A 1149637-nucleotide genomic window follows, 5' to 3' on the forward strand; every position below is an offset into this window, starting at 1 on the left:
AATATTCAAATCGGAGAGATCTCTGGCGCCATCTACAGGTGAGAAACCTCGCAGTTTAACACAATGAGCAAAACGTGTTACCAACGTAAGTGCAGTATTTCACAAATCTCTTACTAACTCCACGGTACAGTACTTCGCCCTCTTGTATTAAGCGACTGCAGTGGGACGGAGCGAGTGAGAAAAGGTGCGCGTGCATCTTTAAAAGCTGTATTTCCAGAAAGTCGTAACAGCGAATAACCCGAATTATGGCCCAAATTTACGCGTGGGGTCGGTTGCTGAGGATGATATTTGCAAGTGGGATTTTTCTTCTTAAACTATGAAGTCAGGATGGTTATGTTTTCTTGTATTTTTCATTTGTCGTGACGTAACTAGCTAACTCATAGGGTTTTAAACTGATAGCTATTTCCATTTTTATTTACTAGCGTTAAAGATTTTTTTTAATTTAAAAAAAGTCTTGTTTTCTTTTCTAGTGTAATAGCTCAACTGTTGAAACTTGCGGTCAAAGACCATTATAAAATCAGCCGCCGTGGAACAATGTTAGTTATTAAAGCATACACTAAAGAGCCAAAATAATAATCACTTCAGGCTTAATAGCGTGTTTGTCCACCTTTGTAATGCAATACAGCAGCGAATCTACGTATCATGGATCCGACAAGTCCTTGTTAGGTTTCCAGCGCTATTTGGCATTATATGTCTACAGACATCTCACGCAATTCCGGTAAATAACAGACCTGTGGTTTGTGGGCGGAGATCACACGATCGATATCGTCATAGATGTATTGCATCGGGTTCACCTCTGGTGAATTTTGTGGCCAAGCCATCAACGTGATTTTTTCGTTCTTGTGGGTGGTCACTTTTCTTCTTTCTTAAAGTTGTGCTGATCTGATGTGGAGAATATATTCCACGACTATCAAGAGTAGAAGAAGCGGTTCAATTCCAGGGAGTTCCTCCCGTATGTCGGCAATATTTTGTCGAAATTAGGTAGAATCTTAAGGAAACAATATGTTAAAGTAATCTTCCTCCCACCTACAAAGACAGGTGCTCCTCTTAGTTCAGCAAAGAACGATCTGGAATTGCGGAGATCTGTAATCTACAGAATATTGGTTCAAATGGCTCTGAGCACTATGGGACTTAACATCTGAGGTTATCAGTCCCCTAGAACTTAGAACTACTTAAACCTAACTAACCTAAGGACATTACACACATCCATGCCCGAGGCAGGATTCGAACCCGCGACCGTAGCGGTCACGCGGTTCCAGACTGAAGCGCCTAGAACCGCTCGGTCACAGCGGCCGGCCATCTGCAGAATACCTGGCTATTGCGGTACAGCCTACATTAATCAGACAACGCTCACGGAGCGTGAGAGAAGCGTTGAACGTGATCGTTACACTCGCCTTTCGCAACCCAGTAAGTGAGCCATAGCCTATGTTCGCGTGACCTCGTTACGATAATGACAGACGCCTCGCCCAACGAATCACCGTGCTTTTATTCACTTCCAGGTCTCCGTAGACATTCTGCAAGTACCTATGAATATTTGCGATGCTCTGGTTTTCCGTCAAAAGAAACTCAATGATATCTCTCTGCTTGGAACGCAGAACAGAAGCCATTTTGAAGGCTAAGTATAGTTCCGCCGCCTATCTAAACTTCGTGACACTTTAGGGACTGAAGCGGCAATATTGCATGACATCCCACAACGAATTCTATTTTTTCTCAACCGAAACTGGCCGAGAAAGAAGTGTAATACCATATTTACTGAACGCACATCGTAGTATGACCATTACGAATGCGCCTCCTCGCCACATATGGAGAAATATTCCAAGAGGGAGCGAAACTTGACAGAGGCCGCATGTAGGAGCTGCCTTTGCACATGCGTCTACATCTACATCTACATCTACGTGATTACTCTACTATTGACAATGAAGTGCCTGGCAGAGAGTTCAGTGAACCACCTTCAAGCTGTCTCTCTACCGTTCCACCCTCGAACGAAGCGCTGGAAAAGCGAGCACTTAAATTTTTCTGTGCGAGCCCTGATTTCTCTTATTTTATCGTGATGATCATTTCTCCCTATGTGGGTGGGTTCCGAAAGAATGTTTTCGCAATCGGAGTAGGAAATTGGTGACTGAAATTTCGTGAGAAGATCCCATTGTAACGAAAAATGCCTTTGTTTTAATGATTGTCACTCCAGTTCACGTATCATGTCTGTGGCACTTTCTCCCCTATTTCGCGATAATACAAAACGAGCCGCCAACTTTCGGCATAAAGTTAGAGATGTGAGCTAGTAATCTCCACCCACCGTCGGAAGGTCGTACGGGGATTCAGGTCCCATCGCCACACCTTCAAAGAGCAGTACAATGATGTCACTGTAACGTAGGAAGGTCTTACTCCTACACGAAGACAGACAGCTCCAAACCAGTGACGCCGTACCGCAACCTCCAACCTCACAAAGAAAAGGAAAAAAAAGAAATTAAAGGTATATCTAGCGCAAAACACGCACCTATAGATTGCTAAATAGTTGACAGCCTAAATATCGTGGCGAAAAGTCGATGTAATCCGGCTGCAATCAGGAAGCTTCTCTCTTTACGACGGGAGAATTTCAAGAAGCACGTTAACTGAGAAATTTGGAAACTTACACGAAGTATAAAGGATAACCGTTACAACTTATCAAAGTGATGTAGTGGAACTAGAGACGAACAATTTGATGCAGGACACCTGCTGTCTATCAAGCCGAGAAAAAACCTCAAATTAGCCTACGCAGGCCACCTAAACCATAGCGCATGCGCGCCGCTCGAGATTTTCAGTATCCTCTTGCTCACTTCACGTTACCAGATTAGTCGGCTATTTCGTTAACATTATTGACTTAAATTTTCCCGGAAGGTAATAAAAGGAAAAAAGATTTTTGTAAACGCTATGCAAAATCTAATTATGTTTACAATTCGATCTAAACTTAATCCATAGAAGCACAACAGTTTCGTAGTGAGGAAAAACTTTGTGTTCTGCCTTTCGGCAGGTCTTGTCATGAGGAAGCCTCGTTAGAGAGGTCCACCGCATGAGCGTCTAGGGAAGTGATTCCAGTGGTGGTTTCCCGTTGCCTTCCACTGATGATGATGAAATGATAACGAGAACAACCTGAGTGGAGAAAATTTCCGACCCAGCCGGGAATAGAACCCAGGCCCCTTGGCGAGACAGACCGCCCCGCTGACCACTCAGCTATCGGGGCGGACTCGTAGTAAGAGAGACCAGGGAAAAAAATAAAAAATAAATTGTGATACAGGCTGATACTTGCAAAGAAGAAACAGCAACCAATCGCTATTCATAATGCTATTTATTTACACAAATGGCTCCGTTACCGGTTTCGAACCGACAGATTAATCTCCAAATGGCACATTTATTGATGTTTTTCGTTGGGTTTTGGCCCTTTTTCCCCCATGTGGCGAAGGTTCCTTGCGGTGATGGTACCCTACAATAAAAGACGGCGTTATAAACCATCCCAAGGACCTTTCACCACAAGGGGAAACAAAGAGCAGAAAACCAATACAAACACCAGTAACAGAGGCGTTTACAGGCACTCAACGACAAACATCAATAAATGTGCATCTAAACGTGAAAAGCTGTCTAAAGATGAACCTGTTGGTTCGAAACCGGTAACGGAGCTATTTGGATAAATAAATAGCATTATTAATAGTGGCTGGTTGTTGTTTTATTCCTTGCAAGAATTAATCTGTATTTTGTGCACAGCTGTAAAAATGTATAGTATTTTGAGGTAAAAATTAGACAAACGTCAGTTTTATGTTTTGGTAGTGCAAGAACGAGGGGCTTTTAATATTCAAGGACGATATTAAATAAAAACGTCGTGCATCGATACTGTTCTATAGTTTAGGTGGCTTTTGGGCACCAATTTGAGGCTGTTTACGGACTTGATAGACAACAAGCGTCCTGTATCAATTTATCTGTCTCGACTTCACCTACACCAATGTGGTGTTCTTTGAACAGTTGTTTACACACTGTATACTTAAAAATACAAAAGCTTTTCTGATAAACTCTCCCTCCCTTTGGATCTGAACCTGGTTAGTTGAAATGTGTAGCACCTGTGGAACTCGTATAGGGAAGTTGGCCAAGAGTACGCAAGCAGCGTGCTCGACGCGGAGCTCGGGACAGGGAACAAGACAAGACACGAGACAAGGCAACGCCTTTCGCAACCACAAAGGCGGCGCAGCAGATATGCGCAACGTTGGCGGCCGGTTCGAGGAAGCGCCGAAACGAGTCACGCATGAGCAGTTGGTCGCACATTTGCGAACGTAAGAAGGCGCGTCATACGCCGCTGCCAGTACCACGTGCCGCAGCCCATGCCAGGACGTGAGGCGCGGCAGCTCGCGCGAATCCATAACAAGCCGAGGCTCGCCAGCCTGCGGAATTCCTGTCGTGGACCTGGGGTCTTCATCGGCGGACCCAAGAGCAACAAAATCTGTGGAAAATTAGTAGACGATTGTTTGCCGTAGAGCGGCACGGTTTTCAGAGAATCCACAGAAATGCAGGTGATATGTCTGCTAATAGAAAGAGTTCAGTGTAGAGCAGTCGCATTTTTCACCCTCAAGCATTAATCCAGTTGAAACGACAGATTATTGAAACTGGTCACAATGCACTACTTTGTCCAGCTTATACAAAATTTGTTGCACCTGCTGTGTACAGGACTGCAAAAAGAGCCTGTGACCACTGAAAGACAGTGACACAGGCACCAGAAGTCGCATCGACAACACAGCAATGCCTTATTGATATAAATGCACCTGGTAATAGAGGCTGTAAGGGTACAAATATCGATACAGTTTCTACGTAGCGAATCTTGCCCTTACTCATATCTGCCGGGTCGGAGTCCACAGTCGGTGTGGACATGCCCCATCATCTCAGTGTAGGAGCGTTTTTTTGGCGACTGCCGATTTAGCGCGTGGCAGTCAGTCTACTGAGCTGGTTGCAGGCGATCGCGAAGCGTGCATCAGCGCATTGGAGTGTGAACAGTAGGGGCAAAAAGTAGTAATTATCGATTCACCTTAGTTTAGTGTGAAAAAGAGGAAACATAATATTTCACTGTGACCGGGCTAAATCTGAAAGCAATGGTTAACTCTAAAGGCGTCTTGTAATATTGTGAATGCTAATTTTGGGGATGAACTTTAGACAGCGTAGTGATGTTTTCTATGAACTTAAAATACAATGAACAGCTACAGAAACTGGTATGCGTGCCTAATATCATGTAGGGCGGCCCCAGCAAGCATGCAGAATTGCCGCAACACGACGTGGCATGGAGACTCGACTAATGTCTGAAGTAGTGCTGGAGGGAATTAACACCATGAATCCTGCAGGACTGTCCATAAATCCGTAAGAGTAGGAGGGGGTAAAGATCTCTTTTGAATAGCACGTTGCAAGGTATCCCAGATATGCTCAATAATGTTCATGTCTGGGGAGTTTGGTCGTCAGCAGAAGTGTTTAAACGCAGAAGAATCTACATCTATATGGATACTTTGCAAATCACATTTAAGTGCCTGGCAGAGGGTTCATCTAACCAACTTCACAATACCCTATTATTCCAATCTCGTATATCGCGCGGAAAGAATGAACACCTATATCTTTCCGTACGATCTCTGATTCCCCTTATTTTATCGTGGTGATCGTTCCTCCCTATGTAAGTCGGTGTCAACAAAATATTTTCGCATTCGGAGGAGAAATTTAGTGATTGGAATTTCGTGAGAAGATACCGTCACAACGAAGAACGCCTTTCTCTTAATGATGTCCAGCCCAAATCCTGTATCATTTCTGTGACACTCTCTCCCACATTTCGCGATAATACAAAACGTGCTGCCTTTCTTTGAACTTTTTCGATGTACTCCGTCAGTCCTATCTAGTAAGGATCCCACACCGCGCAGCAGTATTCTAAAAGAGGACGGACAAGCGTAGTGTAGGCAGTCTCATTAGTAGGTCTGTTACATTTTCTAAGTGTCCTTCCAATAAAACGCAGTCTTTAGATAGCCTTCCCCACAACAATTTCTGTGTGTTCCTTCCAATTTAAGTTGTTCGTAATTGTGATACCTAGGTATTTAGTTCAATTTACGGCTTTTAGATTAAACTGATTTATTGTGTAACCGAAGTTTAACGAGTTCCTTTTAGCACTCGTGTGGATGACCTCACACTTTTCGTTATTTAGGGTCAACTCCCACTTATCGCACCATTCAGATATCTTTTCTAAATCGTTTTGCAGTTTGTTTTGAACTTCTGATGTCTTTATTAGTCGATAAACGACAACGTCACCTGCAAACAACCGAAGACGCTGTCTCACAAATCCTTTATATAGATAAGGAACAGCAAATGGCCTAAAACACTACCTTGGGGAACGCCAGAAATCACTTCAGTTTTACACGATGACTTTCCTTCAGTTACTACGAACTGTGACCTCTCTGACAGGAAATCACAAATCCAGTCACATAACTGAGACGATATTCCACAAGCACGAAATTTCACTACGAGCCGCTTGTGTGGCACAGTGTCAAAAGCCTTCCGGAAATTCAGAAATACGCAATCGATCTGAAATCCCTTGTCAATAGCACTCAACACTTCATGTGAATAGAGAGCTAGTTGTGTTTCACAGGAACGATGTTTTCTAAATCCACGTTGGCTGTGTGTCAATCGGGCGTTTTCTTCGACGCAATTCATAATGTCCGAAAACAATATGTGTTCCAAAATCCTGCTGCATATCGACGTTAGCGATATGGGCCTGTAATTTAATGGATTACTCCTATTACCTTTCTTGAACATTGGTGTGATCTGTGCAACTTTCGAGTCTTTCGGTACCGATCTTTCGTCGAGCGAACGGTTGTATATGATTGTTAAGTATGGAGCTAATGCATCAGCATACTCCGAAAGGGATCTAATTGGTATACAGTCTGGACCAGAAGACTTGCTTTTATTAAGTGATTTAAGTTGCTTCACTACTCCGAGGATATTTGCTTCTACTTTACTCATGTTCGCAGTTGTTCTCGAATCGAATTCTGGAATATTTACTTAGTCTTCTTTTGTGAAGGCATTTCGGAAGACCGTGTTTAGTAACTCTGCTTTGGCAGCACTGTCTTCAATAGTATCTCCATTGCTATCGCGCAGAGATGGCATTGATTTTTTCTTGCCGCTAACATACTTCGCATACGACCAGAATCTCTTTGGATTTTCTGTCAGGTTTCGAGACAAAGTTTCGTTCTGAAAACTGTTATAAGCATCTCGCATTGAAGTCCACGCTAAATTTCGAGCTTCTGTAAAAGATCGCCAATCTTTGTGATTTTGCGTCTGTTTGAATTTGGCATGTTTGTTTCGTTGTTTCTGCAACACTGTTCTAATCCGTTTTGTGTACCAAGGAGGATCAGATACGTCGTTTGTTAATTTATTTGGTAGAAATCTCGGAATTGCTGCCGACACTATTTCTTTGAATTTAAGCCACATCCGGTCTACACTTATATTATTAATTTGGAATGAGTGGAGATTGTCTCTCAGGAAGGCGTGAATTTTTATCTGCTTTTTTGAATAGGTATATTTTCGCTTATTTTTCGAGGATTTGGGATTACAATATTCAATCTCGTTACGACAACCCTGTGTTCACTAATCCCTCAATCGGTTTTGATGCTCGTTATTAACTCAGGATTATTTGTTGCTAAGAGGTCAAGTGTGTTTTCACAACCGTTTACTATTCGCTTGGGCTCATGAACTAACTGCTCGAAATAATTTTCAGAGAATGCGTTTAGCACAATTTCGTATTATATTTTATGCGTACCTCAGGAATCAAACATGTATTTTCGCCAACATATGGAGGGTAAATTAAAGTCCCCATCAACCGTAATCGTATGATTCGGGTACGTGTTTGAAATCAAACTCAAGTTTTTTTAACTTTTCAGCGACTGTATCATCTGAATTGGGAGGTTGTTAAAACGATCCAGTTATTATTTTATTCCAGTTGCCAACAATGACCTCTGAGCATACTAACTCACAAGAAGTATCTACTTCAATTTCGCGACAAGTTAAACTACTTCTAACAGCAACAAACACGCCACCGCCAACCGTGTTTAGCCTATCCTTTCGGAACCCCGTTAGGCTCTTCGCAAAAACTTCGGCTGAGCTTATATCCGGCTTTAGCCAGCTTTCAGTGCCTATAACGATTTGAGCACCAGTGCTTTCTATTAGCGCTTGGAGCTCTGGTGCTTTCCCAAGACAGTTACGACAATTTACAACTATTATACCAATGGTTCCTGTATCTACGTTCTTCCTGTGTTCAGCCTGCACCCTTTGTGACTGAAGCCCTTCTTGTGTTTTCCCGAGACCCTCTAACCTAAAAAACCGCCCAGTCCACGCCACACAGCCCCTGCTACCCGTGTAGCCGCCTCCTGCATATAATGGACACCTGACATATTCAGCGGAACCCGAAACCCAACCACCCTTTGACGCAAGTCGAGGAATCTGCAGCCTACACGGTCGCAGAACCGTCTGAGCCTCTGATTCAGACCCTCCTCTCGGCTCTGTACCAAAGGTCCGCAGTCGGTCCTGTAGACTATGCTGCAAATGGTCAACTCTGCTTTCATCTTGCAAGCAAGACTGGCAGCCTTTACCACTTCTGTTAGCCGCTCTAAACCAGTGAGAATCTCTTCTGATCCAAAGTGACACACATCATTGGTACGAACGTGAGCAACCACCTGCAGCTGGCTGCACCCTGTGCCCTTCATGGCATCCAGGAGGACCCTTTCCACATCTGGAATGACTCCACCCGGTATGCACACAGAGTGCACATTGGTTTTCTTACCCTTCTTGTCAGCCAAGTCCCTAAGAGGCCCCATAACGCACTAACGTTGGAGCTCCCAACTACCAATAACCCCACCCTCTGTGATTGCCCGGATCTTGCAGGCTGAGTGGTTTCCTCTGAAACAGCACAGGCGACAGCGTCTGGCTCAGCAACAGTGTCAGCCACAGACAGCACCAGGAACCTGTCTGTCAGACAAACATGGGAGACCTTTCGTGCGGCCGCCTGGGAAGTCTTTCGCCGTCTGCTTCGCCCCAGGGCGACCTCCCACTCTACCACAGGTAAGGGATCAGCCTCAGTGCGAGCAGTAACTGGGTTGGCCACTGGTGAGGACCGACTGGAGGACTCGGACGTGCTGGACGTCCGTTGGATCCCCACGGCCGGCCCACAACAGTGGTGCCCATCCACTGCAGCCTCAAGCTGTGTAACCGAAGCCATCACAGCCTGAAGCTGAGAGCGAAATGTCACCAGCTCGGCTCGCATCCGCACACAACAATCGCATTGCCTGTCCATACTAAAGACCGTGGAAAACTAAACTATGCAGATAAACGGACTATCGGCACGTGCTGCGCAACTCTACTGTAGATCCTGACGAAAACGCAGGAATCGTGTCTAATAATACGCAGATATTCAAAAACCTAAGTACCGAAGCACTCAAATGAAACTAAATAATTTGCCCCTGATTAGGAACTTGAAATATGTCAAAAATCGGTTTACCTCCCAACGCAAACGAAAACGTGAGAACAGTGGCTATTAGACATTAAATTTACATGCAGAAACTCAAAAAACTAAGCTATTAAAGCACACAGATGATATAATAAAATTCGCTCCTGGTTAGGAACTCGTAAATGTCACAAAAGCGGTTACTTCCCTGTTGCTGCGTCTGTCTCGGTCGGCTACTACTGCCTGGGAATGTTTCCATGGGCGTTAAAATTTTCCTCCACATTACATAGATAGTGATGACACACATGAACAATACTTGACGCTAACGATCAAGACCATAAAACCATCACGAAATGACACGCTTTGCAACTGAAAATTATCATCAAGTAAACAAAAGGTGGATCTCTGCGACTGGCAAATTCAGACCGTCAATTTTAGTAAGTCGCGGTTGCAAAATACTGACACCAATTATCTACATAAAAACCGTAAAACTGGTAGAAGCCGACTTCGGGAAAGATCGGTTTGGTTTTCCGAGAAATGTAGGAACACATGAAGCAATACTGACGCTAAGATTTAACTTAGAAGGTAGTTTGAAGAAAGGCAAGCCTACATTTACAGCACTGGTGTATTTAGGGAAAGCTTTTGACGACGCTTTCTTGAATAGTCTCTCTGAAAGTCTGAAGGTAGCATAGATAAAATACAGGAAGCGATAAGTTTCGTACAAGCTTTGCGCAATCCGGACTGTAGCTACAAGAGATGAAGGACATGAAAGAGAAGCAGTGGTGGAGAAGGGAGGGAGACAGGATGGTAACCTCTCTCCGACGTTATTCAATTTGTACAATGAGCGAAAGGTAAAATAATCAAGGAGCAATTCAGAAAATGGAATAAAAGTTCAGCGATAAGAAATAAAGGCTCTCGCTGATGACATTGTAACTCTCTTAGGTGAGTCGTAAAGCTTGTAAAATCAAGTGAATGGCACGGATAATTTCTTGAAAAGAGGTTATACAGTGAACGACAAAAGTAAACAAGTGCAACGAAATGTAGTCGAACTATATCAGGTAATGCCGATAGGATTAGATTAGGAAATGAGACATTCAAAGTAGCAGAAGAGTTACGCTATTTGGACAGCAAAATAACTGGTGATGGCTGACTGAAAAAGAAAAATCTGTTAATTTAGAATACAAATCTAAGCGTTAGGATGTCTTTTCTGAAGGTATTTGTCTGGAGTATATTCTTGTAGGCAACTGAAACGTAGGCGATAAAGAGTTCGCACACTATTAGAAGCTTTTGAAATGTGGTACTATAGAAGAATGCTGAAGATTAGTGGGTACACTGGGTACCTGATAAAGACTTCGTCAACAAGACGGTGGGGAAAAGAAATTTGCAGCAGCAAACAGATGTAGGTTGTAGTAGTTACGCAAAGATAAACAGGTTTATATACACTATCCACTGCCCCGCTGACAAAGAGAAATTATGCGAAATGAAAGCAGCTGTCAGAGGGACAATAAGAGACTCTGTCAACGAATTTGAAAGCAATATTTCATCTACAGATTCTAAAAATAACTCCAAAAAATTTTGGTCGTACGTAAAATCTATGAACGCCACAAATAATTCCATACCTTCTCTTGCTGACAGTACGGGTAATGTAACTGATGATGATAAACAGAAGGCCGAAATTCTTAACCTAGCTTTCAAAAACTCGTTTACGATAGAGGACCATTCCCCCTTTCAATTATCGAACAAATGAAAGGATGGCTGACATAGTATTTAGTGTATCTGGGATTGTAAAACAGTTAAGATCCTTAGACGCCAGAAAGGCATCTGGCCCAGACGGTATCCCCGTAAGATTTTATGTTGACTATGCTACAAATATGGCACCATTCTTATTCGTCATCTATCAGAGATCATTGGAACGGCGGAAAGTTCCAGGGGACTGGAAGAAGGCCCAGGTCATAGCAATCTATAAAAAGGGTAGAAAATCGGATGCACATAATTACCGACGAATTTCACTGACATCGATTTGTTGTAGAATCATGGAACATATTTTGTGTTCAGACATAATGACCTTTCTAGACTGACAAGCTCATCTGCAGAAACCAGCACGGTTTTAGGAAACAGCGGTCATGCGAGACACAGCTGGCCCTCTTTGTGCATGATATACAACAGGCTATAGATACCGGCTCGCAGGTTGATGCCTTATTTCTCGACTTTCGAAAGGCGTTCGACTCATTTCCGCACTGTCGCTTGCTACAAAAAGTGCGCGCTTACGGTCTATCCCATGACATATGCGGTTGGATAGAAAGTTTTCTAACAGACAGGGAGCAGTATGTCGTCCTGAACGGGGTTACTTCAACAGAACCAAGAGTAACTTCAGGTGTGCCCCAGGACAGCGTAATAGGTCCTCTGCTTTTTACGATTTACATAAACGATCTGATTGATGGTATTGACAGCGGCCTTAGACTGTTTGCCGATGACGCTGTAGTCTACAGGAAAGTAGTATCACATGAAATTTGTGAACAAATCAATGAGGATTTGCAGAAAATAAATGTGTGGTGTAATGACTGGCAGTTATCTCTCAATATTAATAAGTGTAACCTACTGCGTATAACAAGGCGCAAATCCCCATTAATGTATGAGTACAAAATAAATGATCAGTCTTTGGAAGCATCAGTCAAGTATCTGGGTGTGACTATTCGAAATGATCACAAATGGAATGATCAGATTACACAAGTAACGGGTAAGACGAACTCTAGATTGCAGATTATTGGTAGAATCCTGAAGCGATGCAGTCCTTCAGCAAAGGAAATAGCATACAATACGTTAGTTCGTCCAGTCTTAGAGTACTGTTCGTCTGTATGGGACCCTTACCAGTTGGGTCTGATTCAAGAGATTGAGAAGGCCCAAAGAAGAGCGGCAAGATTCTTGACTGGTACATTTAGCCATCGCGAGAGCGTTACAGATCTCATAGAATGTTTGAATTGGGACACACTTACAGATAGACGACGCGCTAAGCAAAAGGGGCTGCTCACTAAATTCCGAAATCCAATCTTCGCCGAGGATATAGAGCATATATTACTACCATCAACTTCCAAATCGCATAATGATCATCATTCAAAGATAAGGGAAATAAGAGCTCGTACTCAGGCGTTCAGACTTCAGACAGTCGTTTTTCCCTCGCGCTATCCGCGAGTGGAACAGAGGTGGGGGGAATATGGCTTTGGCGTGAATTGTGCCCTCCACCACACATCGCTTGGTGGTTAGCGGAGTATATATGTAGATGTAGATATAGAAGTTCATCAAGGCACTGTTGGCCCAGATTGTCTCACCCCTCAACGGCGATTAGGCGTAGATCCCTCAGAGTGGTTGGCGGGTTATTACGTCGTCCATAAACAGCCCTTTTCAACCTATCACAGGAATGTTCGATAGGGTTCATGTCTGGAGAACATACTGGCCACTCTAGTCGAGCGATGTCGTTTTCATGAAGGAAGTCATTCACAAGAAGTGCACGATGGGGCCGCGAATTGTCGTCCATGAATACGAATACCTCCCCAGTATGCTGCCGATATGGTTTGTACTATCGGTCGGAGGATGGCATTCACGTATCGTACAGCCGTTACGGCGCCTTCCATGAGCACCAGCGGCGGACGTCGGCCCCACATAATGCCACCCCAAAATAGCAAGGAACCTCCACCGTTGCCCTGAAACACGTCTCCGACGATTGTCTGGTTGAAGGCATATGCGACACTCATCGGTGAAGATAACGTGATACCAATCCTGAGCGGTCCATTGCATGTTGTTGGGCCCATCTGTACCGCGCTGCATGGTGTCGTGGTTGCGGAGATGGACCTCGCCATGGACGTCGTGAGTGCAGTTGCGCATCATGCAATCTGTTGCGCACAGTTTGAATCGTAACACGACGTCCTGTGGCTGCACGAAAACCATTATTCAACTCCTGTGGCAGCACGAAAACTATTATTCAGCATGGTGGTTTTGCTGTCAGGGTTCCTCCGAGCCATAATCCATAGGTAGCGGTCATCCACTGCAGTAGTAGCCCTTGGGTGGCCTGAGCGAGGCATGCCATCGACAGTTCCTGTCTCTCTGTATCTCCTCCATGTCCGAACAACATCGCTTTGGTTCACTCCGAGACGCCTGGACACTTCCCTTTTTGAGAGCCCTTCCTGGTACAAAATAGCAATGCGGACGCGATCGAACCGCGGTATTGACCGTCTAGGCATGGTTGAACTACAAACAACACGAGCTGTGTACCTCCTTCCGGGAATGACTGGAACAGATCGGCTGTCGCACCACCTCCGACTAATAGGCGCTGCTCACGCATGGTTGTTTACATTTTCGGGCGGGATTACTGATATCTCTGATCATTCAAAGGGGCTGTGTCTGTTCCACCTTCAAAGGGTGCAATCGCTAGAACCACCAGACTTCGCACCTCATACGGACTTTGTTGAGCGGGATCTTCATGAAAATGATAATTTTACTGTCTTCCACAGGCATGTCTTATCCACATATAGGGCATACTGAAGCATGCAGTTTATCTTCTTATTCTTCTTTTACGTATTAGCCACTATGGACAACAAACAAAGAAACTTCCACTCTTCTCGAAGGGGAGAAACACAGGTCCTGCATGGTTTTCAAGGGAATCTTACACCATAATGGTAAAGTCAGGTAACAATGATGGAAGTGGATAGCGATCACGCACACTTCTCTCCAAAATAAACAACGAAGGCTCAATAACTTTCAAATCTTGTGACCGTGTTGGGATACGAGAATTCAACCTCGTTATCACAAAATCAGTCCCGGACGATGCGAGCTGTGTGAACAACGGCACTGTCGTCTTGAAACACATCACCATTGTGGAATAAACATCTTACCATCGAATGGAACTGGTCGGCCAAATGGTAACGTAATCATTGGCAGAAACGCGGCCTTGCAGAGAACTCCTGTGTCCCATGGAGTGCTGCGATATGGTTGCCCAAATCATCACCGAAACCTCGCTATGTTTTCACTTTTGGGGCGTAAATTCAGCCACAAGTTGGAAACAATATACAACAAGACTCATCCAACCGACTGACTTTCTTCCATTGCTCCATAGTCCAGGTCTTATGGCTTTGGCACCGCGTTTTCCTGTTACGGATATTTGCATCACTGATGTGTGGCTTCGGAATTCCAGCTTGGCTTGCTATTCCCTGCTTATGGAAATCGATTCGGGTTTTTTCGGTGCTTACAGGATTCACGAGCGCGACATTCAGTTCTGCAGTGGCTTTTGCAACTTTCGTCCTGTTATTTTTCGTCACAATCCTCTCCGATGTCCATCTGTCACGATCATTCAGCTCACACTTTCGTTCACATTGTGACTTACAAGATGATGTTTTCCTGCTTTCGCTGTGTGCGGCATAAATCTTCAGTACGTTGCCTCTTCAACCACCAAATACTTGTCTTCGTACATCCATAGTTGAAATGGAGTACAGTGGGACGTCAGCCGGTGTAAATTTATATTAAAAATGAAGAAATTCCTCCAGCTGTATTTAAGATGTCGATTTTATTTTGGCAACTAGTTTCAACGTTGTGACAACGTTATCTTCAGGCCCATACACTTGTTGACATCAACTGCGTGCTGCTGATACTAGAAGTCAGTGGTGAGATACGGACGTGATAAGTGTGGAAGGTGGGTAGTAACTCAAATACTAAATACAGCTGGAGGAATTTCTTCATTTTTAATATAAACCAAATACTTGGGCTCTCTTGGTTACAGAAGCCCTCACCAGACGATCACCCTCCATTTGCACATATTTGCATTCATTTATTTCCGATATAATGTAGTCACAATTACATAGAACACTGTCTGATCATCACTGGCACTTCCTACTTATTCAGGATGTTACACAGGTGCTGTTGGTGGTCAAATTCAACAGCGCAACCAGAGGGCACGTGTATTTATGTTCAAGTATGCATTTCTCGCCGTGTTTCCATATTTTTGTCCCACCCTTGCAGCTCGCTCGCTCGTTCATTACCCAGTCCGTATCGAGTCTAAATGGCGATAACTAAGCAATAAGCCGCACGGGATTAGCCGAGCGGTGTGAGGCGCTGCAGTCACGGACTGTGCGGCTGGTTCTGGCGGAGGTTCGAGTTCTCCCTCGGGCATGGGTGTGTGTGTTTGTCCTTAGGATAATTTGGGTTAAGTAGTGTGTCAGCTTAGGGACTGATGACCTTAGCAGTTAAGTCCCATAAGATTTCACACACATTTGAACTAAGCAATAAAAGACGCCTCGCATTCTCCGTTTCCACACGATGGAGCACTACTACAAACTCTCCTTCATATAACAGCATTTCTTAACAGGGCGCTGCCTCAACGGTGGACCTTCAGTAAGGGGCCGTACAGATCTCGCATTGCACCCTTGTCCACCAAAGCCACCTCACCTCACCGTATGTTTTTTTTTTTTTTTTGTGGGTTTGAGAAAGACTCCGTCTATCAGCCCCCCATCCAACTACGGGTACTTCTAGGGAACTACCACGTCGTATAGCAACAGCAGTGGATACTGCAACTCTATACACGCTCGCAAAGGCATTGGACGTGTCTGAATTTTGTCAGGATCTTGTCGTCCGTCCAGTGGAGGTCAAAGTTAACATTTGTGAAAGATAAATGAAAAATGTAACTGTAAAGATGTACCTCGAAGTTGTATATGCATGCATGTAAGAGATATACCTTTGTAAAATCAAACAATTCTTTTGAAAGTAAAAGATTTGTAGTCTTATGCTTAAGTTACCCCAAATTTCTATCTCCATTCCTGTAGATGACAAAGTTTTGTGAATTCGGATGAATCTTTTTGAAACAGCCTATGTTGTTGTGTCTAGGAATCCTGCCTAATCGTTTCGCTAGACAAATAATCAAGCAACTCGTATTAATGAGTTTCATTACAAATAGACACGATATAGTTATAATACTTGACTTTCACAGATGTGTCGCAAGCAAAGGGCGACATCAAGTGGGCCGCCACCAGTCGCGAGCGGCGCTTATGTCTTCTTCACCTAGGGGCGGTTGCTGTCGCGATGTCGTCCTGGAAGGGGACTCGGTCAGTATGCGATTGGCTTACTTCTTCTCACAGCCGTAACATATTCATTGCACTATATACCGTTAGACGTAAAGAACTTATCCATTATTAACTTACACATACACACACACACGCACACGCACGCACACACACACACACACACACACACACACACACACACACACACACACACAAACACACACACACACACACTCACACACATTCGTATGCACGCGAAACATTCTTCTTAAAGGTGTATTACAAGAATTGACACTCTTGGAAAGCACCTTCTTTTGACGTATATTAGTTCTTGATTAACAGGTATCTTTGTTTACTATCTCTCTTAGAGACGTAAGTTTCATATATCGTGCACATGTACAACACCCAGTCAGCACTGTGGTGTCGTCCGAAGCGTGAGTTCCCCGAGTAAAGTTAGCACCCCATAACACAACCACAAGCTAAAGACAGTCGCTGGCAAACGCAACATGGAATGAGAGACGTCGACGAAGACAGGCCCACAGGAGGTTCCGTACGCCGCCACTGCTGGGAGAAGTCCACTTACGCGGGAACATTCCCAACTGTCAATAAACGACATTGATGAAACTAGACGAGTGTTTAAAGGGGGTAAAATAGTGCAATACGTATTTTTTGTGCCAAATTTCCCTTTTAAGGCGTAAAACACACCCCGAAAGGTAATTTTAGGTTTAGAGGAAATATATTCGAAACAATTATATATATATATATATATATATATATATATATATATATATATATAATGTTTTTTATATAAAAGTTGGTGTCTAATTAATGTTCTTGAAAACTGTGAATTCATCTTTTGTAGTAATTTCAAATTTTGCAAAATACCTCACCACTATTAATTAATTCTGAAAACTGAAAACATTTATTACAACGTAAATTAAAGAAGCTTTCAAGCCACATACATCCCTGTGTAATAAAGCTGGTTTCTGGGATACCGTTTTTGGAAAATAAGCTATCTACAATGTGCTGTCGGAGTAATAATAATTAGTGTATGGCATTGGTGGCCAGAAGTCCCATCGCGGGGCGGTTCGGCCGCCGCTCCACATGTTCTTTAACGCCACTACGGCGACTTGCGAGTGAATGAGGATGAAAGACATACAACACCCAGTCATATCGAGGCAGAGAAAATGCCTGCCCCGCCGGGAACCGAACCCGGGACTCCGTGCACGAGAAGCGAGAACGCTACCGCAAGACCACGAGCCGCGGACTGCTGTCGGAGTACTTTCAACATACCTAACTAAAGTAGCTGAACATTCATTACTATCCTAATCATTCATTTTACTTATATTTGTTTGATGTTTTAAAATGCTTATTTTAAGTTTTACATTCGTGTTCTTTTTTTTTTTGTTTTTTAGTTTATCTTTTCACATGCGTGTATCTTGTTAACTGAAAATAGTAAGTATCTCATTATAATGATAGAAAATGATTACAATAACGATATTCGGTAAAGAAATATCTAAAATTTAACGTTTTCTTACACTATGCACATAAAATGAAATTCCTTCACGTAATATATACGTCTGAGAAGCCAATATAAAAGAAAACTCAGCACGATTTCAAATTTTCACCACATTCCCGTGAATTGGCAAGCCTTGGGATTATGTACTAGTGACTGCAGTTTCATTGTATTGTTTCTTAATTGGAGACTGACATCATAATTATTCAACAGAACTAGATCTGAAAATCTTCTCACACAATTCTTCCAACGTCGAAAGCCGTATAGGTTGCACGGGTGTACCTTTCTCATCGAGCCCTTTGGGATCAACACATGTTTCTTATCCTCGGGTACAAGTCTCAAAACAGTTTTTTTCACTTTTACCACCCGCCTTTTCATAGTTTTAAAAGTAACTAATGGTGTGTTTGGACCGAAAATTCGAGAATTTCTTTTTGAAGCACAAAATGCCATTGTGACAGCATCGAAATCTGGCAAACAAACGTCTGACCAGATCGAAAGGTGTTTGAAAGATGTTTCCTTTCCCAGTGAGGGAGAAACATCTGTATCAATGTTAGATTCTTGCACTGGTCAGTGTGAAAGAACCGTTTAGAGCGTCATACCTGAGGACAAGGAACTTGATCATCTGGCGATCCCGAAGGACTCAACGGCACAGGTAGAGCCATGGGACGATGTTGAAAGAACTTTGTGAGAAGACTTTCAGAGAAGACTTTCAGATGTAGTTCGTTTCAATGATTATTATTTCAGTTTACATTTGACGGGCAATATAATCAAGCTGCAATCGTTAGTATATAATCAGTTCTCTTTGCGAAAGCTTAATAGGAGAGCCACCATAGGGTATGACGATGTTCTCCTCATTTATTACTACTGCTAATACTTCCACGTTTTCTTTAGCGGCATCCCAGACATGTGATCTTAAATTTGCTTATAAATTCAGAATGTTCCAGAGTATATATCGCTTTCTATATCGATTTTTCATTTGAGATTCTCTTTGCAGTTTGTAAACGAGAAGTACTTTGAAAGTACCGTCCGCGACGCACAAGGCTACACTTATCGCTCGCAGTGGTAGACCGAGATGCTGTAATGAGTGTGTTACGTACTGAGTGCCGCGACGAATCAAAAGCCTACATCCATTTAAACCTTCATCTTCATCTGCTCGAACTACATTGTACTCAGGGAATTCGAAGTTAGGTTTGAGCCATGTCTTCGATATTCCTTCTTCTGGAAATTGGGGTGTTCGTGCAAAATGCGAAGTCTGAGACTATTGGTGTAAATTGAACGTGTTTCCCATTGTTTTATTTTCTTAAGGATTTCCGTCATCATGAAAATTGATGCTGGTCCATAATGTTGTGCAGTGTTACTTCTGGACAATTTCGTAGCTGAGTGTTTCGGAATAACATATGCACCCTTTCTATCTTTATCTTTAGTATTTCATTGACACAAGGCCCGCTAAACATTGGTCCAGCACTGCTGTGTTTCGTAAGGGCGGGTTGGGGTTGGACCTCATAGGCCGTCTGCTGTGTGGTATCTACCAGTTTTGTAATTAGTCTCCAGAGTGGAATGTGTTTGAATGTTGGATCTCAAGCGTCTTACACTGAAGAGCCAAAGAAGCTGGTACACCTGCCTAATATCGTGTAGGGCCCCCGCAAGAACACGACGTGGCCTGGACTCGACTAATGTCTGGAGTAGTGCTGGAGGGAATTGACGCCACGAATCCTGCAGGGCTCTCTATAAATCTGTAAGAGAACGAGGGGGTGGAGATCTCTTCTGAGCAGCACGTTGCAAGGCATTACAAATATGCTCAGTAATGTTTATGTCTGGGGAGTTTGGTTCAAATGGCTCCGAGCACTATGCGACTTAACTTCTGAGGTCATCAGTCGCCTAGAACTTAGAACTAATTAAACCTAACTAACCTAAGGACATCACACACATCCATGCCCGAGGCAGGATTCGAACCTGCGACCGTAGCGGGGGAGTTTGGTGGCCAACGGAAGTGTGTAAACTCAGAAGAGTGTTCCTGGAGCCACTCTCTAGCAGTTCCGGACGTGTGGGGTGTCGCATTGCCCTGCTGGCATTGCCTAAGTCTGTCGGAACGCAAAATGAACAGGAATGGATGCAGGTGATCACACACGATGCTTACGTACGTGTCACCTGTCAGAGTCGTATCTAGAGGTATCAGGGGTCCCATATCACTCCAACTGCACACGCCCCACACCATTACAGTGCCTCCACCAGATTCAACAGTCCCCTGCTGACATGCAGGGTTCATGGATTCATTAGGTTGTCTCCATACCCGTTCACGTCCATCCACTCTATACAATTTGGAACGACACTCCTCCGACCAGGCAAGTTGTTTCCAGTCATTAACAGTCCAATGCCGGTGTTGACGGGCCCAGGCGAGGCGTAAAGCTTCGTGTCGTGCAATCATCAAGGGTACACGAGTGGACCTTCGGCTCCGAAAGCCCGTGTCGATGACGTTTCGTTGAATGGTTCGCAGGCTGACACATCTTTGAAATCTGCAGCAACTTGCGGAAGGGTTGCACGTCCGTCACGTTGAACGCTTCTCTTCAGTCGTCGTTGGTCCCGTCCTTGTAGGATCCTTTTTCGGCCGCAGCGATGTCGAAGATTTGATGTTTTCCCGAATTCCTGGTATTCACGGTACACTCGTGAAATTGTCGTACGTGAAAATCCCCACTTCATCGCTACCTCGGAGATGCTGTGTCCCATCTCTCGTGCGCCGACTATAACACCACGTTGAAACTCACTGAAGTATTGATAACGTGGCATTGTAGCAGCTGTAACCGATCTAACAACTCTTCGAGACACTTGTTGTTTTATAAAAGCGCTGCCGACCGCAGCGCCTTATTCTCCCTGTTTTCATATCTCTGTATTTGAACACAAATGCTTATACCAGTTTCTTTGGAGCTTCAGTGTAATATTTCTAGTGGGTCCGTGAGACAATTTCTTGAGTTACAGTAGTTATCCATTTGACTTCTTTTAATATAAAGCCTTCTTTTGTTGGATAGCACGTGAGCTAGAAGTGAGAGCCGCATTGCGTGGAGGCACAGAATGTGCACTGCTTTCTAAATTCTATCGTCGAGCGCGAAGGTTCCTTTAGAGGAGCAGTCATGACAACTGACACTACATTTGCTTACGTTCTACCACGTATATTTTCTGCCTCCTAATGGCCAAGCTCTCGAATGTTGTTAATTCTCTAATAGTTCTTTGACAAACAAAATGCTGGAAGCTTCTGTCGTTCGCCATTCGTTGTTCTCTACAGTGTACACGGTTCGGAAGTGTTCGTTTTCCGTAGTCAGATTCGCATGTTCCTGTGCAATATGCGCAGTGTTGGTGGCTGCGACACTGCCAGCTGCAGCAGTGCAATGTTCGTGCCGTGAACAGTTACGGAACCGCAGGACTGGTCGTACGAACGGCTCAACGGGTCATCGCACAGCCAGTATGTCGGCTGTCGGCCTTCCCTGTGACCCAAGAACACAGCCAGTGGCGTTACTTCTGCCCGCTCACCTGCCTTGAATTTACGTACAAATCGTTTAACTGATATTACGTGATAATCGTGATGCGTGACTGTCAGTATCCTGTCTTCAGACAAATACATCATCAACGCAAAAATGCTCCTGTCCGAGCACAAAAAATGTGAATACATTCCTGTTTATTTAAATGACTGTGACTGAAAAGTGGGCTACCAGTTACCTCTTCTGCTTTCCTCAGCACATTTAAAAATTTTCTCAAAGTTTAGGCGTGCGAACACACTTGCTCTTTTTTTAATGTGCAGCTTACCTCGAAGTCCCATAAGCTTCCCTAACTGTAACTCACTTACACCCACAAGTCCATGGCTGTAATTAGCTCATACCAATTGCCTCAGGATTGCCCTTTCTCACTCGTTCATTCAGCCGCACTCATTGCCATTACCTCTTTGTGTCTCTGTCATTGTCTCCTGTGTCACAGCCACAGTCCCCTTTGTTCTGTCCTACTACTACTGTCTCCTCTTAGTGTCTCTGTCTCCCTCTTGCTCTCTCTTACTGCTAATACTTCATTCCTTCCTTCCTACTGGTGCTGTCTCTTATCATTATCACTGTATCTCTCTGTCTCGTTGTCATTGTCATATACTCTCTCTCTCATTATCTCTCTCTCTCACCCACTTCCACTTTCTATCTGTCTTTATTCCTCCCCCCTCCCCCTCCTCCACCCTTCAGAGACTGTCTCCTTCACTCTTTCCCTTGCGCTGTTCTGTCACTGTCATTATATTCCACCGTCACTGTGTCCCTCTCTCCCTCTCTCTCTCTCTCTCTCTCTCTCTCTCTCTCTTTCTCTCTCTCACTGCCACTGGCTCCTTCGCTTTTTCTATAACACAACCAATGTCTCCTATCTTCCAATATTTATTACTTTTACGTCTCTCTGCCATTGCCGCTGTCTTCACACACTGCATAAAAAAAAATACGAGTATGTTTGCATGCCAAAACATTGAGCAAATTTTCAAAGGTGCTAAGGAAGGTAGAATGAGGCAGCTGGTACCCCACATTTTTCCGCTGTTTCCCTTCTTTTCCCAGCCGTAGCAGATCATGTAACTCATGTGATAAGAGGGCGTCAGTAAAATTTAGATATTGCCCGCAGCTCGTGGTCGTGCGGTAGCGTTCTCGCTTCCCGCGCCCGGGTTCCCGGGTTCGATTCCCGGCGGGGTCAGGGATTTTCTCTGCCTCGTGATGGTTGGGTGTTGTGTGATGTCCTTAGGTTAGTTAAGTTTAAGTAGTTCTAAGTTCTAGGGGACTGATGACCATAGATGTTAAGTCCCATAGTGCTCAGAGCCAAAATTTAGATAGTTTACTTACGTGAAATTGAAATAACCCAGATGATAGCTTAGATGCTTTTAAACCTATTTCTCTTTGCTGCGCCACTTTATAAACTACTTTTTTGCCTCACAACGGATTTTACGTACGAATTTAACGGTTACAAGTAGGGCAACTTTGAACCTCTGTATCTCGGAAACGGATAAAGATATGAAGAAAATTGTTTGAGATAAGGATCTTAGGAACACATCGTAAAAATTACAGCCATTTGCTGTGCATGGAATTAGGACTGTTGATATTTTTAAAAGTATCGGGAATTCGATATACAAATATTTTAAAAATACCATTATCTGCTCTTGATATATATATCGAAAGAATTGTCAATAATTCGATATATCGATGCAAAATGTTGTGGTTGGCAGGAGAGCCAACACCATGTTACTAGAGGAAGCCGAAAGGCACGCGTTTTAGCTCACGCAGGCTGGCGTGAGGTCTGGAACAGAACAAGGAAATTAGAATTTAGAAAAAACGGACGTAGCTGGTGGAATACTTAACTTTAATCCATTAATGGTGAACGTCGCTCTTGACGGTACATTATTGACAGTATCAACAGTAACTGGTAATGGCGCCTTGCTAGGTCGTAGCAAATGACGTAGCTGAAGGCTATGCTAACTATCGTCTCGGCAAATGAGAGCGTATTTTGTCAGTGAACCATTGCTAGCAAAGTCGGTTGTACAACTGGGGCGAGTGCTAGGAAGTCTCTCTAGATGTGCCGTGTGGCGACGCTCGCTCTGCAATCACTGATAGTGGCGACACGCGGGTCCGACGTATACTAACGGACCGCGGCCGATTTAAAGGCTACCACCTAGCAAGTGTGGTGTCTGGCGGTGACACCACACAAAAAATATCTACGTACCTGCCTATAAAAACATCGGCTGCACATTATAAATTTACAGCCTGTTTTAGAGCTGTATATTTAAGTATTGATTTATTATTAGACATTCTGTACATCAACAAGCTAGCAGCATGCCTATCCTCCTTAGAGCAAGAACTGAAGGAAAAACTATGTACATTCACACTTGGCGATAACCACTTCGTTAGCAATGGTAATTGTATGTAAGTGGCACAATAAAAGGTGCCCGATGGGTCCGTCGTTCGGTTTCAACACATATCTGATTTTTCCAGAACACTTCATATCGACTTTCTTGTTTTTTTATTTCTGCCAACGTCAGCGACTTAGCAGTGGTAGTGTCAAAACTGCGTGCTGAAGCTAAACATTGCAGTTTGTGTTGGCAGCGCCGAGCGCCGAGTGCGTCAACGTTTTCCCCCACACGCCTCCACCCACCGCAAAGACCAATCTTGTCATTTAGATTTTAGTTCATCATTCTGAGCGATTGTTTTTGAAGGACGCCGATGTGAAGAAATAGCACACTATCAGCATTAAAAACTGTTTTGCTACGCAACTGGTGTGCTGTTTCTTCACACCGGAAATCTTAATCTTTGCTATTCGATTCACACCTTCACGCCGCCCCCCCCCCCCTCGCCCCCCCCCCCCACCCAACCCGCCACCCCCAGCGCAATCGGACTATATCTTTTGTGCAACATATACTTGCTTTACACAGTCAAAGAGAAAGATTGAACGTGATAAAAACTTAAAAAGTAGTAAGACTCCTTCACACAGTGAAAGTAAAATTATGTTATACTATAATTTCAAAAGAACAATTTCAAATATCACCGACAACTGTGAGAAAAATATAATATAAAATAAAAATATCGGCACTCTACATTACTATTTTGATATATATATATATTCCTGGAAATGGAAAAAAGAACACATTGACACCGGTGTGTCAGACCCACCATACTTGCTCCGGACACTGCGAGAGGGCTGTACAAGCAATGATCACACGCACGGCACTGCGGACACACCAGGAACCGCGGTGTTGGCCGTCGAATGGCGCTAGCTGCGCAGCATTTGTGCACCGCCGCCGTCAGTGTCAGCCAGTTTGCCGTGGCATACGGAGCTCCATCGCAGTCTTTAACACTGGTAGCATGCCGCGACAGCGTGGACGTGAACCGTATGTGCAGTTGACGGACTTTGAGCGAGGGCGTATAGTGGGCATGCGGGAGGCCGGGTGGACGTACCGCCGAATTGCTCAACACGTGGGGCGTGAGGTCTCCACAGTACATCGATGCTGTCGCCAGTGGTCGGCGGAAGGTGCACGTGCCCGTCGACCTGGGACCGGACCGCAGCGACGCACGGATGCACGCCAAGACCGTAGGATCCTACGCAGTGCCGTAGGGGACCGCACCGCCACTTCCCAGCAAATCAGGGACACTGTTGCTCCTGGGGTATCGGCGAGGACCATTCGCAACCGTCTCCATGAAGCTGGGCTACGGTCCCGCACACCGTTAGGCCGTCTTCCGCTCACGCCCCAACATCGTGCAGCCCGTCTCCAGTGGTGTCGCGACAGGCGTGAATGGAGGGACGAATGGAGACGTGTCGTCTTCAGGGATGAGAGTCGCTTCTGCCTTGGTGCCAATGATGATCGTATGTGTGTTTGGCGCCGTGCAGGTGAGCGCCACAATCAGGACTGCATACGACCGAGGCACACAGGGCCAACACCCGGCATCATGGTGTGGGGAGCGATCTCCTACACTGGCCGTACACCACTGGTGATCGTCGAGGGGACACTGAATAGTGCACGGTACATCCAAACCGTCATCGAACCCATCGTTCTACCATTCCTAGACCGGCAAGGGAACTTGCTGTTCCAACAGGACAATGCACGTCCGCATGTATCCCGTGCCACCCAACGTGCTCTAGAAGGTGTAAGTCAACTACCCTGGCCAGCAAGATCTCCGGATCTGTCCCCCATTGAGCATGTTTGGGACTGGATGAAGCGTCGTCTCACGCGGTCTGCACGTCCAGCACGAACGCTGGTCCAACTGAGGCGCCAGGTGGAAATGGCATGGCAAGCCGTTCCACAGGACTACATCCAGCATCTCTGCGATCGTCTCCATGGGAGAATAGCAGCCTGCATTGCTGCGAAAGGTGGATATACACTGTACTAGTGCCGACACTGTGCATGCTCTGTTGCCTGTGTCTATGTGCCTGTGGTTCTGTCAGTGTGATCATGTGATGTATCTGACCCCCAGGAATGTGTCAATAAAGTTTCCCCTTCCTGGGACAATGAATTCACGGTGTTCTTATTTCAATTTCCAGGAGTGTATATATTAGACAGAATGTCGATATACCGATCTTTTATCAACAGCTATAATCGGAATTTGCGGCTGGGTTTTGGTATCCAAAATAAAACAAGATTTTTGAGAACGGGGAGATGTCTCTTCTAGATAAAGTAATAGACAATATATCGTTAAAATTTGAGCAGTTTCCTGCAGTTATTTATTAATTAGATTTCGCCTCATTCCGGATTTTACGTGTAGAAGTAGGGTAACTTTAAATCTATTTATATTGGAAACGGATAAAGATATGAATAAAATATTCAAAGCTGTTCGAAAGCAGGATCATAGGAAGGACTGCAAAAATTTCAGCCATTTACTGTGCGTCTTTGACTCCACGGCTGGGTTTTGATCCGCTGGTGGCTGCAAAAACATAGCAAAAAAAATTCCTTTTTCTGGGGTTTTCCGAGGAACCGTCCATGTACTATTGGTGCCTCCCTGAGGAACAGATCGAGGATAGGAATCCGTATCCGGAAACGTCATCCAACGACGCTACAGAGTGTCGAAATTATAGAAGCCGGCGCCCGACACTAGGCCATCCCTTTGGCAGCAAAAGTGACTTTGTACCTTGACGCATCTTAGGCGGAACGTCTCGATATGTTGTTTATTTAGTGATTGCGGCTGATTGTCACAATAGGCAGAGGAGAAGATGAAGCTAGCTGTTGCTTAGAAAGGCCTTGTCCCCTATAAATGCGATGCTCTGTTGCCTTGGTGGATGACGGTTTCAACATGGGTTTACATCTGCAGTTTGTTTTACTCCTTTCTGTAAACCCAAAAACAATGGAGAATTCATGGGTTTTCAGGAGAAAAATAAACTGTGGATGTAGACCCATGTCCGAAACCGTCATCCACCAAGGCAACAGAGCATTGCATTCGTAGGAGACAAGGTCTTTCTACGCATCAGCTAGCCCCATCTTCTCCACTGGCGATAGTAGCAGTCAGCCTCGATCACTGAATAACAAACAACATTGCGAGGTGTTCAGCCTACGGTCTGTCGGCGTACAGTCACTTTTGCTACCGAACGGATGGCATAGTGGCAGGCCCCAACGCCTATGTATTCTACGTCTGTAGCTTCCTTGTATAATGTTTCCGGGCACGGGTTCCTGTTCTTGACCTGTCCCCCAAGACACCCTCTACAAGCCCCAGAAGTTTGTCGCAACATTTCTGAGACAACCTGTATTTAATACAGACAAAAACCCGGAAACGCTTGCATCACATATTGCAGTTATTGCAGTAAGTGTAGCATTTCATTTCCAGAGGTAAAAATGAAACAAGATAAATCGGGCAGCAACTGCTTTGCTGTTTTTTTCATTATTTAACTAAGGAAACGGTGTGATTGTTACTAGCCGACACACGCTTTTGTCGACATTGAAATGGATAGAAAACTAAAAACGTCTTCAGAGGAAGCACAGTTGTAATCCTAATTCGTCTATTCACGTTTAAGTTTTCCGACGTCGTCCTGAATAGTTTCTAGCGACTATCAAGATGTTTCTAATACTAATGCATTTCTTCTCTCTTAGCTGCGCTTAGAACAAGCACTCCGTGTTTTCGTCACATGCGATCCCACTAAGAGACGTAATTGCACTTTGTGGGTGAAGGAACTGTTCATCAGTTTAAACTGATCAAATTTCTGTTGTGTTATATAAGAAGATCTTTGCTAAGTTCTTCCATCCTCGTTTCAAACCAAGAGACGAGGTTGGGTTTGTTACACCTATGAAAGAATGGATCCAAACTGAGGCAATCTGACTGCACTCAGAGAAATTCCAAGCTCTAACGACTGAACAGGAAACATCAAATTATTATTATCATTATTATTATTATTACGTGTTGCTCTCAATGGCCTTCTGTATTCTGCTGCCCTCTTCATTTCGGAGTAGCTTCCACTTCATTAAATGTCATCCGCCGTCTTGTATCTTCTCCTTCCTCTCCATCCTCCTCCACACACTATTCCTTCCAATGCATTCACCATCAAATAGTCTCTACCCAATTAAACCTTTCCATCTTCCTCCACAACAACATCTCAAATACTTACAATCTCGTTTCGTCCTTTCGTCTCAGTGCACATATTTCAGTTTCATAGAGTTCCACAGTATAGACAAACACTTGGCTAGTCTCTTCCTGAGCTCTTTATCTACATTTCCACATAAAAAGTTCCTCTTTCTACTGAAAGCTTTCTTAGCTACCACAAGTCAAGCATTGAAATCCCGGTACCATCTGAAACCTTCCATTATTATGCTTCTTAGGCATCTGACAGCTGTCAATTGTCTACTTTTAATTTCCTCTATCTCAATATTAACTATTTTACCTTCTTTACAAACAACTATACACTGTCTTAATCAGATATTAATTTTCATACCGTATTCTTCATGGGCCTCATTAAGAATGGTTAAAATTTGTTTGCTCTACTTTCACTTCCTGCGAGTAACACCATACCACCCGCAAATCGTACATATGCTATTCTCTTCCTTTCAATACAAACTCCACTTCTTATAGCTGAGTATAATTTCCTCTAGGTATTTTTAAAGATCAATGGAAAAGACACGGGACTTGCCTAAATTCCCTCAGACATTTCATCTCCAACCCGTATTCAGTGACGCTTCAGCCCTCGGTTGATACAGATCTACAGAGCGGCAAGTTAAGTGTTTGCCAGATCCTGTCTTTTCCTCGTAATACACTACTGGCCATTAAAATTGCTACACCACGAACATGACGTGCTACAGACGCGACAGGAAGAAGATGCTGTGATATGCAAATGGTTAGCTTTTCAGAGCATTCACACAAGGTTGGCACCGGTGGCGACACCTACAACGTGCTGACATGAGGAAAGTTTCCAACCGATTTCTCATACACAAACAGCAGCTGACCGGCGTTGCCTGGTGAAACGTTGTTGTGATGCCTCGTGTAAGGCAGAGAAATGCGTACCATCACGTTTCCAACTTTGACAAAGGTCGAATTGTAGCCTATCGCGATTGCGGTTTATCGTATCGCGACATTGCTGCTCGCGTTGGTCGAGATCCAAAGACTATTAGCAGAATATGGAATCGGTGGGTTCAGGAGAGTAATACGGAACGCCATGCTGGACCCCAACGGCATCGTTTCACTAGCAGTCGAGATGACAGGCATCTTATCCGCATGGCTGTAACGGATCATGCAGCCACGTATCGGTCCCTGAGTCAACAGATGGAGACGTTTGCAACACAACAACCATCTGCACGAACAGTTCGACGACGTTTGCAGCAGCATGGACTATCAGCTCGGAGACCATGGCTGCAGTTACCCTTGACGCGGCACCACAGACAGCAGCGCCTGCGATGGTGTACTCAACGACGAACCTGGTTGCACGAATGGCAAAACGTCATTATTTCGGATGAATCCAGACTCTGTTTACAGCATCATGATGGTCGCATCCGTGTTTGGCGACATCGCGGTGAACGCACATTGGAAGCGTGTATTCCTCATCGCCATACTGGCGTATCACCCGACGTGATGGTATGGGGTGCCATTGGTTACACGTCTCGGTCACCTGTTGTTCGCATTGACGGCACTTTGAACAGTGGACGTTGCATTTCAGATGTGTTACGACCCGTGGCTCTACCCTTCATTCGATCCCTGCGAAATCCTACATTTCAGCAGGATAATGCACGCCCGCATGTTGCAGGTCCTGTACGGGCCTTTCTGGATAGAGGAAATGTTCGACTGCTGCCCTGGCCAGCACATTCTCCACATCTCTCACCAACTGACAACCTCTGGTCAATGGTGGCCGAGCAACTGGCCCGTCACAATACGCCAGTCACTACTCTTGATGAACTGTGGTATCGTGTTTAAGCTGCATGGACAGCTGTACCTGTACACGCCATCCAAGCTCTGTTTCTCCAGGCAAATGCCGGGATGGTTCCTCTGAAAGGGCACGGCCGACTTCCTACCCTAAACCGATAAGACCGATGACCACGCTGTCTGGTCTCCTTCCCCAAACAACCAACCAACCAATCAAGCTCTGTTTGACTCAATGCCCAGACGTATCAAGGCCGTTATTACGGCCAGATGGTGTTGTTCTGGGTACTGATTCATCAGGATCTATGCAACCAAATTGCGTGAAAATGTAATCACATGTCAATTCTAGTATAATATATTTGTCCAATGAATACCCGTTTATCATCTGCATTTCTTCTTGGTGTAGCAATTTTAATGGCCAGTAGTGTATATTAAATTTCGTGTGTTATTCCATTTAAGAGGTGTGAGAACACATTTTGTAAGTGTAAATTCGGGCAATCTGTAGCACAATTTCATTTCTTCTGAACAGTCAGCTACATAGCTCATTGCGGCGTACCCGTCCATTAGTGTCACAACAGGAGGGTAGCAAGTTGCATGTCTAGGATTCTGTCTGCTTTTGTAGTTTACTTCTTCAGGTAGACTTGCTATGATGAGTAAGATGTGTGGATGCTGCGTGTGGATGCAGGGTGAGCTGGCCGCAGCAAGGGAACAGCTGAATACGCTTTTGGCTATGGTGTGTCACCTTCAGGCTGCTACCTTCGGGGTGTAGCGGTGGAGGAGAATCTGGTGTGTCGCATGGGAGACCTCAGGTGCGGCTTCTTTCACCCGCGGGCTCTGCTACAGAGGCACCTCCTAGGGCAACCGACGCTGTGGATTCGTCCTCACAGCAGACAGAGTGGCGGGGGTCCAATGTGCTGATCGTCTGGCCTCGTGCATTCACCCTGTGAGTAGACATGTGGCCGCTACTTTGGCAGGGTCCGAGCAGGCACACGGGGGGAGCGGTTTACTAGTTATTGGGGTGGTTCGTTGATTATGGAGAGGGGACCAAACAGCGAGGTCAGCAATCCCATCGATTAAGGGAAGGATGGGGAAGGAAGTTGGCTGTGCTCTTTGAAAGAAACCAATCCGGCATTTGTCTGAAGCGATTTAGGGAAATCACGGAAAACCTAAATCAGGATGGCCAGAAGGGGGGTTGAACCGTCGTCCTCCCGAATGCGTGTGCAGTGTGCTAACCATTGTGCCACCTCGCTCGGTACTTATTGGGAGATCCAGCGATAGGTGCGTTATGGAGCTCCTTAGGCAAATAGCGTTCTTGGCTGGAAAGAAAGCCCGTGTGCACTCGGTATATCTGCCGGGGGGCCTCATCCGAGATTTGGAGCTGCCTTCCCAGCGCCTATCGAGCGTGCAGGGTGCAGTCGTCTGGAAGCTGTGGCTCACATTGGTACCAACAACGACTGTCGGATGGGTTCTCAGCCCATCCTCAGCTCATACAGGCAGCTGGCGGAAGTGGTGAAGGCTGGAATGCAAGCAGAGCTTACAAATGTACAAATGTGTGTGTGAATTCCTAAGGGACCAAATTTCTGAGGTCATCGGTTCCTAGACTCACACACTACTTAACCTAAATTATGCTAAGAACAACACAAACACCCGTGCCCGAGGGAGGACTCGAACTCTGGCGGGAGGGGCAGCGCAATCCGTGACATGGCACATCAAACCGCGCGGCCACTCCGCGCGGCCGCTCGCAATTTGCAGCATTGTTCTCAGAGTTGATTGGGTTCCTTTGGTTTGGAGCCGAGTGGAGGGTCTTAACTAATGGCTTCATCGACTCTGTGACGGTCTTGGCTGCAGATTTCTGGATCTGCGTTATCGGATGGGGATTTGTAGGACTTCCTTTGATAGGTCAGAGGTGCACTACATAAAGGAAGCAGCTACTGGGGTAGCAAGTACCTGTAGATTTCACGTGAGTGTTTTTAGGCTAGGCGGTAGTTTGAGGTACTCTGCTAAACCCTCGCCAGTCGATACGCAGCAAGGGAAGTCAGACAGTATTCAGAGTAAAGACACCTCAAGTGTCAAAATTTTATTAGTAAATTGTCGAAATACTCCTAAAAAAGTTCCCGAATTTATTGCCTCCAGGAAAGTTTTCGTGCTCAAATTATTCTCTGGACCGAGAGCTGACAAACCCGAAGTGGAAAACTCTCAAATATTTAGCGAGTCACGGAACGTATATCGGAAAGACAGATTAGAGGCCACAGGAGGGGCACTGCCGAGGTCATCGGTTATTAGACTTACACATTACTTAAACTAACTTATGCTAAGAACAACACACACACCCATGCCCGAGTGAGGACTCGAACTTCCGGCGGGGGCATTGCAGTTGACAAAAATATATTCTCTGTTGAATTCGAAGTTGAGTTGACAGTGAAGTTGGTCGCGTATAGCAGGTCTAGGTGAAAACAAGCTAATTGTTGGATTTTTATCGGCCACCCGATTCTGCTGTGACAGTTATAGAGTCTTGCAAAGAATGTCTTTGGGCAGTAGAGCGCAAGTAACCAGGACATGCATTACTGTTTGGAGGCGACTTTAACCTACCTAGTATATACTGAGATGTCTATGGATGCATTGCAGGAAGTACAGACACACAGCAATGCGAAGTACTCTTAGGCACATTTTCTGAAAACTATCTTGAGCAGTTAGAGCTGCAGCTCACACGCAACGGAAATATCTTAGGCCTCGAGCTACGAATAGGCCGGATCGTATAGACAACGTCAGTATTGGAACTGGGATTAGCGATCTTGACGTCATTATGGCAGCTAATGCTACGAAAGTCAGTAAATCATTTAACAAGGCTAGGAACTGTATCTGCTAGAAAGAGGAGATTTACAGTTGTTAGCATCTCAATTAGGAAGTGAATTGACATCACTTAGTTCCAGTAAGATGAAAGTAGCGGCTTTATGGGCAAAGTTTAAGCAGATTTTAAATCTTGGTCTGGAGAATGATGTGCCTAGTAAGGACGGAAAAGATCTGCCGTGGTTTAATAACGAGATTCGGAAAATGCCGAGGAAGGAGACGGTGTTGCACACTCGGTTCAAAAGAGAACTCGCAAATGACGACAAGCAAAGGTTAGTAGACATTCGTGCGTCAGTGAAAAGATCTACGCTCGAAGCATACAACTCTTACCACCGTCATACCTTAGCAAAAGCTCTGGCAGAAAATCCAAGTAAACTCTGGTCCTAAGTGAATTCGCTAAGTGAGTGTAATGCTTCCATCCAGTCACTTGTTGACCAGTCTGGTGTGGCAGTTGAAGACAGCAAAAGTAATACCAAAGTTTTAATTTCACGTTCAAGAAATCGTTCAAGCAGGAGAATCGGACAAACATACCGCCGTTTGACCGTCGAACAGACTCCCGTATTGGCGACATAGTAAAAAGCATCCATGGCGTAGAGAAAGAACTGAAGGAGCTGAAAACAAATAAGTCACCAGGTCCAAATCGAATACCAGTTAGGATTTTCAAAGAGTACTCTACAGCGTTGGCTTCTTACCTAGCTTGCATTTACGGTGAATCTCTAGCCCAGAGCAAAATCCCAAGCGACTGGAAAAAAACGGCAGGTGACTCCTGTGTATAAGAACAACAAAAGAACGGAGCCAGAAAATTATAGACCAATATTCCTGACATCGGTTTCCTGCAGAATCCCTGAACGTATTCTCAGTTCGAATATATAAAAAACTTTGTGACCGAGAAGCTTACGGCCACGAATCAGCATGGTTTTAGAAAACATCGCGAAACTCAGCTTGCCCTTTTCTCACATCATACACTGCGAACTATGGAGGCTGATTCCATATTTTTAAATTTCTGGAAAGGTTTGATATGGTGCCCTATTGCAATCTGTTAATGACGGTACGAGCTTATGGAATAGGTTCACAGATATGAGTGGCTCGAAGACTTCTTAAGTTATAAATCCAGTATGTTGCCCACGGCGGTGAATGTTCGTCAGAGACAAGGAAGTGTGATAGGACCACTGCTATTCTCTATATACATAAATGATTTGACGGACAGGGTGGGCAGCAATCTGCGGTTGTTTGCTGATGACGCTGCGGTGTACGGTAAGATGTCGAAGCTGAATGACTGTAGGAAGATACAAGACAACTTGGCAAAATTTCTAGTTCTTGTGATGAATGGCAACTAGCCCTAAATGTAGAAAAATGCGAGTTAATGTGGATGAGTGGGAAAAACAAACGCGTGATGTCCGGATATACCATTAGTAGTGTTCTGCTTGACAGTCATGTCGTTTAAATATCTGGGCGTAACGTTGCAAAGCGATATAAAATGGAACTAGCATGCGAGGATTGTGGTAGGAAATGCGAATGGTCGATTTTGGTTTATTGCGAAAATTCTAGGAAAGTGAGGTTTATCTATAAAGGATACCGTATATAGGACGCTAGTGCGACCTATTCTTGAGAACTACTCGAGTGTTAGGGATCCGTACCAGATCGGATTGAAGAGAGACGTCGAAGCAACTCAGAGGCGTGCTGCTAGATTTGTTCCTGGTAGGGTCGAACAACACGCAAGTGTTATGGAGGTGCTTTGGGAATTCAAATGGGAATCTTTGGGGGGAAGGTGGCGTTCTTTTCGAGGAATACTATTAAGAAAATTTAGAGAACCGTCATTTGAAGCTGACTGCAGAACGATTCTGCTGCTTCCAACAAACATTGCGCTTAAAGGCCACGAAGATAAGATACGGGGAAATTAGGACTCAAACGGAGGCATATAGAAACTCGTTTGCCCCTCCTACTTACGAGTGGAACAGGAAACGAAATGACGGACCACACTCCGGCACGTGCCGTAAGGTGGTTTGCATAGTATCGATGTAGATGTAGCTGTTGATAGTCTCATCTGCTTTTACAGACATAAATTTTGTACCAATCTCCTCTCCTTCCAATAAACTTTTGTTCTTCCAAATACTCATCACCTTTCTCGAATGTACACAGTCTGAATGTTTTCTAAGTCAACAAATACACTACAGATTTCTTCACCTCTGTCAACATATCTTTCTCCTATGCTGATTAGCTGCAAAATTACATCTGTTGACCAAATCCAAACTCTTCCCGTGCAATGTGCAGGACAAACTTTCCATAAACTTTCGTTTAGGACTCTCAATAATATTTTGACTGAATGAGAAATTAAACTGATAATTCTGTGTTTTTCACACATGTTGGTATTCCTCTTCTCAGTTGGTATCATTGTTGTTGTGATGACGTCCTGTGACCATTCTCCTGTTTCGTATATCTCATTACAAAGGTGCATTATCTCTCTTCTATCTCTGTCTCCCAAGCTGTTGAATACTTCTACTGGCATTTCGTCAATTACACATGCTGTGATATTTTTCAACTAGTTCATTACTTTTTGCACTTCTTCACTCAGAATTCCATGCGTGTTTTTGTTATCTAGCAATTACGCCTGTTCTTCAATGTTTGTATTGCTTGATCTTTGATAAATGAATCAATCTTTCAGCCTCTTTTGAACCTCCCAGGCAGATTAAACCTGTGTTGGTCGGGACTCGAACCTGGGACCTTCTTTGGCACTGCTCTTACCGACTGAGCTAGACAGGCACTACTCACTGCTCTCCCTCAAATCTTTACTTCCACCAGTATCTTTCTCCTATCATCCGAATTTCATAAGACTTCTCCTGTATATCTTGCCGGACTGGCATTCTCGGCAGAAAGTTTGAACCTGCTATTAAGTTCCAAAACAGTACAAACTCCGCTACAGAGTGATAGATAAATTCTCAAAACAATCCCCTACGCTGTGGCTAAACCGTTTCTCCGCAATATCTTTTCTTCTAGGAGTGCAAATACCGCAAGGCATGCAAGAAGTAAACCTGCGAAAGCCGATAGGTAGTGGTGTACGAATAGCTCAGTCGGCAAACGGATTTCCCTCCGAAGTTAAGGTTCCGTGTTCGTGTCTCGATACGGTACACAGTTTTAATCTGCGAGGATGACAGCACTTCAGACACTTGCAGGTAAGAAAGTCACACAAAACTCTAGGATTCCAGTTTCTTTGGAGAAAAATAAGGTTTATTCCCACAAGAATAAACCTCTCCAAATCTGATTCTTCGACCCTCATATACCTATTAGCTCCCAGGTCTAATAAAAAATTCCCATCGAACAGCTTGGCCCGCGACTTTCAGAGTCAAAACAGCCAGGAGACATCACACCAAAGAAGCTGCCATAACTCCACACGCACCTTATCTAAAATAATAACTTTCCGAACTGTCGATAATACTACGTAACCAGTTCCCGCTGGATCTTCTCTCCTTCTCACACTATGATCCGCGACCGACTTGAGGTTTCACAAATTCAAAGTAACTCCAGAACTTTGTTAAACAGTCGGGCTTCTTAACCAAGCAGCACTGTCACTGGATCATACCCATCTTGTCCATCAGCGACGAGCATTCTCATTGTTTCAGCACCACACTGGTGGTCATATTCGGCAAACTAACTAGAAAGCACGGAAAGCACTCAAACGCCATGTGCAACGAACTCATTCCGAAGTGCTACGCTATGTTCGGAGCTGTGGAGAAAGCCCCCAACCTCCTTAGGTTTTTTCAGGTCCCATACAGTTCGGAGCGTCTTCCGAAGGCCCGTCTGAGGCACACACCTGTCTCAACAACAACACCGATTGTCTCACAGCAAATAAAGAACGTAAAATCACCCTTTGGCTTGTAATACTGATCGAATGATTACTCCTCCGTCGGCATAATAACGATACTCATTTTACTATGGTCTGAATCTCCTCTTGATGTTCTTCCGTGTCTGCGATTTAAAATCGGGTTGTTTTGAAAACAGCCTTATGCAAACACAATTTGTTTATTTTGTATTTGCCCAGACATGTTTCGACACCTTTGTGTCATCTTCTGTGGATCAAAATTTTATTTGTAAAGTACAATAAGAAATTTATAATAATTTAACAGTTGTAGGCCTAAGAATTACAATATGTGAAATTTGGTTTGTTTTGTTTAGATGCTCACCTTAAAATTACATCGCTAAATGAACTGCATTATTATACTTTTTTTTTTTTTTTACAGCATGTCACCTGCAAACTAGCCTTGAGGAAAATTAGTGCGTATTTATCAAGAACTGTTTCGCGAGTAGAGGTTATGTGCGTTTCTGTATTTACATTTTTTCGTCCTGTCTGGTTGGTGTCTCGATCAATGGCTAATCACTAGTTCACTCCATACGCACTTACGAGTACATAAAATGTGGTTACTTATTTCAATCGTATGCATAGACAGATGTGAAGTGTGATACTTAAACACGCCCGGGTTCCCGGGTTCGATTCCCGGCGGGGTCAGGGATTTTCTCTGCCTCGTGATGGCTGGGTGTTGTGTGCTGTCCTTAGGTTAGTTAGGATTAAGTAGTTGTAAGTTCTAGGGGACTGATGACCATCGATGTTAAGTCCCATAGTGCTCAGAGCCATTTTTTGATACTTAAACATGGTAGAATTTCCTCAAGTCTCTGTGTGCATAGAGTTCTTTGATTTTACCATTGTGAGGATACGCAAGTAAATAACATCCGTCATGCGGGATATGTACGATGATGTAAGGACCAGTATACCTTATTTGCCACTTAGCGTTTTTCGTGGCTAACAGAGAAGATTTCACATGGGTCTAAGTGATACTTTTTCTCCAGTCACAAATCTGGTAACACCATGTAGATGTTTTGTCAAAGTGTTTCTTTAGGAGTTGAGCTTATTCTATAATAGCAAATTACTACCGTGGTAACACGTATTGCCCCCACGGCTATCCATGGCCAACATTGGGGAGCATAATGAAGCCAGTTTAGTTTAACGCCCCATTATTACTGTTTGTAGGTGTTTCGATTGTCACTTCTATAATATTCACTTCCGACGTATTGTTCCTCTGTTGCGCATTCCGATCACGATTCCGCCCTGAGTTTATGGGCGTAATGTTACTTTGCGCTTGTGAGTGATAGGGTTGATTAGTAATCGGATACTGCCACTGCACATTTCGTGGGTCAGCCGTGTTGTTGTTGCTAAATTGAGGCTGAAAATTACTGTAAGCGTTACCCCACTGATTCCCGTTATCATTTCTATTCCAATTTTGTTCCCGGTTACCGGAGTAGCCAGAGTAGTTTCTGTCACCATTTTTTCTTTACCTTTTATATGGTGGGTTAAAATTTTGGTTACATTATTTACTAAAATTGCCTCCCGAACTCGGGCCTGGCATATGCGCTGTTGTGGCGAGATTGACAAAATCCGATCGTGACTCAGCCGCGCACGCTACACTGTTGACGCCGTACTGCGGCTGGCGCTGCGGAGGGTGGTTGCCACCACTGCTAGGGAAATTATTTTCGTAGGTGTGGCTCTGTCTTGCATCTTCATTAATTGAGTCAATAGAGTCCAAGACAGATAGAAAATATACCAAATTGCTTTCGGGTGCTTGTACTAGCTTTTCCCAATATTAAGCGGTAGTTTAGCTTCCACAATGCGTTGGACGTTAGTATGTGTTACTGGCTCGTCCCAGAACTTCGTCTTATTTAAACATTCCTCAAAATACTTTCGCAGTGATCCAAAATTTGTATTATATTGTTCAGGGTTGAATAGAGCTTTTATTAATCTCTCTTGAACGCCCTGTGACCAGTACTTTGAAAGAAACGCGTTTTCAAACTGTTGTAATGTCTGACAAGTTTCTGACATTTCCATCGCCCACAACGCTCCTTCGCCTTGGGTGTATCCCGTAATATATTGTATCTTTTGCTGTTCCGACCACGTTTTAGGCAATACATTTTTGAATCACTTTATAATAGTTACCGTATGCACGGACATCTTTTCAGGGCTAAACACTTGAAATTGCTGATGTTTTATAAGACTCTCTTCTAACAAAATTGATGACAAGTGGGTTCAGCTATCTGCTGTTTCTTTCTTTCATCACGGTGTCGTTGGTTGCCGTACGCCTCATAATTTGGTGAACACAAATGTAAAGTCTGTGTAGGATCGTCACTAGTTGCACTGTCGCTCTTACCTGTGGGTATGTAGTCACGCTCTTCTTCCCTTCGTCTTGGTGTCGTTCTTTCATTGTACTAAGTCTCATGTTAAGTTGCTCGACTATTTGATTCTGCCATCACGGTAAGTCCTGTATCAAAGTTTTCTGTATCTGGCCAATGTAAGTTTGCAGTTTAACTACAGATGTGTTTTGTGTAGTGTATACTTGCTCCATTGTATTACTTATTGCTTTTTGTAACTCTGTTTCTAGAATACCGTGTATGTGTGTGTCTTTTTCTTCTAGAAAGTCCTCAAACTGTTGTTTTTGCTGTTTTGTCATGTCCTCAACTTGATTTACAACTTCCTGAATTTATGTATTGAGCTCGGTTTGCTGTACACTCATAGCGTTGAAAGTTTCAGTTAACTTACGTATCTGATCTGGCATATCCTTAACTGTGGTTTCCAAATTACCAATATCCTGATTCATGGAATTTAAATCTTCTCGTACCACTTCTATTACCTGATCCACTACCTCTCTTTTTAGTTGTGTTGTCAGGTTATTGCGCATTTCAGTAAGGTTTTTTACATCACTGTCTAGCTTGTTCATTTGAGTGGTTACATTCCCTATCTGTGTAGTGCCATTGTCTACCTGTGTAGTGACATTGCTTATCTGTGATCTGACACTTACTTCCTATCTGTGTACTCATTTGGGCAGTTAGATTCCATATCTGTGTATTAATTTGGGCTGTTATCTGAGCTACAAACTATGACATCAAATCTGCCTGCATTACTCTAAACATCTGCTAATGTCTGGCTCTACTGGAACTTGTACATTTTCGGAATCTGGAACAGTTTCCGAAGTTGACATCTTATCGTCTGTCGCTGCGACTGAGTTAGCAATATCTGCAATGTTTTCTACTTATGTGTTAGGCATAGGGTGAGCAACTGATTGCTCATCGGATGAATTATCCATCGTTTTGGTTTGTGATCTTAATTTCAACATAGCTGTATATATCCATAAATCAGCGTGCAACCGAACTTCACTACTATTGTGGCTCGTAAACAAATCACAGATGAAGCCACGCTCGTTCGTGAAATTCAGTGTAGTAAAATTTGCCTCTGGTGAAACAGAAGACTGATAAGTGACTTCTACGCGCGCAAGCAATGAAAATGATCCGCCATCTTGGGATACATTCACGTATAATATATTTACAAAAAAATCTACAAAACTAACTGAAAAAGAAATTTTAAAAAAATGAGTGCTACCTCATATTTGTGAATTTTAAGGCCTGGTTTCGGTAATAATTATCTTGTCTGGCACGCAGTTGGTGTAACATATAACAAAAACAATTGGTTATAGTCAATAATGGGTGGAAAAAATTACTTAAATATTTCAACTTAAAATTTGCACTAATTTTTTTCTGAAACAAAGGTCATGGCACTCGGTCACCATTGTAACCGCCCTGTCAAAATTGTTAGAAACCTAGTCAGCAGGTGTGGTAATTTTGAAATGAGAGTTAGTATGATAGTCGCATAATAAATATTTCACGTGAAGCGCTGTTGCGACACAGGTAAAGGTCAACTGTGAAAACTAAGCCACTGAATATTAATAGTAGGCCTAATATTATTAAGGAACACACCCGGTTGACTACACAAAATAAGAGGGTATGTACATTTGCGAGTGAGTGGTTCAAAATAAGAATTAATACTGTAAGGGAAATAGGTTATAAGTATAATTGCGTCGGTACACACTCAGTTGTATGCGAATGTACGCTCGGGATAGAGCCACGTACGTTCTAAGTCCTATCATTCCCCGTGACCTGGGTAAAAAGAATTGTGGAAAAATGTATTTATTCACCTAAGAAAAGAAAATAATCGGACTTCGTAATTAAATGAAAAGGAAGGCTGCAGGTTCTGAACGTCGCGGCAAATATGACCTAAACATTGAAATTGACAGTGCCGTCCACGAAGGGAAAGACATGAACCCATTCACGTACGTCTATTGTTGAGCAGCGCCATCGTGAAGATCGTCCCCCCCGTCTAAATTCTCCATAAAAAATTAAAATAATAATAATAATCTTCCTGAGTTACAGAAGCTGGGATCCATGACATGAGAACAACGAAAGGTAACTAATACTAAAACTAATAAAAGAAGAGCGTAAAGTTTATTTTGTCAGTCAGTATTAAATACTTTTCAAGTGGATCTTTGGTGTGATAGTCGAATAATTGTCTATACATTTATCAATAAGAAAAAATTATTAAGTTTCTTTATACCTTACGTCGTGATGATGCAAAACGAGCTGCCCCTTTTAGAACTTTGTCGATGTCCTCTGCCTGTCCTATGTGATAAGTACCTCATACAGTGCAGCAGTATTTCAGAAGAGGATAAAGAAATCTGGTATGGGCAGTCTCTTTAGTAGATTTGTTGCGCCTTGTACGTGTTCAACCAATAAAACGTAGTCTTTGGTGTGCACTCGCCACAACATCTTTGTAAAGTGACGGATCCAGTGTTAAGTTGTTCTTAATCATAGAGCCCAGACATTTAGCTGAATCGACAACATTCAGATTTTTGCGATTTATTCACGAGCGTACACAAAAGTGGGGAGAAGGGTCATAACCGCAAAAATCAAAAGTGCTGTACTAATCACGGAAGTAAACAAATGGGTATGATTAGATGAAAACATTTTATTTACGCTGCTTGACAAAAAAGGTGAAACACTTGAAGACGCGATCGGATGTCAATGAACTTCGAACACCTACACACCATCGGCCGGCCGAAGTGGCCGTGCGGTTCTAGGCGCTGCAGTCTGGGACAGCGAGACCGCTACGGTCGCAGGTTCGAATCCTGCCTCGGGCATGGATGTTTGTGATGTCCTTAGGTTAGTTAGGTTTAATTAGTTCTAAGTTCTAGGGGACTAATGACCTGAGAAGTTGAGTCCCATAGTGCTCAGAGCCATTTGAACCTACACACCATCGGCGAGTACGTAAGTAATTAGAGCTGCAATTTTCTGTTCAAATGGCTCTGATCACTATGGGACTTAACATCTGAGGTCATCAGTCCCCTAGACTTAGAACTACTTAAACCTAACTAACCTTAGGACATCACACACATCCATGCCCGAGGCAGGATTCGAACCTGCGACCGTAACAGCCGCGTGGTCCCGGACTGAAGCGCCTAGAACCGCTCGACCACAGCGGACGGCTGGAACAGACTGACTAAGGAATTAAAGTCCCATTTTATAGCCTACCCCTCAGAGCGAACCTTGTATCCTCACCTGGATTTATCCGTCTCTTTCTTGTGTATAAACACTGCAAAATGGCCGCTTTGGACAGATCCACAGTTGACCTTGCTGAATAATACGTTAAACATGTAGTATCACAGCTGAAGTATTCCTGCAACTCTTAAATCACTACGGAGTGGGCGGATAATGCGCGGTGGCGTGAGTGGCAAGCGCCGAGTTCGCAAGAAGCGCTGGCAGCGTGCGCTGCTGACTCACTGGCTTCTGGCCATCACAATAAAGGCAATCGAACGCATCCGGCGTGTCCTCTACGGCTTTCTTGCTGACTTACGCCGCCAAGCTGCGAGACGCCAGCGTAGAAACACAATGATTCTTTCTAGTGTCGCAGCGCGCTAAACTTTCCCGTCAACTTTCTTGTGGATTCTGTGTCACTGACGCGCTAAACACTTACATGTAAAGTATATCCGCGATGCTAACTGCTTAAAAGTCCGCTATTGTCGGTTGTGCTGCTGGTAGCTCAACCCCTATTTGACACGTCACTCCGAAGTTTAGTCGAGATTCGTGATTCTATTGTCAGCGCCACTTCTATTATTGTGGTGATAGCCCCAAGTCCTACACATCACGAATTACATAGCGGGTAATCGTTATTTTTCACAGAGTACACACAACGAAGAATGACTTCAACGGAAATACTTCATGCCTCAATTATAGATAGCCCGCATCTCGTGGTCGTGCGGTAGCGTTCTCGCTTCCCACGCCCGGGTTCCCGGGTTCGATTCCCGGCGGGGTCAGGGATTTTCTCTGCCTCGTGATGGCTGGGTGTTGTGTGCTGTCCTTAGGTTAGTTAGGTTTAAGTAGTTCTAAGTTCTAGGGGACTGATGACCATAGATGTTAAGTCCCATAGTGCTCAGAGCCATTTGAACCGTTTTTGAATTATAGACAATTTTTCGGCGTTTTGTTTCGTTGCTTGCCTGAAATATCTTAGCAAAATCGATCGCAGAGTCGTTATAAAATTATTTCTCTCGCTCAGTATCATTTAATACGCCATGAATTGCGTTATACAACGTGATCCGTAGGTGCGAATCCACCCTTCTGAAACGAAGCCGCGCGGGATTAGCCGAGCGGTCTTAGGCGCTGCAGTCGTGGACTGTGCGGCTGGTCCCAGCGGAGGTTCGAGTCCTCCCTCGGACATGGGTGTGTGTGTGTTCGTCCTTAGGAAAATTTAGGTTAAGTAGTGTGTAAGCTTAGGGACTGATGACCTCAGCAGTTACGTCCCGTAAGATTTCACACACATTTCAAATTTTTTTTTGTGTGTGTGTGTGTGAAACGACGACTGGTGGATATACGGAAGATGCAATTCCTCATTTTCAAATCAAAAGGGGGTTATCAGAGCGATTGAGAATTACACGAGAAAACCAATGATACCATTCATTGCAGCATAGCTTTATTCTTTATCGAGGCATGACTGATGTTTTCTTCACACAGGTGAACCGAGAGTTGATAGCGTTTACATAAGTGGTATGCTTTGAGAACGCCCTGATAACAGGAGAGAGGACGAATCACGTAATAGCAGAGGATTTCAACCAACACCACTGAGTCAGACCACCCTTATCTTCTGTGTGTTGGTGAAACTTCTCGCGATGTACCGAGAAACTGTTCCTGTCGTAATCTACCGAAGGCTGAACGATCGAAAACGGCAACAGGTTCTAACCTATATCTTATGAATATTATGCTGAAATATTCTAAACAATGAAAATAATATACACTTAGCAAGTCTCACTAGCTGCGTCAGCTCCTTAGAAAATAAATACAAAACACAAAATTAGACGTTTGAGTAATGTTTTCAAGTTAATGTTGAAACAAATGGTTTTTGTTCTACTTATCTACCGTGTTGTTCATTCATTATTCGAGTTCGTTGTTCTTGGCACAGTATTTCCAGTGCTGTGATCCTATTTCCATAATATATTTCAAGGTTTCAGTTTTCTAACGTGTTATTAAATGAAATGCTGCATTTTCTTCATCTTATTAGCAGTCTTCCCAAATGTTTCAAAACATAACACCACACACCGTCATCATCTACACAAACTACTTCAGAAATCGGTCTGATGGGATTCATTTCCTCCTGCACGAGTGCAACTGTAAAGATAATACATTTCATACACACATCAAAAAACATTTTGTATCACTTCGGTTCAGAGAGTTCCCGAACCTATACAGAAAATTGGAATACAGATCAACATAATCATCATTTCTGACCTTTTTGTTGATCGTGAAAACCACACACTGCGTGTTGTACCACGATACAGCCAGAGGTGGTAGTCCAGATTACTGTACACACCGGTACTTCTAATACCCAGTAGCACGTCCTCTTGCATTGATGCATGCCTGCATTCGTCGTGGAATACTATCCACAAGTTTATCAAGGCACTGTTGGTCCAGTTTGTCCCGCTACTCAACGGTGATTCGGCGTAGATAGCTCGGAGGGGTTGGTGGGGCACGTCATCCATAAACAGCCCTTTTCATTCTATCCCAGGCATGTACGATAGGGTTCATGTCTGGAGAACATACTGACCACTAGTTGGACGATGTCGTTATCCTGAAGGAAGTCATTTACAAGATGTGCACGATGGGGACTCAAATTGTCGTCCATGAAGACAAATGCCTCGCCAATATGCTGCCGATATGGTTGCACTATCGGTCGGAGTATGGCATTCACGTATCATACAGCCGTTACGGCGCCTTCCATGACCACCAGCGGCGTACTTCGGCCTTACATAATGCCACCCCAAAACAGCAGGGACCTTTCACCTTGCTGCACTCGCTGGACAGTGTGTCTAAGAGGTTCAATCTGACCGAGTTGCTTCAAACACGTCTCCGACAGTTGTCTGGTTGAAGGCATATGCGACACTCATCGGTGAATAGAACGTGATGCCAATCCTGAGCGGTCCATTCGGCATGATGTGGGGCCCATCTTTACCGCGCTGCATGGTGTCGTGGTTGCAAAGATGGACCTAGCCATGGACGTCGGGAATGAAGTTGCGCATCGTGTAGCCTATTGCGCACAGTGAGTCGTAACACGATGTCCTGTGGCTGCACGAATAGCATTATTCAACACGCTGGCGTTGCTGTCAAGGTTCCTCCGAGCCATAATCCGTAGGTGGCGGTCATCCACTGCAATAGTAACCCTTGGGCGGCCTGAGCGAGGCATGTCATCGACAGTTCCTGTCTCTCTGTATCTCCTCCACATCCGAACAACATCGCTTTGGTTCGCCTCGAGACGCCTAGACACTTCCCTTGTTGAGAGCCCTTCCTGGCACGAAGTAACCGCGGTATCGACCGTCTAGGCATGGTTGAACTACAGACAACACGAGCCGTGTACCTCCTTCCTGGTGGATGACTAGAACTGTCGGCTGTCGGACCCCTTCCGTCTAATAGGCGCTGCTCATGCATGGTTGTTCACATCTTTGCGCGGGTTTAGTGACATATCTGAATAGTCAGAGGGACTGTGTCTGTGATACTATATCCAAGGTCAACGTCTATCTCCAGGAGTTCTGGGAACCGGGAAGACGCAAAACTTTTTTGATGTGTGTAGATACTGGCCACATCGCAAACAAAGCAACTTACAATCATGTGTACATATTTTACTTACAACTCATTTTCAGTTTAGTATTTCATATTGTTTCAGTCATGAGCATCTAAACTAATAATAATAATCGTAATAATAATAATAATAACCAATGTACATAGGTACACAAAATACTCTCTAAGACAAAGAAAATCGTCTTACCACGGAGAAATTATCGGAACGTAACGGAAATCGGTAGATATGATGCACATGTGCAGAAAAACAGATGACAATAATTTCAGAAAAATTGGACGATTTACTCAAGAGAAAGAGCTTCACAAATCGAGCTAGTCAACATTGCAGTGGTCCACCTCCGGCCTTTGTGCAAGCAGTTATTCGGTTTGGCAGTGATTGCTAGAGTTGGTGAATGTCCTCCTGAAGGATATTACGTCACATTCTGTCCAAATGGCGGGTTAGATCTCCAGAATCTCGAGCTGGTTGGAGGACACTGCCCAAACTACTCCTAATGTTCTCAGTTCGGAAAAGGCTCGTGGGCAGTGCTGTCCAAGGTAGGGTTTGGGAAGTACAAAGACAAGCAGTAGAAACTGTCGTCGTGTGCGGGCGACTATTATCTTGCTGAAAGGTAAGCTCATGATGGTTTGCCGTGAAGGTCGACAAAACGGGGCTAACAGTATTATCGCTGTGCTCTAAGGGTGACGCAGATGAAAACCAAAGCGGACCTACTGTGAAATGAAATGGTATCTCAGACCATAATTCCTGGTTGTTGGGCCGTATGGGGGCGACAGTCAACCTGGTATCGCACCGCTGGCGGGGGCGTCTCCAGATACGACTTCGCTGGTAATAGGGCCTCATTTCGAAGCGGGACTTATCCCTGAAGATAATTCTACTCCAGTCAATGATACTCCAGGCCGAAGACGTGTCGGGAGACGCCCCGGACAGAGGTTGGATACCAACCTGACTGTTGCCCGCCATACGGCCCGACAACCAGAATTGGTGGTCTGGGGCGCCATTTTTTTTCATAGGAGAACACCTCTGGTTGTCATCCGCTGCTCTGTTACAAATCAGCGGTACGTCGAAAATATTCTGCGCCCCAGTTTGTCGCCTTTCATAGCAAGCATTCCCGGGCTTATATTTCAGCAACTTAATGCCACCAGTGTGCTGGCATATGCTGTCGCCCCCACACCAGTCGGTACACAAGTAGTAACAATGAGGGCTCAGACTCAGAGTCAGTCACTGGCGCACTAGGTTAGTCATTAGCTCAGTCAGTATTCTAGATGGCGTCTGTCAGAACATTGCGACCAGAGCAGTGTTTAAAGCGAGACTTCTACTACACTAGCAGTGAGGCTACGTGGACTATTACGTAGGAGCTTGTACCACGACACATGGATTCTGTTAATGATAAGTAGCTTCCTGTTCTTGTAAACATAGAACCCTGATAATACATGTGTGCAGTTGTGTTGTAGAAAGAGGATACGGGCTACTAAACAACCACCTCTCCCTTGATCCCTATGGTAGAAGACTCTACTGAGATAACGAGGACACATCAGCCAGCAGGCACACGGCTTCGTGCTTGCCAGAGACTATCACGCCAGCAAGGTCGCTGGATCTCTCCCCAGTTGAGAACGTTTGGAGCATTATGGATAGGGCCCTCGCATCAGCTCGGGATTCTGACGATCTAACGCGCCACTTGGACATAATTTGGTAAGATATCCCTCAGGAGAACATCCAACAACTCTATCGATCAATGCCAAGCCGAATAACTGCTTGCGTAAGGGCCGGAGGTGGGCCACCGCGTTATTGACTTGCTCACTTTATGAAGCTTTTTCCTCTTGAATAAATCTAATTTTTTTAAAACTGTAATCATTTGTTTGTCTATACATGTACATAACATCTGCCATTTTCCGTCCCATTCGGATCATTCCTTCGTGATGCATCGCCTTTCTCTTTCCTTAGAGTGTATTCACGACCATTTTCAAATGACATCGTCTGAATGAAAATAGTTTATATAGTACGCTAAACCAAAAAGTAAACTCCATCTGATGAAACCTTGTAAGGCCCAACCGTACCGACCAACCGCCGTGTCATCCTCTGCCGATAGGCGTCACTGGATGCGGATATGGAGAGGCATGTGGCCAGGACACCACTCTCCCCGCCGTTGTCAGTTTTCGTGACCAGAGCCGCTACTTCTCAATCAAATGATATCTCGACTGGCCTCAAAAAGGCTGAGTGCACCTAGCTTGCCAACAGGGCTCGGCAGACCGGGACGGTGACCCATCCAAGTACTAGCCAAGCCCAACAGCGCTTAACTTGGGTGATAAAACGGGAACCGGTGTTACCACTGCGGCAAGGCCCTTCGCATTTTATATTAATACATACGGCAATATTGTGTTCGTAATAATAGTATTATTGTTACAGGTGACAAAGAATGCTATAATACGTGGTGTCTTCTTGGAGCGTTATGTCAGTTAAATAAATACATCGTTTTCCCTACTAAACAACGAGAATGTACCACTCACCAGTTTCATTACAAAATAAGGCAACATCAAACGCTATTCTGAAGCCGCCAGTGGTAATCGAGAGTGCAGTGCTCATCGCAACCTCGTAGGAAACTGGTGTCAGTGGTCCATCAGCAATGATACAGTGGGTTGTTGATGCTTGTGTTCGTATGCGTTGGTTAACGCCCACGAGGAACGGTTGAAGCGGATAACAACCACCTTACAACCAGTTGGATAACACATCGCGTACATCCTGTAGTCTTTGCACCTATGGACCTCCCTGTATACAGCACAATATAAAAAGCGAGCTTTCTGCAAGCGAAAAGTAAGTCAGAAAAATTTTCTGTGGCGCTATGGTGATAAAAGTCTGTTGGGTTTTCCGCTCTTTCTCTCAATATAAGAATGACTGTCGGTACTTGATCTACGTCTAACCGATTGCTTCTGATGAGAGGCTTGATTATATAGCCTAAATTTTGACATAATGAAAGTTGCTTCTGATGTAGCATAACAAATCCAGATCCGACATTACTTGCACTCTACAAAGAATACTGCGATATTTTAAGATAAGTCATTAAAAGTCTAGAAATATTCACGACAGGAGAGAAATTAATAACACAATACAGCCAATAAAATTAAAATTATACGTGATGTTGTGAAACGGGAGACAGGACAAACAGATATCATCACAATGGCAATGTTGTGACTGATAATTCACAAATTGCGAGTATTTTTCGCTATCACTCTGCAAATGTAACAGCAAAAATATGATTAAATGCTTCAGTTGAAGAATCAACAGAATGTATTAAAAACTCCATTCCACAAAAATTTAAGTAGCTGGAAGTAACACCAACATCCATCACGGAAATTAGCAGAATTATAAAAGTTCCAGTAAACCAAAGCCCATAAAATCAGGACGAAATTTCAGACAGAATTCAGAGTTGTTCTGACTTAATGCTTAATGTTCTTGGTGATATATGTAAGAAAAAATAATTTATTTAGTATATCACAGGTCGTATTGCAGAAGGACTGCTCAACTGAAAATCTTATTTATCCATTCACTCATCAAATATTACGAGACCGAAGTAATAAAACATCGCCACTTGGTATTGCTGGTGATATTTCTAAAGCGTTTCGTCTCGTAGATCACATTATACTCTCAGAAAAACTTTAGTTTTATGGAACTGATTGCTTTGCAAACTTCTGGTTTGGAACATTTTTAACAAACAGAATGTAAAAAGTTACGCTGATCAATTCAGAAAATGTTGTAAGGAGAGAAAATTTGATTGAAAGAGTAGAAATCACGATGGGAGTCCAATAGGTTTCAGTTTTGAGTCCACTCCTATTGCTTATATTCTTAACATTTATCAAGGAAAATTGTCGCTTAGACAGACGATACGAGTGTTATAATGAATTCCTTTAGGAAAAAGTAAAAGAAGAAACGGTTAAAAATGTTTTTGAAATAAGTAAGAAGTGGATCTCCGAAATTGGGCACTCCCTAAATTTTGAGAAATCACACTATATTTAGTTCTGTACAGCAAATAGTCATACTAGAAATTGATTTAACACCTGAACAACAGTCAGTAAACACAGTAGAATGCTCCAAATTTTTGGTTGTACATATTAATGAAAACTTGAACTGGAAGGGACATGTTACTGTACATGTCAAATTGCTAGGTTTCAGCTATTTTTGCTCTTCATATAATTGCTAGTCTTGGAAACAAATGAATCTACATAGTGGCCACTCTTCCCTACTTAATGGTGTAAAGTGACCAGACCTTTGCCACCATTCCTAAATAGATTGTTTAATTTTAAAAAATAGGCATGTTTATAGTTTTTATTTCACCACTGATTATCATTAGGTGAACAATAATACAAATGAGAAAGAACGTGTTGCAATACATCGTTGGCACATAAAGGTCAACAATTCGTAATGTTATAAATAGAGAAATAAATGATTAATTATGAGTAACTACGCCTGTCTAATTCATTCACAATTTATCCGCTAAGAAACAATATTAAGTCACGTATAAAATTTGCTCGTGAAGTTGTCATCGTCCCCATCACATCCAGCGCACAGTTCATGAACTCAGCGTTTACAGCCCCGAAATATTATCCACCAAATCTTTCCCTGCCATTTCAGACCTCTTGTTGAAACGATGTGGTATTTTGTTGTGTTCTGCCAACTGGAACGCTAATTGCCGCAGATCATTCACTGTAATTCCATAAAATTACTTCTTAATTTCAAAAATGTAATTAAGAATTTCTTGCTCTTGTACTTCACTTAACACTGCATTTAACATGTCCATAACCTTTTTAATCCCAACTGCACCTCTGTTTTTCCCTGTAACTCTTCGTTTTAGCGTATTACCTGCAATATTGATTTGTTTTGCTGCTGCTGAAAAAGATGCGTTATCATTCTTTACTGCTTTCACCTTTTGCATCGCAACAGGGTCCCACGTTTGTTGCTCTGTATTCTGGATGTATTTTCTTAACATCTTGAAGCTCTTGTAAACCCTTGCAGAAGATCAGTATAACGGATATTAATTTTTTGTATAAAACGATTTCTAACTTTATTCATTTCAATTGTTATACTTTGCATAAAATATGGAATTAGGTAATTCTCATTGGGAAAAGCAGACTGAAAATGAATTATCGAGAATAGTGGCCTCTACCGGAGAAAGTGGCCACCTTGGCCACTTTTCCCGACGTGTAGCGTGGCCAGTTTTCCCGACTGAACGCCATGTCTGCATCAGTGGCTCACACGCGAAACGAATGAAATGACGGTGACATATTTGTAAGCCAAAAGGCATAGCGTGAACCTGATATCCCAAAAACCTATTGCTCTACAGAAAGGTGAAGCAATTAGAGTAATATGAGTGACTTACCTTACATCAAACGATCGAAAAATCTAAATGGTTTCACAGAAAAATAACCGAAAAAGCTTCCTTTTTGTCAACAACACTGACAACACTAATGGTGTCGAATACAGCTAGTTTGCCCACTTGTCGGTAGGATGCAGCACTGCTGAAAACATCAAATAAGCAGTGGCCACTTTTACCAACCTGGCCACTTTACCCTTCTTTCCCCTATATGAACATGTACAGACGAAGAAGTGATCTTTTTGTTTCAGATTAAGTATATATATAGAATGTTTCAAAGTCCTTGTGATAAACGTCTCAGAGTGACAGATCACGGCATGGAGCTAGCGGTATCTATTAACAAAGCGTGAACCATGCTACCTACCGCAGTGAGTTTCTAGAGTGGTTTTCAAAAAGATAAGTATAAAAATAAGTGTATCAGTGTGGATAAAGATGTGTTAGAAGCAAATCAAGGATTTCAATTTTGTTCGGTATGCCACCTTTCAGATAGAGTACGTGATCCATAACACAATAGCAATAACATACATTTATCATCCGATATTAAAGCTCTAAGCGGCTCAGAAAGGATTCCAATATGCAGCAATCAAATTTTTTAATCTTTTGCAAAATAACAAAAACTTGTGACAGGTAGCAAAGCACGTTTTAAATTTAACCTAAAATCTTTTCTTCTGGGCAACTCCTACTCTATGGACATATTACTGTTTAAAAGATGATAGCCTGTAAGGAAATCTGAATTTAAGTCTAGTTGTGTGAGTAGGACTTAAAAATAATCCGTTAGTTAATATTAAAACTAATCGTGTACAGCCGGCCGGGGTGGCCGAGCAGTTGTAGGTGCTACAGTCTGGAACAGCACTACCGCTGCGATCGCAGGTTCGAATCCTGCCTCGGGCATGGATGTGTGTGATGTCTTTAGGTTAGTTAGGTTTAAGTGGTTCTAAGTTCTAGGGGACTGATGACCTCAGTAGTTAAGTCCCATAGTGCTCAGAGCCATTTGAACCATTTTTTAATCGTGTACACACGTGCTGTACACTGACTCGTTCAACATCATTGAGATAAAAATTCGTTCAAATGATTCGTAGAACATATAACTGACTGTTTCGGCTACAAACATAAAACTGTTTGAAATCATCCGTTTCGTTTCATATGAGTCTTTTCACGTCTTATATTTACTCATTCAGCTCTCATCGTATGATTCAAATATTTGCTTTTTGTTTCCTTTTTAGAAATTATGCCCAACAGTGCGAACATTTATTGAAAGTCAAAAGGATCTCTTATTCGCAGTGACATAATAGGTTTGTGAAAAATAGCTTCCATGAACTATTCTCATCAGCTTATATTTTAATACTATATTTAAAAAGTATTATGATGCAATTAAGTTATCTCAAGTGAAGTGCGGCGTTAAATTACCGTCACTGAGATAAATACCTATACCTAATAGACAATGTTTTAATTTTGAAGAAAAGTTAATCGATGTTTTAAGTAATAGTAATTAATTTAAGTTTCTACAAAATGCATCGATAGATGGCTAAATCCAATTTCAGATTTGTACTCTACTAATAATATACATTCATTTGATATACATAGAAACAACATTCGGTTTAATATTTATTTAGGCATTTTATAGTGATTTTTGTATGCTTCTAGTCCTTCGGTTTCCATGTCAACACGGTTCAATTAATATATTATATACATGATTTGCATGTGGAAGGAATGGGCAATCTACAAGTGATTCTGATTTTTAATTTGATGGCCGGCCGGTGTGGCCGAGCGGTTCTAGGCGCTTCAGTCTGGAACCGCGTGACCGCTACGGTCGCAGATTCGAATCCTGCCACGGGCATGGATGTGTGTGATGTCCTTAGGTTAGTTAGATTTAAGTAGTTCTAAGTTTTAGGGGACTGATGACCTCAGATGTTTAGTCCCATAGTGCTCAGAGCCATTTGAACCATTTACTTTGATGCATTACATACGACATAAAACTGCCCTTCTGCATAATTTAAAATTCTGTAATTGACAATTTGATTCAAAAGGCATTTTGCAGGGTGGGTAATAACTGTCGGAGGATCAGAAAGGATACTAGCACAGTGTGATGGTGGTGGAGCTGACAGCTGCAGATGTGTATCACTTGGTACTGTACCAGTACTTCCGTTCTTGAGTAATGCTGTAGTGGCAACGTTTATAGAGGCTATATTCGAAGGAAGCATATAGGTCTACTTGTTTCTGTTGGTGGTGGATGCTGACAATAAGCTAACATTCCATAAAGCTTCAGTTTGTTATCCTATACTTCAATTTCATATCGAACATCTAATGAAGCCGTGGACCTGTAACCCTGGATGAAATTACATCAACTACGATCTGCATATTTGTTGAAGAATTGCATTTTGGTATCTACTGATGGATGATCGATTATTTTCCAGAAAATAAACGCAAGTACATGTGACTGTCTTAAAACATTTCCGCAAAGGTACGATTGTACACGGACGGGCCAGGAGAATAGATGTCATAGGTAAATATGATATGAAAGATGAAGCAGAATTTCGTTTTTGCTGGAGCATGCGCTTATGTTCATTGTATTGTGATAACATCGTAGCTTCATACGGCATAAATCAAGGGGTCGAGTACACCCTCGGTGTTTAATGTTTCGATGCACTGTGTGTCTACAATAGCAAATAACGGAAATGCCTCCATATATTTGTGGATAGTGTATCAACGAAAATGAACAGCATGGTATCACACTTTCAAATCTCTGATCAGCTGGCTGTGTGACTGTCTCCTAAAGAAATTTTTCTGGTATACTACAAAAACTAATATACATGCGATAATTCATGCCTGCACGTAAGTCCTTATACGAGCCCAGAAACATACCAAAAAATATCAATTTGTGAAACTCACAGGAGTTTTTTCCACGTTGTGATCATTGTTCCAGCATTCGTAAACAAATTACTTCCTTCTATAGCGTTTTGCTGGTAATATGTAGCTTACTCAGTCACCTGCCGAGTTCATCTTTAATATTTGCACCGACTGACACAGGATGACTGTGCAGGTATTTTCAAAGTATGTAAGGTATGTTTCAAAAAACCCAGATGGATGGTCTCTAGAGTTTCGGATTGCAGTTTTGTTGGAAGAAGAAACATTCTGCACGTCTTCGACGCTCTTTGGCACACACTCCGCCGATATCCGAAAGACATTTCTCTTATTGGTGAAGATGCAGAGTGGGCCTCTTCTCTGTTATTGCCGGCTCCTTAATTTTTCACCTCATTTCTGTTCTTCCACATCCAATTCCATAAACCTAACGATATTTCCAACCCACAGAAGTGAGTAGATAATTAACCCTGCGGAAATCAGTGGCTTCCCTTCCCTTGCTTTTCATTATGCAGAACTACATTGCTTCGCTATTACGCGGCATAGCAGGTAAGGAGACACAGTGTTACCAACACACAGCAATCTTATATGTGTTCCCTCAATACCCTACAGTAAACCAGAACTTGGATGCCAATTAGACCGAAGTTATGAGTTGACAAAACAGAATTTTGACGATATAAAATTTAGCAAAAATGTCAATTATCTTCTGCCAAAACACGTGGAACAGTAATAGTTATTCACGAGCACCGCAGTAAGTAATAATAACTTTCTTCGTGATGCATACTTTTTTGTACGACACAGTGCGGACCTAGTTAACTGGTTTTCGACGTGCTTTTCCGCAACATTTTACGCTCTTCACGGCTGATACGTTACTTTCTACACCCCTGTTACTGTAGTTTCAGTGAACTGCACAGGAATAAATCTTGAGATGCCGCAGTTGAGACATATTAGTCAAACATTTCTGACAGATCGGAATGTGACGGTTCTTGCATCACAAAGACTTCCGTGAATTCTGTGACGATATGGACGATCGGTTCTAGGCGCTTCAGTCCGGAACCGCGCTGCTGCTACGGTCGCAGGTTCGAATCCTGCCTCGGGCATGGATGTGTGTGATGTCCTTAGGTTAGTTAGGTTTAAGTAGTTCTAAGTTCTAGGGGACTGATGACCTCAGATGTTAAGTCTCATAGTGCTTAGAACCATTTGAACCATTTTTTATCTACGCTTTGGTAGCTGTTAGATCTGCCACTGCTGCATTTACAGTACAACGATCCTGGCGGGCGTCTGTGCTGTGTGGACGTCCCAAAACTCGTCTATAGACATGAGGATGTTCACATGACCACTGATACCAGAGTCGTTGCACAACTAGGGCAGCACATCCAACTCGTGTCGCAATTCACAGAAAGGACCATCCTGCCACTCGGAAGGCCACAATTCGACCCCTTTCGAATTCGCTCAGTTGACTGTAGAGATCTCGAGTGCCTCTCCGTGGCATGGTTGCCTACTTACTTCACACGTTAGCACCACACTGAGCTTTCTGTCTGTGAGTACTCTCTATTACAGGATAGACACAGATGGCGCTCTGGTAGGTATGCCGCTATGTTATCTGTTGACGGACGACGTTGAAACCATTATCATTACATTTACTATCCCCCTGGTGGCATATGCCGTCATCAAAGCAAAATCGACGTCGTATTTTCAGGTGTACTAATATTTTTTTTCAGCAGTGTATATGATTGACGTTACAGAGTGCGTGGGTAGTGTGCGTAGCCTTTGCTCTTCCTTGCCGTTTCTATGCCACACTCTTTCTGGTCTGTGATCCTTTTCTCTAGTTACGTAGCCGACAGCCATGATTCAGCAGAGACCAGTGTCTCAACAGATACTGCACAGTTGTAACAGAGCCCTATGGTAAGATTTTTCCTCATGCAACGTTTGGCTCAGAACAGCGTAGTATGGCAAGAATGCAAGATGTGTTATTGTATACCTCCACCAATCGCACCTCTGCCACCAAATGTAGAGGTAAAGTTGTTTTATGACTGCTACGGATGGGTGGGGAGCCATTCTTCTTCCCAGGGTGGTGTAACTGCTCTTCTACCCGAGTGTTGAGGGTTCGACGATGGTTGGGGAGGTTCCAAACCAATCATCACAACACCAACCTCTGATGACACAGTATAACAGGCAAGGAGGCACAGTGCTACCAACATACAGAAAACTGACCTGACTGTGTCCTTGGTATACCTTACAAGAAACAACGGATATATTTGCCAGAGAAGGCTTCAAATGGCTCTGAGCACTATGGGACTTAACGTCTATGGTCATCAGTCCCCTAGAACTACTTAAACCTAACTAACCTAAGGACATCACACAACACCCAGTGATCACGAGGCAGAGAAAATCCCTGACCCCGCCGGGAATCGAACCCGGGAACCCGTGCGCGGGAAGCGAGAACGCTACCGCACGACCACGAGCTGCGGACTTTGCCAGAGAAGGGTAGGTGCTTTTGTTCCGCGGGCGTGATTAGGCTTCGACCTCTGGCTCACGCGGAGCGAGTCTGCACTTGTTTGGGCGGCAGTGAGGCTACTTGGTGGTGGTGATGCACTATGGGCTGAGCTAGCGGTGGGTGTCACGGTCCCTGCGGCTCAGCTGGCGCTGCCCGCAGAACTGAGCAGAGTGTGAACGTGGGGCGGCACGGCGCCCTCAAACTCCGGACCTTGACGTACTAGTGGCTGGCTGAGGATGATGACGGCTGTCCAGAGGATGCTAAGGGCCAGCAGCACAATGGCCGTCACGGCCGCCTGTCTGAACATGCCCCGTGGCTCGAACGATGAGTGTTAAGTAATGTCCCGGTAGTCGTTCGTTTGGCCGCTGCTGGAGGTAGTGTCAGGTAGTGAAGCCGACGCAACACTCACTCGACGCCATCCTGCTCACTGTATTGCTACAAGACTGCCATGTTATGGATGACGACTGCTCTGACGATGATAGCCTAAGCAGCCAATTCACCCAATGCTATGTCGACATGGCCGGCCGGGGTGGCCGAGTGGTTCTAGGCGCTAGTCTGGAACCGCGCGACCGCTACGGTCGCAGGTTCGAATCATGCCTAGGGCATGGATGTGTGTGATGTCCTTAGGTTAGTTAGGTTTAAGTAGTTCTAAGTTCTAGGGGACTGATGACCTCAGAAGTTAAGTCCCATAGTGTTCAGAGCCATTTGAACCATATGTCGACATGTGAGCATCAGAATGTTGCCACATATTGGACATAAAGTATGGGGTGGTTTGCACGTCATCAGCCATGTACATTCAGGATTGTAACTGGATCACTGTGTCCCAAAACTCCTCTGTATCGTGGTATTTCATCTGCACCATAACAACTGAAAGTACGATAACAACAAAAAGTCTATATCAGTTGTGAAGAGGTTATCACTTGATGAGAGACATAAAAGTTCGTAGCAGTTCGCAAACCATTAATGGGATCCACATCGTGTGGTACAAAACGCCATACATTACGAAGAAAGTTATTACCATCTGTGATGCTCATACATTACTATTTTTTCCACCACCAGAAGAAAATACTGGCCTTTTTGTAAACTATTTTGTGTATTTTTGGTAAAATGTCCTCGACAGCTTTCATGAATTTAAAAAATTCATGTCACCACCATAGGCCGCTTATAGGTAAATAGTGCTTTATTCCTTATTCACTAAAAGCAGCATATGGTGAGAATATGTTTTTCTTTAAACTGCTTTTGATGAAAATTCGTGTTTGTTATCTCGTAACTTTGGTCCACTTTCCATCTCACTTTTTCCTGTAAAGAATATTAATGGCACAGCAATGTAAGTTCTCTGTGTGCTGGTAGCACTGTGTCTCCTTCACTTTTATGCTTGCAATAGACAGTAAAACTTTGTGTTTCAGCATAACAAGAAGGTGAGGCATCTCGCAAATTCAACCCCCAACTGTAGAGTAAATGCATGCTGTAGACTGCTGCGTACAAATACTTCTGTGCGTGTGACCGTGCGCGCTTGTGTCCGTGTGCGCGTGTGTGCATGTGTTTCTGTATTTGTTGGTCAGGTATGCCATAACCCCCAAAACTTCACGGAAAATCTTTGACTCATCCGTATACCTTGCACAGAACCATGCGGTCTCACACGAATTCAGCAATTCATAAAATGTCGTGTTAATACTTCCAATGCGATTTCACAACATGTTCTTCAGGCAGAACTGCGCGTACATATATGTGAGCAGACTAATCTTTTGCCCTTTCAGGAACAACAAATGCTTGCGACAGTTTCCTTTCTGCGTTTTAAATCGTTGTTTGAATCGGCTGACCCTAACATTCACATTACCGTGAGTAAGTCAATAGAAGTACAAACACTCTCAAACTCGACTAAAAAACTGACAGGAAAACAAAAGAAAGGCAAGTATGCATTCAGAACAAAATTGGGCATTGACAGAATGATAAAATATATAGCTTACACTTACTGATGTGCGGTTCGTAAAAAGCTAAAACGTTTCGTACTTGTAATTGAAGCCCGTAATTACATACTTCTTTATACACTTTTCCCGGCATGCTTCTGTCAGCCAAGGTATTGAAAATAATACTTCACCTTTTTTAAAATATTTTAATAAAATATACTCTTAATATTTTCTTAACTATGCCTTATCTTCTTTTGATGCACAAAACGAGTTCTTTGCTAAGAGTGGGGCTCAGCTCTTTCTGACTTCATCTACTAAAATTGTATTAGCAAAGAAGCTAGCGCTATATCTTTGAAATAATATGGATAATACCGTGAGACGAGACAGTTCTTCCATCATACAGAGTCTGACGAGAAGTAATGTTACTCAGAACACAGATACACCAGTCACGATTTGCCTTGCGATATTTTTCTCGATAGAATTTTTGAGGGATAGGCGTTACTCTACAGCAAGGTAACGGAAACGTAACACTTCCGCAACACTGGCGTCACCTCTGATTTTCACTGACCAGTGAAGGCATATTGCATCCTAAATGATTTAAGATGCATAATGTAAGAAATTCTTATTCCGAAAGTTGAGAAATGGTATTTAAAGGAAATTGACAAAAAAAACTGGGAATTCAATCACTTAGCTACTGTCGATTCTGATTCGATATTTTATATGTTAAACGTTCAGATCGATTTAAACTGAGTGAAGAATTTGACAAACTATAGAGATCTGTCTCCAAAAATGTATTCCTCTGTTTTCATTTTGAAGCAAGCAGTTCAGGTAAACCTCGGCTGCCAAAAATCCATGTAGCCAGAAGTTTTTTGTTTGTTTTCTATTTCTTGAAGGTCCACACCCGTAAAACAAACTTTATCCATATGAGCTGTCTCTGCATCTACGCTTAGTAAGGCACGTTACAGTGTGTCGCTATCACTTTCCGCCTTCCCTCTTCCACTCGCGTGTGGTTCGCGAGCAGGACGACTGTCGGTACGCCACTGCGTCAGATCGAATTTCTCTGATTTTCTCGCCGTGGTCATTTCGCGAGATGTACGTGGGAGGAATTAATATGGTGGCTGACTCTTCTTGGAAAGCACGCTATCGGAATTTTAACAGTAAACCTCTTCGTGATGCACAACGGCTCGCTGACGCCATGCCACCAGAGACTAACCTTCATGCCTTTTTATTAAGAAACAATGAAACTGTTTTGTCTTCATGTTAAGTGCTGAATGTCCAATCAACCACCGCACCGTTAGCAACACGTATGCCGAAGTTAAGGATGATTACAAATTTCTGATATTTATGAAGGATCACGAACATATGTCGCCGGCCAGTGTGGCCACGCGGTTAAAGGCGCTTCAGTCTGGAACCGCGCGACCGCTACGGTCGCAGGTTCGAATCCTGCCTCGGGAATGGATGTGTGTGATGTCCTTAGGTTAGTTAGGTTTAAGTAGTTCTAAGTTCTAGGGGACTGATGACCTCAGATGTTAAGTCCCATAGTGCTCAGAGCCATTTGAACCATTTGAACATATGTCAGTGATATCCAGTGGAATAACCAGAGCAGCCTGTACTGGTACCCATTGGGCCTAAGGGACGGTTTTTTCTGACGAAGAACTCTCTAAAGTTTGCTTGAGACAACAGACTTGCAATGTCTCGTTACGTCCTTGGCGCATCGCAAGAGCTAGAGTGTTGAGAGCGAATTTGAGAAGAGAAGCAAGTGAATGTACTTTTACGTTGTTAACTTTCCGTTGCAAATGGCACTCAGAAGAATAAAACAAAAAACATTATTTCTGGCCGTAGAGATTAGAGCAGAGATTTCATTAAAATGAAGAAATGAATCTACTGATGAAAGACCAAAGCGTCTTGAGTAAATAAATAATCTTTGACGTCTTTCATTTTTTGTTTACTCTTTCAAGAATCTACAATTAAATGAATAGATCAAGTTTTAAATTATCTGATCTTGTCTGTGTCAGGTGTTTCGGTGTCAGTAGATGCGACAGTAAGTAAATTGTTACTTTACGACTGTTAAAATACTACACGTAAGAGAACAGATAGATGTGAGGAGATACATATCGCTTGAGACGAGATGCAGATTCGTGGTAAGAAATATATTTATGGCAACCATCTTGTATTTCAGAACCAGGCGTTCTGCGCGTCGATACTCATACGATGTTGGTTTATTCCACGACCGCCGGCCGCGGTGGTCTCGCGGTTCTAGGCGCTCAGTCCGGAACCGCGTGACTGCTACGGTCGCGGGTTCGAATCCTGCCTCGGGCATGGATGTGTGTGATGTCCTTAGGTTAGTTAGGTTTCAGTAGTTCTAAGTTCTAGGGGACTGATGACCACAGATGTTAAGTCCCATAGTGCACAGAGCCATTTGAACCATTTATTCCACGACTGTGTTTGTTTCTGGAGGCTGATGTTTTATTTGGACTGGCAACTATTGTTGTCAGAAACATTAATCAATTCTTTATGTAGTTTAAAATTATCAGCTCTTTCTTCTCATAACTCACATATGTTTGATATTATTGTTAGCCGTGCCAACAGGTGACGAGAACAACCTGACAATATTTTATTGCAAAGGACGAGATGAGGAATAAGTCGGTTATTGACTCCGTTGCAAAGATATAGCAAACGTTATTGCGGTTGAGAAATAGAAATAACTATCTGGAAAAATTTTAGTATGGAATTTACAATGTTCTGTCTGAAACTATAGAAAATATCTGCTCTTCAAAGCTTTCGACGAAACTGTATATCTCCAAGCAATTAAACTAAGAAATTCCAGCTCCCCTAAAGTAACACAGTGCGTGACACCCAGTTCTTTACATACTGCTAGTTTGGATGACAATATTACTCTGTTGTAATATACCGAATCCTCGTCCTCTTCTAGTAGAATATGGCTAATGACGGATTCCTCTGGTCAATAAATATCTGTCATTTTCATTCGACACTGAAGATATCAAAAACGTTGTTCCATTTTAAGCAAATCCTACCTCGACCCTTACTGAACGTACTCCCAGCTGGGCCCAACATACCGGAGGATTTGTTAGTACGGCAACTATCTATATGGACCACCTAAGCTATTTTTGTTCATCCTTCCGTCAGCAATATTTTAATATCAGGGGCTCACCTCTCGGTCAGCTAACTGCTTAACTATTAATAACACTACGATGAAATAAAAATCCTACATACTCTAAAAATTTACGAACACTATTGTAGCAAACTTGTAACATAATACAACGCTACAGCTCTTCTATTGTATTACTGAACATTAGTACTCCATAACTGTCATTGTCACTGTAACGAAAAAAAAAAAAAAAAGAAACGGACAAGTACGAATAAGATTCGCGCTCTAGGGGTTCTGTACAAACTTGAGGAATAATACCATTGTAGCAGCCTAAAAAAGCGCTTCCTTGACAATTTTTGCGTGGAAGGTACGGTAATAGACAAATAATACTTTGGATAGTTATTGAGCATATATTTAGGCATATTACAAAAAAATTTTGCCGGGAAATAGTACAAAATGTCGACACTGCAGCACTTCTCCTCAGGCATGTTGAATATGAGGCGATCTGCGGCACGCACTATAACTGGTGCCAGTTTCAATCTGTAAAAAAAGAAAAAAATCTATGTAATCTATATGAGTGTAGACAGTGAACCACATAGATGATTTTAGAAATATCAATTTTATGTAACTGGCGAGTGGTTGAATAAAGTCGTTCAATTTTCATCGGAAAGAACACTCATTTGTTAATAACTATTGTTCAAATCAACTGATCGAAAATCCCCTACGTGATTCATTTGAAATGTTATTTCAGAGCCTTTGTTGAACTTTCAAAAAGTAAGGTTGAAAATGGTTGTAATTATGGTGCGTGCCATTTTGAAAAATCGTATTCCGAGAAAAACGCGTCTGAAGTTGGGAAATGTGTTGTAGACATCAACAAATGAAAAAAATCTACTTTTAGAAAACTCTTACCATTAATCTGCTATCCAAGGACTGGCCTGTCGTACTGTTGCTGTTGCGATAGAAATCGTATGCGCTGTTTTATGATAGACCGATTGAAATATCGGTCGTGGCGGTTCCATGAACGCACAAAATGGTTCAAATGGCTCTAAGCACTATGGGACTTAACATCTGAGGTCAGCAGTCCCCTAGACTAAGAACTACTTAAACCTAACTAACTTAAGGACATCACACACATCCATGGCCGAGGCAGGATTCGTTCCTGCGGCCCTAGTAGCCGCGCAGTTCCGGACTGAAGAGCCTAAAAAAATGGTTCAAATGGCGCTGAGCACTATGAGACTTAACATCAGTGGTCATCAGTCCCCTAGAACTTAGAACTACTTAAACCTAACTAACCTAAAGACATCACACACATCCATGCCCGAGGCTGGATTCGAACCTGCGACCGTAGCAGTCGCGTGGTTCCGGACTGAGCGCCTAGAACCGCTAGACCACCGCAGCCGGCTGAAGCGCCTAGAACCGCTCGGCCACAGCGGTCGACTGAAAGCACAAAACTTCACAATTCCGATTAGCCCTGCTCCAACCAGGTGCACTGCTAGGACGATTCGACGGTTGACTTCATATACGTTCCGTATAAACTTATTACTTGGTATAACAACTTCTGGGCAATTAGGATAAGCAGTAATTATTGTGAAGCGTAAGCCTCGAGGAATTCTTTCTTGCAACGTTTTACATTTCACGTTTTGCGAAATAACAGAGAAAACGGCAGTAAAATTTATAATCCTATAGCTCAATCCCTAATTTACATCAAAATACTGCTCAATGTCTTTCAGTTTCTTAGCAGAGGCGTATCCTTCCGAACTGTTCTCAGCCTCACAGCTATTCTTTTGATGTTTTGATGACATACTGCTTCAACGCCACGCTGGGTACGACATTTTCGTACCTTTTCTGCCCACGTACACTTTCTTACTACTCTTTCTTACTTGAAAGACAAAACTGTATACTATGAGATCACAAATACACTATCAAAAATCGATGCTGAATGCAAAGGTCAAGATTACAAGCTAAAGAATTGTCTTTTTCGTATACGTAGAGACACTTGCTGACACCAAGCGAAAGTATTATAGTTGTGAAATGTTTCTAACTATAACCAGGGGGTATCGAGTTGGCGCAGTTATGCCGTTTCGGGTTACCCGAGGCGCTTGAATAGGAGCTCGGAATTCCATAGAACAAATTTTTTTCAGGGATTAGACTTTTTGCCTCACATTTTTGAAGATTCTAGGCTTATTTGAAGACAGTATAAAATGATTTTTTTGAAAATTTTATAGTGATGTTACCCGTTTATTACGTATATAGGTAGTTCATCTACAGGTGGGTGCCGGTCCGAGACTCGAACTCGTGACCTGTGCCTTTCGCGGGCAAGTGCTCAACCATCTGAGCCACCCAAGCACGACTCACGACCCGTCCTCACAGCTTCAATTCTGCCAGCGTCTCATCTCCTACCCGGCCGTGGTGGTCGAGCGGTTCTAGGCGCTACAGTCTGGAACCGCGAGACCGCTGCGGTCGCAGGTTCGAATCCTGCCTCGGGCATGGATGTGTGTGATGTCCTTAGGTTGGTTAGGTTTAAGTAGTTCTAAGTTCTAGGGGACTGATGACCTTAGAAGTTAAGTCCCATAGTGCTCAGAGCCATCTCATCTCCTACCTTCCAAACTTCACAGAAGGTCTTCTGCGAACCTTGCAGAACTAGCACTCCTGGAAGGAAGGATATTGCGGAGACACGGCTTAGCCACAGCCTGGGGGATGGTAGAGCACTGCCCGCGAAAGGCAAAGGCCCCGAGTTCGAGTCTCGGTCTGACACCCAGTTTTAATCTGCCAGGAAGTTTCATATAAGCGCACACTCCGCTGTAGAGTGAAAACCTCATTCCAGTTCATCTACAGGTTTTGATGAGAGAGTTTTCGTGACAAATGGCCATATCTTTTGATTCCACTTACTTAGAAGCTTCAATTTTTTCACACCAGCAGGGGATGATTCTTCTATCCGTTCTTGAGAAAAGAAGGTCTTAACATGTGGACAGTCAAACAGAAGGACAACAGTGTGATCCCGTAAGAGCTCCGTTTTTGCCGATTGAGACACGGAACCTTATAAATTAGTCTACACTACGATAGGCGATGCATTAAGTATTCATGCATGCTATAAGTCAAAAGTAAGAAAGGTAAAACAACGGTCACTAAGTTTAAACGAAGAGACATTTTCGAAAACATTTGCATTCAGCAAGTGCGTCGAAAACTGGAAGGCTGTCAGTGTGTTAGGTGCATCGAAAGCCATCGAAAGCAACAGTGTCAAGTTGATGACGACTTATGTAGCTTCTAGCGACACAGTCGCAGTAACTACTATGAACAGAGGGAAAGCAGTCATCTTATGGCGAAGCACTGTAAATAAGCATCAAAAGTCAGGCGACATCTTCAACAGCTTGTTTTTGCTATTCCTGCACTAATTGTATAAATTATGCCTTCTTTGGCGACTAACGATCTCCAAACTTCAGTTTGCCTCTATGAAAGCCTTAATCCGATGTGAAAGCTGCTAAAGCCATTCAGCGTGGATAGACTACATTTGGAAGGGAGTAAGGAAGTGACATGGTCCCATCTCTCTCTCTCTCTCTCTCTCTCTCTCTCTAACCTCATTTTCGAGATCAGCGCACACTCCGTCAGCTAACTCTAAATATAGATAAATGTAAATTAATGCAGATGAATGGGATAAAGAATCCCGTAATGTTTGAATACTCCATTAGTAGTGTAGCGCTTGACACAGTCACGTCGATTAAATATTTTGGCGTAACATTGCAGAGCGATATGAAGTGGGACAAGCATGTAATGGCAGTTGTGGGGAAGGCGGATAGTCGTCTTCGGTTCATTGGTAGAATTTTGGGAAGATGTGGTTCATCCATTGATGGTGACCGGGCCAAATATCTCACGAAATAAGCATCAAACGAAAAAACTACAAAGAACGAAACTCGTATAGCTTGAAGGGGGAAACCAGATGGAGCTATGGTTGGCCCGCTAGATGGCGCTGCCATAGGTCAAATGGATATCAACTGCGGTTTTTTTTTAATGGGAACCCCCATTTTTATTACATATTCGTGTAGTATGTAAAGAAATATGAATGTTTTAGTTACACCACTTTTTTCGCTTTGTGACAGATGGCGCTGTAATAGTATAAGTACGTGGTATCACGTAACATTCCGCCAGTGCGGACGGTACTTGCTTCGTGATACATTACCTGGGTTAAAATGGACCGTTTACCAATTGCGGAAAAGGTCGATATCGTGTTGATGTATGGCTATTGCGATCAAAATGCCCAACGGGCGTTTGCTATGTATGCTGCTCGGTATCCTGGACGACATCACCCAAGTGTCCGGACCGTTCGCCAGATAGTTACGTTATTTAAGGAAACAGGAAGTGTTCAGCCACATGTGAAACGTCAACCACGACCTGCAACAAATGATTATGCCCAAGTAGGTGTTTTAGCTGCTGTCGCGGCTAATCCGCACATCAGTAGCAGAAAAATTGCGCGAGAATCGGGAATCTCAAAAACGTCGGTGTTGAGAATGCTACATCAACATCGATTGCACCCCTACCATATTTCTATGCACCAGGAATTGCGTGGCGACGACTTTGAGCGTCGTGTACAGTTCTCCCACTGGGCACAAGAGAAATTACGGGACGATGACAGATTTTTTGCACGCGTTCTATTTAGCGACGAAGCGTCATTCACCAACAGCGGTAACGTAAACCGGCATAATATGCACTATTGGGCAACGGAAAATCCACGATGGCTGCGACAAGTGTAACATCAACGACCTTGGCGGGTTAATGTATAGTCCGGCATTATGGGAGGAAGGATAATTGGCCCCCATTTTATCGATGGCAATCTAAATGGTGCAGTGTATGATGATTTCCTACGTAATGTTCTACTGATATTGCTACAAGATGTTTCACTGCATGACAGAATGGCGATGTACTTCCAACATGATGGATGTCCGGCACATAGCTCGCGTGCGGTTCAAAATGGCTCTGAGCACTATGGGACTCAACTGCTGAGGTCATTAGTCCCCTAGAACTTAGAACTAGTTAAACCTAACTAGCCTAAGGACATCACAAACATCCATGCTCGAGGCAGGATTCGAACCTGCGACCGTAGCGGTCTTGCGGTTCCAGACTGCAGCGCCTTTAACCGCACGGCCACTTCGGCCGCTCGCGTGCGGTTGAAGCGGTATTGAATAGCATATTTCATGACGGGTGGATTGGTCGTCGAAGCAGCATAACATGGCCCGTAAGTTCACCGGATCTGAAGTCCCCGGATTTCTTTCTGTGGGGAAAGGTGAAGGATATTTGCTCTCGTGATCCACCGACAACGCCTGACAACATGCGTCAGCGCATTGTCAATGCACGTGCGAACATTACGGAAGGCGAACTACTTGCTGATGAGAGGAATGTCGTTACACATATTGCCAAATGCATTGAGGCTGAAGGACATCATTTTGAGCATTTATTGCATTAATGTGGTATTTACAGGTAATCACGCTGTAACAGATGCGTTCTCAGAAATGATAAGTTCACAAAGGTACATTTATCACATTGGAACAATCGAAATAAAATGTTCAAAGGTACCTACGTCCTGTGCTTTAATTTAAAAAACCTACCTGTTACTAACTGTTCGTCGAAAATTTTGAACTATATGTTTGTGACTATGACACCACCATCTATGACAAAGCGAAAAAATGGTCCAACTAAAACATTCATATTTCTTTACGTACCAGACGAATATGTAATAAAAAATGGGGGTTCCGTTTTTAAAAAAAACGCAGTTGATATCCGTTTGACCTATGGCAGCGCCATCTAGTGGGCCAACCATAGCGCCATCTGGTTTCCCCCTTCAAGCTACACAAGTTTCGTTCTTTGTAGTTTTTTCATTTGACGCTTATTTCGTGACATATTTGGCCCAGTCACGATCAATGGACCACCCTGTATACGACAGTCGGAAAAGTTAGTACCGTTTACGCCGAATGTCACCAAACTATTGGAGCAGCGGTGCGGTTGTATGCACTCACGATCTGTCTTTGCAAGCATTACGAAAAAATTCTAGAAACTGGAAATGTATAGAATAACATACGCCAAGGAAAAGGAAGAGCGATTGATGAAAGAAATAAAACTAAGATTTTAGCAGCAGTAACACACAATGCAGATGTCACTCAGAAGCGTCTCGGAAGTACAAGAGGGATCAACCAACCGAGTGTTCTGCGAACACTACATTCCATCGTACTTCATCCTCTTCACATTTTGCTGCACCTACAACGTCATGTCAATGACTTCCAAAATCGGTTAGCGTTCTCCGAATGTTACCTATGGAAAGTGCAAAGTGATACGGCGTTTACAAACCATAGGCAACTCATTCTTCGCAATATACATTTATCATCAGTTGATATCCACGCTGACTCAAAGAAGTGGATAAAAACAGCGCTCTTGATCTATCAGCGTTCGGTGCGTGTTTTGCAAGATCCACACCGATGGTCCCTGTTTTATTGATGGGACTCTAAATACGCTTGGGTATCTCGAGTTTCTGGATATTCTGCTGCCGTTGTTATCGAAAGACATCCCACTGACTTACATAAGGCAGTCAGTGTGGTACCAGCATGGCGGATGTCCCTCATATTCCATACATGTAACGGCAGAACATTTGGAGAGCACTGGAACCGTCGTCCATGAAATGCAAGATGGTCTGAACACTTGTAGCGTCGCAAGTTGTTCCGAGCGAACGTTTGTTTTAGGATAGCTAGCTGCATGTAACTTCGGGGGCTGACATCTAGCGGCCTAACTGAGAGATACACGAGCACCTGTCACTGCCTGCCGTGGGAAAGCTATTCAAGGTCTCTTAATGGACGCATACATTCACCACCAATAAGAACCTAAATAAATGATATTAAATATTATTCAATCATTTTCAAAATCGGTACACTACCTTTTGTTACTCAGGAGAAGATTGTATAAAAATTTGAACATTGTAACTATCATAGTTTCGGAGATAAAAAACATACTAAAAAGTAAAAAAACCAACACTTAGGGAACTAAATTCAGTTAGGAAATATGATAGGTTATCTTTTAGTATAATTGAAAAACATAAACCGAACTCTCAGGGTGCAGAATTAATTAATTGAGATTTTCGTATTAAAACTTCAATTATTTTCCGTTTTTGTGATATAAAAATAAAAGTTATTATTTGTGTCTGATATGGTTGTGGGAGTAAATGCGAGTAAATGAGAGTGTGTATGTGGGACATTCGTTTAATTTCAATGTTGCATTATATACTGTCTTAAGTAACCTGCACCGACCGCAGTGGCCGAGCGGTTCTAGGCGCTAAAGTCTGGAACCGCGCGACCGCTGAGGTCGCAGGTTCGAATCCTGCCTCGGGCATGGATGTGTGTGATCTCCTTAGGTTAGTTAGGTTTAAGTAGTTCTAAGTTCTAGGGGACTGATGACCTCAGAAGTAAGGTCCATAGTGCTAAGAGCCATTTTGAAGTAACCTGCAAGAGTTACACAAGCCTGTCATGGGAAAATGATCCTAGGGGATTTACTCACTTTGCTGGTGACGTATGTCTGGGTGTGATTGCTATTGTAACAGAGCAGCCAGAAAGTCAGCTCGTGTAAAATCTGTATCTAAAGAATATTTCCAGAATTATTGTCTTTTCGTTTTCGTTTATTAAACATGACTTTAATATTTGCATGTCATATTGACGCAAATGCGTCTGTGTATAAGGATTGGTGCAGGCCAGTTTTGGCGTGAGTATGATCATGAGCGAGCATTCTGATTGGCAGCGAGTATGGTCAGCCAATCAGAACTGAGATGGCTCCCGCTCGGTACCTGATTGTTCAAAAATGGCTCTGAGCACTATGGGACTCAACTGCTGAGGTCATTAGTCCCCTAGAACTTAGAACTAGTTAAACCTAACTAACCTAAGGACATCACAAACATCCATGCCCGAGGCAGGACTCGAACCTGCGACCGTAGCGGTCTTGCGGTTCCAGACTGCAGCGCCTTTAACCGCACGGCCACTTCGGCCGGCACCTGAGTGTTATACTGGGAGTGAGGCTGGAAGAAGGGAGTCGCTCGCTAGCTTTGAACACGGACGGTCATGTTACTAGTGCCAGTCAAAATAATGTTTAAGATGAAAAATTTCTCAGTGTTTGAGATATTGGTGAGCTAAGTCGATAGCACTTGCTGTTTAGGACTGCTTGGCGAAATTTCAGAGATTTTGACTAAATCTGTTGGGCAGACATTCGCGTGTGAAATATTGGCCTTCATAGTATCCACGTGGCACTGAGCATTTTTGGTGAGCAGTTTCTTGTTTAGAAATCCACAAGAAGGACCGAATGGAATAACTCAAATTGGTGGTGAAAATAATGACTGCGAAAACGTTGTTTAATTCGGGTCGGGTTTGGACAGATTTCTGGCTGCTGTGCATGTGAAATGTATGTATGAGTTGTGAACTGGAAGAAAATAGCCAGTAGTTTAAATGTGGACTAAATAGTACCTTTTCTTGGCTGTCAAGGACAAAATAAACATTTCTGTGAGGGAATTTCGAACATTATTTTCCAGAAGCCAATCCGTTTTCTTACTGTCCGATAAAACTGAATGGCAATATTTCTACAGAAATTTCTTTCATAACTAGAGTTGTGCGGCCTCAGTAGTGGTGTTTTTTATCAACGCCGCTGTTAGATCATTTTGTAAGTATCTAGCTTGTCGAGTGAAGGGACATCGAGCAGACGCCGTTCTGAGGTAGGTGAATTTTAATTTTCAGCCTGCACAGTGACAACGTAAAGAAAAAAGAAAAAAAAAACGCCCCGCTGCACACTCACCAAACTTAACACTTCTATATTTTTATCTTTGGCGATAACTAAATCGAGAGGTCTGTTAGGAAATACCAACACTCCTGAAGGGGTATGAAATGCCTTATGACACGGGCATGTGCTCTGAACTGCGCAACTGCTTCAGTCGCAGGTTCGAATCCTGCCTCGAGTATGGATGTGTGTGATGTCCTTAGGTTAGTTAGGTTTAAGTAGTTCTAAGTTCTAGGGGACTGATGACCTCAGATGTTAAGTCCCATAATGCTCAGAGCCGTTTCAACACGGGACTGTGCTGTCTTTAACTCCAGAAGAAATTCAACGTGCATTATTGTTTCTCCAGAATCACCTTATAACCTGTATCAGCGCTCCTGGTGAACATTTTGAGCACTTGGTACGACAGCCATGATAAAAACACACGAACCGTACTGGGTTACGTCAGTGTTCACACTTGGTGTAGTATGGCAGACGTTTACGGAACCTCTTCTGACAGTGGGACAGTGGTTTGCGGAGCTGCTATCTTGATATTATTTGATCAAGCCCCATACATGTTATGCCATTGAAATTCCCTTAGAAGCTTCTTTCAAATGCCACAGAAAAAAGTACATCGTTCCATTAGAAAAAATAGAAACCAGTGTCGCAATTCGGATACTACGAACGACAAAAATCACTTGCAAACGCCAAGCAATTCGTCATATTGTCCACTATAATTTGGCGAAAACCGCACCTTGATATATTTACTGAATCTGGATATATCTCCGGCAACCTGTATTAGCTGAATCACCCTGCATAATTTGTGAACTGTTATTTAATCACATATATTTTGTCGCATTCAACCTTTAATGATATTAATGACAAGTGTAATCAATTTATACTAGAATATAAAGACAAGTCGTTGTTAAGCGTTGTTAGCAAACATCTCGAAAAGTATTTGACCGATTTACTTCAAATTTTTTCACGACTATCTAATAACTATACGGACGGACACAGGCTATATACTTTTAATACAGTGATGAGTCAAAAAATTATGACCATCTGCTTAATAACTTGTTTCTCCGCCTTTGGTACGAAATGCGTCACTGATTCTGCGTATCAGGGGCCCGACAGTTAGTCAGTAGTTTTGTGCATGCATGTGACATTAGAGGTCTATGCACAGGTCATGCAATTCACGTAAAAAACGGGCCGCTGATTTGCGTACGCGGTGATGGTGCCCTGTAGCGACACAGGTAGGTTCCATAGCATTTACATCAGGCGAATTTGGTCGCCGGGATATCAACGTCATTTCACTATAATGCTGTTCAAATCACTGTAGCACAGATCTGACTCCGAGAAACGAACACTCATACTGCTGAAAGATGACATCGCCGTCGCGGAAGACATCAAGCTTGAAGGGATGCAGGTGGTTCGAAGCTGTCAACGTGTCTTCGATAACTACCACAGGTCCCATACAAGCACAGGAGACTGTCTCCCATGGCATAACACTTCGCCGAGAAAATCTTGTACCTCGTGCGATTTGCCGCGAACTAGTGTGAGAATAAGCAGCGGTTACAGCTAAAATATCCACTGCAGCATTTCCGTTCGCCACAGGCCGTAGTCGTATTCTTCGTGTGGTTTGAACACTTCCAGTTGCTGTAAACCGTTGGATAATACTGCGAAATGCCGAATCAAAACACCTTTAAGCCGTCTACATTTCTAAATGTTATTTTATTGAGCAACTAGTTTCACCAATATATTACGCCATCTTCTGGCCCCCCGACCGACAAGTTCGTACGAAGATTCCCACCTCTGGTCCGGTAAAAATAGGGACCATCATTCAATGACAGGCATCTGTAGATTTTTGACACAGCGGTCCCTTCGGTCATCACTTGCTATGTCAAAAAGGATACAGTCACTGAACGCTGGCCCTTATTTTGACTGGGCCAGAGGTGGTGATCTTCCTACACATCGATCACAGCATAATATATCGCCGAAACTGGTTGCTCAGTAAATCAACAACTGTAAATGTAGACGGTGGAAACGTGTTTTGATTCGACATTCTGTACTGAGCAGCCGAGGTCCCGCAACCATGTGTATAAAGATGGACATATAAATACTGCGAAATCTCGTTGCAGAAGGAACACTCTACATCTACATCTACATCTACATCAATACTCCGCAAGCCACCTGACGGTGTGTGGTGGAGGGTGCCTCGAGTACCTCTATCGATTCTCCCTTCTATTCCAGTCTCGTATTGTTCGTGGAAAGAAAGATTGTCGGTATGCCTCTGTGTGGGCTCAAATCTCTCTGATTTTATCCTCATGGTCTCTTCGTGAGATATGTACACGAGGGAGCAATATACTGCTTGACTCCTCGGTGAAGGTATGTTCTCGTAAATTCAACAAATGCCCGTACCGAGCTACTGAGCGGATTTGCGCACGTTCATCACAATCGAACCGTACACCGACCGTCCTTCTTTATCATCCACGAACATAGCTTAACTAACACTTGCTTACTCACCAACAGATACTCAGTTTTATTGAAACAGACTTTCGTCGTTAGGTTATCTTGGGTAGTTTTGTTTTATTTCTTCAAATGGTTCAAATGGCTCTGAGCGCTATGGGACTCAACTGCTGAGGTCATTAGTCCCCTAGAACTTAGAACTAGTTAAACCGAAACTAACCTAAGGACATCACAAACATCCATGCCCGAGGCAGGATTCGAACCTGCGACCGTAGCGGTCTTGCGGTTCCAGACTGCAGCGCCTTTAACCGCACGGCCACTTCTGCCGGCTTTTATTTCTTATAACACAGTGCACAATTTTCGTACGGTTTCTTTTAGTGTTGTTAAAACATTAGTTAACATGAGAGAGAAATTAATCATCAACGATATATGCGAATTCTCTGATGTTATCTATAACAGCCTAACAATGCACATGCAGTTTATTGATTACATGCATGTAGAAAACGTGTTCTGAGTTAAAGCTGTCAAACAAGGTTTTATGAAGAATGAAATGCCACTGCCACACGACAGCTAATGTAGAAAATACTTTTCTGACGTATTTTGGCACTATGCGCTCTCCCCATACATAATACAAAAGTTTCGAGATGCAGCTCCAGCCTGGCCATCTATTAAACCTGAAAAGAACAAAATGTCGCAGAAGTTAGCCCTTTTTCCACATGCGACTATTTTGGGTTGAGAAGTGAAGGGAATTATGTTCGAAGTTCCATTAGATCGATAACTTCAGCAGACAGCATTACGGCGTTTTAAAAAAATGTAGCAGTGAATGTACCCAAACTCGCGAGGTCTTATCAACAGTGCGCGACGATTACCGTTACGCCACTAGCTGAGACATAGCTACAACACCTCCAGAACTCAACAACAATTCTTCCAGAACTTGCTCATTGGACAGTGCTGTGAGATAAAACATATGGCCGGATCTAGATTTCTGAGAGACAGACAGTTACAGCTTTTCTTATGCACTGCACGACGCTATTAACAAACAGATAGCGCAATAGAGTAGCTCAAGTCGAAAGGAACACTTCCTGTTTAAATTTCTGCATCCTACGCTGTTGGCAGTTCTGTGTAGGTGTCAGTTACGTGATTTTATTTCGGTGATTACAAAAGAGTCGAATGTATGCACTGGGTACCCGAGGCAGCTAGATCATGGTGATTCGGTCAACTAAGTAAATGAATGTACTCAACATGCTGCAAACCACTACAGGGAGTCTGTGTGTCAGAATTCTCATCCAGTGTGGCGCGACATTGTTATGATAGAATAATGAGTGACAGAGAAGAGAATTTGGTGGTCTCTTGAATTGATGCTAGGTCTATATGCTTATGGTCTGGGTTCGATTCCAGCTTCTGCTGATGATTTTTGATAAGGAGAGACAGATTCTGTTCTCTTCTGGCTACGCCAAGTGAAGAAGGTATAATGACATTGTGGTCTGAAATTCACGTTAAACATGATATTCCTTCTCTACCAAGTAGACGTTAGTTTGAACCACAATCAAGTCAGGAGTCGCGTCACGTAGAAACTCTATCAGCAGTAACCTTTCTTATACTAGTTATTTATTTATAGTGACGAAACAAACGCAATGTAGGGTCACAGGACACTTATTCCATCTTTTACTTGAGCTTCTGTATGTCGATAAAATTAGTTATGATCTGGAAATGCAACTCAGACCGCCCTTAACGCGGAATTTGATCCCTTCGTGACAATACAACTCGACTGTAATTTGTTGTTTGTTCAAAACTGCATATTCCTCAACATCTCCACATATTGCGCGTGAAAGGGTTCGAATCCTGGCCCGGCGTTAAAGCTTTCATTATGTATTATCAAGCTCTAGCATGAGAACACCTATCTGCTGGTGGGTAATAATTTTGGTTTTTAATGTATTTTCATTCGCTGTCAACACTAACAGTATCTGACGTTTTTGAGTCCCAGTGAGACACAGAACTGTTTGCGAAATCATTGTAAATTCAAGGATGTTATTCCGAGCTGCTGGTGGAGAAAAATTCGATAGCTGACGTCTCTTTGGTTCAAAATGGTTGAAATGGCTCTGAGCACCATGGGACTTAAGATCTATGGTCATCAGTCCCCCAGAACTTAGAATTACTTAAACCTAACTAACCTAAGGACATCACACAACACTCAATCATCACGAGGCAGAGAAAATCCCTGACCCCGCCGGGAATCGAACCCAAGAACGCGGGCGTGGGAAACGAGAACGCTACCGCACGACCACGAGCTGCGGACTAACATCTCTTTGTGTGCAGTCAACAACGATATGTGTGGGGCTCGATTCCCACTCAGCACTGAAATCTTCGTCATATTATTTCTAGTTAAAACATGCTCACATGTCTCTGCTGGTGTAACAAACCCATTTTTAACGTTCGTTTTCTCTAGAATATAACAGCGATAGGTTCCAGGTTGGAGTCCTGGGAAAGAAAAAATTAATGTTTCGTCTCGTCGTTTCAGTTCAAATGGCTCAAATGGCTCCGAGCACTATGGGACTCAACATCTTAGGTCATAAGTCCCCTAGAACTTAGAACTACTTAAACCTAACTAACCTAAGGACATCACACACACCCATGCCTGAGGCAGGATTCGAACCTGCGACCGTAGCAGTCCCGCGGTTCCGGACTGCAGCGCCACAACCGCACGGCCACCTCTCCCGGCGTCATTTCAGTTAAAACATCTAGCTACTGGCGAGAAAATCCAATATGTCACAGTTGATCGTGCTTCGATGACAATCCAATTAGGTTCTGGGTTCGAATCCCTGTCCAACACACAGCTTTACCTCACGGCATTTCAAGTAAGTTACTTGTGAAGAAGCAATATTTAACATCTCTCGTAGTTCGTTAACAAGGACAATAGATGCTGGGTAGGAATTCGCGTCCGTTAACAATGTTTACGTTATGTAATTTAAAGTTGATATTTGCCAACTAATACTGTCTAAAATCGGAGTATATCACTCTCTGTATGCCTAGTCAGGAATGACTGTTAGTTTCCGTCAGTCACGAAGTCTTTGCTTAGTCTGCATGACCTGGGTTTGAATCCACATGCAGAACGAGACGGTTCGTCGTGTCATTTGAAGTTCATACATATTCTCAACTAGCTGCTCGTGAATAACCTAAATTTTTATTGTCATATTGTGTTAAATAATAAGTACGGTAAGTTATTGTGAAGAGGAAATCATGAATACGACGAACTTACTACGTGAATTACCTATCTGACGTAATAATGAAAAGAGTGGTAACATTTCGTGTATGTCATTTATTGTAATAAATGTGAACCTACAACCCTGAAGAACCGTCTTATCTGTGATAAGATGTTCCCTGATATTTGTAGTACCTTGGTATTACTTTACATCTTGAGTTATTGCGATACAGAGCAGTGTCTTCTAGTGGTGACTTGTTGGAAACATTTTCAATAGTCAAACGACTGTACCGAGGGGCGAGTAGAGGACCTGTTAGATAGCTGCGCTATGTGGGTTGCATTCGAATCAGGCGAAATGCAATTCAGGTCGTTCGGATACTTTTGAGCACGACTGTACCTCCATGCGGTGGCGCTGGAGCTGCTCATAGGCTTGCTGACGGCTCAGCTGTCTAGACTCTCCTTACGCAGTTACACCTCTAAAGATCGCGCGTAAGTACATGATCTCCTGCTGCTTCTTTGTTCTCGGAGGAGGTCGCACAGATCCTCGACACCATTTCGGCTCATAGGAGGGATGTTAGAAGTGTGATGAACGTGCGCAAATCCATGGCGCTGTCCATTGTTTGCGGGCTACCCCCGGAAGATCTGGCGACCCCGACCTGTGTCCAATGTTTCCGCTATCTTGGGCTCACCTTTACGTCGTCTACCCGCCGGACAGCGGAGATCAACTTTCGTCGAGTTTTGGGAATTATCCGTATGACGATCATTCACAACTCCTTACGCCGCCTTGATCCTTTGCAGCGTGTTACCTACCTGAATGCCTGTGTGGCATCCAGAATTGTTCATACTGCGAGTCCTACCGATGCTGATTACGATAGGTAGTAGTATTCAAGCAGCATTCGGATATATTATGACGGCTGGGATCATCTTCAAAGTCCACTGCGACACACTGACTCGACCCCGCATGTAGGAGGGCTTGGTCATACGAACGCACGCTATCGTGGGGGGACACTCTACACGGCCACGATGTTCAAACAATGGCGCGGTGTCGAAGCCTTCATTACACACCATTTATGTGCCGACCTTATGCCAGTAGCTCTCTCGCCGCCGGTACCTGTCGGTAGCATCATGCTCGTGCTTCCACACATCGCGGCATTCATTGTGGAATTCGAAAAATGTTCAAATGTCTGTGAATGGCTCTGAGCACTATGGGACTTAACTGCTGTGGTCATCAGTCCCCTAGAACTTAGAACTAGTTAAACCTAACTAACCTAAGGACATCACAAACATCCATGCCCGAGGCAGGATTCGAACCTGCGACCGTAGCGGTCTTGCGGTTCCAGACTGCAGCGCCTTTAACCGCACGGCCACTTCGGCCGGCTTTCAAATGTCTGTGAAATGTCAGGCGAAATGCAATTCAGGTTGTTCGGATACTTTTGAGCACGACTGTACATGGAAAGTGGGCAGCCTTGCAGGACTGACCGTTGGATCGGATCCGCCACGCGCCCATTGACCTGAACCAACGAACGCGCGCTGTTACAGAGCCGCCAAACACGCTGATGAACTTGGCAGTGAAGCCCCTCTGTTCTATGCTGACAAAATCTACGGTTCCGATCGACACACGAAGCCTACATGCTTCTGCCAGTGCCATCACGTCACGACAGTCTCCAGTGGCTGTCTGGACGTTAACTGTGCCACCTGGAGTCGTCTTCTCTGTGGACTGTACCTCGCAATTCCAGGTGTTGGTTTATGAACGGGAATAATAATTCCCACGAAAAATAACTACAGACATAATAATTTCATTACACATATCCGTCCATTGTTTAGACATGAGACCACAAAACGTACAATAAAATTCAGTAGGGAGTTCGTCGATGCCTGGCATCATGCACAGCGCATCCCTGAAGATAGTGATAGTCGCCTTCTCGGAGGTGAAAGGTTCCATTAACGTAACCCCCTCCTCAACTGTGAGGGCGCGTTGAAAGTCCACGGCGACAGGATCGAACTCCAGGACGGCACGGTAGACTCGGCGGTAATGTTCGACAAAACTATCGGCTATGTCCGCTTGACAGGTGACCCGCTGCTCACTGTGATCGACGAGTTCAGTGACTAAGTTTTGTCTGTGGTGTCTGCGATCGTGCACAGTATGATGTATGGAGGGATTCTCCCGCCACACCACATCAGGTTTGCCAGCTGGCACCACAGCTTCCTGCAGTTTCCGGCGAGTAATCGCTATTAGCTTCTCCTTAACCATGCTGTGTTCAGTCTGAACTTCCGGAAAAGGTGGCTGGCCATCAAGGTCGTGGAGGTCAGGTCCCTGCTGTAGGTGAGGAATGTACGACTGGGAGACGGTTTAGCACATTCCAGCCACCAGTCCAACACTGATGGGTATGATCAGAGACGCCGTTCGCACCTTGTCCACGTCTCAGTGATACGTTGGCAACAATCAGGATCCTGTAGATGGTGAGTGTTGAGTCTCTATGGTGCCCTATTCTTCCAAACCGCAGGCGGGGAAGAAGCAGTGCAGTGTACACATATACGCGCAGTGGTCGGAGAACACCAAGGCCAGCGCTCTACATCGAGCACCGCATACATAAATGCGGCCCAACAGACTTGCTGAACAGCTCATATGAAACGTGAATCCCCGGTCTTCTGCACTCCGCACCTCCCTAGTTCCCGTAGGGTTAGATTGCGAACAGTGAGACGCAGCTCGTGACACGTTGTAAAATTCTGGTATTGATCTTTCCGTCCGAGAATGCACTAAAAGTCCCCTCCAGAGAGTAGATGTTCGTGTCCTTCTAAGAACAGTGTGGCAATCTCCTCCGTTTAAAATCGTGCCCTTTCACGCTAACGCCAAAAGGGGCATAGACATTAATGACACCCGTGGAGTGAATTTTGAACGCCGTATCCCTGGTAGACGGAAGATACGTGATGTCGTCAATCGCGATGCCTTCGCGTACGTACACCGCCACTCCATGGCCAAGGTGTTCGCCATGGGAAATATGGCATTCGCACTCTGCTATCCGTGGTAGCGCTGCTAACTGCACCTCCTGTAACAATGCAGTGTCTAGTTCCGAAGCCCGTATCATTTCTTTCAGGGGATGGATCTTGACGGACGCGGGGGCGCCGTTCGTATTCAGTGTTGCGACACGGTATGCGTGGAGCTGCGCCCCACTGAGGTGGGGGACTACAGGTCGCTACTGTGAAGATGCGGGGGCACCAGGCAGCAGGCGCTGCCGACGCCCCTCGCACGGTGCAAAAGTTGACATCCGCAGGTTGCCTCCCCTATCGGCGGAGAATCCTATAAGGAAATATCAGACCTCTTTTGTGATTGAACTGAAGAGTTCCTAACAATTAAAACAAAGCAAGTCATTCTTAAAGGGATGAACTTAGACATAAAAATAATTCAGAGGGTTTTCCAAGGAAGTGTTACAGAACCATTAGTAAACTAACTGAACTCCACTCCAAAGGGCCCAACGACACCGACCGAACGCCGAATCACCCTCTACAAATGGCACCATCGGCTGAGATATATGAGGGGCGTTGTGCCAGAACACCGCTCTCCCAGTCGCTTTCGGTTTTCGTTACTTGGAACCGCTACCACTTGGTCAAGTAGCTCATCAGTGGGCCTCACGAGGTTCAGTGCACCCCGCGCCAGTGCTCTCACCAAGGAAAAAAGCGTTGTCAGTACCGGGAATCGAACTGTGGTTCTCCGCGTAGCAGTTAGCCGCTCCGACCATAGAGCTACGGAGGCGGACGTAAGACCAGTCCTACTCACAAGAATCCTGGTAGATAAGTCGAAAGCTGGATACTGCTGTTTTATACAGTCGATACGAAACACTAGAAAATTGTAGCGAAATTCAGTGAGAACTGCAGAGGATCGGTGCTTGATGTAGGGCGGGGCAGTTGACCCTCAGTATAAGCAAATGCAACGTATTGTACATAAATAAGTTGAAAGGCTCATTATTGTATGATTACCTGATACCTGAATAACCACTGGATGTAGTCATATCCATTAAATGTATGGGAGTATGCGTACGGGGTGATTTGAAGTGAAGCGACTACATAAAACTAATCGTCGGAAAGTCAGGTTCTAGACAGAGATTCATTGGGAGAATCCATAGGGCGTATAGTCCACCCACGATGGAGGTAGCTTACAGACCCGTTGTTCGACCGATACTTGAATACTGATTGTTAGTCTGAAACCCATACCAGAAAGGATTGACGAAGGAAACAGAGATGACCCAAAGAAGACCAGCTCGTTTTGTCGTACTTGGATAGCTCAGTTGTTAAAGCACTCGCAAGCAAAGGAAAAGTTTCCGAATTCGAGTCTTGGTCTGGTACACATTTTTGATCTGACAGGAAGATTCCGACCACAGCCCGCTGCAGAGTGAAAAATTCATTTTGGAAACATTCCCCAGGATGTGACTAACCCATGTCTCCGCAATATCCTTTCTTCCTGGAGTACTAGTCCTGCATGTTTCGCAGAAGGACTTCTGCAAAAATTTGAAAGGTAGGAAATTAGGTACTGACGGAAATCAGTCTCTGAGGGCGGGTTGTGCAGCGTGCTTGGGTAGCTCTGTTAGCAGAGTACTTACTGGCGAAAGCCAAAGGTCCCGAGTTGGAATATCGGTCCAACCCACACTTTTAATCCGCCAGGAAGTTTCGTATGAGCGCACACTCCGCTGAAAAGTGAAAAATTCATCCTGGACGGAATCGCGTTCCTATGTTCTGAGAGAGAGTGCGCAGATTTTTACAGACATCGGTCTATAGTTAGACATCAGTACTCATACAGATCTGATCAATCCCCTAGTAAGTTGCATTAAGATAAACACCAGGTTTTGCTTCTCTTCGATATCCATATCCTTTGATAGTTGTAACACTGATAAGAAAGTTTTTGAAGAGTTTAGTTGGTGATAACTATTCATTCAACAAATCAGGTTCGTCGTTACATACTGTACTTATATGAAACATGTTTTTCTTTCTAACGAATTTAAACTGTCAAGGAAATATTTTCTTATCCATCTTTTTTATTTGCAGCTCCTTGTATTGGCCGTGTTTGCAGTTAAAATGTTTTGGATGGGAGGTCCGCCAGTTATGCAAAAACACCGTTTTTCTCAGTACCCAAACATGTTTCGGCACCACTGTGCCATCATCAGTGGGTTTTCGTTTTTATTTATTCTGCAATGTGAAAGTTTTTGTTCAATAATTATAAAATTATGTGCATTTTTAGTTCAAACAACAGATCGTTCCATTGTGTAAATACCTTTCCATTTGGTGTGCATGAATTTTCTGGATCACGTTTGTGTTAATTACACTACTGGCCATTAAGCGTGCTACACCAAGAAGAAATGCAGATGATAAATGGGTATTCATTGGACAAATATATTATACTAGAACTGACATGTGATTACATTTTCACGCAATTTGGGTGCACAGATCCTGAGAAATCAGTACTCAGAACAACCACCTCTGGTCGTAATAACGGCCTTAATACGCCTGCGCAGTGAGTCAAACAGAGCTTGGATGGCGTGCACAGGTACAGCTGCCCACGCAGCTTCAACACGACACCACAGTTCATCAAAAGTGGTGACTGGCGTATTGTGACGAGCCAGTTGCTCGGCCACCATTGACCAGACGTTTTCAATTAGTGAGAGATCTGGAAAATGTGCTGGCCAGGGCAGCAGTCGAACATTTTCTGTATCCAGAAAGGCCCGTACAGGACCTGCAACATGCGGTCGTGCATTATCCTGCTGCAATGTAGGGTTTCGCAGGGGTCGAATGAAGGGTAGAGCCACGGGTCATAACACATCTGAAATGTAACGTCCACTGTTCAAAGTGCCGTCAATGCGAACAAGAGGTGACCGTGACGTGTAACTAATGGCAACCCATACCATCAAGTCGGGTGATGCGCCAGTATGGCTATGACGAATACACGCTTCCAATGTGCGTTCACCGCGATGTCGCCAAACACGGATGCGACCACCATGATGCTGTAAACAGAACCTGGATTCATCCGAAAAAATGGCGTTTTGCTATTCGTGCACCCAGGTTCGTCGTTGAGTACACCATCGGAGGCGCTCCTGTCTGTGATGCAGCGTCAAGTGTAACAGTAGCCATGGTCTCCGAGCTGATAGTCCATGCTGCTGCAAACGTCGTCGAACTGTTCGTGCAGATGGTTGTTGTCTTGCAAATGTCCCCATCTGTTGACTCAGGGATCGAGACGTGGCTGCACGATCCGTTACAGCCATGCGGATAAGATGCCTGTCATCTCGACTGCTAGTGATACGAGGCCGTTGGGATCCAGCACGGCGTTCCGTATTACCCTGCTGAACCCACCGATTCAATATTCTGCTAACAGTCATTGGATCTCGACCAACGCGAGCAGCAATGTCGCGATACCATAAACCGCAATCGCGATAGGCTACAATCCGACATTTATCAAAGTCGGAAACGTGATGGTACGCATTTCTCCTCCCTACACGAGGCATCACAACAACGTTTCACCAGGCAACGCCGATCAACTGCTGTTTATGTATGAGAAATCGGTTGGAAACTTTCCTCATGTCAGCACATTGTAGGTGTCGCCATCGGCGCCAACCTAATGTGAACGCTCTGAAAAGCTTATCATTTGCACATCACAGCATCTTCTTCCTGTCGGTTAAATTTCGCGTCTGTAGCACGTTATCTTCGTGGTGTAGCAATTTTAATGGCCAGTAGTGTACTACCGGTAGCTTGTCATCTGAAACCAAACGATGTTGATGAGAAAGTTGTTTGCTGGGAAGTAACCTATCTTCTAGAACGTAATTTAGTTTTTCCCGATGTTTTCGCGCCTATTGTCTTAGTTACTTACGTTTTTGTGTGGCAAGCACTTCCATTCTCCGCATCATGCTGAGATGTTGTGATGCATATTTTCCACAAATAACGTAGTAAAACACTTTTTACTACATCAGAATACAGTGTGATTGTGGTTTGTTATGTGTCCCAGCCCAATTATGAACTGTCCGTCCGTTCACTGACGTGTCTGTTTACTGCATTCAAATTTGTGTCTGTGTCGTGGTGGAACGTCCGTTTGCAACAGCGATGCGTAAGGAAGAGACCTCTAGACTTACGTATCTCTTATTTGTTCTACGCAAGTGCTACAAGTTATGACTCTTGCGTTCCCTATTGTAAGTTTTGACTCTTGAATTCCTTTGCTGTAACATAGTTCACACCCGTTTATTTGTTGGAATCCTGCCTCGGGCATGGATGTGTGTGATGTCCTTAGGTTAGTTCGGTTTAAGTAGTTCTAAGTTCTAGGGGACTGATAACCTCTGAAGTTAAGTCCCATAGTGCTCATAGCCATTTGAACCATTTTGAACCGTTTATTTGTTGTTTTCATTTCTGTGAGAAGTTTATGCAACATCTCACCTGCTGTTACTATTCATCACATTCACTTGCGACGGTAATACGTTCTTACCACATGACTCATACTCTATAACCATCTGTTCCAATTGTCAAGACGGAAAGCTCTTAATTTTGTGAGGAAAAAAAAATGGGGTGCGAGGGTGGTTCGAACACAGATCTCGCGCCTTGTAGTCCAGTACTGTAACCACACAACCATGACGGTGTGATTTTAGCATTTCGATCGTTGTTGCACATATTAAGCTTAGACCGTTCACAGTTTCTGTTTTGATTCTTTTTTCACAATTCAGTGCACCTTCTTTCTGTTTTCATGCTTGATCTTTGTTCAAATGTTCAAATGTGTGTGAAATCTTATGGGATTAACTGCTAAAGTCATCAGTCCCTAAGCTTACACACTACTTTACCTAAATTATCCTAAGGACAAACACACACACCCATGCCCGAGGGAGGACTCGAACCTCCGCCGAGACCAGCCGCACAGTCCAAGATTGCAGCGCCTTAGACCGCTCGGTAATCCCGCGTGGCGATCTTTGTTCAGATTTTGACGGGCTGTCCACTGTGACATATTGCCACTAAATCTGAGGTGGGTGCGATGGGGAGTTCGTTTTATAAGCAACTGAACTAGCTCCGTAGCGTCATGCTGCGCTCACCATTGCATACCTCCACTCCTGCCCCCCATTGCCATTAACAGCCAATATCGTGGTTCCATGGTAGACAATATGTGAGGCGTCGAATGCCGTAAACATCATTGGCCTTCTGTCATCTCGCACTCACGGGGTTCCTTGTAAGGCATTAATGACTAAAAAGTCATAAAACAACAAGTGTGAACAACACTCTCTTTTTAACAGTGCTGTCTGCGTGATATGGGAGCGTCTTCATATGTAAATACATTTTTAAATTTCTCTAATTTTTTAGCTTCTTCAGCACATTGTTCTCGAAGTAAACTTTTTCTTGTTCGGAAAACTAAAGAGATTCTTTTAAGACCAAAATTAAAAAGTCGATTTTTTGACACTCACGTACTAGTCCCATTAATACGACGTGTCGTAACTCTTTAACAGTTACGGTACCGAATAACATCAAATACTGGAATTCCGAGCGGACGAGAAAATCCAGATATATGTGTTAGAGGCCACTGTTATCGGCAGTTGCGTTTAAAGCACTGAAATAGCACGATTAAAATGAAATTATATATCATAAAAATACGAAGATAGTTTTTGTCAGGATAGTTCGAGCTCTGTAATGGAAGGAGGTAGCACGCGATTAACAGAGGCGAGAGCAGACAGATTACACGGGAGAGCTGTTTAACGCAGCCGTCGTAAAGAAAGGGCGGCACCAGCCTAGACGGCGCAGCCGACTTAAGTGCAGTTGCAAGGCAATTTTCTTTTCCGACTCGGGAGAGGTATTTGTGGACGATATGGCCGGCAAGGACATGTCCCTTCCTCCGTGCTCGGGCCTCACAACCAATTTAACTTTTTATTTTTTACCGCGCCTCCTTACAAGCCGCCTCTCATGCTACAGAATACACAGGGTGCGTAGAAAAAGAACAAGAAAGCTCCCTCATTCTCATCGCAACAAAGTTTCCCATTACTTCGTTTTATTTTATTTTCTCTCCACCCACTCCGGGGATTCGATTTGGGGATCGGTCTTGCAGGCAGCTCTTAACACGCGGAGGCCTCCATTACCCAAACACTGGGGGAGGCTTCACCTTTGATTTCAAGGGCCATTTCGCGGCCGGGGATCAATTTACTGGCGCAGCGGACGGGCGCGCCGCCGAACATGCAGATTAAAAATTGAATCCTACTCGCGTCTGGCAGGTGCGCGGGCATTAATAACAGGGACAGGCTAATGAGGGGCCGGCCGCGCTCGGCGCACAAATAACGCCTCTCGCGTGATTCGCACTGCGCTTTCGGAGCCTGTCCGGAGTCCTCAGCTGGCGTCGTCGCACGTACGTCACCGCTCCACAGTTTCCTAAACCTTGCTTTAGCACAACAACGACAGCAAATTCAATCTACTATCGGAATAGAATCCTAGCAAGGGCGTTCTCTTTAAAATATCTACGAAGGGTAGGCGTAAAATTTTAATTATTGCCTCGAGGAAACAGAGTGACGTAATTAACTTTTTGCTTGTTTGGGGGGCGTGTGTGTAGCTCCGGTACACGCTGCAATCACTGCACCATAGTACCGTAGTTTGCCTCTGTGGGTTGGGTCTTCAGTCTGAAGACTGGTTTGGTCCAGTCTTGCTCTACAGTTTTTACCCCACACACTTTGCTCCAGTACTAAACGGTCAGAATGCGTCCCGCCAACCGAGCCCTTCTTCTAGTCATGCTGTGTCATAAACTTCTTTTCTCCTCAAGTCTGTTCAGTACCTCATCATTAGTTACATGATCAACCCGTCTAAACTTCAACATTCTTCTGTGGCACCACATTTCTCTTCCATACATGGCTCCACTCCACACAAATACTTGCTGGAAACACTTCCCAACAACTGAATATGTATTAAATGCCAATGAAATTTCTCTTCTTTGGGAACACTTTTCTTTCCACTGCCAGTCTACATTTTAGTCCTCTCTACTTTGGCTATCATCAGCTATTTTGGTGCCCAAATAACGAAACTCTTCTACTACTTCAAGTCTCTCGTTTCCTAATCTAATTTCTTCAGCATCACCTGGTTTAATTCGACCACATTTCTTTATCCTTGTTTTTCTTTTGTTGGCAACGGCCTTGCCGCAGTGGATACACCGGTTCCCGTCAGTTCACCGAAGTTAAGCGCTGTCGGGCGCGGTCGGCACTTGGATGGGTGACCATTCAGGCCGCCATGCGCTGTTGCTAGTTTTCGGGGTGCACTCAGCCTCGTGATGCCAACTGAGGAGCTACTCGACCGAATAGTAGCGGCTCCGCTCAAAGAAAACAGTCATAACGACCGGGAGTTCGGTGTGCTGACCACACGCCCTTCCTATCTGCATCCTCATCTCAGGATTGCACGGCGGTCGGATGGTCCCGATGGGCCACTTGTGGCCTGAAGACGGAGAATTTTTCTTTTGTTGATCTTCATCTTATATCCTTCTTTCAAGATATTGTCTATTCCGTTCACTGCTCTTCTAAGTCCTTTGCTGTCGCTGACACAATTACAGTGTCGTCGACAAACCTCAAAGTTTTATTTCTACCCCCTGAATATTAATTCTGGCCATTTTTCTTCGGTTTCCTTTACTGCTTGCTCAATGTACAGACTGAATTACATCTTGGATAGGATACGACCCTGTCTCATTTCCTTCTCAGCCACTGCTTCCCTTTCATGCCCCTCGACTCTTGTAACTGCCGCCTTCTTTCTGTACAAGTTGTGAACAGCCTTACGCTCCTTTTATTTTACCCCTATCCCTTTCAGAATTTCAAAGAAAGTATTCCAGTCAGCACTGTTCAAAACGTTTCTGTAAGTCTATAAATGCTATAAACATAGGTTTGAATTTTCTTAATCTAACTTGTAATATAATTCGTAGGGTCAATATTGCCTCGCGTTTTCCTACATGTCTCCTGAATCCAAATTGATATTCCCCGAGGTCGGCTTCTACCAGGTTTCCTATTTTCCTGTGAAGTATTCGTGTCAGTATTTTGCAATCGTAACTTATTAAAGTAACAAATGAGCAAAAATAAAATGGTGCAGCCAATTGATGAAGAGGAGTACGATGCGTTAATTCATTCCCTGCATTTGAAGGAGAACAAGGGGACAACACTCCATGCTGAATTGATCGAAATGTACAGCCACAATTCACCATCGTGTGACACATTGATTAGGCAGTGCAGACGCTACTAATATGGTCAAAGGAGTCTGAATGACAAAGAACGAAGTTGCAGACAGCGTCTCTATGAAGAACCGGGAACCGCCATTTTCTTTTGGCTTTTCTAAGGCCTGTTTCACACGTATGCGGTTCGATTCGGTTCGGTTCGGTTCGACTCGTTTTCAGTTGCAACCGAAAACGAATGAAACCCTTTCACACATACACGATTCTCACACGGTTCATATTAGGTTTTGTGTTTTCTTCCTACACAGGCTCAGTAGTGATCATGGAGAGAAGCCGAGTGGTTGCTATGTTGTTTCTCTATAAAAGAATAAAAAACGAAGGAGGAATGGTAGTTTCATTGGGAGCACCCTCTCATTACCTTACGGTAGGAATCTGGAGCATTCTACACCATTTTCCCGAAGCTGCGAGAGCACGAAGACAAATTTTTTAATTACTTCAGGATGTCAATGAAATTATTCGATGATTTACATGTGAAACTAAAGGACCGTCTTCAAAACCAAGATACATTTATGAGGGAATGTATTCAACCGATTCAGATGCTGGCCGTAACTTTGAGGTAAGACAGTAAAATTAACACAATTTTTTAAAGAATCTCTTTTTTATTTAGATTTTAATATAAAACTGAAATAACATAAGTTTACAAGTAATAAATCAGAGTAAACAGAAGGAAAAGTGAAGTTAAATGATGTTTTACAAATTGTGAAACGCATATTCTGAGCTGTTATCGGTAGAAGAATTGTGACGACAGTTCAGGCCAAGGTTGTGTGAGTACTCGTGGAACTGAACAGCGGACACTTGTGAATGAATTGGCTGTAGGTAGGCTGACGTAATGTGCTGCGGATTTGGCTGGCTCTGTATACACTGATTAGGGACCATCGGTGGGGTAGCAGATGAAGATACCATCGGTGGAGACTATCATACGATCGTTTGCCGTCACGTGGCGTGGGTATCGGGATCACGAGCCCTTCCGTGAATTTAACGGGAACCGGGACTTCTTGCCGCACAAGCTCATTAAACATGCATAACCGCATCGGTGTCATAATGGTCACAAAGGCATGGTAAAATTCCAACTTAAATCCATCAGGGGCTGAGACTTCTTGGAGGTACCTCGTGTAATCACTTCCTCCAGCTCCTTACAATTAATTTCAGATAACACGTCCCCTTCCCCGTTCGCGCGTGTCGCGTCTGGGATCTCGTCCAGGACGTTCCCCAGCTCTCGCTGGCCCTCCCCGTCGCTCGCATACAACCTGCTAAAATGTTCCTTGAACGCCTGTGCTATGTCCCTTTGTGTTGAATCTCATGAATTAACGTCCTCCGTCTCCTTCTTCCTTCCTGTATCACATAATCCATCGAGGGAAGTTCGTTGGGCAGGCAGTCCTGCCACCTGCGCGTCATCCTAACCACCATCCTTAGCATCGCAAGTTGTATCAGCTCCGCCTTGACTCGGTGAACGGCTGTCTGGCGTTCCGGTGTAGGTGTTTGAGCGAACAGTTCCCGGAGGGCCGTAAAGTAAGTCAGAGGTCAGGCGCTGCTATCGAGAAACCTCCTTCCCATAACCTATCGACGTTCTCCGTAAAGCTGTCTTCGCGCACTCGATCCACCACTACAGGACAGAACCGTAAGAATTTCTTCGGTGGAGGCAGTCATGCCACGTGTTCTCCACCATGCGTCGGCATCCTGTATCACACAGGTGGGAGACGGTCATCTTCCAACTACCGCTCTGTCTCCATACCTGCTGTCTAGCAAGGGTAACCGTATAAATATATGCCTCATGGTCTGTAAACGCGGTCGGCCAGATTTCTGCGTTCTCCCTCGACATCGCCAACTCCCTGAGACATAGATCCGATTCAAACGGCTCGCGGAGTTGTTCATCTGCTGATGTCTCACCCAAAGCTACTCTGGATTCAAGAGGAGCTTACAGCTTTATCGGCGTAGCTTCCTGCCGTGTCCGCCGCCCGCCAGGCCTGCCTCTACTGTAGCGCCACATAGTTACGGTCAGTCACCACACAGGACGCACGTAACGAGGACCATATTATGCTTCCGCCATAATGACTACAGCTAGTCCAATCCACCCGCCATAGCTATGCTCTGACGCCACAGCGGGCGATGATGACAGGAACCGTACCCTGCTTCCACCGGACGTCAGACGAACAGTTCGCAAAACGAACATTCATGCGCCAACAGCGGATAAAAGCGGACACACAGCCTCACTCTGCCGGTTGCCAGTTGCCACAGTTGTCATCAGGCATAGCACCACCAGTCATCGGACAGTTATCACGCTGCCACAGTCATCGCACTGTGTCGAAGTATTCGCTGAGGACCACAGTGTCGCGTTATTAACACGGAACATACAGATTGTCACTAACAGCAGAGTCAGACCACTGAGTTAGATTTGGACCAGTGTTTACTGTTGTGTCTAGACAAGACAGCCTAGACACAATACGAGGAAGCCGAAAGGCACGCGCTAAGCCAAAGCAGGGTGCGTGAGGTCTGAAACAGGATACGTAATGAATGCTATAAAGAAAAGTACGTAGCTTCTGGAATACTTAACTTTAATCCATCCTTGTGGTACATCTGGAGATTGTGGCGATACAAGTGAGACTCTTTAGATACATGCAATGTTACTAATGGCGCCTTGCTAGGTCGTAGCCATGGACTTAGCTGAAGGCTATTCTAACTATCTGCTCTGCAAATGAGCGAGGCTTCGTCAGTGTGCATCGCTAGCTACGTCGTCCGTACAACTGGGGCGAGTGCTAGTCCGTATCTCGAGACCTGCCTTGTGGTGGCGCTCGGTCTGCGATCACACAGTGGCGACACGCGGGTCCGACATGTACTAATGGACCGCGGCCGATTTAAAACTACCACCTAGCAAGTGTGGTGTCTGGCGGTGACACCACATTTACAACTTTAATTGCAGTGCCAAGCCTTCTTATCAGCAATACACTAAAGGTGAGTACATACACACACACATATATATATAATTACTGTTAATCGTTTCTCATTGTGTTATCAACGTTATATTTGTTGTAGTCCAATTTTGCCCTGTGACAAGACAGCTGCTGCGTGCAAGCACGCCGCCTCGCTACAGCACCTACTTTCTATAGTAGGGGAGTTCGCTTCCTGCTACCTTAAAGCTGGGTGCCAAATTTATTTGGTGAATACAACAGACGCGCGGAAGTTTCTGAAAATTTCTTATGTTTGTAATGTGTATAAATTCTGGAATATTCTATGTTGTTACAAATATCAGCGCTCTCCGTCCAGGAGCTCGGTTCTGTTCTGACTGATCTATGGTTTTCGTAATAAATGTGCTTTCAGTGCCAAGTACTGCACTTCACTAACGATCCTGCTTTCTGATTTGGACGTGATTGTGGTTACGACGTGACATTATTATTGTGTACTGCTCACGTACTATACATATTTCAATGATAATTCTGGTTAGACAAAAGGGATGACCTCATGGCCATTAGTCTTACAGGTGATGCAAAAGAATAAATAAATAAATGCATGAAACCAAACACGAGCTTCGTTTCATTGTAAGCATGAAAAGAACTGCAGTCTGAGTAGAAAAGAGGAAACTTTGGACAAGCGTTTAGCAATAATGTTGCAATATTACTGGAGTGTAATCTACATTTAGCTGGACACCGAGCGAAGGGAAAGTAGGTAGCATCACGAATATCCACAAATTTCGTGCACAAGGGAGCGTCACAGATATACCGAAAACTCGATCCTGGCAGACTCTCGAAGTAAGATGCCGAAAATACGAGGCGTGTTTTTTAAGTAAGGTCTGTTTTGTTGCAAACACTAGTAGTTCGCTCGCATACCGCAACGATCGGGTGCGTCGTGTACCGGCATGCCTCTGGAACAAGTGTGCTCAGTTTCAGCCCTGTAGCTAACCTGTACGGTTCTGTTCTGTGCTTTCAAAATGTTTAAGACTATCAACTCGCCCGCAGCGTATGAGGTTCGCTCAGTAATGCGGTTTTTTTCAGCAAGGAAACTGTGTACGGTGATACTTTTATGAGTGAAAGCAAAGTGCGTAAGTGGGTACGAGAATTCAAAGATGGCCGTGACAACGTCCATGATGAGGACCGCTCCGGTCGCCCTTCTTTGATTACAGACGATTTGGTGGCTTCAGTTGAAGCGAGGATACGTGAGAACAGGCGTTTCACAATAACAGGTCTCTCAAACGAATTTCCTGACGTGTCGAGATCAGTGCTTTACAACATTGTTTCTGAACACGTAAAGTTTAGGAAACTGTGCTCCCATTGGGTCCCAAAACTCCTAACAGAGGACCACAAAAACCAAAGATTTGAGTGTGCGATGAAGTTCTTGACTCGTTATCACGAAGAAGGTGACGGCTTCTTGAGTCAGATCGTAACTGGAGACGAAACATGGGTTTCGCATATCACGCCCGAATCGAAGCAACAGAGCATGGAATGGAGACACACACACTCGCCTGTGAAGGTGAAGGCCAAACAGACTCTGTCCCAGCGCAAAATCATGGCGTCGGTGTTTTTGGATAGGCATGGTGTTTTGTTGGTCAACTTCATGCAACGAGGAACCACTATCAATGCAGAAGCATACTGCCAAACCCTGAGAAAGCTACGCAGAGCGATTCAAAACAAAAGATATGGCATGCTGACAGAGGGAATTGTCCTTCTCCATGACAGTGCAAGACCTCACACTGCAGGTCAGACACGCAATTTATTGGACAGTTTTGGCTGGGAAGTTTTAGACCACCCACCCTACAGTCCTGATCTTGCGCCTAGCAATTGCCATCTTTTCCTCCACCTCAAACAACACCTCAGTGGCAACCGTTACAATGATGACGACGACGTGAAAACGGCAGTGAACTCTTGGTTATCGGAGCAGGCGGCAAGTTTTTATGAAGAGGGTATTTTAAAATTGGTTGAGAGGTAGGATACGTTTTTGAACAAACTTGGCAACTATATCGCAAAATAGAGTGAAGTATGTACTTTCTGAAAATAAATTTACTTTTTTGAAATAACCTTTCATTGTGTACTTATGTTCAAACGGACCTTACTTAAAAAACACGCTTCGTATCTCGCCATTTTACTTACAAAATTCGGAAAGTTTTCAAACGTGACTCTAAGAATATCCTGCAGTCCACTAAAAATCAATCTCATAGCGATACTGAAGACAAGATTCCATTATTCCATTACTTACAAGCCGGCCGCTGTGGTCAAGCGGTTCTAGGCGCTTCAGTCCGAAACCGCGCGACTGCTACGGTCGCAGGTTCGAATCCTGCCTCGGGCATGGATGTGTGTGATGTCCTTAGGTTAGTTAGGTTTAAGTAGTTCTAGGTTCTAGGGGACTGATGACCTCAGATGTTAAGTCCCATAGTGCTCAGAGCCATTTTTTGAACAGTGACGTTACATTTCAGATGTGTTACGACACGTGGCTCTACCCTTCATTCGATCCCTGCGAAACCCTATTACATTTCAGCAGGATAACGCACGACCGCATGTTGCAGGTCCTGTACGGGCCTTTCTGGATACAGAAAACGTTCGCCTGCTGCCCTGGCCAGCACATTCTCCAGATCTCTCACCAATTGAAAACGTCTGGTGGCCGAGCAACTGGCTCGTCACAATACGCCAGTCACTACTCTTGATGAACTGTGGTATCGTGTTGAAGCTGCATGGGCAGCTGTACCTGTACACGCCATCCAAGCTCTGTTTGACTCAATGCCCAGGCGTATCAAAGCTGTTATTACGGCCAGAGGTGGTTGTTTTGGGTACTGATTTCTCAGGATCTATGCACCCAAATTGCGTGAAAATGTAATCACATGTCAGTTCTAGTATAATATATTTTTCCAATGAATACCCGTTTATCATCTGCATTTCTTCTTGGTGTAGCAATTTAAGTTCGGAAAGGAGCACGGCTCCAGATGAGTAAACGAAGTGTGTCAGGCCATTATACAAGAGCTCCAAGAAGAAGTAAACGTTAATGTTATTTTAAATCTGCCGTCATTGTATTCTTTTATACATTTACACTAAATAAACATAATTTAAAAAATAACAGCAGTAAATTTAAATTAACACTGAAAGTATGAAGATAATCAGCTGCATTGCGACACAGCATTTCAGTTTGGTTGTCATTGGAACCATACTGCAGTGTAGTTGTAGCTGGAGGATTATATCCAGGCGAGACATCCGAAGAAAAAGAACTTTCAGATCCGTCAAGTGATGATCCGACTGGATTCACACCTGGCCGTGTGGAAAGGTATTTGCAAAAATCTAATCTGTTGATAGTTGTGATTATACTGTCAGTATAGCTGTTGAATATTGTTCTTTTTTTAACATTAAACATAAGGTTGGTGATTTAGTGCATCACTATTTCACGAGTGTCATCATTTAGCGCTCTCAATTTCAAACACAGTAGATCACAGAGTAAAGATCTTTCATATTTTGCTATTTTCATTTTGTTATCAACTTATTTTCAAAAATCTTAAGCCTCGTCCATATGCTGCTCAACGTTTGCTGTCTGTTGGGCTTTTCCTTTCCTGGAGGTCCACCTTGATCAATTACAGCAGATTCAGTAACTGCGATGTCATGACTTTCTTTATGGTAGTACACAGTGTTTATTTCAGAATATTCTGTTGGAGCAGGTGTTGCATGTTCAGTAGTTGTGGATTATTCCGTTTATTGTCTGGGCCCTGAAAACAATGCACAATCTATAGCCTGCCTTTCTGTAACCATGTTGTCAATTTTAGGTGCACACTTAAAAAAATCATTACATTTAAATTTGCTTTATCACATGTGCATAGAATAACAACCTTACCTTTTTTCAGTTGCCTATCAATGAAGATAAGTGGCTGGACATAGCACAACATTACGAAAGTGTTTAGAACTTTCCGAACTGTTTGGGGGAGATTGACAGCAAACACATCATAATACAGAGCAAGGGGTTTTCGCGACTCCTTCGCTGAATACTTCACGACAAGTGGCAAGTTACCATGGCAATATTGTTAATAAATAAGTAATTATTGTACAGGAAGTTCCAATAAATGGATTATCTACGCGAATTTGGTTACTTGCACACCGCACTTCCGTTCATTCATATAAGTTTTTTCATTGAAGGAAACCACTAAGAGCTAGAATTGAGCAAAACTATTAATGACAAGTATGTAGTAAGAGAAAAGAAAAGCTTTAAACTTGTCCATAAAAGTCCTTACCATATCAGACGTTTCCATTTTCCTTGGTGTGCAGATCCCGCACAAAAACGATGTTATTTTGTCGTATACAAAGCATTCCGCCTTGTACGCTTCGTTAGTACCAGCCCTAGTTTTCGTACTGTACTTTACGTTTAACGCCAACTTCCCGTAAGACGCCATCCAATTTTCATTCTTCTTTCTCAGCTCATTTAAAGAACACCCAACGCTGATGATACCTTGGATTCGCTTGCAAGCTCCATGCATCTTTTATTTGCGAGGGCTATTCGGAAAGTATGTTCCGATCGGTCGCGAAATTGGAAACCATTGTGAAAGGTCGATGAAGCCTTGCACAGATGTGTTGGGCAGTGTCTCTAGTATTCCCGTCGATCGCGTCACGTCGCTCTTTTCAATTCTGCATGCACAGTTAGCACGTAAAGATGCCTAGGAAGTAGCATCTCCTGCCAAGTATGAGCGCCTGGTGAGAGATTTCGCCTTATGTCATCCAGTCCATATAACACAAATGCCATGTGGTTCTTTCTTCATGACAATTCTCGGCCACACTCTACAGGGGCAATGAAGATGCTTCCGCAGCGTTTTCGATGGGAAGTGTATGATCACCCACAATGCAGACTGTAACTGGATTCCCCTGAGTTTCATCTCTGCTCACATGAACTGCTGGCTTTGAAGACAACGTTTTGGCACAGTCGACGAGTTGTAGAACAGCGTAGGGTATTGGTGGAAAGCATAGGCGGCTGCCTTCTATGACGAGAGTATTGGAAAGTTGGCACAACGCTACGACGTATGTCTAAGTTTGAGCGGCGGTAATATAGAAAAGTAGCTGGAAGGTGTAGCTAACTGTTGTAAATGAAACATTTTAGATTATCACTGTGGTTTCCGTTTCGCTACCGATCGGAACTTACTTTCCGAACAGCCCTTGTATTTTTGTGGTCAGCATTTTGCGTCTTTCAGATAGAAGGTTCTTGAACTCCATAATCACTTCATTGGGCCACTCCATAATCATTGCTCATTGAGAACGTACAAAAAACTGAATGATTTAAAAGCCACTGACACAAACTAACACATGTCGTTCACAGTGATCATTCAACTTCTTACTGCGTTCATGCCCCTTATATGCCATTACCAGGCCTGGTAACAACACTGAACACGAACAACGCTATTGCACTCTGAGATTGATACCTTTCAGCTTTAGGGCGCCCAACATCAAAGTTATTGGCACCCAGACAAAATTCTTGTTGAACGAGTGTGACTAAAGCGTGTAAAACATGTCTTATCAGTATGTTAACATGGACCATCCCCCGTTCTTAAGCTCGCACAAACAAAAGAAGATATTTAAAACTGTTGTGTGTCATTACTACATGCGAGTGTAGAGTGTCGTACAATAATGTGTCTACAACGATCGGCTGATGTGTGCTGAGTAGCTCGAGGGCTAGGTTATAGCTTAATGTATTAAGTCTGTTACCTGAGTCATAATTTAGGTTACGATATGTTCGCACAGATTTAAAGACCGTTTTAATCTACCGTGAAGTTTGAACATAAAAATGTTATTGTAGTCTGTATTTCATCATTACTGCTCAGGCGTTTTGTGTAAGCCTTTTTGGGAATATATCGTAGCATTAAAACTACTCGTGGTCCGCCTTCAACTCTACCCCTCCGAACTGATTTAGTGACACCCGAGTGGACAAAAACATGGAAACACTAAAAACACAACACTTTACCATGTCTAATATGGCATAGTGAAACTATTGGCAGCTTCCAATCGTCTCGGGATGGGTAGATAAAGGTCCTGTATGGTTTTCAAGGGAAACATACACCACTCTTCCTGCAGAATATTGACGACTTCAGGTAACGATGATGTAGTTGGATAGCGATCACGCACAATTCTCTCCAAGGCAGCCCACAAAATCTCAAAGATATTGAGATGTAGTGACTGTGGCAGTCATGTGAGACACGACAACTCCTCCTCGCTCTCATAAAACCAGTCCCAAACGACGCAAGCTGTGTCAACAGGGGCCCTTTTGTCTTGGAACACAGCATCACCATTGGGAGACAAACAATGTACAGCACAGTCGATGGGAGTAGTGCGACCTTGTAGAGTAACCGTAGGACTAATGGAATACCACTATATGACTACCAAAATCATCGCAGAACCTCCGTCATGTTGGGATGAAAACTTGCCCAGAAATTGGAATCTGTATGAAACAAGACTCATCCGACCAAATGACTTTCTTCCATTGCTCTATAGTCTAGGTTCTATGGCTTTGGCACCACGTTTCCTGTTACGGACATTTACATCACTTACAAATGGTTTTGGAATCCCAGCTGCCCTGCAATTCCGAGCTTATGGAGCTCCCTTCGTGTTTTTTAGGTGCTGACAGGGTTCGCGAATGTGACATTCAGTTTTGCAGTGACTTTTGCAATTTTCGTCTTCTTATTTTTCGTTTCAGTCCTCTTCAGTGACCGTCTGTCACGAAGCCTCAACACGCATTTTCGTCCGCGTTTGACTTTACGGATGATGTTTCCCCACTCCGCGTAAATCTTCGACACGGTACCTCCTAAATACCGAACACTTCTGCTACCTTCGGATGCACCCACTGTACGAGAACGAACAATTTGTCCACAGTCCAATTAATTCAACTCCGACATAATGCACTCACAATTACGCAGGACACTGTTCTGAGCACAACTAACACAGAACATTGCACAGGTGCTGCTCGTCGTCACACACAACGGCTCAACTTACGACAGGCTTAGCTAGCATCTTCATTTATGTTCAAGCAAGCATTCCTCGCGATGTTATCATAGTTTTTCCCTCCCCTGTATCTCGGAGCGCAGTCTCAGAGTAGTCGAGGCGAATAAAATGCCGGAAGTATCCCAGTCGATTGCGGAGGATGGAACTCACGGTGCCTCTGTCCATAGCCCGTCCTGTCATCTGCGGTGCACAGAATCGAAGCCCACTTCCGCAAACTGGGTCACGAACGCTCATTAGCTGCAGCGGTCACGACCCGGAGGTGGCATATTCGACTCCCTCTGGTGGACGTACTTATCATCGCCAGTATTTGGTCAACAGGAGAGCAGAGGTGGGGCGTACTTTTTAAATATTAAACTGAATTCTAGTACTATGAGATAACTCAGAAATCTGCCCGAAGTGTATCGTGGAGTGGTGGTAAGTGCACACGACAAAAAGTTAGCCACCACCAGGAGACACCATGTAACAGCGTTTTTAGACTTGATAACGGCATCAGTTTGGCTAGGAAGAGAGCCGTTAAGTTCCTTAAGGTAAGACAAATGTAGCCGAAGCCATTCATTGAGCATTAGATCCCGTAAAGCTAACCAATTTCGAGATGCAGATTGCTAGTTTCACCTGCTCTTTCAGAGAGTTTCAGACATTTTAAAGGTATAATGATATCTGCGCCAGCCTAGGTACGATAGGGGTGCCTGAGTGTTGTCGAACAAGAAAAGTATGCGTGCCGTCCCCTGGACACGGCTGATATCATATTGGAAGACGGGAGTTTGGGCAGCATACTCATCATGGATCTGCAGCAGACAGAGAGAGACTTGGTCACCGAGAATGTTGGAATAAACATTTTCACGGTAACCTGAATGAATGGGCCAAAGTCATAGCACAAAAAAACACCACCAAAGCATTACAGTATCACCTCCAATCTGAGTTACACGCTACATCTGCATATATACGCCGCAAGCCACGGTATGGAGCATGGCGAGGGGGGGGGGGGGGGGATCTAGTACCACTAAAAACCATATCTTCTCCTGCTCCATTCGAAAATAGGGCCAGGGAAAAACGACCGTTTATATGCCTCCGTAAGAGCCTTAATTTCTATTATCTCATCTTCGTAGACCTTACGCGAAATGTACGTTGGTGGCAATAGAATCGTTCTAGAATCATTCTGCAGTCCGCTTCAAGCAATGGTTCCATACATTTTCTCAATAGCGTTTCGTGAGAAGAACGTCGCCTTCCCTCCAGGGATTCCCATTTGAGTTCACGAAGCATCTCCGTAATATTCGCGTGTTGATCGAACCTACAAGTAACAAATCTAGCGGCTCGCCTCTGAGTTGTTTCGTCTTCCTTTAATCCGACCTGGTGGGGATCCCGAACATCCGATCAGTACTCTTGACTGGGTCGCATTAGTGTTCTATATGCGGTCTCCTTTATAGCTGTGCTACACTTTCCTAAAATTCTACGAGTAAACCGAAGTCGACCATTCACCTTCCCTACTACCGTCCCATTTCATACCGCATTACAACGTGACGGGTACATACTGTATCATTGACGCGACTGTGTCAAGCAGCACACTGCTGGATTCCTTCTCCTACTCATGTGCAGTAACTTGCATTTTTCTACATATAAAGCAAGCTGCCGCTCATCGCACCAACCAACTTGTCTAAGTCATCTCGTATCCTCCTGCAGTCACTCGACAACGACATCAACTCGTAGACCACAGCGTCATCAGCAAACAGCCGCGCATTGATCCTCAACCTGTCCGTCATATTACTGATGTACATAGGGAATAAGAGCGGTCCTATCACACTTCCCTGGGGCACTTCTAACGATACTCGCCGTTCAGGACAACTTACTGGGTTCTGTCATGTAAGAAGTCTTCGAGACACTCTCATATCTGAGACCCTCACACTTGTACTCAGACCTGCGTTAACACTCTGCAGTGGGGCACCGTAGAAAAAGCTTTCCAGAAATCTAACAACATGGAATCTGCCTGTTGCCCTACACCGATGGTTTGCAGGATATCGTGTGAGAAAAGGGCAAGCTGCGTTTCACACAAGCGACGCTTTTTAAATCAGCGCTGATTTGTGTACTGAAGCTTTTCCATCTCCAGGAAATGTATTATATTCGAACTCAGATTATGTTCAAGAATTCTACAGAAATCCGATGTTAAGGACATTAGTCTTTAATTTTGTGCGCCCGTTCTAAAACTTTCTTATATACAGGAGTCACCTGCGTTTTTTCTTAGTCGCTCGGGACTTTGTGCTGGACGAGGGCTTCGCGATAAACGCTAGCTAAGTAAGTGGCCAATGTCGTAGAGTAGTCTCTGTAAAATGGAATTGGGAGTCCATCTGGATTTTGTCCCTTCTCTTTTGTCAACTCTTTCAGCTGCTTCTCTAGGCCATGGATGCCTATTACTACGTCCTCTATACGGGAGTCTGTGCGACGTTCAAGCGCCCAAAACGCTTGTGGTTAAACATCTGATTAGGCTGACTCATTCGACGCCTTCTGTCATTTGAAACGAGGCAAAATCCTAACACTTCGGACCACACTGCATGTGTCTAGCCACCTACTGGTCTGTTTCTGTGTTATTTGGACCGTTGAAGGCGTGCAGCTGTATGTGCGGCTGTGAGCAACGGCGAAGTACCCGACCCCCTCGCAATGTTTGGTCGGAAACTGGTTAAGGTGGATTTGTATTGACTGAAAGTAGTTATTGCCATCGAGTTTGATACCAATAGTCATTGACAAGGCGTGACGTTCGTCTCCGGTCTATGGTGGTTAAGTTCTTTTTATGGTACGTCCACTTTTCTTACGCCGTGTTACATGGCTGCGTGTGCTACACCATACCTTGTAGACAAGTTGGACGATCTGTGTTGATACACCACAGAACAGAGCAACTTCACTCACGGAGTGACCATTGGCACGTCCTAACACGTACCACTTTCTCGCATTCAGTCACGTCTCCCCGCGTCCCATCTTATCTCGCTGCTTCCGTTCAGCCGACTAGCACATACTTAACTTCACGTACATGGGTTACGTTAGTGGTGGAAGATCACATTACCGTCTGTTACCAGCTCTTCACCAGTGTACTCGTTTAAAGAGGTAATCTATTTTGTCCACTGAGCTAACAGCGGTTGGAGAAAAATACGGAAACCCCGCGACAAATGCATTCTTGAACATAAATGCTGGTCCTAGCCAAGCCTACAAGTTGCACTGCTGTATTTGACCACGAAAGGTACCCGTCCAATCACCTCGTTACGTTGCAAATGTCAGTCGTGGTCAGAACACTCCTCTGTTTAGTTGTGACTGCATTATGTCGGAGCTAACTGAATTCCAAAGTCGGCAAATTGTTGGTGTTCCAATGATGGGTGCTTCCGTAACCAAGGGAGCCGAAGTATTTGGTGTTTTAAGAGGCACCGTAGCGAAGATTTATGCCATACACACCGAAAGCGGGAAAACATCATCCGCAAAGTCACAACGTGAACGACAATTTGTGCTCAGTGATCGTGACAGCCGGTCATTAACGAGGATCATGGCTAAAAATAATAAGACGACAGTTGCAAAGGTCACTGTAGAACTGAATGTCGCACTCGCGAACCCTGTCAGCATCAAAACAACGTCGGCCGCAGTGGCCGAGCGCTTCTAGGCGCTACATTCTAAAACCGTGCGACCGCTACGGTCGCAGGTTCGAATCCTGCCTCGGGCATGGATGTGTGCGATGTCCTTAGGTTAGTTAGGTTTAAGTAGTTCTAAGTTCTAGGGGACTGATGACCTCAGAAGTTAAGTCCCATAGTGCTCAGAGCCATTTGAACCATTTGAACCATCAAAACAACAGGAGGATGCGTTGGAAGAAAAATGTTCAAATGTGTGTGAAATCTTATGGGACTTAACTGGTAAGGTCATCAGTCCCTAAGCTTACACACTACTTAACCTAAATTATCCTAAGGACAAACACACACACACACATGCCCGAGGGAAGACTCGAACGTCCGCCGGGACCAGCCGCACAGTCCATGACTGCAGCGCCCTAGACCGCTCGGCTAATCCCGCGCGGCGATGCGTTGGAAATCAACGACAAAATACAATGTGCAATAGTGTAATGTTAATCAACAGCTCCGCCATTACACCAGTGATGCAAGTGAAGCTGCAAGGTGATGAAATCTTAAGTGATCGCCGGCCGCTGTTGCCGAGCGGTTCTAGGCGCTTCAGTCCGGAACCGCGCTGCTCCTACTGTTGCAGGTTCGAATCCTGCCTTAGGCATGGATGTGTGTGATGTCCCTAGGTTAGTTAGTTCTAAGTAGTTTTAAGTCACGGGGACTGATGACCTGATACGTTAAGTCCCATAGTGTTTAGAGCCATTTCTTAAGTGATCAACTGTCATATTAAATCCTTTCACGCTATTTTCGTAACACACAACTGATGCAAAACATAAAAAAAAAAAAGTGACTGGTCGCAGAAATTACAAATAAATAACACGAAGGAAGCTCCATCAGCTGAGAATTGTAGGACAAGCTGGAATTCCAAAATCATTCACAAATGATGTAAATGCCCGTAACAGGGAAACGTGGTGCGAAAGCCATAAAGCCTGTACTGTGGATCAATAGAAAAAAGTAACTTGGTCGGATGAGTCTCGTTTCACGCAGTTTCCAGCTTGTGGCCGATTTTATGTCCCAACAGTGAAACATGGCGGATGTTCGGTGACGATTTGGGTAGCCATATCACGACCCACACCATTGCTTTGCAAGGCCACATTACTGCCAAGAATTATGTCACCATTTTAGCTTATCGGGCCCATCTCCAGTAGTGATGCTGTGTTCCAAGACTACAGGACTCCTGTTTACACAGCTCGCATCGTCCACGGCTGACTTTGGGAGCTCGAGGATGAATTGTGGCATCTCCTCTGGTCACCACAGTCATCAAATCTGAACGTTCTGAGTCTTTGTGCACTACTTTTGAAAGAAGCGTGCGTGGTTGCTATCCACCTCCATCTTCGTTACCTGAACTTGCCACTATTTTATAGGAAGAATGGTATAATAATTGCTTGAAAACGATACAGCACCTCGAAGACGACTGGTAGCTGTTCTGAATGCCAACGCGTTTCGTACGGCGTAATAGACATTGTCATGTGATGTGATTTTCTTGTTTCCACATTTTTGTCCATCCTCTGTACATACCACTGATAAACCGCCCGTCGGATGATAACGTCATGTTCAGCGTAGGCTGTATGCCGGCACTAGATTTTACCCTCTTTTTTTCCTTCCGTTCTATACTCATCCATAATAACATCATCACAATCTTATTCTACACAGGTGCTTATTATAGTCAGACACATGACTCAGATACACATTTGACACCTATTGCAAGGCTGGATTAAGCAACAGCAAGTCCCCCCCCCCCCCCCCCAAATTCGACCCTTCTTGTTACCATTCCGAAAACAACAATGCTGGAATGATTTTGACTTGTGAGTACCGAAACAACAGCCAGCGCTGTAAGTTGGTCTCTCTCGAGCCGACAGAGCTGTGTACTGGCGTATGTTCAAAGCCGCCAACAGGGCAGAGCTCACCTGTTGACACACCTCGTGACGTCAGTACAATTAATTACAGAAGTCTCCCCTCCGCAATGTGCGCCGATAACTCATTCCAGCGGGTAACTAACACGGGCTTTGCGTGTCCCCGCAGCGTTAAATCACGCAACCAGGGGGAACGGCGGTGCGCTAAGCGATACGACCGTCTCACATGCGGTACAATAAGAGAATGAGGAAAGCGTGAAGTAACATGACTTGGGAATGCAGCCACCTAGCGTGTAGATCCTCGAATACTTGTCTCAATTGATGTAGTTCAAATATCTAATTTGGAAATTAACCAGTAAACCCTACTCCTCAGATTCTTTAAAGAATCGACCTCCCATGTATAAAACTGCTTCAAACGCATGATTACTTTTCACAAATGAGTTAATGTCTCAAATATTTGACGTTAAACGTGGAAGAGAGGAAAAGTTTACAAACCGTTTGGAGTTTATTTTGTCGGAGGTCACTAAGTGCTCTCAGTATCAAACACTTGATCAATATTGTCGGCCGGCCGAAGTGGCCGTGCGGTTAAAGGCGCTGCAGTCTAGAACCGCAAGACCGCTACGGTCGCAGGTTCGAATCCTGCCTCGGGCATGGATGTTTGTGATGTCCTTAGGTTAGTTAGGTTTAACTAGTTCTAAGTTCTAGGGGACTGATGACCTCAGCAGTTGAGTCCCATAGTGCTCAGAGACAATATTGTCGGGGTAATTTGGGTTCCATCTTTAGCAAAAGCTACTTTTTCACGCATCCTATTATTTATGACGTATAATCTCTAGAATTATGTGTCGTATAATGACACAATGTCACAGGTGAATTAGGTGGTAAATGTGTGATGCTGTCTGCGAAATATGTTGCGAACAGAGCTAGTAGTAAAGAAGTAATAAATTGAAACGTCATACCTGATTCTGATCAGCGAAAAGTAGTAAACGATACTTTTTTTCCTATCATCAATATGGGGAGGCGGTTGTCAAAGAGAAAAACTTTCGTAAATGTATGAAATTATATGTAAAGATTGTTGGAAGTCGCTAAATACTCTTATTCTCAAATACAAAAGAATTCTGGGTAATTGGCGCGCCATTAAGCTTCGCTGTCACAAGACAGTTTCCAACTTACTTACCTTACAGTGTTAAACCTTTAACATACGACTATACTTCTTAATAACTCTATTACGACAGCATTTTAAATTTTTAAATTCGCTCAGTACAATATCAAATATTAGAAATCAAGTATTTGTTTCCCTGGAAGCCATTAGATAGGCATACTGCGTCTGCGATAATGCAACGACCACCGGTTTATCCGTTTAGTAATTGAGATAAACAATGAAGCGCCAAAGAAACTGGTATAGGCATGCGTATTCAAATACAGAGATACGTAAACAGGCAGAATACGCCTACAAAAGACAAAAAGTGTCTGTCGCAGTTGATATATCGGTTACTGCTGCTACAATGGCAGGGTATCAAGATTCAAATGAGTTTAAACGTGGTGATATATTCGGCGCACGAGCGATGAGATACAGCACCTCCGAGGTAGCAATGGAGTAGGGATTTTCCCGTACGATCGTTTCACGAGTGTACCGTGAATATCATGAATCCGGTAAAACACCAAATCTCCGACATCGCTGCAGCCGGAAAAATATCTTCCAAGAACGGGACCAACGACGACTGGAGATAACCGTTCAAAGTGACAGGAATGCAACCGTTCCGCAAATTGCTGCAGATTTTGATGTTGGGCCATCAACAAATGTCAGGGTACGAACCATACAACGAAACATCACCGATATGGGCTTTCGGAGCAGAAGGCCCACTCATGTAGCCTTGCTGACTGCACGACACAAACCTTTACGCCTCGCCTGGACCCGTCAACACCGAAATTGGGCTGTTGGTGACTGGAAACATGTTGCCTGGTCGGACGAGTCTCGTTTCAAATTGTATTGAGTGGATGGACGTGTTCGGGTATGGAGACAAGCTCATGAATCCGTGGACCAGCATGTCAGCAGGGGACTGTTGAAGCTGGTGGAGGCTCTGTAATGGTGTGGGGCGTGTGCAGTCGGAGTGATATGTGACCCCTGATACGTCTAGATATGACTCTGATAGGTGACACGTACGTAAGAATCCCGCCCGATCACCTGCAGCCATTCATGTCCATTCCACATTCCGACGGACTTGGGCAATTCGAGCAGGACAATCCGACACCCCACATGTCCAGAATTGCTACAGAGTGGCTCCAATGACACCCTTCTGAGTTTAAACACTTGCGCTGTCCACCGAACTCCCCAGACATGAACATTATTGAGCATATCTGGGATGCCTTGCAACGTGTTTTTTAGAAGAGATCTCCACCCCCTCGTACTCTTACGGATTTATGGGCAGCTCTGCAGGATTCATGGTATCAATTCCCTCCAGCACTACTTCAGACATTAGTCGAGACCATGCTACGTCGTGTTGTGGTATTTCTGTGTGCTCGCGTGTTCCCTACCCGATGTTAGGCAGGTGTACCAGTTTCTTTGGGTCTTCAGTATAGATTAGCCTGTTTTTACTTCATACAGAGTTCGGTTTTTAGGGCCTCATTATCACGGTGTTGAGTGTAAAAGTAATTCAAAGAACAGCCACTGTGCGTTTTAATGATGCATACTCTACTTTTATGATGGCTAAACCCGCTTATGAGCCGATCTGCAGACAACAGAGACTGAACTGCAGCACATAGCTCTATTCGGCATCTCGCCGCTGATTCCTCCAAACAGTCTGTGACATACGTTCTTGGTTACTTCCCAGTAACGAACTGAAACACTACAGCAGCTACGCTTTTACTTAATCCCAGTAAACACATGGAATAGGGCTTACTTGTTTATCGTATTTTTACACTTTTCCAGCCCTATATGAATTTTCATTTTCACTACTTTTGAATTAAAATAAAATCTGGTATTTTTATGTTTTGAAAGCACTGTTATTACAAAACAATACACTGATGAGCAGAAAAATTATGATCATCTACTTAATAGCTTGTCTGGGACTGTCTAGAACGAAATACATCACTGATACTGCGTATCAGGGATCCGATTATTTGTTAGTAGTTTTTTGCATGGCTGGCTCTGAGCACTATGGGGCTTAACTTCTGAGGTCATCAGTCCCCTATAACTTAGAACTACTTAAACCTAACTAACCTAAGGACATCACACACATCCATGCCCGAGGCAGGATTCGAACCCGCGACCGTAGCGGTCACGCGGTCCCATACTGTAGCGCCTATAACCGCTCGGCCACCCCGGCCGGCTTTTGTGCGTGTATGTGGCAAGAGATTTCTACCCACATGTCATGTAATTCGCGTAAATAATGGTCCGCTGATTCGCGTACGCGGTGATAACGCTCGGTAGCGACCGAGATGAGTTCCATAGGATTGACATCAGGCGAATTTGGTCGCGGAGGCATCAACATGAGTTCACTATAATGCTCCTCAAACCACCGTAGCACGGTTCTGGCTCCGAGGCAGGGACAGTTCTATTGGTGAAAGATGACATCGTTCTTTTTGCAGAGATGCCACAGGTCAGCACCCATCCTACTTTACAGAGCAGATAAGCCTCCGAACCCCGCACGCTCTGTAAAGAGTCGTCGACGTCCAACCATTTAGCACCTAGTGGCAGTTTCACTATCCATCTAACTCTTTCCGTAGATGGTCGCGAGAGTATCACGTGAACATTCGACCAGCTTCGCCGTTCTCGAGATACTCGTTCACAGGCTCTGCGTAATAATAATCTGCCCTTTTTGAAAGTCGCTTATGTCAATGGATTTCCCCATCTGCAGCTCATATCTTCTATAGAGCTTCGGCTTACATAGTTTTGTTACCGCGTTACGTGCCCACAACGCCACCAGGAGGCATCCAAAGTCGTGGTGGGCAGTGGAAGATGTGAATTGGAAAATTCAGTATGTGTGTGTGCGGTATTTCAACGAAGTTGCGGCGGTTGCCTAAATACTTTTAAATATTGAAAAATATTATTTAAAATAGTTCTTTGAAGCACATATAAACAACGCAAATTCTTCATAAAGGTAAGAAACTTATGCTTTAGTCGTAACGCTAAAACACATAGATAGGCAATTCGTATCCTGGAGACTGGACTGAGAAAAGGTTGGGAATTTGTACGGACGCTGATAACCGTGCATTTCAGCGCCCCACAAACCAATAATCATCATCATCATCGTGTCCTGGTGGTGGAAGGAAATTTTGTTGCCACTGTTTTGCCGTTAATGAGAAGATTGGCTGTGCCTAATGACCAGACGTTGCCCCAGTTTAATGAGTTAAATCCCAGATTTCTCCACAAAGTTGTGGCACTGCCGATTGTAGACTGTTCGTCGATTGGACAAGTCAGTGCCCATGGCTCCATTGGTGCTATTCGAGAGGAATGAGCTATGTGCAGATACTACCTTCCCACGTCCTTTCATTTTCACCTTTAACAGCACAAACACAACAGCACATTACATTCAAGAAGCACTCATGACACGACACAGGTATACACCTTAAGAAAGAATAGGCCACCAACCTGAATATTTCATCATGTCCCACGAATACCCAAGAATCTGAACTGCAGTGGGTCCCTGTGCACGATCCGAATTGTGATATCATTTACCTTAATCGTCCCGAATTAGGTCAGTGACTGTTGATGGAGCTGATACCATCTTGCTGTACCCCAACCACTTGGTTCGTGTATATTGTTTAGATTAGTAGTTTTCTAAACTTGCTTCTCAGAAGTGGTTAATAGTAACTGTTTATCTATCTATTTTAGCAGTGTTATTGAAATTGGCGTATTTTGGGATCGTTACTACAATGCTAGCCTACATGTAGCGTAGACTTCTGTGCTAGTTGTTATTTTCCTTCTTTCTGTTGTGTGTGCATTCTAGGTTTAGTAACGTAGATTTACACAGCCTTAACCCCACAATCGATTGTTTGATCTCTTGTTCAGTACTGTCCGTAGTTTCTTTGTTACTTTCTGACTGTTTTGGTTTGTACATTTTTTTATTATACATAGTTTTACGAAATAAGAAATGGATAAGAACTGTACTTGTTTCATGCGGGCACAAGGTTAATTGTTCACTGTATGGAAATTACTGGTAGCTGCCTTGGCCGCATATGACAGGCGACAGGCTGTCAAACCTTCACTAAAGGTGCGTTGTCGAAGCTAGGACCGCTTCCTGCTGTTGGGACAAAGGCAACCGCAGTTTGAGCTTTGGCTGCGGCGTCCAGCCAGTGCAGCTGCAACCGCAGTACTGCACCAGGGACGAGAGCTGCGACAAAAACGGTACGACTGAGACCTTCTACGTAGTGTTGCTGCAAGATGTCTAGTCAAAGAAAACTGGAAGGACCGTCGATGAGTCTCTCACAGGAAGTAATACTCCGTCTCTCAACATCAGCGTGTCTATGATTTAAAGCATCGCATGTAGAAGCGCATCTTGTTCCAGCACTGTCGCGGTTGGTAAACTACCATTTGGGCGAAAATTCTTTTCCTTTTTCCAAAATGTTCCTGTTGGAGGGACTGGCAAACAGTTAGGAGAATACGATATTGCAGTTCCTGTTTTATAAAGCAGAACGATGTAATGTTTCTTCGGACGTGCATGCATGTCCGAAGGAACAGGCACTGCGACAAGTCACCCGTTATGAAATACATTATATTTATTCGCAGTTGCGAATGCGGGGAAGAGATTGACGACAGTGAAAATTTGTGCCGGTCGGGGACTCGAACCCGTATTTCCCGCTACACACATGAGGTCGTCTTAACTATTTTGGCTATCCGTGCACGAACCACGATCAGACCCAAGCTTCCATATGTCGTCATTCCTGCGTCACAACCTACACTCGTACATACATTATGTAATTCACGTATGGGGAAGACCTTTTAATTGAAAATCACTGTCAGGTATCGGCAGATAAATTCCACATGTATATATGTCTGAAGGAACATTGCATCGTACTTCTTAACAACACAGCCACAGCAATATCTTACTTATCCGCCTATACTGGACAGCGACTTCCAGTTAAAATGTCCTCCCTTGAACAGAACTTCCATAATGTGTGTATGAGTACAGGTTGTGATGCAGGAGCGATGACATAAGAAAGTCTGTGTCTGATCATAGGTCGTGCACAAATACCAAAACAGTTAAGATGACTTCTCACACAAAGCGGGAAATCCGGGTTCGACTCCCGGTCTGGCACAGATTTTTATGGTCATCATTCCCCGATACAGCTGAAGGTTGTTTGGATTGCTAACTTCGAATATATTTCATGTAAACAGGAGAATTTTGGTAGACAAATGAGGACAGTACTCCTTGCACATTGCTGCTGATATAAGAAGGGGGGTGGGCGGCTGCGGCGCCATGCTCCATTGTTGCGAGATGTATCCAAGATGGCGGTGATGCTGTCATCCAAGATGGCGGCGTGTAGACTTGGCAACACCGCAACTCATATACAACCGCTTTTTCTGTGCGGTTCTTAGAGCAGTGTCTACTTGATATCGTTAGCAGTAAACCTTTCGGTCATCAGAGCAGTTCCATTTCCCATGTGAGGAAACGTGACACATTCCTCTAAACGAACGAAGATTTCTGCGATGTAGTCCATTCCCCTGTCACATCTTAAGTGTAAAATCGATACTTCAGTTTCATAACTAAGTTAGCGATAGGTGTTTGTGTGACACTGCAGTCCCCTGTTATACATCTGCTTGACAGATGTGCTTCTTACAAAGTTAGTGGCGGCATTGCTTGTAATTTCACACGTCGGGCGCCGCTGCTATGCGTTTATCTGGTTCCTTGTAAGAAGTATTCTCCATTACCAAGCATCATTTTATATAGGACTGATGTGGGCATAGTATAATTTCCGAACCATGATCGGATGAGGCCAGTGGACGCTGTACATCTCTGGAAAGCTATATTGTGTATGTATCACACAGAGACACTGTTTTAAGGAAGTAGTTTTCTCGCTTTACGGTTTGATACCATAGTTTATCCTAGAGCAACCTGCAAGAAGGATGTATGTCACGCGCTGTAAGTATATTTCTTACATTGGAATATTAACAGCGCTACATTCCACATGACTGATAGGTCGGAAACTCAAGCGATCTGACATTATAGCCTGTTTTAACTGCGGTATGTTGTAGCCTTAGGAATGGGTGCGTTTATGTTCTCTCTTACCAATACCTTCCAGCTACTGATCCTAGACTCTAGAACAATACTTTAGAGTTGATAGCGTATTTGATTTACAAAAAATACTTCGAACTCCATCTGTCTGGAGCTCCATCATGCATAAAGATCACCCATTTCTTGTTCTTCTTAATCGTCTGCTATTACATCACAACACTTTCAGATCTGTTAGTATACACCGATAAGGGGTGCTAACCTCCTCGACATGGGTGCATCTGGAGAAATCTTGTGTACTCTGATGGGCGAGGACTTGGCTTGCTCCATTCATTTATGAGACGTGGAATGTAGTGGTCTACTTCTGGTCGGTTGCAGATTAAATCGGTAACGGTGCTGCAGGGCGGGTTGGTCAATGACAGTGTGAGGGGTCTTTCAGTCTCTAATTTTATCCTAAGATTGTGTGAATGCTCTGTGACCCCCCCCCCCCCCCCCCAATCAGCATAGAGATAGATCGTAAATTAAGCACTATGCTCGAGGTGTGGAGTGCTGTCTGGTGTACTTTGATGATGTATGTGTTCGACAATTAACAATGAACTGATGTACTCCACAGTCATCTATCTATATTCGCAATGATACTCGCAAAGTAGAGAGGGGGGCAGTTTAGCTGTGATACTTAAATTGGGAAACATGCTGTCGCACCATTGCTTGGTGTTGAAGTTACTGTAAAATTGCTAAAATTATCCACACTATCAACTGTGATGCTTATTATTAGAGTACATTGATGGTGTCTTTTCCACCCCATCCGTCGACAGGTACGCAGTTGGTTACCACATAACGATTGACATCGCTTGTCTGAGTTGCAGACAACGTTTCGCTGGAGGGATAACACCGTCTGGGGATGGATAGCACCAAAACAGCGATCGTGTACATCACTGCAATGTGAGGAATCAGTCGAAACAGAATGCACAGACATCAGCAATTCCATCACTGTGACAGATGAGTTTAAATGTAGAGGCCGTCAATCACTTTTGGACAGCAGTTTGGAAAATTTCCCCAATGCCGCCAAATTCTTCCAGTTTCCTTATGTTGTCTTTTATTTAAAATCAACCAGTGTGGGTGGCGTGTTATGGTAGCCGCAGTAACAAGACGATTTACACTGTGGGACGTCTAGTTTTCTGCGAGAGGCCATGGATCAGAACGTCATAATGTCAGTTTAGAACCTGACACATACCTCAAAGTTGTGGCGGAGAAACATAATGTATGCCAGTGTACAGAGCGTGTTACAGCAGAAAAAAAGAAACCAGTGTTTCAAACAATGACACGGGGTCACAGAGAGCATCTCCTGCGATTACAGTACAGTCTGTGGGATACGGTCATCCTACAACAGTTCAGGTGATGAAACTTTAAACTGGTCTGTGGAGTGGATCAGTACCTGTATATTTAATCCGACCGTTACATGTGATCAATGCCTGCACGCATGTGGTATTTTCTTTTCGACATATGGGAGGAGAGAGACACAGTAAAAATATTATCGAGTTTTCTATGGGATAAAGTTAGTGGAGCTTTTATAGTTCGTAATTTTTCTCTGGTGGATGGAATAGAATAACGATAATAGAATGTTGGGGTGCTAAACGTGAATGGACCCTGAGGAACGTGGATCTGTAGTACCTGCTCGAAGTCTGGAGAAGCACCACAATCCAGTAGCAAAATCCACTCCCTTCCCCCAGTTCCCATACTGTCTTTTATACCACCTCGTGTTGCAGGAGCAGGCTTCATTTCCGTCAAATGGTCCAAACACAGTTCTGTCACAGCAACTCAGCTTCGCCTGTTTCTACATGGGTTGACAAAGGTGATAGATATAGCTTTCTCTGACTTCAGTTCCGACTTACAATGGGACAACCACATGCACAAAGCTGTAGGGGTGGTAGCGCAGAGTCTGAGAGGTAGTTGCCAGATACATAGGGGCTATCTAAAACCATGTTGGAATTTTACTGCAGCAGATAGGTTCGACAAAGGTGGCTCATTTAGAGATATGAGAGTGCCAGAAATATGAAATGGCATCGAGACAGAATGCGTTACAAATTCTGGAGAAATATCTAGTGGCAGCGGTGTGAAGGGGCTGCAAATACCTGTTTCACACCATGCCCCTTAGCCGAATCACTTTCAAAATTCGATAATTTTATTATGAGGGTGCACTGTCAGCGATGTGTAACCGCACTTCTGGTGTGATAATATACACTCCAGCAATCACTATCTCGATATTTGTCTGGAAAAACCACGTGATTCGTAGGTATTGCCGTAAGTGGATTTATAAAGCTGATATAGTTTTCAGCATGGATACTTGTGTGCACATGTAGACCAAAGACCGCTTGTGATGGAAATATGGTTGTGTTTTCTTTTTTAACATATAGCGGTATGTAAGACGATTACACCTCTCTTTCTAAGGCATGGTGGTAGCGCCCACAAGAACAATTGATGAGACACGTCTACCCATTGTTGATTTTCAGTCAGTAATATTCTGTATCGTCTGTAATCATTTATTGGTGATGTATTATACTTAGTAGTAGGCGATGCATGATAAGTTCACCTTGAGCATCAGGCTTATAAAGTATGTGTTTGTGTTCCAACATGTACAAAGGAAATGACTATGTCCAGTCGTAAGGAAGGTATGGATTTCACTTGGAGTACTGTGACAGTAAAGGGAAGACTATATCAAGTCATAAGAATGGTATAGATATTTCTATTTCCAGAGTCACAGCCATCAGCAGGGTGTATTTCCAATACTTCGCTCATTGTCGAATGACATTCAACATAGACTGCAACCATAAAATTTAGTTGTAAGTAGAATGATAAAACATATATGCGACCGGTTTCCTAGGACGATTCTACCTGTGCGTGCTTAGCAAGCAGCGCTGGTGACAGGAATGATTCACGTTTCCCATTAACGGTAAAAACTGTCCAAATGGAGAAGCCTGTCGTAGTGTAGGAGTGTAGCTGACTTAACCATATTGTCCTCTAGACAGTTGAATAGCGAACTAATACTTAGTATGTGTTGGGCGGCTTTCATGATCAAGTGGGAATTTGACAAGATTCAATATGGGCATGTGTTGGCCCTGGGTCATTATTCTCTCCCATGTAAATTGTTCGGTTGATTGCTTCTTCCCATTTGACTTCTTTATTTAGCTGAGAGAAGATCGATTGTGGTATGTGCATTTATCAGGTCTAAGACAAGTTTGCCAGTTCTCTAGGCATGAGAAACACCTTAGTTGACTTTGTAAATTATGGGGATGATTTGGAATCTGTGACTTCTTTGACATCGCTATTCGCAAGTGGAAATATGATGCAGGACATCAGTTTCACTCTCTAATATTCGAGCTCCTGCCCTCAGTGGGAGAACAGTGTAACTGAGTAAGACTCTATCCATATTTGATGATATGTTGGGCACTTTGCAAGGTTTAGTTGTCGGTGGAATACGGCGATCAGTGTAAAATAGCTTTTTGCCACTGAAAGTCTCGTAGCAGAAAGAAAAAAAAAAGGCAGATGGTGCTTCCACACTGGCGACATCAGTAATTCGGTGAGTAAATTCGATAAGAGCCAATCATAATCCCCCTTTCATTCACAAGACACCCTTTGTGCTGGGATATAGGAGTCTCTACATAATGGTGAGAACGTTTGTGTGTGTTGAAAGCAGGAAGGGTAACACGTGATGGAGGGGATGCCACGTTAAGACTGGTTGTATGAACGAATTCGCATTTTCCTTGTTGTTTTATCGATACTGATTAAGATTCCAGTACACCAACCCGAGTCGGTGATGTCTTTCCAAGCATTACGTTCGCAGGTGTGGTATTCATTATCATACATACTGCCGGACACCTGTCCTTCATAACATTTGTTCCAGAGAATCTTGGCAGGATCCAGCACCTTCCAGAAGTGCTGATTGTAAGACTTTGTCAGATAATTTCCTAGGACTGAGGAGAATTGAGACATATAGCCAGTGTGAGTGTAGGTATAACATAATTTTTTTTTGGCACTGTCCAGATATAAAAGATAACTGCACTATTGGTGTAAAATGTGTATATATTGCAGTGTAAACTTGCTGTGGCTTATATTGTGGCATGACCAGAGAAGATGAGTGTGTGTCCTATCGTGTGGGATGTATAGATTCAGCACATCGATAACCACAATGGAATGAGAGAGATTTTTTATGTGGAAAATTATGTGTACTATAGATACCGAGATTCGTTCCAGAATCACAGTCATGAAGAGGAGACATTACCTGTACATCTATTGATGTCAGACTGTAGCAGCAATTGTAGTATTTAGTTGTAGTTACACTGGTAAATATGTTCCTGGCTTCCAATATTCTTGTGAGTCTTGTATGTATTTGATGATCTGTGGACAACTTTTTTGGGTTTAACTGTCAGTGCAATTTAGCAATCTGTGCAAAATAATATTGTCGCTGAAAGTCCCATCTGCAGGAAGCAATGGCGAACGGTGCTCCCACTCGACACACAATGCAGCTATACATAATCGCGCCAGCAACGGTAAACACACGTGCGTGTGGTCTAGAGGATGACTTGGCGCTTATTTACATAGACGTGTGATGTCCGTATAACAATCGAAGAACTTTCACACGCAATTAGCAGCGTAGTGAGAGTGATGGTTCGCACTGGATTGCGTCCGGCGGCAGCTCACGGTGTTAACGGACTCTGCAAATAGGTATTCGCTCCTGTCTGGTCACATCAGCTACGGTGCCTAGGTGAACATATATATTCGAGAGGAATTTCTCAGATACCAAGTATGAAAGGGATATTGCTGCCTCACACTTGCAAGACCAGAATGGGCACCTGTGTGTCAGTTCATGGGGGGGTACCGTTGCATCCCTACTTCTGGGAGCGTTTCTCAGGTACCAAGTATGAAAGGGATGTCGCAACCTCACACTTGTGAGATTGTAATGGGCACCTGTGCTTCACTTCGTGAGGGGTGCTGGTGCATCCTAACTTCTGGGAGCATGTGCGGTTGCCTTCTGTGCGACACAGTTGACAGGAGGCGGTGGGCAGTGTCTGTGTTGTGCAAATTGTTTGCGTGTCTGTTGCATTATTTTGCGAGCAGGTCTGTAGGCTGTGCTATGCATTATTTGGACAGTTTACGAGTTGATTTCGTGTCTGCACATCAGTGTACTGCATTATTTTGGAGGAGTTTGCATGTTTGTACTGAAATTATTTTGGCAATTTAGGAGTTGTTTGCATGTCTGCAGAACGTTATTTAGGAGTAGTTTACAGGTCTGTAGGCTGTGTGGCATGACCCCAAGCATGTCAGAGTATGTGTTTTGTACAATGTGGTAAATATACTATCTTTCAAAATCCATCCCTAAATAAATTGTTCCAGAATAAATAAAGTACACTCCTTCCTCTCTCCAGCAACCCAGCAAAGGGTGAGTCATTTTTCCATACAGTCAGTCATCGTGGGTTATATCACGGAATGGACGACGGTGCTCTCTGGTGGCAGTACTGTGTACTGGGTCCAGACCTCGTGGTGAACACACTGTTTCCATCAAAATCCGCCATCTTGGATAATGGTACTTGCGTCATCAGCTGACGCCATGGCCGCCATCTTGGATTACACCACAGAACGGACGACAGCGCCCTCTGATGGTGATACTGTGCACTAGGTCAGTTGGACTTTGGATCTCGTGGCGAACACACTGGATGGCAGTAATGCCTCAAATTGTTTAAACAAAGACTGGTACATGATTTCAACAGTTGATGACTAGCAAGCATGTGTGCAGAGTCTTTTAGATGGATTATTATTTTGATGATTTACGAGTTGTTTGGTTCTCTGGACATAAATGTACTGCATTATCTACGAGTGGTCTACAGGTCTGTTGGCTGTGTGGTGTGGCCCCCAAGCATTTCAGAGTGTGCGTTCTGTATCACTGTGATAAATATACTATCTCTCAAAATCCATCCCTAAATAAATTGTTCCAAGATAAATAAAGTACAGTCCATCCTCTCTCCAGCAGCCAAGTGCAGGCTGAGTCATTTTCCAACCAACCCATAGGAATAGGTGGCGGTCGGATGACTTAGGTTAGTGGAGGTAGCCCAAGTGACCTATCTTCCCACCATTTTCTTAGGTTAATAGAGGTGCATTGCATTGTCCTAGTGGAGTTTGAACTTCCTGCCATTTTCTGGGGGAGGGGAGGGGAGGGGGAGTAGGTTAGTGGAGGTAGCTCAATTGACTGATCTTGCCACCAAAATCAGCCAGCTAGAATGACGTCACGACCGCCATATTGGATGACGTCATCGCCGCCATCTTGGACACAGCTGACAATGGAGAGTGGCGTCACACCGGCCTAGCCCCCCTGCTACAGATTTTCATTGTCGTCATTCCCTTATACAGTTAACGGTTGTTCATATTGCTAACTTCGAATATATTTCATGTAAATAGGAGAATTTTGGTAGAGAAATGTGGACAGTACTCCTCGCACATTGCTGCTGATATATCCTCTAGAGCATATCTGGGCAAACGGGGCCTTGCGGGCTGGATCCGACCCGCGATTGGTTTCAGTCCGGCCGGCGGAAGAAATAGGTATGGACGAGAGAGAGGGGTGATCGCGTTGCACTCCGCCCGTGACGCATTTTCGGGTATTCGCCATTCTACTGTTCGCGTTTTTCAAGTTTGGTTTCTGTATGATACAGTGATTTAGACTTTTAAACTTTTTTAAAATGGACAAAGAAAACATAGCTTAATTTATTTAGTGTTAGCGAAATAACCCACTTCTATGCCATCAGTCATGACAAGTATTCTTGTACAAATATTTAAAAAGTGCTTGCTAATAGTGTTTGCGAATATTAACTCACTAAATTTCAAATACTCTAATGACCTGCCTGTGGCCAATTATCGCGAAGTTACTGTTAATGTCTTGTCGACGGGGATTGCTTGTTTCATTGCCGTATTTTGTTTTTCTTTTCTTTCTCGAGTTCGCATTAGTAAATAACTCTTGTCCATTGCAGACATGTTAGAATATTGCAGCTGTTGAAGCTTAAGGTGAATTATGATCAATTAGCTGTAACCAGTTTCTTTTATTGGCGTTTATATTCCATATGACTTTTCATGGTGCTTGGCACTCCATCTTCAGGCGTTTACATTTATTTACGTGCCTTGAACATTCTTTCTTTACTAACGGCGTTGCAGAATTTTGCAATGATAGTTTTTAAGACAGTTACTGTAATACGTCGTAAGTAAACAATGTTCACGATAACTAAATAAATGTAAATATCTGATGATAGGGTGAACATAAAATCAATGTACTCTCGAAAGTGCGAGTTCTGAGATATAATTTGTTTGCGAGGTGCGTCAGGAAAGGTGCGTCATTCATATCGATGCGTTACTCCATAAATATTAACCGTCACGGGCGGTATAGTTTTTACTTTGTACGCAAGAGCGCTAGCTTTCGCGTCATGTGACAAGACGGCACGCGAGCTTAAGTAAATACGTGACACAGATCCGAGGGTCATCAAAGAGATTCGCAAGGAAGATCCTAGAAATGGAAAAGATACTCCTGTTGTCGAGAACATGAACAAAAATTAAATAAGCTAGAGTAATGTTATTTTAATTAACCTATATTTCATGTCATTTTAAACAAAATATTCAAGAACACATGGAGAAACATTAGCGGCTCGTATCGGAAAAATAGAACAGAAAGAATGCTTCGAAGAGGATCATATGTCTCAGCGAAACGAAAGTTCTGCATGATCACTTTGCTTTCCTGAAGACAGTCCAACCCGAAACACAGTAAACAGATTTTAAGCATATTACTTTAATCTGTCAATAGTTTTCGCTTCTTTGTCATTGTCAATAATAAATATGGCCTATTATTTATACATCTAACGAGCTACAATAAGAAATATTTTGTTACAGTTCTGTCTCCAATATTTGGAAGAAAAGACATACAGCATTTTTTTAAACACTGAGACTGATTCCAGTGATAATACAGAAGTTGAATGCATATCGACTAAACTGGAGGAGCCTGAGGTGAGAAATACAAACTCTATCAAATGTTTCACATGAACGTACAGCTTCTGTGCAGATAAATGAAGGTTTTGATCCCAGCGGCACAAATTTACGTAAGAGGAAGAAGATGGGTGTTGAGGACAAGATGTATCTCCTGCTCGAAAAGAATACACACTGAAAGGGAGAAAGCATCCGCAGAATTCAAAAGAAAATACCTAGAGGCAACTGGGAAAGAAAATGGTGCAAATTTATTTCTACAGATCATCGGTATGCTATGCGGACATCCCACGTTCTGTAATGAGGCGTGGACGTCCAACATCTTGTTGCATATATTCGTGGTTCACCACCCTTAATCCACTTTTCATAGAACAACAGTCCATTTTCACCGTTTCCGAGATGCCCGGTCCCAACTGCCTGGCCATAACAACCTGCCCTTCGTCAAAGTTCGTTAGATCGAAGAATATCCCCATCTGCGCTCCGTAGAGTTTCTAGAATGATTCACTATTCGTCTATACTCCTCGTATATACTTTCTTTACCACGTCACGTATGCGCAGCAACGCCAGGCAGCATTAAACTCCCGGCGGTTAGTGTTCCTAGTATTTTGGCTCATCAGTATTCGTGTCGTCGAGAGCAGCTCCCACTGATACTGGTAGATAATTATTCATCATTCGGTCTACTTTTTTTTTTTTTTTTTTTTTTTTTGCAAAGCAAACAGCAGCATTACAACCTCGAATGAGTTGAAGATAAGTGCAGCTAATTGGCAGACGACCGTATTTTGAGAATAAAACCCGAGCTTCGTCAAACGCAAGAGTAACATCACTCGTAATCGTCTCACCTAAACATAAATTACAAATTAATAAAGCAATACGCACTTGCTGAGTCCACAGCCTTCACACGTTCGTCCACTCTTGGTCACACATGAATCTGTTGCGATAATTTTTCTGTCTCACGTCCCACAGTGGGCGCCGCTCAGACACTTTCGATAACTAAATTCTTGCAGAAATAGTGCATAAAAATGTCAGTAACACTCTAGTTGTAAGTTCTATAGCCAGTCCCTGTCTCACGTGCTATAGCGACAAAACAAACACGTTTGAATCTACACATCGCCAGTAACTACCGTCCATCATCATAAACACCCATCTGCTGCAGAAACTTACGTCGTATTCTGGGCTCAAATTTCACGTGGTACCTCGAACAGGATGTCCTTACCCATGCCAAACAGCACGGATTCCGAGCACATCGATCATCCGAAACCCGACGATAGCTCTTTTTTCATAAAGTCATGAAAGCCGTGGTCCAAAGAATGGAGAAGATGGAGTACTTCCTGACATACGAAACAATTTGACTCACTGCCCCATCCGTGATTATTTACGAAAATACGATTATGTGTGTGGTACCGAAAACGCCTTCGTCGACCACACCCGGAGCGCCGATCGTATCACACTGCTACACGGGATACAGCACCTCACTATTCCATCGATCGCTGTCTCCGATGGGTGGGGCCACGCGTATACGGTACCAGAGGGTGCTGAATTCACATGAGCTCACTGCCCTTCACTCATTGATCGGCGCGTCTTTTCAAGTAGCTATACTCAGAGCTTCATCCCCGAATGTTGTGTATCTGCAATCTGTATCAGCCTTAGTACGGAGGAAGACTGCAGTGAGAAAAGAAATCGGTGTAGCACGACGCCACTAAGCATTACTACATAACAGCGAGTTATCTCATGATATCAGCTTTCAAGAAAATTTGCAGTACCTGTCGCTTATGACCGTGCTTTTCTAGGCGCTGCAGTCTGGAACCGCGGGACTGCTACGGTCGCAGGTTCGAATCCTGCCTCGGGCATGGATGTGTGTGATGTCCTTAGGTTAGTTAGGTTTAAGTAGTTCTAGGGGACTGATGACTTAAGATGTTAAGTCCCATAGTGCTCAGAGCCATTTTTTTGTCGCTTATGCGAGTGCATAATGCACACGGAAGAGCCGAAAACACTGGTACACCCATCGAATATCGGGTAGGGCCCCCGTGAGCATGCAGAAGTGCCGCAACACGACGTAGCATGGACTCGACTAATGTTTGAAGTAGTGCTGGAGGGAACTGACACCATGAATAGTACAGGGCTGTCCTTAAATCCGTAAGAGTACGAGGGGGTGGATATCTCTGCTGAACAGCACGCTGTAAGGCATCCCAGATATGCTCAATAATGTTCATGTCTCGGGAGTTTGGTGGCCAGCGGAAGTATTTCAACTCACAAGAGTGTTCCTGGAGCCACTCTGTAGCAATTCTCCACGTGTGGCGTGCCACATTGTCCTGCTCCAGTTGCCCAAGTCCGTCGGATGGACAATGTACATTAATGGATGCAGGTGATGAGAAAACATGCTTACTTACTTGTCACCTGTCAGAGTCGTATCTATATGTATCGGGGGTCCCATACCACTCCAACTGCACATGCGCCACACGATTACAAAGCCTCCACCAGCTCGAACAGTCCTGTGCTGACATGCAGGGTCCATGGATTCATTAGGTTGTCTCCATACCCACACACGTAAATCCGCTCGACACAATTTGAAACGAGATTCGTCCGACCAGGCAACATGTTTCCAGTCATCAACAGTCCAATGTCGGTGTTTACGGGCCCAGGCGAGGCGTAAAGCTTTGCATCGTTCGGCCATCAAGGGGATACGAGTGGGCCTTCGGCTCCGAAAGCTCATGTCGATGATGTTTCGTTTAATGGTTCGCACGCTGACACTTGTTGGTGGCCCAACATTGACATCTGCAGCAATTTGCGGAACGGTTGCATTTCTGTCACGTTGAACGATTCTCTTCAGTCGTCGTTAGTCCCGTTCTTGCAGGATCTTTTCCCGGCCGCAGCGATGTCGCAGATTTGATGTTTTACCGGATTCCTGATGTTCACGGTACACTCGGGAAATGGTTATACGGGTAAATTCCCACTTCATCGCTACCTCGGAGATGCTGTGTCTCATCGCTCGTGCGCCGACTATAAAAAGTGTCTGGCGCAGTTCTTAGACCTGTTACTGCTGCTACAATGCCATGTTAACAAGATTTAAGTGATTTGAACTTGGTGTTACAGTCGGCGCTCGAGTGATGGGTCAAAGCACTTGCGAAGTAGCGATGAAGTGGGGAGTTTACCGTACGACCACTTCGCGAGTGTACCGTAAATATCAGGAATTCGGTAAAACATCAAATCTCGGACATGTTTGCGGCCGGAAAAAGATCCTGCAAGAACGGAACCAACGACGACTGAAGAGAATCGTTCAAAGTGATAGAAATGCAACCCTTCCGCAAATTGCTGCATATTTCAATGCTGGTCCATCAACAAGTGTCAGCTTGCGAAACATTCAACGAAACATCATCGATATGGGCTTTCGGATCCTTGATGACCGCAGGACGAAAAACTTTACGCCTCGCCTGGGCCCATAAACACCGACACTGGACTGTTGATGACTGGAAACGTGTTGCTTGTCGGACAAGTCCCGTTTCAACTTGTATCTAGCGGATGGATGTGTATGGGTATAGAGACAACCTCATGAATCCATGGACCCTGCATGTCAGCAGTGGACTGTTCAAGCTGGTGGAGGCTCTGTAATGGAGTGGGGCGTGTACAGTTGGACTGATATGGGACCCTGATACGTGACATAGTGCTTTTTTTGTATATAGATGAATTGATTATGTTCAACTTCAAGCTACCTGAATATTTTTGTATCTATACTTGTCTATGCGAGAATTTTGGCATCAGTTATGACTAATAGCTTTCAGATGTTAAACTTCTATTGTTATATGTTAATATTCATATTGTTTTTATTATTCATGTGAAATTTGAAACCACATTTATAATCTCATATAGAGAAATCTAGTTATGTTCAACTTCAAGGCATGTACACATCCTCTGTACTCAGGAATAGCATAAGCGAGTACTTATTTTCGGGTGACACTATACATTTCAAAAATTCACTGTCTATTTTTATTTTCTTTTGTACTCAGTATAATTACATTGTTTTTATTAATTATCCAAACTTTGCAAAGCACTTGTCTCTAACAATTGTTGATTTGTAATGCTATCTTATCTCTAAATTAAATTTTTAAATTTTGAATGGAGGAATTTTGTTATGTTCAACCTTCGCTACTTGCATACGTCCTGTATCTAAAATTGTCTATGTAAGAATTTTAGCTTCAGTTATTACTAATAGCATTGAAACTTTATCTTAAACTTACATCATTATATGTTAATATTCATTATGCTTTTATGTTTCATGTGAAATTTTAACTTCACTTATAATCTTATATAGAGAAATGTAGTTCTGTTCAACTTCAGGGCACTCTGGAATCGCATGAGTGAGAACTTGGTTTTGGTTGATACCATAAAGTCTAGAAATTTCTTTGTCTATTTTTATTTTCTTTTATATTCTGTACAATTATATTGCTTTTATTAATTATGCTGAATTCAAACATCACTTTCTGTATTATATAGTGGACTAACACGCAGAGCAGCAGCCGGGCAGAAATATTAGAAATAGGTCCGCCTCCTCGTGGCAGGGACAGGCAACAGAATGGGTGCTTGCCAAGCTAACCTAACTTGTGAGCAGCCATTACGACTAAGAGACCTACATGCTGCGTGGCTTGTTTCTTTAAGTTGCACACAGCCCACCTTAATAACCCAGGTGGTGGGCTACTGTGAAGTGTTTAAATGAAAAAAAGTGCTTAGAGCCATTTGAACCATTTTTTATTCACCTGCATCCATGAATGTCCATTGTGAATTCCGACAGATTTGGGAAATTCCAGCAGGACGATGCGACACCCCACACATCCAGAATTGCTACAGAGTGGCTCAAGGAACACTCTTCTGAGTTTAAACACTTTCGCTGGTCACCAGACATGAACATTATTGAGCATATCTGGAGTGCCTTGCAACGTGCTGTGCAGAAGAGTTCGCCACACCCTCGTACTATCATGGATGTATGGACAGCCCTACAGGTTTCATGGTAAATTTCCTCCAGCACTACTTCAGACGTTGGTCAAATCCATGCCACACCGTGTTGTGGCACTTCTTTGTGCTCGCGGGAGCCCTACACGATATTAGTCAGGTGTACCAGTTTCTTTGGCTAATCAGTGTAGATGAGTCACTTCAAGAGACCAGTGCTCTGTAATGTCTCCACATGAAAGTAATTGCCTGTAAGTTCATGACTTTGAACATTCCTTGAAATTATTAAGGAGAAGCGGGAGATTAATCATTAGGTCCCGTCGGCGAGGAGTAAATTAGAGGAAGAACACAAGGCCATACTAGGGAAGGATAGGAAAGTAAATTAGCTTCCCCCTTTCAAAGAAACTATCACGAAATAGGCCTTAAGTTATTTAGTGTAGCCACAGAATACCTGACTGTGAATTACGGGCCGGGAATTCGAACCCCAATCCTCCGGAATGCCGTTCCTGTAATTTAAGCACTGGATTAGAAAGGTAACTACACTATCTTACCAAAAGTGTCCAGACACCTACTATGGAATGTGTCCACCTTTCGCATTATTGACGGCTTGAACTGTGCAGGTGTGTTGCACTGGGTTCAGGTCTGGACTCTGGGCAGATCAGATCATTTCAGGATGCATGCTGACATAAACAGCTATCGTCTCTGAACAGTCTATCTAATGCACAAAGTACACAGTGCTGCAGAATGTGTTCATGTCCTTCAGTATTTATCGTTTTCTTAGTAGCAATATTGGGGTCACGCCGTTACCAAGTAAAAGACCTCCCACAGGCATAACACCACCTTCTCCGTGTTTTACTGTTCGCACAACGCACGATGGCAGGTAATGTCCTCCAGCCTTTCACAAAACCCAAATCCTTAATTCGGATTGCCACAGTGTATATCATAGCTCATCGCTCAAAATCACTCGTATCCTGTCATCTACTATCTGGTGGCGTCGCTCTTTACACCACCTGAACCATCGGTTGGCTGTCACTAGATGAGATTAGATTAGTACTTGTTCCATAGATCATGAATACGACACTTCGTAATGATGTGGAACGTGTCAGGTTAATAAAAGGTGTCTATACAAGATATTACATTACACAAAATATTACATGGCACTTAATATTTTTAACATTTTTTGTGGGGTTTGGGAAATTACCCACTTACTATATCCAAAAATTCATCTAATGAGTAGAAGGAGTTCCCATTAAGAAATTCTTTTGATTTCCTTTTAAATGCTATATGCCTATCTGTCAGACTTTTGATGCTGTTAGGTAAGTGACCAAAGACTTTTGTGGCAGCATAATTTACCCCCTTCTGAGCCAAAGTTATATTTAACCTTGAACAGTGAAGATCATCCTTTCTCCTAGTGTTGTAGCCATGTACACTGCTATTACTTTTGAATTCGTTCGGATTGTTAATAACAAATTTCATAAGTGAATATATATATTTTGAGGCTACAGTGAAGATCTCTAGCTCTTTAAATAAGTGTCTGCAGATTGACATTGGATGAGCTCGAGCAATTATTATGGTTACACTTTTTTGTGCAATGAACGCTCTTTTACTCAATGATGAGTTACCCCAGAATATGATGCCATACGAAAGCAGAGAATGAAAATAGGCGTGGTAAGATAATTTACTGAGATGTATATCGCCAAAATTTGCAATGACCCTAATAGCATAAGTAGCTGAACTCAAACATTTCAACCGATCTTCAGTGTGTTTTTTCCAGTTCAACCCCTCATCAGTGCATACACCTATAAATGTTGGCTATTCTACCTTACCTACCGATTTCTGACAGAAGTCTATATTTATTAATGGTGTCATTCCATTTACTGTGTGGAACTGTATGTACTGTGTTTTGTCAAAGTTTAATGAGTGCCGATTTGCAGAGAACCACTTAATGATTTTCTGAAAACATCGTTTACAATTTCACCAGTTAATTTTTGTCTCTTGGGTGTGATAGCTATACTTTTATCATCGGCAGAAAGTACCAGCTTTGCATCTTCGTGAATATAGAATGGCAAGTCATTAATATATATTAAGAACAGCAGAGGACCCAAGATCGAGACCTTGCGGCACCCCATTCTTGATTGTTCCTCAGTTTGAGAAATCACCAGGTTTTTTTTGCACATTATGTGAACTGCTTATTTCAACTTTCTTCACTCTTCCAGTTAGATATGATTTAAACCATTTGAGCGCTGTCTCATTCATACCACAGTACTTAAGCTTATCTAGAAGTATTCCGTGATTTACACAATCAAAAGCCTTTGAGAGATCACAAAAAATCCCAACGGGTGACTTCCGGTTACTCAGAGCATGTGTGACATGTGTGGCTTATGAGAAGCTTCTCGACCATTGTACCACATTTTTTTAGCTCCCTACGCGCAGTCATTGTGTTAGCTGGACTGCTGGTCGCAGTTTGGACTATCGAGTGATTCCTTTCTCTGATTTCATTCAATTTTTTACAGCCACCCTCCACAATGCTCGACGGTCGCTGCCCGATAGTACGTGAGGTCTGCCTGATCTTGGTTTATCTGTGGTTGTTCCTTCGCGTTTCCACTACACAATCACATCATCAGCTGTCTACTGGGGCAGCTTTAGAACGGCTGAAATGTTCCTGATGATTTTGTTATTCAGGTGACATTGAATGCTGCTACTGCTTCATACTGGCAAAAAAATACTGCCCACCTCCTTTTATACTGGCAGGTCCTTCTCTCGTGACATCTAGCTGTCATTTCCGTATTACATGGGGGTGTCCGGATACATTTGATTAGATAGTCTGCAACTGTGTATAGCCTCTTTTTATCTTTTTCAAGGAAGGTAAGGAACTACCACTGCAGAGACTATTTGCCCTTCTTCGGCAACTCACTGTAGACACTGCAACAGCAAATAACACTTCCCGTGTAAGAGCCAGTAATGTCAGTGCTGATTCGGACGCCTTCGTATATGCACAGCCACCTGCGAGACGGGAAACGACGCCTGATGGTCTGAAATGATTAACTGCTGGACGTGACGGGCAGACGCTCCCGCTGCATGGCTACATAGCGTGCACGAGCTTCCAACCAGATGGCCCGAGTGTTGGGATTAATGCGCCGGACTCACAGGCTGCGAGCGTTGACATACGAGGTGGATTTGCGCACTCCTGACCCCTCACTGCGGCACTTATTTATACTCAATTAGTCATCGTGACCTCGAGAACGTTTAACAAATGGTGCAATCTATTTAAAACAAGTTCCGTGAAGAAATTTTAAAACAAGTTCGTTTGCAAATGAAGCGTCTCAAGGGAAACGCCTCTCCTTGGTGTGTAATCACTTCGTTTACAAATGGGCGGTTGCAAAACAACGGATACTAAGTAGACGTGACGACGCTCCACTGAGACTCAAATTACAAGTGATATATCAGCTCTCCAACGTCGGCCGGCTGCTTAGGTGTCATCACGGTAATCGAGGAAGTTTATAACTCACCGATTAAGCAACCATACAAAAGCACATCATTAATGTTTCTGCTAAAAATATTCCACTAAAATCTAACGTACCAATAGCCTGGAAACTGACAGGTAAATGCCATATCTGCTGACATCGAGACATCGCCTATTAGTCAACTAATAAGCAGAACCTCTCTCGTTAATATGATGAATGGCACACGAACGCGAGCGACAGCGTGCGCTACATAATATGTTCCAAAACTCCGAGCACAAAAACGGGATTTTTTCAGGGCTCATACCTATGGCTCTTTTGGTGACAGAAAGGTAGGATGGAGTGTCTTAGATAGCCTTTGGGCTGGAGACCATTTGTATACACGACAGAAAGTAAGTAGAGGGTCAAGTATGAATATTGCACACTTCCTCCTGCTTAGGCAACTGGAGCAAATCGGCTGGTTCTTTCTCCATTTGATGTTTTTGCGGTGGACCTCAAGGGATCTACGGAGGCGCCATTAGTTCATGGGCGGATCCTTAGACAACCTCCAAAAAAATGGTTTTTTACCATTTTTGTACCAAAACAGAGCCCCGGATTCCAAGACGGCTATCAACAGCAAATGGTTGAAACTTTTTCGATATATTCCTAAAATTCTGACCTTGAATACCCTTGAATATTTTCTTGTATCTTTATCCGTCTCCGAGATACTGAGGTTCAAAGTTATCCTACCCGTATACGTAAAATATGCAAGTAAAATCCGGTGTCAGGAGAAAACGAAGATTGTAAAGTGACGTAACACAGAGAAATATGCTCTAAAGTCCGTCCGTTATCATCGGAAGAGTGCTGGAAACCCGATACTGTAGTACTGAAGTACATGCAAAATTTTCGTGCGCGTAAAATCTGGTTTGCAGTGTGAAATTATTTTTGTCTTATCTCAAGTTCACGTAAGTAAATTATCAAAATATCACCGATCCACAAAGTTCTTTTCATATGAGTATTATGCCATGCTCTGGCAGGGAAAAGAAGAAAACAGCGGAAAAATTCTCCTATTGGAACACAAAAAAGGCGAATATGCTCGTATTTAAAAGACACTGACCTAACAGTGGGTTACCAGTTGCCTCATTCTATCTACCTCAACACTTTTAAACAATTTCCCAAAAGTTTTGTCATGCGAACATATTCGCGCTTTTTTATGGTGAGAGAGGAGTAGACAGTGCCAATGGGAAGAAGACGGAAAAGTAAGAAATACTGGAAGATAGTAGACAGGGGTTGTGGTATAGAAAAAGCGAAGGAGGCAGTGACAGTGTGAGAGAAAGGGAGGGAAGCAGTGGAAGTGGAACATAGTAGACAGTGACAGTACAGTGCTAGGAAAAGACTGAAAAAGACTGTGCAAGTGGGAGAGGGATAAAGATAGTGGTAGGGAGAAGAGGCAGCAGCAGTGGGAACGAATGAATTAGACAGTAGCAGTAAGAGAGACCAGGAGGAAGTTGTGACAGTAACAGGAGGCAGTAGTAGTAGTAGCACAGACCGAAGGAGACTGTAGCTCAGAGAGAGTGACAGAGAGATAATGACAATGAGTCGGACAGAATGAGTGAGTGATCATGGGCAAATGGGACTGGGTAAGGGCGATTAACAGCGACAGCGTAGTGGATGTGACCGAGCTACAGTTATGGGAGCTTGTGGGAGTGTGAGATGAGTCGAATTTTAAAAAGAGCGCGCTGATATTCGCATGCCAAAATTTTTAGGAAAAATTTTAAAGGTCGTGTGGAAGGTAGAATGAGGCGGTTGGTACCAAACTTTTCAGTAAAAGTCTTTTGAAGAGGAGAATATTCACCTTTTTATGTGCTCCGATACGAACATTTTTCGGCGGTTATACACCGAAGAGCCAAAGAAACTGTTTCACCTGCCTAATATCGTGTAGATTCCCCCGGAGCACGCAGAAGGGCCGCAACACGACGTGGCGTGGACTCGACTAACGTCTGAAGTAGTTCTGGGAGGAACTGACACCATGAATCCTGCAGGGCTGTCCATAAATCCGTACGAGTACGAGGGACTGGAGATCTCTTCTGAACAGCACGTTGCAAAGCGTCCCAGATATGCTCAATAATGTTAATGTATCGGGAGTTTGGTGGCCAGCGGAAGTGTTTAAACTCAAAAAAGTGTTCCTGGAGCCACTCTGTAGCAATTCTGGACGTCCTGCTGGAATTACCCAAGTCCGTCGGATGGACAATGTACATTAATAGATGGAGGTGATGAGAGAAGATGCTTACGTACATGTCACCTGTCAGAGTCGTATCTATATGTATCGGGGGTCCCATAGCACACCAACTGCACATGCGCCACACCATTACAGAGCCTCCACCAGCTTGAACAGTACCCTGCTGACATGCAAGGTCCATGGATTCATTGGGTTGTCTCCATACCCACACACGTCCATCCGCTCGACACAATTTAAAAGGAGACTCGACCGACCAGGCAACATGTTTCCACTCATCAACAGTCCACTGTCGGTGTTTACGGGCCCAGGCGAGGCGTAAAGCTTTGCGTCGTCCGGTCATCAAGGGTACACGAGTGGGCATTAGGCTCCGAAAGCCCATGTCGATGATGTTTCGTTGAATTGTTCGCACGCTGACATTTGTTGATGGCTCAACATTGAAATCTGCAGCAATTTGCGAAGCAGTTGCATTTCTGTCACGCTGAACGATTCTCTTCAGTCGTCGTTAGTCCCGTTCTTGCTGGATCTTTTCCCGGCCGCAGAGATGTAGCGTATTTGATGTTTTACCGGATGCCTGATGTCCACGGTACACTCGCGAAATGGTCGTACGGGTAAATTCCCATTTCATCGCTACCCCGTAAATGCTGTGTCCAATCGCTCGTGCGCCGACTGGAACACCACGTTCAAACTCACTTGAATCTAGATAACCTGCCATTGTAGCTGCAGTAACTGATCTAAAAACTGCGCGCGACACTTGTCTTATATAGCGGTTGCGGCTACAGCGCCGTTTACTCAGCCTGTTTACATATCTCTGTATTTGAACACGCATGCCTATACCAGTTTCTTTATCGGTACAGTGAATGTACTCACAGGTGTACAAAATTTAAGGAAGAAACTAACGTTAGCATGATGTGCCACTGTCACGTGAAAAAGCCCCAATGAAACTTGGATGATACATAGAAAGAACTGGTACATATATTACACAAGGTAACTGAAAGAAATGCGCAATGAGACGAACAAAAACGAAACTTTCATTCAAAGACAATAATTACGCTGAAGCCACCCTTGCCGACCACAAGGTTGGTAAGGTTCAAAAATGGTTCAAATGGCTCTGAGCACTATAGGACTTAACATCTGAGGTCATCAGTTCCCTAGAGCTTAGAACTACTTAAACCTAACTAACCTAAGGACATCACACACATCCATGCTCGAGGCAGGATTCAACCTGCGACCGTAGCGGTCTCGCGGTTCCAGACTGAAGTGCCTAGAACCGCTCGGCCACTTCGGCCGGCAGGTTGGTAAGTGGTTCTTGTTTTAGGGCGTTCCATTTCCCCATCAGCGCGGTTGACAACTGCTGTATGGTCGTTGATGCAATACATCTCCTCAACACATCCCACACCTACCCGATGGAATTTAATTCGGGAGTACGGGCAGGCCAGTCCATTAGCCGAATATCCTCTCGTTCCAAGAACTCCACCACATGCGCTGTTCGATGCGATTGTGAACTGCCACCCATAAAAATGACGCCTTGACCGAATGCACCCGTAAAAAGACACACGTGGAGAAGGAATACAGTGTCACAGTACCGTTGATCGGTGAGTGTACCATGTTCAAAGATTTGCTATAGTGCCAAGAGTATAAGGACTGGACCAACGAGGAGTGGGGTTGTGTGCTCTACTCTCATGAGAACAGATTCGGCCTGGATAGTGACTCTGGACGTACGCTCATGTGGCGAGAGGTGGGAACACCAAAAGCAACCAGAAGTATTCTCGAATATCACAGTTTTGATGGACCAGGTTTTATGGTGTGGAAAGACATAGTATCGCATGAACGTACTGACAACCAAATCTTAGAACACAGTGCTCTCACCTGTCTTCGTTGTTGTGACACTGTCTAAACAAGCCTGGTTCTACTACCACAAATTCTTCTCTCTCATCCTACTGTTGATCTGATGCGAAAGACGCTGAAGCCTTTACGCCACAAAAGTCAGAACCAGGCTCGTTCAGAATCAGTTTCGATCATAAAGCACTGTCAAGAGAACCATGTTGTTGTTGTTGTCGCCTTCAGTACAGAAACTGGTTTGATGCAGCTCTCCATGCTACTCTATCCTGTGCCAGCTTCTTCATCTCCCAGTACCTACTGCAACCTACATCCTTCTGAATCTGATTAGTGTATTCATCTCTTGGTCTCCCTCTACGATTTTTACCCTCCACGCTACCCTCCAATACTAAGTTGGTGATCCCTTGATGACTCAGAACAAGTCCTACCAAACGATCCCTTCTTCTAGTCAAGTTGTGCCACAAATTTGACTTCTCCCCGATTTTAGTCAATACCTCCTCATTAGTTATGTGATCTACCCATCTAATCTTCAACATTCTTCTGTAGCACCACATTTCGAAAGCTTCTATTCTGTTCTTGTCCAATCAACCGTATGTAGCGTAAAATGTTGAGTTCATTACGGCCGGCCGAAGTGGACGAGCGGTTGTAGGCGCTACAGTCTGGAACCGCGCGATCGCTACGGTTGCAGGTTCGAATCCTGCCTCGGGCATGGATGTGTGTGATGTCCTTAGGTTAGTTAGGTTTAAGTAGTTCTAAGTTCTAGGGGACTGATGACCTCAGCAGTTAAGTCCCGTAGTGCTCAGAGCCATTTGAACAATTTTTTTTAGTTCATTACGATATGGTAATGAAGTATATAATCGTAAATATTGTACATTTAGAGTAGGAGATACACACTGTAACATAAAAAAAATGACGCACCACAAAGGAAATATACAAATGGGACAGAAATCGGTAGATGTGATGTACAGTCGTGCTCAAAAGTATCCGAACGACCTGAATTGCATTTCGCCTGATTCGCATGCAACCCACATAACGCAGCTGTCTAGCAGGTCCTCTAATCTCTCCTTGGTACAGTCGTTTGACTATCGAAAATGGTTCCAACAAGTCACCACTGGAAAACACTGCTCTGTATCGTAATAACTCAAGATGTAAAGTAATACTACGATACTACAAATATCAGGGAACACCTTATCACAGGTAAGACTGTCCTTAAGGCTTGTAAGCTCACATTTATTACAATAAATGACATACCTGAAATGTTACCACTCTCATTATTACGTCAGATAGGTAATGCACGTAGTAAGTTCGTCGTATTCATGATTTCCTCTTCAAAGTAACATATCGTACTTTTTATTTAACACAAAATGACATTAAAAATTTAAGTTATTCACGAGCAGCTAGTTGAGAATATGTATGAACTTCAAATGACACGACGAACCGTCTCGTTCTGCATATGGATTCAAACTCAGGTCATGGAGACTAAGCAAAGATTTCGTGACTGACGGAAACTAACAGACATTCCTGATTAGGCATACAGAGAGTGATATACCTCGATTTTAGACAGTATCAGTTAGCAAATACCAACTTTAAATTACATAACGCAAACATTTTTAACGGGCGCGAATTCCTACCCAGCACCTATTGTCCCTGTTAACGAACTACGAGGTATGTTAAATATTGCTTCTTAACAAGTAACTTATTTGAAATGCCGTGAGATAAAGCTTTGTGTTGGACAGAGATTCGAACCCAGAACCTAATAAGATAGATATCGAAGCACAATCAACTTCGACATATTGGATTTTCTCGGCAGTAGCTAGATGTTTTAACTGAAATGAAGAGACGAAACATTAATTGTTTCCTTCCCAGGACTCCAACCCGGCACCTATAGCTGTTATATTCTTGAGAAACGAACGTTAAATATAGGTTTGTTGCGCCAGCAGAGACATGTGAGCATGTTTGAACTAGAAATAATATGACGAAGAGTTCAGTGCTGACTGGGAATAGAGCTGCAGGCATATCGTTGTTGACTACACACAAATAGACGTCAGCTACCGAATTTTTCTCCACAAGCAGCTCGGAATAACATCTTGAACTTACAGTGATCTCGCAAATAGTTCTGTGTCTCACTGGGAGTCAAAAACGTCAAATATCGTTAGTGTTGACAACGAATGAAAATACATTAAAAATCGAAATTATTATCCACCAGCAGATAGGTGTTCTCAGGCTAGAGCTTGATAATACATAATGAAACCTTTAGTGCCGGGTCAGGATTCGAACCCATTCACGCGCAATATGTGGAGATGTTGAGGAATCTGGAGTTTTGAACAAACAACAAACTGTAGCCGAGCTGTATTGTCACGAAGGGATCAAATTCCGCGTTAAGTGCGGTCTGAGTTGCATTCCCAGTTCAGAACCAATTTTATCGACATACAGAAGCTCAGATAAAAGATGGAATAAGTGTCCTGTGAGCCTACGAAGCGTTTGTTTCGTCACTAGAAATAAATAACTAGTATAAGAAAGGTTACTGGTGATAGAGTTTCTACATGTCGCCACTCCAGACTTGATTGTGGCTCAACCTAACGTCTTCTTCGTAGAGAAGGAATATCATTTTTAATGTGAATTTCAGACCACAATGCCATTATATCTTCTTCTGTCTCTCCCTATCTAAAATCATTGACCGAAGTTGGAACCGAATCCAGTCCATAGATATATGAACCTATCATCAGCCCAACAGACCACAAAATCCTCTTCTCAGGGGGCTCATTTTTCTATCATAACGCCGTTGTACCACACTGGCTGAGAATCCTGACACACAGGCTCCCTGTATCAATTTGCAGCATGTTCAGTAAATTCATTTACTTGGTTGACCGAATCACCATGAACTAGCTGCCTCGGCTACCCAGAGCATGCATTCATCTTTATTTTGTAATCACCAAAATAAAACCACGTAACAGCCACCAACACAGAACTGCCAACAGTGTAGGATGCAGAAATTAAAATAGGAATTGTTCCTTTCCACTTGAGCTATTCTATTGCGCTATCGGTTTGTTGAAAACGTCGTGCAGTGCAAAAGAAAAGGTATAACTGTTTGTCTCTCATAAGTATTGACCTGGCGATATGCATTATCCCACAGCGCTGTGTAGTGCAGAAGTTCTGGAGAAATTGTTCTTGACTTCTGGATCTGTTACAGCTACGTGTTAGCTAGTGGCGTAATGGTAAGTATTGCGCACGGTAGATAAGATGTCGCGAGATCGAGTACATTCACTGCTATTTCTTTTAAAACGCATTTCTGATGTCTGCTAAAATTATCAATCTAATGTAACTTGTAACATAATTTCCTTCACTTCTCAACCCAAAATAGTCGTATCTGGAAAAAGAGCTAACTTCTGCGACATTGTGTTCATTTCAGGTTTAACAGATAGCCAGACGGTATATGCATCTCGAAACTTTTGTATTACGTATGTGTAGAGCGCATCGTGCCAAAATACGTCGGAAAAGTATTTTATACATTACTTGTCGTCTGGTAGTGGCATTTTATTCTTCTTCAAACCTTGTTTGACAGCTTTAACTCAGAACAAGTTTTCTACATGCATCTAATCAATAAACTGCATGTGCATTTTCAGACTGTTATGGATGACATCAGAGAATTCACATATATCGTTGATGATTAATTTCTCTCTCATGTTTACTATTGTTTTAACAACATTAAACGAAACCTTACGAAAATTGAAAACTGTATTATAAAAAATGAAATAAAACTACCCACAATAACCTTACGACGAAAGTCTGTTTTAATAAAACTGAGTGTCTGTACACAAGCGTGCCTGTATCGTCACGAATTGGTAAAATACTACTCACTTAGATTTTGATTGGTTCTGTGTTTAATTGGTATGCTGTGTCATACTCAAGAGGTATGCAAATGTGGCATTTCATAAATAAAGTTATGTATTCCTAGAAACCCAAAATTTGCTTGTCAGCATCGGAAAGAGGCGCTACCTGTTGTGCAGCATTGTAAGTTTATCACCATTGCACTATGAGCCGAAAGTATTTTCTTGCGATTTCCTTATCGATGTTTGATCTGACTGCTTGTAGCTCTTTCATAGAAGGGATAAAACGCTACACTCAGTGAGACTGCAACTGTGAACCATATCAGACGCCTTGTAACAGGTCAGCACGTTACCACAGAGCTGGCGAAGGAGTATGTGTCTTGGTTTCCTATTACGGGACCAGTAAGGGCTAGAACTCGTAAATCGCTATTTGAAGAACGAGATTAGTTGCGATTTCCACGTGCAACGACTTTCCTGGGCTGAAAACCGTAAATTTACAATCTTTTGTTACACCTCAAGCGATAATAACTCAGATTATTCAATGGAAATGACAGGTAAAATCAAGTGAACTTTGAGGCTTAATTCCGTGCACACCAGGAAGTAACTCGTCGATCACAGAGCTGCCAAACATACATTGCCTTGTTGCCAAATCTCAGTTACAATACCAGCAGGAAGAAGACGAACCGATGTGATCTTACAGCGGGCTGGGAAGTGACCATAGCTGGTGTCTCCAAGTCGCGGCTGCTACGGCCTGGAATACGTAATGCGTCTGATTCGCATTTCTGTAACTAGGTTTAGGGACTGGAGCGTAGTTACTAATAATACTCAGAACTGACTACAAACTAAGCATCATAAATCAGTAACTCTCATAGTTGTTTTTATATTTCTTTCGTAAGTGTACTCAAAACTAAGAAATTCATTCACAGACGTTTTCGTGCCTCGCCGATAGTCGAGCACAACAAACAAATAAAAATTTAAAAAGAATGTGTGTGTGTGTGTGTGTGTGTGTGTGTGTGTGTGTTTGTGTGAGTGTGTGTGTTGCCAAAAGGCAAAGAGATCTTACCGCCTTCCGATATACGTCGCTGTCAGTTCTTCCATATGATTTGGTCGACATGACCTGTTTCAAGTTGTATATGATAGACAATGTTTTAGAAAATCAATTGTTTTCCTTTGCAATAAACAGAAAGATTTTTATTCTAAGCTATCCAAGTACAAAATTTTCGCAATATTAGTTCAAATTCAATATTCGCTTCTATAATGTAGGAAAGTATTTCACAGTTGCAAAACTCGCATCCGACTCATTGCCCTTACACGTAGTCGCTGACGCCAGTTTAAGTAACGTAATGTACCGAAGACTGTTTGCCAGTGCTCTTGCTCACCGGGAAATACGCAATTCACTCATTGGTCTCCTTAAGTACACTGTAACAGTAATTTCTGTGTGTTTGCAATGCATATGGATTAGAATTTAGTGGTGCTCTCTCTTCCACTTCTGTATACAATATGCCTGACCTAAACCGGCCCTTTGTCATTACAGGCCTTGGGCAGTGCAAAATCATACTGACAACAGTAATGTGCTTATGCTGACAACCTGACTGTCCGTTTTACCTGAATTTGTAATCATTCAAATAAAACAACATGACCTTTCAGTGGGAGTCATGTCGTCCGTCTTTTCCCTCTGTGAAATTTGTCAGTAAGCTTTTTGCCTTTCAGCCAGCGAAATGCTGCAGAGTACGGCCGGTAAACGATTCGCAAACCACGATTTAGTGCCGTTAAGACTATTTCTTCAAACATTGTCGTAGCCGAAGGAATTTAGTTTCGTCGTAAATCATCTCAAGCAGCAACGTTCACAGATATCTCAAATAGGAAAAAGCTCATTATCCAAGTAGGAAGGTTGTAAACCAAACTTCCCTCAGTTTGTGTCAGGTTGATCTTTTCGTCTGATAGCACTGCGTAAGTATTTCGTCTATGAGGTATCACAAGTAGTGTTCCTGTAGCTGTGGGAATCATTGGTTGAAAACGAGTTTAACACCAATGGGTACAGTACTGCTAAATATTCAAAATGATTATCAACCTAATACTGAGTTCATCCGCAAACTGAGGCGAATTTATAATATTGAAGCTAGACTGTGTATCCTTGTCTTCCTTGAGTGGGAATTGGAAGTTATTTACACACACGTATACAATGCTATGAATGCTTTGAACGATATAGTTAACGTTGCTCTCATAAACTAGTTTTGTTCTTTAATTCTTCTGGGTCTTCAGCGTGCAATATGTGTTGTAGATACAGTCTTAGAGCAATAAATTGACCGCCGAGTCGTTCACGTAAGGTGGGCAATGCAGTTGTGCTCCTCTCAGAATCCTATGTCCGGCAATATGCTCGATTTGGCAACATTGTAGACTGCGGCACATCCCAGAGGAAGTCTTGACTTCAGTCTTAGTACTTTGTTCTTGACTACGACCGTAGTCTTGAGGTAAAACGCGAGACTAGCTAATACGACGTCTGGTAACTAAAAGCACACGTCGACAAAGTTTTTATCGCCCCTTTCCTCTCGGTGCTGAAGCTATGAGTGTAATTCAAGAGAATCTACAATAGATTTCGCTTTCTGTCACACTGGTAATAATAGTTTGGTCCAACAATGTTTGAGCGAAAGATTTCTTTGCCGACCATCTGCCTCTGATCACCGCATGCGTCTGAATTCTCTGGGACCCGTTTACTGCCCAACGGCGGGGGCTGAGGCACTGCTTTGTCTCGCCTTTTGCCGACAACGTCTGCTCCACTCCGCACTCTTGACCATGTAAAATGCTTTAATGTTGTTGAGTGGTGACCCATAAAATTTGTCTACGATTTGTGTTTCACTCTTGATAGCAAAGGAGGCACAAAACCGGTTTTATTTAATGGTTTTTTTAATATACTAGAATGCAATACATCAATGTGGCACAGAATTAATTTCATTGTTTCTGATCCAGTGCACTACAATTAAAGCGTCACATTCTGTTCTTTTTCCATTCACGGGAGGTTCCTCAAATAATTTATTATTGTCATAGATTCATATGTGTTAGTCAAGGCACAGAGAGTAAATGCAATGTAATGTGTTTGGTTTCTTTCTTTGATTCTCTATGGTAAATGGATGCAAATGATTGTGTCAATACCTATCAGAACCTGCTCTATAGCTACTCAGGCAAATTGCTTGAGGTCTATACCTTCATTAATGGAGAAGTGAACGCTGTTCACAAGTGATATTTGAAATATTCAGTTGGATTTAAGGCGACAAAATTGCCCATATTTGAAGCTACCCAGAGAAAAAGTAAGTTGCTACAGCCGCTGTTAGCAAATGTCTGCAGGGAGCTCCTAATTGCTACTGTGGAAATTTAGCATAGAGTCCCTATAGTAATCAAGAGGTTCATTTCCTTCATACTTATCACCCTGCCATGTGAGTCTTAAGTGAAGAACGATGTTGAAATTCGTATCGCTGATGGTCGATTCGAATTTCTTCAGAGAGGCTGGTATTGCAAAGCAGCTTGGCAGTCACAAAGCCAAGATCTATGACCATTAACACAACTTACTGAGTCGAACAACCAAGAGGATTTGATGTGTACAGGTTTTCTTCGATTTCGATACAGAATTTTTTCTGGAAATTCGCAGCTGCATAAAATATATCAGAAAAAAAGCTCGCATACGCTGGCCCCTTCCACGGTTAGAACTGACGACTGAATGAGCCTTTCTGACCCGAGACACGGGCGGTACCACCGGGCTACGGACACACTGCTACCTGTACGCCGCTCTCATCATGGTATTGGTCGCTCAGCCTAATAACGCATCGTGAAAGATAATAAAAGTTGTCACTTATGTGAAGAATAGCATTTCTTTAGGCAAAAAACTGAATTTTCTGTCTCAGTGTCTTAGTTTACATGAGGATTATATAGCACGAGTCATTCCAATGGAAAGGGAATATCAAGTGAATTTAGAGAGTCAATTTAGTACCATACGCGGAAGTGATTGCCCTGTCAGAGTGTTGCCTAATGTTTGTGACTATGTTGCCAATTCTCAGATGTGCTAGGAACAGCTCTGTAGCGGTATGCGAGGAGAATCCCGTACTCGTGTCATAGGAGGATACGGAGAGGAGGCGCGGGGTTTGGTTAATATGCAGCGTTTTCTCCTACCAGTTGTGTCAAACATTCAGGTGTATAATCTTCCATCACGATTACAGTTTCCTACAAAATAGATACGAATAAAACACTTATCTTGTTACTTTGTGACAAAAGATTATTTCAGTACAATAAAAAGTCTTTGGAAATCACTCATTCCCACCTGTCACAAAAGTAAGATAACAAACACTTTGCGCCTCGAAATCGATTGCATCTATCTGCAGTCTTGTGACGTTTAAATAAATCGTCTTAACGCACTAAATCGTGGTTTGTGAATCATTTACCGGCAGTACTCTACCGCATTTCACTGGTTGGAAGGCAAAAAGCTTACTGACAAATTTCACAGAAGGAAAAGGGGGACGAAATGTCTCCCACTGGAAGGTCACGTTGTTTTATTTAAATTATTGCAAAATCAGGTAAAACGAACAATCAGGTTGTCAGTATAAGCACATTACTGTTGTGAGTATGATGTTGCACTGCCCAGGGCCTGTAATGATAAAAGGCCCGTTTAGGTCAGGCATATTGTATGCAGAAGTGGAAGAGAGAGCACCACTAAATTCTAATCCGTATGCATTGCATACACACAGAAATTACTGTTACAGTGTACTTATGGAGCCCAGTGAGTGAATTGCGTGTTTTCCGGTGAGAAAGAGCACCAGCAAACAGTCTTCGCTACATTAGGTTACTTAATCTGGTGTCACTCTGAGCTAGAATTTATGGTCAGCGACTAAGTGTAAGGTCAATGAGTCGGCTGCGAGTTTTGCAACTGTGAAATACTTTCCTACATTATGGAAGCGAATATTAAATTTGAACTAATATTGCGAAAATTTTGTACTTGGATAGCTTAGAATGAAAATCTTTCTTTTTATTGCAAAGGAAAACAATTGATTTTCTAAAACATTGTCTGTCATACACAACGTGAAACAGGTCACGTCGACCAAATCATATGGAAGAACTGACAGCGACGTATATCGGAAGGCAGTAAGATCTCTTGTTTTTTGGTTTGGCAGTACTCGATAGCCATTTCTAGGCGCAAGTAGATGAAGAAAGGCAGCGAGTTTTTGTTGTCAAGTAACGTCTTCATCAATTACTTTAATTTTAATGTAATCTACGAGTTATTACTGATGTTTGAAAGTAACATGAAAAGGATTCCGTAGACAGGGAAAGAACCTGTTCTTGGGAAACTACTTCTATAATGACCAAAAGGCATCAAATGATCTTCAAGTACAGTGTTCCAGCAGCGGAGTGAAGAAAATGATAGTAATAATGACGCTAATAATCGAATTATCCGGCAACTTCACACTTCACAGTGGATTTTCTCGAAATAAGAAATTTGCTGAATTTTTCAAAATTTCAAAATGGCTTCACATCGAGCCTATGATGCCTAGAATAGTATTTACATCCTGCTGACATGAGAATAGCATAATCTCCGCTTCAGAAGCTTGCCTCTACTTAACCATTTAATAGTCTCGCGTTTTTTCACCGTCACTAATTTTGTAAGCTAAGCACATCACCTGTTACAGCACACTCCTGGGACTGGGAAATGTGGCCACAATGGTCTGGCGGAAGGAACTAACACAGGTGCAATGCATGGGTTCAGGTATTTACTTTTAAGAGGCACAAACCGATTTACTTTACCCCCGGTAACATCAAGAGAAAGACGTTATAATCCAGAATCCGCATTAAACATCACGTTCCTTCATTACCAACTGGGCAGAGCCGGTTTACGTTGGGAAATGACATAGCGGAAGTCATGGTAAACAGAAATACAGTCGTCAGTAAACTTACTTACATTAGAAAATTTTATTTTATTTGATGAACCGATAGCCATTTAAAGGAACAGGGCTCTTACTTCACTTGTACTTGATTGAACTAGAGACGTTGAAAAATTTGGTGCTCGACTGTGATTCGAATTCGTATCTCCTCTTTCGAGGAGCTGAATCTCTCGGAACAGTATAGTTCAATCATTTTGTTCCTTTTCTCAAGACCGCAGTCTTCTCTAGGTCTCCTCCAAAGGTAAGTGTATGGGTCCGAATCCTGATCCAGTACAAAATTATTCATAATTTCATTTCAAGCCCTATCACCTGCACACCGGCCTGTTAGTGAAAATTAACGTGCATTTTTAATGTCTGTTCATGTGTTGCCAACAATCGCAATAGGTGTCGTTATTTCTGGTCAGACACGCACACATCTTACTATTGGTGAGTAAGCAACTGATACTTAAGCTATATTCGTGGATGCACGGTAGGTGAGCAGTTCGATTGTCGCTTGGGCACAAAAGCTTGTATCCTCATTTTAGAGTTAAGCACCTAGCAGCTGGTCAGAAAAACCGATACGTAACATTTGATTTTACTTAGTTAACAATACGATTACGTGTTGGGTTCGTATATCCGTCACAGATCCTAGGCACTGCATCTTTAAAAACATGCACACTTCGTTACTTCAGAATAGAGGTATATCAGACATCTTTCGTGGTTAGTTAACGGGGATGAAAGGGTCTTGATAGAAGTCCCGGTTTATAACAAAAACTGTCGTCTTTTATTTTCAAGTTTAGATTTGGTTACTGGTATTGGCAAAAACTTCGGTAATTCATGACTCTTCATGGCTAGTCATCAATATGATATGATTAGATTAGATTACATTAGATTAATTCTTGTTTCATAGATGATGAATACGAAGTTTCGTAATGATGTGGAACGTGAAAACGTCTGTGAATGAATTTCTTAGTTTTGAGTACACTTACGAAAGAAATATAAAAACAAGTATGAGAGTTATGATTTATGATGCTTAGTTTGCAGTCAGTTCTCAGTGTTAGTAGTAACTACGCTCCAGTCCCTAAACCTAGTTACAGAAATGCGAATCAGACGCATTACGTATTCCAGGCCGTAGCAGCCGCGACTTGGAGACACCAGCTATGGTCACTTCCCAGCCCGCTGTAAGATCACATCGGTTCGTCTTCTTCCTGCTGGTATTGTAACTGAGATTTGGCAACAAGGCAATGTATGTTTGGCAACTCTGTGATCGACGAGTTACTTTCTGGTGTAAACGGAATTAAGCCTCAAAGTTCACTTGATTTTACCTGTCATTTCCATTGAATAATCTGAGTTATTACCGCTTGAGGTGTAACAAAAGATTGTAAATTTACGGTTTTCAGCCCAGGAAAGTCGTTGCACGTGGAAATCGCAACTAATCTCGTTCTTCAAATAGCGATTTACGAGTTCTAGCCCTTACTGGTCCCGTAATAGGAAACCAAGACACATACTCCTTCGCCAGCTCTGTGGTAACGTGCTGACCTGTTAAAAGGCGTCTGATATGGTTCACAGTTGCAGTCTCACTGAGTGTAGCGTTTTATCCCTTCTGTGAAAGAGCTACAAGCAGTCAGATCAAACATCGATAAGGAAATCGCAAGAAAATACTTTCGGCTCATAGTGCAATGGTGATAAACTTACAATGCTGCACAACAGGTAGCGCCTCTTTCCGATGCTGACAAGCAAATTTTGGGTTTCTAGGAATACATAACTTTATTTATGAAATGCCACATTTGCATACCTCTTGAGTATGACACAGCATACCAATTAAACACAGAACCAATCAAAATCTAAGTGAGTAGTATTTTACCAATTCGTGACGATACAGGCACGCTTGTGTACAGACACTCAGATTTATTAAAACAGACTTTCGTCGTAAGGTTATCGTGGGTAGTTTTATTTCATTTTTTATAATACAGTTCACAATTTTCGTAAGGTTTCGTTTAATGTTGTTAAAACAATAGTAAACATGAGAGAGAAATTAATCATCAACGATATATGCGAATTCTCTTATGTCATCTATAACTGTAGTGGACTGGCCCGACAGCCAATCCACTTTGACGGGTGGCCGAAAGGCACGCGTTTAAGCTCACGCAGTCTGGCGTGAGGTCTGGAACAGGTCAGAGAAATAAGACTAGCAAAACAGGAGGTACTGGTAGAATACTTACCTTTAATCCATAAGTGGTGTACATCGGTCTGACGGTACAGGCATCACAAGTTAAATACACTCCTGGAAATTGAAATAAGAACACAGTGAATTCATTGTCCCAGGAAGGGGAAACTTTATTGACACATTCCTGGGGTCAGATACATCACATGATCACACTGACAGAACCACAGGCACATAGACACAGGCAACAGAGCATGCACAATGTCGGCACTAGTACAGTGTATATTCACCTTTCGCAGCAATGCAGGCTGCTATTCTCCCATGGAGACGATCGTAGAGATGCTGGATGTAGTCCCGTGGAACGGCTTCCCATGCCATTTCCACCTGGCGCCTCAGTTGGACCAGCGTTCGTGCTGGACGTGCAGACCGCGTGAGACGACGCTTCATCCAGTCCCAAACATGCTCAATGGGGGACAGATCCGGAGATCTTGCTGGCCAGGGTAGTTGACTTACACCTTCTAGAGCACGTTGAGTGGCACGGGATACATGCGGACGTGCATTGTCCTGTTGGAACAGCAAGTTCCCTTGCCGGTCTAGGAATGGTAGAACGATGGGTTCGATGACGGTTTGGATGTACCGTGCACTATTCAGTGTCCCCTCGACGATCACCAGTGGTGTACGGCCAGTGTAGGAGATCGCTCCCCACACCATGATGCCGGGTGTTGGCCCTGTGTGCCTCGGTCGTATGCAGTCCTGATTGTGGCGCTCACCTGCACGGCGCCAAACACGCATACGACCATCATTGGCACCAAGGCAGAAGCGACTCTCATCGCTGAAGACGACACGTCTCCATTCGTCCCTCCATTCACGCCTGTCGCGACACCACTGGAGGCGGGCTGCACGATGTTGGGGCGTGAGCGGAAGACGGCCTAACGGTGTGCGGGACCGTAGCCCAGCTTCATGGAAACGGTTGCGAATGGTCCTCGCCGATACCCTAGGAGCAACAATGTCCCTAATTTGCTGGGAAGTGGCGGTGCGGTCCCCTACGGCACTGCGTAGGATCCTACGGCCTTGGCGTGCATCCGTGCGTCGCTGCAGTCCGGTCCCAGGTCGACGGGCACGTGCACCTTCCGCCGACCACTGGCGACAACATCGATGTACTGTGGAGACCTCACGCCCCACGTGTTGAGCAATTCGGCGGTACGTCCACCCGGCCTCCCGCATGCCCACTGTACGCCCTCGCTCAAAGTCCGTCAACTGCACATACGGTTCACGTCCACGCTATCGCGGCATGCTACCAGTGTTAAAGACTGCGATGAAGCTCCGTATGCCACGGAAAACTGGCTGACACTGACGGCGGCGGTGCACAAATGCTGCGCAGCTAGCGCCATTCGACGGCCAACACCGCGGTTCCTGGTGTGTCCGTTGTGCCGTGCGTGTGATCATTGCTTGTACAGCCCTCTCGCAGTGCCCGGAGCAAGTATGGTGGGTCTGACACACCGGTGTCAATGTGTTCTTTTTTCCATTTCCAGGAGTATATCTATTGATAGTGGCGCCTTGCTAGGTCGTAGCAAATGACGTAGCTGAAGGCTAGGCTAACTATCGTCTCGGCAAATGAGAGCGTATTTGTCAGTGAACCTTTCCTAGCAAAGTCGGCTGTACAACTGCGGCGAGTGCTAGTAAGTCTCTCTAGACATGCCGTGTGGCGGCGCTCGGTCTGCAATCACTGACAGTGGCGACACGCGGGTCCGACGTATACTAATGGACCGCGGCCGATTTAAAGGCTACCACCTAGCAAGTGTGGTGTCTGGCGGTGACACCACAATTACAGTCTGAAAATGCACATGCAGTTTATTGATTAGATGCATGTAGAAAACTTGTTCTGAGTTAAAGCTGTCAAACAGGGTTTGAAGAAGAATAAAATGCCACTACCAGACGACAAGTAATGTAGAAAATACTTTTCCGACGTATTTTGGCACGATGCACTCTACACATACATAATACAAAAGTTTCGAGATGCATATACTGTCTGGCTGTCTGTTAAACCTGAAATGAACACAATGTCGCAGAAGTTAGCTCTTTTTCCACATACGACTATTTTGGGTTGAGAAGTGAAGGAAATTATGTTACAAGTTACATTAGATTGATAATTTTAGCAGACATCAGAAATGCGTTTTAAAAGAAATAGCAGTGAATGTACTCGATCTCGCGACATCTTATCTACCGTGCGCAATACTTATCATTACGCCACTAGCTGACACGTAGCTGTAACAGATCCAGCAGTCAAGAACAATTCCTCCAAAACTTCTGCACTACACAGCGCTGTGGGATAATGCATATCGCCAGGTCAATACTTATGAGAGACAAACAGTTATACCTTTTCTTTTGCACTGCATGGCGTTTTCAACAAACCGATAGCACAATAGAGTAGCTCAAGTGGAAAGGAACAACTCCTATTTTAATTTCTGCATCCTACACTGTTGGCAGTTCTGTGTTGGTGGCAGTTACGTGATTTTATTTTGGTGATTACAAAATAAAGATGAATGCATGCACTGGGTAGCCGAGGCAGCTAGTTCATGGTGATTCGGTCAACCAAGTAAATGAATTTACTGAACATGCTGCAAATTGATACAGGGAGCCTGTGTGTCAGAATTCTCAGCCAGTGTGGTACAACGGCGTTATGATAGAAAAATGAGCCCCCTGATAAGAGGATTTTGTGGTCTGTTGGGCTGATGATAGTTTCATATATCTATGGACTGGATTCGGTTCCAACTTCGGTGAATGGTTTTAGATAGGGAGAGACAGAAGAAGATATAATGGCATTGTGGTCTGAAATTCACATTAAAAATGATATTCCTTCTCTACCAAGTAGACGTTAGGTTGAGCCACAATCAAGTCTATGTAGAAACTCCGTCACCAGTAACCTTTCTTATACTAGTTATTTATTTCTAGTGACGAAACAAACGCTATGTAGTCTCACAGGACACTTTTTCCATCATTTATCTGAGCTTCTTTATGTCGATAAAATTGGTTCTGAACTGGGAATGCAACTCAGACCGCCCTTAACGCGGAATTTGATCCCTTCGTGACAATACAGCTCGGCTACAGTTTGTTGTTTGTTCAAAACTCCAGATTCCTCAACATCTCCACATATTGCGCGTGAATTGGTTCGAATCCTGACCCGGCACTAAAGATTTCATCATGTATTATCAAGCTCTAGCCTGAGAACACCTATCTGCTGGTGGATAATAATTTCGATTTTTAATGTATTTTCATTCGTTGTCAACACTAACGATATTTGACGTTTTTGACTCCCAGTGAGACACAGAACTATTTGCGAGATGACTGTAAGTTCAAGATGTTATTCTGAGCAGCTGGTGGAGAAAAATTCGGTAGCTGACGTCTCTTTGTGTGTAGTCAACAACGATATATGTGGGGCTCTATTCCCAGTGAGCGCTGAACTCTTCGTCATATTATTTCTAGTTCAAACATGCTCACATATCACTGCTGGCGCAACAAACCCGTATTTAACGTTCGTTTTCTCTAGAATATAACAGCGATAGGTGCCGGGTAGTTGTCCTGGGAAGGAAAAAATTAATGTTTCGTCTCGTCATTTCAGTTAAAACATCTAGCTACTGCCGCGAAAATCCGATATGTCACATTTGACTGTGCTTCGATAGCAATCCGATTAGGTTCTGGGTTCGAATCCGTGTCCAACACAAAGCTTTACCTCACAGCATTTCAAGTAAGTTACTTGTGAAGAAGCAATATTTAACATCTCTCGTAGTTCGTTAACAGGGACAATAGATGATGGGTAGGAATTCGCGTCTGTTAAACATGTTTGCGTTATGCAATTTAAAGTTGATATTTGCTAACTGATACTGTCTAAAATCGAGGTATATCACTCTCTGTATGCTTAATCAGGAATGACTGTTAGTTTCCGTCAGTAACGAAATCTTTGCTTAATCTGCATGAGCTAGGTTTGAATCCATATGCAGAACAAGACGGTTCGTCGTGTCATTTGAAGTTCATACATATTCTCAACTAGCTGCTCGTGAATAACTTAAATTTTTAATGTCATTTTGTGTTAAATAAAAAGTACGGTATGTTACTTTGAAGAGGAAATCATGAATACGACGAACGTACTACGTTCATTACCTATCTGACGTAATAATGAGAGTGGTAACATTTCAGGTATGTCATTTATTGTAATAAATGTGAGCGTACAAGCCTTAAGGACAGTCTTACGTGTGATAAGGTGTCTCCTGATATTTGCAGTATCGTAGTATTACTTTACATCTTGAGTTATTGCGATACAGAGCAGTGTTTTCTAGTGGTGACTTGAAACCATTTTCGATAGTCAAACGACTGTACCAAGGAGCGATTAGAGGACCGGGCACTCACACTTCAGATATGGTGGTATGCTGCTTAATGTTCTTAGGGAAGATGATCTTTATTACTTGGTTGCTATTCTGGACACGGTCTGACTTCATTCATATGATGAAATGGTTGACAGTAGTTAACGCTCTTGCTTGTGCGCTCTAGTGAAGGAATAGCGGTAAGCTCTACCTGCGTTCAAAGGAACAGGGTGCCGAGTTAATTGACTGCAGTAAAAGCATACGGCCGCTGAGGGACGAGGAGAGCATTATTTCTGCAGAACCTGGGTAAAAACGCTTGCAGAGTGCCCAGTCCCTCTGTCTCATTGTGCAGACACATTGGATGGCGCTGGACGTTCGTCAGCCGCGTCGAGGTAGGCTGACTAGCGCCGATGAGTCGCTGGTGCTATGAGCAAAGCATTGATGACTGGCAACAAAGCAGAGAATGAACTCTTGTTTCGTTAGGAAGCTGATGATACGGCTGTGAGTTTCAGCGTATTTCCGTGGGACAGGTCAGTGGCACCCAGGCGTCCAGACTCTGCTACAAAACATATCTGTGAAGGCACCAGGCTTTCAGCTTGTTTATGGCCGTTCTTTGGAAAGTTCGAAATAGATCAACAGGGGGATAACGATCTTTTTATGGAGGGTTGTGGTTCCATACAGGTCATGCTTTTAGCAAAGACGTGGTGTAAATGTGTAGGAAAGAGGCCGCGAAGCTGAATCTTTCTTCCTTTTTTCCCAATTAATCGTGGTTTGATTATGACCAGGAGATCGTTTACCGACTGTCTGGTCGCCAGCTAGTTCATTTAGCGTCACCCAGGGTGCACGTCTAGTTTTCAACTACGGACGCGAACTAGCTTTACGGACAGGCCACGGTCGATGTGCGGACTCTCTACACAAATGGGGAAGAGCACCATCCCCAAAGTGCGACTGCGGCGCTGAGAAGCAGACGATTCGGCACATCATTGCAGAGTGCCCTCTGAGAGCCTACTCAGGTCAAACAACGGACTTCCTGGATGCGACTCGAAGTGCAGTTCAATATATTAAAAACCTAAATGTTAATTTGTAATTGTATATATGTTGTTGATGACATAACCGTATTTAATTCTTAATGTCTTGTTTTTTAGTGCCAAAGTTATAAAGTTATTGTAGCAGCTTATTTCTCTATAAACGTTATTTGTACTTGCCATACGCTAAATAAACAAATTTCCAATTAATTTTTAAAATAGCTGGTTGGTCAAATCTGTATATGCAGAGCATAGGGTGGCCTCCCAGCTTCGAGTGGCGCGCTCCAGCTCGTGATTGGCTTGTGCTAAAGTGGGAGTAGTCTAAGTATGTAAGTGTGCTATCCTACCGAGATCGCTAGGAAAGCTGAGAGAAAGAGAAGATCACATTCTTTTACTGGCGCTTCGCTAGTAAAGAACGGCAAGTCTTTACCTAAATGGTGATACTTGTGTCCTTTGCTAGTGTGCCACTTAGAGCCTGTGCCAGCCACTATATGAACCGTCAGAGGTACTGCTTCTTGCATCACGCATACAACAAGTGATGCGTGGGTGTAGTTATTTGTTCTGAGTCGGCCATCAAAACATTTGACATATGTCATCACGCATAGTCGTGGCACGGAGTCAAATTGGTTTGGCACACCATCAAATGGGTCCACCTGCACACTGGAACCCACCGGGGTTTCAGAGACTCATAGGGAAGTACTTGCATTCCGAATTAGCCGAACGCGAGACCGCGTATTTGCATACTCCGCCCTTACCAGCAGAAGGGTAAAGTATTCGCAGCTACGGCGTAGAGCTTCAATATATGCTTCTCAGCACCCTGTTCTCCGGAACCATATTTTTCTTTATGGAATAGTAGAGTATAGTAGAGCAGTTTTTGGGCCACACCACGGATTCACATGTATGAAGTTAGGTAAAGCGATAAGTTCTTGTTAATGTCGTGTCCCCAGCTGATCACTTTGTTCACCATAGACCCTATATTATTGATTGCGTTTGTCAAATAAAAATATTTGTGTGGCGTTTCTTAATTCATCTTATGTGATGTTAAGAATGAATAAATCAATTGATTCATCTTTTGTCATGTGATGATAAGAATGAATACATCAATTGCTATGTAGACCACATCTCCTTCCAGTGTTCTGATTTACATTACCTTTGCCATTTTTATTATAGTCTTGATTGCAATTAAAAGACGGAAGCTTGCAAGTTTCAAAAAAAATGGATGACTTATTCAAGAGAAATATCTTCGCAAGTTGATCACATCAATAACGCACCTCTGGCCCTCATGCAAGAAGTTATTGGGCTTGGTACTGATTGGTAGAGCTGTTGGATGTCCTCCTGAGGGATATCATGAAAAATTCTGTCCAACTGGCACGTTGGATAGTCAAATTCCCGAGCTGGTCGGTCGGCCCTGTCCACAATAATTCAAACGTTTTCAAATGGGGATACATCCAACGACCTTGCTGGCCAAGGTAGGCCAGCGTGGAGATAAGCAGTAGAAACTCTTTCAGTGTGCATGTGGGCATTATCTTGCTGAAATGTAACCCCAGGATGGCTTGCCATGAAAGGCAACAAAGCGGAGCGTAAAATATCGTCGACATTCTGCTGTGCTGTAAGGTTGCCGTGGATGACAACAAAAGGAGTCTTACTATGAACATAAATGGCGCCCCAGAACATCAATCCTGGCTGCCGGGCCATAAGGCAGGCAACAATCAGGTATCCCACCGCTGTCTGGGGCGTCTCCAGACACGTCTTCGCTGGTCATCGCGGCTCAGTTCGAAGTGGGACTCATCACTGCAGACAATTCTACTCCAGTCAACGAGGTACCAGGCACATACGGTCTGTACCTTGAGCACCATTTTGGCATATGGGGACCCTCCTAGCTCACCAGATACTGTTACACATAGTAATGTGAATTTATTAGTATTTTTCCTACCTGGTAGTCCGTTAATAGGGGTTTTTATTCGCTTCCTCCTTTCTCGGTACTACGAGAGCGTTTTAAGTGATTTTACTTTTGACTTCCGATACTTAGAGAAAAGTTGCTGATAATGCACACTGGGCCATTAAATTCTTTTTTTCCGATCTAAACGTGACTTGATTGTCTTAGTATGTCCATTCCGCATATAGTTTTTCATTTTAGCTATGTTTTCTAGCCATCTTACATAAATGTTTGTCTACCAATATGTACAGATTGCACCTGGTGATGGAGCTAAACTGCTGCGAAACCGGTCATGCCTGTGACTTAAAGCTAAAGCGGTCTCGTCTTCTCAAATTTCTTCTCTCTCTCTCACTCTCGCTCTGTGTGTGTGTGTGTGTGTGTGTGTGTGTGTGTGTGTGTGGTGTGTCAGGCATCTCCCCCTCTGCTGGTATTCGTACTACAGCAACATTATCATCAGTGTTCTAATGCTACATTGTGAGTAAATAGGAGATAAGACTCAACACTATTGCATTTCAGGGTCGTCACTGCTGTAATTCACCCACGAAGAGGTTAGAAGCCCTAAGGAGCGGGGGGGGGGGGGGGGGAGGTGTTTAAGACAATGCACTCGTATTCTGAAAAACGGCGGTTGAAATCTCCGCTCGGCCACCCAAATTAATGGTTTACCGTCGTTTCTCAGATCGCGTAAGGTGAATGGAGGAATGGTATCTGTGATGCGTATGAACAGTTTCCTCCCTCATCCTTCAGCAATCCGAATTCGTGCTCTGTCTCTAACCATCTCGCCTTGGAGGAGCCATTGAACCCTAATATTCTTTGCTTTTTTCGAAAAAATGAAAAATGACGCTCGTCCGATACATTCCTAAACATTGTTCACGATAACAACAGAATTAATAGTTAATATAGGGGAAAATTCCGAGAAGCCATCCATTTCACCATGGGTTTGCTCAGTCTGGCACGACACAGACATACTCAGCAGGTACAGGAATGTCACTGTGTATTACGTATAGCTTTACACTTCAAATTGAAATCTCACTTCCCGAAAGCAGTCTGTAAATACGATACTTCCTCACATATATATCTAGCCGGATTAGTCACATCGAATTTTAGAGAAATTTAACTACATATTAATCTGCCCATACCCATTATTCCCTCAGAATTCCTCGGCCATAATTGGGAGGAGTTAATATGATACTGGTAGGCCATATAGCCTCCTTCAAATAACGTACGATTAAAGGCAGGATGTAGATGATTATGCATAGATAGGTGATATTGACTAGGAAAGTAGATCGCAACACGAAGCATTCTAAAAGTTGATATTACTGTGTGAAAATCTCTAAGTTTTTAAAAAATTCATGAATCGAGTCTATAATAGGGGTTGTTTCAAAAAGATTCATCCGGCGTAACATGTTTACATCTTCTACAACTAAATGTAGAAATTTGGGATGGATTTCAAGTTAATTCATCGAAACTAAAATTTTCCTCTGATGGCAGTTGTAGGCTGCCGCTTTATGTTGTTGCCAGGAGGGGTCTCCCTAGTGTGACTCGTTTACGACGTAACCAGCGAGCCCGCAGAACACTTAACTATAAATGGTGCAAGACCCTTGTTACAATACAGAAACAGAGAACGACTGCAGCACTCTTAGTGGCCTGGCAGTGAACTCAGAAGACGAGTAAATATTGCGCGAAAATGCGTATTCTTGCTTTCGAATTAAGAGTATCGGATGATATTATTTTTCATTTATACTTTATAGGTGGGCCTTGCAGTCTAGTGCTACAGAGCGTGAATGGAAACATTTTGCACCTTGCAAACTAGCACGTTTGAGAAATCTCAGTCAAGAACTAAAATTAACTTGTCGTAACTGGGATTCACACTCGTGTCAAATATTTTAAATGATATCGTAGTCACCCCTTGGCTGTAAAATTTTTATTCGGAAAACCCAACAGTGCGGTTTCGGAGTGTGGTCATTATCAAGCAGAAATAATCGCGCTTTAGTACGTCTCAAAACATAAAAATCGTCCGAGACGAAATGACATATAAACTGGTTTCATTATCTTATGTTCTTGTACGTAATGCACTCTTTCAACTGCATTGTAAGTATGTTGTTCGCATTCTGCTTGATTTTTGCTCATATTTATATAGTTGGGTGGAGTTAATGATTTCCTTTCTTTGTGTCGGTTAGAACTACACTGTCTGTGCAGTATGAAACGAAGATTAAAACACCTGCAGACATCTCTTTTGCATTTAATTTAATTCCTCCAGTGGCAACTAAATTAACTGCAAAAGAAACGGCTGCAAGTGTATTAATTTTTATTTCATATTTGTTCTTGTTTCATGTAAAACAGAAGCTTGTTTCGTCACATGGTGTTCCTTGGACTCATGTAAAGGGTGATTATAATAAAAATTAAACTTTCAAACCGCTGTATAAATAACACCATTGGTCAGAATGACCTCAAATTACAACGGAATAGCCGCGCCGGGTAGCCGTGCGGTCTATGCGCCTTGTCACGGTTCGCGCGGCTCCCCCCGTCGGAGGTTCGAGTCCTCCCTCAGACATGGGTGTGTGTGTTGTCCTTAGCGTAAGCTAGTATCGCAGAAGAAAAATAAAAATAGTTACAAAATGTATCAATAGATGGCACTGTACACATCATAATTTAATAATGGTCGACTACAAATGACAAATGAAACATACAACAATGCCTAAGGTGTAGCCTACGTTTCACGTTAAACAAACTGTACTACTCAATGTGCATGGGTGTACAGGTGTGATACTGTTAGTTACGTAAGTCCATCCACTACGGCAAGGTCATATCTCATTGGATAGGAAAAATCGGTTGTTAATTATCCTGAGGCCAAAAACCGCATAAAAAGCATCGTTCACAACGGTTTTTGATTGTCGTGAGGCCAAAAACCGCATAAAAAGCATCCATCACATCGGTTTTTAACTGTCCTGAGGCCAAAAACCGCATAAAAAGTAACAATCAAAATCAAATCGGATTATTAATTTCCGTGTGACTGGTGCAAAACATGTTCAGTATGCTGTCCACCGTTTTCTACAACAAGTTGAAATCTAGAAACAGTATGTCCCACAACTGGTCTAAGTGTTTCCGTGGTCACGTTCAGAGTGTGTTGCGCAATGTGTGCCTTCAATGCAGCTAAGTTTTCAATCGGAACACTGAACACAACATCTTTCGGATAACCCCACAGCTAGAAGTCACACGGATTAAGATCTGGTGGTCAGGACGGCCAGCCTGTAGGGAAATGGCTGCTTATAATTTTAGCATTTCCGAAATGGCGCTTCAGCAGCTCAAAAATGTTCAAATGTGTGTGAAATCTTATGGCACTTAACTGCTAAGGTCATCAGTCCCTAAGCTTGCACACTACTTAACCTAAATTATCCTAAGGACAAACACACACACCCATGCCCGAGGGAGGACTTGAACCTCCACTGGGACCAGCGGCACAGTCCATGACTGCAGCGTCCCAGACCGCTCTGCTAATCCCGCGCGGCTTTCAGCAGCTGCTTAATTGGATTTGCAATGTGCGGAGGTGCGCCATCCTGCATAAAAATGATCCCATCCACATATTCACACTGTTGGATAGCTGTAACGGTTGCGCAAAAGACACTCGTAGCGCTTACCAGTGACGGTAAAGGTAACAGGGCCGGAAGCACCTGTCTCTTCGAAAAACTATGGCCCTATGATAAATAATGTCGTGAACCCGCACCACACAGTGACCTTTTCAGGATGAAGTGGTATTGGTTGATTTGCGTGTGGATTTTCCGTTGCCCATATTCGACAATTCTGTGTATTGACATATCCTGTCACATGGAAATGGGCTTCGTCTCTCCACAAAATCTTCCACGGCCAATCGTTGCCCACTTCCACATGAGCAAGAATTTCTAAAGCAAAGGTCTCTCTTGCTGGAAGGCAACTGGAAGCAACTCGTGCGCATGGGTAATTTTGAATGGCTAGCAAAGAAGGGTGTTTCGTAGGATTTTACGCACCTTGCTCAGGAGTATGTCCAATGTTCGGGCAATTCTCCGTGAACTACACGTTTGCACACTTCCACTCGTCTCCTCCTGCATTGCTGTGGCCACTGCCTCCACTGACGTCGAATCAATTCGTTTCCTCCCTCTACCAGGTTGTTCACAAACCAACCGTCTTTTCGAGTTTCCAAATCATTTTCTCCACACCCACGGTAGTCATAGGACCAACGCCTTTTTTCAAACCCGTCAGTGTCCGGAACTTCTGCAGAGCGACGTGTGCACAGTCATCATTCTTGCAATACAGCTTTGGAAGCAGAGAGTGCGGTCCTGCATTGAGACAGTCATGGCGAACGTCATAGACGCGAAAGAAGGAAAAGCCGCGTACCCGGCGTTCTATACCAACTTCACTGGGTCGTGCGCATGACAGGTGTTTTCATTTACGTAGTCTGACACATACAGTGCCATCTATTAATCAATTTTCACACTATTTTTTTTCTTCTGCAATGCGTTTTACCCCTTCTCCGATAATATTCCGTTGCAATTTGACGTCATTCTGACCAGTGCTGTTATTTCTACAGCGTTTTGAAAGTTTAACTTTAATTATAATCACCCTGTATATTTTCTCCTGCTTACGAATCCATGAATGAACCGCTTGATGTAACTGTGTTTTAAGTACATTCTAAGAAAAAAAATGGACGCACCACGAAGGAATAATTCCAATACGGCGAAAATCGGTAGATGTAAATACGAACAAATGATTACAATTTGAGAAAAAATTGGATAATTTATTCAAGAGAAAGAGCTTCGCAAATTGTCAAGTCAATAGCGCACTGGTCCACCTGTAGCCCTTATGCAAGCAGTTCTTCGGATTTGCATTCATAGATTGTTGGATGTCCTTCTGAGGGATACCGTGCCAAATTCTGTCCAACTGGCTGACTGGATCATCAAAATCCAGAATTGGTTGGAGGGACCTGCTCATATTGTGCCAAACGTTCTCAGTTGGGGAGAGATCCAGTGAACTTGCTGGCTAACGTAGGGTTTGGCAAGCACGAAGACAAGCAGTACCAACTCTCGCCGTGAGCGGAAGAGCGCTATCTTGCTAAAATGTTAACCCAGGAAAGCTCGTCATGAAGGGCAACAAAACTAGGTGTAGAATATCGTCGACGTGCTGATGTGCTGTAAGGGTCCTGCGGAAAACCGCCAAAGGGGTCCTGCTATGAAATGAAATTGCACCCCAGACCATCACGCCTGATTGTCGGGCCGTATGGCATCTCACCACAGTCTGAGGCGTCTCCAAACACGTCTTCGCCAGTCATCGGGGCTTATTCAAAGATGGACTCTACACTGACGACATTTCTACTCCATTCAATAGGATTCCAGTTCGAAGACGTGTCTGGAGATGCCCCATACAGTGAGGGACTGTCCTCATATTTTCGCCGAATGGAGTCCTGACAGCATGTCTGCTTCCTCTTACCATTGCACAGACCCAGTACATGACACTCAGTAGGCACTGCCTTGCCCATCTGCAGCAGTCCAAACGCCATAACAGAATGAAAGCAGCCTGTGCGGCGAGCCTTGTACAAGTCCCGCAAGCAGACAGGGCACGCCCTCCCACCAGACATTGCTGAGCCTGTTGTTGGGCAACTATTACAGATACTAGTGGACAACCACTATCGATAATAGTCAGCACGGGTCAAGGACATGTGGAGCTGTTGATAGGGTTCCGTCCATTGGAGTGGGACGTTAAAATCGGCTGCTCTCGGGATGCCATTTAGCAGGAGTTGACTTCCTCTCGGTCCTTACAATTACACTACTGGCCATTAAAATTGTTGCACCACGAAGATGACGTGCTACAGACGCGAAATTTAACCGACAGGAAGAAGATGCTGTGACATGCAAATGATTAGCTTTTCAGAGAATTCACACAAGGTTGGCGCCGGTGGCGACATCTACAACTTGCTGACATGAGGAAAGTTTCCAACCGATTTCTCATACACAAACAGCAGTTGACCGGCGTTGCTTGGTGAAACATCGTTGTGATGCCTCGTGTAAGGAGGAGAAATGGGTACCATCACGTTTCCGACTTTGATAAAGGTCGGATTACAGCCTATCGCAATTGCGGTTTATCGTATCGCGACATTGCTGCTCGCGTTGGTCGGGATCCAATGTCTATTAGCAGAATATGGAATCGGTGGGTTCAGGAGGGTAATACGGAACGCCGTGCTGGATCCCAACGGCCTTGTATCACTAGCAGTCGAGATGACTGGCATCTTATCCGCATAGTTGTAACGGATCGTGCACCCACGTCTCGATCCCTAAGTCAACAGATGGAGACGTTTGCAAAACAACAACCATCTGCACGAACAGTTCGACGACGTTTGCAGCAGCATGGACTATCAGCTCGGAGACCATGGCTACTGTTATCCTTGACGCTGCATCACAAACAGGACCGCCTGCGATGGTGTACTCAACGACGAACCTGGGTACACGAATGGCAAAACGTCATTTTTTCGGATGAATCCAGGTTCTGTTTACAGCATCATGACGGTCGCATCCGTGTTTGGTGACATTGCAGTGAACGCACATTGGAAGCGTGTATTGCTCATCGCCATACTGGCGTATCACCCGGCGTGATGGTATGGTGTGCCATTGGTTACACGTCTCGGTCACCTCTTGTTCGCATTGACGGCACTTTGAACAGTGGACGTTTCATTTCAGATGTGTTATGACCCGTGACTCTACCCTTCATTCGATCCCCGCGAAACCCTACGTTTCAGCAGGATAATGCACGACCGCATGTTGCAGGTCCTGTACGGGCCTATCTGGATACAGAAAACGTTCGACTGCTGCCCTGGCCAGCACATTCTCCAGATCTTCACCAATTGAAAACGTCTGGTCAATGGTGGGCGAGCAACTGGCTCGTCACAATACGCCAGTCACTACTCTTGATGAACTGTGGTATCGTGTTTAAGCTGCATGGGCAGCTGTACCTGTACACGCCATCCAAGCCCTGTTTGACTCAATGCCCAGGCGTATCAAGGTCGTTATTACGGCCAGAGGTGGTTGTTCTGGGTGCTGATTTCTCAGGATCTATGCACCCAAATTGTGTGAAAATGTAATCACATGTCAGTTCTAGTATAATATATTTGTCCATGAATACCCGTTTATCATATGCATTTCTTCTTAGTGCAGCAATTTTAATGGCCAGTAGTGCATTATAATGTACTATAGGACCAGTCATCAAATTCACACATGTGAGTTAGATACACACATAACATAGTGCTGTAATATAAATCCACAAGAGCTGTTTATTTATATTTTATTTACCACCACCACATGTAAGCAGTGGTTCGTTCTCAAGTGGCACCTAGATACAATCAAGGTATTTGTAGTATATATGCAGGTAATTCAAAAAAACCTTTACAAACTGACATGGCAATCGGGCATACAACATGGATCAGTAATCACATAGGAATCAGATGTCGCAAAGGCCATCCGGGCTACTAAATGTAGTTGCAGTTATTTAGTCACATACTGCAAATGGACACCCACTTCAGGAGATGCTCAAAGTTTTGTCCACATCCATCGAGACACTCCTGACATCGACGCTGCATTGAATAGCGCGCCCTCTCAAAGATACCTGGTGTATCTCGAACACATCCTGCTGTCGCAAAAATCCTTCCCACTACGTCCTCCGGAGATGTGACAAGTGTTTCATACACAAGGCCCTTCTGAAGCCTCTACAGGAAAAATCAACTGTGGACAGATCGGGTGATCGCGGTAGCCATACGACTGGCCCATAGCGACCAATCCAACTGACGTGAAAGGCTGCCTGCAGATGTGCTCTCACTTGTCTGCTGAAATGTGCAGGGGCTCCGTCGTGCTGAAATCGAATGCGGCGACGAACAAGCATGGAAACAGCATTCAGCATGTCCGGCAGTACCTCTCGCAGGGATACGAGATATGTGTGACCATCAAATCGCTCCGGGAGAATGTAGGGCCCAATTAAACGGCCTGCAACGATGCCAGCCCACACGTTAAGGGTGAATTTACGTTGTGAGACAAGAGCACGTGTACCACGTGGGCTCACATTCGGCCATGCATGCAAGTTGTGAATGTTGATCATACCCTTTAGTGAGAAAACAGCCTCATCAAAGAAGAGGACATTAGCTGTGAAGCTTAGGTTTGCAGCGGATTCCTGCAAAAACCATCGCGCAAATCCCATGTGCTTCTTGTAGTCCCCAGGTTGCAACGGCTGCACCCGTTGGAAATGAAACGGATGCAGTCCTTCGTCGTGTATAATGCGCCAGACGGAGGGTTGGGGGATATCAGCGGCGTGGGGTATTCCTTGTGCGTGTCTTGACTACATACATTGCACGCTTTCTTGTGCCGCAAGTGTCCATGTTGTTCGTTGGCGACGACCAGCATCCGACTTGTGCACACGGAACTAGCCGATTTCGCACAATTGGCGATAAACCATTGCGAATAATGTGTGGCACGGCACCCTTCTATGGGGATAGTTTACACGATACAATCGCACGGCTTCTCGTTCTTTGCAGCTGTCTGCACCATGAATCAAATGCATCTCAGCCATTTCGCGCTATGTGTAGCCAGCCATGTTACTTCCAACACTCCCATGGTGTGAATGGCGATAGTCTACGAGCGCTCCGCCTGTATTTGTATAGCAACAACCTCTCGTGAACGTAGCGCCCCCTCGTGCCGTTTGCGAACCCCGATTCCTATGTTACTACTGATCCTTGTTGTATGCCCGATGTGCCACGTCAGTTCGTAAATGTTTTCTTTTAGTCGCCCTGTATATAGGATGATTCAGAAAGAAAGAGCAGATTTCAGTTGTTTATTGCAGACAAATTGTGAAAGACAAAAATACATTGCGCATATCATTGCATAAAGGAAGCTTCAAAGTATCGTGTTCGCACAGACGCTATACCGTACACCCAATATGAGCACCATGCATTGCTTGAGAAAGATAGAAACGGTAGTCCATTTCATTCCACACACGAATCTACAGGTCCCTGTTTATTGAATCGACAGCTTCAACGATTCGATTTTTTAGCTCTTGAAGAGTAGCTGCCATTGCTGGGACAATGACTTTGTCTTTTACGCACACACACAGAAAAAAATCGCAAGGTGTGAGATCTGGTGACCCGGGAGGCCGAAAACAGTAAACAAGATTTTGCAGTCTACATCCTCCAGTCCAACAGTGTAGGATGGTTTTGGTAAGAAACCGACGCGCCTCAATGTGGAAATGAGGCGGGATGCTGTCATGCAGAAAAATGATATCAATGGAATTTTCGTAAGTTGTGGAAATAACCGATTTTGCAACATGTCCAGATATGACATTCCTGTCTGTTTCCTCAGCAAAAAGGAAAAGACCAGAAACTTTGTGAACAGAAACGGCAAAAACGCATCCAGTTTCCATAAGTCTCTTTCTTGTTCGACGACGACGACAGGATTTTATAACCCACAAATTCTTACAGTCTGGCGGTTTACGTTACCCGATAGACGAAACGTCGGCTCGTCCAAAAAGATGAGTCGTTTGGAAAAAGTGTCCTCTGCCGTATCCTGGAGAAATGAAGTGCAAAATTCGTACGTTCTGCTATGGTCTCCAGGACGCAGTTGCTGCAGTAACTGCAGCTTGTAAGGCTCCATATGCAGGTATCGTTTCAGAACACGACACGCAATTGTTTAAGGAAGTTGAAGTCCCTGGCTTGCCCGTGTTTTGGTTGCTTGGTTGATTGACTTGAGGGAGGGGACCAAACAGCGAGGTGTTCGGTCCCGTCGGATGAGGGAAGGAGGAAGGAAGTCGGCCGTGCCATTTCAAAGGAACCATCCTTGCAATTGCGTGAAGCGAGACAGGGAAATCACGGAAAACCTAAATCAGGATGGCCGGAAGCGGGTTTAAACTGTCGTCCTCCCGAATGCGAGTCCAGGGTGCTAACCACTGCGCCACCTCTCTCTCTGTACAATGGTGTGGACTCCCGAGGGCTCCGTGTGAACGCATCTCGGATACACTCGACATTTCATCAGAGTAGCGTAACCGTCCAGTACTCTTCCTTTGCATTTGCGACCAACTTCCAAGAATTGTCTACGCCAGTCATAAACCTGGGTTGTGCAGAGGCAGCTTCTAGCTGAATCGAATGCGGAAAGCACATTAAAGTTGAACAGTGGATAGACTTTACCCAAATTCCAACACATAAAATTATTTATCTTACGTTTTAGTCGCCATGTTGTTACAAGAAAACTTTTAAACTTCCTCTGTCCAATGACATGCGCAATGTGTTACTATCTTTTATAGTTTTTCTGTAATAAATAATTGAAATCTGTTCTTTTTTAAATTTGGAAATTTGTGGTAAGGTTCTATGGAACCAAACTGCTGAGGTCATCGGTCCCTAGTCTTACACACTAGTTAAACTAACTTAGACTAAATTACGCTAAGGACAACACACACAGCCATGCCCGAGGGAGGACTTGAACCTCCGACAGAGAGAGCGTGCGAACCGTGACAAGGTGCAACAGACCGCACGGCTACCCTGCGCGGCTGTTCTTTTTCAATCACCTGGTATATACATACAGGGTGTAACATGATAAGTGCAGATATTTTGTGATGCATTATCTTAATATGTACACACATCAGTGTTTTGGTTGTTTTTTCTCTGTATCAAGCAGTCTTCCCAGAATGACAGGCTTTACGATCTGATGTTTTCTGCGTGGTCACAACTCCACCACCAAGAGGACTGCGCCTGTCAGTGTATACTAACCGTTCTGCGTCCACACTTAAGCATCTGACCTGCTCTCCAGAGGAAAACAAGCATTAACGACTTGCTCTTGCTACTCGTACTTGGAGTTAGTAACCAACCTAAAGACGTACAACTTGTAATAGCTATAATTATTAATCAGCAAATGACGTAAATACTGATGTAATATTGTTCAATACCCCTTCCTCAGTCACCAACAGAAATTTCTACACTCATACGCATTACACCATGTATATAAATTTTTGATTGTATATATAATCTTTACTCACATTATAAGATCTTAACTGTACTTTTTCAGTTATAATCCACTTAATCAAGGTGTCTTCTCTGGCGGCAGACATACAGAGAAATCTGCGAAACATAGAAGCCCTACCACCTCGGCTGTATGGATTACCCAAGACCCATAAGAACAACGTTCCACTAAGACCGACTGTTAGGGCTCCTGGCTCACCGACGTATAAACTGGCAAAACACTTGGCCTCTCTGCTCCAGCCACACGTGGGGAATACCGACACATACATAAAGGACTCAGGTCATTTCATTGAGAAGCTGAAGAAACTGAAACTTGCACCATACGACATCCTGGTCAGCTTTGATGTTGTTTCTTTGTTTACGAAAGTGACACTCAGTGACGCTCTGGAGCACATCGGTACTATTTTCCCTCAAGACATCACAAAGCTCTTCCATGCATGCCTTACCACGAGGTATTTCACGCGGGATGGAGATATCTACTAACAGCTGGAAGGCATCGCCATGGGTAGTCCTCTCAGTCCAGTGGTGGCCAACTTCTTCATGGAACAATTCGAAGCACAGGCTCTGGACTTGGCGACTTGCAAACCTAAGGTGTGGTACAGGTACGTCGATGATACTTTCGTTGCGTGGAGCCATGGTGAAGAACAGCTCGGTGACTTCCTAAGACACTTGAACAGCCTCCATACCAACATAAAATTTACCATGGAAGTAGAAAAGGAGAAAAAACTGCCATTTCTAGATGTGCTGGTCACAAGGGATGGCGAAAACCTGGGACACAGCGTGTATTGAAAACCGACACACACGGACCGATATCTGCACAAACTATCAAACCACCACCCGAATCAGAAAAGAGGCATGATTAATACGCTCGTAACGCGAGCAGGACGAACATATGAGCCGCAGCACCTCAGACGCGAAATGCAACACCTGGAAAGTGTTCTGAGGAGCAATGGCTACTCTACAAATTATATTAGAAGTGTAACAGAGCCAAACACTCGGCGAAGTAAGGAATCAGAAAAAGAAATGTCTGGTACGGCCTTTCTGCCATACATTCCCAGAGTGACGGACAGAATCGGCCGTATATTGCGCAAACATGGCGTAAAGACGATTTTCAAACCGACAAGGAAGATCAAAGAGTGTCTTAGATCGGCAAAGGAGAAAAGGGACCCACTTGCAATGTCGGGAATATACCGTATATCATGGAAATGCGCAAAAGTTTATGTCGGAATGACTGGACGATCAATCAATACCAGGATCAAAGAACATAAGCGACATTGCAGGTTGGGGCAGGTGGATAAATCGGCCGAGGCAGAGCACGCACTGAGTGAGACCGACCACGTACTAAAATTCACCGACAGGGAAGTTCTGGCTGTAGAGAAGCACTATCACAGGCGTCTGTTCAGAGAAGCTCTAGAAATACAAAAACACGCGAACAGATTGAACAAGAAAGAGGAAAGCCTTAAGGTAAACGGATTCTGGCTTCCCGTACTGCAGTGAACTACCATCGCAGGTAGCAAGAGGAGAACCGCACCGGAAATGATCGCAGTGAAGCCCTCGGACGTTGGCGCGCCAGGTACATACAGTCTGCGGCCGCGAGCTCGGCTCCAGTTCACCACCGGCAATGGAGGGCGAAGCTTTGACAATGCCAGCCACTCGTGCTGGTGAAACGTCAGTAAAATCATTGGATGAATGCCGGCCGAAGAACCCGAGACAGAAGCCAATAGGCAGTTTGTCAACAAGTGGCCACGAAAGCCTTAACAATTTTGCACTTCTGTTTTGTCATATTTACGAAGTACTGTTACAATATCGATCTATGTGTCAGTGATATGGTTTTTTATTAAGATTCTATCTTTGATGAAAGTCGATTTAGATGTTCAGAAAAACTGCAACACCCTCAAGGACAGGGTAATTTTATTGGATAGTCAAGTGACAGACACTTTATCATAGTAGCAGTATACGATACGAAAATCAGATGAAATGAAACTCATACGTCACAGTAAAGGGTGACCAAACAGTCGCGTCAGCACACAGTTTGCGCCGTCTCTGGAGGCAACTCAGGCCTGCATTCTCACACGCATCCTACGGCAGATTATGCAAAGCACGTTGCACATTTTCTTGCAATGCGGCAACGGCTGTTGCAGGCTCTAGAGAGCAAGTAAGTTCCCTCAGTATCATGTCCCATACATGTTCAATTGGTGACGGATTTGGTGGTCTTTCTGGCCGGGGCATTTCTTGTGCACCACCAAGATAAAGGTCTCTGAGCACTATGGGACTTAACATTTGAGGTCATCAGTCCCTTAGACTTAGAACTACTTAAACCTAACTAACCTAAGGACATCACACACATCCATGCCCGAGGCAGGATTCGAAACTGTGACCGTAGCAGCAGCGCGGTTCCGGACTAAAGCGCCTAGAACCGTTCGTCCACAACGGCCGGCGCACCACGAAGAGCACATTGCATTGCAGCAGCCGTATGTGGACGTATATTGTCCTGCTGGAAAAGCACGCCACCTTCAGGTCGAAGAAATGGCAGTAGCACGGAGATTACAACCTGTGCAATGCAGCGAACACTGGTTACTTTACCCTGCAGAGACACCAAATGTGACTGCAAGCTGTAACTGATGCTCCCCCACGCCATGAAGCGAGGCGTGGGACATGTGGGCCGTGGGCAAATACACTCTGGAATAGGTAGCCAACTGGGTCTACGCCAGACACGTGTACGGCCATTATTCTCAAACGAACAGAACGTTATCTCATCACTGAAGACCATAAAGCGCCATTCCACTCTCCTGCTAATTCTTTGACGACACCAGCGGAGTAGTGGTGCCAGCGGTAGTCTGGCAAGAGGCACACTTGATCTCGTTCCTGCCATAAGCAGACGGTTCCCAATGGCCCCTGATGATACAGCAGGTGCAGCACGTGCCCGAATTTTGTCGCTGGATGGGGTCGATTGGCCAACGCTGCTCGCACAATGTGTCGATCTTGACATGCATCAGTACTATACGGAAGTACAGAAACTGCTCTATAGGAGTGGCAAAGTTGTAAGACTATTGTGAAAGCAGGGACGTCCCGTAGATACACTGCGCCCAACATGTGCAGCGATACATCCACCCAGTTTTCCACAGGCCCCGTTCAAATGGCTGAAGCTGTTCATCAAGAGTATGTATTCGTCAGTGGGGCGCGATTGTGCCCTAGAATGAATGTTGCAAACATTGTTCACTTGTGGACGCAGCACAGTTACTGCCTGCAGAGTCAAAACAGAGGGTCCACAGACAGAACTCGTGAGCGCCGATGACCGTGAAAAATGGAGCAGTAACACTGCAACCTCTCAGTGTTCTGTGCCACTCAGCTCAGTCCTTGAGGGTGTCGCATTTCTTCCGGCTGTGTATATCATAGACAAAATTTAGGACTGTCATTTGTTCTTAATTACCACTGAAAAGAATTTTCTCGAAGTTCTCAGTATAATTTTTATTTCTAATTCTGTATGTTCGTTTAAAATGGTAGCTGGATTTTTTGCCAGATATTATGTAGAATTTTGTTTCCTATAAGATGTTCATATAGCTTCCTTTTTCGCCTCTCTAAATAATGGACCGGTTAGTACTTATGTCTACTGTAGAATGTAGATTTTCTCGAAGTGCATATTACATGTGGAGAGGTTGTTTTCACTTTTCTTTAAATGTTCTTTGTGTCTTATAATAAACTTTCGTCCTGCTTGTCCTGTGCAGCACGCATCACAGTTCCTGTCTTTAATTTTATGCCTTTGTTATGGGTCATGCTTACGAATTTTTTCTGTTGAGTATATTATGTTCACTCCTAGTTTATTCTCTGTGCAAAAGCTAATTTTAACATTAGTATCAAGAAATGTGTTACATATTATCTGAAAATTTTTTCCATATGTGGTGGCGTAACGAATTTTTCTTTCTTCCTTCTATAAAGAAGTATAAACTTGCGCTAATGTTATTTCATTTTTTTACAAATTTGGTCCTAACTTTCTCCTTATATTTTATCGACTATATTATGATTGCAGCCGTTATTTGATGCTTCAAGATTAATTGTAGGCCATTCTGGTGAATTATTATTACAACAGTATGCATTTCATACGGTTTATTGAGGCTACAGAACAACATGTACAGTAGACATTCGACACACAAACGCATCATAAAAGGTCGGGTGAAAAAAACAGCAAACCTCCTTACTATTGTCTTGCTCAAAACAGAAACACGCGATTCCAATATTAATGTTACGCTCGTATTCGGGAGGAGCAGGGGTTGACAGCGCGTCTGACCATCCTGATAAAGTTTTTCTGGTGATTTCTGTACATCACTTGCGGCAGTTTATTTCGCTGACCACTCAACATTCTGCTTCTGTGATAATGTTACATCTCTAATGACCTGAACGTCTCTGACATATCAAACTTTAAACTTGTTCTTATTTTTCTTTCCGTTACTCATTGAGCTGACCATGACTATGTTGATCACGCGTTACTATAATGTTGCTACTATCTACATAAAAGTAACTCCTTATCAGACTGACTCTGGGCAGCCATAACCATGTGCTAAAATATATGCTGCTATCAACAGAATCACTTCTGACGTTATAATACCTCCGTATTTTAGATCTTCAGCATGATATATCTGCATCCGAAATTTCATACATGTATGACTTTTATGCCTTACAGTGCACTTAAAGATATTTGAGACTTTTGGACTACTCGCTGAAATCAAGGCGATCGAAATATCTGTCAGGTTAGAATAACAGTTCTGTCGAGTAAAACATCGCAATCAATCGATTGCGCCAGCACGGAACAGCGGCGGCAGTATCAAAAGCGTGAACAGTATGTGCACTCGTGATCTGGACAGCGATACCGTTTTATTACACTCGGTCATCGTGCCGAATGCGCATGCAGTCGTTAATGAAACGCGGCTCCGGTACTTGGGACGGCAGGCTTCCGTATAAGGTAAGCGAACAATCACCGGTAAGACATAATGAACGGACCAACAATCAGTACCAATATATCAAGCGCGTTTTTCTCGGAGGAACGGTATGAAGAAATAGCCGTCTTCCCAGCAGACGCACAATGGAGCGGGCAGCGAGTACCAAGAGCGCTCGGAGCTACCGTCCACTCGCTGGGCTCCTTTAGGAGAACTCACCCTGCAACCTCGGAATAATCAGGTAGTGCGCCAAATGCTATGTAAGTATCATTATAAGCTAACCGGCGACTCTTTCATCTGTCACTAATTTTTATGTTTGGAAAGAAAGAACCGAAATATTTTTCTCTCACTTCGGTCCGGCAGCTTAGCTGCGTCTTCGTTGGATAAGAGATGACAAAAAGAACTCCCATGTTAACGTACCGCCATCAGCACGACAGAAAAATAGACAAATTACCTTACACTTCCGTTGACTAATGGAGCCGGTCGTATAGCGTAGAGCATAACGTCCTAGCTTATAAGACAGGGAAGTGATCCAGATCAGGATCCAGTCTGGATCGACGACCGTCGGTCTAGTACACTGGCCAGGCTGACTGGAGTTGTTCGGTGGTTTCCCCTACCCAAGTAAGTAAACACCGCAGTGGTTCCACATCTCGGTCATTTATGGGTCCATTCTCCTCAATCAGCCAAAATAATATACCCTGAGGCGCCAAAGATACTGATATAGGCATGCGTATCCAAATACAGAAATATGTAAACAGGCAGAATACGGCGCTGTGGTCGGCAACGTCTACATAAGACAACAAGTGTCTGGCGCAGTTGTTAGATCGGTTACTGCTGCTACAATGGCAGGTTATCAACATTTAAGTGAGTTCAAACGTGGTGTGCTCGAGCAATGGGACACAGCACCTCCTAGATAGCAATGACCAACGGTGACTGAAGGAAATCGTTCAAAGTGATAGAAGTGCAACCATTGCACAAACTGCTGCATGTTTCAAAGCTGGTCCATCAACAAGTGCCAGCTTGCGAAACATTCAAAGAAACATTATCGATATGGACTTTCGGAGCCGAAGGCCCACTCGTGTAGCCTTGATGACCGCAGGACGAAAAACTTTACGCCTTGCCTGGGTTCATCAACACCGACACTGGACTGTTGATGACTGGCAACATGTTGCCTGGTCGGACGAGTCTCGTTTCACATTGTATCGCGAGGATGGACGTGTACGGGTATGGAGATAACCTCATGAATCCATGGACCCTGCATGGCAGCAGGGGACTGTTCAAGCTGGTGAAGGTTCTGTAATGGTGTGGGGCGTGTGCAGTTGGAGCGATATGGGACGCCTGATACATCTAGATACGAATCTAACAGGTGACACGTACGTAAGCATCCTGTCTGATCACCTGCATCCATTCATGTCCATTGTGCATCCCGATGGATTTGGGCAATTCCAGCAGAACAATGCGACATCCCACACGCCTAGAATTGCTACACACCAGCTCCAGGAACACTCTTCTGAGTTAAACACTCCTGCTGGCCACCAGACTCCCCGACAAGAACATTATAGAGCATATCTGGGGTGCCTCGCAACGTGCTGTTCAGAAGTGATCTCCAAACCCTCATACTTTTACAGATATATGGACAGACCTGCAGAATCCATGGCGTCAGTTCCCTCCAGCACTACGTGAGACATTAGTCGAGTCCATGCAACGTCGTACTGCGGCACTTCTGCGTGCTTGCGGGGGCCGTACACGATATTAGGCAGGAGTACCAGTTTCTGTGGCTCTTCAGTGTATATATCGATTTTTACGATTTTTTTGAAAAACTAGTGAAGCAATCAACGTAAATATTTTGCACATTATTTATTTATTTATTCTTGGACAATATTTTCTGTTTTTTTAAAGACATTCATTTATCATTAAGGCAACAATCCGAAATGAGTGTGTCCAGGATGGAGCTCCTGTAGTCTGCAAATCTTATCTTAAATAAAAAAAATATTTCCTTAATTTATTGGATATTGCGCTCGGAGCAATAGCACAGTTTTTTGAAATTTGACAAAATAATGAAATGGAGGACGTTTGTAACAAAGATGTAGTTTTGTCGTGGGTATTTGTTGACGAGCTTTCGCCATAACTAATGAAAAAATTAAAATAAAATATTAGCGTATTACTCCTTATGGAAATGCCGGAGGAGTAATTCATCCAAATTTCAAATGTCTTTGTTAGTGTTCCCTCAGTCTATTCTGTCAGCTTGAGATATGGTGTATTTCAAGACGACAAAATTGATTGTGGGCAAGCTAGTAAGAATATCTTTCTGAAATTGAGATTTGCGCATTGCAGGACTTCCGTCATGGACACACCTCATTTTGGACAGAGACAATTTGACTCCTCAATGAGAGAATTAATGATGACTGAATTTCTTAAAAAATAAGAAAACGTTGTCAAAGAATCAATAAATGGTGTGAAAAAAGATTTATCTTTAGTGCTTCAGTAGTTTTTCCAAAAAAATCGTTAAATTCGCTTGTTTTATTGGCTGGTTGAGGAGAACGGACACTTAAACACACACAAAAAACGCAAGTGCACAGAATTTGCACGATTCACAAAGATATGACGCACACGACTTTCACTGGCACCTATAATACAACATTTGGACAGAAGTGCCATCCGACCACAGAAATATCGTAACCACCATGAGCCCAAATTGCAATTCCGTACTAAGGAAAGAACAGAAGGTTGAAAGATGGAAGGAATAGTGGGAAGGTTTATTTATACAAGGGAAGCAAACTTCTATTCCAAAAAAGGCAAGTGCTGACAGGTATGATTAATAGAGAACTACCAGTTTAAAAAGTTATGGGTACAATATACTGCCATGAGTTTCAAGCAGAATAATGGTAAAACAGGTGGAAACCGGTTTCGGGGAAGATCAGATTTTTCTTCAGGGGAATATGCGAACACGCGGGGCAATACTGCGCCTATGACTTACACTACCTAACAAAAAAAGGGAAGCACCCAGAAGAGATGGTCGCATGTCAATGTGACCTCGTAAACGTGCACACCATCGGCGAGATTGTAAGTGATCAGAGCTGCAGTTCTCCATGACAGGTAGATCGCCTACCAGAGTGCATTAGCGTTGTTACCGGGCCTAGCAGGGAATTCAGAGTCGGATGTTGAGTGATCACTGCGGAGGACACGGAGATTTGTAGGGCATTAGGATGTGGCAGTGGCCCGACGTTAGACTGCGTGGGAACTTGTTGTCAGGCATACTCACCATAAAGGTTCCGGTCGACAGCGTCTGGCCACCAAAAAAAATGGTTCAAATGGTTCTGAGGACTATGGGACTTAACATCTGTGGTCATCAGTCCCCTAGAACTTAGAACTACTTAAACCTAACTAACCTAAGGACATCACACACATCCATGCCCGAGGCAGGATTCGAACCTGCGACCGTAGCAGTCGCGCGGTTCCGGACTGAGCGCCTGAACCGCTAGACCACCGCGGCCGGCGTCTGGCCACCTCGAGGGAGGATGGTCGTATTGTGCATTAAGCACATCGTAACTCCTTCACATCTGCGCCTGCCGTCCAAGACCAAGTAACGGATTCTCTGCAACATCATGTGCCACCCGTACCACTGGGCGGAGACTAGCAACGCCCGGGCTAGGCAATTACCGCCTCAATCATACGTGCCTTTAACACTGCAACACAATCACAGTTCGTAGTAATTGACGGAAAGTCATCGAGTAAAACAGAACTGATTTCCGGCGTTCCCCAAGGTAGTGTTATAGGCCCTTTGCTGTTCCTTACCTGTATAAACGATTTGGGAGACAATCTGAGCAGCCGTCCTAGTTGTGAGGAGATGACGCTGTCGTTTATCGACTAATGAAGTCATTAAAAGTTCAAAACAAATTGCAAAACGATTTTGAAAATATATCTGAATGGTGCGAAAATTGGCAGTTGACCCTAAATAACGAAAAGTTTGAGGTCATCCACATGAGTGCTAAAAGGAATTTGTTAAACTTCGGTTACACGATAAATCAGTCAAATCTAAAGGCCGTAAATGCAACCAAATACCTAGGAATTACAGTTACGAACAACTTAAATTGGAAGGAACACACAGAAAATGTTGTGGGCAAGGCTAACCAAAGACTGCAGGACACTTAGAAAATACAACAGATCTACTAAGGAGACTGCCTACACTACGCTTGTCCGTCCTCTTTTAGAATACTGCTGCGCGGTGTGAGATCCTTACCAGATAGGACTGACGGAGTACATCGAAAAAGTGCAAAAAAGGGCAGCAAGGTTTGTATTATCGCAAAATACGGGAGAGAGTGTCACTGAAATGATACAGGATTTGCGCTGGATATCATTAGAAGAAAGGTGTTTTTCGTTGCGACGGCATCTTCTCACGAAATTCCAATCACCAACTTTCTCCTCCGAATGCGAAAGTATTTTGTTGATACCGACCTACATAGGGAGAAACGATCATCACGAGAAAATAAGGGAAATCAGAGCTCGTACGGAAACATGCAGGTTCATTCTTTCCGCACGCTATACGAGATTATAATAATAGAGAATTGTAAATGTGGTTAGATGAACCCTCTACCAGGCACTTAAATGTGATTTTCAGAGTATCAATTGGCTCTGAGCACTATGGGACTTAACATCTGTGGTCATCAGTCCCCTAGAACTTAGAACTACTTAAACCTAACTAAACTAAGGACATCACACACATCCATGCCCGAGGCAGGGTTCGAACCTGCGACCGTAGCAGTCGCGCGGTTCCGGACTGAGCGCCTTAACCGCGTGACCACCGCGGCCGGCTTTCAGAGTATCCATGTAGATGTAAATGTAGATGTAGATGTAGACAAATGCCTGCGATAGGACTGATGCGACGACCGGGAGTACGGACTGATGAAGAATGGCGCCGCCACGTGTTCAGCTGTGAATCGCGTTTCTTCACTGCCCCAGATGACGATAGCGGTAACACGGGGTGAGGTTCCATTCTTCTAATGTTTAGGAGATGCGCAGTGGGCTTAACCCAGGCGTCATGGTGTCGAGAGCCCATGGGTATGACTTCAGGTCACGGCTGGCTGTGACTGAGAGAACTCTGACGACACGACGGTACGTCACGGATATGTCTTACGTATCAGGTGACAGTATCGTGCTACCATGTTTCAGAAGATAAGGTTGGTTGGTTGGTTTGTGGGGGTTGAAGGGACCAGACTACAAAGGCCATCGATCCCTCAGAAAATGAAAAAAAAAGTGGCACTTAACTCTACGAACCGTTTGGTTCACGTTGACATACTGCTGTGTCAAGCACGGTCCCCCCCATCTGCCCCCGATATAAGACGTGTAGGTCCAACCCAGACGAACAGATGAAAGACCAGTTACCACTGTTGTGGACCAGCATGCCTCAGAAGGCGACACCCATCTCAATCTAGTCAGTTCACACAACCAGCCTCTCTGGTGTTCCCACTGCCAAGTTCTTCGTAAATTTGTCTTGATCTTTTAATAATTGATACGTGAGCACATATCCTCTGCACCACTGAAGTTTTAGTCCATTTCCTTCTCCTCTTCTGGATGCTTCACTTTTTATCAGGCAGCGTATTTTAGAAGATAGATAGCAGAAAGGCGAACCTACATTTATAGCATTTGTAGCTTTGGAAATGGAAATGAAGTCCCATGCTTCTTGACAGAGCGTAGGGGAACAATGGGGGTTCAAATGGCTCTGAGCACTATGGGACTTAACATCTGAGGTCATCAGTCCCCTGGAACGTAGAACTACTTAAACCTAACTAACCTAAGGACATCACACACATCCATGCCCTAGGCAGAATTCGAACCTGCGACCGTAGCGGTCACGCGGTTCCAGACTGAAGCGCCTAGAACCGCACGGTCACTGCGGCCGGCAACGATGCGGGAAACCCGCACCGCCGTACTAGGCAAGGTCCTAATGCCGTTGCCTTCCTCGGACCGTGATATTGGTGAATGATGATGATGAAGTCGACACAACAACACTCTGTCATTTCGGGGCAGGTGAAAATACCTGACCGCGCCGGGAATAAAACCCGGGACCCCGTGCTCGGGAAGCGAGAACGCTACAGAAAGACCACGAGCTGCGGACATTTGTAGCTTTAGAGAAAGAATTTGACAATGTTGGCTTTAATACACTCTTTGAAACTTTGAAGATAGGACGAATAAAATATAGAGAGCGAAAAGTTATCTACAACTTGTACAGAAACCACACGGCCGTTACAAGAGTTGGAGGGCATGAAAGCGAAGCAATAGTTGAGAATAGATTGAGACACGGTTGTAGCCTGTTCTCAATGTACTCAATCTGAGCACGGAGCGAGCAGTAAAGAAAACCAAAGAAATATTTAGAGAAGGAATCAAATTTCAGGGGAAAAAAATAAAATCCTCGAGGTTTGCTGATGAAATTGTAATTCTGTCAGAGGCAGCAAAGGACTTAAAATAAAATCTGAATGAAAGCGACAGTGCCTTGCGAGGGGGATATAAGATGAACTTCAACAAAAGCAAAACAAGGGTAATCCGCCTCGAAGCGGAGCAGTCAGAGTGATGGATAGCTAGGCGAAGGGGCCCGGGATCGATTCCCAGCGGGATCGGATATTTTCTCGGAGCGATCGCTGGGTGTTGTGTTGTCCTTGCCTTCGTACTGTCATAATTGACATTACTATTAGGATGGCTGAATGGGCACTGCCCGACAGCCAGTAACTGAAAAAAAAATTAAAAAGTGATAATTGAATGTGTCGAATTTAATCTGGTGATACTGAAGGATTTAGATTTGAACATGTGTTTTGCTATTTGGTCATCAAGATAACTGACGATGGCCGAAATTGAGAGAGCCCCAAAATGTAGACTGGCAATAGCAAGAATTACATTTCGTAAAAAGGGAAATCTGTTAACATATAAGTGTAAGCAGGAAGTTGTTTCTGAAGGTATTCGTCTGGACGGTGGTCTTGTGTGGAACTGAAACGTGGATGACAAAAGGTTCAGATAAAAAGGGAACAGAAGCTTTTGACATACGATGCTACAGAATAATACTAAAGTTTAAATGGATAGATCGAGATCCTAATGAGGAGGCAATGAATCCAACTGCGGTAAAAAGAAATTTATGTTACAATCTGACTAAAAGAAGGGATCGATTAATAGGACACATTGTGTGGCATCAAGGCATCAAGTTTAGTAATGCAAAGAAGTGAGTGAGGTAAGAATTGTAAAGGGAGACCAAGGTTTGAGCATAGTAAGCGGATTCAAATGGATGTAGTTTGCAGTATTTATGCAGATATAAAGAGGCTTGCACAGAATAGACTACAGTGAGAAACTTAAGACCACAACAACAATAACGCTAACAACAACAACTGCTTCTACTATTACAACTACTACTGCTGCTGCTATTACTACTGCAAAATCCACGATGGGTGATAGACCGTCGCTTGCATGTTTCTTGAACGGGTTTCGAGCCAAGGAAGAGTTGTCCATCATATACGTGTCGCCTTACGATGTTCGACGGCGGTTATCGTCTTGTTGACTGCTCTAAGACTTGTCATTGCCTACTAAAGGGAACAAAGGACGTATCTACCTCGTAAAAATTTAACGAAGAATTTTTTTTCTCTGTGTAATTTACACAACGAGTGCTGGGAACGTACTACGCTGAATAAGTCCCTAGAAGCAGCAGTTTTTGGCATTGGCTTGTTATAGTACCGAGTAAGATTGTGCCAGTGGTTAAGACAGTGGATTCGCATTCGGACGAGAAAGATTGAAGCCCCTTCCTGTCACGCGGATTGAAAATTAGGCGTAGTGTGTATGGAACCAAAGCGACTGCTTCTCGAAATACGATCTTAAAGCAGCCCATGTGAACGATGAATATACACTCCTGGAAATGGAAAAAAGAACACATTGACACCGGTGTGTCAGACCCACCATACTTGCTCCGGACACTGCGAGAGGGCTGTACAAGCAATGATCACACGCACGGCACAGCGGACACACCAGGAACCGCGGTGTTGGCCGTCGAATGGCGCTAGCTGCGCAGCATTTGTGCACCGCCGCCGTCAGTGTCAGCCAGTTTGCCGTGGCATACGGAGCTCCATCGCAGTCTTTAACACTGGTAGCATGCCGCGACAGCGTGGACGTGAACCGTATGTGCAGTTGACGGACTTTGAGCGAGGGCGTATAGTGGGCATGCGGGAGGCCGGGTGGACGTACCGCCGAATTGCTCAACACGTGGGGCGTGAGGTCTCCACAGTACATCGATGTTGTCGCCAGTGGTCGGCGGAAGGTGCACGTGCCCGTCGACCTGGGACCGGACCGCAGCGACGCACGGATGCACGCCAAGACCGTAGGATCCTACGCAGTGCCGTAGGGGACCGCACCGCCACTTCCCAGCAAATTAGGGACACTGTTGCTCCTGGGGTATCGGCGAGGACCATTCGCAACAGTCTCCATGAAGCTGGGCTACGGTCCCGCACACCGTTAGGCCGTCTTCCGCTCACGCCCCAACATCGTGCAGCCCGCCTCCAGTGGTGTCGCGACAGGCGTGAATGGAGGGACGAATGGAGACGTGTCGTCTTCAGCGATGAGAGTCGCTTCTGCCTTGGTGCCAATGATGGTCGTATGCGCGTTTGGCGCCGTGCAGGTGAGCGCCACAATCAGGACTGCATACGACCGAGGCACACAGGGCCAACACCCGGCATCATGGTGTGGGGAGCGATCTCCTACACTGGCCGTACACCACTGGTGATCGTCGAGGGGACACTGAATAGTGCACAGTACATCCAAACCGTCATCGAACCCATCGTTCTACCATTCCTAGACCGGCAAGGAAACTTGCTGTTCCAACAGGACAATGCACGTCCGCATGTATCCCGTGCCACCCAACGTGCTCTAGAAGGTGTAAGTCAACTACCCTGGCCAGCAAGATCTCCGGATCTGTCCCCCATTCAGCACGTTTGGGACTGGATGAAGCGTCGTCTCACGCGGTCTGCACGTCCAGCACGAACGCTGGTCCAACTGAGGCGCCAGGTGGAAATGGCATGGCAAGCCGTTCCACAGGACTACATCCAGCATCTCTACGATCGTCTCCATGGGAGAATAGCAGCCTGCATTGCTGCGAAAGGTGGATATACACTGTACTAGTGCCGACATTGTGCATGCTCTGTTGCCTGTGTCTATGTGCCTGTGGTTCTGTCAATGTGGTCATGTGATGTATCTGACCCCAGGAATGTGTCAATAAAGTTTCCCCTTCCTGGGACAATGAATTCACGGTGTTCTTATTTCAATTTCCAGGAGTGTACTTGGTGGCCGGTTTCGATAAAAATCGTTAGCAACTATGAACAAAAAGCTACTTGGATTGATTTAAGATTAATATCCAGATTTAGATTCCCTGTGGTTTCCCTAAATCGCTTAAGGCAAATGCTGGGATGGTTCCTTCCACAGGGTACAGCCGATCTCCTTCTCCAGTTGAGCTTGACGTCCGGCAATAATGACCTCATGGCGATGAGATGTTAAACCTTAATCCAAGTGCCGTTTTTCCATCAGGCCACTTAATATGACATCTAAGTGTTGTTCCGGTTTGATGCAGCTCTCCAAGCCAGTCTACGGGGTAGTCAGTAACAGTGTGAAAAGCTTGTAAGGTTGTTGCAGGGGACGTTGCGCTGAGAAATAATTGTTAAAGAAATGGATACGTTGCGCCGTTCCCGAGTTATTTAGTATCTAAGTTAGCCAATGAGGTCATTGAGCGCGCAATTCATGTAGCCTGCAAGGGGTGGTTTCACGAAACGTGTTCTTCGTTTGGTTTCCTAAAAGCGAACCAACGTAGCTTTTGCTCACCTATCTTAAATTTATCACTTCCGAAAAAGGCACATGTAAACTGTTAATGAGCATTTCAGCAAGTTATAGTTCACGGGCCCACAGATGTCTGTGCATTAGCACATTTTGGGTCATACAAGTGCTTGAATTTGCGAGCACAACGACCTAATTGGCTAACTTCAGTTCAAAATAACTCTGAAACGGCGCAACGTATCGGATGTTTTTCATAACAGTTATTTTTCAGCACAACCTCCGCTGCAACACCCGTACAAGCTTCTCAGGCTGTTCAACATATAGACAACTTAACCCGCTTGCTTTGGTCAAGTCTTGGTTTTCTTCTACAGCTTTCATCTTCATTCTTCCCCAGATTACCAAATTAACGATTCACTGATGCCTCACGTTGTGTTCTAACATACTATCCCTTTCTTGAGTCATGTTGTAACGTACAGCTCTTTCTCCCCAGTTTGAACCAGTGACTCTCAATTGGTTATCCCACCTACACATCTAATTTTCAGCTGTCACCATACTGACCCATTACTATTCGCTGTTGACAATACAGTTAAACGCTCTCTGTCCTCATATTTAAGTTTTGTGTATAGACCAGTATGTTTCAGGTTTTGTTTCCCACAAATATAGTTGCACCTAAGCACTGATATAGTTTGGAAGGTTCACATGTTCTGAATAGGCCGATATGCATCTCGTGTGCTAGGAAGCGGATTGCGAGAAAGACAAAATGACGATTTTCAGCCATAATGGCTATGACGTTATGAAGAGCTATATCCATAGTGACAACAACCCCATCACATCTCCTTATATTTATGCCCTATTCTTTTTTTTCGTGACCTTATAGTCATTCGTTATTAATACATATTACCGATCGTCAGTTTTGACTGTTATCTGTTTATGATAATGTAAGTAATGGGGCACCAGCAGCATTCAGGGGCAAACCTATTGTTCTCTTTTGATTGACATGTCCTTAACCTACTGTTCTGCTAAATGGGTTATGAACCCCTGGGGATAATCCGTCTCCTCAGAAACCCCCTCCCCCTCACCCTTTGCCTCCTCCTCCACCTGGCCCTCCTCCTCCCCCACCCCTCTACGAACTCCCCTCCCTGATACAATCACACTCTTGATACCAAATTAATTGACTAAACAACTAAATAGATCAACTAATTAATCCCTCCCCCTCTGGGAAACACCTCGCCCTCCCCCTCTCCTCCCCTTCCCCCCACCCCCCATCATCTGGAAATTGGATGTAAAAGGACTCAGTTGATTGGCTATTTGGTGGGGAATCGATTGCAGTGTAAGGAATATTGTTTAAAGAGTTTCTGGTAGCAAAGTAGTGTGGGGAATATTGGTTACTTAAACAATTTCTTTCATACAAGGCAGTGCATCAAATATAGTTCATTTATTTATTTAAAGAATTTGGCAGGAAATCGTTTGCAGTTTATGGAGTATTGTTTAAACAGTTTCTGGTAGACAAGGCAATGGGTGGAATTTGGTTTATTTAAACAATTTATGAGAGACAAGGCAGTGTTTGGAATATAGCTTATTTATTTATTTAAAGAAATTGTCAGAAAACTGTCTGTAGTGCATGGGATACTGTTTATTTAAACATTTTGAGGGTGACGAGGCAGTATGGAATATTGACAACATAACTCACTGCACGTAATTCCACTATTAAAAATCTTTTGCACCGACCGCAGGGCTTTGTATATTCCTGCATGCATCAGGCCCCGCGAATAGCAGACAGGATGTTACGCTAATCCCCAAACCCTTTGATATTCATACCTGAGAAGTTCCTGTTAAAACACATGCTCTCTCTCTCTCTCTCTCTCTCTCTCTCTCTCTCTCAGTGGTGGCGTCCTCTCCCATGTCACTGCCAGGCCTGCACACACCATTGGTCACGGTCAGACCAAACCACAAACAAAGCAGCATTTACCTTGTAAACTCCCCTGCTGTTGATGTCTTTGAAGCATTCCCTCACTCTGTCATACTTATTGACTAATTAATTAATAATTAATTAAAGCTATACTCATTGTGGGGGACACTTTTTCCTTGCTTCCTTTTGGTGGATACTAGGATTGGAATATTTGGCAGGTTTTGATCCTGCAACCACTCGGTTCCCAAACCTAAAGGATTTTTTTCCGTCGCCTTCTATTGGTGGATACTGGCACAGTTAGGTCATTTGGTAGGAAGTCCATTATGTTGCAGGTAGCTGAAAATTTCAAATTTCAGCTCAGCTGTATGCTATGTCCTTAAACAATTTGCGAAGAGGTCGGACTGGTGTGCGTTGTCGCAGTAGCACAATCGGAAACAATAAATTGATCAGTCAATAATTAGGTATTGCGATTGGGTATTTTAAAGCACTGCTACTTTCGGAAGGAGGAGGCAGGGCTTACTGCGTGAAAGGATTGAGACGACAACAACAACAAATACCTGTGCAAGACAGAGTGACTGCGATGTACTGAGAAGCACTAAACACGACACACTTAAACCACAATCCAATCCATAGTTGTTGTAGTTGTTATGGCCAGATGTCGGAAACCACTGAAACATTCTTACATCCCACACGCTCATGTCCCCACGTCCACACACAACGCTCTAGGTCAAAGTGTCGTGCAGTGGTAGTTGCTATCGCGTGCATGCGTTTATGTCAGAGTGCACCACCCCAGGCCATGGAGGACATCCAGGGATGATTGAAGTGGTAGGAATTCAGATGTTATCAATATGTTCAGTGGCAACACTTGTCAGTGATAAATATCTAATTGCTCAATTTTCCACAGATAATACATGCAACACACACAATTGCAGAGTCAGCCCAATGCATAATGAGTATTGGTTCGCTATTCAGCTATCCAGAGGGTGCTGTCGCCGGGACGTGCCCTTCCAGCTGCGCACAAGAACCGAAAAGCTGGCCAAATGGAACATTTCTTTGCACCCACCACTATGGAAAGCCTCAAGCCAGAAATTCATTCTGGCCACAGGCCATCTCCACCACATTCCCCACACACCAAATGGTGTCGTTCTATGAAACCAGCTACATATTTGTTACCGTAATTACAATTAAAGATTACGATTGCAGCCCCAGTCCTACACATTCGACAATGAGAAAAGTATCATAAATACCTCTGCCTGACAGCTCTGGAAATATCAATATCTGTATCCTTCTTATGGCTGGACACAATTTTCCACGTAAAATCCTTCATCCCCCTTAAGGCTATCGGTGTGTCGAAACTGCAATCTCCCACGTCAAATCCATAGCCCCCTAACTACCACACACAGTCATTTTCTTTGCACATGTCGTAACAATGACCACAATAACTTTACACCACAACAGAAACTTTATAAACCTGACAATCACAGCGAATCTATCACACATCCCCTACTAAATATAATACTTCGCCAGTAACTAAATGTTGGTGGTACCAAACAATATTGAGCGAAAGTCCGGTCTGGATGGAGATTCCTCATTTGTTTTTCTTGCGACTGGAACCAGTGTGTCCTAGGAAGAGACACATAATCGTTTTATAAGCGACCAGCTGTTAAAAACATGATCGCAACGCTCATGTTACTGTGATCCTGCACAAAAAGCAGTCTTGCCAGCGGTGTGAGCCCATAAGAGTACCATCCTTTGTTACTGAATTTAGAAAATGATTCGGCTAATGAATGTGGTATTAATCCGATGTTTGTAACTTCCTCATGCCACTGCTAGAGATTTCCCATGCTAACAAACAGCATTTGTGGCGCATTCTATCTCAGTACCATGTAGACAGTGTAACAGAGGTTCTGCGATGTATTGATGGGGATATAAGCGAGGAAGGATAATGGTTGATTGAGAATTATTACATACAGCAGATGGTGTGCTATGTGAGGAATCACTTAAAACTGCAATGCTAGATTGAAATCATAAGAAATGTACAAAATCCTATGACCAGTACACTGGCTTTTCAGATCTATAGTGTTACGCTTCCTGGTAGAAATGCTGTCTGCGATTTGGAATCAAGTCCCTCCATTCAACCAAATACTTGCCTTGGACCCTATGGAGATGTTTTTTAATGCTTACAGCCACTAATGAATCATATTTGTGGCACTCTCATATCTCGAAACGTGTCAGCTTTTCCGAGCCTATCTGCTAAGGACCCCATACAGCAAAACTCCAGCACGGTTTTAGCCAGTCTCTCCACAGCTTGTAATTGTTCCTCCGTCTCTCCCCAGTCCTCCCTGTTGCTTTGTCCATGTGATCAGCCCAATTCAAGTCAGGACTGAGCGGAAGTCATAGAGCACTATATCTAAGACCCTTTGCGTCCAGTGGAGAAACAGTGGCAGCGCAGTTAATGCGACAGGACCGTGTATTGACCAATTGGTGGAAATGAGAACATGTTGCCATAGCTCTGCCAACTGTGTACAGTGTGTAAGGCTAGTGTCAAACGAAGCTTTCTCCTGCAACACAGTGTATTAGCAAAGACAGTATGGGCATTTGTGGTTGTCTACTACATTGCAACTACATACAGGATCTGCAGTCCGCATAAGATCTGCATCCCTCAGGGTCATTCACGTCTGCTGCGCAAACGTCCTCTCTGTCTTCATTATTATGTACCAACCAACAGACAAAAACTATGAACTATAAAAACCTCGCTAATGTCACCCAGTAGAGAACTCGCTAAGATTTTATCACGTCCCTCTCTTCTGATATATCGAATACAAATACTGTCTGCGTGTTGACGTCGAGCATATGTCGCGATCCTACTAAATATACATCTTTTGGCCCATTGGAGCAGGTGGCCAGTGATCGAAGTCGCTTGCACAGACCAGTCTAAAGTTTTTTCAGCTGTACTGCAGGAGGACAATTCCCACAGACTATTAATAGCAAGAGAGGGCCCACGTGTTCTTTCATAAGCAGTTTGATACATAGTTTTTTTGCTGTAACACGTCCAAGCAGTGTATGACTACAGCTTTGTACACCACCCTCTTGCTTTTCCACTACGTCTTCAAGGTTTGTGGCAGGTGCTAAACTGACATTAACACATTTTGGCCCATTGGCTCTCAAAGAATGCTGGACATCGCATGGTTAAACTATCCTGCTCCCGCAACACATGGGATGCTTGAAATAAAAGACAGAGGTGGCATTTCTTATTGACAAAAATGTGGATGACATCACAACATATTGAAACTGGAAGAATCTGCGGCATTGTGGAGTGTTTACAAACATCTGCCTGGAAGTGACATCTCATCTCAAATGGCTCTGAGCACTATGGGACTTAACATCTATGGTCATCAGTCCCTTAGAACTTAGAACTACTTAAACCTAACTAACCTAAGGACATCACACAACACCCAGTCATCACGAGGCAGAGAAAATCCCTGACCCCGCCGGGAATCGAACCCGGGAACCCAGGCGTAGGAAGCGAGAACGCTACCGCACGACCACGAGCTGCGGACTGACATCTCATCTGTCACAGTGATAGGGTAGCAGATGCCTAGGTGCTCCGTTCTGAAGACACCAAGAGCACTGATTCCTTACGCTGCAGCCATGTACACAATCGCTGATTCGGTGCTGGCCATTCCCGGAAGGTGTTGCTCCCACTAAGACTTTCTCTACCTCAAACAAGTGGTGTCAGTCCAACATTAACATGGTAATCATCAGCGTATCAGCAGACAGATGAATGGAAAAGACACCGTCGATATACTGTAATAAGCACCACAGTTGATATCTTTGGTGTGATGTCACATATGCTGGACTGCTGTTCAAATCGCTCACCAATATTTTACAAAGTTTTAGACTATTTGTGTTAACATTTGATGTAAAAGTAACTAATTAGAGGATTCTCATTCGTCTCAGCCTTTCTTTTTGTGTCACTGATTCGAGTGCCGTGAGTGTTCTTATGTCATTGATTGAAGTCGCAGCAGTGTATGTACATTTTGTGGTGTGCAGTTGCAGCTGTAGCTGTTTTAAAGCGAAGTACTGACAATGCTGTTTATGTACTGTACTCGAATGTTAAATTTAGTAGTTTTCAATCGTTCATCTAAATATTATCACTGTGTTTATATTTTACAGAGTGCAGTTGCAGTTGTAGAGGTTATTAAGTTGTGACAAAGTTGTTTGTGCACTGTTATTCGCTTATTAAATTTAGTAGTTTTCAACGGTGTCTCGTGCTGTTTCTGGCGAAATAACGGTTTAATAAACTTTTGGAGCCGGCCGAAGTGGCCTCGCGGTTCTAGGCGCTGCACTCTAGAACCGCGAGACCGCTACGGTCGCAGGTTCGAATCCTGTCTGTTCAAATCGCTCACCAACATTTTAAATAGTGTGTGTAATGTCCTTAGGTTAGTTAAGTTTAACTAGTTCTAAGTGACTAATGACCTCAGAAGTTGAGTCCCATAGTGCTCAGAGCCATTTTTTTGAAACTTTTGGAAACCTTCGCCTACTATTTTTTATAGAGTTGTTTGGGCGTTGAAGTCATTTATTAAATTTAGTACAGTAGTTTTCAACCGACGTTTCTTATTGTTTATAGTGAAACATTTCAGAAAAACTTTCGTTCATTGTGTTCAATTTCGTTGAGTGTTCCAGTGGTCACTTGTATTTCTGGTTTTTCATAAGAAATTATGTAAAGTTTTTGCGATATTAGTTGTGGTTTAGCAGTATTAATAAAAGTAGTTGCTTTCTTAGTAGAGAGCGAAATTCGTGATCACTGTTGACAGTTGTTTAATAGTTTACTGTTGTAATAGAACTTAGGTAACGTAGACATTCGGTTTTTTTCAGTAACTGTTAACATTTTACCATGAGTGAGAAGTGCGAGTTTTGTCAGAGGTTTGTGAGTAGTGGGTTACGGTGTGCGATTTGTTCAAAGTATTTTCATTTGAGGGAGTGCAGTGGGGAATCCAGTGGGCATTCTAGCGAGATCCTCTGCTGGAAATGTAGAATTTGTAGTTGAAATGACTTGATAGAGGAGCAGGAGTGTGAGACTTGTGCCCTGCAGGTGCAGTTACAATACGCAAAGGAGGAACTAGATAGGTTGAGGACGGTGAAGGGCCCTGGGGAGTGGGAACTGGCTGTTGGTAAGGAGGCTGCTAGGAGGAAGAGATACTCAGACAATTGTAATTTGCATATAAGCAATAGATTTGACCCACTGTCAGAGTTGATTGGAGAGGAGCTTTTGTACCTGTAGGTATAGGAAACATGCAACAGTCCTCAATAGACAGGGAGCCTAAGTCAGTTGCAAATTCCAATAGAAAGAAGAAGATTCTGCTGCTAGGTAGTTCGCGTGACAGAAATGTGGGTCAGTAGTTGCAGGAAGTGTTGGGGAGTGAGTACCAGGTCAGCAGCATTGTGAAGCCTAGTGCAGGTTTGGCTCAGCTGACTGTTAACATAAGGGAGTCATATAGGAATTTTACGAAAGAGGATCAGGTAGTGATTGTGAGTAGATCAGGGGATAGTCTTGATAGGGATGGGGAGTATGATGTAGGTGGTGACCTGTTAAAGATTGCTACTCAAAGTGGTGGCGCTAATATGCACTTCGTGCAACTGTTTCAGCATCCTCATCGGCCTCATCTTAATGCTGCTGTTAGGCGTGTTAAACGTGGGGCTGGAGAAGGCACTGATGGCACAGCTCACACTGTTCTCGTGCCAGTTGAGTCTATCAATAGATCGGGTTTCACTAGGTTTCCTGCACCTCAATAGGTATGGGAAGGGGAGGCTGCCAAAGCTTTAAGTTGACAGTGTAGTGGGCGGTGGTGGGATCATTCACGGGAAAATTCCTGTAGTAGATGGTGTTAGAGCTACACCTTTTTTAGACTGAAATCAGCTGATAGGTATCCCCGCTTAAAGGAAATCCCTCTAACAAGGGAATCACTTTCAAGGGACACCAGGTATCCAAGAGATGAAGGAATTTGCATATTTCATCAAAATATAAGAGGTATTAGAGATAAAGCTAGTGAACTCCTTGTAGATTTTGACTCTGACATTATTGGTATATCGGAGCACCATTTAAATAATTTGACAATTCAGAGGCTTCCTTTACCAGGATGCAGATTAGCTGACTGTTTTTCAAGGAGTTCTTTGTGGATTGGTTGAGTGGCCATGCATGTAAAAAACGGTACTCCATTTGAGTCCATAGACGTATCTCGGCACTGCACTGAACAGTGTGTGAATGTGGTGCAGGGGCAGTTGAATTTAGTGAAACTAAAGTTTTAATTGTTGTCGTTCACAGGTCCCCTATCTCTGACTTCAGAGCATTTCTGCTCAAGCTAGAGCATTGTGTAAGTTTCGCCAATACTGAATAGTTTATAATAAATTATAGATAATTTAAGAGGGCAGTTGTTCACATCATATCTCGAGACAATAATTACTTTTTCATATTTCCCGAGCCAATAATAAAAAAAATTGTAAAATTTGTAAAATCCTTTGATTTTCTTTCAGGCGTACTATGGAAAAAATGGCTCTGAGCACTATGGGACTTAACATCTATGGTCATCAGTCCCCTAGAACTTAGAACTACTTAAACCTAACTAACCTAAGGACAGCACACAACACCCAGCCATCACGAGGCAGAGAAAATCCCTGACGCCGCCGGGAATCGAACCCGGGAACCCGGGCGTGGGAAGCGAGAACGCTGCCGCACGACCACGAGATGCGGGCCGTACTATGGAGAAGTGAAGATCAGAAACGTGGGGAGAACAAGGTTTTGCCCATTGTGACAGATAGTGCCGTTATATGCTGAAGGCCGCAGTGTCTCCAGGTGTTTTACCCTAAAATTATTCACCTCACCTGTCTGGCTCATGGGATCCATCGAGTCCCTGAAGAGGTCATAGCCACATTGCCAGAGGTCAACAGCCTTATATCTTCGGTAAAAAAGGTATCCATCAAGGCACGTAGTCGAGTGAGAGCTTCCAAGACTGCTCACCCTGACTGTCCTCTCCCACCTGAACCAGTCTCGTCGAGGTGGGAAATGTGGATTTCAGCTGCAAACCATTATGCAGACAACCACAGAAAAGTGAAAGAGGTATGGATGCGTATGTAGTTCTGGATAAATTGAATAAGCAAAGAAAACGAACACAACATAGAATTCCTATATTAAGTTTATTTCTCTGTACAACACTTTTCAGGCTGAAACCGACATTCATTAGATTACTACTGTCTTGTTCCAGGTCCTAAAGGGCTTTGAAGATAGCAAAAATTTAGCCATACCAAAAGCCAAGGACTCCCTGAAAAATTCCAGCGTGTTACACAGCCTATCTTGCATCCGAGCGCACTTGGGTGACCTTCCAGAGCTAATTGAGAAACTTGAGACTCGTAACATGGAAGCTACGAAGGCAGTGGCTCTCGTCGAAGGATTCAGAGCAGCAGAAATGTGTGCTTATAAAGTTGGTGATAAAATACAGAAAAATCGAAAGGAGTTCAGAAATGTATTGTTAAAAACAGAATAAACTTAGAAGATTATAAAGATTGTTTGTTTAACAATAGAAAACAGTACCGAAAAATTTATATTACTCGAAGTGAAAATATGAAATATACACAGTTGAAATAAAGAAGAAAGCATTGAGTTCTCATGGCGACAAAAGATATGTTTTGGAATATAAAACAGATACATTAACATACAGGCATTATATATTATAAACATCTAATAAAAATTTTATAAATGGAGACTCTAATCGAGACGCTCAACTGCGCAAGTGTCTCGAAAGAGAGAAAAAAAATTAAGTGAGTTAGAGAAAAATGTTTTATATAATATTACTGGATGTGAATATTTAAATACTAGATATGGAGAAACAATTTGAATGGAGCTTAATAATGAGTTTAAGATTATTTTACCAGATAGATATTCTAAATTAATTACTGACTGGGATTTTCAATTAGTTGAAAACGACCAGATGACACTGAAATACAAAGGAATGAAGAAACTTACAAATAGAAAAAATGAATTTCATGATGTAGAATTCACTCTCTTAAAATATTTTAAGAATTTTGTTTTTGCTTATTAAATTTTATGATCTTTAAATGGACAATACCAAACAGCTAAAGCAGTGGTGACTGTCTAAAGAAAAAGAATATTAATGAATTTTATGAAGATAAATATCGAAAAGGTGGATATTTTTGAATTTGTAAAGAATGCGAGAAATATTACCCAAAAATTAAAGTTACTTGTGTATGCAGTAGAGCTGTACTCAAGCAATCATTAAAGAAACATACAAAAATCAACATTTCATAAGGATCTTGTGGCTGCTGAAGAAGAGATAATTAGAAAAATTTTGAGTAAAGAATAGAACAGTTTTTATTTATTTATGTACATTCACATTTTATAATAAAATACACTGAACTGGAGGGCCAGTAAAATTTTAGTATGAATTAATCTTTGCAAGAATGAATTAAAATTTTTCTTAAATACACATTTTATAAAGAAATATTAAATTTATTTTCCTACATTCACCTTTTGTATAAATCAATTATTAATTTATAATAAGTGAATGTGGTATAAAATATTCATTTTCATTAATTTTCTAAGTAATTTATTATAAAATATACGTTTTTAAATAAATTATGTGAGATAGACCTGAAAAATTGGACTTGAGTAGGTAGAAAGTGTAGGTTCTGGGTAACTTGGGTCAATCCTGGCATGAGCCAGGATTTAGCATAGTGAGGTACAACCCGCCGAATCAAGCTGGTGTTGAGGCTTCTATTACTATAATAATTCACACCTTCATTTCCTGACAACTGGGAGGAGAATAGGTGGGATATGTTAATAATCCACATGTTGTGTTTCTTCTCGTTCTAGGAGAACAGCATGAATATTCTACATGTTTTGAGCAATGACCAGCTGAGTTTGAGAGTTATAAGAGTTAATCTACTTTATGCTTGATTTCTTTCTGTACATTATGCTCATTGTCATCTTCTGGTTTACTATCATCATCTACATCCAGGCCATAAATGTGAATAGAATAATCGGGATTCTGCCACTCGAATTTTGACAGGTCCTCGAGTTTCATGGAAAATGAGAAGTTCAGTATGTATTTGTATGCACTGTGTTTGGCAGGTAATTTCTACCGCGAGCCAGAAGCGACCATGCAAAGCAAAACTGATCTTCCTTAGCAGTATTCTGGACATTAATACATCCTTTTTCTAACGCAATATCTTTCGGAAGATGGATGAAACTGGACCTCCACTCCCACTAAGTGGATCAAAAATGTGCGACGATGTATCAAGTTAGACTACTGGGCTGAGTGCATTATCAAACCCCCTTCCCTGCATTTTCGGAAAAATGGCCCAATGTGACGCCCTTGGTAAAAGTTCTGAACCACTCTGTGACTGACTCACTTCGCAAGTAACACACCATTAGCCCCACACATTTGGAAAATGCTGTTTTTCTCAATAGCATCACTGCCATTTTACAGAAAGAGGTTCACAGTACATAACTACTTAGTACTTAATGGTACGCCGGCCGGGGTGGCCGAGCGGTTCTAAGCGCTGCAGTCTGGAACCGCGCGACCGCTACGGTCGCAGGTTCGAATCCTGCTTCGGGCATGGATGTGTGTGTTGTCCTTAGGTTAGTTAGGTTTAAGTAGTTCTAAGTTGTAGGGGACTGAGGACCTCAGCAGTTAAGCCCCATAGTGCTCAGAGCCATTTTTGAACTTAATGGTACGATACTGTGGGCTGTTGACGCATCTGGGGAACTCCCTTTCCAAAACGGCTTGACAAGGATTAAGGAATGTTTCAGGATCTCTATACCCTGCGTTAGTGTTGTCAATGTGAACTTTTGAGATCCTGTCCGAAAAGGTGTCAGCAGCCACAGTGGTTCAATGTGACCACAAGATTTATGTGATGATCCGTAACAGCGTGGGCTGCTGCTCCTGCACCCATTGTGATTTCGTGGCGACTGCCAGTGGTGGCAACTATGAGATGGTCCAGGGTGTGAGGAGCATAGCTGCACCGACAGTACATCTGGTCCAATCAGTCCATACTATGCTGATGATTGTGTATCGAGCTTTGGTGGTGTTTGTGGGTGACCCCGGCCGGCCCAGAAAAAATTAATCATCAAACTGTAGCTACAACACACGCACAAAAACATGGAAAAAAATCGTCTTAAATAAATGTGTGTAGGATTACTAGAGTCAAATCAGGGATTCGTATTATTCCCTGATGAACCACCCTCATTACATTTCCATTATACCACTTCATCTCTGCTGATGCTACCAGCACTGTTGATGCTTCTAGCAGGTCTCAGACTGAAATGACTTTTGCCCCGAAACGCCTTATATTTGTAGCTGAAAATTGAGTTCCTTGTTTACTCCAGCCAATAGAAATTGAGTATACTTATCTTACACACATAGCTTTAGGCAGGATAACATCATCTCATGGCTGTGTGCAAGTGATGCTATCTTCCATCAGTGTTCTTAAATACAGGATTATATTTCAGTGCAGGTGTAGATGTTGACCTGTCATGTGGACAGTGGCAGGATGCAACATACGCAGTGATGAACGATAACAATATGTTTTTGACACTTTGAAACTTACAGCATGTCACGGCCATTATCTACAGAGTACTACCCATGCCTCAGATGCTGCTGTTTTCCATGTTCAAAGAATGCCATACATATTTTAGTAACACACCTTCGCAGGTGTCCACTAGCGCAGAATCCATCAGTGTCTTATGTAAGCATCAGGCGTCATTCAAAGTCTGTTAGCTATCATGATACGCACTGCTTCCACAATAATAGTAATGGAAGGTAGTGAAAGTAATTTCTTCTCCGCCAGCGAGAGCACACGATAGCATTGCACAACGTCCAGTAGCAGCAGACAGTCGTAATCACATTACAGCTTCTCCACAGCCCTGTGTGCACTGCTCGCTAACTGGAGAGACAGCTGCAAATCTGTATCAAAGCGTTACTAGCCTCTGGTGTTTGTTAAAACATGATAAAACAACAGGTCGCTGCAAGTGGTTTTTATAAATCGCTCTGCGATATTTTATACATGTACACCAGAAGTATGAGCTTTTGTAATTGATTTCCGTATTGAATAATTAAAATTATAGACAGACAGATAATATTATTCATTAGAAACTCAACTGTCAAGCACAGTCGACTGTTCATACCTGTAGCACAAACCTCTGAGTAAACACCCAAGATGGCAGCAGTTTCGGCCATACCCTCTAAGTGTGGATGTACTTGCAATCAAATTGCACTATTTTGTGTGTACTGTGACGTGGATACCCCAGGGTCAGCGGTATGCATAGTGTTACTCAACGCACCAAAAGTGCATTCTAATGGCGGAAAATGAGGAAAATCGTTTTAACATCACACAGTCTACTTTATAGCAAGAATGTAATTGCTTATTTTAAAAAATAACAATGCATGACGGTAAAATGCTAAACATTAAATACCAAAGAATTATAACATGACCTCACAGGCTGGCAGGTAGAGTTATCAAAAGGCAGACCTAACCTTCCATACAACAGAGATAAGATACGGACAGCACTCGAGATGACAGTATCTTTGGACTTACTTTCTCTCTCTCTCTCTCTCTCTCTCTCTCTCTCTCTCTCTCTCTCTCTCCTTCTAAGTAGTCAACTTTATATGAATTGATACTTCAGGAGAGTGTGCAGCAATATTGGGTGATAATCTAAGTCACATAGATAAAATAAATGCTATCCATGTTGTGCACAGAGCCCTTTTATCCTCTAACAGTAAACTTCTCATGATTTCACCTGTGGTAGCACCAATATGTGACCCATGAGTATCGCTTTTCGTTTATGGAATCATATCATTTAAATGGCATCCAAATATTTTATAATTCCAAATACATATGACCTGTAGCTCTCATACATTGGGAGAGAATACCTCAGCATTCAGAATCGAAATAAAGGGTATCTTAAAAATCCACAGTAATAAAACGAGTTAAGAGGGCATAGCACATGAAACTTCATGGCAGATTAAAATTGCACAGCGCAAATCTCATTCTGGGACATAGCACATGTCAGCAACTTCTTTTTTCACCCTATATTCCTATATATAGAACTAGCAGCTTAACTACCAAGTGGATACACACCACTTCAAGCCACAATAGAATCTTATACCTGGGAACGCATTACTGCTGTTTACACACACACACACACAAACACAAACACACACACACACACACACACACACACACACACACACACACACACACACACACACACACACAGCCGGCCGGCATGGCCGTGCGGTTAAAGGCGCTTCAGTCTGGAACCGCGTGACCGCTACGGTCGCAGGTTCGAATCCTGCCTTGGGCATGGATGTGTGTGATGTCCTTAGGTTAGTTAGGTTTAATTAGTTCTAAGTTGTAGGCGACTGAAGACCTCAGAAGTTAAGTCGCACAGTGCTCAGAGCCATTTTGAGCCACACACACACGTGGAACTAGTGGCAATATGACAGTTTCGTCTTATCGCCATGTCCCTCTACAATGCACCGTCTTCCCAGTATTAAAACGTATGTGGTGTGTTTCCGTCTACTACATCTAGTCATTACATTAAGGAAGGACCTACAGCCTCTCTCTTACTATATAGTCCAATTACTCCGTATGTATAACGTCTCTTTTATTTCTATGTATTTGCATGCGGCGCTATGTCTCTCCTATATCTGCAGGCCACATTTAAAGCCTATCACCATCTTCAATGAAGGACTAGTCGCCGTGGATATGGCCAAGGTCAGTGCAGTTCATGAAGCGTGTATGTATCAATATGTGTATTCTGGATCTCTCCAAACTACACATGTACCAATTCCAATACGAGTCTGAAAAAGCTAAACTTCAATGAGACCAAAGTACTTTATACGGATACAGAGAGTTTCATCTAGTTGACGAAAGATTGCAATCCATATGAAGTACTGTAGTTAGGTACAATCCAAAAGAATTCCACATGCCTGTACATTTGGCCGATACTCCTTATGGCGTAAAACCACAAAACGAAAATATTATTGGCCTGATGAAAGATGAGGCGAGTATTTAACAGATTGAAGAGATTGTAGAGCTCAGGTCGAATATTTACACATACCACATGCAGGTGCCACCCACAGGTCGCTTGAGGGTGTGAATAACCCAACAAAAGACAAAATTAACCCTAGGAAAGAAACACTACTGTTACCTGACTGTATAGCAAAAAAATGTTAATAATATACCATTAGTTAATTAGTCATATCATTGTTATTGTTTCCAAAGCCTTTCTCTACAGAATTCTTGTCAATAATAATTTGTTTATGACAAACCTGAACCTCTCTCCATGATGCATAGACCTGAAATGAAGACGCCTATGCAACTGAACTAGTTACAGAGGATGAAGAGGGGACGAGGATCTTGACTATCATTGGTCCATGAGGAGGGTTAGGTTCCCTGCCATTTTAATTTCGTCCCAGAGACAGAGAGATATAGGAATTACACAGTAGTTTTACATTGTCTAGTCACATTTAGGTGAGCACCAGTCAACAGGCTTAATAACAACTTTTTGCAGCATTTACAGAGTCAGTGAGGTACAGGACGGTACCAACTGTGATGCTGACTCAGGTGCCATGGCCAGCTGAATTATGTTTCTCTGTTGAGAATCCATGGCACAAACAGCCTGACTGAGGTGGTACCATAGATTTTCAATTGCGTTTACATGATGAGAGTTTGGTGGGCAGTGGAGTACAGTAAACTCATCCTGTGGCTCTTCAAACAATGCGTATTCACAACAAGTTGTGTGCCATGTTCATTGCCCTGATGGTAGATGCCATCACGCCAAGAAAAAACGAACTGCATGTAGTGGTGGACATGGTCCCCCAGGATAGAAGCATACTTGGGGTGGTATATTGCGCCTTCCACAACGGGAAGATCACCCAGGAAATACTCCAGACCATGACGCTCTGTCCTCTGGTTGTGAACCCTTCTGACGATTGTTGCTTACAGACGTTTCAGGTCCTACACACCAACGGCCTTCTGTTCAATGGAACATAAAATGAAATTCATACAAAAAGGCCACCTTTCTCCAATCAGTGGATGTCCAGTTGCAGTTTTGTCTTGCAGCCCATACACAGCGATGTTCGCCGAACAGTCATTGAGGAGACACTGTTGGTAGCCCCTTGGTTCTTCTCGGTGGTCAGTTGCTCAACAATTGCACGTCTGTTTCCCCATACACATCTCCGTAGCTGTCATTCACCCCTGCCTTCTACGGCCTGTGGTGCGCCACAGTTGCCTCAGCGCCAGTTTTTGATAGCGCCATTCTGTGATGCACAGTGTACTTGAACCACAGTAGAAAGTGAACAGGTTATAAACTTAGCTATTTCGAAAATAATTCCTCCCTTGGTCTGAACTCCAATGATCATGCTCTTTTGCAAGTCAGATAAATCGCTCCATTTCCGCATTACAAATAGGACTCCACAGTTTTTAACGCCCCCGACACGATTTACACATCCTCCATTGTTAGTGGTTGTTGCATGTTGACGTTTAACATATATGTTGGCCACATTAACGTGACAGGACTGTGTAGATCACACAAGACTTTGTAACTGCTATTGAGATACGTTATGACCTGGAATATACTCGTAGCTAGTCCAATTGCCACAGGTGTGTGGGTGGGGTGAGGGTTTCCTGCGAAGCATTGAATGATTGCTGGTGTTTCCCTGGGGGTAAAAGAGTGAGCGTGACCTTGAATATAACTAGCCCAGGTGTGCAACCTGAGGACAGTAGCCGCTCTGCCTTTGAGCCTCGTCTCACTGATTTCGAGTATGTCACATTTGATGTTCTGTAATTCATTTTCCATACAGCTGAGATGTTCTTCAGGTTTAATGGTGTGTATATTATCTGCTGCAGCATAGACAATTTCGTTCAATTTGTTCCTATTTCCTTTGTATTTATTTGGTTGTTTAATATGATTAGTCGATTTTCAAGACGCCGAGCCTCCAGCTCTGTTTGCCTGGATTGTGCACGTTTTAAAATTCGACAGTTTCCTTCAGGGAATGTTTCAACCATATCTTCTCATGCTGCTCCAATTTGGGTGGAGAAAAAGTGGATGGTTGTATAGGAATTAATAGATTTTTTATGGATAAGGATTTTAAGGAGTGTTCCCTTGCGGATGAGAAGGTGAGCAAGAACAAGTGCTCGTATAGAGTAAGGTCTCCCCCACCCTGAGATCACCCTGCTCCCACCAGGATCGTGAGAGGGAATCACCTACTACCACAGCCGTTGCATTACAGCTCGATGATTCTCGTACGCATATTGTGGTAACCTAGAGGCGTCGATCGTATGAAACCATTACGGACTAAATCAAGAACACTCTGCGTCGATTTTAAAGCACTGCTTGGTTCTCTCTGTCTTAAGTCTACTACAAATTGAAAAGCTCTTCAACACAGACGCTTTTCGCTTTTATTGACAAAGCGTCAGAAGTGGTAATATTGTAATTATTACGAGGAGATGATTTTTTTCCTTCTTTCGGTTTTTATAGAATAATGACAGTTTTGTTTGAGGATGATTTGTTGTTGTTTTGGGGATAGTGTCAATGGCAGCGTTCTTAATAAAAAATATTTTCAAAGTCTGTAATTATCAATGGCCATGTGGCCTACTCGATGTTTTGGAACGCTCCAGAAATGTGAATCCCGCTTGGTTAATGAGTGTTTTAGTTGTCAGTGCGCTTAAGACAGAAAAACACAAACCGTTATTGATTTATTATGTTTATTTAGCAGTCAGTGCATTTGAGCATTATTAGTGACTACACTCTGGTACTTAGACCTAATTACAGAAACGGGAATAAACTCAGTGACATATACTTTTGATATTCCAACCATCAGCAACCGTGTCTTTGAGAGACAAGCTGTAGCCACTTCCAAGCCAGCTAATGGAACACATCGGTTGGTGTTCTTCCTCCTGGTAGAAGAACGAAATCTTGGCAACCACGCAGAATGTTTGGCAACTTTGTGACCAATGAGTTATTTCCTGGTGGGCACAGGCCAAATTCATCTGATTTTTCTTGCCATTTCCATTCAGTAATCGGAGTGATTTTCACTTAAGGTGTGACGCAAGGGTATCAATGTACGGTTTTGAGACCAGGAAAGTCGTTCCACATGGAAATTGCAACTAATCTCTTCATTCATGTTGCCGTTTGTCTGTCCTACAAAACATTGGGACAGTGAGGGGGAGAAGAATATTCTTAGGGCGTGTAAAGTGGAATCTGTATAGGGTCGTCGTTCCAGTCTAGGACAAAGTACAAGCAACTAAATCGAAAGACAGTAAGATAATCTTAAAATACTTCTCTATCAAAAGTCGTCTCGCTGTTTCTAATGGTCCATAGTGTAAAGGCGAAAAACTTACCATATTGCCCAACTGACAACGTCTCTTTCTGCTTCTGCCAACATAATTTTTGGTCACTGCGAATACAGTATTTTATTTATGAAATACCACATTTCCATGAGTACAGCGCAAGACAGCAAGTAAACAGACTGTTTCTAAGTCCGAAGTGAGTAATAACTCACTAACGTATGCCGATATATGCATGCTCGTGTTACAGACACTTTGTATTATTCAAATAGACTTCATGTTAACATTATCTTGGTAAGTTTTATTTTATTTGTATTAGTACAGTGCATATTATAATTAGTACAGTGCATATTTTATTTCCATACCAGCAGAAACCAACCGGTTCTGAGTTACAGTTGTCGTCCAGATTCTTCTTACACAGAGACCAAAAGATGTCTCAGTTGCTGGAAACAAATACCAGCAACGATGGACACGCCACTCGACGGGAGTTCGTAGGGCCCAACAGCCTCTTTGAGCCACCGGATGCAAAATAATACGTTCACTCCACCCTTTGTTCGCGTATATCTTTTCGTAGGGCTCAGACGTTAATATCTTCTTAAGAACAATATTGTATAAGAACGCTCAATAAGCGACCTGATGACGTTCAAGCAAATATTCATCCCATTAGTTTTTATTGCTTTTAATTAGAACATGCAGTACTCCTATACCTGAGTTCTGAAACTTGCCTATTGAATGCAAATGTTGCATTTCGATTAAACTGTCGTAGTTCACCACTTAAAGTTAGTTATCGAGATTTCCTCATGTTGAAAATCATTCATGTCAGGACGATCTTTCTACAAACAAAAAAATCCTTTCCTGAAGCGTTTTGTCGTAAAGCACTCGCTCCACACTTAATGCATAGCCTTCGATCTGCCACCGATGCTTTCGCCTCTCTATTAAACCGAAAGAGAACGATATGTCACGAAAGTTGTATTTTTTCCACTTGCGACTCTGTTTTGCAACGCTTAAACAACGTTCTTAAGTTTAAAGAATGTAAAATCCAATACGTAACTGCGAGATAAGTACTATAAATTCAAATAAGAAAATGATAGTTGATAAATACACTCATAGCACAGCCGGACATGTGGTCAAAGCCGGTAGGCGGTAGTCACTGCACAGCGATCAAACAAACTCAAGAGTGTAAACCGTTCTCATCTTGACACAGCCACGAGCTATTTTGCGGAATTGTTTCTGAAAGTTTTTGCTATTACTGGTGGATTAGAAAGTGAAGTGAATTATGTTTGAAAGTCCATCAGACTGATCACCGTAGCAGACAGCCGAAATTTGGTAGTGGACTCGGACTTGCGGGTTGGTGTCTGCTGCGGCAAACATCGAAAGCTCCGAGAGGCTTTCCACAAACAGTTCTGGTCTATTGCAAGGTTACAAAGCAAGAAGACTGTAGCGAAATGCAGGAATATCCGCAGATATCTGACCGTGAGTCAATGTAGTGTATTGCGCATATATAGGCTATTAGATCCATTACTGTTCGATTATGTTATTGGCAATAAATCATCTGAAACGGTAACAAATGTAAAATACCTGGAAGTAAGCGTCTGGAGCGACCTAAATTGTAATTACAACACAAAACAAATCGTTGGTGAAGTACATGCTAGACTGATATTCACTGGAAGAATCATAAGGAAATGTAATTCGTCCACGAAAGAAGAGGCTTACAAAACACTTGTTTGAGCGAGTTTTATCTATCAATATGAAACCCTTACCTGGAAGAATAAACAGAATGGACAGGGAAGATCTGAAGAAGAGTGGTCTGTTTAGTTACGAGTTTCCGTGGTAATCGCAGGAGCGTTATGAAAATGCTAAACAAACTGCAGCAGCAGGCGACCAGAGAAGCGTTCGGCATCACGAAGAGGTTTACTTTGGAAATACCGAGAACTAACATTCCAAGAAGAATCGGGCAACACATTCTATCTTTCGCAAACATCTCGTGAAATGACCAAAGCAGGAAAATCAGAGAGATTAGAGCTCAGCTCATACGGTGGCTTACATACAGTCGTTCTTCCCATGCACCTTTCACGAATGGGGTAGGGGAAGGGGGAGAGGCAATGATAATGCTACCAGAAGTAGCCTCCACCACACATCGTAAGGTGGCTTTCCAACTACAGATGTAAATGCAGATGCAAGTTATCTCAACCGTCACCCACACCTACCAAGGATTGGCCGGAGTTGCGTCCGAAAAGCGCACATCCCGCCCAGTGGTAACCCAGACGTGACAAACAGAGCTAAGCTCACACAACTTGAAGGGAACTGGGAAGTAGAGTGGGGCAGCACAAATTCTCTGGCACCTTCATCTCCATGAGGTGTTACAAAGCATTTGGATTACCACTGTCTTGCGGAACGTACAGGTCACTATTGGGCTGCTGCGGGTAAACTAATGAATACGCATAATCAGAAAAACATGTGGTTGAGGAATACAGGCAGCAGCCTTTTCAGTAGTTGCAGGGGTAACAGTCTGGATAATTGACTAATCTGGCCTTTTAACATGAATCAAAACGACCTTGCTGTTATCGTACTTCGAACGGATGAAAGCGAGGGGAAACTACAGCTGTAATTTTTTCCGGAAGGCATGCAGCTCTAACTGTGTGGTTAAACGATGATGGCATCCTCTTGGGTAAAATATGCCGGAGGCAAAATATTCCCTCATTCCGATCTCCAGGCGGAGACTACTCAAGAGCACTCGTCGTCAGGAAAAACGAAGCTGGTAGTCTACGAATTAGAGCGTGAAGTGTTAGATCCCTTAATTGTGTAGGTAAGTTAGAAAACTTTAAAAGGAAATGGATAGGTTGAAGTTAGATATAGTGGGGATTAGTGAAGTTTGGTGGCAGGATAAACAGGACTTCTGGTCAGGTGAGTACAGGGTTACAAATACAAAATCAAACAGAGGTACTGCAGGCGTAGGTCTTATAATGAATAAGAAAAGCGGAATACGGGTAAGCTACTAAGAGCAACATAGTGAACAAATTATCGTAGCCAAGGCAGACACAAAACCAACACCCACCTCAGTAGTACAAGTTCATATGCCAACTAGCTCTGCAGATGAAGAGATTGAAAGAATGTATGATGAGATAAAAGAAGTATAGATAGTTAAGGGAGAGGAAAAATTAATTGTGATGGGTGCCTGGAATTCAATAGTAAGAAGAGATGGAGAAGCAAAAGTAGTAAGAGTATATGGACTTGGGGGAACGGAATGAAAGATGAAGCCCCCTGGTAGAATTTTGCACAGAGCATAATTTCATCATGGCCGACACTGGATTTAAGAATCATGCAAGAAGGTTTGGAACATTTTAATCCTCTCGTGCTAGAAATTAATTTATTTATCCCCTTTAGGTGCTAATCAGAACAAAATACATCGGTATACATAGAGAAGATATATGCCAAACCCTAACCACCAACACTGTACTATGCAATCAACTGCCTGTACCAGGAAGCAGGAACATAATTGGGGTGCATGACAGTTGCAGCACAGACCTACCTGTTGGTACTACATCCTCAAATTCCATCCACACACACACACACACACACACACACACACACACACACACACACTCGAACTGTTAACCTGACCTGTCCTTACCTTCTGCCTCGTGATGACTGGGTGTTGTGTGATGTCCTTAGGTTAGTTACGTTTAAGTAGTTCTAAGTTCTAGGGGACTGGTGACCATAGATGTTAAGTCTCATAGTGCTCAGAGCCATTTGAACCATTTTTGTCCTTACCTGTAGTGCAATTGTTTGTACATTGGGTTCCAACATATTAAATCCGATGGCGAATTATTCCAACACAACACCACTCTAGGTAAGGTTTGTACACCAGCAAATGAAGAGCAACCATTGTGCTAAAATCTTAATATATTTTTAAGGTCCAGTGTTCTCCAAGTTGTTAGGTTTAGATTCGTTACAATAATTATGCAAAGTTATGAGGTGGTTCAATAAGTAATACAACACATTTCTTTCTCGGCCAGAAAAGCGGAATTTGTTGTGGAGCATTGTGGAATAGTCCCACTTCAGCCTCTATAGTTCGATGAAGATCTGACAGGTGGCGGCGCCGTACATAACCATCAAAATGGTGTTTGTAACGGAGGTGTGTTCCAAGCAGAGATCTGTCATTGAGTTTCTTTTGGTGAAAAACTAGGGCATCGCAGATGTTCATAAACGCTTTCAGGACCTGTGGAGACCTGGCAGTGAACAAAAGCACGGTGAGTCGTTGGGCAAGGCGTCTGTCATCATGGCAAAATGTATCTCAAATGTGTCCGATCTCCCACATACCAGCTGATCGCACACAGTTGTGACTCCTGCAATGTTGGAACGTGTGGACACACACGTTCAAGGCGATCGACGGATTACAACCAAACATCGTGCTGCTCAACTGGGCGGCTCTGTTGGTAGTAATGACACCTTCGTTCACCAGTTGGGAAACTCAAAGGGGTGTGTGTGTGTCTGTGTGTGTCCACTGGTTTCCTCGCCGCCTAACAGAAGCTCATAAAGAGCAACAGAGGACCATCTGTGTAGAATTGCTTGCGTGTTACGAGGCTTTTCGTAATAATTTTTTGTTGAACATCAGCACAGACGATGAAACATCGATTCATCACTTCGAACCAGAAACAAAATGACAGTCCATGGAGTGGAGCCACACTGTGTCTCCTCCAAAGAAAAAGTTCAAAGACATGCTCTGAGCCTGTAAACTCATGGCGGCGGTCTTATGGGACTCTGAAGGGGTTATCTGTTTGATGTCCTCCCTCATGATGCAACGATCAACTTGGAAGTATATTGCGCTTCCCTCAGGAAACTGAAGAAACGACTTCAACGGGTTCTTTGTAACAAAAATGCAAATGAACTACTTCTTCTCCATGACAATGCCACGCCTCACACAAGATTGCACACCCGAGAGGAGTTCACAAAATTTTATTGGGCTGTTCTATCTCGGCCACCCTACGGCTCGGATCTCGCACCTTCCGACTTTCATCTGTTTGGCCAAATGAAGGATGCACTCTGTGGGAAGCAGTACGCGGATCTTGGGGAGGTTATTGACGCAGCAAGATCTTGACTCTGATGTCGACCAGTTGAGTGATAACATGCGGACATACAGGCTTTCTGAGTAATGTGGCGTAAGGCTGTCGCATTCCACGGAGATTATGTTGAAAAATAGCGTTTTGTAGCCACATGAGTGCGGAATAATATGGTGTACCGGAATCCTGAATTAAACCAACCTGTTTTCCCAAAAAAGTGCTGTATTCCTTCTTGAACAACCCTCATATGAGTTTATTTATCAGAATTCACGGAGCTCACGCTACTTTAATTACTTCTGATCATCATGGCACTGCTAACACGTGCGAAACAGTTTCCACCTATGAATTTACAGTTCTAATCTGCCACAACGTTGTTGTACTGAGTGGCTTATGATTTACGTTCTCTGCCGTGTGACAATTATAACTACGATGCCAGGATAGTTTTGGATTTGCTGGCAACAAGTAATGCAGTATTCTCCAAGACATAAAATGATTTAAATCCACTATCGCGACCAAGAGGCCATCAGCGACGTCACAACACTGAGGCTGTATGCAACTAGACAGAGTATCTCATCCCACTTACTGTCATGCATATGAGTGATGGCCTGTTGCACGGCATACTTATACTTTATCAACGCCAACTAAAATCACTGCTTATGCGATTGTACTGAAATACACGTTGTTAATGGGACATGAGCAAAAAAAAAAGCTTATTACGCCATGGAGTTGCAACTGTCATCCGACGCAAGTCCGATCTTTTATCCTGCGCGTTCTCCCTGAACAAAGGCTCGTCATCACCACAGCGAACTTTCGTTGGCTGCAGTAAAGTCATACTGTCTGCTTTAGGAATATTAGTCCTCCTCATAATACAATGACCTAGAGTCCGTGAGACGAGTGATTGGTACTGACAGTTCCGGCGGGCAGACGGCGCTGTTGCCGAACGTGGCTCACAGCACGCGGCGCCCTGTCTGCTACACGCATTCTCTAGCAGCAGAAATAAAAACGAGACGAAATACAAGTCGTATTGGTACGCGTGAATTTATTTAAAGTTGATGCTTGAAATATATTAACTCGAAAACTGATAAGAGCTATTTAGTACAAGTATCTAAGATGCTGAAACATAACAAAGTTATTTGTTAAACTTCACAACTGAAATGAAAACTATTTTCGCAAGTTGTTGAACATTAGCAGTTTTGGTTTCCATTGTTAAGTATTAGCATTATTAATTTGTTCTACTACAAGCTACAGAATAATTGGTCAGTGTATTAAGAGTTATAATCTGAAGAAAGTACTCATAATATGATGATCTGGTTGTAGATCGATAGCAAACTCCCTCCTTACATTCCTGAATACGTTGTAGTTACTGTACTGGAAAAACACCACTCACATCAATGTCAGAATCTGATTTGACATTGTCTTCCTCAGCACTACTCGAACTATCACTGCTCTCTCCCAGATGTATAATTAAATTTTCGATGCATTCTTCCACAACCCCTTCGGTTTTGGCCGCCTCTCTGATGGCACTTGCAGTGCTGTTTACAATTTTAGTCCACGTCTCGCTTGTCACTTTATTGATAGCTGCTGGAAGGAGAGTTTCCACTTCAGAGATCGTGAATTTTTTATTGTTTGCAGCAATGTAATTTTTTATCTGCGCCCACACTACTCCAATTGCATTGAAGTGACAGTGGTATGGAGGAAGCCGAACGATTTCATGCCCGTGCCTTTTAGCAATCTCGTCAATTACATATGTTGGAAATTGGGGTTTCTTTTGTGCCACAATTTCGAGCAGTTCCGCCTTCCTTAAATCTTCTCTGAAATCTACTTTTCGCCGTTTCAACCACTGAATGATATCGTCTTTTTTTGTTGCCAAGGTTGGTGCCTTATCGTGAACAACGGAATGATTAGGCGCATTGTCCATAACAATCACTGATGGACTTGTCAGATTCGTTATAAGCGATGGCTCGAACCATTCTTGAAATACTACACTGTTCATTTCTTCATGGTAATCTCCCGTCTTTTTTGACCGAAACATTTTCAAGCAGTTTGGCACAAAACCTTTCGATGTTCCTGCATGTAAGACAATAATACGCCCTCCTTTGCCAACAGGCACTGCCATTGTCCCCTCGGGCGTTCCATCATTCCAGCCTCTACGTAAAGAATGGCTGGCATTGACCCAAGTTTCATCTAACCACACTATACTTTCGAATTCCACACCCATGATCCTGCGCAGAAATCTGCACCGCCATGCAACTACATCTGTCCTTTCCATTAATATTTTGCGTCCGTTAAACAGTGAATAGCTGAAGCCTATGTCTTTCAACACTGTACGCAATGAAAATTTGCTCCCTTTAAAAAGATCGTCTTTCTGAAGCGACACCAGTAATTTAGATAGAGTGGGATGTTCCCTTCTCTTATAATAGCTGTATATATGACGACGAATAGCGTCTTTCTGAAAATCGTCCAAAGCTGTCACCTGGTTATTTCTCGGTCGCTTCTTTCCTGGTGTGTGCAGCTTTGTTGTGCCACTCTCGTCACAATCTACACTATACTGTTCTTTCCCTATCTTTACAACAGTGTTCTTACTTATTTTCAATGCTGCTGCAGTTCTCTTCACAACCTGAACAACAGGAATTAAGGGCCCACCTTTGTCCTTTTCTTTCTCAAAGTAATCCCTCACAGAGCACACGAATCCACGGGCCTGGGTGTGTAGCACACTTTTCTTCCTCCGTTTCACTTCTTGTGTTGGGCTGGTACTACCCGCCGCACTAGACATTGTTTACAACGAAACATAAACAAAGAAACACTAAAAACAACAAAAACGAAATAAACTGCGAATTCAACTTCAGACAAACGACGAACGACCGCACCGCCTGCACGCGAGACACCGGTAAGTTTCATAAGCGCGCGCGACCGGGTTTCAGAGCGGCAACGTGGCCCTTGCTACCCGCTCAAAGTCAGGCCGTCATTGGCTGCCTGCCTGCGGTCGCTAGGCAACGGAAAGATGCTACCGAGCTGTCAATACCAAAGACTCGTCTCACAGACTATAACTCGATTACTCCAGTGGAGACTCAGAATGCTTCGTGGAATAATTTCCCTTACCTCCTAACCGGCAAAACGTAATTTTATGATGGACTGTTTTTCCCCTTCTGTCTGCACTGCCTTGAACTGTTCCACCTGGTCGTATATGAGGTGGTGTCTGCCACCTGCAAACTGCACCGTATTCTTACACCAGCCCTCCAATATTTCCACTACTAACAATGGATTCTCATGACCACTGCCAGCTCCCAACAATTCCGATTATTACACTCAATCAAATATCTCGAGATCTCGAACTTGGATCTCAATGCAGTTTTCACCAAACTCACGTTAATAAAAATTCACATCCACCTTTGTAAATTTCCATCTGCTTTCTTATCTTAATCACTAGTGTAATCTACAAGTTTAGCAACTTTGAAATAAGCATGAGAAGTGAAATGAGGTACCACTGCCCGTCTCAGGGTGTATATGTGAAGGAGCCCTAGAGGTACTGGAATGTTTCAGGTTGATTATATGATAGTTAGATTACATGATAGCTGCACAAATATTTCAGAACAATATTTTAAAGTGCAAGACATATATGAACTCTTTATTAGTTATGTACTGCAGATTAAAACTGAAAAACTTACAAAAAGGGGCGTGAATAGGATGAAAGAATCACAAGATCTTGGGAGCACGAAAGGGAACATGAGGCAGCCATTCGCTGAAACAGGGGAAACGTATACAGCAGATTATGAGTGGGTAGCTTTGAGAGATGAAATGGTAAAAGCAGCAGAGGAGCAAATGGGTAAAGGGTCAAGGCGTAGTAGAAATCCTTGAATAATATAGGAGATATTGAATTTGATGATGAAAAAATATACAATTGCAACAAATGAAGCACATGAATGGGGATACAAGCGTCTAAAACTTGAGATTGACAGCAAGCGCAAAATAGTTGAGTAGGAACGGTTAAAGGGCAAATGCTGCACCTAAAACATGTGTAACCATGGGAAAGACAGACAACGCCTCCAGCAAAATTTAAGGGGCCTTTGGAGGAAAAGTAAATCAAAAGGTCAGATGGAAAACCATCACTAAGCAAAGAATGGAAAGTTGAAAGGTGTAAGGAATATACAGAAGGCTATATAAGGGGAAATGAACCTTAAGGCAACATTACAGAAAGGGAAGAGGAAGTAGATGAAATTAAATGGGAGAAAATTGGCAACTGACCCTAACTAATGAAAAGCGTGAGGTCATCCACATGAGCACTAAAAGGACTCAGTTGAACTTTGGTTACACGATAAATCAGTCTAACCTAAAGGCCGTAAATTCAACTAAATACCTAGGAATTACAATTACGAACAATTTAAGTTGCAAAGAACACATTGAAAATGATGTGGGGAAGGTAAACCAAAGTCTGTGTTTTATTGGCATAACACTTGGAAAATGTAACAGATCTACTAGAGAGACTACCTTCACTACGCTTGTCCATTCTCTTTTGGAGTACTGCTGTGCGGTCTGGGATCCTTACCAGACAGGATTGAACTTTCTCGATGTACTCCATTAAAGAATAGCAACACGTTTTGTATTATTACGAAATAGAGGAGAGAGTCTCATAGACATGATACATGATTTGGGATAGACAGCATTAAAACAGAGGCGTTTCTCGTTGTGGCGGAATCTTCTTACGAAATTTCAATCACCGGCTTTCTCCTCCGAACGCGAAAATATTTTGTTGACATCGGCCTGCATAGGAAGAAACGAGAATCACAATAACATAAGGGAAATCGGAGCTCTCAAGGAAAGATATAAGTGTCCGCTTTTCCTGCGCCCTGTTCGAGAGGGGAATAATAGATAATTATTGTGAAGGTGGTTCGATGAACCCTCTGCCAGACACTTAAGTGTGATTCGCAGAGTATCCATGTAGATGCAGATGTAGATGTGACACTGCGAGCAGAATTCGACAGAGCAACGAAAGATCTACTCAGAAACAAGGCCTCTGGAGCAGACGATAACCCCCTCAGAACTATTGTTATCCTTGGGAGAGCCAGCCATGACTGCAACTACTCTACCTGCTGCGAAAAATGTGTAAGACTGGGAAAATACTCTCAGACTCCAAGAAGAATGTAACCACTCCAATATCGAAGAAAGCAGGTACTGACAGAAGTGAATATTACTGCACTATCAGTATAATAAGTCATAGTTGCAAAATATTGACAAAAATTATTTACAGAAGAATGGGAGAACTGTAGAATCTGACCACAGGTGAGATCAGTTTGGGTTCCAGGGAAATGTTCGAACATACAAGGCAATTCTGCCCCTAAGTCCTATCTTAAAAGGTAGGAAATGGAAGGCCAAACTACGTTTATAGCTTTTGTAGACTCAGTGAAAGCTATTGACGATGTTGACTGGAACACATTCTTTGAAATTCTGAAGGGAGAAGGGATAAAATACAGGAAGCGAAAAGTAGTTGTTGTTGTTTTTGGGGGAAGGGACCAAACAGCGAGGTCATCGGTCTCATCGGATTAGGGGAGGATGGGGAAGGAAGTCGGCCGTGCCCTTTGAAAGGAACCATCCCAGCATTTGCCTGGAGCGATTTAGGGAAATCACGGAAAACCTAAATCAGGATGGCCGGACGCGGGATTGAACCGTCGTCCTCCCGAATGCGAGTCCAGTGTGCTACCACTGCGCCACCTCGCTCGGTAGCGAAAAGTTATAAAAGTCGAAGGGCATGAAAGAGAAGCAATGTTTGAGAAGGGAGTGAGATAGGACTGTGGCCTATCCCCAAAGTTATTCAATCTATACATTAAGCAAGCTGTGAGGGGAAGTAAGGAGAAATTTCGACAAATAATTAAAGTTCAGAGAGGAGAAACACAAATTGCGAAGTTTCAAAAAAATGGCTCTGAGCACTATGGGACTTAACTTCTGAGGTCATCAGTCCCCTAGAACTTAGAACTACTTAAAACTAACTAACCTAAGGACATCACAAACATCCATGCCCGAGGTAGGATTCGAACCTGCGACCGTAGTGGTCGCGCGGTTCCAGACTGTAGCGCCTGGAGCCGCTCGGCCACTCCGGCCGGCAATTGTGAGGTTTGCTGATGTCATTGTAATACTGACAGAGACAGCACACGAAAGTTGAATGGAATGGACAGCATCTTGAAAGAAGGGTATAAGATGAACACTAACAAAAGCAAAACAAGGGCAATGAAATGCAGTCAAATTAAATCAAGTGTCCCAGAAGGAATTATATAGGATATGAGACACTAAAAGTAGGGGATGAGTTTTGCTATTTGGGCAGTAAAATAACTGACGATGTCCGAAGCGGAGGGGATATAAAATGTAGACTGGCGATGATAAGTAAAGTTTTTCCGAAGAAGAGAAATTTTTTAACAGCTAATATACATTTAAGTGTTAGGAAGTATTTTTTGAAGGCTTTTATCTGGAGTGTAACCTTGTACGGGACGTGAAACGTGGATGATAAGCAGTTCAGACAAGAAGCGAACAGAAGCTTTTGAAGTGTGGTGCTATAGAAAAATGAGAAAGATTAGATGGTTAGATTGCGTAACTAATAAAGAGGTAGTGAATAGAATGGGAGAGAGAAGAAATTTGTGGCTTAAGTTGACTAAAGGAAGGGATTTGTTAATAAGACACATTATGAGATATCAGGGAATCGTCAACTTAGCATTAAAGGGAAGAGTGTGTGTGTGTGTGGGGGGGGGGGGGGGGGGGAGGGGGGGACAAAAGTTACAGAGGAAGACCAAGAGACGAGTGCGGTAGGAAGGTTCATATGGCAGGTTCAAATGAATGTGGTTTTTCAGAGGTTATTTGGAGATGAAGATGTTTGCATAGCTTAGAGAGCTGCATCTAACCAGACTTTGAACTGAAGACACCACCACCACCACCACCACCACCACCACCACAAGACAGTAGGTTCCTGTAACTTTCGCCTGTAAGAGAAGGTGGTAGACATATCAGGAACCCCATGCCATTGCGTATGAACATCTGCTAGCCTATTTTCCCTGTGACATGTGGCGACCAGACACACACACATGTGGGACATAGCTCCTGAGCGGTGGTGGTGGTGGTGGTGGTGGTGGTGGTGGCGGCGGCGGCGGCGGCGGCGGCGGCAGTGACAGTGGCAGTAATAGTAGTAGACCAGCAGTTACTGACAGATTTGCTGCACTGTGTCCCATACGCAGCTGCTAAAATGCCCAGTAGTCAATAGCCACCAACCCGTTAGTACTCATGGCAGATGTGTGTAGAGCCATCTGTTGCCTTTAATTGAGTATCTCTTACTGGAATTGACAACATCCCTGTCACACAGTAAACTATTCCATTTCGTTGTAGTGACGCGAGTATTTGCTCTCCAGCAAAGTACCTATCACTGGTTCAATTTCACATGAATGTACATGTAACTATTGATCAGCGGAGCACTGCAAACTGAACCAGGTTACAGCACATGTGTCCTGATTTCGTGTACAGCCGGTGGATTGCTTTATACTAAAAAGTAACGGTCTACTGTACAGGCATCTGCAAATTCAGGTTTTTTTAGCATCTCCATAACGCTCTTCTTTTGGTCCGACCATAATATTAGCATTTGTGCAGCCCTTATTTCTATATGGTAAATATCCCCTATTAGTCGTATCTGCTATGGTTACCATACACTTCAGTAGTATTGTAGAATGGATCGTACCAGTCATTTGTAAGAAATCTCTTTTGTGAACTGAATGTATTTTCCCCAGAATCCTACCAATGAAACGAAGTCTGCCTCCTGCGTTACGTAAGACAGAGTCTAAGTGATCATTCCATTTTATATACCTAAAACGTTGTTACTCCCACATGTATATTAATATTGTAGTTATAGGAAAATACAGTTTTAAATTTTTTTGAAACACACTAATTTCCATTTCAGTATAATAAAAGCTGACAATCTTTGCACCACTTTGAAATTTTACAAATGGCTCTGAGCACTATGGGACTTAACTACTGTGGTCATCAGTCCCCTAGAACTTAGAACTACTTAAACCTAACTAACCTAAGGACATCACACACATCCATGCCCGAGGCAGGATTCGAACCTGCGACCGTAGCAGTCGCGCGGTGAAATTTTACATGGTGACAATTATTGAATTTTATGCAATAAAATCGTCATAACCTCTGAACGGTTTGCATTAGGACGTTCAAACTGCATGGTTGGCCAAGGGGCACACTGGGAATTAGCATGTGCATTATAATTTGGTTTAGCGATGAAGCCCACTTTCATCTGGATGGGTTCCCAGTAAACAAAACTGGCGCATTTGGGGGACTTAGAATCCGCATTTCGCGATACAGAAGTCTCTTCACCCTCTATGGATGACTGTGTGGTGTGCAATGTCCAGTCATGGAATAATTGGTACGATATTCCTTGACTGACTGGTACGTGAAGGTTTTAAATGATTTCATCCTCATTATCCAAAGTGATCCTGATTTCGACAAGATGTGTTTCATGCAAGACGAAACTCGACCCCATCGAAGCACGAGAGTGTTTGATGTCCTGGAGGAGCACTTTGGGGACCGCATTCTGGCTCTGGGGTACCCAGAGGCCACTGGGCCGCCATATTCTCCAGATCTGAACACATACGACTCCTTTTTGTGGGGCTACATTAAAGGCAAGGTGTACAGTAATAAGCTCAAAACCATTGCTGAGCTGAAAACAGACATTCAGGAGGTCATCGACAGCCTTGATGCGACAATTCAGCGGGTCATGAAGAATTTCGCTATTCGTCAGCGCCACATCATCGCCAATGACAGCAGGCATTCGAACATGTCACAACCTAAATCCGAATATCTGTAGTGACGTTTACATATTGAATAAAGTGTGTGCACACCGTAGTTTGTAACTAATTTACGTTTTTTTTCATATAGTTCAATAACTGTCGCCGTGTATCAAGATCTGATTGAATATTTGTGCAGCTTTTCCAGACAGTGCTTATTTACAGACAACTATCATCTGCAAGAAGACTGAGGTTACTATTAACAGTTCATGCAAGGTCTTTTATACAAAAATTTGAATAACAATGGTCCCAAAACACGTGTATGCGGCACCTCTCAAGCGACTTCAACATCTCTCGATGTCGCTCCATTTGAGATAACATGCTGTACCTTTCGATTCAAGAAGTCGTCAATCCAGTCACAAATTTTAATAGTACTTTCGTTAACAAGTGTTGGTGAGGTACTGACCATGTACTCAACTGTTGATCCACGACTTTCAGATCATCATATGAGAAAAACGTGACTTAAGTTTCACATGACCAATGTTTTTAAGATCCGTGTTGGTAGGCATGATTGATGCAATTATGTTCGAGATAATTCATCCCATTTGAGCTGTGTTCTGGGATTCTACAGCAGATAAATGTCAATGATAATGGATGATAGTTTTCTGGATCGCTTCTATTCCCCTTCTTGAAGAGAGCGTGACCCCTGGTTTTTTTTCCAGCTTCTGGACACAGTTTCTTGTCTGAAGGATCCTCGACACATTAAGGTTAAAAGAGAAGCTAACTCAGTAACAAACCGTATATAGGTTTATAATTTATATAAAAAACAGCTACCAGCCACATGTATGGTTTAAAAAGGTTTATTATCTTCAGACCATGACCGGTTTCGGATTTTTCTTTACAAATCCATCTTCAGATGGCAGATTACAAGCATTCTTAGTTGGACCTAGTTTTGTTTGTGTTATTCGTTTGCTGCACTGGGAAAGAAAAGAAATATTTTTGTTGTCATATCGATAGTGGTATTTTTACAAAAGATTTACTTCTTTTACAAAATCTAATTGATCATGAGATGGTTTTTATAAACATTAGTAAACTTGCAGGTTAGTGTACTTACTACCGATATGACAACAAAAATATTTCTTTTCTTTCCCAGTGCAGCCAACGAATAACACAGACAAAACTAGGTCCAACTAAGAATGCTTGTAATCTGCCATCTGAAGATGGATTTGTAAAGAAAAATCCGAAACCGGTCATGGTCTGAAGATAATAAACCTTTTTAAACCATACATGTGGCTGGTAGCTGTTTTTTATATAAATTATAAATCTTAAGTACAACAGCCACGTTTCTTAACATGTCGACTTTCGACAAAATAGCGTTAACCGTATATAGTATCTGACAGGGATTCCATCGGGCTCTGGAATTTATTTCAATTTTAGGGATTTCAGCTGTTTCTCATCACCAGTTGTAGTAACATCTATATCACTCATCTTTGCAATCGTGCAAGGATTAATAGGGCAGCAGCACTCCTGAATTTTCCTTTCTACATAAACATTTGAAAATGGAAGCAAGCAAGCAAGGGAAAAAGAAAAGGAAGATTAGTATTTTAAGTCCCATCGTCACTGCGATCATTAGCGACAGAGCACAAGCCGTATTATGAAAGGCTGGGGGAGAAAATCGGCCGTGTCCTTTTCACAGGAAGCATCCTGACATTTTCCTGGAGAAATTTAGCGACATCACGGAAAACCTGAATCTAGATGGCCTAATGGCGACTTGAGCTGTCACCCTCCCCAGCGCAAGTCCCACTGCACCATCTCGCTCGGTTTAAAAATGTAGTTCAGCGCTTCTGTTTTTGCTTCGAAACTCAAAATTTCAGTTCCTTTCTCATCCAGAAGTACCTGGGCGCTAACTTTGACGCCACTGATAGCTTTTACATACAGCCAGAATTTCTTTTAGTTTTGTGAGAGGTTTGTCGATAAGATTGTGCTAGGATAGTTGTTGGAGACTTGACACATTTCCCTTTTGACAGGCGAATGTGTTTCATTTAGCATCTATCCATAGTCCCACATTTTGCTTTACACCTACCGTGCAATAGTCGTTATTTCTTTATAGAGCCTGTGTTTGACGTACATTATGGAGAATCCTTCACACCATGAATTATTATATCGGGAAGCTATCTTTCTAATGGTCAGTCACCTGTTCTTAGCGTTAGTCGCAGTTCCTCTACGTCTTCCCGCCCAGAGTTAGAAATTTCCAGTTCCTTCTGGAGATTGGCACGACGCTACCACATCTTTACCTAATTTATTAAACATGCAAAAATTTCTGCTTGTTGAAGTTGTTCTTTGTACCTTTGAAATCAGTCACTGATGCTGCAACTATCTCACGGTCACTGACACCGATTTCAATGTGGATATCCTCATAAACGTTGCGATTCTATTTAATGTATTTCAATCACGCACGGGTTTCCTAAATATTTGTTCTTAGTGGTTTTCGGGTAAGACAGTTTCTGTATGTAGAATGGTGAAAAATCCCACTAACCACCATTCAGGATTAATATGCAGCCAACCTAAGGAAAACGAAGAACTTTTTTGGATGGAGAACATGGCCCTCAAATCACATTAAATATTATCCTGGCCAGCCTGGACATGCAATCACATGAGTCTTTACGATTTGCACACACATTGCTGGGCTTTCTAGTTACTGACCCTGTGTTAATAAATTGTTACTACATTCCAAGAACAACAGATAAACACAGCCATATGGCTATTTCCATGTTTGGCCTGCCTGGCTGCCTGCCTGCCTCCCTCCCTCCCTCCCTCCCTCCCATGTGCCAATTGTCGTCCTCGCAGTTGTTACATGGAATGACTCAAATGGTATTTTAAAAAAATGGCTATCTAAGCAGTCTTCTCCCATCCTCATATCTACAGCAGTCATACTACTATGAAGCATGCCACCATCTGTTACTTACTGTTGTGCCGCCACTATTTCTCGGCGTCACTGAAGAAAATAGCAACATTGCCACAACCCATCGCAAATGGGCCACAGACGCCAGTATGCACAAAGCAGACAAAAACATAATTGCATCAGATGCAGCAATACCACCAGCCAGTTTCCAAACTGTTGGCCAGGAACCAGTGCCTGCAGTACCAATGACACAGCAGAAAGGTGGGACAACCACTTGAATGGCTGATCTGTTGCTGCACCTTCTGGTTGACTCCTTGTGTTGGTGTATGTAGATTTAGTGAAGAGCATCTCAGTTTGGCAGCACCTACTATGAGGTGAGGTCCAAGCCAGGTGATGAGGCAACATGGTTTTGCAAGCTGCCACCACGAGACTTGGGCTTCACTACTCATGAGCTGGCTGCTGGTTCTAAGTTCACTCCCATTAACTTGGCCCCTTCCAACTAGTGGAGCACCTGTCAGCTTACATCAGCTGCAGCTTGACGTATGCCTTTAAGGACAGTTGTTCCTGACTGAGGTGGTGCAGCTGCCCAGCTAGCCATACTTGTGCAGGCAAACTGACACTGTACACCTCTGCCTGTAGGAGCAGACATCGCCACTGGGTGCTGTCTTCCTCTGCAAGAATCGTGGCAGGCCTCCGCATCTGCAGGTACGCAGTGCCCTGAATTGCAGAGCTACCCTAAGACAGTGCACATGCCACTGCAGATGTCACACAGCAGCAGTCTCGTCCAGCCACCAGCTGGCAACTGGCCATCTGCTGCATTAGCACCACTGGCCTGGCTGCTGCCAGCAGGCACTGATGAGGCATTGCTACTAGGGTGGATGCTACGAGTGCTGTAGCTTGTTTTCTAATAAAATGTTTGCCTGTTAATCATGTTTTCTTGAGCCTACACCAGATGATGTCCTGTCAACAACTGACCAACTCAACCCTGCCACTGTAGAGGCCACTGTAGTTGATGGCAGCTATGGATCAATGTCTCCACATGGACCAGGAACCTCATCTACAGCTACATCTTGCAGCATCAACATGCAGAGTGGTGAGACCAGGTTTTCTTTTTTTTGTGTTTCGTTTGACTCCAAGTATCATGGTGGGTAGCTGGGTCTTTTGCTAGAGGTTAACTTGTATTCTCAAGTGCAGTGTGTGGCAGTTTAACTCAGGCTGTGTTATGTGGATATGTGAATATTGGTGTTAGTTTTTGCCTGATTAATATGGCCAATATGCTGTATCATAAGCAATGACTGCAGCTCCTTATCTCAAAGTCCTTTATGTGTTAACAATACAAAGCTGCATTTTGTGGAGCAGTATTACTATAGTGTTACAATTAATTGCCTTTCTTGTACTTTGATTTTGTTTTGTTGTATTTTTGAAGAGAGTTACCACAGCTCAAGAGTCTGAAAACTGTAGGAAATGTGTGCTGGTTTGAGCTGTTCAGAATGGAAATGTATTTCATGTTGAGCGATTAACATGGCTAGGTAGGCACGTAAGGTAGTGATTACGAGCAGCCACTCAAGTAGGGAAGTTAAGTTACAGTGTTAGGGTAGTAGTACATTTAGTCCTTGTGGTTCTGTTTTGGTCTTGTCATTTGTTGTTGTTTGGTTGGTTGGTTGGTAAAGGGTTAATTATGTTGTCTGCAATAATGCAGGAGGCTAACCAGGATGAAATGTTACAGATGTTAGCAGCCCAAGGACCTTTACCTGCAAGCAGACAACTCGTTTAGGTTTCTGGAAATAAAGACCAAGCAACAGTACAAAACAGTACCCACTTAATTGGGTGAAAAAAATTGAAGAGAAAATTTTACAAGTAGATGGCTGAAGAAAAGTATATTTTGCTATGAGTGGGGAATTGAGGATTTTGGAGGAATTAAAAAAAGCAGAAGGAAACAGAGAGCAAGGAGAAAGTAGTTAGTAAGTTCAGTTGATGCACAGAGAAGTAACGTTGTAGAAGGTAAGAGTAATATAGAAGTTTCATCTCCAAGATCTTGTGAAAATGTGGAGTCTGAAGTAGCTGTAACACCAGATGAATTGTAGGCTGTACTAAAGTAAGTAAGTAAATGTTTGGATAGCAACATGGGTGGTTGAAGTGCAGTAGTATCCACCCTAGTGGGAGATAATGGGTGTTGTTTAGAGGCCATGGGCTAGACGTATGGGGAAGTACGTGTGCTGCTGATTTTTGTGTCGGGCAGTGTGGAACTGCAGACAGTATTATTGTTGTAGATACTGCACAGGGTGTACAAGAAGTTATCAGTCAGGTTAAATGTACTGCAGGTGTTATAAGTAATTAAGTGGTAGACACACATTTATTTTCAGAGGTTGCTCATTTGTCGTGAGCTGTGGTGGCGCCACCTCTACAGAAGCAGGGACAGTGTACGAGAAAAAAAGAGTAAATGTGTTCTTACATAAAATGTTCAGGCTAACATGGCAGGAGCCTTTGAGAAATCTGTGCCTGAGAATTGGAACGTTGTGATAGTACGGGCACTGGAGCACAGCCTTTCGTAGTTGCAGACAGTGTACCTGCTGATGCAGATGGTGAGCTGTTTACAAATCAGCTACAGTTCATTATGCACAAGGGATGTTACATAGGTGAAGGATACTGCACCAGCATAGGGTTAGACTTTCAGTTCAAGTACCTTTGAAGACGCATGGTAGTGCCTGAGGGAAGAATGTTCCAGCCAAGGGAAGTTGTCTTCATTGAAACACTGTCACAATGTCCATCTATCTTAAGGAGCAAACCAGTTAAACTGTGTGCATACTCACCAGGACATAATTTGCTTGATACAATGCCACAAGGCGCTGGGAAGTAGCTTGGGGATGACTTTTCAAATTCTACAGTAGTTTGTTCCATATTTACAAGGGCTGCTCAAAAAGTATTTGACCCTATTTTCTGTTGTTGAAACAAACAATGGTATTGGGGCATGCACACACTCTAAGTTTGTAGGTATACGTAGTATGCATGCCCAATTGTTTTCATGACTGTAGAAACAACCAGTTGTTTGTTGTGAAACTGGTAGTAGTTGGCTTTTGTGTTGTGGGAAAATGACAGAAACAGTGGAACAATGTTATAGACATGAAATTTTATTTTAAGGTCGGTGACTCTCAAGTTGAAACAATCCATAAGATTTGAAAAGCATTTGGCGATGAAGCAATCAGTACCACAGAGGTAAAGGAATGGTACAACCGCTCCGAAGATGGCTGCTCACGAGTGAAACACATTCATAACGCAAGGACCCTGGTGATATAGGATAGAGAAATCATGAACAGATAACTTATAAATGAGGTTAAAATGTTAGTACTCGGTCCGGTCATTCCATTTTAACAGTGCATCTGGACCTCAGGAGGGTTTCAGCAAAATTTGTTCCAAAGTTGCTAACAACTGAGCAGAAGCAACTTCAGAGATTATGCAGGACATGCTGGATACTGTTTACAGCAATCCAAACTTTCTTAACAAAGTGATTACTTGTGATGAGAGCTGGGTTTATGGGTATGACCCAGAAACAAAGTTCTGGTCACTACATTGGAAGGATATATCATCCCAGAGACCTAAAAAGGCAAGGCAGGTCTTCAACAATGTGACAGTCATGCTGACCATGTTCTCTGATTCCAGTGGTGTGATCTATCATGAGTATGCCCCAGAAGGTGCTAATGTCAATAAAGAGTACTACAAAGAGGTTCTGCATCACCTTTGTGAAGCAGTGACATGCAAACAGCTGTATTTGGGGGACAGCTGGCAGTCGGTACCTTCACCACGATAATGGACCCACTCATACTTCTCAATTAATTTGGAGTTTTTTGGCCAAACACTATACAGAAGTGGTCTGTCAACCTCCCTATCCCGCTGACTAAGCCCAAGTGACTTCTGGTTTTTCCATAAACTCAGAAAGACTTTGAAAGGGACCAAATTTCAGAATATGGAAGACATTATGCAGAATTTGACATAGCAGCCATGCACCATACCCAAAGAGCCTTTCCAGTGATGCTTCAGGTAGTGGCAGCAACATTGGGAGACGTGTGTAAAAACTGAAGGGGACTACTTTGAATATGATTAGTGTCAAACAGTTGTATCTGAATAAAGATTGATTTTATAAATAGAAGTCTGATACTATTTTTTAACCACCCTCATATTGTCACTAATGGTACGAATGTGTGTATATACAATTAACGGTGACACTGCAGACTGTTTTGATATTCTGAGTGATGGGATTACTGAGGAAGTAATCTAAATGATTTTTTGTGGTATAAACAGTTTACGGCACGTTGACGAGTTGCCAATGGTATGTGGATTAGAAGGAATCAGTGTACCACTTGCTCTTTGTTTTTTGTAATTTTGCAGGGGACCTAATAAGCCAATTTACTGTTACATGTCCGCAGCTCGTGGTCGTGCGGCAGCGTTCTCGCTTCCCACGCCCGAGTTCCCGGGTTCGATTCCCGGCGGGGTCAGGGATTTTCTCTCCCTCGTGATGACTGGGTGTTGTGTGATGTCCTTAGGTTAGTTAGGTTTAAGTAGTTCTAAGTTCTAGAGGACTGATGCCATTTTTACTGTTACAGGCTATCCGGCTAGAGAGAAGAGTTAGGTAACTTTTCCGTGTTAGTTGATAAATAGTAACTTAATGCAGCTACCATTACCACTGTGCAAAGGTAATTACCTTTACCTTTACCCTGAGGTAAGGTCCAGGTACGTGGTGTCACAACTAATTTACATCATCACTAAGTACAGGGAGAGGCAAATAAAAGTGGCCTGGAGAACAGAGTTCCAGGGTACAAAGAAATACAGCAGACGAAGGAAAATACAGTACTAACCTGACTATAGCAGATGTTAAAAATAATCACCTTTCATCTCATGGTACTTTCGGGCCCTGGTCTGCGAGTTACTGAAGGTGGATCACAACTGGACAGGTGGAATTGTGGCAGTCTCATCTGAAATGTTCTGCTGCAGTTCTTGAAGACTGAGGAGTTTTTTGATACACCTTAGACATGAGGGCTTCCCATAAAAAAGTGATTACACACTGACAGATCAGGTGACCTGTGTGGCCAGCTAGGGCCACGACCAGACTGACCTCGGCCAACAGCTTTTGTCAGGTGTAAAGATTGTGTAAATGTGCTGCAAGTTTCAGTCAGTTGTATAAGCAGTTGCTCCATCCTGTTGGGAGTAACTGTAGTTCTTTTCCTCCTCTGTTAATGTTGCCACAAACCATTTCAAAATGTTGGCAAAGTAACGCGCTTAAGTCAGCACCTGATAAAAGAAGGTGGAACCAATAATGTGGCCTGCAGACACTGCACACCAAACCCCAACCTTCTGATCATGCAATGGTGTTTCGTGGAAGTTATGCAGATACTCCACTGCCCAGAATCTGTGAGTTGACATAACTACAAAGGTGAAACAATGCTTTATCAGACATAAAGAACAGATACCGTCCAAGCATTCATTGTTATCTCAGTGAACAGCCACTCATAAAACTGCAGGCACTGAGAAGCATCTGCCGGTTTTAATGCATGAACAACAAATATTCAGTAGGGATCCATGTGCAGCTCCAGGTGGAGTGTTTGTCCACATGATTGATGTGATGTGCCGGTCTCTTGTGATAGGTGTTGGGTTGATTTGGTAATACTACTCTGAAGCATTTTCTTGTGAACTGCAGCCACATTTTCTGATGCACAGGCACATTTCAGAATGTTTTTTGATTTGTTTAAAACAAATCCTGTCCTATGTCATTTTCAGACTAAGTGTTGCACGGAATTCTTTGCTGGCACATTGACAACATTGACCTTCTGAACAAAAAACTGACCACACCGTTTCTACGACTCTGTTGTCACATAACTTCACACAACAAACACCTGCTGCTCCATTGTTATTACCGCTGTTCCCTTCGCACTGCTGCACTCACACTAACACAGCCTGAACTAGGCTCTGAACTGGTACGGATTATGTGGCAGGTGTACACATGGTGTGTGCATCACAGAGTGTGGCTATTGCATACATTCACATGCAATTGTATCCACTTGTCCAGGCCACTTACTTGCTCCGCCCCGTGTAACGGGTGATAATGTTTCTGTTCTAAGCCTGTCCAATCCAAAATCTGTATCCCAAACAGGCAAAATCACCAGGAGCACCAAGGAAATCATTCCACTGAGACACCAAGATGAATATACACATTTGGTAAAACACCATGTCTTGCTGCATGAAGCTGTCTGCAACTGTCTGCAGTACACTTTGTCCAACAGGAATTGTCAAACCTTCAAAGCCCTTTTTTAAGGGACCAAAGGCGTGAGAATTGCATGGGAGAGAACAAGACTATAGAGCAGATGCCGACTGTCCTCCACTTTAGTTGGTTTATCTTCTGCATTACAACACTTACAACGTGGGGTGTGTGTTGTTATGAAGCAGCAGCACTCCTCGGTGCAACATTACACAGTTGTGGTTTTCAGCAGACATGTTGCCTCCACACACATACTTCATTCTCCAATGGATGTCTGCTGGTGTTTGTCCTTCAACAGCCAAGGAATGGATAACAGTATGTTGGTCCTGTCTGGATGCATTTGGTAATGACGTCTCCACAGTTCACGTTGCCTACAAGTCAGTGTTTACATATCCACATTGGGGTCACATTATGTTGCTTATATACTACAGCAAATGCCCTCAAATGGAAACTTTTTGATCACCCTTATGAAATAACACTGCCACTGCTGCCACAAATGGGTCGCAGGTGCCAGCAGGCACAGAGTGGACAAAAACACCGCTGCATCAGATGCAGGGTCACCTGCCATAGAGTCATCCCAAGATGGTACACATACTGTCACATCGTCATGTCAGCATTCTGGCCTCCTGTTGCATCAGCACCACTGATTTTGCTGCGTCAGTATGCACTGAGGGAGCATTGCTCCTAAAGGACTACAATGAAAGTGCTGTAGCTTGTTTTCTAATAAAATATGTGACTCTTAATGAGTTTTCTCTGAACGCCACCAGGTGATATCCTGATGACAACGCACCACCTCAACTCAACCCTGACACTGTAGAAGCCATGCACCCCACACCCCTACAATACCAAATGACAAGTAAATTGCAGCACTACTGGTCTGCATACTTCAGTTCCATTATGGTAAGAATATACTCAATTTCTGAGACAGTTACTGATGTTTCCTTGAGTAATTTCTGTGTTTATGATTTTTCAGATTTAAAGACATCAGTGTGCTTAAAGTTTCTATGTAAACATTTTTTTATGAATCTGCATACGAAGATATCATTACGTTTATCAAAAATAAATAGCTGTAAGACTAAAGCCATGCAGATGCCATTAGCTGCCATGATCTCAGAAATTGTGACAAGCTACTTGCATCAGTACAGATGGATGTCTGCAAAAGAATGCCTTGATAGCTGGGTTGCTGTCCACCTGTAAACTGTCAACTGAAAATCTATTTAACTAACCAAGGATCATACAAAGTATCTGTCCTCCTCAAATCACGCTGGTGAGTCTTGATAATTTTGTAACTATTTGCTCAGAGTGACAGATGTAGTGATGGTAGGTGGGCATAGTGCATATGTTAGTGTATTTGGGAATAAATTGGTGCCGCGCAGGATTAGCAGAGCGGTCTAAGGCGCTGCTGCAGTCATGGACTGTGCGGCTGGTCCTGGTCGAGGTTCGAGTCCTCCCTCAGGCATGGGTGTGTGTGTGTGTGTGTGTGTGTGTGTGTGTGTGTGTGTGTGTGTGTGTGTGTGTGTGTGTGTGTGTGTGTGTGTGTGTGTGTGTGTGTGTGTGCGCGCGCGCGCGCGCGCGCGCGCGCGCGCGCGCGCGCGCGCGCGCGCGCGCGCGCGTGTGTGTTTGTCCTTAGGATAATTTAACTTAAGTAGTGCGTAAGCTTAGGGACTGATGACCTCCGCAGTTAAATCCCATAAAATTTCACACACATTTGAACATTTAAATAAATTGGTGAAAATTATTTCCTCACTGTCAACCTATTTCTGCTCCTCATGAACCCAAAGTCTACACTGCCTAATAACTAGCATGTGGTTTCCACAGCTGGGGATAGCCTATTATACAGCTTTGTACATAATACAGTTGTGTACAGAGCTCACAGAGTATGGTAAACTAACTTCCTAGAACAGACAAAACTATCAATACTTGCAACATGTTAGATAATACGTGCAACTTCTTTCAGTGATACTTCAGTAAGTGACTAAGGGCATCAGACTTATGCAAGAAGTAGATTTAGAAACTAGCCTGGCATAAATTTTCTGAATTTGCTGCTATTCATGCAATCAAACAGGCACCAAAAAAAAATGGTAAAAATAAAAATAAAAATTAGAATTCTGTCTTTCAAAGCTGCTCCACAGCAAAATTTTTCACCCCAATTTCTGCTCCCATTGACGGTATAGAGAGAAGTGATCATGATACTGAAAAGCAAGACAAGTAACTTCATAGACGTAAAGCCACTGGCTCTTAAGGACTGACAGTTTTTGTATTTATTATGCGCAAGAACTGCTCTTCAAGCATATAATTATTGTTAGTATTTCAAGTGTCAGCAAGTTCCATTTGACGGGACAGTTTGTTGCCGCATTATGGAACCTATTTTGTGATCATGTACACAAATTTGCCTAGAGACAGAACAACTCCTCTTTAACTATGAATACTGATTTTGCAAGCCTCAATTGTTTGATACCACGCTCACTATCTTCACTGAGATGGTCCACAAGACTATAGACAGTGAAGCCCATTTTGTAGCCTTGTATACCAAAAATGTGCTCATCACTGGATGCAGTTGGACTGGAGATGATAGCAGCACTCTGATACAGTTTGTACACAACATAGTTTTATACTGAAAGAAGTTCTTGTTTTGGAACACCAATAAACTGCATTATGAATACAACAACTACTAATAAAACTTGAATAATTGTTTATGATAAATTTATGCCCTCCTCTACATTTATGTAGACTGCAGTGAGGTTCTACATAAAAAAACCCTAAACTCATTCTTGACTAGTTTGCTGAAACACTTAAGATGCAAGGCAATGGAGGAATACCTGTGAATTACCATGCCCAAAATGTGCAATGCATCCAACATGGTTCTTCAAATTGAGCCAAATGCCCGCAAGAACAGCTCAAAATCTGATAAACATACATAAATGATGCAGCTGTCACATTATTTTTACAATAACGTTGGAAATAACTGTTGCTTCATATGGATATAATATGTCACTGTTTTGTCTAGACTTAAGTTATGTAGACAAACAAATATGTATATGTGAAGCATTATTATGCACAGACACAAGAAGTATACCCACTAAATATCTCGCACCCTCTGTCCTTTTTTTGTAATTTAATATTACTCATCTCATTCATAACATTCGTACATTTTGTGGCTCACATTGACTTGCCTTCATTCAGGTTTACAATGCTTAGAAGAGTTTCATCATAACTGATCTGGCGTTGCAAATCTAAACCCACAATCAAATTTCATATACCCACAGTAAATGTTTATGATAGAACATTTGTTCTAAAATGTGCACTGCATGACATAAAATTTAAATTGCTTGGGAAGAGGTGGATTCTTATCGGAGTACTAAATTTCTTGTCGCCTCAGGCTGCCAACATACATCTGCACTGTTTCACTGTATTTCACATATTTTTATCATTAGTCTCTACTATCATAACAACTTATTTACTTGGAATATGGTATTTTGTGACAGAAAATGGAACTGTCTCACATACTGTTAAGTACCAAAGAGACAAGATGTCAAGTGAACAGGCAGTGAAAACAAGCCATGTCAAATTAAAAATATCACTTTGGTATCATCTGAAAAAAGTAAAAATGCCCATGGCACTGATAAAATTATATCAAGATGATCTTGGGAGACCGAGGTTATGTTCTTTTATGAAGCAACAAACATTTTGTAGTGGATTTAAAGAGCAGAAATCATGTAGATTCTGAGAGAGAAATCTTTCTAACATCATGTGCAAGGCCAAAGTAAAAATTTTCACTTGGCTTGAAAAATCTTATTTCATTTCCAGAGCAACAAGAAAATTAGTGGTTGCACCCTGCACAAGTGGAAGTTTACAACTTCCTTATAAAGCATAACACTAAATACAACATTCATTTCAATGTTACTTATATTTCAAACTCATTTTCCATCAATACATGTGAACATTGAACAATTTTTGACATAAAAATGAAACATTGTTAACCACAGAATTTTTTTAAAAAATTTGTTTCCCTTTTTTTCCACACATGCCATCAGCTGTCTGGGTTCTTATTTCGCTTTGTTAAAAATGGAATAACTGGAATATGAAGACTAGAGAAACTCTCTTCTGAATACATTTGAATCAATGAGACAGTAAAAATTCCTAAATATGCTTAATAATTTACAAAGCATTAACTACACTACAAAAATAAAAACTGATTTGTACTTAACATCTCATTTCACACCAAACAATAATTATGCACATGGAGCCATAAATTAATGAATGTATATAAAAATTACATCATACTAGAACAGCGATACAATATTAATTATTTTGTAGCAATGTATTATTTTAGGACTCCAGTGTACAATAGTCAGTTACCTCTCTTTAGCAACAATTGATTACCCCGACACTCCATTTTACAAATATGGATTGGTCTCAAATTCAACACACAACTCAGAATGAACAGATAGTAACAATCAACACTGTTCAAAAGCAGTTGCTTTAAAAAGTACTGTGTGTTGAAACATTACCTGACTGAAGAGGCTTACATACTTAAAAAGTATAAAACTTCCCATTGATGGAAACTGATAATTTCTTAAAATTAACAACCACCATATAAAAATGTTCCCCAAACTGAAAATCTTATAAAGTATGTCTCAGTCTTTTAGCAACGAAGTTAATTTCACTCTATTGGCTATGTGGTACACAAACTCATGTTGAAAATTGTTTGTACGTACTACCCAATCAATACTTTTGCAATAATTTGTGGTAAATCCACTTTTAAAAACCTCACCTCTAGTCAGTAATACAATAGTATTTCATTCCATTCATGTAAAATTTGGAATGTCACTGACAAGGATAAAGTTTTGTGGTAGAAACATATACAGAAAATATGGGTAATCTTTAAAAATTATACTGTGAAATTACCCACAGACTATACTATCTCAGTCATTTAGTAGCGTTAACCCAGACAACTGACACACCTGCACTTATTTTCTAAAATAAAAGATACAGTCTTTTTCTGAACCAGCAAAATGTCTTGTGCTTTTAAATTTTTTCACTATGACAGGTACAAATTCAACTGCATAAACAAGAAAATAGTATGATGGGTTCTTGAAGACATTCCCATTCTAGAAAGTGCAAATTGTTATACATTAGGCAAGTCAAAGTTCATAATGCATGCATATTTATATAAAAACATTTACGAACAATACTAACAGTAAGTGGACATGTCAGTCACACACACATACACAATTACACACACAGTTCATTGTAGGCACAATATTTTTATTTTTGATTTTTCTCAATCTGTGGAAGAGATCTGTGACTTGAAAACAAAACTGAATGTGAGTGTGGGCCACCTTTTTTCCAAAGTAAATATTACTTAAAACAGTACTATACAATGTATGTATGTTTTAATTAGCAGTTCCATTCTTTCACTTACACTTTTTTTGAAAGTAACACAAATGAAACTGGCAGTAAATTATAATCATATCTATACATAAAAAGATCAGTAGTAAATTTCAAAATAAGGTTAGTTATGTTTTAATAATTTCTGCTGATAGTGCCACAAAAGGAAAAAGAAATAGTTGCCTTTACCTTTTAAATTACCTGACATGTTCACTGTTGTTAGGATAGACAAACACTTATTCTTAACATGCTTTCCTCTTAAATTTACATGTTCAAATTAAATGTAATTACACTATCAATTACCTGCCTCCAATGTATTAAAATGCACCTCTTTGAATTACTGACATTCACACTAAAACAGAGTATCAGAAAATATAGCATTTGTCTTGAGCAAATTTTCTCAGGGAAAATGTGCTCAAGAAATAAATTATTTTTTAGTCTATCTTCAACTTTTTGTGATTCTTTTATGAAAATATTCTTTTATAGGTTCAGTTATAATGTGCAAATACCAGCCATACTTCGCCTTCAAACAAATTTTGTAACAGTATTCAGAAGTTCTGAACACCACACAATTTAATAATAACGTTTGTGTGAGCTGATTTTAACCATGTTTACTACAGTAAAATGTATTCCCCAACCCTTTCTCTCAATGAAAGAGTACATTACCTGGTGTGTGTAATCATAATTCAGAGGAAACATTCTACATTGTATTCTCTGCTTTCTCATCAAAGACTACAATGTTGCATTGCATTTCTAACAATCTAAGCCTTGTTTCATGCATTATGGCTATAATATAAATCAAGTAATGCAAAGCCCAATGGTAGAAATTAGTTTTTACACAGTGAGGTATGTCTGGTTTAGCGTAATGTTTTGTCATTCAGTAACTCCTACACCCTCCCCTCCCCCCTTCAAACTATATGGGGGAGGGTTGAATGTATGTGTTCTGTAATTGTTTGGGTAGAACTCCGTCAAACTTGAGAAGAAAGTTTTTACTTCTTACAAATTTAGAATGAAAACTGATTAGCTGCTGGGGGAGAGGGGGGGGGGGCTTATGGAACAACACAATGACAACAGTAGGAAAGATATAAAAATTCAAATGCCCTCCCACACACTCATGTTTTTAACATGACACAGAATCAGAATTTTCATATGTGCCTGGTCTCCAAAACTGAAAAAAATACTAGCCGAAGACTACAGAAATGTGATATTTACACACTGTGAACTAATACACTGGATGTAAAAAGAATGAAATTATCTATTTTTCTTTTACCCAAAAATATGGGAGTGGTGGTGAAACAGAAGGATGCATACTGAAATTGCAATATCATGGAATGCAAGAACAGTTTTATCTGAAATGCTAAGAGGAAAAACTATCAAGTTATGAAAAAAAAATTATTTTGCAATGGAATGTGAACCACACTCTTACACATGGAGAGAACTGTTTAAAATAATATCTCACACTTTAACCTTTACTGACTTTTATTCAGCTGCCAGACCTAGCACCATAAACATTATCAGAGATCAGTGCAGGTTTCACTGCATAGTCTCTGTTGTTAAATTTTAATTATTAGCTCTGTTATACAGCTTTCAGAAATTAAGTGTTCTAAATCTATTGCCAGAACTATTCCCCAATGAATCTCAGCCATTTATAACCACTCCCATGAAAGTGGAGCTTAACATCACATTATGTCTGTCGAAAAAAAAAAATGCTCTTACACTCTGTTCAATAATAACTATTCGACAGGTGCATCATTCTTTGGCGGCACGTTTTCTGATTGAGAGAAGGCATATTACAAGGCATATATTATGTTAATTGAAACTACATTGCATGCAATTACTAAACTGAAAAATAATTTTGCTAACTACACATATAAGACAAAATACTTAAAAAGCAACAAATGCTACTAGAGCATGAACATTTGCAAATTTTTGACGAAAACTAATTTAGGATTAAATGTACAGAAATGTGTCTCAAAATCTCTTCTTTAAAGATCTGCTGACACTTGGTTTTCTGTTTTTACATTTGTTAACAATATAAAACTGAATTATAGGACATGAATGTACATAATCAATGCTTAATATGTCTTCAGATCTCCAGTCCAGTGATGGGCCTATCCATGTGCCACAGTTGAAGAGTTGCTAATCTTAGTGGCAGTCACAAAATGGCTGTAGATGGAAGGAAGGAAGGATGATGATTAAGAGTTTAACATATTGCCAACAGTGCAGTCATTAGAGATGGAGCACAAACTCATATTACAAAAGAATAGGGAAGGCATGAACAACGAGTGGAGTGAGGTACGGAAACTGTGGAAGGCGTAAATCTGTATGGCCAGACAGTTATGTGAAATGATGTCCTCCCAACTGCATACCAAATGACTGTAAAATATGATACAAACCTATTTGCACATGCTGACCAATATCTAACATGTCCTGGCTTCTCAATATTAACAGCCAAGTATTACACTCAATACTTATGCCATGTTATGAAGAGATTTGTACATACAGAATACACACAGTGCTGCAGCAGACAACACTTGCATCTAGGAGAACTATATAGTATTCTTGGGGTGTACTGTGCAACTTCTGCTGCAACAGGGATGGAGGAGTTATTTATATAAAATTATTATTCAGTGCGACAGAGTTAGCCAGTGACTGAATATTAGCCATTAAATTTTAGGAACTTGAAAAATTGATTGCTTACATATTTTATGACAGCTTACAACACTCACTCATTCAGTTCTTCGAACGAGCAAAAAGATATCTACATGGAAACTCAGAAACATGATGCTCAAAAGACGGTCACATGAAGAAATGGAACTGATTTTATCTTGCTTGATATTTGAAGCAAATTTAAGAGTGGATAGTACTTTTAGAATGTGAGGTTTATCCAGCTATTGTCTACATCATATGATATCTAAGAAGGCAACAGTTTGTTGCCATTAGGAAGGCACAAGCTGTGTATTAAATAAGACGTAAGACACAGTTTAATAGGAACTGACATTTTGAATGAGTGAAATAAGATAAGTGACTGTGCACTGTCAATATACGAGGTGACTCCTTTATTCTACAGCACAAAAAACTTTCAAACTGTTTCTTAACTTACAACAGTTTCACTGAAAATGGGTATATACTTCATAATCTGCCCCAAATGTGTCACGCATGGATGAGTAAGTGGATAATATTATCCACAGGAAGAGCAGCAATGGAAAATTTAACCAAACAAGGAATGTGTAGATATTCTGCAACTAAGAGTAATCAGGTGAGTCCGTATCACTTGATAAGTATTTTATGAATGCTAGAAATTTTGGTTTACATCATCATCATCATCATCATCATCATTTTAAATTATTGTTCAATTTACAACTGTATGAGGCAAAAATCTAAACTGTTATAAATGGCATTGAAGTAAATTACGTGCACCATCAATAAACGATACGGCTAAACAAAAATTTGGGTTTAAAAGTACGACAGCAAACATTTGACTACCAAACACAAATACTAATCAACCTCTCTTCAAACAGCCAATTCAGCAATGGAGGAAGTATGGACTTACTAAAAATTAATCTGAAAGTTAACAGTAACAAGCATGGAGACCTGAAAACATCACAAATGTAAAACTTGGCTGTGTTGACATGCATTTCCATGAGCGTAGAAGTGCCCAAAAGGAATGACGATCATGAAAACGTATGAAGCATTTCATGTAATCCATAAATGATATGAGGTTTGGAAGGTACATTATTAGTTAGTTTACAGAAAGCAATTTGACAGTGTTGTGGCAAAAGCCAGAGAAAAAAAAAATAAGAGGACCAAGAAGCATGCACTCCCAGGTTGACACACACACACACACACACACACACACACACACACACACACACTAGTTTACTTTAAGGATATCACATATACCATAGACAGATTAACATAAATCTGATTGTATGCAGCACCATTTTAGGAGAATTTCATTTGAACAACAAAGAATAAAAAGAACTCAAGTCACAAGCACTCTGTTATAACAGCCAAGGATAAATAAATACTATAATATGTATTATATCCTTTGCTAGGCTTTGAAAGATGGAAATTCTCTGGAAAAAAAGAACACAATTCCTGTGCTTCAGCAGCTAATCTATTCATATGACTGATTGTGTGTCACAACATAAGACATGTAACTCTTACTGACTCCAGTAGTTGCTTTACATGACAAATTTTCTGCTAATCCAAATCCAAAGATCGCCTCATGCTCTTGAGATCTTAAATTTAAAATTTTATAGAAACCACATAAATTATCTTTTCAAAATAATTAACTATTAAAAATAATATTTATTCTATTATCATAATAAAAAACTATTTTTATTATATTCAGCACATTAACTATGTATCATTACATTTCCACTCTTTTGATTACTTGAACAGTAATGGTGAATGCAAGAATTCACAGTCAAAGCAACATACTGACTCATTACAGTAGGCACTTAAGTACTCACTGTCAATAGTGCTTCATTTGCTCCCTGGATCTACTCATTGCTACATTTTCAGTGGTGCTCATGAAGGTGCAATAAAAGTGAAAACTTCAGGTACTGAGTGGAACTGTAGACTTCAAACAACTTGTCCTCCACTCCCAATCTCTCATTCTCTCTCACAGACAAACATGAGAGTGTGAGAGAGTGGGGGGTAGGGGTTGGCATACACTGAAACAGCTGCATATAATTGAAATAATATTTCAGCAGACTAGATGCGCTAGACATATGCAGCAGGAACTCCCTAAAACATTTAAGGTGCACTGACTACAATAGTTCAGTTATCACACACTGAGTTTCTGAATGTGGAACCTTTTCTTCAGTTTTCAGTTACTCATTAATATGATGAACATCAGAATTTCTGCAGCATTTATGAAGCAATGTCCTTGATATGTTCCATCACATGGTTTAAACATAGATTCAGTTAGAAGATCACCAGTATCCTTAACTGATGGTCAATGGACATTACACCAAGAATAAAGTCTTGAGAATTACATGTGTAATTCCATTTATAAATGAACATCAAATCCTAATCATTGCTCAGTAATCGGCATCTCATGTCATGACTGTAGATCCAAATGTTCTTCTTAAAGTACTTTCACAGTTTCACAAGTTTAAGGAATTTAAAAAGGCCACAGTACAACACACACAACCTCTAATAGTCATTTTCTTTTCACTAAGAACAAAAAACTGACAAGATAAAAACTGTGTCTCTGCAACAAGGCAGGCAATAAAACAAAGTCAATAAGAAAAACCTCACTGTCACACCACACAGATAGGTAATCAGTAGGCACACTGTGTGCGTCAGTTAAGTGAGCTGAACTGGCCTACATGCAACAGTTCACTTTCACTAGTGGCAGCTTAGATTGGTGGAGGACCACGAACGTAACGCAGCTGTGGTGTGAAAGACATCTGCATGGTGTTCATATTGTCACAGCAGCGTGGCTCCAGGAGGTATGCAACACAGAAGAGTAGCACGATGGTGACATGGAAGGGCAAAGAAGCACGTAACACACGCCATAACCACGGTCGCACTCCACTTGGTGCAGCCTCAGGATCACCTCCATCACCTCTGCATGCTCCTCCACGATGTTTCTTCCGCCTGCAACATTCATATCAACACCTTAAATCATTTGCACCACGTAATTGTGACTTCATGACAGCAATTGTTAAATTCTTGACTCATACATGTGCCATGTAACTTGGAATGCACATGGTATCAGGAAAGAGCACTCTGACAGTAAGGAGAAGTTGAGGATTAATTATGCTGTCAATGTGCTAACCAGAAAACTTTTGATTCAATAAAACATGAGGAAGAATTTCCAGAATGAGATTTTCACTCTGCAGCGGAGTGTGCGCTGATATGAAACTTCCTGGCAGATTAAAACTGTGTGCCCGACCGAGACTCGAACTCGGGACCTTTGCCTTTCACGGGCAAGTGCTCTACCATCTGAGCTACCAAAGCACAACTCACGCCCAGTACTCACAGCATTACTTCTGCCAGTACCTCGTCTCCTACCTTCCAAACTTTACAGAAGCTCTCCTGCTAACCTTGCAGAACTAGCACTCCTGAAAGAAAGGATATTGCGGATACATGGCTTAGCCACAGCCTGGGGGATGTTTCCAGAATGAGATTTTCACTCTGCAGCAGAGTGTGCGCTGCCAGGAAGTTTCACGAGGAAGAATTCTTTCCAATTAACTCGGAATTACATTTTTTATGTATCTCATTTTGTGTATAAGAACACCATGGCCACTTCTTTTCCGACAAACTATTACCTCTCTCAGTGCTGGAAATACAATTTTTGTAATTACCAGTAGAAGTTTATTGAACAAACCACCTATAACTTTTTGATGAGAGTAGGATGTCTATTCAGTAAGCATACCAAATATGGCATGTTATAAGACACTCATACACCATGCCAGGTGACTCCTTATAAATATACCAAATACTGTTGTAATTAATGATTTGGAAAAGGTTTTTAAAAAATCCAGGATCAGTAATCATAAAACACTGATACTAGTAGCAAATGAATATTCAGTTTTTTCATGTATCAAGTATCTCGAAGTCACAGTCTTGACTGTGGCCAGGTGATAATGAAAATGTCAGAAATCACATAAAATGATTAATAACTGTCAGGAACTGAATGTGCAATCGAAATATGACTGCAGATCAACAGTGATGTTAGAGTGAGTATGGGTCAATAAAGAAAGGATGACAAAGCAATCAACAAATAATATTGGAGGTAGGATATACGAAGAGAGACAGTCATCAAAAGCATGAAAAAACACAAAACGAAGTTAATCAGTCAAAAAACTGAAGTGTGCAAGGGAATGGTCTTCATTTAGCTAATTTTTATACGAGAACACATTTTATCTGAAAGAGTCAACTATCTTCCCAGTAGCAATCAGATGACGCATACTAAATCCACTGAAAATAGGTTAATTGGTTCAAATGGCTCTGAGCACTATGCGACTTAACTTCTGAGGTCATCAGCCGCCTAGAACTTAGAACTAATTAAACCTAACTAACATAAGGACATCACACACATCCATGTCCGAGGCAGGATTTGAACCTGCGACCGTAACGGTCACTCTGTTCCAGACTGTAGCGCCCAGAACCGCACGGCCACTGCGGCTGGCAATAGGTTAATTCCTATGAAGGTTGTGCCCCACTGTTTCTTTCCAAACCTGCTGGAAAAATATGATAATTTTGTACCTGTTATTAGGTGCATTGTAGCTGTTACAAATTTTCAAGAATTGTATGACTTTTAAAAAAGATTTTAGAACCTTATTTCTTGCTCAGAAAAAGAATTAAAGAATTTTGTATTATCACCAATGGATTCTCTATCACAGTTTTCCAACAACAGCAGTTCCTGAGCAGTTCACACAGTTCTACTGCAGGCCAATACTGTCAGAATTTACAACAGTTGAACAACAAACGTGCAATGTTGCAGAGGGTCATTTTAACATTCTCATATCATCATTATCATATAATTTTTCCTGAACTATAACAGGCCGTGCTTGAAGTTTTAAATTTCGCTTAATGAATTTTTGCGTTATTGCTAAACACTACACAAACCGTGTCAATGTCATCCACCTCTAGCCATTAACAGCTGTTTGTCAAGGAAACTTCCTCTCGCAGTTATGCACATAATAAACAATATGTTCTGTCACACTCTACGCACTACGAAACACTGAGGACTCACACTGGCTTAATAGGTATGAATAGTACCACTCGGAAAGAAGAAGGGTGGCAGTATTCTAAAATCGTCGCTCTGTCAACGTTAAAGTTCTACCAGGCACTCCTTTCTATTCTAGAAGTTATGAAAAAACGCATTTCGCAAATAGGAATTCTCGGACGTTAAATGCGTGCAAAAATGCAATATGCAGCGTTGCGAGTGTTAAGAGACGAAACAAATTTGGGCAAATTAGGGGGGACCCGCGGCGTCGCAGAGCGCGCCTGCTAACGCGGCGCAGCTTTTTCACGTTCTCCACTTTCTAAGTGACGGTAATGACACGCGCCCCGACGCATAGGAATCGCCTGATTTAGCCACCGGTACGCCCCCGCCGCGCTATTGCATTCCGACGCCTTCAGCTTCGGGGGAATATTAAACTTCCGGACCAGTCCACCGCTGCCGTCTGTAATAGTTTCCCCAGCCACAGCCAGCCGCTCTGCAAGTTTTGTCACCGACACTTGGCTCTATACGTCAAGATCTGTTCAAACCACGAGATACTAGAAACTGAATCCTCTACCAATAATTCGTGCAACTGGCTTCGATAAAATAAAGAACCATTCTTAGAAAAGCCAGCCGACGACCAAACTACTTCAAACCAGACGCACGTGTGTAGGTATACACGCCTCATGCTCGACACGTGCACACCCGTGATTCCATTCACATCTAAATAGGAGCACGCACTTTGTTCCATCGTTCGAGACATCCGCTTTGCAGCTATTGTCGCCGCAGACACACTTCTAGGACATATTTTGAATAGGAACCCGTGTCCAGAAATGTCATCCAACGATGCGTCGAAGTTATGGGCGCCGACGTCTGTATATGAATGTATATACAGGATGATTCTGTGACGATGTTACAAACTTTCTAGGATGATGGAGACGGACAAATATATCTACTTGAGTTAAGGCACCCTGATCCGGAAACGAATCAGTCGCAAGATTATAAGCGAAATTCGTTCTGATACCTCTGACAGTTGAATACGATTTGTTGCTAAGATCGCAGGGTAGACAGCTTTCAGAAGGGGTAGTATGGACCATAACAAGAAAATGTCTAATAAACATGGGCTCTAAAATGGGTACCGGATGAGCTATGAACACTTCATCTTCGTTACTGTGAAACACATCATCTCTACTGAACAAATGATCATAGCTCTCAAGGTATGCGTTTTAGAGCTCAAGTTTACTAGACATTGGTTCTGGCTTTGGTCCATACTGAAAGTTGCATAGCCCACAATCTTAGTAGAAACAGTACCGGTACAAGTATTCCACTGTCAGAGGTATCACAACGGTTTTCGCTTATAACTTTTGACTCGTTCGTTTCTGAACCTGGGGCCCTTACCTCAAATTGATGTGGTTATGCGTCCCCATCACCCTAGAAAATTTGTATCATCTTCACGGAATCACCCTGTATATACACACATTTGCAGGCGCCGGCACGCGTATCTTCAACGCTCTGTACCATCGTTGGATGACGTTTCCGGACACGCGTTACTATTCAAAATGTAATGTACTCACCCCTTTCTAAAGTCCTAGAAGTTTGTAACGGGAATTTCCGATCGTCCTGTATTTTGTGGTGAAGGCAAAATAGTTCAAAGATGCCGAAGTACTGGGATAATTAATACCTTTTGCGGGTCGCATGTGTAAGCGTGGTGGGAACGATAAAGATGGCAAGGAGTATTGTGTTTAATTACCGAACTTGTGATTTCGAAGTAATGCTTCATTCTGTTGGGCCACTAACAAAAGAAAAATACAGAGACGCTATACCGGTGGCGGCAGTTTTACGTCTGACACTTCGAATTCCTGCTACCGAGGGTAGTTACCCCAGTCTGAAGTTCCATTTCCAAGTACCTATTACAGCAAAGCCTAATATTATTCCAGATGTTCCCCGGTCCTGGTAAAATCTTTGGAAAACCATCTTAAGCTACTTGATTCACGACTACATAACGTTTCTTTCTTTGGAAAGCGAAACACTTATTTCATGCTTAACGTTTACAGTCAATAAGGGGATTTATGTGTATTTCTGAACATGGAACATTGTACACGTACACTGAAAGGAAGCGCTAAAAGGGTAACATTTCCGTTCACATGTAAGAATGTCATATTTCATCGGCATTAACAGTGAAAGTAGCTATTTCAATTACAAGCATGAATTCGGGGATCTTTTACTTGGAACCACAACCTGTTTCGGCACATCAAGCGCCCCAGACTCACTCTCCAACACGTATTTGTCGGAATTACGAACGAAGATTTTTTTCAGTTTTTACCTTTGTTTCCAGGTTGCCCTTACTTATGAGGAAATATAGACACTTATTTCGTTTCACTTTGCCTTTATAATTCGCGGAATCAACCAGAAAAAAAAGGGGGGGGGGGAGAAAATGTATGGTAATACTCAAATTCCACGTGTTCCTCTTTAGACGTCTCGGCCAAAGTGCTAACACAAAGGAATATTTGCATGTGTGGAAAAAGTGCAGCTTAACAGTGAGACGTAGTAAAAAGTGGCACCAAACGAATGAACAGCGGACAGGTGCATGACTGTTGCACTTGTCTCCCCGTCTGGGATGGGGTGACAGCCGACGCACGTTGGCCCGTGCCCATAAAGCGGAAGCATGTGTCACTATATCAGTATTTTGTGCCATTTGGCGCCTCTTCGATCAATGACCACGTGCTGATGTGCACGTAATGTGCATCGAAAGTTTCACAAGTGTAAACCCATCTTGAATGACTGGAGAGGCAATCGCCTTAAGTCATGTTGTGGAACTCATCACCGTTCGACGGGTCTTATGTAGAAAACCAGGATACTTCAGAAAATCTATGTCATTATGGCCGTAATGAAAGGTCAGTCCAATTTGTGTCCAGAGTCTTAACCACTTCGCCATTTCGCTCGGTACAAAATTTAACCTGAAGTACGAAAGGCAACGATGACTGCCACATTACTGTCTTTTTGTGACGCTCTAGAACATAAGCATACCTATTCACACACACACACACACACACACACACACACACACACACACACACACACACACACACACACACGATTCTTGGCTTTGGATTGCACTTTGTAATTTCACACGCCATATGGGTACGTTACACACAAGAATAGCTCAATTGAGCAATTATGCAAGATGTAAAACGCCGGGTTATTTTTAAAAAAATCATGACGGAAACGAGAAAGACAGTTACTTTTTCTACACTTTTTGGTTAAGAGGAGAGCGGATGGATCCGTGGGACACAGTGGCTACACGAAACCCACTCATATCGAGCTCTATCTGCACGTCATGAGCCGTCGTCAACTAACACATGGATGTTCCGTGCTCTGTGAAGAATGAAGCCTCGCTGGATAACAAACAACTGAGCGCAGTTTTAGAAAAGAACGGGGCTCGGAACAACAGATCGTGCGTGCCCTAAACCCAAAACGAATCCGTTTGCACAGGAAACCGACACCAAAGATGTAGACAGAATCCCGTACCTTCCATGTGCTGGCACAGTTTCATAGGACATTGGGAGAAGACTTAGAAGACGTGGTTTCCAACGTGTATGAGCGCTGCGACGAAATTGTAATCTGCAAAGTCTACTATGCTGCGTAAAAGATGATCTAGGGCTCTGAAAATAGGTGTGTACTACATACTGTGCGAACGTATCATACCCTAAGTTGGAAAGACTACAGCAACTGTTGAGGAAAGACAAATAACACAAGCGCTACACCCGACTGAAACAGCCAACTAAATCATCTGCTGTTTCTATGACAATGGCAGGAGGTAGGTAGATACCAGCATCGCGGTGCAGGCGACGAATAACTGGGACAGTGTAATAAAGGAGTCAATAAAGAAACTTAACAGGGTCGGATGCTTTAGCTTTCTTACGCAAAATATTCCAACGCTCTCTCCTCTTTGGTAAAGACTATTGCCTCCCGTCATTATCTTTACTTTTAACTTTTCTCAGTTTTCGTACTATCGTTCTGTTGGTTTTGAATTTCTGTTCATTGTTCAACTGCGCCGGGAGATAATCGCAACGGCAGCATGTCCCGTTCACAGTTTGGTTGTAGTCCAAAGAGAAAGAGCAACGAAACTGACACTCTACGCCTGATGAAGGCACTAGATAAGTTGTCGAAATATTGTGTAAAGACAAAATCACAACTCCACACCAAATCCATGAACTTAATTATAAGTTTTCAACACTTGTCGCAATGTTAACCCTCCCAATAAGAGTAGAAATAAAGTACTTGTCATTGACGTTACCATCCAGTTCAAGACTATGGGCTATAACAGAAAAGCAGGGGACAGTAAGTTAATCGGTGTTCTCTTTTGCCCTACTTTCTGGGTTTGTCTTCAGCGGGCCGTAATCCCTTGTTTCTAAACGATGTTGCAGTTTTCTATTACAATTTGTTAGTGTAAAATCTCGAAGACATCGATGTCGTCATAGTTGGGAGTCTCGTTCATAATGGTTTGAAACGCTTGTCGCCTTGTGAACACACACTTACTATCTGTTCATGGTAATTATTCGAAAGACGATAGCAGCATATTTCAGCCCGACTCGCTGTACGTGTTGTTTATGAACATTACTAACGGCGCGCGGGGTTGCCGCAATGTCTTACGCGCCTTGTCACGGTTCATGCAAGAGGGGACTGTTGTCAGTTTTAGTGGGATTTAACAGAGAAACATTTAGCTCTGGCCCCATTTGTAGGATATTCGCCAATAAACGTGTTATACGACTATTCTAAAAGAAAAGTTGAGAACGTTCTCACTTGAGGAAAGCGTTTCAGAGATCTTAAAAGTATCATTGAAACTTTACGTTACTCAGAGGTGAATAAAGCCAAAGATAAGAACCAAACAGAAAATATCACAAATGTCTAGTAACTGTACAGAACTCAACAGTGCTGAAAGACAGATCGTACACACCATCACTTTCAGTGATAAGTTTTAGTAGTGTACATCACCTGCTGTCAACGCTTTACAAACCAAGACATTCGCAGTATCGCTAGGACTGCCGATCACCAGATTGTCAGTACTAGAAAGTTACGCAAATGCTCAGAGAATCCGAATGAAATATTTCTACAAAATAAAATGTCGCGTTAAGACCATTAGGAAGATTATGTCAAGTAAGGACATTGATAGTCATTCTATCCTCTCCAATCCCAAAATTAATTTCTTTCGTGATCAGTATTAAAAAAAAGGGAAACAATATAATGTTAAAAAGTACCCTCCACGACGAAGTCTAGTGGACATCTGGAATGTGTAATATATTCAACAAACCTATTATTATTATATTATTATTATCATTATTATTATACATACTTCACGATAAGGCATCAGTGGGATAGTTGGGGCAAGATTGTGAAAGAATAGTTCGACGACACAATAACCGTCACTGCTCACTCAGTCTAACAAGAATTAAAGTCAAATTCTCAGGATCTCGAACGGACATTTAAAAAAATTCTCCCAAAACTTTTATCAAAATCTTTTACGACACCTTAGAAGTGACAGCTACATCTGCTATTGTACCTACTCATAATGGTTATATGAAGTTCACTGCTAATGCACGATAACTTCAGCTCGAAGAAACTCCACTAACTAGTTGATGGTGGCAGTTTTGTATTTTGAAGGTGGCTAACATCAATACTTATATGGAACAAGCTTCAGTTTTAGTGCTGGCGTTGTGGCTAACCATGGCATACTGAAATTAGATTCGAAACTTAGGTAGCAAAATACAACCTTCTGCTTCTCGATTTTCAGCATACACCTTCCCTAATAGACGGAATTTCACGTTTCGTGTTTTAGTTTGTACACAATCATAATCTCCTTGCACAGGGTGAACAAAATCGTAGCAATCACTTCTATCTTTTCATTTTGCTGCCTGCCTATACTATCTTACCATGAGGCAAACGTGAAGTTTCCAAATCGCCCGCCATCCATTGCACAAACCTATAAAAAATAGTGACCACTTGAATAAAAAAAATTATGAATTACTTTTCTTGACCCACTACGTGAACTGTAACAGTGTGTCAGATACTGAAAGGAAAAAGCCTTTACGTGAGCATGAAATCTGTAAGATGCTAGATAACGTACCTGATATTATATAACCTAATCCGAATAAACTTTTTTTTATAATCAAAAGTTACCAGGACGCGGTAGAGTATGACTGAGTACGAATGGAAACGGAAATCGGCAGTGTTCTTTTCAAAGGAATAATTCCAGAATTTGCTTTAAGGAGTGTAGAGAAACGAAAATCTAAATCTGGATGGCCGGGAGGGAAGCGAAACCAGGCCTTTTCGAAAACGAGTACAGTCCCATTCACTGTGCCAAGTCGCTCGACTATCGTAGAAGGTAGCTTTTCTAGAACGATAATGCTATAACAAACGTGGCTGAAAATAAAGTAGTTTGAAGAGCATGACGACGGAATAGCACGTCGTCCTTGAAATTATAAGCTCCCAGATTTGAATATTATCAAGCCTGTGTGTCCTGTTTTGGAACTGTAACATTATTTGCGAGGAATTGCGCAGAATGCCATTGATTACCAATCAGGACTACACGTATCAATACCAGAGACGACAGAGGCTATTTCGAACCCCTACTACTGGTTCACACAAAGCCAGTAATTTAGTCAAGAGCACAGTTTTTCCAGTTATTAAACGTGTGTGGACAACATAATTTGGACAAAAGTTCAGAAAACGATTCAGTGAGTCCGATCCAGTGAGTTGGATACTAGATAGTCCAATAGCTTCCCCCTCTGCTACTTCACTGGCATGACGCAGCGAAGGTGGCACTATCAGCTGCTCAGTACAGCGAATTACTAGTCCTCCATCTTCGTTCCGCTCTCTTTTCAGTAATCTGTTTACTGAGCAATGGTAACATGGACCGACAAATTAATGATGCGATAACCAAGTTTGTAACTGCTTATGTATGTTAAGGGGAGCCGGAGGTGCCTCTGTTGCCCATGTTAAAATCACTAAGTTTGAGGAACATTTATGAATAAACTACCAAATAGAAAAATTTGAATTTTTTTTTTTTTTTTTTTTTTTTTTTTTTTTTTTTACATAGAGTGGTTTGGTATTGCAGTTATGACAGAGGGATTTTGGAGTATCTTTTCTAGTTTCCTTCCAATTATTTTTTTAATTAATGACCCAAATTTTTTTTACAAATAATAGCTTTATAATTAAACTGAAATGAAACTACTGAACAAATTGTCAAATGGCTGTGTTACAATGTAAGTTTGACCACTAGGAGTGGTGTATAAAAATTTCATCTCTCTAGCTTGAGTGGATTTTCAGAAAATGTTCCTTATATTCGAAAAATTCTAATTTACAGGAAATGGTTATCAAAGTTTCTCAACACATTCCTGCACTATAGGATGGATTATCAGGGTCTTCTTCTTCATCCTCCAAAAGCTTCCTCTTCTGTCTTCTTTTCTGGCCTGGTGTTCCATCATACTTCATATGCCTTTCTCTTCTTTCTGCTCCTCTTATCCTTTCTCTGTCAATATTTCTTAGTGCTCGTACAGTGTTCACCCCAGCTGTAAATCCTAATGCCTTCAGAACTTCACACTTCACACTGTTCCCTTGGTTGTAGGTTGCTATTGCATCATAAATGTCAAAGTTCAGTGTTTTTATGCTTACAAACACCCTTTTGGGAATCACTTTCCAAATCAAATAGTTTACGCTACCATTAGGATTCTGCGTCTTTCCGTGTAGACATGTGTGTAACAATTTTGGCTGTGCTAAGTCATGAAAAATATCATGATTGTCACTAACATATTCACGAAATCTGTCACTTCCACCAGTCAGCTTCTTGCTAGAAGATGTCACAGGGCTATGGCCGGCCATGTGTTGCTTAGCGGAAGAACGTACTGTTTCAGTAATTGTAGTATCGCAACTTGGTATTAGTGTTAATTTTCTTTTCCCTACGTTCTTCCTCTTCTCATATACACGTTACTAAAACGTGGCATCGTAACCAGAACAACGCTTTACACAAGAAGTATAATACTACCAATAACAGGCGCAACACTGAACTAATTCGAAACGGTAAACAGCAAAGAGACGATGTTCCGCGCTCTTAGCGCTTCATTTGTCACAGAAAACAATGTAGCCAACCCTTGCACACTCGCTGTATGCGTAACAGGCCGAGAAAATCCCAAGCAGTTCGCCAGGAAGTCAAGAGAGGGTGTTAGATGCATTCAGCGCCCGCCCATTTCCTCTGCAGGCGTGGGGGAAAATGGTAATAACTCCACTTCCAGGGCGAGTAGAACAATAATTCAAAGTTTACATTAAAGATGAATGTTCCAATTAATTTTCGGTAGCAAAAATAAAATTCGTAATTTTTTGGATTTGACCACCTCCGGCTCCCCTTAAAGGTGACCCGTACAGAAACAAAGCAACCACAGTCGCAGCTCGACGCAAATCTCTTCGACGTATCTACATTCGTACACATTCTCCCTTCTTTGGCATTTTAAAATCTTCTTCCACTCCTAAGATTAGCTTTGCTGCAAGATGCATTGCCTGATTCGCCAACGCTCTCGGAATAATCATGAACCGCCCACTCCACAGCAGTCAGTATTGCATCTACATGACTTCTCTGCAGTTCACCCGTAAGTGCTTGGCAGCGGGTTTCTCTACATTTGCCTCTGCATGCGTACTCAGCAAATCACACTTAACTGCCTGGCATAGGGTTCATTGAACCACCTGCACAATTATTCTCTATTATGGCGCGCGGAAAAAATTAACACCTATATCTCTCCGTGCGAGGTCTGAGTTCCCTCATTTCATTAATAATCGTTTCTCCCTGTGTGAGTCAATGTCAACAAAGTATTTTCGAATTCGGAGCAGACATTTGATGATTGAAATTTCGCGAGAAGATTCCACCGCAACGAAAAACGCCTTTATTTTAATTTTGTCCACCCCTAATCCACTATCATGTCAGTGACGCACACTCCCCTATTTCTCGATAATGCAAAACGTGCTGCTCTGCTTTGAACTTTCTCGATGTACTCTGTTAATCCTATCTGGTGAGGACCCCTCATCATGAAGCAGTACTACAAAAGAGGACGGACAAGTAGATCTGTCGCATCTTCCAAGTATTCTGAAATAAATCGCAGTCTTTGGTTATTCACTTGAATTTGCGGCCTTTAGATTTGACAGCTTTATCGTGTAACCAAAGTTTAACGGACTCCTTTTAGTACTCATGTGGATGACCTCACACTTTCCATTATTTAGGGTCGATTGTCAACTTTCGCACCATAGAGATATTTTTTCTAAATAGTTTTGCAATTTGTTTTGATCTTCTGATGTCTTTACTAGACGATAAACGACAGCATGATCTGCAAACAACCGATGACGGCTGCTCAGATTGTCTGCTAAATCTTTTGTATAGATAAGGAACAGTAGAGGGCCTTTAACACTACCTTGGGGAACGCCAGAAATCACTTCTGTTTTCTCGATGACTGCGACCTTTCTGACAGGAAATCACAAATCCAGTTGCACAACTGAGGCGATACTCCACAGGCATGCAATTTGATTAGAAGCCGCTTGTGAAGAACAGTGTTGGAAGTATTCTTTGAATCTATGAATACAGATTCGATTCGAAATCGCCTGTCGATAACACTCAATAATTCGCGTGAACAAGGAGTCAGTTGTGTTCCAGAAGAGCGATATTTTTTCTGAATACGGTTGTCTGTCATAGATTGCGTTCTTCGACGTATTTCGTAATGTTCGAACATAGTTTACATTCCAAAATCCTACTGCAAATACATGTCAAAGATACAGGCCTATAATTCATCAAATTACTTTCTTGTGTATTTCTGTGATCCATGCAACTTTGTAGTTTTTAAGTAGTGATCTTTCGTCAAGCGAGCGGTTGTATGTGACTGCTGTAAATGGAGTTATTTCATCAGCATATTCCGAAAGAAACTCAATTGGGTTACGATCTGGACTAGAAGATTTGCATCTGTTAGGGTACTTACGTCGTTTAGATACATCGAGGGTATGTACTCCTGAATTACTCATGTTCGCAGCTGTTCTTGATTCGAATTCTGGAATATTTACCTTTTCTGCTTTGATGAAGGAATTTCGGGAAATCGTGTTTAGTAAGTCCGCTTAAGTGGCAGCGTCATCGGTAACATTACCATCGTTATCGCGAAGTTCAGGTATTTATCTTGCTGCTGGTATACTTAAATTACAACAACACACTAAACCGTATGCGAAGACACACTCGCCCACTTGCCGATTACTCATTTAGAAAAGCTACTTGGCTTAATTATAGGTCTAGTGTGAACCACGACAAAGAAATTAAAACTGTGAGGTTTTCCGATTACAGTGTAGTCCTCTCAGAGACGTGAAAGGAATTGGCAGAGCAGCAGAACGAAATGGATAGTGTCTTGGAAAGAAGTTGTAATACGAACATCGAGTGAAGTAGACCACGGATTTTCCATTTCAGTAGCAGATTATGTAACAATGGCTGAAGTAGAGAGCAAACAACACGTAGAATGGCGACAGTAGGAAAGGCGTTTCTGAAAAACAAATTTGTTAACATAACATGGCTCTAAGCACTATGGGACTTAACATCTGAGGTCATGAGTCCTCTAGACTTAGAACTACATAAACCTAACAAACCTAAGGACGAAGCTTCCTGGCATCCCGAGTTTTAATCTGCCAGGAAGTTTCATATCAGCGCACACTCCGCTGCAGAGTGAAAATCTCATTCCGGAAACCTAAGGATATCATACACATCCATGCCCGAGGCATGGATGTGTAGGCGACCGTAGCAGCAGCGTGGTCCCGGACTGAAGCGCCTAGAACCTCTCGGTCACAGCGGCCGGCTGTTAACATCGAACATAAATTTAAAGGCTAGGAAGTTTATTCTGAATGTATCGGACAAGGATCAATAAACCATCCGTCCAAGAAGTTTCGAGACTCATTTCATTCTAGGTGTGTAAGCTGCGTCAGCGCAATAACAACGGTGGCAGCTTGAACTACCAACTGTAAACAACAATGTGCATTCGACCAGACAGTTGTGAGCATGTAGTGTTAAGTAGTGGACGTGCCGTCGTAGTGTGTCAACAGTGTGTGAGAAATCGCACCGGAACATTATCTCTAAATCAAGTGTTCAAGACACACTTTAGAATGTTGTGAAAAAGAGAAAAGTGTGTGCAAAGTTCGCACCGTGCATGTAGACTCCCGTACAAAAACAAACACGTGGCCATCTGCCGCGGCTCAATTGAAATAAAAAACGTGGACAGTTCCTTGCTAGAAAAAAATCATCACGAGTAACGAGACTCTGATACCAATACAAACCTACAACAAAAAGAAAAATCGCAGAAATTCACATAACGGGTCAACGCTTTGACGACATAATCGACTTCCAAGCGACTGTGACGCGCGAGTCTAACAATATCCGAAAGAAGGACTTCTGTGACCGTTTCACAATGCTTTATGAAGGTTCTGTGCGATGTATTCATGTGTACGGAGACTATGTAGAATACCTAAAGCACCAAGAACACCGTCTTAACATTTCTATGTTTTTTTGTTAATCCAATCTCGAAACGTTTTGGAGTGACAGGGTAGAAGGTTTTTGAAACGTGGCGCTACAGGACAATGTTGCAGATTAGATAGATAGGATAACTAATTGGGTGGTAGTGAAACTAATTGGAAAGAAGAGAAATGACTAGGTTCCCATGGCGCGAATGAATCGTCAATTTGGTAATGGAGGGAAGTGCTAGGGGTACAAAATTGTAGAGGTAGGCTCGACTACAGGAAGGAGGTATGTTGGCAGCAGTAGTGCTGCAGAAATTACGAGGCCTGGACGGGATAAAGTGAAGTTGTGACTGACCTGGCCGCGGCGGCGGTCCTGCGCTTGGCGGGCAGCTGGTCCGCGGGCTGCGCGTCGACCAGAGGCAGCGGCAGCACCGCAGGCGCCGCAGAGTCCTCGGCGTCGACGTCCGGCCCCAGGCCGGCGTCGGGGCTGTCGGCCAGCGGCTTGGCGTCCGGCGGCGTGGCGCCCGTCTGCACCAACAGCGCGCGGCACGACCGCTGCAGGCCGCGCAGCATCGCCTCTGCTTGCTCGATTTGCTGCAACAGGCCACCGCGTCGTTCGTCACGCGTTCGTTGCCGCCACTCCACACGACACACAACACGACACACAAGACACCACATACAAAAGACAACACACAACTCTACGTGAAGAGGGAGCGCAGTGCAAATGTATAAGTAGGAAACACAGTCTTGCCATCTTAAAAATGGTTCAAATGGCTCTGAGCACTATGGGACTTAACATCTGAGGTCATCAGTCCCCTAGATCTTAGAACTACATAAACCTAACTAACCTAAGGACATTACACACATCCATGCTCGAGGCAGGATTCGAACCCGCGACCTTAGCGGTCGCGCAGTTATAGACTGTAGCGCCTAGAACCGCTCGGCCACCCCGGCCGGCTTGCCATCTTACGCCGACGTCAATATCAACACCGCTTCTCGAGACACACTGTTCTATACTACTAACGTCGTCGTCGTCGTCGTCATCGTCATCATTTCTTATCCTCTACCCTCCTCTGACCTTATGATCACGTTGCTTTACTCCACCCTGTATTGTATAGCCTCTTGCGCAGAAACTTATCAAAAAACGAGCCGGACAAGGCACAAAAAGTAAGGGCCGAGTGTCCAGCACTGCACGATTCCGCCTGTTTTCCACGTAAACATCGGATAACGAAGGAAGACCTACACTGGTCAGCAGATTTGACCTTCACATTTATCACACACTAACGGAGAAGGAATCGCAACACCAAAAAATTACTAATGCAGAGGCATCAAATTTCGGGAATGCATTTGTCTAGATAACATATTGACGAGATTAACACAGAAAGATCGCAGGTTAATGTAAGCGCGCGATAAACTACTGCAAATGTACATTAATAACCAGTGCAACCGCCAGAATGCAAGCACTGTGTTGTGCAGGTGCCTGGTGTCAATTCGTTGATAGGAGTTCCACGCCTGTTGCACTTGGGCGGTCAATACAGGGACAGTTAATGGCGTTTGTGGATGACGCTGGAGCTGTCGTCCAATGATGTTCCATATATGCTCGACTGGAGACAGAGCTGATGATCGCGTAGGCCAAGACAACATGTCAACACACTGTCGACCATGCTAGGTTACAACGGCGGTATGTGGGCGAGCATTATCCTGTTGGAAATCCCTCCTGGAATGCTGTTCATGAATGGCTGCACAACAGGTCGAATCACCAGAATGAAGCGGGATAACCACGACAGTGCTTCTGCTCTCATACGAAATCGCATCCAAGACGGCAACTCTGGGTATAGGTCCAGTGTGTCCAGCGCGCAGATAGGTTAGTTGCACCCCACAACTGGCTTGCTTCTAACCAACACACGGCCAATCACTGCCACAAGTTTTCATCAGATAACACATCAGACCTTCGCCTTGCCGTCCAATGAGCTCTCGCTTGACAATAATGTAGTCGCAAATGGGGGTGGTTTAGGGTCAGTGGAATGCACGTTACAGAGCGTCTGGCTCGGAGCTCTCCTTCAAGTACCCGATTTTTAACACTTCGTTTTGTCACTGTGATGCCAAGTAGCGCTCAAATTGCTGTTGCAGATGTAGTACGACGCACCAGAGGCCTCGTGGTCGACCGGAGCCCGGGCTTCTTGTGACCGTACACGCTCGTGACCACCACTGCCAACAATCACGTACATTGGTTACATTCCTGCCAAGTCTTTCTGCAGTACAGCAGAAGGAACATCCAGCTTCTCGTAGCCCTATTACATGACCTCGTTCAAACTCAGTGATGTGTTGATAATGGCGTCTTTGTCACCTTTACGGCATTCTTTACTAACATCAACTCACCATGTCCAATCTCAAAGATAATTGACGCTCACGACCGGTACAGTGTTTACTTGAACCAAACCTGATTTGCATCCTCACAGTGGCGCTACTAGCGCCACCCTTATACGACTGGCGCGAAATGTGAACAGACATCTTTCAGATGTAGGAACACCCCTACCAACTTTTGTTAATGTCGCACAACTACTCCTTGGTGCTGCGAGTTTTTTCCGTTAGTGTATTTCCACCTCCCTGAGAGAAATTTTTATCGCACAACATATCAAACATACAAACAGTTAATATTTCTTTTTGGGTGGTTTCTAATGCAATGAAAGCAGTGTTACTACTGACCTTACTTCAAAATACTAGTCTCACCGCATACGATTACTTGTCGAAAACAGTGTAAATCCTACTTCTGCATAATTATTTCATGTTACCATCTTCGATGGCTCACCCTGTATATTTACATAGCAAAAAAATATCGATGTGACCAAACCTGAATCCCCCCCCCTCCGCCCCCGCCACACATTTAAGATCTGTAATTTATATATAAGATCTATAATTTATGAAGAACAAAAAGAAAGCAAGACATCACATGAAGCGTTAATCAAAGCACGAACACTACATGACGTGAGCACAAACAAGTACACATAAGCGCATGCACGGAAGTCCTTGTCTATGACAAATTTTCCTACCTCGTTTTACCGAAGCCATTCCTCACGCATCAATGTGCAACGATTAATCAAATCCGACTGAAAAATTGTCGGCATGAAAAGCGTATTAGAGTCCATCAAAACTGTCATTCTGATGTATAACATAAACGAAGAACCTTTCTGCGACGAAATTAGTCGCTATTCTTCTAATCCTTAAGTGTACGAGCATAGAGTACGTTTTCTTTGGGGCTGATGGACTGTTCTGAGAATAACAAGTAATTTAGTGAAAGGGATGCAGTACGAACGTCACCTCATAGTAGCAGAAACTTTCCATTATCACGGATTTTGTCCCTGTGCGAAGCACTGCCACCTCTATTTGTATCTATAATACTAACGTATTAGTTACTCACAGAAGAAATTAGAACCAACTGGCAATTAGTTTTTTTTTCCTTCTAAGGCCGAAAGAAATTTCTCTTATTAAACTTTATATACAACTATCATTTGTAACTGAACACAATAGTTCCGTCGCCAAACATGGAAGTTACAGTGAATATCGACCAAATATACATGGATGAAAGCCATCAGCTTAGTACAGAGGCAGAAGAAAGTTAATAATAGAACACCTTATCAGAGTGGCATTTGAGCTGCACAGCAAATACAATTCGTTTGATATTAATGTCGGTAATAGTTTTAGTTTGTGAATTTAGAACTGGAAAGCTTGTTTTCCATGTCACGGGACCACTAGAATAATGAACAGCTCCCATAATGAAGATAACAACAAGATTACTATTACGGTGAACGTAACCACCACGTTTCAGATGTGCCGATGACTGCCAGTCATAATATTTCGTATTATTTCATAATCACACTCTTGTCGGCATATGATGATGATTAAATATGGTCGTCCTACAAGCCAGTACTGAACTCACGAAACAAGAAACACTTGCCTCCAGAAAACCTGTCCAGTCTGGGAGTCTGTAAATACGGCCGTCTAACTGACGCCTTGGGCAACTAATATAGCAGCAATCCGTCAGTAGGCCAGTGTGCTATGGGTCTCTCATAATTAATTTTCTCTGAAGTTTTAGAAAAGACGGCGACAAGAAAACTAATGCGGGCCAGCACACGGATGACGTTTGCAGCGAGGTCGGTCAGCGCTTGGAAACCATCACACAGGATATGCTCGTCACGAAGCTGCGACTGTAACGCTACCTAAACGCGGTTATCGGCTACATCTGACGCGCCAACCATACAGATTTTGCTTCTGAAAACGTACCTGCGCGAAATAGCTATATTAACATCACTCACAACTGTCAAAGTTGCGCGGAGAAAAATCCCGAAAAGCGTCAAAATTGATGTTTAAGCAAGAATCGAACATGGATCCCCTACTTTATAGCGCAGTGTGCTAATAAATATGTTGTGGCACAAATAATACAAACGTGATCACGGTATGTAGTTTTAAGTTGCTTGTTTGAGATGAACTTGGCAGATAGGGAGGCAAGTTTCGTTTCTACCTAATCGGAACTATCAGCATACACCCATGTAATGCGGAATTGACCGCTAGACGTTACTAGAGGCGGGTTGCCAGTATAAATGGAGGCGAAGAATATTGTGTTATCGGTAGAAAACCGATAAGAGCTGAGTGGATAGGTCAGGTCTCTGTGACTTCGAACGTAGACCCGTCATTGAATGTCACCTGTGTAACCAACCCATCAGGGACATTTCATGAAATGAAAACGTGAATGAACAACCACAGCTAAGCCAAGACCTAGCAGACCTCATGCACTGATCGTCGAGCATTGCCGAGATAAAATTGCATGAAATCAGCTAGAGGAGTGACACTTAAGCTCCTAAAATGCTACCAACGCTCCAGCCAGCAGAATAACTGTGCGCAGCGAGTTCAAAAGAATGGGGTACAATGGTAGAGCAGATCCCCGTATTTCTGTAGTCGGTGCTAAATGAAGGTTGAGGTAGTGTGAAGAGCGACGCCCCTGGGCACTGGATGACTGGAAACGAATAATTTTGAGTGATGAATCACGTTATACCCTGCGTGAATCCGATGGAAGGGTTTGACAAATGCCTGCCGTAAGTTGTAGTGCCAGCAGTGAAGTACGGAGGAGGTGAACCGTTCAGAGACTGTCACTGATTGCATCAGCATAACAGTGCACCGTATAGGCAATGATTTATGGGCAATAACATTCCTGAAATTGGCTGGCCTCCCCAGAGTATCTAACTGAGCATAAAGGAACATCTTTGGGACGCGTTAGAACGTCGACTTCGCTCCACACCTCAACGTTCAACATCACTACCCTATCTGGTTTCGGCTCTTAAGGAAGAATGGGCCGCCATTTCTCTGCAGACGTTCAGACACCTCACTGAAAACGTCTTCAGCAGAATTCAATCCGTCATAATGACGAAATGTGCACACATCCCACATTAATGTACACTAATAGGTGTCCAGCTATTTTGGGTCAGATTGTTTCCATTGGTTGATTAAAACATCTGGACACGTTTATAATCCGCATCCCACACCTTTGCATTTACATATATAGTAGGCCTTTTAACCACTGACATACCATTATCTGACATTTTATTGTAAAAAATTGTACGAAAAACGCATCTTGTATGTATTTTCAATATTGTGAAGCACTGAAGCAGCATGTTTGATTCTTTGCAAGTTCTAATACAAAAGCCACCAAATATGACAATTTAGATTAGTGAGCTGTATTCCAATATGGCGATTCAGCGTGTGACGTAGAAAACAATCGTCAATCTGGTTCATGTTCTGTAGTGATTTGCCGAAATCTGACAGGACTTCTTACGAATTTGACGCAAAGTGATATTCCTACGATATGACGCAACTCAATTCATCCCGCACCATTTTTACGTTAGCTTTCATATACCGTGTGAGGGCGGCTTATGTACAAACTTTAAAGTGATACAACCCTAGAGATGTCGGCGCATCGACACAAAATACACGAGTCAAAATTGCTGCAACGTTTCTCCGTCCTACTGCCTCGTTTCTGTTATACACTGCACATACGGATATAGCTGCCACAGCATCAAACAGTTATGCAGTAAGACTGATACAAGTGCAAAATTATCTGGCTTTAAAGATGGGCACATACTGGTAACGAGTCTTTGTGTCACTTCTTTCTTAAGTCGAAGAGCTAGTACTGGATCTCATTCTTAACAACACTGTCGTTTTCAGATAACTATATTTTGAAGCTTTTACTACGCAAGCATAAGAACCACAGAGCGACCAGAATCTATGAATGTAGACGTTAGCCAGACGCACGGTGCTCTGACGGGAACGGCCGTCACCGTCTGCACAAGCAGAATTTACAATTAGTTGTAGGAAACCGCTGTATGGCATCTGTGTGACGCAGTTCAGGAAACATACTACAGCTTTTTAGATTACGTTACCTATCATTCCTGCAACGCAGATTTATTTCAAATCTTGCTTCTTAAGAGAGAAAGCGAACAAAAAACGGCGGGAAGTAACATCATTGCATGAAAAGCAAAAATGTGCTTTAATTATAATTTTTTTTTTTTTTACAACTTAGAAATGTTTAATAGGCCGGTAGTTCAGCTCGCACTCTGGCCTCCTGCAGCCAATGTGCTACGAATTCCGCTATCCGAACACTGAGTTGCAACTTGTCACTGGGCCGTTTCCAACTCAACAGAGGTTCCAACGATGCCGCGATTCTTTCTTGAAACCTTCAAGAGGAATGTGAGGTTCGCTAGGATGGCGTCACTGGCAGCGAGCTGTCCGCAGGGATCCACGTTCAACCTCCGGTTGATATTTTCAGCTGGTCACGAACATTCATTACAATGGGTACATCGCTAATGAGTACAATGTTGCCGTATCAGATTTAAGGTTAACGTTCAGCCACTTCATTTCAATGTAGTGTTTCCAGTTCGGCAACTCAAGCCTGAACAAGGGATATTCCATATTTTGTTCCTGTCAGCAACATTTACAGCAGTACTTCTAGATTATTCAGAAACGTTCTTGCAGAAGCAGATCCCAACGAGATATTTTTGACACACAGCTTACTATCAGTTTTAGAAATGGCAGTATCATCCACAGTGTTCGAAAGAAAAAGTTGGTCGCTTGTTTTTCAAGCACTGTGCAAGCTTTCGATAACTTTAAATGATCGCTGTCTCTTTTGCAAGTACCTGCCACATCCAAATGATAAACCAATTAGTCCTTCCGTTAGAGGAAATGTTATTTACAGCGACAGACAGATGCGCAACAACTGTACTGCATGCAACACTGACAGAACTGATTCTACAGCCAGGTATTACAAGAGTATTTTTTCTGACAAACGATTAATACGTTTATCAATGCAGGAGCGGCTCCAGTCGCTAAAAAGTTAGAAAAGAGATAAAACCGCTACCTTATAATTCTTCTAATTTACTTATCAAAATACCACTATAAAAATCTCATTTCGCCTTTAACGGCGAAGCTTAAGCCACTGGAGCCGCCCCAGGCTGCAATCAGTTGTACGTGTGAGAGGGGATCACCTGCCACCGCAGTTGCGTCAACAAGCAACTGGTTTGCTGAAGACACTGAAGATCCTTCCTGTAGATGGTTGACACCTCAGGACACGCTGTTACACACATGAAGCCCGTCGACTAGTTGGAAACAAATTACACCACACTTCAGTACTTGTACTTACGTGAGTTCACAGCAACAAAAATTCTCACTTGAAACATCATAATCACAACATAACATAAAATGCCTAAACATAATCACCTTCCAGCTGCTAAACAGAGCAGTTCAGATTTCACGACGTCTTAAGCAATTGTCGATCTGATGGTTCGCAGTATTAATGGCTCACTGACTCAGTTCAAAACGGTTCAAATGGCTCTGAGCACTATGGGACTCAACATCTGGGGTCATCAGTCGCCTAGAACTTAGAACTACTTAAACCTAACTAACCTAAGGACATCACACACATCCACGCCCGAGGCATGATTCGAACCTGCGACCGTAGCGGTCGCGCGGTTCCAGACTGAAGCACCTAGAACCGCTCGGCCACACCGGTCGGCTCACTGACTCAGTTGACATCCGTTCTACATTTCTGTTGAGCTGGAGCTACACAGAGATTATACATATAGTTTTTTCACCATACATCACAATACTTAATTTTCATTATTACCGCCTTTGTTGTATTCTACGTTACTGAGCAGTGTATGAATTTTTATCGAATAGCCCCTTATGCAAAGTGCTCCTGATATCTCCTCTAGACCGACTGAAAACCGCGGAAAACATAGGTCCATTTTGAATATGCTAAAGATGCGCATCTCATTTAGTGAGGCACTTCACTCCTTCAGTTAATATCTTCTACTATCGACAACCTGTAATAACCTCACCGTTGATCACACAAGTTTTTTCCTTTACAATGTCTTATTTTACTGTCGACCGTTTCCTCTTAGTTTTCTCCTAAATACGTGGTACGTACGACGCTCTCACCAAATATTCTACAGATGTGTCATTAATATATCTATGATAATCTAACGCTAATACTGACTTGATGAAACCACCCATTTTCTTGTGTGGCTTAGTTCAGTTCTGGTTATGTTAATATGTTCAGCTACATTTACTGCAAATGATACCCTCCATATTTCAGCCCATTTATCTATCTATCATCTATCGCTTTTCCTTTTACTATGAAACCTGTGCTGTTTCTTATGCAATTATATTAACCCCTCGACCCTTCAAAAAAATGGTTCAAATGGCTCTGAGCACTATGGGACTTAACATCTATGGTCATCAGTCCCCTAGAACTTAGAACTACTTAAACCTAACTAACCTAAGGACAGCACACAACACCCAGCCATCACGAGGCAGAGAAAATCCCTGACCCCGCCGGGAATCGAACCCGGGAACCCGGGCGTGGGAAGCGAGAACGCTACCGCACGACCACGAGATGTGGGCTTCTTACTGAGCTGAAAGCGTTAACGGCGCATAGTAATAAATCTGATAAAAATTGCACGTGACTGAAAATAGAACTAAGAGCCTTTTCGCAAAGCGGAATTTTGTAATGTGAACATTAAGGCTCGTTACTGGAATGCTGCTGCCAAGAATTTTTACAGTAAAGCATCGATTAGCCGAAACAACTGAGGGAGGGAGGGAAGGGGGCGAGATGTTTCGAATCACTCTTATCGGATAATCGATCATTTACGAATATGTACCAATATTGGCTCTGAGCACTATGGGACTCAACTGCTGAGGTCATTAGTCCCCTAGAACTTAGAACTAGTTAAACCTAACTAACCTAAGGACATCACAAACATCCATGCCCGAGGCAGGATTCGAACCTGCGACCGTAGCGGTCTTGCGGTTCCAGACTGCAGCGCCTTTAACCGCACGGCCACTACGGCCGGCATGTACCAATATTCATAAGAATAAGAAACAAAAAACATTTTAACTAAAACGAAAGTCTACATATATAATTTGTATCATATGTCTTCCTAGTAAGACAACTGTGTAGACAAAGTTTGAAAACTTCAAAACTGTCACTAAAGTAGGTCTACAATTTAGAAACAGTAGTCTAAAATTTTGTTTTTGATTCAGAGCAGAGACTGGTTTGTTTGTTTTTTCGATATTCTTTGCGAAGACTTTAAAAACAACAATCGGACAACTCCTTCCTCCTCTTGTTCTAACCGCCTCTCGCCCGTTCCAAGGCAGTGAAAGCCTTTCTCACCGGACGATGTTTTTTTCAGTATAGTAGTTGGCGCTTCGCATTTTCTAGTCGTCGCAAGGGTCCTGATGATGATCTATGACACTGGAAGTTATTTCATCGAGTGCCAGTTTTTGATATCCATTGTCATCAATATCACCTATCAGCCAGTCCCGAATATTTTTTCTGATTGAATTTTACCTATCTCAAGATCTTGTAATCAGGACGATCAAATTGGCTGTCTCGCGGCTCTTTAAGTGTATCTGAAACAAGAGGCTGGTTCCAAACATTTCCTACTACATCGTCCTTCACAGTAGCTCCAAGCTTCTGCCGCTATGTACACAGCGTTCTTCAACTCGTCAATAACATAAAATTCATCGGAAATACTAAGGATAAAGCGTTTACGTTTAGCGACATTGCAAATGGCACAATAGCATGACATGAGACAAGTGAAGGTTGAGACGTGAACACACATCAGGTGCAATGTCGGTTGGTAGACAGGGAGCGGGAAACAGTCTAACTGGCCAGCCCGTGCCAAAGGAACTTCTACACTATCTGATCAAAAGTATCCGGCCACCGCCGTGCAATGCGGAACTGACCACTAGATGTCACGAGAGGCAGACCAGCCAGTATGAAAGGTTACGATATTGCAATGCCTGTGTTAAGGAGGAGAATGCAAATTTCCTTCGGCATGCACGAAATCAGCGGCAGGAACGGGGTACAATGGTCGAGCAGGTCCTCGTATGCCACACAATTCTGTATTCTGTGCTAAGCGACATTTGTGGTGGCTTAAAGAGCTACGCCACATTACAGTAGCTAACTAGAAAAGAGTGATTTGGAGTAATGACTCACACTACACCATGTGACAGTCTGATGGAGAAGGTCACCTCCCATCATGTGCAGTACCAACAGTGAAGTGTGAAGTATGTGGTGTTCGGTATGGGGGCGTTTTTCGTTATTAGAGTGTGGTTCTTCACTGCACTTAAGGAAATTCTAAATGCGGATGGATTTGAACTCATTTTACAATATCGTGTACTGCTTACAACAGAGGGACAGTTCTGAGACAGTTATTTGTATCTGCATGAGAATGCACCCTGTCATGAAGCATCACCTGTGATGAAATGATTTGTGGACAAAAACATTTCCCTGAGTCGCGATCTGAACGCAGTGGATCACCTTTGGGACAAATTAGAGCGTCGACTCTGCTCCAGACGCCAGCGTTCGACATCACTACCTTCTCTGCATTCGGCTCCTGAGGAAGAATGTGCTGCCATTCCTCTACGGAGACACCTCACTAGAAGTATCTCCGGCAGAGTCCAAATCCTCAAAGGCGAAGAATGGACACACCCTGTACTAATGTCCACTAATAGGTGTCTGCCTATTTTTATACGGCACGCGTACAAATTTGAATTTGCCAACTGGAACGCTTTCGGATAATCGATGCTTTACTGCTCAGACCTACGGACTGCAGAGTAAAGAAACGCCGCCTTATTTCACGTTAAAGAGGGGAAAATGCACGTGCAGTAACATATAGGTGAAGGCGGAGTTACCTTGGAGACGGTGAGAAGCGCGTGGCTGCCGGCGGGCAGCACGGCCATGAGGTGTCGCGCCAGACTGCGCAGCGTCGCCAGGCGGCGCTCGCGCTCGCACAGCTCGTGCTCGGAGCCCGAGTCCGAGATGCCGGAGTCGGACAGCGAGCCGTGCTCGGCCAGGGTGGACAGCAGGCAGGCCGGCGCCGTCCCCGCACCCGCCCCCGCCACTGCCACCGTCGACGCTGCTGGCGCTACCGCTGTCGGCGTCGGCGTCGCCGCTGCCGCCACCGCGACGCCCTCCGTCGCGCTGCCCTTGTTGCTCTCCATCAGCATCGAACTCTGCACACAGTGAGGCGCCAGGCCGCTTTCACGTAGCCGTCCCTAGACAGACCTCGGCGATACTTTGCCAGTGCTGGCTAAACCGTCCCGCACCATAAACCCCTAGTAAAAACTCTGATAATATTTCTCGGTGTTCTTGCCGCGTCAGATTTGCTTGTATGCTATACCTTTCAACGACTTCATCCATCGTCATCGTAACTATTCAGGTGTCTTACTAATAAGCCGTTTGGTACTTTCGTACGCAGTTGGACGAACTGTGTCATGGAGACGTCACTAAGTTATTGACGTTCCAGATTCTAACGGAGATTGCACGGACATCTGTGATGGAGGGACATAAGTAGAGGTGCTGTTTGTGTTAGATGGTACGTAACTGAGGTATTTCTCTGTGACCTTTCAGCATAGAGTGCCCGTTTACATGCACCACTAAGGGTGTATGTCCTGGTTAAAGTTGGTCCATATTTTTATCTGAAAGGGTAGCTGCACGGAACAAGATTTTCGATCCATCAAACAGTCGTATGATGAAATGACAACATTTCCGCTATCGGCTGTGATAATTGTTGATTTTTCACTATCGTCCAGTTTGGGCTATTATGCCATTTTCGGATTTTAGTTTACGTCCAGCCACTAGCATATGGCGCTCAAAAGCCAAAACTTACTACAAGTAGACTTGGGTACGTTCGCTATAACAACAGTTTAAAATTAGTAGAAACGGAAACACTGTTCAGTGCGAGTGAACTGTAATAAAACTCATATCACTGGCACGTAATCAGATTAGCAACTGACTGCACGTTGAGGTGGTGGTCTCGTTAAACCAACACCGGAATGAGTACTCTGTTGCTGATGGTCTTACCCGTTTGAGGATTGCAGGTGCTATGATTATTTATTTATTTATTTATTTATTTAAATTACAGTCCACTCGTGCTGGGCAATGTTCTCGATTGTACCACAAGTTTTAAACACTTTTTATACCAAGTGTACGAAGGACTACCTGTCGTAAGTTTTGTGTTTTGCCGCCATATTATAAACGTCACTTATCACCGAAAAAGGCATAATATCCGAAAATGTATCATAGTTCATTTTAGAAATTTTGTACGACTATGGTACCTGAGCGATAGGAAATACAACGTGCATCCGAAAAGTTCGCTGAATAATCTCAGAAAATGAAGGAAAAAAGAATTTGAAACAAAATACCTTTACTGACCCTCAAAGTGGTCACCATTAGCTACAACACACTTCTGACATAAGTTATAAAGCTGTTGTAAACTGTCAACAGACGCTTCTTGTACAGTCGTTCGAAGAACCGTGATCGCGTGTTGTTGGATATCCGCATCATTCCAAGAGACGGAACCTGGTACTACCAACACGATCCGGAGACCAAGCCACAGTCAATGGTATGGTGTTAATCGTCTTCCTCGCCTCTCAAAAAAAGTCGACTGACAAAATCCCAAGACTAAGATGGTGTTGATCGCCTTTTTCCGACAGCAGGGGCTTAGCCATCAAGGATTTGTATCCGAGGTAGACGGGGACAACGATCAACAGCATGCCACTGACTGGTGTACGTAATGGTAGCACCAAGTATCTCCTGTAATAATGTGATTCCACAAGAAGCGTTTGCTTCACAACAGCTTCAGAACCGATTTCAGGAGGGTGTTGGCGATTACTTTGAAGTCCAGTAAAGGTAATTTGTGTCTAACTCTCGTTTCCTTTATTTTCTGACACCATTCAATGAACTTTTCAGACACCTTCTAATCTTCATATGGATGAGTTCTGCGATTTATCAGAATCGCGATATTTAATGTGGCATCGGTGCTCTGTGCAGCGTTCTGAAAGCATAGTACGTACTGACCAACGTAACTGCAACCACATTCCCAAGGAATTTTATAAATTCCTGGAACACTGACACGGTAAGAAAACCTAGAAACATTTATCCAAGATTGTCGCCGCGAAAAACTACGTTCTCACACCTCTGAAGTTACATTCTGACAGCACCACTGGCTATATTTGTATCACTGTAAATGATAAACTACTGATTCGGACCAAATACAGATTATTTTATCAGGCAAGACCCACTGCTGTTGCACCATTGTCAGTGGATCCTTTTATTACTGTGAAATGTAATTTAGATGGAAAACCAGTTGCTAGATGTACCTTTGCTCAATATTTGCTTGTGTACGCAGCTGCTTCTATTGGTACAGCTGTGTCGCTAGAAACTAAGCATGTTTTTGATTTAACTTTCTTCGTGTAGTGAAATTTGGGACCAATAATGTTTTTACATTATCTCCAAAATCTAACTATCCATAATATTTCAACTTGTATTCATTTGAACTGCCGATGATGTAGCTCTAAATGTATGCAAATACCAACCGACACACAAATACATAACCAAATAACGTACGAAGATGTGTGTTACACATAATCATCCATTTTGGTAAATTAGTTTACCTGCCTGTATTTTAATGAAGGATATACATGAGGTGGACAAAAATATGGAAACACGAATAACACACAACCATTACGAAGCCTAATACGGTGAAGAAAACCCGATGGTATTCGAAACAGCTTCCGGTCGTCTAAAAAAGGAAAAAATACAGATTTTGAATTACTTTCAAGGGAATATTATACCATTATTCCTGCAAAATAGTGGCGATTTCAGGTAACGATGATGCACGTGGATAGCTATGACGCACCCTGCTCACCACAGCAGGCTACAATGAATCAATAACATTGAGAGCATGTGACTGTAGTGACCGCGGGAGATGCAACAATTCATCTTCGTGTTCACAAAACCAGTCCTTGGCGATTCCAGCTGTGTGAACAGGAGCCCTGTCATCTTTGAACACATCACCACCGTTGGGGAACAAACATTGTAAAATGGGATGGATCCAATCGGCCAAAGTGGTACAGGCTGCCCAAATCGCCCGTAGACTCGGCCAGATGTCATAAACATTGTGGAGCAAGAATCATCCGACCAAATGACTTTCTCCCACTGCTCAATAGTCCATGTTTTATAACTTCGGCACCACGTTTTCCCGTTACGGTCATTTGCAACAGTAACGATTGGTTTTGGCATTCCAGTTCGCCTTGTAGTTCTCTGCTTATGGAGCACCCTTCGTGTTGTTTTAGAGGTGACAGCGTTCGCGAATGCGACATTCAGCTCCGCAGTGACTTTTCTAGCTGCGGTCTTCTTATTTTTAGTCACAATTGTCTTCTATGACCATCTGCCACAATCGCTCAACACACACGTCCTTTCGCATTGTGAATTGTGTTTTTCCGGTTTATCTGTACGCGGTATGTATCTTCGAAACGGTGTCTCTTGGAACATCAAACACTTCGGCTACCTTAGTTATGGAAGCACCAACAATATTTTCGCACGTTCTAATTCACTTAGCTCCGACACAGTGCACTCACAACCGCATTGGACATTGTCGTGCCGTTCATTGTGAAATACAACATTGCATCCTGCAGGGTCGTCTAGAATCCGATCTATGTTCACGTGCGAATTTCTCACGGGATTTCCATACATTTGTTCGACCCCTGGTAGTATGTCTGTACCGCAAGCAGTCACAATATTTATGACTATTAATCTTGAGACATGAATTTATTAGCGACGCGTTTCGAACCACTAATGCTCATCAGGCATCGAGGCGTAATATAACTTTAGTATGGTTTTCGGTACTAATACTACTAACTACATTACTACTGATTTGTTGATTTGCCACGATATATGACACTTGCACATACGTCCACTGGCTACTGAGTTGGACATACGTCCTAGACCTGATGAAGACCCTGACAGATCAACAAATTTGCGATAATCTAGTTAGTAGTATTAGCACTGTAAGTAATATTTGTTATATACCTCGATGCCTGATAATGAGCACTAATAGCTCGAAAGGTGTTGCTAGTAAATCGCCATTAGATTAATAATCTTGAAACACTGTGACTGGTTGCTATGCTATTTTTTCAATGAAAATGATGGCTTCGCATATATACTTTGTTTTTGTATACAGCGTGTATAAAAAAGAATAAGCCCATTTTTTTAAAAAATCATAACTATTATGTTATTTGAGATACAAGCGTGAACAACGTACTGTTGGAAAGAGAAAACTCAAATTTTTAGATGGTTCCCGCTAGGTAGCAGCAGTGTGCTCCCACTTCAGTTCTAGTAAAAAATAGTGGTGTTCTATGTTTTACGCAGTGCGTGACTTTCGTACTAGGTATGGTGTGAATCTTCCTACAGCGCAGAACATTAGACGATGGCATGAACAATTCCGAGAAACAGGTTGGCTGTGTAAAGGCAAATCGCCGCGCTCCGCCATAGTTCCACAAGGAGTCCGTAGAAATCCGTTCGCCGTTCAGCTCGGCAGCTTAACACGCCCCCGATGTCCGTCCGGCGTGTGTTGCGTCGACATTTACACAAGAAGCCATAAAAAATTCAGCTATTGCAAGCTCTTCGTGAAGGCGTCAAACAACTACGTGTGACGTTCTCTAATTTCGTTCTTGGCAAGATGGAGGATGACAGTTTTCTTCCAGACTTAGTGTTTAGTGACTAGGAAACATTCCATTTAAATGGAAAGGTGAACAACTGTCATAATGCGAGAATATGGGGTACGGAACAAAAAAGGCTCTGAGCACTATGGGACTTAACATCTGTGGTCATCAGTCCCCTAGAACTTAGAACTACTTAAACCTAACTAACCTAAGGGCATCACACACATACACGCCCGAGGCAGGATTCGAACCTGCGACCGTAGCAGTCGCGCGGTTCCGGAGTGAGCGCCTAGAACCGCTAGACCACCGCGGCCGGCCGGTACGGAACAACATGAAGTTGTACAACGTGAGAAGGATTCTCCAAAATTTAATGCGTTTTGTGCATTTTCACAGGAAAAGGGGTATAGTCCATTTTTCTTTGCCGAGAACATTGTTACAGGAAGCACAGCATCTCGTTATGCCTGAGAACTTTCTTTTTCCACAGATGAAGACTGATTCGAACTACTTAATTTACCATCAGGATGGGGCATCGCCACACTGGCATCTGACAAAGCAGGAATTTTTAAATCAAAGGATTACTGAATGATGGATCGGTCGCACTGGAAATTTGTGGTAAGTTCTATGGGACCAAACCGCTGAGGTCATCGGTCCCTAGGCTTACACACTACTTAATCACTAAGGACAACACACACACCCATGCCCAAGGGAGAACTTGAACCTCCGACGGGGGAAGCCCCGCAAACCGTGGCAAGGCGCCACAGACCGGTCGCACTGGATTAAATCATTCAGCCTCACATTACTGGCCTGCATGGTCACCGAACCTGACTACATGTGATTATTTCTTATGAGGGTTTATAAGACACTGTTTATGTGCCTCCATTACCAACAACAATGAATGAAAGAAAGAACTGAGATACCCCATAACAGCAGCTGTGAAAGCTGTAACTCAACACATGCTCACTGCAGTGTGGGAATAATTTGAATTACAATGAAATCACTACGCTTAGCTGCATACATGCGTTGATATACGCCAACGGGGACAGTCGAAAATGTGTGCTCCGACCGAGACTCGAACCCGGGATCTCCTGCTTACATGGCAGACGCTCTATCCACCTGAGCCACCGAGGACACAGAGGATAGTGCGACTGCACGGTCTTATCTCCGGCACGCCTCCCGTGAGGCCCACAATCCCAACTTATTGTCCCGCGTTATATTGATAGTGCCCCTGCCCATTACACTCATTACACTCATTACTCGTGGCTTTTTGCGGATTCCCGTAAGAGTTCGGGCACTGTTTGTGCATCCGTACAGAAGATAGTCAAATGGCCAGTGAGCCTTAACACACACTCTCTCTCTCTCTCTCTCTCTCTCTCTCTCTCTCTCTCTCTCTCTCATGTATATATTCTCTCGGACAAGTTGGAAAGAACAGATACCATATTCACATATAAATAATTTGAATACCGCATTGACATATGCCGTGCATTTCAAGGGGGGCATATTGAACACCTATGAAAAGATAAAACTTCGAGTTTCCCCTTCATCAAAAAACAAAATTCATTGTATATGTTTATTAGTTTCAGCAATATAGACGTGCCAAATCGAATGATTCTTTTTCATACACCCTGTACTTTACCTTTAGTCATAAAAAGAACCCACTGGTGATAAGAATCACTACCATTAAATTTCGGCCAAAGAAATAGCCAATGAAAAATGTTTCTTCAAAGAAAGTTACCGTGAAGTACTTCATTTTTAAGGAACCATAAATGTAAGTTTTGAGTTACAGTAATACCAAGAGTAAACGATAACATTTAATGTTAACAACGCAGTTCCATCACAGCTATAATCCCTAACTTCATCTCACTTTCGTTACTGTAACAATCCTACCGCAAAATTTCAAAACCTTACAGTACAGGTTCTCTGCTGCTTTCGTCACGCAAAGAGTCCGGGTGTGAAGCTATGGTGACTTGTACCGAGCAGTTGCTGAGAAAACGTGAAACATTTAATTATAATAATTATAATAATATACACGACATCAGACGGTAAATAATCTGATTATAAACATGTGTGTCACTACAAAACAGTATTTACGTGCAAGATGTCTAACATGAACCAACCACATGAAAATTAGTCCATATTTCATCATCACCTTATCACCACCCTCCTCCCTCTAATTTCAAATATTTATCTCATTTATTAGTGAATCTTACAAAAGAAACCACTCGTTTCCCAAATTTACTGAAAGATACAATAAGCAAAATTTAGTAAATAAGCTGCACTAACAATGATTGGCAAAAGATATACCGGGACTGGTCAAAATAATATGAACACCCTAAAATAAACATCTAATTTCCAGATCTTGTTTCTGACTCCGTTGTAACGCAGTGGTGTTATCTTCTGTTTTCATCTTTAACTTTACCTTGCCTCGAAATGCTCTGAGGCCTCAACACGTCTGCAGTCGTAGCGGTAAATTGTTGATTTACCGTGATGTTCATCCATTCTGCTAGAATCCCTGACAACAGTTGAAAATCTGCCAAGTTTATCTAGAGCTACCGGATACAACATCATCGAAACATTTGGAGCTCAAAGAATATCTTCGTCTGTAAAGTTACTGTGGAAGTAAAACTTAGTGATGGATGCAGCAGGACCCACTAAAAGGAATTACCCGCACAAATAAGAGGCCGCGAAAGTTACTGCTGAACTATGTGCATCTGAAGGGTTCAATAGTGCAAGGAGAGCGAATTCTGCACTACCGACACAGATAAATGTGTGTATTGTATTCTTGGGAGTGTACTTGTACCTTGTCGCGTAGCGACGGATATGTAGAGAACGCCACAATGAGCTGTGATATCATGGATACACTGCCCACCAAGAAGGAATGGTGCGACATTAAAGAAAGTTGGTAGGCGTTTTTCTACCTCTGAGAGACGTCTATTCAAATTTCGCGCCAGTCGCGTAAGAGTGGCGGTAGTAGCGCCACTTTGAGGATGCAAGTCAGGTTCGCTTTAAGTAAACCCTCTGACGGTCGTGAGCGTTAGTTGTCTTTCAGGCTGAACGTGGTGAGTTAATGTCAGTCAAGAATGTCTTTAAGGCGACAAAGACGCCATTATCGACACCTCACTGAGTTGAATGAGGTCGTGTAATAAGGCTACGAGAAGCTCAATGTTCCTTCTGTGACACTGCAGAAAGACTTGGCAGGAATGTAGCCAATGTACATGATTGCTGGCAGCGGTGGTCACGAGCATGTACGGTCAAAAGACGACCGGGCTCCGGAAGACTACGTGGGACTACTGAAAGGTAAGACCAGCGTGTTCGGCGTATGCCTCTGGCACTTCGTACTGCATCTGCAGCAGCAATTTGAGCAGCACTTGGCTCCACAGTGACAACGAACTGTGACAGATCGGCTACTTCAAAAGCAGCTCTGAGCCAGACGCTCTGTAGCGTGCAGTCCACGGACGCCATACCACCGTCACCTGTGACTACACTTGTGTCAAGTGAGAGCTTACTGGAGGGATGTTGTGTTTGCTAATCAAATTTGGTGGCATTGATGGCAGTGTGCTGGTTAGGAGGCCAGTTGTGGGCCTGCAACCAACGTATCTGTGTGCTAGACGCACTAGACCTATACCTAGAGTTATGGTCTTGGGTGAGGTTTCGTATGACAGCAGAAGCACTCTCCTGGTTATCCCACACAACGTGACAGCAAATTTGTACGTCAATCTGGTGATTCGACCTGTTGTGATTCCAGGAGTTGTTTTCCAACAGGATAATGCTCGCCCACATACCCTGTTGTAACCTCAGATGATCGGCAGTGTTGACATGTTGTCTTGGCCTGCTCGATCACCTGATCCGTCTCCAATGGAGCACATATGAAACATCATCGGACGACAACTCCAGCGTCATCCACACACAGCATTAAACGCCCCTGTAGTGACCAAGTGCAACGGCCATAGAAGTGCGTCGCACAAGCTGACATCCGGCATCTGTGCAAAACAATGCATGCACGTTTGCATGCTTACATACAACATTCTCGCGGTTACACCGGTTATTAATGATCCAGCATTTCCCATTTTCAATGGCTTATCTCGCGCTTGCATTAACCTGTGATCTTGTAACGTTAATAACTTAAATATTTTATCTAGACAGATGCGTTATCGAAATTTCGTTAGTATACCTTAATTATTTTTTGGTCTTGCGATTTTTTTTCCGTCAGTATATATTCCAGTGTCCTGTCTCGCACTGAAAGTAAAGGTGACTGGTAAGGACTTTGAAAATTTTATGTGATTATTCATTCAATAACGTAAGCATTGTTCACAGCAGCGTTTTGCCTCTTTCAAGATGATAACTATACTGCCTCCATTCACAGGACTGGATACGCCAGATACTGTTATGACCACGAGGATGAAAAAATACGCGTTTTTGACTGCACATTTTTAGACTGTAATATTATCCCGTAATTGTGGGACGAGAAGAAGGAAAAAAGTGAGCATCGTTTAGGATAAGCACAATGAACACGTTACACACCGCATTTAAGAAGACCAGTGAACTTGTCATTTCAGGTAACAAGCCGACAGAAAGTGCACAATCCCTAAAACTGTAGGCATACTATTGTCTTTTGCGCTCACAATAATCAGAAACAAAGAAGGGAAAACACCTATATGTTATTAGGACACGAATCAGATAATGAACGGGCACAATGTTGAAAACGGCAGCAAATTCTCATTTTCCATTTGCGGATGGTCCATGAAATATAACTGTGTATTTCCTCGGTAGAGTGAAGTAAATCAATGCCCTGACGATTGATTCGAAAACCCCAGTACATCACGAAACAGTTCTATTGAAAGAAGTATGCCTTTGGTTGCCTGTGGTATACAACAAACCTTATACAGACTTTCACAACATACATCTGCAGCTCAAGATACAATCAACAGAGCGACGTCGAATTTTCTTACGATTAAAGTCGCTTTAAATGTTAGGAAAGTGCCCCACCAACATTTGGACTTCAGATCTTTGGATTACTGCCTTGACTTCAAGCGACACTACACTCCAAGGAACTAGTAAAGGAATGGTATATTTTCCGGGGTGATCGTATAGCAGCGGAGACTGACATTTAAAGCCAGAAGCTACGCTGCAGCGATTAGGACAAGGAAACAGCGTGCCCGAAGCCGCGAGCGGACGGCCATTACACATGCTTGTGTGCCCAAGAAGTGTTTTCCAAAGGCCTGTCAAACATACGTTGTTTGCATTGGTTCCCCAGTAGCAGCGGCGCGCATACCGCGGCACTCAGCTCCCTGTCGTATATGCTCCACACGGAGAACCACTTCACAACTTAACTGGAAAATGGACGCCCAAGTGCTCCGCTCAGAGCGCGCCAAAAAGAGGTTTGAAAGCAATTATCGTCAAGAATTAACACTCCTCGGATCATACTGGAGAAAGTAATCGAGTTTAGTCAAGGTCCGTCACCAAAACTACACCCTCTCAAACAAAATTTCAGTTCACATAAATAAGGGATTCGCGCATGTGAGCGTAAGTCATTGCTGGAATTCTACATTATAAGCTACGGCCCGAAGGTACTGTCACTTAAGTGAGCGAATGTCGGTCTAGGATAACGCTCCACGACTTTTGTGCAAAGCTATTTCTAGTCAGTTCCAGATATCTAGTATATTGTTTGAGCGAAGTTTGTGACAGTAATGGCTTCACACCCAAGAACGTTGAAATTATACTGATTTGTTGGAAATTATACAGGGCCATTTTAAATTCCAGTTTCATTCCACGATGATTAAAATGAAAAAGCTTCAGAAAATTCATCAGTTATACTTGCTCCAATTTGTTTAGGTCTCCACAGTAAGTGCCGGCAAACTAATATTTACTTTTTAATTGCAAATAATCACTAGTTTCAGTCATCTGAAGACAAAGAGACTAAATCGTAAACTGGCATCACCTTAATAGTTTACTTCCTAGTCTTCGGCGAGGTTCATGATCCATTTGTTCTCAATAATATTCAGACCCAGTTGTCTCCATTAGGTGCATACACACAACACAGGTCAGAGTACCCAAAGACGACGACTGCGTCGGTCATCAAAATAGTGCGGAAAAATAGAAGTAACATCTCGGGTGAACACCTCGGAGCACATTATTTCTCACTCACGCCGAGAAAACTGACTGACTACATGGTACAGTCTTAATAGAAAGTCGACTGTATTCCTGCAGATACTGTTAAAGGAAACTGCATATTGGGTCACAGACCTGATGAGTGAGAGATAGATGATTACTAACATTTCCAATAATTTTCCAAGCCGAAGGCACGAAACAAACCATTTTTTCCATAAAAACTGAAGAAAAACCACTGATGAAGGGTGCAACACGTTGTGAGGAATGCCTTTGAATCACGCTATAATCTTTTGCCAGTCGTTACCTTAAAAGCTGGTACAACCAGGGATTGAAATTAGCACAAATACGTCGTAAATAATGACTCACGTGTTTAACTGCCACAACCCTTTCAAAGGCAAATACGAAACAAACAGTTGGTCAGCTGCCTCACATGTTAACTTTAATATTCTCAGAACCGTAAAACTTTGAACATAGCTGCTAAGGTCCAGTGACTGTGTCAGAATTTTATTGTAACAAATAAGCCCTCGGTCACAAATATTAAGTCAAAAATTGACCTGGTTTCGACGCTACTATGAGCGTCGTCTTCAGAATTCCGACGCTCATAGTAGCGTCGAAACCAGATCAATTTTTGACTTAATATTTGTGACCGAGGACTTATTTGTTACAATATAATTCTCAGAACCGTTGCAGATATCATACGAAGTTCTAGAAATGTGATCGTACGAAATATGGAAGTTTGTTCCTGTATGATACGCGTTTGAAAGTTTTTTTATCTAACGATATACTGAAGCAACAATGGCTTCTTTCAAAGAATGTATGTAGTTTTTTTTAATTTATAGGAAAACATTCTGCAAAAACAGGCGAAAAATACGGCGATTATTAAGGTCAATACAGCCAGTATGGCGTAGGTTTCGTGTAGTTTTACCATTTCGCGGAAAATCTGCGTAAATAATGCCAAGCCAACATTCTTTGGTCCATGTTTCATGCATTTTCGCCTCCTTTTGCACAAAAGTGTAGCAATGCACTCTTCATGTCATATCTCCACACTATGAATAGTAGGTAACTGGCCGGCTACAGCTGCTACAAAATATAATGCGCCACTAATGTTTTTGTTGATACAACTCTGAAAATTTATACGTTTCAAATATTCAATTCTCATTTTTGTCTATAACTTCATGACATCTTTTTGCCTAAAAACAAAAAACTTGATGCGTCTATATTCCACCTGTCACCATCTTTCATAATTATGAGAAGCAAAAATGTTAACCATATTTGGCTCAGACTCTTGTTACTTTAGTCCCTTGTTTGTAGGAACAGAGTTGTCCTGAAAGATAAGGGTACATCACAGGTCTTTCCCAAACCTAACTTTCATGCTATCACATGGTAAAATAGATGAAAATGGTTCACCCATGCAAGTCACCATTACTAAGACATAATTTCCATGTAAATGAACTGGGCCCACCACAAAACAGTATCAATCAAAACATTCCTAAATATGGTTGCTACTGAAAATACTGACAAATTTTTGGCAGCTGGCATGCCATTAGGGCCCATCCACAGCCACCTGACATGACATAACTCACACATGAAGACAGACGACATGACCAGATGCCAATGTAACTGTACACACACACACACACACACACACACACACACACACACACACACACACTTCCATCAGCAGGTTACGTAAATAGTTCCAAGTTCAAATCTCTGACAGGTATAACAGCCACAACAGTGTTTTAGTGTTGTTAACAGCCCTGGTGTGGTATATAAAGAATGTGAACAGTGACAGATGTCGAGTGATCACTGAAACATGCAGAAATGCCATGTACATTTGTGAGGTGGCACTATCAGCACCTCACAGAGTGTCTCCACTCAGCTGACTGAATGAACCGTGAAATATACAGTTTTGCAGGGCATTTGGATATTACAGATGCCAAGTGCTGGACTGCATGAAAACTTGGCAGCAGGCATACTCATTGACAAGGTTCCAGTCAACCACACTTGACTATCACATGGGAGGATCGTCATACTGCGCACCAAGCACATCATAACCCCATCACATCTGTACCTGCCATTTGAAAACAAGTAGTGGACCCCGTGCAATGCTCTGTATCATCCTAAACCATTGGTCTGAGACTACCAACAGCCACTCTATGAAATTACCATCCCACGTATACACGACAAGTAACACTGCAACACAAACTGCTATGTCTGGAGTGATGCCGAGACCATGAAGCATGGACTGCTGATGAAGGTCACCAGATACTATTCAGCTATGGATCATGGTTCTGTACAAGCCCAACAATCCCATACGACCATTGTTAGAGTATGTCAGTGACCTGGGAGAGGTCCCATTCTTCCAATGTGTTAGAAATGCACAGCAGTGTTTCTTCTGTCATCATGGTGTGAGTAGCCATTGGGTATGACTTCTGGTCAGGCCTGTTAGTGATTGAAGTACCTCTGATGGGAGAACGAGATGTCATAGACATGCTGCATCCTCGAGTATTACCTCTCATGTGACAATAGTGTGGTGCAGTTTTTCATCAGGACAATGCTTGTCCACACATGGCACTCATCTCTATGAACTGTTTGTGTGATGGTGAGCTACTCACATGGTCAGCAAAATATCCATTTCTGTCCCAGATAGAAAACATGTAGGCCAACTCCAGCCCAGTGCCAGTATCCAGGGTATCACTGACCATACACAACAGTTGTGGGCCAGCTTACCTCAGGAGAGGATACAACTGCTTCATGACACACTTCCCAACCAAGTCATGTGTGCATCCAGAGTAGAGTGTACAATGTCATACTGATTATCAGGGTCATACTGATTATCAGGGTCATACTGATTATCAGGGTCATACTGTCAAGTTCTTTGTAAAATTGACTCTGTATTATCACTGTTATGTCATTACATGCCCTCTGAACTGATGAAGTTTCATTTTCTTCACACTTTCCTTCTGGGTGCTTCACTTTTTTTGTGAGGCAATGTAGTTACTGCTTTCCTGCATGTGTAATCTTTAGAATCTAGATAAACATTTTCTTTTCTGGCACAAGAGTTGCCGCCACCACCGCCCCCCCCCCCCCTCCCATTGCTCTTAAGTTTAATTTAAAATATGTGATCTACAGAGGGGAAGAAAATATGAACCATTCATTTAAAATTATATGAATCAATAATTATGATGAACAACACAGGAGCCAGCTAGCAGTGACGCAGAAAATTTACTGACCAATGGGAATGGATATTTGGTGGTAGAATTTTTCTACTGGTTTCACAATCTAACAAATATTTTGTGCAGTTCTAGTGCAGACAGATTGGTTAGTAATATCAGATAGTGATTCACAGATAGCCACAGAAAGAAGTCGCAGCACGTATCACTGGAGGCACAACTTTATACAAGGATAATTCAATTACTATCCACAATTTAGTTATATTTTTGTTTATTTTGATAGCACTGGTGTTTTACATTGGTGACTCATGCATTGTTTATTTGTTGTTATATCTTTGCAATTTTCAAGCTGCTAGGTCAGTTTTGTTATCACTGCCGTGCTCTTAATCATGACTGCTCTGCTGTCTATTTGCACCAATGAAGAGCAACATTCAGTGATCTGTTTTTGTGGTCGGCAAGCGTATCAGGGGCTGAAATTCACTGAAGACTTTCAATACAGTACAAGAACAGTGTTCTGCCACAGCGGAGTGTCTACAAACAGATTGAAAAATTCCGAAATGGTCACACAAGTGTTATGCGTGATGAAGGAACCGGATGACCATTTACTGCCACAAATGAAAAAACCATTGAGTGTTCACGTGAAATCATTCTCTTAGACAGACGATTAACTATTGACAAAGTGGCACACCGTCTGCAAATTAGTCACTGTTCTGATTACAAAATCATCCACAACAGACTTGGGTTTCATAAAGTTTGTGCAAGATGAGTCCCAAAACAACTCACACAGTTGCATACATAATCGCACTTGGACATCTGCAAAAAACATTTGGATCGCTATGGTAACGAAGGGGACAACTTCTTAGACAGGATCATTACTGGTGATGAAACATGGCTCCATCATTACGAGCCGGAGATTAAACAGCATAGTATGAACTGGAAACATCCAAATTGCTGTGCAAGAAAAAGTTCAAGACCCACCCGTCTGCAGGAAAACTGATGCTTACGGTTTTTTGCAACGCACAAGGTCCAGTGCTGGAATGTTATTGGGAAAGGGGCACAACAATAAACAGTGTATGTTATAGTTATATGCTTACTGCCAGGCTAAAGCCTGCAATTCGAAGCAAATGCCGAGGATTTCTGTCAAAAGGTGGTGTGTAGTTGCACGACAATGCCGGTCCGCATACTGCTGCCCACAATGCTGAAACGCTTCAGAAACTCAAATCTGAAGTACTGGATCATCCTCCATATAGTCCCAATCTTGCTCCTTCTGACCATCACTTGTTTGGTCCTTGCAAACAGGCATTAAGGGGCCGTCGATTTGCCTTGGACGAAGCAGTGAAAGAAGTGGTGCATTCCTGGCTCGCAGCTTAACTGAGAACATTCTTTTATGATGGCATCAGGAAGCTTGTACAACGATGGACCAAGTGCATTGAAATGCAAGGAGACTATGTCGAAAAATGATGTTCTTGTAAGTTTCCTATTTGATTACAATAAAATTTTATAACTACTTTGCAGATAATCATTGACTTATCCTCACATAATAAAATATTTACAATGTATATGAATTCATTCCTGAAAGAAAACTAAGAAATTTTCAAATAATAAAACAATATATACACGACCAAGAGTAATAAAGATACAAAAAACACTAAACAACTAAATGTAAAAAAGAGGAAACAAAGAATGACACTTCATAGCCCTCTAGTACAGAGGAATGAAAATAATGCAGGCACAAGAATTTTTGAGCATGTCGGTGCAAACAGCACCAAGAAATCAAAAGTAATCTCAGGGGAAAAAGGCTGATGAAAATGTAATTTTGGAAAGAGTTATGTTTTGAAATGTGGTTTTAGTTAAATTCCTATATTCGGAGTAAACCGAAAATGAAAACTGCCAAAATTGTCAGAAATCATACATAATAGCACTGTGATTGGAAGAACTGGAAGCTAAATCAGGGGTAGAAATTTTTTGTCCAGAAGGTGCAAACTCGGTAACAAAAATTAAACCCAACTCCTCAGAAGTCAGCTCAACATACTATTGTTTTACATAAAATTTGACAACCATTATATGTTAAAGTTTCTGTGTTGCCGCACCCCCCCCCCACCCCCCCACCCCCCCACCCCCCCACCCCCACGCCCCCCCCCCACCCCCTGTCATTTTACAGCAAATTAATGTTTACTTACCTGAAATCAGTAAGCAAATGAAATGAATCAGAAATTGACCAATATGTTGTGCTTTGCTGTGGAGCTCTTTCTGCAGCAGGTCTATTATATTTCTCCAACAAGGGTTTTAGACAAATCCCACTGACTTTTACTGAAATCACTTTTGTATGCAAGGTATGAAAATGTGGGAGTGTTTTCACTTACAAAAGCAAATCAGTCTATCAAGTGTGGCAAATTCTCCATCCTATTATGAACACTCACCTTTCTGGAAATCCACAGAAAATGAAAATGACATTTATCCTTTCCTCATACTAAGAAAATATAACCAACTGCTCATCATGCTGCACCTCTGGTTGCATGATAAGACATACAAAATAAATGAAAGGTTTATGCATATCAGTGATACCAGAATTTTGATCATAAACGTATTACACATTTCATCCTTTGGCATTTTGTTGTCAGATTGAATACCATCTCAGGAAAGTTTCCAGTATAAATAAATAATGCATAATACTGCCACAGGTACAACATTTAGTGCAACATGTGCCCATAATCACAAAATCAACTCACATCAGATATTGTTTTAGCACATGTATCGCATTCTTACAGGCCTAATTTCCAATGGTACTCACATGATATGAATATGCTATACTTGTAACAAATCTAAGTGGTATCTTTTAATTACTTCTACAAAGACCTTCAAACCAAATGTGACTAAATTTGATTTTACCATTACTGAAGGCTTACACTAATTTGTGACTGTTCAGTTTTTTGTTGTTGTATATAGTGAAGATCAAGTACTCCAATGAACCGTTAGACTATCATGGCAGACATTTTCCTAACAGGTTAGCAATTGCCATTTCCTCAGGCATTTAACAATATTATTATGTTATAAAATAGTTACAACCACCAGGAGATTTCTAACCAACACCAAAAGTCAATCAATGAAAATTCTATCCAGCATACGCATTTAATAGTATGTGTATAATATATAAAAGTGTTTGACATTGGTTTTATGATCTTCATACAATTGGTTCATATTGACAAATACTTAATAAGTAAAATTTAAAAATATTTCAAAAACTACCAGTCGTAATCTCAGCATTGCACTGTATATTTGTATTGCTGGGATGCTATATTTGCATCCAGCTGATGATGCCTTTTGGTGTCTTCAGCTGGGGGTGTAGTTGCACAGGAAATGAATACTTCGCGTAAGTAATGCAAGGTTATCGTAATTTTTTCTTCTCAACTCAAGCAACAGAATATACTATAATCTTCTCTACCAGTATCTAGGACTAATAGTAACAGGCAAATCATTTTTTCAGCTAACATTACTGGGTACGAATGAGCATTGTCTAATCGTTATTACAGTGGTCTCACTAATGAAGACAAGAGCAATGAAACGAAAGATTATCTGGACTTAAGGCCAATTTAGTTTCTTCCATAAAGTCAGTTCTTACTGACTGAGGTAACACACATTAATACTACTGTGTACAATCCAATGATTAGACACACATTACGCAGTACTGTGCATCATAGAAGAGGAAACAGAGTAAAGGAGGCAGCTGTCAATAAATGAGAGAATGAATGTCTAAAGGAATGGGTATCAGGAAAGAGAGATGAGAGAGGGGTGAGGCTCAAAGAGAATTCTGTTGCATATATTATTTCAGTAGTCTACTCTCTTACACCTATGATAATTATTACAAATGGCATGTTTTTATCTTGGTTAGTAACTATGTACACATTGCACAAAAAAGTCACCAATGTTTATTTTCTCCTGGGCAGTAGGTATGCTATTGTAGTGTGGATGTGTAGACACAAAACAGATAGTCTGTACTGACAGGTGTAATCCACTTTGTGGTGCAGCTACGACAGTGTATCATACATTGCTTGAAGATATGTAGCCAAGGAAGAAGTGGCCTTGCAAACACATCAGTTGGACTGATCAACAATGACCCAATAATTGTATATAACAAAGGCTTCATAAAAGTCAGCTATCATAATGCACTCACTACAGCTGCATTTTATTTTTCTAGATCAATTGTTATAATGTGTTTCAGCAGACTGTCATCAGATTATGTCACAAAAATAAAAAAAAAAATAAAAATGAAATTATATGCTGAAGTGACAAAATAGTGAGAGATCCTGACAATTCATTCATTGGGTAAGGAACCCAATATCATCTACAGTCATGATTCCATGTGTGGTTCCTGTTACACCTACAGGATTCACAACTCAATTGACCCAGCATCACAGATGAAAGAAAGAATTATATTAAGGCTATGTAACAGTGCTTACAGGCAATACACAGGTGACAACTGCCAATTTTTCACTCATAATGGGAGGATTACTTGCAAATCTATTCAAAGTATAATGTATAGTTGTGTTGTATCTTAAAAACGGCTGGTTCTCACAAAGGAAGTACAAAGTATTAAGTGACAAGGTATTTTATCTTCCTACCAAATCTACTATATAAGTTACACCTCAATTAGCTGTGCCATGCACAGCATATACAGTAACTGAACACAAGCCTATTTTGCAGGAAATTAAATGTGTACAATGGTGGAAAGTAATTGTGCTGCCAAATTGTCGAAGGAAAGAAAAAGGGCAGTGATGATGTATCAGTAGTAGGTGGAAAGCATAAAACTACAATGTGTTGAAATGATACCAGTACCTTGACTGGAAAAAAAATGAAGCCACAAGTCTCCAACTTACATTAATGATAGAAGATAAAAGAAAACACAAGCTGAACTTCTGAAGAGCATGCACAAGACGTTACCTTAACTGACTAATATAAATTCAGAGGGAATTTATAAACTTCAGTAACCACTGCCTGATACAAAAATGTCCAACATGTTCTTATTTCTGTTTTCCATTTTTCTGCATTTAGAAATAGTCTTCATCCCATGGTTAACAAATAAGGTCGGTTGGTTTGTTTGGGGGAGGGGACCGAACAGCAAGGTCATCGGTCCCATCGGTTTAGGGAAGGCAGTTAGCTATATCCTTTTAAAGGAGCCATCTTGGCATTTGCCTGAAGCAATTTATGGAAATCATGGAAAACCTACATCAGGATGGCGGGACTTGGGTTTGAACCATCGGCCTCCCTAATGCAAGTCCAGAGTGCTGACCACTGCACCACCCTGCTTGGTAGCAAATAAGGTATGTTATGAATTTGTTGCTCTTGGTGTCAGCGAATTAACAATATGAACCTTATCCATACAAGTAACAGGTTTTCTTTTTCACCTTTTACACATAATCTAAAATCTCCAAACCTCAATGCAATTTAATGATATATAATGAAGGGTTTAAGTGGCAAAGAAAACCTTCTGCATTTAACATGCAAGTATCTTGCTTCCCATAGTGCAAACAACAAAAGCAAACATTCTAGGTGTAAGGCTAGAAGCAGAAGTTTAAGCTGATGCCCATATCCCACATTTTATGTGAAGTGTGTTAAAACATTGACACCATGCAATAAAGCTGCTGTAGAAACATTTTGGCAACATTAAAAGGCACAGAAAAAGAAAATAATATTCTTGGTTTAAGTTCTTAAACACAAGCATCACTACAGTAATATGCCCGTCTTCTCTATTAATGTGTGGCAGCACGAATGTATACGTCACAAACCTCGACTCTCTCATTATCAGTGAATATGTGAACACTATTAGAGACCTGGATAAGGGTTTAGCAACCTTTTTTACAGTTCACCATTTGATGAAGAATGTTAGAGCATGCAGCAAGACTATTTAGGAACATAACAAGAGGTCTAAATCTGTAAGTTTATATTAATGTTCATAAATACAAAAAGCATGTAGTAAAGACCAGAGACTGTAAAAGTAGAACTATGACTAAAACACAGGGACATGTTAAACCAGTCTTTGTGACATATCCAGAATTGATTCCTTCTTTACAAGGTAAAAATAAATAAAATCACATTACATAATGATGTTGACCAAATCACAGTTTTCAATTAATGGGAATATACATTTAACTTCTATATTTCTCTGTTTCTGAAACATGTTACTCTTCAAAGTGTTGTTTTAAGTTTTGTTTTTGCAAGGATGTTTTTTTATTAAACTGTAGAGAGTAATGACTTCCAATAGGCAAAAACTCTTTATAACAAACTATATTTCACAATTTATCCATAGCTGCTCAAACAGATCATAGAATATTACATAAAACTCTCATTTCTGTTGACATACTTCAATATGGTTTATTTCTTCATTTGCAATTAGGAGATGATAATCGCTGATGTAGCTATGATTCACAAAGCTTACATGACTACTTGTTCACTTTCCAAAGAGCCATAGCATGATGACTGATAGAAGTTGCTGTTTTATTACAAGTTGAAAGATTGTGTATGCCTTTGGAACAATATTCACTCACTTACTCCTTAGCTTCAAACAACATTTACTAGTATGCCAATGTTGTTGTAGAAATATCATTTCCAGGTTAACTCCACTGTGACAAGCTGTAACATGTAAGTAATCTACTGATGAGTCTGATGCTGCTTCATGAAGGGTAACAGCTTCAAATCCTTCCACTCCCATTCATGGAAAGGCAGCTGTGATTCAGAGCCAAGGTCACAGAATAATGGTAAATGTGGTAACATGCTGCGACACTGTGAAGGAGCAGAACAAGCTACTACAGCCACTTGCTATGTCTAGAAAGGGAGCTGTTGTCTACAAAATAAAAAATATGGCCAGCATGAAGAGGCTCCTGAAGCTCAGTAATACACTTCCTGGTGAATCACCAGTAATGCATGGAAAGAAGAAGAGGTTAGTTTAGGTAATTATTCTATTTCACAGTCTTCAATAAACTTTTCTATCCATGAGAATTATTTTAATGTGTGTATTTGATTACAGCCAAACCAGTAATTTTTTAGAACATTTCTCGTGGAGAAACAGAAGTCTGGCTACAAGTGCTCTAAAATGGATACCACACAGTCTTGACAACAAAAACACTTATTTTGAGAATAACTAGTTTGGGTCAGTGTTTGACCATCGTCAGACTCTCATAACATGATGGTAGGCAGTGGCGATGAATGGAGAGGGTATTTCAACTCCATGAACATCAACTGCCTGACCTTGGTATGAAGGTCTGAGGATGGTAAAATAGTGACCAAAACTGGTTACCAACAAAATAAATGCTTTTGTGGTCAAGACAGTCTGGAATACATTTTAGAGTATTGCCAAGTAACTTTAAAGAGAAGTACAACCATATATTGCATAGATTGTGAGATATATAGTACTTTTAATTGGTTTAGTGTACAATGGTTTCACTGTATCTACAGGGTCTCTTCCATTTTCTTTCCTTAGGAGAGTTGATGGAAAAATATGAGTTAGATGACTTCAACAAGCATGTCATACAAGATTTCATAGATGAATTTTATGCCATACAGAAAGTTGTACTGTGCATCAGGAAACTGTTGCCTGTGTTACAAGAAAAGATTAGATGGAGATGCAGTACTAAAGTCAATGGGTTTCTTGTGGAGAAAAGTGCAAAACAAACTAACATAAAGACATTGTAGACTTGTATTCCCAATTCCTAGTGGAGATGAAAGAGAGGGTTGAATAACAATGTTGTATGTAACATGCTGGCAACACAAATAAATAGATAGTGTTACAACATGGAGAAGTGCTTTAGAAGGACTTACAGTTGTTAGTATGGTTCCAAAAATGTGTTTCTAAGATATACTCAGCTACAGTTCTGGGCTAGATCTACACAGAGCAACTACTATGGCCAAATGAGTTCTATTAATTTCAAAAAATGGTTTCAGGAATGAATTTTGCCAAACCTTCTCAAAAATTAAGAGACATTTCTGAGAACACAATATAACTGGGTAGATGCTCCCTTTCAATCCATCACTGCACAGTCCTGGACAGAGTGTCATAATAAGGTGAAATGCTTAGAAACTGTATTGGACAAATGATGGCATCATGGAAGTTGCCATCAATTTATATAATTATTAATGTGGTGATGAATATGAACAATCAAGGATGGACAAATGTGTTGGAGGCAGTTCAGGTGAAACTGACAGCCTTGTGTCAATCTGTTCCAGCACGTAATGTTTTGGTAGTTCCATTTTTAAGATTTAAATTAGATATTTCCGTGAAAAGTAAAAAAATGAAGAAGAAGACATTGTTGGCAATTTATTCATTGTTGTCTAAACTTTATGAAGTAGATCTGATTTTAATACTTCACTTGTGTTGTCACAGTGTTCATAGGTGCTTTATAATTATTAAAGGTATTTGAAATCCATATTTGCAGCTAATGAAAAATGAGCTGGCAGAAATCAGACATAAATGCAACTACTGGTGATGTGTTAAATGGAAAAACAAAACTTTTCAGCTAAGAAAATATTCATTTTTAGTGGTAGCAAAGAGGCTTTTAGGTACTTGTAATAATAATGACATATGCAATAGCTGCTGTGTGTTTTGTAACAGAGGAGCTTCATTGAACGTATCATCAAATTAAAACCACTTAAAACTCAAATACATACAAAATTTCTGTGATCTTTAACTCAGTGGGTTACATCTGCTTTTGTTTACTGGTTCAAAGGCACACTAAACACACTATCATCTGCTAACTATGCTTGGTTCGGACTGCTGCGACAAAACTGGTATCAGTAACAACTGAGGCCTTTCAACATACATCTAAACGATAATCATCAGCTGCCGCACTGTGGCTCTTTAGAAAATGATCAAGTAGAACATGAAATTCTGTAATAGTGCACATTGCTGTCATTTTAGAAAACTGTATGCACCAGGCTTATGTGTAAGTATGCCCTATTTAACAACTTTCCCATCACCTCTTTTCGTAGAATTAATAGTAAAATGGGAAGTAAAGCATTTTCGGTCTTTGTCTGTTTTTTTATGAATTATAACTCAATGACGATGGAAGAATATTTGCCATGCTTGCTTCTGTGCAAAATCAAGGAATATGTAACCAGTTAACAACACTATCACAATCCTTTGTGCCATATGAAGTAAGTTACATTATAAATCACAAAATTGCTCCAGATCAGAATTTACCAATGATGGAATTTAAAGATTACTACATTTTCTCTAATTTAGATACAAATTTCACCTATATTCAGCAATATAAACTTGCACATCAACCTAAAACAAACTCTTTTTTGCAATAGAACAGCTTCACAGAAGCTACATTTATTACACTGTGAAGCATTCAGAATTTTCTTTTTCATAACTACACAATATGACTAATGTGTATAAAATCAAAAATAAGCTATTTGTTCTTGTATTGCAAATTTACTCATATGGATTATTGAGACTGTGGTCCTGAGTAATTCTATTTTATCAAGGGAATGAAAGATTTTTTTTTTAAGTTTATCTTCTTTGCTAATACTTTTATTATTGTTAGGTAATGTAAGAATTAAAGGGTTGTGATAAGCATATTTGAACAGAAACATTTTTAAATAAACACCTTTATTAATACAGTACATTCTTTAGTAAGTACAAGTTTAAGTAATTTAACATGAACTGCATAGTGATGAGAGCGTTCACTTTTAAAACACATCTAAACTGCAAACAACATGCAAACATAAAACACCATGCAATGAAGCATTAACAAATATCTTGAGTTTCAACGAATCAATGCACAATAGTTTAACACAGTGCTGCCAACTGTTTCAGCATGCAAGAACTCTCACTAAAACAAAACAAAAAATCAAGATGATGCTGCCTAACTTCCAGTTCCTCCAGTTACTGACTCACGAATTCTTGTGTCACTATGCAAGTTCTAGAGATTCATTTCACTAACAGTGGCAAAGTATAGCTTCTTTTATACATGCAGATAGAGGAAATCAAATGCCTCATTTTTCCACCTACCTTGTTACTTATTGAAAACATCAGCACTGCTTCAATCAGTTGCCAGCACATTAAATTTTCTTGTGAATAGATTTATACTCATTAGTTGTATGAAATTACAAAGAATTATTAATTCTGCCTAATAATGGAGTGTACTATGCCTGTTTACATAAAGAGTGAAAATAGAAATGATATACTGCAAGCAGGATACTCCAGTATTTGTCTAATACGAGCAGCTCACAATACTAAGTTTTAATGAGAAATTTGTTTTCTCCCTTTTACTGTACAGACATATTAAATTCAAGGTTACAGTATTTTCCCCTCAACATTCCATTGATTATTTAAGTTTATTTATCTATAATTTCCCTCTTTTATCACCTTTTAGTTCGACAGATAACGACTATTCTACACTGTAAATCTGGATAAGGTGAAGTAAAAGAGGATGATATTTCTTCTATCACTTGTGCAAGGTAGCAACATCAGGTACTGTACAAAATTACACAATCAAAAGATTTATCAGGCTACTAAGAACTAAATTCTCAGATGTACATGTTTCATATATTCAACAAACTTTTAAGAAACAATAGTAATAACAACGACAATAACAAAACTAACAACAAGAACCTGCATGTTACAATTATGACCACAGTAGGTGAACGAAAACTTGCTTGCCACACTATTATGGCAATAAGCTCAACCTTGTCCACTCATGCTGAAAGAAAATTCTCTCTTCATTCAACAATACAATCTTAGGTTGGTAGTGAATTACTGTGACACACAGACCACTAAACTTTATATTGAGAGCAATATACTACTTAAGCATAATTTTCAAATGGTGAAATGTAATCAAGGTTGTTTCACAGGGGCAGAAGTTGGTTAATGGAGAACACTTCAGTCATATCTGCATCAAACTGATACCACTTTCTTCCAGTGGCATAAAAATTTTGGTCAGGATATATATTTCTTCTACACTGACAGCAGGTGCATTGTCTGTTCCAGCTTCAGATCATATTAAAATTCTCTGCTCAGTGCATTACATCTAAGAATTTCCCAGATCCTTGACTTCTCTCTAAGAACATTTCTGTGGCATTATTTATATTTCAAATAAAATGTTTCATCCCAAAATTTTAGTTGTAGCAATACAGTCAGGATGTTGTAAGCTGGAACAGTCACAGAGAACCGCTTCCATTAAGTCCCGCCACCCATCACTGTACAAGTATGACACAGAATCGAAGTCTTGGCATTATAAAGAGTTTCTTAAAACAACAGCTAACTCCATTATCACAACAAGTTTATACTGCATTTTTGCCAAAGAAGAGTAGGTTTCTCTGAGAAACAGACCCTCCAACTGCTCAACTTTCTTAGCTATGTGTTTGCTGTCAAGTTTTGGGAAGCATTCTGACATAAGATCTGTGACATTAAGTCAGTTGGTAAGATGTTATGAGAGTAGTCTTGGATCACAAGAATGAACATAGAGTTTTTTACATGAGAGTAACAGTATCTGCAATCTCATATTTTCTTGTAACCAAACAAAAATTTCATGAAGCACCAACACAAAAGACAAGAAAATAATGAAAGAGGTATGGCAAAAACACTTCAGTTCGAAAAAAGACAAGACTAAAACCCAGATTTCCACTCAAAACCTTATCAGAATGTTCATTACCATTTGTATTTCATATCAGTTAGTGCCTACATGGATGTAGAAAAATTTGTTATTTGTAATAGTGAAATCCCTTAATTTTGTACTTTAGATGTCTTTAGATGGCAAGAGTGGCATAATTCCTCCATGTCAACACTTTTGTGCTGTGTAAACACTATCTAAACCATACCTGAAAAATGAAAGAGGTAATTGCATCACTGTCCCATTCATACCATTTGTGCAATTACTTTGAAAATATGGGACAGCAAAAGTTCTTCCTCTTTCAAATTGCTACAAAAGTTGGTGAAACAGACTAAAAACTGGAGCCAATTCTACCAATGCAAATTCCTGAGAGTCCTCTTGAGCATTATGATACAATACTGAGTAATATTCTCAATTAAACTCAGCAAAGATAAATATCAAACTTAATATTTCTACACTTTCACTCCTAATATAAGATGAAATTATATCCTCCACAACGATTCCAATAATAATTAAAAAAACCAACTGAAAACTACTGAATGTACAAGATGTGCAACCTCAGGTACATGCAGGTGCGTTCTCAAAATTTATTGCTCGCCACTCCACAGTAATTGGTAACATTCAGAGCCACTACAATTTAAGATATGAATAATGACCAGATGGTGAAACTACTGAACCACATCCATAAGACTGTAATAATTATGAGAAGAGAGGCAGAGGCAGTAGCAATAATGGCCAGACATAATGGGCGACAAGGCCTGACCTGACATAGTGCTTCTTGCTTCTCAGACAGCACACGAGCCACCTCAGGCTGCAGCTGGCCTCCACGAAGAGCTGCATCCAGCATATGTAATGTCATTCGATCATTGCACAGTAGACCTTGCAGTTCTGTCATGTTTGTGTCAAACTGTTGCCACGTCTGTGCAGCTCGTTGCAATACTGCCAGTTGTTGAGTAACCCTGTAAAGTGAAAAATTATTAACATAAAACATTAACTGCAAGAACCACCACAAATCTCCCGTCACTCATTAAATACTAAAACATAAATTACTACAATAGTTGAGAATAGTTGACGTGTCAGTCACACAAGTCTACTGCAAGAAAATTGACATATTCCCAGCATACTTCCAAATACTGAAATGATTACTGCAGAACACTTGGTTGTGATGCAGATTTTAATGCACAAGTTTCTTGAACATGGATTGTAAGTTAGTAATACAGCGAAGTACTTTCTGATTTGAGAGATACTAGGTAAATGATGTCCTTGTCATTGGCCTACCAAAAGACAACTGGTGTTTATATGAAACTGAGGCACAACTGTAACTCACATAGTACCAGCTGTTGAAGTATGACTGTAATTACAGGTGGCTGAAGAAGAGAAGTCTCTACAAAATATAAGAGACTGAAATGGCCGATATGGCAATGAAGCCTACTACTAAATATTGTTCTCACTCCATATTTGCATCTCAGAGCATACAAGAAAACCCACAAGAAGTGTAATTACACTGAATTTTCCAGCCAGCACTACTAACTGACATAGCACCCAGTATTCTCACATTTGGAAGGATGACAGTTTAAATCCCAGTCCAGCCATCCTGATTTGGGTTTCACATAGTTTCTCAGAATTGCTTAAGGTCCCAGTAGGGTTCCTTTGAAAAAAGGCATGGCAAATTTCCTTTGCCATCCTTCCTGAATCTGAATTGATGTGCAGTTTCTAGAAGATCTATTGTTCGACGGAATGTTAAAACCTAATCTTGCTTTTTTTTTCCGGAATAGCTCTGATCAACAGACAGTTTACATTTTGAATAAAGAACTTTCTGATGTCCACTTCAAAATGTTCAACTGTGTTGAAGGTACTTTTAATGTAAGACAAGAGCAGTTTGTGCAAACATTTATTCACATACTTCTGACTAACGATTTCAACATGGAAAGCCAAATGAGGAGAGCTTGAGTGTGGAATCAGGTAACGATGTCTTGCACTTACTTTCCTGTGTGTTGTATTCAAATTAATGTTGACAATATTCACTTCAAAATCAACAAAAGTGTTCCAATACAAATCTACCTCTTGTTGATTTGGAACTCCATCCCCACAGCATATATAAAATTGATTCTGCACTATAAAACACTGTGTGTGACTTACAGGGATTACACAGTTCCTGTTTGGCCCAGTTTTGATTTAAGAAATTCCAATATGACAAAACCCCTACCTGAAGTTACATGCCAAACACAACATAAAATTAAAACAACAACAACAACAACAACAACAACAACAACAACAGTGTATTCCTATCCAACTATAATTGAAAAATGGTCTTTAATACTTAGATGTTAAACTCTCAGACCCTGCTACCCAATCACGTCAACTAGGTCTCCTAGAAACAGTCATATGAATTTATTTCCAATCCAAAAAGATGACATTTCTCTCTCAACATAATGATCATTTGTACAAATCTAAGAGCATTATAATAACGTAATACAAGACACATCACAGGAAGATGAATTTTCTCACTTCTTTGCACCACATTTCTTGGTGACAATATTCTGTGTTATAAAGGTAACATTCATCACTTAAAAACATCCGCTGTCAAGATAGCCACAAGAGCTTTGAACTATATGGGTATTCTGTACTTTCAAAGTAAACTACAAAAAGTTTTCTCTGCAAATAGCATGTAATACAAAGATGAGAGCACTCAACAGTACGGAATAACATAACTGTTTCAGTTTTGATGGTTTTCTGGATAATGTTGAATGCCATATCTTCAAAAGTTGCTGCATATTTATAAACACCATTGGGAAGTTACTGAAACTACCAATGTCATGTCGTCCTCATTTACGAACTCTACAAAAATGAATATATTTGGCACAAGCAGCACTGGAAAGAGAGAGACCAAAAATTATCATTCTTTACCTAATGACTATGGACAATAGGCATAACAAATTATCTCAAAACATTATCCTCAAATCTTTCTTGCAAGAGTGATGAGTGTGAACTTATTAACTATTCACTGTACAGTTTGCGAAGTGGCTTTTCAAAGAATGTACAACATGAGGAAGAGACCAAAGAATCCTTAAATCAGTTAAATCCTAGTCTTCATGGCCAGAAACAAATTACTAATTACAGAGTCAAGGAAATATTCCAGCTGTCCACAACTAATAAAACTACTGTAACAGGAGCAATTGCAAATCAACTGGCTTTGTTGTATACTTCCAAAACAACAATGCTGCTGAGGGAGCCACACACTGCCACCCTCCGTCTCCAGCATCTATACAAATTCCATTAGTCACGTCTGATATTTAGCTGCTGGAGGAAGTATTACAGAGAAATCCCAAATCAATAATTTACGTAAAACGTAGAAAATGTGAAATTAATCTCAAACAATGTAATGTCCACAATAACAACTAGACCATTAAAAATAAAAATAAAGAATGAAATCCATGTGACACTATCTTCTGCACACAGAGGTGACAAAGATATTAAAAACAACACCCATAAAACTTGGGACTATCCTTGGAAGCAAGCAACCATCTTTGCCATTTTTTCCTTTTACTGCGAACTCATTCTGGCATCCATCGAGTGATATTCCTCGGCAGGAATCCATACATCATTGTGTATATAAATATGGCAACTTACATTTGAATTACACTGCTGTAAATGCATTTATGTGAACTGCATTGGTAAGCCACAATGGCTTCAGAAGTAATTATTGATTTGCAACCAAGACTGTTTCTAACCAATACTGTTAAGCAATGGTTTGCTGTATGCCACATATGGATTGGAAGAATTTTTATTGACTTGGGGTCTTTCGTTTGAGGGTTCCTACCAAATCAAGGTGGCAGGTTATAACTACTTAGGAAGTCAAATATTGCTTCTCATAAACAAAATGCAAAATTTTGCCACAAGCCATTGTTACATTGACACATAACATCACTATTGTCTTTGATGTTACAATAAAAGTAGTGGCCTGTTCACACTGTAATAAATTACATCGGAAGAGTCAGAGGACTTTCAACAATATTAACTTCTTTAAGTCTAGAATTTTATGAAATACAAAAAGCATTAATGGTTCAGAAGAATAACTGTGAATTAGCATGCTAGGTGTGCAGTTATGAATATTGCTGTGGCTATTGCACTTCAGTAAAAACTTCTGGGCTGAGAGGTTGTGGTAGATTTGTACAACTATTCTGTGACATTTTGTCCCCATCTATGGGACACATATTTGCAAATATATTGGTAACTGCACAGATAATAAGCCTTGAGGGTGTTAAGTTAGGTGAGGTGAGAGAATTGGATTGGGAAAGGAGTCTCTGGAAGTAGAAGGTAATTTTGTTATTTTGACAGAAAAATAACCGACATGGATACAGCAGAAAGATTATGACATGCAGACAAGTAACAGTAAGAAAGTTTTTTCTGAAGAAGGAAAAAATCTATTAACATCTAATGTAAATTTAAGAGTTTGGAAGTCTCTTCTGAAAATATTTTCCTGGATTGTTGCATTTTATGGAAGTAAAAAGTGAACAATAAGCAGTTCTGAGGAGAGAATACAACATTTATTGAATATGGTGCTACAGAAGGCTGCTCAAAATTAGATGGGTATATCAGATGACTAATGATGATGAACTGAAACTGAATGAGGGTAGGGAGAGGGGGGTGGAATTTAGTGAAAAACTTGACTAAAGGCAGGATGATTAAAACACACACTAAGGTATCAAGAAGTAGTTAATTTCGTATTGGAGAGAGAGATGTATAGAGGCAGAAGTAGTAGAGGGAGACCAAACCTGGACTATAAAAGCAAGCTGAAGTGAATGTAATTTTATGCAGAAATGTAGCAGCTTGCAAGAGAATAGACTAGGGTGGAGAACTGCATCAATCCTGTGTTTGGACTGACAGTCACAACATAGCATCCTCATATTACAAGATGAATGGAACAACATGTGGCTGAAGTGAAAAGAGCTTTGGTTGCAGCAATCTGTAAGCAAACATCTGACCAGCTGATCTGAATTGTTGAAGAAAGCACTAATGAAAGTATAAATAAAATGTCCACACTATGAAGAACAGATTATACAAATTCCTGTCTGTGGAACTTCATACAGTAAGGAGAGGGGGAGAGAGAGAGAGAGAGAGAGAGAGAGAGAGAGAGAGAGAGAGAGAGAGAGAGAGAGAGAGAGAGATATTCAATTCTTCCTATCACTGACCAGTTTTCAAAAATTACATGAATCTGAAGTTCCTTTGCACTCACTTCAGGCCAACAGAGGTACATGTTTACAGGTTTAGTTTGTTTCTCAGTCACCATTTGCAATCAACTAAACGTGAAAGCAAGATGCAGTAACTCTACCTCTGAAGTGTGTGTGGCTTTTAGTGGTGAATTCCAACGCAAATCGATATTAAGTGGAGAATTTGGCGTGTTTAACTCAATTGCGAGACTTGGCAAGGACGAGAGGACGCAATTTTAGTAACACTTTAGCAGGCAAGGCGCAGTAAAAACATCCAACAACAACTGACGTTCCCCTATCACGTCTCGTGTAAGGTGCAGAAAGAAAGCTCCTACACAGCCTCGTGTTTGTTTTGATTTGGCCAGGGGGAGAGCCGTGGGAGCCAATTTTTGTGGCGCCGGGGCGCCTTGAGAGATCATCACGCCGCCGGGAGGGTCAATATTTGCGCAGGCGAGCTGCAATAAGCCGACCTCTGCGGCCGGTCACTCCGGATTACACGCCATTCGTCTGCATGCTAATGCTCGGCTCACCCCTCTGCATTTATCGCCTGCTACTTGAGCTGCCATCTTGACACTGCACCAACTGAGCAGAACTTTTCGTTTGGTTTAAAGAAGGTAAGAACAGACTGTAATCCTTGTGTGGGTCGCCATACAGACCACCACCGTTTTCTCTCCCAAAGCCGCGTACCATGTCTTTATGCTATTCGGGTTGTGGGTTGTACGTTCTACACTGATTCACGCCTCCCGGTCCATACTTAGCCCGACAGACAGACAAGAGATACAGACTGGCTTAAGCCGAACATTTTGTTCCCCATACATCTCTAACGCTGGAAACAGTAACAACTTCGTTGTTATAAGCACATACAGCCTCTGCAGTAAGACAAGCGGCTGGCTTATGCAAGGCCCTTTCAATTTCAAATCACGCTTAGTATAACCTTCACAGATAACAAAGGTTACTTTCCCTACGTTAAATGCCGGCATGGTTTGTTTCAAAGAGCATGACCGACATATTTCATCAAACCGAGGTTGCATTATGTCTCTTCTAATGACCTCGTCAACCCTACTCTTTCTTCCTTCCAAAACATCGGCCTTATGGTAATGATACTGAATTCTTATAAACAAATCATAATTCACCTGGTCAATGAGCGAGCGTTAAACCCTGCTCTTTCTTAAGCTTCAGGATACAGCAATGTTTCATTCGCACACCATATTATCGTAATACACAGGTTTAAATACGAAAATATTACACGGCATTTCAGCTTCACGAACACACAATCCAAAATGAAGCCTCCTCGATTTGCTTCTATAAGCCATTCAGAGCTCAGGACAAGCGATGATTTGCCAGCGAAAGCCATAATAAGAGGTGATTCCATACAAAGCTATCATACTGCTGGTGAACATACACTAAATTCTTCCACCCACGTTTGTCGACAGCGACATCCGGGGCCCACGGGAAATAAGGGTACCGCAACGAACTTTTGACGTCACACTCGTCTTGTCCGCCATAAAACGCGAACGCGCGGCTACGTGCGGGAAATCAGTATGTCAACGGAAAGTTAGCCAATAAAGTCCTTAACTCTGTCATCTGTTATCGAGAGCGTGAGTCTATTTAAGCGTGCAGCTATGAAGTATTACAGCGGTCTCAAATAGCAACTCGTCCCCCGCTGGAGACGGTCGCTGCAACGTTTAAGACATCTAGTGTCACGTGCTATGACAGGCCACAGGGCCTGGATATTTCGTCAGCCCCGAGAGAGGTCTGTATGAAGTCTCGTACCCCGTGCAGTGATTGGCTGATATGAGCAAGGCTATGCTGGCTACATGTTCGTGACGCTCCAGTGCCGTATTTGATAATTTCCTTACTTAATCTTGCGTGTTGTGAAAATACGCAGTTTAATTGCAGCTCTAAACCGAACAGCACTCAAAAACGCGTCCTTTAAGACGATTTGTTCTTGAAAGTGTCAGGAAATGTTACGTCGGTCCACCGTAATGTTACCTTCGTTCGTCGGAGGCACAATTCGATTTGAGCCAACCAATAAATAGGAGCGGCTAGCCTCTGCAGGCTGGGAGCTAGCTAGTGTACTTACCTCTGCACGATGTCGTCCCACACGCGGTAGAGTTCGGCCACGTCGTCCTTGAGCAGCCTAGCCGGGTGTCCGGTGTCTGTGTGGTAGCGGTGCACCGCCACATTGAAGCGCAGCAGATCCGCCTTGCGATCCAGCAGGGACGTCAGCTCCACCTGCAACAAGATGAACATCATTGCCTTCTGTAGCACTAATTTTTCCATTTGTAATATTTTCAGACTTCATCCATCCATTGACATACAACGCTTGCTGTTATTGCAGGACAGTCTTGCAGACGTCCGGTTGAGTCGCTGTGTCCTTCCAACCGGCATTTAGGCGGACAGAAGAAAGAAATACAATCAATGGCCCTTCTCTAGATCCAAGTATTCAGTTGCAAAAGAAACCTGCACAAATGGTAACGATGTGGAGCCCTAGATAAGATCACCAGGAAAATTAACATTCAAGTGCAAAAACTTGTTCAAATTCAGCTCTTCACCTCACGTTATAATCATATTATTTCAACAAAAAACAAGTTTTCAGATGGTAAAACGATAATTGCTGCTAAAGGAAACGCCCTATTTTCGAAGTCTGACGACTGGAGCAACAGAATGACAACGTAAACAGCTTTTAGCTTTTTTTGGTTGCTTCGAGCTAGCACGATTCAACTACACTGCCTTGTATACGACATTCCGTAATGAATAACTGCTTAATGAGAAACGTAGCGAGAAACTGTATACAATTCGTATGTTTCTTGCCTTTTCGCTTTCTGACATTATTTTGCGGTATGCGATAGATAAGAAAAAATTTGATATGTTTGGGCCGCACCTATCAAAGACTTCTCAACTTGTCAGCATTGTCTCTGTTTACCGAACTATGGCAAGTGAGGCCTACAGAGAATTTCACAAACGCCAACCAGCCATCCAACGTACCTATCCATCTCCTCCCCTCCCCTCCCCCTCCCCTAATTTATATATATATATATATATATATATATATATATATATCATCGTATAGACCACAATTGTTGATCTTAACTACATATTTTTATTGTTTTGGTCTATTTAAGTTATTCAGACTCAAAGTGATAGCTAACTGAAATCTGAACCAAGAGTGAACAACACTGGCTAATTATCACTATCGGTGGCAACTGGAATATGGCACCGTATCTCAAAAATCAGTATCTATTCGTAACACTCCTGGCCACTCCGTGGCAACGAAACTTAGTGAATCTAACCATCACACTTCGACCTAGGAATCCGAAGAACTATTCTACAGGGTGATTTTTTCCACCGTGTACAAACTCTAGGGATTGATCGATGAGAGAATACGGAACAAAATAGTTCTAATGAATTTGTGTCCGGAAATGCATGGTTTTCTTACTAGAGACCATTTATTCCATCACACTTTGTTACAGAGACAGCGCTATAATAAAAGCTGTACCATGCAGCCACAATTACAGTAGGCATGGTTTCCACCTGCAGGGTGGTACTGTTCCTCATACGTCGTGCCCTAGCGCCATCTACTGCCATAGTAACTGGTAATGTTGTGTCCGATTCACTTCTCTTGCTGACTCACCTTCCAATTGATGTGATACAGCGTTGTACACAATGGTTCAGTATTTGACTCCAGAGATTACCGAAAAATTGCAACGGGCGGCGGGCAGCAGAGTTGTATCAGGAGACCGGTCCCCGCCGACAACAATCACAGCATTCAATGTTTGCGGCTGTGTGTCGCCATTTTGTGAGACAGTGTCATTTCAGAAAGCAGGAAATCATGAAGGACGTACCCGAAACGTTGGGACACCAGACTTGGAGAAAAATGTGGTTAACACTGTGGTAGGCGAGCACCGTGTCAGTACCAGGCAGTTGGCCCACCAGTACAGGGTAAGCCAGACGACCGTGCGGAACATTCTCTATGACAATTGTTACTGCCCTTATCACTTACAGCGTGCGCATGGCTTACTAGCGACAGACTTTCCACACCGGGAACAGTTTTGTTACTTGTTTATTCACCAGCCAACCACTATTCCGGGTCTTGTGTCACCCATCCTGTTCACAAATGAGGCCACATTTACGCGGAGTGGTATCTTCAACAACACAGTCATCTGTGGGATAGTATGCAGAACCCCCGTGGTATGGCGACCGTGAATCATCAGCAACGGTGCAGCCGGAATGTGTGGGCCCAGATAACTGGTGACCGTATTTTGGGACCGGTCTTCCTTCCATGTCGCCTAACCTTTTTTTAAATTACGGTTTTAAGGCGCAAAACTGCAACGGTCGTAAGCGCCCATTCTGTGGCTTAGTAAAAAAAAAAAAAAAAAATTAAATCGCCAGAAATGGGATCGAATTTCTTTAAGGAGGGAAACTAAAAACGAAAGTAAATCCGAGATAACTGCTATTGAAGGGGGATTGTTGTCCCCTAAAAAGAGCTTCAAATGGCCGTTGTCATCGTACTGACACTAATAAACTCAAGAAACTCAAGGACGCGATCGGCTGAGCGTGTGTCGTCTGCTAAAAGGGAAGATAGATCAGGCGACAGCTGTAAAAGGTCGCGCAGTAGAATAAAATAGGGGCACTGGAGTAAAAGGTGTCTCGCCTTCCACCGTTGAGAGCAGTGGGAACAAAGCCGGGGGACGATTGCCACGAATACGCAAATGGCTAAGAAGACAGTGCCCTATCTGGAGTCTGGTTAAAATTACTTCCTCCCGACGACGAGACCGGGAGGAAGAGGTCCAAGCACAGGGAACAGGTTTTACGTCCCATAATTTATTATCGGGAAGTGCAGACCAATGTGTGTGCCATAAAAGAGCAACACGACAACATAAATCGTTCTGTAGATCGGCAAAGGCAACCATGCGAACGGCGGGCCGAGTAAGAGAGACTGCAGCCTCTGCCGCTATATCGGCTGACTCGTTTCCGCGGATACCGACGTGCCCTGGGATCCAGAGGAATGCCACAGAGACGCCCCCCAAGTGGAGCATGTATAGGCAGTCCTGAATCCGGTGGACGGGATAAAGAGCTTGCAGGTTGAGAAGAGAGCTGAGCGAATCCGAGCATTTAATATACTGTATCCGCTTATGGCGACGGATGTATTAGATAGCCTGGAGAACATCGTAAAGCTCCGCGGAAAAACCGAACACTTGTCGGGGAGCCGAAATCTAACAGGGTTGTCGCCAATAATATAGGCACTCCCAACACCAAACGTGGTCTTTGCGCCGTCGGTGTAAATAAATGTGTCAGCCTCCATTGGTAAACACAGAGGAGCGAATGCCTGACGATAAACTATAGGAGGGGAGGGGGTATCCTTGGAAAGCTGACAAAGGCCACAGAGAAGGCACATCCGGGGGCGAAACCAAGGTGGCGCCGCAGCCCCATTGGTCAAGAAAGATTTAGGAAATTGGAAGGAAAGGGAATGTAGAAGTTGACGGAAGCGGACTCCTAGTGGTGGTAGAGGGGAAGGGCGGCCTACATACCCTAAATCCAAAGAGAGGGAAAAAAAAGGGACGGGGCAAGGATCGGATGAGCAGTCATATGGAAGACAGATGACTAGCGTAACGACTCAGAAGGACAGCTCGCCTACTGGACAGTGGAGGTTCAGTAGTCTCGGCATAAAGGCTCCCCACAGAGCTGGCGTAAAAAGCTCCAGAGGCTAAACGCAATCCACGGTGGTGGACAGAATCTAGACACCGAAGAATAGACGGCCGTGCAGAGGAGTAAACTATGCTTCCGTATTCCAATTCAGAGCGCACTAAGGCGCGATATAAGCGGAGGAGGATCATTCTGTCCGCTCCCCAGGAGGTACCACGCAGAACACGGAGGGTGTTGTGGTCTCAGACGGCGAGCCAAAAGGTATGAAACGTAGGGAGGCCAGCACAGTTTTCTAAAATTAAGTCCCAAGAATTTGGCGACGTCCGCGAACGGAAGTTCGACAGGGCCTAAATGTAGGCAAGGTCGATAAAATTCCCTACGACGCCAAAAATTTACACATACAGTTTTACTGGGAGAAAATCGGAAGCTGGTTTCGATGCTCCATGGGTGGAGGCTATCGAGACATCCATGAAGACGTCGTTCAAGAAGGCTGGTCCGTTGAGAGCTGTAGTAGATTGTAAAATCGTCGACAAAGAGGGAGCCCAAGACATCGGGACGGAGACAATCCATAACTGGATTTATGGCAATGGCAAACAGCACAACACTTCGAACAGACCCCTGGGGCAGACTGTTTTCTTGGGAGAAAGTACAGGAGAGAGTAGTGTTCATCCACACCTTAAATTTGGGCTCTGTCCATAAATTCACGAATGAAAAGGGGTAGCCGACCTCGAAAGCCCCAAGAAAACAGTGAGCGGAGGATGCCTGTATTCCAACAAAGGAGGGGGGGGGGGGGGGGGGGGGGCGCGCGCGCTTTATGGCGACCCGATCACCCCCTCCACCCCCAGATCAAAAAAGATAGCTACCGTTTGGCGTTTCCCGAGAAAACTGTTCATGATGTAAGTGGAGATAGCAACAAGATCTTCAACCGCAGAACGATGCCTTCGGAAACCGCATTGGGCAGGTGTTAAAAGGTTTCGGGACTCCAGCCACCAGCCTAAACGGCAATTTCCATGCGCTCCAAAACCTTACATACTCTACTCGTGAGAGATGGGGCGATAGCTAGAGGGGAGGTGTTTACGCTTTCCTGGTTTCAGGACAGGAATGACGACAGCTTCCCGCCGTCTTCTGGGAACTGTACTGCCTGTCTAAATTCCATTCTAAAGGTGGAGGAGGTACTGCGGAATATGGTATGATAAATGCAGCAACATTTGGTCGTGGATGCCATCTGGTCCTGGGGAAAACAGTCACTCGAACGTGTATCAGCAAGAGCGAACCATTCAAAGCGCCGAGCTAGCTGAACAGTACCGACCGAAAGGTCCAAATGAGCGAAGGTTGACGTGGAGGCAGACAAAAATGTAGGTTCCCAGTGTTGGGGCAAACAAGATCCACTTGGTGGAAGAGGTCAATCAATACGGGGCCTCTTGGACAAAGACGCAGAGATGCCCAAAGCGGGTGGCGGGAGTCGAAGTCCCCAGCACACAAATGGGGGGGGGGGGGGGGGGGAGAGCTGACCAAGGAAATGAAGGAGATCGGTTCTTGCCATTGGTGTGGACAATGGAATGTATATGGTACATAGAGAGAAGATGTATCCAGAAAGGGAAAGACCTAAAGCGACAGCTTGGAAGGAACTGTTCACGGGGATTGGGTAATAATGGACAGTATCCTGGAGAAGAATCTTAAGTCCCACGTGTGCCGGGGCGCCAACAGAGGGGAAATCAAACCGGACTGATTGTAAATGAAGGAAGACTAAGCGATCATGGAGACGTAGCTTTGTTTCCTGAAGACAGAAAACGACTGGGGAGGGGGGGGGGGGGGGGGTAGGATCGTAAGAGGATCGACAATTCATCCCGACTGGAGCCAATTCCACGGACATTTCAATGGATAATTGACATAGGGTGGACAGAAAAGGGAAAAATCTCACCACAGTTGCAGTCAACTCAACGACCGCTGAGAGCCGGCGGCCGACAGCGTGCAACAGCATTCAGCCAGAAGCTGAAGGTCCTGATCCATAGGTTGTTCGTGGGTAGTTCCTGCCGCCAGTGATCGGCTGGTTGATCGGCCTCCAGCGGCGAGTCTCTGCGATACGGAAGACGACCGAGGGCGGATACCGCTGGGTGGCGCTGTAGAAGACACGCTGTGGTGGAGGAGGAGAGGAACTTCGTTTCTTATGAGCCTTCTTGGAAGCAGGACGTTGAGATGAGGGAAGAGTCGATGGTTGTGAGGTCTGGGTACGTAGAAAATCTTCGCGAGTAGGCTCTTTTTTGGAAGTCCAGGCGTCCGATTTTGGGGCCCGTGACTTAGCTGGAGCCGATGAAGGCCGAGCCTTAAGTGAGCGGGTGATAGTGGGGAGGTTGAATGGGCGATCTTTGGGCTGGCCGATCGGACGACCGTGGCGCTGAAGGTGAGATCGCAAGTCTGCGTGGCTACCTCCTTAGTAGGTCGAGGAGAGGCGAGGACAGTGCTATATTTACCCGCTGGGAGTATAGTGGCCTTTCTACTGGCGAATAACTTACGAGCACCAAGGTAGACACCTTTTCCTTCACTCAGATTTCCTGAATAATTCGTTCATCTTTAAAAATAGGGCAATTTCTAGAGGAAGCAGCATGGTTGCCCTTACAGTTGATGCAACGAGACGATGGAGGTGTACAATCACCCTCATGGGCATCCCTGTTGCATGTAATACATTTGGCCGTATTGGAACACAGCTGGCTGGTATGATTAAACCGCCGACACCGATAGCAACGCGTAGGATTGGTGATGTAAGGGCGAACTGAAATGATTTCATATCCTGCTTTAATGTCTGATGGAATTTGAACTCTGCCAAACATCAAGAATACAGTATGGGTCGGTACCAATTCTTTTTCAACCCGTTTCATGACGATGTACGGCCGTTATGCCCTGATCAGGTAAGTAATTTTGAATGTTCTCATTGGATAATCCGTCGAGTGATCTTCTATAAACCACCCTGCGCGACGAGTTTAACTTACGGTGCACTTCCACCCGGACAGGAAGATGTGTAGCAGTGCAGTTCGAAGTAATTTATGTGCCTGGATGGTACAGTCTGTTTCTAACAACAAGGTGCCATTTCGTAACCGGGAACAAGACTTAACAGGACCTGCAATTGCGTCGACACCTTTCTGAATAATGAAAGGGTTGACTGGAGAAGTCTATCTTCGTCAGACCGAGAAACAACTAGGAACTTTGGCACTAATGGAAGAATTGTCCGTGGCTGAGACTGATCTAACTTTCTCTTGTGTGCAGAAGTTGTAGAAGTAGAGAAAACCATTGCGAAAGTATCCCCCATGATTACCGGCGTCTCCGATGGCGCGCTCCTTCCTAGTGGGGGCCTTCTCTGAGGGCACTCCCGCCTTAGGTGATTGTCCACACCTCAGGTCACACCTCTCGAGAAACGGACGGAGGGACTAATCGGCACGTTCAGAAGGTACCAGCTCGGGTACTCACCCCTCCCTGGGCCTGGCCTTTACCAGGGGGTACGTTCGTGTCCTACTTGTCTACCCGGGGCGGGGAATTACGCGTTACCCCGTCACCTGTTACGCGTGGATCGGCCCAGACACGCACAGGGAAGAAAGAAAGAGAAAGGGAGGAACAAAGAAAAGGAATGAAGAGGTCTCAAACGCCGCAGCGGAGAAGGTAAAGAGAAGAATCAAAGAAAAGAGAAGGACAAAGTGAGGATAGACTTTCCAATATAGAGAGAAAAGAAGAGAAACCATGTCTTACAGTCAGAAGCGTCCGTCTCCGGACGTAGGCACAAAACATACTCCCAAAGAGAGGGAGGAGGTAAGGGAACGAGCGAGGGGAGGGGGGGGGGGGAAGGATCGGGGACAGGGAGGGATGTGGAAAGGGAAGGTATGCAGCCCAGTTAGGGAAGAGAGCTGCACTAGCTCGGGGTCCCGTGATCGACGTCGCATAACAGGCTGGAACTATCGGCGGTTCTCAAGTGTAACTCTGCGTTCCCTGCTCGAAGACGTGCCGTTGATGATTCTAAGGGTTATGGGCTGCTTGCTACATGATGGTGCTCCAGCCCACTTCGCCGTTAACGCCCGGACGAATCTCAATCGTGTCTTCCCTGGTCGATGGATCGGACGAGGAGGTGTAGTTGCATGGTCTGCTCGTTCACTGGATCTCAACCCGTACACTTTCTGGTTATAGGGACATATCGAAAGTATCGTGTATGCAGAGCCCATTCCAGATGTGGAGACACTGGAGCAGCGTATTCATGCTGCCATTGACGCTGTTCGGATGCAGCTTGGCCGAAGTGAACATAAGAGACAGAACATGCTATGGCGCGCACACGCATGTGTTGAGGCACATGGAAACCATTTTCAACGCATATATTAACCGTGGCTGCATGGTACAGCGCGTATTAGACCGCAATTTCAAAGTACGACTGAATAAATGGTCTCTAGCATGGAAACCATGCATTTCCAGACTTAAGTTCATTAGACCTTTTTTGTCCCGTATCCTCTCAACGATCAATCACTAGAGTTTGCACACGGTAGAAAAAAATCACCCTGAACACGTTGGTGCGAAAGCTTGTATAAATTTGATCTCTCTTTTGCGTATGACGCATAATCAGCATCGAGATAATGAAAAACGAATGTCCTGTGGTAAGCCTGACAGGCAAAAACCGAGATTATGTCATGTACTTCCCAAATATGTTTAATTACTGGTGCCCACACACACTTCAGACCAAAACATTTTGTATAAGTTCGTTTCACTGCGCAAAAACTTACTGCTTTTTTTTTTACGCAAAGCTGAGCAGGAGTTCCATTTTTTTTTTAATTTCCTTCCGTCTGCGTTCAAGAACAGATCGTCAGTAAACTGCTCCTCTACTGCCACTGAGTAACTCTATTTTGATGAAACTTACCGCAGCGTAGCGACACAGTTCAAGATCGGGGAAAAAACGCGCACCAATACGCTACAACAAATAGCTCCTTTCTAATACGAACAGTCATTTCTTTCGAATCAGTGTAGTAGGTATGTACAATTACAGATAGAAACAATACCCGAGCTACAAAAGGGAAAACATGGATCTGTAAGGTAGCAGTTTCACTTCGCCCTCTACGAACTTTTATGTCCATGATACATTTCGTTTCGGCACTGTACTAGTAATCGTGGAAATTTAGATCAGTTCCCTGTCCAGCTACCATGGTTTTAGTTTTCCATAGTTTCCCTAAATAACTTCGTACGAATGCCAGGACGGCCTCTTTCGGAGCCCTTTTCCGATTGTTCCCTCAACAAATTTTTCTAAACGAACAACTGTTTCGTCTCAAATAATCTCGATGGAAAGCTGAATCCTTAAATCTGCTACACTAGTTTTCCTCCATTCTGTCTTCAATGAAACCTTTACTTTTTTTTATTCTGGAAAACTGTCCAGAAGTCACACGATGACGTCTTGTAAGCCACATTGCGACCTTCGCCTTCACTTACAGTATCACCCTCGATACATGTTCAACATACTTTCTCTATTCTGTGGGCGAGTGCGCTTCGAAACGCCACATTATCTTAATTTACTAGGTACACTAGAGTTTAATGACCTCAATGCCAACATCACTTTAGATGGAGCACTATCTCAGTGTAATACCGATAAGTCAAGATACCAGCGGCAGTCTTGTTGCAGGGAACATATTAGAATTTGCCAGAAGTAATTCCGGGAATGTACGTATGACCTCGATCGGGGAAACAACACGTGTGTAACTTCGTGGCCTACTACCCAGTGTGCCGGGCCAAGGATCGTTATAATCTGGCTTGCAGATGCTCGGATCTGGATTCCTGTCTCTTAAGATCTCTTACAGAATGCTGCACAAGGCTGCATGAAGTGTCTGTATATATTATTCGGCAAGAAATAACTCTCCATTATTATTATTAACATTACACGTTCCGCATCGCAGAACTGTATTGCATTGCTGCTAACCGCTAAGAGCATAACCCAGTAACTACGAATGGCCTCTGCCTGTAAACCGATTGACAGATGATTTTCGGCCACTGTGGAAAAACATTACGAGCGAGATCCCGGAAATGGGAAATTAAATTTGTGCTAGGAGACTTGTGTCTCGTTGAGCAAAACGAGAAGGGGAGGGATGGGGGTAGGGGTTGTGGGCGTGCCGTGTATTATGTAGCAGGCGGGGCGGCAAGGGACACATCGGCCTGGGAATGGCCGCTAGCCGCACACACATGCCGCTCGAGCCATTCACTATTTACGAGGCCGCCTTACTTATACAGCAGCGCAGCGCCGCACCACGCCTCCCTCTGGCCTTGCGCGATCGTATTAGTGCTTCGCTTATGTTTGGTTCACGGCAGCGCTGAAAGTAGTACAATGTCTATACTGAGCTCATTCGCGGCCTCGCAACTCTCCGTCATTTTCCTGTGCCCGTACCAGCTACAGGACAGTGCAGCAGACAGCAACGTGAATGGTACATGCACAGCAACTTGGACAAATAAGGAGAAAACATTCCAGCGCTCCGTCAGTATTCTATTTTCCGTTTTATGTACACAATTCAGTTCACATACATGCCTCCAATAGTTAGGGGCCAAAATTAAAGTGTAACTTGTCAGAGGAGAAATGAAATTACAGCAATATAACATAAAATCTCTGACATGAATGACACTGATGAACTCACATCTGTATAGAAAGCAAACATCCACACCCGCCATAATTACTAATCGTCAACGTGCTCATAAAATAACGCGTAGGATGACAATGATACAACACAATTCAAACATATTTTCGTGAAAACCGTTATAGAAATTCTAGATAACGTTTTATCCAAAGCTGAACGGTATAGTCTCAGCGTCTTGAGACAAAAATTACAATGGATATATGGTTGCTCTCTTTGCTGGAGACTGAAAGGAAACGGGCTGGCCGGTGTGGCCGAGCGGTTCTAGGCGCTTCAGTCTGGAGCCGCGCGACCGCTACGGTCGCAGGTTCGAATCCTGCCTCGGGCATGGATGCGTGTGATGTCCTTAGGTTAGTTAGCTTAAAGTAGTTAAGTTCTAGGGGACTGATGACCTCAGATGTAAAGTCTGATAGTGCTCAGAGCCATTTTAAAAGGAAACGAAACTCACGAAGTTCGAAAAACTTCAACATCAAGTTCTCACGTCAGTTAGAAAATGAATACAACTTAATCGCTAGCATTTAGCCGTCAGCGGAAGATCATGAGTTGGCGTATAGGTCCTTATCATTAGACTTTGTGCCAAAATTATCCGTGGTGTTTCATGAAGTGAAATAGAAGGAAACAAGATCCGTAATTAGCGTACCAGCGACGGCGAGTTCATTAGGAACGATCAAAAGCTTTGACTGAAGAAAGATGGAGTACGCTATTTCAAGCCATTATGGCATTTGGTGGATATGGGTTTTGAGTCTCACTCCTCCAGATTCCGAGTCCAGTAGCACCTCGCTCCGTTTGCTGCAGGGGGCATGAGACATTAAATTAATCTGTCCCTCGAAAGGGCAACTTAGGCCAGCATCGAGTTTCATATTTGCCAGCATCGAGTTTCATATTTTCGCTGATGTAGCATAGCCACCAGACACGACACTACACCACACAGAATCATCACGGTCACTTGCACTGACCAGTTATGGTTTTGTTAAGACGTATGACACGCAGTTCGTCGAAGTGGCGTTAACAACGAAGACTTTCATCAGGCCGTGAGCCACACGAATAAGCAGTTGGATTCCAGAACCAGGTCTAATAAGTAAACGAACTCTCAAATTTTCTGAAGATGATTCAGAGGCCGGAGAGACATAATAGGTCAAATGGTTCTCAAGCCGTCACGGATCTCTTTCCAGATCAAGCTAATTTTACTACACTCCTGGAAATTGAAATAAGAACACCGTGAATTCATTGTCCCAGGAAGGGGAAACTTTATTGACACATTCCTGGGGTCAGATACATCACATGATCACACTGACAGAACCACAGGCACATAGACACAGGCAACAGAGCATGCACAATGTCGGCACTAGTACAGTGTATATCCACCTTTCGCAGCAATGCAGGCTGCTATTCTCCCATGGAGACGATCGTAGAGATGCTGGATGTAGTCCTGTGGAACGGCTTGCCATGCCATTTCCACCTGGCGCCTCAGTTGGACCAGCGTTCGTGCTGGACGTGCAGACCGCGTGAGACGACGCTTCATCCAGTCCCAAACATGCTCAATGGGGGACAGATCCGGAGATCTTGCTGGCCAGGGTAGTTGACTTACACCTTCTAGAGCACGTTGGGTGGCACGGGATACATGCGGACGTGCATTGTCCTGGTGGAACAGCAAGTTCCCTTGCCGGTCTAGGAATGGTAGAACGATGGGTTCGATGACGGTTTGGATGTACCGTGCACTATTCAGTGTCCCCTTGACGATCACCAGTGGTGTACGGCCAGTGTAGGAGATCGCTCCCCACACCATGATGCCGGGTGTTGGCCCTGTGTGCCTCGGTCGTATGCAGTCCTGATTGTGGTGCTCACCTGCACGGCGCCAAACACGCATACGGCCATCATTGGCACCAAGGCAGAAGCGACTCTCATCGCTGAAGACGACACGTCTCCATTCGTCCCTCCATTCACGCCTGTCGCGACACCACTGGAGACGGGCTGCACGATGTTGGGGCGTGAGCGGAAGACGGCCTAACGGTGTGCGGGACCGTAGCCCAGCTTCATGGAGACGGTTGCGAATGGTCCTCGCCGATACCCCAGGAGCAACAGTGTCCCTGATTTGCTGGGAAGTGGCGGTGCGGTCCCCTACGGCACTGCGTAGGATCCTACGGTCTTGGCGTGCATCCGTGCGTCGCTGCGGTCCGGTCCCAGGTCGACGGGCACGTGCACCTTCCGCCGACCACTGGCGACAGCATCGATGTACTGTGGAGACCTCACGCCCCACGTGTTGAGCAATTCGGCGGTACGTCCACCCGGCCTCCCGCATGCCCACTATACGCCCTCGCTCAAAGTCCGTCAACTGCACATACGGTTCACGTCCACGCTGTCGCGGCATGCTACCAGTGTTAAAGACTGCGATGGAGCTCCGTATGCCACGGCAAACTGGCTGACACTGACGGCGGCGGTGCACAAATGCTGCGCAGCTAGCGCCATTCGACGGCCAACACCGCGGTTCCTGGTGGGTCCGCTGTGCCGTGCGTGTGATCATTGCTTGTACAGCCCTCTCGCAGTGTCCGGAGCAAGTATGGTGGGTCTGACACACCGGTGTCAATGTGTTCTTTTTTCCATTTCCAGGAGTGTATTTGCTGATTCCTGTATCTCGGTTGAAATCGACTACAGGAAGTTGACGAAACGAAGTGCTCTTTGGGGCCATCGACGGAGCCAAAACATTAAGGCGACTTATACAAGGTTTAGCCACGTCTGCTACCACTATAATGGAAACTCACGACTGTACAATAAAAAGAAAGAAGATACTGTTACTACCACTTGACAAGGGTTTTTTAAACGAGGACGAAATGTAATACTTTTTATTGAGACTTACCTGCATATATACACTTCATCCCTCAAGCCACCTTACACCATTTATCACTCCCTACTATTGCCATTCACGAACAGATCGACGGAAAAATGCCCGTCTGCATGCATATGTATGCGTCCGAACGTTTCACCTGATTCTCCTGATACCTACGCGCGATATACAATTCAAGTAATATAACCGTTGCGTAGTCTACGTCGAATACCGGTTCGCGATTACAACGTCATGCTTACTCCAGAGATTCTCTGATCATCACTGCTGTACTTCTGTGAGAGAGATACCAATTCGTTACACCCCTAGCAGCGCGTTTTTGAATTTGTTCGATGCTTGATGACTGGCCTACGTGATAAGGACTCTAAACGCTGGAACAACGTTCTCGAACAGATCGCACTAGCGTCTTGTCTGCGGTATCTTGTGGATCCTTGCACTTTCCTAGGACCTTCCAAACAATATTTATCTTCCATTGGCTTCCCTGCAACTGATTTCACGTGTTCGTCTAATTTCATACCACTTCGTTGCGTGTTGAAGCAATGAGGAAGGCTCTACGAGGTTGGTGCCGAAGTTGTAATTAGATATAGTAATTTTTCACTTTGTTACGGGCATTATATCTAATTTATTCGCCGCGCAATTCAGAAAATCTACTGGAAATATCGTCTAGCCATTCAGCATTTCCTTCCAATTTTTCACCAATGCAAGCACGCTGCTGATTGCAAGCCATCGATGTCCTACGTTGCAAATTTCAGAAATGAGAGTTTCCCGAAGGTAACAATAGTCGACGGACAATCTGATCGTGCAGCTCACCCTATCCGATAAATCGTTTATACATGGTGTAAAAAAAACAATATACAACACTTAAGTGTGTTTAGGTGAGATAAAAACAAACACTTCGTGTTACAAAACTGTCACAGGTGAACAGTTTCCCCAGTAGAAGTCCATGAAGGTTTTATCGCTACTGATTTTCAAAGACAGTGTTCGGACAGGCGTGAGAACTGATGTTTTAGAGATATTACTGAAAATGTCGTCCGTTTATATTAACACACAGCGTTTGGTGTACAAGACATCTACAGACACTCCACAAGAGATGCTCGCTTACTTGGCTAAAGCTGCAACCATTACTCGAATATCTGGTGGTTTTGAGCGTGTCAGACAGTCATATGCATGCATATGCCAGCTGTGCGTTTATGTAAATCGCGGCATTTTCACCAACATCTCAGAAGCAATATTCATGACCATATGTCATCAACACCGCCTCTGAACATCACTTGCGTCAAAACCTTCACGCATCGCTAGAGGGGAAACGGTGTACCTATGACTTTTTTTATCACACAAAAACGTGCTTATTTTTATCTCCTCTAAAGGCTCTAAAAATTTTACGATTTGTTTGTTGCTTTTGGGTCAGAGCGTTGACTTTATAGAGGAACAGAATTTCCTAAAACGTTCCGAAACATCTTTCGTTAACATCTGACTGTGGAATTTGTTGGAGGCTTCCTGTACATCCATTCTTACGGACGCATGCCTTGCCACCCATTTTTCCGTCAGTTTCCCTGTATTCTCTTTTGAAGCGAGAGTTAACGCACCATTTTCAGAAAAGGCTCCTAATGTTAATATTCAACCACTTTGAGCGTTTACAATATTTTATTAATCGTGGCGGCTTCACTGTTCTCAAATTTGAATAAAATATTCTTAACTTGATCTAAATGTATCGTGTGGTGACTATAAATTCTACGAAATACAAATAATCTCCTAGCTTCATTAATAAAACTGTTTGCTTTTGACGTACGTCATCGTTGTAACTGCATTATAGCCGTTAATCCCTGTCTCGTGGATGGCATTGCCAGAAGTATCTGGTTGTAACATTTCTGTAATGATTTCTGGTATGCATATGTGCCGGCGAGAAGTAAAAATGAGCGGCGGTGTCACAAACAGATTAAGTTTTCTATAATTACCATCCTTAATGAAAGTAAACACGACTGTAAACTGAGGTGCCGGACTAACAGCTTACGTTATGAAAAGACTTACATAAAACTAATTTAAACGTAAAAACGTTTGCCGAGTCAAACGTTCCCTTTCCATGAAATTCGATCCTTGGTTTTGCCATCCTTGACTCCCCAAAGCTCTTGCACGCTGAAATTGCATTGCCAAAAATTACGAAATTCTCTCTCTTAATCAGCCGCTTTATTATGTTTAGGCGATATCCAAATGGAAGGGATTGGTGGTCAAATAAATCCATGAGCCGCCTGCGAAAATCACACGAGGGTGCATGCCAGCACAGAGGAAACTGCGTGCAAGTGACAAAAGGAGAGTTCGGCGAATGTACTTGGCTGGAGATGAACAAACGGATCCCAGAGAAAGCCGCGGCAGAGCTGGCGCCGACATTGGTATGCAGCGCCGACGACACGTCCGGCCAGCATTCCTTTCTAATTCAATTTGCAATCAACAAGCAATCAATTGATTGGCATTCGGCATGCACACAGCACGGCACACGACTGGCATAGCTCATGAGGCCATCGCACTGCCCGCCCCGGGACGCGCACAAAAACGCTGTTTACGCCCAAACTTTGACACGTCCGGCAGTCGTAGCACCGGAAACGTGACGTCCGTACACAATTCCTTCACTTCATTTCATTCGAAGCATCTATGAACGAGTGTACAGTTGCCGCTGCGATTTTGTGGTTGGTCGACTCCCTTCAGTTTTAACTCAATAATCTAGTAGGCTATAATCACAGGATTCGCCGCGGGTGTGATGGCCAAAACAGTGAACAATAAAAAATAACCAATAATAATATTACAAATGTAACACGGGTAAAATATCGTAACTACTATTAGAGCATTTGCTGTTCCAGGCTTGGCATACAGCTTCGGGAACCATCCCGGATCAGGAACCTGCAACGTCTTGTAGGGACCATGACAAAATTACAGCGTCCGTCACCCTAAATCCAATTCGTTTCTGCCGACGAATCCATGTCTTGACCATCTAACATATAGATCTAATATTCAAAGTAGAATGAATTCCTTCGCAAGTATTTCAGTGAAGAGGCGCAAGCCTTCGAAACAACTGTAAACCATTTCCGAGGAATTTTATTGAAGTTTGTCACAACGAGCGAGGTAGCACAGCAGTAAGACACCGGACCCAACAGGACGGTGGTTCAAATCCTCGTCCGACAATCAAAATTTAAATTTTCTGTGGTGTCGCTAGCTCGGTTAAGCAAATGCCACGACGTTTCTTTTGGTAAGGAAATGGCCGATTTCCTTTCCGCAACCTTAAGCAATACTAACTGTTGCTCCTCCTGTAATATGGCATTATCGTCGATGGGTGTTAAGCTTAAATTTCTGTCCCCTTAAATGCAGACAACCAGCAACAGTGGACAGGCTGCTAAACCATTACGTTGGTTTGTGGTGTAGAAACTTACTTTTACTCCGTATTTCCAGAAGAAAACCAGCACCTACCAACAACGGCTACAAAATAGACCAGTACAACCAGATGGGTGTTTCTAAGGTAATATACTAAAACTGTACTGTTACTTTACAGAAGAGTCGCATCATTAGACATCCTTTATGAAGAACTAAAACCAACTCGGCGGTTAAAATCAAACAGCCCACCACCAACATAAAAAACACTCAGGATATGGTACAAAAACACGTAGGCGTTGGAGACATCAAAAATCAATCTATACACTACCCTCCCCCTCACACCTAGAACACTGAATGATCAGACGGAAGGCAAAAATAGGAAGACTGAAGAGGAATGCCTCCTTTTGTAGCTACAAAATACTACGAACTCAGATGTACAGGAACAGTCATCTAGTCACATGAAACAACTGGTAATGAAACTAACCCCATCACCATGCCATCGAGCTCCCCCTCCTCCATTCTTCTTCACCACAGCAAGCTGTATCCAACATCATCCACCGTTCATCTGTAGTATTTACCATCTCTAATACGATGTACAGTATAGGCATGAATTTTACAGGGGCCCAAAAGAGTGTGTTCCAGTTTCAATTGAATATTATATCAGTTTAATTTCGACTATTTGCAACAAATTACACATCAAATTAAGGGTAAATTAAATTGCCTTTGACTTTTGTAGTCCTTTCTTCCTCACCGAATGAGGTAGCGCAGTGGTTAATACATTGGATTCTCATTCAGGAGGACAACGGTTCAAACCAATCTCCAGCCATCTTCATTTAGGTTTTCCGCGATTTCCCTAAATCGTTTCAGGCAAATGCAGGGATGGTTCCTTTGAAAGAATCTCCAGCCATCTTCATTTAGGTTTTCCGCGATTTCCCTAAATCGTTTCAGGCAAATGCAGGGATGGTTCCTTTGAAAGGGTACGGCCGACTTCCTTCCCAGACCTTCACTAATCCGAGTTTGTGCTCCGTCTCTAATGACCTCGTTGCCAGCGGTACGTCAAAAAAGAGGGGAGGGGGGAGGCGGAGAGGGAGAGGGGGGAGGCGGAGAGGGAGAGGGGGGAGGCGGAGAGGGAGAGGGGGGAGGCGGAGAGGGAGAGGGGGGAGGCGGAGAGGGAGAGGGGGGAGGCGGAGAGGGAGAGGGGGGATGGGGAGAGAGGGGGGGAGGGGGAGGGGGGAGAGAGGGGGGGAGGGGGAGGGGGGAGAGAGAGGGGGAGGGGGAGGGGGGAGAGAGAGGGGGGAGGGGGAGGGGGGAGAGAGGGGGGAGGGGGAGGGGGGAGAGAGGGGGGAGGGGGAGGGGAGAGAGAGGGGGGAGGGGGGAGAGAGAGAGAGAGAGGGGGGAGGGGGGAGAGAGAGAGAGAGGGGGGAGGGGGGGAGAGAGAGAGAGAGGGGGGAGGGGGGGAGAGAGAGAGAGAGAGGGGGGGGAGGGGGGAGAGAGAGAGAGAGGGGGGAGGGGGGAGAGAGAGAGAGAGGGGGGAGGGGGGAGAGAGAGAGAGAGGGGGGAGGGGGGAGAGAGAGAGAGAGGGGGGAGGGGGGAGAGAGAGAGAGAGGGGGGAGGGGGGAGAGAGAGAGAGAGGGGGGAGGGGGGAGAGAGAGAGAGAGGGGGGAGGGGGGAGAGAGAGAGAGAGGGGGGAGGGGGGAGAGAGAGAGAGAGGGGGGAGGGGAGAGAGAGAGAGAGAGGGGGGAGGGGAGAGAGAGAGAGAGAGAGGGGGAGGGGGGAGAGAGAGAGAGAGAGGGGGAGGGGGGAGAGAGAGAGAGAGGGGGAGGGGGGAGAGAGAGAGAGAGAGGGGGAGGGGGGAGAGAGAGAGAGAGAGGGGGAGGGGGGAGAGAGAGAGAGAGGGGGAGGGGGGAGAGAGAGAGATAGGGGGAGGGGGGAGAGAGAGAGATAGGGGGAGGGGGGAGAGAGAGAGATAGGGGGAGGGGGGGGGGAGAGATAGGGGGAGGGGGGGGGGGGAGAGATAGGGGGAGGGGGGGGGGGAGGGGGAGAGATAGGGGGAGGGGGGAGAGATAGGGGGAGGGGGGAGAGATAGGGGGAGGGGGGAGAGATAGGGGGAGGGGGGAGAGATAGGGGGAGGGGGGAGAGATAGGGGGAGGGGGGAGAGATAGGGGGAGGGGGGAGAGATAGGGGGAGGGGGGAGAGATAGGGGGAGGGGGGAGAGATAGGGGGAGGGGGGAGAGATAGGGGGAGGGGGGAGAGATAGGGGGAGGGGGGAGAGATAGGGGGAGGGGGGAGAGATAGGGGGAGGGGGGAGAGATAGGGGGAGGGGGGAGAGATAGGGGGAGGGGGGGAGAGATAGGGGGAGGGGGGAGAGATAGGGGGAGGGGGGAGAGATAGGGGGAGGGGGGAGAGATAGGGGGAGGGGGGAGAGATAGGGGGAGGGGGGAGAGATAGGGGGAGGGGGGAGAGATAGGGGGAGGGGGGAGAGATAGGGGGAGGGGGGAGAGATAGGGGGAGGGGGGAGAGATAGGGGGAGGGGGGAGAGATAGGGGGAGGGGGGAGAGATAGGGGGAGGGGGGAGAGATAGGGGGAGGGGGGAGAGATAGGGGGAGGGGGGGAGAGATAGGGGGAGGGGGGGAGAGATAGGGGGAGGGGGGAGAGATAGGGGGAGGGGGGAGAGATAGGGGGAGGGGGGAGAGATAGGGGGAGGGGGGAGAGATAGGGGGAGGGGGGAGAGATAGGGGGAGGGGGGAGAGATAGGGGGAGGGGGGAGAGATAGGGGGAGGGGGGAGAGATAGGGGGAGGGGGGAGAGATAGGGGGAGGGGGGAGAGATAGGGGAGGAGAGATAGGGGGAGGGGGGAGAGATAGGGGGAGGGGGGAGAGATAGGGGGAGGGGGGAGAGATAGGGGGAGGGGGGAGAGATAGGGGGAGGGGGGAGAGATAGGGGGAGGGGGGAGAGATAGGGGGAGGGGGGGAGAGATAGGGGGAGGGGGGAGAGATAGGGGGAGGGGGGAGAGATAGGGGGAGGGGGGAGAGATAGGGGGAGGGGGGAGAGATAGGGGGAGGGGGGAGAGATAGGGGGAGGGGGGAGAGATAGGGGGAGGGGGGAGAGATAGGGGGAGGGGGGGAGAGATAGGGGGAGGGGGGGAGAGATAGGGGGAGGGGGGAGAGATAGGGGGAGGGGGGAGAGATAGGGGGAGGGGGGAGAGATAGGGGGAGGGGGGAGAGATAGGGGGAGGGGGGAGAGATAGGGGGAGGGGGGAGAGATAGGGGGAGGGGGGAGAGATAGGGGGAGGGGGGAGAGATAGGGGGAGGGGGGGAGAGATAGGGGGAGGGGGGGAGAGATAGGGGGAGGGGGGAGAGATAGGGGGAGGGGGGAGAGATAGGGGGAGGGGGGAGAGATAGGGGGAGGGGGGAGAGATAGGGGGAGGGGGGAGAGATAGGGGGAGGGGGGAGAGATAGGGGGAGGGGGGAGAGATAGGGGGAGGGGGGAGAGATAGGGGGAGGGGGGAGAGATAGGGGGAGGGGGGAGAGAGAGGGGGAGGGGGGAGAGAGAGGGGGAGGGGGGAGAGAGAGGGGGAGGGGGGAGAGAGAGGGGGAGGGGGGAGAGAGAGGGGGAGATATGACATAACATGTTAATACGTCACAGAAAACCCAACCATCAGAACTGCTTATAACCTATATATACATTCTCCCAAAATGTGTACATATTCCAGGCCACTTAAAATGCCTTGCAGAGAATGAAGCGTATGGCACGAAAATTGTGTTTCATTCAGTTGCAGTTCCACGGTCAACGAGTAATAATTAACAATATACCGTAATAAACTAAACTAGTTATTAATGTTCACTATTTGCATCTTTAGTTATACGGCACACATCCAACCTAAAATCTAATTCTTTCCACGCATTGGTTAACAGCCCTGACAAATCATTAGGTAGTGGCGGAACTAGGCCTGACCTTTTACAATGTCCCACAGGAAGAAAATCGCATGATGTGAGGTCATGTGAACGTGGAGGCCAGCGTAAAAGAGCTCTGTCGTATTGACCATTACAACCAATTCACCGGTCAGGAACGTCCGTCGACGTTCAACCACTCTCATACAACGAGATTCCGATGAAGAGGGGCCCTATCTTGTTGCCAAATAAAGTTTTCAGGTTCATCTTTTAATGGGGGAAAAGAGGTGCATTCTTGCAATATATCCAAATCAGCCACCACTGCTACGATGGGTTCGTCAGAAGAAAAAAAAATTGGGAATCTCTTTGATATTGTACAGGTTCATGAGGGCGATCAAAAGAGTCGTCTCCCCACCGTAACACTTCACTTGCAAAATTATAAGTTACAACATTGTCATCTGGCTTTAAAGCATATACGAATAGCAACTGTTACGGACGCATGTGTAAAGGTTTTCTTAAAACCTTCCACACTGTCGTCTCTGGCAACTACAGTTCAAGACTAGCTTTCCGAACAGACTTCTTAGAACTACGAAGGTAATTTTAATGCCGTGTTGCTACGGCCTCCCGTCGGGTAGACCGTTCGCCTGGTGCAAGGCGACTTGCGTGTCGATGGGGGATAAAATGATGCTAAGGACAACACTACACCCAGTCCCTGAGCGGATAAAATCTCCGACCCAGCCGGGAAACGAACCCGGGCCGTTAAGCATGGCATTCCGTCGCGCTCACCACTCAGCTACCCCAGGGGCGGACACTACGAAGGTAAGGTGCTCTGACTCAACATTCTCTTCGAACACATTTGGTCGTTCCGTGCTTTGCCCTTTACACACACACATCCCGTCGTTAAGAACTGACTGCCATCAGCGGATGTTATTGTCGCATGGTAAATATCACAGACATGACGAAACGGACATGGAATTTAAATTACAGATTCACTCTTAAAAAACAGCGGAAAACAAAACGCTTTATGCTCAGGAGTCGCCATTTTTGCGTATGTGGCGTAAAAGTAGTTGCAAGAGGGGGGAAAAAAACAGTAGTATCGTGCTTGCGCTTATCTTAAACTGTTTGAATTACTCTAATTGTGACCTTGAACCAACACCCTACAACATTTACAGTTGACTACAATGAAATTTATAACTGGGACATTCTTCTATCGACATCATGTATAACAATGAATTTTTTTTTTCCTGAAGGCCCATACATGTTCGGAAAAAAGGGAGGGATTAGTAACAGTGAACCTTTGAGTCATACAGTACGTCATGAAAATGTGAAATTTCATGATGTGTGAATGCAAATGCGGGGCCATTTCAACAGTCCAGTTGAAAAATATGCAAAGGCAAAAGCAAGGTTAATACCATGAATTCATAAAATGGTGTTTTCATTTCTTTACTCTCAGTTCTCACGGTCTTTTCATCCGTTTTTGCAGAATTCACAGTTTTTCAGTTTTTTTTTAATGATAGGTGGCAAATTGGAGCAAATATAAATGGTTCAAATGGCTCTGAGCACTAAAGGACTTAACATCTGCGGTCATCAGTCCCCTACAACTTAGAACTACTTAAACCTAACTAACCTAAGGACATCACACACATCCATGCCCAAGGCAGGATTCGAACCTGCAACCATAGCGGTCGCGCGGATCCAGACTGAAGTGCGTAGAACCGCTCGCCTACAACGGCCGGTCTGTTGTGACAGAGGAGAAAGGAAAAACGAAACTACTTCCGTACTTGACAGTGGAGTTAAGATCAAACGCATTGGGAATAAGAGAAACAATTAATTTTGATTGGTTTTATTATTATCAGACTCACTAAACTATTTTATTATATCTAAAAAAACTTCCAAAAATGTCATGTGAAGTTCTTCAATACAGTATCTACACTTATAATTACACGAATCAAAAGTCTGGAATACTTGGCCCACTTTCCTGAAATCCTTGAGCAATCAAACTACTGCATCAAGTTGAACTCCTACGTTATATGCCTGTGTTTCGAGTCGACGGGAAGTGCGACGTTCATCTACCTTCCTTTCCCGGGACTGTAGTGGTCGAAGTGAAACGCACCACACACAGTTGTGGAGAAAAAAAAACTTTTTTCACAGCATAATAGTTAATACGGGTAAATGGCAAGTTGACAACGTTGAAGATGGTTGAGTACGGAACGGATGGTGTGACTATAAGATACGTAATTTCTTCACCATATATGCCAGGAAGGAGAGTACTAAAGAACTTATAAACCCATTACAATACTTATTCAAACAGTATTTACTACCTAAACGATAACACGTCCATTTATCTGCTAATGCATGCAACTCTTGACGTGAAGCCACAACGTAAGCACGACTGGTACACTTTTTTCCTAGTTGTGAGTTATTTATCTCTAGTATATCCGGTTGAGTGCTACTGCGAAGGGACTGCCAAGTAACTCTAGTGCTTCTTTATATCACGGACATGGCATATGAGTTTCTATAGAGGCAATCAAACACCAAGTCCGTTGTTCACAAGGCTGAACACAGAGTCTCATTTCAGAGCACAATGGGAGCGCTTGTGTAGCGCTTAATAGAAACCAGGCGCATTAAAATAGGCCAGCCCCTGTTTATCGCCACTGCAACACCGGACAAAGCGCTAACAACTGTATTGGTGTGCTAAACAACATTACTTTAGCAGTTAACAGCGACCGAAAAGAAAACCTTTTTTACAAGTGGCAACAAAGTGGCAACATCCACTTGAAACCAATGATTCTTGCTTCAGACAGGAGGAGATTCACGACTTGCCATGGCTCTTTCCAACATAGTAGCTACCAGAAGGAACTGAAAGCAAGACGTGTTACTTCTAAACTGTTACCAAACAGTGTGGGACTCCGTGTCACCTTGTCTTTCGTGGTTGGCCACGGAATGTTTGGGAATACAGCCTAGTTACACGCAGAATAGCATGCACTGCACTTTCATGCTGAGATTTTTAGTTTAGTGCAGCGAGGGTTTACATTCCACACCACAGCACGTTTGAAAAACGATGACGTTGCAGCTCGACCAAGCGAAGTGTACACGATGGGGAGGACAGCAGCATATTTGGAGCGATTCGACATACTGTACGGTTAAAACTGGCACCAGGGCGAGTATAACATAATTTGTAGAGTTTTAAAAATTTATTCCCAGTAGCAGCAGGAGATGGAAGATACGAAGAATATTAGAAATTCATTTTACAGAACGGTGACCTAAATGGCAAAGGCACGGTGCCTCTATTAGCACCTCCGCGCCATCTGTACGGCAGCGACGCAACTTTCTAGTAGCCCTCTGGCGGCAGAACTTCGAAACTCCGCAAGTTCTAAAGACTAGAGCGTTACTGGACGTTACGCTTGCTTTCTTTTTTGAATCCCATCGATAGCGTAGTCCATTTACTGTTTATGTATCAGAAAGAGGATAAGGGGCCATACCTGGCGTTATGTACGTTGTTATTTCCGTACTCACTGCCATTTAGGCACGCCAAGCGTCAAAACCACATGGATTCGAACCCATTTTCCTCGAAAGGCAATAGTTAAATTACCAATGTGCCACATCACTAGAGGGCGTTTCCGCAGCAACCTGGTAGGGTCAACGCACTTCTGATTTATCTACGATTGAGCGATTTCCGTGGAGTATTAGGAGAACAAGAAAAGGAAAACCGATTTGCTAATAGTAACACGGTGCGACATTTACGAAAGAACTCTCAACTACAACGGCGACGATAATCTGCTTTCATACAAAGTTATTCGACATGCGCAATTTGTCATCGCCATGTTTTTATAGGAAGGATGTCTAAGAATGAGTTTTGAATGCTGACGTACGACTGTCAAATCTCGCGGCTACGCATATACTGCCACAGTTGTGCAGTCATATCTTGCGAACTACACAATCTAGGAGGCTGTGAATTGATTTGTTTTGAGCCTACTGCTACGTCTCAGAAGTTGGCATAACGAATAAACAGATCAGTCCTTTGTTTCTGATATTAGTTTTCGTTGAAAGTAGTGTGATTATCAGCTATTTTTTGTAGTAAGCTAACTTCTATTGCTTTTTATGCGTAAATAAAACTACTAACAAGGGAACCTCCCCATCGCACCCCCCTCAGATTTAGTTATAAGTTGGCACAGTGGATAGGCCTTGAAAAACTGAACACAGATCAATCGAGAAAACAGGAAGAAGTTCTGTGGAACTATGAAAAATAACCAAAATATACAAACTGAGTAGTCCTTGGGCAAGATAGGCAACATCTTGGATAGTGCAAGCGCAGGAGCGCCGTGGTCTCGTGGTTAGTGTGAGTAGCTGTTAAACGAGAGGTCATTAGTTCAAGTCTCCCCTCGAGTGAGAAGTTTAATTTCTTTTATTTTCAGACAATTATCAAAGTTCAGGCACTCACACATAATCAACTTCGCTCTCCAAAATTCCAGGGCATGTTCAGATTTGCTTGGACATATGCAGGATTTTACGGTCTAAACATTGAAAAATTTGAAAACGTTAAACACATGTTTTGATAGAGCACAGGGAAAACTGTGCGACTGTGAAACTGTTGCATTCAGTTTTTGCCGTTTATGTGACAAACTTATTTTTTCATCTCTTTTTTGGGAGTGATTATCACATCCACAAGAAAACCTAAATCGGGTAAGGGAGAGGAATCTTTTTACCCATTCGCCAAGTGTACAAGCTACGTGGGTCGACAACCTATTCCTGTCACGTGATGCACATGCAGTCACCAGTGTCGTATACAATATATCAGTTGACCTATGACCTGGCGATCAAATGTTTTCGGTTCCCATTGGAGAGGCACGTCCTTTCGTCCACTAATCGCACGGTTTTGCGGTGCGGTCACAAAACACAGACACTAATTACAGTGAACAGAGAAGTCAATGAACGAACGGACAGATCATAACTTTGCGAAAATAAAGAAAGTAAACTTTTAACTCGAGGCAAGACTTGAACCAAAGACTTCTTGTTCCGCAGCTGCTCACGCTAACCACGGGACCACGGCGCTCCTGAGTTTACACTGTCATTGATGTTGCCTATTTTGCACATGGACTACTCAGTTTGTATATTTTGCTAATTTTTTTCATAGTTCCACACAACTACTTCCTGTTTTCTCGATTGATCTATGTCCAGTTTTTCAAGGCCTATCCACTGTGCCAACTTATAACTAAATCTGAGGGGGGTGCGATGGGGAGGTTCCCTTGTAAGCGTAAAATTAACTTCAAGAAACGCAAATATGTGGGTAACATGTGCTAGCAGCGAAGGACACCAGGATAATGTTACTTAAGTGACCACGCCCCCTAGTGCAGCGAAAAGGAAAGTAAGTTTAGAAACGGGTGACAGTGGTAAAAGTAATGATATTATGGATAACGTCATTATTGATCTGCAAATCCTTCCACAAGTTCTTTCTGAAACTGTCTCTTGCCGTCTTTGTGGCGGTGAAGTTAAACTTTACGAGGATATTGGAGCTAGAATAGGTGTTGTGTCTACATTAATTATTAAATGTCAGACGTGCAAAGACGAAAAAGCATTTCATACTTCATCAAAGTGTTCAGGTAATGAATTGTATGAAACTAATTTGAGACTTATGTATGACCTTAGATGCACTGGTAAAGGTGCAAGGGCTGGTAATGTTCTTTGCACTGTGTTGAATTTGCCAAAACCACCTTCTAGGTATACGAAAAATGTAACAGCAATGGAGCTCTGTAAATGCTGTGACTAAAGATTCAATGGTTGCTGTAACATCAGAAGCTGTTGAACAAAATGTGGGTGACACAGACATCAGCACTGCTCGGGATGGATCCTGGCAAAAGCGTGGGTTTAGTTCCAAAAATAGTTTTACATCTGCAATAAGTATAGACACTGGAAAAGTTTTGGATTTTGAAAAAGTTTTGGATTTTGAAAAAGTTTTGGATTTTGAAAAAGTTTTGGATTTTGAAAAAGTTTTGGATTTTGAAAAAGTTTTGGATTTTGAAAAAGTTTTGGATTTTGAAAAAGTTTTGGATTTTGAAAAAGTTTTGGATTTTGAAAAAGTTTTGGATTTTGAAAAAGTTTTGGATTTTGAAAAAGTTTTGGATTTTGAAAAAGTTTTGGATTTTGAAAAAGTTTTGGATTTTGAAGTTCCCAGTAAGTACTGCCAAGGTTGTACAGTGAGCCAGAAAAACAGATTACTTCATAAGCAGCAGTGTATAAAAAATTATGATGGCACAAGTGGAGAAATGGAGGTAAAAGGAGCAGTTAACATTTCTCAGCGTTCACAGGAGGAGATATGTGTCGTGTTTGAATTACTTAGGTGATGGAGACAGCAAGGCTTTCATTGCAGTACAGAACAGTAAGCCATATGATGTTCCTGTACAAAAATTTGAGTGTGTAGGACATGTCAAGAAAAGGATGGGAACACAAAACTGTCTGATGGCAAGACACTCAAATGTGCTAGAAGACTAAAAGACAAAGTAATTGATAAATTACAGGAATATTATAGGAAGGCCATTAGAAATAACTGTGACAATCTAGAGAAGATGAAAAGAGCTGTGTTAAGCACTTTCTTTCATCGAATGTCAACTGATGAAAAGCCGTGTCATGCTTTGTGTCCACCTCCACCAAACACTTGGTGTAAATGTAGGCAAACTGAATTTTCTGGCACCCTGCGTGAATTTACACAAACATTCTCTTCCTTTGGCAGTAATGGAGACAATCAAACCTATTTACACAGATCTGGCAAATCCTGAGCTACTAAAGAAGTATTTACATGGGAAGACCCAGAATATGAATGAGTCCTTCGGTAATGTTGTGTGGTGCCGTGTGCCTAAAAATGTATTTGTTGGCCTAAGGTTCTGGAGAATTTAGGGGTAAGATTTGAACAGAACACAGCTAAAGGACTGCAGGAACTGGATGAGCTTCGTGTACGTGAAGCAGAGTTAGCTGCTCAGCAAATGACAAAAAAAGCAAGAAAGAAAAGGAGGCAGCAAGGACTGGGCTGTTGTGACACTAAAGAAATCACACACTATAGGCCAGGGCAATTATAGTGCATAAAAGACTCAGAAATATAAGCCTGTATAAGATTTTGCAATGAAAAAGTTTTAAATCTCAATATCTCTGAACTAAATGCTTTGCAATTAATGACCCATTTTCTACAAAAGTACTGATGGTCGACACATGAAATTTTCAGTGCATGCCAAGTGTGAGATTCAAAACACATGGGACTAGAGTAATTAAAATACCTTGAGTTGTTTAGTTTTTATGTTCATTCATTTACGAAATGTAAAAAAAAAATTAGTGTATCTAGGAAGGTGTATTCAATAATAATGGAAAATTTTAAGTTGGTGTCTTATAAAGTTTCCAAGATAATGGGCCACAAAACTCCATAATTTAACATTGGCGGCATAGGACATACAAGGTACCATTAAGAATGACTAGGGTGGCACATATAGGATGGAAATGGGAAGATGACTGAAAAGTATTCTGTAAAACGTAATTTGTGATTGTCAGAAGCGCGACTAACAACAGTTTGAAAACATGAAACTAAGGGCTCTAGCAAAGATCTTTGAAATACAGCAAAACGTTATACTGTGAGTTGACAACGACGTGGTATGCAAAGCCCTTAGAATACCACTTATCTACCAATCTCGATCCAGCTGAGTGTGACGTATTGATACGTCCCTAACGCACTACCTTCTGTAGTACCTTTGATTTAGGCAACTGACATTTCTACAGAGCGCTAGACAAAAACGACACAGGATGTGGGCGCTTCCGGTCTCTGGCGGCCTTCAGCCGACAAATCGACTAACTGTAACAGATTTCGCGCTGTAAACAGTCGTTTTAACGTCTTTGATCAATGACTCAAATACGTGTTGTAACTTTTCATTGAATTTGTTACACTCATAATCCTTTTTCATGATACAGAATTACGGCTGGTAATATCCTGTATTGAAACTGTGACGCTAGTTTAGTGTTCCTTATACAGTACCTCGTTTGGATTACGTTTCCACCAACGTTCTCACTGAAGTCACGCCCGCATCTCGTGGTCGTGCGGTAGCGTTCTCGCTTCCCACGCCCGGGTTCCCGGGTTCGATTCCCGGCGGGGTCAGGGATTTTCTCTGCCTCGTGATGGCTGGGTGTTGTGTGCTGTCCTTAGGTTAGTTAGGTTTAAGTAGTTCTAAGTTCTAGGGGACTGATGACCATAGCTGTTCAGTCCCATAGTGCTCAGAGCCATTTGAACCATTTGAACTAAAGTCACGCTCTATGAGAAAAATTCCGAACACAAAACGGATGACTCCAGTATCCGTCTACGAGTCCTGTCAACTGTGAAATTATTTCTGTCAAAAAGTGAGTGATGAGAGGAGAGGAGAGAGAGGAACTGGTCAGGGCTTTGCCGAAAAACCTTTTTAAACTGCCAGAAGAATTACAAAAACTACGTAAAAATGTAAACTCGGAAAAGCCAATAAGTAAATTTAAGATCCTGATAGCGGATTACAGAACCTTTGTGGCCAGGATCTCGCATGCAGTGATTCTCGAATTTAAAGTAACACTACTATTATTCGGGGTATATTTGCTAAATAACGCGAGAAAAATCTTTTTTTTAACACAAATCGACGTAGCAGTCAAATTAGTAACTATCAATATGACTTACAACGTGCTATGTATGCACAAAGACCTGTTTGGTATGTGGCTGCTCGGTCGTTAGTAGCAGCCACAGGTTTCCACAGTGGTGTTGAATTTCCGGAAAGACGATATACCGTGGCGGTACGCCGGCCGTCCTCTTCCCGCGTCTTTCTACTCTTGCGCGTTGATTCTTCTGTTGAAGTTCAAAGGCGTCTTTCCTACAATATTGAACAGAGTTCTGAGCCATTCGTCCATTACAGGAGCATGGCCCACAAGCTCATCTTTCAGTGAGTGTACAGACCTCGCTAAATTAATGGCATACGTGCAGTATGCACAAAACGCAACTTATCTAAAACCACGGCTGTATTAACAATAGACCTAAACTTCCATTAGGTCATACTGAAAGGTCAGCCGAGATCATCACAATCAGGAGTAAATTGAGATAACAAAAAACGCACCTCACCAACAAATTAAAAAAACTCAGAAAAATTACTTCAGACTGGTTATGGAATGTAGAGTAACAGTCCATAAATAAACTGCCACTGTACGTCTGTTACCCTACAGCCACGTCTATGTTTTAAATAGTTTTCTCACTTTTTTCAGGATCGTAAAGATAAGACAGTCATGTCACGTTTCTGTGGAAAACTAGTTTCAAACAATGAATTGACTTAAGCCAAGCATCGGCATGCTGTAGAGTTTTTAGCACACACTTCACTTTCTTAGCAATACAATACGAAGGAATGGCATTACGGCAAAGAAGTCTCATATTTTCATACGAGACATTAGTGGCTAAAACTAGAAAAAAGTCCTGTTACCATTTGTCGAACACAAATACTTGTTGAGATATGGTAAGGAGAGCAATGAGAGTAGTGTTCAATGACTTTAAAAAGTAAAATTTTGTCAACCGATCTGATTAAAAACCTTAAGAGGTTTCGGTCTTACGTGAAATCAGTAAGCCGTTCGAAAACCTCTACTCATTCACTCAGTGTCCATACTGTCTTCAAAACGGAAGATAACAGAGAGCAGGTCGAAATACTGAATTCGGTCTCCCGAAAGTGTTCCACCGCAGAAGATCATAACACGGTCTTTCCTTTCGGTCATCGTACGAACGTCGAAATGGCATATATTAAGATAACCAAACGCGAAAGTCAAATGCAACTACAATCTCTTAGTTGTGGAAAGGCATCAGGACCAGATGAGATACCTCTAAGATCTACAAAGATCATCCGAAAAAATCTTCTAACAGCAGCTTATTGTAGATCACTGGAGCAATAAAGGGTACCTAGCGATTGGAAAAAAGCGCAGGTCATTCTTGTTTATCAAGAAGGGTCGTAGGACAGATGCACCCTGTTACAGGTCTGTATAGTTGACGTCGATATGTTGCAGAATTATGGAACATGTTTTGTGCTGACGTATTATAACGTTTCTGGAGAACGAAACTATTCTATGTAAAATTCAATATAGATTCCGCAGAGAGAGATCTTTTGAAATTGAGCTCGCCCTGTGCGTCCTTGAGATGCAGAGAGCCGTAAATATAGGCGCTCAGGTTGAAGCTGTGTTCCTTGACACCGGTATTTGACACCAGCCCGCACTGCTGTTTAGCAAAAAAAATACCAGCTTACCAAGTAACAGACCAGATGAGACTGGATACAACACTTCCATACAGACTGAACTCAAAACGCCGCTATTAACAGAACATAAACGATAAATGTGAAGGCATTTCCGGAGTACCTTAAGGATGTGTGGTAAGACCGTTACTGTTTACACTGCATATAAAGGATTTGGTAGAATGCGACGGAAGCTCTTTAAGACTGTTCCCAGATGTTCGTGTTGTCTATAACAAAGTAGAAACGCCAGTAGACAGTATCGATATGCAGAATGACCTACACGGAGGATTAACGAATGGTGCAGGCTCTTGGCAGTTGTCTCTGAACATCAACAAATTTAACATATTGCGCACACATAGGAAAAGAAGGAAAAGAAATCCGCTACTGTACAGCTGCATTACTGATGACGAATTGCTGGAAACAGCATATACCATAAAGCACACTAAAAAAAAAAAAAATTAAAACGATGCCCAACGAAAGAATTATCCGAATGGGATGGAATCGGTAGATGTGATGTGTATGTACACACAAACATATCATTACAATTTCAGTAACTGGATGATATATTCAGTTAAAGAGCTTCACAAATTGAGCAAGTCAATAACGCGTTGGTCCACCTCTGCTCTGCTCCCTATGGAAGCAGTTATTTGGCTTGGCACTGATAGGACAGAGTTGTTGGATGTCATCTTGAGGGATATCTTGCCAAATTTTGTCAAACTGGCGCGTTAGATCAACAAAATATCGAGATGGTTGGAGGACCCTGCCCATAATGGTCCAAAAATTCTCAATCGGGGAGAAATCCGGCGACCTTGCTGGCCAAGGTAGGTTGCGGAATGGCATTACCTAGCTGAAATGTAAGCTCAGAATGGCTTGCCCTGAAGGGCAACAAAACGGACCGTAGAATATCGCTGTGCTGTAAGGATGCCACGGATAACGGCCAAAGGGGTTCTGCTGTGAAATGAAATGGCGTACCCTATCATTACTCCTTGCTGTCGATCCATGTGGTGGGTGACATTCAGGCTGGTATCCCACCGCTGTCCAGTCCGTCTCCAGGCACGTCTTTGCTGGTCATCAGGGCTCAATTCGAAGCGGGGCTCATCACTGAAGACAATTCTATTCCAGTCAATGAGATTCCAGGCTGAAGGCGTGTCTGAATACGAACCGGACAGCGGTGGGGTACGAACCTGACTGTCGCCCGCCATACGGCCCGACAACACACGAGTGATGGTCTGGGGTGCCATCCCGCCGCATCCTGACAGCACCTATAGGAACGTCGACGATAGTCTACGCTCCGATTTGCTGCCCTTATTGTACTTTAAGAACGCATCCACAAAGCACGATTTTGCTCGTTCTTTTTAACTTTATTCTTTGTCTTATGTACGAGTAACACAGCCGCACACATTTCCACTAGCTCGTGTTCGCCCATACTGTGGCAATAGTGTGGCCCATTGTAAACACGTCTGGCCCAGAAATGTATGGCGTCAAACACTGCCGGCCAATAGTGGCCCGTAATGCTGTACATGTGGCTGCCATTCGTATGGTCGCAATATTGCCGTACAACACTGAGCTATATTGTCAGAAATGTTCAATTTTTATGGCGCATGCAAACATACCTTTGGGGACGGAGCAAAAGTTCGAATTGGGGGAAGAACACCGACCGTGTTCTTTTCAGAGGAACCATCTTGGCATTAACAGTACACGATTACGGAAAGCTAGAAGTAACGTAAGCAAGATGTACTACGGAGATGCTCCGTGAACCCAAATGAGACTCCATGGAAGAAAGATGGCGTTTTTGTCGCGAAATACTATCGAGAAAATTTAGAGAAGCAGCATTTGCGGCTGACTACAGCACGATTCTACTGTTGTCAACGTACATTAATTCATGCGAAGACAATGTAAGATAAATTAGGGGTCGTACGGAGGCGTTAGATAGTCTTTTTTCCATCGCTCCATTTGCGACTGTAACAGGAAAGGGGATAACTGGTAGTGGTATAAGACACCCTCGGCCGCGCACTGTATGGTGACTTGCGGAGTATGTACCGGGTGGTTATAACTGAAGTGTAGCTACTTTCGGAGGTCCAGGGTGGGCTGTAATTGTCGTATGGCAGCGAAACTTCGTACACAAGCTAATGCGTTAACGCGGAACCGATTTACACTGGAAAAAATTAGTTTCAATTGTGGCCACTAAGCGCAAATCTGGCACTGAACACAGTTTGTATGACTGTACGATATCCATGCTGTCATTTGACTAGCCATAACGTCAGTGAACAGAGAGACCGTGCGTTGTTAGTGAAACTGCTTTATGTGAACGGCAGAAATTACAGTGCTGCTGTAAGAGAATATCGCCGACGGAGACGCTCGATGTCATTGAATGGTTTGAACAAAATTACAATGAAATTCGAAAACACAGGTAAGCTTCGTGTGGCACCTGGAAGAGGTGGGCGTCCTTTCACAGCCGAAGTTATCGACGAGGTTGCTGTTGCTGTAACTGACCATGCAGCATGTGCCCCGGGGAGTGCTAGTGCTCGTGCAGTGTCACGAGGTCTGTCCATCCCATGGTCAACGGTACGGAAAGTTTTGCGATCTATTTGACACTGGTACCGGTACAAGATCCAGACGGTGCAGCAACTCAAACGTCATGATCCGCAGCAACGTTCTGGATATGCTCTTCGGTTTCTGGCACAGATCAAAGCTGACGACATGTGGCTGGGCAATATTCTATGAAGCGACGACGCATATTTAAAACTACAGGGATATGACTGCGCAGAATTGCCGAATTTGGGGTACTGTTGCGTGTCGTGCACGGAGAGCCATTGCACTGGCCGTATGCGACTGCATGATGTGGATTCGCAACCACCTATGTTCTCGGTCCGTTCTTCTATACCCAGAGGGCCTGTCAGATATATCGTGACGTCTACGTTATCTAGACCACTTCCTACAGCATGTGACTCCTGCTCTGGAAGAGCGCAACTATGTGGAAACCACTGTTTTCATGCAAGATGTCGTCAACACACCATTTCGCTCGCCCAGTGAGATATCTGCTTAACGTAACCTTCCACGAACGTGTGACTTCCAGAGGTTTTCTAGATGCATGCATTCAAGATCACTTTATCTGCATCCATGTGCCTTGTGGCTCTGGGGTAACTAAAACAACGCGTTTACCAGGGACACGTTCGGTCTCTACTCGTACCTTATCTGAAGGCCAATATACACAAACACGTTGCTCAGATTCCACCGGAACTGCTGAGAGCGTTTCCGGATGAGCACTATGGGACTTAACTTCTGTCGTCATCAGTCCCCTAGAACTTAGAACTACTTAACCTAACTAACCTAAGGACATCACACACATCCATGCCCGAGGCAGGATTCGAACCTGCGACCGTAGCGGTCGCGCGGTTCCGGACGGAAGCTCCTAGAAAAGCTCGGCCACCCGGCCGGCGATGCAACATCTGGTCGACGTCTCCGGTTCCCATACTGAACCAATTGTGTAAGCGGCGGTTAATAATAAAATTAACATTATGCCTTTATCACTTGTTTGTCTTTTTCTGCCCACATCCTGTTCCTAATCCATTACATAGGAAAACATTCCTGAAGTTCTTTCTCACATTTACAGCGTCATATGTGCACCTAGCGGCCGAAATTGGAACTGTTTTCTTTTCCAGAATAAATCGATTCCGCATTAACGCATTAGAATCTCTACGAAGTTTCGCTGCCGTAAGATAATTACAGCCCACATCGGACCTCTTTAATTATAACCAGCCGGCATGTAAATGTAGACGGCCCGACGGCGATGTGAACCGTCGTCCTCCCACATAAGAATGCAGTGCCTTAACATCGCACAATCTAGCTCGATACGTGTATCGATCACGGGAGTCCGTAACACGTAAAAATTGCCCTTTGATGTGATAAAAACCAAAGCTTTGTAATGAATCTACGCCCAGAAATTCTAAGCATTAAGGGCATGCGAACGGGAAGGCCATATTAATGGATCTCCTCGACCAATTCGTTGGCATTAAATGTAGGGGTTAGGCACTGTCGTACAAGGTGCAGACAACTGGATGGCGTCCGTAATGCATGAACGACAGTCCTCTACTAGAGTAACGTTCTCCAACTGTGACCATAGTTTGCTGCGCAGAAATTGCTGAGGAAAAGCATCTGTTAATGTGTCTCGCCCTGTTAGTCTTCCCACAAACAGAGATTAAAGCGAACTTACTTTCATGATCGCTTCTATACTCATATCTACTTGTGCGTTGGTATCGTGGTAATTTATTACTGCACTCCTGAATCCTGCCACATTCGCAAATGAATGCAACCTGTGAATTGCATTATCTCCAGCTCTCAACACCGTACTTGAGGAATGGATGACCTAGAAGACTGTTGTAACTACTATGCGAGATGTTATCAGAATCAGTCGATGGAAGAAGTAAACAAATAAAAAACGAGTCAACTCAAATAGAAAAAACGTCCTAAATTACAGAAAAATTAATATTTTCCGCACAAGTAAAACTGCCTACAGCTCAAGACGTTTATGTTACCGAACATACATTCAGTGCGTCTTTTGTAATATAATATTGGCCAATACTGTCTCCTGTACGAATATCTGATTATTTTCTTTAACACCCTGTATGGCACCTGGGAGCACCTACGGAAGTGTTGCATCGTAGTACTTGCTAGTAGAAAATGTTCAACTGTCTAGTTACAAGTAGAGTTTGTTTCTCTTCATAGTCCCTATTTAGGAGTTATTATTTAACATTAGCACAAAAATCCGTGCACTGCTCTGTGAGATCTTTTCTCGATAATTCTCCAATATAAACAAAAATTGAACGGTTAACTTCAGAGTTGACGGTTTAAATTGATATGCTCCCTTTCCGACACGTTCCGTTTGTTCTGCTTCTCGTTATAACCTCAACAAGGAGATACCGAATGGAAACCTTACTGTGTCTCCCCTCGCATGGAGATGGGGGAGGTGAGCTGGAGCACCGTTATGTTGTAGTCACAATGCCCTTCGTACCACCAAATACAAGTCTTCCAGCCGGAGAGGCAAGGTCATCCGCAGGAAGTGCAGATATGTCTCGGCTATGAGGCGTTGTTGTCGCCGGTAATCCGCGCCCACACATTGAGGCTCAACCAGTGCTGATGGTTCGCTGCCACTAAAACATTACTACAGACAAAACATGCCCGGCGTGTTCTCATGTGTGCTTTCAGTCACTGAAACCTACATTGTCAGAGATGTTTTGCCTGCACATTCAAGTGGACGCAATCCCAACCACATGTCCTTATGACCTTCTCTACTAATTCTCTCAGGGATCGTCTCCTGCAGTTTGCCCCCGTTTAGCACCATCACCCTGAACACTAGAAGACAACAAGAAATATTAAATGACATTGACATTCTAAGCTGAAATCCTGCTATTGGAAGGCATGACATACTAGAGTGACGACAGAATGTCGTGGTCGTATCGTGATATGTTTATTAAACAACTGACTGCATGAATTATAGGAACTATTATTGATAGCGAGTTTCACTACTGGCAACTGATCACTTTCATATCAGTTACTGGGAAAAGACTGTTTCTACAAGTACTGATACCTACACTCTGACACACCCTTTTTCTAGTAACTGATCCAAAGATGGTCCGTGTCCTGGACTGAAAACTATAATACAAAAAGTCTGATACACACGGTCAGTTTTTTAGTAAAGGTAAGATCGCTGCATAAACTATACTACATACTCATTACCTAAAAGTTAGTTATCAGTGGTTGTAGCACAAAATGTCTTAGAAGAAACACTAAAAATTTAATTCAAAGTATTACAAAACAGGAGTTAATATTTCTTAAGTTTTATAACGTTGAAAGGGGAGGGAGGGGGCGAGAGAGAGAGAGAGAGAGAGAGAGAGAGAGAGAGAGAGAGAGAGAAGGCATGATTTACATTTCGTCACAGACTGACGTAATCTACCAAGTGCGACAGGTAAACGTTTCACGAACTAATCTCTGTCAATTCAACAATGCATCGACAATAAGGACACCCACATCTCCATTTTGATGCTAGCTAGTATACAAATGGCTTTACTGGTATTTCTCCTCCTCTCCAAACGTTAAAGATCAGTATTCGGTCAAAGTGCGCTTTTGCCAAGCTCTGCGCTCAATGTCACAGCGCAATAGAAGCCACGTTTTGTTTGTTGCGGTATTTTTTAGTATTTTGTGCAAAAAGTAACGATAACGCAGATCTTGGTTAATCAAAAGCGCTACCCACTCTTCCTCCACTGAGCAACAGCTTCAGACTCGATTTCACGGTACATTCAGAAGTTCGTTTCCTACGCATGTTAGTTCTGACTCTGTAGTTGCTCGGTAGGAAACTCAGAAGGCAGGTCGCATATCTCTTGATGGTGACACTAAATGCGAAAGTTACACATTCTATTCCAGGGGGCTTTTGTGGGGGCTGGAGATTCCTTGCTAAAACAAGTCGATAGCCGCCAACAGTAAATGCGCGGATACTATTATCGTTATGCTCAATGACACACTTGTAGCTAACTTAGCACGTGCGCACACTAGGAGAGTCAAGGCTTTAAACAGGGTGATCCACCTGGTTACGTTTTCAGAAAGCAAAAGTCGGTAGGTTGTACGTCGCTTTAGGTCTCTACGGCCGGAATAAATTGACTGCATCTTGAAGTTTCATTAAGCGTCGTGCGTGTATGAAAGCAACTATCTCGCCCCTCAGCCATTGCCAAATGCTACGTCCGAAGACTAGTTGCTAATGGCGCGGAAGAGAAAATAGAAGTCATGGTCCTTCTTGGTGTAAGGTTGGAGGGATCAAAATAGTAATTTATCTGTCCAAGCACCATTTCACAACGATACCAGATTCACCGACGTAATACAAGGGAAATTGAAGTCATATGTGATCAAAAAGTAAATGCAATTTTTAAATTTCGCGGACTTTATACATATGACTCAATTTATTTATCTTGTTGGAAAACATGTTCCTGATGTATGTTTGCTTTTTTCAACTGCTTTGAATATTTAGTTTACTGTTAACAGTCGAAAAGGTTATACGCGTTTTCGAGTGCTCTGCAAATTTTTACTTTCAAAAACGATGGCTAACAGAATTTGCATTAAATTTTGCTTTAAAAATGGAATGAAGTGCAGCATCACATTCGAAATGTTGACTGTGGTTTCTGGCGAATCTGCTATGAGTAAGACAAGAGTGTACGATTAGTGCAAACCTGTCGAAGACGGTCGAAATGAAGTTTAAGATAACGCCCGCCCTGGAAATTACTGACGACAATGTGGAACAAGTAAAGAAAATGGTTCTGGGAAATCGCCGTATTAGCATCAGAGAAGTTGCTGATTATGTCGGTATATCCTCTGGCTCATACCAAGCAATTTCTTCCCATGTTTTGGGCATGAAAAGTGTAGCAGCAAAGTTGGTTCCGAAATTCTTGAATTTCGACCAAAGACATCGCGTAGACATCGCTTAGGAATTGCTGAATGAAGTCGACAACGCTCCAAAACTTGTAAAGGAGGTCATAACAGGTATGACGTCAAAGCCAAGGCCCATTCATACAAATAAAAACTGCCTGTAGAACCAAGACCGAAAAAAAAAGATCGATAATTTCGATCATATGTGAAGGTTCTCCTCACTGTTTTCTTCGATCACTATGGCGTAGTGCCTTATGGTCGAAGGGTCAATAAGGAATACTATCTGGAAGTCATGCGACCAGAGCCGCGAGGAGTGGCTGTGCGGTTTGAGGCGCCATGTCATGGATTGCGCGGCCCCTCCCGCCGGAGGTTCGAGCCCTCCCTCGTGTGTGTGTGTGTGTGTGTGTGTGTGTGTGTGTGTGTGTGTGTGTGTGTGTGTGTAGTTTTTAGCACAATTTATTTTAAGTAGTGTGGAAGTGTCTAGGGACCGATGACCTCCGCAGTTTGGTCCCTTAGGAATTTGTTCTTCACGATATTATCGGACTAGAAACAACCTTCACCAAAAAAGCGAGAGCATAAAAATTATAAATCACTACGTGATACCGATAAACATACGAGATTCTCCTTTTTTTGTTACTGCCTTTGTCCCGCATCGTGCGCAAGGTCGGCAAGCTTAAGTACGGATTTGTCATGGTTAATTTTGAGGTTTGGCCGGATGCCCTTCCTGCCGCCACCCCATACCCCGGGATGGAATTAGTGTACCCCAGCTGCCTGCATCGAGTGTAAACTATGATATAGTGCGAACGTTTTTCAAATGTCTGCGAGGCGTGTAACTGAAGCTGGACGTGGGGATGTGGAAAACCGCCTAAAACCCACATCCAGGTTGGCCGGCACACCGGCCCTTGTCGTTAATCCGCCAGGCGTATTCGATCCGGAGCTGGCGCGCCCACCCGAGTCCAGGAAGCAGCGCATTAGCGCTCTCGTCTAACCTGGCGGGTCAATAAACATACGAGACAATGAGACCGAATTCCCGAGTCTCGGATAGTCCACCGCATTTTTTCAGTCGAGGTATGCGTGCATGCGCAAAGATAGAAAGGTGGCTCAGAAAGAGTACTCACCTTGACCTTTTGGATGACACCATCGAGCTGACTTCTGTCCTTGAGCTCGCTGGAAATATTGGTCACCCTGTTGGCGAGATCCATCATCTCCTCGCGCATGGTGACCATCTCGCGCTGCAAGCAGCGCACTCTCTGCAGCTCTTCTGCAGTGCTGTACAGTTGCTGCCAGCGATCCAGCCAGCCTAAAAGGAAATGTGCGAACATAGGAGTAAAATAATGCGTTGGCATACGGCTTGTAATCCAAAGAATTTGAAATTCATCACTCAGTTACCCACATTCTCTTAAAGGTCACTTCTAGTATACGAATCGGTCTACAGAGAATAAAAACATTCTGGCAAACAGGATGTATCTGCGAACACATCTATACCAGAATCCTCAATTAAAAGCTTACTTTAGAAAATCATCTTCTAATTACAGCACAGTTTCGATGTAAATTCCCCGACATACGTTCTCCGGGTAGAACTACGCATAAAAAAGGAAATATTGTGTTAAACTCTTTATAGTATCTAATGCACATTCGTCTAGCAGAACGACTATCACCGACGCGAACCGTTATATTATAAGAATGACACTGGAAAAAACAAATCAATATCACCTTGGGAAGTTAAAACAATACGTTTTTCTTGAAAAACGTACCAGTTTCGAAGGTGAAAAATAATTATAAGGAATGAATGCAGAATCCACAAACAACATGTAGCGCAAGTTCAAGTAAGAAGTTAACAAAGATACAGTGACGTAAATATTACTGAGGCACCGCCAAAGGATATGAATAAGTTAGTTTTTACGAAAAACGAGCTAAATGAGATTGTTACTATAGTGTCTTATACATTCTCCCAGACTTATAGTTACTGTCGTGTACTGGACGAGTGAAGCTTGATAACGTACCCTACTTTTATTTCATTTTTCCTATAGCTGTGCTGTCTTTATATGAGCCTCGAATATTTTATGGACTGTCCTGTTCCCATCAATGTTTTTGTCGACGAGACGCCAAACAGTTGATAGGGAATCGAGTTCGAGTCCCGCTCTGGGGCAATTTCAACCTGTCAGGAATTGTCAGAACAGCGCACACACTGCTGCAGAGTGAAATATTCATGCTTGACACCATAATTATCAAACGTGCGAAGAATTCGGTACCAACAACAAAAACTAACACCATATCGTAACATAAGGGCAACGTGCCTCCGAATAAAAAAATTGTGCGTTTTGTACGGGAAATTCGTTATTTCTGCCTTCGTAGTAATCTTTAGGGCAAGCAAATGTCAAAAATTATTTGGATATCCCCACTTCATTCCCCCATGTAAAAGCAGAACCAATGCAGCCAAAGACATTCACGAATAATTAAGCTGTTCTGCTTTTGACATCTTACGTTTGTTTGGATTGCGCTCGCCAACGAGTACATCAGTAGCCAATTCAGGGCAATACTCAGTGCACAGTTAAGTCCATCGAAAGAGAATTTGACACCGAAGACACCGAGCCGCTATTTGAATGTCACGGAAATGGAAAACGCCAAACGTCATTAATTTTTAAGCATGAAATTTATGTATCTGAGTGTCACCTTTTGAGTAAAAAAAAAAATTATGTAGCGCCTAAAACTGATGGACTGATGATATCCATTCCATTTGTCTATGTTTATAGAACATAGTTCATTCACAGCAAACACTATTAAAAACGTAATGTGTGGAGACTGTCACGAGGGAACCCGCTGATTCCATTTTGTGGCCGTTTTGTTCAACAAGTGAAACAAAAACGATGATTCTGGTAGAGGAACACACTATTAAAAATGCTAGCTAATGAACAGGTTCATCCTTTAATCCCTCTCACTCGAAGGTGGCGAGAAAATTATTTCGAAACAAAACAATCCTCCAAATTCCAAATCTGTTCCACTTTCCAATTTCTTTTACAACTAACCGCGCGATACACTACCTTATGAGCCAGACTCAGATCAAAGCAAGACGCTGTTTAACGTACACGACACAGTCCAACCTGTAAGTGATTTTATGCGATTTCCCACAATCTAGGCAAATGTCGAGCGTATTTCTCACATCCACCTCCAAAACAATGCACAAATCGTTGGAACTCGAAAAGGCACACACAAAATAACCATCGAATCCGAGATGGGTTACTGTCCAATGTTTGCGGATCTCGAAAAGTAACAATTTCAGTGTTCAAAATCAATGAGAGGATAAGATGTATGTCAGTTTTTAACATGAAAGGTACGAGACAGAGGAGTGCGTAACTCATTAAAAAAAACTTCAATGTGCAGATTCCTGAAACACCCATATAAAATACATCTTAATTTGAAGTTTAATCTCTGAGAATTTTTGCAACACAACACAGACTCTACCTTTCGTGGCTCATTTATATGTCTCACTACTATCTCGCACACAACCAAAACGTCCTTCACTAGTCAATATTATTGCGTTAGGGGCTTCGCACTTTACTCTTAACCTACACCCATCCTGTAAAACGGGTTGAGGGACTTTTGCTGGTTGGGCGAGGCAGCTGGTTAGTCAACTCAGAATATTAAGTGCAATGGTGAAGGTTGCCACGTTACGCATACGTAATTCTTATTCTAAATACATTATTCCTCACCACGACGCTCGTCTTGCCATAGTAAAAAGAAAAATCTGTGTCACAGTGGCTTCCAGATTCCGAATGAAAGCTTAAAAGTAGAAAGAGATTTCCATTCTGCAGCGGAGTATGCGCTGATGTGACGCTTCCTGGCAAATTAAAACTATGTGCCGGATCGAGACTAACTCGGGACCTTTACCTCTCGCGGGCAAGTGCTCTACCGACTGAGCTACCCAAGCACGACGCGATTACTGTTGACACAGACTTCAAGAATGACTTTGTCCCCGCTTCTCAGGATTCAACCCACAAATAAGATATGTCGCGAACAACGAAGATATGTCAGATCCAACCAGGTTACTGAACAGTTCATTGTCACAACAGGCGGGGTAGCAGTCTCTAAAAGAGGTTTTAGTAATTCTGCGTAATACTGTTATAAGAGGTTTTGAAATAAATGACAGTCCCAACTTTTAAGTAACGAAACACTTTTTCCAAATAACAGATGATACGGAATACACGAATCACAGATCTAGCATAATGCAAGATTGCCGCAGCGCCGCAATAACGCTTTAATTTCTAGCCTCGGCACACGACAGAAAGCTTTCACATAACGACAGCGCAGCTAGTTTACGCATTACTTACCTATTATTTGCTCAGACCGTTGTATCGAACTTAAGATGTAGGCTAAGCTAACAGAAATTGTTTCCGAAGAAGGGTTTCACGTGTCCAGTATACGTTAAAGGAAACAGTTGTTCTGATACACTTTTCATTGTGCCAGCGGAAGCCACGAAGGACAAAGCGTCCATTACAGTGACAGAGCTCTAACTAGTCATAACGTGCAAGACTAATTACACAAATACGCCGCTGCCACGAAAGGCTGACCGCCGCTGTTGAGCGCTGACCACGGCAGCGCTTCTGATACCGCACTTCTAAGCTAATGATGCCGCATTAACTATACAGGATGTACATGAAGTCCGGGAATACTTTCAATTATTTATTGCACAAGAGTCGAACATTGTACAGATATCACACATCTGTCATTTTGAAGGGAAACCCTGAAAGTGTTTCCCTCCCCCCCCCCCCCCCCCCCCCCTTCATGTATACCGCCACAGCGTACTTTGGTAATTTGCCGATAGTCAGCGCAAATTGCAAAAATGGTGAGTTCAGGTGTGGAGAGAGCTTTCTGTGTGTTGGAGTTCGACAAAATCAAGTATGCTACAGCTGATGCCTCAAATGCAATCAGACGCTCCGTTCATCTTTAAGCAGGATGGGGGCTCCACCCTATTTTCTTCGTGAAGTTCGTGGTTACCTGAACGCGGAGCTGCCGCATCGATGTATTGGCCGTGCTACAGAAAGGGGACAGCTGTTTCATGAAATGGCCTCCCCGATAACCAGATCTCACTCCATGCGACCTTTTTCTGTGGGGACACTAAGATCTGGTGTATGTACCGCCTCTACCAAGTGATGTAGCAGAGCTCCGGGAGAGAATACGGGAAGCGACTGCCGTATTGACGTCTGCCGCGTCACTCATAGTTTGCATATCAAATGTTTGTAAAAAAGGCTTTCAATAAATAATTGAGTGTTCCTGGACTTTATGTACACCCTGTATATTCGTGTAAGTTCCGTAGCAGTAATTTCTAGCCTGGGCACACGACAGAGAGAGAGCTTTCACATAACGACAGCGCAGCTGGTTTAAGCATTACTTAACTATTTTTGCACATATCACCGTATCGGTATTGTTCAGCAATATCATCCTACTAAAACGCAATTAGTAGTTGCAGATGTGCTGAACTACTCAAACCCAGATTAAGAAAACGAAATGAATTAATAGAAGGTATCTTTGGTTGACATACTGAACAGTATACATGTCCACCACAAATTTTAATGAGTCCGTTAATTGACTTTCGATATGTGGCATGTAAGTTTATCCAGAAAATTCCATTTACGTAACGTGATTAGGAGATAGCATTGTTCGACATATAAAAAAAAAATGAAAGAAAGCTACTTGGCTCGTACAGCAATAAAGCAATTAGTATAAAGTCACAATGATAACGAAATTACATCATTACGTTTCGGAGAATTCGGAGTTACTGTAACTGCGGCTACCAGAACATCGTGATAGGGGAAAGCAAGGACGAGCCTACAATACATTTTCAGAAAATCGCACTCCTTTCGTGACCAGATCGAAACGAATGGAGTGATAAGACGATCCTCCCCCTACAGAAGTGTTGGTGACGATTGCAGACGGTCTGACTAGGTTTCACGACTGTAATCACCAAATCTTACTTTAGTGGTTTTTGAAACCTTGTCCACGGCCACGCCAAATGATACGAATTCGTGCTCGGGTAACGTATGGATGTTTAATATACTTAGGTGTACTTAACGGCATGCTGTGTGGTATGGTTGCCCACGATGCACAGATAATAAATCTAAATTCTAAACGCAATTATACCAAATGTCTCTATATCCCCATTTAGCTCGTCCCGTAACAAAATGATAGTGCTGAAACGAAATTATCAACGTCTTGCTTTTCCTTTTACAAGATATTTACGACTGCCGTTTCGCAATTTGCAATTCGTTTTACTGTCAAAATCTGGGCAATATCTACTATTTAAAAATAAACTGCAGACAGCACGTAATAATGCCGCGAAACTGTACTCATGCAGCAAGCTACAGCAAATGTGTGTGGTGTAATGCAGCCGCTTGGTCGGTCGTACTGCAAACTCAGCTTGGCCTATAAAACAAGCTCGATGAAGGTCGACCGCGGCAAGACAAAAGGAAAACCGTTCTTGGCACCTACGAGTAAGCAGCCAATGTCTCAACGTAAGGCCCTTGTGTATCGCCCACCAGAAACCTAACACACGGAAATGAACTTTCAGTAACTTCGTTTAGCATCCAATGTTCCTGTTTCTTATCAGCGTGTGAAACCATACTTTCATGCGTTTTCCAATATACGACGAAAGAATGATATGCAGTATGTGTGAGGAAGCTGCGTAGGTCTTCTCTCCACCTCTGCATGCGCGCCGGTAAAACGAAAAAATCGTGTCGACTTCGCTGGCTGATAAAGCAACCGTCACGAAGGTCGTTGGGTCCGCTTGATAATGTCTTTTGCACGAGCACTTCACTTCATACGGCGGAAAGTGCGCACTAAATCAAGGTGTCACTGATGTGAAAATGACGTGCTCTTAAAAACCCCTTAAGAACTCAGTGTCCACAGGCGCAGGAGACACAGTGGTTTGAACGGGAAACCATGTTAAAAAACTTAGTTTCCGCAATACAGGTACAAACACGTAAATGGAAGTTTTCCACACACGCACACACACACACACACACACACACACACACACACACACACACACACACACACACACACACACACACACAGAGAGAGAGAGAGAGAGAGAGAGAGAGAGAGAGAGAGAGAGAGAGAGAGAGAGAGAGATGCTATTACACTGGTTTTTAACCAACTAAGTACTGTGGTAAAAACATCCAACGCAAATTACTGTTGTACTATTAAACAGAATGCATGGGTCACCAGAGGAAGGAGACGCACTGAACATATAGACGAAAGTTGTACGTTTCGTGTGTACCTTAGCACTGGGCATTATTAACACACTGGGTAAATTGGTTAACATACAGCACGTTACCGAGTCACAACAGAGTACAGTAGGTCATTCATCAGCAGACTTGGGAGATCGAAACACACTGTTTTAAACGCTTGTAGTTGATATTGTTATTTGTAGATGGTCCGCCCTTAAAACGAAACTCTTATATGTGACAACACTGTTTCCGTTATACTTCGGAGAATCAACTGAAAATATCATTGTGTCTGCACTTGCAAATCCTATTTCACATTTTATCTTAAAAATATTCACTGTGAAATTACCGGGCGTGGTGGCACAGCGGGTAAGACGATGGATTAACATTCGGAAGAACCGGAGTAAAAGTCTCCGTCCGACAATCTAAATTTGGGTTGTCCTTGGCCTCCCTAAAACGCTGAAGTCAAATGTCGGGATGGTTCCATAGGCATAAATAAGGCCAAGTTCCTTTGCCATTCTTGTCCAACATGAGTATGTACATCGTCTCGAAACGCCTTGTCGTAGAAGGGGGCGTGAAATGTTAATGGGAAGAGACAGAGAGAGTGACGTGACTTTGACGGTTTCCCTCGAGAGATAACCATTAGCAAACAACTCAGTGCGCAAAACTAAATACATCTATCATGTTGCAGCACACCGTCTTAAATGAAAGTGATTCACAATCAAGCGACTGACTAAGATTTCTACGGTGTAAAAATGTGAAACTAGACAACTGCAATTTGCCAGACAATTAAGTCAGTTTCACGTAACGTCTATAGAACATGTTAGCAGTTTCATTGCGTCCTGTCAGAGTATTGCTTCGTCCAGCTTCCCCATCGAAAGAATTTGTAACCCCCCTACCTGTGATTTCATTACGATACAATTCCACTATCACGAGAAAATCACATTGCTCGCATTATTAAGCAAAACTGGTATTAAGGAAAATTCTAGAATATCTCCTACAGAATAAGGATTACCATAAAAAGTCAGTCACATGGGGAGAAAGCAATTATGTGTGGCTTTTCGATAGTGGAGGAGTACGTCCTCGATTTATAAGCAGCCAATGATTCCCGTCAGGAAACGCGTCCCCCATCACCATCAATGGTAACTAGCAATGCTTCTGAGTTTCTAATACAAACACTAAAAGTTCGGACTTGACAGCACGTAAGCAGCATAACAAAGTAAATAAAATGTAGTTACAAATGCGAAATCCGCAATTAAACGTAGGAAGTCTACACACTAAGTTTCAATACTGATCAGTTTTGAAAGTACAGTGTAAACTGACTACATCACAGTTTTACCGGAACAAAATACACATCACCCAGTCGTTGATGACGAGGGAGTATCGTGATCAAACAATACAAGTTTTTGATGACAGCAGCTTTAGCATTTGCTGAACGTTTTGTTGTTTCTGGATACTTCCTTGCAATGCCAAAAATATGGCCTAGTCATTCCTAGATAAGTGTATATTGCATCAGCACATTTTTCATAGTTGATGTGCCTAACACGCATGAAAATGCTTGTGGAACATTTGCCTATTAACACAGCTTCTTCTGAATTTACTTTGAAATTTTAGTTTCTTGAGGACTGTGCCTGCAGTGAAATATGTCTTGAAAGAACATTGTAAGTAAGGTTCCAGTATCACTGTTTCTAAAGATTTCCATTATCAAGAACCTACGTATACAAAGTTTGATAATTACAATGTACTAGAGTTCAGTGTTATTTTTGCTGAACACAACTTCGAAATATACAGAAAGCCTACCACCACCGATTTAATCAAAAATGCCGAATCATGTCATCCCACTTCACATACATTTGCATATTTCAACTCCACGATCGATAGATTAATAAATTTTACACTATATAAAGAAGCATTCGATAAATAATTTGAAATACTACATTATATAGCTTACGCGAACAACTTTGATCCTAAAAATGCCACCCAATTATATAAAAAAGTAATAAAACCAAAACGAGACACACTACGCAAAGACATCAACCTAATTAGAGAAAACAAGACACACACACTACATTAAAATACATACCCACGGTATCTTCAGGTAACATTTCCAACCAAATGAACGCACTTTTAAAAAACACGATAAATTAAAAACGAATGACACTTCCGAAGCACGAGAAATGCCCAGAGTGGATACATATGCCAAAGACATCTACACACATCGTCATCTCTGACCAACGTCTATTCTCACACAAATGTAAAGCATCTGTGGTGTCAACTATCCCATACTAAATATTTACAATTTACACTAAAACGTCACACCCTGCTGTATGAAAACTAACAGCACAAAGTCAACGTGAAATGTACCACGAACAGTAACGCCAGATGTTATTTATAGCTCAGAAAAACGTTACGTTGAGAACCAAAGATAGGACATACATACTTACGATACCTAAAGATAGAATCACCTCTGACCATAGTCTGTTACTATTTAAATATAAGACATATATTATGTGAACTGTCAAAAATTACAGTAAATATAACAAAATATTACGCCATTCTGTATTAAAAAGTACAAAATCGACATTAAATCGATATTTTAGAATTTCACGTGAAATTTGACTGAAAAGTAAACAGATACAGTCACACCCGATGTTATATACGTCAGGACAAAGCAGAAGAAAGTGTTCATCTTACACACAAAATTTAGAAATATAAACATTAATTACAACATAGTTATTTGTGTAATTCGCGATAATGAGAATTACGACTTATTTCTGTTATACCTCAGTTACTCACGAAATTCTTCACTTATAAAAATTAAGTCTAAAATTCCTGTAGCACTATATAGCACACTGTAATTCTCTAACTTTGCATATGCACGTACTTGAAAATGGAAGTCTTCCGAAACAGCTGTCGTAATACTCAGTAAATGTTTTACGCAGTCATACTGGAACCTTACTTACAATGTCCTCTGAAACTGCAGTTTTTATAAAACGACAATGAGTTAAATACAGGCCGAACGTAGACATCGGGATACGCTACAGATCAAATTGCTGACATCACTTTTCGCGGACTCTCAACCAAATTGTCATCTTCTAGTATAACCTAAGCCTCTGACTACGCTATGTATCAGTGTCACCACAACCATGAGTTCAGGGGGAAATCTATCACACACTAGTCCATACCTATCGACACAGTCCTAATTTTATAAACCAAATACCGATACTCTACAAAAAATACGGGCAAAAATCTATTATAGAAAAAGTCGATTAAAGATGTTTCAACAATGAAGTAAGAGGGCCCAAATTAATTGGTAAGTTCATATTTTATTAGTTAAATGAAAAATCATACGGGTTTGATATCGATTCTAAGACTTTTGGGCTTAATGGGCACATAAGCAACGATGAATATCCCACGACAAGAAAAAAAGCATTTAGCGTATTACTGATTAATGAATTCTTTACACCGAATCCACCTGATATTTACTCGAGAACTAGAAAAACATCCTATTTTAAGCCATGCGCATGGATTTGTGGTAATTTCGATTTTGACCGAAAGTTTTCATCAGAGGCGAAAGGTACCGAATACATACCAGCGTCAAAGAGTTTGACATATGCTATCATTCTGCAGTGTGAGCCTCCTCGCCGTGTCTATCATACAAAGCTCAGCACTCTAAACGATACGTGTTTCAACCGGATCCATTCAACAGGCACAGTTCCCCAAGTAGTTAGTCCGTTGCTAATGACCTCGTCACAAGCAGGTGTGAGTGACACAGGTGGGAATACTTAATAGAATGTGAAGGGGGGATACTGAACAGCAAGGAGGGAGGTGACTAATTACATTTACCGAAGGTTTGAGAGAGCGGTTGATTGATTGAGGGCGGTTATGGGACAATACGGCGAGGTCATCAGGCCTGCAATTCAAAAATAACATGAGTAAGATAGACGTGTCCACTAAAAGTGGGCGGATCCAGTCAGAGGGGTCAAACTATACAATGAGAAAGCTAGAAGCCCACACAGTAGAAAGCGTAAAAGGGTAGGCCAAAGCCAGAAACTGGAAAAACAGAGGGATAAAAGAGTGGTCTTTCTAAAGGGGGTAGTAGTCATCGGTCCTAGACCCAGAAAATACGTAGAGAGGCCCCAAGCATAACCACCCTGCCCCTGCTCCACTAGTAAATGAAAACGATATAATTGAAAATAAAAGGCACTTTCGCGTACGATACTGAGAACCAGTTCAATTATCTGTGAATCATCTGCTAATATTAAAGACAAGGAATCCGGAAGGCTATACTTAGTATGAAGGCCCAAAAGAAACGGACATTCCACCAGTATATGGGATACCGTCAATCTGGCTCCACAGCCACATTGTGGGGGTGGCTCCTTACACAAGCGAAAACAATGGGTGAGCCTAGTATGACCGATGCATAGACGGAAGAAAGTGGACTCTTTCCGAGAGGAGTGGAAGGAAGAGCGCCAAACTGTAGTAGTCTCCATGATTGTGCAAAGTTTATTACTGACAGCAGTAGGGCACCAGATGCCATTCCATTTTTGGGCAAAGAGAGATTTAATGCGTAGTCGCGTATCTGCACCTGAATTCATGAAAGGAAATGGGGGACAAGTACTGCTTCTAGCCAAACGGTCAGCCAATTCATTCCCTGGGATGCCAACATGACTTGGGACCCTAAGACAGACAACTAAGCAGGTGGCACGGCCAACGGCAGAGGTAAGGTCACAGACAGAGAGGCCAAAGGATGACGAGACTAGCATCGGTCTATAGCCTAAAGGCTGCTCATTGAGTTGGTACATATTAAAACACTGTGGAGGGGGGTGGGGGGGGGGCACTATCAATGGCTAGCAGTTCTCCTATGAACAACACGGCATGATCCTTGCAGTAAATGGTGTTCCATGCCCGCAGAAGACGTAAAAGCATATCCCGTAGTATCTATCGTTTTAGAACAATCAGCATCCTTGAACTCTTCGAGGATGGAATGTACAAGATGCCGCAGTATCATAGGGGCGACAAATCTTAGGCACTACAATTGGTCGGTCTTAATCCATGGTCTATGCACCATACGGAAATACACGGGGCACATCATTCCAGTGAGTGGAGATGGAGATCCCAAAAGAGGGAAGTGAGGCGCATTCCAACCAGCAATGCTACCTGAGAATGGGTATCAGGAGGGAGATGTCCCTCATTTGCAAAGAGAAAAGTTTACATGGGATGGTCAGGGAATCGTTGAATGGCGACTGCGTAAGAAACCAGGAGTTGGCTTCATCGCATTTGTAGAGAGAATCCCCGTTTCTGTGAGGAGATTGTCGATGGGACTCGTGAGAAAGGCACCAATAGCCAGACGCACCCCATAATGATGAACAGGTTCAAGCAGTTTCAGAGTGGAAGGAGCCGGTGAGTCAGGAGCCAGGAGCCTGACAGCCATAAACTAGTCTGGACAAAACCAGAGTGCAGTAAACATGAAGAAGAGTAGCATGGTCCGCACCCCAAACTTTTTGGGCCAGGAGGCGGAGACAATTACGTTTCTGCATGCAGGTAGTCTTCAGGTGGCGAATATGGGGTAGCCATGTCAGCTTGTTATCAAAAATAAGACCCAAGAAACAGGACTATGCAACAACATCTAGGAGCTGGTTGCCTAAATAAAATTCTGGATCGGGGTGAACTGTGGGTTGACAGCAAAAATCCGTAACCCTCGTTTTAGAGGGAAGAAACTGGAAGCCATGGGGAAGTGTCCACGCAAAGGCCTGTTGGATGGCGCCTTGGAGCTGGCGTTCACAGCAGATGCTTCCGAGTGGGAGGTGCACAATATGCAAAAATCGTCGACATACAACTCCGGTGTAACCAGAGAGCCAACAGAGTTTACAATCCCATTGATGGCGACGAGGAAGAGTGTGATACTTAACTCCGAATCCTGTGGGATACAGTTCTCCTGGATCCAAGGGATGCTGAGTGAAGTGCCAATTCTAACCTCTAAGTTCCGTTGGGTTAAAAATTCACGGATAAAAATCTGAAGGGGGCTGCGAGAGTCCCAGTGATGGAGGGTAACTGCAATGGGATGGCGGCAATCCGCGTCATATGCCTTATGTAGGTCAAAGAAGACTGCGACAAGGTGTTGGCGTTTAGCAAAAGCCCGACAGATTGCAGTTTCCAATCTGAGTAAGTGGTCAGTTGGAGACAGTTCTTCCGCAAACCACACTGCGGCCACGAGATTCGAATACCCAACATAATCAGAAGCTAACCATCCTCTCGATCAGTTCACGAAGTACGTTCGTCAGGCTAATCGGTCGGTAGCTGTCGAGACACATTGGATTCTTCCAGGCTTAAGTACAGAGATAACTATGCTGTCTTGCCATTGCGAGGGGAAAACAACTGTGAGCCAAATGTGGTTAAAGACCCTGAGTAGATGTTACCTCTGGGTAATTTCCAAGTGATGGATCATCTGGCTGTGGATGGAATCTGGGCCTGGGGCCGAGTCATGTGGAGAGGTAAGAGCTTGCAAGAATCCCTAGTCAGTGAAGCTTCTGCTTGGCGGGGGTTGAAACAGAGGTGGGTTTCTTCAGCTCATCGTTTCTGCAAGAGAAAGGTAGCAGGATAAGGAAGAGGGCGCAAATGCTGTCACAAAGTGCAAGGTGTTCTACAAAGACTGATGAATCAGTGCACAGAGCACCATGTACGATACGACTCTGGACAGTTGATTGTCACTGGTGGCCCAGAAGGCTGCGGAGCTCTGGTCAAGGCATACGTCCCCAGCATTCCTTTTTACTCTGCATGATAAGGTAGCGAGCCTTAGCACAGACACGCTTAAAAGCGATAATGGTATTCTGACAACAGTGTCACTGCAGCGCCCGCCGGCGGTCCTAGATAGCGAGTGCTACGTCCTTGGTCCACCACGATACCAGACGACGACGACGACGACGACGACGACGACGACGACGACGACCCATGGATAGGCGGTAGCAGTACCAGCGTAATGAAGAATAGTGTCAGAAATCCTGCACGACTGCATCAATGTAATCCGAGAGAGAGAGGTGTCCAAGTGCACAGCAGAGGTATATATTGGCCAATTGGCTCTGTCGAATGCCCAACGTCTGTGCCTGTCTGCCTGGCGGCGGCAGGGGAATGGTAGAATCACCTAAAAGTAGTCACTGTCACAAAGATCATCATGTGGTGACCAGTGCAGTGAAGCTACGACAGCAAGGGAGAAGATCGTGAGATCGATAGCAGAAAAGGTGGAATGAGGCTACTGAAGTGTGTGAGAAACCGTCATTGAGGAGAAAAAAAATCGAAGTCTGTAGTAAGTTGGTCAATTAGATGATCCTTACTCATTGAAGTGGCACTCCTCCCCAGGATATGGTGTGCCCTGAAGCCCCGAGGTGGTGGTACGAGAGCGAGAGTTGCTGTATTAAGGTAGGCAGTTCAACACAGAGACGTTGCCTACCTGGAGGGAGGTAGACACTGCAAATGGTAATTGCTGGGGTCGTTCGCACTCGTACCACTATTGCTTCCAGTTTGGTATGAGGGGGACCCAGTCACTAATGGCATCAGTGCAAAACGAAGTGCAGACTCCTCCAGATGCAGTACCAGACCAGGCATAGTTCCGACAGAGCGCCCAATAACCATGAAACGTTGGAAAAGATAACAGAAGTGCGTATTTTGAAAAGAAAGAACACAGAATAAGAGGTAGGTGTCGGTAACATCCGTTGCAATTCCACTGGACTATCGTGTAGCGAGAATCCAGGTTAGACATGAAGAAGCTCAGAGGAGTACATGCATCAGGTCAGCAGTCACCACCAACGATGATGGAGGTGACATACATAAAAACTGGGTCTGATTCGGAGTGAGGAGGAGTGAGGAGGAGTGGACTAAGACCCCAGGATGCCGGGGAAGTCTCGTCCTTGGACTTTCACTGCTGCTGCTGCTGCTGCTGCTCCTCCTCCCCTCCCCCTCCCTCGGAGGGAGGTAGGAGGTGTTGTCAGTAAGGGAACAGATGGCAGCAATGTCCGGATCAGACAGAGAGCGAGCAGCTTTCGGACCCTTGGAGCGTGTATCCCTTGTCTGATCCAAGGTTGCAGGCTTCCTATCTAAGAACGCTGGGGAGGGGTGTTCTGAGAGGAAGCCCCGTCCCTACCAGGAGCCAGAGAAAGGACAAGAGCTGCCAGGGTGGTAAGAAAAAGGTGGGAGGGGGATGGATGTAGTAACTGAGGCAAAAGTAGAAGACATCGGCACTGGATGGAGTCAGTCATCTTTTTGACAAGCCTCAGTGTAAGACAGACGAACCAGGGACTCATACACACGCATTTTCTTTTCTTTGTTGTAAGCTGGAAAATCTGGCGAGCGTGGAGAGTGGCGCTAATGACGATTTACACACATATGTAGCGGAACATAGAGGCTTCCCTCTTGGAGAGAGATTTCACAGCCAACACAGGGTCCGCCATACAGCGGGAAGACCTATGCCCAAAATGCAAGCACCAAAAGCATCTCATGGGTGGTGGGATGTACAGCTTCACGTCACATCGGTAACACACAACCTCGATCTTCCCTGTGAGGTTATCTCCCTCGAAAGCCATAATTAAGGCGCCAGTATCAGTGCGCTTGTCTTTACAACCCTTCAGCACACGTCAAACAAACTGAACGCCACGTCACTCCAGATTAGCGTCGAGTTCCTCACCAGTTTGAAGAATGAGGTCCCTATGAAAAATCACTCCCAGGACCATATCCAGGTGCTGGTCAAAGGTAATTGTTTGTTTATTTGTTTGTTTGTGGTATAAAGAGACCAAACTACAGGGTCATCAGTCATTTTTTCCTGACGCAAGCAAGCTCAAGGTACAAAAACACCCAACACAATAACTAAAAAGATAACGAATGGAAAGAACAAAAAACGGAGAAAACATACACCACAAGTAGAAGAAGAAGAAGAAGATAAGAAGATATTAAAAACATGAAGCAGATGGTCAGGGCTGGCTGATCACAATAATAGAAGAGGATGAGCCAGCCACTCTGCAACCCATTAAAATGTCCACCCGAAAAAGACAAGGCGAGATGAACACATGTACGCAAAAGACGACCAACAAGACAAACAAATGCAAAGAAAGTGAGACAAGAGTTAAAATTGAGGGAGGGTGGCGACCTCTGAGAGAAGGGTAAATGCCCACCCTTAGATGGTACAATAAAAAGGCCACTCACGAATAAAACAAAACTAAATCTGCTGTTGAGGCAGACGCCGACGGTAGGGTGCTGGGAAGGTTAAAAGTCCGTCGCAGAGCGGCTAAAAGTGGGCAATCCAGCAAGATGGGGACGACAGTCATATGTGAGCAACGGTGACACCGCGGTGGGTCCTCACGACGAAGCAGGTAGCCATGTGTTAGCTACGTATGGCCAATGCAGAGCCAGCAGAGAACCATAGCGTCCCTCCGACAGGCCCGCATGGAGGTCTTCTACACATTTGTAGTCTCCTTAATGGCATGCAGCTTGTTGTGCGTACTGAGATTATGCCATTCCGTCTCCCAAAGCTGAAAAACCTTGAGCATTATAATGACCGCAGGTCAGTTACAGGAATGCCGATCTCCAGAAGCGGTTTCCGTGTAGCCTTTTTGGCCAGCCCGTCGGCGAGTTCATTTCCTGGGTTTCAAACGTGGCCTGGGGTCTACACAAACACCACGGAACGACTGGACTGTTCCAGCACACAGATGGACTCCTGGATGGTCGCTACCAAAGGATGGCGGAGGTAGAACTGGTCAAGAAGTCAGTACAGAGAATAAACGACTCGCCAGGGCATGAGCGGATGCGCCCAAGAGCACGAGAAATGGCCGCCAGCTCTGCAGTGAAAAAACTGCAGCCATCTGGCAAGGAGTGCTGTTCAATATGTCCTCCATAAACATGCGCAAAGCCAACGTGCCCATCAGTCATCGAGCTATCACTTTAAACAACTTCATGGGGCCAGTACATGTCAAGAATCGAGAGGAAGTGACAGCAGAGAGCCGCGGGGTTAACTGAGTCCTTACGACCATGTGAAAGGTCCAGGCGAAGCTTCGGCCTAGGTGTACACCATGGAGGTGTCCGTGATTGGACCTTGAGTATAGGTGGTAAAGGCAAGGACTCCCACTTCAAACAGAAGAGTTCGAACGCGAACTTATGCCCTGACCAGGGCCACCGATGTGGGAGATGAACCACCAGGGATGGGAAGAGGAGATGATTATTTGGATGTTCAGGAGAACTAAGAATGTGTGCAACGTAGCTGGCGAGCAGTTCTGCTTGCCTGAACATCAATGGAAGGACTCCGGCCTCCACCAGGGCGCTCGTCACCGGACTCGTCCTAAAAGCTCCCGTTGCCAGTCGAACGCCAAAGTGGTGCACTGGGTCGAGTAAACGCAACACCGAGGGCGCTGCTGAACCATCAACCACACTCCCATAGTCAAGGTGGGATTGAACAAGGACCTTGTAGAGCTGCAGCAGCATAGAGCTATCTGCATCCCAGTCGGTGTTGCTCAGGCAGCGGAGGGCATTGACGTGCTGCCAGCACTCCTGCTTAAGCTGACGAAGGTGAGGAAGCCACGTCAATTGGGCGTCGAAAATCAGTGCTAAGAATCGATGTCTCCACTACAGAGTCGATCGTCATTAAGGTAAAGCTCTGGTTCCAGATGAACGGTACGACGCCGACAGAAGTGCATGTCACACGACTTTGCGGCTGAAAACCGGAAGCCGTGGGCTAGAGCCTATGACTGCGCATTGTGGATGGCTCCCTGGAGGCGCCGCTTAGCAACACCAGTACTGGAGGAGCAGTACGAAATGCAAAAGTTGTCTTCATTCAGAGAAGGTGAGACGGACGGCCCGGCAGCTGCTGCTAGACCGTTAATGGCCAGTAAAAATAGACACATACTCAATAAAGAGCCCTGTGGGGCCCCATTCTCCTGGATATGGGGGGGGGGGGGAGGGGGAACAATGGGAGACACCATCTTGGTCACGGAAAGTATGGAGCGACAGGAAATTTTGGATAAAAATCGGGAGCGGGCCCTGGAGACCCCACTCAATGTGGCAAGGATATGATGTCACCAGGCGGTGTCATACACTTTTCGAAAATCAAAAAAGATGGCAACCAGGCGTTGGCGTCTGGAAAAGGCTGTTCGGATGGCAGACTTGAGGGAAACTGGATTATCACTGGTAGAGCGACCCCGGCGGAAACCGCCCTGGCATGGAGCCAGTAGGCCACGTGACTCCAGGATCCAACACACCCGCCGGCTTCCCATTCGTGCTAACAGCTTACAAAGAACGTTGGTGATGTTGATGGGCGATAGCTATCCACATCAAGCGGGTTTTTACGCGTTTTGAGCACTGGAATGATGGTGCTGTCCCGCCATTGCAATGGAAAGACGCCATCGCACCACATCCGGTTGAAGATCACGAGAAGATGTCCCTTGTAGTCGAAGGAGAGATGTTTGACCATCTGACTGTGGATTTGATCTGGCCCAAGAGCTGTAACAAGGCAATGTGCAAGAACGCTGAGGAGTTCCCATTCTGTCAATACAGCATTATAGGGTTCACTGTGACGTTCAGTGAACGAGAGGGCTTTGCTTTCCATCTGCCATTTGAGGGCGTGAAATACTGGGAGGTAATTCTCCGACACAAAGGCTCGAGCACAGTGCTCGGCACAGTGCTCGGCACAGTGCTCGGCACAGTGCTCGGCACAGTGCTCGGCACAGTGCTCGGCACAGTGCTCGGCACAGTGCTCGGCACAGTGCTCGGCACAGTGCTCGGCACAGTGCTCGGCACAGTGCTCGGCACAGTGCTCGGCAATTGCGTTTGCGTCGATAGATAACACGCCACTGATGTTAATGCCAGTAACAACTGTTGGGGTCTGGTACCCACAAATAGGTCCCATCTTCGTCCAGACTTGGGAAGGTGACGTATGGCACCCAATGGTCGAGAAATACCTCTCCCAACATTCCTGTTTCCATCTTTTTATGAGCTGGAGAACGTGGGCATGGGACCGCTTAAAAGCTATTAGGTGCTCTAAGGAAGGATGCCACTTACGTCGCTGTAGAGCTCGCCGACGTTCTTTAATGGCCTCAGCGATTTCCTGTGACCACCAAGGTATTAGCTTTCGCTGGGGGCAGCCTAAAGAACAAGGGGATCGTGTTTTCCGCCGCAGAAACGATCATTCTGGTGACCTGCTCAACTACGACATCGATGGTACCTTGTGGGGGAAATTCAACGGTGACAGCAGAGGTGAATGCGTCCCAGTCTGGTAGACGTCCGGGGGAATGGCGCTGGGCGAGTGACAGGAAGATGGGAAAGTGGTCACTACCATACAAGTCATTGTGTGCTCTCCAGTGGCTAGATGGGATAAGTCCTGGGCTGCAGAGGGATAAACCAATGGCCGAGTAAGTGCCATGAGCCACACTGAAATGTGTGGGGGCTCCAGTATTTAAGAGGCAGAGGTCGAGGTCGAGTTGAGACAAAGTTTCGACGTCTCTACCTCGGCGAGTAAGCACAGTGCCACCCCACAAGGGGCTATGAGCGTTAAAATCTCCCAAAAGTAGGAAAGGTTTAGGGAGTTGATGTATCAGTACAGCCCATGCGTTCAGGGGTACTGCACCATCTGGAGGAAGATATACGTTGCAGACAGTTAGTTCCCAGTCGTCGTTGTCCTGACAGCCATAGCTTCAAGAGGGGTTGGAAGGGGCACAGATTCACTGCATACTTAGTTCAGGGCGGACACAAACTCCACCTGACACACTATTATAGTCGCTACGGTTCTTGTATAATCCCCTATAGCTGCGGAGGGCAGGGGTCCGCATTGCCGGGAACCAGGTTTCCTGGAGGGCAATGCAGAAAGCAGGTGTAAAGCTTAACAGTTTTCGTAGCTGAGCCTAGTGGTGGAAAAAACTGCAATTCCACTGGAGGATGCGTTATCGTGAGGCTGAGAAGGCATGAAGCATGCAAGGAGGCAGGTTAACCCTCAGGGTCACCTGCTGCCATGGATTGAGTATGTGAATGAGGCATTAGTGATATCCAGGTCCTCAGGTGCAGAATTGGTAGGGAGTAGTGGTGATGGGGCCACCAGAAGGTCCTTTTTCTTAGCAGACTCCTTTGTTTGCTTGCCCTCTCGCTTCTCTTTAGGGGCTTGCTGCGAGGACTTCTCTGAAGTAGCTTCAGGCACAGAGGAAGACCGTGAAGCTCTTTGTCCAGCAGCTTTTGTGCTCCTTTAGCCACTGGCGAGTGTCCGCTGCGGCATTACTAGAGACCTTGGGAGAGAGGGTCCCAAGTTGCCCCTTCCACACGAGGAGCCGGAGGAAGGGACCGATGTCCCCTGCGTTTGGGGGGGGGGGGGGTCTTGCTCCCGACGTAGGTACTTTGGGAGCAATGGAAGGAGATTTTCCCCCTAAAACCACGGGGGTAGATGTATTCTACAGGCCCGGAGGGTCCACTGTTCGTGGCAGAGACTTTGGTACAACTGGTACTTGGGATGGCGATGGTAATGTAGCTGCATCATAGGTCGACGTCAACCAAACGGGGTGTAATCGTTCAAATTTACACTTAGCCTTTTGTTAAGTCAACTGGTCCAGGGACTTGTACTCCATGATTTTCTGCTCCTTTTGGAGTACTGTGCAGTCTGGCGAGCAGGGGGAGTGCTGCTCTCCGCAGCTGATACAAGTGGGAGGAGGTGCACATGGAGTATCTAGATGCAGGGGGTGTCCACAGTCTCGAAATGTGGTGCTGGAAGTGAAGCGGGCATGTGCCAGAATTCCCAGCACTTAAATCACCACATAGGGGAAGGGATGTATGGTTTAACATCACAGCGGTAAACCATAACCTTGACCTTTTCAGGCAATTAATCACCCTCAAAGGCCAAGATGAAGGGACCAATAGCAACCCTGTTGTCTTTGGGTCCCCTGTAAACGCGCCGGATGAAATGGAACACCCCCCCCCCCTTTCCAGACTGACGACGAGCTTCGCGCCAGACTGCACGAGGAGGTCGCGATGGAAAATAATCCCCTGCACCATGTTGAGGCTTCTATGGGAAGTGACAGAAACAGGAATATCACCCAGCCGGTCAAAAGTGAGTAACGCCCGGGATTGTGCTGGGGATGCAGTCTGAATCAAGACTGCACCACTTCTCATCTTGGTCAGCGCTGTCACTTCCCCAAACTTATCAAGATGTTCAACAAAAATTTAAGCTTCATAGGTAGAAAGGACCCCCCTCCCATTCTGCTACAGATTAAACACCGAGGCAAATGTGGCTCTCTTCTTTCTGTAGCCCTATGTACCTCCTATGGTGTAGCGAAGGAGGGAAACGATTAAGGGTCATAACTTTCAGCATTGTACTCGATCTTGCCCTTCTTAGAGACTGCTGGCACCGTACAGTCACCAGCAAGAGATGACAGTCCGCTTCATTGCTGGTCACCCGCCCTGATACCACCCACTCCGATTAGGGGCTCTCCCCACAGGCGCCACCCAGCCACAACAGAGGCCACCTGGCATGATGGCCGTTGGCAGGAGTTCTGATGTCTCAGGAAGACAGGGATCTACTCCTTGGTATACATGAGGAGTTTATAACTCAGGCATCAGCAGTGCGAGCCCTGTGTTGTCAGAGGGCTACAACCAAATGGGTACATGACACCCCACCACAATGGACTGTCTACCGTGCTGGATACGGGGTGCAGAGAAATCCAATAATGTCATGGGGGCGAATGAGGACAGGAGACAATGGAACAAGATGACATAGCCTGGAAAGTGTCTTCACCCAAATAGTTGAACTGCAGGTGGAGATGCAAAGCCATGACAAGAGGTCCAGGAGATCGAATCTAAGGGCATTATGGATAACTCGCGCACCACACAAGGTGTCCTCCCCCAACTGGACGGCATTTCTGTAGAATCTAGGAAGTGACAGGTCAAACCATAAAATGGGACTTGAACTCACAGGGCCAAAAAGTGTGAGACTCCTCTTAGTAGCCTCTTACGACAGACAGGGATACCTCAGGCCTATTCTAACCCCCGGACCCACAGGAGGGATGGGTAATGGACGCCAAGACGATCACATGCACGAAGAGCTGCACCTTGGGCGGCAGAAGAAGCTCTAACAAGGAGCCCAACCGCATTTTCACTGAAAGACTCCGCCGGCCGTGGTGGCCGAGCGGTTCTAGGCGCTAGAGTCTGGAACCCGCGCGACCGCCATGGTCCTAGGTTCGAGTCCTATCTCGGGGATGGATGTGTGTGATGTCCTTAGGTTAGTTAGGTTTAAGTAGTTCTAAGTTCTAGGCGACTGATGACCTCAGAAGTAAAGTCCCATAGTGCTCAGAGCCATTTGAACCATTTTGAAAGACTCCACTTCATCATACCATTCCTCGATATACTCCGCAAAAAACAATGGCTTTGTGGTGGTGAATGTGTCCCCGTCCGTCCTAGTAGCAGGAAAAATGTTTCACCCCAAGACGGCGAGCCTGGCCCTCCTCCCAGGGTGTAGCCACGGACAGGAAGGCTGCAGGCTCATACGAAGCCTCATTGAATGATCTGGTACCACTGAAAGAGACGACCGTTTGAGAACAGATATATTTTTGCAGCCTGAAATGCTTCATGTGCCAAGCATCTGTCTTGATACCACCCACTCCGATCAGGGGCTCTCCCCCCATGGATGGCACCCAGCCACAGCAAGGGCCATCTGGCATGGTGGCCGTTGCCGAGAATTCCGATGCTCTGGTATGCCAAGTAACCACTCCTTGGCATGCATGAGAAGGCAACAGCTCACGTATCAGTGGTGTGATCCCTGTGGTGTCAGGGGGTCAGAAAAATGAGTATGTAACAGCCCCGCCACACAGATTGGCTACAAGTGCTGGTGATCTAGCGAAGCGGAGGGGGCTGTGGCGTGGAAGGAAAGGGGGGAAGAGAAACCCACGCCGCAGACGCTGGGGAGGGAATTCTCCCCCAAATGGCTTACACTAAAGACAGAAAATTTAGATGTGGAATTCAAACCCCAAAGGGGGACCAAAAACGTCAAAGGATGAAAGAGGAAAGGCAAGAGGAACAAAGCCGCAAGGAATACAGGGAACCAGGTGGATAGCCAGGTCGACACAAATTAGAAAACTGACAGAGCGATAGGAGGGGGGGATCGGAGAAGGAGCAAAGATGAGGAAGGAGGGGCACGGCGAAAGAAATGCAGCCCAGGAAGGAAGAACGGGCTGCGCCACGCACGACCTCACGAAAGAACTGTGAGCCCCCTGGGGGATGAGAGCGGTAGTTACACACACTCGCTATACTAAGAGTTTTGGTGTTGAAAGAATCTGGACTTAATAAGACAAAGAAACCTTGGTACAGTTAGATCTGCATTTCTGTCGCCATCATATTTCCCAGAGTTACACAGTGCCAAATATTTTTAAGATAAGACTCATTTTGATGAGATGTTGCAGCTACGCCATCACCTGCCAAGTGTCATACAACAAAGTGATTGCTCTTCTTGAAGACGGGTTCAAATGGGTCAAATGGCTCTGAGCACAATGGGACTCAACTGCTGAGGTCATTAGTCCCCTAGAACTTAGAACTAGTTAAACCTAACTAACCTAAGGACATCACAAACATCCATGCCCGAGGCAGGACTCGAACCTGCGACCATAGCGGTCTTGCGGTTCCAGACTGCAGCGCCTTTAGCCGCACGGCCACTTTGGCCGGCTCTTGAAGACGGGAAAAGTAACACTAAGGAAATCATGAACAGTCAATGAATCCAAGGCCTTACCGCATTATTGACCTTTTGTGGTAACCACTGAAATGCAGACCATCACTTCCACTATTATACTAATCACTCAACTGGAAGTTCCGCGTTCTCGCCCTCAAATAGGCCAGTAGGGCCAGACCGACTGACACGTCATCCTCTGTCAATGTTGTCACTGAATGCGGCATGGAGGGAGGGACATGGGGTCAGCACAGCGATCTCCCAGTCGTCATCGGGTTTCCTGGTCTTCACCCTTCTACTACTAGTATATAAAACACTGTTGTCTCACATTTGACGTAAGAATGGATGGAAACATGATCTGTTCGTGATGTATGATATCCCGTCTGCCCCGTAGTTATTTGGCCACTGTAGGTAATGATTCTTTCCGCATTTTGAAATTTCAAGTGCATTGTGTTCGAGGCCAAGACCACGGCCGTGACTCGGCCCGCCAGTCCGTGGTTCTGGGATGCGTCTAGGAAAAGAACAAGCAAGCTGAAGAAGAGCGGGCATCCTACACTATCACAGAACCATGCTGTTCCCCCGTTACGCGGCAGATGCGTCCTGCCGTTACCTGCTGTCACTGAGGTTTTTTCCTAAATACGGACTAACAGGACGATCCATAGTCGAAATAAAGCTGCCAATATCGCCCTTGCCGCTCAACAATAAATTCGAAATAGTTTTAATTCACTCCAATAAATCGAAGATAATTTGAAATACGATTTAGGTAAATCAAACATGCAATAAACGAAAACTTTTTCACAAGTACAGATTACAGGTAACGAAACTTAATTTGAAAAAAATTAGTTTCAGCACACTTTTTCATTTATTTGTCTCCGACAGTTGCGTTGCTAGCAGTAAAAGGAAGAACATTAACAAAGTCCGGGTGTAATAGTCACCGTTTCGCGTTGAGAATGGAACCGGCGAACTAAAATTTCTTTCAGAAGCCCGGCTGGATGCTTGTGTACAAAATATTTTTGTATCGCTCTTCTCAGGGACCGGAAAATTTTTGCCCTTATATTTTCCTTTACGAAGCCACATTTTCTTCGATTTTATAGCTTTGATTTAAAAAACTCTTCAACTCGACCGTTATATTAGGACTACCAGCGACGTCTGTGCACAAAACCAACTTTTTTTAGTTTCAGTGGTAGTGGAATTCGATGATGTAATGGTCCTTTCGTGGTTCGTACTTATCTCTTATACCCTTACACTTTATACCCTTAAGGAAATAATGACGTTTTAACAAATCGTTTCGCAGACCAGCGACAATAAGAGTTCTATTGTGAATGTTGTAGTGCCACTGAAAATAAAATCCAGTGTTCTGTTCTTAAAGATATTGCAACTATTTCATGGAATTTCAGGGCTCAAACAAGGTTGTTCGAAGATTCGATGAGCGATATGATTTTCTACTCCAAGAAAAAGTGGAACAGTTGGTAATTATGTAAACTAGCCTATACACTAGGGCGTATCAAAAAACTTTGACATACCACAGCTCGCAACGGAGGTCAATGTCACCGGTGGGGCGTCGCGGGCTGCTTCGTCCGAGACTCGAAGGCCCGTGTGGAGCAGTGCGGCAGCCGGCCGTCGGATGGGCCTCTGTGTACGACTCTGGCTCCCATTACCGCACAAAACCAAAGTAATAATGACAAAAACCAAGGGTAACGTGTGCTATGCCGGCACTTGTTTTGTTAAAAAGCCTAAAATTAGCCGAATAATGATATGTTAATTGCTTCAGTCGAAGAAACAGCACAATCATGATAAGATAGTGCAAGTAAACAGCGCAGTAACACTGCTACAAAATCATTTACGTTACTTAGGAGCAGAACGTTCAGACGGAGGACTTCTTTGATTCAACGGAATAAAGAATGTATTACTAGCATTTAACATCTTCAAGCGAGAAGTGGATGGACGTCAGAATTTCACAAATACAGTCGGTTGATGCTTGCCCGCCGTGTCTTCTTTCTGAGAACAAAAACTGATTAATCTATACGACTCCGCCTCTTACTAGCAAACACTTCGTATCATCACCTTTCTGACTATTTTCGTACGTTACCTTATTGTTTCTTCTCACTGAATGTTTCACAAACTGTTTATTATTTCCTACAGCTCTCCTGACATTTCAATCCTAGCAGCCAGCCTATTATAAGCAGCTTCTGAAGATAATTATCAAACCAGCTACTGTGTGGTTAACGTCTACTAATGAGTTTCGCAGTGGCTTGTTTCTTCGTCCATTTTGTACAGCACATTTTTCCCCAAACCAATTACTTATTAACTTTATTACGAACATTGGTATTTTATATTACGAAATTTGATTCGCTAACTGCGAATCTAAATTCACTTCAGCTGTACTATTAATCGGTGACGTGTGAAAATTTGTGCCCAATAAACTGATTAAGACGACTGCTCGCTTTAAGAGGGAAATCAGGGTTCGAGTTCCAGTCTGGCACAAACTTTCCCGTGTCACCGATAAATAGTACAGCTGAAGTCAATTCAGATTCGCAGTTTGCGAATCAAATTTCATACTTCTTAATGAACAGCTGTAGATCGTCACGCAGTGTCTATTCCTTCAGACATGCCAACTGAATTGTCAATTGAGACTGTACAGTAACATTGTTTTTATATTTGAAATATGCCCTGATGTCCACATTCAGGTTTTATTCCTGCCCAATTTGTCTTCAATAAACTCGAATACCTTTGTTCAACAAATACAGAACTTCACAAAAGTATCACCTTTAGTGAAACGTAAATGTCGAGAGGGGGAAGTGGTGGGTCACGGAGAGAGAGAGAGAGAGAGAGAGAGAGAGAGAGAGAGAGAGAGAGAGAGAGAGAGAGAGAGAGAGAGAGGGGGGGGGGGGGGGAGGGGGGGGAAGGGTTTTCAGGGAACGTGGTCAACGTTTGAGGTTTATCAACGTTAAATATAAAGTTCCTATCTTCCTTGGTGTTGTTTGCATATTCTGTCTTTCAGTCATTTGTCAGATCACAACTTCAGAAACAATCTGTTAGAGTGCGTAACAGCTACACTATTGTTTGCGAACACTGGAGCACTATGAAGGAATGATTAGTACACGCGCGGGCGCTTCACGTTCCGTATTATACATAGGTGCAGCAGCTCGTTGTGAGTACACTAAGGTCCAGTGCAAGGAGCTCCTTCGCGTGACGTTACTCCTACAACCGAGCTGTTGCGGATGCTCCTTTCAGATGCTCACTGCAACACAGCTTTTTGTGGAATGAGGAGCAGCAAACTAGCATATGAGCGGCTCTCCGTTGGTCTCACCCCCTCTTACAACAGCGGACGCTTATATTTAGCCACATCAGCCGGCAGGAGATCTGCCAGCCTCGTGCAACGCACTACAGAGGTTAGCGTCTTCTTCGTTCGCTCTTCAAGTCGCTTGCACTATGTGACACTGCCACGAGATAAAAGATTCTTATCACAAAAATAAAAATAAAGGTATAATTTCTTAACAGGAAGACGGTATGACTTGCTTCCATCACCTTGGACGTGTGTTACCTGTTACTTGTTCAGTATCACTTCGGTGTTTTACCGTTTTCTTATACATTTTTAAATAAATGAAGCGCGCTCTACCGGAAATGAGCAGACGATGCCAAACGGACATTTCACGCGCTAGCTATTATTATTGACAGTGCGGCTGATTAACAATCTAATGTACAAACTCGACTGGGACGTTTTTTTCAGTGTGAGGCTTCACGCTCAAAAGTTGCATCTCGCTTCTGTCAACACATGCACTGTACCAAGAGTCACAGCTTACCCTAGCATGTTTGCCGTAGTTGGTCATCAGTTAGCATAGAGAGGTGTAGTAGCTGAAGACGCGAGTGGCGATCGGTTTTGTTATACAATTTTTCTGTAGAGCTGACAGTGAGCGACCTCTTCCAGAAAATAGCTCTGCTTCTAGGATGAAAGAGCTCATGTCGCTCTATCACATTCAGACAAACAGGTTGTTCCAGATGGAGGGTGTAACTTAGCCTCGAAAACGCACGAGCAATGTAGGCTGTAGAGGAAGCCCCTAACAAGTTTCCATCCACAACACACATCACTCTGCAAAAAAATTGAAAGGTTGAAATTTTGGTCTTCGTGTTTACCGTATTACTTGGTAACTGAATAGACAGCTCATTTCTTCTAATCGCACAAAGGAATGATAAAACAAATTTTCAATTGACGCAACTGTCTGTACACTGAGATGGGTATGGGAACTGAAATTAATTGTAGCTTCTCTTTGCACACCATGAAGAAAATAAAAAAGTGCCGTGCTCGACATTAGAGAGCAGAATAAAAAAAATAAAAACAGTGATTCGGAGGTTGTACGCGGGAGACTGTCTTCGTGGAATTTACGAACGTTTGTCGGACAAAGCCAACGCTAGTGTGAACATGTTGATGTTGCAATCTTCCAATTTCTGTTGGCAGAATGCAATTTTTACTCTGCACTGGAGTGTGCGCTGATATGAAACTTCCTGGCAGATTGCCGGCCGCGGTGGCCGTGCGGTTCTGGCGCTGCAGTCCGGAACCGCGGGACTGCTACGGTAGCAGGATCGAATCCTGCCTCGGGCATGGGTGTGTGTGATGTCCTTAGGTTAGTTAGGTTTAAGTAGTTCTAAGTTCTAGGGGACTTATGACCTAAGATGTTGAGTCCCATAGTGCTCAGAGCCATTTGAACCTGGCAGATTAAAACTGTGTGCCGGACCAAGACTCAAACTAGGGACCTTTGCCTTTGGCGAGCAAGTGTTCTGTTGGCAGTTTTATTGATTGATTGCTTCCATGTGGATATACTGCTTGTGTTCCTGTTCTCGAAAGCAATTTCGTTATCTCATACTGAGTTTTTTGTATGTCACCTGATGTTATGTATTGTGTACGGTATTTACCAAGATATCTCTCAATCTACACTTGGGTCCAGACGTTAGGTTGCGATATTTTTCTGTGCTTACTTTTATGATATTTGTACAAATATTGGGGTAGATTCCGCCCTCTTGAAGAGCAGCCGCTGTTGACAGTCTGCTAGTTGCTTCCTGTTTACGACTGCAGTGAGTGTATGCTGTTCTGTGATTCGCATGATCGCCAGTTCTACATTCCAATAAATATGGCGGTATGACCGTGTCGCTCTCATGGTCTACTACCCTTGGTATTTGGGGCAGCAATGTTTTTAATCCTTAACTGTATAATTGGATTTTGTTAGTTCACGTTTTCATTTTTTCAGATTGCAGAACGTTAGAGCTATAAGGTGTGGCCACCACGTACATGAAATAAACTACTGTCACTTCATATTTAAAGTAGTCCATTTTCATATATCTAAGTGTTTGATTCATATGGTTCTGTTTAATTGTTCCTGTTTCACTTGGCTTTTACAAAGTGTTCTCTATACTTCATTCTACTTCGATTTAGTGTCTAACGTTGCTTATACGAGGGTGTGCAGAAAAGCGATGTCTCCGCATTTCTTGTTCTGTTGTCAATATCGGATGAGGCATTACATGTCATGCATAATATTCAGTTGGCTTTCCTGCGGCAAGTTGCAACCCTCTGCCGCTAGAGAGCTTCGAATAGCAACGTGTAACGTGGCGGTGTGCAATGTAGCTGTCCGTGTGTGAGCCAAAACTGAAAACACGAATTCGACGGGTTCGTCCAGACATGGAGCATCCTCTCCTTCAGTGTGCCAGACCAAACACGAGCGCTACGACGTCTGCAACAATCCAATGCCTTGGGTTCACTGTCATCGATCATCGGCTATACTGTCTCGACTTGGTCCCATCCGATTTTCATCTGTTTCCAAAACTTAAAGAACACCTTTGAGGACTTCATTTTGATAACGATGAAGCGATACAAGCAGAGGTGGGGTTGTGGCTCCGTCAACTAAGTCAAACATCCTGCAGTGGCAGTATCAAAAAACTGGTCTCTCGTTGGGAGTAATACGTTCGTCGGCAAGGTGACTGTTGGGAAATAAATATGTAGACATGAAGAATAAGGGTATAGAAGGTTAATAAAGTTTGTTCTGTTTCAAAAGCTTCACGAGTTTTTAGATAAATTCGGAGGCATTACTTTTCAGCACGTTCTCGTACATTCTTGCAATAGTAAGTGACTGCGACTTGACAATGGTCATGACACCATAAGCATTGTGAATACGAAGTTAAATAAACATTATAAAAAATTTAAATCCAGTTGGTGGTGGACTTCTACCCGTAGTATGAACAAATTGTTCGTACTACATCTAGAGCACATCTTGCGTACAAACGACATGATACTTCCGTGACAATGTACCATGATTGTGCGACGTTGTTCAGGAAAATGACAAAAGCGGGACAAAAATATATCTCGTGTAAGGGTTTAGTATTTTGGTATTAAGCTCACATAAATGTATAATCTACAAAATGTTCCAAGGGTTTAATTTAACCAAGTACACATAAGAAATTTTCGAATGCAACTGAATTCGAAGAGCCTATTATATGTAGAGTGAGCATGTACTCGAGATGAGGTGACAAACACATCAAAATCGGTCCCGAATGAGCCGTAGTGAACCCACTGAGATATGTTGTCACAAAATGTTGATTGCAGTCTTACTCGAAAAGCGTTAGGCTATGACATTTCATCTATTCCGGAGTGCTTACAGTAGACTGAGTCAGCATGTAAAACGGGGAGCCCCGACTCACCGCGAGATAGGTGACCGCCCAGCTGGCAGAAAGGACAGCGCTGAGAGCATCAGCACTGACGTCACCTAGTAATTGGGCGCTCTCTGGCTTGTACCTGCGCGGGACTGGGCCTCTATCAGCAGGCAGAGGGCGGCTCTCGCGTCAGTGAATACTAAACAGCAGTATCAAAACATGCCACCACTACAAGCCTCAGATACGGGCACGGTTTTGACGAAGTTTGTAGCCGCATCCCATGCAGTATCAAAATTTGGTCACAATGCCACTACACCGTCAGAAACTGGAACTTTTGTTGCTGGAGAGCAGAAAAATAAATACTTCCAAACTATTTACAATGTCTCGTTTAGCAGGAGTGCAGGGTAAACTGCATATCAAGTTTATTGGCTATTAAATTTGTCGAGGGCCTATCGACTAAAAGAAGCCAATGCCTCTCATATGTCACCTACTGTCTGGAGACAGACTCCGCTGCTGCTCGCAGTTAGATGCTGCTCATCTCTAGCAGCTTCACTTCAGGCGTTTATGGTATCATATCGTCAAACTCATTTTTTCAATCATCCTTTATTTTCTGTGTCACGTGAAAATGCTTAAGTGGGGTTCCGGGCTACCTCAGCTGTGTAATGAGATTCCATTATACTTTATGAAAATGTAGACAGATTTGATTTATACCTAAGTCTAAACGTATTATGAAGTACTGCGCGGCGTTTTTCAGTATGTATGCCAAGAATAACCTCTGGAACTATTGTACGAATTTTGAAACGGTGTTCACTAATTGACTAATTCACGAGAAAGATTGGTGCATACAATGCATTACCGCTACGGCAGACAAGTCGTTCGCCCATAGATACTTCGTGCCACCCGTGTGAAGCCGGGGCGGGCTGCAGGCTGTCACTAAACAGCACCCAACAGGCGAAATGTCTCCTTTCTTCTCAAAATGTGGGGTCTGTAAACTTTTTTTTCCTCATGCATTCGTATAAACTGAGTTTCTTGACGCATTTAGCTCCCGTAATCTGGAAGAGCAATTTAACATAAATACCCCGATGCGTCAAATCGCGAGGAGCCTACCAAGCGGAAGAAGGAACACTTCCATAATTTAGTAGTCGGCGTCTAGAAGATAAAGGGTGATTAAGCTGCCCCTACTGCTGTCGTTTTATGCAACCCACAATGTTATAGCTGGACTTCATAAAACAAGCGCGATATTTTCAGTCTCTCGCTTGCGACGCGCAAACGATTAGTCCTATAGAAAAAAATAAGCAGAAACTTTTTGTAGGAAATTTAATGCAGTTAAATTTTGTACTGGTGCACGTTTTAACTGGAGGCCACGGTTTTCGAATTATTCACGAAAAACGTATAAAACTGATCTTCAAACGCACCTCCACCCCACACTCCTCCCTCACCAATCAGGATTTCTAGTATGTTGTTCGTCGCGCTCCCTTCTACCACTGTACAAAATTTCCGACTTCACCAACTATTCCCCATATTCGACCTTTTTTGTCTATTGATTGGCTATTACGCCGCCAGCATAGTCGGCTACTTCGTTAACATTATTAATTTAAATGTGCCCGTGAGGGTAATGAACGAAAGAGGCCTTTTGTAAACGTTACGCTGAAACTAATTACGTTAGCAATTCGACACAAACTTATCACTTACAAGCATATCTACATCTACATCGATACTCCACACTTCACCTTACGGCGCGTGGCGGAGGGTACCACGTACTACTATCAACCATTTCCTTTCCTGTTTCACTCGCAAATATTACGATGGAAAAACGGGCTGTCTAAATGTCTCCATATGAGCCTTAATTTCTCGTCTCTTATCTTCGTGGTCGTTACGGGCAATGTACGTTGGAGGCAACAGAATCGTTCTACAGTCAGCTTCAAATACTGCTTCTCTAAATTTTCTCAATAGTGTTTCTCGAAATGAACGTCGCCTTCCCTGCAGGTATTCCCACTTGAGTTCACGAAGAATCTCTTACGTGTTGTCCGAACCTACCAGTAACAAATCTAGTGGCCCGCCTCTGAATTGTTTCGATATTCTTTAAATCGACCTGGTATGGATCCCGAACACAGTACTCAAGACTAAGTCGCACTAACGTCCTACATGCGGTCTCCTTACAAATGAACCACACGTTCCCTGAACTCTTCCAATAGAGCGAAGTCCACCATGCGCCTTTCCTACAACAATCCTCACATGCTCTTTCCATTTCATATCGCTTTGCAACGTTAGTCCTGATCTTTATGCGACGTAACTGCGTCAAGAGGACGCTACTAATATAATATCCGATGACGACGGATTTGTTTTTCCTACTCATCCTCATTACCTTTCTACATTTAGGACGAACTGCCATCCATCACACCAGCTAGAAATTTTGCCATCTTGTGTTCTAGAGTCACTCCACTTCGACACCTTACCGTACACCACTGAATCATCAGCAAACAATCGCAGCTTGCTGCCCACCCTGTCCGCCAAATCGCTTTTTGTATATAGGGAATAACAGCGGTCCTATCACAATTCCCTAGGGCATTCCTGACGATGCCCATATCTCTGATGAAGACTCGCTGTCGAGCAGAACATACTGGGATCTACAACTTAAAAAAATGTCTTTGAGCCACTCTCATATCTTTTCCATATGCTCGTACCTTCTTTAATAGCCTGCAATGACGAAGAGTGTCTAATGCTTTCCGGAAATCTAAAAATATGGTAACTTCTTAGTGAGAAGGCTTGACCAATACAACGACTTATTTGTTAATTTTGTGCTGTTAAAATTACAAATTGTGAGGTAAAATTTACACAAACGTCAATTTTACACTGTAAGTGCTTAACTAAACCGGTGGCGTCTTAAGGCTAGTCAATGAAGACTAAAAAAAGGTCGAGTGTGGGAAATAATGCGTGCAGTCGCAAATATTTTTACATTGGTAGGAGGGAGTGTCATGAACAATATGACACAAATCCTGACCGGTGGGGCCGGAGTGTGAGAGTGGTGTGTGTCTGGAGGTCGCTTTTGTACGTTTTCCTTGAGTAACTAACTACGACCTCTAGCAAAAACGTACCCCAGTATAAAGTTTACTACAAAAAGGTCTTTTTCGTTTCTCTCTGTTGGACTATTAGTTTCACGTAATAAGAGAGAGAATATGAGCATCTCACTTGTGGTTTATGAAGGCCAGCTGTAACACTGCGGGTTGCACAAAACGATAGCGACAGGGGCAGCGGAATCGCCCTCTAAATATTACAAAGCCATGAGCAGCAGTTTCACGAACAAATTCATCTCTAAAATAATGGTTGCTTCCATCACACGTGAACAAAATGTATGAGTTTCGCAATGAGTTGCTACATTTCTCGTATTCCAATGTGTAAAGCATTCTCCGGCAACTGGGTTGTGGTTACGGTTTGGATGTAACTGACAATCCATTTATTGCTCACTACGCATACTTTGGCACGTGAGACAACCGGAGACCGCCCCCTCCCCCTGAATACCCCACTGTGTCCCCTCTGAACCAGTAATTGGGTTTCTGTTTATGTCTTATTCAGAGCAAGCAATTGGGAGAGCACGTTCCAAGGATGCGGCGGTCATTCGTGAAATGGGCTTCCGATAAAAGCATTCCACTTAAGCAAGCTACTACGCATTTCCAAATACAAAGGAATGATATCCACTGTGACTAAGTGGCATCAACCGACCAAGCTGACATGTGCCTTTGAATTCCAATTTATTACATTCTTTTTTCCTAGCCTTGTCCCGTGCACACACCAGGTCGACATGTTAATTGGATTTGGCAATGTTAGTGGTAGAGGGTGGCCGGATACCCTTCCCGTCACCACCCCATACGCTTGCATCTAGTATTATCCACGTGGAAGTGTGAGAACGTTTCCGAAATGTGCAAATCACATAACTGAGGCGGGACGTAGGTATCACCTTGGTTTTCACCTAAGCGGATGTATGCAATCGCCTAAAAACCAAATTCAGGCTGGCCAACACACCAGATTTCGTCGTTAATCCACCGAACGGATTCAATCCGGGGCGGCCCGTGCGCCTCCCCGAATCCCGGAAGCGGTGTGCTAACGAGCGCGGCTGCCGGCTGTCCGGGCCGATCAGTTCCTATATACATCTAATAGAGGTGTCTCCAGCAAGTCGTTCTAGCGGGCAGAAAGTGCCAAACACAGCTTGGCCTTTGGGTGTGAAGAATGAATTTCATACGTCTTCCTATCTCAATCACAAATTTCACTGCAGTTAGATTTACTCCCGTTTCTATATTAAATCACAACCTACAAATCTCTCTAACATTACTAGCAAAGAGTTCTACATAACTGTAAATTTCTTTTACAAAGTAATGCGACTAGACACTAAGCAGTGTAAAATCTTACGTGTAACTAGTGAGAATTTTTTCCTGTGTTTGTTATTCACCGAGAACCTGCACTTCGCATTTGACGTAGCTGTGCAGAAAAACGCACAGACCAAGAAAGAACTTTTTCTTCCGCCATGATTTTGCCCTACTATAAAAGTCTAGCAAGTACTGCAGCAGATGACAAACGCGTAATGATACGTGCGACTTTCTCAGTAACACTAACGGCAAAGGGCCGTTTCGTATACATTCTTTAGATGGTTACAGGCAGCGGAAATTGCTAAACTTTGCTTTCGTCAATAGACTTTAAAGAATTTTTGTAACAACAATTACGATGTCATGTGTTTGGTAGCAAAGCGTCCAGACTTTTACACTTAAAATCCACAAGTCAGCATAAAACTGGAGGAGGGGGGGGGTGGATATTGTAGTACGCTTCTCTCCGTGGAATACCCTTTCAGGCAACGGCTCTGAACTCTTCAAATATTGCGTGCGGAGAGATTCTCGGAGCCCTTCGGTGTTGCGTTAGCAACGGCCTGTTTGGTCGATAATCAGGTCAGCAAAGTGTTCCAACGTCACTCCAAAAATAATTATCGCAGAGATGCTTGTACCTTCAGTTATGCACATTAGAGAAATATGCAAATGACGATGTCATCGTTCAGCGTCGAAATTTTTTACCCCATCTGAAGTCCCCGAAGCAGTGCATGACGAAACACTGAACGGTAAACACTGTGCGCATGATAAGGTAGCTCCTTAAGTGCAGCTTGGCACGCGCTCCCTGGTAACTGTTCTCATCTCCATTTGCTGCTTGCGGCTTTGTAACTAAATTACAACGATACAGTTAGACACCAAACAATCCCTTTTCATGTCCTTGCATCTTCCCCCTGCTAATAAAACGTTGTAATATATATATATTATTCATTTGTACTACTAAATTGCGAAGATCGACTCACTTTGTATTGAAGTAACTGTAGGGTCTTATTTCCAAGATGAAAGGGGCAAACCCGAAATAAAACCAAAGCGAATAGGTAACAGAAGAAATATCAAAGGACGTTTCAAGTTTCGTTTAAAAATTCTGAAGTCAGTAGCACTGATTTTGGAAAAGAAATTTTACATCAAAAATTTATATATTTAAATCTACTTTCTTCAGCTGAACGACGAACACTTATTACCTGCATAAACTGCGTAGGCGTGGTTCTAATAAATACTATTCCAACGCCACTTTGACACTTCGCAGACGACGCAGTTTTATACACAGATGTCACAACATTAGAAAATTGCGACGAAATGGAGGAAGACGTTAAGATGGTCAGCAATTAGAGAAAAATCTTCAATAGGTTCACAACATAAATACATGTAATTTACTATGCAGGTAGAAATGGAACTGGTTTGTTACCAGTTTTTTCCTCCTTACTGCCCATAGTGACGAATCACAATGCATATAAACTCTCCAAAACAGGAAGTAAAACTTCCGCCTTACTAATAACGTAGAAATTTCTTCAGAACGCCATATCAAAACTATTAGTGATTTTATGTTTTCAATTAGCTTCCAATGGCCAGTCGGCATACGAGTCATTAGAGACATCAGTTAATTTCTTTGCTAAATGAAAACACATCGAATGTTAAATACCGAAGCCATTTCCTTATGTAAAAAACATTTTGACTACTCAAAGCTGTCAGGCAGCTGTGAATAGTGAACATTATAATTACACTGCCAAACACTTATAACTTGGTTAAACAACGAATTAAAATGATCCTAAATAACTAGAAGATCTAGAGTAGAAGTAAAAACCGTTGTTGAACAAGTCAGCAGCAGCATTGTGTCATTTGCTGCCCTGAAACAGAGAGTCAAGAGTGCAACAGTTCGTTCCGCTTCCGCTCGACGACGGGCAGGAAATGCCGTATGGTCACACCCCACCTGCTTAGTTGAACACAGTTTTCAAAACAGCATTACGGAAACAACGGTCAGTGACTGTCACAGAAGCTTAATGTAACTAGCTAATCAAACGGCACGGAAGCTCCGAGAGTGTTATACATGCAGTCTGCGTTTTACAAAAATATTACTGGCTTATGCTTGTAAAAACTACTTTGTGTGTCTGTCCTAAGATCACTCTACTGCTAGAGAACGTTAATTTAGGTTCGAAATGTATTCGTATTGGACAATTTTAACACATTATTAAGGTGTGACAACAGTAAACAGTCTATTTGCAACACCGTACGGGCTACTCAGTGCTTTTAGCAGAGTGCGCTAGTGTTTCCTCCAGAAGGCCATGGCTAATTTCTTTCCGTAACTCCGTTAGAGAGAGAGAGAGAGAGAGAGAGAGAGAGAGAGAGATATGGGAAGGCGGCGCATTATATATAAAATCACTGTGAAATACGTTTTGGAACGCATTAATGTGTATCCCCATGCACAAAAACAATTCACTTTTTGAATTCCTCTTTTCCCGCTTTCAGTCAAATCTCAGTCAGTTTTAGTACTTTAATAAGGCGCTGCAATAGTAAAACAGCGGCACAAACTTATTAACACAAAGTTTCGTATTGAACTACCAACAGGTACCAGACAAAACAATCTTTACCGAACGACTGGTTTCAAGCTCACGACATGAAAGATGAACGTGCCGATGCACGAGTCATCGGTGGAGAATGATTAGGAAGCTGATTAGGGAAGTCTTGATATTCATTTCACCACTGAACGACGTACAGATTTTTAAAGAAATAATGTGTATCAGACTTCATTGTAGCAAGACAGAGGGCTAGCAAGTGGAAGGTAGCTACGCCTATGCCTTGTGTCAAGTTCTAAAGTTCACTAAGAGGAGGGCTCACCGGAAGAGTCGATGCTCATGCAGGAAGGAAGCAAGACGTCACTGCACTGTGGCGCTCGCTACCCTTATCGGGAATCACGGATGCACTCAATGCTTCCGCATACTCCTTTGTAGCACTACTGAATGGAAAGAAACACTGCACGTAACTATTCCTTCTACATAAGGCGTCCATAACTATCCAACGGACGGGAAGATGATTGTGAAGTTGAAGACGTGGGCAGCAGAGCGGAAAGCTTCCAATGAATTGCCTGTCAGACGACCCGGGTCCACAGTCTGTATCCACGGCGCAAAAAGTTGCTGAAACGTAGTGTTAAGCTTTTGTTGAAGTTAATTGTTTACGTTGTTTTGAAGGCTGCGAATGAGACAAGTGGACGCCAATTCGACACTCTTTATAAGTTTTATATAAAACAGCATAACCTATCATACAGGGACAGTTCGACAAATCTGCAGTCATTGAATTCAAACCGAGTCGTGATCAAACGGTTCCGCTGAAATCACGTTCAGGATAGATATTTCTGCACTAAGCCCCTGACAAGTGAAACTGTAGGAACAGCAGCAGCAGAAGAAGAGAGCGCTGTAAATGACATTCCCACCGCATGTTTGGAAAAAAGGAGGGCACTTCTGGGATTAGATTCGCGCAGAACGTGAGAAACTCCGTGCGAGAGCGTGTTTTCATGATGCAACAGGCAGTCGACGTGAGAGCACACGTGGGATCGTGCCTGCCGAGGTCGGCGAGCACGTAACCGTGGCGTTTCCTTGACTTGCTGCCCACGCCAGGCCTCGACGCAGCCGCGCTCTTAATTGCAAACAATGTCTCGTAACTGGCACAAGTGGTTCGCTTTCGATCACAAGATGACAGGCACTGAGCGAGCACGCCACCTTAGGTAGTATTTTTATACACATTTAAATCCCTGTAGAACGTCCGAAAGTATTTACTATCTGGGACAACTGACTTCTCCCTGTACAAAGCTAAGGCTGTTCCAAAAAACTGATGTCTTATTCCTACTCAACCCCTTAATGCTTGAATAAAGTTCAATATGAAAGATAAAAATCAAAAACTGTGGTGGTTTAGAGGTATCCGAAACACTCAGGAGACTGTGGCTCTTGTCAGAAGCGTTGGCAGCTTCACGAAGAATCAGCATTTACCAGCACTGACATTCAAAAGCAGTTAACCTTCCAGTTATTAGCACAGCACTGCTATGATGCGAATTCGCGACATTCGGCATCAAGTGGTTAAGAAGCATTGCCCTAGAATTGCGGATGTGAAATTTCGTAATATCTCTGGGCGCGCACCTAGTGACATCTACAGGCACTCTGCTTCATGTAACCGTGAAAACAGCGCAGACGCAGTGAAACCAAGCCGCGGAACGGTTGGGTGTAACAAATGACTCAGGTATGGGCTCTCAGAGAAATTGTTGTTGTAACTTGTGTGAACGAACATTCCACTAAAATCACGGGGCTCCATATTCCGACGGATTTTTGCGACAATGGTAAATTGCCTATTGCCCATTTGTTCCAAACCGTTCTCGTGTACAGCAGACTGCTTGTTAAATAATGCAGTTTCGTAATGGTGATACTTGCGCACGTAAGCACCAATCAATATTTAACTGGTGCGTCGTGACTAAGGAGATAAAGAAAATGTAACGACACAATCATTTTAGCTACACAGTCATCAACCCATGAAACAATTATTATTTAACTACACACAACCACCAACCTGTCGGTGATCATAAACATACGCCACTTTTTGAGACATACTGCAAAGTTCAAGAGTATTTGTTGTTATTCATCCTTTCCTGCAACTAAGGCATTTTCTTAATTTTTGCCAGAGAGACTGCATGAATTTGAAAGATTTTATAGCAACGCTGCGGACACTTACCATCTTCCCAAGTACATGTTGCTGCATCCATGACAAGAAACAGCTGCTTCTACGTGCAGTTTCTGCCTCCCCCGGCGCAACTGTCAACGCACATGACACACGGTACGACGCAACGGGTCGCTCTCCTAACTCGACCGAAGCACAAACCGGACTGACAGGTGGGTCATGCCAGTGAGCGTGTTTACATTACGTAAATTATCACGTGATCAACGTCGCGCAGCTTTGCGAACGAAACAGTGTCCGAGCTTGTTGGCGCGCCTCTGTCAAGCCTCCTGCTGCTAACGGTAGAGGCGCTGTGAGCGCTGGCACAGTTTCCAGTGGCGTGTAGTTCCGCTGTCTCCTCATTTCAACATAGGTTGTGCAAGAGCGAGAGTTGCTTATACGAGCCAACGAAACATATTCGAAAATGTCACATTTCAACTGATTACCATGCATGTGAAGATGTTCTTATTTCGCCCGTAAATGACAACAGTTTTCTTGTAATCTTTACTACAACTGACTGACTCGGTTAATTGTTTTTCACGCGTTTGAACTACTTGCGTCATTAACATATATGAAACTCCTCCCCCCACCCCCGCCCCTCTCTCCAGACACATTCCCATGTTCGTGGTACTGGCTAACAACCACCCAGAATCAATGGAAGAAACTGCAAAATTTAATCTATACAGAATGTGATTCCTCCTAGTATTATATCTGTCTGCAGATTTTCATGTGCGGTGGCATTAGAATTTATTCATTGTAACTGTTCTTAACTTCTCTTTTATTTCAAGCAACACTGAACTCCATGCATTTACAGTACTTGGTATGACTTGCCTTTACAGATATCTTTTCACATCTTACAAAAAATTGCTTTCCCCATTCTAATACTAAAAATTCTGTCATGACAGTGACTTTGAGAATCCTGGCATGTTGATGGAACACCTTGTTTATTTTGAAGGTTAATAAAGTTTTAAAAATGAGATAAACTTGTTTCATTTATGCAGTGATTACTCCAATTTTAAATTATAAGTAATAACACAGAACTCATAATACAATTTCAAAAATATAATCAGCATTGTCAAAAAAACTGCCATATTACTAATAGTTTTTGGTGGAGCCCTTATTCACTTCTCATGGAACACCAGTGTTCCTCAGAACACAATTTGTGAAATGCTGGCATAGCGTGAAATTTACATCTACATGACTACTCTGCTATTCACAATAAAGTGCCTGGCAGAGGGTTCAATGAACCACCTTCAAGCTGCCTTTCTACCGTTCCACTCTCGAATGGCGTGCAGGAAAAACAAGCACTTCCATTATTCTGTGTGAGGCCTGATTTCTCTTATTTTATTGTGTTGATCATTTCTCCCTATGTAGGTGGGTGCCAACAGAATGTTTTCACAATCTGAGGAGAAAACTGGCGAGTGATATTTCATAAGAAGATCCCATCGCTACGAAAAACGCCTATGTTTTAATGATTAGCACTCCAATTCACGTATCATCTCTGTGGTACTATCTCTCCTACTTCGTGATAATACAAAACGAGCTGCCCTTTTTTGATGTCGTCCATCAGTCCCATCTGATGCGGATCCCACACTGCACAGCAATACTCCAGAATATGGCGGACAAGCACGGTGTAAGCAGTCTCTTTAGTAGACTTGTTGCACTTTTTTAAGTGTTCTGCCAATGAATTGCAGTCTTGGGTTGGTTCTACCCACAACATTATACAGGGTGGTCCATTGATCATGACCGGGCCAAATATCTCGCGAAATAAGCGTCAAACCAAAAAACTACAAAGAACACAACTTGTCTAGTTTGAAGGGGGAAACCAGATGGCGCTATGGTTGGCCCGCTAGATGGTGCTGCCATAGGTCAAATGGATATCAACTGCATTTTTTAAAATAGGAACCCCCATTTTTTATTACATATTCATTAGTACGTAAAGAAATGTGAATGTTCTAGTTGGACCACTTTTTTCCACTTCATGATAGATGGTGCTGTAATAGTCACAAACATATGGCTCACAGTTTTAGATGAACAGTTGGTAACAAGTAGGTTTTTTTAAATTAAAATACAGAACATAGGTAAGTTTAAACATTTTATTTCGGTTGTTCCAATGTGATACATGTACCTTTGTGAACTTATTATTTCTGAGAACATGCTGTTACAGCTTGAGTACTTGTAAAAACCACATTAATGCAATAAATACTCAAAATGATGTCCGTCAACCTCAATGCATTTGGCAATACGTGTAACGACATTCCTTTCAACACCGAGTAGTTCGCCTTCCGTAATGTTCGCACATGCATTGACAATGCACTGATGCATGTTGTCAGACGTTGTCGGTGGATCACGATAGCAAATATCCTTCAACTTTACCCACAGAAAGAAATCCGGGGACGTCAGATCCGGTGAACGTGCGGGGCATGGTATGGTGCTTCAATGACCAATCCACCTGCCATGAAATATGCTATTCAATACCACTTCACCAGCATGTGAGCTATGTGCCGGACATCCGTCATGTTGGAAGTACATCGCCATTCTGTCATGCAGTGAAACATCTTGTAGTAACATCAGTAGAACATTATGTAGCACCATTTAGATGGCCATCGATTAAATGGGGGCCAATTATCCTTCCTCCCATAATGCCAGACCAAACATTAACCCGCCAAGGTCGCTGATGTTCCACTTGTCGCAGCCATCGTGGATTTTCCGTTGCCCAATAGTGCATATTATGCCGGTCTACATTACCACTGTTGGTGAATGACGCTTCGTCGCTAAATAGAACGCGTGCAAAACATCTGTCATCACCTCGTAATTTCTCTTGTGCCCAGTGGCAGAACTGTACACGACGTTCAAAGTCATTGCCATGCAATTCCTGCTGCATATAAATATGGTATGGGTGCAATCGATGTTGATGTAGCATTCTCAACACCAACGTTTTTGAGATTCCCGATTCTCACACAATTTGTCTGCTACTGATGTGTGGATTAGTCGCGACAGCAGCTAAAACACCTACTTGAGCATCATCATTTGCTGCAGGTCATGGTTGACGTTTCACATGTGGCTGAACACTTCCTGTTTCCTTAAATAATGTGTCTATCTGGCGAATGGCCCAGACACTTGGATGTTGTCATCCAGCATACCGAGCAGCATACAGAGCACACGCCCGTTGGGCATTTTGATCACAATAGCCATACATCAACACAATATCGACCTTTTCCGCAATTGGTAAATAGTCCATTTTAACACGGGTAATGTATCACGAAGCGAATACTGTCCACACTGGTGGAATGTTATGTGATCCCATGTACTTATACGTTTGTGACTATTACAGCACCATCTATCACAAAGCGAAGAAAGTGGCCCAACTAAAACATTCCTATTTCTTTACATACTACACGAATATGTAATAAAAATGGGGGTTCCTATTCAAAAAAATGCAGTAGATATCCGTTTGATCTATGGCAGCACCATCTAGCGGGCCAACCATACTACCATCTAGTTTCCCCCTTCAAGCTACACGAGTTTCGTTCTTTGTAGTTTTTTCATTTGATGCTTATTTTGCGAGATATTTGGCCTAGTCACTATCAATGGACCACCCTGTATATGTGATGATTCCAATTTAGGGTATTTGTAATTGTAATCCCTAAGCATTTAGTTGAATTTACGGCCTTCAGATTTGTGTGACTTATCGCATGATCGAAATTTAGTGGATTTGTTTTAGTACTTCAGTGAATAGCTTCACACTTTTCTTTATTCACGGTCAATTGCCACTTTTCACGCCATACGGATTCCTTATCTAAATCAATCTGCAATTCGTTTTGGTCATTTGATGACTTTACAAGATGGTAAATGACAGCATCATCTGCTAACAATCTAAGACAGCTACTGAGATTGTCTCCCAAATCGTTTATATTGGTAAGGAACAATAGAGGGCCTATAACACTTCCTTGGGGAACGCCGGATATTACTTCTGTTTTACTCAATGACTTTCCGTCTATTACTACGAACTGTGACCTTTCTGACAGAAAATCACGAATCCAGTCGCACAACTGAGGCACGCAGTTTGTTTAGAAGACGCTTGTGAGGAACGGTGTCGAAAGCCTTCTGGAAATCTAAAAATATGAGATCAATTTGACTTCCCCTGTCAATAGCACTCATTACTTCACAAGTATAAAGAGCCAGTTGTGTTTTGCAAGAATGATGTTTTCTGAATCCGTGCTGAATCTAACTGTGTGTAAGGCACACGCAAGTTAAACTACATTACAAGAATCCATGAAGCAGACCACATGGAAGACTCTTGACCAACAAATTTTTATATACCGTTTATCAGTATGAAATCATTACCAAGGTGAGTTAACATAAGTAACAGAGACGATTGAAGGAGTTTCTGTGTGACTTGTCATCAATTTGTATCATACTTTAGAGTAATACTCGATAAACTCCAGTGGAAAACACTACCACACTAGGGAGCAGAAAAAGTGGCAGTTCTGAGAGGTATGTTGAGTCTCCTAATACTTGTCTTCCTGCCTTTTCTAAGTGCCAATGAGAAGCCTTTGGCCTAGTCCAGCTTGATCTGTGACTCTAAGCTCACACTTACCACTGTATCATTTCTGCTACAGGTGTCATCCAGGTAGCCTCGCAAGAAGCGACGGCTACCAAACACCTGTCATTAACAGGGTTTATTTGGCAATACACCACTTGATTTATACTGCTGCTGACACAGCTTTGCAACTTGGATGCTACCCTCAATCCAGCATTTTCTTGTGTGTGTGTGTGTTGCATGGAAGCATACATTAGTAGAGAGAGCAGTGACTTCCATTGGGTAATATTGCTCTTTTTGTCTGTGAATTAGGATGACCGAGTATCAAGACACAAAGAGCCAAAGAAAGGGAGTCATATACACAGTATACATATTCCTTTGTCATTTTAGAGACAATGCCAGAACAGGTGGAATCTTGTCACAAATTTCAATAGCAAAAGTATATGGTGTTTCACTATGAACCTTACAGAGAATATCTGTAGCAGCGGCAGTAACTGCGGCAGCCAGATGGGTAGTGGAAACCTGTGATCAAGAAGTAAAGTTTCAATCTCTCAGAAGAACCATCACAAATTTGGACAATTTCCAGAAAGATGATGTACATTGTAATGTATTGGAATTTCGTGATTGTGGTGAGCATCCTACAAGGTAAAAAGTAGCAGACTTTTACCTGCAAGACTGCTTTTACAGGGGCCACCATTCAAGTTAAATAATTCCGAAATCTTTGAAATTCAAGTACAGAAAATGAAACAGTGGAAGATGCATTCTGATGGAGAGAGCCAATATTTTAGCAGCTATGGCTACTTTTCTGAAAAAAAAAAAATCCACATCAGGAAAGAAAAGCTTTGCCCCATTATTTAGCTCAAGGAGAGCCGATTCAGTCAAAGTCATGCTATAAAGTCCATCTAGCAGGATTCAGAAGGCAGCTGCAAGTTGAAAGCACTGACTGGCAAAGGAAATACCCTTACTGTCTGTCATGCAGGATCATCTGAATATGGCTTTATCAAATCCTTAATGCTAATATTTAGATCCTGCAAATTCTGTGATTGTCATGAAGAAACTAATAGGTACATACTTAAACACTACCTTTTTTTAGATTTTATTATGCGGTTTAAAAGAAGGTTGTGTGATTGTCATGGATAACACCAAGAAGAAATGAGAAAATTCCTAATTTGGACTCAAATGAGGAAAAAAATGCACAGTGGTTAGAAGACAAAATTTCAGGCTGCTGTACAAAATTGCAGATGTTGGAGGAAATCAGGTGCCACAAGCACTTTTACAATCAATTTGAACTATGCGGCATAAACTGCCCACGAGGTTGTGAGTCTGTCCCCTTACAACAGTCAGTATAACTCAATAGAAAAACATATGGACCCTAGTGAGTGAAAACATCAGCCTCCAGAGCCCAGTGGTCTGCATGTGTGACTGCTAGGCAGATAGCCCAGATTTGATTAGTAGTACTGTCAGTGGTTTTTCCTTGATGGGAGGTCTATTATGGGGTGCACAGAGCCTCCTGAGGCCAGCTGAGTAGATACTTAAATGAGAAGTAGTGGCTCCAAGGTGAAGAAAGCAGACAACAGCCACGAGAGCAGTGTATTGAACCACACCCCCTCCTTATCGCATCCAACGACACCGCTGGCAGGGGATGACACAATGCTCAGTTTGTCTCTGATTGGCCCATCAGGGTCAGAATGAGGAGCTAGTTAAGAGAAAGGTCAGAGCCAGAAATTGCACATGCAGAATGAAAAATGTGCAAATTTTACTTGAGGAAGCAGTTGATGATGTCACAGTGGAAGACTGCATTTAGTGCATATACCACATTGAAAATTGCAAGAAAATTAGTTATTGAAGGAAGGCATGTGAAAAAAAGTTCATTGAAAGCATTGTCATTGCTTCAAATGACTCCTCAGATAGTGAGGCTTCAGAGCAGGACAACAAACAGCAATAAATTGCATTAAATGTCATGTTTCTAGTTTATTCCCCTGCCCCTGAAGCTAGGAATGCTGTTCCCTCCGATTCCCTTTCCTGTGATCTTCACTTTCCTCCCCCCCCCCCCTCCCCCACCCCAAATGATCATCAATACAAGGCAGATAAGCCACCAGGAGTACACTGCCTGTGCTGGCAAGTTTGTCAGCATTACTTGTGGGTAGCGGAAGGTTCATGTTTGCTGCTCTGTACCATGGTTAAAACTAACATGCAAAGCCAAGGAATGCTAAAATGTTCACATAGTCAAAATTGAAATAGCATTATAATTTAATATATGAGCAGTAATAATGCATTTTTGACCGCAATATACCTTTTAAAACCTGTGAGAATACATTAATATGGAGAGGCTAGTGTTTCACTAAACTATTTTCTAAAATTTTCTTGGTATATGATTTTGCAGTCATTGAAACACATCACTGTCCACTTCTGATCATAAAATCTTTATTGTGATGTGCTATATGCAGATTTCAGGTATCATAACATTTTGAAGTGAGCATCTTGTAATGCACTAAGCATAAATGTACCAGATAGCAATGTCCAATGGCACAGTTCGTACGTTCAACTTGACGTGCATATGCCGAAGGCTTCTGACTTGTGGCGACGACTGATGTGTATGGTGAGAATGTGAATGGAGGAAGCATGCAGAAATGGGCAGAAAAGGTGGAGGAGATGCCTTCTATACTTGCCCCTCCTGATGTCACTTTCACTGCTCCCTTATAGGGAAAGAGGCTTTACATTACATAACTTACTCTCAAAATTCCAACATTAGATGTTCCAAAACAAATTAAGGAATGCTATTTTACCCTACAGATATTTTAAGTCAAGAAATGATCACATCAGTAACAAAATCACTATTCAGGGTTACACAGAGTGTATTAACAGTCGTTTTCACGAATCACCATCCACAATTGGAATACGAAGGGTGTACAATGATGCTGATACATAATGTGCCCATTACCACTGATTTTATGGTAGCTTGCAGCACACAGATGTTAATTTAGAAAAGGATGTATGGAAGAATCGTCATGTTATTGTTGAAAAAATCATTCCTGTTTCTGCCTCAGAGATGATCTAGTATTTTTCCTGAATCAGTATCTCTTCCTCATATCATTCAGGTAAGTTAAATGTTATCTTCAAACATGAAGACACTCATTTTGCCCATTGTTCTTAAAGGAAAACTACATATTTCACTTCCCACCATGTCAACTTCATTTTAATTTGTTCAGCTGTTTTTGTTCATTCTCAAGGGTTTTTTCTTATTTATAACTCTCTGTTTATGCATTTCTTTTAGTTGCTGGAATGTGTCTCATTCCTGTATCAAATTATTTGATTAGTTTCCATGAAAGCACTCACCAGCTGATTCACTGGGTGTTCCATGGCTTACAAAAATTATTCAGTTCCACAAATTTGTACAGCTGGTACCAACATACTAATTTCAGTCTTCTTCAGTTTCACATAACACAACAGATTGTGGTACTTAAGATTTTCCCAGTAGATGGTTAACAAGTAATGAGTAAATGACCAGATTTTTGTATCCAGTAAGTACAGTTTCTTTATTTTCGCAAAGTAAACGAAGATGCTAGGCCTGCTGATCTGCTGTAACCTTTGTAAGAGGGTAAGTAGCAGCTTGAAGTGCTCGTAGATAATAAGTTTCCACAGTATGGAAATTCATTATTCTATTTTATGATAGTAACTGTGTCTGCAGCCAAAATACTGCACATATTTACGGTATCAACCTGGTCATTTATACAAGAAGAAGGGTGTCTCAAAAGGGAGTTACTGCCATTTGATCGTCTTTCACTTGATACAAACAAATCTTTGTTCCAGATATTATAAAGACTTTCTTTGAGAATCTTTTTTTTTGTCCACTGATATCACAAATGACTATGGCCAAATCTGTCAGAACATCTAACAACCAAGTGGAGATATGAAATTCTACAACTTGCAAACAATGGGTACAGTATTCTGCTACCCATTTTGAGACAAATCAAGTCGACTGGACATTTGTGCAGCCATTAACCGTCTTTCTTCCATATTTGTTGGAAGTCAATTTAGTCTTTCCTGGAACAGAAGGCTCTCAGAAGGTATCACTGAATGACTGCAGCCACTCTTTTGATCCTTCAACATTCAGTTCTCAGTATCAGAATATTTTTATCTCATATCTGTTGTAATTATTTTATGAGCATAAATACAGAAGATTGGGTATCTTCAGTAGGTTGGTAGTGGCAGTAGCAAAATATGGTTACTGACTGATTCCACAGAACAACACTCAAAGCAGTGAACTGTAAATTATTCAACTCAACTGAATAGAACCCGAAACTACTTCAATTGGAATGAGTGTGTGTGTGTGTGTGTGTGTGTGTGTGTGTGTGTGTGTGTGTATATATATATATATATATATATATATATATATATATATATATATATATATAAATCAACCAGAACATTATGACCACCTACCTAAAAATGGTATGTCCACCTTTGGCATGGATAACAGCGGGGGCGCATCATGGCGTGGGAGCAATGAGGTCTTGGTAGGTTGCTGGAGGGGGGTGACACCACATCTGCACACACAAGTCACCTAATTCCCGTTAATCCACTAATTCTGGGAGGGCAGCAATGAGCTCTCACACCATGTTCAATTACATCCCAGATGCGTTCGATCAGGTTCAGATCTGGCGAGTTTGGGGGCCAATACATCAACTGGAACTCACCACAGTGTACCTTGAATTATTCCATCACACTCCTTTCCTGTGACATAGTGCATTATCTTGCTGAAAAATGCCACTGGTCTCCAGAAACATGATAGTCACGGAAGGGTGTACATGGTCTACAACCAGTGTACCGTATTCCTTGACCATCATGGTGCTTTGCACGAGCTCCACTGGACCCATGGATGTCCACATGAATGTTCCTCAGAACATACTGAAACTGCTACCAGCTTGTCGCAGTCCCGCAGTGCAGGCATCAAGGAGCTATTCCCCTGGAAGATAACAGATTCGTACCCCCCCCCCCCCCCCATCGACATGATTAAGAAAATGTCAGGATTCATCAGACCATGCAATGCTCTGCCATGGCACTAACATGCAGTGCCAATGGTCACATGCTCATTTCAATTGTGTTAACATTGGCACATGCATGGGTCATCGGCTACAGAGAACCATAGTTAAGAGTGGTTGGTGCACTGTATGTTCGCACTCTTACTCTGCCCAGCATTAAAGTCTGATGTTATGTCTGCCACAGTTCACCGCCTGTCCTGTTTTACAAGTCCGCCAAGTCTACAATGTCTGACATCTGTAACGAGGCTGGCCGCCCAACCCCACAATGTCTAGACATGGTTTCACCAAGTGTTGATGATAATGATTATGATGATGATTGGTTTGTGGGGCACCCGACTGTGTGGTTATCAGCACCCATACAAATTCCCAACCTTTGCTCAGTCCAAACTTGCCACTTTCATGAATAATGATGAAATGATGAGGACAACACAAACACCAAGTCATCTTGAGGCAGGTGAAAACCCCTGACCCCGCCGGGAATCGAACCCAGGACCCCGTGCCTGGGAAGCAAGAATGCGACTGCAAGACCACGAACTGTGGACACCAAGTGTTGAGGACACTCACCAAAGCACTCCTCAAACACCCAACAAGCTGCGCAGTTTCAAAAATGCTCGTGCCATGCTTTAGGGCAATCACAATCTGCCCTCGGTCAAAGTAAAATAGATCACAAACTTTCCCCATCAAAAATGGCTTTGAGCACTACAGGACTTACCATCTGAGGTCATCAGTCCCCTAGAACTTAGAACTACTTAAACCTAACCAACCTAAGGACATCACACACATCCATGCCCTAGGCAGGATTCAGACATGTGACCATAGCAGTCGTGTGGTTCCAGACTGAGGCGCCTAGAACTGCTCGGCCACAGTGGCCGACCCTTCCCCATCGCGCACATGGACAGCACACTCACCTACACTAAATGCACCATGTGTGTGTCTGAGTAGCAGTCATTCCTTGCCACGTGATGCTGCTGTCGCTGAGGTGGGTTTACATTGATAGCAGGTTGGTAGTCAATGTTCAGGCTTATCAGTGTATCTTCCACATCTCTTCCTGAGCTACTGGATCAATTTGAACCCCCCCCCCCCCACCTACATATCGGGAGGTGGGGATGGGAGTGAAAGGGGGAGGGGAAGTGAAAAGGGGGGTGGGGGCAGGTGAAGAAGTAATGTAGCCCATGAGACATGGATACCCACATTTTATTCACCCACCATTTGAGAATGAGAGCACTTAGTCACTTGCAGTAAACTTTACATACAATTTCAACCTTTACCAAACTTTTTCTTGCTGACACCCTGCCCAAAACATTGAAAAGAAAGAAGTTTATTGCTTACTACATTTTCACTGTTCACGGAGTAAAACTACCATATCAGGCATACCATTATAATTTATTTTTTCTGTGTTACTAACTCTGTTAGTAACAAATTTCACAGGCAGTTTCAGCATATGGTGCTGAAAGTACTTGCAAAATTATAACACTGTTCAACACACAGTTCAGGAGACAAGACATCATAAACACTGAGTTGCATGAAAACGCAATTTCAGGGTCAGATTTGCTAGAGATACAGGTGAAATGTGTGTACAGATATGTGAAATGTGTATGACATGTGTACACGGGTGAAGCCATGGGTAAGATGCTCCTCCTAAACTCCTGGGTCAATTTCAACCTAACTCGGTACACATATTACTTACTATCTGGAAAGAAATACTGTAGGGGTAAGAACCACCAACCACCTACTGGGATAGAGGTGAAGGAAAGAAAGGGGTGGGTGAGGAGGAGATGAAAAGGTGAAAGGGGGAAGGGAAAGATGAACACAGAGGTTGGTAGGTTGATTGGTTTAAAACAGGGGAGGAAGGGACCAAACTGCATGGTCATTGGTCCCTTGTTCCAAATAAAACAAAGCCTCATGTGTGAAAATCAAACATACGATATGTATAACACAGAATGGAAAGAAAGGAAAAACCACAACAAAGAAGGAAAGGCACCGAACACTAGAAGGAACCAAAGGGGACAAGGAAACAACAGACAGACACAAGAAACAGTTAGAAGAGAGTAAAACAAGAAAGCAGATTACAGTGGCTGGCCAACCACGAAAATAAAAAGGAGAAGCCAGCCACTTTGCAGCACATTAGATTCTCCACCCTAAAAACACTAAGGTGGAGGACACAGAGGGACAAAGGACATGCACTAAAACTCATATTGAATGATAAACCCACCCTCATGGATAAAACATAAAACCAAATCAGCTGAGAAGGTGTTGTCTGCTAAAATCAACAATAACAAGTCCGGCAACCGAAGAAGAAGTTGCTGGGCAGCCAAATAACAACAGAGCAGAAGAATATGGGCCACTGTCAACCAGGTGCTGCACCGACACTGAGGCGGGTCTTCACGGTGCAGGAGGTAGCCGTGCATGGCCCAGACATGGCCAATGCGGCGCCGGCAGAGAACCACGGAATCCCTGCAAGAGGCCCTCATCGAGAACTTCCACACATTCGTTGTGTCCTTAATGGCTCGCAGTTCATTGTGCGTACTGAGATTTTGCCACTCCTCCTTGCACCATAATAACAAACGCAGATCAGTTGTGGGGAGGCTGATCTCCAGAAGCGGTTTCCATGTAGCCTGTTTAGCCAGCCTGTCAGCAAGTTCATTTGCTGGGATTCTGACATGACCAGGGGTCCAGATAAACACCACTGAATGACTGGACTGTTCAAGGGCATAGATGGACTCCTGGATGGACGCTACCAAAGGATGACGAAGGTAGCACTTGTCGATAGCTTGTAGGCTGCTCAAGGATCAGTACATAAAAGAAAGAACTCCCCAGGGCATGAACGGATATACTGAAGTGCACGAGACATGGCCACCAGCTCTGCAGTGAATACACTGCAGCCACTGGGTAAGGAATGCTGTTCAACACGGCCGCCGTGAATATAGGCAAAACCAACGCGACCATCAGCCATCGAGCCATCAGTGTAAACCACTTAAGAGCCCTGGAACACGTCGAGAATCGAGTGGAAGTGACAGAGAAGAGCCACAAGGTTAATGGAGTCCTTAGGGAAACGTGAAAGGTCCAGGCGAAGCTTCGGCCCAGGGCTACACTGTGTAGGTGTACGTGAATCGACCTTGAGGAGAGGTGGTAAAGGCAAGGACTCCAGTTCAGACAGAAGTGATAGAAGTGATCGCAAGTGAACTGCAATCGTGAGCCCTGACCTGGGTCGCCTATGGGAGACCCCACTCATATAATGTGGCAAGGATATGGTGTCACCAGGTGGTGTCATACACTTTTCGTAAATCAAAATAGGTGGCAACCAGGTGTTGGTGTCTGGAAAAGGCTGTTCGGATGGCAGACTCGAGGGACACAAGATTATCAGTGGTAGAGCGACCCTGGCGAAAGCTGCCCTGATGTGGAGCCAGTAGGCCACGTGACTCCAGGACCCAACACAACTGCCGACACACCATACATTCCAGCAGCTTGCAAACAATTTTGGTGAGGCTCATGGGCCAATAGCTATCCACATCAAGTGGGTTTTTAACGGGTTTAAGCACCAGAATGATGGTCCTCTCCCACCATTGCGATGGAAAGATGCCATTGCACCAGATCCAATTGAAGATGACGAGGACATGTTGCTTGTAGTCAGATGAGAGATGTTTAATCATCTGAGTGTGGATCCAATCTGGCCCAGGGGATGTGTCGTGGCATTGTGCAAGGGTACTGAGGAGCTCCCACTCTGTAAATGGGACGTTACAGGGTTCACAGTGTTTGACGGTGTGAAAGGCTGGGGGGGGGGGGGGTAGCTCTCCGATGCAGAGGCTCAAGCAAAGTGACTGCAGGACTGAAAGTTTCCCAGTCTGCCTTGGTTAAAGACCAATGGTTGGGGGCAGGGGGGGGGGGGGGTGTTGCTCCCGAAGTATGTGATGCAGGAGCAACAGGGAGGGTAAATCCCTCCATGGTCAAGGTGGCAGGTGTAGTCTTACAGCTCTGAGAGCCGACTGGAATTCGCTGAAATGATGGGGCTATCGCTGTTGTCATAGCAGTGGCATAAGAGGAAGTCATTCACACAGGATGGAGTCATTCAAATTTCCTCTTAGCCTCAGTGTAGGTCAGTCAGCCCAGGGTCTTGTACTCCATGATTTTTCTTTCTTTCTGTGAGATCCTGCACTCTGGCGAGCAAGGGGAATGATGCTCTCCACAGTTAACACAGATAGGAGGTGGGGCACATGGAGTATTGGGATGCGAAGGACGTCCACAATCTCAACATGTGATGCTGGAAGTACACCAGGAAGACATAGGGCCAAACTTCCAGCACTTAAAATATCGCATTAGGGGAGGATTATATGGCTTGACATCACAGCGGTAGACCATCACCTTGACCTTTTCGGGTAATGTGTCACCCTCAAAAGCCAAGATGAAGGCACTGGTAGCAACCTGTTTATCCCTCAGACCCCGTGCAGCTCATTGTCAGACTGCAAAAGAAGATCCCTGTAGAATATGAGACCCTGAACCATATTCAAGCTCTTATGGGGCATGATGGAAACAGAAACAGCCCCCAGCTTGTCGCAGGCGAGTAGTGCCCGAGACTGGGCAGAGGATGCTGTTTTGATCAAGACTGACCCAGAGCACTTTTTGGACAAGCCCTTCACCTCCCAAAACTTGTCCTCTAAATGCTCAACAAAAAACTGAAGCTTCATCACCATAAAGGATTCCCCATCAGCTCTCAAACAGACAAGGTACCGGGGTGAATAAGCTTCACTGCCATCCTTAGCCTGGCATTCTTCCCATGGTGCGGCCAGGGAGGGGGACGATTTGGGGTCATACTTCTGTGCACTGAATTGAGCCCTGGAACATTTAGATACTGCTGGTGGCTGGCCACCAGCAAGAGATGATGTACCACACTTCATTGCATGTCATCCGCCCTGATGCCACCCACTCCAACCAAGGGCCCTCCCCACAGGCACCACTCAGCCTCAGCAAGGGTCACCTGGCAGGATGGCCATTGCCAGGAATCCCCATGCCCCAGGGTGACGGGTATCTACTCCTTGGCATACATAGGGAGTAAATGGCACAGGCATCAGCAGAGCGATCCCTGTGTTGTCAGGGGGCTACAACCAACAGGGTACATGGCGGCCCCACTACAACAGACTGGCTACCGTGCTGGATATCAGGTGCAAAGAAGTCCATGACATCATCAGTGCAGAACACGACACTGCACAGTGCATGGTAGAAAATGCACCCAGTTATGTATCCTCACCCAAGAGATGGAGAATGAGCGGGACTGCAATGCAACAATGAGGAAGTGGGCTAAAGATCTCAATGCACAATGGACACGATGCACCATGTAAGGCGCTCTTCCCGAATTGGCTCGCTCTCCAGAAAAATTTTGAAATACGAGGTCAAACCCCACAGCGGACCATCATATAAATGCTGAAACATGAGACACTCCTTTTAGTTGCCTCTTACGACAGGCAGGAATACCTCGGGCCTATTTTTACCCATGGACCCACAGGGGGGGGGGGGGGGGGGGGGACAGATAGGATGGAGAAGGAGATCGACAGCTAGGGGAGAAAGGGGAGAGGAGGAGATGGAGTAATAGAAGACTGGAAGAACTACATACGAAGGCAACGTCTGGTACTCAGTCAGTTCCCCTATAAACGAGCTGGTTCCAAGTCAGACTAAGGGCAAAGGCATACCAACTTCACTAGGGCTATTCAAACCAGCCTTGGGACGACGAATGGCTTGTTTGATAGTTCTCGAGAAAAATCAACAAATGGCATAAACGTCTCTTATAGTGTTTTAATGAACAATCTCTCCACGTGCGCCCAAAATAATAACATCAACAACTGAAACAGCAAAAGAGTAGTGATTTGACTGCAACTCAGGAGAAGGTGTATACAGTGTTCCTGAAAGATATTAAATTAGCAATCTTACCCAGCTTCGCATGGATAGCACTAAGTATCTACGGGCGTATGACTTGTCTGGTGTATCAGTAATTTTGTTTACTGGCAATTGTAAAGAGTTATGATTAAAATTCAGAGAACAATGTTAGGTAACTTTCGTATGGTACAACGCACCATCTGCTATGCACAATCGGCCATGCAACATGGTATGAAGCAGCTCTGCCACACAACACTGGTAGGAGGCACCCTCTGCCATGCAATACTGGTTCACAATATTCTTTGCTATGTAATATGGTAATATCATATGCCAAGCAACACTGGCATGACAACCTGGTGATTTAGTCTGGCAGCCTTAGGCTTATGATGATTCCAAGCAGTTCTATTATTTCCCACGAGATGGCAGTGGCATCGTTTTCACCGTGGAGGAGGACTTTAATTCATCAAAATGCAGCCAATTCACAATAAATACTTATAGATGATATACATGAACCTTCCTCATGAATCATTCACTGCATCAATGTACCATATAAAAATCCCTAAATTATTTTCCAAGATTAGCCCAAACTTACATACAGAAAGTGTGCTGGGGGAACTTTAATTTGTGTACACGTAGAAGAAGGCCAATTTCAATATCAAAACTTGCATAGCCCTCTCAAATGCCTCATAAAAGTGTTTTTCATCTCTTGGCATAGATGTCGGGTTTGTGAACTGAGGTTGCAGTCAGATCCTTTGAGCTGTTGTAAATCTGGTGATTCAGTAAAAGGGCTAAGAAAATTAAAATAAAGTTTGAGCTGTAATGTATGTCCACTGCTTGTGTTAGAGTCAATTCCATTAATGCTCAGAATGCAGTGGAGTAATTCATCCTACTATACCAGATACTATTTACTCTCAATAGCACTGAGAAGTGACTATCAGGAATAATATAATGCAAGAATGATGGAACAATGGATAACCTACAATACAGTGAAGCTTGTGAAAATAATAAGACAATGAATAACAGTGATGTGTATTGCATTTGCTTACAAGTGACTCAATTTTTTATGTCCAGTACCAATATAACCACATTAAAATAACAATAACCATTTGTCATAATTACAATATTATTTAACTATCATTTCAACTAATATCTTCAAAGTAAATGCAGAGAAACATCCCCTACGTCAATTTAGTTACTTAATATGTGACAAATAACACACTAACATTTTGACTGGCTGTGGAACATAAAAAGTTGAATTTTGTAAACCACAACAGGCTGCAACACAATTTGTTTTCAGGCTGTTGAAAGACAATTCCTGAGGTACTTCCTGTTAGCCTGCTGTAGGACACATCTATGCATAAGGTTAAGAAACCATTCTTGACTGACCTTCAATTAGTAATGTTTCTCATTAAGCCAGTATTCAGTCCTAAATCGCTTAGAATGCAAAAGCATGAATGTTTTGAAGTTATCACATGACTTAAGCCACAACAGTATCTACATCTACGTTTATACTCCACAAGCCACCAAATGGTGTGTGGCGGAGGGCACTTTACGTGCCACTGTCATTACCTCCCTTTCCTGTTCCAGTCGCGTATGGTTCGCGGGAAGAACGACTGCCAGAAAGCCTCCGTGCACGCTCGAATCTCTCTAATTTTACATTCATGATCTCCTCGGGAGATATAAGTAGGGGGAAGCAATACATTTGATACCTCATCCAGAAACGCACCCTCTCAAAATCTGGACAGCAAGCTACACCGCCATGCAGAGCGCCTCTCTCGCAGAGTCTGCCACTTGAGTTTGCTAAACATCTCCGTAATGCTATCACGCTTACCAAATAACCCTGTGACAAAATGTACCGCTCTTCTTTGAATCTTCTCTATCTCCTCTGTCAACATGACCTGGTACGGATCCCACACTGATAAGCAATACTCAATTATAGGTCAAACGAGTGTTTTGTAAGCCACCTCCTTTGTTGATGGACTACATTTTCTAAGGACTCTCCCAATGAATCGCAACCTGGTACCCGCCTTACCAACAATTAATTTTATATTATCATTCCGCTTCAAATCATTCTGCACGCATACTCCCAGATATTTTACAGAAGTAACTGCTACCAGTGTTTGTTCCGCTATCATGTAATCATACAATAAAGGATCCTTCTTTCTATGTATTCGCAACACATTACATTTGTCTATGTTAAGGGTCAGGTGCCACTCCCTGCACCAAGTGCCTATCCGCTGCAGATCTTCCTGCATTTCGCTGCAATTTTCTAATGCTGCAACTTCTCTGTGTACTACAGCAGCATCCGCGAAAAGCCGCATGGAACTACCGACACTATCTACTAGGACATTTATATATATTGTGAAAAGCAATGGTCCCATAACACTCCCCTGTGGCACGCCAGAGGTTACTTTAACATCTGTAGACGTCTCTCCATTGAGAACAACATGCTGTGTTCTGTTTGCTAAAAACTCTTCAATCCAGCCACACAGCTGGTCTGATATTCTGTAGGCTCTTACTTTGTTTATCAGGCGACAGTGCGGAACTGTATCGAATGGCTTCCGGAAGTCAAGGAAAATGGCATCTACCTTGGAGCCTGTACCTAATATTTCCTGGGTCTCATGAACAAATAAAGCAAGTTGGGTCTCTCACGATCGCTGTTTCCAGAATCCATGTTGATTCCTTCAGAGTAGATTCTGGGTTTCCAGAAATGACATGATACACGAGCAAAAAACATGTTCTAAAATTCTACAACAGTCGATGTCAGAGATGTAGGTCTATAGTTTTGCGCATCTGCTCGACGACCCTTCTTGAAGACTGGGACTACCTGTGCTCTTTTCCAATCATTTGGAACCTTCCATTCCTCTAGAGACTTGCGGTACATGGGAAGGGGGGAAAGTTCTTTCGCGTACTCTGTGTAGAATCGAATTGGTATCCCGTCAGGTCCAGTGGACTTTCCTCTGTTGAGTGATTTCAGTTGCTTTTCTATTCCTTGGACATTTATTTCGATGTAAGACATTTTTTCGTTTGTGCGAGGATTTAGAGAAGGAACTGCAGTGCGGTTTTTCTCTGTGAAACAGCTTTGGAAAAAAGTGTTTAGTATTTCAGCTTTACGCGTCTCAATGCCATCATCATCCTGGAGTGTCTGTATATGCAGTTTCGAGCCACTTACTGATTTAATGTAAGACCAGAACTTCCTAGGATTTTCCGTCAAGTCTCATTAAAAGTGAACTGCAAATTGTATTCAGAATTATTCAGTTGTGTGGAAGATAAGTTTCTTTCTGAATACCAATCAAATTATAAACATTCGTAACCATGTCTGTGCATTCAAGTGTATGAGTACAAAAATTCCACAAAAACTGAAAATTAAAATACTATACAAAACATCAACAGTGTAGTGTAGTGTTACATCCTACATGATACGACATGTTGCCAATTTTCAGAAACTCCCTTATTTCAGAAAACCTGGCAACACTAATTACCAATGACACCTACTATATCTTCTCTTTGCTCTCTACAATGCTGTTTTATATCAACACACATTTCTACTAAGCCACCTTAACATCCCTGTTTAAGTATACAACCTATAAGCCATTGACAAGACTTAAAAAGCATATCCAACTCATTCCCTTTGTTCCTCTAGTTATTTGTCTGTCTTCCTGCTCTTTGCATTCTCAGTGTGTTTCATTCCACATTAATAATTACTTTCTAATATGATAATGTTGAATAAATTCAAGTATATTCCACACACATTTGGTATCACCTGATACTGCCGCACTTGCAGATACCAGTCAGCAATGTTCACCACCTTCGAATGAAACTAGTGTACTAAGAGGCAATGCAGCTATTAAGGGCAATGACCTGTAACACTGCTGTCATTACAAAAAAAAAAAACAACCTTCATCAATGAAATTTACAAAAAGTGAGACACACACATTTCAAAAAAAAGAAAGAAACAACAACAACTTACCTCTCAGTTCTTTTAGCCTCTTCTCTGGGAGAATTCCATGTTCCTTCTCCAAAACAACACTCAAAGCACTTATATTTTCTGAGCACGTCGACACTATATGGGCCTGAAATACAAAACATGTCAAACATCAAACTTTAATCATGTTTGCCATATGAAGAGCAATATTGAACTGCTGCCTTCAAATTAATGTTAGGTTTGTGGAGATTATATATCCCGTACGTACAACAGCGACTGTTAACCATCCGTTCCCATGGGTAAAAGAATCATTGATGTCGATGCTAAAGTTCAGTCTGCAACCACAGAAGACTGCGGGTCCATCTAATAGAGAATGTGCAGCGACAGATTTGATAGTATTCTTTTTCTTGTCAATGATTCTTTTACCCATGGGAACGGATGGTTAACAGTCGCTGTTGTACGTGGAGGTACAGGCGTACCAAATCTATCCGGACTGGAAAGCTTCGTCGATCGTGACATATATTTTTCCCACGTGGAATGTTTCCCTCTATTATGTTCATATATATATATATATATTCCACGTGGGAAAAATATATCTAAAAACACAGATGATGTGACTTACCGAACGAAGGGAGAGGGTAAGGAGTCATTCCAATCCCGGGAGCGGAAAGACTTACCTTAGGGGTAAGACTTACCTTAAAACCCACATCCTTTCATCTTTCCCTCTCCTTCCCTCTTTCCTGATGAGGCAACAGTTTGTTGCGAAAGCTTGAATTTCATGTGTTTGTTTGTGTCTATCGACCTGCCAACACTTTCGTTCGGTCAGTCACATCATGTGTGTTTTGTGTGTGTATTCATCGACCTGCTTCCTGCTTGATTCCTTTGCTTTCATTTGATGGCTTTGATTATGCTTCATACCAAGTGATATTCAGAGGCAGTCATGTATTGCTCTCCAATTCCCTCTCGCTGCAAAGCAGCAGGTCCCATATAGACAGAATATATACTCAGCCATAAGCACCATGGCTTCTACCATCAAGAACTGTCTCATTAATATCAAATATTTTACATGACTTACATTGTGGGCAGTTCACCTTGGGGATACAAAAACCCTCTACAACCAGTAGCAGTCTGAACTTTTTGTCACACACTGAATTGCAAAAAGAAAGCAATATAAATAAACTCCCCATCATTTACTGCCATGAGCATGGGAGACTTCACTAGGAGGTCCACAACTGTTTCACACATTTGATACCACTTAGTAATTACTTGAGAAAAATATGCACTTTTAGACAACTACCTTGATTAGTGTCTTTCTTTATCAGTATTGCTGCAACTGAATATCTTGAGTCACAGGCTACCTGCTTTCACATATAAGCCCTCTAAATTGTGCTATAACAAATGTGTTTGAGTTGGAGGAACCTAATTCAAATGCTAGTGGAGGAAGAGATTATCATAACCAAAACTTGGTCAACAGAGGGACAAGAGGTGCTTAGCATATAATTCATAACTATCAGATCCAAAGTCTGTAACAGAGCGAAGACAGACAATATTGCTGATCATCCATCTTCCGTCTGTCACTTGACATTGTTAAGTTGGGCAGGTGCTTTTTTGAGAGCAAGAGACTGTATTCTGGAAGTTCATTACAAATCCTTACTCCCACTCAATGCCCACCAGTAACACGAACATAACATTAGAGCAAACAAATGATAGGTTCCAATTTGCTACCCATTTTTTTCCACCTTTAATAAAATGGTGTCTTCAAAACAGTCCACAGAAATTAAACTTTGTGCATTTGGGCTACAAGACCACAGAGTATTTGAGCTTCTTCCTCCTAACACTGTAGCTTTTTATTGCACAATCCCTCCAAAGGTACCTTTGCCATCACTCACATCTTTTGCGTCTTTTGTCATTCTTCTACTGAGATAATCTGGAGTTTGATGGATTGTTTGTTTTTATTGATGACGACGACGACGACGACGACGATTGGTTTGTGGGGCACTCAACTACGCGGTTATCAGCACCCGTACAAATTCCCAACCTTTGCTCAGTCCAATATCGCCACTTTCCTGAATGATGATGAAATGATGAGGACAACACAAACACCCAGTCATCTCAAGGCAGGTGAAAAGTTTGTTTTTATTATCCCTTAGTTTTGCCAATTATTTCATGATGGTTCTTCTGTGATGAATCCCTGTTGATTTTTGTACCCGGTAATGTGCACCTCCTATAAGAGCCTAATGCCTTATTGGGCTGCAGGCAGAATGTAAACACTTACAAAAAAAAACATCAGTGGGTCATAATAACCTAATAAGGAAGCTTTCCTTTCTTTCAACTGAGAAATTATTTTAGCAAATATCTCTGCAGAATAAAGTTATAGTGCCCTTTCTACCATGTTGTTAAACCACTATTTTGCCTGGGAGGAGACGGATCTGGATTTGTCTGTGTTATGATATAGCTTAAGACCATTTTCATCTTTGAAGACACAGCTTTCATTTCAATGCCATTTGCTGCAGAGGGAGGAAATGAAGTTGGAGAGAAAGAGGGGGGGGGGGGGAGGGGGGTATGGATGTATTTTTTTAGTCCACATTTATTGAAGCACTATCACAGTAGCCATGTGAAATAATTTAGGAAAACAAATCAATGAAGCCAACCAACAAACCTCAGTAAGGTGAGCATGCAGCTAATACTGAATGAAGCTGATATTTTCTTAATAATTATCAGAAAAGTTAGAATGGGATGAATGATAACAATAACACTGTGGTGAAGAGCACAACATGCTCATGAAATTAGAGCAATTCTACATCCGTGCGAGACAAAAAGGGGAGGGCATTAAATAAATAAATATAAAAAAATAGAAGAAAATGAGGAGATGAACATTCATCACAAATAATACAAATGGTAGACTGTACTGGAGGAGTGGTGATGCAAATCATTTTGCTAGTGTACACACTATTCACATGGAATGAGGTACAATAAAAGATGCTGGATAGAGAAGTTCCAATACTCAATTGTGATTAAAAAAGGAAAAAAAATGCAAATTATCTGGGGTCATCATTCACGCTGAAGAGTGTGGAGAGATGGAATATATGCATTTTCACTCCCATTTTAACACAGTGGAATGCCTGACACACAATTTACAAATTAAATACTACACCTATTCAATTAATTTAGCAAAAAAGGTATGAGAGCAACTTCTTAAAAAGTTACTAATTGAATCCAAACTTCCTTTACAGAGCATTAGTTTTGCCTTAAAAAGTCATCTCAGTCAGATGGGATACTAAACCTTTCAAACCTCACCCACAGATACAATTTAATTCTCTTTCACTTGTTTATCTCACTATATTTTAAAGCAAAGACTATAGTAGTAGCAGTAGCAGTAGTAGCAGTAACACTACTGAGACAGCTACAGAAGAAAGAAGTATTTTGGAGAATCTTCTCAGAATGAAATTCAGTTTTTATATACTTAGCACCCACGAATACCAGGTTGGCCAACACTCACATATAATGATAGGCTTTCAGGATATTACCTACATAAGTCATGTGGCAATCTTTGACAGCGTAGGTGAGCTACACAGTACTGAAATACATCTCGGCCAGCAATGCAAATATACAAGGTCATTAGTTACGATGAGACATGCAGATTATGATTGTATGCTGTTTTAAGAGTTTTATGATGAATGTGTTAAAAGTTGAAGTTGCCATATGACAACCAGGGAGCTGTATACGATACATGAAATACCAGGTTCAGTTGAATGCTAATATAAGCTATGTCAGAGTTTAATTCTGAGTCCCTAAAGCACAATGCAGCTCTAAAAGTCAGAAAGCATTACTATATGTACAGTTACCATGAGAAATATGCATCAAGGAGTTTGTAGAGGGATTTACAGTAATTGCTGTATAATGGGCCTATACCTACTCTGCCAACAACCCACATTACAGTCAGGCTATGTGGGCAGCCATCTTCCTTGCAGAAGACGAACTCTACTGTATTTTGCACAGCCACAAGATGGCAATGTCACTGCCATCCAGAGGTCACTGGCCCCATGGACCTTTTCCCTTTGCAGGTCATGGGTGACCAAAAATAGTACCGGCTGTATCCTGGCACCTGGGGCAGTATTTAGGCCACTCCTTGGTCCAGGAGAGCCAGTTCACCCTGAGCAGACTTCCTTAGCCAGGTGCTCACCAAATGCAGTAGCATTCCATCAATCAGGAATATCTTTGGAGCTGCTACACTGATGATGCCAATTTCCATCTCAGTGATAAGCTAGGGGACCTGGTAAGACTTCAGGTCTTTGTTTCATTAGTGCTGAACTGGACTTGGCTGTTTTTCCTCGAAATATAATGTTGATACTGGACTGTCCTCCTGGGACCTTAACTTGTACTGATTCTAACTTCAGAACAATCACATGATTGTATATAGACTGAAGTAATGAATCAAAAGTTGTACCAAGGTCAGGATTCAAATCTGGGTTTCCTGTTCACTAAACAGATGCACTAACCACTATGCCACCCTGGTACAATGGCTTTGCAGAAGTGCACGGACTACTACAGCATGCTTCCCACCTCAAACAAAATTCCATTCACATCTCAGCCCACTTGGTATTCCCCTTAAACTCTAAAAGCATTGCAGAGGTACTCCAACTGTATTGCTATTAGCACCTCAGCAATGAATGCGGTGGGGATCCTGCCTGAAACCCAAGCATAGGTGTTTTTAATCAAATGAAACTACATGGTTCCAGAGACCTTTTCAAGTGTCAAACATCTGTGGTGTATATATGCACATTCAAGTGATGAATGAAAATTTGCACCAAGCCCAGAATTCAAACCCGGGTCTCTTGCTCACTAGGCAGATGCTGAGGTGCTATCAGAGTAAAGTTGGAGTGTCTCTATGATGCTGTTCAAGTTTAGTGGAAATACCAAGTGGGCTGGGGCATGAATAGGAATTTGGATTGAGGAGGGAAGCGTGCTAGGATAGTCCGTGCAGTTGTGCAAAAAGCCATAGTGCCACGGTAGCATAGTGGTTAGCACATCTGCCTAGTGAGTAGGAGACATGAATTTGAATCCCAGCCTTGGTACAAATTTTCATTTGTCACTTCAGTCTGTACATATACAGCAAAGATGCCCAAGACCAGAAAAAGTCTCTGGAACTATATAGTTTCAGTTAATCACATTAGTATTTGGACTGTCCCATCGGGACTCAAACTTTGCTAGTGTTGTTCATTGTGTAATTACTAAGTTCAGCTAAGCCACTGACAATTTTGATGTTTACTCTTTGTACACAAAGTGACTGTTTTGTTCACACCTTTGGCCTCCATGTATATACTTTGCTGTTATTTCCAAACTCGAGAAGAGACGTTTTGTTAATACTGTTTATTCTTATTCAAGATGCTATTGTCTTTCTAAAGTAATTAATTCTTACATTGTACTTAACTCATGGCAGTAGACATGTATTCTTTCTAGTTAAACAAATTTGTTATATAAATTTATATTACAAACTTTCATGTCAGCAGAACCAGGCGGACATACTAATGACAATGAAGAATGTGTGCATGAAGTTCCTGTAATGATGAAGCTAACTTGCCACAGGTACCTTCAGCAGGCCAGTGATATCAACGCATAAACTAAATTTCTGTACAACAACTACAGTAAATGGACCTCTATACACAAACCATTTGTTTATAAATTCCTTTTAAAGATAGTTTTTATACATGTAGTCTGTGACCTTGTGGGTATAATGATTATTGTGTTCATCTAATTGTATGGTTACTCTGTTATAAACTCTTTTATGATGTGTGACAATCTTTGATTCTAAATGCCTAGTGCCAACCACATACTGAAGTCATTATTGTTCTCCATTAAACTGAGTTAGATCAGTTACTTTTAAGTAAATTTCATGTGTTAGGCCCAAGGTGACCTCCTCTTTGTATTTGCTACTGCCATAACCTGACAAAACCTTCAGATCAAATATTGCATTATGAAGTGCTACAAGTGCAGTCTTTTATGGCAACTCCTGTAGTGGTTATCAGTATATTTCATACATCCATATGGAACTGGGAAATTGGGTTTATCCAACTCATGATACATACTTGCAATACATTTAGTTTAAGTACCGGAGACATATCAAAAATTTATAATACAAGGTCTGGTCAAAAAATTCTGGAACATTCATAATTTCATGCCAATGGTGTACTGGAGCGAAATGCAGCTGGCATCCCAGCACACACTTATGTTTAATGTGTAACTGCCAGAAGTTTCATTGTATGTCTGTTAGTTATTGTTCAGTGCTGTATTGAGTAGAACATTATGTCACACAGTTTGCAAAATTTCGAGATGGATTAATATTCACAGGAGATGTACATTAGTATGTTCTGAAGAAATGATTAGCATTTCAGTCACCTCGGTTCAGCAAGTGTCCTGTCGCCTAGTAGACACAGGGTCCACCACGGGCCCTGATAACTTGTTCTATGCGTGATGGCATTGATACGTATAAGGCGCGAATGCTGTCCTGTGATGTAGCCATCCATGCTGCATTCACCTGGCTCCAAAGTTCATCTGTGGTGACTGGCATTGGGTCACAGTGCTGCACCCATTGTTTCACATATCCCACACATTTTTCACTGGTGACAGGTCTGGTGATATGGCAGGCCAGAGCAAAAGGCTCACATCCCATGACACCATGAAGACGTGGTTGTGCGTTGTCTTGCTGAAGAATGGCATCTGGGGTGTTGTGCAGAAAGGGTATGGCTACGTATCGCAGGAGATCATTCACATAGGTCACACTGGTCAATGCCCTGGATATGCACCAACAGTGGTTTTCGGGTGCACTCAATAGCGCCCCATACCATAAGGCCTTGAGCTGGCAATGTATGTCTTGTGAAAATGCAGTCACTGTGATGCCACTCCCCCGTCTGTGGTAAACCAACATGCAGCCATCATTTTCACACAAAGAGAACCTCAATTCATCAAAAAACACTATCTGATGCCATACCTGTCCCCAGTGATATCTTCCCATACACAATTGCTGTCTAGCATGTTTCTGCACATTCATCGAAAGTAAGCGGAGAAGTGGACAACGTGCATAACCCAAGCCAAAAGAAATGGTGACAGACTGTCATCCCTGATAGTGTACAACGTGTAACACTATCCCACTGTTGTGCTAGAGCTAACGAGGATGCAGATGTGTCCTGCAATGCCATCTGGATGAGTTGTTGACCTTCTCAAAAGGAAAAGGGGGGGGGGGGGGGCTGGTAGTGTGGCCTGACCCATCTCATTATGTTCTAAAGCCTTCTGTGAAACATTCTGCACACACCAGTTGCACTGCCGAAACACTTCGTCCCACACGAGCAGCAATTTCCTGGATTGAAGCATCACATTCCCTCAGGCCAATAATGCGCCCTCTTTCAAACTCACTGATTTAATGGTACGTTTCATGCATATGTTTGTGAGTCATTCTGCACATCTGCTCAAATCACACTGACCCATTAGCTTCAGTTTATAGTGACAATGAGAGCTGCAGGCACATTTTACGGTAGGTGATATTGTACCGAAATATAAATGCTGAACTTGAACCTGCAGGCTGATATGGTTCAAAATCATTTCTGTAGAAGATATGAATGTATATGTCCTGTGAATATGAACGTCCTATCTCTAGTCGTTCAAGGTGTTCTGTTATTATTCTGAACATGAGTGTTTTTGCATTCCAAATACAAAGCTAATCAATTTGTTTGCTAGGTACTTTATGTGTGCCTGCCAGCTCAAATTTTTCTATGCATTTAAACCTAAGAATATGCTGAGTCAGCTTCTTCTAAATGTTGGTTGTTGTGAATACTCTTAATCTAATCACATTTTGACTATTTGGTTTTTAATTGCATCATGTGAATCTTAGATATGTTCAGATTCAACCTACTTAGCTGAAACCAAGTTCCTAAGGTACAAAGGGTACTGATCACAGATTTGGGATTTCTTTCTGAAACCTGATTTTCAATTAACACAGAAGTAACATATGCAAACATAACTGGCACAGAGCTGATATTTAATGGTAATCCATTAACACAGAGGAGAAACAGGACTGGACCTAATAAGGAGCCTTGTGGAACATCCTGAGATCATTTTTTTTTTTCAGACGGAATAATAATTTGCCCCATTTAAAAAGATGCTAACTCTTTGCTTTCTGTTTGATAAGTATGATTGTAGGGCATCACCATTAATGCCATACTTCTCAAGTTTGTAAATAAGCAATGTATGGTTTACAGAATAAAATACCTTCGTGAGGTGACAGATAATTCCTACCACCTTACTGCTCTTTTCTAATGATGTACTTATTTTCTCGGTGAAACTGTTCACTGCAACTATGGTGTTTTCCCTTGTTGAAAACCAAATTGATGGTTTACAATAACAGAATATTTTGCAATGAAGTTTTGGATTTGGGCAACAGCAAGTTTTTGAGGTGTTTTAGATATGACTGGGAGAATTGAGATAGGATGATAATTTCCGATGATCTCTCTTGATCCCTTTTAGACATGCGGTTTGACTTCAGCATATTTCAGTACCTCTGGAAACAGCCCTCTACAAAACATTGATTTATTATTTGAGTTGCGGGTTTGCAATTTTATTGTGTACTGCTTTAGTAACATTGGTGGCTACTCCATCCCAACCTGCAGATTTTTAGTTTTTTAATGCTAGGACTGCATTTTATACATCCTTCACAGAAATTTTTAAAAATTTTGTAGAGTTTTCAGAGTTTTCATTTAGGCCAAAGGGTTTTACTTTTTTGTGATAATCTGTTACTTTTACATCAGACTTCACTAGATTTATAAATAATTCATTAAAGCACTCTAGTATTTGAGTTGGACTTACAGTAGTGTATCCTTTAATGTTAATTTTTGAAATTTCTTGGTTACAGTCTCTAACACCTAACTCAGGTTTAATGACTGATACACAGCCTTTGTCTCATTTTTGTGGTTTAAAATTAGCCTGTTATTTGCCAATTGTTTTTCCACCTTGACAACTCGTTTAAATATAGTTTTAGAGAGTCCAACATATTCAATGATATCAATATCTTTATTACATTGGTCAGGATTTTAGTTAGTCTATTTTTTGACTACGAATAACCCTCTTCAGTTTTTTATATTTTATGTATTATTTATTCTGTGTCACTGAAAGGGATGTACAGTTTGCCTCACAATCTATTTATGTTTGCAAACTGCTACCTAATTCTGACGTTCATATGATTTCTATATGCTTAATGTTGAGTTGTCCTGAAGTTAAATTCATTATGTCTCCTGTTTTGACAGATCTACACTGTCTGGAGGTGGGGGGGGGGGGGGGGGGGGGGGGGACAGAACGCCAAGGAGGAGTTGTGTGACAAGTGATTTTTCTACATCTGAAAGATTATGTCTATTCAAATTTCACACTAGTCACGTAAGAGTGGAGCTAGTAGCACCACTATGAGGATACAAATAAGGTTTGCTTTAAATACACACTTTAACAGTCTTGAGTGTTAGTTACCCTTGAGACTGAAGGTGTTGAGTTCATGTTAGTCAAGAATGCCTTTAAGGTGACACGATATCATTATCAACACCTCACTGAGTTTGAACAAGATTGCGTAATAGAGTTGCGAGAAGAGTCGCAAGAAGACTGTGCTATGTACTGTTGCATTAAGGTATGTCAAATATTTTGACTTTGTTTTGCAAAAACTGAGTGGGGGTCATAATGTTGTGTTTACGTTAGCAATTCCCAATGATATCTATATGAAATGTGAATTACATTGTGAACTAATTCAATATCATGCTATTTTTGTCATTTCGTGTACAATTCACAGCAAACTGTTTTCTTTCAAGAAGTGCCTTCTTATCATTATTTTTGTCTGTACTTCTACTCTAAGCTTAAGAATATACTATAAAATTTGTGAACTTTTTTATGTGACTTAAAAGTTTTCAAACAAGTAGTACTCATTTGAAGCAGTGTCATTTTATTATCACACAAATAGTAACATTTTCGTGTATTTCTTTTTCCAGGCACAAATAATTTTTTCCACTTAAAAAACCTGAAAATCAGATCATGACTAGTAAAAGGAAGAAAAGAATATTGTTGGTTGTAGCTTTTTACATTTTTACGATGCGTTTTCAGTGTTTGACAATAGAAACATTATATAAAGAAAATTGTTTGAGCAAATTTTGGTGGAGTTTATATTAATTCATGCCCTTTCGATATATATTAGAATCAAGTGCCAATTTACCAAACCAAATGTTTATCAACAAAGAAAAACCTTTAAATTATGATATTACACATCAAAAGGCATTTTTGAAACTCCCTCGTTCACAAAAATCATGAAATTTTATTTTTGTCCTCTAAAATGACACACCATACTGTCATGTGGCACTACTGAGAAGGAAGACCATTGTGTTTTGAGGTATGGCTCTGGCACATCGTATTGCATCTGCAAAAGCAATTTGAGCAGCAATTGGCGCCACAGTGACAACAAACTGTTACAAATTGGTTACTTCAAGGACAGCTCCAAGTCAGACACCTTGTAGTGTGCATTGCACTGACCCCAAACCACTGCCATTTTTGACTTCAGTGGTGTCAAGCAAGAGCTCATTTGAGGGCAGGTTGGAGGACTGTTGGATTTTCTGATGAAAGCTGGTTCTGCCTCGGTGGTGTTTAGGGGGAAGCCAATTGAGGACCTGCAACCAACCAGTGTGCATGCTACACACACACACACACACACACACACACACACACACACACACAGGACCTCTACTAAAGAGTTACAGTCTGAGGTGCGATTTCATATGGCAGCAGGAGCACTCTCGCAGTTATCTCATGCACCCTGACTGCAAATTTGTCTATCATTCTAGTGATTTGGCCTGTTCTGCTGTTGTTTATGAATAGAATTCCAGAGAGTGTTTTCCAACAGGATAATGCTCACCCACATACCACTGTTGTAATCCAACATGCTCTACCGAGTGTCAACAGGTTGCCTTGGCTGCTCAATCACAAGATCTGTCTCCAACTGAGCACACATGGGACATCATCATATTATAACTCCAGCATCATCCACAAACAGCATTAACCACCCCTACACTGACTGACTGAACAAGTGCAACACGCATGAAACTCCATCTCACTAACGGACATCTGGCAACTGGACAACAAAAAGCATGCATGTTTGCATGCATGCACTCAACATTCTGGCGGTTACACCAGTTATTACTGTACCTGCAGATAACATTTGCAATGGCTTATCTCACATGTACATTAACCTGTGATCTCACTATGTTGATCAGTTAAATATTTTACTGGACAAATGTATTACCAAAATTTCATTACTCTGCATTAATTATTTTTTAGTGTTGTGATTTTTTCTGTCAATGTATTTCCATTCTTCTTTCAAGGCATCACTCATAAATATTTAAAATAGTGTGTATATTTTTGACTTTTATGTTCATTGCAACTTTTCAACAGGCAACTCCTTCACGTCTTAAAATAATAAATCACATCAGAATCAGCTTTCCTGCACCCACATCTGAATGTACCTTGTTTTCAAGGCAATTTAGGTAGTGAGTACATGATTGCTCGTGCCAGGATGCGAGTTCCTCTCCTCCGGAGCTACTTTAATCCCCCCCCCTCCCTCCCCCAACCTTAACCCCTTGCCTCACTCCTCCCACAGACACACAGCTGCCGGAATGAGTACCACCCCCTCCTCCTAATCTTCCCAAGCAGCCATTATGAATTTGTAGCCTATCATAGATTACTGCCTCTTCTCCCCATGTGGTCTTTGTTGACATGACATTTGGCAGTTCCTTGCCATGTCCTAATTCTAACACCATTTGTTTAGACCTATAGTGATATCTTCCCACAATAACTTTACTCTTTTGTGTCACACTCATTTTTATTTTATTTATTGTAATGCTTTTTTTAAGAATTTACTACTATGGGTTTTGGTTGTTTTCTGGAAATGCTATGAGGTAATAGTCAAATTTTTGATCTCTTTTTACATTTTTTTATGGATTAGGTTAGTTAATGTTTATATTATGGGAACTGGAATGTTAATAAGGTAGACAATTGATTCTGACTCTGAATTTCTATTTTTATTATAGATTTAGTATTACATAATTAATCTTTAATTTAACTCCAGTTTCAACCATATTTTATTTGTTCATACTGATAGCACTGAAACTTATATCTAGATTCTGTTCTGTGTTCACAACTTAGCCTCTTGATTAAATTTAACTAAATCATTTAATTACAACACTGCTTGTTGCAACTGGTCCTCAGTATCCAAATATCATATTAAATTCTAATATTTTCCTTCAGACATCATCTCATATTAGTTGTCCAGGTGTTTCATAAATTGTCTCCCTTAAAAACTCATGCCTGCAGGCCTGCCTTATCAACAAGTGCCAGACCTGGAACACTGTACTGACAAACTTGTCTGTTATACAGACCATAAAATCATTTTACACTTGTGATTACTGAAACATCAAGTAAAGACTGTTACCCCTCAGTCTGTAAGTCCCTCCTAGGATTCCTTTACCCACCTACGATGGGCCTATACGGAAGGGGAAAAACTGTTCAGTCCAGTAACCGTATGTACAATATCAAATGTCAGTCTCACCGTGAATTGCAAGAAATTGATGATTATTATTGTCTTCCTAAATCACTAAAATTTTATATTCGGTACCCAGTCTTTCCAGCCAGCTACACGTGCTACTAATGTTTGCACTGAACTGACAGATCAAAGCCCGAAGGCAGCAAAGAGTTGTACCGACACACTGCATAATCCAGCACACTTTGACTAACCAATGCAGAAACATGGGAGGGGGCCATGTGACTGATTCCTGTGTCCACCTACAGGGAGACAATTCTGAATATTGTTCTTCCGTGTTCTAGATCTCCTACATGGCAGATGTCAAAGTGTTCTTAAATGTCCTCTTATGAGTATCATTCATCTTATGGGGCAGACCACTTTATGCTGTATGTCCATGGCTCAGTCTCTCTCTATTATTTCACAGTCACCCTGAAGCACCACTGTTGTTTTTTTAACATAATTCAACTTCTGGGCACCCATGGGACTGGCATATGGAATGTTCTTCCTGGAGGATCTTTTGTAACTCTTAATTGCTATAATAACCAGACATTTTCTTGCATTTTATGACTTCCATTCTACACACATCCCACATGACCCATCTGGTACAGTACATTTTAACCTGGGAATTAATTCAAGTGAGCATTCCACGTAATAGTCAGTTGCATTCTAATCTGTATTGTTTGAGGTAGATAGTGTTTGGGAATGTTAAATATCTTCATAAAGTACTTTAAATAAAACAACCTGGGAAGGAAACTGGTTGTTGAGGAGAAGGAAGTGGGCAATGTCAAGGAGAAAAAATTCAGTATTTATGGACTGGAATACTAGCAATGGTAATTAACATCTCTGAAACAAGAAATTTATGTAACTAACTCTTGCTAGATGATCAAACACATTTAGTATAAAATTTTAAAGTTGGTGGTATTCTCACTGTCAGCACCTTTCAAAGTATCACATAGTTAATCCAGATTTACAGTGCATAAATTTCTATATTTTCAACAAGCTATCATAAACATATGTTTTGTGTCTTTCTTTTTGAGGAGTTGGCACAAGAAAGAAATTTAGAAAAAGGGCTGATAAAAAATTCCTGGATCAGCTCAAAGAAAAATGTTCCTTGTTTCCCACATAGCTGTAATCATTTACATCTTAAGACATATGCTACAAAAAGTGAAGTTAATATACAAAGATATTGAAAATAATGTAACAGGTAAGTCATGAGTATAGCTGGTCAATAACATATCAAATTTGGATGACGATCTTGGTCAGCATGTATTGGCATGAATGAAGGTCTTAAATAAAAGAAGAATTTTACTAGTATTATTCACCTACATTTAAATGTATGTTGTGAACCTGTACAACATTATCTGTTACATTTGTGTTGATTTTATCTATCTTCTTTGCTGAACTGGTAAACACTAATTACTTTAATGATAAGCAGTCGCCGGCCGCGGTGGTCTAGCGGTTCTGGCGCTGCAGTCCGGAACCGCGGGACTGCTGCGGTCGCAGGTTCGAATCCTGCCTCGGGCATGGGTGTGTGTGGTGTCCTTAGGTTAGTTAGGTTTAAGTAGTTCTAAGTTCTAGGGGACTTATGACCTAAGATGTTGAGTCCCATAGTTCTCAGAGCCATTTGAACCATTTTGATAAGCAGTATCTACTTATTATAAAAAAATTTTATTCCTTGCATTGACCTCTGTATAATTACATTTACTTTTGTTTATTTAGTGAAATGTTGTCACCAGCAATGCATACTTTTGACCAACTGTTTGTCAACAGCAAATGATTTTTACACTGGTCTTACAGTGAGGCATAATTGGTACATACATGTGCATAATAATCACATGACACAGACATTATGGCTGCTTTTAGCATCACAGCGCATCCCCTTGTACTCTGCCTTCAGGAAACAGACATAAAAAAATTATTACAGAACAATGAAATTGAATAAAAAAATTGAATATTTACCAAACTAGGGGCAAGAACCAAATCTGCATGCTTGCTCATATGTTCACCGATAACCATTTCAACGTATTCTAACTGAGCCTGAGAAAGGTAAATAGCATGATTGAAGTCCTCCAAGTCTGAATCACTGTCAAACACAGAGCTGTCACCAGCGGGTCCCTGTAACAAACAAATGATTACTACGTAACTGCATTGTCCAGCACCCACTTAATTACTTTTCTCTGGACACATTTGAGGAACTTACAGGAGGCCTACGATGTCTCAGAGATGAAGTACCATTACTGGCACTTCTGCTCAAGCTGCAGTCTGACTGACTGTCTAAGAAATTGCGATAATCATCTCCAAATTCTAACAAACGTCGTGCTGTTTCTGGGTCAGCAGGTTCTTCACTATACGGCTCACTCAAATACTTTTCCTGCAATAAAATTATCAACCTACTTCAAAAATTATTCAACAAATTAAACTAAAGAAGAAACAGCAAGTAAAATTCTTTGCCCCTGTCAACTGTAAGAGGCATTTTGAAATAATGAAGTCTGTTATCAGACAATGAAGTTTACCTTTACATTAAATAAAAAATGTGTCACATATGACCATCATAACATATTTTAAGAAAGTTCTTGTAGAATGTAAATACTTTAGGACTGAAGGAGGCCACTCACTGAAAAGCTGACACATTGAGTTAACCTAGGTTTTTTTTTGTGCCTATGAACAACCCAACAATACTTCTGTTCTTTGGTGAGTGGTCCCCTTTAATCCTAAAGTATTTACATCATCATATCTTATCAGTCCTCAGCTCCAACAACTTTGACATGCTATGAGAACTGACAGCTGTGTGAGGTTGCTGTTACTTACTAAAAGCTAAGGTCTTAAGCTACTTTGTGAACCCGACAAAAATCTATAAACTTAAATAAAATATGTTTTCCTAGCAATTAATGTTGCCTAAGCACATTCACAGAACAGAATTTATTTCTTAAACAAAATAGTCACTGTCATAAACACAGAGGTAATTAAGCTGAATACTGAAATCAGTACTGAAGGGCTACACTGGCTGTAAATGTACAGTATCCACCATACTATTACAAACTCATACTTAAAACCTCACAAAGTTCTTCCCATTCACTATTTGTTTTCTTTGCTCTGTAATACCTCTCCCAAAGACTTAAAAATAATTCCCATGAAATAAAATTATTAAATACATAAATCCAAAACAATCCACTCATTACTGTGCCCACTGCAGTTGTCAAAAACTCTTATCACATTGTTTTCTTAACATGGTAAGCACATGTTTAAATTGTTTCATACCCTATAAATAATCATTGTTTATATAAAAAAAAAAATAAATAATGCTGTCACCATACGAGGCCAAGTCCCACACATCCACAAATGCTTCCAACAATTATGATGTACTAATTAAACTAATATTTTCCTTTTACTGTAAAATCTGTTGTGCCTACTTTCTACCAGCTCCCAAATCTAATACCTATATTGTATTACTGGGAGCATCCCATTTTAAGTACTTCAAGTCCTTTTAGCAAAACTTTCTTTTGTCACTAACAATTACCTAGAACCACTTGCCTTCAAACTTCTATTTTATATCCAGCATGACTTATTACTTTACTGGCTTTTGAAAGCAGCACCAGACACCTCCATATCACCACTATCAACCAGTCATATTTATTGAGATCACACATATGGTATATTCACTTCTAAGCATCTCTTCCAGCACCCATCTGGTTACATAGCCAATAGTTTATTTTTCATCGGATCAACAATTATTTAACCTTCAAAATTCTAACCACTAAACAAATTATTCATGCTTCCATAAAAAATGCATTCAACTTCAAGAGTTCCAAAAATATTAGATTCGAGTCTGCTCTAAATCAATGGATCTTTCATATTTGGATTCCATGAGCCATCACTTTTTTCCTGTCTGTTACTTTATTTCCCCTATTAAATTTATTTGTACCAGCTTCAAATGAAAATCACTTTTCAAGATGCTGAAGCCCATTCTTCTGGAGGCCATATTATCGTATCTTACACATTATGATCATTTTTATCCAACTGTGGACTTTTCATGTTTCTACATCTTTTTTCATTTGACTCTAGCTATACTTACAGTTGTTTATATTGTTTACTGCACAGTTCTTGTTCTTTTGTTCTTATTTTAAACAGTTCCTCAAACACGATTAATGACACAGGACTACCAATTTATACTTCAAGACAAAATTGTAATCACTGTAGGACAGCCTAATGTTTTTTGATATGGTAAGTTCAGAAATGCTAAAGTTTTCTGTCTGTCTTATGAAGACAATCTGTTTAAATAATGTAATGAGGAAAATCCAGAAAATTCTTACAGAACACATACATTTCCAACAAACATGGTAATGACAAACTGCCTATTGGCTTCTGTCTCGGGTTCTTCGGTCGACGTTCATCTAATGATTTTTCTGACGTTTCACCAGCACGAGTGGCTGGCATTGTCAAAGCTTCACCCTCCATTGCCGGTGGTGAACTGGAGCCGAGCTCGCGGGCGCAGACTATATGTACCTGGCGCGCCAACGTCCGAGGGCTTCTCCGCGGTCATTTCCGGTGCGGTTCTCCTCTTGCTACCTGCGACGGTCGTTCGCTGCAGTACGGGAAGCCAGGATCCGTTGACCTTAAGGCTTTCCTCTTTCTTGTTCAATCTGTTTGCGTGTGACATGTCGGGAATCGCCTTGTCGGTCTGCTTCCTGCACCTTTCAAACTTTTTCTTCTGTCGCTCGGTGCAGCGCTCGAGTTCGTTCTGCATGCTCCTGTGAGTGATGCATTCCCGACATGTCACACACAGTGGTCAACCTCACTGAATGACAATTGACCGAAGAGGAAGTGTCTGTTCTTCAAAAAGGAGGGAATTTCGCTATCATCCCGAGAACTATACCTATGGTGGATATCATTGCCAACACCGAAGCAGCCATTCGGACCCTTCCTTGTGAAAGGGCAGAGGAAATACATACGGAAACAGCCAGGATACTGCGCCGAGCAAAACCACCAGCTTGCAACCTGAAGAAAGAAGAGGTACAAGCCATTAAGAATCTGAACGCCGACAAGAGTATATTGGTACTGCCTGCCGATAAGGGGAATGTGACCGTCGTAATGAAGACCGAAGATTATGAGCAAAAGATCCGAGACCTATTAGATCCGACGACGTACCAAAAACTAAGCGCAGATCCGAAGCAGCGTATCACACTGAATACGAATCGATTAATCAAGGCGTCTTCTCTGCCGGCGGACATACAGAGAAACCTGGGCAACACAGAAGCCCTACCACCTCGGCTGTATGGATTACCCAAGATCCATAAGAACAACGTCCCACTGAGACTGATCGTTAGCGCTCCTGGATCACTGACATATAAACTGGCAAAACACTTGGCCTCTCTGCTCCAGCCACACATGGGGAAGACCGACACATACATTAAGGACTCAGGACATTTCATTGAGAAGCTGAAGAAATTGAAACTTGCACCAAACGACATCTTGGTCAGCTTTGATGTTGTTTCGTTATTTACAAAAGTGCCACTCAGTGACGCTCTGGAGCACATCGGTTCCATTTTCCTGCAGGGCATCAGAAAGCTCTTCCATGCATGTCTCACCACGAGCTATTTCACGCGGAATGGAGACATCTACGAACAGCTGGAAGGTATCGCCATGGGTAGTCCTCTCAGTCCAGTGGTGGCCAACTTCTTCATGGAACAACTCGAAGCACAGGCACTGGACTCGGCGACTTGCAAACCTAAGGTGTGGTACAGGTACGTCGATGATACTTTCGTGGTGTGGAGCCATGGTGAAGAACAGCTCGGTGACTTCCTAAGACACTTGAACAGCCTCCATGCCAACATAACATTTACTATGGAAGTAGAAAAGGACAAGAAACTGCCATTTCTAGATGTGCTGGTCACAAGGGACGGCGAAAACCTGGGACACAGCGTCTATCGAAAACCGACACACACGGACCAATACCTGCACAAACTGTCAAACCACCACCCGAGCCAGAAAAGAGGCATGATTAGTACGCTTGTAATGAGAGCAGGACGAATATGTGAGTCGCAACAACTCAAAAGAGAAATGCAACACCTGGAAACTATCCTGAGGAGCAATTGGTACTCCAAAAATTATATTAGAAGTGTAACAGAGCTAAACACTCGGCGAAGTAAGGAACCAGGAAAAGAAATGTCGGGTACGGCCTTTCTGCCATACATTCCCAGAGTGACGGACAGAATCGGCCGTATATTGCGCAAACATGGCATAAAGACGATTTTCAAACCGACAAGGAAGATCAAAGAGTGTCTTAGATCGGCGAAGGAGAAAAGAGACCCACTTGCAATGTCGGGAATATACCGTATACCATGCACATGCGGAAAAGTTTATGTCGGAATGACTGGACGATCCATCAACACCAGGATCAAAGAGCATAAGCGACATTGCAGGTTGGGGCAGGTGGAGAAATCAGCCGTGGCAGAGCATGCACTGAATGAGACCGACCACGTAATAAAATTCGCCGACACGGAAGTTCTGGCTGTAGAGAAGCACTATCACACGCGCTTGTTCAGAGAAGCTGTAGAAATACAAATACACGCGAACAGATTGAACAAGAAAGATGAAAGCCTTAAGGTCAATGGATCCTGGCTTCCCGTACTGCAGTGAACGACCGTCGCAGGTAGCAAGAGGAGAACCGCACCGGAAATGACCGCGGAGAAGCCCTCGGACGTTGGCGCGCCAGGTACATATAGTCTGCGCCCGCGAGCTCGGCTCCAGTTCACCACCGGCAATGGAGGGTGAAGCTTTGACAATGCCAGCCACTCGTGCTGGCGAAACGTCAGAAAAATCATTAGATGAACATCGGCCGACGAACCCGAGACAGAAGCCAATAGGCAGTTTGTCAACAAGTGGCCACGAAAGCCTTAACAATTTTGTAAACATGGCAATATAAAGTACGTCTACTGCTAACATTGTAATGATGTATCATGTTCTTCAACACTAATACAATTGCATAAACCTTAATGTCTCTTCTTTTTCCTCCTCAAATGTCCACTGTTTTCTTCTTTGCACTGCCTGAGGGCATTCCCCATGCTGCATCCATCAGTACCCAGCTATCATGCTGACATCCCATTGACCCTGGTACCTCTGTTCCATTTCTATAATTTCTTGATTGAACATTTCTCCCTGTCTCTCACTCACAGCACCTACATTTTCCAGAAAATAGCTGATATTGGAGTTAGAAAGCGCAGCATGGAGTTCAGGCTCATAGAGGCATCCACTCTTTGAAGGTATCCATCATTTTCTTACTATATTGTCATAAATGCAGTCTCTACAGTTGCCGAACAACTTGTTGACACTTTGTTTAAAGGACACCCAAGATGATCATTGAATTTCATTCATTTTATCTTCAAATGTTGTCAGAGCTGACAAAAAATTTCTTGTTTCATCCTGTCTTCTGATGGCTTATTTGCCATATACTTGAAAGTGTTACCATCTTTTTGTAGTAAATTGTTTAACAATACCAAATTTTATGCAAACTGAAAGGGGAAGTTCTTTTGGGTCCTCCAAAGAATTGAACAGTATGTTTCTCCCTCCAACTTCTGTATTAACTGGCCAGATTTTGTCACACCAGTGCTTGTCTTTTTCGCAGATGGTCCCATTTGCATAGGACGCAGGGATACATGGTATAGCCAATTTATTGGGGATCAGAGAGAATTCTTTTAAATCCTCACAAATGGACTACTTGTATGATTTGTAATCAAGCTTGTCCACAATAAAGACTAAAGAATCAAATTTCTCTTTTAAATGTATTAAATATCCCAAAGACATTGAAGCACATTTGTTTTTGTAGTGTAGGAGGCCCACTTTGACCTGCTTCTCGAAGAATTAATGAAAGGTCACCAATCTCTTGCTTTGTGCTGAATTCAAAACTTTTGCATCAAACCTGGAATAACGGATTGTTAAGGTCATCAACATGACAAAAGAATGAAAGGACATCTTTTTCTCTATCTCTGGAAAAAATAGAAAGATGATCCAGGGGGCTAACAAGTTCTTTTCTTGCATTCTAGAAGCTCACAGCTGTGCAGCATCTTGTAGAAGTGACAGGTATGTGGTCAAATCATTCAGTTCAGATTGTGAAAACAATTAAGGTTTGTGGAGACCTTGTCTTCATAATCTTGATACAAGTGTCATATACCCCATTTCCTAATAGTGGAAGCACATCATCAAGACCATCAAGTGGCAGAGGTACAGGAATTTCAAAGCCTGAGGCAAGGGATGCAATGAAGATTTAATTTCTAAAAAACAGATTTCCTTTTTGATTTTGAAGTTGTGTTCTCATATGTTATGTTAACAAGAGAAATAGTCATCACTTTTAACTTGAGTCTATGCTCAGAACACATGCATAGAGCTTCCTCACAACATGAACATGACTTGTCCTAATTGCTGCCCTTACACCAAAGCATGCAGAACACATTTAAAGTCTGTAGTTGTCCATTGTTGGTTTTGCTGCAAGTTTGCCATATATGACAAAGCAGAAATGGTCAGGAGAAAGCAGACACCAGAAGAATTATTATCCAGCACTGAAGTTTGCATGACAAATGATATATAATGTGAACATACAGGCCTCGATGCTACATTACTGAAGTATGTAGGTAGTTGCATTATGGACTATACAACAAAATATTGTTTTTACCAGTTTTCGCAGCAAACCTTCAAAAAACAATATGGCTGTTGTTATAATGATAAATGGCAAGATTTTGCATATCTCACAGAAATTTTTAGTTTGGGTCAAAACTGTATGTGATTGAACATTGTAAGTACTTTACCTAAGATCAGTACCCACAAATACACCAAAAAATCCTTTGTCAACCAGTTAACCAACAATTTTAATTTCAGCTCTAAAGCCTCACATTTACTACCAGTATCTGTCATGTACTTTTCATGTCTCTCTTCAATTTGATTTCAGCTTATTCTTTTCCACTTTTCTGTTCCAATGTGTGCTTTTCCCCCATATTTTGATTGTTGGACCTAAGGAAACAACATATGGCAGCTCCTCCAAATGGTTATCGATCATAATACGCAACAAAAAGTAATTAGGCATGTCAAGAGTATCCCAGGTCTTTATAATGGCACAGAGGCACTTCATTCTATATTGGCATCTATGGATAGAAGTGATAAAGGCTTGCTTAACCCCTTAAGATATTAATATTTTTTTTCAAATTATGTTCCAAAAATTTTATTTTTTTTATTTTATTTGTGAAAGATGCCCTATAACGAATGATATTACAAACAGATATATAAGGCTCAAAACAGGAAGTTACAAATGTTTGGAGAACACCATTAATAAAATCAAAGGAACTAATGCTCTGGACTTTGACTAAAATATACTGAAACTCAAAATTATTTTTAGTTTCTGTGTTGATATGAAGTTGAACCAATCACTTAACAATGGTTTCCTGTTAACAGACATCTTGGAGGAGCTGGGTGGAGGCCAGTGGATATATTTATCTCATACCACAGGTGAGCAGCTGTCAGTCAACTGACAAACTGTCATCAATTTCAGTCTCCAATGAAGTATCGCCACATTCTTTTTCACTTCCTGAGATGTTACATTCATCAGAAAACTCGAGATCGTTATAGCTATTGTTTCTGGAAGCAGTGTAAAAAAAAAATACAGGACACAGGCTTGTGTTTTGTTGTCAAGTATCCATAGCTTCAAACAGTAAAGATTGTACCTATCAGCAAACACCTCTACTAAAACATGAGTCTCACTACAAAGGTAGGACTGGATGTGCTCTTGTGGTTGAACAATTGACTATCAGTGCTGAAATGGATATGAGAGAGGCTTTATTTTTTCATAGGACTATTCATAAATCGCCTGAGTATACTCAGGATTTTGTATTAAGCGGATAAGCTGCATTAATTCTGTCAACAGTCAACATCTAACATTCAGTACAGAATTTTAGACTTTATTTCCATTTGTGTAAATGCTAGATAGGCTTCACATTTCTACCTCAATCTGCAGAACATAATATACTTGACTCAATAAATGTCATCAGTACAAATCACTATAAGCACTCAGATTAATAACATGATATATATGCACTCTTCCTACACTATGTGATCAAAAGCATCTGGACACCTGGCTAAAAATGACTTACAAGTTCGTGGCATCCTTCATTGATAATGCTGGAATTCAATATGGTGTTGGCCCACCTTAGCCTTGATGACAGCTTCTGCTCTTGCAGGCATATGTTTAATCGGTTGCTGGAAGCTTTCTTGGGGAATGGCAGCCCATTCTTCACGGAGTGCTGCACTGAGGAGAGGTATCGATGTCGATCGGTGAGGCCTGGCACAGAGCCGGCATTCCAAAACACCCAGAGGCATTCCATAGCATTCAGGTCAGGGCTCTGTGCAGGCCAGTCCATTGCAGAGATGTTATTGTTGTGTTACCACTCCGCCACAGGCCGTGCATTATGAACAGGTGCTCGATCGTGTTGAAAGATGCAGTCGTTATCCCCAAACTGCTCTTCAACAATTGGAACCAAGAAGGTGCTTAAAACATCAATGTAGGCCTGTGCTGTGATAGTGTCATGTAAAACATCAAGGGGTGCAAGCCCCTTCCATGAAAAACATGACCACACCATAACACAACTGCCTCTGAATTTTACTGTTGGCGCTACACACACTGGCAGATCATGTACACCGGGCATTTGTCATACCCACACCCTGCAATCAGATCGCCACATTGTGTACCATGATTTGTCGCTCCACACAACATTTTTCCACTGTGTGATCGTTCAATGTTTACAATCCTTACACCAAGTGAGGCGTCGTTTCACATTTACTGGCATGACGCGTGGCTTTTGAGCACCCGCTCAACCATGAAATGCAAGTTTTCTCACCTGCTGCCTGTCATAGTACTTGCAGTGGATCCTGATGCAGTTTGGAATTCCTGTGTGATGGTCTGGATAAATGTCTGCCTATTGCACATTACAAGCCTCTTCAACTGTCGGCGGTCTCTGTCAGACAACAGAAGAGGTCGGCTTGTACACTTTTGTGCTGTACATGTCCCTTCACATTTGCACTTCCCTATCACATCAGAAACAGTGACCCAGGGATGTTTAGGAGTGTGGAAATCTCATGTACAGTCATACGACACAAGTGACACCCAATCACCTGACCACATTCGAGGTCCACGAGTTTTGAGGAGTGCCCCATTCTGCTCTCTCACAATGTCTAATGACTACTGAGGTCGCTAATAAGAAGTACCTGGCAGTAGGTGGCAGCACAATGCACCTAATATGAAAAACGTATATTTTTGGGGGTGTCCAGATACTTTTGATCACATAGTGTATATCATCACAATTTCGAACTGTAACACACAAAACTGTTAAACAACAGGTCAATCTGCTGTAAATAAGTGGAGAAGGAGGTGGGGAAGCTACCTCTCAGCATTCTACAAGCAGCAAAGCAGAACTCAAAAACGTATCACAAGATGTTTACTATTTCTCTATTCATTTGTATATACTAAAACCTTTAATGCAGTAATAATGTTTCTAAGTTGTGGAAGTCTATGCATTCCACACATTATCTATAAATATGTATGAATTATTGTTACATCAATGATTCCTAATAAGAGACCTGCATATCCATAGAGGGATAATGAAAATTTAATGAATTTAAGTATTTTTAACATTATTTATCTTGTGTAATGTTGGCAGTTTCTTACAGAACTGGATAGTGAAGTTGAAAACTTTTAAGTAGATAAACATTATTGACAGCATCAATGTGCAAACCGAAGAGTGAGCAGACAAGTCCTTACTCTTTCTGCCGCACTACATCAGAAGGGTCGCCTACAGTCTGTTTCATGAAATTATACTGTCCTTTTCACAGCACACATTTTTAAATTAGTGGTAACACAGTGGACAGAGATGAGAGTAATTATTTTCCACTAAATGCTTTGGAATGTGTGATTGGTAACTACTAAACAAACGGAAGAAATGCACACTAATGGTATCCATCTAAACTGCCCCAAGCTGCACTGCACTGCTAGATGAGAAACTGTTTCTCAGACATCCTGTGCAGAAGTTTTAGCACTCTTCCAGGAAAGGCTATTTGCCCCCGAACAAATGCTGCTCTCTCTTCAGTTAAACTGTAATTATAATTTTTTAGTTCAAATCTAGGAAGTACAGAAATTAAATTAACCTGATAATTATCCCATGCTTGCTCAGAAAAGGAACTGAGCTGCTCCTCAGTACCCTGCGCACTACCGCGGTCAATATCACTGTCAGCTGGCAGTGTCAGAGGACCCAACCTAAAAACTGGCAGCTGTAGCCGGGAGTCATCCTCTGTTCCACTAGCACTAGTGGAATTTCCTGCATGCGCTAAGGTAGATGGATCACTTGCAGTGTTGCGTTCTGTTGAACCAACTGCTGATCTAGAACCAACTCCAGAGAAAGACCCTGACTTCACTAAGAGTGAGCTACCAAACATTCGGCTGATAGGTCTCTGTGTTGTACTCAGGCTATCTGATCCAGATTCACTTTTACGCCCCTGAAACAGAAAACAGTTTCATAGTACATATTACTTAGTACTCAGCTTCTTAAACAAAATTAATAAAATATATAAGTACCTGAAGTAATAGGGTAATGGTAAAGCAAAACGTAGGTGATGTTATGGCACTTACTGGAAACTGAATCAAAGGACCACATTTACACGGCTCCACCTGCCACTACAAATCAAAATGACATCTCAAACCCGAGACTAAAAAAATGCTCTCACAGAAGCTGCCACAGGACTTAGCAGATATGACATTCAAGGTAGAACATACAATCACAATAAATATGGAATCAAGGCAAACCAGTAGCAATTTTATTATGCCAGTGACGTAGTCTTACAGGTGCATTTGTCAACATAAGTATAGACTGTTCATACAAAGTGATGAACAAGATCTCTCTATTTATAAATCGGCAGAAGTCTGTAGAAGTTGGTCGACTATGGCCTGCTCATGTTTTGTGTATAGCTGCTGCCAACCTCAGTGACCTAGTACAGAATCCTGTGTATCTAGTCACTGCAAAGTGCTTGTTGCAACATGCTGTGCTGTGTCACATCATGTCATGTCATGTCATGTCATGTCATGAAGCATCGCAAATTTATACATCTCTTGATGAATATTGAAATGGTTCCTTGACATTCACGGGCAGTACCAGATACTCTTTCCACTCCTCATAAAAAGGTGATGGTTACTACTTTATGAAGTTATGCTAGGAAATAATGATGTCGCTCAATGTTGCAAACAGGAGAGCTAAAATAAAGAGTTGCTCCCCCATTATCAAATAATGATACAGAAAGCAGCAAGCTTCAGCTCTGTGAGAATAATTCAGAATTTTTGCAAAGATAATCCTGCAAATAACCAGACATTCATGGCAAAAAATGGTAAATTTCAATTCAAACTTTTCAGTTCACTAGTGATTGGAAACTGCCTCCCCTTTGTCTGAATTTCTTTAAAGTGATCATTTCATTTGTTTGCATAAAAGCAGTATCATTTACTGTATGGACTCCTGGTGCTGTTAAGCTTTCTAGGGGAAACAACTTTTTAAAATCACATGTGGCATTGTCTAGGTTGGCTTCCCAGGTATTTTCCCACACCTTGCAATTATTTACCGTTCCCTAGAAGGAGAGGTCCCCAGGGGTGGGATCCAAGTTTTGAAACCACAGAGGTGGTTGTGCAGGTTCAGATCCCAGTATTATATCACATCCTGAGATAATTTACCCTGATGGACCCCTGTTTGCATATAATCAACAAAATGAATGAAACTTCCTGGCAGATTAAAACTGTGTGCCCGACCGAGACTCGAACTCGGGACCTTTGCCTTTCGCGGGCAAGTGCTCTACCAACTGAGCTACCGAAGCACGACTCACGCCCGGTACTCACAGCTTTACTTCTGCCAGTACCTCGCCTCCTACCTTCCAAACTTTACAGAAGCTCTCCTGCGAACCTTGCAGAACTAGCACTCCTTTCTTTCAGGAGTGCTAGTTCTGCAAGGTTCGCAGGAGAGCTTCTGTAAAGTTTGGAAGGTAGGAGGCGAGGTACTGGCAGAAGTAAAGCTGTGAGTACCGGGCGTGAGTCGTGCTTCGGTAGCTCAGTTGGTAGAGCACTTGCCCGCGAAAGGCAAAGGTCCCGAGTTCGAGTCTCGGTCGGGCACACAGTTTTAATCTGCCAGGAAGTTTCATATCAGCGCACTCTCCGCTGCAGAGTGAAAATCTCATTCTGGAAACAAAATGAATGACGAGAGAGAGAGAGAGAGAGAGAGAGAGAGAGAGAGAGAGAGAGAGAGAGAGAGAGAGAGAGAAAGTGTGTGTGTGTGTGTGTGTGTGTGTGTGTGTGTGTGTGTAAGGGGGGGGGGTGCAGAAAGAAAAGAAAATCATTGCAGTACAGTGGTTCAAGTCATTTTGTTAGTATGTTGAAAGATAGTGCGTTCAAGTCCCATCACTTGTAATTTTTTTTTATTACCTCTTTATAGAAATGACTGTCATCATCATTTTTACTCAATTAATTGTGCCTGCACTGTAAATATGATTCTCCCATATCTTCCAACACAGGCTGTCACTGTGATGGACAATTCTCCATGCCATAACAAACCACCAGACAAACACAATTATGAAGCCAAGTGATGATGTTGCAATGGCTGCACGAGAAGGGTGTCACCTGCAATGTAAGCATGGTGAAGCAACGTCTGTTCTCTTCAATTCAAGAATATAGAGCTGCTAAAAGTAATATGTGGCATATGAAATGACTGAAGAGAAAGGCCACATGATCATCCACTTGCTACCCTATAATTGTGATTTAAGTGTCGTGGAACTGGCTTGGGCAAAAGTGAAAAGGTTGTTTGGAGAGTACAACATTTCGTGGGGCATTTCCAATAAATATCTGTTTAAGACTGCCCATGAATCCCTTCTGGTAGTAACTGCTGATGACTGACAAGGGCATTGTGAAAAAAAACCCAACAACTAGAAGATGATTACTGGAAGGCACAACAATGTTGTTGAACTAGTAGTGGACGAAATATTTATTGATATGCTGAATCAGACAGTAGCGACAATAATAGTGAATTATGCACGTATGAGGAATATAATGAGACTGATTCTAAGCTATGTGTGTGTACTTACACTTCAGAGTTACATATGTTAAAAAAGAAAAAAAGCCATCCAAACAGGCCTTGAAGGCACAACGGTACTGACCAGCCATCGTGTCATCCTCAGCCCTGAGATATCACCGAAGTGGATATGGAGAGGCATGTGGTTAGCACACCTCCCTCCCAGCCATTGACAGGTTTTTTAACCAGTGCCACTACTTCTCAATCAACTCACCTCTCAACTGGCCTCACAAGGGCTGAGTGAACATCGCTTGCGAACAGTACTTTGCAGACTCGGACGGTGACCCAGCGCGAAAGTGCTTAACTTCAGTGCTATGATGGGAACCAGTGTTATATATATACTAATAAATGATCAAAATTTCTTCTTTTTTTTTACTACAATGTAAGTTTTACTGCTGCTCTTTTTAATTTCAAATTGCCTACTTGAGAACTGATAGGGAACTAGTAGCAAGAAGCACCATTACGCAACATGAAGAAACTATCAATTTGGATTTCATGAATTCTGTAAGACTTTGTTATGCTCCATTCTCAGTTTTTACTTCTGTAGACATGCAAAACACAGCAGCTGACAGCTGATACAGCAGCCAGTACAGTCTGCCCACAAAGAGATGAAAAAAGGCTCCCTATTTCTGGACTGGCAGGAATTTCAACTTTGGCCCACTAATGTTTTATGTCCAACCACTGCCAACATTAAAGTGCCCGTCATTTACAACGGCGGCCGAGTTTAGGTTCGTTCTGTGCATCTGATGTCACAAAACACAGTCAGCCAATGAACAGAGAACGACGTTGCCAGAGTTCGACTGCAGTGCAGAGCACAGGCAAGTGTCTTCAGTTTTAGAAACGTTCAGTCACAAATAAAGTAACTGAACAAAAGCAATGTCTTGATAGCAGATTTTCTATAAAAGAATGCTTGGAAAAAGCGTTCTTCATACCAGTTGCTTTATATTCTATTAATTAATTAAACCAAACAAGCAATAAGCCTCCTAATTCAGGCGATAGCAAGGAAATTCATTGTCACTAACCGCTTTTTCACAATAAAGAACAGTGGTAATTGGTTACTTCCTGGTGCACTTAGACGAAACGTGAGTAATTCATAGTCATACCAACAGTGTTTGTTGGTATTTTGCGTGATTCTTTAAAGTCCTCAAGGAAGTCTGTTGAATGACAAGCTGCGTTAGCGTAATGCTTAAAGTGTTTGGCTGCTAAGTAGAAGGTTCTGAGTTCAAACCTTGTTCTGTGCTTAATATTTTCTTTATTTAAAAACAATATTGAAGTGTCTTACTTCATGAATTTTATTCGTTTGAATGTAAGTTTTTGAAATTTCTAGTGGCAACTAAAATCGACCATACAGAAAGTATACACTGTGGACTTTTACCTCCGCAAACACTTCAAAATTTCGTGCAATGGTTTACTACATTTAATACTACAAAATAACTGCATTGAACATCAAAACAAAATTAAGTTATTTATGGGGGGAAGGTATCAGTCAAGATGTGTAAAAATCAAATTTTTGGGCCAAATAGTTTTTGTGAAATCGAATGATAAGTGTGCCAAAGCAGTCAGAACACCATGTGTCTGCACAGGCGAACAGTGCAATGATGACAAAATCGCGCACAGCACGGAATGCAGGGAGCACGTCTCTGTAGCAGTGAAAGGGTTAATGCGGCCGTGGTGGCTTTCCTTCATAAACTGCGCGCTCCCCCCTAAATGTAAGTTTGCGAACTATACTATACTATGGCGCTGCTTCTCTTGGCGGCTGCAACTGGCAACACAGCAATCTCTTGCATCTGGGCGGGGATGCGCGAGCCGCCAAGATAAAAGAATTGAACTATAGTGATCTAATATAGAAACTTATGTATGTAGCCATGGCGAAGTGATTGTTGTGCTATCATGTGTTGTGTTGTATCACAAATTAACACATCTCTTCATGAGTGATGAAGCAGTTCTTGGCCCATCATGGGCACTACTATATATTCTTTCCTCTCCTCCAGAGAAGGGCAAGGTGTAGCACTTTACAAAGTGCAGCTAGAAAAATAATTAATAATGTTGCTGAATGTTGGGACCAGATGATGAAAAACAAAGAGTTTGTTGACCCCTCTCTCAGCCAGTGAGATAAAGAGTGCCATATACAAGTGGAGGGTTCATCTCTGTGAGAAGACTTCAGAATTTTTGTAAAGATAATCATGGAAAATCACCAGAAACTTCTGGCAAAAAGGTGGTAAATTTCAAATCAAATTTTTCAGTTCAACAGTGCTTTGAAACTGCATTCTACTTTATCTGAATTACTTTAAAAATTGTCATTTTGCGTATGTCTGTGAAAGCAATTATATTTATTGTAAGATCTCCTGGTACCATTTCTCTTATGTGGAAAGGTTCTCAGGGTTGGCGTCCCAGTATTATGTCACATGCTGCATTCATTTACCCTGGCAGCCTTCATTTGCAAGTAATTATGCAGAGATGAGGAATATAATGAGTCTGATTCTAAGTGAATTATGAGCACTTACAATTCGGTGTTACATATGCTTATGAATTTTCAAAATTTCAGTCATTATTTTTATTGCTGGAATGTAAGCTTTACGACTGGCTCACTTCAATTTCAAATTGTGTAAAAGAATAGATATGCAATTAGTAGCAACAAACACTATCACTTGACATGAAGTTATCAATTTCAATTTCAGTTTCATGAGTCTTGTAAGTTTTTGTTACGCCCATCTCTCTTATTACTTTAGTAGATTTGCAATACATAGCAACTGACAGCTGGTATGGAGGACAGTACATGGCACCGTCAACATTTCTTGGAGCTTAAACTGATATATGAGCACAACTGTAGTGCCACCACAGCATGGCGCAAGTGCAGCTTGTTCCCCTGCACATTCCCTCGCCCCTCAGCAGACTGTCCTGGGAGTCAGTCGGGCAAAGCTTGCTTCTTTTGCTCTCCACACTCCGATCAGAATTCATTCATCTCCTTGTGAACAGACTATAGTATTTGTGGTTGAAACAAAATCAAGGTGGCCACTAGTTACAAAACCCAAATACATGACAAATCTGTGGATATTTTCTTTTTTCTACATTCTTGACAGTGTTATCAGTTGAGGATTTTCAGATACCATGTGCTTTACAAGTGCATAAGATGGATTTTATGGTTCTGAAATCAAATGCAGTACAACTTGTACATCAGACTCAATTTTACACCTGAGAGGAAAATGGACAGTGTTGTGCAAAACTTTAAGGGCAAGCCAGACAAAGTGAGGCAACATATTATTAACAACTCAGTGGAAATGAGTAGAAGTGCAGGGGAATGTTGTCACAGGTCTACCAGTCATGCACAGAAAGCTGGATGTAGCAGGATGTGAAGTCATGACTATAGCACCAAATGTGACTGGCCCACAACAAGAGGTAGTTGAAGGAAAAAGAAAAAGACTGTGTGTGTCAATCAGTGTGCAGTTATGGTGCACTGTGGTGGTGGTGTTCATTACAAGACGGCCCAGGGACAACTTTGGGGGGATTGTTTCACTTCCACAGGGAGCATTCAGAACCACAGGCACTGCTGCCTGAAACAGGAGATATCCAACCAAGGTCAACTGCATCAGCAGATGACCACTACATTGTGAAGTAAGCAAGAGGGGACTCACGTCAAACAGTGGGTGCAATTACAACCTCATTTAACAGGACTGCATGGAACACAATCTCATACTCCACAGTGGTCCCTTTGCCCAGTAAACAATATACCTTTTGTTCCAATGATACCAGCACTTTGGTGGTACCATTTTTGATGATGCCAGGAGCATAAGGAGTGGGGCCACTTATTCTTCTCAGATGAGAATAGACTCAGTCTGAGTAGTAGTTCTGTACATACTCTCATATGGCAACAAGTGAGAATGTGTAATGACCATACAACAGCTGCCAACTGCTCTGGTAGAGGAATAGACAATTTGTGTCCCTATTAAGTACCATGTCCTAGATTTTCCTTACAAACCTTGCAGCCCACATGGGAGCAAGTTGCAGATCATGCAGTGCCATCTGTGGTGATCACACACCCTATTAAAAATCATGTCCTACATTTTGTAATGTCCAGGGGACCATCGTTAATGGTGATGACTTCATTGTAATGATTGTATTTGAATCAAAGTGTCATTCCTGTTTGTCTCATTGTGTATTTCTTTCAGTTACTTTCTGTACTATACTGTAGCATATCTTTCTATGCATGGTCCAAGTTTCATTCAGCTATCGTAGTTGGCAGTGAGACATCATGCAAAAGTTACTTTCCTCCTTTAGTTTTGCCTATCAATGTGCTTCGTATAATTAACAAACTGTAAGTTGGGAACCTCAATTCTTATACTGTGATCGATGAAATCAACAAAAAATAACCAGCAGTGTTTTGGTTAAAACTGACGTGTGCTGTGCCTCATAATTAGTTAACAACAACATAAAACTGAATTTGTGTCCAGCCTGACAGCTAATTTTGAGTATAAGAGTATTGTGCCATGGCTGATCTCAGACTGCTGAAATCTGACATCATATTGCTCTTCATAACATGTGAAACCTATAAGCTATATTAAAACTGCAAGATCCATTTAGTTGAATCCCACACTCATTTGCTACTTCCACCTCATACAAAAATATAAAGTGAAGTCTACACAGTTGACCAGTAGATAGACGACTTCCACATCCACCTTCAGTTATGATAATATTACAGTGACAATAAAAATATGTCTCCCCTCAACAATGGTAACCCTAGTGATGGAGCATTAGTGCAGTTGGAGAAGCATAGGAACCATTGGCTGTAATGTTGTTATATCAACCATCCCAAATTAATTAATGAAAGCCATTACAATTGCTATTGGGAACTTCATTGAGTCCACCACCAGTTTTGGCTTTACATTAAGCTATTTTCAAGTGGTTCTGAAAACTCCCACACAACAGAGTGTTGGAAGGTGAAAAAACAAGGTCACATATGTAAAATAAAAGTACAGTTAAGAGTACAAGGTTTGAATTATACTGTAGAGGAGTAAAAGTTATGTGCACTATGACTCTGTGAGAAAAATAGGATTGACAACATTACATGAACTGCACAATTCCATACAATAAAAATACTGTCATGCTTTAGCTGTATGACAAATTCAAAAATTATAAATTGCATGTATTACCAGTAAAAGAGGTTAAAAATAATTTTTTAGATTTAATAGAAGCATAAAATATTTGCAGTGATTGGAACATGCAAGCTGAGTGTGAAGTTACATCCTCTAGCATGCAAAAGTTGAGCCAAAAGGAACTATAGAGGGCATTAGTGTAGCTTGGACGCATCATGGACTGCTTGCAAAGCACGTATACAAATATTCAGGTATAGTTACGAACTTGCATATCAATTTCAAAGGAATTCATCAATGACAGGGTGGCAGTTGTCCAGGAAACTGGTGTTTGTAAGTTGATTAAACAGAACAAGTGAGACTGGCCATAGGAGTGAACAAAATTCTAAGAGATGCCACAAAGTGACCTACAACTAATGGCTTTGAGCTTCAATTATGTCACAACCTTAATCACAAACTAAAACAGCATAATGTCTTGATCATTAAGGCAGACAAGGTGAACACCCTGATTATTGTGTACACACACAATTATATTGAAAACAGTGAAAAGTTCCTTTTGGAAAGTAATATTACAGAAATAAGTATTAACCCAACAAATAAACTTCAATCAGATATCAGGAACAATAAGTTTGTTTGTGTGGCCATCCTCCACAGCAAAAACAGAAATATTTGTTTTGTAAATAAAACCGCCTTTTCTTGCTGCACTGTAATTTATTTCTCCCAGATGTGTTTTGCCCCCTGCACCCCAAGCCCTTTTTACTCTAAGGGATCATTAGTGGGATCTATAATGATACAGTTTTTTTTATATGTGGTGTTTTTAGATTATAAAACGGCCCATATCACATTTTCTTTTACGTAAAAAAGTAATTACTTGCAGTTCCTCACATTTTCGATTAACACCTGCATTTCCTCTCATTTCTATCTGGTCTGCAGGTCACACTACCACTTCATTTACGAAACATAACCATTCCGGACTTTTTCTTCACACTGTTCATCTTGATTACCCTCATTTTTGTGGTGCACTATTACCCGTCTTCCACTAGTTATACATATTTGTTCAAAAACTGTGCTTTTAAATACATAAATATTCTGGGTTCACTATGTGCTTCATCCCGTTTGGTTTGTTTACCTACATGTTGCCAACCTGACAAAGTATATCCTGTAAACTAATGTCTATTCATGATTAAAAGATTAGGAATAGATGTTAGTTTACAGCATATACTTTGTAAGTAAGCAAACCAAACAGGGTGAAACACGTACTGAACCCACAATATTTAAGTTTTTAAAAGCACAGTTTTCAAACAAATATCTGTAACTACTGGCAGAAGAGTAATTGCGCACCAAAACAATAAGGGTAAACAAGGTGGGCAATGTGAAGAAAAAGTTTGGAATATAAAAATGTGCTTATGTTTCATTTATGAAGTGGTAGTGTGACCCCCAGACCAGTTGCAGATGAGAGGAAATGCAGATGCCAACCAAAAACATGAAGAACTGTAAGTAATTACTTATTTTTATAAAAACATATTGTGAACTGTTTTATAATCTAAAAATAACACACATCAAAACAAAACTGTATCATCCTCCAGCCCACTGAAGACGGCTTAGAGTAAAAAAAAAAAAAAAAAAAAAAAATGGAAAGGTGTGTGTGTGTGTGTGTGTGTGTGTGTGTGTGTGTGTGTGTGTGTGTGTGTGTGTGTGTGTGTGTGTGCGTGCGTGTGTGTGTGGGGGGGGGGGGGGGGCCGGGGGGGGGGGCAAATGCATCTGGGAGGAATAAATCACAGTGTAGCATAAAAAGGAGCTTTATTTACAAAACTAAAGATATCAGGAAAGCTATAGATAGTATCTGCTTTCAGTTCAAAGATAAAAATAAGAAAGAGAGAACCTGAAAATAATGAATCCCAGAACACCTTCTCTACATCTACACATTAAAATGAAAAAGAACAAGGTTCCTGGACCAATGGTTAACATAAATAAACCTAGCTGTTTACTGGAGGAATTTCAAAACAATTACTATGCAACAAATAGCTACAAACTTGCACAAGCAGTTAAAAATATCTGTATTCCTGTTAATGCAAGGTTCAATTTGTGTGATGTAGCAAACATGTCTAATAATATTCCTGCCAACAAAATGATTACAGCAATAAAAAATCATTTGCTAATGCGACACTTTTCCCTTGGGAAATTATTGAGTTGATGGAACTTCCCCTGAAGTATAGCTATTTTACTTTTCAAAACAAGATCTATCCACATTTCCATCAATCATTTGGAAAATAAATTCTTCATAGAACACACCGAAATTAATTGCCACACAATTTACTAAAAATTTTATGTTGACAATGTCCTCATCTTATTCGATGGCTCTTCTGAAGAAATTAACTAGTTTGCAAACATCTTTAGTAAGATACATAACAATATTAGCTTTACAATCAAGCACCAGTGTGCTAACAATATAATTTTTTTTAGATCTTTCCATAGTTATGATTCAAGATATTGTTTTTGGAACTGATCATAAATCAACATCTACTGATGTCACTATTTTTGCTGCATCGTGTCATCTGGCTCAATAGGAACAGGCCACACAAGCTTATCAACTAGAAAAGGAACTTTGCTGGTTGTGAAATATAGTCTGGAATAACAACTATAATGATCGTTTATAAAATTTATAATTTGACGATGTCTAAAGGAATCGGTTGACACTGTTCAAGGTGCAACATAAAGCACAATTTGTATTGCTTCCTTTCTATGATCATGTCTCATATAGTCTCAGTAATCTTTTTAAAAAAACCACAATGTAAATATCGCTTATAAATCTCAACCTTCACTGTTACATCTTTTAATACATGATGTTAACACAATGTGAGACTTACAACAAAACCATGGCATACACAAAATTTATTACTCTGATTATATGGCTGACTACATCAGACAAACCAGAAGGAGTTTTAAGATACAACATAAGGAACAGACAGAATTAAAAAGGAAAAAATACTTAGGAAATACATGCACTTTTGCAGCTCACTACACACAAGAGAGACATATGGCATACAGTATCGAAAACAACTTTGTAATTCTTCATACAACAAGATAGGATACTTATGTGCATACCTGAAGAAATAGAAACTTATACCCACCCGAAAAAATCACAGGAAAAGACGCTCAACAAGCAATGCACACTTAAAAATACCCATTTCTGTGGACATATGCTACCCTGTTATTGTTAACTTCCTTTAAAGTTACTCTGCAAGTTCATAATGGTACCTAAACGTTTGTAACCATGCTTTGTAGCCACTCCACAACACATTGAAGGTAACAGTAAAATTTACTTGACTTCATTTGATGAGTTTTAGTGTTTGGTCTATAATCAGCATCCGTGGTACACTTGAAATAACAGAGAATCAGTAAAATGTAGTTCACTGAAAATCAAACTATGCATGACCCAACTGGCAACGTATTTGTACTTGCCAATGTTTTATTACAAGGAAAGTACAATCTCCAACAATCTAAAGCTTTGATACAGCACCACATACATTACATCATGAGCCTACAAAAATTATCATGACTTAGCTTACACACTGTGATACAGTAAAGTTTGAGGTTGTCTGAAATTGTGTTATGTTTATTTCCTTTTAATAAAAAATGGAGAGTACAATTGTATTGCTACTTAGGTCACATTCTTGTCACAGTATGATTTCCAATTCTCCTTGAACTATTTTGTACTTCTCCTCCCCCCCCCCCCCCCCACCTCTTTGTCTCCAGTCTAGCACAGATTCTGGTGATCGTCAAAACACAGAAATGCTAAACCTGTTGCTAAACAAGCTGACTGTGAGATCAAGACTTTATAGTAATACTTTGGGTGCTGAACACAGTGACTCACATTACAGGACTATTGAAAGCCTTAAATGACAGAGTGTTAATTATCGGTAGCAGCACAACTTGTGATGCTATAAATAAATAATTATGGAGAGACTGGTCAAAACTGAGTTACAATTTCTTCCTGGCCTCACAAAATGAGTACAAAACTCTCTACTATTTAATCTGATAACCTTCTGTAATAGCAAAACAGAATTACCCCTGTCCTCCTGCGGAGCCTCATTCTCCGTCTGCGAAGAGAACTTGTTCTCGAACCAGATCCTTCTGCAGCCTTTACAGACACTTCATCTATTGTAGATGATGAAAGATTTCCATGCACTGCACCATTTGAGCCGACTTTTGCAGCAGGTGGAGTTGTAGCCATTTTGTTTATAGCACTTTCCGATATTGAGAACTGTGCAAGAGGTTCATTTTTTCCAGACTGTGCTGCAGTTTTTGCCAACTGTGTTATGCCCGATACACTCCATGGGCGTTCTCCATGATTCTGACGCCGTTTTGTACGCATGACAACCTGAAAAATTTAAAGGTTTCTATAAAATAAAACACATTGTTAAGAAATCTCACTGGGAGGTGAAGTGTAATGTGTCTGAGAAAAACTATGTTCACAAATATCGTCATTCCTCTGTAAAACTTGATGGAATATGGAAATGAGTGTTTGGCGTCATTGGCTGCGAGGCCCCTTGCGGGGCAGGTCCGGCCGCCATGGTGCAGGTCTTATTACATCCGACGCCACATTGGGCGACCTGTGCACTGAATGGGGATGAAATGATAATGATGACAGCTAAACACCCAGTCCCTGAGCGGAGAAAATCCCCAACCCAGCTGGGAATCGAACATGGGCCCATAGGACGGCAATCCATCATCCTCACCACTCAGCTATCAGGGCAGACTGTAAAACTAAATAGAAACCAATATCTAAACTATGTAACTGTCACACTTGCAATTACTTTATCTCACAGCCACATTATTACATGACTCTATGAGTAGTTTGCTGCATCCATGGAACAAAAGCATACTAATACAAAATATTGAAAAACAGCTCAAATCCTGGAAGATGCCTTAGTGGTCAAAGTGATTAACAGAGGAGACAAGAAGGGTTTTATTTCAGTTTACTGAGCTTACAGAGGAACTCAGATACAACTTACAGAAAAGCATTTCACACATGGGAGAGGAATTTTAAGGGATATAATTAAATTTTATACAGTCCTCTCCTTTTTTTTTTCTCGCATTATTTCTGTCCAAAATGACAGCTTTCTTCTTTTGATGTATTATGACTGGAACAACATAAATGAAGATCTACTACTGTGATGTGGTTATTTATTACCTTTGTACCACTTTGCTCTGGAGACAAAGAAGGGAGGGCAGGAGCTTTCTCTGCTACAGGTGTTGTTTCTGGATCCAACAGTACATCTGTTGACACTGATCTTGATTCACAACCTGGAAGTGAACTACCTTTTCGACATGTTGACACACTTCCATTCTGATCTTCGGATGATACAGATTCCTTTTCAGCTTCAGAATCACCTGTTGTGTATTCTCCACTAGCATCACAACTGTCCATGAGCTGTTAAAAGAAACAAATTTAGGAATTGTTAAAGAAAGTCACCACAAAGTTCTGATTTTTATGAAATGGAATTTTATTGGTGTTACCACTGAAGTACTAAGAATACAAGAAGAATATGATCAGAAATATTGTTCCTATGAAGTAATCCCAAAAGGAGGTACCCTAGAACATCATCACATTCATGTTTTCTAATGTACAATTCCAGATCATCATAATGAATTTTACATTTTCTACACTACACAGTCATAAATTTTTGATGCAGTAGCCAGTTAACAGGGCATTGCACAGAGCTCTGTTAAAATACTCATAACTTAAGGCCATTCACCACCTATACAATAACAACTGTTTCTGTGATTTTCTTAGCACAAAACAGCAGGTGCTACTGGAAGTAAAATTCTTTTTACACATATAATGCAATGTATAAAGACCGACATCAGTATCTTTTTGTACACAAATAGCAATAATGTAGTAAGCTCTGTAGAAATTCCGAGCTCTTTGCCAAACACCAGATTTGCAGTAAACTCTTCAGAAACAATGGTTATGGTAATGGGAAGTTCTGGTGAAGTTTAAGAACTAAAGGTAACAGACAATTGAATATCAGGGGTGCTGGGTCATCAAAATGCACATAAACAAGAGAGAGCAAAGTTCTCAGCGAATCAGCACAAAAAATAATTCAAATTATCACCTTTTATAAGTTTCATTACCAGGTACAAAAGGCACGAGTCCTTAAATTTAGTCACACATTTGCAAGATTTTAACCAGTCTGATGCTCTGCTATTAATGTAAATAGTGGTGGAGTTTGCAGATATTAGAAGATTTCCAGTATTTTAATATAAATTGTGCCTTTGAATCTCTCTCCATTCTGTTATTACTAATTCCTAAGTAGCCTTATGATCACTCTGAATTACTGTACTTTCTGTTATAAGTTTTCCTGAGGTTACTTACCTGCATTTTATCTGTGACCAGGCCCTGGGCATGTAGTCTCAGCCATTCTTTGGTACGTGCACTCTTTGCTTGTGCTCTTACAAGTGGATCAGAGAATGGGTCCAAAAGAAGTGGTTCAAAAACTCTTGGTGTATGCATGGGTTTACCAGATGTTTTCTTATCACTCTGAAGCTTTTCAGGTTCAATTCTGCCTAGTGCTCTCTTTACAAGCTGCTCTTTGCTTTTCCTCCTCAGAGGGGAGGTTGACAGTTCAGTGTTCTTTGTCTCTTCTGCTGAAGGTTCTAAATTTTTTTTCCCACTACTTGAAGTTCCTTCAGATGAGCTGCTACCAAAATCTAACTTCACTGCTGCAGAGCTCTTACGGACAGTCACTTCTGACATATTACTTGAGCAGTCACTCTTACGATTACGCTGCCTTGATGGAATGCTGCCTGGTGTGTATGTCCACTCATCATCTTCTGAAGACTCTTCCTGAGACTTGGCATCATTAATTGAGATCCTTGATATTCCAGGACTCACATCACTCTTAATCTTTTCCTTGTCCTGATCAGAGTCAGTGTCCATATGTTTGAAGTAAAAAGTTCCAATGTTGTTAGCCAACCAATTTGACCTGGGAATGAGGCAAGCAAAAGAATAAAAGAACTTTTCTATTTTATGAAATGAATTTTGAAAATGCAAGTTACATTTAAGTAACACAAAAAGCAAAAAGAAGCTTATAATTGTAACATTTGGCATTCCTACCAGTACTCGCATCAGAAACACATACTTTAGCATTTCACAAAACATGAATAAGTCTTCGTTCAACACAATTTTTTCAACAAATTATCAGAGGTAAAAGACCAACTTCAAGTTCAGTGTAATTGATCAACAACCATTTCTTTATAGTTCAGTGCCAAACTTAAAATAGGCAGCAGTAAATAATAATATACATCAAAAACATTTAAAGAAAATAGGCTTCCTGTGAAAAAGATTTTCATAAAAGATAATTTAATGGAGTAGTATAACTTATGATCAATAAAATGAATTTCAGAATTCAAATTTATATCAAAATTAATTATACAGGTGGTGCATCTTGGAAATAATTTATTTTTTTTACAATCTAATCTTGCATACTTCCAGTGCCAACATACAGAAGACTTTACCATACAGGCTCTTAAAAAATTTAACTGTGTGGAGAAAGTGCTTCTGTTCATATACTGGACGATTTTAGGTGAGAACATAATTTTATGGTCACACACACACACACACACACACACACACACACACACACACACACACACACACACACACAGACAGAGAGAGAGAGAGAGAGAGAGAGAGAGAGAGAGAGAGAGAGAGAGAGAGAGAGAGAGAGAGAGAGACTTTGCTTTTGCTTCCTGACCTGTTGAAATTACTGCAATCTTCACTAGTTGCAAAGCCATCTCTGGGAAGACTAGTTGGCCTGCATACACTGCCACTTGCACCCACCATGTTAAAATCAGATTCAGTGTTTCGAGGATGGGCAGGATTTGGCTGAAGGTTTTCACATTTATCTGCATTTGATTCCATCACACACAGCTCCTCCAAGTCATCCTGTTTACAGAGAAAGAATTATTATAACAAAACATTTTAAAACATGCACAAGAAAAAGATAAATTATATTTTAACATAAACTGATGAGATGGAACTCCATGACTACATTTTTGTGAAAAATATGAGAAATAACTAACACTACCTTTTGTGACATGTAGCTGTGACATATTTGGCTGATAAATACCTTATTGAACAAGGAAAGAAGCTTGCCTCACTAAAACATTGTGAATAATATAATTCCTCACAGTCTAATTAACAGTTCTGAAGTTCTAATACAGAGTCCCAAATCAAAAAGTATGTAATATCATATTGTTTTATTTACTTGAAAACCTAGTTAATCTTCAGAGCTAACACATTCAAGGGATATAACCTAACATGAGAGGAGATGAGGAGGAGGAGGAGAGGGAGAGACAGAGACAGAGACAGAGACAGAGAGAGAGAGAGAGAGACGAGAGAGAGAGAGGAGAGAGAGAGAGAGAGAGAGAGAGAGAGAGAGAAAGAGAGAGAGTGTGGGTCCTTTTTGACAAAACCATACTGGCAGTGTTCTCATTACATGATTCAGAGAAATTATTGTCATTGTAAACCTAAAACAGGAGAACCAGAAATATTTAAATCCTTACATCCATGAATATGAGTCCAGTGTCTTAGTCAGTGTCAGTCCACTCATTATGGAGGGTGGGTGGAGACAGGGCACCATACTAACCCGCGTAACATCACAATAATTTTCTGGTAGCATTCAGATTCAGATCAACAGCCAAAGAGTGGACTGTCAAGTCATTCACTGCTTTCATAAATCCCATCATGAAGAAAAGCCTTCAGGGATGTAGAATGAGTGACATTATATATTAATAGACAGAAGTGGCCACTGCAGGCAATTTCTATACATTATACCAACAGCAAATTATGAATAGTGCTTATCTATACACACTCATAATTACAGGAATTATTTCTATATTACATTACATATATGTATTAGACAAAGGCAGCCACTGTTCCTCCTGTCACACTACTTTGCTGCCATTTTAAATGAAGTATTTATGTCATTCAATACAGCAAACTATCGGCACGACTTGTACCAATGAATACTGCATTTTTGACAATATCAATACAATTTGTGAAGATTTTGTACCACTCCAGAGTGAATTCCCTACTGCACACTAGTGTATGCAGTGAAGTTAATTTTCCTGACACCATAAAGGATTCAAGCCATTAGCCAATCAAGTTTTTGATTCGGAGTAGATTTGCCAACTAAAGACACATACCCCTAACTCCATAAACTTCCAGTACTTTGACCTTCATGAAATTCACTAGAGTAGAAGTCATATACTTGTTTCAGAATTGCTACCCAAGTAGCATCGACTCTTCCAAGAAAAATTATTCTATTATCACCATACACTACTGCTAAGAAACATTTATTTAGTTTGCAGAAATAATACCTATGCAGCTGGAGATGGCAAAAAGAGAGAACAAGGAGAAACCTTCTCAAGAAAAAACAATTGAGAATTATGGAATTATCAAGAACAACCTAAAGTATAGAATTACAATACAACAGCAATGTAATTACTTAGTTATCAAAGACACATTTCTATTGTTCCTCAAAGGACTGAAATTTGTGGTAATGTAGTAATTTACATCATGTTGGTTGGCACTGAGAAAATGCACATACACCATCAGTGACACTGCCATAGACACATACATTGATGGTTAAATGCATACTGTAGCAGTCAGAAGCAAACTGCCTTTCATGACAATATAGGTTTTCATAGCAGCATTTTTAAATAAGTTTTTCATGACATCACATCACATTTGCATTAAGTCTGCTTATGATGACAAAAGAGAAAGACGTCAAAAGCTTGTGACTCAATACAAATTTGATGCAGCAATAACTCCATGATGTATTTATTCAAATTGCCCCCTTTTTTTATGATTCTGAAAGATAATTCTACGACTATTGTACTACCAAATACTGATTTTGAATAACAGTGGGACATTAAAATTTATAAGAGTGCTGACACTTATTGCGGTAAATGATTTTACAGAAGTTTTGACCAATAATTATGGAGATTTACCTGATATACAAGTGGTAATTCAATGAAAATGATACAGATGGAAGAAAGGTAAGTAAACTGTTTATTATTTAAAAATGATCACCATAAATGTTAATACATTTATCCCATGGTTAGACAAGATGGTCAAAACCTTTATGGAAAAATGTTTGTTGTTGCCTATGAAACAATGCTTGTACCCAGGCATGCACCTCTTTGCCCAAAGGAAACTGACACCCATGAATGTCTTTCATCAGGGCTTTGAAAATGTGGCAACTACATAGGGAGATATCAGTACTGTATGGAGTTCCAGCAAAACTTCTGCAGTGTAGTTGAAACAAACTTGGCAACATGGGCACTTTGCAAAAACTGAACGTGCCATCGCATCCAAACACCCACGAATGTTTATGGGCGGCATCATTCTGTTATAGGATAATGCCTGCCCACATGTTGCCATGGTTGTTTTGACTACACTGCAAAAGTTTCATTGGGAAGCCCTTACACATCCTCCATACAGCTCCATCTCTGCCCACACAATTACCATATTTTTGGTGCCCTGAAGAGAGACATTTGTGGCCATCAATTTGTTTCAGATGAAGAAGTGCATATCTGGGTACAATGATGGTTTCCCAGGCAACCAAAAACATTTTTCCACACCTCACAGTGGCATAAATGTGGTAACAGTTATGGCGATTACTTTCAGAGTAATAAACAGTTTACTTACTTTTCCATCTGTCTCATTTTCACTTGACTGCCTCTCATAGTTACTATATCATTAAAGGTGCAGTTCTCAATTAAATAAGAGGACACTGTCATCACAAGTGCCCTGAAGAATGTTCATTTGCCCTATCACATTACCATAGTTTGTTAGGGCTGATGGCATACACTTTTAAGACCCAACAAATGAAGGACAAACTATATTATTAGCTGCAGCCCATCACCGCAACACCTATTTGCTTCCTGTGTATCGTACTTGCTTCCACATTACTACATACTTTTAGTACTACCAGGTCTCCCTTGGTCAAAGAGTCAAAGTAGCCACCAAGCTATAACAAAATTGAAGTAATTGGATACATGTTTACAACTCGGCCCTTCAAAAGAACTGCCTACACAAAATACTTGACAGACAAGTATTTAGGTTCTCATACACAGTTACATACAATATCATCATTGAGATCCACTAACCTCAAAATATGAACCCTCATCTGAAGTATCACCAGCTCCTGTAAGACGTGGATGTTTACTAACAGGTTCTTCGTCACTCTCCGAAGACACCCCACTTGGGCTCTGAAACAAGCAAATTTCCTTTAGAGTCTATGGCTACTATATTGTTACAGATTAGCAATCACAGTGACAGATTATACTGATTGTGATCATAACAATGAAACTACAAAAACGCACGCGCGCGCGCGCGCGCGGGGTGTGTGTGTGTGTGTGTGTGTGTGTGTGTGTGTGTGTGTGTGTGTGTGCGCGCGCGCGCGCGCGCGCGCGTGTGGGGGGGAAGGAAGTGGGGGGAGGGAGAGGGCAAACAACCGGCTGAAAAACCTTACACAAATGTCTACACCATAAGTAACTACTACAATAAAGTGTCCCTGTTGGTTTGGCCACACCCTTAGTGACACAAGTAGTGTGATATCATAAATCACCACATGAAAAACTGTAATTAAGGTATTCCACAGGCTTTTTATTTCAACATTCCTACTAGGGTTTAATGCAACTTTCTTCATCAACCACAGATCATTATACGCATTTACAGACAGTACAATTATTAACAACTTTTTCAGATCTTATGGCGAAAAAATTAATACCCCCCCCCCCCCCCCCCCTCCCTCTATAAATGCTCACCGAGTAAGGAAGTCATTCTAACAGAGAGATCTGTATCTGAAACAGGGAGCACAGACACAGTGACCCTGAAGTTTGGTTGCCTACCCTTGTTGAAGACACCAAGATAAATATAGCGTCTGTTGATAACGTACTTTGTTACTGTGCACTCTCAAAGGTTACAAGCACTGCGTCTAACAGTTAAATTAACACGTAAATAATCAGCACACGTTCCGCCTCAAACTTATCAAATTAGAGCTATATTAAATGTTTGTAGTCAATAAAATAACTGAAAATCATCCGCAAAATAAGAGATAAAGAGCGCCTGCTAAAATGAGTGTGGTGGGTTATTTTCGCAAGCCAGAATAGTGGCTGCAAGGCTGCAAGGCTGCAAGCATCTGGAAGCAACAGAGGCGAGTGACTCACTTCCGCCGCGGCCGTGACTCCCGGGCCAACTCGATGACCGCGCGCATGACCCGCCCAAGTTGCCTTTCATGGTATGCATCCGAGATGGCATGAGAAAATTATTAAAAGACAACGTATGGTGATGGAAGCTTGAATCACCACACCGGCACTGAAGGCATGCTTGCTTTGTAACCAGACTAGTCCACCATATAGTACAACCGCGAAGACGTGGGCAGCATGATGAGGACTCAATATTTTCCACAGAAATATTTTTCTTTGCTATTCATGTAAAGAAAATCTGCAATCTGTTTTCAAAATTAAACGCAAAGCTAAGTAGTCCCAGAATACCCTCTGCTACAGTCGGTTCTAGTCGTAATTGTAAAAGATGTTGCGAATCTGTATCGATTACAGTAAAACAGAGTTAGGTAAAACCGAGTTAATACATGTGTTAGGTGCAAAGCCTACAGTCCGAAAAACCGAACTGAGCGGAAGAGGCGTGTCACGTGCGGGGTCATTATTTTATCGATTGTTACGAAAGTAGAATTCACTGTGGTTGACACAATGACCCGGAAGAAAGAATTGGAGGAGGTCAACGGAAATAGGTATTATGAGCTTCTCACCGCATTTGCAATACGAAGCTAGAGTTCCTTCTCTCGTAGAAATACGATCAGCGGACAGACATAATTGGCACGGTGCCAAATGCAGTGCGCGTTGGATGGAGAAACAAACTAAAATTCACTACAAATATCTTTGGGTCCTTGCAATGTCATTGATATTCCAAAGAAACCGCGGGCTTATTATCCTGAGTAAGTTCTGACTAGTAACCTTATACCCACTTCATCGTTACTTCACTTCGCAACCAACTGGTCTGAGCAGGCCACGAAGCGGACTCGAGACGCGACGGCCAGTTTTCGTCAGCGTGTCGCCTGCAAAGTGAAAGTTACAAAGCGAAGTATGCGAACAAGATTACACAAAATATGATACATAATCTGCCATATTAACTCAAGTTCAAGTAGTTTTCAACGGAATATTGACCTGAAGTACTTTTCAAGTGGAGTGAAACTGAATCCAGATAAAATAGTAAGCCTTCTTCTCTCATGTAATAAAAACCGATGTGTCACTGTGTTAATATGTCAGCTGGGAGAAGAACAGGGACTTCCTCGCTTGTTTTAGCTGTTGTCACTTATTTCTCCTGTCTCTTCTGCGGTATAAATTCCTTAAAACTGATAAGATATATTTACATCTGCGTAAAGTGTTGGAAGTCTGACATCAATAAATTGTAAGTACCTTGAAAAATAGTTAACCATCGGATTCTAATGAAAAGTTCAGCAAAAAAAATACAGACAGTAAGTTGAAGCGGGAACAAAACCGGATTGGTAGCTCGTAAAACGTACAGCTTACTCATGCTGTTAGCTTTACAGCCGCGCCCCAGTTTGCGTCTGCCGTCGACAATTTGAGTGTTTTATGTTTCGCTAACGCCCATGCCGTTAGAAACGGAGCACCTTCTTCCTCTTAAGAGCTAATCTTGCCGTTATTTGTGGGCCATTCTTGGATACGTCGTAAGTGATGCAGCAGTTGACATGAAACATAACTGAAAGCTGTAGGTCGAAAGAAACCATTTACACAAGAAAAATAAGACTTCCGTCGACGCGTTCGAGTGTTTATTATTAAAAGCGTCGTGGGCAGTAAACCAACGAGGCACAGCACTGCTGCTTCAGCTCGATACATTTTGAGGAACCAGTAGTTTGCAGTTTTCATTCATAATTCACGCAGGCATTTGACTGCATTGGTTTGTGAAGAGACAACAGGGGTGGTAATTTTGAGTCACATTGTTTCAGTTATTTGGTTACGGTGAGTAGGGTTTAACACCACTTATTCTGTGACGTCATTAAAACTGTGCACTATCCATTAGATCCGGGATGAGCCAAGGAACTTTCCATCACTTAATAAAGTAGCTACTCTTCCATTCGCCCAAAATATTTTATGCGTACCTCAATCAGGTCGGCTGACTAGCAAGTTCTTGTCGTAGCAGGCCGCACTTTCCTCTGTGACATACAGCACACGAGATACTGGAAAAACTCCTTTGACGACAGCAACAACTTGCTGTTTATCAGATGATTCAGCTTTCGTAGATGAAAAACGACAAACACGGCAGACGATCAGTTACGGATACGTTCCCTGGCGATTCGGGTAAAGCGCCTTCCACGGCAGTGAGGACTTCACGAAGAGTCAGTTGTGTAGGCTCAACCTCCTTTCGCAACCAATTGTACTAACAAGTCTGCTCACGGCTGCTGTTAAATGGAAAGTGTATACCCTAACAGCCAGGCTTAGCGTTTGTTTTACAGCGCCAGATAGCGTTCAATAACAAGTAAATATTACGTCCATTGACAGCAATTGTGAGAAAACCGTCTCCACACCATGTGCAATAACAAGCTTTTCAAATTTTAATTTTTAAGGCTATATGATCACTGCTGTCGTTTCCCCCCTCATTTCGGCTTTTTATAGTTCAAAGTCATGATGTTCGCTATTTCCTTTTAAACGTTCTGTATAATTAATAACATGTCTCATGATTCTACGTCATATTACACGTTCCAATAAAAATAACTATAAAATACAATAACGTAAATAAATGGTTCAAATGGCTCTGAGCACTATGGGACTCAACTGCTGAGGTCATTAGTCCCCTAGAACTTAGAACTAGTTAAACCTAACTAACCTAAGGACATCACAAACATCCATGCCCGAGGCAGGATTCGAACCTGCGACCGTGGCGGTCTTGCGGTTCCAGACTGCAGCGCCTTTAACCGCACGGCCACTTCGGCCGGCTTAACGCAAATATACGAATCGTTACTACATGCATCTTATTACAGTACATCATGGGACTGACCTAACAACGAACGCTACGGATAAGAACATCCGTATTACATACATAAAAAAAATTTTGCATCACCCCGGTTCCCGGAACTCCTGAAGATAGACGTTGACTGTGGATATTGTATCACAGACACAGTCCCTATGATTGCTCAGAGATGTCACTAGGCCTGCCCATAGATGTAAACAACCATGCATGAGCAGCGCCTACTATACGGAGAGGGTCCGACAGCCGATCAAAATGGTTCAAATGGCTCTGAGCACTATGGGACTTAACTTCTGACGTCATCAGTCCCCTAGAACTTAGAACTACTTAAACCTAACTAACCTAAGGACATCACACACATCCATGCCCGAGGCAGGTTTCGAACCTGCGACCGTAGCGGTCACGCGGTTCCAGACTGTAGCGCCCAGAACCGCTCGGTCACCCCGGGCGGCGACAGCCGATCAGTTCCAATTACTCCACTAGAAAGGAAGTACACGGCTCGTGTTGACTGTAGCTCAACCATGCCTAGACGGTCAATGTCGCGGTTAGATCGCGTCCGCATTGTTAGTTTGTGCCAGGAAAGGCTCTCAGCAAGGGAAGTGTCCTAACGTCTCGGAGTGAACCAAAGTGATGCTGTTCGGACATGGAGGAGATACAGAGAGGCTCGCTCAGGCCGCCCAAGGACTACTACTACAGTGGATGACCGCTACCTACGGATTATGGCTCGCACGAACGCTGACAGCAACGCCACCAGGTTGAATAATGCTTTTGATGCAGCCACAGGACGTCGTGTTACACTCAAACTGTGCGCAATAGGCTGCATAATGCGCAACTTCACTCCCGACGCCCATGGCGAGGTCCATCTTTGCAACCACGACACCAGGCAGCGAGGTACAGATGGGCCCAAAACATGCCGAATGGACGGCTCAGGATTCGCATCACATTCTCTTCACTGATAAGTGCCTTCAACCAGACAATCGTCGGAGTGTTTGGAAGCAACCGGGTCACGATGAACGCCTTAGACACACTGTCCAGCGAGTGCAGCAAGGTGGAAGTTCTCTGCTGTTTTGGGGTGGCATTATGTGGGGCCGACGTACGCCGTTGGTGGTCATGGAAGGCGCCGTAACGGCTGTACGATACGTGAATGTCATCCTCCGACCGATAGTGCAACCATATCGGCAGCATATTGGCGAGGCATTCGTCTTCATGGACGACAATTCGCGCCCCCATCACGCACATCTTGTGAATGTGACTTCCTTTAGGATAACGACATCGCTCGACTAGAGTGCCCAGCATGTTCTCCAGAGATGAAACCTATCGAACATGCCTGTGATAGACTGGAAAGGGCTGTCTATGGACAACGTGACCCCATCAACCACTCTGAGGGATCTACGCCGAATCGCCGTTGAGGAGTGGGACAATCTGGACCAACAATGCCTTGATGAAATTGTGGACAGAATACCACGACGAATACAGGCATGCATCAAAGCAAGACGACGTGCTATTGGGTATTAGAGGTACCGGTGCGTACAACACTCTGGATCACCACCTCTGAAGGTCTCGCTGTATGGCGGTACAACATGCAATGTGTGGTTTTCATGAGCAATAAAAAGGGCGGAAATGATGTTTATGTTGATCTCTATTCCTATTTTCTGTAACAGTTCCGGAACTCTCGGAATCGAAGTGATGCAAAACCTTTTTTTGATATGTGTAGTTCGCGGAGAAGATTCTGACAAAGATTTTTCCTACTAAAAAGTATGGAAAAAATCTAAATCATGAGGTATGTTATTAATCTTAAATATTACTTCCTAACTGCGTATGTATGTATTGCACTGTTGTGCCCGATATCTAACGAGAATGAAAATTATCCACGAATACTTCGAAACTTTTTGCAGAAATGAATCACTGTAGGTGGTCTCGAAATTTCAGATCTCTCACCCGTGTGGTTGTTGGCATAATGCCTTTTTTATGTGTGGGAATGTGTGGGGGCGGTGGGAGGGAGAGCGAAGTGGAAGCTTCAAAGCCAAAAATTATAATTGTCAAAATACTTAATACAATCTCTTTAACTCAATTTGCTAAGTGCGTATTTTTTTCGTATTTTGTGATTTTTTCACACTATCGATTGTTCACAAATCTTAACCAACCTAAATCAGTATGGCTGACACATTTGACATTGTAAATTTCTTCCCAATTTTGCAGAAAGTTTGATATCATTGCCATTGCTTTATTAAATAACAAATGAGTGAAATAAAATCTATAGGAGTTCAAGAAATGAGGAAAAAATTCATGTAGCTTTTTACTTTCGCAATTTACGTATCACAATCTTCCGCTTGAGCAACAGACTGACACTCCCTCACGAGGGTATCTACATTTTCATGTCTTTATGGGTTCCGTAATGCATGGGGAAAACGCATAAATCATACAGGAAGAGAGTTCGCGGCCTTCAGGAAGCTGCGCGTACGTAGATTTCTTGACAGGCCCAAGATTTTCCATTCAATTTGCAGCGATGTCTTTAGAGAAGGTGAGGTCTCCGGTCGCACCTACTGCCCACCTTAACACGCTTCCAGTCTGTAGAAGAAATCCATTTTAAAGGCAAGCTAAATAGATTAAGATGATTGAAATAAATCAACGAAAACGGACACCAATTATCGCCGGAAGGTGAAATGACACTCAAATTACCAAGGACGAAGGTTACAGTTTACAGTCTTGTCGAGACTTCGGTCATTCAAAGCGGAGACCGGAGGAGAAGACTGCCACGACCTTGCTTAAGGAACCATCTCGGCATTCGCCTGAAGTTGTTAAGGCACAACATTTGTTGCAAAGTTCATCATGTTTCGTATATTCAGCATTGTCTAATAACGCGGATCCCACTCAGTACACACCATCATACCGAAATAATGAAAAGGAAAAGACGAGCTTAACGTCCAGTTAACGGCGAGGACATTCAGAGGCGGAGTGTAGTAAAAGTTTGAATAGAACAAGGTTACAGAAAAAAAAGGGAGAGTCCTGTCAAAAGGAATCATCCCTGCATTATCTTTAATTTGTTTAGGGAAACCACGGAAAACCTAAATGTAGATGGGCCCGGGCAGCTATTTGTGTATCGTTCCTCTCGCATGCGAGGACCACCTGCTGAGTCCATTACGCAGGAAGGTCCGTTGACGTGTATTTTAAGATGTTTTGACGAATACTAAAAAGTTGCGCTGCATGACAAAATCGAAGTCTGAAACGAAGGCATTCCACTGTACAGAGGTGGGTAGCACTAAAACAGGTAATGGCGTAGTTTGTGTTATATGGTCTGACGGCGGCAGATAATATCAGTTGCATTATCGCTAGTCTCTGGTCGTATCCTCCACAACTAACTGCCAGAAGATAATGAAAAAGTGGTAGGTCGATAACAGCCAAAGCACCTATAGTTTCACGAGACTTACGCAACAAGATAACACGAGTAACGGCCTGCACACAAGTATACGCTCCATGTGTGGCCTGTTGGTTTCTTGTCTCTGTTGGCAGGAAGGTTTGGCACCATGTCTCCACTAACGTGCGCAGTCTGAGAACATCACAACCTCAACTTCAAAACAGTATAACACAACGTGGTTTCGATATAATTATTTCATTCTAGATTGTCACTTAAATAATTCGTGTGTCATGGCAAATCCAAATATCGTGGGTGGCATATTTCGACTCTGATCACAAAGTGAAGCTGGAAGACGCAACTGAAACTAGACCCGGAGTTGTTTGTCCTACCGAAACATGCACTGAGCGTTAAATCTCCACTAATTGCTCACAATGTTTACTCTAGTGACCACCAAACCGCTGATCGCGAACTATTACTAACTCGCGGTTTTCGGTACATCGCGGTAACGCTCAGGTTGGCTAACCGGTATTGCTCCTCCGAGCTCAGAACGCACCGGCGACAGTAACTGCTTGTTTCTCCGGTACAACTGCCTCTGTCAGTCAAGACAACTACACTGTCAGCATCACAGCTAATTGTGCACGTGTGAGGTTGTGCACGTCGATTTTCGTGGGAATATTAGACATTTGATAACATAGATAATTTGACTTAGCCATTGATGATAATTCAGGTTTGTTCCAATGATGGCGTGTCCGAGCAAGGAGCAAAAAACTTATGACTTTCGGAATGGGAAACCGTTTACTTCTTTACCCAGGCATAGGGCAAATATGCGTGTGTACTGTGCTACGCAAGTACATCATTTGGGAAGAAAGGGAACGTCGAAACAAAAGGTAAGGCAGCTAAAATCCAGTGTAGTGATCTAATGCTTCATGCGGAAATTAACTGGCTTAGTAGAGGCAGAGCTTTACATCTTTTTATACATTAACTTCCTGCCTTAGCAGAATTTTTGAAAGAACGAAGCAAATACTTCTGCGAGTTTGAAGATCCTGTTTGGCTGCAGCATTCTGCCTTTCTCGCAGACGACACAGAAAAGTTAAATATCCTAAACCTGCAGCTTCTAGGTAACAATTAAGATATTGGTGGAATAATTGCAGATGTAGCTTCATTCAAAAAAGCTGGAACTGTGGGTAAAATACCTAATACAAGGTTAACACAAACATGTTTCTAGTTTGAAACTAACCTTTGACAAGCAAGACTCTTCAATGCCTCCTTACAACAGTAAACAATACGTTGAAATTCTTTCAGATTTGAGAAGTCAATTCAACAAACGCTTTCAAAATTTCTAAAGCATTTAAATTGTTGCACAGTTTGTCAAATCCCCTTTTATAGAGCATGATGGTAAGATGTTCTCCACTTATGTCATAGAGCAATTTGATTTTCAAGAAGACAGTGCTACATTGGAGTTGGAACTGGCTGATTTACAAAATGATTTATCTTTATAACCGTTTTCGTTTTCTTCAAGCTCTTAAAATATTTGGCCTCTTGTTCCTAAATAAAAATACCCAATTTTCGTCCAGGGTAAGCCTCAAAGTGAAGGCAATGTTCAGCTCTACATAACTGTGTGAGGCTTCTTGTTCCAGCACAGGTTCAAACTGACTGATGAACACTTGGACAACTGTGTTCGAACGGCAACCACTACCAACTCTTCCAACGTTAAAAAAATTTGTTGATGACAAAAAAGAGTGCCACCATTTTCACTGAAGTTACGGAGCCTGATACGAAAATCTGTTCTTACATATGTAATTCATTACAAACTGCACTTCAATTGCTTTCTCGTGTGCAACTCAATTTCTTTTTCTTTTACACAGTTTAGTTAAAATTGATTTCATATTTACTGGAAATAAAAATTCATAGGCCGTAAACAAATGTAAGATTTTTTAAAATTCTTATTTCTGTTTTTAGTTTCTTCTGATGAATCAAAGTAGTATTTAAAATCGGTACGGTAGCTCAGAAGCTTGGCGACACTGGATGACACTAAATACGTGCAGTTAGACGTGAAAATTCCGGAGAACAAAATTTGCAGAACTGCAGTTTTCCCACGGAGATAATTGTATCGATTACACTACAATTGCAAACAGAAGTAAACTACTCCAAAGTCTAGTTGTTAGCGCTGTTGGCTGCTGACGCGCAGATCCTGTGTTCCAGTTCAGGTGATCAGTTAGGATTTTTTCTGGTACTTAGAGAAGATGGAACTAGACCTGCTCTGTCTCGTGAAACCAAATGAGAACCCGCATGACTAAATACGCGCTGACACTGCAATGCGCAAGTCGTCGAAGTGGCTTCAAATATAAGGTGCCCCAGCAGTAATGGTCGATATTCAGGAATGACAGGAACGATCCGAAGCGAAAAAGTTTAGTGTAAATGGGCTCTAAAATGCGTACCCTAAGAACCATGGGCACTTTCTTGATACTGTGAAACAAATCTCTTCTACTTCAAGGTATTTGCTTCCCAAATTCTGAGAGGTGGTACTACGGATCAAAACAACAAAAAATTGTCCCGTAACCATTGACTCTAAACGGCATACCTTAAAAGCTATGAGCGCTTGTTCATCTCCGCTACTGTGAAATCTCTCTTATACTGAACAAGTGCTCATAATTTTAAGGCATGCGTTTTAGTACGTCCATCGAGGCTCGCAATTAAAAATGGAGAACGTTTTGAAGTACACAAATATCGTGTACCATATACCCAACAGAGCAAGAACGGTAGAAATCTATCCTCTCATAACGCACGCGGTAGCGTCTTATATTCTCATACCTAGTATTTGATCACAGACCTACAGGTCATAACGGGCTAACTTAATAATACTATCATCATTTTTCAAAAACGGAATCATCAATAAAATATGTCAATATTGCAAAGGGATTCATCGAAACATGAAACCTGCCTGATATTTAAGAAGGTGTCTTTACAGACTGCTCTACGCAGCGAAACGGGCTAAATAAAGCGCGGATCGCCTGAAGGTGGTTGTTCTGCAGTATAATTAGTTTCAATCCTGAAATCGTTCCTTATTTTCTTACATTAGCACACTTTCACTGCCACTCCTTCAGAGTTGCTTCTGGTTGACCAAGTGTGATAGCACAACATTTAAGACACCGGACCTGCATTCGTGAACGGGATTCAGATCCTCGTCCGGCCATCCAAATTTAAGTTTGGTGTGGTTTCACCTGAATCAAATAAGGCTGAAATCAGGAAGGTAACTCTGAAAATGACATAATTGATTTCCTTCCACATTCTTGATCTTGTACTTGTGCACAATCTTCAAGAACCTCGTTGTCGACCGGAAGTTAAACCATAATCTTTCTTTCCTTCTGACTGGTCGGAATATCGCCCCTCAGTATCAGATACCTGAAACTTGATGCCTCGCCAGGCAGCAATCGCGAACTGCAGACGGCGACGGATCTCTTGGCGCACAACGTACGTAATTGCTAATTATGAAAAAAAAAAAAGAAAAACTGTCAAGCCCAACACGCTTCTTCATATTTATAACTCACTTGGAATATAAATATGTGAAATGAAATAAGGAAAGCGCAGCATATTATTAACTGTATCCTCTCCTTCGCCAGACAATACGGAACGTATGTAGTGATTTGTATCTGTGACAGGGTGAATCATCAAATACCAGTACTGGATAAATAGGGTTTTGCTTGTTCCAAAAACAGGCGCGCGCGCGCACACACACACACACACACACACACACACACACACAGAGAGAGAGAGAGAGAGAGAGAGAGAGAGAGAGAGAGAGATACGGGGGAGTGGGCGAGGGGGGGGGGGGGGGGGAGGGAGGGGCTTGTGCGAGTTTTATGAACACTTAGAGAAACGTGCTAGTTCCGCATCGATCGCTGGAAGCGGACAATGCGTGTCACAGCAGAAAGGGTTCGGGGTCAATGGCCTCCCTTTAAAAACGCCTAAGAAAGATCGATATTCTCGGTCGTTGCCCTGGCAGTTAAGTCCTCTATTGTGTCTACTACCTGGGATGTCATTTCAAGTTCCGCGTCCCATTCTGGTTTACTGCCGACTCTAACGTACCAGGTACCGGTGAAACTAGGGAAGGCCAGTGAGTGACGTGACTCGGATGTCTTTCACTCCATCAATAGATAATCCTAAGCAAAGCCAAACAAATTCCGCGATTTCAGTCCGTTATTTATCCCATTTATTTTTAGATTGCTTCTGTAATTATGCAACAAGTTACGAGTCTGAGAATGGAATTGTTATTTCTCATACATTCTACCAATACATGTACACTCCTGGAAATTGAAATAAGAACACCGTGAATTCATTGTCCCAGGAAGGGGAAACTTTATTGACACATTCCTGGGGTCAGATACATCACATGATCACACTGACAGAGCCACAGGCACATAGACACAGGCAACAGAGCATGCACAACGTCGGCACTAGTACAGTGTATATCCACCTTTCGCAGCAATGCAGGCTGCTATTCTCCCATGGAGACGATCGTAGAGATGCTGGATGTAGTCCTGTGGAACGGCTTGCCATGCCATTCCCACCTGACGCTTCAGTTGGACCAGCGTTCGTGCTGGACGTGCAGACCGCGTGAGACGACGCTTCATCCAGTCCCAAACATGCTCAATGGGGGACAGATCCGGAGATCTTGCTGGCCAGGGTAGTTGACTTACACCTTCTAGAGCACGTAGGGTGGCACGGGATACATGCGGACGTGCATTGTCCTGTTGGAACAGCAAGTTCCCTTGCCGGTCTAGGAATGGTAGAACGATGGGTTCGATGACGGTTTGGATGTACCGTGCACTATTCAGTGTCCCCTCGACGATCACCAGTGGTGTACGGCCAGTGTAGGAGATCGCTCCCCACACCATGATGCCGGGTGTTGGCCCTGTGTGCCTCGGTCGTATGCAGTCCTGATTGTGGCGCTCACCTGCACGGCGCCAAACACGCATACGACCATCATTGGCACCAAGGCAGAAGCGACTCTCATCGCTGAAGACGACACGTCTCCATTCGTCCCTCCATTCACGCCTGTCGCGACACCACTGGAGGCGGGCTGCACGATGTTGGGGCGTGAGCGGAAGACGGCCTAACGGTGTGCGGGACCGTAGCCCAGCTTCATGGAGACGGTTGCGAATGGTCCTCGCCGATACCCCAGGAGCAACAGTGTCCCTAATTTGCTGGGAAGTGGCGGTGCGGTCCCCTACGGCACTGCGTAGGATCCTACTGTCTTGGCGTGCATCCGTGCGTCGCTGCGGTCCGGTCCCAGGTCGACGGGCACGTGCACCTTCCGCCGACCACTGGCGACAACATCGATGTACTGTGGAGACCTCACGCCCCACGTGTTGAGCAATTCGGCGGTACGTCCACCCGGCCTCCCGCATGCCCACTATACGCCCTCGCTCAAAGTCCGTCAACTGCACATACGGTTCACGTCCACACTGTCGCGGCATGCTACCAGTGTTAAAGACTGCGATGGGGCTCCGTATGCCACGGCAAACTGGCTGACACTGACGGCGGAGCCGGCCGCGGTGGTCTCGCGGTTAAGGCGCTCAGTCCGGAACCGCGCGACTGCTACGGTCGCAGGTTCGAATCCTGCCTCGGGCATGGATGTGTGTGATGTCCTTAGGTTAGTTAGGTTTAAGTAGTTCTAAGTTCTAGGGGACTGATGACCACAGAAGTTAAGTCCCATAGTGCTCAGAGCCATTTGAACCATTTGAACTGACGGCGGCGGTGCACAAATGCTGCGCAGCTAGCGCCATTCGACGGCCAACACCGCGGTTCCTGGTGTGTCCGCTGTGCCGTGCGTGTGATCATTGCTTGTACAGCCCTCTCGCAGTGTCCGGAGCAAGTATGGTGGGTCTGACACACCGGTGTCAATGTGTTCTTCTTTCCATTTCCAAGAGTGTATAATTAAGACACAAAGGAATTAATGACATTAGCTGCCAGTGAGTATTAATTTAAATCGAAGGGGAAAGCTGAAAATTTGTGCTGGACCAGGAATCTAACACGGGTCTCCAGCTTACTAGGCAGATGCGATGACCACTGCGCCATCCCGACGAAGTAGTCATCGCAACAACACGGGCTACCGTACCACGCGTCTTGTCAGTTCCAAACTTTCAACGCATCCACATACTACTGATGTAGTGCCCCCTGCCCATTATCCTCATTACTCGCGGCATTTCAACTATTCCGTAAGAGTTCGAGCGTGGTGTGCATCTGCACCGAAGTGATCGTGATGGCCGAAAGAACAGACACCGCGTATAGATGCGTAACTGATTCGCATTTAATCATTCCCTGTCTTGAAAAGTGGTGATCCGTCGAAATCACGGTTATTAGTGACGACAGATGTTAAATTACGTCTATTGCATCTGCTTCATTGCTTATTGAAACAGACAGTAACCGAAATCTCGCGAGTTGTAATCCTAGCCTTATCATTAAGACGTACATAATCAGTATCTAACATTTCAGGAAACACAATGAAAGTGTGTGCATGACAGTTATTGCGTTTAAGGAGAAATTAGATGAACCACCTGCTCAATGTATGGAAGAATTTGAAACTAACGTACCAAAGAATGATAGTTGTTCTGCTTTGAAGAGCAGCGTATTCTGTAACATTTGTACCATCTACGGGGTAGCAGTAAGTTTGGTAGATGTTCCACGCTGTGACATGGCGCATGTGTGGAAACTCAGATTTCTAAACAACTTACGGATACGGAGAGTACAACTACAACTTCTAAACGCGGCATCCAACAGAAGCGACAGTTTCAACGCTGTCGCAGTGACATTCATAAATCTTTTCAGGCAGTTTCAGAGTAAAGAAAATCTGCTATGAGATAATAGTATAGTTGTAATAACATCTTATGATTACTCCAAGTTCATCTTCATTACTGAAAAGGAAAGCTAGCACACTACATTTGTTATCTACCTCCACCCACATCATTTGTTCCGTCCGTGTAATACTGACTGATTCTACTCCCACCGAACAAAATAAGTCTATCGTCCCCATATTCTAGGGCAAGATGTAACGTCCTATCTTCTGTTATTACCACAGAAACATGAAATTCAGCAAAAAGGAACTGATGGAAATTTTGGACATATTTCAACAATTTTCGACATAGAATGGTGCTTAGAAGGACTGCACGGGGTCATCTGGACAGTAGCAAATTTTAATACTTTCATATAACCACTATAAGTCTGAGGTAATGTTGGCAGACGATGACGAAGAATTACATTAAAACGTAGTTTAAAAGCATTAGAATGTGCACTCGGGCAGTTAATAGCAGAAACATCCACTTAAGCAGATTATTCTCTCTCCAACAAATTTAACTTCACAGTTAAGCGAGATAGAGTAAAAGAAATAACAGAAATGGTTCGCGGAGCTTAATTTACGCGACATTCATCCAACCGAGCTAAAAATGAGTGTATAACACCAATTATAGCTAATTTTGGCCATCCATTATACTAGTCCAGGTTTTGCAAGGGAAGGATGGGTTTTCCGATGGAAATTATGTCATTTTTAAAAATCAGTTATTTGCAGTATTTAACGGTAAATCTTATGAAAGGTGAAAATATGATATATTCCTACTGTGTGCCGTCGTCAGTTTTGATCCCCAGTATCGTCTAGGAGTTATTAGTGGTGGAAGACTGAAGTGAGGCTTATTCAGCCTCGTGGACACAATTGAGAAGCTACTGGAAGGAGAGTTTCCGATTTCGAAAGCCAACATCCTGGTTGGGAGAGGTATGTGCTTAGTACATCTCCTCCAAAACTGCCGTTCAACTACAATATACGTCAGAAGCTGAAAAAGCGCTCTTTAGGGCTGTTTTATTCCTTGGAGCTCATCAGGAAGTTAGTTTGATTGCTGCCTTTATTTCGTCCATGTAGGACTTTACTACTACTACTACTACTACCACCACCGGAATTGCTATTTTACATACATTCTACCAATACATGTGTATTTGATACGAATTCTATCGTTCCCTGTCCTTGAAAACTGTTGATCCGCCGAAATCATGATTATTGTTGACGACAGTTGTTAAATTAAGTCTATTGCATCTACTTCGTTGCGCTACCAGACTCGCGCGGGATCTAATCCCAGCCCTATCTTTCGGACGGCCGTAATCAGTACCTCACATTTCAGGGAACTGACGACAGCAACGAAAAATAACACAAATGCGCGAGTATTTCTGGCCATTTCGCTGTTTCAGCCCTGATATGTTGGGTCTAGTGGTCTACTCGTGTTGGCAAAGCGAGGTCTTTTTTTTCAGTCTGCCTTTAATCTAACCTTCATCTCTCAACGATATAAGGAGTCGCCAGGAAAGACACGTGGTTTGGATTCCACGGTAAACTGCAGGTCTCCTTTCCCGGTTGAATAACCTAGGCAAGTTAGGATCATGCAAATCGTCGAAGTGTTATGCAATTGAAATATGTGCATCCGGCCTTTGAGCCATACGCATTTATTATTAGCAATGGTAGAATGTTGTTAGACATTATTGTGTGAATCTGCTGTCGCATCAAAACAAAAGATATAATGGAGCAAACTATCATAAATGAGCAAAATCCACGGCATCCACAAAATAGAAATAAAACAGAGAGAGCTCAGTACCTGTCTATTTGCTTAGTAAGCAAATTTTTTGGACGTAATTTAAAATAAAAACTTTCATATTCAAATACGTAACTCTCCTTCCATCTCTTCGTCGTCGTCGTCGTCGTCGTCGTCGTCGTCGTCGTCGTCGTCACAGCGATATTTGACACTAAAGAGGTATTTTTTTCATAATAACAAAGCCCTCGTGCCAGCGAAGGAAAGATGAAAATGTACAGATTCATGTCCTATCAACGTCCCGGTCATCAGAAACGGATCGCTAGCTCCGAGTGGACAACAAACTGAGAAGAAATCAGCTGTGGTGCTGTTGAAGGGATCATCCCGGCATTCATGTGAAGTGATGTAGATAAACAACATAGAACCTAAAATCAGGGCGGCCGAATGCAATCTGACTCTGCTTCTCCAAACGACATACTTAATATCTAATTGCAGCAGCATGCTTGTTGGCCCGGCAGAAATCTGCCAATATCTGCTCATGTTCTTCATTGACCTTCATTAACGGCAAGAAACTAATAAAGCTCTGAGAGGAGGGCGACTAGTTTTGGCCAAATAAGAGGGAAACTGATGATAGTCGAGGTAGACAAACTATCCCGGCATTCACACAAAGGGACATCAGAAATCGGAGAGGGTTCTAGCTTACACTAGTTCATAGCGTATCGCCGAACAGCCACCTGATTTAATGAGGGGATGCCATGGATTACATTTTGAGGAGTCAGATTTTCGTGGTAGGAAACCACATTCCATCTCTGCCATGGGGTCAGCACACTGATCGCCTAGAGTGATGCAGGAAATCCGCGATAAAGAAACCAACATCGCCACCTCTTCGCAGCATTCTTGGTTAACACAGTGCTGTGTTAACAGGAAGCCGTACATCGGACAAAAATAGTTTCTGCTTTTGGACTACAAGCTGTGAGCATGACGATAAGAATTTGATTTTCAAGATAAAATCTGAAGGAGCAGTGCGATTCGTAACCGTTTTCCATAAATAGTATTAAAAAAAACGAAGTTTTTCTACGTTGCCTCTAAGGAAGTACTGGAGGAAGTTATTAATTCTGATGACAGCTCGCAAACGTGGTCGGTCAGCGCGCGCGCGAAACGAAGCCAAGAAAAACTGCGAGCCATCGAGAGGTGGGCGGCGCTTTCTCCCAGCCGCGCGCTGCCCGTTGAGAGGAGCCGGTTAGTCCGTGGCCCTCGGCGCTCACACCTGCCCACCCCCTGCTCAGCATTCCTTGCCAGTTGCTAACACTGCACACCTGCATCATCACCCAGTACTTGACATAGAAGCTTGTACACTCTCTCTCTCTCTCTCTCTCTCTCTCTCTCTCCCTTCTCTGTGCATATTACCATAGCGTGATACTACCTGCTTGGAAGGAGCATTCTTTCTCGCAAGGAATATCCCACCTTAACAGCAAAAACCGCTGAAACAATTCCAAAAGATTTCACTGCGAGCGCGTGAACTGTTCCGAAGACATTGAACTGTCCTAACAGCTTGTACCTAGCGAGTGGGCTGTTGCAGTGGATCCTAAATAGTCTAACGTTATTCATTTTATTAAAAATTGGCCTTTTATAAGGGTGAAGCTAGATTTAAATACGCTTTCAATGTTTACTGTAATATATACCAATGTGAGGACGCTGACTTAACCCATATTTCCCTAACAACTCTCGTTATCAAATCATATTGAACAACAACGAGGGGAAAAACGACTGGAAATTTAGTACCTCTGAAGCAAAAGTTGATAATTGAGAGACCCACAGCTTACTTGCTATTTGACCTAGCCTTTCCTTTAATATATATGCAATTCGCTAGGCAACGGACTCATCATTTTATTAATACTGTGGACTGTAACATTTAAGTGAATCAACAGCTGCCTCTAGTCGTGCATCTGTCTTTAAAATCTTACGTTAAACATTATATTGAAATTTTACAAACAGAATTGTACCCTGAATATCTGACATTCTAATGTTTTAGGGCAGGATGGCCTCCCAACTTACTACTATAACAAGGGAAAAAAAGGCAAGAAAAGGCTGGCAATTAACCAAGCCCGAGGTGGTGTATGAAGTAAGAGGTAACGGTGAGGGTGGATAGAAGGACAGAAGGAAGAAATATTCCTCTAGCAAACTACATCCCATCAGTGCTATCCCCAATATTTGTTCACAGCCAGCTGATAACGTGTTAAAAGGGTGATCGCATCTCGACCTGTGGCTGATGATAAATAGAGAAACAAAAGAAATTATAACTTCCGCGAGAAAGACGAACATGGTCTCCAGGGTTTATTTGGAACAGAATGCTATATCGCTTTTCCGACAGGCACCTTTCCTTACGCCACTGTAATACAAAACAAGGGAATGCAGCTATATACCTCATAGCCTACAGTCCTTTTAACTGCTTTTTTCATATTCATGCCTTGCTGATGTCTGCTCCACTAGTCTCTCATGACAAGCCAAATGAAGTTTTTTCCACTGGAAACTCATACCTGGTAAATCATAATGGACATTTAACTTCTTCAAAAGCGAGAACAACAATTCACAATTAATTCGGAAGTGTAAGACTTATAACTACTTCACTAAGAATGTATAAAACATACAACTGCGGCAACAAACTATGTATAGGAACATCTTCAACGATTTAATAACTTCTTTATCCTCGCAAAAGCCCAGCATTCAGTATTTACTCGTTGGCCACTTACTAAATTCTTAAAATGACCCAAATTTTATTTATAAAAAGTACATAAATTGGGACTCCAGTAGTATCATTTAATGAAAAGGCTTGCTACTTTGTAACCACTGTATTCTGTGCAAATATCATCCTTACAAAAGATAAGTTTTAGGTGACGATACTCATAATTTTTTACTTGCAAATAAATGATTCGAAAGGCTAGGCTGAAATTTTACTTTAAAAAAAGCCAAGTCTGGATAACTACACCCTAACCTGTTTGAAAGGACGAAATAATTTATCTGTGTTACTGGAAAATACGCACAATCCACTTTCAACGCACCTTACGCGTGCACATCTTTCTTACTTCCCGCGTCAAAGACAAAGAATAAAATTTCAAAGTCAATAAAAAGTTTCTCGGTGTCTAGTTTGCATTTACGTCACAATACACTCCTGCTAATCTGAATTTATGGCTGGCATCTCATTTTGTTGCAGTTTCCGTTTAAATCTCGCTCAACGTACCAACCAATAAAAAGCAATACTGTCAGATTTTAACGTTCACATATCATCGACATCGTCAGCCTCAAGGGAACACACTATCCCATTTTAGACAGGCGGGAGGGAAGTAGTCAGCAGCGGGTATAGTGGAGTAATCTTCCCGGCATCGGCATGTAGTTCTCTCCCCCCCCCCCCCCCCCCTTGAGGAAAACTCAAGTCGGTATGACTAAGCCAACATTACAAAACGTCTATGCCCAACTGCAAATCTTTCAGTTTGCCGTTCTGCAAGGAAAAAATAGAAAGGAAAATTACTTTATTGCCGGATGTTTCCTCTGCGAAGAAAACTCAAGTTCTGCACTCTTTAAAATCTTACCACATTGCCATCTTGAAAACAGCAACTCAGTTTAAAGAAGTGTGTACCTACAAAACTTTGTTATATTTCTTTTACTACCAACAAATCCTCTATAAGCATATGAAAACAGTACCGTTTCATTTCTAACATAGCTCATAATGATCTGACATGAAAAGCAATATTATATAGGCTGCGGACAAAGACTTCAGACGATACATTACTACGAAATGTAACAATCACTCGAAGAGAGAAAATACTTCTTACATCATCACGCAGTGGTGTGACCATTGGTACAATGCAATTATTGATATTTGAAAAAAGATATTCCAAGGAAAATTCCCAATAAGCATTCGTTCCCCTTTACCACTTACTCGTACCTCCCTTCCTTTTCGCGGTATTTAAATGTCTGGCTACAAAATGTGCTCTAAAGTTAAGCATTTGAATAATGTTCAGAAGAAAGAGATCCGATATGATCGTGTTGGAAAAAGTGTTCGGTTATTCACATAGGGTGGCTAAGGAAAACAATCATGACTGACGGATAGGCATTTGAATCAAGGTTCTCTTGAATGTAGACGTTGCTCAGTGTCCGATGACGTAGGCAGACGTATCATAATTTCATTTGTAAATAATTTCTTTTTATTTTGTCCGTACATATTGACCTTTTGTATTACTTTAAATTACAGTACATCAGGAAAGCTCACTCTGACGCAGATTTAGTGAAGAATTTATTATGGCGCAAACTATAAGAATTTTCACAAAACTACCTACTCTTGAACGATAATGCCCGCATCTCGTGGTCGTGCGGTAGCGTTCTCGCTTCCCACGCCCGGGTTCCCGGGTTCGATTCCCGGCGGGGTCAGGGATTTTTTCTGCCTCGTGATGGCTGGGTGTTGTGTGCTGTCCTTAGGTTAGTTAGGTTTAAGTAGTTCTAAGTTCTAGGGGACTGATGACCATAGATGTTAAGTCCCATAGTGCTCAGAGCCATTTGAACCATTTTTTTTGAACGATAGTGTACTAGTAATATCCGCATACTCACTCTGTGCCCCCTGTCGGGGAAGTTTTGTCTTTAGGTTATCCACCTACGAGTAAATTTTTACAACTGTAAACTCGCTTAAGGAGCGAGCCACAGAGACTTTGTGAGCAAATAGTTAATTCCACACCGGTCTACTACAGTCAAACTAGTAGTGGCGGCTACTGGCAGCGTAGTTGTCCACGAATTTAAACCGAAAGAGAGGACTCTCGTCTGTTCCTGACAATGACGGAGAAGAAAGTCGTCTACAGCTTGAGTGACCATTTAAACCTACTCGGCAAGAGATTCTGGAGTATGATATCCATATACTGCTGGTACAGAGTATTCTCCGAAATATACGATACGGTGGCTAGTATAGTTATGATGCAGATGTAGCACTTAAGATTCATAGCGTCAGGTGATAATGCAAGGCCAGCACACTACCGCCACCTACGCCGAAAGTGAAATCTGGCGGTGACAATCTGGATACGACACGTACTTACAGGTGGCACACTCCAGCGGGACCGCTGCTTATTCATTAGTTAGGTAACGCACGTTCATATACGATGAGATATAATAACAGACAAGCCAAGAAGAGAGTTTAAGATGGACGGAGCAAGCCATCATGTCTATACCAAATCTGGGACATCACACTAGAAAGCTGCTGCGCCTGAATATCCCCATCATGAACGTAGTAAGTATCGACGGTGACTGGATGTTGTTATGATCCTTCGTAAAAGCTCCGTGGCATAGGGAAATTCCTGCTATTTATGACCTCTCGTCTAAGATGAATACCTTTATCGTCATCCTCCACATTCGCACAAGATATTCACACCGGTAGCATCGTTCCCGACCGAAGCTAGTGGACGGGGAGAGGAAGTCGCTCATCTAATCACTTAGAAGTGCTTTTATTCCCATACAGCGATGTATCTACAGAAGCCTCTCTTTGGGTAATTTATCCATGACTAATTGTTATAGTGATATCCTTGCTTAAAGAACGTGCAGAGGCTTTCATAATTTGACTTTTTAAGTTCGGTAGCCCCGATTACAGTTAATTCCAAACAAGTATATCGTAATTCATACTCACTGTAGAATCACCTTATCTGATACGCTAATAATAATGGATGATGGTCAGTTTTATATCGTGGACACATGAACTAAGTAGATGACTGAAAATGAAGGAAAAAAATAGTTGTCTGACTTCGCACTGAAGAATATAGTACGAAAACAGTTTGATGAAACAATACCCTACACATGAAATTACTGCTATGTGTTTATTGTATGTTCGGTTCTGGAGCCACGTACCTTCAATAATGAATGCTTTAGAACAGAAATGTGAGATAGAACAGTAGGGAGACACCGAATGCGTGAACAATGCACTATTAATGGAAAAAAGAGGAAAAAATAAAAAGAGATTCCAGGAATCGGCGCAGCTATACGAAGTACCGACCGAAAAGTTGATCTGAATTAGGAGTTAACTAGAGTTTCTGAGGGTAATTGTGGCTACTGTCCTTGTTGTCAGGTACCGAGCACTAGTTCGCGTGGAAAAAAGAGTTGGCGACGGAACTGCCCTTAGCTTTATCAAAGGAACCTTGGCGACATCCGCCTAAGTGGTTTATGGAAACTACGGACATACACTACGTTATCAAAAGTATCCACCCATCCCAAAAAACAAACGTTTTTCATATTAGGTGCACTGTGCTGCCACCTACTGCCAGTTACTCAGTATCAGCGAATTCAGTAGTCATTAGGCATCTCAAGAGAGCAGAATGGGGCGCTCCGCGGAACTCGCGGACTTCGAACGTGGTCAGGTGATTGGGTGTCACTTGTGTCATACATCTCCACACGAGATTTCCACTCTCCTACACATCCCTAGGTCCACTGTTTCCGATGTGATAGTGAAGTTGAAACGTGAAGGGACACGTACAGCATAAAAGCGTACAGGCCGACCTCGTTTGTTGACTGATAGAGACCGCCGACAGTTGAAGAGGGCCGTAATGTGTAATAGGCAGACATCTATCCAGACCATCACACAGGAATTCCAAACTGCTCTGAGCACTATGGGACTCAACTGCTGTGGTCGTAAGTCCCCTAGAACTTAGAACTACTTAAACCTAACTAACCTAAGGACAGCACACAACACCCAGCCATCACGAGGCAGAGAAAATCCCTGACCCCGCCGGGAATCGAACCCGGGAACCCGGGCGTGGGAAGCGAGAACGCTACCGCACGACCACGAGATGCGGGCTTCCAAACTGCATCAGGATCCACTGCAAGTACTATGACAGTTAGGCGGAAGGTGAGAAAACTTGGATTTTAAGGTCGAGCTGCTGCTCATAAGTCACATATCACGCGGGTAAATGCCAAACGACGCCTCGCTTGTAGTAATGAGCGTAAACATTAGACGATTGAACAGTGGAAAAACGTTGCGTGGAGTGACGAAGCACAGTACACGATCCGATGACAGGGTGTGGATATGGTGAATGCTCGGTGAACGTCATCTGCCAGCGTGTGTACTGCCAACAGTACAATTCGGAGGCGGTGGTGTTATGATGTGGTCGTGTTTTTCATGGAGGGGGCATGCACCCCTTGTTGTTTTGCATGACAATATCACAGCTCAGGCCTACATTGATGTTTGAAGTACCTCCTTGGTTCCCATTGCTGAAGAGCAATTCGGGGATAACGACTGCATCTTTCAACACGATCGAGCACATGTTCATAATGCACAGCCTGTGGCGGAGTTGTTACACAACAGTAACATCCCTGCAATGGACTGGCCTGCACAGAGTCCTGACCTGAATCCTACAGAACACATTTGAGATGTTTTGGAATGCCAACTTAGTGCCAGGCCTCACCGATCGACATCGATACCTCTCCTCAGTGCAGAGGAATGGGCTACCATTCCCCAAGAAAGCTTCCAGCACCTGATTGAAAGTATGCCTACGAGAATAGAAGCTGTCATCTACGGTAAGGGTGAGCCAACATAGTGAATTCGATCATTACCGATTTAGGGCGCCACAATCTTGTAAGTCATTTTCAGCCAGGTGTCCGGATACTTTTGATTACATGGTGTAGCTAGCTGTGTGGGAACTAATTCCCTACCTCCCGTCGACAGTTGTGCCCCATCAAGCGCCATAATGAACAGGCAATCAAACCAAACAGGAAGGTCATTTCTGTGTTGCTGAACCTCAAATACAAAAGCAGAGCTCTCAGTAGTAGACAGACATTCTTAGTCTGATCCAAATTAAACGTTACAGGGATGGAATGATTTTGCGATATTCTCTAAACCAAAACAGAGCGTTCGTGAAACAAAACAATTGCATCCATTTTCTGAGACTCCATTACTAATTTTGGGAATTTCTTGGCATTCATAAAAATTCCTCTACGTATTATCCACTCGTACATCTGTCCCAATGAATCGAGAACAGAAACAGTCGACCTTAATTACGACGACAAGCGAAGCTACACAAAACGCACACAATTAGTTAAACGCTGAATGTTACCATATTACCTTTAACCAAAATCACGACTTTCTAAAATATCACACTAACATTCTGGGTAAGTGAATAAAAATCAGGAGAGATTGGATTTTGGGTCATACAGATAGACTTCTAATTTATACAGATAGACTGCTGATATATATGGACAAAACAGAAGAGTAATGACTTTATTGAGCATAAAACTTAGTTAGCATAAAGATAACTAATTTTAAACGGAAGTTGGCTGAGCTGGTTCGTGACGAGAGCCGAGATAATTCTGTCTGTATAAACAACAAGTAAAGCAACAAACTTTAATCCACGTGGCTGGAAGAATCGATAGTTACTAAAATAAACTGCGCTTCTCTAAGATCATTTCTTCAGTGTTTCGTATCACATGGGACTCTTACATCAGTGATCATTGGTTTCTTCTTAGTTTTGAGAACATAAGGACTTCATTTGAAAATCATTTCAGTTGAATGATCTTTTCGTTCTTGGGTCGAGTATTATAAAGTCGACATACTCGTCCTGCTTTGTATTAACGGAAAGTCTTGCAATACTTTACGGTTTATTTTGCATTTACATTTGCGCGTAAAAAACATACGAAATATTAAAATACAATTTGTTAAAATTATAGCTGCAAGTATTTGAGCTACGTATTAAACTATAGCACATGATGCAATGCATAACAATAACAACACTGTTGTTAGAACTGAACATCGAAGTCCAAACACGTCACATTGTTGATGGGCCAGCAAAAGTTTTTAGTTTTCGATAAAATTTACGTAATGGGTTAAACTCGACGCTTGCCACAGCTTAATTTTTCGGACGATAAAGTGGTAATGCCAACATTCCTCAAATTCGTTCAATAACTGAGATAAGGCAAGACAAATTCGTCCAGTGTGTTTTTAAAAAAACATCGTGTAAGGATAAGTGACTAGGCTTAAAAAACGAAAAATCCGGTACACTTGAGGTCGCCAGTGCAATTGGTTTTTAACTAAGAGCTGAGACACATGCTTTATAGCCAGCATACGGGGACACCGCCTCTGTTTTGTGCGGAATGGGACTAGTCTAAGACGGGGACAAATGGGTGAGCTGCTGAGACAAGCTTGGGTATTCCGCAGCACGCCAGTGGAATCACTATGCGTTATACCTGGAATAAATCTGACAGACCTGAACATCAGATAGCGCGACATATTGGCTGAAGGTGGGTAAACTAAAGGAAGCCCAGAGAAACGGCGAATCATACATCGATAACGAGTGCAAGCTTAGAAAAATAAAATGGCGAGTGAAATTTTTTTAAAGGAAATGAGGCAAAAACGATAATGGCTGAAGGGTATCCCCATTATTCCCCAACATTACATTGCGATTAAAAACGGTCCACGGTCCACCGGCCCATTCGGGCATGGTTAAATCATGTGATCATGACCAGTACACTCCAGGTTGTACCACGAGTGTAAAACTGCTTGTCTATTCCGAGGCTGATACCTATAGCCAATTACCTTGAGGACAGTCAAATTATCTGACCTAACGTCTATATCGATCTCTATCTGTAATCAGTAAAATTCTATCTGCCACAGGAATACCAAAGTCTTTTTTTTTCCTACACTTGTAACAGCTGCTACAAAATAACTAGAGCGATCAATAAGTTCTAAGATTAGTTACTGTATCAATACGCAGCTCGCAATCTGCTCTAGCCATTAGATAACAGATTTCAAAATGAAATGCAGCAGCAAATTAAATCAAAATAAACAACAACAAAATTGACCTTAATTTGACGGGAAGAAATGTGTCTTCAGTAAAGAGTTTACGCGTGTACCATTACGAATAATGTATTAGTAATGAGCAACTCGGGAGCAATGTTGCATTACAAGTATTTGAGCGTAGCTACAGATTTGCGACGCTTTCTCGGGGTGACGTAATGGCGATGTGGGGCGCCCCGCCCGCCCTGGCCAGCCGCAGAAGCTGCCCAGATCCCAGATGGCCTCTCGCGTCATCGCGCGGGTATGGAAGCCATCATCGGGCTCTCACTTCCGGCTTCGCACCCACACCTGCTTCCGCCACAGGTTTTTCTTTTTTCATATACATTTCTCTGCTTTGTAGGTACATGTAGGTTAAGATCTAACAACGATCCAGTGAGTTTAGTCTTGCTCTCTGTCTCAGCTCAGGTTCAGGACAAAATTTTTTGTCCTACACACGCAAACACAATTTTTAGAACTTTTTTCAATTTCAGTCCGGATATTCGCTCACTGTATTTGGAGTCATCAAAACCTGAAACCTGCAATTACAATCTACGTAGGTTTTAAAGAAAGTCAACAAATAAGGTATCTTCACAGTGAAGAAAGAACTATCTGAAATCCACTGGCAATGGCCTTGTTTTTAAATGACGCAGAGGTTATCATGAAAGAAAACATATACGACCGGATTGATCGACTGTCGCTGTTACCAAATCCCAGGCAGCGATGGGTAGGGTGATCAGACCTATGGCAGAATCATTAGCACACCATCAAGCCTTATTAAAAACGTTGATATCCTACAGCCACAATCTTGTGTCATAATGACAGCCCGTTGTAAACAACAACTGTTCGGAATCAAGATACACAGCAAAGGTCACGTGATGACAGTTACTGCCAATTATTCTGCCATACAACTAGCGTTACATATGAAAACCACTGAAGAACTACAACTACAGCACTTAATATCTTATGTAAATCAAATGTGACTGTTTCAACTTTTTCTGCCAGCGCTACTTCGCAAGTATTGAATTACTTCCAAACGCACTCCTTCTACGCGTTCTGCTTAAAATTTCCATGAACAGCGAAAATACGATTCCTCCGCCGTGCTTCGAGTCATTGGTAAGGTTGTGACTGCTTGAAATTGGAATTAAGCGAAATGGAGCAATTACTTTCTTCCCCGTTGAGTTTGCGTCCAAAATATTCCTAATTCTTTATCGCAGTTTCCTCCGAAGTCTCATTTCAGAAGAAATGTGAACTGCAGCTTATTGTAATATCAGCGTTCAAAAAGAATAACTAAAATAAGACCAGTGACTTGCTTTTAATGAAATATTAAAGGACTAATCCTCATTCAAATTCAATCCCTTACACGTCAGTGCGTATGTAGATTAGCATTCCAAATAAGATGAAGCCGGCGAAACGAGTAGTATAGTACTTATCGGCGAAACCAGTAACAATCCATAAAGTGAAATGATTCTAAACATCTGACCAGATCAATTACAGACGAACGTCAGGGGACTCAGTTTACACTTGCTCAAATGAGTCTCACAACTTCTCCAATTTCCTCGAGCGTTATCAAAGGTAGACGAACTGGTGCAGTCTTAAACATCCTTTTTATTGCATAGGAGGGGCGTCGCCAAAATTCCATACCGCCTCCTCCATTTTATGTATTTGTACTAATGAGTGGTGCTACATTTCCTTGTTTATAATAATGTCTTGCGTCATTATTAGCGCTAAAATAACAGTAAGATTATAGCCGCCTTTTTACTGACGTCAACACCGAAAGTCACATTTTTTACAGTCATGCAGAGATACACACCAGTCGTACTGCACGGTTTGCGATGGTTACCTTACTAATATTTACGCAAATACAAGTTATATTGCCGTGGCGAATATATGTAAATAAAGAACGCTGTTCTCCCTAATCTACAATATGCCTACACCACATCTACAGCTGTGCAGTAGTGCACAAGCCTGGACCAGGTGAAGTATGCGGTTCGTGCCAGTAAGCGCCACAGGTGCAGGTTGGCGACCATGGAGAAATTCGCTCTGGCTGCCTTCAAGGACACTGCACCCGTCTAGACACTAACCGGTCTGCACAATCAAGTCTGTCAACTACAAGAACAGCTATTCGCCATTACATTCTCTACCATCTTACCTAATTTTTCAGTGCAACACGACAATAACTTTACAGAGTCATTATAACAGAATCTTACATTACCTCTACCTATCGGCTATCAGAAGAGCGACCACGTGCGCTACTCCGTAAGACATGTGCATAAATGTTCCTTTCTCAATATGTTCTAATCCACAATATCGCTGAGAGCAATACAGGTAATTATGCAGACAGCTAGGTCTCGTAATCAGTGAAGTATAGTTCACTTAGCAAGAGACGATCGATCGTTACTATCTGTCGTAACACATTTTTTTCTTCGAATCCCGAGTTAAAATATTCAGTTGATACCACATTTCAGTCGCAGAGGTTAATTATGGCGTCACTTAGCAAATATGATACAGAGTTATTTAGTACCTCCAAAACTTGACGGTTATCATCAACATGAAAGTTGGTTTGCGCTACACTTTGCAGCACTAGGCACTGTGCTATTCGGATATTTTTCTAGCGCTCTATACTGAATAAGTAACTGCTTCGATCTATGAATGTACACTGACACAGTAACGACGCATTTCTGTCTTTTAAGCATCGGAATCTAATTCCATTGTTTAGGGATCTATGCGATAAGATACGAATCAGAGATGTCAAGCAGCGGAGGAAACGTTAACACTGGAACTGCATGCGACGTTCGGGTCCAAAGGTGGTAGGTGGCCGTGCGGTCGTCTTCAGATTAGCGACTCAGCCAGAGCACTGGTATACTGAAGTGCTGCTTGTGGGCGGCATGGTGCACTTTATGGCTTCTGTGTCGGTAGCAGCGGATCAATGTCTGTCCGCGGCAACGCCACGAATAACCTGCCCCTGCACTGCATAGCAGATGATCATGTTGTTCCTCCTCGTCTCACACACTGCCCTAAGAAGAAATTTCCTCTTCAACTGTCTGGTTTACGAAAGAGACGCAGGAGGGATTTGCATAATACTTTACGGTTTCTGACCACGACCAAAATACAACAGAAGTTTAGTATTCCAACGTACAATACCCTTACCTGTCATGTATAACTGTGGCTACCTATGGCATAAAAGGGATAATGAATATTTTCAAGTAAGAAAAATTATTTGAGACAAATGTCAAGTTCCGATGCAATAATAAAGTTCATCGATAAATGGAAAAATATAACTGAAGTCATAAATCATGTTACTCAGAAGTGGCTGAAAATTATTCAAGAGGTATATATCGTTACGAGGAATGGTAAATACCAGGAATGTTGGAAAATTTAACAATCTGAGTGAAGGTGGTCAATATGGGAACCTTACACTGAGTCAGGATTAAGCTCGTCTGTATCAGCTAACTAATTTTCTTGGATATCAGTTGTATACAAAGTAAACGTATCTAACAGCATAAGACTCACGTTGAGTTATTAAACAACGCTATCTCTCAGAGAATGCGTGTCGCGAACAGCAGCGTAATTAGTGTGTGCTTTATCAATGACACCTGGCGCCTAATTTCACTGAAGTCTGACTGTAGTTAACTGTGTTTTCCGCTTCATTTCTAAGGCACTCTTTCCTCGCAATTAAGGCCGCATTACACTGCTTAAGGTCTCAGTCAAAATTTCTTTATAAGAACAAGTTTTATAAAATATCTCACTATGAACTGAGATATGCTCTTAATTTCTTGTAGAAGTTAGAGCGTGCTCCTACCGTCATAAAAAGTTGTGTCTAAGATCGTTTATTGTCCAATATGGGCCTCCCTGCAATAAAAAGGTAAGTTTGCGGCAGCATGAGTCGTTATCATTTGAATGAGGTAACAAGTTTCATACTGGTAAAGTTCAAGTGGAAAAGTTACTCGGAAATAAAAACACGTAATTCCTTCCCAGACAGAGTAAACCCGCCATATTAGTGATCCTAACCAACTGTTTTGCACGAAAGCCTCTATCTCTCACTTTTATGTAACCACCTCGAAACGGATATGACCAGAAAAGTTTAAGTGCACCATAACGGCCTTTGAATGTAAATTGTTGTCTCTGGGTCTTTCGCGTAACAGTTCCGCGAATCACGTCTAACCTATCTTCGGATTATAAAGCTGAACTCGCGGAAACTTATACTGCTAAATGACTCAACCATAGAGTACAGCGCAGTGTTGCTGTATGTGACGACACACCTATGCTATCATCTAGTAACCTACTTCAGCGATAAAAGGAGCCGACAACTTGACCACTGACGATAAATCGGGGCGAAGAGAAATGCATTTTGTCGAAACTTACTTATTGCAGCTGCAAAAGACATAACGACAAGTTTGATTTAAATCATATTTTCAAAAAGTCCAGTGCACTTAACATTTCTCGGCATAATATTGCGTGAAACTTTCGCGTTCTTGTATATGGGTAGCAAGTTCATAATTCATGCTCGTAATTCAAGTTCATAATTGAAGCCCGTGTGAAATTTTACTGTGTACATTTCCTTTTTTCATTTACAATAACACAGAAATTTAACCAACCACAAGCCAGTACATGGCTGCCGCGAATGATTCATCAGTAAAAGTAAGTGATGTACATATTGCTACTGGAACTCTCTAACAGAGAGTCCTTTCTAATTACCAAGACGCCTCTCCCAATAGCATTAGGAGCTCAATAAGACTGCTGAGTGAAACAACCACTCCAGTCAACTGTCTATAGCACGATAAACACACATTAACAGATCAAATACGTTCCAAATGTACCTCAACAATCATCGTTTAACTACACTACCGGTACCGAATTGAGTTGCGAATAGTGAAAGGATTTTCATCATTGGGGACAGTTTAAAAGATTCGATTGGACATTACCAACTACACAGTGGCAAAATTTCCCGGATTCTAGTTGGTCTATTCGTGGAAGTGCTGCATCCGCTAACTTCAGTAACTACAAGTGCCCAACCACCGAACTCAGGGCATACATGAACTTCCATACAATCTGTTGAGAACAAAAACTTCAAACGGCTATCTCACCTATAACGCTCCGATATGAACGTTGAGAGAGTTTTAAATTCATACAGCGTAAGTCAAGAAATACCTATATTCTTGATGCCTGCCTTCCTTTTGAAAATGGACGAACGTATATGAGACACAAGAAGCGGGGTTATCATCATGTAAGAAATTCAAAGATCGGGTGTGACCACCGCACTGAGCAGAGTAATGGTCCTGTGATAATGTACCTGAGAACGGATGATTCCCTGCTAAATGTAGACCACAAAATACCTTTTTATCATCAGGGATATCTTGACGTTTTTTAACAAGTTAAGGCCTTTCTATTTCACCACCTTATATTTTTCCCCTATAGAAATTGACAGTCGTAGTAGAAGAGTCGGTAAACTGATGTCTTATCTGGAAGAACTAATCATTTTCAAATATCACGCACTGGACAGAAGTTTGTTACCTCGTAGCGCAGAGCATTGGGAAAAAAACACACAAACAATTGTGGAAGCACCAATAGTTCTAACGTGTATCTCCTTCGAATTACCGGAACTTCTCTATTTTTATTTTGCGCTTTAAGTAGTAGATTGTCATTGCTACAGCCGAAGAACCGTTTCTCACGCCGATCAGCCCACGTCTGAATATAATGCCATAACAGTTCCGTCCGTCATCATACTATTATAAGGACAACAGCACTGTGGTTCTTGCTAGCAAAATGACTATTTTTATGTTCTCTCTGCTTTATACCACACATTTCACTAAACTTTTAATTCTCTCAAAAGTATTTCAACAGTTTGTTGGGTGGATCATCACTAGTTCACCATAAAAACTCCACGAAAAAGACTTACGGGCTTTTTACAATGTAATTCAGACAGAAACTAGTGAAATTAGTAACGTCTATGCATTCGGTTCATCATCACGAGACATAAAAAAAAAAATTGTGTCGACATCTGATAGTAGGAGGAATCATGTGACAGACCAATATACAATTTTCGGGCCAGTTTTGCCTCCACCTGCATTCGAGTCACCGTACGCTGTGTTGTGGAGGGTACTTGTAAGATTTTTTTTTCCCTAGTAATCGTGAAACCTTCATACTGAATAAACAAATCCCAAAACCACGCAATAAATCTGACATCCGACCTTCCCCCCCCCCCCCCCCACACACACACACACACACACACACTCCGATACTACATTTATGGAGTGGATTCACCTTAATTTGCTCTGGACGGACGCTCCTAGATATTTAATGGTTGTCGCTTACTGAAGTTTTTGATCGCCGATCGTATAATCTAAGAACCTCAGATTTTTTCATTTATTTATGCACATTACTTGACGTTTATCTACTCTTGGAGTCGGCTGCCATGCCAATCGCTGATCATCTGCCAGTCGCTCTGGATTTCGTCATCAGTTTCTAACGATGTCACTTTCCTGTACACAACTTAAATGTCGAACAGCCTCATGGAACTACATATGCTATCTGCCAGGTCATTTTATTTACGTTTATCGTAAACGGCGGTGGCCCTTTTACATGGCAAAGAGGTACTGTAGAATCTACCTTTTTGCATCCGACGATGCCTCCCCATTAGGAACTGTGTCCAGTTTGTAAGTAAGTCTTCAATCGAATACCGTATCTCTTCGGGTGTTCCACATGCACGCGTGTAGTTTAATAGGCGACGGCGCGGAACTGTATCGAAGGCACTCTGGGCGTTATTTTGGCTACACTGTGCTTACAGAATTACTTTTCTTCACAATGCATTCAGCTTTCCTTCGCCTAATTCAGAAGAATCTTGATTAGAAGTGAATCAATAGTATATCCAAGCATTACTACCCCATAAAAATAATTCAATAATCAACAATTTTTCTCACTTCAGGTTGTCGCCAGTATTAGCTATTTCATACAAACACCGCCGTCCAAAAAGTTCAGTGACTGAATTTATTCCTGGAGTACAAGCGACGTCAGCGCAGTAACTACAATGGCAGCTTGGGCTAAAAACTGTAAACGACGATGTGCAGTCGACCAGTCAGTTGTTAGCAGGCAGTGTTAACCACTGGACGTGCGATGATGGTTTGGTTTGTGGGGCGCTCAACTGCGTGGTTATCAGCCCCCTAACAAATTCCCAACCTTTTCTCAACCCAATATCTCCATTTACATGAATGATGATGAAATGATGAGGACAACACAAACACCCAGTCATCTCGAGGCAGGTGAAAATCCCTGACCCTGCCGGGAATCGAACCCAGGACCCCGTCCTCGGGAAGCGAGAACGCAACCGCGACATCACGAGTTGCGGACCTGGACGTACGGCCGTAGTGTGTCAAAACTGTTGTGATATAGATCGCAATGGAACAACGAACTGACCATCTCTACATGATGCGTTCAAGACATTCTCCAGAATGCTTTAAAGAAGACAGGCCGGCCGGAGTGGTCGTGCGGTTTTAGGCGCTACAGTCTGGAGCCGAGCGACCGCTACGGTCGCAGGTTCGAATCCTGCCTCGGGCATGGATGTGCGTGATGTCCTTAGGTTAGTTAGGTTTAATTAGTTCTAAGTTCTAGGCGACTGATGACCTCAGAAGTTAAGTCGCATAGTGCTCAGAGCCATTTGAACCATTTAAAGAAGACAAAAGTGTGTGCAAAGCTTGTTCCGCATACCCTGACTCGCGAACAATAAAAAACGACGCGTGGAGGCCTGCCCCAATTTGAGTGAAATAAACGCACACAATTCTTTTTCGCAAAAAATCATCATGGGTGACGGCACCTGGTGTTATATATGCTACTACAAAACTACGAAGTGCAGAATGAGTCTCCGATGGTTCGCCAAGACCTTACGAATCTGACGTGCTAATTGAAGAAGATCCCAAAGAAAGACTTATCTGACAGTTTCACAAGGGTAATATGGACTTTTTGTGCGTTGTACTGAACTTCCTGTGCGTTGTGCTACAGATAGTGGGTGGGGAGAGGGGAGGGGGGGAGACCATGTAAGACCCATTATGGCTTAAGCCATCTTAACTTTTCCCCATATTTTATTAATCCAGTCTTGAAACTTTTTGGACTGATGGTGTAGTACATTCATATGCGGCAAATACGGCACAATATTTTTGCAGTATTCACATAAACACGAAAAACTGCATCGCATCACTTGTCAGATAGTCGTTCCATTGTCTAATATATCTGTGAATGATTAAACTTCACGCACGATCAAAAAGGTCATCAGCACGAGAACTCGTATTGACACAGTAGTATTTCATGACGTCCGATATTATGGTGCTATGCATTTCCCTTCCAGCGACCTCGTGAACAACGCCAGCAGTTCTGGATGAACCTAGGGTGTAGCGCGCACTTCGGATATTTACCACTAGACAGTTTCATCACTCACGTCTAAGATTTATTAATCTTTTTGCCTGTGGCTCCTCGGCCACTGTGAACATTTTAAATGACAACTTGGTTTCACAACTGCCCGATTTTTCCAACCTTTATTAGTGTTACTGCAGTTTCGGCTGCTAGGCTTCAGTTCAAGTATGTATGTATTCAGAGCGTTGTTACCTAACGTTGTGACTATTTGAACAGCAATGCCATACCGATCTGTGGTTCCATTCCCGTCTTTCGAAAATGGAACAACAACCGAAACTGTAGTAACGCAGAGGTTACATCAGCTAGTTGTGGAACCATGTTGTCATTAGAAAAGTCACAGGTTAATGTTTAGTCGTGATAACTCATCACAGAAACACCAATCCTAGGTGGGCATTAGGCCATATTCTAAGGCGTGTTTCTGGGACGTTTTGTCTCTTAATGCCGGAGACTGCAGATTTCACAGCCTCTGAGGATGTCTCCAATATTGGAAGACGAAACGTTAGTCACAGAAGCATGCCTTAAACCGCAGTGTAATGCCCTTGTAACTGAAATTCGCAAGAATGCGAAGCCCGAATTGTAATGTTTGCTAAAGCACCTAGCATGCAGTTTGAAACAAAAAATGCTCATGAACTTAGTCTGCAGGGGAGATGCACCGAAACAGAATATTTTAATGCCCAAAGACACTGGCAAATCTACCTTTCTACATTTAATCTTTCGTTAGTGGGTTACTGCGTCAAGTCATTTGAAAGGACGAAACTTCCAGAACGTGAGCAATTATACGTAGTTTCCCTGGCAATTATCCGGCGTTGCTCAAGAGAAGAGGTACGAGTAGATGGCAGCCTGGCGGGAAGCTGGTGGCGGCTTGCAAGAGCACGGCGCGCGGCTTATGGCGTCGTCCGGAGCTTAGGGGCTTCCTTTCTTCCGGACGATTCGGCCACGGCACCGACACACGGCTTGAGCCCGCTGCAGCCCAGGTGCAAGCGGAGAGCTAACCACGCTTCGGAGAGAAGAATTGCGACATTCAGCAGCTCTTCTAAGAAGTTCAGAAATCTGACAAGTGTACGAAGGCAGAATTATCAATAGTATCCAGGCAACGATGAAAGTAAATGCGTACATAAAAGGAAATTAAATGGCATGGCAAAAGTATTCAAGCCGCTTTCAACGAGACATCGAGAAAATTAGGCGCAATGCTACACTCCGCTCTTGTACAGTGCTAGGCAATGGTTTTCCTTAAATATGAAGGGCGTGAAAGAAACAGTGGACATTATTTAAACTTGCTGGCAGATTAACACTGTGTGCTGTACCAGAACTCTACGTGTTTTGTTCCTTCTCCAGCACTCATTTTTAATCTGTCATTAAGTTTCAAATAGGCGTATATTCCACTGCAATGTGGAAATTTATTCTGGGTACAATGGACTTACAATCTTAGAAACGCTACAGTAGTACGTTAGTATCTTGGCACACGAGGAAGAAAGTATTCGCGTTATCTTCTATGAATTCGTTCTACGCGGATAAAGATTAAGCACGCCGCATGCAGCACAAATCGAGCGCATATTTTTACGAACATGACATCTCTAAGACGTTATTTCACTTTGCACAATCTGTAAACCAAAAGTTCGAGGGCACGACAAAGGCTGTTTCAAAACAAACGTGACTACTGCGGCATTTTTAATAAACTCATTATTTTCAGGTAATAACGTGTGACCTAATTTTTTTACTTAAGTGACCTTCCCTCGGCAACAGAGTTCTGCCGGAACCCGTCTAAATGATGACCGAACAGCTTGAGTATTTTAGAGCAGCGCCCCGCTACGTGTGCATCGAGTGACTAGCTACGCTGGCTGCGGACGCGTGCCGTGGAGGCCGGAACTGGCCACACGAATGTGGTTCCAGCGAGCTGAGCACGTCTGCGACCAGATGAAGGTCAGTGTACCATCTGCAAGCCAGCTCCGCAGCCCGCCGTGTCCGGGCTATGGCGGCGGCTGCAGCCGGGCAGGCGCGGCAACGTTGCTGCTGCTGGCCAAGGCGCCGGCATTTTTTCACATCTCCAAACAGCCGCCGATTGTACTCCGGCTGTCTGACAGTCCGCTACGGTAACCGCTTGTCAACCAAGGTCACAAATCTATTAGCCGTATCAGCGCTTCCAAAGCCTCTCAAAGCAGGCCGCCGAGGCAATTCCTCCAGAGAGATGGAATCCACTTTCATAATGCCCGCCATCGTACACACACACACATATATATATATATATATATATATATATATATATATATATATATATATATATATATATATATATCGGATCAAAAGCGTTACTTACAACTCAAATTCATATTACCCGCATGAATACACTGGTGCTGTATGAAGGAAACCTAATGAATCAAGTTGGATTTTCGACTTATCATTCCCGCGTATTATTGAAAGTGGCCCTTGACTTACGCCAAGACAAACTTCTCTCCTCGCTGGTTATAGGAAGGACCCACAGAGAAAGTTGCAATCGGAACCAAAGCACAGCTGGGTATTTTTCGCACGGACGAATTACTGCCCAAGGTGAAATTCACATTAAATGCAAAATAATCCTTAAACAAATGAGGAACAGACAGTGATTTTTTGGATGATAAAACTGGCAAGCAACTTGCCAAATTATTTTTAGGTCATCACTCTTCAGTTGGCTCGATGCGGCCCGCCATGACTTCCTCTCCTGTGTCAGTCTCTTCACCTCAGAATAGCACTCATACCCAACGTCCTCATTGTTTTTGAACGTATTCTAATCTCTGTTTTCCCCTACTGTTGTTACCCTCTGCAGCCCACTCTACCACGATGGAGGTTATTCCCTGATGTGCTGACATGTGCCTTATCATGCTGCCCCTTCCCAATGCTTTCCAATTATTCCTTTCCTCGCTGATTCTGCGGAGAGCCTCTTCATTCTTATCGTATTAGTTCACCTAATTTTCAACATCCTTCTACAGCACCACATCTCACAGGGTTCGATTCTCTTCTTTTCCGGTTCTCTCTTCTTAATCTCTTCTTTGTCTGTGCTAGTCTGCACCTTATACCCTCCTTGCTTCGTCCTTCATGCGTATTTACGAGAATTCCTTCACTTCGTCTACTTCTTAGTCCCCAATTTCCATGTTAAGTTTATCGCTAATCTCATTTCAGGTACTCCCGATCACTTTGGCTACCTTTGGTTTACTCTCAACGCATATACTGCGTTCATTACGTTGTTCATTCCATTCATTAGATCCTGTACTTATTCCTAATTTCACAGATGATAGCAATGTCAGCAGCGAATCTCATTTACCACAGATATCCTTCCATTCTGAATTTTAATCCAACTTCTGAACCTTTCTTTTATTTCCGTGATTGTTTCTTCTATACACATATTGATAATTAAAAAAGACAGACTGTCTCCCTGTCTTACACCTTTTTCAATCCGAGCACTTCGTTCTTTATGTTCCATACTTCTTGTTTCCTCTTGGTTCTTATACATACTCTCATGCTACCGACCCAAATCCTGAACATTAGTTAAAATAAAGGGAATATTACTATCAACAGCGATCGAGAAATATTCTTCCTTAGGAGTTTTAAAGCATGAATAGTTTCCTTCTCCGTACTTGTCGTTTTGCATCTCTTTAATACTACTGCAATATCCCCATAATTTGTTGCATCAAATCTATTTCTGTCTACAAAATTGCATGAATGTTAGAGAAAGATAATACAGAAGTAAAAACTAATTCAGTATCATGTTGTTTCACACAGAAGACTGGCAATTTTAGCGAATCTTCCAGTAAAAATAACACAACGGAAATTAACTTTTATGAGCCACGGGCATCACACGATGCTACCTACACATTTATTCCAACAAGATGCTAGTAAATTCAAGTCACGTTTCTAGGTCAACCTTCTCATTATTAGAAATCCATCAAACAAGTTGGGTAAAATTACCTCGGTTTTCTTGTCACGTCAGGTTTAAGTGAGAACTTCTCTGTAGTTATTGCCAGCAGCTAATTATCTTCGCTGTTAGTGAGATAGAATTTCATAAAAATACGTAAGATTATCTCGAGAAACTGCGTTCCCATCTTCAAACTCCCTCTGCGGATTCTCACCACCGCACCTTTCACTAGTTACAAACGAGGAAAAATACCGAAATGCCACTAAAAGTAGTCCAGGACAAGGACAAAGTACAGCGTATAGCAATGAGACTCTCATGTTGCAGAAGCAAAGTTCCTAGTATCTTTCGTGTCTCTAGTGTATTTTTTGTCAAACATTAACGCGTCGTGTTTCTGTCGATCAACAAAGGCGAAATAACTTATTTGTCCCTATTTCACACAGCATACAGCAGTTCAAAAATGGTTCAAACGGCTCTGAGCACTATGCGACTTAACTGCTGAGGTCATCAGTCGCCTAGAACTTAGAACTAATTAAACCTAACTAACCTAAGGACATCACACACATCCATGCCCGAGGCAGGATTCGAACCTGCGACCGTAGCGGTCACGCGGTTCCAAACTGAAGAGCTAGAACCGCAAGGCCACACCGGCCGGCCATACAGCAGTACCGCCAAGAATTTGCTTTTATTCATTCTCATGGCACTGCGGTGTCTGGTATCAGCAATGCACCACACGACAGCCGTCGTTATCCGTCTGTAACGATGCATCGGTTTTGCAGGGAAGGGAAGAAGGAAGGAATACTGATGTTTAACGTCCCGTCGATGACAAGATGATCATGGATGTAAAATAAAGCTCCGGTTAGGCTAGAATGGGAAAGGAAATTGGCATGCTTCTTTTCAAAGAAGCCACCCGGTCATTCGTTTTAACCTATCCAGGGAAATCACGGAAAACCTGAAGTGGCCCGGCACAGGGGTTGGAATCCTATTCCCCTGTAATGGAAATCCAGTGCCTTAATCAACGCCTGTCTTCGCTCTGTGACTGAAGCAACTATTTATGTGGTCTTGTAAGTGGAACGACATGAAAGAACCAAAAAACTGTAACCAACATTAATAGGGAACGTTATCACGTTCCGCTGAAACCGCAAGACAGTCCAGAACTCATTCAACCAGAAGCGGAACATAACCTGCCGTGTATGTCGGCCGGTGTAACAAGAAAACGAAATGCGAAACACACGTATCACAGTTCCTAAGGGTTGCCTAGCACACTGCCTGTTCATTTAATGTTTACTCGATGTAGATGACGTCGTAGAGGCAGATTTACAATTGTCCTACTGAAAACAAACTCACCAGCGCCGATTATAGCCAAACAGATTCTAATGCTTCTTGTGATGTGAAAAAGAAACGGTCACAAGAATTTACTTCAGTCTTTAAGACTGGATGTCTGTTGATCGACAGAAGCAAGAAATGAAAGGAAGCGGGTACATCTTAGCGTTCATTTGCCGCTCTGCTACTTGGTATTCACAGAAGAATCTTTCTTCGTATACAGTTACAACTTTCCACTCTGAAGACTCACGAAGTTATCCCTTAATGAAGTATGTATTCTTAATGTGTACAAAGCCAACTCATACAACCAACGGACATGATCTACTCGTTAATGACTACGTATTATCATACGATATAGTAGACAATGTCTTCACTACTTATTAAAGAGCCAGTTTTTTAAATTTTATAGAAGTGTTAATTACAACGTACTTTAGGTGAAGTCTCCAGGTAATGGTGCTCTGATATAGGTTGCGCGTGACGACCAGCATATCTGCACCGGCTGAGGAGCTATTTGTATCTAAGCCTTTCTAGACAACAAGATTGTTCTTGGTCACGAATGTTGCACTGGGAGTGAACTTCGTCAACACTGCTCTTAAATCTATAGATTTTACGTTCTCCATGACATCCTGTATCTCTCAAAATCCTTAACGTTTTCTTTTACGATATTTTACAATCACTAGGAGGCTGAATACAAAACATTTCGTTTTTATCAGAGCACAGAATTCATCAGTGGGGAAATTGTACAGGGGTAAACTGATAACCAAATTTTAGGGATAATTACTAGAAGAAATGACCTTGTTAATGACAGGAAAATGGTGTGTGTCAGTCAGATGCTAGCTTTATGTGGAACTAAGTGCCTGCTAATGACAATGTTGTACATAGTTAAGAAGGAACAGGAAAATTATGCTGAGAAGTATAGACGTTTGAGGATGTTTCATGAACACCGGCATAATGCTTTGAAATACGCCAGTGTTATGCGACTAAACTAAATAATAATGCAGAGTTACGACCGAAAATGACATACTATTCATTACGGATAGCAATTTAATTTATGGATGTATTCTCTTCCTCGTTGTGACGATTTGCTGACGAAAAGCAGCACGTAAAACACATTTTCAGACTTTTTATATAACAGCAGTACAGAACTGGTGCGCAGTAATACAGAACAAAATGCCTTTTGTCTGTAATTTACAGAATCCTAAGTTTCACTAAAAAGGCTTTCACTGGAAAAGAAAACTCAGTCTTCAGAAATCGCCTTCAAGCATAACCTGCATACTGAAGACGCATGGAAAAACGTAGATTTTGTTTTCCTAAATTTCACCGAGCGAGGTGGCGCAGTGGTCAGCACACTGGACTATCGTTCGGGAGGACGACGGTTCAATCCTGCGTCCAGCCATCCTAATTTAGGTTTTCCGTGATTTTCCTAAATCGCTTCAGGCAAATGGCGGAGTGGTTACTTTGAGAGGGCACGGTCGACTTCCTTCCCCATCCTTCCATAATCCGATGAAACCGATGACCTCGATGTTTGGTCTCTTCCACCATATCAACCCAACCTAAATTTCAGATCGATCGAGTAATTGACATCAGGAGTAGAACATGATACAAATCAAAATGAGAAGGAGTCATATAGGGAGATATTTTATCTCACTTCATAGTCCAATGGAAAAGGATTGATATTTAATGGTACCGAGCACTCTAGGCAATATGTTGTACAGCTACTAGCGGAAATGTTGAGACGAAAACAAAAAACAAGGCGTAGAAAAGAAAAATAAGTTGAATTATAATGAAATCTAGACCTTTAGCTGCTTACAGGCGGATAGTGTGTCCGACTTGTAAGCTGGAGGTCCCGGGTTCGAGTCCCGGTCGGGGTACACATTATTCAACTGTCCCCGTTGATATTTATCAACGCCTGTAAGCAGCTAAAGGTCTAGATTTCATTATAGGTTCATTCTTCAAGAGCTGCAAGATCACAAATGATACCTGTACAGATACCAGCTATATATAGAAAAATAAGTGTACAGCTTGGTAGTATATGTTCTAGACACTCCAAACTTTATATTCGTCTTCACTGGCACAACCTCCTAAACAGTTTTCCAAGAATAGTATACATACAAAACAATTTTGAGTGAGATATCAAAATTAAGCGGCTGTTGGTAGTCAATCACATTACAACGTAAATCGCGGAAAATGCAATTAAATGCCCTTTATCCTGCTTAAATGGCGATAAAAACTGTTGTGTGACTTAAACCTTTTTCAGCCTCGTTCCCATCTCAGCGTCCCAGATAATGACAAAGAAGCAAGATAAAACGTTCTTCTTGATTAGCCACGAATGCTACACTGTTCACAGTGAGCATGTTATTCAATGAATATTACATGTATGGATATCTCATTTACCAAATACGTCGACTTTCTACCAAAGGCGTTTCCAGTCTCGTGGGACCAAATTTGGATAAAATCTGTCAAAATGAAAGAAGTACATCCCTCAAGGAAATACTAATGCACCAACCCAGTTTTCAAAGGAAGTAAGGATTATGAACCGAAGCAGTTCCTGAAATCGTATATGAGTATCCTACGCCTGCTAACCATTTCCTAGTAAGAGGGATGGTACGAGGTTTAGTGAGCACTGTGTGTGTGTGTGTGTGTGTGTGTGTGTGTGTGTGTGGAAGTGCGTAGTTCTTGCCACTCGAGGTTGTGGGGGTGATCAATGTATGCCACTTACCTCATAATATTTGCTTATTTTACCGGACAGGGTGCTTTATCTTTCAGCAGTTACAGCTGGTTTCAGTAACTGATAGTGAATAACGATGCGTTCTGTTGTACCATCATTTTCTGGCAGGCGCAGAGCGACGGTTATAATCGTACAGCTACTTTCCGTCCTACATCAATATTTTTCCCTTTCACTGAATAACAGAGAAAGGAAACACTTCATTTGGCGATACAAGTTATTCGCCTTTTTGATTTCTCCAAGTTCTTTCAAATTCCGGGAAACTGTGCAGTAACTTACATCCGATGACACTAATGTCACTGCTGCCTCCCAGTCCAGTCTGTTAACCGTTAACCCCCTCCAGGTCGTATCACTGATAGCTGTTAATGCAAGCCACACAATTCACGTCCAACATCACACCACCGAATTTCATTTTTTTACCCACCACTTCATGGTTTTCATTCCCTTTGCGAAATCCAAAAGAGCGGCCGAAGTTTCTGGTTCGTTCAGTTTTAAACTGGTAAATACACGTCCATATTTTGTCTACAGAAAGGCCACACGTCATGCTAGCACTCAAATGATGCCTTACTAAAAGAAAAGGTAAGTATAAATTTCTAGAGAAATATCAAAGTTAAGCCAAACCAGAATTCAAAATGTCATGTGCAGTAATGACAAATATCAAAAAGTAAGATGTTGACAAAGCCCATGGAACTGAATACAACTTTTTGTAAAAAAGAAAAAAAACTACTGTTACATACTTTCCTCAAGTTGCGACCTAATCGTGGAGTAGGCACAGGGATCCAGAAATACGTCATATGTATTTTTACTCCGATCACTGATCACAAAACTTTAAGTCAATTAACTTTGCTCCGTACTGACACTCTTCATACGTGAGTGCAGGAAACGTGCTAAGACGCCCATATAACATGTATGCGTATGGTACAATGCATAAACAGAAAGAAACCAGAACTAAAACATCTTTTGCGAAAAAAAGGCACGGGGAGGGAGGGAGGGAATGCACCATAATTAGTGCGATGTAAAATCGATTGAAAAAATAAATATTTCACCTGGATGATGTTAATGGGATAATGAATTACAACAACATAAAATATTTCTTTTAACTCCCTCTTATGCAGCTTTCCAATCAAGTAAAACATAGCGGCTCCCACAGATGGAGTTTGTATTTCCCCTGCATGGTAGTCAAATTACAAGTTCATTTTTGTCTGTCAAAGGAGACCTAATTACAAACCAATTGAGCCCAATTTCCGGGTAAAGTCAATGTGAAAGCTAGCTTGCCATTATTGGCTCTGGAGCGGATCAAATATTTAATAAGCGGGAACACTGACCTGGTAACGCAATGCATTTCGTTTCTCGTTGTGAGACGGTCATGTATTCGCCACGGCAAGGACGCTGTTGAAATAAGTGTGAAGCACGGAAGTCATAATACGCGAGTCTTTGATATTACTGTATCTCTTTTCTCCTTTGTGATGTTAAACACAGACCTATCGGCAGTATTTCAAGATTGGCTCTCCAAGAAAAATAATGACCGCGAGAGGAGAGGGGTATTGGATCAGACGAGCACAAAAAATTGTGCACCTTTCTCATGATCACCTAACTGGAAATCAGTGAAAGATCATCACGAAGCGAGTTCAGTAACCTCTAATGACTGACGACATACTGCTATGGGGAAGAAATACAAATTTTTCACTTCTTAACGCAGTCGCAGCAAATTCTAATCTGCACAGGCAATAGAAAATCCTTCCTGTTGATTAACTAAATTTCTCGTATCCTCGGTCTCAAATACGTTCGATAATCGATCATGAAAATAATAATCATTTTCTATCCGTCCTGTGGAGCATCATGCATCAACGAAATATTTCCAAGTTGTTTTGTGTTTACCTAAATCCTTTATTTAGTTTTCCCTTCCTATACTCATTCCCCTTCGGTGGTACGATTCAGTTGTTTCTTGGTCTTTCCCGCCATCTCCTACCCTTTACACGCCATCTCACCGCCATATGAGTAGTATAATATGGTTTTCTTGAAGTGTATTCAAACCACCTCCATTTTTTACGTCTACACTGACTGCCGTTTCATCACTATTCTTCAATAGGTTTTAATCTGAAATCAACTTTGGCCGTTTTAGAAAGGAGTGCCGAAGTACCGATCAATGATACTGAGTTGAAAGGTAAGACGTTTGTTTAGCATTCGTTGAGGGCAGATTTCACATTATTGTTGATGTTTCTTAAACTGTTTCCTCTGGGAAGATTAACGTTTTCCAATATTTCTGCACTTCCAACATTCATGTATTACACTGGAATTATTTTACAATCACTCGATAAAGACGCGGTTATGTCATAGCTATTGTAGTGAACTGTGATCTGTAAATGCAGGGCGCTTGAGAACTTTTATATGTTTTAACGTTTCGTATTCATACTTTTCACTGGTGATACATTTTGGCGTATGCACCTGTTCGAAAACGAATGGGCTTGTTCGAAACTAGTCACCACTAAGGAATACATACGCAAGTGTAACAGGAATCTAAATAAATAGGTTTTTCAACATTTTCTCCACACTAATTTCATCTGCGTCAGCTTTACGAATGTGAGTTTAAGCCTACCTTTGCCCACCGATTTTTGTAGCTACGCTCCAAGGAAGACAATGTAGTTTACTACTACTACTACTACTACTACTACAAACTACTAGTGTTTCCAGCAACTTTGAGGTGACTCATTAGACTATATTAATTCAGTTCTTTAGTGGTGGTGGTGGTGGTGGTGGTGGTGGTGGTGGTGGTGGTGGTGGTCTTCGGCCGCATGGATCTTCATTTCTTCTTTAACTTTTATAATTTTTCCTTAACCCATCTTACAATTATATAACAAGCAGATGCCATAAGGAAAACAAACCAAGACACTGGCAATACCTGAAAGTATGTCACCCACGAGTTTCAGAAGTACTATCACTGAAACAGCTTTGTAATGTCCTTTATGTTACTGAGTTTAGAAAACAATTATTAGTTTGAACGATAACTTAAAAAAGCACAAATGGACACAACAGAACCACAAACAAGGAAACTACAGCGCTTATTTGGAATCTCACAGCCCGAAACTAGACCGCAATGAAGTAACTGTACAAAGATCAAAAAGTTGTTTGCTTAAGGTATAATATTCAGAGTTACATGTGAGAGTACTGCGGGCAAACGGACTCCCACGTAAGCTTCATCCGTCAGCATCGGCGAATGAAAGCGCAACCGGACACGCAAAATGCGCATTAATGCTGATTCACATACACGCAGGTTTGTGAGAAACATGGCTGCCTCTAACAGAAATTTCGCGTATCGATCTGGAGGTAGCGATATTTACATGAGGCACATTGCTGATATGATATCTGCCCGATATTTTATCTTCTGACGCTAAACATTCAACCAGATATGTGACCGTTGCTCATGTTTTGTTCTAGGGTATCTACGTATCTGCACTATATTCTACGTCAGCTAAAAATATTTAAGTAGAACGTAAGTGATTTTTTTTGAATGCACATAAATAATACGCTCCTGCTAGTTAAATATTTCGCGTCCTATTTAAATTCTGCATCATTTACACTCTCTCTCTCTCTCTCTCTCTCTCTCTCTCTCTCTCTCTCTCTCACACACACACACACACACACACACACACACACACACACACAAACACGGCAGCAAATATCACACAAATTCTGTCATTAGTATGAAATAAAATTGCATTTTAACTACGAACCTTACATTCTTCAGCAGGCTTCGAGTTGATCCCAGGCATCCTCTCAGAATGTAGCTTCTAAACCCTCAAAAAAAAAAAAATTTTGTCTATAATGTAAACTTCGCTAATTTCGTAGCGCCATTGAGGCCACTTCACTAAAGTTTCTCCTGCTCTGGACTAGTCCATTATCACGAACGACAAAGTAAGAAACACGTTTTGCGTGAAACGAAACACGTAGGGCGTACAGATCTTTGAAGCGAACTTCGGAATACCGATATCATAGGCAGAGAGCCGACGACCATTAACCGAGGAGCATACTGCACTGCCCTACACAGCTCTCTGCTCCCAACTGGCACCTTATCTGGACAAGAGCCGATACCACCTTATTGAACGTGCCACAGCGCACAGATGCGTCTTTTTGGAACTTATCAGTTCAGACACTAAAACACGGACGCCATCTATGCACGAGATAAGCGCCCGTCAAGATTTCCGTGAAAGCACTAAACGGAATAAAACGATACAAAGAGCATACGTCTTCCTTGGCAACCATCAGAGTGAGGCAGCTGATCTCTGTTTCCATACCCGTCACGCAATTATCAGTTTTCATCCACGTACATCTCTTTAGAAACACGTAGTAGTGGATGAACGAATAATTGACTTCTAGGCAGCGAAAAATAATAGATACCCGTCAAGTATATAACACCACTTCAACAGGTATCAATGAATTTACTCACATAATAGGTATGAACATCTCAGCACGACACTCTTGCTGATCAATAAATTGTTAGCAAAAGTAAAAGTCTGTGAGCTAAAGTATACAACAGGGGAAGCGCTTTTATCTGAAATTACGCCATTCGGAGTGTCAAACTTACAGATTTAAATATATCTGATCACGATGTAACACGAGACAATATACCTTACTTTTATGTAATCACTTCATATTTTCTCTCATCCCTAAGACCATACATGATTAGAAGTTCAAAATTAAATCTGCCTATATCCTTAAAACGGAAGGAGGAAGGATGATAATTCTCTTTCACACAGATGATATGGTGATAAACTAAAAAAGAACAGAAGGGTGCGCGTCTATAGAGGAGGAAGCGCAAAGAACGGCTTTCGAACTCAGTAGATAGGATGATTCAAAAGGTTGTGCAAAAGATTGAAGGAACTGTGATAGGAGTCGAAATACAATAACTATGGACTAGGAAATAACTGTCTTGGGAGCCAGTGAAAGTTTTGGAATGGCGAGAACAGGAAGGACAATCAATGTACACGCTTCAGAAAAAATAATGTACTCTTTACTCAACAACGTTGTTCATTGCAGAAGGCGTCCAAAATGACGGTCACTACATTAAATACAGTCATAGCATCTTTGCAGAAAATTCTGGCTCACTCTACGCAGGCCATCTTGACAGTATTTCGAGTTCTGGCCTGCTCACTGATAAAGTTTTAAAGAGCTGCGTTAGTCTGACCGTCCGAAGGTAGTGTAATCACTCGTCTCTTACGGATACCAGACATGGTACGAACCTCATCAGACGTTGCAAGTATCCCGGCAAGAAGCGTTTCTTAGTTGTGAACTAGCCTCACGTAAACGAGGCTTCTGGTACGCTCCTACGAAAAAAAGAAATCCAAGAGGGCATTAGATCAGGGGAGCGAGGTGACCATGCGCTTGGACTACCCCTTCCGATCCAACGCCTGCGACACGTCCACACCAACTGACACAAGAGGTAAAGACTTAACAACAAACGCAATGCGCCTGCACGTTCACAGAAACAGTACATTATCTTTGGTGAACTGTTGCATTTAGACTCCTCTTTCAGCTCCTTCAATTTGTGTGCAACCTTTTGAACAACCCTGTACACAGTACTTGGTTAAAGAATACGCAACTGTCACACAACAATGGATTGCCCACAAACAACCTGCCCTCTTCCAGCTACATGTAAACATGTCGAAGAACCGAGACATCAGGGGTTCCAACAAGAGTTACCACGTCACTGCTTTAATTCTTCAAGCAAGGACATCAATAACAGAAACTTCTGGGAGAAGAAAAGTAGACATGATTTCATGATCAGAGAACATACGCAAATGTAACAGAAGTCGTGTTTGGTAACAGTCAGTCTGCAGGAACATTTGCGGAAGTATGTGCGCAAATCAAAGATGACATGGCCTTTATGAAGCAGATTTGAAGAGAAACTGTCAAGCTCGTAATATCAACGAAGTTAAATTGATTGTAAGGATGGGAGACTGGCGACCCATCGACACATAACCGGACGATATAGACAGCACTACAAATATGCAAGGCACTATAAAGTATGTTTCATATGACACCACCTGCACAAAATACTGCTGGCGTTATATGCGAAAGAATACTGATACAAGAAACACTGAAGATAGCACATACAGTGCTGCATCGTGAATGGGTAGAAAAGTAATAAATTATTTATGTCTTCCATAAGACGGAAATTTACTTATCAAGTACGGATATTAAGAAGAGGTAAAATATCCAAAAGACTTGTATGTAAAAGTATGGCTCAGCCCCTGGTCAACAGTCTGTTAACTGACCCTTTTATCTATCGAATCTTCAGTTCCCTAATCGAGCTAACCTGCAAAATGAGTTTTTGTTATCTGAAAATGTAGCTTTAAGGACAAGACTAAGTATATTCTTAAAACATGACACACTCCTATACATTCTACTTGTTAGTTAACGAATCAAGAACCAACCACTGTTAATTCAGTTCCACCTTAAAGATTTGTATACATTGTTTTCATTGGTTATTTGGTACAGTTAGAATTAAATATGCCATTTCTCACATAGTTTTTTACTGTAGGGATCCATCACTCATCAAGAAACTACAATCACAAGGGTGACGGGGCCGGGGCCGTCGACAACTAACGTAAACAACAATAGCCGTCGGAAGATGAACCTGTCTGTTTGAAATCGGCAACGGCGCTATTTGCGTAAGTAAATAGCATTTCAATAGTGGCTGGCTGTTGTTTTGTTCCTTGCGTGAATCAACTTGTATTTTATAACTATTTGCAACTTTACATTCTCCTCAGATCAAAACCAATCACACCATCGACTCCAGAAATTAGTTAGGAGTACCGCCATCTACATTATGTATAAGGAAACACTGTTCAGCTAGATCCTTACTTAGAAAATGTGCTTCTTGTTGGTTGTAATCATGTTACACCTCACGTAAGAAGGAGATAGTCTTCCACCACTTTTGGGAATCCGACAACGCCAGGGTCGTCGACTATCGAGACTGCTGTTTACCGTTCCACGATATTGCTGCTCGCGACTATCATGCAAATGCGAAATCGATTAATTCGCTAGAGCCACACCCAGTGCCATGCAGGATCTCAACTAACCAACGCGACAAGCGCCGGAGACGAAAGATGTATTGGTCGCTCGTCCGTACAGCCACATCATGTACCTCGAGGCGAGAACTGGACTTCTTTGCAGTAAGGTAAGTACCCACAAGGAAAGCCGGACGACGTCTGGTGCACCACCAACTGACAGCACGGCAACCCTTGTTCCGGGCCAGCCGGGGTGGCCGAGCGGTTCTAGGCGCTACAGTCTGGAACCGCGCGACCGCTACGGTCGCAGGTTCGGATCCTGCCTTGGGCATGGATGTGTGTGATGTTCTTAGGTTAGTTAGGTTTAAGTAGTTCTAAGTTCTAGGGAACTGATGACCTAAGAAGTTAAGTCCCATAGTGCTCAGAGCCATTTTTGATCCTTGTTCCGGCTCCCTATGACGCGGCAGCAACAAGAAATGCAACGACAGCGGTGGGACCACGTAGCCTTTTCAGACGAGTCTCGGTCATGTGTACAGCATCACGCCGGACGGATTTGGGTGCAGAACGTCTGACAAGAACGAAAGCTGTCACATTACGTTCTTCGTCTTTATACGGGCCCTGGACCAGGCGTGATGGTACGTGCATGCCATAAGGTACATGGTTCGCACGCGCAGTAATATGGATATCAGACGTTACATTTCTGACGTGTTAGTGTCAATGGCTGGTCTTCTTTTCGAGGCCTCCGTAACGTTATCTTCCAACAAAATAACGCTCATACTGTCATGAACAACTTCGTTGCAGAAAGTGTTTGACTGTTGCCCTGGCTAGCACTTTCTCCAGATCTCTCATCCACTGGAAACATCCGGCCGTGCGCTGGCACGACACCACTCGCCAGCCATTACTACTGATGAAATATGGCATAAAGTTGAAACAGTATCTGTCATCGAAGGTGATTTCGAATCTACACCCAACCGTTGCGAGAGACGTTTTTGCTGCTACAGGTGGCTCTGTGTATTAAATTTCGCGTCCTGTAATATCCTTAAGCTCCTAAAAATTTAATTGTCTCCTCTCCTACTATACTGTCGATGACCAATAAGTAAAATTTCGTTATTTGGTATCCTTTGTGGAACTGCAATTTTAATGGCCAGTTGCGTATTTGCAATTCCCTCGTGAACACCGTGAATGGAACGAAGGTGGTGTTATTCCAATGTTACTGATACTGAAGACTAATCTGTTTTTCGTCCCGGACATATTACAACTGGTATGATCTTGACGGGAAAGGAAGAATGGTTCGATCAGCTGAAATGTGGAGATGGCGTGACGTACCGGGTTGCGGCTGTTGAGCAGCTCCTCGACGTGGCACTGCCACTCGAGCGCGCGCAGGTAGAGGTGGTGCCAGCGGCGCTCGAGGGTGCGCGCGACGCGCCACGCGCTGCCCGCCGACCGCGACCTTCCTGTCCTCCCACACGCCGCTGTCCCGCTCGAGGCTCCACCCTCGTCGTCGCTAGCCGCAGACGTCGCCGCTGCAGCCGCAGCCGCTTTCTCACACAACCGCACTACAGATGTCACTATCTTTCCGTGCGACTTTATGCCTCGAAGCAGCACCTGCAAACAAATAAAGTCTCCTTTTTTAATTTCGCCGAGCGTAAGGACCGAGCTGTTGTACATGAGCAAAAACACAGAAATTAATTTGCCACTGTCGATTTAGATAGGCAGCTGATACGCTGACCATCGAATAGTGATTTGTTGACTAAGCAGTGCAACAACACACGTATAAAGTGGAGGCAATTATCTCAGATGGGAAACTTCCTGCAGTACATCATACTTAGGGCATTTATGCCTGGACCTCGGGGCTACTAATTCTTAAACTATGGCAGGAGACATTGATGCATCTTACAGCTGAAGTACGATGACATCTCATGATAACAGTAACCATTTCTACTTGACACGAAGAAGGAATACATTAGACGCAATAGAGTTCTCAAGACATGCACCTGCATTAGCGTGATCAGTCGCTGTTTTTAGGTATGAGATATCCACAGAGTTTTGAGGCTGCTTCCAACTATATTGCGATTTTGTGGAAATAACAGCAACGACAAAGAGGACACTACAATGATTTTGTTGTTCAGTTGCCGCATATGAATGACCTCTTACAGGTTTAAGCCACGCCGGCCGTGGTGGCCGAGCGGTTCTAGGCGCTACAGTCTGGAACCGCGCGATCGCTGCGGTCGCAGGTTCGAATCCTGCCTCGGGCATGGATGTGTGTGATGTCCTTAGGTTAGTTAGGTTTAAGTAGTTCTAAGTTCTAGGGGACTGATGACCTCAGAAGTTAAGTCCCATAGTGCTCAGAGCCATTTGAACCATTTTGTTTACGCCACAAACAATCGTAGCAGTGCAAAAATAAATTTAAATTTGTAGTTAGGTTAATGCTTTTTTTAAGCGCGTGGAAATGTTCCTTTCAGAGAAAATCTTTTTTACAATAAAAAAAAATAGTGAACAGGTCTCGAGTGCAGCATCAGGAGAGACACTGTATCCGACAACAACGGAAGAACGAGCTCTTGAAGTTTCTACTACAAAAGCAGAATTGCAGTGAAGCAAGTAAGGTTAGCGGAACAAATCATAACTTATACGAAACTGCTTACTTTTACAAATACTTCGCTATTAATGTTACAGCGAGTCGATAGACGGAGCAACAAGTTTAAGACAGATTTCCACTAAAGAAGAATTAAATAAGTTCCCGGTGGACTTTTTGCTTCTAATCAGCCAGAACGTACTGAATTAAAAATTTGCGTCACCGTATTTATATCAAGGTGATGCCTTCACAGAGTTCAAGAAGTATTAAAACAGTTTAGAAGTTCCGTACGTTGCCGATTACTCGGATATTTGCTGATAGTCTTTGCCTCTTTCAATTCAGTATCCAACTAATCACGGTATGATGTTAGAAACACCACTGGCCACCCTATCCTGAGCAAATTTCGAGAGCGCCCAAACTTTGAATCAGTTACTGAAGGAAAATAGTCGAAAACACAGAGAAAAGTTTCTCTTGTCGTTACATTTAAAGAAATATTTACGCAGCAACAGAGTAAATAATATTAATTTCAAATAAATTGCATTCTTCAAATTATTAAATATAAAACAAACAACAACAATAATTAACATTTCACCAATTCGTATAGATGCAGAGTTGCAACTGCCCAACGCATATTTACTGCATTTACCCGTCATTTGATATAATTTATATGGATCAGTTGTTGTACTTGGATACAGTGATGTTTGCTGATATGAAAATGAACTTCGCAGAATATAATTCGTTTATTTTCCATTAACAGTAACGTGGCAAGCACGCAGTTGTGGCCGCCTCGTCGGAGGAACTATCGCCCTGGGGGACTGTTGTAAGTATTTTAATATACGTGTTTTGCTAGAATTAAAATATGCATTTTTTACAAGTGTTGTCTTGAGTTTACAGTCAGTATTTATTTTCGTCGATTGGGGCTTTTTTTCTTTCCGTAGTGCTGTGCTGGCAACAGGAAACTAGAAGCGTTATACTAAATTCGATTCCATACAGCTAAGGAAGGAATCTGTCATCGATATAGTGAAGCAACAGTTTCGAAATTCGCCTCGAGTAGTTTGTGATAACCACATACACCTTAAAACTAGATGGCACAACCAGTAAATGAATCCTGTTACTGCAGAATATCTGTGTGATATCAAAGGGATTTAACTTAAAATCATAAACGCCTCGATGAACCTGGTGCTACTGTCATTTTTACTTTGCCGAGTACCATAAAATGTGGCAAAAAAAGGCAATTTCAGGTCATTACACAGCACCAATCAGCGGTGCGTAAGTTTACAGGGCTTCTTTTAGCGAAACTGTAGACAACTGATACACAAGCAACTACTATTCTATTTTAAATCGACGGAGCCACCGTAGGATACGAGACACTGTTATTGATGAAAAATGAAACAACGCATTTACGAATGGAGCCATAATGACTTTAATTTTACGGCAGCTCATACGAGTTGATTTTGTTGATGATGGTAAGCGACACAGCATAGAAATGAAGATCAGATGGGGTTCCACAAGAAGAGCGCAAGATGTGCAACTTTCAATGATATTTGCGTCGACCAACGTCAAATAATAGTTTATACCTACGACAAAAAAGCGGATAAACACATTCGCCCTCTCCCGCCACGCTTATGAGTCGTCCGAGGACAGTAGCAGGGATTCAAGGAAGGGAGGATCATAGATTATATATGCACGATGTACCGCACCCTGCAAGAATTTCAGGAACTTCGTACTGAAATGAAGGTTTGGGCTTGCCGTTTCGTCGATAACAGTATCACTACGTTCGGATCAGCTGGAGAAGGGTGGGGAAGAACATCAGCCGCGTCTTTATCGAAGGAAGCACTCTAGAATCAGCCTGAAGTGTTTAAGGGAAACTAGCAAAACCTTAATCGGATTAGCAAGGTGTAGCTCTGAATGCTGTTTCTCAGGAAAACTAGGTCAGTGACAATGTCGTGCGCCACCTATAAGCTACGAGCTTCTAATGAAAATTTTTACGCTTATTTCCAACGCCTTTGACGTTAAACTTGGCACTTAACTTCATTTGAATGAGTTACACTGCTAAAATACAAGTGAATAACTACCGTCCATTACATGCATTGTACCAACAGGTAAAATAATGGTAATTGTGGGCGTTATGTCTCAACGAAAAAAAACTTTACGTAAGCCGCAGCCGAAAGTGAACTATTTCTACTGATTGTAGCGTCCGTTGCGCGCAAACGGAAGACAAAAGGAACCACGTGACACCGTTTATAAGGGTAAACAAGACCGTTGCCTTTCTTTTTAACTAGTGGAAGTAATAAAAATTTTCGTTGTTCCCAACTATGGAGAGAGTACTATTTAGTTGACGGCAGTAACATAACTGCCACAAGTGTAACTCAGCCAAGGTAACCGAACTTGGATCACCACATGCTGATATCTAAATAAAGCCATGAAGTACAATGATGCACAAATTTAAGGGGTGGTTACAAACTATTTGCTAGTATAAATAACGCCGATCTGCTGGCCTGACAGGTGTAGAATCGAGTTCCCTTTAGCACTCTTACTAACGGCCAACAATCATATGAACCACTTTGTTTCACTTTACTGTGCAGTCATTTGCATATATTTGTAGGCAGTGCGATTGTCAAGTCATTTTTCGTGGCATTGCCACCGAACTGGATCTTACGCGGCATCAGTTCTTTATGCTGGAATTCGCTAGAGAATTTCAGCAACAGAAGTATCCTGTCAGTGTATATGCGGTTTTCACTTCACAGACTACTGTAACAATATAGAGTAAGAATAAAGCACTTTAGTATTCATGTAAATAACAGAAACGTGAAACATTTGTATCGTAGAGCATTATCAGCTGGAAATTAAATCTCAAGTATCATGATGTGAAATTCCGCTGAAGGATTCATCAGTGCAATAATTTTGCCTATGGAACCCGCTGGTACGTGTGAACGTGCGGGGCACGTTTAGTGGCTCCACTTACATCAAGAGTCACGCGATTCCGTCATCTACAGAGCTATTCACGAAGAGCAATTTGTCAGATACCGAGGGCCTCGTTAAATGTCACCAGCTATTATGAAGAACGGTCTGCTTGTACTGGCAAAGACAAATTAAACCATTCTGCCTGGTCATCATCATCATTCTACCACATCATGCTAGACATCGTCACCTGTTCGAAGTGTCATACTCTAAAACACTACGGCAAAATAACATTTCATGGAAAGTTTTAGTATCATTTCACTAAAACAGTGAATATTTCAAGAAGTCTTTGGAGCTTATTGATGTATCAGCACCATGATCGAGACGGGTGAATTCCAGTCTATTTCGCTGCGTGATTCATGCCTTCCATGTTCGAAATGAAGAATCTAATTTTGCTTAACGTTCGCTACTGACAAATTTCGTACTTACAAAGGTTCGCTTCCATTTTGAAGGAATCAAAACAGAGATTCTGCTCTGCTTGATGCAGAAGTGGCCTCGTACACGCACTCCGTTCTAAATTGTGTACCAAATCACGTAGTTTGCTTGTCCAGTCAGTGACAGTAAAATTACACTACCCTACGCTGCAAGTAGCCTCAAATATTGTCCAAGAGTTATAATTTTTGTTTATCTGACACACAAGAGAACCTGTAATGCCATATCTATTTTGAAGCTGAAATATGCTATTGTTTCTGCCACGAAAGTCAACTATTGTGAGTGTTAAATTACCGACGACGTTCGCTACAGTAGAATAGCGTAACAACAGCATGTCTAAGTTCGATAAAAACTCCTCTGTAACGTTTATACAACTTACCGACAGGTTTCCTGCGGTGATTAATCAAGCGAATTCTACAACTACAATGAGTTGCAGAAAACTGTCAGCCAGTTGTAGCAATAGAGAAGTTAGATAATGGTATCATCTCATTAAACTTATCAAAACGAATTAACCTGGGACAATGGTTTCATTACAGAAAGTTGAAAAACCGGAAGGAAGCTAATCAACTCTATCACTTACTACAATCTAGCAATTTTTACTGAATATTCGTGTAACGGGGCTCTTGCGTTACATATCGTAGAAGAGTAAGCAACACACACTGATGGCCCAAAATATTATGACCACTTTCCACCGCGAAACTGAATGCTGAATGGTTGACGTTGATGACACGGACGCTGTAACGAAAGTATATACGTTGAGCAGAGGCGAATGGAGAATCTTTCTTACGACGATACGAGCCGGAAATGAGGAAATCCACTAACATGTCTGGGAACGAGAATCTCGATAAAGGCGAAGCTGGTTGGCTGAACGCGTGCTACTGTCGTGAGAACGTATGAAAAGTAGTTAAAGGATAGTGAAACCAAGAGTTGGTGATACGTTGCTGGACATCGACGCCTCATCACATCACAGAACGCGTAGGTGAGTAATTTGCTCACTCTGTGTGAAGCATCGTAGGAGGCGAGTCGTGGCAGACCTGATGCCTGAGTACAACGCTGGTATTACGAAGAACACCGTTCATCGCACAATGTTGCACATGGGGCTCCGCAGCAGGTGTTCCCTACATGTTTCCATGTTGATCCAACGACATCGACAATTACGACTGCAGCGGACACGAGATCATCGACATTGGACAGGGGATCATCTACGAAAACGTGTCAGTCGGATGAATCTCGTTTCTTGTGCACCAAGCCGATCGTCGCGTCTGGATACGCAGTCATAAAGGCGAGCGGCTGTTCACATTACTGTGGACCATCTACATCCCTTCATTCTTCATGTCTTTCCCGATAGCGGTGGCACCTTACGACAGCATAACTATCCGTGACGCAAGACCCATCATACTACTGTGGTTTGAGGAGCATGACAGTGAACTCGTATTGATGCCTGGGCCGCCGTGATTTAATTAGATAGAACACATCTGGGACGCTATCGGGTGCCAGCTCCGTATCCGCAAAACCACCGGCCCGTAATTTACGGGAATTCAATGATCTATGTGTTAACATCTGGCGCCACATATCTTGAAATCTACCAAAGACATCTCGAATCCATGCCAGGCAAAATCGCTGCTATACTGCGTTCCAAATGTGGACTCACAAACTATTAAGTAGCTGGTCGTAGTATTTTGGCTTATCAATACAGATATTGGGGCTACGGGAATGATATCGACTCTGCATTGCAAAATAACGAAGGCAATGGCAAGCGTCTTTTGCTAGTTCCGGTTCTAAAATCAGGTACTTGCAACGCCTGTTGCATGAAAAAGCGTTCACTTGATGTTATTTACACATCAACATAAAAATTTTGCGAAGTTCAAAAACCGTAAAGCAGTTTCAGCGATTATTCTCTAATGGAAATGATTGAATGGGAAAGAGGGTGAAAGTCAAAGTTATGCGGAAAAACAAAAAAGAAGACCACAATAAAGGGTGCTGATAGACCGTTCATAACATTGATAGAAATAATTCAGATAGTTCCATCAGCACTATCGACGCTATTTTCGCGTAGCATACGGTGTCCTGAACGGAACTGAGCAGAAAAGTAATTCCTATTGCTTCTTGTCTTTGCCCTTATCAACTTAAAAATCTAGCTCACATTATAACCATAAGTTTTCACTGAACGTTCACACTGTAAGGAACCCGAGGATGAAAGACCACAATAAGGCTACAGATAATCTTAAGATTCCCGTAACAATACATATCTATTCTTCTTCCATGTGTGAACCCTCAACGCTGCTTTCGTGGTGGAAACTTTCGTGATGGAATTCCATCTTCGTCATTGCTTGGGATTTTTCTTTGCTGCGACGACTACAACGAGATTCCTCGGCATCACAACTGAGGCGCTACATGAAGAGGAATTGGAGACTAAGGTTTCAAAATTTGTAGTAGCGCCTAGGACAGCGGCTGTGTTAACCAGGTGCCACACAAAGACAACTTAAGAGGATGAAACAGTAGTCGGCCGATCTGAAACAGTAGTCTCCTGAGCCTGATAGCGCAGTTCGCTTTTCTAGGTTATCAACGCGCAATAGACACGCCAGACGGAAAATTGACGAAAAGAAACTCCTACAGTTGATCACGCGTCAACACTTTGGCCTCGTTTAAAACGCTGTAATCCACACAATGCAAAACCAAAGCGATATTGGTGAGCATCTCTTATTAACAGATCGCGGGACACGCTTATCCTTTTATTTCAGTCATCACTGTGTGAAGAACGCAAGGAGTTCACCGAAATGGGACTGAGAGAACTAAATGATCATGAGTAACTTTTTTCTTTACTGCAACCAGCAAGAGCAGTGGCTGGAGATCTCTATGACACCCCCTGTTCAAATACAGAACGATTACAGAAGGAAAATAAAATACGAAGATTGTCAATAGACCGAACTAGTTTGCCACGCATACTAAGACGAGTAGCTAGTTTTCAAACTGTCGCGGTTTCGAGTCAGGTATTGTTCAATTTTGTTTCCGGACAGCGATTGTTTGTGATGCTAATCATATAAACAGAGATGCCTCTTTGTGACACAGTCTGGTATTATCTACACAGGAAAGTTGCGAGACACTGTATTCGAGATGACAAGTACCGCCTGTATCTGGAACATATTCTAGTACACTTAAGATGCGTTAACTGGCGGTGAATTTCCTAATTCCTGTCACTGTAATCTCCTCCTTTCTTTACTGTAGAATGACATTATCTCGAGAGCTAGCGCGTCAGTTACTGAAAATAGTTTACAGTAGTCGTATTTTTTGACAGCTCGTGTCATTCAAGCAAGACTACCAAGTTTTTCCATACGAATACCAGTACCAAATGTGCCGACGGAGTGTCGTTTATGTTTTTAGTTACCCGACAGTCTATCAATAAAGCTAAGAACGCTTGGAAGGAACTATTCTCAGAATCAAATAAACTACGGTGTGATCCATCGTGTTCCTGACATTCAATTAATGGCTGTGCACATAAACCCGACTCTGACTCGGTTGCTCCGCTGTTTTGTATGCCCTTTGTTCCACTTGTACTGTGGATAGTCTTAGACAACTAAATACCGCTAACTCGCCAACTGTTCTCCCTGTTTCTGGAAAGATTTTACGGGTAAGGACTGGGAGCACTGTGTCTTAAATACTAGCGAAATGGATTCGCAAAAAGCTTCGTCTACGATACATATGCAAGTACGGTCACGTGCAATTCAAGTTACACGGTACGTTCTAAAAAAGAAGGAAAGAGTTTCAGGAAATCTCAGAAGAAGGAACTGGGCCACAAAAGAAGCGGCAAGCGCGAGCACGCAACGAAGAGCCGGCTGGCTGCGTGCACAGACGTCTCTAAACGGCCGCCCCAACAAAAAATAAACAGAAGCGCATTCAGCGGCGGTCACGTGCGCGCGCCTGCTGGCCGCCGGGGCACCGCCGCGCTCGCCTCCCGCTCCGGAAAAACGCACGCGCCTCTCGTCATGTGCCAATTCCCAAGGCTTCGCACCTCACCTGCTCTCCACTTAACCTAATAACTCATTTCTGTTTCTTCATCCTTCTTCTCAATATAATTCGAGGGCCACATTTTTTGTGGAAGGAACGCATTGTTGTGTACGTTATATCGCACTTTTCATTTAGAACCAGCAGTTTTAAGGATCACTGGGCGAAAAGAATACGCTCCCCTCTACGTCCCCCTCCCCCCCCCCCCCCCTCTCTCTCTCTCTCTCTCTCTCTCTCTCTCTCTCTCTCTCTCTCTCTCTCTCCCTCCCCGTGTGTGTGTGTGTGTGTGTGTGTGTGTGTGTGTGTGTGTGTGGTTTGTTTTGTTTTCTAGAACACAAACAAACCAATGTCAGCTGCATCACTTTAGGGGACAGGATTATCAGAAAGAACAAGTCTCGACAGACAGGTAACTACGGCAATATGAAGGGAAATGCAGATCAGAGAAATGAGACCAGTTTATGGAACAGTGTGCATGACTGGTGCGGTGCGAAGGTTCCTTGGCTGTAGATGTGACGTGACCTAAACGAAATAAATATCACAAGCATTCGCAGCTTTGACCGATTTAATGAAACTAGTCATGTTTTCTTCAGTACCAGTCTGGAATGTCAGCTGGAGCTCACCAATCTTTGTGCAGAAAGGCAAGTGCGTTCGAGCATTTCAGGTCTCGAAATCTAAAATTTGTAACTCGAGTGAACATCTCATCAATATCTTAACATGAACTGCGGCATCCGGAAAAAGTCTTTTGTACTACCCTTTAGAAGAATTCATTTTCAGCTTACGGAATAGTAACAACTTAAGTAACACATCTTACATTCGCTCAACGAACACAGCTAATCATAGCACCTTTCTACGAATCATGTCGTGCGTAGAGATGAAACTACAAGCCACCGTAGCCGAAACCACTAAAGCCTAGTGGCAGTGAACGTAAAACCCCTAACTGAGATTGATTAGTATTTTCGTTATCTAGGGCAGAAAACTATTCTCAGTGCAAGTTTGTTAATCGGCGGGCCCATTTGTCTCTCGATACGTATTTTGACTAAAATACGAGAACTATAATGAATGTGGAAAACAGATGAAAGTCTGTGGTATTACCATATGTGATAGACGTTTACATTTCAACATAAGAAATTTAATCTGACGTTAAGCAGACAGCAAGTAAGTACAAGCGACAGTTCCTTCCGCTATCGTAAGTAAATACAGCAAAGATTCGAATGTAGTTACAAAGTGTCACCGGAACGCAACAGTGCCAAAATACTTTGCTGGTTACCATACGGTGCAGCCCAGTTTATAAACCTCTAGACTCACAAGCTATAGAAGCAAGATTTAAATCCCTGTTTAGTCATCCCGATTTTCCGTGGCTACCTATAGCCACTTCGGATGCATTCCTGGGTGTCTACACAAAAAGGATGCAACCGCTTCCTTCCTCCGTCTTTCATCTGTGTTAATACTCCGTATTAAGCCCTTCGACGTTACGGAGTCGTGAAATTCAAATTCCCTTCCTTATCGGCATGATAGCGAACGATGACCCCCATGTGAGGCTGTCAAAGTGACAGTAAATGAAACCGCTCGACGTGGACGCGCCAATTACATCGGCTGAAGGTGTATTCCGGCGGTTTTTCATACTTTTTCACTTGAATGTTGGATCGGACCCTATATGTTTCCACTATAGGCCTTCGTAACTGTTTCCTTCTTTGAAACGAAGACACGATAAAGGTGAATAACTATGTAACGTACGCTACAGCAACGACAGCGCATTTATCCTTGTATGACATTTGACAAACAGGCAAACTGTTGATAGATTAATCTTCACTCTTCACTACTGTTTCCCCGTGACGTCTCATATCCTGGCGGCATCAAATTGACTTTGTTTCCGGTAGGTGAAACACTGCATTTTCGGTTTTCATTAGCATTTGCAAACAATACGCGCCACGAGTGATGAACACAACTGCTTAACAAAACTACTCTCAAAAAAACGTCTCGCAAATAACTATTACTCCAGCCCCGGCTTTCTTCTTCACTGTTCCGCTGGAGAATATGACCTACAAAATGATAGACTGTTCACCGAACTGCTGCAGTCCACCCCTCGCCTCAGTAGGTCACCAAACAGAGGACAGCTGCTGCTGAACAAAATTGACCGCTGTAACATCGCAGCCTGCATCCTAACACCTGGAACCGCAAGCTAATGTACCGGTTCTTCCAGTGTAATAAAACTATGTCTCGAGCTGTCGGGCACAGTAGAAAATAATAAAAAAGAAGACACAGTGAAACATTAAGAGCACGCAGCTAACAGTAACATAGCGAGTGCACACGAATGTGGTGTCAACAGTTGCTTAGTCAACATTGAAGATATTCTTCAAAACTTGAATTCGAACATCTCAGTATGCTCATTTTACCATACACCACTTAGTCTTAACAAGAGACGCTGGCCAACTACCTCAAACTATTTTCGCGCTGGGCCAAACAGACGCCAAATTGCCAGTGGCTGTACAAGCGATGAATCGTCTTAGGTTCACCAGGTTGCTAAGAATTTAGCTACATATACGATGGACTGTGAAAGGAACCATTGCCTGCGAAACTTCAAACATTTTTATCTAATCAAAACGGATTTTTTTCGTTACCATAATGAGTGACTTCACTAGCATGGAATTTTATATACTGGGCGTCCTTCCTCAGAGTCATTAGGTGCATTTTCTCAAATGTTTCGGCACATAATTTGCAATTTCGTTTCTGATATGTGCAGTAGGACTCATCCCAAACAAATAATGCCGATCACGTCTTTCATGCGACACCCAGTGTGGATGGAAATTGTCGATGTGTTTCGCGTTACACGTAATTATTTTTAAAGCGGAATTATACGTGCCCATTCGATAGAACAGTCACAAATTAGCCTAGTGCAATATTTTTTATCGATGTGTATTGACAGGGAAAGTAAAAAACGAAGAATAAACTCCAGCAGCGATTGAGCAGTACTGCTGCATGGCGGTAAAGTAAGCGCGAGTGATGGCGGTGCTGTCGCTTCTGGATTACTGGTTATTTTTCATATTTTACTGGGCCAGTTAACACGTATCGATAAATTGAGATAATTTTCGACCGCTCTATCGAATGGGCGCGTAATATTCCGCTCTAAAAATCATTTTGTTTGTAACAGGATACAAACTAACGATTTACGTCGACACACGAAGACGTTGTGAGTAGATGACAAATGCAATACATTAAAACACCACTTCCACTTAGGTTTACATTATCATACAACATTTTTAGAATAGTCTGTACATACGATTTCACTATGTGATATGATAAACACGAAAGGGTGGAATTACAATGCTAATTTCGGATAATCCTACAAGTTTTATCGTAGTTTCACGTTTTCGCGACTGTTTCACATTTACTGTCAGAGCATTAGTTCAGTTTACACGGAGGAAGATGCACGAATCGGTGACGGCCTACTAGGATGACTTGAGAAACTGCGTAAAATTTGGATCACGAAGGCCAGATCGCAATTTTCAGCACGCCCCTCGCGACTGCGAGTTCAGTTGCTTGCCCTGTGCGTCATTTCGCTAGGCTATCGTAATCTACGGATTTAACACAGGATAACAAAAGAACCTGTGCGAAGGCAGGAATGAGCACCGCAATTCCACTTACAACGAAAATAGCCCGTCGTGGCGCGGCATTTGCCGGCACTTCCGCTGACATGCGAGCGTCGAGCTGCACTGGAAACAACGCCAGCCGCTGGCTATTTCTGCGCTCCTTGCATGCGGCGCGGAACCTTCGGGAAGGGCAGTGCTTTCTGTAACCTTACCGATCTTTAAAAAATAAATAAATAAGGAACTATTCGAGTTAGAAATTTTGTCTCTCTAATAGTCGTCAATCATTTTCTGGTTAGATATCTGCCGACAGAAAACGGGGAAAGGAAACTTGGAAGAATAATGCAGCAGCTGCAGCTTGGTTCCCCGCGGGAGCTGTCCCGTCTGTGGCAGTAGCGGGGGCGACCCACGTGGTCAGGTGACTTCGGGCACGCACTTCGCCTCCATTAGGTCCACAATAACCTACATCCTCTCGTCAAGACACTTACACACCACCGGCACGCCTGTGTAGTCGTTTAACAGCTACTCCGCTAGACATCAGGCGAACACGTCCAATACAAGTTTGATGTGCGAAGTGTCAAGAGAATCTGCGTTTCAGAAACGAGACGTTCGTTACTTCCCGATCCAAAAATCTTCTGAATGCAACAGGAGTTTCTCTTTTCCGGCATGTAACTATTTCCACCTCCTTGTTCATCTATCATTCTTACACGCCTCCATTGAAAAAGAACATCTTTACGATAAGTTTATTTTGTCACTCTTAACATACGATTCCGCCGTAATTTTAAAAATGGGGTAAACACGTTTCGAAACGGATCGCCAAATAAACTTAGGTTACTTTCATATGTAAGATATTTAGCAACTCTGTGGGAAATGGCTACACGAAGCGTTTCACTAGTTTATAAATAAATTTGTGTATTATTGCTTGTCATTTGGTATTTATACAACCCTGTCAAAATCTTAACTTATACGATGGGTTAGATTGCTGTAGATATGAGTTGGCGCAGCCAGCGGACTTTAAAATCTTTGGTTATCTTACAATACTGAACTAGTAATCACTTATGTCGGCAACGTGTTCAGTACTGCATTATTTAGTAACAATACAAAAAAGGACAGAGTACAACATAGCTTAGGTGACAACAAAATAAAATGTCGGTTTCTTTCCGTTAGTAAGCAAGCGAACAATTTACATAAGGTTTCCGCAATTTCAGCCCTGAACAACTTTAAATTCATTTCTTCTTTGTAATAGCAATTCACCTTTAGAATATCTTAAGGTCTGAGTTAGCTAAAAAGCAATGAATATTCCCCCTACCAAATCCATTCAGTAGTCAAACCATGCAAAGAAATATAGCAAATTCATAAACTTTCTGTCAGATTCAAACTGTGTGCCAGAAGGAAACAATCTCCCAGGCAGCGGCTACGCCATATCTCCGAAGTATCCTATGTGCTAGCCCCGCTAGGTATGCAGGAAAACATATGTAAAGTTTGGTAGTTTGGAGATGAGGTGCTGATCGAAGTGCTGTGAGAGTGGGTCGTGAGTCGTGCTTGGATAGCTCAGTCCGTAGAGCACTTGCCCGTGAAAAGAGAAGGTCCCAGATCGAGCCCCAGTCCGGCATACAGTTTCAGTCTGTCAGTGAGTTTCAAATCACATACTTGGAGTGTTGCCCGTGTACTTGTCACCTTCTATTCCTCAGACCAATGCTCCCGGTATACGTCGGTGGTTTAGGTTTGTAAGCAGTGACAGATATGGCAAAAGTCAGCAAATTAGGAATAGTCAGTCGAGGTATACAGTCAGAGTATTTTTAACTTGCACGATAAATATGAAAGAGGAACTGCAAAACAATGTAGTAAGCCAGGAGATAAGAGACGCTTGCCAGAAATCCTCCTCTTTATGACAATTACATTTTCTCCGGTTTGCGGTAAATGTTCTGATTCACCCAACACAGCAACAATACACAGAACAGTCAACTACAGACTCAGAGATCAACAGCACAGAACACTTCCGTTTTGAACACCTGCGCCTGGAACCTCGCGACCGCTACGGTCGCAGGTTCGAATCCTGCCTCGGGCATGGATGTGTGTGACGTCCTTAGGTTAGTTAAAGTAGTTCTAAGATTTAGGGGACTGATGACCTCAGACGTTAAGTCCCATAGTGCTCAGAGCCACTTGAACCATTTTTTGAACACCTGCCCTAGATATTCTTCATCCTACAAATTGTGTTGTCTGCCTGAATCAAAAGCAGTTCAAAGGGCGTTTAAGACTTAAGGACTCGTAAGGATGAAAAGCACACAAACAAGAATGGATGAGCTAGATTCGAGTACACTAAAAAGAAAATAAGATTTCAATAAAAAAATGTAAATGTTTCGGTTCTGATTCCATAGCCTACCATGGATACATGAATTCATGGCAACGGATTACGGAGGAAACCTCAACAGAAGAAAGACCTGAATAAACACATTACAAGCCACATATGCGTAATATAGAAGGAAAAATAGTATCGACACAAAATAAATCGGCAATTGTATTTCAAAATGAAAATTTTTCTTTGGTGGGTTTAATGCAGCAGGAATACATGGTTGGGGGGTAAAGCAGATCAAATTTATTTGTTGCCCTACATTGAAGTGCGAAGTGGGTGCTAATTAAACTAGTCAAAAAGTTGTATGAAGTACTCTCATGATCTTTACATGTATGTTGTTGGCTATAGCTATGAGGTTACGGATTTTAGCGGTTGGCATTTCTTAGCGAATAAACATGTAATGCAGTATTTCTCATATACAGATAACTGAGCCCAGGAAAGCATTGTAACATATATCGCACACTAGTATCATTCTGCTTAATGTATGACAACCCACAGTCATTAAAAAAACGCAGTGCGAAAAACGTATTAGAAAGTCGAGCACTGTCATTCAGTTCGAAAGTTGCTTGAAAACTACAGGACACAGTTGTTTACCTTCGAAAAGTCCATTCCTCAACATAGATGTCTGCTTTTATACACTACGGCAGTCACGTTGCTGCCTCCGAAACAACACTTGTAAACGTGTGCGAGAAAAAAACCTGCGACATTTTGGTCATACAGCAGTATTTGTAATAAAACTATGTTGCCGTCATTTTCCACTCCTTAAGTATACGCGAATTCCAAAAGTTATTTACTGTTGCGCAGTACACCGACTAACATCAGCAGTGGTGGGAGGCACAAAGCAGCTCTGTTCCGGGAAGGAAACAGAGCAGTCGACCGGGTTTCCGCAGAATTATGTGAACAGTGTCGGATCGTTAAACAATGAAAATACGAGAGCTGTGAACAGGAGGCACAAAACAGCACGTGGACAGTGCGCTGTGATCATACCTTGCATTAGTGCGCAGTTCCTGGTCAAGTCACCGACCCCTGAACTCCACGTGCCCGCAGCCAGTGGCTGGAGTCACAAGCAAATCTTTCCGTCATCGGTGGAGCACACTCATATAAACTTATGTTATACCGCGCAGTTTCAAACTGAAAGGCATCATTCTATTTAGATACGGTGTATTTTGCGTGAAACAACTTAAGAAAACTCCTTCAAAATGTATAGTAAGAGTCAAACTTCATCCAAATGTACTGCAACGTCAGCTTCTACGGCACAAGAATTTATTGTACAGCGAATTTTATGGAATCTTTTACTTACTCAAAGCATTACTAATTAAGAAACAGATTTCCCATGTCATACTGAGTCTTTTGCGACAAAAGTATAATCACTGCAGAATACGGGCTGACTAACTGTATTGTAATTGTACCATTATTTTCTACTTCTTGACACACTGTGCTTTAAAATACAATACAAGCGTTAATACATTCTTTACTCATTAATCACATTAGCACCATTAGACACCAGAGAAAATCTGATTTGAAGATGTTAACAAGAAGTAACTCTTTCAAAGTTCTTGAATACATTGGAACATTCCACTCTTATCTGTAACGCAAATTGTTTATTTATATACGGTGATTGCGTTGTATTCAGTAACACTGGAGAATATGTTGCTCAATTTCTTATTTCGTAAGACTTGCATATTTTCAATTAATTGATCAAATTAGCTGTAATAATCTCACTATGGAACTTCAATATCACGTGCACAAAAAGTTGTACTTTCACTTTAACCGCCACACAACAAAAAGCTATTTCTTCTTTTCAACTGGGTACCTCCCGCAAGCAGTTAATGTCCAATTTCTTAACGCTATATAGTCATACAAAATTATGAATCACGTTGATTAATGAATTTTATAAAAGCTAGTACTAGTTCAGAGGTACGCAAATAATTTCGAAACTTGGCATCTTTGACTTTAAACTTAAAGTATACTCACAATTCTGTTAATGCATGTGGAACCTCTTATCTACCAAGTGAAACGGGATTCTATCATACGAAAAATAACTAACAGGTCCGGTCTTGCTGTTAAGCCGATTCAAGGCCGGATTGGAAATTTTCTCTGCGCATGGACTGGGTGTTGTTTTGTCCTCATCATCATTTCATCCTCATCACCTGCACGCAAGTCGCCCAATGTGGCGTCGACTGCAATAAGACTTGCACTTGGCGGCCGAACTTCCCCGGATGGGACCTCCCGGCTAACAATGCAATACGCTCATTTCATTTCAATGTTGAAATGAGCGTTCATCGTCGCAGAAGTACCGTCAATATTGCTACTCACTTCTAGTATACAAATAAAAAAGAAAACACAGCAGCAATAGCAGAAGTATCTCCTTTACACAGGAGATCGTGACAGGAAGTTACACCTATTAAGCGTACTTTCTCCCTTTCTTGTTGAAATGTCCTCTGCGGTTACAAAGCTGACGTTCGCCTATTTCTTGCTTTCTGAACTTTTGCTTGCAGAGTGGGTGTTGGGCACAATCGAAAGTGAATACTGTAACTATGGAATGCAGAGATTTCGTGCCTTTCTCCATCACTAAACTGTACCTCGTGCGTTGAAGTATCGAAACGGCGCTTATAGCTACATGCAAACGTTTGTTGCTCGAAGAAACAACGTTCACAGACAGATTTTGTCTAGAAGCAAAACAACTTCGTGTAGTAATACGTAATAATATTTTTTTTCTTCTATGAAACACGGAAAAGAGGTAAATTCTGTTTTTAGCAATGTGAAATTATTTTTTCGTTCACTTACGCAGGGATAGTTTCACAGTGATTATTCCTGTAACGTATACCGTATTTTACGGACTGTAAGACGCACTTTTTTTCGAAAAATTGCCTCCAAAACTCAGGTGCGTCTTACACGCGAAATTAATATAAAAATGTCCAGTGCTTTATTTACAATTCCCGCCAGTCTTAAAAGTGGCCATATATTCGATGTCGCGGGAAACCTATCTCTATCTGGCAACACTGGATTCAACTGGCACCAGCAGTGCACGGATATGACGAACATCAGTTGCGGGGATTCACAAGCTTGCTGACACAGTCTCCCGCCCCGCCATCACAACCAGAATACTGTCTAGCCTATGTTGCGTTATTGCAGTCTACGGTGCCACTGAACTTCAACTGCACGTGATCTGTGATATCGGTGATAGTACAATATTTTTGTTAGCCGGTATTTTCGTAATGGAAAAAATGAAAGTTATTTCTATGATGTGGGCTATAAATTGAAGTCAACAGCTTATGCAGAACAGCATGGAAACCGAGCAGAAAAAAAAAGAAAAAAACATTCGCGATTGGCGGGCTAGTAAAGAACTGGAAATAAAAAAAATGAAAGGAGAGAGGGAGAGAGCGGGGGAGAGAGAGAGAGAGAGAGAGAGAGAGAGAGAGAGAGAGAGAATGCAAAATGGGCAAAACTAGAAGATGGATTCAAGGACACCTTCAAAATGGCACTGAAATTAATACGAAAGTGATTCAACTACACGCTCGTAAACTAAAGCTACATTGGAGCTTAACGTACTCTTAAAGAGTGGAGTTGGTTGGCGCTATTGGTTTATGAAGCGTCATGGACTTAGCATGCGAATCAAAATCAAAATATCTCAGAAAATGCCAAAAGGTATGAAGAGAAAATATTATCTTTCCATCGTTTTATTATTCAACATCGAAAGAAAACCAGTGCGGAATTAAGCCAAATAGTGCATATGGATGAAGCGCCTCGGACATTTGATGTGCGGAGTAACAGAACCGTTGCCGTGAAAGGTGCTAAAACTGTAACTATAGAAAGTGGACATGAAAAAATGGCACTACGTTGTTGTGCTTTCGTGTTGTGCTGACGGTAACAAACATAATCCAATGAACATTTTCAAGAGCAAAACAATGCCAAAACCTGAAATACCGCCAGGTGGTGGTGTTCACGTACATGACAAGGGGTTGGATCGACGAGACTGGTATAAAATTATGGATTAACAGCCGGTGGGAGAGAAGCTAAGGCGCTTTGTTGAAGAAGAGTTCTCTTCCTGTGCTAGATCAGTTTAGTAGTCACTGGAAAAATTCTCTGAAAGCGAAACTGAGACAGGGAAATTACAGAGATCGCTGTTTCCCAGGAGGACTTCACAATTGCAACCTCTTGATGTCTCGATAGGTAAACCATTTATAGCGTGTACGAATGGTTCAAATGGCTCTGAGCACTATGCGACTTAACTTCTGAGGTCATCAGTCGCCTAGAACTTAGAACTAATTAAACCTAACTAACCTAAGGACATCACACACATCCATGCCCGAGGCAGGATTCGAACCTGCAACCGTAGCGGTCGCTCGGTTCCAGACTGTAGCGCCTAGAACCGCACGGCCACAACGGCCGGCTATAGCGTGTACGAGAGAGAAATAGAAAAAATGGGTGATCAATGAAACCCAACATGAATTGGCGCCGAAGAGAGCTTTATGACGATCTACAATCAAACAAGCGTGTCAGTGGATAAAACAGTCGTGGTCTATTGTAAGAGAAGACATTATTCGTATTGTTAGATCTTTCAAGAACTGCGGCATAAGTAACGTTCTCGATGACAGTGAAGACCATCTTATATATGAAGAGGGCAACGTTAACGTTGACGACGGCGACGAAGAAAGTTCAGACGACAAATTTCGTGGATTTTAAAGCTCAGTTCGATTTTATAGACTAAGAATATTTTTAATTTGGCTTTGCAATCTAATAAAAATGATAAAAATGTTACGTTTTTTTCTTTTAAACTGCTTAAAAATCAAGGTCCATCTTATAGCTCGTAGCGTCTTATAGTCTGTAAAATACGGCATGAGTTATGACGACGTTGATAAGTTTCCGAGGAAAGTTTTTTTTTCCTCTCCTTCTCAAGAGAACGGAATGTGATCGTTCAACAAGGTGGTCTGGAGAGTCGTATATCATGTAATTCAATAATCCATGACGGTGTCTGTGGCACAGAGGCGCCTTTGGCCATTCACTTAAGATCCGCTGCCTGTGCCATCATTCAAAAGTCTTAAGTGAATCTTGCAATACGATATTTTGAACTGCTACTTCGAAACAGTGTTTTTAAAAGCATCACTGTACCTGTGATGAGGAATTGTCGTCGCAGATGAGCTGTTCAATCATGAAGCTGATCTCAAGTCGACAGGGATGGTTTCTATGGCCAAGGATTTCTTCCTTTCCTGAAGTGCTTCGCATTTTGCAGTGGTGCTTGTCCCCCCTCCTGTAGGTTTCAGACAAGCTACTGTCCACTTTAAATGACACCAGATTTCTCATCATTGCTGCCTCAGTAAAGAAGTGAATTTCTCCCCAGTGCGAAAGTGTCTCCACAGAAGTGATTGAAAATGAGACACGTATTGTCATCGGATAGACTGAGGAATGGTGCAATAAAGGTTTCTCTTTTCTTCGTTTTAGTACTACTCAATTCAGCTACTCAACTTCCTGGATCCCTCACGCATCACTGCTCTTATTAACACGCTTCTTAGATTGGCTTTTGTCTTTACCAACGTTCTGCGTTTTGTTTCGATGTGAGAATGTAACAGCCTATTGTTCCCTCAGCAGCTTCGCTGCAAAAGTTTTCTTGTATTGGCCACCAACGATCTCAGTCGTCTCCACTAGTACTCTACCTGAAATACATTACATTATGCACTGACTAATATTTTATGCCAGCTGGTGTTCCCAGTATATGATAACAAACGGTCATTCATCAGATGTTATTTAAAAGCGTACGGATCGAAAGGTATGTACATTTTTTTGCGTCAATTCCTAAATAATCCACTTGTCATTTAACAGCGAATCTCTCGGATAAATAACAACTGATCGCTGGAGGCTGCCAACGATCTCAGTATTTTACGTGGAATTATTATTTCCACGTACAATTAGTTACTTCTAAATTTAGTGTCCAGCATGCGATATTACAATAATATTCAAAACATTATTAGTTCAATAGCCTTTTTCTTGTATGAATCCACATCTGCGTAAAGATTGCAAATATTACATGCTAAAAATGTTTTATGGCGATGTACCTTAATAATGCCCAACAGGGTCGAATTAACCAATTGTTAAATAATAAAATAAAGATAAAAGACTGAAACACACATTACTGCTGTTCCATAACAATATTTATTTTCTAGATAGACGTGAACCAACGTTCGCCTCTTTAGGCCATCGTCAGACAATTTAAGACTAAGCAGATTGCCCACACACCATCAGTGACAGTGTATAGCTGTAAAAATATTGTTTTTCCAAAGATATGTTACCTTTTATGACTACGTATTTGTATAGAAACCACAAGCATAATTAAACGAACTAAAGAACTATGAACAAAGTAACCTTATATTACACTATACTTATTGAAAGTATAAGAACGTACAGGCCAAAACAGTACACAAGTGGGTATGGCACGAACTAGTATGTTATATGGACAGAATAATTTGTTAATGTGATGAGAAAAAAAAGACGTAGGAATTGATGGAATGTGAATGGGGAACAGTTATACAACTAACAACACAGCACGCATATTATCTAACGGTGAGAAAAATATTAACTAGCTACTGCTGCTATATCAAGGGCGAATACTGGGACAGTTTTTGATCATTAAGGGCCAAACCATGATTCTGTGACTTGCATTTCTTTATAGTTGGTATTTCAAGTAATGTTAGTTTTCTGCCTTTATCTGCGCTGTGAAGAACATCACATTTAATATCGTAACAATGGTATTCATTGAGACCATCTTCAACAACGGTAGAATCTTTCTTTTCGACTCTCAAACTTCTTGCATGTAGTAGTTACAGGTCTACATCATGCAGACCTACATACACTTTGCCACACAATATATATTATTGCAATTTTAAATATGTCTACGTACTTCCAAGTATCGACAAAATATGTCACAAATGTAAAAGAAATTGTTTCTTTCAAAATAAAAAAAATAATGCCCGCGCAGGAAAATGACTATAGCACAAATTCAGAAGAGGACTACTGGTCACAGAGGTCGATATCTGGAGGAAAAATTTATAAGGAGCAGTCAAATCGAAAACGAAACAGACTATATAACGAGCATGGCGCGGCCGTTACTAACGCAGATACCTGTGTGTACAGAACTGCCCTCTACTGGGAACAGCGCGAACGTTCACCGCTGTTGCATTTCCCTATTAGACTTGCTCGACGTGACGTCAGCGAGTATTGTGTGCCTCCATTACGATGGAGGCCGGGAATGAGGAACAGCGTAGTGTAGTGAGGTTTTTGACTATGGAAGGAGTGTCAAGGTCGGGTGTCATTGAAAGACAGCAGTGGGCCAGGACAGGCTTGTAGTCTTATTATCCCGTATGCCACTGCTGCTGTGGATGCTGCCGAGAGAAATGACCGGCGACATACGGTGGAAGATATGCGGGTCATGTTAGCCATCAGTCAGGGTACCGCTCACTGCATCATGACGGAGCATCGGAAGTTAGGGAAAATCTGTTCGTAGTAGGTTCTCCACAGCCTGACGAAGGAGCAGAAACTGAACAGACTGTCGACATCACTGCAGCACCTGGACCGGTATCACGAAGATTATTATCGTTAGCTGTCCCTTATTGTCGTGGGAGATGAATCATGATATCATTTTGAAACGGGGAGCAAGCGTCAGAGTAAACAATAAAGCACATGGATTCACCCGCACAGAAAAATCTAAAGCCATGCACGTCAGCTGCGGACAAGTCATGGTTGGTTGGTTGGTTGGTTGGTTGGATGATTTGGGGGAGGGGACCAAAGGGAGAGGTCATCGGTCCCATCGGATTAGGGAAGGCGGGGGAAAAATGTTGGCTGTGTCTTTTCAAAGGAACTATCCCCGCATTTGCCTGAAGCGATTTAGAGAAATCACGTAAAACCTACATCAGGATGACCGGACACGGGTTTGAACCGTCGGCCTCCCGAATGCGAGTCCAGTGTGCTAACCAGGGCAAGTCATGATGACCTGTTTCTTTTCCTGCAAGGGCCCTCTGCTCATTGACATTCTGGAATACGGCGCCAAAATCAATGCACGGCGGTACGTGGACACTTTCCAAAAACTGAAGAGCGTCATCAAATCCAAACGATCAGGAATGTTGAAGGACGGCATCATTCTGTTGCGGGAATGTCTGCCCACATGTTGACCAGCTTGTTTAGATTACGCTGCAGCCGTTTCGCTGGAAAGCACTTACACACCCTCCATACAGTCCCGATCTATCCTCACGCGATTTCCATATTTTTGGTCCCCTGAAGAAAGTCATTCATGACCGTCGATTAGCTTCGGACGAGGAGGTGAACGCCTGGGTACAATCATGGTTCAGCATGCAACCGTAAACATTTTTCCTTGCAGGCATTGACCGTCTTGCTTCATAGTGGGACAAATGCATTAACATTTGTGGCGATTACTTTTAATAGAATCAGCAGTTTACTTACTTTTTCCCATCTGTTTCGTTTTCATTTGACTGCCCCCTTACAAATTAACGGAATGGGAATGCGAGATCACCCCCACTAGCGTCCTGCTATGTATGACAGAGTGAAGTTATCTGCAATCGCAGTTTAACTCATCTGCAGTATTAACTAGAAGAACACTGAGCCGTCATTTTACAACTTCCAGTTAATTGTTCAGAAAGAAGAACTCTATACTGCCATGCACAATTCAAGTTGCGAAAAGCAACAATTTCACGGAAATATAATGACAGTTTTCAATACTTTATGCAGTGGTATGATCCATTACTGTACATACCACATTGTTACCTTCGGCCATTCTGGTTCCAGTACTCTGGGAGTTCGCGACGTGGTCGGCCACCTGGCCTTAACATCGTGTCGATGAAAGGTAATGTTGACGTCACCTTCCCGAAGGATAAAGCTAGCGTCTGCGAAACGAAGTTTAGATGTATGCCACGTGATTCCAGTGAAAGGCTGCCACCCTAACAAAGTAAAACTAACGCATTGAACACAGTGTAGTAACAACAGATATCTGACAATTAAGCAGTTAATTGTATGCCGAAAGCAACAACAATTGTGCAAGACTAATGTTAGTCTCCACGTTTGTACACACTTCAAGTTGTATTTTACAATGTTTCAGCACCTCTTACAACTGGCTTTCGTTGAATATTTATACTATTGTACAAAGACAAGTCGTTGTTTAACTTTTTTACCAAAAATATCGAAAAAGTCAATGACCGACTTACTCTAAGTATTTGCACGATGCTTTTAATACACTTTCAGAGGGACATAAGCTACGTATTTTGTTAATATTTGCAAGAAGCGCTGACACGTTGTAAAATACAACTTGCAGTGCCGACAAAGGTGCAGAGTATTGTTACTCTTTCACATTCCTTACTACTTTTCGGGACACAATTAACTGCTTGGTTGTCAGATATCTGTTGTTAGTACACTGCGTTGAATGCGTTGGTTTATATATTACAGGATACTCTAATAAATTTCAGGCGGATACAGGCTAAATATTTAACAACAACTTAGAGGTTTTCTATTGACACGGAGTGCGAGAAGGCAAATGCTGCGCTGTGATGTGAACATGTGCGATTACGTTTTCTTTCTTGGAGACGGTTTGAACAACAAAAGTGGGGCATTTAAACCGTTAGATCAATTGTTTCTCGCAAATATATTCTTAGATATAATTTTAAGGATAACTTGTATAAACGTCTATGTGATGTTTGTTTCCTCGCGGTCGGTTTTAACGCAAAACAGGAAAGTTGTATTCATGGCTTATCAGCGCATGATTAGAATGCTACTAGGGAATCTAAAATCGTCCAAAGTTTGTAATGCTACCCGTTGGCAACAGAAAACTATGGGAAATACTGTCATCGAAGCTACTATCCTAACAGATGGAGCAGCAGGAGAGGTATCTCATACGCCGTACACCAATAACCCCAACCGATTTAGAGATTCATTTTAAGCTACGTTAATTGCCGTCGAAGTTCCATTGGCGATAACAATAAACAAGGCTCAACGTTAGAAAATGGGGAGAGAACAGATGGGCTGAGGAGGAGGAGGAGGGGGGGGGGGGGGGAGGAGTTGGAGAGAAATAAGCAGCAAGGAGGAGATAGACAAAGAGAGAGGGGAGTAAGAGATGGTCTGAGAGAAAAGGGGGGTGGGGGTGGGGTTGTACGAGATTAAGGACGTATATCCAATACCCATATATATTTAGCAATTACAGGTTTCGCGTTTCGCTAGTTACCTTACAAAGGACACGGTCACAAACGTAGGTGGTGTTAAACTGCATCTCTCTCTCTCTCTCTCTCTCTCTCTCTCGGGGGAAGTGTTCTTTGAAAAGTGAAAATTGAAAACGTTCCAACGGCTAAATATGACATTTCTCAGGAGAATGAAAAAACAATGGACTATCTCCGCTCATACATAAATGATATGCATCCAAAAAAATGGGAAAATTAGAAAATACACAGCCAAAAGCCAAACTAAACAACAACAAATGTAATATACACGTGAACAGCCGTCTGAAGATGAGCCTGTCAGTTTGAAGCCGGGAACGGCGCCATTTGCACAAACAAATAGCATTATTAATAGTCATCTGGAATTTTGCAATCAGCCACAGTTTCAAAAATATCAGTTTTTTTTGCTACAAATATTATTAATACTGAGGCACTAGGTTTTATTTGTGATAATACAAATACTGAAATACAGTATTAGGTTTTAACTAGTACAACTGTAATCAACAAAAATTTCTCATAGCTTTCAAATTTTGGAACTCCAGAGGGAAGCACAGAATGGCTCTAACACCATGCGCTATCCACCAACACATGTCTGAAAGACTTTCGCTATGGTTTAGCATCTGGGTCAATTCCAGGGGCACGCAGCAGGCGAGACAATAGCACCGAAAATGATTTTTGTGAAAAAAATGGCATTTAAAACGTTATCCGTTTTAAAAAAATGGTTCAAATGGCTCTGAGCACTATGGGACTTGACTGCTGAGGTCATCAGCCCCTAGAACTTAGAACTACTTAAACCTAACTAACCTAAGGACATCACACACATCCATGCCCGAGGCAGGATTCGAACCTGCGACCGTAGCGGTCGCGCGGCTCCAGACTGTAGCGCCTAGAACCGCTCGGCCACTCCGGCCGGCTATCCGTTTCCAATCTTCATTTGCTGGATAAATGAAGTAGTAAGAATACAGCGTTAAAAACAATTTCTCCGCAACTAAATTACAGGTAACTACACTTCTGTAAAAGAAACAAGATGGAAATGAGATATGATCATTTCAGTGCAAATAGTCTATTGTTAACAGAATTTTTCGCCTCTTCTCTATTACCTAAAAACTAAGATGCTACTCATAAAGAAATAATCGAAGGTGAGTGAAATCGTTTCCTTATATTCGTTTTAAGCAGGTAAGAACAGAGTTAGTTTGAGAAGTGAATAGTGTTGTTATTCCTGTGATAGTGAATGATGAGGGTAACGGGCACGTCTGAGATGAATGTGTGCAAAAATGTTCTACAAATGTACTCGCTTTAGTTAGAATGACGCTTTCACTACGATCACTTACATCGATCAACATCTTTTTATCGTATCCAGACAATTTATGCAGCTAATTGTCGGCAAATATCAACGTAACTTGTCTATTTTCACGAATTGTTGATAAAATAACCCCAAATTTTCACAAGAAAAAGAAAATGACCCACTACTCATTCATACATTAGAGGTAACATGTCAAATAGAAGGGAAAAAATTCATGGCAGCCCGTATAAGATGTCTGAAAAGCGGCAAGACGTTTTGAAATGATGGTAAAAAGAAGCAGACTTTTTACAGTAGCTACCCACAAACCAGTAACGTGTGTATCGTGCAGGAGAATTCATGTGTTCCTCATACGATCCTGCTAAGGTAAGTCAGGTACGCTCGACTTTTTTAACACTTGGCGTGAATGCAGAGAGCGCGGCGCGCTGGCTCCGGGAAGTTGGGGAGTGGACAGATGCCAACGTATACCATAGAGGCGAGACGATGAGAGCGGCTCAACCGCGTAATTGCGAGGCGTCCGCCGACGACACGATCTGTGCCTTGTACAGCTATAATGGGGCAACCAGCCCACAGCTTCTCCGTCACGTACACGGCGAATTCCTGGGGCTTACCCACCGCTCACGACCTACTAGCTGCACCCACGGTGACTACATTCACCCGCCTTCAAAACTTGGACAGCCGTTTCTCAGATACCACCTTCAATAGTAGGACCTCCAATTATTTTATACCGCATCGATATTCTTTAACCTTTAACATGGCGAGCGCTATGGCACAACAATATGGCAGTATCAGCACAACCCGTATTTATAGCATGCAATGAACGGGAAGAACAACACCAAACCATTAGCGAATGCATTTGAGCCCAGAACTATATTTTAATACAAGGGACATACAGCGAAAACAGAAAGACAATACCTCTGCATCTAAAAGTGACAAACTTCACGATCTTGGGTATTTTCTCAGTTCGCTCTCACAAAGATCTGAACCATATTTCAAAGATCTCTTCATCTAATATGATGTTCATCAAAACTTTAAACTCATCCGGCATAATTCCGAATTTATTGTCTGCTCAACAACCGTAGATATATGAAAACATTGAAATGGAAAGCCATAAATTGTGTTAACACTTGAGACGAAACTTGTGGTTTGTCAGGGAAGTACAAGCTACAGAAAGATCTAGTTTAATAAACACTGAAGCGACAAAAGTCATCGGACAGCTATATGCACATACACAGATGGCGGTAGTATCGCGTACACCCGTTGTAAAAGGGCAGTGCATTGGCGGAGCTGTCATTTGTACTCAGGTGATTCATGTGAAACGGTTTCTGGATCCACAGTGTCGAGTGTGTGCCGAGAATACCAAATTTTAGGAATTACCTCTCACCACGGAACACAGTGGCCGACGGTCTACACTTAAAATGACCGAGATCAGCGGCGTTTGCTTAGAGCTGTCAGTGCTAACAGACAAACAACACTGCGTGAAATAACCGTAGAAACAAATGTGGGTCGTACGACGAACGTATCAGTTAAAACGGTGCGGCAAAATTTGGCGTTAATGAGGTAACGCAGCAGATGACCAACGCCAGTGTCTTTGCTAAAGCACGACATCGGTTGCAGCGCCTCTCCTGGACTCGTGACCATATCGGTTGGACCTTAGACGACTGGAAACCCGTGGCCTGGTCAGATAACCCCAGATTTCAGTTGGTAAGAGATGATGGTAGCGTTCGGGTGTGGCGCAGATTCCACGAAACCATGGACCCAGGTTGTCAACAAGGCACTGTGCAAGCTTCTGGTGGCTCCGTAATGGTATGGGCTGTTTTTACATGGAATGGACTTGGTCCTCTGGTCCAAAGAGTTATCCGACCCTGTCTAGAAATAGTTATGTTCGGCTACTTGTAGACCATTTTCAGCCATTCATGAACTACATGCTCCCAAACAACGATGGAATTTTTATGAAAGAGATTGGTTCAAATGGTTCTGAGCACTATGGGACTTAACATCTGTGGTCATCAGTCCCCTAGAACTTAGAACTACTTAAACCTAACTAACCTGAGGACATCACACACATCCATGCCCGAGGCAGGATTCGAACCTGCGACCGTAGCAGCCCCGCGGTTCCAGACTGAGTGCCTAGAACCGCGATATGAAAGAGATTGTTCGCGATTGGTTTGAAGAACATTCTGGACAATTCGAGCGAATGGTTTAACTACCCAGATCGCCCGAAATTAATCCCATCGAACATTTATGGGGCATAGTGAAGAGGTCAGTTCGTGCACAAAACCCTGCACCGCCAAAATTTTAGCAATTATAGATGGCTGTAGAGGCAGCATGGCTCAGTATTTCTGCAAATGACTTCCAACGACTTGTTGAGTCCATGCCACGTCGAGTTGCTGCACTACGCCGGGCATAAGGATGTCCAACACGATATTAGGAGGTCCCCCATAACTTTTGTTACCTTAGTGTATGTACTAGATTTATAGAACATTACCATTGTCGTCGTAGACATCGTTAATAATTACTTGGAATACAGCGTGCATGATAACAGGCAGAAACCAGAAACTACTGTAATAATTATCTACGTCAGGAAGTTTCGAATCTGATACTTCGAGTTGGTGTCGTGCAGCACCACCTATATTGGATGTGACATTTGCCAGACCCCAAACGGACGATCTGTCTGCAACTACTAGGGTCATGCTTTTAAATAACTGAGACGCTGCAAGATAAGAAAACACCCCCATTCTCTCTCTCTCTCTCTCTCTCTCTCTCTCTCTCTCTCTCTCTCTCTCTCCTCCCCCACCCCCGTTTCACTGAAACATGAACATTTTGTCGAAATTATGCGGAACATCACAAATTTATTCTCACTGTGATCAATAGATCGACAACGTGCAGTTTTAATGCTCACAATTAACATTCAAATAACTTTTTTAGCCGACTGATTGGTTTAATTTGTGTTATAAAAGTGTGCTGTCCGATGAAAGTAATAAAACAGGGGAAAACGACCCGGACTGCTGTAGAGACTAGCTTTACCGAACGATTACTCAAATAATTTTCTGATTTCTCGCATCCACTCCACGCAAAGCATCAGTCGAATGCTGTAATATGAAACACTGCAGTCGCGTGTTGACGACTTAGCATTCTGTTTGATAGTATCAGTCTTTCGCAGACACTCGTGGTATTATTCCTCGCGCTTGCTCCTCGCAAGCTAACCTGAAGTGGGAACTGTGGAGCCACAAATGTCCGTAGCCTTCGCCCACGCGGCCGACTCCCAGACAAAGGGAAAGGATGCACACGCCTGCGGTGAGAGAGGAGGCGTGCGCCAAACACGTCCGGTGCACGGGAACATAACTCGCCTTCCCAAATGGTCATCCGCCGTCTCGCCACGATCTTGTCCGCACCAACGGCAGACGCGACTGGACTGTCAAACAATACAAGGCACACTTTCCGGCCTACTGTCAAGGTCACGCTTCTCACGACATCCGAGGAAAAACCTATCTTCACATGTGTCGGCAACGTGGCAGGATGACGAAGCAAGCGGGAAAAAACGAAAAGAAGGAACGCTTGTCCGAATGTCTGTTACGTCACAGGCAACACGCTCAATACCTGCACGGTTAACGCAGGTCTGGCGAGAACATGTGCACACAGCGCGTGCCAACTACTCCAGCACGATTTGCTTCTCGTGCGTCACATCTTTCAGTGACAGAAGATTTACAGTAAGTTCCGCGGTTTTGGTGCAATATCCTGTCGATAATGTGCTCATTACGATTAAAAACGAGTTCAGGCAGGGCAAGGATGAGGGCGGGAATCGGTCGTTTCCTATTCAAAATTAATTATCCCGCAATAGCTGCTGTCGACTTTGGGGAAAACACGGAATGAGCGAACGTGGATTTTAACGCCGTTCCTCCCGAATACTAACAACCGTGCTGCTTCGCTCGTTCAATGCGAATTTATAAATGCAAGCACATTTTAACTCCAAACTTTCAAAAGTAAATTTTTCTGCTGTGGTAACATATTCTGAACAACAGGAGTGTCTCTTCATGTCACTATTTCTTTTTATGATTTCGGCGAGTATGACTTCATTTTAAACACAGCAAGCTCCCTACGTTCAGGATTAATGCAGACCAGAGACTGCACCGATAACCGAACACACGGATAATCCAAAATACAGTCTTTTTTTTAGTGGAAATTGCAACTTACTTTCCTTTCAAAACATACTACATGTCGCATCTTAAAACCTATTGAATTACTTACGAGTTACCCGCCGGAAACAGTGGGTTGACTTGTATCGACTTTTAGCTCCTAAGAAAAGGGGCTAGGAAACAGAGGAAATCAGCCACAAGTTTGGAGTAGAGTCCCGACTTTTACTTCAAGATAGAATGGGAAATAACAACAAAATATTACAGGGAAGTCCGACGGCGCGACTGGGATCTGTATCGTTTCCCAACGGCAAAACATGAGACACATGCTTCATAGTATATTCTGATCATAAATACTGTTTCCATTTATAACGAAATATAAAGAGCAAATAAGATATTGAAACTAAAAGACAGTATCACAAGCAAAGTTAAATTCCACAAGAGGTATGTGTATGACACCCTCATTCTATTTGTTGGAACAAATGATGAAGCAACAATCCTTTTTAATAAATTCAATAGTCAGCATACAAATATCTAGTACACCTCTGAAGATGAGGAAATCATCATCAAACCTTTTCTTGATACAAGAATATCGAAACAGAACCAGCAGATAGCTTTCAATGATCACAGAAAACCTACTGGCACAGACACCACTACACCGAACTCTTCTACACATCCCACAAAAAATATGCATATACATCAAGGCTATATAGAACCCACAAATTTTCAATTCAACATACAGAACTCCAACAAGGAATAGAAACCTTAAAATGCATTGGAACAAACAATGGATACGATCCTTCACTCATTAATACAACAAATATAAACAAACTCAACAAACTACAGTCACAACTGAAAGCACCTCAGCAGTGAAATATGTAAAAACTGGAATATGTACCGTGCTATAATGACTGATACGTCAGCTATATTATTCAAAAACACAGATGTGAAAGTCAGTTTCAGTACCAACAACAACCTAAGTAGGAGGCTTATTCACAATACAAAACCGCCAGATACAGATCTTGACGTATCTGGCATTTGCAAAATTACCAGCAACCGGTACAACGAGATTATATAAGTCCGACAGGCAAAAATTTCTGAATGCGACTTAAAGAACATACAGATTGCTACAGACCAGAGAAATGTTACAAATCAACAGTAGCAACACACATTAATGACACAGGCCACCCTCTGAAAATCGAAGAGAACTTGGAAATTTTGCAAAAAATCGGTAACAGTAAAAGAATGTATGTGATGAAAGAAATACAAATTTTCATTCACAATAAAAAACGTGATGATAATGTTCTTGATGGGATAACTGAATTCAGAAATTCAAATTTCTTCTATATCTTAAACCAGTAAAACAGTACCAGAACTGCAACAGACTGAAAATGTGCCACGATTACCAGACTGCCAGTATCGTGAATATCGATGGAAGAAATGATAATCCACACGCTGTAACGCCGACGTATTTTTTTTTTTTAAGATATAGTTTTTACATGTATGGAGAAACGTTTGTGTAGTGAAAGTACGTCAACAAACAGTGTTAAAATAAACAGTGTTAAAATAAGCAGTGTTAAAATAAGCAGTGTTAAAATAAGCAGTGTTAAAATAAGCAGTGTTAAAATAAGCAGTGTTAAAATAAGCAGTGTAATAGTGCAGTGTTGAACAACAGCTCCGCCAGTGCACCAACGATGTAGACGATTCTCTGGGACGTCAACTTCGTAAGTGAAAAATCGGCATATAAAAGTATGACACGATTATCGTGTCATAACAACTGATGCTAAACTACCAACATCCTCCACAGGCTGTGGTATCAACCGCAACAAAGAGGCACAGCTCAAGACAACATGCCTTCCCCCTCCCCCCTATTACGTCAATAGCTACTCCGGCAACAGAACAAGTGAGTAAGACATTTCTAGGTTAATTTAGGCTAAGACATTTTATCTTCCAGTAACATCTGTAGGCATAAACGCCCGATGATGAGCAAAACATGCTCGATACGCACTGCATTAAATTGAGTTAAATTAAACATAAAATAAATATATGTGACTGGTAGCAGAAAAATACAAAATAATTACTATTTTTTTTTTTTTAATATAGCCGAACGGTGCACGGATGAACTGCACGCCGTTAATCCAGAAATTGCTGTGTAATGACTGAGAACCTGCGAAGAACAATGAAGCAATATGATCCTACATCCTCATTTCGACAGTTCTTTCATTCTTCGGGTCATCCGTACTATAAAAAACAGATTTCCCAAACTGATTATTTTTTTATATCTTAATCTTTGGTGTTTCATCTCGTTGAGAGTTAATTAATAAAGGGCTTCTTATTATAGAGTATTGTCGTTGCTGCTAAATGACTTCAGGGGTATAAGAGAGGCAGAAATCTCACGCGGCATACAGCTTGCGGCGGCTATGAAAACCGGGAGTGCGCAGCCGGCGGCTGCGCTATAACTTGCGCATTACGTCACGCTGACCTGCAATGAGTAACGAAACCGTTAGCCGAGTGCCTCACGCAAGCGCTTTACAGACGTGAAAATGTCTAGCTCTCAAACTGATGGAAGGCTGCCGTATCTCCTGCTTTTGTTCACCGTCTACCAGGTTGGCCAATTTGCTCACCGCTTTCGCCCCGAGCCCGTTGTAACGAAATGGGAAAGACAACTAGCATCCTGCAGCTACTTAATAAACGAGAGCTGAACATGTCGAACTGGAGCGAAGTAAAGGGTGTCTTCCAGAGGTACAGGCAGAGGCGACCCAGATGGCGGCGACAAGGACAAGCGCCGGCTTCGACCTCGTCAGCTTTCTCGGCCAGCGCTCACGTTGCTCTGACATTGCAACCGACGCACACCCAACAGATGCATTCACAAATTTTACCATGTACACTCATGCGTCAATCGCTATCTTCTTTTATTTTCCATTCTACCGATTCGTTAATATGCAAAATACAGGGACCATATCCACGAAGAAATCTCTTACGGAATTTAGAACACTGAACACCGAATTATTCAAAAACTAGTGAGATAGTTCCATATTTTCTGGGGAATTGTGGCGATTGCCGTAAACGGTTTATACACCGCATTACATTGCAATGGATGTCCGTTTTGCATGTAACACAGTGAAGAGCGATATCATCAGGCACAAATTTCGAGTTAAAACTGTCACAATGTTACTTGTAACTCGATCTGTTTCATATTTGCACTGAGTAAACATTACAGCTTTCCTCCAGAAAAAACTTCGATGAAATCTAGGGAATATGCTCTGATCACTCAAAAGGTTGGCGGCTGTCAGGCCAACAATGAAATTCGACTGGAGTAAAATGAAAACTTATAACAAAATATACTCTTGTTAAATTCAAAACAGTTATTACTGACGCGTTTACAGTATCTCAAATTTACCAACAAGAACACTTGCAAACTGAATGAGCTAAGGAGAGAACTAGATCACACAGGTTACAGTCTGACGAATTTTCATGTCGATCGGAATTACTAATTTATTTATTGTAATATATTTTAAATACTGAACTGCCACAGTCTCGCTGAGTCAGATAAGATACAACTACATACTTTGTGGAAATGTTTGCTTTTATACTACAGGTTTGGTATTTAAACACTGCTTTCACGAACCATGCTGAATGTTCACAAGATCATTACCAGGAGTATACCAGTTAGTTGATGACAAAACGGGGCGGCGAACTGCATCTTCATCGTTTCCACAAGCAGAAGTGTATTTCTGTATCTTCACATGGAAAACACGAAAACCGTATTTCTATGGCCTCCGTATACCACAGACACATACATCCAATGGTATGGGGCGCATAGAGTGCGAAAACCTCGAATGAAAATATTAATGTTTTAGCTCTTTGCCGCAACAGAAGTAGATATTTTGCTACTCATTAGTATCACACACGTCTGGGACTCCCTCGGAGTATGTATTGCAACTACGCCAACACCTATCGCAACTGTGTGTGTGTGTGTGTGTGTGTGTGTGTGTGTGTGTGTGTGAACACGCTAATCTCCAAAACTACTGGATGAATTTTCATGGGTTTTCAATGTAACTTGAACATAGGTTGGGGAAACATTCATAATTTATTTCATCAAAATAGGAAAACGAGAAGAAAGATATTGTAATTTAAAAAGTTTTATCTAAAATCGTCTGGTCTGCTCTGCTCAGCTCAGCTCAGTAGTTCGAATGTTTAACCATCACGGCTTAGTACACCAAAGAATCAATAGATGACACTGACAGTTTCGTATTATTGCAAAAAACCAATACATGATGCTTTTAGTTTCTTTCTAACTCAGTGACATGTATTTTCGGAAGTTAACGTCAGTGATATAAGCAAGCACAGCATAAGAATACAAATTAACATCGAGTTTACTTGGTTAGCACATACGGATTTACTTATTTTTCTTTGTGCATTAAAAACTTAAAGACATTGCTCTGCTTCTTTCGATGGATTTATTCGTGTACTTTGCTGGGCAAACAGAATTTATTAAGAATGCCTTGTGATTTGGGTGCCTAATCATTAGATTTTGATTTCGTTTTGTTTACGAATAAAACTGTGTAGAAAAAACAAGGATTTTTCTGAATACACCAATATAGTTAAAAGACTGAGGAATATGTGGTCTCAAGAATCCAATGAAGGTCATGAGGCAAGAATTGCTGTGGCTCGAGAAAATCAGGTTTTAACTCGCTCTTTAGAAACTCCTTCCGAAAGCGAGGCACAACATAACTCTGTTCGATGGTGTCATGCATTATCTCACTCCTGAGAACCCCTCACTCTAAGAGGCCTGAAGTTACTTTTCTCCCACAAATCACCACATAAGAGGAAATTGTGACGAAGTGGGGCAGGCGAGTGAGTTTTTATACCCCGGATCCTGGTGTTCCTAATAGTTTACCAATTCGCTTTAAACGAGTACAATCCCCGGTGAGCTAATGTTACGCCATGAACAAAAGCAAAGCACAATGACAGACACGGCGCGCTGTGGGTGTCGGCCTTAGAGTCAGTCGCCTTCCGCACTTCCAGCCCCACGTGGCTCCCTCCCATGTTTGTGAAGCAAACTACCTTGTTCCTGTCTCCAATAATACTACTTCAAACGTTGTATATAAAGAAGCCTTATACGCCAAAAATAAATTTTACACATGCGGAGTCTCGGGCACAGCTATAAATAAATATTTGGACAATGCCGCATTTCTCTGCTGGTCAACAACAGTTACGGTTCCTCTCACTTATTTTTAATGTATTTCAATTTTGTAACATCTGCCCTTCGATATCCTTAGTCACACCGACTACACTAGATAGTACATGTACCATCAATAAGTATATAATCCTATGTACTATATCCGAGTGAAGTGAACAAGGGATTGTAACTCTTCTACCGTCCAAAATGCTTTCTGAGTATTTCATGAACGTAATTATTTTTACATCGGACGTAAAAATGGCATATTTCAATCTTACTGGTGGAACACAAACTCTCGCCAGTTACAGGCTCCGGGGTTCTAACTCGAGTATGAAAATGGTGGATTCGCTACCATACACCCAGTTTGGTTGGAGTCCACACAGAGAGCACATCTAAGACGCCGAACCTCATGAAGGAGAACGGTTACTTCGCGAAAATAGTGTAGATAAACAATCTTCAACCCAATGTGACACCCAAAATATACTGTCTATCAATAAGGGTGCGAAAACGACACAAAACAAATTCTTCTAGTGCATACTGAAGTTAATTGTTATGCAAATCTGTTACTGGCTGCTCGTGCATACTATGTGTTGTCCGAATAACTCTCGCTCATTAATGTAATAGGATATTCTTTACATCCAATCAACTTTTTTCGGCTGTGACTGCCAAATCTAGAATATCGATGAGAGCGTGCGTTTTACGGCCTTGAAGACAGTACATTACTATAGGCACTGTATTCAAAGTAGGTAAATGGATTTGTGAACATCGACAAAATCAAGACTGAAAACATGAATATGGTTTATAGCACGAAAAACACAAGTATTTTGAGAATTTACGAATTCATTAATTCAGGTTTTCAGTTTTTTATTTTTTAATATCTATTGATTCTTTACGGAAAAAGTTTTTGAGCATCGACTCACATAAAACTGAAGTCACCAACTTCAGTGTTGACTAAGTGCTCTCATTTTAGATGACGTTATTCCCAGTACTTTGACAGTTATAGTGACTCCAGTATCTACTGTACCAGTGAATAGTAGTCTCATTTGTATTGAAATCTACTTCTTGAAGATAAATAGTGACGCTCTCTGATAAAAATTACAAATGTTTTCGTAATATTTGCACCTGATTGCGTTTTTGATCAGTAACTATTTAAGATAGCTGATTCTGCCAAGACGTGCAGCGCAGCCCTTAAGAAGATTACATAGCAACTTCGTAGGCTTTTTGTTTCATTTCTTCATTTATTGTTGATTTTAGAACTGCATATCGTAAGTCACCGTGGTCACTCCAAGATGAAGGTAAATCATTCACACTGTAAACAAATCTTTTTTGTCGCAGCATATTTACTGTTTTTAATGTAAAGCTTCGCATTAAGTTCAGCCCAAACTAAAGAAAGCTACAAGGTATTAAACCTTCAAAATTAAGTGGTAAGTTACGAAACAGCTACCAACAACTAAATTTCATGACATCTGAAATCCTTTATTGTTAACTGCATGTGCCGGTTTTGAACAAATCTTCATCTTCAGATGGCTGCAGTACATTAAGGAGACCAATTATCCATCATTTGGTCCAATTCATGGCGTCCGTAAATCTGTCTGTTCTTTTCTCGGAAACTGTTAAGTGCCCACATAGCCAAAAATATCATACATCCGTCTTTATTGTATAGGTTTTCAACGTAACAATGGATCTGGCATCGGCAGGGATGTATCTATGCACTGTAAAATGAAGCAAATAATGTAATATAAAAAAAATGTGACGCTCATTTCACAAAATCCTTTCACCCCTTCTGAAGGAATGTAAAATTATCATCATATATAATTTTCTACAAGAAGGAACTAAACTTCGAAATTCGACCACCTAAACAACGAAATCACCCTGCCATCTCTGGTAAGACATAAGAAAGCACCGTAAAGTAGCCTGTAGCTATATCTGAATTTTGAGGTATTCATGTGTTGCCCAGATCGCACTAAATTACTCACTGGTGAATTATTGTCTTCCTGCATCTTTGTACATTGTCTGTTACCGGTAGGGAAGAAAAGAGTTACAAAGGGGACGAGAAACAGATTACTCTCATTTGAAAGTTTCGCAGATAACGAAATCAATGCCCGTTGGTATAATTATTGCAATTATATCATGAAAAATCACAGCACGACACACTACCCATGACTTTCCGCTTAGTATCGGAGGCAAAATGGTTTTCTGTACATTTCCTAGTTTGAGCACTCCGAACCTTCGGGTTATATGTATGCTAGAGACGCATTACCTGTTTGGACTCTTCCAAGGAAACCAGGTTAACAGACCTTGCAATGTCTCATTACACAAGGAAAATGTTTACATTCCAAACTCTCTCAGGAAAAAGAGAATGCCATTTCCTAGTTCCAATACTCGCTTTAGGTTAGTCGGTTGCTACGTGCATAATTGACTCCATATCTAGACATACAGCGTTGAATCCTCGGTTCGTCCTTGGGTCCCTCTCTCTCACTTATCGCTTCTTTCATCTCTGACAATGATTTTTCTACGTGAAAATTGCTAAGTTGCATCATGGTTTGAAAACTGCGTTATGCTAAAGGTCCCACTGTAACTTGGTACGCAGACCTGTTCACAGGTCAGAGGAAGACTGGGGCGTACCACCTCAGATACGACCATGCCTATAAATCACTACAGTCCATCACCGGCAATGGAGGATGAAGTATTGACAATGCCAGCCACTCGTGATGGCGAAACGTCAGTAAAATCATCAGACGAAAGTCGGCCGAAGAACCAGGGACAGAAGCAAATAGGCAGTTTGTCAATCACTACGGCGTTAAAACGAATCTTCGCGTAGAGAGCTGCTTTACTTTGTTTACCTTTTTTTAACTATTCTTCAAAGCTTCATCGCTACTTAATGAACATCACAGATTCGAATAGCTCACCATTAATACTGTGACCAAACTATTCTGAAGTAAGCCGGCCGGAGTGGCCGAGCGGTTAAAGGCGCTACAGTCTGGAACCGCACGACCACTACGGTCGCAGGTTCGAATCCTGCCTCGGGCATGGATGTGTGTGATGTCCTTACGTTAGTTAGGTTTAAGTAGTTCTAAGTTCTAGGGGACTTATGACCATAGCAGTTGAGTCCCATAGTGCTCAGAGCCATTTGAACCATATTCTGAAGTACTCGTTTTCTTGTTTTTCAAAATTCGTTGAGTAGAACGGGAGGATTGTACCTTAAAGATCCCGGCCAATTTCTTCGCCTATTTTTGTTCCATCCGAGCATGTGTTCGAACTCTGACCTCTCGGTTGATGAAGAGTTAAATTTTAACCTACATTTCTTCATTTGTTTAGTCATGTGTACTACTATGTATTTGGGTATAACGCTAGTATATAACCACTACAGAAAAATTATTGATGTGCTAATACTAAAAATCTACATTAACCGTGACGTCACTTAATAGTGTTGATAATGTAACGTCGAAATTAGGTACAGCAATTGTACGAAAACACAGACAAAGTATACAGAATTAAGGTTCTGAATTAAAGTGACCAATCCGCACGGAGAATGTTTTTAATGCTGGAGCACCCTGCTTCAGAAATAGACCAACGCTACAAAGACATTTTGGTGGACGTGAGGAGAGACGCGTCGTCATCCTGCAATACCCGGAAGAATCATTACGAAAGAAGTGACATGTGCTAATACTAAGCTGGCGTGCTAAACTGGTATATTTCCCTTCAGATCTTTACAAGTAGTCAGTAGTGAGGGTAATGAAAACGAGCCTGTTGTGCTTAACCTAAGTCTGGACAGAAACAGCTTATTTCTTTCAGAGTAACAGTTTATCGCAGACTGGAAAGGAATAATAGCCTCGAAAATACTGCAAGTACGATAACGCGCAGTAAAAGAACGCAAAAGAAACTGCAGAATACACCCTGCAGCTTTGTCACAGCTGTCACAATTTCTATCATTTTACTTCGATAGGAACTCTGGGAGCAATTTTCTTTTTTATCTATCTATCGTAAGGCATCTTAAGTTGCCTGTAATCGAGGAACGGATTTTCGTTTCGGGGAATATTTCACAAATATTGTGTTCGGAAAACCAGAAAAAGAGCGTGATTAGATCTACCACAACCAGTTGCGCGTCCACCCTTTTATTGAACAAATACTGCCGTATAGAGAGACGACCACAAACGACATTAGTTGGCGCCTCGGGGCGCGCCCTGTTATTATTGGTACCAGGCGCGAGACGTCGCGCACATCGATCGGAAAGAACGCACGGGGCGGACTGTGTTATTCGAAACACTCGTAGCAAAATGAGACTGGTATCAACCTACACTTTTAAAAAAATATTTGAGCTTCGTCTGTAGACGAGGGAAAATAGAACTACTCAGCACATGTAAAACATAATAAAAGCACGAGGGAGCTTAATTTTATTTACAAGATTGTAATGATAAACATGTAGCCAAATTCTCGCTAAACTGAGTACCTTATGATGGGGGTGAATTCGCATAGATCGACTTCTTTGTGCTTCATGGTGCACGTGCATCAAGTCACCGCGTTTCAAATTAAGGTAAAAATAATCAATTACCGCAGTATTCCTAACACGTCATCCTCACGTTCAACAGACTTTTTTAAAATTAAATATCTAAAAAATCCTTTCCTAATTTTTGAATCCAGTTTACATCAGTCAAGACGGTCGCAGTCAAACTTAGAACAGATACTCACTTTGCAGTAATTCAATTACAGGTCCCCGCGTTTCTAGTACGGTATTCCTTCTACAAGTTACCCAACTGCGATTTGAAGCTAAAAATAAAGGCAAGGCAAAGTTACAAATTGTTAAAAATTTTACAGCTTTCCAGGGATTTTACTGAATTCACCACAACGCCGTCACATTATCTATGCAGACAAACGTTACGGCTTTTGCACAGAACGAAGTTAATTGTAAACATGTAACAATTCAAATCCTTGTGTGTCTAGAACGAGATCGTATAGAAACTTCTGGAAGTGACACTGCACTCCATTTGACTGAAAACATTAGATACCATTCACATAGGACTATCTGGAAATAAAACTTAACTCTGTAGTATCGAGCATCTATAGCAATAAGGAAACACATCATATTGCGGTACCATTCTTTTCCACACCCGATGCGTCATTGCGTCATGTAAATGGATAATTCTCAATGCTTCACACAACATTTTTTTTCTAAAATATTCTTCAAATATTATGCAACCAACAGTAAAGTTTATTTAAATATCTTCAATATTACAGGATGCAGGCAACTTAACGTAAGACACTTTCTGGTAGTAATGCATTCAATTTGCTTCTAACAATCACAATTTCATCAGTGTATCTGGCCTGTACGAATTAAACTGAAATAAATAAAATAATTTCCACATGCAATCAGCAATTTTTACCAGTTTTTATGTGCAGCCATGCCTTTAAACTCGCTAATTTGTGCCCGATCCTACTTGTAGCTATTAAGCGAATATCAATGCCAAATCTGATACCGCCATCACAAAGAAAGGTAGAAGTTGTTGGCACATAACTTCTCTTCGTAATTACAACGACGCGGTGTACTCACGACTTCCTCTTCCTTGTATACTACATTCTGAGTATTGTAAAACTCATAAAAACTACACGTGGATCTACAAACATTCTTGGAAATTTTGTGACCTTGCTTAGAGCCTTGTGTAACACTTTACGTTCTCTGCGCAGTAATCACGGCTGGAATTACCATTTTGTTGTCTACCGAGATGTTTTTTCTTGTACCTTCCTATATACGTGAACACATTCACCGTCGTTTATCGTTTCAGCCTCAAAATAATAACTCTGTGACCCTAGTACTTGCGAGCTGGCGGTAACACTACAGCAACACAGATAACACCACATACTTAAGCCAGACCCCATTCCCTGGAACCCACTATCCTTTCTACCACTCTTATATGTAACAACTGAAAGCAGACGACTAATATCTTCCCATTAGTTTATAAACGTGTCCCTCAGAGTAATACTCAGAATTACATGTGATAAAAAGAGGAACGAACAAAAACCTACTAGGCGCTTATACCACCACACACACGTTTCTTAGGGAAACAATAGTAATTATTAAGCCAAACGAGCTAGAGTTTTTATTGTAATAGGTGTAAGTTGTAGCAACCTTCATAGATAACCAGATCAGTACTGAGGCGATTGCTCGTCTCTGCCCCCACCCCCAAGAAATTAAATATGTAAAATAAAAATAAAAAACTGTTAAACAATCAGCTAACCATAATCTTGAATAGAAGCTAGGATGCCAATGCTGACAGAAATAAGCACAACGGTGACATCTAATCAATAATTCCTAGCCAGTTTCCTGATTCCTGTAACTCAATCACTATTTTGAAAGAAGTTTAAACAGTAGTGAATATATTAACCAGGTGCTTTCTTTTTATGTTTGGAATATTTAGTAGTAAATGGAAAACCATAATCGCACTTTTATTCCTTTACCCCCCTCCTTCCTCACCCTAATAAAAAAATGTGCAGCCTCCAGGGGAAAGAAAGAAACTTTGAAGCATCAGTGCCTGTTTGAGATTCCAACGCGCCTGGACGCAATGGACAAAAGCTAGTCACATTTTTGTAACGGGTTTCTGTGGTCACGTATAGGCCTATTACTGTAGTCCGGCCACCTCGCCGCCAGACTCCTCGAACACACAAATGTGCACCTCATAATTGCAGTGAGCACTGAGCTGCGACAGTTCGGAGGAGAGTCCCGGACGAAACCGCCAATTGCTCCGCTTTCACAAACCCGTGAGAGCGCTTCCGGGCTGGGGACCGCCTAAGCTGGAACTCTTCCTCGATTTCTGGCACAGCATTACCTTTTCTACATATGGTCAACTTATTTGTTTCCCACTGAAATTAACTGAAAACATAAAATACGTGTGTACATTACATACTAAACACGATCTATAGTGTGTCATGAAAATACGACTGAAAAAGGAGCCTGTAATCACAGAAAGACAGTGCCACAGGCTCCCAAAAACGTCGAACATGTGAGGCATGTCTTATTAATTTGCATACAGCTACCTGTTGATATAACCCCTAAAAAAGCGCAGTGAAAAGTATAATACAATAAACGTGACAGCAATTTGTATTTTTAATTGATATTCATAATGGTGTTGGTCAAGCGTAGCCTAAAATGTTCAGATTTAAAGTTACTCGTTTCCATTAAAAAGCCAACTCCTTCTTCGTGCAGGCCATCACTAACAACTTCTTTTTTTTAAATATCGAACTTGCTTTTCATCGTCGCCTCCAGTGACAGAGTGGGAAATTCGAGCTACATATGGCGAAACGTTATTACGTAATGGAAAAGTAGCCAAATTTCCACTGACTTAAGTACGACTGGTATCGTAAAATATGATCCAGCACAGAATTATGTCCCAATTTGCTTTCGTCAGCACTCTGCTGCCTGAATGAGATAGCAGAATACATTCGAGGGCCGTCTACGTAACTCTGGAAACAAGCACATAATAATTCACACACAATCCAGCAGCCGCAGAAACCTGAACTATGAAAATCTGTGATGCTGTAATAAAAATATCTGATTACGGGGTGTATACGTGTTTAAACTTTAGTGAAAACCAACAATGGTTTTTCATAACTGAAGTTAAGTTACGTCTCTGACAGAACTGCGAGCTCTACAGCACATTCGGAATTACGGGCCAATATCAGCAGAAGCATGTTGCTGAACTTAATAACGAGTAACAATGAACAATGTCATACACGCGGAAAGTAAGCTATCACTTAATGTGTGCTAATTTTGTTTCCAACAAGAACGCAAGTGGAGTAAAATTAAATATCGGAAACTAACAGACGTTAAATTCTGTACTTATAGAGCACTGGTGGACACAACTCACTTGCAGTTGCCGTAGGAGCTGCAATTCAAGAGATTCAGTTATCTCGCAATATAGAATCTGGATGCGCAGTTAAACAAATGAAACCATCAGATACGACTACTGGTAAATTTTCGAATAAAATAGGATACTGCACGTAAAACTATGCCCTGACAAGATAATTTTCCCCGCAGAAATCTTCACTAAGAGAAACATCTGTAACAGGACAAATGATACCAGAAACAGAAAATCTTGAGTAAAAAAGCCTTTTTGTGCAGGGCCGTTTTTGTAAGTAATAAGAGATATATGTTGAGACATCTCACGTAAATTTTACGGATCATATCGAATTTTAACATTCTTACGAGGCTGTGCATCGGATGAAACTGTACATGCAGTCTATCCAAAGCTGTGAAGATGCTTTCCAAGTTGTGCTGATTAAGGCATTCGTCTGAATATCATAAAGAGTATCTGCCAATAAGGTTCAGGTTGGTGGTTGGTGCCGGCCGGAGTGGCCGAGCTGTTCTAGGCGCTACAGTCTGGAACCGCGCGACAGCTACGGTCGCAAGTTCGAACCCTGCCTCGGGCATGGATGTGTGTGATGTCCTTAGGTCAGTTAGGTTTAAGTAGTTCTAAGTTCTAGGGGACTGATGACCTCAGAAGTTAAGTCCCACAGTGCTCAGAGCCATTTGAACCATTTGGTGGTTGGTTGGTTGATATGGGGGAGGGGACCAAACAGCGAGGTCATCGGTCCCATCGGATTAGGGAAGGAAGTTGCCTTGCTCTTTCAAAAGAACCATCCCGGTATTTGATGAGATTTTGGGAAATCAAAAACTTAAAATCAGGATGGCCGGACAAAGGTTTGAACCGTCGTCCTCAGGATGGTGTGAAACATCTAAATTAACTATTAAATTGAACAATGTAGCACTGTGCTCAACCGATGAAATAAGTTTTTAATGCCAATTAATCAGAGATGGCTGACGGTCAATAGGCCACGTGCTAACACAATGTCTCTTCTAGAGTCCAGATAGGCTTTATCAGTGGAAATGGTTTGACTTTGACTTGAAAAGAACGACAAAACGAGGCGGAGGAGGAGAATGGTAAGTGGAGGGAGCAGGGGGATTGAAAAACAGAAGGAGGTGGTAGTGGTGGTGGTGATTTGTGTATGCTACGAATAGTGGCAATACATGATTTGTTTTTCTGTGTAGGGTTTCATACGTGTCATGTGTGTCTCCTTTATCACTACAAGTTTTGCTTTATAGAAGAGCAACAACAATAGACAAAGTTTCCAATTTCATACAATATTTGAACACATTGTTTGCTTTCTTGATCGTGAATGTGTAGTGATTATGATAATAAATTAAGAGGTAAATCAATTGTAATGTAAATCCTAAATATTACGAAAGACTACCGCATTCTTTCAAGATTGTGGCATGTAGTTGCTATTTGCAAGTGTATTAACACTTGTCTATCCTGTATTTGTCTAACATGCCATGAACAGACCTGAGACTACTGATAGTTTTCGATATGATGAAAGACTAACAGTGACTATAAGAAATGGAATGAATAGTACATAAATAAGGTTGGTGGGACTAGAACCGGCAAAGTGATATCTAAAAGACTAACACATTATCTGAATTCTCGAGCAACAGTAAAATCCCGTAGATTCAGAACTGGAATACGGAAAGCGAACGTAAAACACACAATTTAAGACTCTTAGCATATGGGGCGACGTTCCATTGAGCTGCACTCTGTTACCGTACAACGTAATTACCCCTAGAGTACATAACCTTTCTGATATCGAAAGTTCCGTCAAGAAGGCACACTATATGATGCAGGTAAACGCTTACTGGACGTTAATTTCCCGCGCGAAAATGAAGCACGTGAAAGTCTCGATGGGGTCGCTGTTGGTCGACGCTGTCCACTACATAGAAGGGGCTGCGTAGGGATTAAGTTTCACATGAAGCTTGAGCCACTGGAGCGCGCGGGAAGAACGGCTACGCCAGTAAGCCAATAGGCAGACGATGGCGAAGGGCAAGGAGAGTGAAGGTTCAGCTGCACAAGTTTATGGCCCACTAAGTGCAGTTTCTGTTATCTGGGCAAGTTTCAGAGTACATACCCCTATAAAAATAGTCACTTTTATTTTATACAGACTCACATAATCTGGTAACCGATTATCATTTTTTTCTTATTATGTTTTTGTGTGGAAATGAAAAGACGTGTATAATACGTCAACCATCTTCTCTCTCTCTCTCTCTCTCTCTCTCTGTCTGTGTGTGTGTGTGTGTGTGTGTGTGTGTGTGTGTGTGTGTGTGTGTGTGTGTGTGTGTTTTTCCTGTTTTTGGAAGATATACGTTGATGATCAAACTCCCGAGCGTGCTGGAAACAGATACGGAATAACAGCCAACATTAAAATCTCCATAGAAACATTCCCCACTACGCTACATTTTGTTAATCATTTCTAAAGACGACAGTCCGGTAATTAATAAAATTAAGGAAATCAGCTTTCACTAACAGTGTTTCCACCTCATTTGTGTCCTGCAGCGTGGTGCGTTAGGAACGGGCAAGATACACAGACAGTGCCCGTTGGCTAAGTATGAGAGCTTATCAACAGTACCATTGCGATTAATAAGTAACTGGCTCAGTTCACAAGATTTAAGGAAGGAGAAGGAAGACTACATTTTATCATCTACATCTACGTGATTACTCTGCTACTCACAATAAAGTGCCTGGCCGAGGGTTCAATGAGCCACCTTCAAGCCTTGTTGTTGTCGGCCACTTGCACGAGCTCTGATCGAACAAAGATGGCACAGGGACTCGACAGTATCCTTTTGAAAGAAACTACCTCGATGTCTGCCTTAAGAGATGTAGGGAAGCTACGGACAGTTTAAATTTTGGCGGCCATATGGGCATCTGAATGATGTTTCACCAAAATGTGAGACTTGTCTACGTCGGTGTTGCACAAATGAAGTTAGTTACTTGCTAACACACTTACATCGTGCATTGCTCTGCAAACCGCTGCTTAAGTTATAACACAAATATTTGTCAAGTCACATTTTCGCACCCACCTGGTAAAAAGATTTACCTTGGGTAGCCTACACGTGTCATATAAATAAGCGAATTCTTTACCCTTTTTAAAAAAATTTTGCTTTGAGACGTAGTTTGCTGAAGACAAACATTTATGCGTAAGTAGGGTAATTTACGCTCAAATACTTTGCGGTTTGTGGTAACTGAAAACATTTAAATCTTAAAGCTTGTAATACAACGAAAGAGAGAACACGACTGGTACTTTTCAACCAATGTTAAACGATATTTACAAATTGCACTACGGTATTTCACTGTCCATCGGGTTACAGACATACAATGTGTTTTGACCCGATTTCAGAAGAGTGTGTCGTGTACATGACCGAAAATAGAAACTACGGATGAATTTTAACTTATGAATCGTAAGTTGGAATTTGCTGGTTCACATGACAGCTGGTATGGCTCTCCCTGTTACAGCTAGCTTATTGCGCTTGTTCATTACCGAATGTGCGTCTCCGCTTTTTCATGACCGGATGTGCGTCTCGCAGACATGACCATAATACAGCAACAAAAGGCGTTTTGCGTCCTCCGTTTTAAAGGTGTAATTCAGTTACAATTTATAACGTGCTTCTCGGCGAGAGTATGGGACTGCACCTCCTGCAGCTCAAAGCCTTCGACGAAGGCTGTAGCATTTTACGACGCTGGTTGTTTGTGTACTGGTAAATCCCCTGTGTGATCTTTCAAAACTTACACAGCGTTCAGAAGAGTTTAGTAAGTAGTCCGCAAAGGTCTACTCGTCGTGTCAGCCGGTAGTTATTCATTCGTCTGTTTGGTGTGTTTAGAGGCGACGTACAGGGTGATAATTTTTGACCTATATGAAATAAAATCGTCAGAGCTTCTGAACGGCTTGCGTTACGACGTTCAAACTGCGTGGTTGGCCGCGGGGCGTGATGGGAATTCGTATACGCATGCGCACGCGCCTTGTTGTTGTCGCGAGAATGTCACGGTACAGCGCATTTGGGGGACTGAGAAGATGGTGTGCAATGTCCAATCACGGAATAATCAGTGTGATATTCTTTGATGGGGCGGTGACTACCGAATGTTAAGTGAAGGTTTTGGAAGATGATTTCATCGCCACTGCTCAAAGTGACCCTGATTTCGACAAGATGTCGTTCATGCAAGACGGAGCTCGACCCCATCGAAGCAGGAGTGTGTTTGATGTCCTGGAGAAGCACTCTGGGAACCGCATTATGGCTCTGGGGGGTGGGGGTGTACCCTGAGGCCACTGGCATGGGCCTCGATTGGCCGCCATATTCTCCAGATCTGGACGATGCGACTCCTTTCTGTGGGCCTATATTAAAGACAAAGTGTACAGTAATAGCCCTAAAAGCATTGCTGAGCTGAAAACAGCCATTCAGGAGGTCATCGACAGCATCGATGTGAGGACACTTTAGCGGGTCATGCAGAATTTCGCTATTCGTCTGCACATCACCGCCAGTGATGACAAGCACATCGACCATGTCATAACCTAAATCCGAACATCTGTAGTGACGATTACATGTTGAGTAAAGTGTGTGCACGCCGTAGTTTGTAACTAATTTACGTTTTTTTTTAAAGTTCAATAACTCTCACCCTGTATGTGTTGCATACTATGAAAGATTGAACTGCTCCAAGTCCTTCACTATGGTGACGACTTCGAATAGAGTTTTGTGAATTCATTATAAGCGTGGAGGAGGATGATAATTTACCTTTCACATTTGCTGTTCAGTATAAGGCTACATTCTATTTAGGTGGAAAAGTGAACCGCAATAATTTAAACATATGGGGAACACAGCAGCTACATATCAGTGTTGAGCATGAGAGGCTTCATGCATTTTCCGCCGCATCCCGAGAAAAGATTTAATGCTCTTTCTTTTCTGCGACAAAGACAGTTGCAGGAATTTTGTACCAGGATATTTTCCGCAATTGCGACAATATGCTGAAAACTTCAGTTTTTAGCAGGCCGGAGCACCAGCGCACAGGCACATGCATGTAAGAGCATTTACAATGAATGAGATTCTCAATGATGAACCCGCCGTAAGAGGCGTGCGGATCTAGAATTGCAATATAGGGCTGCAACGGCACCTCATCGCACTGAGTGATTTTTCTTTCCGGGAGGGGGTGAAAGACTCTGTGTGTAAGCTTCCCCTTACTACAAGTTCGGGTGAACTGCGCCTCTGCATAACAACAGTAGTGGATGCAATTAATCTGATGCTACAAGTACAATGTACAGCAAGGATGCAGGTGCATGCACGTAGAAAAATACACATTTGTAAAGATATATGAGAGTTTAAATCCATCATCAAGTTTTGTCTTCATTCACGCAGAAGATACGGTCCAGTGAATTAAGGTGAATCTTGTTGAAACATGCTGTACATCAAAAAGGCGGGAATGAAGTATCAGAAATGCACTGACGTGAAAATAGTCAGCATAAAAATGTGACACTAGATTACACAATATCCAAACACGCATGCTACCAATCTGTATTACTCATATACTAGAGTGTAGGCAGTTTAGTTTGCACTATTCCGGTTTCGAACTGAAATACGTTCCTCACACTAAAACTACAGGGGGTTGACAAAAACATGGAAACACCAAAAACGTAACACAATACCATATCTAATACGGTGTAGGAAACCCGTTAGCATTTAAAATTGCTTCCAGTCGTCTCGGAAGGTCCTGCATGGTTTTCAAGGGAATCTTATACCATTCTTCCAGTAAAATAAGCGTAACGATGTGGATTGCAATCACACAACCCTCTCTCCAAAGTGGACTATAAATGCTCTGTAATATTGAGACTGGTGACCAGGAGAAACGCAACAATTCATCCTCAGGCTCACAAAAACAGTCCTGGATGATGCGAGCTGGGGCCCCTGACGTCTTGGAACACAGCATCACCATTGGGGAAGGAACACTGTACCATGCAAAGGAGATGATCAGAAAAAATGATCGCATAGTCCTTGGCAGTAATGCGATCTTGCAGAGTAACTAGGGGGGGGGGGGGGGGCGGTCATGGAATATTGCCACGATATGCCTGCCCAAATCATCACCGACCCCCGCAGTGGGTCACTCTCAGGACGTAAACTAGGCCAGAAGTTCAAAACTGTGTGAATCAAGACTCATCCGACCAAATGACTTTCTTCAATTGCTCCATAGTCTAATTTTTACGGCTCCGCCAACACGTTTTCCTGTTACGGGCATTTCCCTGCAGTTTCCAGCTTACGGAGCTCCTTTCGTGCTGTTTTGGTACAGATAGGGTTCTTTAGTGCGACATCCATTTCCGCGGTGACTTTTGCAACTGTCGTCCAGTTATTTTTCGCCACAAACCTCTTCTACGACCGCCTGTCATGATCACTCTACACACACTTCCGTCCGCGTTGTGAATAAATGGATGAAGTTTTTCCTCTTTCCCTGTATGCCGTATAAATCTTCGACACGGTGCCTCCTGAAACACCGAACACTTCGGTTACCTTGCTTACGGATGCACCCACCATACGAGCACCAACGATTTGCCCACGTTAGAATTCATTTAGCTCCGACATAATGCACTCCCAAATACACAAAACGACTGATATTTGGAACGTATTGAGGACATTGCACGGGTGCCGTTCATAGTCAAATCCAACAGCGCAACCTGTAGGGCTTGGCTTCAATCTGAATTTATGTTCACGCATGCTTTTCTCGTAGTGTTTCCATATTTTTGTCCACCTCCTGTATTGTTTGAAAGCCTGCTATCAAAAATTATTATCTAGGAGAAAAACCTATGAGCACTCTCCTTCAGTAATGTGTATGTATATTCAACAGTCGTGTTGTAATGCTTACATTCGTCAGCAAACGTGGGCGCAAATATGCACACATTTTTTAACCTCCCCCTTCAGTGTGAGAGAAACGAACTGTCCAAAGAAACCGTGGCACCACGCAACATACGTTAGGACAAAGTTTTGTCAGTGCGCCCATGCTGGTGGTGGCGGCCTTCGGTTTGCCGTCGTTCCGCCACAGCGCGCCCAGGGGCATTCGACCGCCAGAGAGCGCCGTTCATTGTCCTGGCTTTTTCTGCGCGCGCCCGTAAGCGGCAAAACTGTCACATGTAGGCATCTGCGCGTAACACGGCGAAGAATAACTGCTTGTAATGGGAAGGTTGGCTTGGTGGTTCCCGTGGCTATGTTCGATGGTTATTGAAACACTACCACATCTCATCGAGCAAAGGTGTACTACATATGAGAATGAATACTTGATAATCTGAGTAGCATACGCGTTCAAGATTTATTTCCTGTGTAAAACTGATGACATGGTGACCTGTTTTGTATCGGCTTAACGAAGTCTCGAATACTAAAATGACATCTGAATGTTGATCTCCGGGTTTCTGTCAATTTTATAATAGGAACAGCAGTCACTGTCCGCACAAACACTATGAAAGACTAGTAAACAACGGCTAAACAACGTAGTTCACTAGACATTAAATGAGTGACGTTGATGAATAGTCTGCTGAATTCTCATTCTCCGTTTAGATGTGAAAATGTGCCTCTTACACAATCGTCACTGCATGATTAAGGTACTTTTTTGTCAACTCAGGCACCACCAAAACTAGAATAATTGAACAACGAGTCTCTCACGCCTAATCCGGTAAAAAGCAAACAGGGAAAAATGCACACCACAGTTGTTCTTAAGATATTCATTCCTACAGAATATTTTAAAGAAGATAAAATCTTTGTCATTAGCAAAACCCTATCTTCATACGGCCGCTTTTAAAGTTCAAAAATAACCCATCAACACTACTAATCTTTAGGTAACGTTATGGAATACATCAATACCGGGAAAAAACGAAAAAAATAATTTCATTTGGCGTTTTCGTGTCACTCGTTTTTCGCTTAAGCTTCATAACTCAGGAAAGAATGTTATTGCTGTGCTGATCTCTTAAACGACGCACACAAACCTGACTCCTTTCTCACTGACGGAGCAAGAAAAACGGGAAGTCGTTTCTCGAGCGTCCAGCCTACCGACGTCGCCACATCTCTCAAGAAAACGATCAACGAGCTGAAAGTAGAATCTACCGACAGAGACAAAAAAAAATACCGAAGAACCTTAGACAGTAACTGATGCTGTCATTCCTGATGCTTCTGCAATTACGACGACTGAAGATCACCAAGCGTGATTTGCGCCTGAGTACATATATGGTAGCCAACATTAACAGCCTGATCTCAGACTGCTATCTCCATTCATCGATTCTCTGGTTACCTTGCTTCGGAGTTACGAAAGCAGTGGGTATCATCATCATCATCATCATCATCATCATCATCATATATGGTACGCCATACCGCATTCAACATAACGATTTCATTACTGTTGATCTGATGACGAAAACAGTATAGGTAGCCGTGGAGGAGCCAGTTTCGAGTAAGTCTACCTAGTCGACTGGGAATCAACAGCTGTAAACAAAGTCTCCCATAAAATGCCACGCCGCAGCCAACTACAAGTCGTGGACTCAGTCATTAGCAGACACGTCGTTTCTCGCAAATAACACGGTAGCGAAGACGCCTATTGTGCAAGGGCGCAGCACATGGCAGATAGCGAAAGTGACTACCGCCGCGTGCAAAGCCAGGTCCGCTTGGTTGCACGCGAAAATGTTGGGAAACCCTAGCCTTGCAGGCCGTTCACCTAGCTAACGCAGAGTGGCAACCATGAAAGGAAGCACTCGCACTGCGGGGCCTCGTCACGATCCCATCTCAGCTGGCTTTGTCCCGCAGGCTGCCCTCGTCTAACACGTGTCCGCCCGGTTCATTACTTCCACGCCAGCATTGGCTTACTGCAGTAACATCAACCACAATTATCCAACATTATGACAACGAATACACTGCCTAATGCTAATGCGACGAACTCTTGTTTAAATCCAGCCGTGAGAAGCGTTTTGCAAGTTGGAAAAGAAAATGTACTTCTTTGTATCGAAGAATGGCGTTAGTTCAGGATTAATCCTGTAGCTAGACAACTGCGTATACACAGTAACTCAAAGTAGTGACTAGGCAATTTAGTGACTAGGCCATTTAGTGACTAGGCCATTTAGTGACTAGGCCATTTAGTGACTAGGCCATTTAGTGACTAGGCCATTTAGTGACTAGGCCATTTAGTGACTAGGCCATTTAGTGACAAGGCCATTTAGTGACAAGGCCATTTAGTGACAGACCACCAGAGTGGCCAAGCGGTTCTAGGCGCTACAGTCTGGAACCGCGCGACCGCTACGGTCGCAGGTTCGAATACTGCATTGGGCATGGATGTGTGTGATGTCCTTAGGTTAGTTAGGTTTAAGTAGTTCTAAGTTTTAGGGGACTGATGACCTCAGCAGTTAAGTCCCATAGTGCTCAGAACCATTTAGTGACAAGACCTATAATTATTACCCAACTGAATATTGCAGACAACAGTCGCTACTTTTCCCCAATCCCCAAGTACAGAAGACAATTTTTCCCAATCTACCTCTCCAGCAGCTTCAAGCTGAGACAATGTTTTGAGTTAAAAAGTATTGTTGCATAGCATCTCTGTATGCACAGAAACACGAATCACTTTGATCAAATAAGCAGTGATGTCTAATTCCACATCTCTTAAGATTCATTGCCTTTGATCTTTCAAAGAATTTCCTTTCGTACTGTTAATTCATTCGTCATCCTTAACGTTCAGTAGAAAAGTCAGTTTATGAGAGAACATAATGGACATTGCCACACAACACCTGTGAGTTTATTTTTTTTTATTTCGAAACCATTTCTCCATTACTATAATTACGTTTTTATACAATTTACTTTAATGTAGTCTATGCTTTCTTTCAAAATCACCCTGAAGCGCTCTCACTTCTATGTACGTGGTCGCTTCTGAAAAAGCACAACTGAATAAGGGCTAAGGTTAGTTTTGAACAAATAAAGTTGCAACATATTTTTATATTTTTAAAAAATCAGCAAGGCAGCATTTATATACGGCTGTGCGCAGTAGTGAGTTGTCATGTACTATCAACTAATCGCATATTCCGTAAAACCATAGAACAAAAACCATCTTTCGAAAGCGTTGGAGTTACATGAAAACATCACCAACTCGACCGCATATCTTAAGGGGAGAAAAGCACACTTGCAAGCTATCAGTCATAGCAATCGATCCTGCACGGAAGCTTGGGCCATAATTCCGACAACACGCAGTTATGACCTTCTGAATGTAAAGTTTTCGAATTTCGCGCGCCTTGTTTGTCATTCGTTCAACCCCATTGCTGCAGCTCTGAGAGCTATGTACGGTATAGGGTTTTGTGAAATACTGCTGTGACATTTGTAACACACTTTGTTCATTTCTAACCTGCCTGAGATCTCTTTGCTTTGAACATTTTTGTGGTGGCACTCACAAATGCAGTATGAAAGAATGTAACGAATGAGTGTGTCGATATAGTAGTACTGGAGCGCTATTTCATTATTAACACCACTTCTGTGCGTTTCTATCTTTGAATTTTAAAGCTAACAATGTTTATATGAAGTGCATATGCACGAGATGCACTGTTCTTTAACGTGATTCGTATGATTAAATCGTAAATCGAAAATAATTAACTTCATTTCATAATAATTCTTCGGTTGATTAGGTTATTCATTTTGCTTTTTAAGCTTATGTGTAGCTCCAGAATACCAATAAGAGAATACAGTTACATAATCCTTTCAAGGATATATTCGTAGCGATGACATTATGCACCGTACTACGATTACCTACCATTTTTTTTGGGTAGAATAACATTTGCTCTCGAACAAGGTGTCGTAACACGTTTGTCAGATGTGTCCGCCTTCCCCTTCATCTCCCTTCGCCATCAACATCCCACTGATACGAGGACTCCGGTTGTCACTCCGCTGTAGCGCTCGGGCATTCAGCGTCTGCAGGGGATTGGGGAGAGTGTGAGAAACAACCGGTGCGCGAAATACAAAAGCTTTGCATTCAAAAGGTCGTAACTGCGTACTTTCAGAAACACGGCACAGATTTCCTAACTGGAGCGATTTCTGAGACTGAAATCTTGCAAGGGAACTTTTTTTTCCTGAACGTATCAGATCGGGTTGGTGATGTCTCGGTTAGATTCAGCCAAACTATTACTAAGGGTCCCTCAGAACAGAGAGGACTTCAGAGCTTCTGTAAAGTTTGGAAGGTAGGAGACGAGGTACTGGCAGAAGTAAAGCTGTGAGGACGGGGCGTGAGTCGTGCTTGGGTAGCTCCGTTGGTAGAGCACTTGCCCGCGAAAGGCAAAGGTCCCGAGTTCGAGTCTCGGACCGGCACACAGTTTTAATCTACCAGGAAGTTTCATATCCGCGCACACTCCGCTGCAGAGTGAAAATCTCATTCTGGGATAAAACAAGTACGAACAGGTGTTAATGGTCATATCTGATTCACCTACGTTTTGCCTGTTCGCTTCTTGTGCAGATTAATTTTGACAATGAATGAAAGATCTAAATATAGGAAGTTTTGAAACAGATTTAAAAATCAAATGTGATATTACTGAAATACTGTTCAATCAGCACATCGAAAAGAAAACTTTACATATAGCAATGAAGTTAAAGAAACAGTTGGTTATTCTTTGCATTTAAGGCAGTTTAACATAATGCGTGAATGAATAGAGAAGTAAAAAATAAGATAAGAGTGACCACAACCACAGTGTATCACTAGTTTTGACTTATGGCTGTAACATAAGGAATTTCAATAGAAAAACCATTACAGCTGCAGAGAGGCTTGCTGAAAACAGAATTAAGGTAAACAAAAAGGATCAGGGAACACAATGGATTGAAAGTCAAGATGATGATTGTCATGGAAGTGGAAATGAGGTGGTGAGGTGAACAGGATATGCAAACATGGGGAATGATGGTATACAGAAAGACGCATATGGTTGAAGACGGAATTGCACTGATATATCTGGAGTAGAGCTATATGCAGCAGATGTCAAACAGCTACGGAGAGAGAGGGGGAGGGGGGAAGAGGGGAGGGGAGAGGGGGGGGGGGGGGAGTGTCGAGATCTCCGAGATGAAACAGGAATGACACGTTCTGAAAGTCATGTCATACACTTGACAATAATGCGGCTGAATCAAATCCTGCTCCAGTACAAGGTGTTCAATCGTTTCCTGCTCGTGTGCGGGGTAATGGAATCTGAAGCATCCAATTCCGATGTAAAAGGGCACTGAAAAGGCTAGAGGGAGACGCGCGCTGTGCGGATAATGGAAGGCGTTGAATCCGATTTGCCAGTGAGCGGCGACGTCCTTCCAACTATCGAAACCTTGAATGCCACAACTTCACAGTTAGGAGCGCCTGCGTTGCTCATACCCCGCACACGGCTGCTGCAATGATCGCCTACAGACGACTATAGCGATGTAAATAAACGCTGACGGCATCTTTGCTTATCCTTCAGCTAATAAAATACACTCACTCCTCCGAATGGCTCGTTAAAAAGCAGACGTGATTCGAGTTGCAGTCGTCGCGACAAAGCAGCGGGGTAGACACTCGTGATTCACATCTTACAGTTATTACCTCGAACAAGTATGAACTGAACGTTCAGAGCTAACAGCACTGAAAATTTTATACGTAAGAAATTAGGAAGCAAATTGAACTTTCACGGGGTACAACAACTGGGTCGATTATTTTCAACGTTTCGATAACAGTGTCCGAGTCATCCCAATTTCAAATCACAGTTTCCGATAATTTCGACTCTAAACGTCGGACGAACACAGTGCTATAAGGTGAACACACAATATGAAAATTTTCATGTGATACCTCAGTGTTAAACTTTTCGTCAAGAATAGACGTACACTGTCGCTTTTGGTTAGGCTATTACTTCGTCAGAATCACGCACAAATGCGCCTTGCGTACGACGACTATGGAAATCTACTGCGGTCGTTTGACAAACCTGTTCGAAAGCAAATAAACAAGCTAATGATGCTGATCTTATTTTGTTTTGCTGCATACGGCGTTTCTCGGACTTTCTTTTAAAGTACATACTGTTTCATCTGATGAAACTCTGTCAAAACCCATAGTGAGCCGGGATATTCTGTGCTACAGTCCAACGAACAATAATGAAGATTGCAAAGTGTGTGTGTATAAACCTGAAGAACGATCTACGAGTTATTCGTTCAAAAAAAACAAATTTCCTGGTCGTCATTACACGTAATTTGCATTCTAACACGAACATTTACAGCAACCATGATTGTCACACTTCTGAAACTTTTGTTTATCCCAGTCCAAGTCATATTTAAATCAAAGTCCACGTGTTTTGGGAAAAAAAAGACATGTAATTTGCCTGTAGATGAATGTATCAATTTGATACCAGTAACGCCGGCTTTTTAAGAAAGTACACCAAATTACAGCTGCTTGCTGCTCTGTACCATCAACATTCTGTATCACATATTGTCCGACCACAATATTATTGCATTTGGCCTAAGAAATTTGTGCAAATACTATCATGTGGTTCAGCGTATCCTCGTATAACAACATGATAAAAACTCATGATAAGCCAACTAAAGCTCCCTCACTCCCAGGTGCAATAATACGGCGGTCGACTAATAACAGCCAATTTTCCTTAACAATGTACTAATTTGAAGAACTGCATTTATCGAACGTATAAATATAGGATGCAAATGCTAAGTGATTACAACAAAGTGGGTGGGGGGAGCCGAGGCAAACAATTTGATATAGACCACTTGTGCTCCATCAGCCGCGAAAACTACCTCAAATTGGCCTACAAACGCTACCTGAACTACAGCGAATGCGCGTCGCGCCAGATTTTGAATATCCTCTCACCTCTTACGCAACTGGCTAACCGTTTGACGACCATATCCTTTTTTTTCTATAAAATCGTCCTTGAATATTATACACAGCTTGTTCTTGCACTTACAAACTGTGAACCTGAATTTCATGTAAATTTTACAATTAAATTTTGTGTATTGTAACACAGGTAAAATTAATAATTAAACTATTTTGTTTCTCTGCCCTTCCCACCACAAGACCACTGTGCTTGTAAGGGTTAGGTTTAGATCGAATTCTACGTAATTGATTTTTTTTGTAATGTCTACGAAAGTATTTTTTCTTTCATTACCATCACGTGAAAGTTTACATTACTACTGCTAACAAAATAAAAAAAATTAAAAAACCTGTCTGACTAAACAGGCGGAGTTAGTGAGCGAGAGGATATTCAAAATCTCGCGCGGCTCACATGTGCTGTAGCGTAGGTGGCTTTTGTAGGCCACTTTGATGCTGTTTCCGACTTTATAGACTACAAGTGCCCTGTATAGAATTACTCGCCTCGACTTTCCCTACACCACTGTGGTACATCGTCAACAGTTAACGTTTACTCCTAGTGCCAGATGACGTGTGTTAAAATACAGTCGTAAACATCCGCAACAATACCATATTGCCATCGTGCTTTTTCTAAGTACATGCGCTTGTGGCTTTATTTGATGGAAGTATTTACAGAAGAATAACTAATTATTTCTAAACAGAGAGGGTAAAAACATGAAGCCGGCGCTACTTATCCATTATATATAGGGGATGAAACAGCAGTTCCACCACAGCACTTTCGAACTCTGTCTAAATCGTAAATCATTCACAAATTTCGGGCATGTTATAGTATCTGAGAGTTGTAGCCTTGCGTTTTAGTACCCTTATAGAGTAAATTCGCTTAGTCGTCAGTTATCTGTTTGTTCTGAACGGCTTGTGAGATAAAAGAGAGGAAAAAAATTGTTAGCAATGGATAGGGACTGCGCCTGATGTGTACGGATTCAGGGGGAATTGGCCACCGTCCGTAAACAGCTGGATGCTGTGTTGGCTGTGGTCGACAGGCTCCAGGCTGTTGCCCTGGGCCGCGGTGACATTGGAACACCTGAGGCGAGCGCTTTGGCGCCTCTGGAACCTGTAGCATCGACTGGGATCTCTGATGCCACTGCGCCCTCGGATTCGGACGTCCCTGCCGGTTGACACTTGCCTGACGGTGATTGGCGAACGGTGACGGGGTGGCGAATCCCTGGGCGGAAGGCGAAAGTTGGTGCTAGCCGCCAAGGCTGTACCCTTACGCCTCCGCAACAGGTTTGAGGTACTGCCTACTGCTGAAAGTACTTCTGAGCCAGCAAGGGCGGCCTCGCTGTTGCGGCAGTGGCCGGTCTTCCTGAGAGGTCCGGACAAGCGCAGAGGGTGGGGATTGCTTGTCATTGGGAGCTCCAATGTTAGGCGGGTGATGGAGCCCCTTAGGGATATGGCAGCTAAGGACGGGAAGAAAGACAATGTGCACTTCGTGTGCATACCAGGAGGAGTCATCCAAGATGTGGAAACGATCCTTCCGGATGCCATGAAGGGTACAGGGCTCATGTCGGCACTAATAACGGGTGTCGCTATGGATCGGAAGAGATTCTTTCTGGTTTCTGGCGGCTATCTGAGTTGGTGAAGACTGCCAGTCCTGCTAGCGAGTTGAAGGCAGAGCTCACCATCTGCAGCACTGTCGACAGGACCGATTGCGGAGCCGAGTGGAGGGTCTGAATCAGAGGCTCAGACGGTTCCGCGACCATGTAGGCTGCAGATTCGTCGACTTGCGCCATAGGGTGGTGGGGTTTCGGGTCCCGCTAAATAGTTCAGGTGTCCACTACACACAGGAGGCGGCTACACGGGTAGCAGGGGCTGTGTGTCGTGGATTGGGTGGATTTTAGGTTAGACAGTCTCGGGAAAGCTCAAAAAGGGCTCCAGTCTCAAAGGGTACAGGGCAAAGAAACGACGAGAATCGACCAAGCAACAGTCGGTATTGTAGTTGTAAATTTTCGTAGATGTGTAAGAAAAGTACCAGAGCTTCAAGCGCCGATAGGAAGCACTGAAGTTGAAATCGTTATAGAAACAGAAAGCTGGCTACAGACGGAGATAAATTCTGCCTGAATTTTTACAGGGGCGCAAACCGTATTCAGAAAGGATAGATTAAATAAAGTATGTGGTGGTGTGTTTGTGTCTGTTGGTAGTAGTTTATCTTGTAGTGAAGTTGAAATAGATAGTTCCTGCGAATTACTATGGGTAGAGGTTATATTCAACAGCCGTACCACAATAATAATTGGCTCCTTCTACCGACCCCCGACTTAGATGATATAATAGCTGAGCGGTTCAAATAAAACTTGAATCTCATTACAAATAAGTACCCCACTCATACAGTTATAATTGGTGGAGACTTCAATCTACTCTCGATTTGTTGGCGAAAAATACATGTTCAAAGCCGGTGGTGGACAGAAAACATCTTCCGAAATTGTACTAAATGCTTTCTCTGAGAATTACTTTGAACAATTAGTTCATGAGCCCGCACGAATTGGAAATGGTTGCGGAAACACACTTGGCCTCTTAGCGACAAATAATCCTGATCTAGTAGAGAGCGTCATGACGGATACAGGGATTAGTGAACATAAGGTCATTGTAGCGAGGCTCAAAGCCATATCAACCAAAACCACTAAAAATAAACGCAAAATATGTCTATTTAAAACAGCAGATAAAAATTCACTTGATGAATTCCCAAGAGAGAGTCTCCATTCCTTCCAAGCTAATTATGTAAGTGTAGACCAGACATGGCTCAAATTCAAAGATACAGTATCGACAGCAATAGATAGATTCCTACCGCATAAGTTAATAAGAGACGGGACTGATCCATCAAAGTAAACAAAACATGTCAGAACACTGTTGCAGAAGCAACGAAAAAAGCATGCCAAATCCAGAAGAACGCAAAATCCCCAAGACTGGCTAAGTTTCACGGAAGCTCGAAATTTAGTGCGGACGTCAATGCTAGATGCTTTTAATAGTTTGCACAATGAAACATTGTCCCAAAATATGGTAGAAAACCCTAAGAGATTCTGGTCGTATGTAAAGTACATCAGTGGCAAAAAAAAAAAGTCAATTCCGTCACTGCGCGATAGCGATGGGAATGTTACCGATGATGGTGCCACTAAAGCGGTGTTACTAAATACAGTTTTCCGTAATTCCTTCACGAAAGAAGACGAAGTAAATATTCCAGAATTCGAAACCAGAATAGCTGTTGGCATGAGTGACATAAAAGTAGATATCTTAGGTGTTACGAAGCAACTCAAATCACTTAAGGAAGGCAAGTCTTCCGGTCCTGATTGTATACCAATCAGGTTCCTTTCAGAGTGTGCAGACACAATAGCGCCTTTCTTAGTAATCATATACAACCACTCGCTTGACGAAAGGTCTGTTCCTGAAGACTGGAAAGTAGCCCAGGTCACACCAATATTCAAGAAAGGAAATAGGAGTAACCCATTGAATTACAGACCCATATCACTAACCTCAATTTGCCGTAGTATTTTGGAGCATATACTGTACCCGAACACTATGAATCACCTTGAAGAAAATGACTTATTGATACGTAACCAACACGGATTCAGAAAATATCGTTCTTGTGCAATGCAGCTAGCTCTTTATTCCCATGAAGTATGAGTGCTGTCCACAAGGGATCTCCGATCGATTCTATATTCCTAGATTTCCAGAAGGCTTTTGATACCGTTCCTCACAAGCGACTATTAATCAAATTGCGTAAATATTGAGTATCGTCTCAGTTGTGTGACCGGTTTCGTGATTTCCTCTCAGAGAGGTCACAGTTCGTAGTGATAGACGGCAAATCATCCTGTGGAACAGAAGTGATGTCTAGCGTTCCGCAAGATAGTGTCATAGGCCCTCTGCTGTTCCTAATTTGTATAAATGATCTAGGTGATCTTCTGAGCAGCCCCCTTAGATAGTTTGCAGATGACGCTGTAATTTACCGTCTAGTAATATCATCGGACGATCAATTCCAATTATAAAATGATCTAGAGAGAATTTATGTATGGTGCGAAAAGTGGGAATTAGCACTAAGCAGCCGGCGCTTCAGTCTGGAACCGCGCGAACGCTACGGTCGCAGGTTCGAATCCTGCCTCGGGCATGGATGTGTGTGATGTCCTTAGGTTGGTTAGGTTTAAGTAGTTCCATGTTCTAGGGGACTGATGACTTCAGATGTTAAGTCCCATAGTGCTCAGAGCCATTTGAACCATTTTGAACCACTAAACAAAGAAAAGTACGAGGTCATCCACATGGGTACTAAAAGAAATCCGATAAATTTTGGGTATACGATAAATCGCACAAATCTAAGGGCTGTCAATTCGACTAAATCCCTAGGAATTACAATTACGAGCAACTTAAATTCGAAAAACCACATACATAATATTGTGGTAAAGGCGAAACGAAGACTGCGCTTTGTTGGCAGAACACTTAGAAGATGCGACAAACCCATTGAAGAGACAGCCTACATTACACTTGTCCGTCCTCTGCTGGAACATTGCTGCGAGGTATGGGGTCCTTACCAGGTAGGATTGACGGAGGACATCGAAAAAGTGCAAAGAAGGGCAGCTCGTTTCGTGTTATCGCGCAATAGTTGGAAGAGTGTCACTGGTATGATACGTGAGCTGGGGTGGCAGTCACTGAAACAAAGGCGGTTTTCTTTGCGGCGAGATCTATTTACGAAATTTCAATCACCGCCTTTCTTTTGTTGACACCCACCTACGTAGGGAGAAATGATCATTATAAAATAAAAGAAATCAGAGCTCGAACGGAAAGATTTAGGTGTTCCTTTTTCCCCACGCGCCATTCGAGAGTGGAATGGCAGGCAAGTAGTACGAAAATGGTTCGATGAACCCTCTGCCAGGCACTTAAGTGTGAATTGCAGAGTAACGATGTGGATGTAGATATGAGGGTCAGTCAAATGAAACCTGGACAGCCTCATCGTGTCATCACACCGGAAATGGTTGCAGAAGTGAATGCTTTTAGTCTTGGACAACTGCACAATCACCGTGGACGAGATCCATCGGTTACTGGGTATTAGCGTGGGCACCGCCCACACCATAATGCGTCAACACTTGAACTTTTGAAAAGTCTGTGCGCAGTTAGTTCCCCACCAACTGACCGCCGAACAGCGCAATACTCGAATGGCGCCGTCTTTGAGTCATCTGCAACGTTATCATAAGGAGGAATACGGCTTTCTGTCGCGTATCGTCACAGGTGACGAAACATGGTGTCACCATTTTGAACCGGAAAGCAAGCGGCAGAGCAAGCAGTGGAAACATGCTACTTCCCCACCTCCAAAGAGATCAAAGGCCGTGCACACCAGTTCTGGTAACGCCATGATGTCCTCCTTTTTCGACCACAAGGGCCCACTGCTTGTCACGGTCCTGGAACAGGGAACCAACATCAGTGCCCAGCGTTATCAAGCCACTTCACAGAACCTTAGACGAGCAATGAAGTCAACACGCCGAGGCATGTGGTCCAACGGCGTTATCCTGCATGACAATGCCCGCCCACATACGGCCAATGCGGTGAAGACGACATTGCGGCTGTTTCGGTGGGAAACGCTGGAACATCCACCGTACAGTCCCGCACTTTCACCGCGTGGCCTTCATGTGTTTGGACCTCTAAAACAAGCTATTCGCGGTCATCGATTCGCAACGGACGACGAAGTGTGTGACTGGGTCCAGGCATGGATCCAACAGCAGCCTCCTAGCTTCTTCAAGGACGGAATCGACCGGCTAGTGTCGCAATGGGACAAAAGTGCCAACAGCTTTGGCGGCTATTTTTGAGTGTGTACTGTGTATAACTACATTTTTGAGTCAATAAAATCGTTACCGTTACTTTACACTAGTGACCAGGTTTCAATTAAATGCCCCTTATATTCGTCCTGTTCTATTTTAAAAAAATCTATTGATAATGAAGACTCAACGAACTAAATGAAAAGTGGTCAACGATTTATCGTATCAAAACATCGATCATGTTCCATCTAGTAGCAAAGAACATTTCTTAGACGCGAGGCGCCTGCATTGTTATGAGAGTCATGTGAGTGACTTCCAGTGAAGTAGCACCGGACCACAGTGGCCGGGTCAGGCGAAATGCACGCTGCAGACTGGACTTCGCCGGTTGCGTCTGTCTACATAAGGAGGCACGTAACGGCAGCGGCCGGTACGCGCTACAACATGCGACTCTTATTTGCTCGCACTGCCGCAACGTGTGATTAAGGACTGGGTAAAATACACTGAACAGCTGCACACCTGGTTAATATCTCCGGGATTACGGAAGAGGAGGCAGTACACGAGAAAACAATGAGAAAATGGGGCAGCTGGAGGGTTCTCAATGTGCTCGGTCGCGCTAATGTTTAATCGATTAACATGTATCTCTATCTATCTTAATTGTTTTCCAGTTTGGATTGTGACATGAAAGTAATAAAAGACCACTTTGGTAAAGGGAAATATGAAAATAGGAAAAGTTGCATTTTAACGCCTCTTTCGTTATTCCGGATATTAGCAATGCATATTAACGCACAAGCACCTAATATCTTTTTCCATTTTACACACTGTTTTCTCAGACAGCAGTCCTTTATCTCTCTTACTGCATACCATTTATTTTAAATATCAGCATGAGACGACATCCTCGAATTCTTAATGTTGCTTTAGTCGACAACCAACTTCAGTTGCAACATGGGAATATGAAAAGGAACTCCATACTAAATAAACATTTTACAAAATGTTAATGGAAACGTCTACTGGATTGTTAGTTTATAGAGTTGTAACATCCAAAGGACTAAGGGTCAGTTTTAAATTCCCGTCGACGACGAGATGATTAGACATGGACATCTGGATCGTTACAGTCAAGGATGTGAGAAGGAAATCGGTCGTATCCTTTTGAAAGGATCCATCTCAGCATTTGCCTTAATCTACCTTCGAGAACCATGGAAAACCCACATCGGGATCGATGACCAAGCAGTTTGGTTCCTTCCCCCCCCCCCCCCTCCCCCCTCCTCATTTAAAGTAAACAACCAACCAAAACCTACATCTACAAGGCCGGAAGAGGATTTGGGCACCGATCATCTCGTCCGGAATACGAGGTCAGTGAGCTAACCATTGTGCTGTCTCAACCGCCGTCACAACTCTCAATTTTTTTAATGAAAACAGAAGTTATAAAAGGAGCACTCTGAATAATATGACAGGCTGACGTCTTCAAATAACTGGATGTGTCTGCTCGTCTCCTCAGAAAATGGTACCACTTGCTTCCTGCAAATTTCAGCTGTTTGAACGTCGTATTAAATCTAAAAAAATAATGGGCAGATCTGGGGGTGACCAGATACTTATCTTCTATTACCAAAGCGCATTCTGATGGGTCCTGTGTTGCCGATGTATGAAGCTCTGCAGAAACATGGGACTTCAAACGTCCTGCAGGCACTGAACACCTGTAACGCCAAAAATCTGATACAGTTGTAAGAGTCTAAGACTATGAAAGGAAAGCAGTAGTTGAGTAGGGAGTGAGACAAGTTTGAAGCCTATCCCCGATGTTATTCGATCTGTGCATCGAGCAAGCACTTAAGAAAACCAATTAGTAATTTGGTAACAGCCCATGGGCAATAAATAGTAACTAAGATATTTGACGATGTTACTTTAATTCCCTCAGAGACGGCACAAGACTTGGAAGAATTGATTAACGGAATGCATAGTGTCCTGAAAAATAGATAAGACGCACATCAACAAAAGTAAAACAAGGGCAATGGAATCTACCCGAACTAATCAGACTATGCTGGGGAAATTAGATTAGGAGATGTTATCCAACAGGAAAAAGGGGATCTAAAGTTTAACGAGGAATCCGAACCACGCGTCGTTTCTGGATACTTCCCATATCGTTGGGAGGTGAAGGCTAAATTACAACGCAGGCTGAAAAAGCTGTGGTCCGACCAGGAATCAATCCCGCGACTTCTCGGTTTCCAGGCACGCACTTTACCGCTAGACCACCAGACTCGACAGGTATTGAAAGAATTAGATGAGTTTTGCTGTTTGGGCTGCAAAATAATTGGCAACGCTGAAGCACAGATATTATAAAACACAGGCTGGTAACAGCAAGAGAAAATAGCAAGTTACAACGAATTTATGAAAGCCGACCTGCATACGAACAACAGGTTTTAGAGTAAGAGTTCTTTAAGCTTCCAGCTACGACCTCTATAAAATATAATTTAGTTTCCAATTTACCCACACACTGAAGTGTAGGAATATTTTAGGATTTATTATTAGTATTTATAATTAAACGTGCTCTTCCTGTGTCATTTTCCAATAGCTTGCGGTCGCTGAAGTATCGACGTGAACAAAAAAAATACAAACCAGTTACGCTGTGAGAATATCAAGAACGAAACTCTCGTCTCCAAAAGTAATATTTACTGTACTCCGCTTCGTTCAGTGAAGAATGAATAACTATCTCTCAGAACTACAGGGGTTGGATAAGAATACGGAAACGCCGCGAGACACGCATGCTTGAACAAGAACACAGATGCTAGCCAAGCCTGCAGGTTGCACCGTTGTATTTTACTACGAACGGCAACTGTGCAATGTCTTCACGTTGCAAGCGTCAATCGTGGTCAGAACAGAGTTCTGTGTAGTTGTGAGTGCACTGTGCCGCAGCTAAGTGAATTTGAACGTAGGCAAATTGTTGGTGCTCGTATGGTGTGTACTTCCGTAACCAAGGCAGCCGAAATGTGTGTTGTTTCAAGAGGCACCGTATGATGATACGGAAAAACATTTCCCGCTAAGTCACAACGCAGACGAAAGTGTGTGTTGAGTGTTCGTGATGACCGGTCACTGAAGATGATTGTGATGAAAAATATGCGGACGACAACTGCTAAAGTCACTGTAGAATTGAATATCGCACTATCGGCATCAAAACAACACGAAAGGAGTTCCATAAGCAGGGAATTGCAGGGCGAGCTTGCATTCCAAAACGTGGTGACGAAGCCATAAAATAGACTATAGGGCAACACACGAAAGTAATTTGGTCCGATGAGTCTTATGTCACATTGTTTCTAACTTCTAGCCGAGTTTACGTCCAGAGTGTGACTCACGGCGTGGTTTTCATGCTCATTTGGTCAGCCATATCGTGGTATTCCGCGAGTCCCATGATTACTGTGCAAGGTCGCTTTACTGCTAAGGATTGTTTGACCATTTTGGCTGATCAGGTCCATCTCATGGTACGATGTTTGTTCCCCAATAGTGATGCTGTTTTCCAAGACGACAGGGCCCCTGTTCACACAACTCGCAACGCCCAAGACTGGTTTTGGAAGCACGAGGATGAAGTATCACATCTCCCCTGACCACTACGATCACCACATCTCAATATTATTGAGCCTTTGTGGTCTACTTTGGAGTGAAGGGTGCGTGACAGCTACCCACTTCCATCATTCTTATCTGAACTTGCCACAGTCCTGCAGGAAGAATGGTACAAGATTCCCTTGAAAACCACACAGGATCTGTATTTAATCCACTCCGAGACGACTGAAAGCTGTTTTGAATGTCAACGGTTCCCTAAATCGTATTAGACATGGCAATGCGATGTGTTTTTGGTGTTTCCGTATTTCTGCCCAAAAATAATTTATTTAACAACATAGCCGTCTAAACGATCGAGATGCTTCTGTCATGAGCTAAACACAACTATATCCGAACAGATGTGAAGACCCGACAAATATTACGTTTACTGTTTGTCTGCAAGCGAAGAACGGGAACCGAACGACACAAGAAACGAAACGTCGCTTAGTATTTGCGGAAGTAGTTGTGTCATAACAGAGGGTCCTGAAAGCCGGGAGGGGCAAGGGACAGGTGCCTCACAGATACGCTGGGGGGGTTTCAAAGAGCGCAGGGGCGGAGGCGCACGTGCGGGCAGCATTCCGTCGACCGGTTTGGCACGCCAACGCGGGGGAGCTGGCGTCTCCCCTCTCAAGGCGATACCGGCTGCGATAGCCACGCTTCACACCACACCACACTAGCTCGCATCTGCCAGCACACTCTTCAGTTGTCCGTATTCGACTAAGGCTCGTTTTCTACCTGTCAATATGGATAGATGTCATTTTTGGCTCCACTAAAAAAAGCGTTTGGAGACGTTCGTATGGATACAAGAAACACGTCCATTCGTTGATGTAATCCCTGCACTACTCATTAACAAAAAATCACTCTCGTAATGTCAGTGCCTATTGCTGACTAATAAGCAAAAGGTAAAGCCGTCACCAATTCGAAGGTTGATTTGAACACCACAGAGCTATATTAAGTACGGTCTTATTGGAGGTAGTATGCCCATTCCTTCCCCAAACGTTTGAAATGACACTGCCAGTTACAGCAATACCTACATGTTAACGTGGACTCCAAACCATGGGACAACGTGGCATTTTAAAACTAGCAAACGTTGCCACAGGCGAAGTATATGGTGACATAGAAATACTAGAACCGACCAGGGATCGAACCTCAGATATTTGGACCCAAGACCCAGTAAAAAATGTACTAAAGGCTAACAGACACGTGCCACGTTAATCTTGAGAATATATTCATTTGTTACTATCACTTCAACAACCACCACTTCAATTAATACAAAGTCATACATTATTATGTGCATCTCATTCTCTTTACCCAATCTCAGAAATATTAATAATCGTGTCATATTTTTGCAAATTTGTGAATATGGCTTACTCATGCAATCGAGTGCAAAAGTGTCCTCTAGTTTTCACCACCGTAAAGAAGTAGTACGCGATTCGTTTCATAGTATTTTGCCAAATATTTCTACAGCTTAACAGTTACTGAAGTGATAGTGGCAAGTAACAGCCTACATGGCACCGCCTCTCCATTTATGTAGTACCATTCACACTGGCTCTTTCACCATATTCGTAAGGTTTACAGAATCTCATGTGTTTCAAGGGTGGATTCAAATTAGCCGAGTGCATTAACAGAGTTTTATCTACAAGTTAGCAAACATCGACAAACACTCAAAATTCACAACACCATTAGCAGTTGCAGACCTTATTAATTTCATTATGCCGCACCTGAACTTTTAATCTGTAGCTTAATACAACATGTTTCCAATACTGAACGGCGTCATATGCAAATGGACTTACTGCGAGGCAAATCAAAACTGAATTACTGCAGCGAGCATCAGACCACTCGTACGATACAGCCACAGAGTGGTTTTTTTTTTTTTTTTTTGTGGTTTTAGGGCGCACAACTTCAACGGTCATTAGCGCCCAGACTACGTTAGGAATGCACCGCGAGGCACAAGTTTAAAACAGCAACGAAACGGAAAACACGATAAAAGACAGACTGACAGGCATAGGATTAAAAAAAAAACAGCATAATCAAATGTCCTTAGAGAGGGTTGTCAAGTTGATAAAATGAAGAACGCGAGCAGCTGCTCGTGGGTCATCCGCTAAAATGGCATCTAGAGTACATGGCAGGCCAAGATCAATACGCAGTGTGTTAAAATCCGGACAGGACGTTAAAATGTGGCGGACCGTCAGCAAGTGCCCACATGGGCAGAACGGCGCCGGCGCAGCCGTCAGCAGATGGCGATGGCTGAACCGACAGTGTCCAATTCGCAACGGGGCCAAAACTACATCCTCCTGCCGAGAAGGGCGTGAGGAGGACGTCCAAGCCGCGGGAAGAGGTTTCAAGGCCCAAAGCTTGTTGTTTGTAAGTGCAGCCCAATCGGCATGCCACAGCGATAAAATGCGCCGACAAATGACCCTGCTACAATCTGACGAAGGGACACAACAAAAAGCTGTCCGAGGCTGGAGGACCGCAGCCTTGGCCGCGGCATCTGCAGCTTCGTTCCCAGGGATACCGACATGGCCAGGAACCCACATAAAGCTAACCGGAGAACCGACGTCCACCAGCTGCTGAAGAGAGCGTTGGATCCGGTGCACGAAAGGGTGATCCGTGTACGGATCACTGAGGCTCTGGATGGCGCTCAGGGAATCGGAGCAGATGACATACGCAGAATGTCGGTGGCGGCAGATGTAAAGAACAGCCTGGTAGAGGGCAAAGAGCTCAGCTGTGAAGACCGAACAATGGCCATGGAGCCGGTATTTGAAACTTTGTGCCCCGACAATAAAAGAACACCCGACCCCGTCATTGGTCTTAGAGCCATCTGTATAAATGAAGGTCATATTAATGAACTTCGAACGAAGTTCGACAAAACGGGAGTGGTAGACTGAACCGGGGGTAACCTCCTTTGGGAGCGAGCTGAGGTCAAGGTGAACGCGAACCTGAGCCTGGAGCCAAGGTGGCGTGTGGCTCTCGCCCACTCGAAAGGTTGCAGGGAGTGAAAAATTAAGGTGTTGAAGGAGGCGACGAAAGCGAACTCCAGGGGGTAGCAGGGCAGAGACATACAACCCGTATTGACGGTCGAGAGAGTCGTCAAAAAAGGAACGATAAGACGGGTGGGCGGGCATTGCCAGTAGCCGACAGGCATACCGACAAAGCAGTACATCGCGCCGGTAGGTGAGTGGCAATTCACCAGCGTCAGCATAAAGACTCTCGACGGGACTAGTATAAAACGCTCCGATCGCAAGTCGTAAACCCCGATGTTGTATGGAGTTGAGGCGGCGTAAGATGGATGGCCGTGCAGAGGAGTATACGAAGCTCCCATAATCCAGCTTGGAGCGGACGATCGACCGATATAGGCGAAGTAGGACGGTTCGATCCGCTCCCCACGACATACCACTGAGAACACGGAGGACATTTAGAGAACGGGTACAGAGTGGTTTGTGATCTTCATTCTGTGATCACGTTGAGTGTCCGTTGTTTTGAGTGGCTGATGGCTGCACTTTGTTTATTACCACGCACACGTGCGCAGAGAGCGAAAGCTGTGCTCAAAGAGGGTATCGCTACTGACTGCCTCCGTCCTCTACAACTGCTTGCGTTTCAATGGACTCTAGCTACCTTGACATTGTCCACTCTCGCGTGCCTGGAACATTTCAGCAGATATTTTTATCACTTCATAAAATTGAAATGAGCATTATGTTGCGGCCACTTACGCTGCTATACTCCTGCAACGCGACACGGTTTTCCTCCCTGTCTCTACATTATGTAGCACATAGAACCCTAAACCAGAAGTAAGCTTATGTTGTAGATATGCAAGCAAAAAAATGGTTCAAATGGCTCTGAGCACTATAGGACTTAACAGCTGTGGTCATCAGTCCCCTAGAACTAAGAACTACTTAAACCTAACTAACCTAAGGACATCACACACATCCATGCCCGAGGCAGGATTCGAACCTGCGACCGTAGCAGTCGCGCGGTTCCGGACTGCGCGCCTACAACCGCGAGACCACCGCGACCGGCGATATGCAAGCAGATTGAATCGGAATGCACTGTACACCTAACGTATTAGTGGCTACTGAGGAATGAACCCCGTCATTTTAACACGAGAGTCATCAGCTACTGCTCGCAGTACGCATACACTAAAAACGAAAAATGGCGATTATCCTGAAAAATTTCCGTGAGGCGCTTAAAATTACTCCAGTGCCAACCACAGGGTCAGCCCCAACTCTCCAGTGACACGGATTTACCCTAGTGACATATGTATCACAACTGATCAGATCTGTTCACGTTTAAACTTCAACTGCACATTTTAGAGAAGTATGAAACGTGAGATGGTGACTATCCATGAATGAAGATGAAAAATCTCTCTTCCACTCCTTCCTAGTCTCACGTAATTTTCGTTATTTTTTCTATTTCTTCTTCGTTTATTTATTACAGTATACAGGCACACAGTTGTCGATACTGTGACTTCGACCGTGTCTACTATGTTTCAGCTGTGGTGATCGTTCTATCACATGAATCTGTCTGATCCATAGACCAACTTCCCACGACACTCCGCTAATGAAGCCTGGCACAGAACGAAAGGCCTGTAAGCAAGTGTGATAAGAACTTTGTTGTTGGTCTTTTAACTCTGTTCACCCATCATTTAGTCGACTCCGACAGACTAAATCATGGCGAATACGTGCAGCTGCCGCTCTGTCTTCGTTAGCAAATTTACATATTTTCAAGGAACGATAAAGTTTTCGTCAGACGACTGGAAGGAATACAACGTCCAATTTACTCCACGCTCGATATATGCTTTTCTCAAGTGGTATTCTACGGCAATTTCCACATCTGTCCGACTATAGCTGAATCATTTAGTACCAGCGGCAAACGCCAGCCTTTTCTTCTTCTTCTTCAGGAAACAAGTATATCAAACGCAGAACAGCAGCATGAATACTACAAATAAAACTACAAATTTTTCTCACAACAACGCTCGTCTCTCATCCAGTGGTGCTAAATTACGCTGATTATCTCATTCGGCCGTTCCGCAAGCCGCAGGGAAAGTCTGGCGTCTGAGCGCGCTAACCGGAACATTCAGGCTTCGCTGTTACTGCCACAATAACGCTCATAAAACTAAGCTCTGGACAGAAGACACAGAGGAACGTTATGTTGATATCTTCATTGCAGTTGAATTTTACGATAGCTTTCTACTGCACATGTACGTAAAACCCAACTTGGAATCTGCTTCTCTGACCTAGATGTCAATTTGTAATTACAGCCATAAAAAAAAGTTTCCGCAAAATAAAATTAATATTTAATACGGACCGAAAGCGAAAAATATACTCTGGTTTTTCTTACATTGCATTATGTTTCATCGTGCCTGGATGGAAGGAAGCTTTGGATTTCGGTGTCCTTTCGAAGACGGGATTATTACTGACGCAGCAAAAACTGTGATGGAAAGATGATGGAGAAATAAATCGCAGGGTTCTTTTCGTAGAGTCCAGCCCAGAATTCGCTATAATCGATTAAGGGAAGCCAAGGAAAACTTTAACTTCAATGGGGATTTGGGCCCCGCTTCTCCCGCCGTGTTTCGTACACCGAGGAATATACACAAGAGTAGCCGTTAACTACATCTTGCATTCGACAGATATCACAGAATAGTATCTACACATAACACATACCAGAACTACACTCATGCTGATAAATTCATGATAATGCTGACACTTGGTGAAACAACGCTCTGATGGGCGGTTTGCGGGTTTAAATCACCTCGGTGTATGACCATGCGGTGCATTTGACCTGCGGTCGTCGCACGGTGGCGCTGGCAGCAGTCCACATACGCAGAGGAGTGTTTGTACATGTCAGAGTACAGTGCAGCGAGTAAGTGTGCAGACGGTTGCAGGCGTGTTAATGGTGGCTGTGCGCTGAAAATGGATCAAAGAACACACTTTGATTACGTTATGAGGGGTAGAAAACTAGAGCGACTGGAGGCATGTCAAACACAGCAGGTCGTAGCACGGGCCCTCTGTGTGCCACGAAGTGTGATCTCAAGATTATGGCAACGATTCCAGCAAACAGGTAATGTGTCCAGGCGCTACAGTACGGGACGTCCACAGAGTACAACACCACAAGAAGACCGATATCTTACCATCAGTGTCCGCAGAAGGCCACTGAGTACTGCACGTAGCCTTGCTCGGGACCTTACCGCAGTCACTGAAACAGTTGTCCCCAGACACACAGTCTACAGACGACTGAACAGACATGGTTTATTCGCCCGGAGACCTGCAAGATGCATTCCACTGACCCCTGGTCACAGGAGAGTCCGTAAAGCTTGGTGTCAAGAACACAGTACCTGGCCATTGGAATAGTGGTCCCAGGTTATGTTCACGTACGAGCCCAGGCATAGTCTGAACAGTGATTCTCGACGTGTTTTCCTCTGGCGTGAACCAGGAACCAGATACCAACCCCTTAATGTCCCAGAAAGAGATCTGTAAGGAGGTCGTGGTTTGATGGTGTGGAGTGGGATTATGATTGGTGCACGTACACCCCTGCATGTCTTTATCAGATGAACTAACAGGTCAGGTGTATCGGGACGTCATTTTGCACCAGTATGTCCGCCTTTTCAGGGGTGCAGTGGGTACCGCCTTCCTCCTGATGGATGATAACCCAAGGCCCCACGGAGCTGCCATCGTGGAAGAGTACCATGAAACAGAAGATATCAGGTGAATGGAGTGGCCTGCCTGTCCTCCTGACCTAAACCCCATCGAGCACGACTGGGATGCTCTCGGTCGACGTATCGCTGCACGTCTTCAAACCCCTACGACACTTCAGGAGCTCGTCAGGCACTGGGGCAAGAATGGGAGGCTATACCCCAGCAGCTGCTCGACCACCTGATCCAGAGTATGCCAACCTGTTGTGCGGCCTGTGTACGTGTGCATGGTGATCATATCCCATACTGATGTTGGGGTACATGCGCAGGAAACAGTGGCGTTTTGTAGTACATGTGTTTCGGGACGGTTTTCAGAACTTATCACCAATACCATGGACTTACAGATCTGTGTCGTGTGTGTTGCCTATGTGCCTATGCTATTAGCGCCAGTTTTGTGTAGTGCCACGTTGTGTGGAACCACATTCTGCAGTTATCCTTAATTTATGAACATGAGTGTATATATAAAATAGTTCACATTTAAAGTACAACCTTGATATTTGAAGATTTATTATAGGGAATTAATAGTACAAATAAACTTTATTCATTAATTATTTGCCATTGTCTGTTGACTTGGACACGTCCATTATGTCATAAAACCATTATCTCCACACGTGAGAAAATGGTCTGTTGTCTGCAGCTCCCACGTTGCATCTTCGGGTAGTGCCCTCTTCGCCATAAGCTATATGTTTCTTCTCATGCCAACTCTAATCTTGTTTCATGTGATCAGCAGTTTTCAGGGTAATCCAAAGCCGTGCACAAGCTTGAGTGGATTCTCCATCAATATGCAGTTACCCAACTCCATTTGTCAATATCTCCTCCAGTCGTCGGGCTTAACATGCTACTAATGTATGAAAAATGGCTTCCAGAATTCAAGCACTGTACTTTGGTGTAGATACTGACGGAATGGCAAGTCAGGAATGCACTGTACTATTATTCGTGATGTTTTTAAGCATCAGTGATAGGAAAAACCTATATGCACTGGCACTGGAAGCCAGAAAATAGGTGTAGCTCTAAGAGTCCCATAAATTATTCTTATTACTTCTGTGAGTTCTTATCTTGACATGTGCAACACGTATACCGATAGGTTGGCTGTATTACCCAAGCCTCTACGCTAACTCAAATGTAAGATAGCGTGCTGAAAAGTAAAGTCACCGAAGTGTTTAAGGTAAATATGACGGTGCATTAGAAACAGCGCGCTGTAGTCCAGTTCGAATTAGAAGAGTTCGGCCACACATGGAGCACCCTCTTGTTCACCATGAAAATCCAAGACCACACACGAGCGCTGCGGCATCTGTAGCAGTTCAGCGCCTTGGGTTCTCTGTCATCCATCATCCTCCATGAAGTACCGACCTGGCCCCATTCGATTTTCATCTGGTTCCAAAACTTAAAGAACACCTTCTAGGACTTCACTTCGACAGTGACGAAGCAGAGGTAAGATTTGGCTCCCTCAACGAAGTGAAACATTCTACAGTGACGTTATCAACAAACTGGTCTCTCGTTGCGAGAAATGTGTTGGTCGCCAGAGAGTCTTTGCTGAGAAACAAGTCTGGAGACATGAAGAACAAAGATGTAGAATGCTAATAACGTTTGTTCTATTTCAAAAGCTAAGAGTTGCCACAAGGCATTACTTTTCAGCGAGCGCTCGTTGTAGTTCTTAGTATATTAGAACTGAAGACCTCGGCTGTAAACATGATAACGAACAGTCGATGAGAAACAGAGTTATTGCATGTAAAACATGGTACATGACGTGGTCAGGTCATAGTTCCACGATAAACCGAGAAATGAAGTTCCATTTCTAATTTCAGATTGTCACTAATGGCAGCTTTGTCAAGATGTGGGCATGTGAAGAGTGGTAAGCGCCAAAAACATGGCTGCCAGTAATAGTGATGCGTGTGCGGTGTTCGTGCCTGGAAAATCCAACAGTCTGTACAGATTCGAGGATACTGTGGTTAACTACGACTCAGATATGAATATGACTCTGAATGCAAATGGGCTTCAAAAGTGGTTGCTAATAGGGTAATGTCCGTACAATTGGCCATTCCCCAAATAGTGGGACACTTCTGCTGACGGTAGCATGGCGGTTTAGCTCTAACGCTTCTAATATTCTAACCGATTATGTTTAATTAGAATTCACAGTACCTCAATGTATGCAAGATTAATAGCTTCAATGTACATTGAAGAGCCAGAGAAACTGGGACACCTCCTTAATATCGTGTAGGACTCGAATAATGTCTGTAGTAGTGCTGGACGAAATTGACATCGTGAATCCTGCAGGGCTGTCCATAAATCCTTAAGAGTAACAAGGAGGTGATCTCTTCTGAACAGCACGTTGCAAGGCATCCCAGGTATGCTCAATAATCTTCATGTCTGGGGAGTTTGCGGCCACAGGAAGTGTTTAAACTCAGAGTATTCCTGGAGCCACTCAGTACCAATTCTGGACGTGTGGAGTGTCGCATTGTCTTTCTGGAATTGCCCGTCGGAATGCACAACGGACATGAATGGATGGAGGTGATCAGACAGGCTGCTTACGTGCGTTTCACCTGTCAGAGTTGTATCTAGACATACAGGGGATAGGCAAAATAATGTGAACACCTGTACTTACTTGGGAGTGGTTTATTAATAAGGGGTTGGACCACCATTTGCCTGTAATACAGATGCGATTCTTCTTGGAATACTGGCAAATAATGATTGTATAGCCTCCAGTGGAATATTATGCTACTCTTCGATCAGAATCTCTTCTAACTCCTGTAGTGACGAGGGAGGCGAAAATATGCTCCGGAGCCTGCGCTCCAACACCGCTCACAAGAGTTCGATAATGTTCAAGTCCGAGGACTGCGCTGGCCAGAGAAGATGCTGCGGTCTAGTTGCATGTTCCTCATACCTCGGTTGTAATGTCATGGTTGTGTGAATGGGGGCATTATCACCCTGAAATTTGGCATCATGTTGGGGAACAACATCTGAATCATGATCACCTAAAATGCTCACATAGTCTTTGGTTGTAACACGGCCTGTGAGAGTAATGATGGGACTAGCAGAATACCATGCTATGGCTGCCCACACCATCACACTTCCGGCTCCATGCTTAACCGTTGGAATCAAGAAATCAGGGTTTTTGACTTCTTTTTGCGTTCTCCAGGGGTAAACCTGGCCCGACGTTGGAAGTAACGAAAACATTAACTCGTCGGACCACATGACCTGTTTCCACTGATCAGCCGCCCAGGATTTATGCTCCCGACACCATGTTTTACGCTTCTTTGGCGTTGGTTGTCATCACTAATGGTTTCGGTATAGCAGCTCGTACGTGAATATTCGCTTTATGGAGTTCTCGGCGGACAGTGTCGATAGATATGGGTCTCGAAGATGGCTAGCCGCCGTAGTTGTGTGTTGTTTCGGCACAACTGGTGTTAGCGTACGACGATGTCTGTCATTTAGTTTTGATTTGCGTCCACTATTACGTTTACACGATGACGTCTTTCCATGTTTTGTGTAGGCTGTCATAACTTTTGAAACAGTTGCTCTTGGAACATTCAATAAGTTAGGTGTCTTGGTTACTGATGCTCCAGCTAATAGGCCCCCCACAATCTGCCCTCTTTGAAACTCTGTTGGGTCTTTTACTGCACGACGACATCGGCCACTGAATGCAAAAAAATGGTTCAAATGGCTCTGAGCACTATGGGACTTAACTTCTGAGGTCATCAGTCCCCTAGAACTTAGAACTACTTAAACCTAACTAACCTAAGGACATCACACACACCCATGCCCAAGGCAGGACTCGAACCTGCGACCGTAGCGGTCGCGCGGTTCCAGACTGTAGCGCCTAGAACCGCTCGGCCACCCCGGCCGGCCACTGAATGCAGATATGAAGTGTGCACTATTCGTAAACGAGCTGCACTAATGCCTAGTTCGTACTGAACAGGCAGAGTCCGGCGCGGCAAATGCCTTACCTGCGTTGTTGACCGTCAAACACAACCATCTTATTACTACCACTGTTCACATTATTTTGCCTATGTATCAGGGGTCCCATATTGCTTCAACTGCACACGCCCCACACCATTACAGAGCCTCCACAAGCTTGAACAGTCCCTTGCTGACATGCAGGGTCCATGGATTCAAGAGGTTCTCTCCATACCCGAACACCTCCATCCGCTCGATACAATTTGAAACGACATCCGTTCGATCAGGCAACATGTTTCCAGTCATTCACAATCCAATGACGGTGTTGACGGCCCAGGCGAGGAGTAAAGCTTTGTGTCGTGCAGTCATCAAGGATACGAGTGGGCCTTCGGCCGCGAAAGCCCATATCGATGATGTTTCGTTCAATGGTTCACACGCTGAAACTCTTTGATGGCCCAGCATTGAAATCTGCTGCAATTTGTGGAAGGGTTGCACTTCTGTCACGTCGAACGTTTCTCTTCAGTCTTCGCTGGTCCCGTTCTTGCAGGGTCTTTTTCCGGCAGCAGCGATGTCGGAGATTTGATGTTTTGCCGTATCCCCGATATTCACAGTACACTCGTGAAATGGTCGTGCCGGCCGCGGTGGTCTAGCGGTTCTAGGCGCGCAGTCCGGAACTGCGCGGCTGCTACGGTCGCAGGTTCGAATCCTGCCTCGGGCATGGATGTGTGTGATGTCCTTAGGTTAGATAGGTTTAAGTAGTACTAAGTTCTAGGGGACTGTTGACCATAGTCCCATAGTGCTCTGAGCCATTTGATCCATTTTTGAAATGGTCGTACGGGAAAATCCCCACTTTATCGCTACCTCTGAGATGTGTCCCATCCGCCAGTGCGCCGACTATAACACCACGTTCAAACTCGATTAAATCTTGATAATCTGCCTTTGCAGCAGCTGTAACCGATCTAACAACTGCGCCAGACAACTGTCGTCTTATATACCCGTTGCCGACCGCAGCGCCGTATTCTGCCTGTTAACTTATGTCTGTATTTGAATACGCATGCCTATACCAGTTTCTTCGGCACTCCAATGTAGTATATTCTATGTGTCATTAATACTACTGCAGACCAACACAGAAATAATAAGCAAGGGGTTGTATACAGAACGAAAAAATGTTCTGCCCACAGAAGGTGAAGTGTTATTAGTTATGCGACAATGTTCCGTGACTGATTACAGAATAGCGTGACACCACCAGAACGCAATCATTTTATGATGAGCTCTTTCACACGCGTTAACTTCCACTTAGATTCTAAGGGACACCGTCAACAGACTTTTATTATAGTTCACGTGCAAATGAATTCGCGTCACTGACCACAAAGCCTGAGCACGCAATTTTTTATAACTTCTCTTTTTTTGTAATTGCTTCAGGTAGGATATGAGCCTCTGGTATTGTGGGTGAGGTGGGGCTCAAGGTGGGGGAGGGATGCAGGGGTAAGGGGGACGATTAAATACTCTGTATGTAAGAAGTAGCAGCTTTGTGGTAATCGATTGCTCGAACTTCATCTCTTTTGCTGTCAAAAAGTAATTCGTAAATCTTGCTTGAAGGGCTATCTCAGCTTTTGAAGTTATCCTAAGACAACAACAGTCGTTCAACTCTTTCAGCAACCCATTTTGAAACTGATGGTCATAGCACAGTCCGCGTCAAGTCTTAGGCGTATTATGTTGGATGTAACCATATTGCTCGAGCAAAGACCGAGTCTTAAACTCAAATTCAGAATAATTCTTCCAACAACAGAAGTACTATCCTGTACTTGTGAAGGAGCATTAGTAGCATTATTGTAAAGTGTTTGCATAAAGCGTTTATTTGAGACGGCTTACGTTCATTCACCGTCACAACCTAGAGATTGTCCACATCTTCAAGTGATAGTGACATCCGTTATCCGTTCAAAGTGATGTTCTTCTTAGGGTGTATATGAAAAAAAGCGATAACGTCCGAATGCCTAAGTGTTGACTAATTCACAAGTAATAGCATTTATCATGGATACACATTGAGACTAACCTAACGCCTTTAACTTGCAATTTGAAATCTAACAAGTACGACGACGTTTCTCACGATGCATTATTAATGGAAGATGAACAGTTGAATAAGTTGCAAGTGCTTAGAAAAACTAATAATTAGTAATGCTGACATATATTTGACAGTTCCTTTATTTTAAAATCAGTGCGGGTTGACTGTTAAGTGGATGAATATTAGACTACAATTCGAAGTAGTTCTGTGTTCGATTCTCAGTCCGCTTCTCTGGCAATGATGGGCATTTGAGGACGGACAAGTTGCAACAAAGTTCAAAAACTGTAGGTCACCCTTTAGTTGGCTGGGTCGGTCATTTCAGGGGTGGAAGGAAGGTAAGTGCACACATACCAACTCCAGTAGGATCATTCCTAGTAAAGCACCAGCCTTAGGTTTGATGATAGCTTTACATTTATCACACCCACAATAGGAATCGACATTTTATTAACATAACGCATTTAAAGTTATCACTGTTTACTGTTTGTTTCTGTTATTCCTTTGAGTTTTTTAAGTGATTTAATCGCTCGCATTTTGAATCAAATTCTTCAGCTCTGTTAACTTACACAACCAAGTCCTTAGTTCTCCTCCTACACGTTCGTACCTTTGCCACGTTATAGAATCAATTTAAAGTTCATTCACTTCATATCAGGTCCTTCGAAATAGACCCCGTCACTCTATTCTTGGCCAACTCCTTTTATACGCTTTTCCTAGTCGTTTGCCATTATCTTCTTACGAAAGCTGTAGTTCAGTTCTGCAAGTATTCCAGCACTGTGTACACGTTGTGTATCTAATCTCTTGGACTAGTATGTCACTTCTCTCAATTTGACCCTAGCACATCCTTCAAACAGGACATCAAGGTATAGGAATTGTGTAGCTCAAGTACATCGGAGCCCAAGTGGATGGGATGCAAGAAAAACACTTTCATGTTGCATGACAAGGAGAAGCTACTATTGCTCGACAAAACAACGAACGTAAAGGTAAGTGTTCAGACGTAACACGCAGTGGCAGAATTTCTCACGACCAGTATTATTTACTTATGAAAGCGCATGACTAGAGCCAATGAGACATAGCACGGAAATGACAGACTGTTTTTAATTATGTGGAAAAATCTCCAACAAGAAGCAGCTGGACACATACTCTGCAAGTAATTACTACACAGTGCAGGGTGGGGAGTACACATCCTATCAACATTATCAATTTTCTTTCCTGTTCCATTCGCATACTGGGCGAAAGAAACATGACTGTCTACATGTCTCTGCACGTGCCGTAATCACTCTTATCTTATTCTCGTGATCTCTATGCGGATGTAAGATGGTGACAGGATAATGGTGCACAGCCTTCTTCAAATTAAGGTTATCTTAATTTACTCAAAGGGATTTGGCGAGAGCTACGCCGTCTTTCTTCTAAGGATTTCCTTTCAAGTTCCTCGAGCATTTCTATTACGTTTTCGTTCAGACTAAGTCGGCTTGTTACGATCCTAGTCTCACAATGTCTATTTTCGTGCCTATCTGATAACGACTCCAATTAATGTAACAATACTTTAGAGTTTATCGCTATGGGATATTGTATGCGATTTCCTTTACAGATTAACTGTGTTTTCGTAGTACCCTTCCAACAATTTAACCATCGATTCGTCTTCCTTAAAACGGACTTTACGCTATCGTCCCATTTCATACACCTTTTAACTATTACCCCTAGATATTTATTTCATGTGACGTGCTCAAGAAGTTCAGCACTAATCTTGTAATGAGAGACCGTCTTTTTTCTTCTTCTTTGTTATAGGCTTATCTTACATTTAACCACATTTAAAGGCATATGCCATTCTTTACATTAAGCGAAAACAAGTATTTCTGTAATTTCGATCTTCCAGCGACGAAATTCCTGTGTAGACAATAGCAACGTTCATAGTAGTACTGCGGACCGTGAGGAACATTTGTAAAGGATAATCAAAATATCCACGGGTGTACTGCCGGTCTACAGTATCCAACGGGCACAATATTTCGGCGATCATACATGTCGCCATCATCAGGTGAACTGACGGACGGACTGAGCTCCTGTGAACGTGCCGCAGCCGCGACCGAACCCAGTTCCCTCTGAGCAGCCATAGCGTACCGATCTCCGTGCCGGCACGTCCACAGGAGCTCAGTCCGTCAGTTCACCTGATGATGACGACATGTATGATCGCCGAAATATTGTGCCCGTTGGACACTGTAGACCGGCAGTACACCCGTGGATATTTTGATTATCAAATACGCCGGGAGAAACTCAAGAATCACATTTGTAAAGGATGATTAACAACGCTTTTACATCAGGGAACGCCTAGTAGCCATGGCAACAGCATGTGGTACCCCGCGCTCCCACGACGTGACGACAGTGTGACACTGTAAAACACGGCCGCTACAGCTGGGCTGGGGCTAACAGCGATTACCGGACCATCTGCCGAGGACCGGCAGCAGGAAACCGCCCCCTCCGCCGGTACGGCGTTTACCGCTGGAAGCCCCGGAAGCTTCCTGCAGCTGCCAGGCACGAGCCCACGAGCCTCCCCCGACTGCCGTGCTACCCCTCCACTCATTCCGCCAATAGCTCCAGCTGTGCAAACGTGTCGATGTGCTCACGCGCCTGCATGCAAACAAATCCAGCACTTCGCGCAAACACCTTCTACATTCTCAAATGGCTAGTGCTGAAATGCTTCCAACGTGGGGGAAGGGTCGGAGGTCATTAGCAATATAGCTGCTGAAAATTCATCAGTCAGCGTTGCCGAGTATTTTTACCTAATTTCAAGCACTAGACACTGATAACCCGGTCTCCCTTTTCTCATAAGGGTCCTAGAAGTTATGTCATACTTTTCACAACATAAAATTTAATACTTGTGGACTCCCGATACTTTGATTTGTTGTTGACAGCAGATATGATCAGCCTCTCATTTCCAAGACACTTAGTTTTCATACTATTCTATCTCCGAAAGTTTGCTGTGAGATCTGGGAGATGATGAACATAAAAACATGAATGCTTTTGCATTTTCCTTTTGTTTAAGGGGGGGGGGCGGGTGTTATGACATACGAATCCGCAGACTCGCGCTAAGTTCCTGAGGTACCTTTCAGGCGTTTAAGTTGGGCACACTTTCTTTCCCACATCCCCACTAAATTTCTAGAAACGTTCTGAGCCGTGATTATGTTTGAGATCATTGTAGTGACGTGTTGATCTGCCGTCAACGTCGTCTGTTGAACACAGATCTTTCTTACTCAGTGTTGATTACATTAAGAGCAGCAGGATTTGCAGGTGAACCGCAGCAGTGCACGAGTACGTGAGTAGGGTTTAGCGCTGGCTGGAAGCACGGCGCTGGAACAGTGGCATACAAGAAAACGGAGGCGGAGGCGGCAAGTAGCCGGCAGACGCGGCTGCCGCTTTATGTTTTACGGCGGTGACCCCAATACCAAACAGGACATACCCTCGCCTTGTCAGCCTTCCCTGCAAAAATACACCTCTTCGTGGAACAGGCCCTTAACAAAAAATCCCATCAAAAAGCTTACCCGCACTCCTAAGAGCTCCGATTTCTCGGTATATTCACGTCAGAAGATAGATTTAATGAACATAAATCTCGTGAGACGCGGGACAGTGGTCACTTCGTTGGATATTCAGTACCCTTCTCTCTTCCCTCTCCAACAACCAGAGCTGCAGTAGACTGATCGCTGAATGAAAATCTGGTAGCTTTTATTAACTCACTGCGGCTTAGAGCTGATTCTCACGCTCAAACTCCATTTTCTGAATTACACAAAATGTGTTAGAACCGTTATGTGCGTACGTACAACTGTCTGTCTAATCAATACCGTGGGGCACTCAGCGTCATAGCAGCAGCAGCAGCAGCAGCAAACAATGGCCATTTACCACCAATCTCAATCTCACTGAAGGACAAAGGAAGTGAGAGTAACAGATTAACTAGCCGATCGTAGAAGGAACAGTGGAAACGAAGTGCGAGTCCAAGAGGAGGAAAATTACGGAACATTTACTGACCGAGAAATAGTGAGTCAGTATAACAGCACCGAGTGAGGCGGTGAAATTTTTTCAGTGGTGCTGTGTCGAAATTCCGGGCTGACCATCCAGATACATGTTTTTTTGCATTGTTTTCCTAAAGATCTCTGAAGAAGAATATCACTGGGGATCCTTCAAGGAGGACACTGACTATTTTACTCCCCATCTTGTCCACAGGAGCTCACGCTCTGTATTTGATAACGAGAGACCGAATTTTCAGCATAATACGTATGAATTTCGTTCAAGCAATGCATATGCTCGATTACTTACATGGTCGCTCTGGCTTTTTTTTTTTTTTTTTTTTTTACATTTTGATGCTATTTTACAATGTATATAAGTGGATACTTCCTTGTTCTGTGAAAAAATACCCTTAATTAATGCCGCTTTTTGGCATTATATCCCTATTTCGTATTGTTTTTGATTGTGGTTCAATTTTTCAGTGGCCGTGGTAAACATGGTTTTTAACAGAACGTATATTACCGAGTGTACTGCCAATTCGACTTATTTATTTTATTTTACTTTACATTTTCTTTTATTACCTTTGCACCCTTCCAAATAAATGCTGTAAGTTCCGTTTACAGTTCGCTATAAATTTTCATACACGGAATCGAACAATGTTAAGTCTAAACCGTATTCTTGTGATACTTTTTAGAATTTAATTCTGCGCTACAGCAAGTAAGTATTTTTTTATATGCATCTCTAAGTTCCGGTGGGGCTTTTTTATATAGTATAAGACCTTAACTTAGAACATACGGAACATACAGACAGTAATGGGAAACTGCAGCAGAAGGTAAGTAACGAAGTAAATAATAGTACAGTACGTTGCTATGAAATGTTTGGATAAAATTAGTGGTTTCGCGAAATTTTTTGTTTTATCTTAGTTTTCATGCAAGTGACTAATTCTGTGAATATAACTGACCTGGGATTTTCTGTTTTAGGATTAAAACAATGGAAATTCAGTTTCACTTTTTAAAGTTCACGGTAGCTTTACTTACGGGCAATTTATGTGTACACGCTGCCTGGATTTTTTTTTGTGCATAAATGTATACATATGAAAAGGGGTATATTTTATAAAAGACCTACTCTTACTGGATGGTTTCGACGCCAACGCAACGTTGAGCTATTTATGACGCTGTTCCTCCAAAATAACTGAAATAAGTAGTTTTCAAATTCGCCGACAACTATGCGTACAAGCGAGATTCAATATTTAGTGATTCGCTATGTTTAGGCCGTAAGTGAAGATACTAACCGTACAATTTTAGGTCAAATTCCCGTCTACGATATTACATGTTATTATAAAGCAATCTGATATAGCTCTCTACATTATTTCTTTCGTTAATGATGTAGGAGGTGGCTTAGAGAGCGCGTGATGCAATTACTATGTAAGATGCTAAATACGATGACAGACTTGCGAAACTCGTATGCTACTAATCACCTTCGAATTGTGGCTGACATCATCTTACCACGAACATGTCAGTGGGACGACCAGACCAAATGCGTTACTACCTACGTGTAATTATCCGCAACTATAATTTCATTAAAACCACTTGGGCGCCGCATGTCCAAAAATAAATCCCAGCAACAGCTACTTTCGCTAATTCAAAAGCCATCGCCCTCTCTCGTGTCTACAATATTCTAGATACGCAGGTTTGCCGTGATTGAGTGTCTTATCACAGTATGGCAGCAATAACGTTTACCTACGAAAATCACTAAGCTGAATTCCATCTTTCAAGAGTACACATACACCAAGTAATAGGATATGCAATACGTTACAAGTTATTTCGCAATTGTGACACATCAAGGTCCAGCAAAACGTACGCTTCCTGAGAGCGAAAGTGTGCAATTAAAAATTTCGCAACATTCCGTTGATCACAGCTTTCCGCCCGGCCCACAATTAACACGGACCGACACAGCACGAAGTTCTACAAAAGAAATCTGACCTTTAGAAAGCGGGTCAGTGTCTTGGTCCGTTTACCGCAAAATTCATGAGTATTGAATGTAACAAAGAGAAATCCCATCATCTAGTTACTTTTGAATGTGTGGAACACATGAATACGTAGCAGTTATGTTTGGTTTGTGGAGGCACTCAACTGCGCGGTCATCAGCGCCCGTACAAAGTCCCTATTATTTCACAGTCCAATCCAGCCACTGTCGCGAATGATGATGATGAAGACAACACAAACACCCAGTCCCCAGGCAGAAAAAACCCCAACCCGGCCGGGAATCGAACCCGGGACCCCTTGATCCAGAGGCAGCAACGCTAGCCACTAGACCACGAGTTGTGGGCTGTATATACGTAACAGTGTCTCAGATAAAGAATAAATAGTTGTTAGGTGAATTTGGTATAACCATGAAACTATTTTAATTCTGATCCGTGTATTTCTCTTGTGCTTGGAGAGTGATCAATCCTCCTCCGTCTTTTAGAGTACTTACAGGCCTATGAAGACCATTTTTAATTCTAATATATTATTTTCTCTCAGTATTTCAGTTTTCAAAGTTCAACCCCTGTAGGGTGCACTGCAGACGCAACGACTGTTAATTTGGACTATGACGATGTAGCGTTCATATAACGTTGTCTCGCTGGCCGTGTGACTATCTACACGCTCTTCGAAAGTTGAGGCACTTGTGACCAGAAGTTGAGAATAAAAAGACGAGCTACATGGTATCAAACCTTCGCTCCCTATCCATATTTTTGACAGCTTTGCTCTTTAACCATTTCCTAGTACTTTACTTTGGTTATTGTCTGTGTTATTTTTCGTATGTTTGCGCCTCACATGAACAATTAAGTTCTCTTTGAGGTGATCACATGTCTTTTCCTTCAAGATGTCTTCTGTACATTGCATCCATTGGCTATGTTTGTGTACTAATGCCAGTGTGACATTTGCATCTACTTCTTGTATAGTGGCTCTTCATACCTTTGACAATACAGTTAAGTTTCTGAGCTCCTAGGCGTTCATGTTGTGTGCTTTTAATTAACTGACAACGCCAAGTGTGTTTCTACACTACTGGTCATTAAAATTGCTACAACAAGAAGAAATGCAGATGATAAACGGGTATTCATTGGACAAATATATTATACTAGAACTGACATGTGATTACCTTTTCACGCAATTTGGGTGCATAGATCCTGAGAAATCAGTACCCAGAACAACCACCTCTGGCCGTAATAACGGCCTTGATACGCCTGGGCATTGAGTCAAAACAGAGCTTGGATGGCGTGTACAGGTACAGCTGCCCATGCAGCTTCTACACGATACCACAGGTCATCAAGAGTAGTGACTGGCGTATTGTGACGAGCCAGTTGTTCGGCCACCATTGACCAGACGTTTTCAATTGGTGAGAGATCTGGAGAATGTGCTGGCCAGGGCAGCAGTCGAACATTTTCTGTATCCAGAAGGGCCCATACAGGACCTGCAACATGCGGTCGTGCATTATCCTGCTGAAATGTAGGGTTTCGCAGGGATCGAATGAAGGGTAGAGCCACGGGTCGTAACACATATGAAATGTAACGTTCACTGTTCAAAGTGCCGTCAATGCGAACAAGAGGTGACTGAGGCATGTAACCAATGGCACCCCATACCATCACGCCAGGTGATACGCCAGTATGGCGATGACGAATACACGCGTCCAATGTGCGCTCACCGCGATGTCGCCAAACACGGATGCGACCATCATGATGCTGTAAACAGAACCTGTATTCATCCGAAAAAATGACGTTTTGCCATTCGTGCACCCAGGTTCGTCGTTGAGTACACCATCGCAGGCGCTACTGTCTGTGATGCAGCGTCAAGGGTAACCGCAGCCATGGTGTCCGAGCTGATAGTCCATGCTGCTACAAACGTCTTCAAACTGTTCGTGCAGATGGTTGTCGTCCTGCAAACGTCCCCATCTGTTGACTCAGGGATCGAGACGTGGCTGCACGATCCGTTACAGCCATGCGGATTAGATGCCTGTCATCTCGACTGCTAGTGGTACGAGGCCGTTGGAATCCAGCACCGCGTTCTGTATTACCCTCCTGCATCCACCGATTCCATATTCTGCTAACAGTCATTGGATCGCGACCAACGCGAGCAGCAATGTCGCGATCCGAGAAAGCGCAATCGCGATAGGCTACAATCCGACCTTTATCAAAGTCGGAAACGTGATGGTACACATTTCTCCTCCTTACACGAGGCATCACAACAACGTTTCACCAGGCAACGCCGGTCAGCTGCTGTTTGTGTATGAGAAATCGGTTGGAAACTTCCCTCGTGTCAGCACGTTGTAGGTGTCGCCACCAGCGCCAACCTTGTGTGAATGCTCTGAAAAGCTAGTCATTTGCATATCACAGCATCCTCTTCCTGTCGGTTAAATTTCTCGTCTGTAGCACGACATCTTCGTGGTGTAGCAGTTTTAATGGCCAGTAGTGTATTTCAAGATGTATGCTCTCTAATTGCACTTTTGTGTGTGTGTGTGTGTGTGTGTGTGTGTGTGTGCGCGCGCGCGCGCGCGCGCTTTTAAGATACCTTCACTTCGTCTGTGCGCCACACACACACACACACACACACACACACACACACACACACACAAATATGCAGTTATAGCGCATACTATCACGTATAGCGGAATGTGCATTATTTTGTAACACAAACTCTCATCATTATTTCTTGCTGGAGTTAAATGACATACGAATGTCTGCTCCACAACACAGTGTATAAGATAAAACGTCAAGAGAAGGATTTTTAACACTTATCACTTAATTTTTGTGGTAAGTTCTATGGGACCAAACTGCTGAGGTCTTCCGCCACTAGTCTTACACACTACTTAATCGAACCTAAACTAACTTACGCTAAGGACAACACACACCCTCATGCCCGAGCAAGGAGTCGAACCTCCGACGGGGGAAGCCGCGCGAACCACGGCAAGGCGCCCCAAACCGCACGGCTACCCCGCGCGGCGCACTTTTCCACTTCTTATGAGCAAATGTTGCTAACTGTGAACTCTCATACTACATCATCTATATTGATACGCATGCATTTTTCGTCATATGCCATCAATCATCACTAGCCTCACTTGCCTCAGAAACCGACTTCGCTAAAGCACCGCAGTGTGGTGTCATTCGATTCGGAGGCATTCGGGTCGTAACTTGGCAGGTGGAAAATATTTACGTCGCCAGTAGTTTGCTGGCGAAATTCCGGTCACCAAACTGTGTGCCAATCCACTGGGTTCTCATTCAAAACTATCTGCAGTCTCTCATCGGGCGAGGACATGTGACTCTACCGTTGGCTTCTTCCTTCAGATGTAAGATTTGGACCTTATACACTTGGGAGATGATAGATTGGGATAAGGTATGGGCCGGCACAGCTTTATCTTCTTCCTTCCTCTCGCCTATTCTTATCCTACATTACCAAGACACTCCACATTATACAGAGATATGACTGTCCCCTGCACTAAGAAACTACTTTTAAGACAACCTACATTCATGCCATCGAAACGACATCAGCCAGAAAGGCCTGCACAATGCCGTTATTCATTTGTCACATGAATGTATGAATAATAGCATTTGCATTTTCAAGGACCTATTTGGATACGGTCAGTTCGAAAATGCAGAATATCTTTGCCATTATACAAGAACTCTCAGTTTTGTAGAGAAAAAGACCTGGTTCATGCAGTCTGACGTCAAATAATGTGCTAAGATAAATGTCCAAGAGACCTAATTACTGGACTACAAGTTCAATTACATACGCTGTGGCTTTCTCTGCAGGTAAAGAGGAACTCCGCGTTTCTAGACGACTTTTGTTACACACGAATCATACTACACCGTCGCAAAATATATGGAGAGGAAACAGGATGCCTTAACTGTGATAGCCGAACTACCTGGTACCAATGGCTTCGTCCATTTAGTTCAGTAAAACTCATACTCAGTTAAAACCTATTGTTTTTTGGCAGTTTGTTTTGCATTTCCAGTTCACAGATATTGTGCGCAAAGCAACTTACATAAACAAGTTTTAACTCAAAGATAAAGTTTTAACGCTGAAGAATAGTATTCGTGAGACGCACAGAAGGCGATCCTGAAGTCCTTGAGCGAGCAGAGTTCAACAACACTGACTCATTGTGGCCAATTTAGATCATTAATGCTTCCAGCGCTGGCTGGCAGGGAAGTGTCTCGTGGTTTCCAAGGCAAATAGCTGTTTATTTTTAGCATGCCTTCGTCATTTAAACCAACACCACTGGCCATCTACACCGTCCCAAGGCATAATTCAGAACAACTACTGAAGTTTTCAGCTCCCTGCTTGAAAAGCATAATTAGGAACAACCTAGCAACGCGACAAGATTTCCTATTGAGCTATCGTTCATAGCAGTAGTTATTAAGAGAATCTTCTGGAAAATATCATTCATACATGAAGCAGGAATTTTGCAGAGCACCCATTTGGCTAATTGTTGAGTACCAAACGCTAGGCGGGAACACTGATCAGATGGCATTACATAGGCGAAAATTTTAAGGGGAGCTGCGCGTTATCTTAAGCACTCATTCTGTCAGCTGCAGAGCGTGAAAGGTATAGTCTGCGAAACAGCGTCAAAGAGATAGTTCACCAACCCCAGTGGCAGAAGCAAGGGAAAAAAAAAAAAAAAAAAAAAAAAAAAAAAAAAAAAAAAAAAAAAAAAAAAAAAAAGGCGTTGTGCATCACGGCGACGCTCGCAGGAGGATTCCGAAAGTGAACGTTCCAGAGTCACAGAATTTATTTCGTCCTCAGACATATATTGTACGAAATATCGGCAAACACAGATAAGCCTGTATATGTAGAGGTCAACCGCCAGTCGGGCTTCCCGTAGACTGTTTGTATATGGAAGAGAAAAGGTACACAGTAGTGGTGGACGATGTTCTCAGTCACACACCATGGGCTGACTTTGGGTGCATGAATGTTTTTCATCACACTCAGTATTCCATTTTGCTGGTTTCTTGCTCCATTATCGCGTGAATTCCCGTCAGCCGACGTAACAGCTTGTCGGCGCCATAAAGCATCTGTAGGAGAACGTTTCCGTGCAAGTCTTAGAGTGAATGGCTGGATCAGTATCACGGGTAAAAACTATACCCACAACCTGTCGTCATATTGTCATAAATATTAGTGGTGCTACGAATGAATGTGTGTATCATCCAAACCGCTAGTTTTCTTAATCATCAAATAAACAGTTAACTTCTACACAAAGCTTTTAGTGCAGGGCAGGAAGGAATTTCGTGGCACAATGATCCCTAACGAGGCACGCACAATCCCCGAAGCGTCTCCTCGAGCAACTGCACTGATATACAATGAAAACAGGTAGCTGAAAGAAAGGAGGCAAAACATATGCATGTAGCTGTCACACCATTGCATATCACGTCTAGGTAGAGAACTTTTAGCAGGGACAGTGCAGCGTAAAAAATACCGTTCCAGGTTCATGAAAAATCCTCTGTCCGGTTGACAGCGATGTCTGTATGGAATATTGTCTAACAATGTCTGCAATATGTGTGTAATCCACCTGTAGTGACTTATAGTTACGAAAGCTGGTATGACAATGCGGCCCAAGGTTCCGCTGTTTAAAATATTGCAAGTGGCCACCTAAAATTAACAACTCTTCATGTAAGCTGCAAGGAAAACTATAGCTCAGGCTTTTACTCCTGGAGAAACTGAGTAGGTCAGTCTCAGATTATAAATTTTGTGTCATAAAATTAGCGACAGTTGTACTCCGCGAAAAGCGAGAGTCAATAAAATGTAGAAAGACACAAACAGGGAGGAAAAAAAGAAATTACACAGCCTTAACGGGGAAACGTTGACTACAGCTGCACCAGTAAGCCACGTATCGCTGATGAAAGGCAGTCATACTGTCAGGAGCATACACTGAATATGAACATGAGCAAATCATACACTAACATACATCGTCTTACATGTGATATATATACCATTTACAGACATCGACGCCGCGGCAATCACTACTATAACGATGTAGCTACAACATCAGGTACCGATGAGTACACTCCGTGAGTTTACACTGCACTGTAACAAAATTTTACCAACTCAAGCAGAATGTAAGCGACAAAATAGTTTTTTTTTTTTTTTCCAAAATGGACGTTTGCAGCGATACAGTGAAGCCAGACCGCTGACAAGCAGACAAGAATGGAACAGTCGTTCCTCCCAAATCCAGTACCGGGTCAGGCCGAAGACACTGAGGAACACCTGCTGCTTGGGTCGCGAACACCTGCAAAATGGCTGCTTGAAGCGGCTCTTGCCGTCAAGACTGCAGGGCAGGGGATGGGTTGGGATGGAGGCGCGCCACCACGTGACCGCATACCCTCTCGCGTGTCCCTTTGTAGGACTTCGAGCGATGCCGTGCCACAATCTGGCTACACAACAAACCTCGCTTTTAACACAAAAATATATGTTCTATACGATTTAACGGACACACAAATGTTAAAACCTATTGCGATTACGTCGCACGAGCAGACGATTGCTCTACGACGGCAAGCTGCTACGTGGAAATGCGAAAGTAATAAACAACGTTGAGTTCTTGACAAGTGACCAGCATAAAGTAAACTCTGCGACTGTCGCTACAGCACCACCAACACGTTCTTGATGCCAAATCCATTTGAGTAATAATGCAATTCCGACTCATAACTAGAGAAAGTGACGTTTCGATTAATGCTGCCACATAACGATCCATGCTACTGTCAGTGCACGTCATCGCTCTAGGTAGCTGCTGTAGCAGCCTTTTTATTTGTACCAGGTCCGGTCGCGTTAATATCAATCTTGTTCGTTGCTTACGTAAGCGCCCGGAACGCGCTGAAACGTCAGTTGCCGGCTGACAAGTGGTGGGCGTGGCGATACGGGTCAATGGTGTATTTTTTCCAATGACTGCCTTTCTGTTACATCCGCCAAGTCCTTGTGCACGTACACAAACATTTAGACTGTGTCGCTGGTAAAAAACTGTTAATTTCACATGCTGGCTGGCTGTCTGACTGTGGTTGATATTCTGTTTCTCCTTATTGTCATATTTAATTCTTTTATTTTTAAACGGTATACGGCTTACCTCAGAAAACGTGGATTGCCTGTGTAAGATACGGAAGTTCTATCTTCGATTCACTTGAAGTTCTACGAAATCTTGGAATGTAACTAGAAAAAGATCACAAACGATACATTCGATGCAAAGTAACAAGTTTGAAATTGACATCGATTACTGGAAATTCTAGTTGTCCCCGACCAGTTGACAGTCTTTATTGTTGCAATTATTGCAGTTTGTGCACAAATCAAAGTCTTTAACAATTTGTTCTCAAATGTCCGAACTGCGAACAAAAAGCGACATACCGGGGGACAATGCGCGCCGCTCAACCTGTTGAACAAGCGGCGCGTTACGGGGAATTCTGAGGTCGGCCTGGCGCGATGACACGCCAGCGATCAGCTGCTGCGGACCAGCAAATACACCTTTTTCCACAGCGCAACCGAGTCTTTTCACAAGTATCTGTTGTAAAACGGTTGCAACAACAGGCCAATTCCGTGACTGTAGTTGGCTGGTACCGCATCAACATCACTGAAATTGACGGCAACTAACGACAGGTACTGTCTCTTTCCACCTTTCGCATCGCCAAAAGTAATCAATGCACGCTCAATATACGTTATATAAGTTGATAATCAATGCAGATTTAAATCTGTCCTTAAACAACAGGGTACAAAGTGATAAGAAAGCGCGGCTACTTACCTCAAAGCAAGGTTACACTAGAATCCCGCGCAGGTCGTTCAGAAAAAAATCCCGAGCGAAAAAGGAAAGACTGAAAAACTGGCTTCGCCGGCCGGTAAATTTCCCGCGCCAAATGCAACGGTTGTACCGACGTCCCCGGAGGCACAGAAAACAGGACGCAGAGAAAGCGCTACGGGAAATGCACTAAACTGCAGCCTACACAGAGAACAGCTAAGTCACTAGAAGCAGCAGAGCAGCTAAGGCAGAAGCAGAAGGCACGGCGAGCCTCTCCGACCAGTGTTAGAATGCCGACTGAGACCGCCGCCAGCCGCCACGCTCACACGGAAGCTTCACAGCGCCTCCACAGATGGCGCGCGCGTCGCGCCTCCAGCCGCCCCCACTAGCGCGTTTTTCAAACGGCTCCGCAGTTGTCTCTTGAATCCACACATTCAGTATCTGCACCCTGACCAAAGGCCTCCTTCCCCAAAACTCAATGGTCGCCCCATTGGAATCGAAGTCACTCGTATGTAACAAGGTCCTCAGAAGATGTGCCTTTTTTTTGCCATTTCTTCAATAAACCAATACATTACATTAGTTTGTTTCCTACACTTACCGAAGGGAAATTCTAAGCTTTCGCCATTTCAACTTTACAGAGTTGCACAAAATTAAATACAAAGCCTAATTCTTTATACCAGTGTAACCGACAGACTTACACAGCCATTAAGTCCCTCTCTTTCAGTGCTGGTAAGGATGGCCGACATTCAGTTTACAATGTGTGTTGAGAGTATGAAGATTTGCAACAGCACAGGGTAAGTACATGAAGTATAGACAATTATGGGTGTACGTAGGCGATTTCACAAAGGCGCAGGTGCGAAAGATCTTAAGTTCTGGCTCGACTCCATATCATTCTCAGGAAGCAACATTCGAAAAATGAATTGCTCAGTTACTCACAAAAACCTCCGGGATAAAACATGACAAAATCTGTGCCCACAGTAATGGAGCTCGAGAGAAACCGCACGCTTTGACTGTCTAGACCGCTACCTGAATCAGAGTCAATAATGATTCAGAATCACCGATTGGGTCACCAACCGTGTATGGCCCCGTAAAGCACATAAAAAATATAATAAAGATATAAAAGACGATTCTGTAATTAATATATACATAACACTGATAATTCTTTCGCTATCACCATTTACAAACTCGATGACGATGTATGGAAACTGTACAGTCTGTCTCGTGTCAACAACAGTGTTATGCATCTATAATAAATAAATAAATAAATAAAGAGACTGACTGACTGACTGACTGACTGACTGACACACACACACACACACACACACACACACACACACACACACACACACACACACACCATATACTTTAAATGTCCCGAGTATTAGACGAGAACAACGCAATTAAATCATACAGTTCCAGCCTACAGCGGACGTTCCAAAAGTAATCGTTACCAGTATGCTGTACAGCTTACGCTGACCGAGCTAGGTAGCGCGCTGGTTTGTGCACTGAGCTCGCATCCGGGAAAATTCGAAATTTGTGGGAAGTTCTTATGGGACCAAACTGCTGAGGTCATCGGTTCCTAGGCTTACACACTATTTAATCTAACTTTTAACTAATTTACGCTAAGGACAACACACACTCGCATTCCCGAAGGAGGATTCGAACCTCCGACGGGGGAAGCCGCGCGTCGCATTCGGGAAGACAAGGGTTCAAATCCGCATTTGCCGATCCTGATTTAGGTTTTCTGTGATGTCCCAAAATCACTTAAGGCAAATGCCAGGATGATTCTTTTGAAAGTACGCGGCCGATTATCCTTCTCCTCTAATGATCTCGTTGCCGACAGGAAGTTAAAACGATCTTCCTTCCTTTTTTCGTAATACGCTGGCAGAATAGCCAGATACTAAACGTTTAACCAACAATATTTTCAATTAAAGATTCATAATATGTGATGAAAAAAGAATTGTGTGGCCCATCAACTTACAAGGAGCTTTAGGGAAGTGTAATGTTAACCAATGTTTGCGTAAGGAAGGGAAAACGCAAGTCTATCGTGGTTACCAATATGTCGCAGACGTGCTGGAAGCGCACCAGAAGCGTACACACGTGCCCGGTGCTGACACTGCGGGCCGTGTTGGTTTACTCCTGGTCGACGCTTTTAGTTCACCTACGGCATCACAACGCGGGAGAGCTTGCTGTGGTTTTCGCGACGTCGCAACATCTTTTGTGCAGCGCCTAGACGACACTCTGCATATTACAGCAACGACACACCATATCACCTCCACAGCGTGTTTACAGGAGTCGATAGGTGGGTCATTATACGCGCGATGCGGTTAAACTCCGAAAGACGTGAGAAGAAACATCACCACGGATTATTCCAAGAGTCATCCTGGTATACGAATTACTAACTAACAAGTCTTTTAAGCTGGTAACTTCCAAACACTACTTCACCAGCCCCATGTTTACACAATTTCGGTTGTAACTTTTATTTTATTGCGTCTCTAATCTGTATTACAACACCAACAGAAACGTAATTTAATATTAGTTCTCCCTTCTACATAGTGCAAGTCACGTTAACTCATTTTAAAAAACAGGTACCACGTGAAACACACAGTGCGATTATAGCTGGTTGTAACACGAAACAAAACAAAACTCGCCTGCACTGACACTAAAAATACGTAACAGATTTCCAGTATGGTCTCTGTACTATACAGCTTTCAGCTTTCCACCGAGGAACGCCTTCTGACGTTGCTTTTTATCATACTGTGGATATTGCGATCTCTTCAAAGTAACTAAAACATAACATAATTTGTCTATATTTCAGTTTATTAAAAGTTATAGCTGTCCTCATCCTCGAGATTGCTTTGATCACGACAGTACTTCAAACGAACCATGTTCGATCCAGCCATTTAACATGCTACAGTCACAACCCTGATTATCTCATTATTACAAATATCAAATCGCGATTGCACCATAATAGTACACGAAGTTATCTGCTTTTACATTTGGTCAAGGATTTCATATTCTTATTATTACAGATACATTGTCTCCATCAAGTAACACTTTGGGTAACTGTTTTCACTTTAAGTTAATAATACGGGTGATATCGAGATTTGAAGACGATATAATTTCATTACCATGCAGGATACGTGTGTCCAAACTGAAACCTAAGAACTTACAATATAGTTAGTATTGTAGACCAAGTGCGTGATTCCGACAGAATGCTTGATGTAGCAAAAATTTCCGTAATTTAAAAGTTTTTGTCGCTTAAAAGCCTAAGCATTTTTGTTGAACATGAAGTTATTGTATATTACAATACCAAAAAGTAGTGCCTTGTTTTTCTGTAAAACCCCAGCAAACAAAACATTGGGTACATTAGGCAAATGGTCCTGGAAATCCGGGCTGATCACCTTCATAATTTCTCTCTTTCGTGTTGTTGTTGTTGTAGTAGTTGTTGTTGTTAATCCATAGACTGGTTTGATGTAGCTCTCCATGCTACTCTATCCTGTGCGAACTACTTCATCTCCGAGTAACTACTGCAACCTACATCCCTCTCAATCTGCTTAGTGTATTCATCTCTTGGTCTTCCTCTACGATTTTTACCCTCCACGATTCCCTCCAGTACTAAATTGGTGATCCCTTGAAGCATCAGAACGGGTCCTACCAACCGGTCTCTTCCCTTAGTCAGGTTGTGCCACAGTCTCCTCTGCTACCCAATTCTATCAGTATCTCCTCATTAGTTACGCGATCTATCCATCTAATCTTCAGCATTCTTCCGTAGCACCACATCTCGAAAGCTTCTATTCTTTTCTTGTCTAAACTATTTATCGTCAATGTTTTACTTCCATACACGGCTACACGCCATACAAACACGAGTACTTTCAGGAAAGACTTCCTGACACTTAAATCTATACTCGATGTTAACAAATTTCTCTTCTTCACAAACGCTTTCCTTGCCATAGCCAGTCTATAGTTTATAGCCTCTCCACTTCGACCATCATCAGTTATTTTGCTTCCCAAATAGCAAAACTCCTTTACTACTTTAAGCGTCTCATTTCCTAATCTAATTCCCTCAGCATCACCCGACTTAATTAGACTACATTCCATTATCCTCGTTTTGCTTTTGTTGATGTTCATCTTATATCCTCCTTTCAAGACACTGTCCATTCCGTTCAACTGCTCTTCCAAGTCCTTTGCTGTCTCTGACAGAATTACAATGTCATCGGCGAACCTCAAAGTTTTTATTTCTTCTCCCTGGACTTTAATACCCACTCCGAATTTTTCTTTTGTTTCCTTTACTGCTTGCTCAATATACAGATTGAATAACATCGGGGACAGGCTACAACCCTGTCTCACTCCCTTCCCAACCACTGCTTCCCTTTCATGCCCCTCGACTCTTATAACTGCCATCTGGTTTCTGTACGAATTGTAAATAGCCTTTCGCTCCCTGTATTTTACCCCTGCCACCTTCAGAATTTGAAAGAGAGTACTCCAGTCAACACTGTCAAAAGCTTTCTCTAAGTCTACAAATGCTAGAAATGTAGGTTTGCCTTTCCTTAATCTATTTTCTAAGATAAGTCGTAGGGTCAGTATTGCCTCACGTGTTCCAACATTTCTGCGGAATCCAAACTGACCTTCGTCGAGGTCGGCTTCTACCAGTTTTTCCATTCGTCTGTAAAGAATACGCGTTAGTATTTTGCAGCCGTGACTTATTAAACTGATAGTTCGGTAATTTTCACATCTGTCAACACCTGCTTTCTTTGGGATTGGAATTGTTATATTCTTCTTGAAGTCTGACGGTATTTCGCCTGTCTCATACATCTTGCTCACCAGACGGTAGAGTTTTGTCGGGACTGGCTCTCCCAAGGCCGTCAGTAGTTCCAATGGCATGTTGTCTACTCCCGGGGCCTTGTTTCGACTCAGGTCTTTCAGTGCTCTGTCAAACTCTTCACGCAGTATCGTATCTCCCATTTCATCTTCTTCTACATCCTCTTCCATTTCCATAATATTGCCCTCAAGTACATCGCCCTTGTATAGACCCTCTATATACTCCTTCCATCTTTCTGCTTTCCCTTCTTTGCTTAGAACTGGGTTTCCATCTGAGCTCTTGATATTCATACAAGTGGCTCTTTTGTCCAAAGGTCTCTTTAATTTTCCTGTAGGCAGTAACTGTCTTACTCCTAGTGATATATGCTCTACCTCCTTACATTTGTCCTCTAGCCATCCTTGCTTAACCACTTTGCTTTTCCTGTCGATCTTATTTTTGAGACGTTTGTATTCCTTTTCGCCTGCTTCATTAACTGAATTTTTATATTTTCTCCTTTCATCAATTAAATTCAATCTCTCTTCTGTTACCCAAGGATTTCTACTAGCCCTCGTCTTTTTACCTACTTGATCCTCTGCTGTCTTCACTACTTCATCCCTCAGAGCTACCCATTCTTCTTCTACTGTATTTATTTCCCCCATTTCTGTCAATTGTTCCCTTATGCTCTCTCTGAAACTCTGTACAACCTCTGGTCTTTCAGTTTATCCAGGTCCCATGTCCTTAAGTTCCCACCTTTTTGCAGTTTCTTCCGTTTTAATCTACAGTTCATAACCAATAAATTGTGGTCAGAGTCAACATCTGCACCTGGAAATGTCTTACAATTTACAACCTGATTCCTAAATCTCTGTTTTATCATTATTTAATGTATCTGAAATCTCTCTTTCGTATAATTAATTAATGTACCCTTCTCCTGAAAATTACTAAAAATCAGGAAGTGACTCTTTACCGCCAAAAGGCGAGACTGTAAACAGCTGGACGTGACCTGAGAGCGGGGAGTAGGACTGAACTGGTGAGAGGAAGGACTATGTTAGTGGTCACCAGTAAACCCCGATTCTTAAAGGAAACGAACTCTCATCTATAGAAAAGCTTCAAACGTCTGATTACAAATGAGTTGATGTATTAAATATTTGACGTTAAGCACATAAGCGAGAAAAAGTTTAGAAAAGGTTTGGAATTATGCTTAAGGCTTGTTGTAAGTCGCTAAGTGCTCTCGTTCTCAAATACTGGATGAATTATGTCCGGATACTGGCGCGCCGTTAGCAACGCTACCTCAAGATAAGCAAAGTTTCTAACTGTAATACTTGTCTTATTGTGCGAAACTTTTAAAATAAGAGTATAACTTTTTGTAAGTAGATTATGACAGCATTTTATGTTTTTAATTACGGTCAATAATTACGTGAAATACTGAAAATCAAACTTTTGTTGCACCTGGAAGGGCCGTGCGGTTCTAGGCGCTACAGTCTGGAACCGAGCGACCGCTACGATCGCAGGTTCGAATCCTGCCTCGGGCATGGATGTGTGTGATGTCCTTAGGTTAGTTAGGTTTAATTAGTTCTAAGTTCTAGGCGACTGATTACGTCAGAAGTTAAGTCGCATAGTGCTCAGAGCCATTTGAACCATTTTGCACCTGGAAGCTATTAGATGGACAACCTGCAACTGGTACCGGGTTCCGGGATACTGTGTTAGTAGTCTAGGTGATGAAAGCCTAATGTGAACTGTACCGCGTAAGGATATTATCAGATTTTTCGAAAACTGTGTTAATGTAATGACTGTGGTGGGCGAGCAAAATAGTGAACAGAATCTGCCATCATCAAAATTATAAATGTTGTGGAGACAAACTGCCCATAAATAGCATGTACCTGTGAATTTTTAATTAACTCCCTTACAGCTTCATTTTCCAGTGCACTTCCACTAGTGAGAATTTTAGATTCAAAGTTCGCAGAGAAACGGACGGAAAAGTCTGACACGGTAAGGACCGCACACAACGAAAACGTTTCATGCTTTATTTGTCACAGTGGGTGAAATGCTTTGCCTCCCTCCGCTCTTTGAACTTGCTGACCAAGTCAGTTATTGGGTGTACCTACAGTTCACTTCGCACTGCAGACCTCAGTGAAAATTGGCATTTTGCACATTAACAAATCAGAGCCAAGGGTGACAGAAGCGTGTCAGAAAAATCGTAGGACTCCTTGAGATCGAGCTCTGAACCTTCGGATTTGTAGTTTGAAATTTACGGACAGAACTCATATATTCACTATATAATATTCAGAGCCTACAAACAGAGCGGAATGGAAAAGACGACATGACATTCAACCTGCCAGACACTGAAGTACGCGCCTGCCTGCGGATCTTAACCATTACTCGCCTTCATTGGATGCTCTGACGAATTTGGCCACTTTTCCTTTTAATTATGCTGCACCACTGAAGTTCGTCGAACATCCAGGAGAGTGGCTGAGAGAAATGCTTCAGCATCCTCCACTCTTCGTAAAAACGAGTCTCCGCTAGTCTTACATTCTAGATAACAATGGAGATGTCTCACGGCACCCATCAACTCAACTTAATGAAACCAAGGAAAACATGAATCAGAATAACAAGACACTAAACCCAAGTACGGTTTCTACCTTTTGACTATTCCCTTTCAGTTAGAGAGGGTTGTCTTATTTACAGTGTATCAACGTACTCTCGCAAAGCCGTGAGCCGGAAGTTTCACTACATCTTTATCTCAAGTCGATTCGTTACGTCTTAACTTTCACGCAATAACGACAGCAACGCCTATGCTCACTGAACCACAAACTTCATGCCCTTTCCATTTATCAATACGTCCTTCGACAGTTTTGTGTGAAAGTTACGAAAAGATGCCTGCCTAAGCGAAAGCAAACACTAATCCGTTATAACGATGCTAGAATGACAGACGCATTAGGGTTATCATCATCCCACGAGAGATAACGCAGACAATGATTTTTGTTTCCTATTTTTAAAAGCATTCTAAGCAGCTGCGGACGGCAGCAACTTCACAAGAAATATTCTCAAATTCTGTATAATTTTCGTTCTATTCTCAACCTACCGTTTTTGCACTCACGAAATGTGTTTGAAGCAGGTCATACTGCCTACTAGCACAAATGCTATAAACATTGCTCCCCTACACGTATAAAATTGATAGTTTCCTTGTACGGCAATAATTCATATCGAATCACAAAAAATATATTACGCTTACTGTTTAATATTCATTCGATGAGAAGTTTATTGAGTGTGAACTTATAGTTGTGTGACTAAATGGGTAAGAGTCAAGACTACAAGACAAAAGGCCGGGAGTTCGACCTTCAGTCGCGCCTAGGATATGACAGTCACTAGGACCTTCATACAAACGCTGATAATGTTTGTGTGTGTGCGCGCGTGCGCGTGTTAAAACCGCCAAGTAGCGCTGTGGATTGGAATCCATGTTGAAGTATAGGTCGCCCTACAACTGGAGAGAGCAACGTTCAAAAAGTCAGAAGAAGACAAAGGCAAACCACCTCCCATGCCTAGTAAGCCACTGTAGTGTTCACATCAACCGTCTCATTGAGTACACATTTAATTCAGTTTAGGTTAAATGTTAAAGAATCGTATTGTCTGAATACTCACTAAATGGTAAATAGAATCTGCCAAAGCTCTATTACTCGTAAAATCTATTAACCACATTACGAAGTCATGCAAATACACTGATCACCAAGAACATTACGACCACCGATCTACTATCGACATAAATTCGTCCAGACGATAGCAGCTTCACCTTGCGAGGAATGATTGCTAGTCAGATTCATGCACGGCGCTTGTAGTACGTGTTGTCCGTGTGTAGAATGTGAAAGGCTCACGATCTATCTGAATTTGACCGAGGGCAGATGATGATGGCCCAGAGGGTCGGCACGAGCATTTCGGAAACTGTACGAATTTTTGGGTGTTCGAAGATTGCTGCGGTGAGTGTCTTCAACACGTGGCCAAACCAAGGTAATACCACGTCCAGGCGTCGTGGGGTTGGGCGGCCACCCCTCCTTACAGATGAAGGACGTCGTAGGCTGTGCAGACTGGTAATACAGGACAGGGGGGCGAACTGTGGCGTAACTAACATCCGACTTTAATGCTGGGCAAAATAGAAGAGTGTCTCAACGAAGTGCACCGAACGCTCCTAACGATGAGCCTCCGCAGCCGACGACCCATGCATATGCCAATGTTAACACCACTACATCGGCAACTGCGACTGAAATGGACACGTAGCCTTCATCACTGGACGTTGGCACAGTGGCAGAGTGTTCCATGGTCTGATGAATCCCGATACCTTCTTCATCATGCCAACGGAAGGGCGCGAATCTGTGGTCTTTCAGAAGAATAGCTCCTTGCACCTGTATTTCTGGACGGAAACAAGCTGGCTGTGGCTCAGTATGCTCTGGGGAACATTCACATGGGCACTCATGGATCCAGTGGACCTCGTGCAAGGCACCATGACGCCGAAGGTGTATCGTACACTGGCTGCAGATCACGCCCACTCTTTCATGACGATCATGTTTCCCGACGGCACTGGCCTTTTCCAACAAGATAATGTGCCATGTCACAAGGCCAGGAGTGTGATGGAATGGTTCGAGAAACACAATCCCGAGTTCCAATTGATGTATCCCCCCCCCCTCGACAATTCTGAACCCGATCGAACCCATCTGGGATGTGATTGAACGTGGCGTCAGAGCTCATCACTCCCCTCCCCTTAATGTACGCGAATTAGGTAACTTGGGTGCAGATGTTGAACCAGCTCCCTCCAGCGACCTTCTAAGGCCTCATTGCTTCCATGCCATGACCCATCGCCGCTGTTATCCGTACCAGAGATGGACATACCGGCTATTAGGCAGGTGGTCAAAATGTTCTGGCTGATAAGTGTATTATTGGTTACAACTTAAACGAATTAACTGCACACTTTACTCAGAAGCCATCACATGAGCAGCGTGTATGACTGCAGTATATCCAAACTGTACACTCGTGAAGGGCGGGCACGAAATCCTTACTTCAGAGAAGTTCGAGGAAGAGTCGAGTAATTCCCCTACTCGAATTATGTAGTATGCTCTTTAGGTAGACGAGCACATACATATACGAAAGGAAATAAGTAAAAAAATAAAACCCACGACGAACGAGTTACGTAAATTGGTCACAAACCGATATTGATACAGCCATCGACGAAAAATACAAAATTGTAAATACTGTGAGCCGCTGCAGTGCAATTTCACCACACAGCTGGAAAGGATAGTAAACAAGTAACATCTCGATAGCAGGGCATAAAGTCTTTGCCAAGTTCATTCCTTGCATTCAGTTGGTCGGTAACTATGCCTGACAGACAGTCCCGTGAGCAACATACACAGATGTCAGCCTTTGAGAGAAGACATATTTTTCTGAAATTGTAAATGACTTCTTTGTACACGTGCATCCCATCTACCGATCTCCTTCCCATTCGGATAATTCCTTTGCGGTGCGTCTTTTTTTGAGTGTATTTCAATCTATGTCAAGCAACGCATTACAGCAAATTACTGATCTACACTGGCCAAGAGAAAATGAAGGGCAATTTTCGTCAAGTTGCTAATTTCGTGTACTGAACAGGTAAATATTGCGGAATTCGTTTGAACATATCACGAATGGAGGACAAAGGTGGTGCGGACGCGCAGCTACTGGCCTGGCACACAACGTATGACCTCTTTTATTCTTATTTCTTTCCACTCCTCTGTTCCCTCACATTCAACGAACCATTACAGTTGGCGAATAGGCTTAGAACCAAGATCTACATGGAAATTTTGATATGTGAGGCCGCAAATCACAAATCTACTTTTGTACATGTTTAGATCTCTCCACACAAGCACTGTGAATAAGAGCTCTAGCACCTCTAACCAGTTCTGCCTTAACTTTTGGTAGTTCAGTGTCAATAGATGTCTCGGGGCTAGAAAGAAGAGTAAGCATCAATTGATTTACAATGAATCTTGGTGAAACAGTGGTTCAGATAATTTCATTAAACCCATTTATGCTGCGTAAAAATCCACCAACAGGTACAATTACTTTTCAATTAATTCCCTATATTATGCTGGAGCAGAAAAACTAATGGTGACGTATTGTCATGTGGTACACTGAAAGACAGACGAATCTCGAATCCGTTTGTTCCAAGATGTCACACTATCCTCTGAGACAGCATCAAAGAAAGGATGTTTTCTACTTTGCGAGTACCCCCGTAATTGATGAAGGCCGGCCGGGGTGGCCGAGCGGTTCTAGGCACTACAGTCTGGAGCCGCGCGACCGTTACGGTCGCAGGTTCGAATCCTGCCTCGGGCATGGATGTGTGTGATGCCCTTAGGTTAGTTAGGTTTAAGTAGTTCTAAGTTCTAGGGGACTGATGACCTTAGAAGTTAAGTCCCATAGCGCTCAGAGCCATTTGAACCATTTTGAACCACTTGCTGGTCTCTGGTTCTGCAGTAGTACATTTACCTTATGAGAGTATACTGTGAGAGGACTCCTCACTGCCCTCTCCTTATTTCCGCTCACATGAATTACAACAACACAATATTATTTGACTCAAATACATTCATTCCCGTAAATCCTAGGCATTCCGCTCACTGCGGTGCTTGCCTGGCTGAGATGTACGTCCGCTCGCTGTAGTCTCCATGCTACCTGCTCGCCCTTAACAAAGGGACCAGATATAGCAGTTAGGTACACTCAGTACTTACGACAGTTCCCGACAAGAAGCAGCCTACATGTTGACCCCTACCAGTTTTGCACGATGCAGAGCTAGGTGGCTCTACGAGTGGCAAAGTGAAGGACATAACACACCCGTTGTCACTATAAACATGTCCCACGTTTCAGGAAATGCGTAATCAGCTAAAAAATCTATTTCTTAAGGAGGAGGAAGTGATGAAAGTTTGGGAGGATGGATATCCTCAACTGTGAGCGACAGTTACAAAGTAATGTTCAACGAGTGTTTTCGACTGGGGAAAACAAGGCATGAGGTTTGGGTTTAACGTCCAATCGACGGCGTGGTCATTAAACACGGAGACTAAGTTCAAGTAACGCAAGGATGGAGCAGAAAATCGCAATGTTCCTTCCAATAACGCATGCCAACATTCGACCTGATAGATTTACGAAACCACTGAAATTCTAAAGCAGGGTGACCGGACGAGGGTTGAACCCTACTCCCGAATGCGAGTCTAATGTGCTAACCACTGCGCCACAACCCTCGATAGTGGTTTCAAAGGCTGAATAACTGTTCTGAGCGCAGTTGACACTTTTGAAGTCTGAAAGAAACGTGACTGTGTAGGACAGTGGTCGTTAAACTTTTTTGCTCAAGAAACAACACTAACATTGTGGAGCGGCACCTAGGTCCGCATATGTAACAATCATATTATTAATTGGTAATCTACATAAATTAGTATGTTATGAGCCCCCTATAGACTAGCTATATTAAGGACGTGATAAGCTAGCCACCGGGTCCCCAGTACTGACTGTTGAAAGTCGGCACAGTTCGGAACACTTCGTATCGACTGTTCTTAGTTTCAGACTGCTGCCACCCTCAGCAGCTATAAAGGCGTGACACTGTAAATTCCTGACGAAGTCATTTGTTGTCTGTGCGGGTGCAAGATCAGCTGATTAACTGTACTTATATTTCAATGCAAAAAGCAACATGAGACACGATCACATATGTTTACTAAACGTTCTGACAGTAATTTTTCTTCTACTCATTGCGTTGTAGTGCAACAGCCTTTATTTAATTTCATATCCCTTACTGCAAAAATGTACCATACTTTATGACCGTCTCTACAATTGACCTCTCAGCAACAAATAATCCTGAGTTAATAATGAGCATCAAAACGGATACAGGGATTAGTGAACACAGAGTTGTCGTAGCGAGACTGAATATTGTAACCCCCAAATCTTCCAAAAATAAACGAAAAATATACCTATTCAAAAAAAGCAGATAAAAATTCCCTTAACGCCTTCCTGAGAGACAATCTCCACTCCTTCCAAATTAATAATATAAGTGTAGGCCAGATGTGGCTTGAATTCAAAGAAATAGTATCGGCAGCAATTGAGAGATTTATACCAAATAAATTAAAAAACGACAGAGCTGATCCTCCTTGGTACACAAAAGGGTCAGAATAGTGTTGCAGAAACATCTAAACAATTATGCCAAATTTAAACAGACGGAAAATCCCCAAGAATAGCGATCTTTTACAGAAGCTTGAAATTTAGAGGGGAGAAACTACATAGGGATAAACGATCAACACGATAAAATAAGGGAAATCAAAGCTCGTACGGAAAGATATAGGTGTTGGTTCTTTCCGTGCGCTATACGAGATTGGCATAATAGAGAATTCTGAAGGTGGTTCAATGAACCCTCTGCCAGGCACTTAAATGTGGCATTGATTTGCAGAGTATCTATGTAGGTGTAGATATGCCCCTATGCCACTGATGCACGAGGTCAACTTTACTTCTCATGGCGGAATTGACCAACCACAAGAAAAATTAACTATGTCTTAAAATATTACTGTGTAAGTATTTTCGTTTGTCACTGGTTAGGAAAACTACAGTCTTGTACTCGCGGGAACAATTGAAGGAAAACAATCGATTTCTTTGTAGTTTTACGTATTGGTTGAGTTACTGACTCTTTCTTCCGAGTGAAACCAGTCTATGACAGCAACCGAATGAAAACAATCGATTCACTCGGATGTCGCTTCGACATTGACATGGGAATGGAGAAATGATATGACTGTATAAAAAGCGATCCTCAAGATAAATTCAAATAAATATATAGTATCTGCAAGGATGATTCATATTCTGAATCTATGTTATTTAAATAAATTCGAAGTAAATACAAAAATTGGCGAAAAAAATATATCCGCTAAGTGACAGCAATGCTTAAGAAAGTGATTACGTCACTAAATAATTTTAAAAAACTAATTTTCACATGCTTTCTGTTGATGTCATCTCAGCATTTACCGAAAGAGAATTATCAGTGACGTGTGCAAACCACCATGGGTGGATAGATGGATAGATAGAGAGAGAGAGAGAGAGAGAGAGAGAGAGAACCTCAACAAATTTAAATAAAAAAAGTAATTTATCATTAATCTAAACATAAATTTGTAATGTAGTGCTAGTTATTAACCTTTAAAAGACAACAAAGCCATATTTAATGTCAGAAGTACAAATAATTTGTGTGTAACTAAATAAAAACATAAATTTTTAAGCCAGAATGAGATTTTCACTCTGCAGCGGAGTGTGCGCTGATATGAAACTTCCTGGCAGATTAAAACTGTGTGCCCGACCGAGACTCGAACTCGGGACCTTTGCCTTTCGCGGGCAAGTGCTCTACCATCTGAGCTACCGAAGCACGACTCACGCCCGGTACTCACTTTGAAAGGTAGGAGACGAGATACTGGCAGGCGTAAAGCTGTGAGTACCGGACGTGAGACGTGCTTCGGTAGCTCAGATGGTAGAGCACTTGCCTGCAAAAGGTAAAGGTCCCGAGTTCGAGTCTCGATCAGGCACACAGTTTTAATCTGCCATGAAGTTTCATAAATTTTGAAATTACTTCGTTTTCAGGAACACACTTGTTATGCTCCTCTCCTTCAAATAAAGTAAATAAAGTATGATATTGGTCTCTTAAAAACTTGTCAACCCTAGCCACAGTTCACTTACAACCTAAAAGGCTAAAAAGTCTGAAATGGAAATCAGTGATGCCCGGAGAATGAATGAAAAACATTTGCGTAGCTGACATGGCCGCAGAGCTTAGTTTCATTCGCTTGTTACAATCGACTGAAAAAAAACTCTCTGAATGAAAAAAAGTCAACTGGTCACGCAGTTGTTGAAACCAGTCGGATGTCCCACCAGTGTCTGACCCCGCAGTCGCCGTGCTACTTAACCCCACCGCACTGAAGTAAGCGGTCAACTTTGCGTAGATCACGGCCGAACTCACGGACGTGAATAAAGATTACGCACATTTTAAGATATATCTGTACTTTTTTCCTTGCTACTGAGCATTAAAACTTCATTCTTAAGAAGCTCTTAACCGTTAGGTGACTTTTTTGTATTCGGCTGTCAGTTGCTAGGTGCATAATATTATGAAATACGTCTGATTGTGAGGACCGCGGGCCTAACGAATACCTGATTCGGGCCGCAGTTTGACGAACGGTGGTGTAGAACAACATATACCTCTTCGAATGGCAACAACGTCGTAAAAATTTGTCCCTTAATCTGTTCAAAACCCAGGCTTGGGCAACTATACATCAACTAAATCAGGTTTGCCAGTCTGAGATTCAAGCTACGATGTACGAGCCAGCCTGACAATGTCTTAGACTTGCAACTTTTCAGAAAGCCAACTGAAGATGGGCCAAAACCAGAAACTAGCCTTGGAAATTGCTAGTTAAAATTGCAGATGGATATTAAATTTCACTAACTGAAATAATTTGTATGCACAGTGCTCAACTGCAGTTATTATAAAATAACGTTTCTTAAACTCTTCACACTTTGAATTTTTGTCAGCGATTAAATGTTTTATTCATATACCGATCACACCTATTCAACGTACAAATATTTGGAAAAATGTCTGCTGCTTATTTCACCGATTTTCCATATCTTCCAGAATAAACTCTGTCCAGCTTTCCGCCAATCTCTTACGTATTACCAGTAAAACGAAGGTCAGTCGGCAGTGTGGCGGTTGCGCGCAGTGTTGGCGTGAAGGCAGCGTGCAGGACCACGTATTAAGGAAACTAGTGTTGAAGGCCAGACAGCCTCTTGCGACCAACCAAGCAGAAGGCACGACAACGCCAGCGAGAATTAGCGCGCCTCACTAGGCGCGCGCCTTACGTACATTCACAGTCGTACAAGCAGCAGCACAGTGCACTATATCACAGGTCTGCTTTATTGCCATCGAGTCAGCAATGTTGTATGTATGTATGCATTTTTTGCCTTCTATGAGGATCCACACTTTAGCCATCAACAACTTCACTGTTAAGCCTTAAAAAATTACACATTTCAGCCATTAACAATTACAAAATGTACGAATTAGTTAAAAATAACAAATTTTTTGTACTATTATCCAAAAAGGAAAAGCTTCTTAATTTCTGAATATAGATGTAATAATTAAATTTTCTTTACAAAAAATATTTACCAACAGGTTCGTACTGCCACAGCGCTGTGACATACTGAGCTGCACACAGTTATGCTAATACCAATATGTTAGTCACATACTGATAGCACTCAAGAAAATTTTTTAATTGATCACTAAAACGATAACTGTGCGTGGTATGTGTGGGGAGGGAGGGAGGGAGCGCATTGTGCGAATGTTGACCCAATACTCACAGGCACATATCGATCTGATACTTCCGTCATTTAGTTTCATATCCGTCAACCATTTGAATAGGAGGCAAAGATTATTTTCCTACTACCTACGATTTCATCAGTAGTGAATGAAGAAAAACAAAAACTATACAGGAAGCTCGTGACTCACTTTGAAGAATGAATAACAGTGGTAGGAAAAAGCAGCAACAATCATTAAGTACTTCGGAACTCAACGAAACTGCGTGACTAACCGGAGTCTAAACCACATTTCTAAGGTACGAGCTCAATGTCTTAGAGGAAAAATTAAGCCGCGAACTCCGTTTGTCATCATTGTTTTCGTAGTCATTTAATACTATAAAGAAACAACCATAACACGACAGTTTCCTTACGTAGCTATAGCGAAGTCGGTAAGCCGTAAGATAAAATACAAAAGGAATAAAATGACTATTTTTATAGACTTTGGAGAGCCTATAGTAAGACCAACACACAGTTAACGAAGGTGTGGCCAGAAAACCATCGTTCCTTCATGAATAAGTGCAAATCACATTATAATACGGTTAACAACCAGAGATACAGTTACTTATTTATCACACATACGACCAGAGAAGAGTAAGTGTTCGAATTAGTGACATTCACAAAACAAAAAAACAAAAAAACCTACTCTAACAATTTCGTTTGCGCGGCCTTCATCCGCAGCAAGCTCGGAAATATTCCTTTTGTAAGAAATAAAATACATTGCAGTAAGAAAAGGCGGTGTTTATTTACACGGCGAAAATATAATTGGGATAAGGAAGCAAGAGCGAAATTATAGTAATAAAAAGTGAATACACAAAAGATTATTCGCTTTATTTAAGGACGGAAAAACAACACAATATAACCTTAAATTACCATGCTAAACACACTGTAGACAAGACAATGCAAATGTATTACACACACCCAATGATGACAAAGAAACAATTTCTTAAAAAGAACTAGCGGAAAGGGCGTATACGTCTAGTTTTTTTTCTATCAGTTTGGAAGGTCAACTACGGAATGGCATCTAACGCAAAGAAATAAACCACCATAAGATTTTCTGAATAATAAGGTCGTGATATGTGAAAAAGAACATCATTCGAATAAAATTCTGCATCAAATGAACTAAGTTGTATAACGAACTAACAAATGTAGTTTGTGCACAAAAATACTGACAGAGGGCATTGTCAAGAACTGAAAATTAACCCCTTAGAAGATTCGTTGACTCAGTTTATCTAGTCGGGCAATAAAACTTAAATGCACGGTGGATTTAGAAAGTTTACTACAGTACTGTTTGGATGGATATAATGGCAGAAACCGTAATTCGCTACAAAGACCTGCCTGTATTGATTAAAATGCTGTCCCTGTTGATCTTAAAGACGAAGAGAAGTAAGTCCTCAAGGCGTATTTCACGGAAAAGAAAATTTTATGCTCAAATTTTACTTATTTTACACTCGTGCTCATGGTCTTCTGAGTTTTTTTTTTTTTTTTGTGGTTTTAGGGCGCACAACTTCAACGGTCAGTAGCGCCCAGACTACGTTAGGAATGCACCGCGAGGCACAAGTTTAAAACAGCAACTAAAAGGGAAAACACGATAAAAGATCGACAGGCATACGATTAAAAAAAACAGCATAATTAAATGTCCTTAGACAGGTTGGTCAATTTGATAAAACGAAGAACGCGAGCAGCTGCTCTTGGGTCATCTGCTAAAATGGCATCTAGAGTACATGGCAGGCCAAGATCAATACGCAGTGTGTTAAAATCCGGACAGGATGTTAAGATGTGGCGGACCGTCAGCAAGTGCCCACATGGGCAGAACGGCGCCGGCGCAGCCGTCAGCAGATGGCGATGCCTGAACCGGGAGTGTCCAATTCGTAACCGGGCCAAAACTAACTCCTCCCGCCGAGAGGGGCGTGAGGAGCACGTCCAAGCCGCGGGAAGAGGTTTCAAGGCCCGAAGCTTGTTGTTCGTAAGTGCAGCCCAATCGGCATGCCACAGCGACAAAATGCGCCGACAAATGACCCTGCTACAATCTGACGAAGGGACACAACAAAAAGCTGTCCGAGGCTGGAGGACCGCAGCCTTGGCCGCGGCATCTGCAGCTTCGTTCCCAGGGATACCGACATGGCCAGGAACCCACATAAAGCTAACCGGAGAACCGTCGTCCACCAGCTGCTGAAGAAAGCGTTGGATCCAGTGCACGAAAGGGTGAACCGGATACGGATCACTGAGGCTCTGGATGGCGCTCAGGGAATCAGACCAGATGACATATGCAGAATGTCGGTGGCGGCAGATGTAAAGAACAGCCTGGTAGAGGGCAAAGAGCTCAGCTGTGAAGACCGAACAATGGCCATGGAGCCGGCATTTGAAACTTTGTGCCCCGACAATAAAAGAACAACCGACGCCGTCATTGGTCTTAGAGCCATCTGTATAAATGAAGGTCATATTAATGAACTTCGAACGAAGTTCGACAAAACGGGAGCGGTATACCGAACCGGGGGTAACCTCCTTTGGGAGCGAGCTGAGGTCAAGGTGAACGCGAACCTGAGCCTGGAGCCAAGGTGGCGTGTGGCTCTCGCCCACTCTAAGGGTTGCAGGGAGTGAAAAATCAAGGTGTTGAAGGAGGTGACGAAAGCGAACTCCAGGGGGTAGCAGGGCAGAGACATACAACCCGTATTGACGATCGAGGGAGTCGTCAAAAAGGAACGATAAGACGGGTGGTCGGGCATTGACAGTAGCCGACAGGCGTACCGACAAAGCAGTATATCGCGCCGGTAGTGCAGTGGCAATTCACCGGCTTCAGCATGAAGACTCTCGACGGGACTAGTATAAAATGCTCCGATCGCAAGACGTAAACCCCGATGTTGTATGGAGTTGAGGCGGCGTAAGATGGATGGCCGTGCAGAGGAGTATACGAAGCTCCCATAATCCAGCTTGGAGCGGACGATCGATCGATATAGGCGAAGTAGGACGGTTCGATCCGCTCCCCACGACATACCACTGAGAACACGGAGGACATTTAGTGAACGGGTACAACGGGCAGCCAAATAAGACACATGTGGAGACCAGCTAAGTTTCCTGTCAAATGTAAGACCTAAAAATTTTGTTGTCTCCACGAATGGGAGAGCAACGGGACCGAGCCGTAAGGACGGTGGGAGAAACTCTTTGTAGCGCCAGAAGTTAATACAGACCGTCTTCTCGGCAGAAAAACGGAAGCCATTGGCGACACTCCAGGAGTAAAGATGGTCAAGAGAACGCTGAAGACAGCGCTCCAGGAAACATGTACGCTGCGCGCTGCAATAGATGGTAAAATCGTCCACGAAAAGGGAGCCTGATACATCAGCTGGGAGGCAATCCATTATTGGATTGATCGCTATGGCGAAGAGAGCGACGCTCAAAACTGAGCCCTGTGGCACCCTATTCTCCTGGCGAAAGGTGTCCGACAGGACAGAACCCACACGTACCCTGAACTGTCGATCCATTAAAAAGGAACGAATAAAAAGAGGGAGGCGACCGCGAAGGCCCCATGTATGCATGGTGCGGAGAATGCCCGCCCTCCAACAGGTGCCATAAGCCCTCTCCAAATCAAAGAACACAGCCGCGGTCGGGCGCTTCCGCAAGAAGTTATTCATAATGAAGGTTGACAAGGTAACCAGGTGGTCAACAGCAGAGCGGCGCCTACGAAATCCACATTGTACATTGGTAAGTAGGCGCCGAGATTCGAGCAGCCAAACCAAACGAGAGTTAACCATTCGCTCCATCACCTTACAGACACAGCTGGTAAGCGAGATGGGTCGACAACTGGAAGGCAAGTGCTTGTCCTTCCCCGGCTTAGGAATCGGTACAACAATAGACTCGCGCCAGCATGCGGGAACATGTCCCTCAATCCAGATGCAATTGTAAGTACGAAGAAGGAAACCTTTACCCGCAGGAGAAAGGTTCTTCAGCATCTGAATATGAATAGAATCAGGCCCTGGAGCGGAGGACCGTGACCGAGCAAGTGCATTTTCGAGTTCCCGCATGGTGAAAGGGGCATTATAACTTTCACGATTCGAGAAGCGGAAGTTAGGTGGCCTAGCCTCCTCTGCCTGTTTTCGGGGGAGGAAGGCAGGGTGGTAATGAGCGGAGCTCGAAACCTCTGCGAAAAAGCGGCCGAAGGCATTGGAGATATCCTCAGGGGCCACAAGGACGTCATTCGCGACCGTCAAGCCAGAAACTGGTGAGTGGACCTTAGTGCCAGATAGACGGCGCAGGCTACCCCAGATAACAGAAGAAGCAGTAAAACTGTTGAAGGTGCTTGTGAAAGCAGCCCAGCTGGCTTTCTTGCTTTCTTTAATAATACGACGGCACTGCGCACGTAATCGTTTATAAGTGATACAATGCGCCACTGTAGGGTGGCGTTTAAAGGTGCGTAAAGCACGTCGACGAGCACGTAAAGCGTCTCTACATGCTGCGGTCCACCAGGGGACCGGTAAGCGACGTGAAGAAGAAGCGGTGTGAGGGATGGAATATTCAGCAGCAGTGAGGATGACTTCCGTGAGGTGTGCGACCTGACTATCACAGCTTGTGAAGGTTTGATCCTGAAAGGTCGCCCCGGAAGAGGACAGCCCCCAGTCGGCTTTGGAGATGTTCCAACTAGCTGAGCACGGAGAGGGGGTATGATGCAGGAGATGGATGACACACGGGAAGTGGTCGCTCGAATATGTATCAGAAAGGGCATACCACTCAAACCGGCGTTCAAGTTGGGTAGTACATATAGAGAGGTCTAAATGGGAATATGTGTGAGATGTGTCCGAAAGAAAAGTAGGGCCGCCAGTATTGAGGCAGACAAGATTGAGCTGGTTGAAAAGGTCTGCTAACAGGGAGCCCCTCGGGCAGGATGCTGGAGAGCCCCAAAGGGGATGGTGGGCATTGAAGTCTCCAGTTAACAAAAATGGTGCAGGTAGCTGAGCAATAAGTTGAATCATGTCTGCCCTGGTAACGGCAGACGACGATGGAGTGTAAACGGTACAAATAGAAAATGTAAAAGTGGGGAAAGTAATTCTGACGGCAACTGCCTGCAGGCCGGTGTGCAATGTGATGGGATCGTAGTAAATATCATCCCGGACCAGCAACATAACCCCTCCATGAGCCGGAATACCTACCACAAGGGGTAGGTCAAAACGCACAGAGGTGTAGTGTGCCAAGGCAATGTGATCGCATGGGCGGAGCTTCGTTTCCTGGAGGGCTACGACGAGCGGACGGTGCAAGCGGAGCAGCAACTTCAAGTCCTCTCTGTTGGAGCGAATGCTGCGAATATTCCAGTGAATAAGTGCCATCGTGAGAAGAAAAGGAAGATGAAAAAAGTGGTCACCTCGACGGCCGCTGAGGGCCTGGCTTCGAGCAAGTACTGCCGCCGCTATCAGTAGGCGGACAGTCATCGTCCATTGGTTCTATAGGTTCATCGGCCATCTCGTTAAGATGGCCGGGAGGAGGAGCTTCCTCTGCCGGTGGACGGCCAGATGTTCGGCTACCAGCGGTGCGGCCAGGCGAAACGGATGACGGCCTGGGGCGGCAACCGCTGGGTGGCGCAGGAGAAGAAATGCGCCGTGGAGGAGAAGGAGAACTGTGCTTCCTATGAGCCTTCTTGGAAGGTCTTTTAGTGGAAGTACTGGTCGACGGCTGGGAGTGCTAGGTACGTAGGAAGTCTGCACGGGACGGTTCCTTCTTGAAGGCCCGTGCATCTGATTTATGTGTCTTCGTCTTGGCAGAAGCTGATGAAGGTGCTTGTGTTGGAGGGGTGACGGGAGGAAGAGAAGACGTCGACCACGCGATCTTAGCACTGGCCGAACGGACGACCGTGGTGCCGAAGGTCAGATCGCATGTCTGCGTCGCCACCTCCCTGGTAGTCCGAGGAGAGGCGAGGACAGTACTGTACTTTCCCGCTGGGAGCAGCGCGGGCTTCCTACTAGCAAATAGCTTGCGAGCAGCCGAGGTGGACACTTTCTCTTTGACCCGAATTTCTTGGATACAGCGTTCTTCCTTGTAGACGAGACAGTCGCGGGAGGACGCTGCATGGGCACCCCGACAGTTCACACAACGAGGAGATGGAGGTGGACAGTCACCCTCATGGGCATCCCTGCCACAAGTGACACATTTAGCCGCATTGGAACAAGACTGGCGAGTGTGATTAAAACGCTGACACTGGTAGCAACGCGTAGGTGTCGGGACATTGGGGCGAACAGAAATAACCTCGTAGCCCGCTTTGATACGCGACGGCAGCTGAACACTGTCAAAGGTCAAGAAAAGTGTCCGGGTCAGTACAAGGTCATTGTTGACCTTTTTCATGACCCTATGGACAGCCGTCACGCCCTGCTCAGCGAGGAAAGACTGAATCTCCTCGTCAGTCAATCCGTCAAGTGATCGAGTATAGACCACACCACGAGACGAATTCAAAGTGCGGTGAGCCTCCACCCGGACAGGGAACGTGTACAGGAGTGTGGCCCGAAGCAGTTTTTGTGCCTGAAAGGCGCTCTCAGTTTCTAGTAACAAGGTACCATTACGCAACCTGGTACACGACTTGACAGATCCGGCTATGGCATCTACGCCCTTCTGGATAACGAAAGGGTTGACAGAGGAAAAATCCTTTCCGTCCTCAGATCGAGAAAGGACGAGGAACTGTGGGGCAGGCGGTAGTACTTTTGTCACTGGTGGCTGATCAAGTTTCCGTTTTTGGGCAGAAGTCGAGAGAGATGGAGAGAAATCCATTGCGGAGGAATCCCCCATGATTGCCAGCGTCTCCGATGGCGCGCTCCTTCCTTGTGGGGACCCTCTCAGAGGGCACTTCCGCCTTAGGTGAACGTTTACACCTCAGGTCACACCTTCCGAGAAACAGACGGAGGGACCAATCGGCATGTTCAGAAGGTATCAGCTCAGGCAATCACCCCTCCCTGGGCCTGGCCTTTACCAGGGGGTACGTGCGTGCCTTACTTGTCTACCCATGGCGGGGAATTACGCGTTACCCCGTCACCGGCTACGCGTGCGAACGCGTGGGTCGGCCTTCAGGCGCGCACAGGGAGGAAGGAAGAAGAGGAAAAAGAAGAGAGTGAGGGGGAGAGAGAGGACAGACTGTCTCAAACGCCGAGGCGGAGACCAGAGAAGGCAAGGAGAAGAAGGCAATGAGAAGGCAAGGAGAAGAAGACAAGGGAAAGAGTAAGGAAGACAGTGAGATGGAGAAGAGCAAAGAAAGGAACCAACCAAAGGAAGGAAGAAACGAGAAATGAAACAGCAAAATGACCGCAAATAGAAGTCGTGGAACCGTCCGTCTCCGGACGCAGGCGCTAACTACCCCCTTGAGGGGGAGGGACTCCTTTTAGTCGCCTCTTACGACAGGCAGGAATTCCTCGGGCCTATTCTAATCCCCGGACCCGCAGGGGGGGGGGGGGGATCTTCTGAGTGACAAGTGATAATGAAATGACTAATGAGCATTGTACCCTGCGTCAGGAAAAATTTCATTCAGATTCACGAATAAAATGGACTGTATTAAGTTTCACAGGAAAATATGAATACATACGGCAATGACGGTTATTCGAGACACAGGTTTACCAAGTGGACTGCGTGTCTCTACATCATAGTGAATTAAATGTAGTCCCCTCCCCCTTAAATACACGCTATACTAAAGTCCAAATAAGGATAAGAAAATCGTTCTTTTCCCTTTTCCGTTATTCTACTGTTCCTATAAGTTCGGCTGGGTGGGTGAAATCTTTTCTTTACAATATGGTAATGTGTATCGATCACGTGACCGTAACTAAAATTACACCATTTCTTTCCAGTGTATTTTAAGGAGGACCCTCTGCCAGGCACTTAGGTGCGGTTTGCAGACTATCCATTTAGAAGTAGGGGAAGGAGCTGGGCCTCGCTTGGATGTGAAAGCAACACCCACCCGCACACTTCCACATTCTACGGAGAGACATGCCGCAACAAAAGCTCATTGCGACGGGAAATTCACGAGCCACAGCGGGCGTGAGCAAGAATAAGCGGCGAGGTTTCACACGTACTTTCCAGCTGCACTCTTTACGGCGGACTACGTGTCGGCCCAGCGAGAAAGTGCTGCTCATCTGACACCTGACTAAGATGCACAGTCTATGTCACACCGCCTTACACCTCACCGCACCACAAAGTCATCGTTAAAGCAATAATCTTACTGCTTCAACACGCCCAACACAAACGAGTCTTTCGTTCTGGAAAAGTGCACTCAGGAAGCATATGAAAGAGCCGCTCTTTACCCAAAGTTAAAAGAACGCTCGAATACACAATGTATTACGCGGTATTTGACAAGGCCCATCCCATCCCTACATCTTCATCCCATTAAGGTCGAGCCACACTTGACGGGACGTAACGGAACGTAACGTCGAAGCATACCACAAAGCATCTCACATGTGGCATGCACACGAGCATTGCTGAGTGAGGGGAGGATGGCGGTGCATTGTCGCTGCCAACACCAGAAGTTAACGTATTCTCTCAGCGCTCAGTCATGTTATAGTAGCGGATTTCGCGCTTTTGTGACTTCTTACTCTTTATTTTATTGTTTACTTCATTTTCGCGACACACTGCAGCATCTACAGCAGTGCTCCAAGAGCTACCTGACGGTGTGTGGAAGAGAGTTCTTCTGGTATCACCAACTGATTCCCCTTACCTGAAACTTCCTGACAGATTTAAACAGTGTGCCAGACCGAGACTCGAAATCGGGACTCTTGCATTTCGCGGGCAAGTGCTCCACCGACTGAGCTACCCAAGCACGACTCACGACCCGTCCTCACAGTTTCAATTCTGCCACTACCTCGTCTCCTACCTTTCAAACTTCACATAAGCTCTTCGCGAAAAGGGGCCGCGCGGGACTAGCCGAGCGGTATGGGCGCTGCAGTCATGGATTGTGCGGCTGGTCCCGGCGAAGGTTCGAGTCCTCCCTCGGGCATGGGTGTGTGTGTTTGTCCTTAGGATAATTTAGGTTAAGTAGTGTGTAAGCATAGGGACTGATGACCTTAGTAGTTAAGTTCAAATGGTTCAAATGGCTCTGAGCACTATGGGACTTAACATCTAAGGTCATCAGTCCCCTAGAACTCAGAACTACTTAAACCTAACTAACCTAAGGACATCACACAACACCCAGTAATCACGAAACAGAGAAAATCCCTGACCCCGCCGGGAATCGAACCCGGGAACCCGGGCGCGGAAAGCGAGAACGCTACCACACGACCACGAGCTGCGGACAGCAGTTAAGTCCCATAAGATTTCGCACACATTTGAACGTTTTTTTTTTTTTTTTTTTCTTCGCGAAACGTATGTGGGAAGAAGCAATATGTTGTATGACTATTCCTGGAAAGTAGGCTACTCCTCTAATTTTCAATAGTAAACATCTCCGTGGTGCACAACGCCTCTTGAATAGCGGCCGCTACTGGAGTTTGTTCGTCGTCTCTGTAACGCTGTCGCGCCGACTAACCGATCCCGTGACCAAACTCGCCGCTCTTTCATCAGTCGTACCTGGTAAGTGTCCTAGATTGATGAATAGTATGCGAGAATAGGTATAACGAGCACCTTGTAAGCCACTTCTATAGGTGATGAATTACATTTCATTAAGATTCTTCCAATGAATCTCGGTATCGCATCTGCTTTTCCCGCTGTTTGTTTTTGTGGTCATAACACTCAAGGTCGCTCCAGATAGATACCCTAGATATTTTGCAAAGTTAACAGTTTCCAGAAATTTTAATCAATAGTGTGACTGTACAAGGTGATTCAAAATGAAACAACAGTTATTATAGAGGAACTATAAAAGACAGAAACACACTGCGTGTGTCACTGGATAGAGGAAGATTCAGAGTTTTGACACATCTGTGCGGCTGTTTGTTAATAGTAACATGGCGGCTACACCACAAGAGGAATCACTTTGTGTGTTGGAATTTGCGAAGTAAGTCCATTGTTCAAATGCAACGTGCATTCCGTCGTACATTCGGCAAGTAGCCGCTTCTGCACAAGCAGTTTTATGACTGCATAAGCAACCAACTTCCAAGAATTTTTTATGCCAAAGGGAAGACACTGGTCGCCCACGCACATCTGATGAAAATGTCGAGCGTATCCGAGATGCGTTCACATGGAGCCCTCTGAAGTCCAGAAGACGAACAGGCCATTAACTTAAAACTTCCTCTAAAAACGGTGTAGATTGTTCTGAAACGACGCCTGCATATGAAGTCTTACAAATTGCAGTTACTACAGCAACTCTGTCCCGGCGACAACACGAGAAGGTACGAATTTCGCTTTTCAGTTCTTCACGATATCACACAGGACACTTTTTCCTAACGTCTCGCCTTCTGACGAATAGACGCTTCATCTAACGGGTAAAGTAAACTTCCATAATTTAAGAATTTTGAGGTCACAAAATCCTGGCGTCGTCGTCGAACATGAAACAGACTCACCGAAACTGGGCGTGTTTCATGCCGTTCCTGTTCACAAAGTTTATAGACCTTTTTTGCGGAGGAAAATGTGACAGGTATGGCATACCTGGACATGCTGCAAAATTACTTGTTCCCTGAACTTCACGAAGATTCCAATGATTTCATTTTTATGCATGACGGCGCCCCACTTTACTTTCACTTTGAGCAGCGGCGCTGTCTTAATAACACCATCCCACATTGCTGGACTGGAGAAGACGTGAACATTAGATACTGTTCATTATTTTTGGCCTCACAGGTCACCAGGCCTCACACCTTGCGATTTTTTTCCTGTGGGGGTACATTAAAGACAAAGTCTTTGCCCCATCTATGACACCTACTCTTCAAGATCTGAGAAGTCGAATTGTTGAAGCTGTCGATTCAATAAATAGGGAACTGTTGATTCGTTTGAGGAATGAAATGGAGTAAGTTTCGACATTTCTCGAACAACACATGCTGGTCATGTTGAGCCTATGGTAAAGAGAGTTGCATTTATTTATGTTCAGGGGTAACTGCCAGAACCTGTACCACTCATCAATCCTCTGTAGGTCCTTCTGCAAATCGATACTTTCTTCTGGCATTGCTACCTCATTTATCCAACCGCATCATCTGCGGACAGCCCTAAGGGGCTTCCAACGCATTCTACTAGAGCATTTATATTCACTGATCAGCCAGAACATTATAACCACCGGCCCACTTTCGGTATAAGCCAGTCAGGGTGATAGCAGTGTCACCTGGCGAGGAATGACTGCTAGTTATGTACATGGACGGTGTTTGTAGTATCAGTCAACGTGTTGTCCTTGTGTAGAATAGGAAAGGCTCACGATCTATCTGAGTTTGACCGAGGGCAGATGATGATGGCCCAGAGGGTCGGTACGAGCATTTCGGAAACTGCACGACTTTTCGGGTGTTCGAGGCGTGCTACAGTGAGTTCAACACGTGGCGAAACCGAGGAAGTACTACATCCAGACGTCGTGGGCACGGGCGGCCACCCCTCGTTACAGATGTCGGACGTCGTAAGCTGTGCAGACTGGTAAAAAACATCAGACTTTAATGCTGGGCAGAGTAGAAGTGTGTCTGAACACACAGTGCACCGAACGCTCCTAACGGTGGGCCTCCGTAGCAGACGACCCATGCATGTGCCACGTTAACCCCACTACATCGGCAACTGCGACTGAAATGGACACGTGGCCATTAGCACTGGACGTTGGTGCAGTGGCAGAGTGTTCCATGGTCTGATGAATCCCGATACCTTCATCATGCCGATGGAAGGGCGCGAATCCGTCGTCCTCCAGGGGTGGACAGCTCCTTGCCGCCTGCACTGTGGGACTCAAACAAGCTGGCGGTGGCTCCATTATGCTCCGGGGAACATTCACATGGGCATCCACGGATCCAGTGCGGCTCACGCTAGGCACCATGACACCGAAGGGGTATCGTACACTTGTTGCAGACCACGTTCATCCCTTCACGACGATCATGTTTCCCAACAGCAGTGGCTTTTCAAAAAGATAATGCGCCATGCCACAAGGGCAGGAGTGTGATGGAGTGGTTCGAGGAACACAGCGGCGAGTCCCAACTGATGTGCTGGCGCCCATCTCGCCAGATTTGAACCCAATCGAACACATCTGGGATGTGATTGAACATGGCATCAGAGCTTATCGCCCCTCTCCCCGGAATTTACGGGAATTAGGTGACTTAGGTGTGCAGATGCGGTGCCAATTCGCCCCAGTAACCTGCCACGGCCACTTTTTACATGCCACGATGCGTCGCCGCTGTTATCCGTGCCGAAGTGGACATACCGGTTATTAGGTAGGTGGTCGTAATGTTCTGGTTTATCTCTGTCAACAGTAATGGTCCTATCATACTTCCTCGGGGTACAGCCGACATTACCTTTATTTCTGTCGATTTCGTTCCGTTAAGAACGACATGCTAAGTTCTGTCTGCAATGAAGTCTTGAATACAGTAGCAAACCCGCTCCGATACTTCCTGAATTCGATTAACACTCCATCAGCCTGACCGCCGATGTCTACAGCACTGTGGATCTCAGGGAGGAATAGAGCGGGCTGAGTATCGCAATATCTCTGTTTGCGGAATCCATGTTAATTTTTAATAATGGAGATTTACGTTCTCAAAAAACGTCATAATATATGAATACAAAACATGTTTCCTCATTCTGCAACAGATTGACGTCAAAGATATACGCCTATAATTATGTGTATGTATCCTACAATCCCTCTTGAAAACGGGAACGACCTGCGCTTTTTTCCAGTCGCTAGGTACCCTTCGTTGCTCCAACGAGCTACGATGAATTGCTGCTAGAAAGGGAACAAGTTCTTTCGCATAATCTCTGTAGAATCTTACAAGTATCTCATCTGGTCCTGATGCCTTTCCACTGCAAAGTGACCGTAGTTCAAAAGTGTCATTAGAACTAGCTTGCTTCCACAAAAGAAGCGAAAAACAGTTTACGTTTTACAAACCTCTGTTGCACTGTAGGTAAGTAAGAAAGTAAACTGACGAAACAAAGTTCTTTAAATAACTTTTTTAACAGTGGAAAGTCAGCTCATTTAACGTAAAACAACAATGTCTTTGACGTTATTTGGTTCTTGGAAGCAAAAATGCAATGGATAAGGTAAAACGTCGTACTTGTACGTTAAAAAATAGTAATCTTTATTTTTTTTCAGACTGACATTTCACCGGGGGCCCTTGAAACTATGTATTGACCTCTACATATTATTTGATGTGTTTTTTACGTATACATTTTCTCTATGAAACGACTGTCGATGTCTTGACACGTATATACGACTCTTTTTCCTATTGTTTCATTTCTCAGCAGCTTACCAGACAAACTTTGTCCAGTATAACAGTTACGAATCTGGCTTTGCCCATTAATAAACAATCATAGCTAGTTCTTAATTCTTATACCATATTCCAACTTTTTCGTGTCTCATAATCTCACTTTCACCGTTCGGCAGAGGGCTCAGCGAAGTGAAATTGTGTTGGTGTTCCGTCTAGTTTGAACACACCACCGTTTGACTGTAACTTCCCTTTCCGTTGACGTCCAGCGTGAATCGGTCTTTACGGTATCGCTTGAGAAAGTTTTCAGCTCTTGTGACGAACCCGTCCACACCTATTTCCCTGAAAATAGACAGGATTAAATATGTAGTATGTTTGCTAGCGTCTTATTTTCTATGATCGAGTACAAATACTCCAAGTGAGTGGCATTATCCATGTGTCTGCGAAATCCGTATATGATGAAATAGTCAGATGTACACTCGAAAAGAGGAGACGATGGTTACGTGCACGCTACAGGTGTGTGAATAATTTAATCTTTGCTCCACTTATTTTTGCTTTTTTGTCACGTGTTTGCGCCGTTGGTCCAGAAGCAGTCCTGCAGTTACCTAACGACCGACTTCTCTAGAATGTTCGTTAACGCATTAAGCAAGCGTAAAGCGGCTCTAGCTTCCAACATTCTACTCGTTGAACGACCATATTCAGCAACAAATTTGCTGCACGAAGAAACGTCGTACTTGTACGTTAAAAATAGTAATCTTTACTTTTTTTTCAGACTGACATTTCACCGGGGGCCCTTGAAAGTACGGAGCAGAATCACCACGTCCGGCATGGAACATATTTTATACAACTCGTTCCAACTCTTACTCTCTTCTATGTAAAAATATGAATTGCTGTTACTGTGAGCTAGAAGATTCTTTTTTTCCATTTTAATGTTACAACACGTAATAAACTTTTAAGGCGGTATACCAGAGTCTACGAAAAATCCATTTTTGACGACGTTACCGAATAATCAATAGGCCTTTGACGGAAAATTTACCGTTACTGAATTTAGATGCATACAGTTTCCTCACAAATCCTAAGGCTAAACCATATTTACGTCTGCTTCAAACCAGAATTCTATCAGAGATCCCTAATGCGAAGTAATTTGGAGAACATGCTCCGTCCGCGCGTGCAGGAAATGCGGAGGTGTGTGTTCGATTTCATTACGAGAAACGCGTTGCTAGTTACTTTTTCTAGTGAGCCTGCTAATTTCTATAAGCTTAAGTGTGACGTTAATTTCTTCATAATTAATCAAGCTGAGAAATATTTATTTCAAACATACCTAAGGAGTGAGAGAAAAATAGAAATAACAATAAATACTGTTTCAATAACTACGCAATAACATTGCAAGCAATGTAACCGACATTTCAGGTTTTCATTAGGAAGAGTGTTCGTACTACAAAGAGTGATGTTGCTGAATGTTGACTGGCAAAATCACTGAGCTCAACGAACCATTACACAGTACAGAATGTTACCTGAAACTGATGATTATTGCACTGGGGATGTACTGTAATCGTGGGAGTGAACATCTGGCAACGACGGAGTGTTTCAATGGCTTAGAGACACCGTGATAATAGGTTATACGTGCCGTGCATCCCGCGTTACACTTATTTTCTTCTTCATAGCCGACACTTCAGAAGTAATTCTGACAGAGTATAATTCACCATTCTGAGTTCGACTGATACCGCTAGTAATTATTTCGATGCCCTGCCACCACTAATAATGATTACCGCTTTTTAAACGCAAATAAGAATCCTGACGGAAGTGTATCAAGTGTCATATAACGTTAATCCGTAAAACCAGACAAACTCATCGAGCTACAACCAAATGATAGAAAATTAGAGTAGACAGAAAACCACACTTGAAACCTACTACTTCACGTGTTGGAGAAATGAGACACAATCATCAGACTCTCAATGGTCTTCACTGACCCTTTAGTATTGTTTGAATAATGCAAATTGAAGGAAGGAAGAAGGAAAGGTAAGGGCTTAAGCTTTCGTCGACGAGGTGGTTACTTCAGACGGACAACAAGCTTGTCTTAGACAAAGATATTAAAGGAAATTAGTTTTATGCTTTTTCAAAGCAACTATACACAAAAGTCATATTGAGCGACACTGAAAACATGAAATTAAATGGCCACACAGAGGTCTGAGCCCGTTCCTTCCTACTGTGAGTCCGGTGCCTTAATTCCGGGGTCACTTCATTCGGTGGGCAAACTGACGGCTGAATTGCTAACTAAAGTGAACCGAAGATAGTCAGCTAGGCGGTATTAGAACAAAGTAAATAAACAGGCGGTAACATGTATGAAACATGCTGAACTTACCTTCGACCGCCACCTAAAATTAGGTACCGGAAGAGAGTATCGACATCCTACAGGATTTCATAATTTGAATGCTCCTGTGAAATATGAATGCTAATTCCAGTTCAATTAACATCAGGGGTTTTCGCAGACCAATTAAGACTTTTTTGGGGAAGGCAGAAGGAGGTGGCCCTTGGCGAACAAATTATTGCAAACAGGGATCCATGTTACACGTGATAAAACTTTTAAGCAGAACGATTAACACTAGTCGAGACTTACTTTCACGATACTAGTTATTCGGTAGAAATAAAGATAATAAATTGTTAAATTTAATTTTGTGCGGGTATGAAGACACTGATATGATAAGTGTGTAATACTCTACGGTTAATCTGGCCTCAGCACACGGTCGTCACAAAAGGAAATAAAATCAGCTGAAGTTTTGTTGCGCAGTATCAGTTGTAACTTTGCAGTAACTATGATCAAAGCTTAATGATATCTGTATTCAATTACTTTAATATCCCGCGGGTGTTTACGGTTATCCTTTACAAAATACAACTCGCGAACGATCAAACTTGGAAAAAAAATCTAGTGAAAGATTAGTATTGTTTCACTTTTACTCCCCACTCCTCTAATAATGAGTGTATTTGTCAATTGCTCTTAAGCAGTAGTAACATTAGAAATTACTCTAGCCATTCCCAAGATACTACCACTAAATCCAAACAATATTGAGAACAGGAGCACAAAATTACAATTCTGATAATGGCATAATTTCGCAAATAAAGAGACCGCAACCAAAACATGCTGATTTGCCGATACTGGTAAAAGCTTTGCCATCCGATACGAAACTGTGCTTCACGCACTATTTCCTGTCTCAAAAGTGCTCCCCTTTATGTGGACCAGAACCCGACCCTCGTAGCACTCAGCGTCTTCTGTGGGGCGTCTTCCGTTAGGTGAGGAGTTTACGTTCTGCGGTGGAGTGAGCTGCGGCGTGCTGAACAGAGCCAGCCGCTCACGGCGACCTCCGGGACGAGCAAGTTGCGGCGTGGGAAGGCTTCTCACGGCAACCGGCTTCTCACACGGGCGACATGTCAGCTAACAGCAGAGAGTGAAATTCACCTCACTCACACCCAAGTTGCGTTGGTCAGTGCGTCACCGAATACATTTTAGTTTAGCACACTTGGTATGACGCTGACGTCGTCTCACAAAAAAAACAGCCCAAACACATTATACAGGTAGTATCACTTGTAACTCAACTAGTACTGAGGTAACTGAATTGGATTCTTTGATTCGTTGCGTTTTTAAGTATACGCTGCTAATATTCAGTTATTACATTTGCAGCATGAAATTGTTTTACTGTTGACTTTAATCTATCCACTCCCATTTCTATCCAATATTCGCACATCGCTGATCATACACAACTTTTTTGGACAAGGCATGCAAAAGGAATTTTAAGACGACTGTCTGAGCGCCTCAGTACGAGCAGCTCTAATTTCCTTTATATCTGAATGGTGATCATTGCGCGATATGAAAGCTGGTAGTAATAATACATGCTCTACATCCTCGGGGAAGATCGGATTTTGGAATTTAGTGAGCAGGCCCTTCTGTTTAGCGCGTCGCCTATCTGCAAGTGTGTCCCACTTCAAACTTTCTATGAGATTTGTAGCGCCCTCGCGATGGCTAAACGTACCAGTCACGAATCTTGCCGCTCTTCTTTGGACCTTCTCAATCTACTGAATCAGACCCAACTGGTAAGGGTCCTGTACAGACGAACAATACTCTAAGACTGGACGAACTGAAGTATTGTAAGCAGTTTCCTTTGTTGAAGGACTGCATCGCTTCAGGATTCTACCAAAAACCGCAATCGAGAGTTCGCCTTACCAGTTACTTGTGCAATCTGATAGTTCCATTTGAGATCATTTTCAATAGTCACACCCAGGTACTTGACGGATGTTACTGCTTCCAAAGACTGATCATTTATTTTGTACACATACATTAATGGGGATTTTCGCCTTGTTATACGCAGTAGGTTACAATTATTAATATTTAGAGATAACTGCCAATCATTACACCACGCATTTATTTTCTGCAAATCCTCATTGATTTGTTCACAACTTTCGTGTGATACTACTTTCCTGTCGACTACAGCATCATCGGCAAACAGTCTAAGGCCGCTGTCAATACCGTCAACCAGATCGATTACGTAAATCGTAAAAAGCAACGGACCTACTACGCTCCCCTGGCGCACACCTAATGTTACGCTTGTTTCTGTTGAAGTTACCCCATCCAGGACGACATACTGCTCTCTGTCAGAAAACTTTCTATCCAACCGCATATGTCATCGGATAGACCGTAAGGTCGCGCTTTTTGGAGCAAGCGACAGTACGGAACTGAGTCGAACACCTTTCGAAAGTCGAGGAATATGGCATCAACCTGGGAGCCGGTATCTAGAGCCTGTTGTATATCATGCACAAAGAGGGCCAGCTGTGTCTCGCATGACCGCTGTTTCCTAGAACCGTGCTGGTTTCTGCAGATGAGCTTCTCAGAGTCTAGAAAGGTCATAATGTCTGAACACAAAATATGTTTCATGATTCTACAACAAATCGATTCCAGCGAAATTGGTCGGTAATTATGTGCATCCGATTTTCTACCCTTTTTATACATTGCTATGGCCTGAGCCTTCTTCCAGTCTCGTGGAACTTTGCGCTGTTCCAATGACCTCTGATAGATGATGGATAAGAATTGTGCTATATTTGTAGCATAGTCAACATAAAATCTTACGGGGATACCGTCTGGGCCAGATGCCTTCCTGGCGTCTAAGGATCTTAACTGTTTTACAATCCCAGATACACTAAACACTATGTCAGCCATCCTTGCGTTTGTTCGATGATTGAACGGTGGAATGGTGCTGCAGTCCTCTACCGTAAACGAGTTCTTGAAAGCTAGGTTTAGAATTTCGGCCATCTGTTTATCATCATCCGTTACATTACCCGTACTGTCCGCAATAGAAAAAAAATGTATGTTGGGTTGGGTTGTTTGGGGGAAGAGACCAAACAGCGTGGTCATCGGTCTCATCGGATTAGGGATGGACGGGGAAAGAAATCGGCCGTTCCCTTTCAAAGGAACCATCCCAGTATTTGCCTGGAGCGATTTAGGGAAATCACGGAAAACCTAAATCAGGTTGGCCGGGCGCGGGATTGAACCGTCGCCCTCCCGAATGCGAGTCCAGTGTGCTAATCACTGCGCCATCTCGCTCGGTAAAATGTATGTTATGTCCAATATTTGATTGAATAACTTCAGCCCCTTTCACTATTCCACAAGAGGTACGCTGCACAGCAGAGTTATAGCCCGGTGACAATAATACTCGTATTTACCGCCCTCTTCTCTACACATCACCGACCACCTCTCGTCAGGCCGTCCTCTGTGATGACGAGGTAATGGCTGCAAACCGGCAATTTCACCTATAGAGTCGTCAGCTGTTATACTAGTATGTGTGTCCCTACTTAATACTGTTGACGTCTAACGAAAAGTATCTTCATACATTCGTCCTGGAGCTTTGGAATTATTTTAGCCGCTGGATTCAAACGCAGCTCAATGGACTGCAGCATAAGGTCGTGTCTCCGTACGGCTATTTACATTTTCAATAACACTCTCTCTCTCTCTCTCTCTCTCTCTCTCTCTCTCTCTCTCTCTCTCCCTCTCCCTCTCCCTCTCCCCCCTCTCCCTCTCCCTCTCTCCCTCTGCATCCCTCCGACAGACATTTCTCAACTCTTCCAGTCACAATCACAAAACTTAGTACCTCACGACGTAAATGCCGAATAACTAAAATAAAACTGTTCCGTAAAATGTTTTCTGTTAAATCCATTTGTGGATCAACTCAAATAAGAGGGACTTTTTTCAGTCAGGTGGAGAAACAGCACTCACCGAACATAAAGAGCTTGCAGAAAATTTAGGGACGGGTCTAAATTTCGTTAAGTCCATATTTGTTATGCTAGATTGTTAGTTTGATTCGGCCTTGCACTCATTATTTTCAGAAGATGTTAAGCTTAAAGAATACTGCCCTCCTCTAAGTCGTACTTCACCTTGTTTGGCATAATCTATGTAACGTACGATGTACACAATCGAGCGGGCTGGGGAGGAATTTAATGTGCTGCTGTTAGGAATATGCATCCAACTCTTTCATGATAAGTAATGTACTTGACAGTAGGCCCATGGAGATGCCAGCTGGATGATGGTCAGTTACATACTACGGATGAACAACTGAGATACGTAATTCGGTCTGTAGGATGTTTATGTTTCATGCACATCTACATACTACGCATTTTCAGTTGGGGAAACCGTCAAGGAACATTATCTGTAACATTACATTTACAGAAAAGAGTAATTTTCAAAATAAAAATGTACGTATCGCTTGAAATTAACGATGCTCTTAAGTTGTCACTGTAAGTAAAAGCGAGCACACATAGTAAGTATTTGTTCTGTTGGCCCTACAGTAACGGTTCGTTAAAATACGAAGAACAGCTGGTGCGGCTCTAAATCACACAACTCCATTACAAAAGATCAGGAACTATGAAAGGGAAGAAAGAGACAAGCACGTAAAGGGCAGCGAGGGAAAGGCACCAAGTGTGAGTTCGCACTGAGACTTGTTTCGCTGTTTCACCAAACGGCATAGCATTAAAGTTAACTACCACTTTCATCTGTCAGAAAAGTTCACTCTGGGTCCAGACTGTTGTCTGTGTTTCCTCGTATAGTAAGCCTCTCCTCTCTGAGACAGCAGGTCGCGGCACTCGCTGCAACTGTGCTTACACTTCGTTTCCTAGTGAATGTTGCTCTAACATGTAAATACTTCAGTTAGAAAGGAACATGGGAGGAAAAGTTAAGTTTCACTACGCCAGACAAGATATCCCGAGAATCATGTACACTCAAATTCATTCTGACACTTGGTAAGTAAGTGATGCGTAACGTACAAGACGGCAGCAGGAAAAATAATCAGTGCTTTTCATCTATGAAAGCAACGAGTGCAGGACGTCAATTACTAAGAGAAATGTTTATTTCAGCGCTTCTGAAACACGTCGCTCGTCACACAAATGAAAGGCTGAGTTCCGCAAATGCCGTTGCCCAAATGAGCCGATGTGACCTTATTACACCCTCACATTTACAAATAAAACGGAAGGACATGAAAGTGTATTGTTTTCTAACATGGTGTTTTAGTATACATCCAGTGTCTCAGAAATTGAAATTGTCTTTGACAATGGCTCAGCATAACAAGTAAGTTCTGGGGACCAAGGTCTTCGAAAACGAGCAACGTTATTGTAATACAAAGGTATTCTGAAGACTAAGTGTGTCACGAAAGAATATACACCATCAGGAATATACTTTCAATATAACAATTTCACTTAGCTGAATATTTTTGCTATCCATCCTATGTTTGCCATAAAATAGGACTTTTACTTATTTAGCGTTACTTGCACCTCTAGTAATACATAGTTTAACTTCAAGTATGAGGTATACAATCAAAATGCAGAGTTTACTTTAATTTTTTAGTTGGATGAGCTGATTAACCACCCTGAAAACGAGACAGACATACAACAAATAAAATCATGGTTAAGTCGAATGATTTCCATGCTTCACTTGAACTAATTGCATCTCCCCCCCTCCCCCCCCCCCCCCCCCCCCCCTCTCTCTCTCTCTCTCTCTCTCTCTCTCTCTCTCTCTCTCTCTCTCTCTCTCTCTCTCGTAAAGGAGGCAATATATAAGAATACGTCTACATCATTTTTCGTCACAGACGTGCATTACTGTGCAACTATTACAAAAGTCAACTTTTATTTTACATGTAGGCTTTCGAAGCCGGCGTAGATCCTCTAGATGCACTGCCGCGTCATGCTAGGAGACACTTAAAAAGCTAAAATGACAGGCATTTCGACCGTGTTGCTGCAACCTTCACTAGGGCGTACCTAGCCCAAAAGGCTGGGGAGTGCGAATTTCGGTACACTGCATTTCTAAGAGTTTCAAGAGATCAAAAACCTCACATTTCTTAGAATTTTTTATTGACCATATTTGATCTTCCCACAGTGCAACGTATTGCAATTGAAAATATTATTTACACCTTTTTCGACTCTCCAAGAATCTTGGAGAGTAAAATTTGTTACATTTACGAAACGGATTCCAGAAAAATAGCAGAATATGCGAACAATACACGGTAATGTTGACTACGACGTTTAAAATGCTATCGGTACTGATGTCAACAGAAACGAAGGATTTCTTTTCAAGTTTTATACTGCGGAGGAATTCTACAACTGTCTTCGTTCTGGGCGTATCACATCGACCACACAACGTAACCGACAGTAACTTGGCAGTTGGTGTGGACATCCAATTCATGTTATACTTAGATTTGCCATCGCGCGGATACGTAACGACTGATTTATATGGTATCTTGCACCCTGCATGTAAGTTGTGAACTGTGTGTTGGGAGAAGAGCCCTAAATAAGTTTCTGTTGGTCAACGTTACACTTTTTCCCTCCGAATGCATTTTGATCTCAATTATCAAGTGCAAGTATGAATCTCAATACGCGAACTTAACAAATACGAATGTCAAATTAGCTACTGTTCTCAAAATATTATTCAGGGATATCCTACCACTATGACGAAGAGACCTTTTAATATATGCCGTTACTGCTACATCGGAGCGCACGCAAAATCGTCAAATAAGACACGCGAAAAATTAAATGTTTAGCGCCACGTGTATTTGGAAAGAAATGTATTACGGACGCGTTGCTCATTTTGGAGGATCTTTATCTGAAGAAATTGACAAAATTATGACTACTGATAACGATTTAAATTTTTCCGGCATTTGGCTTCGAAGAATACATGAAGACCTTGTTTACTGATCCCATGATGAATCCGTGAATTTAACCCTTTGAGGCCCAGTGGTTTCTTCCTGAAACCAACATTTTTTATATTTCTTTGAAGTACTGAAACCTTTCCCATGAAACCACCGATGCTATTGCAAGACAGATTTCTAATGGTACAATGAGGTACTTCTACGAATACAGCGAATTTTAGCAGTCACTCATAGCTTCGTGATTGTAGGAGATTGTGACATGCGGTTTTTTTAGTGGCTATACTGAGATCAGTGAAAGTGAAAGTATTTATTTCTAAGTTATTGTAACGTCAATATGGGTTTGCACTACTGCTTTTATGAGCATAATCGAAATGAAACCACTGAGACAGTAGGTATATGTGATACAAAATTTAATAAATTTTAGACTATTTTTGTTTATTATTTAGGATTGTAATTTGTTTTAGACGTTATGAATTCATGGATGTTTCGAGATGTGGGATTTTGCCTAGGAAAAACGCGAATTTGCTTTTAAATATATCACATGAAATGATAAGTGGTTGAAAACTGTCCCAGTGGTTCCAGAGTGAAACCATCTCCTTAAAACAACTAACTTCACTGTTTGCCAGTTCCTTCTTGTATTCGTTGCTAAATAAGATAAAGGTTAAATATGTGAAAAACTTAACGTGTTAACTTCTTAACTAATTACGCTATCACAGCCACTTTGTGTTGCGTATCAGCAATGCTACTATCAACAGTACTTTTTGATTATCGATCATGATAAATAGCACTTACTTCGGCATTAGTGATTTTATCTCTTCATCTGAAGAACAACCTGTGATACCTATATGCATAACTGTCAACATTCCAATGCTAGTGAAGCAGATATTTCTTGTGTAAGGGATGCCTGCAACACAGTTGTTGGCTCCAATTTTCCTCAAAAATTAGTCTTGAGTCTACGGAAGTTCCACGCACAGACACACATGGCGATACCACCTATGTTTCATTTGCTTTATTGTAAACTGATCAACATGCGGCAGTGAAGAGGTCAATATTCATCCACCATAAGTTTACAATTAAACGTTGAAAGAAAAGCAAGAGTTTTCAGAGCGCTCGCTGTTACGCATTTAGGTGTTACAGGTTGTTCTACCGATGCAGAAACAGAATCACAAATGCCGAAGTAACCGATATTTTGCAATGGTCGCCAGTCAAACATGCACCGAGGGAACGATGAAAGTAGTAGGACTTCCACCACCAACAGTTCTAATAGCTCATATTACGTTTTGATTCTCTTCAGGTATGAATGGCAATGTCATTGTATTGTTAATAGCTTGAGAATATATCGACACACGGATTTATCGTCAAACCATCCAGGTTAGAGAGAGAGAGAGAGAGAGAGAGAGAGAGAGAGAGAGAGAGAGAGAGAGAGAGAGAAGTGCAATCACGAACAAGTTAGTTATAGTACTGTGTAGGAGTGGCGACTCTCCTGCAGCCACGAGAAAATGGAAAACTTCTGCGTGTAACGTAACAGGTGTTACTGGCCCACGGAGCTTTAGCCAGCAGCAAAATTGACAAGACGAATGATATCGTCGCGTTTCATCGCAGCGATATCATGGGTGTCCAAAAAATTGGGCACATCATCTTTGTGGTCTTGGAGGCACTGTACGGAGGCCGACGCGTATGCCGTAAACTATCACTGGGCTTTCATCAAGCCGCCGTGCCAAGGGTGTAACGCTAGTATATAGATTTGAATGAAACCTCTTACACCAGCATTAACTGCCGTGAGCAACACTGTATTGATGACGGAGGTTGTTTTATTGCAGAATGTAGTACAGTTATTCGCCGATTCAATGCTTAACAAAGATGTCCCATCACCAACCACAACATAAGGAACCACCACCTCACAATGGGATAGATACAGCTACCACTCAATACGCATAATCCACCTGCAACACGTCACAAGACAAAAGTTAGCACGGGTTTCAGCATTGGACGCTCGAAGTACAGAAAACATCGCCTTTGCCGTAAGTTTTAGTGGAGACGTTTGTTCGTGTCAAGGACGTTTACATGTGAAGAAATGGAGCCCCTAATACATGTTCCATTCATTATCTCTCCACGACGAACGATTTAGGAACCTACTATTTAATCACGGCCATCCATTCGTTCGCCTACGACAATACACGGGTTACTGGTGCTTGAACCGAGACGGCGCACAGACCTACCGGCCTCTGTATTGGAATGGTTTGCTGTGCAGTCGATGGACTTCAAGGGACGCACATTAGCGCCCTAAGCCGAACTCTGATTAACGCCCCTGAGTTATGGCATTGGTTGAGCTGGCCTGCATCAAGATGGCTCCCAATGCTACAGCTGTCTCGTGGAGTAATGGTCATGATGTGTCGTCGCCGTATTCAGGATGAAAGGCGGAACTATACGGTAACTTACACTTGTGTCTAACCCTATTTGCCACAAGTATATTTCAGACTGGGGGCGTGCTACTAGACTGTAGCCCAGAAAAAACTCCAGGTAAGAGGGTAGCGAAGTTTCTTCTTAAGGACCGAACACTATGTCCCTGTTTAATCACAATCATTAGTGACACTGGGCGTAAACAAACAGTGTATAATTATATCATTAGTCGCAATAATAATTCACTACATATTTCTGACCTCTGTGCCAAATGCACCAAAATACAATCACGATTCTGGTGCTACTATTTCTGATTCTGCCCATACAAGAGTACCAGCCCATCTGAATTCTCACTTTATCCCACTCTGCCATTTCTTTGTTTAAGTTTTAGTGAAATATCGTAGGTGAGCACAACAGATGACATCTTTATAAGCACATTATTGATTAGACAGCGTACTTAACGCCATTGTTACCTTTTCCAACACTTATCTTATTATTAACACAAGATTAATTAATACACAGATTAATTGATAACATTGTGCTGTTTTTGCTATCTTCTGCCAAGCCTTTCTATTCGAGGCATCCTCCCTATGGTGCTCTATTATTTCTATATACATGGAGACGACAAGTCATGGGATTCCTCCTAACATCGTGTCGGACCAGCACCTGATCGGTGTAGTGTGGCAACTCGATGTGGCATGGACACACGAAGTCGTTGGAAGTCCTCTGCACAAATATTGAGCCATGCTGCCTCTACAGCCGTCCATAATTCCGAAAATGTTGTCCGTGCAGGATTGTGTGCACCAATTGACCTCTCAGTTATGACCCATAAATGTTCGATGGAATTTATTTTGGACTATCTTAGTGGTCAAATCATTAGGCCGAATTGTCCAGAATATTCTTCAAACCAGTCGCGAACAATTGTGACCCAGTGACATGGCACACTGTCGTCCATAAAAAATGCATCATTGTTTGAGAACACGAACTCCATGAATGACTGCCAATGGTGTCCAAGTACGAGAACATAACCATTCCCAGTCAATAATGGCTTCAGTTGGACCAGAGGACCCAGGCCATTACATGTAAACAGAGCCCACACCATTATAGAGCACCACCAGCCTGTAAAGTGTCTTGCTGACAAACTGGGTCTGCATCACACTCGGACAACCAGGGGCCATGGCTTCGTAGGGTCTGCACCACACTCGAGCCCTACCATCAGCTCTTACCAACTGAAATTGGGGCTCATCTGACCAGGCCACGCATTTCCAGTCGTCTGGGATCCAACCAATATGGTCACGAGCCCAGGAGATGTGATGTCGTGATGTGATGTGCTGTTAGCAAAAATTTCGCGTCGGTCGTCTTCTGACATAGTCCATTAACTCCAAATTTCGCCGCACTGTCCTAACGTTTACGTTCGTCGTACGTCCCACAGTGATTTTTGCGGTTATTTCAAACAGTGTTGCTTGTCTGTTAGCACTGACAACTCTACGCAAACGCCGCTGCTATCGGTCGTTAAGTGAAGCCCGTCGGCTACTGCGTTGTCCGTGGTGAGGGGTAATGTCTGAAATTTGGTATTACCGACACACTTTTGACACTGTGGATCTCAGACTATTGAATTCCCTAACGATTTCCGAAATGGAATGTCCCATGCGTCCAGCTCCAATTACCACTCTGTGCTCAAAGTCTGTTAATGCCCGTCGTGTGGACATAATCCCGTCGCAAAACTTTTTCACGTGAATCACCTGAGTGCAAATGACAGTTCTTCCAATGCACTGCCCACTTGCCGGCCGGGGTGGCCGAGCGGTTCTAGGCGCTACAGTCTGGAGCCGCGCGACCGCTACGGTCGCAGGTTCGAATCCTGCCTCGGGCATGCATGTGTGTAATGTCCTTAGGTTAGTTAGGTTTAAGTAGTTCTAAGTTCTAGGGGACTGATGACCACAGCAGTTAAGTCCCATAGTGCTCAGACCCATTTGAACCATTTTGAACTGCCCTCTTATACCTAGTGTGCACCATGCTACCGCCATCTGTGTATGTGCGTATTGATATCCCATGAGTTTTGTCACCTCAGTGTATTGTCTTTTCAGGAACATCTTGGTCTGATGTGTTTCTGCCTGCCAGGTGGTTTCACTCAAAAATTCTCTCTGGCTACCGATCATCTAGGATTCTCAATAAATTTGCATAGCACTTTTATGATTTTCTTTCAATCCTATCACTGTTTCGGTTGACCTCATTCTAGGTCTTACTTATCGTTATTTATCTCCTCGATAGTTTAAATTCTGGCGCTCCACTGAAATAGTTCATTTTCACAGCTATTAGCCTTCTTTCAAGGTGAGCATTTAAACCCATAGTTCTCATCCGTAGCATTGGGCAGATTCAGCTATCAACTCACTCTTTTCTTTGTTAGCTTTCTGCTTTTTTGTATTTTATATTTTACGTCTGTAGCACCCAGTCGTCTTGTCAATATGTACACCCAGATGTTTAAATTTTCCTGTCTGTCTCATTACTACTCTGTCACTGACGTGTACTTCAAATTTAGTGTTAACATTCACTATTGCATATTTGGTTTTTGTTAGACTCATCTGCAATCCCCATTTGTCATGATCCTGATATAAATGTCGTATCATAAACTCAAGATCGTATTCATCTCGTTCTCTAATTCCTTCATCATCAGCGAAACTTAATGAAAACCTCCGTACATCATTAAAATGATTTCAATTCTTCCACAGCTAATATTCTATCTTCAGAGAGCCACTTCTACGCATAAACTAAATATGGGTGACATACTGCTTCGTTGTCTCAGCCATTTTCTGAGATTAACAGTTTCTGGTAACTCTAACCCTGTTTTAATCTATACCCATTGTCTCCGTAGATGTAAACAATGATCTGTAAAAGATCATCATTCATATCTATATCTTTCAGAGTCTCCCACAGTTTTGTTCCATGAATCGTGTCATACGCTTCTGCTTATCTACGAAGGCAATGAGTAACTCCTTTCCTAAGTAAATCTGTCGGGACACGTCTTGAAGGCCCAAAGGTACCGAGCGATCGCTGTGACATGCTCAGCCCATAGGAGTTACTGGGTGCTGATATGGAGGAGCATGCCGTCAGCACACCGCTCTCCCGACTGCTGACAGTTTTCGTGACCGTCGCCGCTGTTTCTTAATCAATTATCTCCTGAATTGGCTTCACAGAGGCAGTGCAGTCAGCCATCCAAGTGATCGCCAAGCCAGACAGCGCTTAACTTCGGGAACCGGTGTTACCACTGCGGCGAGGCCATTGGCCCAACTGCTTTCCTACTGCTATAAATCTCTCCATTAGCAGCTGAAAAATAAAGAGATTATCTGTACAGGATCCAGTCTCTCCAAATTCACTCTGGTCTTCCGCAATATGGCGGACAATATTTTGCCTAATTTTGCTCATCCATGATTCTGCCAAAAAAGCAACTCATCTTACATTTCACACTAATGTCTCTGTGCCTTTTCTACGAGTATTTCTCTCCTTGAAAATAGAAAGAATGTATGAGCCTCTCCACTACGATGGAATTTCAGTCCGCTGACAGCAGTTCTTTATACGGTGCATTATTCTTTTCGTCAAATGACGTCCTCTAGCCTTCAATAATTCTACAGCAACGTTCCCACGAGCAGGTGGTCGGCCATTCTTCATTGTAGCTACTTCACTATTGACTTTTATCGTAGTGGTCATATTTCGAACAGTTTCTACAATCTTACCTTCTTCCTCGTATTTACTAGCGTGTGTCGTCAATTTGATCTATATAACACTTTTCCATTTTGTTAAAGAAATGAAGTTTTCTACTGCTTTGTTCACTGTGTTTTTTCATACATGTAATTGTCCTCCACACTTCTCTAATTTGTCGTCCACCCTATTGAATTCTCTATCTGAATGCATTTCTGTTCCCGAATCTTGTTCCTGTCTGATTTGATTCTATTTCTTAACTCTTGATTTATCGTCTGGCAATTTTGTCTATCTTGAGGTGATTTAACTGATAAACATTTCTGTGTGTGTATTCCAGGTAGGTAAAAAACTTAGACTGTCTGTGTCAAAACTGAAAATGCTTGGGTACTGAGCAGTTGTTGAACATCAAATCTGCCAGTGTCTCACTTGCAAGTTGCCTTGCTTCCACTTAAAATATTTTTTCGAACGACATTCTGTTACAGATACCTAAAAACATTAAGAGGCACTTTGAGTAGTGGTAACAATGATGAAACTGCGGCTGATTTGGTGGTATAATGATAAATTTCTGCACGTAAATTTTGAGAAAATCTAAGTAGTGATGACTATGGTAGCCATCTAAGTCCGGAATAGCAGGTCACAAATACAGTTTGCACTGATCCACTATGAGTGATGCCTTTCGTGTACATTGTTTTATTTTTATGCATTCTTGTTCTGCAAAAGCCGCATTTAAGTCCCGGTTCAGAGATCTTGATTTACATTTTCCGCTTTTCCTACAAACACGTCAAGTGAATGTTGGCGAGGTCACTGACGGCAGCTATAATTGGTTGCTTCCGAAATTCCCATCCAACTGATCTGGAACTTCGTCACCGCGTGCACGATGTTAATGTGGCACCAAGAGTTACCTGTAATCCTCATAGGAGGAGCTTTAAGGTTATGGACTGTAACTGACATCATCACTGTAGGATCATTGAGAACTTCATGCTAAGTGGTGCCTTCTGTTGCCGTGGACGACCAGCAAATGTTGTTCAGCACAAAATCGCACAGCCAAACACGTGAAAGTATCTCGAGTGTTTAGAAGGAACCGATTAACAGTGTAATGCTTTAAACAACTCGCAAAGTTAACTACTGTTTTTATTGTTCAGGAGCTTCAACCGAGAGAACGAATCATCATAACGTACGTCACGCAGTGGACGCATAGTATTGCATGCATATCTGCGACACAATAATTAGAGAGGGCGCGGGTGTAGCGGAGGCGTGCAGCAGTGCGGGGACGCGAGCCGCGGCCGGCAGGGCAATGCCCCGAAGCGGGCGGCCAGATTCTCTAGCACTAGCAGCGAAACCAATTCGTGGCAGCACTACCGCCCCTCCGCTAACTGCGACTCGCCCACTTTTTGGGAGCAGGGGAAGGAGAGGCACAGGCAAGCTAACAAAACCGGTATGTAGTTTTTTTTCCTACTTGTCAGACTCTCCAGTACAATGCGCAACTTCTTAAAGTCGCCGCGTCCACGGTGGGGAGGTTCCCTACGGTTTGAGAGCGTGCACTGTTTCCCAGAAAATTAGGGAACCACAATCATGATATACTTAATCGGATATACCATATTTGGATCAATTTGTATGTCAATCTATTAGCAACGGTTATAATTAACTTAACAACTACGTCCTGCTTTTCAACCGAACCCATAAAACATCTTTTATATACCTTTGTTACACACCAAAATTCATGCGAAACATTCAAGTGAGCAACTGATACCAATTCGATCTATTTCACGACGCATGTGTGTGTTTTTCTAATCTATGAGTATCATTCAAACTGGAACACAAAATATCAACTGGGAATAATATTGCTTCAGCTCAATTTAAAGGCCAGTAAGCATTGCTGTACACTGTATAATTAAGTATTGCACAAAAATTGTGTAAGTACGCGCTAAAAAGAAAGACATGTTGCAGTGACCCTGTGAAGAATGTAGTTATTAAGGTAACAAGGAAATGGGGCAGTAAAATTGCTATAAATGAATGTTTCACTTCCAACACGTCAGCAGAGTTACATCTGTAATCATACGACTTTTTTAAACAGTTTAAAAATTCCTCGGAGTTATCTAACAAGCTAACTTCTCTTTCACGACAGACTACAGATGATAAAGTGCACGAGGAAGGATATCAGAGTTACATAATAACGTAAGTGAAAGAGAGAACTGGAAAACTGGGATGGGGGGATGCGATGTTGAAGTCGAAAGGGGGTGATGCTGGGTTGGAGAGATGCCACTAGTGGGAGGCGAAAGGAGCATGATGGCGAGCAGAAGAGATGAGACTAAACAAGGGGGACGCGAAAGGGGGCATGAAGGCAATTAGAAGAGATGAGACGAGGGGGAGGCAAAAGGGAATGATGACTAGTGGGATGTGGGAAGCAATGGGGCATGATGTCACGTGGGATATGGGAAACGCGGGAGCCTGGCGTCGAATGGCACAGGGCTGACGATGGGAAGAAAGGGGGGGGCTGACGGCAATTTAGAGAGGGAGTGCCTTAAACGGGAGCCTGAAGGCAATTCAGAGGAGGTTAGTGAAACGGGGACTTCACACCAAGTTAGGTGGGGTGACATGGGGACCTGATGGCAACCTTACAAGGAGTGACGCAAAGGTCCTGATGGCAAGTTTGTGGGAGGTAACGCAAGGGCCTGACGGCAAGTGGGAGAGAGGAGAGGCGGGGGGGGGGGGGGGGGGGTATTGGATACGAGAATTCAAACAGCGACGGATGGTAGAGAATCCAAAGGCAGAGGTCGTGGAGGGATGGGGAGCAGCCCAACGGCGAGGGCGAGGAGGTGGCTCGTAAACGGTGAGGGTAAGGAGAAGGAACATGGGTACAGTTCTGAGGTGAGTGCATGAGATACACGAGGGGCTGATACATGTGGTGGACCATGTCCTTTTTGAAGGAATCGTACCAGCATTTGCCTTAAGCGAATTAAGTATGTCTCCTTGAAATGAAATAGAAAGCCACTTAGAAAAGGAGCTACATGATAATTCTGCAATGCTTGCCAATAGGTAATAAACAGTACTGCGATAATAATAATTTCTGTATTCTAATGCCTCCCAGAAGCAAAACAATTATGTTTAGTATGCCAGTATAGTAATAAACGACAAAGACAGAGTAAAAGTTTGACAGCACATGAGGACGATAGAAACAGGAGCGTGGAAAATTTTCATAAATAGTAAGTTTGTACCACGAACGTCACCTTCATCCATTCTGTTTTTAAGGTAAACAAAAGTGACGTCGTTCCTAGGAAAAGCATCAAATTGTGATCTGCATGGAGACTGTCAGAGTCTGGAAGCAGTCGACCGTTCGAAAAATATTATTCTGATGACTGTCTTCAAAAATTTAGTTTCCTCATCAAAGTTTTTAGGTGCTCGGTCAGCATGTCTGGAGAAGAATATTTCACAGTAACGAAATTTTTATACTAACCAGAAATTTAGACTTCAAGGTTTCTCACAGGTTCAAATGGATCTGAGCACTATGGGACTCAACTGCTGAGGTCATTAGTCCCCTAGAACTTAGAACTAGTTAAACCTAACTAACCGAAGGACATCACAAACATCCATGCCCGAGGCAGGATTCGAACCTGCGACCGTAGCGGTCTCGCGGTTCCAGACTGCAGCGCCAGAACCGCGCGGCCACTTCGGCCGGCGTTTCTCACAGAATGCGCTGCTGAAACCATGAGATTTGGGCAGCTACCATATTTCACCTAAGATACAGGAAACCTAAATCAGATTTTCTAAAAGCGAATTAAAAATCTGAAGCACTAGAATACGAAATGGGTCATCTCATTGAGTTTTAATTTCTTCGAACTCTGTATGTATTACTACCGCCCATTAAAACGGCTTCCCACGCCCGGGTTCCCGGGTTCGATTCCCGGCGGGGTCAGGGATTTTCTCTGCCTCGTGATGGCTGGGTGTTGTGTGATGTCCTTAGGTTAGTTAGGATTAAGTAGTTCTAAGTTCTAGGGGACTGATGACCTAAGATGTTAAGTCCCATAGTGCTCAGAGCCATTTGAACCATTAAAACGGCACCACCGTGCAAACTTGAAACAATCGTCAAATCGTTATGAAATGTTCTACATGTTTGGATATGCAGATGATTAGCAAAGTAGGTACAAATAACGCCATACACATTCTGTCTACAGGGAAAGATTAAGCATTGTGTTTCTCACTCAGGAATCGCGTATGTATGTTGGTTGTTTGCGAAAAGACTGTGCTATGCCTTCTGTACGAAGGAGAAACGTGTACCTGCACACGTATAAAGTTAACAGTGTCCTATTGAGACAGCAGTTTACCGTTCAACAATATTTCTGCTCGCATTAGTCGGGATCCCACGACTGTAATGATAATATAGGATAGATGGCTTCTGGGGGCCCATACCCAATGCTATGTAGGATCTCAACGATTCCATATGACCAGTGCCGGCATGACAGAAGGCCTACTGTTCACTCGCCTTTGCAGGATCAAACAGGCACGTCATGTATTTTTAGAGAAGAAATGGGCTTGTTTGCAGCAAGACCAATGTGTGCACAGACAGTGCGAAGATTCTTGAGACACCACAAGTAGTCAGCATGCAACCCGTGTTTCGGCTTCGCTTGATGCAGCATCAGAGGTAGGCGCTCTGATAGTGGAGCGCCCAACGCCAACACAGGACAAAGGAGTGGCACCACGTGGTCTTTTTAGACGAGTCCCGGTTATGCGTTCAGTATTACGATGGATATATTCGTGAGTGGAAATTCCAAGAAGAACGATCGTTGTCCCACTGCATTCTTCGTCGTCATGCAGACCCACCACCTCGCGTTGTGTTACTAGGTTGCCTTGCATACTCAACTGGATCACCTATGGTTCACGTAACCCGTAATTTTGGCAGCAGCCATTACATTTCTGACTTATTGGAACCGGTGACTATACTTTAACTTCCCGTTCTGTGTAACGTTATCTTTCAGCAATATAACGGAAGACCACATGTCGTCTTGCTCCCCTGACTGAACCTTAACACAGAGTGTTTGCGGCTGTTATCTTGGTTAGCGCCTTCCCCAAATCTCACACCCATTGAAAGCATTTTATTGTGCGTTGCCGAGAGTCTGGCACGTCACCACTTGTCAATCAGTACGATTGATTAACTCTGTACCATAATAATAATAATAATAATAATAATAATAATAATAATAGCATAAAATGATGCAACCTATGAGTCATTCTACCTCATTTCAACAGGATGCCCAGTCGGGTTGGAGCCATTGTTGTTGCCAGAGGTGACAGCTGTGTGTACCATATTTTCCACCCTGTATACGTCTATATTATCTACAAATTCAATCACGTATTCTTCATACTATAATACTATACTGCATGCGCGCAATAAGTAAAATTTCGTTATGCTCGTTATCTCTGTGTGTGTGTGTGTGTGTGTGTGTGTGTGTGTGTGTGTGTGTGTAGGGGGGGGGGGGGGGAGGGCTGGGACTCTGTCATGTTTCTTGAGTAGATTATCAGCTACAAATAGACATGACTACAGAGGTAATGCGCAAAGAATTGATTTATTAGACAAGCTTCTTCCTTTCGGGTTTCAAGTCCATGAGCAATATTCATAGTATATTAGGTCGCGATCACCATAATCATTACAAACTGATTGAAAACAGTATCCAAATTGATTGGCCCACCAATACTCATTACTAAATTAATCTGCAACGTTTATCTGTCTGTATGTGAAGATAGACTGAATCACGAGGAAGGTTTGTGTATATACCTCTACGCCAGCCAAGCCGTCTGGCCGTGGATACTTCGTGCTGAGCATGCAAAGCCGGGGTAGGTCGCGAGTAAATACTGAGCACGATATAAAACAGACAAGCAGTGCACTTGGAACGCCAATGTAAATGTAGTGCCTACTGCAAACAGCTGGGTCGCCGTTGACAATGGATGTTGATGTACGGTAGTTTTGGTCGCAGCTCTCTTCTAAATGCAGAAGATTTCCCGGTATTTCAACAAATTCAGAATCTGCAACACTTCCATATACAGATCCCATGCTTGTCAGTTAAATGCGAAATTCATTAAAGGATACCTCTGACGCTACCGACGATACGAAACCGTTTCTTTCTTTGTGACACGTTCAACAATCTACGACATACTTCTGACGTTTTTATCGAGCTTCCAAGCCGACAGTGACACTGGTCGTCATAAACATGAGCCAACACTTTCTACGTGCGTCGTTGAGGGGGCTGGGGGTCGTAAAAACCGGGAAAGCTTTCAGCAAGTTAACCTCAAGGCGGCTTTCCCGTGAGAGTGATACGCTAATCGGGAGTCAAAGGTTCGCACAGTACTTCGGCTACAATAGGCAAGATTGCATCAAAGGCAGAGCTTTATTCTCCGCAGCAGGATTCGCAGTGCCAGCCGCGTTAATACCTGCACGTCTCCTTAACAGCTGGCTTTCCATTCGGTCACAGCGAATGGGGTCTCTTCTGTGAAGTTAAGGCTTATGACGCGTGGGGGTTAACGAACGACGGAAATGCGAATCTCCTAACTAAAGCTGTACGAGTTTCTGGGCGGAACCTTCCACATTTTCAGGCAGGTGAATCTCCAAAAGAGTTTAGCTACTGTCAAGCCAACTGTAGCAACCAGCTTCACTAACAAAATTATTTTATCCCTCTGAATGCTAAGACGAAACAAACACCTTAACATTCCGTAATGCGCGACACAGTTTTCTCAGATTTCAGAATACGCTCTGAAGTGAACAACAAATTACGGAGGATCTTCCGAAAAGAGACACCAAATATCGGAGCAAATATTTACGGTGAAAGTAATATAAAGATACCGTGGAGGTACTGCGTGTAATCAATATCACATGAAAAGCGATAAGAAAGTTAAAACCACTCGAAGAGGAACGAAGATGTCAATTATTTCATTTGATGTTTCCCAATAGTTAGTGTAATGTCCTGTATTTATGACATCATCATAATGCCATATGCCCAGTCAATCTAAACCATTCAGGGCTCAACGAGTATGCGGTGCAATTCCTCACACTGTGGATTTCCTCACTACAAAATCTCATATCTTGCGAAATGTGTTTACTGTTCCGGAAAATGTTACAAACTTCACGTATTTACAGTTATAGAGAGAGTACAGATAAAATAACAGCCCCTCCCTCTCCAAACTCTCTCGGCCAGAAATTACAGAGCTACATGCGACAGAGGGTGATTTATGTCGTCAAATTTATCAAATGGTAAGATGTTTTCAAAAATATGACGATATGAGAAATATTTTGCGACACTTCACACTAAATCAGCTTTCCTCGATCTTGGATCCCCCCACCTCCGCCGCCATTATGTATTGTGCAAGAAAATGCCAAATATTTACGCCATTTGGCGTACGGAATCTACACTTTGCGATCAAAAGTATTCGGACACCTGGCTGAAAATGACTTACTAGTTAGCGGCGCTCTCCATCGGTACTGCTGGAATTCAATATGGTGTTGGCCCACCCTTAGCCTTGATGACAGCTTCCACTCTCGTAGGCATACGTTAAATCAGGTGCTGGAAGCTTCCTTGGGGAATGGCAGTCCATTCTTCACGGAGTGCTGCACTGAGGAGAAGTATCGATGTCAGTCGGTGAGGTCTGGCACGAAGTCGGCGCTCCAAAACATCTCAAATGTGTTCTATAGGATTCAGGTCAGGACTCTGTGCAGGCCAGTCCATTGCAGGGATGTTACTGTTGTATAACCACTCCGCCACAGGCCGTGCATTATGAACAGGTGCTCGATCGTGTTGAAAGATGCAGTCGTTATCCCCGAACTGCTCTTCAACAATGGGAACCAAGAAGGTGCTTCAAACATCAATGTAAGCCTGTGCTGTGATAGTGCCATGCAAAACAACAAGGGGTGCAAGCCCCCTCCATGAAAAACACGACAACACCACCGCCTCCGAATCGTACTGTTGGCACTACAGACGCTGGCATATGACGTACACCGAGCATTCGCCATATCCACACCCTGCCATCGGATCGTGTACCGTGCTTCGTCACTCAACACAACGTTTTTCCACTGTTCAATCGCCCAATGTTTACGCTCCTTACACCAAGCGAGGCGTCGTTTGGCATTTACCGGTGTGATGTGTGGCTTATGAACAGCAGCTCGACCATGCAATCCAAGTTTTCTCACCTCCCGCCTAACTGTCATAGTACTTGCAGTGGATCCTGATGCAGTTTGGAATTCCTGTATGATTGTCTGTATAGGTGTCTGCCTATTACACATTACGATCCTCTTCAACTGCCCACGGTCTCTGTCAGTCAACAGACGAGGTCGGGCTGTGCGTGTCCCTTCACATTTCCACTTCTCTATCACATCGGAAACAGTGGACCTAGGGATGTTTAGGAGTGTGGAAATCTCGCATACAGATGTATGACAAGTGATACCCAATCACCTAACCACGTTCGAAGTCCATGAGTTCCGCGGAGCGCTCCAGTCTGTTCTCTCACGATGTCCAATGACTACTGAGGTCGCTGATATGGAGTACCTGGTAGTAGGTGGCAGCAGAAAAACGTATATTTTTGGGGGTGTCCGGATACTTTTGATCACATAGTGCAGCATTCGCACAGGACAACCCGTCTCCAGTGACAGCTGCCATAAAACTACTACGTGACTCATATACAGTTTCCACTAGAAAAAATACTCCAAATAGCTATGCTTCCTGTGTCCTAAATGCCTCGCAGTAATTCTATAGAACTTATCTTCCTGTCCTTCTGTGCATGCGACAAGTGTTATATCCAATAATACGCCAACATAAGATCACTGATCACAGCTATTAATAAATGATACCGATAATTGCTCAGAAATTTATACTTAAAATATACTGGCACTTCACTGGGACGTGAAACGAAGCCAGGTACTCCAGAATAAACACATTCTCTTACTATTACACTCCATTACTCCTCAACTTTTGGAGATATCTTCTTCACATAACATCACTCCTCATTTCATTAGCAAAATTGTCTCCTATGTCTCAACGTGAAGAGTGGCTCGGTAAAACGATTAAAATTATCATTTTTCAGCAATGAAGAGTACGTAGTTTTAACCAACATACAGCTAACCGTTAGTGAATGAAAGTCAGGCTCTTTGTGTTATAAAGTTTCTGACCTGAAATTGCCCCACCCCCGTACAGTGCGTTCTAACGCCGGAGGCAAGGAAACGGGTGAGCAGCAAGTCGTAAAGAGCACTGCTAAACGTGTAACTTCTCAGTTAATGCGTACGCTTTCTCTAAAGGCCGACTGTTGGTTTCCGTTGTCTGCCCCTGCATTAAACCAAACAGGAAACGGGATCTGGGTCACGTTCTTGCCACTCTACCAATATTCGGTAGCTGGGCTGTTTGTACGAACTGAAGTACATTTTAAGAACTTGTAACACGCACTGCGATCACTGCCGAGGGTTTTCCTGTACTGTACATTACTAATTTCTTCTGTATGTATAGATATGTATGTACTCTACAACCCACCATACACATTGTACGGAGGATATTTCATGTGTCTTAACCATTTAGGATGTGTTCAGCTACACTAATTTGACAAAGCAGGAAAGATCAGGCTTAAAAATCCTGCTGATGACCTTGTCAGAAAGGAAACACAGGCTCGCAACATTCGGCAAGGAAATAAATTACGGCCTTTTCGGAGAAACCACCGCGATTCTTTTTCCTATTTAGGGAAACTACGGGAACATTAATTCTGACTGGGAATGACATTTGAAATCCTTTCTTCCCGAATGCGAGTCACATTGCGCGCTAGTAATCTAGTAGAGTCTTCAGTACATTCAGAAAGGTCTGCTAAAGCGCTTAAAAGCTTATCTAAACAGCAACTCGCTTGTGATCCAAGCAAATGACGCTGTCTTTGCAATGCCTAGTTGTCCAAACGGGATGTGTGTGTGTGTGTGTGTGTGTGTGTGTGTGTGTGTGTGTGTGTGTGTGTGTGTGTGTGTATGTATGTATGTGTGTGTGGCGGGGGGGATAAAACCAGCTTATTGTCTAGGTGCAACAACGTTGACTGCACGTGTTTATCATTCAACGGAACATTTATGGATAGCTTCTATTTGACCCTGAACATATTGAGCGTGTGACAAAGGCTTACACTGACTTGCGTACTGAAACTGATGTCCTTACCTCGCTAGCAGAGGTTGTCTTGAAATGATAACATAATTACTGTAATTTATCCTTGCGAATAGGTAGCGTTCGACAGTAGATGAAATGTTCCACAGACAATTCTGTATATTGGGCGCCCCAGAACGGAGGGTAAGATCCTCAAGTTGGCGGTTGAGAAAATAAAACTGATTGGTCGGAAGTTGACGACATAATAATTAGATAAGTTTATATGCCAACTAGCTCTGCAGATGATGAAGAAGTATGATGAGATAAAAGAAATTATTCAGGTAGTGAAGGGAGACGAAAATTTAATAGTCATGGGTGACTGGAACTCGAGAGTAGGAAAAGGGAGAGAAGGAAACATAGTGGGTGAATATGGATTGGGGGAGAGAAATGAAAGAGGAAGCCGCCTGGTAGAATTTTGCACAGAGCATAACTTAATCATAGCTAACACTTGGTTCAAGAATCATAAAAGAAGGTTGCATACGTGGAAGAATCCTGGAGATACTAGAAGGTATCAGATAGATTATATAATGGTAAGACAGAGATTTAGGAACCAGGTTTTAAATTGTAAGACATTTCCAGGGGCAGATGTGGACTCTGACCACAATCTATTGGTTATGAACTGTAGATTAAAACTGAAGCAACTGCAAAAAGGTGGGAATTTAAGGACATTGGACCTGGATAAACTGACAGACCAGAGGTTGTACAGAGTTTCAGAGAGAGCATAAGGGAACAATTGACAGAAATGGGGGAAATAAATACAGTAGAAGAAGAATGGGTAGCTCTGAGGGATGAAGTAGTGAAGACAGCGAGGATCAAGTAGGTAAAAAGACGAGGGCTAGTAGAAATCCTTGGGTAACAGAAGAGAGATTGAATTTAATTGATGAAAGGAGAAAATATAAAAATTCAGTTAATGAAGCAGGCGAAAAGGAATACAAACGTCTCAAAAATAAGATCGACAGGAAGTGCAAAGTGGTTAAGCAAGGATGGCTAGAGGACAAATGTAAGGAGGTAGAGCATATATCACTAGGAGTAAGACAGTTACTGCCTACAGGAAAATTAAAGAGACCTTTGGACAAAAGAGCCACTTGTATGAATATCACGAGCTCAGATGGAAACCCAGTTCTAAGCAAAGAAGGGAAAGCAGAAAGATGGAAGGAGTATATAGAGGGTCTATACAAGGGCGATGTACTTGAGGGCAATATTATGGAAATGGAAGAGGATGTAGAAGAAGATGAAATGGGAGATACGATACTGCGTGAAGAGTTTGACAGAGCACTGAAAGACCTGAGTCGAAACAAGGCCCCGGGAGTAGACAACATGCCATTGGAACTACTGACGGCCTTGGGAGAGCCAGTCCCGACAAAACTCTACCGTCTGGTGAGCAAGATGTATGAGACAGGCGAAATACCGTCAGACTTCAAGAAGAATATAATAATTCCAATCCCAAAGAAAGCAGGTGTTGACAGATGTGAAAATTACCGAACTATCAGTTTAATAAGTCACAGCTGCAAAATACTAACGCGTATTCTTTACAGACGAATGGAAAAACTGGTAGAAGCCGACCTCGACGAAGGTCAGTTTGAATTCCGCAGAAATGTTGGAACACGTGAGGCAATACTGACCCTACGACTTATCTTAGAAAATAGATTAAGGAAAGGCAAACCTACATTTCTAGCATTTGTAGACTTAGAGAAAGCTTTTGACAGTGTTGACTGGAATATTCTCATTCAAATTCTGAAGGTGGCAGGGGTAAAATACAGGGAGCGAAAGGCTATTTACAATTCGTACAGAAACCAGATGGCAGTTATAGGAGTCGAGGGGCATGAAAGGGAAGCAGTGGTTGGGAAGGGAGTGAGACAGGGTTGTAGCCTGTCCCCGATGTTATTCAATCTGTATATTGAGCAAGCAGTAAAGGAAACAAAAGAAAAATTCGGAGTGGGTATTAAAGTCCAGGGAGAAGAAATAAAAACTTTGAGGTTCGCCGATGACATTGTAATTCTGTCAGAGACAGCAAAGGACTTGGAAGAGCAGTTGAACGGAATGGACAGTGTCTTGAAAGGAGGATATAAGATGAACATCAACAAAAGCAAAACGAGGATAATGGAATGTAGTCTAATTAAGTCGGGTGATGCTGAGGGAATTAGATTAGGAAATGAGACGCTTAAAGTAGTAAAGGAGTTTTGCTATTTGGGAAGCAAAATAACTGATGATGGTCGAAGTGGAGAGGCTATAAACTATAGACTGGCTATGGCAAGGAAAGCGTTTGTGAAGAAGAGAAATTTGTTAACATCGAGTATAGATTTAAGTGTCAGGAAGTCTTTCCTGAAAGTACTCGTGTTTGTATGGCGTGTAGCCGTGTATGGAAGTAAAACATTGACGATAAATAGTTTAGACAAGAAGAGAATAGAAGCTTTCGAGATGTGGTGCTACGGAAGAATGCTGAAGATTAGATGGATAGATCGCGTAACTAATGAGGAGATACTGATAGAATTGGGTAGCAGAGGAGACTGTGGCACCACTTGACAAGAAGAAGGGACCGGTTGGTAGGACATGTTTTGAGACATCAAGGGATCACAAATTTAGCATTGGAGGGCAGCGTGGAGGGTAAAAATCGTAGAGGGAGACCAAGAGATGAATACACTAAGCAGATTCAGAAGGATGTAGGTCGCAGTAAGTACTGGGAGATGAAGCAGCTTGCACAGGATAGAGTAGCATGGAGAGCTGCATCAAACCAGTCTCAGGACTGAAGACAACAACAACAACAACAAGTAAACAAGCATGAAACAAAGCATTAGATGGATAAACAGCTTTCAAAATAATGTAAACTTACAGAAACCTGAATGTTGTTCGTACAGAGGAGCCTTATGCATGGAACGTACCGTGCTTTAGTAAATGATGTGATTATTTGCTTAAACTCACAACACAACGATTAGAGCTATGTGCTTTATGTATTCATGGAACGTAACTAACTGAAAAGTATGCCTATCTTGACCCCCCCTTCCCGCGCGCGCGCGCGCACACACACACACACACACACACACACACACACACACACACACACACACACACACACACGAGATCGTATGTACAAGGACTGTCATTCGGAAACGAAACAGACGGGAAAAAGGAGGTAGACTCTTCATTATTTCAAAAGTAATCACCATAACTGTTAATATACACTGATGTCCAAAATTAAGACAACAAACCGCGATTTCCCCGCCCTATCTCTAATTCACGATATAATCATACAAACTGTTAACAGATGTCCGCACGATCGTGTTCTGTACGGAGGATGGCATTCCAGTCAACGGACAACCACGCCAACTACGACGACAGGGTACCCATCATACGGGGTAGTGGTTGACGTGTAGGCCAACATCCACAAACGCTGTGACAGTTACAGACGGTACAGTATGGCACAGAGAAGACGCCTACCAGACACACTGCGGTGGAGTGCCATAGGAAGAATGGAAGCAGGACAGTCGCAAACTAATGTGGCCCGATGGCTCAATGTGAATTGCTCTGTAGTTTCTCAGATTTGGCGACAGTTTGTAGAGAGCGAAACTGTATCCCGAAGACCAGAGCAGGACCGACCACGTGTAACATTAGAAAGGGAGGACCGTTATTTGGCTGTAAGGACATGATCGTATCGCCTTAGTACTGCACTACAACTGGCATCTAACCTCGCAGCATCCACTGGAGGTGTCGTACCGAGACAAAAGGTGTACGGAAAGCTTCGGCAGAGTGGCGTTTATAGACTCAGACCTGCTCTGTGTGAACCTCTGACGCTTCTTCACAGTAGGGAACTTGTAGTCCAGTTGTCAACATGCCACCTGGACGGTCGAACAGTGGCCAAGTGTTCTTTTCACAGATGAGTCCCGCTTTGGTCTGGACAGTGATTCTCGACGGATTCGCATCTGGAGGCAACGGGGAACGCAATGTCAGGATCCACACACTGTGGACAGAGACCGATATCGAGGATCATTCCTAATGGCGTAAATGTATATGTCGTGTGACTAGGGCCTCCCGTCGGCTAGAGCGTTCGCCGGGTGCAAGTCTTTCAATTTGACGACACTTCGGCGACTTGTGAGTCGATGGGGATGAAATAATGATGGTTAGGACAACACAACACCCAGACCCTGAGCGGAGAAAATCTCCGACCCAGCCGGGAATCGAACCCGGGCCCTTAGGATTGACATTCTGTCACGCTGACCACTCAGATACCGGGGGCGGACTCCTAATGGCGTGGGCAGGGATTATGTTGATCACTCTTAACGCCCATTCATGAAACTGTATGGGTGAATCAGCAAGGTTTAACTGCTGCCAGGTATCGTGACGGTATCTTGGGACCTCATGTGCGGTTGTTGCGGTGTCCTGTAGGTCCATACATCGTACTGATGGACGACAATGCTGGACCTCATAGACCACAGGTGATGTTTCTTGGAAACGGAAGATATTGCACGCATGGGGTGGCTGCTCGCACTCCCGATTTCAATCCCATAGGGCGTGTCGGGGATGCACTAGGGAGACGGGTAGTATTACATATGCATCCATCAACCATTCTCCAAGACTTACAAGCAGCTTTGCAGGAAAAATGGGTTTTATTGCCTCAAGATGAGACTCATGACATCATTCACAGCATCTCCCGTCGTTGTCAGGCATGTATTGCTGCCAGAGGTGGTCACACCCAATGCTGAGCACATTAACCAGTTGTCGAACTGTTTGTGCAAATTCGTTAAGCTGGAAAAAACGAAGAACATATTTGTCTTAACTTTACACATATAGCAGCTGTTTACGTTACGTATTCTTTGCATTGTTTCTGTTTTGATATCCGCTGTCTGTACTACACTCCTGGAAATTGAAATAAGAACACCGTGAATTCATTGTCCCAGGAAGGGGAAACTTTATTGACACATTCCTGAGGTCAGATACATCACATGATCACACTGACAGAACCACAGGCACATAGACACAGGCAACAAAGCATGCACAATGTCGGCACTAGTACAGTGTATATCCACCTTTCGCAGCAATGCAGGCTGCTATTCTCCCATGGAGACGATCGTAGAGATGCTGGATGTAGTCCTGTGGAACGGCTTGCCATGCCATTCCCACCTGGCGCCTCAGTTGGACCAGCGCTCGTGCTGGACGTGCAGACCGCGTGAGACGACGCTTCATCCAGTCCCAAACATGCTCAATGGGGGACAGATCCGGAGATCTTGCTGGCCAGGGTAGTTGACTTACACCTTCTAGAGCACGTTGGGTGGCACGGGATACATGCGGACGTGCATTGTCCTGTTGGAACAGCAAGTTCCCTTGCCGGTCTAGGAATGGTAGAACGATGGGTTCGATGACGGTTTGGATGTACCGTGCACTATTCAGTGTCCCCTCGACGATCACCAGTGGTGTACGGCCAGTGTAGGAGATCGCTCCCCACACCATGATGCCGGGTGTTGGCCCTGTGTGTCTCGGTCGTATGCAGTCCTGATTGTGGCGCTCACCTGCACGGCGCCAAACACGCATACGACCATCATTGGCACCAAGGCAGAAGCGACTCTCATCGCTGAAGACGACACGTCTCCATTCGTCCCTCCATTCACGCCTGTCGCGACACCACTGGAGGCGGGCTGCACGATGTTGGGGCGTGAGCGGAAGACGGCCTAACGGTGTGCGGGACCGTAGCCCAGCTTCATGGAGACGGTTGCGAATGGTCCTCGCCGATACCCCAGGAGCAACAGTGTCCCTAATTTGCTGGGAAGTAGCGGTGCGGTCCCCTACGGCACTGCGTAGGATCCTACGGTCTTGGCGTGCATCCGTGCGTCGCTGCGGTCCGGTCCCAGGTCGACGGGCACGTGCACCTTCCGCCGACCACTGGCGACAACATCGATGTACTGTGGAGACCTCACGCCCCACATGTGGAGCAATTCGGCGGTACGTCCACCCGGCCTCCCGCATGCCCACTATACGCCCTCGCTCAAAGTCCGTCAACTGCACATACGGTTCACGTCCACGCTGTCGCGGCATGCTACCAGTGTTAAAGACTGCGATGGAGCTCCCTATGCCACGGCAAACTGGCTGACACTGACGGCGGCGGTGCACAAATGCTGCGCAGCTAGCGCCATTCGACGGCCAACACCGCGGTTCCTGGTGTGTCCGCTGTGCCGTGCGTGTGATCATTGCTTGTACAGCCCTCTCGCAGTGTCCGGAGCAAGTATGGTGGGTCTGACACACCGGTGTCAATGTGTTCTTTTTTCCATTTCCAGGAGTGTATTTTGTGGCAAACGTAATCTCGTAAAAATTTCCATTTGTTGCTTTAATTTTGGATATCAGTGTACTTATCCCACTGTGAGACAAGATGGGCATCGCCGTCATGGAAAAATGTTTGCCGTTGCCTACGGAACCATGATTGCACCCAGGCTTGCAGATCTTTGTCCGAAGCCAATCTACGACCACGAATTTCTTTCTTCAGGTCTCCAAAAATGTGGAAGTCGCATGGGGAGAGATCGGGAGTGTACGAAGAATGTTTACGAGCTTCCCTACGAAACTTCTGCAGCGCAGTAGAAACAAACAGCCAACAAAATGCCCGCCTACATTTTGCCATTGTTGTTTCGACTACGCTGCGTAAGTTTCGCTAGGAAGCCCTTGAACATCCTTCATACAGTTTCGAACGCTCCCCATGCAACTTGCATACTTTTGGAACCCTGAAGAACGACATTCGTGACGGTCGATTTGCTTCGGACGAAGATGTGCATGCATGGGTACAATCCTGGTCCCATAGGCAAACGCAAACATTTTTCCACGAAGCACTGACAGTCTTGTCTCTCAATGATATAAATTTATTAACGGTTAGGGTGATTATGTTTTAAATAGTACACAGTTTACTTACTTTCTTCCATCAGTCTCGTTTTCAATTGACTACTTCTTATAGAAGAAGAGAAGTGCAGTGAAAAAAAATTAAAAAACGAATGAGGAAGAGATTCATATGAAGATTATATTGCGTCTTAACGGGCAAGGAAAAAGCTTTCGACTGTCTGTATGACTGATTCTGAACAACAGTAAAGATGGTCATCAACAGACAGCGAGCTGCACTTTTCCGATTATGTGGAAGAACACTGAACCTACCGCGAAGTCAGAGTTCAGAGCACTGAGAGGTGTGAATAAAAGTAAATGAAAGGTACCACGAATACTTCCTGTTCCGAAATGTATATGCACTGAGGTGACAAACGTCGTGGGACATCTCCTAATACGGCCTCGGACCTCCTTTTGCCCGGCATAGTGCAGCAACTCGACGTGGCGTGGACTCAACAAGTCGTTGGAGGTGACCTGCACAAATGCTGTCTCTACAGCCGTCCATAATTCTTGAAGTGTTTTTTCCGAGCAGGATGTTGTGCACTAAATGCCCTCTCGATTATGTCCCGTGTCGAGCGATCTGGGAGGTCAAATCATTAGGTCGAATTGTCCAGAATGTTCTTCAAACCAATAGCGAACAATTTTGACCCGGTGACATGGCACACTGTCGTCCATACAAAATGCATCACTGTTTGAGAACACGAACTCCATGAATGACTGCCAATGGTGTCCAAGTACCAGAACATAACCATTTCCAGTCAATAATAGCTTCAGTTGGACGAGAGGACCCAGTCCATTACATATAAACACAGCCCACACCATTATGGAACACCACCAAAACGCGTCTCGCGCTTCGAACTCTGTTTCCAGCACGAGAACGATCCGTAGCACATGAGAAAAATTTTTGATGTTTGGCTGCTGTACTACAGATGATATGTTATACAATTATCTCCACAGCCGCCAGACAATCGAGTATCTGTAGGATTATTTAGATTGAGCCTGAAGAAGCAACGCACAGCTGGAACAAGTATTTTTTCAAGAATGAAGTAACACTGAACCGGACGCTACACTCAATTATGTGCACTTGCCGATGAGGTTAACTGAAATTAGGCAGTTAATGCTGTGAATAAAGAGAGTGTAATTGCCGTCGCATCGCGATTCATCGGAGAACAACACACTTATCCATTCCGTATGCCACTCCATTAACGATGCCCCAACCCACGACTTGTTAAGAGAAGAAACAATGCGACTTTGATAATACACTATTCACCATGGCTCTTTCCCATAGATGTCGAACAGACGTTTTACTGTTGGTAGATACCTACACCAAACTTTACAAAAAAGTGTTCCGCCCTTCAAATTCTTATTCACTTGTCGCGATTTACAGCGATCGAAGCCACGGAGTGGCTTGGCGTGACGTGAGCATGAAGAAAATTTCCCCACACCAAGAGTACTTTTCACAAGATCTCTTACGTCTTCCACATGGTAACACGGTAGCTTTTGCAGAGCAAAATTACCGATCAAAGAGATCTTAATACATCCGTATCTCCTTTAGGTGTTCCGTCAGTAGTGATTCCTCTTAGAACTCATTACAGCTGAATTATTATGAAGCATCACGACGGCATGTTGTATGCCCGCGCGACATATAAGGGGGCAATCAAGTGAAAACGAGACAGATGCAAAATGAAGTAAGTAAACTATTCATTATTTCAAAAGCAACGCACCATAAGCCATTTTCTTTCGCTTTAGTTCGCCCCGCGTCCACGTCGCTACATCCTTGTATCGTCTGACATTTCATAACAAGAATGTTATTAACATTCGCCAAAACACAAACAATCTGAGGCTAAGTCAGATATTACTACGACGCATTTTATACATCCTAACGTTTGGGTTGGTGATATGTAGGAAGAAAATAATATTAATCACTCTAACATCATAATTGTTCCATTATAACATACTCTGGTATTCCTTGCTCAAATTCCCCTTCGTCCGACTCAAAATTACTCTTTCCGATTCTGTGTGATAGTTTCGTTCGGTGGCCTCTAACGTTGTCGCTGACGGCATGACCGCGAAAGTCCAACAGCTTTTCATCATACAATATTGTCTACTGGATACTGAGGTGCCGCATTTATATATAAACTTTACTTGATCAATTCACATGTTATCGAAGTCAGAAACTGTTTGTCATGCCTTAAATTGCAGCATCAATAAATGTATAAACAGTAGACTTAATTTGCTTCTTCTTCTTCTTCTTCTTCATGTGCCGTCTCCTCTAAGAAGGTTGGCTGTCATCATGGCAATTTCTGATCTTGATTTGGCTGATCTAAGGAGTTCTGACGTTGAACAGTTGTACCAATTTTTTAAATTGTCAATCCAGGATGTCCGTCTTCTACCCCTCGTTCTCTTCCCACAAATTTTCCCTTCTAGTATTATTTGCAATATTTTGTAATTTACTCCCCTAATAACATGGCCTAAATATTGTAGCTTCCTTACTTTAATAGTTTTAATTAATTCTTTTTCCTTTCCCATTCTTCTTAGGACATCTTGATTAGTAATCCTCGACACCCAACTAATTCTAAGTATTCTTCTATATGCCCACATTTCAAAAGCTTCTAAACTGTTCATGTCCTTCTTTTTCAATGTCCACGCTTCCATTCCGTATAATAATTTTGAGAATACATAGCATCTTAGCAACCTCATTTTTGTGTTTAAACAAATGTCTCTCGAACAGAATGCATTTTTCATCTTATTAAAGATACTTCTGGCCTGTCCTATTCTCGATTTAATTTCTTCTGAGCTTTCAATCTCCTCATTTACAATTGTTCCGAGATATTTAAATTTACGTACTTGATCGACTCTTTCCCTATTGATTGTAAGATTTTCCTGTTGGTGTGTTTTAGATATCACCATGAACTTAGTCTTGCTTACGTTAAGAGTCAAGCCAAATTCTTCACTTTTTTCTGCGACTTTGTCAAGAAGTAATTGTAGATCTTTGAGGTTTCCAGCTAGTAGTGCAGTGTCATCAGCAAACCTAACATTGTTAATGTTTAGCCCATTCACTTTAATGCCAGCTATTTCATCTGATAGAGCTGCCTGGATTATGTCTTCTGAATACATATTAAACAATAAGGGTGAGAGAACGCAACCTTGTCTCACACCCCTCTTTATTTCTATATCATTCGATAACTCATTTTCTACCTTCACGGTTGCGGTTTGATTGTAGTAGAGGTTATATATAATGCGGATGTCTTTCTTATCAAGTGTTTTCTTTTCTAACAATTCTATGAGATGATCATGACGAACTTTGTCAAATGCTTTATTATAATCCAGGAAGCACACATATAGTGGCTGGTTAACCTCCATACATCGTTGCGCTAATATGTTAAAAGCAAACAATGCTTCTCTTGTACCGAGGGAACTTCTAAAACCGAATTGTGTTTCACTTATACCTTCTTCTACTTTTTTGTATATTCGTTGGTGTATAACTTTTAGAAATATCTTTATTTGCAATACATTTTTAAAAAACTAACACTTCTGTAAAATAATTTACTGATGAACGCTATCAGCAGGAAAGAACCGTTCACAAGACACTACACACGCACCGATCTCTACCGAACATCGTCTAATGTCAAACGTGAATTGGAGAAAACTATCGTTACTTAACTGCTTCCTCTCATTACATTGAAACCTACGAGCTAATAACTCTCGAGCGTTACTTGTGTCACTTTAATTCTTACAACCATTAGCTTTTGCAGAGCAAAATTACCGATCAAAGAGATCTTAATACATCCGTATCTCCTTTAGGTGTTCCGTCATACAGCTGAATTATTATGAAGCATCACGACGGCATGTTGTATGCTCGCGCGACATATAAGTGGCAATCAAGTGAAAACGAGACAGATTCAAAATGAAGTAAGTAAACTGTTCATTATTTCAAAAGCAATTGCCGGAACTGTTAGTACATTTATTCCACTGTGAGAAATGTTTGCAGCTGCCTACAAACCATGATTGTACCCAGGCGTGCACCTCTTCGTATGGATGGCGGTTATCGCTGAAACAACCAGTTTTCAGTTATATTTCTTTCTTTCAGCGACAATTTAACCTGAATGTCAAAACGGCTCAAAAAACACAGTTTCTGAAATACTGATTTTACGTTTTTTTATTTCTATTATTGCCTGTAATTGAAGTAGAAATCGAACAAAGACCGAAAAATTTTTACTCCCTCAGTGACAAAATACATCGGATCAAAATATTAAATTAAATAGGGAAATAAAAAAAAAATTGGCCGTCCACCATTCGCTTCTTTTCTCTGAAAGTGGTAAGTGGCTGAATACTAATACAAAAGACCAACAGTGAACTCGTGTTATCGAGGATCATACCACTATTCGCGCATTACTAATAGTCAGTGCTGAAGGATGAAAACACTGTTTTTCATGTTAGTCTGTCCGTCTTCATAGGCTGCGAGCAGATAAAGGCATACTATGTAGACACAGGCAACAGATTACCTACTTTCTATTTATACTGTAAACTATGAATGATTTTTTAAGTTTTCTCTTCATATAATGTCGTAAGTTTGTTGTGGCTCCTCAGGTTCTTAATCTTTTAAAACAAATGGAACATTGTACTTCATTGATACTGCACTTCGTTAAATACTTCCTGCGTAGGGATGGTGCGATTCAGTAATACAAATAATGCCCAACGGCAACAGAGAGAAACTACCATAGAGACCAGATACGGCAAGTCTCGCACACTGCATGTACACGCCTACCATCCAATACGCCACGCCACTGAAAATAGCACTCAACGCTTTTCCCATTTTCTGTGATAATCTGATATTTAAAGCAATGGAAATTTTACGAATAAAAATTACGAGTTTTTTTTAAAAAGGTTTATTTAAAAACCAAACCTTTTAGCACTGACAATGTGGCTAACTGATATTTCGGTTTTTTACCCGGCTGTCAGTAACAAAAAGCAACTGTTCTAACAGACCACACAAATACTGAAAAATATCGGTTATTCAGAAATAAAATACCGGTATCGGTTTTAGCCTGTCGGTTTTTTTTCATCTCTACCTCTTCCTCCGAAGGAAATCGACAGCACAAATCTTCTTCTTCTTCTTCTTCTTCTTCTTCTTCTTCTTCAGCGCTACAGTCATTGGCGAGCCTTTGCTTCCTGAATTATTTCCTCCAAACTTCTCGGTTTTTTGCAGCTCTTTTTCGCCGTCGGACTGACATGCTGTTGAGATCTATTACATCATCAATCCATCTTCCTCTAGGTCTCCCTTTCCGTCTAGCATCATGGATCATACCTATCATCATTCTCTGTTTCTGTTCTATTCTCCGCCAATCTCTCCAAATGTCCTAGTCATCGCATCCGTTGTCATTTGACATATTTTACTTCATATCTTCCTTGTAATAATGCTTGTAGCTCGGAGCTATAGCGTACCCTCCAGTCTTCTTCCACCCTTATTGAACCATAAATTTTAGGTATAACTTTTTCCTCAGGGATTCTTTGAGCGTTTTTGTTATCTTCTTTGAGCGTCCATACTTCTGACTACTTGTGATCGAACTAGGGAGTAATTTTCGCGAAGTTCCTTCGTAGCACTGTGCGTTAGTTGAAACGCCCCGACTCCAAACGCCCAAGAATGTTGATAGATGGCAACATTCTGTTGTAGGATAATGCCCGCCCACTTGTTGCCAAGGGTGTTTCGATCAGGCTGCAAAAGTTTCGCTGGGAAGTCCTTACGCATTCTCCATGCAGCCCCCCCCCCCTCCCCTCCCCCCCCCCCCCCCCCCCCCCGCTTTCGACTATCTTCTTTTTGGAGGCCTGAAGAAAGACATTTGTTGCCGCCGATTTGTTTTGAATTAAGCAGTGCACGACCGCGTACAATTATCGTTCCGTAGGGAACAGCAAACATTTTTCCATGAAGGCATTGGCCGTCTTGTCTCACAGGGGGATACATGTATTAACAGTTATGGCGATTACCTTTGAAGTAATAAACAGTTTACTTACTTTTTTCCTGTCTAATTTCAATTTGACTGCCCTTATATTTTCTAAGCCAGAATTAAGACTGCTTCATCATTCGTAACAATAATTAAACTCATTCTGGAACGAAACAATATGTTCTGATTTTCTGCAACTGCAACGAATCCGGCAGTTATTTCCTTTCTTGCACTGAAAGCAAGCACATTAAGAAGGGACAGTTTATTAGAACAACGCTTTTTTCCTGTAACAAACCATCAGTTAATTCACTTATAAGCATAGGAAATAAGTAAACACTCGCTACATATTTTCTTAGGGAATACTGTACAGATTATGACTGAAGTGTAGTGTAATGTAATGGGGCACTATCAGTACGAAGAAGACTGCACACAAACATTTTATAGAGATGTGAAAATATATGCCTTTACTCGAAAATATTGCTTTTAGAATCCAAAAATGGGAATAAAGGGCAATGAAGATTTCTAGAAACCTGAAATTTGCAACAAATGATGTGCGCTCTTTTACTGTTACACGACCATGAAGAGCATTATGAATGGCCAGTGGTACTTTTTCTTGCGTCGGTGTGCGAGAGAGAGAGAGAGAGAGAGAGAGAGAGAGAGAGAGAGAGAGAGAGAGAGAGAGAGAGAGAGCGCTAGCTAACTTACGTTGGCACAAAGAACCCGACTATCTGCCTGCCCACACTTCATTTTGCTACAACTGATGTTGGCCATTTAAGTGCCGTAACGAAACTACCGGATAGGGGGCAAAAGCAACGATGTGCAGCGCCGCCCCTTTATTCTTGACGGCTGACACGGTATCGCAGCACGTTACGGTTGAAGGAGCCTGGAGAAAGAGTACGCGCTGACATATTGTTAGGAAAACGCCTCAGGTTACGTGGGTCGAGCGAAATAAAGAAAAACAGACAGACAGAAACCGAGAAAGAGAAAAAAAAAGTGCAAAAATCATCAGTTGGAAAGTCTGTGACAAAATCATTCTTTCATGTGATTTGCTATGCTCTGAGACAAGTTTTACACACATCTTCTGATTAATCAAAGTATCTTCCCTTTCTGAAAATGAAACGTTTTGAATCGGAAGATGGTCCAAATAGCCATGTCAGTAAGAATACCAGCAGACAATCCAACAATCACTGAAGATTCTCAGATGGCTAACATGCTAAATCTCACAACCATATCTTATTTAATAAAGATGCCTAATCTCTTACAACAAAAGCATGGGGTTTCGCAGTGGTGCTCCAGGAATGGGGCGTTGTCATTGCTTTCTAATCAAACGAGAATCTGAAAAGGAAAAACGTCGAAGGACTAGTTGTACTGAAAATAATCTGTGACCATATAGTCACATAATAATATCACAATAATTGTAATCCATTGTCAATTGCTGGCTACACAAGTCTACATTTGCTGTGGTCGTCGTATTTCTGTTAGCTGAGTTGTTAAGTGAAGTGTCAAATCACTTAACGTCTTTATCACCTAGGAAAGAAACACCTGCATTCTGCCTTTTCATTCTCCTAAGGAATTTGTTTGACCTTTTCATAGATTTAATACAATTATGACGAACATGACACCTCGCAGCTGCGATTCTAACATACACGTCCCACGAGTGGTTTTACATGTACGTAACTTTCGTGCTTTCAAAACACTAATTTTGTGAGTAACTTAAAACGCAGAAGACGGTGGGCCTTTAGGATACATTATACTTTTAACAGATGGATTTAGGCGATATATTAAAACTATTAATTTACACCACCAATTATGAACTTCCCACGTGTAGGATACGGGAGACCTGACACCTGGGAAACTGCCACAAACAGCAGATGAAATACTTTTAGTCTCATATAATGCCCAATTAGAACAGACAATACAAAGAATGGACGATGTCCTTGTAAGGTAGCATGAATGGTGGAATGCGAGATACTGTGTTGCCATGTCCCACTACTTGAACGCCACGAATAACGTACCGGCAACCATTAACTGTAAGATGGTAATCTTGTAGCACTGGAGTGTAGCCAAATACGAGGCACAGGTCTTCGAATAACCATCAGACTGAAGATACCAGGGAGTCACTCCCCTACGTAAGAGCAGCACACTCTTGGATTAAAGGATGTCGGCCGGCACTCTGACAAAACTACGCGCAGACGGGACTTCTTGTTTTCCGTCGGACCATGGTCCAAAGTGTCGAATTGTGAGAGTAGTTTAGTGCATGACGACTTTGTTGAGAACAACAGTTTATAGCACGCTATAAGCAACATTACAAGAGCATATTGGCTGATACTAAATAGCAGTTTCAACAGTGTCTGCGAAGAAACGAGTCCAGTAATGCGTTTAACGATTACTTGGAAACAGCTGGCAAATTTTCTTGGACGACTTAGTGGTGCAATACTCAACAGAAAATAATCCTATACACGCGGAAACGCATTTCTGTAGCCAAGAACGACCAAACATTATAACCGTTGTGTCTTATCAAGGTATTTTCTTTCCTCTCGTATATGGATCAGCACTGTCCTTAAAATGGGTCTCCTGTTTTGCTATTACATGTACGCTATTTTCCAGAATACGGTGCGAGAGATATTGGCTGTTCGGCGCTCCTATCGTCTCAATGTTTATACGGCACATTCGTAAGCCGTAACCGGTGTTAATCGAGTTGTACCCGGTGTCTAATTGGACCTGAAGAGGACTACAAGCAACTGTGTTTCATTGCAGATTCTCTGTTACTGTGCAGCAGCACTTATTTGGAAGAATTTGCTGGGAACTTAATATGAGCAAAGTAGCTACATACGTCTAGTCACAACATACGGATTTTAAAGTAATTTATGAGAACAGATAAGCAGATATATTTGTCTTAACAGCTGAGTTTGCCAACGTCACGGTAGTTAACACCTACAAAGCTCAGTGAGCGTGCTACCCTCGCCCCTTCCAAATAAGAGCTTTCACTCAACCCGTAATGCTTGTTGGGGATTTAAACAGCCCTATCCGTGAGTGGCAAGATGCGGTAGAAGACGAAAATCGATCCGCTCTCAGGCATTGGATGGAAGTGAACAATCTGCACTTAATCTACAACGCTAAACACCAGGAATGTTCAATTGTGGCAGATGGCGAAAGTATTACGCTCCTGATCTCTGCATACTGTCGTCACCAACGTCCAGCAACGAAAGTATGACATAAAGGAAAATTGGCAAGTCATTCCCACGCAGCCAACATAGACCACTCATCATCCAGTGTAGTATAAACATTCCACTTGCCTCAATCCCGCAACCTCGGTGAACTTTTAACGTGCAGATTGGGATCAGTCTGAGAAGGGAGCTGATAACATCATCCAGTGGATCTCTCCACTCCCTCACAATTGTGAGAGATTCACGTATGCTGTAAAATCTACTGTCCAATAAGTTGACACATGTGGATTTCAACATTTGTATGTACCTGGATGGACGCAAGAATGTGACGAATTGTACACACAATATCAGCAATCAGACAGTGGCATAACATCTGAAAATCTATTGGAGTTTCTCAATTAGAACAGAAGAGAGAAATTGCAGAAGACCACAGCTGGATTGAATTTTACGCATGCCAACCGTGGATAACACAAACCATGAAAAAACAGTTACACGCAAAGACATCTTGTTTGAGCCTCACCCTCAGTATGCACGTGACTCTGATGTACATGAAACCACTGTAGTTCTGGGCTTTCGAAAGACAAATACAATGCTGAACTTGGTGGAGTGTGTCCGGAGTTACTTAAACCTGCAGGCCCAAGATGAAACAACGGCTCCTAGAATTGAAGCAAATATCACAAACCTGAATACTAACAAAGATGTTTACGAAATTCGCAGTTTTGAAGCCAAGCAAAGAACAAACTAGTACAGCGACTATCAGCCTATATTCCTACTCTCAGCATAACACACAAATTACTGGAGAAGCTAATTCTCAATCGCATCCAAAAGGCAATCGATAGACTAATCCCAGCCGATCACGGTGGCTTTAAAAAAATCGGGGTTGCTCCCATCAAGCTCATAACATTGGCTGGTTAACTCCCGATTTCTAAGAGACCTCAAAGCGGCTACATCTTTCGTCGATCTGACGGCAGCTTACGATACAGTATGGAGAGAAGAGTTGATACTCCTGGTTTTTGACTAATTCCATATCGGTAGCTAGCAAGTTTACTCAATAACATGCTGTATGACTGAAGGTTTTCAGTTTTTTTTTTTTAATTGAAAAATTTGCAGATGCAGAACCCCAAACAATGGTCTACCTCAAGGATGAGTCCTGGCTCACGTACTATTTAAAATTGTACGTCCACGGCATTCCAGCTAATGAAATCGAGTATGCAGATGATCTGGCATCAATGTCAGAATAGACATCAAGTACTGTGAAAGTACGCTCTCAAGCAACCTCACGAAACTCAATGAGTACTTTTGCAAACAGAGACTCCAACCAAACTTAAGTAAAACAGAAGTAACAGCGTTTGATGTCCTTAATAAAGAGGCAAGCAGGAAGTTACACATGTTATTTGACGGGGGTCGAAGTTTATCATACATAGGTCCAGAAGTATCTGGGTGTCACCATCGATCGGACACTGTCATTTAAGCAGCGCTGCACGTATTTGTTAAAGAAGCTTGAGTCAAGAGTAAATCTACCCGAAAAAATAGCCAGAAGCAGCTGAGGAGCCAATGCAGATACGCTAGGCAATGCTGCAATTTCACTTGTGTACTCAGCTGTTTAATATTGTGACCAAGCACGGGAAAGCAACGCGCATACAACTAATATGTATGTACGTCTCTATTAGACTATAATGACCATTAATGGCACTGTCAGATTTATTCCCACATGGTGGTTACCTGTTGTATCCAATAACGCCGTTCGGGATCTACATTTACATACATACTCCGCAAGCCACCGCACTGAGAGTACCTTGCACCAATTTTTTTCCTGTTCCACACGCAAATACAGCGAGGGAAAAACGACTGTCTACATGTCTCAGTAAGACAGCTAACCCCTCTTCGTGGTCCTTAGGTAAAATATACACTGATCGTCGTAAAAAGTGCCGTATTTAGAAGGACAATGCGGATTTCATTGTTGGCAGGCAGAAAGATGGTACCATACATATGAAATGATTAAACTTTCAACTTTGAAGAGGCAACATTTATTGCACCACGCACTCATAAAATGTACGTGTTAGTATGGCGTTGGGCCCTCGTGGTTGTGAATACAAGCGCCCAGATGTCGCGGCATAGTGTTGTACAGGTGTCGCATGTAGTCCTGTGATACTCCGTCCCATGCTGCGCAGTTCTCACATATTGGTAGGTGGAGACGAAGCCCTGATTGCGTGTTCCATGGCACCCTACACATTCTCAATCGTGGAGAGATCAGGTGATGCGACTGGCCATGGCAGAGGCTCCATAGCTGCAAGGCATGCTCGGGATGTGGCAGCGGTATGAAGACGAGCATTGTTCTTCTCAAACAAGGCATGGATGGGCGTTCGTGAATGGCATAGCCAACGGTTGCAAGGCCACCTCCACGTACCGTGCGGCTGTCACGGAGCTCTTTAGGAACACTAACGGTGAGCAAGTACCACATAATATCGCTCCCACACTAACACACCAGGTTGGCGGGGCTTTTGACGGGCGACGACAAACCGCTCTTCGTGGCGCTCTCCACGGCGCCTCTAGACATGGACCCTGTAATCATCACCTACAAGGCAGAAGCGGGACTCGTCACTAAAGATGACCCGCCGCCAGTCTGCAGGACCCCATGCCCGCCATTGTTGACACCAGGCGAACAGGGCATGACGCTGCGAGGATGCGTGTGGAAGGCATTGTAAAGGCCAACGTGCTACAAGCCCTGTGTCATGCAACCGCCTGCCGATGGTACTAGCACTTAAGGGATGTCGCAGAAAAGGCAGGTCAGCCCGATGCATGGGCCCTATAGTTGCCGATGGATCTGTTCACACGTGGTGGACAATCCGTCGGCCATCCCTAATTGTGGTCGTGTCGCACTTCCAGATCCTGCATGTCGTCCATGTGTGCCTTCTTGTATCCATTGCCGCTAACAATGGGCAATGGTGGTGTCCGTACGACCAGTGACGCCCACAATATGTCGATAGGACCACTCAATCTCCTGCAGCCCCATGATGCGGCCCCTCTCAGACTCGTCTAGCTGGGCAACCCGCTGCTGTACTTGTCACCTGAGCACAGTGAAAGTGCAGGTGAAGTTCTAGTGACGCTACCTGCTGTCTTACTGGCCGGCACCGCCTTTTGGGGGGCCCTCTTTATCAACCTATGTGCACATCATCACGACTCCACTCACGCTCCTCGCTTGCGTGGCCGACCGTGCAAAAGCAATCATTAGCATAGCTGACAGTGTGCAACATGCCCACCCAGTTTGCAGTGGATCGGACGGCTACTAGGTGCAGCTCTCTTTATGATGATCAGTGTACTTTGGCGGCACTAAAATCGTTCTGCAGTCTACTTCAAATGACAGTTCTTTAAATTTTCTCAATAATGTTTCACGAGAAGATCGTCGTCTTTCCTCCAAAGATTCCAATTTGAGTTCACGACACACCCCCGTCATACTCGCTTGTTAATCGAACCTACCGGTAACAAGTCTAGCATCACGCCTCTGAATTGTTTCAATGTTTTCGTTTAATCCGTCGTGCAATGCCAAACACCTGTACCTCGATTTCAAATATGTTATTTCAATGAGAATATGGCTTGAAGCTAAAGTAGAGTACGGCTTTTCAACAGATCTATCAATGTTCCATAGCAGCATGTCGAATATCGCACAAATTCTAGAGCTGACTTAATTACTGGTGGCCGTTTCAAGAACCACGAAGGCAATACGGCATCCTATAAGTCTATTTCAAATTACAGTTCGTTAACTTTACTTTTTCATCCGTACCGTGCAAGCCACTGTTCAGTACGTGGAGAAAGGTACTGTATGCCAGTATCTAAAGTTTACGACCTTCCTAATCCATTCTCGGATTTTGAGCAGAAGATTAGCTTGCATCTCTGATTGCAAACTTCATCGTCGTCATGAAACATGTACGTGGCAGTAACTAATATTTCTCTGACTTTAAAGTGTGCTTGCGGCATTCTCATAACGATCTTTTTACGATGTACAATGTCTTGCTTGTAAGGTCAGTAATTGGCGTTAACTAAATTAAACCACGGCGTATCCTGCGGCTCTCCTCTGTATCTTTTCTATCTTTCCCGGTAACATAACTTTATTACGGATCTGGACTGGTGGAAGTTCTCAAGAATAGGCTGGACGATGGTTTCGTAACACCTAGTTGAAGACGAGGCTACTGCAGATGGAGCACAAGCTCAGATTGGGGAAGGAAATCCATCGCGACCTCCTCGAAGGAATTATCCCGACATCTGTCAGAACAGTTTAAGTTAACTATCCTCTGTCATAATTCTTCGAATGACTGTCCGTCCGGCATCTGCGTTCCTGGCAATGAGTTTTGTAAGGTCATTCTCCATAATCTTTTTGGAAGAATACGCTTAGACTTTTCCGCTGTGACCGATACCAGTAGTAGATACACACAGGTGTAGTCAGTAGATACGAAGTCTCTTTGTAGTTTACATGAATTATTTCTCGTTTCGTTGTATGACTGTCAAATGCCGGTGCCAAGGAGGAGGAGGAGATTAGTGTTTAACGTCCCGTCGACAACGAGGTCATTAGAGACGGAGCGCAAGCTCGGATAAGGGAAGGATGGGGAAGGAAGTCAGCCGTGCCCTTTCAAAGGAACCATCCCGGCATTTGCCTGAAGCGATTTAGGGAAATCACGGAAAACCTAAATCAGGATGGCCGGAGACGGGATTGAACCGTCGTCCTCCCGAATGCGAGTCCAGTGTGCTAACCACTGCGCCACCTCGCTCGGTGCCGGTGCCAATCTTTTAACTCAGTTACCATCTGTAGACAGGCCTTCCTGCATTTTGCAACATTCCTGTGTACAACTGCGCCGTCCTTCAACAGCCTCAAAGAATTACAGTACAACATTGTGTACCAAGTTATCACAATTCCTTGCGGTACGCCCGACACTATTTTTGCTTCTGATGAAGTCATCCTATTGATGATGAAGTAAGCTCTGTTTTCCAGGGCGTCTTCAATCCAGTGGCGGCAATACAGAACTGTATCGCAAGCTTTCTGGGAGTGAAGAAACACAGCATCAACTTGGGCTCCATTACGTGACTATTGAGAAAATGAGCCTTCCTCTCATTATTAGTCAACTGTGTCCCTATTCAGCCCACAGGATCCGGTCATGGCACTATTAGAGATAGGCGCAGTAATCAATAACTGTACCCCTTTCCTTTCTAATACAGATGAGCAAATGAAGCTGTTGTCAACGAAAAGGCTGGCTTGGACGTAGTATGCTACTGTTTTCCTACGACCTCCGATCTGACTCATCCGGCTAGTTACAGCGGGACCGATAGTTTAACGTGTAATCTGAACGACGATGCAACTTAGCGTTTTTCCCCATTAACGAAGCATTGTCGGAGGTTTACGAGTCCAAAAAACAATTTCCTAGGAGCAGCTGGGGAACGCAGAGCGCACCTTTAGATTTGTAGTGCGGCATTTACCCACCGAGTCAAATACTAATACTGAAATCTCCTTAACTCAGAACGCCATTGGTACGCTTTCACTGAACTGCACTGCACCGAGCTCGGCGACCGACACAGGTGGTGCCACCGGCGGCTAGCAACCAGAAGGACGAACAATTAGCAGGGCGCTCATAATCTGCTTAGCGGGCTTGTTTGCGCGCGCATTCCTACAGCTTCCTGTGCACCGCATCTGCCCGCCCATCGCTCGTCACCAGCGCCTCCCGTCGCGCCGTGGGGCTCAGCCATCACTCAAATAAACAAACAGCGCGAGCCGTCCATGCTAGCCAGCCGCCGCCGGCGCTGCTTTATCGCGGCCCACAATCTCGTTGCCAATGCCACTGACATTTCGCAAGTAATAAAACTTCTGCGGGAACTCACGCAGCAACCAGGTGTTGTAACACGCAGCTGTATTAATAGGCCGGTGCAGGAGACAGGACGTAAAAGAAACTGCTCCTCCCGTCGGCTCAGAGCACGTGGCCAGCGTTCACTTTCTCGGACAGTCCACAGCAGACACGAAAAAGAAGAGCGCGAGATGATACATGCGCCAGCTTTCACTTTCTTTATTTACGTCGTTATTTTAATAATTGCCGCGAGTCGTCTCTTTTTTGTACTGGCCTTAAATCTCATTAAAATGAATGAGGCTCATGAACGTACAATCACGATTATAACAAAAATGTGCGTTTCACTGCCACAAATCCCTTTCACCTAGCTATGGGCATATCGTAGCAAGGTTGCTCTGGTTCACTGCATCCAGGTGTTGCGTCCAGCTGGGCTTCCTGTCGAGCTGTCAACACAACTCCAGCTGCTTAACAGCAGCAACAAAAGTGATCCATCTCTACCATTTTCTAAAGCAGAGTGCCACAAATGTTGCAGTTCATGTGATGGCATGAATATGAACATGAAGATCTGTGAGAGCAACATGTGTTGCACCACAGGAGATCATGGCAGGGAAATATTTTGTTTTTATGAACATTCACTTTAAAAATACATTTTGGTCTGGCGAACTAGCCACAGTGTAGCAAAGCTGACCTATGGATTTTTCAGTATGAAATTCTTTTTCAGGTATGTGGAAGAAAATTAATATCCCAAAAATCTTTAAATGACTGGGCACTGTACTGTTTTGTTCCTCTCCAATCATATCAAATATTCTCACTACGTTTATACAGCGCACACACCAACTGCTTACCATCAGAATTATTTGTGAATTGATTTCCATAGCAATCCAGCTATAAATAGATAAATGTTACTTATTAATTCTTTGTTGTGGTTTTGAGAAGACTGAGTAAGGACTTGGAAATGTTTTAATTGAAACTTACCTTACATTGTTGCAGACTTCTGAAATTATTTTTCATCTTCCTCAAAATAGAAAGTATGTGTAATAAATATAACACATATACAAAGAAGACTAGTCAAGAACATGGGAGTTATATGCTGAACTCCTCAGTCTCAAAAATGTTAAAACATAAGAATTTAGTGCATGTAATGCAAATGAACCACTGAAATGCTGTCCATGTTCCTGAACTTGCTGCATTTGTGTTGTAATGCTCAAAATGATAAACGAAGGTAAGCAAAGCCCCAAAAAATTTACAAAAACTAAAAATGCCTCAAAATGTGGTAATCTAGAATATTTACTGCTACACACACTTGAGAACTGCCATATTTTCTGAAAACATAGTTCTGATAAAGAGCTTCAATTGAAATCTCAATTACAACAATTTTGATCATACAGATTTCAATGGAACCATCCTAATAAAAGTTGAATACTGTAATGGGCTTGTAAGTGTGACTGATGTAGTCTCCCTGGCATCCTTTTTACTAATGCCACTGTCATAGAGGGTCGATCGCAGCTTGACACCTATCATCTTGTGCAGTCTATTTTCACTTAAATCCTCTTTAATTTTGCAAAGAAAGAGTTATCAGAATACAACCTCGCATACAGTGAGGCTGTCCATGAACCGCATACCCTCAACTTCACACGTACACTATGTTATAGTGTCATGTATATCCAACAGTTTTGTCTTTCTTCACTTGTCCTTCTTCCCTGACTGGATCCCATGTCATAATAATGCCGTGGGCAGTGATTTTTACCTCCAAGGTTAAGTGCAACTTTCATACATCTCAGAAACCTGACTAGTTGTTTCCCATATGTCAACACTGTTTGAGAATCTTTGTGACAATGAATTGTATAATACCACATTAATGCCACTTCCTAAAATGGCCACACAGTTTAATGCAAAGATAATCATTATTCATTGTACTCAACATGTGACTCAGGGCAACTGCTTGTCACATTGTGCTGTGCTGCTTATTATGAGCACTTATGTCTTTCGGCATTCTATAGTAGTACTACACACACACACACACACACACACACACACACAAACACACACACACACACACACACACACACACAAAGAATTTGTACCATTTTTGAATGGCTAAGTACGCCTGCAATTCAGTTTAGAATGCCCTGTGTACATCTGTAAATTTCAAGTCATTGTAGAGTAGTAACTTCAACTCTGTCTTATCATTCTAATATCAAATATTACTCACTCACACTCTCTCTCTCTCTCTCTCTCTCTCTCTCTCTCTCTCTTCACACTAAGTAACAAGCTCAATATTAAATTTTTGCCTATGATTACATCCGGCTCTCAACCTCTGCAGGAAGCTCAAAAGTTTTCAAGATATGACTGGATAATTGCGAAGTTTCTTGTTTTTTCCACTTACACTTCATAATAGGTAACCCTATCTTTGAAAGTTATGAGGTAACGACTAATATGATCTCCAAAATTGCTAAATGTATTTTCAGTGCTACTGGCAATATGTTGTTTCCATGAGAAATACTCCAAGTCTTTCACATACAGGGTGTAATGACTGTAAGTGCAAATATTTCTACTGAGGATTGCGTACTGAGCAACATTAAATCAATATTTACTTCTTTTGCAGCATAATAATTATAGCTACTGGGAGAAATATGTTTTCAGGTTGGTTATTATCTCAGAGTACATGTGGCAAGAGCAAACCATTAATGCTTATCTTCCTCTGAGCAACAGACCAGGTGTTGAGGCATGGCTGCAAAATGGTTAGTTTATATTGACAGGTATACAGTTATGACTGTGCAGAAAACATCAGGTAGTAAATTATGTGATGCGTTTGTGGAAATACTGTTTGAGTAGAGAAAAACAACCGACACACTGATTTTTGAACATATGAAGGTACCACATATAAAAATATGTGCACTTATAACCATTAAAACAATGTATATGAATGACAAGTTGTCCAGAATGACATCCTGCATTATGTGAGTCTCAAATCTAGTTACACACTGGTCAAGAAATTTTCTTTAACCTATGATTGGTGTAGTGCTCAAATGGAAGATGATATAAATTCATGAAAAACAGATGTAACCTCAAGACCTTGTGTGTTTCCCATGATATTGTTATGGAGAGACTTTTTATTCAAAATGCATTTTTATATTGTTCAAAAAGTATGGTAGTTTGACTGTGGACATACACATCTTGAAAACTAAATGTATGCAGGTAATCCCAAAAGTAAGGTCTCCTATTTTTTTTATAAATACGTAGACCTGTTTATTTCTACAATGGTTTACATCAGTTTACAGCTAAACATTTAGCTATTTTTCGACGTAATCACCATTTCTGTTGATGCATTTTTGGAGACGCTGGGCAGTTTTTGTATGCCATTGCATTCCAGCTCACCACCATGCTGTTCAGGAAGTTACAACCATCTTCTTTCACCTCGTCGTCGGAGCTGAATCGCGTTCCAGCCAAATGTTCTTTTAACTTAGGGAACAGGTGGTAGTCAGTGGGCGCCAAGTCAGGACTATAGGGTGGGTGGGTGGGTGATTAAGTCCCACTGAAACTGTTGCAGGAGAGCAACGGTTTGCCAAGCGATGTGTGAAAGAGCGTTGTCATGGAGAATGTGAACGCCCTTGCTCAACATTCCTCTTCTCCAGTTCTGAATTGCCCGTTCGAGTTTTTTCAGAGTCTCACAGTACCTGTCAGCATTAATTATGGTCCCAGTGGGCATTAAGTCGACAAACAATTGACAGTCTCCCGCTCCTTTGTTCGTCATGAATTTCGGTCCAACCAGCTGCTAACACTCTACACCACTTACGAACATTTTTGATATCCATGCATGACTCACCATACACTTCCGTCAATTGGCGATGGATTTCAATCGGCGCAGTGACCTTTGCACTCGAAAACCGAATAACTGTACACAATTCGCACTTGGCAGTAACACCCAATGGGAGCTCCATTCTCAACGGCCTCAGCGCAGCGTTTGCGTGTTTACACACAGTGCGTGAAGCACTCTTCATAACAGTGTGACCAACTGCCACACAAACAGAGTTCTGTACTTTTAAAAAATTGTAGACCTTACTTTTTGGATTACCCTCGTACTCTGTGTGTACAGAGCATGAAAGCAGTATTCTAGCAAAAATATATAATGGTAGGTGTACTTGTGCCAAAATTTAAAACAATTGTGTCTAATTTTCATTCCGTCTCTCTCTTTGACCTAGTTCACTGATAGTAAACTATTGATCACTAGATCCTTCCATGTACAGTACAGAAGAACATTTAACATCACAAAAGTTTTGTCATTATCCAGCAACAAGTGTAAAAACTGAACACAGTTGACAATAATACATAACTAAAAGTGTAAGTTTCATTTGTGCACATCATCATCATCATCATCATCATCTTATTATTATTATTCTCATTTCTTTACTTTCTCAGACGTTAAGTCTGGTTAAAAGTGGAAAGTGACGCGGACCTTGATCAAGCGTCACTTCCTTTTAACTGTACGGTATATGTTATATTGCATTTAGGAACTTTCGGGTAATTGAACATGTATCAATAATTACGGATTTCTGTAGTTGTATATATAAGTTTGGATGTAGCTGTATTGCATTGATGTACAGGTGGATATTGTGTGGTATGACTCCTGTAGTTGATAGTATAATTGGTATAATGTCAACTTTATCCTGATGCCACATGTCCTTGACTTCCTCAGCCAGTTGGATGTATTTTTCAATTTTTTCTCCTGTTTTCTTTTGTATATTTGTTGTATTGGGTATGGATATTTTGATTAGTTGTGTTAATTTCTTCTTTTTATTGGTGAGTATGATGTCAGGTTTGTTATGTGGTGTTGTTTTATCTGTTATAATGGTTCTGTTCCAGTATAATTTGTATTCATCATTCTCCAGTACATTTTGTGGTGCATACTTGTATGTGGGAACGTGTTGTTTTATAAGTTTATGTTGTTAGGCAAGCTGTTGATGTATTATTTTTGCTACATTGTCATGTCTTCTGGGGTATTCTGTATTTGCTAGTATTGTACACCTGCTTGTGATGTGATCTACTGTTTCTATTTGTTGTTTGCAAAGTCTGCATTTATCTGTTGTGGTATTGGGATCTTTAATAATATGCTTACTGTAATATCTGGTGTTTATTGTTTGATCCTGTATTGCAATCGTGAATCCTTCCGTCTCACTGTATATATTGCCTTTTCTTAGCAATGTGTTGGATGCGTCTTGATCGATGTGTGGCTGTGTTAGATGATACTGGTGCTTGCCATGCAGTGTTTTCTTTTTCCAATTTACTTTCTTCGTATCTGTTGATGTTATGTGATCTAAAGGGTTGTAGAAGTGGTTATGAAATTGCAGTGGTGTAGCCGATGTATTTATATGAGTGATTGCTTTGTGTATTTTGCTAGTTTCTGCTCGTTCTAGAAAGAATTTTCTTAAATTGTCTACCTGTCCATAATGTAGGTTTTTTATGTCGATAAATCCCCTTCCTCCTTCCTTTCTGCTTAATGTGAATCTTTCTGTTGCTGAATGTATGTGATGTATTCTATATTTGTGGCATTGTGATTGTGTAAGTGTATTGAGTGCTTCTAGGTCTGTGTTACTCCATTTCACTACTCCAAATGAGTAGGTCAATATTGGTATAGCATAAGTATTTATAGCTTTTTTCTTGTTTCTTGCTGTCAATTCTGTTTTCAGTATTTTTGTTAGTCTTTGTCTACATTTTTCTTTTAGTTCTTCTTTAATATTTGTATTACCTATTCCTATTTTTTGTCTGTATCCTAGATGTTTATAGGCATCTGTTTTTCCCATCGCTTCTATGCAGTCGATGTGGTTATCCAATATGTAATCTTCTTGTTTAGTGTCTTTTCCCTTGACTATGCTATTTTTCTTACATTTGTCTGTTCCAAAAGCCATATTTATATCATTGCTGAATACTTCTGTTATCTTTAGTAATTGGTTGAGTTGTTCATTTGTTGCTGCCAGTAGTTTTAGATCATCCATGTATAGCAAATGTGTGATTTTGTGTGGGTATGTTCCAGTAATATTGTATCCATAATTTGTATTATTTAGCATGTTGGATAGTGGGTTCAGAGCAAGACAGAACCAGAAAAGACTTAATGAGTCTCCTTGGTATATTCCACGCTTAATCTGTATTGGCTGTGATGTGATATTATTTGAATTTGTTTGGATATTAAGTGTGGTTTTCCAATTTTTCATTACTATGTTTAGAAACTGTATCAATTTAGGATCTACTTTGTATATTTCCAATATTTGTAGTAACCATGAGTGGGGTACACTATCAAAAGCTTTTTGGTAATCAATGTATGCGTAGTGTAGCGACCTTTGTTTAGTTTTAGCTTGATATGTCACTCTGCATCTATTATCAGTTGCTCTTTACACCCTCGTGCTCCTTTGCAACAGCCTTTTTGTTCTTCATTTATAATTTTGTTCTGTGTTGTATGTGTCATTAATTTCTGTGTAGTGACCAAAGTTAATATTTTGTATATTGTTGGTAGGCATGTTATGGGGCGATATTTAGCTGGGTTTGCTGCGTCTGCTCGATCTTTAGGTTTCAGATAAGTTATTCTATGTGTAAGTGTATCAGGGAATGTGTATGGGTTTGCAATGTAACTGTTAAATAATTTAGTTAGATGTGAATGTGTTGAGGTGGACTTCTTTAGCCAGAAATTTGCTATTTTATCTTTTCCAGGGGCTTTCCAATGGTGAGTAGAATTAATTGCTTGGGTGACTTCATGTTGCAAAATTATCACTTCAGGCATTAGTGGTATCATCTTGTATGTGTCTGTTTCTGCTTGTATCCACCGTGCATGCCTGTTATGTTGTACCGGGTTTGACCATATGTTGCTCCAGAAGTGTTCCATGTCTGTTATGTTCGGTGGATTGTCTATTTTAATGTGTGTGTTATCTATTGTTTGGTAAAATCTCTTTTGGTTTGTGTTGAATGTTTGGTTTTGTTTCCTTCTATTTTCACTTTTTTTGTATCTTCTAAGTCGTTTGGCCAATGCCTGTAATTTCTGCTTCTTTTAATCTAATTGCTCTATCACTTCTTGTTGTGAGATTTTACCTAACCTTTTTCGTTTTTTTTCTGACATTTCATTTCTTATAAATTGTGTTAGCTGTCCGGTGTCTTTTCTCAGTTTTTCTATTCTGATCTGTAGCCTGTGTTGCCATGCTGGTTTTGTGGGTTTCTTCTGTGTGTTGGTTGGTTCTGATCTCTGCCTAGTGTGTATATTTATTGTAGTGAGTGCTCCTATTTAACCAGTAGTTGTAACTCTTCCATAGTTGTGTTTTCATTTATTTTGTTGTGTATGATTGTGTTGATAGTTTTTATTGTTGTTTCGACTTGTGGGTTATTTTGCGGTCTATGCAAGAATGGTCTAATGTCTGTATTTGTGTCTTTGTATTCTATAAATGTCAGCTGAAATTTTTCTTCTATATCTAACATGTGTGTTACTTCGCGTTCTACTTGTGCTTGTTCTGGTGGCTGTCTTAAGATTTCATTTTCTTCTGATTGTTTAATTGATGGGTGTTGTTCTTTGTTTGTTTGCTCTGGGATGTTTGAGTCCATTACTGTATTTTCTTCTTCTTCTGATTGCACATTATTTTGTTCCAGTATCTGTTGTACTTGTTTGATGTTTTCTAATTCTGACTGGGGTATCCTGTTATTTTTGATTATTACACAGATCTGATCAGCTAGTCGTTGTTCTGTTAAAAATTTTAATTCTGGGTATCTGGTAATAAATGTTGTGTATACTTGTGATCAGTATCCAGTTGTGTTGGTTCCTAGGTTTGTTGCTTGGTAATAACAGAACATGAGGTGTCGATTAACTTCATCTGACCATCTCATCCTCTGTCTTTGTTTTCCTTCTAGGGTGGTCGCAGGAAGCATATCCTGCAAAACACCTCTATTTGGATTTAAATCATTTTCCAGTTGGCTAGCAGTGTCGTTACCATTGTGGGCGGGCATAGGGTTCAAGCGTCGTACCCGACCATGATGGCGCTTGTCTGAGGCTTCTTTAGTTCTATCCTGAACCAACTAATCACACTAAAAGGGGGGTTAGCCCTATTAGTGGTTTGTTCTTTTCGTTGCCTTTTACGACTGGCAGAACATACCAGAGGCTTATTCTTTTCCCGGGCGTCCACGGGGATTATTATATTATTATTAATCATCATATGGCAATTACACATCACTTCTGAAATACAAATAAAATACGTACACAATTTACAAACTTAGACATATTATTTATTACATTAGACGAAGTGTCCAAGAACTACAGATGGTATCCAGGGTCCAAATTTTGAGGACACTCATCGACAAAATGTCTGACAGTCTTTTTTGGGAAGCCACAGGTGCACTCTGCACTGATAGTCTTTCCATATCTGTACAGAAGGTCACCGCATCCGACATGGTTAGTTCGGATATTCTGAGTGTACTTCATGTCCTCCAGGGCTGATGAAGTTCCCATGGTTTGTTGTTGGCTTCAAGAAAGGTATGGAAGACTGGCAGAGTATTTTATGGCATTCTTCCATCCGAGTTTCATGGAGATTGAAGTTATAGCCTACCAGGTTCCTTACAGTTCTGAGAGGGGGCACCTGGTGCAGAAAGTCCTCCTTAATTGGCAGCTGCTGGTTCTTGCACATTTTCTTAAGTTCCTTCAGAAGGATATTATTTCTTTCCAGGTTAGGTGATTGAATGTGGCTCACAGCAGATAGCCAGAATACTGGAGTGGACACGATTGTGTCAGTAACAATCTGCATTGTTTGATTTAGATGCCTATCTATCAGTCTCATGTGGTTGCTGTTTATCCAGTCCGGGCTGTAATAGTCTGCTGCTGAGTAGACAGGGCCAGGAGCACATGATCATAAGGTCAAAGCTGCAGGACCCCATGTTGTATCAAATAATTTTTGTCATTTCTCGACATAAATTTAGCTCTGTCTTTGCTAGATGTTGTTTACATGACAGCTTTCTGCCAAGTAAAACTCCAAGGTACTACAGATATTAATTATGGACCAGGCAATTACCCTCGAAAAGTATATCTAGTTCAAGGTTGGCTAGGGTGTTGCTCAGATGGAAGCCAAGTGGATTCAGTTTTATTAGGGTTTAGCTGAGGTTCCCCGTTTACAAAAATATTGTCCCATTACACTTCGGTCTTTTGTTAATATATCTTCAGTGAGGCACAACCAAACTTCCTGGACTGAGTGGCCAGCGTATCTTCAATATACACTGAGGAGCCAAAGAAACTATACACCTGCCTTAATATCGTGTAGGGCACCCGCGAGCATGCAGAAATGCTGCAACATGACATGGCATGGACTCAACCAATGTCTGAAGTAGTGCTGGAGGGAATTGACACCATGAATCCTGCAGGGCTGTCCATAAATCTGCAAGAGTATGAAGGGGTGGAGATCTCTTCTGAACAGCACTTTGCAAGGCATCCCAGATATGCTCAATAATGTCCATGTCTGAGGAGCTTGATAGCCAGTGGAAGTGTTTAAACTAAGAAGAGTGCTCCTGGGGCCACTCTGTAGCAATTCTGGACATGTGGGATATTGCACTGTCTTTCTGGAATTGCCTAAGTCCATTGGAATGCACAATGGACATGAATGGATGCAGATGATTAGACAGGATGCTTACGTATGTGCCACCTGTCACAGTCATATCTAGACATATCAGGGGTCCCATATCACTCCAACTGCGCACACTCCATACCATTACAGAACATCCATCATCTTGAACAGTCCCCTGGTGGCACGCAGGGTCCATGGATTCATGAAGTTGTCTCCATACCAGTACATGTCCATCCACTCAATACAATTCGAAACTAGACTCATCCGAACAGGCAACATATTTCCAGTCATTAACAGCTTGTCAGCGATGATGGTCACAGGTGAGGCATAAAGCTGTGTGTCATGCAGTCATCAAGGTACACGAATGTCCCTTAGGCTCCAAAAGCCCATATTCATGGTGTTTCATTGGATGATTCACGCAATGACACTTGTTGATGGCCCACCATTGAGATATGCAGCAATTTGTGATAGGGTTGCACTTCTGTCACAATGAACAACTCTCTTCAGTTGTCATTGGTCCCGTTCTTGCAGGATCTTTTTTCAGCTGCAGCTATGTCGGAGATTTGATGTTTTATCGGATTCCTGATTTTCATGGTACACTTGTGGAATGGTCATACAGGATAATCCCCACTTCATCGTTAACTCTGAGATGCTGTGTCCCACCACTCGTGCGCCGACTATAACACCCCATTCAAACTCCTCACTTAGATCTTGATAACCTGCCATTGTAGCAGCAGTAACTGATCTAACAACTACGCCAGACACTTGTTGTCTTATTAAGGTGTTGCTGACCACAGCACCACATTCTGCCTGTTTACATATCAATGTATTTGAATATGTGTGCCTACGCAAGTTTCTTTGGTGCTTCAGTGTAAAAGCTAAATAGTAGCAGCACTATATTTGAGCCTATAGGTAGGCCATTTTTTAGGGTCTTCTGCTAACTACGGTATTGCCTGTAATTACTTTAAACACTCTGTCAATCAACACATTGTTCAGAAGTTGTGCTATTCTTTTGCAGGGTATTACATAGAACAACTGAAACTTCCTGACAGATTAAAACTGTGTGCCTGACCGAGACTCGAACTCGGGACCTTTGCCTTTCGCGGGCAAGTGCTCTACCAACGAGCTACCGAAGCACGACTCACGCCCGGTACTCACAGCTTTACTTCTGCCAGTACCTCGTCTCCTACCTTCCAAACTTTACAGAAGCTCTCCTGCGAACCTAGCAGAACTAGCACTCCTGAAAGAAAGGATATTGCGGAGACATGGCTTAGCCACAGCCTGGGGGATGTTTCCAGAATGAGATTTTCACTCTGCAGCGGAGTGTGCGCTGATATGAAACTTCCTGGCAGATTAAAACTGTGTGCCCGACCGAGACTCGAACTCGGGACCTTTGCCTTTCGCGGGCAAGTGCTCTACCAAGCTGTGAGTACCGGGCGTGAGTCGTGCTTCGGTAGCTCAGTTGGTAGAGCACTTGCCCGCGAAAGGCAAAGGTCCCGAGTTCGAGTCTCGGTCGGGCACACAGTTTTAATCTGCCAGGAAGTTTCATATCAGCGCACACTCCGCTGCAGAGTGAAAATCTCATTCTACATAGAACAACTGATGGACAACACCATGCCTCCACACAGCATCACAAGCTGCAGACAGATCAATAAATACAGCAGAAGTCTTTAGTTGTTCCTCGAATCCAGCTTCTATGTAGGTTGTCAGTCAATGTACTTTATCCATACAACTACAGTTTAATCAGAATCCAGCATGTTTAACAGGGATCTTTTGAAGTATCTCGATAAGTATTCTCTTATACAGTAGCCTCTGAAGTAATTTGTACATTATACTCTGAAGGGCAATAGGATGCTGTTGCATTTACCTGGTTTTAAGAAATCAATGATCTTCGTCTGTTTCATAAGTCATGGAATGGATCCTGTTTGCAAATGTTGGAGAAAAACTGGATTCCTCATGTTTTAGCATGTTTGCCATCACGCAGAAAAAATTCCAGGTGTATACCAAAAAAACCTGGAGATTTATGTGATTTAATGCCTTGAAAAGCCATTGAATATAGGTATGATGTCAAGATTCTGCCATCATGGTTCTCATTTCACTTGTATGACACAAGGTCAGAAAACTGATGATTTAGATGTTGAGATGACGCATGCATCAACTGTATTCAGTCTTATGAGGTGATTGTTGCATTTTGTTTGGTTTCTACCTACCAAATTACATAACAGAGGCCAGGTTTTACTGCTCAATTGATTGACATCAAGTTTTTCATCAGTGTGCAGCCATTTCTGGTAGCACATGGCATCAAGACCATGCAGCAGTTTGTTTGCTAAAGTCCTCAAGACAATTTCTCACTGACCTCAGACCATCCACAAATGTATTCTCTGGGAATAAACTTTCTTGCTATGCTTAATACTGCACCCACAAATTATCTGTAGTTACTGTTCAGGGGGAGGAATCCATCCCAAGATCTTACCAAGGTTTTTAAAGAAGTCTGACCAGTTTGCTTTCTGAAAGTTACAGTGTGCGAGAGGAATAGAATTTACTAGTGGGATATGCAGGACAGCTTCCATTATTACTGGCCGGTGCTGACTGTGTGGGAAGTTAGACAGAACTCTGCATGTGGATGCTAGGGGTTGGAGGTTATCGTCTGAAGATACAAAACATATAGGTCCCAATTGTGCTCTTTCCTCCACGCAACTGGCCTAAATGTAGATCAGTCCTTGGCATCAAAAATAAGGGTGAGATTGTGTTTCAGCCCATGAAATTATAGCTCTTCCATGAGATTATTGGAGTTGTACTTCCATTGCTCATGATGGCTGTTGAAATCACCCATGTAAATAGCTGGGTGGGGTTGTGTGTGAAGGACCTGAAGTGGCCACTGGACTGCTGGAGATTTGTAGATGTTTATAATATGTAAATCTCCATTTTTTATAACAACTCTGTGGATATCGTTAGAGGTTCCTGTTGAGATTAAGAAAGCATTCTCTATTGTGGTGCATACGCATGTGGCAATCTCCTAGGGTGGATGGTATATTGCGCCAAGGAGATCGTATCCTGGTATTTTACTTCTTGTCTAAAGTCGGTCTTTATCATTTACAGGTGTTTCTTGGATAGCAATCACGTCAACATTATTTTGCAGGCACTTTTGATAAATATAGGCATTTAGATCTGCTTATACGCTCTATGTTAATCTGTAAAATTCTAGTACTGGTTCCAAAACATCTAGGTCCTTGGTCCTTAAAAGAACTGTTGGTGACATTATGAGCCATAGTGATGTTTTGTGCTAGGAGATCAAAAAGATTGTCTAGCAGTCAATGATGTTGCTTGCTTAACACCACCCAGGGCTCACATGTAGGGTATTTTAAAGTAATACCTATGCATGCGAAGCAACAATGACATATTTGTGCCCCTTTAATGCACACTATTCCACTGCAAATTACCTTTACGTTTATGGAGAATACAGGAATCTCTGGAAGTTTAACTACTAGGCAGTATGTCAGTTTGTTTGAAATTATCCTCACATTAAAAGGAGGCACTGAAGTAATATTGTTTCAATTATTTTACTTTAAAAACAGTTCAGCATCCACACAGTTCTGAATCCACATTTATCTGAACATTGTATCAGGCTTATGCGAAATAAAAAATTATTTCAGAGACATACATCCAAAACACAGCACTTACCGACAGCTGGCGTGCCTTCTCTTCAATTTCTAGGTGGGACCACCTTTGTACAACTCTGAAGTCAAGCGGTTCCAAATGACCTTCCATTTCTCGAACCCACTTACGCAAGCACTTTACCTCATGTTCCACACCTGAATGAAGAAAGTGCAAGTATTTATTTTTCTGCTCAACAACTAAGTATTCAATCGTTAATATGATTGTCACATAATTTTATTTGCCTGCTTAGCATTTAAAACAAGTAAAGAGATGGGGAAGAGAGAGAGAAAATATAAAATACTACACAGTAATTATTTAACACTACAAATCAGAATAGATTGCTGCTCAACACATAGAGTTGGTGTTGAGTGTTAGACAAGCACATTGAAAGAAGACTGCTTGAAATCATCAGCTACCTTCATCAGATATAGACTAAACACACTAGATTGATAGCATCAAACAGTCTTCCTTCAAGGGGCCTCTCTGCCACTCAATGCCAGCTCTATGTGGTGAGCAGCAGTTTATTCTGTTTCATACTGTAGTATTCCATCCTGTATTTTCCTGTCCGATTTTGGTCAGAAATTAATCAGCTTGGTATCACATAATCTTTTATTACCAAAATCCTATTTTATAATACAAGTTTTTCAGCATTTTGTAATATTCTTTCCTATGTCAATTTCTTTCAGTATAAAACAATAGCTTTCATTAGTCTAGTGTTCCGAGTTGCCCACATTCATAATCTCTTCAGTCATGATAAAAGTGTGAAATCATTAAGAAATAAACATTGGAACATTGTCCAATGGCTGAAACTGGATACAAAACAGACCAGTGTACCAGTAACAAACAGATGAATTTCAAATCCTCTCTAACAGTAATTCAAAACTCAGGAAACAAGTTTCCAATATTTCTGAAACATTAGCCTAAGTATTAAGATTTATAATTTGCTTTCTCAATCCAAATTATAGCTTGGCAGTCATAAACAAAGAAGTTGAATGAGTATAACAATCACATACAGAGACCCATAACTATATAAAGTTCACAGGCCAGTTCAGTTGCTACAACGAAGTGACACCATGAGGTCATTGTGACTAAGGCAATTTTAGCATTTTCAATATGGGCAAGAAGATATATAAAGTAAGACTGAAAAGCATGTAAACATTTTTCATCACAACACAAGCTCCCTCAGAATTAATAGAATGAAGAAAATCCTATTTCCTGTTTTTACAGTGTAAACATTAAAACATGCCAAAGAAAAAGTAAATACAATCAACACTAAAGTGCAGATCATTTTGGGGGCAAACAGGTAGTGTTAGTGTACAAGATATTTAGCAAACAAAATTATATATATATATATATATATATATATATATATATATACATACACACACACACACACACACACACACACACACACACACCAATATGGCCAGGTGTCCCCCCCCCCCCCCCCCCCTACATGCAGCATCCACTCAAAATGCATCTGCCAGCTTTGACTCCTTACTTTACACACTATCAACCCATAATGTCCAGCATTCCATCATTAGATGACAATTATCTCTCCAAAATCACAAATATTTTACACAAATACCTGATAAAATTGCAAACCATTTTAATTCACACAACTTTAATTGTGTGTGCTTATCGTACTTTCCATGTCTGTACAAACTGATAATTAAATCATTACTTGTCTAAATTGTCAAAAATAACCACCAGGTTGGACATCAGCCCTGCCATTATTGTGTTTATTGATTAAACTATTTATTCAGTACATTCAGTATCATCTGTATGAGTAGTAGGACATAATCATAATTGATTTAAGTGTAGAGACCCCGACATAATGGACTCTGCATTCCTATTTCAATTCTGCAAGCCACCTTCGGATGAGTTATGGGGAGTATTTTAGATATCACTACATTTCCCCCTTTGTACTTCCTACATTCATGTGGTGCATGCAGGATATTGCTGTTGGTAAGCCTCGTGATTTGACAATATTCCAGAAGTCAGAAATTCAGCAACAGTCTGAGCCCTGTCACCTCAGCGTGAGTTGTATACCAAAATATCACAGTCTGTAGAATTCACATTGATTCCTACAAAGGAAGTTTTTGTTATCCAAAGAGGTCATAATATGAGAGCATAAAATGTTCCATAATTCTACAATAGTTTGATGCCAACAATATAGACTGAAAATTATATGCATCTGCCAATGCCCCTTCTTGATAATGTGAATGACCTGTGCCTTTTTCCAATCAACTGGAAAGCTTCGTGGTTCACAAATGGAGTAAGTTCCTTCACATAAACTATACTGAACTGAATGTGTGCCCCACTTGGTACAATTGCCTTCTCTCAATTGAGTTATGTTAATTTATTTTCTATTCCATGATTATTTACCACCATATCTGCCATTTCACATTTGTGTGCAGATTGGAAGAGAAACCTTAAAGAAGGTTGAACAGTGTTATCATTAAGGGTGCAGGTTAACACTCATTTCAGTTCCACCCAGCTTTTGTTTAGTTAACAAGACATCCCTTACACATGTGATGAAGCTCTTTTATTTTCCAAGATGGCTACTGAATTACAGCAGGCCTTTCCCATCCACTAACTCCTTTTTGTGAACAATCTCGTCAACAGCATATTGTACAATATTAAGAGAATTTTATTGATTTATACACCACACTTCCATCCACAGATATAAATGATTGGTGCTGACCACACTAACAATATGCAATCTGCTTTCTATCACATACGCTAAGCAGAAATATTTTCTTTCCTTTCTTAATCATTTTAACATGTGTTGTAATTGATCCTTTGATACACCAATGAGGAAAACCATTTCAGGATCCCTTTTACAATTAAGGAACTGGATGATATTATTGAGTCAGTGTTGAAAGTAAAGCTGCAGGACTTGATGACCTGCATCCTGAGCAAATGAAAATGTCTGGATTCTTAAATTGAGAAAGGTATGATGAACAAATGCATTCTTAAAATGCAAATCCCTAAGATCTGGAGGAGAGTGAAATTACTGCAATGCCAAGGCCTGGATAGGACACAACAGATCAAAAAAGCTTCAGGCCCACCTCTTTTTTATGTCAACTTTATAAAGTATTAGACTGTTTCTTAATGCACGTTGATATATGCGGATCAAGTGATTATTACAGAACAAGCACGCTTCCATTCCAGCAAGTCCTGCTAAGGTCAAATCCTGAACCTCATGCACCATACAGAAGATTTCTATGAATGAAAGCGGATCACAGGCGAGGCTTAACACAGATCTCACAGCAGCATATAATATAATCAATCATAAGAAACTCATAACAAAAGTATGCAGTCAGTCATAATTGACAACAAAAGTAAAAAACACAATGAAGGCTTACAGAATGGCACAATTCATCCAGTGCTTATTATAAAATAGGCAATTCTTTGTTATCCCTGCCAACAAAAAGGAGTTGATAGTGGATGCAGAAAAATGGCCTTCTGTAAGGAAATGTTCTCAAACCCATTGCTGTTTAACATATATGCCAATGACCAGCCAACTGAACTGGACACTCATTCCCTTATCTATGCAGATGATAAAGCCATCACCATTCAGGACACAACTTTTGAAGGGGGCAGAAAAGAAACTAATGGCAGCACACAGGAACTTAGCTATTTATTTCAATTATAATCATCTAAAGGCCAACACTAGAAAAATAAAAAATTGAACACAAGTTTTGGCTTTCCATTTGCACACCACAAAGTCAAAGAGAGAACTTAATTTAACATAGAATGGATATTGCCTCTCACACTGCACTAATTTGAAATATCTGGGAGTCGAATTAGTCACTTGCAGACGATGAGCACAATAGACAGTCCCTCATAAATGTCCGCTTTGTCTTTGCGCTTTTCTGCCATAAAATATGCAGTCTCCATCATGCAAAGCTCTGCTTATGCAGAATAAGTAGATTTTGTGCTGAATGAGACAGGACATATCATTACAGGATGTCTTTGCCCTATCCCTGTAAATTAGATCTATCAGGTTATAGATACAGCTTCCCCGAAATTAAGGACAAGAACAGCTGCAGATGCTGAAAAACAAAAGCAGAACACAGATGCCACACACCCTACATTTGGCCATAATAACAAAGCCAGTGAGACTGAAATCAAGAAAAAGCTTTCTATAACTAACAAAAGTAATTTTGTTATCATCTACTAAACAATTCTAAACAGAAGAATGAAAGGAAAACTGAGAATCCATTAAATGACAATCAGTTTGGCTTTAGGAAAGGTAAATGCACCAGAGAGGCAGGTCTGACACTTAGCTGATAAAGGAAGCAAGACTGAATACAATTTGAGACATGGTCATTGGACTTGTTGACCTGCAAAAGGCATTTGACAATTTAAAATGGTGCAAGATGTTTGAAATTTTGAGAGAAATTGTGGTAAGCTTTAGGGAAAGACGTGTACTATACAATACGTACAAGAACTAAGAGAGAACAATAAGAGTGGGAGACCAAGAATTAAGTTCTCAGATTAAAACGGGTGTAAGGCAGGGATGTAGTCTTTCACCTCTACTGTTCAACCTACATGTAGAAGAAGCAATGAGGAAAATAAACAAACTTTCAAGAGTGGGATTAAAATTCAGGGTGAAAGGAAATCAATGATAAGATTCACCGATGACACTGATACCCTTAATGAAAGTGAAGAAGTAGTACAGGACGTGTTTAACAGAATCAACAGTCTAATGAATACAGAATACGGATTGAGAGTAAATCAAAAAAAGATGAAAATAATGAGAAGGAGCAGAAATGAGAACAGTGAGAGACTTAACATCAGAACTGGGGATCACAAAGTAGCTGAAGTTAAGAAAATCTGCTACCTAGGTAGAAAAATAGCCCACAACAGACCGAGCATGGAGGACACAAAAAAAGCAGACCAGCATTGGCAAATATGGCATTCCTGGCCATAAGAGGTCTGCTAGTATCAAACATAGGTCTTAATTTGAGGGAACAATGTACCTTTGGAGCACAGCACTGTATGGTAGTGAGACATACACTGTGGGAAAATTGGTACAGGAGAAAATCAAAGCCTTTGAGATGCGGTGCTACAGAAGAATGTTGAAAATTAGGTAGACCAATAAGGTAAGGAATGAGGTGGTTCTCTGCAGAATTGGTGAGGGGAAGGAATATGTGGAAAACACTGACAAGAAGAAGGGGCAAGATGACAGGAAATCTGTTAAGACATCAGGGAATAACTTCCATGGTACTAGAGGGAACTGTAGATGGTAAAAACTATAGAGGAAGACAGAGACTGGAATACAGGGTGTTACAAAAAGGTACGGCCAGACATTCAGGAAACATTCCTCACACACAAATAAAGAAAAGATGTTATGTGGACATGGGTCCGGAAACGCTTAATTTCCATGTTAGTGCTCATTTTAGTTTCGTCAGTATGTACTGTACTTCCTCGATTCACCGCCAGTTGGCCCAATTGAAGGAAGGTAATGTTGACTTCGGTGCTTGTGTTGACATGCGACTCAATGCTCTACAGTACTAGCATCAAGCACATCAGTACGTAGCATCAACAGGTTAGTGTTCATCACGAACGTGGTTTTGCAGTCAGTGCAATGTTTACAAATGCGGAGTTGGCAGATGCCCATTTGATGTATGGATTAGCACGGGGAAATAGCCGTGGTGTGGTACGTTTGTATCAAGACAGATTCCCAGAACGAAGGTGTCCCGACAGGAAGTCGTTCAAAGCAATTGATTGGCGTCTTAGGGAGCACGGAACATTCCAGCCTATGACTCGTGACTGGGGAAGACCTAGAATGATGAGGACACCTGCAATGGACGAGGCAATTCTTCATGCAGTTGACGATAACCCTAATGTCAGTGTCAGAGAAACTGCTGCTGTACAAGGTAACGTTGACCACTTCACTGTATGGAGAGTGCTACGGGAGAACCAGTGTTTCCGTACCATGTACAGCATGTGCAGGCACTATCAGCAGTTGATTGGCCGCCACGGGTACACTTCTGTGAATGGTTCATCCAACAATGTGTCAATCCTCATTTCAGAGCAAATGTTCTCTTTATGGATGAGGCTTCATTCCAATGCGACCAAATTGTAAATTTTCACAATCAACACGTGTGGGCTGACGAGAATCCGCACGCAATTGTGCAATCACGTCATCAACACAGATTTTCTGCAAACGTTTGGGCAGGCATTGTTCGTGATGTCTTGATTGGGCCCCATGTTCTTCCACCTATGCTAAATGGAGCACGTTATCATGATTTCATACGGGATACTCTACCTGTGCTGCTAGAACATGTGCCTTTACTAGTACAACACAACATGTGGTTCATGCATGATGGAGCTCCTGCACATTTCAGTCGAAGTGTTCGTACGCTTCTCAACAACAGATTCGGTGACCGATGGATTGGTAGAGGCGGACCAATTCCATGGCCTCCACTCTCTCCTGACCTCAACCCTCTTGGCTTTCATTTATGGGGTCATTTGAAAGCTCTTGTCTACGCAACCCCGGTACCAAATGTAGAGACTCTTTGTGCTCATATTGTGGACGGCTGTGATACAATACGCCATTCTCCAGGGCTGCATCAGCGCATCAGGGATTCCATGCGACGGAGGGTGGATGCATGTATCCTCAGTAACGGAGGACATTTTGAACATTTCCTGTAACAAAGTGTTTGAAGTCACACTGGTACGTTCTGTTGCTGTGTGTTTCCATTCCATGATTAATGTGATTTGAAGAGACGTAATAAAATGAGCTCTAACATGGAAAGTAAGCGTTTCCGGACACATGTCCACATAACATATTTTCTTTTCTTGTGTGTGAGGAATGTTTCCTGAAAGTTTGGCCGTAACTTTTTGTAACACCCTGTATATCCAGCAAATAGTTGACAACATAGGTTGCAGCTGCTACTCTGAGATGAAAAGGTTGATACAGGAAAGGAATTTGTGGCAGGCCACATCAAACCAGTCAGAAGACTGATAAATAATTGAACAACCACAGAGCACGAGGAATTTTCTAGGGGGGATGGTGTTTCGAACTCCCTTATACGACATGGAATGTCCTGAATCGTATAATAGTGGGCATATTCTGGACTAAACAAAATTTGGAGGAATGAGGCTAAATGTGTAGTGATGAACTCTTTGAATGTGACAAACTGCAAGATCCACCCCAATTGCTAATCTGCAGAAAGTTGGATGAACTGTGCACCTTAAGACAACTTGGTTACAGCAAATAACAAGCTAATGAGGCAGCTGCTTTCTGGACCAATTCTGGAATCTGAACACATGAAAATCTCTGTGAACAGCATTTTCATTATCACCTGACATATTAAATTATTAATTAATATTTTTAATGAGTTTGCTCAGTTATGTTAATGAAGTTTGTTTTAATACTGTGAATTATAATGTTACACAATAATTTTATTGTTCTCATTCTATGATGTCATGGAAAAGAACAAATAATTAAATTGATTCTTTAGAAGTTTTATGGTCAGTGATACTTTCCTCTACATTAAATGAATTAAAAAGTTTTGATCTGTTAGTTACAAGGGGAGAGATCTATAATGTTGTATTCAAAAGTCAGTTCTCTAATTTTCAAAAAAAAAGATTTTTAGAGCCTGGGGCCTGTTTTACTTACAGCACCTGGGTCAAGTGGTCTATGAGACTATCTGATTACTAAGTTCCATCCACCTTTGAAGCTTACCTTCAACCTGATTATTTTGCATTCAGAATCTACAATAGCCTCACTAGATGGGGTGCACAAGCCACAGTCCTTCATATGTCTGCTTTGTCTTTGTTTCTTTCTAAAGCAGCGTATGTAACCCTTGTCTGGCTCGAGTATACCATCACCACTGTAATCCAGCCTATAATTATGCATGCATTCCACTCAGAATTTAAAATCTCTCTGCTACTTATCTCTGGTTCCAAGTATCCTTTTGTTCACATATTATGTGGAAATTACAACCTATTACTACATAAAGACTAATATTCAGTCATATACACTCTTCGAGTTAACTGATATCATATCGACATTTGTTAATGAACTGATCTTCTACTTTCTCCAAATATGGTATAAAATTTGTTAACAATCCTACAGAGGGTTCTCCTGAACTAATAATTCCCCATACTCACCTCATACGTCCTCTGCTATCCTAGTAGTCACTTCCTCTTCATATTGCATGGCTAACCTATTGAGGGGAGCCCTAAAATTCCCCACTCAACAGTGGAGGTTAAGAAATATGCATCTCAGATTCCTGCAAAATCTTCTGAGCTGAAGGTTAAAGACCACCTCTTAGCTCCTAACCAGATACCCCAATTGGTTCTGTACGGTTACTCCCCACATGGTTAACACTAATTCAGGCAGCCATCTAAAAACAACAGGTACCCTCCGAGCCTGAACAGCAGGCGTCATTCGTGCTGACATGAGCAACAATTTTGCTACCAGCTGTAGTGTGTGTCCTCTTCAGGCCAGTATGGTGTCAAAGTCACATCAAATATTTTGAAAATTGACTAAAATAGTCATTTATCTCAATCGTATCTTCATGTGCAAACACTTTAATTATGTTATATCAATACCTTAAGTGTGCTCAGTTTTATGGCTGATTTTGATTATTTTTTCTGTGTATACTCTTATTCAAGGACATTATCAGAAATTAGCAAAGTGTGACTTAAAAGAAACAAGCAAAAATGTCATCTCTAAAACCTTGTCAACAGATCACTGACAATTCCAAAACATATGTTGGATGAAGTAGGAGTGTATTAATAATATTGTCCTGTGGTCTGCTCCGACACTAATGGTGTAGTGAAACTATCAGACACAAAAAACAGTGTTACAACTTGACATCTCATCACACTTGTTAAGGCTGTGACAATGACAGTATGTCCAACAGTCAATGCAACAACAGCACTCCATAACCAGTCCCTGAAATCTATACTTATTAGTCATTTGGAATTTCAGGTGCTTTATTCAAATGGAAATAATGGTACTTAGCTTGTTAGCACAACTCTTGGATGTACATTGTAGTTAGATATTCTGCTGTTTTGTCACAACTGCACTTTGTATCATCCTGACGAGCTGGGCATTTGGACTTCACATATTTCACTGCAACAATTGTTGCACTACTGTGCTAGCAACATATTTAACTTTTCTGTCAGTTGCTTTATTTTTTATGGGCTATTATTCTTTGTTATTCTCTCTTATATATGAAAAACATTGCACTAAGATGACTCCTGTAATCTGCTATACTGTGGTCAACTGATAGTAACTTCTTTGTATTCTGTTTGTATTGGTCCACAATTAAATCAGTCTCAAATAACAGACGCACTCAATTGTGCAGTGTTATCACTTAAGCTGCAGTTTAAAACTACATATGTGTCATGATTAAAGTCCTTCACTCTAGCAAGGTACATTGAGTGGAAATGGTATACAGTGCCCTTGCCTGATCGTTGCTTTGCAACAATACAATATTACTATACTACAGTGTATTAAAGCTGTCAAAAGTGGATTTTGTGTTTTATATTTGCCTTATACAGGTAGAAATGGCACATGCATTTGTTTATTGTGTCAAGCTAATATTGCACTTGTGAAAAAGACATACATAGACACACATTTCAAAACTGTGCACATGCGTGTGAATGCTGACTTTCCTTTTCCTGAGAAAAGAAAATCAAGAAACTTAACTGATTTTTAAGTTTTAGCAAAATCTGTTCAAAAAGCCACTAGATGAAAGTTTTGCTGTCACTCTTGCTGCTTATAGTGTTTCAAATGTGTTGGCGAAAACAATAGTGAATGGCGAATTTGTGAAAAAAGCATTTCGAGAAGCTGCTGTCGAGTTTTTTCAGCATTTTAAAACCAAGTCTGAAATAGCAGCTGCCATCATATCCCTCCAACTTTCATGAAGAACTGTCACAAGAAGAGATGAAACAACGTCTAATATTGCTATTTCTCAATTGAAAACAGACTTGGATTAGTGTTGTTATTTATCAAAGCAGTTAGCTGAGTCCAATGAAGCAACAGGCACTGTTGAGTTGCCAGTTTTTGTAAAGGCAATTTTTAATAACTTTACTGTCAAGGAAGAAGATCATATAACATGAGCATATGTTATATTTTGCTACGATGCAACTCAGCCTGCCTGATAAAATACCTATCCACAAGCTTGTAAGCATTACCACAGATGGAATTCCAGCTTACGAGGTTCTAAAAAAACATTTTCCTTCCTCAGTGCCAGAAAGGTACAAGTTTTCCACAGTTTTTAATTTATCATTGAATTTTACACCAGCAATCTCTGTGTGGAAAGTTTTAAAATTTGAATGAAACTATCAACACTGTTAAGATATTCAACAAAACTAGGTCTCACTCTCTTGAAATAAGATTTTTCAAAGATTGGGCAGGTGAACTGGAACTGTAATATGCAGATTTACTTCTCCATACTGAAGAGTGTTGGCTCAATAAGGGAAAAGCTCTTCAACATCTTCACAATCTCTTATCAGCTACCAAACTGTTTTTGCACAGACAAGAAGAGCATAGTCTGTTAGCTTATATTGAAGATCCTCACTGGCTTATGAATTTTGCTGTCTTAACTAACCTAGCAAAAAAACTCCATCAGCAAAATTTTAAATTTCAAGGAAATGACAAAGATATAGCTTATATGATATCTTATATAAATTCTTTTAACGATAAATTGTGTTTATAAGAGTGCTGCATTAAAAGAGGTGCACACACACACACACACACACACACACACACACACACACACACACACAGAGAGAGAGAGAGAGAGAGAGAGAGAGAGAGAGAGAGAGAGAGAGAGAGAGAGAGCAGCCACCAAAGTGCTGTAATGTTGTCCATGTTCAGTGTTGTCACCAGGCCTGGTATGGTATATGAGGGCATGAACACTGTCAGATGCTGTCTGATCACTGTAAATGACAGAGATATCTTGGGTTCATGAGACAGTGTTATGAGTACCTGGCAACAGTTTGAATGGGGCCTCATTGTGGGTCTCCATTTTGCCAGCTGGTCAAATAATGCCGCATTGGGAATTGTTGAGCATTTGGAGGTGATATTGGCCAGATGTTGGATTGCATGAGAACATGAGAGTGCTATACTCTCAATCATGGTCCCAGTTAACTATGTATGACCACTATATGGGAGGATTGCAGTATAGTGCACCAAGCACTTTGTAGCCCCATAATATTTGCAACTGTTATAGAAGAACAAGTAATGGACTCCCTTTCACAGTCCATCTCATACCATACAGTAAGTTGGAGACTAGCAGCAACCGGACTACGAAATTACTGGGCCATGTGTAGGCTGCCATTAACACCATCACACATACGGCTGTACCTGGAGTGGTCCATGATTGGGAAGCATGGACTGTTGATGAATGGTGTCACATTGCGTTGAGTTGTGGTTGTGCACTATCCCAATGGCCACTGTTGGTGAGTAGGTAGAGAAATGAGGAGAGGTCCCATTCTTCCAATGTTTTGGAGAGGCACAGCATGATGTGAGGAGCCATCAGGTATGACATCAGGTCATGGCTCATAGTGAGTAATCGAATTCTTAAGTCACAACAGTACATCACGAACATCCTGTGATACCTCTCATGCAACAGCATCTTGGTGCCATTTTTCAGTAGGACAATGCTCATTCACATATGAAGTGTGTCCCTATGAACTATCTGTATGGTGTTGATGTACTCCCATTACCGGCAAGATCCACAAAACTTTCCTGATAGATTGTGTGTGGGACAAGCTCAGATGTCAACTCTGTCCCAGTAATAGTATTTAGGATACCAAGGGCCAGTTACAACAGTTGTGGGTCAACTTGTAGGAGGAGAGGATGCAATAGCTTCAACTGAATCACTGCATGCATCCAGGGCAGAGGGAGTGCAACATCATCCTGCAAGGAGGTTCATACTGATGTTCTTTGTAAATTTGACTAAATACTGTAATCACTGCAATACGATCACATATCCTCCCAACTCGTAAAGTTTAATTTTGTTTGCTCCTCTCCTGGGTGCTTGACCTTTTCTGTCAGGTAGTGTAGTGAACGGGAGGATGGTCAGTATTCGGGGATGTGACAGGAAGAACCATATGAAGCAAAAAAGTCCAGTATACATGGGCTCCAAAATGCGTACTTTACAAGCCATGAGTGCTATGTCATTTTCAGTACTGTGAAATATATCTTTAATTGAACAAGTGTTCATAGCTCTTAATATATGCATTTTAAAGTCAGTGCTTACTACAAATTTTTGCTTCAAATGATCATTCCTGTCATATCCCTAAACATTAACCATTCCTCCTGGAACACCTTGTATAGTCACTTACTCTAAAAAAAACTGCTCCCAGTATTTTTTTGCCTTTTATTTTACAGGATATTCAGCAACTATTACTTAATTTTCTTTTCATGTATCCTGGTGACTTTACTGTTTATTCTTCATAGGCATACATACTCAGAATCATACTTGTACTGCAGTTGCAAGTGTTTTCCACCTATTCATTTCAAAATTGCTTGTCTTTTTGCACCTGGCTTTATTTGGCATGCACTGTATAACTAAAAACCATTAATAACATATATTTTAACACCACCACACCAATTGTTTGTTTTGGTTTACATGTATCACTTTTTTGTGATTTTATCTGTGTGCATTACAAATGATAGAATGAAAAGGAAACCCATTAGGAATGGACAGCATAGAAGACTTTTGGAAACTACACTTATGATGTTTCACTAGCCTTGATGATTTCAATTATAATCTAGAACCACAAGGGTGGAACTTTCACTATGGCATAAATACATGCTCAATAAAAATTGATTTTACAGATTTTTTCACTGACATCTTTGTCAAATGAAGCCAATACAAATTCACTGAACTGTTAGTAATGGTCCTTATTTCGTGCTTGCTTTCGACTTCCAAACAGTGTCACAAACTGTAAATTGAATTTTATTCCAATAAGAATGGACACGAGTGAGGCGATACACACAATACTCATGGTCAAATGCACTTGAGATTTTGAAATTCATAGCATAGCTCAATACAATGTTAAGTTCTCCTTGGATAGTGATGTGATAGGTTAGTCACATGGGACAGATGCAAGTGATATGAAAGAAACTACAAACTAGCCGCAGCAGCAAGCTTTCACTCTGTTTAAAATTTGACAATTTCCTGGAAGACAGAAGAAAACAGCATTAAATTCAGCTGCAACACGCTCAATACAAACTCCAGCTGAATTTTATAGGATTCTGGTGAGGCTAATTTCGCCTATTAAAAACTTGAACATTTTAGTGTCTGTGTCCTTTAGAGAGAACATTACTATCCCCCCCTCCACTTTTAGTTTTTTCCACTCGTGTGGCACTACAACTTTATATTGCAGAACGAATGAAACAAGATATCCAACTCTATACAGGCAGAATGAATAATTTTTGGAAACAACACTCCTACTGAACAGTTTACCTGGTACTGTATACATAAGACTTATATACATCTACAGCTACATGCAGACTCTGAAAGCCACCATATGGTGTGTGACAGAGGGTATCCTGTAGTACTACTACTACTACTACTACTACTACTACTACTAATAATAATAATAATAATAATAATAATAATAATTTTTTCCTTTCCTGTTCCACTCAGAGATCAAGTGAGGGAAAAATGACTGCCTATATGCCTCCGTATTAACCTTATTTTCTCTTATTTGATCTTCATGGTTCTTACACAAAATGTACGTTGGTGGCAGGAGAATTTTTTTGCAGTCTGCTTCAAATGCCAGTGCTCTAAATTTTCTCTTAAGTATTCTTCAAAAAGAACATTGCCTTTCATCCAGGGATACTCATTTCAGTTCCCGAAGCATTTCTGTAACACTTGTGTGTTGTTCAAACCCGTTGGTAATAACTTTAGCAGCCTGCCTCTGTTTTGATGTCTCCTTTAATCTGCCCTGGTGTGGATCCCAAACACTTGAGCATCACTCAAGAACAGGTTGCACTAGTGTCCTATATCTGGTATTCTTTACAGATGAACCACACTTTCGTAAAATTCTCCCACAACACTGAAGTCGACCATTCGCCTTCCCCACCACAATTCTCACACGCTCTTTCCTTTACATAATGCTTTGCAGTGTTCCACCCATGTATTTAAACGATATGATTGTGTCAAGCAGGAGACTACAAATGTTGTATCTGAGCATTACAGGTTGTTTTTCGTACTCACGCTCATTAACTTACATTTTTCTACATTTTGAGCCAGCTGCAATTCATCACACCAATTAGAAATTTTCTCTATGTTATCTTTTATCATCTTACAGTCACTCACCTTGGACAACTTCATGTATACCAAGGCATCATCAGCAAGCAATTGCAGACTGCTGCTCATCCTGTCCACCAGCTCATTTATGTATACAGAAAACAATAGCTGTTGTATCACACTTCCCTGGGGCACTCTTGACAATACCTTAGTCTCTGATGAACACTCCCCATTGAGACTTAAGAAGTCTTCAAGCCATCCACATATATCAGACCTATTCCATATGTTTATACCTTCAGTAACAGACTGCAGAGGGGTACAGTGTCTAATGCTCTGCGGAAATCTATGAATATGGAATCTGCCCGTTGACCTTCATCCCTATTTTACAGCTTATCACGTAAGAAAAGGGCAAGCTGAGGTTCACATGAGTGATGTTATCTAAAACCATGCTGATTCATGGACATAAGCTTTTCGGTCTCTAGGAAATTCATTACATTCAAACTTCGAATATGTTTTGGAATTCTGTAGCAAACCAATGTCTCTAATTTTGCAGGCCCGTTCTTTTACCCTTCTCATACATAGGAGTCACCTACGCTTTTTTCCAGTGACTTGGAACTTTGCACTGGGCAAGAGATCCATGATAAATGCAAGCTAAGCAAGGGGCCAATGCCACAGAGTGCTCTTTGTAATTGGGATTCCATATGGACCTGGTGACTTACTTGTTTTCAACTCTTTTAGTTGCTTCTCTGTGCCAGGGATGCTTATCACTTTATCATCCATACAGGACTCTTTGCAATGGTCAAAGAACAGTATGTTTGTACAATTCTCCTGCATGAACAATTTCTTAAATGCAGACTTCAGTTTTCATTTTGCTATTTTCAGCTGCCACAGCAGACTGGTAAATGAGTGACTGGATGGAAACCTTAGACCCAATTAGCAATTTTATGTAGGCCAAGGATTTTCTCAGATGGTACATGTTTTCACATATGCACAAATCTCTACTAACCTTTGCCTGTCATCATTTGTGTGTTCTTTTGAACTGAGAGTACAACAGCCTTTTCTTCCTCACCATTTTCCAAATTTTGCTGTTAAACTACAGTCAGTATTTTCCATCCTTAATCCTCTTACTAGGCACTCCAGAGCAAGATTTACAATCTGCTTCAACTTTGCCCGTAATTCATCTATGATTGCAATTCATTGTCTAAGTGAGTCTAATATTTTGTGTTTTGAAAGTATTAGAAGATCACGTACACAGCACAACAATAATTTGGACATTAGTGAAAGCAAAGCTCAGCATTCCAGCCCTAATAGGCCAACCAGGACTGATTGACCACCATGTCATCCTCTGCTGATGGCATCACAGGATGTAGTATGGAGGGGTGTGAGGACAGCACGCTTCTCTTTTCTCTCCTAGCCACTGTCTGCTTTCTTGATATTGCAGCTGCTACTTTTCACTCAAGTAGCTCTTCAATCGGCATCAGAATGCTGAGTACATCCCATTTCAGTCATCCACAAAATAAAAAAAATAAAAAATCCCTGGCAGTACTGGGAATCAAACCCGGATCCTCCACAAAGCAGCCAGATCACTGAGCTACAGAGGCAGACTATTTGGTTATTAGGAACTACAATAATTAACCAGATGGGTTGCAAATAGATATTTTGATCCCTTTCATACACTAAAATAACAAATTATGAGTGACAATGTCAAATTTTCTGTGTGTCATTTCTTCAATATACTTGATTTCAATGCTATTATGTTCATGGTACTCTGTTGCATGTTCCTAGACTCATTCCAATTGCCAAATCATGGAGAAAATGTTTCAAACATTAATTACTAGAGGGTGCATGGTCTTTGTATCAAACAGTGCTTCCCTCTACAGCTGCAAGTGCCATGCATCACAGTATCATCCATTTAGGTGAAGTACAGTTTGCGTGGTCAGCAGAGTACATGTAAACTTCTGCTGTATCAATAAAACATCTTTGTAATAAAGGGAAGATTAGCAATTACAGAGAAACATAAGCAAGGTCTTTGGCAGACAAGATTTACACTTGATTGTTGAGTCAGTTAAAGCTATGAACCCATTGTATGTAATCCCAATACATGCAACAGACATCTTTAATTTTAAAGATGCTGCTGAAACATTGTTGTCACTGGAGGCATGCAAGATCTCAAAATGCAGTACAAACTAAGTATCTCATACTCATCTATCTCAAACAGCTACACACAGCAAGTAAAGCTTTGCATCACCTCGTTTCAGGGAGTTCTGGAACCTGTATAGAAAACTGGAACAGAGGTCAATATAAACATCATTTCCGTCCTTTTTATTGCTCATGAAAACCACACATTGCATGTTGTACCTTCAGAGGTAGCGGTCCAGATCGCTGTACACACCAGTACCTCTAATACCCAGTAGCACTTCCTCTTGCATTGATGTATGCCTGTATTTGTCGTGGCATACTATCAACAAGTTCATCAAGGCACTGTTGGTCCAGACTGTCACACTCCTCAACAGAGATTTGGTGTAGATCCCTCAGAGTGGTTGGTGGGTCACGTCATCCATAAACAGCCCTTTTACAATCTATCCCATGTATGTTTGATAGGGTTCATGTCTGGAAAACATGCTGGGCACTCTAGTCAAGCAATGTCATTATCCTGAAGGAAGCCATTCAAAAGATGTGCACGAAGGGGGTGCAAGTTGTCATCCATGAAGATGAATGCCTCACCAATATGCTGCCAATATGGTTGCACTATCGGTCGGAGGATAGCATTCAGGCACTGTACAGCCGTCAACAGCACCTTCCATGACCACCAGCAGCGTACGTCGAGCCCACAAAATGCCACCCCGAAACAGCAGGAAACTTCCACCTTGCTGCACTTGCTGGACAGTGTGTATAAGGTGTTCAGCCTGACTGGGCTGCCTCTAAACACGTCCCCAACAATTGTCTGGTTGAAGGCATATGCAACACTCATTGGTGAAGGGAACGTGATGCCAATCCTGAGTATTCCATTTGGAATGTTGTTGGGCCAATCTGTATAGTGTCATGGTTGCAAAGATGGACCTCACCACAGACGTCGGGAGTGAAGTTGCACATAATCCAGCCTATTGCACACAGTCAGAGTCGTAACATGACGTTCTGTGGCTGCACAAAAAGCATTATTCAACATGGTGGCATTGCTGCCAGGTTTCCTCCGAGCCATAATCCATAGGTAGCCGTCATCCACTGCAGTAGTAGCCCTTGGGCAGCCGAGTGAGGCATGTCATTGACAGTTTCTGTCTGTCTGTATTCCCTCCATGTTCAAACAACATCGCTTTAGTTCACTCTGAGACACCTGGACACTTTCCTTGTTGAGAGCCCTTCCTGGCAGAAAGTAACAATGCGGACGCGATCAAACCGCAGTATTGACTGTCTAGGCATGGTTGAACTACAGGCAACACAAGCCATGTACCTCCTTCCTGGTGGAATGACTGGAACTGATCAGCCGTCAGACCCTCCTCAGTATAGTAGGCGCTGCTCATGCATGGTTGTTTACATCTTTGGGCAGGTTTCGTGGCATCTCTGAGCAATCATAGGGACTGTGTCTCTGATACAATATCCACTGTCAATGTCTATCTTCAGGAGTTCTGGAAACTGGGGCGATGCAAAACTCTTTGTGTATTAAAACTCTTGCTCTAAAACAGAATAATGGAAAAACGTCAATGTATCAAAAGAGAAAAGACGATGGCTGATGTCTGCGATGCTATACATCATCTGAAAGATCCATCATGTTTATCAGCTGAAGAAAAAACTGTTGAAAATGTTGCCATTTTTCCTCAACAGCACAGGGAGTTTTATAGTAATCTTTGTAACATCTGATACCAAGAACAGAGTTATCCAAGAAACAGAAATCCACACTGAAGCATTTTTCTTTGAAATTAATTTTGTTATTCTCTTGCAAAAAAATGGAAAGATATGAGAAATGGTCTTTGTTGACTACAGTTCTACTAGTTAAAACATCACTGCTGTATTTCTCTACGTAGACTATCAGAAATAAAATGTAGTGCTCAAGTATTAGTGGCACTTTAAATGAACACTCCCTTACTGTCACTCAGAACCAGCCAATTCCCTGGTATGGCACCTAGAATGTTCTTAATAAATTATTTATTTTGTCTCATTTTTTGCAGTGGTGAGGTGAGCAGCAGAATTCCCTGGTAACAGAATGTTTTCTCATTTTCTGGATACAAATAAGTTATGTACAAAAAGAAATACATTGTTTTTTAATTCTCCTGAGAAATGTGAGATTTGACACTTAGAATGTTTGACATAAGCTGATGATTCATGTATAGAATATTTCAATATGATCTAACACACCAAAAATATTTTTGTGATGAGGTAAACCTATTCAGAAAATTATTACACTTAAGGAGATATATGAGTTGACTGATACCAAACTCCAACAGGTGCAACTTTTAATGCCAACAGAAACACTTAAAAATAGTTAACAGTACTTCTATATTTCAGAACCAGACATTTGTCAACTGTAAGCTGGCCACTCGGCTCCCCAGTCCTGAACTTACAGAAGTCAGGAGGCTCAGCCGACAGTAATTTCTTTTTGGTTGTAGACAACGTTACCAACTTGACAGTACTTTGTGAGGTAGCTACTGTCATCTGCTGAGTTATTGTTTTGTACTTCATTCTGTTTTATATTGCTTCCTTTCGTTGTGGTAAGTACACATAATTGTTGTAGTTATGATCTTTATTGAGCATAATAATATGTAAGATGATTTCTGTTTTGATAATGAACAACTTTTAAGCAATTTTTATCTCCATGCATGATTTCTGCTTTTGCTGAACCATGAAGCCAGTTTAAGATGCCTGCACTGAGAGAGGCAGGTGTGACTTGTACTCCCCCCACCCCCCTACACAGTTCACCAACCTGTGGCAGTATCTGTGGAAGCTGGGCTTACTTTCTCCCACTCCCTTCTTAGTCCAGTCAAATGGTATTCAGAAAGGTCAAGTGAAAGTTCAGTAGAAGTTTATTTTACAAGCTTTCTGTCTGTTTTTCAAGGTGCTAAATCCGAATTTTTAGTTTCACAAAAATTTCAACCCTTAAATGGGTCAAAACCATGATAAAATGGGACTTACTTTGTATATTTAGCTCAGAACTCAAAAACAATGCAATTTTTGGTGACATTGACTATTTACGAAAATAAAGAGGGTAATATTTCCCACAGCATAGGTCTCAGTGATGTTTTTTGTCAGACCCACCATACGATGTGTATCATGTACTGATGTCGGTGCAATTTCAAAGCTGAGGTGATAGGCAATCTCAGGACCCTCACCACCACACATTTGTATAATTTTTTGCACATCCATTGCCAAATTCCATCTTGCAGCAATGTCACAATGTTATTGCAGTGGGTGGTAGTTGATACTTGCTGTACTGGAGGGGTAAGATGTTTGTAAGATGGCAATAACCTGTCCCTTCTGTTGGGGGACACCCGCTGCATCAAGTTGTTTGGTACAGTGGGCAGTCATTTTCAGATATCTGTGAAAGCTATGTTTCCTTCATTCAACTGAAGTACAATTTGACATCTGTTGTAGTGTTTGATGATAACACTGACAAGCTGAGCATCAACACCAAGGACAACACGTGAGCAAGAAGCTCCCACTGCAACAACTCCATAGAAATAATCTTCAACAAAACGATGGTAATAACTGTCACTCAGGAGAAACTCCTCTCCAATTCAAAGAACAAGGGCCACTTAATATCAATGATAATGGTCACATTGGCAAAAGAAGGTACAGCTTCGAAGCAAGCCGTGGAAGATGCTGATACCTTGATTATCAACACAGTGCTATCTTTGGCTCCCACACATTCAACTATCGTAGTAATTGAGGAAGACATGGAACTTCTTGCATTCTAACAGGCCTCAATTAACAAAAGAATGTACTACAGGAAAAATGGGGGAGAAGGAAAACCTACACAGTTTTACACTCCTCAGGGAATTGGCCACCCCTTTCGAGAGAATATCCTGTTTTTCCATGCAGTCAGTGGCTGTGACACTAGTTCTGCTCTTTAGAATCAAAACAAAGTGAGATGCAACATTAAATTGAAGAAAAACACTGAATTTCAACAGGACATACAAATGTTTACAGATCCAAATGCAGACAAAGAGGCCGTAGTGGCATGTGGTAAACGATTCATCAAGTCCTACAGTGGTGTGAGCAGAGGGTCTATGAACCACCTCAGATAGAGAACCTACGTCAAACCAACGTTCAAAACAACTGCCAACATCGCTTCTCTGCTACCAACTGAGGATGCTATGAGTGTACCACCAAGTGCAACAATGGCTGGACAAAAATAAAAATTCCAAGGAAAAGGGTTGAACAAGCTCAAACTCCCCTGGTTCCAATCACTATGCTCCAGTCACCAGCATCTGACATTCTGACCTGTATTGCATGCAAATACAAAACAGAGTGTAATGGCTGCCCTTGTAGCTGCTCAAAAACAGGCCTTCACTGCTTGAAGCTGTGCACCAACTGCAATACAGTTCGCGAGAACGTCAGCCAAGTCAATTTGTAAGACTTAGAATAAGCTGTGTTGAAAGTACAGGAGGAAGCATGTGTAATCTAATGACCTCATTATTGTAACAAACACTGCACACTGGTTTCAATTCTAATTATTTACCAACTATCTGGTATGAAATGAAAGTAGTCATTATTATCTTACTTACGCGTACCACACCCAAACATATTCTCTCTTTGCTGACCAATCAAGTAGAGATGAGTGTAGGGGTGCACGACATGCAAAGCAGATGAAACTTCTTTGAAATTTCCTTAAAATTATGATATCACAGATATATTATTATTATTATTATTTAATTACCAAATAAGGCTTAATTACTATGTAATTTACATAAGTTGCTTGAATACCTTTTAATTGTAGGAGTGATGAAAGCTTTCATTTTGTTGTTTGAAAGATCATCATAGTGTACTGAGGGATGAGTTGGGTTTTGGAGGAGACACCCAAAATTACACCAACTTCAATGTGCGCTAAATGTCATACAGTTGGTCTGATCAGAAAAGTCATTGCGATCTTTTTGTGGGAAATTTTATCCTCTTTATTTCCATAAATAGTTAACTTTGCCAAAAATTGTGTCGTTTCCAAGTTATAATCTAAAAACCACCAAAAAAGTCCCATATTTAGGGTTTCTTCTATTTTTTACCCATTTTCAGGCTGAAATTTTGGTGGGACTTGAAAAATTCAGATTCAGCACCCTCTAACACATACAGAAAGCTTGTCAAAAAAGTTCTACAAAGCTACGCTTCCCACTAAAAATCACAATTTCACTGGAATAACTAGAACCTCTGCCCATCACCCAAATTGCAGTTAACACAATGTAGGGTCTCGAGAAGTTACCACCCTTCCCTTCCAAATCATCTTATTCAACCTCCCCCAAAATAATTCTTTTGTCTTTCCATGAGGATGAACCTCTGGTTATGGAAGCTATGGTTCCTGCTATATATTTTTATTAACTTCAATCAGTTCTGCTGGGAGTTGCTGCTCCTGAAGGTAATCATTAACCAAAAACAAACTTTCATTAATAATATTACCATCATCTATGTATCAGGCTGAGAAATTTTCATCTTGCCCTCCTGTATTGCACCAGTTAATAGTATCACAGTACAAGAAAAAAAACACCTCTTAAATTGTTTCATGCATCCTGGTTTTGATTTGTCACTTCTGTGATACTTAGATGTTTCTCCTCAGGATTATGAAGTATTTCAAAGAACATAATGCAATCATGAACACTTTACCCATGAAGCATATGTAATGGTTTAAATTTGAGTGTATAGGTGTGACTTTACTGTAGGTCTACCCCTTTTGATATGAATAACCAGCAGAAATACGAAGTACTGGTGACAGCTGTCAACATTGAACAAGAGGAAGCACTGATTCTGAAAAACTCAGTTTTCCCCTTTCTCAATAATGTACTGTGAATTATGGATGAATGTCCATAGGCAGATTCCATATTTCTAGATTTCCAGAAACAATCCGACCCGGTTACCACTGCAGACTGTTAACGAAGGTATGAGCATATGGAATAGGTTTCCGCATATGTGAGTGGTTTGAAGGCTTTGTAAGTAACAGTACTCAATATGATGTCCTCAATGGCGAATGTTCATCAGAGACTTGGGTATCATCAGCAAAGCCCCAGGGAAGTGTGATAGGATTGCTATTATTTTCTGTATACATAAATGATCTGGTGGACAGGACGGGCAGCCATCTGCGATTGTTTGCTGATGATGCTGTAGTGTATGAGAAGGTGTCACTGTTGAGTGGCCATAGGAGAATACAGGTTGACTTGGACACAATTTGTAGTTGATGCGATGAATGGCACCTAGCAATAAAATGTAGAAAAATTTAAGTTAATATGGATGAGTAGGTGAAACAAACCCATTATGTCTGGATACAGCATTAGTAGTGTCCTGCCTGACATAGTCACACAGCTTAAATATCAAGCTGCAACGTCACAAAGTGGTATGAAATGGAATGAGCATGTGAGAACTGTGGTAGGGAAGATGAATGGTCAACTTCATTCTATTGGGAGAATTTTGGGGAAGTATGGTTCATTTATAAAAGAGACCATGTATAGGATGCTAGCGCTGTGGTGTCACCGCAAGGCACCACACTTGCTAGGTAATAGGTTTCAAATTGGCCGCGGTCCGTCAGTACACATCGGACCCGTGAGTTGTCACTGTCGGTGCTAGCAGACCAAGCACCGCCACTTGGCTGGTCTTACGAGACAAGGTAGTGCACTGGCCAGTTCTACAGCCAACTTTAATAGGAATGGTTCACCTGTTATAGCTTCACAGATCTCATTTGCAAAGATGCTAGTTAGCACAGCCTTCAGCTAAGTCAGTAGCTATGGCCTAGCCAGGCGCCACATACAGCTTCAGCATTGACAACTGATCTATATGTGTGAAGCAATCAGAATTGTAAAGAAGTATTCGTAGTTGAGTCTATAACTGCACTTGTAAATATTATTGTACAAAGTCAAGATCGACGTTCACTGCTGATGCTGAATTAAAGCTAAGTATTCAATTGAATTCCTGTCTACTAACTTTCTAATCACCTAAGATGTTACAGATACATCCCATAAAGTATAGTTCATTGATCCTCGCATCAGCCTACGTGTTCAACACATGCAATTAATGGCCACACATCGTGATCAGACTAAGAGTCAAATTTTGTGACTCAGCCAGGTCACCCTTTTTCCATGCGGCCCATAGTTCCACCTCATACATAACAAGTGTGACCTATTCTTGAGTACTGGTTGAGTGTTTGGGATCTCCAACAGGTCAGATTAAAGGAGATATTGAATCAGAGGCGGGCTGCTAGATTTGTTACCAGCAGGTTCAAACAACATGCAAGTGTTACGGAGAAGCTTCAGGAATTCAAATGGGCATCCCAACAGGGAAGGTGATGTTCTTTTTGAAAAACAATATTGAGAAACCTTAGACAGCCAGCATTTGAAGCTGACTGCAGAACAATTCTACTGCTGCCATCATACATTTCCCACAAGGATCACAAAGAGACGATAGGAGAAATTACAGCTCAAATGAGGGCATGTAAATAGTCATTTTTCCCCTCGCTGTACCTTTGAGTGGAACAGAAAGAAAATTACTGGCAGTGGTAAAGGGTATCCTCCACAAACCACTGTATGGTGGCTTGCAGACTATGGAGTAGATGTAGATACATTAAAATTACTTTCATTAAATCAATTGCAGTGAACACTACAAAGTGAACATATTGTGACTTAAAATCCTGTGCACAAGAATACAACAATATGGAGGAGATAGAGAGATATTTTGGTGAATCCTGTGTACTTAACCACATGCTGCACAGTAACAGCACTGGCACCACCAAGCAGATACTCTTCATGCCTGACACCTCAAAGTTCTGAGTAATCACCACCTAGACAGCACTCACAATCTAGAACCCATTTCTGCTTTCACCATGAAACCTACAAAACATCAGATCCATCCACAGGTAGTTCTGCCAGCTGCTGCAGAGGGTGCCAAAACCTGGAATTACTCTTCTGTTTTCACCAGTGAAACCTCGGATGCTAGATTATTCCACGTGTCATGGATAAATGTGGCTGCATCAGACATTCTTCCAGTTCCTACAGATCCAGAATTGAAGATCCAGTTGCAGTTTATCAGTTGCAACAGATCCAGTCTATTTACAAGCAGTTGTTGGACAGTTCAATGCCAAGGGTCTAGTGAAGTTCAGATTCAAGACTGAACTTAATACATGCCATAGATAGCAGCCCAAACAGAACTCTGTAGATTAAATAGGCCACCACTCTTGCTGGCTTTGGTAGTCTGACCCAACTACATACTGACTGCAAAAACATTTCATCCCACCCAAGATATCGGGCGATATTGAGCACAAAGCTTTTCCAATTACTAACATAGGACCAGCAATTTTTAAAGTAACACAAAAGTTGTTTCACAAAATTGACCCTATTACTCTTTCCTATTCAGAAATTAAGTATAAATTAGCAGCAAATTTTGAAAGAAGTAAAAGCTGCCACAACCAGAAAATTTTTTCACTGTTTCAAGAAACTAAATCAAGGCAATAAAGAGCAGATTGCATAAACACAGGGCTTAACTAGACACTGTAAATTTCGTGCAAAAATTACAACTGCAAAAAGTCTTAGGCATATTCTCCAATTTGAGATATGCTAATCACGCAATCACCAGACAGTAAATTAAAGAAAGTCCTGCTTAGTTAAACACTGTCAGCCATTAATTTCGGCCTGTGAACAGATGAAAGCATTAGCAGACATGATACAGTGTGACAATGCTGACATGTTTATGATGCACCATCACCCTGCCCAGCCAAGTAAGCAATGAATCCATATGAAGAAATCACAGGGCATGCAAAGCCTGTGACAGAATCACCATTCCATAGAAGAGGTCACTAATGCAAAATTAAAATCTTGTGCATTCTGTGGAATTAATTAAACAAGACAGTTGTTTCTTTTGACATGCAAACTGTAATTATTGTAACAACAAAGGGCACAAAGCAGTAGTTCATTCCAGCGATATTTAGGAGAACCAATTCTCTCCAGCTCCAACTTTAGCAAACTACCTGGACAACATCACTGTCTCAGGAAAAACTCTAGATGCAGTGTCACATAATTCAGAATGAAGTGCATCTTCTTCCAGTGTGAAGTGCAATACTTAGGGCACATCTTGCCAAAACCCAGCATCAGGCCAATGTCAAAACATATATAATCAACTAACAATTTTCTTCCTCCTAAAGACATCAAACAAGTATGTGCCACATTAAGACACACAAACTATCAGGGAAGTTTAAAAAAATTAAAACGAAGTTTGTTACATGCCAAATGTCTTAGAAGGTATGACCCAAACAAAATGTTGACAATCACAGCAGATGCATCAGAATACATTATCGGTGCCATTTTCTTGCATTGAGAGCATGGCTTTCCCATCAAAAACACTGACAGTGGCTCAGAGAAGTTAGTCACACTGAGGAGGCTCTTGTGATTATTTTCACAGATAAAAAGTTTCATGACTATACACACATATGAAGAAACAACCAGTCTTGGTTGCAGTGTTAAAATTTTTTATTATTTCCCAATGATGTGCTTCACCTTTATTTAAGTATCTTTGGACTGGCCGATATTTGGTAGTGATGAGTACATAGGGTGCCAGACATAAAATATTCCATCAGGAAAATGCCCCTTGTCAAGGCTTTAACAGCACAATGCAATGCCTTTATTATGCCATGTAGTGCAAATGCAAAACCAAACAGGATCAGGCCTACAGTTAAGCTTTTACACAGTAAACATGTTGAAGGTGTAGTGGATATTCTGTAGCTGTAAATTCACTTTCCTTATGGATCACAAGCCTTGGTGGCTACATTGGATCGAATAATAGTACCTATTCACAAAACTCTCAATGATTGCACCACTGAGTGCTACTTCTGTGAAATTACAACCACAAAATAATTTTCAGGTCAGTAGCTGAAGAAACAAAAGCAGCTTTGCTTTCAGGACAGACAATAGGATATGACAAAATATTTGATTCTTCTGCAGATGTATGTTTTTTCTATAGATTTAATCACTCAAGACACTGTTGAAAACCTCCCACTGAATTCTAATTTAATTGCACAGCTTCTGGAAAAGGACCTAGTTTTATCAAAAGTAAAACAGTACTTTCAGATGTAGTGGCATTTCAATAGGAAGTTAATTTATCAACTTGAAATTAACTCACACTGACCTATCAGAACTGCAGTTTACAAAAGTGTCATTCTGGTCCACTCACAATCATATGTGAATGCGTGATGTCTGTTCTTTTGGCATTCATATAACTGATGTGCCTCAATGGGCTATGAATCCATAACCACCAGTGCAGATGCACATTTATCTTCAATCTCCAGCAGCAATCTAAAATTAGCAAGCATGGAGAACATGGATGGGGACTGCAGAGTAGTGATGGGACTAAGAGGGGCATGCCGAGATAGTCTATGCATTTGTGATTAAAATTGTATCTGGGTTGTCCAGTGGTTAATGCAACTGCCGAGCAAGTATGAGATCCAAGGTCTGAATCCCAGCCAGCACAAAATTTCACTCATTGCCACTGATTCACATAAAGTAGCAATGCAGCTGATATCATCAGTTCCTTCCCTTCGCTTCGCTTCACTTTCCTTTCTATCACCCCCGCCCCCCCCCCCCCCCCCCTCTAGCTTCAATTTACGTAATATCATTCACAATCGGGAACAACGAAAGTGGGTATTGCACAGGTGCTAAAATTCAAAGTACTTCAAATGCTACATCACTGCCATTGGGGGCACAGCATGTGCCCAACCCATTACCAGTGCGTACTGCTACTGGAAAAATATAGATAAAGACATAGACATGATGCTGGCTAAATGCCACTTATGTCAAATATACCAGTCAGTTCTCCCTCGACAATATTTATTGTGACCACAAACATCTGAGCCCTGGTCATGTCTAAACACTGATTTTGCATGACCATTTTTAGGAAACTATTGGATAATCGTCACCAATGCATTTTCCAAATTTCCATACGTGGTTCAACTGTAACAGATTATGTACATCAAAAGGTCTGAGGCTTTGTCAAGTACCTTCTCCACTAAAGGATTACCGAAAGCAATTGTCACAGACAATGGCACTCAGTTTTCACATCAGGAGTTAAAACTTTTTTTGCAAAAGAAATGGTATTTCACACTTCAAAACTACACCATTTATTCCTGAAGCCAACGGACTTTCAGAAAGATTTGTATGAACTTTTGAGTCTCACATGACTGGTTGTTTAGCAATGCAGTAATGACAATGCCTTATAGATTTTTCTCTCTCAGTACAGAGCCACTCCACATGATGCAATATCTCCAGTTGAGAAACTACACTCCTGGAAATTGAAAAAAGAACACCGTGAATTCATTGTCCCAGGAAGGGGAAACTTTATTGACACATTCCTGGGGTCAGATACATCACATGATCACACTGACAGAACCACAGGCACATAGACACAGGCAACAGAGCATGCACAATGTCGGCACTAGTACAGTGTATATCCACCTTTCGCAGCAATGCAGGCTGCTATTCTCCCATGGAGACGATAGTAGAGATGCTGGATGTAGTCCTGTGGAACGGCTTGCCATGCCATTTCCACCTGGCGCCTCAGTTGGACCAGCGTTCGTGCTGGACGTGCACACCGCGTGAGACGACGCTTCATCCAGTCCCAAACATGCTCAATGGGGGACAGATCCGGAGATCTTGCTGGCCAGGGTAGTTGACTTACACCTTCTAGAGCACGTTGGGTGGCACGGGATACATGCGGACGTGCATTGTCCTGTTGGAACAGCAAGTTCCCTTGCCGGTCTAGGAATGGTAGAACGATGGGTTCGATGACGGTTTGGATGTACCGTGCACTATTCAGTGTCCCCTCGACGATCACCAGTGGTGTACGGCCAGTGTAGGAGATCGCTCCCCACACCATGATGCCAGGTGTTGGCCCTGTGTGCCTCGGTCGTATGCAGTCCTGATTGTGGCGCTCACCTGCACGGCGCCAAACACGCATACGACCGTCATTGGCACCAAGGCAGAAGCGACTCTCATCGCTGAAGACGACACGTCTCCATTCGTCCCTCCATTCACGCCTGTCGCGACACCACTGGAGGCGGGCTGCACGATGTTGGGGCGTGAGCGGAAGACGGCCTAACGGTGTGCGGGACCGTAGCCCAGCTTCATGGAGACGGTTGCGAATGGTCCTCGCCGATACCCCAGGAGCAACAGTGTCCCTAATTTTCTGGGAAGTGACGGTGCGGTCCCCTACGGCACTGCGTAGGATCCTACGGTCTTGGCGTGCATCCGTGCGTCGCTGCAGTCCGGTCCCAGGTCGACGGGCACGTGCACCTTCCGCCGACCACTGGCGACAACATCGATGTACTGTGGAGACCTCACGCCCCATGTGTTGAGCAATTCGGCGGTACGTCCACCCGGCCTCCCGCATGCCCACTATACGGCCTCGCTCAAAGTCCGTCAACTGCACATACGGTTCACGTCCACGCTGTCGCGGCATGCTACCAGTGTTAAAGACTGCGATGGAGCACCGTATGCCACGGCAAACTGGCTGACACTGACGGCGGCGGTGCACAAATGCTGCGCAGCTAGCGCCATTCGACGGCCAACACCGCAGTTCCTGGTGTGTCCGCTGTGCCGTGCGTGTGATCATTGCTTGTACAGCCCTCTCGCAGTGTCCGGAGCAAGTATGGTGGGTCTGACACACCGGTGTCAATGTGTTCTTTTTTCCATTTCCAGGAGTGTATATGAGAGTCCAAATTGCACTTTAATGTCAACTTTAAAGTCACTCATGCATCCACAGCCTAATCTCCAATACCAATCAAGACAGTATTTTTTAAAGTAAATGATTCATACCCATCACCATGTATGAGCACAGCAACAAAAATTAGGTAACAGGCAATGTTGTACAGCAACTCAGTAATGCCATGTTTCCAATGTAATGTCGACATCATGTCAAAACATACCATAACAGCCAGAAAATGCCATAACATGCTCATGCACATATAAGTGGAACTCTTAGGCTGTTCTTTTTCAGTTTTTAGAATCAGGAAACTTCTACATAGCCAGTCATATGGGAGACCTACAGATGCAGCCAGCAGCTGCTCCTGAATTCATCTCCAGCAGCAGGGACATGCTGCAGACTACCAGGGACAACCAGATGGATGGGGACATGGTACCTCAGATGTGGTTTCCCCAGGTGCTACAGGCAAATGCTGGAAGGAGCAACACGTGTACCCTCTATATTTACACATCACCAAGTGAGGAAGCGTGAAACTAATAAAGCCAGTTTCACCAGTTTCCTCTCCCAAGGGGAGTAATGCTGTGCATGCAGCCATACAGTACACAAAAACAGCACCAGGCAGTGCCACTAAGCATGCTCTCTTCATACCTCGTGCCGCGAAGTATCAAGCAGTCACTGTCTAGATGACAATCATAATCTGAAACCTATTTTTGCTTCCATCAGGAAATCTTCAAGGTGTCAGATCCACCCACCTACCAATAGTTCCATCAGCCCCCAAAGGGAACACTGAAACCTGGAACTACTATTTTGTTTTCACCAACAATATCACACATGCAAGATTACTCCACTGGTCGAGGATAAATGTGAGCGCACCATCGCACTCAGTCAGTTCCTACAGTTCCATATTTATGTATCCGCTTGTGCTTCATTAGTTCTTCCATGCTAAAGTTCCAGCAAACATTGATCAGCCATTGTCACCCTAATAGCAAGACACTATTTACGAATGATCATTGGAGTCTGTCAAATTCAGATTCGAGATTGCACTTAATATATGTCTTAGATAGCAGTCCAGCAGAACTATGTAAGTTAGATACTTAACTTTCAATGTGTTAGGTTAGTTGGAGCATGTATGCAGTTAGAGATTACACAGTGTGACCACACACACTGCAAAAAATGCAAGCTGGCTACTTTGTACAGCAACAAATATTCTATGGTTGAGGTTCATTTTCTACTTCTATGTATGTTAGATGCTAGACTTTCTTTAGAGAATAGAACAAGCGAGTCACTGAATGCTCCCTCTGTACTTGTAAGTGTTCAACAATGAAGATAAAAAAAGAGGCATGCAATAAACCTATTGATAACTGTACTTACAAAGGGAGAGGATTAAAAAATTAAAATATATGTCACAGCATAAAACTGTAAGAAAGAAAAATATGTACTCCACAAATTATTTTTATCTTATAGGCCTAGTTCCAACATTATAAAAAAATCTAGAGGCAGTTGTCACATTAAAACTATTCTAATTGAGTTCATTTGTAAAAACCAAGAGAATACAAGTTAGGAGGAGAAACTATACATAAGAAATGCTTCAGTGCTTTATAAATTAGAAATAAGAGAGTGGATCCCAACAGCACAGTTTTGCCTACTAAGAGGAACTATCTATTTGGTTCACTGCCATATTGTATGTGAACATTCCCCGTACCCCAAAGACCTCAAACAGTAAATTGCTAAATTCAGCAAACTTCGAGTCTGGCATTGGAAATCTTCATGCTCACTGAATATGTATTATCTTGTACTACCTTACTAGGTGGTCACCATTATCAGATTGTATTCTGGGTCTGAATACATAACTCAGGAGCATAAGTAAAAGATGTGTCCATGTCAGAGATTAACTACAAATATTAATTATGACCAAAGTCAACTGGCAGTCAATATGAAACACACTCCATAAGTTGAATTTTTACACCTAGCAACATTACAACAGAAAACTGTAGCTACTACATAAGTGCTGGGCCCCACACATCAGAACTTAATAAACATGCACTAGAAACTTCCAACAAGAACATAAAGCATCCAAATTAAGATACAAATGAAAGAGTAGGATAACAATAAAAATCATCTGTACCACAACACAAAACGAAAAGCCAAAATTGGCGTAGAGAGAGCAGAGTTTGTGTAAAAGGGCACAGCCAAAATACAGATCAGAACTATGATGTGATAAGGAGCTACTGTTAAGAAGGGGGTAGTAGAAACCTGTGGAGAAATAATGGAAGAGAGTGACAACAATATCAGTAATAAAAACAAAGACGGAATGACAGCGGAGGTAAGAAAGTATGACAGAAGGGACATCAGGAATGAAGTCTGAGAAGAGACAAATATAATCAAAGGCCAGAAAGACATACAACAGGTTTATAAAAAACAATCATAATTATAATAACGTAATAAATTCAAATATCTTGGGGAGGTTATAAGTTGAGATTCAAACTAGAAACTAAACTGAAACAAGCGCAACAAATCACCTGGCCAACATACAAGAAGAAATGTGTCTCAATAAATGCAAAACTCGGACACTACCACTTTACTATTAAACCTGAAGCAACCTATGCTAGTGAAACACTGTTCAAGATGAACACCAAATCAACCACAGACAAACTACAGAAGGCAGACAGAAGAATCCTTAGTACAATTATAAACAAAAAATACTAAGTAGAGTGACAGTGGCAACTATTACCTAACGAAGTTGTATACCAAGAAACTGAGTCAATAACTGATTCAATGCGAAAAAGGAGGGTTGCTTTTTTTCTACCACATTTCCAGAAACCAGGCTACTGAAACAACTCTTCACCTACTTCTCCTTACGTAAGACCAAGAACAACTGGTTTAAAGAAGTTCAAGAGGATTTAGACAAGTTAGGCTTGACAATGCAACAAATTAATGGCAGAGAAGAGAAGAAGATATTGAAACACGGTGACACGAGACTTAAACTAAAGACACTTACATGCAAAAAAAATACACCATAACTGATTAAGAAAGGGCAGCCAGGTCGGAAAGGATGAAGAAGTTTTGGGAGCAGAAGAGGAAAGCCAAATCTATAACTAGTATTAATACTTCAGTATATATGGACTGAATAAAGTGTTCCAATGTGGGTGTAAAATATGTAAATAATAATAAAATAAAGTATGCAAAAATTTTTTAGTTACAGGTCATCTCTGTAAACTATGGCTTTCCTGCATCAGGTTATTATGATGTGTTATACCATCAGCAACAAGAAAGTCAGTGGACATTTTACTTTTTGTATGTTAGAAGTTTTATGATCTTATCCAGTCTTCTTTTACGATCTTATCCAGTCTTCCTTATTTTTTTGGAGGTTTCCTGTTTCTTCTCACCAAGTGGGTGTGAGAATAAAAGTGAGGGTCAGGTCCAAGCATATCTTCAACCTTTATTTATCTTTGAAGAAGAACCACTGTGAACATTATTTTTGAAGAAGAAACCTTAAGTTTTACCAGCCTGTTGACCACACAGACTATATACACATTACTACATAGCTCAGTCACTCCAACCTGAAAGGGGAGATATTTTGTGAGAAACTGATGATGCCAACAGGGAAGTGGTGAGGGAAAGGAGCTGTAAAGGGTAGTGGAAGGTGACTGTAACTCACCTTGGTGCCAACAAGGCTAGTAGAGGGCAACCACTCAGAGAAGAATGAAGATCACAGACTGATAGACCGAACCAAAGTATGGGAAGCAGAGTGGAACAGTGAGGAGAAAGAATTGGACTGAAGATGAAGGAAATAGGATGGGACAAGGTGGTTGTGAGACAGGGACTATAAGAGAGTGAGGCCATGGGGCACAAAGGATTGAAAGATAAGTTGGAGACAGTGGGCCCACCTGTGCAGCTCATGAAAACTGTGTGTGTGTGTGTGGTGTGTGTGTGTGTGGGGGGGGGGTAAGGGTTGTCCAAGAAGCACGAGTTATTTGTGAAGCAGTAGTAACAGATGAATTAAAATATGTCACAGCTTTCACACACAGCCATGTCTCTGAGGTGTAGTACATCCAAATAACAGGACTGAATAAGATAACATTTTCTGGGTGGATGTGTGGGACATTTCTTGCATTTCTATCTTTTACACATATAGTACTAATGCGGCAAGGGGTTGGTGGCAGGAGTGGAATAATGATTGACTAAATATTTTGTAGGTTGGTTGGGATAATGGAATACCACCTTGACAGATGTGGAATGATTTTGTGAAGTAACACACATAACTGATTATCAAGCAATATATTTTCTTCTAGGCTGTTGTTCATTAATGACATGTATGAAGTTCCTGGAAGCTTCTCTGAATGACTAACATCAGCTGTACAAAAATCACATTTAATTGAAGGTATATTCAAATAAATTTACAACTGGCCTTGACCAGACCACCCTAAGCCTCATTACATACTTGATACTTTCACAACAACAAGTGTTCAGCATGATAGTATTCTATTTCATGTTGTGACATGCATCATTGTTTCAGGCAATCCATCCAGCATCTGAAGTAACATAAACCACACAACTGCTATGCACACAAATAGGTAAATGGACATGTTCCCCGAAATTTAGCTCTTGAGTGTGTTGTGTACCAACACTGAAATATACTAGTACTCCATTATGTTGAAACTAGATGTTGCTGTGCTTAGCAAAGAGTAATAATTCAAGCAGTTACATAAGCTACAGTTGTGTGTGTAGGCAGAACTGTGTATTGCAGGTGATGATTGCATGCCATTTGAGGCCACAAGTCCCTGGAAAACTTTTGTTAGTGAGGTCAAACAGCAATTGCAAATGGGCTTTTGTAGTTATATTCAAAATTAAAATAAATGGTATGCATGTAAAAAATATCATGTTAAAGTGCAGAAGGCACCATCATCAACATTTTGATGAAGAAACTGTGCCACAAATTCCATACAAAATGTAAAACCGACTGATCCGAGTGACTGTACCAGCAGAAAAAGGCATGTGAGCAAGTTTCACTCCCTACAATACCCTCCAAATCATTACAGGCCCTGTATTCACAGCACACACATTTGCTGAATTTGTTCAAAATGTTCAAATGTGTGTGAAATCTTATGAGACTTAACTGCTAAGGTCATCAGTCCCTAAGCTTACACACTACTTAACCTAAATTATCCTAAGGACAAACAAACACACCCATGCCCGAGGGAAGACTCGAACCTCCGCCGGGACCAGCCACACAGTCCATGACTGCAGTGCCTTAGACCGCTCAGCTAATCCCGCGTGTTCAAATGTGTGTGAAATCTTATGAGACTTAATTGCTAAGGTCATCAGTCCCTAAGCTTACACACTACTTAACCTAAATTATCCTAAGGACAAACAAACACACCCATGCCCGAGGGAAGACTCGAACCTCCGCCGGGACCAGCCACACAGTCCATGACTGCAGTGCCTTAGACCGCTCAGCTAATCCCGCGTGGCTGCTGAATGTGAATTAAGAAACATCTCTGTTACCATATCCTTGAAATCCCATTTTCTGACATCACATTTTCGACTTCCGACATGCTAAACATGACCCTATTTCTTGAAAATGGCAGTAAGGTAAAGCAAAATAATTGTGATGTAGATGTCTCCTCAACGGTCTCATTGGCAGCTTCTCCACTGTTACCACCTTATGAAACATACAATCAGGGTTCTCCTCAAGACAATGTGCCACCCTCCTAGATGTTCACCTACATCTCTCCAATGGCTTCATCTGCACCTCTGTCCACATTAAACCCACTAAACCTAACAGTACCTGCATTTTGATAGTTTTCATCCTTTACAAAACCAGAAAATCTCTCTCACTCAGCCTTGCTACCCATAGATGGCATACCTGCAGTGGCAAGAACTCTCTTGCCCAGTATTCTTTAAGTCTCGTGAGGGTCTTCACAGACAGGCACTACCACCCAAACCTAGTCACATAAGACGTTTTTTGTGACATATTCTCACAAAGCCCTAACCTTCCCACCACCCCAACAACCAGTTGCCAAACAGTGCCCACCCCATCACCCATTATCATCCTGGACTGGAACAACTGAGCTATATCCTTCACCAGGGCTTTGATTATCTACCATCACATCCTGATATAAGTGACATCATATATCCATGATCACTGCCACCCCTCCTAACGTGGTACTCCCTCACTCACTTGACCTAAACAACAACATATTCCATCCCTATGCCACTCCTAATCCAAATCCCTTGCCACATGGAGCATACCCCATGGAAGACAAAAGTGCAATACCTGCCCAATCCACCATCCCAGCACTTCCTACTCAACTGCAGTCACAGGTTCAGCCTACCCCATCAGAGGCAGGGCCACCTGTGAAAGCAGCCATGTGGTATACTACCTCTGCTGCAATCATTGCTTTCGGCTGCTTCACGATCTATGTCATTTGGATCATTCTTTCCATCACCAGCTTTTCTGAACTATGGAAATGTTACACAAATCAATGAGAATCAAATAGTAAAGGTACATCAAAATGAAAAAGTTTCTTAACTGTTAGTAAAATCATATATGCTCCAACAAGCATATTGTCAGGTAGTGGTATCTGTGGCATGACTGTAGCTTGCAGTTTTTATTGGGTCACATAAATGTGTAAAATTTCAGACAGAGTTAAGGACAACATTTATAATTAAAAAAAGACAATACCCAGCCAATCCAATCTTCCAGCCAATGAATGCTACTGATTTTCTCTTAATCAATTTTTAGATTTTATATTGATCAACAAACTTATTTGTAGCTTACATTACTGCTCTATTTGCCTTTCTAAGGAGCACAACTGCTGCTGTTTCCAAAAAATGGAGATTTGCTTTTTCTTCATTAGGTCTTTAAGATATTTGAAGATTTCATTTGTTTGCCCATCCCATGTAGCTCGTAACAAACAATTCCATTCCATTAAATTTAAGATTTCAACTTACTCCGACTTTTTGAATTGAAGAAATTATGGCAGGATCTTCCTGCTTGTACTAACAGTATAGTTACATTTGAATTAACTGTAGAGGGGCCTGAATTTTCGATTATTTTCCTTACACTTGTGTACTTGCGAACACTTTCAAGAACTGTGGATGCTGGCAAGCATAATGTGTAGCTCCTTAATGCAGACAACCTTGATGAAGACCTGTGAAGGGCAAGATTATGTATGCCGTATCAGTGATGAGGACTGTAGAAGGCAAGGTGAAATCCAATGCAGGCACATTTCCTATTTCTACCAAAGAGTGCCACACAACACAATTAGTTCTCTCTTTATGATGGACTTAGTACCATTAGCTGTGTCATATTTACTGCTTGCAAGACAGAAGAGCAAAATCAGCTGCCTGGTGCTAAGGAAATCTGCACCATATCCTTCCCACATTGCTAACTGAAAATGGATAACGAAAACATTTTACAACAGATATTCATAACCACTACAGTAACTACAATAACAATCTGGTAAAGTTACTCCAACCACAGATGTGGTGGTGGTGGTTAGTGTTTAACGTCCCGTCGACAACGAGGTCATTAGAGACGGAGTGCAAGCTCGGGTTAGGGACGGATTGGGAAGGAAATCGGCCGTGCCCTTTCAAAGGAACCATCCTGGCATTTGCCTGCAACGATTTAGGGAAATCATGGAAAACCTAAACCAGGATGGCCGGAGACGGGATTGAACCGTCGTCCTCCCGATTGGTTGGTTGGTTTGGGGGATTAAAGGGACCAGACTGCTATGGTCATTGGTCCCTTTTTCCAAAGACAAAGAACACCCACAGAGAATAAAAACAAGGAACAGAAGAGATCACAGACGATACAGAACAAGAGATACTGAGACAAAGACAAGACAAAACAAACTAAAACCACACAGAGTGTGACGGTGGTTGGCCGACCATAGACATAAAAAAGGAAAGGCCAACCACTTAGAAACACATTAAAAATCAGTGTAAAAGCATAGGCCAAAGGCCAGAATCAACACAAAACAATAAAATAAAACAGAAACACTCAGAGTAAATGATAAAATCCCCCTGCCCGAATAAAACGTAAAACTAAGTCAGCCATAGTGGAGTCATCTGTTAAAAGGGCAGGGAGCGTAGCAGGCAGCGCAAATGTCTGCCGGACCACAGCTAAAAGGGGGCAGGCCAGCAAAATGTGGGCCACTGTCAAAGCTGCCCCACAGCGACATAGAGGAGGGTCCTCCCGGCGCAGTAAATAACTGTGTGTCAGCCGGGAGTGGCCAATGCGGAGCCGGCAAAGAACTACTGAGTCCCTGCGAGTGGCTCGCAGGGATGACCGCCACACAGCCGTCGTCTCCTTGACAGCACGGAGTTTATTGCGCATTGGCAGTTCGCGCCATTCATCGTCCAATAGCGCCAAGATTTTGCGGCGGAAGACTGCCCGCAAATCAGTCTCTGGGAGGCCAACGTCCAGAGATGGCTTACTGGTGGCCTCTTTCGCCAGGCGGTCAACATGTTCGTTACCCGGGATACCGACATGACCGGGGGCCCACACAAAGACCACAGAGCGGCCGCAACAGGTGAGAGTATGCAGAGACTCGTGGATAGCCATCACCAAACGAGAACGAGGGAAACACTGGTCGAGAGCTCGTAAACCGCTCAGGGAATCGCTACAGATAACGAAGGACTCACCTGAGCAGGAGCGGATATACTCTAGGGCACGAAAGATGGCGACCAGTTCAGCAGTGTAAACGCTGCAGCCATCCGGCAAGGAACGTTGTTCAGAAAGGTCCCCGAGAGTGAGCGCATATCCGACACGACCAGCAACCATCGAACCGTCAGTGTAAACAACACCAGAGCCCTGATACGTGGCCAGGATGGAATAAAAGCGGCGGCGGAAGGCCTCTGGAGGGACTGAGTCCTTAGGGCCCTGTGCCAAGTCGAGCCGAAGGCTAGGGCGACGAACACACCATGGGGGTGTATGCAAAGTAGCCCGGAAAGGAGGTGGAACAGTGAAACCCTGGAGCCCAGAGAGAAGCTCCTTGACGCGGACCGCTATTGTACAACCAGACCGGGGCCGACGTTCTGGCATACGGACGACCGACCGCGGGAACAGGAGACGATAGTTTGGATGCCCGGGCGAGCTTAGAACATGGGCAGCATAAGCGGCCAGCAAACGTTGGCGTCGGAACCGCAGTGGAGGTACACCTGCCTCCACTAGTACGCTGTCCACAGGGCTGGTGCGGAAAGCACCAGTGGCAAGGCGTATCCCGCTGTGGAGAATCGGGTCCAGCACCCGTAACGCAGATGGGGATGCTGAGCCATAAGCCAGGCTCCCATAATCCAGACGGGACTGGATTAACGCCTGGTAGAGCCGCAACAGTGTAGAGCGGTCGGCGCCCCAGTGGGTGTTGCTCAAGCATCTCAGAGCGTTTAGATGCCGCCAACACGTCTGTTTCAGCTGCCGGATATGAGGCAGCCAAGTCAACCGGGCATCGAAAACCACCCCCAAAAACCTGTGGGTCTCCACCACAGCAAGGAGTTCGTCGGCAAGATAAAGCCGCGGCTCAGGATGGACTGTTCGGCACCGGCAGAAATGCATAACACAGGTCTTGGCTGCCGAAAACTGAAACCCATGCGCTACAGCCCAAGACTGCGCCTTACGGATAGCGCCCTGTAGCTGACGTTCAACAGCTGCAATGCCAGTAGAGCTGTAATAAAGGCAGAAGTCGTCAGCATACAGGGAAGCGGAGACAGAATTTCCCACGGCCGCAGCAAGCCCGTTAATGGCTATTAAAAACAGACAGACACTTAAAACAGAGCCCTGTGGCACACTGTTCTCCTGGACGTGGGAGGAACTATACGAGGCCGCGACTTGCACGCGGAAGGTACGACACGACAGAAAATTGCGGATAAAAATGGCAGAGGACCCCGAAGACCCCATCCATGGAGCGTAGAAAGAATGTGATGACGCCACGTCGTATCGTACGCCTTCCGCATGTCGAAAAAGACAGCGACCAGGTGCTGACGGCGGGAAAAGGCAGTACGGATGGCCGACTCCAGGCTCACCAGATTGTCGGCGGCGGAGCGGCCTTTACGGAACCCACCCTGAGATGGAGCCAGAAGGCCCCGAGACTCCAGTACCCAATGCAAGCGCCGGCTCACCATCAGTCCAAGCAACTTGCAAAGAACGTTGGTGAGGCTAATGGGACGGTAGCTGTCCACCTCCAGAGGGTTCTTTCCAGGTTTCAAAACGGGGATGACAATGCCTTCCCGCCATTGCGACGGAAACTCCCCCTCGACCCAAAGACGGTTGTAAAGATCGAGAAGGCGCCGCTGGCAGTCCACTGAAAGGTGTTTCAGCATCCGACAGTGGATGCCATCTGGCCCAGGAGCGGTATCAGGGCAAGCAGCGAGGGCACTGCGAAATTCCCACTCACTAAATGGAGCATTGTAAGATTCTGGGTGGTTGGTGCGAAACGAAAGGCTCCGACGTTCCATCCGCTCTTTAATGGAGCGGAAGGCCTGGGGGTAATTCGCAGAAGCGGAACTCATAGCAAAATGCTCTGCTAAGCGATTGGCAATGACGTCGGAGTCAGTACAAACTGCTCCATTCAGTGAGAGCGCAGGGACGCTGGCAGGTGGCCGATAGCCGTAGACGCGTCAAATCTTGGCCCAGACCTGCGAGGGAGTGACATGGAGGCCAATGGTGGACACATACCGCTCCCAGCACTCCTTCTTGCCTTGGCGGATAAGGAGGCGGGCCCGCGCACGCAGCCGTTTGAAGGCGATAAGGTGGTCGAGGGAGGGGTGTCGCTTGTGACGCTGGAGCGCCCGTCGGCGATCTTTAATCGCTTCAGCGATCTCAGGCAACCACCAAGGCACAGCCTTCCGCCGAGGGGACCCACAGGAATGGGGAATGGCAGATTCGGCAGCAGTAACGATGCCGGTGGTGACCGATTGAACCACCGCATCAATGTCATCGATAGAGAGAGGCTCAAAAGCGGCAGTGGAGGAGAACAAGTCCCAGTCAGCCTTATTCATAGCCCATCTGCTAGGGCGCCCAGAAGAGTGGCGCTGTGGTAGTGACAAAAAGATCGGAAAATGGTCACTACCACACAGGTCGTCATGCACACTCCATTGGACAGACGGTAAGAGGCTATGGCTACAGATTGAAAGGTCAATGGCGGAGTAGGTGCCATGCGCCACACTGAAGTGTGTGAAGGCACCATCATTTAACAGCGAGAGATCGAGCTGCGACAATAAATGCTCAACGATGGCGCCTCGACCTGTTGCCACTGACCCACCCCACAGAGGGTTATGAGCGTTGAAGTCGCCCAATAGCAAGAAAGGTGGCGGCAATTGGGTGACCAGTGCAGCCAGGACATGCTGCGAGACAGCACCATCCGGTGGAATGTAAAGACTGCAGACGGTAACAGCCTGTGGCGTCCACACGCGTACAGCGACAGCCTCTAAAGGCGTCTGGAGAGGGACAGACTCGCTGTGCAGAGTGTGAAGGACATATATGCAGACGCCACCAGACACCCTTTCATAAGCTGCTCGGTTCTTGTAATAACACCGATAGCCACAGAGGGCGGGGGTTCGCATCGCCGGAAACCAAGTTTCCTGGAGAGCAACGCAGAAGAATGGGCGAACGCTGAGAAGTTGGCGGAGCTCAGCTAAATGGTGGAAAAAACCGCCGCAGTTCCACTGGAGGATGGTATTGTCCATGGCTGAGAAAGGCGTGAAAGGACTGGGAAGGCAATTTACGCCGCTTGTTCACTCACTGCCACCGATTCAGTACCCGTACGAGAGGCAACCATGGCGTCTGAGGGACCAGCGAGATCAAGGTCCTCAGCGGACGCTAGAATCTCGACTTCATCCTCAGACGCAGAGCGCGAAAGGTGCGGTGGGGTTGGTGCCACCGCAAGTTCTTTAGCCTTAGAGGTCTTTCTCTTGGACTTCTCTCGCTGAACCTTGGGTTTCACCGGCAGGGAAGGCTTCACCGATTCAGTCTCCGGGACAGAGGAGGATCGTGAAGCCCTACGCCCGGCCGCTGGTGAGGACTTATGCCACTGGTGGCCGCCATCCTTCCCGCTGGTGGAACCCTGGGAAGGGAGGGTCCCAAGGGAACTCTTACGGGCGAGAGTAGCCGAAGAAGTTAGACGCTTCTCCGGCTGAGAAGCGGGGACGGACGTCCCCGACGGGTGGGAGGAGGTTGCTCCTGAGGTAGGTGGTGCAGGAGCAACCAGTTGGGGAGAGCCCCCCACGGGCAAGGGGGCAGAAGGAGTAGTACTGCTTATCGAGCTGGCTGGAAGTCTCGAAACTGATGGAGCTAGCACAGTTGTTGTAGCAGCTGCATACGAAGATGTCATTCTCACAGGATGGAGTCTGTCATATTTCCGTTTGGCCTCAGTATAGGTCAGCCGGTCCAGAGTCTTATATTCCATGATTTTGCGCTCTTTCTGAAAGACTTTGCAGTCAGGCGAGCAAGGTGAATGGTGCTCCCCGCAGCTGACGCAGATGGGAGGCGGGGGGGCGTCCGCAATCTCGACATGTGAGGCTGGAAGTGCAGCGGGAAGACATATGGCCGAACTTCCAGCACTTGAAGCACCGCATCGGGGGAGGGATATAGGGCTTGACGTCACATCGGTAGACCATCACCTTGACCTTTTCCGGTAACGTATCACCCTCGAAGGCCAAGATGAAGGCACCGGTAGCAACTTGATTGTCCCTCGGACCCCGATGAACGCGCCGGACGAAATGAACACCTCTACGTTCTAAGTTGGCGCGCAGCTCGTCATCAGACTGCAAAAGGAGATCCCTATGGAAAATAACACCCTGGACCATATTTAAACTCTTATGTGGTGTAATAGAGACGTTAACATCCCCCAACTTGTCACAAGCAAGTAACCTGCGGGACTGGGCGGAGGATGCCGTTTGTATCAGTACTGACCCAGAGCGCATTTTAGACAAGCCCTCCACCTCCCCAAACTTGTCCTCTAAATGCTCGACGAAGAACTGAGGCTTTGTGGAGAGAAAAGACTCCCCATCAGCTCGCGTGCAAACTAAGAATCGGGGCGAATAACTGTTAACTCCATCCAGAGACTTACGCTCTTCCCACGGCGTGGCCAGGGAAGGGAACGTTTTCGGATCGTACTTCTGAGCATTAAATTGAGCCCGAGAACGCTTAGAGACTGCTGTCGGCTGGCCGCCAGCGAGAGATGATGTACCACGCTTCATTGCGGGTCATCCGCCCTGATGCCACCTACTCCGACCAAGGGCCCTCCCCACGGGCGCCACCCAGCCACAGCAATAGCCACCTGGCAGGATGGCCATTGCCGGGAGTCCTGATGCCCCAGGGAGATGGGCATCTACTCCTTGGCATACGTGGGGAGTGAACGGCGCAGGCATCAGTAGAGCGATCCCTGTGTTGTCAGGGGGCTACAACCAAGAGGGTACATGGCGGCCCCACCACAACGGACTAGCTACCGTGCTGGATGTTAGGTGACGTGTGGTCCATGGGCGTCGTCAGTGCAGAAAATGGCCCTGCACAGTGCTTGGCAGAAAGTGCACGCAGGGGCGCATCGATGCCCAAGAGATGGAGAGCGGGCAAGACTGCAAGGCAACGACGAATAAGATGGCTAAAGTTCTCAACACAACACGGACACAATGCACCAAGTAAGGCGCCCTTCCCCAATCGGCTCGCTCTTCGGAAAAATTTTGAGATATGGAGGTCAAACCCGACAGGGGACCATCACATAAGGCCGAAACGTTTGAGACTCCTTTTAGTCGCCTCTTACGACAGGCAGGAATACCGCGGGCCTATTCTGACCCCCGAACCCGCAGGGGGGCGTCCTCCCGAATGCGAGTCCAGTGTGCTAACCACTGCACCACCTCGCTCGGTCAACCACAGATGTCAAAATGCTTCTGATCATGACACATTTCATTCCATGTGTGTTGTTTCCTCTAGTTACCTCAATAAACATACTGTGGAAAATGTTATGCGATTTGAAATAATCATTTCATTTGCTGCACAAAAAGATAAAAGATATGTATATGATGATCTGGTTGAAAAATAACTGTTGAACCTAATAACAAAACAACAATATTTTGAGAAGAAAAAGAGCACAAGCAGCATGATGGGATTAGGGACAAGGGACACTTACCCAGACACTTCTCTAAAGGGAACTCGAGAGTTTCAAATGAGGAGGGAATAGGGTTGAATAAAATTCAGAGAGAAAGATCAACTGGTTGCCATGTTATCCACTGCTAATGGTTTCATCTGGATGTGCTATGGATGGACATGGGTTCAACAGACCACTCTCACAACAGTTGTCAGCTTTCTTGACCTCGGAGTTGCTACCTCTCACTCATGTAGCTCCTTAATTGGCATCACAAGGTTGAGTGCAACCTGTTCCAGTCTTTCCACCAAGGAAAAGCTCTTGCAGTATTGGGAATCAAACCCAAATCCTCTGCCTAGCAGCAGTCTGACCACTGAGTTACAGAGGTGGACCAGGAGGAAAATGAGGAATATTTAATCCTGACAACCACCCACCACTACCTGCTTCAGCCCTGTGACAGGCACCTCTTACCCTAAAACAACTATTGCAGTTTGTCAGTGTAGTCAAAACACCTGTTCAATGAACTACTATAAAGAAATATCTATGCCTACCAACCACTAAACCACATCCAGAGGCAAACTATAACACAGTTACATCACATTTGCACAGCACAACATAGTGGTTTCAACAACTGTGGCACTATTCATGCTACTTTGACAGTCCCCACCCCTCCAACAGAAGCTCCATTTAATTATTCAAGCATAAAATGTTCCTCCAGCACATGCCATCATCTCAGCTATTAATACCCACCATTCCCTGTGCATTACTTGTGTCTACTCCCCTTCCACCTTCCTGTGTGTTCTCCTGCAACTGTCTTGCCCTATTGTATTATTGCATTAACAGCCCTTCACTCTCTCTACTTTTATCCTCTGTGTGTGTGTGTGTGTGTGTGTGTGATGTGTGTGTGAGTGAGTGAGAGAGAGAGAGAGAGAGAGAGAGCAATTTAGGGAAATCACAGAAAACATAAATCAGGAGGACCGGATGCAGTTTTAAATCATCATCCTTCCAAATGCGAGACCAGTGTGCTAACCATGATGCTACCTTGCTTGGTAAGTTCATAAAGTAACCAACCTTTATCAGCTTAGTAAACAGACATCTTTACTATAAGAGCACAGGCTTTTGCAGTCTGAGTACAAATGTGTGTGTCGGCATCACATGTGATAAAACTGTTAACGTGTCATTTGTGCCATTACCTAATGGCTGCGATGCATAATCATTAATCAGTTTATATGTTTGGCCACTGTAATTGATTGAATGGCACTGGTGTTCTCCTTGTTGTCAAATAAAGTGAAGATATTGTCTTGCCACAAGTTTTGGAGAGCATTTCTTTCTCCTGAGGCTTTATTGAACTTCATGGATGGAGCCTGAGAAAGAATGCAGCAGGTGACTAGCTTAATTTATTTTGCACCATTGCTGAAAAACTTTGGTATCACCTGATCTACTTCACTAATGACACCTGTTACAGGAGCAGCCCTTCTCTAACACCAAACATGGTACATCATCCTTACTCTTTTCCCTGAGATTCAACATGGTCTTTTGTCATGGTGTATCTTCTTATGGTATTTATCCTTTGAGCTGATCATACTTTGCAGTCTGAGGAACCTTTGATAGTTGTTTCATCCAGTCAGTTAGTACTATGTGTACTGTGTCATGTTCCCGCTGAGTGATTCTAAAAGACCCGAAGTTCAGTTCCTGTCATGTATTATGTATCCTCTTTCTCACCAGGGATTCCCCCTTACCTATCTTTTATTTTAGCTGCAGCCACAGAATCTGTGTATGAATTTATCATGGAACACAGGAACAGTTTGCATTTCATAGCATCTTGATACACAAGATAAGGTTCTCAAACACAAACACACACACACACACACACACACACACACACACACACATTTTTTCTCACCTCATTGCCATGTGATAAAGTATTTCTTTCTATCTTTTTTTCCTACCATTCCTGTTCACAACACTGAAGTCTGTTTTCATTTATCTTCTGTTCTTCAGTTTTGCTTCTTCCCTTCTACCTGCACTTCATTTGCCTACATCTGCATCAATACTCTGCAAACCACAATGAAATGAATATTGTCACTTAGTATGGTTTCTTCCTGTTCCATTCACATGGTTTTAGTATATTCTTCTATTCCTCATTTAAATCTGGTTCTTGGAACTTTGTGAGCAAGCTTTCTCTGAATACTTCATATCTATCTTCAAGTATCTGCCAGTTCAGTTTCTTTATCACCTTTGACATTCTCATATGGGTCAAACAAACATGTGACCCTTTGTGCTGCCCTGGTTTGTATACATTCAATAGCCCCCACTAGTCCTATTCGGCACACATCCTACACAATTGACCAATATTTCATGGTGGATCACTATAGTGTTTTGTACGCAATATCCTTTGTAGACTGATTGTGCTGTTTTATTGGTATCCAACATTGTAACATTTTTCTGCCACACTCTCGCAACAACAAACTAATCTCTCAGGATCAGTTTTTGCTTATGTGACACACAAAAAGTATTCTTTGAACAAGTGAAGTCTTCTTTGCCATCTTAAGTGAACAAATAGCTTTATATCACTCATGAGAGAGTGTAAGTTGGGTGTTATTATCCACAATTTTTGAGACCGATTCTGTATAATGGGAGTAATTTTCAATTACCTGTTTCTGGAAATAGGTTTTCTCCTTTTACAGTGTGAGCCTCTCCAAATTTTCAGTGTTTATTGTGCAGTTTATATTAAGTATGTTACTAATATATTACTACTAATATTACTACTGATTTTACTAATAATATATACAATTTGAATAATCTTCAAGTAATTAAGTTTGCAGACAAACTGGAAGTTCAGTGGACTGTTAGCAGAGGATTCTGAAAAGCAGTTCAGACCCATACAAATATACTCCATCAGTACAAACTGCTAAATTAAAGGCTCCCATCACATTTTTTCTGTCTGTATGTGAAGACTAGCATCAGGAACTACTGTAGCGATTTTGACATGGCTTTCACCAATAGGCAGATTCATGAAGAAGGCTTATGTAAATAATTTATTCCCACTACACCAGACAAGTGGTCCACCTGTAGATTCTTAGTGCTACCCACAAGAAGCTGGCACAGATCGCTAGTTCATATTAAAATGTGCTATCAATATTATACGGAATGTAATTGTGCATTGTCTGTACAATCAAACATTATAAAGTCATGTAAAATAAAACATTAATGTTGGCAGAAATTTGTAGTCATCTGCTTTCAACGAGCTGCTATAAGCCTTAGCATCACTAAATCAGAAGTAAATATTAATTTCAGTTAATAACAGGGCATGATCATCTGATAAATCCATCTGTAGCACCAATGTGAAACACAAACAGCCAATACAGTATAACAGAAAGTATCACCAGAATGTTATGAATTATTTTTCAGAATGGTACTAGAGATTTGACTTACTTGCATACTGATCCATTTTATCAGATTTGTTTTTGCATGGAGAAATAGCCTGTTCCAACATGTCCCATTTAGTATTCAAATGAGCAACTCTCCACGATACTTCATCTCTCACATCAGGATACCTTGAAAGTAGTTTCCGTGCTTGGTCATTGAACACTTTACGGCGGTAACAATTGCGTCGCATCTCTTCCAAATGACTCTGTGAATGACATTCCACAGATAATCTCAAATTATATTTTATAATGTTGATGATGGCAGAATTGTTATTTACAATCAAAATTACTATCGTTCAAAACTGATAACAACAGAACAAGATGCTTACTAATAAAATATTTATGATGTACAACAGTGAAAAAAAATTAACACAGTGGGTTGGCTGTGCACCGACATATTTTGGTATGAAGTTTCAAATTTCAATCTCCCTTTCAAATGAAAATACCGATATCGTAATGTACAAGAGTGTGAATATTATGGAAAATTATGTTAACTTGATGGACTTTGCTATTCTCCTACACTAATTTGTAAGTAACTGCACTGTAACTCAGCCAGACAACAAATCTAAAACTTTACTCCATAGGCCCCCCAGACACAATGTTCCAGATTAATTTTTTCACTTTTATTTTTTTATTTTTTATTTTTATCATCATCTACATTTATCGATGGTATATGAGAAGAAATATTGTCCATCACTGACTCCTGTGTAAGCCTAAACGTCATTTTTTTTTTTACTGTCATGGTCATTGGGAAGTCTTCTACTGAAGAAGAGTAGTTGTGAAGTAGGTATGATTTCACCTTGTGTTTGAAGTTAAATTTCTCGTACAATAAATTATTTACACCTCTGCATAGACAATCAAAATTTATGCTTTTGAGAGCATATACTAAATTATCGTTTTCTTTGGTTAAGTATGGAGTAACTGATCTGTCTGTCTACAGGTGGCACTGTTTTGTGCATGTATTCTATAGCTTTATCTCTTGAACTGTCCCTGTCAATCTTCTGAGCTACTTCAAGAAAGTGACTCTACATTATGAAAATCAACAATTTTCAGCGGACACTCACAGTTCTGAGATTCTGATCCATAACACTGTCTTCCTTGCCATAAACAGCCTCTTGAATACTATTAAGCCAAGAATAGATTTCAGAGAACTGATTTATAAACTCATTGAAACTCCATGTCAAAGCAGGTGCCACATCCTGGTCGTCCCATGAAAGCTCTCCACTTGCCTCCTAAAACAACAAATTAGCAGATTAAGTAGCAAAATAGAGTTATTATGTACCATAATACATCACATTATGTTTGAGTAAAATTAGAGCTTTGGAAAAATCAATAATGAAGGAAAAAATGTATGTCCAGCACATACTTACTTTTTTCGTGCCACAGATTCAAAACTAATAACACATGGACAGGCAATTAACACATGTAACTCATTAGCATCTCAAGTTTGTTTTACACTCGCCTTACTTTGTGTCTGCTTAGATGTGTAAGGCATAATACTTAAGTTACTAACAGTCAGACTTTTAATTTTTTTTATGTCTGCTCGAATGTGCAGAGATAACTTTCACTATCACACAGCACTGATTCACTATCACACTTCACACAGCAACAAAGGAACTCAAGGGTAGAGTACTGCAAACATTACGCTATAATGTGATGTTCCAGCTTTCCTGTACATGTTTGATATTGGTAACAAAGGAAAGTCCTATTTACATGCTGTCTCACACACAATTGTATGTGCTGCATTGTACCTGAAGTAAAGTGATAATCCATTTACATTAACAAAGCACTCAATAGTTTAATTTTCTGTTGGTTTGTATCTGATATCTTAATGAAGATACTTCCCTTATCAGGAAAAGTAACTTCCTTCCTGACTTTCCAACAGTTCATGACTCAGTAACATAGAACGTTGTGCTCCACATGTACATCTTCAGTAATTTCTTCTTCAACTTGGGGCCTGCATTTGACATTAGTAGGTTTCTTTTAGTGAAAAGTGCCGGCCTCTTCACCATTGTTGATCTGCTTCTTATATCCTCCTTGCTTTGTCCGTCATGCATTATTTTGCTTCCAAGGTAGCAGAATTCCTCCCCTTTATCTATTACACAGTCTCCAACATCAATGTTAAGTTTATCGCTTACCTCCTTCCTGCTGTTTCTTATTACTTTTCATCTTTCTCTCATTTACTCTCAGTCCATATTCTGTGCTCATTAGCTTGTTCATTCCATTCAACATGTCCTGTAACTCACACTCACTTTAATTGGGAATGAAATGCCATCAGAATATCTGCATCTGCATCTACACTGCATGAGCCATCTTATGGAGTGTGGCTGAGGGTACATCTAATACAATCATCATTTACCTGCTTCCCTGTTCCATTTGTGAAAGATGCACGGCAAGAAGAAGAAGAAGAAGAAGAAGAAGAAGAAACACAATAACCCTATATATGAGCTCTAATTTCAATGACTTTCTCACGATGGTCATTTTACAAGACATACTTGAGAGTAAGTAATATGTCATCTGACCAGTCACCAAGCGAGGTGGTGCAGTGGTTAGCACACAGGCTCGTATTCAGGAGGATAACAGTTCAATCCCGTGTCTGGCCATCCTGATTTAGGTTTTCCATGATTTCCCTAAATAACTTCAGGCAAATGCTGGCATGGTTCCTTTCATAGGGCACAGCCGACTTCCTTCCCCATCCTTCCCCAATCCAACAACACCGATGACCTCACTGTTTGGTGTCTTCCACCAAATCAATCAATCAATCAATCAATCAATCAATCAATCAATCAATCAATCAATCAATCAGACTATCCTCCAAATATACACCCTTGGAATTTCAGCAGTAAATCTCTCCATGATACATAGCTTCTCTCTTGTAGCCTCTAGCAGCCGAGTCTGTTTATTATCTCCATAGTATTCTCGCACTTGTTAAATGATCCCATGACATAAAGTGCCACTTTTCATTTGATCTTCACTATCTCTTTCATTAATCCAATCTAGTAAGGGTTCCAGAATGATGAACAGTACTACAGAACCCGTCTAACCAATGTTTACTAAGGCTCTTCCTTAAATTTCCTTCAGATTCTTCCAATCTATGTCAGTCTGGCATCTAATTCTTGTACAGTTAGTTTTCTGTGGTCATTCCACTTCAGACCACTCCAGGAAATTACTGCTAGGTACTCTATGGTTGTTACTGCTTCCAGAGTTTTTTGCCAACACTGCAAATTAACAGTAATAGATCTCTTACACAATGGAAACTCCAGGTAGGAATAACAACACTGTAGGAAAATATACATTGCTGCTTACCATAATGATAACATGCTAAGTTGCAGACAGGCACAATTAAAATACACTTATATGCAAGCTTTTGGTCACAGCCTTCATCAGAAAAAGAGAAACACCACCATTCATTCACAAGCAAGCACAACTCTTGCACACATGACCGCCAACTCCAGCAGCTCGGGCCACATAGCATTCAGCCCAAACCTGTGATGGAGGTCTACACTGTCCCACGGTAGTAACATATGATTCCCAGCATTCTTGTTTCTTGTCTTGTATTAGGTGTTGGATCCAGGAATGGCGCCACTTTAATGCAATGAGGTGTTCCATCGATGGACATCACTTATGGTGTTGGAGAGCCTGTCTGCAATCTATATTTGCCAGGGCAATTCCTGAAAACCACCATGGTACTGTCTGCCGATTGGGGGATCCCAAGGAATAGGCAATCACTAAATCTGCTGCCAATAGAATGGCTATAGTTGTGCTCTTGACAACTGCATCCATGCCTCCATGTGGTGGGGTGCTAAGGGTGACAGTAGAGGCGACAGCATCCCAGATAGCACTGCTCAGAGTGCATATGGGTGTTTGTCCAGAGGAGTGATGCTTAGGGACAGAATGATTGGAAAATGATCACTGTCACACAGATTAGCATGAACTCTCAAATGATGGAGGGGAGGACTGCAAATGAAATCAGTGACCGAATAAGTCCCATTTGCAACACTGTAATTTGTTGGGACATCAACACTGAAGAGACAAAGATTGAGTTCTGTGAATAAAGTTTCAATAGCTTTACTATGGCCAATGGTCACAGTTCTACCCCACAAAGGGTTGTGGGCACTGAAATAACTAAGAAGAGGAAGAATGGAGGGATTTGAGAGATCAGTGCAGACAACAAATTCTCACACACCTCACCATCAGGAGGGAGATGCACATTACATCTACATCTACATTTATACTCCGCAAGCCACCCAACGGTGTGTGGCGGAGGGTAAAATCCAGAAAGATCCTCACATGAACTGCCTCAGCCTCAAATTCATATTGAGTGGATTTTGTTAACTACAGACAGAGTTCAGAGCAGTGCAAGCAGCAATAATGTGATCCCTGCAGGGTCATGGGGCTACCACCATGCAGGTACCTGATGACCCTCCCACAATGGGATGGCCAAAAAGGAAGGGTGCAAATATAGAAAGGCCCAAAAGATGAAATGTACACCACTTTGGAGACCTTCCCTGCATGATCCATACTTCCGTAAAATTTGGAAGAGGAATGGTAGGTCAAACCTAATTATGTGGACTGTGTAGTGAAGGACAAACGTTGTATAAACTGCCAGAAGAGAGAGGAAAAAAGTAAGTATTTTTTTAACTAGTGTCCAAAATCAAACCAAATTCTAGCATGGTTGACACCACGAAGACTATCCAGTGGAAAGGCAGAGGGGAGAGAAAAGAATGGTAGAAGGACGGACTTGCAACGTGGAAAGGAAGTAGTGCTGCACGGGCCATGGGCTCTATGTTATCCACGTGCATACTCACAAGAGAGATATGAGCCCCCCCTGGGGGAAATTTGTGTTGTGTCACTTTTCATAACCAAGAATATTTCCCTACCATAACCTATTCCAAAAGTTCAGATCTGTCGGTTACAGAGGTTGCTCTCATGTGTCAGTTCTCTATCTGCTTGAAGTAATTTTCAGAAAAGATGGACAGAACAATCTCAAACAAATCCCTGTCCTTGGCACCAGTTTTAATTGCACGACTCTCCCATTCTACAGCTGGCAAACTGAAGTCTCCTCTATTACAATGATAATATCAGAATACTTAGTTACAATGTTCTCCAAGTTTCCTCTAAAGCCGTATGTCCATGTGGCTGCTGAAGCATGCCGTCTATAAAAGCATGGAATTACTACATCTGACCCATCTTTGTAATGCTTACCTTCAAACAGATTATTTCAACTCACTAGATATTATCAAATTCTTTGTGGAAATAAACATGCCACACCACTGGCATCTGCCCTAACCCTCGCAATATGTATTTCAATATGAATTTAGTGTTTCATTAATATTCACTTCTGGTTTTTGTCAACTGTTCCTAATACTATGTGGACATGAATAAGTATAATAAGTGAGACTAATTCTAGGTTCTTACAACGAATCTTCCTGCAGTTTACTTATACAACATTAATATTCTTTGCCTGGTGTGCAAAGGCATAAGTTCTCCTCTGAGACTAACATGGATGACATTTCTCTCTGCCGGCCGTGGTGGCCAAGCGGTTAAAGGCGCTACAGTCTGGAACCGCGCGGCCGCTACGGTCGCAGGTTCGAATCCTGCCTCGGGCATGGATGTGTGTGATGTCCTTAGGTTAGTTAGGTTTAAGTAGTTCTAAGTTCTAGGGGACTGATGACCTTAGAAGTTAAGTCCCATAGTGCTCAGAGCCATTTGAACCATTTCTCTCTTACTTAGGTAATTCAACACTGTTCTTACAGAAGGGTTCAAGAGAGAGAGGAAGAACACTAAAACTACTCTGTTGGCAGAGTATCCACTTTCTTTGTGTAGGGCAGGCCTTCCTTACTGAGGGTGGTCCTACATTTCTCCACCCAATAGCAGATGTCACGAAATTCGCAAGTGGGATTAATGCAGAATCATGTGAGCCTCTGGTTTAGACCCTCCACTTGGCTCCAAATTAAAGGACCATGATGGGTAATTGACTCTGGGTATAATGTTGCAAATAGCTAGCCATATTCCCATCTGATGTGCTAGGCTAACTGTCTTCACCAATTCAGACATCTGTTCAAGGGAAATGAGAATGTTGTCAGAACCCAGTGCATTCAACAGCTGTATCTCTGACAAGACCTCCCATAGAGCAAACCAAGCGCAAACTGGCCTTCTTTCCCGGACTTTGTGATATTATCCTAAGGTGCTCCATTACCCACCTAATGTCAGAGCTCCTACGACCAACACATCTATGCTCTGCACTTGTCTGGGTTTGATTGGAAAATTGGTCACTAACAGAAGAGGTATCCTGTACTGGTTCAAATGTGTTATCAGCACTGGTCAGCACCTTCTAACTATTGCTCAGGCCGAAAGGGACAGCTTGTGTGACCAGTTTCCACATCCATCTTGCACAAATCAGAGTTGTATGAATCTATCACTGCCTGGAACTCAGCCTTAAGAGATGAAAAATCCATAAGCTGTTCCACAATTGAGGAAACAATGACATCAACATTTTGAGGGGACTATAATGGTACCAAAGGTGTCACGGCTTTTACCATTGATGCCCACACACGGCTGCAGTTTAGAGCAGCAGCCAGAAGACCGCCAACCACATCCAGCACAGCTTTCAGCTTCCACTGTAATGTGGATGACATTTCTCTCTTACATAGGTAATTCAACACTGTCTTTACAGAAAGGTTCAAGAGGGAGGGGAAGAACACTAAACATACTCTGTTGCCAGACAGTGGCCAACTCACATCGCATCCACATACAACAAACACAATCGCTACCAATTTCCAATTGCTGAACAAGGAAAATACAAAATATATGTGATGTCTTTCAGATGGCACTGAAGGTGATACTACTATAAAATGTCACAAAAATGGGAGGTGCAAGATGCTATATCAACACGAACTCTGTGAGCATGGATGCAGATACCAAAGGCACACAACAGAATCATCTATGTTCTTTCACCCAGAATTTTAATCCCACTCCTGAATCAGTCTCATATTTCCATCGTTGCTTCTTTGATGTACAGGTTGATCAGTGGATGAGAAAGGACACATCCTTGATCTATGCCCTTCTCAAATCAAGTGTATCTTTCTTTGTCTCCCATTCTTACTAACCTGTCTCGTATCTGTAAGTATTTCATAATACCCTTCTTTCTCTATGGCTAATGCGTATTTCCTGAGAACCTCAAATGTCTTGCACCATTTCACACTGTCAAATACTTTCTCTAGGTTGACAAATCCTACGAGTGTGTCTTAATTTTTCTTGACTCTCGCTTCCATTATGACATACAAAATCAGAATTGTCTATGTCATGCCTTCATCTTTCCTAAAGCGCAACTGACAATTATCTCAGAGATCCTCAGTTTTCTTTCCCTTTCCTACGTATATTATTATTATTATTATCAATAACTTGGATGCATGAACTGTCATACAAATTGTTCAGCAGTTTTCACATTTTTCTGCTTTTCAGATCTTCAAGATTGTGTAGTTGATGGACTATATTCTTCTGAAAGTCTAATGGTAAATCTCCTTTCTCATAGAATCTACATACCAACATGATGATTTGTTTGCCTCTGCCCCAACAATTTTAGAAATTTCACAAGAGTGTTATCTATACTTTCTACCTTATTTGCTTGCAAATCAACGAAAGCTCTTTCAACCTTAACAATGGTTTCCCCTCATTTCTTCTTCCACCATGTCAGCAAACAGCTCCATCCTCTCATAGATGACCTCAGTTTACTCTTGCCACATATCAGCAATATCCTCTACCGTTAACAGTAGAACTGTTTCTGCACTCACAAAGTTGGCATCCTTTCTTTTAATTTCATCAAAAGTTGTTTTGACTTTTCTATATTCTGAGTCTGTTCTTCCAGCGACAGTTCCTTTTTGATTTCTTGACATTTTTTCCAGAAGTCATGTCACTTTAGCCTCCCTGCACTTCCTGTTTATTTCATTTTTCAGTAACCCAAATTTGTGTGTACCTCTCTCCTACTTAAGAATCTAGCATTTTCTTCTTTCATTGATTAACTGAATTATTTATTCTGTTACCCAATTGTTCTTTGCAATCATCTTCCTTGTACCTACAATGAGGAGCCAAAACATTGTAACCACCTTCTCAATAGCTTGTTTGTCCATATTTGGAATGAAATACATCACTGACTCAGCGTATCAGGGGTCCGACAGTTTGTTGATAGGTTTGTGGAAGTACATGGCACTAGGTGTCTACACACATGGCACATAATTCATGTAAGTAATGAACTGCTGATCTGCATACACAGTGATGGCACCCGATAGCGACCCAGGTGGGTTTCAGATGATTTACATCAGCTGAATTTGGTATCTGAGACATCAATCTGAGTTTACTATAATGTTCCTTAAGTCACTGTAGCATGGTTCAGGCTCCAAGATAAGAACAATTATACTGCTCAAAGATGACAGCACCATCAGGAACATCAAGCACGAAGGGACGCAGGTGGTTTGCAGCTGTCAGCGTATCTTCAATTACTACCACCGGTTATGGAAACGACCATCGACATAGTGTGGCAAAAAATGTGGTTCATCCAAAGATCCAACACATTTCCATTGATCAACGGTCGAATTCAGATGGCCCCATGCCCACTGCTATTGTAATTGACAATGTAGTTGTGTCAACACTTGAACATGTAAGGGTGGTCTGCAGCAGAGCTCCAAGTTCAACAATTTATGACAAATAGTGTGCGTGCACCCAGCACTGTGCTCTTTCAGCAGAGGTACCATGGATCACCTTCTCTCCTACTTCACAGAATAGAACAAGCCTCCAAACCCTATGTTCTGTGGAGAGTTGCGGACATCCAGCCATTTGGCACTTAGTGGTAGTTTCACTGTCCTTCTGCCTTTTTCTGTAGATACTCATGACAGTAGCACATGAACATTCGACCAGCTTTGCCATTTTTGAGATACTTTTTCAGATGCTCTGTGTAATAATAATCTGCCCTTTGTCGAAGTCATTTATCCCAATGAATTTCCTCATTTACAACCCATATCTTCGCTAGGATGATCCCTTGTCCAAGTCTGCTTACCTTACATACTTTTGTTACCACGTCACGTTGCCACAAGGCCACCTGGTGGCATCCAATGTCATGGTGGACAGTGGTCCAAATGTTCTGACTCATCAGTTTATATTTGTCCAGCCTCTTTGATTGCCTTTATTGATGAATGGCCATTCCTTTTCAACTGAGCAGCCTAATGTGGTGTACAACATCACAATACCTACAACCTCAAGAGAACTTCAAACACACATCATCATTCCTCAATACTCCAGTGTAATACTCATTTACACATCAATTCTTCTTGATGATTCTCTCATAAGTCAGCCTACTATTCATCACCATTAACTTGGGATTTGAGTCTATATCTGTTCCAGGGTATGCCTTAGAATCCAACATCAGATTTCAGCAGTTTGTGCACACTGGTTAACTCTCACTACTCCACCTCACTACAGCCCGAGCACAAAATACTGTGTATCGGAGCGTCAACCAGCACACTCCTATACACGGGATGATGAAGGCGAAGGAAGAGTAGAAGAAAGAGGGTCATGTCTGCCAAACATGTTTTGGAATCTTGTTCTACAGCACATGGAAAGAGTACATATTATGTCAATCTCATGTAAATTCATTGTCATTTTAACAATACATGCCTCAAAATCAAAATGAAGAAACTTAAGCAACTGAAGAATTGTTATGAATTGCATTTAATGATTTTTTATTTACAATTTAGTTGTGCCACTCACATTGAAGAATAGCACAGCTCCTGCCAATTTACATCACTTCACCAATGTCAACTTTCCAGTCCAAAGAAAATAATGTACAACAGCAAAGGTAACAATTAAACAGTGTTCTGCTACTTCTTTCATGACACATTCATTCATTTCATTAATTTATCCTGCATTTGTGTATCACAGCACAAAAGTCTTCGAAGTAGAGGGTAGAAAGCTGTGCAATTTGACACAGTAAATGAAGAACTATTGGTAGTTGGTTGACCAACATTATGAAAATGGACCTCTTACTCCACTGTACAGTGCTTCACCCTTGGGTATTAGGTGGCTGCAATGGGACACAGCAACTGACAACCTGTGTTTGCAAATGTTTAAAAGCTGTACATTCTGATGGACATAAGGGTATATTATCAGAATTATGGCCCATTCACACAGAATCGAGCGCTAGGGCTGATGACTTGCAGTTGTTTGTGATATTCCTTTGTCAGTTAAATGTTCAATACCTTCAAATATACTATTTCTATCTTGTCATCTTCTGCTTGTGACTATATTGTACACAAGAAAATGACCTTGTTTCTTACTTATAAGAGATATCTTCAAGGTTTATTTAAATGCAAAACGCCTGCAGCAATGAAATGTATATCAATTATAGATGTCAATATTTTGCTTCAAGAAGTACCCTGGGCTTCTACAACATATAACTTCAACCCTCTTTAAATAAGTATTTCACACTAATGGAATATAGTATTTCCTCAATGCCAATTAATTATGTATACATTATTAAAAGTTTCTACAAACTCACTATGTATAAAATCTTTGAACTATCAAAGTTTTTATTTTTATAAATCAGACACATTTTCTTGAAGTTCAGTCATAATAAATGTAGCTTATGAATAATAAATGATAAAATATTTTATAGTCTCTATTTGCATAAGAGTTCCACATTATCATTCTTGCATACTTTACAACTGTCAATGAGGTTGTTGTCCATAATGTAGTCATAGTTGTGTTGTAAAGCTGCCCAGAATTCATCTTTGTTTACTTCACGACTTCCCCAGGAGTGCCTCCACGATTCTTGCTCAGGATCTCTTCTGAAAGTAATTTAAAAAAATTAATAAATAAATGACACAAAGTTATATTTTATTCTCAGAAATTAGCAGTAGTTTCATAATGTATATTTATTGGCAAAGACAATCTCCTTGCATTGAACTGACAGCAGATATTTACTGTTATCACTAACATTAATTTTAAATATTATAAACATAATCACCACCTGTGCTTGTAACTACAATATTGAGCATAAAAGTTTAATGTTATTACACGAACCATGGACTTTGCCAAAGTGGGGTGGCTTGGTGCCTCATCAATACAGACAGGGATACGTAAGGTAAAAAAACAACAGTGGAGGGGTATCTATGGAGAGACTTGACTAATCTATGGTTGCTGAAGAGGGAAGCGCCCTTTTTCAATAGTTGCAGGGCAACAGCCCAGATGATTGACTGTCCTGGACTTGTAACATCAACTTCTTGTGCTGGTGCTGCAAATGGTTGAAAGCAAGGGGAAACTGCAGCTGTTATTTTTCCCAAGTATTTGCAGTTCTGTCATATGATTATACGATGATGATGGCATCCCGTTGAGTAAAATATTTTTGAGGTAAGATAGCCAGCCAGCCCCTCATTCACATCACCAGGCGAGGACTACTCAGTGTGATGTAAACAAAACTGGCATTCTATGGGTCAAAGCATGGAAGTCAGATCCCTTAATTGAGTATGTATGCTAGGATATTTAAAAAGGGAAATGAACACTTCAAAATTAAATATGGTGAGAACTGGCAAAACACGGTGGTAGGAGGGACAGGAAATCTGGTCAGGCAAGTACAGAGTTAAATACAAAATCAAGTAGGGATAAAGTAGGAGTAGGTCCAGTAATAAATAAGAAAATCTTAGTGTGTGAGGACTATTAAGAACAGCACGGTGAATGATTTATTGTTTTCAAGATAGACATGAAGCCAACATCCATCACAGTTTTACAAGTTTATATGCCAAACAGTTCTACAAATTATAAGGAGATTGAAAGAGTGTATTATGACATAAAAGAAATTATTGAGGTAGTTACCGAAGGCAAAAATTTGTGAGAGATAGCGGAATTCTACAGCACAAAAATGAAGAGAAGGGAACCTAATAGGAGAATGTGGTCAGGGGAAAACAAATTAAAGTGGACGCCGTCTGGTAGAAATTTGCACAGAGCATAATTTAATCATTGCTAATCTACATCCATACTCTGCAAGCCACCTGATGGTGTGTGGCGGAGGGTACCTTGAGTACCTCTATTGGTTCTCCCTTCTATTCCAGTCTCGTATTGTTCGTGGAAAGAAAGACTGTCGGTATGCCTCTGTGTGGGCTCTAATCTCTCTGATTTTATCCTCATGGTCCCTTCGCGACATATATGTAGGAGGGAGCAATATACTGCTTGACTCCTCAGTGAAAGTATGTCCTCGAAACTTCAACAAAAGCCCGTACCAAGCTTCTGACCGTCTCTCTTGCAGAGTCTTCCACTAGAGTCTATCTATCATATCCGCAACACTTTCGCGATTACTAAACGATCCTGTAATGAAGCACGCTGCTCTCCGTTGGATCTTCTCTATCTCTTCTAACAACCCTATCTGGTATGGATCCCACACCAGTGAGCAGTATTCAAGCAGTGGGCAAACAAGTGTACTGTAACCTACTTCCTTTGTTTTCGAACTGCATTTCTTTAGGATTCTTCCAATGAATCTCAGTCTGGCATCTGCTTTACCGACTATTAATTTTATATGGTCATTCCATTTTAGATCACTCCTAATGCCTACTCCCAGACAATTTATGGAATTAACTGCTTCCAGATGCTGACTTGCTATATTGTAGCAAAATGATAAAGGATCTTTCTTTCTATGTATTCACAGCACATTACACTTGTCTACATTGAGATTCAATTGCCATTCCCTGCACCATGCGTCAATTTGTTGCAGATCCTCCTGCATTTCAGTACAATTTTCCATTGTTACAATCTCTCGATACACTACAGCATCATCCGCAAGAAGCCTCAGTGAACTTCTGATGTTATCCACAAGGTCATTTATGTATATTGTGAATAGCAACGGTCCTACGACACTCCCCTGCTGCACACCTGAAATCACTCTTACTTTGGAAGACTCCTCTCCATTCAGAATGACATGCTGCATTCTGTTATCTAGGAACTCTTCAATCCAATCACACAATTGGTTTGATAGTCCATATGCTCTTACTTTGTACATTAAACGACTGTGGGGAACTGTATCAAATGTTTTGCGGAAGTCAAGAAACATGGCATCTACCTGAGAACCCATGTCTATGGCCCTCTGAGTCTCGTGGACAAATAGCACGAGCTGGGTTTCACGCAATCGTCTTTTTCGAAACCCATGCTGATTCCTAGTCTCCAGAAGAGTCATTACACTCGAACATAATATGTGTTCCAAAATTCTACAACTGATCGATGTTAGAGATATAGGTCTATAGTTCTGCATATCTGTTCAACGTCCCTTCTTGAAAACAGGGATGACCTGTGCCCTTTTCCAATATCTTGGAACACTACGCTCTTCTAGAGACCTACGGTACACCGCTGCAAGATGGGGGGCAAGTTCCTTCACGTACTCTATGTAAAATCGAACTGCTATCCCATCAGGTCCAGTGACCTTTCCTCTTTCGAGCAATTTTAATTGTTTTTCTATCCCTCTGTCATCTATTTCGATATCTACTATTTTGTCATCTATGCGACAATCTAGAGAAGGAACTGCAGCTTTACAAAAAGACATTTAGTATTTCGGCCTGTAGTCTGTCATCCTATGTTTCAGTACCATTTTGGTCACAGAGTGTCTGGACATTTTGTTTTGATCCACCTACAGCTTTGACATAAGACCAAAATTTCTTAGGATTTTCTGCCAAGTCTGTACACAGAACTTTACTTTCGAATTCATTGAACGCCTCTCGCATTGCCCTCCTCACACTACATTTTGCTTCATGTAACTTTTGTTTGTCTGCAAGGCTTTGGCTATGTTTATGTTTGCTGTGAAGTTCCCTTTGCTTTCGTAGCAGTTTTATAACTCTGTTGTTGTAACATGGTGGCTCTTTTCCATCTCTTACGATCTTGCTTGGCACATACTCATCTAATGCATGTTGTGTGATGGTTTTGAACTTTGTCCACTGATCCTCAACACCATCTGTACTTGAGATAAAACTTTTGTGTTGAGCCATCAAGTACTCTGAAATCTGCTTTTTGTCACTTTTGCTAAACAGAAAAATCTTCCTACCTTTTTTAATATTTCTATTTACAGCTGAAATCATCGATGCTGTAACCGCTCTATGATCACTGATTCCCTGTTCTGCGTTAACTGTTTCAAATAGTTTGGGTCTGTTTGTCACCAGAAGGTCTAATATGTTATCGCCTCGAGTCAGTTCTCTGTTTAACTGCTCAAGGTAGTTTTCAGATAATGCACTTAAAAAAAATTTCACTGGATTCTTTGTCCCTGCCACCCGTTATAAACATTTGAGTCTCCCAGTCTATATCTGGTAAATTAATATCTCCACCCAAAACTAAAACATGGTTGGGAAATCTACTCAAAATATTTTCCAAATTTTCCTTCAGGCATTCTGCCACAACAGCTCCTGAGCCAGGGGGCCTATAGAGACATCCAATTACCATGTTTCAGTCTGCTTTAACCAAGACCTTCACCCGAATTATTTCACATTTCTGATCTCTGTCAATTTCCTTCGATACTATTGCACTTTTTATTGCTGTAAAACCGCCTCCCCCTGTCTCTATGGCATACATTGCAAGCTGAGTTTAGAATTTCATTACGGTTTACATCTGGTTTCAGCCAATTTCCCCTGCCTAGTACTATGTGGGCATTGTGAGCGCTTATTAATGAGAGCAGTTTCTGGGACCTTTCTATAGATCCTCCTGCAGTTTACTATTACCACATTAATATTGTCATTCCCTGTTGCGTTTTGCCTACTGCTTACCTTGTCGCATCTCAGGAGGCGTCTTGTCGCACCTAGGGAGGGAATTCTCTAACCTAAAAAACCCACATGTGCACTCCACATGTACTCCGCTACCCTTGTAGCCACTTCCTGCGTGTAGTTCATGCCTGACCTATACAGGGAGACCCTATATTTCTCCACCCGATAACGGAGATCCAGAAATTTGCACCCCAGACCACCGCAGAATCGTCTGAGCCTCTGGTTTAAGCCTTCCACTCGGCTCCAAACCAGAGGACCGCAATTGGTTCTGGGAACAACACTACAATTAGTTAGCTCAGATTCCACCCTGCGAGCAAGGCTTTCTGCCTTCACCAACTCTGCTAACCACCTGTATGAACTGAGGATGACCTCTGAACCCAGATGGCAGGGGTCAATGGTGCCGACATGAGCAACAATTTGCAGTCAAGTGCACCCAGTCCTCTCTATTGACGCTGGCAGTGCCTCCTCCACATCTCTGATGAGACCCCTTGGCAAGCAGACAGAGTGAACACCGGCCTTCTTCCCCAACCTTTCCGCTACTTTCCCAAGGGGCTCCATCACCCGCCTAACATTGGAGCTCCCAATCACTAATAAACCCCTCCCCCTGTGTGCCTGCTCGGACCTTGCTGAAGGAGCAGCCACATGTCCACCCACATGCAGAGCGGGCAATGCCAAACGACCAGCCTCCACATTGAACCTCCGCCTCATGAGGCGTGAACGCCGTTGAACCTGCCACTCCCCTTAGGAAGAGGGTGGCCCAACCGCGCCCGGTACCCACGAAGATGTCTCGACAGCAGGGACCATCAGTGAAGCATGTAACACCTGGGGTGTACCATGCGACACACCAGACTCCCCTCTGCCGCTACACTCTAAGGCAGCAGCCTAAAGACGGCTGATCGCGGTCATCAGCGCGTTCAGCTGTTCGCGAACAGTGGCCAGCTCCTCCTGCGTCCATACACAGCAGTCGCACATCCTATCCATCCTAATAAATCAACAATTTACTGTAGAGAATTAAGTAATCAACTTTTAACTAGATTGCTAATTCACTAAAGGCGGCTGATAGCTGACTAAACTGTGGTTACTAGACAATTCTTGTTGGAAACAATGAAAATAAGCACTAACTGTCTCTGGACTGTATTCAAAACAAACACGAAATCTATGGAACACTACTACTAGCACTCAAAAATTAAAGCTTCCTAAAAGCAACAACACACAGAAAAAGAAGTGACAAGTAAGAAAAACACAGTTAATACTTAAATTTACGTAGCTTGCTGCACAGCAGATGTCAAGAAGGCGGCAGTTACGACGACACTAGCATTACTAATGCTTGACTAAAGAATCATGTAAGATGGTTTTGAATCTAGAAGTGACCTGCAGACACTTTAAGGTATCAGATAGATAATATATTGGTAAGGCAGAGGTTTTGAAACCATTAGAAGCATTAGGCAACAATTGATTCAAATCTGGGAAAGGAATAGAATACATTATGACTCACTAGTTTTAAGGGATGAAAGTGAAAGCAGCAGAGCATCAAATAGGTAATAAGACAAGGCCTACTTGAAACCAATGGATAAACCCAGTATAGGACACCGATTTTGACTGCTGGGTGAAGAAAATATAAAAATACATCAAATGAAGCTGTCATATGGGAATCTAGGTATCTAAAAATGAAGCTGACAGCATATGCAAATTGACTACACAAGAATGTCTAAATGACAAATGTAAGGCCATAGAAGAATGCATAATGAAGGGGAAAGATAGATGTTACCCACAGGAAAATTAAAAATACCTTTTGAAAAAAGAGAAGCACTGGGAAGACTCAAGAGCTCAATATGAGAAGCTGGGACTATGCAAAGAAGGAAAACCTGAAAGGTGGTAGGAATATATAGAAGGGCTAAAAAAAAGGAAATTAACTTACTGAGGAAGTAGATGCTGATGAGATGGGAGATATGATACAACAAAAAGCATTTGGCTGGCACTGCAAGTTCTATGTTGAAATAAGGCACCTGGAGTGGACAACATTCTCTCAGAATTATGAGATCCTTGGGAAAACATAACATGACGAAACTATTTCATTTGGCGTGCACGACTTATGAGACCAACGAAATACCTTCTGACTTCAAGAACAATGTAATCATTCCAATTCTTAAGAAGACAGATGACAGGTGACTCACCGTTTAATAAGTCATAGTTACATAATACTAACATAACTTATTTACAGAAGAAGGGAAGAACTGGTAGATACCGACCTCAGGGAAGATCAGTTTTTATGCAAGAAACATGTAGGAACATGTGAGCCAACACTGGAAAAAGTACACCTACATAAACAGCATTTGTAGGTTTAGAGAAAACCTATGACAATGTTCACTGGAATATACACTCTGAAATTAAGGTAACAGGGATAATATACAGAGAGCAAAAGGCTATTTACATACACAAGCCAGGCTGCAGTTGTAAGTGTCAAAGGACATTGAAGGTACAGAGTGGCTGAAAAGGGAGTGAGACAGCGTTGTAGCCTATCCTCAACGTTATTCAATCTTTACATTGACAAAGCATTGAAGGAAACCAAAGATAATTGTTCTTAAGGAGTTAAGCTCAGGGAAAAGAAATAAAAACTTTGAGGCTTGCAGTTTTTTAAGAGCAGTTGAACAGAATGCATTGAAAAGATGTTATATAATGAAAATCAACATAAGTAAAACAAGGATGATGGAATGTAGTTAAATTAAGTCAGGCGACACTGAGGAATTAGGGAACATTTTTTTGTTTCGGTTTTTTTAAGGCGCAAAACTGCTATGGTCATTAGCGCCCAGTCCGTGACTTAGGAAACAGTAAAAAACCGAAAATTGAAACCAGCAGCAATGGGAACGAAACTCAAAAAATTGGAGAAACTAAAAGCAGAAGGAAGGCTTAAACATGCACTACAGAAAGGGGTTGGTTGTCCCCAAAAAAAGTTTCAAATGACTGACGTCATTTCACTGGCACTAATAAACTCGAGAACGCGATCGGCCGAGCGCGTATCATCTGCTGAAATTGACGATATATCAGGCGACAGCTGTAGACGGGCGCGTAACGGAGTAAAATAGGGGCACTCAATTAAAAGGTGCCTTACCGTCCACAGCTGAGAGCAGTGGGGACAGAGTGGGGGAGGATCGCCGCTTAAAACATGTCGATGGCTAAAAAGACAGTGCCCTATCCGGAGTCTAGTTAAAATTACCTCCTCCCGACGACGCGTTCGGGAGGAAGAGGTCCAAGCCATGGAAGAGCTTTCACGTCCCGCAAGTTATTGTGGGGAAGTGTCGACCAATGTGCGTGCCATGAAGGAACAACACGACGACATCAAACGCTCCGTAGATCGGCGAAGGGAATCGATTGAATAGCTGGCCGAAGAAGAGAGACTGCAGCCTTGGCTGCAATATCGGCCGCCTCATTTCCACAGATACCAACGTGTCCCGGGAGCCAGAGGAACGCCACCGAGACGCCCCCCAGGTGGAGCAAGTGCAGACAGTCCTCAATCCGGTGGACCAGAGAGAGGGTGGACAGGGTAAAGAGGAGAGAGCTGAGGAGAGAGCTGAGAGAATCTGAACAGATAACATACTGTATCCGCTGGTGGCGGCGGATGTATTGGACAGCCTGGAGAACAGCGTAAAGCTCCGCAGTATAAACCGAACACTGGTCGGGAAGCCGAAATTGATTTGGGGTGTCGCCAACAATATAGGCACTCCCTACACCAAACGATGTTTTTGAGCCATCAGTGTAAATAAGTGTGGCTTCCTTCACTTGTGCACATAGAGCAGAAAATGCCCGACGATAAACAAGTGAACGGGTACCATCCTTGGGAAACTGACAAAGGTCACGGAGCAGGCAGATCCGGGGACGGAGCCAAGGCGGTGCTGTACCCCTAGTTGTCAAGAAGGTTTTAGGAAAGCGGAAGGAAAGAGAATGGAGCAGTTGGAAGCGGACTCCCGGTGGTAGTAGGGAGGAGGGGCGGCCTGCATACCCTACATCAAAGGAGGCGTCGAAAAAAATGTCATGGGCTGGATTAGCAGGCATGGAAGACAGATGGCTAGAATAACGACTCAGAAGGACTGCTCGCCGATTGGACAGCGGAAGTTCTGCAGTCTCAGCATAAAGGCTTTCCACAGGGCTGGTGTAAAAAGCTCCAGACACTAAACGTAATCCACGGTGATGGATAGAGTCGAGACGCCGAAGAATAGACGGCCGAGGAGAGGAGTAGACTATGCTTCCATAGTCCAATTTCGAGCGCACTAAGGCGCGATAGAGGCGGAGAAGGATCACTCGGTCCGCTCCCCAGGAGGTACCATTCAGGACACGGACGGTGTTGAGGGATCGCAGACAGCGAGCTGAAAGATAGGAAACGTGGGAGGACCAGCACAGTTTTCCGTCAAACGTAAGACCCAAGAATTTGGCGACGTCCGAAAACGGAAGGTTGACAGGACACGGAGGGTGTTGAGGGATCGCAGACAGCGAGCCGAAAGATAGGAAACGTCGGACACTAATGTATCATGCGCGACAGTGAGCCCAGAGACCGGGGAGAAACTAGGCGCGCCTGATAACCGTCGAAGCCGACTCCAAACTTCCGAGGAGGGAGTGAAGGTGTTAAATGAGCTAATAAAGAATTTCCAGCTTGCCTTCTTGCTATCGCGGATGACGCGACGGCATCGCGCACGGAACTGCTTATAGCGGATACAGTTGGCCAAAGTAGGATGGTGGTGGAAAACGCGAAGAGCACGTCGCCCCTCACGTATTGCGTCACGGCACGCCTCGTTCCATCAAGGAAATGGGGGGCGCCGGGGCAATTCGGAGGTGCGTGGTATTGAACGTTCCGCAGCTGTAAGAATAACGTCGGTAATATGTGTGACCTCATCGTCGACGCTGGGAAAGTGACGGTCATCGAATGTCGCTAGAGACGAAAAAAGTGTCCAATCGGCTTGGGGAAACTTCCAGCGTCGCGGGCGCATATATGGCAGTTGAGGCTGCAGTCTAAGGACACATGGAAAGTGGTCACTCGAGTGTGTATCATCAAGGGCGAACCATTCGAAGCGCCGAGCTAGCGGAACAGTACCGACCGAAAGGTCCAAATGAGAGAAATTTGTCGTGGAGGCAGAAAAAATGTAGGGACCCCAGTGTTGAGGCAAACTAGATCCGCTTGGTGGAAGACGTCTAGCAATAGTGAGCCACGTGGACAAGGATGTGGAGATCCCCAAAGCGGGTGGTGGGCATTGAAGTCCCCAACCAGCAAATAGGGGAGTGGAAGCTGACCAAGAAGATGAAGGAGATCAGCTCGTGCCATTGGTGTCGACGATGGAATGTATACAGTACAAAGAGAAAAGGTATATCCAGAAAGTGAAAGACGGACAGCGACAGCTTGGAAGAAAGTGTTTAAGTGGATTGGGTGATAATGGAGAGTATCATGGAGAAGAATTATGAGTCCTCCATGGGCTGGAGTGCCTTCAACAGAGGGGAGATCAAATCGGACGGACTGAAAATGGGGACGCAGCTTTGTTTCCTGAAGACAGATGACCGGCGAGTAGGATCGTAAGAGGATCGACAATTCATCCCAATTGGCTCGAATGCCGCGGATATTCCAGTGTATAGTGGACATAGGGTGAACAGAAAATGGAGGAATGTGACCAAGGTTGCTGTCAACTCAACGACTGCTCAGAGCTTGCGACCGACAGCATGGAATGGCTTTCAGCCGAAGGCAGAAGATCTTGATCCACAGGTTGTTCATGAGCAGCTCCTACCACCAGCGATCGGCCGGTTGATCGGCCGCCAGCAGTGCGCCTCGGCGACACAGAAGACGGCCTAGGGCGATTTCCGCCAGGTGGTGCTGTAGATGAGACACGCCTTGGCGGAGAAGGAGATGAACTGGGTTTCTTAGTAGCCTTCTTGGAAATATGATGTTTAGATGGAGGAGGAACCGATGGTTGTGAAGTTGGGGTACGTAAAAAATCTTCACGAGTATGCTATTTTTTTCGAAGTCTTGGTGTCTGACTTTTGGGCTCGAGATTTAGCAGAACCCGATGAAGGGTGAGCCATAGAGTGGGCAGGCGAAAGTGGTGAGGTTGAACGGGCGATCTTTGCGCTGGCCGATTTGACGACCGGGGCACTAAAGGTGAGGTCGCAAGTCTGCGTGGCCGCCTCCTTTGTTGGCCGAGGAGAAGCAAGGACAGTGCTGTATTTTCCTGTTTGAGGCACGGTGGGCTTTCGACTGGCGAATCATTTTCGAGCAGCAAAGGTCGACACCTTTTCCTTCACTCTTATTTCCTGGATGAGCTTTTCGTCCTTAAAAACGGGGCAATCTCGAGAGGAAGCAGCGTGGTCACCCATACAGTTGATGCAGCGAGGGGATGGAGGTGGACAAGCACCCTCATGGGCATCCTTGCCACACGTAACACATTTGGCCGGATTGGAACAGGACTGGCTGGTGTGACTGAACCGCTGACACCGATAGCAACGCGTAGGGTTTGGGACATAAGGGCGAACGGAAATTATCTCATAGCCTGCTTTGATTTTCGATGGGAGTTGAACTTTGTCAAATGTCAAGAAGACAGTGCGGGTTGGAATGATGTTCATGTCAACCCTTTTCATAACTCTTATGAACAGCCGTTACGCCCTGGTCAGACAGGTAGTGCTGAATTTCTTTGTCGGACAATCCATCGAGGGAGCGTGTATAAACGACTCCACGCGAGGAATTTAAAGTGCGGTGCGCTTCAACCCGGACAGGAAAGGTGTGGAGCAGTGAAGTACGCAGTAATTTTTGTGCCTGGAGGGCACTGACTGTTTCTAACAACAAGGTGCCATTCCGCAATCTGGAACAAGACTTTACAGGACCTGCAATTGCGTCGACACCTTTCTGAATAATGAAAGGGTTGACCGTGGAGAAGTCGTGACCTTCGTCAGACCGAGAAACAACAAGGAACTGTGGCAACGATGGAAGAACTGTCTGTGGCTGAGACTCAGTGAACTTACGCTTGTGAGCAGATATAGTGGAAGGTGAGGAAACCATTGCGGAAGAATCCCCCATGATTACCGGCGTCTCCGATGGCGCGTTCCTCCCTTGTGGGGGCCCTCTCTGAGGGCATTCCCGCCTTAGGTGATTGTTCACACCTCAGGTCACACCTCCCGACAAACGGACGGAGGGACCAATCGGCACTTTCGGAAGGTATCAGCTCGGGTAATGACCCCTCCCTGGGCCTGGCCGTTACCAGGGGGTACGTACGTGTCCTACCTGTCTACCCGGGGCGGGGAATTACGCGTTACCCCGTCACCGGCTACGCACACAAATGCGTGGGTCGGCCTTAATTGGGGAACAAGACACTAAAAGTAGTACATGAGTTTTTCTATTTTGGTAGCAAAATAACTGATGGCAAAAGCAAAGAGGATATAAACTGTGGATTGTCTACAGTAAGAAAAGCATTCCTGAAAAAGAGAGATTTGTTAACATCAAATTTAAATTTAAGTGTTAGGGAGTCTACTCTGAGGTTATTTGTCTGAAGAGTAGCCTCGAATGGAAGTGGTACACGGGTGACACGCAGTTCAGACAAGAAGAGAGTTGATGATTTTTAAATGTCGTACTACAGAAGAATGCTGAAGATTTGATGGATTGATCTTGTAACTGATGATGAAATATTGACTAGAACTGTGCAAAAAAAGATATTTGTAACAAATTTGACTAAAAGAAGGGACTGGTTGATAGGACACATTCGAATTGTTAATCTGGTAATGGAGACAAGTGTGGGGTTAAGAATTGCAGAGGGAGACCAAGACATCCCACCACCATCATGTTGCGAAAATGAGCTTGTCAATGAAACACCTGAAACTGTGAAATGGTACCTGGACCAAAGGTGTCGAGTTCTCTCAATAAGTGCAGGATTGGTCTGACATCTTGGTATCTTCAAGGTAATGAAGGAGGCCAGATACCAATGCAGAGTTTAGCCATCCAGCCCCACATGTTCAGCAGGAAGGTGGATTAGTCATGTTTTGGGTCACTGTTACATAAGTAAGTTAGACGCTGTTCGTCTCTATTGACAGCAACTCAAGATCTGTGCAATATAAGCAGGGTCCAGTCCTTCAGTCACCAATTCAGTGAAGAGTTCATCTTTCACAACAAAAATGCATGAGTGCACAGAGCCCATCTCATGAATATCTTACTCCAGAAGGCAGGAATCAACCTAATGGAAATGTTTACAAACCTGCAAACATGAACTCTATTGAGCATTCCTGTGGACAGCTGAAACTTGCTTTTTATCTTCACAGGAACCCTTCTCACATAATAAATGGTCTCAGTACAGGTGCCGTCAAAAAATAGGGTAGTCCTGAGCATCAAAATCTTGACTTCCTTGAGGATAGCATGCTAAGGAGATGTACAGGGTAGAGGAAAACTATACTGAATGTTACCCAGCAACAAAGTTTGATTTCACAGATGTTCAAAGATGTGCATTTTCAAACAGACTGCCTTTATTTTTGTCAATGTCTTGTTTTTATTTCACAGTACCCATTTCTTTTAAGTTTCATAAGGCTTATTCTGTTATTCCCTGTACACACTGAATCTAAGCCAAAACACATTCACAGGTCTATGGAACCAATTAGAGCAGTTTGTACTCAATAAAATTATATGACCAATAAATAGTCATATGCATAACCTTCAAAACTGAATTTTTTACACCACTGTCATAAAATTAAATAATTAACCACATAAATGATATTTCCAATCAAATGATCTATACAACTCACAAGTCGGTCATCTAGCAGTTGGGATTTTTCAAAAGTGAAGTGAATTCCTGGAACAAGAGTATATTATATTCAAATATTTTGAAACTTCCTGGCAGATTAAAACTGTGTGTCAGACCGAGACTTGAACTCGAGACCTTTGCAAAGGTAGAGAGTTCGAGTTTCGGTCCGGCACATAATTTTAATCCACCAGGAAGTTTCATATCAGTGCCCACTCTGCTGCAGAGTGAAAATCTCATTCTTCAAATATTTTTCTGAAACTAAACTAGTAGAAACACACTTAAATAATTTGTGTCAAATAAATGATTTCATTGTCTTCATTTGAAGAAAATAATCATTATTTTCTTATTAGTTCATCAACTCAAGCAACTGCCCTACATCACTACCCGAACTACTATCTGATTTTGTCACAGTCATGAAAAAGGAGATACCTGGGTAATGTATGCAAAATGTTAGTATGACATGAAGTTTTCTGCTATGTACAGATGGCAAAATGTGATTGCAATGTTGCTAATTTGCATTTGGTTATTAGAGTATATTCAAATTTCATGTCAGTTGTTTCCTAAAGTAATCCTTGTTTTCGAATTCACACCAAATTTATGGAAACCAGTGTATGTGCAGATAAACCATGCAAAAGCAGACACTAATGAAGCAGCCAACGTACTGTCCCACAAAATATTTTGTCTGATGCAGTCTCGGAGATATCTGCAATCTGAAATGTAAATAATTGAAACCAGTCATATTTTACAGCAAAATAATGTACATTTGATCAACATTGCAACTTTTCTTAAAGTTTGACAATGAAGAACCATTTCTTCTTCATTTTCCTCACAAAATGTAAATTTATTTGATGCAAAAGTATGCAGTTGTTGACTGATGCATCACTATTGTACAAAGATTCAACAGCAGACTGCTTAGATGTTTCTCTCTTCCCAAATGAATTTCAGAATGCAGAGTGATACAAGATATATATTTGTTTGGAGAGAAGAGTTTCTCATAATCCATACAAAGAGTGCTTATTGACAAAATAGTCTCCATGTTTGGTGTAGTGTATTTATAAGGTGATGTGCTGAACTCTGTCACTGCACAGACCTGTAGAGACAACTTCCTCGGCACATCTATATCCTTATGCTAAACCAGTATGTGACCATTCTGCCACACAAGATCACAATGACTGATCACACATTTTGTGGGTGAACATCTTCAATAGCAAACAGTTCAGTGTACAGAATAGTCAGTTCATTCTACCAACTTGAACCCCACAACAAGTTATAGGTTCTCTCAGCAGAAGGGATGTTGCACTTCACAGTTTTGCACATAGAATTCAGTCAACTTCCAGTGGAGCCCCTAAATACTATGACTAAGAACACTACAGGTTGTTATCTGTTGTGTATTTCTCAAACGGCCTAAAACAATGCAACACCCATTTTCTATACTAGTATACCACAGATTACAATCACATTCAAAATTCTAGAAGAAATTCTCAATTTAACTATGATTTCACATTTTATTTATGGTGTGTTACTGTGTCTTGCACTCCAATAGAGGTACTTTACTATACTGTACGTTAATTTTATGGAGATAAGTTTTTATTTCTATTTAACATGTGATAATTTAAATAAATCACTTGAGAATGTCCTAAGTCCAAACTCAGACATGGGGAAAATATTACAGAGCAGTGCAGAAATGATCGGATCACAGTTTTATTATCCTCACAAAGCTCTGGAACCAAATGTGAACAATATGAGCTGTTAAAATGAGAAAATATTGATACAAATTACATTTAATTACACACACACACACACACACACACACACTCTCTCTCTCTCTCTCTCTCTCTCTCTCTCTCTCTCTCTCTCTCTCTCTCTCTCTCTCTCCATTACAAAACTACTACATGCGTTTAGTTACATATCTGATCATTTTCTGAATTAATCACAGTTACAATTACACAAAAGACTGATATAAGTGAAAAACTTCTGAGTATTTATTTCATACAACAAACTGCATTTTTTTAAAGGGGGAAAAAGGAAAAAAAGCCAATTCATGTTGGCTGCAATTACTGTTTCCTCCAGACAGACATTCTGGTACAGATACACATTATCCTTTACACACATTTTATGACCTGATGAAGAATTAGAATTTGGAATTATTTCAGTATAAGACAAGGGTATTACCTAGATTTCTTTGTTAGGCTGTTATAGGGTCTTTCTGCCCTCATCTTCACATGCTCTGTGCCTTCTAGATTACCACTAGAGGGCTGCAGTGAAGAAAGGGAGAAGCTCATCTTCAGTGCAGAGTTTTCAAATCCTGGAATAAATACAAAGAGGAATAAGTGTCTCAAATGGGTATAAACTCACAGAACTCCTGTTGTAGTAAGTGCTAAATTTCTTCCGTAAGTACATGTTCTGAAGCAGAGAATAACAGTATGTCTACAAAACTATTGCAGGTTATTATTGTAATACACAAGTATAATTACAGATTTATGATCACAAATGAAAAAAATTAAACTTGGGTCATACACAATTTTCTGTAATATTATGTTTTAAAATACATATTATTTCAAGGACAAAACACATGTGGTACTACTGTTGTGACTTATTTACTCTATAGCAGAAGAAGAAAACATGGATCGCACATTGTCACTGCTGATAACAACATGTCATGTGATTGGTTGTGGCACACTTGCAAAGCACCTCCACCATTATAAATGATCCAATGGATTATCCTGGAAGCTCTAAGAGGCTGGTCACAAATATTGCAGCTGTCTATAAGAGCATACCTCTGCCAGATGACTGTAGAAAATTGCCAGAAGACATTTGGAGATTTGATGATTGGTACACAGATTGGTAGTTGACACTGAATGTAAGTTAATGTAACGCAGTGCCCTTAAATAAGCACAGAAATCCAGTACTGTACGATAACACTACTGATGACGAATCACTAGAAACAGTCACAGTTTTAAAATACCTGGAAATAACTATTCGGAATGACCTAAAGTGGAATTACTACATGCAACAGTAGTACATTCCTGGAAGAGTTGTGCAACATTACATTTCCTCTTACACACCTCTCATGAAATGATCACATTGACGAATCCAAGAATTAGAGCAAATGTGGGGGTTTACAGACAGTCAGTCAGTCAGTCAGTCAGTCAGTCATTCATTCCAAGCACCATTTGCAAATGGAATGGGGATGGGAGTTAAATAACAGAGGTAGCAGAAGTTTCATCTTAGGAATGAAATGTTAGTAAAGGACTTGTTCATAAAATAAGTTTTTTATGCTGTAAGCCACAGTTTACTTGTTTTTAAATACACACTACATAGTAGTGGCAGATTTATTACTTAAAAAAACCTTCAGCAATTCAGCGTCCCCCCCCCCCCTTTTTGTGCAGAGGAATCAGTAATAGGGTGACAATACTCCATAAACAAACAATTAAGTACGAGTGGTTTCTACTTTCACACTTCTACGGAACATGCATTCTGCAGCAGGCATTTTTAAATGTGTTACACAGTACAGCACATGGATCAATGGCCCAAAACTCCATAATGTATGTATTTTTGGAATAAATGCACTGTCTGGGAGATAGTTTGCCAGTCAGTCAATAGTTCCTGTATTGGGGTAGGGGGAGGGGGGTATTTTGTAACACCAACACGATGCACGCGCTACTCCCTCAATGAATTTGTTTACTTCCTAATTGTTGCAAAGTGTATGTTAAAGGAATTCTCGCATGTTTGTGTGGCTGTGATTATCATTATAGCGGTACAAAATACCCCGGTCGTACACACCATGCTTTTGTTACCCATGTTATGTACCGCAACTGGACAATGAATAAGCTTTGTTCAGTATTCTGCATCGTTCTCTAAGTGTGTGTGTGTGTGTGTGTGTGTGTGTGTGTGTGTGTGTGTGTGTGTGTGTGTGTGTGTGTGTGTGTGTGTGTGTTGGCTACAGCCTTTCTTTTCCCTCTCTTTTATCGCTGCCTGTCGGTGTGTGCATCATGTTTATAGAGTTGCAACAGGAAATCTCGCGTGGCTGTGAATTTTGTACGTAGTTTTAGCGACTTACACAGTCACTGTCGCGCTGGTGTTGAGACGGCTTTCTATCTCATGGAATGGTACTGTCGTATCGTCTTATGATTCCAAAATAATCATTGAGAATATTACACTACACTTCTTTGGAAACAAAACAATTGGAATGTACACAACTTCATTCGAAATGCAGAGATGAGAAACCAGCCCTGGAATAACGTGTGGATGTCAGGAACTACCCACGACAAAACTCTCAGGCGGAGCTATGTACCAGACAAATGTACGCAAATCCCACTTATATATAAACTTTTTTACTTCTAGTCACTATTTCCTTTTTAAATATGGTATGCGTTTCGACCAGCAGACACACCTCGTATCTCTTATTTATGCCCACTGGTAGGTGTCCTGTTACGTTTGATCAGATTATGTATGCAAAATGTAGATCACACAGAGCACTGCAAGCAACTGAAAGGGGAGCAAGTTCTTGCACGTGCACTGCCCAAGGGCAGGAGATACATGCTACCCCTAACCGAATCAATGTCAGCAACATCGACCATTCCACGCTCATACTGCACGTGGGATAGCTGTGTCTGATCTAATCACGTCGGCTGTGGTGGTTTCCGTGGTGTGTCGACAGTTGGATGAGGGTCACAGCATACCACAGCGCGGTGATTTGACTGACGGCAGCAGCCGCAGCATCTGTCAGCACTTGCCCTGCAGCTGCTATCGGCTTTTGCACGAGAGGCGCAAGCGGTCACGCAGGCAACGGCAAACAGCGTAGTACATTGTAAGTGTTGTTGGGTTTAGCCTACTCTGACAACGTTCAACGGGGATGCTGGTTCGACCCTACACGCTACGCAAATGCTTTGAGGAAGTAGCGCGTGCATCCTGTTACTTGGCCGGTGGAGCAGTAGGGGGCCCAGAGTGGTATTCGTTTAGGTAAATAAACGTTTCTGTCCCATGCACATGCAGCGGTAACTGTTTAAAAAACTGGAAGTTTTGCATCTACGATAGTCTTCATGTGTGTTTGAATGACGATCTCTGAAAACATTCCTGGTAATGTTGTCTGATGCTAGTGCAAGCTCCTTACAACAACTACATTTGTTTTATGTATGTAAAAAAGGTGCTCTTCATGATAAAAAATGATTAAAAATTATAATGCTATAAAAGTCAGAAACCGTTTTTAACAAACAAATATCTTACTTTTTTAATTTCAGGCCACAGCGCTGGCGGTGTCTCGTGTCAACTGCTGCGTTTTTTTTAACTTTACTACACAGGTCAACAGGGATCCAAAAACGTTCCTAAATAAACAGACCATGCAATATGCAATCTATCTCACCTATAGTGTTTTAATTTCCTGCTGGTTTTACAATGGGTTTGATATCATAGTGCCAGACTTATCTTAGGCAACTATGTTTGATTGTGGCAAACATATTGGGTCATAAACTATAGTAAAAATAACTAGATCCTAAATGAACACAGCACAGGTGGCCTACACAGGGAAAGGGGCGATAGGAGAGGAAAGGTATGACCTTGAAAGCGACGGGTGGGGGAGGGAAGTCCTAAATCACTGCACGAGGATTGGTACAGCCAACATACTGCTAGTATCAGCGAAAGAAGTGAAAAATTTATCAGAACAGAAAACTTCCAGAGCAGCATACAAATTTTATTCCAGGAAGTTCATTATGCAATTATCTACAATCCGCTAAATGGTGACGATCGAAGAAAATATTATGGAGTCGGATTTGCCAGATCTCGACTATAATTGAAATGGCGAAGCGATTACCAATTATCTCCAACAGTTCTGGGGAAAATGTTAATGTGTTCATTTCTCTAAAAGCAATCAAATTTGACGATCGGAGGGATCGACCTTTAAGTCGTGTCACGAACAGCGGAAATTCTGATGGTACTAAAAATATACAGGTTGTCCCTGAATGAACGATCAGTGTTCATGGTCATGACAGGAACGATCATTCGAAGCAAAAAATTCTAGTAAACATGGGCTCTAAAATGCATAACTTAAGAGCTATGAGCACTTTTTCATCTTCGCTAGTGTGAAACATCTCTCTTCTACTGAAAAATGAGCTCATAGCTCTCAACGTTTGCACTTCATAGCCTATGCTACTGGACCTTTTTTCCCTTTCTCTCTTTTTTTTTGTCCATACTACCACCTCTCAAAATATGGAAAGCAAAGAGTTTGCAGTAAATGAGATTCGTTTCGCAATATAGAAGACTGAAAAATGCTCACAGCTCTTAAGGTATGAATTTAGAGCCCATATTTGCTACACTGGTTGCTTTGAATTATCATTGCTGATATATCCCGGAATACTGACAGTTCCTCCTGGGCACCCTGTATAATCACATGAAAAGGAACCTTGGGTAATTAAATGAGAGCTGTAAGTTTATTAGAAATCGTTGAACAGCAGATCGTTCGCGAAGGAGACTTCTTATGAAACACTTGAACGAATTATCGAGTTATGGTCAGGTTGGACGATCGTTATAAAACTGAAATCGCTGAACGTGCAGATGAAAGGGCAACCCCTTGACCTGTTAATCTCAGAGCAGGAAGAGTAATTTTAAAAAAACGAACTATGAATTGAATTTCCAGGCGCTCGGAAATTTGTGCTGCATTTATTGAGATGAAAGGCGACAGAAGAAGAAAACACTAAAGCAATTATGGGTAAGGCAGTACATAAATAACACAGGCATAGAAACACAAATTGCGGGAATATTCTGTTTGCAAATTTCAGGAGGAGGTCACAGAGAGATTTTCGATATTCTTCTTGGGAAACTGCATGTGATAAGGCTGGCAACCACCGACTTACATACTACTTTGAGCTATTTATTTCGCATTTCAAAACAGAAAATTTCAGTGATTATTCATGAAACTGAGAAAATATTAAGGGAGGTTCTTAGTCGTTATGCAAAGGTTAATTTGACGTTCAGTACGTCATTTAATTTAATTTTATTTTATAAAAAGCTGTTTACAAAACTTCAGTCAAAATAGACACACATATATATAAAACTTCCTCGGACTCGAAAAATTCGGAAATGTCTTAGACCCCAGAATCAATTTCAATGGAGGTCGTGTTTTCCAATCTTTTGCTTCATCAATGTTCTTTATTTCCATTTCTAGTGGTTTGTTGAGGGGCTTCACCAAACCCTTCTTTTCTTTTGTTCACATATCAGGTTCCGCAACTGTTGTGCTATTAATGAATGTTCCTCCACAGGTTTCATACGCACTGTTCATAAATTTGTAGGCTGCTTCTGTGTTTTCCTACTTCGAGACTGACATTCTTTACAGTAATATGATCGGAGTCTTCATTTAATACCTGACGCTAGGGTATCAAATTTGTATCCGTATTATTTTTGAAGCGGCATTCCATATTACTCGTATTAGTCTGTAATCATATGTAAATTTCAGCGTGCGTCCTTCGAAGTCAACAGACATTATTACACACAAATCGCTTTGATGCGTAAACTCAACACACTAAACAACAGAACACACATGAACTCCAGCTGGCTGTCGTCCGCTAAGCAGCCCTAGAGATTCCCACCGAATAGGTGAGCAATTCAATTTTACGCTCGCCCTCAAATAAAAGAAATTCTATATGCACAAATACGCATGCGTGCTTGCGCTGTTGGAAATCTAAGCGCATGCGCAAAGTTGATAAAAAAAAGAGAGACATCGCGTAGACGCACCTTTAGGAAGATTGGTTGCAGGCAGCGACTCTGTGTAGCGTCATGTGCCATCGTTGCGTGCCAGTGTTGCGTGGCGGGAAACCCGTCGCTCAGGCGACAGCATTCCGAATCCCGCGCTGAGGCGCTGCGCAGGAAAGCACGTAGGAAAGCAGCACGCACCTGCCAGTCCGGGCCAGAAGGCGCATATCTCGGAAGCCATGCACACACGTGTGTGGGGGGAAGGAGGGGGGGGGGGCGTGGAGTGGGGAGGCGCCACAGCGTCAACTGACTACCGCACTGCAGCCCCATCTCTCATATATTATTCGCCTCTACGTTTCCCAAATATCCCACTGATGTCGATTCTGTTGGCTCTTCCTGAAGACTGTATTATACTTCGGCGGCAGATCTGCGGTGTCAGTTCGCAGGCTTCGGGTAGGGCTTTGCTCAGGTGCCTCAGAATTCTAGTTCAGATATCCCCGTACATATACTCGATCATGGGATTTATTCCCTGGCAAGTCGGAACAGTGTCCAGAACCGGAAATCAGCACACACTCCGCTGCTGGGTGTAAATAGATTCTGAAAACAATCCCCCTGGCTGTGGCTAAGACTGCGGCCACAGTGGCACCGACATCCGTGGATCCGCCGACGACCGACATCAAATCAGAACGCCACTATGAACGCGGTCACACTGTAGCCGACCCCATCGCCCAGACGTATTGACTTCGGACGAGATTCGGTACAATTCAAATCAGTTTGTTTTCGTCGATCAAATCGACCAACGTTCTCACATATGGGCTGTGAGAAACTGCTTAATCCAAGAAAGAGTGAGTTTGTGGCATCCTGATGATAAAACTATCATAACCGGAATATAGCTCAGAATCTATGGACTGAAATCGCAGGTTTTATTGGAGATCACAAGTAGGCAAACCCTTTATCGGAAATTCTAGGCGTAAATTAAACCTCAAAAAATAATTTGTTCAAGTGAGAAGGATGACGTACCATATGCCTACAGTAACTGCAGTGGATCTTTTCTGGGTTATGGTAGGTGGACATTAGTTGTCTACAATTTATTATTACTTCTTACTGGCGTTTTATGTCAGAAGGCTGGCGATTCTGTACAAGAATGGGTTTGCAAATGTGGTGCAGTGTGTTTCCACTTTTTAGTGCATCACGTCTTCTGAGTGTCTTATTCTAAACTTTGTTTATCTTTCATACGTATGCTAAATGGCAATCAAAGACTTCAAATACATTCAGCAAAACATTGTTTTTGTGATCTTCCTTTTCAAGTCACTATTAATCATCTTGAGTACGTAAAGCCGAAGACTCATACGTGAAACACTTCCCGATAACGAAAGCTAATTTCGTATACTTTTAGCGGTGTTATTCGAGCACTATGAAATTATACGATATTCACCTTAAAGAAGCAGTTCTGATCCCAGTAACACTAGACATGACATTTCGGTATTTGACATCTAGCGATTGCATCTTTCCAATATTAAAGTCTATACCACTATCTGAAAAGTACAACTTCACAGTTTTTCTACAATATGTTGGATGCTATTTACGACGTCCTAAAGACTAATTTAAAAGCTAATGCCTTCACTCTTGCACCTCAGATACTACGATATGTTAAATTTATTCTATACCGAATTTTGGAGCTAAGATTTGGGTACGTGCACTAAAAATACAATGATTTTCTTTATTAAAAGCTACACTCAATCTGAAATAATACTGCCATAAGAAACGTTGTTACTTCCTTTCTCAAATCCACTGAGCAAATGTTTAAAGAACATTGAAGTTTCCAATATTAGAGTCTGAATATACTGCCAGTACTGCATTAATTTTCATCATATTTACAATAAAGCGAGCTGCTGTGAAACCACAAATCTACCTTTCATTAATTAAATAATACTTGCTTACTCACATGCAAATTTTATCCGTGCACCATATAATAGAAACAGCATCTACTTTTACTACGTAAATTAACCATCATGTGCTTACAACCTCATTGACAAAACCTTCACACATCGAAGTGGCACATCCTATCAATGTAGCATAACAAACCTTATTCGAAAGAACATGTTTGGGAGAGATCCTTAACATTGTGTATCACTAAAATCACATATTTTCGTAATATACACGTTTAATATGAAAAACATGAAGTATGGCATGTTAGATTGACAGGTAGCGGCTCCTCCTAACGCAAATCGGAGATAGGAGAAAGAAAGTGGTATCACAAAGTTAAAGCGTTTTTAACTTTTGTGGAGTGGCGTTTTTTCCTTAATGTCAGATATTCGTGGAACTTGTAATTCCAGGCACTGATGACGGAGGGTACAGCACTCGCCCACGTCTTTTCGATACAGATATAGCTTATTTACTCGCATTCGGCCTCTTCTTAACAGGATACTTCGCACCAAAGCACTTCATAAATAGAACAGATGCTAATCTAACCTCGTTGACCCCTCCACAGACTGACGGAGATCGGACGCACCGTGACCAAGCTCACGGCCGATATTATCGGGCGACCTCTGGTGCCACTGTGAATGCAGGCTATGCCGTGGCTCCGCAGTATCCTTTCTTCCTGGTTTGCCAGTCCAGCAAGATGTGCTGGTGAACTTCTGCGAAGTTTGGAAAGTCCGAGACAATTTGGGAGGGTAGGTCGTCAGTAGTTCTTTAATAGCTCGGTCAGCAGACCACTTGCCCGCAAAAGATCCCAGGTTCGAGACCCGATCCAGCACACAGTTCTAATCCGCTAGGAAGTTACATGGGGGTTTGTTGTTGACAACGTTGACTCATTTTGAAGAAACTGTGACGTTCATTCACTGAACACTACACAGAAAAACGATCCGTACTTGGATAACACTTCCCCTTAAGCACTATGCAGAAAGGTGTACACTGCTCAGTAGGTCTCATTTTCAACTGACTTATAGCAGAGCTGAGAAAACTTGAGTAATGAACCCAAAGTCTTCAAATAAAAGTTGAAAGGTTACTTTGTGGCACGCTTCTCCTATGATTTAGAGTAGTTCTTCAGAGTAATTGACAACTTGTCTGTACTGTGTTATTTATTCGTGTACACCATCACATTTTCGAGTTTTACTAATTTCATATTCTTTAATTTTGCTTATCAGCATTCTGTGAACTATGTATTTATTCGTTCCATTACCACGCAGCTTTGGCTCCTACGATTCCATCGAACCAACCAAACAAAAAGTAAATAAATAAATAACGGATAACATCTCTCTCTTCCTAACAAGTACTATCAGGCGTCTGAGGCTTGAGCTTTTAAGTTAGTACTTGAAATATGACCGAATTTGCAGGAACTAATTTAATGGTAAAAAAGTGCCAATGTACGAGTCCTTAGAAATGATACGCAGACTAAATTACATATAACACAACATCATTTCATGATTCAGCATTCGGTGCCCTTCAAAGCTGCCAATTGAAAATTGCAGGCAGAAACTAGTGTTATCTGGATAGATTACTCAAAATGATTTTTCTGTACTTTTCTAAATCGAGCATTTAACATACACAAACTTAAATATTGATTAAAATTATCTATCAAACGAGGAAATAATTTCGAAAGTGATAAGCACGAATTCTTTCCCTAGATGAGCGACAGTTTACTCGTTTGGCTCCATATATGGCATAGGATACAATATGAAACTAGCAAAAAAATATCATAATGGCGAGCTCGCGACGGAAACGCAGGAACCAGTGTTAAAATAAGCCATTAAATGAGTTAAGTTCATTTGATGCACATTATTTACCATTAAACAACTATCTACATTTGCAAAGAATTAGCATCAAACTGCTTTAGCAAATGAGTACATGTTTTCATTAAAATATCTGCTGAAGTGTGGGATACGGAAAAGACAGAAGCAAGCGACCACACGAATAGATACACCGAGCAGAAAGGCATGCATGCGTACCTGTGGGCATCTTGCTAGTTGTTATGGCAGTGTCGGAACGACAGCGCCGCGCCGCTACTCGTTCAACATGGCGGTGGTTCCGATGACGGCTGCGGCGACCACTGAAACAAATTAGTTGCACACTTTAAGGCGCTGTTCTGCAGCAGTTGCATTCTGCTGTTTACATTAAAACCTGACATGATACAGCAGCTTTCTCCATCTAAGCCGCTTGTGCCCGTCCTTCAGCTTAAACCAACCGGAACCTGGATTCATTAGCTTCTGCAGAATTTAGCCGACACGAGCTAATACAGTGTGCAGTATACTAGATTTATAAAAACTGTGCGAACATGAAGCAAGCGGCAGTGCTACGGCTGGAAGAAGCGACTACACGGCGAGTTTCTGCGCCACGTGAGTAGCGGCATGGGAGCGCCAACTGCCGTCGCTGCGGAAGGGAACAGAACGTTTCAAGGCTGGCACTGACTCGCCTTGCAGCCCAGAATAGTCGCTTATAATGATAACGTAAGCCTGGAATGCTGCAAATGGCGTATATAGTCGACAAAGTGGGTGCTGCGCTTGTGAATGCACAACACACTAAAAGATCTATACACAAATGCTAGATTACTATATTAGCCCAGACGTAAAATCTTTTTCGTTATCTGTGCCACCTAATACTGTCAGTCTTTTCACTAACACACCGTCTGCATTAAGAAGCACGAAAAGAAATTACATCGTTGCCTTGTGGAGTCGTTTGTGGTATTGCGAAAGCTTTAATTACGCTTTCAGCTGTCATATCGCTTGCCAGAAGTAATTTATGAGAACAGTATTACCAGTAAAACGGCACTAAAGACTGTTAGTAGCAGGTGGCAGTCTGTATGTTAGGATATAAAAGTGCGAAGTACATTTTTGTCATTTCATTCTCAGTCACACGTTTGCAAATTGAGCACTCTGTAAGATAACAAGTAAACCTTGGGTTAGATACCCTTTACGTCTTGGATGGAACATTTTCCTTAAATTGAATTGTTGCTGAACATACATTTAGCACAGCGATAGTCGGTAATTTAACATATTTGCCTTCAATCTGATATCTCGACACTCGTCTAGTATGTTTCGGCAAGTGTTTACGTCCCGCCAACATATATATCCAAAACGAAATAATCTTCCAGTAACGTGCGTCATCATTAGGGAAAATGTGCTACTATTGTTATAAGTTTTGAGGATCATCGAACATCTTAAGCTAACTACATCACAGATCGACACTAGTGTTTCACAAATTCTTTCTTCGTCGTAAGTCTACAGTTCCTCCCTTCGTAGTATAGCACTCTCACTTCTCTAAAAGAGAAAGAATCCTCCTTCCTCAAAACAATGGAAAGTACTTCACAAGATACATGCTAGTCATATTCTTGTAATAACGGAAACTGCTTTTCTTTATACTTGCTTCAGATTCAAATGGTTCACATGGCTCTGAGCACTATGGGACTTAACTTCTATGGTCATCAGTCCCCTAGAACTTAGAACTACTTAAACCTAACTAACCTAAGGACATCACACACATCCATGCCCGAGGCAGGATTCGAACCTGCGACCGTAGCAGTCGCGCGGTTCCAGACTGTAGCGCCTTTAACCGCTTGGCCACTCTGGCCGACTATACTAGCTTCAGAAAAAAACCTATTACATCAGCATAGAAAGCGAACTACTCCATCGAAAAGAACAGCGGAACCAAGTAGTTGTCTTTACTGAAGGCATTTCCACTGTATTCGTTCGGAGTGATTTGGGTAAATAGCGGCAAAGATAATCACAATGTGCGTACATGGATTTTTACTTTGGCTCCTCAGCTGAAAGACTGCATTCTTACCGTTGTAATGACATCTACTACCGAACAACCGCCAATGTTTGCCAACATTAGGGTCTTCGGAATTAACCATGACGGCCAACCGCCAACAGTTGTGGCCCGGACACATGCCGCATTTTCATCCATAAAAATTCCATCGTTGTTTGGAACAAGAAGTAAACCAATGCCTAAAAATGGTCTCCAAGTAGCTGAACATAACCATTTTCTGTCAATGATCGGTTCAAGTGGATTAGAGGTCCCGGTCCATTCCATGCAAACACAGCCCGCACCATTATGGAGCCACCACCAGCTTGCACAGAGCCTTTTCGTGGTGTTGCGCCACATTCGAACCCTTGCATCAGCTCTTACCTACAGAAATCGGGACTCATCTGAACAGACTACGGTTTTCCAGTCGTCTAGGCTCCAACCGATATGGTCACGAGCCCAGCAGAGGCACTGCAGGCGATGACGTGCTGTTAACAAAGGCACTCGCGTCGATCGTATGGTACCACAGCCCATTAACGCGATATTTCGCCAGAGTGTCCTAACGGATATGATCGTCGTACGTCCCACATTGATTTCTGCGATTATTTCACGCAGTGTTGCTTGTCTGTTAGCAGTGACAACTCTACGCTAATGGCGCTGCCGTAGGAAGTTAAGTGAAGGCTGTCGGCCGTTGCGTTGTCCGTTGACAGGTATTGCCTGAAATTCGGTATTCTCGGCAAAGTATTGATGCTGTGGATCTCGAAATATTGAACTCCCTAACAATTTTCGAAATGGAATATCCCATGCGTCTAGATTCAACTACTATTCCGCATTCAAAGTCTGTTAATTTCCGTCCTACGACCATAATTACGTCGGACACCTTTTCACATGAATTACCGGAGTACAAATGACGGCTCCGCCAATGCACTGCCTTTTTATACCTTGTGCACGCGATACTACCGCCATTTGTATATGTACATATCGCTATCCCATCACTTGCGTCACCTCAGTGTATATGCCTCTTTACGCGCCCTCGGCTGTCTTATTTTCATGAAGCCTAGGAGAGAGAGGGTGCAGCAGTATGATCACAAAGTCTTCCTCGAATGTAGGTTCTCTACCTTTACCCAAAGGGTTTTCGCAGAAAAACATCGCCTTACTTCTAAAGCTTCCTATTTAAGTTCCCCCAGAATCTCAGTTACACTTGTATACGTGCTATAGCGAACTATTACGCCAGCGCGTCTCTGAATTCTGTCTATGGCTGCAGACGAGCCTACTCGATGAGGACTACAAGCTCCGAAGCATTACTTTCCGATAATAGATTGTCGGACTAGTGTTCAGTATGGGATTTATTTTAAGGATGCATTTCACTTTTCAAGGATTCTTTCGACTAGTCTTAAGTCTTCTATTCGCCTTCCCACATACTGTCTTAAGGTGTTGATCCTATTTCACCCAGTTTGTTACAAATGCCCCAAATATTTAAACGATGTGATCCTCCATATGTTCGCCACTAATCTTGTAATCTGCTACTATCGAGTTCATTCTCTTTCTTACGGACATTATCTTGCACCTACCCACATTTAAAGAGAGCCTATACTCATTACAACAAGTACGAATTTTGTTCAAACCTTTCTGCATTTACTTACGATCGTCCAACGACGAGACTTTCCTGTAGGTAACAGCATCGTCAGCGAACCCACTTGACAATGCTAGAGATCCTATCTGATGAACTGTTTATGTATATCGAGAACAAAAGGTGTCCAATTATGTTTCCTTGGCGATTCTGTTGAACATTCGTCGTCCAGCATAACCTACGGGTTTTTATTGGTCAAAACTTTGTATAGCCAGTCACATATCTACGAAGATACTTCTTACGATTGTGTCATGGTTATGGATCGACACCTTTCGCAACTATAGGAAGAGAAAATGTACCTGTTCACATGACTTTTACTGCTGAAAGATTTCGCGCACGAAAAACCAAGCTCTGTTCCACACGTGAGGTTTGTTCTGAATTTGTGCAGATTGTCTGAACTTACAAGGTTCTCTGTGGTCTTTAGTAATATTAGTCTTTAATTCCATGCAGATTGTCTCTTAAAACTTCCATTTTCAGGAGTGTTATCAGCGTTGTTAGTTGAAGTTTGAAACTTAACTGAAATATCCAATGCATTTTATCATCATCATTCTTCTGCTTGGTTTGTTGCGGTCCGCAGTTCCCTCTGGTACCATAGAGGTTAATCTTTGATGCCTTAACAGATGTCCGATCATCTTGACCATTCTTCTTGTCAGTGTTTTCCAGGTGTTTCTGTCTTTGCCGATCCTGTGGAGAACCTACTCATTCTGTATCCTATTTCAGTCCACCTGATTTTCAGTATTTTTATGTATCGTCACATCTCAAACTCTTCAATACCATACAACGCTGTGCTCCAAATCTACATTCTCATAAATCTCTTCCTCAACTTAAGGCTTATGTTTGACTCCAGTAGACTTCTCTTGGGCAGAAATACCCTCTTTGTCTGTGCTAGTCACCTTTTTATGTTATCCTTGCTTCGTCCATCAAGGTTTATTTTGCTTCTTAGGTAGCAGAATTCCTTAACTTCGTCTACTTCCTGATCACCAATTCTGATGTTAAGATTCTCGCTATTCTCATCTCTCAAATTCTAATTACTTTTGTCTTTTCTGGTTTACTCTCGATCCATATTCTATACTCATTGTACTGTTCATTCCATTCAACAGATACTGTTAGTCTTCATTTTCACGATAGCAAAGTCATTAGCGAACCTTATCATTGATATTGTAAGCTGTATTCAGCGCTCTTCGTTAGAAGTCGTAGGTGCGATCATAGGTTATGAGATGTGCACAACGAAATCCGCTGCTTCTTCAAGCGGCTAGTACTTACCTTCTGTTGCTTTGTTTTCTTCCATTTGCACTTTGTTCCCAGATTCTACAGTTTCGCGCAGCTTCCTTACGTATTTGTCTCTGTTGCCTTTTAATTAAGTAAATACGTTTTTATGGTGGACGACATCGATATTTAGTAGCTTGTAGCTTGATAACTACAAAGCTTATATGCTGGATCACTTCCATCAGTGTTGCGCAATAGCAGGTTTACTGAACCAGTTACACATACGCCTGCTCTCTATCATGTACACAGTTCAAGTCACGTTTGCCTAGAAATGCTTGAGGGCTTTGAAGCACGTCCAATTTCAAATTATCAATTACAATACTGATTTCAGATATATGTGTTTACCACAATTCCATACAGGTGTAAAAATTAGTACTGATATTGGTGTATCTTTTAAATAAATCAGACGTTACAATCTCGGTGCTTCAGGGGAGCCGGAGGTGGTCAAATCCAAATAATTACGATTTTTTTTGCAACCGAAAATTAATTGGAACATTCCTCTTTAATGTAAACTTTGAATTATTGTTCTACTCGCCCTAGAAGTGGAGTTATTACCATTTTTCCCCACGCCTGCAGAGGAAATGGGCGGCCGCTGAATGCACCTAACACCCTCTCGTGACTTCCTGGGGAACTGCTTGGGATTTTCTCGGCCTGTTACGCATACAGCGCCTTATGTTACGAATACAGCGAGTGTGCAAGGGTTGGCTACATTGTTTTCTGTGACAAATTAAGCGCTAAAAGCGCGGAACATCGTCTCTCTGCTGTTTACCGTTTCGAATTACAGGGTTATTACAAATGATTGAAGCGATTTCACAGCTCTACAATAACTTTATTATTTGAGATATTTTCACAATGCTTTGCACACACATACAAAAGCTCAAAAAGTTTTTTTTAGGCATTCACAAATGTTCGATATGTGCCCCTTTAGTGATTCGGCAGACATCAAGCCGATAATCAAGTTCCTCCCACACTCGGCTCAGCATGTCCCCATTAATGAGTTCGAAACGGTAAGGCTTCTGCTTTAGCCTTTTCCGTAAGATTTTCCAAACCGTGGGCTGTGGTACGTTTAGCTGCCTGCTTGCTTTATTCGTCGACTTCCGCGGGCTACGCGTGAAACTTGCCCGCACGCGTTCAACCGTTTCTTCGCTCACTGCAGGCCGACCCGTTGATTTCCCCTTACAGAGGCATTCAGAAGCTTTAAACTGCGCTTACCATCGCCGAATGGAGTTAGCAGTTGGTGGATCTTTGTTGAACTTCGTCCTGAAGTGTCGTTGCACTGTTATGACTGACTGATGTGAGTGCATTTCAAGCATGACCATACGCTTTCTCGGCTCCTGTCGCCATTTTGTCTCACTGCGCTCTCGAGCGCTCTGGCGGCTGAAACCTGAAGTGCGGCTTCAGCCGAACAAAACTGAGTTTTTCTACGTATCTGTAGTGTGTCGTGACCATACGTCAATGAATGGAGCTACTTTGAATTTATGAAATCGCTTCAATCATTTGTAATAGCCCTGTAGTTCAGTGTTGCGCCTGTTGTTGGTAGTATTATACTTCTTGTATAAAGCGTTGTTCTGGTTACGATGCCACGTTTTAGTAACCGTGTATATAAGAAGAGGAAGAACGTAGGGAAAAGAAAATTAACACTAATACCAAGTTGCGATACTACAATTACTGAAACAGTGCGTTCTTCTGCTAAGCAACACATGGCCGGCCATAGCCCTGTGACATCTAGCAAGAAGCTGACTGGTGGAAGTGACAGATTTTGTGAATATGTTAGTGACAGTGATGATATTAACGAATTACTGAATATTGGATTATTATCTTCTGTGCTGAAAGAAAGTGTTCTGTGCAAAATGTGTTCAAGTGTAGGAGTGGGACTAGAGATAACAAAGCACTTTGGTTTAGCTTGTGAGATGAAGATAATCTGTGCATGTTGCAAGTATCAAGTGACTTTCTACAATTCACATGCCAGAGTCTTTGGTGCAAATGGACGATCTAGAGTGTTTGATGTGAATGGTCGACTTGTGTATGGTCTTCGATCCATTGGAAAAGGGTCTGCTGCTGGTAAACTGTTTTGTGGTATTATGAACTTGCCATCGCCTCCAAGCAAATTTGGGTACTACTGTGAACTGGTAGGATCCTCTGTTGAAGATGTGGCTTTGAAAACCATGAAGGAAGCAGTGGAGGAATCTGTAGAAATGAACGGTGGTTCTAGGGATTTGGTAGTGGCATTAGATGGTTCCTGGCAAAAGAGGGGTCATAAATACCTGAAAGGGGTTGTAACTGCTACTTGTGGTGATAGTGCAAAAGTGATAGATGTTGCAATATTATCAAAACATTGTAGGTGCAAAAATAAAATCAAAGGAGAGCACAGTGGAACCTGTGAGGCAAATTTTAGTGGATCAAGTGGAGCAATGGAAGTGGATGGAGTGAAACAAATTTTTGAACGTTCAGTTCCCAGATACAACGTTAGGTACAAATACTACCTTGGGGATGGTGACTCCAAATGTTTCAAGACTATAGAGGAACTGAAACCATATGGAAATGAATTTGTAGTTGAAAAGTTGGAATGCATTGGGCATGTGCAAAAGCGTATGGGTGCACGGCTTCGAAGGCTCAAACAGACTTTGGGTTCAAGTAAGCTCAGTGATGGAAAGACAATAGGAGGGAGAGGCAGGCTTACTGATGAGGTGATTGAACGTCTACAGAGATACTAAGGGTATGCTATAAGGCAAAATACTAGTAATGTTAGTGACATGCGAAAAGCAGTGTGGGCATTGTTCCTTCATACTGCCTCTTCCAATGAATACCCTCAAACACAGCCTGTGCCCAAAAGATTCCTGGTGCAAATATAATGCAAAAAAGGACTATGATCACAAACATGTGATAAATGCAATAAAACCGATTTTTCATGACTTAGCACAGCCAGAATTGTTACACAAATGTCTACAGGGAAAGACGCAGAATCCTAATGATGGCGTAAACAATTTGATTTGGAAAGTGATTCCTAAAAGGGTGTTTGTAAGCATAAAAACACTGCACTTTGGCATTTATGATGCAATAGCAACCTACAACCAAGGGAACAGTGTGAAGTGTGAAGTTCTGAAGGCATTAGGATTTACAGCTGGGGTGAACACTGTACGAGCACTAAGAAATATTGACAGAGAAAGGATAAGTGGAGCAGAAAGAAGAGAAAGGCATATGAAGTATGATGGAACAACAGGCCAGAAAAGAAGACAGAAGAGGAAGCTTTTGGAGGATGAAGAAGAAGAACCTGATAATCCATCCTATAGTGCAGGAATGTATTGAGAAACTTTGACAGCCATTTCCCGTAAATTAGAATTTTTCGAATATAATGAACATTTTCTCAAAATCCACTCAAGCTAGAGAGATGAAATTTTTATACACCACTCCTAGTGGTCAAACTTACATTGTAACACATCCATTTGGCAAAATGTTCAGTAGTTTCATTTCAGTTTAATTATAAAGCAATTATTTGTAAAAAAATTTGGGTCATTAATAAAAAAAATAATTGGAAGGAAACTAGAAAAGATACTCCAAAATACCTCTGTCATAACTGCAATACTAAACCACTCTATATGTAAAAAAAATTCAAATTTTTCTATTTGGTAGTTTATACATAAATGTTCCTCTAACTTAGTGATTTTAACATGGGCAGCATAGGCACCTCCCGGTCCCCTTAAATATGGAGATATAATTTTACGAGCTCTTTTTTGAAAAAAAAAAATGTATAATTGCACTAGCGTGTAACATTCTGAGCGACCTGGTCATCATTACAATTTTATTATACCTGTCTAAAACATGTGGTGTTTCTCGTGTTATTTAATTTATTTGACTGTAGAAAATTAAGTTGAGTTTTACAAATGACATGGAAGTGTATCAGTTGTGTTTTGGGTATGTTGTTTACGACGCAGTATAATTCTTACTTGCGTTGAATAATCCTCAATCTAGCAAATTTGATGAGGAGTGAGTGTTTTTCCACATTCTCCATCGTCTGAGCTTTCTAGTGAGATACAAATTTCAGAAAAGGTATATAATTTACGTAATATGAAATTTCGTGATTTATGTGCTTCTTGAATTTTGATGTTGCTTTCATGTTTTGTTGACTTTGAAGGTTAATAACGAGTCATGGTTTATAATAGACTAGATTGGGTCCATTATGCTTTCCTGTTGATTAGTATTGCATGATTACGTAGTTTCAATCATCGAAGAAATTTTGGCTCGTCATCAAAATGTTCAAATGTGTGTGATTTCCTAAAGGACCAAACTGCTGAGATCATCGGTCCCTAGATTTACACATTACTTAAACTAACTTATGCTAAGAACAAAACACACACACACACACACACACACACACACACACACACACACACACACGCACGCACGCACGCGCGGGAGAACTCGAACCTCCGGCGGGAGGGGCTCATCATCAAATGTCACTAACTTGGAAAGATTAATTTGTGTTTTACGTTAGTAAGTAAATGTCATTATTGAGAACGTTAGTATTCCAGTTAAGAGTGGTTAATCTTTACAACATAGCGAAAAAATGTCGACTGAAGTTACCAATTCCAAGTCTGACCGGATTTGCTGCTCAGTGACCAATTTGATTATGAAGTGCAGGAATCGATACCATGCGAAAAGTGTTACAATATCCTTTCACCCTGACTTTCTATCCCACTCTTTAACCTTTCTTCTATTTCAGTTATTCCTTCTTCTACGTAAAGATTGAATAGTAGGGGCGAAAGACTGCAACCCTGTCTTACACCCTTATTAATCCGAAAACTTAGTTCTTGGACTCCCAATCTTATTGTTCCCTCTTGGATCTTGTACATATTGTACATCACAATTCTTTTCCTACAGCTTACTCCTATTTTGCTTAGAATTTGGAACACCTTCTACCACTTCACACTGTCGAACGCTTTTTCTAAATCGACAAATCATATGAGTGTATCTTGCTTTTTTTCCTTCAGTTTTGCTTTCATTATCAAGCGCAATGTAAGAACTGTCTCTCACTGCATTACTCACACTAATATACACTAAAAACGGGTGCAATATTACCATCAGGCATAAATCTTTTAAAGTGTTTATAATCGTATAACTCTAAACAAATTTGGAAAAGTACTAAAGAAAGGCAAAACACAGAACAAACTATGCATTCGTAATGTGACGGAGTGATTGCGCACAAAATAATAAGAAATAGACTGTTCAGCTTTTCTAATCCTAAAATATTATTAATTAACGGCAATGAGAGAGAGAATTTTATTCGACAGTAACGTTCCATCTAGCATAATGCATATCTTTACCAGATATGTTTCAAATCCTAGCATTCAAAGGAGTAGAAAATGTTAGTCGATATATTCATTGAACTGGAAAACTTAAGAACAAGTTGGAAAAGAAACTGAAAAGCAGGAAGATGAAATATGAAAAACTGGGGTTTGTCCACAACATTGTTGTTGAATCAGACAGATATCATTTGACTGGAATGGATAGCACCTCGAACAGGAGTTATAATGTAGATACAAGTAAAACAAGGGTAGCAGAGTAGTGTGCTGTATGAATTAAACCAAGTGATGATGGAAGGTTGGGGGGGGGGGGGGCTTGGATTACAAAATGAGATGTTAACCGTCAGATGAGTCTTGTTTTTTGCACCACAGAATAACTGACTGACTGAGAATATAAAATGACAAATTGCATTATCAAGGAAAGCTTTCCTGAAACAACAATAGCAGCAACCACGTTAAGTCACTGAATATGTTATTCGTGAATCACGCTCCACTTCGATTAACACCTTAGCCACATAATCAGGGTCTACCGGTAATCTGTTCGATGTATACAACAAAAATTCCGCAACATGGCTTCACGTATGTCAAGACTGAAGTAAGCGAGCGATCTAGAGAAACATTAAAGGGTATCACTTTCACTTTTACAGGAATGAATGCAGTGCAGCTACTTCCTCGTACCCCTGTCGCGACGCACTACTCTACAAGAAAAAAGTTGCCCCCTTGGAGCCTTCCTCCTATGAGCAAGTTATCTAGTGAAACGTTCTGCGCCGAGCCATTTGCGTCAAAAGGCACGTTTAACCGACGCATCGTCCAAGTGTTTCAACAGAATTACAGTTGACTATATATTACTCCACGATGAAGAATAAATAGTATGAAAAGCAAAGAGTATATTTTTGAACTCGATGGAAGGCGCAGTTTGTAATCAATAATTTCCCTTCCTTCGTTACAACACAATCATCACAATACAATAAACAGCTCTCGAAGCAACACATAAAAGAAACGTTCTTTATAAAAGACTTTATTGGAGCATTAACCTCAAACAGCACTAAGGAATTCGTTACAGAAAATTTCACTTCGTCTTATTAGTATTATTATTCTCCCTCGGGCATGGGTGTGTGTCCTTAGGATAATTTAGGTTAAGTAGTGTGTAAGCTTAGGGACTGATGACCTTGGCAGTTAAGTCCCATAAGATTTCACACACATCTGAATATATTATTATTCTTCTTATTATTATTTACTCTTATTAGCGTATAATACGAACCGCAGCAGTTTTTCGTACTACCCTCGATAAGTTCAGAATCCGCGCATTTATTCTGGGAACAGTTATTTGTTACGCTTAACATTAAGTTAGTTATTTTAAACTTCCTGACAGATAAGAACCGTGTGCCGGGCCGTGATTCGGAATCTGCAACCTTACCTTTCGGGCCAATGCTCTTACTGGCTGAGCTATCTAGGCGCGACTCACGATCCGTCCTCCAGTTGCACTCCTGCCAGCAGCCAGCACCTCTCTGACACTTCCTCAGCAAGTTTCAACACAACGCATACTCAATACAGACTGAAAGATTAATTCTGGGAACAGTTATTTGTTACGCTTAACATGTTTTCTTTTATCATCATTGTCTCCGGTCAAGTCACTAGAAATAACCTACAACTACAACCAACACCCATTAAATTAGTACCAGGAACGACACGAAAGTGCTTCTTATAGCGAATGTAAGTCTGTAAGGTCTTACGGGTACGTCAATGGTCTGAGAAAAGACTGAACTTTCGTGAAATGTATTCTAAAATAGCAGTTACCGAAAATATTAATATGTTTTCCTTCACACTTCTGCTTACCAGAGAGGATGTGGACTTAAGGAAGAAAGCGTATGATAAGCATATAGAATACGTGGGCAGTTCATATAAAATTTCATTCTCTGTTTGGAGATTATTATATTTTGAAGCACACGATGTTTTGTCTGTTTTTATGGTTTATGAACGAATAATGCGTCTAACAGTCAAACTCGTCCCAACGCATAAAATGAGCGTAGGGGAACAGACGCAGCCGGCCGGTGTGGCCGAGCGGTTCTAGGCGCTTCAGTCTGGAACCGCGCGACCGCTACGGTCGCAGGTTCGAATCCTGCCTAGGGCATGGATGTGTGTGATGTCCTTGGGTTAGTTCTAGGGGACTGATGACTTCACATGTTAAGTCGCATAGTGCTCAGAACCATTTGAACAGACGCAGGAATCGTTCAATGCCGCTCTTGGCTACGTCCTGATAGAGGTGGTTTGTCGTTGCCTTCCACCGACCTGTTATGGAGTGCCAAATGTGTAACTGTGTCGTAGGGATGACTGACGGGTGCGTGCACGGTGTAATGTTGTTACTGATGAAGGAAAGGGAGAGGGTGAAACCTGGCGTCGGCGCACAGCCTACTCCTCTCGAATAGCACCAAAGCAGCTGCCGAGTTTAACGTCCCCATCCGACGGGCTGATCACGATCTACTGTGTCAAGTGCCCTCACTTCATGGTAGTTTCTACCCTTAATTTGCTTTTTTGTTTATTTTCTTTTGTTTCTCCTTTTTGTCTTTTCTTCCCTATAAAAAATGTTATCGGAAAACTGTTATTTTCTTTCACTCGTGTCTTGTATTGAATGTTCGCTTTCCATAGAGACATGGGATTTTTGTTCCATTACTTCCTTTCTTCAAAGTCTTTTCCATTTAGTCAATTTTTTGTTACGTAATCCTAAGTTTTAAGGAGTTGCAAACTTTTCCATAAATACTTTAGTTCTAGTTAAGCTGTGATGCTGCGTAGTGATATACAGCCAAAAGCCCTCCCCGCTTTTACTTTCTTCTGCCAGTATACAGTACGTTGCCCGTCCTTTAATCCAGTTCACAGCATTGCGTCTTGCGGTTAGATACTCGCTAGCTTCTCCCGGACACTTTGCCAAATTTCAGTTACGTTTAGTTTTGAACCTTTTCACTCAGTTTTCAAATCTTTCACGGAACTCATACAACAACATTCTCGCTGCATGCAGCACAGTGCAGTCGGTTTGTAAATAATATGTTGCAATCAGACACACACACACACACACACACACACACACACACACACACACACACACACACACACGCCCGAGGGAGGACTCGAACCTCCGCCAGGACCAGCCGCATAGTCCATGACTGCAGCGCCTCAGACCGCTCGACTAATCCCGCGCGGCTACTCATCAGTTGATAAGGATAAGCTTTTGAGCATCTTGGATGGCTACTTATCTGTGTTCTTCGTTGTCGAATAATTTACAAAATACACATATGGGTTACCTACTACGAGGTTATTATAGGGTCTGGAGTTGGTCCGAACTTTCCCGTTAACTACTTTGTACCGTGTCGCCTTCACGTTTAATGGCAGATCCCGGAAACTGATATTTTTCCTAATAGGCTCGCAGTCGTAGGCTGGAAATTTTTGTTCGATCGCGTTTGTACGAGTACTTTTATTTTCTGTCGTTAAAGATATATTTATTTTCCCTTGGTCATAGTCTTCGACGGAATGTTTGTATTTAACTGAATTCGGTTAAGAAAATGCTTGAAATGGTGAAATCCGGTCGAGTCGCAAGTTTATAGGTGGTTTCACATAGGCAGGAGTAATTTCACTTAGTAACTGAGATGCTGGTTGATATCTTCCATAGTTTATACATTGTATATACATATAAAGATTTGAACTTGATACTGACTGTTTTGTTCAAGGAGAATTGGAGTATCAAATTTAACTTAGAAGATGGTGCCACGAGTCACGAAGTGGCCGAAGGCCGACGCAATTCTACTAGAAGTGTCTTGAGAAATAGGTGATGTCTGAAACGACATACGGTATCTGGCAGTGAGGTCCTCTGAAGTTCATCGAGTTGCCAATACCGTGCTCTTCAAGAGTTACTCATATGCTTGCGAGGACTTTTTGCAACTGGAGGCGGTGGTGTGCGTTGCGCTGGATTCGTAGTCGATACCTAATATTTTCATGTGGGAGACCAGCTTTAGACACCCTGGATTTTGCATAGCTATTCCACATCCGATATTCATAATATCTGATTTAGATTTATTTAGCTTTGTTCCTGACGCCAGTTTGTACTAGCCAATGACGTAGTAGTCATTGCTATTCGTAACTACGAGACCCATGTCATCGACGTATGCCCTACACACATTTTGAGCATTTATTTTTAGTCCTCTTAGCTGTTGGTCCAGAGTGGCTAATACAGGTTCTAATGCGAAGGCGAACAACGCGATAGGCATTGAGCAGCCTTTTCTTACTGAACTGTCGCAATCAATTGTTATCGTTAGCTGACCGTTATTACGATTCTGGATTAATTTTTTCTTAATATTCTGGGTATTAAATTGAAAAAACTTTGGCTATTATCTCTCTACAATCACACACGATCTGCACAATCGATCTGTTCTTGCCCACGCTCGTTTGCTAAGTGCTGGTTACTAGTTGCATTACTGTCTTGAGCCTTTGAGTTAGTAAGCGAGCCACTATCTTATAATCGCTATTAAGCAATGCTATGGGTCTTAGGTTTTGGATGAATCACTGTTTGGGTTTTTGTATACTGAAACAACAATTCCTTCCGCGAAGATATCTGGTATTTCTGCGACAAGGATCACTAGTTCACTGAATGTGCACAACAATTTAGTCTTCATTTGCTCTTGGAAAATTTGATAAAACTCTGCCGGTATACCATCAGGATCCGACAATTTATTTTTATGACTGTGTGCTGCTGCAGTTTCCAAGTCGTCTTTGTCGATCTCCAGCGTGGGATTTTTTGAGTCGGTATTGCTTACTTTTCTTTGAAAATTGTTTAAAGCAGGGGTGACAAAGAATTCGGCGCACACTCCATTCCCCAGCCGGTGTGCCACAGCGTCAAGTGAGACTGAAAATTTCCCCTGCCGCCACGCCATGTTGTCTGAGCGGGCAGAGGGGGAAGAGCAGTAAACGGCGAACGCGCCGTATTTAAGTGGGATGAAAGGAAGGAAGATTGGGTTTAACAACCCGTCGACATTGATGTCATTAGAGACGGAGCACAAGTTCGGATTGTGTCAAAGATGGGGACGGAAATCGGCCGTGCTCTTTCAAAGGAACCATCCTGGCATTTGCGTGGAGCGACTTAGGGAAATCTGGATGGCCGGACGTGGGTTTGAACAGTCATCCTCCCGAATGCGAGCGAGTCCAGTGTATTCACCACTGCGCTATCTAGCTCGGTTTGAAATGGCAATGCAGTCGTACAGCATACGTCTTGGGTTCGTATTTCTCAATAACATAAACAAACGCAATAAATTTTCAGTATTACTTAATTACTTTTGGCACGCTGAAGACATAATACAATTTTTATCTGGTACGAAGTGTCGCCATACAGACAGAAAAACAGAGACAGTTCACAGATTATCGCATTCAGTTTCCTACGTAACAGTGCCTGTTATGTCTCATAATCGAAAAAAAGGCCTTCAGTAACATATTCCGATGGAAGTAGTTTCCAAACCCATTACAGACACACAAACTCTCCCTGAGGAGAACAATAAAGACGTCCTGGACAGTATTATCATAAGCGATGTCTTTAAAACGGGAGATTACTTTAAAAATCATTTAGTTACATCCGCACATGCAAAGCGGCGCTTTCAACTGAAGCGGCAAACCGTCTCGAAACCAGTTGGAAGACATGTAAGACTGATAGTGTCCTCAAAAACAACAATTGCTATAATTATTTCAAGCCACAATAGATTCTTCAAACTTCACGCTTTCCGTAACGCCTGTTAGCTTAGGGAACTGGACTGTGTTTTTTGTCAGAATTTGTTCCTTCTACAAAGCGATTTTCTGTTTAAATTTATCCGCATCAAATCAGAAATTAGTTGTTTCTCACCTTGCACTGTCTCACGATGGGCAGTGTGCAGTCAAGTCCACTCAAAATGTGGGGACTGCAATCCATTCCGGATGTTCTGATTTTCATTCTTACACACTTTTTCCTTCGTAAATTCAACAACAGTGGGCTTTAAATCGAAAAATCGTTTCAGACATGCCCCTTGACTTCACAAACGTACTGAGCAGTAACATATTAATTCTACATACTCTCCTTTCAGTTCACCGGTTGAATAATGCGTGCGATATCTGATATTCAATTCAATTTGTTCACGTGTTCCATACCTGCAAATTTAGCTTCATGTACAGAACAACCCCGTGTGTCGCTCGTGGTAATTTTTTGCTCTTTCATTGTCAGGTAAGTCTTTTAATTATTTCTACATGTTCTTGTAATGACGTTTCATAGCAGATTTGCAGTACACGTCAATTATGTAACTGCATAATGGATATTGAGGATTCTCAACACTCTCTTCTGTTATTCACATTCATTTTTAAAGGTTTATGACGAAAGATTGCCAGATTGTCTCATTTTGTGGAGTCAGTCACTGAACGTGTGAACGTCCGTCATACGACGAACAAATAGTGAAGGGTAAACTGCGCCGACACCACGATACTGCCGCGCTAAAGGGAATCTTGCCGACTGAAAAATGCTGCACAGTTATGCTGGATGAAATGTCGCACTGTACGGAGTATTTCCGGAGAGGAACGAGCAAAGCTGAGACAGGCCGAGTCTTGGCCGGCCCGCACACTGTGCCCGCGCCTGGCCAACACCACCTATAAATCGCTTAGGTGGCATTGGTCCGGCACGCCGTGACCGAACCTGCCGTAAGGGGTCTTCCCGTGCGCTGTTGTCAACAGATCCACCAGACATCAAGTCGGTGAAATGATTGCAGATGCCTTCCTTTATTTCATGCTTTGTGCTGAGTAGTGTTCTGACTTTCTTTTTTAACTTCCGCCGATATTTCTCTTAGTGCGCTTTTCCTTTCAGATATGACGAGATAGAAAGTTTTCTTGGTGGTGTACAGTATTCCGCTGTGGTATGGCTAGTAACTGATTCCAAATTTTAAAATTAGCAACCCACGTAACAATTCCCCCCCCCCCCTTTCTGACGAGTGTGTGTGTGTGTGTGTGTGTGTGTGTGTGTGTGTGTGTGTGTGTGTGTGTCACGAAGTAGTTAATCTTAACGAAGCAGAATTAACATTGAAGATGAAATTGCAAATACTCATCTGATTTTTAGTGTTGTTCTCCACAAAGATCTGGGGTATTTATCTGCAGACCGTTGGGCTGATTAATCAATAGTTGGAATAGTTTCTCTAAATAATGTAGATGGCATCAGGCTTGCGATTAACTTCTTCTGCCGTTTATTAGTATCACTTCTTTACAAAGATCAAAATATGTAGTCACAAAGCTTTGGCAAGATACGATAAAAATACGAGTTTCAATGACATGCGCCCTAACCAAATTTTGATGTCTGTAAAACAACAATGGCTGCCGCTTTTTATACATTTCAACAATCGGAAATGTTACGATATACTGACTATGTTTCTTAACATTCATCAATTGATTACAAAAGCATCTACCAATTGTTAAATTATGCTCTCTATAGTGAAATGTAAGCTTCTTGCGTGAAAACTGGTTTTTACAAATCGTTTAACAATACATAAAATAGATAATTATTTGGCTGATTCCAGCAATCCTCTTGTTACAAAGTTTTATACATCTTACTCTTCTGAAGTATAACTAAATTCTGTAGTTAGTTACTGATAGTAAAACGTGAAATAGAAAGTGAATACAAGTGTTCGATTACAACTTAATTTCGAACCTGACTCTGTCAGCTAAACATACTACAGACTTTTACAATTATTGACGATTTTATAATGCTCATTACTTAGAGAAAGAAATTATGTAATCTACGTTTCGGAAGTGTGCAAAATCTGGGATCTATTTAGCTAGTAGAATGTGGTAACGCACGATTCATTATATCCAACCTGGCCCTTCATATTACACCGCGTCCGGTTCACATTACATTTTATATCCATCTGACAGTTTACGCTTCAGCACCAAAATATTAGATTTTATTTTCTGGATCTTCACATACTCTACCAGAACCTTTTATTTCCGAGAGCAGTTCATCAAAATTTGTCGTATTCTGGGCCAGGGACATTTGAGCCACCAGGTTACTTCAGAATTATTCATGTTAATTTCCGTTCACATTCTTCCCATATTCGTCTACATTGCAAGTGGCATTTCTCATCTTGTAAACACACTGTTTCCACGTTCCTCTTTCTCGATCGGTTTTTTTTATCCTTACCGAATGTATGTATACACGCTACGTGTTTCTTAAACCCGATGGCCGATTCTTCACTTTGTACAGGTCGGTTCTTCAAGTTGTTGGATACCTGAATTCTGTCTTGCCGACGTGCAGAAATATTCATGATAAATTTAAAACTAGGCGCATTCTCGTTCTTAAACTCCCATGTGTCAGTTAAGCCCATCTCCCTGATTAAGTAACCTAATTCTGGTGATGTGTGAAAATGGGTTTTTTTTATCTTTAGCATTTAAGACACAGGTACAATCTTCAGCTAAAATTGTCTTGGTGCACTCCGAAGAGGAGAATGATCTCTCTTTCTCCCCCCCCCCCCTCCTCTTTTTTTATAACTAGGTTCTGTTGCGTCCTTTATTTCTGCCAAATGGTGCGTAAATGTTGATAACCTTGGTGTTGTGGATTGTGACAGCCATACCTCCGCAGTTCGACACGATTTCCACTTGATTGTCGACGAGCCCTTCTTTAGCGATTCAACCTACGCAATTTTAAAAACTACTTATGTTGTTGATGTTCAGAGTCGCTATTCTATACGACTAAAAGCGGTTCATAATGCGCCGCTCTTATTAGCTTTCATGTTTCTTTCAGTTACACTAAATTTCATCAAGTTAACACATGTCTGAAAACTGTTCCCTTGCTGTCGACCGGTCTGACACCGTTGTTTTGACTCCGCTTGTCTGACCTTTTCTGGAAACTTTGTTGTGCCTCTTGGGTGTGTTTACCTGAACTTCGCACATTTCTTTGTCGTCTAAGGCTTCGTCCATTCCATCTGCTCACGTATTTTGAGCAGCAATTTTACAGGCGCGTCTTTCTAATCTGCTTGAAATATTAGCTATGTCTGCCGTATCAGTTATAACTGACTATCGGTTTGTTGCCACGGAAACTGCCGCTGTCTTGCCCACGGGTGTTTGGCCTGTTACACGCAGGCTTTGAACTGAGTTTTCCGGTTGTCTCTTGTTTAGTTTACTATAGACTTGTTTCGCCTCCTCGTACATTTGACACGCAATATGCTCAGCGCTTTAATACAACTACCTATATAAAAACAGACTGGCGAAGGCTCCGCCATACTCGAAGCTGATTGAAAACTTAGCCGCCATGTTTTCCAACGTCAGGTTGCGAAATACTAGTATTCTGCTAGCACGGGATCATATGCTTGTTTTTGTTCTACAATAGCATTCGCTGCTGCCAGACATAGAAACGACGCGTTTAGGGAAATGATTCCGATACTGAAGTGCGTTTTTCGTGTACTACTTCATCTCACGCGTGATTTGCTATGTACGAGCGTCTGCATTATTTAGGTGACTTTACTGTAATATCAACAAGCGTATTTTTGTAATTATAGTTCTCTTTCCGTATAGCTACAGGCAAATTAGTTTATAACGTTTACATTCGGTTATTCAACTTCTGACCCGAATGGCATTCCACGCTTTGAGGTATTACGTTGCCTATTATCAGAGGTACATTCAACAGATCGATGGTATTTTAGTAAAAGCAAATGACGAGTAATCGAACATTTAAAAACGTGCTCAGAATATTTAATTACCAATGGTGTTGGGGAGAAGTACACACACGTGAGAAGGATTTTTGTTGTTGTAGCATTAAGCCGCTTTTGCGTCACTTTGAGGAGTTGTAATGGAAGCAAGGACTGTCACGTTTTATGTCATATAGCGTTAGGATATTTGTTTCTCGGAAAATAGCCATTACGAAATCCTCTATGATCAATTCATTTAGGTTGAAAATTAATACAAGTGTGTAACCTCTTGCACGATTCAACATCCTAAAGGACACCATTAATCTGAAAAAAAATGGCTCTGAGCACTATGGGACTCAACTGCTGAGGTCATCAGTCCCCTAAATCTTAGAACTACTTCAAGCTAACTAACCTAAGGACATAACACATCCATGCCCGAGGCAGGATTCGAACCTGCGACCGTAGCGGTCGCGAGGTTCCAGACTGAAGCGCCTACAACCGCTCGGCCACACCGGCCGGCAGCTACCAAACAAATCTCTAGCGACAATCTAAGCTAACAGGAATAAAGAGAAAGGAAATAAAACACGTTTTGATATACAGTAACTAACAAGTTTAATAATAAATAGTGCTCTTTCATCTAGGCCTACAGTTATCTGACAATAAAATGTAGCTGAGGATATATTTCGACATTAAGTAGACCAGTTAACAATAAATGCCCATCACTGCCCTTTAAACAATGTTAACTTCGTGTACGTATGTCTTATCTGTTTTCCTCTGTCCTCAACTGATTTAGTTTTGCATAAGTGATGTAACCTGCAATCAAAATGGAAATGCCGTGTGGCTAGGGCCTCCCGTCGGGTAGACCGTTCGCCTGGTGCAAGTCTTTCGAATTGACGCCATTTCGGAGACTTGCGTGTCGATGGGGATGGAAGGATGATAAGAACACAACACAACACCCAGTCCCTGAGCGGAGAAAATCTCCGACCTAGACGGAAATCGAAGCCGGGCCGTTAGGTATGACATTCCGTCGCTCTGACCACTCAGCTACCAGGAGGTGGACAACCTGCAAGTGAAGTACCGATAATGTCAGCTTTTCAGAGTAGACTAATAAGATTCTTCTCGAACTGCAGAGGAAACCGTAGCCGCGCGGTTTAAGGCGCTTGTCATGATTCGCGCGGCTCCCCCCGTCGGAGGTTCGAGTCCTCCCTTGGGCAAGTGTGTGTGTGTGTGTTGTCCTTAGCGTAAGTTAGGTTAAGTTAGATTAAGTAGTGTGTAAGCCCAGGGACCGATGACCTCAGCAGTTTGGTCCCATAGTCCTTACCACAAATTTCCAATTTTCAGAGGAAACCATTAGGTGATGAAACCCAGTAAATAATCTCCGCCTCTGTCTCGAATTCTGAATACATCAAAATAGAAACTTAATAAGAAATTCCTCTCCCCTATTGACGTTCGATAATCCCTTCAGACCCTTCCTGTCGCTTTGAAACACCATAGGGCACGATTTATGATTCAGAAAAAACGTTTTACGTGAGATTTCCATCACAAAACAAAGCTTCTGTTGCATCAAAGAGGTGTATAATGTTTATATAAGTCGTTATGTTGCATCCATCTAGGTAAACTACTGTGCTGACGTTACAGAATATGGCGGCCAGCGCTGCTTGTCGCTGCCACCCGGAACATTTGTTAACGCATAGATAGCCTCTCTATGTTGATTATACATACCATTTGATTATATACCATTTAAATATCCATGTGTGCTTCTACAACTCTACAATTTTTTACTTCCCATTAATCTCACTTTTAGACGTCTGTATCCCCCGTCTGCCTGCTTGGATTGATACACTATTATATTTTTCTACTTTCGTCAATTACTTCATTATCTCCTATGTTATCCACCGATGTCTACTGAGCCTCGTCTTTCGTCTATTTCTTCCTCTGTTGTCTTTATTACACCATCTATCAAAGCTACCCATTCGTTTTCTACTGCATTCCTTCAAACTGTTTAAGTCAATCTTAGCCTAAAGCTCCTTTTGACACTATCGGTAACCTCTAGTTGTTTCAGTTTCTCTACGTCTATCTACTTAATTTCTTGTCTTTCGACAGATTCTTCAGTTTTAATCTGCTGTTTATAACCGACTAATTATGGCTGGAGCTATGATCTGCCCTTGGAATTTTTTTGCAATTTGAAGTCTGGTTAACATCCATCACCCACGTACACAGCCTTCCTTCATGAATCTTTAACGAAGTATTAGCACTGATTAAATAGTGCTGTGTGTAAAAGTCTACCAGATGGGTTCTCGTATCACCCTTTTCCCCAGTCCAACTAATAATATTTTTTTTTTTCCTTAGATTTCTTTTCCTGCTATCAGATTTTAATCCCTCACCACAAATTTTCACTTTCCATAACGAACTGAGCAATTTATTTTATATCGTCGTACATGACTTCAATCTCCTCCCTCTGAGGAACTTGTAGGCATACTTACTTCTCCTACTGTGGTGCATCTGGCGTTCTCCCCCTCCTCTTTACGATAATGCGTTCACTGCACCTATCCAAATTTATATTTTCTTATTCATTATTAGACCTAGTCTTGCATTGTCCCTATATAATTTTGTATTTATAACCCTGTACTCACCTGACCCAAAGTCCTGTTCATCCTGCCAATGAACTTCACTACTTTCAACTGTATCTAATTTCAACCTATCAATTTCCCTTTTTAGATTCTCTAGTCCACCTACCCGATGAAGTGATCTAACATTCCATACTTCGACCCTTAGAATGCCAGTTTTGTTTTCCTTGATGGCGACATACCTCTGAGTAGCTCTCGCCACGAGATCTGAACTGGGACTATTTTACCTCTGGAATATTTTACCCGATAGGATGCCATTATCATGTAGCCACACAATAGAGCTGCATGGACTTGTGAAAATAATAGTTTTAGTTTCCCTTCGCTTTCAGCCGTTTGAAGTACCAGCACAGGAAGGCCATGTAGACTAAAGTTAAAGTCCACTCCTCCAACTTCTGGAAAGCTGCTGCCTGTCTTCAGGACTCATACGTCACAGATGGTACTGCGATGTTGTACAGTTGTGACACGCAAGCCACCACCTCCCCACGGCGAGATCCATGTTTGGGGAAGTCAATTTTTCCTATACTTGAAACGCAACTACTATTAGTGGTATGTTCATTTAACACGCTCTTGTACCGTTTTATTGTTTGCTTCTCGAAATGTTGACGTCTTGTCAAAGGATGATTTCCGCGCGTTCTGATCTAATGGGAACTTGGAGTTTGAGAATTACTGTAGGTGAAGGGAGTGAGACCAGCTTCTGCAGAACATAAAACGAGCGTCTCAGCGCTGCGTCACCTAGTTGAGTTCGGGGACCTGCTGTTAGCGCATGGGAGAAAATGGAAGGCCAGCGAGGTGCTGCTCTCGCTCTACCACCGCAGCCGTTAAGATTTCGCAAGAGCTAAGCAATCTGAGTACGTCCCTCTCCGACAGTTGGCAACTAATCCTTTAAAACGCACCAAACTGATGTCGATAAGCACCGCACAATTTAAACATGATCTTATCCAGAAAGCGTTTTCCTGTGAAGAGTGCCGGCCGGAGTGACCGAGCGGTTAAAGGCGCTACAGTCTGGAACCGAACGACCGCTACGGTCGCAGGTTCGAATCCTGCCTCGGGCATGGATGTGTGTGATGTCCTTAGGTTAGTTAGGTTTAAGTAGTTCTAAGTTCTAGGGGACTTATGACCACAGCAGTTGAGTCCCATAGTGCTCAGAGCCATTTGAACCATTTGAACCTGTGAAGAGTACAGAATAAAAGTAAATATGAAACTATCCTAGCTAGATGTTACTAAATTTACTAAATTACTAAATTGTAAAATTTTTTGTACGATGTGCAGGCACAAAGATCTATGGACAGTCAAGGCTTTTTCAGTTGTCTGAAACTGGAGGGAACTTTATGATCTAAGATTTATATCGTGTTGTCTTTTATCATTTTAATGCAGATGCAAAAGGTTCACGTTTGATAAGATCATCTTGCTTTTCTATCTATGCGACACGCCTTTTATTTTAAATAAACAGGCACAATTGGGCAGGACTAACCCAGCGCCAAGGAAAAATAAGAAGATTTTCGTTTAATTTGTTAGTGACTCACTGGAGTCAGCCGCCTTTTCATCAGTGAAGAGGTTCTTGTGTATGAATATGCAGAAAGCCCTAAGTTACGCATTTCATGAGACAGAGTGGGTCTGCGAAGTGATGTTTCGGCTTTACTATCCGTTAGCATGAGCATCGGTTTACGAGATGTAGGCAGCAAACCTCGTACTAAGGAATATTTCTATTTTAGATGACATGGACGTAGCCGTTTCAGTTTGTTTTACCTAATGTAGACGGTCTTTAGCCACATCATAACCAACTCTCAAAGCATCATAATGCGAGACTAGTTTTAAAACGCACCAATTACAGTGGAGATTCTTGACTCGCAATCCTAAAAATGGCTAACAAAGACCTTACACTTTGCAGTGCAATAAGTAACTGAGATAATTCGTTTAAGCTGATCTGTGGGAGATATCTGTCCAGTAACAATGATTCAGAACAAATTAGCCGCGGCACTACCAAATTCCCTGAGATAAATGTATCACTGTGTGTCCTGAATTCGCTACGTGTCTTTTTGCAACGTACTACCAATTTACCGTTCAATAAGGAATTCCGTCACAGTTCTCCATCAAAACTATCTGATTGGTTCACCTTCGCGGAAGACTATAATTTTGTAATTTTTCTGGGGAATTGTGAAAATGTGAGCCAGAATCACATTTTCTGTGCTCCCTAATGGGGTGTTTTGCCCGTGTAAGCTAAGTTCCAGGTTCCAGGAAGATAAATAAATTTTAGCAAATAGGTCATCACAGTCTAAACGATAAGTTTGCCCGCGATGGTTACTTATTCCACAAACATAATCTGACAGTATTAACAACAAGTAACTGCTTCCTACATTGAATTCAGTACGGGAATCAGTTTCCCCGTAACAGCGGCTGGCTTAAAAAAAATTGGTCCCAGAGAATCTGCATTCAAGTCTATGACTTGGCAAAGTGAATTCTCAAGTTGCCTACAACCGCATATTATAGAGGAAATTGTATTAACTATCAATGAAACAGCAAGCGAAAGAAAGTATACGACTCCACGAAAACAGTTATTTTGTTACCACCACTAGTAATCAGACTACGTAAGAGGAGATTTCAGTGTCACCTTTAGGACGAGAGCGAAACAAATGATAACAATATAGTAAATGTTTTCTGCATATGACCTGTTCCAACAATTCCTTGCCGCGTGGGGGAAGCCGCGGACTCTTCAGGCGCCTTGCCACGGTTCGCGCGGCTCCCCCCGTCGGAGGCTCGAGTCCTCCCTCGGGCATGGGTGTGTGTTGTGCTTAGAGTAAGATAGTTTAAGTTAGATTAAGTAGTGTGTAAGCCTAGGGACCGATGACCTCAGCACTTTGGTCCCGCAGGAACTTACCACAAATTTCCAAATTTTTTCCAACAATTCCATTCATGCGAATTAGGAAAATCTTCATTGGGGATAATTGTACGCCATCCGTAAACGCCTCTGAATATCATGGTAGCGAAATGAAATTAAGTAGAGCATAGTACTGAAATGGGAGTTCATTTTTTTTTAAATTTCATTTGCTACTACTTACAAAAAACGTACCACCTAGTGACTAAGACATGTGTTTTTGCAATATTAAATTTTGGACGTGCATAATATGATATTCTTCTAGCAAAGTTTGAACAATGCTGCAGCTTTAAACATATGTAAAGTTAAATCTAGTTAGGAAAGCGAAATTACTAAAATTAACGACTTATGTATGAAGAAGGTATGAAAACAGCAAGAGAGGAAAGAATTTACATTCACTGAATGGCACCACCGATGCGGTCCAAGAGGGAGAACCCCAGAAAGACTTTGAGCCTCTCGCTCTTGGGCAGTCACCGCCCGATCTTTTACTACTCACCATCCGAGGGCGAGGACCTCAGCGACATTGTCCCTCTTGTCCTCAGATGACGTGATCCTAGCTCTAGATCGGCAACTCTTTACTATCGTAAAATAATACGTGCTTTCCTATCTGTTAACTGTTAATACTTGTAACAAGTTTTGAGAACTTTATGTAGGACGTAGCAGCCACTGTGCTGCTCTTAATATTATCTTATGTCTGGATCTGTATATCACTGTTTGTGTCTGCTTAGGCCACTGTGTCATTCCCTGTGTTATATTGTCGTGCTCCTTGTGTGTCCTTTCTGATGGTCCCATATGGTTGTTCTTGTCTGTTGCTTCGTATAAGGTTTGTGACACTTTGTCAAATACGGGGTGTTTCAAAATAAATACACCGGTTTTAAGGCTTTGTAGTATTTATTACATTCAACTTACATAATACATCAAATGTAAGAGCAACTCCGTTTTTCTTACTCGTTTGAGCGCCATTCGTCACACATCGAGTCGACAGGTGAGTTCTTCCCAAACCTTGATCAATGTGTGTGAAAATCGCATGGCGTCATATCGTGTGTGAACTGGTCATGCAAAACAAGCTCTATCATCCGGCCCCTTGCGACCAATCCAGTGGTTGTATAACGTTTAACCAATCGCGTACTGATTTATGCTAGTGAGGCGGCACACGACCACTCCGGCCGGCCTTTTCAGCCAGACAGCACTTCCAAATGGCGTGAAGAGGCGAAAATACAATATAAAAACAAATATGTCCTTCAATATTATTAGTACATGCAAGATTGCTGTAAGGTTTGTATACTAATTACAGAAAAAATTCTAATATAATCATCGCTAGGGAAAGAAAAAAGTCTCAGAGTTGCTTGTCCTGGTACCCAGTACAATAGACAGGGTAACTTTTACTACGTCAAATGGTCACTTGATATCCCTTAACGTCCGCCTTGCTGCAAGACCTATCCAGTGCCTATGCGTCCCCAATACAGTATGCTCGGTTCCGTTTTGTTTTGGAATAATGTACACACGAAATGTTTAAGTGTTAATAAAAACAAATGTGTTTTATCTAATAATTGCACTGCCTCACGCCCAATTCAATTCCTCAACCAGAGGTGGACGAGTTAAACACCTGAACCGAAACCATGGTAGAACGGAAACATTACGTTTCCAGAAATGGTTCCCTATTCAAAATTCTATGTACTCACTCCTCTCTAAAAGTACTAGAAATGTGTTATGGGAATTTCCGAACATCCTGCCTGCATATGTATCACACAGGGTGTCCCTCGTAAGAGTTGTCAGGCACATTTTCTCTTGTGTTTCAGCAAGTATTTGCAATTTTGTTTTTTCAACGTATAGCTGGACTAAGCCCAAACAAATACTGTTCAACACGTCTTTCATGCGACGACCAGCGTCGATGGACAGCGTCGGTTTGTTTCCCGTAACAAACAATGTTGTTATTAAATCAGAATTTTACGTGTCCATTAGATAGAGCGCTACCAGAGTAGTCTAGTAACGATATTCATTTTACCGATAAGTATTAACGGGAACAGTAAAACACGAGGGGTAGCTGGCACTTGTAATGGTCGCCTAGTCGTAGATATTGCTAATTGCTATACTCGCACTATTTCACTCCCATTTACGGAGCTTGTTAGCACTTGATGTTAGGTTGGCACCATTAAAATGCATTGTGTTGTGGTAAACGCTGCTACTTGCTGGATCGCTGCTGTGTCTCGATGCTGATGCTGGCTCTAAATCTGGTTGTCTATGGTTAAAAACATGAGGTCCCGTGTTTTTTATGTGCTTTTGATGATAAAGAACGAGCGAAACCAACAAATATGTAAACTTAACATATTTATTACTCTGGTGGCCATCTTAATTCCACTGTCCACCAAAGACCATGACAACACAAAGCAGTACTTCCTTTACATGTTCTTTGCATTGTTTATCCACCTCAAACAATAACACACAAACACACTTTACCAAAGTGACATTCCGATTGCGCCCACGACCCTTCTTGCTGCTGGTATTTATAACATTGTCAAAGAACTACTAAAAAGAGATATAGTTTATAAGTCACATGTACATCTGTTATCATAATTTGTGCAGAAACGTTATTAATTTGCATCGAGTGACATAATTTAACATGTTATTAAAATGACAGACAGATTTGTTGACTTGACAGAATAATTCTTTGTTACAAAAAGGCCGTTTTTTAGAAGTTTGTCAATTGACTTCTCTAATTTGCATAAATAAGTAAATAACATGAATTATTAAGAATTACATTGGTTTTCGTCTAAAATAGGATTGATTACGTGAATACTGAGTGAAAACGCTCCTAGTGAACAAATAGGTTTCACTGGGTGATTTTTATTTAAGGAGATCTAAAATACCTAACTTGGCCACTATTTTTCGTACTTCATATTAATTATTTAAGATAAACTTAGTCTTTTTACATGATGACATTTGCTGTATCAGTGATCAAGTGATATTAACTTTTGTGTGTGTGTCAGTTATTCAGTATAATTTAATGGGTTGACTGTTTATGGAGACATGTTATGCAATCATTGTTAACATACACAATAACTTTTCTATAATCATAAATACTCGTTAAACTGGTTGAATTTGGAGGGTATCGCATAGTTTGGTAAAGTAAAGCCTTTAGTATGTTCCGTTACACACTCCAGCAGCGACTGAGCAGCACGCTTCTGCATGGCGGTAACAGTCAGTGCGAGACAGCCGTGCTGTCGCTGATGGAGTACTCGTTATTCCTCATTTTTACTGGCTTTGTTAATACATGTCGGTAAAATGAATATCGCATTAGAGTAATCTGGGACCGATCTGTCTAATGAGCACGTAAAATTTCATTTCGAAAATAATTTGGTTTGTAACGGTAAACAAACCGACGCTGGGCGACGCATGATAGACGTAATGAGCAGAACTTGTTTCGCCTGACGCCAGCTACACATTGCGAAAACTGAATTGCGAGTATCTGCCGAAACACCAGAGAAAATGCGCCTGACGAACCATAGGAAAGACACCCGGTATGAACTCCGATTCGTAATATACATGAATAATTCCGATTTGTAAAATCAGCACCAAACTTTGAGTTGCTTCCACCTTCACACGGAGAAATACTGAAAATAATCAAATCATAAAAAAAAACAGTATAGCACCTGGTGAAGCTGTAATTATCGCAAAATTATGAAAATTGAACCACAAAAACGTGACACCAAAAGTTCACAGAATAATGTGTCTGGAAAACAGATAATATCCCAAAAGAATGAAAGAGCGCCTCGATACACCCACTCCACAAGAAAGGAGACAAAACGGGTCCGAACAATTACAGAGGCATCTCACTTCTTACAGTAACTTATAAAATCCTCTCCAAAGCTTTGCTGAACCGACTTGACCGTAAGCAGACCCACAGATTGGCGATTATCAGGCGGTATTCAGGTAAGGGAGATCCTCTACTGAACAGATCTGGAACCTCAGAATCATACTACATGTCAGATATGCCGCAACACTACAGTCACATTTGTGGATTTCAAAAAAAAAAGCTTACGATTATGTTGACACGCAAAAGCTTTGTAACAGCGTAGAAGAATTAGGAGTCGATAGAAAGACCACTGCCATCATCCAGTTAACTTTATCAGAAACCATCTCAAAAGTGAAATTCATGGGAGAAATCTCAAACTCATTCGAAACTCACGCACGAGGCGGCTTACTGCCACTCTTGTTCAAAATTGTATTGGAAAAAATAACCAAAAAATGGGAAAACCATGTCGAAGGTATCCAGGCTGGAAAACAGAAAGGAAAGACAGTCACTGTGAAATGCCTGGTCTTTGCTGATGACCTGGCTATCTTAACAAGCAACACAGATGAAGCCAAGATAGCGCTACACGAAATCTCCTGTAAAACCGGACTCCAAATTTCCTACGAAAAAAATCAGTATGTGGACACAAAATCAACTGGGCACTTTCAGTAAAAACACATTATGGAAAAATTTCACAGGTCACTCACTTTCAGTACTTAGGAGAAACCATCCAACCCTCAAGACTGAATACAATTTCCAACACAGAAAGAATATTCAAACTGCAAAAGGCTTACAAACTGACACTGAATCACCACAACAAAACAGCAATATATCGTAAAGCAAAACTACGGCACTACAACACAGTTGTTTCACCGGAAGCCTTGCATGTGGCAGAAAGCACAGTTATTGGAGCGATGACAAAAATTCATAACATAGAAAAACAAGAACAAAAAATTCTTACAAAGATCTATGGCGCTGTTCTCCGAGACGGAACTTGGGTCACTCGACCTACAAAGGAACTCTGCAAATACACAGATATCACAAATAAACTTAGGAAAAATTATGTACAGTTTTATGGACACCTATGCAGGACAGATGAAGAGAGACTCTTAAGAATTTTTTTTTTAAATCGTTAAAACAAGCAAATTAAAGGCCAAATGGGCAAAAGAACACATGGGCAAAAGAACACATGGGCAAAAGAACACATGGGCAAAAGAACACATGGGCAAAAGAACACATGGGCAAAAGAACACATGGGCAAAAGAACACATGGACAAAAGAACACATGGTGATCTGCAACAACTGATAATTTAAGAAGACGAAATTTAGGACAGAGTCAGGTCAGAAGTAAAACCAAAAACAAGAAAGTTGAACGAATATCAAGGGTAGAAACGACAGGAAAAATGGAGACACGAAAGGAAGGAAAAAGTTAGTGAATTAAGAGGTTTTGGGAGAAAAAGAAAAGAAGTGACTCTGTGATTGGCTTCAGTTTACACGCTCTCCTGAGGGGGAATAATCGAGAATAATAATAATAGTAGTAGTAATAGTAGTAGTACTCCTCCTCTCTGTCTTCAAGCCACGAGTGGCCTACCAGGACCATCCGACCGCCGTGTCATCCTCCGTGGAGGATGCGGATAGGAGGGGCGTGGGGTCAGCACACCAATCTCCCGGTCGTTATGATGGTATTCTTGACCGTAGCCGCTACTATTAGGTCGAGTAGCTCCTCAATTGGCATCACGAGGCTGGGTGCACCCCAGCAGCAGCAGCAGCAGTAGTAATTATAATAATAATAATCCCGTGGAGGCCCGGGAAAAGAATAGGCCTCCGGTATGTTCTGCCAGTCGTTAAAAGGCGACGAAAAGAACAAACCACTAATAGGGCTAACCCCCCTTTAAGTGTGATTAGTTGGTTCAGGACAGAACTAAAGAAGCCTCGGACAGGCGCCGTCATGGTCGGGGACGACGTTTGAACCCTATGCCCGCCCACAATGGTAACGACACTGCTAGCCATCTGGAATATGATTTAAATCCAAATAGAGGTGTTTTGCAGGATATGCTTCCTGCAACCACCCTAGAAGGAAAACAAAGACAGAGGATGAGCTGGTCAGATGAAGTTAATCGACACCTCATGTTCTGTTATTACCAAGCAACAAACCTAGGAACCAACACAACTGGATACCGATCACAAGTATACACAACATTTATTACCAGATACCCAGAATTAAAATTTTTAACAGAACAACGACTAGCTGATCAGATCTGTGTAATAATCAAAAATAACAGGATATCCCAGTCAGAATTAGAAAACATCAAACAAGTACAACAGATACTGGAACAAAATAATGTGCAATCAGAAGAAGAAGAAAATACAGTAACATCCAAGAGCAAACAAACAAAGAACAACACCCATCAATTAAACAATCAGAGGAAAACGAAATCTCAAGACAGAAACCAGAACAAGCACAAATAGAACACGAAGAGACACACGTGTTAGATATAGAAGAGAAATTTCAGCTGACATATACAGAACAAAAGACACAAATACAGACATCAGACCATTCTTGCATAGACCTCCAAATAACCCACAAGTCGAAACAACAATAAAAACTATCAACACAATCATACACAACAAAATAAACGAAAATACAACTATGGAAGAGTTACAACTACTGGTTTATATAGGAGCACTCACTACACTAAATATACACACTAGGCAGAGATCAGAACAAACCAACACACAGAAGAAACCCACACAGCCAGAATGGCAACACAGGCTACAGAAAAAAATAGAAAAACTGAGAAAAGACATCGGACAGCTAACACAATTTATAAGAAATGAAATATCAGACACAAAACGAAAAAGGTTAGGTAAAATCTCACAACAAGAAGCAATAGAGCAATTAGATGAAAAGAGGCAGAAATTACAAGCATTGGCCAAACGACTTAGAAGATACAAAAAAAGTGAAAATAGAAGAAACAAAACCAAACATTCAACACAAACCAAAAGAGATTTTACCAAACAATAGATAACACACACATTAAAATAGACAATCCACCAAACATAACAGACATGGAACACTTCTGGAGCAACATATGGTCAAACCCGGTACAACATAACAGGCATGCACGGTGGATACAAGCAGAAACAGACACATACAAGAAGATACCACAAATGCCTGAAGTGATAATTTTGCAACGTGAAGTCACCCGAGCAATTAATTCTACACACAATTGGAAAGCCCTCGGAAATGATAAAATAGCAAATTACTGACTAAAGAAGTTCACCTCAACACATTCACATCTAACTAAATTATTTAACAGTTACATTAAAGACCCATACACATTCCCTGATACACTTGCACATGGAATAACCTATCTGAAACCTAAAGATCAAGCAGACGCAGCAAACCCAGCTAAATATCGCCCCATAACATGCCTACCAACAATCTACAAAATATTAACTTCAGTCATTACACAGAAATTAATGACACATACAACACAGAACAAAATTATAAATGAAGAACAAAAAGGCTGCTGCAAAGGAGCTCGAGGATGTAAAGAGCAACTGATAATAGATACAGAGGTGACATATCAAGCTAAAACTAAACAAAGGTCGCTACACTACGCATACATTGATTACCAAAAAGCCTTTGATAGTGTACCCCACTCATGGTTACTACAGATATTGGAAATATACAAAGTAGATCCTAAATTGATACAGTTTCTAAACATAGTAATGAAAAACTGGAAAACCACACTTAATATTCAAACAAATTCAGATAACGTCACATCACAGCCAATACAGATTAAGCGTGGAATATACCAAGGAGACTCATTAAGTCCTTTCTGGTTCTGTCTTGCTCTGAACCCACTATCCAACATGCTAAATAATACAAATTATGGATATAATATTACTGGAACATACCCACACAAAATCACACATTTGCTATACATGGATGATCTAAAACTATTGGCAGCAACAAATGAACAACTCAACCAATTACTAAAGATAACAGAAGTATTCAGCAATGATATAAATATGGCTTTTGGAACAGACAAATGTAAGAAAAATAGCATAGTCAAGGGAAAACACACTAAACAAGAAGATTACATATTGAATAACCACAGTGACTCCATAGAAGCGATGGAAAAAAACAGATGCCTATAAATATCTAGGATACAGACAAAAAATAGGAATAGATAATACAAATATTAAAGAAGAACTGAAAGAAAAATATAGACAAAGACTAACAAAAATACTGAAAACAGAATTAACAGCAAGAAACAAGACAAAAGCTATAAATACTTATGCTATACCAATATTGACCTACTCATTTGGAGTAGTGACATGGAGTAACACAGACCTAGAAGCACTAAATACACTTACACGTTCACAATGCCACAAATATAGAATACATCACATACATTCAGCAACAGAAAGATTCACATTAAGCAGAAAGGAAGGAGGAAGGGGATTCATCGACATAAAAAACCTACATTATGGACAGGCAGACAATTTAAGAAAATTCTTTCTTGAACGAGCAGAAACTAGCAAAATACACAAAGCAATCACTCATATAAATAAATCGGCTACACCACTGCAATTTCATAACCACCTTTACAACCCTTTAGATCACGTAACATCAACAGATACGAAGAAAGTAAATTGGAAAAAGAAAACACTACATGGCAAGCACCCGTATCATCTAACACAGCCACACATCAATCAAGACGCATCCAACACATGGCTAAGAAAAGGCAATATATACAGTGAGACGGAAGGATTCACGATTGCAATACAGGATCAAACAATAAACACCAGATATTACAGTAAGCATATTATTAAAGATCCCAATACCACAACAGATAAATGCAGACTTTGCAAACAACAAATAGAAACAGTAGATCACATCACAAGTGGATGCGCAATACTAGCAAATACAGAATACCCCAGAAGACATGACAATGTAGCAAAAATAATACATCAACAGCTTGCCTTACAACATAAACTTATAGAACAACACGTTCCCACATACAAGTATGCACCACAAAATGTACTGGAGAATGATGAATACAAATTATACTGGAACAGAACCACTACAACAGATAAAACACCACCACATAACAAACCTGACATCATACTCACCAATAAAAAGAAGAAATTAACACAACTAATCGAAATATCCATACCCAATACAACAAATAAACAAAAGAAAACAGGAGAAAAAATTGAAAAATACATCCAACTGGCTGAGGAAGTCAAGGACATGTGGCATCAGCATAAAGTTGACATTATACCAATTATACTATCAACTACAGGAGTCATACCACACAATATCCACCAATACATCAATGCAATACAGCTACATCCAAACTTATATATACAACTACAGAAATCTGTAATTATTGACACTTGTTCAATCCCGAAAGTTCCTAAATGCAATGTAACATATACCGTACAGTTAAAAGGAAGGCACGCTTGATCAAGGTCCGCGTCACCTTCCATTTTTAACCAGACATAACGTCTGAGACAAGAAAGAAATAATAATAATAATAATAATAATAATATACAAAATAGGCAAAAGTTGCTAGCAAAGACGTAACACACCCTTATTTCGCGAACGGATCCAGATATCGAAACGAGGCTTCCGACAAATTATAGTACGCTAAGCGGCATGTATTTCCGTATGTGATGAATAGTCTTAACTCTTGTATCCATCTTGTATATCGCTTCTTAATGTTGTTTCTTTAGAAAAGAATCTGAGAAATATCGTACAACTGGAAGGCAAGTCGGCCAGAAACGGCTACTGCATTGCAAACTCGCACATACCGGACTACTACGTCGTATCAAGCCTTTCGACTGTTTGTTGGTCTGCACTGCAGAACTAGCATTTCTGCCTCAAAATTCCTTGCATGCAAACATGTACACCAATAAGGAGAAGAAGAAGACAGACAGGCTACCTGTAGACGTCGAATGGTGGCAGACGATGTATTGCAAAGGCATGTGGAAACAGCCAGGGGATGTTATTCGCACCTTTGCATCGCCTTAAAACTCCACCCTTGTCATCTAACACTACGTCAGGCACTCTGAGAACGTGATTTCGAAAATCGTCCAGAATTTTGTTGGTTTGCTCTGCATTGCTTGGGAGAGGACACTACATTTTTTCCAACGTGTGCTCTTTACCGACGAAGAAACGTATCTGAACCCAAGTAATGTAAATTTATGTGACATGAACCACTGGGCAGGTGAAAATCCACGCTGGCTTTGTTAGGTACAATAACGACGACGACCGTGAAGCGTAAACCTATGGTGCGACATCTCAGAAAATTCCACCGTGGGACTTTACTTCATCCCAGGAATGTTAAATGGAAATACGCATGCACACTTTCTCACGAACACACTATCTGTTCTAGAAAAGGTACCACTGGATAAGCGACAGTGTATGTGGTTCTAACATGAAGGCTGCTCACATCACTCTTCCCGTGTTGCAATGCAAATACCACTGAAAAATCTGACCGTTTGATTAGACGGAATGCGGCAGTACAATGGCTCGCCATGTCTCTTGACTTGACCCCTGTTGATCTATTTCCAAGGGGAGCCCTGAAAGACGCAGTCTATCATGAAACCGCCTCCTCCTCACCCACCCACCCACTCCTCCTCCTCCTCCTCCTCAACTACGCCACACACGATATGCTGTCGAATCGCCAAAGCACATCATCCAGTGTACATTCATATGTTCATCTACGTCTCGAACGGCGACGGCAAATGTTATTTGCAGTCGATGGTAAGCAATTTGTGTACATACTTATGTCGAGGACAAAACTAGATTTCGCTAAGAATAGTATTTATTTTGTGGGTGACATGTCGACAGCCATTCTGAATAAAGTGTTTAGCTTATTTGAAGTTTATTCTGTCTACCTACAGTTCAGAGTAGTATTTATAAACACATTTGTCAGACAGCAGATGGTTTACTTTAACAAGCATTCAGGCGTCTCCAAGCAAAGACAGGTCAGGTACCTCTTTTTTCGTATCTAAGAAAGTTAATACGGTAGTTTCCTTTTTCCCTTGAATAGGGCTGTTCATCATTATCAAGCATGAATGACCAGTTTCTTTGTTTCGGCATTGACAAGTAAGCAGCAAAGCGAATGGTTTGAATGGAAAACCGCCTGACTGAACGGTAGTTATTCCCACAAAAACCTGGAAACGTACACACACTTCAAATGGTTTTCCTAAGTCCCATCTGACGCGCCAGAAGCTAGCATTTGCCGTAGTTACACAAAATCAGGCCGGCCGATGTGGCCGTGCGTTTCTAGGCGCTTCAGTCTGGAACCCCGTGACCGCTACGGTCGCAGGTTCTAATCCTGCCTCGGGCATGGATGTGTGTGATGTCCTTAGGTTTAAGTAGTTCTAAGTTCTAGGGGACTGATGACCTCAGAAGTTAGGGGTCCCATAGTGCTCAGAGTCATTTGAACCATTTGAACACAAAATCAAAGCTGGCCCAGCTTCGATGTTCTACAGGAAACAACATTTCATCTTAGAAGCGTAGGCCTGTCTTGCTGCGAACAACGACGCAGGCTCGCGTAAGAGCTCTGCATGGCGGCGTTTAAACCGCTATAGCTAACTCTGCAACAATACTTTCCAATTTTAGCATATTTCTCGGATTCTTTTGCGAAGAGTTTCGACCTCAACATTCCCAGGCGTTATATCACTGCACCCGTCTCTTCAATCGTTTTCAGAAAACGTTAAGAAAAGTATATCATTCTATTAAAAAAATAAAAACTCAAGAGTTAAGACTAGCTATCACACATCGAAAAACATGAACCTTTTCGCGTATAGCCGAAAACCTCATTTCCATACCTGAAATCGTTCATGAAATAAAAAGGGTGTTACGTCTTACGTGTACACTATGTGAACAAAAGTACCCGGACACCTGGCCGAAAATTAATGACAATACGGTGTTGGCCGACCCTTAGGCCTTGACAGCTTCCACTCTCGCAGGCATACGTTCAATCAGGTGCTGGAAGCTTTCTTGAGGAACGGCAGCCCAATCTTCACGGAGTGCTGCAATGAGGAGGGGTATCGATGTCGGTCGGTGAGGCCTGGCACGAAGTCGGCGTTCCAAAACTTCCCAAGGTATTCTATAGGATTCAGGTCAGGACTCTGTGCAGGCCAGTCCATTGCAGGGTTGTTATTGTGCAACCACTCCGACACAGGCCGTGCATTATGAACTGGTGCTCGATCGTGTCGAAAAATGCGATCGCCATCCCCGAACTGCTCTTCAACAGTGGGAACCAAGAAGGGGCTTAAAACATCAATGTAGGCCTGTGCTGTGATAGTGCACGCAAAACAACAACGGGTGAAAGCTCTCTCCATGAAAAACACGACCACACCATAAGACCACCGCCTCCGAATTTTACTGTTGGCATTCGCCATACCCACACCCTGCCATCGGATCGCCACATTGTGTACCGTGATTCGTCCCTCCACGCAACGTTTTCCCACTGTTCAATTGTCAAATGTTTACACTCCTTACACTAAGCGAGGCGTCGTTTGGTATTTACCAGCGTGGTGCGTGGCTTATGAGACGCAGCTCGACCACGAAATCCAAGTTTTATCCCCTCCCGCCAAACTTTCATAGTGCTTGCAGTGGATCCTGATGCAGTTTGGAATTCTTGTGTGATGGTCTGGATAGATGTCTGCCTACTACACATTACGACCCTCTTCAACTGTCGGCGGTCTCTGTCAGTCAACAGACGAAATCGGCCAGTACGCTTTTGTGCTGTACGTGTTCCTTCACGTTTGAACTTTACTATCACATCGGAAACGGTGGACCTAGGGATGTTTAGGAGTGTGGGAATGTCGCATACAGATGTATGACAAGTGATACCCAATCACCTAACCACGTTCGCAGTCCGTAGTTCCGCGGAGCGCCCCATTCTGCTGTCTCACGATGTCTAATGACTACTGAGGTCGCTGATATGGAGTACCTGGCAGTAGGTGGCAGCACAATTCACCTAATATGGAAAACGTATGTTTTTGGGGGGTGTCCGGATACTTTTTATCACATAGTGGATAAACTCTAAAACAAAAAACGATACTCTACGATGGAGTTTTAAAAATGGGATGGAAATCTGTAAAGACGTACATGTACAGACAATCAAATGATTACAGTTACAGTAAAAGAGGATGATTTATTCAAGAGAAACAGCTTCACAAACTGAGCATATCACTAATGCGCTGGTCCCCCTCTGGCCCATACGCAAGCAGTTATTCAGCACGACATCGATTTACAAGAGTTGCTCGATGTCCTCGTACGGGAAATCGTCCCAAATTCTGTCCAATAGACGCGTTAGATCATCAGAATCCCGAGCTACTTGCGAGGGCCCTGCCTATAATGCTGCAGATGTTCTCATTGGGGAGAGACCCAGCAATCTTGCTGCCCAAGGCAGGGTTCGGCAAGCATGAAGAGTTTGAGTAGAATCTCTCACCGTCCGCGGGCAGGCATTGTCTTGCTGAAATATCAGTCCAGAATGGCTTGCCATGAAGTGCAAAAACCGGGACACGCAGTATTGTCGACGTACCAATGTGCTGTAAGAGTGCCGTGGATGACAACCAAAAGGGTCCTGCTATGGAATGAAATGACATCCCAGACCGTCACTCCCTGTTTTCGGGTCGTATGGCGGTGGACAGTCAGGTTAGTATCCAACCGCTATCCAGGGCGTCTCCAGACACGTCTTCGCTTGTCATCGGAGTTCAATTCGAAGTGGGTCTAATCACTGAAGACAATTCTACTCCAGGCAATGAGGTACCAGGCCGAAGAAGTGTCTGGAGATGACCCATACAGCGCAGCTGTGCAATACTGAGCGGCTTCGTTTAATTATGATATCAGGGCATTTAAACCATAAGACAAATCGTTTCTCCCATACACATTCTTTCTCCTTGCATTAAATTTTGAAAAAGATTGTATACCCAACTACGTGCTGTTTTGGTTTCTGCCTCACACTCTGTTTTAAAAGAAAACAGGGAAGTTGCATTTATGGCTTATGAACAGAAGACTACTACGAAATCCGAATCATCTGAAACGTTGTAATCCTACCGTTTGCAGTTTAATGCGAAATGCTGCCGCTGAAGCTACTATCCTGACGGGTCTAACAGCAGGAGATGTCTCGAGGTCTCTCGTAACCCGTACAGAAACGATCCCCCACGATTTACCCATTTATTTTAAGCTACTTCAGTACCCAATGAAGATTTTGTTGGCTACAATAATGAACAAGGTCAGCGAGAAGGTGGAAGATCAAATGTACGGGAGAGGGGGTTTGGACACAGTGGGAAGGAGGGGATGGACGAAGAGAGGAGGGAGGAGGACGTGGAGAGAGATCGGGGGAGGAGGCGGTACTTAGGTAACGAAAGTCATGGGATACCTGTTAATATCGTGTTGGGTCTCCTTTTGCCCTGCGTTGTTGCAGCAATTCGACGTGGCATGCACTCAACAAGTCGTTGGAAATCCCCTGCAGAAATATTAAGCCATGCTGCCTCTATAACGCCCATAATTGCTAGGACTTGCCAGTGCAGGATTTTGTACTCGAACTGACCTCTTTATTATGTACCATAAATGTTGGATGGGATTTATTCAGACGATCTGGGTTGCCAAAGTATTCACTCACATTGTTCGGAATGTTCTTCAAGCCAATCGCAGGCAATTGTTGCTCGGTGAGATAGCGCACTGTCATCCATAAAAATTCCATCATCGTTTGGGAACAAAGTCCATCAATGGCTACACATGGTCTCCAAACATCCGAACATATCCATTTCCAGTCAATGATCGGTTTAGTTGGACCACAGGACCCAGTCCATTCCACGTAGACACAGCCCACATCATTATGGAGTCACCACCAGCTTGAACAGTGCTTTGCTGACAACTTGAGTCCATAGCTTCGTGGGGTCTGCGCCACACTGTACCCCACCCATCAGCTCTTACCAACTGAAATCTGGACTCGTCTGACCATGGTCCAACCGATATGGTCACGAGCCCAGGAAAGGCGCAGCTGGCGACGTGCTGTTAGCAAAGGCACTCGCGACGGTCATCTGCTGCTATGGCACATTAATGCAAGATTTTGCCGCACTGTCCTAACGGTTACGTCCGTCGTACTTCCCACATTGATTTCTGCGGTTATTTCACGCAGTGTTACTTGTCTTCTAGCAGTGACAACTCTATGGCAACTCTAGATCGTTAAGTGAAGGCCGCAGACCACTGTGTCGTCCGTGGGGAGAGGTAACGCCTGAAATATGGTATTCTCGGTACACTCTTCTGGGGTTCGCGGAATATTGAATTACCTAGCTATATCCGAAATGGAAGGTCCCATGCGTCTACGCTCGAACTACCATATAATTTACTCTGGAGCCCTTAATCAATTTCCGGTGATTCCTTGGGGAAGGGAAAGTCACCAAGAATCCCAAGCATGTAACCTCATACCAGAGGTGATAAGATCATTATCTGAGGCCGAATCGATTCTGACGGCATACTGACGGATAGTTTATTTTCATCCCGAGTAAGAATGGCCTTACACGCTTTCTTGGTACGCCTCGACGTTACCTTTTTTATGATTAACACTTGTTGTCCACCATAAATTATATTAATAAAAACATCTGAGCCTATTGCATTCTAATGGAAGTACTTTGTATGCTTGTACTTTAACAGTCGATTGTGTGGTACGGTGAATGATGCCTTTCAGAAATACAGAAGTAAGACTTCTCCCTCTTTGTCCTAGGCCATAAACTGGGAAATAATTTGTATGCAAAGAGTGAGCTACGTTTAACATGAGTGATACATCAAACTTTGTTACACACTGAAGCACCAAAGAAACTGATATAGTCATGCGTATTCAGATACAGAGATATGTAGACAAAAAGTGTCTGGCGCAGTTGTCAGATCGGTTACTGCTGCAACAATGGCAGGTTATCAAGATTTAAGTGAGTTTCGAAGTGTTGTTATCGGCGCACGAGCCATGGAACAAAGCATCTCCGAGGTAACGATGAAGAGGGGATTTTCCCGTACGACCATTTCACGAGTGTACCGTGAATATCAGGAATCCGATAAAACATCAAATTTCAGTTATCGCTGCAGCCGGAAAAATATCCTGCAACAACGGGACCAACGACGACTGAATGGAATCGTTCAACGTGATAGAAGTGCAACCCTTTCGCAGCAGATTTCAACGCTGGGCCATCAACAAATGTCAGCGTGCGAATCATTGAACGAAACATCATCGACATGGGCCCACTCGTGTACCCCTGATGACTGCACGACACAAGCGGGGCCCGTCAACACCGACATTGGACTGTTGATGTCTGGAAACATGTTGCATGGTCGGACCAGTGTCGTTTCAAATTATATCTTAGCGGATGGACGTGTACGAGTATTGAGACAACCTCACGGATCCATGGACCCTGCATGTCAGCAGGGCACTGTTCAAGCTGGTGGAAGCTCTGTAATGGCGTGGGGCGTATGTAGTCTGAGTGATATGGGCTCCCTGATACATCTAGGTACGACTCTGGCAAGTGGCACATACGTAAGCTTCGTGTCTGATCACCTGCATCCATTCATGTTCATTGTGCATTCCGGCGGACTTGGGCAATTCGAACAGGAAAAAAAATGGCTCTGAGCACTATGGGACTCAAATGCTGTGCTCGTAAGTCCCCTAGAACTTAGAACTACTTAAACCTAACTAACCTAAGGACATCACACACATCCATGCCCGAGGCAGGATTCGAATCTGCGACTGTAGCGGTCGTGCGGTTCCAGACTGTAGCGCCTTTAACCGCTCGGCCACTCCGGCCGGCCAATTCGAACAGGACAATGCGACACACCACACGTCCAGAATTGCTACAGAGTGGCTCCAGGAATTGTCTTCCGAATTCAAACACTTCCGCTGGCTACCAAGCTTCCAAGACATGAACATTATTGAGCATATCTGGGATACCTTGCAACGTGCTGTTCCGAAGAGATCTCCACCACCTCGTACTCTTACGGATTTATTGGACAGCCTTTCAGGATTCTTGGCGTCAATTCTCTCCAGCACTATTTCAGACATTAGTCGAGTCCACGCACGTCCTGTTGTGGTACTTCTGCGTGCTCGCGGGGGCCCTACACGATATTAGTACCAGTTTTTTTGGCTCTTCAGTGTATTTTGTTATTAGCTATTGCACTAAGTAGTTCATTACATCCACGATCGGTGTATGTTCTGGAAGCGTCCAGCAAGTGTGTGATTATTATATTTAACTTATTACTCTTTTTACATACCGGAGAAATTGTCTTTTAGTGTAATTTGTGCCTATCCGCAGTGAGAAAGTTGTGTCATATTAGCAAAAAACTGGAAGGAATTACTTCTACAACGTATTAGAGTGTAAAATCTGACAACAATTCAGTCAGTGGTCGGTGCTTTATATTCAACAGGGAAATGCTTTTCTACATCATCTACATCCTTACACCATGCATTAGAGTGTTTGTGTGGCTGCCAATCGACGGCATCACTGGACATAGTCGATCTATAGGCGAACATCCCTGTGAAAGATACTATTAACATTATAAGAAAATATCTGCTTAGGTGTAAGAAAATTAGTAATGCAGAGATCTGTGAACGCATAGAAATACACACACCTATCGTGGAGTACAATTATTTTACCTTCAACAAGTTTTACGAACAACATGATGGCTTGGCAATGGGAAGTAGCTTGGCTGACATTTACAACAACCATATAGAACAAAAAACACTTCAACTAATCATCACAAACAAAATAATATACTGCAAAAGTTATGTTGATGTTGCAATGATGCTTTTTTATGATACAAACAGCAAAAGTGATGCACTGACAGCAAATCTCAGCAAAATGCATAAAAATCAAATTCATAGTTGAGCATGAAACAAGTAAGGGCACTAATTTTCTCAATCTTAAAATTGTTAACATCATTTCTTCATCTACAAAAAAATCCACCAGCACCAAATGTCAGCACTGACAGTTCCTGATGTCATCCTAGTCAACACAAAATGTCACATTTCAGATCCATAGTATACCGAATTCAAAAAGTACCTTCGAGTCACCCAGATAAACAAAATGAAATCAATGTAATTCAAACAGTTACTCATAATAATGGTTATGACTCTCTTTGACAAACTCCACAACAAAATAAAAAACAAATATCAGTGTTCCGAAGAACAGCAATTCACACAACATTCAATCCAAAACACATCAGCCTCCCGCGGAACCTAGATTTGGTTATACGGTTATCACACACATAGGCCCACTATCACCCCAAATTGCATACTTATTTAAAAAGAGGAATATTAAAATCAACTTCTCTACTAATAGTAAATTACAGTAAGAAGTGATCTATGATGTAAATCTTTCCAAGGGCCCAGACAGTAAGTCAGGAATATACAGAATCCAACGTGATTCGTGACCATAATTCTACATTGGACGGGCATGCAGACGTTTCGAGCCGCACGAAATACACCTTGATGCCATAAGGCTTGGAAATTTGAAAAAAACTACATTTGCTGCCCACATAGCAGAAGAAAACCTTTCAGTGAGAAAAACTGAAAGCAACAGGAAAATACATTCAGCAGAAAATGAAGCCGCTATGAATCTGTTATATGAAAGATACACACACACACACACACACACACACACACACACACACACACACACACAGATTCCCTAATAATATGGATAATATGGGCAGACTGAGTTGACTAACACTCCTTTCCTGAAAAACTTTCAGACCATACTTCCCACACTAAAATATAATAATGTTTGCGCATCTGTCTGCAGGTCAGGTAATTAATCTTTTAATATTTTATGTGCCTGCAATTCTTCAGTATTACACATGCCAATAAACATTAATAGATTTTGATGTATTATCACCATCACTGTTCAAATAGCAAATAAGGATTTCATATAGTTTCTTGTCGTCATTTATGTATCACTCGTTGTATAAAATTAATTAATAAAGCTGCAAATCTAAAAAAATTCCGTTTATTTGTCGTTACTTGTCTGTATTAAATGTTCTACATTTAATGTAAAATACTTTCTCAATTTAAGAAAACAGTAATTTATGCTTTCTTTCCCAGAAAAGTGATATCTTTCTATCACTGTATCGCAGCATCTTTGACACTCACGTACTTCGTAAACACACTATTTGTTTGCGTATGTCGTGAAACAAGATATGCGGTGCACGCTGGAAATTCGTTTTTTGATCAAACGAAACTGTTTTTTAATGCAAACTAACGTATATGATGGCGAAAATACGAACATCTTTGCGAATATATTTCGTTCGAAGAAAACTGCAAAAACCAACGCGCAACATGGACATATCACATAAGTTGCGTTCTAACATAAATCTGTTGCGCAACCATCTTTGTTGTACGTTTGTTACTGTGAATTATTGTTTATCCTAGGGAAATCCACCTTTAAACCAATGTATCACTTGTTTTGACGAAAGCATGAAAGCTGAGTGATGTTGAACTACGTAAGTTCGAAACCGGTAACGGTACTTTTCGAATAAAGCAACACCAAAAAATGGCTCTGAGCACTACGGGACTTAACTTCGGAGGTCATCAGTCCCCTAGAACTTAGAACTACTTAAACCTAACTAACCTAAGGACAACACACACATCCATGCCCGAGGCAGGATTCGAACCTGCGACCGTAGCAGTCGCGCGGTTCCAGACTGTAGCGCCTAGAACCGCTCGGCCACTCCGGCCGGCAATAAAGCAACACAAAACCTATTTGTGGCTGGTTGCTGTACACCACCAACAACTTAATTCAAAGAACAGCCACCGTCTCCAACAATGTCGTTAGGTGACACGTGTTTCATCTACATCACGTGTTTCGAAGCAGAAATTTAAGTTTCATATCACGATTTATTCTATTTCGGCATCAAACTGGGGAGTTTTTGTGCAGAAGCTGCTACATTTACACCTTTATCTACTTACCCACTGTAACCCACCACACAGTGCATGGCGGGGGGAACCTCATACCATCACTAGGCAATCTTTTTCCTGTTCCACTTGCAAATGGAGTGAGAGAAAAACGAGTATGTATCTGCTTCCACACGAGTCTTTAATTTCTCTCGCCTTGTCTTGGCTGTCATTACGCGAAATTTACAGTGTCAGCAGCAGAATCGTTCTGCAGTCAGCTGCAAATGCCAATTCTCCAAAATTTCCTCAGCAGTTTTCTAAATAATGTTGCAATGCCTTCAGCCGGCATTTTCTTTATTTGGTGTACGATTGTACAATTTCGACCTTGGGCCATTTTCAGGTAACTAAACCGGAAGCTTTATACAATGGATGCGTTAGTATCACTTATTAATTTAACATAAGAACAAGTCATATCTCGAGATATAATAGGAGGATTATAAGTTACGTTATAGAGGACACGTTAATGTATCCTATGCCGTGTACTACTTTGCTCCTATTACCGCAAATAATTGTAAAATAAATGGGGAATAGTTTTTCGTAATTTTAAGAGCACGTTACTTCAGAGGAGTTGTCGCAAAGCTCTTAGCGTCCAATTTATTTTATGACATTTACACGCAGTCTTAGGAGCGAAGACGTACATGGCCTATCGTACCATGAAAGTATCATCTATAAATTAAGTTATAATCCTCCTAGTACATCTCGAGAAACGACTAGTTCTTATGTTAAATTCATAAGTGATACTAATGCATCGAATATATAATGCTTCTGTTTTAGATACTTGAAAAATCTTACATCAAATAAAGAAAAAGTCAGCTGAGGGCACCACAAAATCATTTTAAAAATTAATTGCAACTTGCAAATGGTTCAAATGGCTCTGAGCACTATGGGTCTTAACTGCTGTGGTCATCAGTCCCCTAGAACTTAGAACTACTTAAACCTAACTAACCTAAGTACATCACACACATCCATGCCCGAGGCAGGATTCGAACCTGCGACCGTAGCGGTCGCGCAGTTCCACACTGTAGCGCCTAGAACCGCTCGGCCACTCGGGCCGGCTGCAACTTGCAGACCTAGTATTTCTCAATAGTGTTTCGCGAAATGAATATCGTCTTTCCGCCAGGGACTCCCCCCCCCCTTCCCCCCCACCAGTTGAGTTCACGGAGCATTTCTGCAACATTCGCGTGCTGATCGAACATACCGGTAACAAATCTAGCAGCACGCCACTGAACTGCTTCTAGTTTTACTTTTATCCGACCTAGTGAGGATGCCGAACACTCTAACTGTACTCAAGAATGGGGGCGCACTAGTGTTCTGCACGCGACCTCATTCATAGATGACATACAGTTTCCTCTAACTATCCCAAAAAACGGAATTCCACTATTGGCTTTTCCTATTAACGACCTTACGTGCTTTTTCCATTTCTTATCACTTCGCACCGTTAACGCTACATATTTAACCGACGTGACTGTCATGTAGCACACCACTAATATTCTATTCGAATACTGCAGAATTGTTTCTCCTACTAATCTGCATTAACTTATATTTTTCTATATTGAGAGGAAGCTGCTAGTCATCAAACCTGATAGGAATTCTGTCCAAGCAATCTTGCATTTAACGGCGATGATTTCCCGCACACAACAGCGTCATTAGCAAAAAATCGCAGATTGCTGCTCACATTATCCGTTAAATGGTTCATATAGATATATAGAGATCGATCAATTGGTCGATTTCGGGGAGGGGGCTAAACAGCGAAGTCATCGGTCCCATCGGATTAGGGAAGAAAGTCGGCCGTGCTCTCTCAAAGGAACCATCCTGTCTTTTGCCTGAAACCTAAATCAGGATGGTCGTCCTCCAGAGTGCGAGTCGCCGGCCGGGGTGGCCGAGCGGTTCTGGGCGCTACAGTCTGGAACCGCGCGACCACTACGGTCGCAGGTTCGAATCCTGCCTCGGGCATGGATGTGTGTGATGTCGATAGATTCGTTATGTTTAAGTAGTTCTAAGTTCTAGGGGACTGATGACCTCAGAAGTTAAGTCCCAAAGTGCTCAGAGCCATTTTTGAGTGCGAGTCCAGAGTGCTAACCACTGCGCCACCTCGCTCGGTATTAAATTCATCTGGAGAACGTGAGTAGTCGGGTCACACTGTCCCGAGGCACTGCTCACGATAACCTTGTCTGCAATGAACTTCGCCGTCGAGGACAACGTATTGGTGTCTATTACTAAGAAGTCTTCGAGCTACTCTTATATGTGAGAACTTACTCCGTATGTTTTGACCTCCATGAACAGTCTTCTGCCTCTTGTAGGACAGGTTTCTAAGTCCAGTCATTCTGTTCTCGCATTATGAAACATGATTAGCTCAAACAGTTTCGTATAGTCATACTAGATCGCGTACAACCAATAGTAGTGGAAGCCTAGAATAAAATAAGGGCGCCGTGACGAGAATCCAAGAACGTAATATTTATGTCTATGGACAGAGTACCATATAATGGCGGTTAGTCTCTCAGTTTACCTGTAATTTACCCAAGTAAATTAGTGACAGCTCCTAGCATACTACCGACAACCGTTTGTACACTCCAGAAAATACGTTCTCATCCAGGTGAAGTTAGTGGAGTTGTATAGATTAGAGTTTCATGTCGTTTAAGTAGAAGATCCTTTGTAGATTCAAAGTCTTCATTTCTCAACGTTTGAAAGGAAGGCTGGAAGATTAAGGTTTAACGTCCCGTTGATGACGAAGTCATTAGCGATGGATCACAAGCTAGGATTATGAAAAGACGGGGCAGAACGCAATAGTATCGTTTTCAAAGGAACCAATCCGGCATTTTGTTTAAGAGACGTAGCAAAAATAAACAAAATTCGCATCTGGATGAATGGAAGAAGATCTGAACCGCCGCTCTCCGTAACAAGAGTCCGGTATCTATCTTACGATTCCACCGTCTCGACGTATGAGACGCTCATCGATTCAAAAGACGGTGTTTTACAACGATTGGTAAAAACGAGATGTTATGCAAAAGCTTCGGAGGATGGAGGGATACACACATGGCGAAATATGTCAACAACACTTACATGCGCATTGGGTTAGATGCCGCTGAGCGCCAGCTAGTGTGCGCACACACTTAAGCTGAAGCATATTTGTTTACAGCAGTCATCAAAAAGTAGTGCATGTAAACAGTCATGTCTTGGTACAATGCAACGCATAAGCGTATCGCTGAGAGAGACGCTTTTGTATTGCTGCAAATGAACATAACGCAAGCTATGAGCATAAAATGTGCAACGACTGCTTCAAATGTTAGCGCAAAGGACTGTAAATACTATGCCATAATGCGGTCGACCATCGTCAAGCATAACATCGAACATGTGGTACCAATCTGGCGACTCTGAGATTGTGAGATCGTTACAGGAGATGAAAGTTATTATTAGCAGTTTTATCACGATCACTCAGAAAGATATCAGACATCCTCCCCCCCCCCCTCCCCCTCCTCCCTTCCCCCGGACAGCCGTGAGCGTTAGCACGCCATTTCCGGGTTTCGGGGATGCGTACCGGCCCCGGATCGTATTCATTTTTCGCACTAACGACGAGGACTGGTGCGCTGGCCAGCCCGGGTGTGCTTTTTAGGCAGTTGCCCACATCCGACTAAGTGATTACCGAGCTCGTAACCACGCCCCACTTCAAACGATTCGCAAACATTTCGAAAAACGTTCTCAAGCTTTCCCATGAGGTAAGACTAGCCGCAGACAGATGAGGTACACAAATTCCTTCCCAGAATGGCGGAGTGGCCCTTCCCGTCGAATCCGGCCACACACTGCCACCAACATCACCAGATCCATATTAACATGACATCCCGTGTAGACACGGGACAAGGACAAGAAAAAGACAAAAAAGAGGATTCATAACTATATAAAGAAGTGGTAGGTCTGAATCCGATTTAAGGCGAAAAAATTGATTGGTAGTTTCCATTCGCATTGCCATATGCTCGTCATATTTCAGTGACAAGAGTGACCAACAACAACAGGGATGAGACACGGTGCTTCCAATTTGATTCGGAGTCCAAGTGACAGTCAATGGTATGGTGTTCATCAGCTCGTTAACGTTCCCAAAAAGAGATGCCTATACAAGTCGAGGATCGAGACTACGTTAAACAGATTTCCTAACATCAACAGCACACTGAATACTTAATCTGACGACGCTGTTTTGAGACGGTTGATCCTACATATCCGGTATGTACTGCCAGAGTTGTATGGGACTGGGAAATGGTGTCTGCTGCACGACCGTGCCCTTCCGCACACCACGATCCATGATACCCATTGTAAACAGCCTGTCGAAAAAGTTCCGAGACGGATTTCATTTATGACGCACAAGCGACGACATTGCAGTAACTGTCAGCTTGAAATAAAACCTGTCAACAACAGTCGTACATTCGACCAGTGTGTTGCTAGCAGGCAGTATTAAGTATTGGACGGGAAGCAATGAACTGAACATCTCTACATCAAGCGTTTCAAGACATTCTCCGGAATGCTTTGAAGAAGAGAAAAGTGTGTGCAAAGTTTGTGCACACATGTTGACTCCTGGGCACACTTTTCTATAACTTTATTAATCCAGTCTGGAAACTTTTTTGACTGACGGGTTATTCTCTACATCGGGAACGTGCAGACTTGTGTGTGTGTGTGTGTGTTTTTTTTTCCTCCATTCTGACTCAAGAGAATTCTGGATGGTAGACATTTTGCAAAACGGACATTCGACGACGCATGCTGTCAATGCTTGAAACTTTCCAGAAGAAACCTCCGCTGACAGTTTACAACAGCACTAGAAACGCTGCATTATGTGTACTATGACAATGAAGACTACTCAAAACAAAATATTTTATTTGATGCTTCTGACTTTTGTTTTATTGCCCCATCCAAAGAACCTTTCAGACACACCGTGTATACCAGAAAGTAATGACATAGATGATTTAGAGCTATATATTTCATAGGAGTGTGATTCTGAATTACAAAGACTACAGCTGTTTGAATGTTATATAAACAATTCAATTCATTTGTGCGAAATTAACGAATAATGGAAAACAGACTGAATTACATGTTCTGAAATTAGATCACTAACTTCGATTTTATTGCACATGAAATTTTAAATCTGGATGACGTGTTGGCAGAACACTTAGAAGATACGACGAATCTGTTAAAAAGATTCCTATATCACGCTTGTCCCTCCCTCAGCTCTATTATCGCTGCGCGGTATATGAGATGTTTACCATATAGGATTGGCGGAGGACACCGAAGAATTTCAAAGCAGGCCAGTTAGTTTTATATTATCGCGATACAAGTTAGAAAGTGTCACGGGTATGATACGGAAGATGGTATGGCAATCATTAAAACAAATGCGTTTTTCGTTGCGGCAAGGTCTTTTCACAAAATTTCTAGACAACTTTCTCCTCTGGATGCGAAAATATTTTGTTGATGTCCATCCACAGAAGAATAAACGATCATCGTAACAAAACAAAGAGAAATCAGAGCTCGCACGTAAAGATTTAAGTATTCGGTTTTCCTGTGCGCTGTTCCGAGAGTGGAACGATAGAGAAATAGTCTGAAGGTGGTTCGATGAACCTCTCCAAGACAATTAAGTGTGAACTGCAGAGAAGTCATATACCTGTATATACAGATACGTTACTTGTCAAACAGAATGTGCAAGAAGATACCTTTCTAATAAGAAGAGACAACTCATGTTGATCTACTCTGTCACTGTGAAAGACTATTCGATAAGACAACAGTGCAAATTAACATACTGTCGATTACCCCAAAACATCCGTTTAGCAGTGTGTTACGTTGAAAATATGCCAAAACGACTGTATGTGGATTTCCGTAGCGTTACGGATGTGAGTTACGTTTATCGTTGACGTAATCGCGCCTGAAGCTAATTTCATCCTGTGTAATTCAATTTATACTTACCAAAAATCACCCACAGATCATACTCTTCGTTTGCAGTCTTTGAGATTTTGCAATTATATGTACGGCTTTCGAAATCTGTTTGTCCACTTCACTCCTTTGCAGGTAGAAAAGCCACAGAATCTGGAAGGCGTCACATTCTGCTAAGTAATGCTGCAGATGCTTCCGAAGGGACACTTGATATAAATACTCCATTTTTAATTGTATCCTAAAAAGGTAACGTGATTCCTTGCGTCAATTTCTCTTGGAGGAAAGGAGACAATAATTCGGGGTCTTTTTCTCTCCCCCATCAGTCACACAAGTATGTCGCATATTTCACGGTGTGTCAGTGTGAGATTTTAGTGTACTGTGTGTGTACTGTAAAAATTAGTTACTGCAGAGTACATCAACAATGTCAACTTTAACAGGTACTGCGATCATAAAGCAGGGATGTTATCGATAAGTACCTGTGACGTGTGTAAATATTACAATACGCCGCCAGTCGAAAACGTTTCGAGACTTGATAAAAAAAACTCAACATGGTGATTTTAATGCTTCAGTTGTTAAACGTAGCCTAAAAAAACCTCAACATGGTGATTTTAATGCTTCAGTTGTTAAACGTAGCCTCCCCCCACTTGAGTAAATTGCACAGAACTTTCATATAACAATGTCATCTGTCAGAAAATGCCTTCTTTGCGATGTTGTTCAGCTCTAATGTCACACTGGCTTGAATGTTGGTTATGTCATCGGAACGCTGACCCTTCATGTGAATTTCTGTAAGTTGTTTTGTTGTAGGTTCGTACTGCTAACACCGAGTCTCGTCATCCATGACGACTTTTTTCGGAAAAGAATAACTGTCCGCGTTTCCCCATTCAATTAAATCGCGGCAGGCGTCCGCGCATCGTTGTTTCTTGTTCGGCAGTCAAGGTGTACGAGACGAACTTTGCACATACTTTCTGGAGAATTTCTTGATCATCTGATTTAGAGGTGTTGCTCCATTGCGATTTGTGCCACAACAACATTCACACACCACGGGCGAACGTCCACTACTATCTGCTCACGTCTGAATACTGGAGTGCACTTCTCTCATGTACAGTTGTTAGTTCAAGCTGACGTCGCTTATAGGACAGGAATAAAATCAGCCTCGAAACTTCGTCGAAGAACGCTGCACAGCGGAAGCAACGTGACGCCAGATGGCATTCATTTCATCACAGAGGCTTTAATGTCAGTTGTTGGGATCTCTAGGGGGTGTCCGAAACCTCTAGGGATAAAATTATATAGACTGTAGAGAACCGAAACTAATTATTTTGAGACATGGAACCAAAGAAAATTTCAGGTGGCTTGAGGTCTTGCTTGAGCAATACTTGTGAGACACGTATTTCTAAGTGCTTACGCTCCAGATTAAATAACTGCCTGCCACATCGTGACTGACGGTGCTACCTTGAAAACAGTATAGACTGAATTGCTGTGTATCCGTGGTTGAAGTTTATCGACTAATTTCGATCAGGACTGGTTGTCAAAGATTGAGCACCACTGATCAAATAATCTGCATGTACAATGCAGCAATATTTAGTGCTCGGAAGCTAAATGACTGTACCTACAGAAATTTCGCAACAGGTGTCTCCTAACTGGAATAAATTTATTGCAGCGTGTAGAATCTTAGAAGAAACTGGGTCTTTTAAGCACCAGAGTGGTGGCCAAGGTTTTTGGTATCGTGATAAACTTTCAGGGAGATGGGGAATGGCAAATATGTACAAAAACTTATGAATCGTTGTTTGTAAGACGTCTACCTCAATTATTAATGTTGATAGTTGCTAACAACGTAAAGTAGGCAAATCCGACCAACAGGAAAGTCCATTATTGCACTGCAGACGGCGTGACATGTGCACTGATGCCATCGGTCTGGACGTGATTGTCTGCAAAATTGCAGACCTACACTACGAAGGTCAATGACATCTTCGCACTAAAAACTGTAAAAAAGTGACTGAGAAATGTATTATTTTTAGATGTGAAGTTGTTATGGCCCTTCGTAGTGCTGGTGGGAAAGGCACTGGATTGGAAATTGTGGCACCTTCCTGTTGTATGCCGTTAACAGCGTATTGTAAAGCCATGTAACTGTGTTGTAGTCACTTGGTGGTAGATTAATGAATGAGCAGAATGTTAATGCATTTCTCTCACCATTGATTATGTCACTGACAGAATGCATAAATCTCTTCCGTTCATGAATTGCTGGCACTTGCAGATGGGGCTGCACCGAGTGGAGCCACTTACCAAACATCCACAGTTTATTTTGCAAAGTGGGTGTGAATATGTGTGATGGAATGGGACTGATCATGTCTAAGTCTAGAACAGTAACCTGCTATAATGAATTGATTGACTTATGTTGAAATATCTTGTTCCACAACACGTAGGTGACCTATTTCTGTTGGAGAGGTACACAATTTAGGCCTCTGAGCATCTTCAGAAGTTGACAGAGCTGAGGCTGCGGTGATGAATACGATATACCTCATGCGGTGAAAACTGTTCCAGCCAGTGATAGTAGTAGCAATGGGATCGACATTGTCACACACTGACAGCCTGTAACATTTCCGACAGGCTCTTTAGTGTGACAGACAGTTGCAGTTGCTGAACTTTTCTACATAATAACTTACTTAACAACTGCAAGTATGTTTTCAGTAACCTGAAAGTAACATACCTGAGCTGCATGAAGTTATTTTGTCTACTCACATAAGAGAACTGGACAACAGATGCTGGAGAGAGATGCGTCTATGTATAAACTGAAAACCAAGCAGCGCTAATGGTGGTGGGGAATCTTCCTTTCCCGAAAGAACACTACAGCTGCCGTAAAGCATGAGTAAAATCAATTTCCCTTCTAGCAATGTAAAACAGCGCGCAGAGGTTTACGTAGATCCTGTACGTATGCGTTTCTTGCCTTAGTATTATTGTAACCCGTATCTGTATTCCATTTAGTGTTAACGCACTTTGCAGAAGATAAACACCCCACTGGCATGTCGGCGCACTGCGGAAAGTCTATGTAACTTCGTAAAACACCCAGTAGTTGCTTCTTGTGACGTACTAGGGTTGACAGAGCGGGGAATCATCTGCCTCCGTTTGTAGAACTACAAAGGAGGGAATTGCATGACTGCAATCCAATCCGGCGACCTACGTTTCTCTGCGCTTCTACTCTCCACCCACAGCCGCCTCTTCACCCTGTTACACGCACATAACACGATTTAATATTTGTTCTTAACACGATTTAATATTTGTTCTTAACCCTCTTCATGTAACAGTAAACAGTCTCTTTACACCATTAAAACACTAATTTTAATGTTGCGATTTTTCCATCCCCTCAACTGTTGAAACTATGAGTCCTAGAGAAAAAATGAACAGGAACTTTTCTGTAGAAAATTTAATGTAGTTTAATTTTGTGCTGGCAAACATTTTCGCTACAAGCCGCCGCCTTTGCAGTTATTCAAGGTAAGCATACAAATGTGACCTCTAAGTGCCCCCAACCCCATGGTTACCTCCCACCGGTGGGTATTTTCAGTAGGTTGTTCATGACACTCCTTCCTACCACTGTACAGAAATTTTCAACTAAAAGATTTCCCCCCCTACTCAACATTTTTGGTCTTCTTTGACTAGGCTACGGTATTGTAGGTAATAAAATGTACGAACAGAAGCCCAACCTTATTATTTACAAGTACAAGCTTCAATTCGTGTTGTCTTCGGACCTCGCGTCGTGTTGAGACAATGAGTGCTACAGCGCTATATGGCTCATCCTCACTTTCGTCCGTACTTATCTCTCTGGGATAAGGCCTGTTTCGGCAGAGACGGAATTTTCAGTAGTCGCAATAATCACGTACGTACTGCTGAGAATTCCTACTCTATAGTTGTGACTAGTTATCAACGGAAATTTGCAGTGAACTCGTGAGCGACCACTGCTAATGACTGGTTAATGCGCCCGCATCTGCTTACTCGCCGCTTATTTGGATCTGTGTACACTGTGTTTGGAAGAGGTACTATCCATATTGCTAGAAGGTAGCCCATTTTATCTTCGTGCGCGAATGTGGTTCCAACATAATGGAACCACAGCTTACTTCGTGCATCTTTTACGTCAGCGGTTCCCAACCTGGGGGTGATAGCCCCCTGAGGTGTAAAATGAAATTTTCTAATGGGCAAAGACTAAACAATTCGATTGTGTTTCAGTCACGAAACTAAATTATTTTCACAAGATCATTACAGTTTTATAAGACTCTAATACTGATTACATAAGTTATCAATAATTACTTTTTCTCAATTAGTAGCATTAATGCGATGGAGGTTACATGTTTCTCACACAGTACACCGACCGCACACGTATGTTGCGCTTTGTCCCGTGCATCGCTGATGATAAAAGTGAGACATATACGTAACAAACGCTAAATATCTCTAGAAAATGTCTTCTCCAAGTTGGAGGTAGTACCTGCAGTAGTCCAGGAACTGCTTCATTACTCGCTTCGAAACAGATAAGTGAATTAATTGACAACACGACACAGCAGTGACTACATAAGGGCTACTATAGTGCTGTACACAGCATTATTATTATTATTATTATTATTTTTATTGTTGTTGTTGTTGTTTTCTCGTTGTTATAGTGGTTAGACACAAAGCATTAACAGCCTGAAGTCGTCCAGTTTCTGCCAGTTCACAAGTAAGGAGTGCAGCAATGAAATGATTTACGAACCCTAAGTCTAGTGCACATATCTGAACTTGTTTGATTTTAAATGGTGCTGCAGCGTTCAGGTCAAACAAGTGTCTCAATGGAGAGGAGTACTGCAGGGCAAGCATGTTTTGTAACAATTGCGTACCCTCACTGTGGATACTTAGCTTTCTTTTCTGGGGAGAGGTTGTGGGTGGCACTTGCGATACACCACGAAATCCTTCGTCATTTATTTTGCAAGCGCGCGCGCGCGCTCACACACACACACACACACACACACACACACACACACACACAGTAAGTATCAATCCTCTCCCATCATTTTAAAAATAAAAGTATTCCGAGAAAAATCTTTCATTCTACAGTTTAGTTAGGTGCTAAAGTTGGTGACAATGTGGGGGAGGGGGGCAACAGGCAACGGGGGGAGGGAAGGGCGGGGGTACTAGCTAATGTCTGTCTGCACTCAAGGGTAATGGTCTAAGAAAGCTTGGGAACGACTGTTGTATGTGAACAGCCGTGTCCAGCGTACCCTGGAAGGTGCCCAGCTACTTGATCAGATCTGACACTACTTGGTTTCTTCTGATGACGTGTGAAAAATCACGTGCACGAGTCACGTCGCAATGTAAGAGGAGGCCCTGATAAGAATTCACGCACTCCGTGACACTGTTCGTACGGCGTTGTTCGAATGAACGCGACAGAACTTGCGGGCATGTTATGCTTCCATAGATAAACGGTAAAAATGAAATTTTCCCATGTTCACTCGATTCATATTAGCGTTCTGTGTCTCAATATGTTTTCGCTTTTCCTTCAACCCTGATACTTCCAATCACCATTGAGGGAACACCCTGCGTAAGACAAAAGCTGATAATGGTGGGTTTATTGCACACACTGTGTTCACTGATGAACCGATGTTCATCGTGACGGAATCAAAATGTGTAACCTTTACTTAAGAATAGATGGAAATCTTCAAGTTGCCGTGGACTTTAAGTGTCATTTTACGGGTGGCGTGCAACGTCAAGATACTTTACGTAATCGTATCACAGTTTCTCTGGTTCCTGTGAAATCTGCTACCAGTGTGTGGTGACAGTTAACCGATACCGCATTTCCAACCGTATAGGTGATGTAACACCTCAGTGGAAAATACCTGGATGATGGATCAGATCGACCACCACACGTTACGCAATATTATCACTAAGTGCTTTCAAACTAAAATGAGTTAGACGCGTAAACCCGTAACTCTTAAAAATGCTGTTTGCTACAGATGCTGACTTGTAAGAAAAAGGACAGTAATTACTCGTCCACGAACATAGAGTTTGCTGCACTGAATTCAAGACTGTATGTACGACAGTTATGCCAGAAGAATAGGCGAATAAAACAGAAAGGATAGGTTAGATCGCTTTTCGACAAAAAAAGGAGTACTGCGTGACAAGGAACACATCATAGCCTGACGATTACTTGCGGTCGATGCTGTTTGATCTCAATAAACTGTGCTGAAAAGGACACATGCACGGATGCACGAGCGCGCGTGCACACACACACACACACACACACACACACACACACACACTGCAAGGTGGTCCAAGTCCAAAACAGGTTTCTAATTTTTTTTACAATTGGTGAATTTTCACAGGAAAAATGGGAACCGAGTAACTAAAACGGAAGAAATATGTTTTGAAGGGTTTAAACTTTAAAGTATGGCACTACTTCATATGCAACATTTAACAAAAGCAGCAGAATCGAGAGGGAAGACATGTATTACTTTACCGTATTGTCAGTGGTAAGGACACCAATGACATTATGAGCCCAAGTCCGAATAGCAAATACAAGTGGGGAAACGCGGCTATTTTTCATCGCCGAAAAAGTTTGAAGCTGTGCACACAAGAATAGCGAAGTCAGGGTGAATTATCTTACCTATTTTAAGTGCCCACTGCTTGAAGCATTACTAGAATTACTATTTTCTTAGCAAAGGTATATTCAAATACATGTCTGATTATCTTAATAACAGTATCTCGCGAAAAAATTCTTAAAAGATTTTTGTTGTTTGTGGTTTCACAACAAAACTACTGGTGGATCAGGTATTGTTCACATTTTTTGTACTCTGCAGAACACTAAATGTGTGTGAATTCCTAAGGGACCAAACTATTGAGGTCATCGGTCCCTAGACTTACACAATACTTAAACTAACTTATGATTAGAACAACACACACGCGCCCGCCCGCCCGAGGGAGGGCTCGAACCTCCGGCGGGAGGGGCCGCGCAATCCGTGACATGGCGCCTCAAATTGCGCCGCCACTATGCGCGGCGCAAAACAGTTATTATTCTTGTATAGTCTAACACAACATGTTTGACATTTCCATTTCGAATGATATGGGTGTCACACTATGCTACATAATGCACACAATGTTCCATTTGCAGGCATTTACATTGATTCATTTACAAGTTTGGCTTTAGGCATGTATCGTTTGTAGCAGCTTATGTGCACTGTTTATGCTGTCGTCCGTCGTTGGCGAACACGTTGATGCCCTGCAATGGCAGCAACTATCTTACAGACTCATTCTATCTTCTGCATTAACTTCGCTGACGATTATTTTGTCATTGACTTGAGCTTCATCAAGAAAATGCTACATTATACAGTACCACCCTGTCACTTTCATTGTCACTGCCTGAGGTTACGTACTTCTGATTACTTGTTAATTCATCTAGTAGTTAATGTAACATGACACCGGTCAGGTCTTCAACACGCTGGGACGAGGAGATGACTAATTACTTGCCAGTGTTTACAGACTGACACTACACACGTTTATTTTACTGACAAATACTTGCGGCATAAGAAGTGTGACTTTCAACACATCAACGAATCAGTAAAAATTGAATTTCACTGGACTGTATAATCACGAACAAGGAACAGCTTTTAGGCAGCGGAGGACAAAAGCATGAGCTACAGTTGGCCGTTAGATGTCACTAGTTACCAGCAAACTTCTTGGTTCCGCCATCAAACCACTGGTAAACTAGGTTACGCACAAACACCACTGGCAAGCAAAGGCTTAATTTTTTTACATGAGGTCACTATTAAGGGGCATAGCTATAAATAAATCGAACAAACCGAGGTATGCTATAAAGATAATGTGCCTCCCCACAGTGAAGTTTGTATTCAAATTTTGAAAAAACGGCATGTGCTTCAGTGATTTGGCTGGGAATTATTTTACCAGGCGCTGTCAGGGCTGCAGCTTTGGCATTTGAAATTATTAGTTACGTGATAAAATGTATTTGTGGGCATGTGCCTTGGACGTGGAAGTTTACAGACGCGAACTACTGTAGATCCGTGTGCTATGCTAACACTCCAGCGCGAAGGCTATTTACCTTCTTATACTCGAAGACTAAATGGTCGTAGTTACTTTACTTTTGATATTACTTTTTTAAGTAATAATCAAGTTTTCACTAAATTTCACCCACAAATAAAGGACAGTAAAGTACACGGTTATTTACAGGCAAAGTCTGTGTGCGAAAGGGGTCTTATTTCAACACAGTTTAAGTGTGAGTTACAACCTAATAATAATAATAATAATAATAATAATAAAAGAAGAAAATTGAAGACAAGGTCGGATTAGCAATACAACAGATGTTTCAATCTACTTTGATAGTAGCCTTTAGAAATCGCTGAGGGAGGAATTTACCACCACCACATAGAATTTGCATCGTCTATACCCCCTCCGTTTTTATTGTTTTTAGCGGCTGTTTCAGAGACAACATGTAACTAAAGGTTTTACGTCTGTAATTACTAATTCCCAAACCACGGGAGCGTGCTTCACATTCGACAACTGGCCCAGACGAGGCATCTAAATGCTGCACCAGGTTAGACTTACACTGATGAGCCGAAACATTATGACCACTGCCAACCGGGAGATTGAATGACGCCTGGAGGCGTTGCGGATACATTTCACATTAAGGAAAGAGTACAACTGAAGCAGAAACGAACAGGGAACCATTTCCAGCGACGATACGAGGGAAACTACGGAAATACAATGGCAAAGCGACACTGACAAAGAGCAGATTGTTAAGCCCCTGCGCCTGGGAACGAAGATCTCGGAAACGGCGAAGGTGGTCGGCTGTTGATGTGCTACAGTTGTGAACATCTATGGAATGTGATTGAAGAACGGAAAAAATCACGAAGAGGTAACAAGGTGTTGGACGTTCACGTCTCATCAGGGGTCTTGGACGTCGGAGGATTTTCCGCTCTGAAAAACATGGTAAGCGGCAACCAGTGGCAGATACGACAGCAGAGTACAACGCTGGTGCAAACACAAGTACACTGGAGCACACCACTCAATACACCTTGCTGAACATGGGGCTCTTTAGTAGATGATCCCTACTTGTTACCCTGTAGATCCAACGACACAGTTAATCACGCCTGCAATGTGCAAGGGAAAATCGAGATTCGACTATGGATCGATGGAAACGTGTCGCGTAGTCCGATGATTCACGTTTCTTGTTACACCAGGTCAATGTTCTTTTACAGATATACAGTCATCGAGGCGAAGGGATGCTCGAAACACGCACCATGCCATGGAGGCAGGCTGGTGGGGCAGTATTATGCTATGGGGGACATCCACCCGGGCTTCCATGGGACCTGTGGCAGTAATCTACGGCACCAAGGCAGCTGCAGACGATGTTTTATCATGGGTCACCTGCGTCCCTTCATCTTGATGTCTTCCCCGGCGGCGAATGCATCATCCATCAGGACAACAGCCCATTTTATAGGGCCAGAATCGTGCTAGAGTCTCATGCTTATCCATCTGTTTAGAGATAGTTGCGGGACTCGTCTGTTCGATAAAGGATGTCAAATTAAACACCTTTAAGCCTTCTAGTTTCCAACCTTATTTTATTTGGCAATCAGTTTCAGCGTTTTACTACGCAATCTTCACGCCCCTGACTGACGTGTAGGAAGATTCTACCTCGGTTGTGATAAAAACAGGGGCCAGCAATACTGGTATTAGTAGGTTTTTGCTACAGCGATAACTTCAACCATCATCTGCCGTCCTACTAATACCAGTATTGCTGGCCCCTGTTCTGATCACAACCGAGATAGAATCTTCGTACACAACGGTCAAGGGCCTGAAAATGGCGTAGTAAAACGCTGAAACTGGTTTCCAAGTAAAATAAGGTTGGAAACTAGACGGCTGAAAGGTGTTTAATTTGACATCGTGCTAGAGAAGTTTGAGGAGAATGATAGTGAGCTGACAGTGATGTCTTAACCACCAAATACGCCTGGTCTCAACCCGATTGAACGTATGTGGGATGCTATCTGGCACCAGCTCCCCACCCATTAACCACCGGCCCACAATTTATGACAATTGTGCGATCTTTACATAAACATTTGGTGCCACATACCTCCGGAAATCAACCGCGAACCTGTTAGATTCATGCCAGGTAGGATCGCTGCTGTATTGCGTTCGGAATGTGGACCAACGCGGTATTAGCTATCGTCATTTTTTGGCTCATCAATGTACACTGTTTAGAGTTATCCCAAAATAGGCTTAACAGGCTTAATTGGTCTTGCGCTTTAATGTTCCATTTCTCAAGTTTCTTTCCAAACATACAGCGGCATCTGGATTTCTTGCAGTATAATTAACAGATTTTTTTCCTACCTGTTATTCAAGAAGAACAGCCATTGCTAAATATCCGACCATAGTAGTTTGTACTTCAGATAATCACGACTATTTTCATATAATATCTGAGGACTGCACCAATAAACCATAACGGTTCTTGACAAAGAAGAACGAGCGCTAATGTTCGGTCTTAAAACTACAAGCACTTAAGTATGGGAAAAAAGTTGCAGTTATTTCAAGGGAGCTCCAATTAACGCTACCATCCGGTGGGAAGGGACATATTACGTTCCACGCCGTATGCTACAGTCAGTAGAGCAAGGGCGGTATAGCGGGGTTCTCATAGCAAATGCGTTTATTGTTAGGCGGTTACAGATTCAACAGCTACCACCGGCCGTAACACAAGCGTCACCGTTCCGAAACATATCGTGCAATAACAGGCAGGTAACCAGACAGGGCCGAAATTGCACTGTCTGTCCAACGCAAAAAAGCATTAACAATGTACCGCCGAATATTCAAACGATGGCTGCATCCTTAGTTAGTCTCTTCATGACAACAGCGCAGTGAATGCGACTATCAAATTATACTCAACATAATAGAAAGCATGAAGTGTACCCGAACGAGCTGTACTCAGAAACAAAAAGTATAAGGATCTGAACATTACCGTATGCAATACAGAAGCGAGGGTTTCTGGATTAATTATAAAACGCTTTACTCCAAGAGAGATTAACTGTGGCATGATGTGTTGTCGCTTCACAACGCTAAGCTCATCAAATCTCCGCGTGCTCGCCTCAAGCACTACGTTTATCGCCAGAGCTGTCCAGCGAAAGCAATAAAATGTGCCCAGTTATACTGTGTTCTAATTATGGAGCTAATATTTTTGAGACATTAGCTGCATATTCTATATACTCACTTTGTTTTGCTGGGTCTGGCGTTTTGGTCCGAGTCTTCAGAGTTCTCTTCAGACTCCTGAAACAGATGGGAACACGTTACTATGCAGGTACTACAACCCAACCCAAAATGGCGTTTTACGAATGTGTATGTCACGAAATACTCAGAGAACAAGGAGACCCTAAACTAGGTACGTTATGGAAGTGCTTCCAGTTAATCATAACAACTGCGTCTGACTGCTGCCTCATCTATAATATACAGGGCGTTTGATTTGACATGGAACAACTAAATACCTAAAAAATACGCATGGTACACGAAAAACTAAAGAGGGGTTACCACGAATTTTCTTTCCATTCGTGATAAATGACGCTGTAATCAACAAAACTCAGTTTCTACATTTTTTGCAATTAAGAACTTAGTCATTTGATTCTACTTAACATTTTCGATAAGAATGTTAACCTGTTACTCTAAACTGTTGTATCATCGTTAAAATTTTAATTTAGTATAGTAAATCAGATTGTACAGCAAAATTTATACGTTCAGGCAGTTAAAAGTTTGACAAATAAGCTACATTTAACGTAACGTAGTTTCCTGTTCCCTTCATGGCTGATTTCGGAGAGTCCCCACACCATCAGGGTGACTGATTTCGGTGTGTTCTTCCGTCAAACGACCGTAACTCTCGTGCCGATTACAGCTCCTTCTACCACGAATGGAAAGAAAATGGTTTCAGATAAATCCTAGGAGTGTTTTTTGGCGTAGAATCCGAATTTGCAATAAAAAAAAGGGGGTTCCGATTTGACAAACAGTTGGCCCCCGATAGATTGTGATGGAGTTAGGTGGTGGCCAGTTTTAGCACAGACAGATGTCACCTTTGAAAATACCAACTTTTCATCTGGGACATTTGTTTCATACGATGCGTATTTTTCAAGCTATTTAGTAGTTCCAAGTTAAAATAAACATCCTGTATACATCACTAACGAGAACAGAAGCTTTTGAAATTTCGTGCTACAGAAGAATCCTGAAGATTAGATGGGAACGTCAGATAGCTAATGGAGAGGTACTGAATGAAATCTGAGCGAAAAAAGGGATAGTTAATTTGATGATAGAGAGGTGTGTGTGTGTGTGTGTGTGTGTGTGTGTGTGTGTGTGTGTGTGTGTGTGAAGACTTATACAAGATAAACCAGTCTTGTATTGGAAACATAGATATACTAGCATAACTGAATCTTCATTTTGTGTGTATTATTCTTCATGTGAAAAGCTATCTACCAAAGAGGCAAAAAAAAAAAAAAAAAAAAAAAACCGGTATTTACTTGAATCCTCTACCAGAACGAAATGTAATGCTCGTTTAATGAGTACCGTTTCTTCTTGAGTTAATTTCTCGACATTTGAAAGTCGAACGAATGTCAGTGGCTATGCTAAATGCTGCCTAACTCAATCCTTGCATTCTAAGAAATTTTTGAAGCCATGTCATCGGTTGTAATGCAAGACGTACGCTTTGATTTCTCTAACATTTTTCTCAACGGAGAATAAATTTACGGTCTATGCTTCTTCGAAGCAGGAACTACGACGACTTGAGACATAATAACAGGGCGGACAGCCGCCAGAGGGACCAAATCGCATAAGATAACCTGCTCTGTGAGGGAAAGGAGATCTTCCTGAATCAATTCGACACGAAACTGTGCCCGTCTCTTAGAGAGAAGGAAGAAAGTGCGGCACGACTTCCTCCTTAATGGATACGGCAATCTGTAGTTCCTTCCAGTACAGTCAATCTGGGTAACTTTGTACCACTTTATACCATTTCATACAATTTTTTTAAAATACTAGACACACAAAAATTACACATCATAACAGACGTTGAAATGTTTTACGTCTTTAGTTACTTAGTGTTTGGAAAAGTAAAAATGTACACTAACTATGCCCTATTAGAATAAAATTTCAGCTTTAATACTAGTACAAAGTTACATTGTCATTCAGATAATTTTAAACTAGTCTTAGAAAACAAAGTGTTTCCTGTATCTAATGCGTCTGGTAAATTTTGATCAGGCCTAAAGGAAATCAGATATTAATAAAAAGTGAAAACAAACAAAATCCGTTAGAACTGAAGGTTTACTTCGAAATATCACGATATTTGTGTCGACCTGGCCTTGTTCAACATAAATCACTGCAGCCAGTAGCTCTCTTCACAGCCAACGCAATTAAAGGATAATCACAAGCCTAACAGCTTGCAGAAAGTAGGAAAGACAACTGAAATACTAACTAGAAATCACAGAGCTAATAAAACTGTTACTCTTACTACAAAATAATGTAAGTAGGTGGAGCAGCAGTCATTTGAAGCAAAGGCGATAAGTGGTATAAAGATATCCTGACGTAAAAAGTTACCCTGACTGAACGTACGTGCAAGCTTCGTGAGATTTGAACATTTTCGCCAACTCTTCACCAGCCCACATATTTTATAATCGCGGCTCTTGTCTGTAAGCTTTGTGACTTGTTGATAACAGCAGTAATTGAAATAGTAATTTTTTTTAAGCAGAAACGTTAACACAAAAAATGTCGACGTGAAGAAAGTAGCTAGTTGTTCAAGCTACAATTAAACCTCCAGTTACTTTTTTGCAAAATAGTACCGGAATTGCTACGATATTTCGGAATAATTAATTCTCAACTTCTAGTCCTATCAGCAAGGAAGAAAAAAACATTTTCATTTGAGGTAATACGCAGCCGTTCTAAAATCTTGTTTCTGCTCAGTTTTGCACAACATGAAAGCTACGTCATCATTGTTTCTTAAGTCGTCAAAGTTTCAATGAGAACAGCTAATAAAACACGTGTCTGAACTCTGCAACAAAGTGGGTTCCTAATATTACGAAACTGCAATTCAAAGTAGCGTTTCCAGCGATTATTTGAGAGCTGTATCATTTACTCCCTAATGAACAGAACGGTTGTTGGTTTGTTGATTTTATTGCCCGCTAAATAACTTCATTCTTTCAGTTCGTGTGACATATTACTTACAAGCTTTTTTTTTCTTTTGAGAGAGACGAAAGTGATGCATACGGTACAGGAGTACTCCGGATTTTTACGTAATATAGTAATATGTAATTGTTATGTTTCTGTTGCAGTATGTTAACAGTTGTTCTTTCCTTGTGTGTTTTTGGAATACAGCGCAGGTGATCAGGACAGAGCTGTCCTGCAACTGATGTTTCATTAATTTCTGGTGCTTAGCGCGCGTCAATCTCTCAGACCATACATAAAGCACTTCTCAGATTGTAGCTGGAAAGGACACAGTTACAGCCGATGACAAAATTCTGAAATGGTATGATCATTCGGTTCTGCAGTATCTCTCTTACTTTTATATACAAAAAAATGTGTTATCAGCCACTTCAGAGCATTTTCAACCGTGGCCAGGAAACTCAAGTTTCGGCCGTGATGCAGACTGACTTTTCACTGCTAACGCTCACTGTTCTAATATTGAGGCTAACATAGAAATCTGTGGTAATTACAGTTCCCACATTAACAGTCAAAGCTGCCGTTTCACAGCCCTTATCAGCCCTGATTATATGAATTTAAGTCTCAGCAAAGATTATGCATATTATCTGCAGTTTTCTCGCTCTCACAATTACGCGAAATGAAACGTCCGTGGGACTAAATGGGCACCTGCGAGAAGAACTTTCGTATTTAAATTGGCAGAAACGTCAAACTAAAAACATTACACGACAGAGACCGTCGACCTCCATGGCGTTTAACGATACACCTAGACAGTTGGAATTAGTTTCTAAGCTCTCCCTATAAGTCACTGGATTTCATGGCTAACACAACTACGAAGAAACAAAAAAGATTGCTTGAGGAACCCAAGTTAGTCTTATCCCACAATATGTCACAGTTCCTTGCTAAATTCGCTATAGAGTCACCCGTAACGAGACACTGGTTCCAGCAGAACAACCACGACCACGATTAATTCACCTGTTGCCTGTCATAATCTGCATTGTGCCTTGCAGAATTATATGGTTCGAATCAACTGCGTTTAATGTGAAAAGCACACATTACAACCTTTATATAATCCAATGGAACACAGTCGGTCACGGCATGTTCAATTTTATAAAGCCAATTATCAGTTCTGTTCGTTTCACAATCTATCGTCAATGGATATTCCCGCACAAGGAAACGCCTTTGGTGAAATGTTGCAACAGCACACTGAGGTAACCGGCTGCGTACAGTGCTGTCAGCAGGAACTGCGTGCGACCGTAAAACCGGGATAGCGCGTAACGACGGCGAGAACGCGAATACGTTTTATGAGCAGTGCATGGGCAACACAAAAGACAGCCACAGACGCCTGGTCTCCCACAACAAAGGCAAACTGCGCTCACCCTTATCTCACGTAGCGTCCAAGCGTCAAGGGCAGCATTCGAGGTTAACCACCAACAAATAAAACGCCGATAGCCGACATACTTGTATTGCATCAGCATTTTTTCCAAAACCCCTACACTTCAACAAGAGGTTAAAGGCTTCAAATCCTCTAATTCACACGTTACCAAAACGTAAGCAGTGGCAAGCACATTAACACACTATCTCTCATATTAGTGAATGACGCCCAGTCAACACAAAAAAAAAAAACGTTCTTAACAACACGTAAACCTAGCAAAAAGGTCGACTTTCACTAAAACGCAATTTAATATCATTAAGGGAGTTTGGTAAACGTTGGTAACACACCCAACGAAACTTTCTTTCCAAGTAAAACTTTTTTTAAATCAGAAAAAATTTCCCCGGTTCTAAGCCTCCCATCGCTATATTTTTTTTTTCTTTTTTTTTGCAACTGGAATGTCGCACGACATTTGAGCACACGCCTCTGTCTATCCTGCGAGGCCCACGCGGTTCAAATGGCTCTCAGCACTATGGGACTCAACTGCTGAGGTCATTAGTCCCCTAGAACTTAGAACTAGTTAAACCTAACGAACCTAAGGACATCACAAACATCCATGCCCGAGGCAGGATTCGAACCTGCGACCGTAGCGGTCTTGCGGTTCCAGACTGCAGCGCCTTTAACCGCACGGCCACTTCGGCCGGCCGGCCCACGCGGAAGATGCATTTTAGGTTGCACACACGTAAACCTTATCACATGGTGAGATAATGTCACAGTTTATTAATGAAAGGAATAAACTATTTTTGAACTTTTTCGTTTGCTGCACAGTGAAGTTAAAATTGTATTTGAAGCACAGACAATACGTTGGCCAAGCTTCACAAAGACGTCAGGTGTAGTTCAGCTATGTATGTTCAGTCACTGTACGTATTAAATTTTAGTTTTGGTGAATGCAACCCCGAGTGAGAGAAGAGGGCAAATTTATTTTCAGTTAACATACTCAGATGCATTTTCTGAGTGAAACAAAAAAAAAAAAAATTCTTCTGCCAGTAAGTGCGATCATGGCAAGCAGCAATGTTTATTTTGATGGTTTTCATCTACCTAACATTATAAAAATGAAACTATGTAGTCAGTCTTCCACTGGCGAGCCAAAGGAACTGGTACACCTGCCTAACATCGCGTAAGTCCTCCGCGAGCACGCAGAATTGCCACAACACGACGTGACATGGACTCGACTAATGTCTGAAATAGTGCTGGAGGGAATTGGCACCATGAATCCTGCAGGGCTGTCCATAAATCCGTAAGAGTACGAGGTGGTGGAGATCTCTTCGGAACAGCACGTTGCAAGGCGTCCCAGATTCACTCAATAATGTTCATGTCTGGGAAATTTGGTGGCCAGCCGAAGTGTTTAAACTCAGAAGAGTATTCCTGGAGCCACACTGAAGCAGTTCTGGACGTGTCGGGTGTCGCATTGTCCTGTTCGAATTGCCCAAGTCCGCCGGAATGCACAATGAACATGAATGGATGCAGGTGATCAGACAGGAAGTTTACGTACGTGTCACTTGTCTGTGTCGTACCTAGACGTATCCGGGGTCCCATATCACTCCAACTGCAGACGCCCCACACCATTACAGAGCTTCCACCAGCTGACATGCAGGGTCTATGGATTCATGAGGCTATCTCCATACCCCTGCACGTCCATCCGCTCGATACAATTTGAAACGACACTCGTCCGACCAGGCAATATGTTTCCAGACATCAACAGTCCAATGTCGGTGTTGACGGGCCCAGCTTTGTGTCTTGCAGTTTTCAAGGGTACACGCGTGGGTCTTCGGTTCCGAAAGCCCATATCAATGATATTACAGGTTTGCGCTGTTAATTTAAGGAGTATAAAACAAAGCTGTGAACGTTATACTGCTGTTGGTGTGACAAGTAACATCAAAATATTACTTTATGCATGGCTTTAACACAAAAAACCGATTCGCTCGCACATTATACCACAACATATCGCGTTATATACACGGTCCAGCCACCAACATAATTAAAAAGTATTTCAGCTTCATTCATCCTATCATCTAACTTGAAAAAAGACTGCATAATCGCTGACTCGCAATTGCACTACACTGAAAAATAGTCGCTTAAATGGGACGCAATATTTGGGATTCATACGAGCGTACGTGGTGATGAGCAGTCTAAAAATTGAAGTCGAGACGTCACCGTAGCGCTGAACTCCTCTCTGTACAACGTAGCGGAATATGCCCATAAATCGCTGACGATCCTTCAGTCTTCAGTTACACTTTCAAACAGTGTAACACATTTTCACACTATTTTCTCAGACACGTTGAGAAACAATATGTAATTTTCTTATTTTAAAATTAAACTATCTAGGACAGTTTCTACATATGCCTTTAGAGTAAGTACAAATATGCTTTAAGTATTTTTAAAGATTCATCTTGATCGGTTTTGGAAATTTACTGAAAAACTGCTAACCTTGTGACGACGATGACAGTGTTATCAATGTTGTATCAAATTCACTCCTATCATCTTTAATTTTTATGGGCTCGGTGACAATGTACTTAAAGAATCTCTAGCAAATAAGTTTTTAAATGCTGGTCTCAAGATACTTTACATGAGACACAGTTGCTTTCAACAATTCATTCAGTTGGAGGAAAATAATCTTTATACTTCTACCACAGAAGGTTATCAAATGACCTCCTCTGACTAAATATAGTGGCAAAATACACTGGTGTCCAAAATTAAAGCAACAAACCGCTATTTCCCCGTCCTCTGTCTAATTCACGATAAAATCGTACAAACTGACAACATACGTCCGTACGATCGTGTTGTGCACGGAAGATGGCATTCCCGTCAACGGACCACCACGCCAACGAGGACGTCAGGGCACTTATCGAACGGGATAGTGTGTGCTTGGTAGTCCCACATCCACAATCGTCGTGCAAAGAGTCACAGACGGTGCAGCATGGCACAGAGAAGACGCCTACCGGACACTCTGAGGTGGAGGACCATAGGAAGAATGAAAGTATGACAGCTGCAAACTGACGTGGCGCGATGGCGTAATATGCATCGTTCTGTTGTTTCTCGGATGTGGCGACAGTTTATAGAGACCGAAACTGTATCTCGAAGACCAAAGCAGGGCCGACCACGTGTGACGTCAGAAAGAGAGGACCCTTATTTGGTTTAAGGGCGCGACGTTACCGCCTTAGTACAGCACGTCAATTGGTATCTGACCAGCAGCTCTGCGTAAAGAACGGGCGTTATTGCCTCAAAATGAGATTTATGACATCATTCACAGCATGCCCCGTCGCTGTCAGGCCTGTACTGACGCCAGAGGTGGTCACACCCCATACTGAGCACAATTAACCAGTTGTCGGAATGTGTGTGCGAATCCGTTACGTTGGAAAAAATGAACTTTTTGTCTACCATTATGCATGTTGAGTTTTTTATGTTCTGTATTCCTTACATTGTTTCTACTTTACTATCACCCGTTTATATTGTTTTGTGGCACAATAAACGCAACCTTGCAAAATTTCCGTTTGTTACTTTAATTTTGGACACCAGTGTATAACATTATCTGAATACTGCGACTGGCAGTGAAGTGGCGCGTTTTTAAAAACATTCTCGTTGTTAGTCCTGTCATTAGCAGGAATAACATCGGGTAATCGAAAGTGTGTGGATATCTGCTGTGTAAGTGTAAACGTATTGTCCTCAACAAAATAAAGAAATTAACAGCTATCAATACCTTTAACATGTGTCTGACATTCAGCACTTTTTTCTTTAACGCTGAAAAACCGAAAAATTTAAAGTACTGGAAACTGTTGGCTGGGAGTCCCCGAGGCATAGGTTCAGCAGCCCGACTGAAAATATTTTATTTTATCGTGCACAATGGCACCTTTTCTTCATGAAGAGTGAGAATTGTGTCTTAAGGTTAGATGTGACTGATGAGTGCGTACGGACTTACAATTGTCGTGTTTGCGTTGTTTTCATAGGTAAGACCGAGAAAGAGAGCCGGAATTCCGTTGTTGGCACATAACCCATTTCTCTCGAATGGGATGGTACCAGGGGCTTTAGCTACCCTACCTGTACTTTCTATTTAAATCTTACCAACGTAAGAACTTTGTAAAATATTCATCGCCATAAACACACAGTGACACTCAATTGTAATTCTCCTCTGTGATAAATGGAGGATTTTGCACTTATCACGGCCGAGCTCAATACGTTTTATTTCCTCCCACTTTTGTCTAGTCTACTGACATTCACTATAACGCCTGTTCAAAACAGTTGCTTTTACAGCCCACAGCATCGCTACTATTATTTCTTTCTAATAAAAATACTGAAAACAGAATTGACACTAACTACTACTACTATTATTATTTCTCTTTCCTGCCTCAGACGTTGTGTCTGGTTAAAAATGGAACGTGACGCGGACCTTGATCAAGCGTCACTTCCTTTTAACTGTACGGTATATGTTATATTGCATTTAGGAACTTTCGGGTAATTGAACATGTATCAATAATTACAGATTTCTGTAGTTGTATATATAAGTTTGGATGTAGCTGTATTGCATTGATGTACAGGTGGATATTGTGTGGTGTGACTCCTTTAGTTGATAGTATAATTGGTATAATGTCAACTTTATCCTGATACCACATGTCCTTGGCTTCCTCAGCCAGTTGGACGTATTTTTCAATTTTTTCTCCTGTTTTCTTTTGTATATTTGTTGTATTGGGTATGGATATTTCGATTAGTTGTGTTAATTTCTTCTTTTTATTGGTGAGTATGATGTCAGGTTTGTTATGTGGTGTTGTTTTATCTGTTATAATGGTTCTGTTCCAGTATAATTTGTATTCATCATTCTCCAGTACATTTTGTGGTGCATACTTGTATGTGTGAACGTCTTGTTTTATAAGTTTATGTTGTTAGGCAAGCTGTTGATGTATTATTTTTGCTACATTGTCATGTCTTCTGTGGTATTCTGTATTTGCTAGTATTGTACACCCGCTTGTGATGTGATCTACTGTTTCTATTTGTTGTTTGCAAAGTCTGCATTTATCTGTTGTGGTATTGGGATCTTTAATAATATGCTTGCTGTAATATCTGGTGTTTATTGTTTGATCCTGTATTGCAATCATGAATCCTTCCGTCTCACTGTATATATTGCCTTTTCTTACAAGGGAACCTCCCCATCGCACTCCCCTCAGATTTAGTTTTAAGTTGGCGCAGTGGATAGGCCTTGAAAAACTGAACACAGATCAATTGAGAAAACAGGAAGAAGTTGTGTGGAACTGTGAAAAAATAAGCAAAATATACAAACTGAGTAGTTCATGGCAAGATAGGCAACATTAAGTTACGCTGGGACCGCAGCAGCGCCGTGGTCTCGTGGTAACGTGAGCAGCTGCGGAACGAATGGTCCTTGGTTCAAATCCTCCATCGAGTGAAAACTTTAATTTTTTATTCTCAGTTTATGTGACAAACTCTTAGGTTTTCATCACTTTTTTGGGAGTGATTATCACATCCACAAGAAAACCTAAATCGGGCAAGGTAGAAGAATCTTTTTATCCATTCGCCAAGTGTACAAGTTAGGTGGGTCGACAACATATTCCTGTCATATGACGCACATGCCGTCACCAGTGTCGTACAGAATATATCAGATGTGTTTTCTTGTGGAGGAATCGGTTGACCTATGACCTTGCCATCAAATGTTTTCGGTTCCGATTGGAGAGGCACGTCCTTTCGTCTACTAATCGCAAGGTTTTGCGATGCGGTCGCAAAACACAGACACTAAACTTATTACAGTGAACAGAGACGTCAATGAACGAACGGACAGATAATAACTATGCAAAAATAAAGAAAGTAAAATTTTCACTAGAGGGGAAGACTTGAACCAACGACCTCTCCTTCTTCAGCTGCTCACGTTACCACGGGACCACGGCGCTCCGGTGCTCACGTTCTCTTTTATGTTGCCTATGTCGCCAAGACTGATGACCAGTTTGTATATTTTGCTTATTTTTTCACAGTTCCACACAACTTCTTCCTGTTTTCTCAATTGATCTGTGTTCAGTTTATCAAGGCCTATCCACTGTGCCAAGTTATAACTAAATCTGAGGGGGGTGCGATGGGGAGGTTCCCTTGTTAGCCATGTGTTGGATGCGTCTTGATCGATGTGTGGCTGTGTTAGATGATACGGGTGCTTGCCATGTAGTGTTTTCTTTTTCCAATTTACTTTCTTCGTATCTGCTGATGTTATGTGATCTAAAGGGTTGTAGAAGTGGTTATGAAATTGCAGTGGTGTAGCCGATGTATTTATATGAGTGATTGCTTTGTGTATTTTGCTAGTTTCTGCTCGTTCTAGAAAGAATTTTCTTAAATTGTCTACCTGTCCATAAAGTAGGTTTTTTATGTCGATGAATCCCCTTCCTCCTTCCTTTCTGCTTAATGTGAATCTTTCTGTTGCTGAATGTATGAGATGTAGTCTATATTTGTGGCATTGTGATTGTGTAAGTGTATTGAGTGCTTCTAGGTCTGTGTTACTCCATTTCACTACTCCAAATGAGTAGGTCAATATTGGTATAGCATAAGTATAGCTTTTGTCTTGTTTCTTGCTGTCAATTCTGTTTTCAGTATTTTTGTTAGTCTTTGTCTATATTTTTCTTTTAGTTCTTCTTTAATATTTGTATTATCTATTCCTATTTTTTGTCTGTATCCTAGATGTTTATAGGCATCTGTTTTTTCCATCGCTTCTATGGAGTCACTGTGGTTATTCAATATGTAATCTTCTTGTTTAGTGTGTTTTCCCTTGACTATGCTATTTTTCTTACATTTGTCTGTTCCAAAAGCCATATTTATATCATTGCTGAATACTTCTGTTATCTTTAGTAATTGGTTGAGTTGTTCATTGGTTGCTGCCAGTAGTTTTAGATCATCCATGTATAGCAAATGTGTGATTTTGTGTGGGTATGTTCCAGTAATATTATATCCATAATTTGTATTATTTAGCATGTTGGATAGTGGGTTCAGAGCAAGACAGAACCAGAAAGGACTTAATGAGTCTCCTTGGTATATTCCACGCTTAATCTGTATTGGCTGTGATGTGATATTATTTGAATTTGTTTGGATATTAAGTGTGGTTTTCCAATTTTTCATTACTATGTTTAGGAACGGTATCAATTTAGGATCTACTTTGCATATTTCCAATATTTGTAGTAACCATGAGTGGGGTACACTATCAAAAGCTTTTTGGTAATCAATGTATGCGTAGTGTAGCGACCTTTGTTTAGTTTTAGCTTGATATGTCACCTCTGTATCTATTATCAGTTGCTCTTTACACCCTCGTGCTCCTTTGCAACAGCCTTTTTGTTCTTCATTTATAATTTTGTTCTGTGTTGTATGTGTCATTAATTTATGTGTAATGACCGAAGTTAATATTTTGTATATTGTTGGTAGGCATGTTATGGGGCGATATTTAGCTGGGTTTGCTGCGTCTGCTCGATCTTTAGGTTTCAGATAAGTTATTCCAAGTGTAAGTGTATGAGGGAATGTGTATGGGTCTGCAATGTAACTGTTAAATAATTTAGTTAGATGTGAATGTGTTGAGGTGAACTACTTTAGCCAGAAATTTGCTATTTTATCTTTTCCAGGGGCTTTCCAATGGTGAGTAGAATTAATTGCTTGGGTGACTTCATGTTGCAAAATTATCACTTCAGGCATTTGTGGTATCATCTTGTATGTGTCTGTTTCTGCTTGTATCCACCGTGCATGCCTGTTATGTTGTACCGGGTTTGACCATATGTTGCTCCAGAAGTGTTCCACGTCTGTTATGTTTGGTGGATTGTCTATTTTAATGTGTGTGTTATCTATTGTCTGGTAAAATTTCTTTTGGTTTGTGTTGAATGTTTGGTTTTGTTTCCTTCTATTTTCACTTTTTTTGTATCTTCTAAGTCGTTTGGCCAATGCTTGTAATTTCTCCTTCTTTTCATCTAATTGCTCTATCGCTTCTTGTTGTGGGATTTTACCTAACCTTTTTGGTTTTTTTTTCTGACATTTCATTTCTTATAAATTGTGTTAGCTGTCCGATGTCTTTTCTCAGTTTTTCTATTCTGATCTGTAGCCTGTGTTGCCATGCTGGTTTTGTGGGTTTCTTCTGTGTGTTGGTTGGTTCTGATCTCTGCCTAGTGTGTATATTTAGTGTAGTGAGTGCTCCTATATAAACAAGTAGTTGTAGCTCTTCCATAGTTGTGCTTTCATTTATTTTGTTGTGTATGATTGTGTTGATAGTTTTATTGTTGTTTCGACTTGTGGGTTATTTGGCGGTCTATGCAAGAATGGTCTAATGTCTGTATTTGTGTCTTTGTATTCTATAAATGTCAGCTGAAATTTTTCTTCTATATCTAACATGTGTGTTACTTCGTGTTCTATTTGTGCTTGTTCTGGTGGCTGTCTTAAGATTTCATTTTCTTCTGATTGTTTAATTGATGGGTGTTGTTCTTTGTTTATTTGCTCTGGGATGTTTGAGTCCATTACTGTATTTTCTTCTTCTTCTGATTGCACATTATTTTGTTCCAGTATCTGTTGTACTTGTTTGATGTTTTCTAATTCTGACTGGGGTATCCTGTTATTTTTTATTATTACACAGATCTGATCAGCTAGTTGTTGTTCTGTTAAAAATTTTAATTCTGGGTATCTGGTAATAAATGTTGTGTATACTTGTGATCGGTATCCAGTTGTGTTGGTTCCTAGGTTTGTTGCTTGGTAATAACAGAACATGAGGTGTCGATTAACTTCATCTGACCAGCTCATCCTCTGTCTTTGTTTTCCTTCTAGGGTGGTTGCAGGAAGCATATCCTGCAAAACACCTCTATTTGGATTTAAATCATATTCCAGTTGGCTAGCAGTGTCGTTACCATTGTGGGCGGGCATAGGGTTCAAACGTCGTCCCCGACCATGACGGCGCCTGTCCGAGGCTTCTTTAGTTCTGTCCTGAACCAACTAATCACACTCAAAGGGGGGTTAGCCCTATTAGTGGTTTGTTCTTTTCGTCGCCTTTTAACGACTGGCAGAACATACCGGAGGCCTATTCTTTTCCCGGGCCTCCACGGGGGTTGTCATTATTATTATTATTATTATTATTATTATTATTATTATTATTATTATTATTATTACTAGTCAGTGTATCATATTTTCATGATGTCCATTTCGGGGCCAATACAGCCAAGAAATTAAACACACAAAATTTCGTCGTTTCTAATAGCAATACAATGAAAGAAATATAGTAACGATGAAGTCATTCAAAAGCATTGTGATTAGTGTAGATAAGTACTGATAAAACAGATGTTCTAGTATTAGAAGTAACAAATGCATTCCCGATAGAGAAACACTACATGAAGTAACGTTAGTTTACTGTGGTACAACTGCATTGTATAAAGATGCGCACAATCCGGCTGGGATTTTCTGAGTTCTGGAGGAACACGAGAGGCTTTGTTTGAGACCTAACATAGAGTGAGTTTCTCGAAGTATCTTACTGGGGATTCCTGTGTCTGATACAATGAATGGAAGATCATCAACATTAGTTAGCTTGGACTGGTCCTTTATTTGGAATGCCAAGTTAATATATTTTCTATTTTTTCGCTCTAAATGCTTTTTATATTTCTATTAAGTTAAGCAGCTTCATCAGTGAGTAAGGAAAGTTTCTATTCTGTTTTCACTACAATGATTATCACTACATATTACGTAGTTCACAAGGGTTTTAGCATGAATGAACTATTGTGTGCCTTTTTCTTGAGCAATTGGGTACCTATTAATAAACCGAAAGATATCTTTAGACTGCGGACCAGTACCGTTTTTCTCCGGTCGCAGTCAACCTTTGCAATCAAATAATGAAGCTGAAGTAAACTCAGGAGAATGTTTCGCGTTATTGAACACGTCTGAATATGTGATGTCAGCTCTGGTTATGTTAAAGGATCAATTTCTTATGTGTGCCATTTTCACCATAAAAAAATATTCATTACGAGATAAAAAAATTCTATGTACTTTGTGGTTAGCGGGCATCTGTCAGGCGGATCTTACTACTACTCCAGCGCTTTGCACGCAGCGGCTGTCAGTGTACGGGAAGGATCACAGTCACTTAATCAGACTGAACGTCCCACCAGCTCGGCCGAGAGACACTGGACTGTAATAGCATTCTTCGACAAGTTGTTCTTCCGAGTACTTCAGCTCTCATAGCATGACCACTGTACAGTACCTTAATTCTGCAATACATTGGCATTTCAAATCTTTAAGAATTCAGTATCAAAGGCGAAGAGGTAAAACAAGGACGTGGATAGATGACATATTTTGAAGAACTGGGGAACGACACATCGTTCAGAAATGTCAGGGAAGACACCATTAATCACGTCAGCTTGAGTCGCCAACGACTTCATAGATCTTAACAACAACCATCCAGATATCGACAGTACCTGTTCTTTTACCGTAGTTAATTGATTCTGCGACAACTACGTTCTACCAGCCCCCTCATCCAAACCGCAGCAACGGAATAGCTGACAGATCAGTCCCACCACTGATTTCACAACCTTCCACGTGCGTGTGTAGGCTCCAGTAACCAAGGAATCCGTGTGCGCATGCGCGGAAACACGCCTGGCTGGCTTCACGGCTAAAAGCTGAAGTTAGTAGTTCCATTAGAGTGTGAGTCGCTAATAGCCTACCGCCGATACCCCTGTTTGCCACATTCATTTCTAAGGCTTCACCGCGTCTTCTTTAGGAGCTTCCGAAAAGCTAGCATTATCGCTACGCAAGGTCTGGCCGACAGAGTGTCCAAAAATATTTACGCTCTTGTAACATGGCTACGATTCATTGTATACCACGTTTCCTCATCTTATTTATGGTAGCAGTAACACCCACTACATTTTGCCACTGACAGTCCAAATGCGTTAGAGGTTAGTTTTCTAAATAACATCTAATCTTAGTGACATTTAGTTTATCGAAACTTCACTCGCCGAAAAAAAATTATACAGCTTTTTATAGGTTTCCAATTCGCTCAAGATTTATTATTGGAGCAGTCCATATTAGATACATGAAATGATTACATTTACAGGTCAATAGCTCAAAGCGGTTCTGAGGTGCCAGGTATCGATCCATGCTCAAACGGGTATCGATCCATGCTCATACACCCATATTAGTATGTGGTGTAGCCTCCATAGAAGGCATTGCAGGCGCTGACGACTCTAGCATCCAGTCGATCGTACACATTGGCATAATGTGCTGGGATATGTTACTCCACATGCTTTCAACCTGTTCACGTACTTCTGTAAGAGTTGTTGGTTGACAAGTCGCACAAGTCACTTCTCCCCCCATCATAACCCACACGTGCTCGACTGGAGACAAGTCAGGGGATCGTGCTGGCTAGGGAAGTTGCTGCACTTCTTGCACAGCACGTTGAGATTCATGTGCAATGTGTGGGTGAGCATTACCCTATTGGAACAACACATCACCTTCCTGTTGCAAGAACAGCAAAGGAACGGTCTAACAACATTCTGCACGCACCGAGCGCTGCTTAGCTTCCTCACCAGAAACACCAAAGGTCAACGAGAGTCGAAACTTACTGCACCCCACACCAAAAGGCCTGGGGGTGGGGCCAGTATGTCTTGGACGAATGCACTCTACGAGAAAACACTCGCCGAGTCTACATCGTACGCGCAAACGACCATCACTTGCTTGAAAGCAGAATCTGCTTTCATCACTGAAAACCACGACGCACCACTCCATCTTCTAAGGCCTAAGCGATCCGCTGACGACTGAGCCGTACGCGTCGATGCTGTGGCGCGAGTGGAAGACAGGTTAGAGTTGTGCGTATCCGTAGTCCCACTGCTAACAACCGATTTGCAACAGTGGTGACACGTCTAGGCTCACAAGCCCTGTTATCTGAGCTGTGGCAGCTGTACTACTACCTACTACTGCTGCCCTTACAATACGAAGATCCTGGCGCTCGTCTATGCTGCGTGGACGTCCAGAACATCGTCTGCAGGTGGAAGAATATTCACGTGACCACAACCGACGCAGCACGGTCAACTAGTGTGGCAATTCTCCAAAAGGACCATTCTGCCACTCGGAAGGCCACAATGTGACCCCTTTCAAACTAGCTCAGCCGGCTGTGGAAAGCACGAGTGCGTCTCCGTAGCATGGTTTGCCTGCTTACTTCACACGTTTGCACCATAGTGAGCCTTCTGGCTGTGAGCATTCCCTGTTAAAGGGTAGACACAGACGGCGCTCTGGTAGCTATGCCACTACGCTATTGTAGGTGGGCGACGTTGAAACCGTATCTACTATCCCCCAGGTGATACATGCCGTCATCGGATCAAAGACGACGTCATCTTTCCAGATGTATTAATTTTCTTCCGGTAGTGTATTTCTGATGGTGGTAAAGGTCGCAGGGAGAAATGACGGACATTTTGGGACAACGTACCGGATGGAATTTATTATTATCGCATTGAACTCCTGCACCCACAGACAAGAGAGACACTATGTTTACATTTTTTAATTATTTCAGATTCTTGCTACTTTGAATTTACATTCGACGTTGATGCATGAGATAACGGTTTTACCAACAAACCGATGAACTGTGCTTGTTTTCCATAGTGCTGCGGTAGTTACACTTCTGTTTGCAGCAATTTAAAAAAATGCCATAGTACAGCAACTTACAATTCTGAAAGAACGTTTGAATCTTTTTCGGTGTATTTATTTGCTGTTTGCCGTGTTATGGAAAGCAACATCACTTCGCTGAAATTACAGATTATCCAACAACAGGGGAATGAGACAACAACGTTCCGTTGTAGGATGTGGGCGCAGAATGTTACTGGAATCGTATGGGCATGAATACATAGTGTTGTAGCTGCGTGCTTGTGAGGTAACTCAAATCTCATTCACAATATACATCATCATGTGAAACGAGTCAACTGAACGAAACGTACTTCTTAGCCAGCATTTGGCCATACGGGTACATTTGCCTATTTGCAGTTTGTAACTGAGTTTTTCTACTCGAGATTTCCTCTACGCCTCTTGGTATCTGCATTCTTAAATACGGTTCGACATTTTATTTCCGTAGATAGATAGTCAAGTATGTATGCACGCAGCCCTTTCCGTGCTGAAGTTAGATACACTGGAATGCAACACAGCCCATTTTCCTACTAATGTTATATTTATGAACATCTCTAACTCTACACCTCAAATAGCTTATTGACAACCAGTTTCATAGTGAATAAATGTATTGTGAAGCAGTGATTAACCCTTTGATTACCAATGGTTTCTGCCTGAAGCCACCATTCCTTTTCAAATACCGGTGACGTTAGCATGAAACTATCAATGCTGTTCAAAGACACACACATCTTGTGGTACACGTGATACACCGAGGTACTTCTACGAAAGTAGTGCATTGGAGCAGTCACATACAGCGTTGAAAGCAATAAATGGCGCAGCGATTGTTCTACGTGATTGTAGGAGATTATGATGCGCGGTCGTTTTATAATGGTCATATTGAGGGAGATCATTGACAGTAAATGTAAGTACATCTAAAGTTATTGTAACGTAAATCTGTGTTTTTACTACTTCTTTTATGACTAGTTTCGTAATGATACCACTGGCATAGTACGTAGTTTTAATGACAAATTTATCAGATTTTCGATTCATTTTGTTGTTGTTTAGGACTACAATTTCTTTTAGGCATTGTGTATTCATGGAAGTTTCAAAATGTGGGATTCTATCTACGGAAGAGGCGAATTTGCTTTCAAATAAATCACATAAAATAATGGATGATTGAAAACTGTACGTGTTAATGGTTCCAAAATGAAATCATCTGCCGGCCGCGATGGCCGTGCGGTTCTGGCGCTGCAGTCTGGAACCGCGGGGCTGCTACGGTCGCAGGTTCGAATCCTGCCTCGGGCATGGGTGCGTGTGATGTCCTTAGGTTAGTTAGGTTTAAGTAGTTCTAAGTTCTAGGGGACTTATGACCTAAGATGTTGAGTCCCATAGTGTTCAGAGCCATTTGAAAATTTTTTTGAAATCATCTCCTTAAAACAATTGATTGTTTACTTTTTGGCAATTTCTTCTTGTATTGGTTGCTTTCTATGATAAAGGTTAATTTGCGAAAAATTGTATATTCCAAAGTGAAATTTGCAACAACTGATTCACGTATTTGACTCATTACATTTCGCTTCATAGTATTACTTCTAAATATTAGAACGATGTGGCAGAATTCGCAATTTTAGCACTTATGTTGTAGTCGAATAATACTCAGGTTTCTCTCTCTCTCTCTCTCTCTCTCTCTCTCTCTCTCTCTCTCTCTCTCTCTAAAGGAAATAATATTTATATCGTTGCGCATTTTCTTACAATCATCCAGCGAAGATAATTTCCCGTAGACAACAGCATCAAAAGCGTATAATCTGAAGGTGCCACGGAGACCAACTGACAAATCGTTTGTTTTCCAGCGTAACAATTAGTGGACCTATTACTCTTCCTTGGTGTGCAGTCACTGCTAGTTTCGCTTTTGTTGAACATTAGCCGTCCAAAATCACATGCTGGGTTTGAGTAACAAGTATTTTTCTCCCCAAAGCGCTACAAAGTCAATGCAAACTATATTACTGTAGTTTTGTGGATTACCAACTGATCATTGCTAGTTTTAAGCAAACGACGTACTTCCTCCGTGTTACTCTACGTTTTGGACTGTATCAAATACTGGACAAAAACAATAAAAATCTCTTGAAACATTGAGATTACAGACTCAATGCCATTATTTTTTGGCAGGTACAATTCCTGTATCTCTCTGGTAACTTTTTATTCTTGTTTCGAACATTCATAACCTCATTATATAAACGATTTGACGAATACCGTCTATAGCCCTGTGAGTCTCTTCACAGACGACGCACTGTGTCCAGGGAGGTTACCTCGTTAGAAACTTATACTGAAACAAACATCTACCAATCAACGGGTGGTGCAAAGACTGGCAGCTGACCCAAAAACATAAATAAATAGAATTTATTGGATTTGTACAGACGAAATTATCCGATGGGTTTTGACTACGCGATTAGTCACTGGAATCTATCACAGCCATGAGATATCCAGGAGTTTCAGTCCGGAGAGATTTCAGGAGCACGACCACATAAATGCTGCCGAGGAAAAGGTGAAGAGGCCTTAGAGATTTTTCGGAAGAATCCTTACGATGTACGATTCCTGCACTAAAGAGGTCGCCTACAAAACCATCGTTCCACCAATTCTTGAGTACTGTTCTTCGGCCTGTGATTCTTACGAAGTTGAATAACAGGAGTGCAAGAGAACATTCAAAAAAGGACTGCACGATTCGTCGCGGTTTTGTTTAGTCGGTCTGAAGGTGTCACAGAAAGGCTCAACAAACTGCAGTGGGAGACATCACAAGTAAACCGTCGTCCATCGCCGGGATCCTTACAAAATTCCAAGAGCTCACGTTTCAAAACAAGTCAAGAAATTCACTGCTTCCACCCACACTCATCTCTCGCATTAGCCACGAGAAATTTGAGCTCATACAGAAAGCTACCCAAAGCCTTTCTTACCAGGTAACATCCGCGAATTGAACATAGAAGAGGACGGCAGTTACTCGTGCGTACTTCCGCCTTGTGGATGCAGATACCTACATATAAAGTGATAAAAATCTCTTTTTTTTACACTTTTGTGATAGTAAGTTCCTGTGGCAGACCAAAAGGATCACTATCTGCCACAAGAAGCTTCACTTGTATATTGGTGTTTTGGTCCTTTGCAGTGCTCAAACTCATTGTTACCATCTGAGGACCATACAGTATATACTCTTTCTCCCAGACGCTCCTCGCCACCCCCTCCACCCATCCACACAAACGCGCGTGAGAGCAATCCACAAAACCTGAATGGCTGGGTCCTTTTGTAATTTATCGTTTAGTGCCCTCAAAAAACATTTAACATGTGCAGCTACACTCTCCTCGCTTAGTCGGCTGCCCAGCAAAGAAACCGCCAAAGCAATGTCTAAACACTAAGTGGAAAATAAAGCGTTAATGAACACTGTTTCTAATAGACTGATAATGTTGTAAATATAATAAAGGTATACGTCAGGAAATTATTTCTGACAACTGTGAATACCCTACGAATTACTTGTTCACAGCACATATGCAGGTGAGACTGCAGATTCTCGTTTCACTCGCCGAAAACTGCTTAGACCAATGGCTTGATACGAATCGTTGTATTAGAGGTGCCTTACCCTTACCGGCTTCATTCTAAGTAAACGCTCACGCAGCTAGTTACTAGGTAAATAATTAACATGGAACCATGGGGGCAACCTATATTTCACAAGCACGAAGTACCGCCGAAAAAGAAATACACATCAAGTGTCGTAAGGAAATATTAAAAAAACAAGATAGACAGCAGCATCTAGATACATATTCTGCAAGCCACTACACGGACCATGGCGGAGGATACTCCGTACAAATTCTCTAACCTCTTGCCTTATTTCTAATTTATTATTCTTGGGATCCCTACACCATGTGTTCTATTAATTTAGCGGAATTTTCGCACAGACTTCCACGAACATGGTTCTCTAAATTTAAGAGGACTTCGCGAAACTACGTTGTCTATACTCCAACTTTCCCGAGCATCTCTGTTACATTTCTCTATGAGCTATACCCTATCCATATCAGATTGTATACTGTATAAGCGCAGGTCATTCCCGTTTTCAAGAAGCGTCGTAAGACAGATGCACATAATTATAGGACTGCATCGTTAACGTCAATCTGTTGCAGAATTATGGAACATGTTTTATGCTTAAGAATTATGACGTTTTTGGAGAATGGAGAGCTCCTCTATAAAAATCAATATGGATTCTGCAAAGCAGAACTCAACACGACGGCTCTTAACAGAACAAAATAGAAAGAGCTACAGGTATTTTCCGGGACACCCAAAGAGATGTGTAGGGCCGTTACTGTGTACAATGTATATAAATGATCCAGTTGAAAAGGTCGGAAGCTCTTTCTGGCTGTTCGCAGATGATGCGGTTGCCTGTACGAATGTAGCAAACCCAGAAGACGGCGTCGATTTGCAAAATTACCTACAGAAGATTGATGTATCGTGCAGTCTCTGGCACTTGACCCTGAACATAAATAAATGTAACACACTGCGCATACACAGGAAAAGAGATCCGTTACTGTACAACTACACTACTGATGATATATTGCTGGAAACAAATACCGAAAATATCTAAGACTAACTATCCAGAGCGACCTTAGGTGAAATGACCACATAAAACAAATAGGAGGAAAAGTAGACGCTCTTAATAGAAAGAATATTAAGGAAATGTAACTCATCCACAAATGAAGTGGCTGACAAGGGCACAAGGCGGTTGTTCGAGCGATTCTTGAGTATCGTTCATCAATATGGGATCCTTACTTGGCAGGACTGTTTTAGAAGATAGAGGGAAGATCTAACGAAGAGGGGAACGTTTCATCACGGGATCGTTTAGTCGGCGCGAGAGCGTTACAGAGACGCTCAACAACCTCCAGTGGCAGACGCTACAAGAGAGGAGTTATGTACCTCAGAGAGGTTTACTATAGAAATTTCGAGAGTACTTACCGCGAAGAGTCGGACAACCTATTACCGTCTACCACGTACATCTCGCGCAGTGATCACGACGAGAAAATCCGAGAAATTAAAGCCAATACAGAGGCTTACCAATAATCACTCTTCCCAAGCGCCATTCGTGAATAGAACAGGGTAGATAGGACCAGTTAGTGATACCAGATGTACCCTCCGTCACACACCGTTAGGTGGCTTGCGGAGTGTTGGTGTAGCTGCAGACGTAGACGCTCTTGCTGACAATATAAATACTTAAGACTTCTCGCCGATGATGCAAGTATCTATAGTGAAGTACTGTCTGAAAGACGCACAGATGTTCAGCCACATCTTTGTAAGATTTCAAGTTAGTATAAAGATTGTCAACTTAATTATAATGTCCAGAAATGTAAAATTGTGCACTTCAAAAAACGATAAAAGGTAGTATCCTTAGCCTAAAGTGTCGAAGTGTCAATGAGCCACAACTGGAACCGGTCAACTCATACAAATAACTACGTGTGACAATTTTTAGGGATATGAAGTGGAAGGACCACATAAGCTTAGTCGTAGGTGAAGCACATGGCAGACTTCGGTTCACTGGCAGAATACTAGGAAAATGCCATCAGTCCACATTCGTGCGGCCCATCCTAGAATGTTACTCCCATGTGTGGCACCCGTACCAAACAGAACAACAGTGGACATTAAAAGTGTACAAAGAACAGCAGCACGGATGATAACAGGTTTGTCTGATCCATAGTAGGCCGTCACGGAGATGCTGGAACACTGAAATAAGTTTAAAAAACAGCTTTACGTATGAAGTCTGTTTTTTGCAAAATACGGAACTCTTCTTAATTTCCTTGTTCAAATATGATTTCGGACATTTCCATTGTTGTCAGTGGTCGTTGCTTCCATTACATATTTTGATTAGATTATTTGATTTGTACGACATCAGTTTCCGTTTAGTTGCACTGTCGTGGTTTACGTCCATGTTACTCCCTTCCTGCTTATGTTGCTCTAATAAAAACTGGCAGAAACTCTGCACATATACTTCGTCAATAGCACTTCTGTTAAGCACTAACATTCATTAAACACAATATTTTATGTTTTATGAAAGCAGCTGCTTAGTAATTTTGAGTGCTATTAACAAATGTCACATGGAGTGTTTTTGTGCACGCTGTTTACACGTGTGGAATATGTGCATGAAGGGAATAACACTGACAAATAGGATAACACACAACACACAAGAACGCATCAAATACTTTTGTTATGTATTTTAATTACTACAGTAGGTAATCTCTGATGATAACACGGATGTCGTAAAACATGTCTGGGCAAAGATACTGAGAATTTTGTGCTTTGCACAGTCGGCAGGTACTCTAAATTCGTTCTGCAGGTCACAGCATGAAATGGTATCTTAATGATTTTTTTCAGAGTATATGCCATACAATTCCCTTAGATCGGAATCCCACCCACCGTAATGGATGTACGGTGGGAAGGCAGCCATGTGACCGTCGGAGTGGAAAGGCGTCGCCAGACGCTGCTGTACAGTTATTGAGTCGCGTGACGGGAGTATACAGCATACAGCTCACGTACCGCAGGACCTGACAACAGCTTTAGCGCAGACGTTGCAAGAAGTGCCGAAGCATTGTTCTCGCTACCGGTAGGGCGGCTCCCACTGGCGCACAAGGAGAACGCACGCATCGGCGTTCGACGCCGTATGCTGACGTGTAACCTGAGTGCGAGCTTATTCGCGCTACAGGAGTCATATCCGTCAAGTCACTGCATAGACTACGAGATATGTGAATCATTAGTATAGGATCTGCTGAAAGTCGCTGTTTTCACTACTGCCTGACCTTTTGCATGTGCGTGCACATGCTGGTGAATCTTATTTCTTAAGGTACGCATAGTTGTTCATAGTTTATCGGCGAAATTATTTGCGTACAGAAGGTTCAACATCAGCGCGGAAACTGCTGGTTGCTCAAGAACACGCGGTGATGTGCGTACGGCGAAAAGTCTACTGACCAACTAGCTACCTTACACTGTAGCTGTAGATCTAAGAATACGGAAAATTATGAAACATGTTGAGGCATTATGTTCCATAAAATACATTTACCACTAACAGTGTCGGATGAATATGAGAAATGAATACGGCATATCAGTCTCAGTTCTCTGAATTATCACAAATTTTGTGAACAGTGATCAGTTTCATTTATTAAAAGGAACGTTTACCTTCGAAGCTACTGCAGCGGCTAAAAATTTCGCATTTAAAACGAAGCTGTGATGATTACTGATGACATGGATACTTAAGGAAGAATTAGCTATGGGAATAAATTACGATTGGAATCAGTCATCCTATCTAGCTTAACGGTCACTTAGGTTCTAGTTGCAGCTAAAGGAAAGGTGTTGAACCATCGATGGTATACCAGGAAACTGCGGGTGGTATATGAGATTACATAAAATAAAGTGGTGCGATTGACGCTAGTAATTATCTACTGTGGGAGATTCATATCAGACTGAATTAACTGAGAACATCAGGCATATACAATAGACAGAGTGAATGCTCACAGCCTCGTAAATATGGCGGGGGAGAATGAGAAAAACGCCGCAAAATTATGAATTGTCACACATTATGAATTGTCACACATTATTAGGATAAAAAATTAAACACATTTTCGTGGGATTAAATGCGTCTATGGACCTGTTTTTCGGCACAATCTACTAAAAATTTTAAGAGCATTACATATATATCACTCTCGGAGTGATGTGTGATGATCTTAACGGGACATAAAATTGCCTGCTTATCTGCCTGTATGCAATATATTAATTCATTTTTCGGGCGCTATAACTGTGAATGGAGTAGAGAAAATGGCACAATAACATGTGCCCTCTGCCACCCACTATTAGTAGTTTGCATGAAGTAAGGATGTAAATGAAATATACCGTAAGTGAGAGAAATATTCAATATTACATTCTTTCCAAATTGTGTGTTCACGTGAATTGTTTGAGGCAGCCGTTGTTACTGAAAGTAGTGGTAACGCAGGATCGAGAACAATACACAAGAGCAAAATGATAATACAAGTCATCCATAACTGAGCAGTGTGACCCGCCAGCATCCGCTTGTCTTCCTCTGGTGGCTCGCAGATGGCGCGCCAGCAGAGGCAGCTAAAGTGAATCCGTATGCAGAGCAGCTGCTGGCCGCTGCGCACGACCTGTTCGCAACCGCCCGCGGCTGTACGTTATGCTGGTCTCGGCCACGGTACGTGCCCACAGACGAAGAAAGTGCCGGGAATTTGGCGCCAGTGCCGCGGTGCTCCGCCAGCAATCTTGGAGCGCCCAACACACCGACAAATCCTCACTAGAACACTCACCCAGTATACCTCAACGCAGTGACGCTCTTTTGAGTACCGACAACAAATGGCAATCAAATGACCGACCGCTCCGCTGATTCCTTGCCCAAAAAACAGGATAACCAACTCCAACATATTTTACTAAGAGAGGTTATGTCTAACGTCTTCTTCAGTAATAAGTGTTTTTTAATTGTACATCCACCACTTGATCTGCCTGTTAGAATTTTGAAAATGAAATACCTACCTAGTTGTAACTGTTGTCTTACAGCATAACAGAGATACAATTATTTACATTTTCAATCAATAATAAAATCCTAAAATGACGAAAGAGCAGAAACTAGATTCTTTTGTGATAATAACTACCACATTAAAATTATTACACTCACAAATTTAACCTCTTTTGAAATAAAAAAAAGGATAGCAACAGCAAATGGAAATGTTAGAAGCAAAAGTTTGCGTCAGAAACGAACAATGAAATGCAATCCCGCATTCACCAATATAAGGTTTCTAGCAACAGTAAGTATATTTTTAGTATCCGTTGAAACACACAAATGTAACGAATTATCTTTGCCAATCTCTCCACTACACGCTGCGGAGGAATGTAGCTCCCCCCTCAGATGAATTAATTTCAGTTACCAAACCACAAACTATTTGTACATACGAATTTCTAGGTAACCTGGGGGCTCTGTCTCGCTGAAAAAATAGCTTCTGTAGCATATGCCTCCAAAATAAAGATGTTTGGGCGCTTTGATACGCGGAACAATAACTGCATCGAACACATGCATTTATAGTCGACAATTCGTCTCTACAGTATTGTAGGCGTTGTGAAGGAAAAACCGATTTCATTTGACTTTAAAAATACATTCTGTTTGCGAAGGTCTTCGTTTGGGTAGGGATGCGCCGTAGTACATAGATAACTATGTTAGTCGCATGGATTTCAGAGGGACTAAGTTCACAGATCAAGACATTTAGTGTCGTGAAATGTATAATGCAAATGCGATTCAGAAAAGCAGCCTGTGGCCACTGATATGTATTAATATCGCTTGTGGAGAAAAGGCAAAACTGTGAAGCTGTGATTCTACGCCCCATAGCGAAGTGGTGACCCTGGATGGTTCGGCTACTCACGAGTGGTTGGTAATCAAGTGCTACTTAGACGAGTTACTTGCTTTAGTGTAGCCCGTGTATCCTCATTTACAATTCAAGATAGCTGACAGCGACACCTATCATCAACATGCTTCTGTCACCGACAGCTGACTCTCCCATTAGCACGGTGACACGTAAAAAGCCTTGTACCTTCACGATCTCGGGAATAGAATGCCCCATGCATCTGGCAGCAGTGTTGCCAACTTAGCCATTTTATGACTAGATGTAGCCTTTTTGAAGTAGCAATTAGTTATTGTCTTTCAAAAAAGCCACTCCTAGCATTCCTCGTCATTACTGATATAATCTAGCCATTTTTATTATTGAATAATTTTCACAATAAAAACGCAAAAGTAATACAACTTCGCATTTTATTATGTATGTATTTGTTTTTATGTCCCTTTTCCTAAATGATAGTACACAAACAAAACATTGGTCATGTGTTAACACTGAACATCCCTGCAAGTGCATACCCATGCAATGACATCATAATACACACCGTCTTATCCCCTGTATAATATGACATCTAACCTGGAGATTCCCCTGCCAGTAGAAAGCCAGAAGCCACAACTATCAGCTTGGAATTGCAATAAAAGTTACAACGGTGTTGTTGAAATTTCTCGTTTATAGCGTGTGTGAGCAGTGAGTGATGGAAAACTATAGTGTACTTTCTAATTTTGACAGTTAATTATCCCATCATGCCTAAACCACAATATACACTGATCAGCCAGAACATTATGACCACTTAACTAACAGTCGGTATGTCCACCTTTGCCACGGATAACAGCGGCGACGCGTTGTGGGATGGAAGTAATGAGGCCTTAGTAGGTCGCTCGAAGGAGTTGACACCACATCTGCACTCACGAGACGCCTCACTCCCGTAAATTCCAGGGAGGTGAGCGATGAGCTCTGACATCACGTTCAATGACATTCCACATGTGTTCCATTGGGTTGAGATCTGGGGAGCTTGAAGAGCAAGAGCACTTATTGGAACTCGCCACTGTGTTCCCCGAACCACTCCATCACACTCCTGGCCTTGTTACATGGCGCATTATCTTGTTGAAAAAGGCCACTGCCATCGGGAAATACGATCGTCATGAATGGCTGTACGTGGGCTGCAGCCAGTGTGCGATACTTCTTGGCCGTCATGGTGCCTTGCATGAGCTCTACTGGACCCATGGAAACACGTCAATGTTCCCCAGAGCATAATGGAGCCGCCGCCAGCTTGTCTCCGTCCCGCGGTACAGGTGTCAAGGAGCTGTTCCCCTTGAAGACGATTGATTCGCGCCCTCCCATCGGCATGATGATGAAGGTATCGGGCATCGTCAGACCATGCAACGCTCTGCCACTGCGCCAACGTCCAGTGTCGATGGTCACGTGTCCATTTTAGTCGTAGTTGCTGATGTCGTGGTGTTAGCATTGGCACATGCATGGGTCGTCGGCTGCGGAAGCACATCATTAGGAGTGCTCGATGCACAGTGTGTTCAGAAACACTTTTACTCTGCCTGTTTTACCAGTCTGCCCTACCTACGACGGTCGACATCTTTAATGAGGGGTGGCCGCTCAACTCCACGACATTTGGACGTGGTTTCATCTTGGTTTCGCCATGTGTTGAAGACACTCACCACAGCCTTCCTCGGACACCTGACAAGTCGTGCAGTTTCCGAAATGCTCTTGTCTAGCTTCCGAATCATCACAATCTGACCTCGGTCAAACTTAGATAGATCGCGCACCTTCCGTCTTCTACATACGGACAGCACCATCACTGATACTAAATGCACCCCCTCTCTCTCTCTCTCTCTCTCTCTCTCTCTCTCTCTCTCTCTCTCTCTCTCTGTGTGTGTGTGTGTGTGTGTGTGTGTGTGTGTGTGTGACTAACAGTCATTCCTCGACAGATGACGCTGCTATCGCCTGGATGGGTTTATATGGATGACAAATCGGTGGTTATAATGTTATGGCTGATCACTGTACACAAACTTACAGAATGGAGTCGGAGAATACGTTGGTGCACATACAACCAGTTACAACAGACACAACTAACGCATTTTGCTTTTTTTTTTTTCGAAGTAGAAATAAGGGCAAAATTATACGATTTAAAACCTCATTTAAAGACACATTTCAGTATCTGTTCCATTCAGTAGCAAACGTCAAACTGAAGTCACGCTTAAAAGAAAGGATGAAACCACGGGTAGGAAAATGATTCAAGCTGGATTAGCACTGCACTGTACCTTGCAATACATTCCGCAATAATGAGCACTGATCATATGTCACCAGTTAGGGAATAACGCATTTTCTTTGAGTGGCAGCAAAACAGTCGATCTTTATCTGTATGGAACAAAATGTACGGAAATAATTGTGCATACACTAGCCCCACACTTCAATGTTTTATTAATGAGAGATGTAGGCAAACAGAAGGTCAGTCAACCGACATTCCAGTTTCCAAATTATTAGCAGTTGCGGTGCGATATTACAGCACACAAATGAACGAAATAGTGTCCATGTTTTTTGCTACCGTTGAGCTAGAAAAATGTGACGCTGCATCCATATTTTTAACAATGAAACAACTTTTGCTGAATTCAAACACTCCTAAAAAGTGCAGGGGCTCGGAACAAACAATGCCGGCGCGATGTGCACTGTTAACAATGGGGTATATGTTCAGATGAAAAAATAATTTGAAAACAATTTTATTGTTCCCATGCGTCGCGTCTGTCATTCACCAATTTTCTTGAAACACATGAATAGTTCTCGTTTTCTTCTAAGTACAGCTTAGAATATAGGCACATATACAACACAATTAATTGTGAAAAAGATGAACGTGATCCACGAAACATTCCAAAAACCTGTTGTTAGTAGAATTTTAGAACAGTATGCAGAACTAACATTGCATTCTGACTCAGCCTACGACAAGGCACAGTGCTTTACTATAGAAATTCTGTATAATATGTGAAACGATCCAGCTAATAAGGTGCACCAATACTACATACAGACTACTGTGACTGAAAAAAAATTTGAATCCAAGACCATGGATCCCACCAAGTTGTTACACAGTTTGGCCAATTTAGTTCCGACCATAGATGGCAGAATAATTAATCTCACTGCTAAAATTAATCCCCTCAGGAGCAGCACTGATAATTATATTGATCGCTCCCCATATCTTGGCTCATAGTAAAAAATGAACTACAATTCTCCAATCTGTCCAATGATGAAAACGAAACGTAAGGGACAGATGCATTAATTTCCCAAAGAACCTGGATCAGGAGCCTCAAAACAGGGTTCCACATAATTCTGAAGTACTCCACCAACTAATGCTGATATGAGTCAAAGAAACATGAAAAACAGTGAAACAACAACCTATTACTGGTTTGCTGTTAACTATGGGTTTTGAGCAAAATGCGGTCGCGCGGTTCCAGACTAAAGCGCCTAGAACCACATCGGCCGGCGCAGTTATAAGAGTAGAGGGGTATGAAAGGGAAGCAGTGGTTGGGAAGGGAGTGAGACAGAGTTGTAGCCTATCCCCGATGTTATTCAATCTGTATATTGAGCCAGCAGTAAAGGAATCAAAAGAATAATTCGGAGTAGAAATTAAAATCCACGGAGAAGAAATAAAAACTTTGAGGTTCGCCAATGACATTGTAATTCTGTCGCAGACAGCAAAGAACCTGGAAGAGCAACTGAACGGAATGAACAGTGTCTTGAAAGAAGGATATAAGATGAACATCAACAAAAGCAAAACGAGGATAATGGAGTGTAGTCGAATTAAATCGGGTGATGCTGCGAGTATAGATTTAAGTGTCAGGTAGTCGTTCCTGAAAGTATTTGTACTGAGTGTAGCCATGTATGGAAGTGAAACGTGGACGATAAATGGTTTAGATAAGAAGAGAATAAAAGCTTTCGAAATGTGATGCTACAGAAGAATGCTGAAGATTAGATGGGTAGATCACATAACTAATGAGGTAGTGTTGAATAGGATTGGGTAGAAGAGAAGTTTGTGGCACAACTTGACTAGAAGAAGGGATCGGTTGGTAGAGCATATTCTGAGACATCAAGGGATCACCAATTTAGTATTGGAGGGCAGCGTGGAGGGTAAAAATCGTAAAGGCAGACCAAGAGATCAATACACTAAACAGATTCAGAAGGATGTTGGTTGCAGTAGGTACTTGGAGATGATGAAGCTTGCACAGGACAGACTAGCATGGAGAGCTACATCCAACCAGTCTCTGGACTGAAGACCATAACAACTACAACAACAACCTTTTTATGTATTAAACACATAAATTATAATTTCGCCATTTCTAGCCTTCTTGCGAGACTGTTACCCTATTTTCATTGAATGATAGTTGGCAACCCTGTACGGCATACGCGATCTTATCGCGATGAAGTGCCCTCGTTCTGACTACAGTCTCTCTCTCTCTCTCTCTCTCTCTCTCTCTCTCTCTCTCTCTCTCTCTCTCTCTCTCACACACACACACACACACACACACACACACACACACACACACACACACATACATACAAAAACGTTCGTTGTACCAATACTTGAGTTTTGTCCGTAAGGCTGCACGGCAGTGATAGTTTTGTCAGAGATGTGACTACTGTACCTAGTCCCGCAAGTAAAACCGAGCTGGCGACCCTTAGCAAAAAATATATCATTAATACGGCAGTGCAGAAAGTTCATCCAGGTCCGGTAATTAAGAGTTCCTTTGACGTAGCGGGATTCCGTGTGTCGCACAGGAATCGATAGCGTGGACAGCGGTGCGAACGTGCTTTCACGATTGCGTGCAACTACCAAAGAGAAGAAAATTGTTACAATTTGATTTAATGACGCGTTCAGGAGACTAGTGCTGTTATCCACAGGTGGTTTTCTCCCTCTTGCTTATGAACGATTTGCTACGATGTCTGTGCGTATGGGTTACTACGTATATTGAAACAACCATAACCGAAATGGTAGAACCAATTGTCAAGTAATATATCTCCGTCCCTCCCCCCGCCTCTCTCTCACCTCCCTACACACACACACACACACACACACACACACACACACACACACACACACACACACACACACACCAGTGTTTAGTACAAGTGGTTCACTTGATGTGACACATTTTCACATAAAGATTTATTCCATTTTATATTTGTTTTGGAATGCGTGAAAAACAATTGTGTGAAGTATATACATACACAGACTCACATGAACTATCAATCATTACGCACAATAATGAAACGTAAGAACAATTACTACACAATACATTTACGGGGATGGACACTTAGTCAATTTACAGCGACTAGATTCAGTTCCAAACAAGTCAAATTTTCCTGTTTGGCTCCCATTGGTTGTTATGGAGTCATTGATCATGCAGCGTTCCCATGCGGTTTATCTATAGATTATCCACAGAACAGGTAATAAAACATAAATAAGGCACAACTGTTATCAACCCGAAGGTTGGTTTGAACACTACATACCTATACAAGGCATGTTCCTATTGGAGGTGGTGTGACCATTCCTTCCTTTGACCTTCGAACGCACTCAGCCAGCCAGTTACAAAGGAACCTAAAGTCCAACATGGACCCCAACCACGGTGCAACTCGGTATTTTCCACATTAACAGTGACATAGGCGAAAGAAATGACATCACAGACAAAAGTCCTAGGACGACTAGCGACCGAACTCGAGACCTTGGACTGCGTAATCTGGCACTTTACCACTCTGCCACATTTTTTACTTACATGTTTCACTGTGCTGAAATACATTCATTGTGCTGAACTAAATTAATTACGAAGTTGTATAAATGTTGAAGCAAAACTTAAGCCCAAATATTGCCAAGGTTGTTTCGAGCACGCTGCAGACGTTTCGCAAATCTTGCATACAGTTCCGGTCTCTCTCCACGCAGTTTACATGTTTCTGGAGACCCGAAGACAAATATTCGTTATCTTATGAGAAGTGAAATGCAGAAGTATGTTTTCCTTTTCAGTCTTTTTAAAAAATCATAGTTACACCAGGCAATACTTTGCCTATATATTAACTCTCAAAACAAGTACAATTTAATCTGTTTTCTTCATAATTTTATATTATTTTCCCAATTGCTTTGCTCGGTCAGGTGAATGTGTCGCTGGCTGGAATGGGAACTCTCCATTGTCATTATCAGTTCTTAACCTGTCTCCATAGTCATATGCAGATAACTGTGCACTTACAGTCAGTATCTGACTCCTTCATGAGATTTATGACTTCAGTGTTGCAATGACATAAACATAATTAAACACTGTACTGAAACAGGAATAAATTATACAAACTGCGGTCTACAACGACTTATGTTTTCCTGCCTTGAATTTACTTGGTTCAAATGGCTCTGAGCACTATGGGACTTAACTTCTGAGGTCATCAGTCCCCTAGAACTTAGAACTACTTAAATCTAACTAATCTAAGAATATCACACACATCCATGCCCGAGGCAGGATTCGAGCCTGCAACCGTAGCGGTCGCGCGGTTCCACACTTTAGCGCCTAGAACCGCTCGGCCACTCCGGCCGGCCTCGAATCTACTTGATAAAGCTTTTAATGTTTGACATCGCCCAGACAACATGTTTTTATTATCAGACACCTCAACTTTTCTCTCTTTTCGGTTGTAAATATGAATAAAAACAAAGGCAGGAAGATATTTTTGCTTAGAAAGAGCGACAAGAAACAGATTTCGGAGTACCTGAGAGGTTTATGGAAAGTTGATCTCCAAAACTGACAATGGTGAGTATCAACAGACGAAGTTCAAGAATATTGTACAACACGCATTAGACATGTAAGTTGTGAGGAATGGGACAGAACCGCCGTGGCTAGACAGCCGTGTTAGAAAGATACTTTCGAAAGCAGAACTTCACTGAAAATTTAAACTTAGCGAAAACCTCACTAACAAACAAAAACTGCAATAAGCCAAAATTAGGGAAAGGAGAGCCATGCGTGAAGCGTCCAACGAATTTTGAAGTAAAATTCTATCTACAGACTAAGTAGTTTTGGTCTTATGTTAAATCAGTACACATATCGATGCCAGCTCTCCAGATATCACGGTCATAATAGCATCGAAACGAAGGATGACACAGAGAAGGCCGAAAAACTCAACATATTTTTCCAAAACTCTTTAAATGAGGAAGATCGCAGTGAAGTTCCTTCGTTGCACGAACGTCAAAATGACAAACATCGAAGTAAGTGCTCATGGGATAGAAAAGCAACTCTAACCGCTCAACAGAGGGTAAGGTCACTGGACATAACGAGATACCAATATGATTCTACACAGAGTATGAGAAAGAACTTGCTAGTCTCCAAGCAGCAGTATTCCGCAGGTAGCTGGAGGGGGCGAAAAGCTTCTAACGATTGTAAAAGCGCAGATGATTCCCGTTTCGAAGAAGGATCGTCGAACAAATGCACAGTACTATAGGCCTATATATCTGATATCTGTCGGCCTGTTGTTGAATTCTGGACCATTTTTTATGCTGAAGTATTACGACATTTGTGGAGATCGAAAATACCCTCTATAGGAATCAACATGGGTTCGGAAAAAAACGATCATATAAATCCAGTTCGCTCTGCTCGTCCGCGAGACCCTGAACGTAGTAGATGCCGGCTGCCAGACTGATGCTGTGTTCCTTGACTTGCGGAAGGCGTTCGATAGAATTTCGCTCTGTCGCCTAATGAACAAAATACGAGTGTGCGGAATACCAGCTGCATGAGTGGACTGAAGAGTTTCTTGCAACAGAACACAGCGCGTCATTTTGAACGTAGGGATATCTTCAGATGTAAAAGCAACTTCGGGCGTATCTCAAGGGAATGATATAGGTCAATTACTTTTCACAAGATACACGGAAGTGACAAGACTCATGGGCCAGAGATATGCACATACACTCCTGGAAATGGAAAAAAGAACACATTGACACCGGTGTGTCAGACCCACCATACTTGCTCCGGACACTGCGAGAGGGCTGTACAAGCAATGATCACACGCACGGCACAGCGGACACACCAGGAACCGCGCTGTTGGCCGTCGAATGGCGCTAGCTGCGCAGCATTTGTGCACCGCCGCCGTCAGTGTCAGCCAGTTTGCCGTGGCATACGGAGCTCCATCGCAGTCTTTAACACTGGTAGCATGCCGCGACAGCGTGGACGTGAACCGTATGTGCAGTTGACGGACTTTGAGCGAGGGCGTATAGTGGGCATGCGGGAGGCCGGGTGGACGTACCACCGAATTGCTCAACACGTGGGGCGTGAGGTCTCCACAGTACATCGATGTTGTCGCCAGTGGTCGGCGGAAGGTGCACGTGCCCGTCGACCTGGGACCGGACCGCAGCGACGCACGGATGCACGCCAAGACCGTAGGATCCTACGCAGTGCCGTAGGGGACCGCACCGCCACTTCCCAGCAAATTAGGGACACTGTTGCTCCTGGGGTATCGGCGAGGACCATTCGTAACCGTCTCCATGAAGCTGGGCTACGGTCCCGCACACCGTTAGGCCGTCTTCCGCTCACGCCCCAACATCGTGCAGCCCGCCTCCAGTGGTGTCGCGACAGGCGTGAATGGAGGGACGAATGGAGACGTGTCGTCTTCAGCGATGAGAGTCGCTTCTGCCTTGGTGCCAATGATGGTCGTATGCGTGTTTGGCGCCGTGCAGGTGAGCGCCACAATCAGGACTGCATACGACCGAGGCACACAGGGCCAACACCCGGCATCATGGTGTGGGGAGCGATCTCCTACACTGGCCGTACACCACTGGTGATCGTCGAGGGGACACTGAATAGTGCACGGTACATCCAAACCGTCATCGAACCCATCGTTCTACCATTCCTAGACCGGCAAGGGAACTTGCAGTTCCAACAGGACAATGCACGTCCGCATGTATCCCGTGCCACCCAACGTGCTCTAGAAGGTGTAAGTCAACTACCCTGGCCAGCAAGATCTCCGGATCTGTCCCCCATTGAGCATGTTTGGGACTGGATGAAGCGTCGTCTCACGCGGTCTGCACGTCCAGCACGAACGCTGGCCCAACTGAGGCGCCAGGTGGAAATGGCATGGCAAGCCGTTCCACAGGACTACATCCAGCATCTCTACGATCGTCTCCATGGGAGAATAGCAGCCTGCATTGCTGCGAAAGGTGGATATACACTGTACTAGTGCCGACATTGTGCATGCTCTGTTGCCTGTGTCTATGTGCCTGTGGTTCTGTCAGTGTGATCATGTGATGTATCTGACCCCAGGAATGTGTCAATAAAGTTTCCCCGTCCTGGGACAATGAATTCACGGTGTTCTTATTTCAATTTCCAGGAGTGTATACAGATGGTGGTTTCTCGCGTACACGATGTATTAAAGGGCAGTTCATTGATGGAGCTGTCATTTGTACTCAGGTGATTCATGTGAAAAGGTTTCCGAAGTGATTATGGCAGCACGACAGGAATTAGCAGACTTTGAGAACGCTGAATGGTAGTTGGAGCGCAGACGCATGGGACATTTCGTTCCGGAAATCGCTAGGAGTTCAATATTTCGCGATCCATGGTGTCGATGGTGTCAAGAGTGTACCGAAAATACCACATTTGAGGCATTACCTCTCAACACCGACAACACAGTGACCGACGGCTTCACATAACGACCGAGAGCAGCGGCGTTTCCTTAGAGTTTTCAGTGCTATCAGGCAAGAAACACTAAGTGAAATGACCGCAGAAATCAATGTACGACATATGACGAATGTATCCGCTGAGATAGTGCGGCAAAAGTTTTCGTTAATGGGCTATGGCAGCAGAACACAGACGCGAGTGTCTTTGCTAACAGCACTACATCGCCTGCAGCACCTCTCCAGGGCTCGTGACCATATCGGCTGGACCCTAGACGACTGGAAAGCCCTGGCCTGGTCAGATGAGTGCCGATTTAACTTGGTAAGAGCTGATGTTAGAGTTCGAGTGTGGCGCAGATCCCACGAAGCCAGGGACCCAAGCTGTGAACAAGGCACTGTAAAATGAGGTGGTGGTTCCATAATGATGTGGGCTGTGTTTACATAGAATGGACTGGGTCCTCTGGTCCAACTAAACCGATAATTGACAGGAAATGGTTATGTTCGGCTACTTCGAGACCGTTTGCAGCCATTCATTTACTTCTTATTTCCAATTGACAATGTACTTTTTATGGATGACAAAATGCGCCATGTCACTGGGTCACAGTTGTTCGCGATTGGTTTGGAGAACATTCTGGACAGTTTTAGGGAATAACTTGGCCATGCAGATCGCCCAACATAACCCCATCGAACATTTATGGAATATAATCAAAGGGTTATTTCGTGCATGATGTCCTGCACCGACAACACTTTCGCAATTATGGACGGCTATAGTGACATCATAGCTCAATATTTTTGCAGGGAACTTCCAACGACGTACTGAGTCCATGCCACGTCGAGTTGCTGCACTACAGCAGGCAAAAGGAGACCCGACACCGTATTGTCACCTCAGTGTATTCAAATCACCTAGTGGATAACGGAAGTTCCATGAGACTTTTCGCGGATGATGCTATTATATACTAACATTTCGCACTGCTAAAAAATTGTTGCGAAATGACGAAAGACTTTCAGCAGATCGACGTTAAGTGCAGTGACTGGCAAATTCACCTTGAACATAAACAAGTGTAACACATTGCGCACAAACAGGAAGGAGAACTGTTAGGATTACAGAATTGCAGAACAATCACTGGAAGCAATCACATCCATAAAATATCGAAGAGCATGCGCAACGAGTGATGTGAAGTGGAACGACCAATAAACTAATCGCAAATAAGGCAGATGCCAGACAGAGTCACTGGAAAAATCTTCAGGAAATTCAGTCCACTCACAAAGAAGACAGCTTACAGAGCCCTCTTTTGACCAATACTTGACTACTGATCGCTAGTCTGGGATCTGAAACCGATACGATTGATAGAGGAAATAGAGAAGATTCAAAGAATAGCACTGCACTTCATTACAGGTTCATTTACTGAACGCGTATGCGTCTCGTACATACTGAGCGAACTCCAGTGGCGGACGCTGCAAGTGAAGCAAAAATGAATTATGGTTAAAATTCCGAGAGTGTACGTTCCTAGGAGTGTAAAAACACTATGTTGCTTCCTCCTACCTCTATTTTTCGAAAAAACCGTAGCGGTAAAATCACAAGAATTTTAAGCTCACACGGAAGCATGCCCAACAATATTTCTTCCCGTTAATGATAATGATGATTGGTTTGTTGGGCGCTCAACTGCGCGGTTATCAGCGCCCGTACAAATTCCCTATCTTTGCTCAGTCCAATCTCGCCACTTTCATGAATGAGGGTGAAATAACGAGAACAACACAAACACCCAGTCCCCGGGCGGAGAAAATCCCCAACCCTGTCGGGACGGTATACAAAGTACCCGCCGCAATACACCATTGGGTGGAATATAGATATGGATGTAGAATACGATAAGAATGCGGTCTAATTAGGCCGGATTGTGACAAAATTGGTGAGTCAACCTTGTGTTGGTAAATCAGCCTCTGGTAAGGCTCAGGCAGGAAATGGCGGAGCCTGTGTAGCGTAATCGATCGGGGCGCGGGCGGGGCGTTACCTGTCCGAGGGTCGCGGAGGTAACTGCTGCGTGCGGCACGCCCCGGTCCCAGGGCCCCACGCTGCACAGTCGCATCAAACCCCACACACCGCGTATCACAATTACCACCTTTCCCAGCACATTGAGCACTTCGCAGCTATTTACTCCGAACTGTATTTGTGTATTTTTCCCAATAACCTCCTTCGTACGTTAGATTATGTCCATCGTTAAGCTTGAACGCATTCTCCAAGTGAGATACCTCCACCTTTGTTGTGTTCAATGTTGCGTCGACTAAGGCTACTGGATGTGGAGGGTTAGCTCAATTAAACAACGATGGGGGGAAGGAACCTATGGTGGACTCATTAATAGATGATATCGGCACCAGTCTCTGAAATTTTCGGTGATTGAAGGAAACACTAGTCACTACAGCTCCGCCGGCATTTGAACCAGCTGCTCTCGAATTTGTATTCGTCCAGTGTTTGAAAACAAAGTAACTCCACTTGACAAATGCCCAAAATTATTAACATTAAGCAGTAAGTAAGCAAAACACCATTGTTTCAAGCCTGTATACAGGGCTATTACAAATGATTGAAGCGATTTCATAAATTCACTGTAGCTCCATTCATTGACATATGGTCACGACACACTACAGATACGTAGAAAAACTCAAAGTTTTGTTCGGCTGAAGCCGCACTTCAGGTTTCTGCCGCCAGAGCGCTCGAGAGCGCAGTGAGACAAAATGGCGACAGGAGACGAGAAAGCGTATGTCGTGCTTGAAATGCACTCACATCAGTCATAACAGTGCAACGACACTTCAGGACGAAGTTCAACAAAGATCCACCAACTGCTAACTCCATTCGGCGATGGTATGCGCAGTTTAAAGCTTCTGGATGCCTCTGTAAGGGGAAATCAACGGGTCGGCCTGCAGTGAGCGAAGAAACGCTTGAACGCGTGCGGGCAAGTTTCACGCGTAGCCCGCGGAAGTCGACGAATAAAGCAAGCAGGGAGCTAAAAATACCACAGCCGACGGTTTGGAAAAATCTTACGGAAAAGGCTAAAGCAGAAGCCTTACCGTTTCGAACTCATTGATGGGGACATGCTGCGCCGAGTGTGGGAGGAACTTGATTATCGGCTTGATGTCTGCCGAATCACTAAAGGGGGCACATATCGAACATTTGTGAATGCCTAAAAAAACTTTTTGAGTTTTTGTATGTGTGTGCAAAGCATTGTGAAAATATCTCAAATAATAAAGTTATTGTAGAGCTGTGAAATCGCTTCAATCATTTGCAATAACCCTGTAGTTACTTTTGACAGTCTTAAGAGATTCACGACCATTATACAGCGCTAATGGTAAGTTCTCTTTGTCTTGACAGCCAAAATTCTTTGCTAATCAATCACCTGACATTATGCGTTTAGGTGCAACTGCTTCATCCTATGTGTGGCATAAGAACAGCATCGAAAGAAAATTTACCAATAAATGCAATGTTACAGCCCAGAAACACCACGTGGAAAAACGTACCAAAATGTAGCAATAAGTGACAATTTGTGTTGGTGGGTTATATTTTGGTACGTTTTCCTTTGTCTATAATATGGCGTATTTTGATATACACTGACGGAAAAAAACCGCAACATCAAAAAAGAATTAATGCAGAGTAATGAAATTTCGGGAATGCATTTGTCTAGTTAACCTATGGAAGTGATTAACATTGTACGATCAGATGTTTAATGTAAGTGCGAGATGTGAATTTCTGTTACATTAATAACCGGTGTAACCGACAGAATTTCGAACGCAAGCATGCAGACGTGCATGCATTGTGTTGTACAGGTGATGGATGTCAGTTTGTGGGCTGGAGTTCCATGCCTGTTGCACTTGGTCCGTCAGTGCAGGGACGTTTAATGCTGTTTATGGATGACGCTGGAGTTGTCCGATGATGTTCCATATGTGCTCGATTGGAAGAATATCTGTTGATAGAGCAGGCCAAGGTAACATGTCGACACTTTGTAAAGCATGTTGGGTAACAACAGTGCTATGTGGGCCTCTGGAATCCTACTCATAGATGGCAGCACAACAGTTCGAGTCAGCAGATTGATGTACAAACTTGCAGTCAGGGAGCGAGAGATAACCACGACAGTGCTCCTGCTGTCATACACCATCGCACCCCAGAGCATAGCTCCAGGTGAAGGTCCAGTGTGTCTAAGACGGAGACAAGTTGGTTGCAGGCCCTCAATTGGCCTTCTCCTAAACACCACACAGCCACCACTGGCATCGAGGCAGTACCAGATTTAATCAGAAAATCCAACAGACCTCCACCTTGCCCTCGAATGAGCTCTTGCTTGACACCACTGAAATCGCCAATTACGGTCGTTTGGGGTCAGTGGAATGCACGCTACAGGGTGTCTGGCTCGGAACTGTCCTTGAAGCAACTGTTTTGTAACAGTTTGTTGCATCGTTGTGGTGTCAATAGCTGCTCAAATGGCTGTTGCAGATGCAGTACGATGTGCCGGAGCCATACGCCGAACACGGTGGTCGCGGTAGTGCCACATGGCCGTCCACATAGCGGTCTTATTGCGTACCTATATTCTCGTAACCACCGCTACCAGCGATCATGTACCTGCTAAATCTTTCTGCAGTATCGCAGAAAGAGCATCCAGGTTCTGATAGCCCTCTTACACGACCTCGTTCAAACTCAGTGAGGTGTTGATAATGGCATCTTTGTCGCCTTAAAGGCATTCTTGACCAACATCAACTCACCACGTCCAGTGTCAAAGGCAACTAACACTCACGACCGTTACAGGGTGTATTTGAGGCACAACTGATTTGCATCCTCATAGCGGCACTACTAGCGCCACTCTTAAGCGACTAGCGCAAAATTTAGAAGACATGTTCTTTCAGACGTACAAACATGGGTACCAACTTTCGGTTATGTCGCACAACTTCTTCTAGGTGCTGCAATTTCTTTTCCGTCAGTGTATTTTCACTATTTGCTGTTGTTATGCACAAATCTTATGAAGGGTTAAAGAGAAACGCATGATTTTGTTGGCTGATAATATATTTCAGGCTTAATATACTGTCACTCTATGACTGATTAACTGACATCAGTATTGGAAGCGGTGTTAAGTCACCAGTTAACTTGCGACAACTATTTCGATACTACCCTGTTCTCTTAGGAGACGAACACCAGCACTAAAGTTACAACTCCGCCAACTCACTTTAACTACTGCAATATGTCTCCACTTTAGCAGCACTCGTTCCAGATTGTGTGAAGTTATCATCTTTGGCCCAGAGGGAAATCGAAGAAAAAATTAGTTACATAACTTTCTTTTTTTCTAATTACAGACTCACAAGAACAAATGCGCGCAAATCTACAGGTCCCACCTCTCACTGTCTTTTTGAAAAACTAACTGACTCAACCCGTTGGATATCCTTCGGCACCAACTGATTTTTATTATTATTTGGCCTCTGAGCGTTCTCCATTTTGCACGATTCCAACACACGAGGTTCCAGCGCAGTTTACAAGTTAGACTAACGCATTTTCTGTGAAAGCATGTCTGTCAATTTAAACATAAAAACAGAATATTCGCATCCATATCCAGTACGGGACTCAAACCACTCTTCGCGAAGCAGCAAAGCTACCCCGTTACCAGAGGCCTGTGCAATAGCTGCTATTACACTTCGGTCTCCAGTGGCTAGCTTGCGTGCAACCCTGAAGAATATGAGATGCATTTGCCCCGCCCGTGGTTGTAAAACCTACCCATAAAGCGTGAGTTTATGTCCAATCCCTCCTTCCCTTCCGCCCATGCCTTGTAAAATGTAGTCTGCCTTATATTCTGAAGTTGATTTTTCTCTTTTAGGTCCATACAACAGCAATTTCACTCATCTTATAAAGACACTACATAGAATTTCGCGGAAAATGTCTGTAGCAACTACCGGGTAACGGAAATGCCTGAGTTACCGGCGCGACATCGACGCATGGGCAGCAGCGTTTCTGAGGGCTGCGAGTGACGTAAGCGGCTTACGGATGACTCAACTCCACGCTCGTTGATTCACCTGGCACACCGGCAGCAACGCGTTTTCCCATATGAACCTGCGAAACACGCGAGATATTAACGTCTTTGTTCCCTGCCTGGCTGTATGGAAGGACGGGGCACACCATTCGTATTGTAACTGCTCTTACCGCCACTCCGAACCGAAAGAATGGGAAATCGTCTAAAAATCTGTTGTGTCGGTATCACCACCTGAAACTTTCACAGGTTTAGCAACTGACAACGTTAAGTAGATTCTTTCCACCTGTACAAAATCTTGGCAGGCCATGCCACAGATTTTAACGTAACAAGTAATTAACAGTGTTGGGATGTTTGTGACGACTTGCCTCACATGAAATCTAAATAAAGGGAGGTAGAACTATATCATATTGAAGTTACTACCTACTGATATACTGTTTTTAGCATCATATACAGTTTGGCTTGGAAAACGCAGAATTATCAACGAGCGCACTTGGAAGAAAGTTGCAGTCTAGAACGTTGCTCTGGCTAAATCTTCAGTTTAAATAAGAACAAAATCACTTTGTAGAATAAACACAATTCTGAAAGATATACTCTGCGCTAGCAAAATATTTTTATCCATGAAGTATAATATGATGATGATGATGATGATGAAGTCCCATACTCAGTGACGGAGCGTAGGGGAACGATGCGGGAGACCCGCACCGCCGTACTAGGCAAGGTCCTAGTGGAGGTGGTTTGCCATTGCCTTCCTCCGACTACGAATGAGGATGAATAATGATGATGATGATGATGATGATGATGAAGACGACAACAACAACACCCATCTCGAGGCAGGAAAAATCCCTGACCTCGCCGGGAATCGAACCCGGGACCCCGTGCTCGGGAAGCGAGAACGCTACCGCGAGACCACGAGCAGCGGACGAAGTATAATATGAGAATGTTAATACAAGTAACAGCTGTTTTGTGACTAGTTTTCATCAAACTTTGTGCATTAAAACACCTCTTGCAACACCTCTTTTTTACCACTATTTGCCAAATTGTGCGTACAATAATTTTGCCGAATGCAATGCTTATGAAAACTAAAGATGATGTTGATTTGTGGGTACTATGAATAACGAAAAGAAAATTAAGGAATTTTTAAAATGTCGCCTCTTTCTATAACAATGAAGTCTAATACGTCATATTTTTATTTATTTTTGGGAAAAAAGGTATAGCCCTTTAGACTGTCTCGTACTGTAATGCCTTTTCTTTGCACGTTCGTACTGCACAAAAAAGTAATCGTATCACTATGAATATAGTTTTAGTCAAACAGTCCGTTTTGATCCAATGTGCATGTAGGAAATATCAAATATGGTCGACGCAAACTCAAACAAAACCTGAACACCTCTACACCCGAACAACTCTGAAATTGCCGGCCGCGGTGGTCTCGCGGTTCTAGGCGCTCAGTCCGGAACCGCGCGACTGCTACGGTCGCAGGTTCGAATCCTGCCTCGGGCATGGATGTGTGTGATGTCCTTAGGTTAGTTAGGTTTAAGTAGTTCTAAGTTCTAGGGGACTGATGACCGCAGGTGTTAAGTCCCATAGTGCTCAGAGCCATTTGAACTCTGAAATTTCCGTCGCTACTCACAGCCAAAGTTAGGTTTGAATCGAAATGTTATGAGATACTTATGATACATAATTAAATGGTATACTGAAAACTAAAAGCATGGAAATTACTTACTTTTAATTGAAATAAAGAGTCATCCGGAGCATCAACAATCGCTCACTCTACTAACTACCAAATGGGCTGCCAGCGCCGTATGGCGAATCGTGGAAGAACTACTACTTTCTCGCATGGCCGTCTATTCCGGGTTCACCCTATATTACAGACATAACAACCTGACTAGCAGTTGGACAAGGGAGGAAACGGACGTTTTAACAGAGTTAATACAGGGATTTTACACCCGTCCACTTGTAAACAGTGTAATTTACGAGCCAAATACAACCGGCAACTGCCGTTGGAGCGCGTTGCAGTCGCGTATACCACGCTGGGTCTACGTGCCGTATGCACAAGTCTCATCGTTCCCGAGCGTTCTGCACCATGTTGAACTCGACACGCTCAATGCTGACGTGCAAAAACAAGGCCCGTGTGCCGACGGCTTAAGAAGAATCCTGCACAGAGATCTTCACAAGCACCCACAAAAAAATTATGACTGCCATAGTCGTAAATGAGCGAGATTTTGCAACTCGCAGAGCTGTGTGTGAGGAAATTCTTCAGAACATTCCCCTGGGTGCAGTGTTTACTACTTCTGAACAGGCCCATCCGCTTTTCAGGTACTGTAAATGAACAAAATTTCCGCTACTGGGCAGCAGAAAACCGTCAGTAACTTCACCAACGACCACTTCACAGCCATCATGAGAAAGTATGGTATGCCGTGCTGAATTTGGTGTGAGGATCCGTATTTTTTCGAAGAATACGGGGTAACGTTAAAGGTTAGTTCAAATCACTAGTATCACATGACTGAGACCTTCCCCCTACGTAAGTTAAAATAGGTTGTTGGGGACCACGAAGAGAGAGGTCTTGTTCCAACAAGACGGAACCACAGCTCACACCTCTCGACATCCTCTAGAAATTTTGAGATATGTTTTCTGAACGCATTCTCTTTTCACGAGGAGACGTCGCCTGGTGGCCACTGTCGCCCGTTTTATCACCTTGTAATTTTTTCTTTGGCAACACTTAAGGGCTCAAGTGTACAAACTATATAAACCAGTTAATGTAAAATGGCACAGTATTTGTTGTTCACATATAAAAGTATTTTCTCTGTATCTTTGTTGATTGGTAACTACTTTTTGAAATACGGGAGGACTTTTTGCCGGACACTGCCGTTCTGTAGGGACTGATATCCTGAACCTCACTGCTCTCAGATACGTTCCACAGCACTTGATGGCAAAACAGTTCATGGAGTAATATTTTTTAATGGATTCAGTAGTCTGCATAAAATATTCAAATCAAATGAGAATAAACAGAATAACACCGAACTTCTCCTTGACAGGACGGTATCCATACAGAAACACCAGATCTCGTAACATTTACAGGAAACCTACTAGCACAGATGCCACTGTCCCGAACCGATCTACACACCCCGCACTCGTAAGAAAGCAGTATACGGGTCACTGTTAATCAGAAACCACAGATTTCCTCCCAAAAATGAATCTCCGCCAAGAAACAGAGATGGTTGGTTGGTTGTTTTGGGGAAGGAGACCAGACAGCGTGGTCATCGGTCTCATCGGATTAGGGAAGGATGGGGAAGGAAGTCGGCCGCGCCCTTTCAGAGGAACCATCCCGGCATTTGCCTGGAGTGATTTAGGGAAATCACGGAAAACCTAAATCAGGATGGCCGGACGCGGGATTGAACCGTCGTCCTCCCGAATGCGAGTCCAGTGTCCAACCACTGCGCCACCTCGCTCGGTAAGAAACAGAGATAAAAAATACTTAAATAAACAGTGGATATAACCCTTCACTGATTACGACACTGTCATTAGATCAAAAAAAAAGTAAACTAAATGAACATGTGCAAACTACACTCGCATCCAGAACCATTCGAGCAGTTACAATGACATACCTTGATGTAATGCCCGAAATTTTGTAAAGGTGTTGAGAAATGCAAGTGTAAAAATTAAGGCAACATCATATAGCTGCGGGCTTCCATAAAATCACATGCAGCCAGTGCATAACGTTTTATACGGGCCAAATGGACAGAAATTTCAGGACTTCATACCGGACTGTTACAGGGTCAAGATACACAGCTTATCTCCAGTAGTGGAACATGTTAAAGAAGCAGTCCTATTTACAATACACGGTAACGTAGCCCTCCATAAAATCATAAAACGTAGTAGTATGTATATCACGATCATAGAGGAATTAGAAATATTCATCCATAATACGATAAGATAGTACAACAAGAAACCATACATGGCATATTATTCAACGACTTAACGTTGTTTTAGTTTGAAGCGTTGGCTAATTTTATTAAGGGGCACCAGCGAGTAACATGTTATTTTCGAAAAAATCGACGCCAACAGGACTGGTAGTCCGGTAGGCTAGTGTAAAGCTGTCACTGTATCCTGATAACTTAAAAGTCAACAGCTACAAAGAAAAATACCGACCTCTCAGCAGTACAACAGCTCAACTGCAACGGCAAGCTGCACACTGACAGTTTAGTGTTGCACAGCATTGCAATTTGGCGTTGGCAGCATGAAACAAGGTACAAATTAAATTTTAGAACGGCTAATAAGTGAAATATCTAACATGTACAGACAGTGCTAAACGAAAACCGAACTGCAGCAACTAATGCAACTATATCTCTAAGCGCCTCACACAGACTATGTTAAGCGCTTTTGCAAGCAACAAGAGTCAATAAATGGGGCCCGACACATACGCAAGTATGGCAACTATGGAATTAACGAATTTAACTTCGCGTAGACGTCGCGATCTTATTAGCCACCGAACATTAGTACACACTGGACGAGGACTTTCGACTTCACAAGTTTACTTCTTTTGGATAGCGATGTGTCAAAGTTTAACGCATCTTATTTGCAAAACAGTACACGGAAAAATTGGAAAAACGTTTTATCCAAGAAATCGTTGCTGATGGAATAATCCCCATTTACCATTACATATACGAAAAGCTTCTCAGAACTCAATAGATCAAGCACTTTATGGAACACCCCATGCAGCCGCACTGTACCGAGGGCGCGCTGGTTTCTAACTCTTGCCTCCCACGAATTACAAATAACACCACTTTTCTTGATAGTGATGCTTCTCTACTACAACTAGTTAACACCCACCTGTAAGTACAGTTTATAATCTCGGCTGTCAGTACTAGTTATGATTTCTAGTTGCGAAAGCGACACATCTGAATAAAATTCAGAGACTAATTCTGCTCTATGATTATTCACTACAGAACGTATATGTACGCGAAGAGTTGTGCTTCGCTGAAATGTATAAGCTATACTGTCGTTGCTCTAACAGCAACGAACCCCACTTTTGCCATGATCATAGCGACAGACTAACAATCAGTAGTATGGTGGGTAAAGTTCAGGAAATAACGGACTGCTAGAGACCAAACCCAGTTAATTTGCTTACTTAACTGAATGAAATGAAACATCGAGTCGACACATATTCATTACCCGCTTCTGTAGTATTACGCTAATATTTAAAGCACACAAGTACCACGTAAGCGCTTCAGAAGTCCGTGACCGATAGTGATCAACGAAATTACATGAAAGCCGCTATTCTGTAAGAGAAAGGTACATATTACGCTCAGGAGGTGGGGAAGAAGAGCTGCCGGTGGGGCTTCTATTCTATGGTTAATACATAACTCTGTTTAACAATTCACCTAAGACAGAACCGGTACTCAGCATATTATGGAGGTGCTCAGACATTGATACAGTGTATCGATCAAAGGGCACACGCAAATTAAATTTGAATGCCAAAGTGCTCTTCGGCGCAGGCGACAAAGACTTATTTATGAATGTTCATTGTTATATCGCGGTGATTTAAAAAAGAAATTGGCAAGGACCGTCATTTCGGAACCAGCCTACCATATGTATAACAGAAATAAAAACAATCGCAGCCAAAAACAGCCCTGTGATCGTTTCATCAGGCGACCTTGTGTCTATGAGGGATCTTTTTACTCCAGTAATCCGCATTTTCACTACAGACTGAAACCCAGTTCACCAGCAACTAGTATGTGTAAAGAATACTCTTTTCTGAAAGATCCACTCTGTCATCCGCTTATGTGATTTACGAAAAACCACCTTAAGCCTAAATCATTATATTTCAATTTGAACCCAGTATCACCCGAATAGCGGTCGAATTGGTTCTCTCTCCATACCTGCGATGAAATTTTGTAATACTATGCAACATGCTGCTCAATTTTTCCAGCAGTAATTGTAAGCCGTTTCATTCAACTAACAAATCAAATTAGTCATACCGTATGTCAAGCAGATTAAAAAAGAATAAAGAAAACACGGCATCCAACACTTGGTTCTATGCACCTTTCACCTCGGCAGCTCACTTGTCTTCAATCTCGTTTACTTCACTCCGTAGCTTCGGATTATGGTTACACTATATTTTTATGATAAGACTCGACTTAAGGATTTGGTAAACAATGGTGAAGCTTCTGGCGGATGCCATAAAGCTAGGTGAACTAGCGAAGCTTTCACTACGCTGCACTGATAGGTATTGTAAGAAAGGTCACACCGCTACACTTTCCAATCAGACCATTTAGGGCGTTTCTCAGGCACGCTCCGGTATCGGCCAGGCGAGCGTGGGAAAACTGCCCACGCGCACACAAGCGAGCGGCTACAACATTTAATGCAGTCACAATGGAATTATCTACCACGTCTGCATCAGGGCTAAACGACACATGAAACCATTTAACCTGCGAACATTTTTCTTTTTCCTTTCACCCAACGTGGCTGGTTTAACTATAAGGAACTGGTCTGAATTTGAGCTACTCACAATAGACCTACAGTGCACTTATTTAGAAGTCTACAGTGGCAGTAATTAGTCTCGCACGCAGAATATTTCGCACAGTTTTAAGATTATATTGTGTTTCCGTTGAGATAAGTTGTTGCTCAAGTATACCCGCGATGTCTTCACCTGCATTTGGCGTGATGAGCACCTGTTGTTGACGAAGGCCAAATAACAGCGGCAATTGCGCTAGCAGGCTGCTGCTATAGGGTCTTCTACTGTCCGGAAAGCATTCACCTGTAACGTCCCTTTACTACTAGTCTCCGAACATAAAACAAGCACACCATTCACCATAAAAAATGGACTTCCAGAACAATCTGTACCGACTGGTACACCAGTGACGTGCCAAAAACAACTGCGGACGACTTCACAATAGCTACCCAAACTAAAACACTACAAAGAGAAGTTATTCTTTCCAGAGACTTAGAAAGACTGAATCGATATTATAAATAGAGGAGACTCTGCCCATATCCATCTAACATAGAAGTTTGCGCGTTCCACTTCAACAACCGAATAGCCAACCAACAGCTGAGCATTAGCTTTTTCCAATAGTGTGAGGGAAATTCTACCCTAAATGCCACGGCATTACACTAGATAGTTTACCTACCTGTAAGTATCACCTGGAAAATATGAGTCAGAAAGTCAAGCTTCATAATAACATCACAAGACAACTTGTTGGGACTTCATTGGAACCTGATGCATCCACCCCGCACAATGCGGCTTTGATTATGGTATATCCAGTGGCTGAGTACTATGCCCCTGTATGGCAGCGGAATGCCCACATCAGGAAGATTGATGTTTACCAGGACGACTGCATAATCACGGGTACTACGAAATCCGCATTATTTTTTTCACTGCATACGATCAGTAATATTACATCCCCCAGAATATTTCAGAATAAAGACAGACGGATACGACTGTAAGGGCTACAACATCAATACCACCTAGAGGACCTCTCAATCCACGAGATGCTAAATAACTCTCGGTGAAACGGTGTTAAATCTCCGAACAACTTATGGGCTGCAGTCACCGAACACAGCTTCCAGATTATAGTTGACTGGTGTTAAAAATGTAACGTAGCATCAATATGCAAACATGGTATAGTAAACCCAACGGTTGCTCTACAAGAATTTGATCTGAAGAAGGATACCTGGACCATCCTAAACTGATCTAGGACAGGCCATGCAAAAGGAACGCTGTGTTGCACAATGAAAACCAAGACAGACGGAAAAATTCAATAAACTGTTTATTATTTCAAAAACAATCGCCATAACTGTTAATATATTTATTCCAATCGTGAGGCAAGATGATAAATGCCATCATGGAAAAATGTTTGCGGTTGCCTACGGAACCATGAGTCTATCCAGGCGTGCACCTCTTCGTCCGAAGCAAATCAACGGCCACGAATGTCTTTCTTCAGGGCTCCAAAAATATGGACATCACATGGTGAGAGATAGGAACTGTACGGAGGATGTGCAACGGCTTCCCAGCAAAACTTCTGCAGCGTACATCTACTCGTACATCTACGTGAATACTATGCAATTCACACAAAAGTGCCTAGGAGAGGTTTCTTAGAAGCACCTTCAGTCTGTTTCCTTACCCTTGCACACTCTCACAGCGCGTGGGAAAAATGAACAGCTAAATCTTTCTGTATAAGCTCTGCTTTCTCTTATTTTATTATGATGATCATTTCTCCCTATGTACGTTCGAGACAGTAAAATATTTTCACATTTCGAGGAGAAAGTTGGTGATTGAAGTTTCGTGTAAAGACCTCGCCGTAATGAAATAGTATTTGTTTTAATGACACCCATCCGAACTCGCTTATCATATCTGATGCCCTCTCCCCTATTTTGCGATAGTACAGAATGAGCTGTCCTCCTTTGAACTTTTCTATGTCCTCCGTCAATCCTATGTGGTAAGGGTCCCATACAGCACAACAATATTTGAGTAGACGACGAACAAGCGTACTGTATGCAGTAATTTTAGTAGACATGTTACATCTTCTAAGTGCTCCGCCAATAAAACATAGGCTTTCGTTTACTTTCCCCAAAACATTATCTATGTGATCGTTCCAATTTAAGTTCTTCCTAATTGTCATCCCCTTGTATTTAGTTGAACTGACAGCCTTTAGACTTGAGTGACTTATCGAGCAACCGAAATTTGACGGATTTCTTTTTGTGCTCATATGAATGACATCACATTTGTCCTTATTGAGAGACAACTGCCACTTTTCGCACATCATAATCTGCCACTTTCAGCACAGCATAATCTGCAAACAATCTAACAGAGCTGCTCACATTATCTCCTACATCGTTTATGTAGATAAGAAACAGCAGAGGGTCTAAACACTTCCTTGAGGAACGCCGGATATCATTTCAGTTTTACTCTGTTTTCCGTCGATTACTACGCGCTGTTACCTTCTGAAAGTAAATATCGAATCGCACAGCTGAAGCGATACTCCATAGGAATAGAATTTGTTTAAAGGTCTCTTGTCTTGTGAGAAACGGTGTATTCGAAACAAGAGGCACGCCAGCTCCGGGGTAGTCACGATGACCTTTCTTTGACTGCAAGGGCCCGCTGCTCACTGACTTCCTTTAACACAGCGCCACAATTATCGCACAGCGGTACGTGGACACTTTGCAAATGTTGAAGCGCGCCATTAAGTCCAAAAGCCCAGAACTGTTGACGGATGGCATCATTCTGTTGCAGGATAATAATCGCCCACATGTTGCCAAGGTTGTTTCGACTACGCTGCGGAAGTTACGATGGGAAGCCATTACACATCCTCCATACAGTCCTAATCTCTCTCCATGCTATTTCCATATGTTTGGAGCTCTGAAGGGAGACATTTGTGGTCGTCGATTTGATTCGGACGAAAAGGTGCATTCCGGGGTACAATCATGGTTCCATAGACAACTACAAACATTTTTCCGTGAATGCAATCACCGTCTTGTCTCACTGCAGCCTAAATGTAGTAAGCGTTATGGTGATTATTTTTGAAATAATAAACAGTTTATTTACTTTTTTTAGCTATGTCGTTTTCATTTCACTGACACTTATATAAGCGGGGAATAAACGACAGCCCACTGATTGTAGAATCGTTGATCCAACAATCGAGCACATTGCCCAGGAGTGCCGTTTAAGTATGCAAACAGGTCCTTTTAAAATTTATCGTCAATGCGACCCTGTCCTACACTGGGCTGACTGCACTCCTTGGACGCGCAGCTCTGATGGAGCCTCAAACATGCCACAGCAAATAATGGGCTTATTTATATTGTGTTGCATTGTACAGTATTTTATTTTATTTTATAAAATACACACATCAAAAAAGTTTTGCATCACCCTCGGTTACCAGAACTCCCGAAGATAGAAGTTAACTGTGGATATTATATCACAGATACAATCCCTTTAAACGTTCAGAGATGTCACTAAACCCGCCCAAAGATGTAAACATCCATGCAGGATCAGCGCCTATTAGACGTAGGGGGTCTGACACCCGATCAGTTCTAGTCAATCCACCAGGAACGAGGTACACGGCTCGTGTTGTCTGTAGTTCAACCATGCCTAAACGGTCAATACCGCGGTTCGATTGCGTCCGCATTGTTACTTTGTGCCAGGAAGTGCTCTCAACAAGGGAAGTGTCCTAGCGTCTTGGAGTGAACCAAAGCAATGTTGTTCGGATATGGTGGAGATACAGAGAGACAGGAACTGTCAATTACATGCCTCGCTCAGGCCACCAAAGGGCTACTACTGCAGTGGATAACCGCTACCTACGGATTATGGATCGGAGGAACCCTGACAGCAACGCCACCATGTTGAATAATGCCTTTCGTGCAGCCACAGGACGTCCTGTTACGACTCAAACTGTGCGCAATAGGCTGCATGATGCGCAACTGAACTCCCGACGTCCACAGCGAGATCCATCTCTGCAACCACGACACCATGCAGCGAGGTACAGATGGGCCCAACAACATGCAGACTCGACCGCTCGGGATTCGCATCACGTTCTCTTCACCGATGAGTGTCGCATAAGCCTTTAACCAGACAATCATCGGAGACGTGTTAGACACACTGTCCTGCGAGTGCAGCAAGGTGGAAGTTCTCTGCTGTTTTGGGGTGGCATTGGTGGCATTATGTGGGGCCGACGTACGCCGCTGGTGGTCATGGAGGGCGCCGTAACGCCTGTACAATACGTAAATACCATCCTCCGACCGATAGTGCAACCACATTGGCAGCATATTGGCAAGGCATTCCTCTCCATGGACGACAATTCGTCCCCCATCGTGTGCACATCTTGTGAATGACTTCCTTCAGGATAACGAAATCGCTCGACTAGAGTGACCAGTATGTTCTCCAGACATGAACCCTATCGAGCATGCCCGGGATAGATTGAAAAGGGCTGTTTATGGACGACGTGACCCACCAACCACTCTGAGGCTTCTACGCCGAATCGCCGTTGAGGAGTGGGGCAATCTGGACCCACAGTGCTTCGATGAACTTGTGGATAGCATGCCACGACGAATACAGGTATGCAGCAATGCAAGATGACGTGCTGCTGCGTATTAGAAGTACCGGTGCGTACAGCAATCTGGACCACCATCTCTGAAGGTCTCGCTGTAAAGTGGTACAAATACGATGTGTGGTTTTCATGAGCAATAAAAAGGGCGGAAATGATGTTTATGTTGATCTGCATTCCTGTTTTCCGGAACTCTCGGAACCGAGGTGATGTTAAACTTTTTTTGATGTGTGTGTTAATTAAATCATTAACAGTTATATATGATTGCGGTTGCGTTATACTGTCGTATGGTAAATAAACAAATAAATGTCTCCGTTCTAACAGTAATGCTCCCTCTAGCTCCAAACCGAAAAACAAGCCTACAGTGATGTTAAATAAGCGATTTTCAAATTGTTCAATATCACCAGAGGGCACAATGTCCGAATACCTTTACCGCAAACGAATATGCTTATACCAAATTTAAAAGAAAAAAAAAGAAAAGAAAAAAACGCTGTGGCGTCTCAACTCTGACGCGCTCGCCTAGAAAAAGAAATGCTTTGGTTCACACACCGTTACGTCCAAGCGACGACATGGTAGAAATGGTATTCAGCAGCAATGAAGGAAAAGACTTAACTATCTTCTTCTGACTCCAAATTCATATTATGTGTTTGTATCGTGGTTTCAAATGATTCTACATTCGTTTGATTCTACTTACGGTGATTGTACCAATGTTTCGTATCTTACCTATTCCTTAAGTCATCTCCCGTTTTTATCAGAAATTTAATTTATGCACGTCGGTATTTTCCGTAAGTTCTTTTTGTCGGCACGCAGCAATTGCTTCCAAGAAGAAGTGATACAAGAACCACAGTTTTACGATATTTTACTTTTATATCTCCGCTGATTTTTTCGTGTTACACGCTTTCAGATCTGGCCAGATCAATTTGTCATTCTTTATTATTCTCTTGGCCAGTTTAGCAACCGAAACAGTTTAGGGATGATACTTTCGCCAAATCATGTTGTCCACAGTAATGTTTGTCAGACTCGGAGCACTGAGCCGGAAAACCGTTACTTGAAGGCAGCTGCTACAAATCACAACGTTGTATTGTCTACATACATGTTTAAAGTGGGGCAATATGTGTTAACAGTCGTTTTTTTTCTCTTACTATTAAGCCATCATGTACATAAATTAAAAATAGTTGAATACTGCCCTGATATATTTGACAAATTTGTGTATACGTTGCTTCCAATTCTGGATAATTTCGTTTACTAAATATTAAAAAGAACTGTGGATACTGTAACTCTCCCTGTATGTCATCAGCTTTTGTTTTCCTCGTTTTTCTCCAAACTGTATTTATGTTTAAAATATCAAAAGCTTTAGTAAAGTGTGTGTCTTTTTGTGGTGAATCATTAGCTTCCTCTCTTACTTACTGTAGGGTAAGTGTATTGTATGTTGCTGATCTTCCTTTTCTAAATCCAGTTTGTTAATCAGTGAAGTTTATTGTTAGAAGCCTGCTATTTGACTCTTTTGTATACAGCTTATACGGAGTGAATCATATATAAGAAAAAAATATTTCGAGAACCGCACATTTCCATGAACTATAAGTCAAGACCCATTAGTTTTCTTCTCTATTGGACTTATTAGCTACAAAATGAAAACTAGTTAATCATTTAACTAGACGTTGAAGACCAAGATCTAGACATGTTTTTCTCGCGTAGATCATCACCTGATACACCAAGGTTCTGATTTGTATCGATCAGCGGTGGGAAGATATTGGGACTCTAATTTATTTGTGGAGAATGAGAAATCGTATGAGAACTTGTGAAACACACGCCGACAGCAACAGTGGGTAGTCTCGTGTAACATGAAGTTTGAGCTGCAAGCGGAATGCGCGGCCGAAATAGACCACTGCAATGCGCAAGTTGTGGAGTCTTGTCGCTCTTTGCTCCTCGCTTATGCAGGAACACAGGAACACTGAAATTCCCTTCATATTTCTCGATTTTATGAAATCAGTTGCATCGCCATTTAATGACATACAAACATGGGAAAAATAATTCTTTGTCTGTAGTTCAATGTGAAACTACGCACAAAATACTTGTCCTTATTTGATAAACGTCCAGCACACTGAGATGAATTATTTGTTACATTCTCTGCGGTTAACATTTTATAACAATTGCTTCTGCTGTTGTCGAGGTATCAACTAATTTACTTATTCGCCACCAATTACTGTAAGAAACACGTTTGTACAGTCAACCCGACATATTTTAATAATTTATGTATTTTTTTTATGTTACAGTTGCTTTTCTGTTTTTAATTTCTTAATCCGAGAAGATACCGATCATTTCGACGCAATGCCTTTCTCTGTCCATTAGTGCAACACAATGGATAACATACAAAACGAAGTGCGGATATTTTCTTCGTGATGAGAAAGGGTTCGTGGAAATATACCGCAATTAGGATACTAGATATTAAAATACCATACCAGACGCAATTTGTAGTCTTTATTTTCGAAAAGACAGAAATATACTGATGGAATTTTTAAACAATTTTTCGGCATACTGCATCAAACTCCTACAAAGATTTTGAGAGAATACAAACACAAGCAATCAAGTTTTCGTTCCATAAGCAGCTGGACAGTTCTACCTACTGTTAGTATTTTTTGATGAAGTTATGTGCTGAGTCCTTAAATGCAAATTTGAGACGATCTGGACTATACCTGACTGTGGACAACCAGAATCACAGTTTTCTGCTATTGGTCCAGAATAAATTCATTCTGAATGCTGAAAGTTTACATTATTAACAAATACCACAAATCCTTAATGTTCTCACATTGTTTTTGGATTCGACGTCCGTTGTGATCCTCGGTACCTCAATACTAAGCCTAATGGCTCGTCAGCGGTATTACAGCAAATGATACCGGTGCGCGGATGATGTGGACTGGTCTGATGGCAGATATCCCCGGACTTCATATACGATAGACTGATGAAAGACTCTTCTCGACTACAAGTTGTTCAGTTTCTAGGAAAATGAAATCTAACTTTTCTTACTGCTTCCATTGTGATGAAAGAGATGGAGACGTTTTCATGCTTTTTGATGGATGGATGAGTGGTCATATGTTCAGATGATACACTTTCAGATGTACTGCATTTCGATTCCCACACTGTGTTACTGACGATGCAGCCTTAAAGCTTTGAAATCGAATGCAATTAAACTGTAAAGCAATGATGCAATTATCTACATGTACAAATATCCAGTCTGACTATGACACTTCAATATCTTCATCGCTACTCTGAAAATCACAGTCAAGTGCCTGGCAGAGGGTTCATCGAACCATCTACACAATAATTCTGTTATTCCATTCTCGAACAGCGCGGAGAAAACGAACACATCTTTCCGTGCGAGCTCGGATTTCTCTTATTTTATTATGATGATTGTCTCTCCCTATGTAGGTCAGCATCAACAAAATATTTTCGCATTCGGAGGAGAAAGGTTGTGATTGAAATTTCGTGACAAGATCCCGGCAGAAAGGCCTTTGCTTTAATGATGTCCACCCCGAATCATTTATCACGTCCATGACACTTTCCCCCATATTTCTCGATAGTACAAAATGTGCTGCGCTTCTTTGAACTATCTCGATGTACGCCGTTAATCCTACCTGGTAACGATCCAACAACTTGCAGCGGGACGCACAAGTTTAGTGTAGGCATACTCTCTAGTAGATCTTCTGAGTGTTCTGGCAATAAAATGGAGTCTTTGGTTCGCCTTCCCCACAACATATTCTGTGTGTTCTTTCCAATTTAATTTGTTCTTAATTGTAATTCCTAGGTATTTAGGTGAATTTACGGCGTTTGGATTTGACTGATTTATAGTGTAACCGAAGTTTAACGGTTTCCTTTTAGCACTCGTTTGGATGACCTCTCATTTTTCATTACTTAGGGTCAATTCACAATTTTCGTAGCATACAATATCAAAGTTGTGCAAAGATTGGCAACTTGCTTTAAATGTTCAGAAATGTAAAACTGTGCACTTCACAAAAACTAAAACACATAGTGCCTTATATACTATAGCTGGAGGCATCAAGGGATCACCAATTTAGTATTGGAGGGCAGCGTGGAGGGTAAAAATCGTAGAGGGAGACCAAGAGATGAATACACTAAGCAGATTCAGAAGGATGTAGGCTGCAGTACGTACTGGGAGATGAAGCAGCTTGCACAGGATAGAGTACCATGGAGAGCTGCATCGAACCAGTCTCAAGACTGAAGACCACAACAACAACAACATACTACAGCTGACTGGACATAGAAAGAAAATAGGAATAAATAGTGTCACGCCGAAAAAGTCAAGCGGCAGCACGCCAGTCGGGAACTACAGGGAAGAGAAGGTTGTGAGAAGAAGTCAGCCAATCGGAGACTGACCGACCTCACTTCCAGGACGACAACGACACAGTAGCGGCCAGTATGTGAAGAGAAAACAAGTGCCGCGCCCGACTGGTGCGGCCCACTTCACTAGCAGCTTCAAGATTAGCGACTTCGGTAGCATCGTCAACGTTAGGCTCTTCGATAGCAGTTCAGGACAGACTTTCGTCAGTTAGAGATCAGCAGTCACTGCAAAGACTGACTACTTCGTGTGTCGCCCATTGCTAGCGGCAAATCTGTGTAATTCCCAAAGTTAATTATTGTAATTTTATTATTGTAATAAAACTCATTAATACGAGTTGTTTGATTGTTTGTCTAGCGAACCGAGTGGGCAGGTTTCCTAGACACAACAAATAGTATTAATTTTGCACCAATAAATGAAACTGTTCGCAGACCAGCTGCCTACAGGGAGATGATATTGTTAGTAAATCGTTACGAAACGCTTAGAGACTCCCAAATTATCCATGTCTTGGCAGCCGACCCTCAACGTAAATAAATGTAACGCAATTCGATTAAAATGATGAAAAGATCAAAATATCATTTGACTACGAGATCGGCGATCATTCACTGAAATCATTTACAACTGTCCGGTTCCTGAGAGTATCTGCCACAAGCAGTTTAAATGACAACGACCACAAATATCTACCTTAAAGGAAGGCATAGCTTTGGTAAGAATCCTACGGGACTGTAATGCACTCACGAAAGAGATTTCTTACAAAATCCTCGTTTGAACAACTCCTGGGAGTTGTTTGCAGGTTGCAGATCCTTATCAAGTTGGATTAACAGCGGATAAAGAGAAAGAGACAGAGACCGAGAGAGAGAGAGAGAGAGAGAGAGCGCAGTGAAGAAGAAAAAGAAATGATGTGCATCGCACCGATCCTTACTCACAAAACTGCGAGAGCCCACGCTCCAAAATGAATCAAAAACACATTACTTCCTCCAACATATGTCTCGCTTAATTATTGTAACATAAATTAAAGAAATGGAGGGAAAATACACTATGTGATCAAAGGTATCCGGACACCTGACTGAAAGTGACTTACAAGTTCGTGGCGCCCTCCATCGGCAATGCTGGAACTCAGTATGATGTTGGCCCACTCCTAGCCTTGATGACAGCTTCCACTCTCGCAGGCATACGTTCAATCAGGTGCTGGAAGGTTTCTTGGGGACTGGCAGCCCATTCTTCACGGAGTGCTACACTGAAGGGAGGTATCGACGTCGGTCGGTGAAGCCTGGCACGAAGTCGGCGTTCCAAAACATCCCAAAGGTATTCTACAGGATTTAGATCAGGACTCTGTGCAGGCCAGTCCATCACAGGGAAGTTATTGTCGTGTGACCACTCCACCACAGGCCGTGCATTGTGAACAGGTGCTCGATCGTGCTGAAAAATGCAATCACCATCCCCGAAATGCTCTTCAACAGTGGGAAGCAAGAAGGTGCTTACAACATCAGTGCAGGTCTGTGCTGTGATAGTGCCACGCAAAACAACAACGGGTGCAAGCCCCCTCCATGAAAAATACGACCACACTATAACACCACTGCCTCCGAATTTTACTGTTGGCACTACACACGCTGGCAGATGACGTTCACCGGACATTCGCCATACCCACTCTGCCATCGGATCGTGTACCGTGCTTCGTCACTCCACACAAAGTTTTTCCACTGTTCAATAATCCAATGTTTACTTATGCTCCTTACGCCAAGCGAGGCGTCGTTCGGCATTTATTGGGGGTGATGTGTCGCTTATGAGCAGCCGCTCGACAATGAAATCCAAGTTTTCTCACCTCCCGCCTAACTGTCATGGTACTTGCAGTGGATCCTGATGCAGTTTGGAATTTATGATGGTCTGGACAAATGTGTGCCTGTTACACATTACGACCCTCCTCAACTGTCTGCGGTCTCTGTCAGTCAACAGACAACATCGGCCTGTACGCTTTTGAGCTGTATGTGTCCCTTCACGTTTCCACTTTACTATCACATCGGAAACAGTGCACCTGGAGATGTTCAGGTGTGTGGAAATCTCGCGTACAGACGTATGACAGAAGTGACACCCAATCACCTGACCACGTTCGAAATCCGTGAATTCCGCAGAGCGCCCCATTCTGCTCTCTCACGATGTCTAATGACTACTGAGGTCGCTGATATGGAATACCTGGCAGTATGTGGCAGTACAATGCACCTAATATGAAAAACGTATGTTTTTAGGGTGTCCAGATATTTATTATCACATAGTGTACATAATCATACAAGCACTGACCGGATAAGGTGTGGCAAGCAGATGCATAAACATATTATGTAACATCTATCACATCTCGATGGATACTATAAGCAGAAGAAACCACACGATGGAAGGGTACAGCTGCGTGACCCTGTACCAATCGAACTATTTATAGCAGTACTTGAGATAGTTATGTCCAAAATTATTCAGAAATAAAGGGAAATTTGAATAAACTGGAAAACTCACTAACTTTAAAGACGACACGGTAGTCCTTGTCAAAAGTGTGATAAGAGTTTCAATCCTCTATGAACGATTTATCACATAGAAGCGAATAAGCAAGCCTCAAGAAAAATCTCTCCAAAACAAATATGATGCTCAACAAGTGGGAAACTGTAAGATAAATAATACTGAACAACTGTCTAAAAATGTGAATTTTATGTTAACCTGGGACAGGAAGTAACATCGAAGGCGACCAAAAGCTTGAAGTTTTCCATCGAAACATTCGCAAACCAACATAAAAATGGTTGTTTTCGGTTTGTGTGTTCTTCCCGGACTATCATATAGCTGTGAATCTTGGATTTTAAACAAGATTTTCAGAAGAGAACTTGAAAAAGCACACAGTACTGTGGAAAGGTAGCTCCCAAGTCTCACTAAGGAAGATCGGGAAAGAAGTGAAGACAAAGGAGTTCCGGATATTTGGGAAAGGGTAAAGGCTCTAAAATGGAAATGGACAGAACATATTGTGTGAAAATATGACGTGAGATGGACAGAAGCAGTATTAGAGTAAACACTGAAAAGACGAAGACACTACAGTAGGCGTGAGTAGTGTCTCCCCATGGATGGCAACATTGAGCTGATGCCTGCCAGGCTTGACTAGCCTGAAGCCAATAAATTATATAAAATTGTAATCCAAAAGCAGACGACAGTTGGATACGGAAAGACATCTGTAAGTAGTTCTGCGTAAAGAAACTGACAAGTTGGTATTGAGAGTATCAAAAAAGACCTGGAGCCATATAGTACAAACAACGAAACAGCAGGAACGAGAACTCGACGGAAGAGTGAGAACTGCGATTGCAAACTAAAAGGAGGAACAATAGGACTGGAACTGCTGGATGAAAGAAAAACAGAACGTCGTGAAATGATGTTGAAATAATATTGGAGGAACGTGAAAAATAAAACAAACAGGAGAGAGATGTCTTGTATGACTGAAGCAAAAATAATAATTTACAATTTTCTAGGCTTTATGTCGGCAGGGTAAACAATCCAGACAGTAAAAAGTGCAGTACCTACAAACGTTCACCAGATATTCTAAACAAAGCAGCAGTGTGACAAGTAAACGCAGGATACTTAATAGGCGGAGCTACGTAGAGTAAAAATTTCACCCTGTAAAAGATTAAAAGGTGTTTGCACGAAACATGTGAAACGCAACTGACGCGTGTTGTCCTCCACACACAATCAACGTTAAAACAGTGCAAAATGCGGAAACTTGTCCAGTACGCTGGAGTCATAGAGAGAAAATAAAGAGTAAATAAATTAGATGAAAACAACTATCCACATTCATATTTTAAGAAGAGCTATGAACAGTGCCGACGAATTTGAGTTATGAGGTTATAAAGTCTGCAAATATAATTACAAGAACTTATTATTATCTAATGACTATTTAAAACAAGAAGCTTCGGTTATATTTGATTTCACGCGGAATTACGTATTAGCCATTAATAAAATAGATCGTTAAAGGTCTAAAAGCTGAAATACAACAGGAAAGTTTTGTGATGCACCAAAACGTAAGAATAGGACAGGTCATAACTTCTCAGTAAGGACCCCACAAGTAACTGCAGAGGGAGTTTACCATCTAATTCATCTAGGTAGTAGGTGCAGCAGATGCAGAGGAAGAATAACAGAGGGACTGGCAGTATTTCATGTAGGATAAAATGCCTCTCTATTCAACTAAGTAGTCAGCGTATTCAGAATTTTTTTGTGGTTAAGATGAAATCGCGTACCTGATCGAGACTCGAACCGGACAGCTAGCTTTCATGGACAGTAACTCTTCCGACTGAGATCTGTGGACACGCTTCAGCTAACAGTTTCACATTCTCTGCTTCTCCAAATAGGGACCGTGTCGCTTACTGTTAGCATTCCGCTGCCAATATGTTCCATTACGGTGTCACCCGACACTGTGGATAACTACCCGTGGTTGGAACTTACAGTTATTACAGCTATTGTAATTAGCTGCGAACTAATTCTAAAACCTCGCTGCTGTAAAAATTCTCTGTTGTAACCTTTTGTTTGCACAGGAAACAACGATACACCGACTCGAGGGATACAGTGCTATCACGAATAATTAGTTTCCCTCCATACGGTTATTGATGACCAAATGAGCAAAGCGAAAAATCAATCATAAATGCAACACTTCTTGAAATTAATTTATAATATTTTTCCAAGGAATCATTGCCATCTTTTAGAAGAACCCAAAGATTTCGTGACACAGCTTGGCAACAACTGCTTTGGGGTTACGGAACACTCCTATCTACGCTGTGCACAGCAAAACAGCATTTTACAAAATTACAACAAATTATGGTGCTACATTGAGTCCTAAACAAATCTACAGTTTTTCAGAAAGTAGCGTCCTTGTGGAAGTATTTTCACAATTGAAAAAACATTTAACAAATGAATACGATGGGCCTTTTCAGTGCGAACAATAATGTACAGTTATATCACGAATATAAAACAGACGTCACTGTGACTAAACTCTTCGTTATTATGCGAAAACGTATCGTGGTAATCATGCTAGAAAAAAATTCGCGGAGGATCTGAAGCACAAATGCTGCTTTTCTTTAACCCCTTAAAATCTGAATAAATTTCTAGATGAAAGATAAAAAAAATGCGCTTTAGAGGTACCCCAAACACTCAGGAGAATGCAGCACGTGTAGAACCGTTGGTAGCTTCATATAAAATCAGGACCCTGCCGGCACTGGTATTCAAAAACAGTTAACCTTCCAATTATTAGCACAGCATTCGTATGATGCGACTTCGCAACACTCGGCATTAATCGGTTAAAAAGAAATCAAGGAAACACAGGAATACACTGTGAAGTGAGTTGTAAATTTTCCTATCTGTGATGCGGAAGTACCAGAGCTCCAAGTGCTATTAGAAAGCACTGATGCTCAAATTCTTAAAAGGATAGGCTAAATATAGTTCGCAGTGGTGTATTTGTTGCTGTTAGAAGTAGTTTATTTTGTAGCGAAATTGAAGTAGATAGTTCGTGAGGGTAGAGTTCATTCTTCGCAACCTCAATAAAATAATAATTGGATCCTTTTACTGATCTCCCAACTCAAATGATGCAATTGCTGAAAGGTTCGAAGAAAACACGTATCGACTCGCACAATTATAGTCGGAGGTGACTTCAATTTACCTTCAATATGTTGGCGAAAAAATATATATAAGTCCGGAGTTAAGCATAAAACACATTCCGAAATTGTGCTAAACGCATTCTCTGAAAATTATAACTAGCAGTTCGTTCATGAGCTCACTTCAACAGTAAACGCACAGGGCTTAGTGAACATAGGGTTGTTGTAGAAGACGAAGTAAATATTCCAGAATTCGAATCAAGACTAGCTGCCAACATGAATAACTTTGATGCAGATATCCTCGGAGTAGTGAAGCATCTTAAATCACTTAATAAATGCAAGTCTTCAGGTCCAGACAGTATACGAATTGAGTTCCTTTCAGAGTATGTTAATGCAATAGCACCATACTTAACCATCATATACAAACGCTCGCTAGACGAAAGAACCGTACGCAAAGACTGGAAAGTTACACAGATCACAGATATTCAAGAAAGGTAGTAGGGGTATTCCACTAAATTACAGGCCCATATCATTAACGTCGATATGCAGCAGAATTTTGGAACATTGACTGAGTTCGAACGTTATGAATTACCGGAAGGAAACTGTCTACTGACACACAGTCAACACGGACATAGAAAACATCGTTCTTGTGAAACACAACTAGCTCTTTACTCACATGAAGTGTTGAGTGCTATCGACAAGGGATTTCAGATTGACTCCGTATTTCTAGAATTCCAGAAGGCTTTTGACACCGTACCTCACAAGCAGCTTGAAATCAGTTGCTCGTGGAATATCGTGTCAGTTATGCGACTGGATTAGTGATTCCCTGTCAGTGAGGCTACAGTTCGTAGTAATTGACGGAAAGTCATCGAGTAAAACAGAAGTGATTTCTGGCGTTCCCCAAGGTAGTGTTACAGGCGCTCTGCTGTTCCGTATTTATATAAAAGATTCAGGAGACAATCTGAGCAGCCGTCGTACGTTGTTTGCAAATGATCCTGTTGTTTATTGTCTAGTAAAGCCATCAGAAGATCAAAACCAATTGCAAAACGATTCAGGTAAGATATTTGTTCATCATCATCATCATCATCATCATCATCATTTAAGACTAATTATGCCTTTCAGCGTTCAGTCTGGAGCATAGCCCCCCTTATACAGTTCCTCCATGATCCCCTATTCAGTGCTAACATTGGTGCCTCTTCCCGTGTTAAACCTATTACTTCAAAATCATTCTTAACCGAATCCAGGTATCTTCTCCTCGGTCTGCCCCGACTCCTCCTACCCTCTACTGCTGAATCCATGAGTCTCTTGGGTAACCTTGCTTCTCCCATGCGTGTAACATGACCCCACCATCTAAGCCTGTTCGCCCTGACTGCTACATCTATAGAGTTCATTTCCAGTTTTTCTTTGATTTCCTCATTGTGAACACCCTCCTGCCATTGTTCCCATCTACTAGTACCTGCAATCATCCTAGCTACTTTCATATCCGTAACCTCAACCTTGTTGATAAGGTAACCTGAATCCACCCAGCTTTCGCTCCCATACAACAAAGTTGGTTGAAAGATTGAACGGTGCACAGATAGCTTAGTCTTGGTACTGACTTCTTTCTTGCAGAAGAGAGTAGATCGTAGCTGAGCGCTCACTGCATTAGCTTTGCTACACCTCGCTTCCAGTTCTTTCACTATGTTGCCATCCTGTGAGAATATGCATCCTAAGTACTTGAAACCGTCCACCTGTTCTAACTTTGTTCCTCCTATTTGGCACTCAATCCGTTTATATTTCTTTCCCACTGACACTACTTTCGTTTTGGAGATGCTAATCTTCATACCATAGTCCTCACATTTCTGATCTAGCTCTGAAATATTACTTTGCAAACTTTCAATCGAATCTGCCATCACAAATAAGTCATCCGCATATGCAAGACTGCTTATTTTGTGTTCACATATCTTAATCTCACCCAGCCAGTCTATTGTTTTCAACATATGATCCATAAATAATATGAACAACAGTGGAGACAGGTTGCAGCCTTGTCTTACCCCTGAAACTACTCTGAACCATGAACTCAATTTACCGTCAACTCTAACTGCTGCCTGACTATCCACGTAAAGACCTTTAATTGCTTGCAAAAGTTTGCCTCCTATTCCATAATCTTGTAGAACAGACAATAACTTCTTCCTAGGAACCCGGTCATATGCCTTTTCTACATCTATAAAGCATAGATACAATTCCCTGTTCCACTCATAACACTTCTCCATTATTTGCCGTAAGCTAAAGATCTGGTCCTGACAACCTCTAAGAGGCCTAAACCCACACTGATTTTCATCCAGTTGGTCCTCAACTAATACTCGCACTTTCCTTTCAACAATACCTGAGAAGATTTTACCCACAACGCTGATTAAAGAGATACCTCTGTAGTTGTTACCATCTTTTCTGTTTCCATGTTTAAAGATTGGTGTGATTACTGCTTTTGTCCAGTTTGATGGAACCTGTCCCGACTCCCAGGCCATTTCAATTATCCTGTGTAGCCATTTAAGACCTGACATTCCACTGTATTTGATGAGTTCCGACTTAATTTCATCCACCCCAGCCGCTTTATTGCACTGCAATCTATTGACCATTTTTTCCACTTCCTCAAATGTGATCCTATTTCCATCATCATTCCTATCCCATTCTACCTCGAAATCTGAAATATTACTGATCGCATTTTCACCTACATTGAGCAACTCATCAAAATATTCCCTCCATCTGCCCAAGGCATCCACAGGATTCACCAGCAGTTTTCCTGACCTGTCCAAAATACTTGTCATTTCCTTCTTACCTCCCTTTCGAAGACTGCTAATTACACTCCAGAATGGTTTTCCAGCAGCTTGACCCATAGTCTCCAACCTGTTTCCAAAGTCTTCCCACGATTTCTTCTTGGATGCTGCAATTATCTGTTTGGCTTTGTTTCTTTCTTCAACATAACTTTCTCTGTCTACCTGGGTTCTGGTATGTAGCCATTTTTGATACGCCTTCTTTTCCCTTTTACAGGCTGTCTTGACTGTGTCATTCCACCAAGCTGTTTGCCTCATCCTACTTTTACACACTACTGTTCCAAGACATTCTTTAGCCACTTCTAGTACTGTGTCCCTGTACCTTGTCCATTCCTTTTCCAATGACTGTAATTGACTACATTCAACTAACTGGTACCTTTCTGAGATCGCTGTTATGTTCTTGTGCCTGATTTCCTTATCCTGAAGTTTCTCCACTCTTATCCTCCTACATATGGACCTGACCTCCTGCACTTTCGGCCTCACAATCCCAATTTCACTGCAGATTAAATAATGATCAGTGTCATCAAAGAATCCCCTGAATACACGTGTGTCCCTCACAGCCTTCCTGAATTCCTGATCTGTTATTATATGGTCAATGACAGATCTGGTTCCCCTGCCTTCCTAAGTATAACGGTGAATGTTCTTATGTTTAAAAAAGAAGTTCGTGATTACTAAGCCCATACTGGCACAGAAATCCAAGAGTTGTTTCCCGTTCCTGTTGGCATCCATATCCTCTCCAAATTTACCCATAACCTTTTCATACCCTTCTGTTCGATTTCCAATCCTGGCGTTAAAATCACCCATGAGCAGAACACTGTCCTTGTCCTTTACTCTAACAACTACATCACTGAGTGCCTCATAAAAACTATCCATCTTATCTTGATCTGTCCCTTCACAATGCGAATATACTGACACAATCCTAATTTTCTTGCTAGACACTGTCAAATCTATCCACATCAGTCGTTCGTTTACATACCTTATTGCAACTACGCTGGGTTCCATTTCTTTCCTGATGTAAAGCCCTACCCCCCATTGTGCTATTCCTGCTTTGACTCCTGACAGGTAGACCTTGTATTCTCCCACTACCTTTTCTTTCTCACCCCTTACCCGAATGTCACTAACAGCTAAAACGTCCAGCCCCATCTTACTTGCAGCCTCTGCCAGCTCTACCTTCTTCTCAGAGTAGCCCCCATTGATATTAATAGCTCCCCATCTCATTACCATTTGTTTGCCAAGTCGTATCTTAGGAGTCCCTGGTTTGTCAGTTAGAGGTGGGACTCCGTCACCTCCAAAGGTCCGAGGCATTTTGCTCTGATTGTTGCCAGCATCATATTTAAAGTACCAGGGAAGCAGGTTGCTAGCCTTACTTGCCCCGAGTCCCATTGGGTTTTACCCCTAACGGCTGAGGGACTAGCCGGTGGATTTGGTAGTCTTTGCCGTATGAGCACAAAGGTGACTACGACTCAGAATATGTCCGAGATGCCCAGCCTTATTCCAAAGTAACTGGTATCCCGACTGTCGGGACCACTTACTTGGCCACTCATACGTTGCCCGTGGTTCATGAACTAGGACATGACTACAGGAACCCACACCATGAACCATATTTGTTTGGTACGAAAATTGGCAATTGTGTCTACATAACGGAAAGTGTTAGGTCATCCACATGAGTGCTAAAAGGAAACCGTTAAACTTCGGTTACACGATAAATCAGTCAAATATAAAGGCCGTAAATTCACCTAAATACCTAGGAATTACAATTACGAACAAATAAAACAGAAAGGACACACAGAAAATGTTGTGGGGAAGGCGAACCAAAGATTCCATTTAATTGCCAGAACGCTCAGAAGATGCAACAGATCTGCTAGAGAGGGCGCCTGTACTACTATCAGGTAGGATTAACGGAGTACATCGAGAAAGTTCAAAGAAGGGCAGTTCGTTTCGTATTATCACGAAATTTGGGAGAGAGTGTCATGAACATCATTAAAACACAGCCGTTTCTGGCGGGTTCTTGTCACGAAATTTCAATCACAAACTGTCTCCTCCGAATGCGAAAATATTTTGTTGACACTGACCTACATAGGAGAGACGATCATCATAACAAAGGAAGGGAAATCAGAGCTCGCACGGAAAGACATAGGTGTTCGCTTTTTCGGAGCGCTGTTCGCGACTGGAATACCAGAATTATTGTGTAGGGGGGTGCGATGAATGCACTATTAGGCGTTAAGTGGAATTTGCGTCTTAGCCATGTAGACGTAGTTTGAAGTATGTTTAATTAAACCATCAGAGTAATTTAAAGTTATCTAAGTGCTGAAGGAAGAACATTTACATCATGACTAGTGGTAGCACTTAAAGTAGTCGCGTGACAACAGCCTTGATCGTGAGTTTCGAAGTATTATTTCATATTCCTCAGAGAGATTCAACACAACTGTCATAAAATAGGCGCCTTTTATCGCTTATTTAATACCTGGTTTTCAAGTTGCAGATGGAACACTGATACAAACACGATAAATACGAAGCGAAGAAAAACCCTTATCATGGGAAGCTGTCCTTATACATATGCAGGAAAGATTCGTAAACACAATGGAAAGCAAAACAAATATTTCCCCATCAGCATTCGCAAAACTGTAGAACCTAATTATATGCAATGTAAAGCTATACTTTCAGGCCATTCCAGTCCCAACTATATACCGTCTAAAAAATTCTTACGGTAGAACAAAAATTTCACTAAAGCAATTTGGAGGGGGGGGGGTCATTTTTACCCTCCCATGCTCTGTTATAGGATTCAGAGGGGTTCTAAGATGGTCATGTCAAAACAGATATTCGAATCTGTGTGTGTATCTCGTCTTCATCAAAACTTTCGATATATATTAACAACATGAAGTACAGAACGTGTTTTCGAAATAACTAAGGTGAATGGAAGTACTGTTCCAAATCAGTTATAAAGGAAATCATCAACAAGTGGCGTATTGGAATGCTCTTAATGTAATTACTCGTATACTGTGCAATGTATTATTTTATAGTGTGTGTTTAAAACATAACTTCTCACTTTGTAAAACTGGATCAACTGACAATCTTGAAATTCCCAGATAAACAGTTTATGCAACAAGAAATCTGTTATTGTTAATAATTCGTTTAGTTTTATGCTTTGGAGATAATTTGCAAGAGTAAACTTCAGTCTAAGGAGGTGTAGTTCGTTCTAGTTAATCAGGCCTCAAAATAACTTAAACAGTGTAAAATGGATTTCCAGGGACGTGAAGCGTACTCATCGAACCAGGAAATTGCGAGATGACTTCCCAAGTTACTGTCAAATGCAGTAATAAATCAGTTACTCCCAGAATGAATATTTCATTTTGCAGCTGAGCGTACGCTGTTTTGAAACTTTATGGCAGATTAAAACTGCGTACTAGGCCAGGACTCGAACCAGGAACTTTGACCTTAGCGAGCAATGGTCTCTTTTTTTTTTTGCCAGGAATGCTACGCTACATCGTACGCACGGGAGCTTCTGTGAAGTTTGGAACGCAGCAGAGAGAGGTAGTGGCAGAAGTGAAGATGTGATGGCACGTCGTGAGTCGTGCCTGAAGAGCTTAGACGGTAAGAGCATTACACTCGAAACGCGAGTCTCCCGATTCAAGTCCCAGTCCGGTACACAGTTTTAATCTGCGTGCAAGTTTCAAATGATTAGCCTTCCCAAAAGAACCACGACAAGTATAGATGAGGATAGCAGACAAGAATTTGAAATCACCAACTTCCAAAAGCGTGGTTACTTAAATAAGTTTCTGAAGTTACAAGTAGTGTCACGTATACACTGTTTCCTGATGACAATAACATTTCATTAGTAATTTCATATTTAATGCGGGATAGAGAACCCTGAATGTATTTGACCTCATGTATAAAAGTAACATCCTTAAGGTTGTCTGGAATAAAAAGCAGCTGAAAATGTTTTACTATTTTCATTTAACAACTACAGCAAATAGTCATTTGAAACAAGTAAATAATTGTTTAAAATTACTTCGGTCATCATAGGTGCGTAGATGTAAGAGTTCATTTTGGTTATTGAAGATATTTCAAATCCGTCTTTGTAGGTACTAAAAAGGGTATTTATATTACTACGCGCGTTACGTTTTATTAATTTAAAACGTCGTCAGTGTAAGCATTTTTGATCTACCCTTACACATTGAAGTGTCCTCTGCGTGTATTTTTTCAGGCATTCCTGCGTTTGGCACAGACATTTTGACCTGATTTCACTTTGGCTTGCAGCACTACGCTTTCTTTGGTGTGAAACACGACAAAATATTGAACAACTAATGTTTCGTTACGTTCCCCTGGCTAAAAGGATGTCTACAGACAAATGTGTGCATACAGACGACGAAGATCAGTGCCGAAAGTAGGAATACCTGGAAAATTTACATGCAAAGGACACTTCCAGAGGTAAACGAAAATTAGACACACATGCTACCAGCGACGTTTGAAATGAATAAATCGAAATACGTGTAGTAAAATAAAAGTGCATTTTTTTTTTTTTTTTGTGTAACTGCAAAGACGGTTTTGGAAAGCCTTTAACAATTGTGAAGAAACTAAGGACGTTAAAGCCACACAAATGAAGTATTTCATTTTGGCAGTGCGAAAAGTCTCTAGTCACTTTCAGCCGAGACTGTATTACTGCGTGCAGGACGGCAGAGTCGTGAGCATTACAAAGGCAAGTGGACGAAAAGCGCGTGTGCTGCGCCCAATGAGCAGCGCTGGTATCGGGTAGCAATGAGACCGCAACCGGTTCCTGTCATTCGGTAAGGTGGGTCATGTGATCGGGCCGGAGCGCCTCATTTGCATTGGGAGACCGCGGCCGAGTGACTGCCAGATCTGGGTCTCAGCCGCTCCATCCACCTGCGAGGGAGGAGCGTCCTGCGTTTCGTAAAAGCCAGCTTTCTCCATTCTATTGGCCGCTGCTCTGCACAACATTCCACAACTATTCTGTTGGAAGAAAACACTCATGTTTGCCGGCGACTGCATGGAAATCAACTGCAGTATACAGCTCATGATCATTGTAATTGCCGAGTCAGGCGTGCGGAAATAAAGCTCTTACCTGTGACAGCACTAAATCAATTTCAATATGCGTAATACTGAGCAACATGGTACCGAGATTCCACACGGGCTCGGTCGCCAATCCGTTTCATCCGTCGAAGACGAGCAATAATAACAAAGTCGAAGATGAACGATAGCAAGAAAGATGAAAAGTAGCACATGTTCGGTTGGTCAAGGATGGAGAAATAAAGTGACAGCGATCTTGTTGGAGGAGTCAACACAGTATTCGCCTCGACTGATTGATAGAAGTCACAGAAAATCTTAATCTGGATGGTTGGACGGTAATTTGAACCTCGCTCCTCCCCTACAGGATCAAGTATATTAATCATTGCCTCACCTCGCTTGGTGTGAGAACTACGTTTTCTGCGATGCTGCACACTGGGCTTAACAGATACGCGAGCGATTTCCTGATTTCAGGGTGGAAAGTCTCCCTAGTCGGTGCCAATATACTCGTATGCCGATAGAGCCAGAGACACTATACTTGTACCGCGACGGTTTGCCCATAGTCCACTGCCGAGTTTTACTATAGTAATCGCATTTGTCGTGTGAGGGAAGGTCCAAAAGTTGGGAAATGAAGAGAGCGGCGGTGGGAATAGGCAGTGCTCTCGTAAATCTCTCATGTAGCTCTTATGAGTTCTTCGGTAACAGAAGACATGCATTTAAATTATAGCTAAATTCGACACAATGATAACACCGAGTAAGGCGCCAGAGGCAAAACCTGATACTTCTCTTTCACGTTGAGAAAGGGACAGTCGTATGCGATTGCTATGTATACTGCTATGACATTGTCATTTAAGAAACATATGGTGGAAACTGCATGTAGTATGCGTCATGAAGTACTGAAGTTCGAATCATTCATTTTTCGAGCGTGCATCCGACAACACAAAACATCTTTTTGATGTTTTAGCTGAGAACATTTCAGTCATTGTCACTCGAGTCAGTGACTGTCTTATGAAGGTGAAAGCGTGACTATTTATTCTTTGAGACGGTGAAACCACGTAGCTAAAAGCTATAACGTGGAGTACAATGCGCATATGTTACACATGAAACACAGTTGAAAGTTACTTTTGGGGTTTCCGGCGAGAGCGTAAACCAGTATACCAAACAAAACAGCAAACTTTTTCGTAAATGTGAAGCTTCATAATGTTAACAAATTATCTAATACAACAAAATAATTTGCTAATCATTATTAGAAACAGATGTAATAGTTTATTGCCCTAATTGGTTATTGCCATAGTCCAGATGTACAATGACAAAATTTTATCTAAACGGCTCAATAACATTAATGTAACCACCGGCTATTTTCGATGTTAACGGACAATAACTTTCACAGACGGGCGGTAGCAGCGCTGGCAGTGGAGGGCATATAAAACGAGTCATTGGGACGTGGAAAACAGTGCAGTCATTGTAACGCGGAAACGATGCGACTTATCTGACGTCCAAAAGGGCTTGATCACTGGCTTTCGCGCCAAGAGTGGAAGCATTTCCAAAATTGTTCGCGTTCCGCCGTGGTTGAAGCATACCGTGCATGGCGAAATGGCGCTATCCAAAACCGGCACTGAGACAATTGTGGCCACCACGAGCCGTATATGACAGGGGTAAACGACGGTTGTGGAGATGTGTACGAGTGAATAGACGTGCAACTGTTGAGCAACTGATCATCCAGATGAACCAAGGGGCTACCAACAGTGTCTTCTCAGCCACCGTTCAGCGAACGTGGCTGCGTATGGGCCTCTGCAACAGGCGCCTTGTTCATGCACCCATACTGACTGCTGTTCGACAACGAATGCTGGAATTTGGACTCCACTATCTGAGCTGAACGTCCAATGAGTGGCGACAGACGGCCACTTCAGATGAATCACGTTTTATGTTCCATCAGATAGCTGTCCGTTGGTGTGTACGGCGAGAAAGCGAGGGGTTCAGGCCGGAGGAGGAACCGTTATGGTCTGGGGAATATTCTCGTGGCATTTCCTGGGTGACCTCGTCATTCTGGAAGCACAATGTATCAACACAAGTATCTATCTATCCTTGAGGACCATTTCCATCCTTACATGCAGTTTGTTTATCCTCGGCACGATGGTATCTACCAGCAGGACAATGCAACGTGTCGCAGCTCGCAGTGCGCGTGCGTGGTTCGAAGGGAACCAGGATGAGTTTATCTTACTCCACTGACCCTCAGACTCGCCGGATTTAAGCCCTACCAAGAATCTGTTATCGGACTGTTCGCGCCATGAATCCTTAAACCGAGAAACCTAGTGCAGCTGGCCACGGCACTGGAGTAAGCATAGCTCCTGTCAGTACCTTCCAGAAGCACAATGACACACTTCCTGCACGCCTCGCAGCTGTCCAAGATGAAAAGGTAGTTATTCAGGTTTCTGACATGTTGTCACAGTAATGTGACTGGACATTGCGTAATGGATTAGATTAGACGTAAATCCAGACTTACAGAAGGAAATTTACGAACCTCTACCAACTTCGTTATACAAAGGAAGCTGTCTGTTGCATCGGAGCCGGCCGCGGTGGTCTAGCGGTTCTAGGCGCGCAGTTCGGAACCGCGCGACTGCTACGGTCGCAGGTTCGAATCCTGCCTCGGGCGTGGATGTGTGTGATGTCCTTAGGTTAGTTAGGTTTAAGTAGTTCTACGTTCTAGGGGACTGATAACCACAGTAGTTAAGTCCCATAGTGCTCAGAGCCATTTTTTTTGTTGCATCGGAGAGTACGCTATTGTGAAACTTCCTGGCAAACTTAAACTGTGTACCGAACTGTGACACAAACTTACAATCCCGGCTTTCCCATGTAATGCCTTTACCGACTGAGCCATCCAGGAACGAATAACGATCCACCTCCACACATTCAACCAGTATTACACAACTGAAATAACTTCACAGAAGTTCTCCTGCAACCCTTGCTGGACTAGCATTACTCGAAGAAAGGGTAATACGAGGAAGTGAAGCAAAAAGAGTCTACAGTTTCTCTCCAGCACGAATGATGCTCAAGAGAACTACCTGAGAAAGGCAAGGGTCTAGGCTCGCGTCTTGATTCGACCAAGTTTTGAACTCCAGTAGGGTTTTGAGTTGGCTGATTCCATTCTAAGCACGTAATAAAAATGACTAGCTACGAGTAAAGCGTTTTTTATTGTTTCCCGGAAGACTCATACCACGTCTTGCGTCAACCTACTTTTCTGGTCAGAGTTACTAGCGCTGCCCGTGTGCAAACAAATTTAACGTCATCGACTTAGTCCCCTAATCTCAGCCACAACGGACTCATCAATAATATATCTGTAGCATTACAAGGCAGGAAATTATGCTAATTTTGAGCTACAAGGAAGGGCGTCCATGTCCGGGGCAAGGGCGGCGGCGGCCGCCACCTCCGTCCCCCCCCCCCCCCCCCTCCAAACTCTAATAGTGTTTTAAGTTAATTTCTTTCAAGAAAATTATTTACAAGTCGGTATTATGTAGGTTTTCAGCAGGGTCGGAGATGGACCTTTTTATGGCAACTTACAAATTACTTCGTCTTCCGAAATATTAAAAATGCCCCATACCCCTTGGTATGCACCCCCCACTCCTTGCAAACTACTGTACGGGCGCCCTTGGCCACAAATGAACTCTTTTCCCAGTCAGTCTCTTTCTGTGTGTGCCGAATCTTCCTATGATATTCATTTTTTTGTGGAAGAGCTTATGTAGGAATATGGAGCAGAACGCAAAATAGATCATATGTTGAAGAAACCTCGAATAGTAAATGTATTACAATTATCGACAGACACTCACGTACATAATATGAAATCCTCCTATTCTGATAAATGGATTACTAATTTACAGAGTGTCGGTGGAGGGTTGTGAGATACAAGTACATTGCAAATAACAACAAAACCTCCTTTAGCTGGCACGTCGGTTTGACAAGGACTGACAATAAGAACGCACCGACCCTATTGAACTGAAACAAATTTAACGCCACAACTGGAACCACTGTCATTAACTGCCCACAACTTAGCTTTCTATTTAAATACAAAAACCTGTGATGGTTACAGTGGTGACGTGTGTGCACAAATACTTCAAGGGATAGAAAGCTAACGGCATTGGTACAGAGTAAACACCACTGAAAGCGTCATTTGGTGTGGGCGAAAAGTAAATTCCTTGTACTTCGCAAAATAATGCAGGCGTCAAGACATACAAAGACGGCCTTGAGCCGAAATCGGTAATGTAAGTTGTAATAATGGTTTTTAGTAATAGGTTCAAGTGAACCTATTCAACTGAAATCGCAGCATTCCGTGCAAAATGATCGAGAAAAACTATTCCTTTGTGGTTTTCATGTTCTATTTACCTGTTTCTCAAAAACGAACAAATATGTGCTTCGACTACCCTTCGTATAACGATTTATTACATGTACTCGTATCTGGTAGTTAGCTTAGTAGTTAATGGTAATTGCTACTATAAATAGAACCCATAAAACTTCAATAAAAGAGATTTACACAAGCCGTGTAGTACACGGTTGCGTGTGCACTTAAGCACTTCGCCCAAGAGGATACCACGTAAACACACCTCTTGACAAAGCTGGTCACGTCCTTTTTCCGTTACGCACTGACAACCGATGAACGCAGCAGGAAAGAAAAACTAGTCTCCGAAAAAGGTATTGTGGGTTACGGTCCGGAGAAAGCTTTCCTTTCACGTAAGACGCGAAGAAGAGGTCAAGGAAGCGCGTCCTTTGATGCTAGCTGCAAATGAAAAGGGAAGGTGGATGAGACGCTCACTAATTTCAAGCAGACTTACGGTATTCAAACACCTAACCTAGAAAAATGAACCACTGTTAGCATGTCATAGATAATTACAGTCACAGACAATCGTAAATCTGACATTATTGAGTCTGACTACGATTTATTTTGTTTAATTTTAATTCGGAAGTCTTGGTTTTCTTTATTCATCAATTATGGATACAATATTCAGTTTACCTTTTTGTATCCGACAGCAAGAAATTTCAACTCCGCTAGCTATTCCGCAATCCGAGCATTTGCACAGATTGAACACGGGTGGGAGAAGAAATAGGCCGTGGTTTTCTTGAGCAGTCATCTCGATGCGAAGCTATTGTTAACTGAGTACACTTCGATTTTCGTCGTCTACGAGAGAGAAGATGCGGCCATAAAGCCATTTCGAGCCAAATATCAACTTCACAGTAACGCGTAAAGATAATCCTCGAAGACCACCATAGTCGTAGTCCTAGTGTACAAAAGCACTTTGATACTTACGTTGATATCGATGAAGTTCTACCTTGCGCTTCCTGTAATAATTGAAACAAAATACAAACTTGCAATGATTTCAAAAATCAATATAATAGACACGACAATGGAAGCCGTGTAACGCAGTCCTGGGGTGTCTATGTCGATTTCGCGATGTCTGTCTTACTATGCATACCAAAACCACTTGTCAGTTTCTATCGGAAGTCCACTCAAGAACATCTTTTGGAACACTAAATGTTGCTAAATCCTTTTCTGCTATTTCCAAGTCACTCTCTTATCTTCTTCTACATCTACATGATTACTCTGCAATTCACATTGAAGTGCTTGGCAGAGGGTTCATCGAACCACAATCATACTATCTCTCTGCCATTCCACTCCCGAACGGCGCGCGGGAAAAACGAACACCTAAACCTTTCTGTTCGAGCTCTCATTTCTCTTATTTTATTTTGATGATCATTCCTACCTATGTAGGTTGGGCTCAACAAAATATTTTCGCATTCGGAAGAGAAAGTTGGTGACTGCAGTTTCGTAAATAGATCTCGCCGCGACGAAAAACGTCTTTGCTTTAATGACTTCCATCCCAATTCGCGTCTGCCACACTCTCTCCCCTATTACGTGATAATACAAAACGAACTGCCCTTTTTTGCACCCTTTCGATGTCCTCCGTCAATCCCACCTGGTAGAATCCCACACCGCGAAGCAATATTCTAACAGAGGACGAACGAGTGTAGTGTAAGCTGTCTCTTTAGTGGACTTGTTGCATCTTCTAAGTGTCCTGCCAATGAAACGCAACCTTTGGCTCGCCTTCCCCACAATATTATCTGTGGTCTTTCCAACTGAAGTTGTTCGTATTTTGAACACCCAGGTACTTAATTGAATTGACAGCCTTGAGAATTGTACTATTTATCGAGTGATCTAATTCCAACGGATTTCTTTTGGAACTCATGTGGATCACCTCACACTTTTCGTTATTTAGCGTCAACTGCCACCTGTCACACCAGACAGCAATCTTTTCTAAATCGCTTTGCAACTGATACTGGTCTTCGGATGACCTTACTAGACGGTAAATTACAGCATCATCTGCGAACAACCTAAGAGAACTGCTCAGATTGTCACCCAGGTCATTTATATAGATCAGGAACAGCAGAGGTCCCATGACACTTCCCTATGGAACACCTGATACCACTTCAATTTTATTTACTAAGATGGTATGTCCGAAAGAACAGATACCATCGGTGACCAAGCAGCTCATTAGAATGAAATTACAATGAAATGAACACCCTTAGCTGCTTACAGGCGTTGACATACGTCAACGGGGACATATGAAAATGTGTGCCCCGACCGGGACTCGAACCCGGGATCTCCTGCTTACACGGCAACGCGCCGCGAGTAATGAGTATAATGGGCGGGGGCACTACGAATGTAGTGCGGGACAATACGTTGAGAATGTCGGTTTCGCGAGAGGCGTGCCAGAGATAAATCCCTGCAGTCGCAATATCTTCTGTGTCCTCAGTGGCTCAGATGGATAGAGCGTCTGCCATGTAAGCAGGAAATCCCGGGTTCGAGTCCCGGTCGGGGCACACATTTTCATCTGTCCCCGTTGACTTATGTCAACGCCTGTAAGCAGCTAAGGGTGTTCATTTCATTGTAATTTCACTTCAATTTTACTCGATGATTTGCCGTCTTATTACTACTAACTGCGACCTTCCTGACAGGAAATCACGAATCCAGTCCCACAACTGAGACGATACCCCATAGGCCCGCAGCTTGATTAGAAGTCGCTTGTGAGGAACGGTGTCAAAAGCTTTCCGAAAATCTAGAAATACGGAATCAACTTGAGATCCCCTGTCGATAGCGGCCATTACTTCGTGCGAATAAAGAGCTAGCTGCGTTGCACAAGAACGATATTTTCTGAAACCATGCTGATTACGTAGCAATAGATCGTTCCTTTCGAGGTGATTCATAATGTTTGAATACAATATATGCTCCAAAACCCTACTGCAAACCGACGTCAATGATATAGGTATGTAGTTCAATGGATTACGCCTACTACCCTTCTTCGTTTCAGTTTCACTCATCGTAGGTGGTGGTGGTTGTTGGGATGTTTAAGGGGGACTAAACAGCGAAGGTCATCAGTCCCCCACACTCATCGTAAGTTTTGACGGTTCGTACATCTGCTGCACATTCTGAAACCAAACTCGCCAGAATCTAAGATCGGTAAACTCACTTGGGGAATCTTCATGTATAATTCTAAAAACAGTACATTGTGAATCCTATCTTCAAATTAGGTCCCATTCCATCAATCGCCCAAACCAGCGTGCAGTAGTCTAACAACCACGAAGGCGGGCGCGCCACACTAAACGACGTTAATCTATTGTGGGTACTTAAACGTGCGTGGCTACTTCTCCGCCTGGAAAGCATTCAGTTAACGCTCTACGTTGCCCAGCGGGCACAGATCGCGAGAGTTAGCAGAGACGTAGCGAAAGTAAATGAAGTAATGCAAATATGTCTGAAGGTGCACCCTGGAAAATGACGCCATCACGTCTTCTAAAGCGGTTGTGACTATTATTGTAGTAGCAACTGAAGCAAGAGTTCGCAGAAACAACATCCTGTTGTCAACACGAATACGCATGCATTACAAAACATTTAATGCCTCAAAGGCACCTGGCTCTCGCCGGCCGAAGTGGCCGTGCGGTTAAAGGCGCTGCAGTCTGGAACCGCAAGACCGCTACGGTCGCAGGTTCGAATCCTGCCTCGGGCATGGATGTTTGTGATGTCCTTAGGTTAGTTAGGTTTAACTAGTTCTAAGTTCTAGGGGACTAATGACCTCAGCAGTTGAGTCCCATAGTGCTCAGAGCCATTTGAACCATTTTTGAGCACCTGGCTCTTAATGGTTTGCAATGTACTCTACGTCTAGCCTGTGGTTGTAATTTAAAATCAGTCAACAGCACGCCGTCTGATGTGATCCTCACTATCGCTGTCACAGAATCTTTGTCCTTCCAAAAACACACTGCTACGATCTAGAGCACACTACTCACATCCATTTATCATTCATTTTTGGCTTCCTGAATAGTTTCCTTAAACCTGCATAAGAAGTGCGTGACATGTATCCAACCCTATGTATCGAACAGTCTTCTGAGCACAAATTACAGTTTGTTTTGACAATTCAGAGTATACTTTAAACTAAAGTCGTACCCTGGCAAGAAGTTGCACACGCTTAACAAATGACAGATTCGGACACAAAACAAATTTTACATCCGCAGTATACTGAAACAAATAAACAAGACGAAAATGTAACACAGGACACACAAAGGTATTGAAGTGATTAAGTTGCACTATACGATGCTCTTAACACAGTTTCTTAGAGCACCAACTGAACTGTACGCCTGTTTGATTTTTAAAATTGTACCGAACACAACCAGTGATTGGCGTGTATGCCGTTCACCGAGGTAGATTACATTTAATATTCATTCTAGGAGCCGTCAATGGGTAACGGCTCGAGTGCGCATCCAGTGGTCCGGGATTCGACCACCAGTCGCTTCGTAGATATTTTTATCCTCTCACTTTTCACTTCTTCACCTCTGGCAACGATTTTTGTGTGTAAATGCGGAGTTGCATCGTGGTTCGTATTCGACGTTAAACTGTAGGGACGCTCATAATTGACTAGGTAAATAATTCGAAGGTAGTGTGAAGGCAAGGGCACTGCTGTGTTCAACCCAATCTGCCGGTTGATGACAGTTTCACTTTCTACGAAACGTATACGAAAGAAACGAAATTATAGATATATTTTCAGCGCTGTCTAATAATCTATACGAAAATAGAAACAATATGATAGGTATATGAAACTTCCTGGCAGATTAAAACTGTGTGCCGGACCGAGACTCGAACTCGGGATCTTTGCCTTTCGCGGGCAAGTGCTCTACCAACTGAGCTACCCAAGCACAACTCACGCCCCGTCCTCACAACTTAACTTCTGCCAGTTCTTCGTCTCCTACCTTCCAAACTTAACAGAAGCTCTCCTTCGAACCTTGCAGAACTAGCACTCCTGAAAGAAAGGATATTGCGGAGACATGGCTTAGCCACAGTCTGGGGGATGTTTCCAGAATGAGATTTTCACTCTGCAACGGAGTGTGCGCTGATATGAAGCCGGCCGAAGTGGCCGTGCGGTTCTAGGCGCTGCAGTCTGGAACCGCGAGACCGCTACGGTCGCAGGTTCGAATCCTGCCTCGGGCATGGACGTGTGTGATGTCCTTAGGTTAGATAGGTTTAATTAGTTCTAAGTTCTAGGGGACTAATGACCTCAGAAGTTGAGTCCCATAGTGCTCAGAGCCATTTGAACCATTTTTGCTGATATGAAACTTCCTGGCAGATGGTATATGTTTATGTTTCATTTTCATACGTTGCCTTAAATAAAAATATTACCGTCATTAGAAACAATTTTCGCATTGTGGAAGATGGTACCATTTACTGAAAATTAGCAGTTTGACAAAACAGTGCCTTTAAAGAATGTCGGCATTATGCAACAAGTTAACAGTATCGCTCTACGCTTGGTACGTCATCCGTTGTTTTCTCATAGGATCGCTTACAGGTCATTCAGTCGTTCAGGCAGACAGGAATATTCCAGCGTGCTGTATGCAGAGAAATTCGGCCTTTGTCCACTTCTGTCCCCGGAGATACGTGCCACACGGCAAACAATAATAAAAGGCCTGGCCACAGCGGCAGCGCTGCTGAGAGCTGCAGCGGCGTTCTGTGGGAACCTGGACTTTGCTGCTTCAGTGAGTGGTAACGGTTACGGCCAGCCTCTGTGCGAACGAGTGCACCTGTAATCTCCGTGTCGCTCCGGGCTCACAGTTCCCTAATTGCTGCGTAATCCTACAGTTAACAGTAACTGAGCCTTCATGGGACGTGAGAAACTGTACTGCTTGCGGAATAGCTACGGGCTCGTGTGAAGCATGCAGCTCTACTTATACTTCTCTCTCCTCTGAGGACTCCCACTCTGCATTCTATGCAACATTTACTGACATTACACTCTGTTATGCATTTTATTAAAACAAGTGTCTCCATCTACACACACACACACACACACACACACACACACACAGACAGAGAGAGAAAGAGAGAGAGAGAGAGAGAGAGAGAGAGAGAGAGGAGGGGGGTTGGGTTGTTTGGAGGAAGAGACCAAACTGCAAGGTCATCGGTCTCATCGGATTAGGGAAGGAAGTCAGCCGTGCCCTTTCAAAGGAACCATCCCGGCATTTGCCTGGAAGAGAGGAGGTGGTGAGGGGTTTTAGTGTCCATTAACATCGTTACAGGAAGCAGTCTGAAGATATTTGTCACACAATATAATAATTCTTCTCATCTCAAGATGTTATTCTCAATGTAGATATCAGTTTGACCGGAAAAAATCAGGTTTAAGGATACTGAACTCATGCAGTCGTAAATTTCCTTCGACATGTTATACATGACAAAACTATGTTTGCGACTACGCGATTTTCAAGAGCACCAATAGGTGCTATGTCGATACTTTACAACAATATTTATAATTATATTGATTCCAGTGAAAGATCCTCGCTCAAATTCCATTATCTAACCAAGACGAGTTTTGACCTAATTACGGGAATTTGAAAAGGACTGTTATTTAATTCAGAGTTTGGGTATCAGTCTACAGTTCATCAACGGCTGCGAAAACTGATAATCTGCTGTACGCTGAGCAAGATGCTTGCCTTTACCTCTAGAGCAACAGAGGCAAAGAAACCAGGAAAACCCAAGCGAGCAGGATACTCAATACAATACGTGCCTTGTAGCTCCATGAGTATCTCAGAAGAAAAAAAAAGCAGAATGAGGACCGTTGCTGATTCTGTCATAATTAGTTCAACCATCTGTGCTGTTAACGGCCATCTGGCCAATGAGCCTGAAGTCAGCATCGTATACATTTGGTGAAGATGAGAGTGAAGAATAGTCCAGTCTTTTACCGGCTACAGAAACACGCCACTAGAACTACTTGACACCCCCATTAATCTCGGAGCCCGCCAACTTAACGCCATCGAAGGATCCATTTAGAATAACAGCGACAAATATAAAGCGAGAAACTAGGTAGCTTTTCTCTCCTCATCCGTGTGTGTGTATTGGAGGGAGGGGGGAGGGGGGGGGGGGGAGGTGGCGCACGCACATTTCATTCACAGTCGCTGGTTGGAATATCCAGCGACAGCAGATTCATGAACACAAGGCCAATTCAACACTGCGTCCAAACTCACGCGGCCTGGCTGAGAAATAGGCAAGAAATTGCATCCCGCGAAGGAATATTTACAGCTTTTTCTATTTTTGTACTCTCATTAATTCAACTAAAGGTTCAATTAGATCTGCGTTTCTCCGCCACCATAGGGAGCTTCACTGAAATGAAGTACAATTCATCATATCGTGCAACGGCAGTTCCTAGTTATATAGGTCACTGTTTAGGTTAATGAAAATAAATTATTTTCTATGTAAAAAAAATAGTCGGCTATCCCACATATTTGCATAATTCTCGGGAAAGTTTACATGATAAATTTGACTTTCACACAGTTTTTCGTAAGACTCCCCCACCCAGCCAACAAAAAATTTTCAGGTGTTATATAACCATAAATTACAAATTAGAAGATATATCACAAATGGCTCTGAGCACTATGGGACTTAACATCTATGGTCATCAGTCCCCTAGAACTTAGAACTACTTAAACCTAACTAACCTAAGGACAGCACACAACACCCAGTCATCACGAGGCAGAGAAAATCTCTGACCCCGCCGGGAATCGAACCCGGAAACCCGGGCGTGGGAAGCGAGAACGCTACCGCACGACCACGAGCTGCGGACAAGATATATCACAATAAAACAGTATGAAGTTCACGAACTCATAATATTGTGTATTTATATTACAGGATATTGTAAAATACATAAATTTTTCGACATTTCGAACTTATTTTCGACTGATACGTAAATCGCTCCTCGCAAAGTAGGAGAATTTCTCGACATTTCCATAGCGTATAAATTTGACAGATTTTAGTTTTCTTAAGCACAATGGTCTTATAAACTGGGCTTAACGGGTCGTTTAATGACCTCGCTACAACTTGCAACGTAAAATCCATTACTCCGAACAAGCTGTTAAATACACGCCTTCTGGCCCGTTTCACAGCAACCAGAGAAAGAAACCCTGGAAAACGGTGAGGTGGCCCCGGGCAGCCAGCCACTTCCGTTCCCACTGCGGCCTTGACTGGCCCCTTCCCTGCGTACGTCTCACGCAAACGTAGGTGTGAACACAGCAAACAACTCGTCGTTTACTATGGAAATTTAGTTGCACCTCTAACTCTCCAGCTGCGGACATGTCTTCACGCCACGTGAATTCTGAATTCCACAGACAACTCTACAATTGATGCTGTTATTACAAAGAACAGACCGCAAACCTTATTCGGTAGAGTTGAAGTTTTCCTCGTGTGGAAACGCCAATTCCACTACGTAGAACGCCAAAGTAACGCTCAGCAGTTCCTCAGATATACTATGCATTTCAAAATATTCGGAATTTATTCATACTTCACACTCTGAGTCACTCAAATAGGCGACAGAGATGTAGAATACATTCCGATACGCACTATGTGATCAAAAGAATCCGGACACCTGACTGAAAATTACTTACTAGTTCGTGGCGACCTCCATCGGTAATGCTGAAATTCAATATGGTGTTGGCCCACTCTTAGCCTTGATGAAAGCTTCCACTATCGCAGGCATACGTTCAATCAGGTGCTAAATGGTTTCCTAGGGACTGGCAGCCCATTCTTCACGGAGTGCTACACTGAAGGGAGGTATCAACGTCGGTCGGTGAAGCCTGGCACGAAGTCGGCGTTCCAAAACATCCCAAAGGTATTCTACAGGATTTAGATCAGGACTCTGTGCAGGCCAGTCCATCACAGGGAAGTTATTGTGTGACCACTCCACCACAGGCGGTGCATTGTGAACAGGTGCTCGATCGTGCTGAAAAATGCAATCACCATCCCCGAAATGCTCTTCAACAGTGGGAAGCAAGAAGGTGCATATAACATCAATGTAGGCCTGTGCTGTGATAGTGCCAAACAAAACAACAACGGGTGCAAGCCCCTCCATGAAAAACACGAGCCGGCCGGAGTGGCCGAGCGGTTAAAGGCGCTACAGTCTGGAACTGCACGACCGCTACGGTCGCAGGTTCGAATCCTGCCTCGGGCATGGGTGTGTGTGATGTCCTTAGGTTAGTTAGGTTTAAGTAGTTCTAAGTTCTAGGGGACTTATGACCACAGCAGTTGAGTCCCATAGTGCTCAGAGCCATTTTTTTAAAAAACACGACCACACTATAACACCACCGCCTCCAAATTTTACTGTTGGCACTACACACGCTGGCAAATCACGTTCAACGGACATTCGCCATACCCATTCTACCATCGGATCGTGTACCGTGCTTCGTCACTACACACAAAGTTTTTCCACTGTTCAATACTCCAATGTTTACTTACGCTCCTTACGCCAAGCGAGGCGTCGTTCGGCATTTATTGGGGGTGATGTGTCGCTTATGAGCAGCCGCTCGACAATGAAATCCAAGTTTTCTCACCTCCCGCCTAACTGTCATGGTACTTGCAGTGGATCCTGATGCAGTTTGGAATTTATGATGGTCTGGACAAATGTGTGCCTATTACACATTACGATCCTCTTCAACTATCGGCGGTCTCTGTCAGTCAACAGACGGGGTCGGCCTGTACGCTTTTGTGCTGTAAATGTCCCTCCACCTTTCCACTTCATAATCACATCGGAAACAGTGGACCTACGGATGTTTAGGAGTGTGGAAATCTCACGTATAGACATATGACACAAGTGACACCCAATCACCCGACCACGTTCGAAATCCGTCAGTTCTGCGGAGCGCCCTATTCTGCTCTCTCACGATGTGTAATGCCTACTGAGGTCACTGATATGGAGTACCTGGCAGTAGGTGGCAGTACAATGCACCTTACATGAAAAACGTATGTTTTTGAGGGTGTCCAGATACTTTTAATCACGTAGTGTATTCGGCACAGTGTAATAAGTTACGCATACGTCAAGTTGTTCGGTTCGCACCACACTAATGGCTCCCAGCATAAACACATGATAAGAAGTTGCCAACTGGACAGTGGAAATGCATACAAAATAGCACGTAGTACTTTCATTGTCACATTTTCTACCTCTCTATACACCTGATCGCAATAAGAATCACCCATAAAAACAGACTGATGTTCCCTTGCAATTTGTAGAATCTTTTATTGAAACGTTGACCAGAGCGATACGAACAGCATGCTTTGAAGAATTTAAAGGAACTTTATTTGCATCTTTTGAAGACACGACGTCTTCAGAAAAATCAGTAAAATAGGAAATGAATACGATGGTATAAAGAAAACAATGTTTAAGATCGTCAGTATATCCTTTTCTGTCTTCGTCAGCAAAACAGCACAATCTCGACGAGTACCTCCACGGAACCGTTCTTTTTAGCGACCCGTGAATACGTAAAAGCCTTTCTAGTTCAGGAGGTCGATGCCACGCTCGTATCTCCTGACAGTTCGTGATAACCTAGCGACCTCACCCGCTCACAACGATTCCGTGACCGTTACGGCCCACTTGATAAAATTTCCAGGAGTACAGAATATATGCGAGGCCACCCGTACTGCTTGCACATTTTCCTTTTCAGTAACTATTTCGAATAATAGATGTGTTGGGGCAAGTGCTTTGCCCTCACAGAGTCAAATATTTCTGGCTCATAATATATACACTCCTGGAAATGGAAAAAAGAACACATTGACACCGGTGTGTCAGACCCACCATACTTGCTCCGGACACTGCGAGAGGGCTGTACAAGCAATGATCACACGTATGGCACAGCGGACACACCAGGAACCGCGGTGTTGGCCGTCGAATGGCGCTAGCTGCGCAGCATTTGTGCACCGCCGCCATCAGTGTCAGCCAGTTTGCCGTGGCATACGGAGCTCCATCGCAGTCTTTAACACTGGTAGCATGCCGCGACAGCGTGGACGTGAACCGTATGTGCAGTTGACGGACTTTGAGCGAGGCAGTATAGTGGGCATGCGGGAGGCCGGGTGGACGTACCGCCGAATTGCTCAACACGTGGGGCGTGAGGTCTCCACAGTACATCGATGTTGTCGCCAGTGGTCGGCGGAAGGTGCACGTGCCTGTCGACCTGGGACCAGACCGCAGCGACGCACGGATGCACGCCAAGACCGTAGGATCCTACGCAGTGCCGTAGGGGACCGCACCGCCACTTCCCAGCAAATTAGGGACACTGTTGCTCCTGGGGTATCGGCGAGGACCATTCGCAACCGTCTCCACGAAGCTGGGCTACGGTCCCGCACACCGTTAGGCCGTCTTCCGCTCACGCCCCAACATCGTGCAGCCCGCCTCCAGTGGTGTCGCGACAGGCGTGAATGGAGGGACGAATGGAGATGTGTCGTCTTCAGCGATGAGAGTCGCTTCTGCCTTGGTGCCAATGATGGTCGTATGCGTGTTTGGCGCCGTGCAGGTGAGCGCCACAATCAGGACTGCATACGACCGAGGCACACAGGGCCAACACCCGGCATCATGGTGTGGGGAGCGATCTCCTACACTGGCCGTACACCACTGGTGATCGTCGAGGGGACACTGAATAGTGCACGGTACATCCAAACCGTCATCGAACCCATCGTTCTACCATTCCTAGACCGGCAAGGGAACTTGCTGTTCCAACAGGACAATGCACATCCGCATGTATCCCGTGCCACCCAACGTGCTCTAGAAGGTGTAAGTCAACTACCCTGGCCAGCAAGATCTCCGGATCTGTCCCCCATTGAGCATGTTTGGGACTGGATGAAGCGTCGTCTCACGCGGTCTGCACGTCCAGCACGAACGCTGGTTCAACTGAGGCGCCAGGTGGAAATGGCATGGCAAGCCATTCCACAGCACTACATCCAGCATCTCTACGATCGTCTCCATGGGAGAATAGCAGCCTGCATTGCTGCGAAAGGTGGATATACACTGTACTAGTGCCAACATTGTGCATGCTCTGTTGCCTGTGTCTATGTGCCTGTGGTTCTGTCAGTGTGATCATGTGATGTATCTGACCCCAGGAATGTGTCAATAAAGTTTCCCCTTCCTGGGACAATGAATTCACGGTGTTCTTATTTCAATTTCCAGGAGTGTAGACTGTTAAAACGTTACGTAACATACACGACGTGCCACATACGTTGGTGTAAATTGGATGAAAACAAATTACTGTATGTGATATTGACCACAACATGAAATGAGACACAGTACTTCAGGAAAGATAAAACACGCACAGAGCACATAACCACACAACGACCATCACCAGTTGGCATGCTCACACATAAACGCATGTGGCATGTAATGTGTCGTAAAGGAGGCGGCTATTTAAGGTACGGTACTGTGCGCTGGGTACCTTGGCGTAGCTGCACGGTGGTTGTTATCGGGGTCGGGGTCGTGCTGGAGGTCAGGCCTTCCCGGTATGTCCCACACGCGCTGTGGTCCACAGATCGAGGAAGTTTGTGCAGAGGGTATAACCGTGCACACGGTGCTGTTTTAACTTCGTCGCTTGTGAATGCGCGTCATCCGCCCAAAACATCAATGCTTCGAGGTAATCAAACCATGATTAAGCACGCTATTGGCGACATCACTGATAGAAAGAGTGCCCTAATTTAACCCTAACAACATCTAAATATGCAGCTAATAGTTGTCTTCAGTACCATAATATACTAGCTGTGTTTGCTGAGTAGCTAGGACGAACACGAAATTGAGTATATACTTAAACTGCGTATCTACTGATATTAACAGTACGTCACCTTCCCCTAAAACGTCTAACTGCAGCTAAGCGTAGCCTTAAATTAACTTCTCCATTTAACTTCCTCCGGAAACCACTAGATACAATCTTTGCGACGGACAGCATTCATTAGCCGGCGTGCTTGATGAACGCGCGAAAGACTGCTGATATTGCATTCTCTGTCGCTTTTAAACATACTGGAGATTCTGTTTCCCCCGATGTGTGAAGGATACTAACTGTTTTACGTTTTTTTATTTATTCTTCCGCCGAGTCGTTCTCTTTACTGAGCTCTCGGTCGCAGGTTCGTATCCTGCCTCGGGCATGGATGTGTGTGATGTCCTTAGGTTAGTTAGGTTTAAGTAGTTCTAAGTTCTAGGGGACTGATGACCATCGATGTTAAGTCCCATAGTGCTTACAGCCATTTGAACCATTTCTTTTTTTACTGAGCTCTATCTGACCTCCTGAAGATTGTTTTTTTTTTTTTTTTTTTTTTTTAGTGACTACATTGGCGGTCGCCGTTCGTTCACTCGGTGGTCACGATGATCTTTTAGTCAATGCGTTTATCAGTGCTTCCTGGCCGACTTGAGCGCATGTATGTCGTGTGTTCCCTGTGCAGCCCATGACCGTCACCACTGAGGCGCAACGTCTCAATCCATTCTCTCTTCCTGTCAGACAGATACAGCCTGACAGTCATACTTGAACGGATTTATTCACCCATCTACTCTTGTTATGTCATCAGACGCCCATCAATAAAAGCAGATCCCAAGTGGCTCCTGACGGATGACAGTGAATCGATTATCAAATACGACCAGTTTGTTTCCATACGACCGCGCCCCATGCTGCAAATCTCATTTGGCTTAACCGATATTACAACAGTTGACAGTGATTCCGCTTGCTGCAAATGATTACTTGTGCCCCCTCAGTTGCTTGAGCGTAAATCATATCCTCCACCTAAATGAACAACGATGTCAGATGCCATTAGCGGTATCGTCATTCACTGGCGTCAACCTCCTCTTTCCAGTTATTCAAGCGTTAAAAGGTACGGTTTACCTGAACCCCTGTCCCTTCCACCGGGAAATAAATCTGAGTGAAAATTCAACATTGGCACAGGCCGGACTATACATACGCGTGCTGTCACATTCAGAAGCTGAGCCACATAAGTAACGACACCATGCAGGAAACTCGTTTGACCGAGAAGTAGGTAGTCTGCAATCGACATCCGCGAAGAAAGCAGGTTGAATGCAGCGTGGAGCGCAGTTTAAACTCTTACTACAGGTGGCCTTAAATCTGCAGAAGCAAACGCAAGGCGTTCAGACCGGTTGGCGCGCACTTTTCCCGCGCGGGCTCGCCTAACGGTCGGCGGTCCGCCAGACAGCGACACGCGTCGTGACGTAACACTCCCGACGCCGACTCTGACACCGCTTTTGATGGCAGCCTTCTTACAGCCAGTGAACAGGAACGCACGCCCGTGAGTGTGAGAGCAAGAAAAAACAAAAGCGCGAGCAACGCTCTTAGTCAGTGGACTGCATCATTCCAAAGATTCGGTGATGCCAATGACAAAAATGCACCACATTTAGCGTTCGTGCAGAAGCGAGATGCAGCACACAGCTCGATAACTGACGAATCGGTGACAAGTAAAATGTCCACACTCTCTAAACAACAGTGTAGTAAGTTTAAATCTACGAAACCATTCGAGAGGTCTAGCAGCTTCAACCAATCCGTATCCTGCAGATTACAGTATAATCATATGTTGATAGAACGGGAACGCTAATTATTGCAGTTCGAAAACGAAGGAAGTCTTAACTCTCCCGAAACGTTGCAGGCTGACTTCCTTTATCTAAAAAGGAATAAATGGAATCAATGAGAAAATAACTTGGAAAAGACGAAAGCAATACAACTTGAAATGGTAGAAAAACAGTCAACACGGAACTATGTTTAGGAACCAGGCACTTAAGTGTTTCACTCTTGGCAACGCTTCGTGTGAATAATGCGATGCTACAGCGTGATTAAAACTTTCCGTTAAACTCTAGAGACGCCTCAAGTCTCCCTGGAAATGGCGATACACAGATTAGAAGCTACAAGCTGAATCACTTCCTACTGGACCGAACCAATAAAGACTGTAGTAACCAAACTAATGTTCGCTCTCCTGATTGCCTCACTCGAATAAAATCAGCCTAGAGTGCAACATTTACCAGATAGTGTTCCTCACTGGTTCTCAGTGTCGACTAAGAATCCTCAAGATAAGGTGATGCTGAGGCAATCTTTATCACCTTCCTCGTCTGTTATGATTATTCCCGTATTACTTTTAGTAATGAACTTATAACGAGTAAAGTTCCAATTCTTTTCACCAGCCAACAGTGTACAATGATATTTATAGCGCCGATAACTGTTTTTGGTAGTTTTTATGATCATAGGATGCTAATATTTCCCACTGAAAGATTTTTTATGACAGAGCTTTCTGGTATACGGATGAACTGCAACGACAAATGGGGACTCAACAACCAACAATTAAAAACGAAATGTGAAGAACAAACATGGAAACGTGCAAATGGGTAAAATCAGCTTAAATCAGTTATGTTACCGATAACTGGTACGCGTAAAACTGATCTGTATGGACAGAATGCGCCACCCTGGTAAGGAACATGGAAATTTATAAAATTAGTGTTCATATGCAAGTAAATACAGGGCCATTACAGATTTCAACTCGTGGAGCAGTCGTTCCCAGCATTTTTCAAGTTACAAGTTGTTATCTGTATGTGTGAGTAGCAACAGCCTACGAAAACATACTCAAGACTGTCAACAGCAATGCGAATATGGGTGTAGTGGTAGTATTATCGATGAGCTAATGTGAATGTAGTTAGGAATTTCGATGCTTGATTGCGACTGAAACTTACGTTTAAATGTTCTCACGAACAAATAGTGCAGGTTTAAGGTCTGCGTGTCTCAAGCTACGAATCCAAAGGTTCGGGATCAGTCTCTGGCCGGTTTACGAATTCCTTTTTTTTTTCTGAGATTAACGTGAGTTCGCCTCTGAGCACGTTCCATGACAATTTTAATTGTGGCTTTAACTTCACGTTAAACTGCAGAGTCCTGTATTAAAAGTTGAGCGAGCTTGTTTTCATATCGGACGAAAGCAAGGTCACGCCACCTCCAACAGGGCCGTGGCAACAAAGCATACGTGTGTTCATAACCATCTAAGGGTTGACAGTTTTACTTATGGTAGTTCGACTATCATATCATCATCGTCGTTGTCGTCGTCTAGCAGCAACGGCAGCAGTTATTTGACATGTACCACTGGATAAAGACCGTACCTAGACTTTCCCATCCACTGCAGTTTTCATTTTGATCACTTTAGGTCCTAAGGCTTTGATGCCATTATGTCGTCGTCTCGGTCACTTCTTACCTCTTGAAATCCTGTAAAGAAGTTCGTTAATCCATGGACCATCCATTCACACATTCACAACTTCAGTTTCAGTAATTGTACGTTCATAATTACACCTTTCAATCCAGTCCTGTTCCTTTCCGTTCTTTATTTTTCCTGTCACGTAAAGAATTCTCAACATGCATCCCTCAACTGCTCGTCAAACAGCCATCAGTTTTTGAATGCTTCACCCATTCTAATACCATGACTCACTACCGTAAGTTAAATTTTATACCGTAATACATACGGACTGTCAACTTTCACACGTGCTGGAAGCTTCGTTGTGAGAACCGGATTTAGCTTACCACACACACTGCATGACATTTTTCTCTTACTTTTATGCTGACCAGACATTGATTGTCTTAAACTGCTCTAAACAGGTTTTATAACTTCACTGTTATGGTTTAATAATTTCTTAATTGCTCAAAGTCTTCCATTTTTTGTTGAAGTTTATCATCATCAAAAGCAAAAATACAGTGTCGCCAGGAAAATGCAGATAGTGCAGGTACACTCGATTAACAGCTTCAGTTTTCCCTGTCTAATAATTCGAAAGCTTTCGCTAGGTATGCTGACAATACTTTTGAACTTTTGAGAAACGAAATATTCTTTCCTTTTAATTCTAAATTTCCCATTATCCTGATGAGATTTAACGGAAGTTGTTCCAGAAATGACTTACGGATTCTCCAGTATGTAACATATTTCGAAGCAGGAATGTCCTGTTTCTCAAGGATTATTAACAGACATTTTGTTGAACCTCCCCCATCTACGATCCCCAGACAAGTGATAATTCATACTCAATTGTCTCTTCCCTGATTTGTCATGACTTGCAAATAGTTCATTGCGCTATATCCTTTTTTATATGTGAGTTCGTCTCTTTGGTTGATTAAAATCTCTGCTTCTATGCGGCATTGAGAGTTTAGGCGAATACCTTGTACCAGGCTGACAGGTCAATAGTTCATTTTTATTATATTTTGCCTGTCCCTTTTCTTAAGAAGTACAGTAGTTACAGCACTGCTTCAGTTTTAGTTAACTGCTCTGCAGAAATTTAAAGTTTGGTTTGTATTACTTCGTCTCTATATTTAACCATTTCTACTGAATCACCACCACCAGGCGCCTTTGGTTTTTTTCGTAGCTCGAATGACTATACACCTTAAGTGCCACTGCTTCCGGAAAGTCATTTATTTTCTTTTTATGAACAGATGAGCCTTCTATACAGCTAGATACGTGATTTATAGCGTGTCCTGTTTGTGAAATAAACAAACAAGCTCACGTATCTCCCGGCGACTCAATACTGCCTTTCTGATCATTATGTTCATCACCCACTGATTGTCTTTTTTATCCACCTCTTGCACTACACAAATATTTAAAGAAATCCTAGAATGCTTGGACAATTTTCTCTCTGTTAGTCATAGTGCAATCTCCCATTTTGACTCATGAAATGTAATGCCAACCCAACATACGTTTCTGTTTAATGTTATTCATACTGTTATCCTTTTCAATTGCTACTTTATTAAATATTCACTGTATTTTCTCCCATCACATCCAAGACATTTCCGACAAGTTTTGTTTAATGTGGATTATTCTCAATGCTTATACGTTGAGGTGACAGAATCCATGCGATAGCGATATGCACATATACAGATGGCGGTAGTATCGCGTACTCAAGAACAAGATGGGCAGTGTATTGGCTCACCTGTCATTCGTGTTCACGTGATTCGCGTGGAACCGTTTGCGACGTGATTATGCCCACAAGACGGGAACTGACCGACTTTGAACGCGGAATGGTAGTTGGAGCTAGACGCATGGGATATTCCACTTCGGAAATCGTTAGGGAATTCAAGTTTCTGTGATCCACAGTGTCGAGTGTGTGCCGCGAATACCAAATTACCTTTCACCACGGAAAGAGCAGTGGCCGACAGCCTTCAGTTGACGACAGAGTAGCGTCGTTTGCGTACAGCTGTCAGTCCTAACAGACAAGCAACACTAAGAGAAACAACCGCAGAAATCAATTTAGGACGTGCGACGAACGTATCCGTTAGGATAGTGTGGCGAAATATGGTGTTAAAGGGCTATTGCAGGAGACGACATACGCGAATACATTTGCTAACAGCACGACATCGTGTGCAGCGCCTGTCCTGGGCTCGTGACCATATCGGTTGGACCCTAGGCCTAGACGACTGAAAAACCGTGGGCTGGTCATATGTCTCCCTATTTCAGATGATAAGAGCTGATTGTAGGGTTCGAGTGTGGCACAGACCCCAAGAAGCCATGGACTCAAGTTATCAACAAGGCATTGCCAAGTTGGTGATGACTCCATAATGGAATGGGCTGTGTTTACATGGACTGGACTGGTTCCTCTGGTCCAAGTGAACCGATTATTAACTGGAAATGCGTATGTTCGGCTACTTGGAGACCTTTGCGGCCATTATTTTACTTCATGTTCCTGATTGGTTTGAAGAATATTCTGGACAATTCGAGCGAGTGATTTGGCCCCCTGATTTGGTCTGACGTGAGTATGATCCCATAGGACATAATCAAAAGGTCAGTTCGAGCAAAAAATCCTGCACTGACACCACCTTCGCAATTATGGATAGTTATAGAGGCAGCATGACCCAGTATTTCTGCGGAGGGCATCCAGTGACTTGTTAAATTCATGCCACGTCGAACTGCTCCACCACGCCGGACCCAAGGAAGTTCGACACGATATTAAGAGGTATCCCATGACTTTTGTCGTATCAGTCTGCATTCGCATAGTATATAACAGGAGAGCGAATATTACCACGAGACGATTTTTATTAACTTGCTAGCTAGAATCTCAGTTACAATACGAAGTTCTCCATCGTATTGCCTAAAATCGAATTTATCCTGGCTAGCACGTTGGAAAGATGACTATTCACATAGGCTTTTCCTGGCAACAAGCGGAAGACGTAAGAGCGCGCAGGTACCACGACTGCCAATCGAGCTACGTTTTGGTGCCACTGAAGCAGCCACATTCCAGAACAAGGTCGTCGCCCATAGCCTGCAGTTCCTGAATAACACATGCTACATATCCAAGTTGTCTCCACCTGCTTCGACCTAAATCCTCCTCCTCCCGGTATTCTGGAAGGCCAAATTGGGTTAGGGTGTTCTCCATTCGATTCAGACAACGCAGTTAGTATCTACACCTATACTCAACAAGCCGATTAACGGTAAACTTTTCGTCATAGGTAATTCCTCTACACCCACGCTCCGCAAGCCACCTTGCTGTGTGTGGCGGGGTGTACTTTGTTACCATAGTCACTCCCCTCCCCTTTCATCTTCCAGTCGCGAACAATTCACGAGATGTGTGATTGCCGCTATGCCTCCGTGAGGGTTCGAATCTCTTTAGTTTTATCTTCCTAGCACCACAACCTAGCATATATAACAAAAATGTGTTACACAAATATGCTCACCTTTCAGAGATCATACCGTGAGTAGCATAAAATTGTTCTCGTTCGGGTTTACTTCAATAAACTAACATACCGCTAAAACTTTGGAGTCATTTGGTTAGAAACTTGTATTTTATTTCTTGGTATTGATTTTGAAAGACCCTAATAAGTAGAAACCTGAATCTCCCCAGAAATGACGTTGAAAATATGCAGGTCTCTAATGTCACGAGTCACTGAATCATGACACTGAACTGTTAAATCCGAAACCGGTTTCCATCTTTCTTCTGTGTCTCCCTCATGAAGAATTATGAGGTCAGGTCGCCACACTGAGAGCAGTAACCTCGCTATCAAGAACCAGCTATTCTGTGGTAGGCGTAGGGGTGAATCTGCAATTATCTCACTCTCCCTTTCTTACAGTTAGGTAACCTCTGGCCGCGCTGTAATTCCAAGGCAAAGCGGGTAGGCGGACGGGCTAGCTGGCGCAGCTGCCGACATCCGGTCTCCTTCCGACCGCTCGCTCACCCGCGACCATCAGCTGCAGTGCACGGGCAATTACTGCCGCAGGAAGCGCCGCACCGCGCAGACTCCGCGGTAGCCACTCTGCCCGCGGTTATCAGCTTCACAATGTGCTACTTTCCCACTGGTCGCAAAAGCCAAGACGATCACTATAATGAGACAATTACAATTCGATGAAAAGAGGAAAATATTGTGGTAGGCACGGACCGATTCGTACCAAGCTTCGAGAATAGCTGAGTTTTTATAGTGGTTAGCTATAAAGAAACAAAATAAAGATACTTACACGACAAACAGTAACAGTGCGTGTTTGTGCTCAATAATTACTGTAGGATATAAATAAAGTCGACTTCTTGTGATTAGCGGAACGAAGGTAGTTTATGTTATCACTCTGCCAACAGGAAACAATTGGACTAAGTCAAATTAATAAACAAAGTGAACGTCAGAATAACGTTTAACGATAAGTCAATTAGTGCTTATAATTCATATGAATACACGTAGTACATGACAGATCTCTGAAATTAATGCAGTTCCAAACGAAAACTTAAAGAAAGTAAAAAAACTGTATTTATCTGAGTAAGGTGCTCGTAACATTTAAACAGGAAGCAACATAAATGCATGTGGAACGAAGGAAATTGTCAAGTGATCATGACAGAACTGCTGCCAGCACACGGAGAGAGGATTCAAATGGTTCAAATGGCTCTGAGCACTATGGGACTTAACATCTATGGTCATCAGTCCCCTAGAACTTAGAACTACTTAAACCTAACTAACCTAAGGACAACACACAACACCCAGCCATCACGAGGCAGAGAAAATCCCTGACCCCGCCGGGAATCGAACCCGGGAACCCGGGCGTGGGAAGCGAGAACGCTACCGCACGACCACGAGATGCGGGCACGGAGAGAGGACTTTGAGTAAATGCAGGAGTGGCAAAACTATAGCACACAACCATCTTGAACTAAAAAAAAAGAAAAAATTTACCTGTTGCACGTGCTGGAAAAAAAAAGAAAAGGAAGCAATAGTGATGTCAAGGAAGAGATACTGGGCGGTCCAGATTATTCACACTGACACTAAGCCAACAGCCTCCCCAACTGTCGTCCCAATTGGTACAATGCCCCTCAGTTTTGGTTCAAATGGCTCTGAGCACTATGGGACTTAACAGCTGTGGTCATCAGTCCCCTAGAACTTAGAACTACTTAAACCTAACTAACCTAAGGACATCACACACATCCATGCCCGAGGCAGGATTCGAACCTGCGACCGTAGCAGTCGCGCGGTTCCGGACTGCGCGCCTAGAACCGCGAGACCACCGCGGGCGGCCCCCTCAGTTTTGTTTCCAGTCTGTTTCGTTACCGACTCAGTTTTTACCGTTTCTAATACACAATTCAACAAAACTCGAAGTTTTAATTTCACAGAATGGGCATATGATTAGTGAAACTGAACAGTTCAATTTTCTACGTGTTCAGATAGACAGTAAACTGTCATGGAAATTCCATGTTCAGGATCTTGCTCAAAGATTTAATGCTGCCATTTTTACTATTCCAACGGTATATGAAGTAAGTGATCGTTCGACACGAAAATTAGTCTGCTTATTTTCATTGGACAGTTAGAGCAATAAGCGATGTAAGTTCAAATGTTCGTGAAGAAATCCTAAGGGACCAAACTGCTTAGGTCATCGGTCCCTAGACTTACACACTACTTAAACTAAGCTATGCTAAGGACAACACACACACACACACACACACACACACACACACACACATGCCCGAGGGAGGACTCGAACCTCCGGCGGGAGGGGCCGCGCAGTCCGTGACATGGCGCCCCAAACCGCGCGGTCACTCCACGCGGCCGTGGTGTTCGGGAAACTCTTGTCGACCTCTGTTCACTAGTCTGGGTATTCTAACAATGAGCTCTCAATATATATATATATATATATATATATATATATTCTTTACTGTCGTTTCTTGTTAACAATATCAGCTTACTCCCAAGAATTAGCAGCTTTCACTCAGTTAATACTAGGCAGAAATTCAATCTGTATTTGTATCGCACTTCCTTGACTTTTGTGCAGAAAGATGTGCAGTACACTACTGCATCCATTTTCAATAAGCTACCACAAGAATTCAAAAACCTTAGCAGTAATCCACGCGCTTTCAAATCGAAACTGAAGAGTTTCCTCATGGGTCACTCCTCCAATTCTGTCGAGGAGTTCCTTGAAAAATTAAGCTGATTGCTATGTTATATTGTTGGCGTTTACTTAACCTTATGGCTATTTTTGGATTCATAAACATTTTATTTTATCTGTTATTACTTTTACATTGTAATTACATGCACTGACACGTTCCTTGACTTTGGAGATTAGCTCCTCAATTTGGTCCTACGGAACTAGACGTGTAAAATAAAAATAAAAAACATCGACGTCTACGGAGAAAGAAACTGCTGTCTTCCTTGACAGCGCTAATTCGAAAGTCTAATTAAATGATGTAACAGAAGTCACATGCCTTATCCATAGCGACGAAACTGGGAAAGATTGCGGTAGCTTATTCAACCAACAAATATTCGGTCTGATGCACGGCATTAAATTGACAACTGCCAATTTCTCGAGGCAAGGCAAATATTCTCATTATATGCTCGAACAAAGTAGTCATAACTCGTTCCAGAATACCAGGCAAAACAAATGATAAACAGTGAGGAAGTATTTTGAGATGTTATACATAATGTGAGCTGGAATTGTTCACAGAAGTGAGAATTTCATTTTAGCTAAGGCCTAAATTTCTTTTGGTCAGCCGCGCGGTTAGAGACGCCACGTCACGAATAACGCGGCCCTTCCCGCCGGAAGTTCGAGTCCTCCCTCGGGCATGGGTGTGTGTGTTGTCCTTAGCGTAAGTTAGTGTAAGTAGTGTGTAAGTCCATGAACCGATGACCTCAGCAGTTTGGTCCCTTAGGAATTCACACTCATTTGAACATTACCTTTCGGACTTTCATGAATGATAATGTTCTTTGAAATGAAACACAGCACTCTATCCCATGTAGAATGGCTGAAGTGCGGAACAATATTACGACTGTTAAGAGGTATTATCTACACGTGTCGAAACGATTAGTGAATATGTACAGACGTTATGATGCACCCGGCGGGAGGAGACGAGACAATCGAGTGCGACACCTTCGTGGTCAGCAGCTTAGTATTACCGTAGGGAGAACAGAGGCCTGTCGGGTCACCAAGAGACAAATCATTTGACTAAACACGACGACACTGCTCACGTATTGCAGATCTTCAGTAATCCTCCATCAGCCCTACAGTTCCCTGCAATACCAGTAACGACAGTGTGGTGCCGAAGTGCCACTGTCAATCGCGGAATCTAGCACGAGTAGTCTAATGTAGATTCAAATGGCTCTGAGCACTATAGGACTTAACATCTGAGGTCATCATTCCCCTACAACTCAGAACTACTTAAACTTAACTAACCTAAGGACATCACACACATCCATGCCCGAGGCAGGATTCGAACCTGGGACCGTACCCGTCGCGCGGTTCCAGACTGAAGCGCCTAGAACCGCTCGGCCACACCGGCCGGCAGTCTAATGTAGAACACTAGAGGAAGCTGCTCATTAAAAGCACAACGTAGCAAATATCACACAGTGTCGAAAAACTAGAAATTCGCTTAGGAGCAACACAGGAGGTGGTCTCACACCATACCAAGGTCGCCCAAGAGCAAGTGCAGCCAGATGGTGGAGCGCATGCTAGAAGGAAATACTATAACGCAAACGCTGTTGGGAGGGCGTTCCCTGGATTTGGAATCCATGCCACGTTTGGCAAGATTTCTCGGGAAACTTATCACAGCTGGGTCCTCGGTTCCATTTGTGAAGATTACTCTTCCCACCTTTGCGTCAAAGGTGAGAAGCAGTGCTGACCTTCGTGTTCACCACACTTCATAATGGGTGGCGGTTTATTACCGTTATCGAACTTCCCAGTCTTGCAAAAACTGTCCTCTCAACTCCTAAAACACAGGTAAGAACAAGACCTACATCGTTGTATTCCAATGTATTTAACTGTATCTTTAAGTATGTCCTCTTATTTATAGGACGGAACTGGGAGCCTCTGTTTACATAATGCAAACTAGTCCGCCCCGGTAGCTGAGTGGTCAGCGTGACAGACTATCAATCCTAAGGGCCCGGGTTCGATTCCCGGCTGGGTCGGAAATTTTCTCCGCTCAGGGACTGGGTGTTGTGTTGTCCTAATCATCATCATTTCATCCCCATCGACGCGCAGGTCGCCGAAGTGGCGTCAAATCGAAAGACCTGCACCAGGCGAACGGTCTACCCGACGGGAGGCCCTAGCCACACGACATTTCCATTTCCATAATGCAAACTGCTTTAACAAGTTTACATACACTACTGGCCATTGAAATTGCTACACCACGAAGATGACGTGCTACAGACGCGGAATTTAACCGACAGGGAGAAGATGCTGTGACATACAAATGATTAGTTTTTCAGAGCATTCACACTGGCGCCGGTGGCGACACCTACAACGTGCTGACATGAGGAAAGTTTCCAACCGATTTCTCATACATAAACAGCAGTTGACCGGCGTTGCCTGGTGAAACGTTGTTGTGATGCCTCGTGTAAGAAGGAGAAATGCGTACCATCACGTTTCCGACTTTGATAAATGTCGGATTGTAGCCTATCGCGATTGCGGTTTATCGTATCGCGACATTGCTGCTCGCGTTGGTCGAGATCCAATGACTGTTAGCAGAATATGGAATCGGTGGGTTCAGGAGGGTAATACGGAACGTCGTGCTAGATCCCAACGGCCTCGTATCACTAGCAGTCGAGATGACAGGCATCTTATCCGCGTGGCTGTAACGGATCGTGCAGCCACGTCTCTATCCCTGAGTCAACAGATGGGGACCTTTGCGAGACAACAACCATCTGCACGAACAGTTCGCGTACGTTTTCAGCAGCATGGGCTATCAGGTCGGAGTCCATGGCTGTTACCCTTAACGCTGCATCACAGACAGGAGCGCCTGCGATGGTGTACTCAACGACGCACCTGGGTGCACGAATGGCAAAACGTCACTTTTCGGATGAATCCAGGTTCTGTTTACAGCATCATGATGGTCGCATCCGTGTTTGGCGACATTGCGGTGAACGCACATTGGAAGCGTGTATTCGTCATCGCCATACTAGCGACAGGCGTGATGGTATGGGGTGCCACTGGTTACACGTCTCGGTCACCTCTTGTTCGCATTGACGGCACTTTGAAGAGTGGACGCTACATTTCAGATGTGTTACGACCCGTGGCTCTACCCTTCATTCGATCCCTGCGAAACCCTACATTTCAGCAGGATAATGCACGATCGCATGTTGCAGGTCCTCTATGGGCCCTTCTGGATACAGAAAATGTTCGACTGCTGCCCTGGCCAGCACATTCTCCAGATCTCTCACCAATTGAAAACGTCTGGTCAATGGTGGCCGAGCAACTGGCTCGTCACAATGCGCAAGTCACTACTCTTGATAAACTGTGGTATCGTGTTGAAGCTGCATGGGCAGCTGTACCTGTACACGCCATCCAAGCTCTGTTTGTCTCAGTGCCCAGGCGTATCAAGGCCGTTATTACGGCCAGAGGTGGTGGTTCTGGGTAATAATTTCTCAGGATCTATGCACCCAAATTGCGTGAAAATGTAATCACATGTCAGTTCTAGTATAATATATTTGTCCAATGAATACCCGTTTATCATCTGCATTTATTCTTGGTGTAGCAATTTTAATGGCCAGTAGTGTTTACGGTCGCCATGAACCTCCGAGGCTGACCAATGTAAAGTGACATTCTGTTTAAGATCAGATCACTTTTCACGTTACTAGTACCCTGTCTCGTGTAACATTCACGATGCTATATCCAGAACTCTTTCAACAATCGTTACGTACGATAGTGCTCTGCTCTACACCCAATTAAACTGCTGATCGTGACAATCAAATCAGATAAAAACTTTCGGTTGTCGGGTACGTGTAACAATCTTCTTTGAGTACGGCAACTGTACAATGTTATTCATATTACTCGTTATTCAATAGCGTCCTGTAGTTAATATGAGGGTACACGCTGTCCGAATGCACTCTGAGACCCAGGTACAGTCTCTCTCATTTACTTCCCACCCACTGAGGAGTGCCGGCTCGTAACCTATCATTATCTCACGAAGCGCGTGGAGGTCAGTGCATTATTTCAGTGCTGTAACCCGGCATCTCTTCCTTTACCTTCACATTACTGGTACTTCCGATGTTAATGACATGTCGATATCAAGGTCATTAGAAGCTTCCCAAATGCTCGCATGAGCAATGAAATATTAACCATTCTTTCTTCAGTAATGAAAGAGTGAAACTGGTTCAGAAGAGTAGTGATGTTTATCGAAACGTACGAAAGATTCACTTGATGTAAGGAATGTGCTCTAACGGAACTACGATACGTGAACATGATATTTTATCACTGACCATATACAAACCGTCACAGAGGTAGAGGATTTTACGGATTACACGCAGAATGACAAAGAATATCGTCAACCACTCATCACGCAGAAAATTTTAATGACCACAGAAAAATTGAAGAAAGAATAGCGCTCTCTCTCTCTCTCTCTCTCTCTCTCTCTCTCTCTCTCTCTCTCTCTCTCTCTCCCCCCCCCCCCTCTCTCTCCCTCTCTCTGGCAAAGTAATTTTTCGAAAGACGCAAATTTAGGAGAGGAAGATATGGTAGGAGGAAGATTAAGAGTTTAATACCCTGCGATGTTGACGTGATTCGAGACTGAGCACACGCTCAGCTTGGAAAATGATGGGGAAGGAACTCTATGTTGCTTCCTATGAAACCGTTTCAGCAGTCAGCTTTCGAAATTGAGGAAAACCCAAATCTCGATCGCCAAACTGGAATTCTAATCCCTTCCTCTACAGTCAGTTCAGTGTATTTTTATTTGCATTTTAATAACTACTAAAAATAACAAACAAAACCACTAAAGTAATATACCATACACCTGTGAGAAGCGTTGCAACGTATGGGTCAGAAACCTGGTAAATTACTAAAGGAGATAGAGACTTCTTAGACTGGAAATGAACTACTGGAGGAGTAGCGGAACATCAAGAGTGGATCACATAAGAACTGAGGAAATAAAGAGGGAAAATGGAGGTTGAAAGAACTGTTATACACACAACTGAAACAAAAAGGCTACATTGGTGTGGTTATCTTGAAAGGATGGATGGTCCAAGATGGCTGAAATGAGTGTGGCATTTGATGCTTCCAGGAAGAGGAAAAAGAGGCAGAGCAAGGACATTGAAACGGGATTTAGTTGAAGCTACTCTGAGTGTATATCTGTAATATGGAGACTAGATGGACAAGAATCAATGGAAAATGGCAAGCAAGAAACGGTGACATCCGGCGTAAGTTGTTCTGGGATAGGTTTTTTGAAGGTACAAATAAGTAACTGAGCCAGACAACTAAATTTTGCGACTCTGTCAGCCACAATTGGCAGTTTCGTGTGATATTTCTACGCACTAATTGATTTTTTAAACTTCCTGGCAGATTAAAACTGTGTGCCCGATTGATCTTTTTTTCTCCTGAGGTTAATCTGCCGCCACTGGTATGCTAGTTTAGAAAAAGAAATTTGTAAGTACCAGTCGGGACTTAACTGTCTACTTTCTAGTTTATCGTATGGATAAAGCAAATCAATCATACTCGCGGTCATAGGTCTGCAAAGTATGTTTCGGAATGTGAAGCACCTGCAGTGGGGAAAAAGCATACTCTCAGCAATGACCTATGTGTATCCGGTCGCAACTGATGAGAGGATCATAGACCGTGAAAAGACGTAATAGTTTTCTTACCCGCGTGGTCGCGATAAATAGTAGGCCGAAGCGCATCTTTAGACAGCAAATTCTGTATACACTGCTTAAAATGTTCTAAGGGGTACTCTGTTTCATGGCGGAATTTCTTGCTGCACATGTATATGTTGCACTCGAAATAATATTAAGATTGAAACGGACACCGTGGGCAGTACGTATATATACGGTGATACCATCGGTTGCTCTGATTTGTATCGCTGACGATAACCGTTTCCAACAAGATATTCCACAAATATCCCGAAGACCGCGCCACAATAACTGGTGATCAAGCGGCGATTAGTTGAAACTGACCACTAATCATTGGATACCACTAATATTAATCATAGATACGCGCGCAAGATATTGTGTAGGATGTGTATCTATTGTTAAGTGCGCCGGCCGCTGGTGGCCGAGCGGTTCTGGCGCTACAGTCTGGAACCGCGCGACCGCTACGGTCGCAGGTTCGAATCCTGCCTCGGGCATGGATGTGTGTGTTGACCTTAGGTTAGTTAGGTTTAAGTAGTTCTAAGTTCTAGGGGACTTATGACCTCAGCAGTTGAGTCCCATAGTGCTCAGAGCCATTTTTGTTTTTAAGTGCACCACCTCTGTCATTGGGACTGTGGAACATTGAAACATAAAGTTAATCCTGAGCGACCAAAATGTGATTTTGCATACGCCATGAGAAATATAAAATTAACTGAACGTAAGAATAACACCAGGCTTAAAAACAGATAAAATAAAGTGTCCTACTTCACAAGAGTCGGATTTGTAGTGCTGCTGTCAGAGGCTCGCTGTGTGTTTCAGTTTGTAAGAGATAGTTGTCCATATTGTACCGGCTCCTAATTTGTACCGCTGCTATCAAATTGACACCTCTTGTACTAACCGACATTTAGTGAGGTCAGAATGGACTACGTGCTTCTTGAAGCCATACTGTCAGTTATGGTGCGTGCGTGTGTGTGTGTGTGTGTGTGTGTGTGTGTGTGTGTGTGTGTGTGTGTGTGTGTGTGTGTGTTCTGAGGGACAGATCTTCAGAAGACAGTGTTGATTTTGTTGTGGTTTTCAAAAATGGTTCAAATGGTTCTGAGTACTATGGGACTTAACTTCTGAGGTCATCAGTCCCCCAGAGCTCAGAACTACTTAAACCTAAGGACAACACACATCCATGCCCGAGGCAGGATTCGAACCTGCGACCGTAGCGGTCATGCGGTTCCAGACTGCAGCGCCTTTAACCGCACGGCCACTTCGGCCGGCTAACTCTTTGTGTACGTGGCGAAAAGAATTACTGTTATAAGACAAGTGGCAACATAAAATTTCAGTCATGCGCGAATACACATGGAATAATCTTAGTAGCGTATTCGTTGGTGCTCGTTTGCAGGAAATTGATAAAAAGAAACTGGCGACGTTTCCGATAATGTACCGGTAAAAAATTTGACAAACTTGCCCTTATATCAAGTTTAAAAAAGGCGTTCAGCATTATTAGTGCAACATAATGTTTAGAAATGATATGGTGAATTTTCTACTGTGTTCTTTATCCTAACTTATCAATTAAATAATTATTTTGTATTACAGTACGGCAACAGAAAGGCGCTATGGAAAGTGGAACACAGATCAGTTGCTTTTCGATGCAACAGTATATCTAAATGGAAATCATGCATTAAATGAATGTGCATGCATATAAAATGTGCGTAAACCAGCAACTAAGGGGCATGCTGAAAATAAAAACGAAAATTCAAACTGGGACATTAAAAATTTTTGGCCGCAGTAGAGAATTTTCCAACGAAGTCGAAAACTAATATGAAGGGCATGTTTTTACATCTGACGAGATGTTCGGTTTAAGCGAGTCAAACGTTACAGAAACTTGCATGGACATTGCAGAAAGAAACGGATTGCCCCATAATTTCGACACAGAGGAAGTCATGGCAGGCAAAATGTGGGCTGAGGTGTCCACGCAAGAATTATCGCCGAATCTGAGGGAAATGGCGACAGCTAAAAAAAAACTTGTAAGGCGTAACCAACGGATCTGTGAGCTGAGGAGCTGTCCACGCTGCTGCTTTTTAAGGCAAATCGAAGCAAAGGAGAAGAAATCTAAAACTACAGCTCCAACTGTCAAAATGAAGTGTTTTGGTGACTGCGGGGGAGCCACCACAGAAACTCACTCGTAAAACTGAGGACTGGTATAGGGAGTTCTGTAAGGAAGATCGAATGGAAGAAATGATCAAATACATGAAACGCAAAATGTGGGTTCATACAACGTTTGCAGAGGTAAGGAACGGAGGGAACAAATTATACTGCTATGCTTGGAAATAATCGTGTAAGAACTAAAATGTGGAACATTTCATTAAACTAAGACTAGTACATTTCTTTAATCCTAGGGACATAGTTCATAAAGGTGGAACAATTTATGAACCAACTGATACAACTTGGGAAACCAGATTCCTAATTCGTACCACTTGCAGACGTTTAGAAAATTACATTCAGTGTATTTATTTTTCTCAGAATTTTCAATTTTCAAATCAGACGCCAAGAACAACAGTCTGCAGTTGAGGATGGCATTGTTTAAATAATTTTGTACGTAATTTATTCCTTAGGCTATAATGAATAAAATCTGAAAAGAGTAAAAGAGTTACAATTTAGGCAACTCCCCAATAACTATGTCCAGTGACTAAAAAAAAACAAAAAAGAGAAAAAAAGGAAGGAAGACAACACGCAACTCTGGTACACATTCATTTTCATGTCAACTCCTCCAGCATTGGTCTTTCTTTAATGTATATTCAATGCTCTGCAAAACTTACGGACGAGATAGCTAAAGTAACGTAACGCTAACTACTCAGTGGAAATAAAGTGAGGGACATTTTGCCAGAGGTCTCCCAGCCGTGCAAGAAAGTTGAACATCACATGGCGTGAGCTCAGCGTGACTATAGTGCCACGTTGAGCAGCTCTCGTAACGCGAGGCAGTTGAAGGAACGGGAAAGGGCAGTGTGTATCAATCAGTGAGCAGTTACGGTGCAGTGCGGTGGCATTCTTCATTACAACATGACCCGGAGATAACATATGGATGAGGAAGAATCACTGGAAGAAGACGAAGTGTGGGGAGTGGAGCCCATGAGTTTGGTATTGCTCACAGGATTTTTTTTTAATGTATGGGGAACACACTGAACCGCAGGCACTGCTGCTCGAAGGAGAGTAGACCACGGTCTACTACAGCAGCAGATCACCGCTGCAACAGGCAAGAAGGGGCCCTCGTCAAACAGCCGGTGCAACTGCATCCACATTGAAGAGGAACGCAACGCACGGAATCTCACGCTCCATAATGGCACGGCGACTGCATGAGGGGGTGGTCTCTTTGCCCGACGACCAAGACGTTGTGTTTCGTTGACATTATAACATGACGACAGGTAGGTTGGTTGGTTGGTTGGTTTGGGGAAGGAGACCAGACAGCGAGGTCATCGGTCTCATCGGATTAGGGAAGGACGGGGAAGGAAGTCGGCCGTGCCCTTTGAAAGGAACCATCCCGGCATTTGCCTGGAGCGATTTAGGGAAATCACGGAAAACCTAAATCAGGATGGCCGGACGCAGGATTGAACAGTCGTCCTCCCGAATGCGAGTCCAGTGTCTAACCACTGCGCCACCTCGCTCGGTCCGACAGGTAGGAACACCTAATGCACCCAGGAACATCGTCGAACATGATCGTTTTGGTGAGCTAGGTGTTATGATATGGGAAAGCATAATGTTGCATGGGCGTGCTGACCTCCAAGTCTTTGAACATGGTACACTCACCAATCAACGTTATTGTTACACGGTACTCTTTCCCATGTGGGTATTTACAGGAGTGCAATGGACCCTGACTTCATTTTTATGAATGACAGTGCGCGACCACATCAAAATGCGCAAGTGGAGTGGACTTCTTAGAACGAGAGGGTATTCTGTGAGTCCATCGTGCACGAGTGGAACGCGTTGGGGAGGCGGTCCTTGGTGTATGTGGACATGCTTCAATACATTCAGCAGTTGTCAAGCGTGCTGCTGAAGGAATGGAACACCCTACAACAAGACCTCCTTCCTAACCATGTGGCCAGCACGGGAGAACATTGCGGACATGCATTGCTGTCCATTGTTATCATACACCGTTAGGGAACCATGTTCTGTGGTTTGTGACGTCCAGGGGACCATCATGATTCGCGATAACTAAAGCTAATTATTGTTTTCGGATGAAAGCGTCACTTCTGTTCTTATCACGAAGTATTTCTTTCAGCTACTTTCTGCACTATACTGCCCAAGTTTCATCGAGCTGTGTTACTCGGCACATCATGTGTCAGTTTTATCCTAAGGTTTTCCATATCGGCATGTTGTCCAAATTATAACAAGGCAACAAAAAGGCACTCATGTCTATCTTTCGCGAGAACCTAATGAGCTGGGAAGTTAAAGCTTTGTATTAAGTGTGACACTACGTAGACTGTTTTCTAGTTTACGATCGTCGGCTTCGTGGTCTAGTAGTTTACATTGCTGGCTACTGTGGCGGATGTGTCGAGTCCTGTGAATGGATATTTTTCTGTGATCGAAACGTGTGGACCGAGGTGCACTATGCCTCGTGGCGCTAAATAAGAATATGTTGGATAAAACATAAGTAGCTACATTTTCGCGCAAGCCGAAGTGGCCTGTAACGTGCTGGAAACCCCACGAAATTTATATTTTTGTGGATGGTGTTATCACACACGTTAACTCTTCATGGCACTGCAAAGTCGTAATCAGTGGTCCATTAAGCGTTAACATAAAATGTCGCCCCGCATCATACCGAAACTGTATTCCTACAGAGTGCGTTCCTGCAACTGAAAGAAACAATGGCGCTTTGACAGGTAGCTCAGCACACTAGTCCCAGAACATGTGAACATCTTCAGCTTCGTCTGCCCTGTACGGATTTTGTCTCCCTCCAATGGAAACGACGTTACATTAACGAGTTTATTTTTACAATTTTAACAGCATTTATGTACGTTACTGCTCTGTACTACTGGTGCACCAGCTCTCCACAAAAAGTTACAACCTTTTGGTCAATAGCCGTAACGTCTCATATCTTATCGGTATTCAAAAAAACCTTCCTCTCAAGCAGCTTTCAGTCTATTTTTTAACCTTGTTTACGTGCCCCTTATGGCTTTTACTAGTAAACCGTTCATATGACAATTAATATTTAAACTTTCATGAAATTAAGTAGCAACACTACTCACTTTTAACAGATTTCAAAACCCATTTTTAACACTGACTAATTTTAAAATTGGTAACTAGATTCCTCTTCCAGGTTTCACCATCGTTTAAACTGAAGTCCATCTCAATTAACAAAAGAATCTGGATGTTGAAGCACTTTGTATTAACAGATTAGTAATCCACACCACGGACCGTCCGATTACGTATGTGTAGTCTTCTACAACATCTTACATTATTTAATTTGATATATTATTTGGTTTCCTTATATATGCAGCAACTACCACGACACACATCGCAGTTCCAAACTGAAGTGTTTTGTATCCATTACGCACTTCAATGTATAATTATTTCCATCAAGTATGTATTGTGGGACCAACTGAGTAGCAGCACTAAGGAAAGCTGGCAGCGGTCGGGAGAGTAGTGTGCTTATTCTACAGCCCTCCATACCGCATCCAAATGAAGCCATATTGCAGAGAATGATACGACAGCAGGTCGGCATCGTGTAGTCCTCTTCGACTGGTTGCGGAGTTAATTACTTCATACCAAATATATATCACACGGACTATGTTCTGGCAAAACATCAGCTGCATTTCTAGACGAATCTATCTCGGGCCTTTACTTCGTAATCAAACCCCCAGCCATTTCCATTCCTACTGCTACAACAGCACAATACGCTATTTGAGCAACCTCTATCAACATGATTAATTTATTCAAGCTTTCCTTATTCCGGGCTCTTATAAGCACACAGTTAGCTAATTCCTGTCAATGGCAAGCTACCGCAGCGGCAACAGGCCGTCTTTTTCTGCTCTTATTGTAGTCAGGAATAACTTCAAATAGTTCAAATGGCTCTGAGCACTATGGGAATCAACATCTGAGGTCATCAGTCCCCTAGAACTTAGAACTACTTAAACGTAACCAACCTAAGGACACCACACACACATCCATGCCCGAGGCAGGATTCGAACCTGCGACCGTAGCAGTCACGCGGTTCCGGACTGAAGTGCCTAGAACCGCACGGCCACAGCGGCCGGCAGGAATAACTCCACTAACTTAATTGCGCTTATCCATCACGGTTACTGTACAACTCTGTAAATAATATTAAATATCAAGTGATTATAGATATAGATAGCTACCACAAGTCACCACTAACTAGTTTTCGTGCCTCATCTGAAGATGGGCCTGAAAAACCTCGAAAACAGTTAATGGAAGCAAAGAAATCTTATTACATTTACCGGGCGTGAACGTGACGCGTCGGATATCTTATAGGGGTTTGATTGGGCCGTCCTCCTTTGATGTCACAACTACAGGTGAGATGCACCTAGAGAAGCTTGACTTATCTATGGGGAATACTAAAGGATGTCGTTTATCGACAAAAACCATGCACATTGGATGAACTTCGAGAGGGCATCGAACATCCCTGTACAAATATCCAACTGGACACGTTGCAATCTGTAGTTCGAGCAGCAGTTCAGCGGGAAGGCTGTGAATGGATGTTTATGGTGACCACTTTGAACACCTACACTGATTTCAGTAATTTTAACCTACACTTTAATGGAAAATGAGATGTTTCCGTCACGTAATTTCGAAGTTATGAGCAATTAAATAGTGTACACATTTTTAGGCCACCCTGTTCTCCATTAGTGGCATTTCTACGACTAGCTTCTTTAACGGTTTAATATACATAATAAACATGTGACTTTTACGTGAGAATAGCACAATTCCTCAAATGCTGGGCTGCAATCCATTTCCGGTAGCGTTCTGTAAATCCCTCACCTTAGTACCAGGACGCGTTGGTGATTACCTGCAGCCAATCTGTAGCCCAATATGTAGAATTCTCATCGTTAACTATCACTGCACAGCACGTATACATGATGTAAAACGTTAGGGACAGAATTATAGAGAGGTCAAAGGTAATCCAGAAGTCAAGGTATTAGTGTTGGGGGCAGATGCGGGCCTTCCGTTTTGCCGTCTTGGGCAAGGTCTTAGTGAAGGTCGTTTGCCAATGTTTTTCTCCGATCAATTAAGAAGTGTTCAGAGTGAATTTGTGCCACGTGGATGATTATGACGTTTGTTTGTATACTGTAGAGTTGTATCTGTGTTGTTGTGTATAAAGGAGGAGGAAGATGAAATCCAGCGCCGGCACAACCTTGTCCTCTCCACCAAAGGAACCGCCGAGCTTAAGCGTTCTCATCTGTCACGCACATACCAAGAGTGTCACGTAACACTACTCTACGACACACCGGCGCGAAGTCTGGTAATCATGAACTTGGTGCTAGCATCTCTTTTCCATTTGCAGGGCACCACGATTCTGACCAGGTACCTCCGAATCGAACGCCATCGTGTAAAAGGGCGTTGACGGTTTCTGCTACGGAGATGCCTCACATACGACTGCACACTATCATTCAGGTTAGAGCCACCAAATGTCAAAGCAGCAGGCAGTTTGGTTGTTATAAAACTTAAGCAGTTAAGAAACACGAGTCCTACAAGCACTGCCAAGTGAAAACTTAGTACAGCCTGAAAGACGTACCACGAAGAAATTATCCGAATGGAACGGAAATTGGTAGATGTGGTGTACATGTACAGATAAAGGAACAGAAAAAAATCTATGATTTATTCAAGTGAAAGAGCTACACAAACTGAGCAAGTCAATAACGCGTTGGTCCAACTCTGGCCCTTATGCAAGCAGTTATTCGGCGTGGAATTGACAGAGTTGTTGGCTGTCCATCTGAGGGCTATCGTGCCAAATTCTGTTCAACTGGCGCGTTAGATCGCCAAAATCCCAAGTTGATCGGTGGGCCCTGCCCATAATGCTCCACACGTTCTCAATTGAGGAGAGATCCGGCGACCTTGTTGGCCAAGGTAGGATTTGGCAGGTACGAACAGAAACAGTAGCAACTCATGCAGCATGCGAATGGGCATTATCTTGCTGAAATGTAAGCCCAGGATGGCTTTGTGAAGAGCAACAAAACGGGGCATACAATATCGTCGACGTACCGCTGTGCTGTAACGGTGCCGCGGGTAACAATCAAAGGGGCCCTGCTATTAAATGGAATGGCGCCCCACATCATCACTCCTGGTTTTCGGGGCAATGTGGTGGGGGACAGTCAGGCTGGAATGCCACCGCTGTCTAGGGCGTCTCCAGACACGTCTCAATGGTCCTTGTGGTTATTGAAGCACCATCTGCACGTCGAATCGATGATAATGATGAACTCGGGGCTCTGAGTGCCCCTCTGACGATTGCTCGGTCCTCACGTTCTATCGTCTCTTCAGGTCGACCGCTTCCTTCCTGACGCTGTGTTCGGTCATGTATCACCCAGTTCTGCCTATATCGTCGAATAGTGGCATCACTCAGTTCAGAATCCTCTGACGAGGAAGATTATGTTGGATTTAGGGCGTTCAACAGCACGCAGACTCCTCTACTGCCTCTGTAATTCCGACCCTGGGCTAATGAGGATTACACCCAATGCACACCGAATATAACGCAGCATTCGGTCAGTTACCATAATCTAATATTGCCCTTTGGCGATAACCTGGTTCTAATCGGAAATGAGGTGAGTGCATGAGAGCACTGTATTCCCCACTTTCAATGTTATGGGCACCTTTGACACAGAACAATTTACTACCCACCATGCCTGACGACCATTACTCTCCATTTCAACATAAAACGGATGGCCGATAAAACAGTAAAGAATATGTCAATGAAAACGCTAGGCATATGAAACATGTGCCTTGTTCCCTGAGACTCCTCGTGAAGGTGCGAACACTGAACGAGAGAGCGGCTTTGTGCCGAGGACCGCACACAGTGACCCATCTTGGCAGACCACATGTGGCTAGCGAGATGCGGCAACAGGTGGTCGCTGAAATGCTACACGCTCCGTCCACCGCCCTCAGTACATCCCAATCGCACGGCTTCTCCTCTATCGGAAAACTGTTTTTTTTTCTTTTTTTTTTTTGCACTGACAATTGTTTGAAAGCTTTGTCAGGCATATATGTTTATTACTATCTTGCCGTGCTTATCGATGGATTGTGAAAAATGAAGGACGCATTCTACTGAAGTTGAAAGTGGTGAGTTAGCAATTTTCGGGCCATGACCTTGTTGTACATGTTCGGTATATAGGACACCAGCGCTACTAAAACGAAAGTATGCAGTAGGGAGAGTAGTGTGCTAACAAAGATGGAGAACAATCGGACGAGTGCCCTCTGGACGTTTTAGTCAACCACAAAACTGTGATAGTCTACATCAAGAGACGAACTAAGGAGCTCAAGTACCAAGTGCTTTGAGAGGTCCGAAATCTTGCTTGCCCTATTTGGGACAGTATCATCATAATAGACCTAATTTTAAAAATTCGTTATAAGCATAATAAAAATGGGTTCAGGGTCATCGAAATGTCATTTATAACGACGAATGCATACAAATGCGTCACAAGCCTGGTTCAGTTTTTCCTTCGTCATAGCAGTAAGAGCACTAGTAGACAGACACAAATAGAACGCGAACGCGCAGCAGATTTATTTCCTACAACGTAGATGTAAGGCAGGCTAGAGGTGACCAGTCACGCACTAAATCGCCAGAGGTACAAAAAGTGACAGCAAACTGAGTGAAGTGGCAATCGAGAGTTGGCACAAAGGCCAGCCGGTTCTTGACCTGGGAACCTGTGGGGTTTCCCTCAACTGCAACAAAGCATAATGGTTAAAAGCACGCACAGTTCGGGTCCATTGGAAAATTTTATACAGCGTTGATTTGTACGCGCAACGCTGTGCCCCAACGAAAAGTTCCACACTGTCATGACAATAATGTGAGAGGGAATAAGACGCGTACAGAGGCATATAAACAGCATTTATTTTCCCCTGGCTCAAGGAATACGACAAGAAATTTCTAATATTGGTACGAAGTACTGTCCGACGCACACAGGACATTATACGCAGGCATCGGTCGCTACCTTTAATTCCGGCGGATGATATAATTATAAAAAGATCTTTGTCCTTGTTCGTTTTATATCAAGGATAACATTTTTGTTAAGGATATTCCACCAACCCTCTTTGTAAATAAAGCTATTCCAAAATTAATACCGCAATTTTTGTTCAGTCAGTTAATAATACAGTCATTAGAAATTAAACATTACTGAGCACCATTATCACCTACAATTAAGCAGTAGTATCAATCTCCTCGTTGCTGTCTCCTGTCCCACGCGAGCTCAAGGTTCTCAGTTGATCAGCAGGCTTCCTCGTTCTAGCCATTATCACCAGTATACATTGTGGTTCGGTGGCTGTCAGCCTATTAATACCATTTACAGTCGGTACCAGGACAATTTCTGTCACTGACCGCTTTTGTCACGTATGAAAAACTTTGGCGTATGTGACGAATATTAAGCTGATCTGTAGTTTGAATTCCACGTTAAAATCTTTGTTTCTTAATGCCCCAGTAACTGGCAGCGTGAGGCGGTTAGGTCGAAAGAAGGCAAGGATATATCAACAATACGTGCTAATTAAGCACTACGGTACTGAAGTCAGCATTTGGTATGACGACCGTTTTACTTGTGGTGGTTGTCCTGTTGCTCCCTCCTTCTTGTACTAATTTTTACAGTTTCCATTTTTATGAATGTGAACGTATGTCGAACTATAGATGAACTCTTGAAATACTTTGAAAAGTACAAGCAATCTCAACATTAATGAATGTAACAGTCATTATATTTTAATTTCACACAATTACTTCAAAATCAAAGAAGACAAAATAGCATCGTCGACTATACAATGCGGCCATGATTCTTCACACGGAACCAAGTGGCAGACAATGCATGAAGCTCTATCTCTAGTTTCTTCCTTTCATGCGCTGCACCCTTTCTTCTCGTACCTAGAGACGATGAGCGTCTCTCACTTTCAGCAACGCTTTATCAACTGATTTCTTCTAACTCCAGTGTTTTTATCTGCAGTTATTATTCTTTACTTAAGTGCTATGCGCAAACAAGCAAAGAAATCTTTCTATGATTCCCTGATTTTAACAATCTACACTTACAGTACTAATCTCTTCAGAAGCTTGAATACCTATCTCATTGTTCTTGTCTTCCTGTCCAAGACCGAGCAGCTCAATTTCTGTTCATGAAGGTCAACTTCTCCTATTGTGTTATTACACAATTACATTGCTTGTTGGGGAACCAAATTAAGTCCGTCTCAGTTTTTTGGGTACACCCACTTCTAAAACAATGAGTCCGCAGAAAGTCGCTTTAGACACTTTATAACCAGTGAGATATGTATTTTGACAATGCAAAAAGGGGTTCAGACATTGTTATAGTTTTACGAATACGAGAGAGACTGTCTGTCAAAACGTTGCAACTGAAAATTCTGGATTATTCGTATATGATTGCTAAAAACTTTATATCTTCGTGGTAATTCTGATTTACAGAATGTGTACTGTAAGACGCACAGGTAAAATTGTATCTTAAACCAATTTAATCCCATAACATCACTGTTTTATATGCAAATACATGACCACCACCACTACCTTCACCATCATCATATTTTGTGCTATATTAGCAGGTTCTTCTTAGTGCTCGTGTACGTGCTGACCTCCATCACATCATCCAGGACATGAAATCTGTTCCTCCTTGCCGCCTCCTTCCTTCTACATACCCTTCTAAGGCAGTTTTTAAACGCGCCACCTTCTTTCTTAATATATGTCCAATCCAGTTTAGTTTCCTTCTTTTTATTATATCCAGTAATTGTCTTTGCTCTCCCACTCTTGTCAGAACCTCCTTATGTTTCACTCGCATCCAAGTTAGTTCCTTTCATCCTCCGCCATGTCATCATTCCCAAAGCTTCCAAGCTTTTTTTTTTTTTTTTTTTTTTCCAGCCGCAGTGTCCACATTTCAGCACCATAGAGGAAGCTCCATACAAAACATTTTATTAGCCTTTTCCTTAAACCTATGTCCATAAATCGGCGGAAAAAATTCTCCGTTTCTTATAAAACGCCTTTTTTGCCAGTGCTAATATGGTTTTAATTTCTGTGCTGCTCTTCCAGTCGATTTGTATCTTGCTTCCGAGGTACTTACAGCTTTCAAATGTTCTAATACTTCTCCATTCAGCATTATGTCTATCTTTCTATTTCTTCCCAGTGTCATTACTTTTGTTTTTTGTATTAAGGCTACATTAACATTTGCTCTACTGACCCTTTATAAACGCAAAAAAATCTTTGGAGTTCTGGCTATCACATCTCTTGGAATGGTTTCCCACGTACTTAGGCGTCTATTCTGCAACAAGGAGGAGGAATAGATAAAAATAAAACTGAGATGGATCTTTGGCGCTTTTGTCGCTTCATGTCCTTGGCTGCATCTGTAACGTGACTACACAATGAGCCAATGAAGAACACTTATGTATATTCACGACTGCATAGGGATGTCAATATCCAAGTCTTCAGCCAACCAACCTATCTCTCTTGTTGACCACCCAAAGAACTGCCTATAACGCGAAATGAAATTTGGGATTACTTTGGCTTGAATATAATGATAGAAAGGAATATGCCTTCGCCGGCCGGAGTGGCCGTGCGGTTCTAGGCGCTGCAGTCTGGAACCGAGCGACCGCTACGGTCGCAGGTTCGAATCCTGCCTCGGGCATGGATGTCTGTGATGTCCTTAAGTTAGTTAGGTTTAATTAGTTCTAAGTTCTAGGCGACTGATGACCTCAGAAGTTAAGTCGCATAGTGCTCAGAGCCATTTTGAATATGCCTTCGTCTTGCATGGTTTAAAATTTCAATTCTGAATTTTCTATTCATAGTAAATTAAGGTACTGATACGATTTCTTACAGCCTTTAATTTTATCGGGTGCTCTGTATTCGCAACAAATGACTCGAATGGCTCTGAGCAATATGGGACTTAACTGCTGTGGTCATCAGTCCCCTAGAACTTAGAACTACTTAAACCTAACTAACCTAAGGACATCACACACACCCATGCCCGAGGCAGGATTCGAACCTGCGACCGTAGCGGCCACGCGGTTCCAGACTGTAGCGCCTAGAACCGCACGGCCACTCCGGTCGGCCTATTCGCAACACTCCTTCACCGTTTACTTTGACATTTGTAAAATTGGTCCAAATTTTGCGTATGTTTTACACTCCAAAAGACACGCCATTTCTCTGCCTTCTTTTACCAACAGAGTACTTTAAAAAAACGTTTAAAAATCGCGATAATAATTAAAGCAAATGATGGGAAGTATTTGTGCACTATTTGCTAAGAATAAAACCATTCCAGTGGTTAATTTTTTGTTTTAGTCCCTGACAAGAGGAACCTCTTTTTAGTGCTACGCGTGGGTTACTAGACAGATTCATAGAGTGCGTGTGCCATTACATATCTATCAACTAACTTCCATACAGTAACATGAATATGTGAAGGTGCGGGAACTATTGCTTTTGTTATAAATAAATATCAGGGAGCATTCGGGCATTGATCCAGCACTCAGGTTTAAAATATTTCCGCGCGCCCACAGGAGTCATTAGCGACCTCAAAATATAATTGCTGTGTGAATAAACTCATAACAATAAATGATACAAAACGCAATTGTCAAAACGTAAGAAAACAAGTTATAGAAGTTCATTTCGCGTCTACAGATGAACACGTACCTTCGATATTTAGTTATGAAATAGCCCACCGAAGCTTTTTATGTTATTCTTTAACATGAGGTAGGGCCTACAGCACAAAATTAGTTCACACTGCATAAATGAACATTTAACATTACAACCACATTAGAATACTATTCTGATACGAATGTCGAACGTGGTATTAACAATCACCCACTATCTCATTTGTATGAATAGCTATTAACACTGCACTCACCAAACTACTTCAGCGGAAGGATTCCGGTGGTTTTGTACTCACCTGAAAAAAAAAAAAAATAATATTAGGAAATTAATTGGTATTAATTTCAATCAGAACTGATCTCTCTCTCTCTCTCTCTCTCTCTCTCTCTCTCTCTCTCTGTGTGTGTGTGTGTGTGTGTGTGTGTGTGTGTGTGTGTGTGTGGGGTTGGGTGGGTGGGTGGGTGGGTGGGTGGGTGGGTGGGTGGGTGATGATGATGATGATGATGATGATGATGATGATGATGATGATGATGCCTAATACCTTTCACATTTACACACAGAAACTGTAGTAATGCTTTCAAGAACCACAAAATTTTGTAAACTTAATTGAGAATTATGAAACATTAGATGCATGTCTAAGACGGGTTTGCGGTGACAGCGACACTGCAGCTCTTGCCTAAACGGCAAACTTTATGCATGCTATTTGGAGGACATCCTGCCCTGCGTCTGGGAGGTTGGTGACCGCCTTTGCGACAACATTGGGTATAGATCTTACACAAAACCACTACAGTGTATACTATATGTTGTAGAATATTTTAAGAAATTGTTAATTTAGCAGCATGTATTTCCAGTACAATAAATTCATGAAAAGCATCAATTAAATATATATTCTTTTTTTTAAATCTAATTTGTAATGGTTAATATAAAATTATGGTTGTAAACTCGACTACGGCCTCCAATTAATGGTGAGTAACGACAAAGATGTTCTATCTTTCGTAAGCAGTAACTGCTGAGTCTTTCCAAGCAAACATCTGACCAAGAAAAATAATCCCGAACAACAATGTTCTTTCGGAAATAAAAATGGTCCTTTCATTTATCACGGCATACACAAAATCACCACGAAAACAGTTCACGGTGTTTCTATTCCAGCATCTACACCAACGGTCGTCCTTCCTTTCATTTTTCTTTGGCGTATTTCACCAAGGGGAGTTTTATATTTCACATCCAACATTTTTCTTTAGCATTCTCTCTTCAGAAAGCTTCCTAGTTTTTTGTTGTTTCACAACGTTTATGGTTTCATGTAATATTTTATCTGTCGAGCCAAGCTAAGGACTTAGCTCAATACGCACCCCCACAAAAAACAGAATCACAAACCTACCAATTTTCACTTTAGTTCGTCAGACATCATGGTTTTGAAAGGTGCTCATAAGAAGTCTCACTGAAACACCAGTGCAAATTATGTAAATTAACTAAGGCTGCGTCTTTCACAATAGAACCTAGAGACTGGATTACATTGCATCATTGTTTAGATGAACACATCTGGCAAACAGATACGGCTTAAGTTGAAGAACTTACCTTTCTGCATGTGGCTTGTTACAGCTAACATATCCTGCTTCCAATATTGAGAGACTGCAAACACAGCTCTTGTCTTCATTGCTGCTTTTCTCCTGTTTAGGATAATTCCTTGACCTCACATACAATATGCAGGGTAGCACCTTAGTCACAACACACACCGGTTAGAAAGCTCGGAAAACATCTTTTGAAGCGGAAGGATTTCCGAAAGCACATGGAAGACTGAAGTGAAGATGCGGAACACTTATTAGGAAAAGCGACACAAACAGCAAAAGTAAGTGCAAAGCAGGTGTCGCTGCGGCGACAAAGCCACGCCTACACAGCACACGCAGTCGCGGCAATGCGACGGCGACGACTGCAGGTTTCTGCCAATCCACCACCGGCCGCTGCTCGACCTGCCCTCTGTGCTTGACCGCGTAACTATTCCCATGGCATGGGCGCGCTCTTTGAATCTGCCGCTCCGCATCGCTTGCTATAACAGCACACCCACGTCCACATGCCACTCGCAACACCTGTTTGTCAACCTATGTCATCAGATGTATGATCTAGTTCCTTTGCAAGCGTGTATAAATATTAAGGTACAACTTTTAAATTATATAAGCACAGAAACGCATGTACACCTGTTGTTTTCCCGTGATATCTATTTCGAGAACAACAACTGATGTAAGCACCCCGCTAGAGCTGCAACCCAAACGCCCAATGTTCCTTTTTGTGAAATGGGGGACATTTCTGCTGCTGATTGGTTTAAAAATCAAAGGTTTCTCAATAAGAATACGTCTATCATTGATTTAGACTTTTGAGCTTGGGTCACGCCAACATTCTCACTCCCGCTGGAGTACTGTTCACTCACTTCGCCTTTAGTGAGAACAAAACCACAAAAAAACGCGATCACCTTTAACAGACAAAAAATTAATCTTACATAAATCAGTATTTCCCCAGTGAAACTCTCAAGCTCTCTATGAAGTCGAGGCTCATAGTCGAAACAACAACCAAAGAATGTCCTAACTCAGCACCGTGAAGGAAAAGGAGTTTGGCGGAGGAAATAAGTGCTTCAGTACTGACAGTGGTCATTACAGAAGTATCAGGTTCCGACAACGTTTGAAAAATCACCTGCGCCCTTGCTAAAATAACCTATTAAATATCCATCTACATTTGTACTCCCCAACTCACTAATTAGCAGAAGTTGAAATGGTTCAAAATGGAAAAACAGAACACCAAAATTAAGATGCCTGGGATCTCTCGACTCTGCTTTAAATCAAATGGACGCCGAGAGCAGACAGTTTTTTTTTATAATTATGCTATTCTGTGACTGAACGACACGAGTGTGGTGTGCCCAGCTCAACAATGTGACGTTCGAATGAACAGTAAGTTCACTAGAGACGAAAGCTTTCCTGTACTGATGAAGTCTTGTATACACAAACTGGTACGTAACACCCCATACAAGGTCAGTACATCATCCAAGTACGACAAGGACTATGTCTGAAAGACGTGTTCCGCCAACATTTCTTATTTACTACAATTCATCTTCTTACACTAAGCAACAAAGAAAGAAATTGTCGGCGAAAGCAAGAAAAACTCTTTCAGTGCTAACCGAAAGAAAACGCAAAATGTGCATAGTAATATCATGTCCAGGAGACAAGAGGTAAACAATTACAAATAGTTACAAAAATGAAGTGTCAGTTGAGTAAACAAATGAGAACCGAAATATTTATATCTGTGAGCATAGGAACTATCAGAAAAGAGAGTACCAGTCACTGAACAGGTGCAACTTGGAGGGGAAGAAAAAATAAAATAAAAATAAGGTTCTCTAACAGCTGTCTGGTTATAACGAATACTCATCTGCATGACTGAAGGCCTGGCAATATATATTTCATCTGGTATATATAACTGTCGGTAAGAGAAAATAAACTTAATAATATTTCATAATATACTGCCAGAAATGCGGCTTGATGTAAATTTGTAAACGAATAACATGCTTCATAGCTTTGAACAGTTACTCGTAGTTGCAGGAGAGTTCACACTTTGCTCATTACGGAGTTCAGCAGAAATGAAAAGTTCTCAGAACATACTGACCATATGGATGAGGGAAACACTGTGACTGTAGGGTACAAAAAGGCAAAAGAATCCGCAAATTGTCATTTCTTTAAAATTGACCGCGCTCTTGTTGCTGGTGCTTTGTGGCTATAGATACCTTTATTGCAGTGACGTTGCCATATTTAATCTGTTCCCCATTTACACATTTGCGTACGCAGTAACCGTTTTCGCTTACAATTTGGAAGTCTGTGTTTTCGCACTGTATGTACATATCGCCACTGAGGGTGAGATAACGGATTTCACAAACGGTATAGTTTTACTGACCACGTAAGTAAATAGGAGAACAGTGTTCGGTCGAAAAGCTGTCACCGCATCTTTTAGGTTCTGCCCGGACCGCGACCTGGATACGTTGCGCTTCTTGCGACGGCTGGCAGAAAGGGCTACGAGACGGAAGAATAGGAGCGCTTGCGTTGGCAGAGAGTAGGAATGTGTGATGAACTGCCTGGAATGCACCGAACCATGGGAGGCAGGGCGGGGTGGCGAGGAGTGTGCTCCCAGCGGGAGCAGCGCTTCCCTGCGCGCTCCGTCGGTCCCTGAGTTTCAGTGTTGCCATTTTCCGCGCCAGCCGGCACGCGTCTGGCACGTCGCTTCTTTCTTTCTTCAGGCGGCTTCAGATACGCAGTCTAAGAACTTGTGGAACAGCGTCACAGATAACGGGAAAGGACGGCCGACGAACGAACCAAAAACTCAACAACGCCTATAGAACGTGTGAATAGTCAGTGGGTACGAATACTTATACTTGCTGCTACTAATGTAAACCGTTTTGTAAGTCACCAATATTCCACAGAAATTATTCATGCTACTCTTTTACTTCGTGAAAGGGTTTTTAAAATAATAGCACCGAGCGTGGTCTTTTGTGTTGGAAATAGTACAGAATTTTCTCACCGAAGACAGATGTATACAACAGTCACCAACACGATTACGAGTTGAAGTAATGGGTCACTCTCAATTCCAAAATTAGGACGGCTCAACGGAGATTCAAATTCCGCTGCTCCCGAATAAGAATCCAGTTTTTTTAGCATTTCACCACCTGGTTCGGCGCAACCGTCCGTTACAAATAATAGTGAACCACCATACGAAGCGTCTAGGAAATCAAGACCTTCGTCAAATGCTATATATATTTCTTTAATTTAGAATTACACGCATAATAAAAAAAAATATGACGCGGTGTTTGCTGAGAAAATTCTGTACTACCTACATATAAACAGCAAGCCACTATACAGTGCGTTTCTGAGGGCACTTCGTGTGAATATTAGGAATTTTCTATCGTATTTTATGGACGAGGGAAACTTGACACTCTATGTTCCTCCGTATGCGCCGTATCTCTCTTATCTTATTCTCATGATCTACACACGAGACATGCGATGGGCGCAGAACGGTCACACGACCACCCTCTAACAACAGTTCTCTAGGTTTAACCAACATGGTTTCGCGAGAGCTATATTACTTTTCTTCTGTAGACTCCTTTCAAGTTCACCAAGCGTCAGTATTACACTACCATATGAGCTATACCGAACTGTTACGATCCTAGCAGGTCGTCATGTAGCCATGCCTACTTGATACGGACTCCAAACACTGGGACAATACTCAAGAATTTGTCACACTAGCGTCTAGCACACGATTCCCATTACAAATGCACTACACTTTTTCAGAAACCTTCCAATACATCTAAGTATAACAGAACACTTCCCTATTACCGATTTTAGGTGATCACCCAATTTCATATCACTTCTTAATACTGATCCTGCATATCCAAAGCTGTGAAGTGCTCCAGACGTCCGCTGTCAATCTTATTATCGCATCCTATCGTGTTCTTTCACGTTGTTAAAGATATTCAATTGCATTTATCCACATTTCATGGCCATAGACGTGGACATGTTTGTATGGGCGCACGACAGCAAGGTCCAAATTTCAAGAGAGCTGTATTTTAATACACCACGGACAAATTTCTAGTCGGCCGAGGTGGCCGAGCAGTTCAGTCTGGAACCGCGCGATCGCTACGGTCGCAGGTTCGAATCCTGTCTCGGGCATGGATGTGTGTGATGTCCTCAGGTTAGTTAGGTTTAAGTAGTTCTAAGTTCTAGGGGACTGATGACATCAGAAGTTAAGCCCCATAGTGCTCAGTGCCATTTGAACTATTTGAACAAATTTCTACCAAGTCTTTCTGCATTTCCTTACGCTCGCCCAACGATGTTACTTTTCTGTAGGTAACAGCATCGCCGTAGAGCTATTTAATACCGCTGGAGAGCCTATCTGATCAATCGTTTACGTATATCAATAACATTAGAGATACTGTTACGCTTCTTTGGCGCACACCACATGTTACTTTCGGTTCTGTTGAACATTCGCCGGTCAGCACAGCGTATTGGGTTCCCAAATATTCGTCCAGCCAATAGCCCATCTGCGAAGATAGTCCGTATGATCGTATGTGTTCTTATTCGAGGATGTGGTACGATGACGAACGCCTTTCGGAGATCTGGGAAGATATAAGCAAACTACATCACTTGCGTGTGACTAAAGCAAGCAGTATTTCTCACACCAATGTTTTATCCTGAATCTGTGTTGATTCTCTGAGAGAATCTTTTTTCTCCAGCAAATTCGTAATTTCTGAGCTGTGTATGTGCTCTAGGATCATGCCACAAACTGTCAGCGAAATTGCTCGTTAATTATGTGCATTCTTTCTATTTCTCATTTTGCAAGAAGAAGTTCTCTGTGCTTTCCTCCAGTCACATGGAACAGCTGAAGGGATTCTTGATACATATGTGAACAAGGAAAGGGGCTAATTCCGCAGCGTATTCAGTGTAATATACACTGAAGACCCAAAGAAACTGGTACACCTGCCTAATATCGTGTAAGGCCCCCGCGAGCACACAGAAGTGCCGCAACACGATGTGTCATGGACTCGACTAATGTCTGAAGTAGTGCTGGAGGGAACTGACACCATGAATCCTGCATGGCTGTCCACATATCCGTAGGAGTACGAGGGGTGGAAATCTCTTCGGAACAGCACGTTGTAAGGCATCCCAGATATGCTCAACAATGTTCATGTCTGGGGAGTCTGGTTGCCAGCGGAAGCGTTTAAACTCAGAAGAGTGTTCCTGGAGCCACTCTGTAGCCATTCTGGACGTGTGTGGTGTCACATTGTGCTGCTGGAATTGCCCAAGCTTACAGCTTCCTTTAAGCACTTTTTCTACACGCCTTTTTCATGTCATAGAAGCTGAACGAACTGTACTTGCGGACTGAATCTTTACATAAGAAGGTGGGCGAATGGAATGTATGTTTGTGAAAATCGTCATATTATGAAATTTACGTGAATCCGAAGAGGAATGGACTGCTATCAGAAATGAGAAGTGCACAGAGTGAACAAAAGTATGGAAACACCGCAAACACAACTTATTACCATGACTAATACGGTGTAGCAAAACGGTTGACATTCAAAATAGTTTCCACTCATCTCGGAATGGATAAATACAATTCCTCTTTGGTTTTCACGGGAATCTTATACCATTTTTCCTGCAAATTATTGGCAAGTTCAGGTAACAATGATGACAACAATATCGAGATCTGGTGACTTTGACAGCCAGGGGAGATGGGAAAACTCATCCTCGTGCTCACAAAATCAGTCCTAGACAATGCGTGCTGTGTGAACAGGGGCCCTGTCGTTTTGGAACACAGCATCACCACTGGGATACAAACACTACTCCATGAGATCGTATTAATCTTCGGCAGTAATGCTTCCCCGCAGAGTAACCATGTGAGTCATGGAATTCCACCACCGCGCACCCCTCAATGTTTCACTCAAGGGACGCAAAACCAGAAATTGGAAACAGTGTGACACAACACTGATCCGACCAAATGACATTCTTCCTTTGCTTTTTAGTCCAGATTTTATGCCTTTGGCACCACATTTTCTTGTTAGGGAATTTGTATTACGGTGTGGTTTCGGAATTCCTGCTTGCCCTGCAATTCCCTACTTATGTAGCTGTTTTCGTGTTGTTTTGTTGCTGACAATATTCAGCTCTGCAGTGATTTTTTTCAGCTGTCGTCCTCTTATTCTACGTCACAATCCTCGTTAACGACCGTCCATCACGAGCGCTCAACACACACTTTCTTCCGCTTTCTGACTTAGCAGGTGAGGTTTTCCTGCTTTCCTTGTCTGCAGTATAAATCTTCAATAAGCGCCTCTTGAAAAACCAAACACTTCGGCTGCCTTGGTTACGGAAACACTTACCATGAGCACCAACACATTGCTCACGTTCTAAGTCGCTTAGCTTCGACATAATGCAATCACAACTACACAAACACTTTTCTGAGCACGACTGACGCTTGCAACGTATTGAAGACATTGCACAGGTGCCGCTCGTGGCTAATACAACAGTGCAACCTGCAGGTTTGGCTTGCATCTGCATTTATGTTCAAGCATGGATTTTTCGCGGTGTTTCCTTATTTTTGTCCAACGTTTATACAAGCTAATGACTGAGTTCCTGTTACCCCGCGAACAACACTGTGGGAACAGACGGCAGCTTGAGACGGAAGACAACCGTCGATGTAACTCGCAGTGGGACGAATTTTTATAGGGCATCATTTGGCCTTGTCGACACAAGACGCGAAGATTTACGCGCCGGGGACATCTCTACAGCGACTTTGCTGCTCGTATGGGGCGTACGGCAACGTCTTTGATGCAAATAGTGAAAGGCTAAAGAAGGTCGAATTAATATAAAATTCGTTAGGTCACGAAATTTCTAAACACTAGGGAACGACAAGATAGCTTAGAAATTTCACAGTGAAATTTCGGAGTGCTTATTGAGTGCTGGCGCAATATATAAAGTTCCTTATAGAAATGGCTTTATCTACTTTCACCATTCAACGACGTCACTTGTGTGGGGGTGTGTATAAGTGTTGTACAGCATTGACTTGACCCTGAACTGAAGTTCGTTCTGGCTAGTTGAAGCTCACGAAGATGGCACATCTGTTCCAATGTGCGTGAGCGCCATGCAGGGTGAACGACAAGGGGGGGGGGGGGAGGGAGAGGAGGATAGGGGAGGGGGGGAGGGGAGGGGGAGGAGGAGAGGGTGGTAGGGGAGAGGGGAGACATACAGTTTAATGTACCACAGATATTGATGTCCTTAGAAAAGGGTACGGCCAAAAAGATTAGGTCATTACCTTTGTTTACCACTGGCAATTTTGGTCTCCTTAAACAAGGTTGGCGCTGAACTACAAAGATAGGAATCCCGACCACATTACATGGCACCTTGAATGATCTGGCCCAATTCATATCGAGTCATAAACCGCTTCTGCATGATCTTTGGCCAAAGATGTTGCTGATCGGTTACACATAGGGCCCACTTATTCGAAAAATAGCTCAGCCGTGTTATTCAGGGCTTGGTACTAATGAAATGTTCACCTGGACCGATGGAGTCTGGTAAACAATACCCCTCAGGAGTACAACTAATGCTTATCTAATTCAGTACTCGGAAATCGTGAGAGCCTGACAAAGTATTTCGTGCCTGTAATACGTTTTGTAGAGATGTGAAACTAAGCGCATATTAAATCATAAAAACTTTAAATGAGATAGATGATATACTTCCGTCTTCACAGTTTTCGGTGAATCACCTTCCACAGACATAATAATATCGTTATGGAGTGAAAAATTATATTTTAGACCCTGAAGGTCGATTCGGTTAGGCAACAATACAATTCCAGTGCAACACACAATCAAAGGAGAAAGCATTTTTTCTCTCTAAACATATTCTGATGTTGCGATGTCAAAAAAATGGTTCAAATGGCTCTGAGCACTATGGGACTCAACTGCTGAGGTCATTAGTCCCCTAGAACTTAGAACTAGTTAAACCTAACTAACCTAAGGACATCACAAACATCCATGCCCGAGGCAGACTGCAGCACCTTTAACCGCACGGCCACTTCGGCCGGCCAATTGCGATGTCCATAATTATAGTTTTATGTAACAGCGTCACTGGCTCACGAGTTTTTCATAGACCTAATCTTTTTGGCCGTACCCTTTTCTAAGGACATCAATATATGTAACACACAGAGTTTAACGTCCTGAAAGAGACCGTCAACATGTAATAACAATAATACCAATTCACTTCATTTCAGCTGCATCCTCGCTGCTCCTGGATGTTTTCTAATACCATTTATCGTCTTGCATTACGTCGTGATCTCGATCTTTTTTTATCTCTGGAATGCTTTTCTTTAACTCTTAGAACACGGTAATGATCTACCTTAGTCCTTTTGTTAACCATTCCGCTGGCTACTAGTTCTACCAAACCCCATTACATTTTCATTGAGGTCCCAATTAAGGCTTCCAGTTCAGCCTGCTATCAACGTATTTGTGTGTCTTTTTTTAATTTCTACCAGCTCTCAATATACGTCTGTCCACTGCTCGTTGAGAAATATTCATTTTCATAAGTACGTCAGTAGACGCTTTAACAAAAGCACCCCTAATAGAAGAAGTTTATATCGACTGCAGACAGGCGTCAAGTTCTTTGTTTTAAACACTAGCGAGAGTTGTTGGCCGTGGCGAAACGAGACAGAGGAAGCAAAAGCAATAATGAGGACCGGTTATGGAAGCAGTATCCGCTGGATGCAGCACGCGAGCTTCCTGTGCGTGACCAGCTCTCGTAGCTGCATATCAGGTCGGCAGACGCGACTACACCCTGTCGCCTGACGCGTCTCAATGATGTGACGTCGATAGGTCGACGTACCGACGTGCAACCACCTCTTCTTAGGTTCTAATAGCAAATTAAAACGCAGGTGTTTGTTACATTAATCATCCAACGCTAAGAAACTATGTCTCTCTCTCTAATGTTACAATGCCAGGTTTTTTACTACACATCATTGTCTAAGTTAAAACGAGCAACATATGATTCTGAGAATACTAAGTCGTATTTTATACTTCTTAACAATAATCCCTTTTGTAGTCAAACAATAGCGTGTTTTAACAGCAAGATACGACACTCCTTATCCCATATACTGGTTTTGGCTCTACAGTCTTTTCTCACCTCATGGATTGGGGGCTGGGGGGGGGGGGGGGGGGTGAGAAGAGAAAAAAGAACATTGTAAACAGTCACAATTCAAAAAACAATTTATTTATCTATAACTTGCGACCCACCCCGACTACGCACGGGTAGCACTGAGTATCTATCGCCGGAAGAATTGTCCGGCATAGCACTAAAAAATAATATACACAAATCTCCCTCGTGAATCGGTCTATCTCTTAATGCAAACTGTACCAAAATTTTTACAGTAGTCCCGAGATTAGACTTGACGTACAGATATAAAAACGCGACCAAAAACTGTAATCTGTAATATGCGTAGGTAACTTTAAAACATACCTATTTCTTCAGAATACTTTTCTATGCGATATTACACATTTCTCATTAGGAGAAAGAGATCACGTTTTACTCACAGGTCAAAATAGCGAATACAAAGCAATTTGTAGTTTCTAAGTTATATTAGACAAAACAGGCCTAATCATAAGAAAGATTTAAACTTGCAAGTCATCATTTCAAGATGGTCTTAGGTCTCAAATTCGTTACGGAGAAATAAATCCTTCATTCGGCGATATTGTGGCTGATGCAGTGTTTATTTCTATTTCACAGTTATTTTTCTATAGAGCCGCGGAGTTTTCAAGTCGACATGGATAATATAATTCCCATATTATACACACAATTCCGGAAAAACTTAAACTCTTGCCTTGTTTTATTCATCAAATAACTTTAAAAAATGTCGTCTAGCTGTTCTCTATCTTCAATTCTTCCATTTCGATGTCACAGTTAATGACTCATGAAAAGCAAACATAAAGCTAAGAAATCCTGTGCGCTTCGCCACGGAATTGCACAGCTCCCACTGCAATTTCCATGCTAATGCTGGCGTGGTTCCACGGACCTGTGGCCGGTTTCTTCCCGAGCATTCAGAAAATGCAGCAACTGGTCCCGTTTTTAATGACATTACTGCACATGTTAAGTGAAAAGCTACAGGGCATGCAGCAAAGCCAGTGGAGTAAGATGCGATACAGAGCAACTGAATTCACTTCCTTCACGTAACGTGCACGATGAACACAGTCCGTTTAGAAATGCCTAATGGTTACCTGTCAGACAAGAAGGTGTCTGACGGCGTGGGCCTTAAGCAGGAATTAACTGTGCTCGACAGGCGCGAACTTTCTCCTGACAAGCACGACCTTAAACTTTTGATCATAAACATCAAAACATTAGTTTCCCCTGCAGTTATAAACTTATTTTTGCAAGCATTCTAGTTACAAACATATTAAATGTATGTCACAAGCATCATTCCTTTAAAAAAAAATCTGCTATTTGTTTTCAGGGAGGGGGTTCTACCTCATGGCGACAGTAACGTCATTAAAGATGAGGCATTAAGCATAACCTAACACAGCTGATCGAAAGTTGCGAGCGTGGAGGGAACATTATGGCCAAGTAAACTGAACACGTGTGTGAATTCACAAGTAAAATAATAAATAATGTCGCGGAAAAGTCACCAAGTATGTCAGATCCACTGAATACTCTAACACCTTAGACGGGGAACATGAAATACATTCATGTCTAGCAGCTTTTTATCCTAGCCTTCAAAAGAAAGTTTACAATCCCAGTATACTTTAATTACATCGCAATAGAAGCACTGACGTATTTTAAAGTAACTTCTGCGTCAGATATGTCCATAATTTCCAAAAAAAATCAAAGAGAAGCCTTTCAATAAAATAAACTAACAGCTGCTTTCAGTATACTTACTGGCGGCAGTGAACATTAAAAAAATCCATGTCTCTCTCAATGAATTATTCTTATATCATCGACACAGTAAAATAGACTCTCATACGTAATTTCCTGGAGTTGCTCTCTTTCACATTTATGATAAAACTCGTCGTTCACAATCATATAATGGCGAAATGTGACACTAGTGTTATTTTATTACAATGCTGGAAGTAACCTATATGAACCTTCCATCTGTTCAATACTAAAGTACCTTTCTAGCCCTGGTGTTAAAACCTCTAATTTCAGGGTGCGTACTAAGACGAATATTAAGCTCATCTCACTGTTTCTGTATTTCCTTCTTCGGCCTAAATGTGATGCTCGCACTTTATTCACACTACGTGTTAGGAACTTTTTCCGAATCAACATAAAGCTCTTCGCAATATCCTGCAGTCACAAGCACTGCAGCCGTGCTGTTTTAATGTGTCTGGTTTGTTTCTTATGGCATCACACAGGATCAGGTAGGTCCAAAATTGTGCGTATGCATAAAAATGGAGCTCACGGTAAAGCCTGGAGCACACTGTGCCCTTTGATCAAATTAACCAATGCCTGTAATGGATAAAGACATTTAACTTATTTGAGCTTACTAATTTCTCAGCCAACACACAAGTTATCAATCTGCAACACTACACGGACAACGTACAAGTAATTTACATAAAAAATGAGGAAATGGTAGATTTCTTTAACGTGCGTTGTGGAGTAATCTACTGACACCACATCGTTTATATGCTGAGATCCGGAAAATAATAATATTTAAATGATATACACAGATTCAATAGCAGGAACATATCCTTCAATGATAGGAAGAGAGAAGCATTTTCACAATAAAAGCTCTAATTTGACAAATATTGTACATGAATTAGCTATGATGCATATTTCATGATCTAATTTCCTTTAATCGAACGCACATATCCTGCATATCGCGCGTTGACATTTCAAACGATTGGCATGATGTCTGGGTCGGTCCTCGGGCGTGATCGGATGGCCAAGGAGAATGGTTATGATAAACAGAAAATCTGGGTGCGAAATCCGCCCAAAAACAAATTTTCAGCTGTCTCGAGACATGAGTAATATGCCGATGATCGCATAGACAATAAGGAAATATGTAAGATTTGTGGTGGATGGTTTCTGATTTTTTTATTTTTAGTTTACCGAAGGACTTTAATGATTTCCTTCTGAAGGCATGCTGAGTGTGTAAAATTACATTGGTCGGAAAAAATATGGGAACACCACGAGAAATGCATGCTTGAACATAAATGCAGATGCTAGCCAAGCCTGCAGGTTGCGCTGTTGTATTTGACCACGAATGACGCCTGTGCAATGTCCTCTACATGTCGCAAGTGTCAGTCGTGCTCACGAAAGTGAATTTCTGAGGTAAGTGCATTCGAACGACGGCCAATTGTTGATGCTCGTAAGGTGAGTGCTTCCGTAACCACGGCAGCCGAAGTGCTTGGTGTTTTAAGAGGCATCATATCGAAGATTTATATCCCATACAAAAAAAGTGGAAAAACACCATGCGCTAAGCCACATCGCGGACGAAAGTGTGTGGTAACGGATCGTGACAGAGGGTCACTGAAGAGTGTTGTGACGAAAAATAAAGAGGACGACAGCTGCAAAAATCACTGCAGTGCTGAATGCCGCACTCGCGAACCCATTATGCATCAAATCAACACGAAAGGAGCTCCATATGTAGGGAATTGCAGAGCGAGTTTGGACTCCATAACCATACATCACTGATGCAAATGCCAGTAACAGGAAAACGTGGTGCCGAAGTTATAAAAAGTGGACTTTGGAGCAGTGGAAGAAAATCATTTGGTCGGTTGAGCCGTGCTTCACACTGCTTCCAACATCTGGGCGAGTTTGTATCCCATGAGTGAAACATGGCGGCGGTTCGGTGATGATTTGGACAGTCATATCGTGGTATTTCATGGGCCCATGGTCACTCTGCAAGGTCGCATTAGTGCCAAGAATTATGTGACCGTTTTGGTTGATCAGCTCCATCCCATGATGCAATGTTTGTTCCCGAGTGGTGATGCTGTGTTCAAAGACGACAGGGCCCCTCTTCACACAGTTCATCTTGACCAGGTATGCTTTTATGAGCACGAGGGTGAATTGTCGCATCTTCCGTTGCCACTACACTCACCAGATTTCAGTGTTACTAAGCGTATGTGGTTTTATTTGGAGAGAAGGATGAGTGATCGTTACCCACCTCCAGCATCGATGTCTGAACTTGCCACTGTTTTGCAGGAAGAATGGTATAAGAGTTATTTGAAAACCATATAGGACCATTATTTATCCATTCTGAGGCGACCAGAAGCTGCTTTGAATGCCAACGGTTTTCAACGCATTATAAAACATGGTAATACGTTGGGCTTGTGGTGCTTCCATATTTTTGTCCGCCCCTGTAGGTGCTTGCACTTTATCTCCTATAGTTTAATTTATAAAAAGGGATGTGTGTCCTTTTCAGTTTATTTCAAATGATTCACCGGTGTGTTCGGTATTTCTCGGTTAGTATATTATTCTCTCTCTTGCCTATGGCATAATATTGTGGAGCTAGTCCTAACTTATCCCATAGATATGCATACATCCTGTATTTCATCAAGTGAAGGTCGCGGTCAAATGCCCCCCCCCCCCCCACACTCCCCTCTCTCCCTACTGGATCATGTTAACTTTATTGACCTTGAATAATATCGATGAGAAACGTTAATATCTTCTCTGAAGTCGTAATGTTTTTCTTTTTCCAGTGTGGATTCTAGATCGCACCTTGGCATCTATGGTAAACATCTTAAAATATCAAACGTTATTTCATCCTACAACCAACATACGTTGAATTCCGTAGCTGTAACGGCACATTTAAAAGCCATGTCCTCGCCCACGCTAAAGGCGGTACTCGAAGCCGCGACTTCCGCTTTACGAGAGGTTGCGGTCAGGACGATGAATCGCCGTCGCCGAAGGAAACCACAGTACAGCGCGTGCACAGCGGCTATTAGACTCTTGCCATCGGAACTCCAAGCATAACATGCCTTAAAGAGGATTATAGGATCATTCGGTACACGCACGTGCACGGAACCAGATCACATTTAGCAGGTTACAGTCTCTTTCGAATCGATGAAAAACACGTTCCGCATGGAATCGTCTGAGATGACGTGAGATATGACCTTCATTGCCAGACAGATCAAGCATTAGGTACGTGCTTCCAGCAAAATTTTGTGATAGTTGTGACTGGGCATTAATGTCAGACGAACCCATTTAAGTATGCCAGGTGGTTTATTGAGGACTGCTCCTAAAATCTCTCATGTATGAAGGCGTAAGTCTATAGCATTTTCGTAATTCGTGCATTCAGAAAGGGATTCAATAAGGTAAATGAGAATGGGGAATACTCTTTGCCAAACCAAAAAACTTAGCATAGCCAACGAGTAAAAAAGAGTGTTGCACCGCTCTGTATGTTGCATTCACATGAGGCACTTATTTTCGGGCGCTACAGTCTGGAACCGCGCGACCGCTACGGTCGCAGGTTCAAATCCTGCCTCGGGCATGGATGTGTGTGATGTCCTTAGGTTAGTTAGGTTTAACTAGTTCTAAGTTCTAGGGGGCTGATGACCAAAGAAGTTAAGTCCCATAGTGCTCAGAGCCATTTGAACCATTTGAACTTATTTTCGGACTACACAAACTCTAATGTGTTGCCGACAGTGTGTCGGCATCGTCTTGTTTATACTCGAGAAGGTTCAAATGGCTATGAGCACTATGGGACTTAACATCTATGGTCATCAGTCCCCTAGAACTTAGAACTACTTAAACCTAACTAACCTAAGGACAGCACTCAACACCCAGTCATCACGAGGCAGAGAAAATCCCTGACCCCGCCGGGAATCGACCCCGGGAAACCGGGCGCGGGAAGCGAGAACGCTACCGCACGACCACGAGCTACGGACGTACTCGAGAAGGGGTTACAAAATAGGTATACTGAAGTACTGTTGAAGCGTAGAGAATTTACCTTGCACTGTTACAAATAGACTGCTTTTAAACACTATTCGAATAAAGCATCACTAAAATTCCTCCCAATTTGTTACAAAAAGACTAATATGCCCATTTTTTATTTATAGTTCACGAAATTTCGCTGTAAGTACGCCCACAATCATTTTCTATAGTGATATCGCCATCTTAGTCAGTTGTGACAGTAGAACTGTTTTCTGCCGAGAATGCTACAGATTTTAACAATAATAACTCTTCGCTCTTTGTATATTTGCGTTCTAACCGATAACAAGAAATTTTATGTTTCACCGTCAAATGAAGCAAGTATCGGCCAACAACAGCCACACATTTCTCTAAACTGATCTACATGTTGCTACTGAAATTATTACAGCAGAAAAACTCGATGCTATTTTCAATATTAGGTTACTGAAGACGGAAGTGAAACAGCGTTGTCGCCTATCCCTGATGTTATTCAATCTGTAAATTGAACAAGGGCTAAACGAAACCTTAGAGAAGTTGGGGAAGGGAATTAACAGCTCGGGGAGCCAAAATAAAAGCTTAATGGTTTGCCGATGACATTGTAACGCGGTCAGAGGCAGAAATGGAATTGGAAGATCAGTTGAATCGAATGGATAGTATCTTCAAAATAAGTTATAAGACGAATACGAACGACAGCAAAGCAACGGAAATGTGACGTAGTTTTATTAAATCACGTGACGCTGAAGGAATTAGGTTAGCAAATCAGACACTAAAAGTAATACATGCGTTTCGTTATTTGGGCAACAAACTGCCAATTGTCGAAGCACAGAAGGTATAAAATGCAAACTGGCGTTTCTAAAGAAAAGGACAAAATTTGAACATCTAATCCAAATTTAAGTGTTAGGACGTATTTTCTAAACGTGTCTGTCTAGAGAGTAGCATTGGACGGACGCGAAGCGTGGACAATAAACAATGCATACAAGAAAAGGATAGAAGCTTTTAAAAATTGGTGCCACAGAAGAATGATTAAGATTAGAGAGGAAGATTCGGTAGCTAATGAAGAGATAATAAATTCAATTTGGGAGAAAAAAATAATGACACAACTTGACTAAAAGAAGGAATCGGTTTATCTGACACATCCGAAGGCAGGACGCTTCTAAGGCATGGAAGTAAGTGAGAAAGGTAATAATTGTAAAGCAAGACTAAAGGGTCGTAAAAATTGCATAATGCCGATAATATATCCAGACAATGCTGTCCAGCAACACTTCAGCCACATGTACTACTACGCTACCGGCCAGCAATGTTTGCAGCTGTACATTTCCGGGCCAGAAGTATTTACAAGGGGATACATTATTGTCACGAAATGGACGAACGCAGGCTAGTGAAAGTGAGTGCGGCTCTACTGCTGTTACATTCCACGAGGAATAAAGTTAGAAAGAAAAAGAGAAATCTGGCTTTGTGGATGCGCTCTTTTTTAAACAAAAGGAATGCTTTAGAAAATTTAACTCGTTAACTGATGCTGGATACATATCTTTTCCAGAGTTTTACCAGAACGCCGAAACAAGATTTCGAATATCTCGTACAAGCAGTCGGACGAAGAATAGCTAAAAACCAATAGAAATATGTGAAATCAATACCAGTTACAATCCGTTTAGCGATCACCCTCGGTTTTAACTGCTGGCGATTGATACAGAAGTTGACTGTACCTCTTTGAAGTGCACTACTCATCAATAAGCCTTTTGGCACAAATATGCAATGATTTAGTAGAAGTACTAAAGGATTTCATTAACGTTAGTTTGAAATAAGAATACAATTTATATTTTTATTTTCTTTTTGTTCACCAACTTAGAGATAAAGGTCACAACAAAATGATGCGCGATTCCGATTTTCTCGGCATTATCTTGCGAACTGTCCCTATTCAGAATGCGATCCAGAATTGCATACATGAAATTCATAATTCTCTCATGTGCCCTCTTCTCCATTGCTGCACCCCAACTTTCGAACAGAAGCGAAACGATATTGTTTCCCTCCAGACACATAACTGCAGCGTTGTCGGTGAGAGAAGTAGGAAACAAATGTGAGAGCGAGAGGGAAGCATTTACAGACAAGGTCAGAGATAAAGTTTGCCCTGCAGTACGGAATATTCTCCACCCTTGGTGGGCAAGGCCAAAATCCCTCAGCAATACGTCGTCAACTACTTGCAATATCAGCAACACTGCACGGCCATACCGTAAAACTGCCGTCTATTGCAGTCACATTGCAGCAATGTTGTCGGGAACGCTATAACGGCCAAATAATTGTCGTTTAAGATATGCCCTACGTACACGAACCTTAAAGATTGACTTAAATAAGCAAGTTCAAGGGAATGTAGGTTGCAGCTTATGCAGGGATCGGGCAGAAGACTACCAACATGAACATTAACAATGAAAACAACAAAGAAATAAAATAGTGTTAATACAATAAAAGATATGTATATTGTGTGACAATACCTTCCGTAGTAACAGTTACTTATGGAAATGCCATATTGAACGTTCATATATCAGAATGAGTTTGAACCTGCTATGTCACTTGTCTCATTTCAGGAAATACTTGTGAAAAAGAGCTTACCGTTTAAACTAGTTGTTTGTAAGAATAATAACGGAGAATTGCAGTCGATGTAACGATAGACATATAAAGCATCAATCTGGCATCCTTTATTCCGAATGTTATGAATTCACTACGTTGAATCAGATGCAGTAGCCCTTATTATTGGCACCGCCTCCTTTCTTCTTAATGGCAATTACTTTAATTGCATTAACAGCATAACTCAATTGCTCGGAGAGCTGTGTGCTGACACCAAGTCCCTCAGAATGACGCCCTCAGCATAGGATGACGTGGCGCCCGCTTGGTACTGAATAGCCCGTTAGGGTCAGACATCGCATATGTCTGTCAACGTATTTCGTATCATGGCTTGCAATGCTTATAAGAGTACGCACATGAACGCGATAGTAGCTGCTAGTCAAGTAATCCAGTTAAGCCACGTGACGGTAGGGTCTGCACTTGGATATGTCAGGTGCACGACTGACAGCAATTACCTCTATTTAAAGCTCCAAAAAATGTTAAAAATTATCTTCATTTTCAATGGTCGGCCTCTTTCAGCTACTTAGTCCAACAGATGATTAATGGGTGCATCTAGCTCGGTTGAATATCAACTGATGGCCTAGAAAATATACCAAAATAAGCACACTGGTCCTAAAATTAGATAATCCCAGCAGACAACAGCCTGATACCGTGTAATATAGACACTAATCTTGATAACTGCCTCAGTACGGTCAGGAAGAGGTTTCACAAGTTTCTTGATCTACATCTATGCTACGCAAGCGACCTGACAGCGTGTAGCGGAGGCTACTTCTTCTACCACTATCTGATCCCCTTGTCCATGTTCCATGCGCGAATGGCGCGTGGGAAGAATTAACTGTCGCTAAATCTCCGTATTAGCTCTAATTTCTCGCATTTATGTTGGCCGACCCATTCCGGAATTTACTCTCGAAATTTCAATAGTAAACCTCTCTTATAACATCTTCCACTGGAGTTAGTTGAGCCTCTCCATAACGCTCTCTCGCCAACTGAACCATCCCGTTATGAAACGCGCCACTCTTCGTTGGACCTTGTCTATCTCTTCTATTAGTCCAACCTTGCAAGGGTGCCGCACTGACAGGCAGCACTCAAGAATCGGTAACAAACTTTACTAATGTTTCACATCTTTAGTCTTCATGTCTACATATTTACTTCTCAACACAGCATCTCCGGTGACGACCACATTTCTCCCAACGAGAGACCAGTTTGTTGATGCCTCACTGTAGAATGCTTGACTTTGTTGATGGAGCCGCATCATCACGTCTGTATCCACCGCCTCATCACTGTCAAAGTGGTGTCCTCGAAGATGTTCTTTAAGTTTTGGAAACAGATGAAAATCGGATGGGGACAAGTCGGAACAGTATGGAGAATGATCTATAACAATGACTCCAAGGTGTCGGATTGTTGCAGATGTCGCAGCGCTCGTGTGTCGTTTGGCATGGTCAAGCTGAAGGAGAATATTCCCTATGTGTGAGTTAACTCTTCGAATTCGTCCTTTCATTTCTCTGAGGGCTTCTCACGCGCCGACATAGTCACATCACACACCGCCATGCTACATTCTACAATTCGCAGCCCTCTAGCGGCAGATGACAGTAAATATGTACACATGAAGAATAAAGATGCAGAATGTTAATAACGTTAGTTTTATTTAAAAAGCTTTAAGAGTATTCACATACAATATACGGAGGTATTACTTTTCCGCAAGCCCTCGTACATTTCCTTAAGATTATTCCTTTGAACCTCAGTAACTCTACAATAGGGGATTTCTTCTATGTATGCGCAATATGTTACAGTACTTACGCCTGGTGTCACCTGCCAGTTCCCGCACCATTTATTAATTCTCAGGAGGTCCTTGTGCAGTTCACTACAGTCTTCTGATGTTGCTGCCTTCTTACAGACAACTGTATCATCTGCCAACAGTCTCATGGAGCTTCCTATATTACCCACTATATCATTTACGCATATTGTGAACAGTAACGGTCCTATCATACTTACTTGCGGTACTCCCGGAATTACCTTCATATCTGTCGATTTTGTTCTGTTGAGTTCTATCTGCGAGGAAGTCTCGAATCCAGGCATAAATCTGGTCCAATACTTGATAAACTCGTAACCTTTGCACTAAACGGCAGTGCGGGACAGTGTAAAATGCTTCCTGGAATCGAGAAACATGGAGTCAACCTGAGCACCGATGTCTACAGCGATGTCGATTTCATGGAAGAGCAGAGCAAGCCGAGTTTCGCAAGCTCTCTGTTTGCAGAATCCAAGTTGATTTTTAAAGAGGAGATTTTCTATCTTCAAAAATGTCATAATATCTTAGCATAAAACTGTGGTGTCACCGCCAGACACCACACTTGCTAGGTGGTAGCCTTTAAATCGGCCGCGGTCCATTAGTATACGTCGGACCCGCGTGTCGCCACTGTCAGTGATCGCAGACCGACCGCCACCACACGGCAGGTCTAGAGAGACGTACTAGCACTCGCCCCAGTTGTACAGCCGACGTTCATAGCCATGGTTCACTGACAAATACGCTCTCATTTGCCGAGACGATAGTTAGCATAGCCTTCAGCTACATTTGCTACGACCTAGCAAGGCACCGTATTCAATTGATATTTATTATGTGCAGCATGTATCATCAAGAGCGATGTTCTACAATTGTGGATTAAAGTTAAGTATTATATCAACTACGTACTTTATTTGCTACTATTAATTCCCTTAACTGTTCCAGACCTCACGCCAGTCAGCGTGTAATTAAACGCGTGCATTTCGGCCTCCTCTAGCAACACAGTGTTGGCACTTCTGCCAACACTACAAAAACATGTTCCATAATTCTGCAATAATAATTATGTGTACCTGTCTTACCACCCTATTCGAAAACAAGAATGATCTGGGATTTTTTCCACACGCCACGTAGCCTTCGTTGCTCCAGCGACAAACGATGAACTGCATAATCTCTGTAGAATCTTACAGGTATCTCGCCTGGTCCAGACGCCATTGCACTGTAAAGCGATTGTGGGTTGTTATGCTATTTTGCGATCACTTATCTCATTATCTTCCATTTTGGCATTCGTGTGACGATTTGAAGGAGAGGCCGTACTGCGGTCTTCCACGATGAAAGTTTCGGAAGACCGAATTCATTATTTTAAGCTTCTCTCTGTCATCTTTTGTTTCGGTGCAAGTATGGCCACTGGGTGAATAGATGATTTCTATCCGCTTACTGATATTACGTACGAGCAAAACTTCTTAGGGTACACCATATCCAGCTGAAGCTGTTCATTGATGATCAGATTCTGTAGAGATAACTAATTGCAGCAATGCTGACTGCTACGTTTCGCTAACTTCAAATGGCTCTTAAGCACTATGCTAACTAACCTAAGGACATCACACACATCCATACCCGACGCAGGAGTCGAACCTGCGACCGTAGCAGCAGCGTGGTTCCGGACTGAAGCGCCTAGAACCGCTCGGCCACGGCGGCCGGCTTTCGCTAACTATTCCAAATAGTCTGAGACCTTTCTATGGAATGAGTGATCCCAGATTATGGTGCGAAAAACACCCCATAAAGTTCTTTGGACCACCTGGGGCCTGAACTGCACCCTCTAAACACTGTGGGTTAAATGCCCCAACACCATTGGCGCATTCGACATCTAGCATAATTTGGGAAGAGAGAAAATCGCAACTCATTGGAGCACACGACACGCTTCCAGTCAGCTGCTGCCTAGTTGTATGGGCAATTCAAGACCACGCATTATGTGCTGCTGTCAGCAAATGCCTTTTGCGAGGTACCCGATTCCAAATGTCCGCCGCACGCAAATCCCTTCGTAATTTTCGCTCGGAAACTGGTTGAGACTGACCTGTATTCATTAACAGCAGCTATTCCTGTCGGCTTTAAAACCGACTGCCGTTTGCAACTTGCAACACTCGTCTCGGACCCTATCGATAAGGATCTCTTATAAGACCACTCTTCCTTCACCGTGTTATATGGCTGCGAGTGGTACACCATTCCTTCTAGACACGTTGGACAGGTTGATATACCATAGAATCGAACAACTTCATTCACAGGGTGGTCATGGACAAGTCCAATCACGACAGCTCCTTTCTGGCATTTTGTCACTTCTCCACGCCGATTCATCTTCCTGCGCTGATTCCATACAACCGATAGGCACATACACACCACTTTGCTTCCATGATATACTCGTATGATAGCGTTGGAGATACATGTGACCACTTGGTATCAGTTCTACGCTATCTATACCGCTCTAAAGCGGCCAATGTGGTCCTTTATAGAGATGACTAAATTTTGTCTGGTGAGCTCAGTGTCTGGTAAGAATCAAGCTACCTGAAATTTATGAACGGATTCACACATTCTAAGATCGCGTCACAATGCTCCCATCATCATCCAATATTGTTAAGTTTTTGTCACAGAGGGTAGGGGTCGGGTGCGGGGTGAGGGGGCACTGCTGAGTCTCAAAAATTGCAAGGAATTGTAGGAAATTACTATGTATAACACAGGATACTTTTCAGTTTCTTGCCCACGTGGGTAAGCTTGTGTCCAGTAGCCTTTGGAGGACATTCCAACCAGGTAAAGGCCTCATTCCCTCGCTGACTATACTTGCCTGTAAAAAAAAAAAAACATCAAATTCAAGCTCGCACAGCTATAGCCCGCATACCCGTGATCACAATCGATAAAGGTGAATGCATACTTCAATGCTGTGATTATGTCAAAGTTGTGATAGTTTGTTGCTATCGAAATTCTTTTATTAACTGTATGACATGTATTCATATTTCAGACGAATGCTTTTTAAATCTGAACTGAATTTTATTCGAAGTTGTACTAGAGGGATGAAATAAGCACGCAGTAAACAAATTATTATATTGAAAAATTTTTATATATGTTGTTGCTGTTGTGGTCTTCAGTCCTGAGACTGGTTTGATGCAGCTCTCCATGCTACTCTGTCCTGTGCAACTTCTTCATCTCCAGGTACCTACTGCAACCTACATCCTTCTGAATCTGTTTAGTGTATTCATCTCTTGGTCTCCCTCTACGATTTTTACCCTCCACGCTGCCCTCCAACACTAAATTGGTGATCCCTCGATGTCTCAGAACATGTCCTACCACCGATCCCTTCTTCTAGTCAAGTTGTGCCACAAGCTCCTCTTCTCCCCAATTCTATTCAATACCTCCTCATTAGTTATGTGATCAACCCATCTAATCTTCAGCATTCTTCTGTAGCACCACATTTCGAAAGCTTCTATTCTATTCTTGTCTAAGCTATTTATCGTCCACGTTTCACTTCCATACCTGGCTACACTCCATGCCAATACTTTGAGAAACGACTTCCTGACACTTAAATCAATACTCGGTGTTAACAAATTTCTCTTCTTAAGAAACGCTTTCCTTGTCATTGCCAGTCTACATTTTATATCCTCTCTACTTCGACCATCATCAGTTATTCTGCTCCCCAAACAGCAAAACTCATTTACTACTTTAAGCGTGTCATTTCCTAATCTAATTCCCTCAGTATCACCCGACTTAATTCGACTACATTCCATTATCCTCGTTTTGCTGTTGTTGATGTTCATCTTATACCCTCCTTTCAAGACACTGTCCATTCCGCTCAACTGCTCTTCCAAGTCCTTTGCTGTTTCTGACAGAATTACAATGTCATCGGCGAACCTCAAAGTTTTTATTTCTTCTCCACGGATTTTAATACCTACTCCGAACTTTTCTTTTGATTCCTTTATTGCTTGCTCAATATACAGATTGAATAACATCGGGGATAGGCTACAACCCTGTCTCACTCCCTTCCCAACCACTGCTTCCCTTTCATACCCCTCGACTCTTTAACTGCCATCTGGTTTCTGTACAAATTGTAAATAGCCTTTGACCACTCCAGGCACCTTGTTTCTACTTAGGACTTTCAGTCCCACTACCAAATAAACTGGAACTTGGATCCGCGCCTGTCTGGGACGAAGCGACACTCACACCCCATCTTTTCATGTCCTTAAAAAAAGTTACTAAGGACAAGTGGCGAAGAACCGCTTGCTCCTGTGCTGCTTCACGAAATCTATTCTTCAGAACTGGGACGGCTTGGCGGTCCTGGGAAACGCGCCAGGCTGCGCCGGGAGCGGCGTTTCCGCGAACTCTGTGGCCGGAGGCAGCAGGGGAACAACAGCGACGGAGGTGGCGGTGGCGGCAGACGAGCGTAGGCACGTTCAATGGAGCGCCTCGTGAATGAACAGGTGTCCTTGGAGCGCGCCCGGAAGCTGCAGCCGCCGCAGCCGCGCGCCAGCCGCCGCAGCCGCGCCGCCCCCTCTACGGTGAAAGTGCACTGCCAACGACCTGATATATCAGGCGAGCTGATTTCGCATTTTAATTTCAGCCACTATCGCGCCTGTTCCGCCATCCCTGGCTAGAAAGGAATCAATTATACCCTGCAAGAACGGAACGTCGTCCCCTGCCACCTTATACGAAGTAACTTCAGCACGGAAGTGGCAGACACGGAAGCTCCTATAGCGCATTCTGGATATTGGATTAAGCAAAATACCGTTGGCTCCGAGCAAGAGAATTCAATCGCTTTCTCCATTGAAGCAGATTTTTTTTCCTAGCGAGAAGACAATATTAATGTACAAATGCACCCCATCACAAAAATGTGTAAGAATGTTCACGTTTTCCTCCCCTGGATAAAACATTTTTTTTATTACTGGGTTGGTGCATAAGTTCGTAGAGTTTTTCCATAAGTTTAATAAACACAACAGATACACATAATAGAGCCTTTAGTCGCCAATAACATATTTTCCTTCACTATTTTTAATAGTCTGCGAACGCTGGGGTAACTTTTAGATTCGGCGACTGTAGAAATCACGTGGTTTTGATGCAAAGAACTCGTCGGGCCATGTTCAGAGCACATTTTCATCCAGAAAGGAAGTCCTTGAAGTGCGTTCAATAGAGAACGGAAAAGGTGAGCCGGCCGAAGTGGCCGTGCCGTTAAAGGCGCTGCAGTCTGGAACCGCAAGACCGCTACGGTCGCAGGTTCGAATCCTGCCTCGGGCACGGATGTTTGTGATTTCCTTAGGTTAGTTAGGTTTAACTAGTTCTAAGTTCTAGGGGACTAATGACCTCAGCAGTTGAGTCCCATAGTGCTCAGAGCCATTTGAACCATTGGAAAAGGTGAAAATCTGAGGGCGCAATATCAGGTGGACACGGTGTCTCTTGTGAGTGTAACAGAATGTGGGCGTCAGTCTTCCAGGTCATTGTTCTTTGACTGCGTCTGCAAGACGTTTCATTTGTTGACAAATATCAGGACTAAGGGTTACAAATAGGGGAAGCAATTCGCAGTACACCACATCGTCGCTGTTCCACCAGATGTATAAGATTATCTTTTGTGGATGCGAGCAGGTCTTTATACGGGGAGTAGCTGTTTTGTTTGGATTTAACCATTCCTTTGTTTTCCTTGTGTTACCATTCCTCGTCACCAGTAATGATTAGTCGGTGTTGTTCACGAGCCAAATGACGAGCAAGCAGAGATGCACATATGACCAACCGCTAATTTTTGTGATTTTGTCGCCGGCCGGAGTGACAGAGCGGTTCTAGGCGTTACAGTCTGGAACCGCGCGACCGCTACGGTCGCAGGTTCGAATTCTGCCTCGGGTATGGATATGTGTGATGTCCTTAGGTTAGTTAGGTTTAAGTAGTTCTAAGTTCTGGGGGACTGATGACCTCCGAAGTTAAGTCCCATAGTGCTCAGAGCAATTTTGATTTGTGATTTTGTCTTAGAGCATGTGGACCCCAAACGCCCCAGTTTTGGACCTTCTCTGTCGCATGAAAATGTTGCACAATGGTGGAATGATCACAATTCATCATTTTTGCCAGTTATCGAGTACACTGACGCGGATAATTGTGGACTAATACGTTTAAACGATCTTTATCAAACCCTGAAGGTCCTCCTGAACGTGGAGAGTCACCAATGTCAATCCTCATACACGGCGCAAATGTTTCTGGCTGCCTACGCTGCTGCCACCCCTCAATTGAACTCAAACAGAAGAAAATGTCGGAAATGTTCCGATTTCTCAACTTGGTGCTTCATTTTCTAGCGTCCACAGCTCCACTATCTATCTCCAAATGACAAAATGACCATGTATAAACTCAAATAGCGAATGTGAACTATAAATAAAAAATAATAATCGATAAACAAACCCAAAGCAACCGGAATACCAAGATGCAAAGCAAAAACGCTACGAACTTATGCACCAACCTAATATATTTATCTGGCATCTAGCTGCCCAGCTATTTACCCAAGACACTGTTATCTAATATCTTTAGAAATTACATATCTATTTGTTACGTATACAGTGAAGTTTCGATATACTTCACTCTTTCCTAATTATTACTCGACAAGGTGAACTGGTTACCCGGTTGAGCGGAAAGTAACTTGGTCACGTGACTAGGTACAGTCACATTCCAAGTCAAAGTAGCGCGCGCTTTTACCTCGCAGTGTCAGCGGGTAAAGTGTCTGGAAAAGCGATCATGGAAAATACCTTCGCAGGAAGCCGCGACAACTTTCTGTTAACGCCATTAATTTTACTAACAATGACAGCGAGAATCGCGTGACAGTGCCAACAGAGAAGGCAACGGAAGCTATGATGACCTGATTACAAGCAAAATCACGACAATGGTATTCACATTACGGAATGAGGGACACGATGCCGAATGAAGCAAGATTCAAGTATTTGCCCATGGACGGAATAAGTAAAATGCACATAACAAATATTTCATTAATGATATAGATAAATGTGTTATTAGCCAGCAGTTTGTTATATTACGAATAATACAGGAAATATCATCTTTGGAAAAACCTCACAGCTTTTGTCGCAGAGAACTGGACTTACAGGCTAGCGAAGATACTGAGGTAAACTGTTCCATGTACGGGATTTAATCTTCAAAGGTGCCGGAATGAACGAGTCGTCATGTGCGGAAGAGAGAACACATTTGCAAGAAGAGACTCTTTTTTTGCGAAATATGAAGCATCACAATTAAAGCGGTCACTGGTTTATTGAGACGAAAGGTGGATTCATACACACTACACTGTGAATGAAAGATCAAATGGCTCTGAGCACTATGGGACTTACATCTTAGGTCATCAGTCGAATGAAAGATCCAAAGTCACAATATGCGAAGAGTACTGTCAAACAAAAATGCCAAGCAACGTTTGATTACTGTGAATGTGAAGCTTCGTTTTTATTCCTGCTCTATGACTACAACATGAATACTTGGGATTATCATATAAAAGTGGACAGAAAAAACTAATAAAAGTACATTGAGACAAGGAATGCCGAACTTTTGATATTAATTGAGGAACACGAACATTCTCCTCTTTACAAAAATTTACAAGAAAATTCTTCCCTTCCTCCTCCTCCCATACTATCTAGACCTAAATCCAACATAACTGGTCTGGAATGTTGCTTAGAATAAAACCCGTAATCGTAATATGTAAAGCATCTCGCTTTTTAAACCACAAAACTGACGTAACGCTACCTCGGCGACTTATGCGTCAATTTCGCTGTCTTTATAATCCAGCAGCTTGAAGTTGGACTAACAAGGCTGACTGGACCTCCTTCTACACTCTTCTACTAGAGAAAAACTTTGAGGTGGTCATCAGCAATCGAACTCGGGACTTTGGCATTACTAACCAAAAACGCTAGCCGCTACACTAAGCGGTCAGTCTACTCCTACTGCTATAACTTTAAGTTTCACTGTTGTGGCATTAGAAGACTTGAAAGGCGGTGTATCACGCCCAGAAAAGCGCGTGATGACTACTGGAGGAAAGATACTCTGACGACCAAAGAAACCGAAAATATATTAAAATCAGACGGCATAGATTCGAACAAAGAGTTCCGTGACTGAAACAACAGGCGATGGAATAGAGACAGTTGTGGAAGATAGCAATACCTTTGGGAAACGTAGTTTTACAGATACTGCCAGCTAAACGTCGTGAGCAACCCCTCTGAAATATAAGAGTACTGTACGACCTGTTTCTGTTCTTGTGCTAAATGTTCACTTGGTTTAGTGGTGCGTACAGAGAAGTAGCGTGTAACGGAGCTCCACTTGTAAGAGTACAGGAGTGTACACTGTTATTGCCTCCCCACACTGCTTCTCGGGCGTAAACACGACGGTGCTGCCTCCCTCGCCAGGTGGCCAGTTCGCTTTACGGGGTGATACGTATTATCTCTACAAATAACATAAACCGATATTCGTATTTCGCTTGTGATAAGTTTTATGTCCCCCCCTCCCCCCAATGAACCATGGACATTGCCGTTGGTGGGGAGGCTTGCGTGCCTCAGCGATACAGATAGCCATACCGTAGGTGCAACCACAACGGAAGGGTATCTGTTGAGAGGCCAGACAAACGCATGGTTCCTGAAGAGGGGCAGCAGCCTTTTCAGTAGTTGCAGGGGCAACAGTCTGGATGATTGACTGATCTGGCCTTGTAGCACTAACCAAAACAGCCTAGCTGTGCTGGTACTGCGAACGGTTGAAAGCAAGGGGAAACTACAGACGTAATTTTTCCCGAGGGCATGCAGCTTTACTGTATGGTTAATGATGATGGCGTCCTCTTGGGTAAAATATTCCGGAGGTAAAATAGTCCCCCATTCGGATCTCCGGGCGGGGACTATTCAAGAGGACGTCGTTATCAGGAGAAAGAAAACTGGCGTTCTACGGATCGGAGTGTGGAATGTCAGATCCCTTAATCGGGCAGGTATGTTAGAAAATTTAAAAAGGGAAATGGATAGGTTAAAGTTAGATATAGTGGGAATTAGTGAAGTTCAGTGGCAGGAGGAACAAGACTTTTGGTCAGGCGAATACAGGGTTATAAATACAAAGTCAAATAGGGGTAAGGCAAGAGTAGGTTTAATAATGAATAAAAAAATAGGAATGCGGGTAAGCTACTACAAACAGCATAGTGAACGCATTATTGTGGCCAAGATAGACACGAAGCCCACGCCTACTACAGTAGTACAAGTTTATATGCCAAATAGCTCTGCAGATGACGAAGAAGTTGAAGAAATGTATGACGAAATAAAAGAAATTATTCAGATAGTGAAGGGAGACGAAAATTTAATAGTCATGGGTGGCTGGAATTCGGTAGTAGGAAAAGGGAGAGAAGGAAACGTAGTAGGTGAATATGGATTGGGGCTAAGAAATGAAAGAGGAAGCCGCCTGGTAGAATTTTGCACAGAGCACAACTTAATCATAGCTAACACTTGGTTCAAGAATCATAAAAGAAGGTTGTATACATGGAAGAAACCTGGAGATACTGACAGATTTCAGGTAGATTATATAATGGTAAGGCAGAGATTTAGGAACCAGGTTTTAAATTGTAAGACATTTCCAGGGGCAGATGTGGACTCTGACCACAGTCTATTGGTTATGAACTGTAGATTGAAACTGAAGAAACTGCAAATAGGTGGGAATTAAAGAGATGGGATCTGGATAAACTGACTAAACCAGAGGTTGCACAGAGTTTCAGGGAGAGCGTAAGGGAACGAATGGCAGGAATGGGGGAAAGAAATACAGTAGAAGAAGAATGGGTAGCTTTCAGGGATGAAATAGTGATGGCAGCAGAGGATCAAGTAGGTAAAAAGACGAGGGCTAGTAGAAATCCTTGGGTAACAGAAGAAATATCGAATTTAATTGATGAAAGGAGAAAATATAAAAATGCAGTAAATGAAACAGGCAAAAAGGAATACAAAGTCTCAAAAATGAGATCGACAGGAAGTGCAAAATGGCTAAGCAGGGATGGCTGGAGGATAAATGTAAGGATGTAGAGGCTTATCTCTTGAGGGGTAAGATAGATACTGCCTACAGGAAAATTAAAGGGAGCTTTGGAGAAAAGAGAACCACTTGTATGAATATTAAGAGCTCAGATGGAAACCCAGTTCTAAGCAAAGAGGGGAAAGCAGAAAGGTAGAAGGAGTATATAGAGGGTCTATACAAGGGCGATGTACTTGAGGACAATATTATGGAAATGAAAGAGGATGTAGATGAAGATGAAATGGGGGATATAATACTGCGTGAAGAGTTTGACAGAGCACTGAAAGACCTGAGTCGAAACAAGGCACCGGGAGTAGACAACATTCCATTAGAACTACTGATGGCCTTGGGAGAGCCAGTCCTGACAAAACTCTACCATCTGGTGAGCAAGATGTATAAAACAGGCGAAATACGCTCAGACTTCAAGAAGAATATAATAATTCCTATCCCAAAGAAAGCAGGTGTTGACAGATGTGAAAATTACCGAACTATCAGTTTAATAAGTCACGGCTGCAAAATACTAACGCGAATTCTTTATAGACGAATGGAAGAACTAGAAGAAGCTGACCTAGGGGAAAATCAGTTTGGATTCAGTAGAAATATTGGAACACGTGAGGCAATACTGACCCTACGACTTATCTTAGAAGCCTAGATTAAGGAAAGGCAAACCTACGTTTCTAGCATTTGTAGACTTAGAGAAAGCTTTTGACACCGTTAACTGGAATACTCTCATTCAAATTCTGAAGGTGGCACGGGTAAAATACAGGGAGCGAAAGGCTATTTACAATTTGTACAGAAACCAGATGGCAGCTGTAAGAGTTGAGGGGCATCAAAGGGAAGCAGTGGTTGGGAAGGGAGTGAGACAGGGTTGTAGCCTATCCCCGATGTTATTCAATCTGTATATTGACCAAGCAGTAAAGGAAACAAAAGAAAAATTCGGAGTAGGTATTAAAATCCATGGAGAAGAAATAAAAACTTTGAGGTTCGCCGATGACATTGTAATTCTGTCAGAGACAGCAAAGGACTTGGAAGAGCATTTGAACGGAATGGATAGTGTCTTGAAAGGAGAATATAAGATGAATATCAACAAAAGCAAAACGAGGATAATGAAATGTAGTCAAATTAAGTCGGGTGATGCTGAGGGTATTAGATTAGGAAATGAGACACTTAAAGTAGTAAAGGAGTTTTGCTATTTAGGGAGTAAAATAACTGATGATGGTCGAAGTAGAGAGGATATAAAATGTAGACTGGCAATGGGAAGGAACGCGTTTCTGAAGAAGAGAAATTTGTTAACATCGAGTATTGATTTAAGTGAAAGGAAGTCGTTTCTCAAAGTATTTGTATGGAGTGTAGCCATGTATGGAAGTGAAACATGGACGATAAATAGTTTAGACAAGAAGAGAATAGAAGCTTTCGAAATGTGGTGCTACAGAAGAATGCTGAAGATTAGATGGGTAGATCACATAACTAATGAGGTGGTGTTGAACAGGATTGGGTAGAAGAGAAGTTTGTGGCACAACTTGACTAGAAGAAGGGATCGGTTGGTGGGACGTGTTCTGAGGCATCAAGGGATCACCAATTTAGTATTGGAGGGCAGCGTGGAGGGTAAAAATCGTAGAGGGAGACCAAGAGATGAATACACCAAGCAGATTCAGAAGGATGTAGGTTGCAGTAGGTACTGGGAGATGAAGAAGCTTGCACAGGATAGAGTAGCATGGAGAGCTGCATCAAACCAGCCTCAGGACTGAAGACCACAACAACAACAACAACAACAACAACAACAAGTTTTATGTGGCTCAGCAATGGAAGCAAATTGCTAATACGGCAAGACATTAACACGGTGCACAACTAAGTAATTATATAAATGAATGCAGGCAGTTTCATCTTGTGGAATCATGTGGCTCATGTGCTCTTGTGGAGTCTACCTAGTTATGTGGTTGCTGTGGCTCGGTTTCCTCACATCTTGGAATTTAGAGAACAATGTCCGTCTCTTGCGATGTGGATACACATTTTTGGCTGTCGAGCAAGATTCGTGACACTTGTGGGTAGGGGAATTCCCAGTTTCACGATTGCCTTCTAGAGTTGGCCTGCTGATTGCCGTAGCGGTAACAGAGGAGTAGATTACTGGCAGTTTTGAAAGATGATGATATGAAGAATTAAAACTTTGATTCTGAGGTGATGTGCAAGGTAACACCCCTCCTCATTGCGTACAACACTGATGTATGACGTCGTGGAAGGTTTACCTTATTCTTATAGGAATAAACGCTTGAATCTGTTCTGTTTTGTTCTCTCATCATCTGACAGGTTCCCAGAATCGGTACTATTCATCAAATGATCTTTCGTTATAACAGTTGCGAAGTTCTTATAAGTTATATATACAAAGGAAGATACCCATTCGCGATAACCGCTTTGATTAGGGTTTACCGTCAGGGTCTTGAAACAACGATACGGCATTCACCAGAAGTGAGTTAAGGAAACTTATATCTGTAATGACAGAGGGGGATCTGAAAGGTGCTCCCCACAAATATGAATCCAGTATCTTAACCAATTCGAAAAGTCGCTTAGTACGTACACAAAGGTGCGGCCAAACAGATGCGCGAAGTAATATTTCTTTCAAGTAATGAAAGATAAATAAGTTAACACAGAAAGCCGCTGTGCTGTTATACCAACTCACACTGCAACTTGTTAGATACCATCTTCTTAATTTCCTACCTTTCCGCAGTTTCTTTAAAGGTGGAATGTAAAGAAGGCAGAAACAAAAGAAACGAACTTCGAGGCAATTCTTGGAAAGGGATGAGCAAGTAGATGAAGATGAGATGCGAGAGATGATATTGCAAGAATAATTTGGCACAACACTGGAAGCTAAACAAGCATCTGAAGTAGGCGGCATTGCCTCAGAATTGTGAAGATCCATTGGAGAACATACCGCGACAGAACTTTTCCACCTGGTAAGTAATGTATACGAAACAGGCGAAATAACGACGGACTTTACGAAGCATTTAACAATTCCAATTAAAAAGAAAGGAGGTGCTGTCAAGTGTTAATACCAGCAATTATTAGTTGCATAAGTCATACTTGTAAAATACTGACACGAATTATTTGCAGACGAATGGAAAACCTGGTAAAGCAGACCTCGGAGAAGATCATTTTTGGTTGATGATCATTTTGGGTTCCGGAAAAATATATGAATAAATGGCTCTGAGCACTATGGGACTTAACATCTATGGTCATCAGTCCCCTAGAACTTAGAACTACTTAAACCTAACTAACCTAAGGAAATCACACAACACGAGGCAGAGAAAATCCCTGACCCCTCCGGGTATCCAACCCGGGGACCCGGGCGAGGGAAGCGAGAACGCTACCGCACGACCACGAGCTGCGGACGTATATATGAACACGCGAGGCAATATTTACCCCACGAGTTGTCTTAGAAGATAATCTGACGAGCAACTATAGGTTTAGACAAAACTTTTACCGTGTTGACTGGAGTACATTCTTTGAAACTCTGACAGTAACAGCGATAAATTACAGGGAGCGAAAGGTTGTCTACAACTTGTAAGGAAACCAGACAGCAGTTATATGAATTGAAGGACATGAGACGTAAAGGAAGGAAGATTACAGGTTAACGTCCTGTCGACATCGACGTCATTAGGGACGGAGCACAAGCTCGGACTGTTGTAAGGATGGGGAAAAAAACGGTCGCGCCAGGAACCATCCCGACATTTACCTGGAGCGATTTAGGGAAAGCTGGACGGCGGATGCGGATTTGAGACATGTAAGGTAGGCAGAATTTAAGAAGGCAATGAGACTGGGTTGTGGTCTATCTTCAGCGTTATTTAATCTATACAGTGAGAAAACAGTGACGGAAAAAGGAGAAATTTTTAAGGGAACTGAAGTTCAGGGAGATGAATGAAATCTTATAGGTTTGCCGATAACTATGTAATTCCGTCAGATACGCAAAAGATATGGAAGATCAGATGCACGGAATGGATACTGTGTTGAAAAGAGGTTACATGACAGAAGCCAAAAAAGTAAAACAAGAATAATGCGTGTATTCGAATTAAAGGAGGAGATGCTTAGGGAACTGGATTACGAACTGAGGCATTAAAAGTAATAGATGAGTTCTGCTACTTGGGAAGCAAATTTAAAGACTGTCAATAGTGAGAGAAGCATTTCTGAAGAACAGAAGTTTGTTAACATCGAGTTTACACTGACGGAAAAAAATCGCAACAGCAAGGAGTTGGACGATATAAACGAAAGTTGATAGGCGTGTTTCTACATCTGGAAGATCACGTCCGTTCAAAATTCGCCCAAGATGTATAAGAGTGGCGTCAGCAGCGCCACTATAGGATGCAAATCATGTTTGGTTTAAATACGCACTATAACGGTCGTCAGCGTTAGTTAGCTTTGAGATTGGATGGGATGAGCTGATGTTTTTAAGACGACACAGACGCCATGATCAACACTGCACCATGTTTGAACGAGGTCGTGTTATAAGGCTATGAGAACATATCGCAGAAGGACTCGGCAGGAATATACATGATTACTGGCACGTGTTCGGCCTATAGCTCTGGTGCATCGTACTGTATCTTCAGCAGCAATCTGAGCAGTAGTTGGCACCACAGTCACGCAACGAACTGTTACAAATCGGTTACTTCATGGACAGCTCCCAGTCAGACGCCCCGTACCGTAAATTTCATTGACCCCAAACCACCGCCATTTGCGACTTCAGTGGTGTCAAACAAGAATTCATAGGACGGAAGCGTGGAGATCTGTTGTGTTTTCTGATGAAAGCTGGTCCTGCCTCGGTTCCAGTGATGGCCGTGTGTGGATTACAACGAGGCCAACTGTGAGCCTGCAACCAACCTGTTTCCATGTTAGACACGCTGGACCTACACCTGGAGTTATGGTCTGGGGTACTATTTCGTATGACAGCGGGAGCACTCTCGTGGTTATCTCACGCACCCTGACTGCAAGTCTGTACGTCAATTGGGTAGTTCGACCTGTTGGGCTGCCATTCATGAACAACATTGCAGGGGGTGTTATCCAACAGGACACCACTGTTATAACCCAACATGCTGTACAGAGTGTCGACATGTTGCCTTGGCTTGCTCTCTCACCAGATCTGTATTCAGTCGAACACATATGGCATACCATCGGGTGACAACTCCAGCGTCATCCACATGCAGCATTAACCGTCCCGGTACTGACCGACCAAGCGCAACACGTATGGAACTCCATCCCACAAACTGACATCCGGCGCTTGTACAACGCAATGCATGCACGTCTGCATGCTTGCATTCAACATTCTGGCGGTTACACCGGTTATTAATGTATCAGCATTTCACATTTGCAATGACTTACCTCACGCTTATATTAACCTGTGATTTTGCAATGTTAATCATTTAAATATGTTACCTAGACATATGTATTCCCGAAATCTCGTTACTCTACGTACATTATTTTTCGGTGTTGCGATTTTTTCCGCCAGAGTAAATGTAAGTGCTAAGAAGCCTTATCAGGGGTCTTTGAATGCCAAACAGCGACGATAAACAGTGCAGACAAGAATAGAACAGAAGATTTTGAAAGGTGGTGCTGTAGGCTAATGTTGAAGATTAGATGTGTAGATCGAATAACTACTGAGGAGGTGTTGAACGGAAATGGGGAGGAACGAAATTTATGGCACAACTTAACTAAAGCGGTGGTCAGTTGATAGGAGAAATCCTATGGCACCAGAGAATCGTCAGTTTTGTAATGGACTTCAATGCAAGATACTTGTCACAGTTCCCACAACAAAACTTTGTCTCGAAACCTGGCAGAAAATCCTAAGAGATTCTGGTCGTATGTGAAGTATGTTAGCGGCAAAAAACAATCAATGCCTTCTCTACGCGATAGCAATGGAGATACTATCGAAGACAGTGCTGCCAAAGCAGGGTTACTAAACACAGCTTTCCGAAATGCCTTCACAAAAGACGACGAAGTAAATATTCCAGAATCCAAATCGAGAACGGCTGCCAGCACGAGTAACGTAGAAGTAAATATCCTCGGAGTAGTGAAACAACTTAAATCACTTAATAAAAGCAAGTCTTCTGATTCAGACTGTATAGCAATTAGGTTCCTTTCGGAGTACGCTGATGCATTACCTCCATACTTAACAATCATATACAACCGTTCGCTCGACTAAAGATCCGTAAACAAAGACTGGAAAGTTACACAGGTCACACCAATATACAAGAAAGGTAGTAGGAGTAATCCACTAAAGTATCGTTAACGTCGATATGCTGCAGGATTTTGGAACATATATTGTGTTCAAACGTTATGCATTACCTCGAAAAAAAACTGTCTATTGACACACAGTCAACATGGGTGTAGAAAACATTGTTCCTGTGAAACAAAACTAGCTGTTTATTCACATGAAGTGTTGAGTGCTATTGACAAGGGATTTCAGATCGATTCCGTATTCCTGGATTTCCGGAAGGCTTATCACACTGTACTACACAAGCGGCTTGTACTGAAATTGCGTGCTTATGGAATATCGTCTCAGTTACGTGACTATTTGTGATTTCATATAAGAGAGGTCACAGTTCGTAGTAACTGACAAAAAGTCATCGAGTAAAACAGAAGTGATTTCTGGCATTCCCCAAGGTAGTGTTATAGGCCCTTTGCTCTTCCTTATCTATATAAACGGTTTGGGAGACAATCTGAGCTGCCGTCTTAGGTTGTTTGCAGATGACGCTGTCGTTTACCGACTAATAAAGTCGTCAGAAGATCAAAACAAATTGCAAAACGATTTAGGAAAGATATCTGAATGGTGCGAAAATTGGCAGTTGACCCTAAATAACAAAAAGTGTGAAGTCACCCACATGAGTGCTAAAAGGAATTCGGTAAACTTCGGTTACACGATAAATCAATCTAACCTAAAAGCCGTAAATTCAACTAAATACCTAGGTATAACAATTACGAACAACTTAAATTGGAAGGAACATATAGAAAATGTTGTGGGGAAGGCTAACCAAAGACTGCGTTTTATTGGCAGGACATTCAGAAAATGTAACAGATCTACTAAGGAGACTGCCTACACTACGCTTGTCCGTCCTCTTTTAGAATACTGCTGCGCGGTGTGGGATCCTTCCTAGATAGGACTGACGGAGTACATCGAAAAAGTTCAAAGAAGGGCAGCACGTTTTGTATTATTGCGAAATATGGGAGAGAGTGTCACAGATATGATGCAGGATTTGGGCTGGGCACCATTAAAAGAAAGGCGTTTTTCGTTGCGACGGAATCTTCTCACGAAATTCCAATCACCAACTTTCTCCTCCGAATGCGAATATATTTTGTTGACACCGACCTACATAGGGAGAAACGATCACCACGATAAAATAAGTGAAATCAGAGCTCGTACGGAAAGATATAGATGATCGTTATTTCCGCGCGCTATACGAGATTGGAATAATAGAGAATTGTGAAGGTGGTTCGATGAACCCTCTGCCAGGCACTTACATTTCATGTGCAAAGTATCGATGTAGATGTAGACGGAAGTTTGGGAAGGGGGGGGGGGGGGGAAGACCACGTACGGGAAGGACAAGGATTGACTACAGAAAGCAGGTTGAAACGGATGTAGACTGCGGAAGTTATGCAGAGATGGAGAGGTTCGCACAGAATAGACCAGTGTGGAGAGCTGCATCAAACCAGTCTTCGGGCTAAAGTGCACAACAATTACTATGCGAAATAACAGCATTAGAGTCTTTAATTTAATGTGAAAACTAGAAAAAACGACGCAAATCTAAGAATGCTCCCCAATGCATGCCTCGATTTTGGTATGCACTGTGTAAATAGTATAGAGGTGTTATAGGTCAGATATGAGTGAAATGTTGCTAAAGTCGCACCCGGACCTACTTTTTAAATGTCGCTACTACTACTAGGTGTTAGAACAGAAACCGAGACTAAATTGCGTTGAGATGAAACAACAACTCTCGCAGACGACCTATGGTCTTACTTTCTCCCATTACATTGCTCTACTATCGGAAGCGGGAAGAAAAGGCACTGACAAACATCGGACATTCACTGATCCTATCACCTTGAAAGCTGGACGCAGGTACAGCGAACACAAATAGGACAATCGATAGTCGCTGTCTACATTCACCATTCTAAATCACATCCATTCTGGGTCGCTTGTGGATAAGTATTCTATCAGAAGCCGGCAGACCATTCAGGAGTTTCTTTTCTGCGAGAAAGAAGTCTTACTGATTGGTATATGACGATGTTTATAAATCTCGTATTCAACGCTGACGAAACTTTTTCGGTTTTATTGGCGTGGTCAAAGGAATATAAGGATTTTTACACTCTTCGATCGCGACACTGAGGGACACCTTCAGAGTTTTCCACCAGCTTCCGAATTCTGCTAATCACACGCGTAAATTGTTCATTACTCACGACTCTATTGCTCTTCTTTGTTAGCGCCAAGCCGACAAATTACTAACCCGCCCGGATAGCCGCGCGTGCCAGTACACCGCTTCTAGGACGGGAAGACGAGCCGGTCAGCCTGGATGTAGTTTTTAGGCAGATCCCCACATCCAACGAAGTAAATACCAGGCTGATACCCACGACCCACCTTCCCACGGCCCGCCTCATTTACACGATTTGCAAATGTTTCGAAAGCGTTCGCACACTTTCAGATGGGTAACACTAGGGGCAAACATCTGGAGGGGGCGAAGGGCAAATTCGGTCCCGGTGTAAAGTAGTGGCGACAGGAAGGGCATCTGGCCACCCAGTAACATTAACAATGCCAAATCTGAAAACTAATATGTCGACCATGTGTCGATATGGCAAAAAGAGAGATGCCCACCGAAATCATCGACGATACATCAGTTTTGCGGTATGTCTTGTCGACCACGGTTGCTATTCCCGATGAATATTTCGTCTTCAAAATAAAAATTATCTAATGTAATAGCGTACTGTCCACATCTGTCTATAGCTTACTTCTGTTGTTGTTAAAAATAAAATTATCTGAACGATTACATTCTGACACAATGGCTGCCGTTGAACGGATTCAAATGTTGTTTTCATTTGTGTTACATTTTTCAAGCTATTATATTGTATAATCCATCAAATGAACGTACTTGAGTTACAATCAATCATTCATCAAGTCTCATAATAGGCTGCAGGAGGCTGACAGTATGTGTTTCTTGAATAGCACTCGGGTAGCATGGTACTTATGGGTATAGGAACCTACACAGCATTTCGGCAGTATACAGTCTAATTATGCTGCGCTTTTTGTTACATGTGAAACGTTTTCTATGTTCTTTGAGTTCGTTTCTTTCACCTATCCGGACAATAAATTATCTACTCTTATATCTCTGTCAGTTACTGTGACCTATACCCCCTCCCCTCAAAAAATGGTTCAAATGGCTCTGAGCACTATAGGACTTAACTTCTGAGGTCATTAGTCCCCTAAAACGTAAACCTAACTAACCTAAGGACATCACACGCATCCATGCCCGAGATAGGACTCTAACCTGCGACCGTAGCGGTCGCGCGGTTCCAGACTGTAGCGCCTAGAACCGCTCGGCCACTACGGCCGGCCCCCTCCCCTCCTTCCAAGGAAACTTTTCATTGCTCTGTGCTTTTACACACTTCTCTCGTTCCATTCGAGAATAGTTCCTAGGAAGAATAGCAACTTATAGACCTCTATATGTGTTGTAATTCAACTAATGTATCTACAAGGCCACTACTAGAACAAAGGGTTAAACTTAGAATTTTCAAAGAAAACGAATTCTCGTAATAGCCAAAGAACTTTTTTTTAAAAAAAGTTACTTTTATGTTTCATTAACTAATTTAGAGGTTAGCGTTCTCCAGTGAAACTATGTTCACTAGTGCTGCGTATCTTTTCAGACATGCGACATCACATGGTACAGCTCCTATTCAATCATGCAATAAATGAGCTCCTAGCAAGGAACCAACACCTTCAGCTGCAACAAGCTCGAAGAAATCCGTATTCCTGAAATCAGTGTTGCCTCGTTTAAATAATATTATTCATGATTTTTTAGACAGTACCTGAGCTTTAGTGCCAAAAAAGTTCATCCAAATAATCAACTTAGACATCAAGCGACCATCTGTTCTCAGACGCTAAGTTACTTCATAGCGAGCTGTCAGTTACTACCATCTCGGGTAACATTAAACCTTCTAGTATACTCTTATCATTATCTTGCCGCATCACATTATAAAAAAACATACGGTTTTTAAAGCACACGAGGAATCTGTTGAAGCTCGACCTGAAGGAACACACACTGCTCGGCGCAGGAAGTTCCTGCTTCCTGTGTATCCATGTGCTGCGTCTGGCATTTTCGCTGCAAAGTTCAAACGGCTGCGCCGGCACCGATACCGCGCCAGCAGCTGACTCTCGCCTCGGAACAGGTACGTGAGCGCGAGCGGACCTACATTCTAACCGATTACGGGCCTGCCCGCCAGCTCCAGACGGTCTACATATTTACTTCGGCTGGCCTGTAATGTAAGACCAACTCGCAGCCTCCGTCCTTGACAGTAAATATCTCAGTCCCGAACTTTCCAATTACTTCCACCCTTCATTGCCATCCGACGATCCAAGTGAAAGAACAAACGGTCGTACAAGAATGAGCGCAGAAGTTTCGTGAGCATGAGGTGAAATTGTGACCTGAAAACTAAGTAATTCATTGTCAATTGGCGGTAAGGAAATGAAGAAACTGTTGAAAGTTCCTAACACTCCTACTGATCCATACTCAATATTTGTATATCACACGCGATGATGTGCATCTGCTTCCATTAAAGTTTACGCCATGTCATGGAAACATCTGACACCTCTTCTAATCTCCTTTCAAAACCGTATTGTTTGACAAACTAAACTGAAAACAACGTAGTTCAAATGGTTCAAATGGCTCTGAGCACTATGGGACTTAACATCTGTGGTCATTAGTCCCCTAGAACTTAGAACTACTTAAGCCTAACTAACCTAAGAACATCACACACATCCATGCCCGAGGCAGGATTCGAACCTGCGACCGTAGCGGTCACGCGGTTCCAGACTGAAGCGCCTAGAACCGCACGGCCACACCGGCCGGCCAAACAACGTAGTAATTCCCTTACAAATAAAGGACAACGTCTGCTTGCCTGTAACAAATTAGTGGTTGGAGTTGAACATATTACTGCAGTTGATGTTTGAAAATGTGAAATCTTACTTTGTATTTATTATTGTGAAGACACACACACACACACATATACACATACACAAACACACACACACACACACACACACACACACACACACACACACACACACACACACAAAGAGAGAGAGAGAGAGTTTCATTGGTTTGGGGTATAAGAGACCAAACTATAGGGTAATTAATCCCTTTTTCCTGAGGGAAGCAGGGCTCAAGGTACAGAAACACCTAAAGTACGTCTGAGAAAATAAAAGGGGGAAAAGGAATAGGGAACAACACCTAAAAAGAAAACGAATGGAACGAACAAACAGCGGGGAAAACACACCACAAGGAAAAGTAGAAGGTATTAAAACCATAGAGCGGATGGTCTGGGGTGGCTGGCCACAACAATAAAACAGGATGAGCCAGCCACTCTGCAACACATTAAAATATCCACCCCAAAAAGACATGGCGAGATGAACATATGTAGTGAAAAGACGACCACCAAGACAAACATGCGCAAAGAAAGTACGACAGAGTTAAAACGGAGGGAGGGTGGCGGTTTCGGAGAGGAGGCTAAATGCTCACCCTTAGATGGTACAACAAAAAAAACCTCACGAATAAACATAAAGCTAAATCTGCTGTTGAGGCATTTTACCCAACACCGAAGGTAGGGTGCTGGGAAGGTTAAAAGTCCGCCGCAGAGGGGCTAAAAGTGGGCAGTCTAGGAAGATGTGCACGACAGTCATATGCGAGCCACAGTGACATCGAGGTGGGTCCTCGCAACGGAAGAGATAGCCATGTGCTAACCACGTATGGCCAATGCGGAGCCAGCAGAGAACCACAAAGTCCCTGCGAGAGGCCCGCATGGAGGACTTCCACACATTCGTAGTCTCCTTAATGGCATGCAGTTTGTTGGCGTACTGAGATTACGCCATTCCGTCTCCAAAAGCTAAAAAACCTTGCAGCGTAACAATGATTGCAGGTCAGTTACGGGGATGCCGATCTCCAGAAGCAATTTCCGTGTAGCCTGTTTGGCCAGCCTGTCGGCAAGTTCATTTCCTGGGATTACGACGTGGCCTGGGGTATACACAAACACCACAGAACAACTGCACCGTTCCAGGGCATAGATGACTCCTGGATGATCGCTACCAAAGAATGGCTGGGGTAGCACTGGTCGGCAACTTGTAGGTTGTATGCTGCTCAAGGAGTCAGTACAGAGAAGAAACGACTTGCAACAGCATGAGCGGATGCGCTCAAGAGCACGAGAAATGGCCGCCAGCTCTGCAGTGAAAACACTGCAACCATTTGGCAAGGAGTGCTGTTTAATATGTCCTCCATGAACATACGCGAAGCCAAAGTGACCATTAGCCATGGAGCCGTCAGTGTAAACCACTTCATGGTCCCAGTACATGGCAAGAATCGAAAGGAAGTGACAGCAGAGAGCCGCGGGATTAACTGAGTCCCTAGGACCATGTGAAACGTCCAGGCGAACCTTCGGTCTAGGTGTACACAATGGAGGTGTACGTGAATGGACCTAGAGTATAGGTGGTAAAGGCAAGGTGTCCACTTCACACAGAAGAAATCGGACGTGAACCGCAATCGTAAGCCCTGACCTGGGCCTCCGATGCGGGAGATGAACCGCGTGGTTGGGAAAAGGATAATGTAATTCGGATGCTCAGGAGAACTACGAATGTGTGCAACGTAACTAGGGAGCAGTTGTGCACGCCTAACCTTTAATGGAGGGGGCCTCAACCAGGACACTGGTCACCGGTCTCGTCCTAAAGGCTCCTGTTGCCAGTCTAACGCCACAGTTGTGTACTGGGTCGAATAAACACAAAGCTGAGGGCGCCGCCGAAGCATAAACCAGACTTGCACAGTCAAGGCAGGATTGAACAAGGGCTCTGTAGAGCTGCAGCAGCGTAGAGCGATCTGCACCCCAGTAGGTGTTGCTCATGCAGCGGAGGGCATTGAGTTGCCGCCAGCACTTCCGCTGAAGCTGACGAAGGTGAGGAAGCAAAGTCAATCGAGCGTCGAAAACCAGTCCTAAGAATCGATATGTCTTCCCTACAGTAAGTGGATCGTCATTAAGTTAAAGTTCTGATTCCGGATGAACGGTACGACGCCGACAGAAGGGCATGACACACATCTTTGAGGCTGAAAACTGGAAACCGTGGGCTACAACCAATGACTGCGCCTTGGGGATGGCACCCTGCAGGCGCCGCTCAGCAACACCTGTACTGGAGCAGCAGTACGAAATGCAGAAGTCGTCTACATACAGAGAAGGTGAGACGGACGGTCTGACAGTTGCTGCTAGACCGTTAATGGCCACTAAAAATAGAGATCCACTCAATACAGACCCCTGGATATGGGGGGAACTATGGGAGACACCAACTTGGAGACGGAAAGTACGGAGCGATAGGAAATTCTGGATAAAAATAGGGAACGGGCCCCGGAGACCCCACTCATATAATGTGGCAAGGATATGATGTCGCCAGGTCGTGTCGTAAGCTTTTCGCAAATAAAAAACGACGGCAACCAGGTGTTGGCGTCAGGAAAAGGCTGTTCGGATGGCAGACTCGAGGGAAACTAGCTTATCAGTGGTAGAGCGACCCTGGCGGAAACAGCGCTAGCATGGAACCAGTAGGTCACGTGACTCCAGGACCCAACCCAACCTCCGTTCTAACGGCTTACAAAGAACGTTGGTGAGGCTGGTGGGCCGATAACTATCCACATCAAGCAGGTATTTGCCGGTTTTGAGCACTGGAATGATGATGCTCTCTCACCATTGCGAAGGAAAGACGCCATTGCACCAGATCCGGTTGAAGATGTCGAGGAGATGTAGTCGGACCAGAGATGTTTGATCATCTGACTGTGGATCCCATCTGGCCCAGGAGCTGTGTGGGGGCAATGTGCAAGGACGCTGAGGAGCTCTCACTCCGTAAATGGAGCATTACAGGGTTCACTGTGACGTTCAGTGAACGAGAGGGCTTTCCTTTCCACCTGCCGTCTGAGGGTGCGAAATGCTGGGGGATAATTCTCCGACGCGGAGGCTCGAGCATAGTGCTCAACTACCATATCGATGGTACCTTGTGGGGGAGATTCAATAGTGACAGCAGAGGTGAAAGCTTCCCAGTTTGCCTTGTTTAAAGCCCATCTTGGTGGACGTCCGGAGGAATGGCGTTAGGGGAGTTACAGGAAGATGGGAAAGTGGTCACTACCACGCAAGTCATCGTGGGCTCTCCAGTGGGCAGATGGGAGAAGTTCTGGGATGCAGAGGGATAAATAAATGGCCGAGTACGTGCCATGAGCCACATTTCAATGTGTGGGGGCCCCAGTATTTAAGAGGCAGAAGTCGAGTTGAGACAGGAAAGTTTCGACATCTCTACCTCAGCCAATAAGCACGGTGCCACCCCACAAGGGGTTATGAGAGTTAAAATCTCCCAAAAGCAGGAAAGGTTTAGGGAGTTGATGAATCAGTACAGCCGATGCGTTCAGGGATACTCCACCATCTGGAGGAAGACATACGTTGCAGACAGTTATTTCCTGTGTCGTCCTTATCCTGACAGCCACAGCTTCAAGAGGGGTTTGAAGGGGCACAGTTCACCGAATACTAAGTTCAGGACATAGACACACTGCACCTGACACACTATTGTAGTCGCTATAGTTCTTGTAATGTCCCCTATAGCTGTGGAGGGCAGGGGTCTGCATTGCTGGGAACCAGGTTTCCTGGAGGGCAATGCAGAAAGGAGGTGTAAAGCTTATCAATTGCTGTAGCTCAGCCAGATGGTGGAAAAAACCGCAGCAATTCCGCTGGAGGGTGACGTTATCGTGAGGCTGTGAAGGCATGAAGCAAACAAGGAGGCAGGTTACACCTCAGGGTCACCTGCTGCCACCGATTGAGTATTTGCGTCCATTCCTATTGTGGACGAGGCATCAGTGAGATCCGGGTCCTCAGGGGACGCTAAGATCTCCACCTCATCCTCAGGTGCAGAATTGGTAGGGAGTGGTGGTACTGGGAGCACTGGAGGGTCCTTTTTCTTAGCAGGCTTCTTTGTTTGCTTGCCCTCTCGTTTCTCGTTAAGGGCTTGCTGGGAGGACTTCTCCAAAGTAGCTTCAGGCACGGAGGAAGACCGTGAAGCACTTCGTCCTGCAGCTTTTGGTTCCTTTAGCCACTGGCGAGTGTCCGTTGTGGCATTAGTGGAGACCTTGGGACAGAGGGTCCAAAGGGATCCCTTCTGCACGAGAGGAGCCGGAGGAGGCTGTTGCTTCTCCGGTTGGGGGGAGGGGACTGGTGTTCCCTGCGTTTGTGGGGGGAGGGCTTGCTCCCGAAGTACCTACTTCGGGACCAACGGAAGGAGATTTTCTCCCTACTACCAAGGGGCCAGATGTATTCTGGAGGGCCAGAGGGCCCACTGTTCGTGGCACAGAGTGTGATACGACTGGTACTTGTGATGGCGATGGTAATGTAATTGCAGCATATGTGTGCGTCAACTAAACGGGGTGTAATTTAAATTTACGTTTAGCCCCTTGGTAAGTCAACTGGTCCATGGTCTTGTACTCCATGATTTTCCTATCCTTTTGGAGTACTGTGCAGTCTGGCGAGCAGGGGGAGTGCTGCTCTCGACAGTTGATACAAGTGGGAGGAGGCGCACATGGAGAATCTGGATGCAGGGGGCGTCCACAGTCTGGAAATGTGGTGCTGGAAGTGCAGCGGGCATGTGCCAGAATTTCCAGCACTTAAATCACCGCATAGGGAAAGGGACGTATGGTTTAACGACACAGCGGTAAACCATAACCTTGACCTTTTCAGGCAATTAATCACCCTCAAAGGCCAAGATGAAGGCACCAGTAGCAACCCTGTTGTCTTTGGGTCCCTTGTAAACACGCCGGATGAAATGGAACCCCCCCCCCCCCTTTCCAGATTGGCGCGAAGCTCGTCGTCAGACTGCACAAGGAGGTCGCGATGGAAAATAATCCCCTGCACCATGTTGAGGCTTCTATGGGAAGTGACAGAAACAGGAATATCACCCAGCCGGTCACAAGCGAGTAACGCCCGGGGTTGGGCTGGGGATGCTGTTTGAATCAAGACTGCACCGCTTCTCATTTTGGACAGCGCTGTCACTTCCTCAAACGTATCCTCAAGACGTTCAACACAAAACTGAGGCTTCGTAGGTAGAAAGGAGTCCCCGTCCATTCTGCTACAGACTAAATACCGAGCCGAATATGGCATTCTTCTTTTCCCAGCCGTACGTTCCTCCCATCGTGTAGCAAGGGAGGGAAACGATTTAGGGTCATAGCTGTCAGCATTGTACTCTATCTTGTTCTTCTTAAAGACTGCTGGCACTGTACAGTCACCATCAAGAGATGACTTAGTTCGCTTCATTGCAGGTCATCCGCACTGATGCCACCCACTCCGATCAGGGGCTCTCCCCACGGGCACCACCCAGCCACAGCAAAGGCCACCTGGCATGATGGCCGTTGCCGGGAGTCCTGATGCCCCAGGGAGACTTGCATCTACGCCTTGGCATACGTGGGGAGTTTCAGCTCAGGCATCAGCAGTGCGATCCCTGTGTTGTCAGGGGGCTACCGCCAATTGGTTTCACGACGGCCCCACCACGACAGACTGGCTAACGTGCTGTATATTGGGCGCAGAGAAATCCAGTATTGTCATGGGGGTGAAAGAGGACAGGAGACAATGGAAGAAGATGGCATACCCTAAGAAGTGTCCTCGCGCAAATAGTTGAATTGCAGGTGGAGATGCAACGCCATGACAAGAGGTTCAGGAGATCGAAAATAAGGATAACTCATGCATCTCGTAAGGCGTCCTTCCCCATATGGCCCGCACTTCTGTAGAATTTGGAAAGTGGCAGGCCAAACCATAAAATGGGTCCTGAACTTACAGGGCCGAAAAGTTGGAGACTCCTTTTAGTCGCCTCTTACGACAGGCAGGGATACCTCGGGTCTATTCTAACCCCCAGACCCGCAGCGGGAGGGGGAGGGGTAGGTAGGAGGTAGAGAGAGAGAGAGAGAGAGAGAGAGAGAGAGAGAGAGAGAGAGAGATCGTTGTGATTGAGGTTACTACTAATTCAGTTTCTAAAGTACCAAACCATGGGAATCCTTTTCCCGAAGTACTTTGGTAAGCGCAACGTTAAAAGCAGTTCATACAACTGGAGTAACCACACGTTGTCTGTTAATGTCATTTCGGATATTCCTATCCGAATCGTATTCTAATGTGATCGTGACGTTAAATGTTTATGTAAGCAACTTGATATAATTTCGTGCTGTGCCTGATATTAAGGAGTAGTACAGCAAGTCTTGGTGGCCAACATAGCTACAGTGCCGCTGGCACTGCAAACCCATCCTACAGACGCATGTAATGTTTCATAATACTCAACTTGGTTTTGGAAATTATGGTGTCCAATTTCGTAACTTAATACTGGAGATACGTGTTCATTTGTAGACACGAAACGAATTTTTATAAATTGTTCTTTTGTGTGTTGTGTTTACTAATACAGTGACATCGATTCTTATGAATAGTTTCCTCATACAGCAAGTATATTTTTAGGTCGCTAATGACTCTTGAGTGCATGCGGAAATATTTTAACCCTAGTAAATATACTTAACGTTGTAGCCTCTTACGCTATGTAACTAGTTCCGGACTTTCTCTGAGATGCTGCTACTGTTAGTATGTCAACCAAAGCTACTACTGCCAAAATACACTGAAGTCCATTCAAAACTATTCGCATAGCTTCAGCAAACGGTTGGTAGGAAAAGGAGGGCAAATTAAGTTTTACCGACTCGTCGACAAAGTCATAAGAAAATTACGAGAGGTTCGCAATGGACATCGGTGCGGAAAGAAATTGTTTGCTGTAAGCTAGTTCGAGTCTCTGCTGGTATAGGCGGATTTCTGTGGTTGTCTGGAGATTGTGTAAGAACAGTTCATACACTGGAAATATAATATGCAAAATAAATTGACATTACAGTAAGAGAGAAAGTGCAATGTTTTCACTTAGAAGACTATTTTCGGCATGAAAAAAATTAAAAAAAAACGAAGAGGGCTGCCAGATATTTATCAACTTCCAGGCACTAACAAATTACGACAATGGCGATTCATCTGTGGACGTTTTTCTAAAATAAGCACTGGCGAAGTAGAATACAACTGCAATATATCATCATAGCTATTTTCTCCACTGCAATTGTTAATTTAAACGAAAAGTGCTATTTTTTTCAACATTAACAGTCAGAAAATTGTTTTTATTTGTGCATTACCTAATAAGTCGCAGCCTTCCAATAACAGCCCGATGGACGAGGTGTTTGGGTAGATCCGTTCACTTATGAATTCACTCCTCACTGTTTTTCTCTCGCTCTCAGCCACAACGGCGTTACTTTTTTTCTTTTCTTTACGTTGTCTTCTGTCAGCAACGAAGTTATCAGACATGGATTAGCTCGGATCAGCCAACAACCTGGGAAGGATATCGCCGTCGCTTTAGGTGAAGCACCATTCAGCTACTTGCCTTAATGCGATTATGCCAACGACGGGAAATAAGTCAGCGTCGACATAAACCAAGAACTGCGCTCCTCTTCATTGCGAATCCAGCGTTTTAGCTCTCTGCCGCTATAACATTATTAGACGTGAAGTGACACATTCAGACAGCGCACAGAAAATTAGTCTAGACACACATCTTGAAAATGGGTACGGAAACGACAGTATGGCACCTCTGTAGCGATAAAAAATTGATCAACCACACTGTAACTAACGCAGTATCGTTAATAAATATTCAGGGTTGTTTGGCGGCCTGAGTGGTTTCGCACTCATGGCACTGCTGGCGGTGATGTATCTTTGCCTTCCTCCATACAGAGAAGCAGCTTACCCAGTCAGTTACGAAGGAACTTGTAATTCAGCATGGAAACCTACCAAAGGCGAGACTTGGCACCTTTCACATTGAGAAAAAAACTTCATGTATGTGAAAGTCATCTTAAGTGAAACAGAAAAGCGACGAGCCAGTAGGAGTTTCTATACGCAACTGTTCACCTGCAGGACTCTGGCGCCTGCTGTCGCACATTTAGTTTTGGGGCGTACAGTGCGACGAGGATTCACTTCCTTCACTGAGACACGTACACTCACCGCGGCGTCTATTAACTTCGTGCCTGCTCTGAACAAAGGGACTGAATGGAATGGAACAGGTGGGTGTACACAAATACAGTGAAGAAGTCGAGAGAGAGAGAGAGAGAGAGAGAGAGAGAGAGAGAGAGAGAGTTGGGGTGGGCAATGCAATCATCAGGTGCAGCCTTTTTTTTTTTTTTCAGACTGTGAGCATGGTGTACAATTGGGTAGCGTCAAAATGTGAAGTGCAGTCACTTACCAACTATAACAAGACATGGATCTGATAAGTGACACCAAAGCAGCACTTCTAGCCTACACAGATTTCCTAGATAAGTTGGTTTGATCAGTAATGACGACTACGCTAGATGCCATTACGAATGGCGAAAGTGACAAGAGAACTCAGCACATTCTAATCCTAAAACTTTGGACAACTCGTGTGGCAGTGAACCAGTTTAGCTTCGAAGCCACATTAGTAATGTTGTATGAAGTGTCAACGGGGTAACAGTTGCTGCTATATAGCGTACGAAAATGGGCTTAGCGAATAAAATATGAGACAAAGTCAGTTTAAACTGATATCTTTTGTTCGCTAATCATCTACAACGTCGATATTTCGATTCAAAAAGTTATTGGTATTTGTATTGTGTCAAACGAAAATACACTTTTCATGATATTTTCATCGAGAAGTAAGGTCACATATTAAGTTACTTACCATCAAATCGCCTAATGGGTGAGTGTGTCTGTGATTAGTTAAGAAACTGTACACAGTTCTGTCCTGAAACCGTGATGGTTTGCAATGGTATGACAACGGCCCGCCAAGAACTCCTAAGGAAGCCAAGAAGTCGTGCAGCGGCACCTTCGGAACTCTTGCACTGTCGGCAAACAGGAAGGTGCAGCCTCCGGCGAAGAGGAAGGGCAGCGCACTGCGAGAGGGAAGTGTCGCGTGCGGGTGCGTGCTCTCGAGTTACCACAGCTCACATTGCGAGCCAGCCTCCGCAACCGGAGATGCCGACCAGCAAAGCGCACCGCGTAGCCTAGCGCCGCTATCGGAACAGACGCCCACGCACTCTGCATGTGAGTCGCGCGATCCACTCGGGCGCTCCACGCTGGGCAACGACTTCAAAACTTCTCAGTGAAGCGACTTCAGCGACCTCACTATACAGTCTTCGGCTCCAACATCAACACGCTTCTCCATGTACATAAACCGCAAGTCACCATATGGTGTTTAGTGAAGGCATACTTCGTAAAAGCTATTTCCCCCCCTCACTGTCCTACTCCTAGACGACCAGTGTGTTTCTGTACGCATCGCTTAATCATGGCAAAGTAATTACGAGCGATACGCAATACGTACCAGTGAGGACGTAAGCTGGTTGCACCAAACTCCCCTGAAAGAAAACACTGGTAGCTTTGATGCGATGTAGACGGTATAAAACTGGTACCCGGTGGTCATGTGAACCTTCACCGCTAACGTACGTCATTGTAGCAAGGTGGGAAAATCATGATTGCCATAAATGAAGTGGGTTTCCAGGCGCTGCCAAACCCACTGTATTCTCCTGATTACCACCTATTCGAGGCTATGATGAAACACCTCTGCGCGGACATCTTTCCGTAGACTTCCAAGAACTGCGAGTTGCTGTCCTGCGGTGGATGCGACAGACTCTAAAAACATAGTTCGAGGAGGGCCTACAGAAGTTAGAAGGGCCAAGTTGGGAGAAAATAGTGGGTGTGTCATTGCCTCGGACTCCATTTTAGCCATGGAAGTCATGATTTTCCGACTCGTATGGAGAAAGGCATTGCTAGAGTACTTTTTGTGACGGTGCACGCTCTCTACACTCTCCCACCAATCGCGAGAGAATATCCGCAGTGTTTATACCCCACATCTTCCTTCCACAGAAGCCACGCCGTCCTCTATAGTCACACTTCATGTTGTCCGCTCACATAATGACAGCAACCGGGTAAATGGGCAGCACACTGCAGGGTTTACACTTCTAGCGATAGTCCTGCCACCTACAGCTACACCAAAGTACTACATACTTGAGGTTGTAAAGATGAGTCAAATGGAACACCACAAACGATGGGAAAATTTGTAAATCAGTATGGAATGCCTCTCGAATATCATGATTTTTGCATAATATGGAAAACGTCAATAAGTGGCAGCACTATATTTCTTACAGTTACAAAACAAAAAGGCAGTTCAATGAAGTCGTGATACTCGAGGTTCGCCATCAATTGCCACTTCGCTGCCTTAGCATCTAACAACAGATTAGACCGACACTATGTCGCTCCACCGCCCGGTCTAGCTGAAGAACGACTGACGTCGACATCATTCATAATTACAAATAATCGTGCAACCACCAGGAACATACGGGCTGTTCAATCTACAAGATAGGATTATGAATATATATACTGCAGCTACTTTTCTGAAGTATTATTCTGCGGCCGAGGGTCTGCTTCACTTTGCTGGTATTCGAATTTCGCCTTCAGACAGATGCACCCTCTCTTTCTTCATGCATAAGAAGCAGCATACCCTGTGCCTTGTAGGTTAAGTTCGATAGTAAGCTTCATAATCACCGTATGTGAGAACAGAGCAGAAAAGGGTAAGCTAAAGCGTGGGAATTTCCAACCGGCCTAAATCTTCACTGGCAGGAAATGATTCTGATGATAAAAAAACAGATTCTCCCCGAAAGTCTGTTCAAACATAGAAATCAGTTCACCTCGGCGTTTAAAATATAATGCAATTAAAATATCGTTTGCTTACGGCTGTTTTAAAATGTTAATAGCACAGGTTTTTCCAGCATTACAACTGATTACATGAAAACATGTTCGAAATACAAAACCTATGCTAAACAGTTATCGTAGTAACAGTTTTACAAAGAAACAATTGGTTTGTTTTAGCCTTATCAAACTCAACTAATGATGTGAAGTAACCTGCTACTGTTGTGGCGCTGCCGCCCTGAGCAGCACTATATTGCCTGGGGACGCTCTGTCAGTCTTCCTGCTCCCCCTAACACAAGCTCCCTCCCCTAACCACCCACCATCGGCAGGACCGATTCTGTTCGGTACTGGGGTTTCCGCTGCGTAGTTGTCTGATTTCCGGTGTCGTGGATCCCTGCCCAACGCCCGGCGCCTAAAACACACCGACCTTGCATATCCAAAACAGCATCTCAGTTCAACACTGCGCACACGCCGCTATAGTTAAAACTCATTCACTCGACACGTATCCTTCGCACCATTATACTTAGCGTAAGGCGATCTCTTACTCAAACAGTGGAAAGAGTTACATTTCTAGTCCTTAACAAAAGCTTACCAGTTCCGCGCTGGAAACGCACCAGCAACAGTGTGCACATGAACTACCCTTGCATCTTCCCACGACAGATTACTGACAGGATAAAGACAGTGAACATTCGAGATATATAGATCATATTCGTCACATGGTTTGCCTTTCTGTTCGTTACATTTGTAATACATCTGCATGGACTAAGTCTGAGAGGCCACATTAGTGAAAGCTGCGGAATTGCATGTGACACTTTAATGACAATTACGACGTCTTTGTATCGTCTGAAGACGACCGCGATTACTAAAATAGTTGAAATGTTATTCTTAGTGTTTTCTTGGCGTACAGAATATTCGATGAGGTTTCGGGATTGCTGCCGGATCATGTTGACATGTTGCGAGTATCCGCCACACTCACCTGAACATAGCTGGACGATGGCCAGTCTAAATATTGGGGCAAGAAGTCAACATGATCCGGCTGCAATTCCGAAACCTCATCGAATAAGTTAAAACGTTTTTTTCTGATTTTCCAACACAATCACAATTGTCCTTACACATGACCGGTTTCGAACATCTCAAATGTCCATCTACAGATGTTAGTGTGCAGCAACTGGACTTGAAAATGGCCGTTAGAGACGGGGGAAACATATCATCTGTAAGGATAATTGTGATCATGTCGGAAAATAATAAACATTTTAAATTATGGTGGTCAGATTTAGAGATTAATCAGTACTATTTTAAAAGAAGTGTCTGGTTTAAAGGTAGTGAAATTAAACTCTCCGTTTCATATCCGTTTAGCAAGCTCTATGGTAGTAACGGAATTTTTCCTCTCTGCTTCATAGTTCGGGCACAAGGTCATCATATGTAAAATGAAATTAGAATGTGATCTTTTACAGAGATTCCTTGTAGTTTCATACGGCGTGTCATGATGCTTAAGTACTTAATCACGAGTGTAATTTCCGACGGTTTATAAAAAGCAATCAATTTTCAGAAGACATAGGATAAGTATGATTTTAGTATTCCCTTGTAGCACACAAATTTCACAGTGGGGGGAAAGGTGAGATAATATGACATCCTTGAATGTAGCGTGGGAAAGCACATCCTACAGAATACTTTTTATCACAATGAGTGCGCTTTCCCGCTACTATACTTTATATGGTTCTTTTTAATTTCCGATTCCTTACTATCTCCCTCCACTCTTCACTTCTAATAGGGCGTAAATTCAAAGGATTCCCAGCACTGATGCTGTTTCTTGAACACGTGATTCGTGCAAATCCAAGATTAAGCTCGGAACAAAAGCGCAAATACAAGTTCAAACGACCACACAAAAAGTGTTGATAGGGGCACGCAGCTCTTCGTGATGCAGAGGTGTGTCTCCATTGGATACAACAGAATGGAACTGCGATGAACATTATCATCTTAAGACGTCACAGAATATTAAAGGAAAAATCGATTGTTTCCTGGGTGTGTGACGTATCAATTTGTACAGGGTACGAGAAAAGAATAATTTGATAGAGAGCCAAAGAATGAATTGTTAACTTTCGTCGCAGCCTCCATTTAGCCTGCTTGTGTACATTTCACAATAATTTATGTAACACGAGTAATAGAAACGTACTCGAGAATCCTCACCACGAAATAACGACCAATGTACCACCAGAAAGTAAGTTACACATGTCCTATACTAAGACCACTAAGCAACAAGAGTGGTGTATTGTCGGAATAGAGTACATGTTCGGGTTGTCCTGCAGGCACAGTTCTGTTGCGGTACGGGTAATAGGTGCATCACAATGCGCGGCTGAAATGGCGCGGCAAACGGAAACGTATCCCATAGTGGAAGTACGTGGCACAGTATGATTCTTGAGGGTAAAGCAGTGCTCCCCTGCAGAATGTTAACGAAGGTCCGAGCATACAGAATAGACTCTCCGATACGTGAATACCTCGAAGACATTTTAAGTAACAGAACCCTGTACATTGTTCTAGATGGCGACTGTTCACCAAAGAAAAGAGTATCATCAACAGTCCCCAGGCAAGTGTGATAAGACTGCTCTTGTTCTCTATGTACATAACTGTCGTCCCAAGCTAAGACCATTGCGTAACACTAGTGGTGCACTGTCAGAAGAGAGTGCATGTTTCGGGTTCCCTGCAGACAGCGTTACAGATGCTTCACAGTGTCCGAGTAAAGTGGCGTGGCAACTAGAAACATACTCCAACTTTGGACAGCTCGATCCTTGTGAGTACAACATTTGAGTTGCACACAGATACACCCTGAAAATCTGGCGGTTTATGGACCAACTGCAATTTTGCGCCGAACCTTCGTGAAATGGTGTCAACAATTTGACCTAGGCCGCACAGACTTGGGTGATGATAATCGGGAAGTCCAGATCTTGCATGATGTGATTTCCATCTTTTGGACAAGTTGAAGAACATCTGGAGAAAGGGGTGGGGGGGGGGGGGGGTACGTTCGCAAACCAGTTCTCGAATGGCTCCACGACCAACGTACAACTTCTTACTATTGTTACGGAGTATTGGTGACTAGGTTTAGAAATTTTGTCATATATGTGTGGCACTCTGAACTGTAGTGCAGTAGTCAAGAACAGATGCTTGCCCTGTCACTATAAAGTGCAACTTATTGTTTTAAACCCTCGTAAATATTGCAAAGGTCTCCTCGCTAATAATTTTCTGCGTCAAATACTAATACAAAAGTGTATCTTCAGAGTAATTTAGCACCGTTTGTAGTTAAGACCGTTTTCATTTGTGATCGACGCCTTTCTTAGCGGGGTTTCCTTACCCAATAGAAACAGGATGTGAGAAAGATGCAATTTACATACACTAATCCCTGCTGTGCTGTTATGTCTGCATAACGTGGGGAATGAGAGGGGAGGAACACTACGTCTTCCACCACAATCGTAATACACTGAAGTGCCAAATAAACTGGTATAGGCATGCATATTCAAATACAAAGATATGTAAAAAGACAGAATATGGCGCTGCGGTCGGCAACACCTATACAAGATAACAAGTGTAAGGCGCATCTCCGAGGTAGAGATGAAATGGGGTTTTCCCGTGCGACAATTTCACGAGTGTACCATGAATATCAGGAATTCGGTAAAACATCAAATCTCCGACATTGCTGCGGCCGAAAAAAGATCGCGCAAGAACGGGACCATCGACGACTGAAGAGAATCGTTCTACGTGACAGAAGTGCAACCCTTCTGCAAATTGCTACAGTTTTCAATGCTGGGCCATCAACAAGCGCCAGCGTACGAACAATTCAACGAAACAACATCAATATCGGCTTTCGTAGCTGAAGGCCCACTATGTGCCTTGCAAGGTGCTGTTCAGAAGAGACCTCCACCCCTTCGCACTCTTACGAATTTATGGTCAGCCCTGTAGGATTCTTGGTGTCAGTTCCCTCCAGCACTATTTCTGACATTCGTCGTGCCCATGCCACGTCGTGTTGCGGCACTTCTGCGTGCTCCAGGGGGCCCTGCACGATATTAGGCAGGTGCACAAGTTTCTTTGGTTCTTCAGTGTAACTGCTTTGACTCAGCACAGATGTGGTCACTTCACTAAACCCGGTGCGTCAAAATTACTTACTTCGTTAGACGCAGAACATTCACACAAGCCGGCAGGATTGGCCGAGCGGTTCTAGGCGCTACAGTCTGGAACCGCGCCCGCTACGGTCGCAGGTTCGAATCCTGCCTCGGGCATGGCTGTGTGTGATGTCCTTAGGTTAGTTAGGTTTAATTAGTTCTCAGTTCTAGGGGACTGATGACCTCAACAGTTAAGTCCCATAGTGCTCAGAGCCATTTGAACCATTCACACAAATCTCCAAACTGTCCCATGGATTATAATAAAAAAAACGGCTTTTCTGCAGTTATCAAAAACACATATGCGTGTTAATAACGAATATACACACTGATGGAAAAAGAATCGCAACACCACGAAGGAGTTGGGCACATAAACGAAATTTGGTAGGCATGTTTCTGTGTCTGAAAGATTATGTCTTAAAATTTCGCGCCAGTCGCTCAAAGTGGCGCTAGTAGCGCCACGATGAGAATGAAAGTCAGGTTTTGCTTTAAATACAAGCTGTAACGGTCGTGAGCATTAGTTACCTTTGAGATTGGAAGTGGTGAGTTGATGATAGTCAAGAAAGTCTTCAAGGTGACAAAGACGTCATTACCAACACTTCACTAAGTTTAAAGGAGGTCACGTAATAGAGTTAAGAGGAGCTGGATGTTCCTTCTGCGATACTGCAGAAAGACTTAGCAGGAATGAAGAGACTGTACGTGACTGCTGGCAGCGGTGGTCACGAGAATGTACGGTTACAAGAAGACCGGGCTACAGAAAGCCACATGGCACTACCAAGAGAGAAGACCATCGTGATCGGCGTATGGCTCTGGCGCATCGTACTGCATCTGCAGCAGCAATTTGAGCAGTAGTTGGCACCACAGTGATACAACGAACTGTTGCGAATCTGTTACTTCACGGACAGCTCCGAGCCAGACGTCCTGTAGCGTGCATTCCACTGACCCCAAAACCCCACCATTTGCAACTTCAGTGGTGTCAAGCGTAAGCTCAATTGAGGGGAGGGTGGAGATCTGTTGTGTTTCCTGACGAAAGCTGGTTCTGCCTAAGTGCCAGTGATGGCCGTGTGTTAGTTAGGAGGCGGCCAATTTGAGGGCCTGCAAGCAGCCTCTCTGCGTGCCAGATCTGGAGTTATGGTCTGGGATGCGATTTCGTATGACAGGAGGAGCATTCTCGTGTTATCTCATGCGTCCTGACTACAAATCTGTACGTCAGTCTGATGATTCGACCTGTTTTGCTGCCATTCATGAACAGCATTCCAGGGAGTGTTCTCCAACAAAATAACAATCGCCCACACATCGCTGTTGTAACCCAACTTGCTCTACAGAGTATAGACATGTTGCCTTGGGCTGCTCGATCACCAGATCTGTCTCCAATCGAGCACATATGGGACATCATCGGACATTTCCAACGTCATCTACAAACAGCATCAAACGTCCCTGTATTGACCGACTAAGAGCAACAGGCTTGGAGCTCCATCCCACAAACTTATGTCCGGAACCTGTACAAGACAATGGAACACGTTTGCATACTTGCATTCAACATTCTGGCATTTACACCGGTTATTAATGAACCAGCATTTCACATTTGCAATGGCTTATCTCGCCCTTACATTAACATGTGATCGTGAAATGTTAAACACTTACATACGTTACCTAGACAAATGTAGTCCCAAAATTTCAATACTGTACATTAATTACTTTTTGTCATTGCGATTTTTTTCGTCAATGTAATTATATAACAGACGCGAAAAATGTATACACAAACAAACATGCAAATTGTGTAACTCACTGGGTTTTCGTAGCCGATGTCCTTGAAGGTAAAACCTTCTAAGTTGTTAGGCAGCGTCATGTCCCCATTCAATTTCTCCAATATGACAGTAGAATTTAACAGATTCATGATGCGGCCGAACAATCTAGAAGATTTTATGCACAGAACTTGGTAACTCTCCAAAAACTTGTTAACTCTCCAAGATACTTTTAGTTCCGTGCAGCAACGTAGCTGACACAGACATTCAAGCGCGCGCGTTCACGACCACGCACCGTCGAACAATCTGTGCAGCTTATCAGGGTCAGTACATGTACAATGTTTCTAACAGATCTAAACGATATACTGTAATATATAAGAAGTTCATTCCAAGTATAGCTAGTAATATAAATACCTCGGTCCGAATGTCCATTATGTGCACTTGTGGCCACCGAAGTAAAGACATCTGATAAAAACCAGTAAAAGAATTAAGGGTGTCACGCTTGTTAGAGGACTTGTCACCATGAGACACTAACGTTTATACTATCATCGATTAAGAAAGTCCATCTGTTTCTCCAATACAAACTTCCAGTTACTACTGGGAATTCCTAAAGCAGATATTCGCAATGGACGCATGCTACACGCGAACGCTACATACATACTGAGGCCAGAGCACGTTACCCTTCCACAATACCGTAAGCCTAAGTGTACGCGCCCAGCGATCTCAGGTGTTTTGTTGGATGCAGATAAGGGCTACACTGCCACTGACTGTGATAAGATTATCTGCAACCAATAAGAATACAGCCCCAGCGCTGTGTTAAAACAGTATTCTCATTTAATGGCTGGACGAAGAAAGATTTCTGCGTAGTCCTAGCAATAATTTTGTTGAGTTCAGACTGAGCACCAATACTATCAGTTTAAGATAACGTTCCCAGACGCATAACAAAGAGGGCTTTCAGCACAACCGACGCTGGAACAGCACCGCACCAGTTCCTTTCGAGTGCATTTCTATGAATACTTGGCCATTTAGGAACGCGTTACATTGAACAAAAAACTTGCCTGTGTTGCGAACGCGTTTTATTTGCTTGCGTACTACAACGCGAGACCGGTTAATAGGAGAGCGTGGTGTGAGGCTTCAAACTGATTACCCATGCGAATGAACTACGCGTATTTTTAAATTATGATACATTTAGTAATGTTTCCTTTATTGTGTAACAACATCGACATGTATTGCGATTCAGGAACTCAGATACTTGTTCTACAGTGAACAGAAATACACGCAGTGAAAAAGCTAGATGACTTTTACTAAATAAGCAGTGTAGGTAATAGATCCTTTTGAATCGGCTACATGGAAGCGGCAAAGCTTCTGTATTACCTACTCACACTCTTTGAAAAGGAAAGCAAAAATAATAAACAGTTACTCGCCAACGTCATTATTCAACATTTTTCACACGAATACTACAAAAATTTCAGTAAGATAAAGCGGTCCTCAATCACAGATACAGATAGTTGCCAGAGGTAAAAAAAAAAAGCGATTACCGACAGAATAAATTATAGAAACAACTGAATAACGAATTTCGGATCTTTGGATTTGCAGTCTGACACTTATCCACTGTCATCTGCATAATTCAAATGCGCGGCGCTATGAAAACGTTACTTTTGCTCAGCGTTAAACAGTAATGGTGAAAAATAATCAAACGAAATCAAACATTTTGTTAATAATCGGTTGCGAGTCAGGTTATACTGCAGTAGTATATGCACATTTAAGAATATGTAAAAGCTTCCAATCGCAATAAAAATTTTATTTAACTAATTACTTACACAATTTGAACAGTTTTGTTTAAGTTGACTATATGTACTGTCCCCACGGTCGTCTCCACAATCATCATCATACAATCATCGCAGGTAAGAAAAGTTACACAGTTGTTTTTACTAGTACTGATTTAAAATATATGTGACGAATACAACTTAACACACAATTGCGGTACAGTGCAGAATCAATATCGTATTTGTACACATCTTGCAGCTATTGCAAGTAAGAGTTTCATCTCGACAGTGACAGCGTTAGCAATTAGAAGTAAACTGAGAGACTAATCAAGGCAGACATACGTTATATTAAGTCAAAGCAAATGTCTTTTAAATAGTGACATCTTGTCACTACTGATAAAGAAATAAAAAACAAGTGGTTGTTGTGAGATAGGAAATTGTTTGGATCTTTACTTCTAAATAACATAATAACATACAAGTGCTCCTGACATGAATTTTCAAGCGATCACCGCAGAAAACGACGAATAACTAAAGGCTCAAATAAAATATTGAACAAAAATTTTCGAAGTCGCAGCTAACAGCCATTGACTCTCTTTGTTTATGCAAATTATATCAAAATTATGAACATCATTCTTATGGGCAATGCAGAAATAGATGTAGCCATGGTTCTGCACCGGATACTATATTCAAGACACCTACATCTACATGACTACTCCGCAATTCACACTTACGCGCTTGGCAGAGGGCACATCGAACTACCTTCAGACTATTTCTCTACCGTTCCACTCTGGAATAGCACGCGGAAAAACGAACACTTAATCTTAAGTGGGAGCTCTGATTTATCTTGTTTTGTTGTGGGATCATTTCTCCCTATATAGGCGGGCGCCAACAAAATATTTTCGCATTCGAATGAGGAACTTGGTGACTGAAATTTCGTGACAAGATCTCACCGTAATGAAAAGCGCCTTTGTTTTAATAACTGCCTCTCCAACTTGCATATCATACTCGTGACACTCTCTCCCCTATTTCGAGGTAATACAAAACGAGCTGGTCTACTTTGAACTTTTTCGATGTCCCCGTCAATCCTATCTGGTAAGGATCTCATACAGCGCAGCAACACTCCGAAAGAGGACGGGCAAGCGTACTGTAGGCTGACTCTTTAGTGGACCCGTCACATGTTCTAAGTGTTCTGCCAGCACATTACCTATGTGATCGTTCCAATTAATGTTGTTCGTGATTGCAACCCTTAGGAATTTAGTTGAATTGACGGTCTTTAGATTTGTTTCATTTATCGTGTAACCGAAGCTTAATGGCTTACTTTTAGTACCCATGTGACCCAACCTCACACTATTCATTATGTGGAGACAGTTGCCATATTTCGCAGTATACTCTTATCTTGTCTAAATCATTTTGCAATTTTTTTTTTCTTCTTGTGACTTTACTATACAGTAAATGACAGCATAATGTGCGAACAATCTAAGAGGACTGCTCAGAGTGCCTCCTAAATCTTTTATATATATACTACTGGCCATTAAAATCGCTACACCAAGAAGAAATGCAGATGATAAACGGGTATTCATTGGACAAATATATTATCCTAGAACTGACATGTGATTCCATTTTCACGCAATTTGGGTGCATAGATCCTGAGAAATCAGTACCCAGAACAGCCACCTCTGGCCGTAATAACGGCCTTGATACGCCTGGGCATTGAATCAAACAGAGCTTGGATGGCGTGTACAGGTACAGCTGCCCATGCAGCTTCAACACGATACCACAGTTCATCAAGAGTAGTCACCGGCGTATTGTGACGAGCCAGTTGCTCGGCCACCATTGACCAGACGTTTTCAATTGGTGAGAGATCTGGAGAATGTGCTGGCCAGGGCAGCAGTCGAACATTTTCTGTATCCAGAAGGGCCCGTACAGGACCTGCGACATGCGGTCGTGCGTTATCCTGCTGAAATGTAGGGTTGCGCAGGGATCGAATGAAGGGTAGAGCCACGGGTCGTAACACATCTGAAATGTAACGTCCACTCTTCAAAGTGCCGTCAATGCGAACAAGAGGTGACCGAGACGTGTAACCAATGGCACCCCATACCATCACACCGGGTGATACGCCAGTATGGCGATGACGAATACACGCTTCCAATGTGCGTTCACCGCGATGACGCCAAACACGGATGCGACCATCATGATGCTGTAAACAGAACCTGGATTCATCCGAAAAAATGTTTTGCATTCGTGCACCCAGATTCGTCGTTGAGTACACCATCGCAGGCACTCCTGTCTGTGATGCAGCGTCAAGGGTAACAGCCATGGTCTCCGAGCTGGTCCATGCTGCTGCAAACGTCGTCGAACTGTTCGTACAGATGGTGGATGTCTTGCAAACGTCCCCATCTGTTGACTCAGGGATCGAGTCGTGGCTGCACGATCCGTACATCCATGCGGATAAGATGCCTGTCATCTCGACTGCTAGTTATACGAGGCCGTTGGGATCCAGCACGGCGTTCCGTATTACCCTGCTGAACCCACCGATTCCATATTCTGCTAACAGTCATTGGATCTCGACCAACGCGAGCAGCAATGTCGCGATACGATAAACCGCAATCGCGATAGGCTACAATCCGACCTTTATCAAAGTCGGAAGCGTGATGGTACGCATTTCTCCTCCTTACACAAGGCATCACAACAATGTTTCACCAGGCAACGCCGGTCAACAGCTGTTTGTGTATGAGAAATCGGTTGGAAACTTTCCTCATGTCAGCACGTTGTAGGTGTCACTACCGGCGTCAACCGTGTGTGAATGCTTTGAGAAGCTAATCATTTGCATATCACAGCATCTTCTTCCTGTCGGTTAAATTTCGCGTCTGTAGCACGTCATCTTTGTGGTGTAGCAATTTTAATGGCCAGTAGTGTATATTAGACACTGCAGAGGAGCTGTAACACATCCCTGGGGAAAGCCAGATATCATTTCTGTTTTACTCGATCACTTTCTGGCGATTACTACGATCTGTTATCTTTATGACAGCAAATTACCAATCCAGTCGCACAACTGAGACGTTTCTCCGTAGGCACATAATATGATTAGAATTCGTTTGTGCAGAATAGTGTCAAAAGCACACTGGAAATCTAGAAATATGGAATCAAGTTGAGATCTCGTGTCGATAGCATCCATTACTCCGTGTGAATGAAGAGCTACTTGTTCTCACAAGAACGATATTTTCTGATTCCGTGCTAACTATGTTTTCTTCGAGGTAGTTCATAATGTTAGAACACAGTATATGGTGCAAAACACTACTGGAAACCAATGTCAGTGATTTGGTACTGTAATTTAGAGGATAACTCCTATTTCCTTTCTTAAGTATCGGTATGATCTGTGCAACTTTCCAGTTTCTAAGTACTGACGTTTCTTCGATCGAGAGGTGGTATGTGATTCTTAGGTATGGAGCTATCGTATAAGCATACTCTGAAAGCCCCCCCCCCCCCCCTTTCTCCAATGAACCATGAATCTTGAAGATGGCGGGGAGGCTTGCGAGCCTCAGCGATACAGACAGCCGTAGCGTCGGTGCAACCACAACGGAGGGGTATCTGTTGAGAGGCCAGACAAACGTGTGGTTCCTGAAGAAGGGTCCGCAGCTCGTGGTCTAGTGGCTAGCGTTGCTGCCTCTGGATTACGGGGTCCCGGGTTCGATTCCCAGCCGGGTTGGGAATTTCTCTGCCCAGGGACTGGGTGTTTGTGTTGTCTTCATCATCAGCATCATCATCATCATCATCATGTGTGACAGTGAGTAGATTGAATTGTGAAAAAATGGACTGTGTAAAAACTGGGACTTGGTACGGGCGCTGATGACAGCGCAGCTGAGTGCGCCACAAGCCAATCATCATCATCATCATCATCATAATCATCCTGAAGAGGGGCAGCATCCTTTTCAGTAGTTACACGGGGAACAGTCTGTATGACTGACTGATCTGGCCTTGTAATATCAACCAAAACGGCCTTGCTGTGCTGGTACTGTAAATGGCAGAAAGCAAGGAGGAACTACAATCGTAATTTCTCCCGAGGTCCTGCAGCTCTACTACATTGTTAAATGATGATGGGTAAAACATTCCGGAGGTAAAATAGTCCCCCATTCGGATCTCCGGACGGGGACTACACAGGAGGGCGTCGTTATCAGTAGAAACGAAACTGGCGTTCTACGGATCTGACCGTGGAATGTCAAGATCCCTTAATCGCAGCGTGGTATGTCAGATAGGTTAGAAAACTTAAAAATGGAAATGGCTAGGTTATAGTTAGATATAGTGGGAATTAGTGAAGTTCGGTGGTAGGAGGAACAGGACTTCTGGTCAGGTGGATACAGGGTTATTAATACAAAATCAAATAGGGCTAACGCAGGAGTAGGTTTAATAATGGGTAAAAAAATAGGAACGCGGATAAGCTACTATGAACGGCATAGTGGACGCATTATTGTAGACGAGATTGACACGAAGCCCACACCCACCACAAACAAGTTTATATGCGGACAAGCTCCGCAGATGAGGAGGAGATTGAGGAAATGTACAACGAGATAAAAGAAATTATTCAGATAGTTAAGGGAGCCGAAAATTTAAAAGTCATGAGGAACTGGAATTCGATGGTAGGAAAAGGAAGAGAAGGAAAAGTGGTAGGTGAATATGGACTGGGGGGAAGAGATGAAAGAGGGAGCCGCCTGGTAGAATTTTGCACAGAGCATAATTTAATCATACTTGGTTTAAGAATGATGAGAGAAGGTTGTATACGTGGAAGAGAAATGTAGACACCGGAAGGTTTCAGACGAATTGTATAATAGTTCGACAGATTTAGAATCCACATTTTAAATTGTAAGACACTTCCAACGGCAGACGTGGACTCTGACCACAATTTATTGGTTATGGACAGTAGATTAAAACAGACGGAAATATGAAAAGGGAGGACTTTAAGGAGATGGGACCTGGAAAAACTGAAAAAACCAGAGGTTGTAGAGGATTTCAGGAGGAGCATTAGGGAACCATTGGCAAGAACAGGGGAAAGGACTACAGTAGCAGAAGAATGGGTAGCTTTGAGAGATGAAATAGCGAAGGCAGCAGGGCCGGCCGGAGTTGCCGAGCGATTCTAGGCGCTTCAGTCTGGAACCGCGCGACAGCTACGGTCGCAGGCTCGAATCCTGCCTCGGGTATGGATGTGTGTGATGTCCTTAGGTTAGTTAGGTTTAAGTACTCTAAGTTCTAGGGGACTGATGACCTCAGATGTTAAGTCCGATAGTGCTCAGAGCAATTTGAACCATTTTCTTTAAGACAGCAGAGGATCAAGTAGGTAAAAAGACGAGGGCTAGTAGAATACCTTGGGTAACACAGGAGATACTGAATTAAATCGACGAAAGGAGAAAATATAAAAATGTAATAAATGAAGTAGGCGAAAGGGAATACAAACGTCTACAAAATGATACTGACAGGAAGAAGTGCAAAATGGCTATGCACGAATGGCTAAAGGAAAAATGTAAGGATGTAGAAACATATGTCACTAGGGATAAGGCACACTATGTGATCAAAAGTATCCGGACACCTGCCTGAAAATAACTTATAAGTTCGTGGCGCCCACCATCAGTAATGCTGGAATTCAGTATGGTGTTGGCCCACCCTTTGTCTTGATGACAGCTTCTACTCCCGCAGGCATACGTTCAGTCAGGTGTTGGAAGGTTTCTTGGGGAATGACAGCGCATTCTTCACGGAGTGCTGCACTGAAGAGAGGTATCGATGTCGGTCGGTGACGTCTGGCACGAAGTCGGCGTTCCAAAACATCCCAAAGGTATTCTATAGGATTCAGGTCAAGACTCTGTGCAGGCCAGTCCATTACAGGGAAGTTATTGTCATGTAACCACTCCGCCACAGGCCGTGCATTATGAACACGTACTCGACCGTGTTGAAAGACGCAATCGCTATCGCCGAATTGCTCTTCAACATTGGGAAGTAAGAAGGGACTTAAAATATCAATGAAGGCCTGGGCTGTGATAGTTCCGTGCAAAACAACAAAGGGTGCAAGCCTCCTCCATGAAAAACACGACCACACCATAACACCACCACCTCCGAATTTTACTGTTGGCACTACACACGCTGGCAGATGACGTTCACCGGACATTCGCCATACCCACTCTGCCATTGGATCGTGTACCGTGCGTCGTCACTCCACACAAAGTTTTTCCACGTCCAATGTTTACTTACGCTCCTTACGCCAAGGGAGGCGTCGTTCGGCATTTATTGGCGTGATGTGTGGCTTATGAGCAGCCGCTCGACCTTGAAAGCCAAGTTTTCTCACCTCCCGCCTAAATGTCATAGTACTTGCAGTGGATCCTTTTGATGTTTAGAATTCCTGTGCGATGGTCTGGATAGACATCTGCCTATCACACATTACGACCCTCTTCAACTGTCGGCGGTCTCTGTCAGCCAACAGACGTGGTCGGCCTGTACGTTTTTGTGCTGTACTTGTCATTTCACGTTTCCGCTTCACTATCACATCGGAAACAGTGGACCTAGGGATGCTTAGGAGTGTGGAAATGTCGCGTGCAAACGCATGACACAAGTGACACCCAATCACCTGACCACGTTCGAAATCCCCGAGTTCCGCGGAACGCCCCAATCTGCTCTCTCATGTCTAATGAGTGCTGTGGTCGCTGATGTTGAGTACCTGGCAGTAGGTGGCAGCACAATGCACCTAATATAAAAAACGTATGTTTTTGGGGGTGTCCGGATACTTTCGATCACATTGTGTAGATACCGCCTACGGGAAAATTAGGGAGACCTTTGGAGAAAAGAGAGCCACCAGTATGAATAGCAAGAGCTCAGATGGAAAACCAGTCCTAAGCAAAGAAGAGAAATCAGGAAGATGGAAGCACTATATAGAGGATCTATACAAGGGCGATGCACTTGTGGGCACTATTATGGAGATGGAAGAGGACGTAGATGAAGATGAGGTGGGAGATATGATACTGCGTGAAGAATTTAACATAGCGCTGAAAGACCTAAGTAAAAAAAAAAAAGAAAGGTACCAGGAGTAGACAACATTCCATTATAGCTACTGATAGCCTTGTGAGAGCCAGCCATGACAAAACTCTACCATCTGGTGAGCAAGATGTATGAGACAGGCGGAATACCCTCAGACTTCAAGAAGAATATAATAATCCCAGTTCCAAATAAAGCAGGTGCTGACAAGTGTGAAAATTATGGAACAATCAGTTTAATAAGTAACGGCTGGAAAATACTAACACGAATCATTTAAAATAGAATGGAAAAACTCGTAGAAGCCAACCTCGGAGGAGAGCAGTTGCCGGCCGCAGTGGCCATGCGGTTCTAGGCGGTACAGTCTGGAACCGCGCGACCGCTACAGTCGCAGGTTCGAATCCTGCCTCGGGCATCGATGTGTGTGATGTCCTTAGGTTAGTTAGGTTTAACTAGTTCTACGTTCTAGGGGACTGATGACCAAAGAAGTTAAGTCCCATAGTGCTCAGAGCCATTTGAACCATTTTTTGAGAGCAGTTTGGATTCCGGGGAAATGTAGGAACACGCGAGGCAATACTGCCCCTACGACTTCTCAAGGAAGACAGGTTAAGGAAACGCAAACCTACATTTATAGCGTTTGTAGACTTAGAGAAAGCTTTTGACAATAACCTTATCTTGGAACTCTTCCATTTGGTCCGTGTTTGCATAGAAAAACAACAATATCAGAAACTGAGTCCGCCTTGATGCAAAACACCTTGTTATTTGTTTACTTATTTATTTTTCCACATTAGGTTCGGCGACAAATATCACCATCAGCAGTGGGCTTCTTTAAATCTAAAACATGCAGAAAATAGCATAGTTATTCAAACACAATAACATATTATTACATTTTTGCTGTTCGTTTTTTGAAATACAGTTTTCTATGGATACTTTCATACTACCTTCTTTATTGTATGTTATGGCATGTTTTTTTGGAAGTATTCTCGCTGTATGCGGCATATTTTCTGTGCTTTTCGTTGTTGCCGTTTATTCTCAGCGTACATCATGTCATCTGCAACTGTGTGAGCGGCTGTTAGTAAACAAATACTACAAGGTGAACTTAGTATGTCAGCAATAGGCACTTGGGGTTACGGTAGTGTTGTGGAATCCAGTTTTGGTGTGAATTGAGCTGTTAATTAGTTATTTGTGTACTCACGTTCGTTGGACGTCATAGTGGAAGGGAAAAATGTAATAAACGGAAACACAACACTTTGCAACAACACACTCTTTATCGCTATGAGAGAACTGACCAAGGGCACATAACAGAAAGCACACACACGCAAAAGAACCACTTCCCCATCACACACAGATAAATAGATATGGAACAGTAGTCGTCGTAATTCCCGCTACAGTTATCATTGCCTTCTCGTAACATGCGATACACCTCTCGCGACACAAGAGAACAGCAAGATGGTGTAATGTTCTTGATCATAAACAAAGTGCGAAAGCTTTGTTTTTCTGTGTACAGAATCACCTACATGCCGTCTAACGAACGTGAGTACAATAATAACTAATTAGCAGCCCAGTCCACCAAAACTGGATTCCACAACACTACCGCAGCCCCAAGTGTATATTACCCCATACTAAGTCCACCTTTTAGTATTTGCTTACTAACAGCCGCTCACACAGTTGCAGATGACATGATGTACGCAAGAGAGAAAGGGGCAACAGGAAAAAGCACAGAAAATATGCCGCAAACAGCGAGAATAATTCTTAAAAACATGCCATAATATATAACAAAGAAGTTAGTATGAAAGTATCCATACGAAACTATATTTCAAAAAATCAACAGTAAAAAAGTAATAATGTGTTACTGTGTTTGTATAACTCTGCTATTTTTTGCATGTTTTATATTTTAAAAAAATAACAAATTGTTTTGCATCAAGGCGGATTCAATTTCTGATACTGTTGCTTTTGACAATGTTGACTGGAATAATCTCTTTCAAATTCTAAAGATGGCAAGGGTAGAATGCAGGGAGCAAAAGGGTATTAACAATTTGTACCTAAACCAGATGGTACTCATAAGAGTGGAGGGGCATCAAAGGGAAACAGTGGTTGAGAAGGGAGTGAGACAGGGTTGTAGGCTGTCCCCGATGTTATTCAATCTGTATATTGAGCAAGCGGTAAAGGAAACAAAAGAAAAATTTGGAGTAGGAATTAAAGTCCAGGGAGAAGAAATAAATACTTTGAGGTTTGCTGACGACATTGCAATTTTGACACACAGCAAATAACTTGGAAGCGTAGCTGAACGGAATGGATAGTATCGTGAATGGAGGATATAAGATGAACAACGACAAAAGCAAAACGAGCATAATGGAATGTACTAGAATTAAATCAGGTGATGCTGAGGGAATTAGATTAGGAACTGAGACACTTGAAGTAAAAAAAAAAAAAAAGTGTTTTGCTATTTGGGAATAAAAATAACTGATGATGGTTGAACTAGGGAGGATGTAAAACGTAGACTGACAATGGCCAAAAAAGCGTTTCTGAAGAAGAGAAATTTGTTAACGTCGAGTATAGGTTCAAGTGTCAGGAAGCCCTTTCTGAAAGTATTTGTATGGAGTGTAGCCATGTATGGAAGTGAAATGGACGATAAATAGTTTAGACAAGAAGAGAATAGAAGCTTCCGAGATGTGATGCTACGGAATAATGCTGAAGATTAAATGGATAGATCGCGTAACTAATGAGAAGGTACTGAATAGAATTGGGGAGAAGAGGAAATTGTGGCACAATCCGACTAAGAGAAGGGACCGGCTCGTAGGACACGTTCTGATTAGATTAGATTAGATTTACTTTCATTCCAATTGATCCGTAGTGAGGAGGTCCTCCTGGATGTGGAACATGTCAGAAAAACAACAATACATGACAAATATTTACAACTAAAACAAATAAGCTAATGTACCATTCCACAGGTCCCAAGTGGAATGATCGTCATTTTTAATGAACACTAAGAGTCATTTTACAAATACTAATGCACTGAATTTAAAATAAAAAACGTTTTTTATTTATTTATTTATTTATTTATAAGGTAATATGATGCATCAAGGGATCACCAACTTAGTACTAGAGGGAAGCGTGTGGGGTAAAAATCGTAGAGGGAGACCAAGAGATGAATACAGCAAGCAGATTCAGAAGGATGGCCGCGCGGTTTGAGACGTCCTGTCACGGACTGCGCGACCCCTCCCGCCGGAGGTTCGAGTCGTCCTTCGGGCATGTGTGTGTGTGTGTGTGTGTGTGTGTGTGTGTGTGTTTTGTCCTTAGCGTAAGTTAGTTCATGAAGAGCTGCATCATACCCCTCTTCGGACTGAAAACCACAACAACAACAACAACAACACTCTGAAAGGAAACTAACTGGTGTACAATCCGGACCAGGTGACTTGCTTTTATTAATTGATTCGAGTTGTCGAGTTGCTCAGCTACTCCGAGGATATCTACTTCAAAGTTACTCAGGTTGGCAGCAATTCTTAACTCGAATCATGGAATATTTACCATTACTTCTTTGGTGGAGGTATTTCGGGAAACCGTGCTTAGTAACACTCCGCGCTACATTTCGAGCATTTGTAAAACGTCACCAATCTTGGAGATTTTTGTTCTTTTAAATTTGGTATGCTTTTTTTGCTCATTTCTGCAACACTATTCTGACGTGTTTTGTGCACTATGTGGGCGAGGGGGAGGCTGGGGGGAGAGATCAGTTCCGTCTCTTTTTAATTTATTTGGTATAAATCACTCAACTGCCTCGATACTACACTCTGAATTTAAACCACATCTGGTCTACTCTAAGATGGTTTGGAAAGTGTGGAGCGCTATTCGTCAAGGCAAAATGCTATAGCACCCGTAGCATGCGGTTGGCGCTTGCCAACCTGTAGGGCAGACTGGTGCGGCGATGGAGAAAGTGTGGGTGCAGACTCGGCTCGTAGTATTGATCTGGTGGGTGGGAGCGGCCTATCTCGTGGCCCCTGCACTCTACTCAATCTCCCGCTCGTCACGCACTCTTACCCCCCACAGCCTAATTTGTAGATGAGTGCAATATGCAGCATCCTGCTACGTTATACACGTCATACGCTGTACAAATGTCGGGTACTGTTCATTAAACGTGCTGGAAAGTTTTTGCCTGAGATTATGCCGAAGAGGATGAAAATTCAGTCACAGCCAGTTTCGATCTGACACACTGCAGTTTACTGGCAACTTGGTCAAAAAATAACGAGCAATATAAACTCAAGTGTTTTCACTCAATCAAGTAGTAACTATCAATTGTTGTCCTTGTTGTCGTCTTCAGTCCAGAGACTGGTCTGATGCAGCTCTCCATGCTACTCTATCCTGTGCAAGCTTCTTCATCTCCAGGTACCTACTGCAACCTACATCCTTCTGAATCTGCTTAGTGTATTCATCTATTGGTCTCCCCCTACGATTTTTACTCTCCACGCTGCCCTCCCTTGATGTCTCAGAATATGCCCTACCAACAGATCCCTTCTTCTAGTCGCCGGCCGCGGTGGTCTCGCGGTTCTAGGCGCGCAGTCCGGAAACGTGCGACTGCTACGGTCGCAGGTTCGAATCCTGCCTCGGGCATGGATGTGTGTGATGTCCTTAGGTTAGTTAGGTTTAAGTAGTTCTAAGTTCTAGGGGACTGATAACCACAGCAGTTGTGTCCCATAGTGCTCAGAGCCATTTGAACCTTCTTCTAGTCAAGTTGTGCCACAAACTCCTCTCCAATTCTATTCAGTATCTCCTCATTAGTTATATGATCTACCCATCTAATCTTCATCATTCTTCTGTAGCACCACATTCTATTCTCTTCTTGTCCAAACTATTTATCGTCCATGTTTCACTTCCATATATGGCTACACTCCATACAAATTCTTTCAGAAACGACTTCCTGACACTTAAATCTATACTAGATGTTAACAGATTTCTCTTCTTCAGAAACGCTTTCGTTGCCATTGCCAGTCTACATTTTATATCCTCTCTACTTCGAGCATCATCAGTTATTTTGCTATCCCAATACCAAAACTCATCTACTGCTTTAACTTTCTCATTTGCTAATTTAATTCCCACGGCATCACCTGATTTAATTCGACTACGTTCAATTACCCTCGCTTTGCTTTTGTTGATGTTCATCTTATATCCTCCTTTCAAGACACTGTCCATTCCGTTCAGCTGCTCTTCCAGGTTCTTTGCTGTCTCTGACAGAATTACAATGTCGTCCACAAACTTCAAAGTTTTTATTTCTTCTCCATGAACTTTAATTCCTACTCCACATTTTTCTTTTGTTTCCTTTACTGCTTGCTCAGTATGCAGATTGAATAACATCGGAATAGGCTACAACGCTGTCTCACTCCCTCCCCAACCAATGCTTCTCTTTCATGCCCCTCGACTCCTCTAACTGCCGTATGGTTTCTGTACAAATTGTAGATAGTCTTTCGCTCCTTGTATTTCACCCCTGCCACCTTCATAATTTGAAAGAGAGTATTCCAGTCAACTTGTCGAAAGCTCTCTCTAAGTCTACAAATTCTAGTATCGTATATTTGCCTTTAGTTAACCCATCTTTTAAGAAAGTCGTAGGGTCAGTATTGCCTCACGTTTTCCAACATTTCTACGGAATCCAAACTGATCTTCCACGAGGTCGGCTTCTACCAGTTTTTCCATTCGTCTGTAAAGAATTCATGTTAGTATTTTGCAGCTGTGACTTATTAAACTGATTTTCATACCTATCAACACCTGCTTTCTTTGGGATTGGAATTATTATATTCTTCTTGAAGTCTGAAGGTATTTCGCCTTTCTCATACATCTTGCACACCAGATGGAAAAGTTTTGTCACGGCTGGCTCTCCCAAGGCTGTTAGTAGCTCTAAAGGGATGTTGTCTACTCCCGGGGCCTTGTTTCCACTTAGGTCTTTCAGTGCTCTGTCAGACTCCTCACGCAATATCATATCTCCCATTTCATCTTCATCTACGTCCTCTTCCATTTCATAATATTGCCCTCAAGTACATCGCCCTTGTATAAACCCTGTATACTGCACCGAGCCAGGTGGTGCAGTGGTTAAACACTGGACTCGCATTCAGGAGGACGACGGTTCAATCCCGCGTCCGGCCATCCTGATTTAGGTTTTCCGTGATTTCCGTAAATCGCTCCAGGCAAATGCCGGGATGGTTCCTTTCAAAGGGCACGGCCGACTTCCTTCCCCGTCCTTCCCTAATCCGATGAGACCCGTGACCTCGCTGTCTGGTCTCCTTCCCCAAAACAACCCAACCCCCCTTCCACCTTTCTGCCTTCCCTTCTTTGCTTAGAACTGGTTTTCCATTTGAGCTCTTGATGACTCCTGGCATCTGGCAGCGCTTGTTGCCAGCTTTCAACCGCAAAGTTCAAAAAGCTGCAGCGAAAACAATAGTTGCATACACAGCTGTGACAACTTTGTGCCGTTGCCATACAGACGTATACAAAATAGCATCATGTGATTGGTTAAGGTAGATGCGCGAAGGACGCGCACCAGTCCCACAGCAATTCTCAGGATGTTATATCGCCGACCCTAATTCAGGATCCAGTTACGCCCCATCTCCGATAGCTTTGGGAGGCGGTTGAGCGGCCATGGGTCATAGTGGCTTCTCAACGCTTCCTGTGGCGTCACCTCAATGATCAGGGCGTAAGAAAGTGCAACACATTACTCCGTAACTATCTGCCAACACTTCTTCTGATGCTCCTCCGGCTTATCACAATCTCCAATAATCAAAGTTTTGCACATAATTCACAAAATGTGCACCAGCGTTATACAGACAGAAAGTTTACTGCTAGTGACCTTATCACAGCACGTTCTTTCGAAGGCACGACATTGGTAGGTTGGGTCAACTCCACAGGCACTGTCTCATACGTTGCGTATCACCAACGTCATGTGAAAAGCCGTTATGACTGAACAGTATGAACATCAATTTAATAAAAATTAACACGGTTTCTGAGATTGTCAAATAAGTAAAAGCAGTGCTGTAAAAATAAAATTTGGTACGGTAGACTGGAAGGCTTGAACAACTGTGAACACTGAAAAAATGTGTGCGCTGCATTTAGCCACTCTACTTCCACTGCTGCTGGTTCCCAGTGACTGTGCTTCAGTCGTTCCAGACAATACAGACATTTACTTTCAGCCTAGGGCAACTCAGTTACCGCCACGGATAACAAGGGTACTTGAAGTGACACTGTCTTGCGTTCGATAACGTTATCGGTCACAAGGTCGTATGCACCATACCTGTTGCAAGACGAGAAGTAAGCCAACACTGAAAACTGACCAATGTCATCTTGTCAGAACATTTAAACCGAACAACCTCTGAATAAACGTCTAAATCGACAATGAGGGTATCCTCTAAAACTAGCCACAGAAGGTGACTGCTATTTCCTTCTTCCGACCTTTTATGAAGTGTTCAGTATCACTCCAATGACATCATCTAGCACATCCTGTTGGGTGGCGGTATGGTGTCTGGCAGCAGCGACAGATCCCAGGTTCTAATCTGAATTTCCATCCTAAATTTACCCACAATTTACCTTCTCTAGATGCATGGAGTCGTGTGGAATCTGTTCTAGATGCACAGATTTGGAGACAGGGCTGGCGAATGTTGTTTACGCATACAAGGACGGGTGAATGATGTTTAGGAACACTGGGAATCTAGGAAGGAAGATTAGGGCTTAACGCCCCGTCAACATCGAAATCATTAGAGATGGAGCACTACCTCTGATTGTTTTTCAATGATGGGGAATCATATCGGCCGTGCCTTTTTCAGATTAACTATCCAGGCATTTTCCTGGAGCGATTTAGGGAAATCACGGAAACCTAAATCTGGATGGCCGGACGCGGATTTGAACCGTCGTCCTCCTGATTGCAATTCCAGTGTGCTAATCTCTGCACCACCTCGCTCGGTACGAATACAAGGCCGAAGGAGGTCAAAGGCAGACCACCTTGTCTGCGGCGGTAATACGGGAATTTGATATCCATGGCAGGTACTGGCCATGAAAATACTGCTGCTCTGACCGAGGAGAAAAGGAAATACACGGTTTCCAGAGTTTATTTAAACCAAGCTCACTATTGGAAGAATAACAGTAATAATAACAACAACAGGCACACAAGCTTTCACGTTTAATGCCCCACAATTTATCCATAAAGTTCCAAAGTTGGTACGACGCAAAATTAAAGGCAATAAACAACGTCTACCGCCCTTACACATGTCACTGTTTGTTGACGGGCAAGAGCCCTATGTTCAGGTACATTCAAAGAACCAACGTATCGTCAGTATCGAACATAGCAGCTGGAAGTTAATGTAAAAATCACAAGTTGAAAGTTACAGTATTCCTCTAGATAAAATGCTACTCACGGCTCTGTGCTTCTGGCAGAACATAATAGTGTTAACAACGTAATAGATACGCGGTGGCCACAAAGTCAAATTACCAGCCTGTTTGCAGTAGCAAGCAAACGATATCTGATATACTGGCTGGTTCCTGGTCCCCCAAACAGGCTTCTCCGATCGCTGCACTCAAGTAAATTGCGCTTGAGTCTACCATAACGATGAAAAATGTTCTCCACCGAGTTTACCGACAGCAAAGAACAGCTAAAGTAATGACGTTTGAGGAAACGTTCTGAAACAATTACACCGATGACAAAAGTTATTCAGCTAGCAGTTATAACGGCTCATGTTCGTAACCATCATTAGCACTCCGTGCATGACTGTAGAGATTATTTGAGTGTAAGTTCGTTATCACTAATCATCTGTTTCACAGCATTACTTGTGCACTATGTATATTTCTGAGATTCTCATGATGTACAGTTTGTCAATACACATTGTTGCACTTATGTTCCGCAAAACAGTTCGTATCTATATGAAAACTGGACCCCGAATATTACAACGCTGCAATCATCACTTTATAAAGCATCAAGGGATAAGCTACATTCAGTTTATGAAGTGTACGATACCAGTCATTAAATTCACAATTTGATACATAATTGTCAGACGAAATAAAAACTTCATTTGAAACTCGCAGCACATTTCGTTCGTATGTCATACTTCACAAAATGTTTTTCATCTCAGTTTATACTTAATTAGTTAGACATCTACACTCCTGTAAATTGAAATAAGAACACCGCGAATTCATTGTCCCAGGAAGGGGAAACTTTATTGACACATTCCTGGGGTCAGATACATCACATGATCACACTGACAGAACCACAGGCACATAGACACAGGCAACAGAGCATGCACAATGTCGGCACTAGTACAGTGTATATCCACCTCTCGCAGCAATGCAGGCTGCTATTCTCCCATGGAGACGATCGTAGAGATGCTGGATGTAGTCCTGTGGAACGGCTTGCCATGCCATTTCCACCTGGCGCCTCAGTTGGACCAGCGTTCGTGCTGGACGTGCAGACCGCGTGAGACGACGCTTCATCCAGTCCCAAACATGCTCAATGGGGGACAGATCCGGAGATCTTGCTGGCCAGGGTAGTTGACTTACACCTTCTAGAGCACGTTGGGTGGCACGGGATACATGCGGACGTGCATTGTCCTGTTGGAACAGCAAGTTCCCTTGCCGGTCTAGGAATGGTAGAACGATGGGTTCGATGACGGTTTGGATGTACCGTGCACTATTCAGTGTCCCCTCGACGATGCCCAGTGGTGTACGGCCAGTGTAGGAGATCGCTCCCCACACCATGATGCCGGGTGTTGGCCCTGTGTGCCTCGGTCGCATGCAGTCCTGATTGTGGCGCTCACCTGCACGGCGCCAAACACGCATACGACCATCATTGGCACCAAGGCAGAAGCGACTCTCATCGCTGAAGACGACACGTCTCCATTCGTCCCTCCATTCACGCCTGTCGCGACACCACTGGAGGCGGGCTGCACGATGTTGGGACGTGAGCGGAAGACGGCCTAACGGTGTGCGGGACCGTAGCCCAGCTTCATGGAGACGGTTGCGAATGGTCCTCGCCGATACCCCAGGAGCAACAGTGTCCCTAATTTGCTGGGAAGTGGGGGTGCGGTCCCCTACGGCACTGCGTAGGATCCTACGGTCTTGGCGTGCATCCGTGCGTCGCTGCGGTCCGGTCCCAGGTCGACGTGCACGTGCACCTTCCGCCGACCACTGGCGACAACATCGATGTACTGTGGAGACCTCACGCCCCACGTGTTGAGCAATTCGGCGGTACGTCCACCCGGCCTCCCGCATGCCCACTATACGCCCTCGCTCAAAGTCCGTCAACTGCACATACGGTTCACGTCCACGCTGTCGCGGCATGCTACCAGTGTTAAAGACTGCGATGGAGCTCCGTATGCCACGGCAAACTGGCTGACACTGACGGCGGCGGTGCACAAATGCTGCGCAGCTAGCGCCATTCGACGGCCAACACCGCGGTTCCTGGTGTGTCCGCTGTGCCGTGCGTGTGATCATTGCTTGTACAGCCCTCTCGCAGTGTCCGGAGCAAGTATGGTGGGTCTGACACACCGGTGTCAACGTGTTCTTTTTTCCATTTCCAGGAGTGTATTTCCGATGGTTGGTTTTGTCAAAAAAATTATTTGAGGAATAATTACAAAAAAACAATAACTAACCAAAGGAGTATAAGATTTGTTCTTGGAGAAAAATCCAATTTTTCTCTTTTGTTTTATTCCCAAACTTGTATCGCTTAAAATTTCAGCATAATCAAGGGCTTTTATTACCTTTCTTGTTAGCACATGTTGTGGTGAAGACCTACTCTAACTAAATTTCACTGTCACTGTTTAAAAATTACGGAAACAAGATGCGGACAGCTTTCTGCAGATCGTAAACGGTGACAGTGACAGTTATTTAATGCAAGTCTTCACATTGAAGATAATGGGGAAGCCAGAAAAACCTGTGAAAGAAAACAACTGCAAGAAAAAACATAAAAATCTAGGAAAACCACAGTATGTGGTAACAAAAAACATAATGAGAGCGCACTGATGATGCTGTAACTTCAGCGAAACATGTCTTGGAAATAAAAGAAAAGATAAAATTTGTGTTTTGCTCAAGGCAGATCCCTCCTCAAAAATAAAACTATTTGTGAGCAAACACGGACAGAAGAGCTTCAGCCTCGAAAAAAAGTGTAAGTTTCATAATCTACTAATTTCAGAACTAAAACTGAAATCAAATTAAAAATTGATAGGCCTATCACTGTTTTACAGCAACAAAATTGTAGATTCTAAAAGAACGTAATTCTGTAAAAATTAATTTTTCAGGTAGGTGAGTACTGTAATTAGAAAAATATAAATTTCTAGAAATTTCGCGCACCAAACACTAAAACTATATAACGATTGAAAGCGTGTCAATTGCAGGTTTAGTCAGTCAGTTGTTATTCAGATTTTAGACGCTTGATCTGTGCTTCAGTTGTCTGCAACATGTACATATGTTCCGCGTATATCAGCATACAGGGTGAGTCACCTAACGTTACCGCTGGATATATTTCGTAAACCACATCAAATACTGACGAACCGATTCCACAGACCGAACGTGAGGAGAGGGGCTAGTGTAATTGTTTAATACAAACCATACAAAAATGTACGGAAGTATGTTTTTTAACACAAACCTACGTTTTTTTAAAATGGAACCACGTTAGTTTTGTTAGCACATCTGAACATATAAACAAATACGTAATCAGTGCCGTTTGTTGCATTTAAAAATGTTAATTACATCCGGAGATATTGTAACCTAAAGTTGACGCACACATGAGTACACGGGACATTGCGAGAGCCGGTGGACTGAGTCAAAGTAGTGTCATGCGCATACTGCATCGTCACCACTTTCACCCGTTTCATGTGTCGCTACATCAGCAATTACATGGTGATGACTTTAATCATCCAGTGCAATTCTGTCAAGGCATTAACAGAGAATGCGTTGCAGTGCTACCTGTTTACCGATGAAGCGGGTTTCACAAACCACGGGGCAGTGAATCTACGGAACATGCATTACTGGTCCGTGGCCAATCCTCGCTGGCTCAGACAGGTAGAGCGACAGCGACCGTGGACTGTAAATGTATGGTGCGGAATCATTGGCGACCACCTCATTGGTCCTCACTTCATTGCAGTGGCCCAAACAGCTGCAACATACATCACGTTTCTACAGAATGATCTGCCAACGTTGCTCGAAAATGTCCCACTGGAAACGCGTCGACGTATGTGGTATCAGCATGATGGTGCACCTGCACATTCCGCAATTGACACTAGGCTGATCCTTGACAGGATGTTCGACGGGCGTTTCATAGGACGTGGAGGACGCATAAATTGGCCAGCCCGTTCTCCTGATCTTACACCTCTGGACTTCTTTCTGTGGGGTACGTTAAAGGAGAATGTGTACCGTGATGTGCCTACAACCCCAGAGGATATGAAACAACGTATTGTGGCAGCCTGCGGCGACATTACACCAGATGTACTGCGGCGTGTACGACATTCATTACGCCAGAGACTGCAATTGTGTGGAGCAAATGATGGCCACCACATTGAACATATATTGGCCTGACATGTTCGGACACACTCTATTCCACTCCGTAATTGAAAACGGAAACCACGTGTGTACGTGTACCTCACCCCTCATGGCAATGTACATGTGCGTCAATGAAAAAGACTAATAAAATGGTGTTAGCATGTAGACGTAATGTGCTGTACCAGTCTCTTCTGTACCTAAGGTCCATCACCGTTCCCTTTGGATCCCTACGTAATTCGGTGCTCTCCGATACACACGATCGAACAGCGGAGGAGTGTTACTCAAGCGACAACTTTAGGTTACAATATCTCCGGATGTAATTAACATTTTACAATGCAACAAACGGCACTGATTACGTATTTGTTTAAATGTTCAGATGTGCTAACAAAACTAACGGGGTTCCATTTAAAAAAACGTAGGTTTGTGTTAAAAAACATACTTCCGTGCATTTTTTATGGTTTGTATTAACCAATTACACTAGCCCCTCTCCTCACGTTCGGTCGGTGGAATCGATTCGTCAATATTTGATGTGGTTTACGAAATATATCCAGCGGTAATGTTAGGTGACTCACCCCGTATATCGTGTACATTCTGTGATGTCTTTAACAGAATGTGTCTGGAAGAGGATAAATGTAAAACCTATCACTGGAGAATAGCGGTGTAACTGCAAGATTCATGAAAACGCGTCTCCTTCACAACGAGGACAGAAAAGTTTCTGCAAACGATCGTCTAGAAAAGGCTAAATACAAAAAATGACTGATTTGTGAATTTTTCTTCTAGCAGAGTTGCCAAGTGCTCAGATAGCTGTTATTTATTCCAAAGCGGCATTTAGAAGTGTTTAAATTACATATTATAGTATTTTCTGAAATATTGCTTAGCTACATGAAATCATTTAAAGGTTATGTAGTAGCGAAGATTATGATGTATATACAGTAGCTCATTTGGGAAGTAAATTTACAACTCGCTACGGCCAAATAAATGTAGTCAGTATTACAGACATTGCAAAAAGATGATTTTACAATCAGTCAGTACAGGATTCGATGTTTCTCTCTCACTTGTTCATCTGTTACGCCAGATAGATATTATAGTTTTTTTCCTACAGTACCAATAAAAAACTAGATCTGTGCATTATTCGATAATGATAACCCCCCATGAACCATGGACCTTGCCGTTGGTGGGGAGACTTGCGTGCCTCAGCGATACAGATGGCCGTACCGTAGGTGCAACCACAACGGAGGGGTATCTGTTGAGAGGCCAGACAAACGCGTGGTTCCTGAAGAGGGGCAGCAGCCTTTTCAGTAGTTGCAGGGGCAACAGTCTGGATGATTGACTGATCTGGCCTTGTAACACTAACCAAAACAGCCTAGCTGTGCTGGTACTGCGAACGGTTGAAAGCAAGGGAAAACTACAGACGTAATTTTTCCCGAGGGCATGCAGCTTTACTGTATGGTTAATGATGATGGCGTCCTCTTGGGTAAAATATTCCGGAGGTAAAATAGTCCCCGATTCGGATCTCCGGGCGGGGACTATTCAAGAGGACGTCGTTATCAGGAGAAAGAAAACTGGCATTCTACGGATCGGAGCGTGGAATGTCAGATCCCTTAATCGGGCAGGTAGGTTAGAAAATTTAAAAAGGGAAATGGATAGGTTAAAGTTAGATATAGTGGGAATTAGTGAAGTTCGGTGGCAGGAGGAACAAGACTTTTGGTCAGGTGATTACAGAGTTATAAATACAAAATCAAATGGGGGTAATGCAGGAGTAAGTTTAATAATGAATAAAACAATAGGAGTGCGGGTTAGCTACTACAAACAGCATAGTGAACGCATTATTGTGGCCAAGATAGACACAAAGCCCATGCCTACTACAGTAGTACAAGTTTATATGCCAACTAGCTCTGCAGATGATGAAGAAATTGATGAAATGTATGACGAGATAAAAGAAATTATTCAGGTAGTGAAGGGAGACGAAAATTTAATAGTCTTGGGTGACTGGAATTCGTCAGTAGGAAAAGGGAGAGAAGGAAACATAGTAGGTGAATATGGATTGGGGGGAAGAAATGAAAGAGGAAGCCGCCTTGTAGAATTTTGCACAGAGCATAACTTAACCATAGCTAACACTTGGTTCAAGAATCATGAAAGAAGGTTGTATACCTGGAAGAATCCTGGAGATACTAAAAGGCATCAGATTGATTACATAATGGTAAGACAGAGATTTAGGAACCAGGTTTTAAATTGTAAGACATTTCCAGGGGCAGATGTGGATTCTGACCACAATCTATTGGTTATGAACTGCAGATTGAAACTGAAGAAACTGCAAAAAGGCGGGAATTTAAGGAGATGGGACCTGGATAAACTGAAAGAACCAGAGGTTGTAGGAGTTTCAGGGAGAGCATAAGGGAACAATTGACAGGAATGGGGGAAAGAAATACAGTAGAAGAAGAATGGGTAGCTCTGAGGGATGAAGTAGTGAAAGCAGCAGAGGATCAAGTAGGTAAAAAGACGAGGGCTAGTAGAAATCCTTGGGTAACAGAAGAAATATCGAATTTAATTGATGAAAGGAGAAAATATAAAAATGCAGTAAATGAAGCAGGCAAAAAGGAATACAAACGTCTCAAAAATGAGATCGACAGGAAGTGCAAAATGGCTAAGCAGGGATGGCTAGAGGACAAATGTAAGGATGTAGAGGCTTGTCTCACTAGGGGTAAGATAGATACTGCCTACAGGAAAATTAAAGAGACCTTTGGAGAGAAGAGAACCACTTGTATGAATATCAAGAGCTCAGATGGCAACCCAGTTCTAAGCAAAGAAGGGAAGGCAGAAAGGTGGAAGGAGTATATAGAGGGTTTATACAAGGGCGATGTATTTGAGGACAATATTATGGAAATGGAAGAGGATGTAGATGAAGATGAAATGGGAGATAAGATACTGCGTGAAGAGTTTGACAGAGCACTGAAAGACCTGAGTCGAAACAAGGCGCCGGGAGTAGACAACATTCCATTAGAACTACTGATGGCCTTGGGAGAGCCAGTCCTGACAAAACTCTACCATCTGGTGAGCAAGATGTATGAGACAGGCGAAATACCCACAGACTTCAAGAAGAATATAATAATTCCAATCCCAAAGAAAGCAGGTGTTGACAGATGTGAAAATTACCGAACTATCAGTTTAATAAGTCACAGCTGCAAAATACTAACGCGAATTCTTTACAGACGATGGAAAAACTGGTAGAAGCGGACCTCGGGGAAGATCAGTTTGTATTCCGTATAAATGTTGCAACACGTGAGGCAATACTAACCTTACGACTTATCTTAGAAGAAAGATTAAGAAAAGACAAACCTACGTTTCTAGCATTTGTAGACTTAGAGAAAGCTTTTGACAACGTTAACTGGAATACTCTCTTTCAAATTCTGAAGGTGGCAGGGGTAAAATACAGGGAGCGAAAGGCTATTTACAATTCGTACAGAAACCAGATGGCAGTTATAAGAGTCGAGGGGCATGAAAGGGAAGCAGTGGTTGGGAAGGGAGTGAGACAGGGTTGTAGCCTGTCCCCGATGTTATTCAATCTGTATATTGAGCAAGCAGTAAAGGAAACAAAAGAAAAATTCGGAGTGGGTATTAAAGTCCAGGGAGAAGAAATAAAAACTTTGAGGTTCGCCGATGACATTGTAATTCTGTCAGAGACAGCAAAGGACTTGGAAGAGCAGTTGAACGGAATGGACAGTGTCTTGAAAGGAGGATATAAGATGAACATCAACAAAAGCAAAACGAGGCTAATGGAATGTAGTCAAATTAAGTCGGGGTGATGCTGAGGGGATTAGATTAGGAAATGAGACACTTAAAGTAGTAAAGGAGTTTTGCTATTTAGGGAGTAAAATAACTGATGATTGTCGAAGTAGAGAGGATATAAAATGTAGACTGGCAATGGCAAGGAAAGCATTTCTGAAGAAGAGAAATTTGTTAACATCGAGTATAGATCTAAGTGTCAGGAAGTCGTTTCTGAAAGTATTTGTATGGAGTGTAGCCATGTATGGAAGTGAAACATGGACGATAACCAGTTTGGACAAGAAAAGAATAGAAGCTTTTGAAATGTGGTGCTACAGAAGAATGCTGAAGATAAGGTGGGCAGATCACGTAACTAATGAGGAGGTATTGAATAGGACTGGGGAGAAGAGAAGTTTGTGGCACAACTTCACTAGAAGAAGGGATCGGTTGGTAGGACATGTTTTGAGGCATCAAGGGATCACAAATTTAGCATTGGAGGGCAGCGTGGAGTGTAAAAATCGTAGAGGGAGACCAAGAGATCAATACATTAAGCAGATTCAGAAGGATGTAGGTTGCAGTAGGTACTGGGAGATGAAGAAGCTTGGACAGGATAGAGTAGCATGGAGAGCTGCATCAAACCAGTCTCAGGACTGAAGACCACAACAACAACAATAATAATAATTAATACAAGCGCTACAAGCGATTCATGAAGGTGCAAATGAGTACCAGGAGCAGAGTGTGTAATATCTATTCAACCAGCCCGCAATAAATATAAACATACTTCGTACACTGAGATGTAGAATAATACTTTACTGAGGTTGCTTCTGCCATTATGTACTTCCATATACAGCATTTTTTAAACTGCCTTCATCGCCATTTAATTTTCTGCGCAACCCTGCACTTTTGCTGCTAATCAATGTGTATCTCCCCATGTGCCCACATGACGCTGCTGGCTCACTGTCAAAAACCGGTTGCTTTCGAGAACAGAGATCGTTATTGAAACTAAAACGAAAAACACTAACACTGTAATTCATCTCAAGAAAATATAGTTGGCAGATGATTTGGTTTTCGGGCGCCTTCCGCGCTGGGAGTTTCTCAGTCATTCTGTTAAGAGGTTAGAACATAGAAGAAACGTCTAACTAGGCTTGTTGAAGTAAAATATACCACTGAGTTCGACTCATGTTCCAGATGCTGCACGGTAACGAGCGTTCCGCTTCAGCATCCATTTATCCGAATTTTCATTGATTAAAAAAAAAAAAAAAAAAAAGTTCGTGTCTTCCTCGCAACCCGGGGCTGAGACCTCATGTGCACCGGTGGTAGCTGAAGTGTGCATGCAGATTGCGGTTATAGAGGACCAACGGTGCTGACCAGGTTCCAGCACAGCAACCACAAATTTGCCACACATGAACGCAGTTAAACCTAGCTATGTTCCCTAAGGTAAAAACAATGTTCGCGTCTTCAAAAACACGAGCACTTTGACATCAGTTCTTCCAGTAATCCTAAAATGCAATCGCTAACACAGTGCAGCCACTTTCTTTCTGCACGGATCTATGAAGCAATTGAAAGCGGTATTGTATAACATACCGTTGATATGTTCATAATGACTGATTTCGGGAAACAATGCTTAAGATATCTGTGAACAATGGGACATATATTCTAACATTCTGCGTGGTGTCTGTTGTTCTATATCGTGTCTCCCTACCACTTTCGCGCAACTACGCTCTGAGCGTGTTTTTTAGGGAATTGACTAGTTTGAACCTGGGACCTGTTGCTGGTAAGGAGACGTCAGACCACACATGACATGTAGAATTCAGAAGAGTTCAGTGAGACTAGCGATGATATAACCAAATACTTAATGATTCCAGCGTCAGCTCCACTGCACTCCATGTAAAAGAATCTTAATTCTAACTAAATTTAGTGGAAGGGGTTCAAGGCTTTCCTATTTTTAGTTAGCTGGTAAAATAACGTCGAAAAAGCAGTTAAGTTTACAGTTGGAAATTTTATTCTACTCACAAAACATTGTTTATAAATTGCACTATTGATAAAAGGAAATGTTTTAATACAGGATGGTAAAAACCAACTGCGTTCAACAAAAATGTGAACGAATATTCCCTGAACGGGTTTCCAAGTTCTACAATGGATCGAAGGATGACCTATGCCATATCACATCTATAATCTAGGTTTAAATTAAGTTTCACAAAAGAGAAAACTATCAAAATGGTCTACAGTGACCCTCAATTATCTTTAATTACTTATCTAACTTGCCGTAAATTACAGTGGCTGATGTGGCTTCTCAATAACTATATAACAGAAAAATCATCGCGTTTCAGATTTTTACTTCAAGTGGCAAATGTGAACACCATGAGCTTTAATTGACGATCGACACTAGTATTACGCAAAAAGGGGGTGTAACAGATAAGACTTCTGCAGTTCTGAGTGAAGCTTTATGCGTTGTTATGCGGCATCGCGTGCGTTCATTACCTTGTCGGTGTTCGTCAGGGGGCGACGGGCAGCACAGCTCCGCTCAGCTCGCCGTCTCGGAAGCAACTCCTTCCTAACTTCTCCTTACTACAATTTACCGAAGTTGGTTTAAAAAAACTATCTGGCTGTGTTTTCATCTGACCAATCAGGGTCTCAATGTTAACCTTAAGCTCCGCCTACAAAAATTCTGTCTATCCAATGAGAAACGTTATACTTTTCGTGGTGGGGCAATGTTTTTAAAGTTTGCAACGTAACAGAGACGCGAAAAAGTCTCACGCTAAAACTTGCGGGCTGGGGTGGCCCTTTTTGTGTTTTCGTAAGATCTATACTGTTCTTCTGGAGTGCTCTAGCTTTTAACATGGGCTGGGGGGTGGTCCTAGCGGTTAGCTGGCAACGTGGGTGTCCGTCCCTTATCGTAGGGCCTTCAGCTTAACACGGTTCTGCTCTCGGCTTCTGTTCTCGTTTCTCCCCTCGGAACTGCGTCTGTCTCACGGTGGGAAGGTATGACATGCATTTAGGCATTCTTGTGTTAGTCTGTGGTACTCCATTTGCTCACTCATTACTCGTATTACTTTGGTTAATTTAATGTCACGTGTCCGCAGCTCGTGATCGTGAGGTAGCGTTCTCGCTTCCCGAGCCCGGGTTCCCGGGTTCGATTCCCGGCGGGGTCTGGGATTTTCTCTGCCTCGTGATGACTGGGTGTTGTGTGATGTCCTTAGGTTAGTTAGGTTTAATTAGTTCTAAGTTCTAGGGGACTGATGACCATAGATGTTAAGTCCCATAGTGCTCAGAGCCATTTTAATGTCACGATTTATTCGGAGCTATGTGACATACTACTGGATTTGCTTATCATGTCAGGGTTTTCATGGAAGGTGTTGGATTTGCTTGACACCTTACAATATCCAACAGGTGTCGTAGAGACGTCACATCTGTATGGGGAACTAATACAAGGTAGTAACCGCAATGACTCACAGCGCTATGCAGTTGACGGAGTAGAAGTATGAAAATGTTAAAATTATAAGTTCATTTGAGCATCGTACTGTGTTAGTAAACATGAGTGGATAAATTGGACAAGCGCCAATTGAATTTCATTGAAGTTATATTGTGGGAGTATGAATGGTCCTACGACGGATTTGCCGAAAGAACTTCCGAACGCTTTGACGATAAGTGTCAGGTATCAGTGTTTGTGCAACGCCCTAACGAAGGTTGTTCCGATTCCGGACGGCAACTGCATATAGATTCAAGCTAAGACTGGAGCATCAGACGAGCAAGCATTGCTCCTCGCATGGTTGACAACAGCGCATCTTATATCAGTTTTGCACGAGGAACGATTTTGTAATCGATTGGCAGCCAGTTGCGTGAATGGCGGCCGCTCACTATTATGATCGCGTTAGTAGCGACGCGCCGTAATTCTAAGGAGAAATGAATAGGGCCAATTCTAAATACGGTACTAGTGATCTCACTGCACATGCGCGAGCTACTAGCTATCTGCTGCGGTCACGTCAGCTGAGTGCTGAGTCTACAATATTGCTTTCTGGTGCACTTACCGTATTGAGTTGTGTTTCTGCTTATGGTCGTTTCTTTATCACAAGGAATTTTATGAGCAAGTGAGTATAGTGCACTTTTCGTAAAGACTTTCACGGAAGTTTTTAAATCTTTGTAAATTTCATAGATAATTAATGATACGCTAATGTGATATCACGACTTCGGCACTGTTATGCTATTAGCGGTACGCTGTGTTTGCGTTTATTATTTAAACACGCTGCGACAAGATCTTGTACGGGAATAGTACGCTTGGAGCGCTTCAGTAGACTATAATCTTTCTTGAACACTTTCGTCCATCGTGTAAAAAAGGCTCTAGAATCATTGTCGCAAACACAGTCTCAACTATACCAGTCAGGTGCCGTGTGTTGCAAGCTACGAAGGGTGTCACTCTCCAGGTTTCCTCCGGCGCCTCGCAATCGTGGAGTCCACCTTCGATGGTCAAGCGAAGAAAAAAATGGCTCTGAGCACTATGGGACTCAACTGCTGTGGTCATAAGTCCCCTAGAACTTAGAACTACTTAAACCTAACTAACCTAAGGACATCACACACATCCATGCCCGAGGCAGGATTCGAACCTGCGACCGTCGCGGTCGTGCGGTTCCAGTCAAGCGAAGACCTAACTGGGATAAACGGCGCGACGTTGTATTTAATAATGAGAGCAGATTGTATCTTGACGTTTTCAAGCGTGGTGTCTCGAAGGGAGTAGCAACTACCGATGTGTATGGGGCTGGGACATAAAGGACGCACTCCGGTCGTGTGGGGTACCATAATCTAGAACGACCGAGTTGAGGGAAAACGGAACACTGGAGGGTGCGTCAAGAGAATCCTGTAGTACATTCTCTTGACGTCCTACGACGTCAGAGATATGTGCTATTCCCCCAGGACAGTGCCCGTGCACACATTCTAGCGCACCCAAAGTGCTTTCCTTGATGTTCAGCAACTTCGAAGGCTAGCATACATGACTCTGAGCAAGTGTGAAACACAGTGGAATGTAGTCTGGTCTGGTATATATTAGCAGCAACTTCTCCTGAACATATTATATAACAGGTAGAAGGTGTTCGATACAGATTTGCACTCTTTCATATGAACAAAATATAAGGGAGCGATCATAAAAGTTTCCGTTCGAAGGTTGTACAGTCCATAATCGGTATGCCAATCAGGCAAAATCGCCGTGAGCAATCATCCAACCAACGCACCAGGTTGAAGACGCTTCTTTGATAAAACACCGTGTCCTGATGCGTGGAAAAGTCCGTAACTGCGCACTGCACATAATCTTTTGACAGAAATCGTCGATCCTTCAAGGCCTTTTTAAAAGGACCAAAAGAGTGATCATCGCGTGGGGAGAGATCAGCACGATAGGGCGGGTGCTCGAATGTCTCCCATTTGAATTGGCTTAACTTCTGCGTTGCGACATTTCGGATACGGGGACGTGCGTTACCATGAAGCAGCAGGACCCCTTGTCCCAGTTTTGCACAACGATGGTTTCCGACAGACATTCTGCCCCATACTCATTCTTCAGCCTCCGATGGATGCTAACGCTGCCTGTCCTTTGGCAGCCAAAAAAAGAACGGAAGGTCAGTGGTCCTGTTTGGAAGCATTTGGTAATAACGTCGCTATAGTTCACACTTCCGCATTTACCGTAGGCAAGTTGGAAAGACACGAATGCTACACTAATCCCTTGCCTACATGTCGGTGCTTACATACCCGCATCGGAGTAGCACTAAATTGCATATATGCACGGAAACTTTTTGACTGCCGCTTATATAAAACACTTCCTAGCAAAACAGAACATAGCTTGTCACACTTAATCGACAGGAATCTTTCTTGAACTTCGGGCGTACCCCAACGAAGTGTTACGGGACCATTACTGTTGACGATATACACCGACGAGCCAAAACATTATGACTACTGCCCATCATGTGACTGAATACCACCTAGTGTTGTTGGGGGCATGTGATGCGACAAGAAAAGAATACAAAGCGGAGCAGAAAAGAATCAGGAAACATTCTAGCTAGAATATGGGCCGCAAATACCGAATTTGACACAGGGAAGACTGCTGTGGCCTGACGCCCCGGAAACTGCGAAGCGGATAGGTTGTTCGTGTGTTACTGTCACGGGCATCTATGGAAAGTAGTTGAAGGACGGCGAACCAACAACTAGGCGACAAGTTGTTGGACATATACGCCTCACTACGGACGTCGAAATCAGCGGCTTGCCCGCTCTAAAGCAGGACAGGCAGAGATCTGTAGCAGACCCGACGACAGAGCAAAATTCTGGTGCAAGCACAGGTGCCTTGCAGCACACCGTTTAGCGCACAGTGTTGAACAGGGGGGCTCCGCAACAGGCAACTGCTAACGTACTCCCATGTTGGCCCAACGACATCGTCAATTAAGCTTTTGTGGGCCTCTGAGCATCGAGATTGCACTGGATATCAAGAGAACTGTGTCATCTGGTCTGATGAATTATCTTTCTTGTTACCTCGATGAATCACATTTCTTGTTACCTCGGTCGATGATCGTGTTTGGATAAGCCGCCATGCAGACGCACGGTTGCTGGAAACGCACCGCGTCACGAACGCAGGTCGGTATGGGCAGTGTTATGCTACGGCGAACATTTACTTGGACTTCTACCATGGGACCTGAGGTACTAATCGAAGGCACCATGACAAAAATCTTCCAGCAGGATAACATACTGTCCGTGTCACAAGGCAAGGATCATGCTACAGAGGTTTCAGGAGCATGGCATAGAGCTCCTACTGAGGTCTTGGCTACAAAATTCCATAGAACACATTGGGAGGTTACCGGGTGCCAGAAATGCGCCCACAAACCGCTGGTTCGTAACTTGCGGGAATTGCGTGACCTATGTGTAGACATCAGGTGCCACATAACTTTGGAAATCTACTGAAATGTTTTGGTTCATCATTGTATATAAATGACCAAGTGGATAACGTCGGAAGCTCCATGATGTTGTACACAAAAAAACCGCAACGCTAGAAAATTGTAGCGCAGGACTGGAATACCGGCAGAAGATCGACTCTTACTACAGGGATTGCCAGTCGATCCTCCTCATAAACATATGTAATGTACTGTGAATAAATAGGCAGCAAGACCTGTTACTGTATGGTTATAGGATTTCTGAACAATCACTGGAAGCAATCACATGCACTAAATATCTGGGAGTATGCGTACAGAGTGATTTAAAGTGGAACAGTCACATTAAGCAAATCTCATGAGTGGCAGATGCCAGACTCAGATTCGTATTAAGAATCTTCAGGAAGTGTAGTACACGCACGATGGGGGTAGCATACAAAACCGTCGTTCGTCCGATATTTAAATGTATTCATCAGTCTGGGACCAGTACCAGATAGGACTGATAGAGGAAATGGAAAAGATCTAAAGAGGAGCACCGTGTTTCGCCACAGGTTCGTTTACTACGTGCGAAAGCGTCACGGATATGTTCATCCAACTGCGGTTTCAGATGTTACCAGGGAGGCGTTGTGCACCACGGTGTGGTTTAATGTTACAATTCTGAGAGCGTATGTTCCTCCACACAAGTCAGGCAGTATATTATTGCTTCCTCCTACGTCTATTTCTCGAAAGTACTCTGAAGGTAAAATTACAGAAATTCGAATTCCCACGAGAGCTTACTACCAACAACCGTTCTTCACGCGCACAATTCGCCACTGGAACACGAAAGGAGGTAAGGGACAGCGGTACATAAAGTACCCTATGCGACAACACACAATGTGGCTTGAGAAGTATACATAGATGTTGATTAAGTAGCGTGGGACACTCCTCTCCAAGATGAGCTCCGACAACTCTATGATCGTCTCCAGATCATGTGCACGCATCGTGTACCACTTCTAAGTATGTTAATAAAACGTCTATCATATACATTCATTTTTCACTAGATGTTACAACTCTGGAACCTCTCTTCTCAACTATGGACAGCTTCCTGTAGTTTACAACCTGTTTCTGGAAAATTAATTATTTACTGGTATGTGTTCTACAACGTCGGGCTGGAATTATTGAAGATCAACCAATCGGAAATTATTTGCTGTAACCTCACTTAAATGGTTAACGCTACCTAGTGTTGATTTGGTATGTGCTGGCACGGTTGTTGGAGTATGCACACCTCCTCCGCGTGAGGATATGACTTCAATAAGGTGGTGCACTTCCACATTTCGACAAAATGTTCATGAACAATTGAACAACAGATATTCTCACCGCTGGATCGATGACCGCGAGCTTCACGCCTACGTATTTTTCTTGTGGAGCGGACTTCAACCCTATTTATTTTTTCTTGTGGGGCTACATGAAGTCGTCGATGTATGGAACTCCAAAATAAGGTGAAGGGGATTCGTCTGTTAGGACTTTTCTGTCTGCCTCTTTGCACAACAGACAAATGCCATGTGCGAATGTAGACTTTCCGGATTAATACTGCTGATAAAATCAGAAAGAGCTTCTCCTAATACAACAGAGATATTGAGAGAGAGTGTGGAGTAAAATTATGCGGCGTTGTAATGCATGCATTGAAACTTACGGTTAGCACTTACGAACAGTTGCTATTAGCGTAAGTTGTTGCTCTAAGATGCAAGGTGTTGATGTCAGCATAAAATAAACAATTTCTGACCGCTACTTCCTTAACTCAAAGTAATAAAATTAGGATCTTCTACCATCTTTATAGTTTGGTCCTACGCTCGTATTTGTAACACCCTGTTTATTCTATTGAACGCACATTTACTAGAGGACTGATAGGCTCCGAAGACGCAACCTCCGTAAGACGTTCTAAACACTCTACGTCGATTAAAAAGATTCAAAATCAACATTTTAAATCAAAATCCATGTTATCTCAACAAGTAACACTGAGAATATTAACTCGCTACATACAACTGCAAATGACGCGACTGATTGGTCACCAACAGTGCAACTACTTCAGGTTGAAGAAACATCAAATAACTTATCTAAAGAAGTAATTTTGCATCGTTGATACTTTATTTCAGGCGTCGCTCCACTTCGTACGGTTTGCACCTGAAATACCTTTGATCGCCAAATAGTAGACGTGGCACTTCTTTTGATGACTGAATACTCTTTCTGAGTGCAGAATATTGCTTTAATACATGTGAGTAAATACTGATTACACCACTGGCTCGTGACACTTTAATACTCTGATTTGAATATCTTCGTTTTTCGTCCATTTGTGTGTTGAGAGAGGAGGTGGTGTAAAGGAACCATCCTGGAATTCTATTCAATAAGTGTGGGGAATCGCCTAAAAAGTCACACACACAATCTGCTCAGTGCTAAACACCAATGGCCGTCAATCCGGTGTCCGATTTCCGTACGGGTCTGGTTCACTTCCGTATTTCGCAGGTTAAAGAGCTAAGGTTACTGTATACCGACAGGTATCAATGTATAATTCTGCACCCCCCCCCCCCCCCCCAAGTCCTTCTTCTTTTGACATTAAATTTTCCACTAACAATACTTCGGCCAATGAAACTGATATAGGTAACAGTGTTTAGGGACATCGAATACTAAGTCGCTGAATAAGAGTATCATCTTCGTCTAATGACGTTATTTATTTCTTTCATTCTCTACATCGACACAAACAACGACACACCTGTGGCTTATCCGGATTGCTATGAAACAAGCGAAAACTAGAGATACCACTGGGCTTGCCCAGTCATCTCGTTTTACCGACGAAGTAAAGGACACCAGCCAGCACTGCAGATGTTCCGCGACGTTGCGCACACAGATGGCTGACCAGCACGAAGATCACGCTTCGCAGCGAGCCTGCGTTGTCGAGGCATGACAGCTACGCCGGAACGGTTTCGGTCAAGTATAAGTCAGGAAAAAACTCAGACAGACAGAAACCAACCACCTACAACCAATGGTTCTCCAATCTAATAAACATTATGACATTTCCAAGCTGAGAAACATTGTCTCAAACATATCTGGTCAATTGTAGGACGGAAATTACAAACGAGTTTATTTACGATTCCTGTCTTACAACCGCTAGAAAGCACACATACTGTAACAGATAGAAAAAAGAACTAAAGCGAAGTAGGTGCTATTATTCACTTTCTACAATGGCGTTTTGTTTAAGAAATGTTTTTGAAACAAGCAGGTGCTAAAACAAGGTACAGGTGTCATGACAAAAATCGTCTTCGCCCACGATCAAACCGACATCAATAAGACACAACATTCTCTCGTCTTTCGATTCTTTTTACGAGGGACGTTGGTTATGTAAAACGGACGTCACGTGAAAAAGTTTCAATTTATAAAGCAGTAAATAGTAAAGACGATCTGTAGTGTGTGAAGAAAACAAACGGGCAAAAAAATCAAGTGACCAGAATGTCATACATTATCCATGAAATGGTTGGAAACTTGTAAAAGAGCAGCATATTATAACACTGGGGATAATAGTGACCCGAGTAGGCAGAAACGAAAAATACACAACTAATGATAAGGAATACTCGATTCTAGAATAAATCTTTCACTCTGCAGCGGAATGTGCCATGTTTTGAGACCTACCGGCAAATGTGCCAGAGCGGCTCTCGAAATCGGAATTTTGTCTGTCGTGGGAAATGCTCTTACCAACTGAGCAATCCAGACACGATTCACGACCCGTCCCTGCAGCTAAAATTTTGTGGGTCTTTAAAATTACTTTTACCGCCATTATACCGGTGGCTGTACGTATGATGTCCTGTGGTCAAAAGTGTCTCGAGAAATAGGTTACCCAATCAAAAAAATTCCAATTATGCAGGACATAAGCATGGTGTAAAGTTTCTTTTGAACGTTTATGAGTGTTCAACAATATAATCCCTTCACTACCGGGTTTCATTTACCAGTGAATAATATGTGAGTTTGTAATTACGGTATTACATCGCCTCCTCCTCCCCAACCACCGCCCCACATCCACAGCGAACGACAGCGATCGAAATGCCTCGCATGCAGTAGTGTTCGGAAACACGTAAATACCGTGCGTCCAGAAATTTAAACATACTGTTATCATATACACGAAATGGCATTGTATATTCCGTGCGAAAAACATGGCAAATCATGAGTGAGTCAAATACACTAGAGAAAGACTGAATCTTTTTTTTAAAAAAAAAAAGGTTTTAAAAATATTCAGAAGAATGTGAGTCGAAATTTGTTATGCTACTTATGAAGTAATGCAGCCTTTGCCTCATTCTTTCTTGATTACTTGTTGTAATGTACCTGGCTACTATGGGCAGAAATGAGCTTCCAGTAAAGGCACCTGATATCACCGGGGCAGCAGCTCACTTGCTTGAAATAAATTTTTCCCTATTTACGCAAGTGGGATTAACTTTGAAGGTTGCCACATCAATGCGGATTTACAGATAATTCACCAAGACAGAAACCGTTACGTACACTCATGACAGAGCATTCTTCTCATTATTAAGACTGATTTGCCGGGTAGAACGAATTGGCAGTAGGAAGCTCTTAACACATTGCAGTAGTTGTAAGCACCATCTTGTGCTGAGAGAATATAACATAGGAGTATTGTCCATCGAACAGACAGTAACAGTGTGGCAGTTGTGATTTCCAAAAGTATATGGCAGCTGACATGAAGCTTTTCTCTTTTGTTTTCTTTCTTTCAGTGCCGTAGCGATTCACAACATAAACATTACGCCTGAAATTGGTACAAGGCTATACTTCACACTGTACCGTTACAAATATGGGAGACATATATACACTATCTGATCAAAAGTATCACCACACACACTAGCGGACAGTAGTATCGGGTGCGTCCACGCTTCGCCATGACGACGACTTGAACTCTGCTGGGAAAACTTTCAACCAGGCGTTTGAATGTCTTTGGAGGAATAGTAGCCCATTCCTCCTCAAGTGCTGAAATTAGAAAAGGTAGTGTTATGCTGGACGCTGGGGTCTGGAGTGTAGTCGACGTTCTAACTCATCCCAAACGTGTTCCACTGTGTTCACGTCAGGACTCTGGATAGACCTTTCCATTTCAGATACGTTACTGGCCACAAACCATTGCCTCACATATGGTGTTTTACAACAGGGTGCATTGTCATGGTGATACTCCGAACTATTCTTCTACTTTACACAATATACAGTGCCGTAAAATGTGTTCGTATCTTACCGCATTTAGCATTTTCTTCAGTTCAAGATGAGGATCACATCCTAACCCAGAACAAAACCCACATACCGTAACACCGCCTCCAAATTACTTTACTGTTGGCATGGTAGGTAACGTTCTCCACGCATTCGCCAAACCCAAACCCTTCCATCGGATCCCCTCGCAGTATAGGATTATTCGTCACTCCAAATCACTGGTTTCCATTTATCTACTGATCAGTGACGTCACTCTTTAAACCACCTCAACCGTCGCTTAGCACTGACTACATAAATGTGTGGCTTGGGAGGAGCTACTCGACTATTGTACCCCATTCTTTTTAACTCCCTGCGCACAGTCATTGTGCATTTTGGAACTCTCGAGTGATTCATTCCGAGGATTTCATGCAATTTTTTACAGCCACTCTCCGCAATGCTCGACGGTTCCTATCTGTCAGCACAAGAGGCCTGTCTGGTCTTCGTTTAGCTGTGATTGTTCCTTGTGTTTCCACTTTACAATCACATCGCTAACGGTAGACTTGAGCAGCTTTAGAAGCGTTGAAATGTCCCTGATGGGTTTGTTGCTCAGGTGACTTCCGAAGACACTGAGCTGTCCCGACCAATCCATTGTGCTCTTAATGCTTCTCTACTGACAACACTCCGTGCCTCCTTTTACACTGGACTCTCGTTAAATCTTTTGGTCAATTCCGCATCACACGGGGGGGGGGGGGGGGGGGGGCGTGGTGGTTGGATACCTTCTGATAAGACAGTGTAGGTAGGAGAAAGATAAATACAAACTACGTATATGTGGGTAACGTATTTGCCCTGGGTCGTCATCAGCAGAACAATGCTGCTACTGCTTGCAAAATACGACTTGCATTTTTGCATTGGAAAATAGCTCGTAATATATCGGCTTTTAGGAATAAAATCAACGATTTCGATTCTTTACTCTCTTCCTCGCAGTTTCAAATCGTTCAAATGGCTCTGAGCAGTATTGGACTTAACATAGTTCAAATGGCTCTGAGCACTATGGGACTTAACATCTGAGGTCATCAGTCCCCTAGAACTTAGAACTACTTAAACCTAACTAACCTAAGGACATCACACACATCCATGCCCGAGGCAGGATTCGAACCTGCGACCGTAGCGGTCGCGCGGTTCCAGACTGAAGCGCCTTTAACCGCGTGGCCACACTGGCCGGCCAAAGGACTTAACATCTGAGATCATCAGTCCCCTAAGAACTACTTAAACCTAACTAACCTAAGGACATCACACACATCCATGCCCGAGGCAGGATTCGAACCTGCGACCGCAGCAGCAGCGCGGCTCCGAACTGAAGCGCCTAGAACCGCTCGGACATAGCGGCCGGCCCTCGCAGTTTATTCACAAATTACCCAAAGCAGCTAATTTCCACCGAGCACCGCCAAGGAATATTGTTTTCCTTTTATAATGGAAGAAGTATTCAGCTGGTAACACCACATAGATTAATGCTATGGGGAAGGGGGATACGGAATAGCTGAATAACATCGATGCACATGACCGTAACAAAAACCTCTACTGCCTCAACGTCGGTATCTGAAGACATGTACTGCACCAGACCTTCGTAAAAGACGCGAGCTGTACAAACGCGGTCGCCCCACGGGGCGTCTAACAAAAAACGAGAGAGCCGACGAGAATGAATGAGACGAAAATACGGTGGCGGCCCTATAAATGGGCACCGGCCAGTAAAAAGGCCGTCTGACTTGGACGCCATGTTAGAGAGGCAGGCCGGCAGCGTATCGTATTAGCAGAACAATGAGAGCCACAGCGCGCGTGTGCACCGACGCATTTTTGTGACCACAAGAAACTGTATCGGCAAGCAACCCGTTACACAGCAAATTCCCGATCATGAGGTGCATTTGCGATACTTTGATAATTAGGTTTTCAGCAAATTTAATTGCGGTGTCACACAATGGTGAACACACACAAATTCGTTTCCAACATGTTATATACCACACTTGATAAATGGCTTCCGAAAGGGCATATTGTAATAAAATATACAGGGAGTCCCAGGAGGAATAATCAACATTTAGGGATATGACAGGAACGATCATTTGAAGCAAAAAACTACACATGACCATATTCCTTATTCCGAATGGTTTCCGATGTAGGACACATTTAATGTAAATTATTATTTATTCTCTGTGTTATTAAACACACCGTCAGGTTTAAACATGTAAAACGCTTAGTAAACATTACAGCATGCGTTTTGCGAAGCATCGACTCAAAAACGCGTATTTTTAACTCATTCACCCCCACGCATTAGCGTACACGTCATATTACATCAGTTTGACAGTTCACAGAAGTATTAGAATATCCCATCGTCAACTTCAATGCATTTTTGCTCTCTTAGGAGAACATATTACGCTGCTTGTCGGGTAGTGCCTTTGCACGTTCCCTAACGAGGGCAGCAGCGTCCTTGATGCGGCCAAACCGTTCATCTCTCGTATTCACCTTTCGTTTGTACACCTCAGACTTCATACAACCCAATAAACAAATTTCTAAGGCGTAAGGTATGGTGATCTTGGTTGCCAGTTGGTACTACCACCACCACCAATCCATCGATTAGGGTAAGACACACACGTACGCTTCACTAGCCCAAGAACAAATGTACGTTAACTGAGTTTTATCTCGGAAATCATTGGGGATAGGGCTTACGTACATATGAGGTATTTGGTTTCATATGAGCGTTCCCCCCAAATACTGATCATTCTTCCTGCGACAACCTGTGTTTCCAACCTGATAATTTAGAGACGAAGTCAGCGAGAAAAATACAACGGTGAAAACCACTTCGGACTATTGATAGTATATTTAAATATTGGATACTGAACAAAAGAGCGGGACATTCAGAAGGAATATATTTTCAGTTTATTTCTGTGAATTATATTGGTGGCGTCTCAGAGATGTTAAAATATTTGTTTGGCAACGAACGACGTAACGTGGTTGCTTGTTTTTGGGGAGTCCCTTAGGTAGATGGCAGGAATATGACCTCAAGCTGCACTGTCTACATGTCAATTGCACTCTGAAAATACCGTAATGCTAGAGATTTCTTCACTTGACGAAAATTTGCGTGCTAAATTTTCATCACTCGTGCTCGGCCGTCCAGAACTTTTCCCTTTGCACAAACACCCATTCTCTGTAAACTGTTCATACCAACGTTTAATACACCACCTATCAGGAGCTTTAACACCATACTTCGTTCGAAATGCACGCTGAACAACTGTCGTCGATTTACTTCTGCCGTACTCAATAACACAAAAAGCTTTCTGTTGAGCGGTCGCCATCTTAGCATCAACTGACGCTGACGCCTAGTCAACAGCGCCTCAAGCGAACAAATGTACAACTAAATGAAACTTCATAGCTCCCTTAATTCGCCGACAGATAGTGCTTAGCTCTGCCTTTTGTCGTTGCAGAGTTTTAAATTCCTAAAGTTGTGGTATTCTTTTTGAATCACCCTGTATTTTGATTAACAACTATAGTTTGATATTATTCATTTTAATTACTATCAAACACAAAACTTTGCTTTCATTTCGTGATTATACCAGGGTTTACTTTTATACTGATACGGCAGTTACAATTTATATACACATGGGTCACGAAAGAGTGCCATAACTATCATACTTGATGCACGCTTTTCGTTAATATGACACGGCCGACCATGTATGAATGCACTATCTTCGAAACTTCTTCTCTTGCAGGGGTGCTAGTCCCACAAGATATGCAGGAGAAATGTGAAGTTCTCAAGGTAGCAGATGAGATGCTAGCAAAAAGTGGAGCTTTGAAGGGGAGTCCTGAGTCGTGCTTCGATAGCTCAGTCGGTAGAGCACTTGCTAGCTAACGTCGAAGGTCTCGGGTTCGACTCTCGGTAAGCTACACAGTTTTAATTTGCCACGAAGTTTCACATCAGTTACTATTAGCTCTTAATAGTTTATGATGTCTTATCACATTACTTCTAACGAAAGAAGGACATTGACTAAAGAGGTGAAGGATCTTCATGAGATTTGGGAGCGGAATGCAGAGGCACAATTCCACAAGAAGAGAAATTTTCTACACGAGTTTTTCGTTCTGCAAAAGAAAAACTGAGGCTTCATCAGTACACAATGTGGTGGAAAGCAGTGACACAAGTGAAACAAAATAGCTAAAAAGTCATGGAAAACTCTAAGACAGCTGTTCACGACTTGTAATAAGTTCCGTTTGGGGTTATTGCGGGGATACAAAAAGTCGTGCCATACCATCGGTGTATTGTTCAAAACCTTGACAGTGGATTTCAAATGTTGATAGCCACACGTGTGTGACTGTTAAATGATTTAAGTTCTACCCGCTGCTTAACGTGTCTGCTTGCGCCACAGCGAGGCCTCGCAGTTCTTACAGCGTGCAATCGTCACAGGTTCTCGACTCCAGTCAATTCCATCTCCGTCCCTCCACCTGCACACATCAACACAGTTCACTGCAGCTAACCTGCAAGAAGAAAGGTTACGGCATTCTCGCATCTAAAACAAGTCTCACGCCCCCGCTGTGCAGTGGGCACGACCTGTAAAAGTGAATGAAGGTAACTTCACTCAGCACAAAAGACCGCAGCTGGCGGGGAGCGAACCGCTCACACTGATATTATCGCATCAGACGTTTCGACAACGGCGTAGCTGTCCTGGAACGTGACCAGAAAGCAGCGCTCCCGTACCATTAGGCTCTCATTCATCTCCTTGGACGTGACCTTACAACAAAATGTCTGCTCTGACAAGATCAACTACTTTCACCATTACCCTCCACCCTTTTCTGTATAATGCTATTTCGACGTAAGGTGCAAGCGCTAAGGCGGTTATACTGTGTTGAAATAATATTGTTGTTGTTGTTGTTGTTGTTCAAATGGCTCTGAGCACTATGGGACTTAACATCTGAAGTCACCAGTCCCCTAGAACTTAGAACTACTTAAACCTAACTAACCTAAGGACATCACACACATCCATGCCCGAGGCAGGATTCGAGCCTGCGACCGTAGCGGTCGCGCGGTTCCAGGCTGAAGCGCCTAGAACCGCTCGGCCACACCTGCCGGCGTTGTTGTTGTTGTTGTTGTTGTTGTCGGTGTTGTTGGTAGTGGTGGTGACTGCCGTTGTCAACTTAATTTATTAACTACACAAAACTATAAACAGCTGTTCCCATCTTCATAAATAAACGTACACAGGATATACGTTATCTTCCTTCCAAATATACACTGACGAGCCAAAACATTATGACAACCTGCGTAATAAATTGTTGGTCCATCTTTGAAACGCAATAGTAACCGACTATGCTTTTCATGGATTCAACTGTTTGTTGGTGTGTTTGAGAATATATGTTGTACCAGGTGTCCACGCACAAGTCGTGTGATTTCATTCGACAGCGGGCCTCTGATTTGTGTATCCAGTGCTGACGCTTGATAGTGACCCAAATGTGTTCCATTGGATCCACATCAAGCGAATTTCATGACCAAGACATCAACGCGAGTACACTATCATGATCCTCAAACCACTCTGGCAAGGTTCTGGCTGTGAGATACGGACAATCATCCTGCTGCAAGATGACATCGCCGGCGGGGAAGACATCAAGCATGAAGCGGTGCAGGTGGTCCACAGCTGTCAGCGTGTCCTCGATTACTACCACAGGTTCCACGCGATCGCAGCAGAATATATCCCACAGTACGAGGTGCATTCAAGTTCTAAGGCCTCCAATTTTTTTTCTAATAAACTACTCACCCGAAATCGATGAAACTGGCATCACTTCTGGACGTAATCGCCCTGCACACGTACACATTTTTCACAACGCTGACGCCATGATTCCATGGCAGCGGCGAAGGCTTCTTTAGGAGTCTGTTTTGACCACTGGAAAATCGCTGAGGCAATAGCAGCACGGCTGGTGAATGTGCGGCCACGGAGAGTGTCTTTCATTGTTGGAAAAAGCCAAAAGCCACTAGGAGCCAGGTCAGGTGAGTAGGGAGCATGAGGAATCACTTCAAAGTTGTTATCACGAAGAAACTGTTGCGTAACGTTAGCTCGATGTGCGGGTGCGTTGTCTTAGTGAAACATCACATGCGCAGCACTTCCCGGACGTTTTTGTTGCAGTGCAGGAAGGAATTTGTTCTTCAAAACATTTTCGTAGGATGCACCTGTTACCGTAGTGCCCTTTGTAACGCAATGGGTAAGGATTACGCCCTCGTTGTCCCAGAACATGGACACCGTCATTTTTTCAGCACTCGCGGTTACCCGAAATGTTTTTGGTGGCGGTAAATCTGTGTGCTTCCACTGAGCTGACTGGCGCTTTGTTTCTGGATTGAAAAATGGCATCCACGTCTCATCCATTGTCACAACCGTCGAAAAGAAAGTCCCATTCATGCTATCGTTGCACGTCAACATTGCTTGGCAACATGCCACACGGGCAGCCATGTGGTGGTCCGTCAGCATTCGTGGCACCCACCTGGATGACACTTTTGCATTTTCAGGTCGTCATGCAGGATTGTGTGCACAGAACCCACATAAATGCCAACTCTGGAGGCGATCTGTTCAACAGTCATTCGGCGATCCCCCAAAACAATTCAGCCGGCCGCGGTGGTCTCGTGGTTCTAGGCGCGCAGTCCGGAACCGTCCGACTGCTACAGTCGCAGGTTCGAATCCTGCTGCGGGCATGGATGTGTGTGATGTCCTTAGGTTAGTTAGGTTTAAGTAGTTCTAAGTTCTAGGGGACTGATGACCACAGCTGTTCAGTCCCATAGTGCTCAGAGCCATTTGAACCATTTTTTCAACCAAAACAATTCTATCCACTTTCTCGATCATGTCGTCAGACCGGCTTGTGCGAGCCCGAGGTTGTTTCGGTTTGTTGTCACATGATGTTCTGCCTTCATTAAACTGTCGCACCCACGAACGCACTTTCGACACATCCATAACTCCATCACCACGTCTCCTTCAACTGTCGATGAATTTCAATTGGTTTCACACCATGCAAATGCAGAAAACGAATGATTGCACGCTGTTCAAGTAAGGAAAACGTCGCCATTTTAAGTATTTAAAACAGTTCTCATTCTCTCGCTGGCGGTAAAATTCCATCTGCCGTACGGTGCTGCCATCTCTGGGACGTATTGACAATGAACGCGGCCTCATTTTAAAACAATGTGCATGTTTCTATCTGTTTCCAGTCCGGAGAAAAAAAATCGGAGGCCTTAGAACTTGAATGCACCTCGTATAACACCGGTCCCACCAGCCTGGTCCTTGGCGCGGCGCACATTTCAAACCGCCGTTCGCGTAGATGACGGCATTTGTGGAGACGACCATCGACTTGTTGTAGCAAAACCGTGATTCATTCGACGAGGCGACACGTATCCATTGATCCACCGTCCAATCTCTACGATTCCCTGACCACTGCAATCGTAATTCACGATGTCGCTGGACCAACACGTGAACACGTCGGGGTAGTCTGCTGCGGAGTCCCATGTTCAACAATGTACGATGAACAGCGTGCTCCGAAACACGCGTACACCAACATTGTGCTCTTGAGGCAGTGATACCACTGATCGCCACCTATCCTGCTTTACAGAGCATGAAGCCTCCAAGTCCCACGTTCTGTCAAGAGTCGTGGATGTCCAACCACTTACCGCCCAGTGGTAGTTTCACTAGCGTTCTACCACTTTCCATAGACGCTCACTACACTAGCAAGTGAACATCCGACCAGCTATGCCGTTTACGACACTCGTTCACAGGCTCTATGTAATAATAGTATCACATGTATCACCTTTGTCAATGTCGCTTATGTCAGCAGATATCCCCATTCGCGGGCCGTGTTGTCGCTAGAATGACTTTCCTCACCATATCACATTCTCGCAACGCTACCAGGCGACAACCAACCTCGCGGTGGGCAGTGGTCATAATGTTTTGGTTCAGCAGTCTATGTAAGTCGATTCGCCCTCATTTACTAATTACTTTTTTAGATTGGTATTAACTAAGAAAACTAATCAAAATGAAACAATTGCATGTTTTTGTTAGTATGCTTGAAGCACTTTTCGTTTAATTTCTACGAAACATCTTCATCAGCATACCACCGTCAGATTTTACATTACAGATAATTTTCATGTTTATGAACTATCACTATGAAATCCGTTAGTGGACACCCAATGAACTGTTCCTGCACCAGACTATTTTCTTGGTAACGAGTATTTGTGGTTTTTGCTGAATTCGTGTGCACGTCACTGTATTTGTCTATTTACGCAAAGAAAAACGGTTCAAATGGCTCTGAGCACTATGGGACTTAACATCTGAGGTCATCAGTCCCCTAGAACTTAGAACTACTTAAACATAACTAATCTAAGGACATCACACACAACCATGTCCGAGGCAGGATTCGAACCTGCGACCGTAGCGGTCGCGCGGTTCCAGACTGAAGCGCCTAGAACCGCTCGGCCACTGAGACCGGCTTTACGCAAAGAGGGATCATGAAACATATTTTCGAATATCCGTTTGTTTTGACAACTTTCTGAAGTGCGATGGTCATGTTCGTACAAAAATTCGCCTGTTTCCATGAACGAAAGAATCACAATTTAGGAAGTTGCCAGAAGAAACCGATATTCGAAAATGTTTCATGATCTCTCTCAGCGTAAATAGACAGACAGTGACGTGCACATGAATTCTGCAAAACAACAAATACTCGTTACCAATAAAACGGACTGGCACGGAAACAATTCATTGGATGCCCACTAACTGGTTTCATAGCGATATTAAATAAACATAAAAGTGATCTATTATGCAAAATCCTACGGTGGTGTGCTAGTGAAGATGTATTTTTATATAGCAAAGAATACTCACTGAAAAGGAATTTGTTTGAAACGATCGATGAGTAAATGGAGAACTGAAAAAAGTGGCACTTTAATAGATGGACGGAAAAGGGGATACTGTAGAAGGCTAAGAACCGACTAATGTTAACTTTTTACTGTAAAATCTAGGTGCACCGTGAATGGTTACTACGCAGCAGCTTTATGTCCCTAGTGGAATAACTGAAGCACAGTCCCCGTAGCACATATGGCGCGCAGTTGACGGACGAGCTACTGCAGCATGGCAGACTTAATAGCCAACACTTGTGTCAGAAGTCGGTGGTGCTGCTAAATGGCTAAACAAGTTCTAAGAAAGCAAATCAACGTGCCATAACAGAAATCAAACTGCTCGTGAAACTTTGTAGCAGCGATGTTGTTTCCCTAGCTACAACTCATATTAATAGAGAAAGTCTCATATTTTCAAAGCGTCCTTGCTTACTTCGCTGACTACAATATTTCTGACTTCCGACTCTCTTAAGAATCAAGATAAATTTCCGGGAAACATTTCCAAGCACTGACGGAAATACATTTGATACAAGAGACCTATATGGAACAGAAAAGCAAAATTTATTTTAATGGTTGAAATAGATTACATTACTAATCTTGTTTTAAGTTATGTCAAAAATACATCCCCCCACCTTCCCCCAACACAAATATTTTTTTAAAAAAATCGCCAACAATATATACGTGTTAGCTTCTATTATAATGAAGTAAGAAATAGTAGTTCACGGTATTTGTGGGGTGCACAGAAGTAGGGAAAAATATAATTTCTTCGCCATTTGGGGATATGTATCCGTTCAGGACAGAGGAAAACTCCAATGGATCCTAATTAAAAGTGAGGGTGAGGAGTAGCCAGCAAATAGGTTCATCATTTAATAAAACGCGAATGGACAGACTAGTATGAATTCTCGGAAACCTTCAACACGACGTTCTAGTTAACGTTTCATCACTTCTTAATGTTGGAACTACGAGACGTACATTTGTCAGGACAGTGAAATGATGATTTTAGTTTCAATGATACACAGAAATCTGTTGGGACTATTCCTCGTAAGCCCATCGAGTATGAGCCAACGTCTCATTAAGTGACCACTTGGTCACATCGTACAGATCTTGCTTGACTGTACGAATAATGGCAATAGTTGTTTCGAGCTGACAGCCGATTCGGATGTTCCGAGTTCCTTACCTGTGTGGGGTGTTGTGCCATTGCATAAATTAAGTTCATTCCTCTTTTGTATCCATCTCATTATTGCAAAAAATTATGAGAAACTATTCGCCTACGTTACGGACGCTTAATGCAGCTCTTCGGTGTATTGCAACGTACAGGGGGTAGAAAAACACCATAAACACAACACATTACGATACCTAACATGGTGTAGGAAACTTGTTGGCATTCCAAACTGCTTCCAATCGTTTCGGAACGAATAAATGGAGGTTCTGTACGGTATTGACGGGAGTCTTACACCATTCTTACTGCAAATTAGTGGCAGGTTCAGGTAACTATGTCGGAGGTGAATAACGATCACACACCCTTCTCTCCAAAGCAGACCACAAATGCTCAATAATATCGATATTTTGTGACAATGGTTGACAGGAGACATGCGACAATTCATCCGTTCGATTACAAAACCAGTTCTGAACGATGCGACCGTGTGAATAGGGGCCCTGTCCTCTTGGAACTCAGCATCACCACTGGCGAGCAAGCATAGTAGCAGCCAAAATGGTCACATAATCCTAGGCAGTAATGCGACCTTGCAGAGTAACCATGGGCCCATGCAGTACCACGATATGGCAGCCCAAATCATCACCGAACACCTGCTATGTTTCCATACTTGGCCCGAAGTTGCAAACAGTGTGAAACAAGACACATCCGACCAAATACTTTCTTCCATTCCTCCATAGTACAGGTTTTATGGTTTCGACACCACGCACCACGATTTCCTATTACGGCATCACTGATGAATGGTTTCGGTACTACACCTCGCCTTGCAATTCCCTGCTTATGCATCTCCCTTCGCATTGTTCTAGTGTTGATCGGGTTCGCGAGTGCGACATTTAGCTCTGCGGCGACTTTTGCAGCTACCGTCCTCTTATTTTTCTCCACAGTCTTCGATGACCGTCAGTCACGATCACTCGACACACACTTTCATCCGCGTTGTAACTTAGCGGATGATGTTTTCTCCGCTTTCCCCGCATGCGCTATAAGCCGTCGATACGATGCCTCTTGAAACACCAAACATTTCGGCTACCAAGGTTACGGAAGCACCCACCATACGAGCACCAACAATTTGCCCACGTTCGAAGTTACTTTGCTCCGACATGATGGACTCACAACTACACAGAACACTGTTCTGACCATGACTGACACTTTTAACGTATTGCGGACATTGCACAGATGCTGTTCGTTGTCAAATACAACAACGCAACCTGCAGGCTTGGCTAGCATCTGTATTTATGTTCAAGTACGCATTTCTCGGGGAGTTTCCATTTTTTTTTCCAACCACTCTATGTGTCACGATTAATGAAGTGTTTAAATAAAATGTCTTCATGATTAGATATAAGAGATGGTCTTACGATTATAATCTTTATACTACAAGGAATTTCCAATCGTATGAATATTCCGAGGAATTTCAGACAATAACCTATTCGTCCCCTTCGCCCCCTATGAATTTAATCGAGAATTTACGAGGTGGCTGAAGGGTATGCATACGATCCTGTACGATCCTGCAACTCTACGAAAGTGCTATGGAGCTGGATTAGATGTTGCAACCAGAATGCCAAAATTTCTCGGAAATTCACTTGCTGGGTCGTTGCAACTTAAGGTACGTATCACACGAACTTCTTCTACACAGTGTATTTTGGGGAAAAAAAACAGGCCTTCCAAGGGACGTTTTAAAAAGGAACAAAGTAGTCAGTCACACGAAATTTTTATTACAAAAAGGTTTCATTTGGCTGGAGCTATTAAACTTTGCCGCGCGGGATTAGCCGAGCGGTCTATGCGCTGCAGTCATGGACTGTGCGTCTGGTCCCGGCGAAGGTTCGAGTCCTCCCTCGGGCATGGGTGTGTGTGTTTGTCCTTAAGATAATTTAGCTTAAGTAGTGTGTAAGCTTAGGGACTGATGACCTTAGCAGTTACGTCTCATAAGATTTCACACACATTTGAACATTTTTTATTGAACTTTATTTTTTACGGAAACGAACATACAGCATTGTCTAATAGTCTCAATGAGTAGATAATCATAGAAGTATTGCGGAAAGTACTTTGCGAAGGTCTATGCAACTCGATAATTTTTAATTTTTTTTATTGATTTCAGTTCGCGTTACTAAATATATACGTACAGTGTCAAAGCTGTGATGGTGAAGTCTGCTTTAGTATCAGGGAAAATCTTAGTGACTGAATGCTTGCAAGAAGCCCTCTTCGCTGGACGAACCTTCGGTCATGAAAATCAATAAATCTTTATTCAAACACTGCTGTATGGTTTGATAAATCGTTTCAGTCGGCAGATTTAGAATTTTAGGACACACATACTGTTACCAAGTGAATTAACTACGTCAGAAGAAGCGAAGATTTTTTTTTCACCTTGAGTGTTTCAGCTCAGCACATTGCCTGAAAGTCATCCATTATAATGAAAATTTCACTACATTCGCGGAAAACAAATTCCAGTGCTCTTGATGAGACCAAGGCTTCCTGAGTCGTCTCTATCATCAACAGGAAACAGGACAAAAAGTAACGCAAATGGTTCGTGACAACTGTATACAGTTTATTTCAGTCATTGCTAGCTATATCGTAAAATATTATTTTAGTATTTAATCTCTTCATAGAGATACTAAATTTATACCTTTATCGGCTATTTTAGTACTGATCTTGGTCACTAATAGAGAAGAAACAACTAAGAGGCACAGGACTGTAGTAATGATCTGACTTCCAAGCATGTTAGAACATGTAAGGCCATGTTCACACTCCTACAGGAGACAGTGTCCTTTTCGACTAACTCGGGAAGTAATCAAGACAATCTTGTATTCAACAATAGGAAATCCATGCAAAATGATCTTTCCCGGAAGTTGTTTCCGATGGGCAATAATAGATCAAAGGGAAAGCGCTGACTACAATCGATGTTCTCTCCCGCAAACGATACACGTAGTGCTTCCGGAAGGTGAAATTGGCGTCTCCAACTGCTTGTGACAGTGAGTAGTCTCCCAAAAGGGAAAGTCAGAATGAAGACTTTAATAAAGGATAAATGATTTGCGTTGAGGGTTATTTCAGCACAAAATCTGACAAAGTTTATATCTTGCTGAGACAAATTTCTAGCAATATTTGTGCAACGAGGGAAACTGAAAAAAATCAAATAACAAAATTTCAATTCAACATTAGAACTAAGGATTGAATATCTGAGCGAAAGGTTCTAACTAAAATCAGATGTTACAAGTAGCTCATACCACGTCGACACGGCATGTGATCGAAAGCTGCCGATCATTTCCATTGCATTCGATTAGGGCTCGCAACCTTTAAGCGAGAGAAAGCTGTGGGTGTGGTGCCCAGCAGAAAGCATGGCGGCATTACTGCAGCTCAAGAGACCAGCTTGCCACGTTAACAAGCTCTCTGAGAAAACAGCTGCCAAGCCATTTAAGGGCAACGTTCTGTAGAAGCAGGCCGGCAAGTCATTTCAATGACAAGCCTCTTCTCATATACACGAAATTTGTATGTCGAGCTACAAGGCATACATGATAACATCGGTCCGAGGACATGTGTCTGAATATCTTGCTGGTCCACTTATTAATTTATATTCCTGATTGCTACTTCCCATAGCATTTTCTCTTTTTTAAACGACTGCAACAATAGTAACACTGACACAACTGATTTCTGATTGGACCTTTTCCTCTTAATTCTGCTCCAAATTTCCATATTACTAAGGTATTGTTTAAACGACTTCCGAATGCTACTGAGCAATTTTTTGATTTTTATTTGCCGAGACCACTAGTACCTTCATCACAAAAGATTGGAGTTACATCATGACGAGGGATTTAGCAGTACTGCATTTATATCAATTATTGAACGACTAAGTAATTAACTGGTAGTGAAGGGACATTTCTTCATCTGCAGTTCTCTGAAGTCTGTTTATGTTGTAAAGCGAAGAGGGAAGTTATGTTTGATTTGAAAACAGAGTCTTATTCCAAGCCATGAACAGAATTACATATGATATATGGTTATGACACTATGCTAGCCACATTAATTGCAAAATATGAACTTTGTGTCATTATCGAGTGTTGTTCGCCGCATAAGAAACAATAACGTAATGGAATCCCGGACGTTTACTATTATTAATACTAATTCTGTGGTCACAACAGCCATTACAATATTGGAGTCAAGTAATTATCTTTCCATGTTACTCCTTGCTCATGTAAGCAAGTCACACCTAAATATACAGTCGCAACAAATACTTCCTTTGCATGTGCTACGGTAGCTAATTTTGCCAAGAACTAACAGTGGCATCATACGCGTACCGATGCAACAGTTTACGAACATTATACGACATTCCTTATGCGAAATGCCACGCAATTTTCTAACGCCATTACTCGTACATTATTGTTCATAGTGAAGACATGTACAAAGGAGCAAATGAAACATTTCGATGTTGGTCTTGCCATTGGAAACATCTGTCTTTTAGCAAGCGGTTACGTTTAATTCGACAGTGCAGTGCCATATATTATGAGATGATTTAGTAAGCAATAAAAACAAGTCACCATGAACATAAAACGCTCTCAAGCGTTTTAAAGATATTTCATGGAACTAATGTAAACACATATATCTCAGTTACCCAACGGTCGGAGTAGTTGCGGCACACATTGCCCCACATAATCCATTGTCGTGACCACAAAATTCAAAATGGTTCAAATGGCTCTGAGCACTATGGGACTTAACTGCTGTGGTCATCAGTCCCCTAGAACTTAGAACTACTTAAACCTAACTAACCTAAGGACATCACAAACATCCATGCCCGAAGCAGGATTCGAACCTGCGACCGTAGCGGTCACGCAGTTCCAGACTGAAGCGCCTTTAACCGACCACAAAATTATGCGAAAAGAGTCGCTAATTTAAAAAAATTAACAGAAAGTTCGAGAAAAGATAAGTGTTTTTCTACGTGTAAAGCTGTAGACAGCCAGTTTCGGAAACTGATCTAGCTTGAAACTAGGGTTCTTGTTTCTCAGATATTCACTTCATCTGAAAATTGGGATGTGGCTGGAACTGAAGAGTAGCTGCTTCAAATTCATATTATATGCGACAGCCATGAATTCTTAAATATTTATTTTCTTTCGTGATTAATACAAAGTACAATAGAAATGGGACAACAATAAATTATTTCGTAATTAATATACAGAACAATAGAAACAGGACAACAAAAAATTCTGTTATCTTACAGAATAATAGTAATGACAAAAGCAGTTGTTTCATCTACATAGACTCATTCTTCTAGTGAGTAGTTTTGTAGCTCTTTTAGATGGCATGCAAATATTTACGCTAGTTGAGTATCATTAATAGCTTCACACACCGAAAGCTAATACTGGCAACTACACATTTATTTTAGTATTAGTTATAAATACAGAGTATTTCGAAATATCCTTTACAAACTCAATTGCTATGTAGGCGTCGGGTAGATTATTACTTAACTCATGTCGGGGAATGTACCGTTTCCTTACTACAGGAACAAACGCGTAAGACAATGTATTTCATTTTCCCGCGTATCAGGGTGAAAGAGCGATTCTAACAGTGCATCTAGTAATTGCTACTGATGTAACAAACTAAGTAATCTGGTGGCAACTCCTATCACTAAGATAAACGCGAAAGGAGAGCTTCTGTAACGTTTGGAAGGTAGGAGACGAGGTACTGGCAGAAGTAAAGCTGTGAGGACGGCGTGTGAGTCGTGCTTGGGTAGCTCAGTTGGTAGAGTACTTGCCCGCGAAAGGCAAAGGTCCCAAGTTCGAGTCTCGGTCCGGCACACAGTTTTAATCTGCCAGGAAGTTTCACGAAAATTAGAGTTCTCACGCGCCACACACTGTCTCTTCTTCCGCTGATGGCCTACTTCATCTACATCTACATGGATACTCTGCAAATCACATTTAAGTGCCTGGCAGAAGGTTCATCAAACCACCTTCACAATTCTCTATTATTCCAATCTCTTATAACGTGCAGAAAGAACGAGCACCTATATCTTCCCGTAAGAGCTCTGATTTCCCTTATTTTATCATGGTTATCGCTGCTCCCTATGTTGATCGGTGTCAACAAAATATTTTCGCATTCGGAGGAGAAAGCTGGTGATTGGAGTTTCATGAGAAGATTCCGCCGCAACGAAAAACGCCTTTGTTTTAATGATGTCCCCCCTAAATCCTGTATCATTTCAGTGACACCCCCTCCCCTATTTTGCGAAAATACAGAACGTGCTGCCCTTCTTTCCGATGTACTCCGTCAATCCTATCTGGTAAGAATCCCACACCGCGCAGCAGTATTCTAAAAGAGGACGGAGAAACGTAGAGTAGGCAGTCTCCTTACTAGATCTGTTACATTTTATAAGTGTCCTGCCAATAAAACGCAGTCTTTGGTTAGCCTCGCCAACAACATTTTCTATGTGTCCCCCCCCCCCAAATTTACGTTGTTCGTAATTGTAATTTCTAGGTATTCAGTTGAATTTACGGCCTTTAGATTTGACTGATTTATCATGTAACCAAAGTTTAACGGATTACTTTTAGCACTCATGTGGATTACCTCACAATTTTCGTTATTTAGGGTCAACTGCCAATTTTCGCACCAATCAGATATCTTTTCTAAATCGTTTTGCAATTTGTTTTGACCTTCTGATGACTTTATTAGTCGATAAACGACAGCATCATCTGCAAACAGCCTAAGAGGGCTGCTCAGATTGTCTCCCAAATCGTTTACACAGATAAGGAACAGCAAAGAGCCTATAACACTACCTTGAGGAACGCCAGAAATCACTTCTAGAATGAGATTTTCACTCTGCAGCGGAGTGTGCGCTGATATGAAACTTCCTGGCAGATTAAAACTGTGTGCCCGACCGAGTCTCGAACTCGGGACCTTTGCCTTTCGCGGGCAAGTGCTCTACCAACAGAGCTACCGAAGCACGACTCACGCTCGGTACTCACAGCTTTACTTCTGCCAGTATCTCGTCTCCTACCTTTCATATCTACGTCATAATGTGCTAGCGTTTGGTATTGTTCGTATTAGGTACTTGTTTATAAGTGAGTCTTATCACATTCACGGTCACCTGCTATTAGTCATTCATACAACAGACGAAAGAGAGGAGAATACATTGTGTCATACGTAATTTCCTATGCAACGAACATGACACGTTTCAAGAAATGGGTTCTTATTCAAAATATTTCTACCAGCGCCCTCTATCAACCCTATGAGTTTTTAAGAGGAACTTCAAAACTTCCTGTTTATCAGTCACAGAGGAATATTCGTGTTGATGGTCGTTCGTGGCATATTATACATGTGTGCACCATCAGGACAGAAACCTGAACGCATGCCTTTCGTGGTCAGTGTAATCAACTTCACTATCATTTAAAGCAGGCTTCAGCTAACTGCATATTTTATCTTGGCTTTGCTTCCGAGCAGCAAAATTTGACAAACAAATTACAATGTTATCAACGAGCGTTCACACGAAAGTCACATTTCAGGGCACGAAAACCGTAAAACTTCAAGTGTGCATTGTTAAAAATACGCTCATCACGTTACGAAGATGATGTTCACGGTCGCAAAGGACGATTCCTTACCTATTTCTGGAGGATACTTTCTTCTCATAAATCTACGTCAAAGCAAGAAGCCACTGAGGGTGAAAGGAAAAAATTACCGATGTTTAGCATCTAGCGGGGAAAGTTTCTACAACGTGTTGCACTTCCACCACACGAGGAAGCTTGCACACGCTTTCCACAACAAATTCACTTATTCATACTAAAATGGCAGCTTAACGTCGACCTCTCCTTGCAACAAAACTGATGACCACAAAGCTCAAAATAATACTTAGCTCAAAAAATTCGTTCTTATATAATGAACGGAATATTTAAGTTCTAAGACATTTAGCTTAAACACGGAAACATCAACATAAAAAAAGAAGCGAGATCTGAATTAAATGGCACACGTATTAAGGAATTTGGGGACGATGGACAAGATCAGAATAGATAAAGAAACGGAAAGAAATCATCCGTGGCCTTGTCGAAGCGAACATCCTGACATTCACCTGCAGTGACGAAGCAAAACCACGGATTACGTATATCAGGATTGTTACATGGATATTTGAACTCTACTTCTGCCAAATTAAGTAGCAACAGTATATTTGGTTTAGTAATGGCAGGAATCGTTACAACATACGGTGTTAATACACTGAGGTGGCTAAAGTCACAGCATACCGCCCATATCGTGTCGGACCACCGTTTGCACGGCGTAGTGCAGCAACTCGACGTGGCATGGACTCAACAAGTTGTTCGAAGTCCTCTGCAGAAGTATTCAGCCATGCTGCCTCTATAGCCGTCCATAACTGCGAAAGTGTTGCGGTTGCCAGATTTTGTGCACGAACTGACCTTCTCGATTATGTCCCGTAAATGTTAGATGGAATCCACATCAGGTGATCTGGGTAGACAAACCATTCGCTCGAATTGTTCAGAATGCTCTTCAAACCAGTCGTGGCACAGTGACATGGCGTACTGTCATCCATACAAATTCCATCGTTGTTTGGGAACATGAAATCCATGAATGACCGCAAACAGTCTCCAAGTACCCGAACGTAACCATTTCCAATCAATGATCGGTTCAGTTGGACCCATACCATTATGGAGCCACCACTAGCTTGTATAGTGCCTCGTTGAGAACTTGGGTCCACGACTTTGTCTGGTCTGCGCCACACCCGAGCCCTACCATCAGCTCTTACAACTGAAATCGGGACTTTTCTGACCAGGCCACGATTTTCCAGTCGTCCAGGGTCCAACGTATATGGTCACGAACCCAAGAGATGCGCTGCGCAAGATGTCGTGCTGTTAGCAAACGCACTCGCGCCTGTCGTCTGCTGCCACAACCCATTAACGCAAAATTTCGCCTCACTGTCCTAACAGATACGTTCGTCGTACTGCCCACATTTATTTCCGCGGTTATTTGAAGCAGTGTTGCTTGACTGTTAGTACTGACAACTCTACGCAGACGGCGCTGGTCTCAGTCGTTAAGTGAAAGCTGTCGGCCGCTGCGTTGTCCGTGGTGACAGGTAGTGCCTGAAATTCATTATTCTCGGCACATTCTTGATGCTGTGGATCTCGTAATATTGAATTACCTAACGATTTCCGAAATGGAATGTTCCATGCGTCTAGCTCCAACTACCGTTCCGCGTCCAAAGTCTTAATTCCCATTATGCGGCCAGAATCACGTCGGAAACCTTTCCTTATGAATCGCCTGAGTACAAATGAGAGATTGTTCCGCCAATGCACTGCCCTTTTATACCTCGTGTACGCGACACTACCGCCATCTGTATACGTACATATCGCTATCGCACGACTTTTGTCACGTCAGTGTATGTAAAAGTTGATGCAGATTAAAATACTGCCCCGGACCGTAACTCACACCTGGAAATCTTGCCTTTCGGAGTCAGTGCTCACACTGGCGGAAGTAAGGCTCTGTGGTGAGTCGCCTCTGGATTGCCTATTCGGTAAGAGCATTGCTCACGAAAGCCAAGGTTCGGGGATCGAGTCCCGATCCGGCAAACAGTTTTCATTTGGCAGGAAGTTTCTACACGGTGCACACACTGCTGCACAATCAAAACTTCACTTTCATGTGAATTTGTACATAGCCACAGATGATTCTCCTTCCTTTTCAAACCGGGATGGGTGCCAAATTAACGACAATTATGGGGAGCCAAATGACATGAGTTTCAGATCGTTATAATTAAAACGTGCTTCACCATACCCACGTTCCAGCAGTTTCATTTGCAGTTCTTTCCTTACTCTTTCCGATACTTGTTAGAAACGTCAGTTATATTTCATACAAGATGATTATTGTATTAATGAGAAATTGACCAGAGTGACTTGAGCAACTGAGTTACATGACGTATAGTCAATAAATTACCTTAGTCTGTTATAAATCCTGAGAGCCGGCCGTGGTGGCCGAGCGGTTCTAGGCGCTACAGTCTGGAACTGCGCGACCACTACGGTCGCAGGTTAGAATCCTGCCAAGGGCATGGATGTGTGTGACGTCCTTAGGTTAGTTAGGTTTAAGTAGTTCTAAGTTCTACGGGACTGATGACCTCAGAAGTTAAGTCCCATAGTGCTCAGAGCCATTTGAACCATTTTTTGAAATCCTGAGATGTGTATTGAACGAATTGTTATTTCTATGTCATGTAATGCTCATATTCCGAATTTATTGGATTACCATCTTCTATTTGGTTAATTGCAGATTGTGGCTGCACTGGATGTATGCATCAAGGGAGATCAAGGTTCTAACTTGTATCGAATTAAACCGATAGAGAGGCTGAAGCTCACTCTTGTGTCCGTGTTTGCTCACAAATAAAATTTGTTTTTGGACAGGTTCCACCTCGAGCAACCACCATTTTCTTTCCTTCTTTTTACCCACACATGTATCGCTGAAGTTACAGCACCATTTGTCGGTAATGTGCTTATAGATCAAATAAAGCAGCTAAAATCATTAAAACGAAAAATTAATTAAAATTACACTGCAGGTACTTATACACCAACATCTACATGGATACTATGCAAATCACATTTAAGTGCCTGGCAGAGGGTTCATCGAACCACCGTCACAATTCTGTATTATTCCAATCTCGTATAGCTCGCGGGAAGAACGAACACTTATATGGTGATCGTTTCTCCGTATGTAGGTCGGTGTCAACAAAATATTTTCGCATTCGGAGGAGAAAGTAGGTGACTGGAATTTCATGAGAAGATTCCGTCGCAACGAAAATCGCCTTTCTTTTAATGATGTCCAGCCCAAATCCTGTATCATTTCAATGACACTCTCTCTTCCATATTTCGCCATAGTACAAAACGTGCTGCCCTTCTTTGAAGTTTTTAGACGTACTCCTACTGTCTTATCTGGGAAGGATCCTACACCGTGAAGAGGACGGACAAGCGTAGGGTAGGCAGTCTCCTTAGTACATCTGTTACATTTTCTAAGTGTTCTGCCAATAAAACGCAGTCTTTGGTTAGCCTTCCCCACAACAGTTTCTATGTGTTCCCTCCAATTTAAGTTGTTCGTAATTGTTAGTCCTAGGTATTCAGTTGAATTTACGGCCTTCAGATTCGACTGATTTATGGTGTAACCGAAGTTTAGAGAATTCCATTTAGCACTCATAAGGATGACTTCACACTTTTCGTTATTTAGGGTCAACTGCCAATTTTCCCAACATTCAGATATCTTTTCTGAATCGTTTTACACTTTGTTTTGATCTTCTGATGACTTTATTAGTCGATAAACGACAACGTCATCTGCAAACAACCTAAGACGGCTGCTCGGATTGTCTCCCAAACCGTTTATATAGATGAGGAACAGCAAAGAGCCTATAATACTACCTTGGGGAACGCCAGAAATCACTTGTTTTACCCGATGACTTTCCGTCAGTTACTATGAACTGTGACTTTTCTGGCAGGAAGTCACGAAGCCATAAGCAAGCAATTTCACTACAAGCCGCTTATGTCGTATAGTGTCAGAAGCCATCCGGAAACCCAGAAATACGGAATCGATCTGAAATACCTTGTCAGTAGCACTCAACACTTCATGCGAATAAAGAGCTAGTTGTGTTTCAGAAGAACGATGTTTTCTAAACCCACGTTGACTGTGTGTCACTAGACCGTTTTCTTCGAGGTAATTCATAATGTTCGATCACAATATATGTTCCAGAATCGTGCTGCATATGGACGTTAATGATATGGGCAGCAGTTCTTGTTTCGAATACTGGAATATTTACTTTGTCTTCTTTTGTGAAGGCAATTGGGAAGGCTGTATCTAGTAACTCTGCTTTGGCAGCACTGTCTTCGATAGTATCTCCATTGCTATCGCGCAGAGAAGGCATGGATTGTTTCTTGCCACTAACATACTTCACGTAAGACAAGAATCTCTTTGGATTTTCTGACAGGTTTCGAGACAAAGTTTCGTTGTGGAAACTGTTATACCCATCTCGCATTGAATCGCACTGCAGTCCGCGCTAAATTTCCAACTTCTGTAAAATATCGCCAAATTTGGGGATTTTGCGTCTGTTTAAATTTGGCACGTTTGTTTCGTTGTGTCTGCAACATCTCATACTCCCCATATCATATGCTTAAACTACTGATGAATGAAACTTCGTGGCAGATTTAAACTGTGTGCAGGACCGAAACTTGTACTCGGGTCCTTTGCCTTTCGCGGGCAAGTGCTCTACCATCTGAGCTCCCAAGCACGACTCAACGCCCCGTCCTCACAACTTCACTTCCGCCAGTACCTCATCTCCTACCTTCCAAACTACTGATGAATGGTAATCACGGATACCGACAGGCGTGTCACAAGGCTCGGTTATCCACGTGAGTGCGTTCCACGAATTCCGTTACGGCCCCTCCCCCAACTATCTCAATGTAAGGAAGCTACAGACAAACGAATTCATGAGAAGGGTTATTTGTGCACACGCCCTCCGCAGCCGAGATGACGGTCCCTAGCTGCTCTTCCAACAGAAAAAAGCACAATAGCAAACTATCTTACCCTTTCTTCACGAGTTCCTTCAGTGCCGAAGTTTCCTTACGCGTTTGGGAACGTTTATTTGTCGTTTGCCCACGATAAGCACGTTTAAAATTGAAAATAAAATTTTAATTACCATCAAATACACGCACGAAAAGATATCTAAAATTAATGAGAATGAACAAATGTACCGTTGGTACGGTACTCACTTTTCAAACACACTCTAAGACAAAAAAAAAAGACGCACCTCGAAGAATTCATCCGAATGGGATGGAGGTCGGTAGATGTGATGTACATGTGCAGACAAACAAATGATTACAATTTCAGAAAAACTGGGTGATTTATTCAAGAGAAAGAGCTTCACAGATTGAGCATGTTGCTCCAGCTCTGGCTCTTACGCTTGACATTGATTGCTAGGGTTTTTGGTTGTCCGCCCGGGGGGTACTGTGCCGTATTCTCTCCAATTGACACATTAGAGCGTGATAATCCTGAGATGGTTGGAGGGCCCCGCCCACAGACTCTCCAAACGTTCTTAATTGGGGACAGATCTGGCGACCTTGCTGTCCAAGGCAGGGTTTGGCATGCACGAAGACAAGCAGTAGCAACTCTCGCCGTGTGCGGGCGGGTATTATATCTTGCTGAAATGTACGGCCAGTATGGCTTGCCAAGAAGGGCAATAAAACTCGGCATACAACGTCGTCGACGTACCGCTGCGCCGTGACGATGCCGCAGATGACAATCAACGGCGTCCTGCTGTGAAAAGAAATAGCACCCCAGATCTGGATGTCGCGCCCTATGGCGGGCGACAGTCAGGTTGGCATCCCACTACGAATCGGGCGCCTCCAGAAACGTCTACGCTGGTCATAGGGGGTCAGTAACAATTCTACTCCAGTCAATGAGATTGCAGGTCGAAGACGTGTCTGGAGATGACCCGAACAGCGGTGGGATATCAACATGTCGCCCGCCATACGGTCCGATGCAACCAGGAGTGAAGGTACCTGGGGTGCTTTTTTTCCATAGTAGGACACCTTCGGTTGTAATCCGCGGTAGCCTCACGGCACAGCGGTGCTTCGACGACATTCTACGCCCCGTTTCGTTGCCATCCTCAGCCAACATTTCAACAAGGCAATGTCCGCCAGCACGTGCCAAGAGTTTCTGTTACTTGTCTTCACGCTCGCCAAACCTTACCTCGGCCAGCAACGTCGCGGGATCTCTCCTCAGTTGAGAATGTTTACAACATCATGGGCAGGGCCCTCCAACCATCTCGGGATTTTGACGATCTAACGCGCCAGTTAGGCAGAATTTGGCACGATAGCCAACAACTGTCAACCAATGCCAAGCCGAATAATTGCTCGCATAAGGACCAGAGTTGCTGCTGCTGCAGCAGCAGCAGCAGCAGCAGCACCACCACCACCACCACCACCGCCGCCGCCGCCGCCGCCGCCGCCACCACCACCACCACCACCACCACCACCACCACCTACTGCGACAAAAAGTCCACGTCTTTTTTTGAATAGTTACAGTTATTTTACGTTTTTGCAATATTGGGCTGGTAACATCAGAGTTACAGTATCTACAGGGCATGATCCGGCTGTATTTCAGTGCGTCTCATGAGAAGTTCTGTGGTCACGGCTCTCAGGGAACGAATTAGGGTCTTCTACGAAGAGAATTCAGAGCAACAGCCAACAGTTTTATGTTATTTCATTTTTAACCTATTAATATGTAGTGAGTACTGAACGCAAATCAATGTGTCCTGGCATCATCCTCATCAAGCCACAGAAAATAAATAAATAATTATTATTATAATAATCCAGTTGGTACGTGTCAACAGCACGCGCACACGGACACGCACACGCACATACACTTGCCTACGTATTTATCTATCATCTATCACTGGAGTGCATAACAGAGGGTACTTTTTTACTTACCCAATACTGAGTCTTCTTCCTGTTCCATTCATGGATGAAGTACGGGTACGGGGACTGTCTGTACGCCCCTGTGCGTGTTGCCGTTTGCCTTAATTTATCTTCGCAGTCTTTACGGGATCGTTACGCAGGGGGCTGAAAAATATTCATGGTTTGTGTCCTGATAAACGGTTCTTCAAAGTTTATACGCAGTTTCTTGCGAGACGTACGACGTCTTTCTTGGAGTGTGTGCTAGTTAACATTTTTCTATACTTCCGTTACAGTTTCTCGGCATTCAAACAAGCTTGTGACCACTCACATCTCCCTTCTTTGCATATGCTCGATGTCCTCTATTAACCTGACTTAATTTGGTTCCCATACACATCAACATTACTTAAGGATGGCCCGTACAAGTGCTCTGTGTTTAATAGACACACTGTTGTGAGGCCAGCATCGAACGAGTGAATTGTAGTCAGTCATTGGCTTTCATTAGAATTAAGCCTCTGTGGTAGTTTCACGTGATATCTACACACGTTGTTACTCCGGAACATTTTAGGGATATGACTAACTCTAGTTCTGATTCATTTACGCTATAGTCCTAGGATACTACACTTTTGCGTTTCGTGAAGCGCACAATTCGGTGTTTTCTACATAAACTGCAAGTTGTTCAGAAGGCTGTTACTTTGTCGAGATCTAGCTGGATATAACTGCAATTTTTAAGAAACTAAATTTTCTCGTAGGTAACTGTATCATCTGCGAAAAGTCTGAAACTGAACTTATTAATATTCGGCCGGCCGTTGTAGCCGAGCGGTTCTAGGCGCTTCAGTCTGGAACCGCGCGACCGCTACGGTCGGAGGATCGAATCCTACCTCGGTCATGAATGTGTGTGATGTCCTTAGGTTAGTTAGGTTTAAGTAGTTCTAAGTTCTAGGAGACTGATGACCTCAGATGTTAAGTCCCATAGTGCTCAGAGCCATTTGAACCATTAATATTCGCTAAGTCGTTCATGTATAATTTGAACAGCAACGGTTCTCTTACACTGCGCTGGAATACACAAGATATTACTTCAGGCTCTGCAGATGACTCTGCGATCCGCCTGCCGGGAAATTTTCTATCTAGTCGCAAACCTGGTTAGATATTGGATAGGTATATATTTTATTTTCGGAAGCCTCAATGTGACACTGAATCACACGTTTTTCAGTAGTCTACAAACGCCGAATTAAGAGTTTCCTGTATCCATCGCAATGGGAACATCATGTGCGTAAAATAAGGTCAAGTTTCGTATGATTGATATTTTCGAAACCCATGCTGATTTCCATGGAAAAGCCTGTTTTCCTAGATACGTCGTAAAATTTGAAATCACAATATATTTCAGTATTCGGCTACAAATAGACTGAATGATACAGGACTACAGCTGTGTGGATCAGTTCTACTTCATTCTAGTTGTGTATGGCCAGTCCTCTTTTCCAATTAGAGAATATATGCCTGCACAAGGGAGCTACGGTAAATTATGGTCAACAGCGGAGATAATTCACTCCGAACTTCTCTGTAGAACTCGACAGGGACTGTTTTGGACCCTGGGCCGTTATTTTGTTTTGTCAATTTAAGCTGCTTTCCAAGACTGCTAGCAGCACAGCGGCACGGCTATTGAATGATACTATCATTCAATGATTTGCCTTTTTGAAGGAACATTTTAAAACAGAATTCAGTATTTTCGCTTTTGTTCTGCTATTTTCTATTTCGGTTCCTTTCTCGTCCATACGCGTCTGGAAATAGATTTCTGTGTGACGAGCCTTAATATAGAGTCAACACATTTTATTATTGATAGACAGGTCTCTTGGTGATGTTCTGCTATGATAATTACAGAAGGCTTCTCGCGTTGTCCTTCGGATAGCCTGGTGAGTTTCAATTAGCATCTCGCTATTCTGCAGTAGGCACTGTTTCTTAAGAAGCTTCCTGATACTGTTTATACAGCGAGGGAGATTCCTATCATCTTTAGTTATTATCCCGGATATATATTTTTCCACAGATTGGGCGACTACAGCTTTAACATGAGCCACAGTTCCCCTGCGAATTCGCTGCCTGAATCTAATGATTCTAGATTCTGTTTGAAATGTGTCGGTAAAATGCACATGACAAGCGACCTGACACGACCGTATATTCAGCCATGAGGTTGATAACGCAGGCAGTACACCACACTATGTCTGTGAAATGTTCGTTTATGGGAAGTATTTGCTGAGTAACTATTGACAAACATATCTACAACAGAAAAAAATACCACGCACATTCGAGGCTACAGTTTGTCATCGCGATTTTAGATTAAGCAACGAGTCGCGCCGCAGGCTTTGAGATGCTGATACCAACGGACTCGAATTCGACATGTGACACTCAAGAGCTCTCTAGATACCATTATCAGTACTACTTTCTACTTACATGTGTATCATGTTGCGAGTTCGTGTGAGAATTCATACTGTTGGATTAAAAATGTAACATACCAGATACGTGGGATTATATCAAGTGTGACGGTCATAAACCCCTTTGGAACTGCAAAGGATTACAGACTCGCAAGATGAAGAACAAAAAAAGATACATTGCTACAAAGAAAACAACAGATCACGCAAGAAATCAACAGTTTACATTATGAGATTTATAGAAGGCCTGCGTGAAAATCCAGATTAAATTAAGCAACAAGTTCAACATCTCAGGAAATTAATATTATACAGACACAAAAGAAAGTGTCAATTATTTAATAAATGCACTTGTGCAAACAGTAAAATGTGTTTTTTCAGTTTAAATTCTCATCAATGTGGACCCCTAAAAATTTGGAAGTTTCCCGCCAAAAAATTATTTAGGAACAAAGGTAAAGAAAATCTCAAATGAAAAAAAGGCAAATATTAAAGAGAAAACAAGAGTTTCAAGCAAACAGGACAATAGGAACTTAACTAAATAAAAATATTCGGAAATTTCAAAGACAGGGTGTAAAGAAATAAGAAAATTCAGTAAGATAAATAAAAACAATAACAGAATGAAGAAAACAAAACGAGTTATGTTGCACAGGCACAGCAAAAACAGAAACAGTGCAGATAATTTGCTAGGAGTCAGCAGTATGTCGACCTACTACCTGGTTTACTTTGACCTTTACGGTTGTCATGCGATCCTGAAGGTTACACATCTGTCTATCACGTGCACACATGACATCATCAGTGACTGACTGCATAACACCATCAAGATGGCGGATGATGGGAAATACTGAAATATGTAATCCATCACTAATCCAGAGCATCTTCAAAGACAGATTGAAACATGCCATTCATTGTTAAGATCCTACATAAGAAAGGTGACAGGAGAGATGTCAGTAACTATCGATCTGTTTCACTATTGGAATTATTTTCCATATATTTTTTTTTTTTTTGGTGGGGGGGGGGGGGGGAGGTGTGTTCTAGAACAATATCCCACCAAACAATAATATTCTCAGGAAATCACAGTTTGGGTCTTAGAAGACTTGCTCAACTGAGAAAGCCATGTACACCTTTACTCGCCAAATTTTACAAGCATTAAATAGGAAAATAGCAACTGGTTTCACTCTCTATTTCAAAAAGACACAATACTTTCAGTTCTACGCAACAACAAGTACCACACCAATGATAAGCGTGACTGATGGTAAGAAAATTATAACTTGCGAGGAAACTTTCAAATTTTTAGAGGTCCATATTGATGAGGATTTAACTGAGGAAACACATTTTGGAAAGCTTAGAACAACTTAGTTCAGACACGTATGTACTTAGAATGATTGAAAATCTTGGGGAGAGACAGTCAGTAAATTAAAATATTTTACCTATTTTACCTTAGTAACATCATATTTAATAATGTTTTTGGGAAACTCATCTTTAATAAAGTCTTCATTGCTCGAAAACTTGATGTAAGAATAATATGTGGTGCTCACCAACCACCATCTTGTAGACATCTGTTCAAGAAGTTAGGCACTTTGACTACTGCTTCACAGTGTATTTATTCCCTCATGAAGTGTTTTGTATACAACTCAGTACATTTCAAAAGAAACTATGACGCCCGTAACTACAGTACTAGAAGATTGGACAACGCTGTCACCAAGATTACTGATCACTTTCCAAATAATATAAATTGTTTGATAGATAACAAAGTTAAATTTGAAAATAAACTGAAAAAATTTCTCTCAGACTACTCCTAATTCACATCTATCTTTAAAAAAAATACCTTATAAGTGGTCAGCAATATAGTCATATTTACATATGAATGTGTAATGTGAATTTAAAATGACTCGTTCCATTTCATTATGATTAATCGTACAAATGATCCATGGAACATGACACTAACTAACTAACTACGAGAAACGTCGAGAAATTTGTGCTGAACCCGGCCGTACGAACAAATTAATGACATCAAGTACGAGCTCATTCATAATTACGGTATTCAATTAATGCAGTGGGGTGGGTCGTTCGTTTCGTCTGACTGGAAAGTGATTTCGCGCGGAGACTACACAATAGTTCGTCTAGGAAGAAAAGACAACCGACTGCCACGACAACGGTGCAGTGCATATGACCATGGTCAGAGTTCGTTCTCAAACGTACTTCCTCACTTGCAAGATGAGCGGCAGATCGCCAACATCCGTGCCCATTACCGCGGCAGTCATAGCATGTGCTAAGTATTTGACTACCTGAACCACACAGTACTGTTAATGTTAAACCACAGGCATGATTTCGTGCAGTCAAAAGTTAGTCACCTACCAGCTGCGTGTTCCACTTCTGGATTGGACTGGAAAACTACTACAAAAATGCGAAAAAAATATCCATGCCCTCAAGAACAACTTACGTATTCTACAAATTAGGCATCGTTTAGAAGGACATAAACATACAGCACGCCAAACAGCAGCATTACGCCAACATTGTGCAAACAATATTGATAGTAACAAAGGAAAGACACATATACCTTTATGTGCTAACAATTATGGGCACTTGTCAGCTTAAGTAAGTTTAAGTTAGATTAAGTAGTGTGTAAGCATAGGGACCGATGACCTCAGCAGTTTGGTCCCATAGGAACTTACCACAAATTTCCAATTTTCTTAACTTTATAGTGAGAAGTAGCAATCTGTCCATAATTCTAGTGGATGGGAAAGATACATAGTCCGAAAAAATAGTTCTGTACACAGTAATTTCTATAAAGCAAGACTGTTATTAAATTCTGCAGGGCCAGATAAAAAGCCTTATACAGACAGCAAACACACAAACTTTATAACTGACATGCGAAAGATTCCATAGTTGATACTTCCAGACACGACCAAACGAACAGAAAATCATAGTAATAAATGGAGATGGGATTCCATGTAGATGCAAAATTGGCACAGTACCCTGCACTGAAAGAATGGACCACCACATTCACTAGTTTCTACAGCCTGCCGCAGAATGGTCTCAGTAATCTGCCTTGCGATCTCTTCAGTAGGCTTAACTGCTCTGTTTACCTTGACGTATGTGAACCTTTGCAACAACAGTGAACAAAACGAATAATTCAGTGGCCCTTTTCCGTAATGACGTGGCACTACGAAGTTCCGCAGTTGAACTGCATCGAGCAAGACGGTCGATGTGGAATGCGTTCAAGGTTACTTTCTTTTTCCGTGCAACGCACAATTCATTGCTACCTCGCACGCTTAGCAGCTTGACACGCGATCTGGAACTGAGCCACCCGGTGGAGTTCAATACGGCAAGGTCTCGTGTAATGCAGATAATTAACATCAGACGTTGTTATCAATTTCGCACAGTAGTCTAACGAAGTCGCCGGGATTATACATGAATCTTGCACGTGATTTTTTAGTCACGCCCTCTGCTCGTTGCCTTTCATTAGAATCCATCCGGCTAGTGTTCTTGAATGTGTTCTTGAATGTACGATAGTTCACACGAAACGTAAGCTAAGCTGATGAATCCTAACACTGCAATGCAAATATCATTTCGCACTGCCACCACGAAAACTTTGTTTCAAGGAATACACGCCGTTTGTCTTTAGTTGCGATCTGTGTGCGAATGATAAACTGTTTATAAAGATGAACGAGACAGAATCAGCCACCGGCTATAAATTTCTGAAGTGCGAAACATTTTAGCGTCACATATTCACGGTTAGATAAGCACTATTAACGGGAATGAAATAATGAGCGAATCAGTCATTTGTAGATAGATACAATCACTATTTTGAGAATGCCACACTGTTAAAATGAAAAGGCTAGGGGGAGCAATGTTACAAATGAATGGTGAGAACGGATAGTGACTGGTCGAAACCTTTTCAGTGGAGCAACTCCTGCATTCACCTCGTTGCTTTAGGAAAAATTATGGAAGACAAACAGAAAATCCCCAAGATTACTAAACAGTTTCAATGAAAAATGAGATATCCTAATGAAATCTTACTGACTCACACATTCAGGGGAACAATAGGACTAACTACGGAAGTAAACCAAAATCACGGCCGTCAGTACGTGGAAAGCACAAGAAATTCATGATGACTTTTCCAGTATTGGCTAATGCACGAAATGACCGTACAACGGTAACAGTCCGCTGTCCTATAAAACCCACTCCTGCTGCTTACAGACTGTTACAGATACTACGACCCACAGTCCATAAGGTCCTACAGAACACCGTATGATTGTACGCCTGTAACTGTTGCAGTTCATATGCACTACAGCCAGATGAAAAGCGCAAATTGGAAAAAAAAAAGGTTAGCGGTGGAGATGCTGAAACGAATATCGGAGAATGACACGCTCGCCAACCTAGTTTTAGTGGTAAGGTAATTTTCCGTGTTTCAAGGAAGCTACATACCCATAATGAAAGAATCTGAGGCTCTGAGAACACACAATCAAAACTTTAATTTCTCTGGGGTAGCTCAAAGGTGAATGTATGATGTGACGTGAAGTGCAATCGAATCACTGGTCCAGATTCGTTAGGGGATGACTTGGGAACTGCAAGCTGCTATAAACGGATATGGACACAGAACGACTGGGAGAGGGTGAAACCCAGCGACATGTAGTCAACTTTAGAACATCGAAGGGGGGAAAATAGTTTAACGTTCCCATCCGACAAACGCATTACCACCTAGTATCTTAGTACAGTCACGTCCAAAAAATAAATGATTTTCTCAATCTACGAAAAACACTTGCATCATGGCGGCATTATGCGGACTAAACTGTTGCAATACAATACGGAAAGACGTGACTACATGTCAGAGCAGCATCAGACCTTGTAATGCGTGTGTCACAATCCGTGTGGGTCGAGATCTTGTGTACAATGATTCTGACTGCGTGTTGTGTGCATTTGGAACACTATTCGCATAGTAAGGAAATAGAATTACACATGGAATACGTATGGATGGCATTACAGTTGTGCCGCATTGTTGAAAGATTAGCGGCCAGCCACAGTCGATGCGGAGTTGGCCGGCGGTTAAATGTCTCTTGTAGCGTCCTTTCGCATTTTTCCTGAAGATCCCGGGAATACGGGAACATTCCAAGGCAGTACGGTTAAGCCCGATCATGTATTACAACCCAATGCCAAGATAGTTATCTAAGTGCAAGTGCCTGATTATGCGCTGCTAGAACAGAACCAATCCCGGCTAGAGACCTTGCGGCTGTCGCTGAGTCATACGGCTCCCGTCAGAATTTTTATTGCCAGCTTTCAGAAGTGGCTCTGTACACATGGTAGCTCATCAGAGTCATTCTCCCCTCCCACTAAGCCACAGCGTAGCTTGGCGTCTGTTGTGCCCTTGTCCATCGAGAGTGGATCGGGGCACACGTCACCAGCACCCTTTCCGGCTGAGTTCTGGTTTAACGTTGACAATGATTTTCGCCGTGCGCTCACCTAGAGTGCCTCTAGAGCACGTTATAATCACGACGTTGTGGAAGACTGCATAATGTTAGGAAGACGCAAGCCACTGCAGGTGTTTCATAGTGGTATTGTGACAGCTGCAGTGTACAAGGATGACATCCTTCAACGGTATGTACAACATTTGCATACCAAAATTTGACTTAGATTTCATAATGCAAAAATGTAGAATGCACGGATGCACGTAAGCTCGATAAGTACTGTGCAACACTTTTAAATGCATCTTGCGACAGAGCTACTGTGTTGACAATTATGACATTGTCTCCTACAATACGGTTCATGGAACACAATATGAGGAAATATTAAGGGCCTGAGGAGATTATAAAGCACACATTCAATTTCAAATTGTCTATCAGTTATGAACTTAATTTATTACTTGGAGGAAAAAAGATAGTTATGGCAAGAAAAAGGTGCAGAAACGCTGAAGAGACTTAAATTTTCACTTTCTACGTGTGGTGTAATAAATGGATATTATCAACAGTGCAATGTAGATACTAATGCCAGACTAGCTGTGAAATCACGAAGTAGTGTCATCTATTAACGCATTTCTCGCTCGAAAGATTTAGTTTCACTATTCACTTGAAGGTCTGATCCTTGTCAAAACCAACATTAGTTTTACGTCAGTGGTTGGAAGCACTTCTACATATGTTAAGATGAGAGGAGAAAGTCAATAACGAATGTCCTGCGAAACGGGCAGATTCCTATAATAGCAGTTACAAGGTCGCTACAGAAACTTTAAAAATACAAAAAGAACTTGTAAGAAATGTATCTAACTCTTAAAGCAATGCTTTATCAATAGGTCTCGTTTCTCCTACATTCTACCGTTTTTCTAGTGTAAACATATTTATTTCTCTTTTTGTTTTCTTCGTTATACACTGTCGAGCAGATCACACACACACACACACACACACACACACACACACACACACACACACACAGTTCCATATAAATGTTCTGTGTGTGAAAAACTAACTCCGTTTCCTCCAGACAAAAATCCTTTCTGATCTGTTACGTATGGGTAGTAAATCACATGGAACAGAACAGCCTTCCCAAAATTAACAAACGGTATCAACATAGTTTACTTGACAGCGAAACAGTCGAAATCCTCTGAATTAAGTATCGGCACTGTGTCAATGTACTCTTGCAGGATACAACATAAGCCGCTAGCGGATTCTCAGCTGAATGTATCAGGTAAGGTGCACGCTGCCCTTGACGGCGAACTGTGACGGAAAACGGTATTAAAGATGGCTAACGGCCGATAAAAGATTTGACCGTTAATGGTCGGCACTGCCTTGACACGAGCTAACAGAACCAACTGTAGGAAAAACAAAGCTGTATGTGATACAATGAGAGGGTAGGTAATCAAAACATCTACATCATACCTCTACTGGCTTTCTAGTGTGCATGGGTCTGTACGTGGGTGCCCCATTACAGCTACAGTTTACTGAGGTGACCAGTTACCATTCCCTCTGTTTACCAGATAAGTTACGAGCTGGCTGTACAGGATCTTCAAAGTAAGTTTCAGTTTTGCGCCTGAAACGGTTCCGCAGTGCCTGCGTCTGGACTTTCACACAGAACTACTGAAGCACATACGCCTGCGAAAGCGCTGAATTTAATACCTACATCCAGCGTATCCATTTTATGGAGTGTCACTGTTAGTAATAGGAGTTAATGGTTGAACCCAGCCAAAAAAAAAAAAAAGTTTACTAGGGCTGGACAAAAATATGTAAATACCGCGAGAAACGCTTGCTTGAACTTAATGCTCACGATAGTCAAGACTGCACGTGGCGCTGTTGTATTTGACCACGAACGACACCTATACGCCGGCTGCTGTGGCCGTGCGGTTCTAGGCGCTTCAGTCCGGAACCGCGCTGCTGCTGCGGTCGCAGTTTCGAATCCTGCCTCGGGCATGGATGTGTGTGATGTCCTTAGGTTAGTTAAGTTTAAGCAGGGGGGACTGATAACCTCAGATGTTAAGTCTCATAGTGCTTAAAGCCATTTAAACCATTTTTTCGACACCTATACTATGTTCTCAGTCGTGTTCAGAACAGTGTTCTGTGTAGTTATGAATCCATTATATCGGAGCTAGTGAATTTGAACGTGGTCAAATAGTTGGTGTTCGTATGGTGGGTGTCTCCGTAACGAAGGCAGCCTAAATATTTGGTGTTTCAAGAGGAACCGTATCGACGATTTATACGGCATACAGGGAAAGCGGAAAAACATCATCCGCTAAGTCACATCGCGGACGAAAGTGTATGTCGAGTTATCGTGGCGGACAAACACTGAGGAGGATTGCGCCGAAAGAGAAGACAGGTGCAAAAGTCACTGCAGAACTGAATGTCGCACTTGCGCATCCTATCAGCATGAAAACAACACCAAGGGAGCTCCATAAGCTGGGAATTGCAGGGCTAGCTGTAATTCCAATACCACTCATCAGCCGGCCGGAGTGGTCGAGCGGTTCTAGGCGCTACAGTCTGGAACCGCGCGACCGCTACGGTCGCAGGTTCGAATCCTGCCTCGGGCATGGATGTGTGTGATGTCCTTAGGTTTGTTAGGTTTAAGTAGTTCTAAGCTCTACGGGACTGATGACCTCAGATGTTAAGTCCCATAGTGCCCAGAGCCATTTGAACCACTCATCACTGATGCAAATGCGCGTTGTCAGGAAAACGTGGTGGCGAAGCCATAGAACCTGGACTATGAAGCAATGGAAGAATGCCATTGGGTCAGATGAGTCTTGTTTCCCACTGCATCTAACTTCTGACCGAGTTTAGAAACATGACGGGGATTCGAGGGTGATTTGGACAACTACATCGAAGTATTCCTTTGGCACCATGGTTACTCTACAAGATCGCATTACTGCCAAGGATCATGTGACCCTTTAGGCTGATCAAGTCCATCCCCTGGCACAATGTTTGGTCCACAATGGTGATGCTGTATTCCAAGCCGACAGGCTCCTGTTCACATAGCTCGCATCGTCCACGACAGGTTTTGTGGGCACAAAGATGAATTGTCACATGTCCCCTGGCGACCATAATCACGAGATCTCAATATTATTGAGCTTTTGTGGTCTACTTTGGTAAAAGGATACGTGATCGCTGTCCACCTCTATCATCGTCACCTGAATAATGGTGCAAGATGCCCTAAAAAGCCATACAGAACCTCTATTTACCCATAACGAGACGACTGGAAGCTGTTTTGAATGCCAATGATTTCCCTACACCGTATTAGGCAGGGTAATGCGTTGTGTGCACATTTTTGTCCAATGCCTGTACTTCTGACGTCGATACCATCAAAATTTCTTGTTTTAAACACTGCTTCAAATTACATGCCTTTCAGACGACATTATCATAACAGTATTGGAAGAAAGACTGAGAAATGTGCCAAGCTGTGTGCAGATACACCACCTCTGGGATGCTGAAAGGCACTGCTTTAAGATATCAGTAGCGAATCGGAAAAAGACAGCATTTATATACACATGTGTTTCGATGACGATACAAACTTTCTATTATGGAGAAACTCAAAAACATCAGATTAAAACAATGACTCTGAATCAAGAGTTACAAGTCGAAATAGTTGGCGGCCGTTCGCGAGAACGATCTTTTATCTAGTATAAGTAGGTCGAATTTTCTTTATTCTAATTCCTGACACAGTGCTTCGCATGTCAGCAGTAGAGTATATACGACAATCATAAGGCCTGACTTGGTAAGGTACACTGAAAGACTTTCTGATATCAAACTTGCTGATATTGTTTCAAAAGATCGTCTTTGATGGAAGAATAAACTCTAGAACGGATCTGATAAGAGGAGATCTAAAAATATTTTGCGTTATTATAACGCATTTTGAGTAGTATTTCTTTGTAGTGGACATGAGAAGTACAAAGGTCAAACAAGCAATGAAGACCTTGGAGAATGCGTTGGTTAAAATGCTAGAAAACGCTGAAGGAAACATCCCTAATGGCACTGGGAACATTTACATTCGCTTTTCATGTATTCAGAGCTAAGTGTCTTTCGAGTACAAGCTCTCATGAGGAGCTGCATAGAAAGCTACACAGAGAAGACAGCGAGATTGACAGCAGGGAGGTGAGTATCTACTCACATTAGAGTAAGTATCATAGGATCGGGGAATTGTTCGAATACATACATTCTGCTCCTATCATTCAGCATACACAAAATGGAAAATTGTGTCCCACATGGTGTTTGCAGGCCAAGCAATCAGGACAGTAAATAACTAGTTCTGGACATTGACAATGCTGAGTGGCAACATGAGAGGGACTTGAACCCCCTGCTAACAGCCACCCTCGGAGAAGTGGTCCCCTCAGTCTATTTTTCACTTCCCATATGTCGGCGATGGTGCACAGCATACTACAGACAGCGAATAAGGGGTGCAAATATATGCACTTCCTTCAAGTGCATCAGCCATAGTCTTGTCGAAAGGAGACGACGTACAAACAAAGGAGGTTCACCCCTGCCCAGATCAAATGCATGGAGATGCAATGTGAGCTAGCCAAATGACGGGTGTGCTTGAGTTAACATCATCTCTGCTGTTACATGAAATGGGATATTTAGTAGAAAAGTTCTTACATCTCATTCGTCACTTTCCCCCTACATGTTAGAACGGTTTTTTTTATCTCATTACCGAGCGAGGTGGCGCAGTGATTAGCAAACTCGACTCGCATTCAGGAGGACGACGGTTCAAACCGGCGTCCGGCCGTCCTGATTTAGGTTTTCCGTGATTTCCCTAAATCGCTTCCGACAAATGCCGGGATTGTTCCTTTGACAGAGAATGGCCTATTTCCTTCCTCATCCTTCCATAATCCGAGCTTGTACTCCGTCTCTAATGCCCTCGTTATCAACGGGACCTTAAACACTAATCTCCTCCTCCTTTATCTCATTTATTCTGTGAGGGTAGCGTTACCTCCGGCTGGCTTTCGGCAACTGTTTTATCTTACAACTGTTTTATTCCGTACTGAAGCTTCTTGTCGTATTACTTTACTTTAGTTCGAGCATCATCAAGGGATTGTACCATTAAAAAGCAAAAATTACGGCATTTAAAGCTTTACAGAGAACACAGAAGTTACTCCCTGTTACGTTGCATGTAGAATGATTAGTTACTGTTCGTGTAGCTGTTCCATTAATACTAAAGACGCTAGAGAGGTAAATCAAATGTGAAAACAGTTACACACTTTTAATCAAATTAATATAATATGAATATACACACTGCATATTTTGAAACTTTCGATGTGGCAAAAGCAAAGAAAAAATGTTTGCAGCAATTATCATTTTACCCAACTTCGGCGAATAATTTTACCAATATCGTAGACGGCCACTTTTCCCGAGTACGTATACATTTCTCATTATTGCTACAAACATCTCATTGGAGTATAGGCGACTCGAATAATCTACCCATTTACAAACTTATCGTATTCCACATAGTAGAATCCCCAGGCCTGAATTACCTTCACTTACAGATACACCGGTAGCAAAGAAAACAACACCAAGAAATTGACACAGGTGACGCTCGAAAGGGACTAGTTACGCGAAATCGCTGAAATTTATGACGTCAAATTCTAGAATAAATTAGGGCATTCGCCGGCCGTGGTGGCCAAGCGGTTAAAGGCGCTACAGCCTGGAACCGCGCGGCCGCTACGGTCGCAGGTTCGAATCCTGCTTCGGGCATGGATGTGTGTGATGTCCTTAGGTTAGTTAGGTTTAAGTAGTTCTAAGTTCTAGGGGACTGATGACCTTAGAAGTTAAGTCCCATAGTGCTCAGAGCCATTTGAACCATTTGAACCATTAGGGCATTCGTTACCTTATTCTTCAACAAATGGCTCAAATGGCTCTGAGCACTATGCGACTTAACTTCAGAGGTCATCAGTCCCCAAGAACTTAGAACTACTTAAACCTAACTAACCTAAGGACATTACACACATCCATGCCCGAGGCAGGGTTCGAACCGGCGACCGTAGCGGGCGCGCGGTTCCAGACTGTAGCGCCTAGAACCCCTCGGCCGGCATTCTTCAACATCTAGCTAAGATGTCACTCATATAGATCAATCTATACGATAGCTCTAGTATCCTACTCTTGAAAATCCATCTCCATACAGAAGAAAGGAGTACTCTGTTGCTTTCTAAAGCTCCTCTCTAGAAGAATAGCACTATAGCACTTGTCTTTCTTTGAAGATGATAATGATTTTTCGATTTATGGGCGATTACCAACACATAGCTAGTACGGAAAACGATGTTGCAACCAAGAACAATCACTAGCATTCTATGAACATATAAAAAGAAAATTCCTAAGGCTTCCAAGGATTGATTGTTTCACCTGGTACTGCCATCTGGCCGGCCGCGGTGGTCTAGCGGTTCTAGGCGCGCAGTACGGAACCGCGCGACTGCGACGGTCGCAGGTTCGAATCCTGCCTCGGGCATGGATGTGTGTGATGTCATTAGGTTAGTTAGGTTTAAGTAGTTCTAAGTTCTAGGGGACTGATGACCACAGATGTAAAGTCCCATAGTGCTCAGAGCCATTTTTTTGAACTGCCATCTGTATTTAACCTCCTCCCTGCCCCGCCCTCCTCCTCACAATTAACCAGAAATTCGAGTATCCTGAAGTACGTGGTAGTCATTATCGAGCAACTGTCCTCTGAAGCATGCAGATGGAATGTTCTCTCGAGCCGGCCGAGGTGGCCGAGCGGTTCTAGGCGCTACAAATGGTTCAAATGGCTCTAAGCACTATGGGACTTAACATTTGAGGGCATCAGTCCCCTAGACTTAGAACTACTTAAACCTAACTAACCTAAGGACATCATACAGATCCATGCCCGAGGCAGGATTCGAACCTGCGACCGTAGCAGCCGCGTGGTTCCAGACTGAAGCGCCTAGAACCGCTCGGCCACCGCGGCCGGCTCTAGTCCCATAGTGCTCAGAGCAATTTTTTTGTTCTCTCGATCTTCTGAGATACAGCACTCTCACAAATCACACTTAATTTGCACAGTTCCCCTAATGTCTGTGATTATATTTTTTGTGTGAACTGAATATACACTGAAGCACCAAACAAACCGGTATAGGCATGCGTATTCAAATATGTAAACAGGCAGAAGACGGCGCTGCGCCCGGCAACGCCGATATAAGACAAGTATCTGGCGCACCTGTTAAGATCGGTTACTGCTGCTACAATATCACGTTATCAAGATTAAAGTGAGTTTGAACGTGGTGATATAGTCGCCGCACGAGGGATGGGACACAGCATCTCCGAGGTAGCGATGAAGTGCGGATTTTCCCGTACGACCATTTCACAAGTTTTCCGTGAATATCAGGAATCCGGTAAAACATCAAATCTTCGACATCGCTGCGGCCGGAAAAAGATCCTGCAAGAACGGGACAAACGACGACTGAAGAGGATCGTTCAATGTGACAGAAGCGCAAGCCTTCCGCAAATTGTTGCACATTTCAATGCGGGGCCATCAACAAGTGTCAGCGTGCAAACCGTTCAACGAAACATCATCGATATGGGCTTTTGGAGCCGACGACGCACCGCACTCATGTACCCTTGATGACTGCACAACACATAGCTCTACGACTCGCCTAGACCCGTCAACACCGACAATGGTCTGTTGATGACTTGAAACAAGTTGCCTGGTCGGGTGAGTCTCATTTCAAATTATAGCGAGCGGATGGACAGGTACAGGAATGAAGACAACCTCATGAATCCATGGAACCTGCTTGTCAGCAGGTGACGGTTAAAGCAGGTGGAGGCTCTGTAATGGTGTGGGACGTGTGCAGTTGGATTGATGTTGGACCCCTGATACATCTAGATACGACTCTGACAGGTGACACGTACGTCAGCAAACTGTCTGATCACCTGCATTCCAACGGACTTGGGCAATTCTAGCAGGACAATGCGACACCCAACAAGTCCAGAATTGCTGGAGAGTGTCTCAGGGAACATTATTCTGAGTTTAAACACTTCTGCTGGCCACAAACCTCCCCATACATGAACATTATTGAGCATATCTGAGATGCCCTGCAACGTGCTATTCAGAAGAGGTCTCCACCCGATCGTACTCTTACGGATATATGGACAGCCCTGCAGGATTCATGGTGTCAATCCCTCCAGAACTACTTCAGACATTAGTCGAGTCCACGACACGTCGTGCTGCCGCACTTCTGCGTGCCTGTGGGGGCCCTACACGATATAAGGCAGGTGTACCAGTTCATTTGGCCCTTCAGTGTAACTTACCGGCTTCGCCTTTCCGTGCCGTCAAATACGTCACAGCAAGAAAAATTGGCTTCTCACAAGCACACAAGTGACAGAACACTGTTTCTTTCTTATGGCTGGAGGTGTGTTTCACTGAAAGAGGTCAATACGATTTTTCGTGGATAACACCTCAACATGAAATTCATGCCAACTGTAACACCCCAATTATAGAAACCCTAATAAACAATCATTTGTTGTAAAAGAAGTAGGAAAATTAGTCACCCTGACAGTGGCGTCAGCTACTGACGACAAATTTTACACTTGTGATAATTTGATCAACAGGAATGCACGATGTCATGTGAATAATAATATTTATCATGAAATAGAGACTGAATGAAAGAATACGATAGGATACGCAACAAAAACATCAAAGAAAGAATTGCAAAATAATTAATAACGAACGTTAAAGCCCAGATGGTAAACTGGCAAAAGATAAGATTTACCATAGAAGAGAGTTGTAGCCGCATCGAAAAGGAAGTTCGGTGTGACTACAATGTAACTCGGAAATGGAAATGTTAGCTTCAGTTGCTATCTAGTCGCTCTCTAATACTGTTGCGATCGTAGCATGCATGTAAGCGCTAACAGATTGTTTTAAGGTAATCGAAAGTTTCGCGATATAGACAAGCATTATTCAGAAGTCATACTAAAGCAACGTCATCTTTACTGTTAGCAAGATAACGGGATACGGTGATTCGCGACAAAGTTAAATCGTGTTATGGGACTTAGCCTTCGTGATACTGAATAAGCACGAACATTCAAGGACACTGAAAAACAAAGATCGCCGACAGAAAAACAATTATTAGTCTCGAGTAGGTAACATACAAACGCCAATACGAAGAACGTACAATTGCGCCGAGTTGTCAGTTGTCGTCAACGACAGGATTACTGATGCAAACGGAAACAGTTCACTGAGTGAGAAATCGGTGTGTGTGCTCAGCGTAGGGACAATTAGTTACAAGGAACAATAAAATTGGATTCAAACTTTAATTCTTCGTGTCGCCTACATAATTGAATACACATTATCAGATGTATTAGTGAAAATTAATTAATTATTGGAATATTATGAAGTGAAAAGTGTATTCATGACTATTTAACAGTGAACAGTCATAGATTTGTCCCAAGATTACGACGCATTCTGAACATTGCTTAAGTATATGTTATCTCTGGAATTACGCAGTTACTGAACACGCGACATAGCGACGTTTTGACGATGGAATAACAATTTATCAACTTAACATCCTCGCAATTCCATTATGTGGTCACGACTTGGGTGATGGATTGAGATTCGAGACTTCATATTATTAATATTCAACATCCATTATCTAATGGGGCATAATAAAATGAAGAATCAAGAGCGGCTTACACATTCTCACGCGCTGCTCTATCGAAATAATGACATTAATCACGAAAGACGGTATCTGAAATATGAGCAAGCCACGCGACGAGTTTGAGTTTTTCTACTAGTTACAGGGTGGCGTTGTCGTGAGCGACGGACGCCGTTCCACGTCATACCGATTGGAACAACCATCACCGCCGAGTCGTGTCAACTCTAAGGAGACGCAGACGCCACATTATTTGGCGCCTACATCGCGGGGCTCGACGACGACACGCCAAACGACTTGGGTGATGAACTGAAGATTCAAGAATTTATATTATTAATATCCAACATCCATTATCTAGAAGCAAGAGCGGCTTACACATTCTGATGCGCTGCTCAATCGAATATTGACATTAATCACGAAAGACGGTATCTGAAATATGATCAAACCACGCGAGGAGTTTGTGTTTTCTTACTAGTTACAGGGTGGCGGGGTGGCGTTGTCGTGAGCGACGGACGCCGTTCCACGTCATACCGACTCGGACAACCATCACCACTGAGTCGTGTCATCTCTAAGGAGACGCCGACGCCACATAATCCACCAACTCAACACTTTTTCAGTCTTTCTTTTGACTTGTTTTGGATTCCGTCTTCTATGTTGTTTATTTTGTGTTTATCTTTTAACCTCTGCATAAAATGGTTCAAATGGCTCTGAGCACTATGGGACTCAACTGCTGAGGTCATTAGTCCCCTAGAACTTAGAACTAGTTAAACCTAACTAACCTAAGGACATCACAAACATCCATGCCCGGGGCAGGATTCGAACCTGCGACCGTAGCGGTCTTGCGGTTCCAGACTGCAGCGCCTTTAACCGCACGGCCACTTCGGCCGGCTCCTCTGCATAACTGAGCATCTCCAGTTACATGTCTTGCAGATTGTTATGTTTGTCTGACCGTACAGTTTTCCGCCAAAAGTAGGTCTGAATTAATACGTCGATGCTCCACTAACCTGTCCACTATTCTCGTAAGTATCTCTGATAGGTTTATTTCCAACCTTTTTTATACTACCCACTTTATCTTACAATTTGTTCACTTCTCACCCTTTCTCATTTTATCTCCTTCCTCCTCATGTTTTCCCCACGGTTCGCATTTCACTCCGATGCTGTGTTCCACACGCACATTTTCAGTACCATCTTCAACATCCATATCCGATTCCTATGGAGCCCTTCCCTGCCAAACAGTTTTCTTCCCCACATCAATCTGCTTCCGCTGTCAAACGTCGGTTGTCTTACTTAATGTTGCTTCCTAGGCAGCAATGAGTTTTCACTTCGTCTGCTGTGTCGTCCTTAACAGAGTGGTTAGTGTGGCACCATTTTCCTTTCTATCACTTCACTCCTTGACTTCTTTATCCTGAGGCCAGATTATAAGTTAAGAAGGAAATATGACCAGTTTTAACACACCGATGACATCATCATTTAGGGTTGGTGCAATTCTAGGATTGAACGAGGACAGAGATCGGCTGTGTCTTTTTCAAAAGATTCACCCCAGGATTCTCTTTAATAAATTTAGGGAAGCCACAGAAAACCTAAATCTGAATTTCAATCCTGCTGCCCCCTTATGCGACACCAGAGTCTTAACCACGCCGCCTAGCTCGTTTTCTGGGCTAAATACGAGTATGCTGTCTAGACGTAGAACCATGTGATTTTTGGAAAGCTGAAGTGGAGTTAAGGCGCAGCGAAAAAATACGAGATGTGGCTATAAAATAATGGGACTGATGCTTTCACAGAGTAAGTAAGCATTCGCCAAAGATAACGACCAATAGCTGTGAAGCGTGAAGTCTTCTCATTCGAATGCGGCATCTCTGGTGTCTTAGACAAATAAGTGTGGCCGAGGCCTTCGTTTGTGTAAGAGCTGTTAGTAAGAGTTGTTATTTTGTTTTGCCAAGTGTAATATTGGAGCAACGAATTGTCATGAAGTTTCACGTGAAATTTGGAAAAACTGCTAGTGGAATCTGTCTTTTACTCAAAGGAGTGTATAGCGAAGACTATTTAACACGAACGCGAGTTTTTGAGTGGTTCAAGCATTTCCAACATCGCCGAGAAGACGAAGATGACCGACGCCCGGGACGTTTTTCAACATCAAAAAAGGATGAATATATGAAAAATGTAGGGAATCTGATTCGATCTGACCGTCGACTAAGTATTCGACAGCTTGCTGAAACTGTAGGAACTGACAAAGAATACGTTAGGTAAACTTGGTATAAGCAATTTAACACGAGTAAAGCGTGTGCGAAACTGGTGGCGAAAAGTCTCGTGTCGAACAAAAAGAACCTCTTGATAATGTTTGTACAGACACCTTGAATACCAATCCTAATTTCGTGGAAAGAGTGATAACATATGACGAATCATGGTTTTTCACTTATGATCCAGAAACTAAGCGCCAATCCATGGACTGTAAGGGCCCAGCTTCACTGGCAGCGAAAAAAAGGTCGAATGAGCAAATTAAGATTCAAAGCGATGATGACTGTGTTTTTCGATATTCATGGAATTCTGTATCTTCATTGGGTTCCTAAAGGTCAAACTATTAATCAACACTATTACATTGAGGTTCTTGCTCAACTCCGAGAAATTTTTTTAAAAAAGATCCGAATTGTGGAAGAACAAGGCATGGGTTCTGCATCAAGACAACACACCGGCTCATATCGCATTGTCTGTGAAGAGGTTTCTAACGATGTACAGAATCCCACTGCTGGACCACACACCTTATTCGTCTGACCTAGCACCATCTGACTTATCTATTCTGCAAGGTCAAATCTGCACTAAATGGAACAAGATTTCAGTCCACTGAAGCAGTGAAAGGAAAAGCGGCACGCGTCATCAAGGAGCCCACATAGGAAAATTTCCAGCAGTGTTTCCATCAATGAAAAATTCGCATGGAGCATTGTAGGAATAGAAGAGGAGGGCATATTGAGGACGACAATAGCTAAATGCTAATGTTTTTGAAATAAAATGTTTTACAGCAATAGTCCCTTTATTTTATAGCCACATCTCGTATGGCTGCCTACTGCCTTTACTTTCCTGCTCAATGATGCCATCTGTACGCGTTTATTAAAATCAGTAATTGTCATAACAATAGAAAACGTTTGGCAAGTTGAAACTTTTTTCGCTAGTTTTGGCCTTTATCTTACACCCACGACAATTTTAGCGGCATCCTTTCTGTGCGTCGAGTCTCCACGCTGTGTACCTGTTAACTGCTCGATGACTTACCATCAAGCAAAGTTGCAGTTAGAGTATTATCTGCAACCATCATCAATATTCTATGCAGACTTGAAAGCCAAGATAATGCCAGGAACGCAATGCGTGGACGAACCATTTGTAGGCGCTGGCGGTAAGATGCAATCGAATTAGAAACAATAAGCACCACAAAATGTAAATTACTGGAACGTAAATTGTCTGCCACTTGCAATGGTCGATTTTTTCCAACACAGCCACTTGCAACGTAGTCTTGAGAATCCAGAACTGAAACGACGCGGCGTAAACGTTCCACTAGGCCGACCCTAGAGTTTCGTAAAACAAATTTCTCTGCGCTGCTTCCTTGTCGGCGACTGAGCAACAGCTGCGCACAGCGCGCGGCGCGAGAAGCGTGTCCACGAGAGGCAATACTTAATCCTAACATCCGGCCACGGAAGTTGAGCCGCCTGCTTGACCGCACGCACTACCACTTCCCACGCCGCCTCCTTACCTACTCACTAACGCAGGAGAACGCTCTTCCGCTTCCCCAATCGGCGCCGTAGTCCTTAAAACATAGCACTCTTCTTCAGCAGAAGCAGTGTTCACCCTAAGTACGTTTCCTTTGCCTTCCATAAGCCACTTCAGGTCAATGCCCGTAAGGTATCCCCATAAAGTTCTCCCTATTTCGTTCCCTCATATTTATTCGACCTAACTAGGGTTTTGACGCTGTAAGCTCCATGTTCATGGGACGCCTAACGCTAATCCTACATTTTTGCAACAGTACTAAGGTGGCACGATGACAACCTAGAGATTCGATATATGAATGGACAATAAAAGGTACCTGTTTTTCCACGTACATACACTAGTAGAAAAGAAGCACTCAAGCTTACAAAGATGAACTTTTCTCGCTTAGTGTCACAAAATACGAACATAACGATCACAAAACGATTAGTCCGCTTGCTATTTTTCAACGTTAAGGGTAGTTGCAATTGAGAACTGGACTACGATTTGAAAAGCAATGAATCACTGCACTTATAATCGCTGACATTGAGGCTGTTAAATTGTGTTGGCAATCGATAAAATTTCCCAAGAAAGACGAAATTAACTGATAATCTGTAATCTGACAGCAGCTGCCAAGAAATACTATGTAACATTTTCACATTACAGTGTACAGAGTAAGAACATGATTGCTTGGTGATATTTGGGCAATCGAAGCCGTCACCTGTCTCACCAATTCCTACAGGGCGCGAGCGCGCCATTTAGTCAGTAGGCTCTTCTCGCGGCTGAAAAACGTCGCCGCTACGCTAGCAAAACGCGAGTGTGGCCGTATCCATCACGAAGCCGTATGCCACTGCCGAGGGAAGCCATGTGAAACAAGATACCGCCAGCGGTCTTCTGTATGCGAAAGCCGTATCGGCTAATCGTGCCTGGTATACAGGTAGTTGACACAACGTCGCATATGTGCCGGATGCGGAAACAAGACTAGCTAAAGCTGCATCATCGTCTCCCTCTATATAAAAACTTATACGGAAAGGAAAACCAGTACCACGACAACTACCACGGGAATCGATACACAGTTTAACCTCTATACATCGAGCTGCATTCAAAATCATCTTCCGTAGCGCTTCTTAATGGCACACATCACCCTGAAGTTCTTACCGTCGATAAAACTATGTGGTAATCGGAATGGTCAGACTCTTATATTGACTACACATTGCTCTGCCTCAGGCAATCTGGAGAGGGCAACAATCCGAACAGAAAGAATAGAGAAATAGGAGCATTAACGTACAATATAATAATCACGACAGGCAGAATTCTGAAATACTTGGGCATCTGGGCATCAGTAAAGCACGACTGAGAAGACATCATGATAAAGCACCTCCATAAAGTCACATCGACCGCCAAAACTATGAAGATGCAACCACACATATTGATGCTGCCTTGTTAAGTAAGAACTGCGAGAGACATACGTATATTATACTCAAATTAATAGTTTTTCATAGAAGTCTCCATGCGCACCCTCGCACCAGAAGTTCAGAGGAAGTGGAAATCGACATCACAGAAGCACAAACTTCGGAGAAGACGTAATTGTTGATTGATACGGGAGACAACGACGCAAAACTGGAACCGAATAAAAGATGGAGAACTTAATGACACCCACCAATATGAATTAAGTAACGCAAATGATCTGGGTAACAAAGTCTGTTTTGCAGGAAAACGTTTTACCAGCAGAAATTTAACAGGTGTGGATCTGAGAGAGCCTACATGAGCAAACAAAAATACAATGAGGTGACTAAATTTAAAGGATACCTACTAATATCGTGTCGGACCTCGTTTATCTTGGCGTAGTGCAGCAACACACACGTGACATGAACTCAGCAAGTCGTTGGAAGTCCCCTGCAGAAACATTCAGCCATGTGCTTGAACAACTTCTCCCTGTAAGATGTAGACTGAAAGTCACTTTCATTGTTGTCTTCTCAAAAAATGGTGAAAGTTATTTTTTGATGGATTAAAGGAAAAAAATGGTAATTCTTCAGTGGAATAAATTTAAATTTGTTAAGAATAATGTAATTAACAGATATAATGCTTAAATAAACAGTCATTGTTCTAAATGATACAAACATTACTCATGACTACACGAAATATGCGTTCGTAAAAGATACTAGATCTCTGATCATCTGTCAGCTCAGTAAAGTGCTGGCAGATTACCAAGGAGCGAGAAACGGACCATTAGTGCGCACTGCGGGTTCTAGATATGCGTCAAACCAAGCGAGCGATATTGGCCACTCTCCTTTTCTGGTTACTGGCTAAGTATTCAGGATAGTGAATCAAATTACTATGATACGTTGCTTTGAGCCGCCAACTGCAGCGATCCAGATACATCCGACAAGATCTTGCAATCACTATTCATCAGCGAATAGAGAGACGCAACAGATTCCAACGTTCATAAATTTCATTACAGCGTTACAGCCTGCTGGAGGAGAGCTACACGATTGTGATTAAATAATGCTAAACTCCTTTCAAACTGCAGAACGGAAACTTGTTTCACAAACAGATGAATTATTCAATAGCTGCCTGCGCACCACCTGCGAGTAGCTGAAACCGTGCGTAGGGGCTACCCGCTGTTAGCGTGAGAGGTGCGAACGTAGCACGAGTAGGTATGCCTTCGCACTGTGTTATACGACATGCACGGAATACATGGGCCACTTTAATCACAGGAGGTTTACATGAACTATGAGTCCTGCTAAAGCTACCTTGTCTAGATAATAGGTGGTGATAATAGCTATGTCGGCCTCTATTAGTTTCACTTGCTGATTCCTAAACCTTTCTGTAATATTATTTCAAACAAGTACGTATATTATTTCTGGGAATTACATTATACTGCTAAAACACAGACGGTTTTAAATTAATTCTTACTTTAAGAACAGAAAGCAAAAGGTAATTCTCCGCAATATTGAGAGTGGTAGTGATGTTCAGTCGCAATGGGGCACTGTTAAGTGGAGCGTTCCCTAAGGGTCGGTGCTGGGGCCACTGCTGTTTCTTATTTATACAGGGTGTTACAAAAAGGTACGGCCAAACTTTCAGGAAACGTTCCTCACACACAAAAAAAGAAAAGATGTTATGTGGACATGTGTCCGGAAACGCTTAATTTCCATGTTAGAGCTCATTTTAGTTTCGTCAGTATGTACTGTACTTCCTCGATTCACCGTCAGTTGCCCCTATTAAAGGAAGGTAATGTTGACTTCAGTGCTTGTGTTGACATGCGACTCATTGCTCTATAGTACTAGCATCAAGCACATCAGTACGTAGCATCAACAGGTTAGTGTTCATCACGAACGTGGTTTTGCAGTCTGCGTAATGTTTACAAATGCGGAGTTGGCAGATGCCCATTTGATGTATAGATTAGCACGGGGAAATAGCCGTGGCGCGGTACGTTTGTATCGAGACAGACTCCCACAACGAAGGTGTCCCGACAGGAAGACGTTCGAAGCAATTGATCGGCGTCTTAGGGAGCACGGAACATTCCAGCCCATGACTCGCGACTGGGGAAGACCTAGAAGGAAGAGGACACCTGCAATGGACGAGGCAATTCTTCGTGCAGTTGACGATAACCCTAATGTCAGCGTCAGAGAAGTTGTTGCTGTACAAGGTAACGTTGACCACGTCACTGTATGGAGAGTGCTACGGGAGAACCAGTTGTTTCCGTACCATGTACAGAGTGTGCAGGCACTATCAGCAGCTGATTGGCCTCCACGAGTACACTTCAGCGAATGGTTCATCCAACAATGTGTCAATCCTCATTTCAGTGCAAATGTTCTCTTTACGGATGAGGCTTCATTCCAACGTGATCAAATTGTAAATTTTCACAATCAATATGTGTGGGCTGACGAGAATCCGCACGCAATTGTGCAATCACGTCATCAACACAGATTTTCTGTGAACGTTTGGGAAGGCATTGTTGGTGATGTCCTGATTGGGCCCCATGTTCTTCCACCTACGCTCAATGGAGCACGTTATCATGATTTCATACGGGATACTCGACCTGTGCTGCTAGAACATGTGCCTTTACAAGTACGACACAACATGTGGTTCATGCACCATGGAGCTCCTGCACATTTCAGTCGAAGTGTTCGTACGCTTCTCAACAACAGATTCGGTGACCGATGGATTGGTAGAGGCGGGCCAATTCCATGTCCTCCACGCTCTCCTGACCTCAACCCTCTTGACTTTCATTTATGGGGGCATTTGAAAACTCTTGTCTACGCAACCCCGGTACCAAATGTAGAGACTCTTCGTGCTCGTATTGTGGACGGCTGTGATACAATACGCCGTTCTCCAGGGCTACATCAGCGCATCAGGGATTCCATGCGACGGAGGGTGGATGCATGTATCCTCGCTAGCGGAGGACATTTTGAACATTTCCTGTAACAAAGTGTTTGAAGTCAAGCTGGTACGTTCTGTTGCTGTGTGTTTCCATCCCATGATTAATGTGATTTGAAGAGAAGTAATAAAATGAGCTCTAACATGGAAAGTAAGCGTTTCCGGACACATGTCCACGTAACATATTTTCTTTCCTTGTGTGTGAGGAATGTTTCCTGAAAGTTTGGCCGTACCTTTCTGTAACACCCTGTATAAATGATATGCCTTCTAGTATTACTGGTGATTCAAAAATATTTCTGTTTGCTGATGACACCAGCTTGGTAGTGAAGGATCTTGTGTGTAACACTGAAACAGTATCAAATAATGTAGTTCATGAAATAAGTTCGTGGCTTGTGGAAAACAATTTGATGCTAAATCACAGTAAGACTCAGTTTTTGCAGTTTCTAACTCTCAATTCAACGAGAACCGATATTTTGATCAGACAGAATGGGCGTATTATAAGCGAGACGGAACAGTTCAATTTCCTAGGCGTTCGGATAGATAGTAAGCTGTTGTGGAAAGCCCATGTCCAGGATCTTGTTCAGAAACTAAATGCTGCTTTATTTACCATTAGAACAGTATCTGAAATAAGTGACGGTTCAACACGAAAATTAGTCTACTTCGCATATTTTCATACGCTTATGTCGTATGGTATTATTTTTTGGGGTAATTCTTCTGATTCAAAAAGGGTATTTTTGGCTCAAAAACGGGCTGTTCGAGCTATATGTGGTGTAAGTTCGAGAACCTCTTGTCGACCCCTATTCAATACTCTGTGAATTCTGACATTGCCCTCACAGTATATATTTTCTTTAATGTCGTTTGTTGTTAGCAATATTAGCCTATTCCCAAGAGTTAGCAGCTTTCACTCAGCTAATACTAGGCAGAAATCAAATCTGTATGTGGAGTGCACTTCCTTGACTCTTGTGCAGAAAGGAGTGCAGTATTCTGCTGCATCCATTTTCAATAAGCTACCACAAGACCTCAAAAATCTTAGCAGTAGCCCAAAGTCATTTCAGTCTTAACTGAAGAGTTTCCTCATGGCTCACTCCTTCTATTCTGTCGAGGAGCTCCTGGAAGAGCTAAAAAATTAAGCAAATTCCAGTGTTACATTGTTGATTTTCTTTATTTAAACTTACGACTTGTCGCCTGAATATGTTTTTTATATTTCATTTTATCTGTTTCTACTATCGTGTTATAATTTCATGTACTGACTCGTTCCATGACCATGGAGATTTCTCCTTAATTTGGTCCCACGGAACAATAAATAAATAAATAAAATAAATAAGTCAAATGTAATCAGTAAAAATATATTTCGTGTTCATCTGCACCTCCGTCTTAAATGTACCGTACTTCCGAATTTTCTTGACAACACCACGTGTAACTCTTCTGAGGTCGTCATAGGTTCTTTTATGAGGGCAGCACCACTCATAATAAGAACGATCAAGTCGTCTCTTGTATATACTTTTTCTTTGTAGACTTCGCTTTTCAACTATACCCACAGGCACAACGCTAAAGAAGTAAGGTCCGAGGGCCCCTGGACGCCACGAAACTTGACCATGTCTGCCGATCCATCTTCCGGGGACTGTTAGGTTTACATGGCTAGAATGAGCAGGGGCCTGGCATGCCAGAACATCATATCCATCCTTGTAGCCAAAGTCACCTCTTTCAGTAACACTGGAATCTCGTTTATAAGGAAGTCTATATAAAGGGGCCCCTGTAAGACGATGTAGCAACACAACAGGCCCAATCATGAGTGGCCATCATACCGCACCACACATTTACAGGAAATTAGTCTTGATAATGTGTCTCCACAAAAAGCACGTGGGTTTTCCCCAGACTATCAGTGTGAGTTACGAATTTTATTGACACCGTCACGACGGAAAGCGGTTTCAACAGTAAACAGTATTAACAGGATTACTCGGCCATCTGAAATTAGCCAACGACCAAATTCCAATCGTCTAGCTTCATCTCCTTCACTAAGATGTTTGATTTGCGGTATATGATACGGCTAGAAGCCTCTCATAAGTAATGTCCGCCACATTCTTGTAGGTGGAACACCGACACATGTAGAAATTCTGAGTGTGCTTGTAGAACGACTTCGTTCTAAGAGCTGAATAATGTTTCCTACTTCATCCACACACTTCATTTACACGTTCAGGTGAGATATGACTGTTAGGCACTGCCATACTCGCCCAATTTAGTGAAAGCAGGAGAAAATACTCATATGCATGGTACCCTGCCGTTAGGAAATCATCTGCCGTGTTATTCACAGGCAGCAGTAGCGTTTCCATTACAAAACCGATACACAAACACATGGTGTCCCGCTGTAGAAAGAGAACCACTGCTTAGAATGACTTAAATTTTGAACAGCATGTGTTGACGCAGGAGGAAACGTATTGAAAAAAAAAAAAAACCAACGAAAATCTGACTAATAGATGGCGCTACAAGCATCAGAATATGCACATCAACAGACGCGCGGCACAGGGCTGTTCCTCAGTTTGTGTCCGAGATGCTCGGCATCACTGTCTCCATGGAGCATCGCGCGGTAGTGGTAAATCTCTTTTACAAGAACGGTGCCTGTGAGCCAGTACCCCTACTGACATTTCGAACACTCAAGGGTATGAAAAAGTCATTAGTCTGATGTCTGCTAAAGGTATGGAGAACATGATAATAAAATTCAAAAAGACAGGTTCCTCTGAAGTGCTATGTGGCAGAGAGAGGAAAGCAATTGATCTGACATCTGTCGAAGATCTGGCCACAGCATTGCAGGTGGGGTTGGGTGCTGGTGTGCAAACATGCAGCGCACTTGGAACTGCCCGAACGCTGGACACGCCTGCGAGCACGGTGCAAATAAAATCCTAAGAAACATCCAGCGTTGGTATCCTTACAATATTACCCACGTTCAGGAGTTGCTTCCTGCTGACCTGTCAGCAAGACGAACGTTCTTCTTGCTCGCGTGGACAATGAATGGCCATGGAACCTTCTGGGGACAGACGAAGCCCATTTCCGTTTCCATTGACATATCAATACTCAGAGTTGCAGAAATATGGGCAATAGAAAATCCGCACACACATCAACCGGTAGCACTTCAGACTGTAAAACTGACTGTATGGTGCGGGTCGACAGCATCGTTTATCATAGGGCCGTATTTTTTTCGAGGAGTCCCGTGTGTCATGTTACCTGTACCGTCACCTGCAAACGCTATGAGAGTCTTTTGCGCACCAACGTCATTCTAACCCTTGAACGGCGTATAGTGTATGGGTAGGATGCAAGGTGGCGCTCCTACGTACATTGCACAGTTAGTGAAGCGCCTGCTGGAGAGCCATTTCGGAAATACTAGAATTATGTGTGATAATTTCCCTACAGTCTGGCCGTCCAGTTCACCTGATCTTAGTCCGCATGACCTCTGGCTTTGGAGTTATCTGAAAGACGCTGTGATCAGCGCTCCAGTAACGGACGTAGCTTAACTGAAGACCTGCATTGCGCAATACATTCTGAAAGTGACCCCCGACACACTTCGATGTGTCGTGGAAAATGTTGTTTCTCGATTCCCCCTTGTGGCAGAAAACTGGACAGCATATCGATCATGTCTTGCACCGCCTGACTCACGACTGTTAGAAACCAATGCCCTTTCGATTTTTATGTGATTGTCGCACCAGGACAATTAAAAACCTTTGTCATTTTGTTTTTTATGCGGTTTTTGGCCTCAGGACAGTAAAACCCGATTTTTCCTATCCAATGTGGTACGACCTTGCAATGATGGACCGTTTTACCTAACAGTGCTACAACTGTTGACTGCCAAACTTGTGCAATCATGCACATTGAATAATACGGATGGTGTAATGTGCAACTCAAACTATGGCCGGCGTAATGGGATTCATCTGTCATTTCTCGTCGACCATACGCTTACAGCTCCATCTATTGGTAAATTTGTTTATTTTTTTAAAAATTTCTGTTCCATGACACTTCCCCTGTGTCAATAATACGCCGCTCAAATTTGACGTCATTGTGAGCAGAGGTTCTCTTTCTACAGCGTTTTGAAACTGGAACTTCAATTATGGGCACCTTTTGCCGTGTCAGCATACTCAGAATTAGTAATACGTGCGGTATGCTGAAACGATATAGTAGAACTGACCAACAAATTATAATCTCAGTTGAAAAATACAATTGAGTTAACTCAAAGACAACTTGAGAAGCTTAACTTCAAAACAAAAATGAGAATCGATAAATAAACTCATAGGTACTAGAGTATCAACTCACGAAATTAAAACCTCTCTCTGTAACCAATAAAAAGAAACACTACTGTGGAGGCTATCTCGAACATTGATCCTTATCTACCCAGTAGACGTGGAACGCGAATGGGAAGACGGAAGATTAGTGTTCAACGCCCGTCGATGAAGAGTCACTGGAGACGGAGCACACGGTCAGGGCAAACTAGAATTGATGAGGGCATCGGCCGAGTACTTGTCATAGGAACGTCGCAGCATTTCCCTTAATCGGTTTAGGGGAACCACCGAAAATCTCGATCAGTATGGTCAGACGGTGATCCGAATCCCGCTTCTACCCAATGGGATTAACCATAGCGCCACCTGGCTCGATGTGGTACGCGCCGTCGCTAGAGATGCACACCCAAGTCACTTATCTCTCCCTGTGCTTGGCATCTCAGTTAAAATTTCCTTCTGATACGCATCACATTCCGCGGAACTCACGATTTACGATCTCCTCATTTGTCACTGTAGTTTCTTAGAAGTTCTCAAGCAATCTGATGTCCTCAATTTGTATCTGCTAATACCGACCCCCTCCTCCCGAACAGCGGTCCGGCGCTTGCTAATAAGCGGGAAATGCGAAATGTAGCTGCTGGCAAGCTGCGAGGCTGTGAACGACTACGGAATCGGAACATTAGTGGCCTGACGGCGACGATTACAATCTGGAAAGCGACGGTAATGACTTGAAACTCCCAGCAACTTAGTTGGAAAAAATAATTATAATCGTAAGACTATCATCACCGGACGAGGGCAATTTACGTTAAGTGCATTTGTAATAATGCGAATACGAGGAGACAGAGAAAACTGCGGATGGTGCTACTTAACACGAGCATTCTTTTTCCAGATCGAGTGAACAGCGCTGCGGCGGAAGTAGCGCATTTCCCGCATGCAAGAGTTAAGAGGAGGGGAGAGGAGACAGGGTAGGGTAGGGCCGGCGCCGAGCGCCTTTCACCGGAGCCAGAATGTGAGCTGCCGGAATATCAGCGGCGACGGCAGTCACGACCGGCCTCCGTGTGTCCGTGGCGCGCGCAGCCGCGCACGCAAAACCTGCCCCGCCGCACCAGCTCTCCCTCGCCGGTACGCGATTCATCACAGCCGCCGCAACTCATCTTCCTACCGGACGCCACTCCGCTCTGACGCTATCTTCTAGACGCCGTGTTCACTGGGCCTATTTCGTCTACGGCAAGATCCAAACTCTGCAAACCTCTGTTAGGTGCGCGGCAGAGGATACTTTCCACTGTACCAGATACACCGCTGGCCATTAAAACTGCAGCGTGATCAAAGCGGCGTACAACTAAAGTAAAATTAGAACGAGCTGTACAACATGCTCGAGTGTACAACATGCTCGAGTATGCAAACGATTAACATTCCAGCGCAACCGCATAAACTAGGTACGAATAGTGCCATCCACATTCCGTATACATGGAGAGATTACGCAGCCAGTTTCTCAATCAGAAATCTTTCTTAACTGTTATTTGCTCGTGAGAAGATTGTGTTATGTGTCTTGTAAGAAGACACGTGTCGCAATTAGACAGCGGCAGGATCGTAGTCCATCGAGACTGAGGTTTATCGTTCCGTGATATTGCTACTAACATGGTCGGTATATTGCGACTATCACGTGAATGTGGCATCCACGGATTCAAGAGGGCCATACCTGACACCACGAAGAGTTTCAGCGGCCCCATACGACTAACACCTGAGAGGACAGACATACTGTTCGCTTAGCCGCACAGCTTCGTACAACGACGTTATGGACCTCGAGTCATGAAATGGGCTTGTTTCTAGCAACACAATTATTCACACTGACACTAGACATTCCTGATTTTATGAACAGCATCAGGACGGACGTATCCGTATGTGGAAGCCCTGAGTAGTGCGAACGTTTTCAGGTGGGATTCTTCTTCTTTGTACGGACCCAACACCTGGCATTATGGTGCTGCTCGCTATTGGGTACGCAACACTACCTCTTCTGGTTCGCATAGCCAGTAATTTGGACGGCGGCAGTAATGTTTCCGACGTGTTAAGGCCGGCGATTGTATCTCATTTTCGAGATACACTTGACGTTATTTTCCCAATAAGATAACGCAAGATGGTATGTGTCCCGTGCTTTCCTGACCTACCTCGAGTTCTATTGGTAATAAAAAGGTAGAGTCAGGTGTTCTGGATAGCCCTTGGGTTGGGGCCATTTGTGCCTTAGTGTCACTATCCTACAGTACAGGGTCAAAGTATGAATATTACACAATTCCTCCGGCTTAGTCAAACGGAACAAATCCGTTGGTTCTTTTCGTATTTGGTGTGGTGTACGGTTGGCTTGATGGGACTTAATGAAGGCACCATCAGTTCATGGCCGGCTCCTCGGAAAGCCCCACAAAACTGGATTTTTTACTGTATTTTCACCGTTACCAGTGAACAAAAACCCAGCCGAGAATTCCAAGGCCACTATGCACAACACATCTGAAATTTTTAAGATTTATTCCGAAGATACCGATCTCGAACAATCTTGAAAATTTTCTTGATATCTTAATCCGTTTGCAAGATAGCGAGGTCCCAAGTTATCCTACTTCTACACGTAAAATCCGGTATAAGGCGAAATCTAAATACTAAATACGTAACAACAGCAAATTGCTCAAGTTTTGAAGGTATATACTCTAGGCATTTATCTAGAAGAACCACATCCCCGTTTACAAAAATCTTTATCCTTTATCTAGAAATATCCTAGCAACTTGGGTTTATAGGTACCACAAGCCACCAACGGATTCAGAGACGGCTGTGCACATTAATTGGCTGTAATTGTTAGTATGTATTCCTAAGACGCCGATCTCTAACAACCTTGAAACTTTTCTTCATATCTTTATCCGTTTCGGAGGTACAGAGGTTCAAAATTACCCTACTAGTACACGTACAATATGCACGTAAAATCCAGTGTGAGGCGAATACGAGAGACGGAGAAAAAACATTGTAAGGTATCTCCTCTCCTCTACCCCCCCCCCCCCCCTCCCCGCCGACCGCAGTGGCCGAGCGGTTCTGCACGCTTCAGTCTGGAACCACGCGGCTGCTACGGTCGCAGGTTCGAATCCTGCCTCGGGCATGGATGTGTGTGATCTCCTTAGGTTAGTTAAGTTTAAGCAGTTCTAAGTCTAGGGCACTGATAACCTCAGCTGTTAAGTCCCATAGTGCTTAGAGCCATTTTTTCTCCCCCCCCCCTCTCTCTCTCTCTCTCTCTCTCCCCCTCTTTTTTTCACGTAAAATCCGGTCTGAGATGTAAAATAAATTTTGCGTCATTTCAATTTCACATATGGAAACTATCTAAATTTTACTGACTTCCACATTTCTTTTCATTTGAGTCATACGCCCTGTGGCAACGGGAAAAGAAGGGAGCACAAGAAATGAGAATATGTTCTGTTTGTTTAAAAGACTCGCACCGAAGAGGGGTACCAGATGCCTCATTCCACCTTCCTCGGCACCTTTAAAAATTTTCCCAAAAATGTTGGTAAGCGAACATCTTCGCCTTTTTTATGCTGAGAGAGAAGAAGATGGTGGCAGCTACCGCAGAAACGGAAATACAGAAACACAGAGAACAGTAGTTTTGTTACAAAGGAGGCAATAGAAATCTGAGAGAAAGAGAGGGACACAGTGGCAGGGGAACATGGTTGACAGTGATAGAACAGTGCTAGGAAAAGAGTGAAGGAGACAATACCAGGGGGAAGGAATAAAGAGAAAGAGAAATTAGAAATGGGTGAGAGCCAGTGATAATGAGAGACAGAATATATGATTGGTTGGTTGGATTATAAGAGGGGGGAAAGGGACCAAACTACGAGGTCATCAGTCCCTTGTTCCGAATAAAACAATGCCACTAGTGTGAGAATAAAACAAACGAGACTGACAACTCAAAACGGAATGAAAGGAAAAAATCACAAGAATGATGAAGGGCAACTAACATGTAAATGGACAGAAGGGGACAAGAAAACCACAGAAACGCAAGAAACTGGATGAAGAGATTAAAACAACAAAGCAGATTACCATGGCTGGCTGACCATGAGAATGAAAAAGGAGAAGCCAGCCACTCTGCAACGCATTAAAACCTCCACCCTAGAAGCATTAGGGTGGAGGACACAGAAGGACAAAGGACACGCGCTAAAACTTAGATCAAATGATAAAACCCACCCTCACGAATAAAACGTAAAACTAAATCAGCCGATGAGGCGTTGACAGGTAAAATTAGCGGCAACGAGTCCGGTAACCCAAGATTCCGTCGCTGGGCAGTCAAAGTGGGACATTGCACCAGAATATGGTCCACTGTCAACCGGGCGCCGCACCGACACTCAGGCCGGTCTCCACGGCGCAGGAGGTAAGCGTGGGTCGCCCAAGCGTGGCCAATGCGGAGCCGGCAGAGGACAACTGATTCCCTGAGAGAGGCCCGCATGAATGTCTTCCACACATTCGTAGTTTCCTTAATGACACACAGTTTGTTGTGTGTACTGTTATACCATTCCGTCTCACAAAGCCGAAAAACCCTATGGCGTAAGTCAGAACGCAGGTCAGGTTCAGAAATGCCCACCTCCAGAAGCGGTTTCCGCGTAGCCTGTTTGGCCAGCCTGTCGGCAAATTCGTTGCCTGGAACGCTGACGTGTCCTGGGGTCCACACAAACACCACTGAACGACGGGACCGGTACAGGGCATAGATGGACTCCTGGATGGATGCTACCAAAGGATAGCGAGGGTAGCACTGGTCGATAGCTTGTAGGCTGCTCAAGGAGTGAGTACACAGAAGAAACGATATAATGAAGTGCACGAGCGATGGCTACCAGCTATGAAGTGAATACACTGCAGCCATTGGGCAAGAAATGCTGTCCAAAATGGCCTCTGTGGCCGAAGGCGAAGCCAACATGACCATTAGCCATCGAGCCGTCGGTGTAAACTACTTCAGAGCCCCGTAACACGTCAAGAACCGAGAGGAAGTGACAGCAGAGAGTGGCAGGAGTAACTGAGTCCTTAGGGTCATGCGAAAGATCCAGACGAATCTGCGGCCTAGGTGTACACCATGGTGGTGTATACGGATGGAGCTGGATGGGAGGTGGTAAAGGGAAGGACTCCAGTTCAGACAGAAGGGATCGCACGTGAACCGCAATCGTTAGCCCTGACCTGGGCCGCCGATGAGCTGCCGCTGGTGGAGAAAGGAGACGGTAATTCGGATGCTCAGGAGAACTACGAATATGTGCAACGTAACTGGCCAGTAGTTGTGCACGTCGGATCTGCAATGGAGGGAATCTGGCCTACTCCAGGACACTGGTCACCGGACTCGTTCTAAAATCTACCGTCGCTAGACGAACGCCACAGTGGTGCACTGGGTCGAGAAAAAACAACGCTGAGGGCACTGCCGAACCATAAACCACACTCCCACAGTCAAGGCGGGATTGAACAAGGGCTCTGTAGAGCTGCAGCAGCATAGAGCGAAAGATACCCCAGTTGGTGTTGCTCAGGCAGCGGACGGCATTGAGGTGTTGCCAGCACTTCCCCTTAAGCTGACGAAGGTGAGGTAACCAAGTTAATCGGGCATTGAAAACCAGTCCTAAGAATCGATATGTCTCCACTGCAGTGAGTGGATCGTCATTAAGGTAAAGTGCTGGTTCTGGATGAATGGTACAACGCCGACAGAAGTGCAAGACACACGACTTAGCGGCCGAAATCTGGAAGCCGTGGGCGAGAGCCCATGACTGTGCCTTGTGGATGGCTCCCTGTAGGCGCCTCTCAGCAACACCAGAGCTGGTGCAGCAGTATGAAATGCAGAAGTCGTCTGCATACAGAGAGGGTGATACGGACAGCCCTACAGCTGCTGCTAGACCGTTAATGGCCGTTAAAAATAGTGATACACTCAATACAGAGCCCTGCAGGACCCCATTCTCCTGGATATGGGGGGAACTATGGGAGCCAAAGGAAATTCTGGATAAAAATCGGGAGCGGGCCTTGGAGACCTCACCCGTATAATGTGGCAAGGATATGATATCGCCAGGTGGTGTCACACGCTTTGCGTAGATCAAAGAAGACGGCAACAAGGTGTTGGCGTCTGGAAAAGGCTGTTCGGATGGCAAACTAGAGGGGCACAAGATTATCAGTGGTAGAGCGCCCCTGGCGGAAGCCGCCCTGACATGCAGCCAGTAGGCCGCGTGACTCCAGGACCAAACCCAACCGCCAACACACCACACGTTCCAGCAGCTTACAAACAACGTTGATGAGGCTGATGGGCCGATAACCATTCACATAAAGTGGGTTTTTGCCGGGTTTGAGCACCGGAACAATGGTGCTCTCTCGCCATTGCGATGGAAAGACGCCATCGCATCAGATCTGGTTGAAGATGACGACGAGATGGTGCTTGTAGTGAGACGAGAGACGTTTAATCCTCTGATTGTGGATCCGATCGGACCTAGGAGCTGTGTTGGGACAATGTGCAAGTGCACTGAGGAGCTCCCACTCCGTAAATGGGGCGTTATAGGGTTCACTGTGGCGTGTAGTGAACGAGAGGACTTTCTTTTCCACCCGCCGTTCGTGGGTGCGAAAGGCTGAGAGGCAGTTCTCCGACGGAGGGGCTCGAGCATAGTGCTCAGCAAAGTGCTCGGCAATCGCATTTGCGTCGGTACATAGCACGCCATTGATGGTAACGCCAGGGACACCTGTTGGGGTCTGGTACCCAAAAAGACGTCTGATCTTCGTCCACTCCTGTTTCCGTCGTTTTATGAGCTGGCATACCCGGGCACGGAGCCGCTTTAAGGCTATCAGATGCTCTAGGGAAGGGTGTCGCTTATGTCACTGTAGAGCTCGCCGACGCACTATAATTGCCTCAGCGACTTCCGGCGACCACCAAGGGACTGTCTTTCGCCGTGGGCAGCCTAAAGAGCGAGGGATTGCGTTTTCTGCCGCAGAAACGATTGTGGTAGTCACCTGCTCTACCATCACATCGATGTTACCATGTGGGACAGAGTCAGCAGTGACATCAGAGGTGAAAGTTTCCCAGTCCGCCTTGTTTAAAGCCCATCTGGGCAGGCGTCTGTGGGCCTGACGCCGGGGCAGTGACAGGAAGACGGGGAAGTGGTCACTATCATACAGGTCGTCATGTGCTCTCCAGTGGATAGATGGGAGAAGTCCTGGGCTGCAAATTGATAAATCAATGGCCTAGTAACTACCTTGAGCCACACTGAAATGTGTGGCGGCCCCTGTATTTAAGAGGCAGAGGTTGAACTGAGACAGTAAAGTTTTGACATCTCTGTCTCGGCCAGTAAGCACGGTGTCACCCTACAAAGCGTTATGGGCGTTAAAACCTCCCAAAAGTAGGAAAGGTTTAGGGAATTGATCAATCAGTGCAGCCAATACATTCAGGGGTACTACACCATATGGAGGAAGATATACGTTGCAGGCAGTTATTTCCCGTGTCGTCCACATTCTGACAGCCACAGCTTCAAAAGGGGTTTGAAGGGGCACAGGTTCACTACAGACTGAGTTTAGGACATAAACGCAAACTCTACCTGACACACTATTATAGTCGCTACAGTTCCTGTAACATCTCTTATAGCTGCGGAGGACAGGGGTCCGCATTGCTGGGAAACAGGTTTCCTGGAGGGCAATGCAGAAAGCAGGTGTAAAGTTTAACAGTTGCCGTAGCTCAGCCAGGTGGTGGAAAAAACTGCCGCATTTCCACTGGAGGATGACATCATCTTGAGACTGGGAAGGCATGGAACATTCAATGAGGCAGTTTATGCCTCAGGGTCACCTGCTACCACCGACTTTTTGCCTGAGCAGTCTATATCCAAGGTGTCTGAGGGTCCGGCGACATCCATGTCCTCAGCGGACGCCAGAATCTCCACCCCGTCCTCAGATGCAGAGCTTGTAGGTAGCAGTGGTGTGGGTGCCACCGCAATTTCCTTGTTCTTAGGGGTCTTTTTTTCGATTTCTCGCGCTGTTCCTTGGGTTTCCCTGGCTGGGAGGACTTCAATGAATCAGTCTCTAGGACTGAGGATGAGGTTGAAGCCCTACGACCAGCTGCTTTTGCATTCTTCAGCTGCTAGCGGGTGTCATCTTTCCCACTAGCAGAATCCTGGGAAGGGAGTGACCCAAGGGACCCCTTTCTAGCGAGAGGAGCCGAAGAAGCATTACGCTTCTCTGGCCCAGAAGTGGGGACTGAAATCCCCGATGGTTGGGGGGGGGGGGGGGGGAGGAGGTGGTGTTGCTCCCAAAGTAGGTGGTGCGGGAGCAACAGGAAGGCAAGTGCCCCCCACCATCAAGGGGTCAGGAATTCGAGGAACTGATGGGGCGACAACTGTTCTCTTAGGGGCGGTGTATGAGGCCATAGCCACAGGATGTAGAGGCTCAAATTTCCTCTTAGCCTCAGTGTAGGTCAGTCGGCCCAGAGTCTCATATTCCATAATTTTTCTGTCTTTGTGTAAAATTCTGCAGTCTGGCGAGCAAGGTGAATTATGCTCTCCACAGCTGACACAAATGGGAGACGGGGCACATGGAGTATTGGAATGTGATGGACGTCCACAACCTCGACAGGTGGGGCTGGAAGTACAGCGGGAAGACATATGGCCATCACTTAAAGTACCGCATCAGGGGAGGGACATATGGCTTGACGTCTCAGCAGTAGACCATCACCTTGACCTTCCTGGGCAATGTGTCACCCTCAAAGGCCAAGATGAAGGCACCAGTGGCAACCTGGTTATCCCTTGGACCCCGATGGATGCGCCGTACGAAATGAACACCTTGCCGCTCTAAATTGGCGCGCAGTTCGTCGTCAGACTGCAAAGGAAGGTCGCTGTGGAATATAATACCCTGGACCATATTCAAGCTCTTATGAGACGTGATGGTAACAGAAACACGCCCCAACTTGTCACAAGCGAGTAATGCCTGTGACTGGGCAGAGGATTCTGTTTTTATCAAAACTGACCCAGAGCGCATTTTGCACAAGCCCTTCACCTCCCCAAACTTGTCTACCACATCTCCACAAAAAACTGAGGCTTCGTGGACATGAAAGATTCCCCATCAACTCTCGTACATATGAGGTACCACCGCGAATAAGCTTCAGTGCCATCCTTAGCCTGGCATTCCTCCCATTGTGTGGCCAGGGAGGGGAACGACTTGGGGTCATATTTCTTAGCATTAAAGTTAGATTGTGCCCGCTTAGAGTCTGCTGGAGGCGGACCACCAGCAAGAGATGAAGTATTACGCTTCATGGCGTGTCATCCTCCCTGATGCCACCCACTCCGACCAGGGGCCCTCCTCACGGGCGCCCCCCAGCCACAGCAAAGGCCACCTGGCAAGATGGCCTTTGCCGGGAGTCTCGATGCCCCAGGGTGACGGGCATCTAGTCCTTGACATACGTGGGGAGTTAACGGCGCAGGCATCAGCAGAGCGATCCCTGTGTTGTCAAGGGGCTACAACCAAGAGGGTACATGGCGGCCCCACCGCAACGGACTGGCTACCGTGCTGGATATGAGGTACAAAGAAGTCCATGGTCATCGTCGGCACAGAAAGTGACACTGCATAGTGCAGGGTGAAAAACGCACCCAGGAAGGTGTACTCGCCCAAGAGATGGAGAATGGGTGGGGCTGCAATGCGATGACGAGAAAGTGGGTTTTTTTTTTTTTTTGTGGTTTTAGGGCGCAAAACTTCTATGGTCATTAGCGCCCAGAGAGAGAAAGTGGGCTAAAGATCTCAATGCACGATGGACATGATGCACCATGTAAGGCGCCCTTCCCCAATTGGCTCGCTCTTCTGGAAAATTTTGAAAAATGGAGGTCAAACCTTACAGGGGACCAACACACAAATGCCGAAACGTGTGAGACTCCTTTTAGTCGCCTCTTACGACAGGCAGGAATACCTCGGGTCTATTCTTACAGCCGGCCCACAGGGGGAAGAGTATATGACAATGACAACGAGGAAGAGCGAGATAGTAACAGTGAGAAGCGACAGCAGCAGTAGGAAGGAAGGAAGGAATGAGATATTGGAAGTAAGAGAGAGCAAGAGGGATACAACGAAAGTAAGAGGAGACTGTAGTAGTAGGACAGAACGAAGACGACTGTGGCTGTGACACAGGAGACAATGACAGAGACACTAAGAGATAATGGCAATGAGTTCGGCTGAATGAGTGGGTGAGAAAGGTGAACAGGGAGTGGATGTATATAAGCGACTTACAGGGATGGACTTGTGAGTGTCAGTGAGTTACAGTTAGAGGAGCTTGTGGGAGTCTGAGGCAAGTTGCGTGTTTAAAAAAGGGAGGAATATGTTCACATGCCAAAATATTTGGGAAAATTTTTAACGGTGCTGAGGAGGGTAGAATGAGGCAGCTGGTATCCCACTTTTCAGCCAATCTTTTAAATAAACCGTAGCATATTCGCATATTTTGTGCTTCGATACCAGCATTTTTAGGCTGTTACCAAAATACTTGGAAAATATCCCGAACCTCCGAAATTTTGCGGGAGAAGTTCGGGTTCACCCCGCATTTATTTTATGAGCTAGGAATCGTCCTGTTATTTGTATGCACGTTGCAGCAATAAACCACAGTCACTTCAGTACAAGAGCCAGGAAATGTGAGTAACCGTACTCTTAACTTAATTCATAACATTACAGTGTTATCGGGTTAATGACAACGTTTCGGCATCAATGGTCTAACAGAACACTAAAGATCTTAAAGGCCAATAGCAAAAAGCAAAAACTCTCACATGCACAAGAAATATCGCATAAAAATGATGCAAATGCAGTGAAGTTTTGTCTGGCGCTGTGATTTTGAGAACGACTAGTGAACCAGTTATTTGGTGACATATATTCTGAGCACGAACTATGAATGCTACGAAACAATATTCTCCCTCCGCTTTAAGTAGTTTTATTAGTCCACGTTCATTGTGGGAATGAAAAGATAAACTCACTGTCGGATCCCTGTTCCTCTCCATTCCACACGCACGTCCGCAAGTTAAGTCTCGTCTAGATCCACGAAAACACATTGTGACAGTGTTCGGCCTAAACTGGGTGGGGCAGGACGGACATGGCACGCCAGTACGAGAACGCTTATTACGGCTGCGATTCTCCGCGTCGACAGAGATCTAAGATACATGATTCTGACTTTGTCATGTGTGGATCTTCGCTCAGAGTGTGCATGTGTTGGATAAGTAACCTGACACAGAGAACACAATTCGACGTCACGCGTGACGGATCACTGGCAGATTAGTAACCGGCCACAGTAAGTCCAAGGACGGGCAGGGTAGGGAGGAGGAGGGAGAGAGTTGAATATCGCTCGTTGAGACATTTCTGGGCAGTGGATACATTTCCAACGAGGGAGAGGAGGGGGCAAACATTCAACGGCAATATGAGCAAGGTCGACCACGTGTCACTACCCAATGCCAAGATCGTTATTAAGTGCCTGCTAGTACAAGAAACTACTAGAGATCTCTCGGCTGCTGCTGGATCACATACTGTACCCCTTGCCAGAATGCGTGAGGTCACCTTCGACAACCTGAATGATGCAAATCCTCACATGAAAAGCACCGCGTTGCACGGCAGACGTGGTGTCTCTCCACTGTACGGGCCCACAAACAGTGGGGTTGTGCCATATTCACAGGTGAGGCGCAGTTTAGCCTACTAAGTCATTCTTCCTGTCTAGTCTGCTGGCACGCACGTAGAACACGTTACAACCCTTTCAGTATTATGGAAAGAAACAGGTATTGCGTCGGCAGTTTCCTCGTTTGGGACGGCATGTTACGCGCACATACGCCACTGCATGTGTCTCCTGTGGCATACAGGGATTCGTCCTACAAAACTATTTGCGCCTGTTTCGTGGTGCGTCTTGACCTGGGTCCAGATTGAGTGGTCGAGTACCTGCAACGTGATGACATCACCTGTATAGAGAACACCCCGGATGTGAACAGATTGGAAATGGGTAGGGGCTCTAGGCCGAAGCATTGGAGCTGTAACACTGCCGCCATAGACAATTTATAATATTCATCAATGGTAGGCGCAACTGCAATCAACGCTGCTAGAACAGGTGCACTGCATGGGGAGCCGTTGTGTTACGCGAGGGCATCACACTCCAAATTGATCTTCTGTATGAAATCGGTGGACGGACTCCACACACGATAAGGGCCAGTCAAAGCTCATTGCATTTTTCCCGGTGTACGTTGCGTCCTTACTTTCACATGTCACAATATTACCATATTCCTCTTAGTTAAAATATTATTGCCGTGATTACAGCTGAATATTTGATCCATACAACTCCATAATTTTGAGATCTGAATGTATAACATTCAGAAAGCACGTCTAATGTCATATAAACTACACACCACAACCAGTACAATGTCCATATTAAAGGAGAAGAGGCCATGTCACCTGCCTGTGAAAAGTTAAGCCAGTAAACTCGTATTTAAAAACACTGCTGGTTGCTATGAAATCAGATTTAATACGTATCAGCTAGTATGATTGTTGGGTACGGTAGGCCTCAAAACAGTCTTCTCAATATAGAGCAACACCATTCTGTTTACATTGCCAAGCACTTTTACTTATTTCTCCTCTTGAGTAACACACAACCCACATTTATGCAATTTTTTTTTCAGTTCGCAAATGAACCCATGTTTTTTTTTGTTTTTTTTTTTCCTGAAGTCTCATAGGGCTGGTACTCGTTGATGGTCGCTCGTGAACAGAGTACTTAGATAGCTGTGCACACTCTAGCAGCTGCTGTGCAGCGTTGGTCCTGTAGTCAGCGTACCGGGTTTTATCTTTCCACTGTGATACACAATGAAGAAGTTGAAAACACGTATAAGGAAGATGAAAAATCTTTCTACACTCCTTCACTCTGTGTCGAACGATTGGAAGGAGAGCTGCCATCTAGAACGGAAGGTTTACGGTAGCCATTCCCTTCTGATACTCAACGGCACATTCAGGTATTATTGCCTCTTCTCCGGATGATTGACTTTCCTTTTTTCTTAGTTTGTCTATTCCCATCATGTCAACAGAGACATGTTTACTACACAGAAAACAAGTGTCTTTGTTATCGCATAATGTTAAGAAAATGGTTCAAATGGCTCTGAGCACTATGGGACTCAACTGCTGTGGTCATAAGTCCCCTAGAACTTAGAACTACTTAAACCTAACTAACCTAAGGACATCACACACATCCATGCCTGTGGCAGGATTCGAACCTGCGACCGTAGCGGTCGCGCGGTGCCAGACTGTAGCGCCTAGAACCGCGCGGCCACTCCGGCCGGCTAATGTTAAGAGGACCATCTCAGATGGTCTACATGTTTCAATTTTGTTCTACTTCTACATCTACATCGATACTCTGCAAATCACATTTAAGTGCCTGGCAGTGGGTTCATCGAACCACCTCCACAATTCTCTATTATTCCAACGTCGTATAGCGCGGAAAGAACGAACACCTATATCTTTCCGTACGAGCTCTGATTTCCCTTATTTTATCGTGGTGATCGTTTCTCCCTTTGTAGGTCGGGGTCAACAAAATATTTTCGCATTCGGAGGAGAAAATTGTTGATTGGAATTTCGAGAGAAGATTCCGTCGCAGCGAAAAACACCTTTCTTTTAATGATGTCCAGCCCAAATCCTGTATCATTTCTGTGGCACTCTCTCCCATATTTCCCGATAATACTAAACGTGCTGCCCTTATTTGAACTTTTTCGATATACTCCGTCAGTCCTATCTGGTAAGGATCCCACACTGTGCAGCAGTATTCTAAAAGCGGACGGACAAGCGTAGTGTAGGCAGTCTCCTGAGTACATCTATTACATTTTTTTAGTGTCCTGCCAATAAAACGCAGTCTTTGGTTAGCCTTCCCCACAACGTTTTCTGTGTGTTCCTTCCAATTTAAGTTGTTCGTAATTGTTATACCTAGTATTCAGTTGAATTTACGGCTTTTAGATTAGACTGATTTATCGTATAAAGGAAGTTTAGCGAATTCCTTTTAGCACTCGTGAGGATGACCTCACACTTTTCGTCACTTAGGGTCAACTGCCAGCCGGCCGGAGTGGCTAAGCGGTTCCAGGCGCTACAGTCTGGAGACGCGCGACCGCTACGGTCGCAGGTTCGAATCCTACCTCGGGCATGGATGTGTGTGATGTCCTTAGGTTAGTTAGGTTTTATTAGTTCTAAATTCTAGGGGACTGATGACCTCAGATGTTAAGTCCCATAGTGCTCAGAGCCATTTTAACCATTTTTCAACTGCCAATTTTCGCACCATTCAGATATCTTTTCTTAATCGTTTTGCAATTTGTTCTGATCTTCTGATGAGCTTATTAGTCGATGAACGACAGCGTCATCTGCAAACAACCTAAGACGGCTGCTCAGATTGCCTCCCTAATCGTTCATATACATAAGGAACAGCAAAGGGCCTATAACACTACCTTGGGGAACGCCAGAAATCACTTCTGTTTTACTCGATGACTTTCCGTCAATTACTACGAACTGTGACCTCTCTGACAGGCAATCACAAATCCAGTCACATAACTGAGACGATATTCCATAAACGCGCGTATCCAGCCACCCCTTAAACATTAACATGCCAAATCCGATTAACGATGGCTGACCCTGCGTAACTGCGGGACAAGGCTCAAGCGATACATAAGACAGTAGCCAGTCCTAGACTCACGAATTTTTTAGTATTTTATACCAAATCTTGTACATTTAGATACATTGCATTCAACACATGCAAGACAGTCTCCGAATTCCACTACACTTAAGTCTAGAGTAACGTCCTAGTACGGAGAGCAGAAATGACAAATTTGAAAAAATGCTCAATGACTGATCAAATTTTTCAGTTTATCATGTTGATCTTATTTTTCATCATTCATGAAATGCCAAAAAAAAAAAAAACAAAAAAAAAATTAAGTAAGGGTGAATCTTTCTCCTCTTTGTTTAACTAAAAACAGGTGTCTCCAAATACCCGTTTTTCCTCCATTATAATTAAATTCTAGATTTTCGCACTTGTGACATCACAATAACTAATGGAAAATATGTCCTAGGCTCATCGGCTGTAGTTTCAATCCACTTATCGTTCTCTTTTATTCTTTCGGACTTTATTGTTCAACTGTTTTTTTTTTTTCGCGCAAAGCGTTGGTCTCATCAGAAATAAGTTCGAACAATGGCCCTATATAATCTTAAATAAAAAAAGTTTAAATGCTAGCTGTGATTTATATTTATTCAATAAATCTTCACGAACTCCAGCGTAAACACTGGATGGAAAGATAACAGTTATTATCATATCTTGATTTCTCTTTCACTCTGCTTAGAGTGCGTCGTAATACGAATACGTGCTGAGGGAGTCAGTGTACAGTCATCACTATCGTCACTTCCATCGCTGCTTTCGTAACTAGATTCACTCTGAACTAATGCTTGCAGTTACTCAGAATCTGAATCACTTACTTCGTTATCGCAATTGAAAACACTATCAACAAGCTTCTGTAAACCAGCGTCATCAACACCACGAACCACATATTGATGGTTTACTAAGTTGAAGTTTAGAATACATTTAAGAGCCATCTGTCGGCTAGAAACTGAACTCCATGCATTAGCCTGTCACTAAACTATACAGGCCACTGCCGTAAACTACACAGCGTATGGAAAACAAGTCGACGCTACGTCGACAACCGGAAACGCAATACACAGCGAATGTTACGATTACTAGTAACGTGAGCCCGATTCAGAACAGATGAACGACACACAGATTTGTCTTACACAACACTACACAATCCAACAGAAGTCAAAGGCCAGTTCCAGAAAGCGAGGTAATAGCGGTATTCGAGAGTCAGTGTAATTATGGGTTCAGTAACGAAACACGAACTGCTTGCTCCCATGCCCGGTATTTATTTACAGTAGACAGCCAACGGCCATCCCCACGTGACGTGTTTTCCGCGATCACTAGGCCTGCAGCTGTCGAAGACGGAATTATTGAGCCGTACACAAAATATCGCTGCCACTCTCCGTGTCCGCCTCCATACCGTTGGAATGGCGAATATTATAAATTTTATTCACATTGTACGTTATTTGTACTACTATTTGCATAGTATAGTCCTGAGGCAGGGATTGCGGAACTCCTGCTGCATTGTATGCAGGTATTTTGCACCGATAATAAGTAAGTGCTTTTAACAAAATCGAGTTGTTTCTATCAACCTTAACTTTCCCTTACAATTATCGATGAATCACAATGTAGCGTGGTTTAATCTTCAAAGGCAGGTACTAAATATATTAATGAATAGAAATAAAAACCAGTAGAAGGAAATAATCTTCTGAAGAAATGAAACACATCCACCCATGCTTACATACTTCATCTCACTAATACTTTCAAAGCCATTTACGGGTACAATCAATTCAATAAGCTCATTGGTGCTTAAATGAATTATTGTGTACAATACCGCCAGAAATGAAGCGCATCTCAAAAACTGGTAAGGACTGCAGAAGAAACTGACCACTGCGTCAGGATCATCTCGACATTCATCTGGTTCATTTTAAAAAACCAATGTAAAATTCGAAGTTAATGTCTCGGCATGGCAGCCACACTTTTATTTAGTGTGATAAACGTTAGGTGTTATACTTTTGCAACTTTCAAAATAATAATATTTTCATCGGCTCCAAAAGCTTCACATTTGTAGGTATTATTCAAATGTAACCCACTTACCTGGAATTCACCCGTCAAAGACATACTTCGTGTAGCAAAGCGTTAAACTTAGGGTTCTCGTCATGAAACATGTTTATTGGATTACACCCCATCATCGAGTCCTCTAGTGACAATAGCTCAAATACATCAGTGAGACCTGATGGTTGTCTTCGTACACAAACGAGAGACGGGACTCTGCCACGACTGACCTACACCTCTGTAGACACTGTGGCACTGTGTGTGTACTGTGCTATCTATCGACAAGAAGTGTATTATCTGCAGCAGATAAGATACTGGAGCGCTTCTGAAGCAATATATCTTATTCTGAATATAACTCTGGTCACGCCCACAATGACCATTCAAGGTCGGTTACTGACATCGCATCCTTCCTCAGGATCAGTTTGTAAGCCATAACTTGAATTTCTGCCACTCTTTATTTATTTATTTGTGCATTATTTCACCTGGCAAGACTGGGGTCTTCGGGCATTATGTTACTTCTAGCCACACATCCCTATGGAGTTACCACGGCAGTTTGCATAGTACACGAACAATATAAAATAATAATAATAATAGGAAGAAGAAGAAAAAGAACATATATTGTAATGCGTATGTGGAATTTAATAGTATAAGTCTCATTAAGCAATTTCCGTATTACGTTCATATCGAATTTGCGTAATGACTTGTATCAGGAACTTGTGACAACAATACAGAAGGAAGTAATGTGGAGAAGAAGTTGCCTGATGATAGGAAGAGCAAGAAATAATGATGTAAGATTATCAGATGAGATGGAAGGGAAACAGAAATAGAAATGAAGGAGAAGAGATTGTTTACAACGTGACAGAGAAGCGGATTCCCACTTGGACAGAAAGAAAACAGCAGGGATAGGTCTATGGTTCAGATTTTAATCCATATTAACAGCACGCAAATACATCTATTCAAGCTCATCATTACATTATACTCTATTCGATCGGCACTGGAAAATAAGGACGAAAACTGAAAACGGTGTAAGAGAATATTGTTTCACGTGTTTGCCTATGTTCTGTCGAAGATTAGAGAGAGAGAGAGAGAGAGAGAGAGAGAGAGTCGGTCTTGCTTCGTTGTATGTTAAGTGTTTCTACTTTTACCCTTGAATGACGAACTGTGGCAACATGTTTTCTGCTTCACCACATAATTTAATGCAACAGTGGCCAGAAACCACATACATATTTCTTGAACTCATTTGCAGAACCGCCAGATTATAGCTCACGCGATGCCAATACGCGATACTCAATACAGGACCACAGTCGGTATTACTACACTGCCTGTGTAATGTTATATCCTATCAGCTGCTACTTCAAAATCTAGAGTAAAACTTCGCACGAGAAAAATCAGTCGGTCGCAGCAGCTGGAACCAATCTATGTTTTGTTGCGCACCTGACGACTGGTTGCTGAGCTACCTCGCCGCAAGCCTGTAAACTGGAAAATTGGAAATTCGTGGTAAGGTCTTATGGGGCCAAGCTGCTGAGGTCATCGGTCCCTAAGCTTACACACTATTTAATCTAACTTAACTAACTTACGCTACGGACCACACACACACACACACACACACACACATGCCCGAGGGAGGACTAGAACCTCCGACGGGGGGAGCCGCGCAGACCGTGACAAGACGCCTCACACCGCGTGGCTACAAAACTGTAGTACACAACAGGACGCTTCTTATTGCAGGAGCCATGTAAACTTATACGACCAAATCTGGGCGAAATACAATGCAGACTTTTCTAACCAGAGACAGATTTCAAATTTATATTCTAAATTGCATCAGTTGGGACGTAAGGGTTCAAAGTTAGATGCGTTCAGAATGAGCGACGGGAGGAAAACGGTGGTCAGTTCCTCGAGACATGCGAAGCAACTTATCACGTTACTTAATTCACAGCATTAAAACTGCAAAGCTTCAGATTTAGAAGATGAGCAGTAATAGGCGTACATGAAACAAAGATTCTTTCTAAAAAGCAGATGCATGAATATAGGGCAGATCGGTTTATGTGATCTGCGAGGAAACTGAAGACAAACATTATCTTTTAGTGCGTCTAGTTAGAAACAGCAGTGATGCCAGTAACTTTTTTGTGCCAAAATAAAAGTAACCCAATTCCAACTGTCGTTGGGAAACAAATAGTTTTGTATCACGACCAAATATCAAATCAAGTCTGTTACTCCTTTTAAAACAAATATCAATAATTCTGGTTACAAAAGCTGTGCATAACGTTAAAATTCAAGTCCAATCACTGTCAATCGACTAAGGAACGATTATCTCCTATTCAAATGCTAGCACCGAGTGGGGTGGCGCAGTGGTTAGACACTGGACTCGCATTCGGGAGGACGACGGTTCAATCCCGCGTCCGGCCATCCTGATTTAGGTTTTCCGTGATTTCCATAAATCGCTCCAGGCAAATGCCGGGATGGTTCCTCTGAAAGGGCACGGCCGACTTCCTTCCCCATCCTTCCCTAATCCGATGAGACCGATGACCACGCTGTCTGGTCTCCTTCCCCAAACCAACCAACCAAATGCTAGCATTGTGCCGATTCACTTGAACCACGAGAAAAAAAACGTTGATCCATTTAAAAGAAGTTAGTACTGACTGTCTATTCGATATTCTGCTGAACTCTGACCCTAATTCGAAAAGTCAGTCATGGTCTTAATTGTCTGCATAAAGGATAAACACACGGCCGATGAGTACTGTTAACTGCAACTGCTTTCAAAACTCAAACTATCTGAATCCAAGTTTGGAAGTGATGTATTTGGTAGCTAATTTACTAAAATTTTAAACTTACATCTCCTTTCTGAAAATCACTTTAGTTTACTGTACTTGAAATTACCCAATGTACAAATTCCTTAGAAATTAAAATGTGCTTGCAGTTCTTCGTCTCCATAATTACTGAATGGTGCACTTCCAAGCATTCAGCATTCCACTCTGAACCCTCTCCCAACTTACGCTGATAAGTCAAAACATTAATAGCTTATTGGTCCACTTACGGAACGCAGCACAGCAGCTGATCTGCGTGACATGGATTCAACAATTCTTTGGCAGGTTTCCGAAGGTATGTGGCACCAAATGTCTACGCACAGGTCCTATAATTCCCATGAATTACTGGCCGATGGTTTGTGGGCGCGGAGGTGGCGCCCAGTAGCGTCCTTGTCGCCTACTTGTGGTTTCACCGTCCTTCAACAACATTCCATAGATACGACAGCAACAAGCGACCGCCGACAAGCACCCAGAGAAGCTCCTTTCTAGGCATCTGCCTTTATCAACGTGGCTTATGTCAGTGGATCGCCCCATTTGCAGCCCGTATCATCGCTAAAGTGATTCCCCATTCGTCTCTGCACCACTTATATACTTTTCCTACCACGGCACGTGCTCGCAACGCCACCAGCCGGCATTCTGTTTCATGGTGAGATGTGGCTCATCAGTGGATTTCTGAAACCTGGAATTCCACGGTTTCCCAAAAGCTGCAGATCGCTAACTTCAAACGAGTTTTCCTTGTTGCTTCCATCTTCCGGCGATCTTTACGCATATTAGCCTGAAGCTTAAACAGCTGCGTGACCTTGGCGACGTGACAGAGTGGGGTGATAGTGACCGGCAGTTGATCGGAGGCAATATCTAAACGCTACCGACTCTCCATTCCCAGCGGTCGCCGCAAGCAATCCGTTCCAGAATATTCTGCAGCCGCGCAATCGCAAATTTGTCACACAGAATGTTGCTCTCCAACACTATCACAGACATACGAAAGTTCCAAAAAGTATCTTCTACTCCGTGACAACATCTGAATGAGTGCCTTGATACGTGTTCGAGTCTGTAATTATGCGTATCTACTTGTAACTGAATATTAATTTCATTTTACATCGGTTCTTAGCAAGACGATCAAAACACAAAACAAAAAAAAATGCTTACCTTCATATGCTATAATAGTTTTAACATGTCCGTGAGGAAGCTTCGTAGTTTATCGTGGACAACTGATTGATGGAACAACAAATAATAATAGCGCAGATAGAGACACTTGAGAATACACAATACACATTTTATACGAAAAGCAAACTGGCATATAAAAAAGTCGAAGTTTAGACTTTGGTGTAACTGTCGAGTTTTCTCATACATCCTCGAATGAAATTACTAGTGCAGCTTAATTTAACGAAGAGGAAAAAGGAAACTTTCTTTTGTTTTGTTTTTCCTCTGAAGAAAGCTAGAAGTCTCCTGCGCCATATGTATAGGATTGGACAGAAATATGGAAATAGCAAAAACACAACGCATTACCTTGCCTAATACGATGCACGAAACCCGTTCGCATTAAAAAACAACTTCCAGTCGTCTCACTCAGGATGCATAAATACAGGTTTTGTATCGTTTTCGATGGCATATTATTCTATTCTTCCTGCATAATTGTGACAAGTTCAGATAACGTTGAAGAAGGTGGATAGCGATGGATAACGACCACGCACCATTCTCTCCAAAGTAGGCTACAAATGCTCAATGATATTGAAATATGGTGACTGCGGTAACCAGGGGAGATGTGCCAATTCAGGATCACGCTCACAAAACTAGTCCTGGAAGATAGGGGAACAAATGTTGCACCATGGGATGGTCCTGAACAGCCAAAATCATGACATAATCCCTGACAGTAATGCGACCTTGCGGAACACCCATGGGGCCCATGGAATACCACGATATGGCTGCCCATGTCACCACCGAACTCCCGCCATGTTTCAATCTTGGGACGAACACGGCCAAAAGTTGGAAACAGATGAAACAAGACTCATCCGATCAAATTCCTATCTTCCATTGCTCCATAGTCCGGGTTTTATGGCTTCGGCACCACGTTTTCCTGTTACGGGCATTTGCATCATTGATGAGTAGCTCGACCTGCTTTTGGAGCTCCCTTCGTGTTGTTTTGGTCCTGACACGGTTCGCGTGTGCGGCATTCAAGTTCTGCAGTGACTTTTGTAGCTGTGATGCTCTTATATTTCGTCACAATCCTCATCAACGACCGTCCGTTACAGTCTCCCAGTACACATTTTCGACCGCATTTTCACTTAGCGGACAATGTTTTCCGCTTTTCCTCTATGCGATATTAATCTTCGATACTGTGCCTCTTGAAACACCAGACATTTCGGCTGCCTTGGTTACGGAAGAACCCACCACGCGAGCACCAACAATTTGCCCATGTTCGAATTCACTTCGCTCAGAAGTAATGCACTCACAACTACACAGAACACTGTTCTGAGCACGACTGAGACTTGCCACGCATAGGGGACATGGCTCAGGTGCTGTTAGCGGTCAAATGCAACAGCGTAGTCTGCAGACTTGGCTTACATCTGCATTTATATACGAGGCATGCAGTTCTCACGGTGTTTCCATATTGTTGTCCAACCCAGTTGAAGTTTGATAATTTCATTAATGTAAACTTTCTACCTTTCTAACCTGCATGGAGAATGCCATATTGCCCAAGATATGGACGGTTTTCAGTCAAAATTTTCTCAGCCGTAAGTGTGTGTATTACCTATTCCCCAGCTTCTCTAAATGTCCAGCGAACGCCGGCCGAAGTGGCCGTGCGGTTCTAGGCCCGGAGTCTGGAACCGCGAGACCGCTACGGTCGCAGGTTCGAATCCTGCCTCGGGCATGGATGTGTGTGGTGTCCTTAGGTTAGTTAGGTTTAACTAGTTCTAAGTTCTAGGTGACTAATGACCTCAGAAGTTGAGTCCCATCGTGCTCAGAGCCATTTGAACCATTTTGTACAGCGAACATAACTGTCACAGTGCAGTCCTATTGCTCTACGACTCATCCTCTACAGTTCTTAAATGGGATCCTATGGTCCTTATTCCGGAATAACTGTCTGAAACACTGCTAGAAAAAAACATCGCTAAAGAAAAAATAAAAGAACTTTGCATATAGTTTTCGTTGACGTAGTTAATGCTTTACTCGAATGCGTTACGATACCTAGAGCAACTGATGAGTTTATGGCATTGTCTCTATACAGAATTTCGCCATGCGTATTTATAGGGCGGTGACAAAACGTTCTTATTACCAACATATCTTCTGTTCTGTAGAGATTAAATAAAATACGTTTTAAAAACCTACTATATTTCGATTTTGAGAGCATGGATGACGTGGAACCACACAGTGTTTTTTCGTGACCGCTCAAGATTATATCTGACAGATACCGACAGCAAGGTTACTGCTACATTACGTACAAAAAAGGTTTCAGCGAATGGGGGCACGCAAGCCGAGAGCATGTAGCTGTGAGAGAACGTTGCGGGTAAAATTCAATACTTGAAGTAGATACTACATACTCTAACTAGGTGGGTAATGTTTGGTTTCATCGAAGGAAGTAAAATGCTGACACAGCCCATATAGTATTTGACAATGGGAAAACAGCCTTCAAACAAGATTTAGTCTTTTCGCTAGTCAGCACTATAGTACAATTGATAATGTACATATACTGTAAAAATCCGCCCCTACCGGCTCGTAAATGATGAGCTACAATTTCTTCCCTCACAATCAAATGCCATGCTTCACAGGGAACTTATTATCTATCACAATAAGATCTGTACTGCCCAATTAGGGCAAGGGGTAGATTGTTATAGTTGAACGCTGAGTCAAATTTGAGGTCAGACGGAGCGCAGTTCAGATAAAGGAATGCGGAGGAAGTCGGTAGCAGGATCAAATTTGAGGTCAGACGGAGCGCAGTTCAGATAAAGGAATGCGGAGGAAGTCGGTAGCAGGATTATTCTGAAAGAGCCATCCCCACATCCGCTCGAAATAATACAGGGAAAAGGTGAGAAAGCTTGAATCAGCTTGGCCGGATGGGCATTTGAACCCTGCTCCTCTTGAATATCAGTCCAGCGTCCTAAACACTTCGCCTCTTCGATACAATGGAAGACTCGTTACGGAAACTAAGAGACGATTAAATTTATAGACCATATGAACAACATTATATGGCCAAAAACATTATTTGGCGAAGCAGTATGAGCGTCTACACGCACTGGCATCAACTGGTATATTATCTGAGCGTATACCTAAAGAATGGTATTCTAGACAATTTTTCCGAGTCCAAAGTGCAGCTGTAATAGTTACTGGAAAAGTGTGGTGACGAAGTCGGCGATTAGTAATACTTCAGGTCTGTTCAGTACAGAGTATCATGTGGACGAACTTCTCCTTGCTGGAATACATCTCAGATATGCTTAACTTCCTTATAAAACACCCTCTTGTGTCGACTAAAAGTGATGTCTCATACAACTTTACCGACTGATACATGAAATTCAACACTCTTATTCAATAACACATTTAGTGTCACAGACGTACAGTACCAACCCTATTTACTAGAAAACTGAGTCAACCTGTCTTTCCCGGTAAATGTGTTTTAAACGTTTAAGGACGAAGTGATCGGTAACTCGCTTGGTGCTCGAAAGTAGAGGAAAAGAAATCAACGACAGAATTTCAAATGGGAAGATGACAAAATTATTGTCGTCGAATAATACCATAAAACTCTTTGTCCTGAAGTTTTTTGTCATATTCTACCAGTTCCATAATGACGTCAAAAAATCTCGCTTGTGTTGACAAACAGAGCAACGATTAAGTAAAGAATTTTAATTTTTCGTTCACCTTGTGTACTACCGAATTAAGTCTGCAGTGCCCAGCGACTGGCATCTTTCTTTGTCTAAGTACTCTATCGACATACTGTGTCTTTGAGGCGTCAAAAACTATAAAGAGAAAGTTTTGTCTGGTCACACTTTCCCACTCCACAGCCGACAAAAACTACAAATATGCCATCCACCAAGGGAAAATCAGCTAGATGTTCGTCCAACTACAGCAGTTTTTAAGCACTTGGATAATGCTACTGATTGTCCTTTCCTTAAATTATGCTTAGCTCATCAGTATAACGAATATTTTTCGAAAACGTCATCGAATAGGTACAACATACCAAAATTTTTTCCAGATAAATGAGGTGCAATTTTTAGAACTCAATTCAACGATACAATCTTCCTATTTGACATTCCAAAACACATCTCGTTTCATCCTGTTTCCAAAACATTTTCCACATTTTGAGATTTGCCAGTAAGTTCGTTCGTACATATTTTACTAAACCAAATTTTACGAGACATAACTTCGTTTTAAAGACTGGTACAATTAGTGTAGTTCCCCCGGTATAAACAAAGAGGTATTTAAAGTTTCTGTTGCTTCTACTCATTTACATGCCATACTATGAGCACTGGTGCAACGTTCATATGACCGCACTCTGCATTTTTTCCAGATGTGCCCAAGATGGCGACGATGACGTCATCCAAGATGGCGGCATATAGACTTGCCAAAAGCGCATGATGTCATCCAAGATGGCGCCCATGACGTCACTGATGACGCAACTACCGTTACCCAAAATGGCGGCTTTTGATGGGAAAGTGCCACACCCACCTTCCCTCCCCTCCCTTCCCCCAGAAAAATGGCGCAAAGTTCAAATTCCAACAGGATAATGCATCACACCACGGTTATCTATATTAACCTAAGAAAATCGCGGAAAGATAGGTCACTTGAGCTACCTCCACTAACCTAAGTCACCCGACCGCCACCTCCTCCTAGGAACTGGTGCCAAGTTTGAATTTTGGCAGTAAAGAAAGGTCACTTGGGGTTTCGCTACCAACCTAAGAAAATTGCGGAACAAAGCTCACCTCCACTAACCTAAGTCACCCTACTGCCACATCTTCTTAGGGGTCTGTGGGAAAAGGACTCAGTCTGCACTAGGCTGATGGAGTCATGAATGAGTGTACTACATTTATTTTGGAGCAATTTATTTAGGGATGGAGTATATTTATACAGTGATACAGAACACATACTCTGACATGCCCCACAGCATACACACCTGCAAATTATTACTACATAACTCATGTATGCTGTACACATGCACTTGCTAATTGTAAACTGTCAAAAATAACTCATTGCACAGCCTACAGACATGCAAACCACTCGTAAATAATGCAGTACATTTACATCCAGGGAGCCACACAACTCTGAAATTGTCAAAATAATAATCCATCTGAAAGATTCTGCAAACATGCTTGCTAATTGTGAACTATCAAAATCATGCACCAGTCTTTATTTAAACAATTATAGACAGCACCACCATCCAGTGTGCTCGCCAGGAGGTCTGTGGACTCCAACTGAATTAGTAAACACTACCACCAGCAGAGGGCGCTGTCGTCCGTATGAGGCAACTACCATTATTCAAGATGGCGGCATACTTTGTGTTCACCACAAGGCCACATCCACCTGGACTTGGAAGGAAATACTTAAAATCTCCACTACGATCCTCAACTGACCGCCACGTCCCTTACCAACCCATGTTGTCAAGCTAACGTGTACTAACATGTACTAAAGTGTATTGAGGTGCACAGCGTATGACGTAACCCAAGATGATGGTGGTAAATGGCGGGAAAACGACTTTGCCTGTGCTGAACATGAACAGATCGTTCAATAGTAATCCACAAACAATTCAAACGGAACTTGTGGGCGCCGCTGCCCCCCCCCCCCCCTCCACCCCCCACAGACGTCCGTTTGGGTCCCGCATGCATGAGGCGGCGGCATCCCCATCATACTTGATACATCTGAGAAATACTTTTCCAAATACGTGATCACCTAGGCGCCTTTGATGACGCGATCGTACAGGTTTGAAGACCTATTTTCAAAGCGCAGACACTCCAAGGTGGTCCGCGCACACATGCACACTTGCGAAAACACCCTTAACCATAAGAGCATTCTCCTTGTTTGGATATAGATCACTGTCTAAGCACAGACGGGGGTGATCGTTGCAAGCGCATGCAACAATGTTCTCAACCTTATACTGACATCACATGACTATGTAAGAATAAGAACCGAGTCGACCTCGCCGAAATTCTATATTGTTCCGAAATGCTTAACGCTCACTTTCTTGATGTCTCAGCTTGTATGGATGGAAATTCCTGCCCTAACAGAATCTGTTTACGAAAATAGCGTATAATAACATCAAATGCAGTCTTCCTCTTGGACCTAATGAGGTAGCCCCTCAATCACGTGTTACCCTTCCTGCTTTCAACACACACAAGTGTACCCTTCGCTATGTAGAGGCTCCTATATCCCAGCACAAAGGATGTCAATGAATTATGATTGGCTCTTATCGAATTTACCCGCCGAATAACTGATGCCATCGGTATCGAAGCACCATCCATCTTTTCTTTCTTTTTGCAGACAGGACTTTCAGCGGGAAAATTATTTTTCATAGGTCGCTAAACTGCACATGCAAAGTTGTCTACACATCGTCAAATACACATAAGGCTCACAAGAATATTGTAAGTCAGGAACATATTTACCAGTCTAACTACAATTAAATATTATTACCATTGCCGCAACAGTCCGACAGTCAGTGATCGATTGAGGTAGAGCTGTAGTGAGGTACAATTTAATGGTTGACTGATTTATTCTACAGAAGAAGTTGCTGCAGGTCATTTTCTTTCCTGTTCTGTCCGGATGCATCAGTCGCGTGACATAGCCTGAGAGGGAGAGAGTGTAACTGATATGATACTGGCTTTGCGTTGGGCATCATTAAACCAAAGGTGTTTTTCGTTGCGGCGGAATCTTTTCACGATATTTCAATCACCAACTTTCTCCTCCGCATGCGAAAATATTTTGTCGACGCCGATCAACATAGGGAGAAATGATCGTCACAATAAACAAGGGAAATCAGAGCTCGCGCGGAAAGAAATAGGTGTTCGTTTTTTCCGCGCGCTGTTCGAGATTGGCATAATAGAGTTATTATTGTGAATGTGGTTCAATGAATGTGATTTGCAGAATATTATCGATGAAGATGAAGTGCGCAGTTAAGCACCCCACAAAACAAGTATAATAATCATGCACTGTATCAACAGACAAAGACAATATTTCATAAATAAACGTTTTCGCGAGAGGATAATATAAACAATAAGACTCATCTTTATCACTAATTGCAGTCTTCTTGTAGAAACAATGAGCGAAAACAGCAATTATAAATAAAAAAATTACTAAACATGGGCATCTGAAGAAGGAAAGGAAAATTTATGACAAATTTTTTGTATCAGGTGGCCGGCCGAAGTGGCCGTGCGGTTAAAGGCGCTGCAGTCTGGAACCGCAAGACCGCTACGGTCGCAGGTTCGAATCCTGCCTCGGGCATGGATGTTTGTGATGTCCTTAGGTTAGTTAGGTTTAACTAGTTCTAAGTTCTGGGGGACTAATGACCTCAGCAGTTGAGTCCCATAGTGCTCAGAGCCATTTTTTGTATCAGGAAACTACAAAATGTAAATGTAAGTACGTAAAACTGCAACCAGTCAATGCTTTGAAACAGCTATTTATTCATTCCATGAACCGGTCTTCGAACCGTTTTAGGCTCATCTTCAGATGGTGTTTAAGAAGTTACATAGCTATTTCAAGAATAATGCTGGATTGCGATAGTATGGGCCGTATGTTAATAGTATCCATCTGCCTGCTTCCACTGTAATGATCAGTTGGTACCACATCACTCATTTTTACAGAATATGCATGCATAACGAATGTGTGGATAACGTATGTATACATATTCTGTAAAAATGAGTGATATGAAACCAACTGGCCATGGATAAGCTTAATCTAGATAAGTCGCCTTTATCTTAAAGAATGAATTCTTGCAAATATCAGAGAAGACATTCACCAAGGAAATGCTGCAGAGTTAGCATCGTGATTAACATTTTGATACAAGCTAGCAGCCTTGTCTACGTTGGGAATTCCCCGTATTTGTCACTATGAGGAAGTCAAGAGCATTACAGCCGGCTAGAAGACATCCAATTGCGAAAGCACTGCTGACACATAACACAAAAATATCACTCAGTCTTACGCCTTCCGCGTAGTATTGTTGGTTTCATCTAAACGATATACCAGCTGACGATATAAAACATTTTCTCTCTCTTTCCTTTCACGACTAATTCTTTTAGAAGCAAGACTATCACAGCTGCCCAGGTGAGTTATGTGAACAGTTTGGTCCGTTGCACTGGAATCACAACTATAAACAGTTACCGTCCGCCCACGGTAGCTGAGTGGTCAGCGTGACAGACTGTCAATCCTAAGGGCCCGGGTTCGATTCCCGGCTGGGTCGGAGATTTTCTCCGCTCAGGGACTGGGTGTTGTGTTGTCCTAATCATCATCATTTCATCTCCATCGACGCGCAGGTCGCCGAAGTGGCGTCAATTCGAAAGACCTGCACCAGGCGAACGGTCTACCCGACGGGAGGCACTAGCCACACGACATTTCATTTCATTTCAACAGTTTCCTAGTTGTTACAAATTTCCTGCCACTCTAGAGCCATTACACTGAATAGCATTTGCCAGTAATGCACCATGAGTCGCTCGCTGACTCATATTTCGATAATGCGTCCAGAGAATATGTACCTCCCGGCGCAAGAAGAAATTTGGCGTTGTACTCTGACAGACTTTCTAGCGGTCTTGATACTTCGAACGGCGTTCATTAGATTCACAAGTTACATCCGGTGACTGTCACTTTACCTATTGCAAAAACTATATCGTGAAATTGTTTCGTTATGTAACCCCCCCTACTTAACCTCGCCCCACTCCCTTAGTGACTGTATTGCCAACAGCAGAAGACTAATTTCATTAGCACTGTGTACTGGAGCATAGCGAAAAAAAAGACAACGGCGTACCTTTCGCCGTAGGAAAGGTGTCTAGTGAAGAACTATGATTTCTTTTACTTTTTACCTGTCGATAATGCTGCTATGTTTCGAAATGGTGCAGCCTAATATTTGAGGAAGAACTCTCAAAATTAGTGAACAGTAAAAATAACATGCACTGTCCGACCAGAACTTTTTAACAAGATATGGGCTATAACGTCAATAGAGACGAGGCATTGTTAATTTGTTACATAAAATAGGGCTGTAACAGGCCAGAACAGTCAATACGACACTGTCAGCGTGTCTCGAATAACATAAAATCGGAAGAAAGATAAAATTTTCGAAAACGGCACGCAGATTAATTTTAGAAACCGGTCTCTGAAAAACTGTAGCGTGAATCTGTTGCTTCCATCGTTTAATTATGCAGAGAACAGAAGGATAAGAAAAGTTCGACTGGTTTATTTTTCTCACCACTGCTCGGTCGCTACAAATATTTACCAGCTTGGACTAAAGAGGCAGAGAAGATACGCGAGACTCATCGTGAGTTTAATTAACGTTTTATACTTGTTTAAACTGACATGGCTTAAAGCCACAAAAAAGGAAGTAACATGCTTACGCAATTGCATTGTTCATTTTGTGTAATCGGCCGAATATCAAGATACACAACGATTTTGTTAAATAATTTACAAACATTCTGTATTTTTCAGCTGCACTTGATAATGGCCTAAGGCCGAAATTGCAATCGTGAAATAAAGAAAGTGTTACAGTCACTGGCGTAAATATGTCTTTTATAAAAATCATCGTGAGTTTGTTTAGCAGAGCGAGAGCGTCACATTAGGACCACCTGCTTAGTAACGTTTTGGTCCACCGATGGAACGTAATACTGTAGCGACTCTACGTGACATGAATTTCAGAAGCTCTTTGTAGGTTCCTGGAGGTTTATGGCACCATATGTCTACATACAACTAACACAACTCGCTTAAATTACGGGCGCGTGGTTTGATGGCGCAGAGTTGGCACCTGATAGCGTCCCAGATGTGTCCCATCGGGCTACGAGCAGGCGAATTAGGTGGCCAAGACATCAGCATGAATTCACTATCATGGTCCTCATACAACCGCTGCACGATCCTGGCTTGACTTGTGACACGGACAGAAGTTATCCTGCTGGAAGTTGACAACAATGACGGGGAAAACATCAAGCACGAAGGGTTGCAAGATGTTCTGCAATAATATTCACGTAGTCCACAGCTGCCATGATGCCTTTGTTTACTAACACAGGTACCATGGAAGACCAAATGAATGTCCCCTATAGCATAATACTGCTCCCGCCGGCCGAAGTGGCCGTGCGGTTAAAGGCGCTGCAGTCGGGAACCGCAAGACCGCTACGGTCGCAGGTTCGAATCCTGCCTCGGGCATGGATATTTGTGCTGTCCTTAGGTTAGTTAGGTTTAACTGGTTCTAAGTTCTAGGGGACTAATGACCTCAGCAGTTGAGTCCCATAGTGCTCAGAGCCATTTGAACCATTTGAATACTGCTCCCACCGGCCTGCGCCCGTGGCGGGAGGGGGGTGTCATGTTTCGAGTAGCCGTTCGTCTGGATGACAGCGTATCAGGATACGACCATCGCCGTGGTGTAACAAGAAATGTTATTCATCCGACCAGATGACACATGTCTATCGTTACACAGTCCAATCTCGATGATCTGGTACCCACGGAAGCTTAGTTGGCGATGTTATTGATACGTTAGAGGTCGTCTGCTGCGGAGCTCCATGTTCAACAATGTGCGCTGAAAGGTGTGCTCCAGAAACACTTGTGTCTGCAATAGCATTGTACTCTGTTCTAGGATCTGCCACAGATCGTCGACTAACTTGCTTTAAGGAGTGGGCTAGTCTCCGATCTCCATGCTCTGTGATGAGGCGTGAGCGTTTCACACCTTGTCGCCTACTCGTGGTTTCACCGTCCTTCAGCCATTTTCCATGCATGCTCACGACAGGCAAAAACAACAATGATTTGAGCATCATTAGCTTCGTTTGCAAGATTAACCCCTTTGATCCTCTTTCAAGCATAACCAAGCTGCAAAAAAATAAGTCAATAAATAATATTGCAACTGACATAAAACCTCAAGTTTTGAAATAACAAGTTCTGTATCAGTCTCCATAAAGTAACATTTACGTCGGCAAACAACAATAATAAGGCGACAACAGTAATTAATAATGGACCTGTCCCATACTATGTGTCAGCGGTGGACAAAGCAAAATAATATCACAGAGCGAACAGTTAGTTTCATGTTGCACTAACAACAGAAACCACGGGGCTGAAAGCATTACAGTTACATTAAGGTAAAGTCACACGTTACACAGATTCAGTGTCCATCGTCCCACGCCCCCCCCCCCCTCGCGGGGGGCAGGGGGAGGAGGGAAGGGGGGGGGGAAGCAGAACGGATAGCCCAAACGTTAGTGCTTCCGAACTTACGCTTCAAAATTATGTCTGGAGAGATGGAAATTCATACGCCACGCTAGCCGCACATCACCAGTAACGAAACCGCAGTAGAAACTGAAGATCAACTGGTCGATAAGACCTTATTTGCCTGCAACATTGTACAATGGACAACATGGATATTTGAGAGAGTACGATCAAGTGTTACGTACCGCTGTGATGTATGCATTACGTCCGCCAGCGTCACTTCGAACTGTTTCTTTGAGCTTAAGCTGTTACTGTAAGATTATCTATGGTAATAAAAATCTAAATATCAACTTATGACCACTAGTTCCTTCTTCTTCTCAGGTCTACGCCAAAATCCCTGTTCTGTCTATCCGCTGCTATCTGTATAATTTTGACCATACAGATTTAGGTCACCCTCTTTATGGCAAAGCATATGAAATATCTCTAATACAACACAAAGAAAACAATGGGTCCAGTGCGACTCCACAATACACGTTTCCACTACCACGAAGTTGAACCATCTATTCCATATGTGACCTTCAGGTGGCTGTCTAAAAAATTTAATGATCTAATTTATATCTAAAAGTAAGATTTATATATAAAAGTAAGATGTCCAGGTCAGCAGTGTCAAATGCCTTGCATAATAGTAGAGCTTCTCGTCTTGTGCACTTGGCGTGGTCTTTGTGAAAGCTGTATCAATATCCTGGTGCTCAGTTTGTTAAGACTTCTGACATCGTCAGCTTGGGGCGATATGTAGTATTATGAACACTGAATAACTTTTCAACTGCCAGCATGGCTAAAATCATTTATTCATATAGATTAGCTGTTTCGGCAATTCTCTGTTGCCATCTTCGGATCTGCAAAAGATGGGACTGAACTGGGTATACTTATGTGCTGTTATGTCAGTCACTGTAACGTAGCATTTTCGGTACCATCTTTTAGAGGGCCGAAGATAGCAACAGAGAATTGCCAGAACCGGTCATCTATATGAATAAATGATTTTAGCGATCTTGGCAGTTGAAAATTTACTCGGTGTTCAACACTGTGTTAAAATAATGCAATAAAAAGCCACTTGGGCAGCTAATCTACACGAGATAGTAGGAAGATACGGCCTACCTTTCTTACATACAGATCTAAATAAGTGTTTGCACTGACAAGGGGTGGATCTGACATGTAGATCACTGATTTTGATCAAGTTTTGCAAGGATGTTCTATACTGAAAATGAAGACACACGTATTTCGGCATTTTGCTACACACTCTCTAGTTTTTTAAAAAATCAAAATCAAAGTTGCTGACGTAAAATCACATTTTCAGTGCTATACATGAAAAGATCGCCTAAAAAAATGTTTTGATTAATTTTATATGGGGTCAGACAATAATGTAGTAGTTACGAACGTTTTTGGGTTTCAAAGCTGTAGCTTCAGTCCCTGTCATCACCTGCCGGGGTAGCCGAGAGCTCTAACGCGCTGCTTCCTGGACTCGGGTAGCTGCGGCGGCCCCGGATCGAATCCTCCCAGCGGATTAACGACGAGGGCCGGTGTGCCGGCCAGCCTGGATGTGGTTTTTGGGCGGTTTTCCACATCCCGATACGCGAATGCCAGGCTGGTCCCCACGTTCCGCCTCAGTTACACGGCTCGCAGACATCTGAACAAATTCGCACTATTCCATGGATTACACTAGATGCAGACAGTTGGGGTACACTAATTCCTTCCCAGGGGGTACAGCCTGGTGACAGGGAGGGCGGATTAGCCGAGCGTTCTAAGGCGCTGCAGTCAGGGACTGTGCGGCTGGTCCCGGCGGAGGTTCGAGTTCTCCCTCGGGCATGGTTGTGTGTGTTTGTCCTTAAGATAATTTAGGTTAAGTAGTGTGCAAGCTTATGGACTGATAACCTTGGCAGTTAAGTCCCATAAGATTTCACACACATTTGTTTTTTGAACAGGAAGGGCATCCAGCCACCCCTTAAAATTAAAATGCCACATCCGATTAACCAGCAGACCCCACAAGTCGGGATTAATACTTGGAAAGAGAGAGAGCTTGAGAGCCAGTCATTCAATGTGCCCAGCAGAGCGAAGTCGCTGGTCGAACAGTCAAGGTATTAGCCTACCAAACCGCTAGTACATATTAGATCCTTGGTCGTGGCTTTTTTTTCAGTCGATAATTTTTCGGCGTGTCTGATAACATTCTGATAACTGGAATACCTTTCTTTGCCTTATTTTGAAGTGAAACATCAGGAGGTGTGATTAATAATGAAATAAGCATATATTATAATACATTGACAGTTATTCTCATCGTGATACATGGCACAAAAATACACCTGAAGTATGTTATTGCGCAACCCTAAGTGTCTATTCGTGAGCGTTCTCGCAATCAGTGGAATGAAACTTACCATTGTATTGTATTGTAGGGACCTGGAGACCTAGAAATGACGGAGAGGCTTCGTGTCCGCCGTAGCCCGCAGTGGTACACAATCCCACAACAGGCTACAGCAGTCCACTCATCCCACCGCCGCCCCACACCAAACCCAGGGTTATTGTGCGGTTCGGCCCCCAGTCCTGTACTCTTCATAAGTGTAGAGTTCAAGCGGTGGTTTTCTATTGAACCTATTGTTTGTGTGGTACTATTGTCTCTCATCTGACGCCCATCTGCAATCAGCCATAACGCAGGTAAGCTCCTGATAATGTCTAGACGATCATTCGTCGTAAGTGTCTCTGGATCTGCAACTGGTTCGCGTATTTTTCTATCTACTGTTTGTTTTCTCTTTATTTTCTACAACTGGATTTCTAAGCTGTTTATAGCTATGCCGCAATGGTTGGTAAGTTTTTGCATCTGTACATTATTCACGATGTCCATATGCGTGTGACTATGTAGCTTATTGTCTGACGTAGCTATAGGTTCAATGTTTGCAATGAATTGGTACACAATTCATCTCACAGCTAACTTCTTATTGCAGGTCTGCATTCGTGTCTATAATTATAAAAACACGCCTGTATTGTAACATGAAACTAGAACGAGGATATAGAACCGACTTCGGGTAGTTGGTAGATACCTCCAATCTAACTTGGTTCTGTAAGTTTACTTAAACGTTCTCCTTCACGTTAGCGTGTGAGGTGTCTAACATTCTTGGAGTTTAAAGAGATGTACACTATCTGTTCAACAACATCCGGACATCCGTATGCAATCTGGAAATGACGACTAGATTTCAGGAGGGGCGGACCCGCCATTGTAAAGAAAGCTGAAAGTACAGGGTTATTACAAATGATTGAAGCGATTTCACAGTTCTACAATAACTTTATTATTTGAGATATTTTCACAATGCTTTGCACACACATACAAGAACTCAAAAAGTTTTTTTTAGGCATTCACAAATGTTCGATATGTGCCCCTTTAGTGATTCGGCAGACATCAAGCCGATAATCAAGTTCCTCCCACACTCGGCGCAGCATGTCTCCATCAATGAGTTCGTAAGCATCGTTGATGCGAGCTCGCAGTTCTGGCACGTTTCTTGGTAGAGGAAGTTTAAACACTGAATCTTTCACATAACCCCACAGAAAGAAATCGCATGGGGTTAAGTCGGGAGAGCGTGGAGGCCATGACATGAATTGTTGATCATGATCTCCACCACGACCGATCCATCGGTTTTCCAATCTCCTGTTTAAGAAATGCCGAACATCATGATGGAAGTGCGGTGGAGCACCATCCTGTTGAAAGATGAAGTCGGCGCTGTCGGTCTCCAGTTGTGGCATGAGCCAATTTTCCAGCATGTCCAGATACACGTGTCCTGTAACGTTTTTTTTCGCAGAAGAAAAAGGGGCCGTAAACTTTAAACCGTGATATTGCACAAAACACGTTAACTTTTGGTGAATAGAGAATTTGCTGCACAAATGCGTGAGGATTCTCTACCGCCCAGATTCGCACATTGTGTCTGTTCACTTCACCATTAAGAAAAAATGTTGCTTCATCACTGAAAACAAGTTTCGCACTGAACGCATCCTCTTCCATGAGCTGTTGCAACCGCGCCGAAAATTCAAAGCGTTTGACTTTGTCACCGGGTGTCAGGGCTTGTAGCAATTGTAAACGGTAAGGCTTCTGCTTCAGCCTTTTCCGTAAGATTTTCCAAACCGTCGGCTGCGGTACGTTTAGCTCCCTGCTTGCTTTATTCGTCGACTTCCGCGGGCTACGCGAGAAACTTGCCCGCACGCGTTCAACCGTTTCTTCGCTCACTGCAGGCCGACCCGTTGATTTCCCCTTACAGAGGCATCCAGAAGCTTTAAACTGCGCGTACCATCGCCGAATGGAGTTAGCAGTTGGTGGATCTTTGTTGAACTTCGTCCTGAAATGTCGTTGCACTGTTATGACTGACTGATGTGAGTGCATTTCAAGCACGACATACGCTTTCTCGGCTCCTGTCGCCATTTTGTCTCACTGCGCTCTCGAGCGCTCTGGTGGTAGAAACCTGAAGTGCGGCTTCAGCCGAACAAAACTTTATGAGTTTTTCTACGTATCTGTAGTGTGTCGTGACCATATGTCAATGAATGGAGCTACAGTGAATTTATGAAATCGCTTCAATCATTTGTAATAGCCCTGTATTGTGTTGTCAGCAGAGAAACTCCATCAGAGACATTTCAGCCCTTTTAATGCTAACCAGGTCGAGTGTTGGTGATGCAACTTTGAAGCAAAAACACGACGGAACAGTCACAACTAAACCAAGACCAGGCAGACCTCATGTACTGACGGACAGGGACCGCCGAGCATTGGAGAGGGTGATTGTGTAAAAGTTCATGAATTCAGGGGAAGGAATCACTCGTAGGTTCCAAAGTGCTACCAGCAGTCCAGCTAGCACAATGGCTGTGCGTAGGGATTAAAAAAAAAAAGGGGTACAATGGTCGAGCTGTCCTCATGAGCCGCACATTTCAACTATGTTAGGCAACGGTTGAGGTGGGGTAAAAATGAAAGCTACTGAACAGTGGATGACAAACGAGTGTTTTGGAGCGACGAATGACACTGTACCCCACGGCAATCCAATGGAAGGGTTTGGGTTTGGCGACTGCCTGGAGAACCTTAACTGCCATGTGCTGCGCCAGGTGTGAAGTATGGAGGAAGTGACATTATGGTATGGCGGTCTTTCTCGTGGTTAGGGTGTGGTCCCCTTATAGCGCTGAAGAAAACGTTAATTGCAGAAGGATTTCAGCATATTTTACAGTACTGTGTACTGCACACAGTAGAAGAACAGTTGAAAGACGATTAGTGATTGTATCAGCATGACAATGCAACCTGTCATAAATCAGTATCTGTGAGGCAACAGTTTGTGGGCAGTAACATTCCTGAAATAGGCTGGCCTACCCAAAGTCCAGATCTGAACCCAGTACAACACCTCACGTTTGGGATGAGTTAGAACGTCCACTTCGCGCCAGGCGCCAGCGTTCATCACCACCTCTTCTGGTTTCGGCTCGCGAGGAAAAATAAGCTGTAATTCCTCCACAGACATTCCTACACCGCACTGGAAGTGCCCCTAGAAGCATTCAAGAGTAGACACACCCCATGTTAATGTCCACTAACAAGCGTCCGTATACTTTTGATCGGACAGTGTACAAGGCCACAGCGAATCTCTTCAAACTCCTAATTCTCGGAAAGTCATATCCTAAGGAACTGAAGGTAAGAAGAAATTCTTGATTTGCACCGAAACTAAGGTAGAAGAATCACTTGGAAGTTCACCTGAAGGACTAGGACGTGAAACTTGTCGAAGTACATACATCACATTTTTAAACATCATTGCGTAAGTCGGAAGTTAACAAAACATTGAGGAGCACGGGCGTATTTGACGGTTACTAATGGATATAGAAGATACTGGCGTATTGATTAAGAAGAGAAAATAACCCCAATGGTCGTTATCGATTTAAGGGGAGTCGTAAGATCCGGTGTCGCTTCTAAAACACGCAAACACAAAGATTTAACGGTTCGTCAACAAGGCTATTAGAGACGGATTGGTACGGAAGAAACAATAAGACATTTTCTGACATCGAACAGAAGAGACCATAGTATTTCAGAAAGAAATACGAAAGTTATCCAGCGTCATACACTGGAATCTGACTTTTGGGCTTGCATCTGGTATGTTCAATCCTGAGCGACGAGGTCGATTGTACACAGACAGGATCTGAGTAATTCTCTTCACATCTGCTGTTAGGTCTATTAGGTAGGATCTGAAAATGCTGGGGCACTGCTACACAACTGAGTGCACTAGCGTCTTGTAAAAGGTTATCCACCATTTACTTTTTTGTTTTTAATTTATTGGGTTTCGGAACGTGCTCATACAGTCATTCTAATACTGATAATGTTCTGCTACTGTTATACTTACTTTCACTTCTACGTGTTTCAAGCGCCTTTTCAATTTCAGATCGATTTGTAGTAATAACACCCCTCTCCCCCGTATTAAAACGACGTGACAGCCCCCGGAAGTTTACCACTAATCTTTAACACGATAGTATCAGTGTCGTTCTCTTTGTTAAGGACATGATCCAGCAGCACTTACCCACATTTAAAGAAAGCTAGAAATTTATTTGAGCCTGTTACATTTCTGAGAAGATACTCCACACCGTCGTATCTACGTCATCAGTCGACTATATTCTACAGCGAAGAACGCCTTTCAGAAATCTACCTATTCTCTAAGTATACAAGATACCGTTTGTGAAAAAATGTGAATTGTGTTGAGAGTACATGACCAATTTTAAGGTAACACCGTTTTAAAGAAAGAAAGAAAGAGTGTACTGGAAACCGTTATTGCGTCTCCTTCAAGAGACTGTTTTCCTTCTTGAGAAGAAATTTAGTACAGCATTATAGATTTTATTTTTGGGAGCACCAGATTACTGTCCCGTAGAGTACAGTCAATTAATTTTTAAATGTACAGGCTAAGGAATACGAATATTAAACATGAAACATGGGATATCCCACTTTTTACTATAAATACACCTGAACATGACTCCATGACCACTGCTATTGCCGGCCGCGGTGGTCTCGCGGTTCTAGGCGCTCAGTCCGGAACCGCGCGACTGCTACGGTCGCAGGTTCGAATCCTGCCTCGGGCATGGATGTATGTGATGTCCTTAGGTTAGTTAGGTTTAAGTAGTTCTAAGTTCTAGGGGACTGATGACCACATATGTTAAGTCCCATAGTGCTCAGAGCCATTTGAACCATTTGAACCACTGCTATTAATATTTTTGTCTCTGCCAAAAAGCTATTCACTTCTCAAGGCTTGGATCTTGGACATTTATTTCCTCAACGAACGTAGGCAGTTCACGTTTCAAAGTAGAAGTCACCCGCAGCCACGGAGATGAAAGAAGATCTTATTCTCTAGTAACGACTCCTAAATTTCCGCCAATAGCTATCTCCTGACACGTTACACAGCTGTCATCAGTGGCAGCGCAACTGATTTCACAGAAAGAGCGAAACTATAACGAATATTGGAGACGGTAGCGATTCAGTTGTGGACATTTCTGTTCACATGCAGTCCCGTGCTATACTACAATTACCAATTGTGTCGCTAGTGCAAATGGTTCAAATGGCTCTGAGCACTATGGGACTCAACTGCTGTGGTCATAAGTCCCCTAGAACTTAGAACTACTTAAACCTAACTAACCTAAGGACATCACACACATCCATGCCCGAGGCAGGATTCGAACCTGCGACCGTAGCGGTCGTGCGGTTCCAGACTGTAGCGCCTTTAACCGCTCGGCCACTCCGGCCGGCCTGTGTCGCTAGTCACTGGGGTCTTGAGCTATACGGTTCTGTTTATGTATATAGCTTCGCTTTAACCATAGCATAGTTCGGCTTGAGGAAAGCTTTACATTCAAGAAGTAAGGTATTTAATTCAATTAACTGAGCTCTTTTCTATATATTCGATATTATTTATCAAATAACGCCTGATTGATTCGATTTTCTTCGACGATTATCTTAAGTGGGTGTTTTTCCCATATGGATCTTCAGTTGTAACACTTTCCCATTAAATCTCAGAGATGCCACTATACGTACAAAACGGAGGGCTTAGAGTTCTGTCCGCGAGGACGTCATTAGAAAGGGAGAACACGCTCAGACTGGAGAAGTAAATCGGCAAAGTCCTTTTCAAAGGTTCAAATGGCTCTGAGCACTATGGGACTTAACATCTGAGGTCATCAGTCCCCTAGAACTTAGAACTACTTAAACCTAACTAACCTAAGGACATCATACACATCCATGCCCGAGGCAGGACTCGAACATGCGACTGTGGCAATCGCGCGGTTCCGGACAGAAGCGCCTAGAACCGCTCGGTCACCGCGGCCGGCCCTTTTCAAAGGAACCACGCTTGCATCATAGGGCGATTTAGGGCAACCACGGAAAACAAACCTGGTTGGCCGGACGAGGGAACTGAATACCTGTCCTCCCGAATGCAAGTCCAGTGTCTAACCACCGCTCTACCTAAGGCTGCGCTTACAGTGGCACCAGCAACGGTCGTCAGTCGCCTGATAACATCGGGCAACAGCGTGGTCACAGTGCATCCGATCTCCTCCAGTTTTTGCTGGGGTCAAGGAGGTTAGGTTTGAATTTATCCTGCACATGAAGTAGGTCAGATTTAACCTCCCAGGGTGGGATGGATACCGCGGCGCTCTGCTTGGAGGCGAGTGCTGCATTAAGGGGCTCCGGAACGCCCTATACTTGCAATGTTAAAATAACGCTTATAAATTACATCTTTCCTCACAAAGTATTTGAGGTAGGAAGTTGAACTTTTTACAGATTACTTATTGGAATATGGGCTACAACTTAACACAGGGATTTTACAAAATTTTAGTTATTAAAGATGATTTTTTTTCAATTGTAATGAAAATTCACAACATTTTTTTGCAATTTTTTATTTATATATTCAAAAATATACAGTTTTTTGGAAAAAGGCTGTGTTAAATTATGCAGAAGGTACTGTGTAACATTTACTGAAAGTTTGAAACAAATATGTTTGGAAGATCCTTAGAAAACATGTAATTAGTATGAGAAAATAAAAGTTTTGGGAATCGAGCGACAAAGATTGGATTAACTTTTTAGTGTATTCCAGGTCCATAGGATGGATTATCTTCATCCTCTGCAAACTCCTCCTCCAGCTTCCTCTTGTTCCTCCTCCTGTTTACTCTTGCTTGTATTTCTAGACTCTTTACTGCCCTGTCTGCAGCCCGAAGGCGTTCCTTGTCTAAAGCAAGTATCGCTCGTTGTTGTGTTCATAGATTTTGCTACCATTTTCTTCAGTTGCAGTTACTGCAACACTGTTCCAAAAGGTGGTCATGTATGAACACTTATCACATTTCAGTTGTATTTCACTAGCAAGTCCTACGTGCTTTATTATGGAGAGTTCCAGACCAACTTCACTACAATGAATACATCATACACAGTTTGAAAAAAATCCTTTGAGAACCGACATATCAAATATTTCATTCACATCCGATTCGCCCATAAAACATTCATAGTTTTCACTCATTGAACCAAGCTTCTTCTGTGAAGTATTTTCTTTCCCACTTTGACTGCTATGGGCAGGTGTACTTGAGAGGTTAGGTTCACTCACTTGGTTATCGTCTTTATTGTTTACAGTAATAACACATACCTTTGGCTTTCCAACATTTCTCCTTTTCTTAAAAGCCTTCAGAGGATTTCTAATAACTTTACTTTTACTCATTATTATACTTCAACAAAACAGAGACTCAAGAAACAGAATTAATTACGAATATTTTCGAGATAACGACAGAGTAAATAAACATGAAACAATCGACAATCACACCAGCGATATATATTGAACCATCACAGGTTAGCCACACTCACATCACTAAAATGTACCTGATGAACACGGACGTTGATAATAACACCATTTGACAGCAGTTTAACAGCGCCAAAGTGGGTCACGCCCATGTAGAACACATTTCAAAAAAAATTTAAAAATAGTTGTAGTCTTCGGAATTGAATAAATTATATATCTATTAAAAGGTAATAGTCTGCAGATTCAGAAAACGCAAAAAAGTAAAAACTGAACTTTTCATGATTTTGAGCCTTTCCGGGGCCCCTTAAGGCTTTTGCTATTAAAAAGACGTCGAATGGATGTGAATAAGCTATACCTGCCTCGAAAGGAACGTGGCGAGTGCTGCTCAAACTGTCCTCAGTTATAAGGGAATAATCACATAAGTTTTACGAAGATATGAACTGATGGGAGAAACGTTCTGTTACATACTCGAGACGATTTCAGGTGACCTTGAAAAGTAAGATAAACACACTGTCTCGCTCTATTTATTTGAAGTTGTGCAGACATACGTCAATTAACCTTAAATGACCGTCGTTCAACATGCATGTGAAAGACAAGCATAAAGTTTAGCATGAGCTACTCTGAACACACAATAAATGAAAAGTGGACATACATACCGTACACAACATTTTCAAACCACATCATATAACAGTCACCACACCGTTGGGATAAAACGCTAGTAAGCAGTAATAATAATTTGCAAACAATTAATGTCAGTCTACCACATTCCAAAAAAGTTCCACTATAGTAACTATAAGCACTACACACGCCACCCTTCTCACTTGAAATTATTTATATAATTTACGCTTAAATTTCCAATAAATATTTTGCTTACTTGTTGTTTCCAATAAACCTGCTATTTCAATCTATAGAGTCCAAGCTATATCCCGATAATGGAGTTTTCATCCTCAGGACGCTGCAAACTCACTCTTTCTTGGACTAAACTTATCAGATTCTCACATTCCGTATTTCCTCTATGGGAGCGTCCGTGGATGTGACAGAACAGAAACTGATTTGAATTTCACCGATTATGTTCCGAAGCCTGTACGTTCGGGCCACGAGATCGGCTACAGTGTGACCACGCACTTACTGATCTGAAAAGATCGGCCGACTTTGGCCTACACCGGTCGTCAGCGAAATCCACCGATATCGGTGCCACTTTGACTGCAGCCTAAGTTGGTACCAGTCGTTCAGCGTTAACAACACATACAAAAGGAATTTTTTCCCTATTGTAAGACTAAAAGACATATCCTTGTTCAGATTTTGGCTTCACCTCAATAGCGAATTTACTAGAGAAACTAACAACAATTTAGTGTGTTCTTGAACATTCTCTGCATGCAAACATGAAAATACCACGACACAGTTCAGTCGAAGTAAAACGCGCCAGCAGCAAGCTCATAACCTAACTGCACCTACTGCCGGTCTCTGTTAAGTAACTTCTGACGTTTGGCCAGCGCATTCATCTAACAAGTGTGGAGGTAGGAACGTCCATTTAGAGGGGTGGTCTTAGCGTAAAGGAAGGGAAAAAATGACAGATTAGAGACTAGCTCATCAATTTTTACTGCAAATTCTTGAAATTTGTCAGTGTCATTGCAGCACGCCCTTTAGGCTTTATAGGTCGATGACACCACCTCAATCGTCAACAAAAATGAAAAAAAATTTGCATCACCTCGGTTCCGAGAGCTCCGGAATCTGTACAGAAAACTGGAATAGAGATCAACATAAACATCATTTCCGCCCTTTTCATTGCTCATGAAAACCACACATCGCATGTTGTACCACCATACTGCGAGACCTGCACATGTAGTGGTCGAGACTGCTGTACACACCGGTACCTCTAATACCCAGTAGCACGTCCTCTTACATTGATGCATGCCTGTATTCGTCGTGCCATACTATCCACGTGTTCATCAAGGCACTGTTGATCCAGATTGCCCCACTCCTCAACGGCGATTCGGCGTAGATCCCTCAGAGTGGTTAGTGGGTCATGTGGTCCATAAACAGCCCTTTTCAATCTGTCCCAGGCATGTTCGATAGGATTCACATCTGGAGAACATGCTGGCCACTCTAGTCGAGCAATGTCGTTATCCTGAAACAAGTCACTCAGAAGATGTGCACGAAGGGGGGCGTGAACTGTCGTCCATGAAGACGAATGCCTCGCCAATATGCTGCCGATATGGTTGCACTATCGGCCGGAGGATGGCATTCACATTTCACACAGCCGTTACGGCGCCTTCCATGACCACCAGCGGCGTACGTCAGCCCCACATAATGTCACCCCCAAAACAGCAGGCAACCTCCACCTCGCTGCACTCATTGGACAGTGTGTCTAAGGCGTTCAGCATGATCGGGTTGCCTTAAAACACTTCTCCGACGATTGTCTGGTTGAAGGCACATGCGACACTCATCGATGAAGAGAACGTGCTGCCAATCGTAAGCGGTCCATTCGGCATGTTGTTGGTCCCATCTGTACCGCGCTGCATGGTGTCGTGCTTGCAAAGAGGTACCTCGCCTTGGACGTCGGGAGTGACGTAGCGCATCATGCAGCCTATTGCGCACAGTTTTTGTCATAACACGACGTCCTGTGGCTGCACGAAAAGCATTATTCAACATGGTGGCATTGCTGTTAGGGTTCCTCCGAGCCATAATCCCTAGGTAGCGATCACCCAATGCAGTAGTAGCCCTTGGGCGGCCTAAGCGAGGCATGTCACCGACAGTTCCTGTCTCTCTGTGTCTCCTCCATGTCCGAACAACATCGCTTTGGTTCACTTCGAGACGCCTGGACACTTCCCTTGTTGAGAGCTCTTCCAAGCACAAAGTAACAAAGCGGAAGCGATCGACCCGCGGTACTGACCGTTTAGGCATGGTTGAACTATAGACAACATAAGACGTGTGCCTCCTTCCTGGTGAAATAACTGGAACTGATCGGGAGTCCGACCTCCTCCGTCTAATACGCGCTGCTCATGCATGGTTGTTTACATCTTTGGGTGGGTTTAGTAACGCCTCTGAACAGTCAAAGGGACTATGTCTGTGATACAATATTCACAGTCAACATTTATCTTCAGGAGTTCTGGGAACCGGGGCGATGCAAAACTTTTTTTGATGTGTGTAGTTTGTACTTAGCTGATTGTCTTTAATTGGTTTCGTTGTCTCCCTACGGCGCTATAATGCGCAGGTCTGTTTCGTACGAAGAACATCCGCTGAAGCTAGGATGCTGAAAGTCTGGTAAATTGCTGTCTAAGAAATATCTACACTTTGAATATTTGTATTTTAACTCTTCGAACCTGGGAATAGCAATACAGTCAGTCATGTCTAGTCTACAAATGACTGCCTTGAGTTCCGGTAATGTTCCATGTCATGAAACTGAAAGCGATTTTTTCCCATGGATTAATTTTTGTTCGACAGCATCAATCTTGTCCGCCATATTTGTTACAAAGTGATCCTCCCCTTGCATTAGAATACTTAATGAAATCAAATAATAGTTGCCATCGACCGTCGTCTTGGAGGCTGGTGTTGTAATGATATTCCAGTGAATGTTTTTCCCGCTCATAATAGTGCGATGGCGTATTAAAGACTCTGCATGGCCTTCAAATAATAAGAAAAGTAATTCCGATTCAGAATTTAATGATGTGACGTCTGTAGATAGTATCTGCTATTTGGAGGATGCCATGCTGTTCTGATGCGACATTAATCAATCATAACGTGGATTCTTCCCCTCCTGGCTCGTTAATACAGCAGGAGAAGGTACAGAGCTATGGAGAATGGAGCTATGGTAAAGTTACAAGAGTCGGATTCAGGATGAGCAGCCTTCAAACAGCCGTGCAGTCATCGATATTTATGATTTTCGTGATTTCCCTTAATCGCTAAAGTTGAATGTCGGGATATTTCCTTCGAAAACGACGTGGTCGATTTCATTTCTATCCCTGCTCAATACTACTTGTTCTCCGTCTCTGCTGAGCTCGCCATCCGCGGCATCTTAAAAACCTAACCTTCCTCCCCCCCACTGTTATTTACTGTGAGATATGTTTCGGTAGGCTCAGTCATTTGTAGTACATTTCTACCGATTCGTTTTGTGCTACTTCCCAGTACTGTTGTGAATATACTGAGGAAACCATAACAGCAAGTCACATTTGCCGGGCATCTTGTGGACGCCACTTACGTGATGGCGGTAATTTTACTGGTAAATTTCGTTTTTATCCAGTTAAAGGGATTTCTGTTTGTGCACTTTAATTTAAATACTCAAGCATCTCTGCATAATGGTAACCATCTTCATGATAACGGTCCTCTGCACGTAACTGTTGCCTAGCGACGTAGATGACGCGGCAACAGCTATCCACACAAAACTACTTTTCTACTCTCACTTTTATCGGAGACGTTAGCTTCAATCTTATTTTCATGAACTTCAGTTTTTTTTTTAAGTCCAGTGTACAGTTCACTCGGGAACTAACTTTCTCCAAACCTCTCTGGGCTGACGTACATACACTTGTGACAATTACATGGCTATGCGAATTTGCTAATTCAGTCTCCGTCAAGTTAAATTAATGAAACGAATTCTTAACTCTGATATATTTTTAATAAGAAGATTAATGGTTTCCTTCTCCTCGACTGACAAGTGAATCTTATTTGGCTCAAAACTAGAAGCTGCAAATGTGACTATTTTCAGCTGTCAATAGGATGTGCGTGGCGTATGCCGAATTAAGCTGGTGGTATAAATTTAGGTTGCACTCTATTATTTTTAAATTTTTTCACACAAACCTGTGGTATTTGGAAAAAAAATGATAAAATCAAATATTAACATGTAGTTGCGCCTAATGACACAGTAAATGAAGACCAAAGTGATGTAAAAAACTAAAGGCTAACACAATGATTCTATCCATATCAATATGGACCGAAAAAACAACAAATTTGAGTGTTTACGGTGCGAACCACAACATAAAAATATGGTAAGAAAACGCCGTATGTAAAAGTATAATTCCACTAATACGAAACAGGAAATTTCAGTCTCTCTTCATCATAGATGACGCACGCACTAAAACCGACACTGGTCCTTCCTTTGTAACGAAAAAGGTGGTTCTCATCTTGGGTGCTGAGTCATTAGCTGTTACTGAAAGAGGGCCCAATCGTATTATGAAAACTGTTCTGAAGACTTTACATGTTTATATGTAGTTTTAATGTTACTGGAATACAATGCATTCGTGTATCAACCTCCAAAGTTGGAGGGGGTGGTTAAGACATTTGATTTGTATTCGAAAAGGTGTAATGTTCAAATCCCTATCACGTCATTCTCATTTAGGTTCTCTGTGGTTTACATAAATCAGAATTGACGAATGTAAGAATGGTTCATTAAACAAGTCACGATTCAAATGGTTCAAATGGCCCTGAGCACTATGGGACTTAACTTCTGAGGTCATCAGTCTCCTAGAACTTAGAACTACTTAAACCTAACTAACCTAAGGACATCACACACATCCATGCCCGAGGCAGGATTCGAACCTGAGACCGTAGCGGTCGCGCGGTTCCAGACTGTAGCGCCTAGAACCGCTCGGCCACTTCGGCCGGCAGCCACGATTCAGATAGTAAGTGTGCTCAAGGCATCGACGTCTACGAGAAGATAAACTCTAACCTCCGCTTGCTCGTATATGTAAGATTCGTAGCAGCGTGAAACAGAGCCGTCATGCTGCCATGGAAGAAAGGACCCTGACGAATATAAAATAGTCTACTGTAGATATACTACAGCTAGAAGAGCATTTCGAAAAACGCTTCCTAGGAAAACACAGCGGGTAGAAAAAAACATGGAAACATCAAATACACAACACAGTACTACGCCTAATATGGTGTAGGAAAACCGTTGAATTCAAAACAGCTTCCAGTCTTCTTGGAATGGATAACAACAGTTACGGTATGGTTTTCAAGGGAATCTTACACTATTCTACTTGCAAAAGAGTGTTAAGTTCAGGTAATGACGATGGAGGCGAATAACGACCACGTACCCTTCTTTCCAAAGAACACCACAAAGGCTCAATAATATTGAGATCTGGTGACTATGGTGGTCAGAGGAGATGTGACGATCCACCTTTGTGCTCAAAATCCCAGTCCTGGGAGCTTTGTGAACAGTGCCTCTGTCGTCTTGGAACACAGCATGATCTTTAGAGAGGAAACATTGTACCATGGGATAGACCTAATCTGCCAGAATTGTCACATAATCATTGGCACTAATGCTAGAACATTATGTCCACCTACCTAATATCCGGTATGTCCACTTTTGGCTCGGGTAACAGTGGCGACGCGTCGTGGCATCAAAGCAATGGCGCCTTAGTAGGTCGCTGGAAGGAGGTGGCACCTTATCTGCACACTCACACGTCACCTAATTTCCGTGGATGAGGGTCATGAGCTCTGGCGCCACGTTCAATCACATCCCAGATGTGTTCGATCGGGTTCAGATCTGGCGAGTTGGTGGGGGGGGGGGGGGGGCAGCACATCAATTGGAACTTGCCACTGTTTTCCTCGAATCACTCCATTACACTATCGGCTTTGTGTCAAGGCGCATTATGTTGTTGAAAAAGGCCACTGCCGTCGGAAAATATGGTCGTCAAGAAGATCTGTACGTGGTCTGCAACCAGAGTACGATACTTCTTGGCCATCATGGTGCCTTGTATGAGCTGCACTGGACACCTGGAAGCCCACGTGAATGTTCCTCAGAGCATGATGAAGTCGCCGCCAGCTTGTCACCGTCCCGCGGTACAGGTGTCGAGCTGTTCCCCTGGAAGACGACGGATTCGCGCCCTCCCATCGGCATTATAAAGAAGGTATCGGGCTTCATCAGACCATGCAACGCTCTGCCACTGCGCCAGCGTCCAGTGCCGATTGCAACATGCCCATTTCAGTCTTAGTTGCTGATGTTGTGGCGTTAACATTCGCACATGCATGGGTCGTCGTCTACAGAAGGCCATCATTAGGAGTGTTCGGTGCCCTGTGCTTTCAGACACACTTGTACTCTGCCCAGCATTTAAGTGTGATGTCAGTTCCGATACAGTTAGCTGCCTGTTCTGTTTTACAAGTCAGCCCAGCCTACGTCTGACATCTGTAATGAAGGCTGGCCGCCCAAGACCACGACGTCTGGATGTGGTTTCACGTTCACTTCGCCACGTATTGAAGATACTCACCACAGCACTCCTCGAACACATGACAAGTCGTGCAGTTTCCGAAATGCACGTGTCAAGCCTCCGGCTCATCACAATCTGCTCGAGTCAAACCCTGAAAGCTCGCGCGTCTTGCCCATTCTACGCACGGACAGCACGCTCACTGACACGGCAAGCACCGTGCGTGTGTCTCACTAGCAGTCATTCCTCGCCAGTTGATGCTGCTATTGCCTGGACGGGTTTATATCGATAGAAGGTCGGTAGTCTCAACTACGAGGGTTGTAACTTTAATAGTGACAACTATTTATTTACAGCTCGTACAAAATAGATACGTGTTTCAAAGTTTTACTGACCTTCAAAGTAGTCACCAGCATTGTGTATAACCCGTTGCCAGCGATGTGGAAGTCGTAGGATACTCTTAGCAGTGCCAGTTGTGTTGACAGTTCGAGCGGCGCGGTCTATTGTCCGACGAATTTGTAGCAGTTTTGAAGCGAATGCCGTAAAGTGTTTCCTTCAGTTTAGAAATCGAGTTGAACTCATGAGGGCTTATCTCAGGGGAGTGCAATAGGAGGTATAGCACTTAACAGCCCCATCAGTCAAACAAATCAGCAACACCTTGAACTGTACGTGATTGAGCATTGTCCTGCAAAATGATGGTCAGATCCTGCAGAAAGTGTCATCACTTCTGTCTCTCAGCTGGTCGTAGGTTGTGTTCCAAAAATTAATAGCATAGACACAGAAGTGATGAAACTTTCTGCAGGATCTGACCATTATTTTGCAGGACAATGCTCAAGCACGTACAGTGCAAGCTGTTACTGATTTGTTTGACTGATGGGGCTGCTAAGTGCTATACCACCCGCTGCACTCCCCTGACTTAAGCCCTAGTGAGTTCAAATAGATTCCTAAACTGAAGGAAACACTTCACTTCACGGCATTCGCTTCAGAACTGCTACAAATTCGTCGGGCAACAGACTAAACTGTCAACACAACTGGAACTGCTAAGAGAATCCTACGACTTCCACATCGCTGGCAACGGGTTATACACAATGCTGGTTACTACTTTGAAGGTCAGTAAAACTTTGAAACACGTATCTACTTTGAACGAGCTGTAAATAAATAGTTGCCACTATTAAGTTCCAACGCTCGTATTTGCCCACATTCGTGTCCACGTAGCTCCGACATAATGCATGCACTCACAACTACACAGATCACTGTTCTGACCCCGACTGACACTTGCAAAGTACTGAGGACATAGCGCAAGTGCCGGCTGTGGTCAAATACGACAGTGCAAACCGCAGGTCTGTCTAGCACCTGCATTTATGTTCAAGCAACTATTTCTTGTGGTGTTTCCATATTTTTGTCGCCCCATGCAGTCATGATGGTTATCAATGACGCACAAGTGGTCGCCTGTACAAGGCATTATTTCCAGCAAAAATGTTTGCCCAAGCTTCCATAAAATAAAGGTAATAATTCTTTCATTCACTGCGAGTGGTGAACGACAATTATTAAACACATGACATATACCTACATAACATGTAATCAACCCAAATAAGAAGCTATGATAGTATCAGACATGTACAGCAATGAAAACCAAGATTAACACACACTAGTGTGTGCAGCCTAAGGACAAAAGTAACTTTTGTATGAAATTTCACCGTCAAGTAACATACGTAGCTCTATGAAACTTGGACCATACATAGAAAGAACTGCTGCAGTGAAGTAAAGAAGGTAACTGAAAGAAATACGCAGCGAGACGAACAGAAATGACACTTTTATTCCAAGACAATAACTACATTGTAGTGACCACGATTCATGATGGTACCTTGGACATGACAAAGATTTGGAGGTCAGTACGCCCATGCAACATTATGCCTCCGCACACCATAACACCCGGACCATCAAAACGATCATGTTGGACAATGTTCCCGCGCGTATTACCGTACCCCCATATAGAGAGAGGTGGGAACTTTTTGAAGACGGCGCGCTTACCGGTAAACTTTGTTGTGACACTGTACTCCTTTCCCAAGCGCGTCTTTTCAGAGGCGCATTCGGCCCTTACTTCATTTTTATGGATGAAAGTGCGCGACCGCATCGAACAGTGCAGGTGAAGCAGCTCTTGGAACAATACGATGTTCGGCGAATTTACTAATCTGAACGTTCCCCCAACTTAAATCCTGTCAAGCACAAGTGGGATTTGTTGGGGAGACGTATTGCAGCACGTGTAGATGCATCAACGACCATCCAGCAGCGGTCAAACACAGGGGTGGAGCAATGGAACGCCCTACCACAACAAACAACTCTCTATCTCTTTTGTGGCTAGCATGGGAGCACGTTGCACAGCTTTCAGTGCCAGCCGTTCTAATCACACAACCTATTAACAACTATGTCCCGCCTTACGTAATGTCCAGCGGACCAACGTGAATTGCGGTGACTTCAGTGTAATTATTGTCTTTGATGGAGGTGTTATTTCTGCTCGTCTCATTGCAGATTTCTTTCAGTTACCTTGTGTACTAAACTGCAGCAGTTTCTTCTATGTACTGTCCAAGTTCCATCGAGTTATGTTACCTGTCAGTGACACGTCATACGCAAGTCACTTTCGTCCTCAAGTTTTGTTTTGCACACAAGTGTCTTTTCTCACATTACTTCCGAGTGTTATCGCAGAATGTTTAATAGTACATGAACGGTGCTGGAGTTTTACAGTTGTGCGGTATTAGTTTATATTACAATCGAGCATTTGTCAAGTAGAGGAAGTAATTACTGCTTACTGATTGGACATAAGGTCAGCAAATCGACATAAGATAGATCTAGGGTTGCCATAAATGTTGGTACCAAAATCGGGAGAAAATCCACAGTAATCCAATCATAAGAAGAGGATAAGGACGGTCTTCAAACGCCTGGAAAAATTGATCTATGCGTCACTACCTATCATTATAAATATATTTGAAAGGCCATATTTCTATGTATCCGTCATAGGAAGAACACTCACGTTTCGCTTTTGACATCACAAAACAACGAGATATCTCTCTCTCTCTCTCTCACACACACACACACACACACACACACACACACACACACACACAGAGTTACTCAGCATAAGTGAATAATGGTTGCTATACATCGTTGCCAGCAACAGTCATAGAAATTACACACGGTATAAGAGCAAGCCGCTGGGGGTTATATATGTTATATATTAAGACAGTAAAACTTGCTCAAATCGGCACGTGTATGATTCGGAAATCTGCCCAAACCGTACAAGTATTTCAGTCTCGACGCATTCAGTGCACTTTTATATGCTGATTTATTTATTAATTTTTTTTTTTTTGTGTATAAGACGGAACGTGCCTAACGCGGAAACGGAAAGCAAATCTTAGAACATACTTAGTAATTCATTGCATAATGCGGAAAAGAGCCTCAGTTCATTAGTTATTCACGGCTCTACAAGGACGTTACTTTTAACACCTCTGTTCAGCGGCGCAAAAACCGAGAAAAGAGGTCCAGCGCAGCGCGGCGCTGCTGGTGTGGACCCAAAAACCGCGCCGCTCTGTGCAACAACGATTAAGTTATGCTCAGTGTCGGTACAGTACATCAAAGGAAACGGTTCGTTCGTCAGCGCTCTGTTTGTCGGCTTTCTCGTTTTCCTCATTATTGACGTACGCCGACGCATACAGTAACACTGCTGCGCATCTGCCAACATTCTGCTCTAATGTGCGCAGTGAAAGAGGTGGGTATTGTTGCGTTAAACAATGGTTTTACCCGGCAGGGTCATTATTTTCTACTAGTTTCAGTTGACTAGTAGCACTTTATGAGATACAGTAACATGACGTCGAACAAACGGTATGAGCCGTTAACACTTAACGAAAAGATTAATGTAATCGAGGCGAGTGAGAAAGACAAACTCTCTGTGCGCAAAATAATGTTGCGTTTCAAGTGCGGTAAAACAGAAATTTATGAGACTTTAAGAAACAAGGATAAGATTCGGGACGAATGGATGAAAGGGAACGGGCAGATTAAAAGAAAGCCGAAGAAGACTGGAAATGAATAAATTAACGAAAAAGTGTGGGAATGATTCTATGTGCGCGGGCATGAAACTACTTCTAAAAGTCGCTAAAGAGCTTGGAATTACGGAGTTTAAGGCATCCACAGGATGGCTGGACAGTTTCAAAGCTAGGCACAACATCGTGTGGAATGAAGTGTGTGGGGAAGCTAAGGATGTGCAGGAAAGTGTAGCAACAGAATGGAAGACAATACTGTCCAACTCAATGGTGAATTATGGTCCGAAAGACGTGCTCAATGCCGATGAAACGGGACTGTTTTATTGCGCGCTGCCTTAAAAATCGCTAGCAATTAGAAGTGAAAAATGCACCGGCGGAGAAACGTCCAAGGAAGGACTCCCTGTACTGCTGCGTGGAAACATATTAGGTGAAATGGAGAAGCCACTGGTGATTGGAATGGCGGCAAAACCACACTGTTTCAAAAACATAGACGTCAGTAAGCTTCCAGTCACATGGCGAAGCAATAAAAAGGCGTGGATGGTGAGTGGTCTTATGAAAGAATGCCTCGGCTCTTTCAATGCAAAAATGGAAAAAGGAAATCGCCAAGTTCTCCTTTTCCTAGACAAGGCAACCTGCCACCCGAAAGTAAAGTTATTATACGTGAAATTGGCTTGGTTCCCTCCAGGTTCAACCAGCCTCACACAACTCATGGACCACGGGGTTAGGCGATTACTTATGCAATCTCTTATTCTTAGTGTTGAGGAAGCGGAAAGTGCGTTTGCTCTTGCACGGTCAATTTCTGTCCTGGATGCAGTAAAATGAATTGGCTTGGCAGTAAAGGAAATAAAACCCAAGGCTGTCACCAAGAGCGTCAATAATTTGGGGTTTGAGGTTTAAGAAAAATTCGTGAAAATGCGAAACCGGTGTCACACAGGGAGTGCGGGCTCTCCCCTTTGCTCTGTAACTGTGTACTGGTACTTGATAATGATCAGGAATGGCGATGAGAAATGAAATGAGTGGAAAAAATACGACTGGATAACAAGAAAAAAGGAATTCGGGTAGACGGTCTGACATTCGCAGACGATGTCGACATATTGTCTGAATTATTAGAAGAGACAGTTAATCAAATCACACAACTACAAAGTCAAGCCGCTAAGGCAGGCCTACATATCTCTATCGAGAAGACACGATACATGACAAACCTTAAGTAAACTCTTAGATGGATGACAATAGGAGGGGAAATTCCGAAGGCAGACGAGGGCCGGCCTCGGCTGGCGCGGATCCATGTGCAAAACTTGCGCGCGAGCATCCCCCGCATCCCTCTTTTAACACAGGTGATATTCGTCATTTTCAAAACAATTCAAAGTTTCGTCACTGACATACTACCAATATCTCAGGAGACTGTTGTAACAGCAGACCTACTGTTGTGATAGGAAAACAATTAATCAGAGAAGGACTCTGAACAGGCTTGGTAATTACTAAAATGTTAATAATTAGAAGTAATTAGCTATGGGATTTCTTCCAATTTAATGAAATTCAAAATTCTTTAAGGTTCTCAAGTTTTGTTCAGGATATACACTAAAATGTTTTCATCACTTGACTGTGTTCTACATTTACTCCAAATTAAATGAGTTTTATGTTATAAACACTAAGGGTTTTCTGCTTTACACATTTTACACGAACCATCTTTTCCTTGCTTTCTGACAAGCAAGTCCATCAATAATATCTTCAGAATTCAATTTTGAAACCACGTCGTGTTCCACTGACAGCATGGCAAGAGAAGACAGACATTCTTGTGAGATGCTGCTTCTGAAATAATTCTTCATAAGCTTTAAACGTGAACAGCTTGTTTTCGCGGAGGCGACAGTCACTGGCACAGTTAACAAAATCTGTAGGCAATATAAATGTTGGGCAATGGGTTTCCAATGTCATTCAAGTATTTCAGTATTAACATAAGAGTTGTTTTCAGACTTTTTAACACTGTGTCAACGAGAGGGTAGAAAAAATCGATTTTGTATTTCTCCTAAGAAAGTTGAGTTCTGCAAACCATGTCGTCACCTTCATAATCAAATTGCTTTGCCTTCTTGTCAATCCTCTTTTCTCCAAATTTTGGTTCAGTCTGTAAACTTCCAGCTATCTCTTTCGCTGATCTGCACTAACAAAACCTTTTTCGCGGAATTTCTCAACAAATTTCACAAGACTTTCGAGGGATTTAGTTGCTACTTTCACGTCCATGTTTTCCTTTTTCTTGCTGCGTTAACGGCAAAGAGATCATACCATATCACAAAGTCTACAATTAATTCGAAGCTTTCTTCGTTCACAGCAAGAGAGTGTGCTTCGCTCTTTGTTTTCGATTCAGTAGTGCTGTTGCTCACCTCAAAAAGGGCGTCTCTGACTTGTCTTGTCTGGCACCTTACAGCTTTGACACTCCCCATCGAGTATCTGAAAGCTTCTTCATTGTTAAAGTTGGTAGGTACCCTGTTCAATAAGATTTCCCATCTCTGAGTCGATGCTCTGAAAGCAATGTATATTCTATGAATTACACACAAAAAAATTTAGTACTTTTGCTGTAAATTTTGTCGCGTCTGATAACCAAGGTTAAGACTGTGACTGCTGGCACATGGCATATAAAATGCTCTTGGATTGCACTTTAGGGTTCTGTCTTGAACATGACTTCGATAACCTTTCGTATTTGCTTCATTATCGTAACTTTGGCATCTGCAATCATGAATATAGAGTCCTAGTTGATGTAGTCTCGACAAAAGGATTTGTCAAACTTTCTACTGTGGAAGTGACGTTTTGAAAGTCGAGGAAATGATCTTCTACAGTCACTGCGTTTTCTGATAAATTTACCAACCCAACAACCAACATAATTTGTTCACTGTTATCAGGAGTACAATCAAGCATGACAGAAAAATATTTACTTTCTTTTACAAAATAAACAGTGGCGTTTTTTACTTTGTTGACAAACAAATTTGTGTGTTCATTTTGAATGTTTTTCCCAAGATAATGGCCATGAATTTTTTGAGCTTTTACCTGACTTAAATGTTCCTGCAAAACAGGGTCAAATTCTGCTGTTATTTCGATCAAACCATGAAAATTACTATTATTTTCTTGACAGAGATTGTCGCTGGTTCCCCTTACGGCCACATTATGTTGAGCTAGGTAGCTGACGGTGAGTATAATTCTTTTTTGAACCTGACGTCAATGTTCCTTCTCTTTTTCCAGTTGACAGCTTGTTTGAAGGAGATCCATAAATTTACAACAAAACAAACTTTGTCGGTAGATTTCGAATATACAAGACATTTACGATGTCTTTTTCTCCATTTGGTAAAGTTCTTACGTAAAAATGAGTTGAAAACTTTCTTCTGTTTTCACTTAGGGATACTAAAAATTTAAAATTTTAGTAGGGCCTTTCTGTACAATTTCGTTTATCATGGATGATGTTAACATATTAGGCCAGATGCATGGGTCTGAATTTGTATATACTTCACAACTGCTGCTACTAGGCCTACCTGAATGTGGGATAGCAGGCAGTCCGCATTCCAGTGCTTCATGTTCACTTGTGTCTAAAGCACCACATGATGAGTGGCTGCTGTTGGTGCCATCGTCCTATAAGCACACTTTAGCCTCACTGTCTGGAGTTTCTGCTCGAAGAAATTTTTCGAAAGCGCCTTCTCGTGAGTTCAAAAATTTTTCATGTTGTATCTTTTTCTTGAACTTTTGAGCACCTGAATCGTATTTTCTAAATATGTCCCTGTCACGACATGGCACTTTGAACTTCAACGGACAGGCAAATACACTGTATCTTCACACAGTGTGCACACACCAGACGTGAAACAGTGTGAACTGGGGAAGTACCGTACGTTTAAACTGACCACAATGAACAAATCATTCTGTGTGAAACACCTGCTGACGGAAGAATGTAATGCCCGATTGTTAGCCACAACAGTGAGTAGAAGGGGGCGGAGAGGCGCCGAGAAACAATGAATCGCGTACCTCTTAATTTAGACATGAGCATTAGTCGTATGTTGACAACAGATATTACTATAGAGCATCTGTAACATAGCCTCTGGTTCCTCCACTCCGATGGACGCGTAATTTTCTGAGACTTACTCCAGTGGCCAAAGTCGTGTCACAGTGGGTATATAATTGAATTACATTACATTAAAAGTGGTTTCAGAAACATTATTTTTTCAATTTATCAGTAATAAAAACTTACAGAAGACAGTTTTCAAATTACCTTCTAATTTTTTGCGCGGTACCCTGTGCGGTTGCAACGTTTGCACATGCCTAAGGCTGGCCCTAGGAGAGATATACCTGTCGGAATGGACAGAACCTGGTCTGACAGAAAAAGAAGCATTGGGAACGCGAATAACCAAAAAAAAATTCAATATGCAAACTAACTATGATCGTCTACAGTAAGAAGAATATTTCGATCAACGCAAAACTGAGACATTGCCCGACAGTGGTCCGCCCTGACGCTTCTTTATATTCAACGCGAATTCTGAACCTTGTAAGGATTGGGGTACTTATGAGACTGTAACTTATGGAGCGAAGGATTTTCAGGAGGATATTGGGGTCTCGAGGACAGGAGACGGTCAATACAGAAGGCGAGCGAACCAAGAACTGTGCATCGAGATAGAGATAATCTCGGATGCCATCAGGAAAACAAGAGGAATCACGTTTTTCGGGCACAATCTTAGAATGGGGCGGGGGTTGGGGTTGACACCTCAAATAACGGTTTCTTACGAACACAAGAAGCAAAGTACAACGGATCCACGAGGTAAAAAGGGATCTGGAACAAATGGGAATACAGGAAACAGAGATTTACAACAGGGTGATTTTCAAATAAAAAATTCAAGTTGTCACATGTTTCCACGACAGAATCAGACCCAAGACAAAATCATCATGGGCAGAAGGACGAATTAGGTTGCAAAATTTAAGAATCAAAGAATACTGGATAAGGATAAAGACTAGAAGGAACGACGCCGACACGAATTAATGTGGCGTTAAGTTGGCGATGAGGTGGTCATTTGGAATAATGTTTTGGGGTAACTCAAAGCAGAAATTCAGGTACTCAAAAAGGTGATTTATGGATAATACGTGGTGCTCAGCCACGTTCATCTTGTAGCCATCTGTTTAAGGATTAAAACATTTTGACTACTGTTTCCGGGTATATTTATTTTCTTATGAAATCTGTTGTAGATAACCCACTACCATTCAGAAGGGACAATGTTGTGCATAATTGCAGTACCAGAAAAAAACATGACATTAATTATTTCTCATTAAGGTTGTCTTTAGCACAGAAATACTACCACTAAAATTTTTGATCACTTACTCTAGGGTTAGTTAAATGTGAAAAATAAAAATTTAAATTGTCAGCATGTAGCCCTATTTACATATGAATGTTTAATGTGAATGGAAAAATGACTCGTTCCAGATCATTACGATTAATCGAAAATGCATCTAACGTGAAACTAACAAAAATTTTAACTGGACCAACTGAAACCAGCAATTAACATGTATAACTTTTTTTTTATTTTATAGTCGGTTACACGAAATGTCAACGTAAAGAAAATATCAGACAATGAAAGGTTATTGTTTCGAAATAGTGTGTCAGTCCATGTATGGCATAAATGAAGAAAACTTTCAAGCCGGCTAACAACACTTCAAGAATCTCGGCTTCAGCAGAACCCTAGAATGTCTTTTCTTCAATTTTAAACACAACAGTAACAGGAAATACTTACCCACACAAACGTAAGGAGTGTGTCACCAGCAACTGCCCATCGGCTTTAACAACAGGCGACCAAAAGCTTGGCATTCCGCGTACAAACGCTCTTAAGCCATCCTTTCCCGTAAACTGCAATTTCCAAACTGCTGACTGCTGCTGCTTCTATTATTTGATAGTGTTGCCAACATAACTTGCTTACATTCAAAATCACAATATGACATATACCATTAGAGAACAATATATCCGTACAGTTGTTCCTATTTGAATTCATTAATCATCGAAAAGTAGCCTGTTATTCAGAACTCCTAAAAGAATTCAATTCGTACTTGTTAACATTACAGGCATAACATTTAGTCTTTGCGTATTGGCCACACTGTGTCGAAGGTAGTCAATCTGCACGGCCGTCTGTTCCGTGGTCGTACCGTCTGGCGTCTATCCCGACATAACATTGACACGACAAGTCACTCAGGAAGTCGTACGTGTGCGAAGATAATTCATTAATGTGAACGAACTATTTAGATATAGCTTTTCAAAAGCGCTCATCGCGATAATACGTCCGGTATATTTCAGCAGGTTCATTAGTTAGTAGCGTTTGACGCAGAACAGTAACTAAACTTGAAATTCAGTTTATTTAGTTGGAACAGTGATGATACACTTGTGCCGCACGCCCTACGATTTTTTTTGTCGTGTTTTTTGCCTACCATTAATACAATTTTAGAGAAACTGTCAACAACACATCTACTTCACAGAAATGTATCAATTAGTGGGGGGCGAACACTGCCATAAAACGAAATAATAATAACAAATGCAAGACCGCAAAAAATTTGTGGTAATTTTTGAAAAGATCAGTAAAGATAGTGGTACATTGATACTACAACAAACGTATGTTGTTTGAATGACACGAAATATGGGTCTATATGCATTAACACTTTGTTTGACGCATGCCCTAGCGTTTTACTAGCAAACGAAATCGAAAAAGTGTTTCCTTTCATGTTTGAGAACTGTGCGGTACAGCACAATTTGTTCAGCTGGTTTCAAAAGTTGATATTCTTATTGACTGGACGTGAAATTCGGCTTATGTTAAATGCGAACCTTTTGTTCTGTGTCAACAAAATAAGTCATGAACTACTCTGGGAGAACAATTGTGTGTGTATTATTCTCTTTTACGTATTTGATACTGGACTCTATCCCCAACCCTTGTACTTTACTTATCAGATTTGATAAGATGTAGTGCAACAGATGTAAGTGGCACGATATTTTATTATAGAAATAGGTTTGTAATAGCCTTTACTATATAAAGACCAGATTCCTTGATTAAAGTATGTAAAATTCAAACTCTGAAAAGGTGAAATCACTCTCGCTGCCTGCAAATTTCTGTCATTCCTCCTTAAAATGTAAGTATTGAGGGATATCTCTTACCTACTGATTGAAGGAAGAAACACCAATGGCACTATCACTAATTTTGATGACCTCAGTACAGTTGCCCATACCTGTGTTTATTCATCCTCACACTAGTGTGCGATCGTTCCATCTCAACAATTCAGCAAGAACTAATAAAAACATTCAATATTTATTTTACAATTCAGCTATTATTATGATCGTTAAATTAAAGTACTTATGCATGTTATGAGATAATGTTTGTGTATTTAAGAAAGAAGTGGCTTTGGAAGTACATGGTAGTGTGAGGAACTTGCAATTGAAACTTTTATGGCAGCTACAAACAGCTCACATGCAAACTTGGCAAGGAATTTCCAAAACAGGTTAGTGCAGCATTAAGTGCTACAGCAACAAATCCAAAAAGAAATTTGTTTTAAAATAAAAGGAAGCCTGGTAATTGAAGCATTTTATTTTTAGAGAGCTGCCAGGAACAGCATATGGCATTTTAAATATTCACAAACTGACCAAGAGTAGACGAAATGAGAAGTCTTGGTAAGCTACAGATATAAGCAAAAGTACACATATAATAGAAATATAATGGGCAAAGAATGAAAAAGCAAATTTTTCAATATCATGAATGATTAATAAAAGTAATAAAACAAAGAACTTGGAAAGCAAGTCAATGGGATGTGTGTTTCCTAAGTGAGGCAGTTAATGATCAAGAACGGGTTTCAGTTACATTAACAGTACTTGTAAGTTTAATCTTGTGAATCAAGGAGAATGCTGCAACCACACTGCACAGCTTGAGCTTTAGTATGCAATGGAAATTTAAGTCTCTATGATAAGAGACAGATTAAAACAAGTTAAAAATAATGTAAAAGATTGAAGGGGAAATAAGATAATAACTGACACAGACAATTATGTTAACAAAGAAAAATAAGTTTTCACTACTTTCAGTCATCACTGTGGCTCAGCGTAATTACTGTGTCAGAGGTTTGTGGAGAAATAAGAAGAGAAAGCTCAGCAGCATGTAGTTTCTTTGCAGGAGTTGGTGAGACATCATCATGGAATATACTTTCTTGCAAAGAAGAATTAAGTGATAACAATTATTCTAAGACAATAGCAACTACTTGATGACACAGTGGAAAGAGAAGAGCAGGTGAGATAGTCAATGCACTTCCAACCAGTTACAGAAAGCTGAAAGACTATGAAGTGTGCAAACACAATACAGAGGTACAGCTGGAAACAACATCATTCTGTACAAAATTGTCTTTTTGACGTGTGATATACATTATGTTCCAGTACTGATGCACAATATGAGTGTCACCAATGCACAATGTGTCTAAATTAAAGACATTTTGTGGAGCAATGTAGGTGTGAAGAGAGAGAATATGATGAGAAAAAAGATAATCTAAGACTGTTGAATTCTTTGGAGATGATGTAAAAAAAAATCATGGAAAAAATGTATAAATTAGGACATTTTTTATATGGAAATGAAATAGTCCCAAAGATGAGGGTAATGAGAGATGCATGTTTTAATGAACTATGCCAGTTTCTTGTAAACGTACATGGTCGCATTCTAGGAACACTTCCTCATTCTTGTTATTATTATTAACCTAATTACTAAAACACCCCTTTCTCTTAATAGGCAGCTTATTATAGTTTAAACTCCTTACACTAAATACCCCTATTATTAGGATATTGTTCTGTCTTTTCCTCTGTTTCAGAATGAAAGCATTTTCAGGTCACATCATGTTCATGAAAGTCAGTCATGACTCTGTTAATAACAAACTGCTGTCCATACACACCATGGAATGATCCATCATTAGTACCTAAAAATACATATTTCATAAATGTATAAAGAAGCAAAACAATAAAACATTTATTAACTCATAATCCTGTATGTCACTATTTCTGGAAGAGGCTACTAGTTGTATTAATACTATCTGATACAATCTACATATATAATTTTCAGATCATCATTCGGTTTATGAAGGAGGGCACTACTGGTACCATTATGATTTATCACCTTTCCAGTTCCTATGGCAAGTAGTGGGCAGGAAAAATGACTGCTGCTAGGCACCCATATAAGCTCAAAATTCTTCAGTTTTTCTCGTGATGGCCATTTTGCATCATATCAGGCAACAGTCCCAGACTGGTGAGCAATAACTCTCTGGATTCAGGGGTTTTGTCACCTATCTCTTTCTTTCAAGGGTTAATCAAATTTCCTTAAAATTAATCAGCCATGCATCTGGTTCTCCTAGAAACAGTTTTGAATCCGAGTTCCTCCAAGTCACTTCCACATTTTTTGTGTTTGTTACTGTTTACAATGTTTATTCCTCAACCATGTAGTCGAATAACAACAGGTCTTTACACCTATTTATGTATAACATGCTATATTTATTTACATAAAGAGGTCAACTGCTAGTCCCTGCAGCAACTGTTAATCACTGCGAGCCTTCCTGCATTTTGCTAGTTTTCTTGTGTTGTGAGCTTCCTATATACAACAGCATTATCCATTAACAACCTCACAGAGCTTTGAACATTATCCACCAAAGTACAACCAGCAATGTCCCTACAACACTGCTCTGGAGCACTGTCAAAATTGCCTCTACATCACATGATTTAATCTTATCAAGGACTTGTTATAAGTTATATCAGGCAGGAAGCCCTGAATCCAGCCATAAAAAGTCAAAGTGAATAGTGTGTGTGTGTGTGTGTTGTCTTTCCTTTTAGCTCTAAGTAAAGTTTTATAACAATAGTAGCAAAATAATTGCAGGAGGTAAAATTATTATTGTCGTTCAAATAATAGCACCTGCAGACTGAGAGACAGACGAACAGAATCATTAATTTGTATTAAAAGAAGTGTAGATTGTTCAAATGAGACTGGCTCTGAAATATTTCCAGACACTACATATTATGATAAAGCAAAAGTAGTGGCATTTATGATCCTGGACATAGGGTAACTGTAGAACTTGCTCATAGGAAGTTATACACATTTAGGTATGCAAGTGATGAATCCACAAGCACATTTGGCAACAGTCAACAGCAGCAACAATCAAAACAGGTTTACACTGAAAACACTTCGGATGAAAAATTTATCTTATTTTGAGACTTGTTTTTTTCAGTTCTTTGAAGCCAGGACAAAGTCAGACCATACAAAGTCAATTGAGTATTACTCTTGCTGTGTAGCCATCAACAAATGTTCTCATGGGACGAGTATATGTTCAGTGACACCAAGCCACACAAAGTGGGACAAACATCTATTAGATAATCTTGTTCTTGTACCTTATATCTTAGTAGCAATTACACTCAGTGCTCTCATGTATTGTAATTATTACTATCTCCGTCTTTGTCTGTAATTTTTCCCCTCTATGGGAATTATTTCCTGATGTCTTAGCATCAATCCTATCCTCACATCCCACCCTTAATTAGCATTCCAAGTGGTTCTTTCTCTACCTGTTCTGCAGAGAACCACCTCATTTCTTTTCAGTCCACTTAATGTTTCAGCCCCTTTCTGTAACACTAAATCTCAAACACTTATATTCTCTTCTTTTCTGGCTTTTCCACAGCCCCTGATTCACTTCATGCAATATCGTGCTCCAAAGGTTTATTCTCAGAAATTTGCCAAATTAAAGCTTATGTCTGGCCCGATAGATTTCTCTTTACATGCAATACTGTCTCTGCCCGAGCTAGTCTCTTTCTTGTATCATGCTTGCTTTGTCTTACATGTATTATTTTGCTTCCAAAGTAGCAGAATTGCATCACTTTGTCTACTAAATCATCCCCAGTTTGATGTTAAGTTTGTCACTAATCTCATTTCTGCTGCTCCTCAGTACTTTTGGCTTACTATAAATTCATATCCTGAGCCTTGCAGTGAGTTCATTCTGTTCAACAGGTTCTGTAATTCTGACTCACTTCACTAAGGACAGAACTGTCATCAGCATATCTTATCATCAATGTTGTTGTACCATGAATTTTAAGCCTACTTATGAACCTTTCTTTTATTTCTTTCATTGCTTCTATGATGTAAGGGTAACTAGGAGAGGACAAATACTGTATGCTTGCCTTACTCCTCTACTTTAATGCAAGTGCTCCTCCCTTGGTCTTCAACTATGATTGTTCCCTCTTAATTTTTGTGCACACTGTGCATTGCTCATCTTTCTACAAAGCATATACTTGTTTCTGTGAAGATTTCGAACAGCTTGCACCAATTTCCATTGTTAAGTGCCTTTTAAAAATCAAAAAATCCTATGAAAGTGCCTCCCTTGTATTATGGGAGGTAATATGTTACCTGCCTAGGATCACTTATAACAGAATATATGAACACCCCACACGAAAGTGTGTGGTGATTGTTCCACAACTTTAAAGGACCTTCTACAAAGATTTTACACACAAATAGCAGTTTAGATTATGAAGAAATGCAGGAACACGTGAGGCAGTACTGACCCTGTGACTTCTCTTTGACGATAGGTTAAATAAAGGCAAGCCCACATTTAGAGGAAGTTTTTGACAATGTTGGCTGGAATAAATTGTTTGAAATTCTGAGGGTAGGAGGGGTAAAATACAGGGGGTAACAGCAGTTCTGAGAGTCAAGGGGCATCAAAGGGATGGAGGGTTAAGAAGGGAGTAAGGCAGGGTTGCAGCCTATCCCCAATGTCATTCGATCTGAACACTGAACAGCAAGTAAAGAAAGTGCAGGAAAAAATTTTGAGAAAGAAAGTTCAGGTAAAAGCAATAAAAACTTTAAAGTTTGCCGGTGACAATGCAATTCTCTCAAAGGCAGAAAGGAACTGGAAGAGAAGCTGAATGGAATGAACAATGTATTGGAAAGAGGATATAAGATGATCAACAACAAAAACAAAACAATGGTACTGGAATGCAGTCAAATTAAATCAGGTGATGCTGAGAGAATTAGGTTAGGAAACTAGACACTTAAAGTAGTAAATGAGTTCCATTTTGGCTGCAAAATGACTTATGACGGGCGAAGTAGAGAGGATATAAAATACAAACTGGCAATGGCAACAAAAGCTTTTCCGAAAAAGAGAATTTGTTAACACACAATATAGATTTAAGCATTAGGAAGTCTTTTCTGACAGTATTTGTCAAGAGTGCACCAGTTGTTCGGAAGTGAAATGTGGAAGACAAACAGTTCAGACAAGAAGAAAACAGAAGCTTTTGAAATGTGGTACTACAGAAGAATCCTGAAAATCAGATGGGTTGATCATGTAACTAATGAAGAGATACTGATTGGAACTGAGGAGAAAAGAAATTTGTGTGCACAACTTGACTAAAATAAGGGATCAGTTGATAGGACACCTTTTGAGACATCATCAGTGGTGTCACCAGTTTAGTGCCGGACAGAAGTGTGGAGGTAAAACAAGAGATGCATATAGTTATCTGGTTCACAAAGATGTAGATTGCAGTAGTTATTTGGAGAAGAAGAGGCTTGCACAGAATAGAGTAGCATGGGAAACTGCATCAAACCAGTTTCGAACTGAATAGCACAACAAACAACACAGTGCAATAGTTAACACACTTGATTGGAATTCTGGAGAATGACAATTCAGATCTCTGGCTGTTCATCCAGGTTTAGGTTTTCTTATGGCAAATTCTGGGATAATTCCTATGAAAAGTATGTGGCTTCCCCAGTCAAAGATTAAAAAGTTTTGGTTGTCTATTGGTGTGTCTATGATCATGTGTCACTGACACACAGGTCCAATGAAACAAAAATAAATATACTAAGCTCTGTAAAATTGCATCACAAAAAAGTGTAATATAACTTAAATGAACCTCCTATTACATATGGAACAAACTAACAATACATTAAATGTTATGGCATGAAACTAAAGAAACTTGATATGTTCCTGAGGATTCTCCCATAATGTAGTTTGTATGCATGTCTAGAAAGTGTCAACAATGGTTGCTGGAGGATTGTAATGACCAAGCTGCCAACCATGTCCCAGATATGTTTGATGGGTGACATGCCACACAAACATGCAGGCAGGGTAAGCAGTGCCCCCCCCCCCCCTCTAATTTTTTTTTAAAGGTTTGTCCTGTATACATATGGTCCACGAGTTTCCTGAATGTGGTCTAGTAAGGTAAGCTCTCAAATCTGCTTGATGATGCAATTTCTATTTATATTGCACTCAATATGTTTAAGTCAAGATCACTTGTATTCAATGGTGCACCAAATAATTACATTATAAAATAATGAGACATAGTTGCTGGCAGTATGTACAGTCAGGAGATGAAATTTCAGTACTGCCATTACGCCCATATAAAAATACACAACAACATCCTAGCTTTTGGAACTAATAGTTCCTTCCAATATGGGAGACAGTGATAGGCTGGCGTTGGCTGCTTTTTTAATTCCCCCCCCTCTGCACTCCCCTCCCCTCCTCCCTACTCTGGTGAAGAAGGAACTATTCATTCTGGAAAAGAGGATAGTGCCAGATATTTTCATGTGTGCCTATTGACAGTACTGAAATTTCGCCTCCTGAAGGTAAGTGCTCACCAGCAATTCTGTTCTGTAACTTCATAGTTTTCTCGAGTGAATTAGCCTTTAGGTACAGTTACATTGCAGTAAAAGATATGAAAACAGGTACCTTCCCCTCAAATGTGTGTAAGTGGAGGTTTATACAGAACAGCACTATATTCAAATTTCAGTTAGGAGCGGGACCCGTGCCGATTCGTTGCATGGAACTGTGAGAACCTGGGAGTAATGTGAAGAGTATGCACCCTTTTCTCAAACCCCAAGGATTACACATACAGCAATGTGGGAATAAAATGTACAAACTATGTTAAATGATGGTTAGCTGGAGGTAACAGTACATAAGATTCCTAACTACAAACAACAACTACTTCTTAGATGATACAAAAGGATATGAGCAAGGACAAGTGAACATGTTGATGATACAGTCACAGGCACTTGTCTTTGTGCCCATACTAAAATACTTAAGAGACTGAGTATTGTTATAAGTGAAAAAAAGGAACACTCACTATTAAACTACATATTGCAAAACATACATCATAAACATGTTCAGCCTGCCTACAGGGTGAAGAGCCACAAATATGGAGACTACACTGTAGACACAGATTGGTGGTTGTAAGTTCATTATCTCTCTCTGATGAAAAAAGAATGCCGCTGTCTGATTGTTACTTGTGCCAATCATATAAGTATGTCCAGGTTCTACAATATACACATGAGCTAGTTGATTCATTTTAATTTTTTCTCTTGTAGTGTCATAGTTTTACTGTATCTGACCAGTACAACAGCTCAGTGGGACATGGAATACATTTCTGTTACACAGCTGCCAAAATGCTAATTTCAGATTTTCTGTTGCATCCATTAATATCATGCATCTTAAAATTTCATGTGCATGGATGAAGTTGACAAAGCACCGTGTCAGCTTAATTTGTCTCTAAAGAACTATAATGTGACTCATTTGTACATTTATCATTTCCTGAATAAGAACTGATCAACACATATCAATTTTTTCTTCTCCAAATACAGTAAAATATTTCACATAATGGGAGCTGAGGAAAAGACTGCTACATATGAGGGAATTGTCAGACTATGTTTTCACAGATGTAATAATAGAACACAAATTAATCAAAAGATTAAGGTTTTGTTGGAAAACATGTAATGTTCCCATTTCAACTGCTTGATTTGTTTCTCCAACATTTGTTTTCTATTAAACAAAATGTTGATGGAAACAGAAAAGAATTTTTTCTTCACTTATGATGCCTTTTGACACTAATAAGAAAATTATCTCAGATCTTTTACAACAGTTTAATACTTATATATATATACACACACACATAGAATGACATGAAAATACAAAAACTTCTAACACACAGAAAAATAACAATATATTATACATATTGTACAGTAAAATTTACAGAGTATGACACAGTAAACTGGCAAATCTAAATGCACACAAAGTAGCAACATTCACAAATTTTGCAAAATTTATAACCTCAGTTATTTTGTACTTTGTGCCTAAAGATTAACAGGGGCAATATCAGAGTTATACAGCCTACATTAATCATATAAAGATACAGCCTCTCTTTCATATATGTTTTATATAAAAGCACAATACACAATTTACATGCTCCAGTCAAAATCTCAGATGGTCAGTCCTGCAAGTGAATGTTCTTTATGAGCTTTCACCAACACACATTAAAGGTATGAAGCAATTCTGGACGTGTAAAATGGTAGAACTGTAAAACCAGTTCTCATCATTTTTCCAGGTTTATTTACAAATACCTACTACAGTTTCCCTGAAAACACAACTAACAATTTTGGGTATGAGTCTGATTGTTTAACTGACAACAAAATTGGAAAGAGAATGTTTGTAATGGAAACTCAGAGACAGCAACTTTCCTACAAATAATTTCTTGGAACTGGGATCCACAGCCTGCATAAAATTATGAAGTGACTTTATCTTTCCTTTATTAGGGTTTAATTATAGAGAAATGTCTGTGTTTCCAAAAAATCAGTTGATTTTGGCCTCCGTGGCTATGTATTCAAGTGATTAGTACAAATAAATAGCTTGGAAAAATGACTGAGAAGTCCAGATTACATCTGCCTCTGTCCACACATGTATCAGGTGTCTACAAATTTTTTTACCATCATTTAGCAGTAGAAAGTCCAATTCCATACCTGATCACTTACACACTGCATTAGATGTATAAAATTTTACCTATTAAAGGAAAAATGGTATATCTCACTAATTTTATCACAAATGCAGAAAACTGGGTGATCTGAATACACACACCATCATGAAAAGTTGTCAGGCATGCAACATGTGATCATCCAGTAATGTTATACAGACACTTCTGAAGAATAGTTGATCAACAACCAGAACACTTACTTTGTTTCAGAAACTGTAACCTGAATAACTTGCACCAGAAATGTTAATTTCATTCACTCTTCAGTTAAGCCACATTTATACAGAGTTTCAAGCATAACACTGTTTCTGGCCTGCAGCCACTAAATACCACTGTGTGGCACTAGTGTTTGTTTATTTTACGACTTACTTCATGCAACAGACTATAGTAATTGTGTTGTCTCGTACAGCGTGGTAACTTCAAACATATGTTGTCAAAATCAAACACACTGTGAGAAGAGTACCTGTGGAGTGTGTTAAGTGCAAATTATAAAAAATCCAAGTTAAAACAGGACTCGATGCAGTAAATCGCTGCTGTCCTTAACAGCAGCAGTGACATGGAAAAGAAACTGAGGTATCTACAAATACAGTACAGACAAACTGTATCTGGTTCTCTTTGAGGCAGAACTGGATTTATGCGAGAGAACAGAGAAAATATCAGTGAGCTTGGATGTGGCAGGAGGATTGACAATTTCCTCATCACAATCATTGGTACCAACTTTAACATAACTGTGGAAGAGGAGGGCTGTGTTGATAATGAAGATGATTTGATTATAGAGTGTGTCTGTAAAGTCATAGTGCAGTTAGGAGTGCTGGTTGTGGCTAACATAGATGAAATGAAAGGTTGAAGCTTTCGCTACACTGGACAGCATTGCAAAGAGTTTATGTAATGAAGTTAAATGGTGTACGCAGGCAAGGTGATGGCACAACATGACAAACCATGTAGCAGGAGCACATCAGGCCACAACAGTTGAGGTGTGGATGGTGCAAAGGAAAGTTCACTGTCTTTTGCAGCTTGCTAAATTTGAATATGTGTGCAGTGTTCAATCTGAATATCATCACATGTACAGTGAAGAGCCACCACATAGAAGTAACATTAATTGGTAGGATATGCAGTTAAAGGGCCTTCGGTAAGAGACAAGTCTGAAGAAGCTATATGCCACAGCTACCTAAGGAGTACCAAAAATGGGTGCGCGCGCACTTGAGGCTTAAGCCTAAAAAAGACTGCTGTTCATAAGGTTTTGAATTAACATATTTGTTTTTCGGGTTGCAGATTGCAATTATTGCATACTATCAAACGGACTGATAGACCAAAATGATTCGAGTTTGTTACAGTTAAGTCTAACGAGACTGATTATGAAGAACAATTTATGAGGAAGATTGTGTTTAGCGATGAGGCCACATTCCACGACTGTGGTCATGTTCATCACTGTAACATCAAAATATGAGCTTCTCAAATTCCTCATGCCCACATTGTGTATAAACGTAACACCTCTAAGGTGGATGTGTGGTGCGTCCTGACATATGAAGTAGTTAAGGGCCTGTTTTTCTTTGCAGAGCAGACTATGACATCAAACAATTACCCTGACATGTTGTAATTCCACAATTTCCACAAAGAGTCCTCTTAAACAAGACAACACTCCTCTCCACACTACACGAACACGGTTCGCAAGTTTCTGGATACAAAATTTCCCGTGTGGTGGACAGGAAGGGGTGGTTTTAAGTCATGGCCACCAAGATCCCTGAACCTAACACCATCAGACTTTTACTTTTGGGGTTATGTGAAGCAATTTGTGTACAGAGAATGTATCAATGACATCAATCATTTAAAACAGATAACCACAGACGCAATTCACTCTGTTACACTAGATGTCCTTACAAGTGTGTGGGAAGGAAATACCAATTAGATGTGTGTAGAGCAACAAATTGAAGTGACATTGAATTGCACTGAACAGGTAGACACATGATGAGAGTGTTTCTTTCACTTCCTTCTTGTTTCATATTTCTGTGTTGTTTAATTGCTTTTCTGTTACTGATCAAAACTGGATCATGACTTTATGGACTCACTGTCTTTGTTAATGTACTGAAAGTATTTATTTGCAATAAAACATGTCTCTCAATGTTACTTACATACTTAAATTGCCTTGACAAACTGCTGCAACTATACATGGTGGTCAGAAACATTCTGAAAAGCTTGTAAGGGTGTTACAGGGTAGGTTGCGCAGAGAAATAATTGTTAAGAAAAAAATTCAATATGTTGCACTGTTTCCGAGTTAATTAACATTAAAGTTTGCCAATCAGGCCATTGCGCATGCAAATTCAAGTGGACCACCAAATACAATTAGTGTCGGTTGTTCTCATAGCATGAACAACAGTGCACAAAAGCGCTGAGGTTTTGGCTCACGTTTGATCCGTACTACTGTCCTATGTCCAGTTCTTGTATTGCTGTCAGGTTCATTTTAAGGAAACCAAACAAAAAAACCACTTTCTCTGGGACCACTTGAATTTGCATGCACAATGGCCTGATTGGCCATGCTAATTACATCACAAATGATGCACTAGCTAATTTTCTTCTGAACAATTGTTTCTCAGCACAACCTACCTCACAACACTCTTACAAGTTCTTCATACTGTTTCTGACCATCCTGTATAAGCTATACCTGGCTTTGAGGAACTGAATAAATGTTCAAGGCTTTGAAGCCAAGCCACTGTTGCCAAAAAATAAATAGCAACAAAAACTCTTTGCTTTACAGGAACTGCTTTTCTGAAATGTGTGTTTTTCTTTGAAACAAATTGCTCTATCATATTCTTTAGAATTTCAAAACCGGACGGTGATTTCCTGGTGAAGTTACAAAAATCAGCACCATCCTCCAAATTATGCTTGCACAGCATGTAACTCCTGCCACATTTTTTTATAGTCTGTTTTTAACCACCAATGCTTCCTTATATTCTCCATTATTATTAATGCAGCACCACGTATAATTAATTCACCATTTTTGTTGGACATAGCATAGAATGCAATTCAAACACACAACATGAAGTGTTTGCCACTAGCATTGACATAACAGATGATGCTAATAAACATACATAAATACTTTTTACTAGGGCAGATGGCGATACAAACAATGAACATAGCTGCGAACATGTTGCAGATTTTGTCAGAAACAATGTTATGTACAGAAATGTGTTTTTAAACTTGGTGTAAATGTGGCTTTAAAAAGATAACAGTACACACCAAAATTTACGCTACTTTTTAACATTGACTATATTTACACTCACTTATGTACTATCATAAATTGTCTACCCTCGATCCCTTACATATTGTTTCTGACATATACAGTTTTGGTCAATAAAGGAATAATGATGTAATTTAATAATTTCATCACAAATACAAACATCATCAAAAAAAGATAGTTGTTTGTGTAGTATAATTTCAAAAGTAGCAAGGTCATATATGACACAGAATGTACGAATTGCGTATCTGAAACAGTCTAAGGTATGTAATAATTAGTACCAGGTCATTTTTATTTGCTAAGAAAACAGCAGTTGCTTCTGCAGAATATTTCAAGCAAAATTTCTGTGATAGTACAATGGTAATAGCAGGCCACTATAATTTTCCGACTACTTAAGAGGTTGTTGGTTACTACTGGATTTGCAGCAATCTCTTTACAACAGATGCATATCAATGGGCACTCACGACAATGATGATCAGCTCCAGTAGGAAAATAACAATCTGAGGCATACATTAGCATTTTGTTAGAAGTGCTGTGGGCAAAAACTGGCTATACAGAAAATGTACATGTGATATGCCATTATAATTGAGCAGCTGCAATGGAAGACACTAGAGGGGAAATCTGAAAAGAAATAAATATAAAACCTACCCCAACACAATAAATGCATTGCAGGAAGGCTTTTTGGTGAATTACAGAAACTGATGAAGAGGTAAATTGCAAAAAGAACTACTTTTACTAAAAATTAATTTATTTGTCTGTATTGTCCACTGTGGCATGCACATGTAAGAGTGGCAGGATAGAAAACTATATAAAGAAGGCTAAAAAGGACACATGGTTTATGGAGTTTCTGAAAAAAAATTAAAATTGAAAAAAGAAATTTACAAAGCTGAAAATTAATTATGTGCAAGTAATCATTGCTAGGAATGTAAATATCAGGTTTCTGAGGCAAATGTTCACATGACAATAGAAATGTAGGTGATATGATGATATAGTGGTGCGCACACAAGAAGGCAGGTGGTGGGGTGATGCGCAGTGACCAAGATCAGTGAACCATGTGACACACCAGCCAATAGCATAATTCTGCGACATCCGTCAGTAGCATGTGCATCGGGTTGTGTGTGAAGATTTAGCATTCATTCTCATGTTAGTGTAAGTATAGTGAGGTTACTTAGCCACTGTAGTGTTCATTATGTGTGACATAAAGCAAACATTATGAGTATTACATCAAGAAGTGACTAATAGTTTCCCGAGCATGTAAATTCTGCTAGGCAGAATCAGAAATAGAAACAGTGGCTGGGTGTAGTGCTCACCCATGCATTGCCAGTTGGCAATGACTGGAGTGTGAGCATGGGACAGACACACAGAGAACACTAGTGACACCACAAGGAACTCTGTCACTCTCTGCACAGAATGTATCACGCTGTTGTCTTCTTGTGTGGCACCCAGTTATAGCAGGGGAAAACTAACTCCCCAATGTGTACAAGATAAGTAAAACTATATAATGAATCATATTAAAACCACCTATACATTGCAAGGTTATCTAATAATAATGATGATGATGATGATGACAAATATTGTCTGAAGGACTTCAGTTTTCAAGTATATATGTGTTAAATGAAATGACATTGCTTAGCATCAACGTCTCTCCAAAACTTCAAGAATACCAATGTGTGTGCGCATGCGCGCGTGCGCGCACACACACACACACACACACACACACACACACACACACACACACACACACACAACTTGAAATGTGAAACGTCTTTCAGTGGACAATAACACAGGCTGTAATAGTCCTTGGTACAGATTTATGTTACTTAATATGAGATATAGAACTAAATATCTATCTGCAGACTTGAAAAGATGATACTCTCACAGCAGGCAAATGACATTATCATCTTATACAAAGGAACAAGTCTATCAAACAATAATAATAAGAAGAAGAAGAGGAAGGTACAGAACAGAACCAGCAATCAGTCTGCCTCACAAGTGTCAGAATTACTTATACAATTTATGTGATAGATTTAGCATTTGATAAATTTTCTATCAAACTATTCATAGAGTAATGTTACCACAACAATATTTTCTCCAAATGAACTGAATGTTGTGGACTATTTCCACTTAACACCTAAATGTATATGTATCTATTAGTAAGTCCTGTGTTTAAAACTACCACAACATGATAACAATGGATTTAATTTTTAATGTATAAAATAGAAAAGTCACCAGCCTCTACATTAGTTTGACAACACAGTTCTTTACTAGGTATTGTTCTATTGGAGACTGCATGTCCTTGGTATCATCTGACCTGTGAACTGGTTCACACAGCTAGTAGAGGGCACGCGAGGGGGCTACAGTTTTGCATGTAATGTGGAATATATGTACCTATAGTCTATCACATCAAACACTCAACAGCAATAACATTAGAAATAGCTGGTCACATGACTGAAAAGTCGACTGACCTCAAACTGGCCACTCGAATGACAGCTGAGTGCAAGATGTGCAACATCAGTGTGTTTAGTCACAGCCAAATTATTGTTTTCCTATGCATGGAACCTTTCATATCCAAGGCCATGCAGGCACTGCGATTTTCAGATGTTATTGTGTCAAGTCTAAACAGAGTATCTTGATTCTAGGAAGACCACTGCTGCTAGGGTCAACTGTTGTGGTTTCTAACTGTGACTAGACAAGCCACAGTGAAGCAAATCACTCATTAAGTTAATGTTGGGCAACAATAACCAGTGAGAAGCAGTATCATTCCAGAAACACCAACATGCTGTTGGGTACAGAAGCCACTGGCCCACATATGTACCTCTGTACACGGCAAGTCACAGGGTGCAGAGATTAGCATGGGTGCACAACCACCATCATCGGACTTCCAGAGCACGGAGAAAGGTCACCTGGGATTAAGGAGTAATGGTATATGCTGATACACCCCAAACAACATAAAAAACAACATAAAACAATGCACCACACTTATCAACAGGGCACCACTGGAGCATGTAGTAAAGGTATTCTTATGTGGAGGATGTTTACACAGGATTAAATAGGGCTCCTATTAGTGTGCCTTAATCTTCCACTACAGAAAAATACAAAACCAAACGATCCAGCCACATGCATACATTAGTTTGCTTACAGAATTCTGCAAGCAATGTGTGCCCCCGAGACAAAGCACCTCCACCATCCTATCAATCCTCAACAATGTCAGAATGATTTGAAGAACACTCTACGATCATGAGATTGCTTGTGCGTTCTCCCCCTCCCCCTCGTCCTCCTCAGCTCCAGGTTCCATCCATCACATGAAATGAACCCTATTGAGCATATGTAGAACACTAATCATGTGAGATGCATGCCTTGAAAACAGCTCTGTCTATTTTCCATTAGTCGTGGCCAGTTGTTGAGCAGTTGTCGGTCAGTATGTCTCTCCCCATCCCTCCCCCACTCCACAAAAATTCCTTTTAGCGCCTCAATGTCTGTAGCATGACAAGACACCAGTATCGTCAGGTCAAAACAGCGTGCTACACGCTACTCGGTATGTACCTCTAATTCAACTGCTAATGAGTGTATATCTTATAGCAGCTATGCAAAGCAGAAAGCAGAGCACACAAAACTAACAGCACAGATGGAAATAACAGACAATAACATCTGTGCTAAGAGGATTATGTAAGGCACATCATATGTCTACTTTTGTATGTTTTGTAACATTTTATGTAGTTAGTACAGGGTGGTCAACAAAATCTAAATTATATGGTTTATTTCAGACTTAATTTGCCATGTGAAAGGAGCTGATTAGTGACGAAATTATAGTAATCATGTTTCAACAAACATTCTGTAAGCATTTTAGTATCAACACTTCACAAAATGATTGTATTAAGGAAATAATGGAAGTATGCAAGTGATATTGACACTCGTCTCCAAATTTGGATGTATGGGGAGAGAAATCAAATGACACCAGTGCCAATACTTTTCAACCTCTTGGTTCATCATTGTGAGTTATCTCGGCTATGCCAAATGTTAACAATGCACTATCCTGAGGCAGTCCAAGTGTTCATCTACTTGTCCATATTTTTCTTGGTGCCTTTACTTCATTCCAGTTCCGTGTATAAAATGCAGAGTCCATTTCCTTCAATTTCTTTGTGATTACTCTTATTTTTGTAACATGATAACTGAACAAAATAGATACAGCTCTAGCGTACATGTATTCAGGCTGCTTTCTATCACGAAGTGAAGACAATGAGGAAGAATGTACTAGCTTGTGAACGGGGGAATAGTGACTTGAATAAACTATAAGCCAAAATAACTTTTCAAGTCCTCCGTGAGCTAAGATGCAAGAACTGGTAGGGAGTTACGTAAGAGAAGGAACACTATTAAGCTAAAGGCCATGATATTCTTTTGTTTGTGACACCTCGTTTTGGGAAATTTTCATCAGTAAATATTGTTAACCCTTTCGCTGCTACAGATGTGCTTTCTGCATTCCATGCTGAGGATGGCTTTTGTTATGGCCACATTGCTTGCCAAATGCTGGTACCTGTGTTGAGAGACAGCATTCCGACCGATATGAAATACTTATACAATTTTTTAAAAACCATTACATGAAACAAATTGATTTTTGCACATCTTACTGACTGATATCTTTGTGCTTTATAAAGAGCTGAATTTCTTTTCATTATGTGCCATAGTTACTGCACTGCAGAAAATTAAGTAAAGCACCAAGCGAAATTTATAGATTCTGCAGAGGTTAAACACACTACGTAAGCTTTGTGTATGGCTGATTTTAACCCATACAGTGAATATATATATATATTTTGAGATTATATATATATATAATCTCAAAATATTATTTAAAATTGAGAGCAGAATGGTATCTCACTTCCTTCTTCAGTTATTGGGTTTCATATCTAATGGATGCCCGCATGTGATGCACCCATTCACGTCCTTGCGCATCACAAATCGTGGTTATGACAACCGTCATATCTCAAATGATTCAAGATACCTAAATGAGGTTTTTTGTGAATAATAGCACACAATGAGGTACACATGTTGTACAATAAATACTCAAACTTTTTTATCCACAGAGATATGGAAGTAACTTCTCTGCAGCAGTGACAAGTCAGCAGGTCAGGACGCATCCAAACATCCATAGGACTGTATGAAAACCCAAGCGGCGCGTGTATACGTGTCTGCAGCACCTGGGGAACAGCGTAGTAGGATGTGTACACAAGATCAGAGCAGCAAAATGGTTAAGTAACACGTATAATGAAAGTGATTAATGAAACAGAAAATAATTTGCACGTATGTTAGTTTCTGTTGAATGTTGTGCACTGAGGATAGTGCTATGCAAATATTTTGCTTTCAGATACTTCAAATAAATTAATAATTTTTGAATTATTCCTTTGCAGAAATTCTTCATTTCACAATTTAATCTGGATTAAATATTAAGATATGTAATACAGATATAACTGTTGATGCATGTATGATATTGTGACAAGCGGCAAAATCATACTGTGGTGTTCTGGTCTCATAACCTGCGAACAGTTAATATTAGCAATCAATGAAGTCGTTTTCTTCACAGCATCAGTAGAGATCTTAATTATTCTTTCCTGATTACATACTGTTCTGAACATTCATCACACTGTCGCAACAGACTGTCTTAGCAAACGGTCAAGTTATTTTCCAAGCCAGAGGGTTGTAGAAATACATTTGAATTCTTATTTACACAGAGTATAATGTGATTTCTGTTGGTACAAAAGGATGACCACCTAAATTTGGCCATCTCAAAATTTGCACTTAGATCTTCATTATTAGTACTGGAATAATTCACCATCATCATCATCATCGTTATACTAGTCATCCTTAGACTTTAGGTGACTTCTCACTGCAGCTATTTTGTTAGTATCATGTATTAATACATGATGAAGGAATAATGGTCATCATTACTGGAAAGCTGTGTCTCCAGAATATAATAATACACACACCGTATTAGCCGTATAAGCACTCAATGCTTCAGTAGTATTAATGGCCTCCACTTACAAAACATCATGTATTTACATTTCCTGTATTTGCAGTGCAAGGAATACTCAGAACTCTAGTAACCCCCCCCCCCCCCCCCCCACAACACACACACACACACACACACACACACACACACACACACACACACACACACTCTCTCTCTCTCTCTACACCTACTGCTTCAGACAAAGGTAGGGCCCACACATCTCAAGTTGTGCAGTGCAGAAGCCAAGAGGGAACCAAATGAAAATTACATAACTTAAAATTGAAGTGAGCTGCCTTTGGAGGTACTTCTTCAAAGAATGACAATCCAGTCTGTTTGCACAAATTAAGAAAACTGTGTATTCAAATTATTAGACTAAAGCAAGTTATTGTAATACTTTGAAATTAAACTGCACAAGTTAAAGAAATATCCTCTTTTTGTTTGATGTTGACATTTTTGAGTGCTGCAGATGCACCTCTTTTTGTAATAAATCACACAATGATTTAATTTTCACAGTGTGGGCACACTACTAGTGCACCTCTAAGTGGACACATAGTGATTTAGTGGTATAAACAGCATTACTTCTTGTTTGTGAGAAAAGTCATTGGCTGTTATGTCCCTGTGCCTTATACTTTTTTAAATGTTAATCAGGTATTATAATGTCTGTTGTCACAATTATCATCAATTTAAATGTGTAGTTGTAACTTTAAAGAAGAAATGTTACAGGAAATATTTTCATACCATGTGAAAAGTTGATGAAAACAATTCCACAGCACAACTTTCTATGATGAATAAAGGTGTGCTTGGTATTATGTGCATGAATGTCAATTCTTGTGTATAGGTTTGTAATAAATTTATCTTCTGCAAGGTAAATGACTTTAGTCTAATAACTTGAGCATGTATGTAGTACAATTATGAGGGCAACATTCAATCTAGTGGTGCCCTGGATTGCTTTTTTTTCCATTTTCATTCTTTCTTACTGCCCTTATGAATGTAAATTAGTGGTAACAATAAGCAAAACTAAAAGACTTTTTGAAATTATGCAACAACAGGATACTGAGTATCATTAGGCAGACATAGCACAGATGAAGATCTGTACATTAGACATGAAAAAAGTGTTTCTTTATATTGCTTGGATTGTCACAGCAGTGAGTATTATTATTTTAAAACATGTTAGGATGAAAGATAAACTGCCACACAACACACTATGGGTGTCTCATGCAGTATCAATATACTGTTAGTAATAGAGCTATGCATGTGGAGCCTGAGGAGTATCAGTGTATTTTTTCTTACAGTTTAACTTCAAAGTCTTAACTGATGGATACCCATTTGATCTCTCATGAAAAGCAAAACCAAAAATACAAATGCAAGCACATACTTTAAGTAGCTGCTATGAATCACACAATAAAATTAAGTCTGCTTTGCACTAATAATAATAATAATCACATTACACTCCAAAAACCATGTGTAAATTATTAGATGACAAATCGACAATCATGCCCATTGTGTGATGCACAAAATGTTTAGTTCATTTTGAGAAAACTGTAACACACTGAAACAAACCAAACGAATACTGTAAAACCATTGGGAATGATTGGTATAACATTAGCACAAATATGAGGTGATATTGCAGGCAGATGATGGACAAATAATAGGTACTACTGAATGGTGACTTCTATTAGGAGTGATATAAAGATGGTGAAGCATAGTAAGCACCATAAAATTCCACTTATCAGAGTGTTATATTTCTGTACAGTGCCCACAGACCTCTTTATCAGTTAGAACAACAAATATTGTGTAATTAAGGTATTTGTTGTTAGAATGCTGCTATTTACCAGAGTTGGACTCTGGTACAGAAAAGTGCAACAGTCATGCAAAATTACCCTCCAGGAACTGTAACTAGTGAGCTCATCCTCATGTACATACAA

At 42.7% G+C, this 1149637-nt stretch overlaps 2 protein-coding genes, 1 long non-coding RNA gene and 1 pseudogene across 3 annotated transcripts; 2 read left to right on the forward strand and 2 right to left on the reverse strand.

Moving 5' to 3' along the window:
- The first annotated feature begins 85967 nt into the window (after positions 1-85967).
- Positions 85968-86085, forward strand: LOC124557345 (annotated as a pseudogene).
- Positions 86086-220212: 134127 nt separating this feature from the next.
- On the reverse strand, positions 220213-252329 carry LOC124554951. The gene is made up of 3 exons (XM_047128649.1): positions 252167-252329; positions 241278-241516; positions 220213-227328 (listed from the first exon to the last, which is right to left on the reverse strand). Exons 1-3 carry the CDS (start codon positions 252212-252214, stop codon positions 227088-227090), a joined length of 528 nt encoding a protein of 175 aa, XP_046984605.1. The 5' UTR covers positions 252215-252329; the 3' UTR covers positions 220213-227087.
- A 23535-nt stretch (positions 252330-275864) lies between these two features.
- Positions 275865-921667, reverse strand: LOC124554950. Its single transcript, XM_047128648.1, has 21 exons — positions 921337-921667; positions 802854-802909; positions 740807-740907; positions 731346-731478; positions 716346-716475; positions 706702-706869; positions 705645-705843; positions 659045-659175; positions 476347-476625; positions 426073-426174; positions 422652-422842; positions 421271-421880; positions 420086-420325; positions 418961-419272; positions 406854-407201; positions 396874-397044; positions 396633-396788; positions 382127-382229; positions 324232-324413; positions 285159-285310; positions 275865-278824 (listed from the first exon to the last, which is right to left on the reverse strand). The coding sequence occupies exons 3-21, from the start codon at positions 740814-740816 to the stop codon at positions 278503-278505; spliced, it is 3939 nt and encodes a 1312-aa protein (XP_046984604.1). The 5' UTR covers positions 740817-740907; positions 802854-802909; positions 921337-921667; the 3' UTR covers positions 275865-278502.
- Positions 921668-1128848: 207181 nt separating this feature from the next.
- On the forward strand, positions 1128849-1146937 carry LOC124554745. The gene is made up of 4 exons (XR_006968427.1): positions 1128849-1129820; positions 1130078-1130186; positions 1130281-1130355; positions 1146790-1146937. It is a non-coding gene; the product is annotated as an uncharacterized LOC124554745 (long non-coding RNA).
- The last annotated feature ends 2700 nt before the right edge of the window (positions 1146938-1149637 follow it).

This window comes from Schistocerca americana, chromosome X, assembly GCF_021461395.2.
Source record: "Schistocerca americana isolate TAMUIC-IGC-003095 chromosome X, iqSchAmer2.1, whole genome shotgun sequence".
Classification (NCBI taxonomy): Eukaryota; Metazoa; Arthropoda; class Insecta; order Orthoptera; family Acrididae; genus Schistocerca; species Schistocerca americana.

Bases quoted from the DNA above. Each gene is read 5' to 3' on its own strand.
- LOC124554951 (XM_047128649.1), bottom strand. From the start codon at position 252,214: ATGGCCGTGCTGCCCGCCGGCAGCCACGCGCTTCTCACCGTCTCCAAG. The intron at 241,517-252,166 runs GTAACTCCGCCT...GGCCTGTTGCAG, and splicing joins CGCTTCTCACCGTCTCCAAG to CAAATCGAGCAAGCAGAGGC. The intron at 227,329-241,277 runs GTCAGTCACAAC...TGAATGTTGCAG, and splicing joins AGGACCGCCGCCGCGGCCAG to GCGGAAGAAACATCGTGGAG.
- LOC124554950 (XM_047128648.1), bottom strand. The intron at 422,843-426,072 runs GTTAGTGGATCT...CTCTGTAAACAG, and splicing joins ATGAGGGTTCATATTTTGAG to GATGACTTGGAGGAGCTGTG. The intron at 421,881-422,651 runs GTCAGGAAGCAA...CCTCATTCCCAG, and splicing joins GATTGCAGTAATTTCAACAG to GTCAAATTGGTTGGCTAACA.